The sequence below is a fragment of the Zootoca vivipara genome, chromosome 4 (genome assembly GCF_963506605.1).
Source record: "Zootoca vivipara chromosome 4, rZooViv1.1, whole genome shotgun sequence".
NCBI lineage: Eukaryota > Metazoa > Chordata > Lepidosauria > Squamata > Lacertidae > Zootoca > Zootoca vivipara.
In genome coordinates, this window is record NC_083279.1 from 58179785 (window position 1) to 59333217 (window position 1153433).

The 1153433-nt window shown below is 40.4% G+C and overlaps 1 protein-coding gene, 1 long non-coding RNA gene and 1 other non-coding gene across 3 annotated transcripts; all 3 read right to left on the reverse strand.

The window, feature by feature from the left end:
• Positions 1-279383: 279383 nt before the first annotated feature.
• On the reverse strand, positions 279384-856703 carry ROBO1 (roundabout guidance receptor 1). The gene is made up of 32 exons (XM_035116286.2): positions 856502-856703; positions 788094-788234; positions 613993-614076; positions 506213-506539; positions 390223-390380; positions 374338-374458; positions 373900-374038; positions 371709-371836; positions 353071-353079; positions 345572-345696; positions 343594-343765; positions 342181-342386; positions 336587-336668; positions 336278-336446; positions 336008-336174; positions 330844-330965; positions 329699-329930; positions 327853-327974; positions 324193-324364; positions 320666-320863; positions 316320-316346; positions 313851-313893; positions 309243-309397; positions 307984-308319; positions 306011-306115; positions 301592-301736; positions 301142-301393; positions 298968-299374; positions 295073-295225; positions 282802-283110; positions 281505-281701; positions 279384-280882 (listed from the first exon to the last, which is right to left on the reverse strand). The coding sequence occupies exons 2-32, from the start codon at positions 788179-788181 to the stop codon at positions 280868-280870; spliced, it is 4965 nt and encodes a 1654-aa protein (XP_034972177.1). The 5' UTR covers positions 788182-788234; positions 856502-856703; the 3' UTR covers positions 279384-280867.
• On the reverse strand, positions 493809-506199 carry LOC132592001 (uncharacterized). The gene is made up of 2 exons (XR_009557486.1): positions 501994-506199; positions 493809-498752 (listed from the first exon to the last, which is right to left on the reverse strand). It is a non-coding gene; the product is annotated as an uncharacterized LOC132592001 (long non-coding RNA).
• Positions 856704-976422: 119719 nt separating the features above from the next.
• LOC118085810 (U6 spliceosomal RNA) lies at positions 976423-976525 on the reverse strand. Its single transcript, XR_004692686.1, has one exon. It is a non-coding gene; the product is annotated as a U6 spliceosomal RNA (small nuclear RNA).
• Positions 976526-1153433: the final 176908 nt, after the last annotated feature.

Below are 1153433 nucleotides of genomic sequence, written 5' to 3' on the forward strand. Positions count from 1 at the left end.
CAAATCACCAAACACTGTAGAAGTGGCAAGGAAAAAATACAAGAAAAGGGAAGCCACATAGACTTTTTAAAAGTTATGAAGTCCAGAGTTTAATGGCAAAAAGTAGAAGAGCTGTAGCTTTGCTGCAGGAGTCATGGGTTATAAAGTTTTTAATTCTCTGACCTCCTTTTTCACTAGGTCAACCTAGTTAGCATTCTACAGAATTGGAAAATAAGTCCGCTTACAGTCCTTTTAGGGACTGTCATACCCTCCACCATTTCACAGATGTAAATAGGGACCATGTATTCAATGATAACAAGATGTCTGTCTCCCCAACACACTCATACCCTAACTGTTACACATTGTTGAAAGGTCTACTGCTCCTGCTGTATAGCATTTCTGCTCCCCATGGATTTAAAAGCTGAGTGTGCTCTTGTTTTTGACTACAGATGTACAGATATACCAGGAGGGGGAGACAAGATTGTGCAATGTGCTCTGAATAATTCAAATATGGGAAGTGAGTCCTTAGTGTTTGTGTACATGTACTGTATATTCCTGCGTATAAGACTACTTTTTAACCCAGGAAAATCTTCTCAAAAGTCGGGGGCCGTCTTATACGCCGGGTCATATTTCGTATACGGCGAGTATATCCCAAACTCTATATTTTAACTGGAAAAAGTTGAGGGTCGTCTTATACGCCCAGTCGTCTTATACGCCGGAATATATGGTTTACATTCATGTGCACTAGAGACAAGATGTGTCTGTTTACCCTGCACAGATTTAAGGTCTTGAAGACTGAGGAAGGCACAGAAACCGAAAGACTGACAACAACTCTAGCAACTTACACCAACCATTTTTTTAAAAGTATCCTAGTTGTCCACAGCAAAAACTGGGACAGTGCTTTATCAGGTACCAAAAATAGGGACTGTCTCTGCTGTATGCTGAAGCTTATCTTAGAGCAAAGTCAAACCTTCAGTCACTGACACGGCACAGTCTTGGGACTTCCTCTGGGCCAGCATTATGAATACTACAGCCTTCTTTAAACTACCGGTAAGTTGGGGTGGAAATGATCAGTCAGGATGGAGATCATTGGGAACCCTATAGGAGGCAGGATCTACTTATAACTAGCATTTTAAAAGATTGACTATCTCTGTTTTAACGTGACAAGGGAACTTGCTTGAATGCATCCCACATGGATCATCATGTCCCACCACACCAGCAATCCCAGTCTTACAGCTAATTTGCAATGTGGTTCAAAGTCTAAAATTACTTATTGGACTCACTGCTGTGACAGAGATCGCACAGGCATCACTGGGTAGGTCAAGGGCATACGCTCAAGTATTTTCCCCTGTAGGCCACAGTTCTTCCATTTCTTCTCTGGCTGGCACATCCTCACTATATAATTCAGAAAGGCCTATAATTGTCATAGTTGCTATGCTGAAATTAGATCCTCTGAATCTTTTCAACAATATTATAACCCTATTCAAGCACCGAGAGTGAAGACATGGGTTTAAAGTGGGGATGGAACTTGCACAGTCCCCAGTTGTGGAGAAGCTTCTAACCACATCCAGCTGAACACATTTAGATGTCTCACACACAAAAGTCAGAAGCAGAGTACTGTTTAGGTTTTGACAGTTTGTGAAGGACTCTGCTCATGAAAATAAATAGATTTCAAAGAAGTCACGAATGGGATAACTACCAACAGCTGTATTTTTCACATTTTCTAATGTTTTCCATGCAATAGCAGACTTGAAACCACAGGAAAATGAGTTTCTTTACTTCTAAAATTCAGCAGTGTTTAATTATTCCAATTTAATTTTGAATTCTGAAATTCAACTTTTGAGACCATCCCACTCTTGTCATTTAAATATCTGTTAAGCAAACACGCAAGTACTGCAATACCTCAAGGACAACCTCTCTCCATATGAACCAACCCGCTTGTAAAATGCTCTACTTGAAGAGGCTTGTCTGGTACCTGTGTTACATATCTTGCCTAGGCACTAGGCAAAAAACATTCTTCTCCCACGCCTTTGGCTAATTACAGGAGTACAGGATCAGGTTTAAGGTGCTGGTTTTGACCTTTAAAGCCCTATGCAGCTTGGGACCCTCGTACCTACAGGACCGCCTCTCCTGGTATGCCCGCGGAGGACCTTAAGGTCCACAAACAACAATATACTGGAGATCCTGAGCCATAAGGTGGCTAGATTGGCCTCTACTACGGCCAGGGTCTTTTCAGTATTGGCCCCAACTTGGTGCAACGCTCTTTCACATGAGACCAGGGCCCTGCGGGATTGTCATCTTTCTGCAGGGCCTGCAAGACAGAGCTGTTCCGTCTGGCCTTTGGGTTGGACTTAGTCTGACCCCTGTGTTTTCCTCCCTCATGGCTTGGATTTATGGACTACTTAAAATGAGGCTGCATTTTAAATTTTAATATTGTATTTTAATCAGTATTTTAATTAATTGCTTTTTATGTTTTATTATAATTTTATTGGTGTTAGCCGCCCTGAGCCTAGTTTTGACTGGGGAGGGCGGGGTATAAATAAAAAATTATTATTATTATTAATTGAACAATCTATGACCTTTAAAACTGGAGTATGTGGAGTGGGGCATCATTGTTTTTTGTTATTATGGCATGTGGGGTTTTTTTTGTATGTATTATAAGCCACCCTGTGATCCTTGCATGGAGGTGGTATAGAAATTATTATTATTATCATCATCACCATAATCATCATTTTATTTTACTATTTGTATATTTTATAAATCCCATTGGTTTAACTGCAACTGCATAATTAGAGCTACTGTAGAAGTCAAAAATTAACTTGTTCATACCCATGTTTACTCAAAGCAAGTTCTAGGCAGCAAAGGGACTAAGGCTGCAGTCCTAATCCCATTTCCGGGAAGTATTTTTCCATTGAATTCAATAGGACTGACTTCTGAACAGACTTGGGGCAATAATAGTTTAGCTACTGTACTGAATTTTAACTTTACCATCCAACGTCAGCCAGGTGAAAAAGAGGCCACATTAGGGGCAGTGCAGGGGTGTGCCAAGGGAGGACTTGGAAATAGTTTGGGCTCCATCCCTCAACCTAAGGAAAGATTTGGACCACTTCAGAAGCTGGCCTAAACCTCTTGCTCTCCTCTCTCTCCCATATTTTTTTCCAATGGGAAGGACAATGGGACAGAAAAACACAAGTGTGCTATTCTACCCTCACTTCTACCTTGCCAGTAAGAACCCAGGTGGGCTTAGGGTAAGGTAATTAAAATGCCTACACTTTCACTCTAGCATACACACTCACACCATAGGACTGGAGTCTTAGCCCACTTACTTTAAAGTAAGGCTCCACTGAGACTTATGACTAAGCTGCCTGTGCAATATTTGCTTTTGGTATCCTGGGCATACATGCCTAATACAAATCAGAGAATTGTATCAAGACAATGCAATCGAATTAGAATCTTTATATTCCTGAATACCATAACTGGGAGTAAGAAGAATGCGAGCTAACAGTCTATGAATGGCTTTACCTTCCAGTTTCTTCTTTATTTTATTCCCTGGCATATGAAATATGGAGAATGTCAGTGGCAATATCTATCAAACTGCAGCAAACGCGAACTACAAGGAATGCATGTGTGTCACACAAAACTAAAATAGCAGGTCACTCAGCAGAAAGCAGCTGCTAAGGGAGGACATGGGAACGTGTAATTCTTTGTCAGATTTAATTTGAAGTTCTGACTATAAAAGGAGGAACACACCATATGTGGCCAAGATGTGCTGACAGGTAACACAGGAAATAAGGGCTGATTCATACAACTATTTTTTTACCTGTTGAAGTTAATACAACTTGGCATTTTCTGTGGCTATTTAATATGCTGGACTGATCTTGTAAATGCTTCAACACATGTCCAGATTCGGACTTGCCATGTCCTGGTTCAACATGATTTGTAATGTTTTATCTAATTTTCACGTAGTCCACCTTGGTTCATTTGAAATGGTGAAAGGAATATAAAATGAATGGGTAAATGAAATCCACATTTAAACCTTCACCAGGATTCTAGTCCAGGGCATAGAAGCCATCTCGTAGAGGCCAAGGTTCCTTCGCTGACGCCCCCAGTAAAATACTTGATGGGGCCACTGCCCCCAAAGTTGATAGGCATGGCCATTCAAATGGTGTCTGTGCACTTCATCTTGTGATTATGTGATGGAGAAGGAAGCAAGCAGACAGAAGAAAGCAGTCAACAAATGTGCCTGATAGGAGGTGCAGTGGCTGCTCTGTAAACGTTTTCGTTGATCTGATGAGGAGCACAGAGCTAAAAGGCAGTGAACCTCTGTGATTGGTTGGTGGAAAGAAAGAAATAGCCTCATGTGGGCTAAATAGAAATGACTGCCTGCCAAAAAACCATGCAAGGAGGAGAACAAAGGTGACAGAAAGGAAACTTTTTTGAATATATATAGAAAGGGAGGAAGAGGGGGGCATAAAAGGCATGAAAGTAGAAATTGGGTTGGAAAACAAGAGGGAGCAACCATTCCAGGAGGAAGGGAGCTAACATAAGATAGCGGAGTTTATAAGGATAGTATGAAGAATAGAAGGTGTTAGACTGTTTGAGGTAGGAAATGCAGAAGCAAAAAGCAAGACAACTCCTTTGTACAGGCAGGAGTGAAAAACGTATCAGAAACTGCCCACTTCCTAGAGAGCATTTTGCCCCACCTTCATCACCAGCATGGAGCCGGAACCCAACCAGTGACCACATAATGCCTGTAGTTTATCAAACCCTGCAAATTTCTCTTTACATCAAGCACAGGAAGGAAGGAGAGGAGGGAAGAAGGAAGCATGTGAACCAAATGCTTGTTCTTGGTATATTGGGTATATTGGGTTTAGGTTGCCATAGAGATACTGTTAAAATACATTATGCATAATCACCTAATTTGGAATATGTACTTTTCCAGTTTGTAATGCTCTGATTATTTATTTTTGTTTAAAAAACTTTTTATTTCTATTAAATATTTGCTTGGTTTACAAAAAGTACCAGGTACATGCCTTGTCTCTTTTTTTCAGGTTGTACAGTCTTTCTTACAAATCAGTTACATTTGTTGTGAGAAATTAGCGTTGAGCATAAGGTTGGGAGAGAGGCTTATATTCTTTTGTATAGTGTAGGTGTGGGGTTTTGTGTCAGCGTCAGCTGGGTAGGTTCTCTTTTTATTCATTTATTACATTTCCTTGGTAGTGAGAGGTATTGGGGGCAGGGTGTGGTTGGCTATCTGTGGTTGGCTGCAGTGGGGTTTGTTTGCATTTGTGAGAGGGGAGAGGGCTTGTTGGGTCAGGCAAGCCAGATTGATTTGTATGCTGTCGGTGGATCTTGTTGTTGTCTTGTTGGGCTGTGTATGTGATAAAGGGGAGCCATACCGGGGTGAAGGCATCCTCTTCTATTTGTCTATTGGTTTCAATCTATTGGTTAGCTTTTCTAGTAATCTGTAATGCTCAGATATATATTTTAAGTCTAGCTTAATTTCCCTGAGTAGTTCTTGCCAGTATCAAAATGTAAAATAAGGTTCTGCACATAGTGAAGTATACATGATTGTTATCCCATAAGGCTAAACGTAGATCTCATCTCTACTCCCAATCAACATGCCGCAGTTCAATCAACTTTCAACAACTTTAGTGGTATAGTAAAGCTAGCATGAACAGCAAATTAGCCATCAAAGTCAAAAACTGCCCCAACCATCAAATGCCTCTCTTTACTTAAGTTCATTCAACGAACCTTCTTACTGTGCAACTGTCCCCAGCTTTACTATATGGAGAACCTATTCTGTATCCCTTTTCTATTAATACGTAGATAAGAACATTTTAGTTCCTCAAAGGACTATCTTATCTTTCATTTTCTGAACATTAGTTTTGCATTTATTACTCATATATCATACTGTAAATATTGAGCTCACATTTTCATATAAGATGTAAAAAGTTACAACTTTGGCTGTCTGGCTAGGGGAGTTCCCTATCTTCATAGCCAGTGGCTTCTGTATAAACATTAACTTACTGTCTGACACATTTGCATTTTGCGAAGTTATTGGTTACACTCTTCACAGTTATAAGTTGGAGGTCTCTTCCGGTTGCTTGTCACTGTCAGAAAGACGGTCAGAAAGAAAATACAGACCACCACTAATTTAACGGATCTTGCATCATCTAGAAAGTTGGATTTTTGTCAGATGCTCTATGCCAGAAGTTTTGTGCATTGGAAAGATCTACATCACTACTTGATCCCAGTCTCAGTCTATGAAATTCAATCAATGTCATCACAGTGTCTCTCTAAAATAAAGGTATATCTGTTTTTCCAGTGAGCTCTCTGGAATGGTTTCAGTTCAAAACAGCAAAGTATAAAGCAATGTACTAAGTCATAAATCATCATGTAGCCTGGCATTGATTAATTGGTTTTGGACTACCCTAAACCATCTAGGAGCTTTGTAAGGCACCTGGCTTCACTACAGCTATAGCATTAATGGCAGGCACTCAGGGAATCATTTTCAGATTGCTAGAGAAGTTATTTAAGTAAAATGCTTGGTGAGCAAATTTCACCACTGCTTCTTCATGCACATTCCTGAGTGAAACAATGATAAGAATCTTCCTCTCCTGCAAACGTAATAGCAGAGAAGGGGCTCTCATATTTAGTAATATCTCTCCAGTGGTTATGTCGATGGTTCTAAATAGGTTGAGAATTGATGCATTTGATGTACTGTGTTACTTTCACAAGATAACTGTTTGTATCCTGTGTCCATGGGAGCTAAACCAGCAATAAAACAAATATCATCACTTTAGATCATAACCTGAATGTCTTTGGCACAGTCACACAAATATTACCATTTTTTATTCCATCAGCATGGGTTTGGTGTCACATGGTAAATGATGTGTGAAGTTGTGCTCATGTGATTTCTTCAGCCAAAAGGTTTTCCCTGACATACTAGAAATTGCTTTAACCACCTAAGTCCTTGAAGCCAATTACTGCATGGAAAGGGTCCCACACGGTTTGATCACACTACCCAACTTTCAAATAAATAGCAGCATATCCTGACTCCCACCCACAAATAACAACAATTGGGCTTTCTTGCAAGTAAGAAGCTAAACTTTATTCTGAAAGTGTAAACTCAGGAATATAAGAGCAAAAATTAGTCCAGTCACCCCAGGATACCAGTGATGAGGTAACGATCAGCCCAGCTCAGGAGATAAGCTTCCAGGTTCCCTTAAAAGCAGTTCAAGGACAAGACCAAGAGTCAGGATTCCAGGATCAAGAGCTGCACAGGAGCATGAAATTGTTCCAACAATTGGCCCTGCCTACCCACCACTCTTTTAAACAGAAGTGGGGAAAGTCCAGCTACTTGTAAGACTGCCTTTCTTGCCAACAGCTCCTGGCCTGAAGTGAAGCACTCCTCATGGGCTGGGTCTGCTCCTGGCTACTGATGTGCCACTGTTGCCCTAGAGAAGTTGTCTGGCTTTCCTCTACCCCTGACACCTTATTCTGTGCTGCTGAGATCTTGGGCCTCCCCTGTCAAATGATGGGGCTCCTCAGCATTGAATAGGACCCAGGTGGCGCTGTGGTTAAACCACTGAGCCTAGGGCTTGCTGATCAGAAGGTCGGTGGTTCGAATCCCTGTGACGGGGTGAGTTCCTGTTGCTTGGTCCCAGCTCCTGCTAACCTAGCAGTTCGAAAGCACGTCAAAATGCAAGTAGATAAATAGGAACCGCTACAGCGGGAAGGTAAACGGCGTTTCCATGTGCTGCTCTGGTTTGCCAGAAGCGGCTTTGTCATGCTGGCCACATGACCTGGAAGCTGTACGCCGGCTCCCTCGGCCAATAATGCGAGATGAGCGCGCAACCCCAGAGTCAGTCACGACTGGACCTAATGGTCAGGGGTCCCCTTTACCTTTACCTCAGCATTGAATGGCCTCACCTCCTCTCCCTGGACCAAGGAAAAAGGGACCTGTGAGAGTTCCAGATGAAAAAATCTCAACTGAAAGGCCCAGTTTTGAGTCAGAGCCTTGACTGGAAAGACTGAATCATGCCTCTTCATCCCACTCGTTATCCCCGCAAGTCCTCAAGGAAGGGCATGACATAGAGGAATGCAATACCTTTTTCAGTCTTTCTCCCTAACCTTCATATTGCCCAGGGCTTAAAATAAACACCTTACATGCTCTCTCCAGCAGGCATAAATGTGGGAGCACATAAAATAAATTGTGTAAATCCTCTTAATCCAGTAATATATCAAGTTTTTCAAACCCAGTTTACCACGATACCCACTTTTAATTTTTCTCTACTGTATGTGCTTCTCTTTCCACCCTATCCATCACTTTAAGAAAAACAAATAAGCAAAAGGGAAAAGGTGGTGGTACTTCTAATACAATTATGCAGCCCTAGGGTTGGGTGCTACCTAATTGTAGACTATTGCACAAATTAAATGATCATGAAGATATTGGATTTTATACTTCAACTATCAGGGGCACGTCTGACGTAATGTTCTTCATTCAGAAATGGCCTGATGAAATTATGTCTATAGATACATATACATAACCATATTTACATTTGACTTAAATTGAATGGAACTGGGGTTCTGATATGATAACCACATTAAATATTTGGTTGAAATGACATCTGCAGCAGCCTTCACTTACTCTGAAGTACAAAATTAAAGACAATGGCACTATTCCAGAATAATCAGCCTGTGGACTGCAGCCAAAATATCTGATATTCTCTTCTAGTACACATAAAAATCTCTTAATTGATGTCAAGGAAATGCTTTATTTCTTAATTTTGTTTTATGTTGTGGCTCTTGTCTGGGATTTCCCTTTTACACACTGGGAAGCACCAGATCCTCAGTTATTCAAGGACATTACCTTTGTTTCATGTTATGGGTTCATCCAGAGGTTCATTTCCCTCCCCATGTTTCTCTTTTTCAGAACCCGAGCCATTACCCAATTTATACTCTCTCACACTACTTCCATAAATTTCTCCCCAGGTTTCATCTCTACCATCTCTCCACACCACCTCAAATACTTTACATTCATGCAATGCCTCTGCAATGTATCTGAGAGGGGGTTGGATCATGTCTGTGTTCTATACGTGGAGGGCAACGTAGAGAGCCTGTCACAGCCCAACCACACTAGGAGGCATGTTTGGGGAGAGTCCATAATTGTGGTCCTCCTCCTCTTGTCCCTACTTTTTTCACGTGATCTCAGCCTATCAGGATCACATAGTGAAATGATTTCGTGGGACTACATAGCTAATCAAATTTTGATATAGTGCAGGAAAATTAAGCCCCCTTTTAATCCTTATCCTGAATTAAGGAGAAGAGGGATGACACTCCAATGTGGCAAAACAACTGTGCCAATATGCCATCTTCTACACTGCTCTGGGAGTGTTTCATTCTCTGCCAGTGTTGCGTGCCAAATCTATTGTCTCAGGCCAACTCTAGTGGCAAAAAGTTCATAACTAGGTGAGGTAAAACGGAGATAGGTATATGCATTTATATAAGTAAGCAAATGACACCCCGTTGAAAGCATTGGCAGCGTCACTGTTCAACTCAAAATGTAAAACTGAATCATGTATCTGATGAAGTGTGCATGCACACGAAAGCTCATACCAAAATAAAAACTTAGTTGGTCTTTAAGGTGCTACTGAAGGAATTTTTTTTATTTTGTTTCGAGTCAGACCAACACGGCTACCTACCTGTAACTTGAATCATGTTATGTGAGAAATGCCCGTGATTTCTCAACAATGGATGTGTGACCTCCTCAAATATGCCTTGCAAAGAGTTTCTTACTTCTCACAAAGGAGCACAAAACCTCACACAAAAGGCCATGTGTGAAAGTTTTGTAGAGAGAAAATGATTGCAACATGCATCTCTTCCTAATACAGGTTGCAACTGGGAACTGGAGCTTTCCAGAAGGAAGAAACAGTGTAACCTTTTCTGTATTAAACCGCATGTTTACAAAAATGTATATAGGCCATGAGTTATAGCAGATCAAAGAACAATATTTTCCTTTCTGTTCATTGACATTTTGAGGAGCTATTGCTAGAAAATGACATCTGTCGAAATAATCCCTTAAGATGTTTCTCATCACTAGTGATACTACCGAGAAAGCCAGCAAGTGTTTCTACAGATGGGGCAAGGGGGATTATGGTGCTTTGGCAACCCATTGATCATTGTGCCTTATGAATTCTTTGCTTCACCTGATTGCTTTTATATGGGGAGAAAGTTTGCACAGAATATAGATATGTTGGGGGAGGTATTGCAGGTATGGAAAGCTAAGGAGAGCTTTGAGCATACTCAAGAGTGACCATATTCAATGCAATATGGTTGTTGTTTTTTGGTCAAATATTTCACAGCAAAGAGTATCCAAATCCCAGATAAAGATCTATTGTTTTTGCAACAGATCAGATAGAAAATGAATGACAGTAAGCAGAAAATTGTACAAAATTAAGAACTGACAAATAAAATTAATTTCAGGTTTGCAATAGAAAAAACAATAGGGTTTTCATCTGGCTAGAGAAAAAATTGCCCTGGCCTAATCTTGTGCCTTCAACAGAGGTTTGCTTTGCAGGTAAAGCTTCCCATGGCCTTGAGATAAGCATTATCACCTGCTAATTGCTGTACAGTAGATCAAAGTGCTGTTAGAAAGCTACAGGGGCTGATTCAAATTTGGCAACACTAATAGCCAAAAAAATCCTGGTTTATTTGGTTTCTATAATCAGCTTTTGAACTGGCCCCTAAAGCTGTCCTTTTGATCTGTAGCAATTAGCAGGTTAGGATGTTTAGCTTCCTGCCATGGAAAGTGTCACCCGCTCTATTCTGCATAGTAAAGCCCTGTTAAAAGCATCTGAGCACCCAAATTTGCTTCTGGCCAGTTGGGAATTTTATTGACCTGATATCCAATGTGCCACCACTCCCACCAACATAACAAACCCTTGCCTTGAAAACACAGTTGTTTTATTACACTAAATTGTTATAGCTAAACAACGTTTGGGGGTAATAGTAATGAAATCGTTTTTCAGCATCAGCTGTATTTTCCTTTAAATTATTATATTTGTATCTGTCAAGAATTAGAACAAGTTATATGTATACTAGTTTGTAATGATGGATACTTAGGCTGTGTGCATGTTACAAGCTTAAAACACAGCTGAGTCATTCTTTTTCTCAATTTGGACTGAAGCTGGTTTGGAGAAAAACACATCAAAACTCCTTATTTCATAAGAAATGGCAGGATAGATGCAAGTTAGATATGGATTGTGGCTAATGCCTTGTGTATATGCAAACTTTCTATCTGGTGAAAGGGCAAAGCTGGATGGAAGGGATATGAAATGACAATAAACACAGGTACTGAGTTACCAGTAGGTAAAACAATGCAGGTGTTCCCTTGTAGACTAACTGGGCAGTGATGGGCTTCCTGAGCCAATTGGAATGAACAGCTAGGTAACCAAGGGGTTGTATGTGGGAACAGGTGGCAGCTCTCCCAAACTCACATCCACAGCACGTTTGCACTTCTCAGACACGTCTATGCTGGCTTCGTCACATACACAGAATGGAAGATGGCAGAATCCCCAAAGACAGGGAGCTGGCTTCAGGCACCAGGCCCATTGGCAAACCAGTTCTGTGTAACAAAGGCATCTGCAAACATGAAATTAACGTCGGCAACATTAACCTGCCATATAGGAATCCCTTACAGATAACCACAGTGCCTGGAGACAATCAGTCAGGCCATGTATCCACAGCAGTGAGCAGAGCAGAAACGACCACTGGGAGGTGCACAGAGAGAAGAAATGTCATGGTGCACCTGTAGCAGCAGAACCAGACGCCTTCATCTGCCCCACCTGCAATAAAACATGTCTTTCCCATATTGGTCTACAGCCACAGCAGACACTATAACTCCCCAACTCTTTTACTCCCCAACTCTTGTACTTTACCCCCAAAGGTGCACACTTTGATTGGCCTCCCAAGGGAGATGGATGCCCCCTCCAACGGGAGGGAATACTGACATTGAATTCCACTTGCTAAACCCTTATTCAATGGCAACGTTTCATTCTACTTTCTTATATGTAAACATAAAACATATGTGTTTGCCCAATATGCCTATTTCCTGAGCTGAAGTAGGAATATCAGTCCAGAGCTGTATCTTCTATTTTCTCACAAGATCGCTGTTGATGCATAGAATAGAAATCATGTAATCACCCAATCTGAAGTATGCCCCTGGCACTGTCTGAAGAAATATAAATGGCTGTTCACAAGAAAAATATTGAGTGCTGCATGAAAAGCTCAAGTAATCAGCTAACACAGAAAATAAATATATAGGCTAAAATGTGAAATGGAGACTTCAGTACCAATATCAGATGCTCTACCAAATTCTAGGCCTAAACAAGAAAGCACAGTGTTTGTTTATTATGAATGGCTTAGAAGACATGTTTCGTTACATTTTCAACAAGCTAAATGTTAGGTGAATGACTGTGGATTAAGTCTTGGTAAATTAATCTGTAAACCAGCCATATTAGAAAAGTGGCATTTGGTACCTGTAGCATTCCTAACCAATTACAGTGGTACCTCGGTTTAAAAATAGCCCTGTTTATGAACTATTCAGTTTATGAACTCCACAAAACCGTAAGTAATGTCCCAGGTTGCGAACTTTACCTTGGTCTAAGAACGGAATCTGAATGGTGGAAGGGCACCGACAGTGGGAGGCCTCATTAAGGAAAGTGCACCTTGGTTTAAGAACGGACTTCCGGAACAGATTAAGTTCACAAACCGAGGTACCACTGTATAGAGTTTAACCATCAAACACAAGGGTATTTGCATTTAATATATGTGGGTGTTAAATGATACCGAATATAATATTCTGCATACTGTTAGTCAAAAACAGTTATACTAAATTATACTGTTAGGCTGTGAGACAAGAAATCACCACATATCACTTTGGCTACTGACATTAATGTAGGCATTTGCTGTACTGACAAATATCAGTTTAAGATGAGGTGCAATGTTAACTATGCCAGGATACCACCATGACCAATCCATTTCACTGGGAAGCTGAGTTTACCTAGGTCCCCCCAGCAGTGCAGCAATCTCTGTACTGCAGAGTACAGAAGCAGAAGAGAAGGCAAAATTGTCCGATTATTGAGGCAATGTAGAAGGCTTGCCTGTTTTCCTGCACTGTGCAGAAACAAGTTGCCTAAGCCATCGGCGACTCATCCCTCTCTTCCAGAGCTACACTTGGCAGGAATGAACAAAATTGCTGTTACCTCTGTAGCTACAAACAGCTGCAAAATAGATTAGCTCCGGTAAGGTAAACAGGAAGAGTTTAGACAGTTCAACATATGAGCTTTGTCCACCAACACCTTCACAGCTCAACTGAAATGAAAGGTGCCACTTCACAGCCAGAGGTCAAGGCTACAAAGCTGTAAAACTTAGCTTTGGCACAATACAGTACCGGTAGTTATTTATTGAGCAACCTACACAGCCACTGACCTAGCATGCAAGTTCTTACTCCTTGTCTTCCAGTCCTCATTTAGTGGGTGCAAGATTCTTTTTGACAAAGTGACCATCACACTTCCTATGGCATACGTTCAGCTATGACATGATAGCCAGGTGAGACATAGTGGTACCAGGAAAAGCTGTTGCCTGGCACAGAATTGACTAGAGAGAAAGCAGCCCACAACCACAAATGCCTAATATTTAATAATAAACTGTTATTTTTGGACAACAACTGGCATGCATGGCACCGTCTGGCATAGGATGCCACTGCAGCTGCAGCATTTCATACACATGGGTTAAGCCACTACGACTATACCTGTAGGATTGGCTTGTAAGAATTAAACTTGTTCTGCATGAACTCATCCATGAACAACATGAACTCATCCTGAAATCATGGTCTTTTTAAACCATGCATTTCCCAGTCTTTCTAGTATATCAATAAAACAGTGAGAGTCATTTAGTAAAACAATTTTCTTCCAAACCTATAATGCATATGAATATTGAATGAGTCTATATGGATATGTACTCAGCATGCAACAAAGGTTCACATTCAGAAGGATTAAGGATGGTAATAAACCTGGCTACTCACTCAATTGCTACGTTGTCAAGATGGTAACTAATGAAACCACATTGAAAAGAGCCCTCCAAAAGTGATTTAGATTTATATTTTGTCAATGGGATGCTCATAAAGCCAGACTTCATGAACCAATAAAGCCATTCAAGGGATGTGTGAATTCCAGAATTACCTATTAAATGGAAAAAATAAATGTCAAAGGTATTTGTGACATTGTGTGTTTGGTGTCATTGTCTGATAAATTTGTTAGGCAGACTAAAGGGATTAAAATGGTCATTACTTAGGCAAGGATTAGTAATAAATAAGCCAAAGCTTTTTGCACAGGCCTTAGGTGAACAATGGCACTTCAAAATGAAACACTGGCAAACTGCCCAACTCCTCCGGGAAAAGACCAAAGAGGCACAGCATCCCTTTGTAAGCAATCAGACTACAGAATGGATACTTCTTCCCAATACATTTAGAACATCACAACAGGGCACATAGTATGAAGCAATTAAACAACGATATTGTACAGCAGGGAAAGGGGCTGGCTGCTGTGCTCCATTTTGCAAATGCATTTCACAGAGCTGTTTTGAAATGCAGCTCTGTGATTTGTACATTATTTCCCAAAAAATATTTAAAGGTATAAACCACTAGTACACCACAAGCTACGTTTTCTTCTATGCATCACTGCAGATGGAGAGGGCTTAGCCCTATCTAGACACTTGTATATTGATCCAACTGCTGCTACTTTGCACCATTTCCCTCCTTCTTTAGTCTCACTGGCACCGATCTCAGGTTGTTGGCAACTCTAGCAATTTTCTTGATGACATCACAACACACAATCACATGGATCTCAGAGTTAATAGGATTAAGTAGTTGAGAAAACAAATGAAGCTGAGGGCAAAGAAACAAAGATAATGGCTTCGAGAAGCAGAAGCAGCCAAGGAAACAAAAGAGAACCAAACAGCATCAAAATAACATGAATATTGTTGAAATGACTATTTTCAGCTATTCTGTAAATGCTATTCAAAGAAAAGCCCCAAACCAATTATTACATGTGAGACCTGCAACAAAATGTTGCAGTATGGAGTGTGCTTATTTAGGAAAGTCCATTTAATTTTATTCCCATCTGTTATTCTATCCCAACCCCTAGCAGTCAGTTGGCATTCATGCCCACTGACCATTGCTCAGTCTTCATCAGACTATTTTGGGGACCCACCCCTTAAGGGTTTCCCCCCCCCAAAGGTTTTCTACACTTCTGCAAACTTTGTAGTTCCTCCAAGCTCGCCTTTACCTTAATGGTGCTGTGCCATTTTGGCTATATGAGGACCAGCATCTGGATAATTGAGATCATATAGGATGTGAATCACTGCCAGTTAAATAGCATGCAAGTCCCACATAAAAAAAAGCAGAGCAATGTGACAGAACTGCAGTACTGGGTCCAAATTCGCTGAATCCTGTTCCCATTTTAGTCCTGCTGAAAGATGTGATTATTGTGTGAAAGAAGCATTATTGTCCCTCTCGTCTCCCTCTGTATAAAGTTAATATTCCTATGCTTAACTGTCTGTTCTCACTGGAGTAATGTCATCTAGCCACAGTCCAAAGACTTCTGGGGCTCTGATTTCCCATGTGAACGAAAGTTGTAATGTTATAGGGGAATATACATTATACACATCCACACTATAAGCATAGACCAGGCTTCCTCAACTTCGCCCCTCCAGATGTTTTGAGACTACAATTCCCATCATCCCTGACCACTGGTCCTGCTAGCTAGGGATCATGGGAGTTGTGGGCCAAAAACAAGCCTGGCCATTCCTTAATACTGTATATAGGGGTGAGTCAGACAACCCCTGTAACTTTGCAGCCTCATTTGCATGCTGTGTGTGAAGTTGGGCCTCCCTTTCAGTGATGTGTCAGGGTGGGCCAGCCCTACAAAACTGAGTAACATTCATGTATTGCACAGGGTTAGGGTGTAGAAAGAACCATGTTGTGTTGGTAATGCAGAAATATTTTTTTCCTCTCTTTCCTGAACTCCAGACTAGTACCTATAGTGCTGACAACTAAGCAAGAATCCCCGTTTGCCTTCTACTGGGTAACATTTGCTCCCATCCTGTGCTGTATCATAGCTCAAGGGTGAGGAACTTTCAAACTGTGGGCCAAATTTGACTCACTGTGGGGTCTAATTTGGCCCACGATGCTATTTTCCCCAAATCACACCCATCAGCTGATGTCACTCGTGATGCAAGCTAATGGACAGGAGGACAGGGTTAAATGTGCATTGGCTGTGTGCCCTATTCCCAGCAGAGAACAAAATCACAAAGGCAGCAGGATTTCATCCCCACTCATCAGCTGATGGACAGAGGTTAAAGGCCTTTGCAAAAGTGCTCTTTGTAACAGCTCCATACTTCATTCAGCAAGTGGGTGAGCAGGGGAGATGAGCCTGTGCCTTTTAAGTTTTTCTCCTCTCCCTCACCCCCCCCCCTGCTGTCACCTGCCTGCTTAAAGGAGTAACACCGAGCTGCTTCAAAGAGTGCTTTTGAAAAAGAATTTAAGGCAGTTCCAATGCTCCTGTTTGAGCCTCCGGACCACTGCAGGTTCCCAAGTGTCTAACAGCCAGCTGGATGTCTAGCACCTGGAAACTCCCACACAAAGGATTATGAAAGGTGGGCACCCAATTGTCAATTAAGTGATGGCATAATGATGTTATGTGATTGACCATAGCTGTCAAGTTTTCCCTTTTCTCGCAAGGAAGCCTATTCAGCATAAGGGAATTTCCCTTTAAAAAAAAGGAGAACTTGACAGCTATGATTGACATGTTCTCAGCCCTGGCTACCTGTCAAACTTAGCCCACATGGTCAGTTATGATAAGGATCTGGCCCAAGGAGCCAAAAATTTAGGCTTACAGCACAATGCCACAAGCAGTTCTGCACACAGTGGACAACACCCCAATTTTGTGCTATATTTTTCTGATTCATACTTCATCTTAGTCACACTCTTAAATATTCTCTTAACTGAAGACACTCAAATAGAACTTTACGCAAGAAAAAGACCTCAGAATCAGGTGGAAATATTTTATAAATGCCACTCTACCTTCAGAGAGTAGTTGGCTTGGTGTTTTTTTAAATAACATTGTAGAACAAGAATTTTGATCAAAAGAGTCACTGTGGTTGACATGAAAAAATGAAGTCGTTCTGTTAAATGAGAGATTTAAGGCAGGGGAAGACCCTAAGCCTATCAAATTTTGCTTTGCAAAACATAATTCCAAATCTCCATAACAATGATTGGTTTTGTCCTATAAGTAGCCAAAAAGCTATTAAGTCTACTCACCCTTTACAACACAATAAAACAGCGTAATATCAAGGGAAATATGCCAGTTACTAAATATGTAGAGCATTCCTGCACAACCACAGTAGCATAGTTATAACTGCCTAGTTGCATACAATATTTTATATAGTAATTTTGTACCCAAGAAACACATAATATGCAACCAGTAGATATAAAGGCAACACCAGACATTTATCATCTATGGAACTGTATCATCCAATAGGTTTATTTGAAATCACTCAGCTTTCTGTACTTCAACTGTTCTCTTAATACCCAAGGGAAGCCGTTGGTTCTATAGGCTATATCTTTGTCTTCCAAAGCCAAAGAAGATGAAGACCAATTTCAGTCCTCAAAAGACCCATGTATTGATGTACAAGCTAATCATGTGCTATTAACTGCTTTATAGTGTCAGAGCACAGAAGGGGGATCCTGTTAAAAAGCAAAAGGTGCAGGACAGGATCAGTGGGATACTATAATCAGGACGAGCAGAAACTAAAGTGTAAATGAATGGACCTCCAGATGGTGATGAAAAAAAGATGACCACCAGTGGAGCTGATATACAAGCAACTGGAGGGGAGCCCAAGCCCTTAAGCGTATTACTCTCAAAAGAAAGTCCTCCATAAAAGACACTATCAATGGTACGCTAAATTATAGGACTGAAAACCTAAGATGTCATTTTTAAAATGCACACGTTTAGTGAAGCAAATACTAAAACAATATTTACATGAAATGATATTTACCGTAGGCATGAATGAGAATAATGTGCTATATTCTCCAAGACCTAGAATGGTGGCAGGAGAGTTGAGCAGTCAACTTTTTTTTTCTACTGACATTATGTATTAGATTAAATGCAGCATTGAAATGAAATGTTTTTGTATTATTCTGTAAGCATAACATTAAACAGTACATAACATTAAAAAACCTCTTTCTAAAAACAAGTATATGTATATGTATATGTGTGATACTTGCCCACACAGAAACAGAAAGCTATGCATCCCTTGTCCATTCCCCCACATGAGCTACCCTCCTAATGGTTGGAATATGGAAGGGGAGTGTATGTGGCTGGTCTTCCAACCCAAGATTCCCTGAGTTCAGTCTTCATGGAAATAGATATATAGTTAAGAAAACATTACAGGCATGTAATGAGGTGCATTGTTTATCAGGGTGGAGGGTTTATTGAGAGTTGATATTCTCCAAAGGAGGAACTGAGGAATGCAAATTATGGTTCCAAACAGACCATATTTGTATCCTGGCTGAAAGCCATTACTCATAACTTGGCTCTAGGTAGCATGTGTCAACAAGAGGTATGGCTTCATTGATGCCTAGTAAGAAAGATAAATTAACCTTCTTCTTTGGAGAACCTCCCAACTCAAATCCCTATGTTACACAGAGTTGTGCATGTAATTGAAAGTTTTTGTGCATTCATCAAGGCACAGCATTTACTGAAAGTTCCAATCTGAAACATTCAGAGCTACTCTAGGAGCCAAGTTTACTGAATCATTCATTGCAGCCCAGTTTGCTAAAGCCTTTGCACTTATGTCAAGTTTATTCTAGTAATGCAATCCTGGTTTTTAATATATCAGTATTATATTAATTCAGAATATTATTAATTAAATTTATTAGTTGCTATTTTATTGTCATGATAACTCAAAGCGACTTACAAAAAATGAAATAACTTCATACATACATCAAAACCAGAGGAAATAATACATTAAAAACATACACACCTTCTCTAAAATGCCATAGATAGTAAACAGCCAAAGGCCTGGTTAAAAGGGAATGTTTTTGCCTGGTGTCTGAAAATATATAACAATGGCACCGGCAAAGCCACCTGGCTATAGCATTCCACAAACGGTGAACCACCACTGAAAAGGCCCATTCACATCCAACATTGATTATTTTAATATTTTTTTATTTTTCCCCATTTGATCTGCCTAGTAATTTTTTTCAGTTTTTCTTCCAGTTCTCAATGAACTGTCAGCAAGACACCCATTAAGCCAGCATACTCCAGAAAATTCCACGAATGTAAAAAAAAGACCAACCCCAACACTGATCGCAATGGGTTCTAGAACCTAGTTGCTATTCTGTGCGCTCTTTCTCACACACACTTTTACAGTAGGCCTGGATAGATCCTGAATTTGAATGAAGGTCTGCATTGTTTTAGATTTCTTAATTCTATTGTAGAGGTTTCAGCTACAGGTATGATTGCAAGTGGGTGCTTTATACCTATTACGGTGCTTAGTGAACTATGTTCCACAAGTCATCATTTAAGTAACAGAAGGCGAACAGGAGTGTTATGCAAATTAGTTATTGCTCAAATGGGGAGGGTGTTTAAGTATTCAAATGAGGTTGCACTCTATCAGCTGTTTCAGTTTATATCTCCACTGAAGCAGACAATGGGCTTTTAGCTGTAGCACAAAACTACAACTCTACAGGGCCATGCAACCACATCCACTTAGTGCCATCTCAGTAGATCAGATGATGTCTGAACTGCACTGATCTGTAGCTATCAGCGGGAAACAGCAATAGATGCTGATTTCATCAAGCAGAGAGGGTGACAGCAGAAGTAAGAATGCAAATGGCTGGAGATGTGAAAATTCAGTTTAAAACCTTGCCCTTTTTTGAACCGAATGCAGAAAGCCATTTCACATATAGAGACAGTATGTACTTTACACTGTAGTATGTAAAAAGACCCAGGTGGCGCTGTGGGTTAAAGCACAGAGTCTAGGGCTTGCTGATCAGAAGGTTGGCGGTTCGAATCCCTGCAACGGGGTGAGCTCCCGTTGCTCGGTCCCAGCTCCTGCCAACCTAGCAGTTCGAAAGCACATCAAAGTGTAAGTAGATAAATAGGGACCGCTCCGGCAGGAAGGTAAACGGCGTTTCCGTGCGCTGCTCTGGTTCGCCAGAAGCAGCTTTGTCATGCTGGCCACATGACCCGGAAGCTGTCTGCGGACAAACGCCGGCTCCCTCGGCCTATAGAGCGAGATGAGCACCGCAACCCCAGAGTCGGACATGACTGGACCTGATGGTCAGGGGCCCCTTTACCTTTACCTATGTAAAAAGAATGTGGCTGTCTGTTGTTTGGTTTAAATGCTGCACGTAGTCTGGAAAGGGAAATGCAGCTACACTTGGCTATACAGAAATGTGTAGTATTAATCATATGCTGTTTCCAAGCATTTACAAAGACCATATTATCACCTGAAAGAAATTAATGGCATATACTTATAGAACCACACTGACTTAGTCCAGTAAAGAGTGATGCTTCAGATTATTACTTCTTTAACAGAATGCCCACTTGTTTGCAAAGGGAACAGTTCTTCAAGAGTAGTCAATATAACAGGAGCCTAGCACCATTGAAAATCTCTATACAGTGGAACCTCGGTTTATGAACACCTCGGTTTATGAATTTTTGGTTTACGAACGCCGCGGACCCATCTGGAACGGATTAATTCACTTTCCATTACTTTCAATGGGAAATTTCACTTCAGTTTATGAACGCTTCAGTTTATAAACAGACTTCCAGAACCAATTACACCCATGCTTCGGGTTAAGTACGCTTCAGGTTGAGTACTCCACGGACCCGTCTGGAACGGATTAATTCACTTTCCATTACTTTCAATGGGAAAGTTCGCTTCAGTTTATGAACGCTTCAGTTTATGAACAGAATTCTGGAACCAATTGTGTTCATAAAACGAGGTACCACTGTACAATATTGTTTCTATTGGAACCTGATTGAGTTTGCCACGTTTTGTAGTTTTCAATTATACTTTTTTCTCATTTCAGACCAAGGCAACTATAGCCCCCGCCCTTGTAGATGATTAGAATAAAGGTTCAAAGCAACGTCAGCTGCCTTTGTACAATTACATTCACACAGCAGAAACCCATTATGTCTGTCACTCTTGACAGTAGTTACATTTGCCCTACCATGGATGACCATCACTTTGTAAATATTATTTTACCACCCAATCTTGGGAAGTGTTAAGAATACATAAATCTCCATTACAGCTTCTTCCTCCCTCCCCCACCTTTATGTAACACGATATCCGCTTAGCACTGACCTCATTATTCATGTGACTAGCACTTTCCTTCACGGAAAGATGATATGCCATTAAAAACTACTTTAGAATTTTTGTTCTTTGGGGTGTTACCAAAATCTAAGGCTAAAGTGAAAAGGTAGACATGCTCTTGCCAGCTTCATATGTTACTATTGGCACAGGGTTGCCTTTTCCATGCAAGGAGCTTGCATGAAGAGATTTTAACCGTAACTGCAAAACCCCCGGGAAAATAGGCAGCTTTTTGGTCAGCTTTTTTGGTCAGCTTTTTGGTCGTCCTGTAAAGGCCCTGATACCGCTTTCCTTCTCAACTGAAGCAGACCTAAACTGTGTCCTTTTTACATGTTTGTTTGCTCTTGTTGTTGTTTTTGCATTACTCTCTTTCATTTTCATTTTTTTCTATGTTTTGCTGCACCCAACATCTAAGGTAGGTGATACCATCTTGCAGATTATAATGTCCTATGGCTCTAAAACTCACTGGTGTCCTCTTTAATGGCCCCAAAACAATATAGGCAATCACAGCCGAGAATCTGGAATGGGAATGGGAACATATACTGGTTACTCCATCTGAAGGAACCTCGACGTACTCCTGGATACAACTTCATTGCTGGTGGCCTTGACTCCGAGTATATTTCACAGTGTCTTTTACCAGCTTCATCTGGTTCACTAGCTACGCCCATTCCTGGACAGGGATAGCCTGACTACTAGAGTCCATGCATTGGTAAACTGGAGGCTGGATTACTGACTGCACTCTACATTGTGCTGCCCTCCAGCTGGTACAGAATGTGGTGGCCAGATTGCTGATGGGGGCACTTGTACAACAACATGTGATAGCACTATTAAAACATCTACATTGACTGCCCATCTACTACCGAGCCAGGTTCAAGGTTCCTGCATTAACTTAATTTCTGATTAGGCAGACACACGTCAAATAAAACTTCCATGCATGCACCTTGTTTGGAAAACTTGTTAGATAGACATGCCCCTTCTCTTTTGCGAAGCTATGCATATATGGAAAATTTAAATAGAGAAACATTTTTAGAAGGCAGGGACCAAAAGAGACCTTTCTTTCTTTTATCTATAAATAACTAACCTCCTTGTCACCTTAAATCATTTCCAAAGTGGAAAACAAAATATTTATAAAATGATTTTTGTTTCTTGGTTTCCCATCATCTAAGTATAAATGTTAAGTAATAAATTCAAAAATTTCATATCTGGCCAGCCATTATCATTTCAAGTTGCACATTCTGTTTGCTTCCATAGCTATTGGCCTATTAATAAGTGCCGTGCTTTCTCTATTGTATTTTTTTATAGCTCATGAAGATACCATGCTATGATCTTTCGTTAGTACAATTGACTTCAGATTTTCTCATTACTGCAGAACATTAACTTGCAAGGGGCATGATTTACTTCTGTAAGTGGATTTTATGTCATCTGTGTTGGAGAGTTTCTGTGACTTATTTAAATCTCCATTTCCCCAGCAATCTGTCTATGTGGTAAAACAAAGGAAAAACTGAATGCTGGAATTGACTAACATACTAAAGGCATTAGGGAAATGAAAACTGCCTTGTTAGACAAACACAACAGCAGAACCCAGCACCACATGGATCCAAAGCAACCACCTGGAAAAGACAGAAAGCTGAGGCCATTCAAACAGACTTTGAAAATATTTTGTCAGCAGGGCACTGTAGTAATTTGGCTACTGGAAGAAATTATTGCATGCAAATGCACTGATGTTGCAGAATGTAAAATATTTACTTTCTTTTTTCTGGGCTTCAATGGGCTAGTCCTAGTGTAAGCAGCTTTAGATTGTGACCTTTGAAATGTGTGATAGAAAGGCTTTTCTTCCATTGGCTATATTTTGAATAATTCATGCAGGAGCAATCCTGCTCTGTAATTGGGGGGGGGGGCGCGGGGACCTAAACGTACAGCACATTTTAACCAGAGATACTAGATTTCTGCCAGTAGTTGCTCCTAAATCATTTCTTCAGCCTTCCCAACACTGTGAGTCTAATACACCCAAGAGATTGATTGCTCCCCTATTTTCCACTGTGACCCTAAGCAAGTTCCATTTTTATCAATGGATCTTCTTATCAGCGGAACAAGTAAAGGCTGCCATACAATGAACACTCTGCATGTTGAGCACCAGACTGTTTTGCTTTCTTTCAGCTAACAGCAGCTCCACACATTGTATCGGGGGGGGGGCTGAAAACCCACAGCCTTTCGAATTAGTTGGTCAAGTGAACTCTGGAGCTGTGGTAAGGAAAACAGAGCATGAAATTCTGGTACTGAAAGAAAGGCTGGATGTCATAGTCATGAGGATCAACAGGCTGAAAGTGAATCACTCTCCATATGGAGATGATGCAAGTGCCACTGCTAGGTACTTGGAGCACAGGCCCACGGCACGAATTTGCATGTGCTAATTTGTTATGAATAGATTCTCTGGGAAATTACAATGGTGGGTGGCTGGTGTGCTCAGCAACCTGCAAGCAATTTTGTTTTTGTTTTGTTTTTTTTAAAAAAGTTATGAGGAGGGAAGTGCCAGAGATCCCAAGCACAGAAAACCCAGGGCTCAGGTCCTCTGCAACACTTCCTAAAATGCTCCTGGGTGCAACCGCTGCCTGCCCCCAGCCTTTCACATCTGTAAATAGCCTCCCTAACTTCATATAAAGGATCACTGCATGAAGCTCTCCATCTGTTACATATTGCTGAAAGCTGCATTCCTCCTGCTATTACCGTATTTGTTTCCTCTGCAATGACTTATACAAGGCATCCCCAAACTGCGTCCCTCCAGATGTTTTGGCCTACATGATCCCTAGCTAACAGGACCAGTGGTCAGTGATGATGGGAATTGTAGTCCAAAACATCTGGAGTGCCAAAGTTTGGGGATGCTTGACTTACACTCATTTAAGAAAGTGTTCTTGTTTTGATTTACCGTAAATGGTACATACTTGAAATACACCACTGCAAAGAGCATTTTATGACCATGAAAACTATACTTCAGCGGAAGCAGTGCATGAAATGGCAGACCATGTTTATTTGGATATGCACTAGAGATGGGCTAGTTTATTCAGAATATACACCCAGTGCCTACACCAAAATCTGCTAAGGTCTGTATTCAATAAAGTTGCAGCCTGTTCCAATCCCTATTGGTTGTCCTTTGTTTATTGCAACTTTATCATGCCTTGGGCTCCACTGCACCTGGACCTGCAAGCACTCTGTGACTTGTTTCCCATTCAATTAAGGGACACACTTGATGCAACATAGCCTCATATGTGTAGGCAGAGGATTGCAGGCAGCATGCATCATTCACCTGAAGTCAAATTGTAGTAATTACCTCAGCATCATAAAGTAAGCTTTATGTCTGAGTAAAGACACTAGTTTCCTTTATTCTAAAAATATTGTACAAATAGATCACTCTGCCATATTAGTATAAGCTCTTGACATGCTAGTGCAAAATCACTATGTGCTGCTATATCCCAGCCTGAATAACTGGCATTTGCTATGACTTGCATTTTTAACGTGCTTGCTATAAGGATGGAGAGAGAAATAAACTATTGCAAGCTGATGTAGCCTTTTGAAGCCTTTCATTGGAAAGGATATTTTTGGTATCCCAAAAAAATATATATGCAGAGATGCACTACCTACAGGCTTATTATAAAATCCTGACTATGCAGTTAAGATGCAGCTGCTAGCAATTCATCACGTAACTTCTCCCCATTCCTATTGGTGGATTATTTTAGAGCTGAGAATTATGCTAGCAGATGCAAAACTTCCTGTGCGTACATGCCAGAGTTTTTACTGATTAACTGCTTAAATCATATAGGTTTTTTACAGCTCTTCTTGCCTCTGTTTTCCTTTATCTTTTAAATTACATCACAAGGACAGCTCTTTTCTTGCAGAGCACAAATGATTTAGGAACTGAAGGCTGGATGGAGCTATTAACCTGACCAAGTGGACACCTGCATATAAGAATATGTTGAATTTAATATAAGTGGTATGACTAAAATGCTCAGAGTTGTGGCTATGGAAGTTTGCTACCTGAAAACTTCTTCGTTCCAATTTCAAGTTGTTCCTTGCTCTTTCTGCAGGAAGTAGTAGTGGCCTAGGAATTTTTTACTGCTTCATGTAGTCAACTGACTGCCAATTAGCCACCCAAGGGAGTTTTGGTAAAAAAAAAAGGGGGGAGTGCCTAGTAGTAAAGAAAAAAAGGGGGGAGTGGTAGTACATTTTCACCCTCTAGTATGCAGCTGTTATGTGAGAGAGTAGTGTCATTTAGCACATTTACCCCAGACCATGGAAAATATCGTAACTGAATAATGTGCCAGTCCACCCCAGTCCTAGTCTGTCCAGAGGGATAGGAAGGGGGGTGTCATCACTGAGGGGGGTGACATTCGGTGTGGCACCCACCTGCAACTCCCAAGTTTACCCCGAGCTGTCGGGGGAAGGGGGGAGCTGCACTGCTTTGCCAGCGGCCTTCCCCCTTCGTTTTGACAGCTCGGAAGAGGCTTGGGAGTTGCAGGCAGGTGGCGTGCCGTTGCCCCGCACTTCCAGGCTGCTGGAGGCAGGCAGGCAGGGAGAGGATGGGAAGGAGGCAGGGAAGAAAACAAGCGGAGGAGGGAGGGAAGGAAGGAGAGAAGCAAAAGCTCCCTCAACTCAGGACCCAAACCCTGGAACGCACAGGAGAGGTGGGGTGTGAGAACAAAGTGGGGGGGGGGGTTAAGTGCTTATGCTCACAATGTTAAGTAAATAAACCAGAAAATAACACTGGCAGCTGTAAGTATCAATGGGGGTGTGTGACAAAAAAACACCCACACCAGGTACCACCTGACCTTGCTACATGTCACGGTCCGGTCGGCGGGCGTCAGGACCAGAGGCAAGATGGTGGTGAAGAAGCAGGAACAGGTGCAGGGCTGAGGGTCCAGCAGCAGGCAGTTGCAGGGTCAAAGAGCAAGGCAGAGACGAAGGTCCACGGGGCAAGAAGCAAGGCGAAGGCTTAAGGAACAAGAAGCAAGGCGAAGGTCCAAGGAACAAGAAGCAAGGCGAAGGATCAAGGAACAAGAAGCAAGGCGAAGGTCCAAGGGTCGAGGAGCAAGGCGACGACAAGGCGAGGGTCCAAGGAGCAAGGAGCAGGAGGCCAGATGCAACCAGGCAGGGATAGCGTTGCTGTGGCAAAGAGCTGAAGGGAAATGCTGGGCTTTTATCCCTCCCAGCTCCTGCCACCAGGTGCAGTGAGATCTCAAGTGGCCTCACCTGGGTGACTACTCCTTGCCTCTCCAGCACAAGCTGAGGTCTTCACCTGTGTGGCCACGCCTTGCTACTCCAGCACAAGCTGAGGCAGGCCCCAGTCCTGCAAAGCACTACAGGCCCCAGAGCCTGACTCCTGCCCATACTCCTGACACTACACCTCTGAGTGTGTCATGAACGGCATCACATTTCATTTGGCCCTGATGTCAGGGAGGATACCAAATGCTGTTTGAATCTCCTGGTAGGGAGGAGAGAGGTGGGAGAGGCCAGGAAAACTTCCTGCATATCCCTCTCTGGTAGCCCAAGTTACCTTGAGGCCTGTGCATTTTTTCATGACTGGAAAGAGATGTAGCCTTTTGTCACCCATCCTTCTCAAATTTTTGCTCTGCTGCTACTGTGGAAAAGGAGTGATTTGGTTTGGCTTGATATCAGCCTAATTTGGTTTAAGCTCAGGCCAAATCTGATGCACAGTCCTATTTTCATGCCAAATTTGGTTAAAATTACTGCAGCTTTAAAAGGTTCAGCATTCCATTTTGATTCAAAACGCCACCCAACAATATTCATATATATATCAAAACTCACTCCTCCATCCCAGGAGCCATTGTGCCAAACTGGGTCACGTTATCTTCAGAGGTGTCCACTTTTTGCAGTTTGGAATGGGTTAATCAATCTTGATTCAAAATTGAGTCTGGTATCAACGCATAGGGCAAAACTGCTCCTTAACTTTAGGAACCTTTACATCAAATTGGAAGAAAAGTAGGTATGCTCATGCTCACTGCCTTGAACTCCATAGAGAAAGGTATTTCAATGTAATAAATGTTAAACTGTATGGTGGTTTTCACACCACATTTATAAAATCACCTAAACTTTTGAGGTTATTAAAAATCTGTTTAGATTGAATCTTTTGCAACTATATTTATCTCGTACTAACCTGATTATTGGCGTTTTTGAAAACTGAGATGCGACATTAGGCATATACTGTATAGACAAACACAAATACTGTATCTAATTATGCTTGAACCTTTACTCAAGCTTGTTTTTTCTTTCTTTTTCTTGATTTTTAGATCAGCTGTATTAAAACCTGCAAAAGCACATCACGCTTTGGAATGATTCTCTCTTCATGTGTTGAACAGCTAGAAGGACTCTGCTGCTCAACCAGTTGAAAGTAATTTGGAAAAATCTAATTCTTTTGCTTATGATAGGGCTGCGCCTGTGACAGCAGTGGCAGCTTTTGTAAACAATGGACGGTTTTCACATTTGATATAATTATGGGGCAATGAATTGCTCATGGATGCTAAACTTGGACTCATTTTTGTTCAGAGTAATAAGTTCAGCTTCTGTTTGTAGATCCTGCTAATTTAGGATCACCACATGGCAAAGATGAAATGTGCCTGCAAATTTAATGGGAAGTACAATTACATGGATGAGCTTCCTCTCTCTCTCTCTTCCTTTTTGATGCAGCAGACAGATGCAAGCTCTGAATTCAGAAAGCAGCTTTGATAAAGCCCTTTCTCTTGGACCTAACGAGAGTCATCTGATGATGGAGCAAGAAGATAATATATTTTATTGTTTGTGGTCATTCAGTTCTTCACCTCATCTCTTTCAAAAATAGAATAATTATCTCTGGATGAAACACTTTCCCAACAGACTTCAATTTTCCCTAGAAATCCTACTACAAACTTAATTCCAGTGATTAATCTTTGATGGACTTCTTTTGTTGTTCTCTGTACCAGACTAATGATTATTAATACCACCTGGGCAAAGGAAATTATCTAACATTAGAGTATCAAGATGACCATTCATTTGATGCTTCTTAGTGGGCCAACACAGCTGTCCAGACAGAAAAAGAGGAATAATTATGCTTTTATCACCAATGACTTATTATTTTTTAAAATGCACAAAAGTACTTCATCATTATTGTCCATTCCTATCCCACACATGTACATTGTAGCATAAGCAGATGGGAAACCCAGTTGATAGGAGTTACTAACTTTTGTTTCTTTATGTTTCAATTGTTTCAGCCAGTACATTATTCTTGATTCTCTATGCATTTTAAATCAGTGCATAGAAGCAATGGCATGTCTTAATCACTAGAGTACACCGAGCAAGAATTTTTTCCCAATATAGGAATGACTTGTATTAGATTGCAATCTATGGCTGTGGTGCAAGCAAATCTAAGTGAATGAGCGATGAAATAACTGATTTACAGACTATGAGGATTTATTCATGTGATCCTTGCAGCCTATGGTAACTTCACTTTTTCTGTCACCCTGTATTCATCCGACTTGAGTTCAGCATGTGGTGCTAGCCTCCTACAACTATGGTCACTGAGAATGTGGCAAAATGACAAGAAAGCATTGGATGGTCAAAAGAACTTCAATCCTAAAAAAAGCTCAACAACTTTGGTCGGCCCTCACACATGTTCACTTCATCAAATCTGGCCCTCTGAAAAAAGTTTGGGCACCCCTGCTGTACAGTATACAGATTGGGACTTTAGGTACTGTCAACTGGTGGCATGTCTACTTCAACCACACTGACTTTTAAAAACTAATTTTTGAAACGTTCATTGATTCTTATTCTTATATATATATATTTTGGATTAACATTGGATTAGGCTATCTGACAAAGTCCAGCATGATGGACAATCAGTTTAACATATTAACATCTTCTAATTCAAAGTTCTAAATATGAATTGTAACATAAAAGAATCTAAAATATTATATCCCCAATATAGTAAAAAGGTAAAGGGACCCCTGACCATTAGGTCAAGTCGTGACCGACTCTGGGGTTGCGCGCTCATCTCGCATTATTGGCCGAGGGAGCCGGCGTATAGCTTCCAGGTCATGTGGCCAGCATGACAAAGCCGCTTCTGGCAAACCAGAGCAGCACATGGAAACGCCGTTTACCTTCCCGCTGTAGCGGTTCCTATTTATCTACTTGCACTTTGACGTGCTTTCGAACTGCTAGGTTGGCAGGAGCTGGGACCAAGCAATGGGAGCTCACCCCGTCACAGGGATTCGAACCGCCCACCTTCTGATCAGCAAGCCCTAGGCTCAGTGGTTTAACCACAGCGCCACCTGGGTCCCCAATATAGTAATACAGTAATAATAGCTACTTAAATAAAAAAGCAGGGTAACAGTGCATAACTCTACTGATTTTACTATGGATGGACTTATAAAAGTGCTTTAAAATCCTTCTCAGGCCGCAATCTCCTCCTCCTTGTGTGTGTACTTTCACAAGTACTGTGTTACCATCCCTGTGAGCTGCACTATTAACTTCAATTATGGGACACCTATTTGTGCACAAATAGATGATTATAGAAGGCCTTCAACGGGTAGGTGAGCAGCTATGAGACAAAGGGCTTCTCAGTGGTAGCGCCCAGTTACAGAATGCTCACCCCACTTGCCTCACAACCATTTCATCATTCTTTGTGGTGCTGAGCAAGCCTTTTAATCTTTTCCCCCCTTTAAATTTATATTTATACCGACTTTAACTAGGAAGTAACACCTGTTAACATTTTATGCACTTTGTGATTGTTTTGTGCTGCCTGTACTGTAATTTATTGTTTTATAATCTTTTTAGCTAAATGGTGTTTCCCACCCTAGATTTCTATTGTAATCTTCCCAGGTATTTAAATATCCCAAGTAAATGGGCTACTCCCTGGACTACACAGACCCACATATGTAAGAACAGCATGCAGAAAAGCAGGGGTGGGGAGCAGAATACTTCCGCCCCCTTGTTGCACTTGTAAGGTTAGCACAAGCACGTGCACACACACACACACACACACACAACAGCCCTTGCTGGACTGCAGGCTTGGGGTATATTTCTAATAAATGCCATAGATGTTGCCCTTAATCTATCATGCAGAATAATAGAATACATTTGGCTTTGCACATCTCATAATCAATGCTTACTGATTTTTCTTAGGAAGCCCATTTTTGCTCTTGCAAAACAATACAGCGGGTATGACAAATTCTAAGTTATGACTGTTTCCAAAAGAGCCTTATTATTCTCTTTGCAAGCAAGACTTGTTAATCGTATGCATTTCTTGCTTATTTGTTTACTTCCCCCAGTCTCCACTGCAAGCAGCTGGAAGCTAAACTCTAAATATTCTTCAGCATTAATAATTTGAACTACAGACTTCACTGACACAACAAAGACTAACACAGGGTACTCTAATTATCACCACAACTACTGTCTATGGAGGATATGAAGTTCAGCTTAGCCCAGTGATGTCCATCTATGATTACAGCCATGTTATACTGTTCCTCAGATCTCTATACTTCCCACCCCCCTCATATATCGACCAAACTCATTTTCCTTACTTTAAAGTTTTCTACACATTTTCCCCATCCTATCTCTATGCCTTTACTTCCAAGTGGCTTTCTCCTTTACAGTCCTATTCATTGCACTTGCACACATTACCTTGTATGCTCTTAAAAGCCTTGCTCTTACTTTGGTGCCACTTAGGCCTGAATCATAAGAAAAATAAACTATTAGAATACAAAAAGTGCCCAAAAAACTTGTATCATGCTTCCTTAAAACAAGGCAGGAACCACTAGCTCTTTGGAGTCTACCCAAGAAGATCACAAAAGGGAAAAGTAGATTCTGATGAAACTTCAATTTTCACCTCCTCCCAACGAGGCACATACCAGTAGCTCCACGTAACAAGCCTTCAGCGGGAACAGTAAAAAAAAGCCTTATGAAGGAAAAATTCCTGCCTCTCACCTGAAAATCTAATGAGATCTTGAGCACACCCAAGTCCCACAAGATCATTTAATAATAATAATGATAATGATGATAATGATAATAATTTATTTATACCCCACCCATCTGGCTGGGTTTCCCCAGCCACTCTGGGCGGCTTCCAACAGAAATACACTAATTTCTTAGTAAAATAAAAAAATTCCTTCAGTAGCACCTTAAAGACCAACTAAGTTTTTATTTTGGTATAAGCTTTCGTGTGCATGCACACTTCTTCAGATACTAATTTCTTAAATATTAAAAGCTTCCCTAAACAGGGCTGCCTTCAGATGTCCTCTAAAAGTTTGGTAGTTGTTTTTCTTTTTGACCTCTGGTGGGAGGGCGTTCCACAGGGTGGGTGCCACTACCGAGAAGGCCCTCTGCCTGGTTCCCTGTAACTTGGCTTCTCGTAGTGAGGGAACCGCCAGAAGGCCCTCGGCACTGGACCTCAGTGTCCGGGCAGAGCGACGGAGGTAGAGACGCTCCTTCAGGTATACTGGACCGAGGCCATTTAGGGCTTTAAAGGTCAGCACCAACACTTAGAATTGTGCTCGGAAACGTACTGGGAGCCAATGCAGGTCTTTCAAGACCGGTGTTATGTGGCCTCGGCGGCTGTTCCCAGTCACCAGTCTAGCTGCCGCATTCTGGATTAATTGTAGTTTCCGGGTCACCTTCAAAGGTAGCCCCACATAGAGTGCATTGCAGTAGTCCAAACGAGAGATAACTAGAGCATGCACCACTCTGGTGAGACAGTCTGCGGGCAGGTAGGGTTTCAGTCTGCGTACCAGATTTCAAGAGTCATTGTGTGTTTAATCAAAGAAGAAATTCCCAACATAAAACAAACAACTGATTCATATAGAGGAGTTAGAGGGCCCACTGTAAGGTTACCAGATGTCCCCAGATTTACAAATCGGTCCCCATACAAAATCCATTGAAGTTGAAAAGTGTCCGCAGATTCACTGAAAAACATCTTGTAACCTTAGCCTACTGTTCTGTCCTTACCTCTGTACATCACTCTCTGCTTCTACTTCCTGCACCACTTTCAAAATCCTCTGTTTGCTATACCTTACTTCTGAGAATCACACATATTATTTCCAAAGGCTACAGGTTCCAAAGTATCCCTTGAGGCCTGCAATTCTTCCTGAAACCTTGGGAGTACCTTCTTTTTCCCACCTTGCCATGGCAAATGTCTCTTTCTACTGGAGAGCTGTCACACTTTTTTCATTACAACTGATATCCAGAGCCTGTGGCAGAAACATGCAAAACTGCAAAGCAGACACATTCAATGCCTGTACTTTTATCAGTTTTAGGTCATTATTTTTTAGAAATGAATATACCTCCTGCAAATGAGAATTGCTTTTCACATGCCCACAAACTTGAAATTGTTATAAAGATGTTAAGGCCTTATCATATTTTCATTTTCATTTTTATGGTTACAGTGTAATGATGCATATAATGTGATAATGTACAATGCAGATGGAGTCATCTTTTAAAAGATGATATAATATTACGACAACACAGTGTGTTGCTCTCTGACAACCAAGGTGGGAAAATCACCATGTTAAAGGTGATTTATTAGGTTTCTTTTGCAAGTACAATCTGCCTAAAAATATTTAATCTGGAGGGAGTTACAGGAAAAGAAAGAACAAAGAAAATACTTTGGAGGTTAAAGTGACTATAGGAGGGAGAGAAAGTTAATTATTACACCAAATAAATTTATTACACTGCAATCCTATACCTGCTGAATACAATGCAAATTCCGTTGACTTTAATAGGATTTACTCCCAGGCGCTGTGAAGGGACGTGGGTGGCGCTGTGGTCTAAACCACAGAGCCTTGGGCTTGCCGATCAGAAGGTCGGCGGTTCGGTCCCTGCTCCTGCCAACCTAGCAGTTCGAAAGCACGTCAAAGTGCAAGTAGATAAATAGGTACCACTCTGGCGGGAAGGTAAACAGCGTTTCCGTGCGCTGCTCTGGTTTGCCAGAAGCGGCTTAGTCATGCTGGCCACATGACCCAGAAGCTGTACGCTGGCTCCCTCAGCCAATAATGCGAGATGAGCGCACAACACCAGAGTCATCCGCAACTGGACCTAATGGTCAGGGGTCCCTTTACCTTTACCTTAAATATGTATAGGATTGCAGTCATACACTTCGTTGCTTTTGGGGGGCAGTGAGTGAATATTTACTCAAAGACATTCCTGAGTATATTTTACAATTCTAGGCTTAGTTTCTACAGTGTTTTCATATTGTCGGAGAGGGGGATATAATAGGGATTATTTTGTTTTCTCCTAACAAATCTCTCTCCCATGAGTAGCTATCATCAGGTATTGCAAGTTGGGAGCATAGCAGACTGCACCCTTGCATGCAGTTATTCTCGATTTTGCACACTTTCAGTATGAGAAGCAAAGTTGATAAGCCAGGGCCTTTATCAAGACAAATATTATATTGTCTACCCACCTCTTCAATAATATTTTTGAGTTTGGATAATAGTGGGTTTGGAACAGTAGTTCTAATTGATTTTTTTGTCCTTTCGGTGCTTTTAGTGATAGAACCAAATCACACATGTGACATCTGACTCCTTCCCAGGTTGTTTTGAACTTCAGAGGGAACTGACTTAAAATATATTTTACACATATACCTTGTTGTATGATGCTTGTGTCAGCAAATCAAATATGCTTAGGGAGGGTCCACCTCAGAGCTATAATAATGTGTTCCTGAGCATGTCGGTTTCACTTAGCGGTATATCGCTGGTGAAACCGCCACCGCTCCCAAGTCCCTCTGCTAGAAGCGCCCGCTGGAGGAAGGAACTCTTGACCCCCTCTGGCAGATTCTGCTGGTAGAGGGACTCGGGAGAGGGGGCAGTTTCACCCAGGCCCGGCTCTAGGTGTAGTCCCGGTGGCGCGGGGCGCCGGAGCGATCTCCGCGCCTCAGCGCCAGGGCGCCCAACCTGCTCGAGACGGCCCTGGTTTCACCAGCTATATATCGCTGAGTGAAACCACCATCCTACTCTGCCCTCAAACGACGGAGAGGGAGAAACAAGCTGCATCAGCGAGGCACCAATACAGCTGTTCCTCCTCTGCATCTTTAAACTGCTCAGCTGAGGAGTCCCTTGCCTTAGTCAAGCAGTTAAAGGGGCCCCCAGCCCAGCACTGGATCCCGCAAGCCAGCGGCAGGGTAGAGGCTCTCTGAAACTGCTCAGCTGAGGGAAGTGCAGTTGCCGCTCCCCATAGTGAGCAATTAAAGGAATCCTGATGTTCCACCCACTTGCGCGAGAGCACCAGAACTGTCTCAGCTGAATAATTGATGCTTTTCAATTATGGTGCTGGAGGAGACTCTTGAGAGTCCCATGGACTGCAAGAAGATCAAACCTATCCATTCTGAAGGAAATCAGCCCCGAGTGCTCACTGGAAGGACAGATCCTGAAGCTGAGGCTCCAATACTTTGGCCACCTCATGAGAAGAGAAGACTCCCTGGAAAAGACCCTGATGTTTGGACAGCTGAGCTGCACAAAGCAGCCCCACTGCTCTTGCTGCTCCTGCGCGAGCAGCGAGAGCACCGGGCTGTCTCAGTTGGGAGAGGGGAAACCTTCTCTCCCCCCCCCCCCAAGCTGAGCGGCACAAGCAAGCTACATTGTCCCAGCCTGCGAGCCTGGGTGAAACCACCTCAGCTCTCGAGGCAAGAGCTGGGGCAGTTTTACCCGGTGTCTCACGGGCAGAGGCCAATGCATCCTGTTTTTTTCAATATTGCAGTATATGGCCAAACTGCAATGTTTGGCTGGCAATACACCACAATGTTGAAAAGCCGATTATCGCCCAGCCCTAGTCATGGATCCTTGGTGTCACATCTAGATTTTCCCTAATCTGACTCCTACAAAGCAACAAGCTAAAACTGGAATTTCAGCAGCAGCAGTGTCCTTAAAAAGAAACAGCCATTCATCAGTCACCCGATATATCACCAATTACTTCCTATGAACCTAACCTTAAGATAATTGGAGCAATATCATCTTTATTATATTCAGAATGGTGGCTCTTATGTGATTCTGTCTGATGAAAGACTTGGAAGCCATATCCAACATAAAAGTGACTGGCTACAATACTGCATGTTACTGCTTTTGTAGTGTTTCACAGCTGCCCAGAAATACATTTTCTTTTCAATCAGGTACCGGTAGTTATAAAACTGCCTTTTTTTGTACCATTATTTGCTTATTTCCCTTTCAGATTTTTTTTAACCTTAACAATACGAAAACAATACGTTTATAGGGCCACATGATTACCAGTAAAGAAAGGGAAATCAACATGTTAGTTTGCTGCTATTCTGAGACAAAAGGAATGTAGGATATACTTGAGTCCTGAGTGGGACTAAAAATTCCAGCATTGGCAGCAACCCCAAAGGCTGCTGAATATGGAGCATAGGAAGGATGTAGGAATTGGCTTGTTGATGTTCCCTGAGTAATGGCTCCCAAGGAGCCTCTATCTCATCTACAAAAGGACACCATCTGTTGAAAAGGGTGCTGCCAATCTCTAAATTCACTCAGAGCATTGCAGTTTTTCGGTCCTACCCTTTCCTATCCTGACCTTCAAATAATCTTCACTGTGTCTACAACTTAAAAGAATGTGCTTATAGTTACAACTAGGTTCTCAGACTGAATGATTATATAAAATTAACATACAAACCCAACTTTTTAAATAGGTATTTCCAGAAATGCTTTAAAATCCTTCACAACAATCTCAAATTTTTTTTAAAAAAAATTACTTTTTAATTTCAAGTTACAGCGCAGCAGATAAAATAAGATTACAAATGCCATGCCAGTATGAATAGATTACATTTAAATATATTTTGAAGGAGGGGGAGAGAAAAATAGTATGACAGTATATTTTGACAGTGACTGCTGGTGGTCAATGGATTTAATAAGTCTGCTAAGAAGTCAAGAGGACATTGCAAAGGAGAAGGATAGGGACAAAACCAGAGCAACTAGCAAAGAAGCAGTGAAGACTTAAACATTGTAAATTTATCAATATTTAGCGCCAGGACCAGCCTCTCCATGAGGCAGGATGAGGCAGCCACCTTGGGTGGCATAAGCCCAACAGCCCACCACAGTGGCACAGGCAGCAGTGTCAGCTTCCAGAGAGATCTCATGAACCATACAAATCTCACAAGATTTTGATGAGATCTCATTGGAACCCACTATATTACTCCCTTGCAAGCACTACCACACAACCCACGTAAGGGAGACTTTGGTGACACCTACCTGCTTTGCATTATGTGGCAAAATGGGAAGCACCACCCCTGTTTAGCTACTCAGTCCACAATTGCTGTGACGATTTCTAGTGTAAGCTCCTGTCAAAGAAACTGCACATAATTCAGGCGTAAGCCCCGCCAAATTTCATGCTGATTGCTCCCTGTATGTTCAGAATTGCAGTCTGAATGGATTAGTCTTAAAGGTGCACACAGAACTGTGAACAAGGGTCCCATAAATTTCCAGACCAATGGGGAAAGATTATTAAATTCTCCCAGATTATTCACTTCTACATCTTCAAAACACCGAGATCACATAACACCGGTCCTGAAAGACCTACATTGGCTCCCAGTACATTTCCGAGCACAATTCAAAGTGTTGGTGTTGACCTTTAAAGCCCTAAACGGCTTCGGTCCAGTATACCTGAAGGAGCATCTCCACCCCCATCGCTCTGCCCGGACACTGAGGTCCAGCGCAGAGGGCCTTCCGGCGGTTCCCTCACTACGAGAAGCCAAGTTACAGGGAACCAGGCAGAGGGCCTTCTCGGTAGTGGCACCCACCCTGTGGAATGCCCTCCCACCAGAGGTCAAAGAGAACAATTACCAGACCTTTAGAGGGCATCTCAAGGCAGCCCTGTTTAGGGAAGCTTTTAATGTTTGATGGATTTCTGTATTTTTATGTTTTGTTGGAAGCCGCCCAGAGTGGCTGGGGAAACCCGGCCAGATGGGCGGGGTATAAATAATATATTATTATTATTATTATTATTATTATTATTATTATTAGCGATATTAGGTGCAATAGTACCAGGGAGATCAGTGTACCACTCAGCCACAAAGTTCACTGTGTGACCTTGGGCCAATCACTGTCTTTCAGACTAACCTACCTCACAGGGTTGTTGTGATAACTTGGGAGAAAGGAGATTCATGAATGCCACCTTAAACTCTTTGGAAGGCAGGTGGCATGGATATAAATGCAATGCTGATAAACAAAGAATGATAATACAAAGTCTAACTCCAGCCTGCCTGTCTCTGATTTTGAATTGGGGGAGTGTGTGAGAGAGACCACATAGAATTATGCGAAACATGCCCCCCCCCAAAAAAGAAGAAGAAGAATCTGGTATACAACCATGAATTAAGGTCTACAAATATTGGATTTTATATGTAGGTTCTCAACAAATCCCATGTTTTGCTGCTTGCTGCGATAGGCTTGTCTCAGTGAGTAGTGAAGGAAGGGTGCTACAGTGGATAATTTGCACTGAGTCTATTGTAGGAGGGGGGTATTAAATCCTCCCTCACTACAGGACCAGTCATGATTCTCTCTTTGTGAGATTTTTTGAGGGGGGAAACTGATACACAATGCAATGCTATTTGGAAATGAAGAGTTAAAGTGTTCATTCCTAGAAAGGAGGGCTGGATCATAGAAAAGGAAATGGCTGGATCACAACCTAAACTCAGATTGCTGAGCAATCAGTACAGATCATGATCTGACCAGAATAGCAACAAAATGGATCATCCATACTTGAGGAAATCATAGCTATTCCATTAAGTTTGAAAAGTCAGAATTTCTTAGCTATGGGGGTGGTGGGAACTAGAAGCTAACAGGGGGGAAACAATATGTGGATGTTTAGTTAATGACATGGTGCAGATGTTATTGTAGCTATTTCACAATCAATGCCCAGTATGGAAACAGCCTTAAAAACAAACTGTTTCCCATGTTAGTGAAATCTCAATATGAGTGTCTTATTACAATCATAGAATTAGAAAAGATCTCATGGATAAATTTGCACCACCCCAGCCAGACACATATTCCTCATTAAACTAAAGCAGTCATATCTGTTATTATTTTTTATACAGCTCTATTTGGAAAATGTATAGCATAATTCTAAAGTACATACAATTCAGTAGCAGGAATATTAGATTTAACTCCATATCTCTAAGACTTCAGGCAAGTGTGCATTTTGCCATTTTTTATTGTATTTGTATTTTTTATTCTAACCTTTCAGTTCCTTTCTCACCTCCCTACCATGCAGAGACATCACTTCAGTACAGCTAGAAATGTTCCATATTGGATTCTTAGCCTCTTGTCAGTCTCACATCCTACAATAAACTGACTGGGTTATAGAGGTCATGTTCACAGCCTTCAAGATGTCTCAAAGACCTTGGGATATCAGCCAGTGGCTAAAACAGAGTCTTTAAACAATTTATTTTTTGTAAACAGAGAGTAAGCTGAGAATGTGTGTGTGACATTTTATTTTCAATTTTGCTTTGCACATTGGTTCGGCGCTTGTGGATTTTGTTGTTACTATTCCTGTCTTGATTGTGTTTTCTAGTAAATTTCCCCTCTTAACTGAAGAATGATGAGCACACCTCTCTAATGTTGTTTGATTGTGGGCCCACACTGATAAATCACTAATGTTCTGTTATGGACTCCTAAAGGGAAAATTGAGCCATCTGTATATAGCTTTGTGGTTGGATGACTTCCGTCTGATCCTTATTGTTGTTTGTTTGTTCTCTGCTAAAGACAATTTTTGTTTATCATGGATTCTGTGCTGGAGACTCTGGCACTGAAATTTGGCACCGTTCTTTTGGTCAGCTTGGTCAAAATGATTTACAACTCTTTCTCCATGACTAGCTTCCATTAGTCCTGAATGCAAAGTCAACAAATATTCATAGGAGACCACAGGGAATGTTTTAGGATTTCTGAATGCTACAGTTCAAACTGTGCCAGGGGACAATTACCTCATGTCTCACAAACAGTACATTATGAAGTGGGGATTATATTCTCTTTTTCATGGTCAGTCTGGTTAGCTGAATATTCAAAACCCAACTAAAAGAATATGCAACAGGAAATAACTTTTCCAGTTATAGAAAAATGCCAAGCTTAAGCTCAAAATCTCTATTCTTCATCCAAATAAGCCCCAACTTGTGTTTTTAAAGCTTCTTATTGAAAGCCAATGTGGTGTAGTGGTTGGACGGTTTGACCAGGACCCAGGATACCAGGGTTCATATCCCCACTCAGCCATGAAGCTTGCCGAGTTGCCCTAGGCCAGTAATAATATCTCAGTCTAACCTACCTCACAGGGTTGTTATGAGGATAAAATGGAGGAGGGGAACAATTTATGCCATCTTGAGCTCCTAGAAGTAATAGTGGGTTTAAAAATCTAAAAATAAAATCAACTGCTACAGTAAAGTGATTCAGGTACAAAAATATCCACTTTAGTTTATTAATCTCATTATTGTAAGGAGGGTTTAAATGTTCCTTATATAAAGAGGGGGAAGGTGGAAAAATTATTGACTTGCAAATTGTTGGTTTATAATGTAATAATAGTGAGGTGGGTGTCCATCCCACCTTGGCCTTATCTTTCTTAACCTTAGCACTTGCTTCCTCCCTCAAGCTCTATTTCCCAAATCCTTCACTGACCTACAGAGCATTTTCAATTCACTGCTCTCACCCATCTTGCTTCCACAACTGTTACACATGGTAGCTTGGGCCTCTCCCCTTCATTTCACCTGTGGCAGGTACTAGGCAAGCCAGTAGGCAAGAGGATCTGAGAAACAGCTGCTAATACCCAGGAAAGCAAGTCCTAATCTTCTATTCAGAAGGGAATATTTGCATTACCTTTGCTGCTACATTTTTTGTCACAGAACCAGTGAAATGCTAGTAAATGTTCAAGGCAAGCACTTACCCTGACTCCTTCTCCGGAAGAGACTTCGGACCCTTGATTCTTTGCTCTGCATGACTAAAAAGAAAGAAAGAAAGAATCACCACTCAAGATTCTAGACGGGCCAGTTTTACTAACTTAACCAAACTCCAGTTTCAAATTAACACACCTTTAGTCCCAGTGTGTTTATTGAGGCCTACCAGACCTTTCCATGACTAGCGACCAAGTAAAACCTGGAATGGAGCTACTCCAGATTCTGGAGATTCTAACAAGAACTCTTAGAAAAGTCGGAACGGATTTTCAAACGTCACACCTTCCTTTCGGCTTTCTAATACAAAAACAAGGAGGAGGCAGACAGGCATATGGAAGTGGGGATAATGCCCTATGTTTTGGGTAAAGCAGAAATGCCCTGAATTTATTGACAATAGAAATTTTTAATGTGCAGTTTTAACTGTTGCTTTAACTGTTTTAGGTGTTAAAGCAGAGGTACTCCCTGTGTTGTACTGCTAAGATTAAGTTTTGGGTTGTTTCCCCCCACAAAGGTTTGATGGTGCTGTACTAGTAAAAAGAAGAAGAAGAAGAAGAAGAAGAAGAAGAAGAAGAAGAAGAAGAAGAAGAAGAAGAAGAAGAAGAAGAAGAAGAAGAAGAAGAAGAAGAAGAAGAAGAAGAAGAAGAAGAAGAAGATTAATAATCAGGCAGCATACAAAACAAATGTGAGAAAACACAGTGCTGTACTACTGTATCAAAAATATTCTGCAAGCCTGGAAGCTCATGGGTCCTTGCTAGGAAGCGTGGTGTCAGCACCCAGCATGGTCATGCAAACGCCAAGGCCCAAAGGAGTTGACCACCATCACCTGCACCTTCACCCTTCCCTCAAAAAAAGAGCAGTGAAACTTAGCCCAGTGTTGTGAAAGCATCAGGCAAGGTCACAAGCACTGCCATCTTTCTGTCCCCAGAATGCTTTTGGCCCAGTTTGTTCAGGGTCCAAAGGGCCAGCACAATAAGCAGTAGGGTGGGTAGGTGCTCTCAGCCAGCACTAAGAAGAGCATTGCTGGATGTACCAGCTGTCTCGGCTCCCTCGTTTCCCTAGGAAAAGGTGGTGTAAAGGGCTAGTCCTGAGGAGGCCTTGAGGGATGCTTACCTGGCCTTTCCAGCACTTGGACCTATTTGCCCAGTCATTTTACTGTTCTTTGTTGGTTAGCTGGTTGGTTTTAAATTTTTCTTTTACATTAGAAACCTAGAGCTCTATTGCCTTTTTTTTTAGGTGACCCCCTTTTCCTTTCAGTTTTAAAGCCACAGTGGTGGAGGAGGACTCTTCGCTTCGAGATTGGTAGCACCACTGATATGACCATATGTGATTGCATTGTCACATGATCTTTCCAGGAATGACTATGCAGCAATTACAAACAGGGCATTTAAAAACCTGTTTTAAAGCAGGGGTGGGGAGCAGAATACTTCTGCCCCCTTGTTGCACTTGTAAGGTTAGCACAAGCACATGCACACACACACACACACACACACCAGCCCTTTAAAAAATTACCCTTCAAAAAGCAAAATTCTACACACATACCACTTCCCTTTCCTAAAGCACCTTCACTTTGTCTCCACCTTCCCTCGTATGGTTGAAATGAAGACATTCTGAAGGTTTGACAATTGGCACAGCTCTATTTTGTAGTGCTTCTCGGACCTCTTGGTGGTGGTAGAGTTTCAGGAATTAAAGGACACCATTTCGCCCCTCCTGTTTCCATGAACTTTCTCTGCTGTGCTACAGAGCAGCCTTTCCCAGCCTTGGCCACTATATGCTGGACTACAATTTTCATAATTCCAGACCATTGCTACATGATGGTTCAACAACATCTGGTGGGGAAAGGCTACTATAAAGAAGTCAGCCGCAAACATGACCACTCTGTAGCTTGTCTGTGTGTGTGTGTGTATGTGTGTGTGTGTGCAGTTCTCGAGACTGAGAAAATGAAAGAATGTATTTTTGCCTTTCATCCTGAAACAACCCTGTATACTGTGCAGGCGGAATTCATTTCACAGCATGTATTCCCATCCTGGATATTTAAACTGCCAGGGGCATGATCATGCTAATTCCCTCTCTTTCCCTACCCTTCATTTTTTCTTTTGTGGGGTGGGTTGGTATGATTTTTAGCTGACACAAGCATTCTGGGTGGCTTTCACAGTGCACCTTACTTCGGTTTCTTGAGATGCCATTTTCTCTCTCTCAGCTCAAATTTCATCAGCCTTCCATAAACTCAGAAGTTTGTGGCAGGCAGTTTTTTTGTTTGTTTGTTTTTTTGCAGTTTTTCCAACTTTTTCCCCTTTTTAGTTACAAACATTATACTTATACCTACTTATACTTTATGCTTATAAACCCTCACCATGATCAACTCCCGCCCATAAACCTATGTCCCCACTCTGGAAGGACATGTGGATCCAGAATTGGCCTTCACAGTCACTTACAGACTCACTGTCAAGACCTCAGTGCTTAGTCATAGAAGACAATGTTAATCGGCCACAATTGATCGCCAGAGAAGAATAAGACCTAAGGAGTCTCAGGCAGGTAGAAACCATTACGGTACTGTCAGAGGGCCTGGTATGGCTACTCTAGAGTAACGACTCCAGCATGGTCTTTTAAGGCTTTTATTAAGTGCTGACTATTTACAGTGTTCAGAGCAATAAAAATGCATCCTTAAGGTGAGGTGTCAGAACTCCCGAATGGCGATTGGCGCGTTTTCTTCCAGCACCACAACTTTGGCAGACCCAACCTCTTCCCCCTACGTTTGCGTCGCAATTCGGGAGTTGGGGGGATTGGCCTCCCCCCCGTGCGTCCAACTTCCTGTCCCACCTGAGGCATGGGCTCCACAACCCTGCCTGAGCCTCGGACACCACTTCCTGACTCTCCGCTGGAGGCAGAGCTCTCCTTACTCTCTCCAGCGCTTGGGGATGGGCTGGAACTTAAGATGGGAGGGACTTCCCTGTATCCCTTGTCCCTCACATCCACCCCCCTCCCAGGCTCCTCTCTCCCCCTCCCTAGTGGCTCTCTGCTTGCTGGGGACGAGTGAAATCCCAAGAAGTCAGTGGCATCCGAGCCTGTGGGTGTGAAAATTTCCCCCCAATCCGGCGATCTCTCTCCTTCCCCCTGAGAAGACGGAAATCCCAAGAAGTCAGTGGCATCAGAGCTGGTGGGAGTAAAAATGTTCTGCCAGTCCTCTCCTGCCTCTGACGTCGTCGACCTCGGTGAAACCCACACCTCTTCTTCCGTGTCCTCAAATTCCGCTTCCCATCTCCATGGGGAGCTGCTGCCTGCTATCCCTTCCTCCTGCTCCTCCCCCTCTCCCTCCCTTTCCATGTGCCAGGGCTTGGGCCTGTGGGGGAACAGGGCGTGGAACTCTTCCACTAAAAATTCCTCAGGTACTTCCGTGGCCGGTATCCACTCATTGTGGGATGGTGTAGTGTCCTCCCATGCTATCAGGTACTCCAGCCCTCTCACCCCTCTCCTTGAGTCTAAAATCTCAGTTGCCTCATTGAGCTGTCGGGCGTTTCCCGTCTCCCCCCCTCCCTCTGGAGGTTGATCGCTGTCCCTGAACCTGGTACTTTCCCTGTACGGCGACAGCAGTGATCTATGAAACACTGGGTGCACTCTCATGTCCTCCGGCAGTGCTAGCCTGAAGGCTACCGGGTTGACCTGTTGCGTGACCGTGAAGGGGCCCAGCCTCCTGGGTGCTAACTTTTTGCATCGCCCCCTGGTGGGAAGACCTTCCGAGGATAACCAAACCTTGTCCCCCACCCTGATGACCTCTCCCGGCCGCCTGTGGCGATCTGCCCCCTTCTTGTACGCTTCCTTGGCCCTCTCCAAGTGTTCTCGGAGCTGCTGGTGCACCGTCTCCAGGTCCTCTGCCCAATCCTCTGCCTGTGGGCCCTCTTCCTCCTCCTCCCCCTCCCTCTCCGGGAAAGATCTGAGGTCGCGCCCGTAATTGGCCTTAAAGGGCGACACCCCTGTGGAGACGTGCACCGCATTGTTGTAGGCAAATTCTGCTAGTGGCAGGCGATCCACCCAGTCCGTTTGCCTTTGGCTGACGTAACATCTCAGGTACTGCTGCAGAATGGCGTTGACCCGCTCCGCCTGTCCATTGGTCTGCGGGTGCCGAGCCGTCGACAAGCTGACCTCCACCTGCAGGAGGTTCATTAGCCGTCGCCAGAACCTGGAAACAAATTGGCGGCCACGATCCGAAATAACTCTTAAAGGCAATCCATGCAGTCGGAATACGTGGTCCACAAACAGTTTGGCCGTCTCTTCTGCCGAGACCGCCCTGGCACATGGTATAAAGTGGCACATTTTGGACATGAGGTCCACCACCACCAACACTGCGGTCTTGCCCCTGGACGACGGCAGGTCTGTGATGAAGTCCATGGACACTACTTCCCACGGCCTGTGCGGTGTGGCTAATGGCTCCAGCAAACCTGCTGGTGGCGCTCTGACCACCTTTGCTCGCTGGCAGGTGTCACATCCCCTGACATAATCCCGAACATCCTCCCGCACCCCTGGCCACCAGAAGTGTCTCATGACTAGGTGAGTGGTTTTGTCCCTTCCGAAATGACCCGCCGTTGGGTTGTCGTGCATCTGCTTGAGAACCTTACCTCTCAGCTGTTTGGTTGGGAGGTACAGGGCTCCCCTGTAAAAAAGCAAACCCCTCCTTTCCTCAAAGTCTTTGGCCTGCTCCCTCCCCCCTCTCAGGTCTCTGAAGATGCGGGTGGCAAATTCATCCGCTGCCGTCAGTGCGGTGAGTTCTGCCTCGCTCACCACTGCTGCACCGCATGACCATGCAGATGGGGGGAAAACGTGCCTGGGTGCTGGTGGCAACTCCTCCTCCATGTACTCTGGCTTGCGGGAGAGGGCATCCGCCCTGACGTTCTGCTCCCCCGGGATGTAGTGGATGGAGAAGTTGAAGTTCGAGAAGAACTCTGCCCACCGTATCTGCCGCTGGTTGAGCACCCTGGCCGTTCTCCAGAACTCCAGGTTCTTGTGGTCTGTGCACACCTGGATGGGGTGCTTGGCGCCCACCAGGAAGTGTCGCCAGTGCTGGAACGCAGCATGGATCGCGAGAAGTTCCCTATCAAAAACTGTGTAGTTGCGTTCAGGCTGGGTCAGCTTCCTGGAGAAGAAGGCACAGGGTCTCCACTCTCTGTTGGCGTCCAGTTGCAACAGAATCGCTCCCACAGCTTTATCAGAAGCATCTGTCTCCAGGCGTAGGGGCGCATCCTGCACCACGTGGAACAGGTGCTGGTCTGAAGCGAATACCCTCTTGAGGCTTTCGAACGCTGCTTGTGCCTCTGGTGTCCACCTGAACTTCTGCTTGCCTCTCAGGCAGTCGGTGATGGGAGCCGTGACACGAGAGAAGTTCTTGATGAACTTCCTGTAGAAGTTAGCGAAGCCTAGTAGGCGTTGGGCATCTTTGCGCGTCCTGGGGCTGTGCCAGTCCAGGATGGTCTGCACCTTGTCCTTGTCCATCGCCAGCCCCTTGTCTGACAGCTTGTAGCCCAGGAAGTCCACCTCCTTGGTGTGAAACTTGCACTTCTCCAGCTTCACATACAGGTGGTTGTCCTTCAGGCGCTGCAACACCTCCCTGACATCCTTCACATGCTGCACTGGGTCATTGGAATAGATAAGGATGTCATCCAGAAAGACCAAGCAGTTCTTGAAGAGGAGGGACCCCAGGACGTGGTGCATGAAGGCCTGGAAGCAGGCTGAGCCCCCTTGCAACCCGAAGGGCATCACCAGATATTCAAAAGAGCCCAGAGGCGTGAACATCGTGGTTTTCCATTCATCGCCCTCCCGGATCCTGATCAAGTTGTACGCCCCTCTTAGGTCTAGCTTGGTGAAAATCTTGCCCCTGCGTGCCGCTGTCAGAAGATCATCCACTCTGGGCATGGGGAAAGCCACTGGCTCTGTCACTGAATTCAGCCGTCTAAAATCCACCACCAGACGGCGCTGTTGCGTGTCTTTCTTGTCCACCCAGAAGACCGGGCTGCCCCCTGCTGCCTTGCTTTCTCTGATGAACCCCCGCTTGAGGTTCTTGTCGATGAAAGCGCGCAGATCCTCCAGTTCCTGGTCTGACATGGCGTACAGCTTGGCTGGGGGTATAGTTGCCCCTGGCACCAGGTTGATCTGGCAGTCAAAAGGCCTGTGTGGAGGTAGGTGGTCGGACTCCGCTTCGCTGAAGACCTCCTGCAGGTCCCAGTACGGCTTGGGTATCGCCTCACCCCCTTTGACGTGCATGGTGGCCACCGTGGCTATCGGAGGCCCCTCCCCTGGTTGGTGCTGCATGCAATGTTCCAGACAAAAGTCCGACCCAAACGTGATGCATCTCTGGTGCCAACTTATGGAGGGGTCGTGGCGCGCCAGCCAGCTCATTCCCAAAATGATGGGGGGGTCTGAGATGGTCGTGACGTTGAAAGCCAGTGTCTCTGAGTGCCTTCCCACTGTCATTCTCATGGGGGGGGGTTTGATGAGTGATGGCCCCTCCCAGCAACTCTCTGCCATCAATGGTGGCCACGTGCAGGGGAAAATCCAGCTGCAGAAGTTGGATCTGGTGCTCTTCTGCAAAGTTTCTCGAGAAGAAGTTGGCGGAGGCACCACTGTCAATTAAGGCGAGGACTGTCAGGGGATAGCCATTTGGGAGCGTCAGCGTGACTTCTAGAACCACTCCTGCTCTGGGAGGGGTGGGCTGGCTCTGCTCCTCTCTGTGCGGGTGGGCGGGCTGGGGCTGTTCACTGCTGACTGTGCCTGGCTGCTGCCCCTTGTCTCCTGCAGCCAGGCTGTCTCGTTTCCCTGCTGTGGTGCTACGTCAGTGGGGGAAGGTACAACCGTTCCCGCCTTTCCTTGCCACTCTCTGCGATGAGGGCAGTCTCTGACGCGATGCCGGGGGGAGTTGCAGAGAAAGCAATTCCCGCCTCTTCCCTCCTTGCGTCTTGGCGCCGCCGGGGTTTGAAAAGCCCGCGCGCGCGCTCCCCCGATCTCCATCGGTTCCGGCTCTGGGCTTGGTCTGGGCGGGTCTGGGGGCGGTCCCTGGGGTGGGGTTTGGTGATGTGGTCTGTCCTGAGAGCGTGGGAACCAAGGTTTTGCTGCGCGCGTCGCTTGTTTGTCATACCATCTGGATTCCTGTCTCACCCCCACCGCTAGCGCCGCTTTGCTGAGCTGATCCATAGTCTGCGGTCTAGGACCTCTTGCCAGCTCATCCTTAACGTCTGCATGCAAACCCAGGTAGAAGGCTGATTTCACTGGCTCACTGTTCAGATCCCACCCCAGTTTGTGCACCAGCATGGTGAATTTCGCCCAGTAGTCCCTAACTGTCGATTTTCCTTGTGTTAAGTCATGAAGCTCCTGTTTAGTGGCCTCCATTTCACTGTCGCTAGCGTACATTAATTTTAAAGCTTCTAGAAATAAAGTTGCGTTCTTCATGCAAGGATTTTTTTGCGCGATGAGCGGTCTTACCCATTCCCGGGCGGCCCCCGTCAAATGCTCTATGATAAAGTAGACTCTGTGCGCGTCATCTGGGAATTCTGCTGCATGCAATTCCAGCGCATAATTTATTTCTGTCTCGAATCCGAGGTACTCCCTCGGGTCTCCGCTGAACTTGGTGACTAGGCTCTGTCCCCTTCTCACTTGGACTAGCTGCGGCTGGGGTGCCCCCCCACCTCTAGCGGCTTTCTCCTCTTCCAACTTTTTCTGCAGGTCTAATACCATCACCCTTAGCTGTTTCTCAGTCTCCTCTTTTGTCCTCACCTGGTCCACCAGCTTGTTCAGCTCCTCCTGCGCCCCTCGCGCCTCCTCCTGAGCGGCATGCAATTGCTGCTGTGCGTGCGCTGTGAGGTTCTGTAGCTCCTGCTTCGCTGCTTCGGCCTCCAGCCTCCAATGCTCAGCCTCTTGAGCGCTCATCGCTGCACTCCAAAGTAGCCAAAAAAGATTCGGGAGTTGCTGTCAGAGGGCCTGGTATGGCTACTCTAGAGTAACGACTCCAGCATGGTCTTTTAAGGCTTTTATTAAGTGCTGACTATTTACAGTGTTCAGAGCAATAAAAATGCATCTTTAAGGTGAGGTGTCAGAACTCCCGAATGGCGATTGGCGCGTTTTCTTCCAGCACCACAACTTTGGCAGACCCAACCTCTTCCCCCTACGTTTGCGTCGCAATTCGGGAGTTGGGGGGAATGGCCTCCCCCCCGTGCGTCCAACTTCCTGTCCCACCTGAGGCATGGGCTCCACAACCCTGCCTGAGCCTCGGACACCACTTCCTGACTCTCCGCTGGAGGCAGAGCTCTCCTTACTCTCTCCAGCGCTTGGGGATGGGCTGGAACTTAAGATGGGAGGGACTTCCCTGTATCCCTTGTCCCTCACAGGTACCTTGTTTTTTGGTGGCCCTGTTTCACTTCAAAACTGATAGGCACTTGAACTCCTGAATTCAGTGTTGAAGGGAATGATGTATCGGTTTATAAAAAGTAATGTATTATTTAGAAATGCTTACAGATATATGGGAACTTGGAACAGATACATGACTACATCTGACTCTTTAAACATTAATACTTTGTGGCTATCAGATTGAATATTTATAGTCTCTAAATATCTACTGGCACACAGTTATTTCTATTATACAGTTACCACAGAATTCTAACTACAGTAAAGTTTGAAGTGTACCTCAGGGTTACTCGCATATGAGGAAATCTGAGGGATACTAAAAGAGTTTTGATAAGACTAACCACATTTCTTAGAAGGAGATCCTTATTTCTATACGCTAGACATAAATTTGTAATCCAGTTTGAGCTTTGGGTTCAGCTGACATTCTTCTAGTATAAACAAGTATCCTCCCAAGTTATAAAGAACAGTGTCTGTAAATAATTTTGAGTACATTTCAGAGTGGCCAGATGATATTGCATGGAACTTTTAAATGTCACATTGCAACCTTGCATAACAGTTTAGTGCTACATGACTCAAAAATGACCTTTTAAAGCACAAAATGGATGAATAATGTGTATTTTCACAGAACCTGTTGTTCTGATCTGTAATTAGTAGAAAACCTTGACTTGTGTGTTTGATTTACTGAGTTGATTTACTGAGCTTCCTAACTCATGACTGCCTGGCAAAGGCTCATCGCTGTGAAGTTCACCAGCAAGCAGTTTTGGTGCTAAATCTCACTTTTGTCAATGAAATCCCTTTAGGATGAGAGATTTATGTTAAGCTGCTTTGTGCTTCCATCCCCACAGGAAACTATAACCAGGTTTCTCTCTGCACCTACTTCACACATCAGAGTAGCTGTTGATATCCTTAGTCCCCCCCCCACCTTTTCCTTTTGCTTGTCTTTTGTCTGTTTTCACAGTCCTCTTTGCTTTATAATCACTCACACTCATTTATCACTGGCTTACCGGGGCCTGCCTACACTATCTACCATTTTTGTCATGGTGCACTGGTACATTACAAATACAATTAAACCTTTTACGATACTGCAGCTTTTGGCTAACACATCCCAGCTTCAAGGTTGAAAGATTTCTGATATTACCACTGATATCAGTTCTTTCCCATTTATCGGCAGTGTCCGGACTAATGCAGAAATGTTGCATTAATTAAAGGAAGCATCCAGTAATGCTGCTGTTTTTGCCAGTCTGACACTGAATTGAAGCCTGATGCCTGCTCATGTTTTAAGAGCCATTCATCACACATGTCATCCTAAAGCAGCCAGCTGTCTGAGCAAAGCCTCATTTGCATTTCATCAACTGCAGTCTCCCTTTTCGTTTCCCTCCATCCATTGTATGGAGCTTTGGTTTTTAAAAAGAGCCTAGTCTTCAAAAAGCAGCTTAGCAAAAATTAGTATTCCGTTTAGAAAGATGATTTTTCTTTAGTTCAGAGGTTTCAGCATTGATCCTGGGAAAATGTGTCACACAAACTTACATACACAATCTGTCTGTATCAAAAAATTTTTTATTGCTTTATGAAATAAGGCACCAACTTGGCAAACCATGTGCATTCAGTGGTTTGAAATAATGAAACATTTTATTTCTGAAGAACTCTGAATAGCTTTGTAATTCTACAATATGGCAAGCTATGTGAGAATTTAATTTTTTTTCTGTACTAAGCTAAACTGTCTACCTTGTTGAGAATTACCACCCTGGTCGCACAATGTGAGAACTGCAAGTGTCAAATACTGTTTAGCTCATTCCTATGCCATTCAATCCTGTGTATGTTTACTCAGAAGTAAATCCCACTGTAAAATTGCCTCATTAGCAAATGCGACCAAATCTATTGTGCAAAGAGATTATTGTTTCACATTTTCATTGGATTGTGATATTTTAATAAAATACTAACATCTCTGTCCATGCCTAATTAATGGAAATATCTATACTACAGAAGCTGAACATAGCTCTTCATTTATGTAAAGTAATAATGTATTCAATTGTATATAGTATATACCATTCTAGAAATGGGTAGATGTATGCATGAAATAGCTCACCTGGGACTGGGTGGGGCTGCTGTGTTTGGTGAAAGGATAGTCCCCCTGAGGCTCCTGGCCAAGACTGTCACACACACACACACACACACACACACACACACACACACACACACACACTTCCTCAGGTACTACCGGTATTTAAGGCTGAAGCTATGGCATGAGATGCTGATGTACTGTAGGAGGTCAAATTGTGTTCATAGTTTCTAAGTGCCTTCAGTTGGGACGGGGAGAGAAAGAGAGAGCACACACACAATATCAAAACTTTGAGGATATGCAGGACTTGAATAAGAAGAAGTGGCAATATTTATCTCCTCAGGTGAGACATGGGACAAGGATTGTCCCACCCAGTCCTTTACAATTGAATAGATATGCACAAAAACGTTTTCACAGGTAGACCTTTTGTTCCCTTCAGTGGAGAGAATAGCTCCAATAGCTAATCTTTATGTGGGTGCGTGACATCCCACTTCCACAACAGATTACTGTGGTTCAGTGTTGTTTTAATCCTAAAAAATCCAAGGAGAGCTGTATCTAATAATTGCATGCAAGAGACTATAGCATTGGTATGGAGGGTTTGGACAGCTGAGACAAAACTTTGCAACGCCAAAATGGAAAAGTGGAGGTCCTTTGCACACACAAGCAAAAGTTGGATACCCTATCATTTGGGATTTTATATAATAGGTTTAGATTTCACACAACTGACTTATTACAATGCCTCAGATCACGCTGCATTTATATCTCTTAGCATTTATAATTTGATTATACATCAGTTAATTATTCTCAGCTGACTGTGATGTCCAGTAAAAGACATCATGCTTAAGGTGATATGAATGTTGTATGTATGGTGTTGGATCTGCTGTGCCTGTCTAATGCATACAATACACCTGATGATGCTACATTAATCAAAGGATGAGCATGCATGTGTGAACAGGGCTTAAATAATAATAATAATAATAATAATAATAATAATAATAATAATAATAATAATAATATATTTATACCCCGCCCATCTGGCTGGGTTTCCCCAGCCACTCTGGGCGGCTTCCAACAGAAAAATGAAATAAAATAATTAAACATTAAAAGCCTCCCTAAACAGGGCTGCCTTCAGATGTCTTCTAAAAATCTGGTAGCTGTTTTTCTCTTTGACATCTGATGGGAGGGCATTCCACAGGGCAGGCACCACCACCGAGAAGGCCCTCTGCCTGGTTCCCTGCAACTTGGCTTCTCGCAACGAGGGAACCGTCAGAAGGCCCTCGGTACTGGACCTCAGTGTCCGGGCAGAACGATGGGGGTGGAGATGCTCCTTCAGGTATACTGGACCGAGGCCATTTAGGGCTTTAAAGGTCAGCACCAACACTTTGAACTGTGCTCAGAAACGTACTGGGAGCCAATGTAGATCTTTCAAGACCGGTGTTATGTGGTCTCGGCGGCCGCTCCCAGTCACCAGTCTAGCTGCCGCATTCTGGATTAGTTGTAGTTTCCAGGTCACCTTCAAAGGTAGCCCCACGTAGAGCGCATTGCAGTAGTCCAAGCGGGAGATAACCAGAGCATGCACCACTCCGGCGAGACAGTCTGCAGGCAGGTAGGGTCTCAGCCTGCATAGCAGATGGAGCTGATAGGCAGCTGCCCTGGACACAGAATTGACCTGTGCCTCCATAGACAGCTGTGAGTCCAGAATGACTCCCAGGCTGCGCACCTGGTCCTTCAGGGGCACACTTACCCCATTCAGGACCAGGGAGTCCTCCACACCTGCCCGCCTCCTGTCCCCCACAAACCGTACTTCTGTCTTGTCAGGATTCAACCTCAATCTGTTAGCCGCCATCCATCCTCCAACCGCCTCCAGGCACTCACACAGGACCTTCACCGCCTTCACTGGTTCTGATTTGAAAGAGAGGTAGAGCTCGGTATCATCCGCATACTGATGAACACCCAGCCCAAACCCCCTGATGATCTCTCCCAGCGGCTGCATGTAGATGTTAAAGAGCATGGGGGAGAGGACAGAGCCCTGAGGCACCCCACAAGTGAGAGCCCAGGGGTCCAAACACCCATCCCCCACCACCACTTTCTGAACGCGGCCCAGGAGGAAGGAGCGGAACCACTGTATGACAGTGCCCCCAGTCACTTTTGTTTCTGATAAACCCTTCTACATTAGATCTTATGGATGCATTGCAGGTTTCTTTTAGGCATGACCGTACTTCAACCTTTTTTAGGCAGCCCAGGACCAGCCCATCTCATAGTGCAGAGTTAAGCATCCCATTTTCCTTGTCCATTGTCCTCTCCCTATCAGTTTCAATAAGCCATGAGAGGCAAGAAATTCATTGAACAATTACAGCATCAGACAGTGCTCTGAAGATCTTGTTTCATAATGGTGGAGTCCAGGTTCTGGTAGATGCAAGTGACTTTATTTAACTGTATTTTACTGATAATTTTAATGTTTTTTATTGTAAACTTATTTGAGGTTTTACTACAATCAAGTGGTATATAATTTTTGTTAAATAAATAATACAAAAATAATGAAAACTCGTAAAATAATCTGGTTAGTTTCTAAGGTGTGAAAACACCCTGTCAAATACTACATTTCCTTGTACTTGAAAGGATTTGCAGCTAAGCATCAGATTACTGAACCTGATCTGGAAGACTATCCTTTCTTATAGACCTTCTAAGGTGTTAAGATTGGCAGAGGGGGACTTCTTAGTAGTTCTGCCACTCTCACCTTTGAGCAATGATGATTCAGATTCATGTTCCCTTTAACGTCTACTAGAAGGAATTCACAAAAGCTCTGGTGGAGTAAATGGCTTGGTTTTTTCCTTCTCTTTCTTCTTTTTTCTCTACTAATTTTTCTGTCATATGTGAAAATAGGCTGAACGTCCTTCAGTATTTTCCAGGGTCATCACATGCCACATGGATTGACATAGACTAGTCATTGTTGGACATCTCAGAGCCAATTTTATGATGTGGAAGGGAAGTAAACACAAGAGGGAAATCAATCAAGTTATGGACCTTGAGACATATACCATATTTTTCCGTGTATAACACGCCCCCATGTATAAGAAACCCCCTATTTTTAGGGACTCCACTTTAACAAATCCCCACCATTCAGTAACCATGTATAAGACGACCCACAGTTTTTCACATAATTTTAAAGTAAAAAAACCCTAGTCTTATACACAGAAAAGTACGGTACCTATGTTTGCTTCAGACAAAATCAGAAGTTACCATTTGCAATTACCTGGTCATAATCTTTTCTCATGGATAACTGCCTACTTTTAAATGATTCCTAACCAAACTGTGAAATGGTATTCTTGCTCATCTGGCTTCTTCTTCTTTCAGATGTCAGAACACATTTTCCATTGCTTTTACCTTTCAAACCCACTGTGTATTCCCTATTGAAGGTTCATGCATATTTTCCTGTGAAGATCCATCCCTTAGGTACATAAGGTCAGACTTTCTGACTATTCTTTGGGGCACAAATACTGAAGAAGCGGTAAAACTCGAATTCTTTTTCAGTTTGATCTGAACTTTGAAAACTATTTATGGAACCTCAAAAGGGTGATAAAATGTTGTGTATGTGTTTTAAGAAAAAGAACTGCAACTTCTTTCCCTCTACTTTTTGGGAGTAGTTATAATCAAAATTGTGCCAATTCTTGGGTTATCACAGTTCAAAGGAAAAATGCTATTCACTTTTCAAAACAATGTAGGCTTCATTATTAATAATTATTATATTTACATACCACCTGTCCCCTGAGGAGCAGAAGGTATCGTAAATGGATTGTGAACAGGAGTGATCTGAACTTATTTCTGTGGTTTATCTATGTGGATCATAGCATAAGTAAAGGTTGACATAACTTAAATATGACATGAGGTTCTGCATCTTGAACCTTACCAGCGTCATCTCAGGATATACTTCACACCTTGTAAATGTCCACACATGCAAATTGAGTTGCCAATTACAGGATACTCAGCTCTTCAATGGGAGCCATCCACACACAATGGTAGAGGTAATTTGCAGGAAGAGTGCAAACAAAGATATAGCCAGGTTTAGTTAATGCCTCACTATCACAGTCCTCCACTCTTGTTAAGCAAAACACACAGAGTGAGACACAAACAGGATGGCCAGTTTTCAGTACTTTTCTCTCTAGAATGGGCAATGGTGAGAAAGAGAATAATAATATTACAAAACCCAAGATTCCCAGCAGGCAATTGGCTCTGCTACTGTAGTAGGCAGTTAGCTCTTACAGCTCCAACAAGACAAAGCTTACCCAGCGCTCTCAAGGAATCATCACATTTCCACTCCGTTTTAAGAACAGGTATACACACTTCTCTCCCCCCCCCTCGCCATTTCTAGTTAGCCTATATGGCAAAATTGTCATGCCCATGTTCTGTAGGCTTTAGAAAGTTAAGGACTTTGTCATTCTTTAGATCAAGGTATGTATGTATTATAGAATTTGCTGCCTGCTTAAATTGTAATGTTGCTGTCTGAAGCAGCATTTATATAAAGGTAAAGGGACCCCTGACCATTAGGCCCAGTCGTGACCGACTCTGGGGTTGCGCGCTCATCTCGCATTATTGGCCGAGGGAGCCGGCGTATAGCTTCCAGGTCATGTGGCCAGCATGACAAAGCCGCTTCTGGCAAACCAGAGCAGCACATGGAAACGCCGTTTACCTTCCCGCTGTAGCGGTTCCTATTTATCTACTTGCACTTTGACGTGCTTTCGAACTGCTAGGTTTGCAGGAGCTGGGACCAAGCAACGAGAGCTCACCCCGTCACAGGGATTCGAACCGCCGACCTTCTGATCAGCAAGCCCTAGGCTCAGTGGTTTAACCACAGCGCCACCTGGGCATTTATATACTCTGTCACTTTTATTTCATGTAGTAAACAACACTTTCTTTATTCCTCCATGTGATACCTTCTTCCGGGCATAGTGTTAAGGGTAAAACACATATTCATAGGCAAGTGCCCATTATAACAGACCCTAAACCTCTTAGCTGTGTGTATATGAACATACATGAGTGCTGGCTATGCACATGTGAGTCCGGGTACATACTTGTAACAAGTTCTCCCCATTTTATACTCATAACAACCCTGTGACATTGAACTTCATCATGGCTGAATGGGGATTTGAAACTGGTCACCCCAGTTGCTGCAGTTTGACATTCTAACCATTATGCCATATTGTCTCTCTGGTTTACAAATTGTTGTTGGCACCCATCTGTCTCAAGAGACAATGGAGTATGTTTTCGGGGTGAAGTCAAACCCCTGCATTAGCAGCACCGAAGTGGGCCTTTAGTCTCATTTGGCAGGGCTCCTCTCATGCTCTCGTAATGGTTTTACTCACCATCTGTTTTTTGGTATCTTCTGCAGTTCCTCTTAGATGGCAAAATGCCCTTGGTAGCAGGTGGAATGTTTCAGGATCAAGACCTGGACATGGCAGAACTTATCTAGAAACGAATACAAAGTGGATTGGATGGCTTATCATATTAAAAAGGTAGCATTCTAAATTAACCCCTTAAATAAAGATAGCATATAGCATTACCACTTTCCTCAATCTTAATACAGGTACATTTGTAAAACTATTGGGATAAATTGAGCCACCAACTATTGAACAGATGGCATAGGGTACAAAATAAAACCCACTGGAAATACCGGTGTGCCTAAAATAACCCTTTTGAATATATATTTAGAGGCAATGTAAACATTAATAACATGTTTTCTGTTCAGCACAATCTGCTAGACAAATTAAGGTCCCTTTTTCTAAGAGCTATGTTACCCAAGCCACAAGGTCTGGGACACTGAAAAAAATAATGGCAAACATTAGTGGAGAGTGGTCACTGGCCAGAATGTGCCATGGAAATGCTCTCATTTTAAAAGATATATGTAAAAGATCTGCTGACTTTGTGTAGCTGCTGTAGTAAATGATGTATGAAATGAAAAGGCTTTCTCAACCCAGTGAGCTTTCAGCCAGCATTCTGTGTGATGTACTATCTTCTAATAGCTTCTACCAAAAAAGAAGAAAAGAATGGATGAATGAATGAATGAAATATTCACTACCGGTATGCAATTTGAAAGCCACATTTAAAATGGGAGCACTTTTGTTGAATAGCTTCACGTGTCCATTCAGTACTTTAAGCCCACAACTTACATGGGGGTTACGTTCCAGTCATCACGCCTAAAACCAAATCGCATATAGTCAAAACACATTGGGTTCAATGGTGGGTGGCATCACCAAAGTCTTTCCGCTCAGATGCCCACCCCCTTTCCACCCCTTTTACTTATTTATTGTCAAGTGCATAAAGCTGAATGTGCACAAGTTAAATGTGCGTAAGTTGCGTGCTTACTGTATCTGGCCACAACCCGTAGATGCGTTAACCAACATGAGGCCATGTCTAGTTTGGGGTGTAAAGGCCCCAGCTCCCAACTGGAGCTCAGCCATTTTGACATTCATTCCATGGGCCTGACATTTAGAAGAAGAAGAATTTATTTTTTGTACCCCGCCCATCTGACTTGGTTGCTCCTTCCTTATCACTTTTGTCCTCAATGAAAAACTTTAATAAAGGCACATTAATTGCATGCACAAGTCATGGTTTGAGGAGGATTCACTGCCTGCTGTGAGCCATTTCTAAGGTGGCCCTGTGTTCTCCTTTACAAAGGACAATACATAGTCTACTGTAGTTGAAGGGCTGTTAAAGGACAGTCCTCGATTGCAACACATCCTCTATCTGGAAAGCCAAGCCATGTCCAAGATACAGATCCATAAGAAGCAGTGGGAGCCTTGAAGTTGCCCATTAACAATTTACACATGGACAGCAGACTATGATGAGATGCATTGTATTTCTATTTAAATTGCAGCAATAATTTCGAAATATCCATCTGTTACATACCAATCGGTATATGCAGTTTAGTTTAGTTTGCTAATTCAAGACTTCTTTTGTCCTCTTTTTTGATGACATATATGTTTCCACCCTACTACTTATGAAACCATCAAGTATGAATATGTAACACACATAAATTGCTTCCCTTTGAACTAGGTTCTTTGAGTTGAGTCCATAGCTCTGTTGGTTAGAGCATGGTGCTGATAATGGCAAGGTTGCAGTTTCGATCCTTGTAAACTGCATATTCCTGCATTGCAGGAGGTTGGACTAGATGATCCTCAGGGTTCCTTCCAAGCCTGTGATTCTATGATTAGGAAGCATGGTGTTGGGGCCCTCTGATAGCTCTGTGGCCCTAATGGCTGGAATGAGGCTTAGTTGGATGGAAGTAATTGCCAGGGTAAAGGTGCTTTCCCTAATCTGAGATAAATTGCTGCAGTGTGAGTAGCAAATAGGTCCTGAATCATCGAATGCAAATGAAGACATGGGATATGCTTGAACCCTTACTACATATCTGCTGAAGCTGGAAACTGAGGCAGCAGTAATGGCTGCTAGAGCAAGATCTATAGCTACAGCATGGAGGATTTTGCCACCAAGATAACAAGCATAATAATGTACCAAATGAAATCAACCTTGTATTACAGCACAGGCAAACTGGTGTCACATTTTTTTTGTCCATTGGACATTTTATTGTCATTTTATTGTAGACTGAAGCTGTCTACATAGAGAATTTTGAGAAAAAACCCAAACACAGTGTACTTTTAAATGAATAAATCATATTAACGGCTTCTATTTCTTACCAACATCTTCATTTTATATGAGATGGGAGGGTTTGAATGATAGTACATAATGGAGACAGTGTACCTTTTAATATGAGAACTACTTCTCTGTCAACATTTAAGAGAGGGGAAACGTAACCACTTGAGGTTGGCCTAATGCTGACTTGGCTGAAGAAATAAGAGGAGCCAGTGAAATGGTGACACAAATTGATGGTAATAAATTTGTACATTCATAAAAAGACTTCCAATTTTAGCACTAAAGCACACCATTATATGCAGCATAATGTAGTTTAAAAGGCACACTGATAAGTGGCAGTATTCAAATCCATTTCTGTGCCCTTTTGTGTTCTTATCTACCCTGGGCCAGCAGACAATCCAGCTTTTCACTAACCTTTGGCACTCCACCATCAGCAATAAAATGTGAGCTCCTTTATATTCCCAGGACTTCCTTAATTAGCATCACCTGTGGTATGTTCTGTTTGAAGCTGCATCAGCAGCAGAACACACCTGCTTTCATGCCTGCAGGTAGAATAAGGTTCAATGTCTTAGGGCTCCTGGGAGTCCCATCTGTGTGCCCTTAAGCAATGCTAGACTAGAGCCATGGCTAAATACCTATCATCTTTAGTGAACCACTAATCCTGGTAATTGTTGCCTTGATGAAGTGAAATGATAAACAGTGTTCTGATATAAGCCTGTGTCAAGTTCCAAAGAAACTATTTCCTTGTCTTCCATTTGAGAAGAACTATTTGGGGTGCCAGATAGAAAATAATAGAACATTTCAGATATTCATTGTCTACAACGTTTGAAATGTTAATTATAATGCTATTTGCATAATCACTTTTTAATCTACCTTTCTCATTTGGAAGCACATTTATAATGAAACTTGAAGCAATTTGTCCTCGTAGAGGCGGATATATGTATTTAATTATATGTACTCATTTGTATTCCTATATATTCTAGAGGTTGAATCTAACTACCTATTAATAGCACAAATGTGCATATTAGGGGTCGAGAGCAGGAGCTTTATAAATGAATCATGAATACCGTGATTGCAGAATTGTAGGGAAACATGCTAAGAACTGCAACCATAAAGGATAAAAGTTAGGGTTGTTTGTTTCAGTTCTTGTTTTGTTTTTCTGTAGTACATTTTTACTAAGACAGCAAGTTGTATCAATTGAGAGCTCTGGAGCTTTCTCGATGCCATGTCATAATGCTGTATCCCAATATATCATACTGTATCTAGCACTCAAGACAAAGAAGATGATGCGCCATGATTTCTAACCATGAGGAACATCTTTTTCCTTAACCAAATGTGTACTTTCTGAAAACTTTGTGCTGTGCATGTGTACCGTAATTCAATCCTATAAATGTGTGTGACTAAAGATCAAGTAGAGGGGACAAAGGTCTACTGTCTCATTAAACAATAGATAATGAAATAGGCTGAACTATTTGTTTCAGGAAAGTGACAAGATAGTGGAGTAATATAATATTTCTAGCTGGGAGATCCAGTATTCCTTTACGTCAATATCTTCAATATTATCTGATACAATTCCTGGGAAATATATTTAACACCCAGTTTGCATGCACTACTAAAACTCTGAGCTTTAGATATGAGTCAAAGCACTGTAAATTGGATGACAACTCAGCCGCAGCCTTGTTATAATTGGCAGGCTTTGGTTCAGGTCCACCCAGAGTCTGATCCTAAATGGCTGCTTTCACAAGAGATACAAACTGGCTGTTACATTTGATGCTTTGCAAGGATGGTGGTGCTATTCCATGTGTCATTTAAAACCCAGAAGGGTCCATTACTTGCAGGAGATACAGACATATTATTGTGCTAGCATAGAAAGTAGTGGGATGACTAGAAATATAATAGAATCTTTCATAAAAGGCAATAATTGTTTCTTGAATCCTAGATATACTAATCAACAGAAGGCTTCATTTGACCAAAACCAACCTGTCAGTCTTTTCAAGGGAAATTTTATTGAAGTGCAGCTTCCTACAGCACATCTTTTTTTCCTGGTTGTTCAAGTCTCCAGTGACCTGGAGGAAGTGGGAGATCAACTCAAGAATATAATCCAATTAAAAAACTATTTCCTGAAGCGGACCATAACTGAAAGATGTCTATGTGTTTGACCTAACAGGAAGGAATGGACAATATCAGCTGATGAGTGTACCTCAATGGTACATGTTTGTTACATTCAAACTTTGCATATCTAGCAGCTATTTCTACAATCAGCACCTAACTATCATCATATGTAAAATGGCCATGAGGGACAGAATGGAAACACGAGATCGCATATATTGATCTACCCAGCTCTGCTTTGCAATCCAAGCATTTTGGCAAGATGCTAACTTTCCTTAATTTCTCTGCTAATAATTTCTTCTAAGGTATGCAACCCAGCCTGTGCCCTTACTTTTCGTACACCCCATTAAAGGCTGGGTGTGCAGACACTTGGCACATGAGAAACATCCCACTAGCACTGATGCCAAATATATTTTTAATTAGTGGCAAGACACATATACTGAAAAAGATATGCAGTGCCAAAAGGAACCCCGGGGTCCTGATAATCCAAATCTTTATTACTGAGTAATGGAACACGATACCTGACAATCCTGATTCGTGGATGGTGCCAAGTCAAGGACATAAATAACAACACAGAGATTAATGTCACCCCTACTGCTACTGAGCATTAGCATGGCAATGGCCTGGTCCCCCATACTGGCACAAACTAATTCTGCCTAGCGGGAGAACCCAACCTCTTTCCACTAATGTGCTCATTGGGAAGAAAATTAAAACTGCCTCATACTTCACCACTGTCTTGTAAACCTAGGATCTTAATAACGTTATGGATTCAGAAGGAGAATAAAGCCCTACAATTGTATTTTGTTTAATAAACCTGGGCAGTGCATGAGAAATACAATATTGAAAAGACTCTTTTACACCTTTCCAACTGTTCAAAAAAAATAAGAGAGCCCATTTTAAATTCAGCTGGATGAAATAGTACCTCATGTACGACAGTAAATAATCTGCAACCAAATTGAATAAAAACCTGCAGAGCAAAACAATAAAAAGGAACACAAATTATATGAAGAAAGTAAACTTATTGCCAAGTATTTTATTCAAGTACAGGACACCTAAATATTCAGTGGATGCAGTTTGCTTGACTGAATAATTATGACACTGCTGTAAATGGAACAGGATGTACCTGTTAATGGTGTTGCTGATGCCACATTTATTTTTGCCTTGTCCCAAATTTGCTACTGCCTGTTATAGAAATATCAGGGAATGTTGGGCACGGAAGAACTTCATTTACTTGAACATAAGAAGAGCCTGCTGGACCAAGCAAATGCCCCATCTACTCCAGCATCTTGTTCTGACAGTGGCCAACCAGACGCCCATGGGAAACCTGCAAGCAGGACAAGAGCGCAAGAGCATCCTCCCCTCCTGCAGCTTCCAGCCTACTGCCTTCAACCAAGGAGGCAAAGCATAGCTGTCAAATCTAGTAGCCACTGGTGGCCTCATCTTTCATGGATTTGCCTAATTCTCTTTTAAAGCTATCCAAGTTGATGTCCACGACTGCCTCCTGTGGAAGCGAGCTCCTTAGTTTAACTTGCTTTTTTTTCTGTCCTGAGCAACTAACAGGGTAGGAGGGAAAGGGAAGCAATCTAGGAGAAAATGAGGGAGGAAAATAGAGTGATGGAGAGGTAGAGGAAAGAGTGCCACAGGAGAGAGAATGGTGTGCTGGAAATCCGTGTGTGTGTGTGTGTGTGTGTGTGTGTGTACACACACCCCTTGGATTTAGTAAATGGATCCTCTTGAAAGTAATTTGTAGTAAATGGATCCTCTTGAAAGTAATTTTTCACTCACACATCCTGCCTCAACAGCAATCAAATCACAGACCACATCTATCTCCAATAAATAAATTTTACAAATTTAAAAAATCTGATGCTTCCTACCACCATCATGGCACACAAAGTGTTTTGGGACACAGATCCTTATGGCTCCCCATATTTTTACAATGGGTTTTCTCAAGGACAAAAATCACTGGATCTATAATCACACACACACACCAGCAGGGTACCCATATATGTTTAACCCCCCCCCCCAGGAATCTTGTGTAAAATTCAAGAGGATATATATTTTTTCATTCTACTGGGTCCAACTAACCCAGACCCTACTGAAATGTGTGTATGTGATTGTATCTTCCTGGAGTGTGTCTGTGAGGGACTGACCTGGGGTGGGGTGGGGGAAGATACATCCAAAGGGGGTGACATCCATGGCATTTCCTCAGATACGCCCTTAGACCCAAAGATGTTGGTTACCCCAGTGTAAACAATTGTGACCTAAAAATACAATCCTATGCAAATTTATTCAGAAGTGTTATACTGTATTCAATGAGACTTACTTCTTAGTAAGTGTGTTTGGGACACAATACTTTGAAATGTGCAAAAAAGTCAAATAAAAATAGTTGTAGCAAGGTTGGGATCTCAATTGCTATCAGGCTTCAAATAAAGTGCTATCAAGTATGACCACAATAGGAGAAATATCTACCTGCTGTTGTTTTACATAACTCCAGGGTACAGCTGTCTAGTTTTCCACCAAACGAATTCCCCTGGCCCTCTGCCTGCCATACTGTCCCTATGGTTTGTTTGTTTGTTCTATTGTTTTTCCAGTGGAGTGATGCATTGCTGTATCTTCCTTTGCTGCAGCTGAAGTAGAACCATCCATCATCCCAATCATTGCTGCGAAGGACCTTATGGACTGGGAGTAAATTATGAAGCTATGGGAAGAGAGAGAGAGAGTGAGGGAAAGAAAGGGAGATATTACTTTTTGCAGAAACAGCTATTTTCTACTCGTGTTTGTCTCTACATATTATTCCATTCTTGCTTGAGATCATGATGAGGCCAATGCAAGGGGGGGGGGGAATTAATTTAGGAAAACGATGAATATAATCAATCCAAATACACTTAACATATACAAGGCTGGCTTGTCTCTTCCTTGCATTTGACTTTGTGTTTCAGTAGTTGTGGTTTTCTTGTTAATGCAATGCAAATATTGAACCTAAAGGGGGGGAAATGCCCTGTCAAGATCCATACTGAAACTATAATTGATGTGTCTTTCTGTTATAAGTTCATTCCTATACTGACAACTAATATATTTCCGGATAGTGATGGTACCATATGCATCCCTAGTTACTATATGTAGCATATTTCTTTACTAGGTAAAACAATCACTTTCATCCATAGAAAAAACTCAGGTAAATATACAGAAGTTATTATTCTCTCTAACTAATGTCAGTCGGGTATATGAATGACTAATAATAATGCAGCTGGACCCTTGGAACTGCATGGTGTTCAAATGCAGCCATACCATTGTATTATGTAAAAATATTACAATACAGTGGTACCTCGGTTTACGAACTTAATCCGTTCCGGAAGTCCATTCTTAAACCAAAACCGTTCTTAAACCTAGGCACGCTTTCCATAATGAGGCCTCCCGCCGCCGGTGCCCTTCCAGTGTTTGGATTCTGTTCTTAGACCAAGGTAAAGTTCTCAAACCGGGACACTATTTCCTGTTTTGCGGAGTTTGTGAACCGAATCGTTCTTAAACTGGACTGTTCTTAAACCGAGGTACCACTGTACTATCCATTTTATTTTCAGCCCATCCTAATCATTACTGGCATGAAATTTGCTTTTTTCAGTATCATTCCACTAAGCTGAGGATTTCATAGAACTATTCATCATGAACCCAAAGCTCCTTTTTCATCATTTGTAGCCATCATATACCATACCAATGTAATGTTTGAGCTTAGTGTCCCCTGTTCCCTCTTCCTTCTCCCCCGTGCAGATTTTATATTTACTTACATTAAGTGTCATTTGCCATTTTGTTTCCCAAACACTCAGATTAGAGGGGTTCTTTGGAGTTGTCTTTGATCTTCATTATCCTGAATAATTCAGTGTCATATGCAAATTTATCCACCTTACCCCCAATTTCAGAAGCCTCTCCTGTTCCTGCAGATGCTGGGTGTTAGAGCTTTCATGTGCTCTGCATAGGACTGGTAAGTAGGAATGAACCAGGTAGACTCTCCTCCCAGAACCTGCACGAGCAGCATAAAATGTGCACACAAAGGTGTCTGTGTGACTCCCAAAGCAAAATTCTTCAGGATTCCTTTTTTTTTTAAACATACTTTTTATTAATTTTACAGAATACAAAAAAACAAAAAAAACGGTACATACATAAACACCTTTTCCACCTCCTTCCTACCCACCCACATGGGTCCTCCCCTGCCACAGAAGTATCCCATGTATGTGAACAGTCAGAGATGGTCCATTTTATGCTTGGATTTCTGTCCTCCTCCCCCTCCCCTGACCCCAAAGCCCCCCCCTGCCACCAGGGCAGTACGCAGGAGGCCATCCATCCAACCATCTATTGTCATACCAAAAAAAAGAGAAAAATAGAAATAGGAAAAAAGAAAAAAAAGAAAGGGCAAAAAAAGAAAAAAAAACAATACAAAACAGAAATTTTTTTCTTACATTCATGATTGTAAAACCATATTTTGTGGGCTTCCCCTCCCCCCCCTTCCCCGGTTTTCATCCCTTTTTTATCATCTGCAACAGTTTCTTACTTTATAAAAATACACCTTTGTATCTTATACAACTTATAAATCAATTGTTAACATTTTCATCTAATATTCAAATCACTGAAAAATCAAACTCCCATTTTATCTTCCCGTGCCTAATTTTTTCTCCCTCTATAAGCCTCCATATTTTCACATTTTCCAAAATCCATTCACTTTTAAAACTATAACTATTCTCAATTTAACCTTACATCCCCGATTACCGGCTCCACCCCCCCAATCCAGCAAATTCCATAATCAGCAGACCAGTTATAAACCTGTTAATCCATCCATATAATCACAACATCACTTTCCCTTCACCCCACCCCCTGTTTACAGTCTTTTGCCATCCAGGCCACCATACAGGACCCCTGAATTTCTTCTCTTCTCTGCATATTTTTTCCTTCTTCCCTGTGGGCGTTCTGGAGTTCCAATAATACCAATCGTGCCCCCCTCAAAAGCAGGGCACTCCATCCAACTTTTTGTAGAGTAAAGTCATCATTTTTTTTCGTGGTGTGCTTCATTTTGTGTTGAATCATCACAGTCCTCATCTTCATCTTTTCCTTCCAAATCACAGTCATCATCATTGTCATTCTCACATTCATCTTTTTCAGTGTCAAAAGCTTCATCTCCTAAGGAATCATATTCTGCCATCACCATCTGAAATTTTTGCTGTAACTCTTGCCGTCGTGTCTCCTCTTGACATAGCTCTATTCTTGTTTCCCACATTAAGGTCAAAACAGACCGCTGGAACTCAGGGGAACACTTTTTTGTTGACATAATTCAATCCTGCCAAGGTCAAAACTTGTCACGTGGGGTGGAATATGATCACAGTTTATTTTCTCGACTCCATTTTAACAAGCTGGCTGCATTCTTCAAGTCTTATTAACAATAAAGTTCGAACTCACATTTCACAAACATTTAAACCAAAAAAGAAATTCCAGAAAGTCCAGAAATACAAAGTGAAATAAAAATTGACTCATAAATCCTGATCAACTCACTGGGTTGTCTGGGCTGCCGGCTCCCGAGGAAAAGAAAGATTTTTCTCAGTCTTTACCTCTTGCTGCAGGGCAGTCATAAACCACAGTCTCTCTCCCCTTCTCACCCTGCATCAAAGGGGAGATTCTCTTTGATGCCTTTGAGGGATCCTTTTGAATTGCAAATCTTCTGTTTATGGCTTCGGGTTTCTATTTACTGTCTCTTTTGTTGCCGTGGGGGGGGGTGGCTTCCTCTTTTCTCCCCTCTCTCCCAGATCCAAATTGTTTTATAATCCAAATCGTGAGGTTACTTACAGTCTTTTCCAATCGTTTTATTTTCGGAAGAATCCAGCGCTCTCCGCCTTCGGCTTGAAGCTTCTCCCTGCTAGAATAACGTTGCCGCTCAAAATGGCCCCCGCGACTTCTACCCTCCTCGCTCCGGAGCTCTTATTAGAGCTAACCGAAGAGTTGGGGAGTCCGGATTGGGGCTGTGCCGAGCAAATTGCCCCCGGGACGCCCTTCCCGAGGTTCTAAGGGGCGCAGCGTCGCTCTCGCTGCCCTCCCCACTCCTAGCAGGGACGGGCCGTCTCGGAGACGAGACGAAACCCCGCCGATCGGCGCTGGCGCTGAACCCGGAAGCCAAAATTCTTCAGGATTCCGAGTTATGTGGAAGCCTTCATGCTTCTAGCATTATGTGCTACAGATGACTGCTCTGTTTGAGTAGACATCAGAGGGGAGGGCTACTCAGTATGCCTCCATTTTCATGTAGAGCACCAGTCCCAACAACAATATTTTAAGGATCCTACCTCTCATTTCCCTGTGAATGTCCATTTGTTTTTGCAGTCTGCATTCTATTCATCAAGCAGTTACAAATCCATAATAGCAGTTATTCTCTTATCCCATGACAGCTATGCTTACTCAAAAGTCTTTATTATAGACTTTGTCGAAAGGCATCCAAGAATGCAATGTCTACTACAGGGGTGGGAGACATCTTTATGTTGAAGGTCGCATTCCAATAGTGGGTAGAAAGAAAGCTGATAGTCAAAAAGACTGAAGCTAAAAGTGTGAAGGACCAGATTCAAAGTGGGCAGGGCCACTCCTTGTATCTCTCTTTCTGCTACCCTGTTCTTTGTCTTCCTAAACGAAAGAAAACAAGAAGAGCCCTGTTGGATCAGAGTAATGGCTTATCTTGCCCAGCATCCTGTCCTCACAGTGACTGGCTTTCTCTTTCTCTCTCCCTCCCTCTTCCCTACGCCTGTTTCTCTCACTTGGGTTACCTTCTGGGTAGGGAACAAGATGGCTTTCTTCTTCTCCACCTGGCACAGATATACAGCAGGCTGGCAGTGGAAGGCAGATAGTTCTGTGCCTGCTCAAGCAGCTTGCTTGGCTCCCATGCTGGATAAGAAGAAAGAGTAAAGGTATCCTATTCGCAGAGAACAGTCCTATAACAATATGTTCGCCAATCCTCATTAACAGTCTGGCAACAGTACTCTGAATTAAGCTGCATTTCCGACTTCAGAGACAGGCACGTGTATAACACATTACAAACAATTTATTCATTTTCTGCTGTTTTCCTTCAGTAATCCCTTCACCTATCTAAGAAAGCCAAGCCTAGTGGGTTTCTTACCCTTATGATGTAAACATTGACATATATATTGTTTGTTTTTAATTGCTTTAGAAATCCTAACATTGTTTCTTTGGTAGGTGAAACACATAACAGGTGGCAATGAAGCAGTTTGTGTTCCTTTTAAAATAATAATTTGGAGCAGACTTACACATTTTAAATGAAGTCTTTTTGTTCTGCTCCTGTTAAGCATAGTGTACATGTAAAGATTTCTTCTGAAAGAGGGCTAATCCTGGAATACCATATAAAAGTGAAGCATCAGGCTCATGCTACCCACTGGTTTAAATCCAACAACCAGTTAATTCTTGAGGATCTCAGCCTTCAGTTTTATAGAAGTAAATTTCATACTCCTATGTAGGATAGTGAACAGACTTATAAAAGTTACAAACCCCTCCCCCCTCAAAGGGGTTACCTGCTTAGATATTTTTATTACTATCAAATGGTATATATATTTTGTTAAATAAATAAAAATAAACCTGGATTAGGACTTCCTGTTTCCGGAGGTGAGAAATGGCTGACTCCCATACAATCGGACCTCAGCTGTGCCAGTAATTCAGGGCTGATATGGGGTAATTAGCCCTGGCAGACTCCCCAGGGTGGGGGAGGACTGTCTCATAGACCTGCAGATTGTCCGAGACTGTTAGCTTGCATGAAGGTGCAAGCGGCAGGACACGGCTGAAACTCTCCAAAGCCACTCTCATAACCGCAAATATCTTTTTGATAAAATAATTAGATTTGGACAATAAACGGATATAGTCTGGACCGAAGAAAACTGAGAAAAAACCTGAAGAATGGCACAGTCCCTGGTGTTTAAGCTCGGACTTCAAAGAGATTCTCATCATGGTGTTTGGATTACGAAGGTGATCAATACGTTCTTTTTCTCTTCTCAATACAGTGGTACCTCAGTTTACAAACACAATTGGTTTCAAAGTCTGTACTTAACCTGAAGCGTACTTAGCCTGAAGCGAACTTTCCCATTGAAAGTAATGGAAAGTGGATTAATCCGTTCCAGACGGGTCCACGGAGTACTCAACCTGGAGCGTACTTAACCCAAGGCATGAGTGTAATTGGTTCCGGAAGTCCGTACTTAACCTGAAGCGTACTTAACCTGAAGCAAACTTTCCCATTGAAAGTAATAGAAAATGGATTAATCCGTTCCAGACAGGTCCGTGGAGTACTTAAACTGAAAATACTCAAACCGAGGCATACTTAAACCGAGGTATGACTATACCTACAATTGTTTTTCTATGCCAAGCCTCATTAAGAAACCTAATTTTTTGAAAAGTACAGACAGACTTTTATTTTATAATTAAGTATTCAAGTGTGCAGCTTTACTTAGACTTGACAGACTTGAAAGACTTGATAAAGATAAATGAAGAAACAAGATGGCGCTTGTTAATATTATGAGTGAGAGAGAAGGCTAAATGGATGACTAGCAGCTCCCCTTCTAGGGCCCCAGAAGGGTGGATTGTGTGGTCTCCAAAAGCTGATCAATCGCCAAATGACTTATATCTGTAGAATACAGTTCCTTTACATTGTAATATTGCAAACAGTATGTGTAACATCAAACGATAGACTTGGACAACAGCCGTGATTGGAATATTGGAATGAAGTCAGGAAAAGTTGTGCTGGCAAATAGACAGTCGGAAAAATACATATTTACAAATGAAACTGTTTTCGATGGATGAAAGGATATAAGATTTCTGACATGACTGACAATCGCATAGCCAGGGATGGAGAACTTTAAAGCGTTAAGATCGGAATGTGGAAAAAATGAGAACAAGAAGAAGAAGGCAGGAATGAAGATATTGGAGATAATACTTCAAGAGTTCCAGACTATGGGGGCCCCGGAAAAATTAATAATTAGGACTGTAATTTGTTTTTGTTTTTAATTTAGTTTATTGTTTTTAATTGGATTATGATTATGGATATGTTAATTGGCTGTTTTATTGGAAAATTAATAAAAATGATTAATAAAATAAACCTGGATTAAATAGGATTGGACATATAGGCTAGCATTTTGAGGACAACAACATGTGGAAGCAGCAAAAAAACTTGCATGCATGAGGAATGCTGATTCCACAGTAAATGCCCACAGTAAATGCCCAGTGTAGTCTGCTGAATATTGCAATTTAACTTTGTCCTTTCACCTTGATATTCAGATTCAGGTTCTTCTTTTAAAACTGTAATAACTTCTGGGAAGAAACTATCTAGATTACATATGTTCCACATGTAATATTTAGTGGGCAATGCTGGCAATATTCCCATAGTGTTCAATTTACACTGAGATACTCCCCTCAATAAAAAAAAGATTACTGGTTTGTAAGATGTCTGAAAACTTCCTAGTCCTTGCCTTGCTCTCTCCTAACTTTTCCTGAATGCTGCTGGGCTGCTGATCAGTAAGTTGCCTGTTTGCTCTTGAAAATTGCTTTACTTAGGAAAGCTGCAGATGTTACACACAAGCAGTGGGAAGAAAGTACATTGACTTAAGATGTTTTCTTGTACTTCCACACAAGGCATATATTTCTGGTAGAAAAAATGAAATCTCCCACAGATCTTGAATTCACACAACTTCTGTTTCAAATTCTCACTTCACACATTACACAAGAAATATGGAAAGGAAAAGTGTAACTCATGCTCCATCTGTCAACACGTGTTTATCTTTTGGAGATGTCCTTAACAGTATAGCTGTACTTATGAAGAAATTCAACTGAGTCCAGCAGTCCCTTTCCCCACTTTCCAGACCAATAAAACAGATACTGCCCCATCCACTGAAAATTTGGCTCTCTGTGAAAATGAAACCACAGCTTCAAGTGCACAGTCCTTTGCTGCTCTGGATCCTGACCAGGATTAAATAAAAACCAAAAGCATTAAAATTCAGTCTTTCTCTTAAAGAATAGACATTCTTTTGTGAAAATGGCACAGAATTATCTATTGGCTTTGCTTAGACAGTATAAGTCAGTTTTGAAATATTTTCTAGGGATTAGATTTAAATAGAATTTTAAATAACTGGATCAAGGGTGGTCAACATGGTGCTGTCCAGAAAGTGCTGGACTCCAGTTCTCTGAGTCCCAGTTAGTATGGCCAGAAGTCAAGGATGGTGTGATTTGTAGTCTAGCGACATCTGGAAGGAGTCACATTGGTTACCTCTGAAATATAGCCTTTATAATAGAACTCATCTGAGTCATCAATATTAGCATGGCAGTCCCACCATTGGCTTTAATGGGGAATGAGACAAACTCACGAGGTCCAAGTCCAAGTTTATTAACCATGCTTGCTAAATATAACTTCTAGTGTTGAATACCAGTTGCTGAAAAGGGTCATTCCTACTTGCAAGCTCCCTAGACTGACTAGCCATAGCTGGGAACAGCTTACTAGATTAGAAGGACCTTACCAAGTAGAATTTTTTAAATATTAAAATCATGGCTCTTGGGTTGCAAAAAATAATTTAGCGTTGAAATGTGTCCTCTGTAAATTCTGATGTTGAATAGTTTTCTGATGTTCACAGAATACTGGATGCTGGAATATAGAAAGTATCAAACAGCTGTTTTTAACACCCAGTTGTATCTGATATACCTGACAGTTCATATTAGACAGCATTCCATAGATGATATGCAGTGACATTTAGCATTTCATTGTGCCAAAAACAGAAATGTAATGTTATGTGATGTCAGTTTTCAAACTTTCTATCATTACTTCCTCAATGTCTGTTAAAGATTTCCCCATCTGTCTGCCACAGAACCTTGTACATTGTGGATGATTGTATTGCTCCTTGGTTAGCAAGAGTGGCTTGGGAATCAATCCGTAAGGGCTTGCGCAGCATTCACTTGGTAGAATCATAGAATTGTAGAGTTGTAGAGTTGTAGAGTTTCTGAAGGTCATCTAGCCTCTCAACTCTCTTCTCTTTGGCGATCACTTGTATCCGAGTAAGATTGTCTTCCATAAACACGGTTTTAACGATGGGTCCACGTAAGTGACTGTGGAGGCAAATTCTGGATCCAGTGGGGACATTCGTTTCCGGGCGGGAGTTGATCACGGTGTGGATTTGCCAATCTCAACTAAAGCATCCATGGCAGGTGGCCATCCAACCTCTGCTTATAAACTTCCAAGGAAGGAAAATCCATTGCCATCCAAGGGATTCCATATCACTGTTGAACAGCTCTTACTGTCAGAAAGTTCTTCCTTCGGTTTAGTTAGAATCTCTTTCCTTGTAACTTGAAACCATTAGTTCAGGTCCTACCCCTCACAGCAGGAGGAAACAACCTCCTCCATCTTCTATGTGACAGCCCTTAAGACAGGAGTGCCCAAACTTTTTTCAAGGAGGGCCAGATTTGATGAAGTGAACATGCGTGACAGCTGACTGAAATTGTTGAGCTTTTTTAAAAGATTTACCTCAAAGTTGTTGAGGCCCCCGAAAAGGACTTTGGACATGCCTGCATTCAGATATTTGAAGATGGCAATGATAACTCCACTCACTCTCCTTTTTTACAGGCTAAAAATACCCAGTTACTTCAATCGTTCATCTTAAGGCCTGGTTTCTGGACCCTTGATTATCTTGGTCACTTTCTTCTGCACACATTCTAGCCCTTTAAAATAAAAATCAGCCTTCTTAAAGTCCAGAGTGCATGTTCAACTGCACTCAGCTTTCCCTTGTCTCTGTAGCATGAAACCCAAAAGGACATGATAATATCTTTCCAAATACTTCCAGTACTTCTACTTCATCTATCACTTCCTCCTTGATTTGTTTGTTTCAGGAAAGGGCCACTTGTTCCATCTTATGCAGATAGGATGATGTTATGATAGCAATGTCCCTGCCAGTCATTCTGTACAAGATTTCAAAACTGGCTTAAAACTTCAGTTTAACTTACTAGTGAACTTGGTTTAAAGTCTTTATGATATATTACATTGTTTAACTACTGCAATTTGAGGACAAAATATCGCTCCGAGTAAGCCCCTCTGAAAAGGGGCAACCCATCAAAATACAGAATACTGAAAAGGTCAGCTGGAAATGGCATAGGATTATATTTCATAAAGTATAGGCATTGCATTTCAGAAACCTTATTTGTGTGACAAAAATTGTGACAAGAACACAGGTTGGCATAAAATCAATATGCTCAGTCAAGGCCTGTAATAAATAATAGAAATGAAGAAAAGCATAAATTTAGCCAGTTTTCATTACAAGTTAAAGTCAGTCTAATTTCCTAGGTGAGTTCTAGGAATGGCATAATTTCCAAAGAAAAATCAGACCCAGAATATTCCCCCCCCCCCAGTAAGGTGCTCATACATACTTCAAAAAGAAAAATATGTTTACTGCTTTCATATACACAAGGGGTGATGCTGTTAGGCAGTTATCAGTGTCTGGAGAGTAGATGTGGAAGGACCATTAGCTCAGGAAAAAGGGAAAACTCAAACTCACAAACTATAAAATACTACCAGGGAAAATGTACTGATCTGTGGTCAAATTTCAACTATTGTAAAACTCCTAGTGCTTTGTTATATGGGAAAAGTGAGAACAACCAGTACCTGAAAGAGATTAGAGCAGACATCCCCAAATGTTTTGGGTCTGGGGACACATTTGAAAATCAAAGCAGCACCATAAAATGATTTTGCAGAACGTGATGCTCAGAATCTCATCCCCACAGCACAAAATACATTCATACACACCAAAAAGCAGCAGGTAACACACCCAAAATATAAGAAAACCAAGCAGCAGCAGCAACAACAACAACAACAACACACACACACACACGTAAAACATACCCAAAACCATCATAGCAAAAAGTGGGCAAAGTACCCACCAAAAATCTTAAAGCAGCCAGTCTCTCCCAAAGAGCCACAGAAAACAACCAATGCACACCTAATCTACAGAACAAAGAAAAGAAGGCAAAACATGCATGGCACACAAACCAAAACTCCCATAACCTTTCTCCCTCTGCAAAAAAAAAAAGAGCCAGGAAATACAGCCCCGCTCCAACACTCTCATGCTCTTCAAGTGTTGCAGTTTCCCTTTACTTTTCCATTCTAAGTTAGAGTGGGAGACAGCAAGCCAACTCACCGGCCTCCTGATGCCCTGCTTTAAGAGCAGAAAAATAGCCTTCTTAGACCGGACCAAATGCCCATCTAGTCCAGCATCCTTTTCTCACAACAGCCAATTAGTTGCCTAAGAAAAGCTTTCTTTTCTTTCTTATAAAGAACACATCTGGGCCTCATTCTCAGGAAAGGGAAGGAATAGGGCAGGGTGGCTAGAGGCTTCCCCTCACTTTCCACTTAATCCAGTGCCATCCATGTTTTTTAGTTGTTGTTTTTTTAAAGCCCCCCCACCTCAATTTTATTTTTAAACTAAATCTAGGAGGGGCAGAAAACATTGGCAAGCAACAAAGGTTATGTCTGGGGGTGTACTATAACATGCATAGATGCAGCATTTGGCAAGGGGGTTTGGGTGAGCGGTCATCACAAATAATGGAAATTGAAGAGATGCATTCTACCAGGTGAAAAGGTACCCAGGCTCTGTTAAAGAAAAGTTTGCTTTGTCTGCAGCCATATGGCTCCTCAGTTTTTAGTGAAGTGAAGCCAGTTGTCTGAAAGCTTTGTGCTCTGCCCTCTGACATTCATTCAGGCAGTGCTGTGTTTGGGCATGCATGCTTGCTTGGGAGCCTGCCAAAAAGCTCAGAGCTTTATCATTATTGTGTCAGGCCCTGATTGATCCAGCTAAGTGCCAATTACCTAGCCAGCCAATCATAGTTAAGGTGAGTCAGGACTGGCTGCAATCTACCTTCTCACCATCTCTTAAATCGCTATGATAGGAAATACCCTAGCTAGACCATGTCCCTGATCGTATGCTTTACTTCCCACATCTGTCTGTCTGTCCCTTTTGCTGCCATGATGCATGTCACATGTAAGGGGTGGGGTAGGTAATTTGTTGTTTTGATGGTTTGTTGTTGTTGCTGCTGCTGTGTGTGTATTTCTGCCAACTTTCAAGGGTGTGTGCAGCACATGAAGACATGATGGGACTTTGGGTTTGTCTGGTGGGCTAACCTGGGGTTTCAGCTGGCATTCAGAATATGAGTTGAGGCAAGATCACTAAAAGGTTTTAACATGCCTCATGGGGCCTTTGATATATCAATATCATCACACTTTAATTTGTTTTTCAATTGCTTACTTATGTAGACTTCCAAGTGTGCATATTATAAAGAGCTTAGATACCGCAGTCTAGCTCAGCCTCCTTTATCCCTTGAGGTTTGGCACAGGTGGGAGACCTGAGGCCTTCCATATGCTGTTGGGTCCCAGTGCTCATCAACCCCACCAAGCATAGCCAGGAGTCAGGGGTGATGGCAGCTGTGCTCCAACAACACCTGGAGGCCCACAGATAGCCTATCCTTGATGGTTGACATACTGAGAGATATGTTCTCTTCTGGTCCTGCACATTGATTGGTTATTCATATCATGATTCATATCATATCAATAGGAGCCCAGGGCAGCTTGCAATCTGAGAACCATCCCTTCTTCTTCTCATCTGAGAATAAGAATAAAGATGTGTATGTGACAAGAACCCGAGTTATAGTGTTTTATCATCAGACTGTAATTAATTGATCTTTTCCATGGCTGGCACCAAACATTTTGCAGTCTGAGGGAAAGAAGACAATGGGGCACTCCCTATTTCACACGCAGAATCCAATCAGTCTGGTTGTTGAATATTATTTCAGCACTGGCAACTGGACAACATCCTGCACAACACCTGACGAGTCTAGCTTAAAGAGTGGTTGCCACTGCCTTATCTACAAGCATCCATAGCCTGAGGCAGTTACCTCACTCTGCCTAATCGATGAATCAGCCCCAAATTTCCTTCCAATATTCTTATGAAAGAAAGAAGAGTTGTTATACAAGGAAAGTTCCAGGCTAAATACATAAAAGTGAGATTAAACTGACTTTCAGAATTTGCTACCACAAGATGCACTGATGACTGATGATATATATTGTTGGAGCCAAACAAGAGACAGTATCCTGTTCATGGCCTGCAGAAGGCATGAGAACACAAGAGCCTTTCTGGATTTGCCAAGATTCGTGTTTCCCACTGTGGCCAGCTCAGTATCCGTGGGAAACCCACAAGCAGGATAAGGCTCAATACAGTATTCTTGTAAAGAGAATGCTGGACTTGATAGACCTTACTTAATTTGACCCAGCGACAGAATTCTTATGTTGCTAATATTTCTAGTGTAACTATCAGAGATTGCTTATAGACCAGTTCTTCTAATCTATTGTGCAAAACTGCAAAGTGTTCCACTACCTCCAATTCACATCTGCACAACATATTTTTCAGGGACAAGGTGTTCCTGTAAACAATTAGAGATTCAACTTGCAAGAAAATGAGGGCACTTAAATCTTAGTAGTGGTAGATTCAGTTTCCTTCAAGCATATTTTATGTGTACAAGATGTGTGTGCCTTAAAAATGTATACAATGAATAATAGGCATCATAGAAATGCCTTTCCTTAATTATGCAATCTTGAATTTATATCAAGACTTGGGCAGAAGTATTGCCCTCTTGCCCCCCCTACTGGATGAATATGATATGTTTTCTATAATTAATGTTTACAATGCTACAAATTACACATTTAATCCAATCATTTTCAGCGTTTTAGATAAGCTTATTTAAAGTTAGAATATAATTTGCCAGGTAGAACAGCATTTAACCAATGTGTGTGGACAGCACATAATTAACTTGTGAAATCAGCTACCACAAGATGTCAGAGCTGAAGAGACTTGGGGCACAGGTAGTCTTTTCATCAATCCTTCCTGTTGAAGGTCATGGCCCAATAAGAGAGAGAAATACTTGAGGTAAACCTCTGTCTGCACAGGTGGTGTTGTCAGGAAGGATTTGGCTTCTTGGATCATGGTCTCCGCTTCTTTGAGGTTGGACTTCTGGTGAGAGATGGGCTGCACCTCACAGCAGTTGGCAAGAATGTGTTTGCCAAGAGTCTTGAGAATCTGAACAGGTGAGCTTTAAACTAGATCTTGGGGGGTAGGGAGAAAACAATACGAATGACAAAAGAGCACCTGGCACTGGGGATAATAGCTTCACTGACACATAGAAAACTGAGGTGGTGCTCCAGAAACCTGCTAAAGGGCAAGAAGCAATAGGAAGCAAGCAGCTGCAGGAAACAACTCATGGTTTCAACTGTCTCTCACAAATGCACAGAGTATGGGAAACAAACAAGATGAACTGGAGCTTTTAATACAGGACGGCAAATACGACCTGGTAGGCATTACTGAAACCTGGTGGGATGACACTAATGACTGGAATGTAGGAATTGAGGGGTATAACCTGTTTAAAAGGAACAGATCAAACAGGATGGGAGGAGGAGTAGCATTATATATAAAGGATGTGTACACTTGTGAATAAAATCCATGACCTGGAGCACGAAAAGCAGATTGAGAGTATATGGGCAAAAATTATAGGAGAGAAACAACAGTGACCTAACTGTGGGTGTCTGCTATAGACCACCAAGCCACACTGAAGACTTGGTTGTTGCCTTACTAGAGCAGATTACCAAACATTAAAAAAAAGGAGAGGAACAGTAATCATGGGGCAACTCCCCCAATATCTGTTGGGACTCAAACTCTGTTAAGAGTGTAAGGTCTGACAAATTCCTCCATTGCATTGTTGACAATTTTGTTTCCCAGAAGATGGAAGAACCAACAAGGGGACCATGTATCTTGGACCTGGTCCTCACCAATAGGAAGGAACTGATTGATGAAGTAGAAGTGCTTGGAAACTTGGGAGGGAAACTTGGGTTTCAGGATATAGAGGCAAGGGAAAACTGTGTAGCTGGACACACACTCTGGACTTTAAGAAGGCCAATTTTGAAAAGCTGAAGGAGCTACTGGGTATGATCCCGTGCTCAGAAATACTCAGTGAGAAGGGCTTTAGGGTTAGGGTGTTTCTAAAAGTTTCTAAAAGGAGAAATATCAAATGCAGACAATACCAACAAGAAAGAAAAGGAGGCATCTAAGAAAACACCGGGTTGGACTAGATAACCCTTGGGGTCCCTTCCAACTCTAAGATTCTGTGATTGTGACAATGAGCTCTAGTTTAGATGGCTTTAAAAGGAGATTGGATAAATTCACAGACAATTGGGGCTAATAGTCATAGCAATCTGCACCCTCCAGTTTCAGAAGCAATATGCTATTGAATATAATCTATTGGAAGCAACAACATAAGACAGCTATTGGGGAGAGTGCTGTTGTGCTCATGCCCTGCTTTTGTGTTTCCCCATGGTATCTGTTTGGCCAGTGTGAGAACAGGATGTTGGACTTGATGGGCTTTTGGTCTAATTGCACAAAGACTCTTCTTGTGGTCTTATGTCTAAACTTTCCTGCTTATAGGCTCTCAGAGTCCTCTGGTTTGTCACTATTGTAAACAGCATCCTGGGCTAGATGGGACTTTTTGCAAAAGAGGACATATTGGAGTATTGTGCCCAGTGAGTTAGGCTGCCCCAAAGTGGCTCTTAAAATATTTTGCTGGGCTAGATCATTGGTTAGAACTTACATTCTTAACAAAACTTTGATACTTTCTCCCACAAGCCACAGAGTATTTTTGAATATATATTTATTATACAGTGTGCATTGAATAGTAGTGTTCTAGAGCGAGATGGTTTAACATATAATCTCTGCCATTTATCCTAGGCTTTCACTGTGTTCACACAACCAGGAAGACACAAACAGTTTGAAGGTAGTTTAGGATAATGTCATAGTACAGGACAGCTGATCAAAGGTTTGTTAATTGTCCCACAAGACACATGCTTGGGCGACTGTCATAACCACCTTGAGTAACTTGTATAAAAGCAAGGTATAGCAGGAGGAGGAGGGAAAACAACAAAAACCTATGAAGGTCACCTAATCTTGATGGTGTATTTAAAAATATGAAATGCTCTTTCTAATCTAGTCACAGAAGGAACAAATTCCAGTAAGTAGATTTAATACAGATTTATTCATCCCTGAAATAAGGAGCCTGTGAAACCACAGAATAATTTTGCAATATCCAATGCAGAGACTTTGCTACCTATTCATAAAAAGGGGATTTATCAAACTGTGTTTTTATAATGCTGGCATCTAAGGAGGTTCTCATTTAGTCTCTCCACAGCTCTAAATCAAGAGAATTGTCTTAAAGATATATGGGGACTTAGGAGCCTATGCTCTTGCCACAACATATGAGAATTACTCTTATCGTTCACACTAGTCTCTCTACTACTGATAAGGATTTGTTTCAGGTGTCACAGCCAAAAAACTATGAGTACCACCTACAGATTAGGAACATTATAAAAATTTTAGACACAGAGTTCTAGGTACTGTGCTGTTTTGTAATTGGGAAATGGTGTGTATTCATTAAGATTCCTGATTGAATATGGAGGTTTGTGCTACTCATAGGGCCAGTTCACACTCACTCCAGCTTCTGGATATGGCAAGGCTCAGGAAGGACAGATGGGCATATGCTCCCCTTTCCTAATATGGTTATAACTTCCAGTGAGAACTAATGAATCCAATCATATGTAAAGATTCCAGTAGCAAGATTCAACAGTCACCATGTCATTAATTCAGAATAGTTACAAGAAGGCACAGGAGCCCAAGGCTTGCTTCTGTATTCTATCCCATGGACAACCTATATGCTTGGACCATTTGTAAACAGGTCAAGAGAACACAGCAGAACAACCTCTGCATGTGAACAGCAAGCCAGTTTTATTGTTCAAATACAGTAGAACCTCTACTTACAACCACCTCAACTCACGGACGTTCCAGGTTGCGACCGCAGCAAAGCCGGAAGTAACTGGTGGGTTTGCTGCTGTTCACACATGCGCAGAAGCGGGCAATCGTCGCCCGCACACAATGGCGCCTCTCCCAGCAACCCGTTTCACCTCCGGAATGGATTGTGGTCATGAGTAGAGGTTTCACTGTATTCTTTGATTGATTATGCTTGTTCCCCCTCTGCAAAGTCTGTAGAACTTAAGGCACATTAAAGAATGCCCTTATTAATGAATGGGCTATGCAAAATCTACTTGCGATTTGAAGTGAACCTCAGGATACTTGGCCTACAGTATTGATAGTCATGGCTGTAGCTGGCTATGCCTGGTGCTTACTCCCAGTCTCTGCACCTGCCTGGTCCTGGGTGCTGCACTGCCACTGATAACCCGTCTCCTCCATGCCAGCTTGCCACTTCAAAAGAATGCAAGGCGAGTGACACCTGTTGGGGTAGTAGCAAGTAAAACAGGTGCTTAAGAGGGATGTGCTTCTGCAAAGCAAGAGAGAAACTGTTCCTCCTTTTGTAAGACAGGAAAGAGCATGGACAAAGAAAGTGGTGGTGGTCACACTTGCCACTACTGCTACATTACCCATAACTGTGTGGGGATCTGGAGAGAGAGTCTCCAGATTCAACCAGCCTAGCCAAAGCCTACCAGTGCTCTCTTTCAATCCTGCAAGGAATCCAGCAGCTTCTTTCACGGCCCAAATGTTCCTGCTCATAAGGACAGTTGATGGAACCACTATCTTATGGCGCTCTGCTAGCCCTGATCAGACACTTTGCTGCACAACCTTTTCCGTTTCTTCTTATTTTGGCTCTCTGGGGCACGTAACAAAACATTTCCCTGGCACATTTGTTGCTCCTCTTTTCCATGTTAAAACTTAGTAGAGGCTTGGGAAAAGTCAGTGTCAGCCCTGCAAGGTGACATTCCTCAGGTCTCCTTTTGTGAGGCATCAGTGAGTTGTGATGACCCTGGGATCTGTCCTGTGACAATGGCGATTTTATTGGGTTGGTCTGGCAACTAATGGAGATTAAATGCATAGCTTCTTCTTAGCTTCATTATTCCTGAATAATGCGTATTTCTCAACCCCGTGGAGCTAAAATTCAAACATCCATTTTGTGCTACAAGTCACACATTTAGCAAAGCCTTTAAAGATATTCTGTAATATGAGACTGTTCCTTTGTTTAGCATCAGGAATATTTCCCCCCAGTCCGCATATTTTTTTCAGATAAGTATGTGCAGGCATTAGGAACATGCTCAAGCCTTTATTGAATCTATACTGAACCTGTGGGAAGCAGTAAGGGATACAGTTAAACATTAGGGATCTCAGACTGCCATAAATGTACTGTCATTCCTGCAGTGAGAAATATTACCAAGTAGGGAGAATCCTGCAGTGAATTAAATAAAAATGTTATTTGGAATACCATTTCACAATAAATAGATGCAACATTTTGCTTTCATCAAGGTACAAATTACTTAATTTAAGGAAGTCAGTATGTTGTTATGGTTTAATTGTTGCTTTGGTGAAGGAAATCAGCACAGAAAATGAAAAATGTAACATTTACATGTTCATCGTTGGAAAGTAGATCTATCAGGCATGCCACAATAATTGTATTGTCATTGAAAAATACTCAGCAAATCCCTAGCTGATAGACAAAACATCCATTTAATAAAACAGACTGACCACAAAGCATTACTGTAAATTCCATATCATTTTCAATAATATCTCTGCTTTTACTCTCTGTCTATGATCATTATCTGTAACCATAAATCACTGTTAACCTTTAAAAAGCTCCAATCAATGTACATATTTCTTACCTCTCCATACCACTTTTGCTTGGTCAACAGCAATTTAAACAACCCAAGTATATTAATTTTAAAAAGCTGCTAAGAACTGATATATGCTCATGTAACATCTTGAAATGTAATAGAACAATAATAGGCTGTGCCATCAAAGGTTTTGCACTATTTGTGATCTACAAATGTCAATAAATGGTTTATTTGGTTTAGGCGAGTGCAGTGTATTGAATAATGGAATATATGGCACTATGGTTCAAGACAAACTGAAAAAAATATATTATTTTAATAGAGAGAAAAAGGTAAGTGCATACTGTACTTGTTTATAATGCACTTCTCAGTTCACATTTAGGGCAACACCAGTATAAGCATTTTTACTAAATGTGCATATTACCAGACCTATTTTAAGGAATAAATGCTGACATGACACCTCTCCCATATCAGTGAATCCAGGCCCTGAGATCAGAAGCACTTTACTCTGAGAAAGGAACCCTGACCACATCCGTCAGGCATCTTGGTATCTGTGAGCCAGTAACTCGGACAGGATTCAGCTAGTTTGTTCTCATCCTTGCATAATGGACTCAGTCAAGAGGCAAGTCTGAGGGTGCCTTCTATCACCTCCTAAAGCTTCCCCAAAGTGTTCATCAAGTTTTCACTGCATCCAGATAACAAGGCACCTATTCTAAGGCTGCAATCCTAACCCCACATACCTGTGACTTCTGAGTACGCTGACTCAGAATTGCATTGTACTGTATTTTGTTTGTTTGTTTGTTTGTTTGTTTATTACCCACCCCTACAATATTACAACACAATATTAAAAACAATTTAATACAACTTACCTTATAGTAATAAGGTGGGTCCTAAAAATACCCACTTGACACTTGATCATGTCATTGTGACATTGGTGAAAACTCTCATAATAATAATAATAATAATAATAATAATAATAATAATAATAATTTATACCCCACCCTCCCCAGCCAAGGCCGGGCTCAGGGTGGCTAACACTAGATATAAAACAACTGACCCAGACCATTTTCAGCGCAAAGAAGAATAAAAATATTCAGTAGCTGACCAAAGTTGTTGAGCTTTTTTAGGGCAGACACCGATTTCAGGGACACTTCTGGTATTCCCAAAAATCGCAACTGAACCATAGCTGCCAAGTTCTCCCTTTTTTTAAGGGAAATTCCATTATGCTGAATAGGCTTCCTCGCGAGAAAAGGGAAAACTTGGCAGCTATGAACTGAACAGCAACCACCCACCATATCAGTGGGTGTTGGAGAAGGCACTGACAACACCTTTGCCCTGCCCATCTACTCTGTAGAGGGGGAGTAGAGAGTCCAATTATGTAGAAAAGCCAAGTCCATTCATCTGATGCTAAAAAATGAACTCTTTAGGACAGCCTTCCCCAACATGGTGCCTCCAAATTTTGTTGAGATTTCAACTCCCACAAGCCCTAGCTAGCAGAGGCAAGGGTTAAGAATGATTGGAGTGGCAACAACTGGCACCAGGTTGGAGAAAGCTATTCTTGGGACTGCTTGCTTCACAGTGGCAATGTCAAAACAATAAAGGCCGAACTTCAGGTACTACACAATCTTATCCATATGGAGTGATAGAAAGTGACCTCCTTATGGTGACCATAACATGTGCACTAGTCTGCAGTGCCAGAGTTTAAAGTGCTAGAGGTTAAAGAAGATTTGCACCATCTGCATTCCACTGCAATGGGAAGAGATGGAAAATACAGACATATATACATATATACATATACACATACATATATATATATATATATATATATATATATATAGGCATAAAAGAATATTGATCACAAAGACAAACCTGCCCAGTCAATGAAAATTAATTGCAGTTTCAGACCAAAAACCTGGACCTACCTGCACAATGATTTAAAAAAACCACCTATATAGTATGGAAGGTTTCTTCAAAAGAGTTATGTACATGTAAGTTGCAGACTTACATAATGTCATGTAATGTTATAGTTTATTTCTATGTTGTCTTTCAGCTAAAAGAAAAGGCCTAGTGCGGCCCTTCAAAACAATATTCCTGCATAAAAAATGATGGATAGATAGACAGCTCTATGGAGTGTTTTATCAACCCTCTGCCAGGCTCAGCAGGGTAGCCAGTAAAATCTCACTCATTCTGACAAGAAATGCATCATTAAAATATGTGTAGATATATACAGATGGTGAAGAAACTGGTTAAAAATGACCAGCCTAATAGCATCATATATCAATGTGTGATGGAAACCCTTAAAAATATTTATGGACTCTAAAATCCCCTGTTATGTGAGTAGATCTGCTATGTGTTCTGGATATATTCTAAATAGTGTTCCTTCCACAGAATTCTTCTCTGATTAATCCAGGCAGATTTGTATTAAAACTCCCAGCTCCTTCTATATTTTTATTATTTTTCTAGAAAATGAAAAAAGGGTGATATTATATAAAATAAAAGGTTCTTATATATATAAAGGTAGTGGAACCTGCAACAAAATGTTGCAATATTGACTGTTCCTGTTCCCTGTTCAGATCAGTTAGTCAAGCTCTTCACCACATTTCTCCCATTTCATTCTCTGTCCCACCCAGTTTTCTGTGTTTTTCCTCAGTTGAGCATGCTCCATTCTCTTGGGGTTATGCTTTTGTTGGGTTTTTGTACTTCTCCAAAGCTTGCTGATACCTCTCATGTGCATGGGTGCTGCCATTTTGGCAATGGTACTCAATGGTGCTGAGAAAATGATATATGCTTTGACTATTTCCTTTTAAAAAGCTCAACAATTTTTAGGGTGTCCTGGTTTTTAGTTTTTGAAATATAGCAGCCCTAGGCAAGTCCCACTGAGGTTAATGGAATGGGCTTCAGTTGTATTGCTGTTGGCATCTGTCTGTCTTGGGAGACAATGAAAGAGTGCCCCTTCGGGGGTGAAGGCAGACCATTGGAAGGCTGTGGCTGTAGAGACCAATACAGAAGCAACATGTTTTGTTGCAGCTGGGGCAGATGACGCTTCCTCTTTCTGCACTCCTCCCAGTGCTCATGCCTCCTCTGATCACTGCCGTGGCTACCCAACCTGACTGTCTGCAGATGCTGCAGTCATCTGCAAGGGATGCCAACCTTCATGTCCTATTTGTAGATATCTTTGTAATGCAGAGTTGGTCTGCCAATGGGCCTAGTGTCTGAAGTCATCTTCCCATAGAGCACATCCTTGAGGACCCTGCCATCTCCCATTCTGTGGACATTACCAAGCCACTGTAGATGTTGTTGAGACAGGAGTGCAAACTTGCTGGGAATGTTACAATAGAGACTTCCATATCAATGATAAGGTTTCCCTGAGAGATCATTCTGAAGGTCCCTGGCACTGCATATCATATAAAGATATGAAGACAGATGGCATATTAAGACAGAAGTAGCAGCTTCACAATTTGCATAAAATATATGTCAAATGCTGTTTCAGCCAAGGAGGTCACAGTGTAATATGTCTGGTTTCTCAACTAAATGTGGGTTTTCAGTTCTTCATAATGCTCATGCCCAATATATGGGCCAACATGGCCATCATTCAATATGTAAACAAAACTGTCGCTAGAAGTTTGTCCTCTGTGCGAAACTGCTCGGGGAGCTCAGAAAAGGAGGAAGGCAGTCCATAGCCTGCTTCTGCAGTCCATTTCTTTGGAGCTGGACAGACACTGGCAATAGAGTGCTATATGTGAATTAAACATGGTGCAATTGATTCCAGCCCAGCTTCACACCACTACGAATGTTATGTCTGTCTTCAATGTCAGTTGATTGCCAATAGGACAACTTGAAGAGGGAAATGCAGCATTAAAAAATGTTACAGTGCCTTTCTCATCCAATATCAATTCAGTATTTTGCGATAATTAGTTCAGTGCCCATGATTATATCAAGATCTTTGTGCCTTACAAACATGCCAGGCGGATCTCAGTTAGAACAAGGCCACCACCAATTGTACCTTTACCTTGGAAAAGTTTTTTGTACTAAATAAAAGCTTAATCATTTTATTTTATTTTAATGTATTTAAATGTGGTGTGCAAATTTTTATGAATCTCATTATGTACACATGTTTTCTGTAAAAAAGAACATCAAATGAAAAAGGGGTATACAACAGAGAACAAGCAAGCAAGACAAATGGTCTTCAGACTAACCTACGTTTAGAGTATAGTAGGGTCTCACTTGAAAGAAAAGAGAAGATTATTTACTTATGCAGAATTAATTGAAGAGTAGGATGATTGATTTTGTTATTGAAAGTGATTATAAACTAGTTCATTTGTAACAACCTAATCACTCAAGAGTGAAAACGTTCCACTGAAGCTATTTAATATTTTTTCTCAATTTCTTTTGTTCTAATTTGCAGTCCAGTAAGGAGTGTTAAGGGAATATTTAAAATGTTTTTGTAGAATAAAAAGAATTCTGTTTCTTCATTGTGCTTACAGCACTATATTTCAACACGTGATGGCAAAATAATAGCAACTGGCAATGGGAATGCTGCAATACTTCTATACTGCTCTTAAACTATTTGTGGCTAAACCATTAGCCCAATTACTATATGGTGCACCACTTATGCCTACTGCCAACCTGGACACATACGAAAAAATACAATCAGGGTTCCTAAGAACAATTTTCCAAACACCCAAATGTGTGCCGAACGCAGCGCTCCGTTTGGAAACAGGCCTGCATAGAGTTGAAGCAAAGGTATGGCAATCTGCCTTTTACCTGTGGCTAAGACTTAACATGACACCCACTGGCCTTCTCCCTCTGATAAACAGTGACAAATTCCAATCAAGTTGGGAGAAGAGCATCCTTAGGCAGCTGGCCCGATACGGACTCTCAGCTGGGCATCTCCTAAGTCTGGAAATGGAGAGGGCGAAAAATTTAATCAAGGAAAGAATCACCGACAACGAATTACAAAATGATTTTACCAGACTTGCTACAAATTATCAACACCTATATGACCATCAAAAGTTTTTCTTGGCAAATTACCTTAAGTCGGTAGATAATCCTAAACATCGCTGGGCGTTTTCTAGGGCCCGCTTCAACGCTCTCCCCTCAGCGCTGTTTGCTGGTAGGTATAACAAGACCCCCTTTGATCAAAGATTATGCCCATGTAACAACAAAGAGATTGAAACAATTGGGCACGTCCTTCTACACTGTCCATTATACCAAGAGAAGAGAAAAGAGCTAATTGAACCGCTCCTAGCCAAACAGCCCGGCCGATCAGGAGAAGCTTATACCAACTACCTGCTAGCTGATACAGATATAGAGACCACTAGGGCTGTAGCTAAATACTGCTACTTGGCGACAAGAATAAGACATGCCATGATGAAAGCAACCACCAAAGATAAAGTTCCTAGTTAACCCATAGCAGATGGAGAGATGACAGAGGCTCAGTTTTATAACAGCCATGTAATATGTTATAAAATTTTAAAATTGTGTAGTGCTCAATAATAGTATACTGTATGAACTGAATTTTAATTTTAATTCTAATGTATTTTAATTTTAATGTATGAATTGAATTATTCTTTTGCTGGTCTTTGACCGTATTAAAGTTTACTACTCTATCCATCCATCCATCCATCTATCTATCTATCTATCTATCTATCTATCTATCTAATCTATCTATCTTTCTATCTATCATATCGTTTTTCTGAATGACCCATATGGATTGATGAAAGAATGCAGCTGGAAACCAAATTGCAGAGAAGGCCAAGGAAGACCCAAAGCACTTGTTTCCTGCTTGGCAGGGGGTTGGACTGGATGGCCCTTGTGGTCTCTTCCAACTCTGATTCTATGATTCACTTCTAAGGTTTACGTCCCAATCTGGAGGGTGTGCCCAGATAAAAGACTATAGATCTTTCACTTAGGAATTGGGCAATTGCCGTTTTTGTTTAGTGTACTATTCAGATGCAGATGGGATATTGCTAGGTACTCAAAGGACTTAAGGCACAAGTCCATGACACATATTTCCATATACTAATTTATATGCATAGAAGACTCGATGGGGGCTGTACTGTACCTAACTATCTGACAAGCAAACATGCCACTTACTGATGACTAAGCTAGAAATACAGTGATGGTGGGCAGATACACACACACACACACACACACACACACACACACAAATACACATACGCTTCATACGGAAATGAGAGAGCAGCATCAATCCAATTACAAAAATAAGAGAGAAACATCTAAAAGCTGCTAGAGAAAGTTTTTCCTTACTTCCTTGGCCTATTTACTTTTATTTATAAGAATAAAGCAAGTGGCTATAAATCAGGTTTTGAATTGTTCTATAATTGTGCTTTTCAAAGTAGATAATTAAATTGCTATGCCTTTGGAAAGGTCAATATGTTGGGCTAGCATATATTCATCTCCCTAAGGCATTTGCCCTTATTAGCTATGAATCACTGTTTCATGAACTGAGCCTTTTGGCTTCATCTCACAAAGCCTAAAATTATAAAAAAAAAATCATTGAGATCTACTTCTGTTGCTTAACTTTATTACTAATTAACCCTCATATGTCCCTTTATGATATGTCGCTTTATAACTGAAGCTACCAATGTTATTGCTCCTGTCTAATTTGAGAGAGGATATCCCATAGGTTTATCATCTCATTGTTGTATGTCATTACAAGGATTCTACATTGAAAATTCTTTCAGATTCACTCAGGGATGTTGTCTGCAAATGGGAAAAATATATTATTTGTAACTATGGATATATTCTATTTTGGGGATGTATTTTTTCCACCACTACTGCCACCTTAATTGCATCATGGTGTCCATGTCTGAAGTTAATCCATAAACCATATTTAATATACTGTAGTTTCTATTGTTTGTGACTCAAGTGGCCTTTTTGGTGCTTTGTAAGACATTAATCATTATTTATAGTCCAGTAATATATGTGGCCAGCATGATGCAAGCTTTATGGTTCACGTGGCCACCTGGTTACGTGCCTTTAGGTCTGAATAAAGATACTGGATTCTTATCTCATTATACATGATAAAGCTATTTTTATACCTGAAGGAGCATCTCCACCTCCATCGTTCTGCCCGGAAGCCGAGGTCCAGCACCGAGGGCCTTCTGACGGTTCCCTCATTGCGAGAAGCCAAGTTGCAGGGAACTAGACAGAGGGCCTTCTCGGTAGTGGCGCCCGCCCTGTGGAACACCCTCCCATCAGATGTCAAAGAGAAAAACAACTACCAGACTTTTAGAAGACATCTGAAGGCAGCCCTGTTTAGGGAGGCTTTTAATGTTTAATAGATTACTGTAATTTATTTTTCTGTTGGAAGCCGCCCAGAGTGGCTGGGGAGGCCCAGCCAGATGGGGGGGAGGTAATTAATAATAATAATAATAATAATAATAATAATAATAATAATATATTATTAGCCATCTCACCCCTTGCTTTTTCCTGTAAGACCGATTGCAGTCATTAACAGTCGCCAACAGGTTTACCACAACTATTAGCCAATCACCCTTTCCCACCACCCGTCTGAGTAATACTCCTCCCCACCCTCTCACTATATATAAGGGTCTGGTGACTTCTGCTTCAGTGTATCTGAAGAAGGCACATGAAAATTCATACCAATGAAGGCACATGAAGAGCTCATACTCTGAAGAAGGCACATGAAAGCCCATACCAATGACAAACTTAGTTGGTCTCTAAGGTGCCACTGGAAGGAATTTTTTTTATTTTGTTTCTGGCAAATGTAATCCACCAAGGTGACCAAGACAGTTTGAATCCCCAAACTGGGCCTGAACTCTAAATACTACTAGTAGTAATTTTATTATTTATACTCTGCTCATCCAGCTAGGTCACCCCAGTCTCATGCCAGAAAGCCTGGAATTAAGTTTCCAGCAGCCACTCTTTGTACAGAAATAGTGAATTAGAGAGATGCATGTAGTCTTCCCTAGCAGACTACTTGCAGTTATGGTTCCCCCCCCCCAAGTGAGCATGATAAATCATAGAATCATAGAGTTGGAAGGGACTCAAGGGTCATCTAGTCCAACCCCCTTGGATGAAGGATTGTAATCTACAAAATTTCACCTCCCAACCGAGACGTGGAATTTCTAAAACTCACACAGTTTTTAGGGAAGGAGGAATATCTTTCACAGCATCCAGGGATCATTGAAGCCTAAGCCAACCGGTGCCTCTGCTTTCACTCCTGCCATGATAGAAGTTATGGAGAAAAGAACACAACATGTGGGCAGGGTACTTCAATGCATCCTGAACAATGTTCAAGAGCACATTCCCCTCTACACCTAACACCACTAATCTGCAGTCATGTGGTCTATGAGCTGTAATATGCAGCAGTTTGTACAAAATATTTTATAGGAGGAGGCAGTCAATCCTGCAAGTGCAGGTGCTGTTTGGAAAAACTGGCTATCTAAGACACTGGGCATTATGAGGGCAGATGAGATGTACCGGGGCAGAGGGAGGGGTGTTTGAAAATAAAGGGAAGGTATCTGCATACCTTTGAAGCAGATCAAAAATAGTATTCTATGTTAACTAGCACTTCATCAGGAAAGGTGAATGCTGTTTTATTACCTTGAATGCAATGTGCCTGGCAAAGGCATGAAATAAACAGAATCTGGTATAGAATACTGCTTCTCCTGTTAAGTTGGAACATTTAAGTCTCACACATACCAACTCTCTCTCTCTCTCTGTGTGTGTGTGTGTGTAACAATAGATTAGATATAGATTTTTAGTTTATAAATAGGAATAGCTGCTAAAGGTGTTTTAAAACTAATTAAAATATCTAGGTGATAAAGCAATTATTAGATCTCATTGATTCTGATGGGAGAAATTTAAGTATTTGCCTAATGCCTTCATTGCAATCAATGGAGTTGTGTTCCTATAGTTTAAGGAAAAATCAAATAACAAAGAACTGCTGTAGACCGAAAGGTATTATAAAATATTTTGAACTTAAGTTTTATCAAAGGTTGTCCTCTACTTGCAAGTGACTTTTGCTCTATAGCAAGAAATGACTCTCACAGAGATTTAGCATACTTCAAGCTCATCCAAAATAAACAACAATATAAGTTTTGATAACGGCTAAACTTGGGCTTCTTAGGATAGCTTCTATGTCAACTGAGTTTGTTGCAATTTTTGTTGTTGTTTTTGTTTCCTGAAAAGGGAAAAAGAGCTTTTTTGGGAGGGGAATACTCATGAGATATAATATTGTTGATTCAATTATGAATATTAGCAGCCAAATGTTAAGCATGTTCACTTATAAGTAGATTCCACCATGTTAAATTGGTATTCAGCATAAAACTACTAGTAAAATGTGACTTTTACGAAGTTTTATTTGAGGACTTTCTCAGCGTCCTTCCTATTGTTGTCTTGGAAACATTCTGAGATAACAAGATATTGTTCCAAATCCATATCTCTTTTTGGATTACCTACATGTCTGTCTTCCACCTAGATGCCTAGTAGCTTTCATTTTAATGACTTTCTGAGATCTCCCTAGGGTACAGAAATGGACTTTTCTTGTCGTAGTATTCAAAGATCTAGAGAATTCCCCTTGTGCAGTTGCTCTTAGTGTGTGTACAAGCATCAGGAGGGGATGTCAAGGCAAACTTTCAACAGAACATCATCAATACTGACCCTGCTGCTACTGGCACACTGAGCAAGCTAATTTTGGATACACTTCAACAGAAAAGATTCTCACACATTCTAATATTGTGGACCATCCGTTTTATTATATCTTTTGTTTGTTTGTTTTGTTTTGTTTTAAAATGTAGGCCCCACCTTTCCTCTTCTTGACTAATGCCTCCGATGGGTCAGCATTAACGATTAAAAACAAAAGCAAAATAAAAACTGTATAAAACCACAAAATAACAGTAGATTAAACACGGAGAAGACAAAGCCCAGCAGAGTGAGTTCAAACAGCAGGCAGACAGAAACCAGATTGCCAAAAATGTTTTCAGAAGGGATCAGAACATCATTAGGGATGCAGCCACATTGATCTCCTGGGGTAGTACACTAAAAATAACATTTCATCTGTTCCCCACTAAACACAACTCTGATGGAGGATGGCTGTACAGGAGGGCATCCCCAGCTAACCAGAGTAGACATGCATTGTTACACAGGAAGAAAAAGACAATTAGATATAAAGATTCTGCACTAGTTTTCTGATGCAAATACCGGGTTCCGGTCAGAATTTTTGCCACTGCATTTTGTACTGGCTGAATATTACGGTAATTCATTCTTGACATCAGGCTTAGACCTGGTCTGCCTCTATTTATTAAATTTAATACTCAGCAGACAACTTTATCTTATCAAACTGAAAGCAGCACCAGATTGGCTCCAGCAGGATGCCTGTGCAGCCTCCAACTGCCCACCGTAGCCCCAACCAGGCAAGCTGCATCAATGATGGGGTTGGGAATGTGTGTTTGCGGTTCCACCCCACTACTCTGGCTGTTCCTAGAATCCAGGGTGTGTTTTAATAAGAGTGTACCTTTATCAGGCAGGATGGGTGAAGGAATGGACAGATGTCATAGTCCAAGAATTCCATCCATATCCTTTGACTGCACAAAACCTAAAACATATCTATGACAATACAGTAAGTACTGTAGCTGACAGAAGCACAAGCTATATTAATGTTTGAAGCAGGCCAATTAATGGTATCAAAAAAAGGGAATGGCACACCAGCAGTTTCCAAATGGTCTCTAGAGTTTTAATTCTTAGGAATCTTAGAATGGTATGTCCTTCCCTACAGTATTCACATAGCACACTTTCATCCAAGAAGGCATCACAAGAAAAGGAAAAACAAAACCGATAGTAAGAATTGGTCCTTAGTGGTGCAGTATACATCCTGCTGTGTTAAGCACAACAGATAAAACATTTTATGTGGACTTCCTAGATAGGCAAATTATCATGTATATGCAGTGAGGACCAGAATTTTCAATGGCTCAGCAGACCAAATGTGAATCTCGATTATAAAAGCTGCAAGTTAGAGTTCAAAATAAGGACGAAAGTCATTGAAATATTTTCCCCATACTGAAGTCAGTATATTATCCATGCAGTGTTGAAATGGCAGCAGCAAACAAAGCTAGCACAGCCCCTTATTGCTTTTTTTTAAAAAAATCTATGGATGGGGTTTGTGGGGTTCATTCAGGGCTGCTTGCTCCCAGCCTTCAAGGATTTAAATTGGTACACTCAAGCACATTATCTCAACTCGCTCCCAGCATCAAGATGCAGGGCAAATTATTTCAGTTATTTTGAAAAGGGAGATAAAGTGCTTTTCAAAACAAGAACGGGTATTGTGACCATGATATACCGGTAGTAAACAAAATTCCTTCCTTTGCGGTGAGATTGGAACCAACAGTTCTGGAATAAACATCACAGTGTTCAAAAATGGAGGGTTAAAAAGAAAAAGATTTCTCAGAGGTTCAGGTACTACATGAGAAGTGCATCAGTGACCTGGTTCAGAGTAATCCCATTGGGGCATATTTCCAAGTGTCTGTTAACGAATTAGAAAAAGAAACAGATGTTTTCTATCAAAAACTAATGTTGAAGAGCTACCATTACACTTTTCCAAAGCACATATTCTAGACTGTAATCATGCACTCCCTCCTTTTGCTTTAATAGAAGCAGCAGAATGCAATAATTCATATTCTGGCTTGTTGACACAGCTTGCTTCAGCTGTTCACAGAGTAAGTTGTTTGTTCACTGAATCTCTGAACACGTCAGCACTCTGTAGACAAACAAAAAGGAGCTGTTGGTTTTGACAGTGGTTCCAATTGTCTACCACCCTCCAAGGGACTTTGAAAACCTGTAATAAGTTTACAGAATCACATGCAGTAAATTTTTACTGCTGCTAACTTTGACACTCTTATTTCCATTAGGAGAAATAACAGACTCCCTACAATTTCCTTTGTGCAGGCAAAGTAAAATAAGGGCACAATCAATCAAAATCTGAATGGAAAGGAACAGGGGCTGCGCAGAGTATGGCTTTGGGGATTTCACGTCTTCCCTATTCGCTGGAAATGATGCTTTTCAAATAATTATGCTATTTTTAGATTTCAGTTTAGGAAAAAGCAGCCAAAAGATTATTATCTGAATAGATCAGCATCCCTGCTTCACAGCTGTTGGCAAAATTTAGTAAGCACCGCTTCTATATAATTCTCAACCACGTCTATGGGGTTTGCATGACAGGAACACTAAACAATTACATTTTGTATTATGTATGAAAATCTAGGGCTCATGAATGGTTAGGAGGTACCGGTAGGTGAAATTGTCAGTTAATATTCTCTCTCATCAGTTTGCTGTCTTGTGAACTGGTTCACAGGATCATGCCTTTAATCCCTTTTGATCTCTAATATGTTCTACTCTTCCATTACACAATTACAGGGTTAACTCCAAAGTTTTCATTCCAGTTATGAAAAGATCTTCCATTCCAGGAATAAGAATAATGGGTAGTGGATTTCTCTCTATAGAGAGCAATTGTCTCATTTAGTATGCTTATTCTGCTGATTTCTGACAAGTGGTTCTAGATGTGAAGATCATCAGAGGAAGCCTGCAAGGTGCAATCTATTGGGAGTTTATTGGAAGCAACACTTTTTGAATTGAGATTCTTTGTCAGATGATATATTTGCAACAAATAACACAGACTGAACAATGCACACATTTGCATATTTACTCAGAAGCAAATGCCATTGAACTTAAATAGGGCTTACTCTCTAGTATGTGTTCCTTTAGAGTTCTAGCCACAGTTCCTCTGATGAAAGAACCATCACTTGGAAACTTTTGAGCCCAATAAACTAAATATTGTTGATGCGCCATCAGGCTACTACTTTTGTTTTGTGTAAATATCCCTTCTCCTTTGTTAGTTGGAACTGGACCACACTGAATCATTTGTGCTTTGAATTCATTTGTGCTTTGCATGAAAATAATACCCTTTCTTGTGTATTCTTGGTTTTTTGATACCACTGTGTCAACCTTATAAAAAAGACGCTTCCTCTCATAAAGCAGATTTTTTCCTAGAGAACAGAGATGGGGAACCTGTGGCCCTCCAGATGTTGGGCTACAGCTTTCCTTGATTGTTGTTTCCTTGATGGGAGCTGGAGTCCAACACATCTGGAGAGTCACAGGTACCCTATCCCTGCTGTAAAATCTTATTCGTCAACACTGGGTTTTTGGTTTTTGGGTTTGGTTATTAAAAAGAGATGTGCCAGTTCTCATATCTTGGTTTTCCATACTAGTGAGTACAATCACAAAGTAATGATGGTCAATATGCAATTTGAAAGAGTACATTACATTGAAAATTATGCAGCACTTTTTTCAATTGTAGGCCACCTAAGAACAATAGAAAACAACCCTCCATCCAAATGCACACAGTACCTTTAAAGTAAGAAACAGGAAAGCTTTTAGCTAGAAAAATGCCACATATTACATGAGTACAGTATCAGCATCACCAGTAGCTAATTAGTGCCTCTCATAATGCACTTGAGGCAAGTGTTTCAAAATTACTTATGCTAGACTCCTAAACAGTGAAGGATACAGTGGTTGCCAGCTTGAAGGGGTTAATGTTGGATGAACGATTCCAACATACTGTAATTGCTTCTTATTAGTTTTATGTTGTAATGAACCAATAATGACCAAAATGCAGGGCATTTCTGGGGGATTCATGAGTGGCTGGTTTTGCTTCAGGCCATTAACCCCACTCATTAATACCTCTGGAAGTGCACTGTGCAGAGGTTGTTATTGTTAATAACAGGACTGGTACAAAAACAATTGCCAGCACTGTAAAATTAGCTGATAAACTCAGAACATTTGCAAGTTTGCTAATGTGGAGCTTTGTTTCCGTTTCAAAAGTATAAGGATTCCTTCATCCAAAACCCACAAGGAAATATGGAACATGGCATGTTTATGTGAGAATGTTGTATTCTTGTGCTAGACTGCTCCATTGGAAAAAGGAAGAACAATTAGTTGTGGCTACTGCAGTACAGTACGTAGCTGACCATATAGGAGATAAACAAGAATACTTAATCACATATTGTTTTTGTATTGTGCACCACTTCCTTCCCTAAGATGATGATAGGAATAATTATATTTGCATGAATTCATCCTGTAGGAAGTGATGAAGGAACATTTCCTCCCTTCCCTTCTTCAATATACAGAAACTGAAAAATGACTGCAGAATATTTTCTACTAAAATAATTTAACCAAGCATCTGTGCGTATAGTACTGGCTAAAAAACTTTAAAACACACAGAAAGGGGATAGAGTAAGATAATTTCATCTGTCTCTTTCTTAGAGCTCCATGCTCTGATGGTGAGAGGGCACAACTCAACAAGATGTCTCTTTTTTCCTGCTGGGAGAAAAGCAGCTGGGAGTATGATTTTGCCTGGGGGGGGGGGATGTATCAATTCATTTGAAATATTCTTTAGGTCTCAAATGCCTCCCAGAGCAGCTAAACCTACACACAGAGCAGCTGAAGCCTAAACACCACACACACACACACACACACACACACACAGAGAGAGAGAGAGAGAGAGAGAGAGAGAGAGAAAGAGAAAGAGAGAGAGCTGCTGCTGCTACAATCAAATTCAGAGCTTCCAATGGCTACATTTCAGTAAATAACCCTCCTGCCACAGTTCCCCCATCAGGACACTATAAGTTGTATCCAGCTAAGTCACTGCATGCACAGCAGAACCTCCGAAAATGAAACAGAACCTCCCTTCCATTTCCCCAACCTCCCTGCTCACCCCTCAAATCTGTTCCAAAGGGCTGGAGGACCTCCAGATGAAGGAAGGGGAAGTTCCACTACACTTGCATCAATTGTTCTATGTGTACAATGATTTAGCTGGATGAAACCCTATTTTGTATTGTGTAGTTTGGTCCTGAGTTTCTTGTATTGCATTATCTCCAACACAAAGTGCAGAAAGCCTGGTGACCAACCTCAAAGCCCTTGTAGCATGCTGAGGGCCCAACCCAACATTGACAGGACTGAAGGATTTTAAAAGATAAGTTTCCTGAAAGCACATGGGTATACCAAATTCTTTTCCAAATTTTTTTATCCATGGGCACCATTCAAATGCTGGTACTGATCTTGTCTAATTTCACATCTTTTTGGACGTGCTTTTGACTGCCAAAATTGACTTAATCCAAAGGAAAATCACACATCAGCACAATGAAAAGGGGCTTTCCTCATACACAAGTACTCTGTTGCTTCAGCACAAGCTCCAAACCACTATATCAGTGTAGTCAAAGATGGGGAAACTCCATACTTTTGTGGCAGTATAAATTTTATAGCAGAATTTTGGGCACAGGGAACGAAATAAAATGCAAGAGAAAATGATATGGACAACACTATAGGCCGGTTCCTGCTGATTTGTAACAAGGGGGCGAAGAGAAGACCGTAATTTATTGCAGCCATAGTTATAGAACCAGCCCATTGCAAATAAAACAAAATCAAATCAAATTTGAAATGGAGATATGTAGTAGTTGCTCTTCCAAAACAATGACCTGCCAGGGCCAATCTTCATGCTATTACACAGTATGCAGCTATGTCTCCACATTTTCTTTAATTACAGATGTGAAAAGGTGAATGTTTTCTGACCTACAGCCAGATTGTTATCTGGCCTGCAGCCCATGGGGAGAGAAAGTTAATTCTTACCCACCCCCATTCACAATCTGAATTGACCTGCTCACCCCTCCAACTTGTTTAGGAAGCCTAGACACCAATGGAAACTTTCTCCTTAAGCGTCCTAACTGTGCAGTGACCCTGATTTTCATACTGATAGTGCCAGAGGGCAGGCGAGATATAAAATTCTCCTCCCTGGAGATGTGCCTGTATGCTACACATTAAGCAGAATGTGCTGCTTGGCCCTCGGTACCAAACAAGAAAAAGAAAAGAAAATGTGTGATAATATACGGTAATGCAAAATGATCAATTATAGCATAATTTGCATAGAAAGAGAGGATGTGTAAAAGAAGTCTAAAGGATGGCCTTCCAAAGATGTTCAATCACCTAACAGTACTGTGTATTTACTGATATTTAAATGGAAATTTACTGATATTTAAATGGAAATTGTGCAAGCTCTAACCCTTTCATTCTAGAGCCTTTCAAGTGCATAGCATGATCTTGACTTTCAGTATCAGACCACTTCCACTGAAGACATTTCTACGTGCTCAAGTGTTGTAATCTTTAGTCATGCCAGCAACCTCATTGATTCTCATGGAAATCCATATTTGGATGACGTTCCAGAGTGCTTGCACCTAGTAATGGGCCTGGTTGTTCTTATATCCATGAAGTAAGTTATATTTTCCAGCCTCATTTATTGCATTTGTGCCTGAACTTACAGCTCACATATGGAACCCAAGCATCATACAATGAAAAATCTGCATTGGTTTACATTCAGATATACAGAAAAAGTAGATATTCCCCAGGAAAAATTAAGACTGCAAGAAATTATTAGTGCCAAATGTGACACTTCACAGAATCAGGGTTTAAAATGAATTGTGGCTGATTTAGAGTACAACTGGTTTTCACTAACTGAAGAACTGAGTTTTCCTTGAGGTATATGTGGTGGAAAATATCCAGGGGTAGCACTATGGAGTTTATATTCTTTTAGATGAGAGTGTTCTGGAGAGTTGCAGTCTTTGTAACATTTGTGCACACTGGACTCGTATGGCAGCCAGCATAGCTGTTAATTTTGCATCAGGTCCTACAAAGAAAACCAGGGTTCTTTAGCAAACCCACAGCTCTCATTGCTTCTTTCAATCTCCCTCTGATTCTCTCCAAATTCAAACTGCAAACTGTCTCACATTCTTATCTCCTCACTGCAGAACACTGGTCTCAGATTCTATCCCTGCAGGGAACTCACTTATTCAGGATAGGAAATGTCTACAGGCATTTAGGAAATACAGATACATAACATTTCTCTGCTTGCTCAAAAGGAGCTTGATAATTTGTGCAAATGATTGACATTTTGTGGGCACTTTTGAGTATGTACTGCCAGGTCTATAGCCCCCTCCCCTTTAACTGCTCTTTGATGTGGCAGGAGAAAGAGAAGATAGGTGCAGTGGAAGAAAATTGATGCTATTCACGTCAATTTCTAACAAACTATCAACAGAAATGGATACTTCCCCTCTGGGCTCTCCCAGTAGTGGTGTAACAGTAAACGGTGAAGTGCAGAAGGTCATCACAATAGCCTCTATAAACATGTCTCCAGTCAGAATCCACAGTCTTGCCACCAAGAAGAGTCCAGAAATGCACCAATTATGTGAGAAGTGAGAAGTGATACAATTTAAACTGCTAGAAGGAAGTAGGAACCTATTCAAAGAAAGGGAAAGAGGAGGCACCAATGATGTGCTTCCAGGAATCTTTGCAGGAACAAGGTCAGGATGGAGGGCCTACCTCTCCCCTCAGTATGCAGAGATAGAGCAGAAATGCCAAGAGGAAGGTATGGACTTGAAATGGAACCAGAAAGAAGAAAGCTGAGAGAAGCAAGGAGGTAAAGAGAAGGAGAAGTGTCAGGACACATTGCATGCTGTCACAGATGGGTGTTGGCTACTCCCGAGTAAGCACTCCACACATCCTCTGGATTTTCATAGTTTTATTGTGCATGCTATATACAGTGGTGAGATGTCTCAAATCATGCCTGCTCTGCATGGGGCAGAAGCCCACAATGGCGTCTCGTGGGCTCTGACCCCCCTTTTAAGACTGGGCATCCAAACGCCCCTCCTCCTTGCTCTATGGGTCCTCCGTGGTCCCAAACCAGGCTCCTGAGGTGCCGGTCTACCTCCTTTCCAGCCCCTGCTGAAGCTAGCTCCTCCCCTGCTTCCCTGCTACCAACCTGGAGCTGAGCCACCAGGACTCTGCAGAGCCCTGGACCCGTCTTAACCCTTCCTGTTCCTGATTTAAACTCCCAGACCTGCTGCTGCTCTCCCATCTGATGGAAGTAAGCAGAGTGGGCTGCTCTCTGCAAGCCCTCTCTCTTACACATACCACTTATAAAGCGAGCAGCTTAGGGGAACAGAGATAAGAGGGTGGTGCCCTTTAAAGCAGCTTCTAGAGAAAGATGAGAGGTGAAAAGGGATTTGAAAGAAAAGCCCTCACACTTAGAGCAAACAGGAAGAAACAGAAAAAGAAGAAGAGGCTTCAGAGTCAGGGTTGGGGACAAAAAGTGCAGGTGGTGAACCTGTGCAGCATAAGGAAAGAAGAGACTCAGCTATACAGCTGCAAATAAAACATTTTAAATGTGTTTTAAGTGTGATAAAAAAATGTGGCACTAGATGGCGATGGTGAGCCTTATGGAACATTCAATGTATTTTCAAAAACTTTTATTATATATATAAAAAGCATTTTCAGAACTTTTTTTATATGTGTGTAGATTCCACCTAGGAGCAGAAAATAGAATATATATAATCAACATGCTTACGGTAAGTTTTACGGCCTGTGGGTCTTCTACATTGAGGAGATGGATAAATGCTATTTGATTGCAGAGATATGGCCTACTTTGCCTCTGTCTTCACCCAAAAAGAAAGCAGTGTCCAACCTGGTGATAACAGAATAAATAATGCAAGGAGGTAGCTGCAGATAGGAAAATAGGTGGGAAGGGAAAACCTAGCTACTTTAAATGAATTCATATCTCCAGGGCCTGATGAGCTGCACCCAAGGGTACTGGAGGACATTGTGGATGTATTCTCCAAGCCTCTGTCTATAACCTTTGAAATTTCTTGGAGAATGGATAAGGTCGCTGCAGACTGGAGGCAGGAAAACATTTTCCCCATATTCAAACAGGGGAGGAAAGGAAGACCTAGGTAACTACTGACCAGTCAGCTTGACAATACCAGGACAGGTCCTAGAGCAGATAATCAAATTGTTGGTCTGTGAGCACTTAAAAAAAAAAGATGATGATGTGATTACTCAAAAACAAGCCATGCTGGAGGAATCTCATTTCTGTTTTAAATAGAGTTACAAGCTTAGTGGATCAGAGGAATGCTGTGCACTGTTCCTTGTTATGCTGGAAAAAAGCGGGGTGCTGCAGAGTTCTGTCCTGATACCATTGTTGACCAATGTATTTATGAAGGACTTGGATGAAGGAATTGAGGGGATGCTCTTCAGATTTGCAGATTCTATTATTCTATGTACTTGAGTCCAAAATACACAAGGATGGTGTCACTATTGGTGGAGTGTATTTGTTGCTTTCCTCTTCCAAATATTTGTGAGCTGCAGAGAGAAAGTACTGGCAACCAACTGTGAGCATTTTGAACAAAAACTGGCAAATGAATATGTCATTCATATCTGACAGTATCATGTATTCAAGTAGAAAATGTAGCATATAAAGCAGCACATAGGTCTGGTGCATTTATTAGCAATGCATTGTAGTTACTCCCATTTCAACTCTTTACTTTGTAAGTAAGTAAAAAACAACAACAAGGTCCCAAATGCAAATTATTTCATTGGAAGGACAAGGCTGTGTTCAAAATTGTGTGGGTGTAAAATAAAGCAGAACAAAAAGACATGTTTACTATACATGCTCTAGCACTAACACCTCTCTCTGCCAGTGTTTGTAGCAAAACACTTGAGATTTTTGAAAGCCTATTTTCTCCTTGGTGCTTTGTTTCTCATTTCTGGCTTTGCATAATTATATAAAAATGAATTCTTCGCTTTGTTTTTTTTAAAGGAGATCTGAACGGCAACTCTAATAAAAAACAAAGCATTTAAACCTAGATATAGACACATATACACCTCCCACCTCCTCACCAAAACCTACTTTAGAAAGCAGGCGGGACGGTTCTAGGACCCTGCCTGAGCCCCAAGGCAGCCTCAGCAGAAGTTTTCAAAGAATCACAAAACATGCAGCAAAGTTAAGCTGGGAATATAAACTGTTAGACCTTTTAAATATCCTGTCCTGAGCCGCTCCCCCTTTCTAACCCCTTTTTGCAATGAACACACATAGTTTGATAAGTTTACATGGCTTTTATTTACAAACTTCCAGAAGTCATATTCATGTGCTCTATATGAAGCTACCTTTGAAGGTGACTTGGAATTTACAAATAATCCAGAATGCAGCAGCTAGACTGGTGACTGGGAGCAGTGGCTGGGACCACATAACACCAGTCTTGAAAGACCTACATTGGCTCGCAGTATGTTTCTGAGCACAATTCAAAGTGTTGGTGCTGACCTTTAAAGCCTTAAATGGCCTCGGCCCTGTATATCTGAAGGAGTGTCTCCACCCCCATCGTTGTCCAGACACTGAGATAAAGCACTGAAGGCCTTCTTGTGGTTCCCTCACTGACAGAAGTGAAGCTACAGGGAACCAGGCAGAGAGCCTTCTTGGTAGTGGCACTCACCTTGTGGGAACGTCCTCCCACCAGATGTCAAGGAGATGAATAATTATATAACCTTTAGAAGACATCTGAAGGCAGTCCTGTATAGGGAAGCTTTATAAGATTTAATGTTTTGTTATGTTTTATATATGTTGAAAGTTGCCCAGAGTGGCTGGGGGTCAAGCTGAGAGAATACGAGAACCCTGCAATGTTATCCCAACATTGTAGTTTTGGCTGAGAAAATAGTGTACAACACCCCTGCAGTGATCTCATTGTTAGTATCCCTACTGCTGGTTGAAAGACCATTTTAAGAGAGACTAGCCTACAGCAAGCCCTGCCCTGTAGTTCTTTAATATTACTTTTAATATTGATGTGAGGCTGAAGATGATTTGGAATCCCCAGCAGAAATTCCCCCCACGTCTCCAGTTTCAGCAAAATTGGGCCAGGAAATCTTCTCCCAGGTCAAATCAAACACTCAGTAGTATGCAAAAGCCTCATATTCGACTGACTCTCATGCAGACTGGTTTCACTTTTAGATGTTCACAAATGAAAAAAGAAAATGCACATTAAGTAAGATCAATGTTAGAGCATAAACGTCTGTGTTTGATACTCTGCTATTTTTTAGTTCAACCTTATCAGCAGAGGCAAATTAAGGGGAGCACAACTGGTTCAGTTGCACTGAGTGTAGAGCCTTGTGGGTGGGGCTGCAGGGGCACCACAACTATGTTATAGAATGGAAGTCAAGATGTGTGTGCAGGGGAGGAGGGAGGGTTGGCATCACACAGGGCACTGCTGAAATTTGAGACCCCAAGGTCTACCCCTGCTCTCAACCACAGGATCAGGAATTCCAGGATTGTAACACAGGGGCGAATTTATTTTTGTGTGCTAAAGGTGCCCAATTCAATCCCCAGCATCTCCAGGGAATGCTGGCAATGGTAAGGCTGCCTAAAACCCAAGAGAGCTGCTTTCACTCAGTGTCGACAATACTGTGCTAGTTATAACAATCATCTGACTTGGTATAAGGCAGGTTCCTATGTTCCTAACATCATCATCATCATCACCATCACTACAGAGTCACAATGGTTCTTTATTAAGGAAAACAGTATGCCAAACAACAGGCATCCCCAAACTGCGGCCCTCCAGATGTTTTGGCCTACAACTCCCATGATCCCTAGCTAACAGGACCAGTGGTCAGGGATGATGGGTATTGTAGTCCAAAACATCTGGAGGGCCAAAGTTTGGGGATGCCTGCCCAACAACAAAGAAACGAAAAGCACTATGGTCATATAAGAGACAAATTCTATTAATTTTCTGGAACCTAGCAATGCAAATAAGCTGCAGTTCTACTATACCAATACCAAAACCAATTACACATTTCCATCATAGTTCTTGATAACGAATTGGTTGCTTTAGGGCAGTGGTGGTCAAAATTGGCCACCCAGCTGTTTTGGGACTACAACTCCCATCATCCTCAGCTAAGAGGACCAGTGGTCAGGGATGATGGGAATTGTAGTCCCAAAACAGCTGGAGGCCCAAGTTTGGCCACCACTGCTTTAGGGTGTGATCCTTAGCACACCTGCACAGAAAAAAGACCTATTGTAATCAGTGAGACTTATCACATAGTAAACATGGTTAGTTTTGGGCTGTATGTTTGCTTCTGTTGTATTTGATTCATGAATGTACATTTATTATAAAAGTTCCAAAGAACTTCCTAATTTAATAATTCTTAAATAATTGGCGACTGGCTTGCCCAAGGACAGATATTGACTCAGCCATCAAAGTCTGTTTCCCAACTCATTGCCTGTAGCTGAGTTCATTATACAAGATAAATCTGAATATCTGTTTTACAGCTCCTAATCCCAGTTCATACAAAACCCCAATTGACTCTAAAGCCAGCAGCAAGAGCTTCACTTGAGTATATAAATATACATACACATTAGATAATATTTGTTAGTATGGAACTTCTGTATCAAGTGTAGGCCGCCAGCTATTCACAGCTTTGGAACTTACAGAAAACAAAGATGAATTGCCTTGAAATAATAAATGTACCTGTACTTGTAATATAAGAATGTGCTCCCTTTGCATTCATAATATTGTGTTGTTAACATCTTTGTATTTCGTAACAATCTGGTGCATTGCAAGAGGATGTACAGTTCCCTTGATAAATGTTCTCATCTGGTTTTATGAGTTGTGTGATGATTTCCAGTATGTCATCACAGGATTCAATTTTTATGATAGCACCAAATAATCAAAAATGTACTTTGGCACTTTTAATCCAGTCTGGCCAGAAAGAGAAATTATTTAACCTCTTGACTGACTAGAGTTTAACGTTGAACAAATGCCCTGCTAGGTAGGACCAAAGAGTCAACTAATCCAGCAAAAACAGGAAGCTTCTGGGAAGCTCATGAGTAAAATGGGGTTTAGATGGCATCCCTTTATCTCATTAGGGGGGTTCACACATTTAATATATCAGACAGATAAAACTTGTTGAACAAACAAACAAACATGTGGACGTGTAATATTTGGACTTCTGGGAAATACCATGACCAAGAACCTTTTTGCTTATTTCATTTTATAGTTTATCTTTCTATTAAATTTAACAAAAGTCCACTGGTGTAAGAGGAATAAACTACAAAGACTTACCATGTGTGAAAACCTGTACATTCAGAAAACAATCAAATGTAAATGATCCCTACCAGAAATTTAACTTCCAAGAGAAAAATGCTTTTTGCTGTATTAGCTTAAGATATATGATCTTGGAGTTCAATGTGTGACGTATTTTTTAAATTAAATTATATTAATAATGGCCACCTCGGTTACACATGACTCTATAAAAGGTGTTCGATAAGAGTCTGGTATTGCTTTGTTAATTAATTTCCTGTGATAAAGCTTACAAATGGTGGCATTTTTCCATGGCATGTTGAACCTACATAATAGGCCATCATTCTAGCAAGACTGTGCAACTATTAACAACAAGGCTTGCTATGCTCACTGGGTTTCTGCTATTAAGATTTTTAATTTAACTATAAATAATATTGACAACACATATTGAGGAGGATCGAATTAAAATTCTACCCCAAAATAATAACCTTGGGCCGATTAAGAAATGGCATCCAGTTCAATCATTAAACCGGAATTGAATTTTAGAGGATATGGCTCCATGATTAGAAATACCTGAACTGGTTTTAATTGCTTTTTTAAGACTGTTGGAAAACTCTCCCCTCAGAATAAGTAGAACAGAAAATGATGCTAGGAATTCTCTGTGTTCCAAATCACTTATTCGCTGGCACAGCGAGTCTTTAGATTGGTCCATAAAAACTTCAATCTTCAAACCAGTATTTCTGGCGGGGAAGTAGTTTGCAGTTTTAAACTCACAGGTGTTCAGTGAAACTTGTGGCTGACTTTTTTTGTGTGTGCCCTTGGATGTACATCTAGCTGCAGAATGCTGAACATGTCAGTGAATCTTAATTTTCTCCTTAATGCGACATAAAAGCAGAAATAGTAAGTAAGGTTGTTTCTTGATCATTCAGAACAGACTTGGAGAGTCTCTAGCTGTTTAAGCTTAGCCAGCCAAAAAAATTATATGTGCAGAAAGTTATGTGTGTTCTTCAGTCTAAAGTGCCATACAGAGCTGCATTCTCCTTCTGTCTTGAAAGTAGATATGGTGGGCAGTGGTGGAGCTTCATGCTCCGGCACCAGGGGTGGAGAGCAGGCGGGGGCGGGGCTGGTGTGCGTTCAGGGGGCATGGCACGCCGCCCCTAGGGGCAGGGACCGTGTCCTGGGGGCGGGGCGCCGAGCGCAGGTGGGGGGCAGCCACAATGGCGCCTTCAGGATTGCGCTGCCCAGGGCCGGGCGCCCCTATCGTCTCCCCTTCCTACTTGGTGGGGCGTGAGATACTATGCAGGCAGAAAGAAATGGCTGGGACAAGGGGGTACTGGCTTTCTTGACATATCCCAATGTTTCAGGGGAGGTGTCAATGTTCACTCAATTCATTGGTTGAGTGAACAGCCTGCAGCTGACCTACTCCTATTTTGGCTTTGGGCCAGTAAGAGCCAGTGCTTTTTTTATGTTTAGGGATACTCTCATTTTCCTACTCATATTGAAATACTTCCCCTCAATGAGGCCAAACTTAGACTCACAAAATGTTTACGGTTATGCGTACCCCTGCATATCCCCAGACACTGGTACGAGCAACTGTGTTTATGACTGCAGCAATTTTTGCTGGAATATAACTCACATCCTAACTGACTTCTACAGAATTATATGAGGTTCTCCCACCCAAGGATGAGATCTGTTGCAAAAGCTTGTGCTGCAGCCACAGCTGGCTGAAATGGATAACATCTGAACAATGCAAATACCTTATTTTGTTTTGTTTTGCTTAATTTGCTTCCTTTTCATGAGGTCTGGGCACCTGCCATAAGATAGAAAAATAGATCCATAGAATTCTAGTAGGCACTCGTTCAATTTACATTTGGATTCATTAAATGTTAGATTAGAAGGTTTCCAGCAGGCAAATATCATGTAAGAGCATCAACTGCCAGAGCTTTGCCAAAAGCAGTAAAATGTCATCACTACAGTCAAGAACACTGGGATTGTGCTGAAATATCCTTCAAATTGTTGTTTTCAACATTTCAGCAGCTGCATACTTTCCAAGCATTAGCATCATCTGCTTATGTTAGAGCTGGATTGAATGTTCCACTGTGAATATTTTATGGGAACTTTGAGGAGTCTTTGGAGGGCAAAAGGAGAAAACATTTTGGGGGGATAGGAGGAAATTACGAAATTTGCAGAGGGGAGAGGTGGGTTTAGGGCAGAGCAACTGCTTCCCCCCTCCCCACAGGGTGCTGAGCCTTCCCACCCCCTTCCCAAAGCCTAGGTAGTACTTGTGCAGCTTTGGGAAGGAGATAAGGGGGCTCTAGGATGCAGCTCTTGCACCTCCTTCTCAAAGGAAGATCCTTCCCGGGGATCTCACTGCCAGCTTTAAGGCACAAGGGCTGGAGATGTGTCAAATATTGGCCTTGCACAGGGTATAAAATTACCAAGGTCTGTCCCTACAGAGGGCAATATGTTGTTTCGGCTTTTTTATCATAAAAGCAGCAGCAGCAATAGAAACGTTTGATTATTTTTTGTTTTTGTAAAACTTTTTTGCTACTGCGGTGGTAGTAGTGTTCTGGTTGTATTGCTGTAAAAATTACACGGTGGCCAAGGAGACTGCTTTGATTCCCCCTCCCCCCCCCCCCGTCCTGCCAAATTTACAAAGAAGAGAAGACCCTACACTCGCACTAATGACATTCCCTGTCGCATAATGCGCCCAGAACAATGGGAGTTTTGAACACTGACTTTTATTTATCATACCTATCTGTACACATCAGTTGAGGAAGTATGGAAGACCAGAATAACAATGTCAGCATTTGACACCACTGAAACTAGTCACAAAAAGCATAATAATAAAAACATTCATGCCCCAGAAAGACTAGATAAAAACACATCAGTTTTCTTCAAATATCTACGGTAATTTTAGATGAATGGTGGATGATATACCCAGCTCTACACACTTCAAACAAACAAAAGAGCTCTGAAATCAATGGACAAAGTGATGGAGTATTATTCTCTAGGGGAATCGTTACTTTTAAAAGGGTTTATTGCTTTTATGGTTTTTATGTCCCTTCGCCAAGTAACTGGGTGGATTAGTTTCCTACCCAGTTTGCAATCTGTCACACTGAAACTTGTTATATTTTCCCCTTATTGTTCCAGGTCCTGTGGTATTAATCCACTGTCATTAAGCTTAATGTCATTAAGCTTTAACATTATCATTATCCCCACATTTTTTAATAATTGGAAATGTAACCTATCATTTCTGTATAGCACATAATGGATCACAGCACATAACAGGTACACCACTGAATGGAACCTCTGAACTAATGTGCTGTTTCAGGTACATGGATATATTATTTTTCTCCTGATGGTATGGATGCATACCTGTTTTGGTTCTGAGTATGAGAGAGCTGAGCACTCCTAAGAAATAAGAAAGAAGATTGTGGAAGGTAACATCTAATATACTTTTGCCTGTAACTTTTTTCAGGTTTTTTTTAATATATCTGAAATTTTAGTTATTTCCGATGGCCTCTTACAAATCATATTGTTTCACAAAGAATGTAGCATTACTCTGGACCATGTAACAGAGTAACAAAGATGCTTTCCTTTTCAGGTCAATTATATTGATTGCATGACATTTCCAAAAGTAACTCCTCAATTATAATAAGTAAGACTCTCTGCCTCATGTCTCAAATTTAGGAAAGGCATGCAGCAAGGCAAGTCTCCTGGATTTATGTCATTGTTAATTCATTTTTTAAAATCTAAAATGTCCAGGAATCTATATTGCATTTCACTTTGCATTAACCTTTCCACTGATGTGCTGTTTCATTTTTTCAAATTGATTTTTCTCTAAAAATAACTGTTGATCTGAAGTTTCTTTCAGTTGAGAACAGAGTGACCACTTTGATTTTATTTCTATAATCCCCATTCATTTTCAACTTCTTTATGTTTTATAATGCCCTTCAGTGAGACTACCTACTGACATGTTTTTTTCTACTTCCATTTACTAAATTATGGAACATATCCATATAATAAGTACTAAAAGTTTTCATAGGCGGTAGAGCAATATGATGCACCAGGTGAAAACATTCCTCTTCTCCCAGGCCTTAGGCTAATTTGACTATCTATGGTCTTTTAGACTATGTGTGTGTTGGGGCGTTATTCTTTTGCTTGTTGTTATGTTATGCATTTTTTATATATATATACTGTAAACTGCCCTGTGATCTTTGGATGATGGGCAGTAGATAAATTTCAGATATCGGGTCCTCCCTAACAAGAGGGCATGTGTTGTGGGGCGACCTGGCAACCAGACCCTGTGTTGTGGGTGGGAATGTTTGGATGGCCACAACACCCTATTGGAGGTCCCTCGATCCTGGGTGCAATCTGACCAATGGGAGGCCAGCTAATTTGACCGAGGGACCTCTATTTAAGCCCACGCACATGTCCCTGAGCTTCCTCTTTTGGACCAGTGCATCGGAACACCTGCCCACCTTTCCCTATATTTAGGGCTTGCGCTTGACCTTGCTATGCCATCATGTGTTGTCTGTCGTTGGGACAGAAGGAATTTCCCCCACTTGCCTGATTGGCTGGTGCCATTTGGGTTTCTCCTGCTGCATAGCAAATCGTCATAACTTGTGAGGTTGCAGATAGGCTCTGGTTCAGGTGATAGGGGTGGCAGAATGCTCCAGTCATCCCTATGCGATGGGTATTCCGCTAAAGGAATCCATGGACTCATGGTTGGTCTTCCCTGTGAGGGGTTGTGCCCTGAGCCTGAGTCCAGGGGACATCTGGGTGGAGGACTAGCAGGGCTCCTGCTTTCCACTGTCCCAGGTGTTCCACCCTTGGATGACCTATGGTGGAGCTCTGGGTCAGCGCTACCTGCAAGGCTTCAGGGAGCTAGTCGAACCAGAGCCTATGCAACCACTCACTTGATTGTAATCAATAAAGTTGTGGCCAAAATTCTGCCAAAAACCAAACCAAAAATTTGAGTCTTGTCTTAATTTATTTCGGGGGGTGGTTAAAAGGTCTACAAATACATACAAGGATACTAAGGCAGACCATGTAGGCCAGTAGCGTATTACTCTGACTACTGTACCTTTCCAGGCTTTCAGACAGAGGCTTTTCCTAGTCCTCCTCTACATAGCTGCCAAGTTATCCCTTTTTTTAAGGGATTTTCCCTTGTGCTGAATAGGCTTCCTCGCGAGAAAAGGGAAAACTTGGCAGCTATGCTCCTCTATGACATTCTTTGACTAGTGATGCCATAGAAAACCTAATATCTTCTTCATGGAACCTAAGATTTCCATGGGGCCTTTCGGCACTTACTTTTTATAATGGCATCGTTGCTGGAGGCTTTAACTTTTGTGGCATGCTGCCACCATGACATAGTCATTTATTCAGCTGCTATTCATCTAACTTACCAATCCTTTCAAATGAATGTGCTTCAAAAATCCCCTTTATTTTAGGCACACTGAGGAAAGAGGAGATGGTATTTGTGATGACTCAAAAATTGCTGAATAGGGGGAAAAACTTGGTGCATTACAGAGCTCAAAAACTGCTGCATGAAACAGGCTCAAGTATGGCAGTAGGTGAGATATCACAGAGAGAGAAAGAAATGTCACCCATTACCACTATCCATCTTTTACTTGCATTATTAACTTTGTACTCAATTATTTCATCATTAAATAGTATGGTGAGGTTCAGATTACTTTATTTAATTTTCAGCAGGGGATACAAATCTGAGAAGAGCTGGGACCATCAAACTAGCCTGTGAATCTTTGCCAAAGGGATCATATTATTGCTTCTGTACAGAAAGTTTTTTAGCATTAGTAATTGGAAACTACCCTATTAGCATGAGCTACTGCAGCTGTGAAACACTGCCAGAGTCTGGTAACACGATTATGGATGGATGGGTGCTGCCATGAAATGAGCCAGTGCCTCCTTGCTATCACTTACAAAGGTATTATTTTTATGCAGGTTTCACATGTCAAGTCTGGAAAAACTCAAGTTGTCCTGTTAAAGTAAATATAAGAAGTATATTTAATACATTCTTTTATCACTCTAAGATGGTTCTTTTACACGTTCTGCTTTTCTTTCAGTTGATCGTTACTAATCCCATGTGATTCCCCCCCCCCTTTTTAAATGGTTCTAGGTCAAATGCATTGTAAAACAAGACAGAGCTCTCCATTGCAAAATCTTTGAAACAGAACACCGTGATTAAAACCTATTGCATTGAAGGCAAATAAAATACCTCCTCCATCTTTCCTTCACCACCACCCACTTTCATACTGGGCCATGGTCACTTTGCACCCCTTGCTTTTTATCATTCTGAAAACCATATAAAATACCATGCAGAGGGAAGGAGAATAAAACTATATTAAAAGTCTAAACACAATATTCAAAACTCATGCTGTGGCCACTACATCTGAAGCATCTCAGAGTGCCAGGATGGTGGTGCCAGGCATATTTCCCTGGTGGACAGAGTGCCTGAAGAACTATGGATGGAGGCTCGTAACATTATACAGGAGGCAGCAACGAAAACCATCCCAAGGAAAAGGAAATGCAAGAAAGCAAAATGGCTATCCAACGAGGCCTTACAAATAGAGGAGGAGAGGAGGCAAGCCAAATGCAAGGGAGATAGGGAAAGATACAGGAAACTGAATGCAGATTTCCAAAAAATAGCAAGGAGAGACAAGAGGGTCTTCTTAAATGAGCAATGCAAAGAAATAGAGGAAAACAATAGAATGGGGAAAACCAGAGATCTGTTCAAGAAAATTGGAGACATGAAAGGAACATTTCATACAAAGATTACCATAATCAAGGACAAAAGTGGTAAGGACCTAACAGAAGCAGAAGATATCAAGAAGAGGTGGCAAGAATATAAAGAGGAATTATACCAGAAAGATATGGAGGTCTCGTACACCCCAGGTAGTGTGGTTGCTGACCTTGAGCCAGACATCCTGGAGAGTGAAGTCAAATGGACCTTAGAAAGCACTGCTAATAACAAGGCCAGTGGAAGTGATGATATTCCAGCTGAACTATTTAAAATTTTAAAAGATGATGCTGTTAAGGTGCTACACCCAATATGCCAGCAAGTTTGGAAAACTCAGCAATGGCCAGAGGATTGGAGAAGATCAGTCTACATCCCAATCCCAAAGAAGGGCAGTGCCAAAGAATGCTCCAACTACCGCACAATTGCACTCATTTCACACACTAGCAAGGTTATGCTCAAAATTCTACAAGGCAGGCTTCAGCAGTATGTGGACCGAGAACTCCCAGAAGTACAATCTGGATTTTGAAGGGGCAGAGGAACCAGAGACCAAATAGCAAACATACGCTGGATTATGGAGAAAGCTAGAGAGTTCCAGAAAAACATGTACTTCTGCTTCATTGACAATGCAAAAGCCTTTGACTGTGTCGACCACAGCAAACTATGGCAAGTTCTTAAAGAAATGGGAGTGCCTGATCACCTCATCTGTCTCCTGAGAAATCTCTATGTGGGACAAGAAGCTACAGTTAGAACTGGATATGGAACAAATGATTGGTTCAAAATTGGGAAAGGAGTACGACAAGGTTGTATATTATCTCCCTGCTTATTTAACTTATATGCAGAATTCATCATGTGAAAGGCTGGACTAGATGAATCCCAAGCCGGAATTAAGATTGCCGGAAGAAATATCAACAACCTCAGATATGCAGATGACACAACCTTGATGGCAGAAAGTGAGGAGGAATTAAAGAACCTTTTAACGAGGGTGAAAGAGGAGAGTGCAAAATATGGTCTGAAGCTCAACATCAAAAAAACCAAGATCATGGCCACTGGTCCCATCACCTCCTGGCAAATAGAAGGGGAAGAAATGGAGGCAGCGAGAGATTTTACTTTCTTGGGCTCCTTGAAATTAAATGACACCTGCTTCTTGGGAGAAAAGCAATGACAAACCTAGACAGCATCTTAAAAAGCAGAGACATCACTTTGCCGACAAAGGTCCGTATAGTTACAGCTATGGTTTTCCCAGTAGTGATGTATGGAAGTGAGAGCTGGACCATAAAGAAGGCTGATCGCCGAAGAATTGATGCTTTTGAATTATGGTGCTGAAGGAGACTCTTGAGAGTCCCATGGACTGCAAGAAGATCAAGCCTATCCATTCTGAAGGAAATCAGCCCTGAGTGCTCACTGGAAGGACAGATTCTGAAGCTGAGGCTCCAATAATTTGGCCACCTCATGAGAAGAGAAGACTCCCTGGAAAAGACCCTGATTTTGGGAAAGATTGAGGGCACAAGGAGAAGAGGAAGACAGAGGACGAGATGGTTGGACAGTGTTCTCGAAGCTACGAACATGAGTTTGACCAAACTGCGGGAGGCAGTGGAAGACAGGAGTGCCTGGCGTGCTATGGTCCATGGGGTCATGAAGAGTCGGACACGACTAAACGATTAAACAACAAAAAGCAATAATAATTGGTGTCCTATTGATGGGAAACAATAACTTCACATGTTCAAGACAGGATTCATTTTCTGTATTGCATTTTTATGTGATTAATAAATCCAACCCAAATGTCTGCTGAGCTGAGCTCCTATTTTTTAAAAATTAAACATGATACTAATTTCTGTGCTTGAACCCTGTATTGAAGCAGTAGTCAAGGGAGATTTTACAGTCACTTTTCTGTCACTGACTGTGCATTATTACCATACTTCAGTTGTTCATTCATTACCTTGATTTTTTAATAAAAGGCTTTATATAACTGGATTTGATTAGATCGTTTTGGTTTAGGATACGCTAGATATATCCAAGTGTAAGTATAATGGAAAACTGAAAATGATGATTTTGTGCCTTTGAAAAGATTTGCTACATATTTCTCCAGTCTGTTTGCTACGTTGTTTTTTGTGCCTTTTGTCTTAAAGTTACAGTACTTAATGTTTCACAGAAGCGGTGAGCTACTCATGCTGTTAGCAGTATTATAAATGTATGAATACTATAAATATGAATTCTGGTTTAATTTATGAGTGGAAAGGCCAGTGTGGGACCTTGATATAAATGACACATGAATAATCAAGGTTGAAAACCATGGTATAATACACTTTTCTGAGTAGAGCTATACACCTTTTTTAAAAATTAGAATCACCACAGACAATCACCCCAAAATCAAGTGGGTCTATTGACCTGTTCAGGATGAACACATGAAAAACCACCATGAGTCTTTGACTTCGAGTCCTATGAACACTGGCATGAAATTGTGTGTGTGATTTGCCACTGAAAAGAGACTCTTTGGGTCCTCTGCCATCACTGGAACTCTTCCTCTTCCCTAAGGCAAGTTTTTGTTTTGTTTTGTTTTTGTTTTGCCTTTGGGGAAAGGAACTAGCAGAGATGACGGAGAAGAGGAAAGAAGTTCTATTTCACATTTGGCCCTTTGTGAAAGGGAACTGGACCCATCCAAAAAAAAAAACCTGAAGTCCATCAATTTGAGTAGGGAGTGTTTCACATTTTTTAAGCCCCCACATTTCATTCATCTGATCTCCTCGTGCATGGTGAATGACCACAAGAACTACTTTCCATTGGCACAATTCCATTCTAGCCCAAGTTAAGTCATTAACATTTCAGTGATAGAATTAAGCACATGCATTCCCCTTCCTGGCTGAAACATTTTGCCTAGATTTTGCCAAGGATCCATAAAATACATGGTGAACATACTCATATTTTTATATAGAAATAAGACAGATACTATATGGACATGTATCCACAGAAATGACCAAAGGAGGAATGACGACTGGGAGGAGCGCAGAGAGAAGAAACGCCAAGGTACACCTGCATCAGCCCAACTGGATGCTTTCATCTGTCCCAGCTACAACAATACTGTACATGTCTCTCCTTGGTCTGTACAGCTGTAGCAGGTGCTGTTAACTCTCCAACAGTTTGACTTCACCCCCAATGGCGCACTCTTCGATTGTCCCCCAAGACAGACGAATGCCAACCATATCCTCTTTAATTCCGTCTGCCCTGTATAATTCTTTGGTATTTTTCTTTTCCACTCATCTCTTTGCAAGCACAATGTGTGGTAATGATTTTGAATAAATCTGTATAAAATACAAATGAATTCAAGGATACAAACTCCATAACTCCCTAATGACATAATCCTTTTAGGTTAGACAACAAAGGCACCCTCTTTCTGCTCCAGGATTTCCATCAAGAGCTGAATCAGTGATAAATTAAGGCTGCCAAGTTTTCTGGGACATGAAACATTCAAAGAAGCTATGCAAAACTTGACGAGCAAGCATAGAAGCAAGCACTGTGAAAAATCACTCCTATCCTAGCATGCAGATGAGCCTGTAGTTCATAGCTGTATGGCAAGGGGGAATAAACACATGGTAATGATATCTCTGTGAGTGAATGTACACAGAGCAAAGGCTGGTTTCTGTCAGAACATTTTTGTTTATGTAATTCATAATCTTATAAACAAGCGTTGTGATCTAGCCAGGGGCAGCCAGTCTGAAAGGGCTTTCTGGACCTGGAATAGTTTCACCAGCAGCAGCACAAAAAACAGCTGAGATGGGATTATCTACATCAACCCCAAAACTAGTCCCTAGAGGTGTAGCATCCAGCAGCACATCTACTACTCCTAAAATGCACCCCCTTCCCAGAATGTGTCTGTAAATAGATCAGCACCACTGTATGTCCTGTTAATCACTACTTTCTGCTAAAAATAAAGTAATAACCAGCAGCTCCAGAAGACATTTTGTTAAACTCCTAACATAATTATAGCAAATACAGGTACCAACATTTTCATTATGTACATGATGAATTTGGACCAGGTTGTACTGTCACTGTAGGACAAAGTTCTGGGAAGAGTCTAATGGTAGGTAGTGCTCCCCACTCTCTTTTATGCAACTCTGTGGGATTATTGAATAGTTAAATAATAAATAACAGATTTCCCTGCAGAGTCATGGCACTAAAACAGGTTTTAGGGTGAAGTCCTTTGTGACTCCAGGCACAAATGAAGTCTAGAATGGGAGGCAGTAATTCCTTACTTTTTTACATAGCTTACCTACCTAAAAAAATGCTTTGCCCCATTTGTGTCCTGCACTCGATTTTTATTCCTGGTGCTGCTACTGTTTGTGGGATTCCTTGGCATCAGTCAAACTGCTAAAACCTGTACAAGAGAACATAGCACACATAAGTTTATATGTAGACATAAAACCTGAAAAATTAAAATTGTCTTTCCAGTGTATACTTTTAAAATTGTATCTCCAATGTATGTTGTGTAACACCATAGTCAACACAATTTTCTTTGTTGCTGTTTAGTGGTGTCAAATATTCTAACACTATTAAGCTTCTTGGACCCTAAAAACATGAATTTCCCAGTGGCGTTCATGAATCTTATATACATGACCAGCTGTCTCTATTTACGAGACCATTCCTAGCATGAAGGCAGAGGTCAAAATTTAATTTTCATACAGAGGTACACTATGCCCACATGGTAGTAAATTGACCTAATGTGGTCATAAAATGCTTAAAGTGCTAGTATAAATCTTTAGATGCTCAAATTAATTTCAGGCTGCACTGCACACACTTGCATCTACCTATCTTCTGTGTACCTGGGTATTCGGGTTTTTTTTAAAAAAAATTCTTTCCATGACATAATAAATGCCACAAAATAACCCTGAAGCACCTAGCCAGCAGCATAAATCATGATATCTTTGTAAAAGGAAAGTATAATTACAACAAAATAACAGTTCAAAACTGCTTACAATTTACTTCTTGCCTTTGACAAATAGTAGAGAAAATAATTGCCTAAAGACAAAGTATAACATTGATTTAGATGACTTGTTATACATATATTGTGTAAGCTGTGGAAACAGTGCTATTTTCAAAGGAAGCCGTTCACAGTGCTGACACATTAATTTGTTCAAGTTTATAAGAGTGCCCATTTATAATTCTCCACTTTGTTCTTCTTCAGAATCCCTTTGAGATATCTCTGATGCTTCCCCCTCCGAAAGAATGCTGCGTCTCATCAAGCCATATTTAAATGCTACTTCCTATTTTTATCACATGTGCATTTTAATAGCTTACCTTTTCAATGAAAATATGGGAAAATTCGAGTCATCAAACAATAACCTTAATTCCTGTTATCTAGCTACTGCTTCTTGTGGTTGTTTTTTTAGTTGTGACAGTTCTTTGTTTCTAGATCAACCTTCATCAAGCTACTTGCCCGCCAGATGTTTTGGCCTGCATCAACTCCACACAGCACCATGATGCACTGCAATCAGGATTTTAGTTATGTAATATCGTGGCTGCTGAATGTTTCAGGAATTCGTTTATTATTATTGCTTATTTGCATAGCAGAGTCGACTGGACAATATCACAACAACTGGAATAAACTTTAATTTCTATAAAGAAAGAAGCCTTTCCTTCTTCTAGAGGTGCAAATGGGCAGAATAAGACAGTAACAGGGTTCTGACAAAACATAATATTTACTTTCCTCACTGTTTGTTCTCAGTTCAACAATTCACCACATAAAAGAAAGGACTTCTTCATATGCATATAATGCATAATTAACTTCTGGAATTCAGTGTCACAAAATATACTGGCACTGATGGCTTTAAAAAATGGATTATATGAGCTCATCGATGAGTTCAAGCCTATGTGATACTTAAATGAACATTCCATCCTCTGATTCCAGCACTATCTAATACAATAGTCCGTTAAACAGTAAAAGCTTCCCTTAACAGGGCTGCCTTCAGATCATATGCCAAGAGGTAGAGTTGGTTGTAAAGCAGCATTTTCTCAAATATAAAGGTAAAGGTAAAGGGACCCCTGACCATTAGGTCCAGTCGTGACCAACTCTGGGGTTGCGGCACTCATCTCACGTTATTGGCGAGGGAGCCGGCGTACAGCTTCCAGGTCATGTGGACAGCATGACTAAGCTGCTTCTGGTGAACCAGAGCAGTGCACGGAAACGCTGTTTACCTTCCCACTTGGAGTGGTACCTATTTATCTACTTGCACTTTGACATGCTTTCAAACTGCTAGGTTGGCAGGAGCTGGGACCGAGCAACAGGAGCTCACCCCATCGCAGGGATTCGAACCGCTGACCTTCTGATCAGCAAGCCCTAGGTTCTCTGGTCTCAAATGTACATACTCTAATACTCTATTCCAGCCTCTGCTTTTGCTCAGTGAGAAGCGCACCACTGCTGCTGCCCTCTACCTCCCTTGCCAGTCATACCTCCCCTTGATGCAATTGAGTGGGGAACTGTATCAGATGAATAGCCATAGCGCTGCATCACATCCAACCCATTTGTGTTTACAGCCTCGATGCACCAAGAAGGCTCACAGCAGCCATCTCAAACTCCTCATTTTGGAGAATTGACAATTGTAGTGCATTACAGCCACTGTTTTAATGTGGCACTGTAGAATGTTATACTTAATGAGCACTTCCTGCTGTAATGGCATAATGGTGACTCTCATCGCTTTGATGAGATAGTAATAGTAATCTAACATTGGCACAGATGACAAGGTACTCATGAGTCTATGCATATAGCATATACAAATTAGCAGAGCTGGGTCACTAGATCATCAACATGTACAAGAGTATATGTACTATGTCACAATGGAAAGGGGAAATGGAGGTACTATTTCCTATCTTCTGCAAACTACTACATGCAATGTGTGCACACAGATTTTATGCATATAGACCAAGAATTTCAGGATTCATCAACAGGAACCATAAGAATTAGGGCAGCTCTGCGATACCACATCCTTTCTTTTGCATAAGCACACCCAGAATGCCATGTCTGTGTGTCATATGCTACCCTGTTTCTCATATTTTAAGACATACCCATAAAATAAGCCATAGCAGGATTTTTAAGCATTCAAGGAATATAAGCCATACCCCGAAAATAAGACATAGTGATAGGCGCAGCAGCAATGCCGGCCACGGCAGGAGGAGGAGGAAAAAAATAAGACATCCCTTGAAAATAAGCCATAGTGTGTTTTTCTGAGGAAAAAATAAATATAAGACGTGTCTTATAATATGAGAAACACGGTAGACTCTAATGAAATCTTTTGAATATACTTAAATTCCTATAGTTTTAAACAATGCTTTTTTTCTGGGGGGTACGCAGGGGTACGCACACCACAAAACATTTTGTGAATCCAAGTTTGGCCTCATTAAGGGGCAGTATTTCAACATGAGTAGGAAAATGAGAGTACCACTAAATATTTTTTTTAGAAAAAAAGCACTGGTTTTAAATGAATATTATATGTATGTTTGTGCATGACAAACAGTCATGGCATAGGCTCCTTGCACTTGATTTTGCAGGTCATGTGGGTTAACATGGATTCAAAGTATTGGGGATTTTGTTGTAGATGCCAGTATAAATATTGGTGAATCTATAATTGACTCAGAAGTGATACAGCAGAGGCACCTCAGTCAGGATGTTCAGTAGTTCATTTATACTATTGTAAAGGAACATTTGGCTTCCTTGACTACACTCCTAACAGAATCATGATCTATGAATAATGTTTTCTTTTCAGTAACATGAAAAGAGCAGATATAGCATAGTAAAAAAGAACTGTGAACAGCAGAACCATGACCAAGCCATTCCCTGTGTCTGCTGAACAGCCTCACTCTTGAAAGAACAATTTTGCAGCCTGCCAGCGAGCTTTTGCCAGAGTATGTCTGACGAACCAAGAAACACATTCTCTGACATGTAAAAAATTATTGATTCTGCCAGTATACTCAATCAACTTCAGCACGCAAGACAGACCACAAGATTCAGTACATACATGGAGGAACCACGAAGACTTTCCCTTTTGGATATAATGCAATTAAAATGATTTTATGCATAGTTAAAATGTTTGTTTATACAGAAAGATAATAGTGTTTAAACTATGTGAAATACATGCTAAGAAATAATATAAAAGCTTTATTAAAACTGAAACATATTGCTAGACAAGGTGGCATTTCTATTTTCTTGAACAATAGAAAAACTGTGTATGTCTAAATGTGACTTAAGTGCTTTGAGAAATTGCTTTTAAAACAGTGTATTGATATATTTTCCTGTCAATTGAAACGGAATCAATTGTAACTTTGCTGATAGGGAGGAATTGTGGTACAACCCTTCCTTTTTTTTAAAAAAGGTTTTAAAATACAAAAGCCATTCATAAATATGAAATGGTTATGACTATGTTAGTCTCTTGACCTAACACACTGATAGTCATATATAAGATAGTGTTCCAATGCTTTACTGAACATATAATTTTACATTTGAGAAGGGATGGAACAGAAATTCATTTCAGTTTGCATTTTTATGTGGATCTACCTAATCTGCACTTCTCAAAACAATACATTTACAGAAAGGCAGGTAATCATTTCAAATTAACATTTTTCTGAATTTTGTGATGCAGTTTTACAATCCAAATATGTGTACAAAAATGCAATGTGTACAAGCATTGTACACAAGAATGAGAGACTCCTTTTTCATGCCACTTCCCTCTAGCCAGTGTGAGCTGTCTGTTTGCAAGCTCAATTCAGAGGAGAAATGTGGCAAAAAAATAAATAAGGGTACTGAGTCAAAGTACTGCTCATTACACAATTATTAGCTATAGACAAACTTTCACCACAATAACCAGGTACACCAGAGCCCAGGCAGACAATGGGTTCCTCTTCTAATACCCACAAGATTAAAATCCCAGAATACTGTGCCTTAATTTTTATTTTGCAAAAATGCTATTCCTGTTTACATGCTCATAACTCCAGACCTTCCAAGTGTCCCTATTTTCTAGGGATGTCCCCGATTTAGAAAAGACGCCCCAGTTTTCTGATTTGATCCCAGAATGTCCCATTTTTCCTTAAGATGTACCTATTTTCATTGGAGAAATGTTGGAGAGTATGGAGTTATTCAACCCCCAAGCCATCTGAAGACAATTCTGACATCCCACCAGATGTCAAAGAGAAAAACAACTACCAGACTTTTAGAAGACATCTGAAGGCAGCCTTGTTTAGGGAAGCTTTTAATGTTTGACGGACTATTGTATTTCAATACAGTACTTTGTTGGAAGCTGCCCAGAGCGGCTATGGGGGAACCCAGTAAGATGTGTAGTGTATAAACAGTATAATTATCATTATGGAATGGGCGTCCCTGTTTTCATTGGTGAAATGTTGGAGGGCATGTAACTTATAACATTTACTGGCTTACTGGCTGGAGAAGCAGGAGGGTGAGGGGTGAGACTACAGCCACAGAACTTTTCTCAATTTGGGCACAACCTGCTATTAGTGTGGAAAGGAAAAGCTATTAGTGTGGAAAGGAAAACCCTGCACATTCTAATAACAGTGACATGTGACCAAATGTGCAAACAATCAGCTACCAACCTACTCTTTAAAATGTTGGATCAAACAGCAACTACACCACTGTAAGTGGTAAGTGCAGAAAGGCCCCCATCAGGGCCTTTTTTCAGCAGGAACTCGCCAGGACTCAGTTCTGGCACCTCTCAGATGGGCACAATTGCCATTATAAGAGAACAAGGGAGGCATTCATGGAGAGTTCCGGCATCTCTTTTCCTAAAAAAATAAATAGCACTCGCCCTAATGTACAAAACTGCAGTATATTACAAAGGAACATAGCTCAGTAACGGAGCACCAACCACAATCAGAAGGTCCCAGGTTCAGTTCCCAGCATCTCTAGGTAGGTCTGGAAATCACTCCTACCTGAAACCTTGGAGAATTGATGCTGGTCAATGTAGACAATACTGAACCAGATGGACCAATGGCCTGATTTGGTATGAGACAACTTCTTCTGTTAGGAAAATGTGCTTGCAAAAATGTGGATATTAGGAGAAATCCACAGTAAAATGCTGAAAAATTAATTTGAGGACGTTAAAAATAAAAGCAATCTGATGCACAAAAATGGTAAACCTAACTTAATTGGAAAAATGTTCAACTGATATTGACAGATTTGTCTGTCCCTAATGTTAGGGAAGCATTGTATTAGAAATTGTAACATCTTCATACTATGAGTCATATATAATTTATTTTGAAACAGCAAAGACATGTATTCAGGCCCTACATTTAGAAAACAGGCCCCAAAGCTTATGTACATTGTCAAATGTACATTGTCAAATTGTTTACATCTAATGCAAAGCAATGCTCATTTGTAGTCAAACCCACAATTTAGAGACTTAGGAAAAATAGATCAGATGTATTTAAAATAAACATTGGGAAGTGTTATTTTAAGAAATTGTATGGCTTTGTAGGCCTCTTGCCCCAAGGTGTTAGTCCAGCATTTTCAAACATTCCTTAGGATATACCGGTATTTCATTAAATCCTAGAGTCCTGCAAATCCTTTGGAAATCCTTTAGAGGATGTAGTTATTTATTTCTTTGAGAAATATCATAACTTCTGGAATCAAACCCTAAGAGCTTTCTGCTCAGAAAACAGAGAATATTTGGAGAAGATATTTCGTAAATCTGCAGGGTCTGGATGCACAAACACATAAGCAATGGTCCAGTCTTTCATATATCTTCAACCCTGCCCAGTCTCAGTGCTGAGGACATACCTAGATGGTGATCCTTTCTTTTATACTGTATTGTAGAAAAGGCTAGAATTGGTCCACCTGATGTTGACCCTGAGTCCAGTTCCTCAGTGGCTGGGAGAAGAGATATGATAGACCTTCAGTACCAGGTAGATTTTTAAATCCTCCATTTTCTTTTTTACACTGTAAATTGAAAGTCTCTTGTCAACGCGAAATGGAACATTTTATGTTCTCATTAAAGAAAATAAATTAATAAACATAGTCATGCTTTGAGTATGCATTAGTGCTAAAGAGTATGACCTGGTCTGTATCCAGCCTGGTTCCTTCTGAACATTTCTGCTTTACTGTTCCTTTCTGAATCTGAATACAGTTAAAAGTATTCATTCACCTCCCAAAGTGTGAGGCATATCATATGCTACAAAAGTCAGACTTTGCCAGCATCATGCTTTCCCCAGAACCTTTGAGTGTGTTTTCAACCTGGAGGTTTGAACAAAACTTTGGAGCTTTTGTGCCACATGCAAATGTTGTCGATATAGATTGTAGCCAGTTCTTGCATTGTTTCACAGGCTTCACATGACATCCAATTACATTTTTTGTAACATTACATTTAATAACTATTCCATTTATTTATTTTATTTGTTTATTAAATTTATATGCCACCCTTTATCCAAGGATCACAGGGCAGTTATAAAACACTTAGAATAAATACATTTATTTGGAAAATGAAATAGCATTAATGTAATCCATGTGCAGATTGCTGAACTAAAGGGTGGTATAGCAGCGTTAAATTTGAATGTTAAAAACTACAAGTGCTTTTGAAAATTTTATCTGTAATGCAGCACAGATTGCCAATGCATTAAGAGTGATACTAGTGATATCTAAAAGAATCAGATTACTCAAAATACAAGACAAATGAAAAAATGGGATTAATTTGAATTAGTTAAGCTATGGGTTGGTGAAACTTACCTGATAAATGTGCCCTGATTACCATGGGGACGTTTAGTCCCTGTCATTTTCTGTTGTTCTGACTTGAATCCCTTTCAAGTGCAGTCAGACATGCAGCACAGAATATTTTTTCCCCATAAGCCACTGAAGCTAGTAGGAGTGTGAGCAACTTTGATATGAGTAGGGAAAGGGTCAGTGACTGCTAAGCTCGAACAGCCTGATAAGAATATTAAATCTAACATTTATCCCCAATGAGTGTCTGATGAGCCATACCTTGCTCTGCTGACAGAGTTCACTAAAAACACATTATGATAATCACTGCAGTGTTCTAGCAAAAGCTGAGGGACCAGATCACAACAAAAGGGACGACCCCATTATGTTTTTCACCAGGCAAGTACATTATTAGAATGAAAGCTTTTTGCCTATTTACAAACAAGTCATTAGAATTGGTAATCATCATTCCAACAAATGTTCTTTGAAGAAAAATTAGTATTTTCCTTTCCCCACATCGCTGATTCCCGCTAGATTATTCACATTACTGTTAAGCAGTAACTGGTTATGAATACAATCTAGTCCTTTGAATACTTGGATTATATTTCCTGATTAAAATGACTCATTGCCTTGTTTCAGTTCAGTATTCATGTCACAGGATTAACATTCTGATATGAAATCATAATGTGGCATTGGGATTTTATTTGGTTTTTTGGTGTGGTATGTTTCATTTCTATCTGCGGGAAAGGAAATAGGCTAGGTCACATCAGAGCCCATTTAGATTAATTATAATGACTCATTGATATGTGCCATGTTCATACAGTTGGGATTCAACACTCCTGGGACATGTTTCATTTGGTTCTCCATGCTATGTAGGTAGAGGTGAATAAAAATAATAGTTCCTTTCCAGAGAATGGCAAAGGTTTATTGGCATAAGGAATTCAAGTAAGAAAGAACAGAACTTGACTATACCTTTTCAGACAGATTTAGATCACTACTACCTGGACCAATGTAAATTGGAACAACTAGTTATGTGCTGGGTTAGCTCAACCTCCTTGTTTTTCAACAGTGATGTTTACATAAATTAACATATGCTCAATAATGCAGCTTCAGGACTGGAAATATATTTAACAGCCAGCATCTTTTAGAAGAAAATTATTTCAGTTTCTAGATTTTAGCAGCAAATCGTTAGCCTTTAGTAAGGGAAGCAATTTGGATTTTAGATATCTAGAGCCTAAGCTGCGTAGGACAAAATTGACAATGAAATAAAATATCTAAAATCTACTCAACATCATTTTTTACATACATACAAAGTAATTTAGAAATCTATATATTTTGCTTCTATTCTTTCTGAAATATATTCTGACAACCCTGGCTTCTGCAAGCCACTCTGTAGTTTTAGCCTAGCGGAATGATTTCATTCTGCAGTCCACCAAAATGCAGCATGGTGGGATAGGGCAGTTTCAGCTACGGTACTCCTAACCTTTTTTCTGGCTGATTGTGTTCATTCAGTTTCTCCTTGTGCTGAATAGCCTTTTCCATATACGTATACAGTTGGTGCATGCTACCTCAATTATTGCATCAATCCAATATCTTTGCTACCTTAAGCAGCCAGGATTAAATGCTGAAACACCACAGCCTTCAGAATCATTGTATGGAATGTCTCTCTCTTCTTTTATTTGAGTTTGGATCAGGCCCAGGTAGGATGGAGTATGCAATGCAAATATCGTCTTGCTCCACCACTACAGAACTCATTACTCATGCATTATGCATTCAGGCATTATGTCAGCTCAGAGAATGGAAATTCAACAGAGAGACCATTTTTCTTTCCAGTGTTTTCTGTTCCTTTTAAATTATATTCAATACCATCAATACATTTCTCTTTTTTTTGGCTCGTTGCCTTTTAGCCACCTTCTGTCCTTTCTCCTTTCTTCGACTACCTTGCAGTGGATGCCTAATGACATATGCTGCTTTTATAGCTAATAGTTTATGCAGGGAGCAATAGGTTTGACTTCTAGACACCTTTGCCAAATTCTTAGTATGCCTCAGTTATCACAATTAAATGTCTGGAGGGAGTGGGGGAGGGGAATACCCTGCCACACTGGAGACTGAAAACAAGCAACTGCCTACCAAAAAGCAAAAGGTACTGTAAGTGTCTCATGGACAATCTCTGACACACAAGGTTCTCCTTAGTACTGCTTCTTCAGTATTTCACAAGGAATATTATTTTTATATGTTGTTGGTAGTATATTATGCCCCAAACATTTCTCATGAGAGCGCTACACAGGAGACATAGATGAGCATGCCAAAGCAGTTGACAATGTGCCTACTCTTTCTGCTACTGTAATAATGTAACAAAGGACAAAATCTGTGCACCTTATACCTTGTGGTAGGATGCTTCAACACAATCCAAAGAAACCAAGGTATGAACTGCAGCGCGTAGATAATTTGCAAATGAATGTCCCAACTGCAAGTGATGAGCAAGACCTGTGATTGGATTTTCCAATGCTTTCACTTTCAGTAAAAGCGGCCTCCCCCTACCTCTCATTTTAGATCTGGTGCTTACTTATATAATTAAGAAGACTTGTAAATGTTTTTGAATTAACAGTGTGCAGTTCACTTGAACTGTTTTTCCTAATTAACTTGCTTGGTTGCACATGATTTGAATAATGAAGTTTAAGCCTTCCACTCCACCCCTCAGTCCCATTTCTCCAACTTAAATCTCTCTGTCCCCAAAACTGGTATTAGCTGTGGAGCGAGGGGTGGCAGCTGAGAGACAGGTATGCCATGGGTACTAATGTTTCCTCCCCTCCAACTAAAACCCCTCACCTGGAATGTATATATGAGACATAATTGGGATTAACTAGCACAATTTCATTAAAATATCAAAGATCTGAGAGTGAAATCAAGGTAGGAAACTGCAGGCAGCCTAAGATGGTGAAGGCATGAGGTGAGCCTCCTGGCCCTTTACCTGACATCATTCTGGGTCAGGGCACAAGGCCTGATGATTCACTGATTTGGTATCATTCATTGCCTTCTTACTTAAAATATAAGCCATATATGGGCAGTGGGGGGGGGAACGCCGCCGCCATTATCTTCTAACAATTCTAATAAAACTGCATTTATTTGCATCAAAACTTGTTGAACGTAGGAGTTACTAAGTACCAATAAATTATCATGTGTATCCTGAGAAAGATACCTATAACTACAGGGAAGATATTCTGATGATTTAAAAACTCCCTTTCTTTGAATGAGAATTACAATGTCTGTTAGTGAGCAAGACAATTCCCAAATAAAATGCAACTTTATCCCAAAATCAGTAGCTCTGCCCTAAACTTAGTGAGATTATTTGTGTATAAACTTCTTAATTTGCTTCCCTATTTATTGGCTACTTCCACTGTTCCTATAACATTGCATTTCCACAGTGAATTCATCATGCTATAAAATAAATCAAAGCACTAAACAAGAAACATAAAAGATTCTAACGTTCTATCACATCTGTTTAATGGAATATTTCAGTATCCTTAAGAGAATGTGGAAAATACTGCGTTGTCTCTGTCTTTCATTGAGTTACAAAACATTTATTTCCTGCGCAAGAGAAAGATTGACCTAGTTCATTATTCTCTTTCCAATGAAGTCAGCATCTAGTAGCTCATGAGCAAGGCAAATAATGTAGGTTATGTCACCTGCTGCTCTCTGCCCCTCTCTGCCGCTGTATTCAGATATTCTGCTTTTGTCTATGGAGGCTCCACTTGGCATTTAGCTAGATCTAACAAGAATGAGTTTCTGTAATCCTTTTTTCAAGCACACCTCCATGATCTTCACACACTGAATGTTTAGAGAGCAAGAGTGGCATTGCACATATCTCTGTTCCCTAGTTCGTTCATTCGTTCATTCATTCATTCATTCAGTCAGTCAGTCAGTCTAGATTGAATGCTATGTGCACAGGACTTTTTCCACATGGATGACCTTTACAGGGGGTTAGAGACATTCATGGAAGATACAGCTATCAAAAACTACTGCCTCCAGAACTAGAGGCTGTATGACTCTGTGTACCAGTTGCCAGGGAGAACAAGTGGATAGTGTTGCTGTGTTCATTTCCTTCTTGTGAGTTCCCATCAGCATCTGGCTGGCTGCTGTGAAAACAGGACACTGGACTAGATGGATCTTTCTTCTGATTCCATAGAGCTTTACTTATGATGGACATTTTAGGCCAACAAATATCTGAAGGGCCACAGGTTCCTCATTCCTTGTATAGATTATCTGGATATTCTCTTTTACTTTTAAATAGAAGGTTTCTGAACGAAATATTCAAGTACACTTTGTTCTGGTTTGCTAGATCCTTACTAGCTCACTTTCCCAGACAAAATGTAGCCCTTTGAGCCAAAGTATTCATAAGGGGACACAGAAAATGACAACAGAATAAATAATAATAATAATAATAATAATAATAATAATAATAATAATTTATTTATACCCCACCCATCTGGCTGGGTTCCCCCAGCCACTCTGGGCGGCTTACAACAGAAATATTAAAATGCAGAAATCCATCAAACATTAAAAGCTTCCCTAAACAGGGCTGCCTTAAGATGCCTTCTAAAGGTCTGGTAATTGTTATTCTCTTTGACCTCTGGTGGGAGGGCATTCCACAGGGTGGGTGCCACTACCGAGAAGGCCCTCTGCCTGGTTCCCTGTAACTTATCTCTGTCAACAAGCATCCTTTAGTGACTGCCGGCACAAAATATTAAAGCGAACTGTCAGCATATTCCTCTTCGGCTGATGGTAATCACTGGTCATATATACATTCCCATACTTTTTCAATTCCTCTGGAAAGATTTTATGGTAGAGAACATCTGTACTTTCTTTGACTTCTAATCTCTCCTTATTAAAACATGGATACACAACTCAGCAAGCTATTGTGAACTGTGTTTTACCCTGTTTACATCTCATGAGCCTAATGGGATAAGAAAAAGTAACTTTCTGTTTGGGCAAAGCAAAAAGATGGGCTTCAAAATGCCGTGAGCAGTAAAACTACATACCCGAATCTAAAGTAGGTCAAGTCCAGATCTATCAGAGATCCAAAAAAAGAGAGATTGCAGAGTCCCAATATTTAGCTAAAGTCTTTCTTTAAAACACAGAAATGTTTAAAATGTAACTGGAAATCCTTTGGCTTTACATCTGGGGACATCTATTCTTTTTTTGGAGCCTTACCCAAGGCAATGTAATCCAAGCAAGGCAGTTGACTTACACAAGATGTCAAGTTCTACACAGTTTGTGTGCCAGAATGAAGATCTGATTTGTGCCCTTGCTCTAGGGAAGAGATATGCTGTGCTGAACTGAAACAGGGGGTAGGTGCTGGATAGGTATAAGAAGGAAGGAAGCGAAAGGATTAACATTTGCATTCAGACAAATAACTCTGTGCATTGGTTCCAAGCAACAGATTGTTCCCCTCTTTTTTCAGTGGGGTCATTTTAGCTCCATCACATCTGTCAGTGTTTATGCTGAGCAAATAATAAAGAACAAAGGAACTGTAGACCCATCTGCAGTCAATTATTCCATGTTTTTCAGACCTATTCCATTTCTATAGGATCACCCACATGTTTTATAGCCAAAAACTAAATTATCATTACTAAGAATGCATTAACTCCAAAAGATCAATTGCTCAGTTTACCATGGTCGTACAATTTCAGACATGTGTACCGTAATAGCTTTGTATCTTCTTTATGAGATGGTGTCTTTAATTAAGGCAGTAGTAACTTTCACAGTGTTTCAAAAATTCTTACTCTGTACCAATGAAATACTAATTGTCATGCCTTTTATACCCTGGATTAGCTTCCTACCAGTAATAGCAGTTTCTGTATGAATTTGGTTCCTTTTGAGTTCTTGAAGAATGAATGATACAGAACAAAGAAACAGGAAAACAGTGTTAGGGCTGAAATAATAATAATAATAATGTGTTGGCTAGTTCACTAAACTGGTGGAAAAGCCAAATATCCATTAACCTTTGATATAAGGTCCTCTATAACTTTAGTCACCTATGTCTGTAATTACAAGCTTTAACTCATTAAACCACAAAAGTATTCTGAGATTACTGAATTTTAGATGTAAATGTGCTAAATGTGCACATATAGCTGCTATGAGGGAAGAAAAGGATACTTACTGCCCTTTGCTTCGCTTAAGTATCATTACGCCATGTGTTGGCCACAGCAAGATTTAGACCTCCATCATCAGCACCTATGTAATATGTGCAGTCTGTGCTTTTCAGACTACCAGATAATTATTTCCCTTTGTCAGGCAAAGAGATATTTTACACTGCCATAAAAACCTTTATTCTCAGAAGATCAGTTTCACACACAAGGCAATAATCACAATCATTTTATTCTTTCAGTTCTATTAAGATTAAAAATATTATCAAGCTGCATAAACACAGACTTTTCAGCACTCTCTATTTTCAGCCTAATTTACTTTTTAATTAGAAAGCACAACAGTTCATCAGAAGAATGAGGTAATTTCTGGCCACAATAAAAACATTTGGCATCTGTTTTGATAAAACTTTATACTAATATCGTCAGCATGGCAGCTCAAAATAATGTTTTGGGCTAATACATCCTGCCACCATACAACATTACTTGTACTTTTCTACAGCTGGGGCCAACAGGTCAGTAAGCTATTTGTTTCATAAAATGAACTTTAAAAATTATGCAAGAAGATATGACGTACTGAAAACCCTTAAAAGCAGCAGTACAACAGGCCAGTTCAATCTACAATTTACTGCTTTCGTTGAAATAGTTCCCACATATTGTAGAATATATCAATAAATTACACTTTAAACTGAACAGCTGAACATGTAGCATTGGCAAGAGTGTTCCAGACACTTGAGGAAAATCAACTGTACAGACTGAAACAGGTTTAATGGTTATGCCTCTTTCTACGCTGTGTAGGTGTTTTATTCCTGAGAGGGAGGCTGCTTCAGATCTTTAACAAAATTCTCAACACTTCACCAGAACTACAGTTAACAGATCTGATCACGTGTCTGTCCTCATATATATGTGAAAACATGTGCACGCATATGCATGCATTCTTGGAAATACGGCACTAGGAATCTTTATTCTAGGGATGGCTTGCCACAATGGTTCCAACTACAAATTTAGAAATGTCAATACTGTCATGCTTACTTGGGGGAATTAACAAGAACCAACAAATGTCAACAGGAATATAAATGAAATGTATATTTAAACAAACTGTTGGGCAGTAAGTAAAATGGGTCAGCAGCTTGAAGTGCCAATATAATAGTAAAAAGAAACCCAGCAAAGCAGTTGGTTGTTACAAGTTACATAGGGTACTTGACCCATGTTGCTTTGACCATAAGCTTACAGTTAAACAGTTCCTATCATGGACATAGAGACAGAGGCAGAGATATTGCCTTATGTGGAGTGGGTGCGGGTGCTACAGAATCTGCAGAATTATAGTGGAAGCTTAAATGCACTGCAAGGGTAGGAAGCTCAAATGCAAATGACTGAAGTTGGAAGACAGTGAGGTTAGGGAAGTGAGAAATGTAGAGACAGGAGGGAGATGTGAGGTGCTAATAATTACCTGCCCAGAGGAAGACAGAGTAAAGCAAAAATATTTCCTTAATTTCACCATGCAGCAAACTGGCTAAATTGGGTGCTGGGAGGCTTTACAGAGAGATTGACAAAATTTGCAAGTTTCTTCTGTTTTTTCTGAAAGGAGTCCTGTAACCAAAACAAACAAGCCAAGCCCTTGTAAGGAGCCCCTGAACCAAAGTCCAGTTTCTCCTCTAGGTTCCTTAGAACCCTCATACAGAGTTTAAATAGGAGAAGGAAACATTTCCTGTTGGGAAAAACACTGGCTTGTCCTTCTTGCAAGGGTCTTGATTAACATGAAGAAAACAGAAAACATGGTTAAGGGGTATAATGACAGGGAAGAAGAGGCAACAAAAAGGCATTTAGCTAAGTTGAAGATGTGTGGCTCCTGCAGGCATCAACATAGTATAATACTATTACATACCATCCCACTCTCCAAGCAGGGAGGCACACCAGGGGTTCTAGCACTTACCCAGGGTTTCGTTTCCTCAGGTCAGCAGAGGCTATGCTGTTTTTAGGATACATGGTTTTATTTACACAAATATACAACCCAAACATAGGATGGAGGGGCTCACAACAGTAACACCCCCAAAGATACTGCTTCTCCATTAGTCACAGCTTTGGATCCAGCACATAGCAAAACAGGTCTCTCTGTCTGAAGCTTCTAGCCTTTCGCCCTCTCACAGACAACTCTCTAGTCCAGCCCCACTTTGACCTGTGGTTCCCCATTACTTAGCTGTAGGTATTGCAACCTAGCTCAATCTCTGAGGTGCTGATCGGGGAACTGAAGTGGCCAGTGTCTTAGATATATACTTGTCTGACTGGTTCAGCAACTTCCTTTACTGGATTCTAACCCTCCTTGGAGACTCTTGAGAGTCCCATGGACTGCAAGAAGATCAAACCTATCCATTCTGAAGGAAATCAACCCTGAGTGCTCACTGGAAGGACAGATCGTGAAGCTGAGGCGCCAATATTTTGGCCACCTCATGAGAAGAGAAGACTCCTTGGAAAAGACCCTGATGTTGGGAAAGATTGAGGGCACTAGGAGAAGGGGACGACAGAGGACAAGATGGTTGGACAGTGTTCTCGAAGCTACGAACATGAGTTTGACCAAACTGTGGGAGGCAGTGGAAGATAGGAGTGCCTGGCATGCTCTGGTCTATGGGGTCACGAAGAGTCGGACACGACTAAACGACTAAACAACAACCCTCCTTGGGTACAAGATACCAAGAACTGGAAGGGACTCAGGGCATCACCCAGATTGACACCCTCCCAACCTCACAAGAATACCAATACTGTAATGTAGATAACACCCACAAAATAATGTGATAAAGCTATCTGTCCTCAAATACCAAGCTGGTCTCTTGCTTGTAGTCAAGTACATTTAGGGTGCCCCCTGTTGGGAAATATAGACAGGAAACAAGAAGAGAAAGAAATGTTAAAGAGGAGGGTTGGCTTGGAATATCCTAGACCAGTGTTTCCCAAAGTGGGCTTCTATCAGACAACTCTTACACTTCCTTATGTACCTGTAGAAAATAGATTTCTCTGTACATATATTATTTTGCAAGATCTCTTTCAAAAGTTATATTATCTTTTAATTTTAAAGTAGAATTTTCTAAATAACCCTTTATTGGGATTCAGTGCCTGCATAACATCTGGTAAACATTCTAGGTCAGTGGAATATTATTTGATGAAGGGAATTTGAATTTACAGAACTAGAAGTTCTTTCCCCTGTTCTCAGCATATAGTTTTAAACTGCTAGATCATTTTGTTGATATCACTAAAGCTTTTTATAATGGTCCCATAAAAGATGTAAATGTCATGTGTTCTATCTGTTTAAGAGTAAAGAAAATTTAGATTTGATGGATATGAGCACCTGTCTTTTGGGAACTGGAGCAACCCCACAATTTCCTTTCACAAAGGTCACACAATTACCATCTACTGTGAAAAGGTCATGACCAATGTGGCCCTCCAACCCAGAATATATATATATATATATATATATATATATATATATATATATACACACACACACACACACACACACACACACACACATATGCATGCACACATTTCCATTCCAGAGTTTATTTCTCATTGCCAATATATAGACTGAATTGCCTAATAGGTGCAGATTCTAAATACTTTTTACCACGATAAGTGGTTTTCTCCACAACTGTTTCCGCAATAACTGTGCATGAAAAGTCAGTTGTTGATTGAGTAAGTGTTTTATGCTTATATCCTGAGGAAAGATATATATGACACTAAACTCAAAATGAATATTCTGTGGACTGAAAAACTATTGCTATCTTGATGTGATACAATGCTGTCCAGTAGTAAAAGGCATTTATCACTTTGAAAAGAAGCAGGGGAGGGGGGCAGTAATCTCTACTTGCATTTAAACTGCAGCAAATATGGACTACAGCCACAAAAGTCCTCAATTTACACCAAATGTATATCTTCAAGTGTCAAATCTCTGCACTGCACTACTCCATGAAATACAAATGTAATAGTTAAATGTCAAAAGAAAACACTAAATAGAAATACTGCCACTTCAGCAAGATAAGTAAATGGGTTCAGGCATGTTTTTGAAGTTAGTGAAGCAGTAACTCCATGACCTAAAGCATTCAGTATCCCAGTCTGGTGAGCAGTCAACGTCTCCGACAGGAAGAAATGCGAAATTTGGAAAGCTGATGAGAAAAATGCACATGTTCATGCACTATCAGCACAAAGTTATTTAGCACAATTGCTCCTGTAATTGCAGTACATTGCAAATGTTCAGTGTTCAATGGTCCTCGAAACTCAAACTTCCAATTGGTTGATGATGGGTTGTGCTAGTTGTGCACACTGAACTGTGAAGTATTAAATTCTGGAATTTTCAACCTGAAATCTGTTCCCCACCTCCAAGTCTACTGTTCTTTTTCTGTGAGTGTATATTGCTGTCTTCCCTTATCTTCTTTTATCTGAGGAATCTACAGTTAAATATGAGTTCCAGTGTCTAAACTCATATATCTGAACTGATGGCTGGAGTGCTTTTCACTTACATAAAACCTTAAAGAGCCTTATTCTTCATTACCGAAAGCATCTTATCCAACAGAAAAATCAGTGTTTATAAAGGAGTAAATCAGGTGAAGACTACCCAAAATCTTACAGTTTTACTGAAGCAGATGAACAATAAGAATAATTCCCTTATGGCTTGAATGACAGAACGTATCATGTACACACACGCGCACACACAAAAATGAACACCCACCTCTTTTGCAGCATCATTTGTGATGGGGGGGGGGGTCCTTCTAAAGTAATATAGTAGCAATGTGGGATATTATCTCAATTTATGGCTGACAGCAGGCAAAAGCAAAAAGTGACTTAAAGGAAAAGGAGGCAAGCCCTCCATTACTTTGCAGTCATATCAGTAAGTTCATATTGGTATGGTATACTTCCACTGGTGAGTGGTTGCATTTTGCAACACAACTAAATACAAAGCAAATCAGGATAGCTTCAAATGAAAACAAAGTTCCATTTTGTGCAAATCAAGTATCTCCAGCTGACACATTTCTGTGGAAACACTCAAACTACAAAGTGGAATATGCCTGTTATTATGCCTGAAATACTAATGTATTGCATGATGCTTAGGTTAGTGGCTTAATACAACAGAAAAATTAGAAATGTACTCAGGTCTTCCTAACCACACGCTCTTTATCCAAAAATTCACTTATCCGCACATAAAAATATATTCCAAAACCTCACTATATGCTCCACAGATTCATTCAGCTGATCAGTCAACTTCCTTACTTCCTTGAATACTTCTGCTTTGCTGGTTGGCAGCAGTCATTTTTAGGCAGAAACCACAGAGAGAGGGAGGGAGATTGGACAGAGAGAGAGAGCAGGAGAGACTGGACAAATCAGGGAGTAAAAGTTCAGAGAAACCAGGTTGTTGTTTTTTACTTTGACTCTCTTTTGCTGATTGGTTGTAGCCATTTCAGGAAGAAACCATGATTGAGGTCTGGGTATGCTTAGCCTGGGAAAGAGGAAATTGAGAGGAGATATGACAGCCACCTTCAAATATCTAAAGGGCTGTCACATGGGAGGTGGAGCAAGCTTGCATTCTCCCTGCTCTGGAGGATAGGACCCAAAGCAATGGCTTCACATTACAAGAAAGGAGAATCTGATTAAACACCAAGAAAAACTTTCTTATGGTAAGAGCTGTTTGACAGTGGTACAGACTCACTTGGAAGTGGGTGGACTCTTCTTCCTTGGAAGTTTTTAAGCAGAGGTTGGGTGGCCATGTGTCATGCAGGGATGCTTTAGTTGAGATTCCTGCATTGCAGGGGGTTAAACGAGATGACCCTCATGGTCCCTTCCAACTCTACAGTTCTAAGATTCTTCGATTACATGACAAAAATACTGATAGACCAACATGTCCTGTTGGAGCATAATTCCCATTAAATGTTTCCAATGGTTTCTCACATATTAATGATCTTAGCATATTGAACATGCCTGGTTCTTTCTGTCTGTTTTTCTCCCTCTCACCTTCTTCTTCAGTTTATATATTCTACTACTTTGTGACTAAAGGGACACGGGTGGTGCTGTGGGTTAAACCACAGAGCCTAGGGCTTGCCAATCAGAAGGTCGGCTGTTTGAATCCCCACGACGCGGTGAGCTCCTGTTGCTTGGTCCCAGCTCCTGCCAACCTAGCAGTTCAAAAGCACGTCAAAGTGCAAGTAGATAAATAGGTACCACTCCGGTGGGAAGGTAAACGACATTTCCATGTGCTGCTCTGGTTCGCCAGAAGCTGCTTTGTCATGCTGACCACATGACCTGGAAGCTGTACGCCGGCTCCCTCGGTCAATAACGCGAGATGAGCACCGCAACCCCAGAGTCAGTCACGACTGGACCTAATGGTCAGGGGTCCCTTTACCTTTACTTTGTGACTACTGATCTGTATCCTTGGTTATTTTTGTATGATAGTGAAATATTATACAAAAACATCATATAGATAACTGAACTCTACAATTTATACCTGTGTAGTTAAAGATAAATAATGATTAATAGATCCAGTTGGTGGAAGTGACTGGGGAACAGCATACAGAAATAACTGGATCAGGTTGTTCCTTTTGTGTTAATGACCTTTCCCTGACTATTTTTAGAAATCCAGTGCATCTGTATTCTTGCCAACCACACTGCTGCAAACTGACATACGTATACGGGTCCATAATAATGCATCCCAATGATCATTTTTCTCCGAAATATTTGGATGGACTGTTTTATACTACTACCGGTAGCTCTCTCCACATATACAAATGTTTCATTTCCCTCTCAACTTTTTGTTATTGTTCCTTGTGACCAAGAGCAATTATTCCATTTAAATAGTATCATGGTATTTACCAGATAAAGGCAAAGAGTATTATATTCCTCTTACATTACATATCCTTCCTTCGCATGGTGCATGGCAGTAATGGAGACAAATTAATGCTATCCTTTTACTGACATTGACAAGGCTAGCTTTATTATTATTATTATTTATTGAATTTATATACCACCCTATGCCCAGAGGTCTCAGGGCAGTTCACAGAATAATAAAATCAAAATATAAAACTACAAAATACATAATCAAAATAAAAAACAACAACCCAATAAGCCCCCCCCCCGCTCCCCAAAACCCACCACATTTTAAAAGGGCAAGTGTGTGGATCTGGCCTGCAACTACTCACTCCAGAATCTTGCTCAGAAAAGGGAGATTAGCCTTGTTTCTATAGTTGTTTGTTATAGCATTATTTTGAAGTATTATAGAGACAAAGAAAAAGTAAAATTAAATTTGAAAATTGAGTCAACACAACAAATCTGAAATAAAGAGGCGGTAGGAATTTGAATCTAAAAGGCCATAATACAGTGCACCAGGTAAACACTTTAATTCAACTGAGTTTTAAGCATGGCTAACCCCATGCTAGATTGTGGCATTTATCTATATTTAATGTGAAGCAAATAGGATAGCAAGCTGCACTGGTAAGTGGGTCAATACTATTTAAAAATATGATTTGTTGGTTGTGAATTTTTACAGGGCTAAGAGTTATATATTGTAAGCTCTAGCATTTATTTTGACATAAAATGGGAGTTGCTGGGTAAAATATCAACAGTAGTCAGGTCAGAAACCCGAGAGAACTACTGCTGATCAGAGTGGACTGTCCTAAGCATTGGTCTATCTTCCCCAGTCTTAAAATAGATCTTCCTATATACATCAAAATGTATGGCTGTCATTGCACAGTCCCCATTGAAGGATTTGTAGTGCTGTATCACAATCCTGGATTTGCATAATGCCAGGGTGGGATTCAAAAGCAAAAGAGAAGGCAAGTTATACAAAAGCAGTGGCCACGGAATGGGAGCCAGAAGGGTGTGACAATGAGAGGGGGGAAGTGGTGGTTTAAAGGAACAGCAGAAATTTGAGTAATGCAGGGGTGGATCTTAGCATATGAGGGGTGGCTTTAAACAATGACAGAGGTTTGAGTAAAGTACTGTGGGATATTTAAGGATTCTGCATATTTCTCTGTCATACCGTATATGAGGCAGCTGAGAATTGGACGATGGAGACTTCAGTACAGTGAGAAGTGAGAGACACGGAAAGGGAGGGATAGTGGCTGTTTTAAACAGCAGTAGTTTGAATAAAGTAGGGGTGGAAGGACACAGAGGCAAATGGTGGTTTTAAACAACAACAGAGGTTCCCAAGATACTAGCCACTAATCCAGGCATCCCCAAACTGCGGCCCTCCAGATGTTTTGGCCTACAACTCCCATGATCCCTAGCTATCAGGACCAGTGGTCAGGGAAGATGGGAACTGTAGTCCAAAACAACTGGAGGGCCGAAGTTTGGGGATGCCTGCACTAATCGTTCACTTCACTTTTTTTTTTTAGCTATTAAGAGTTCCATAAACTTGTATGCCTTGCTGGTGTGCTCAAGGCCTCTGCTCCCAAACCAGACTTGATATTCCTGTATGTAAATGAACTCTGCATTAGCTTTTCTGACATGGCTTTGTCATTCCAAATTTCCACTGTGGCTTTATCCATTTACTTCCAAAACTATGTGAAGATCAATCTAGCTTCTATTAGCAAGAAACCAATTAGTTATTCTCTTTAACCATCCAAATTTTGACCATCCCAGATGTTCAAGATTACCATGGTGGGAATTGGTGCATCTTTGTAGGTGATCAGTTGGATTTCTTCAATTATCTGGCACTAGGCAATGGCCACTTTTTTTGGTCCACATCTCCAGCATTTTTGTGAAAATATACAGGAAGTGAAATATGCCAGCAAGATCCCGTCATATATTCATATTTTTTTTCAAAATCAGTAGTTAGTTCTGAGACACCTACAATTTCAATTTCAATTTCTTGGCCTTCTTCACTTGGAGAAATGTAGCCTTTATGTAGATTCTGCATACAGTGGTACCTCGGATTAAGAACTTAATATGTTCTGGAGGTCCGTTCTTAACCTGAAACTGTTCTTAACACTTTAGCTAATGGGGCCTCCTGCTGCCGCCGCGCCGCTGTCATGCAATTTCTTTTCTCATCCTGAAGCAAAGTTCTAAACCCGAGGTACTATTTCTGGGTTAGTGGAGTCTGTAACCTGAAGCATCTGTGTCACAGAGGTGCTGCGACTACTCTAGAGTAACAACTCTCCAAACCGTTGCTTTTTCATGCTTTTATTGTGTGCAGGCTATTTACAGTGCTAGAGCTGTACAGGATACATGTTCTCAGTCTGGGTCAGAACCCTGGAATGGCGCTTCCCGCGTTTTCTTCCAACATAAGAGTCTGGGCACCCCGAATCTCCTTCCGCATTTCCTCCTGCGTAATTCCGGAACCGGAGGGAAAGAGGGTCTCCTTTCCCTGTTTTCCTCCTCCCGCCTTTCCCCCGCTCTCTTCCTCTCTCACGTGCAACAGAGGCCCTGCTATCCTGCCAGAGCCCTGGCCCCTACTTCCTCCTTCCCCACTGGACTCTTCCCCCTCCCCACTGGCGCTGCTGCTGGTGGAGGAACTACTCCTCAGGATGGAAGGGGGGTCTCTGTACCTTTTGTCCCTTACAATCTGTAACCTGAAGCGTCTGTAACCCAAGGTACCACTGTATTATCACATGGAGATGTATTCCTATGCATTTCTGAGGTTGGCAAAACACTTATTGTGGTCTACCTGATTACAGGCTGGGTGTGGGTGGTGTGCCAACTGGAAACACTGACAGGTCCTGCTATCTTAGCTGGGTCTTCCGCATATCTCCAAATATGTGTGAAAGTCTAAAGGAAAGTTAATGGACTTCATTATTTTTAGTCTCCTATTCCATTGGTCAATTCACCTCAAGAGCAGCCAATGTGAACCAGCAGTAGCATACCACAAGGTGATGGGAAGCAGTGCACTTTTTGTGATGGTACTCTCATGTATAGGTTATTGTCACCTCATTTTTACTGCCAATGGCGGCCATTTTGTGCTGGCGTGCACAGTACTTTTATCAATATATGCACCATCACCTCATCTCTTACTGAGAAAAAAAGCCCTGAGGAGCAGACTTTTCAAATCATTTAAAAAATAACAAGAGCATTATAGCTGTCGCCAGCTTTTTCTAGAAATCTGGTGACTTGACCAGACATCTGCATTCAGGCAGCCGGCTGCTGGTGTCAGCAACATTGCTGGTGAAGAGGAGCACTGAGTCCCAGTCAGAGCTCTGCAGCTGAGACATGCTGTATTGCTGGTCAGCTCCACATAACAACCTAGATCCAGATGGGCTTGTGTGACTAGACAAGTTTCTAGGGACTGTGGTGAGCAGATGGAATAAGCAAGAAACATCCAGGATGCAAGTGTGTAATTAGCAGGAGACAAGTAAATGCTCAGTGGATGCATTTCATGGTAGAAGAGGTAGGGCAAGTGGGAGTGACCCTCACCCTTTCAGCTCTGGGAATATAAATAGATGAATGGGACAGAATGAGGCAAGCTTGCAGTTCTGTTCTCTAAACAGTTATGTATCCAAATCTGTGAATGTAGCCGACTACACATCTACAAGTTGTGTGTGCATTTTGCAGGACTGGGCAAATGAATGGGCTTCTGAGAGCCAGTGTGGTGTAGTGGTTAAGAGTGGTGGGCTCGTAATCTGGTGAACCGGGTTCGCTTCCCCGCTCCTCCACATGCAGCTGCTGGGTGACCTTGGGCTAGTCACACTTCTCTGAAGTCTCTCCGCCTCACTCACCTCACAGAGTGTTCGTTGTGGGGAAGGAAGTGAAAGGAGATTGTTAGCCGCTTTGAGATTCCTTAGGGTAGTGATAAAGCGGGATATCAAATCCAAACTCCTTCTCCTCCTCAATGGATCTTGGATCTCCAAGTTTGTTTTTTAAAGTGTAGATTCTGCAAGTCCGAAGTCCATCTGCCCTTGATGCATTGTGTTACCTGCTCCACCCCTCCCACAACTATTCTTAAGACTTTTCAGGGAATTGCTTTAGCATCCGAGCATAAAGCTTTTATTTAAACTGGACGCACATGGACTGGAAAAGGAACTGTTCCAAAACGTTTAGGTTCAAATTTGAATTAGCTGTTAACCTTCAATGACTTAGTCTTCAATTTATACGGAAAGAGTTTGCCAGCAATACCATCTTCTCTAACCTTTTGTGCTGCTCTTTGAGCCAATTCTGTGGCAAAAGGCTTCTTGAAGTCCAAGTAGATTATGTCTGTTGCTTCATTTCTGTCAGTTGTCATTGTCACTTCCTTGAAGAAGTTAATCAGATTTGTTCAGCTTGACCTCCACTTGAAATGGCTTTGACCTGTCTAAGTCTGTACCTGTTAAAATGTTCTGAAGTTTTGTCCTTACCCAATGATTCTGAAACCTTCTTTTGTACTTTGATCCCATTCTAAATATAGATGTCATGTATGCTACCTTCGTGTTCCTAGCCTAATACTCTTATTATCATATCAGCAGGGAATTAAATGTCTCTGCCATTGTTTCCTTCATTTCATATTTTCATATTAAGGAAACAAGAACATTAGTGTTTCAACATGTCATTGTTGTTGTTGCTGTTATTTATTAAATTTGTATACCGCCCTTCATTCAAAGATCCCACAGTAGTTTACAACAGAATACAAAATGAAAATACAAAATACTTTTTTTTTTAAACCCAATAACCCTCCCCATACTTCCCCCCCCTTCCAACTTCAATACTTTTTCATTTTCTTCGGAAGATGCTTCTCTCGTATACTCTTTTAACCCATGTTTCCACTGCTTTTAAATGAAAACAAATTGAAGCCATACCTCACCAACATGTCTTGATGTTCATATATATGCTGCAGTAAGCTTTTGCCAGTCAAAAGTTCATATCTTCAGCTGTGGCAAATGGCTTTCCGCATTGGATCTTGGAAGTACTTGAAGCAATCTAGGATAATTGCTTCAGTCACCAGTGGATACAATCATTGATTGTTGTTTTTCCAAATATGTTTAGAAAGCATTATACTTTTCCTTAGATAAAATATTAAGAGTGAAGTCTCATGCTGAATCTAAACTTGTTGGAGAGTGTTATAATACAGACTACTAGCTCCCTGTGTACCTGGACATCTTGAAGTTGCACTGTTGTATTGGCAAACTTACTCACCCATCAGCAAAGGGGCTATAAATACCTGGGAATATGTCTGGGGAGGAGTGGGATTTAGTCAGTTCTGAAGCTTTTGAAAACACCAGTGGATATTCAGCAAAAAAGGTGGGTCCCACAGTACAGAATACCCTAATAGCAGGGCCGGATTTAGGTTTGATGAGGCCCTAAGCTACTGAAGGTAATGGGGCCCTTTATATGTCCAGCTGTCCTTTGTCAACAGCAAATGGTTGCTGTTTTTTGTGTTGGATATATCCTATATGATAATTTATGGACCTAATAGGTACCTAGAGCCATTTGCACATAACAAAATACGTATTTTATCAAAGCTGCTGTATGTAGGTTTTATTTTATTTTATTTGTTTTTTATCTTATATTTTGGAAATGTACATCCAGGTTTTTCCCCTTTATCTTTTTTTTGGGGGGGGGGGCAAGAGAGTGGGGCCCTAAGCTATAGCTTGTTTAGCTTATACGTAAATCCGGCACTGCGTAATAGACAAAACCCAGGGTAAAGAGGTGTTTCTTCAGCTATGCACTGAAGATGCTAGAGGAACAACTGTTGGGAGGAAGTTCCCTGAGTTAGGGGCGCTAGAGAAAGCCCTCTCCTAGGATACTATCCCTTGCATTTCTGTGGGTGGTGAAACTACTCGCATAGTGCTTCCTACATTGCCTACATAATGCCTACATTCACACTCTTATACAATAAATGGAGTGAAGCAACTCACTTAGTTTTCATGGGAGAAGGAAGAAATGAAGGCAGGTGGAGGAGCAAAAGAAGGTTCTAGATCAGGCATCCCCAAACTTCGGCTCTCCAGATGTTTTGGACTACAATTCCCATCATCTCTGGCCACTGGTCCTGTTAGCTAGGGATCATGGGAGTTGTAAGCCAAAACATCTGGAGGGCCACAGTTTGGGGATGCCTGTTCTAGATGCTATCCCTGTGGGTCATAAAGCTTTTACTCTCCCACCTTCTATTCCCCCTCTCCACAACATTTCCTTCTCTCCTCACAGGAATGAGTGATTATTCATAAGAGGGCAAGGAACATGCATGTAGGGCAAAATTTAGGTGTTTTGGAGTGGGTCCTGAAAGCCACTCCACACACCCCTCAGGTTTTGTTCCCTGCCCCCTTAGGAGCTAAAGTTGAATTTACTGGGAGCAGGAAAAATCTCAAAACATGCTAAAAAAATCAGATTCTTAATGTGTAAGACATATTCAGGGAACAGTGAAAGTTGATCAGTTTGCCAGAGGTCAATTATGAAGTCAGTTGTGCATTACTACCCTTTTAGCTAAGTCATAAGTTTGACACAGAGAAATGCCATGATGATGCAGGTGATGAACATTTTGGGGTTCAGTCATAATGATATAGAACACTTGGGGCTGCTAAGCACTTAAGCCAGTGCTTAGCTTTAAGCATCTGAACAGTCTTGCTCATTAAATGGATCTAATCATGTGTTCTGTGCTCCCTCTACTGGTTTAGCGGCAGGTGACTTGTCTGACAAATGCTCAGAGCTGGGTTGATGAACTTACTGTAGAGCAATGCTGGTGCTAGAGCAAAGTGTTAAGATAGCACATGAATATTCGGACCTATAACTTATATGTCCAAATTCTCTCAGGAGTTAATAAGCTGCTCCTTAGGCTGTCTTCCTCCAATTGTCCCATAAACGTACCCATGCTATACTAAGGACTTAGTGATTTTGTTGTATTGGGATATGTTTTTATTGCTTGTATTTTTAACCTTGTTTCAAAATAAAAAGTAATGCACTGTGCAATATACAATGTAAATTAATGCATCTGTGAAAAAGAGAATGAAAGCTATATTTTTGGCTTTGGAAGACATTGGTTGGAAACTGTGATATTGCTGTTTTATTCTGATAACTTTTAGCAAAGGGGGGGGGCTGACAGAAAGGCTATGTATATGTCAAGAGGGAATACTTTAAAAGCTTAAAGTAAGAGCTATGACAGAAACTTTCATAAAGCTTTGCTGGAAACCTGCTTGGGACAAATAAAATTCTTGTTCTTTCCCCCCATAAAGTTATAGAACAATGATAGTCTAATCAATAGCCGAGAGTAATGTTGCAAATGTTACAGGAATTAAACCAGTATAAAGCCAGAGGCATTTGGGGCTGGAGAACAAGGCCCATTAATCTTTTCCTTTTGATGGCTTTCCCAAGAGGTTGCAAAATGTACAGCAGGAAAGTTCATGCAAGGCGTTTGCAGAAAGAACATAAGCAAAGTCTTCTGAACTTGTTGCGAGCATTTCTAAACAGCAGAACATGCTGACAAGATGCAACGTGGCACCTCATCATCAGGAGGCTGTAACTCTCCCAGGTTCATTTAAACAGCAGCATTTTATTGCAGCTAGATGTTAATTTTATTTCAGACTCTCTTGCCATACTCTTATTTCCCTCTCTAAATAATGTTACATTGCTCTAGGGATGATACTCAGACCTTATTGGTGAAGGGGATGTTATAAGGATCCAAACAAATCTTTTGGTTGTTACAAACAATAATTAGATTGCCCTCTAAATTCTTCTTCAAGAAATCCTAGGAAATAATGCATTCCATCTTTAGAAATCAGCCAAGGAATAATTCAAAAATTGAACCACATAAATTATTAACTTGGTTCAATTTTAGAAGAGAAAAATAGACTCAGGGTACGTATTCAGCTGTAGTCTGTGAAAATTAAACCTGCAGCTCTATTTATTTTTAATGGAACTTTTGTGCTCAATTCTTCTTGATAGGTCACATTGAAAACTTTGTACTTGGTGTTTGTGTGTGATTTCTTCCTTGAGATTATGGCATAATACATGTATCTTAGGCCAACAATTTATATTTATTTAGGCTTTGTTTATGCTGCTAAATTGTGAGAGCAGTTTGGGGTTTTTAACCTAGACAATAATCCCTGTACATGTGCAGCAGAAATTCAAGAACAGTTCAGCCACATACTGTTGAGCACCACAGCAGTTTATTCATGGGCTACTTGATCAAAATGCCAAGATCAAAAATGCCCACTATTGTTTTAAACATTTGCTTATAGATATAAAATGGCAAGGCCTTCATGTTTTTATTTCATTGAGTTATTCCACAACATTCATATACTGCAAGAAAACTGCAAAGCAGGCTGCAAAAAGAATAAAGCAATTAAAATCAGCGGTAAAAAACAGTTTTAAAAAGTATTTCAAACATTAAAAAATGAATTTAAACCAACAATAAACTAAAACTAGCATAAAAGGCGATGGGACTTTCTACATGCCTAGACAGGCTTGCCTAAACTTGCCTTACTGGGGTGGTGGTGGTGGATTTTTGCCCTCAAAGAGGGCACCATAGTACCCAAATCCGCCATTGTTAAGTCTGTGTATTCATGCATTGTGTGCGTTTGTATGTGCTATATGTATACATGTGGATATGTCGGGGGGGGGTCATTCCCACTTTGCTATGTCCACTTTTGTCTTGGCCACACCGACCATTTCCATGCACACCCTGGGGAGTTGGTCAATAGGGAATGCAGCCCTTGAGGCAAGAAAGTTTCCCCACCATGACAACAATCTAAAGTGCCCCCGTCATAAACGTAATATTTTCTGTTATAGAATTGTAGGGTTGGAAAGGATCCAAAGGGTCATCTAGTTTAACCCCTTGCAATGCAGGAGTCACAGCTAAACCCTAACCTTGCACCCTGCACCCTTGTTGCTGAACTCCAACTCCCATTAGCCTCAGCCTAGTCAGTGTTCAGGGATGATGAGAGTAGTCCAATGACATCTGGTGGGCCGCATGTTCCTCATCCCTGCAACAAACCTTTGCAATGCATGTAAAGGACTATTAAGCACACTACATTTTAAAAGCTCACTCTGTAAATCCAATAAGGGAGACCCCTAAAGAGATCTTGAGTCACCCCTGCTCACTTTGACTGCTGCCAAACCTATTCCTGTGCAATAGACACAAAATATCACCAAGGCAACTATCTATAAACAAACAATAAATACCCATAAAATGGCAGAAGAAGTTTCTTTCCAAAATCAGTTTTATCTTAAATAATTGCAAACACAGTAAAAAAAAGAGTCCACTTGTGATGTATCAGTTGTTCAGTACTCGGAGGTCGCTCCGGTAATCAGACGTTTCGTCCCCAAAGGGCTTAGTCACTGAGCTACCGAAATCAACTACAGTGGTACCTTAGTTCTCAAGCTTAATCCGTTCCGGAAGTCTGTTCCAAAACCAAAGCGTTCCAAAACCAAGGCACGCTTTCCCATAGAAAGTAATGCAAAATGGATTAATCCATTCCAGACTTTTAAAAAACAACCCCTAAAACAGCAATTTAACATGAATTCTACTACATAATGAGACCGCTGATCCATAAAATGAAAGCAATAAACAATGTACTGCAGTCACACAATCAATCAATCAGTAGCTGAACTGGGTTCCACACAGTCTCTCTCACACACAGAAAGAGCCACAAAAACACAAAATAGCTAGCAAAAACAGACCAACCGCAGCGTAACACCCAAAATGGAAGTGTGGCACTCAAATCAGAAGAGTAACAATCAAATTGTCAGGTAACACTCAAAACGGACGTGTGGCACTCAAAACAGAGCACGTTTGGCTTCTGAAAAAAGTTCTCAAACCAGAACACTTCTGGATTTGCAGTGTTTGGGCTCCCAGTTGTTTGAGTACCAAGGCATTTGAGAACCAAGCACTTTATAACAGAATGGCACTGAATTAACAAGTAGAATAAGAAAAATAAAAATATATTGAGAATTCAAGATTGAGACATACCTTTGTAGTAAATAATATACAAAAGAAGGCAGTATATAAACAGCTTAAAGCAGGGGTGTATATACAATAATAAAGGTGAGACAACAACTAGTCTACTCACACATACATAGTTGATAACCGCCAGTCCCACTAATACAAAAAATCTCTATAAAAACTTACATGTCCTGATCAGCATGTTTCCATTGAGAGGAACATAGAAAGAGGATGAAACCTATTCTTATGGCTGTTGGCAAATTAAGATACAAGTATTTTCCAACAGAGATTTAGACAATCATATGGAAGCTGGCTATGGTTATCTTCTTGCTTGAAGATATTGTGGAGGCCTTAGAAATACCTTTGAAGACAAATCTAAATTGGCAACTCTGTTGATATGAACGATCACCAAATTGACTCAGCTGTGGGAGATGTCCCTGTATTTAAAAACTAGGTTACACAGGCCACTTCAGGTTAAAACTCACAGAAATAGAAAATAGAGTAAAATCAAAGCTAATGTGTTACGTGGGCATCAATAGTTAACTATTTGGTGGGTTCCCATCTTTCTGAGACTTTTCCTGGGGTCAGGGAAATGATTTTTTTTATCTATCAGAGAAGTAGTAGAAGAAAACTAATTACAAATTTGGTTGTAGCCAATTGTACTCACTCTTTCTGTAGCTGCAAAATCAACCACAGCTCAGGCTGCTTGACAGGTGTTAAAGATCAGCAGCTGTAGAAACAGACTGATAGCTACATTAAAGTTCCACACCTGCAGGAGGAGAATCATTCATTCATTCATTCATCCTGAGAACTTTGTCCTTTAGCTATAAGACAAGGTTTTCTTTTGGTAAATGTGTTGTACTACTGTTTCTAAGTAAACAGTGATAGTAATTAAAGCTGTTATGTCTCTTCTAGGCTAAGTGAACATCAGTAATAAAGTTGGGAGGAAATACAACCCACACTTTAATTGGCCAGATTTGTAATTTTTCTACTGTAGAGGATGAAATGTTGATGAATAAAGAAAGAGGCAGTAAATTCTTCTTATTGCACAGGAAATTGCTTCAGCACTTAGTTTTAAATGCAATTCAAAGTGACATGTTATTAAGAAAAAGAGCTCATGACAAGAAAAGTTTATTCCAGTAAGACATAATGGAACTTTACTGAATTTTATTATATGAGTTTGCTCAACTATCTGTAATGCATAAAATAATTGTAGAGAACATGGGCATTAGTGGAGTAGGTTAAGCAATGTATAGGATGAATACGAACTGGTTGTTTTGATAAAATGTACCATCGTCTAGATCATGTGATAGTCATAACAAGAAAAATGGGGAGTTCCATAGGATCTTCCAGGCACCTATAGAGACCTTGTCCCAGTTACGGCAGTGAAAGAGCTCATGTATTTTTTTTGCACTTACATAGATGTATGCTATTCCCTATTCCCCTCATATTGCAGCAGTGGCACAAGCAATTCCCTACTCCTTTCACAGCAGTGACACAAGCAAAAGTACCAAATTCTCAGGCCAAACTAGGCAAGATACCATTTGTGAAATTAACATTTATGTGGATTACTTTTTTAGAAGTAAATAATTAAAAGTAAATAGTAAACATGAGGACCACAATCCAGATTGAGGACCTTGACAGAGGTTATGGGCTGTTCCCTCATATGAATGGGGATTTCCCCCTCAATAGAAGGCACCAAAGGGCATCTGGAGTCAATACCACTGCAAGTTAAAGTCCACCCTGGTCCCACCAGTGTCCGAATCCAGAACCTCTCCCATGCCTGCTATTCACTTTCTAAAAGGCACCCATGGATTCTGTGAATGACACCTAATTTGGCTTTCACTGTGCTATGCCTACTGATATAAAAGGTAAGGGGACCCCTGACCATTAGGTCCAGTCATTACGACTCTGGGGTTACGGCGCTCATCTTGCATTATTGGCCGAGGAAGCCGGCGTACATCTTCCAGGTCATGTGGCCAGCATGACAAAGCCACTTCTGGCGAACCAGAGCAGCACATGGAAATGCCGTTTACCTTCCCGCCGGTGGTACCTATTTATCTACTTGCACTTTGACGTGCTTTCGAACTGCTAGGTTGGCAGGAGCTGGGACCGAGCAACGGGAGCTCACCCGCAGGGATTTGAACCGCCGACCTTCTGATTGGCAAGCCCTAGGCTCTGTGGTTCAATCCACAGCGCCACCTTCATCCCTACTGATATAGATACCACTAAATATTATTTGCCATGTGCAAAATTGTCCTTTTGCTAGGGAGACAATCTTAGAATCAAGTAAAAGGAGCAGTCGGATACTTTTCCATTTTCTCCAGCTCCATAAGCCTCATATTCAGCATATATGCTCATCAGAAACTGAAATGTTTGCACTGTGAATATTGCTGCTCCAGAACTGCATCAGATCATAAAAGTGGAAATAGTGGATAAGATGTTTCCTTATGTCAGCTTTGAGAATCTACCACTAGATCTTATCAACTTCTTTTCTAAGTTTAAGCACTTGATTAGGCTGATATAAGCATATGGTTTTGATAATACTATGGTTCTGACCCTGATCTTGATAACAAGCCAAACTATTATGCTAGCCTTTCACTTAAAGAAGCGTACCAATGAATTATTATTATTTAAATATTTTTACTGAGGTTTTTTTTTACAATATATTACAGATAATAGCATTAGCAATAGGCATATCACTTTCAAAGTATGGGAAAAGGAAAGATGTTTTATCCACCACCCATACACAGCAAAAAAACATGTCATTCAAGAAGCAAAAGGAAAAATGTCCCTCCAGAAAGAAGAGGTCAATGTGAGGGGTCTGTGATACTGACCACCCACAGTAGAAAATCAATGGGACCAGACATTAACAAATGCACCTGAATGTGGGATCACCTCTAGCTTTCCTGCACTCCTTTCATCTAAGTCTAAATGCCGTAGTCTGTTACATCAGTTTGGCAGAGAAAAGTATTCAGGACCCTTCTAGCTTGGTGCCACTTCCAGGTGTGTGCGGCCTTGAATTATTCTTTAAAAATGATTTTCAAATGCATAGGCAGAGTAAGGCAGGTGCCCCAGGAAGCAATTGCTGGGAGGTATGGAGGGGTGCCCCCTAAATTAGCCTGCTGTTCTCTGTTGCAACAGCGGACACCAGCAGTATTCATATAAGGTTCAGCTTCTAGTTTTGCCTACTTATGTATATGAATGGAATGAAGAACACCATCTTGTCTTTTGCCTCAGGCAGCAAAACGTCTTGAGCCAACCCTGTGCATAGGACAACCAGATTTCTTTAGGCTTCAGTGTCTTTTGCAGCTTCATGTGTGTGGAAAATCCTAGGTCAAATAAAAAACGCCACTGAATTCAACATGGCTAGTATTTTACACTTGGGTTACAATCCCATAGACACTGAGTAGGTATGGTATTTCACTGGACACATTGGCAATTATATCTGAGGAAACATGCATAAGATTGCACTGCTGGAGCCTGTGGTTTACCTTAAGTGAGCTCAATTTTGTTCTTTGTGCATATGCAGCTAGAAAATAATAAAACAAGCTTTTAAAAATCCTAGCTTTAAATTTTTTCATTCATCTTGAAATACTGAATTACAAGGAGGAGGGTGTCTTTCAAGATAATCACATTCTGAAGTGCATTAGAAAATATTTCATGTGTCTCAGCTGACATGATTTATAGAACTATTGGATTTATAGCCTTCTGCTACTGTTTTATTTGCAAGATTTGTGGACAATGAAGGAAACAATTCTTCCTTTATAGAAAGAATTATACATGTAGGGAAAGGGTAAAAGTTGAAATGTCCTGGGAATATTGATACGTACATTTATGATATAATTAAAGAATACTAAAAATTGCTCAACAGAGTTAACTGATGAGGTCAAGAATAATAAATTAGGTACTGATCTTAATAATAACTCCTCCTTTGTTTTCCTTTCCGCAGCAAGTTGACAGGCTTTGCAAGCCATAATAAATTTGAGTGCTTAAAGCTTCCTCAACAGCCATCACATTCTGATGAAACACATAGCTTTTGTTTTCTTGGATGCATGGTTTATCCTCCTTTATGTCCTGTTGTTGTTTTAGAAATATAATCTAAACTTATTTAATTACATATTGTACATTGCACCTTACAAATGTAAAAATGTAAAAAAGGTCCTCCGCTTTAGGGGAAAAAATAAGGAAAGGAAACAATAGTTTTAGTGGCATGCTCATAGCTCTGTGTTGAATTCAAGCACAGTGATTTAATTGTGTTGTTTTTCCTTAAGTGAAGTTCATCCTCCCCATCCCTCTCTTCCCTTGGAATATGGGAAAACTTGTTGCTGCCTCTGTTTAGATCCTTGACAAGATCCTATACACTACAGTATATACGAATTAAGCTCCCAGGATAGCCAATGTGGTGCTCTCTAGATATTGTCAGACTACAGCTCCCATCAGCGCCAGTCAATGGTTGAGGGTTACTGACAGTGACATGGAAGCAAGTTTCATATTATTACCAAAGTGAAAAGCAAAGAGGTCATTAGGATGCAGTTCTCATGCCACTGCACCAAAGTGTGAATTGCCCCTGTGAACGTTTACTGAAGTCAAGGCCCTCAGACTGGCTTGAGGATGAAAGGTAAAAGGTAAAGGTAAAGAACTCGGGGACCATTAAGTCCAGTCAAAGGTGACAATGAGATGTAGCACTCATTTCACTATTCAGGCTGAGGGAGCCAGCGTTTGTCCACAGACAGCTTTCTGGGTCACATGGCCAGCATTACTAAACCGCTTCACAATGGGACACCATGATGAGTGCCAGAGCGTATGGAAACATCATTTACCTTCCCGCTGGAACGGTGTCTATTTATCTACTTGCACTGGCATGCTTTCAAACTGCTAGGTTGGCAGAAGCTGGGACAGAGCAACGGGAACTCACCCTGTTGCGCGGATTTGAACAGCAGACCTTCTGATCGGCAAGCCCAAGAGGCTCAGTGGTTTAGACGACAGCACCACCCACGTCCCTTTTGAGGATGGAAACATGTATTCCAGAATGCAATGTGATACCTTCATAGGAATACACTACTACAGCCATTGGAAAGGGCAAGGGAATAAAATACCAATAGTTCACAGTGCATAACAGTTAGAATCATAAGATGTTTTACCACTCACTTCAACAGAATGCAGCCACAGATGGTTGCCTTCATCCTTTGAAAGATGTTCAGATAAAATGTATGTACTGAGTGCTATATCAATAATAAAAAAATACAAACCATAGCATTATGTCAGCAATCCAAGGACATTATATTGGAGTTCTAATAAAATACTCTATATTACAAGGCTGTAAAACTGCACATCTTTCTATTTTCTGCAACCCACTCAAAAAGCCTTTCAAGTGAGATGGGGAAAGGTGGTTTGTGTACTAAAGGCCTGATCTGTTTATGCAAGTGCAAATCTAAAGAGTTCTGAAATAGGGGTCTTCAGTTCAGTGATACAATGAGCATAATTGTTGTTTGTAACAATAGAGCTTTGTATTGGAAAACACCAGTTATCCAACAGATGTTGTCTTCGTTTTTAGCTTTACAGCTGCTTCACAATCCTTTTGTGCAAGGATAAGAACAGGTGGGAGTCCCAGCTGGACAGCACCATCTTTTTACACTGCTGCGTCAGTAATTAAAAAAAAGAGCTGAGCCAACAAGTTCACCTTTTAAAAACATTTATAGAGACAATATCACTCCTCCTTTCTTTTGCTTTCAAAAGAAAACACACTTTTTAATGAGTTGGACAAAGCCCCCTCAGTTCCTCCAGAGTCCCAGTTGTCCTCAGAGCCTTATGGCAACTGTCCTCTCTGTGTGGCTTTAAACCAGATTAAGGACTTACAGTAAAGATTCATTTAATATACATATTTCCCAAAAAGGAAAATAGGAAATGCCAACCACTATTAATGTAATAGTGCATTAATCGTTCACAAAGGGATTGGAAAGGATCGGTAAATAACGCAGAGCATGGGCTGCTTTATGACAAATTATTGTGTTCCCTACAACTATATACACTGTATATGATGTGTTGCTTTTGGATATCATCAGCATTCATAGCTAGGATCTTGCTATCATTCATCAGTGGAAAAGCCATAACACTGAGCCCACAATAAAGATTTCTCTGACAGTATATATTTCCTCTGGCTTCATTTCCACTGACAACAATGTATGCTTGGCTTAGGTTACATTTCACATAAAATATCCATATCCATATTTGGGCGAGGTAGTAGTTTGATAATGTTACTGAAAAGTAAATGTAAAGAAAAAGAAAAATAGGAATATGCATGCATATATATATATATATATATATATATATATATATATATATATATATATGGTTGGGTTCCGACTTAACGATAATTTCAGTAGAGCCACTAAAATGAAATCAATGGGACTTGTAAGTCATGATTAATTTAAGTTCTGTTTATTTCAATGAGTGTATTCTAAGCATGACCAAGTTTAGATCAAACCCATTTACCCATTACTAAATGTAGCCTAAATAGTGTTCATTGTAACCCATGTCCTAAAACTGTAGGGATAATGCTACTGGCTTTATTTTGTCTGTTTAGATTATTATTATTTATTCATTAAATTTCAATACTGCTCTTCACCCAAAGATCACAGGGCTGTTTTCAATAAAAAGAACACAAAAAATACATCTCATAATAAACAAAAAAAATACTCCCCCATGCACAGTTTAAAGCCCATGGATTGTTTAATTAGCCAAAAGGCCTGGGAGAAGACAAATGTTTTTGCCTGGTGCCTAAAGATGTATCATGCAGGTGCCAGATCAACCTTCCTGGAGAAAGCATTCCTCAAGCAGGGAGCCACCGCAGAAAAGGCCTGTTCTCATGTTGTCACCCTTGACAACTTCTCACTCACATTGTGAATCTTTGCACCAAGAAGACAGCACACCTCCTGGGACATCCTGTTACTTCTACACCAGGGGTGTCAAACTCAAATTCATCGGGGGCCGCATCAGCAGTTTGGTCACCCTCAAAGGGCCGGTAGTATCTGTAGGACTATGTGTCCACTCTTTATTATCATAAATTATTGTCACTGCATTCAATTATTACTGTTTTTTGTAATAATGTAAGTAATAACCAACGTAGTCAGAATAATGGCAAGTAGATATTCAAATGTACAATTATTGTACAATTTATTGAAAAATGATTTTTTGGTAACTGCACTGGGTGGTGGAGGCTCGCTAGGGTTTCATGCAGGAGCTTTGCAGAGCTACTGGTACCTGGAGATGCTGGGGTCCTTCTGCATGCAGGACAGATGTTCTGCCAGTGAGCCACCACCCTTCACCAAAGGGACTGGCTGAGGTTGACTCACTGGAGCTGTTCTCCTGGTTCCAGGGTTTAAGGGCCAGAAGTATAAAGCAGCATCCTACCGTGTTTTCCCTTTTTTAAGACACCGTCTTATAACTTTTTTTCGTCAAAAAAACACAGGGTGACTTATTTTCGGTGGGTGTCTTTTTATTATTATTACTGTAAGTGGTTCCAGCAGCACGCACAGAGGTTCATCTGGACCTGAGTCTTTTTTTCTTCTTTTTGGTACCAGGTGAAAACGTTGTATTACCCCAGACTTTTTAGATGTGGTTTTATGACCATGTTACTGCTGATTTTTTTTTAAAAAAATGTGTTCTCCTTTAAAGTTGGTTTGAATGAGGCTCGGGGTGCTCTGCGTGCGCTGCTGGGTGTCGACCCAAGCCCCTGGGAGCCGGCAGGAGGAGGAGGAGGCTTGCTGGGTCGTCACCCAGCAGCGCGCGCAGAGCGCCCCGAGTCTCCGGCAGCCAGCAGCAGCAACGCTCCCAGAGACTCGGGGTGCTCTGCGCGCGCCTCCTCCAGAGGCTTGGGACGGCACCCAGCAGCACGCACAGAGCGCCCCGAAGCCTCTGGAAGCCGGCAGGAGGAGGAGGAGGAGGAGGCTTGCCAGGTCGTCACTCAGCAGCGCGCGCGGAGCACCCCGAGTCTCTGGGAGCGTTGCTGCTGCTGGCTGAACTTTAAATCCTCCTGCTCCTCCATGCGGCGCTGCTGGGTGCTTTGTCTGTGCTTCAGCAGCAGCAGCAGCAGCAGCCGTTTCCAGGCGCCGAGCCGTGGCAGGAGGAGGAGGATTCAAAGTGCTACAGAGCACTGCTGCGTCGCAGAGGCTCGGGACTCTCCGTGCGGCGCTGCTGGGCGCTGACCTGGCAAGCTGCCTCCTCCTTCTCTTGCTGTGGCTCGGGGTGCTCCACCCAGCGCTGCTCCGGCCGCCTTTCTACCCCCCCAGGCCCCAGCTATTTGTTGGCGCTTTGTCGGCGTGGCGCTTCAGCAGCAAGGTCCCGCTGCTGGGTCCCGCTGGCTGGGGCGCTGGCGGGCCACATGACGAGGTCTGGCGGGCCGGATTTGGCCCCCGGGCCTTGTGTTTGACACCCGTGCCGTAGAATGACAGAGACCAAACTAAGGCTGTCAAAAGCAAAGTACAGTTTATTAAAGAATAAAAACTGTTGCAACAGGGTCCTTCCTCTCACGCAGGAGAACAAGGAAGGAAACCAAACAGAGGTGTCTTGCCCTTAAAAAGAAATTTGAAATTGGTTTCAGCCCACCCCCCAGAAGCATCATCCATATGTCACAGAAGGGGTGTAGCCCAAGACCCCCCTCCCTAGATTCATCATAGGTACATCATGAAAGGGGAGGTCTGGTGGCAGTAATCTGAGCAGTCTGGACCCTGCCCCCTGCCCCCAAAACCTAATCAACAAAATTGAGAGATATTTACATTTCCCTGTTTCCCAGCCAAGTTAATCACACCCTTTTGTCTGGCACTCAGGTATCAGGATGCCAGGGATTATCACTTTAATTCCTGAGACAATGAGAAGGTTCCCCCCACCCCACTTCTTCCTTGCAGAGGAACACCTGGTCAGAGAGAGTCAAAATGGTGTCAGTCAAGCCTGTTTTCCTGTGCTGCTTCAGACATGTTTCTGTACATTCATGTACATGTTTATGAACCATTATTATATATATATAGATATGACCTCAAAATTCTTATAACAATATTCATGACAAAATGAGAAATGGAACCTGCAGACAGCATCCCTCATTTTAAACTTGCGCGTACAACATCCGTGCAAAGGAAGCTCAGCAAAGAGTTAAGGCAAACTCCACCAACCCGTCTGTTTAGGTGTCTCATGCAATCTCTAGGCCAGGTGAGGCATGAATACAAGGAAAGGGGTGGTGGGAAGAGGGGGAGGGAGCTCTGGGATCTGAAAACACTTTCAGCTCCCAGCCAGCGTGACAAGATGTTCAAGAAACGGAGACCACGTGATTAAACAGAGCACACAAACAGCATATCATTAGCGAACAAAAGGCAGGGTGTTCAGTACACGGCCCCACCCGTGATCAGTGACCTGTGCAATTGGCTGGGGAGGGGGTGGGGGAAGGATGGAGCAAATGGTTTTATATCCATTGACACAACAAATTAAACAATGTTGCTTTGACTGCGATCAAGATCCCAGAATGCTCCCATTACCAGGGCTCCTAGGGAAGGATGACGAGAAAATTGCCACTGATGGAAAACACAGAAAAAGAAAGAAAATAAATCTCCACACCAGTTTCCAGTGCATGCGGGCCCTTCAGGGGGAAGAATTCAGCTGATTCCTGGCCCTTGAAAGCCAGTGAAGGAAGTCGATGAAGCCAGGACTCTTCAAGAGCACTCCTTGCCCCCCAACTTGCCCCAAACCCACACTCCTTGACATTAGCATCCTAAACGCAGGACAGTGTGAGGGATGCAGCAGGAGGAGGCAGGGGGCTTTCTTGGTTAGGCATCGCTGGACCACAGAATGGCCAGTTTGTGGGAGACATCGGGGAGAGTTAGTTGGGAATGTCTTTGGGGAACACCTCTTTTACGCCAGCTCTTTCGTGCGTGGACATAAACTTCTCCTAGGTTTAGTGACAGGTAGGAGGATTGACTGTGATAGTGTTGCATCCTTTTGCTCTAAGGCAGGGGTGTCAAACTCAAATTCATCGGGGGCCGCATCAGCAGTTTGGTCACCCTCAAAGGGCCGGTTGTATCTGTAGGACTATGTGTCCACTCTTTATTATCATAAATTATTGTCACTGCATTCAATTATTACTGTTTTTTGTAATAATTTAAGTAATAACTAGCTCTGAAAGCAGAAACATAGTCAGAATAATGGCAAGTAGATATTCAAATGTACAATTATTGTACAATTTATTGAAAAATGATTTTTGGTAACTGCACTGGGTGGTGGAGGCTCGCTAGGGTTTCATGCAGGACCTTTGCAGAGCTACTAGTACCTGGAGATGCTGGGGTCCTTCTGCATGCAGGACAGATGTTCTGCCAGTGAGCCACCACCCTTCACCAAAGGGACTGGCTGAGGTTGACTCACTGGAGCTGCTCTCCTGGTTCCAGGGTTTAAGGGCCAGAAGTATAAAGCAGCATCCTATGTTTCTGAGGAGAGGGAGGGGGAGGGGAGGGGAGGGGAGGGGATGGAGGGAGGAAGGAAGGAAGGAAGGAAGGAAGGAAGGAAGGAAGGAAGGAAGAAAAGAGGGAGTGGAAGGGAGAGAGGAAGGAAGGAAAGAGGGGAGAGAAAGAAGAGTAGGAAATAAGGAAGGGAATAAAGAAGGAAAGAAAAAGAAAGAGGGAGAGAAGACGGAAAGGGAGAAAGAAGGAAGGAAGTAGAGGGAAAGAAAGAATAAGAATGAGGGAGAGGAAGAAAGATGGGAAGGACAGAAGGAAGAAAGGAAGGAAGGAAGGAAGGAAGAAAGAAAAGAGGGAGCAGGAGGGAGAGAGGAAGGAAAGAGGTGAGAGAAAGAAGAGTAGGAAAGAAGGAATAAAGAAGGAAAGAAAAAGAAAGAGGGAGAGAAGACAGGGATAAAGAAGGAAGGAAGGAGAGGGAAAGAAAGAATAAGAACGAGGGAGAGGAAGAAAGAAAGGGAAGGGGGGGTCGCCACCTTGATTCAGCACCAGAAAAGAGCGCGAAGGGACCCAGGGGCAAAAAGCATTTCCTGTGCAGCGTGAGGCAGCGGGTGTCCATTTTAGGAGAAGTGTGTAAAGCCTCGGAGTTGCACATTCGTGAGGCTGAGCTGCTGCTGAACTCACGTTCATGAGGTTGAGCCGCGGCAGGAGGAGGAGGAGGTGAGGCAAGAGGAGGAGGAGGCGGTGGCTTGCCGGGTCGGTGCCCGGCAGCGCCGTGCGGAGAGTCCCGAGCCTCTGGGACGCTCAGTGCTCTGTAGCAATTTGAATCCTCCTCCTCCACGGGGCGCTGCTGGGTGCTTTGTCTGTGCTGCAGCAGCAGCAGCCATTTCCAGGCGCCGAGCCGTGGCAGGAGGAGGAGGATTCAAAGTGCTACAGAGCACTTCTGCGTCACAGAGGCTCGGGACTCTCCGTGCGGCGCTGCTCCGGCCGCCTTTCTACCCCCCCCCCCGGCCCCAGCTGTTTGTCGGCACTTTGTCGGCACGGCGCTTCAGCAGCAAGGTCCCACTGCTGGGTCCCGCTGGCTGGGGCGCTCTGCGGGCCACATGATGAGGTCTGGCGGGCCGGATTTGGCCCCCGGGCCTTGTGTTTGACACCCGTGTTCTACACACTTCTGCCTCTGTCCTCCTTAGTAGGGAAGTCAGAAGTTTGGTTGAAGACATGATGGCCCCAGTGCTAGACTTCTCATCAGTTATTCAGAAGGTTTAATAAGGAATTCCAGTGATTCACACACAGCTGGGAGGAAGCATGTTCATTTTCGTCCCCTCACTTCGTATAATATTCATCACCTTAGATCACACAGAACTTTAAAAAACTTTTTAAAAAACAACAACACCTCCTTGCAATGTGCATCTCATGTTTTATTTATGGCCTATTTTTCTTCAAAGCTGTCCTCTTTTGCAGTGAAGACTGCTCAATTATAACAGCTTAGAAATTTGAAACAAAATTTAAAAAATCCCTCCAGTAGCACCTTAGAGACCAACTAAGTCTGTCATTGGTATGAGCTTTCGTGTGCATGCACTGATTGGCTGATAGGTGTGGTAACAACAAACAACAACAACAACATATTATTTATACCCCGCCCATCTGGCTGGGTTTCCCCAGCCACTCTGGGCGGCTTCCAACATAAAAATAAAATATAGTAATCTATTAAACATTAAAAGCCTCCCTAAACAGGGCTGCCTTCAGATGTATTCTAAAAACCTGGTAGCTGTTTTTCTTTTTGACATCTGATGGGAGGGCGTTCCACAGGGCGGGCGCCACTACCGAGAAGGTCCTCTACCTGGTTCCCTGCAACTTGGCTTCTCACAATGAGGGAACCTCCAGAAGGCTCTCGGTGCTGGACCTCAGTGTCCGGGCAGAACCATGGGGGTGGAGATGCTCCTTCAGGTATACTGGACCGAGGCCATTTAGGGCTTTAAAGGTCAGCACCAACACTTTGAATTGTATCGGAAACGTACTGGGAGCCAATGTAGATCTTTCAAGACCGGTGTTATGCGGTCTCGGTAGTCCAGTAGTCCAAGCGAGAGATAACTAGAGCATGCACCACTCTGGCGAGACAGTCTGCAAGCAGGTAGGGTCTCAGCCTGCGTACCAGATGGAATTGATAGACAGCTGCCCTGGACACAGAATTGACCTGTGCCTCCATGGACAGCTGTGAGTCCAAAATGACTCCCAGGCTACGCACCTGGTTTCAAGGGCACAGTTATCCCATTCAGGACCAGGGAGTCCCCCACACCCACCCGCTCCCTGTCCCCCCAAAACAGTACTTCTGTCTTGTCAGGATTCAACCTCAATCTGTTAGCCACCATCCATCCTCCAACCGCCTCCAGACACTCACACAGGACCTTCACCGCCTTCACTGGTTCTGATTTGAAAGAGATAGAGCTGGATATCATCCGCATACTGATGAACACCCAGCCCAAACCCCCTGGTAAACCTGTTGATGACTGTTGACGACTGCAATTGGTCTTACAGGAAAAAGCAAGGGGTGAGATGGCATACCTATCACCCATTCCCACCACCCTTCTGAGTAATATCCCTCCCCACCCTCTCACTATATATACTGTATAAGGGTCTGGTGACTTCTGTTTCAGTGTATCTGAAGAAGTGTGCATGCACATGAAAGCTCATACCAATGACAAACTTAGCTGGTCTCTAAGGTGCTACTGGAAGGATATTTTTTTTACTTTGTTTCGACTATGGCAGACCAACACAGCTACTTACCTGCAGCTTAGATATTGTTGTTATTGTTGTTGTTGTTATTATTATTATTATTATTATTATTAAAAAGTTCCATTTGCATTCACTTATCCTTTGGCACTGTTATTTGGGAGAAATTGTTTTTTTAATATGGTTTGTCAGGTTGCTATTGTATTTGTATTGTTTTTGCCACTTGATACCGTGTTTCCCCTTTTTTAAGACACCGTCTTATAACTTTTTTTCCTCAAAAAAACACAGGGCGGCTTATTTTTGGTGGGATGTCTTATTTTTTTATTATGGTTTTTATTACCTTACGGTCTCCTTGGCCGGGCCAGGCCGCTGGCTCAGGGCGCTGCACACAGCGCTGCTGGGCTCTGTCCTACCTGACAAGGCTGTTGTATGTATTAGAACAATACAATGTATGCAAAAATGTAGTTTGTTAAGGGTTGGCTGGGAACTGTAAATTTATGAGGAGTAAACTACTGTATAATGCCCAGAATTCTTTGAGGGAAAGCAAGTTCTTTAAATGTGCATGAGATCTGAGTTAATGCTGCAGTCTACTTTTGCAGTGGGAAGACTTTCCTAGGAAATAAAGATCAGACAGAAATCTGTCTATTTTCTGCTGATGTAGCTTTTCTCTCATTTATTTCTATCACCTACCGGTAAAGCAGAGGATATGCTGTTGACAGGATGGGCGTATGGGGAAAAAAAGAGAGTGAAGAAGAAGAAGAAGAAAGGGGCAAGGGTGCTCCGAGCTGCTGAGCACTCGGTGCGCTCCAGCAGCTGGTTCAGGGTGGCGGGCCGCTCCGCCTGGCGCTCCGCCTGGCGCTGCTGCGCGCTCGGCGATGCCGCACGCTCGGCGATGCCGCACGCTCGGCGATGCAGCAGCGGCGGTTCTGGGCAGCAGGGAGGAAGGCTCCTCGGCCGGGCTCGGCAGAGGCCCGGCCGCTGGTTCTAGGGCTCCGCTTGGCGCTGCCGCGCGCTCTGAGTACTCAGCGCTGCCGCAGCCGCCGGTTCCGGGCGGTGGGGTGGAAGGCTCCTCGGGGCTCAGGGGCTCCGCTCGGCGCTGCCGCGCGCTCGGCACTGCAGCAGCCGCCAGTTCTGGGCGGCGGGGTGGAAGGCTCCTCGGCCAGGCTCAGCAGAGGCCTGGCCACAGGCTCAGGGGCTCCGCTCGGCGCTGCCGCGCGCTCTGAGTGCTCGGCGCTGCCGCGCGCTCGGCTCTGCAGCAGCCGCCAGTTCCGGGCGGCGGGGTGGAAGGCTCCTCGGCCAGGCTCGGCAGAGGCCTGGCCACAGGCTCAGGGGCTCCGCTCGGCGATGCCGCGCGCTCTGAGTGCTCGGCGATGCCGCGCGCTCGGCACTGCAGCAGCCGCCGGTTGCAGGCGGCGGGGTGGAAGGCTCCTCGGCCGGGCTCAGCAGATGCCCGGCCGCTGTTTCAGGGGCTCCGCTCGGCACTGCCGCGCACTCCAAGTGCTCGGCGATGTCGCGTGCTCGGCGCTGCAGCAGCAGCCGGTTCCGGGCGGCGGGGTGTAAGGCTCCTCGGACAGGCTCGGCAGTGGACCAGCCGCTGGCTTGGGTGCTCCGCACGCTTGCTGCTGCAGCAGCCACCAGTTCCAGGCCCTGAGCTGGCAGGAACGGAGGTATGTCTTATTTTCGGGGTATGTCTTACATTTTACAAATGTTTAAAATTGCTGCCCTGGCTTACTTTATGACTACGTCTTAAAAAAGGGGAAACACGGTACCAAGTACATCCATTTGTTGAAAGTTCATCCTTATTTTTTTAAAAGTTCTAATTAAAACATATAACACTAGTTTGATTTTTACATAGCCCCTTCTTTGCTACACAGCCACATTAGAAGCTGGAACCCCTAATCCAAACTGAATACTGTAAGAGGTTTAAAACTGAAGCGATACTTTACTGGCTTACTTCACTGACAGTATGTTTAGAAATTGCAACAATTGCTCTAGTGAGGATAATTTATTGTAATTGGAAGGCATGGGGTTTGCTTATGTCTGGAATAATGCTACTGAGCATGAGTCATCTACACTTCAGAAGAATGCAAAGAGGTAAAAATCAAATTTTGTTTGACACCTGGATAAGTGCCTTAAGGCTATAAAACTGATGGCCTTTGATTGGAACGGCATCAGTAAAAACTGTTGCCGACTGCGCTGGGAAGAACAGGTTGAATATGACTATCTGAGATATTCCTAGAATATGGAAGGAATAAATAGATGTCAAAGCGCTTGACAGGTGCTTCAAAGAGATAACTGTAATTATTTCAGTCTCAAGGACACTTAACATAACAGGAAGCATTTTGGTCAATCTGTTAACACTGACAATTTATAAAGTAGTTTTCATTTTTCTTAGAGAGCTCAGTGCTAAAAAAAAACCATATAGAAATCAGGTGGCCAAGCTTCAGGCTGCTTTAAAATATTTAATTGTGAGCTGCGCAGTTTAGGACTTTGGATTTGTATAGACCAGGGTAGCGGGGGCTGTACTCCAGGAGCCAGCACATTTCTTGCCTTAAACATTACATTCCCTTGTGCATGCATGTGAGATACAGGATATCAATAGCCGTGCAAATACTACAGACACAGTACATGGCTTATCACTTCTAAGCTACACTCTTCTGCTCTGATATGAGCAACCAGCTTTCCATTGAAGCTGTATCTACATGATGAGAATAATTAGCTCTTTTAGTCCACCTTTCCCCCTGCCACTCTCTGCATCAGAAGCAGCTGGTGCAATGAGTCTGAATCACTCTCCCAGTAATGGCGTCACTCAGCTTACAAGGACCATGCAGGGTGGTACAAGGCAGTGATGAGATTGGGACTGGAAGCCACTGTGAGAAGGGCAGGGTCACCCCACCATGCCAGATGCTCCTGTTCTGGATTTGGGCTTAGTATTGTGCTGAAACAGTGGTACTCAAGTTTTGCTATACTCAAGTATAAAAACGGTTAAGAATGGGGAAACTTAGAGGAGTCTAAACTTAACCCCCCCCCCCGCATGACGCTATAATCATATTAGATCCACCAGGTGTATGAATCCAGCTCTCGGTACTCTCTGGGAGCCATAGCCCTCTTACTGACTAACTGCTCTCTCATTGTCCAGGCAGGTCAAGCAGAATGCTCTGCTTTGCCACTGGCCACCTCTGCACCTCTGATTTTTAAAAGTCTTCCAACTCAATCTTAATCAGTCAAGCAGAGTTCGCCATTCAGACAATACCAGCTGAAAGACTTGTGTGTTCAATTTCCTGCCACACAGAGCTAGAAATGTCTGTGTCCTCTCTACCTCCCTGCCTCATGTTTTCCTTTGCTTATGCTAAATCTTTGTTTAGCTGAAGATGTCCTTCCCTTAGGGGCTGCTCACAAGCCCTTCCTTTTGTGGCTTCTCTGAAGTCTTAGTGACAGTAGCCCCACATCACCCGCGAAATGGACACCTTGCACCCATAAGAATGGTTTTCCCTCTAAAAAGATGGGAGTCAAGTCTTCCAGGATGTGCTTCGGGTGTCTAGGTGAAAACATGTGGCTTTCCCTAAGCTGCTCAGAGTGCAGGAAAATGCAGCAGATTCATTTTGAAACACTGAAATTAGACAATAAAGATGCTTGAAAAATGTACATCTGGGGAACCGTTCTCAGCATCTCATATTCACTGAGCAACATACAGGGCATTTTAATGGTTCTATGTTCATGTTATTCCTAATTGCTTCTTTTCTCCTAATGCACTTCTTTCATTTCATTGTTTTAAATGCATTCATGTTATCACAAAGAAAGTCTTCCCAGTTTGTTTTGTAACTCAGTTTCCTTAATAGTGTCCAGAGAAGACCCAGTTAAGCAAGGGTCTTCCCCTCAACATACATTTATTTATCTATTTTAAAGTATTTATATACCACATACCATGTTCAAAAAACACAGACCCAATGGTGGCAGCTGTTGAGAAATAAGCTCTTCCAGTAGGCTAAACTGCTGGGCAGGATTAGAGAAGGGCTTTATTCTCATAAAAGGCAACAGGGAGTTCAAAAGCAATAAAAGTGGTTCTTAAAAACCTTCACAGAGCCCTAGCTCCTATGTGCTTAGATCTTGGATGGGAGGAAATCTTCATACTTCCTAACATTACTGAGCAGGATTTTGAACTTCAAGGGCTCTCATCCTAGCTTCCCATAAATTCCGTTTTCTACTGAAGTCTCACAGCATCAGTGTATTTTCTTACCTTATCACAGATGTTTTTCCTGTGGGAAGGTGGGGAGGGGACAAATTCCTCAGGTGCCATCTGTGGGTTCTGTTTTGCTGACCCCTGCTCATTGAACAATAGAATGTAAGAAGATTCATTACATTACATAGTGAGATTCATGATAATGTTATCTAATCAGATGTAGTAAGATTCATGAACTTTAACTAATCAGATAATGAGTAGTTTACCAAAAAAAAAATCCATTTATTTCTTTAAATGATTTACTGTATATACTGCCCTTTGTACAAGCCACAGGCTGTTTACAATGGGGTCAGATGAGATAAAAAGAATACATAAGATTCACAAAAAACACAGACTTTAAAATACACAACTTATAATAACTCAATAGCAGTTTACTAATACCTGCTATTTAACTATCTACACATTGTTTTTTTAAAATTCATGATGTGGCAAAATATTTGGGTTACAATGGCTTATAGCCTATGTATTAAGGTTTATATGCAAACAGCATTATATAGTGTTGAATTCATAGTAGTTATTGGAGAACTTAAAAAAACAACCTTGAACTTACAATGCTTTCTCTTCTTGGCTTTCTGGGACAAAGAAGAACTGTCCAGCAGTATACAGGAAGTGGATGTAAGCTCTAGTCTTCATTTGTATGAACAAATCAAATAAATTATACAACCAAAAGGTTAACCAAATTATTTAAACATATGAGTGCAATCATTTGGGACCAATAAACCTATCTCAGTGATTAAACAAAAAATTAGAAAGTTTTTTTGAGGATTATGTTGAGGTTTTTTTTATTTTGAATGTTTAATCTAAATAGGAAGAGATGGAAGCATCTCTTGTGTGTTGTACATTTTCATATTATATTATCTAAAAGAGGTGAAAACCTTTGCAAGTTAAGCATATCACAGCTCCAAACATTAGACAACTGGTGCTGGCACTACGCTGTGTAAGGAATTTACTATGCAGCAAAATGCAGGTATGTAGGTGTGCCTGTGTAGGACAATCATGGCACATTGCCTTTTGAAAAGCATAAAGCATAAAATTCCAGAACCTTCTAGACAATCAGTTGTCTTGATTCAAAGGTAATAGTGTACTACAATACTTAGATTATACATGATAGATTTGGGTGGGGGGCAGCCTTGCTGTAGGGCAGGGTTGGAAATGTGGCTCTCTAGTCTCTCTGTTGAGACTTTCAGACTCTTCATATGCCACCCTCAGTCACTTCTTCCTGCACTTTTACATTTGCGTGAACTCTGATCATGGTTCTTCCTTGCAAGAATGGAGGGTGGGGTGTGTGTGAGAAAGAGACTTTTGTATAGCAGGATTGTAGTGTAATAAGCAAAAATCTGCTCTTATTCCCTTATTGGGTTCTCCATCGGTCGGAGAATGTAACAGAGGCCAACCAGAGAATTTTGAGAAGCAAAGCCTTTATTTTTGCTGTTGCAACAGGGTCCTTCCCCTCACACAGGAGAACAAGGAAGGCACTCAGAACAAAAGAGAACCTCCACTTTTATCAGTTTTCTCATCACCAAGAAACACCCCCAAAATACATCATTCCTACATCACAGCTACATAATCAATAACTCACAAAAAGGGAGGGTTCAAGGTAGAAATCTGAGCAACTTTGACACCTCTCCTAGTCCTCCTCTTACCCATCCCAGGTGTGAATTCCTAAACACAAAGAGAAATTAACAGTTTCTTAAAAGTTGATCACTATCTTTTGTTCGGAGAAGTCTTCCATTGTGAATGAGATGGCTAGTAGTCTGGCACCATTTATGGGGAAATGTCCAGTTGGCAGAGCCTCCGGCTTACAGGATTATGGCTCCCAAGTTGGTAGTCATGTGGAAATGTGTGTGTGATTCTGGTCAGAGAAAGTCAAAATGGTGTCAGTCAGGCCTGTCTTCCTGTGCTGTTTCAGACATGTGCCTGTACATTCATGTACATGTTTATGAACAATTATATATATCCTTAACATTTACAACAGTAGCCTTCTATAAGAGTCACACCATGCCACATGCATTCTTTATTGGTTGACCATGTTACCTTCTCCCCTGTTGAACAGACAGGTAGCTTGGCTTTAACTTGTCATGCTCCTTTGTTTCCCATATTCAGTCTTTGCCAAGTTGTGTCCCTTCTCCCTTCACAACATTGCAAGAGATTGGAATACAGCCCTTTCCCATCTTCCCCCTCAACAAACACCCTTGACCTCTTTTGTGTATGCTACTCTCTGGTCTTCAGTTATCTTACTTTGGTCCCCTTACATCTCTCCAGCACTCTGCTGCGAACATCATTTTTGCTCAACTTGTTCCTCTGATCACATGACCCCTGCCTTAAAGCCCTACCCTGACTTCCTGTCTATTCCTGGATTCAACACATGCTCTTAATCTCTAAGACTTCCAGACTTCCAGGCCTTATCTCTCCACTCTTTTATCCTAATACATTCCTGCCTGTGAACTTTGCTTTACCATCCTTCCCTGTCCAAAGCTATCCTACCACATTTTCTCCCTTTGCTGCAAATCACTTACTTCAAATCGCTCATGAAAACCCACCTTTTCCATAAAGCAGAACCCATAACTCCCATGCCCTATTAGAAACTGAATGCATAACTAAGTCTAAGCATGTCTTATTAAAGCCTGCACTTTGCTCTTTTATTTAGTATCTTGCCTCCGCTTCCTGTGTTGAAGTTTAGATTGTGTTGAAGTTTAGATTGTAAGTACGGTACTTCAGGATACGGAACTGTTCTCTTGTATTCTGTCAAACACCGAGCACACTCTCTGATGGTGCTACTACACAAATAAATGAATAGATCAATAGGACAGATATCAAGCTGTACTTCCAGCCACACTACAAGACTTTTTCCTTGTCTTGGACATAAATTACAAGGTAATATTCTGGTTCTCTGCCACAAAATTATAGGCCTAAAAATCACTAAAATTCAAGACCCAGTAAATGAAACTATTCTTTCTTGTCATCCCTGAGGACCACAATGATATTACAAAAAAGGAAACAGAGATTTAGGACATATTGGTTCTATGCCTAATCTTCAAAAACTATTTATGTATTTTATATATATATATAAAGAGCAAATCACCTAAGGGTTGTCTCTCTTTGAAATGTATTTGCTAAATTTAGTCAGTGGGAAAATATGCTTGCAATATTCCTATTCTATATAACTTAGAAATATCTGATTTTTTCCCCTTTTTTATTGTCTAGATTCATATTCTACAAGCCATGGTTTGGATTTAGAGTAACCTTTGTAGTTATATTTCAATTTAAAAAGAAAAGACGGTGTTTCTCAGGTCTTGATACACAGACCACTTATTGCAGTCCCTTCTATGCATCACTAACCGCCTGTTCCTGTGAGGCTTGTTTAAGCTGCAGTTTCACAAACGGGTATTTTCTACTGCAGCTAAAGCCATATTATAAACAGAACTTGGTATAAAAAACCCCTTAAAAACATTGAAAATACTTCAATTTCCCCAAACTCGGGGGAAATATCACCCCCCCTACCCACAATTCCACTTGCCATGGTACAGCAGAGGCAGACTACTTCTTTTTTCTAGAGATAGTCATTATAATCTTTACTCTTAAGATAGTAGAGAATTAGAGAAATGAGAATTAGATTCTGTGTCTTGCATTTATTCACATAGCTGGTAAAGAGCAGCCATTGGAGACGCAAGCTTCTTGTAATAGCTTCTGGCATTTTTCAGCTTTTATATGTGAGAGGAATTTTTCAATTTCCAGTCTTTGGCCTTTCTGATGAAACTGCTCACTAGGGTGCTTACTGTAGCAATTCTGTATTGTCTTTGTTTAATACAGACACCTGTCCCTTAGGAACCAAGTGGATTTCAATTGCTTATTATATACAGCCCACTGAGCAGACATCCAGTGGTGATTTTTGCTCAGCACTAGTTTCAACTTTTATATATATATATAAAAATGGTAACTATATTTTTAAGAAGCAGTACCCTCCAGACCTGATTGACAATGCTATAACAGGCCAAATCTTGAGGGTATTCACAACTGAATATAGTATCTTGCTGATGACTATGGATATCTGATCCCAAATTCCCACATACAATAATAGCATATCAATATATAGGCACGTGCAACAAACTTCTAACCATTTTCCTCAGCTGAGAGAAAATAATTATTTTCCCAGTTCTGATATATATATTTATAAAATCTACAAAGTACTCCTTAAATGAAGGTGAGACTCAATATCTTAACAACCATCTCACCAAAACAGGGAATCTCTTCCATCTACTCTTCATCTACATTGCTTTAAGAATATAGTTCTTATCTACCTTACGGGTAACACTTTAACTTCATTAAGGCTTAATAGGACCCTACAATGCCATCACAGGTATGGTTTCAAAAATATTTTGACTTTAAGTTTCACATCAATCACATCACATCAATTATGTAGGGTCATAGAAGAGTTGTCTTACCTGGTTGAAAGTTGCTCATATATTAGATAAGGGAGTTGCTCATCTATTAGTTCACTGCATTTCTATGAATCTTCTTTTCTCCTTTCCCCACTACTGAGTAGGAGTCTTTATCCCACTCTTTGTTATCAAAGTAGACCAATCCAAATTAGACCATAGCATAAATTATCTCACAGGATTGCTGCAAGAATAAAAATGTCTCTCTAGGCCTCCAAGAATGATCAGGATCTGTTGGCATCTGTCTGTCTTGGGAGACAATGGAAGGGTGTGCCTTCGGGGGTAAAGTAATGCAGAGCTGTTCTGCCAACAGACCTAGTGCCTGAAATCAGCTCCCCATAAATCATGGCCTTGGGGATCTGTCATCTTCCATCACTAGGCAGAAGTGCAAACATGCTGCGAATATGGGTTTGGGAGAGCACATGTTTGAGATGCTGTCCTGCTATGCCCAAAATCTTCCTGTGGTGCAGAACATATGAAATACATTGAGGTGTCACTCCTTCTGGGTGTGAGTTGCCCACGACTCACTTCCATAAAGCAGCATGCTCAACACACAAGCCTGGTAGACCTTCATCTTGGTATTGGTCATTAGCATCACGTCCTCCCACAGCCTTTTGGAGAGGTGAACCATTGCCATAGCTGCCTTGCCAATACACTTGTCCAGCTGAGCATTGATGGAAAAGTTGCTGGTCATGGTAGAGCCCAGGTAGACAAAATAACTTACCACCTCAAGCATGTGGTCACTAATGCTGATGCATGGAGAGCTAGCGACGTCCTGCTCAGGTTTGGGAGCCAAGTGCCAATTGGAAGAACAGGGGACAGAGGTAGGTCTGCTCTGAGCACAGCCATAATGGCCAAAAGGTTGCACAGTGGAAGAGCAACTGTAAGGAATGGAGTAGAATGGTCAGTTTGCCTCCCATCAATTCCCTCACATCTGACCCTTCCTAGCTGTAAGAAGAGCCCAAAGTCCCACTGGGAACTTTGGTGCCTAAATGAGTCCTTTGGTGTAAAGGTGCAATTTTAAAAGGGAGCCTATAGCTAGAAATGGTTTAAGACAGGGGTCAGCAAACATTTTCAGCAGGGGGCCGGTCCACTGTCCCTCAGACCTTGTGTGGGGCCGGACTATATTTTGGAAAAAATAGGAACACATTCCTATGCCCTACAAATAACCCAGAGATGCATTTTAAATAAAAGGACACATTCTACTAATGTAAAAACACCAGGCAGGCCCCACAAATAACCCAGAGATGCATTTTAAATAAAAGGACACATTCTATTTATGTAAAAACATGCTGATCCCCGGACCGTCCGCGGGCTGGATTTAGAAGGCAATTGGGCCGCATCCGGCCCCCAGGCCTTAGTTTGGGGACCCTGGTTTAAGAATTGCATCACAATACAGTATAAAGAACAGTAGGATTTAAACAAACAGGATCACATCCACAAAAAGGAACAGGGTAGCTAATAACTGATGTTCTCTCCCCTCCCCCAATTCATTTCTAGAATTTAAATCTGGTCTAAATGACAAATCAATTAAACTTTCATATTTGCATTAAAGGTTCATGGAGCAGCCAGTCTGAATTACTTTTAAAGCTGCATAGAGGGCTCCCTTACATACATAAAATGAAAGCATATGGAGAAGAATTGATCTCAGGGAAAGGAGATTCCCATATGGTATAAAAGCAAGGAATTTCTTCATAGATTGAAATATGGATCGTCTTTTAAAACAAATCCAAATTGCAGATGGTGATGCTCAGACTGAAATGGAAAAGATTCCTTGTTATACCAGTGGAGCAAAGCATATGTTCCATATAAATGCTATAAATAGTAGCAACTGGATAATCCTGTGGGACGTGTCTGCATAAAGAAAGCAGCAATAGCAATAGCCAATATATATGTGCGCATTTCCCCCCTCCTCCCCCTGCCTATATCCATCTAGTGGCAGCACATTTTTCTGCTTATGATATGTGCTAAAATCCAATGTTTGGTTCAAAATAAAGCTAATTTGCATTGGCATAGAGACTTAACTCACTGGTGTATTATTACTGTGTAAGCAGGTGTAGAAGCAACTGCAAATAAATGCTTGCTGATGGAATCCCAGCAGGGTTTCTGATGAGTTTTCATTTTGTTGAACCTTACCAAGGAAATGACTGCGTAAAAAGCTTTGCTATTAGTTCTTTGCCTGAAAAAAATCATTTAGCTACACCTGGCCAGATTCATGGCAATTATACTAACTATGCATAGAGGCCATACCAAAAAAACACATCCACCTTTTTAAGCCACGGCCTGAAATCTGTCAGTGTAACAGTAGAAAATGACACAACTAAGCTATGAATAATAAAAAAGCAAATGCACATAAAGGGGGGAGGGGAGTGGAATTTAAACTAGAATCTATGTAACTATGTAACATTACTATAATGTAATGGCCAATATTTAAAGTGTGAATTGTCTACAATTGTTATTTATTTATTTCAAATAATATGTAGTGATTAATCTTTTGTAATGGTTTAAAATGGCTAAAAGTATATATAAATATAAATGCAACGATAAAATGTCTCATTAATAGCTGAAAAATGTAGGTGTGCAACATACAGCTGGCACTATAATCCAACAAAAGTTAGCTTTCAGCGATCTTAGTGAAAGAGATTCAAAATAGGTACTAAAATTGTTTTAAAAACTAATCTGTCTCCTGGTAAGAAGATCCAGGGGTAATAAATCAGAACTATTATTTTGATTTCCTTTGTAGTGACGACAATAGCAATGCAACCAGTTAGCACAAAGGAAACATAAACAACAGGAGTATTCAGGCTGTACTGATTTTGAATGCAAGTGTTTATCTTGCCAGAAATATCCCTAAGCATAGAAGATATACTTTAAAAAGAGTGTTTATGAATTTTCCTTTACTCCATATGAGTTTTTTCCTTCAGACGATCCCCCCTTCTTGCTCTGATCTGCAAAGTTTTCACACCTGTTTACATGGATTTCTACATGATCCTATGCATGTTTACTTGGAAGTAAATCCAAACCCAATGGGGCTCATTGCCACATAAGTGCACATGGGCCCTTAAGATATCAAAGCTGCATTTTTAACTGAAGATAGAGTAATCACAATGTAGGTATCATACACCCTTTAGTCACATGACTGCTTAGAATGTGACAGCTGCCACATTCTGCAAAGATTCTAATCTTAATAGTGTTGACATGATTTATGTATGGTTACCACATCAGGCTAGATTCATCTAGAAACACAACAAAATTGCAAAGCATGTATCTGGGTAACCCCCATGCATTTATAAAGCAATAGGCTTCTTCCTTAGCAAATACATTACAGTGGTACCTCGGCTTACAAACACGTCGGGTTACAGACTCCGCTAACCCGGAAGTAATACCTTGGGTATTACTTTACCTCAAGATGAGAACAGAAATCGTGTGGTGGCCACGCGGCGGCAGCAGGAGGCCCCATTAGCTAAAGTAGTACCTCAGGTTAAGAACAGTTTCAGGTTAAGAAAAGACCTCCAGAATGAATTAAGTTCATAACCATAGGTACCACTGTATTCAAGAATCTCCCAAAAGTATTGCAAGAATGACCTGCCGGAGACAATATATCTTGTGGTCAGCCCAGCCCAGCAACTGTCATGGCAACCCTCCTCATATTTAAATAGAATGATGCTATGCTTAGAGGGTCCATTCCTTAATATAACTAAATGCCCTCCTTAAGATATATACCTTTTGGAACAAGGTAGTGTTTCAAGTGGTGTTAATTGTCATTAAGGATCAGGCAGGGGTATTATAAATCAAATAAGCTTTATTAACTCTATGACCCTTCTTCTCTCTCTCTTTGTTTTTTCTTTGCTGAATGACTTCCTGGGAGTTGTTTCCATAACCCAGTGGTTGTCAAAGGGTGTGTGTGCCACCAGGCGTGTAGCAAGGGAGGGGCAAAGGGGGCGGGCCGCCCCTAGCTCCTCTCTGGCGGGGGCAGCGCCCCTGACCCCTGGCCCGCCCTTTGCCTCCTCCGCCCAAGCAGGAAGAAGCAGAGCGTGCTACAGAGCGGGTTTCCGAGCGCGCTGGCACCGGCAAACCACTCCGTAGTGTGCTCTGCTTCAGAGCGCACCGGTCAAGCAGAGCAGCAGTGCCAACCCGGACGGACTGTGCATGTGCGGACATGCGCAGTCCGTCCTGGCTCGTCCTGGCGCACGCGTCGTGCGTCATGACGTCAGGACACATGCACACTGTGGAGCAACGCCCTGCCCCCAGGGGGTGCTGCCTCGGGCAGCCAAGCGGCACCGTTCGCCACTGTGTGTCACACTAGTGTGTCAGAAGGAGAAGGCAAGTGTGGTGGGAAGATTCAAGGAGAATCAAAGAAACATTGAAACATTTCAGTGTCGTATAAGATAGTATACCAGAAACAGTATCCATGCCTTTCTACAATAGTTCTGGCTATTTTTCTACAGTTCTCCATGACATAAACAGGGATTTTATTTCAGATAGATTTGAAAAAAAGAAAGCCTTCTTTGTGTTGATGAGAAGATGAGAGTTTGTCTCAAATTAGACCTAATATAAATGAGATTACCCAGTAAATGCAAGCCACACTGAATTTGTGGTTTTCCCCTCTCTTCTGCAGCAAGGACTCACAGGGCAGCTTTTTCCCATAGGCCCACCACACAGAGAGATTACTGGACGAAACCTTGCTCAGTATTTTGCTGCAATCCATGGGCCACAGTACCGCCAGGCAAAGACGCCCCGTGCTTATTGGGCACAAAACGGGGCTTGTCCAGGCAGGTGCATTATGCGACCCACGAGAGCAGCAAAATAACCAGACTGTACAACAGTGATGGGATAAAATCAGGCCAAATCTTTATTGACAGCAGCAGGCAATGCAAGGGTCGATGGAATAGATCCGCTGGGTTTGGATGGTTTCAAACCTGTGCCATGGGAGTCAGCTGCTGTTGAACCTTGCTGTGGTGCAAGCCAAGCACGCAAGGTCTCATTGGGGAACCAGGATACAGATTCCAACCAGGCAGATACTTAACCTGCACTTGGGTTTGCTGTGGTCAATCCTCCTCTCAGGCACCTTACAGAGGCCCCCCTATACTATGTTGATCCTGCCCAATGCCATTTCCACCACAAGAGAGGAGCTACCATGGCCCAACTCCTGCCAACTCAAAACTGTCTCCACGGCCAATCCAGAAAGCCCAAATAAAGATCTTCCAATCAAATGTAAATTGCTGCTTTCTGACAGGTGAACTTCATCCAGGCAAAACAAGCTCAAACCTCATCAGGGGGTGGCAGATTTTCCAGGCCACGGTGTACTAATATAGCATGTGCCATTGCCTTGGTGACTCGCCATTGTACCACATCCACCTGCAGGGGTTGAGCTCCCCTCCAAGAGCATCATTGCACCAAGACGACCAATTTGTTTTCTCAATGTATTTCTTATCAATTAAAGAAATGGTGTGGCATGAGCAAATTTTGTTCTGAAAGTGTCACCCAGAAGAAGAAAAAAGAGAACCACTGCTTAACCACTGCCATCTGTCTGTGTCACTAAGTTTTTCTCCCTGGGTGTCAGCCTGACCCTCTTACTTAGCTCCACATACATTGAGATATCTTAACTTTTAGAACTTTAATGAAAGAAAATGATGGTTACAGTAACTATAGTCTCAAAAATCCATGTGCCTCTTGAATTTAGACATAGTCTTTTAGGCAATGGTTTCTGTACTAGCTGACCTGCCCGAGTATTTATCTGTTTTGCCCTGTTTCCTGGTGGTGATTGCAATCTGTTGTATCCAAATAGATTAGTGTGAGTGATCATGCTCTTTTACAGGAGAAGCTGAGCACTCCCTAGGCTGTGGGTCAACTACTGTATTGGCATCTTCTGCCTCCTGAAGTTGCCTCTCTTCTGCTCTGAGTCTACAGGTTTGTTGTTACTCTGCAAGAGCCCTCAATTCCTTCTCACTTGGCCCTCTTGAGTTACCACCTCAGACAAACACCTGTCCACTTGACTTTGGAGCTCAGTTTTATTCTGCTCCTTATTTTGTCACTCTATTGGCTGTATCCAGACAAGCCCCTCTCCTAGCAGGGGATATATCAGGGTTTCCCAAACTAAGGCCCGGGGGCCGGATGCGGCCCACTTGCCTTCTAAATCCGGCCCGCGAATGGTCTGGGAATCATCATATTTTTACATGAGTAGAATGTGTCATTTTATTTAAAATGCATCTCTGGGTTATTTGTGGGGCCTGCCTGGTGTTTTTACATAAGTAGAATGTGTCCTTTTATTTAAAATGCATCTCTGGGTTATTTGTAGGGCATAGGAATTTGTTCATATTTTTTTTTTCAAAATATAGTCCGGCCCCCCACAAGGTCTGAGGGACAGTGGACCGGCCCCCTGCTGAAAAAGTTTGCTGACCCCTGGGATATATCTTTCACAGGAATTGAGAAAAATTATGTCACTATTATCTGATTTGCTCAAATGAAACAATCATTTTGATTTTGATTTTTTTGTCTGTTGGTTGGAATACTGTAATTTGATCCTTTCATTTAGAGAAAAAGTGTTTTGGATAATGAATAGTTTAATTGACATGTGAAGGAGCTTCATGCACCTGGAAGGAATATCTCACCACAAACTAATTGCATGTTTAGTTTTTGTAAACTAAATACATGAATTTAATACATGAATACAAAAAGTTATATCAAGTGGTATGGCTTAATTTCTAAATAAGAGGTATGGAGTCATTTTGTCTGAAAATCATACTTGGGCACTCTTACAAGGAGGCTCTTTCCCTGTCCATAGAGACTAATTGATTTGTTTTTAAAAGAGGAGATAATGGCACTCTGCACATATGGAATGGTATGCTACTCTAAGTAAGTGCTGTACATTCTGGTGAAAACTGCAAAGTTAAAAATGGCAGCCATACCAAGCCAAAATGTGGCTGGCCACCACTGCTTTAAAACCACTTTCATTCTAAAAGGCAGTGGAATGCTGAATTCTTAAAAATCAATATAAACGTTGCACCAGTCCCTAACTCAGTGGCATAGGTGGTAGTGATTTACATACATTTGACTGAAAGCAAATGTCTCTGAATAAGGCAAATGTGTATTAATAGGAACACCTCACAGAAAATGTTATGTCTGCTTTTAACCTGCATCAGGAATATGAGTTTAATTGATAGATCCAGACAATAATATGGAATCCAGTCTTTTATGCTAATGACCAATTAAGTTAATGGGGTTACTTAACAGCTACTTTGGTGCAAATGATTTGAATATTCAATGATGATAGTGGGAAGAGCTCCTTAGAGAGCAAATATGAATACTAAGAGCACAATTCTGTCTATAGGTTATATTCTGTCTATAGGTTATACCTTATGATCAGCACAGAACCATTGCTAAATTTCCCTTCAGAATAAAATTAGACACTAGCATAGTTAACTTATGTCCATGGTAATCTACCAGCAGTGGAATTACTTATCTACCACTGGAGAACTGCCAGTGTAAAAGCAAAAATCCAGGCAGAGCTGGGGTGTGACAGGTGAGGAATATGGTTTAATCAGAATCTTATCCTGATTCCGGGCCCTGACCTGCCGCTGATGAGGAAATAGTGTTGTGCTTACAAAAGAGGTAGTCTAAGGGGGGGGGGAGCCATCTAATGTGATCCAAGTATAAACAGCACCAGAACACTGCATATCCTACTTCCTTACATTTCTCTGTCCCCTTGTCTCTTCCTGGCAATATGCATTGTTGTGGGAAGGGCATGAACTGTTGGGAATCTGAAGCGACATACCCACATGGCAGAAGTTGTCCCCATTTCCAGTCAGCACCCAGAGGCACCTTAAGGTCCAAAATAATTTACTACTGCAGACGATAAGGCTTCTGTAACACAGTATTGGATGTTGATATATATCTAATATATATATCCATACAAAGTATTTCTGTTGCTCCAGCAATTGAAGGCATAACAGATTCTGACTCGCTTCTCAAGACTCACTGGCTAACTAATGAGCTGACATGCCTTAATCACTTATATCAGGCATAGGCAAACTCGGCCCTCCAGATGTTTTGGGACTACAACTCCCATCATCCCTAGATGACAAGACCAGTGGTCAGGGATGATGGGAGTTGTAGTCCCAAAACATTTGGAGCGCCGAGCTTGCCTATGCCTGACATATAGATGGCACTGGGCAGCATAGCTGCCAAGTTATCCCTTTTTTAAAGGGATTTTCCCTTAGGCTGAATAGGCTTCCTCGCGAGAAAAGGGAAAACTTGGCAGCTATGCTGGGCAGTTGCCATAGTAACTGGGTTGACTGACCTTGCGCCTGTTGGCTTATCTCATACATGAGGTGATTTGCACTCATGAATGAAATTAACCCCTTCCTCTATGTCCAATTCCTCCAACATGAACTGAGTTCTGTGAAGTCATTGTGACATCCCTGCCATTGCCAAGGACACATTGTCTGGTAGTGTTGTTGTGTTATCTTTTGTTCCTAACCACTATTTTGCTTTTCTTCTAAGAACGCACAAGATCATGATTATGTGGTGTTAAGTGTTCCATTCTGGTACAGTTTTTGCTGACTTCATAAATCATAGGATTGGTCTCCACAAAACCCTCTATATCCTTCTGTATTCTCCTAATTTACATTAGTATGAGATTCCTCATAGTATGAGAAATACTGAGCACTTTACTTATATACATCAACTTACATGTATTAGAAACAGAATTGTGCCCATGATCAGACATAAAAAGACCCTTAATGTTCATATATCCTTTCCAAGCAACAACTTCATTCAGGGGAGATAGGATATGATTTATTTATGAAGAGAGTTTGAAAATGCTTCTATTTAATTTCTTGCCTATATCACGGACTTGCTCCGAATCCCTCTTCTTCAAACGAAAACTCATTTTTATCCTCTCTTGCTGTAATTAGGAAGACAAGGTATATTTTAGACCTTAGAGTATTGTTTTAATTTTCCCACACAGTATTTAAACCACTTACACTGACACCTTTCAGAGTCTATTTCTCTTATTTAAAAGTCCCCTGTGGTTGTTCCTTGTCTCTCAAGTGAGCATTATCTTAGATTTACTACTATCTGTGTAACACCAGAGAAAAGGAAGATGCAGCCATACTCTGTCAGTGCCAAACATGGGCTGCCATTGTTCCTGGTCTTCCTGCGTGTGTTATTGCCAAGTTAAAAATTAGAGTTCTGCATTAGTCCACCTGCAATGCCCAAAATCTTTGCTGAGTTTCCTGAGTTTTTCCAAATATGCAAATCCCAAGCTGGAAGGCTAACACCAATCAAACTGGTTCCCACTGTGTATCTTTGAACAATTTTAAATATTCCTGTCATATTGCATTTCACATAACACTGCCACTACTCATGAAATACATTTAGACATTTCTGAGCTGAATGTAATAGATGTGATGATGTGAAATTAGAAACTGTTTGGAACACTTGCTGCCTAGAATAACTGTTCTTGGTGATACTGGATCAGAAATATACAAATTAAATAAATTTCTCTGTGTGACTGCCTGACTAATGCAGATCATGGTAAAGGACATAAAACATTATTTTCACCAAGATAATATTTTTCTGATGAACTATCCTGTTAGAAACATTGCTTAGCCTGAAAATAATCTTTATCTGTCTCTTTTTAAAATAGCTCTATTTTGCCTGTGTGGCTGTCTGCAACAAGTAATATCCCATCCACCCACTGCAATTTGCTTTTTAAATGGAAGCTGTTTGCTTTATTTATTTACAACATCTCTAAAAGATACTTAAAGGAAAGCATTTTTGCATTAAGTCATTTTCCGCCTCTGACAATATTGCTTTCTTACTCACCAACATCTGGAGGACATATATCTAATAATTTCCATGCTGTTTTTAAAGCGTTTATTTACATAAATTCTCAAATTACAAAGTATTCCTTAACTCATGCATTAATCTTGTCAAATATCGTGTCTCATATGCCATATTAGTAGGATGCTAGGAACATCCACAGTTATCTCATAAACCATTTCCATGCTTTGAAGAACCATCAATGCAATGTGTTGATCCAAAATGTACTATTGCATGTATTAATGGCCTTCCATGTATTAAGGGCCTCTTCTGATGGTGGAAGGGGCATGAATCCAGTAGAGGATTCTGCAAACGGAAGTCAGGGGCCTGATTTTCACCACCACCACCCCAATTTACTCAGCTATGCCCCATGATTTTTCAACCCTGTGGAGCAAATTTTTGAGGGACTCAGGGGAGCTTAGATTTCAGAGCACACCACTCACAGAACTCTGGATCCACCCCAATGTATGCAAATCCTTCTGCTGTGGTCCAACTGCGATTTCCAATGCTATTGTTCCTCCGACCACAGGCAAGCTGCAACATTCTTGTCAGCTCAGAGAAGGAACACAGAATAGTAGTACAGTTTGTTTGTTGTGAATCCCCTGAGGGCAGGGGAAGGATCATAGCTCAACAGAAGAACATAGCTGCCAAGTTATCCCTTTTTTAAAGGGATTTTCCCTTATGCTGAATAGGCTTCCTCGCAAGAAAAGGAAAAACTTGGCAGCTATGCAGAAGAACATCTGCTTTGCATGCAGAAGGTCCCAAATTAAATGCCCATCTTCTCCAAGTAGGGCTGGAAGTTCCCCCATCTGAAACCCTGTTGAGTTGCTGTCAGTCAGTGTAGACAATACTGAGCTAGATGGATGGCCTGACTCAATAGAAAACAGCCTCCCATGTTCCTAAAAGAGCTGTGCATATATTTTTAGTGATAGAAAGGGAAATTTGGTTCCCCCAACATGTAGGTTTTGGCTCTGTTGGCTTTGCTGCAGGTCAAGTTATCTCATGCTATAAATGAGATGGCTTGGACAGACAGCACAGGACAGGGAAATAATGGAGTACTGTATTTATTATCATTTTGAAGTAAAAATACAAAATAGGACCGCTAAGGCATACAGCCAAATCGAGTCTCAGATTAAAAGACCCAGAGAACAAACAGCTCATAAAGGGGTGGAAGCATTCATCACACTGCACGGAAGAAGTGGCCTTTCAAAAGGCATTCATTACGGGTATAATCCAGCCAAAGTTGAGCACATAGCCAAATGGTTTTTGGTCTCCTTTACAATCCATTAAGATGATTCAGTAGATTGGTTTTTGCTTGAACTCATGTCCCAAATGGTTACCATTATTGGAGATGAGAAAATTTTCCTCAGAGCACATTGACAAAGTAACTCAATACAGCTTTTTTCCTCCTGCAGTACTTGTCTGAGCTCAGGTACATGAGTATCCCAGGCTGAATTTAAGGCAGGTGACCTGTGGTGCCAGGCTTTTGGAGGTGCCTGTCAACTATTCACTGAAGAAATGAAGTGAGGTCTGAAAAACAATTCATCTTTACTTGTAATGCTGTCAACACTGACCAGTAAAGCTGCGAGGCCAGCCTTGCATTAATACAATAATGACAATGAAAATCTGTAACATCACTGCCCATTCAATAAACTGCATGTATGTATCAAATCCATATGTGAAATTTATAGGGCAGAGATAAATAATGCATACATGCAACATGAAAAGTGGTACAAATACACTAAAAATAAGATTCAGGTAATAATATAGGTTTTCAAAGTTGAGCAAGTGGAAGATGGTGCCAGAGATGCTCCCCTCCAAGGGCACCATTTGAGCTAGGGCCACTGTTGTGTTTTCTCGAACAACTGTTCTCCTAACACCTCTTGCAATGCAGCAGTTCTTTGCTTGAAGTATATTGTGACATCTGTTGCAAAGATTAGGGGGCTGCTGCTCTTAGCTTTGGTTAAGTGGTTGCCTAACATAGCTATTCGGTAATTTTGACCATTATTATTATGTGATATGAGCCACATAACAAAAGCCACATAACCCCACCCCACCTCATCAACACAATGAGCTGGACATACAATGTTTTTAATTAGTCCTGTTCTTCTCCAAGGCACAACAGCAAAGCACATATGAAATTGCAATTTTATTTGCACACCTTTGTCTTTCAAGCCTCATGGGCCACCCCATACTGAACATGTTACAATATACTGTCTACTTCAAATATTAACATATCAGTACTCATGTAGCCCTCAGTAGATTGCGAAAACTAAAAATGTGGTAATAATCAAAGCACCATGCAAAGCCATAATGTATAACATATGTTGATCCTACCGGTATATCAGCCCAGTACATAGGCTCCCCAAGCAAAATGTTAGATGTAAAATGTTCCAGAATATAATATAATTTGCAGCAACACAAATTACAAGAGGCAATTTTTACTGAAATTATTATTTTAAAAGAAATAAAAAAGAGCAGCGTGCTGCAGTTTTCCTTGACCAAGCAATTTTATTTCAAAAGGTTTTAACAAATATTTAAAATGTATGAAGGAAAACCTATGGAGGAGCTTTCTGCATGAAAATGCCTCCCCCAAACTTTCTGAAGTGAATGAAACCAAACATTCATCTCAGATTCATCAAGATAAATAATAATGTAACTATAGGAAGAAACATATTTGTGAAATCTAAAATTTTGCCTTAGGTACTCCTTCAGATGCAAGATGTCGGAATCTAATACCTTCATCTGCTTGGAAGTCCACTTTAAGTCGATAGGAAAAAGATATGAGGATAAATAAAAGCTTTGCAGTCTACTGAGTTTCTTAGAACTATTCTTATTGATCCAGTGTTTAATGCCTAATTTTTAAAGTATCTCCGAAGGCAAGAGGCAAAGCTTCAGTGCAAAGGATATTTATAAAGGGTTGAAGGAAGGGGTAGAGCCAGAATTTGGGAACATAACAGACATTTTGTAGCCTAAAGTCTTCTATAACAATCACATTTAATGATTCTTCACAGGGTTATGTGGATATTATGGGGCTGTTTTATGAGACACAGCTGAGGTTTCCCCCCAAAAAAGATTCTCATATTACTTGGAGATGAAGACCACATGTGTATAGCTTTCCCCACCTTTTAAAACACAAAGGAGTATAAACTCATAATGGGGCCTGGTGATGTCGTATGGTTGCCAACAGGTTGTTACTCAATGAAGAGTGGGCTAGAAATAAATAACAACAAGCACAACTATCATTGGGAAACAAATCAGAGTCCAGCAGTTAGAGGGTGGCACCCAGTGGTATAGAGGCCCACAATAGATGAAATACAAAATACTGGAGATATGGGCAGTTAAAAAACAATTAATGCTATATTAATGCTATATTTTCTGTTTCTGTATGGTAAGTGAAACATTTCGGTTTCTGAATGCCGTAAACCGGGAAGTAAACGCTTCAGTTTTTGAACACGCCTCGGAATTCGAACATGCACGCAGCTTCCTATTGAGTTTTCAGTTTTCAAACATTTCAGAACTCGAACAGTCTTCTGGAACGGATTACGTTCAGAACCGAGGGGCCACTGTACACTGCTGCTAGATCCAGGATATGGGAAGTTAGAGTCGCTAGTGCCTTTGTCTGGATTCTTAAAACATTCTCTCCAATAATTGACAGATGAAGATAGGAATATGCTTGTAACAAAGGCTGAACAAAAAAACCTTTAGCTCAGAAATTGGGAGGTGGACCGAAAATGGCAGGACTGAAGTCTTGTGGGGTGTGGCAAGTGCAGCTGTAAAGTATGTGGCGGTGGGGTGGGGCTGTTTGGATGCAAGGGCAGCTTCTCCCTTATTTGTTGCCCTTTCCTTATTCTTCCTGATGACTTGTCCATAGTTAAGGGAGCAGGGAGCTCTTCAGCTAGACTTTCACCTGCTTCTGCTCCATCTGACCATATCAGACCATTATTTCCAAGCACAGTACTCATACCCTCAAAGTCACGTGACCCATGTGAGATCATGGAGCCCCAAAACACACATTTTGGTACGCTGCACAAGATTGTGGCACCAGAAAAAGCACTTGATCTCACACGATCATGGTGACCCAAATGGCTGCTGTGACCCCGCTGGGAAAAATGGGATGTCCCAGTTTTTCTGGGACACTTGTGGGGTAATGCAGTACTAACCATTTTGTTGACATGGGGCAAGTGGGCAGTAAGATATTCACATTGTCCCTCCTGTAGTAATTTGCTAAAAGCTTGCTCTCTGCCAGCTGTCCCATTATAGTTTGTGCATGCTTGGTAATGTTCTGGGGATGTGAAGAGATTTTGCCTGTGCTAGCTACAGAATTGTTCCAGAGGAATGAACTGGAATGGACTGCCAGATTTGCTATTAGTGTATAGATGAGTGAGGTTGTTGTGTTTTTTTAGCTATAACTTCTGAGGATGTTTATACTTGCTGATAATTTGATGAAAGGTTCCTGCCATTCTATTCTCTCTCTTGGGGTTATACTTAATAAAAGTCTAGTGCAGTCTATACTGAAATAATACGCTGTCTCAAGTATTGTTGCTTTTGTTGGTTTTTCTACATAATACAGTGTTTTATGATGGAGAGTGGAGTATTTTATGAACAGAAAGATTTCCACTAGATTTATGTCCCATTTATATGAGGCCAATAGATTGCAACAGCACATGTAAGAACACTGAAGCAAAAAACCAAACTGTACTTATGTCAAGGAGATGGATTTCGGTTGTAAAGAATATGTGTAAGAATAAGATAAAGACATAATACTGTCTTAAGGCCTTTCCCTTTTTATGCAGCTATATATGTTACTGCACATATGCAGTGAGGTCCCTGGCCCTTTAAAAATGTAATATTATGCAAAGGCTAAAATGCAGATGGAGAACAGAGACACAATGGATAATAATGTAACATACACGTAACACAATAGCACACACTGTAGGACCTGCGGGTTAGGAGTAACTATGAAGCCCTCTTTAAGCGTTATCCAGATATAGAAAGAAACATATGAGGTGGGGAATGGGGTGGCTGTTTTCATCACCTTCCCGCATGTGGAAGGTGACTGTCTGCAGACAGCAGCCTCCTGTATCAGTTGTGGCTCCTGCATGTGTTTTAGAACCTTGGAAAATCTGGGCTCCAAATTGTGAAGGTATTGTCCAGAAATCCTAAAGTCTTCCTGCTTCACCCAGACATCTTTCATTGGTTGGAATGTAATGAGAATGGGGGTAGAGAGAGGTGGAGGTAGCATGCTTGCACCTGCCCCCCCCATTATTTACCTCCGCATTCGGGTGATGCCTGAAGAGGGTCTGCATGTCTCCTGTTTTCTTGGAGACAGAAGGAGCTGCCTACTAGTGTCATCAATGACCACAATGCTCATCACAGCATCAGCAACAACAAGGCTAAACAGTTCCTCACCACATATATGAGGATGGATAGCAATTTCATTGAGGTTGTTGACTCTCTCCTTGGCCCTGATTTGGTGGTTGTTGTTGCTGCTTTTTGTGGAACTGAGGTAGCAGGGGCTTAGGTACCTATGGGACCATTAGGAAGACATAACCCACCTCCCCCACAATTCATCATTATGATAGGTAGCCCATTTGTATTTAATAAATGAAAGAAATAAGAAAGCTGAACAATCACATTGGAACAGAATAATCACTTATACGTGGTAACTCAATGCAAAAAAGAAGGAGGATTGAATAGAGTCACTTTCAATGACTACTCTAGCCTATTTAGATAGGGTCTGGATGTCTTCTTTCATCCTCTCCAGTTTCCAGGCTTGCTTACATTTACCTAAATATATTTAATACTGGAATCTTTGGGAATACTCCCCAGGCCACCCCATGCATTCTCTGTTGGAGTAAAACATTTTGTTGTTGTTTAGTTATTTAGTCGTGTCCAACTCTTCGTGACCCCATGGACCAGAGCATGCCAGGCACTGCTGTCTTCCACTGCCTCCCACAGTTTGGTCAGACTCAAGCAAACGGAACTGAAACACTGCAGCAGAGAAATTTGCCTTTCTGAAGGTTCTGTGATATTTATGCATGTTGGAATTGTTGCGTATTGCTTTGGTTTTGAAACATCACAAGTCATACTAACAGCAAAGAACTTGTTTATCCTTGGCACAAAACACACAATAAACAAGCTTATTGTTTGAAAGTTTCGGTTGGGATATGCAGTACACATATTCAATTATAATAAACAAATTTAAGTGCAAACTGCCAAGTGTTGTTGCCATTTGAATTGCTTACTATTACTCCTTTTATATCTTCCAGATTTTGCAATAACCTCATCATGACGAAATGCCTTTGGCAGCAATTCATTAATAAAGAACAGTCTAAAAACCCCTCTCAGTCAACTGGGATGAGAAAGGTGAAATCAGAAAGAGTCATATGGATCCCATTCTAAAAAGGTCTGTAGCTGCTTACAGCTCTTTCCTATCACCATGAATATTCATAATTTGTATTCCTGCTGATCCCCAAGAGTTATTGGGGTGTGTGTTTTTATTATACCCCTTAACAGATGACAAATGAGAATGGGGAACATATACCATAATCAGTGAGTTATATGTTTCTAAAGGGTGATTTGCTTGTAAACGCTTATCATGTATTAACTTCAGATTCAGCATGCAGTAATAACATGCATAAAATATAGATGCCAATTTGGAGATGAGTGGGGCACCAGAGAAGAGTATCATAGCTCAGTCTGCCCATTACTGAGATTTTACAGTTTTCTAAAATGTGCAAGGGAACAAAATGCTTCCCATTGTAAAAGCTTACCTTTCATGAAATGGAAGGTGATCAGAACTGCTACCAGGGGATCTAGCTCACTCACCCCCACTGTCCTCTGACGTGTTTATTTTAACCTAGCTGTAATGCCTCAAGAGCACTCAGTTAATAAATCTATTTCTGGACTCTGCCATTTCTGACTGCACCTGATTGGATGGTTCCACATTAAAGAAAAAGTCCCGGCACACTGAAAATTAGCTTGTGAGTGGAAAGGCTAGGTTATGGGTCATTTTTTCTAGCTGGAAGACATTCTATCTCTATCTCTCTATCTATCTATCTATTATCATTATCTATCTATCTATCTATCTATCTATCATCACATGGGAACATTCATTCATAGGAGTATCCACCAACAGTCTGTTGTGGTGCAGCTCAGAGACAGGTTTTACCACCTCAGTTGTTGTTTCGTGAGCATTTGGTATTAAGGCCTAATTACGCATTATTTTAAATGTGTTGCTTGAAGCGCCATTAGGTTTTTAAAAACATACATCCACACTGGGACCACTACATGTGGGGAAATGATCTTTGGGGGTGGGGGACAGCCTCCATATTGCAAATAGCATTTGCAAAAAAACCCCAAAAAACTCCTGTTGCACTAATGGGAGGGTGTTTCCTCTTCCCTCCTATTGTTGTTTGCTGCATGTGGGAAATTCTTTTCAGGATGATGGTGGAGGAAAATACTTAAATTCTCCTCCTCACACACTGTGGGACTAATCGAAATATAGGGGAGGGGGGATTTTTTAATACACACACACACACGCAATGATTCATAGAATCATAGAATTGTAGAGTTGGAAGATACTCAGAGGGTCATCTAGTCCAACCCCCTGAAATGTAGGAATCTTTTTGCCCAACATAGGTTTTCAACCCACGACGCTGAGATTAGGAGTCTCATGCTCTACCAACTGAGCTACACCAACTTATTTATTTGTATTATTAGGCCTTTAGTAATACATAAAATATAAACTAGTTTTTTAAAAAAAAAAAAAGAATTCAGTGCCGTGTCTCACTACTGTATATGCTTTAGTAAGTTCATCAACTGATTAGTTCAACTATTTCAAGTTTTCTTTGCTTTATTCTCTCAGTGCAGTCTCAGTGTGACCAATTTGCTCTTGGAAGCCCACAATTCAGCCTGTTATAAAGTAAACTCTCACTATTATTTGATCAAATGGATTGGAAAACAAGATGACACAACCAAGAAAAGAAGATATGCTCCATCGTTCAAGCTTCAAAAATGTTGCTGTATTGTCGATGCTGACCTTTGACTCCCTTAATCACCTTCTTCTGATCCTGATCCTTAGCTCCAAATACAGTACCATACAAGTGTGAGCCAATGTGTTATTTGAAAGTTACAGAATCAAGCTCTAATCCTAAAATCTGTGAGATGAGATTATACTACACATTTTTATTGTTGTGCTCTTTGGGGAAAGGCACTTAGGGCACACACACACACACACACACACACACACACACACACACACACTTAAAGCAATATCACCTTTTTATAGTTACATTGCTTTCCTTTCTGCAAATTCTTATGTCTCCATTCTGAAGGTGTCCCAATGAAATAAAAATCTCTAATATCTGAGGCCCAATCATAAATGCACATCTTCCTAGCTTCTCCTTCATTTTTACTTCATAGGATGAGCTCCCCGCACAGTCAAAGGAGGAAAATAAATGTATAAAGGCATTAGGAAGTATGATAATGAAACATTTGCTTTAACTGTGTTTTTTTTTTTAAAGAAAATGATAGACTTCCCCCATTCAGTCTTCAAGCTGGCTAACATCACACTGCAGTTGAGGTAGGAGTACAGAACCTATGGCCCACCAGATGTTGTTGCAGTCTAACACAGTTTTTTTTTTTTAAGCAGAGCGCAGTTCCTGCACCTGGTGGCTGTCATTGTGGGCCAGTGCTCCCCCCTTCTGTTTCTTGCCTTTACATACTTTTGAGAAGCCCAAAATGAACATTTCAAGTCAAAACGGAAGCTGGTCAGCATATGAGTCTACTCTTTTTTTAAAAAAAAATCTATGATTCCACCTAGCTCCTAACCACTCTTAGCTGTGATTAGTCAAGCTACTACGGGGAAGGGTCAATTCATATTTCCTTTTCTTTAATCCATCTCTTGTGTAGTAGCTTTCCAGCCACTATACGACCTATTTAAGGCTGGGGTGGGTAAATTCTGATTTGTTTGTTTGCAAAGTCCCCTTGCTAAAGAAGGAACCACTGAGTTTGTGAGGTCAATATATCTTAAATGATATTTGATACTATTTGAATGTGCTTGTACTGGAGGAGTTTACCTGAATCACTGCTGTCTTGTGTTTTCCAGTTCCTACAAGGTCAAACAGCTTATGAAAATCATGCTGTTTTTGCCAGTCTTATATTTCATCACAGAAATTCATGTGAAGAGGGAAACTCCAGAACCCATCAAAACACTATCAGTTAGACTGCAGAGCCTAAGAGTAGAATACTAATTTCTATAGCTCCAATTACATATGCATGGGGAAATCAGGTTTTGTGGCTGAAATTAACAGAATATATCCTCAATATCCTTGTTTATTTGTTCCTCCCAAAAAAAGAAAAGAAAAAGAAGGGGGGGCTCTCTAATGAAGTGAAGAGGTGAAGGTAGCTTTGAGAGGGAGGGAGGGAGGGAGGGAGGGAGTTAGCTAATTAGGCAATATCCTCTTGAATCTTTGAGACAAACTCTAGGTCAATAGCACAAAAATTAGCATAACATTCATATTAATATGTTTCAAAATCAGATACAGCAAAAGCTTACACTTGGAAATATGTGTAATCACAGGCATCTAATTTTCAAAGAGGTTTTGGGTGCTCATTATGGTGATGGATGACAGTACTGAAAACATCAACACTTTTTTTTTAGTTCTGCCCTACGATGTGTGCTCTTTACATATTTGTCCTATAGTGTTTTGCAGCTTTATAATTTATTTAGCTATTGTCGGAAGCAGAAGAAAGATGGTTCATAGGTTCTCATTCTCTCTCTCTCTCTCTCTCTCTCTGTGTGTGTGTATGTTTTACATATTACTGTTTTGTCCTTGCCTTCCAGACATGTTAGTCATAATAACTAATAATACCATGAAAATCAGAATTCACTTCAACAGGCAGGTCACCTGGGAGGTTGATGGTACCTAAACACCTCTGGGATTGTTATGATATGATGGCACTCCAGCAGAAGTGGTGCTACATCATGATGCTGAAGGGCGACATCTCAGCACAGAATACCAATGGCAAAGGATAGAAGAACAAGTGGAATGAACTAGGGATGACTTTTTTGGTTCTTTCATCTCTACGGTAATATCTTGTTACACATCTGTGAGAAGCAAAAGGCCTGAATGCCAGAGAAAACCTTGCTCGTATATTTGTAGCCTTGTTCACAATATTATTTTTAAAAAGTCAACCTTTTATTTAACTTTGAAATTCAGAAAAAGAACTGGGAGCAAAACTGAAACCTAATTTGTAACTTTTGTTATTTTGTGCTAGGATTAAATATGAATTGCAGTTAGGTTGGTTTGAAGGTCATGTAGAACTTTTTGACATTGTGGATTTAAATCATAGAATTACAGAATTGTAAAGTTGGAAAAAACCAGAAGGGTCATTTAGTTCAACCCCCTGCAATGCAGGAATCTTTCACCCAATGATCAAACCCACGACTTTGAGATTAAGAGTCTCATGCTCTACCAACTGAGCTAAGCATTCATATTTTTGCATCTGTGCACATAGGCATAAAATCCTATTTTTATTATGTTTTTATAGCTGTTGGAAACCACCCAAAGTGGCTGGGGCAACCCAGCCAGATGGGTGGGATATAAATACAACAACAACAACAACAACAACAACATACTACTACTACTACTACTACTACTACTATTACTAATGAAAGTTTCCAGGCTCTTTCCCACTTTATAAGTCTGTTGTCAACCACTCTGAAGGCAGGGGACAATTGCATATTGACTCACTGACCTGGATCCCTGGAACCAAAGTAAAAATGCTTCCGGGTCAATTGCTGGTGAAAGGCTGGTGATCAAGTATCCAACTCTCGCCAATGTGCAGTACCTACTGTAGCCATGGGCATCGTAGCCTGTTCTGTTATAAAGAGCCCACCAACCAACCCTAAGAAGCAGCTTTTCAGGAGGAGGGGGGGAATCCAATTTTTATAAGTGGAAGTTATTTCCACTATGACAAAGCCACCATTGGATGCAACCCAGTGCCTTAAACCAACAGTTGGCAGAAGGTGCTTTCTCCTTGGATACCAAGGATCAAAGCAATTGAGTATGCAGTTTGTACTGCCTGCAAAGTGTTTAACGGATGACTGCAATGGAAAAGTGGGAGAAAAACTAAGTTTTCATTAGTAAGACTAGGATTTGCTACTCCAGTTTGAGGGTGACTTCTTCATACTGTATGGGGGGGGGGATTAAGCAACACGGGATGGAATTGTAGAGTCGGGGCTTCCTGTCAATAAAGCTATGAAAGAAAAATATATAAAATATAAAGCATGTGAGAAACTGTGACTTTAAGAAGTAATTACAGATATAATTGACTGAATACAACCAGGGATTTCCTTGTTTACTCTGGAGTTGACAACTGACTTTGATTACACACAAGTCCTAACACAGAAATATAGGAAGCATATCTTACATGCCAACCAAACTCCAGACAAAGAAATCTGAAAAGCCCATCTTATCTCCCAGCATAGGAAGCTGGTTAGATTATTTATTCACCTAGCCAAGTATTGTCTACTCTGTCTAGAAGCAGGAAACGAGGGTCTTGGGCAGGGATCTTCCCTATCTCCTGCCACTTTCTCCTTTTTAATGGGAGATGCTAATGATTGATCCTGGGACAAAGCATGTACTTTACTAAGCAATGGCCTATTCTCCCAACCCATGCTCCCACATGGAGTAATGTGTAAACATCTTCCACCCATGGGATTCCAGTGGATTCCATGGTCACATACTATAACTATAAAGCCCATTTTGTGCTATAGAAAAGGAGATTCATTTTACCTTACACTGGTTAATATGAGTGATGTTCATAGCAATTGCTCAATATATAGTATATCTGGATGGTGGCCTAAAGGGTTTTTTATTTGCTTATTTTTAAGGGGTGTGTGTGGAAACAATCTGTGCTGCAAGTAGGGTTTGCTTCTTGCAGATGTTTAAGTTGCACATGAAAAAAGGAACATTTCCCCCCTTTGGAGCTTGGCTTGAATTCAAGACAATCTGCCCAGAAAGAAAGGAAAGAATCAGGAACGTACTTTAGAGTGTGCATTCCAAATCTTTTCATTTGGAATTATGTCATCTGGTGTGGACCCTGCCCACCTGTCAAAGAGGGATGGGGAGCTCAGGATCTGGCTCACTAGCTGAATCCTGTTCCGCATATACAATCTCTGTTCGTATGGTGGAATAGTGGAATCATTTTTTTTAAAAAAATATCCCTTAAATTCTTATTCTTATCCCCAATTCACCAGATGATTCTAAACCACCTAGCACCTTCTCATAGTCCGTTCCTCCTCAGAGGTTAAATGCTATTTGGACCAATTATATAAATTATCCAAACGAACCGAAGGACAAATGAAATAAATGTGTTTCCTTTAGGTCAGTGTAGCCTGCTTTACAAGTGAAGATGAACTGTTTATACAAATCATTCCAGCTGTTGAGAGGATGGACTGAGTAGATAGCCTGTGACAGCTGCCCCCACCCCAGGCTTTTCACCCTGGGTGATTGCCTTGATTGTAAATTACTCTACATGGATGCATCAGAGTTATTAAATGGGACACACGCATCATGCATTAAATGCACCATGCATCAAAGTTATTAAATGTGTTACCGATGCAATTAGAACTGCAAGGCACAGCATACAAAGTGTCTTTTGTACCCACTGTCCTCTTTCTCGCAGTGATTTCCATGCAAGGCATTACTTTTTCCCTGGCAGCATTCTTCAGCCTGTTAAACTGTTCCATGGGGAGGCATTTACAAGCATCTGATGTAGCCATATTGGCAAAACATATTTATATACAATCTAAGACTTATTGAAAGATGCATTTGGAATTCTTTTCTTTTTATTGCTTAGTTGTGTTGGAACAAATCCAGCAATACAACTTCCAGGTGCTTGGCAGACTGCTTTTCTTAAAGAGAAAGTGATAAAGAAATACAATTTCCCTTTACAGAAAAAGCAATTAATGGATTGTACATTTTTTATTTTGATTTATTTATGGGAAGGGAAAGACAGCATATTCTTCTAAAAAAAAAAATGAAGAAGGGTCAGCAATATATATATATACACACACACACACACACACACACACACACACACACATATATATAATAGAAACTACTTAAAATTGTAAAGAGAAATACTCTACAGCAAGCGTTACAGGAATTTCATTCATAAATTGCTTTATTTCAGGTATTTGCTTCTTCAACAAAAAATGAAATCAATGCAATGCAATCATATGCATTTTATTAATCAATGACTTCTAAATCATCTGCTTATGTTAAAATGCATGAGATAATACCTCATTGTTCTTGTTCAAATATAAAACATGTTAGCAGAGTCTGATTGCAATCCACATACTGTTCTGCTAGTATAAGCTCTTGTCAGTTCAGCAGGGTTTACTGAACTCCAGCAAAGATATCTGGAGATCAGACTATGCCTCTGAGGTGCTATTCTTTTAAAAGAGAGAGACAGAAAAAAGTACCATAGAACAGAAACTAGAAGAGGAAACGTCCCTCTTCCAATTAAGGAATAACATTTTTCAGCAACCTCATCATATTTTAGTGAAAGATGTTGCAAAATGATGAAGCTCCCTCCACAAAAGAAAACTTCTCATGAATATTCATTTGCATTCTAAGAGAATTTGATTGTCTCATTCTCCATTCCATCTCTAAAACAGAATTAATGACCTTAAATAGTCTCCTCTGACATTCTCTTTGTCCTCAGCTAGGTAAGTAATTTAGCATACTGGTTCTCTGACCCCCAAAACCTTATCTTAGCACACATTGCAGCAATTCTGCTTATCTTAGCTTTTTTGCTTTTATGGTATAATTTTATGCAACTAAAAAAAAGAGAGAACACATTCAGTTCTCACTCTTTCTGAGAGCAGCTCCACACATTACAAAGACGCATCAAAAGATGATAGTGAAGGAGCAATACATCCTCTTGCTGCTTTCCTTAGAACAGCCTTTCCCAAGCTGGTGTCCCCAAGAAGATGCTTAGACTACAACTCCCACCAGCCCCAAGCCAGCATGGCCAGTGGTGAAGAATGATGGGAGTTGTACTCTGACAACACCTGGAAGACACCAAGACTCCACTTGCAAATTGGATGTGGCCTTTATGGACACTATGAGTTGTGATCCCCAAGACCATTTCAGACTCATGGATCGTGCAACAGGAAAACCAGGAAGTTTCAGCACTCTCTTCACTCATATTCCCTTTCTTGCTATTTTCATGGAACATGGAAGTGACTCAGATCACGGGCATTTTGTTTTTAAAATTAAATGGGGATCTTTTGCACACCGACAAGCATTATATGCATGTACTGTACATTGTTGTCTTTGTCCATGGAGTTTTCTTGGCAGGGATACTGGAGTGGCTTGCCAGTTCCTTCTCCATGTGGAGAAGGAACTGGCAAGAAGACTCCCTGGAAAAGACCCTGATGTTGGGAAAGATTGAGGGCACTAGGAGAAGGGGACGACAGAGGACAAGATGGTTGGACAGTGTTCTTGAAGCTACCAACATGAGTTTGACCAAACTGTGGGAGGCAGTGAAAGACAGGAGTGCCTGGTGTGCTCTGGTCCATGGGGTCACGAAGAGTTGGACACGACTAAATGACTAAACAACAACAAACAACTGTACATTGTCTTCTTTGAAGCCAAGTGTAGAGAAGAATATCAGAATCAAATGAGAAAAAATACTGAGCCAAACACTCCATGGAGGCAAAGTTGTAGCCATGTACTGAATCTTTTTCAGTTCATAATCTGTTCCAAACATTGTCTTCTTCTTCTTCTTCTTCTTCTTTTTCTAGAGGGCATTTCTTAAAATTACAATTTTGGCCTGGGGGAAATGCAGAAAGTTGTATATTTTAAAGACATGGAACTGACTTAACTTGATGATCAGTGAAGGTGGATGGTTAGCCAGGCAGGCAGGGCAGTCTCGAGCAGGCCGCACGCCCTGGTGCTGAGGGGTGGAGATCGCTTCGACGCCCCCGCCCTTGCAGGGCGCAGCATGGTTTCCACACGGCTTTGCTGCACGGCGCCCTGCTTACCGGCCCGGCGCCCTGGCGCACCGCGCCACCAGGGGGCTACCTAGAGCCAGCCCTGCAGGCAGGCTTCATGCATATTGTTTATTATATACACATAGAAGGAATCACGAATGACTGAACTATTGGCCCTATTCACTTGTTACATGCAGGGCATATTCATGTTAACATTTGGGACAGGGCTAAAACTACCACTGCACTCCGAAATAGAGATTTCTTCCTTCAACAGTTGCATGTTGCACATGCTTATTTGTAAAGAAACACGAAGCACTTCCTTACGTACAGGGTCTCTGCATGGTCACATCGCACTCACAAGCAAGGCTTCACTCTAGAGTAAACATGACTGCCTTACAGTCTATTTTGTAGTTATATATCTGAAGCTATTCACATTTCTTGCTCAGGTGGATGCTGCAAATCCGCAATTTACCAATCACTATACCACGGAAGAGTTACATTTTAGTCTGTTCAAGGTAAGCTTTGCTTTGTATCCCTTGCTATTAGAGATTCATAAGTATTATGCAAAATGTTCCTAGGATAATTTGCACAATGGGGGTTCGGTATTTAATGAAAGTGCTTCTTATTTTTAATTACAGCATTTAAGTTCATCTTATTGTCAAGTGGAATGCAGTTTTGTTGATTTGAGATTTGGCTTCTGGGATTCCATTAAAAACCATCTATATACCTTATTTCTTTGTAAAATATATAACCATCTCACAAATTGCTTTTGAACGTCTCTTAGCTTCAAAAAAAAAAGTTGACCATGTTGAATGGAGAACTACCATACATAGGTGGTTCAGGGGGGAGAGCGGGGTGCAGTGTCCTGACTGGACAAGTAGCCTGCCTCTGCTTTTATCCCCAGTTGCTGGATCCCTGCGGAAATCTGAAGTAAAGGTACTTTTCACATACAGATTACAAGAAAATAATAAACTGGATTGGGGAAAAAAATGCTGTAATCCTATACTTTTAAACTTGGAAGTTAACTACCAGAATCAACATTAAAAATTATCCCAACAGGCTGGAACACTGAGCTATAACCAACACGATTAAATTTAACAGAGAAAAATGTAAAGTCCTGCATTTAGGTACAAAAATACAAGTATAGGTTGAGGAAACCTGACTTGGCAGCAGTACATGTTAAAAAGATCTAAGTGTCCTGGTGGCTCACAAGCTGAACATGAGCCAGCAGTGTGATGTCCACATCACAAGTAGTAATAGTTTGAATCTATTCTGAGCTAGACAGACCACATCTGGAATACCATGTCCAGATCAGGGCTCCACATTTTAAGAAAGAGATTGGCAAACTGCAATATGACTAGAGACGACAATGCAGTGAGAAATCAGGAAACGAAGGCCTATGTCAGGCATCCCCAAACTGCGGCCCTCCAGATGTTTTGGCCTACAACTCCCATGATCCCTAGCTAACAGCACCAGTGGTCGGGGAAGATGGGAATTGTAGTCCAAAACATCTGGAGGGCCGAAGTTTGGGGATGCCTGTCCTATGTGGAGTGGTTGAAAGAATTGGCTACGTTTAGTCTGGAGAGGAGAGGAGATATGATCTGAAGGGCTGTCATGAAGAAGATGGAACACACCTGTAGTTGGATCTTGCATAAAGGAGCCTGTGCTGAGAAGCGGCTTCGATTAGATGGCCTCTAAGGACCCTTCCAATTCTATGATTCTTTAGGGATCACAGAGAAAATATTGTTGTAAATCTGAGTGGGGAGGTAAGGTGGACACAAAAGTTTAATGGAGTCAGAATGACTGCCCCAATTTCCTGAATGGTCGGTGGTGGATCTGTTAGCCACATCTTTGGCAAGAGAAATTGCAGGTAAATGCCCGAGGAAGGGATAATAGGAAACACAACAGAGTAGCTGACATACCTTCCCACTTCCCTAACAAAGACAGATGCACAGGGGGGGGGGGAAATTTCAGAAGATATGAAAAAAGAGGACCGAGCAGATTATGGAACACCACAGGCTGACAACACCTGGGTATACAGGGGTGCCTCTCTCTGGAGATCAGATGTGGGACTAGCTTGGTTGGACTGTCCACCTGTGCTCAGTCTGTATATATGTAAATAAACTCAATTATTACAGAAATGCCTAAAGTTTCCAGTCATCTCTCCTTCCAAAGAGAACCAAACCTATGTAAAATCTACTGCCCCTGGAACTTCACATTGCTTGGGGAAGGTGTGCATGTGTAACAAAGGGCTAGATCCTGGTGCAGTCTTGCTTAGAGAAGACACATGGAAATCAATGGGATGGAAGTTGGACATGATATAAGTATACTGTTATTTCTCTTTCAGAAATCTAATCTGTTAACCAAATGGATTGTCCCTTCTATACCTGACCCCCAATATATTATTCTGGTCTACGCACTGAAGAACAGCTGTTTAAGTAACACAAGCTTAAAGTGGGCACAAATAATCATGCTTGGATCTTAGTTCCTCTTTATTTATTTATTTTGCTGGAAACTTCCTCAAAGTGCTTAAATTAACTAGAACATAATACCCTGTGCTGCATCTGATCAAACTGCAAGCCTAATTACATATGAGAACATGTAATCTGTTTTTCAGACATGTTTTGTTTTGCAATTAACATTTTTGTTGAGGTAAGGATTCCTTTTTAAACAACAACAACAGTTTTCATCTTGCAAGGCTGAATAATATAAAGAAATTGAAACCATAATTATAAAAAGCCCTGGCTTTATGTTTACTCATGGCCATGCTCTACACCTGAGCTATAACAAAAGGTAATTGCATCCAGACTGGTATATATTTCAAGACTGCAAAAATTGTCCTTTTCTGGGTCTAATGTATGTCTTTTCTGTATATTTTAAGGATATTTGCAATTTTCAAAGCTGTTTAGCTGATGGCATTATTATAAACCCATAAAGTGTATATTTTGAACAGACGGAGCCACAAACCATAACCATATCCTCAAAGAGTGTGTATGGACACAGTATAAATATTATGAGGATAGGTGAATGCTTGCAGAGCCCATGGAAAACAGATAAGCATTCCAGCTGAGATGCCAGTTCCCCAGGATGACTGATATACATATCTCCCCCCACCCACCCACAGTATCAAATGTCATCTTTGCCACACTCTGTATAATAACGCCCTTTGGATATCAGACTAAGGATCTTAGCTGGTATCACTATGGTATCATTTTCTGAAGGCTTCATATTCCCTTTGGATAATCTGTTTCACCAGGATAGAGATAAACAATATGTAATACTATTTAGTGTCTTCGTGGTTGTTTTTGCTGTTGTTTTTTTAACAGGGAATCTTCCCGTTTTATAGAGCAATCCTTTATCTGTCCAAGCATACAACAAGGCTGCAATCCTATGCACACTTACCTGGGAGTAAGTCCTGGTGAACTCAATAAGCCTTTCCTTTCAGGAGTCATGTATATTGTACTGCAAGTCATCTCACTTTTTTGCTATGAGATTATACTGGAAATGAGCACTCATTTAAAAACATTTGAGCTTCATTATCTCAAAATTACATGCAATAGAAATCACGATACACCAGCTCTGCTTATGCTACTAGATCTGATGCATTTTTGGTGGCTGAGTGGAAGTATTGTGATTCTTACAAGGTATTGGCATTACTTGAAGGCAGAACATTTACAAGAGTGGATTGTTAACTTGTCCTTATTTCGACTAGACACCAACAGCACAATGCCTTTGACGCTGGCTAAGAACCAGCTAAGTGCATGGGTGAAAGGATACTGCTGGCCAAAGAAAACAAAGAAATCCCTGTCTGAGTCTACTTTTCTGGCTTGCTTTTATTAGGCAAGCAAAGAAATAAAAACTTCAAAGAAACACAAATATACATTTAGTTGAATATTTAGCCAACATAAATACAGCGGTAGTTTTGCATTTTCTAATCTTAATGTGGAAACAATATCCATGATAACTACAAGCATGCCGCAATGTATTTTTATGACAGTTGTTATTTTGGCACTGGTCTCAAGAGCAGCCAAGAACTTTTAAATATTGTTCCATTTTGGTACAAATAGATTGTACTTACACAAAGCTGTACAAGAGAGAGATGTAAGAGACAGGTCTTATCTCAAGTTACAATGACTTACTTTTTGATCCTCTCTTAGTGCAACTAATAATTCAAGTAGAGAACCACACAATATATGGTGTCTCAAATACAAGTGACAGCCTTAAGAGCGCAACAAAAAGGACAACCAAGGACAACATGCAAATGCTAGCAGTGGCTAAAAAAAGAGAAAAGCTTAAAAGTATATTGTAGTTATATAAGAAAGGGAAGGAAGCCAATAAGGTCTATTGTACATGGTCTTAAAAAAAAAAACAATTAAGGGTCCCCATAGGTTTTTAAAAGCATACTCTTCTTGGATCTTCCCACATATTTACATCTTGGCCAGGTGATTGATAAAAAATATTGTCATGTGGTAAAATGGAAGAAGCAAGGAAATCAGGGAAATTCTCAGAACTGGCACAAAAGCCAAAAATCACAGTAATTTTTATTTAATAAATTATACATCACACACTACTCAGGTAAACTCAGAAGTCACTACCAATATGGTGGACAGATCCGTTGTTAATGGAGGAGTGGCAACAGGACAGTTATATGGCACCCAATTATCCATGACCTCAGATTGCCTCACACATTAAAATAATTAAAATATGAACATTAATAAGCTAAAACTGTTAATACAGATATATCTTACAGATATTTCTGAGGAGAAGGCCATATCTAAGTAGTAGAGCATCTCCAGGTAAGAGACACCCCTCTATCAAATTCTGGAGAGGTGCTGCAATCAGTGGCCAGGTCCACAATAATACTAAGCAAAACCATGGCTTAGAGCAGAGCTTTCCAAACTTTTCATGTTGGTGACACACTTTTTAGACATGCATCATTTCGCGACAAAGTAATTCAGTTCTACTAGCAAACCAGACATTAAGCTAACCCCTTTCCAGCCCCATAAGGAGCATGGGGAGCATTCATGCAACACTGCAGCCAGCACACTAATATGTGGCAACACTCGGCTTAGAAAGCTCTGGTTTAGAGCAAAAAAACAAATGTGCAGGTTACCAGCGTGAAGGCTGACCTCCTTCTCTGGTCCTGCTACACTACCCAGGGCTAAGAAATGGTTTGGCTTAGCATTACAGTCTTACCTCGGGTTGCGAACGTGATCCGTGCGGGAGGCACGTTCGCAACCTGCAGCGTTTGCGGCCTGAAGCGCAGTGTCTGCGCACGCGTGTGACGTGATTTGGTGCTTCTGTGCATACGTGTGACGTCATTTTGTGCTTCTGCACATGCGTGAGCGCCGAAACCAGGAAGTAGCCCGTTCCAGTACTTCCGAGTTCGGTGCGGACTACAACCCAAAAACGTGCTACCCGCAGCATTCGTAACCCAAGGTATGACTGTACATGTGGACCAGATCAGTGCAAAAAATGCTGAGCTAGATAGACCAGTGGTGTGACTCAGTATAATCAGCTTCCTATGTTCCATGATGTCTTAGTCACAAATGACCAGGCCATAACTGATAATAAGATGTTTAGATGGGACAAAATAACTATTTTACAAACTAGGTTGATGAACATTCATGTGTCATGTCGTGAACAACTGTCATAACGTACTCCAGTGTTTTTTCTAGACTTGGGGTCAAACTATATAACTGGTTATTCGTGTTTATTTTTAAAGTGTGTTTATGTCTGTCACTTTTATTTTAAAGGAAATGCAATTGAAAAGCTTTAGCAGGGTAGAAAACCCCATTAGAAACTATGTGGTGTATTTTGAAAAATCAGTCTGAAAAGGGAAGGATGCCTGAGCATCTATTTTGTTTTCCTCTGAAGAGCGAAAACCAAGGTACTGACTGTGACAGAATGAAACCACAGCAAAGACTGGTGTTCAAAATCTCAGGCTTACAGATTAAATCCTCAAAGAGCTTAATCTTGAGATGTCAGTATTTCTGTTGAGATGCCAGCTGTCAGATCTATGTCAGGATATTGCGTGATAGAACTCCTAGAAAGATATAGCTTGGTCACAGAGAAGAAATTTTTATTTATATTATTCGGTGAACCTTCCTTGAAGTAATTCATTGCAACTGCAAGGATCCATAACACAGGAAGACAGTGGGTGTGTACTGTGAAGTAATAAGCGTATTAAAAATCCAAATCTTAGTATTCAAATATTAAATATTTCTATCTCAAGCATCACACAATATGTTTTAGAAATATGTAAACAAGATAGAATTTTAAAAGAATGAAATCTGTGCTGCACAGGAGTTGGTGGGTGAACAATGGGTTGGAGCCAGGTTTAGTAATGTTTGGAGAAAACCAATTAACTCTATGGAATGTAATCACATGCTGCCAAAAAAATGTATTAAAAGGCAGTAGTTTGGATGCATGATGCCCCCAAATTTCAAGTCAAACACTGATGTACAGGATCGAGTTGAGCACTACCTTGCTTGCGCCCTTCTTTTAATAGGCAAACAGAGCTGTGTTTGCTTTCAGACAGTAAACCAACACTCAACCTTCCCCCAGGGTTCATTCTATTATGACATTGAAAAAAGAAGGGGGTGAGGTGGTAGTTGTTCCAGAAGTTCCAATGGAGTATCTGTTACACTGAGGACTTGGAATGAGATGCTTAGGTCTCAGAATCACTAGAGGGAAACTGATAATGAAAGTAAGTGGGAAAGTGATACTAAAATAAGGGTGGTGTTCTATTAACCTGTTCAGTCAGTTCAAGGATTACCCTTGGTCAGCGGCGTATCTAGCCGCCCGGGGCGGCAAACCCGAAGGCACCCCGCCGGGTGGGGTGGGGTGTCCATTGCGTGCATGTGTCGCATGCACAGGAGGGATGCGACGCAGCGACACAGCAGGCAGTGGCGGGCGGCATCCGGCAGGCCTCCCCCTCTCCCTCCCTCCGCCCATCCTTACCGCGCTCGAGGCGGTTGTCCTCACAGCCAGTTTGCGCTGGCTCTGCAGGGGCTGGTCCTGCTCGCCCGCTGCCTGGCTTTCTTCAGGGCCATCGTGGAGGCGGGCGAGGGCTGCGCTGCCGGCAGAGGGCGCCTCTCCGGCAGGGAGGAGACACCATGGAGGAGCTGGGCTTGGAAGCCGCCGGAGCTCTTTCCGCAGCGCACCCTGGCCTCGCCTCCACGTTGGCGGTGAGGGGCACTCACAGCGGCGGCTGTCAGAAGTGGTCACCCCGCCCAGCACCCCCCCCATCCCCATTACTACCACTGTCCTTGGTATGATTCCTGGGGGTAAGCGAGGTCTACTGTATGTATTTTCAGGGCTTTGAACGAAAATCTCTCAGCTTATCTATGAAAGGTAACCAGCCAGCTAGTTTCAGCCTTTGATCATTCTTTATCGGTCATGTGACATTCTGCTACTTTTTACTGAATAAATGCTGAATATACAGGTTCATATTGACTCATACAAGCATGGAGTACAAATAACAGCAATTTGTTCAGTTCTTAACCTGGGGCATTAAGAAAAATATTGATGACATCACACTATCTCCCTATGACACAATTCTCTTCCCTTACATGATGCAACAGACTCTGATGTTCTTATAGATTTGAACATGAGTGGAAACAGAGTAGTGATCCCTTCATTTCCAATATTTTTCTTTTCTTTTGGGAGAAGAGATATAAAACAGTTTGATCTTTTCTAACATGTACAAGCAAGCTGTGAAAATCTTAGCAGTAAACTCCTGTGGTTTGTGGAATATCTTTCTCCTTACAAGGAAGTAACTAACCATGTAAAACTTCAAGAGCCCCCAAAGTGGCCTTGATATAAAATAGTGACATACTAAAATGCACAACTGATAGCTGGAATACAGATGGCTGAAGTGCAGAATGCCATAAAATGAGGCAACAATATTTTAACTCTGTTTTACAGCTACCAATATTTTTACTCATAAGTTATTTTGAAAGAAAACATTTCTTCTAGCTGTATGAAATCAGCTGAAATTTGCTCCACAGTAAGCAGCACCTCTGTGAACTCATCCAAATTGGAAATGGTTTTCAACTCAAAAGCAGCATACTATACTAGTCTGCAGTTTAAGCAACACAGTAATCAGAAATGGTTCTGCTTACAGCCCACAGAGTTAAGTTACTGGAAGCATTCAAGAATTCAACAGTCAAAACATTACTGTACAGTGTTAAGCTCTGTCAAACTTTGTTTTCTAAAAAAAATACTAATGTCTCTTGTTATTAGAAAAGTAGATCACCCACCACCATTTAGATTGATGAATGATACAGGATTACATTGTATAGCGCGGTGTGTGTGTGTTTGTGTGTGAAGCTGTGGCCTTCCAGATGTTGTAGGGCTACAACTCATCCTTCACCATGCTGGTTGGACCACACTGGAGCCCACCAGCTTCTGAATGGTCACAGGTTTCCCACTTCTGGTGTACAGAGTGTATGATTGTGCATATGTACCAAGGTGCAATAACATGAGTATGACTTAGACTAATACTATGGGAGCATTCTTGGGACCCAGGTGGCGCTGTGGGTTAAACCACAGAGTCTAGGGCTTGCTGATCAGAAGGCCGGCGGTTCGAATCCCTGCAACGGGGTGAGCTCCCGTTGCTCGGTCCCAGCTCCTGCCCACCTAACAGTTCGAAAGCACATCAAAATGCAAGTAGATAAATAGGGACCGCTCCGGCAGGAAGGTAAACGGCATTTCCGTGCGCTGCTCTGGTTCACCAGAAGCAGCTCTGTCATGCTGGCCACATGACCCGGAAGCTGTCTGCGGACAAACGCCGGCTCCCTTGGCCTATAGAGCGAGATGAGCGCCACAACCCCAGAGTCGGACACGACTGGACCTGATGGTCAGGGGCCCCTTTACCTTTATGGGAGCATTCTACACAGACTAAGTAGAGCCAAGTTCATTTTGTACAAGAAGGGGTAGCCAGAGCTGCTCAGCAGACCATCTTGGGAGCAGTTTTTCAAGCATGTGGGGAAAGCCAGAAGAATTGCTAATAAAATCCACAATGTCCACTCTCTGACTCCACCAATTTTAGTCAAATTGTACTGTACAAAACTCTCTAAAAACAGTAGCTAAGTAGCCAGTCATAAATGTGGGGGGGGGGGCAGGAGTGAGAACCTCAGGCCCAGGAACAAAATGCAATGCTTCAGGCCTCTCTATCTGGCTCCCAAGACTCTCCCCATGTCACACGCTTAACTGGCCCTGCTGCATGCCCTCCTCAAGCGCTTTGACCTGGTTGAAATGTGCATAGCCACCAACATCCTGAATCTCAAAACCAGGACGCTCATCTTCTCGCCCAAGATCATGGAGCCCCAAAGAAGCACTTTTGTGGGGGCGAGATCTTGGCATCCCAAATGGCCACTGTGGTCATGAGAAAACGGGATGTTCCATTTTTTCCAGGACATTTGGGGTATGCATGTGTCTTTAAACTGTGATAATGCCTCAGGCTTACCTATATGAAGAGGTACATCTGTGTAGAAACCTCTGGCTTTTGTGTGGGTGTAATGTAGTCTACAGAGGGACGTGGGTGGCACTGTGGGTTAAACCACAGAGCCTCGGGCTTGCTTATCAGAAGGTCGGCGGTTCGAATCCCTGTGACGGGGTGAGCTCCCGTTGCTCTGTCCCTGCTCCTGCCAACCTAGCAGTTCGAAAGCATGTCAAAGTGCAAGTAGATAAATAGGCACCGCTCTGGCGGGAAGGTAAATAGTGTTTCTGTGCACTGCTCTAGTTTGCCAGAAGCGGCTTTGTCATGCTGGCCATGACTCGGAAGCTGTACGCCGGCTCCCTCGGCCAATAAAGCGAGATGAGCGCCGCAACCCCAGAATCGTCCGCAACTGGACCTAACAGTCAGGGGTCCCTTTACCTAATGTAGTCTACAGAAGGTAAAAGTCGTATCAGTTGCTTCACTCATTTTTTAACTATAGTCCTTCCAGCTAACTGGCATGCAATTTCCCTGCCCAGAAGGTTGCCCACAAGGGAATTCAGCCCTCATGATGAAAAGAGTTCCCCACCCATGCAGATTGCATGCAATACACTACAAATCACCTCCTTTAAAATTATGATTAACCAACAGTAGATTAGCCCAGTTGTATCCTTCCTAGCAGTTCGAAAGCACGTCAAAATGCAAATAGATAAATAGGAACCGCTACAGCGGGAAGGTAAACAGAGTTTCAGTGTGCTGCTCTGGTTCGCCAGAAGCGGCTTTGTCATGCTGGCCACATGACCTGGAAGCTATACGCCGGCTCCCTCGGCCAATAATGCGAGATGAGCGTGCAACCCCAGAGTCAGTCACGGCTGGACCTAATGGTCAGGGGTCCCATTACCTTTACCTTATCCTTCCATAGAAAACATAGTTGTGACCTTTCATATAAACTGTTGTGGGCTTTTAAATTGAAATTGCCACTTAAAAATGTGATCCCTAGCAGATTTTGTGTCCCTCCCCCTATTTGTAGAAGTGTTTTGGAAAGAGATGCAGAGGCATGCAGTGGATCATCAGACGGCAAATTGCCACTCTTAAAATGGCTACTATCCTCAGCATTATCTGAGGTTTGATGCTGTCCGCATAACCACTTGCACTGTGTTTCTCTCTAATATGAAAAAAGACAAGTTAATAAACATGCAATTATGGTTTCTTTGTGGTCTTTCGACCCAGATATTTTTCTGGAAAAGAAAAAAATAAGGATGAGTGGAGGGAGGGGAGAAATCCCATACCCACACCATGCCCAGCAAATCCTGTGAATTGTGGCTTACCCTTCACAGAGCGATAATTCCCAGCATTCTGACAAACTAGAGTTCACAGGATTTTTTGATGGAAGTGCTGTGCTCTAAATGTGCTTGAGCGTATGGTGTGGATACGACTTAGGTTATCTAGACCACTGCAAATGCCATCACAAAGCAATATATCACTGCAATGAGTTGTACTGGAAAGCTCAAGCAGACACATATACCACACACACATACAAATGATATAATAAGTATTCATAAAAATATTCCAATCCAGATTTTTGCAAATTCTCAAACATATTTCCATGCCAAGAGGAGAAATTCTTTAGAAGTTACGGTAAATTCCATTTAAGCATAACAGGGGAGGGAAGCCCTTTTCAAATCAGTGGAGAGGCAAATTCTTTCCCGAAAAGTTCATAAAACAAAACATGAACCATATATTTAAGTTCTGTTTCCCACTGAGCCCACAGGCAGAGATGGATATTATTGAAATGATTAAGTTCATTTAACTGTCAAGCACGTTTGAAAACAATTTGTTAAATGTAGGGGGGAGCATGTCATTGAACTCTAGAGCTCAGACTCTCTAATCCAGTGCTAGAGGCACATGGAAATACATCCAGATATTAATGTTTGTAGTTTTAAATTAGGCATTTAAAGTCAAAGAGGGCAGTTTCATAGTAATGTGATATACCAGTACCAGCTTAAATGGCGTCATTAAAACAACTTTGCCTCTAGTTTCTAGCCTTTTTTTGTTGAACTGTCATAAATACAGAGATCACCTTAAATCCCCACATTTTCACTCAAACACCTGCACTGGCATGTATTCATAAAACTCTCATATCACATTGTGCTCGCTTTTAAGATTTTCTTCAGAGAGCCATTGTCTCCCATGCCCCCGACTTAATTAAAATGCTGTATTGAGATGCACAACATGGACCCACTAAACAGTGTCAGGCACTGTGTGACCTGGTGCCTCTGTGTTTGGGGTATCTGGTTATTGCTAAACTATTCCTTTCACAACCTCCCTCGTTCCTACATTGTGATTCAGCAGAACTGCTGGGCCATTAATTAGTGCTTGGTTTTCTGAGAGCTTTTCTAATTCATGTTTTTAAATGCCAGGCCCAACCACAAAGCTCTTTAGACCCATAATCTACAAAATAAAATTTGTGGCTCAATTTCCATTTGCCTAAACTTCATCTGTAATGAGAACGTGTCTGCTGAAGACATCTGTTTCAGCGTGGCATCCTTTCATTTTAATGGCAAATAATAGAGTTCAGCTCCCCAAGATTAGAGGTTATAGGGTAGGCCTTTGAGCTGGCTTGGCTTCCTTGCTGAAATGTACTGCCAGCCAATTTAATATATGCAATAGAGGCCCAGCAACTAGCTGTTTTGTTCCCCCTTTGCATAACACCTCCCTCATTCCCCTCCTTGCAAAATAGCATGATCCTGTCTAAACACTTTGCTCCATAGCATTGTTGAGCAGGGTGTCAGTATCTGCTTTTATGGAGTTGACAATAATATTATTTCGTTTCAATGAAACACAGGGTAAATGAGGAGGAATCACAGCTAATTATATAGTTGAAAATATATACTCACACTGAAAGGGAATGTGGCTGCAGAAATCTGTCTGTCGTCTAACCCCATGTCTTTGGCTTTGTTGAAACCAGGGTTGTTTCACATGTCTCTTTGTCTTGCCCTCAAATGTAAAGAGGCCATCAGATAAAGAGCTGCCAGTTTAATCTTCCTTTCAAATTCCAAATCTGTTGTCCCATATGCATTTTCACTTGCTTTTAAAGATACATCTATACTCATGTAAACTTCCAGGCTTTAAGGGTTTGCGGATAGAAACATGAGTGTAGCATTCATGCTTCTGGCAGCAGTTTTAATGTATGGAACTCCCCCCGGAAATAAACCACACAGTGTGGTTCTATGCACCTTTATTCAAAAGCAGGGAAGGGTAATTTAATAGAGCAATGCTATATCTACCCAGAATCAAGTCTCATTGAGTTTAATGGGGCTTATTCCTGGGCAAGAATGTATATAATTGCAGCCTTTGTCTTACTTACAGGGTTGGGTAGATAAGGCAGCTATTAAAATCACACAACACAAGGGGCTGCTCTACATATTAAGGCTGCTGAAGGAAGACCAGTACAAATACCAAAGTTCCCATCTGCAAACACTTAATGGTGTATAGAGTATGTGCACTTAGTATGTGCCATTTGGCAGAGTGAGGCATTTGCCTCCAGCAGCGGGTGCTAGGGATAAATGGAGGTGATTTCCCTTCTCTTCCCTTCCTGATTGATTTTATAGGGTATGTATGAGATGTTGCTAAACTTGCTAAACTTACTGTATAGATAGATGTGTGAACCTGTTATGTGAATGTCAATGTTATAAAACTGGTAAATTCTCATAGTCTTTTGGAATGCCAAATTTAATTATGACTATACACCCTTATGCATTGTTATGAACATATCTATTTATAAATATTGGATATTCTATTTTTGTCTGTTAGCTTTTAATTGATGTATTAGCCACTATACTATACTTTTGTCTGGCTGCTTTATATGGTAAAGGTAAAGGGACCCCTGACTGTTAGGTCCAGTTGCAGACGACTCTGGGGTTGTAGCGCTCATCTCGCTTTATTAGCCGAGGGAGCCAGCGTACAGCTTCCGGGTCATGTGGCCAGCATGACAAAGCCGCTCCTGGCAAGCCAGAGCAGCACACAGAAACGCCGTTTCCCTTCCCGCCGGAGTGGTACCTATTTGTCTACAGTACTTGCACTTCGTGCTTTCGAATGGTAGTTTTCTTCAATCAATATATTCTATTTGTTATTCTCATATTTTTCTATGTATTGTATTAGTAGTAATAAAAAAGTGCACATACTATATACACTATTAAGTGTTTGCAGATGGGAACTTTGGTATTTGTAATGGTCTTCCTTCAGCAGCCTTAATATGTAGAGCAGCCCCTTGTGTTGTGTAATTCCACACAGGTCTACTGAGACGTTCCATTGTGTTCAGTAGTAAAACAATGTAAGCTGCATTGCTTTAGATTAACTGATAATTATGTTGGATTTGCCTGACATGATGGTGCCAATATAGAGGGACTTTCTTGAGAAAGTAAAACAGGATCAGACATCTCGGGTTTTCTCGTTTCCTTTCACTAAATCCACAAGTACCCTAAATCCACAAAAATTGTATTTATTCTGATTTTGGGATAAAGATTTTAGTTAAATATTGTGATTTTTTAAAATAAATAAATAAATACTGCGAATCCTGAACAAAAGGGGGGTATCATTGTTATTTCGTTTGGCTTCCCTCAAAAGGCAATCCATCCAATAAGCCACTAAATACAACTACAAATGTACTAGGACACATACAAATGAAGCTGTATAAAACCATTCACTAGAGATTCAAATGCTATTGAATAAGCCTGTATAAATCGGGTCTATAACATCTGAGCAGATAGTTCTGTCAAAATCAATCTGTCCTGTTTCTTTAGCTGACTAAGCGGCAAACTTCTTCTAAATGCAGAAAGAAAACTGACTAGGTCCTGTACAGTCTTTCTTTTTGTTACAATGGTTTAAGTGGAACTCATTGGGATTGTCAGCTTTTGAATGAGAAGCAATATGGGGCTCCAAAGAACACGATCTGTTACTCCTTCTGTCAGAATTCAGGATATTTATATAAGAACAATTATTTTGATGTAAAACATATGACAAAGGAGAAGCGAGTGAGTTACGTGGCTGGGGTGGGCAATAGCCAACATGGTGCTTTCAAAATGTTGTTAGGCTCTAACTTCCATCAGGCCCAGAAAGCATAGTCAGGGATAATGGGAGTGGTCCTTTCCCTTGGGTAAGAACTGAACCTAAATTGGGGCGGGAGTGTGTGTGATGGAATCCTTCAAAGTGAGTTGTAAAACATGTTGTTTTAATGACTTGGAGCTCCTACCGGTATCTACAACCTACGTTGCTGCTACACACAAAAAGGAAGTTCAGATGAACCCCCTCAAGCGTCCAAAGAACTAAATAGTCCCTTCTTTGGCTTAGGCTTCTATGCAATTCCACATTGCCTGCCTACTAGGGCAAAGGTGACACCATGAGTGTTGTTCTGGCTGAAAGACAGAGTGACGCAAATCCAGAAGACACAAATCATTTGGACCTGTTGGTGCTGCTAGGTTCTCCACTCCATCTGAGGAAACATCTAAGAGTTAAGGGTGTACCGTATTTTAAGCTGAGCCCATATAGCTGAGGAATTCATAGGTCTTTGTGAACATTCCACAACTGAGAAAGGTATTTCCTGCAATGTATGCTATTTCAGACTGTCCCTTTCTTATGAGATTAAACAAGTTCATATGGGATAGGTCTACCAATGGCTGTTGTGATGACACTTAAACTTTCAAAGGACACAAAATACCAGGTACTTGAATGTAGGGTGAAAAGGGGATGTTGCCTTCATGCTACTAAGCGTTCTTGACCACTGTGGGAAATTGGATGCTGAACTACAGAGACCTTTGATGCATAGTCGGTGGGAACATGAGAGAAAGAGGTTGCTTTCAACCTCTGGAACTCCCCAAGTCACTTACATGTTGAGCTCCTACTGGCAGGCAAATACTGTTTTATTCAGACATGTTGTCTGAATGCTGCATATATGCTGGAATTTGTTCAACTGCGTGTTTTTATCGTTTGATGATGTGCTTTTTAATTTGTGGCTGTATTAAGCACCATTTGGTGGAAAGACGGGTTACAAGTTAGCAAACAAATAAAAAAGACATATTAGTCTGTTCCAGCAACTTTAATCTTCTCATTGCAATGTGATAAAAATAAAATTATAAAGCATCTATCATTGCTTCAAGTTTCAGAATCATTACATCTCTGAAACACCATGGTAAATTTAAGCAAATTAGCTAATTTGAGCTGTTCCATTAGGCAAAATCATATTCTCAACTGAGATTTTACACTCTGTTTCAAAAGATCCCCTTTGAACCAAAATTTCACTGTTTGGTCACATCCCTCCATTTAAAATATTTCACCCCTCCAAATCCAGTACAGTATGACTTTAAATTCTTCTTTGGTGTCCCCTGTACTCTATTTTATTGAATCTTGGATCTATTTCCTCTATGAACAAGACTATAATTTTAATGTTTTAAAATCTGTCTCTCTTTTCTTAACTCTTATACTAATATTAGCTTTAGTTAAATTTTAATGAATCCACTTTTATAGAAACCAGCTGCAGAAAATGGCTATAGTACGGTACTGTAGAAAACACAATTTGCCACCAAGTAAGTCAATTTTAGTAGATCCCTGTTGTGTCTTATACTAACTGAGTTATGATCCCTATCTGAGCCTAGCAATATTCTTTCAAGTAATAACGGTAGTATTTTAACTTCCTTTTTGTGAACATTTTATTAATTTCTTTGTAGAATTTTTATTGTATTGTTATCACTGTTCTACTTCAGTTAGCCCATGAAACACAGAGGCTACACAATATTTTCTCACAGTCTTTCAGACTCCTAGCCTTCTATAGCATAAGCTATAGTAATGGTTTGAACATTACTGAAGGCTGATGCATGTTACCAGAAAAGCCATAAATGGTAACATAGCTATGCCAGTGACACTCCTGGCAGCATTAGAAGGAAACTAACAATGTGGGTGGGTCTGGTATAGTGGGCAAAGCAGAGTAATACTGGCATCGGAAATAACTACATTGCCAGATAACAAGCTCTCTTGAAGCACTGCTCAGAGCAATGTATAAACAGACAAGTCATAGCAGTTCTTACAACCCTTGCTACTGACATATGAACCAGTTCTGAATATGATCTGAAGGGACACAGGAAGTATAAATTACTTTGTGCTTCCTGTTTTCCACACTTATTTATAATGTGCTATCTGTTACTCATGACATTTCTAGTCACATACAAAGGGACGCAGTGGTGCTGTGGTCTAAACCACTGAGCCTCTTAGGCTTGCTGATCAGAAAGTTGGCAGTTCAAATCCGCGTGGCGGGTGAGGTCTCCATGCTCTGTCCCAGCTCCTGCCAACCTAGCAGTTCAAAAGCATATCAGTGCAAATAAACAAATAGGTACCGCTGCGATGGGAAAGTAAACAGTGTTTATGTGCGCACTGGCATTCATCGCGACCCTCCTTGTGCCAGTAGCGGTTTAGTCATGCTGGCCACATGACCTGGAAAGCACTGGTGGAGGAAGAGGAGTGGGGGGGGGGAACGCCCAGCAGTGTGATCCCAGTGGGGTGCCATTGCGGCTGCCCCCCGCCCGTGCTGGGTGTCCCACCCCTGCAGGCAGTGTGCCCTGCCCCCAGGACGCATGACACGCCCCTGTGGACAGCGCACCCCGCCCCAGGATACGCGACATGCCCTGCAGGTGGTGCCTCCGCCCCCGGGACATGTGACACGCCCCTGGGATGTGCGCCAGCCCCAGTCCCACCTGCTCTCCACCCCCCCGGTGCCGGAACATGACGCTCCGCCACTGCTGGAAAGCTGTCTGCGGACAAATGCCAGCTTCCTCGGCCTGAAAAGCAACATAAGCACTGCACCCCATAGTCACCTTTGACTGGACTTAACTATCCAGGGGTCCTTTACTTTTACCTTTAGTCACATATAAAGGAATGAATTTGGCATAACTAGACCCCAATATGGAAGGAAATCAAGATAGAAACACCATACAATGGAGGTATTACATTGCTAAGAAAGGTAGTGTCACAGTGGCCGGAGTGGACTACTTCAGAGTAACGACGCTACGCAGCTCTGCATTTTATTCTTTTATTGGTGCTGCGTATTTACAGTGCTGCAGTCATTGCTATTTACACGGAGTGATGTGATCAGTCGGTTTCAGAACCTCCTAATGGCTTTTGGCGCGTCTTTCTCCAACACAAAAGCTTTGGCAGACCCATCCTCTTTCCCCTCCTCTTTCTGCGTAGTTCTGGAGTTGGGGGGATGGGTCTCCCCCCCTTATTCGCCCCTTCCTGTCCCACCTGGGACCCTGGCTCCTCTACCTTGCCTGAGCCTCGGACACGACTTCCTGCTTCCCCACTGGAATCGGAACTCTCTCTGCTTTCCCCTGTGCTCGGTGATTGGCTTGAACTCAGGAGGGGAGGGACTTCGCGATATCCCCTGTCCCTCACATCCACCCCCCTCCCAAGCTCTCCTTCACCCCTCCCCAGGTCCCCCCCAGGTGTCGGTGACGACTGGAAGCCTAAGAACTCAGTGCTTTCCGAGCCCGTTGGTGTGAACACCTCCCCCCAGTCCTGCAAGCCCCCCCTTCCGCCTGGGAGGATGGGAATCCCAAAAAGTCCGTGGCGTCAGAGCTGGTGGGGGTAAAAATGTTCTGCCAATCTGCTCCTTCCTCTGACTGGGTGGATCTCGGTGACACCCATACCTCATCCTCTGGTTCCTCAAACTCCGCTTCCCAGCGCCATGGTGAACTGCTCTCCCGTGCTTCCTCCCTTTCCATGTGCCAGGGCTTGGGTCTATGGGGAAAGAGGGCGTGAAATTCTTCTACCAGGAATTCCTCCTGTATCTGAGTGGCTGGGACCCATTCATTCTGGGACGGTGGAGCATCCTCCCATGCCATGAGGTACTCCAGTCCTCCCACCCCCCACCTTGAATCCAGGATGGCCGTGGCCTCATTGAGTTGCTCCCTGCCTTCCCTCTCCCCCCCTCCCTCAGGGGTTTGTTCGCTGTCTCGGAGCCTGCTGCTTTCCCTGTACGGCGACAGCAGCGATCTATGAAACACAGGGTGCACCCTCATGTCCTCTGGCAGTGCCAGCCTGTATGCCACCGGGTTGACCTGTTGCGTGACCGTGAAGGGGCCCAACCTTCTGGGCGCCAGCTTTTTGCATCGCCCTCTGATGGGAAGGCCCTCCGAGGACAACCAAACTTTGTCCCCCACCCTAATGACCTCCCCCGGTCGCCTGTGGCGATCTGCCCCCTTCTTGTACGCTTCCTTGGCTCTCTCCAAGTGTTCTCTGAGCTGCTGGTGCACCGTCTCCAGTTCCTCTGCCCAATCCTCAGCCTGTGGGCCCTCCTCCTCCTCCTCCCCCTCCCTCTCTGGGAAAGATCTGAGGTCACGCCCGTAATTGGCCTTAAAGGGCGACACCCCTGTGGAGACGTGCACCGCATTGTTGTAGGCAAATTCTGCCAGTGGCAGGCGATCCACCCAGTCCGTTTGCCGCTGGCTGACGTAGCATCTCAGGTACTGCTGCAGAATGGCGTTGACCCTCTCCGCCTGTCCATTGGTCTGCGGGTGTCTAGCCGTCGACAAGCTGACCTCCACCTGCAGGAGGTTCATGAGCCGCCGCCAGAACCTGGAAACAAATTGGCGGCCACGATCCGAAATAACCCTTAAAGGTAATCCATGCAGTCTGAATACGTGATCCACAAACAGTTTGGCTGTCTCTTCTGCAGAGACCGCCCTGGCACACGGTATAAAGTGGCACATTTTGGACATGAGGTCCACCACCAACACTGCGGTCTTGCCCCTGGACGACGGCAGGTCTGTGATGAAGTCCATGGACACTACTTCCCACGGCCTGTGCGGTGTGGCTAAGGGCTCCAGCAAACCTGCTGGTGGCGCTCTGACCACCTTTGCCCGCTGGCAGGTGTCACAGCCCCTTACATAATCCCTCACATCCTCCCGCACCCCTGGCCACCAGAAGTGTCTCATGACTAGGTGAGCGGTTTTGTCCCTCCCAAAATGACCCGCCGTTGGGTTGTCGTGCATCTGCTTGAGGACCGTACGTCTAAGCTGGGTGGTGGGCAGGTACAGTGCACCCTTGTAGAAAAGCAGCCCCCTGCGTTCTGCAAAGTCTTTTGCCTGCTCCCCCCCCCTTCTCAGTTCTCTGAAGATGCGGTTGGCAAATTCATCCGCTGCCGTCAGTGCTGTGAGTTCCGCCTCGCTCACCACTGCTGCTCCGCAGGACCATGCTGACGGGGGGAAAATGTGCCTGGGTGCCGGTGGCGCCTCCTCCTCCATGTACTCTGGCTTGCGGGAGAGGGCATCCGCCCTGACATTCTGCTCTCCCGGGATGTAGTGTATGGAGAAGTTGAAGTTCGAGAAGAACTCTGCCCACCGTATCTGCCGCTGGTTGAGCACCCTGGCAGTTCTCCAGAACTCCAGGTTCTTGTGGTCTGTGCACACCTGGATGGGGTGCTTGGCGCCCACCAGGAAGTGTCTCCAGTGCTGGAACGCAGCGTGGATCGCAAGAAGTTCCCGATCAAACACCGTGTAGTTTCGCTCTGGCTGGGTCAACTTCCTGGAGAAGAAGGCACAGGGTCTCCACTCTCTGTTGGCGTCCAGTTGCAACAAAATGGCGCCCACAGCTTTATCAGAAGCATCTGTCTCCACGCGTAGGGGCGCGTCCTGAACCACGTGGAACAGGTTCTGGTCTGAGGCGAACACCCTCTTGAGGCTTTCAAACGCTGCTTGCGCCTCTGGTGTCCACCTGAACTTCTGCTTGCCTCTCAGGCAGTCAGTGATGGGAGCCGTAACGCGAGAGAAGTTCTTGATGAACTTCCTGTAGAAGTTGGCGAAGCCTAGTAGGCGTTGGGCATCTTTGCGCGTCCTGGGGCTGTGCCAGTCCAGGATGGCCTGCACCTTGTCCTTGTCCATCACCAGCCCCTTGTCTGACAGCTTGTAGCCCAGGAAGTCCACCTCCTTGGTGTGAAACTTGCACTTATCCAGCTTCACATACAGGTGGTTCTCCTTCAGGCGCTGCAACACCTCCCTGACATCTTTCACATGCTGCACTGGGTCATCGGAATAGATAAGGATGTCATCCAGGAAGACCAAGCATTTCCTGAAGAGGAGGGACCCCAGGACGTGGTGCATGAAGGCCTGGAAGCATGCTGAGCCCCCTTGCAACCCGAAGGGCATCACCAGATATTCAAAAGAGCCCAGAGGCGTGAACATCGTGGTTTTCCATTCATCGCCTTCCCGGATCCTGATCAAGTTGTACGCCCCCCTCAGGTCTAGCTTGGTGAAAATCTTGCCCCTGCGTGCCGCTGTCAGGAGATCATCCACTCTGGGCATGGGGAAAGCCACTGGCTCTGTTACTGAATTCAGCCGTCTAAAATCCACCACAAGACGGCGCTGTTGCGTGTCTTTCTTGTCCACCCAGAAGACTGGGCTGCCCCCTGCTGCCTTGCTTTCTCTGATGAACCCCCGCTTGAGGTTCTTGTCGATGAAAGCGCGCAGATCCTCCAGTTCCTGGTCTGACATGGCGTACAGCTTGGCTGGGGGTATAGTTGCCCCTGGCACCAGGTTGATCTGGCAGTCAAAAGGCCTGTGTGGGGGTAGGTGGTCGGACTCCGCTTCGCTGAAGACCTCCTGCAGGTCCCAGTACGGCTTGGGTATCGCCTCACCCCCTTTGATGTGCATGGTGGCCACCGTGGCTATCGGAGGCCCCTCCCCTGGTTGGTGCTGCATGCAATGTTCCAGGCAAAAGTCCGATCCAAAAGTGATGCATCTCTGGTGCCAACTGATGGAGGGGTCGTGGCGCGCCAGCCAGCTCATGCCCAAGACGATGGGGGGGTCTGAGATGGTTGTGACGTTGAATGCCAGTGTCTCTGAGTGCCTTCCCACCGTCATTCTCATGGGGGGGGGTTGATGAGTGATGGCCCCTCCCAGCAGCTCTCTGCCGTCAATGGTTGCCACGTGCAGGGGAAAATCCAGCTGCAGAAGCTGGATCTGGTGCTCTTCTGCAAAGTTTCTCGAGAAGAAGTTGGCTGAGGCACCACTGTCAATTAGGGCGAGGACCGTCAGGGGATAGCCATTTGGGAGCGTGAGCGTCACTTCTAGAACCACTCCTGCTCTGGGAGGGGTGGGCTGGCTCTGCTCCTCTCTGTGCGGGTGGGTGGGCTGGGGCTGTTGTCTGCTGACTGTGCCTGGCTGCTGCCCCTTGTCTCCTGCAGCCAGGCTTTCCCGTTTCCCTGCTGTGGTGCTGCGTCAGTGGGGGAGGGCACAACCGTTCCCGCCTTTCCTTGCCACTCCCTGCGATGTGGGCAGTCTCTGACGAGATGCTGGGGGGAGTTGCAGAGAAAGCAATTCCCACCCCTTCCCTCCTTGCGTCTTGGCGCCGCTGGGGTTTGAAAAGCCCGCGCGCGCGCGCGCTATCAATCTGCATGGGTTCCTGGTCCTGACTGGCCCCAGGCGTGGCTTGAAAGGGTTGTTGGGGGAGTGGCTTCTCCTGCGACCGTGGGAACCAAGCCCGCTTTGCGCGCGTTGCTTGCTTGTCGCTCCACCGGGATTCCTGTCTCACCCCCACCGCCAGAGCCGCTTTGCTCAGCTGATCCATATTACTGGGCTTTGGACCTCTCGAGAGCTCATCCTTCACCTCCTCATGCAACCCCAAGTAGAACGCCGCTTGCATTGGGGGTGACTCTAGTTCCCACCCCAATCTGTGCACCAGCATGGTGAATTTCGCCCAATACGCGCGAACTGTCATATTTCCTTGGCGTAAATTATGAAGTTCCTCCTTAGTCTGGTCCATATGACTATCGGACGAATACATCGTTTTCAAACCTTCTAGAAATAGTTTGACATTCTTCATGCAAGGATTCTTTGTTGCGATTAACGGTCTTAGCCACTCCCTGGCTGCCCCGGTAAGGTGCTCCACAATAAACGCTACCCTGTGCTCATCATCAGGGAACTCAGCGTGGTGCAGCTCAAGAGCATACACAATCTCAGTCTCAAAGCCCTGATATTCCCTCGGGTCTCCATTGAACTTGCTTACTAGCGTCCCGGCTCTCCTTCCTGGCAGCACTTGGACTTGGGGTGCCCCTCCCGCCTTGTTTTTCTCTGCATCCAGCTTGTTTTGGAGGTCTACCGCCACCGCCCTTAATTCCTGCTCTCTTTCCTGTAGCGCTCTCACCTGTTCCGCAAGTTGTAGCCGGTCGTCCTGGACCTTCTTAGTCTCTTTTTTAGCTGCCTTCAATTCCCCCTGCGCCTGCAGCGACAGCTGCTGCAGTTCTTGCTGGGCTTGCTCCGCGATCTGCCGCCATCTCTCCGCCTCTGACACGCTCATCCCGGCAACTCCAAAGTAGCCCAAAAAGGATTAGGAGGTTGCTGTCACAGTGGCCGGAGTGGACTACTTCAGAGTAACGACGCTACGCAGCTCTGCATTTTATTCTTTTATTGGTGCTGCGTATTTACAGTGCTGAAGTCATTGCTATTTACACGGAGTGATGTGATCAGTCGGTTTCAGAACCTCCTAATGGCTTTTGGCGCGTCTTTCTCCAACACAAAAGCTTTGGCAGACCCATCCTCTTTCCCCTCCTCTTTCTGCGTAGTTCTGGAGTTGGGGGGATGGGTCTCCCCCCCTTATTCGCCCCTTCCTGTCCCACCTGGGACCCTGGCTCCTCTACCTTGCCTGAGCCTCGGACACGACTTCCTGCTTCCCCACTGGAATCGGAACTCTCTCTGCTTTCCCCTGTGCTCGGTGATTGGCTTGAACTCCGGAGGGGAGGGACTTCGCGATATCCCCTGTCCCTCACAGGTAGGTAGCAAGAATTTAAGATCAAGGCAATGTCAATAGTAGGCGAATTTCAATCCTCAACCAATGTTCTTCAGGAACACGGTCCATTCTCAAGAGTTCTATCTTTTAAACCCCGAGGTGAGTATTTCCTTGGTATGCGTAGTTTGAAGCTGAGTACAGAATGTATAATCCAATTCCTACTGAAATTTTAACATGGGTTGCGTTGAAATATATGACCAATGGCTGTTTTACTTGGAATTTTGTTACAGCACAATGCCATTCACATTTACTCAGAACTAAGCATCACTGAGTTAATGGGACTTACTCAAAGGTAAGGCTGTACATTATTTTGGAAATGTCAAGCAGCATTGCTAATACGCTTACATTGCATTGTTAGGCTCATAGTTTACAGGAGACTATGATCCTAAAAGTCACCATCCATCTATGATTTATTTCCTTTTCAATTAATTTGTCAGTTTAAAGGAAAATATTTTCTTTTCCTTTGTACTGCACATTTTAAAAACTGCATTAAACTGTTTAAAAAGACATGATAGCCTGCTTTAGTTTCAGTTACTGGTGGCACTGCCACTACTGGGTTTTTATTATGTAAATTGCTGCAATCTGGTTAGTTCCTTCCTCTTTTTTCTGTTACAAAAGGGGGCTGCAAGTGCTAATCAAAGTGTTGCAATTTCCATATTAATGATGTTTTCATAATGACACTTACTTGATATGCAATGTGAATGGAGTGGTGACTTTTCATTCTTCTTCAAAGAGACAATAGTAAAATGTTAATTTTTATGAAATAAAGCATGTTTGTTTTGAAACTAGTAGCAATTGTCCAGTACTATTGTTCCCCTACCAGTAATGTGTAATAAAGCATTTCTAATTTAAACACAGCAACAAGCTATAGAGTGCTCTTGTTAACACATACCACGACCCAGTCTGTACTATTCTCAAACCATGGCTTATTGAACAAACTAACCAAATCACCCTCCCTCTCTCCACCTGGCCCAGGGTGGGCTGCTTCATAAGGACTTCTGCTGCTGCCCAGCAGAGAGGGCCTCTTCTTCTAAATTGTTTTTTTATATCCTTTTATTTATTTTTCAGTGTATTAATTGTTTTTAACTGAGTTGTAAGGGCATTTGTGGGATATGCCTAGGAGGAGAGGAGCTGGGGAGAGCAGGGAGAGGCCCAGTTACAGTGGTTCTGGGTAGGGGTAGGTATGGCGTGGGAGGTTGGGGCAGGCCAGTTAAGCGGCACATGGCACAGGCAGTTGGTGGCTGTGCTGTGTGCCAACCCCTCTTCCAACCTGGGGAATTGTGTTTGTCATATCAGTCAGCCCTTGGGTCTGCGACTGCTGCTGTTGAATGCCAGGATCTTCAGCCTGACACCAGCTGCTGGCCAAGGGAACTGCTGTTGTTGGGAACCTGGCTTATCTCCTCTTTTATGGATGCAAGTTTGCTGCAACTACCTGTTGCTTTCAGTCTACAAACTCAGCACCACAGTTTTTAGCCAGAGGAAGGGGCTGCTGGTAGGCTTTTAATTTACACACTATTTCATTATCACTAGCACTTTAAAATACTATGGTTCACTATTTCAACTGTTCAAAACACCTCCAGAATTTTAATGAAAGAGTTTATACTGGATAGCTTTGACCATAAGATGACAACCATCTCCCTGCAAAAAGAGCTGGCAAGCATAGTTTGAGTTCCAGCTTGTGCATATGTTAAAGCATTTAATCTTATATCTACTGTGAGCAAAAGTTGCATTGTGGTTTAGCCTGGTCATGTGAATCCACATCCATACTTTGTACAACATGCTTTTGGAAAATTCAGCCATAATATCCTTCATTGTGGTAGGCAGTTTCTCCAGGTCATCTGTTCAGTATATCAAGGATCATGGAATGTTTGTCTGCAGCACTGCCTTTACCTAACATTTCAAATAAAAGACTGCAGTCAGCCGTTTCTAAGGAAAACAAATTCACTGAATCACACTATTTGTTACTTATTATTGAGCATCAAATAGCTCACCAAAGTTCTTTGTCGAAATACCTGAAACAGGCCATCAGAGTCAAAATGATATAGAGTCCTGCAATGCTGTATTACAGTTTTTCTATTTTCTTGAAGCAATTGTGGCTCTGAAAGAAAAGAATGAAACTACAGCCAGGTTATTTGTACCTGGTGGATTTGTTCAGCTTTCAACAAAATCAGCAAAAGAACTGGAGGAAAAACAGAAGGTTACAAAGCATCCCAGGAATTTATGAAGTGAAAAGGGAAATAATGACTTTCTAGCAAATAATGCCATGTATTCTTTTATAATTTCCACTGCTTGGGTTACAGTAACCAGAAGGGGGTCAGCTTTTGGTGATAGCCACCTTACCTACCGTTCTTTAAAAACTCCAAGTGATGTAATGTGACTAAACTTGGGAGAGCCGGGGATTAAGATCACCCTACCTTTTCCTTCATAATTCAACACAGACAATTTCTACAAACTGACTACAATTCCCACCCCCACCCCAAAATAATAATTCTGTAGGGAGAGGAACTAATCTAGAGTGAAGGGAATGAATGCTGAAATCCAAAGAATCTCAAATTAACACCCCAAAACCCAGCATGGTCCTATTTACTCAAAACTAGTGTCAAAGTTTGACCTGAAGTTTAGTGGGAATCTCCTTTCTTCTAACTTGAAGCTATCAATTCAAGTCCTAGCCTCCAGAGTAGGCCAAAACAAGCTTGCTCCATCTTTCACGTGGCAGCACTTTCCCAGGCTAAACATATCCAAATCCCTCAAATGTTCCTCATAAAGCTTGGTTATCCTCCTCTGCACACGTTTTTCTTAAATTGTGGTGTCCAGAACTGGACACAGTACTCCAGGTGAGATCTGAACAAGGCAGAATAAATTAGTACTATTACTTCCCTTGATCGGGACACTATACTTCTGTTGATGCAGCCTAGAATAGCATTAACTTTTTTTTACTGATGCATCACACTGTTGACTCACATTAAGCTTAGGATCTGCTAAGTCCCATAGATTCGTTTTACATGTACTACTGGCAAGCCAGGTGTCCCCCATCTCATAATTGTGCAGCTAGTTCTTCCTGCCTAGGGATTTGAGAGCAGGCTTCCCTGGTCATTTTCATACATTCCAACCACTGCACCACACTGGCTTTCTGTAAAAATTAAGCAATAGCTTTTTTATGTACTAATGAGTGCTCACAAATTACACAGATCACTTGGTGCTAACTTGGAAATAATAATCTTGAAAAGAAGACATTTCACACATTCATTGAGTAAACAAGAAGGTCATGATAGGTCAAGTGAAGCACATGTATGTTCGAATTCATGTATGTTCCAATTCTAAGGATAAAATGATGGATGACTGCCTGAACATATTTGGAAAAAATATTCAGTAGAGTGCAGGTGTAACAGTGAAAGATACTGGATCATTTGCAGACATTGTAATAAATCTTTATTTCAATCTAGTCTTGCTGAAGATTTGTTCAAAGGATCAATCAATAGACCATATAGTTTTAATTAATGAATCCTGAAGACTGAATAGGACGAACAGACCACTCTTGCAGACTAATGTGGGCACTGAAATTAATATTGGTATCCAATTCCAGCCCTGGTCCATCAGCAATTCAATGAAAAAAAGCTTATCTTGTTCATCCAAAGGTTTAAAATGCTGCTGCTGGTGGTCCTTTGTGCTGCATTCTATGGCATGTTTATCAATAGAACAGAAAGTGTTCTATTAAATTAAGAAAAAATATTTTGGTTCAGCATGTTGTGTTATGGGGTTTTCCATGTTCACTTAGGTTCCAGAATGCAGGTGTTAATGACCACATCGTTAACAGACAGCAATATGAATGTGGTATGGAATCTTGTGTTCAAGCTTCACCTCTACCTTGGCAGAATGGTGGACCCAACTTAGATTTTTATGTTTACTGGAACAGATTTGGAAATGATTTGTCTTTTCACTGGAATAGGCAAATGGAGTCCATGCAACTGAAGCTAATATCTTATACCTATTAAGTGGTTAATTTATTCAGTGAAAAATGTCAAAACTCTTATGAGAATATCAAAGGGAATTTTATCTGAAAATGTCCATATGTCTTCTGCTGTTTTGGAATTCTCCCTCATCTCCCAGAAAGCATAATTTAGAATGGGGAAAATATAAAGTATTCTACTGGTGTGTTTCCCCCCCAATACTAAGTACCTGTACATAGTTAAGAATTTCTGTGTTCAATAAGAATTTCTCTGTGATGCATCCTTAAAACACAAAGTGTTCCCTCACCACTAAAATGTGTAATAAATGTCCAGGCAGAAATTATACATTCACATCTTCCCAAATGCTTGCTACAAACACATACAATTAATTTCTTGCTTTTAAAGCACTTCGGTTAACACAGCCCAATCAACTGTTTGCTCTGAAGAAGGCTGTATTAATTGGTTTGATCTGCCTATACATTTAAGGGTTTTTTTTTTTTAATTAAAATTAAACTTTATTACAATATACAACATTTATCACAAAGTAAAATAAACTTCACAATAAAAAGTGATTATAACAAATATTACATTTGACTATTTTCATTTCTCTGAAATAGAAATAGCTTCCCCCCTTTCCCCCTCCCTCACCATTTCCCCTTTCCCTTGACTTCTCAGCCTGATCCGAACTTATCCTTTATTCTACCAGTTTAACCATTTTCTACATACCTTATTCTAACATCAATATTGTTTCTTTTTTATTATATATATGCATCATATTTTCTATCGTCTATTACCTTTCATCATTCCATTCCATACCTAATACATAAAACTGAACCTTATATAGTGGAGATATAATTGGAATTTACTACCCTTGTTTTAATATACTCTATAAATTTTTTCCAACTAATTTCAATTTCCTCCTTCTTTGTACCTTTAATTTCCTCATATTTTTTTGCCAAATTATAGAAATTAAATAATTTTTCTTGCCAATCTTCTTTTGTCGGAACGTGAACATCCTTCCAATTTTTTGCTATTAAAAGTCTCGCAGCTGTAACTGCGTAACTTAGGCAACAGCTATCTCTGGGGTTAACCTCTTTCGGCACCATTCCTAATAAGAACAATTTGGGGCACTTCTTGATCGGGTATCTCAATATTTTCTTTAGTTCATTATATATTGACTCCCAAAACCTCTTTATAGGTTTACAGTGCCACCACATATGTATGTGGGTACCTACTGCCTCATTACATCTCCAGCAGATGTTAGTTGCTCCTGGGTAGATTTTTGCCAGTTTCGCTGGTGTTAAATACCACCTGTTCTGCATCTTCATAATGTTCTCCTTTATATCATAACATGGTGTAAATTCAAGGCCTTTCGTCCACAATTTTTCCCATTCACTCATTGTTATGGGTTTCCCTAGGTCTTGGGACCATTTTATCATATAATCTTTTGTTAATTCCTCCTCCGTTTTCCATTTCAGTATAATTTGGTATAAATTTTTTATAAATTTATCCTTGTTATTCAATAAGATCTCTTCTAATTTAGATATTCCATTCTCAAAGCCAATTTGTTTATCAGTTTGTAACCTTTGGTTCACTTGAAAATACTGTAACCAGGAGGTGAAATATCCTTTTACTTCCGCATATTCCTTTAGGTGCCAAGTTCCTTCTTTATTTTCTATTAACTGTCTGTATGTAGGCCACTTTGTTTCCATATTTTTCCTTCTTACTGCCACTACCTCAAGGGGAGAAATCCACCAGGGCGTCTTCGGCTCAAAGTATCTTTTATATTTTTGCCATACATGATATAGCGATTTCCTGATAACATTGAGCCGAAAACTACTCCTTTTTTCAATTTTCTCCCTCATCAAGTAGTGATGCCACCCAGAGGCTATTCCCAACCCCTCTAAATCTAGTAGGTCGGTGTCTTCCAATGTGATCCAATCTTTCAGCCACCATAGTGCCGCTGCATCATGGTATGCTTCCAGATCGGGCATTCCGTATCCTCCCCTATGAGTGCTATCTATCATAATTTTATATCGGATCCTTGGTCTCTTTCCGTTCCAGATAAACTTGGCTAGGTCTCTTTTCCAATCTTTAAATATATTTTCTTTGCCTAGTATTGGCAAGTTTTGAAACAAGTGAATCATCCTGGGGATTACACACATTTTCACTAATGAGATTCTTCCCAAAAGGGATAATTTCAATTTATCCCAGGTTGTAAAATTTGTCTTAATTTTTTTCCAAATTGCCTTATAATTCTCTTGAATTAGATCTATTCCCTTGACGGTTGTTTGAATACCCAGATATTTTATTCTTTTCACTATTTTCAATCCTGTTTTTTCCTGTAATGTTATTTTTTCAGCTTCCTCCAAGTTTTTTACCAGCATATGCGTTTTATCATAATTGATTTTTAGACCGGCTAGGTTTCCATATTCTCTTATTTTTTCCAAAGCTTTGGGAATGCCTTCGATAGGGTCCTCCGTGGTGATAATAATATCATCTGCAAAAGCTTTTATTTTAAATCTTTTCTTACCAATAATTATTCCTTTTATCTTTTCTTCTTCTCTAATATTTTTTAAAAGAATTTCCAATGTAATTATAAACAGGGATGGCGAGAGGGGGCACCCTTGTCTTGTGCCCCTTGTTATATTTATTTTATTTGATAGTTTCCCATTTATTAAGATTTTTGCTCCTTGAACTTTATATATTGATTTTATTGCATTTTCCATCATACCACCTAATTTTAATTTTTCTAATACTTTCAACATGAACGACCACGAGACCCTATCGAAGGCCTTCTCCGCGTCAATGGCGAGCAATGCTGCTCCCTTGTCTCTACGACTCTCTAAGCATTCCAATATATTTACTATATTCCTTATGTTATCTTTTGCATATCTCCCTTTTATGAAACCAGCCTGGTCTTTATGGATTATATCTTCCAAAATTATACTCAATCTCTTGGCCATAATTTTTGCGAAGATCTTGTAATCGCTATTTAACAGTGAAATCGGTCTATAATTATCTGGTTTATCTAAATTGGTTTGGGGCTTGGGTATTAGTATTATTTGGGCTTCCGACCATGATTGAGGAGTGTTTCCTTTTTTTAGAATTAAATTCATTAGTTCCCTAAGGGGTTCTAATACCTCCTCTTGTAGTTCTTTATAGAATTCTATTGGGAGCCCATCTGGACCAGGGGCTTTTCCTCTTTTCATATTCTTGATTGCATCTGCAATTTCTAATGTTGTTATTTCTTTATTTAACAAATTTGTTTTTTCTGTTGGTATTTTTGGTAAGTGATATTTTGTTAAAAAATCATCAATTTGTTGGGGTAATGTTTCTTCCCTTTGATACAGATTTTCATAGAATTTTTGAAAGATTTTTATAATCTCATCTGTTTTATAATAATATATTCCCTCCGATTCTATTCTATTTAATATTTTTTCATTTTTTCTTTTTTTTATTTGCCACATTATCAATTTACTGGGCTTATTGGCCCATTCGAAATTTTTATACTTCCAATATTGTATTTGTCTATCAATCTCATAATCTATTAATTTTTCATACTCTGATTTCAATAATTTAACTTCTTGCTCGACTACTTTATTGTAATTTTTATATAATATTTTCTCTTTTTTCTTTATTTCTTGAAGAATTTTTTCTTTCTTTTGTTCCCTGTCTTTCCTTATTTTAACACTTTGTGATATGAAAAAGCCACGCATCACGGCTTTGCCCGCGTCCCAAGCCACTAGGGGGTCAACCTCACCGTTATGGTTCAATTCAAAATATTCTTTTAATGCTTTTTTTGCACCCTGTATGGTCTTATTATCATTTAGCATAAAGACATCCATCCTCCAGGTTTTGGGGGTGTTTTCTTTTTTTAATGAGAGAATTACTGGGTTGTGGTCCGAAATAGTCTGTGGTCCTATCTCTATTTTATGAATTCTTAATGATAATTCTTTTGTGATCCAGATGATATCTATTCGGCTCGCCGACTGGTGTCGTGCTGAGATATGTGTGTACTCTCTTTTTATAGGGTTCTTATACCTCCATGCATCCAATAAATTTAAATTACTTATAATATCCATAAATTTTGGGGGTAATTTTCCATTTAATTTTCCTTTTCCTTTATTCCGTCCATTTTTATCTAACTCTGGGTCTACAATACCGTTCACATCTCCCATTAGTATCAGTCTTTCCCCTACGTAGTTCATTATCTGATCTCCCAATCTTTTTATAAATTCTTTCTTGCTCCCATTGGGTGCATAAATTCCCACCCAAAACCATTGTTCCCCTTCAATTACTGTTTTTACTATAATAATTCTTCCCTCTTTATCTGTCCAAATTAATTCCGGGTTCCATTTACTTTTTATATAGATCACAATCCCTCTTTTCTTTTTTGCGTCAGCTGCAACAAATTCCACTCCCAATTTATCATTTTTTAACACTCTAACATGTTTTCTATTTATATGCGTCTCCTGGAGACAGATCACATCTAAGTTTTGTCTTTTTAATATATGTCCCACCCTATTTCTTTTTTTTTTATTGTTTAGGCCGTTCACGTTCCAAGAAATTATTCGCATATTCATATTTATTAAATATCAATTTAAATATATGTATTGGAAAATAAAATAAAATAAAATTATTTTTTTTCAGTTATTTTTTTTTATTATTATTATTCTATATCTCTAAACCAAGCAGAAACAAGGGTATACATTAACTATAAATCTGTTGAAGTGAGTTACTGTACTTTCTGTATTTACCTCTTAATTATTGCCTACAACATCAAAAGTAAAAATAATCACGATAAAGCTTATGCTTGTTGGTATTGTCAGTCATTCTAATAGTTGTCCATCTTCTTTTTCCTCGTCTTCTTCCTCGCCTTCTACTTCTCCAGCCGCCTCCAGCTCTTCCCCGCTGAGATCCTCTATATCATCTCCCTTTCTCTGGGTTTGATCTTTAACTGTCTTTAATTTATCTCCCCCCAGTTCTTGTGCATAAGTTCTATAAAATCTGTCCGCTGCCTCTGGCGTGTCAAATCTTCTCCATCTGCCCTTGAAGGAGAATGCTATTCCCTGGGGGTATTCCCATTTAAAAGAGATGTTTTTTGCTTTTAATGGTTTAGCCAGAAATAAATATTTTTTTCTTTTGTGAACCAGTCTAGGTGGTATTTCTTTCATAATGTATATTTCCATTTCTTCCATAATCAGCTTTTTTTGTGCTTTGGTTTTTAGAATTTTGTTTCTTAGCCACATGTTCGTAAATGATACCAGACAATCTCCCGGCCAGTTGTTTGCTTTCGCTTTTTTAGAGTTAACTCTGTAGACCTCCTCTATTCTAGTTTCGACATCAAGCTCTTCTAGGTCTAGCCATTTTGCCAGGGCGCTTACTAGACGTTTTTCTATGTTTTCGTTGGGTAATTCTGGAATGTTCCTGAATCTCAGGGATTTCTCCTTTAATTTCATTTGCATCATCGCAAGAGCATCTTGCGATGCTTCTAGGGCGGCGTTTTGTTCTTCCATGTCCTTCTTTATCTTCTCTAAATCCTTCTTCCCCTCTCTTTTCTCTTTTGCCATGTTTTTCAACGTTGTCTCCAGTGATTGGTTTTTATCTTTTATCTCTTGGGTCAATTCCATTGCCTTATTGGACCTTTCTTCTATATTGTTTATTTGTTCTTTTATTTCATGTTTTTCTTTTTCGCTAGAGTCCATTTTTCCTTCCATATTTTCTACTTTATCTTCCAATTTTTTTATCCTTTCATTCATCTCCTGTTTAATTTCTGAGAGGTCTTGCTTAATTTTCCCTATGTCATTTTTGAAATCTTGCTTGATCTCTCCTATGTCGTTTTTGAGACTTAAAATCAGCTCTCTGAGGTCCAATTCATGCTCTGCTAATGAGGTTCTTCTCTGATTGGAGGTACCTGTTGCTAGATTCTTTTGCTTATTCATTTTATATAGGTTGTCCTGCCAAACCTTGTTTGACCACACGATGTCGCTCTCTGACTTATACACCTCAGGAGCGTTATTGTGACTGTTGAAGTCAATCTGTAACCGCTGGGAGTCACTTTGTTACCGATTGCAATAAGCTTTCCTCCTCTAGATGTCCTGATGTTGTAATTCACGTCACTTCTGGTTTCTTTGTAACCTTGTCTGCTTAGTCATGTTTCAATTTAGAAAGCCGTCGCCATTTTATTTAAGATTTTATTCATGAGAAAAAGGATGAATAGGCTTAAATAAGTCTTTAAGAAACCTCCCCCACGTATATAAAAGGAGTCGCGGGGGTGATATGTACAAAGAAGAGGGATCAATTTAAGTCCGTCGCTCCCCTCCTCCACACAGGGCTGTTTAAAAACATACAGATACTTTGGTTCAGTTCTAGATGAATGTAGCTTTATTCTTCAAAGCTCGGATCAGCTCCGTTTTGTTTCTTGCGTTAAAAAAAAAGTCCCCAGCTTTACGCTCTTTTTGGTCACCCCCTGACAGCGCTTCTTGCTTCTCTCCCGCTCTCTCTCACACCCCACTTTGTGTTGTTTATTCTTCCGATTTTCCCTTCCGTCTCAGTGGGGGGTGGGTGGGTATTTAAACATTAAACGTTCTCAAAATTGTCCACAGTTCTCTCTCGCCCGGGGGGATTAATTAGAAGGGTTTGTGATAAGGAATTTTACCGTGCACGATCGCGTCGGGTTTCGGCTTTGCTGGTCTCCGTGCTCTTTCTCCGTCGCAGTGCCCGGTTTCTCCCCCTCCTTCCGATGTTTCTGAAGGTCTCCGGGAGAACCTTTAGGGCACCGCCGACTCCTCAGGCAAGAATCACCTTCTTGTCCCTTCGTGGGGGGTCGCTAGCCTTGCAAACCCCCCGCTTTTGCCAGCTTTTAGTTCGGGGGCTACAGAGCTCCCGTTTTTAGCCTGATCGCGACCCGCGGTCAAAACCGGAAGTCACATTTAAGGGTTAAATAAAAGTTTATGGGATCAACAGCCCCAGGATCCTTTCTTCTTAAAATTTTCAAAATAAACAGAATTTCACTTGCTATTTCTTTGTGTCTGTTTTCATATCAGTTGGAATATCTCCACATTTAGCATTAAATCTATGCATTGATACCCCTGCAATATGCAGGCCCACATGCCTAAAACACAAGCAAAATGCTTTTTTCACTAGTTTCTTTGTTATTTTGTTTCTTTCTTTATTGAAAAAAGAGAAAATGTTGTTAACAATTGAGAACTCTTTCTTTAAAAAAATCTAGTTGCTTTTCTTCATAATAGTATGATACTGAAAATACAGAAATATCTTAAACTTTCAAATGATGTGGAAAAGAAAATGTGATAAAATTAGTCACAAGTTTCATATGTGGAAGGAAGAGAAAAAAGACCCACATGAAGGGGGGGGGGGAGTGAGCTGACAGCCTTAAAAATTGCCCTAATTGAGAATGGGAATATGAGACACATCTAGCCACTTCCAAGGCCTTGAAAGGATTGGCATTCCATCTTCTGGTTCTGTATTATGAACAAACCTGGAATCTTTTTGACCTTGTGAATTCAGCTTGAGCCAAGCTCAGTTGAAAACCTTAAATCAAGATCCTGTCAGAATGTGATGATTCTTGAAAGAATGATAACCTGCAGATAAGGCAAAATGAAATTTAGTTGGCTCTTGTAATGGCTTGGACCTATTCTAGGAATGGAAATGTCAATCATGTGGCCTCCTTCCAAGGTTAAATGAGAAGTTGTGCTTGACTTCATAGATGGAGTCCTTTGGCTATTGCTTCCCTCACATTTGGCACAAAAGAGGACAGAAGAAAGGTATGTTAAAAGGAAAGGATAAATGACCAGGTAACATGAAATACCTTTTTTTTTGGTCTTGAATGGACCATATTTGAGAGATGTGGCCAAAACGGATAGGAGGAAGAACAGTTTGCAAACCAAGACATTTACTAACATCTCAAAAACCTCCTCTTTATCTTTTTTTATATACAGACTGGGGCTAAAGAGACATTACTTTCACTTTGAAAAATGCTTTTAGCAATTCTAGCAATGCAGGATTTTTTAAAATGCCGTCCTGCATGAATATTTTCATGTTTTGAATAATGCTGTTTCAAGAATCAATCATATTATTCCCTTGAAGGTTTGTAGGATGGTCACTGTCACTTTGAATTAAACAGGTAATTCAGAAATTACCAGAAATTCAAAAACTTGGGCAGAGTGTATTTGAGGGAGCAACATAAATGCTTCATTGGGTGTCCTAATACTCTGTGGGGTGCTGGTTACTGCTTAAAATACACCACCACTAATGCAAGCAGAGGTTTTGGTAGTAAAAGTCTTCTCATAACCAATTGTATAAATTTGGATGACTATTTACATTGCTCATGAGAAGATGCTCAGGCAGACTGGACCTACCAAGGTGTCCTTGGTACTTATGATGAAATCTCCCAATACCACACCTGGGGTTTTTCCCAACAGAACTCCTGAGATTTCTTCCCTGAGCTGGCAGAGGCAGACTGCTGAGCAGTGAAGTGGATGGAACACTAGGAGAACACTCACTCTGACTCTCTGGCCCAACACCAGGTACAAGCTTTCACTCTTGGTCCCCAGGAAGTCTGGTTGCCTGGCAGAAGCAGTGGAATTCCAATGCATTATGGCAGCCCAAACAACCTGATTCTCCTGTCTCTGCTGGTGCTGAACCAAGTATATTGGGGACATAGCTAATTGAGATCAGGCGACCTACAAAGGTCTTGATAATATATGCCAGGTTTTCCATTACCGCTAGCATGGAGTGCTGGTTAGAACGACAACACAGCTGCTAAGGAGGTGGCAGATTACAGTATCTTACAGTAATTAGGGCTCCCTGCCACCTATCTCTTAAATTCAACACAAACAATGCTACATTTTCTGTCACAGAGTTGCTGAAACATTTGGCTTGCTTTTGTTATGAGCAACAGACTTAAAAGAAAGGGATTACAGTATTGAAATTTTTAGGGTGCTGATCTTCAACCTCTCAATTTTCATCAGCAGACTGATGCCTTTCAATGCAAATAAAGTTGAAATAAAGCTCAAAGTTCCTTATATGGCATTGTATATTGTTTTATATATACACATCACCTGCACTTCCAAACCTCCCACCGCCAGTGCCTTTTCACCATTTGGATTCTGTTCTTAGACCGAGGTAAAGTTTGCAAACCGGGACACTATTTCTGGTTTTGTGGAGTTCTTAAACTGAATCGTCCATAAACAGGACTGTTCTTAAACCGAGGTACCACTGTATTGTAAGTAAACATTAGCTGTGGGCTACTGTGTGATTTAGACAGCTCACAACATGCTTTCATCAGTAAAATGGATTCACACAGATGTTATGTAGTAAAAGACATTTACAAAACACCAGCATTAAATACTACAGGAATACTGCTTGGAAATTTCAGCTTGCCAACTTCTCTCTACACCACAATTAATTGCACACATTTTCTAGTGTTCCATTTCCCTAAGCAGACTACACTTTCATTTTTTTTGCAGACACTGTCAATAAAACAAGATTCTTTTTCAATCTAAAATACTCTTTACAATTTATTTTTCTAATTATGTTTTTAACTTGTGCTGCATCTTTCTTTCTTTTTTAGATTTCCCACTTCCAAACTAAATGTATTTCTATTTATGTATTTTAAGAGGCCTTCTGTTTTGAATTATTTTAACATTGCCACTTAACTACATTTGCAACTGTTGCTTTGTCCCTCTAGATTTCATCAAGATGAATTTTAATTGCATATGCAATTGTTCCTAAAATGATCTTACTTCCTAGCATTAGGTCCCTCCTCTCAGATAATAAAACTCCAATTAAACTTATTAAGTCATCTGATATTTCCTCAAACTAAATTTTATTGATGACCCAGACTGTTCAGTTTGCTTCCCATCGCCATGAACAATATTCTAAGCCTAATTATATTTTATCATCATGGGCGTTCCTCTCAACCAGCCATATTTATCAAACTTCATGCATTTTCTAGGACTTCATCCAAAATAGCCTCAAACCAGACAAATGCTTCAAATAAGCCATGGAACAAAACAACCCTGACATGCTTTTCAGAAATATGTGTTTGCTCTTCATTTTGCATTCTGCTGTAGCCAAGTTAACATCTGAGTAATTAAAGTATTGCCAGGAATTTTAAATATCCTGTTTTTTAACGTGTTTCCCAATTGTATACTTTTTAGATTTTGCATTAGTGGCTCTGAACATGTGAACCATATCCATTTCCAGTAATCACAACAAATATTGTTGTGATTTCAGTAACTTTATTCATTGTGTATCTTACCTGCAATACCACTTTCCTCATGTGTTTTAAAAGTGTGCAGACTTGTATTTTAAGGTGCACTCATAGCAAATTCACTTTTGTTTAGAATCAGACAACTGAGTGCTAATACATGCACGATGTGGCATCTTCAAAGGTTAATCATACATTCCCTTCCACCACCTCTTCTTGCCTAGCTGCTGTCTCTTTAGAAAACCTTTCTACTTAAGTAATCCTCCCCCCTCCATGGCAATATGCAATGTTGCCCCCAGCCAATTCGGTCTTTTATTTCCATCACATTCGCCTGTCAGAATTTTGTGACTGATCCTTCCACCTCTATAGTCATAACATTGAACATGTCATGAAATCACAGCAGCTCAGACATTGGCTAGAAGAGGCTCACAGGTGACAGACAGCCAGTTCAAGCCCATTAAATATCTATGATTTGGAGCTATTTCTGCATCATGCACATTTTCAGCTTTTGCACCATATGCTGCTACAATTTCTATGACCTGGTTTTATTCTCTCACATTTACATTATCTTTTCACTTTCAAGTCTGAAGTTAATCCTGCAGACATCCCTGCTGCAAGAAATGTACACATTAAAACCAGCTGTGTCTCGACTGTGAGATAGTAACTGGCCCTGCTAAAATAATTCAGCTTGCAATCCAGAACCATAAAAGTCAGTGGTAATTTTGTAACTGACTTCAGTGGGATCTGGAGTACTAATTTGGTTTCTCATCAGTATTCTGAGCACACTTAAAAGAATCCATTACTGTTTTTGTGTCAATTTATTGGTCCTATGTGTGTGGTATATGCAGAAAAGGGAAGTTACAGTTAACAATTATTTAAAAGAACTGACACCTTTCAGGTGATATTTCTGTTCTAACACCACATTGCCACTCAAATCTGTGATATTTGTATTGCAATGTTCAACTGCAAATAACAGACCAGAACCTGTTCTGACCTCAGATACCTTCAACTGATAAAGATACTTTTTTGGGGCATTCAGGTACAATTCACATAACTGGGTGCAACACTCAGCTTTCATTGGATGGCTACCTCACTGCATGCCCAGAAAGAGAAATATATACTCTGACTTCGTGCATGCACAGCTAAACACACTCTCTGGGGATCTCAACACACATGAAGCAGACAAAGCACCTCCTTTACTGTCCATCAAAAGCTTTGTGCCCAGGAGCCACTTGAATTGGACCTCAGTTTTTCTGAATAACTGTTTTCTGTTGCTTGGTGTACTCAATGTATGGGCTTCCATTTAAGCAGGCACTACATGTTGCACAGCAGTATTGCCTCCTCTCCCCCCAAACTGCAATAATATTCTGCTTAATGAGACTATGATAAAAAAGTTAGTATTTCAGAATAGCAGAATAGCAACACTGATAGGAAGAGAGCACAGGGATGTGCTTTCATGATAGTGACTGGGAACTAATAATGCACATAATTAAGAATGCATCTTTTTATGCATGAAAATAATGTACCACCTAAATGGTATGTTTTTCATGGCCAAATATGAAGGAACGATAATTAGTTTCCCACTACTTTTCTTGTTTCATAGGTCTTTGTTTTAGTTGATGGAATGTGCTTTCTCTCTCTCTCTCTTTTATTAGACCCAAGTTAAAAAGAAAAAGGAGAGATAATGTTGCAACCATTATTATTTTTTTCTAGTTTGCATTGTAATGGAATATCAAAAGGTAATATTATCTATTGTGCCTCTATCTGGGGCATGTTACTTAAGTTTCACTTCCTCCTAGACAACGAACCATGAAGACTGAAAAGATGACACAGACACATCACGTCCTTCCTCCCTTCATGCCCCTTGAGTGACGGTACTTTGCATGAGCTTTCCTGAGAGGATTAATGGCAGATTTGACTCTAGGAAATAATTACGAGGTTTGACAAGACATTTGAGACTCTGGTGATAAAAGAGACGGAAGGTTTCAGTGAAGAACTAGGATGCTGACAGGCACAACATGCTCATTATGGAAATTCAAAAAGAGAATGAATTTCTAAAAATAAGCAAGATATCGAGGCACATATTTTATACATCAACCACACTGCAAGCTTCTTGTTATCCCATGTGCTAATATCACCCATATCTTGCTAACTGTAATGAGGGCCTCTTTAAAAAAACACAACTTGGTGCACTTCTCTCTTTCTTACCTCTGTGCTTCCTATTATTTTCCCTTCTTGGAGGGAGGTGATGAAGAGAAAGGAGGCTAAGAAACAATCCTAATAAACAATTGTATATGCAAAGGGACTCTCCACATGATCCATCCTGCATTTGGAACAGAAGCTATATTTGCATGCACACAGATGCTGTCCTTACCTTCTGAACAGCATATAGAGGTGTTTGACAGGAGGATATATGTACATTGCAAATGATTGTGGCTGTATAAATAAGGGTTACACAACTGGGACCTGCCATAAAGTGTTCCAATGAGGAGTGCTTTGGGAAAGGGACATAGTTCAGTGGCAGAGCACAAACTCTGACTGCAAAAGGGCCAAGGTTTGATTACTGGAATCTCCAGGTAGGGCGAATAAGCAATTTCTGTCTGAAAATCTGGAAGGCCAGTGCCAGTCATTGCAGTCACTACTGAGCTGAAAGGATTCCGGATTCCAGCCAGCATGTTGTGCCTTCTTCTAGAATATTCCATCATATTCCCTTTATCTTGGCCTTCCATTCTTCCCCACCCTTGAGCAGCTGGTATTCCATGCACACTGAGCATGTTCAGTCCACAATGGACTAACTTTTCTCCCCTCCCTAAAGGTTTGTACAACGCTATAAACTTGCAATTCTGCCTGCTGATACTTCTGTTATTGAGCAGAATGTAGAGTTGCCATTACTATAGGGTGGTGGTGATGATGTACTTTTACAATCTTTCTCGGATTCTACCACTTTACATATTTGAATACTTTTTTCCACATTAAATCAAGAAAAGCAACAACATTGCCCAATTCATCTAGAGAAGTAGATTCAACCCTATGCTAAGGCCTGCAAAGCTCACCTGTTTCTAGCTGCTAAGTTTTTTAACCCCCCCCCCAACACATTCCTTTCCATTGGAAACAATGGGAGGTAAAGTGAATATGAGATTTAGGCATGTTCCTGAGCTCTTCTAATTTTCTTCTCAGTTGGGAAGCAGGTCAGGAACCCTGGGTTTTGGATCCCAGCTTCTTCCCCTGGCCTGGCCCCAATCACTCCTGATGCTACTCCAAATTTGGGGGCCTGCAGGCCATAGCGCAAATGTCGGTTGAGCCAGAGCACTGAGGATCTCACTCTATGACACTGGAGTTCTGTTTCCAGTCCTAAAGCCTGCAAGACACCCTCTCAGGGGCCTTAGAACTGCAGCCTTCGCACCATGTTAGGTTGAATGGGTGCAACAGGCAATTACGTGGAACAAAAGCCCAACAACACTTCCTTTAGAGCAAAGCCTTACTGGGCATACCTTTGTTGATTTTTTTTAGCATTTCTGAACTCCAGCTTTGACAAACAAGCATAGCTGCCAAGTTCTCCCTTTTTTTAAGGGAAATTCCCTTATGCTGAATAGGCTTCCTCGCGAGAAAAGGGAAAACTTGGCAGCTATGCAAACAAGAACAATCAGTAATCTACCCAGAAGTCAATGGAACTTACTCCAAGGCGGAGTAAAGGAGGCCAATTTAGGGCTGCAGCCTAAGTTTCAAAACGTTTCCTTTTATATTTATTTGAATACTCATTTTCATTTCTATCAGGTTCCCCCCGACCCCCATCAAGCCATGGTGAAGCTAATGTTTCTAAAAATATAAATGCATAAATGTTTTGTCTCATCACAGAAGTACACAATCCAACCTGGAAAGCTGGGGTAGATTTCAAGAGCCAAATTGTGTAGATCAGGCATCCCCAAACTGTGGCCCTCCAGATGTTTTGGCCTACAACTCCCATGATCCCTAGCTAACAGGACCAGTGGTCAGGGATGATGGGAAATGTAGTCCAAAACATCTGGAGGGCCGCAGTTTGGGGGTGCCTGGTGTAGATGGAAAGGCAGAGCTGTACTCTTTCTGATCACATTTTTCTTTCTGAATATACCTTTCTCTGGCTGCTTTTTTCTTCTTCTTTGTGCGGGGAGCAGTTACAAGAAAATATATGAGATGGGAAAGACAAGGTTTGAGGGAGAAAAGCAGGAGTTCACCTCCCTCCCCTACCTAGCACACTGTGCTTTCAAGTTCCCACCACCCCCAGCTTCTGGGATTTTGGCAGCAACCCAACATGACATACTGGTCCGCACAGTCAAATCTAGTTTGTTGATAAAGAATATTATAGGAATTCGAAGTAGCATTTCTCATATAGACAGTTATATAAGAGGGAAAAGGCCTATGTTTGCTTTTATTCTGGCTGGAGAAAAAAAAATCCAAATCATTTATTCAAGGGAAATATTCAGATGCAAATACGGCATACATTTTTAAAATGTCCATAATATAATTACAACTGGGGGGGGGGTCATCGTTCCATAGACAGCATGAACAATTGACAGCCTACGAATGCATCATTTTAAAAAAAGTTATTAATGAGCTTTCAGGATACTTCTTGATGCTGCTGGTTTGCTGTGCTGTGAATTATTAGATCATCAGCAACCTATAATAAATATTGTATTCTCAGTCATTCCATGGATATGTTTTCCTATTTGTCAACATATATGGACATACACACAGTCTTTTTAAGAAGACAAGAACGTTTTCCAGTATAATAAACAATCCTGCATTGATTTGCAGAGTTTTTGAGATCAGAGATTACTTGCAGTTCAAGAAAGAATGAGGGCATCAGAATGTTTCCATCTATTGCTTTCTACAGCATAATAGTGAACTGTTTGAATAATATGCAAATAAAGACTGATTTAATAGATCAGTTCAAACCACTTTACCTTTATGTATTATACATAAAGCAAATAGAAAAAAGTAAAATATATTAATATAAATAAGAACCCTTATGAAAATCCTGCTTTAATATATACAAGGAGGACAAAGTTAAAAAGGTAATTGCTTTGACTGCTTGTGGATGAGCTCTAAGCAGGAGATTTAGATTATAGAAAGCAGCATTATTTGAAGATGAGATTTCAATGGAATGGGAAGTGAGCCTGAATATTTGTGAACAGAGCCCACATGACTTCTCACAATATGGCAACAAAACAGCTGAGGCAATCTGACCTAAACAACTACAATATTATACTGTATACTTCATGATAATACAATCTTACAAGGTATGATTTGCAACAAAATTTTCTTCAGTCACGGTTCAGGATGCTCCTATTCAGGGCTCCAGGCAGCCTTTGAGTGCCATTAAAGCTCCTGAGTGGGGTGGAAGTAATTTCAGGAGAATAAAAGGAATATACATATTTACTATTTCTTTTCTTCTACCTTTCTGAAGCATTCCCCTACTGTGCTAAACAGTGCTGGTGGGCTCAGGTTTGGGGCTGTCAGCCCTGAATGCAAGCATTTTATTAGCGTGCCAAGGGGTGCAGGATGAGTTTCTGGACTTCCGGTCTACCGCGCTGGTGGAGAGGTGCAGAAACCTCGAGCTCCGAGGTTCCTGGCATCGCGGAGGGCGGGAATCCGCGGGGGCATGCGGATCCCCATAAAAACCCGGGGTAGAGTGTCCCGGGGGCAAAATAGCCCGGCGGAGCTCCAAAGGCGACTCCTTCGCTGCCCGGGAAGCTCGTTAGAGCCCCCAAAGGCCAGCGGAGTGGCAGTCGCGGGAGCCATTTTGGGCACCATCGTTACCTCCAAGAAGCGAAGCTCCATGCCTACAGCCTGCAAGCGGTGGATTCTTCCTGTAAAAAGTTTAGATCTGGACCAAGTAAGTCAAAATTCTTCGATTTGGATTAAGATTTTGGCGCTGGGAGGAGGCTTAAAAGGGAAGTCAGCCCCCCCCCCCAATTGAGTATTGGACGATGCAGTAAAGCTATGGAAAACTCAGAAATACATCTTTAAAAAACTTTTCCCTGATCCAAGGGGTGCAGGATGAGTTTCTGGAGGTGCCCATTTTCTGTTCTGTCTTCAGTCAGTGCTATGTACACTGTGCAGGCTGCTATTTCAGCCCAAGGGCTGCATCACCTCTTGGGCAATCTTCCAGGAGCCACATACCACTGGTGGGTGGGGCCAGTGGCAAAAGTTAGCAGAGTAATAAATGTAAATTTCTGAGGACAGACAAGACAGAGGCATTATCAGGCTCCAAGGATACATTCCAGCCAGGTAAAAACACTCATGGTGTGAAACAGTGCCTGTGAGAGGGTGGTCTCGGGAATTCTGAAGGTCAGACAGAAGTCTGGAGGGCTTTATTAAGGATCTGAGGGTTCTCACCCTTGGAACACAGAGTTACTCATTTCCCCGACTCCCTAATCATCTCCCCAGGGTACCAGATATTTAGAGGTTCAACCAGGTGAATTCTCATCATCCATCTATTCTCCTTTTTTTTCAGTTGACACTTGACAATATGTGGCTGGATTTTGGAAGTCACTCAGAACAAACCAATTTATTTCTTCATGTAGGGAATTCTCAAAATATGGCAGAGGGCCGTACCTAAATACAGTATATGACTGTACCCTCACAGACTTGCACACAGTCACATGGTTTGTCACTATCGGGACTCCCAATGCATGCAAGTGGATTCATGATGCCAACCTTTTTCCCCAATATGATCAAGTCAGACACCAAATGGGATAGGAATATAGCACTGCCTAAGTGCTTCATAATGATTTATGCATTTAAGCTGAACCATTACAAAGCGATCAATTACAAGTACAAAGCAAATCGTTCTAAGCACCAACAATGGGTTCAGTCCTGCAAAGCAACTCTCTCTCTCTCTCTCTCTCTCTATATATATATATTCTTGTGATATGACAGCTGCCTTCCTTTCCAAATAATTCCAGTAAATAAGCTGCAGCCTGGCCTATCTGCAATGTGTAGATTGCACCAAAACCTCACCTGGTCAATTCCATCTATTTGTCACCTGCCATACAGTACATGGAATTTGTTTACAGCCAACTGAGAAAAAGATATATAAACTTGCCCACATGAGGAAGATGTTGGATTTACAGACAACTGACAAATGAGCTTGGAATGAGAATGTATATGAGAATAGCCTAGAGTGTGCCATTATGCCATGACATGAATATATGACATCTACCCCCAGCTGATGCTAGAGGCAAATGAGCTATGCTGCATCTACCAGAGTAATTTCTCACGCTTGCGGTTTCTCTCTTCATTTTTCTTTCTGAAACAATCTATAATAAAATGTACCCCTTGCAGCCTGATCCTAAGACTTGCTGTGTCGGCAGATAAAGAACAGCTCACAGCTAGTAACCTGCTTGTTTGCAGTGCCGTGGTGGTCAGCTCAAGTTAGAACCTCTGCCCAAAAGGTGAAAAGGGTTGGACCTTTGGGGAAAAGGAGGCTTCTGAATGGTAAACCTCGTGTTTTGAGCAGCCAAGGTTCATTCTTTGCCTCTTTGCCTTAAGAAGATCAGATGGAAGCTGGAAGAGAGAAGTACCAGTCCAAGTAGAGGTGTGGGGTTAGATAGATCTGTGGCCTAAGTATAAACAGTTTCTTATAAAAGCTTTGGGGGGGGGAGCGAGCAAATTACCACACCAGTGAAACTGTAACATTTCACAGACTTGAGGCACAGTTTTCAAAAATATGCAGAAGCCAAATGGGCATATACATATTTTTGTATTAGATAAATGTTCTTACTAGCACAGACAAGTGAATACAAATATGGCTCATATAATACACCTGAAATATAAGCATATTTTGAGAACAATATGTTCTCAGAAACGAACAATAACGACATAATGCTGGTGACTTAACATTTTAAATACACAATTAGATGGGAAATCTGGTGTGCCATACTGAATAATTTTAATGTATACTAGTATTTTATAATTTAACAGAGTCTAGTTTTTATTTGTTGTTTTATGTGTTGTCAAAATACTACCTTACCTAGTCTTGATTTTGGAGAAGGAATTAAACTCTGGTAGAGGAAGAGAAACTTTAGAATATACTTATCAAGGCTTTATGAATGAAAAATTGTTCAAATTTCTTTCAAGCACAATTTTCAGCTGAAAAACTTATTTTCCCCTTTTCAGCCTGGTGTGTGTGTGTGTGTGTGTGTGTGTGTGTGTGTGTGTGTGTCTGTGTGGCATTTTTAGATTTCAAATCTAAAACTTAAACTGCAACTTCTTCTGAGGCCAAAAACAAATCGCTTGAATTGGGAAGAATCCTTAAATCGCATTATGCTTTCTCCTGGAACAATTTATTTCCTTATTTGGTTATACAATTAACTTGAATGAAACTGAGTGTTATGCCTTGAAAACAAAACTAAATTAAACGTTAATGCAGTAATCCATCAATTACAGTGACGCAACTAATGGCTCAAAATAGCTTTGTATGAACATTTCAAGATGGATTAATAATATAATGAATGTTATGCATTCACAATTACAGAAGGAAATAAAGTATTGCCTTAGTTAATCCCTCATTTTCACTGATGGTAAAGTGGTAAGGCAACAAAATGAATATTCATTGCAATTTCTTATAATGTGGGACCTACACAGAGCAAAGCAAACATTTACCATCCATTACAACTGAGGAGAATCTGAGTAAATGAACACTTCTGACTAACTTCCATTTTTAGAAGTTATTCACTTTCCCAAAAGCATTATGCTTATGACACAAGTATAAAAGTTGTAGATGTGTAAGTAACAGCTTGATTCTAAGGCCAATTTAAATACTTTAGCTCCTCTTGACTAGTGCTGAAAATCACATCATCACATTAGTTCTTGATAGGTTAAAAAAAATAATTTGTTTGGCTTATTTTATGCACACACACACATGCAGCAGAGTAAGAAGCTTGGAAACTGGAGCTGCCTGGAATTGCTCTCACCACCACCCCCAACCCTGTCTCATTTTCATATGTCACTGGCATTGCTTAAAAGGCAAAATAAAACATACAGAAGCTCCATTAGTAAAGAAAAAAGTTCCTTATTTACAGTTACTTGATATTCACAAGGGTGGGTTCTGATTCTAAAACCACATGGCTAGAGCTACTTTCATGGCATACTCTTGCATAAGAGAGGCCAGGAGAAAGGGTGCTTAGTGGAAAATCACAATGCATATTTCTCCTGTTTGTCTCAACCCTACCTTCTACTGACTAGAGGCATACCCAACAGTATCCAAACAGCACATTGCCACATCAGTACAGTGTACCCTCGGGTTACGTTTCCTTCAGGTAACGTAACTTTCGGGTTGCGAACATGGCAAACCCAGAAGTGTATACGCAGAAGCTCTCTATTGCGCCATGCACGTGCGCTGAAGCAGCACCTCATGTTGCAGACTTTTCGGGCTATGTAAGGACCCCCAAAACGAATTAAGTTCGTATCCAGAGGGTCCACTGTAACTGCATGTGCATGGATTGTCTCCACATCACTGACAGCTGTTGCTAGGGATGTAATGCACAGGTGTGAGGATACTTCATAATTGCATAAAGGTGTTACACCTGCCACTCAGAAGCACGTCCAACAGCCTGCATGAAATGCTTGTTCCATTCTGTTACTTATTTTGTGCTCTTCTATTGAGGGTAAGCAGGCATTCCCAGACAAAAGAGGACTGCACTTCTAGTTTAGCAAAAACACACTGCATACTAAGATTCTAGGATGTGTACTGAAAAAATACAGAGGATTCTCTCTTCCTTTGAGATAGGTTGATTTCTTATCTTATGGCTGAAACAAACTGACTCCTCCTTCAGGCTGGTTTACTTAGCAAAATGCCCTCAGATGAACCCTATTCCTAGAGGGCTAAATCCTAGAAGGAGCAGCAGTTTGATCACCAGAAAAATAGGGGAGGGGGGCTGGGAATCACAATTTAAATTTTCCACAATGCCCACAACAAGCAAAATGGACAAAATGCCTGGATAGAGCCATAGTCTTATCCCAATTAGAAAGGGTCAGTTACACAGGCTTTCTATTCTGTTCCAACTTGGCAGTGGCGGGCCTTAACTATTCCCCTTTGGCTGTGGGAATGTATGGCAGGATTTTGCAGCCTTCAGTTCTTGTTTGGGGAGAGCCTAGATTGGAAACCTCTCTCAGAAGATCTTATGCCACATCCAATCAGCCAGCCAAACTGCCAGGGCTCGTCAAAACCCTAGGGCTCTCCAGTGTCAAATCCCTCCCCGTCCCTGCTGGCCACTGGTTCCTCATAACTATACTAGTGATTATAATTTGTCTGGTTGTGGAAGGAAAGGTTTTATGAGGGATCGGTGTCTACTTTTACAGTTCATTTATATGCAGAGAAGGCCAGGAAAAGATACAACACTGGCTGGTGCTAGGAAGGGTTACTGTACCAGCATTATTTAGTGTTTCATTATAAACAATATTTCTGTGCCATCCCATTACTGAACTCTTTAGTAAAATAACAGCCCACATCTCTTAAGATATGACAAGTAGAATGCACACATGAACCATGCATGCCTTTCCTAGCTCAATCCCCCAAAGATGAATCCAACAGCTTAGTCTCCAAATACCTGAATCATCCAGCTCTACCACGTTTGTTTGATAATGATGATGATCAGAGATGTGTGTTGCTGCAGCCCACCTGCTTGCTGCATTTAAATCAGAACTCAGCTAGTTTGGAATGCTGCACATGCTCAGTGTAGTCAGCAGCCCCAGCTCCGCCCCTTCTTCCCAGGCTGCTCCACTCTCCCTACTATAGAAAGAGAGTCGGTTGCTTTTGTAATCTAGAAGTAGCAGTCTTACGAGTTTCAGGGTAGGTGTTCCTCGTGGAGGACGGGGGGTAGTGGTTTGTTCTGAGGGAATGAAGGGGTTTTGTATCCAACAAATGCTGACCACACTAATACCTTACAGTCTTATCTGGCAGGTATGCAAATTTGCCATTAATTGTGCAGCTGTCCCCTCTCCCTCTCCAGACGAAATAAAAGCAAAGCTTTGGGTTTCTTCCATGAAAAACGCGAAGTTAGTAAGAGTTTCTTCTTTTTGTTAAAAACAAACAAACTACTGCACCCCAAATTTACCCTGTGCCTGCTTACTGAGAAGAAAGTTCCACTCTGTTAAATGGGAGCTACTCCCAAGTAAATTAGCAATTGGAATGTAGCCTCAGTCAGCCTGTTGCCTAGGAAAAGCTTTACATGTACAGTATATATTCTTTTAAGTTAGTAGCAGGTCTCCTCAACACCAAAAATCTTTGTCAGTTGCCTGGGCTAGTATCTGCTTGGCATTTTAGCATATTTTTTCATACACTAGTGAATGCAAACTCAGCCCCCCCCCCTTAACGCATTCCATGTGCAAACCACCCTTTTGCTCTTTGGGGAGTTATTTGGAAGTTAATTGCTTAACAATGAACGGGAGTGGCTTATTTTTTTGTTATTTAGTAACATCCCTCCCCCTCCCCCTCCATTGTTGTAGGTTTCTCCAGTGGATGTGGCTGACAAATCTTCCATTTCTGCTCCAAGAGGTTTCTTGGTTTGAGGGGAGAGCAGTCTGAGGCCTTATTCTTTCCAGGAGACACCAGTAGCAGTGGTCTTCGCGGGAAACGGAAGATAACTAAGGTAAGGTAAGGTAAAGTGGTAGTGCACATATTTGTTGCCCTGCCTAGTACTGCCATAGTTGTTTTAGACCTTTACAATTTTGCAGCTAATCTTTAAAATGCACTAGTTCCATCCTCTACCACACACTTCTGTATTTCCACCTCACTGATTTGGTATGTGATATCTGGTGCTATTCCACCATTATTTCACACAGTAGAAGGTGTGATAGTGAAGAGAGTTTCTTAGTGAAGAGAGTTTCTTGAATGAGTCTGCTGCATATTTGCTCTGCTTCTGTTACCTGGCTTAAGCCTTTATCTCCAATCCTAATCCTTGTTGTTTATTGATTGTTGCTATGTACTGTAGCTGCAAAATACAGGAACTCAGTAAATGCTCCAAATTACTTTCAAGCACTCTGTTTTGGAACTTCTAAGAGGACCTAGTTTCTGTAAGGTCAAGAGTCAACTACTTGCCTTTGTCTTTGGGTGCAGTTATCTTTAATAATGTCATTTATTTATTTATAATGTAATAATTTATTACTTACATGGTGCCTATCACTATATTAGGCCTCACAATAAAATTATGAGAGGGATGGCCCAATTTGTAGGCTTACAAGATAGTGGCCCACCATGTAGCCATACCTGTGCTAGATTGTGGTATTCTAGTGCAGGGGATGAGATAAAAAGAGATGGATGAGGAGCAGGAATGGGAACAGGGCAAAGAGAAATTCCACTTTAATTAGTAGTGTGTATGTGCAGGGAAGTTATAAGAATCAGAGGTGTTTAATATGCAGTGCGTCTTTTTTTCAAAGATTAAATACAATTTAGTAACTGCTTGTGGAGATGCAGTAGAAGGATGGAAATTGCTTTCAGACAGAACTTGGTGTTCAAATTTTGCTTTGAAATTGGCATAGCTAGGAAAGGCATATTCACCTAGGTTAAATTGGTATGGGAATTTTCTGTCTTTCACTTTAGGTATGTAACTTGACTTGCTAGATTGCTCAGTCTAGAGTACAGTATTTAGTGATTGGTTTGGTTTAGTCAGGAATAGCCTTGTTATCAGGTCTTTTGCTTTCTGCTTCTTGTATGTGGTGTTTCAAGTTGCACCTATTAAGGATCTATAGCAAAACAGTATTTTAATTGGAGAAATGTAGAAGGATATGTAATAGACTTTATGCACAATCTAATGTGTGCACAAAAAGTTTGTGTATAGGCTTACCGGTACCTATGTGAGCAGAGAGCCTGCTTTCTGTAAGACTTCTTAAATGCATGTAGGCTGAAAGAGGACCAGCGAACAGTATTCTGATCTAAAGGAACTGCCAATGCCATGTCACAGCCCCACTGTCCTATCTGCAGTGGCTGCTAGATTTTTTTTACATGCAGCATATGAGATACTTATGAGATACCATTTACCATATTGCTCCAATTTATTAAGAAATATCAGAGTTGGAGACACTAATTAATGTAGATTTTCAGAGGTTTCAAATGTCTTCTGAATAACACAAGCCTATAAATATGGTTACATCTTCTTCATAATTTCCTAAGATAAAACGCCTGTGACTTGCATCTAGGGATATGCTGGTGTATTGATGGTGCTTCTGGTCCACCCCCTAGCAGTTCTCTGAAAAGCCTCTCCTGGGAACCTTCTGAATTGGGTGGAGTGCAGGAGGTATGGCGGAATCACTGAAAATCAGGCAGAGACAACTTCCATATGCATTTGTTTGATTTTTTGAAAGGTTTTTCATGCCTGATAACTAGCTAGCTAGCTAACTAACTAACTATACACACACACACACTCAGTATACACACACACACACACACACACACACACACACACACACACACACACATATACACATACTAGCCAAGTGAGGAGAGTCAACATATAAGAGGATAAAAATAAGATGGAATTATTTACACTGATACTGTATGAATGCATTCTGACAAAAAGTGATCCCTTGAAATGACATGCCAGTACTAAAACACTAAAGTTAAATCTGACACAAGGTTGGGATACCTTTTCAGCTGCATTCCCTCATGGGCAAGCTTCCAGGAGTTGAATGTCAGTGGCGGGCAGTAGCGCCAGAACCAAAGGTGGGTTGAGGAATGGATTTGACTAGCCATGGAGAAGACAGAGGTTTCTACACACTATCTTATGCATTTTTCCAGGCAAGCAAAATGCATCATTACATTTCAAAGACACATTCTAGGTAGGCCAAGCCACTTGAGGAGTATGCAGAGCAAGACTGGTAGGGACGTGATGAGTCTCCAAGGCTGGATAAAAGACGTTGTATTTGGCCTGTGGGTTGGAGGTTCTCACCCCAGCTCAGACAGAAATCAGTGGGATAAGGCCATTTTCACAATAATGTTTAAATGTTCACTGGATTTCAGCCAAGATAGTACAGTATACATGGTAGGGAACATCCTTGTTTGTATCATAATCTCTTAAAATGACATAGTGTATGCTAGGCATCCCCAAACTTCGGCCCTCCAGATGTTTTGGACTACAATTCCCATCTTCCCCGACCACTGGTCCTGTTAGCTAGGGATCATGGGAGTTGTGGGCCAAAACATCTGGAGGGCTGCAGTTTGGGGGTGCCTGGTATATGCTGTCATTGTACATGACATTGTACTAACAAAGGGGCTCAGCCTTTGACTAAAGGATCCTTATTCTTTTAGTCAGACATGACAATAGATTCCATTCACATGAAATATCAGAACAAATTCTAAGCTCTGCTTAATGAGAAGCAAGTGCCGTATATACTGTAGTACTGCTTGTATCAAACTGTGGTTTTGATCATGCCTCCTGTACAGTACATTAATTTATTTTCAGTGACATACATAAGAGGCCAGTCATTCCACCCAAATTGTATTTATTTTACAAAGATTGTAATTCAGGAACCACCAGGTTAAAAAATATCCATGCAATATCATTGCTGGTCAAGGCTTTCCAAACCACTGAAAGATGGTTGCAAACCACTGAAACACTATTGTCCAGCAGTGATAGGAAGTGGTACAATAGGTATGTTTGCCGTTTAGATGGCAAGATAGATAATCTACTATGGTCTTTTCTGGCATTGTGCTTAGCATAGTGGGCAGTTTTAATTGGACATTAGGCTTAATAATATTAAGTTTAACCTTTCCATTACTATTAGCAGCTTTGTTACTACCGGTACTTACATTAGGTAGTTTGCATGCATAGTAATGTACAAAAGAAGCTGTAAAAAGTTAAAAATAAAAATGGATAATTGCAATGGATTAGCTAATGGTGCAGTCTAGTAGAGTTTTATGACACTGATAAAATGATTATGGAAACACAAGAATTAAAAGGAAAGTTACATTTATTAAGCATTCCAGTGTTTGCCTCTAAGTTATAATAATAGAGAAGCAGTTTTGTTAGAATTCTTAATATAACAATTTACATTTTTATGTCTCCATTCAGACCAGTTTTGCAAGTTTAGGAGCTTTGGAACACAGGAAGCTGTCTTCTACTGAGTCAGATCAGTTCAGTTTGGTGCACACCAGAAATGGGGAACTTGTGGGACACTAGATGTTTTGGACTGCAACCCATTTGCCCCAGCCAGCATGGTCAGTGGTTAGAGAAATGGGAATTGTAGTTGAACGACAGGTTCCCCATCCCTGGTCTTCACTGATTGAAAGTATGGAGTGTTGCACCCAAACAGTAAGTTTTCCCATCCCTTCCTGACATGCTGCAGATTGAACCTGGTACATTATGCATGTAAAACTCAACTGCTGAACTCTGGCGCTTTCCTAAGCTCTTCAAAGCTCTCCCCCCCCCCCCCCCCGGTGAGAATTGAAAAAAAAAAAATCCCTCACCCAATGAAAGCTATTTGTGTGGTAGGCATATATAACATTGCTATACTCTTAACAGAAAACTGTATCTGGTGCAAAAGACACACACAGAAACAAACAAAGAGAAGCCAATAGGCTCATGTTCCGTAGACATCACCATTGGCTTGACAAATGCTTTTTATTTTGTGTTATTTTAATTGTAAAGCGCCTTGAGTGCATTGGCAGAAAGGTGTTATATAAATTTAGCTTGTAATAAAGGATAATAACTGGCATTAGTCATACTCTCTCTGAGTAAACATATTGAAATCAATATGTTTGTGAACTGCCCTGACCTGCAGTTATAGGGCAGTATACAAATTTAATAAATAATAATATAATAATACTCCAATTATGACAGTTGAATATAACCCAGAATAAATCAATTCATTCGTTAACAGAGCACTAATACTCATTCCCATAATGAGTGTGGCTATTTTGGGTCCTTCTTGGGCAGTGCTCATGACAGCGCTAGTACCAAATAAACTACTTAAGTTAGTCACATCTAGACCTGTACATTTGTGTGTCAACCTGTTTAAAGATTTGTGGCCATGCCAATATAAATGCTGCCTTCTGCTGTGCTCGTCATAGTTCTTCTAACTGGAATAGAAGCAGCAGCTATAAATATTGCATATGCTGATAATGATTGACAAGTTGATATCTTTTTATAGGCAGTGACACAGTTTTGGAGATAAGAAGATTCAGAGATTTGGGCAGCAACATTTGAGAGCTCAGCAGAGAAAGGATTAAAGGTTTAACTTTAAACGTAAGCTAGAAGCAGCTTGAGAATAAGGCTTTGTGTGAATAATTTTATTAGAAACTACGTATTAAGAAAAAATATATTTTAGGTGAGACTTATGCTTTGCATTGTAGTTGGCTTTTCACCTTTGCTTTTTAAACATTGGCAGTATTTCCTCAATAAGTAGGTAATTCTTGCTACTTTGCTGGCTATAATTGACGGAGACTTCAACACAGCGTAGAATTGCAGTCAAAACCTGGGTCTTGAATTGTTGAGACCAGTGTCCCCAGGCATGGAAATAAGCCACCTGTGACAGACACCCTCACTGAAGATGGGTGCTGGGTAACGTGATCCATATTTTGGGTGTTTTGCCAGTAAAACTCCTCCTCCATTACACAGTAAAGACTTATAATTGTTTGTAGTAGCATTTAAGATTTCACAGCAGCAAGGTGGTTGTACTTATGTGGTCTCCTCGGTGCCTACTCACTCTGTACTTAGAAGTTCAAGGAGGCACTCTGTAACAATCTGTTTGTTTATATAATTACACACTGTGAGGGTTTCAGCACTTGGTGGTATCACATGTGAGGCACAAAAATTAATTTAACACAATTTGCAGAGAAACTTTTAAGCAGCATCCCTTATCATGCCAAGTCTCTGCTAGACTCTTGTTCTAACCTGCAACACCCACTCGGTGCTTTCAAGAATTTAACTTCCCCTCAGAGAATCAAAGTGGTTTTTCCCACACAGATATTCAACCCTGTCTGACCGTTAAACTGCCAGCATCTAACTTAAATTGCTCCTCCCTCTCCTGATTGGCCGATGGTCTCAGCAGCTCTAACTGGCTTGTTGGGTCACAAGGAGGAAGACCCAGTGCCTGTCCATCACACCACCTACACATTTCTGATGAAAAGAGGTCTCTGTCCCCCAAGTCACAATGAGGAAAATGAATTCTTTAAGCCTAATCCAGTAGGCCAACTGTTAGAGAAGCTCCTCAAGCAGTGGAGCTATATTTCTGGGCTACGCAAAAAGTGAAGCAATTGCTTGAGTGAACAAGAGCGAAGCTGGCTTCCTTCTGTGTACCCTGTATATAAACCCTCCTCCCAAGTCCTAATCTGTGCATGGAATGCTCCACTCTCCCTAGGAGTTTTAATGGAAAAGTTAAGTGGGTAGATTATTCCATAGAATTCAAGAGACTGATTTTAATCTTTTCTATTGCTGGGTCTATGCGCACAGAAACACAATGGCAAATACTGAAGACAGGCATGTCACTTTTATTTAGTTAATGACATGTCAGCGCAGCAGTTAAGTTTTTCTCCCAGACGTGCTGTAGCATATAGCCAAAAGCAAGGAAAGCACTCTTAGAAGAGACAGGTACCTTTTAGCTAGGACAGCAAACCCCGTGCTAATGACAGGAAGTCAGGAGTAGAGATTGTTCATTGCACACCAAATCCGATAGTTTCATAAATGGAGCAGGAATAACTGGGCAGAAGCCCAGCATGCTGAGGCTTCAGGAGTTGTGTACAACATGATCCCTGAAACAGATGTCATGCAGACCAGTTACCGCAGAACACTTGCATGATATTAAAGATTAATTAATTTGATAAACTGCTGCTCAGACAGTTTAAAACCACAGTACCAAGCTCTAAGCATTGTTGCACCAACACTTTTTCTCTACCCCTGATGTGATGTAGCTGCAAGATAGTGTATCTCTACAGGGACAGAGGCAGTCTGCCCTCACAACTGCCCCTTACACAGCATCCTAGTCCTGTTAAGGCATACCTTGGTATATGGCATCAATGCAGCCCTCCAATTCCTTTCAGCTGTAGTAACAGGTTCCTCTGGGAAGCAGAAAAGATTTGGACACTCTGCTTCAGTTTCAAGACCTTGCAGGCTGCTCTGATTGTAGCAACACAAGTAGCTATTCACACTACTACAGCTAAAACAAGCCTCTGCCACAAATTGTGACATTGTGGTGACAACTGAATATGAATCTTAACAGTCACATAGCCAGCAATCACATGTCATATTTGTTTACACTGAAACATCATATAAGACTTTGGGCTAAAGATGAAAATGTGTCATTCTGCTTCTGAAGAGGGTATTTCTAAAAGTGAAATAGGTCAGTGTAGGAAAATATCAGAATCTGTTGCAGCTTCCATTACAATCTTGCCTTAAGGTTTTCTTGACCCTGGATATTGTTATGGATGAAATACTTAATGCTAGACAAAATTGGACCAGACTCTGACAACTGTCTCCTATACAAGGGCAAAGATAAGTAGCAGATGCCTATACATAGATACCAGACACTTGCACTTGTAATTTCTACACAATAGTGAGAAATTATGTTCCAGAATTTCTAGTTTAAACCATATATCTTTTTAGGAAACCATAAAGGAAATGCACAGGTTTTCACCAAAGGAATGGAAAAACTTGTAAGGCATTTTCTTGCTTAATAACAAAACTATTTCCCTCTCTGATCTTCATGGAATATGTGGATCAAACTGCTATGTCTATCAATCTGAGATATCTAAGGGAAAGAATCCCCTACATGGCTTTGTTGTGAATTTCTGTTTTAAAGATTCAGACATTAAATCTACTGAGAATGAATTCACCCCAAATGGTTGCATTTTCTCATTGATTTGCCAATATTGACTTCTGTAGAACTAAAAGATTATGTTTTTATCTCCAGAAACCTTTAGTCATTACTTTACTTTAATTCAGATCAAACTGTTCAAAGCAGAAACATAGCCCAATGGAATAATCTGCAGCCCAAAAAGTAAGTTACAAGCTTCTCCAAAGGGACCTTGATTTAATTTGCCTAATTGCACATATTAGGCCAGACCACTGAAATTGGCTCAAGTACACAACTCTTGTTTACCAATAAATGTTATTTTCGTAAAGATCAGCAGTTGTTTGAACAATAAGAGGCACAGCCCTCAAGTCACATATTAAGGAATCTGTATTCAGAGTTCTATTTACTTTTTATGGTAATACATCAGAATAAATAATTTAATAGGTAAAAAGGTTAAGGACCCCTGGACGGTTAAGTCCAGTCAAAGGCAACTATGGGATGTGGTGCTCATCTCACTTTCAGGCTGAGCTGACGTTTGTCCACAGACAGCTTTCCAGGTCATGTGGCAAGCATGACTAAACCACTTCTGATGCAACAGGACACTGACAAGTGCCAGAGTGCACAGAAATGGTGTTTACCTTCTCATCACATTGGTACCTATTTATCCACTTGCACTGGTATGCTTTTGAACTGCTAGGTTAGCAGAAGATGGGATAGAGCAATGGGAGCACATCCCATCTGTGAGCCAGCAAAGCAGTAAGTGGCCAGACAGGACACCAGGTGTTGGGATGCAATCAGGCCAAATCTTTATTGACTGCAACAGGCAGAATAGGTGTTCACATGGCAGTAGGGCCATGGTCAGTTCATCATCCAACTCATCCCCTGCTGGCAGAATGGGGTCCATTGGGGTTGGACCGTAACCTGTTCCATGGGAATTGCCCATTGTTGAATGCTGCAGTGGAGCAAGCGAAGCTGGCAAGGTCTCACTGGGTGACTGGGGTAAAGATTCCAGCCAGGAAGAGAGCGCAGCCCATACTTGGGGCAAGCCATGGTCAGTCTTCCTCTCAGGCTCCTTATGGGGGGTCCTCCTTCACTATGTTGATCCTACCCAATGCCATTTCTGTCCTTAACACAAAGTTATCCTGTCCAGCAAAAGGTAGCCATAAATTTCACTGGAGGAAGGGTGAAAAAAACCAAACCAAAGGCCTGTTGGGTTGAAAGAAGAAACTCTGGTCCTGTCAACCAGTGACCCAGATTACTCATTGGAGGCTCTCACCTGAGGGTGGATGAGTGAGAAGCTTGTGGGACAAAGTGACCCCAAACTCTCAAGGGGGATCTTTACAAAGGATTCTCCTCCCCCTCTTCTTTGGCCCCACAGGAACCAAGATGTGGGTGGAAATCCACCCCATTTGCTGCTTGGTGGGCCACACAGTGCCAGGCAAAAATTTTCCACATGAATTGTTCCCATAACAAGGCTTATTAGAATAACTAATCCCATCAGAAGGACCATATAGCAGCTGCCTTTCATGCAGAACGTCCCAGGTTAAATCCTTGGTGTATCTAGGTAGGATTGGGAATGTCTCTTATCTGAAACCCTGGAAAGTTGCTGGCATTTGGTATACACAGGACTGAGCTAGATTGCCTCACTCATTCCTATTCTGGTTTTCTGGTGAACATTCATGTCAAACTAGTGTGTGGTGCAGACAACTCAACCCAATATAGTTCTGATTACTGTCAAGGGAAATAAGAAATGTGAATGACACATGATTTGTGTATATGCAAAATACCTGATTACCTATAGTTTGAGATGTATTTTGTACACTCTAGATAAAGTAAATAAGGCATGCATGGACCAAGATCAGAAAAATCATAACCAAGTCAAATACATGCTGTATTTCAATGTGCCTATGAGATTGGAGCAAATGACTCACACAACCTCCTTCATCAGCATTAAAAACCGTTTGAAATGTGTCTGGGAATGTAGCTCAGCATTGCTGGGAAATATAATACCACTAATATTACAGCTGCTTGTTTGAAACTCTAGTCATACCATATTGTTCTGCACTTGGAGAGCTAATGCCTTGGAGGAAAGGATAGGCAAGATTAGATACCTGTTGTGGTAGTTTTCTACACACACAGGGAACTTTTGCAATTGAGGTATCTTCAAACATTGTAGGAGTTGTGTGATTTGATTCTTGGCAGGACATAGTGTAACTTGGGAAGTTACCAAGGAGAAGAATAGCGTGGAAGTTCTGGTCACAAAAATGAATACTGACCAAGATACAGGAAAACATATTCCAGTAAGATCCCCCGCCCCTGAGGAATTTATTTTTTTTAATATAATTTTTATTGATTTTACAGATTACAAAAAGAAACATATATAAAAGAAACACTTTCATAGACAAATTTTCCACCTTCTTTCCACCCCCCCTCCCATGGGCCCTCCCCTGCCACAGGAGTATCCCATGCAGGCAGGCAGTTGAAGATGTTCCATTTTGTAGATGAGTTTATGTCCCCCCCTCCCCCACCCCCCCAGAGTCCCCCCCTGCCACCAGAGAGCTCCAGGAGCAGAACGCTGAGAGACAACCACCCAGCAATCCAAAAAGAAAAAAGCTACACTAAAAGAAAAAAGAAAAAAAATTCAAAAAAAGAATAATAAAAAAGAAAAAAGACAAAAGACAATAATAAGAACAATCTTTTTCAAATTTACATTGATAAACCATATTTTGTGGGCTTCCCCTACCTCCCCCCTTTCCCAGTTTTCATCCCTTTACTATCCTCTTTAACAGTTTCCATATCTATAAACAACTTACTTTTCCTCTTCATAAAATTTTTAAACTTAGCTAATACCATTTTCACTGAATCTCTTAATCCTTATAATTCATTATCCAATTTTTCTTCCCTTGCCTAATTTTTTTTCCCTCAATAGACTTCTTAAAATTTTAAATCCCTAAACTTCTTTTATTTTAACTTTCCCCATAATTAACTCTTACACTCTAAAAAATCCCAATATAACCTTTCTTCCCCAAATTCCGACTACCTCCCTCCAATCCAGCAAGTTCCGTAATCAACAATCCTAATTTGCTCTTGATAATCCGTCCTAATAATTACACTCCCATTTTTCCTTCATCCCACCCCCTTTTCCCAATGTTTTGTCCCCCAGATATCCATGGGGCCCCCCTGAATTTCTCCCCTCCTTAAGTTATTCATGTCCTTCTCCTTGTGGGAAATCTGTAATTCCATTGGTTCCTGTCGTTCCCTCCTCAAAGGAGGGGTACTCCGCTTCTCTTTTTGTAAAGCAATATCAACTTTTTCCTTGTGGTGTGCTTCATTTTGTGTTGTATTGTCCCAGTCATCATCGTTGTTCTCTTCATGCTCCACGTCAGAGTCCACCTCATTGACCAGATCATCCAAATTGCTATCGCTATCATTGTCGCTATCTTCCTCCTCCATTTCCATTTCAATATCCTCATCATCTGAAAAATCATATTCAGCAATCACCATCTGAAATTGCTGCTTTAGTTCTTGCTGTTGAATCTCATCTCGGCATAGTCCTATTTTTAGTTCCCACATGGCTGTCAAAACAATCCGCTGGAACTCAGGCGAGTAACTTTTTGTTGACATAGTTCCGTCTTGTCAAGGTCACTGCTTATCGTGTGGGGTGGAAAATGGTCACTGCTTATTTTCCCAGTCTCAGCAAAGTAGTTGCATTTTCCAATTCCAGATTCACAAAGGTCCAAACCAACATTTCACAATTCAAACATTTCAAAAGCATATACTCCTAGCTTCTTGAGAGTCTAAATAAAGTAAAACTCATTTATAAATCCTCGTCAGCTCGCTGGGTTGTCTGGGCTGCCAGCTCCCGGGGAAACAAAAGGTTTTCCTCTTTCTTTTTCATCATTCTGCAGAGAATCGTCCTTCTCCCCTTTTACCCTGCATCCAGGGGAGAACCTTTTATGTCTTTTGAGGAAACCTTTTAAACATTCAGTTCGTGGCTTCGGGTATTTATTTTACTGTTCCTTAGCTACCGGTGGGAGGGGGTGGCTTCCGTTTTATTTCCCTCTCTCCCAAATCCAAATTAGTCCAGATTAATATTCAAAATCCAATCCAAATTTGAGAACTACTTACAGTCTTAATTTCTAATTCATTCTTTTGGAAGAATCCAGCGCTCTCCGCCTCCGGCTCGGAGCTTCCCCCCCGCTAGAGCGACGATGGTGCTCAAAATGGCCCCCGCGACTTCGACCCTTCTCACTCCGGCGCTCTTACTAGGGCAGCCGGACGGTTGGGGAGTCCGGTTTTGGGCTCTGCCGAGCAGTTTTGCCCCCGGGACGCCCGACCCGGGGTTCTATGGGATGCAGCGTTGCTCTCGCTGCCCTCCCTCCTCTAGCAAAGACGGGCTGTCTCGGAGCGAGACAAAGACCCCGCCGATCGGCGCTGGCGCTGGACCGGAAGCCCGCCCCTGAGGAATTTAGTCTTACTACTGAATTACAGTGTGATGCAGGAAGCTAGTGTTAACACTTCTGAGAAAATCTTAAAACCCCACTTAAAGTTTACTGGCCTTAGTATCTGCCCGCCCCCCCCCCCAAAAAATTTTTTTTTGGTAATATAATTTCAAATGCCTCTATATGCAAAAAATATGAGCAATCTACTGAGAAATATTGTCAGAATAAATCTGTTTTAATGTTAGAAATTACCACAGTAGTGTCGCCACTTAGAAAAAATTACACCACCAGGTGCCATAGAAAAGCACTAGACATATCAAGAGATCCAACACACCCTGGTCACCATTTCTTTGAGCTCCTGTCATCGGGACGGAGATATAGAACAATGCAGGCAAGAACAAGCCGTCTCAGGAACAGTTTCTTCTCTAGAGCAATTTTGGCCTTAAATGGAAAGCCTGGACTTTGAAGTCATGTTATTTTGTATTATATTTACTGTTTTTAATTAGGTTTTGTAATTTTGGATTATGCGGAATGCTTTATCTGAGTGGATGTAGGCACCGAGTAATTTCGTTGTTCCCGCAAGGGGACAATGACAATAAAGATATGTTATCTTATCTTATCACACCACAAGGGTGGTACAGCATATAAAGGTACACCAGATAATTGCTGCTTGTCCAGCACTAGTTGTTTCTGGGGGACTAATGATCAGGTAGTAAGGGCCCCTAAATTTATTGACCCTATGGTTGTAGGTGTTTAAACATTACATCAGTGCTATGGGTTGAAATCACCTAGAAGTGGGTTCTATGTTAACCACATAAAGGGCACTTTAACTTGCCCAATAAACATTACAGTAGCACTGGTATGACTAGATGGTATCTCTCTCTCTCTCTCTCTCTCTCTCTCTCTATATATATATATATATATAAAATCTCATGACATTGTTGTTTTTCTTACTGTAAAATTTGTGTTGTCCACACATCTGTGTCATTCACCGCTATTGTTTTTCATGCTGGTACTGTATTGGTACTGGCCCTGCAGCTCATTGCTATCACATGTTGCAGTACTTGGCTCTGCATGGGTTGAAAATATTCCCAGCATCAACAGGAGACACAGCCCAAGGCTAGACTTGGACGTTTTTATCATAATGGCCTCTCCTGCTGTAACACAGTTAGGAGAGCTATCTGAAGGGACTGCTGTTAACTGTTTGGTAATTGCTAACATGCTGAAGCAATCCTCACACTAAATAGATGCTTTGTAGGGCTTATGGGTGGGGGTGAAATTAAATAATTCTTTGGCTGAGGATTCAGTTGCAGTGTTGCCTACACAGCTTTAGCTGACTTGATTATGCTTTTCACTAACTTGCTGGGGGGTGGGGAATGAAGAAGTTAGTTAGACATTGAACCAGAGTTCATAATGTTGCCAAAGGACATTTATTTGTTGGGTGAAATCACTGGAGAATAGTCTGTGATCATAATATGGTGCTCATCCTTTGATGCCATGTTATTGTAACATAATGAAAACTGTTTACCATTAGTTAATGGAATGTGCTTTTTGAATTGAATTAGAATTGAGAGTTCAGTCACTTTGACTTCATATGCTTTCAGCAGGCTCTTTGTATGATGACTTTAAACAATTGCATTTTTCCCCTTCAGCAACAACAGACGGTGAATAGTCTGGTAAATAAGACAGAATACAGCTGGTTTCATTAGCAAGTGTCAAGATGAGTATCTATTTTTCTTTCTTTTGTTATGCAGCTATATTTTACTTGTGATGGGGGGGAAATTGTTTCTGGAAGAGACATTACCATAAAGGAACTCAACAATTAATAGCCATTATATATATCTCTATGCAGTTCAACATTAAAACTGTTCCAGCTGCCAAGATACAAACCTAAATGACTCTTATACTTTCAAGGGTATGTAAACTACAATGCACAAATATAGGTTCATAATCAGGGGGGAAGGGAAATTTGAAAGATACAGGCTCTCCTGAATGGATACAGGTGGAGTTTTTATTTACCCCTATTTTGGGTATAAGAATTTTCCCCATATGCAATTCCTTTCAGAAAACAGGTGTTCTTGTTCTCTCTCTCTCTCTCTCTCTCTCTCTGTGTGTGTGTGTGTGTGTGTGTGTGAAGCATCCTGGAAAAGGATGTTCTCCGCTACCAATCAGAGAGCAACCCTGAGTCTAAAATATGCGGCATGGTAGACCTAGAGACACCTTGAGAGAATGGCATATAGCCATGTAATGCTTCAATAGCCAGTGATAGAGAGCAACCCTGAGTCTAAAATATGCGGCATGGTAGACCTAGAGACACCTTGAGAGAATGGCATATAGCCATGTAATGCTTCAATAGCCAGTGATAGCAAATCTCAATACAGAAAGATTGTTTAAACCACAAAGTGGTAGTAGGAGACATCAGACCAGAACATTGGCCCTGATAGGCATTCTAGGTAAAGGTAAAAAAAAAAACCCTGACCATTAGGTCCAGTCGTGACCGACTCTGGGGTTGCGCGCTCATCTCGCATTATTGGCCGAGGGAGCCGGCCTATAGCTTCCAGGTCATGTGGCCAGCATGACAAAGCTGCTTCTGGCAAACCAGAGCAGCACATGGAAACGCCGTTTACCTTCCCGCTTTAGCAGTTCCTATTTATCTACTTGCATTTTGACGTGCTTTCGAACTGCTAGGTTGGCAGGAGCTGGGACCAAGCAACGGGAGCTCACCCCGTCACAGGGATTCGAACCGCCGACCTTCTGATCAGCAAGCCCTAGGCTCAGTGGTTTAACCACAGCGCCACCTGGGTTCCCAAGATAGGCATTCTACCTATCTCCTAATAAACCATCAACGATGAAAATATGGTAAAAAGAATTTTTGATTTGCATCTAAAATTCATGCAAGGGTTTATTTTCGTAATTGCTTTGCCCTTACTGTCAAACCTGAACTTTGCTACCATTTTGAGCCACAATGGACACCTCCCACTGCAATGCATGTTTATAGTTGGATCTTCACATATCCTTTACTATAGTAAAAAGAAATGGAAATGTATTTTAAGGGTTTGTCTGGGGTGCCTACAGGCATACATGTGCCTCCAAGGCCTTTCCTGGTGCCTTTGGGAGTACCAGAGCCCACTGAAACAAAAATTGTACTTATGGAGCTTTTCTCCTGCTCCCTGATTGGACACCCTGTGTTCCATCCTCAATTCTAGACATTTACCTAACTGCCTGCTGCACCAGTGACCTATGTGCCTTTTAACCCAACTTACGTATGACAGCATTTGGCAAAAACCCTGTTGAGATTTTGAGTACTGTCTCTACCTGTGGTAGCTGGGGCATAATGCAGATTCTTGTTATTGCACCTTGGTTGGTTTTCTTGCAGGCCATATGAAGTAACAGAATAATAGAATCATGGAGTTGGAAGGGACCCTGAGTTTTATCTAGTCCAACCTCTTGCAAGGCAGGAATATGCAGCTGTCCCTTACTGAGATTGAACCTGTAGTCTTGGCATTATCAGCACCATGCTTTAGCCAACTGAGCTATAAGACACACTTAAGAACACTGTTAGGAGAATATAGCATGAAACAAGTATGTCCTAGGACAGGGGTCCCCAATCTTTTGGGGCCTATGGAACATGTGGAATTCTAAGTTGGTGAACAAAACATGCTTAACTTTGGAAAATTTAGCAAGGCAGTATAGGAACACTTGGCTGAACCACTTTGCCCTTCACCTTGTTTGAGCAGCTAGCACTATAATATCTTCTTGGAGTTATATAGTTTTCTAACCCATCTGATCATATTTTTGTGTCTTCAGTCTTGAACAGACATCTGTTGTTCCTTTTTCTGGCCACATGCTTCAATTCTCATTTATTTTCATTCATGTATTGAAGGATCCTGCAACATCAATTTGAATAGGGCAGAGAGTTCTAGCTGAAATGTATTAACTTTTGTTATTTTGACATCTAGGCAGTTTCCGCCCCCCAGCCTACAGCAGAGAAATTGAAGGGTGGGTAGAGAAAAGTCAACAAGATGAATAGCATAGAAGGAAATTCATGCCGGAATTGTATTATAATTATATAGCTAAAGCAATGTAACTAGGCTGATGAAGATAATATGCACAGTTTTCTATGATAGATATGCAATTTGCTAAGTCAGAATGTAAATATCTTGCCTAGATAGAAAAGTTTTGCTTGAGTAAACCACAGATTTAATATGGCGTAACTGAGGCTCAAATGTGGAGCTCAGCTTTTGAGGAAGTATTTTGAATGGGCTACGCAGTCTGTTTGTATGTCTGCTTAGGACTAACTTCACTTGTTCTCTTCCCTGGGAGAAGGGGCACATCAAAAACAGGGGTCAAAGAAGGCATTGACTTATGCCTGGACTGCTGCAACCATGCCTTTATTTCATGTCTGTTGCTTTACAGACCAGTTTTGACCATGCTGTCTGAAGTCTAGTCCTTCTGCAGTCCTTGCCTGGGGTGTCAGGTTTGTGTGTTGTTGGCCCTGGCAAGAGTAAGTCCAGGCAGTGGCACTAACTCCAGCAGTGGCAAGAGCAAAGCGAGGACAGCCCAGGGTGAGGCCCCCTTGCCTGACTGAAGAAGGCAGGGAGATGATCAGGCGCCTTACCTGTGCTCTCACGCAGTGGCGGAGAAGGAGGCTGGAGTGGCTTAGCACAGTCAATTGGGGAGGGTGCCTCCATTTTTCTGGGCCCCTTAGGGTTGGAGCCTATGAGTCCAGAACTCCTGTGTCTTGGAATGCTGCTCTCCCCCCCTCCCCAGGCTTATAGGAAAAGCTTGAAGATCATACACCACACTTCTTGCAACCAGTAAATGCTGTTGCTTTAAAATCAGTAATACAGGAACTTCAGAGCATATACTTCTGGCTTTAGGAAGATCTGAAGTTAGGGAAGCTGTTAGTTATGAAGGCCGCCATCTCAAGTAAAGGATAACATGGCATAAAAACTTGTCTGAAAGCCACTTTTGAATGTGGGACACATGGGGTTTCTTTCACGAAAACACATGATCACATAAAAACTAAAAGTAAAAAGTGATTCACTGAAAAACTGGTCTTGGAATTCAGTCTTCAAACATGCTTAGTGCAAACTATAGTAAACGTACATTCCGTCCACATCACCGAATAGTGTATTTCATAAATTGTGTCTCAAGAATATATATAATATAATATAATCTGCTGCTGTTCTTTTCAGAGTGCTGTTTTTCACCTATAAAACTCGTATTAACAGTTTCTCCAGGAATAACATGTAATAATGTGTTTCTGTAATTTATCTTGTCATTCTGGAAGAGATCTCTTCCAGCTCTAGATGTAGTGTTATGGTTCTAAAGTGCAGTGGTAGCTTCACAAAAGCCACTCATCACTGCAGCCATGAAACTTATTTAGCTAAAATAATAAATCATCAGATCAATTTTAAGGTCTCCTGTAACACTGAATTAAAAACTCCACCAGTCTCTCTTTCTGCCAATCACAGGAGGAAAGGAATGCCTGAAAGCAGAACTGATTCAAGCACAGCATGGAAGCTGCAAAATCCATCTAAAGGCACTTAGCAATGTTAATATTGTTCCCAAAATGACATTTAAGCTGTGCATGCCATGTGACATGGAAAAGTAGAACATTTTCAAGTTTTAGAGTGTGACAAAGGGGCAAACTACCACACAGAAATGTGTGTGACGAAGCTTGAGTGGCTTATTTATAAATAACAAAAATCTTCTGAAGAAGTGGCAAAGCATTACTTAACCTTTCTCTTTGTGTATTTTCTCTCACACAACAAGGCTTAAGTTCCATGGGTATCTGTAGAGAGAAATACAGCTTGTGTGTGGGCAGTTTAGAGTGGAAAAAACATGTAGCAAAAGATAAGTACACAATGCCACCTGTCAGTGCAAAAATGCTTTCCTTCTGGTGTTCCTCCCATTCAGCAACATATGCACTTTCCATCCACATGAATAGGACAGCAACACACTCCACAATGACTAAGTGGGTCCAGGGTTTGGTCAATGCATATTTACTCTGGACCCATTGACAACTACCCCTCAATCGTAAATACTCCCTTTCTAGGGAAAGTGATTGAGAGGGTTGTGGTGCAACAATGGCAAGTATTCTTTGATTGAATTAGCCTTGGTCGCCCTGATGGATGACCTTTATTGAGAGGACGGTGGTAGTGTGACTCTCTTCTTACTTGATCTCTCAGCAGCTTTTGATACAACTGACCATCCTATTTCAAGTGTTTGTTTCAGAAGTATAGTATTGAGTGGTCATCTTTCGCCCCCCTAAAGGTTGTGCTGTGGTGTGCCACAGGGTCCCTTCTTGTCTCCAGTGCTGTTTGATATCTACATCTAGCCTTTGGGAGAGGTCATTAGGAGATTTGGAGTGAAGTATAATCAGTAGTACTTCTCTGAATCAGGGAAGACTGTACAAGCCCTGGACTGGTCTGTGAATTTGGAGGTGGGCTTGATAAACAGACTCTGAATTGTGACAAGATGGATGCACTATGGGTAGGTGGTTCCTGAATGTGTATATTTGCTCAATTACCTGCTTTGATGGGTTCATATTTCTCCTGAAATAGTGGGTTCATAGTCTGGGTGTGCTCCTGGATCCATCTTTGTCACTACAGGCCCAGGTGAGCTCAGTGGCTAGGAGTGCTTTCTACCAGATTCAGCTGGTAAGACAGCTATGGCCATTTTTGGACCGGAAAAGCCTGACCATTGTTGTCAGCGCTCTGGTAACCTCCACGGTTGTTTACTGCCATGTATTCTGTACTCTGTGACACGGGTGGCGCTGTGGGTTAAACCACTGAGCCGAGGCCTTGCCAATCAGAAGGTCGGCGGTTCGAATCTCTGCAACAGGGTGAGCTCCTGTTGTTCGGTCCGTGCTCCTGCCAACCTAGCAGTTCGAAAGCACCTCAAAGTGCAAGTAGATAAATAGGTACTGCTCCGGCGGGAAAGTAAACGGCGTTTCTGTGCGCTGCTCTGGTTCACCAGAAGCGGCTTAGTCATGCTGGCCACATGAACCAGAACCTGTACACCGGCTCCCTCGGCCAGTAAAGTGAGATGAGCGCCGCAACCCCAGAGTCATGCGCGACTGGACCTAATGGTCAGGGGTACCTTTACCTTTACTCTGTGTAGGACTGCTTTTGAGGTTGGTTTGAGGCTGCATTTGGTGCAAAATGCAGCAGCTCAGTTTTCACTGGGATATCACTGACATGTTATCTTGCTGTTGAAAGAATTGCCCTGGCTGCCGGTTAGCTATGAGCTGGATTGAATATGCTGGTTTTGGTGTACAAAGCCCTATAAAGCTTGGAACCAGGATATGTGAAAGATCATCTCACTCCTTATATACCTGACATACTTCATGTGCTCTGCAGATGAGGGTCTCCTGCATATGCAATCTTATTAGGAGGTCCATTCTGCACCATGTTGGAATTGGGCCTTTAGTGTTGTGGTGCCTACCCTGTAGGGGTCAACACCAGTTTGAAGTTCACATCGTGATAATTCCTTCTTAAGTTCTTCCTGATGTTAGTTGGAATCTCCTTTGCCCTCAATGTAGTCAATAAATGTAACCATGCAATTTGCCCTAAGTATATGGGTGAATGTTTTCAGGAGCATTCAGTATTTTTGAGCAATGTCCAGTATAAACAGTAATGAAATGTGTACATGCTTTTCCCTGATAGATTTCTTTTGTTGATACTTGTTTTAATTTTGTAAAAGGTACATTTTGTATAACTTCCCAATATACCTGACAAGAGATTGTTTGCTAGCTAGTCTTAATTGTGTCATTTACGGTACATTCCTGCTGGTGCCATGTTACGGACATTATTATACCAGTTTTCAATTGATTGCTTACCTTGTAGTTTCCAGTTTTATGTTGTTCTTTCCATAGCTGCTATCATCATAAATAGCATGTTTTTGTAAGGTAAATGTTTGTCTGGTTTGATCTGTCAAAATTTGAGAGGAGTGCCAATTTCTGTGTGCAGAAATATGTTCAATGATTTTCCCACACTTCTTAGTGATCTTTTGTCCAAAATCTTTCTGTTGTACACAATCACAAGTGGCAAACAGATCCTTCAGGAGGACATTCATTCTAGCATTAAGATCTGTGTATTCTCTTTACTGTTAACACATTGCTAAAAGTTGGAACACTTAACCAGGAATGGCACTGAAGGCAGTATGTGAGGCCATAGCACCCAAATCAATTGATTTGATAAAAATTACGGTAATGTACACGTTTCAGGATTATCAACCCATTATGTCCCCATGATGTTACCATATTGCAATTGAACAATGAGATTTTTCTTCAAAATTTAACTGGTACACACATTGTAGGCTCCTTAGCTGCAGTTCTATATATTTAAATCATTATTATTTTTTATAAAAAACACACCTGTCAATCATTTTATCCTGTATCTATTTTTATTATCCAGTTAAATTTATGCAGTGGACCAAGTCTGATAAGGTTTAAGGCAAATACGAAGCCACAGATCTACAAATACTGGCAGAGATGTTACACTGTAAAATGAAAGTTCAGCCTACAGCACATTTTCACAGCTGAGTCATAAAATTTTTGAAAGGCAGAATTTATAATGGAAATTATCACAAAAGCATTACTTGAATTAGATTACAGTCACTTGAGTCAACGAAAACAATGCTGCACAAAATTGCCCTGAAAGACAGAAGGTTCAAGTGAGCAGAAGTACATGTAACCATCATATCAAAACAAAGTGTGTATGCAGGGGGGGGGGGATTTTAAGATGTGATGAGGGGATTTGGCTAAAAGAATCCAGTGACATTAATGCAACCCACAGAGCTGAATCTTCTTAAGCCATCTACACAATATTTCTGATTGCTTAATTAAGCAATGGGACATGACAGAGTATGAAGTGTGTTGTATTAATTCTTACTTAGCACATTAGGCACAAAGGCAGAGGCCAAGTACTATGAACACAGCCAGGCTTAGATTAATGTTTCACAGTTCTTGCACTGGGGCACTGCATTGCAATTAGGAAATGTTAGTATTAAAAAATATTTATATTGTTAATGCAATAATGACGCACAGTACTTTTCTCAGCTTCAGTTCTGAGCAGAAAAGGGGGCTGATCAGTCTGGAACTGGAATATTTCATTAGGCAAATATGATCAATCCTTCCATTGTGCATGGTGTGATGACATATCAGTGCAGGAAAAAGACTCTTTTTATGGTTATTTTTGGAATTTGTATCCTACATTTTGCATTAGAACCTAACAAAAACGAGGTAGTTAAACATCATGAAACAATAAAACAGTAATAAATGCCAAATAAAAAACAGCATATTAAAAAGCAACAGAGAGCTGGCAAATAAGAATCTATACAACTGCAGCCTGTCCTTTGAAAGGCAGAGATGATGAGCCATATAATGCTATTAATGTTGGGTTGATAGAACAGAATGGACCACTTGATGCCTAGAATATAGAAGAAGACACATGAACATATGGAGGGAGAGAGTTCCAGAAAAGAAGGCCACCTCAGATGACGGAGGCATCTGGAAAAGGACCTCCAAAAATCTTATAATGGGCAGTTTTTTTGTGGCACTAGATGAATCTTATGTACCTAGGTCACCATGTCCCAAACCACAAGAATTTGAAAGTCACAACTTGTATGTTGAATTGATCCTGAAAACAAATTGGCAGCCCATGAAGATCTTCTAACATACCAGGTTCATGGTGGTCAGTCGTTTAATAGCATTTTTTTCTGGACATTTTTCAAGGGCAGATTTCTGTGTACAGCACATTGCGCTAATCTAGCCTTGATGTTACTAAGGTCTTTGATTAACTTTCTTTAGGTCACCTGTCTTCAAAAAAGGTAAAGCTGGTAAATGGCACCTTTCATTACTAATTCCACCTGAGCATAAACCTGGTTGTTAAAGCAGAGTGCAATCCTGAAGTTTAAGCTAAGGCAAAAACATACAGGGGAAGAGAACCTTAAAAACAGCTTAGTGAGGACTGAGCTTGCCAGAGGCTACACTGTGGCTATTGGGGGGAAACGACAGAAAACTGGGAGTTGGGTCATGGAACGACTGGGATCCTGAACGGGAACACTCTACACTGCAGCATTTTGTTGCAGACCACACTACTTTTGGGTTCCTACGGTATTCTATATCAGAGCACACTGATAAATTTGTGGTTACAGGTAGGTAGCCGTGTTGGTCTGGATCGAAGTAAAATAAAAAAATTCCTTCAGTAGCACCTTAAAGACCAACTAAGTTTTTATTTTGGTATGAGCTTTCGTGTGCATGCACACTTCTTCAGATACAGTGAAATGGAAGTTTCCAGGCACTTATGTAGAGAAGGGGTGGGGAGGGGTGGGGATGGGGAGGGGGGATCACTCAGAAGGGTGGTGGAAATGGGTGATTGACTGACTGATAGCTGTTGATGACCGCAAACGACTGCAAATGGTTTTGCATGAAAAAGCAAGGGTTGAGATGGCTGAAGATCGCTTATCATGTATAATGAGATAAGAACCCGATATCTCTGTTCAAACCAGGTCCCTCCATGGTTTTGAGCTTGGTGATAAGTTGCAATTCAGCAGCTTCTCTTTCCAGTCTATTTCTGAAATTCTTTTGTAGTAAGACAGCTACTTTGAGATCTTGTATAGTAGGAGAACACTTCAATCTCCCAGGACATTCTATACAAGATCTCAAAGTAGCTGTCTTACTACAAAAGAATTTCAGAAATAGACTGGAAAGAGAAGCTGCTGAATTGCAACTTATCACCAAGCTCAAAACCATGGAGGGACCTGGTTTGAACAGAGATATCGGGTTCTTATCTCATTATACATGATAAGCGATCTTCAGCCATCTCAACCCTTGCTTTTTCATGCAAAACCATTTGCAGTCGTTTGCGGTCATCAACAGCTATCAGTCAGTCAATCACCCATTTCCACCACCCTTCTGAGTGATCCCCCCTCCCCATCCCCACCCCTCCCCACCCCTTCTCTACATAAGTGCCTGGAAACTTCCATTTCACTGTATCTGAAGAAGTGTGCATGCACACGAAAGCTCATACCAAAATAAAAACTTAGTTGGTCTTTAAGGTGCTACTGAAGGAATTTTTTGATAAATTTGTGATGACTTATGGACAAAGTTACTATACATAAGCAAAGAAAAAACGAAGTAAAACAACTCACTGAACTTTTTATTTCAAATTGAAGCTCTGGGGCAGACTAGACAACTGCAGATCTATCAAGTCCGTAAGCCTGTAATAGTCGTAAAGAGGAAGTGGGGTGATTAGGACTCACTGCGATATTAGAAACTTGGATTGTCAGTCCCAGAAAATGAAAATTTTATTTATGGGAGCTGTGAGTCCCAGAAATGATATGTATTATTTTGGCAGTCCAGCTGATTTATGGTGCAGGGAAAGGAATTAGTATTCACTAAAGTAGTGAGAATATGTATTTTTTGCAATATAAGCTGCCGCTGTGACAGGGCAGGGGAAAGAATTATTTCTGTAATAACTGGATATCACAGAAATGTCAAAACCTAAAAAAGGGAAATATATTACTTTTGCACATTAGTAATTGTTGTACACTTAACTGCACAATCCTATATGCTTCTCCCCAGAGATAAATAGGTATAGGATTGCAATCTTTATTTAATTTACTGCATTTATGACCCACCATTTCTCCCAAGGAGCTCAAGGTTGCATACTTGGTACTCCCCCATCTCGTTTTATGCCCACAACAACCCTGTGAGGTAGGTTAGGCTGAGAGTGAGTGACTGACCCAAGGTCACCGAGTGAACTTAATGGCTGAGTGGGGATTTGAACCCTGGTCTTCCAGGTCCTAGTCCAGCACTCTAACCACTATACCACACTGTTTACAGTGAAACACAGAGACATTATTATTCTTAAGTATTAATTTCTAACCACACAAAACTATATTTTTATAACAGTAATTTCCATTACTGTTGTGCCACTCCTATTGTAAAGTTAATCATTTGTTTTTGTGTGTTTGCTGTCTAGCATTATAAAGAGGTGATGTCTTTTTATAACAACTACAGATTTGGAAGATTTCCTAGCAATCAAAGTACATGGCAGTGAATTGATTTTCAGAAGAACTGAGCACCCACTTCTACCATTAAAATAAATGAGAGCTATTTGTACTTCGTAGCCTGAAAATTAAGCCATTCCTGTTTTGCCATTGCCCTATACCATCAATACTTGCCCCCAATTTCCTCCACTTCATTTATCATCCACAAAGGCCAAATTTGTGTATACTTTGTATCAGATGGAAACTCGGATATACTGGCATGGAATTTGAAAAAAAAAAAGTGTCTCATTAGATCATAAATACTTTTTTTCTCTTTAAAATATTCTGAGCCTGATGTAAAAAGAAAAAAGATTTATCCATCAGCCAGTAAAAACAGCTTGATAAACAATGTTATTTACCCGGAAGAGTTTAGTATTTTACGTTTGAGTATATATTTCATGGATATGTATGGTGCAGTTCAATTCTGTACTACTGGAGTGCTTCCATGGGAACCAATCCATTCGACAAGGAAAATACATCTCTGCATTCCTTGGATTAATGGTAGTCCCTTTGGATCACTGAAGTGTGGGAAATCCTTTTTTCAATCTGCCAAGACCCAAATGCAAAATATAGTTCTTTAAGTTCCTTTTTAAATTGGATGGAAATGTGTAAATCACATTTCTCCAGTATAGGAAAAAAGCTGTTTATCAATTTCCATGACATTATTCTCCCATTATATTTTGTTCCAATGTAATTGTGATTTAGATAATATTTTGCCATATAAACAGAGGTGGATTGGAGTTGGATTCCTAACCACTATTTTGCACAAACTCCTATAAATTGGAGGCAGAAACAATAATCCACAGAAACTTTGGTAAAATATCTCCTTCCACTTTGTTCCCACTTAATTTCATGCCTTATACATAGAAATTGTGGTATCATATACTATTGGGCAATGCAATGTCTCCTCTGGAATTACTATTGAGCAAGAACCTCTAGGAGACAATCACAAAACATCAAAGTACAATGTCTGGTTTGGCCCTGAGACAAGCAAAACAGACACAATATAGATTTTGACAGAATGTTTGAAAGCATTTCAGTGGTGAGACAGGGAACAAGTCTTGCACAGATAGTGGTGAATGACCCCACCAATAACATAAAAAATGGTAATGATCAGATTATGATGAGCTATATTCAGGCACTAAATTAAAAAGGTAAAGGACCCCTGACAGTTAAGTCCAGTCGCGAACGACTCTGGGCTTGCGGCGCTCATCTTGCTTTACTGGCCAAGGGAGCTGAGTTTGTCGACCGACAGTTTTTCCAGGTCGTGTGGCCAGCATGACTAAGCCGCTTCTGGCGAAACCAGAGTAGTGCATGGAAACGCCGTTTACCTTCCCACTGGAGCCTATTTATCAACTTGCACTTTGATGTGCTTTCGAACTGCTAGGTTGGCAGGAGCAGGGACCGAACAACGGTAGCTCACCCTGTCGCGGGGATTCGAACCGCCGACCTTCGGATCAGCAAGCCCTAGGCTCAGTTTTTATGCATACTTTCAGGCACGCACAATTGTTGAGATAAGTTAATGTTGTAGTCTATTATATCCTGAAAGATGTCTTTATAAGCATCTTTTTATTTTATTGCATGTGGCACATGCTACAAGTTTCATTCTTCCACATTGTGACTTTATGCGGAACACAAACAAGACCATAGTAACTATGAGTCTATTTGGCTGCTTCTTTATGCAGGGCAAGGCATGTCAGTTAGCAAAACTAGATCACAAAAAGACCAAGAGCATAAAATACTGTGGTAAAGAAAGAGAAAGGAAATTATTATTGGCCAACAGCTTTCTGACTTACAGTCAAATAAAGTCGAACTGGAAAGCTTCTTAGTGACAGCAAGCTAGCTATTTCCAACAAAGAGAGGTTAGAGTTTAAGGCCAGGCCATCAGACCTTGGGCAAAATTTCCATATTACTCCCAGCTTGAGAAGAAGAAAATCCCCTTTCCAAAGGTTTTGTGCAGTATCTTTTCAGTATAATTTTTTTTGCATGATGAATCACACCATAGGGTCTATTAGACACTCAGCTCTGTGAATGGCCAAAAGGGGGAAAGGGTTGGGAACTGGGAAGGAGCAGGGAAAGGGCGATATTAAAAAATAAGCTAATGCTATTCTAGGCTGCTTCAGCAAAAGTCTAGTGTTCCAATCAAGGGAAGTAATAGTCCCACTCCAATCTGCTTTCATCAGACCATACCTGTAGTACTGTGTGTCCAGTTCAGGGCACCACTATTAAAGGAGAGTATGAACAAGCTAGAACATGTGCAGAGGAGGGCGAGGGTCAAGGATCTGGAAACCAAGCCTTATGAGGAGCAGTTGAGGGAATTGGGTATGTTTGGCAGAACAATGAGAGGAAATATGATAGCCATCTTCAAATATCTTAAAGGCCGGTCAAGCTTGCTTTGTCCTGCCCTGGAGGCTAGGTCTCGAACCAGTGGATTCAAGTTACAAGCAAGGAGATTCTGACTAAACATCAGGAAGAACTTTCTGACAGTAAAAGCTGTTTGATAGTGGAATGGGCTCCCTCAGGAGGGATTCTCCTTCCTTGAAGGTTTTTAAACAGAAACTGGATGGCCGTATGTCATGGATGCTTTAGTTGAGATTCCTGCATTGCAGGGGGTTGGTTGGACTAGATGACCCTCAGAATCCAACTCTACAGTTGTATTATTCTATGATTTTATGGTTACCCCTAACTGGAATATCACCAGAATTTGTAACAGATATGCAATATTTGTGCCAGGAGCAGATTTTGATGCATATGTGAGAAAAAGAAACGAGATTTTTTTCTTCTCGCCAAGTAGGATCCAGTAACAATATCTAACTTATGCCATTATAATAACATCAAGCAGCACAAGTGCCAGCAGCTGGGCAACTTGGGAAAATTAACAGTAAAAAGAGATGAATCATTTAGTGAGGGACAGATTAGCTGGAGGGACATTCTGTTTTCCTCATTAAGAGGCCTTCAGTGCCAAGGTTGTTCTAGGGAAATCATTAAGACAAGTTTTGAGGAGCCCATAGTGGCACTGAAATTTATTTCTGGGGATCTCTAGGATAGGGTAGTAGGTTTATGCTTGTATTACTCAGTCCAATTGATTCTGAAGCACTTTTTAGTTTGCCTGTTTTCCCAGGATTGGTTTGCCCTCAGTCTCTTTTTGGACTGACTGGGCTGTCTTTTAGACAGATCTGACATAAATCCCTAATAGTTTCTATCTAAAATCGTTTTCCATGCATCATTTAGTAAATATTAAAGGTGCTAACAAAAGCACTACAGTATTTAAATCCCCTGGGCCTTTCTTTAGGTCTCTTTAGCGCACACATTATAGGTTTGTCGTGACTAATTACTTACTACATTAGAAAATAAGCCTTTGATAGTTTTTTCCCTACTTTTATTTATTTAAAATGTTTCTTAACCTCTCTTCATTGCACAGCAATTTCACAGTATGTTGCAACCAATTAAAATACAATTACTACGAACAAGGCAGGCAGGCATATCACAGCCAGACAACTAAAAACTGAAATGCTTTCTTATGATTCAACTAAGAAACCTAGGTGAATAACCAGTCTTTAACTTGCATCTAAAACGAAAATGAATAGGCACTAGCTGTCTCAGAGAAGGAAGGAAGTTCCAAAACTGGGCCACCACCACTGAGAAGGCACTTCCCTAGGTTGCCTTATAGTGGTCTGAAACTTCAACTCAAAATAACTGCAGCCAGGTTGTTGACTGGAGATAGTTATAAGAAGCTTATGACTTATTACCAGAGCTCCACTGGCTACCAATCTGTTTCTGGGCAAAATTCAAAGTGCTGATTCTAACCTATAAAGCCCTATACAGGTTAGGTCCAGAATATCTGCAAGATGAACCTGCCTGGGGCCGCCTGAGATCTTGAGGGAAGGCCCTTCTCTTGGTCTGGCCACCCTCACATGCGTGCTTGGGAAAGACACAAGACAGGGCCTTATCAGTGGCTGCTCCCAGACTTTGGCACTCCCTTTCTAGAAAAATTAGACTGGTTCCCCCTCCTTGCTGTCCTTCCACTAATAGGTGAGGACTTTCTTATGAATGATTTTAAGGAAATGGCAAGTGCTGTGATTTTTTATTGTAATGATCTATAAGCTTTAATAGAATATATATGTTCTATTAATGTTTAATTTTTTTAATGATTTATTTTTTCCTATGTTTTTAACTGTTTCTATTTTAGCTGTAAGCTGCCTTGAATCCCTCTCAGGGAAAAAGGTGGGATATAATTAAATATATTTCTAATATCTTTTAACCCTCCTATGTAGCCTTTAAAGCAAACAAAAACCCAACCCAGATTTCTCAACCAAAAATGCAACACAAAATAGGGGGAAGTTTTACTCTTTTACAGGGAAAGGTTAGTGGATCAAAATTACTTTACATATCAATGGTAAAAATTAAAAATGACTTATTACACATAAGACCTGTATTCCCCCCCCCTAAATCTCTTCTAGTTTTGAGTTTCTTCTTTTTCCTATCTAGACACACTACTTATCGTTTCTTTTCACAGAAATTCATAGTGATAGTTTGGATATATTCACTACTATCTGCCTGGGGAAAATAGATATTAAAAAATAGTGACGATATTCATGCATAAAAAAGCCTAGAAGCAGTGAAGGTATTAAAAAGAGAGAATGAATCCACAGAAAGTCTATTTTTCTCTTATTGTAAGACAAATTTATTTCACTTCAGTTGTCTGATAATAAATAAAGCTCTTGAAGCTTACTGAAACTGCATTTCAAATATAATCTCAAAGCAAATTGACAAAGGGGCACTGTTATTACTTATGGTTCATATAGATATGTGTTTTCAAACTGCTTGACATATGAAATTAATTCAGATGTATGTTAAGTCTAGTTGTTCCAGTAATTTTAAACGTCTTGATGTCTGTGTGTCATAAAAGCACCACCACCTATATGTTAGGAAACGGAAGGTTAACAGTATTAATCTTGTTACAGGTAGGTAGCCGTGTTGGTCTGAGTCGAAGCAAAATAAAAAAAATCCTTCAGTAGCACCTTAAAGACCAACTAAGTTTTTATTTTGGTATTACCAGTATTAATCTTGGTTAGCATAAAATACAGACTTTATAGGAATTAATGGATTCTGATTGGTGTATGAAACCAGCCCCTTTAAGAACAATTCTTACCTGGTAGAAACATATAGATAATAAAATTGACTACTCTTGTGTCCAGTTAAGCACATTGTAAGAGGCTGGCACAAACTAGATGAGAATTGACATCACAACTTTCCCTCCCCAAACAATCAGTATTTCAAACATTATGCCCTCTGTCTCCAGTTTACAGCTTGATCCTGTACATGTTTACTAGAAATAGGCCCTGATAATTTCAATGGAATTCACTCCAAATGAAGTGTGCATAATATTGCAGCCATCGTTTTCTTTCCCTTTTGATCCCTATCTGACCTTTAGACCACATATTAGGCTCAGAACCTCTTTTCCTGTGTCTGTAATGACTCTCCTTGGTAGTTGGGGCCAGGGGTGCCAACATTCTGGGGGAAAGTTTAGGAGTCAGGCAGGTACCTGCTTTGTGACATTTGCAGTAACCCAGGTGCTAGGGCTTTTCCACGCTTCCGCTTGTCCCGCCACTTTCCCCTGGGAAAACTTTCCTTACTGCTCATTCCAGGGGGGGGGGTCCAGTCGGTTATTCTGCAGATTGACGTTTTTTCTGCTTCAGTGGTAAACAGCGGTTTTCCTGGGGAAAGCAGTGGGACAAACAAAACAGCTCAGACCCATGGCTAGAGAGCATGGGAAAAGTGGAAAACCTCTCAGGCCCTTGCTCTCTAGGTTCATTCTAAGATGAGCCCCTAATCTCAAAGTCTAGTTTTCAAGGCACAAGTGTTACAGGGTGATTGTATTTTTAAATAACTGGCCTGAAATGAATAAAATTGCAATTCATTCCTCAAAATTGTAACTGTAAATTGCTTATGTAACAGTGTCAAAGCAGACCAGGGCCCAGAATTCCCATTTCTACTGTTCATCAGGTGTATGGCTGATGTCACAGCACCTTTCAGTTTTTGCTTCCTGCTTCGACTGTTGGTTGCATTGTCCGAATTTTCCTTCTAAACAAAGGGCAAGAAATTGTTAGCAAACGGGAAATTATTGTGTTTTATTTGCACTGCATCCTTGAAGCTTTCATTGATTTATATTTTAGCCACACATTTCTTTTAAAAGCATTTAGCTGCAAGCTAAATTATGCCCATGCTACTTGTGTAGAGTAACATCAATGGGAGCACTTGTGAAATAATATGCAGCTCACGGTAAATGTCAGTGAACTGACCCTTATTGATTAAGATGTAGCACAAAGTGCCTTTCACATATGCTTCTGTTGAAAAAGGATCTAAGGATATTAAAGGCATAGATAACTAAAGGAAATGTCTGTTAAATAAAATGCTTAAGGAGGATGTTGGAGACTTACAGGCTAAGTACGAATTAAATTTCCTGGAATATCTGGAACATAATAGGAAATGTCCAGATGCATCATTTTCCTCATACAGCTTTTGTATTGTACTCCAGAAAATATTAAATGAAAAATGTTTTTAGTGTTAACTGTAAAGGTAAAGATTAAGGGACCCCTGACAGTTAAGTCCAGTTGCAAACGACTCTGGGGTTGCAGCGGTCATCTCGCTTTACAGGCTGAGGGAGCCGGCGTTTGTCCGCTCCGCAGACAGTTTTTCCGGGTCATGTGGCTAGCATGACTAAGCCGCTTCTGGCGCAACGGAACACCAATACCAGAGCAGCGCACAGAAATGCCGTTTACTTTCCCGTCAGAGCAGTACCTATTAATCTACTTGCACTTTTGGTGTGGTTTCGAACTGCTAGGTTGGCAGGAGCTGGGACCGAGCAATGCCCAAGGCTCTTGATCGGCAAGCCCAAGGCTCTGTGGTTTAGACCACAGTGCCACCCATAGTGTTAACTGTAGTCCTACCCTAATGTTCATGGCTCTCAAATTAGAGTAAGCAGGATGCTCCTAACAAAGTACAAAAATTGCTAAATCAACTGACAACATATCCCTGTTGCCTCCCCTTAGCAATGTTTTGGTATGAGCTGCTATTGGAAATGAGAGATAGAATAACAAGAGATAAAATAATAAGAGAAGATGCCTTTCCCAGTTAAGTGATTGGTGCAATATTATTAGCCATAAAGAGGTCATGGAACCCTAGATAGCTGTTCCACATGTGGAAGCTGGCAATATGAAGATGGTAGTAAAGAGGAAACAAACAGTTCAAGTAGATCACCAGCCATCGTAGCAAAACCTATGTCAGTGAAGAAGATACTTGGGCCACTAACACATAGTGTGAACACAACAGTAAATATTACATTTTAAGTGGAAATGTGTGTTTGCAAAATTTGTCCGACATACGTACCTTGTATCCCTGGCCAATTCCTGTTAACCGGCATGTTTGTACTACAGGTTTTAGTGTAGACAGTTTTTTTTTTGAAATGACAAGCATCTTCAGGTCACTGATAGAAAACATCATCTTAGAAATGAAAATGAACTCCTTAAAAAGCCTTAATGCTGAATGAAGAATAGGTTTCTAAAGCATCGGTAGACTTGGTCATTATTTTAGTCCACAAAATTTAAGGTAATATGTTACTGAATTTTTTGAATAGCCATCACCCAGTTGCCTTCTGTAATCAGGTATGATCACAAGCGGTTTTCATTGCTCTAAGCCCAGAGGGAACTGTTATTGTACATACATGTCTGCTTTCAAAATGATGGGAGACCAGAAGCAGGAAAATGTCAATACTAAAAAGATTCCATTGCATTTCACAATACTGCTGTTGCTAAATAACTGCTTAGATCTGAGCAAAAATCCAATAAATACAGTTTTATTGTCATGCTTCAAAAATATTAAAAGCAATTGGCTCCACAGCCTTATATGGAGTCTACTGCTGAGTAGGCAAGTGCTTAATATCCCAGTATGATTAAATTGCTGACTTGCTTGGTATATTAAAGTCCCCTTCTCCGGCATTTGTAGATGTTCTTTTTTGTTATTTACCCAGGCAAGAGATTGTGCTAAAGAAGGCTGTCTAGAAGGGTTGCCGCATCTAGTAGTTAAGTCACAGTGATTAGTGAGACAATTTGAAGCCTTTCTCTGTGCTTGGTTAATTTTGTTGCTATTGCATGTTGGCCACTATTGAAAATTATATATATATATATATATAATCTTACATATAAAACAATTCTTCTTGTTGTTCTCTGATAAAATGCCTTATGCTACTCTGTATCATATGTATTTATATCATTGTTTCTTTATAAACAGCCTCATAGAGAAGATGCCATTTCAGATATTTGCTTTGGGACCTATGTAAATTTAAAGTTGTTTCCAATTGGCCGACATATTCTAGCTCATGAGAATATATCCAGCAATGTGTTTTTTTAGGGGGAGGAAGGGAACAAGCTATTAACAACCACAGATTCCCTTGATTGCCTCTTTACTGATAACAAGTTTGCCAGTGTCAAATTTGCTTTCTTAGGGAGCAATCCTATGCCCAAGAAGCTGGTATAAAGCAGTGCTGTGAATTAAACCAGCATAAAGTTACACCATATCCAAAACCCATTCAGCTGTGAGGCAACTCCTGCTGCTCTGCCTATGCCTTTAGAGATGAGCCTTTAAAATAGTATTCTGTACTGGGTTGCCAAGTACGCATGATGAAGCAGAACAGGCTTAGGCTCCAGCCTAAGCCCCCCCTTCTAGTCCTGCCCCCAGAATGTTCCTTTGTGGGGGAGGACTTACATCAGTCTTGGATCAACACTGGTCTCAGCCTCTCTGGCTTGAGCAGAACCAGCTGAGCCAGGGTTGGCTTTGGGCACAATTCCTGGAATGTAATCCCCTGTGTAATTTGTGACCTACTGTAAATGGATAAACTCCCACTCCAGGTTAACTTTCCTCACCCAAATAAATTTTCTCTGATCTCTTTATGTGTCTGTCTCACCCTTTGTTTCTCTGCTCCTCTTTCTATTTTGCCATGCCAATTTCACTCCACCAGTTCAGCTAAATCAGGCATCCCCAAACTTCGGCCCTCCAGATGTTTTGGACTACAATTCCCATCATCCCTGACCACTGGTCCTGTTAGCTAGGGATCATGGGAGTTGTAGGCCAAAACATCTGGAGGGCCGCAGTTTGGGGATGCCTGAGCTAAAGAATAAGAATCATTCAGGATCTGCCTGGAATTTAGTATAATTTTGGGACCTAGGTAATCTTAGTAATTTAACTCACTATTCCATGGGATTGCCAGAACCCACAGGTTCAAGATGCTTCCCAACTACAGTGAGTGAATCTTTGATCACTGGATCATGGTTTGAATATGCAATGCAGCTTTAAATATCTGGTTGTGGTGTTGGCCTGAATGACTTCAAGGCCTCTTCATATTGGTTAGGAAAAAGGATGATAGAGGGGTTGCTTAAATGGCCAAACCTTCCAAATGGGTTTGGCTTTGCTAGATAAAATAGATGGCCAAGAATTGGTGATTGGTTGCTATAGGAACTAATGGTCCAAGACTTTTCTAGGGAATCAGCCGACTTCTCCCACCTTGTTTCTCCTGAGGTAAAGGTAAAGGGACCCCAGACCATTAGGTCCAGTCACAAGCGACTCTGGGGTTGCGGCGCTAATATGACTTTATTGGCCGAGGGAGCCGGTGTACAGCTTCCGGGTCATCTGGCCAGCATGACAAAGCCTCTTCTGGTGAACCTGAGCAAGCAGCACACAGAAACGCTGTTTACCTTCCCTTTCAAAGTGCTAGGTTGGCAGGAGCAGGGACCGAGCAACGGAAGCTCACCCCGTCGCAGGGATCGGCAAGCCCTAGGCTCTGTGGTTTAGACCATAGTGCCACCCGCATGCTAATTCAATCATTGTGGGGTGGGGGGACAACAACAAGCAGCTTACATTTGACTCACATTGCCAGTCAAAGTATTACTGTATACTGTATTAACTGATTTGGAAAACGCCAAAAGATGGCATGTGAAAGCCAATGGCCTTCAGGCAATGTGACTTAATTTGTGAAAGATTGATCATAATCCTTTAAATTTGGGTTATAAGGTTTACCCATACATACTGTAGTACTCAGCTACCTGGTCCAAGGCTTCTAGCTCCTCCGAGTAGCCAAGCAAGTGGTGGCCAGGGAGGGAGTTATGGCTTCTGTCTGCATAGGACCACTGTGACATCAGCTGATACTATGACAGCCATATGCCCCATTAATTATTTAAAGCAATAAAAGCATCAGGGAAACCTTTCGAGATGTACTTGCTCCCAATGTTAGACTTTGAAGAGAAAAGTAGAAGTTAGGCCAGGGACCACCATGCCTCTTCCATGAATGGTTCCAATGCTTGCAGCCCCATATCCTTTATAGTGTATGAGAATGAACTTCATGCACCTTTGATTAGTACGGAGACAAAAAAGGGCACTCATTGGGGGGGGTGTACTGTTGTTGGGAAGGCAGATTCTCCTCTGATCCAAGACCTTGGGAACAACTGTCTTCCCAGTGTTCTCAATAACAGCCCGAGGTTTCTGAGACAGTTCCATACATACAATCATTAGCTTCGAAGTACTGTAAGTTCTGTAATCAGTGAACCAATTTTTCATCAATTTTTCTTTGGATGGCATCAGTTCACAATAATTTACAGCCAGCAAGCTTTATACAAAGGCAACATTTTGGTTAAGCGTCATAATTATTAATGAATTTGGCGATTATGTACCATAAATTTCTTTCTTTCTGTTCTTTTATTTGTCGGCATCTTGAGAGTGTGAAATGCTATATATTGAGAGTATGAAATGCTTTACCGTATTTTTAATTGCATTTTGAAAGCAAGTCTTTCTGTAAATATTTCACTTACGTGGTTTACTACTTGTGCAGTTTCTGAAGCAGATGTTTATCTCTATTGGAGATAAAAGAAAACTATTTTTTAGCAAAACTTGTTAGCAGTAAATATGAGATTCCTATACTATATCTGAATATGTTCCAGAATGAAACAACACAGTCCATTCAATAGGACAGAGCTGGTGGCTTGCAGCATAAAAGAGACATGTGAAAAGATAGGAATTTAAAATTGTTTTGGCATTTTGCATGTTTCTGCCTCTGGAAATTCAAGTCAATGTCTCATTAAATGATTGTGGTGCTGCATAGATTTGTAGAAACTTAGTAAACTTATATACTCAACAAATGTAATATAAAAACATCCATAAAAATGTATGCACCATCTACTTGAAATAGTTATTTTAGCAATTGCATTGTTGCGTTTCAAACTGTGCATGAATACTTGCATTGGGTAAAAGTGAGGGAAGAAAAACAGTTTAAAGTAGTTTGAAGGAATTATATTTGGAAGGACTGGATAACTTCAGTTGTGCATTTGAACATGTTAATACTTAATCTAAAAAGAACCCTGCTCTCACCAGATGCCTATGGGAAATCAAAACAGCACATGGGCACAATGGTGCTCTCCCACTTGCCCTCCACCAAACAACTGGCATGCAGAGACATATTGCCTCTGACACTGCAGATAATATTGCTATTAACCATGATAGCTTTAACCTCCATGAATTTGTCTAATCCCCCTTTAAAGCCATCCTAGTTGATACACATTTTATAACAGTGAATTTCAAAGTATGCACTGCGTGAAGAATTACTTCCTTTTGTCTTCATGAAGTTCCCAGCATTCAGCTTCACCCTAGGCCTAGCATTATGAGACTTCAACAAGATGTGGTCTAGAACAGCGTTTCTCAACCGCTGTTCCACGGCACACTTGTGTGCCGCGAGACGCTGGCTGGTGTGCCGCGGCGTGCGGCGACGAGAAGGGCGATTTTGCAGCTGCAAACTCCACCTCCCTGGGCGTCCTATTTCTTCCCCCCTTCTAGTTTCCACAGACCAATCAGCTTTCATTATTTCCATTTTCCCCATGCCTCACGTGACAGGATCATCCCAGAATCCTTAGCCAAGATGGCAGCCCCCAGCAGCTAATAGTGCCGCACGTGTGTCTCTTTTTTGGAAAATCGAGCGGACTTCAAGTAGCTACTTTTAAAATATTCAATCTCCATCATTCAAAAGGTAGTTTGTTGCTATTTCACGGAGGCATGAAGACCAAATCGTCCTCTCACAAGTCCGAGAACACGCACAGGGTAAGATACGGGACGGCGGGGTCGGGTGGGGTGGATCAGAAACCCGGATCTTTTAAGAACTCGGCAGCGCTGACCCGCCGGAAAGCAATATTTGGCAAGTGTTTCTTACAGTCATAATTATAATATAGGGCGGCACAGAGTTAAATTTTTTAACTTTTTTAATGGTGGTGTGCCTCGTGATTTTTTTCACGGAACAAGTGTGCCGTGGCCCAAAAAAGGTTGAGAAACACTGGTCTAGAAAACCTATTCACCGCAATTCATTGAAGCCCAGCCAACAGTTGCACAAGGAGGGGCTGTGGTGTGCATGGTTTTGAGGTAGCTTCAGCCTTATTTGTTGTTTTTCCTGCACCAAAACAATTATGAATAGAAATCATTCCTGATGGTTTGCGATAGCTCAAATGTTTTTATATGAGCAGTTTGGGATTATTTGTTAGTGGCTTTATTTTCAAGTAACATAAAATGTCAACCCACATAGCTACGTTGCCTCCAACATCTACATAAATGAAATCCATGCCATTTAAAAAAACCAAAAAACTAATTCTCTAATGTTTTTACACAATTAGTATTTCCTCAGGAATATGTCCAGAGACCAATTAAACATTTCATGGCTTTGAAAAGAGGTTTGCTGCTCTGACTTCCCCGTCAATGAACAATTGTTTATGTTAGTAATGCAAGAGTAACCTCCTTTCATGCTTGGGTGTGTGTGTATTTTAAAGATCAGATGAAGTAATTTTCAGCAAGGACTCTAGTGGTAGAATGCTTAAAAGGTCATATTGCAATTTCAAGTGCAATTTCAGCAGTACTTAAAATGTTTGCTTTAATATTGCTAAAATTGATACAATATTGAAATATAGGTGCACATGTTTAAAATGTGCCTTTTATCCAGTTATGAGTATTATTTTAAAATATTTTATAAATTGTGGAATATAATCATACACACACGAACACACATCAATAAGCCAGCTTGGTTACCAAAGTCTCCAAAAGGATATATTTTGTATTTCATTGCAGCATTTAATACCCCCCTCTTAACATATTAAAGTGATGTATGTGCATACAGATGCACTGTGTCCTATATTTATATTCTATTCACTAAAATAAACAAATCCTAGAATAAAAATAAACAACACAAAACGCTAAGGAGCTTATATCTACTGCCTACCTAATCTCAGCAGAGAATAGACCAAAAAGTCAATAGGGAATATTCAAAGTGCTTTCAGCAATACCAATGAAGATGGCCACTTGGGCCAACAGTAAGTTTAAAAAAAGGCACAAAACGAAAATGCTTAAGAAAAATACAAAAATATGTATTCTCCAAGCATGACTAAATGTCATGACTAGAAATGGCTGAGGCCTCCTACTCTCAATTTACAGTGCACCTGGTATTTCTGCACCTTTAAAGACAATTCTTAGAAAACAGATGGCCTTTTTTCTAAACTATCGTAAAGACTGACCATTTCTAGAAGCTTCCGGCAGGCTTGATTCTCAGTTTCTCTATTTAAGTGTCACCGACAGAGTGGGAAGGAATTTTGGGTCTAGTTGTAATGAAATGGAACTTGCTTTAGCTCCACCCCACTTTTATTTTTGAGTGCACCTTTTTATTCCGCACCACCACATATAATGAAATGTTGCTACTCATGAAATACAATGCAGAACTTGGGGTCACTGTTGCAGTGAGGGCAGGAGCTGTCTGTCAGCTCTGACACTGGGTGACTTAGACCAAACTGTTCCCACAAAGGAGAAAAATGTCTTGAAGCACAGAGCACAATGAAGGGTCTTTAAAATAGGACTTGCATTTGTTTGATGTACAATGAAATTGATTTGGTTACAGGTAGGTAGCCGTGTTGGTCTGGGTCGAAGTAAAATAAAAAAATTCCTTCAGTAGCACCTTAAAGACCAACTAAGTTTTTATTTTGGTATGAGCTTTCGTGTGCATGCACACTTCTTCAGATACACTGAAATAGGAGTCCCCAGGTGCTTATGTGGAGAAGGGGTGAGGAAAGCTCATACCAAAATAAAAACTTAGTTGGTCTTTAAGGTGCTACTGAAGGAATTTTTTTATTAAAATTGATTTGTCAGTGTTATTTTTATTATTACAGTGAGAAGGCTCCTAAATATACATTCTGTAGGTTAAACAAGAAACATGACAAAAAGGATGATGTATTTGAGAACGTTTTTAATAAATAATGTGACAAAAATTACTTTTATGATTATTGAATCCTCGGTATGCAAAATTATGGCTAAAATATGAGGTTTCTTACATGAACATAATGAAAAACATTAATCACATGGTTGTTCCCTCAGTACTGCACGCCCTTTCTATTGTAACCATTTCTTAAAAATTAGCTAAATGAAAAAATTTAGCCCTCAGTAAATACCAAAACACTCCTTTCCCCCCACTGCGGCTAGGCCTGACAACTGTCCATAAACAAACACACAATTTTCCATTAGCACCGATGACAAAGAAATTATATAATTACAAAAGAGATCATAAAAATCTACAGACAAAGGACATAATTCTGTAATTTCAAAAGGAACTAATGGCTCTATTTCATTGGAAATCCAATGTCAAGATAGGCCACAGCAAACTTGAGAATTTAAAGTCCAGAAAACGGGAAGTGTTTAGTTTATGGCCCATTCTTAGGTATGATACCATTACCATCTGTCACCTTTCAAATATTTCCAATACAAACATAGAGCATTAATAAAATATGAAAAAACAAACAAAGGTGTAACATCTTACAATAAGACAAAAACGGTTAATAGTTACAATGTTTTACAAATAAAGTTTAGTGATTGTGCTTTTAAAACCAAAAAATAAAAAAATAAACAGTGCATTACAAATAAAAAATAAAAAAATCAACCCTCTCCCCCCCCCAAAACCATCCCAAGATCAAAACATAACTTCTTTAAGTGGCACTTCTTCTTTAAGGTGAATTGACACTATAAAGTAGAGGTCTGAGATTTGGGCCAGTCATGATGATGATGTCCTTTCCCAGTGATGCTTTAAAAATGTCCATTGCTTTTTATATTTTTGTTTTCAGTAGCACTGGTTGAGGCCAACAACCGCTTCAGTATTTGATAAGCTTAACTTGTGACAGAACTGCCAAGTTCACTTCGACATGCCTTCTTCCTATCTAAAGAACATTTGCAGTAAAGAATGTACCTTCCAGATGAAGCATGATAGAATCCAGACAAATTAAAAGTTTTGGGGGCAGGGGTTGAAAAACCAGTGTGTGTTTACTACTAACCACCCTAACTCAAGTTGTGTGATGTCTTTTTGCTGCAAATGAATGACTGCTGGAAGAAAATACAGTGCTAGTTGCACCAAGTGCAGCCTATAATAGCATTGGAAGGTTAGAAAATCTGCATAGATCTCTCTCTCTCTTTGCTATTTTCTATTGTCCAATCAATGATAGTTTATTCATAAGATTATGAACTGGTTTGGTGACATACTTGTCTTGTACTGCACTGGCCACAACAGTAGCAAACTGAGGCTCCCCCCTCTGTCCAACAATGGAAGAAGTAGCTAGTGTAGCACCATATTGCTGTCATGGACGGAGGAAATGAGTTATATTTAAAGTGAATAAACAGGGTCATTATGTTTAGGGTTTTAAAATAACATTAAAATAAAGATTAGGATTTTGATAGCATAAAAAGACGGGGAATTGTACACTCTGATTGCACTGAACATTATTTCTGGCATCAAATATCATCAGACTTGAGGCATCTTAAGTGATATCTTTCTGATTAGATTTCAGAAACTTGTTACACTACATCTCTTCTTCAGCTTTCAGTTTCCTGTTTAAAAACAAGAACACATGATGTATTTTGTGGGTATTTTCTTGCCTTCTCACTCAGAATATGGTAATTTATGCTATTCTGGAGAATATACTTACTAACATAATTTTATTTCACAATATACTAGATTATGATTTAAGCAGTAGTTAAATACTGCTTAGTTTTCACTTCTAAAAAACACTTTTTAAAAAGTTCCATTATAAATAGGAAATGCAAATTACATCTTTCAATCATAATATTGCTATAGGATAATGCTTTGAATTTCATATTTTGTTGCCTCATTTCTATAATAAGATATATAGTATTTTCATACACAATTACTGAGATAAGCTGTGTTCAGCATAAATTTTGTATTGTGCCTTATATTAAATATAATTAGCAACAAAAATTGTAACAAAAGTTAATAACTTAAAATTTCTGTGGCGCTCATAGATTAGTGGTTTAAAGATTAAATAGATATGAAACAGTGCTCCAGTTGGGATTACACTTACCTGATGAGACCAAAAATCTAAAGTCTCTGTAGACTAACCAATTAAGGGATAAAAAAAACCAGCTTTGAAGAATAAGCATTTGTATTTTCACAAAAGATTACCTCCTAGTGACTATCAGAAATGCATATTACCTGTAATTCTTCTTCATCCTCTCCTTGCTCATATGTTCCAAAAACCTGCATTTCTGCCACATTTCTTCGACCTAGATTTGCTTGTTCTGCCCTTTGTCTACTTCCTGATCCTCTGGATGACATAGAACTTGAGGAACTAGGATCTCTAGTGTTGTTTGATGTTGGAAAAGTAGGTCTACAATATGGCAGAATATCCTCTAAGGAGAGAATTATACATGTGTTAATATTACCATAGATAAAAATGTCTTTTGAAACACACAATGTATTTTAGTTCTGCATTGGTACTTAAGTGATTGTTTTAGCATTTGAGCAATGGAAATAGCAAATATAAATTGCAGTTGATTACACTTGTCTGTCTCTCAACACATTCTATGTGCCTGCACATCTATCTGCTCTCTCCTCCAGATGTACACTGGAAGAGTTACTATTATAACAGAAAGTAAGTGATTAAGATGCAAGGAAAATTACTTTTCAGGGGTTACAATAACCCACGAGATGCCATGATACAGTGCTGTTTGGACAATAGGATACATCAGATTTCTAAAGGTTTTTATTTGTTTATGGTTTTCTCCTTCACATTTCCTAGCTGCAAAGTTTGGTGCTCTACCTCAGTGTTTCTCAACCAGTGTGCCTCCAGATGTTTTGGGACTACAACTCCCATCATCCCTAGCTAGCAAGACCAGTGGTCAGGAATGATGGGAGTTGTAGTCCCAAAACATCTGGAGGCACACTGGTTGAGAAACACTGCTCTACCATATATATATATATATATATATATATATATATATATATATATGGGACGCAGGTGGCGCTGTGGGTTAAACCGCAGAGCCTAGAGCTTGCCGATCAGAAGGTCGGCGGTTCGAATCCCTGCGACGGGGTGAGCTCCTGTTGCTTGGTCCCAGCTCCTGCCAACCTAGCAGTTGGAAAGCACGTCAAAGTGCAAGTAGATAAATACGGACCGCTACAGTGGGAAGGTAAACGGCGTTTCCGTGTGCTGCTCTGGTTCGCCAGAAGCGGCTTTGTCATGCTGGCCACATGACCTGGAAGCTGGCTCCTTCGGCTAATAATGCGAGATGAGCGCCGCAACCCCAGAGTCGGTCACGACTGGACCTAGTGGTCAGGGGTCCTTTTACCTTTACCTGTGTGTGTGTGTGTGTGTGTGTGTGCCTGTATTACAAAGAGACAGTTCTTCTAAGCTTTTGTTTCAGTGGGGAACCTAGTTGGGTGACTAAGCTGAGACAACTTCATTATTGCAGGAAAAGCTTTTAGCATTTGCCCAGTGTAATAAAGTCACCTTGGAGAATATGTGTTTTTGCTGGTGTGCCATCTCGCCTTGCTGCTTTGTTTCCTCGTGGTTTGCTTTCACTTTGCTGTTCCTGTGATTCTCGGCGCTCCCCTGAACTTGTCCGCATGTCAGAATGCTGACGGCCATCAGCTCCTTCTTTCCCCTTATAGCCTGGCCCTTTTCTTTCCACTGCCCTTTCTGTTCTTGGGTCTATAGAGGACAACTTTGGCAACATGACGGACCGTACCTCCAGTTGAGATTTGGACTGAGCAGTGGGAGATTTTATAGCAGGTGGCGGTACTGGTGGCGGTGGTAGGTCTACAAAAGTGTGAAAAGAGGAAAAAAGCTGAAATTAGTTTTTTTTAATAAAAAAAATCATTTAAATCAACTTCATGTTTCTTAGTATTTCTACACATTTTGGAAGCTAAGATTAATTTTATCTCTTTGCATTAGGAAATTACCAAGAAAAGTTAAAGGCCATAAACATTTGGTAAGTTCAGATCCTTATGTAGCTAAAAAGCACTATTCATATACCAGAGCATGCTTGGGGAAATGCAAGGCTTGCAGAAGTACAAAAAATCTTTAGAAAATAGACCCCTAAATTAGTGGGGACGGACCTTCCAAGTCAATCTAGTGACAACAGCATGCACAGAGTTCTGCTCATAGGAACAGCCTCTGCATGTGTGTCAGGATGGTTGCAGAGATGCCCCCAATGTGTGAATAGTACTGGGAAGGGAGCGAGTGTGGCTCTGCTCTCCAACCTCGCACAATTATAGTTACATGTTCCTGAATACATGGGTAAAACAAATAACAGGGCATTCTTGTTAATGCAAAGTCATCAAAGAGATTTTGTAACTCTTCTTCTGGGATTACTTATTTTATTAACTGTTGCGTTAACAATTTTATTGCCATCTTTGTATGAGTTTATAGTTTTTTAAAAGTTAGAAAAGGGTTGGGGGGTGTGAAAGAAAAAAGGTATGGAGCTCAACCGTCATTGTAAGCCCCTGTCCGTGCTTCAGACTGTTTCGGGGCTTGAACTGGTTTATATAATGGATAGTTATTTCACAGTATGAAACATGGCAATATAAGCCAAGGGCTTTCCTGGGTGCAAATCTTACTTTAAAATAGTATTCATTGAGATAGGGAAAATGCCTTGATTGTAGGTCTGTATGTTAGATATAAACTTGGCAAAAAAGATGTGTGGCATTCAGAAGCAGACAAATGTGACACTTAAGGCAGGGAATGAAAAGTGGAGCACTGAAGCTTCAAAGAACCTAACAATGTTCCTTTTTATGTAGCTTTTGAATATAAAGAACATTTTTTTTAGAAAACAATGATTTTTTTAATACAGCTATGTGCTCTTCATGCTATTTCTGTTCCTTCATTAACAATTAACAGCTTAAAAATAAAAATGCTGTTAAGTGATGCATAATAGCACACATCAGTATCATAAAAGTACAGAAAGTCTTCAAATCCCACTTGAGGAAAGTAAGATTCAAGGCTGCTTTGCATCAAGAGCACTGGTTGCCAATGACAGGTATACATCAAAAGGAGCAGGCTGTGGAAAATGGGTCCATGAGAGGTGTAAATAATAGTCATGTGCTTGTAAAGCATTCATCCCAAGTGCATCTATTGCACAATGAGGAAGAGTGAAATTTTAAAATCCCTGCTCCTGCAGTTTGCAATAAATGTGTCCCAAAAAGGAAATAAGAATGCTTTATAAATCTCAGAGCAGCTGTGCCTTCCATTTAATGGGTCTGTCAGGTATTTCATGTCAGCCAACATGCACAAAGGGGGAAGAGAGCCAGTGAACACTACTATAGAGATTAAAATTTAAAGAGCACAGATATAGTTTGGCTATGAATGTACCAAGAAATATAAAAAAGGCCAATGAAATAACAGGAAACCATTCTAATGAACCTGTGACAATTTCGCCACAGAAACAATGTCTATAGGGCATTTATTAGTAGAGAAAGAACAGTTCTCCACTTTATTTTACATATGAATAAAATTTTATTATACAGCTGATGAGAAAAAATGAGCCTGGCTTTCTGCTTTTGGAAGCATTGATATGATGCAAACAGATCTTGAGGATCGGCACTAATACTTTCAAAAACTGTAAACCATTTAAACAATTGTTTTAAACAATTATATGGTGAGTACACACATAACATATAATTGTGCATAACGTGGAAACTATTGTTTTCTGATCCATAATATAGATGTACTTTCCAATAGTTGAGAATGCGGGGGGCGGGGGGGGCACTCCTACAAACTTGGTGCTTGGTGGTTTCTGTCTTTGTACCCTCTGCCTCACCTTGTTACAATGGTTTACTGTTGTACTTCCCTTGCAAACACCCAGTAGCCTTTAAGAGAAAAACTTGTAATACTTTTTAAAAGTGTCTGCCATAGCTCTAGTTCCAGCAATGGAATACATAGTTTGCACTTAAAATATTGTAATTCCTGTTGAAAGAGGGTGGAGCTGTAAGCCTGCTATATACATGCACACTTTTTATAACTTATACCTAGCTCAACTACAGTTTGGAGAATAATTATTTTTAAACTTCTAAATATTTGACTACTTTGGTTTCCATAATGCTGCTAAAACTGGTTTGGAGTCCTAACTTTCCAGGAGGAGATAACACCCCATCCTGCTCAGTGATACCTGTGATTTTGTTGATTAAAATGATGATTTAAGTGACAGGAAAAATGAAGATTGTGTGAATAGTTCTTTACTTCCAGAGACATAGCTGTGTTAAGTATGTGGCATTCTACTCCACAAGAGCTTATGCCAGAATAAATATGTTAGCCTTTAAGGTGCCATAAGACATTTTCATAGGTTAATAATTATATAGAAGGACCGTCAATGTAGCTTTACTCAGCCTTGCACAGCAATTGCCCTGTCCAAAAAGCCTCTTTATACAATTATGAAAAACACTAGAGTTATGGAGAAAATAAGAAAGACAATCATTCTGTAAGCAAATCAGGAGTAGTTAAAGATTTGGGTTAAAGATAGGTCCTGATTCTTAGCTGGTTAACGTGTTACTGTGGTATAATAGTCCTACAGATTTTGCTGGAACTTGAACTATCTTAAGATTTCACTGAACAACTATCTTTATTTTTAGATGTTATTGTTTAATAGAGCTATCAAGTTGCATCCAGTGATGTCCTCTAGCTTGATCCCATGGAAGGTTCCATCAGCGGAGTGCGGATGGAGACAAATTTTGCTGATTCCCCACACCCTCTGTTTCAAAGGATCCTACAAACCTTTGAAGGGGGAATTGGAAAAAGGCACCTATCTCCCTGTACTGCTGATGGAGGCCCTACTGAATCAAAGTGCCTTCCATCAAAGGAGAGATGCCACTGGATGCAATTCATCATTTTGTTCATAAATCTCAAGGGATGCACCCATCTCTCAAATGCTTAGCTCTTACAAAATTCTGAATATATTTTAAATGCATTAGTGTCTGATTGGCAAGAGTCTACTTAATAGGCTGGGGACAGAAAAACAAGAAGTGCCCAACCTTGCAAATAGTTTCCTCGGCAGGGAAGACCTTACTAATTCATTTTAATAGAGGAAGACTAAGCACATTGTTCTGTACATGCATATTACCTACTTTTCCAATGAACAGAAACCATAGAAAAGGCATCCCCAAACTGCGGCCCTCCAGATGTTTTGGCCTACAACTCTCATGATCTCTATCTAACAGGGATGATGGGAATTGTAGTCCAAAACATCTGGAGGGCTGAAGTTTGGGGATGCCTGCCATAGAATCACATAGGAAGTCAGTAAGAACACCCAGGTGTCCCCATAATTATGGCTCCTTTTTAAGGAACTAATGTTGACCAAGAAGAAAGACTACTGATAATAAAATATGGTTGAAGATAACCCATGTAACAGTAATAAGGACAGGCATTTAAAAATTAGGCAATCTCCAACTCTTCAATTTAATGTATAACCAGGGGTATATTGTGACACACAGTGATTAAACAGAATGCTGATAGTATTTAAAGAGAAAGCGGCCTAGTAGCAATTTTTTTGGTTAAAAATACAATTTGATGTATGCCAGCAATGACTGCCGCAAAGTGATATGCTCTTTAGAGAAAGCTTTATCACAACCTGCAGAGAAGGTAGAGAAACTTTCATTACAACCAACCATTGCTTGCTGAGAGGAATCCTTCAAATCAAAAAAGGAAACTTTTCAGAGGTCAACACTATTTCACCCCTGCAGTATTTATTTAACAGCTCAAATCACAGAGAAAATCCAGAATCAATCTGCCTCGTCTGCTGCAAACTGGCACAGTTACTTATTAAAAAAGAAAATGGAGGCCTCCATGGTGAGAAATAAAAAATAAATCACACAGTGACATCAAACCAATATATGGAACCCAGAGGTAACTAGAAAAGGTCAGCTGTGCTCAACTATTTCATTTATACATGTCTGCATATTGCTGCTGCATTGTTGCCCGCTTAAAGAAAAACAATTAACGGATGCTATTTTATAGCATGTCCTACAGGGAAAATCTTCCTTACATGAATTTTCAACACTTTAAATGAGAGGCTATAGGAACCATGGGAAAAATAATTTTGGGGAAGGAAAAATCAACCCAGCCAGCAGTTTAAAACTGAAAGAGGAAAATGCAAATAGATATTTGAAATAATTCCAAGTGTAAGAGTCAGAGAAAATTAAATATAAGATATATTTTCAGTCTAAAACTGGAATCCTATATAATAATGTCCATGTTGTCCCTGCGTCCAGATGTCCCGTGTGTCCCTGGGTCACTGCGCATGTGCCCCAGGGATACAGGGATTGGACAGCAGAGACTGCGCGCGCGCACTCTCCCCCCACTCTGCCTCCTCCAACCGCCGCTCCCGCCGGGGTGGAGGCCGGCGAAGGCCTCCTCACAACCCTCCCTGGCCGTGAGGAGCGGCGGTTGGAGGAGGCGGGGGGGGGGGAGAGTGCGCGCGTCCTTCCTGTCGGCGGCTGGGGGAGAGGAAGGAAGGAGGAGAAAGCGCCGCTTTCTCCTCCTCCGTTCCTGTCCCCCTGCCGCCGACAGCAAGGACGGGTCCCAGGGTTCGGAGAAGCGCTGCGCAAGCGCTTCTCCGAACCCTGGGATGTCTGCTTCCTGTCGGCGGCTGCGGGAGAGGAACGGAGAAGGAGAAAGCAGCGCTTTCTCCTCCTCCGTTCCTGTCCCCCTGCCGCCGACAGCAAGGACGGGTCCCAGGGTTCGGAGAAGCGCTGCGCAAGCGCTTCTCCGAACCATGGGATGTCTGCTTCCTGTCGGCGGCTGCGGGAGAGGAACGGAGGAGGAGAAAGCAGCGCTTTCTCCTCCTTCGTTCCTGTCCCCCTGCCGCCGATAGCAAGGACAGGTCCCAGGGTTCAGAGAAGCGCTGTGCAAGCGCTTCTCCGAACTCTGGGATGTCTGCTTCCTGTCGGTGGCTGCAGGAGAGGAACGGAGGAGGAGAAAGCAGCGCTTTCTCCTCCTTCGTTCCTGTCCCCCTGCCGCTGACAGCAAGGACAGGTCCCAGGGTTCGAAGAAGCGCTGCGCAAGCGCTTCTCCGAACCCTGGGAGTTCTGCTTCCTGTCGGCGGCTGCGGGAGAGGAACGGAGGAGGAGAAAGCAGCGCTTTCTCCTCCTCCGTTCCTGTCCCCCTGCCGCCGACAACAATGACAGGTCCCAGGGTTCGGAGAAGCGCTGTGCAAGCGCTTCTCCGAACCCTGGGAGGTGTCCTTGCTGTCGGCGGCTGCGGGAGAGGAACGGAGGAGGAGAAAGCAGCGCTTTCTCCTCCTCCGTTCCTGTCCCCTTGCCGCCGACAGCAATGACAGGTCCCAGGGTTCGGAGAAGCGCTGCGCAAGCGCTTCTCCGAACCCCAGGATGTTCTAGAGCCCGTTATTGAACGGGCTGAAATACACTAGTGTTGTATATTGTTATACATTATTTCCACTTCAAAAACAGTTTGAATTTCTCAGCTGGATGTACTTTACATGTAAAGATATTGCAGATTTTTAACTTTCCATTATTTTATTGCCTTGTTTTATGTTTTTATATTGTTGTAAACTGCTGTGATATATTTTTTAAGATACAGTAGTATATATAGATCTATATATAAATATAGATCACAAATCCCTTGAATCAGTAAAAATGTGTGAATCCAAGACCCAAGAAGGCAATATCTGCCTGTACAGTAACCAACTGTATTATTTTTTATGCCTGTTTGAAACATTTTTGTTAAGGCAAGCATATCCAAACACATAGATGTTGACATGTTTTATTCTCTTTTTAGTCTACTTATCTTTTCAGTTGTTTTTAAAATGTTTTAATAACTCATTTTTATCTATTTTAGTCAATTATTTTAATATTTATTGTAAACCACATAGATGTTCTGTTGCAATCAAGCAGTATATAAATTTTGCTAAGAAATAAGTAATTGAATAAGGTTTTTGCTCAGACCAAAAGTTGTGGGCTCAGGCACATTGAGCCCATGGCCAGCAGAGAGGCCAAGACACAGATATAATAACCAAAGGGCACCCTCTTGGGATTTGAACAGGCCACAACCTTTTGATAACAGAAGTCAGTAGATTTTGGCATAGTCATTGGGAGTGAATCCTGACTCAACCAACCCGGCTACTGGTTGATTGTTTGGCAGGGTGGATTCTGGGTTATGGATCACCCTATGGTATACAGCAGGCTTCTTCAACCTCTGCCCTCAACTCCCATGATCCCTAGCTAGCAGGACCAGTGGTCAGGGATGATGGGAATTGTAGTCTCAGAACATCTGCAGGGCCAAGGTTGAGGAAGCCCGTTATACAGCAAATCAGGGCAACCATCCAAGATCACAATTTTAGGTGGAGTGCTATGGCCCGTCAGCCCTTGTCTGGGCATCTGGGCAGAAGCACCTCTTCTTGGACCCTGATTCCTTGGAGTGCAGGGCATAGGGTTCTTGAGCTGCTCCCCATCAGCCACCTGAGCCATCTCACCACCAAACGGTATATTAATTTTGCTAAAAAAAATAAGTAAGTAAATAAAAAAATATACTGTAACAGTTTTCGTCCTTAGAAAATTTTGAAGACTTCAGTTCCCATAAAAATAATTTACATTTTACCTCAGTATTTGATCTTGTGAGAGCTTGCACTTAGTGATAGAATAAAATCCAAACAACCATAGTTCAAAGACTTAAGCTCATGATGGCTTTTCCAAATACAGTGGGACCTCGACTTACGAATTTAATCTGTTCCGAATGCACACTCGTAGGTCGAAAACTTCGCAAGTCGAGTTTCCCATGGGAAAAACGGTTTCCCATAGGAATGCATTGGAAACGGAAAAATTCGTAAGTCGAGGAAACCGCATCTAAAAACTCGTAAGTCGAGGAAAGTGCATCTAGCCGTGAACGGGTTTTCCATTCGGATGTTGAGGAAATCATAAGCGCGCAGCCACTTTTTTCGCTCGTAAGTCGAGGTCCCACTGTATTCCATGGGATCTGCCATTCTCAACAAATTTGTGCCTGGTGGTAAGTTTCCACCAGTTTGCTTAAGAAAAGGGAAGTATACCAGCTGGTTATCTTTAACTTCTAAATAAAAATTTGAAGGGGTTTTACCAACTGAGAATCCAACATGTAAGTTTTGTTGAGCTGAACCATATGAATTTTTTCATTTTCTTCAATATTTTCTTACCCCCTCTGAAAGTGCCCTTCCTTCCTTCCTCCCCACCCCACCCCTCTGTGTGTGTAGTATTTTGCAACAATTCATTGAAAATGTTGGAGGTATATTATGGAATACTAAACAGAGTCAAGAAACTGTTGTGCATCAGTAAAAGCTTTTTAAAATCCAGCTGTTTGTTCCATCACTGCTCAGCAACAAGGTAAAACAATGAAGTGTGTGTAATGTGCCTTTATATACATTCACTGACTTCACCATGTAGCCAAATCTGATTGGTTATATTGGTTTGTGGTAACATAATACTCGCTTGAACTCATTGGGAACACATTGGGAACACATACCGGTAGTAATAATTTTTTAAAAATCACTGAAGCAGCAGGAACAATAGCTGTGAACAAGCACAAAAATGCTGACTTTTTCTGGCCTTTGAAATAATAATAAACCATGAAAAATAAATTAGCCCAGCATCTGACACAACATCCAGTCACACAGAATTAGTGATGGACAAGCACAAAAGTCATGAAACAAAAACCAATCATGCGCTGTGAACATTACTGGCTAACACTTAGGAATAATTACTGGCCATCCCTTTGCTACCTTCCCCCCACCAAGGGGGGAAAAGCTTTGCTTTGAGGACAAGTGAAGGTGGTAGCAAGTAGAAGAGGTCCTGTGTGCTTCTCTGTCCCCTGGAAAATAATATTTTCCTGCCAGGGGTGATAATGATGCTGGGATCTGTAGTCAATTCCCATCATTCCTAGTGTCAAAATAGCTTCTAATTTCTTTTCTAGTTAGAAAATCTCAATGTAACTTCCTATAAAGGTAAATGACACAAGTAAATTGTTCAATAGAGCATCAAATATATTGAGTATGTCTAAGATTGTAAATTCAGAAAAGTTAATACCACTTGTGGGTCCCCAGTCTTCTACAAACCACTATTAATTAAACTTGTACAATAACAAGAAAATACATTTATTATTATCATGATCTATTGGTCACTTTTTGCCATGGCAACGCAAAGTGACTTACACTATTTTAAGCAAACCCCACGACCCAACAAACAAAAACCCCACATTAAAGCCCACCCAAGCAAAAAAGCTCATTAAAAAGAAAGGTTTGTGCCTGGCTCGTGTAACAGTGCCACCAGGTGAGGCTCCCTGGTGAGAGCATTCCACAAGCAGGGCGTCACCACTGAAAAGGCCTGTTCTTGTGTTGTCCCACCCTCTGGATCTCCTGTGGAGGGGGCACATGGTGAAGGGCCTGAGATGACAATTGGCGGGTCTGGGTCTGTTTCTATGGGGAAAGGCAGTCCTTAAGGTATTGGGGTCCTGAGAGGGGTAGACTTTTATTTATAAATTCTACAATAATTCATGTTGGTACAGTTGCTTTTTGTGGAGCTCCTTAGTAGGTAACCATATAAATATAGGTGGTGGTATTATTATTATTATTAGTGCCCTGTGTGGGTGAACTCCCTACATCACTCTAAATCCAGCACTTGTCTTTAGCTGTGTAAGACTTTATAGATAAAAACCAGCACTTGGACCCTGGCCCAGAAACTAAACTTGGCTACTGAATTCTGCATCTGCTGAAATTTCCAAACAGTTATCAAAGGCAGCTTCATGTGTAACATATTGCAGTAAGATTGCCTGGCTGTAGAAAACAGAGATTAGGCTATCCCTGTCCAGATAAGGGTGCAACTGGGCCGCCAGTCAAAGCTGATGGAAAGCACTCCACACTCCTAAGGTCACTTAAGTCTTGAGTGACAGCAATGGATCCAGACATTCTCTGGAGGTCTAGCTCCAAGAGCCTTCTGGCAGTTCCCTTCACTGTGAGAAGTGAGGTTACAGGGAACCAGGCAGAGGGCCTTCTCAGTAGTGGCGCCCACCCTGTGGAACACCCTCCCATCAGATATCAAGGAAATAAACAACTATCTGACTTTTAGAAGACATCTGAAGGGAAGTTTTTAATGTTTGATGTTTTAGTCTGTTTTTAATCTGTTGGGAGCCGCCCAGAGTGGCTGGGGAAACCCAGCCAGATCGGCAGGGTATGAATAATAATTTATTATTATTATTATTATATCATCATCATCAAGCTATGGACTTGCTCCTTCAGTGAGAGTATAACTCTCTCAAAAGCAGGCCACCTCCCACCCATCTGGTCTAAGGAACCACCCACTAAGAGTGCCTCAGTCCTATCAGGATTGATCTTATTGGCTGTCATCCAGTCCATTACTGAAGTAGGACAGCAGTCCAGCATATATCCATTGCCCACATCTGCAGATGTAAAGGAGAATTTTAGCCAAATTTAATGACAGTGTGTTGGCCCCACAGTGGAATAAAATGAAGCTACTTGCTTTAGGTGGCACCAGTGGGGGGGGGAGAATCCAATACCCAAAAAAGTATTGACCCTAGTGGAGGTTGGCAAGTGGAAAATGTTATTTGGGCTCCAATTCAAGTATCAGAAAAGCTTGAGCTGGACCTGTAAAAATGAGTGAATGATAAATAAATAAACTAATTGCTAAACTTTGGTTAAATACACAAGTTAATATGATGAAGTAATCAGTATCCTCCCTCCAAAGTATTTTTTTTAATCAAAAGGCTGGTCTGTAGCAAACACTTTTGCTTTCCTGTCCTGTAGATTACTGCATTCATTATTGAATAGATTTTTTTTTTTAGCACTGCTCTTATTCTGAAAAGAAATAAATCTCAGCATGTCATCAAATACAAGAAACTCTTGGGTAACTAGTAAAGGTCAAATGTTTCACACATGTCTGCTTTACTCTTTCCCGCTTAAGGGAGGAAATTAGTTATATGATGCCATACCCTGTTGAACACAGGTGTTACTTTAATGCACTTGCTGTCTGCTTTACAGTGTGATAGATACTCTATCCAAAAATAATCAATTAGTTTTTATTACTATTTCAATTATCAGAGAATAACTTCCTGTTGCTACATGGCTTACATATTCTGGACCACCTTATCACACACAGGTTCAAGGAAATTCATGTCTAATTATAAAATGTGCTAAAATAAGCACATGCACAAGAACACAAACTACATACTGATTAAGTTTATCAGAACAGCTGCAATTTGGCAAATTACAGTGCTATGCAGACTAGCATAGTATAAAAACTTTTAATAGAAAATTACCAACAAATGCAGCTCAGTTATTCTTCTTTTAGAAAAAAATAATAACTATATAAAGCTCGGGACAAGATTTCTTTTCTAGTATTCTAGCCAGCATAGATGTTTTCATATCACGGTTTGATGCTTATTCAATTTTTCACATAGGGGCTCCCACTTAAAACTACTAAACCTGTTAAGACATCTATAAATTCTCACAAAAAGCCATTACAGGGGTTCCATAAATATAAACTTAGTGGCATAGTTCTGGGATTTATACCATGCATTTCTCACTTTCCAAAAAGCAAAACAAAAAAACCTCCAAATAAACACGCATGCACAAAACTGCTTTAATAACCTCTTGAAATCAGATAATATTCTGACAATTCTGTTTCAGTGACAAAAGGAGCCTGGGCAGAAGCCAAGAGGCCCAGGTGCATTGTGTCATGCCAGTATTTAATGTAGTCTAATATCAGATAGATGCTAGTAGAGAAAATACTCAGAATAAAGTACAGATAATAGCACGGACAACCACTCATTGCAAAATTACTTTTGCTCATCATGCTGTGCGCTTTGTATTAAATTTTTCTGTCAAGTGGCAGGAATCACAGGGAGAAGTGGCTTGAAAACCCCTTCTTGTAACCCTCGATAAGTATCTATAATATTAGGCTTTCATATGATAATGGCAAATGATGCCCCTCTTTGAAAAATTTCTGACTGGTAATGAAAGTCCTAATCAGATTGTTGTTGTTGAGAACCAGGAGGTGGGGGAATGATGCCACTGCTGCTGGCAACCCCTCCTTTTTAGTGAATTTAGAAAACTTGACAAGATGGGTAAATCTTACATGAATTTCCAACAAAGCCCTTTGGTTGTTTTATAAAACTGAAAGGTGGTGGTTTAATAAAAGCTGGCCCTCCTGAGGCATTTTCATTAAAGGCTCTCTCTAGACAACATCACAATGTTTGCATTATCCTTCTATACTCCCCAGAGAATACAAGCATTACCTTTTCAGCAGGAGTCGATATTGTGTGTGAAGGCATGAGAGGAGATGATTAGATTCTGCCTTTTGGTGCACAAAGTAACCTCTTGGAACAATACTATGGTTAGGATTAAAATTCAACGATTTTGCTGCCTGCTATTTTAATGCTAAATTGTTTCTGTGATGGGGAAAATGACACTACGGAGGATTTATTTTAATGAAGATTTTAATCTCATGCATGCATTATTTTCCACTATTGTGCCCATTTGCAGTCTTCTCTCAAAAAAATAGTGACAGTTAATGGCTGATTAGGGTATTAGAGAAAACAAATGCACTTTTAATGTATGTGTGTACAGGAGAATTCAGGACAGACTGAAAACAGGAATGATGCTTACAATAGGCTATGTTGAATATGTATAGCATCAGGAAATGCCAGCCGCTTTTCACTTAATGTAACTTACTGTAAGCTTTGCAAAAATATAGTATTTGCACTAGAAGTGTGCACATCTGAACATATTGTTTACCATCTGTGTAGACTTCTCTTCGTAGATTTCCTTGCTGGTGCTTTTGCTTTTTAACAGGTCGTACCTTCTGAATTACAGCAGCACTCATGTTGCTGTCGGTAGAGACAGGGCTGGTGGGTCTGGGGCAGTGTGAGGCATGGTAATGTCTACGGCCTGGAAACAAAGAGGCACAATATGTTATAATTTGATACTTTACCTCTGAAACAAGAACAGTCTTTAGATTCTGTAAATAAATTATTCTGTAAATAATTGGCATTATTTAGATTCAATGTCACATTAATATAAACATGCAAGACTTTTTTAAAAATCCAGAACTTTTACAGAGCAAAACACATTTAAATGGATAGGAACAGCACCAAGATAACCATTGTTCTATTTAACATTTATATATCGTTTTCAAATGATTTCACATGCATTATCGATTGCAGTCCTTTCAACAACCCTGCAAGGAAAAACAGATGATTATAATAACTTATATTATAACATTCTCAAGCCACCTAATATTGGACAATTGTCACATTCCCTGAAACCCGTATATATGTATATACCATCAAACAAAACCCTCCCTGTGCCTGCCCGGTTCTTCCACCTGATCTTCACCCACCCTAAGTTTCAGTACTTGTCACTAGGGAACCACTGGAATTGTTGCCACCCTAATGAAGCTTTTGTTGATATATTTGTTATCAAGTCCCAAGGCTTAGGATTTGTTTGCTGCTGCTACTTAAAGTGTCACCAGCAATTTCCATAGTTTTTGAATTGCTAAGACAGTTTAGAACAGGCATCCCCAAACTTCGGCCCTCCAGATGTTTTGGACTACAATTCCCATCTTCCCTGACCAATGGTCCTGTTAGCTAGGGATCATGGGAGTTGTAGGCCAAAACATCTGGAGGGCTGCATTTTGGGGATGCCTAGTTTAGAATGTATTTACTTTTTGGCACAAAATAAAAATGCAGTAGTTTTTAACATTGAAAAAAGCTAGAGAGGAAAGGTTATAAATACTGTAGCAATGTGTAGCATGTTCTTTCTTGTGGGTGGTTGGATTCATCACATTTTTATTTCACCTCTCATTTAAGTTGCTTCCATGATAAAAGCAACCAGAGATAAGGCACCAGAGAATCAGGAGGGAAACCAGAGTGTGGAGGAAAGACTTGCAGGAGGCACACAGGTAACCCATAGCAAATTTACACTTCAACATGAAGGTGTTCCTCTTTGTGCACCAGAGGACTCACATAGGCAAGAAATGTGGGGAAAGGTTGTTTAGATGTTTCCAGCTCAATAGGTTAGAAGCAAGGGAGGAAAATATGGGAGGCGGTTTCCTCACTACACATATCTTTTTTCTTTCTTTTTATTTGCTAAATATTAGAAAACACAACTGGGGACTATCCCATTGAGGAGACTGCTTAGATTGCAAAGGAGAGCCTAAAAAATAATCTAAAACTATATACCTTAACTTTGGCTTCATAGTTTTACCTTTGTTATCAAAAGTGTACACCAGGCCATGCTTTGTTTATTAATTGACATGATTTACTGCTAAAGGTTTACTGTATCTTTTCCATAGATTTTTGTATGGTTTTTATTGTAATGTGTTGCTCTTTCTTCTTCTGATTTTGTGTTAATGCTTTTAAAGTTTTTTTAAGTACCTTAACAAAAGCTTTACATAGCAAGTGACTAATAAATTAAATTCATTGTCATCATTATCATCATCATCTCATAGAGGCCCTTATGAGATCCACCATTTTATCCTAACTCAGCTATGTGATTGGTACTACTACTACTACTACTAATAATAATAATAATAATTTGTACTCCACCCATCTGACTGGGTTGCCCCAGCCACTAGGCTAGGAGAAAGTGACTTCCTGAGTTTTATGGCTGATCAAGAAGGGTAACATGATCCAAGTCCAACACTGTAACTACTTACTTTAGTTGTACATCATAGAAAGAAATGCCCTGCAAAGTACTATACTTTTTGACCAGCCTTGCCACAATCATTAGCCATAATAGCTCCAGCGGGGTTGGCATCCCCCACTGCTGTGTGAAAGTGCTCCAACTGCCAGTTACCTAGGAGTTCAGAGCTGAAGGAAGAAATGTTCTAGCTTTTCACATCATTCAGGTGACCTAGGGCCACTGGGAAGCTCTGCCACCTGCCTCCAAAGGGCATCATGGCAAGAGGAGGTCAAACTGGCTTCATCCTGGACCAATTGCTCCAATGGCTTCCGTTTCTTTTTCCTCCCCATTCCTATTGCATCGTACCCCTTAGATTCCAACTCCATTGGCAAGGACTGTCTTACTGCTTAATTAATATATGTACAGCACTTAGAAAATGTGATTGCCTAGTGAATTCATTTTACTGAAATCATGGAGATCACATAACAATTCTTCACATCAACTCAATAAAGCATAGAGTTGCTGACAAGAGGCCCCTGAGGGCTTGTGTTCACAAGAATATAGAGGTGTCACTTCTATTAAAGGGAAAGGAGAAGCCATTCCTTATGGAAGAGTAGAGTGAGTGTGGGTGAGTAAAACAAGTAGTTCTTATTTAGTACTATGATGCACAGTGAATTTTGTACCTTATAAAGGACCTTCCTGGGGAGGGGTTGTAGATCAGTAGTGGAGCATCTGCTTTGTATGCAAGAGACCTGAGATGCAAATATCAGAAACCCTGGAAAGCTACTGCCAGTTACTGTAGACCATACTTGAGCTACATGGATCAGTGGCCTCATTTTGTGCAAGTGACATTCTGTGATCTTAAGAAATAGGGTAGAATAGCACCAGTGATGCTGCTCCTGGATGGAGACAGGTTTGTCTCCGCTTGTTCCCTACTTTACTTCCTTCGGGGGTGGGGGCAGTCATGCTCTTTGCTGCTCAGTCTTTTATTTAGTTCTCTTCCCATTATAACATTGTTTTGTTTTTATTGTTTTCACAGTGTGTATGTGTGTGTGCATTTTGGTACAATATTTTTAGCTGTGTTTGTTGCAGCCTTTTTTTTAAATGAACATACTAGCTGGCCCTGCCATGTGTTGCTATGGCTCAGTCTGTTAAATGGAGGCTCAGAGTCCCCCTTCAGACTCCCCACACCTTCAGAGTCCCCCTGTTTTATGTGTGTTCTGTTTACACAGGCGTATCCCTGTGATTCCCCCCACCCTGTGCTGATCCATGACGTATCCCTCCCCCTACCCCCCGGCTTATCACGACCCCTCCTTCCCCCCCACCCCAGCTCATCCCTTTGACTGGTCCCACCGTGTCCTGACCTATCCCTTCCCTCCTCCCCCCAACCCCCACCCAGGCGACTCAGTACCTCCATTCAGCCTAGTCTGTAAAGGCTTCGGCCTAGTATGTAAATGGGAGCCGAGGTGCTGTTGAGAGGGAAGGTTTTATACGTGCAGTACTAGTGTAGCCGCCGCTAGAGGGTGCTGGTTTGCAACCTGGTTCTTTTCCCAGCATGCACTTTCGTCTGATTTATGAGTTCTGGAACATGTGGTTTTGGGGTTTTTACCTGGCCCAGGTGTAACATCAGTCTTTAAAAACAGTATGGGCTTGCTCTCGTAGTCACATTTGACTTTGTGTCAAAATTTGAACGCAATTGCTCAAGCGGTTTCATTGAACATTGGAGACGAACACACATCCCCAGTTTACATTTTTATATATACAGATATTCTAAGTTTGCTGTTTTCATGGGTTGGAATGACAAGGGGTGTCGTTTAAGCTTAAGCTCCTGGCTAACTTCTGTAGAGTGCAGTGTGTACTTTTTTATTACTCTCTATATGAAACTTTGACATCTGCACAGGATTCACATAGGGACAGTCTTTCAGAAAGATTTGCTTAGCAATACAGCTAATCTTATATCATCTGGGAATCCCTGATTAAATATATGATAGCAGTGAAGAAGCCTTACCTCCCACAGCATCCTGCATTTGACGCCTTGCTACCTTGAGACCAGCATATTCTGCTGCTGCAGCAACAGCCTGTGCAAAATCTGCATCTGTAAAAAAGGATCCATCTGATGAGCTAACACTAGACCGTCCACTTGAGATATTGTCATCTTCTGAGGCTGAACCCCATCCATTGATCATGGAACCTGTCACAGAGCTCTCCAGATCTCCTACACTTGAGGCTGGCGTCTGTTCAAGACCACGCAAAAGAAGCCTTCTGTTCTGCATCTTGGCCACTTCCATGTCTGCTTCATCCTCCTCTTCTGGTGCATCAGTATCCATGTCTGATACAAGAGGTCCTGAAATGTAACCATAGGTATGTGGCGGAGAGATAGGTCTTGGAGGAGGAGGAGGGCTCACAGGCTGTCGTCTGTGTGTGAAAAAAATAGTTTAATATGGTTACAGATTAACAAAACATATATACAGCTATAATTTCCTATTGTATTGAGTCTTCAACTGATGTAGTTGGCTTATCAGATAGAGTGGAACCAAATAGAATTTAGGGGGACTACTTGAGGTGTGCTCTTCTGAACTACTTGTTGTAATTTGAGCAGCGGTGCTCACATAGTCAAGCACCCTGTTTCAAAGGTTCACCATATCTATCCTTAATGAAGGGCACATGATATGCCTGGTGAATCAAGCCAAAGATCTACTCTAGCACCCTGTTCTCTTCTGTGGTCAACCACATGCTTCCAGAAAGCCCACAACCAGTAAATTTTCTAATTGGTTCCTCCCTAGGAATTGATATTCAGATAAATATTCCCCTCATCTGGATGGTCCATATAGCCATCAAGATTTATAGCCACTAATGAATCCATTGTCTACAAGAAAGTGGTGTAGTCTTATTCAGCATACACTCTGGTACAGTCAAACCTCGGTGGTTGAATGTAATCTGTTCCGGAAGCCCATTCATGGGTTCCGATTGGCTGTAAGAGCTTCCTGCACTCAAGTGGAAGCCGTGTCGGACGTTCGGCTTCCAAAAAACGTTTGAAAACCGGAGCATTTACTTATGGATTTTTGGCGTTTGGGAGTCGAGGTTTGACTGTATCTTTTAAAAAATAGACTGGATATGAAAAGTCATAACGTCATCTTAACACATGGATAAAAAGATATAAAGTTTTTTTAAAAATTCATTCTCTCCATATGGTTAATTTTTTTAAAAAAATCTATCATGCCTTTCCTCAAAGCAAAAAAATTCCAGCTTTCTAATTCTTTATTCACCTTCTAATCATTTTACTAGTGTTACCTGTACTTAGTCCATTACTTTTTTAAAAAAGACTGTGTGATCAGAAGCTTACACAGTTTTTTAAAACAGCAGTGTCTCGTGGCATCTTACAGGTCGTATAAATTTATTTTTATGGCATAAGCTTTCACTTATGTCCACTGTCAGTATGGCAACAGTTTCAACTTGAAATGGGAACAAAGTGGCAGTTATGGAAAACTTCTTGAAAATGTGACTGAGGTGGTATTTCATATTGGAAAGACCATCAAGGATGCTTTATAACATGTCAGAACTCCATCTGAAGTACCATAAAGAAAATGGTACTTCACCCACATATGGAGGGAATGTAGTCATACCAGGATTTTTTGGAAAGGTATAAGGGTCTACCATCTGCAAGTGAATCTAATTCAATGTTGTCAGATCATATTAACCAGCTCAAAAAGAAATATCAAATACTATTGGTGTTATTTGTTGATAACTGCTAGGATAATAGGAGGAAAGTCCCAGGGAACAATAAACCTTAGAAAATTGACCAATGAGTAAGGAGAGAATGGGACATTATAGTCATGAATAAAATTACCTGTTACAAACATGTTTGGGAGGCAAGAATCCAATTTTTCCAGCCAATCTGGTAGCCTTTTATTTTGTATTGGAATGAAAAGAAAACTATGGATTTGTTCATTATGACACTTTACATTCAGATGACAGACTATGCAACTACTCTTTGGAGACACCATTTACACCATGGTAAGTGAAGTGCTACTCTCCATACTGAATTTTCATTAAGATATAACATTGTAAGCTATTTAATGACATATTTGTTTGATTACTGCTGGTTATGTCGCCTAACCCAACATGTTCGCCTCATAGAACTAGTTAAAGGAAGTTCCTTCAGAATGTGTTTTGGTAAAATACCTCCGATCTTGTGGATGTTGAAAATGTCCCATTTCCTCCGGGCAATCCTGTAGCATTGGCTGGAGTTCTTCTTGGGGGGAAGGAGTTAATGTAGCAGTAGACTGATGGCTGTAGGACACTGCTGCTGGAGATGAAGCTGCTCCTCGAACTGGTGGTGTGGGACCTCGCTCATCCTCTTCCTCTTCCTCTAGTTCATCCTGCTGTAGGTACATTCTTGCTGGTGGGATTGGACATGGGATTTCCTGGTCATAGCTAAGAATTAATTTAAGAATATGTGAATTACAACACTGAATACATTCATACTATGGTTGGACCAAATTATTCTTTCTTGAGTCAGGCTGAAGACTCAGTTCCATACCAGGATTACAAATATTTTTATTCAGTTAATTAAGTGAATCTGGACCACTGGGTTGGAAAAATGTTTACTAATGAATCATTCTTTTATCTTACCTTTCATTTACGGATAGACTGTAGTCTTCACTGTTACTGTGGGGAGGAGGATGTACAGGGGGAGGTGGAAGTAGGTCTGCCCAGTTCATACCAGCCTGTTTGGATGCCTTGGGGGTTTTAGCACCCTTCTTGTGCCCTTGACTCCCTATGAAGAAATATATTCATATTGTTATATCATAGCCCCTGAAATAAATGGTTGATCAGTCCTTTAGGGGACAATCTTCTAAGCAATTTAACAATGTGACAAGGTGTTAATTGAACAAATATTCACATGTTTAGGAGTTTGAAAAAGAACATGCAATATTCCAGACAATGCTTGTTACAAATTTTGGATTCTGTAGAATTTAGTAAGCATGGTAATGCCACTGACAAGTCAACTTTTATACACTGTTGTAGTACATTTCAATGAAGAAATAAACATAAAATTGAATTAATAAATGGATAAAACATAAGTAAGATTAAAGTCACAGAAACCCAAGTGAAAACAATGTCAAAAATAAGTATTATTACAATATGGAATTATATTAAAATAGTAATTATTAGAACTGACTTTGTCTTTCGTTGCTTATATTTGGGAACAGTCTCCTTCACTTTTTTGCTAACATATGGTAAAAGCGATAAATGAACTGTACAGTACAAGCAATATAATTAAAGAATGTTTCTACAGTTTTTAATTGCATTAGAGGTTATCATCTAAATTGTAAACTACAAAAAGATGCATTGGATATATATTCTCCAAAGTTCCCCCCCCCCAGGTGATTTTTGGAGCCTAATTTTGGATTCACAATTGACAGAGATATGATCTATTAAAGGTTTCCCTATTGCATTAATGAATATATGTAATTTATACTTGTCCACTGAAATGTTTTAGACACAATGAAATTACTAAATTTATTCCAGATGGCAGATGCCGTTGAAAATAATTACTGGAAGTATAATAATAATAATAAAAACGCAATAAGAAGAGCAGAAGAAAGTATGGGATAAATGTTTTCAGCTACTCTTTGTGGAAAATTATAGCTTACAGTAAAATGATACAAGCTTTAGCCATCTGTGTATCTTGGTGAAAGGATCAATTACTTGGGTGCTCTTGGATGTCAAGTGAACATTTCACATAAGATGTATAGCAAAACAGAAGGAGAAATGTTGCACGCTTCTAAACATGCTAAACTATTTTAAATTGGAATAATAGTGAATGTTTTTCAAATCTAAATATGTTTTAAAAAATTATTCGGTCATATTACCAAGATTCCTAATGCCTCCGAGTTTGAACTGGGTCATTTGCAGCATATTCTAATGGCAGGTCTGCACACTATTCTCCATCCACTTCTGGGAGTGGTAGGAAGGGAACACTCAGAAGTCCCAGTATATGTGCAGAACCTGCCTCTAGAATCTCTTGGGTCCTTGTCAACTATCTTAATGAAGAAAAATGTATTTATACGTATATTTCAACTGTACATCCCCCTAACCCACTGTTCACTTAACTAATATCAGGGTAAGCGTAGCAGTTGCATAATTGTGAAGTTGTCCTATAACAGCTCACGTTTTTCTTCACTGTTTGTCTGCTTTAGCTCCACATTAGTAATTTTTAAAACACAAACGCATGCACATAAAATAATAAACTTTAAACCAAACCTCAAATCTGCAAACTATAGAGTAATGTTTTATGAAATTAGATATGCAGTTTAATGGGGATATAGACTAAACATGTCTAGTTTGACTTGATAGAAGGAACAGCAGCAGAGTGTATTACAAACCCTTTCCCAGAAGCCAGCTCTGCCATAACTTGTTGGTTTTTCTGTAATTCAGCCATAAGAGAAACCGTGAAAGTAGTTGTAGCAGTATAGAAAGCAGTTTTTCTTTTCTTTTTCTAGATGTGTGTGCACGTCCATCTCTGATAAACTGTTTTTTTATTCATATACAGTTGTTAAATAATTTTCATTATACAGTGGTGCCTTGCTTAATGAATGCCCTGCTTAACGAAATTTCCGCTTAACGAAAGGATTTTTCGATCGGAGGTTGCCTCGCTAGACGAATCCGTTTTACGAAAAATTCATCTAGCGAATCGCGGTTTCCCATAGGAATGCATTGAAATTCAATTAATGCATTCCTATGGGCAAAAAAAATTTCAATGCATTCCTATGGGATTCGCTAGACGAATTTTTCGTTATAAGAAAAGACCCGTGGAATGAATTAAATTCGTCTAGCGAGGCACCACTGTACTGTAAAATAAGGCATCTCACAGTATATCATTTGATCAAGAAAGAGTTGTGGTATAGGGATGGTAGGGGGGGAAACCTGTGGTCCAGACTTTGTAATAGGTTCCAAGCAAGACTAGACAGATGTACACACAAATACACTTACAAAAAGTTGAACTGAAGGAAAACACACTTCCCTTCTACCAAAATAACTGAAACTTAAGGAAGCTGTGACGGTCTACATGCACATGTAAAAACTGCAAAAGTTCCAGATGGGGCAGGGGACAAAATGGTCTGAAAAAGAGACTTCTTCCTCAGGTTGTAATACCCCAGACAAGGCTCGGGTAGCTAGCATTACTGCTGAGCAGTCTGTTGGTTTGACCCTGTGTGGTTGCTTTTGACAGAAAATGAAGCTGTCACACTAGTGTTATGTTGTCTCAGCGGCCACTCCCAGTCACCAGTCTAGCTGTTGCATTCTGGATTAGTTGTAGTTTCCGGGTCACCTTCAAAGGTAGCCCCACATAGAGCACATTGCAGTAGTCCAGACGAGAGATAACTAGAGCATGCACCACTATGGCGAGACAGTCCGCGGGGAGGTAGGGTCTCAGCCTACATACCAGATGAAGCTGGTAAACAGCTGACCTGTGCCCTCCATGGACAGCTGTGAATCCAAAATGACTCCCAGGCTGCACACCTGGTCCTTCAGGGACACAGTTACCCCATTCAGGACCAGGGAGTCCTCCACACCCGCCCGCCTCCTGTCCCCCCCAAACAGTACTTCTGTCTTGTCAGGATTCAGAAGAGCGGTAGAGCTGGGTATCATCTGCATACTGATGAACACCCAGCCCAAACCTCCTGATGATCTCTCCCAGCGGCTGCATGTAGATGTTGAAAAGCATGGGGGAGAGGACAGAACCCTGAGGTACCCCACAAGTGAGGGCCCAGGGGTCTGAACACTCATCCCCCCTTACTTTCTGAACGTGGCCCAGGAGGGAGGAGCGGAACAACTGTATAACAGTGCCCCCAGCTCCCAGCCCCTCTAGACGTTCCCCTAACCTCTGCAGACCAACTTTGAAAGTGGACAGTCTGCCCACCTGTCAATCACATGACATCATATGACTGTGACCTGTGAAAGTTCAAGGGAGGTCACTATAACTGCTGCTCGGTGGTTGCAGAAACCTCCTTTCAAGATGTGCTTTCAGGATCAATCAACTGAATCCAAGGCGCATTCTCCAGCCCACTTGGCACTAAGAAGTTTCCAAAAGGGAACAACTGCAACTGATTACCAGGGTTTGCGGGTTGCCTGGGCTTCAAAGCAAAGGGCTTTATACATTCAGCTGACTGGGAGTGCCTGTAATGCCCTTTTGGGCCCAGCTGTGTATGAAGACAGAGAGGCTGCCTAGTGTATGCTTGATAAAGGTAAAGGGACCCCTGACCAGTCATGACCGATTCTGGGGTTGCGGCACTAATCTCGCGTTATTGGTCGAGGGAGCCGGCGTACAGCTTCCAGGTCATGTGGCCAGCATGACTAAGCCGCTTCTGGTGAACCAGAGCAGCACATGGAAACGCCATTTACCTTCCTGCTTGGAGCGGTACCTATTTATTCACTTGCACTTTGACGTGCTTTCGAACTGCTAGGTTGGCAGGAGCTGGGACCGAACAACGGGAGCTCACCCCATCGCAGGGATTCGAACCGCCGACCTGATCGGCAAGCCCTAGGCTCTGTGGTTTAAACCACAGCACCCCCCGCATGCTTGATAGCTGGTTGTTTTTTGATTTTTTTAAAGAGTAATGTCATTTTGATTTTAAGTAGCTTGGTGTGATTAGGTTTTTTTGTTTCAGGTAAAAAGAATATCATCCCTTAAAAACAAAAACATCAATCACATCAATCTCAGATGCTCAGTAAGCTAACTTCACAATGTGTGTGCTAAAGCTCAAGGAAGGGTGTAATGAGGTTAGCTCCCCCCATGGATGGTCTTAGATCAGGAAGCACAGACTGTCGGGGAGGCTACAATGGGTTAGAGAAATGGAAATTAAAACACACATTGCCACAATCACCTTGCAGTGATAAAGTAGGTGCAATCCCACACCCACCAAAATTAAAGAAATTCTAAAGCATATTGCAAAAGAGGCCAAAATGAAATAAAATGGGAGCCTCTTTCCCAGGGGGAAAAATATTTGAGGAAATTGGAGATTAGGTGCAGCAGTAGTTCATACTCACCAGATGTACTGCTTCCTCGATCTGAGCTGTTGTAGGACCCTCCTGTATTCTGATCGTAGGCTTGGTTGTATGGGATGGTTGGAGCATTATCATTTGATCGGTAGTCTGCAATTAAAACAGACTTTTTGAATTTGCATGCATATGCTGCTTGGGTATAGTACTGTGAATACTCTGCTTACAGTTAAGCCTTAACTTATTGTCTGGTTACAGATCTGTGTTCTTAGTGTGAAAGGCTGATTTATTTTTGCTGTGTTTAAATGTGTGGCATGTGAGACTATGTAATGGGAGACTGGGAAAATGTTGAACAAAATAGTCTGATCTGAGATTTACCATTTTGACCTCTTTTCCTTTTTCAGCACTTTACACTATCATTAAGGAAGCACATCTACCACAGACGTGATTCTCTATACATTGGGTTTTTAAAAAAGGGGGGGAGGGAGATCAGTATTCTCCCATTCACTTTCTTATTTTCTAAGACAAAACTATCCTTCTGACATTTTTCCCTAGCCTATGTAACAAGAAATAACCATTTTGATGAGTTCTGCACTGTGTTCTATCATTCCTATTTCACATCCCATGGCTCTGTTTATGATTTGCTTTTATTTGCGCCATGAAATGAATGTCAGCTTCTGGTAATATTCTTGCACTTTACAGATATTTCTTCAGTAAAAAAATTATTGTATTATCTGATGAATATTTCACTCCTCTATAAAAGTAAAACACATTTTCTAAATCTTGAATTCTTAAAATAATCATTTGTATTATGTAACTAATTTTTTTATCCAGAACTTTATGGAGATAATCCCCCCCCCGATTTCAAAACCCTAAATTGTGAGACAAATAATAATAATAATAATCCCATGAAACATGCAGAAAAATTCAAGGCAAAAATATAATTAATAACTGTCACTGCTATAGCAAACAGCTAGACACCCATGTCAGATTTATGTGGCCTCTGAACCATTCTGTAGATAAGTAGGTCAGGTAGTAAATAGATTGAATCAACCTTTTGTAATGGAACATGTCCTTTACCTTTTCAATATCACTAGGTGACCATGAGAGCTACAACAATGTGCTCAGAAAGTTCAAAGATAGAACAGGGCCAGCTCCTAGGGATAGCGTTTTGCAAATCGTGTTATTAAAGCAAGCTGCATGGTAGCCTGAAGGACTAGCAAGAAATCGCATCACTTCGTTTTCTATAGCACACACACTACATTAGAGAAATGTGCCCCTAAGGCCAGAAAGCACATTCTGATTTTTCAAGTTAACACTGAAATCAATTCATTTTAAGGTTATAGATCTAAAGCAGTAATTTTAATCCAGAACTGAATGCAAGACGGTGAATGCAAAGAGCAAGTCTAAAATTTATCAGATCAGTTCATTTCCATTTTTAGCAAAACCCACAATACAATCATACAAAATTTTATATGCAACATTCCAGTAATTTACAGTGATATGTAGGTTAATTAGACTCCATTCACCACTAGAAGAATGGGATGACCTATTTTAAAATTTGACTGCAATGCTTACACCTTGCATCTCCTTTATGAATTAAAGATGTCTCAATACCAGCCAATCACTCATTTGTTGTTATTAAATTTAAATTAAGCTCAAAGCCATAAGAAAATATATTTTATTAAATTCCCTTTTAAGATACAGCTGCTTATTTGTTAGAATAAATTCAATTTCTGCAGATTATTGTAGTGCTAATTAACTCTTTGACACTGTTAATTGGGAATTTCTAAATCTACAAAGGAGCTTAGATTGTTCCACAGTGTTCAGTTCATCCTAACAAGTTCCACATTGCAGTAACCAATTATCTGATCTGGAGATGGTCTAAAAACACTGTGGACAGATAGATAGAAATATATGTAGTTATTTTCATTTACATAAGCTGAGACCCTGAAAGGAGGGGTTTATGGAATCTCCAGTGTTTTTTTGGGGGGGGGGGAGAGATACATGAAGTGATTTACCTTTGTTCAATTTGTTTTGTTCCATAATGTTGTACTGAACTGGCGCAACCTCTTGTTTCTGCTGTGCAGATGGCTTCCAGTGTTTTTCATTTGAATCACCACTGCCACTGTTAACATTATTGCTGATGTTTGACTGGATGAGCTGAGTGGTGGCATAAGGTGTAGGCTGACCTGGTTGGCTGACGTATCTTCCATCTTTTAGATTTGGGCTGTTGAAAGTTTTCATTTCATTGATTTTGTTGCTTAAGTCCACATCACCATAAACTGTTGACTCAGGCAGCATCAGGTTTGTTTGCTTGTTCTCCAGCTGATTGTTGTAATTTGCTATACAATCAGCTAACCACAGCAGGAAGGGAAAAGGGAAAATTGTGTTCAGTTAGAAGACTATTTTTAGGTGCTTTTTGACCTACGTGACCTGCTTTCTGAAGCAGAAATAGTTGGATGAACAGAAGCTAAATCAGAATATTAGCTATAGTAAAATGGCAGCTTAGTTCCATAAGTCCAAAACAATAAGGTATACCCTTCATATAGGAGTCCCCAACTCTTCTGCCTCTATTTATCTTTTTATACAGGTAATCTCATTCTGCAAGGTCCTCGATGGCGGAATCTACTAATTGATCTTAAATTTATAGCTAAATACTGTTCTTGACGAAGTAGCATTTGTACCTAAATATCCACCTACAGCACTTCACTGTACATTCCAGTGAAAGTTGTACTAGCTCGCTTGTGAGTCATACATTTGATTCCATAAATACAACTATGTGTTTGTTGTAAGTACAAAAAGCAGAAGTGACTAGTTCTCCTGGAATCTTTATAGACACAAGTTTGTGCCTGGGGGGTGGAATATGAGTGAGACAATGCTGTGGGTAACAGATCATAAAATATAAGGAATGAGACATAAAATGGATTAGTTTGTGAGTCATCTCCCCGAAAGATGCAGGAATACGTTGGACACCTGCTGCCACTTTATATATTCTACAGGATGTCGGATAAGGATTAATATAAACTAGAAACAATGACGAGGAGATTAAGCACACTAAGAAGCTGAATTCCTCACTACTGTACTTGGGACAGGAGGCAGGAACTCTCTCAAAAGGATCTAAATGTGTGGGTAAAGTAGCATAAGTAACGGCAATAGGATAACTTTGGATGCCCAAATGATATTGACAGCAAATAAACAAATAGGAAGGAAACAAATAAACAGGAAGCAATACAAATTAAGTTCAAATTAAGTTATTTTAATAATAAACAAGATTTACCTGGGCGACTATATGTAGTGAGGTTGCTGTCACTGTTTCCATTGCCTGATGTGCAGCAGTTGATGGAGCAGTCGTTGTGATTATTCCCAGTATTAGGCCATGTATCTGCAAGCCATGGCTGAGTGGCAGGTTCATTGATGTTTAAAAGGCCTGGCCTTCAAAACACAGAATTACTAATTATCATAAGATGCCATCTTAAAAGCAAAGTTCACATTGAAGTACTGAAAATCTGTCTGGTCTTTGACCGCAATTAAGATTGATTGTACTGGAAATTTACTTATTCTTCCCAGTGATACTGGAAACATGAACAGTTGCTAAATGAAATTAGCTGGCAGGGGAAAAGCTTTAAAGAAGCAACTATGGGCTGACTATATAGGCTTCCCTGTTCCTTCAGGTCTGCTGGAGAAGCCTTGTTAGGAGTCCCTTTATAACAACTTGTAACAACCTTTAGGTGTAAAGCATTCCCTGAGATTCCCCAAGCAATGTTGCTGCAGATTTGGAATTAGCTGTGTATGAACCATACATCAGGCATATTTTGCCATTTAGCTAAAGAGACTTTTGATGTTCTTAGGCATTCTACTAACTCTCTATCTATGGCAGGCATCCCCAAACTGCGGCCCTCCAGATGTTTTGGCCTACAACTCCCATGATCCCTAGCTAACAGGACCAGTGGTCAGGGATGATGGGAATTGTAGTCCAAAACATCTGGAGGGCCAAAGTCTGGGGATGCCTAATCTATGGCTTTTGGTTAAAAAATAGTACATCTTTTTTGGGTAAGAAAACAACTTAAGAGTTGAACCAAATCTTCCTCCCTTAACCATCACAACTTCAGTGGTACCTGGGCTGTCAAACGTAATCCGTTCTGGGAGTCTGTTTGACTCCCAGAACGGTTTGAAAACCAAGGTGCAGCTACCAATTGGCTGCTGGAGCTTCCTGCACTCAATTGGAAGCTGTGTAAGCCACATCGGACATTCAGTTTCCAAAAAAGTTTGCAAACTGGAACACTCACTTCTGGGTTTGCAGCATTTGGGAGCCGATTTGTTCAACAACTAAGCCATTTGACAACCAAGGTACCACTGTATCAGTGTTTCCCACTCCTTCCCTTAATGCCCCCAAGACAGAGTTAAAAGCCTTTCTTCTATACAGAGATCTGTGACCATTTTCTAGGACCTTCTTTGTTACCCACTATTAAATTCATGGTGACATTCCATTCCTGCCATTCATAGTAGTCTCCATTGCACCAACATAAAGTAGTTGAGTTTATGACTGGACAGCTGACAACATGCTTATTACTCCTTTAAAATAAACCACTCCTAACAATTTTGTCACTAATAACATACATGTTTGATCTCCAAATAACACACACACATTTTATTGTGCAGTGCAAGCACAACACTATCCTCCCTTTCTTTCCTACAATGTGTATAACAAACACGCTGTATGATGACCTATTTGTGAAACTTTCCTCAATTTCATATTAGGCGGGTCATGCAGCATAGAGGACTGCTCTTTGACTCATGGCCAAAGCTCTCTTTGGTATGCAGAAAAACTCCTGCAGTTCTTTGGATACAGGCCCCAGTCCCCCCCCCCCCAATTTCCAGCTTAGCTGAAATTCTTGGAAATTAAAGTTACAGAGAACATTAAAAAAAATACTAAGCAAAAGTGTTTCTCATTATGCAAAGTACATTATGCTCAGTGAACTGGAATCAACTAATAGTTACAAATGCTTTCTGAATGGATTACTTGGAAAAATACCAAATTTCATCAGAAAAAAAAACAGCTGCTAAGAAAATGCTGTATTTTATGTAAGCATGGCATCTCCAGCTCCATTCCCTTTGTACAGTTGAGGGTATACCTAAAAGGTGCTGCAGAATGTTCCCTTTATAACTGTCTTGCCTTAACTCGGGTAGAACTCATATTCATCTGGACCAACAGCAGTAACTCAGAATAGTTCTATTCAGATGCAACACCAAAATGGTTTGGTAACGTGTGCAGAAGCCTGGAGTGAACTTTGGGCCTTTTCACTCCTTCCTTTCTTCTCGTCATGTGCTGTGAAAGCTGCCCTTTGTAGTTTGTGGAGAAATCACATTTTGGTGTTCTACTGAACAGGCATACAATGGTTTGTGCTTGTCCTGAAAACTAACTATATAAACATACGTAACTGGCTGTTATAGAATATTCAGAAACTTATACAGAACTTGGTTCAAAACATTTTTTTCAAAATAGCAAGATCAACATAGATCAACAAACAAGGCACACCCACGTGCTCAAAATGTCAATGAGGACTCAGTCCAAAATAAATGAAATAGTCATAAAGTACCACAAGAGGAGGTGTGCAGCAGGTTTAGAGATAACACAATGTGTCCAATTGGCAAACAAGTGTGGCAAACCAATGTCCATAAGGTGGCAACAGTATATCCAATCATAGCTGCCAAGTTCCGGACATAAAGATCCGGGATCGGCAGCGCGCGCATGACCGGAAGTTGCATGACGCAACTTCCGGTGGTGCTTCGCCCTTCTATGGGCACCAGAAAATGGCGGCTCCAGCGCCGGAAGTCGCTTCCGCGCATGACCGGAAACACGTAAAAGCGACTGCCGCCACCGCCGCCGCCATTTTCTGATGCCCATAGAAGGGCAAAGCGCAACCGGAAGTCGCGTCACGCAACTTCCGGTCATGCGCGGAAGCGACTGCCGGCGCCGCCATTTTCTGGTGCCCATAGAAGGGCAAAGCGGCACCAGAAAAATGGCCGCCGGGCCGAAGCCAATTTAAGGGGCAATACCGGGATTTTAACCTAAACGGGAGACCGCCGGGAAACGGTAAGAAAAAAGGGGTTTTCCCGGCGGATACGGGATACTTGGCAGCTATGTATCCAATTGGTACCAGGTGCAGCAAAACCAATGTCCATAGACAAGGTTCCCGGGAACGTCCCTTGTTTCGCCCCAGTCAGGCTTCCTCAGTACCGGTAGCTTGCAGAGATAGACAAACATAAACTCAAAGCTCTAAGTGAAATGCCATTTGGATATACTGTGGATATACTATGTTGATCTTGTTATTTTGAAAAAAATGTTTTGAACCAAGTTCTGTATAAGTTTCTGAATATTCTATAACAGCCAGTTACGTATGTTTATATAGCTAAATTGTGTTCATAACAAAGGTTTTTGTTGTTTTCTTGTCCTGAAAACTAAGGCAAAAAACTAGTTTGCATTACCGTTATGTAGAAGATTAAAAAGTGGGTGGGGGAGCTGAAACAACTCAGCTGTGGGAAGGGGAAAACTTACATTTCACTCCCTTTTGTCCTTTTAAAAGTGCTGTCTTCTGTGCTTCCCTCTTCCTTTTTTAATTTTTTATTTAAAAAAACCTATTTAAGACTTCGGCCCCTGCATCAGGCATACATCCTTCCTAAAATGATTTTAGCTAGCCAGGTTTTTTTAAAAGCAGACCTCATTTTAGGGAACATGCCCACCCCAATTAATTCAAATGTTTGGGGATTTTTTGTCACAATCCAGTTTCCTGCAAGACGTGGAGGGAGGGTGTACAAGGAAGCAAGAACATAATCCCAAGGCACATTCATATAGTAAGTAGACATAGTTTGTTGTTATGTGTGAATCAGGCCAGTGTGAGTACAGGGACAGGCAATGCATAGCCCAGAAAATGGTCATGGGTGCCAGATGTAGAACTCTACATAATTTGGTTCCTTATTCACACACAAGATACACTAAACACCTTTTAAAAAGCAACAACAAACTCATTTGGAAAAGAAGCAGAAGCCACTGTTTGACCCATTTGCTTATCTTAGCATTCTGTGTGACATAACTTTTCTTTCTTTGTGGATGGCTTGACTGCAGTTGCTATGCATCATTTCGGCTCTGCACCAACATCTGTATAGCCTGACTTGTATTTGACACAACAGTGATTGTATACCTCCATATAGCTTTGTTTTAACGACACCTTGGTTGGCTGAAATCCTTGTTAAGAAGCAGCTGCTGTGCTGCGGAGTTGCTGCAGTTGCCTGAACAGCACTGGGGTGACACAAGATGGCAATGAAGTCAGGGCCATGCAGTGTGAGTGCGCAACTGGCTCTGCTGGTGTGCCCCCACACACCTGACCTCGCTGCCACCCAATGCCATCCAGGTAGAATTGCAGTGACATCAGTATTAATGAAACACTGTCATTTGTTTGAGAAGAGAATCCTTCCCCATTGACCAATTAACTAAAGACTTAGCTATATTCTAAAGATGGAATTGCATTCATTTCTCAGAACCCGGATTTATCTGTACTTTTAATTTGCAATTCCCCACCAGTAATGATTGCTATTCCATTTTTATGTTTTCTGTTTTTAAAAATCACCTAAGAGGCAGCTTTCTTTAAGCATGGTTTCCAATTTAAGGTTTTTCTCTTTGCTATCATTACTAAGTGTTTAATCTCCTTAAATGCCACAATTTAGCTACTTTAGCTCCCTTTAATCATCCCCTTATAGCAGCAAGTTTTTGTTTGAAGTCAAAGTGCTCCCTCTGCTGTTTGCATTCAGAGATGCAGCTTTACCCAACATATCCTGCAGTTCAGTCTGCATTTTGCATTATATGTAGTAAACCTGTATACAATCTTACCTGCCTCCACTGCTTACAGCTTCACCTCCTCTTTGATACGTTACTAAAATATAAAATGAAAATATATAGTGGTTAAGTTAATTCTCTGGATGTGCTTATGTTGGATCCTAGAAAGAAAAATGCTAAAATGTGTTTATTTCCTTGTGGCTAGATTACTGTCGGTATAAGCAGTTCTTACCACCAACTCTATACAACCATAGTGCCACATAAAAGCCATTGGAGTTTTAGTTGTTTATTTTTCAAAACATAGAATAAATATTGCTCGGAAGCAGTATTTTCTGGTGTGTGTGTTGTTGTTTACAAAATGGAATGTGAAACACAACAGATAGGTGTTTCCAAATATATTTATATTTTGGGAAGTATGTCATAAAGACCTGCGCGTGAAAATGCGTTTTAAACGTGCCCAGAGCCAAATACACTTGCTGTACTTTAGCTACCACCCCCAGGTTAAGCAAAGAGTTAAGAAGATTAACCTCAGTGCAAGTGGCGATGGATTCCATAGCTATCCATTTCCCAAACTAGGAATGTGTTTTAAAAGGCAGCCAAATTCTGCTTGTTAGAAGAACTCCAAAGTGGGGTTCTGCAAGGCAGAGATAACTGCTTGCAGCGATTACAATAACAGGATTAAAATGTAGCAGCCAATGGTACATAGGCCTTTTGCTGAAAGTGTTGCTGAAGATGAGGGGTTGTTACCATTTAAATTCAGTGGAACTAAACTAGTTGGATTTTGAATTATGGAACAGAAAAGTTTTAAATTTTAAATACAGTCCGCATTTCAAATGACTCCTTGTCAAATTTCCCTATTGTCTATTGTACAGCTATCATGCATTGTGCCAAGTATTGATTAAAATATTTTAGTCTTTACTGTTCTAAAAACTTGGCTCCTGTGAGAAATCTGACACCAAGTCTAAACATGCTTAAAATTAAGCTTGCAAATTAACTTAGCAACACTAATAATGTACATAAATTATTTCCCTGTACATCCCAGTTGTTAAAAACAGGGATTCTGTATGAGAACAATATGAGAATGTTTAAACTAACGCTGAAGCAAATTATATTAATATGATGTTAAAAGTAATGAGAAACAAGGACCAAAACTATTTTAAAAGTTGAAATAACAACTTATTAGAATTACGAAAGATTTTTATAAACCTGAAGGAATTCGTTCTTTTTTAAGAATGTGAAGTAATTTTCTCTCTCCATCATGATGGTATATGTTTTGTTTCCACGGTGGGAAGTGATGAAGACAGGATGTTTGTGTTGTTGTGTTCCTGAAGTGGGACTATTGTCCTTTGTTCTTTCTCTTTGCTGCCTGATGCTAGAGAGAGAGAGAGAGAGGGAGCCATGTTGCAGTGCTCCATGTGTGTTTATATGTAAATAAACGTAGGTTAGCCAAATGCTGTGCTACAGAGTTCTGTTACGCAACTGCACAAACTCTGCGGATCCCAGAGTGTGCTGGTGTCAGTTGGCATCAGTCGCTGTGATGTTCGGGCTGGAGAAAGCTTTTGAAGCTCCCGAACAATCGACCAGGAGGGAGAGAACATGCCAGCTGGGCATGTGTCTCTGCCAAGGTGCTACTCATGAGTAAGTGTGTGTGTGTGTGTGTGGTAAATAGCTTCATTCCTTGTTCTGCCAACGGAAGTCATACCCTCAGCTGAGCAACATGGAAGTCTTACTGTCAGTTGGATACAACACATATAGACATCTCCCAACTTAAAATGGAATCCTTTGTATGTCTTTCTATTTAAGTGTTAAGTAATGTTCTATTAAGAATCATTATACAGTGGTACCTCGACTTACGAATGACTCGACAACTGAATGGGGCAAATGGCCGCAGGCTTACGAATTTCTCGACATCAGAACAGAAACCGTGGCGGTTTTAGATAGGGGTTTTTTTACTTACGAATTTTTAGATGGGGTTGTTTCAACTTACGAATTTTTCCGTTTCCAATGCACTCCTATGGGAAATCGAGTTTCCAATGGCGCTTTTCAACTTATGAATTTTTCGACCTACGAAGGTGCCTTCGGAACGGATTACATTCGTAAGTCGAGGCACTACTGTAAGGTGGTCGAGGCACTGTAAGGTGGTCGAGGCACCACTGCTTGCCTTTATGCAGAGTCCTTTGTGCAGCTACGGCCCATTTTGGTAGAGCAGAACATTATGAACAACTATACAATATACAAAATTAGCAAAAACAAAAACCACCCAACCATGCTATACATTAGCATAGAAGATATAGGATCTCATGTAGTCTTCCAAAGGATATAGAACTCAAACTTTGGACAGCAGTACGAGATCTGCCAAATTGGTAAAATGATACTAACAATAAGGATACGCAATAAATACTACTCATACTACTAGCAGTGTAATATTGTGCCTGGTTATATGAGGGAAGAAGAAAAAGAGACAGTGACACAGTATCCCACAGGCACATGCCAAACAGACAAGGGAAAAGTGCAAATATATACCTGTTGGTGTGAAGGTAAAAGACGGGACTGAAAAATCAAAAACACAATAAAAACTGGTTATTAAGCTGAAGAAAGAAAAAGAGACCATACAACATTAGTATAAATCAGGGCAAGAACAGAACATAAAAGTAAGAGTAAATATGTCCAAGACACATCAATATGTGAATAAAACAAAATTTGTTATTTAAAAAGGTGGCTTGTCTCACAGAGGAAGAACAACATTCTAGTACAGTGTGCTCTTGAGGGAAATAGAGTGTGGTTTAGCCTCTAAATGACCTTCTCTTTAGTGCTTTATGTTTTGCGGCAAATCCATGTACAAACAAAAACCCTACACTATTTAATTTTTTTTTTAAAGGAAGAGTAATGGTTACTTTTACCAGTATCAACAAGATATTGCCAGACTCTTATATTCACTGCATCATGCAAATGCTTGATAAAGTGGATCAATAAGGACACTTAAGCATTTACGGTAAGTAAAGAGTAAGCTATTACTAATAGTAACAAAGTATTATGAAAATGTGCTAATTTTCCATTACTTGCACCCTAAAAGTATGTTGTGCTTTATTGTAGCAGCTGCTCAATATCACAGCCTTTAAAAAAACTTACTGTAATGAATATAGAACACACAATAACTAGTTTTTTATTCTTCATTTTTGAGATGCTTTTGTTATTTTAACTTAATAATGTTAATCTGGCCTGTAGATTACCTGCTATAGTAATCTTTCCTCACTCACCAGCCTATGAGTTTAAATAAAAAGTTTCAGAGTGTAATAATTCTCACAGGGGAAAAACCTTCATTTTCACAGCCCCTATAGATCTTAATTTAATCAATAAGGCCTCTAATCAAACAGCAGACCTCCAGTGCAACATCTACTCACCCCCCCCCCCCAGCACACACTTCTCTCTTCTTTGAACAATAGAATATATTTTCTGTACTGCTAATGGGAAGAAGGAAGCCACAAAATGCTCCTTAATTCTGAGCAAAACAATGAAATGCAAGAAAAGCTTCACAATCGTTTCTAAATGTGTTTTGGCCTTGAAATTTAGGTTAGCAGGCGGACCACAAAGGGATGATGGAATGGCTGAGATATAGACACATCAACAGCCTTTTACTCCCTTTTTTCTTCCTATAGGTCTGGTTTTTTATATTAGGATCTAGGGTCCTTAAGTCTTTAAGGAGATAGAAGAGCCTAATTTAGAACATGCTGAATATGTGTCTCTGTTCTTATCAGGTGACTTTATTTCTAGGAATATTGTGCTGGAGGAAAAAAGAAAGAAAAATCCAAACAATTTAAGCACTGGCCTTCATTTGCAGCAGTGCTATTTTTATCACAGGGATCCTATTGTGATCTCTTTCTGCTGGCTCTTTTCAGATAGTCAATGGAATTTAGTATCATTAAGAAAGAAAATACAGAGCTGCAGTAACAAGGATTTCCAACAAACACACAAAGTAGTGCATTTTAAAACAGCTTTGCTTGTGAATGACTACATCAGCTCTACATCAATTTGCAATAACAAAGAAATGGAAAAAGATGAAAGGTTCTTGTCATTATTTTTCTGTGAACTAAATACTCAATATAATTTTGTTCTGTAAGAAAATAAATAAAAAGTCAATCTAAGTGAAATATTCATATCTCACACAAAAACTTAATTATCAAACCTTAGTTGATAAAAATGTTTATTGTGCCCACTGGTGCTAATGCAATATGTATGTATGTGTGAATACAGAAATATTTTAACAGTTGTCAAAGCCTCAAGTTAGATGCTCAAAAAGGGGGGAAATGAATTAATGAAGTTCACTGATCCTCAGCTTTTATGGTGACATGTCTGACTTCATGCTCTGTATATTGACAATTATTTTTAAATGATTTACATTTCCTTGAAGATGATGTTTCCCTTCAAGTGTGTTTAATAACCTTGTTTTGGTGAACCTTTACTAATGAATTCATTCTGAAAGTTAATAAAAAATTGTGGAGTCATTACAGACATTTGTAAGACACACAAGACTGAAAACAGCATAAAATAACAGAATATCAGATTTTTTAACATTCCATGCTGTGGATTTAGCTTCTTTTATATCCAACAGTATTAGTCTATTAGAAATGTTTATAAGAGATGGCATGGCACCATGCAATTAGTAAAGCTAAAAGAAAACTGGTTAAAACAGCACAAAGGCTTTCACTTAACTTTCCCAGAGGTATATTAACAGACACAAGTTAATTTCAGTCCCAGCTTCATTTTGTCTGCATGTGTTATCTATTGGACCACAATGATGCCACTAGTTGTCGCTTATATTTTGCTTTGGATCTTCCTGTTTTCAAGACACTGCATGCTAAGAGACACTGAGTTTCTTAAGTGTTCAAACCCACACTACTTTTGCTAAAGTTCTTTAAAAATGTTACCTTCATTTAATGACCATGTTCAGAATTTTGACTACTGACAAATTTGTAGACCATTAAGCACATTGAACAAAGTCATTACTTTGTTGTGTCCAGTGGCTACCAGACAGTGCGAATAAAGCCTTTTAAACATTAATAAGAAGGATCTGGATCGTTTGGTGGATGAGGATAATTAAGTATTCAAAAAGGCAAGGTGTTAAACAGCTTCAGATCTGTGGCTGATTGACCTCTGCTCTAAAAATCAAACTACAGTACATGAAAAAAAAATCAATAATTACTGCCTATCTCTATTTAACAAAGTGGTCACATTGCATCTTCAGGCATCCTTGGTTGCGATTGCACCTCTAGTCCAGGGGTTGTCAACATTTTGGGCACATGTAGCACTCTGAAAAAAAGGCTGTGCGTACCAGTCACAGAATGGCTGCTGTGGGGCATGAAAAATGGAGTAATGGAGAAATAAGATTCTAAAATGGTTCCTCTTGTGTTTGCATGAACTTTAGACAGGATTTTCCCCAAGCCACCATCAAATTGCATCGTTTCCAAATCGCAGAAGCAGCAGTTGTCACAATCTCTGGCATGTGTTATATAAGTGGTTTTTACAATGCAATCCATAGAAACCATTTATGATGGCTGGGATGCATCCCTTGTAAAAATCATGAGGATACATATTGGATACATATTTTTGTATCGTGGTGGCACTGGCTTCTTTGATGCTTCTCTCCACCTGTACTTTCACCCATCTCCTATTTTTCTGTCTCTAGCAAGCCCATTTTCTGTAGCTTACTGTCTCCTCCTCTTCAGATAGGGATGAGAAGAGAAATTGGGCAAGGAACTGAACACTGTAGAGTGACTGAAGAGGAACTGCTCTGAGATCAAGAACAATAAAACCTTGTCCAGACTTCCAATTTTTGTTTCAATGGGTTCACAAGGTGTCCAACTGATCTGGCTTTCACCATTAGCTATAGTACCAACACATGGAAATCCATCTCATCAGTAAGGTAAATGCACCAATTCCATGTGGCCCTGGGCTGAGGACTGGTTTTGCACAAACTTCTAGATACCAGATTAATACAACACAAGTAATGCTGGTAGATTCCGTATTCTTAACAAATGAGTACACCTGTCATTTAACAGAATCCAATCTTGCTTGGTTTTAACCTTCCAGTGAAATTTGGAAAACTAAGTGCATTGCATCATCTGACTCTTCACATAGCGGTGGCACCCAGGAATATTTTTATGACTTCCATTCAGTGAGAAGACTCTGACCTATTTCATAAACTTTAACTGTCATTCCTGCTTTACAATGTTGAGGCCAATAATATCTTCAATATGCGGCACTTGATGACTTTCTAAAAGCTTCAGCTAAAGCGGAAGCATCTTTTGAAACACGTGGGGTGATAAGCACTGCCTTAAAGCCACAAATAAAGTTGCTATAAAGATTGACCTATACATTTATTAACTCTGGATTTAAAGATACCTATAAGATGTCTTCTCTCATCCATGCCATCACAACCTGTCCAGTTATCTAAAATAACCTTCTATAAATTACATTGTGTGCTGAAATCAAGGTAGGCAGGGTACATTCTTCATAACTGTTATGTAGTAATAAAAATCCCACAACCACCTAATGGAAGCATTTTTCAAGAAGTTTTAAAATACCATTCAGTTTGAGCCAGGACATTGTATATATAATTTAACGTTGCCTAAATTAAATCTCACAGGATAGATTGTATTAAATCTCACAGGATAGTTATTAATTTGGTTTTTCATTTATTGATAACCAGTCTGTGTCTGACAGAGACTATGTGTGATATCCAACTAAATCATGCTCAAAATAGACCCAATGAAAGAGATGGGTCTCTTCTGAGTAAGGCCAATGCTGGCTATCACCCTATAAATTCAATTAAATAACAAATACTTCAGATTATAAAAGGGTACAAAAAATACCTTTTCTGATACCAGCATAAGTACTAGCGAGTCCACTGCGTTTCTTTCGATGACGGTATAACCAAATGCTGAAAACCATAAGGATAATCCAACAGGCAGCACCAATTCCAGCAATGAATGCTGGCTGTTTTACAACATCTGAAATCTGTTGGGCTAAACTGACTTGGTCTTCTGGTGACACAGGGTTTCCATGAGAATCTGAAGAAACATACCCAAAGGTTGAAAGTAAAAATATGAGGCACTGATGTCACAGGATTTGAACGCTACATGATATTTGAGCTTTCCCCCGTCAGATGAAGTCTGGAAAGTAATTCTGCCATCTATTCAATTTGTTCTCTGGGAATGTGCACAGTTCCCTGTAGACACACGTATAAAAAAGCCATGCCTGTTTGGCTTGACACATAAACTTTATAGTACATTGAATATTCCACAATTTATAATCTTCAACAAATAGATACTAACTGAACCTTACGAAGAACCTGATATGTATGCAATCTTCCTATATCCCAGGGTTTTTTATGTTCAGTTTAGCAACTATATCTCAGAATCCAACTCTTGGTGGGGAGAGCACTTACTATTTTGTTTATTGAATTTATATACCGCTCTACACCCGGAGGTCTCAGGGCAGTTCATGGAAGAACACTTCTGAATTATAAAGTGTACAACATTAAAAACCCACCGACAATCTTTAGCTTGCTTATTGTAGGATAACAGCTATATAAATACGCATGTATGCAACATACCCAAGCCAAAAACAGATATATACTTTATGTAAATATGCTTGGAATATCTTTGCTTGGAATTTTTTCAGGACTGTAACACAATCGATATAGAGTATTCAACATTTGTTATGCTCACAATAACTTAATGTGGAAACTGTATAAAAGATCACAATTGAACTGTAACAGTCACTCAGGGATCAAAGGGCAAAAAAGCCCCCTGCAACATCACCAGTGGGTCTCTGTACAGTCAGTCCAGTGCAAGGGTTGTGACTTTAAGCACAAAAGAACATCAGGGAGTACAGATACTTGCAGTTGCTAGCATATCACCATGAAAGGCATGCTAATTAGTTCACAAATCACACCTCATAATGGGAGCTGTTAGAGCAATAAAAGTTCAAGGAGTTGCTTGTATTCATTCTCTTGGGATGTCTAAGGCATGAATAATACACTTAACATTTATAATTATTTGAGTGAAGCTTCTCATAAATGCATGATGTGTATTCACACAGGTTAATATGTTTGTGAGAAACATTAATTTATTGGCAAAATGAGGTGCCTCAAGACCTGTCTGGTGCACAAAACTGAAAGAGCCACAGGAAATCAATCGGCAATCAGTTATTTAATGCATCATCTACTGTTCTCTATAGGTGCACCCAAATGTACATAATTTAGTGATGACCCAGCTACGGAAGGGTACTCACAGCATTTTTGGCAGAAGCACAATCGCCTCCCCAAGATTAGCCTCAGGGGAAACCATTCCTGCCAGTTTCCTGCTAAAAGGTTGGTGTTTGTGACAATACTGAAGTCACTTGGAGCAGTTTTTCCAGGTTTTTAAAAAGTAACTGTGTGTCATTTGAAATATAAGTGCCAAGCAAAATTGTAATTAGATCAATGTGCAACACATTTCATTTAAAATGTTTTTGTGGTTTTTTTGGGTGGGTGGGTGCTTGCTTCTTCTTCTTTTCTTTTTTTTACAAATAGCAGCAGCCCACCTGAAGATGATGTTAAGTGAGGTTCAGGTTAGGTTTATTAAATTTATATCACTTCCCATTAAGAAAAGTCACCAAACAATTTACAAGCAAGTTGTTGTTTTAAGTGAAAGAGTATGTACTACAGCAGCGTTTCTCAACCACTGTTCGCTGGCTGGTGTGCCGCGACGTGCGGCGACGAGAAGGGCGATTTGCATTGTCACGTGCCTGGCGGCCGCCAATAAATACCACTAACGCGTCGGAAAGGAAGCCGGCCGGGTCACGACGCGGGGCGAGCGCCCGCGTCGTGACCCGGCCGGCTTCCTTTCCGGCGGGTCAGTGCTATATATTGGCGGCCGCCAGGCACGTGACAATGCAAATCGTCCTTCTCGTCGCCGCACGTCGTGGCAAAATTTAGACAAACTAAACTAAAATTTAGACAAACTTAAAGAAGCTGGCTGGATGAGCTCAACCTGAAACTTGCTGAGCAAAGGATTGTGCTGGCAGAGAAATCAGCAGCTTGTGAAGCCTTATTACAGGAGATTGCAACCAACACAGCAATTGGCAAGTGTTTCTTACAGTCATAATTATATAGTCAATATAGGGCGGCACAGAGTTAAATTTTTTAACTTGGTGGTGTGCCTCGTGATTTTTTTCATGGAACAAGTGTGCCTTGGCCCAAAAAAGGTTGAGAAACACTGTACTACAGTACTTTATAAATCTCCATTGGGCAAGACACCAAAGACTCAATAGAGGCAGAAAGATAAGTCTTTTGCACTTCCTTCACACCACAGCATAGGCTCAACAATGAGCACACACTTGTTTCCCATTGTGTTAATCTGGAATCTTCTTCCACTTGTGTTCTAGCTATCTTCTAACCTGCTTCATTGCTTTCAGCTCCGCAATAGACCTGGGCTCAACAAACTGGAAGTGAGCACTTGTGCTCCACAGATTAGTCAGGGTTTCAAGCATCACCAGACCCATCAGCCAGAAGAGACCCCAGAACTGTCTGGAACACAACTCTGCCTCAATTCTAATAGGTCTCATGCCTCTCCAGAGGGAGAAAGTCACTGTCAATCTGAATTGAATTCGACAAGACACTGGGAGTTGCATCATCAGCCTTCTAATAGCTTTTTTATTTGTGCTGAAGTGGGGAAGCTGTTAACCCTTCTATCAGGCTGTTTTACCCATCAAACCAGTTTCTATGGGTGACTTACAGTAAACGAGTAAAACAAACAAACAAATGAAAAACAAATAGCAAAACAATAAAGATGAAGATGCAACATCAAAGCAGGACTTGTCTCATCCTCAAAATTGAAAGTAGATATAAAAAAACAAAAGCCTAGACAAATAGGCTTAAAAGGCTTGGGTGTTTTAAAAAAGGGTTTTCTAGTGCCCTGAAAAGATCACAAAAAGACTGTATGCAAGCCTCGTTGGAATGATCATTCCCCTACTGAAGCCATTGCTGAAAAGGCACTCTTCCCTGGTGGTTACTCGCCTCACTTCATTCTCCAGGGTTTTACACAAAGCAGGGCCTATGAACAGGATCTTAAGGTTCAACTAGATACATATGGGAGAAGCTAGCCTGGTACCAAGCCATTCAGAGCTTTAAAGGTTATAAGCAGCCTTTAAATTTGGCCTAATAATGGGCTGGGATGGGAAGAAGAGTTTCTGCAACGCTTCCAAAATGAAAAGAGTTTTATTGGCAGAAGCAAATTCAACTCACTCAGTGATTCTTGCCTCATCTGATTAAAACAATGCAGAACATCTGGATTTCCCCTGCCCCACATCAAACACTAAATGTAAAACAAAGCAGGAAGTATTACAAATCACTTACCTAACTGAATAAATTGTGGCTCACTTTTCACTCCAGCTCCAGCTCCAGTACTTGCTGCCACTTCCACACTGTATCGAATACCAGGCACTAAAGACGGGATTACTACAGAAAATGTGGAACCATCCACTGTCTTATTTATGTGGTATCGACTTTCATTGCCAAGGCACCAGACCTGCAAAGAAAAATGCAACTCTCATGTGCACATACGTTTTGAAATAAATAAATAATGAAATGAAACATGCCATATGGCATTCGCTGATTTACATAGCAAGCTGCATTTAGCCAAGTTAATAGCTCCGTTGTAAAAGCTGTTAATAAACTGATATAAACACTATTAAAAACAAGCCATCTGAGTAAGGTTACCTGATAATATACAACACTTTTTGTTCTATTTTTGAAATTTCAAAACTATCCATATGGTAAGTATTAATGCAGCAAAATTCAATAGTCTACAACTGTGGGAAATAATACATGGCTTCCCCCAAGGTCCATTGCATTAGTAAACTGTTATTCTACTCCTTGCCTGGTATGCAGAGAATACAATTTCATCTGTAACACTCTAAACAGACTCAAATGAATGAACAACGTTCTTTATAAGGATATACCACATTAATTATTTATTTCCTTAAACTCATACCCTTCAAGGATTAGACAAATTCATGTAGGGCAATAGGCTCTTAGACATGATAACTATATTGTTGTTGGAGTAAGTATGCCTCTCTGTGGCACGTGGCACAGGCAGGACAACATAGCTCACCTGCATTCTGAACACTGAGTGTCACTGCTGAGTAAGGCTGAATAAGGGAGAGGGATGAAGATGGATGAAGAGCTCAGCACAGTCAGCCATGGTGGGTGCTCCTGCATTGCGCTGAACTCCCTGTGCCTCACCCTTCACAGAGCACTTGGCATTCAAAAGAACACATGGATGTTCAGAAGACAGGTGAGCAATGCCTCCCTGACAACAGCTACTAATACCAGTTGCTGAGAATCGCTAGTAGGGAATGCGCTGTTCCACTCAGGTCCTGCTTGCAGGCTTCCCATAGGCATCTGATTGGCCACTGTGAAAACAGGATCCTGCACTATATGAGTCTTTGGCCTGATCCAGCAAGGCTCTTCTTATGTTCATATGAAACCTCTTCCTTTTCTTGGTGTCTGCTGTGGTGTGCTTTAACAGACCTTAGGCTGCCTCTCTTGACATCCTTGGAAAGCTGGCTATCTTCAGCTTCCAAAAAAAGCAGGCAATTTATGTTATACCTGAGGGAAGAACAACAACCACCCATAGCTGTTCGATCAACTATGTAGAAACCATCTGGTCACAGGTGATAAAATAATCTTTAGTTTTATTATAATAAAGGATGATCTCAGACTTTGAATTCTCATCTGAGATTGCTTTGTCCTTAAGTAGTTGTTCACATCTGCCTGTCGCGAGAGAGCATGCCTTCATTTGTAAAGTCAAACCATTGGAGGGTTACGCCTGCTGTGGCTGTAGAGACTGATCTGGGAGAGACATGGTTTACTTCAGTTGGGGCAGAAGAAGGCATCTGGTTTTGCAACTATGGGTGCGCCGTGGTGTTTCTTCCCTCTGCACCCCTCCCAGCCATCATTCCTTCTCTGGTCACTGCTGTGAGTACACAACCTGTCTGTCTCCAGGTGCTGCAATCGTCTGCAAGGGGTTGCCAGCCTTCATGTCACATTTGCGGACATCTTTGTAATACAGAGTTGATCTGCCAACATGCCTAGTGCCTAATGCCAGTTCCCCGTAGAGCACATCATTGAGGGTCTTGCCATCTTCCATCCTGTGTATGTGACCAAACTAGCACAGAGGTTGCTGAGACAGAAGTGCACATTGGGAATGTGGGCTTTGGAGAACATATCTTTGTTTGAGACTTGCTATGTGATGCCTAAAAGCAGGCATCCCCAAACTTCGGCCCTCCAGATGTTTTGGACTACAATTCCCATCATCCTTGACCACTGGTCCTCTTAGCTAGGGATCATGGGAGTTGTAGGCCAAAACATCTGGAGGGCCGAAGTTTGGGGGATGCCTGCCTAAAAGCTTCCTGATGCAGTGCATATGGAAGGCACTGACATCACTCTTGGCAGGTGTAAGTTACCCACGACTCACTTCCATAAAGTAGAACACTCAACATGCAAGTCTGGTAGACCTTCATCTTACATCCTTATACATTGCTGATTAATAGCTGTCCTTCCTTTATTGGCACGTAACGTACTAGTGGCAAATCTTGAAAACAAAACAAAAAATCTGCTGTGGAGACTTCTGGATTTGCGGGCAAAGAATTCTGGAGGAATTTCTAGATAGTTCATTTTAAAAATGTACCCCCTAGAGCAGTGATGGCCAAACTTGGCCCTCCAGCTGTTTGGGGACTACAACTCCCATCATCCCTAGCTAACAGGAGCAGGGGTCAGGGATGATGGGAATTGTAGTCCCAAAACAGCTGGAGGGTGAAGTTTGGCCATCACTGTCCTAGAGTCAAGTCACTTGATTAGTGAATAAGTTGTTACATTCCATCTAGAAACCTGTATATGTCTTCATTAGCGTCTCAGGCATTGGTCTGGTTAACACAAAATGCTAAGCCAGAGACCAGCAAACAAACCATGTCATTTCTCCAGATGGTGTTTTAATAAGCACAAGGTAAAAAAACCTTTCTATTTACTCATGTGCTTGGAAGGCAACCAAGTTTTCTTGCTGACTTTATCACTTTTGCTTTCACTATTATACTAATGAAGTTTCTATTGCGTTTTCATTTCTAGTTGTATAATAATGTTTTAAATTATATATATACTGTATAGAGAGAGAGAGTGTGTCCTTATGTGTATGTGGTACAGCACTGTCAACTGCTCCCTGCTCCGGAAGGGCAGGATATAAATATGAGGAGAGAATACCTGACCTGGAGAAAGGAAGTTGACTAGAAGGGATGGGGGGCAGCAGTGGAAATAAATTGAAAACATTGTAAGATAAAATCAAATTAGAAATATGAAAGAATGTAACATGATTTCCTAACAGTGCTCCCAAATACAGGTAGGTAGCCATGTTGGTTTGCCGTATTCGAAACAAACAAACAAACAAAATCCTTCCAGTAGCACCTTAGGTATCATGCACACAAAAGTTCATACCAATGACAAACTTAGTTGGTCTCTAAGGTGCTACTAGAAGGATTTTTTAAAATTTTGTTATGTTAGTGCTTCCAAAGATCTTCACATCAGCCATGTTCTTATCAATAAAAAATTTTTAAAACTGGAAGTAAAATTAGTAAATTTCCCATATTCCTAAAATGACAAAATCTTACACTTGGCTTACTCTTATGTATGTCCATTTCTTATGATAACTTACTGCTGTCATAATATGCTGTATACAGACACTATTCTCTTTTAATTTACGCCTGCAGTTTTCTTATAAAGTAAAAGGTGAGCAGTTTGAGAGTGAATTAACATACTTTATAGGTTTCTGATTGCACATCAATATGTTTATTTACTTGTACTATACAAATGCATATATGAAAATTTTAAACAAACAGACTTAAAAGATACGGGCATATCCTTTTATTATGGTCTGCTTTTTACCACCAGATGGAGCCAAGAAACCACAAACAAGTTCTCTGTCAATAGCTTGCCAATAATATGCCAGGTAGAACTAGATATTACCTTGTATTCCTGAACCATCCCATTCTGCGTCTCCTCTGGGGGAGGTTGCCATGTTATTACAATCGCAGTGCCATTTCCATCATTCTTAGTTACTGAAACACTTTGTGGAGGAGCACTTGGAGCTGTTTGTGGGGAGAAAGGGTGGTTCTGATTAAAGCTGTTTTTTCAGTTTCATTGTCACTGAGCAGTGCTTTTAATGAAGATGTATTTTTCTGTGTATAAGATGCCCCCTACTTTTGGGGACCCCAAATTTAGAAAATGGGCATATGCACTATTCGTATTTAATACGCCCCCAGATTTTTAACCTTATTTTAAAGTAAAAAAACCTAGTTTTATACACGGGAAAAGTACGGTAATTTCAATAAGTGATTGAAGAAGATTCATGAAGAATATTTGTACCGTGGTATCATCTGGTCAAATGGGCTTTGAAAGCCAAGATGTAATATTGGCTTTGAAAAGTTTCTTCAACAAGATGCTTTGACAATCTTTTTTGGGGGGAGGGGGTTAAACAAACTATTTCCCAAAGGCTGATGTGATAAAGTGAACACATGATGATCCAAATACCTCAAATATTAACTGAGTTTTTGTAAATCAAAGAAAGAGTATACAAATCTACTACAATAAAAGTAATAAAACAACTCCGGACAACATCTGAGGCCTATTTAAAACCCCTATAGCTTTGTTGATTTTGTATAAGAAAAGAAAACAAACTAAGTGCACAAACAGTGGTTACAGAAGTTTAACATGATGATCCAGCTTCTAATGATCACAAATTGCCAGTGTGCACATGATGAGCTGTACAAGAAAATCCACACTGTTCATCCTTCATATGTTGGTTTGTATTTGGATACAAAATAAGCTCTCCAATTAAACATTTGAACTGACCCCAAAGCAAAACAAAACAGGCAGGCAATTTAGCTATGGGTGCCCATTCTTATTCTTGGTCTAAGGACAGACCTACAAAAGGAAAGAACAGAAGAACCACAAAATGCTTTTGGGTTTGTATAGAATGATTATTTCATGATCAACAAGGAAATTGTTCTATTGGCCCCTGGAATTACTAGGAAAAAGTTCAAGTGCAGAAGAATGTACCTTGCAGAGAAAGACTACATCAGAAACTGGAGGGGCAGAAAGGTACTGTGTCTTACACTGACCCATTCCACACATCAAAAGTTTTGTTTCCAGATCCATGGGCTCAGAAGATCCATCACAATCAACCACTTCCCACTCAGCACTTAGAATTCCACATACTCTAGCTCTGCCTATATCAGGCATTATGTTTGGCATTGCACAGAGCTGAAATCACATTTGGTGGGGTGGGGAGAGGGGGTTTGTTGAGCATATTTATCTATAACACATACCAATAGGAATGAGGCCTGTTGCTAATTTAACTCATGCTTATTGTCTTCATTCATCATCTTCAAATCTCTTATTGTAACTAGTGAAGATAGGAAGTCCCCTAATATGTAAACCGCAACTCTTTCATGGTTACAGTGGTGTCTGCCATCTACTTTAGACAGTGTTTTTCAAGTGTCTGAATTTGAAACAAAGTCATTTGTGACCAGACCATGAACTTAACAGAAAGAGATGGAGGGGAACATCACAGTTCCTATTATGTCTTTGAGGGGATTTCCCATTCACATGCTTTTGAATATTTACTTCTGTGTCAACAAACAAATCACATAATGATCAGCCCTTTGCATTGACAGTTCTCTTTCGTGACAGAGGGCTGAGTTCCAATAAAAAAATACACTTCAAAGAAAATCAAGCCATAAATACATCAGGGGGAAATAGGCAAAAAAGTAATTCAAAAAGATAATATGAAGACAGCCATGCTGCTACTTGCCTTCTTCCAGAGTTTTGGCAAATTTCACTTCACTATCAGCTCCTTGAAACTCGTTAAAAAAAGGTCGAGCTTTGATTTCATAGTTCACTCCTTTTTTGAGCTCAGGAATCACAACACTGTTTTTTGTTGGTGTCCTTACTTCAAAAATCAACCACTCAGATTCTCCTTGAGAACTAGCTGTTGGCCTGTACAAAATTTTATATCCCTGAATATATTGGGATTGTTGGTCAACCTTAAACGTGGAGATAGAACAGCCATATTAATACATTAGTAAGCATCAAGTATAAACAGTTTTAGGTGCCAATACATGTTTTCAGTCACAGAAAATTATGGAGCTTGCTCATTTCCCCCTATTTCTTGGTAGTTTAATACTACTAACATCAAATGGCAGCACAGCTCTGTTTGACTGTGGTCTAATAGGCTACTTTAAAAACACTGAAGTGATAGCACTTGCCCAGTGGGATTTTATTTATTTTTCTCTGAACAGTAGGCCTTTGTGACATATTGCAAACTGTTGTTGAAAGTCCCTTTCATTTCAAATACTTGTTTTTGTTGTTGTTGTTGTTGTTGCACATTGGACAATAGAAATTCAAAGCTCCCTGAGACATGGGCAGAGAGTTTGTTTTAAACATAAGAGATCCAAGTTAAAAGAAGATGCATTGTATATATTTTTTTTTATTCCCAAAGCTTTTATTTTCAATCTTATTGTATGCCCCCCCCCTCACCACACACTTAAAAAAAACATATTCCTGGGTTTTTTTTTTGTTTAAGGCTGCCTTGTTCTGGTCCACTTACAAATTCTAAGAAGAAGAATTCTGCATTCCTGCATTGCAGGGAGTTGGACTAGATGACCCCTGGTACATTCCAACTCTACGATTCTATTATTATAAGAACCACTAAAGTCTCTTTAAGAAGAAGAAAATATGTGAACTGAAAAATGTAGCAAACTGCAAATGATGCTTCTTTGAACACGACATCAGAATGCAACCCAACCAGTGTATGTGTGCACGTGTGTATAGCCAGCTTATTAATGAATAGCAATTAATGCTCCTAATGCCTCCAAGGCAGCTTATCAACATCTGTTCAGAGTTATTGTATTTGGGAAAATTCTTTTTACAGGCTACTAGCACTTTTGCATTACTTACTGTCCAATGAACTTCAATTGAGGAAGAAGAAAGGATTGTGGGATTATGGAGATGTAGAACAACATCACCCAGCTCCCGCTGTACTTGTTTGTGATCCACACCCTGACTTGTAGGTGGAACATCTGTAACAATTTCAACAAACTATTGTTAACCTCAAAATATATATGACAGAGACTTGAAAAACAGGTTTGATTGTACCACTGAGTGTATATTTTGCATTGCATCCAAGATAGAATGGGGACACAACCAAGAAATAAATCAAGGGTCAATAAAGGCCTGGAAACAATGCCTTATGAGGAACGGCTTAGGGAACTGGGTATGTTTAGCCTGGAGAAGAGAAGGTTAAGGGGTGATATGATAGCCATGTTCAAATATATAAAAGGATGTCATATAGAGGAGGGTGAAAGGTTGTTTTCTGCTGCTCCAGAGAAGCGGACACGGAGCAGTTGATTCAAACTACAAGAAAGAAGCCCCTTCATGGATCAATGCCTTGTCGTGGCGAAGGGGCTTGAATAACTCAGAGAAGCTATGAGCTATGCCATGCAGGGCCACCCAAGATGGACAGGTCATAGTGGAGAGTTTTGACTAAACGTGATCCACCTGGAGAAGGAACTGGCAAGCCACTCCAGTATCCCTGCCAAGAAAACTCCATGGACAAAGACAACAGGCATATAAAAGTTATGACGCTGGAAGATGAGCCCCTCAGGTCGGAAGGCGTCCAACATGCTACTGAGGAAGAGCGGAGGACAAGTACAAGTAGATTCAGAGCTGATGAAGCGGCTGGGCCAAAGCCGAAAGGACGCTCAGTTGCGGATATGCCTGGAAGCGAAAGGAAAGTCCGATGCTGTAAAGAAAAATATTGCATAGGAACCTGGAATGTAAGAACCATGAGTGGAGGTAAGCTGGATGTGGTCAAAAATGAGATGACAAGAATAAATATTGACATCCTGGGCATCAGTGAACTAAAATGGAAGGGAATGGGCGAATTCAGTTCGGGTGACTATCATATCTACTACTGTGGGCAAGAATCCTGTAGCAGAAATGGAGTGGCCCTCATAGTCAACAAAAGAGTGGCAAAAGCTGTAATGGGATGCAATCTCAAAAATGACAGAATGATCTCGATACGAATCCAAGGCAGACCTTTTAACATCACAGTAATCCAAGTTTATGCACCAACTACCGGTGCTGAAGAAAGTGAAATTGACCAATTCTATGAAGACCTACAACAACTTCTAGAAATGACACCAAAGAAGGATGTTCTTCTCATTACAGGGGATTGGAATGCTAAAGTAGGGAATCAAGAGATAAAAGGAACAACTGGCAAGTTTGGCCTTGGAGTTCAAAATGAAGCAGGGCAAAGGCTAATAGAGTTCTGTCAAGAGAACAAGCTGGTCATCACAAACACTCTCTTCCAACAACACAAGAGACGACTCTACACATGGATATCACCAAATGGGCAGCATCGAAATCAGATTGATTATATTCTCTGCAGCCAAAGATGGAGAAGCTCTATACAGTCAGCAAAAACAAGACCTGGAGCTGACTGTAACTCAGATCATCAGCTTCTTATAGCAAAATTCCAGCTTAAACTGAAGAAAGTAGGAAAAAGCACTGGGCCAGTAAGATACAATCTGAATCAAATCCCTTATGAATACACAGTGGAAGTGAGGAACAGGTTTAAGGATTTAGATTTGGTGGACAGAGTGCCTGAAGAACTATGGATGGAGGCTCGTAACATTATACAGGAGGCAGCAACGAAAACCATCCCAAGGAAAAGGAAATGCAAGAAAGCAAAATGGCTATCCAACGAGGCCTTACGAATAGCGGAGGAGAGGAGGCAAGCAAAATGCAAGGGAGATAGGGAAAGATACAGGAAACTGAATGCAGATTTCCAAAAAACAGCAAGGAGAGACAAGAGGGTCTTCTTAAATGAGCAATGCAAAGAAATAGAGGAAAACAATAGAATGGGGAAAACCAGAGATCTGTTCAAGAAAATTGGAGATATGAAAGGAACATTTCGTACAAAGATTACCATAATCAAGGACAAAAGTGGTAAGGACCTAACAGAAGCAGAAGACATCAAGAAGAGGTGGCAAGAATACACAGAGGAATTATACCAGAAAGATATGGAGGTCTCGTACACCCCAGGTAGTGTGGTTGCTGACCTTGAGCCAGACATCTTGGAGAGTGAAGTCAAATGGGCCTTAGAAAGCACTGCTAATAACAAGGCCAGTGGAAGTGATGATATTCCAGCTGAACTATTTAAAATTTTAAAAGACGATGCTGTTAAGGTGATACACCCAATATGCCAGCAAGTTTGGAAAACTCAGCAATGGCCAGAGGATTGGAGAAGATCAGTCTACATCCCAATTCCAAAGAAGGGCAGTGCCAAAGAATGCTCCAACTACCGCACAATTGCGCTCATTTCACACGCTAGCAAGGTTATGCTTAAAATTCTACAAGGCAGGCTTAGGCAGTATGTGGATCGAGAACTCCCAGAAGTGCAAGCTGGATTTCGAAAGGGCAGAGGAACCAGAGACCAAATAGCAAACATGCGCTGGATTATGGAGAAAGCTAGAGAGTTCCAGAAAAACGTCTACTTCTGCTTCATTGACTATGCAAAAGCCTTTGACTGTGTCGACCACAGCAAACTATGGCAAGTTCTTAAAGAAATGGGAGTGCCTGATCACCTCATCTGTCTCCTGAGAAATCTCTATGTGGGACAAGAAGCTACAGTTAGAACTGGATATGGAACAACTGAGTGGTTCAAAATTGGGAAAGGAGTACGACAAGGTTGTATATTGTCTCCCTGCTTATTTAACTTATATGCAGAATTCATCATGCGAAAGGCTGGACTAGATGAATCCCAAGCTGGAATTAAGATTGCCGGAAGAAATATCAACAACCTCAGATATGCAGATGACACAACCTTGATGGCAGAAAGCGAGGAGGAATTAAAGAACCTTTTAATGAGGGTGAAAGAGGAGAGCGCAAAATATGGTCTGAAGCTCAACATCAAAAAAACCAAGATCATGGCCACTGGTCCCATCACCTCCTGGCAAATAGAAGGGGAAGAAATGGAGGCAGTGAGAGATTTTACTTTCTTGGGCTCCTTGATCACTGCAGATGGTGACAGCAGTCACGAAATTAAAAGACGCCTGCTTCTTGGGAGAAAAGCAATGACAAACCTAGACAGCATCTTAAAAAGCAGAGACATCACCTTGCCGACAAAGGTCCGTATAGTTAAAGCTATGGTTTTCCCAGTAGTGATGTATGGAAGTGAGAGCTGGACCATAAAGAAGGCTGATCGCCGAAGAATTGATGCTTTTGAATTATGGTGCTGGAGGAGACTCTTGAGAGTCCCATGGACTGCAAGAAGATCAAACCTATCCATTCTGAAGGAAATCAGCCCTGAGTGCTCCCTGGAAGGACAGATCGTGAAGCTGAGGCTCCAATACTTTGGCCACCTCATGAGAAGAGAAGAATCCTTGGAAAAGACCCTGATGTTGGGAAAGATTGAGGGCACTAGGAGAAGGGGACGACAGAGGACAAGATGGTTGGACAGTGTTCTTGAAGCTACGAACATGAGTTTGACCAAACTGCGGGAGGCAGTGCAAGACAGGAGTGCCTGGCGTGCTCTGGTCCATGGGGTCACGAAGAGTCGGACACGACTAAACGACTAAACAACAACAACAACACAAGAAAGAAGATTCCATCTAAACATTAGGAAGAACTTCCTGACAGTAAGAGCTGTTCGACAGTGGAATTTGCTGCCAAGAAGTGTGGTGGAGTCTACTTCTTTGAAGGTCTTTAAGCAGAGGCTTGACAGACATATGTCAAGAATGCTTTGATGGTGTTTCCTGCTTGGCAGGGGGTTGGACTGGATGGCCCTTGTGGTCTCTTCCAACTCTATGATTCTATGATTCTATGAAATTGGGTTGGGAAATATTTTGGATGGCTTTGCTGGCCAATCAAGTTTGTGATTGCCAAGATACTCCCATCTCCCAAGGGTTGGGGTCTTGTACCTGATCTTCCGCTGCAGCTTTGAAATAAACACAGAGCCTAGGAGGAACTGAAGTGCCTCTATCTATCATCTTCCTCCAGCTCAGGGCACGCTGTCTTTTTTTTGCCTCTGAACCTGCTGGGCAGTTGGAGCTCCAACTACCTGGCAGGCAAAGAGACAAGCTTCTGTGCCTGCAACATTACTCTCCAGTAATGTTCAGTACTCCTACATTTTCCATATTTTCAAGCTATTATAATTGGCGCAGCAATGGATGTGGTTTGAGTGTCTACAGTGGAAAGGGGAATTCATGAAAATGGGGGGGTGCAACTTGCATGTGTGGAAGTTCTGTTGGATCCAAGTGGATAAAAATGTTGTTATATACAAAGAGAAACATTTCAAGTGGGTCAAATATAGTTCAATTAGTGGAACACAAAGTTTGGAATAATCTTCTGAATTAAAAGTAGTATTGAAGTAGTACACCCCCAAAAACAACTTTGGCAGACAAAAATCTACTTAATACTGTGTCTGTTCTGAAATAATCCATGACTTCTGCCCTTAGTCCTTGGATAGCCAGTGATAAAAATAAAGAATTCTAGGGTAGATGAATTAATGTTCTCACTCAGCCTTAAAAGCATCTGCTTATATTTTATATCTCATAAAATGGTACTGAATGCCATTGTATTTTGTATTTTGGCATTGGGGCTTGTTTCCCCCACCCCATTATGCTGGAAGGCAAGTGAATGACTTGATTTCACGACAACTCATGTTTAGCTAGCAAAGCACCTAACTTTTAATTGTAAGAAACAGATGATTTTTGAAAACTAGTAACTGCTGGCACATTTTCTCAGAGAGAACCGTGTACTTATTCAGATTTTGATTTGATGTGAAGCTACAGAGGCTACTGCCCAGAAATAAACTGTTTAGATTAAAAAGTGGTTTGTTTCTCAGTAGGATCTGCTATAGTGAATATACAGTAGTTGTTTCCTCAGCTTTAAGCCCCTTTTTGATTGACAGCCTTGTTATCTATTGTTGCATACAGAACAAGAGCAGATACTGTATTGACATTATTTCCTAAAATGGGTGTTTCTTTTCTGTTTCCTTTCAGTGAAGCATATCTAAACAAATGATTGTCTTTAGTTCAGTCTTAAATACATGTTTTACCTTGTGTTTTCACTGGGTCAGATATTTGGCTGGGATCACTAATTCCATATGCATTGGCTGCTCGCACAAGGAAGAGATAAATTGCATTTGGTTTCAGACCTTTAACAGCAAATGTTTCTGTTTTCACATTTTCTGCTACGGTTTGCCAGCTGCTGCCAGCTGCATGGCTAGGGATAAAGCACACACACACACACAGAAACAGGTTAGTACATGCCTGTGATTTAAGAACCTAAAACATAAGCACAACCAGATCACATAAAGACATAATACCTGAACGCCTCTATTATATAAGAGGTTGGAGTTGCACCTGAATTCAAATTAGGCTTCCATGATAGTGTTACTGTATTTTTGCTGACATCAGTAACTTCAGGTTTTGATGGTGCACTGGGAATCAAGTTAGGGTCAGTGGGTCTTGGTGGCTGCACTGGAACTCCAAATTCTAGTGAAGAGTGATAAAAGTTCAAAGCTTACATATGCTCATCAGTGTGCTCATATTAGTGTATATCATTTCTTACATAATCAGAGAGCCATTAGACTGTAATTACTTATTTTTATGGTTTCTCCTCTATCCAGATTTACCTTGGACTTCAATGTAAGCACTCCATGATGCTTCACCACTTGGGGTGGAGGCAATGCACGTGTACCGACCAGTGTCACCCAGCTGAAGGGAAGGGGGGGGAGAAAGAAAAATATTTGAAATAGTCTGAGACACAGAAGATTTGATGTCCCAAATGAATATGCATTAACTCACCCAAAGTCCCCCCAAATGAAAATTTGTTAGAAGAAAGTGATAATCAATTACAGTAAATTAAAATGCAATGGTTGAGCTTAAATTTTAATTGGGCTTCTGTACTCACCATAGAATACAGGATTAAAATATTTTATTTTCATTACGTTATTTGTTGTGGTCCCTGAAAACCTCATTGATTGGGCGGAGATATATGGGATAAGGTTGTCTATAGTCCAACTATTCAGTGCGCATTTGTAGTCCTTTTGGATACACCGGAATTTGCTAGGGGGAATACCTCTCCACCATCAGTCAATGTGACATGGTGTGTTAGCACACTTTTTCTGTTGATGGGGACAATAACATGTATGCGGCTTTTCTGGAGTCATGTTGTGGCATCTGCCTAGATAGCTTAATGTCTCAAGGTGTGGACTGATTCCCAACCATTCTGTCTAATGATTCGACCCTCCTGGACACGAAGAGTTATAAGAGGACTTCCTGTTCCAGCTCAAGTAACAAGGTCCTCTTGAATTCTCACATACTTCTGCTTTATTCTTTGGTCCTTATTTTTAGCTCGCTCGTTAATTCTTTCACTTGGTTTGGTCCTAACTACTTGCTTTGTCACACAGCTACTGGCTCCAGGCTCCCTGCTCACATCAGGCTTCTGCCCACAGGTGCACTCTTGACAGTAGTCTCAGTTCCTCTCCATGGCTCCTTTCACAAAGACATCAGGCAGATCTCTCTCTCGAATTTTCAAAGCTCATACAAGGCAAGGTTTTTAAGCAGGCTTATTTTATCATCCCCTTTTATCTATAACCTATTTCTGGTCTCCTGGCAGATGATATGCTTTCTTTAGATACAGAGATTGAAACGAACTTTTATGTTTTTCTATATGGATAGCCCGTAAACTCTGGCCAACAGCCAGAGATTATGGCAACTGTGGTACAGCAGGAGGGCCACAGTTTTCCCACCATTGCTCTAAATATGATCTTTAGAAGTGGGTTAGGAAAAGACCCTACAGATCTAGAAAGTTACCCAGAATCATGTATAGCTATATAGCTTCTGACATATCCATCTTCATTTCCATTTCACATGTCCGTTCCAATCACTTGGGACAGGGATGGGAAATTTCTCTCAGGGAATTTCACCACACTATATTGACACTTCTGTGTACGTGCCCATGTATGGAAATGTGAGCTGCTCAGTGGGTATGTATTATCTGGTTAGGGATATGTGGGACATGTGACTATATATATGAATGGGTCTCTAGCAGTGTGTGGATGAGAGGAACAACATTTTGATGGTGTGTTTGGTGGGGGATGTATGAATCGGATAAAATGATTTATTTCATATAAAATTTATATAGAGCTTGATTGCAAAAAGGTATATATGTGTGACTATCTGTTTAGTAGAAGAGAGCAGTGCAGGATGGGGGTTTAAAGTAACATAAGAGAATGTCCTCCATAGTTTCTTATTAACAGCAGAACCAAGAGATTGGTACAGCTGTGCCAGGAGGGGTGCAATACTGAGAAGCTGCCTGTCTCCGGTGCCCAGGCCTCAGCAGCTGGCCATGACTAGGCAGAGCTATCTTCGACCTAGCTGCCCCTAGTGCAGGCTGCCTGGTCTCAGTGACACAAAATTGGCTCTCAGCTGTGCTAGATGTGGACATATGATGATTTAAAAGAAAGCTGTTTTGCAGTTCTCCAGCTTTTGGAAAGGAGCTGGAATGATGAAGCAGTAAGGAGTCAGACATCCACCAGTCGGGGATGTTGAAGGAGTGAGGCAGAAAATGGTGCATAGCAAATACATGAAGCTCACAGGTGCCTGATCTGTGGCTGCAGGCACCTGCTTGGGTTATTGTGTGTGTGCGTAAAAAGTTGCTTACTGCAGCCTCCGGAAGAGGGGATGGAAGCACCAGCAACCACCACTGACTCATACTCAGGGTAACTATAGAGTTGAGACCCAGTAGTTCTGAAGACAGAAGTGGGGGAACTTCAAAATAGTTCCCTCATATGATTCCTTTGCTGCTTTGTTGATTTTAGGAACTACATGTGCTCTGAGTAATTCTGATTGTTTATCAAGGTTGTCAAACTTGGAGGGGTTGCTATAAAATATCAGAAATGTACAATTTTGCCGTTAAAGCATGGGATATGCTTTCCTGGTTCTGTGCATGTTTATTTCTCTCTCCATAGTCAGTGAGTTCTGGATTTTAGCTTCACAGCAACCCTGTGAGGTAGGTTAGGGTGAGAGGTGGTTCCGTAACCAACACTGCAAAATTGCACATGCACAGAAAACCTTTGTTTTTGTTGTTTTCAAGGTTGGAAAACTTTGCTGATCAGCAATGTGAAATGTTAATTAAGTGGGGAGAGCTGCTTTTACTGTCTTTGTGCCTCTTTATTTTGCGTTACATGGTCTGTGAATGCTGCATTGTAAGTATTTGTATGTTACTTTCTCTCCTAAGAGCTCAAAGCTGTGTACAGAGCTGTCCTTCACAACAACACTGTGAGGTAGATTAGGCTGAGTTCTTGCCAATAAATTGACAGTGAAGAATTGAGGAGGGCCAATCCATGCACAGCTTACCAAGCTCAGAAAATCATTTTGGTGTACCTAATTATGTATGTCTCTGAAAACTACATGCTTAATAATAATAATAATAATATATTATTTATACCCCGCCCATCTGGCTGGGTTTCCCCAGCCACTCTGGGCGGCTTCCAACCTAATATTAAAACAGTACAGCATTAAACTTCCCTAAACAGGGCCGCCTTCAGTTGTCCTCTAAAAGTAAAATAGTTACTTATTGCCTTGACATCTGCTGGGAGGGCGTTCCACAGGACTGTTTGGGTGTATTTCCAAGCACTACGGTAAATTTCACAATGCTTACTGGATGTTTACTTAGGAAACCTTAAAGTCTTCACTGTGCATGTAGCTTCTCTCTAACATGTGGCCTTTTAACACACAGGTCAGATCCTAAATTGCCTGTAGACAGAAGCTATATCAGATCTTTAAGAAAAATTAATTTGAAAAATTACTTCTCTGGTAAAGAGAGGCAAAATTGCATAGCCTTGTGACATTCCTGTCCCCCTCTACATCCCATGAGATAGCTTCTGTTTCTATGAGCTTCATTATTATCATTAGTAAACAGGCAGCAGTTCCCAGAAGAGGGTGTGCACGTGCTATGTTTGCTAGAGGAAACGATAGAGGATTATAATTTCCTAGAGGTTAGGTTCCATTTATAAAACAATGGTATAAGTAAATCTTGCCAAGTTTTAAAATGCTGAGTTGTGAAATTTTTTAGGTAAACCCTGCAGAAAAAATCCTACAGGAATATTAACTATTGCTAAGGAGAGTGTGATGTGACTCTACTACAAGAACAATGCAACAGTGCATTTGCATATCACGTTAAAGGACAAATTATTTGAATGTCATTTTTACTCCTGTGAATAAATAAAAGAATTGCAGTTTCTGGGCATGGAGTGGGCTGGGAGATGACCTCAAGACCCAGAGGTGGAGCATGTGCAGGGCGAGAGGGCCTATTGCCCCGGGTGCAGGTTTTTCCCAGCTTTGTGAGTCCGATCCCACATCCCAGCCTTGCAAAGCAGTGCGGGGCTAGCCGGGCATCAGAATGAAACAGGCATGCGGCCTTCTAATCAGACCAATTGGGCTGATTGGAAGGGCATGAGCCTGCTCTGCTGCATCCCCATGTCACCCTTCCATCCCATGCTAAGCAGACTGATTGGAAGTTTGTGTGCTTGCCCTCTTGCTGCGTCATGTCACCCTCTATGCCCATGGCACACCCAGGGAAGTCTAGTTCCACTGCTGCTCAGGACTGATATTTTAAATTCCATATGATATCACATCCTTTATTAAAAGGTAAGAAAGATGCTTAATCAATTAAACTGCTTGCAGGAGAATTAGGGGCTTCCCTTTGCCCCTAAAATTGCTTATATCACAGGTTTCTTCAGAGAGGAAAAACACCATTGAGTCACTATGCTAGAAAATTCCACAGTTCCACCATAAAATAATAAAAATGTTGATGATGATAACAACAGAAATAATAATCTGATGTTAGTTTTTGCTCCATTTGCTTGTTCATATGAATTATTGCAAGATTTTAACATCCACAGTTGAAGCTGAAAATGTTTTTGGAACTGATTTGGATAACACAGACAGCATACAGTATAATCACCTGACGTCAAACGCTAGACAAAGCCCACCTGAAACTGCCTCTAAATACACACAACTAAAGATTAAACCACTCTAAAAAGGTCAATCTAAAAGTTAAAAAAACACCACCACCAAATGGAAGATTTCAGTAATTCTGTGCTGGCATGAAGAGTTGCATGGGCAGGTAACTACATGGTTTCAGGTAATGTATTGTATGAAAAGATGTCTTTACATTTGGCCTAACTACATGAACCAAGTTATCCTAAGGCAAAACACCTAGCAAGTAAAAACAGGTGTTCGTATTCCTTGGAAAAACGCAAACCATTCTGCTACAACTTGTCTCAAAGGAGTAACACATTGACCAAGCATGCTTCCATAAACCTTCCGGAAGCCAGCTCTGTATTCAGTTATTTTAATTTATTAATCTTTCCTGCATATGTATAGGTAGTAAAAAAATGGAGCAGGAAGCATGAGGACAATAGGGATAACTGCTAGTAGAGAAATTATAGTAAATGAACTGTAGAGAATATTTTGAAACAATACAATCGTACAGCTTTCATGTTATGTGAAAACACTGGAGCTTGTTTACTGTTCACATGCCTGCTAGCCTAGCAAGTGAAACAGGGATTCAAAACATTTATGGTTACAACCAGGACCAGGCATCCCCAAACTGCGGCCCTCCAGATGTTTTGGCCTACAACTCCCATGATCCCTAGCTAACAGGACCAGTGGTCAGGGATGATGGGAATTGTAGTCCAAAACATCGTGATGGCCGAAGTTTGGGGATGCCTGACTAGGACTAAAGGGAGAAACATAAGAGGAAGGCACGTACGGCAAACCCTCACCATGATCAACTCCCACGTGGAAACCTATGTCCCCACTGTTGAAGGATGTGCGGATCTAGAATTGGCCTCTACAGTCACTTATGGACTCACTGTTAAGACCGTGTTCATGGAGATCACAAAAGAAGATTCCTAAGCATTGTTGCACCACCATCCCACCTTCTATGTTTAAACAGTTTTCTAAATTAATTCTTCTTAGAAGAATCGTAGTTATGAAAACTGAAATAACTTGCCAGTGGCTCTGTTATAATGTAAGGTACTCTGGGAATGCAGAATAAGCTATCTCAAGACACGAAGAATCAAATAAAGATGATACTAATACAGTTATTTAACATTTCATTAATTCTAAAATTAGAGGCTGCAATGTTCAGGGCCTCAAGGCAAGCACCAAAGAGAAGCAAAGTAAAAAGAATTGTGTGGTTTCAGTTTCAAACTACCTTGGCATATCGAATCTGTAATGCACCAGTTTCCAGCTGCTTGATGCGGGAATCCTGTGTGGAGATGAGGGTACCATCCTTTCTCCAGAGAATTGTTGGCATTAGAGTGCCTGCAGCCACACAGCTGAGTACTAAAGTACCATCCACAGCGACAGTCTGATTCACAGGGCCTTGTCGAATGACAGGGGGAGGCCGGTCTGCAATAACTGGCAGAAGAAACAACAGGGAAGGGGGAGGGAAGGAGAAAAGGTTTCTGCAACTGGAAGTGATTTTCTAATCATCTAAGCAACAGTGGTTGCTTCAGGCTTTACAAGAAACTAAAGATAATTAAATAAGTAATTAAAGTAAAGCACATGCGATATTCAGGGGACAATAATATGGTGTTCAACTACAGAATATGTGTTAATATCCAGCAATATCTTTTTAAGGAGAAAAGGCAGTTTCCTGCATTTGACTCTTCCTGACAAATGCTTGTCTCCATCAACCTTAGAAAAGAAAAAAAACTCTGACAAAACTTCCCGCCTTCTTTGAAAGATGCCCCTTTCTCTAATCCAGCCTCCTTCATCTAGATTATTCTAATGCCATTAATGAGTTAACTTTTTCAATGATTAGCCAGTTGATTTGTTTCTTGATATGTGTGCAAACTAATAACAGATTTCATTAAAATTATTATACAACATTATCAGTTGGTGGAATCTAGCTCCACTTAAAAAGCGCTATATTTTCTGACTGATGCTGCAGCGTTCTTATTGTTTTGGAGGGACACCTTTGAACTGAAATAATTGTCACAATAAAACTTAACAGGTGCAGTTCAGGAAAAGCCACGTGTCACACGTTTCCCATATAGTGAAGATATTCTATTTTTTCAATGCCACAGTTTCCTGTTATGTCTAATTAACCAGGATCTGATCCTAGTTTTATATCCAGGTTTTCTGGGGCTCTTCTGCTACATCTTACCACTTCAGATATCACGAGAAATTGTGGTTTAAGAAACCAGATTATCTTCACCAGAAGATATGTAAGGCACATGAGGGGAGACTGAGCTGTGAGAAGAGGAACACAATTTGTTCCTAATCTGATAAGTCATGGTTTATCAGAAGAAGATTGACATCTGAACCACACTTCAGTTTTGTTACAGTATAGCTCATTTCAAGACATCAAGATTCAACACACTATGAGTTTTTGATAGTTTGAAAGGTAAATTTAAGTTACAATTGCCTAAGCAAAAACACAATCTTATCAAGTAATGTCTCTCCCACATTAAATCATATTTATGTGTAGTGCAATCAAATGAATTTTCACCTTACATAACACCTTATATAGTAGAAAGCATATAAACTTAAAATCATGTTGTTACCACACTAGAATTACCATGCTGCTACATTATAAGCAATGTTAAAATAAACACCTTACCATCAGTAACCTCTAAGTATGCTTTTGTCGTGATGCTTCCCGCAACATTTAAAGTCTGGCAAATATAATAGCCAACATCAGATCGTTGGACATTTGTAATGGTGAGGTCACCCGTTTGAGAGACAGAAAACCGGCTGGAAGACTGAGGAGGTTGGTATGAAAAAAGCAAGTTCTGGAATATAAGGAGAAAAAGTGGGAAATCAGCAAGTTAGATTGATTAGCTTTCATATTCAGAATACCCTATATTACGAAGGTTATAGGACCATTTTTCAGATACAAAAGTGATGCTGCAACACAGTCCACCACCCAAGATAGATGTGACTAAACACTGAAACTTGGATTCCCATGGGCCACAACAACATATCTAAGACTGCAATGCTTACCACACTTATTTGGGAATACCCCATTGAACTTCTTTTTGATTCACTACTCAAGGATATATGCAGACCCAGTGCTAATTACCAGATGCTTTTAACGTACAACTGTGAACATAAACTAAAAGTGCCAATATATTTAAGGGAAGGATGGTATTAGGTAGAACCAGTCTAGCTTATTATTCATAATTGTCAGTGCTTTTTTCTCCTTTAAAAATGTTTAGGGGTGCTCTCATTTTCATTTGTTGTTGTTTAGTCGTGCTCGACTCTTCGTGACCCCATGGACCAGAGCACGCCAGGCACCCCTGTCTTCCACTGACCCTGCAGTTTGGTCAGACTCGTGTTGGTGGCTTCAAGAACACTGTCCAAACATGTCCTCTGTCGTCCCCTTCTCCTTGTGCCTTTAATCTTTCCCAACATCAGGCTCTTTTCCAGGGAGTCTTCTCATGAGGTGGCCAAAGTATTGGAGCCTCAGCTTCACGATCTGTCCTTCCAGTGAGCACTCAGGGATGATTTCCTTAAGAATGGATAGGTTTGATCTTCTTGCAGTCCATGGGACTCTCAAGAGTGTCCTCCAGCACCATAACTCAAACACATCAATTCTTCGGCAATCAGCCTTCTTTATGGTCCAGCTCTCACTTCCATACATCACTACTGGGAAAACCATAGCTTTAACTATACGGACCTTTGTTGGCAAAGTGTTGTCTCTGCTTTTTAAGATGCTGTCTAAGTTTGTCATTGCTTTTCTTCTCTTTGCCTTGACATGCATCTAGTTCATGATATACGATGGGGTTTTGGACATTCTTGTAGGACAGTAACCTCCCTCCCTGTATCCATGACATACACTGTATGACAAACCACAGTTGAAACAAAAAAGCTTAACATAAAGAAATTGTGCTACCATAATTGATCTGAACAGAATTTCACATACACTTGGAATCAAATGCCAGATTCACTTTTCCGTGTCTAACTAAATATATTTAAATGCTTCATTTCATAGAGGAGGGCTTTTAGTATTTTTCTCTTCCAATTAAACTTTATATTCCAAACAAATAGGATACACTGTCTTTCATTTCACGCTAAGCACTAACAGATCCTTATCATGGTTCTTTTCCTTCTCATTTTCTTGCTACCCATTGGTACCAGTTCAACAAAGTTCATTTAAAATCCCCCTTCAGCTTGATTGAAAATTCTGTCTCAGGCCACATGCTATATTTTTTAAAAAATTAACTAGAATATCTTGAACTGTACACAGTCCTGAAGCATGTACTACAGCCTACAAAATTCTTAAGAAGCTTCCTAGTTTTTCATCCTGCATGAGACAATATGTGGTTGACAGGGAACAGAGGGGTCTGTGTAAAGCCAGGATGTATGTTGAGTTTGCCAAGGAATTAAACACTTTTTACTAGTCCTGAGTTTTTACAACAACCAGGTAACATAGGCAGAGCCTACACCCTTATTTTGAAAAGAATCAAATGAGCATAGCCAGTCATCCAACAGGCATTTGGATAATGTGGGTGCAGGAGATCACGGGGCACTAGCAGCAAAAATGGGCCTTGTGTTAACTGAGATGCTTTGGCAAAGCTTCGGAAAGTTCGTTTTACCTGACTTCCTTCTCTTCGCCAAAATATTGCTGGTTGAGGATTTCCAGTCGCTTCACACTGGAAAGTCACAGTTCTGCCCAGTGCAGCCACCTGGTCACGAGGTTTCACAACAAAATGTGGTGGTTCTGAAAAAAAGAAGAAGTACAACACAATTACACTGATTAATTCATAGCTGAGGTGAATGGTTTTCTGGTAAGAGGCTTGTGCATCACATCTAACTCACACAGAAAGGTCCTTTTTAAAATAAAGACTATAGTGCTTAGGTTCAACACTGTTTTAACTAGGGCTGATGTTTATAGACACACCTGTTTGTTAAATCCGTGTGTGTGTGTGTGTGTGTGTGTGTGTGTGTGTGTGTGTACACACACACACACTTTATCTGAAGCATCACACAGCCCAATTGCCTTCAGTAACTCTTCTTGGGTGTGTAGTTTGGTGGTAAAGTGCTGGTAGGACAAAAAGCTGAAGGCATTTTTATCAGTCACAGCATAAGAAAAGAAAAATTCCCTCACATCACTGTACTATGTACTCTTAAAGTAAAAACCACAAAATGATAGCAAATTCAGGGGTTAGATACACAAAAGTCATCATCTTTGATTTACTGTAGTTCAGAAGTCAATTAACAGCTTCCATAAGAGGCTTGATTTCTGATATAGGATGAAATGCTCAGGAAAAAAATTCAATTTAACTCAAAAGCCTTAGGATTGCCACTGAGTAAATTATAACCATTTAAAAATCTTCAATGCAGTTACTGAAGAGGAATGAATTTAAAGCAACGGTGAAGCAGAATGCCTCCTTCATTTACATAGGCAAGGACATGTTCAAACAAAATATATATGTAAATGAAGGCAAATTTGAAACATCTGCTCATCGTGACATTATAAATACTGCCAGCATTGTCCAAACTGTTTGATTTATACAGACTTAAATGGCCACTTCATCTAGCAGTAAATAGAACGTCAAAAATTATGTCAGTTGCATTAAGCTATGGCAGTTAAGTATATTAGGCACAGTGACTGAACTAGAATAGAAAATATTCTTTTTAAAACCCTGTTTCGGCTTGCCCTCTTACACTGCAGAAACAATGGCTTAAATGAGATTTATATTTTTCAGATCTTTCACTCCTTTACTATTTGAAAGAAGAATTTTTCTCAACCCTTACTGATTGTGATAAGGCATCTCACAATCAAATGTAGGCTGGGCGTTTAAGATCCCCCCCCCCAACACGCTGATCATTATTTATCCCAAAAATTCTTTTAGGGTAGATATGGGCAGGGTGTTGTTGTTGTTCTAAGTGTATAAATATCTTATACTATGACGGGATTCACAGAAAATCTGATTGTCTAAAGTTCAGCATTAGGTAAATGGGTTCTAAACTATCTGGTTTATGTTAACTATTAAAAGTCTGACTTCTGAAGAACAAAATTCCCTTATGAAGTCTTTTGGTTATTGCAAGCAAATTATTTTTCTGTGGATGCCTGAGGAAATAGTGTTGTGGGAAAATATATGATTTTATATTTATAAACTCTTACAGAAGATTATAGAAAGTGTACTAACAAGGCAAACAAGGATTAGTAATCTTGAGGTTTATTGTTTGTGGAGGGTTTTGGGTGTTAGGAATAGTGATGAAAAGTGATGCTAGCCAGTGGAATTTTTGGCCAGCTAAGATAGGAACGATCTACAATCAATAGTGTTAAATGCTTTTCTGTTCACAAAGTTGTACCAGCTTCTCACTAAGAGACTATACACTTTAATGTAAACTACTTTCAAGGCTCCCCTTCATGGATCAATGCCTTGTCGTGGCGAAGGGGCTTGAATAACTCAGAGAAGCTATGAGCTATGCCATGCAGGGCCACCCAAGATGGACAGGTCATAGTGGAGAGTTTTGACTAAACGTGATCCACCTGGAGAAGGAACTGGCAAGCCACTCCAGTATCCCTGCCAAGAAAACTCCATGGACAAAGACAACAGGCATATAAAAGTTATGACGCTGGAAGATGAGCCCCTCAGGTCGGAAGGCGTCCAACATGCTACTGAGGAAGAGCGGAGGACAAGTACAAGTAGATTCAGAGCTGATGAAGCGGCTGGGCCAAAGCCGAAAGGACGCTCAGTTGCGGATATGCCTGGAAGCGAAAGGAAAGTCCGATGCTGTAAAGAAAAATATTGCATAGGAACCTGGAATGTAAGAACCATGAGTGGAGGTAAGCTGGATGTGGTCAAAAATGAGATGACAAGAATAAATATCGACATCCTGGGCATCAGTGAACTAAAATGGAAGGGAATGGGCGAATTCAGTTCGGATGACTATCATATCTACTACTGTGGGCAAGAATCCTGTAGCAGAAATGGAGTGGCCCTCATAGTCAACAAAAGAGTGGCAAAAGCTGTAATGGGATGCAATCTCAAAAATGACAGAATGATCTCGATACGAATCCAAGGCAGACCTTTTAACATCACAGTAATCCAAGTTTATGCACCAACTACCGGTGCTGAAGAAAGTGAAATTGACCAATTCTATGAAGACCTACAACACCTTCTAGAAATGACACCAAAGAAGGATGTTCTTCTCATTACAGGGGACTGGAATGCTAAAGTAGGGAATCAAGAGATAAAAGGAACAACTGGCAAGTTTGGCCTTGGAGTTCAAAATGAAGCAGGGCAAAGGCTAATAGAGTTCTGTCAAGAGAACAAGCTGGTCATCACAAACACTCTATTCCAACAACACAAGAGACGACTCTACACATGGATATCACCAAATGGACAGCATCGAAATCAGATTGATTATATTCTCTGCAGCCAAAGATGGAGAAGCTCTATACAGTCAGCAAAAACAAGACCTGGAGCTGACTGTAACTCAGATCATCAGCTTCTTATAGCAAAATTCCAGCTTAAACTGAAGAAAGTAGGAAAAACCACTGGGCCAGTAAGATACAATCTGAATCAAATCCCTTATGAATACACAGTGGAAGTGAGGAACAGGTTTAAGGATTTAGATTTGGTGGACAGAGTGCCTGAAGAACTATGGATGGAGGCTCGTAACATTATACAGGAGGCAGCAATGAAAACCATCCCAAGGAAAAGGAAATGCAAGAAAGCAAAATGGCTGTCCAACGAGGCCTTACAAATAGCGGAGGAGAGGAGGCAAGCAAAATGCAAGGGAGATAGGGAAAGATACAGGAAACTGAATGCAGATTTCCAAAAAACAGCAAGGAGAGACAAGAGGGTCTTCTTAAATGAGCAATGCAAAGAAATAGAGGAAAACAATAGAATGGGGAAAACCAGAGATCTGTTCAAGAAAATTGGAGATATGAACGGAACATTTCGTACAAAGATTACCATAATCAAGGACAAAAGTGGTAAGGACCTAACAGAAGCAGAAGACATCAAGAAGAGGTGGCAAGAATACACAGAGGAATTATACCAGAAAGATATGGAGGTCTCGTACACCTCAGGTAGTGTGGTTGCTGACCTTGAGCCAGACATCTTGGAGAGTGAAGTCAAATGGGCCTTAGAAAGCATTGCTAATAACAAGGCCAGTGGAAGTGATGATATTCCAGCTGAACTGTTTAAAATTTTAAAAGATGATGCTGTTAAGGTGCTACACCCAATATGCCAGCAAGTTTGGAAAACTCAGCAATGGCCAGAGGATTGGAGAAGATCAGTCTACATCCCAATTCCAAAGAAGGGCAGTGCCAAAGAATGCTGCAACTACCGCACAATTGCGCTCATTTCACACGCTAGCAAGGTTATGCTTAAAATTCTACAAGGCAGGCTTAGGCAGTATGTGGACCGAGAACTCCCAGAAGTGCAAGCTGGATTTCGAAAGGGCAGAGGAACCAGAGACCAAATAGCAAACATGCGCTGGATTATGGAGAAAGCTAGAGAGGTCCAGAAAAACGTCTACTTCTGCTTCATTGACTATGCAAAAGCCTTTGACTGTGTCGACCACAGCAAACTATGGCAAGTTCTTAAAGAAATGGGAGTGCCTGATCACCTCATCTGTCTCCTGAGAAATCTCTATGTGGGACAAGAAGCTACAGTTAGAACTGGATATGGAACAACTGATTGGTTCAAAATTGGGAAAGGAGTACGACAAGGTTGTATATTGTCTCCCTGCTTATTTAACTTATACGCAGAATTCATCATGCGAAAGGCTGGACTAGATGAATCCCAAGCCGGAATTAAGATTGCTGGAAGAAATATCAACAACCTCAGATATGCAGATGACACAACCTTGATGGCAGAAAGCGAGGAGGAATTAAAGAACCTTTTAATGAGGGTGAAAGAGGAGAGCGCAAAATATGGTCTGAAGCTCAACATCAAAAAAACCAAGATCATGGCCACTGGTCCCATCACCTCCTGGCAAATAGAAGGGGAAGAAATGGAGGCAGTGAGAGATTTTACTTTCTTGGGCTCCTTGATCACTGCAGATGGTGACAGCAGTCACGAAATTAAAAGACGCCTGCTTCTTGGGAGAAAAGCAATGACAAACCTAGACAGCATCTTAAAAAGCAGAGACATCACCTTGCCGACAAAGGTCCGTATAGTTAAAGCTATGGTTTTCCCAGTAGTGATGTATGGAAGTGAGAGTTGGACCATAAAGAAGGCTGATCGCCGAAGAATTGATGCTTTTGAATTATGGTGCTGGAGGAGACTCTTGAGAGTCCCATGGACTGCAAGAAGATCAAACCTATCCATTCTTAAGGAAATCAGCCCTGAGTGCTCCCTGGAAGGACAGATCGTGAAGCTGAGGCTCCAATACTTTGGCCACCTCATGAGAAGAGAAGAATCCTTGGAAAAGACCCTGATGTTGGGAAAGATTGAGGGCACTAGGAGAAGGGGACGACAGAGGACAAGATGGTTGGACAGTGTTCTCGAAGCTACGAACATGAGTTTGACCAAACTGCGGGAGGCAGTGCAAGACAGGAGTGCCTGGCGTGCTCTGGTCCATGGGGTCACAAAGAGTCGGACACGACTAAACGACTAAACAACAACAACAACAACAACTTTCAAGGCTAAATTGCTGCAATAGTGTCAGCGTAGCAATCCCTCTCTTGATAAATATTTTCGCATTTGTGTTACGGAACCATAAGAATGAAAGAGGGGGGAACCAACAAGATATACAGAGCTTTAACTGTCCAAAACCTTTTGAACTAACATCAGGAATTTCTCCTCATGGAGTGAATCATGTTAGCCTGTAACATCAAAAGGAACAAAGAGGCTTGTGATACCTTAAAGATTAAAAATCTTCTGACAATATAGATTCTAAAATGGGGGTCAACAACACAGTGACTGCGGGCACCATGGTGCCTGGAACAGTGGTCATTGGCACTCCCAAGTAGGAGAGCAGACCCTGAGTTTTCATTTTTTGAAAGAATTATGTCTCAAGATCTATAAAGAAAGAAAGAAACTAGGCAGGTACCCATTTAAGTGATTTCTGTGAAATGAGCCGGCTTGGCTGCTCCCACCTGAGTTTTTATAGCCAACGAGTCAGAGAATTGATTGATAAGTGATTTGTTTGGACACCAGAAAATACTGTTTTCCCTTCCTTTGTTTTTGTCTTACATTCTAGTCTTTGGTATCTCCATAGTTTTCCCTTCCTTTATCACTCACTAGCAACCAGGATGCATCTTTCCTGTGGTGGGTTCATCTGAGATCAGATGCTCCCTTTAAGTTACTTTATGCAAATATTACAGCAAAATAAATGTGGGTAAATGTTATAAAGAATTCACTCTCCCCCTCCCACAAAAGGCAAATGTGAAATCTTTGCAAATAGTTTTAAGCATGCCTGCTGCTGTGCGGGAGCTGATGCCCTGGCACTCATTAAAAATTCACAGTATTGTTAACAATACAATTGTATGCATGTCTACTCAGAGATAAGTCACTTTGAAAGTGGATGGATAGAAGTTTTCCTCCCTCTCTCATAAGCAGAACTCATGAACATGATTTGCTGGATGAAATAAATTGCTTCTTCACACAGCACATAGTTACACCACAGAAGGCAGCAATGGCCACTAACTTGGATGACTTTAAAGAAGAATTTGCCTTTCCATGCACAATTTTATACACTTATCTTCTGTCTTGATGGTACTTTTACTTAGCTTCTTTCATTAAACCTTTATGTTTAAGTAGTAGTCTGACAAGCATGCAGATGATCACCAGCTAAACACAAAGGAGCACATTACCGTACTAGTTCTCCAAAGCCTGCACTGAATGTAATTTAAACAACGTGAATCCAGCATACCTCAAAAGAGAGGTGTGTGTGTGTGTGTGTGTGTGTGTGTGTGTGTGTTTTCCTCTGTTCATTTTTAGAATGTGGTGGTGCAGTAAAGAATAAGGTAGAATTGCAATTTGGATGCACAGTGATGAAACCATACGACCACTTTCATTCATGTCTGGAAGTATGGATTAATATCCACATTCTCAATTCATTAACTTGGCTGCCTTTTCTATTGATGCAATTGCCAACAAATCCATTTAGCAACTATTTATACTACCGCCAAAGCTCCATTAACATTATCCAACAAGTAATTATATCATAATTCAAAATGCTTTAGCATTTACTGCACAGCAATGTACGCTGCAGCTATTTCCTTAACTCTCACTTTTGCTATACTTAATGCTGCAGGCACCGTAAAGTGGTGACTATAACTGTTGGAATGGGCCCAGATACACTCTGCTTTTATTGTAAGAGCTGCAAAATAATGAAAAATATTTTACTTCATTAGGCTTTAAATTGATCAATTCATTACATTACATCAACATAACCAAAACCTTAAAAGATGTACAGATATGTTTCAGGCATTACCCTCAGTTAATAGTGACATCACAGTGATGTCACTATTAAAAATACAAATTCTTTATTTCTGCTAGATTTCAAGGCAGCTAGAAGATTAGGCAGTTTTCTCCCAGGGATGGTGCAGGGACGATGAATATGGTTTGCCTCTGCAGTCTGCCTTCAAGCTCATGGAACATCTTAAATTGTGATTCAAACTTTAGTCAGCTAAACTACATTTTTAAAGTTAATAACCCGAACTGTTGTCAATATTAGCACTAAAAAGAAAGGAATGCAAAGTATTTATTTTTAAAAAATCTCTTGAACAGCAGATATGAAAAAATGAAGTGTAAGATTCAAACACAAAATTTTACTCCTTTGATACATGTGCAACTTTTTTTATATACACTATAAAGGACTTGCAGACCTTAGAGCACTTGGAGTGTCTCAAGGTGAGAATGGATCAGACACACAACTTAGAAATAAGAAATAAACATAATTAAAACAGATAAAAATAAGCAAGCCATTACCTTTGATGCTTGCCACAAAAATTACCCATACTTCATGCAGAATCTGCTCTTTGCAGTCTGTCCAATCAATTATAAGTGAAAGATGGAAGCTGATTTGTTGACGAATATGGAGGGGTATGGATGGAAAGAGGGAGTGATGTTCCATTCACAGGGATAACGGTGATTAGAAGATGGCCAATAAAATTTCAACTTACCAGATACAACTATAAACAAAAGAAAAAGAAAAGAAAACATGGAATAAATAAATTGGAACATAAAATGGAAAAAAGTAAAATGAATATGCTTTTAATTCTATACACTGGTTTCTTTCCGGAAAGTGGTATAAAAATAATAAAAAATTAAACGTACAGCGATCTTATTGAAATGTAGCTATCTGGAAACAAAAAACATGTTCAGGATATACAAGAAAAAACAGCATGAAACAGATGGTCTATTGCATATATTGTTCTTTTTAGCAGTAGAAAAAGCTCAATTCCAAACCTGGAGATGTGAAGTGTAAAGAATGAAGGAGATACAAGAGATGTGCTACAGTGTGAAAAGGATCTATCTGCCTGCTGAGCAGAGTGATGGGATCATATTCAGAGAACCGCCACCCCCAACCTACTATAACATGTGAGGGGATTGTCCACCACCTACTTCACGCTGAGAAGCAGAATAAAAAGTGTATTATGATGTTCCATTTGCAATGTAATCTAGGAGTAATTTTCATAATCAGCTTCAGAATTCAAGGCCATTATACTCCCTGCAAGCAAAAAGGGATGAACAGCTACTCAATATACCTAGACAGGATTGGTAGCGTAAAAATTACTTAGTTTGCTGGGCAGAGCAAGCCCTTTCCCCTTTTCTCCCTGTAGCCAAGATAATTCCTTGTCACACATGCATTTTCTATCCAACTATACATTATTTTTTATTAACAAAGAGCACTTCTGTAATCATACTAATGTGGAAAGCTAGAAATGATAAAAATCCAGAGACCAGTAAAAAATAGTGGTTTTTTAAATTTGTTTATAAAAGTGTATACTACCCTCTCATAAAATATCAAGGAATATAACATAAAAAACACCATTCGGTATTGAGTGGCTTCTCCTAAATCAAAACGTAAGTTGCTGCATGCTCACTAATTTATCAGAACCACAATGGGACCTAGATGCCCCACTGACCCTAATCCAAGCCACAAATTGCTCTTGCCATATTCATAAGGAAATTGATCCAACAGACATTGTTACTTATGCTACTAAGAAAATACTGTCTACCTTGTAATATGAATACAAGACTGTAATATGAATACAAACTGCAGACTGTGTTTCATTTATTGACAAGGAGAACAGAGATCTTCCTTAATTTAATAGCAGAAAATTCTAAATAAGTATGTCCACAATCCATGAGGAAGAGAAGAGAGCTGTCTTGCCTGTCATAAATTTCGATTGTGGGGTAGCAGTGTACAAAAGAAGCTAGCCAATGTATGTGGGCACTCAAACCTTTTTAGTAGGATAGGAAGGAGTGTGATCTTCCTTAATTTGGTGACATAAATTTTTAAATATGTATGCCCTTGTTAATCAAAGGGGGGAGTGTGGTCACTGACAGCATAGTTCACATGTGGCCTCTGCACCAGGTCTACGTGACTTGGGGCCCTTGCAACTGAAGGAACATCTGCTCCCACATTTAGCTGCCAGTGTACAGTATTCATCTGCTAACGGCCTCCTCCAATTGCCCCCACCCTCTGAAACCAGGCAGGTGGAGACAAGGGTGATGGCATTTTCAAATGTGGTACCCCAAGGAGATTCACCTAGTGCCTAAGGATACCAGGCAAAGCTGCTTTTATTCCACCATACTTTTTGAAGAACCTTCTGAACTATTTTTCATTTACCTTTTAGTTGTTGTTTTGGTTGTATTTAATGTTTTATTACTTTATATGAATACTGCCCTGTCTGCCTTATGTATGGGTGAGGCCTTCGTGTTTATTGATTATATTTCATGCAATATGCTTTCCATGTCATGTTGGGGCAGAGGGGAACTTGTGGCTTGCTACCATGCTCACCACACAAAAAGGTCAGGGTTCCATGAGCTCCCAGGGAAACAAATCATATTTAAATATCTTATGTATGTTTTTGGACAGCTACTGCTTAATTCAGTTATGTGTATGCACACAAATTGTATAAAGCTAAACCCTTGGAATCACTTCACTCATCATCTGTAAGGCAGCTGGCGGAGGAGACAGACAGAGCACTCTCAGAGTTGGTGTTTCTGAGTGGGCCTTGCCCAGTAAGCAAGGCTGAGCTTAAAATCTCTTTTCGCACCAGGTAATCCCAAACAAAACTGCTTCAAAATCCTACTGCAAACCTATAAGCAAGTTTACAAAGAATGCTAATGTCACTACAGAAACTGTGTGCGTGTACACACACACACACACACACACACACACACACACACACACTATATAAACATAAAAAACTAATGGCATACATTTTTGCATCTATTATTTCAGTGACTAATTCGAGTGCAGAATAATTAATGTAACATTTGAGTCCCAAGTAGTAAATGTCAAGCATTAAGGTTTTTAAGAGATGTTTTGCATATCTCAAGTCCTACGGTGCTCTCATGTTTGTTTTAGCCTTTTAAATAGAGTAAAATTAACTACTGTTAAGCATGAGTACACTTCCATAATTAGCTGGTAAACACCTGCAGTATGCTAGTCTCCAATAAAATGCACTAAGAAGAGTAATAATATTCCGTCTGCCAACATTCATTAGTCCAGGGGGGAATGGATTTGTGCTCAAGTAAACAGTAGACAGTACAAGCAGCATAAGAACACGAGAAGAGCTTGCTGGACAGGCCAGTGGCCCATTGAGTCCAGCATCCTGTCCTCACAGTAGCCAACTATATTCTTGTGGGAAAACTAGGAGCAGAGCATGAGCACAGAAGCACTGTTTCCCTTCCTGCAGTTTCCATCAACTGGTATTCAGAAGCACTGTCACCACCATCATGGCTAGTAGACATTAATAGCCCTCTCCTCTATGAATTTGTCTAATGCTCTTTTAAAGATTCCTGCATTGCAGGGGATTGGACTAGATGACTACATTTCTATGATTCCTAGGCAGTAGTTTTCAATAGCATATTAATTTAGTTTTTGTGGTTTGGGTTTGAGAGCACTGCTTTGAGCTTCTAGAAACACAATATTTAAATAATATAAAAGTCTGGTTATTGATATCATTATCATGTATATGGATATTGTGTTGTCTTATGTTTCTATGTACACAAATTTCCTCCTTAAATTTTTTGAGATTGTGTTCAATGTACATTATATACTTGGGCTTTTAAAAAATATAAAGCACTTCAAGTTCTACTGTTAGTAAGAGGTCTATTAATGACTTAAATAATTAAATAAATAAATGGGGGTTTTGTGGGGGGGGGAGGCAACCATCACTACCCCAAAATCTGCTTTAACTTTGCTACAACTGAAGGAAGATTTGTACAGGTATACTCATGATTTAATGATTTTAGTATTTACTGCAATGTGAAATTTCCCCTCAGTTCATATGTAAGGAATTTGTGAAAGTGCCTGAATGTGGAAAAAACAATTCCACCATGCCAAAATTACCCACAAGAATTAGGCAGGGTTACAGGAAGCAATTATCTGGCCTTCCCCCTCTGAAGGAAGCAGTTGACAATAAAAATAAATAAAATCCTGCCCTCGTTTGCCGAGCTTGACAATGTTTTCTTTGTGCAGCAGCTTGTGAAGTGGGGCTGGGTAGAAGCATGACTCTTCATGTGCACTAATTTCAACACCAAGGTGACAGCAGGACAATGGTGAGGTGGATGAGACAAGAAGAGTGAATTTCTGGCACTATTGATATTTTGTTGACTAACAACCAAAATACAGTGGTACCTCAGGTTACAGACGCTTCAGGTTACAGACTCCGCTAACCCAGAAATAGTACCTCGGGTTAAGAACTTTGCTTCAGGATGGGAACAGAAATTGTGCGGCAGCAGCGTGGTGGCAGCAGGAGGCCCCTTTAGCTAAAGTGTTACCTCAGGTTAAGAACAGTTTCAGGTTAAGAACGGACCTCCAGAACAAATCAAGTTCTTAACCCGAGGTACCACTGTATTTTTGGTTGCTTATTTAATAAATTTATATCCCATCAAATGTTCTTGCTAGGATTCTTATCCCCTCCATTCTCCTTCTCCCTTACTTAAACAAAATAAAAAAATTCCTTCCAGCAGCACCTTAGAGAGCAACTAAGTTTGTCATTGGTATGAGCTTTCGTGTGCATGCACACTTCTTCAGATACACTGAAACAGAAGTCACCAGATGCTTATACCAGTGTATAGTGAGAGAGTGGTGGGAGTGGGTGATTGACTGACTGATAGCTGTTGACGACTGTTGACGACTGCAATTGGTCTTACAGGAAAAAGCAAGGGGTGAGATGGCTATAGATAGCTTTATCATGTATAATGAGATAATAATCCAATGTCTTTATTCAGACCTGGTCTCTCCATGGTTTGCTTATTTATACAGTCTTACTTAAAGACTGTAATCCTGCGCACATTTATGTGGAAGTAATCCAGGATCTAAAAATGCCAGGTTGATACTGGTCAGCCCTTTGTATTTAGTTTTGCTGATGCTCCCTGGAACACATCATGACAAGAGACATTGAGAAAGGAATACTTTTTGTCACCACTTTAATGGACCGTTTGGATTTTTTCATTTTCTCACCCATACTCCCTTCAGACTCTAGATAAGGGTGTGGAGAATCTCTCCAATTCATACTGAGCCACAGAGAGGCTGAAAATCAGAAATATGTTTAACTGCATTCCAAGGGTATCCACAGCTCAGAATGAGTCAACAGAAATTCCCACCATCCTTACACAGTTTGTGGAGAAGTTCGAGGGAAATATGACTCATGTTGAGCCATAAAAGGGATTGCAAAGTTTTTAATGTATTTTAATCTTTGTTGGAAGCCGCCCAGAGTGGCTGGGAAAACCCAGCCGATGCGCGGGGTACAAACAAACAAACAATAATTGCAAAGCACTGAGACATACAATTGTTGATATGGTGCTGTAGGTGCTAGTCACAAAATGTTTTAAATGAGGAGCCTGAAATAGCACAACATGGCTGCCGTGGGGGCATGGCCTAACACAAAATTAAAGGAAAGACAGTCATTGCTAATTCTCGCCTCTACCCCACCTCCCGCTAGAACAACCTAATGTTTACCACAGGAAGTCAACTATGTCTTGCTGATCCCGATTGTAGATTATATGGCTGTTACAGGCACAATAACCCTGTTTTTCCCCAAACCAGCCCTACACCAAAGCTAGGCCAGGCATGGCCAAACTTGGCTCTCTATGTTTTGGGACTACAGTTCCCATCATTCCTGACCGCTGGTCCTGTTAGCTAGGGATGATGGGAGTTGTAGTCCCAAAACAGCTGGAGGGCCAAGTTTGTCCATGCCTGGCATAAGCCTACCCTCCTATACCCATATACCTGCAAGTAAGTTCCATTAAACATAAACAGCTTACTTCTGAAGTAGACATGTATACTGCTGTACTGTATGTTAACTGTACAGTGAATAAGTGCCTGGACACCAGCTTGTGCACAGCAGGGGCCTTTTTGCAAAGTTTCCACATTTTGCAGTTTTCATTTTGGATGGGGCTTGTTTAATGCCCCCCCCCCCCTTATTGTGGAATTGGAAGATACCAGATACCTACGATAGATGAATGGCAAATGAAGATGATGGAACTCGCTGAAATGACTGGGAGACTACGTGACCAGAAGGAAGAGACGGTGGAAGAAGATTCGAAAAAATTTAAAATATATTTGAAAAAATACTGTAATATTTAGAAAATTATTCTCTTAGTGAAGATAATATAGGCTATAAGCATTAAAAATAGGATTTTGAAGTAGCATTAGTAAATGTAGAACTTAAATAATTGGCAAATAGATAAAGGAATAATTTAGAGATTTAGTTTTTAGATGATGAGGAATAAACTGCAAAAGATGTATTATAATGAAATTCAGAAAGAAGGGAACGAGGGAAGTCATTTGATGATGTGAATGAAAATAAGGTTTATATAAGAAATGTTTTTATATGTTTTTTTGTTTTGTTTTTTATTAGTTTGCATTGTTGTATCTTGTTCTTTTGTTGTTTGTTGTTTCTTATAAAATGAATAAATATTTTTTAAAACAAAAAACAAAACAAAAACCACCCACTCTTATTGTGTAGTACTATTAATAGAAAATAACTTCTAGGGCGTACTTGGTCTGAGACAAATGAATCATAGGAAAGATGCTTCCTGGTTGCTAGGGGAAAAGGAGGGCAAACTATGGAGATTCCATGGATTTCTAGAAAAGAGTGAAGATAGAAAAAGAAGATATAATGCACTCAGTGGAAGGGAGAAATAGCAGCTCTTTTGGACCCCAGGGATTCCCATTGCCTGGTGTTCAAAGAAGTTGAACTCATTGGCTAAAAGCACTGATAGCTGGGAGTAGCTTAGACTGGCGCAATAAACAGAAATCTCTTAGAAGGTTACTTGCACTTTCCAGGACCAGAGACTTTCTTTTTTTAAAAAAAAAGTCCAGAGTTTAGGACCCCCTGGAGAAGTTAATGAATGCACTTCCAAAGGCCATGACACCCTCAGATCCTGGGTTGATAACCCCAGGGCTTGTTGTCCTTTAGTCATGTCCGACTCTTCGTGACCCCATGGACCAGAGCACGCCAGGCACTCCTGTCTTCCACTGCCTCCTGCAGTTTGGTCAGACTCATGTTCATAGCTTCAAGAACTCTGTCCAACCATCTAGTCCTCTGTCGTCCTCTGTGTAACCCCAGGGCTACACCATTGCAAATACCGATCTCTTAAACATTGATCTAAGGAGTGCCACCTTGCTGGGGGCAGGGAGAAGAATTCCAGGGTGAACATAATTTTAAAAAGTTTCAAGGAATTACTGGCTACAATTCAGTGAATCACTTGTATATCTAGGTTATGGTAGATAAAGAATCTGAAGTGAACAATTCACAGTCAGTACTGGGGTTTCCAACAAAGCTCACTTTGCAGCAACTGAGTACAGATTAAGGTATGCAAAGATTACAGAGAAAAATAATGAGTTTTAAGAGTTCAAGGCTTACAGAGTCCAAAGCAGGGGTTCCCAAAATGTTGTCTGTGGAGCTTCATTCAGATTGTCCATGGGATGTCTGCATTAAATATTCACATTGATTTTTCTATATTATTCTGTTATTGTTGTTCTCTTCGTGTGTATTGTCTGTTTTGGTTATTCAGTATTTTTTTAAAAATTCACATTGGATTTTAATTGCATCTTCATTGCTTATTTTATTTTGCATGAGATGTAATTCAAAATGCAATACAATATAAGAAATAAAAGAATCAGTTAAAATACAATTAAAATTGGGGTTCCGGTTTCCGCCTGCAGGAATGGCGGACCTGTTTTCCATCTCTCTGACCTTTGTAAGGAATTTGGCGGTTGCTAGGGGAGTAAATGGCAACCCCCTACCCTCTCCGGGGGTTACGGAGAGGGGCCGCTGGCCCGCGATGCCCCCAGACCCACTCCGACTGTTTTTGGAGTGGGGGGAGCTTGGGCTGAGCACTTACAAGGGCCAGGACTCCCGGACGCTAATCTGCATGGCGGGGATTTCCATGGTTAAAGAAGATAATTAGGCTTAAATCTATGGACATACTTCAGAAGGAGGGAAAGAAGCGCTGTTTACTGCTGAGAAATTTATGCTGCCGAGTGAGAGGAGTCAAAGATTGTACTGCATCTGGAAGAAGGATTGATGGGGACGGAGCGATAAGGGGAGTGAGTTTTTATTTTATTTTATTTTTCTTCATATTGTTGCCTCGTACCTTCCCGGACGCGATGTCCTGGCTTGTTTGGAGTGAAAGAGAAGCAAAAGACTGTGTGAGTTGAACCTTATAACTGTTGTTACTGAGCATATTTTTTTAAAGATGTGGAGTTGCCGATGAGAAAAGCCCCCCCCTAGTCGGACGGAAGGAGTTCTGAATGCGCTCGGAGGATTTATGAGCTGTGACGCACTTTAAATTGGAGCAGCGACCTGAAGCTAAGTTCAGCTATAGGGCAAGGAGATCCATTAATTTACCAAGAGTCTATGGTTTGATGTTTGGGTCTCCTGCCTGGAAAAGCTGTAAATTCTATAATGATCGTAAATCTTCATGGCTATGAGAGAAAAGCGAAAGTGATCTGAGCTTTTTAAGATGGCGCTACTTCGAATTGCTTCAACGCAACAGGAGCTCCATTAAGAAGATTTATGGGGAGGCTGGACTGATTAACTCACACAGGAGAAAGAACATCTGTGAGACTTTGTTTGATATTTATATCAGCAGCTGGGAAACAATCGTGAAAGTGGAAAACATCTATGTGACTGTAAGGGGAAGATCTGGATTATTATGAACTTGAAGGACGATTTGAACTTTAGAAAAAAGACGGCAGTGGACAGTTGCGAGGAATTCCCAATTTCTTGAAGCATGGGAACCCAAATAAAAAATTCTTTAGATGATTTGGCATAACATTCGGTCTGATTGATATATATATGTGTATAATTTGAAATATTGAATGTGATATAATTGGTTTTAATTGGAAAATTAATAAAAATATTTAAAAAAAAAAATACAATTAAAATTATACAGTATCTAGCACAGCATGTTACAATGCTTATAACAGGCAGAAAAATCATTACAAAATGCACCAAAACTATGTAGTCCTGGGCGGGGGTTGGGAGTTTGGGAACCATTGGTCTATAGCATACTTCTTTTTTACATAGCTATGCCCCTTGCAGTAAATGCATTCTTGGTTCCGTGACAAAAAATACACAAACTGTAGTCTGAAATGTAAAATTTCAAGGGAAGCTATAGATAATAAATTAAATCTGTGGGCAAGACCAGCAATAATTCATTGATCAATGGCTATCAAACAATGAAATCAAGCGTATTCAATAAATCATTAGAGTGAAGTGATTTTTGACCTTTAGTAGTCCTGGTGATACTTAAGAATGATCACCATAGGCTGAAACAGATACAGTTTCAAAAGAAATGTGGACTAGGGAGCTTTGCATTCAGAAGCTCACATATGGCAGACTACTGCAAGTTGTTTCAACTTTCTTTTCAAGTAAAGATGAACCACGGACTTACTGGAGTTTTCAGTGCGCACTGTCAGGGCCAGAACTTATGAAACCATCATTATCTGGAAACTTACTACACTGTGTAAAAAATTTCTATTGTTTCTCTATAAAGTTAGAGCAAAAAATCATGGAACAATAACTTTATTGTTATTAGGGTTATTATTCACATTTGTTTGATGCAAACTGTGCTTTAGACACTGTGGAAACATTGACTAGTCTTTCTACTACAGAACCTTAATATTCATGTTGATCAATGTGTATGTGATGCTCTTGAAAACCTGGCATGTTTTATGTTTGTGACACTGTGGGTAACTGCTATTAGCTTTGTCCTATTATAAATGCATATTTCTTTCTTTGTAGAATGCTTAGGTCCCATCCTTCAGTCTCAAAATGATCTCAGGACAGGTCACAACGATAAAAATGCATCCTAACATAAAAATAAGCAATTATTGAAACAGAAATATTATACATGTCATTCACTATACAGATTTCTCCACCTGTCCCTCCCCTTCAGTACAGAAACCAAATATGATTCACCCATCCCTACACTGCAGCCAAACTGGAGAAACTGGGATACTGTCAGTGAAAGCTGTTGTGGGCTTCTTTCAGCCTCCAAGAGCACCTGGATGCTGGTATGAAGACTACCACCAGAAGCCCTAGGAAATACAACTCCCAATATGTTTCATCTAGGCTGATTAAGCTGGGAAACACTTGGAACTCCATTTGTCAGGTCCTTTGTAACAGTGCATTCTCTACAGAGGCAATCTTGAGCATTCTAGGAAAAATTTACCAGTATCTACACCTGAGGAGCTCAGGTGTACTACCTGTGGGCACTGTAGTGTCTTTGGGTATCTCCGCTTGTTGCCTGCAAAGGCCTAGTGCCAATTTTTTAAAAAAAACCAATAGAGGGCTCTGGCTTTTCTGATGTTCTGGGGAGGGTCTCTGGGTTGCCTATTTTAAAGCAGTATTGCCTGTTTCTTAATCCGTTTTATTTGTTATTAGTGTGTATGTGAACTTTTTCTATTGTGGTGGGGAGGGGTTGATTCTGAGTACTGCTGGGTTTTCTTAAGCGAAATTGATATTTTGTGGTGTCCACTACCATTAGGTTTCCAAGAAGGCTACATATCTCTGGTCTACTCAAGTTTAGTGGTCTTTCCAAGGCAAATACTTATGAAGACCATAGGTTGTTTCCTTAACAATCTGAGAGCAAAAAAAGAAAAGAAAAACCAATCCTGAGCTGTTTCAAAGGAGGATGTTTGTAATTAAAACACTCACACATTTATGTAAGACATAAAGATCTACTTCAATGTGCTGATGCTATTTATCAGTGAAAGCTTTTAACAGCTTCAATGTATTTACAAATTGTGTTACAAAACATTGATCAGCTACTCCATATTAATTCTTTTATTGAATTTTTAGCAACTGCAGGAAAAATAATCTATTGTACTCTACACTTAATAGAAGAATAGCTCCTTTGGGGCTTTTGAATCCTCCATAAGTCTTCATAAACACACTGGCTTCCAATTGTTGTCAATTCATCAAACTGAGGTCATGAAATTACCTTTCTTTTTCATTAGTTTTAAAGATTTTTATCAGTTTGCTTGTAAGAGGGAGTGAGCTGCCAGACTTCTAAGATCATTGATAAAAATCTAAAATACTGTCTTGGTTTGTAGCAGTCATTTAAGGTAAAATGGTTATTCCATTAAGCTGCACAACCAAAAAGGTATTTTGCATCATTTATTTTTCTGTAAAGAAGTGCCAAATTTTGAAGCCAGTGTGTGGTATGGAATATATCTGTCACCAGGGGCTGTCTCATCTGCTTCCATTGGAACCTGAGAGGGATGTTGTTTAATTAAAAAAAAAGGAGGGGACAGAGCTTTCAGAAGAGTATTGCAGTGGCATTTCACACAAGGGTGATCCATATACACATGGTGCTTGTATGAAGTTAGTTTGTAATGCTCAGTTAGGTAAATATCAGAAATTCTGCATGCCCAACAGGATTTTGGAGTATGTTTGCTTTGGGCAGCCCTTCATATACCACCCCAGATTTCAAACTCAAGAGCAGTTGGCAATGTGGTATTGAGTGGGAAGGTATGTTATTAGAAATGCTTTTTTAAACAAAACAAAAACCCCAAACAGTTCTTGTTTGTGACGATTTCTAATGACTACCACAGTTGCAGCCTTCCAAATCACAGTCCTACACCAGTGGATTGCCTGTAAATAAATACATACTAGCTTTCTAGAGGGGAGTGTTTAAATCTGGAGCTTTTCTTTGGGGATTATTCTCTCCGTTGTACAGTTTTAACTGTTTTAACTGCTACAACATTATAGTAGACTAGTATCTTGAAGCCCGTTAAAATAACGGGTGCTAGAGCAGACCTCCATCGTGGCGGCGGGGGCCCGAAGTGCGTGTCTCGGCAGCAGCAAGGCCGGATCGCAACCCCGGCGCTCGGCTGTAGAAGCCAGGGCCGCGGCGGTGCCTCCTCGGCCAGGCCTGGCCTGGCCTACCTAGAGGAGGCTAGCCGCCCCCAGGATCCACCCACCACCGCCTCCTTTCCGCCCCTTGGTTGCCTGCCACCATGGGCACCGCTGGGAGAAGGAGAGGTGTATTTTATTTATTTTATTTTATATTGTATTTTAATATTCTGTTGTAAGACTTTCCCTCTTCCCCTCGCGCCGTTAGTCGGGAGGTGAGGCGCGGAACGGAAGCCGTTGAGGGATAGAGAACCGCATTCCGCCCTGCCCCCCAGCTCGAGGGTGCGAGTGAGTGTGCGGGGACGGGGAGTGTGCGGGATGGGGCTCTGTGTGCGTCCAGTCCCTGTGTCCGTGGGGCACATGTGCAGTAGCGCGGACACAGGGACAGGTCGCAGAGACACAGGGACTTTATTATATAGGATTACTACTACTACAACATTGTGGTTTCTGACCTGAGTGAGTTAAAATATGAGACTTTGGAGTTTTCTACAGTAGTCATTCAACAGTCCCAATCTGATAAGCCATTTTGGAACATGATGCTTTAATTGTGTTAAATAGGTGTTAATAGTTTCCATGTGAAGATCTCTTTGTGAAATTTACCTTTTGGGCTTTTTTCACCCTTAGTAGTTTCTTTTTCTAAGTATAATTATGACTGAAGCCAGCTGGTTTGAAAAGAACTTGCATCCTAAAGAGGTGGACAAAAATGCCACATTAAAAGAAAATTAATGTAGATGAGAAATCTTGTGTGGAAGGCCTCATAAAGAGTCCAGGTTAGTGATTCTAGGAGTATCCCAAGAAGTTACCTGAACTACAGTAAAACAAGGACATCAGTTTTTAAGTTTAATGTGTTTTTCAAGTTGCAACATGACGCTTAAGATTTGATAGTCAGGTGTCTACATTGGGACCGCCTGATGCCCATTGGGACTGGTAGTGCAGAAGGCAGGGAGACTATGGTCAGACTGATCCAGAGCCACTTACATGAGCAGCCAACTAATTTGTGTTTTACCCCTTTGCTCCTGCGTGCTGAGTTCTAAGAGGGCAACCCTGAGATTATGGAGGAGGAAGCTGATAGTCAGTTCTACCCCTGGCCTGGAAGTAAACAGGAAGGTAGGCAGGTAGGGGCTGGCTGAGGGCATATTGAAGTTGGTGGGGCCCCTCACCTAGCCCCCACCTGCCTACCTGCCTCCATTGATTGCCTTTTTAGGTTACAAAAAAACCAACACGCTGGCAATAAAGACTTGGCAAATGGCATAAAAGGCTGCCAATCTATAAAACAACTAGTAATGTAAATAAATTCAGTGCAGTAATAAGTTTTTGAACTTTGCAGGAACCTTTCTGGCCATGTAATCATAACAACAATTGTATTAAGTATAATTGTTTTAAAATTGCTGATTTTATTTATATTTTGAAAGAAAAATGTCAACTTATTTTTGATGTTTGCTTTTTCTTTTAAAATTTGTATTTTTTGTAAGCCATGTATAGATTTTTCTGTTGAGTAAGTGATATATAAATTTTGTTAAACAACACAAAGTAAAAGAAATGTGCGTAAGCAACTTATGAAAATCTGTCTTCCTCACAGATGCAAAAGATCCATCCTTTTGGAAAGAGTTTGTAGACTATGGCTTGTCAAAACTCTCTTGGACAATGTGCTTTGAGGTAGCAGTCAGAGATGCTTTTCATCTCACATTCTTTTAATCTCTTGTCTCTGATTCAATTTTCAATAACCATATTGTAACTGAAGGTTTTTTTATGCACATTTTATTTGGCAAATCTTCTTGGCTATGGTAGAAAGAGCAAAATATTTTTTAATAAAATAAAATGAATTCAAAACCATACAAATAAAAGCCCATTCCATTTTCTCATCAGCGAAGCAGTTCTACCAAGAAAGAATAAGGCAGACACTAATTAAGCAGTTCACTGATTTCTGCATATGAAAACTTTTATTACAAATTGTTTATTGAAAATTGAATCACAGAAAAGCAATGGAAAGAATATGAGCTGAAATGTCCCATATCTTTGAACTCACATCTAGTTAACAAACAGTTCTCCACCTACTGTGTTTGAAACTGCTTCTTGGCAACTTCTGTCTCTACAAGCAATTCAAGATGCAAATGTTCTGTGTAATTAGTTGAAATTTGCAAAGTAGTTTGTGTATGTAATACATAAGCTCTGATCTTTCCCATCAAAGGAATATGTACAGAGTTTAATGGTGATTATTGGATGGGAAAGTGACTTCTAGCTAATGAAATATAAACCTCCATGGAATTTGAAAAAGATAAGTATCTACTGTAATCCTAAACACATTAAAACAGATACATAGTAAGAGAAAATCAAGGTGCTGTAGTAGCATATGGGGAATATATATCCATTTCATTTGGAGCTTACACAAGTGGAATTTAGGCATTGTGGGGGTTAAGGGGGAAAAGAAAAGCAGAATCAAAAGCACACCTTTCCTTACAGAGAAGGCAGAGCTAATAATATTGGGGAGGGAACACAGAACTGATAAACCTTGCAAGTTCTTAATTAATATGCTTCTTTGAAATATTGCCTGAAACATCATCTCTTGAGTTTAATTTCATTTGGGTCACATGTATAATGCAGGATTCTGCAGTGACTTTCAGTTCAAGCACTCAGAAAAAGCATGTGCTGCAGTTACTGTACGGGTGGCGCTGTGGTCTAAACCACTGAGCCTCTTGGGCTTGCCGATTGGCGGTTCGAATCCCCATGATGGGGTGAGCTCCTGTTGCTCAGTCCCAGCTCCTGCCAACCTAGCAGTTCGAAAGCACACCCAAAGTGCAAGTAGATAAATAGGTACAGATCCGGCGGGAAGGTAAACGGCGACTTAGTCATGATGGCCACATGACCTGGTAAAACTGTGTGCAGACAAATGCCGGCTCCCTTGGCCTGTAAAGCGAGATGAGCGCCGCAACCCTAGAGTCGTCTGCGACTGGACTTAACTGTCAGGGGTCCCTTTACCTTTACAGTTACTGTGTAATTGTATCATCTTCAGGAAATTTATTTTTGACTTCGTTTCCCTGTGTAACATACTGCCTCCTCCCTTTTTTTCCTAGAGTGGCAACTGTGAAGTGGCTGGCTTAGCATTACATGCAAATCAGCACTCGTACAGACTTCTGGAACCAATTGTGTTTGTAAACCGAGGTACCACTGTAATCCAAGAACAAACCTTATATTCAGCTTGTGGTTTATTTTGAGAGAAACCATTGTAAGAGGCAATATGCCTCTGTATTTCAGTTGCTGGGAATCAAAAATGCAGAGAGTGATATTGTACTCTTGACTGCTTGCAAGCTTCTCAGGGGCAGATGTCAGGATGCTGTCACTGTGAGAACAGGATGCTGTCCTGATCAGGCAAGGCTTTCCTTATGTACTTATGTGTGCTGGATTGCACATTTAACTTTCAGTCAGCTCCTCTGTGGTTTATTTCCTCATTCTAGAAAGGGAGGAGCAAAGTTGGGACTGCTTGAGCTACATGCACCAACACACAGCTCCTGCATAGGCTATTTTGACTGACGATGGGCCTATGACCCAACGCTGTAAGCAAGCACAGCCTCTTTATGGAAGGGCAGCATATCAGAGAAATGGGCTACGCTGCCTGTTTCTACAACATGCTAATTATGCATTTGCAGATAGATTTTATTTGGGGGGGGGGGTAACCCATGTATAATATAAGCTGCATTGCTGTGAGAAATGTATCACGTGAACTCTTGAATAAGCTCTCGTTCCAATTTGTGGTGGATTTGCTTGGGTCTAGCTGGGTAGTCTTTTGCTCTGCAATTCCTCTGAAGGCAGATTAAAATATGAAACCCTGAAAGGTGAAACCACTGAAAAATGCTTCCATATGGCTGTTTCTCTTTATAGAGGTTGTGGCTTGTAGAACTGTTTAACACAGGGGTTCTCCACATTTTTCAGATTCTTCATGTAAGTACCATCTGCTTTCATAAACCTTGAGTTGGAGGAGTGGAGACTCTCCATGTACTGCAGAGAACCCATGTACTAAGCCGTGCTACATTTTACAACCATTTTGTGGGAAAGCTGCCATGCCAAAACATTTTGGTAGACTTTATATTGGGTCTATAAAATGAAGATCAGTCCTCAGTTATACATAAACCAGAGTGGAACAGCAGTTCATCAAATGAACACATAAACCTGTTTTAAACAGAGAAGACCCCATTTGTAACATTCAACAAGAGACATTTCCCTGAATAAGAAATTGCAATGCATACTGAAAGCTATAGACTGTACACACAAAAACTAATTCTAAGAAAAGATAATGGATTTAGATACCCTTTATGTGTTATCAAGACAAAAACAAACAAGAGTGGGTTTAGATTTTTTAAATGGCTTGGGTTTTTTTTTTTAGATGACCACTGATTGCTTGGCAAATAGCTTAAAGATGGAAATCCATTTTCAATCCTTCATATAATGAGAGATGCAATCATTTTCTTCTTCGATATAGACTAACTTTACTTTGAATGGAACTAGGTTCAAAATGATTATAACTCTTTGAATTTATATACTAAGATAAACTAGATAACTGTTCATGGCAAATAAGAAAAAAATAACTACAACCATTGAAAGACAAGCATACAGCTCTGTCATTAGAGTTGCTTGAAATTTTACAAATAATTTCAAGTCAAGTTCACATTCAGCCTAACATAAGTCCATGCAGTGACTTCAGGGGGGGAAATGATAGGTGAGCAAGTAAACTGCCCATTGGTACTAAACTGCTGATAGCACGTTTTCAATGTGAAGAAAATGCTTCACTGTATTACTTTCTCGATTCCAATTCTCTCCTGTGCCAGTACCTGATCCTTGAAGCAAGGATACTGATCATTGTAGTTGGACAATATTGGGCTTGCAAGATGCACATCTCCAAGTCCAATTTGTCCCCAAGGATCCTTTGATCACATCACTGCCAGGAAAGGATGAATCATGTTCAGATTATTAACTTCAGTACAGTTCCCTTTGCCCACCGAGTGAGTCCCTTCTGAGTTTTCCCAGGGTCCAGAACCATAGCCAGGTGATCTTGCGCCCTTGGCAGTACTGTCCAGATTGTGCCCACTAGCCACGGACAAATTAGCTTTTCTTTCCACCTCTCCTCCAAACCCCCCCCCACTCCAGCCATTCAATTCCTCATGCATTTCAATTCCTCACATACTAATCAATATTTTTATTTAGAGACATATTTATGGACATATTTTTAGTCAATTTTGTGCCCCCCCACCACCCCCTAGCTATAGCCCTGCCCAGGTCCCTTCTTCTAAGAACAAAACTTGCTCCATTGCTCTTAATGGCAGAAAGGTTTTTTAAGCTGTTCCTAACTTTATGCATGTTTTACATCCTTCGACATGCTTATGCTTGCCTAGGAGAAAACGCTATGTGATACTATTCAGGTTCTCCACATTCACAATTCCCTCTCTTCCAACAACAACAACACAAGAAATTTCTATTTCTCTTTTACTTTTATCACACCTAGTTTGCCCTTAGCTTTGCAAACTGAAAACCAAATTCACAGATATACTGGCCTACCAATATTATCAATGGCCCTCCAGATGTTGCTGGACTCCGACTCCAGCTAGCATTTCCAGTGATCAGAGATTATGGGAGTTGTAGTCCAGCGACATCCAAAGGGTCACAGGTTTATGATTTATGCCCCACAGGTTTTTCTGGTTTATGCCCCATTGCAAATCACTTTAGAACTTGAGAAACTTTGGTCCCAGTCTACAGCATGTACATAAAAAATATGTTTCACTTAAGTATGCCTTTCGGATTTCATGGTATCAAAACTACTTGCAGATTTTTTTATTTCAGATATCTTCATGTAATTACAAATTTATGCTTCAGCAAAGGAAACTCTTAAAAGTATCCGAGCATGCTATTCCTGAAAAGACAACCAGATCTTTGTACTGGAAAACTTCATCAATTCAAATTGATTTGTAGAAGATATTTGCAAATGAAGGAAAAAATTGAGGACAGTAATCTTATGGTAAAGCTTTGTTACACATCTGTTTTCTTCATATACAAAGCAAAGAACCACATGCAGGAATCAAAAGACTATATAGTTCTCTGCTATGAAACATAGTCTGTGCTCCCTTATACTTCAGACCGCAATAAGCAGACAGTAGATAAAGTATAGAATGATTCTTAAATCAAATTGTTGCAATGACTCATAAAAGTTTCCGCACCTTACAACTAAAATGGGACCTATTGTTCTAACATTAAGCTGTTCGGTTTAACATCAAAGCCTGACAAATAAAAAATCCAGTCTAGAAAGTATGCATTTTTATGCACAGTCAAGTGAACAATGAACTCAGGGTAAACCACAAAGCAAAACAACAAATAGGCACAGCACTGAAATTAAAAAATATCAAAATAAGTTTTAAGAAACACTGAAGTCCAGATACATCAGAGTCTAGAAACTATCACACAAGGAACAGGGAATAAGACAGAAGATCACAGCCATTAAACTGACAGGCAAAATGGTATGACATCATTGCCTGCCTTCTAGCAAGGAAGGGAAGCAAGGGATTATCTGAAGAGTCAACATCTGGAATGCATATATAAAACCAATGACAGATCTTCACACATACTCATTCATTGAGTTCCACTAGAATTTCACAGTGCAGTAGAAACAGTCGCCTGTGACCTGTTTTCACACATTAATACTTGAAATGACTGAATAACTATATTAATAAGCCTGATATACTAAAACAAGGTTGTGTTCTTTAAGTAGACGTGTATCAACAATGCCTGTGTTTCCATTAGCTGTATGAAAGATACTGTTCTAACAACATTCAATAAAATACACTGGACACCACTAATAAAAAAATCTCTTTTTTTAACTTAATCCTTTAAAATGATGAGGAGGATATAGAAAGAAAAAAAGTTTTATCCCTTTTAATTCTAAAAGTATTAACATTACAGAGAGCATGCTTCTCAGACAACTGGGATACAAAATGCCTTCATTTTCTATTTCCATGATGAAGCATAACCCTTTTCAAACAAAGAAAGAAAATCATATTTGAAATATGTAATAGTTCAGTAGAAATCCACCAATAAAATAAGTGATCTTCCTAGATTTTGGTAATGCAAACTCTTGCAGTGGTTATTTATGAGCCCAATAAAATCACTGTTAAAAACACAAAATTTTATTTCCTTCTCATAGAAACAATACTCTTTCAAAGCAATTTTACCTTGAACTGTTAGAGTGGCCGATGCTTCCGCTTTTCCAACCATATTTTCTGCAACACAAGTGTAAGAACCCATGTCTCCTGCCATAACTTTTCGAATTTTCAGGGTATGGTCATCACGGATTTCATATCTAAATCAAAGAGAAATCATCTTTTAAGACTGATTTGTCATACTTCTATATTTGAGAGTGGAGCAGGGCTGATTTCTCCAACAAGGTAACTGTAAACCAGGCACCCCCAAACTTCAGCTCTCCAGATGTTTTGGACTACAATTCCCATCTTCCCCGACCACTGGTCCTGTTAGCTAGGGATCATGGGAGTTGCAGGCCAAAACATCTGAAGGGCCGCAGTTTGGGGATGCCTGCTGTAAACTATCAAGGATGTATGCATTGGCATCAGTGGTTCCATTTCAGCTAAAGGGAAAACCATGACAAGCTTTCAGTCTTTTTGTCCAATACAGTATACAGAAATATATTTATTATTTCCTCTTATACTGATATGACCATTCCTTTTTTTTTTTTGTGAGAACATTAATCAAAGAAGAAGAAGAAGAAGAAGAAGAAGAAGAAGAAGAAGAAGAAGAAGAAGAAGAAGAAGAAGAAGACGACTCTGGTTAAGAACTTAATTTGTTCCGGAGGTCCGTTCTTAACCTGAAACTGTTCTTAACATGAGATACCACTTTCGCTAATGGGGGCTCCTGCTGCCGCTGGAGCACAATTTCTGTTCTCACCCTGAAGCAAAGTTCTTAACCTGAGGTACTATTTCTGGGTTAGCGGAGTTTGTAACCTGAAGCGTTTGTAACCTGAATCATTTGTAACCTGAGGTACCACTATAAAGGTTAAAATTGTTTGATCAAAGAAATTAATTGATTAAATATGCAAGAGTCAATTAATATATTCCATTTTTAAAGTACCCTGCCCACCTTTTTAAAGTTTACTGGCTACTGACTCCTGAAGCAATCAAGTGCTTAGTCCCTTTATCTGTTCCTCCTGAAATAAGCCTGGCAAGGCAGGACTAAGAAACTGAGCAGCCCTCCTTCTTAATAGTAGCAAGCAAAATACATTGCTTTCATTATTCCCCAGGTGGCCTGTTCTTCAGGCTGCAACTATAGCCATATGATTGGTCTACACTTTGTGTCTTTCTCCAGCTGGAACCTCAGCTGCCATGGCCAGAAGTGATGAGGCTGCTGGCACCAGATGTTTGGGGGAGCTCTCACATACATTACAGAGACATCAGTGGCTCTAAAGAGCCAACCATGGACCCACTTGCTATGCCCCATCATCTAAGCATGTGGCATACTAACACTGGTCAAAGAGTATGAAGCGAATAATTTTCTTCTTTTAGAAACACACATTCACCTCGTATTTCACATAGGACACTATCAGGAGCCTTGTGTCAATTTTTCCCAGCTCCTAAGTGTGCTATCTTTATGCACAAATGCATTTCACTGAGTTTAAGGGGAGTTACTACCAAGAATCTCTGTCATCAGAGAGCGAAACAAATTGAACTCTCTGTTCAAGGAATGTCAGGGTTGCCTTTAGTAAGACACTTGATCACACAGCATCTCAAACATAATATCAAGCTGACAAGTAAAAATGGACCAAGACTATTTGCATGATCTTGGGGGCAGGGTAGAAAGTTGTGGGAGATGAGTATCTTTCACTTAACAGGATTGCTCTATCCCTTATATTTTCCCTGGCTCAGAAAGTCAAGAAAACCTTTTGGAAATATGTTACTAAGTGAATAAGAAATTAATTAAACAGACTAAATAACAGACTTCTTTAATTAAATTTATTTACTTAAGAATTTATAACCCACCCTTCAACCTAAACCTGGGATTACAGAGTAGTGAATAATGAAGCTTTCTTTAAGACCACAGTACATTCACCAAAACATGATACCAGATAAAATTTCAACCAATAATAAAAACCACAGAGGTATCTAGGGTTGCACTGTTTTTTGTAGCAGAATAAAATGTTCTTGTGAAATTAGTAAAACAACTTTAAGCATGTTAGGTTATGTGTGGAGTTCAATCTTGTGAGATGAGTGTGTGTGTGCAATTTACTGGTAGAACAACCTTGTATCACACAATTATTAGACATGCTCTTCTGGCATCATCATGATTGTTTCACCCCAAGCACACAGTAAACCAAAGCCTCGATTTCTTGTAGGAGATTATTAAAGTCTGCTGCACCTTGCTTTAGGTAGCTCTCCATCATCTTTTCGCCACCTTACTGTTGGCACTGGATCACCACGCGCTTCACAGTTAAACTCTGCACTGTCATCTGCAGTTACTGCCAAATTACTTGGTCTCTTCACAAATGATGGTCTTTCTGAAAGAAACAAATGGGCAACACAGGTTAGAGTGAAAGCAAGTTAATGGCGTTTCCGTGTGCTACTCTGGTTCTCCAGAAGTGGCTTTGTCATGCTGGCCACATGACCTGGAAGCTGTTTGCTGGCTCCCTCGGCGAATAACGCGAGATAAGCGCCGCAACCCCAGAGTTGGTCATGACTGGACCTAATGATCAGGGGTCCCATTACCCTTTACCTAAGGCAATATTTAGCCTTGGAATCTGTATTTATTTATTTTACATTATATCATGCTACTAATAAAGGAAGAAGCTTTCCATACCTAAAACTGTGAGCTCTGCCACTTCACTCTCTCTTTCTCCCACCATGTTTGTTCCAACACAGACATATTTGCCAGCATCATTCTTCCTAGTATAGGTGATCATCAGCTTTCCTCCTCTGATCTAGAACAAGAAAATGATAATAATTAATAGTAATAATAAGTCTCAAATGGTTGTGTAAGCAGAATACAGTTCACACACCTACTTTTGCTTTTCTCCTGTGAGTTCATGTGCCCTCTGAACAGTGTGGGCAGTGTTGTACAGTTGTGCAAGATCACTCCACCAATTTTCATGTGATTTGTACTATACAACACAGCCCAAACAGTTCAGGAGAAGTATAGCATCCTGATCAATGGAAACAATAGTACCACTGCCTTGGTCAGACTCCACCTTCAATACTGTGTCCAGTTCTTGGCACCACAGTTTAAGAGGTATATTGACATGCTGAGGGCTACCATTAGGAATACTAATAGGGGATCAGATTTAACCAAAGGATAACGATTGCATCTTCCTCATTATGAAAAAACTGCTTCAGTTAATAGTCCACAAGAAGAAACCGTAATATAACGATACAGTTCTATTTCCAAAGCCCATCTGACAATATTGTTGATGATGAAAAAGTGTATTCAAAAACGTATGTTTCTGAAGAACAACAGCTACATGTTTATAATACAGTTCTATTTCCAAAGCCCATCTGACAATATTGTTGATGATGAAAAAGTGTATTCAAAAATGTATGTTTCTGAAGAACAACAGCTACATGTTTAGCAGCTAGCAGCCTTCTTCTAGGCTAGAGGGACAGGTGTTTCAAGAGGTATCTAGCTCACTTAAAAACCTTTCTAGACTTATCCCCTATTTTGCCCCAGATCATTAAACCAATGAATGTGTTGCCACACAGAAGCCAAACACACACACACACACACACACACACACACAGAGAGAGAGAGAGAGAGAGAGAGAGAGAGAGAGAGAGAGAATGTTGTGTATTAAGGCCAGTTCTGTGTATATATATATTCAATCCACCACCTACGCTCTGCAGTTACATCATCTGAGCCTGCTAATTATATAAACAAAATATGTACAAAAACAATTTTGTTTAATTTACTCTGCAGATATTCTAACTCTGCATTCATTTATCTACTTTATCAACTTTTATGAAATTTCAGCAAGCCTATGAAGAAGTAGTTGTTTTTTTGTCGCTCTGGCAGGAAGGTAAACGGCATTTCCATGCGCTGCTCTGGTTTCAGTGTTCCGTTGCACCAGAAGTGGCTTTGTCATGCTGGCCACATGACCCAGAAGCTATCTGCAGACAAACGGCGGCTCCCTTGGCCAGTAAAGTGAGATGAGCGCCACAACCCCAGAGTCATCCGCGACTGGACTTAACGGTCAGGGGTACCTTTACCTTTAGGGAAACTAACGCCCAGGGGACAGATCCGGCCCAATTGCCTTCTAAATCCAGCCCACCAAGGGTCTGGGAATTAGCATATTTTTACCTGAGTAGAATGTGTCCTTTTATTTAAAATGCATCTCTGGGTTATTTATGGGGCATAGGAATTCGTTCATTTAATTTTTTTCAAAATATAGTCTGGCCCCCCAAAAGATCTGAGGGACAGCGGACCGGCCCCCTGCTGAAAAAGTTTGCTGACCCCTGCTTTGGGGCGATAACACTAATATTCCCTTTTTACCAGTATGGTATCCAACTGTGATACAATAGCTGTCAATTATGTAAATGATTGACTATGATGACTTCCTACTTGATGAGAAGCAGGAGATAGTATTAGAATAAATCTTGTTATTTAATTTTAAGTTGATGTTTTGCTGTTAAACTACCAAAGATTAACTTTATTATCTTGAGGGCATATTCCCTCCAGCTACTAGATAAAGCTACCATTTTTTTAAACTTCCATTTCCTTTTCTTTACAATTCAGTACAACACCAAAAAATAATGTCCAGCTTTGAAAATATAAAGAGTTCTACTTAGCTTCTCTTTTTAGTATCTGCTACTGGAAGGATTTTTATTTATTTATTTTTTAATACAGCAGACCAACCTGTTCAGAAGCAGTATGCCACTAAATACCAGTTGTTGGGGGCAAACAATGGTGAGCTGCCCTGGCCATTATTGGAAACAGGATGTGGAACCAAATAGATCCTTGGCCTAATCCAGCAAGTCTCTTATCACATTTTTATGGCAGGGGTACCACCCAATACTGACTACTATAATTTTTTCCTGATTATTCTTCAGAATGAGAATGGTGGTGTTCTCATATTTCCTTACTGAAGTACTATGAGTTTGAATGATAAAAGTAGCCTGATAATCAGGGATATATTGGGGGGGGGGGGGGATTGTCTATAACAGGGACGTCCAAAAGGTTGATTGCTATCTAATACCGGTAGTAGATCCCCGGGAAGTTTCAGTAGATTGTGGTCGATCACTGCGTCCCTTTCCTTAGCGTTGGTAAAACAGAATCCGGCCCTGCCCGCTCGCCCCGCCCTCTGTTGTTGCACGATCCGCAGAACGGAAGACAGAGTTTACTCAGTGAGACTGTTTGTTTCCCCAGCAATCAGGCTGTTCCCCTTTCTTCCTTGAGCTTAGGCTTTAATTCTCAAAAATCGATGCTCAACAACTTTGACCTGAACCCCCCAAAAGGGGGCAGATCACTGCCCGTTTTTAATTCTGTGAGTAGATCGCAGTCCCTGGGGAGTTGGCCACCCTGGTCTATAATATATATTCCTAATGAATTTTATTATTAAAATTAATATGAAACACCAAATATTAAGGTATACAATCCTGTTTTAAAGCAACATTTTATTATTAAGGGCAAAATTAAATCATTGCTAGCAATATTTTAGTCTAACAACAGAGTTCTTGTGTTGTAAGTAACATTACTCCACAGAAAATTTTCCATTGAAAAGCTGATCTGTTCAAGTACTCAAAATGCCCCCCCCCCAACTCTTCATATGAAGCAGCCCATGAAGAGACACCTTATGTTTTGCACAATGAAACAACTAGAAGTAGGACAAAGTTAACATAGCTGTGCTCTGAAGCTTAAGAACTTAGATCACAAATGATAATAATTTAGATTGAAGACAGAAGCACATGTGGTGGAAAAAAGCAAGATTCCCACATAGCCGTGTTAGGCAGACTAATATGATCATTGGCTGCAGGGAGCATGTTCACAGTGTGAAGTGCTTCACTAAAGCCGCCTACAGCTAGAAATCTATCCCAGAAAACTTGACATCTTGAGGAAGATAGGACTCTTATTATCACTGCAAGACATATGCACACAAAGATGACAGTCAGTTATTGAGATAGATGAACATGCACATATAATGTAGAATGCACTGCATACAAATGCCTTATTTTTTGCCTTCGGCACAGCTTGTTTGAGCACAGAAACAAAAAGTATGTCCTTTATCATCTAAAAAAACTAGCAGTGCAGAAATTTCAGGGAAGATCTGAGGCATGGAAAATGGATATTAAAAGTGACCCACTAATATGTTTTTTTGAAAAGAAGTGAAATGTATTTTTGTGTCTGTGATATCAAATACTGAACACATGCAACATATTTAATGGAACTAGTTTAGTGATAATTTTATCCCACAAGCACAGAAAGCCACACAATCTACTATTTTAACAAGGATAAAATCAAACTACTTACTGGTTTGGGGCAACATTTTCTGCAATGTCAACAACAAACAAAGACCACCATAGTGTCTGCAAAATGCACCTTGTCATTTAACTCACTCTCAGCTGGCTTTGCTCACTATCGGTGATATCATTTCATACCCATGTCCGACTGGCTACATAATATTTGGTGCCACCCAGATCACTGTGTTGAAATCTTGGTTGAAATCCTCATCATTATATCTATCTAATCCAGACACATGCAGAGAAAAAATGCTGCTTTGGAGCCATAATGGAATACAAGGTCACTGAAAAAGATACTCACCACCAAAACAAAAAAACTTTAATTTTGCAGAAAATACCTTGAAACCCAAATTGAAATAGAGTATTTGGGGCAGATCTGCTTTTATATGTGTTCATATTCACACTAAATATATTACTGATCACTTATACAGATGAACATCTAAATTATTGTCCATCTTCAAGTAACAGTGACCTCATTCACACATCAAAGTAAGCAAACTATAGCTTACCAGGACTGTACAAACATGCAGCCTCCAATAAAGGATATCACAGTGGCTTGGCTTCTCCCCAGACTGATTTACTCCCCAGCTGAGCTAAGTCAAAGTTGACTTTTTATTTTAAAGCATTTCTGAACTGCTTCATACTTTAAATATTAAGTGGTGTACACAATATAAAAACAATATCCATTAAAACAAAACAGCAGCCTAAAATCAGTTAAACAATACAAAGACATAAAAGCAAATTAAATAGATTCAGGGCTGTCCCTTGCAGCCACTGCCTTCAACACCCTCTACAGCAATATGCCTTTTCACTACCCATGAGCTTGCCAGGCATATTCCCACTGTTCGTGAGAAGTGAAAGAGCTGCATGGAATTTTAGTGGTGGAGAGATTTAGAAAGGAATATGAGAGAATATAAAGGAATTAGATACTTAACCTTAATGAAATTATAGCTATTTTGCTCCACTGTGCAAAGTAAATACTTGACCATCTTTCTATTTTTTTATATAGCTCAAGCATTAAAATGATGATCCTGTGAGAGATCTTGAGGCCGGTACCTCTAGCTGTTGGAATGCAGGTTATGCCTGCTAGGCAAAATGGAAGATGTAGAATAAATTGCTTTTAAAAAAAAAGTTTAGTGGAGTTTGAATCTGACCAAAGCAAGATGAGTAGACTTTTTGGAATTGGTTTATAAGATGCAGTTGTAGGGGAATCACAAGGTTGACTATTGACTTTAGAAAGCATGTATTATTATTAATAATAATAATGTCTCTACGAGCTGAAAAAAGAGACAATGCACATACTTTTGTAACCAAAGGAAAACTATTATTATTATTATTATTATTATTATTATTATTATTATTCCCATCTGACTGAGTTGCGGCTTCCAACAAATTATTAAGAGAAGCATTGGTTCTCTGTGGGACTATCTCCTTCTTATCTCTTCCTCAGTTTCTAATTTTGAAGTAAGGAAATGTGTTACAAGCCTGTAATTAATGTCTTCGCAAGGAAACTGACCCTGTTAAGCTTCTGGAATTTTCTACCACTTAGGGAAATGGAATGTGCAAAACCCTAATGTCCCTCTTTGAGATACTTTAAGCTGTTAAGAACATTCATCTCCTGACTTACAGCAGCTTCATATGGAAGGTGTTATATTTTTGCTATGTGGTTCATTGAGCAATAACAGAATGCATATAAATTAGTCTTTGAAACAGTAGCTAGGTTTAAGCTAAGGAGCGACATGCTCATAGTTCTATGAAACAGAAGAGATGTGAAGTTTCTACATTAGCAATCTTCCCTCTGTGTCTGAATATAGCTACCATTACAGAGAAATATATAATATGACAATGCATAGGATTATAAAATTCAGACCATAATGCACAATTATTCTTGATTCACTGCTTTATGTTTTTCCTCTGTATAATCAATAGCTGAAATCAGAAATAAAAAGTGAACTCAAATTGAACTCATTTTCCATTATTCCTTAATTTTTCTGCCCTGGAAAAAGTCAGATGATTTCATGTCTCAGTTTCACAGAATCCCCCCCACCCTCACAAGTATCACCACTATCAAGTTATCCACACTTTTCCAAGGTCAAACATTCTAACAGATGGATAATAATTAACAGCTTCATGCACATACAAAGGTCATATTTTGCTTAAAATGACATTATAAAAAATATAGTAAATTTTCTGGACAAAAAAGATTGTCATGAGCCAAAAATTCATGCTAAGAAGCTAAACCAATCTATCTGAATTACAAATATCACTGTTCATAAAATACAGTTGCTGAGTTAAAGGTAACCAGCTATTCAGTTTGTTCTTATATGAACTTACCTTACACTTCTGAGAAGTGACCAGTGTGCCATGTAGCATTTTCCTGATCCTAATTGCTGTTTCCTGTCACTGCAACTTCAAAGCAGAAGCTAATTAGCTTCTCTTCCTCTTAAGCCTGATTTCCTGCTAGAAAACCCTAAGGATGTTTCTGCTAATGAAGAATGTCTTGACAAACGTCATCTTACATTCTACACGTGACAACATACTACATCCCCTATGTCCTACATGGCAGTATATGGCACCTGGAAAGAAGGGTGGTATAGAAATGTCGCCAACACCACCACCACCACATTGAGGTTTCTGGGGAGATGTTGTTTCTTCCTGCCCTTTGATTTGTTTAACAGGAGATGCAGCACTCAACACTCACTGAACTTTCTCAGCATTCAAAATGTACCTTCTGGTCCAAAAAGGTTGGTTGCCCCCAGCTTAACACAATGAAAGCAGAGGATCTTAAAAGGCTTATCAGTGGGCAGGGTATATGTCACGGTGGCCGGAGAAGGCTACTTCAGAGTAACGACTCTACACAGCTCTGCATTTTATCTTTTATTGGTGCTGAGTATTTACAGTGCTAATGGCAGTGCTATTTACAAAGACACATCTGTTCAGCTTGAATCAGAACCTCCAAGTGGCTTTTGGCGCGTCTTGCGCCAGCATAACAACTTGGGGAGACCCATCCTCTTCCCCCGACGCTTTCTGCGAAGTTCCGGAGTTGGGGGGACTGGCCTGCCCCCCTTCCTTCCCCCTTCCTGTCCCACCTGGGACGATGGCTCTTCTACCCTGCCAGAGCCTTGGACACCACTTCCTGTTTCCCCACTTGAGCTGGAGCTTTCCCTCTTTTCAGCCTCGCTCGGGGCTGGGCTGGAACTCAGGAGGGGAGGGGCTTCGCGATATCCCTTGCCCCTCACAGTATACTAAAATCGCTCTTGTATAATCCCAGAAGTATCTATTTCCCATATATTTGTATTATTTTAAAAGAAGTTGTCTCATCGGATAATTTCCCCATTTGAGGGATGATAGGGCTTATCGGCCAGTAGATATTTTCCCCATATACAGATTTCTGTGCAGAAGAATCTGTTACATATATGTCTGTCATCCAAGCCAATTTCCAACCTGTTTTCCCTATCCTGGAAAAGGAGCTGCCAGCATCATCATTATCTCTCTTTTTTTAATGTGCAACATCACACAGCAATTTCTGAATGGCCGAGACAACATAATAAGTAACATCTCTTGATGCATTGGGATACTGTGCTTGAAAAACAAGCTAATATTTCCTTCATTAAAAATGTACAGAACTTCACTTGTTATCCCAATGAGAAGATGCACTTGTATTTATATAGACAGACTGTAACTCAGAAGCATATGGAATAAATTGTTCTTGCAAAATCTTGTGACGCACATAGAATTTAAGCAAAACAAACCCCTCTTTATTTCAAACAGTTCATTAGCTTAAAACATTTGGTTCTAAAAAAAATGGATTTAGTTTTTATGCAAGGAAGCTAACGCTTTACTGAAACTTATATATTATTGAAAATTGGAATTACCAAACAAGCCTACAGCTACAGTTTTCATGCTAAGAATTTTGAACAGTAAACATTTCCAATTACACCTAGCTATTGTCTGGATCAATATTAATAATGTAGCAGTAATTAAGATATTATGTGATGAAATAGTGTCAGTTTAAAAGATTTAGGGTAATGAGCAAGGCTATATATATATATAGTGAATGAATTCTGTTCATTAATCTGCATTCTTCACTCCAAGCATTCTGAAGCCATCCCACTAATGTTAAATGTCTCATACAGCCTTTGCTGTACAACCAGATGACATTCTGTTATGCCTTTCTGTCTTTCATTACCTCCCTGAAAATAGCTTCCAGTTGCAAATAAAACCACTTCAGCTTGGTTACCCAAACCCTGAAACCGTATAAATTGTGACAGAAAGTATCTAGTTTTTTGCTTAGTGCTGCAAAGCAGTTTTGGAAGAAGTCCAACATCTTGTATGTCGGTTCGGTGCTTTTGCACATGCTTGCTATCTGTACTTGGCACAATCCTGAAAAGAGGTAATTGCAACTGTGTTCAGTGGAGGAAACCAAAGACCTGAAACAAATATTATTTTTGAAGTACTGTGCTTTGAATTACATTTTTCATAGGACCAGAAGTTGTATAGGAACTTCAGAAATGCAAAGCTATCCATAGCGGAATGCAAAATAAGCAAAATGTGAAATGACTAGACTGAAAGAAAATAAAATGTATCAAAGAAATCTAAACAAGAATACACTAATCATTCACATCTGTTTCCAAGCTCCACCCAAGAGAACCTCTTTCCCCCTAAAATATTGTGTAACTTCCCTCCCCGCTTTGAGAGAATGCAATGAATGAAAAGTCATCATACAGACCGAGAGGTATTTTTAATACAGTTTTGCGCAACCCCAGAGTCGGTCACGACTGGACCTAATGGTCAGGGGTCCTTTATTATGTCCCTTGTAGGTTACATATGCAAAAAGACACAGCTTAGCTACAAATATATCTAGCTAGGTAGACTATTTTCAACCCCACCATTCTGGTGCCCATCCACCACTCAGGGAAGCCTTGAACGATTTAAAATCACAATAAAAAATTAAACAATTAAAACACATACATTACACAACACTAAAATCAATTAAAAGCCACAGCAACAAAGATAATCAGTAAATACAACTTTAATAGTCTAAGCCAGGCTTTCTCAACCTCGGCCCACCAGATGTTTTTGGCCTACAACTCCCATGATCCCTAGCTAGCAGGACCTGTGGTCAGGGATGATGGGAATTGTAGTCTCAAAACATCTGGAGGGCCGAGGTTGAAGAAGCCTAGTCTAAGCCTCTTAGAATAAAAATGTTAGTATCTCAAACAGTTTATAAATAACAGAATGTGGTCCTTCCTATCAGTCAAGATCAGACCCTCATCGGAGATGAATAGCACAATCATGCAGATTTTACACAGGAAGTAAGTCCCAATATGTTCAATTAAGTTTATTCCCTAGAAAGTATGTTTAGGATAGACCACCTTACCTATGAAGAGTGGCTGAAATTCAAGAGGACTGGGGCAGAATTTTTGGCAAAAGATAAGCTAGTCTTTAGTGGGTTGGGGGCTCTGTCAGATTAATTTCGTAAACAGGCAACAGTCACATCCTACAAAGTTTTATGAGGATGCTCCCTATTACCTTAATCACTCTTCACATAAATGCGGATGTTAATCTTAATATTTAAAATACGGTGTTCTGCTGTGACTTAATTCTGTGTCTTTAAAAGGGGCACAGCTTTAAATATTCTGCCACTGGCTATATACAGCCCCAACTCTGGAAGGAAACTTCTACTCCCTAAAAGCCCACAACGTAACTACTGAAATAGATTGCCTGAGGCTGCAAAGCCATTCAGTTTAAGCAATCTCAAATGGAGAAAAAAAAATTGGGGCTGCAACTTTCATCATTCCATTAAGGTTTTCCAGCTGTTTGAGGGAAGAACTGCATGACAGATGCTGCCCTATTCTGCTGGCCTGGACACCAGCTCGGCTCTGGGATATGACCTAGGGCGGGGGAAGAGTGCTTCCAGGGAGAGACTGCTCTTTGTCAAGCGCAAGAATGTCACTGGCAGTGGTGGTGTTTCTCCTGTTCTACACAGCCAGAAACTACATTGACAGAACTCTGTAACTGCAATGTAAGAACTGTAACTTGTGCTTGAACTTGCTTTTCCCTCTTCCCTGCCACGTCCTTTTCCTCATATGTCATGTACCCTGTTTCTCCGAAAATAAGACGTAGCCATAAAATAAGCCATAGCAGGATTTTTAAGCATTCAAGGAATATAAGCCATACGACGAAAATAAGACATAGTGATAGGCGCAGCAGCAATGCCAGCCGCGGCAGGAGGAGGAGGGAAAAAATAAGACATCCCCTGAAAATAAGCCATAGTGTTTGTTTGTTTGTTTGTTTGAGGAAAAATAAATATAAGACGGTGTCTTATTTTTGGAGAAACACGGTATTTAGATTGTGCATGTCTCAGTACTGATGTTTGAAAGATGCTCAGAACCTAAATGGTGGGGTATGAATGAAATGAAAAATACCAGGATTAATAGCCATTCCTCAAACCATTTCTAACAACCAAAATCATTTTCTTTCTTTTAACAATTCAATTTTGAAAATCGTAGACAGCACAAGTAGCTGAAGCGCAAAAGAAGTACCAGATTTCTTCTAATTTCTTTAAAAGGTACAGCCTTGTAGTCTCTCTCATTTTACTACTGTAAGTGGTCCTTGAAATTCAAAAATCTAGCAAGAATGCCCAAATATTTTCAGTTACAGGTAGGTAGTCGTGTTGGCCTGACGCAGTCAAAATAAAAATTTTGTGTGCATGCACACGAAAGCTCATACCTACGACAAACTTGGTTGGTCTCTAAGGTGCTACTGGAAGGATTTTTTATTTTTATTTCAAATATTTTCAGTTTCCAGTCTGATGGCAGTTTCAAAACTGTTGTTTTAAGTAATACATATCTGCTCCATTTGTTCCATTTAGGACAAAAGACAACAGAAATTTGTACAGAACATTAATAAATGTAGTTTCCCCAATTTAGCAGATTAATTCCAATTTATTTCAATGACAAATCATGTTACTTCATATATCTGAACAAAATAAATATTTGGTTGCATGCATTTAAGAATAGTACAGGATAACTTTTGTTGCCGACTTTCTCAAACTTCAATTATTTTAAAAGTCTGAAAAATTTATAGTGTTTATCTAAATATTCATACCGCAATGGTGTTCCAGCTGAATTTCATTTTTAGTTGGCCAACTCACTCATACATATAATGTGATTTTCAGCTCCCATAGGCTGTGATATTACAGATACAATGAATATTTGTAAATTTTGTTTCATGAATATTCATAACAGATGTATTCCAAATAAGCCAATAGGTTAACAGTTATTATGGATCCATGAAAGGGAAACATTACTTGTGCCCAATATTTCACAATTTAAGGATGAGAAAAATACCTGGATATGAAGCACAATAGCAAACAACAAAAAGGAATAAAAAGGTGGAAAAGTCTGGAACACTACTAAATATTAATCCATTTAAAAAAAAAAAATCCCCCACCAAAGAAAGGATGAGTGTACAGAACGCCCACCTTTTAAAACACAACTATGTGAGATCTGCCTGCCTTTAAATGTGATATGTTATCACATTTGGCGGTAAACACTTCAAAATCCCAATCTCACAAAAATATGTATTTGTTCGTGTGTATCAAACATGCCATGACAGTTAGGAACTGGATCTATTTGGAAATAGTACATACCTAATTTCTGTAAATATCTAATAAAGAGTTGTTAAAATTTGTAGTTGTAGTTGTTCATGTATCTGTGGATGCAAATTCTAATACTATAAAGGCCCCTTATGATGAATTTGTCTAGAACCCCTCATCTCCTCTGTGACGATGAACAACTAAACCAATGCCAAAAGGAGACACCTTTGCCTACAAAGTTCCAATGTGGCAGTGGAAATGATCATCTAATGATATCAATAAAGACTGTAAAAGAAGAGAGAACAGAGGTATAAGGAGATGGGAAGCACATGAAAAGGAAACTGGGAGCATCTTGGATGCGACAAAATGCAAACGTTCTACTGAACGAGAAGATGCACAATTTTTTCCTTTGCCTGTGGAATTCAAAAATCATTCATGAATGTAGATGTTCTCCCAGCCAATGTTACCCAGGACAAGGTAAGCTCATTGGAAAAGGGCCTGCCTTTTTGTGGTGCCATTCTCATGGTAAAAATAATCATAATAATTATGAATTATCCAACCTCCTGCAATGCAGGAATCTTAAATAGATAATACATAAAAGACGGCCATCAAACCTCTGCTTAAAAAGGAGAGTCTACCACCTCCCCACTGATGAACAGCTCTTAGTCCGCCACTTGAATTATGTGCTCTAGGACCTTTCCTGCTGTCAGTGTCAAGCTCACTGGTCAGCAGTTACCTGCATCTTCTTTTCCCCCCTTTTCGAAGATGGGGGCAACATTTGCCCACCTCCAGTCCACAGGGACCACCCCTGTTCTCCAAGAATTGTCTAAGAATATAGACAGAGGCTCTGAGATTACATCTGCAATTTCCTTTAATAGACTTGAGTGGAGCTCATCAGGCCCTGGAAATTTGAATTTATTTAAAGTAGCTAAGTGTTCCCTTACAACCTCTTTTCCTGTCTTTGCATTGATAACTCTGTTATCACCAGGTTGGGTGCTGCTTTCTATGTGGATGTGAATTATTTGATGTTACCATCTCTCATAAGGTATAAAGTGACTCTTGGGAACTTTGCACTGCTAGCTAACTAGGGAAGACGTGAGCATTTTTTTCGCCAAAGTGTGCCGAGTCTAATCCATAATAAATTATTTCAGTTTTGCCACATGATTTAAAAAGAAGCTGCAGTCTCTTAGCTATCTGAGTTAAAGCAATCTCCTTTAACATACTGTAGACAAATTTATTTCCACCCAAAGATTAAACTATTGTATAGTATAATTATAGTAACTTTTTCCTGAACAACCTGGACAAAAAGACTAAGATATCCATAAGTGCACTGTATCTGAAGAAGTGTGCATGCACACGAAAGCTCATACCAAAATGAAAACTTAGTTGGTCTTTAAGGTGCTACTGAAGGAATTTTTTTATTTTACTTCGACCCAGACCAACACGGCTACCTACCTGTAATAAGGGGTCCAGTATGTCTGAACTCAATACAGTTAAAAACCCAAAGATGACAATGTTTACGAAAGAGAGAGTACACAATATAATATGCTGATAAATTTTTGAAAATGTACCTAAAAGAAACACTGAGGGGTTAAACCTATTGCATCTAGACAAAGCCAACTCATAGTTTTTAATCTCCTGTTTGACCCTCTATCACAGCAATTCATCTTTCAAAGAGAATGTACCCTCCTTGGGATGGAGATTAATTTGGTGCTAGTTTCTTCTTTCATCTATTACAGATAGATCTTTTTTGGCTGATATACATAATGACTTTTTCAATTTCTTTTACCCTTTGTCATCTAACTACTTAAGATGTTTCACATTGAAATGAAGAAAAATAGAACTTTAAAAACTCTACAGGAAGACTGAATTGTGTCTTGGAGTAATTTACTACTGCTACCAATACGGAAACAAATAATTGCTGATTGAACAAAAACTTTGAATGTCATTCTTTCCACAGTGCAATTGTACAGTAATTTTTCAATATTGTTTTCCCAAAGAAAATTGTGTCCATAAACTTAATTTGGCAATACATACAAAACATGTCAAATTCCTGATGTGCTGTTTAGGGGATCAAGCAAAATAGAAATAGAGCTAAAACTTATCTGAACCATTCAAAATCTGAGCTATACATGCAACTGAGACGAACAATTCCATGCTTTTAAAAGCCAAGAATCACAAAGATTTAAAAAAATTACTTATCAATGTTTTCTTTTTAAAATGAGCATGAAATATAGACGGCAAAGAAGTGAAGAAATGGAAAACAAGAGTTATTGCAAAAGGGGCAAAATTGGATTCACAGTATTTAACTCAGCTTCCTAGGCCAAACCCTTCATTCTTAGAAGCCAATTGAAAGTAATTTCTTTGTATCTTGATGCTTTTAATGTATGTGTAAAGTATTTTGTTTATTATACATTTATGCACATCATTCTCTACACTCAAATGGTGCAGTTAATTAACATCTCAATTAAATGTGTTTTTAAAAGAATGTAGATGTTCATGGAACATACCGGAAAATAGGATATGGTTCTTTCTAATACTGATTCTGACTCCTCGGTTTTCACACCCTTAGTTGATAAAATAGGAGGAGACTATATTAACATGTGGGAACTGCAGTACTTAAGCTTTATATTAACAAGAAAGTTTAGTAAATAATTGAAGGAAAATGTTGAAGCTGCTTAAAATTCCTATATTTATTAACACCCACCCAAATCTTACGCATGTTTTCTCATAAGCAAGTCCCACTATGTTTAGGGCTTGAACTTGCTTTGCAGTATCACATATCCATCTTTGGATATGTCTCTTCAAGTTCCCTCCATCATTATCTGCTGTTTGCTTCTTGCTTCCACAAAAGTCCTGCTGGGAGTTTTAGATCATCAGCCCATCACATAGATCCCTTAGTATTTTGAAATTGTAATGTTTCCATACTAACACTGCTTTATTTAGATAAATTCTAATCTTAGATAAATTCTAATAGTGCTTACTTCCTAATAAAGTAATGTCAGATTTTAGCTCAGGTTTGCCTATTCTCAACAGCTCCTTGATGATACAAAATTGTGTCACCATTCCAGTTACATTAATAAAAAACCATCCTGCTTTCGTTGGGGCAGGGGAAGTTAACTCACAAAGGACTGGTAAGACATTTTGCTGCCTAAGGAGACGAACAAGATATCCCCAACCCATTCCACAAACAGAAGTTGACTGAACTGGCAGACACATTTGGAAAGAGGCTGATTATATGTTTCAAATGTTTACATGGTAATGCTAGAAGTCTCTCTTGAAAAATGCTTCAGTGAGCTGAAATGCTTAGCTTTAAAGGAGAACAACATATTGAGGAAATAATGGACACCTGGTGGAATGAAGGGAACTGGTGTAACACTCATCTTTGAATACAAACTATAGTAAGGGTGGGGAGCCTGTGGCCTTCTCATCATGCCTAATCATTGACCAGGCTGGCTGGGATTGAAGGATTCATAGAATTGTAGATTTGGAAGGGACCACAAGGATAATCTATTTCAACCCCCTGCAATGTAGAAATATTTTCACCAACATGGGTCTTGAACCCACAACCTTGATTTTAAGAGTCTCTTGCTCTACTGACTGAGCTATCATTAGAGAAATCCGGAGGACCACTCTATTGGAAAAACAGAGGCTTTGGCTAGACTCTAGATGAAATTATTGTGGGAAACCAATGGCGGCTGCTTCCAGATGATAACTCCGGCACCTTTAGTAAATTTTGAGATAGGGATTGATTACTTAATAAAAGGCCTCTTACCTACATCATCTCCAAGCTCATAATAGTTAGTTGATGGTCTTTGATTTAAAATTTCAATGTGTTATTATATTGACACTATTGTAAACCACTTTGTTTTTTTATAATATAGCGGTGCATATTTTTATAAATAAGTAAATGTTTAGATACAGCATGCAAATTATCTCACAGACATGTGTCCCAATATAAATGTCAGTTTTCCAAAACAGAAGTCATATACAGTACATGGAAGGTACATGAGAATCGCATGAAAATCAGTTATCATACCATGATGAGTTATATATGACAAGTACCCTGTGCATAGTTCTCAAAGATGTAAGAAAGCAAACATGCCATATGTCTCCTTGTATTTAAATCTTACTGAAGAGCAGAATTATAATGCAAATATCTTTCATGCACCCAATTTATAGGAGCACCTGTTTTTCCCTTATAATGAACAGTCTTGCATTAAACGACTAGAGGAAGATCTGTTCCAGTCAAATCTATTAATTAATTTCTCATTCTTTGTTCATCATTTTCTGACTTCTCCTTCCCCCACAGCACTCTGTGTTCCCTGAAAACTGTTCTGATGGTGCTGGGAGATGCAGGAGGGGAAACTGGCAAAAAAAAAAAACCCTTCTGTTTTGTCCTAGAAGAGTTTACACTGCATTGCAGTTCATTCCATAATATGGATGCTACACTATGTGTACTTGTTTTCTCTAGATATACTTGCAGGAACAGGGGAAACCTCCAAAATCAGAGTTCCTGCAACATCAGGTGCATAACAGCAGATACCCTAAGTATTTGTATGCATGCTCCACTTGCCCCATTATAATGTGCACAGGCAAGTGTGAGATTCTATTTATAGCTTTTTTTTACAAACTTACTGTAATTCTTTCATCTTTGTCATCCAGGGGGGACCCATCTTTCTTCCATGAAATCGTAGGCTCAGGATGGCCTCTTGGAGGTTGGCATTCCATCACAGCTGGTTCACCTACTGCTACCATGACATCAGAAGGGTTTTGCCTGAAGTCATCACGCAGTACTGAAAAAAGCAGAGATAAGGGAAGTAAAATCAAAATGAGAATCAGTGATATGGAAGCAGCATTAAACATCAAGGACTCTGAATGAGGAGGGACATGGGTGGCGTTCTGGGGAGCCTAGGGCTTGCCGATCAGAAGGTTGGAGGTTCAAATCCCCACAACGGGGTGAGCTCCCGTTGCTCGGTCCCAGCTCCTGCCAACCTAGCAGTTCGAAAGCACATCAAAGTGCAAGTAGATAAATAGGTACCGCTCTGGCGGAAAGGTAAACGGTGTTTCCGTGCGCTGCTCTGGTTTGCCAGAAGCGGCTTAGTCATGCTGGCCACATGACCTGGAAGCTCCCTCGGCCAATAAAGCGAGATGAGCACCGCAACTCCAGAGTCGTCCGCAACTGGACCTAACGGTCAGGGGTCCCTTTACCTTTACCTTTACTCTGAATGAGAAGAATCATTTTGTTAAAGAGGGCAATGCAAGGTTGAACTACAGATACTTCCGCAGCTCCTTCCTGAGGGTTTATTTCCAGGACATGAAGAATAATACATATTTGATTGATACATTATTATTTAAACTCCTTAAATTTATTTATTTTATTTTTTAAACATGTAAATATCACCTGTCATGTGAAACACATCAAGGCGTACCAAAATAAAGACAACAAAACAGTGCAAGTATACAGTATTCTAAAAAGATGGGAATAAGGGATAACTATTAGACATACAGGGGGGGGGGAACATACGGGGCAAGAAAGCCCCTCACAGGCTTTTCAAAATTTCGGAAAATAGTGCTATGACAATAGTAGAAAGAGAAATAAACCTAATTTTGCAAACTAAAGTTAATAGGGACACTATTATTTTATGTTTTATATCTTTACTGTGGCTTTCCAGCCTCTTATCTTCTGCAGTTCCAATATTGGATGTGAAAAGCTGACAAAGACAGACACAGACACCCCAAGAGAAAAGCATGCCAGGTCACAAATGATTCTTTAGCCTGCAAAGGTAAGTGGCCCCTCGCAACTTGGGACTACACCAGGGGAAAGGCAGAATTAGCATTGGAACATATGAACTCTTTTTCACCATTCTCCAAATACCTCCTTCCTTGAAATCCACAATAAATGGAATGCACAACCAAATGCTGTCTATTTTAGGTATTTTATTGCTCATATATATATATATATATATATATATATATATATATATATATATATATATATATAGTGATTCCTTCCTTAAGGAATCCTAAAGATCCAATTCTGATATATCCAAAGTGTGTGCATGCACACACACACACACATTCAGAGTATGTTCCACTACTGATACAAAAAAGAAAGAGACTCATTCTTCTCTGTTTCATAGAGCACATGGATTCCTGGCATGATGACCATTTAAATACTCTCAACAAGTAATCGATTTTACAAGATGCAAATGTGTAAAACTCAACAAATTTCATTGTGCTAAATTCCACATATGCTTTGCTTATGTCAGGACTTGAAGCATAGTTTTATAAGAACAGCATTCCTCAAGCTTGGGTCCCCATATGCTGAGCTACAAGTCCCATCATCTCTGACCATTGGCCAAGTTAGCTGGGAATAAGGAGTGTTGTAATCCAACAGCATCTGGGGATCTAAGGTTGAATAACACTATTAGAAGCCAGACTTAAGTGTTACCCACCATCTATGTCTGAAGACTTTATTACTACAACTCTCTGAATAGAGTATCCCTCCAAAAGCTGACTACAAAAAAATGCAAGGTGCAATGAGACTTCTGTAAAATGTACTCCTGTCAGTAGCTTGTTTTATTAGACTACAAAAAAATAAAACCAGCAACGTAATACTGGTATTTACTGCATTAAAATGTGCTCTTAAATCATTTTAGTGTAGTTTGGAGTCAGGAACAGAGCTGTACGTAAGGACAGTCTTATTAAGATTATATCAGAAATTTAAAGTGAAGATGTATTTTAAAAGCATCTTACCATAAAGTTTTTTTTAAAAAAAATATAATTAAATCTTTTTACAAATCTCAAGGGCCTTTCATGTCTGGGGAAGCTCATAAAACCTAAGATGAAAACTCCTCAAATATCTGCTTGGATATATTTTTTTTAGCACCTTTGAAGCAACAAAGAATTTCAATACCAGCTTAATAAAAGCAAATTACTTGAGTAATTTTTATACTTGTTAGGATAAAGTCTATCTTACAAGTGTATTACCTTGTCTGTAAACTGAGAACATTTTACCAGTTAACCAGCCTTAAGAGGACATCAAAGGACTTGGAATAGATAAAGCAATTCCCCCCCCCACATTTACTATTAATTATTTTGGCTCTAACATTGCATAATGAAAAGTTAACAGAATGTAATCCACTAGAGATTACTCCAAAATAACAGTCGTGGAATTATTTCTACACTGTAAAAGAGATACATAGTTTGGGATTGCCTCAGGCCCTGGCAATCGAACATCAAGCTATAAATTTAAAGATTGCTTCTCTTGCTGAAAAAGCAATTTTCTTCCCTGTTCTTTATACATTGAGTCTCAAAAGTAATCTGAGCATGCATTTCCTTTTGAAAATGTATTAGTAGCATACTTCATAATCCAGTACAGTATGTTCCTTTAGTTATCCAAGGCTAAATTTTCAGCATGTGTCTCTCATTTGGTAAATGAAAAATTGTTTGGAAAGCAAGAAACTAAAATATGAAAAAACAAGTGTGCCCTACGACAGACTATTTCAGTCTGAAGTGCTCCTGCTTAGAGCTCCAGCCAGTAAATCCTATTTCAGTTAAATCAAACAAATTATAGCTGGAAAAAGTAGAGATGGAGAATTTCCTTGCATTGCCAAAACAGCTAATTTCAATCCATTGTCTTCCATTGGCAAATCTATAAGAGGCCACCTACACTTAAGTTTTTAAGTCTAAAATGTATGACATTTTTAAAAACAGCTCTTACTGACGGCATTGGGAGTTACCATAGCTCCATGATCCCACACCACAATAAATTATGAAGTTAGAATCAGATGTGACATTATGTAGTTCACAATAAAAAAAATCATTGTGCATTATGGTTGCTAGAATGGAAACAGAAGCAGGAATAAAAGTGCACTGAAATCAAAGAAGGAAATGCCAGTTTTTTAGGACCCAGAGATTCCCATCTATTACCTGGTGTCCAAACACAATACCTTCTAAGTTTTCTGATTTTCCAGGGACAGTCCTGGAATTACAAAAGCTTTCCCAGCTTCTGATTGGATCCCAGACTATCCCTATTTCCCCTGCCAGTGCTGCTGTCACACAGTGGAAGCTGCTGGCCTCCTTCCTTGGGCAGCGGTGGCTCATAGTGGCTACTGGAGAACGGACAAGGAGCAGGAGAGGCTGCCATAAGAAGCTGATGCAATACAAGGTGACGTCTTATGTTGCACCTTTCTGCATCTTTTCCATGGTGAGGCATGGTAACCAGATCTGCACACAGTATTTCAGGAAACTCTGATATTCCACTCTGATGTTGGACCCCCACTCTCATCAGTTCCAACCAGCACGACTATCGGTCAGGGATTATGGGAGTTGTGATCCAACAACACTGGAGGGTAGCATATCCTCCATCCTTGGAAAAGGCATTAAAATGCTGAAAGTTCTATTTTCACTTCCTTCCCTAATAATCCTCAGCATACACCTTCCTTCATTGGGTGCTAAACATTGGCTCAAATATTTCATTGAGCCATCCACCACAATCATAGTATATTTTCCTAGTCAATCACTTCCACCAACATCTGCAGTCCAACAAAACCTGGAAGTCAACAGGTTACTTACCCATGTCTTATAGCAGCATTCCCTTTTTGCTGCAAAGTTATCCATACCTTATTCCATATCAGTGTTTCACTTTACAAAGCAATCAAGCAAACATAAGAACATCAATCATATTACTATGCCAGTTTATTGTAGAATTCCTTTCTAAAAGACATCCTCCTTTCACAATTTGTTTAAATGTATTTTAGATCACTTAAAATCATGATGGGATTTGACATGAACAATTTTCTTCATTAAAATTCTAGGACACTCCCTTTACTCTTCATTTTGAAAAGAAACAGATCTCGGTGAATAACTAGGTTTCCTCAGATAAGAATGTGGTAACATCAATTTCCACTTAAAAAGGGGAAAGTGCATACAACGGAAAAAATAGATGCCTCATAATGTCATTTATTCAGTATGGAAGCTGCAGCAATTTCCTGCATCACTCTGGAATAGTGCCTGATACAATCCCTTCTCATGCCATAGGATAGCTGGCCACAGCTCTGGCATTACAAAGGTGGCATCAAAACTGGCTCTCAGGCATTTTAAAGAGCTTTACTTATGAGATTAGAATGGTTTGCTTACATTGCTTATACTAGTAAAATTTTGTTTGCCCTCTGACTTATTTAGGATAGTTTGAAATTACATTAAAACATCCATTGAAGATTTAAACACCAATAATTATAAGCAACAACCTCACAAAATCCAGGCGCAGAATGCTGAGATGTACTTGACTATTAACAACTCAACCTAATATAATGTGTGTTCAAAACTGTTGGGCCACAGGATCAATTCCACCCGCTGACAGATGCCATCTGCACCCCCTGCCTCTAGCCCTCTTTACCCCCTCCCTCCCCTGTTTTTATAACAGCTCTGAGGCAGGGATGAGAGTGAGCGAACAAACCCTACTGTCATACCTCAACCTCATTAGCATTCCCATGCCTTCACCAGCAGAAAGATACAAAGGAAGGTAGACAGACTGCACAAGGCTAATGACATAAAGCTACATGCTGCAATCTCAATTGCAGTTCTTACTGTTCTCCCTGGAGGAAAGATGTGAAACAAGAAAAAAGAAATCCTTCTTTCACTGATCTACAGTCATTGTCAGCCAGCCAACACCTTATTGGTCAAGTACGGCTATGTCCTATGAGGCACCAAATACTGGTGCCCAAAAAAGTAGCATTTCCTAACTTGTGCTTGGCTCTGCTCCTGAGTCATTGGATTATTTTCCTTACTCTGAGATCTAATATTGGGAATCAAAAGGTCCTTGCAACATTTGATTAATTTGGCCTCAACATTCATACTTCTGGCTGTGACATTTTCCTATCAAAATGTTTCTACCAAAGTTCTCATTATTATCACAAGTGATAATACCACTGTATTTCTTGTCCCCTTTCTACTACAATCTGAGATCAATTCATTTTGGACAGCTGCTGTGAGCAGAATTGAGAAATGATGCCATCGTAGAAGAAATTAACAGTCGCAAAAATAAATTTTGAATTACTTTCTCAACTCATATAGCCTATAAACCTTATGTTTTTTTTAAAAAGCTCATTCTCCACTGTGGTACTGTATCTAACTTAACTACAACAATTTAATTTTTAAAGTTTAAATTGTGCCATGTAAAATGTTGACATAGAAAAATCATTGCTTTCTTTAATGCAAGTAACTTTTGATGGCTGCCTGGGAGAACTTCAGTTCTATGCTCTTCTATGACTATCATTATAAGATTCTGTACGATTTAGAGGAAATTGGTCAAAATTTTAATCAATTGATGGAGATAGATACCCACAATTGCAAAGCAATGCATTTTCTGTAAATATTTTATTTTATAAAAATATATATACCACTATTTCATAAAATATATCAAAACCATTTGCAACAAAAGTACATAAAACCATAAAGTTAAAACCATATAAAAAGACTGAAATCAGACATCCATTAACCATTGTGGAAAGATGTATTCTTAGTTGGCTGCATAGGCCTGGAAGAATAGAAACGTTTTCAGCCAGTATTTAAAGGTTGAAGCAGAATGCAGAAATATAAGAGAGTAAGAAAGGGCAAAAGCAAAAAGCAAATCCAACATTAGATATAAAAGAAAACACGGTGATCAGTCAGGGTAGTCAATCTTGTCAACATTCCCCCCAAAAAACCAGGATAAAATATAATAAATGAATAGTACAAGTTAGTTTACAGTGCTGTATTAAAAATAAGCAATACAACACTATTAAAATGTATACAGGGCAGTATTCAATGGAATATTTGTGCAATCCAAGGATTCTAGGTATCCTCCTTCTCCTCAACCTGTCCCATTCCCAAATCTGCTTTGGAGGATTAGGGGGAACCCCCAGAGCAGGTATTGGAGGGGGGGTCATAGGGGGAGATGTTCAATTGATGGGACATTGAATACAACTCTCAGTTTAGAAATCCGGGTATCCTCTCATTTAGAGAGATATTTTTACTTAAAGAAAGTACTTTATTTAAAAAGTAAAAATGAACGAATAAAAAATAATAATACCGCATATTCCGAAGTATAAGACGACTGGACGTATAAGACGACCCCCAACTTTTCCAGTTAATATATAGAGTTTGGGATATACTCGCCGTATAAGAAATACGACCCGGCGTACAAGACGACCCCCGACTTTTTAGAATATTTTCCTGGGTTAAAAAGTAGTCTTATACGCAGGAATATACTGTAAGTAACTATGGAATCTACAGTATTTACTACTATGGAATCTACAGTATTTACTACTGTAATGAGATAAACAAAATTATGACCAACATTATGACCAATACACTAAAGATCTTCTGACTACAAACATGTGTGGCCAAAAGAAGTACTGATTTGAGTCCTGCTGAAAGACCACAGAGCAATCTCATTTCATCATTTCCATTGACAATGGAGCAGAACACACAAAGAACATATAAATGAGGTGGTAGATGCAAGAAACACAATGGGGGATACTGTAATATTTTGAAATTACAGTTCAAAAGAAGTTTTGAACAGCCAAAGAAATATTTTACAGGGAGCTTGCTGCCTCCCCCCCCCCCCCAGGTACACAGATCTATTCAATTCCAGCTTACAGAATGAGACCATTCACTGAACCAAGGAAAATATATTGTCTGTTTTTCAAAATAAATATACAGCTAAATGATGCAAAGCATAAATTATGTCTGTATGCAGCATTCAGTAGCATAGGACAGCTCCAATAAAGGCAGAGTGATCAAAATATTGAATATGATTGCACTATTTCAAAATACTATCTGGAATATTGATTCCAGGTGGCCCACATCTATTGCAGTATAGATGGTGATATCAAAAGAAATCATGCAAGGAGGAAGTTGCAGCCCAAGATAGGAAAAGAGGTGGTAAGGGAACACCTAGCTACTTTGAATTCAAATCTCCAGGGGCTGATGAGCTGCACCCAAGCATACTAATGGAGCTTGCATATGCAATCTCAAAGCCTTTATATAATCTTTGAGAATTCTTGAACAGAGGATGTCCCTGCAGACTGGAGACGGAAAAATATTGTCCCCATCATTGAAAAGGGGGGGGGGGAGAAGATCAACCCGTGAGCTGGACATCAATATCAGGAAATGTGGTAGAACAGATAATTAAATGTGTTAAGTATTGTTAACCATTTCTTATTGTCTTTTTATCCATTTCTGTGAAATTCTTACAATAAATAAAAAATTGCATATTTATTCTTATATGAAAGGATGAAATTCTGTACTGCGTAGGACAGAAATAAATTTAAATTTTATCTAATGCTTTGTACATTTTTTTGGTAGAATATTTTCTATTTGTTTCAAATATCATAACGGATACACTATTGTACATCAGCAACCCATTGTAGCATTCAAGCATTTTGGATAAAGTCCCACAGGAGATTATCATTTTTATCCTATTTTTTGCTTGTACCGATGAAATAAAATCAGCCGATAGATTTATTCACTACTTGCTTAGATGATAAAATTATTGCAGCCTGCTTCTTGCTTTCTATTGCCATTTGTTTCCTTTATAGATGGCAAAATGACCAAAATTCTATTTATATTATCAATAAAAAACCCCAAATCTTATGATGGAAAGTCAAATCATTCTTAATCGGTAATAGACAAATCCAGTCGTCAACAGAAGCAACTGAATGTTTATGTGTACATATCATGAAAGCATAGATCGCATTAAAGTATCTGGAGATTTAATTAAAAGAAAGATGAAGCATTTTAATGAGAAGCACCACTGCAATAAACAATGGAAATGCACATTATTCCCTAATAGTATAAATAATTTAAGAATTCTACAATGGAAATTAATCTACATATCATGGAACATACAACTATGCCTGTTCCAACTGAATAACGAGCTAAGAAGAAACTCAGGTAGACAATAAAAAATTAGACTGAATAAGAAAGGCAGAGGGGAAAAGGCAAACTGGACTATTAATACTCTTCTGGACTGGAAGATTGGAAATGCTAATACTGTAATAAGTAATTAAATGTTAGACACTAATTTTTCTTATTAATTAATGGGAGAAATATCAGTGCGAAAGCTCTATTTCATCCAGCACTACCAATGTGAAAACACTATTTTACAGTACCATCCTATACATACCTATTCAGAAACAGTCCCTATTAAATTCAAGGTGATTTATTCCCAGGTAATGGGCATAGCAGGGGTGTGAAACCCACAGCCCTCAGTTTCACACTATGCTGCTTCCTATGCCCCCAGGAATCTCACATTAGTTCAGGCACTTGATTGCATACCTGGTAACTGATGTAGCTGCAGCTGCCACTAATGCAAAGACAAAGTAAATGAACAGAGACTAGCCATTGCATGTGTGAGCTCAGAGAGACCTAGTCACAGAGCTTGCTGGGTAGAGGTCCAGAGCGTTCCTTGCTATTACACTAGGCATCATTCTCTGTTGTTTGGACTCACACATTTCCCTGTTGTTCTTTTTTCCAGTATCTCCTGGTGGTGGTGGCTAGATTGCAGCTGGAAGGTATCGTATCAATAAATGAAGAAAATTTTAATTGGACAAAATAAGTCTGCTGCTACTTCTTGGACTGAAAAATGGCATTGTGGTGATAAGAGTAAAGAGATCAGTGGATGAATTGGGTGTTGGAAGAGTAATCAGGAAAATTAAACACATATGTATGGAGACAAGGGCAGCAGGTGCAAAATAAAAGCAAGTAAATGAATAGAGTGGTCAGGGACAGCAGAGTTACAAAATAACTGATGAAATGCATGGAAGTGGGGTGAGATGAATGAGTGAAAAACAACTAGTGGAGCATGTTGGAAACGCACTCCTCAAGACTTACACCTGCTACTGACATTTGTGCAACTGGATGAGTGGTGTGAAAGAATATATGCATGTGTGTAAAAGACAATGTGAATGGGAAAAGATTGCCAGAAAGAGTGGGGCAGAAAGGGAGTGTTGTTATAGGTCACCTAGACCAGGCTTCTTCAAGCTCAGTCCTCCAGATGCTTTGAGACTACAATTCCCATCATCCCTGACCACTGGTCCTGCTAGCTAGGGATCATGGGAGTTGTAGGCCAAAAACATCTGGCGGGCTGAGGTTGAGGAAGCCTGACCTAGACCACTTCTACTGAGTGACTGTAGTCCTCAACTTCAAAAAGGCTGCCCATACCTGGTGTACAGGATTGCAGCCTTATTTTTTCAATAACTGTTCTTAGCAGCCTAGCCATTTGTATCTCTACATTCTGATAAGGTAGTATTTTTACAAACAGCATGAAGTAAAAAAGATTAGCTGCCATAGGAGTTTTTCTTTCCATGCCTATTTCCACAACCTTGTTCCCAAGATGAGATCTCAAAAACCTAGTTCAAAGAGAAAATATATCCATGGTAACTTAACCTTTCCTTTGAAACTGAAGCTCTACATTCAGTATCATCTAGCAAGACAAATTACATGTTATTCAAGTGAATTATTATTATTTAAATCTGAGTTACCATGGAGAGAGAGAGAAAAATGAAAAGGTGAAACATGTTTATTTCTAACCACTAACATCAACAAAGTTATCACCAGGATGTTATAGATAGAAACCTTACCATTCTAATATGTAAATATTAACATTTGCTACTTTGTTCTTGGAGAACAATACAAATGAGTTGCAATAGATGGTATCCAATTTTGTAGTCAAGAGTCATAACGTATCTCTCAAGATTTGTTAAAGATTATTTAATTTTTAAAACACAGCCCTATTCACTTATGTGAAGAAGGCCAACTGAATTCAACAGGGCTTACTTCAGCCTTAGTGGCCTTTAAGACACCTATAACTACTTAAATTTAAGGCATCAACTATCCTGTCAAAATACCTACATCAAAATGTCTCTGCATGTGAGAATCCATTACTTCTTGGGGAAGGCAAAGCTCTTCCTTGAACATTATTTTTATTTTTATTATACGCTGCCTTTTCCCCTGATAGGCGCCAAGGCGGTTTACCGGGGGGTGGGGTGGGGGGAGAACTGCTAAAAACACAGATAATAATTTAAAAACAATTAAACATTAATAAAAGTAAACTATATACATATTTAAAATCTATATGATATTTTGATGCAGGGAATGCAGAAACTATTGATCCCCCATGAACATTATGATGTGGTACACGAGATTTCTGCTTCAAAAAGGGGCCTAATCTAATATCTCTATTAAAGAAAGCTGTTTGGTATTCAAGGTGATGTAAAGTACAGAAAACAACTGAGGAAAGATAAGCAGCAACCACATATTAGATATCTACTCTATCCCATTATATCCCCATTCGTAACTACCATTTCTCCAATCTACCTCTTGCTCAGCTATCCAAAGGTTTTTTGTTCTCCAACACAACTCTATTCATTTTCTCTTGTGCTGTCCAATGCATGGAACACTGTCCTAGAATATGCACATGCAAGCCCCCCATCCTGTCTCCCCATGGGAATCTAGCCACAAACCAATTTTTCCCTGAAGTCCTTTAATTCTCATTCTCAGTTGTAATCAAGTTTACTTAAGAAGTTTAAGTGAAGCTTCATTTGCTTATTTCTGTTCCTTGCTATCCTCATCTCTCTCTCCCTCCCCTAGTCTTCCGCAAAGTCAGTTTTACACCATAAACTCCCTTGGGGCCAGGATCCTATTTGTTTTCTTTACAAAACTATTTAAAGTACACTGTACACTGTCAGCTGTGTATTAACGATAACAATAATTGGATGGAAATTAACTGCACTAGGGACATCTCTAAAAACGGAAACATGAAGAACACTGGAATATTAAATTTAATGGATTGAGGTCAGAATATTCAGTGGGCCTATTTCCTGTGATTCTGTTCCTAAAAGGCACAATATTAAAAGCTAAGACATTAAAATTTGGTCTAATCTAGACTGATATGATAGACTGAGCCCTGGTTGACCATTCTGAAGTTGGGGGTTGTAGTCCAATAGCTTTTTCCTGACATTAAAATATAGCATGGATGATTTATTGAAGCAATGCGAAGTCCATTCCCATTTTATTAATGTGATTCCTAGCTTTGAATGGATCCTTAAGCCTATTTCTTCCAAACTCTTGCAGTTGGGACGTAGGGGGCTGTTGGCAAAGGACATGGCATCACAATACATTTCAAATGAGCATAAAAGCAATTAAGATATCTCTCTGATGCTCACCTACATAAATAACATATACATATGCATGAGTGTATATACCATTACAAACATTTCCTTTATCTTAGCAGCAGATTCAAGTGAATAAAAATGTTTGTTACTTTGCAGTGCTGACCTACATTAGCATTTATTTCAGCCACTATACAAAAAAACGCTAAAAAGAACACGCCTGAACCATGTAACAGTAGAAATGTCACAAAGGGCAAGTAAAATAAGGTTCCTTTTAATTAAACCCAGCAATTAATATGAAGCACACTGTATTCTGCTATTAATGTGACATTTGGAAATATCAGCAAGATAAATATATGGCGAAGCGTTAAAAGGACGTAGCCTTATTTTATTATATATTTTAATAGAGGGCAAATCTAGTTAAACAGATGGCACTCAGGATTTCTCAATGAATTCAGCATCTGTGTGTACATGTTGCACAAACGCCAATTAAAATGTGTCAGAGTAAATTTAAATCCCTTGCTGATAGAGTGTAAGCCAATCTAGCCGATGGAGGAGCAAGGTTAAACCTAATCATCCTCTGAACTTGCTGCAAGTTGCTCTCGGGTTGTACATCAATTCCCAGTTAAATAATAAAAACAGAGTTCCTACTGATTAGTATTTATTTACATTCATAACTCTGTTTAAGCTTTCAGATGAAGCTCAAAGAAAAATAAATGGTAATGTGTATGGTACAATGAATACCTACTGAATTTAAAAGTCTTCAGCAAAAATGTTTCTAAAGTTGCCTGCAAATGCTTCTTGACTTCATTGTGGGTAAAAATAGTCTTAATTAGGGAGGAATACCAACAATATCATATTGTATATTCACACATTATTCATATATTGTTCATTGAAACAATTATATTACGGTATTTATGGTATTTAGCAACAGAACTGGAAACCAAACTATATAAATAGAAAAATAGAAAATCATTGAATTTGGTCCAATTACAAATCAGCAGTTGATGCAGATCTTTGAATAGAAGCGTAATATGCTTAGAAGATCTCACTGTTGATAGCTATTGTGTTTTGGTATACTGCACTAACTTCAGTTTCCAGACCAACACAAGGGAAGACTTACATAAAGTGCATCACAGTAATCTACTATTGATTAGGACTACTGTGGTCAAGCTATCCCTGGTCCAGGAATGGTCATAACTATCCACAGGTAGAACTGATAAAAGGTGTTTCTGTCTACCAAGGCCTCCAGTGATAAAGCTGCATCTAGTAGCACCCACAGAATGCATACCTGCTACTTCAGAGACAGTGCAACCCTATCCAGAGCAGACAACTGACTGGTTTGTCAGACTACTCACCCACATAAGTTTGTCTTGCCAGGATTCAAGCTCCATTTATTTTCTCTCATCCAGCCATCTACCACAGCATCCAGGCACTGTTCTATGATGTGCATAGCTTCGCCTGATTTTTAAGATGTTATGGGAAAATAGAGCTGAGTGTTGTCAGAATACTGATGACAACTTGCCTCAACTTCCCCAATGGTCACTCTCAAGGCTTCATATAGCATGGCACTCCATAGCATAACTGCCAGGGGAGCTAAAAAGCACTCTCCCAAAGCTATTATTTGGACTTGGCCTCATAGATAGGATCAATAATATTGTACAGTGTGTGTGTGAGATAGCCTATATATGGTTAATTAAAGGCAATGTGCCACTTTGTCAAGAACACATAACATCAATGTGACTGAGACAACACTACAAAAACAATTATAGCATATTCAAGTGTGAATGTGCTAAAAATATTTTTATGGGCAACTAGATCATACATTTCTCAAAAATCCTTCAACATATTGCTAATTTTTTTAAATATCCAAATTAAATGGATCATTTGCACAGAAAAATACATCATGCTAACAAAACATGTTTTTTAAATAAAAAAAATCAGTTAAAATCTATTAACAATGTATTTGTAACTTATTTTTATGTGCACAATATATTCTTTCTGACAAAATAAAAAACCCCAGGTGAATAATCTAAAACACCCTTTGGCAAATTTTGCCTAATCAGGGCTTTTCCACTAAATTACCTACCTCAACAGAAACTCTACTCAATTTTATGCTGGTATCTAACACTGCACATGATCTTTGCTCATGTGAATAATTGCTAGGGTGGAAAATTGCAGCAAATATGATGGTACAGATGTTCTTTTTCAGTGGACCAAACAGAATGAAAGGAAACAGTATTTTATGGTTCATTGCAGATTTTATTTAAGATCTGATGTTTAGTTACCAAAATGTTTTGCATGTATCTACTTTCTTTGCAGAAAGTTTAATATAACACTGTAATAATTGGAAATAATATTCATCATAATGAAGAAAGGTAAAAGGTAGCAAGTAAACAATGTCTGGTGGTTTTATGGTGATTTCTAGTAACATTTTAAAATTACTAGCAAGGGTTTCAAAGCAGAGCATGCATGTGAAAATATAACAGACAAAATAAAATTCAATCATAGATAACACACGGCAGACATAGTTTGTTAAACCAAACAGTAAAAACATGAATTTTGATTTATAGTGGCACAATGACCGCTGGGAAGAGCACAGAAAGAAGAAAGGCCATGGTGCATGTGCAACAGCACAACCGGATACCTTCATCCGTCCCCGCTGCAACAAAACATGTCTCTCCCCTACCAGTCTCTACAGTTACATCTGTAACTCTCCAATGGTTTGACTTTACCCCTAGAGGCACAATCCTCCAATGTTTCCCAAGACAGGTGCCAGCAACCAACAAATGGCACAATCAAAACGTTTCCCATCAGATTTCAATGGCAGTTAATTAAGCCTTCTTTGTTCATTCTCCTTATGTGGAGGAAATGAGTCTACACCTGCTGAATCCAACCACGATGTCATGCACTCAACCAGCCTCACATGGCAATGTATGTACATTCAGCTTGATGTTTACTATGCATATGTTTACTATGCATATGGGCTTCCACACAATAGTCAACCATGTGTGACTGGGGTTCTAACTTGCTTTTTCACTGTGTTTTCTGAATTACTGTGCTGAACTATGTATTAGGGGCTATGACATCAAGCTAATCCCGTATGCTTATTTGCTGGTATCTTACATCTTAGCAGGCAACAGGATACTGGTAAGGAGCTCTACCCCCTTCCATTGCACAAGCAGTGCTTCTCCTGCACAAATCTTGGTCAAAGTCTATGGTAGTTTCAGGCACCTTCACACAATTTTTTTTGCCATAAATTTATGGCAATCTACCAAGAATCCTGCTCAATGAACAAGAGGGAGACCCAATCTGAAAATGCAGGTTGGCCCCTGTGACAAGTAACAAACAATTTAGGCAGCTGTGCAAAGAGAATGTAAGTATCTAATATTTAAAAGGAAGTCCAGTCTGCTGCAACTTAAACTCCTTAAATCTTGTCTTCCCCTGTGTACAAGGTCTTCAAGTATTTGAAGAGAGCTTTTGTGTATCCCTTCAAATTTCTTTTCTCTGTGTTAAGTGTACACAATTCCTTCAACCTTTCCTAATAAAACCTGTTTCCCATGCCTCTGAACACAGCTTCATCCTCCAGTAAATATATTAAGAAACAGTTGGTTTTCATCTTAGTATCAGATGGCTGATCATATTGGTACAACAAATGGCTCAGATGATCTGTTTTATAACAGACTTTGGAAAGCACATATTTCAGTTAATGAATGAATGAATGAATGAATGTATGCATGCCTTGTTTGTCTGTTATCACATGCTGTTAGGAACTCTCACCACAGGGTTTGTTCCACACTATTTTGAGTAAGAACAGAATGTAGAAATTAGTAAGAGATAAAATAAACAGGCAAGTTTGAAGTTTTCTCTCTAAGCCAGTTCTTTAAAAGATAGAGATGTTTCAGTAGCTGCTTTATTGCCAAAATTCTGGTTGCTTTACATAGGGTTGCCATATTTCAAACTTTTTAGAAACCCACCAGCTCATTTTGGGAACAAACCCCAAATAGTAATTTTAAGGTTTCGGAGCCATTTCTGCTGTGTTGCCATACATCCAGGTTTTCCCTGACATTTTGCAGATTTGGCAAAACTCCACCCTGATGCCATTTTCACACCCAAAAACCAGGACATGTCAGGATTGTTTCTGACGTATGGCAAGCCTAAGCATACAAACCAAGAAGGGGAGCCTAGCTAGTTCTGTTCAGTGCTCCTCTAGTTCCATTCTAAAGTACATTGAGTTGTGAAATTGACCAGGAGTGGCAAGGAATCTATGAGAAAATGTATTCAAGTCAAAGACCAAAACACAATTGCTTCTTGCAGGCATAGGTGCTCAGCTACAGCATATTTGTGTTTGTATCAGACTTTTTAAACAACACTGTTGGATTATTTCCCAAGGGCTAGTCTGCTGCAGAAACACAAGAGTCCTTTGGCACCTTAAAGACTAAGATGCTAAAGGACTCTGTTGTTTTTATTGTCAAGTGAGGATTTCTTTCGATACTTTGCAAACGACTGAGTACTGGTGGTCCCCTCCATCTCCTCAGAAGCATGAGGAAGAGTAGAACCCAAATATGACCTTGTCAAAATAAGGCCTGCTTACTGTCACACTGCAAGGGCAATGTGTAAACTGGCCATAAAGCAAAGGTATGTATGTGTACCTCATTCCTGAATGTACACAACTACTGTGAAATATTGGACAAAGGAGATGATTAGAGTTCTATTCTGCTGTCTCTATTCAGTCATACCTTGGTTTTCGAACAGCTTAGTTCTTGAACATTTTGGCTCCTGAACGTCGCAACCCCGGAAGTGACTGTTCCAATTTGCGAAACTATTTTTGGAAGCCGAACATCTGCTGGGGTTTCCACGGCTTCTGATTGGCTGCAGGACCTTCCTGTAGCCATTCAGAAGCCACGCTGGTTTTTGAATGTTCTGGAAGTCAAACGGACATCCGGAACAGATTACGTCTGACTTCCAAGGTATGACTGTATTAGGCTTTTGAGAGAAGTGCAAACTGTGTATATTTTAAGAATACAAAGCACAGGTAGTCAATCCTATTTGGGAGCCACATCTTAATCCCATATGTAAAATAGTAGTGATTACACTATACTAAAAGACATGAAAGTCCTGCTAAAAGGATGGGCAAAATATAACATACAAACAAAAAGCAATATATCACTGGTCTTGATTTTTATCTGATTCACTGCTATACTTACTCTTCTTAAAACTGACTAGACTAGAACAACACTCTGGGCTGTTCTGAACCCCACTGCAGCGTAAGGCAGAGTACTGTATATGGATTAGTTTTACAAACTGTTCTTCATCATTTCAGTAATCCCAGTGTAGTTTCCAACATATAAAATATCTCATCTAAAAATACATTTAACTAAAACAACCAATATTATTGTAACGTGAGGACCAATAACAACGGCAACTAATTAATTAACTAATGCTTGAAATAGTTCATAGGATCATACTTGAGACAATACATCCAGTGTTTGTCAGTCTTGTAATATTTCATGAAAACACTATTTAGCCATACTGGTTTGTAAAACTAGTTTTTAATCTGATCCTAGTGCAGTTCTTGACATTTTGTCATAACAGGCTTTTAGCTTTGAACCTTTCACCACAGCTGTTGCCGTAATATCCATGGTATTTAAGTGGGTGTGTGGGTGTTATTTTTAAAATACTTTTTTTCACCTCATGAGATGTATGGTGGTACAAATATATAGCAAAGCTGCTTAAGTATTCAGTAAGGATATCCTGCCTTCTGTATTTTTTAAATACAGTCTTTTTCAGAGTCACTTTTATTTGTCATGTTCAGTAATTATCATTTATGTGAAAAGATGGGAGAGGGAATTTCCATAAGCACTTAGGAGGCTGTAAGGCCCATAATCATGTCATGTTTCTGGCTGCACCTATGCTAAGAAGACATATCACATCTTCAAAGACTATTCTGTAGACATCAAACATGTTCAAAGCTTAATACAATTATAATGTATCTTAAGAAAATAACCACAGAATCTGTAGAACCTGTTTGACTAGGGAATAATGGAGCTGATTTGGCCTCTGGAGACTTTTAAGTTAAGCACATTATCAACTGGACCATATAAGAAAGTAAATACTGGCTCCAAAACTAAATGGTGAGGCATTTCTGAAGTTAATTTTAACAACACTCTATGTTGGCGTTTTTTAAAAATGGAAAATAAGCAGACATGCTAGTATAAAGATGTTTTATCACAGGGCAACATGAAATAAAACCACAAATAAATGCTAATATATATCACAAGCCATACCCAATCATGCAAAAGTAGAGTAATCTAAGGTAAAAGAAGACCTCAAACTCAGAAGTGGTTGCTTTTCTCCACTTACTACCGGTGACTTGCATCTTAGGCTTATACTACTTACGCAATCACATTCGTTTGTGTGTGAAATAAATAAATCACTCTCCATTTATTCATTCACCACCACATGCACAGCTTCGATCACAGGCATATTCAGCTTTTGGAAGATAGCACAAGGACTCCGGCAGTGTCTCAGAGCCCTTCCAAAAGCCTTCTCAAAGCCAAGTAAGCAGCCCTCCGCCTTGAGGTGGTACCAGTTCCAAAGGTTCCTGCTTTATGCATTTTTTGCATTTATGCATGGACCCCCAGAACTGAACCCTCATGTAAGGTGCGAATTACCCATACCAAAAAATGAAGAACAATAAAATATATGCTATCTATTAAAGATCTCTGAGATATATATTGTTCTTCATATATATATTCCTTCACAGGGGGCTTCCCTCTACAAAAATTATTGTAATTCTTATTTCATTTAATCACAAGTCACTATCAATACAGTGTCACGTATTTATATCCAATTGAACTTAACTGTGCTAAGCTGCACATGAGACTGTAGCTCATGCACTACCATAGCTATACTAGATCAATTCCCACAATGTTTTCAGTTCACTGTATTAAGTGTACATAGTTCCTTCAGCCTCCAGCACTTGCACAACTTCACCTGATTCAGATGGCTTAGAGAAAGAGCAAGTGCTTGAGTGAGTGAGTGAGTGAGTGATTGAGTAGCTTAATGCCATGGTGTAGGACCCAAACAACATTTGGAGTTCTGCCAATATGAACCTACCTAGACCCTTCTCTGAAGGCCCCTTTCCATGTTCCACCTCCAGGAAAAGGGTCTTTTCAGCTGTGGCTACCAATCTACAGAATGCTCCTCCCAGTGTGGTCTGCCTGTCCCCATCCTGAAATTCTTTCAGCACCAGGTTAAAACTTCACTGTTTCCCAGATGTTTGAAGAACTGTCAATTGCCTGTTGTGAGGGTTGGCCAATGTGGTACCCTCTACATGTTGTTGGGCTGTAACTCTCATAATCCCAGTGAACTGGTCATGGTAGCCAAGAATGAGGAGAGCTGTAGCTCTACAAAATCTGAAAGACTTGATGCTGGCTACCCCTGATCTAGTGGATAAAATGTCCTTGCTTTTGATGTTTTTCTGCTAGATTCATTTATAAATTATTGGAACAATCGTATGGAAATGTATTGTTTTAGTTTTATATGCTATGCCTTTTTGCAAGTTGCTTAGAGACTTCTATGTAAGCAATTAATAAGTCAAGCACTAATACTAATAATATTTGTATCCTGAAAGGTGGAATATAAACAACTGTAATAAATGAATGGCTCATGTGTATAGTGTATGAAGACATATACAGAATACATAAGGAAACTTGACTTGTGTCTTTCCGGGAGCAAGGAAACTTTGAACTAAAAATACACAAGACAAACTACTATTCTCCATTTTTTCTTGTCTACATGGTGATACACACATATTCCTATGCTATGCACTCATCCTAAAATGATTACCAACTGCCAAATAAACATTTACAGATGGTTTTCAGTGGAGATCAAAAACAATTTAATATGCCTGTCTGGATCTATTACTTGGCAAACATAGAAATAGAGACCAAGAATCAACTCACTAATATAACTAGTTTATTTTCCTGAAAGTAGGATATCCATGACTGTGCTGAATGGTTTTAAATTAAGTTCTCCTGCCACACCTTCAATTGTATACAGATAAACAAATATGAAACCATAGGTTGCTGAGCTCTGTTCCAAACAAAACATACTACTTTATTTTATCCTCTATTTCGGTATTTCCAACTGTCTTGCAATCTATATGTAGAAGAAATTCTGTCAGATGAAGGTTTGTGTACAGAATAAATATACATATTTAACTGGTGAAGGATTCTTCCCCCGTTCTTCAGACAGACTGTCTTTACACAATTCAGGCTCATCTAGAATTTGGGTTTGCACATGGTCAGTCTTCATTCTTAGATGAGGGTTCTAGCATATAAATTAGAAGTTATGATCATGTAGATATACTATTTATGCATAAGTTTGAAATAAAAGTGATATAAAGTTTCTTAGGACGACGGTTATACTTTTTGTGGGGGTGGGGGTGGGATGGGCAGGGATGCAGAGAAACTGGAAAGTTCAATGGGAAACGTTTCCAGAAACAACAGACAGGAATGTCAAAAGTATTAGGAGCCTAAGTGTGTATACTGTGAGCTGAAAAAATGGGCTCTGGCGTAAAGAAAGCAGAGAAAATAAGGGGCAAGTTAAAACAGGGAAGGGAAGGTATCTTAGAATGAGTTCCGGGGATGCAATTTGTGGGGAATGGTTGGAGCAGTAAGGAAAGCTGCATTTCTGATTTGTTTTGTCCGAAGCATTTTCACCACATTTCTGTGGCAGTTATAGTTAGGAGCGAAACTGAGATCCATTTGGAAGAATGCCACAGTAGGAGCTCATGCTGATAGAGAAGAATGGAGATGATTAGAAAGCAATTAAAATAAACTTTTGCCTGGATTTTCAAGAGCTTCCACTTGTAATAGTCATAAAACAAATGTTTGCATAGAAGCCTGACCGAGGTCCCTGCCTAGACGAGTAATATACAAAAACAACACAGAAGGCCTTAACCCTGACTATTTTTCCATGGCTTGCAGCCAACTTATTTAAATCCAACACTAGCTCAAGTATTGAGTAAGGATGAGGTCACTCATGATGCTATTTGCAATTGCAACTGTCACCTGCATACTTTCCCAACAGGGCAGTTGTATCTGCTAATCATTCCTGATTGTTTCAACACTAGAATGTTGTCTTTAGTTGTTTTCTGGCTACTTCTACTTAAGAATATCTAAAGAGAAACACGGAAAATGGAATCAAGATTAAGTTACTATAGCAAAACAGCACAAACATTTAGAAAAATACCCAGGAATGGGAGGCAAGTAGCCAAGGGACCACTATTGTAGTTAAGGAAGTGAGCGGAGACAGGTCATAGCCAACTATTGTCATTGGGTGACCTTAGGCAAGTCACATACTTCCAGTCTCAGACCCCAATATGGTGATGGTAACAGCAACAGCAACAACAAATGGAGAAGCAGAGTGGCTAAAAGACGAGTGTTGCAAGCTAGGAAGTTGCATCTGGCCTGTGCTGCTATGTGGCTTTACACAAACAGACTACTATCTTCCAAACCTATTTCTCAGAAGAAAAAAATAGATAAGGGAGGATATATGTGTCTCCACTATAACCCCACTTCAGACTAGAGAGGCTGAGTGTTTCTCCATACAAAACAACTTTTGTTGTATACAACTTGCAGAACATACTGCCAGAAGAATAACAAATAATTCATCTGAATACTCCCCCTCTCCATTCATCTATTACTACGACTAAAAAGATTAATCTGTTTGGCTATCCCATGAAAAACATTTTGATTTGACTAAAATGTGCCCCTGATTAATTGGGTAGCAGGTTTTTTTAACTGCTTGTTTTTAAAGAACTAGTTTTTATTTGCAAATTTATTCAAATGCAATGTATAAATTTTGCAACCAATATTGCAAATAATATTTCTTTAGGGGGAAATAGTTCTATTTGTTACACATGGCACAACGTACACAGATATATGGCAAGTGCACACTGACTAATTCATAAGACAAATACATTTGCTACCTAGAATTGTTATGCTTGAGAACATGATATATTCAAACTATTGGTCAGTTTAACTCAGTACACTGACTGGCAGCAGCTTGCCAGGGTTTCAGGCAACAGCCTTTCCCAGCCAAACCTGAATATGCCAGGAATTGAACCTGGGACCCTTTGCATGCAAAGCATGTGCTGTACCATGAGCCATGACTCTTCCTTAGTTCTCTATTTTACAGCTGAAGAGCAGTTACACATGGCAGATATGTTTAATCAAATGAATTAACAGGATCAGATGACAGTATCAAAGCTCATAAAAGAGAATACTTTTAAAGTGCTGAGTTTCTTTAAATGTAGTTTTGATACCATCAGGTGAAAATGAAGGTAAGCATCACACAAGTCTTCTACAACAACAGAGTTAGTACTAGTAAGTTTTAGGCTAACATAACTCACAGAATTGTTGTGATGATTGAAAAGAAATTGCGACCTTGCAAGTTTGAGATGCTTAGAGAAAGACCTTTACATACAAGGCAACAATAAATAAAATGAAATGTGACACATGCCAGATTTACTTTCAAGCAGTTGACATTATTTTTTAAGTTAGCTACAGGTTTCATGTCAGCCAAGACAATTCCAACACAAGCCATTTCCTTATCTCTCCCAAAGTATGCAACGAAAACCAAAGGAAAACACTCAGTGTGTGATGAAAAGGAGCTGAAGAGCTGCATGTCATCAGCATACTGATGGCACAATCACTCAAACCTTCACTTCCTGTACTGTCAACACAGATGACAAAAACGGAAGTTTCAGGAATTCTAATAAACAGTGGGCTATGGATGCTACTGCCAGAGCCCACTTGGGCTGTCAGCAGCTGTTTATTGCATTGTACTTCAACACTTGTCTCTTTTTTTCCTATAGTTCCTCCGCAATACTTCTCTACTTTTGCTGCAAATCCCAGATGGGGAACCTATGTTGCACTGGAGGGGACAGATGTGTTGCTCCTCAAAGGAAACACGGGAGGAATGGCTGAGTTGACATAAGCCAATCCAGGTTCTTTGAAGAGGATAGATTAAAGTGCTGAGGCCTGACAGCACAAGGTGTTGGGCTTGAGGTTTAGAGATAAGCCTTCCAGCAGAAAGTGGAGGTCCAATACTGTTGCTCGTCTTGGAAAAAAACCATCCAGAACAGACACGATGTCAGGTCCTCTGCTATATGCATACTGTGGATGATCTTCTGAATGCTAGAATATTATCTTACCACCAATGTTTGGAAGTCCAGCCTTTGAGAAATTTCTTCCTTTCAACTTCCATAAATGCAGGTGGTAACCATGTGGCCCTGATAAAGAATGTATTCCCTGACAGGCAGAGGTCAGGGTCAGGAAACTGTTAGGTTGGTTAAGGTAAGAAGCCAAGATCTTCATGGCCAGTGGGGAGCTAACAGGAGTACCATTGCCCTTTCTTGTTGAATCTTCCTCAGGACCTATGCTATCAGAGGTAACACAGGGAGGGTGTGCAATAACCCCTGTGGCCATGATGCTGTGAGGGCATCCGTTGCATCTGCTAACTGGCAGTAAAGTTGAGAGAAGATTTTCCTGATGTTGGTTGCCTTGTTTAGTCGTTTAGTCATGTCTGACTCTTCATGACCCCATGGACCAGAGCACGCCAGGCACTCCTGTCTTCCACTGCCTCCCACAGCTTGGTCAAACTCATGTTCGTAGCTTCAAGAACACTGTCCAACCATCTCGTGCTCTGTCATCCCCCTCTCCTTGTGCCCTCGATCTTTCCCAACATCAGGGTCTTTTACAGGGAGTCTTTTCTTCTCACGAGGTGGGCCAAAGTATTGGAGCCTCAGCTTCAGGATCTGTCCTTCCAGTGAGCTGTCAGGGCTGATTTCCTTCAGAATGGATAGGTTGGATCTTCTTGCAGTCCATGGGACTCTCAAGAGTCTCCTCCAGCACCATAAGAACAGTTGTCTTATCATGGCAAATAGATTGATTTCTGCTTTCCTGAAGCATCTGGTTATCAGACAGAATATCTCTGGATGGAGTTTCCATAAAATATTCTCTGCTCAGCCAATATACCTGTATGTTGTCCACTCCTCTGAGCTGTTCTGCTCTAAGGAGTCTGGAGGCCTCCTGCTGTAGGCATGTGATTTTGTACCTCCTTGCCTTGGCTACTTCAAGGCTTCTTTAGCTTTGCACAAGAGAGAAAAATAATGAGAGTGCTGGAAAACTCTAAGAATCAGACTCCTCTGCTTCTGATTCACCACCCTATTCATTATCATCACCACCATCATTCTCTGACTGTTGATCTGAGTCAAGGTATTCAGGGAAGCAGATCCCTGGATAGGGACTGAGTTCCCCACCCATGAAGTGCAGGGGAGCAGAATGCCTAGGTTGGGACTGAGGATCCCTGTGTGAAGGTCATGTTCTAGACTGCCTCCTGGAGGTAGAAGGAGAAGTGGAGGCAACAAATAGATGAATAACATTTGGAGACTGAGAGATAGCTACAGGCAAAACTACTTCCTAAGCTAGATCTACAGGTAGAGCCTGTCCCTAGTACTTTCCTTTTCTACCCATCAGAGCAGGTAGGGATAGTGAAGATAAAATAATACAGAAGCTACCAATATTTGTTATCCCTTCCACTTCATAAAGTTAAGATTTTTGTGCAAGTGCAATACCTAGTACTTCACATTTTAATATCTTCAAACAAAAGTAGAGTTAAATGTAGACTCATTGAATATTGGCATCTTATTTTTAGCCTCAACAGAGAGTAATGTTAATGGACTGTGATGTGTACTAGCTTCAAGGGACTGCTCCCAGCATTCCAATACACCGAGTGTTCTGTTCTTAATCATTTCACAATATATTTGCACATTCCAGATTTGTTTCATTTCATCAGAGTTCTATATACTATTCAAAAGAGCCAGGAAATGCTCAATAAGAACTGTGTGGTGGAAAATGTGTGTGATGCATACACAAGGTTCTAGATTGTTGCCTTTATGTACTGCATTAATTTTAGTTTTAAAAGAATTGTAATCCACCATAAAGAAGAAAAAGGATAAATAAGTACTCTACTGTCTGAACATGGACTGGGAAGACATGACTGGCTGTGATTTTATATGACATGTGACAATCTAATACAGGGTTGCCAGCCAGTTTATTCATGGAAGCGATTAGCATGTAGGAATATTGCCATGCTTAAAAAGTACTTTTTGTTTTTGTTTTCCACCCACAAGTTTGATTACACATTTGCTCATGAGGCTAAAACCAATGCAACAGTTGGGAACACTATTCACTGAAGAAAATTTGGGCTCCTCCATGACATTTAAGAAAGGCAGCCAGATCTTTTGTTCATATAGTATTGCACACCATCCTGAAGTCTTAAAAATATTAGCTGTATGAAATTTCTCGTGCGCACTATTTTGCACCTAGATAATACAAACAGATCGGATCTTCTCATAATTTGCATACCTGTTTGACAAAAAACCCTCTTTGTCTGATAATGCAACATCAAAATTGAAACTCAGTCCTAATCTAAATATTGTATGATAATTATTCACTCAAGCACACACACTAAAATAGAACTAATAATTAACCTTCAAATACAGTTTCCAAAGGCAGTACAGGGAACAACCATTTTGTGCACAACAAAGTTGTGTGCGCGACTTTCAGCCCTGGAAGGGAGTGGAATGGGGTGGGAGCAGAACGGGCTTACATGTGACCACTGGCATGCGAGATGACTTGGAACGCAACCCCTGCACAAAAAGGGAGTCAGCTGTACTGTAACAGTTTTACAAACTTATACTTATGCCAAACTGGATTTGGTTACTAGTGCATTGAAGATAGATGATTGCAGATCACTGGTAGACTACCAAATGGACCACAAGTGACATTTATACTGGACTACCCTGTGTGATATGGTTGCTAGGATGCTTGTAAAGAAAAGCCAGACTTGGTGAAACTTTGTTAGATGCAGAAAGGTGCTTCCCCCATGGATCACTCAGCCCTTATGCTTTAACTGTTGAAATAACCTCATTCTTGCTATGCGAATTCAATATATCATTGGAGCACTGGGATTTTAAATTTAAAGATTTTAGAAAAAAAATGATACTAGCACACTCCCACTAGAATTTGGTACAATTCCAGTATAAGCATCACCATGGGTAATATACTATGGATATGTCTCCATCCCCCATCCCCCCCCCCTTAAAGAGGTTTTTCCTCCAACCTGTGAACAAGTTTTATCTCCATCCTCTTAACAAAGTCCAGGAGATGGATTGTTTTGAAATAAAATAGAGATAAGCCTGAAGAAATAATAGATATTGCAATTACTGAGAGAACTTATTTTTAGTAATTTGGAGAATATTGATCTAATTCCAATTTTCCTTGCAAAGGAATAGTTTCTCAACTCCAGACCATATGATTTTGTATTTTGCTTATTTAGTTTGGCAGTACCATTTATACCGGGTTATAACAGGAAGGCTGAGATACTGTACAGGGATGTTTGTTTTCCTGGCCATTTACACGGGAGAACGGCTGTGCTACATAAACTTTAACAGCTTCCTTGGCAGGTCAACTTGCTGAGAAGCAACCCTAATGAGAATACTGAAGGGAGTAAGAGAACCAGCTTCTCCAAGGAGGAAAAATGTGGTATTCTTATAGCCGCCAAGATATGCCACATCAGAAAACAAATGTTTCCAACTGAAAGTCTCAACATCTGCATCATCAAAAGCCATGGCATTGTTTTGTCATATCTGTTACACCTAGGGTGGCCATATTTTGAACAGCAAAAAAGAGGACACATTTGCTGATGTCTACTTTTAACCACAAATCACTATGACGACTCTACCCATGAAAAAAGGATGTGTCCTGGAAAAAGAGGACATATGGCAACCCTGCACATCCTATAATATATATAGAATGACAACAAGAGGGCTATCAGTGAGGGCAGGGAACCCTCAGGATCAAACCTATTCCCCAAATCTTTAGAAAAATGCAGTATAATCATCCTTACCAGAGGGGGGGCAAGGAATGCTCATACCCTGGGCCAGAGGTTTACAATCAGTAGTGGCTGGTGGGGCTCCATTGTGCTCTTGGCTTCCATCGGTTAGCAACAGTGGCCCATTGTGTTGGAAAGCCAAGACAGCAATGGAGCCCCACCAGCAACACCCAACTGGCTGCCAGTGTTTATAACACTAAAATAAGTCTATGTAGAGGCCAATGATATGATACGTGTAAAGCTCTGGAAAGCAGCCAGAACCAATTTTCAGACTGGAAGCTTAAATAATTTTCTGCCTTTGGATATCAGCAAGACTAAAAACTGTGGAAGGGAATCTCTCCTGTGACAGATGTTCTTCAGAACACCTGGAGTTATCCAAGTTAGGGCTAAACAAAAACCACTGATTCTTTTTCACGGCCATTTTTTTGCTCAAAACTCATTATCTTGGCAATTTCTTAATGGTTCCTGAGAAAATGCTCATTTATCCTTTACATTGCCTTCACTTTAAATTGCCCTCAGGGAAACCATCACATAGTCAAATATGAATGAAGCAGAAAGATAGAGTGGTGGTTGCTGAGCTCACTCTAATCACTGGAAACGTATGCATTCATCCAACAAATTTATTGGCTGTTTATTTCAATGCAAGACATATGAGAAAAGCAACCTATTAAAATACTACAACTACTGGGATATTTCCTTAATTCTTTGCTGAAATCTTCATTGGTATCAAGAACATGCTCTGACCCATGTATAGGCAAATTCTGCCCTCCAGATGTTTTGGGGCTACCATCATCCCTAAATAACAGGACCAGTGGTCAGGGATGATGGGAATTGTAGTCTCAAAACATCTGGAGGGCCGAGTTTGCCTATGCGTGCTCTGCCCTGATCCTGACAGACACAGAAAGAAGCCTGCTATATACAATAGCATTTCACCACCACAAAATTTAGTGATGGACGTTTGCTTAGCGCAGGCTTCCTCAACCTCCAGATGTTTTTGGCCTAGAACTCCCATGATCCCTAGCTAGCAGGACCAGTAGTCAGGGATGATGGGAATTGTAGTCTCAAAAACTCAGGAGGGCTGAGGTTGAGGAAGCCTGGCTTAGATTATTAAATCCTCTTTAGAGCAAATTAATGGAAAAGTAAATTTCAATGGCTATTAGCTATATACAAAACAAAATCAAGTTATCGAAGAAAACAACAGGATATAACTAGCAGAAACAGCTCACCAGCATGGTTTGCATACAAAAGGTATCATGTTAAATCACTGGGTTCCTCCATATATGGCCTCAAAAACACTTTCTGAAATCCTGGAGAGCCACTGGTATGTGGTATAACACTGAGCTGGATAACCACCTGACACAATGTAAGGGGATCCTACCAGAAGTACTTCCACCTTCCCACACATTTGGTGAGCAGAATGGGGATCCTGTGCTGGGAGACTGACACTGGCATCACTCCACTTGGTTGGAGGGACTCCTTGGCCCAATCCAAACCCCCCACCCTCAGCTTGGTGCAAAGGGGATGTAGATTGTAGCCACAGACAGCAAAATACGTTGTGGTGTTTTAAACAGTTTTCCTTTACAATGCATGCATGAAGATCAAAATAATGTATGACTTTTTTATTTTGGCAGGGAAAGACTACTTGTTAACTACACATTAATAACACTAGTATTATTATTTTTTTATGCCTCAATAATTCAGTATTTAACTATCCTTTAAAAATGTTACAAGACTTGTCTTTCATAGCAGTATCATGCTAACTATTTCATTCTGCAGCAACTGTTGCCTGCCAGTTCTCAATGTTTCATATTAGTGAGCATAATAGAATATTATGGGAGCCTAATTGGCAGAAGTGAGCAATCTGATTGGCTGAGTCATACAGCTTTCTAATTTTTTTAGCAGAATATATATTTCAGCATGGGCATTTTACAGCCATTATGAAACTATAAGGTCAGCCAGGCCTCTGAAAGAAAGCCTGACCAAAAACTAAGATGCAAGAGAACCTACGTATTCAGGGATAAAATCTCAAGCAGGAAAATGCATCTGTTGTAGAAATTAGTATTTAATATATATTGTAAAATATGCTTTCTATACAGCTAGTTTCAAAATTCAGCACTTATGTTACCCTGCATTGCTCCAAAATCCATGTGGGATATAGTGAAATTTGGATCAAGGAATGTTGTACATATGGTCTTAATTGCATTTTGCAATAAAGCCAGGGTCCAACATAAAGATTTCCCCCCCCCAAAAAAAGCCAGCTTGCAAACTGGGGCTTTCATGTCAAGCTTTCCAATAAAAAAGCAGCAGCAGATGTGGCTTTGGCGATTAACTTGGTTAGGACATTTCCCCTCTCCAATCTGCCCACACCCAGCAAATGCCACATATCTCTATGAAAACACCAGTTTCTGTTGGGGAACATGTAGAGACCTTCTTAATTGTAACTAAGAAGCTGATGAAGGACACATGTTGATTCCTGTTATCTTAAAGGTTTGGTGATCATTTAGTTTATCCTGTGCCTGAAATACTGTTCTACAGTAAATGCTAGCCTTTGCTTCAGAATGTTACAGTTTAGTGGGGTGGAAACACTTTGAATAAGATAGCTATTCTGGCTATTAACCAGTTATCAAAACATTGTAACAGAGTTACTACTATCTGGAGTGTATCCTATGATATATATTTTTATTTTAGATATTTATTAAATTTATATACCAACCTTCAGCAAAAGATCGCAGGGCAGTTCACAGAATGATGTGAGTGAAAAGCAGCTTGCTTTAACCAAACTCTCTCTTTCCCTTCTCCTCTTGTGCACACGCTACCCCCAGAAGTCATGCCCAGAAAATTGGAGTGCCTTTCTTAGCAATGCAGACTGCGTTGTATGAGAGTGCATGGGGGAAGGGGGAAGATCACCTGAATTTGGGTGTAGGTTTCTTGAACCACTTAAATTCCATTCGTGCAAGGTTGTTCTAATTCAGGTTTCCTCAACCTTGGCCCTCCAAATGTTTTTGGCCCATGATCCCTAGCTAGCAGGACCAGTGGTCAGGGATGATGGGAATTGTAGACTCAAAACATCTGCAGGGCCGAGGTTGAGGAAGCCTGTTCTAATTTCAGTTTATTTCTAACAAACACAGCAGCAAACACAGTAGTAACCTGCAATACAGTCCACAATGTTCAGAACCCCCTTTCCCTCAACTCTTTGGTGAAGCTTTTTAAAAAGGGAGGAAAGATGAACAAGCCTTCCAATCATCAGATACAACCACATGTAAATATTTTCCCCTCCACATTTCATTCCTGGGATCCAAATACACAAGATCATTTGCTAAAAGATTTAATACAATAAGCACAAAAATGAATAATCTTGTGGCAGAAAAAGATTCTATAGGATTTTCCACAGAAGGGATCCTCAAGACAGGAACAGGGAGTGAGACATGACTCTTTGTACCCTAGGATGCCACTACCTATTCTTTATGTATGAAAACTATATCTAAACACATAAGAATCTCCAACCCATACAAATAGAGAGAACATACAAATAGGTGTATACAAAAAGAATATTACTAACAGTCTTTACAAATGTATGCTCTTGGCTCAAGACAATGGCCTATACCTCTGAAGACTGCAGTCATACAAATGTTTACTCCCAAGCAATGATACTCTTGATGGAGGAAATACAATATGCACTTAAATAAAGCTACTAGAAACCATGATTGTAAACAGATCATAAAAATAATGCATGCTTGATAAGAACTCCACCTTCAAAACGTTTTTAAAGATTGCAATCACATGGCAAATGCACAAATCTACTCAATAATGTATTTATGTAAAATAAGCATAGCTGCCAAGTTATCCCTTTTTAAAAGGGATTTTCCCTTATGCTGAATAGGCTTCCTCGCGAGAAAAGGGAAAACTTGGCAGCTATGAAAATAAGGAAAACCACAATTTCTGAGCTCATGAGGTATTGCCTATTACTTATTAATCACAGAAATTTGTTACATATTTTTAGCATCTGGAACTGTTTGTAATTTATTACTTAAATCTTATATTCTAGTTACAGAGAGAGAGAGAGAGTCTAATGGTAATTTTACTAGGCTTGCTACATTTGAGCTATTAATTTTGACCTAAAACTACTATCAAGCCTAGCACATTTTATTCCAGAAATTAAGAGAACTTGTCCTTTCATAATGTTTGGTCACTTTAGTAGATCTGACAGCGATAAACAGGAAGGGGTAGCTAATAAACTATCTTTATGCTTGTCCAACATGTAGAACCATTGCTTCCTACCGAGATATCAGTAGTCAGTTCTGAACACCAACAATGCATATCCAAATACATATAACATTCCATTCTTATGAACTGACACTTCTACCCATTTTAGACTTCATATAGTATCAGCATAGAATACACAATTTTTATTATTCAATTTGCGCTATAATAAAACCAGACCTGGCAGCTTCTGATTCTTCCTATTTATTATTCATTGGGGCAACTTCCCTCTTCCTGACTGATTACTTTCAGAAACCATGGGTTGTATGCAATGGTAGTCATACTTAGAGTAGACCCATTGATGTAAATCAACATGAGTATCTTAATTTTGTTAGTTCAATCCAATACAACAAGTAAAAGGTAACCTATACCAAGGCATAATTCTGAATATTAGTGTTTCACTCACAGAAGGCTTTGTTGAATACTTTAAACCAGTTTTTTTTAGCATGGAAATAATAAAGGCCTGAGGCTCCAATACTTTGGCCACCTCATGAGAAGAGAAGACTCCCTGGAAAAGACCCTGAAGTTGGGAAAGATTGAGGGCACAAGGAGAAGGGCACGACAGAGGATGAGATGGTTGGACAGTGTTCTCGAAGCTACGAACATGAGTTTGACCAAACTGCGGGAGGCAGTGGAAGACAGGAGTGCCTGGTGTGCTCTGGTCCATGGGGCTACAAAGAGTCGGACACGACTAAACGACTAAACAACAACAATAAAGGCCTGCCCTCAAATTTCACTTCTAAGCTAATGTTAGAATCAGTATCAGTGAAACTAAACAGGAACAAAAAAGTGAAAATACAGATCTCTGGCAAACAAATACGGTATGTACTTATCTCTGCTTTCTAAACTTCTGTATTTTGTTTTATTGCACTAGTATTCTGTCCTTTGTTCAAGCATATTGAAGCAGCATACCCATAGGCATGGATCCTATTATTATTCCACTCACTTAACTGAATTCCATTCACAGATGGGCTTTATGTGCCCCTCCAGAAACCCAGTACTTCTGAGGATTGGTAGATTGTCCCAGACAAATTGTGTGTTGGGCAGTAGGATGGAGCGGGCATTAGTTGCTTTGTAATATATTTGTAGGTGCTGTTCAATTTTCAAGCTTTATCTCGGCCCATTTCCCAAGAGGATGTTTCCATCTCTCAAAAGACTTCTGTACCTTTAAGGCTGTTGTAGCCCTGTCTGAGTCCTGTTGCCGAGCATGCAGGGGCTAGGAGTCTCTAAAGAACTCTTGCCTGAGAACAGAATCCACATATGAAGTCAGACAGTCCAGAGGTTAGGGAATCCAGATGATCATAGAGCCAAGAGTCCCGATGGATAGCAGCAAGCAGCAAGCAGCAAGATAGGCCCAGGAACCACAAGCGTTATTTCCAGCCTCTGACTGCTGCTGAGAGCTCTGTTTAAGAAGTCTGAAGCCAGCTGGTTCTCATCAGTGCCTTTTCCTGGCCTTGAAGGCTAATTAGCTGCAGGTGGAGTTATTCTGCTTTCTCCCCTTTCAGGCTGCTGTTCTGCAGGTGAAGTTGACTCCTAGCCCATGACACTGGCTTCCAAGGTATGTAGGTTGTTGTTGTTGTTGTTTAGTCGTTTAGTCGTGTCCGACTCTTCGTGACCCCATGGACCATAGCACGCCAGGCACTCCTGTCTTGCACTGCCTCCCGCAGTTTGGTCAAACTCATGTTCGTAGCTTCGAGAACACTGTCCAACCATCTTGTCCTCTGTCGTCCCCTTCTCCTAGTGCCCTCAATCTTCCCCAACATCAGGGTCTTTTCCAAGGATTCTTCTCTTCTCATGAGGTGGCCAAAGTATTGGAGCCTCAGCTTCACGATCTGTCCTTCCAGGGTGCACTCAGGGCTGATTTCCTTATGAATTGATAGGTTTGATCTTCTTGCAGTCCATGGGACTCTCAAGAGTCTCCTCCAGCACCATAATTCAAAAGCATCAATTCTTCGGCGATCAGCCTTCTTTATGGTCCAGCTCTCACTTCTATACATCACTACTGGAAAAACCATAGCTTTAACTATATGGACCTTTGTCGGCAAGGTGATGTCTCTGCTTTTTAAGATGCTGTCTAGGTTTGTCATTGCTTTTCTCCCAAGAAGCAGGCGTCTTTTAATTTCGTGACTGCTGTCACCATCTGCAGTGATCAAGGAGCCCAAGAAGGTGAAATCTCTCACTGCCTCTATTTCTTCCCCTTCTATTTGCCAGGAGGTGATGGGACCAGTGGCCATGATCTTGGTTTTTTTGATGTTGAGCTTCAGACCATATTTTGCGCTCTCCTCTTTCACCCTCATTAAAAGGTTCTTTAATTCCTCCTCGCTTTCTGCCATCAAGGTTGTGTCATCTGCATATCTGAGGTTGTTGATATTTCTTCCAGCAATCTTAATTCCGGCTTGGGATTCATCTAGTCCAGCCTTTCACATGATGAATTCTGCATATAAGTTAAATAAGCAGGGAGACAATATACAACCTTGTCGTACTCCTTTCCCAATTTTGAACCACTCAGTTGTTCCATATCCAGTTCTAACTGTAGCTTCTTGTCCCACATAGAGATTTCTCAGGAGACAGATGAGGTGATCAGGCACTCCCATTTCTTTAAGAACTTGCCATAGTTTGCTGTGGTCGACACAGTCAAAGGCTTTTGCATAGTCAATGAAGCAGAAGTAGACGTTTTTCTGGAACTCTCTAGCTTTCTCCATAATCCAGCGCATGTTTGCTATTTGGTCTCTGGTTCCTCTGCCCTTTCGAAATCCAGCTTGCACTTCTGGGAGTTCTCGGTCCACATACTGCCTAAGACTGCCTTGTAGAATTTTAAGCATAACCTTGCTAGCGTGTGAAATGAGCGCAATTGTGCGGTAGTTGCAGCATTCTTTGGCACTGCCCTTCTTTGGAATTGGGATGTAGACTGATCTTCTCCAATCCTCTGGCCATTGCTGAGTTTTCCAAACTTGCTGGCATATTGGGTGTAGCACCTTAACAGCATCATCTTTTAAAATTTTAAATAGTTCAGCTGGGATATCATCACTTCATGGATCAATGCCTTGTCGTGGCGAAGGGGCTTGAATAACTCAGAGAAGCTATGAGCTATGCCATGCAGGGCCACCCAAGATGGACAGGTCATAGTGGAGAGTTTTGACTAAACGTGATCCACCTGGAGAAGGAACTGGCAAGCCACTCCAGTATCCCTGCCAAGAAAACTCCATGGACAAAGGTATGTAGGTAGGTTAGGTTTTTTTACATCGGTCCATTCTCAGTGTGTAGAAGGTTGGATAAATGGAAATTTTGGCAGTGTTTGAATATAAATGTAGCTGTTTTAAATCCTCTGCATGTTATTATATGTCTTTGACTATGTGGTGGTAATATGTAGTCACCACTGCCAAATAGAAGAGTTCTTTGTACTCTATCCCAAATACCGTACTCTGTAACATGCCAATTTTCTAGTCTTGTAGTTGGCATAGGCATAAAACCATCTGTTCACATACAGGAAGCCATTATGCACACAAACATACATATATATGTCAATACTTAAGTGGTGTCCATGTGTCAAACGATAATCCAAAAGTTATGAACTACATAAATATTTTGTTTTACATTTTGTAAGATAAATTATCACAGATCAGCAACTTGCCCCCATGTCCCACCCCATCATCTTGTTGCTTACATCTCAGTTTTTTCTGGAAATATTAGCTAGCAAAGGCTAACAACTCTGAACATTTGGAGCTCGTTTCTAATATCAAAGAGAGTGTTCAAACCCTACGTATTCAAGGTAGGATCACTTCAAATTGTCAAGCCAAAAATCTTTTTGCTACCAAATACAATAAGTGTCACACACAAAAGAAACCAAGATCACGTATAAATGTACTCAACTACAAAACAGACATGACCAGCTGATAATTATCTCAAAATTGCATAATTATTATATATAAACTAAACCAAAACTAAGACGTCAATATTTCCAATTTCAAATCAAGTCCCTTGCTCCCATAGAATACTGTAGGAAGTTCAAAGGTATGCAAGAGTTCATTCCAACAATAATGCTTGTAGTATTGCTAGTCCATGAAGTAAGAAAGTAATTATCAAAGGTGTACAGCACATATTGTGGAGTCCGGCGAAAGTTCTGTAATCCAGCCTATCCAACAATTGCAGTTGAAGTTCTCACGAAGAGGCACACAATCCAGGGACAAGGTTACCCTAATTATAGTCCTTGTTTCGCCAAATTAGCTTCATCAGCAAACAGGTATACTATGTGTTGTAAAGAGATATAAGACAGTTATTTGTAACACATCTATACATTTGCCTGGTAAAATTATGTTGTGACCAAGCAATGGTTTCTCTTCCTGTTACTCTTGACATCTTTTTGGACAGTTTGGATAGGTGTACCACCAATATTCCATTTTCTCTTTATTTCTTCTAGTATTGTCCTCTAGTATCCTACCCATAGACTCCATGCCTTTTAGGGGCTCTGCAAATGGATCAAAATAATATTGATTTGATCTTGAAAGAAAATTACAAGCTTTCTTAGTTCAATGTTATCCCACAAGTGGGTCGTGGGGGGATTTTGAATGCTGAGGGGCCTCCACAGGGGTTAATCCAGCACTGGCTTTTGATTCAGTGTCCTATCATCTCCCTCTCTTTATATCTCTCCCCTTTTCTTCTTTTCTCATAATTTAACTGTATCAACAAAACTCTCCTTTTTTTAGAAAAGCTGTGTCCTTCCCTCTGTTACTCCTACTTGGTTATCTTATTAAAGTACTTTGCTACATATTTCTCTTCTGCTCTTCTGCATTTTTGTCGTTGTTTAGTCATTTAGTCATTTCCGACTCTTCGTGATCCCATGGATCGTTTTTGTAAAAAGTGCTAGTTTCTAGGCTAGCTCTACTCGACCAACTGTCTTATGGCAGAATACAGGCAGACCCACTGAGCAAAGAGGTTGCCCCACCACAAGTCATGAGTGCAAGGCTTATTTCCAATATAGAAAAATGAAGTTATCAGTATTACAGCTTAATTGATTGCTCTGGCACTATTTAAACTTAAACTTAAAATCATGTAGAATTTAAACTCCAAACCACTGTTTCCAAAGAAATGTCATACTAATTTATAGAACTTTTTTCACTTTTCTTATTTCCAACAAAATAAAAACAAGGCCAAGGTCATCTTAAGCATATCTGCACCTGCACTGCTCAGCGCCTGGAGGCCCCAGTCCTGCCACTCACCGCCTGGCCTGGGCGGGGCCTGAGGCCTATAAGAACTGCTGCTGCTGCTGCTACCAGCCAGGAGGACTCCCCTGCTCGGCACCTGGAGGCCCCAGTCCTGCCACTCACCACCTGGCCCAGGGCGGGGCCTGATGGGCTTTATAAAGGACTGTTGCCGCTGCTGCTGCTGGGCAGAGAGGGCTCCATTTTGTGTTTTTTTGTTTTTGTTTAAATTCCTGTTATTTTTTACCTATGTTATTTTAAACTGTATTAAGGATGTATTCTTAGTTTTAGATTTTGATTCATGTTGAAATTGTTTTCTATTCGGTTGTGTATTTTTTGATGTGGTCTATGTATTGGTTTGTGACTTTTGTAATTGTGCTATTGCTGTATTGTTTTGATATTCGACTGGAAGCCGCCCAGAGTGGCTGGGGAGACTCAGCCAGATGGGCGGGGTACAAATAATAATAAAAAATTATTATTATTATTATTATTATTATTATTATTATTATTATTATTATATCTCTCTGGCGCCGCCAACCCCGCCCCATTTCCCAGAGTTGTTGACCTTTTTTAGGGGGAACGATTTCGGTATGGCTCGTTTACATTGCATGGTCTGATGCATGCTCAGCGCTGCATGTAAGAGGTGCCCGGATCGCAGCCCAGACCATGCCCTCCCGTGAAGCCTCCCTCTAAGCGCCCGGCGCCCCTTACCTGCCCCCATCCGGGGAAGTCCATGTGACAGGAGGGCCAGCAAGCAGATAGGTGGCTTGCCGGCTGTCCCATCCTCGCTTGCCGCCGGGATTGCACAGGGCGCTTCCCTGCTCCGCTCGCAGACTCCACAAGGAGGCGCGCAGGCAGCAACATGGCCAGAGAGCAGTGGGAGAGACACGCCCGCCCCGTCCCACGCCCATCCCCGATTGCACCTGCCAGGCAGCCCTGGTGGGAGGGGATGCAAAGGGGCTTCCCTGAGCCGGACGCAGCGTGCTCCTATAGGCTGAGAGGAGAGGAGTGGGCTGCCCCAGAGAGGGGACACTCAGCCTGTGGTGCTGTCCAAAATCTGGCACCCTGGCGCCCCACACCACTAACATATATGGGTAAGATGCCCCTGAACAAGACAATGTGTTTCAGATGCATCCAATGGTACTTACTCTAATCCCATTTATTTTGTGTGCCTATGCATGCGTGCACACATAGAGACAATTTATTTGATAAAATACAATGAAAGGCTGTGAAAATGTTAAGGTTCATATGCATTCTGTTCACTTTCTACTTACTTTCATTTAGGAAACATTTAACAGTCAGAAAATAGTATATACCCTGTGTATGAGAGACAATGAATTTAGCACATTAATTACTGGAGCTTAAGAATTTAAATCTGTATGCATTAAGTCTTGTGAAATGGATGATTCAGCTTCTAAGTGCTGCATTAATTCTTCATATTACAATATGGTAAGACAGTCAAATTAAATCTTTTGGAAACAACCCATTCTATTTGCTTACTTTGTGTAGAAACCTGACTATGAACAGCTTTAGAGGCTGTTGATAAAATGGAAAGTAAATACTAATTCTTTAAAAGTAAAAATAGGCATATATTTTATTCATTAGATATCTTATGTTTCAGTTTTTAAAAGGAACTGTAATATAATCAACATAAAACATGTACAGTTTCTGTTTTGTTTGCATTGCTTAAAGTAAGCATTCAGTGAACAAGCCACATTCCCCTTAAGGACAATTAGCTATGAAGGAATTGAGGTGTTCAAAGTTTCTAAGTGTTGAATAAATATGTAGTATTACAAGTCAATTACTTTCCCAGCCCGGTAGCCTTACTGCTTTGGGTGTGGCTAACAGTCATTTTATTCTGCTTATAGAGACCATCTTCTCTTTGCCAAACAGAACAATTTATTGTTTACTATGTGCATGTGACTATTTAAAACATGAAGATAAAAAACCATTCAAGGCCTTGCTTTTCCATCCTTGCGTCTTTCATATAGTAGGGAGGAAACTGAGAAAAGGAGCCAAACAGAAAAGGTTTCGTAAAGCTGAAATTATCCAATACACAAAACTGGCAAGGTGCCCGGAAGCAGGCTTCCTCAGTGAAATTCAAATTATAGACTCACATATTTGGTGCATTTTCTCCCTCCATAGTAAAAGAAGGAGAAAATAATGTCAGAAATTATTGGATAAGATGCAAACTAAGTTGGAGAAAAATAGGCTGCATCACTTACACGTCTTCAATATTTTCAGGGTGGAAACATAGGGAAAAACTTAATACTACTTTGGCCAGCTGAGTTTTCACCTCTAACTTTGCAAAAGTAACTTTAAGAAGGAAAATTTGTGAGGAACAATTGGTAGGCAGAAAAGCGCCTGCTAATTCTCCTCATAAAAAGCACCTGTCACACACACACACATCTTCCATTTCCACCCGAACCGGGCTTCTTTTATGTTTGAGTCCCACTTGGTGGAGAAATTAGTTATAGATACATCTGTAGGGAGGAATCACTGGACAGGAAAAGGTAACACTATATTCTGCTAATCTATTTTCTCCTATACCAAGACAAAACATTATTTATCGGTATCAGACTTTCTCAGCCTTCCAATGGTCAGAGATTATGGGAATTGTAATCCAAAACGTTTGGAGAGAACCTGATTGGGGAAGGATGCCCATATATTGATACTTTTCCAAGGCCAAGTGCTTCATAATATGAAAACAGCAAAAAATGAAATTAACGAAAAAGATGTATAAACAGATACCAAATTATTCATTACAAAAAATTAAACATATATGCAAATTGCCCAGCAGTCAAACCCTAATAGGGTAAATCCTATACAATGAATTTCAGCATAATGCATTTCACTTTAAACTGAATCTGGTTTGACATTCCTATACAAAAACTCAAATCTGTAAGAATCAAATCTGTAAGAATCCATCAATCACTCTACCTAAAAAGGCCATGTATAAAAAGTAATGCAAATATATTAAAACAATACAACAAAAATAAATAAATTAAATACATAGTTAAATGGGAAAAAGTCATGACAGCCAGAGAAAACATATTGAAATCAACAGACGTACTATTTTCCTGCGTATAAGACTACTTTTTAACCCAGGAAAATCTTCTCAAAATTCAGGAGTCGTCTTATACGCCGGGTTGTCTTATACGCAGCCGCAGAAGCGATTTCTGGTGCGGCGAACATTTTGGAAATGGGCAGCGTGGTGCCGAAAATCGCTTCTGCGCATGTTCAGATGCAATTTTTGGCTTCCGGACATGCGCAGAAGCGATTTCTGGTGTTGTGGACATTTTGGATATGGGCAGCGCGGGCATGTCTGGAAGAGACATGTAGGAAGAGGGGTAGTCTTATACAGCGAGTATATCCCAACTCTATATTTTAGCTGGAAAAAGTTGGGGGTAGTCTTATATGCCCAGTCGTCTTATACGCCTGTATGTTTCTTAGGGAACCTATAGAGAGGGTTTCGGAGACATGCAGTGAGAGGAACAAAGAAGAAGTGCCACTGAGGATGCAAAATGACAGAAGTGCAGTACTGGATACAGCACCATGCTTAAAAATAGTACAACCTGACATCACTCATTTCCCAGTTCCCTTTATAAATTCAAATTAACCCTGCCTCCAATCATCTAGAAAAATAATCCTATCAGAATACAGATGAACTTTCCAAAGTACACTCCTTCTTCCAATTACAGGTAGGTAGCCATGATGGTCTGATGTAGTCGAAACAAAAGTGCATGCACACAAAAGTTCATACCAATGACAAACTTAGTTGGTCTCTAAGGTGCTGCTGGAAGGATTTTTATTTTATTTTGTTCCTTCTTCCAAGACATGGTTAATTCCAAGACTCACTCATCTCTGCACAATGTTTCTTGTGACAACTCTTTCCCCCTAATATTGAGACTGTTCTTTAGCAGATGGAACTCTTGAGATTAGGTAAAAGTGAATTTTACTAGAATCCTAATATTATCACCTGACCAAACTGCGGGAGGCGGTGGAAGACAGGAGTGCCTGGCGTGCTCTGGTCCATGGGGTCACAAAGAGTCGGACACGATTAAACGACTAAACAACAATATTATCACAACAGTGTGTATCAACATTGGTTTCTGCCAGTGACAGCAGAGCTCCCTCCCAACTGTTTCTGCTGCTGGAAGATCCAGAAATCAGAGACTGTGTGATTCATTGAGAATATTCCACTTGAGAGCTACTGTTGTGCAACCACAAGACTTTTCTGACCTTCTAATGCAATCTATAAAGCTGTAACCACATCTTGTATTTAATGGTAATGGTTTGATGTGATTCACTTGCTGTAAAACATTTGAAGATTCACAGAACAAAGGAAATTAAAATGAGATAAGAGGGTCCTCGTACCTTTCAGTACAATTATAAGAAGACATGTCATAATAATTGTTAGCCTAGTAAAATATTGCATTCTTTATAATTAAAACCTGCAAATCAAATCAGTTTATTGTCAAGCGACATTGTCTTATTCTGTAGAACATGTTTAGACATATTAGCAAAACATCATAGGCATCAATTAGAAACAAGACCTTTAAAAGAGCGTAATTTGCTATAGATCCAATTTCAGTTGCACTTCATCTCCTAGTAATAAATGTCTAAGGATGAAACCACACTTCCAACCAAGTACTTTTATCTTAAGAGTTTATCCAGTAGATCTGAAACCTAATCATATTATGTGTTGCTATAGTCCTTAAGATACCATTCAAGCCAATAGAATGAAATGATATACCTAATAAAGCCTCAATCTAATTTATTAAATCAAACTTGCTTCACAGCACAATTGTCGAGACATCTACTCAGAAGCAAGTCCCACTGAGTACAATGAAAAGTGAATATAGGACTGCAGTCTCAGTTGTTTAACCATTTTATTTTAACATACTGTGTTTGGTTATTGATTTAAAATTCCTTTTGTTCAATGTTATGTAACTACTTATGCCTACATGGTGGTCTGCAACAAAAAGTGTTTCTATTCAAGACTCAGGATACTCTATTACATTCTCCATCCTCACTCACAATTTTCCATTTGCTCCCACCACTTGTAAGTTAGCATTTGATTGACTGTCAATTATGGGTTGTTTTAGGACATTCCATCCAGATGTTTTCTTTCCAGGGCTTTTTGGGGGTGTGGGTTGCGCTTTCTTTGTACTTTTTGCAAATCATGTACCCAAATACTTCATTACAATGAAAACATCATTTGAGGCGGGGCGGTGTATTTATTTTCTCATATTTACATAAAGGGCGCCAATTGCTCCAACTGTAGTGTTGGAGGGGACCAGAAGTAGCATTGTCCCAGTCTTGTTTAAAGATCTGTGGGAGAAGCTGTGTTCACTGTCACCACACCCAATGAAATCTGAATGGAATGCCTCTGAAGTGAACTTCTCTATAGCAGTGCTGCCATTTTATCACCAGGTGAAGATGCACTTTTGGGGAAGGGTGACACACTAGATAAGAGTCCCTCTCTCTCTCTCTCTCTCTCTCTCTCTCTCTCTCTGTGTGTGTGTGTGTGTGTGTGTGTGTGTGTGTGTAATGTTGCTGCTGTTTTATTTGTATGGAATTTTTGTTGTCCTGCTTTAATATTATTGTTTGGTTTTGGTTTTAAGTATATTTTATGAAACCTCTCTGCAGCACTTTTGACATGGTAGAATATTTAATAATAGTAGTGGCCATACACTATCATGTTCCCAATAAATCTCTATTACTTTGCCAAACAAAACAAAACATGGAAGCCATATTAACGCTTTGTAGGACAAAGAGAAGGCCATTTAGTGAATTTAGATGCTCTGCAGCCTCTAGTCACCAGCTTCTTCCTTCACGATCAAAGGAAGGAATTAGGCCTAGTTCCTCTGAATAATAGGTTCAAGATGTGAAATAGCACAAAGTAAATTTTTCAGCTTGAAATTTGGTACTGTCAGCACCAGAAATTCTCTCTATGGAATATCCCACATTCCATTTTGTCCAGTAAGTGTACCAACATTACACGGAAAAATATAGTCCACCGTAGTGGCCTTCCCATAATATGCTAGAATTTTGGTATTATCCAATGCAATGTGGCAGCCATCAAAGGAATGTCACTGCCACCAGGGATAAGTTTAATTCCCACTTCTGAAATTCTCCCCAAGATGCAAACAATTCTTTGAAATGTCGTCCTTATTTCACTACCTGGAAGTGGTGCAGTGAAAGGAAGGAGCCATTTCAGTCATCCCTTAAATATAATTCCAGAATACAGAGTAATCTATTACCTACAATACCTAAGTAACAGATTGGTTTCTATTTATTGGGTATATGCTTACATTTTCTAGATGCTATCTTCTATTTTCTTCAAAATATTCATAAAATTTGCTGTTCTGTATTTTCAATCATTTGCAGAAATTTCCTTTTCCTTAATGATACTATAGTACTCATAAGCTCAATAGTCCTCCCAAAGATCAGATTCAAAGCACTCTGTGAATGCTATAATGTCTAAAAGGAAATTAAACCTTGTAACCAACAAGTGTATGTTTTTTTTTAGGTACAAACACAATAAAAGGAAAGTAAACTTGACCAGCAGGTCAAATAGCAAGAGTGTCTCTACAACACTAAAACTCCCAGGTGTTTCTCTTTTCAAAAATTATGTATGCTGATGTGTCTAAACAGAGGTGCAATTTTACATTTGACATTTTTAGTCTGAAGAAAAGGGAGATACAGAACCCAGTTGTCATACATGTTAACAGGGGACAGACCCATAATACAAACAGCAGAACAGTTCCTGAAAACCCAGTAAATGGAAGAGAAACCTGCCACACATGCATGCACACACACACACACACACACACCAACAAAAATGCACCCCTCATCCTAATTCTATTCTGCTTTTTCTACCAGAAAATTCTGTTAAAAGGTAAATATCAGAAAAAGACACCTGGATTCCTGGTTTGTGTATATACAAACACAGTCAATTATCCTTCAACAGAGTTTAATGCCACTTTCTCCAGTGGGCAAAATCCAAGATAGAAATTTATTTTTAAAAAACCATCTCATGCATTAAACCTTTAATCCATGATTATTTGTCCTCCAAGGTGGCAGATGGCAAGTCTACTGCTGTTATTAAGACCCCTGCCATGGGCATATGTTTTCCCTGGGGCAACCACAACTCGGATCTTGGTATATTAAAACAGCTAAGTCCTTAACCAAACACAGAAAGTAGATACCTAGGAACCATAAATTTACCTTGGATGCTATTTCCCCCTGAATAATTATTTCAAACGATATTATTGTATAACAAACATACATTTCTGTGTAATTTTATGTAGATCTAAGAAGATGCTTTTTTATAGATAAAAATAACTTTTAAAGAATATTTTTATAGAATATATTTGTACCATACATACGTCCCAGCATAAAATAGCACAGATTAACTAGTCTTCTCTAAGGAGAAGAATATGATACATCAGATTAGGTATTATGAGCCAAGCTTCCCAAAATTCTACCTCTTGGATCAAGTATTAGCTCAGCAGATATGGATGGAATTATTTATACTTAGGGTGTGATATATATATATATATATATATATATATATATATATATATATATATACACACACACACACACACACACACACACACACACACACATCATATCCTGTAAATGATTCCATCCATATCTGCTGAGCTAATACTGCTGAGCTTGTGTGTGTGAGAGAGAGAGAGAGTGAGAGAGAGAGATGCATAAAGACATAGCAATAAAAGCTCCTTTTCTTTCTTATTCACAACTGCCCCCCCAATGTTCTGCTTTCTCCATAATAGTGCAAAAATTCACATATTGCCGTGTTTTGTTTTGTTTTTAACTAAAAAGTCTCCACAAGGAATTGCTCGATAGTTTAAGTGACCTTTCCTTATGTGTGTTTCATTTTCACCTTTTGTCTAACTTGTTTAACTGACTGGTGGGTACACAAAATTAATCTTCTGGCCTTTTATGTACCAAAGTCTCATTAGATACTGTGACCCTGATATCTAACTTTTTTTTCCTTTTTTCTTTTTTGCAACAGTTAAAAGGTTAAAGGGTCTGTGATTAGAAATGACAGGTTTGGAGATCAGTAAATCAATACTAGGCTTTGAGTTGACCACAGTGATAGCTTTATGTACAAAGGTCAAAGCATTTAAAAGGTTCAGAAAATGGTAATGAAAACTCTTCTTTCAACTCCTTTATATTCTCCTTTTTCCAAAGAACACCTGCATACCATAGTAGTTTTAGTCAATAGAAAAATTAAAATCCTGGTTAGAGAAGCATGATGGAGAAGGTAAATATTTCGGTAGTAAATTGAAATAAATAAAACATCTTCCAACAAGACATTTTTGTGAACATGGTAACTGTTCCATTCATACCAAGGCATGCACATATGATCTTAAAGAAATCAAATGTGAAACTGCTCATCTTCTAACAAAACACAAAACTTGTCTCTAAGATCAATCTCTGTACCTGTGGACTAGGAAATGGCCAACATAATACAGTACCAATTTTTAAGAAGGGATCCAGGGGACATTATCTTAACATCTCTTGCAGGAAGACAGATTAGCTTAATGTCTCTTGAAGGAAAGCATTGTTAAAGATAGAACTAACAAACACAGAGAATCATAGAATCATAGAGTTGGAAGGGATCACGAGTGTCATACAGTTCAACTCCCTGAAATGCAGGAATCTTTTTGTCCAACATGGGACTCGAATTCACAACTGAGATTCTTCTACTAACTGAAGAACAAGTCTTGCTGGGGAAGAACCAGCCTTGTTTCTGCAACCATACATCCTAACTATTTAATATTTAAAGTTCTCAAGGGTGTCATTAAGCACATAGATAAGGAGATACAGTGTGAAGATATTGTGTACTCAGGGCCGGCTCTAGGGGCAGGCTGGGTGGCGCAAGGCCCCAGGGCGCCAGGCCAGCAGGGGGGAGCCAGCCCACCAGCCGCGGCAAGAAACGGGGTGGGCCGGGGCCGGGGGCATGCTTGAGTACCCTGTGTGTACTTTTACTTTGTAAAAGTTTTTGATTTTGTTCATCAGTAACTGGTTAAAGAACAGGAAGCAAAGAGTAGGGAGGAGGAATGTTAAAGGCAGTTCAGTGTAAGCATGTGCAACATGATGCATGCTGGAACAAAAAATCTGTAACTTCACCTAAACACAAAAGGGATAAAAACTGGGAGTCACTGACTACGAAAGAGATTTTGGGGTCATGGTGGATAACTAGATGAAGATGTAAACCCAGTATCTGGCAGCTGTGAAAAAGGTGACTTTCATGTTAGGAACCATTAGGAAAAGGATTGAAAATAAAACTGCAAATATCATTCCGCTGTAATACAAATGTAAAGTGTGATTGTATTTGAAATACTGTTCACAGTTCAGGTAGTCATGCTACAAAAAGAATACCCAACATGCTACTGAGTTTTTGGTTCCATTTTTATATATTGTTATTTTACTGCTTTATTGTTTTTTGTTTTGTTTTAGACTTTGAATTTGTAGTCCACCTTCAGATGGATTGTAATAGCTAGCATATAAGTGCTTTCATGAATAAAAATAAGTTAAATATAACATAGCTGGGTAAGGTTCTTTTAGAAAAAGTATGTTCAATAAATTCATTACTTTTTAAGCATATTTTGTTGGCAAGGTCACCTTCCCCTTGTCACACCATGTTCCTTTATTAAACAAGAAATATTAATAAAAGGGCTTTTCCTACTTTATTGACATCATGTGCATAATAACTAAAAATGGAAAAAGATTTTTTTAAATAGATAGGCACCATTCTCTTTTTGAAAAACCCTACCTTCCTGTGGTTTTCCAAAAGCATTCCAAAGAGGTTACTTACATTGCTTTGAAATGGTGAGTTATGGGAAGGCCATAGCTTGAGACTAGCAGCTGAGACAGCAACAGAGATGAAAGTTATTTAGTTCCGTGATTCAAGGGGAAACACAGCTGCTACAGCTGGCCTTCTCAGATCTCAACACTTACTACAATGATCTAGAAGGCGATAATGTGTTCTGTCTCAGTTTGAAAAATGCATTCATAAAAATAGTCTCTAAAAGGGACAAAAAATCTATTAATCACACTTCAGACTGCATTTTGAGCACTGAAGCAGGGCTAGGTTTACCCAAAGGGTATCTGATACATTCTGTGAGCTATCTATTATCTTGGTCAAACATTTCAATCTAATTTGAACTGTTCCTTTCACATGTACCGGTACTCTTATGGAGACAAGACTTGTTTACTATACTGTATATGCTTTTGATGCCAAAATAAATAGGTCACGGATTAAATTGATAAATTTAAAATTAGACTCAATAAATGCCAAAGGATCGCAACTGAAACAAGAATGTTTTGGAAAGCACAACAGTTTGGCACAAGGAAGAAACAATCATTTTACAATCGCTTCCAAAAACCCTTTGTATTATAAGACTCAGACAATTGGCTGGATGTTTTTCTTAACATTTATATGTCTGTTAACTGAAAAATAGTATGTTTTATTGGAACTATGACATGCTATATAGAAACTAACACTTATTTAAAATAGCTTAAGACAAAGACTGATCTACCTTTAGGTTAGCTAATGAAGCTTGCCTCAGGCAATGGATTTGGCGATATATCGGTAATTTAAATGGCAGCAAATGCTCAATTATAAATGTAGTCATATTTTAAACAATTTTGGGGTGCTGCTTTCTGCCTTGGAGAATAAAATGTATTGGTATGTTTCTTTATGAACATCTTATAAGTTACAGAATACAAAACAAGTAAGTGAATTACACATTTATCATCAATTTAACAAGAGGGAAAGTTTATAGATTATTATTTATTCATTTCTACGTTCAGTGTTAGTGTGTGAAGTAGCTTTTATATAGGCACATATGGAAAGAAAAAACCCAAGCTTTTAACAAATGGGAGCCTGCATGCACATGTATCTGCATATAAAACAGAGGCCACAGAGATCATTAATCTGCACACAAACCAGAGTAATAGGGTAAATTGAGCTGACACTGTACACATACAGATATTTAAGTTATTTTCCATTCCAAGGTATTGAAGTTACATCATGCACTTAAGATCTTTGAACTGTACTTAGTGACTGTCATTGTTGATCTTTAGGTCTCAGCTTCTTGCTCCAGGAAATCTTGGAAAAAAGTAATAGTTTTAGCTCTCTAGTTGTACAGTCTGTACAGTTGTACAGTTATACAGTCTGCCCACTATATAAATAAGGGCTATTCTATACAACTTCTATACAAGTTCATTGTTCATTGTTTTATTTTATTTTTTTACTTCAAGGTGTTCTAGTTCAAAGAAGGAAGGAAGGAAGGATGGCCATGGGTTAAAATGGGTATAATGTAATGGGTTTTAAAAGATTTTATATCCAGAAAACAGATTTCTTTTGTTTCTAAGAATATCAATCTATTTTTAGAATTGACAACCATCATTATATAAGTAACTGGTATAACGTAGTATGCATTGTTAAACAGCCCATTCGCCATGTCTTCAGTCTTGGCAATCCCTGAATTCACACATTGCTAAATAACTAATTCAACAGACTTTATGGACACAGGTTTTCTTCTTAAAAGAAAGTGGCTAGAAGCAAAGAGCTACTAATAAGGTGGTTAGTGCTCTATTTGTTAAAGCTAAATTGGGCGGCTGTAACCGCTGTAAATAGCTACAAGCATTCAGATTCAGCAAAACAAAACTGTTCTCTAAATTTTTAGACAGTAATGTAATCTATTATTGTAAACATTATAAGCTATTAATCAAAACATAAATGTCAAGATGATTTTAAACTGACATCAAGTCCAGTCAACAAATGCAATAATTTCTTTCCTTTAATCTCACCATGAGCACCCCATGACAAAGATTCTCTCATGTTTTGTTTTTGTGGGATGTTTGATCTCTAATAAAGAGACACATTAAAGTTGCTTTTTGGCAAGTCAATAATGTCTATCAGCGTAAACAACACCACTTTCAAATTTTATGACATACCAAAGACATATTGTACATATTGCCTGATCACCTGTGGAAAGTACGAATTAACTGTTTACAAGAAGGTGAGTTCCTATTATCCCTAATAGCTGGCCCTGGAAGAAATGTTTCCCCTCCCCTTTTCTAGGATAGAGCTACAAGGGGTTTCCCCTCCACATCACAAGCTTGTGTTAGATATGGCTATCCTTCCACTATGGCACACTACATATAGTAGATCTATATTATTGCTAAGAAGACAGAAGAAATAGCCAAACCAACTGTCTAGAACAGGCATCCCCAAACTTCGGCCCTCCAGATGTTTTGGACTACAATTCCCATCTTCCCCAACCACTGGTCCTGTTAGCTAGGGATCATGGGAGTTGTAGGCCAAAACATCTGGAGGGCCGCAGTTTAGGGGTGCCTGGTCTAGAACATTGCCCAGTTAATGTAAAGCTGTACTCTGAAAGCTGAGTACCAGAATCTTTCTTCCTTTCAGACCTAGAATGGAGCGGTTGAGTTTTCTCCAACTAAATACCTATTGTAAACAAAAATGTTTCATACATCACAAAGTAATGTATTTTCAAAGTTATATGTATCAAAATCAGAAAGCAAAACTTATTGTAAAAATGCATCTCCTTAAGGTAATAAAAAGACAACTCATATACTTGTAATTAATCTTTTGACTCTTTCTGTAGAGACCGTTAAAATTTTTCTATGATATGCTATTCTATAATTCTATAGCTAATTATTCTGCTTTGACTGGTGTGTGTATGAGAGAGAAGAGTGACAGGAAAGCACACACTCACTGAAAGAGATACAAGAGCAAGAAAGAGACAAAAATATTTGCATCCAGCAGGATTCAGATAATTAGCTCTTGGAATAGTAAGGCTAAACAATTCACCTAGATGAAAATGGCACTTTAAAATATATCAACATTTTAGAAGCAACTTGAAAATAAGACTCTCTTGAACCAATTAAAACATGTTATATGATAATCAACAAATGACTCAATCTCCCCATCCCTGGAGGGCCAAATAACAGCCCTGCACTGTTCCTTTAACATTTGAAATCAAAAGAAAACTGCTTCCCTTCCCATTCCTTGAGCAATGAGCTCCCACTGCTTGTCAGGTGATGGGTATGCGGAAACATGCCTTGCCTCTTCAAAAGCAAATTTGGGAGCTCACTTTAAGCTCCTGATTGGAACCCTTCCCATCCCATGGCTCCCCAAAATGTTCTCACTGTCTAAATGGGGAGGCCTGGCAGGCCGAGTGTGGCCTATAGACTGGAGGCTCTCCATATCTGTGTTAGCAGTGAATCATTATAAGATTTATCTGTGTTAGTTTTCCTGTACTGTATTTCACTTGCATGGATCTATGGACCTGTTCATCATATTGACCACAGTGAACATGGTTCCACGACTCACAGTTTTCACTTGGATTTGGAGACGAGGAAGCACCCCTCTTAATGACAGCACCCACCCTCTGGAATGTCATCCTTCAGATAACTTGCAACACAGATACTGTAATTGTAGCAGTGGCCCAGTACTGCTTTAAAAAATGTATTTTTAACACAAAGTAGTTTCCTGCACTCTGACTTTTAAATGTTCAATTCTCTGTTTTGTATATGGTTCAGGTTCATTTGTGATACATACTTAACTTTTGGGGTTTGCCTTATTTTTATTTAGCTTTCAGGAAAACATGCTGATTGTTTTTATATATTTTTATTGTTTTATGCAAACCACTTATAGATGTGTACTAACAAATAAAATTATCTCTCTCTCTCATCTGGCAACTGCCTTCAAAGCTTGGTGCAACAGGTGGAAACTATCACAGAGAAAGGAAGTTTTGAGGAGGGATTTGAAGGAAAAGACTTCCAATGACAAACACCAAAACTAATAAACAGGGGAGGGGCTGCCAATGCCCAGTTACCCTCAGAGCAGTTACATCCTTTTACTCGCAGAGAAAACAAGGAAACAACCATACCGCTCAATTCTGTGAACTTGAATTGAATATCTGCAGCTCTTGCTTGCAGATAAGATAGGAAGAACAAGGAAAAACTCTAGGGAAGAAAAATAGCTCCGAAAACTCTTTGGATTCAATATTGCCTTTGCATGTGAAATCTGACAAGGAGATGTATTTCACTAAATCGAATGGATGTGTGCCAGAAAACTGTGGTTAATCATGGCTCCCCAGCTGGTGTTCACACCGTGTTTCCACATGTTTGGAGATTCCCCTTAACATTTTATATGCAGCAAACATGAGATCCATAAAAATGTGAATCATCCATAAATCTGCACTGCACTAGTTGTCTTCTATCGCCACAAGCAGAGAGGGTTAGACAACACATCCTCGTAAGCCAATCAAAAGTGGGTAGAGAATAATATTTATTTTTAAAACAAGTAAATATTTATATGAACATAACTTAGAATAAGTCAAATATAGTGAACTAGGTAAGCAAAAGAAAATATAAAAAAATTAACATGCCTGCTGGGATTCAAAAAAACTACTTATTCCGTAGATGTCCAGACTTCTATTTTTTTTGTCAATGCCTACTATTGAAAGTTTTTTTAAAAATATGATAAGCAGTGTGGAGGTGGGCTGTTGTTGGGTTCTGACAGCAACAATTCTCCTCTCAATCAACTTTTTTATTGTGATCAATGACCAGCTGTTCATACGACTGTCCCCATGCACCTTCTCTCACAATGTAGAGCTTGGTGGCTGTTTAGTTGATATGAGAGATGTGAACAATGAAGCAAGTTGGACTACCCATTAATTTATATCGTAGACACACCTTTAAATATAGTTCAATCACCTTTTATCATTTTTAAAGTATCTTACGGCTTTCATTTCTGAATAAACTTTCATGAATGCAATATATATGCCTCACAGGTCAAACACTATATTCTATAACTACCCTAGCTATTATAAAAATAATGCTGACAGCTATATCAGAAAGAAACATTAAGAAACAAATGACAGAAGCTAACAGGGTTATAAAATATTTGCCAATGTGCTGCCTGTTAAACATTGACTACTGATTTCATGCTCCAGTAACTAAACAGGCTTATTAAGAAGTGTGAATATACAGCTACTTTGAAAGATGCCAGGTTCCTAATGTAGGTCTGCAACAGGTTTTTCCCTAGCCAAGAGAAATGGCAAGAAGAGAAGCATAAGGTTGAGGTATTTTTCCAGAAACAATGCATAGTCAATTCATTCTGCTTGAATACACTGCAGTGGAGTACTTGACAATGTAGAGCCGGAAGTACACAGAAGACTATGAACTGGCAGTCATCCATTACCTTTAGGATTATTCTGTTCCCCGTTTCATCACACTGACGGTAAATATTGAATATTAAAATGTATCTAATGATAAAATTAATTAATGTATCCGCTGCTTTTTGGTTTGTACCCTATGTTATTTAGCTTGTCCCTCCTTGGTATTAACACTTGAAATATGTAGTGAAATCCCCTTTTAGTCTCTATTGGATTGGTCAATAACAAAGAGGATGTAGGCCATCAGAGTAGGATTCTGACTAGGTATTGCCCTAGATCTATTTTCCTGGTGTAGCAGGAGAGGATGGCAAGATTCAGGGACATTTAAACATTTCAATAATACAACGCAACGCAACACAACACAACACAACACAGTGGTACCTCTGGTTAAGAACTTAATTTGTTCCAGAGGTCCGTTCTTAACCTGAAACTTTTCTTAACCTGAAGCACCACTTTAGCTAATGGGGCCTCCTGCTGCCGCCGGAGCACGATTTCTGTTTTCATCCTGAAGCAAAGTTCTTAACCTGAGACTATTTCTGGGTTAGCGGAGTTTGTAACCTGAAGCGTTTGTAACCCGAAGTACCACTGTACATTTTTTTATTTGCAGAATATGAACATGTATCTTCTCAAAATCAAGCACTGCCAGTTTGTTTCTTTTTGTTTCATGATGTATTTCTTAGCAATAAAAAATCTGGTGTGTCGCAAGCACACACACACGCACACACACACAAACACACACATTTGGGGCTCCTGGATAATCCCACTGCTACATCAATATTACATAGTATCATAAAGTAGACCCTTTCTTAGCTAGCATGGAAGAGCAAGTGACTTTGCAAAACCTTTTTTTTTAACAATCTACTTTCGCTTTGCACTTCGTGTTTCTCTTTATTCTAAGGGCAACCCCCCTACAATTCATGTTTTGTTTCTGTTGACCACATTCAACAAATTTCTTACATTCCTTTTTATGGAATCTGATTTTAACTTCAGGATTTTAACTTCAAGAATTATCCTGATGTAGGATTCTTAAGCAATGGTAAGTCCCACTGCTGTCAGAAAAAGCTGTTTGTAATTAGATATTTACTGAAGTCATCAAATTGAAACTTAGTTTAAATTTAGGTAGCCTCCTGGAGACTTGCTAATGAAAGCCAGCTGGAATCAGTCAGGTTGAAGGACTTAAATTAGTTGCTTTGGGAATGCAGAAAACACTGCATTTCCAATTATTATTTTTTATTCTTGTCATTTATTAGATTTCTTACGCAACCTTCACCATGAGGTCCCAGGGCAAATTATAATTTTAAAAAATTAAAGCAAAATGTACTACAATCAAGATAATAGGGTGCATCCTAAAATATATGTGTCAGGTGTCAGACCAGGACAGACATTTATATTATCCTCTTAAAACTTTTGATTACTTCATCAATCTCTTTCTTTCACATGTGCATGCGCGCGCGCGCACACACACACATACCTCCCTATGTGTTAACAATCCATATGAGTTGACATGTCGCTGTGTACATTAAGTATTGTATGACTATTGTGTACTACATGAAGCATATTAAGGAGAGCAGGCAAGTTGCACACAACTCAGCTCTATTACTACATATCAGTAGGCACTTGAGGTGGAAGTTCAACTTAAGTAAAACATTACTGTTAATTATCAGATGATATATCGTTGCAATCAACGGACTTCACACCCAACTGTTTAAATAAATCCACATGTGTCTGACATGTGATCATCTACAAATATTTCAAATACTGTTGATAACATGATTGGATATAGCATAGCATTACTCAAAAGTAATACTGGAAACAGGGCTGGCCCAAGGCATTTTGCTGCCTGAGGCAAAGGACAAGATGGCAGCCTCTCTCATTCCACAAGCAAAAGCCAACCACTTTGGCAGTTGAATCTTATTTCAACACTGGTAATGGGACATAATCCTCTATTACACCTGGAGCACAATAGACTAATTAGAGGGCACACAACCCTTCCCTCCAACACATCAGTGTTCCTCAATGATCTGGCACCTAGGACAGTGACCTCACTCTTCCTAATGCTAGGACCAGCCCTGACTGGAGCAATGCTCTGAATATTACAAGCAATGTATTTACAAACAGAAACAGGGACACTCTCAAGGTCTTCTGAAATATAAAAACTAAATGAACCAGACAACAGTTACTTGCCTCATGTTTACTGTCACAGAAGCAAAGCACACACTTGATTCTTCTTTTACAGAAAAGAAATGTTAGCAATGTTGAATGGATGAATGAATTTATTAATACGGTCGCAGACCAGCATCAACACATACAGTAGTTAGCAATGTTCAGTGAAGAGATTTCCCATGTCATCAATTACATGAATGAATATTATGAATGTGCAAAGGAAAATTGAGTGAAATGAGAAACAATACATTAAGTGAACTCTTTCCAAACTGGCATCGTTAACAAATCCATTTCATTGAAAGTAAGACAGAATAGGCAAACACATCTCACAGTGTAAGCCAGTAAGTAGTTTACCTTCTCATGAACTCTGTTTGCATTGGATGATAATTTTGTTACTTCCTGGAGCCAAAAATGACTTGCACTTTAAATGTTTGCCAGAAAAAGAGAGGAGATGCTAACTGCATATTAAGAGGCATAACAACCAAAGAACAAGCAAGGACATAGTTGAACTACACAATTACACAATGGGAACGCATTGGGTTCAGTATAAACAGATCATTCACTTCTTAAAAATATATTCCTGGAGACGGTATTATTTAACATTGTTATTTTCTTTATAGCATCACTCTTGACACATTTAACTCTTTATAGAAGAAAGCAACATCACACACACACACACATACACACACGAAATGTTTAAAAATGGGCTGTACTTCCAGAATTTATTTTCAAACTTCAGACTTTACATAAAATAATTGATTTTATATCTAGAGCGTGTCTTGAACACAAACTATGATTAAAACACTGTCATGTTAATCAGGGCAGAGGTCTCTCTCCTAATGGTGTTCCCCTCTAATGTCGCCTTCAAGCTAGGAAGCTAGGTATATTACGCCACTTCATAGGATCAAACCTACACATGATGAGAGACAAAGGCAGAGACAGAGGGTGGAGAGTATTCCCAAATGGTATCAATTGGTGCCTTGTAGAGAGGGTGTTTATTGATTTTGATTGATTCATTAACTGATCCAACAGAGGGTTGGCAGTGGTTAGTTTTGCCCACCAGGGTATATTTACAAGCACTTGCATTTCAATTATTAAAAGCACGTTGAGAATGTCATCTCTTTCATCAAGAAGCTGGGAACAAAAATCCAGGAGTTGTTCCTTTCATTGGGTCATAGCATTGGTCCTATTGGTGTACTATCCATCCCACTGCTTACAACTTCTGTTCCTGAGCAGAGCTGGTGATTGTGCTGAGGGATTTGGACATGCATGCTAAGGCCACATCAGACTTCACAGACACCATGGCAACCATGGGGCTGCCTGAATACATCACAGGTTCAATACCCAGCTCTCTGACCCTGAAACCAGACCTACTCTTACCTAGAGTGGCTCTCCTGAAGAAGTGTGCATGCACACGAAAGAAGAATGCACACTTCTGAAGAAGTGTGCATGCACACGAAAGCTCATACCAAAATAAAAACTTAGTTGGTCTTTAAGGTGCTACTGAAGGAATTTTTTTATTTTACTGGCTCTCCTGTGTTGTTAACCCCTGGACTTTTCCCTAAGACACTGTCCCTGGTGTTTGAGATCCATACTGATTACCTGTGCCTGTCTCCAGTTTATCTTTGACTTTGACTCTGCATTCTTGACTTCTCCTACCATTGTTTGGTAAGTCTTGAGACCTTAGCCTCCTTGGATGCTATACACTTGGGACCTATCCACAGACTACACCTGCTTCAGTAAGATAGAAAAAATGACCAATTGCAATAAATTGAGAGGAGTGTTTTGAAACTAGGTGATAGATTTTGATTCAGGATGAAATATGATCCTAGAGTACTGAGAGGAGACTCAGGTAGGCTGGAGCTGTGAGGGAGTAAGAACACACCTACTGTTAAGTACAATATAGTGAGATCTATAGTTTGTGTGCATTTATGCACCTGCATTTAACCACTCTGCAAGTTATGAGTTTGTCTAGTTATGCAAATGCCAGTGTGTTTCTCTCATCTGCATACCCGTAAAAGTGTAAACAGCACATCAGCTGTTAGTATGCTTAATTGGAAATATTACTTTTGTAGCTGTCTTCACAAAACCTCTTAAAACAAAATATGTGCAACCAAATGTTTCTTCCAATTTTATGTGAAACTTTAATCCATCCACAATTTTGAATGCATGATTTTGCTAAACTATGTTTAGAAGGCATTAATTGCTTACTTACCTTATGTCTTCCTAGCTTGGGGAAAACCAATCTATGTTATACTTCTTCTTCCATGTGCAAGCTTTAGTATGTTGTCAAAATTAATATAGTCCTATAATCTTTATTTGAAACACTAAAATATAATTTATCCAAGGATTACATCTGCTATGTTTTTAAAGTTCCCATATGGTGGGAAGGTACAAGATTCCAAACCCAATTCCCTAAAAAAAAAATAATCTCCAGACAGATATTTAGACTGTTTTCCAAGTAGTTTGAAAATGTTGAGTCCTTATTTTCCTCTCAGCTTTATGGTCATAATATCCCAAAATGGTTATCATTTCTTAGATTATTTCAAATATATAAGTTTCAGATAAGCTATGCAACTGTTCTTCAACATAGATTTAGACTAGAGAAGCATAGAAATGTTGGTTTATAAATCTAGCAAAAGTATTGAGAAGTAGAAAATAGGAGCAGATTATAACTTAAAGTCATTATTGAACAATGTTCCAGAAAAGCCTGTGGGGTTATTCCCTTTTGCTTCTGAGTTTCAGTTACAGGATTCTGGTTTCTGAACACTTTATTCCAATATATTCAAATTAAAATCTTTTATCCCAGTATAGAAGCCTTTACTAATCATATTAATCATGAATAAATTTGCGTTCCAAATGCAAGTCTAGTTTTAAATTGTGCAAAGGAGTAAACATATTTGCTTTGAAACATATTATACCTTTCTTCCCCCTGCCTCATAAAGAGAGTCATGTCAATTTCATTTCATCTTCATCTTACCATATTTTGTAAATAAAATGAATCCAATTACAAGCAATAAATCACAATTTTTAAATGCTCAATATAGTGAATTTCCGTACAATATATAGTTTAACATAGTTCCTAGTGGGCTCAGAACAACCCTACAGTATGTTATTTAATTGGGGAAATGGAACATGACCTCTTTTTGAATGCCTGTCAAGCTTACTCCTTGATTGGTGGGATAGCATTATTCTAGAGGGTCATTAAAGACTCTGTTTCTTCAAGTGCTTGAAATCTTTATTATCTCTGTATTATTGACATTTATGCAAAAGAGAGAAAGAAATGATAAACCTTTTTTTGAACAAAGAGAATATACAGAACAATTTAATATCCAACAATTTTATTATATGCTTGCATGCTTTAACCAACACATAAATCTGAAAATAAATCTTCCTCTAATAGTGCTTTGCTTAGATTATTAATAGTATTTGAAAACACTTTCTCTGAGACAGAGATAAAGCCAGATATGTTGACCTATAGTACAAAGGATAGAACAGTGAACAGATATAGAAATGACAAGTGAAAAAGCTGAACAGCTTATATTAATAAGGAAAGGAATAAGGAGTGATGAAATTTAAAATCTAAATGATTAAAATGTGTTTCTGTGCTTCACAGCACAGTATCAAAAAGTGATTGCATCTTGGAAATGTTCCCCATTCACAAGCCATATCTAAGCTGACCATACGTAGCAAAGATTGATGAGCCTCTACAATTAAAAAGAGACAGCTAATTTTATTTTTCAATGCTCTCTGAAAAGGTGGATGATGAAAGGTCAGTTTAGTCTTTGTCAAATCTGTTGCTTTTAATCTTTTGAAAGTGTTTTCTAGCCAAACCAATAAGTTTAAGATGTACTATCAGATAACATTTTATTCATTAGAGAAAGCTGGATTTAGAAGGAAGAATTTCTTAGAAATAAAATGTGTAGAGTTGGAAATTGTAATTATGACGAATGCAATGTAAACACATTCCCTATTGAATTGTCTATAAGCTTGCCCTGGTCCCAAAAAGGTGCCATGGGACAAGGCAATAAAGCAATTTGGCTATTCTGTCACAAATAAGAGGCAAACTGAGGCCCCTTGAGGCTCTGCCTTCATGCCGAATTCTTCCTTTGCCCCCTTTTTTGTAGAACTGCAATTTCTTAAAAGGTGGAAAGAGAACTGCTTCTTCTTCATGTCACACCTAGCAAGGTATGCTCTCTGTACCTTTGGATTGGTCAGGTCATGTATGAAGTGCTAGGTTCCTCAGATCAAGGTGAAGGCATCTATGAAGGTCCCATCTCTGGTTTCACAGGGGGGTGGGGGTCAGGGTTCAGCAGGTTCATGGCTGCATTCAGTGGATATCTGATCAGCAACATCCCACTAATAGTCAGAAGCCTGGTCCAGCTCATCATCTGCTGCCATTATAGCCTCTGACCCAGTGTTCTGGGTGTGCCTGATCTCTGAGATTATGACAAAGCCCTGGATAAAAAACTTCCTATGCTTGCAGGGTACATAGGCAAGGTACCTCTTTCGCTACAGGAAAGGTAGATATAAGTATCATTCCTTGCAACATAACTGTAACTCAAAACAACACATTGAGCCTCATTTACTATCTAGCTAGGAAGTTACAGGGAGAAGAGAAGGGGAGCCATTCCAGCATTCTGCCAATCAAGGAGGAAGCATGACAGGCATTCAAAAAGAGGTCATGTTCCATTTTCCTAATTCAGTAACATACCATAGGGTTGTACTGACATCCCACAAATTGACAACCAATGTACTGTCACACAACTTATCAACTTATCATGGCTACTTGTGCTCACTTTCGACCTTTCTTTGCTCTGTTCATAGCCAGTTACCATGCAGCCTGAGCAAGTCTAAAGCTGCAACAAGGTAGAGATTACCTTAAAATGCAAAATTGTAGTTTACATCCCATGCAAACGATATCTAGATGTTTCAGTGCCTGCTCCATAATGCAAGTGCCATATCATCTGAATGGTTAACCTGAGCAGTTTGTGCCTAATGCAGGTGGGCTTGCAGAGCAAAACAGGGAAGTATAAAGCAGATATCTGAACACAGCCATGCTGCAGAAGTGAGGAATCTGTGGAGCTTAGCTGAACATACCTCGATAGTCAGGTTTTCATATATTTTGCTGTTGGGAATTTGCACAGTCCTAAAGAGTTATGATGCTCCAATCTAGAGACAGATTGCACTATGAGAAACAGTCTGTTGTTTACAGACAAAGGTTGGAAAGAATCTTACAAGACAAAAGTCCTTGGTAATCATAATTTCATCTCAAAGTCAAAGTAATTTTTGAGAAGATTAGAGCTTTATATTTAATAAATAAAACAACAATGACAAAAATATAAAGCTCTGCAGAAAACAATAGCTTATAATGTCAGTGTTTAAGGAAAAATGCCTATAACAAAATATAGATTTCAAACTTCCAAATATATTTATTATATATATATATATATATATATATATATATATATATATATATATACAAAAAATAAATCAATGTCAATTAAGGGTTCAATTATTTTATCATGCTATTTTGCTTCCAAATATAGTGGGAAAGTTTGGAGAACCACATTTTGGCTGAATAAGACAAGATATGAACAAGCTTTCCCTCATAAATGGAGCCTCTCCATACAAGCCAGAAAATGAAACAAAGTCCTCCCTGAGTTATAGTTTCCTGAACAAACTGAGATACTGAAGCTATTAACCATAGTTCCTGGTTAGATGAAACAGAAAACTATAGCTAATGGAAAACTTCCTGATTTGCTCAGAGGCGGAGCAAGGTGGGTGTGGCCTGCCCCGGATGCCATCATTGAGAGGGGGTTACTAAACAATTTACTTGTGGAAGAGCATACAGACTTTAAGAGTAAACTTAGAACGTTATGGAATCAGCAGTCACATGATACACAAGTGTGTACAGGTATATGGATAACATTGCTCTATGCAGGCATTCTCTGGTGATTGTAACAACCCAAAATGTTATCTGTCACACTGATTTTGTAAAATCAGTCTTGATAATCTAATAGGTAAATTCGTTTCATTTACCTCCAGTAGTTTAAAGTTCTACAAACCAAATTAGGCTCTCCGTCTCAGCTGTACAAACCTAAACTCTCCAAAATGAAAGTGACAAGTGTTCAGTTACATGGATTCCAACTGAGTGAAACAAAAACAAACTATTCTCTCAGGAAGGCATAAGAGAGAAGGTATTCATACTCTTCAACTTCAGCCACAAAGCTCCTAAACAAGGAGGCTAGGATGCATGGACAAAATTAGTTATTCGAAACAGTACCCCATATAATTCTTAAAGCTTTTTGTGGGGGAAGGGGGCTGGATTTCTGAAAGGCAGGTATAAGAGAGGGATAAAGGGTGAATTATTCCAGTCCTTCAGCTGATACATAGAAATATGGTGTAATATGAAATCACAATTTTGCATCTTATGAGTCTCAGGCAAGCTATGCTGGAAGGAAAATATAACATATCTCCATTTTATATACTAGATCAAACTTCAAAGGCATAAGGAAATTCCAGCTTCTAACACCTATCAGATACTATCATCCTTTTGATGTTCCTTTCCTGCTTGAGCTGCATAATAGGGAAAATTCTGTCATTTTTATCCATTGTGAGTAGCTAGAGGACCTCAGTCACAACTAAGATACTTTGTGTAGTGTTCCCCACTCCATGTTTACTCAATAAGATATTTCCCCACTTTGATCTTAAATTCTCTTAATAGAACCAATTAACTAGCTTAGATTAACAAAGAAGTGTAAAGTGCTTGCTATATTCAAGTACAGAGAGAGGGAAATAGAGAGGGGGAGAGAGATGGGCGAGTACTGTGAAAAAAATTGTCAGATGCTCTAAGGTAGCACATTTTAAAAGCATCTGAAGTGCCTGCACAAAGTGTCCAGTTCCCTTCATCAGTGTGACCCTGACTCATCGCAAAGAGACCAAGTGTCAACACAGCTGGTACCAGAAGGCTCCTTAGAAAATAGAAGAAGCACGCCAGACCTTTTCTATCCCAGACTGGAGGAATTAATAAGGAAACAGCAATAAGATCAGAATGCAGTCAGAATCACTGGGTTGGCAGCACCAGTACTTCTTCAAGGGACTCTTTACCACCTGCTACGCCATCCCCCCAACCCAAAGTGGTGTGTTTTTCCCCCATGCAGACAGACATTGTAGCCCAGGGATAGGGAACCTGAAGCCCTCAAAAGCTTTGTTTACAACTCCCCTCGTAAGATGGTCAAATGGTCAACGGCGAGGGAATATGGAAGTTGTAGCCCTCCAAAGGGAGGGCCACAGCTTCCCTTTCCTAGTATAGCTGTTGGCAGATGGCTGGGTGGTGAAAGAGCATTATCAAGTCATAAGTCAAGGGCACCCAGCATGGACTGTGACTGCATCACTTCAGATCACAGTCACCTGAACAGGTTCACCATTACCGTATTTTTCACTCCATAAGACACACTTTTTTTCCTCCTAAAAAGTGCGTCTTATGGAGCGAATGCATTGTCCATGGAGCCAAATTGCCCAGGAGCGAAAACCAGATCGTGCTTTTTTATTATTATTTAAAGAATTTTAAGAATTCAGCTACATGCAATGAACAACTTATCCAAGTCTGAGTGTGGGTTCTAGGTCTTTAAAAAGTGCTACTGCATCACCTTAATGGGCTACTTATCTAGCCTTCAGGTAATCAGAATTTTCCAGCCTCTCAGCCTATTCAGTGAGTTAGACACAGTTCCATTTTAAAAAGCCCAAATCTTGGGAAACAGAAAACTAGTGAGAAACTAGCAACTGGAAAAGCAACTGCTCACACTCCCCACTGAAGTTTTCGTCTTATCGCAATTGTACCCAAGGAAGCAATAAATGTGATTGCTCTACTGCATAGACCAATATTCCACCATCAGATCTCTTCCATCTTAATGTGCTGTAGGTATAGATTCCCCAGAAAAGCAGGGAATCCAGTTTATACATGAAAGTCAGCAGGACCAATGAATTCAAAATACACTTAAGGAATCAACCACTTGATGGACAATGTGAGGTTTCAACAGTCATATAAAAGGGGTGGGGGACAAGAAAATATTTCTTTCTTTCTTGACAGCAATATTTTCTCACTAACTAAAAGGGCAGATGTTAACAAAACAAGCCTGTCATGTAGCAACCAATGCACCTATTACTATCTTTCCATCACAAGGCAGTGGTCAAGTGTCATTGCAATCAACTTCAAGCACAACAACTTATTAGGAGGATGAATCAAAGGTTCTGGCAAAGTACCGGCAAATATGTTTTGTTAACTTTAACCCTTTAGAATGTACCTGAAAATGAAAAGGATAACAGAACAACCTATATGAACTTGGAGGAATGTTCTATGTATAATGCTTGGACATTATTAAAGTAACAGCATTATTTATTTTCCTTCATCATTTTTTTAACGATTAAAAGCAGAGCAGTTAAGCTTTTGGAAATTGTGATTTAAACACAAAAGACATGCATTTCTATTTTCCATTTCTGTGGATAACAGGATAAAAAGAAAATACCTTTTGGCTACAAAAGATCTCATTACCATCTCTAGTTTACTTTTGTTAAATAATTTTACTGACTTTCCCTTGCCCTATATTCATTGTTGGATCTCAAAAAACAAGCCTTGCTTTAAAGTATGATGGGATCTTAAACCAAAATAAGTACTCCTCTCTTGAAGGAATACTTGGTCAGAAATCTTAACATATTGCATCAGCTTCTGCTAATCCAGACCACCCTCCTAGCTACCACATTGCGTTATATACTTTTAAAATTTACCACTGGAATGTTACAAATCCAGTCTGGTAAAATTTGTTCCATCAAACAAGAATGAAAGCATCTGACATATCCATATGTCGTTGCATATAATCCAATCCTTCTCACCCGCCCCCAGCACCTTTTAAGGTTTCCTACTGTGTATCTTCAAAACATGAACCAGTGTTTCTGCAATCAGACTGTTATGCAGGGAGGGGGTTGCCTATGCTTAAAGTTAGGAAAGCTGTGCATACCTACAATAAATTAAACTTTCCCTGATATCAGATTCAGCCTACAATGTGCAGTTCTAGACAGCTTGCTGACAGCTCAATATTAACATGATCAAAGTTATCCTATTCTTCATCTTGAAACCCCTTCTCAATTTCTACTATTCATTGCTGCTATTCAAAAATATATCATGCCACTTCAGATCATATCCATTTGATCAACTTTTATCCCTGCTTCATTTTTCTTCCCTCTATACCTCTGTAGTGGCTATCACATCCTGCCACTTCTCTTCTGCTCGTTCATATTATGACAGAAGGTTTTTTTTTCTTAGCACAATAGCCTTTCCAAATAGAAAGACCATTAAAGGGAGAAGAAAAGGAAGACAAAAGAGGCCTAAGGACTGGACCATTTCCTCTCTAAAATGTGGCCCTAATTTTTTTCCCTTATTATTAAGCATTCTAACAATGTCCACTTTTTATGTCAGTAATAATGCAACATCATTTATTTTACTATAATGTTCGAAGCTTGGATGACTCCGCTTATATCCACCAATGACCAAAAAACAGAAGGCTTTTGATCATTTGGCATATGCTGTATTTATCTTTCCATTTTAGAAAACCAGCCTGACTGACAAGCTTTGCTGCCTTCCTCTCATTGCCTACTGTCAGAGAGACAATTTAGACAAGTGGACACCATACAGTCACACTATACAGTGATCACAAGCCAACATTTGGAAATGCTGTGCAAAAAATAGGAAATTGGCTACTAAATTTTCAGATCAATAACCGATGTTAGAAAGAAACATTTTCCGATTACATATTACTAGCATACAGTTTGACTAAAACTTTGATAACTGTGAGCTCAAAGTTCCAATGTAAGGCTAACCTAGACAGTTGCAGCTAAAGATCTGATGCACTGCTGGAAATGCCATGCCCTGTGTTTCTGTCCTTCTGTCTATCACCATGGTGATGACTTCTAATTAATAGTTGTCCAGCTTGTCCTTAATTAGGCATATATAGAGTCAAACCAATGGTCCATCTAATCCAGCACTGATTTTTCTGACTAACAGCAGCAATTCAAGTCTCAGGCAGATAGGCCTTTCCGAGGTCTGTTACTTGAGATTTTTAAAAGTGAAAAAGTTAATTTTGGACTGCCGGCATATAAATCACAAAGGAGGCTACTTGTACCCACAGCAGCCCCTTTGTTAAAGGAATAGTACACCAAGCGTCCAGATATCAATGTACCAAGGACATAATTACACAGTATGTCAGAGGTCCAAATGGCTTCCTACCGTATTGCAGCTATCTCATACTCTAACATTTTTCTTATGAAATTAGGGAGGTCCAATTCCATAATGATAATTTTGCTATTTAAACCCCACACATCTTATTGGGTTGCCCCAGCACTCTGGGCAGCTTCCTGCATATATAAAAACATAATAAAACATTAAACATAAAAAACTACTTCCATGTACAGGATAGTCTTCAGATTGCCTTCAGAACTCCATACTCTCCAACATTTCTCCAATGAAAATAGGGACTTCCTAAGGAAAAGCAGGACATGCCGGGATCAAATCAGAAACCAGGACGGCTTCTCTAAATCAGGGCTGTCCCTGGAAAATAGGGAGGGTTTGCTATCTTTAATCTATGAAGTTAGGTTAAAACTATAAAATTCTGAATAGTTTTGTATTCACAAACTTTTATCACCAATTATCTAGAAAGGAATTGTTTTGCAAGTCACCATCATCTATGGTTTTCATAATTTAACCAGCTTTGTACCTTAAGCACCCATATGAGTGCATGGTATGCATTCTGATACGTTTTGAAATACATATTATACCTGTTATACCATTTTATTCATTCCACAAATTATGTCAGGAATCATATTCAACAAAGTGCCATCATACAACCCCTCATCTCCATTTTAGCTGGCCTTCCTCCTTTCATGCTTGACATAAGAACAGTGAATAAAGAAAGACACAGCAGTGGTTTCTAACAGCAGTTAAAGTATTTCCATTTTGCTCCAAGTTCAATTCCCATGTGATAATTTTCAATAAGCTTTTAGTATGAACGGAGATTAAGTTGAAAACTTAAACTATACCTTTCAGAAAGTGAGGAGAAAGTGTGAATTACGGTTTCAAAGAAGAGTGGTACATCACAACCATTACCCATAATTATCCATTTTTAAGCTAAGGTAGGAAGCAGATGTGAGGAATAAGACATCCATATATATTAAAAGGCTACAGAATCTTAATGGTATCAGCAATGTGACCTTGAGAAATTCAATGTTTCCATAGAATGTTATTTACTAAGCAAGTTTGCTTCTATATGAAAATACTATCTAAATACCATTTAGAAATTAGCCAAAAGCAGAAAAGCATATGACACTGAATTTGCAATGACTTAAATAAAACTTTAACTCTCCCAAAGGAGTTTGTACACATACTTGCTATTTACCCTCAAAGTTCAGAATACATTGCATTGCTACTATCGCTGCACTGCAGCTCTCTTGGTAATTTATGTTTGGAGTAAAATTATTTCTCAAGAGTTTTTAAAGAATACTGCAACATGGTATTGGAAAGTAGCCTGACTGAGCTCTATAAGATGATTCAGGTCATAAACCTGCACCCCAAACAGTACTTGAATAGCTCTATTTATTTAACTGATTTTTAATTGACCATCTGTAATAGTTAAGTGCTGATCTGGACTGCAATCCAGAACATACATAAAACTACATCGAGGGAAGAAATACGTTATGTTTACCAATCTGAAATTTGCATCACTTGTCAACTATTACTGATTAAGATTGCATTTGTTTTAATTTTGTCATGCTGTTTTGCTTGTTTCATCATGTACTTCAGTTCATTTTTTTGTGATTCTTATGGTAATATGGTATTTTAAATTCCTCCCAAATACTACATTTGTACAGCAACCTTTACACCAGGTTTTCAACTAGTTTACTGCCATGGCTTTTATTTAAAAACCCAAAGACACAAAGTGGTGGTGTAGCAAGGCTGCCGAGAATCTACAACAGCAAATTCTTGGCAGTCTCAAACCTACAGCTCCCAAGATTCCTTGGAAGGAAGCCATGACAGTTAAAATGAGTATAATTTTGTAGTATATTTGAACCTTCACTGAAATTAAACAAAGTTATTTTGGGGAGAGGGGAGAGGTTGAAATGTGTTTAAGGTTAACAATGTTATGAAAACCTATTCATTACTGCCCTATTAAATGTTGGGGAAAGCATGGAAAAGTCCTTTCTCTTCCTTGTAAGAAGGAGACTAGGTAAAGCTGTAAATGAACTCCAGTTAAGTTCCAGAAAAAGTATGTTTTCACCATTCTGCATCTCAGTGCCTTTTCTTTCTAAAGAAAGCCCTGGTTGATAAAAAAAGAAGAGTGTTATGCTTGCCTGTCTGATTTATTTTATTCACCTCTTTAGGGGAACTTTAGTAGTTTGAGGTACAGAAGGATTTATTGTGTCATTTGTACTACAGTTTCCCTCCGGAGAGATCAAGTTTTCATGTCTCTATTCCTCTATAAAGAGAATAGAAGGGCAGACTAAGTTGGAAGATCATGTTTCCTCACTGTCCGCATTCTTTTGTCCATCCACTGTAGCCCAGTCTGTGGTGATATTCAAGACAGACTCTTCTTGTTTTCCCAGGGTAGTAATTTCCAATAGCTATATGTACTGTATGCATTTCTCAATACTATTTTGAGCATTAAATAATTACATTAGAAGTAGGAGACTCTTTCCATTTGTTCTTTTCCTGTTGAAACCCGAACACAGATAGCTTGTGTTTCTGATTAGAAAAGACTGAAACATAGACCTTAAATTTAAGACTGCCAACATAGCCAGGTTCACTCACAATGTGAAATTAAAGCATTTTCTCTTGTATATTAGGTATCTAATTATTAGGGTTTAGATCAGGCATCCCCAAACTTCAGCCCTCCAGATGTTTTGGACTACAATTCCCATCTTCCCCGACCACTGGTCCTGTTAGCTAGGGATCATGGGAATTGTAGGCCAAAACATCTGGAGGGCCGCAGTTTAGGGATGCCTGGTTTAGATAGATAGATAGATAGATAGATAGATAGATAGATAGATAGATGATAGATAGATAGATTATAGAGAGTCTCTTCCTATAACCAGCAAGTGAACCAGTTCACTATTTATCAATAGAAATGACAGAATTCTACTGATCCCACAAATATGTTGTTTTCAACAAGGAACTACAAACTGGAAAAATAATATAATATGTCAGCAAACTTCATTAAAAAGGCAGTCAAACAGAGAGCTAAAGATATTACCATTTCCCTAAAATGGGATGCAGGTACAACTTATCTATTTTAGGCATAGGAGCCAGAAGTCAGCAATGAAATGCTATTTGGGAAGAGAGAGAATTTACTCAAACTTTAAAAGGGAGTATTTCTCCTTTTACGTGATATATATATAAATAAACATGCACATTTGAATTTATGAATATTGTCGTTCTAAAATACTGAACACTGGCAATGACAACTGGAGAATTTATGATATGCATAGCACTTATTTGTTTAGGCATTTCATTAAAAAATATATTTTTAGATTATATATAGCCAACATTGTGCCCTCCAGATGATGATAGTGTCCATCTCTCACCTCCTCCAGCTTGGCCAATTGTCAAAGGATAAAGAGAGTTGTAATTCAACATCAGAGGTCACTCCTGATCTAGATAGACCACTAGACTATTAACCTGAGTAAATTCTGATAATTGATGCACTAACAGAGTAGAGTGTCTACCACAACACATGCAACTTCATCCAACACTGAAGTAGATAAAAAACCAGCCCCATAGTTTAAATAATCCTAGTTGGCGGAGGTTACAGCTAGTCACCACCATCCATTCTGACCACTTCCAACCACTTGAGAAAAGATTATGATAATCTAGAAAACAAGAAGCTACTCTCAGCTTCTTTGTGCAAGGCATACTGAAGCAGGGAAGAGTTGGTTGGCCCCACCCCGGCCTCTGCATAGTGTGTGTTCCCAGTCAACAATAATGCATGTGCTTCGCCTGCATCAGTCTGGAGTTTATCTCTCTTGGTGTGATTGCTGTCTGCCTGGATAAGAGATATTTCTGTCTGATTGCAGTGTATGGTATTGTTGGATTGCTAGCTGAGTGGATACAGATGGGATGTGGGTGTGCTCCAGAGTCTGCCTTCCTATAGCGCTATAGGACAGAGTCTGCCATGGGCAGCAGGCCTCAACTATCATGGTGGGGTCACCCCTTCAGGAGCAGGGGTGATCCTGCTCACACCAGTCAGGATAAGGAAATGTGGGCAACTGCTTTTGATCCTTACCAGGGTGACAGCTTGGAAAAGGGGAGTTTGATTTCTTTCCGAGTGAGAGACAGTGGGAGGAATGTAGCAGTGGCATTACTATCTGTGACTCTACTCTACCCATTGTATATGGTGATACTGGACGATGATGAACCTAAGATATGCATGGGTGGGAGTTGCAAAGATGCTGCCCCAACATGGTGCTGCATAGGAGAAGGTATAATCATAATCAGAATAGAGCCTAGATGTTTGATCCGTGACAACCGTTTCAGTACCCTTCCACTCCTCCAGAATTCTAGATTCAGGGTTGGTCTGACGCAGTCGAAATTATTATAAAATTTAAAAAGATTTTTTAAAATAGTCTAGTAGCACCTTAAAGGTAAAGGTAAAGGTAAAGGGACCCCTGACCATTAGGTCCAGTCGCGGACGAGTCTGGGGTTGTGGCGCTCATCTCGCTTTATTGGCCGAGGGAGCCAGCGTACAGCTTCCGGGTCATGTGGCCAGCATGACTATGCCGCTTCTGGCAAACCAGAGCAGCGCACGAAAACACCGTTTACCTTCCTGCCGGAGCACTACCTATTTATCTACTTGCACTTGATGTGCTTTTGAACTGCTAGGTTGGCAGGAGCTGGGACCGAGCAACGGAAGCTCACCCCGTTGTGGGGATTCGAACCGCAGACCTTCTGATCAGCAAGCCCTAGGCTCAATGGTTTAGACCACAGTGCCAGGTGCTACTAGACTATTTTTTAATTTTTTTTAAAATTTCTTTAATTATTTTGACTCCTCCAGAAGTTTTTGATAGATTATGCCTTGAATCTTTTTTTGTTTGAATGTGACTAATATGTTTCCATGGAATTACAAAATTGCAGAGTTGGAAGGTACCCCAAGGGTCATCTAGTCCAGACCCCTGCAATGCAGGAATCCTGCCCACAGCCATCCCTGGGTTGGCACAAATAATCAACCTTCCAATTAACAGCCGGATGTACTGACCCATTGTGTCTGGAACCCAAAATCATGAAACAACAAATGTTAGCTTTTGTATCTTACAGATCTTTCTTATTTACCTTCTGCTAGGTCAAAATACTTATTTAGCAGTTACAGTGTCCTGAACATTGTTCATAAACATAGACTCCAGTAAAATTCCCATTAATCAGAACAGCAAGAATGAGTATCACTATGATATTTTTTGAATAGCCCTATTTATATTGTATTTCATATCGTAATTTCTTGCCTAAATAACCAGTAATAGTCAGCACAGAAACATATATTCCTCATGCATTTTTTGTGTTAGGCAATCAAAATAATAGTCAGATATTCAGCAAACCCATATTTTTTTATGAAAAAGGGTTAACTGGGAGAAAGTCGTGCCATATTGACAAAAGTAGCTTTGCTCCCTATGAAATAAAAGATTTCAGGTTTTTATGAAGGATTTCAAAATGTTGCTGGGTAAGTTAAAACTAAACAAATAGTGATTCATTTCCCCTCAACATTAAATAAAATTGTCATTCCCTGAAACTACAGTCATTGGCTTTTGCTTTTGACAGAAGCTGTCTTCTAGAATCCAAGCATTTTGTCTAACATCTTTCCAAGCAACATTTAAAGTAATTATTCTCTCATGCCTGTTCACTTGCTTCCGATTGCTGTCCCAAACTTCTCCCATCAGTCTTCACTTGATTGCCTGTATTATTCACAATCAATGTTCTGATCGCAGTGATCAGCGATCTGTCGTGACTCTATGAAATATTCTTTTCCACAGCTGATAGCTATCTTTGTGCTGAGCTTTTATCTTCTCCTTCTAGGTTTACCTGCATCACTATTTAAAAGCCCTTTTTTATATAAGAAATTTGTGAAGAGCTTTCCCCTTGCTTTTCACATTCTGTATTTCTGTAACAGATCTAATAAGGGGACAAAACAACAGACTGTAGTAGCAAGAAACAAGTGGGATTAATGGCCATGTAAGCAATTACATAGGTTAAACATTAATATGAGATGACATACCCTTTTACTTAGTGAACTCTGATAAGAATATTCAATATTCTCTAGTTCTGACATTTTATACCAAAGGATACTGATGATTCTATGTGTCTATTATTTCTTTAACCATCTATTGCAGTAACTCCCCCTAAAAAAAGCTCAACAACTTTGGCTCCCCCCTCCCCACGGGTAGATCACTGCTAGATTTTTATTCTGGAAGTACCGTAGATCTACTGCTGCCGCCATTGTGAGTGTTGGGGAAGGCCGCTCCCTCCTGCAAGCCAATTCCATCGGGCCTAGGGGGCGGGCCCCACCACCACAGCTTTAAGAGGCTCCAGCAAGGCCTTGGGACATTGTGGTTGCTGCTACTGCTACAGCAAATGTCGAAAATGGTTTTACGTGTCTTTAAATGTTTTAAACACATTTTGACTTCATTGCACTGTGAACGGTGGTTTTTATTTATATATTTTTATTTTATTTTTGTTTGGGGTGGGATAAATGTTGAGTTGGGGTGGGGATTAGTTTTATTTCAGTACAATTGTTTTTGGCTTTGTTTTTACTTTTACTATTTTGTTATGCTATTGTATAGTTTGTATTTTGCTTTTTAAGGGGAAAGGGTCAGGGCTGCCTGGGAGTGGGCCCCAGCCAACAGAATGCCTGGGGCAGGTTCCACAGGGGCAGAAGCACCGGGACACCCATCTCAGTGATCACAGGCAGAAGGAGGAGCTACTCTAAGACCAGACCATGTCATTACCGAGGAGGCAGGTTTAGTCATTGTTTGAAGACTATCCCTGTCTCCGGGTCTGGTCCTGACAGGAAGGATACCTACTGGAATTAGCAAGGGAAACCCAGCAAGGTGCTGCTGTGCAATGCCAGGTCAATGATGTATAAGACTACTGCCATCCACGACCTGATTGTAAAGTAAAGGTACCCTTGACCGTTAGGTCCAGTCGTGGACAACTCTGGGGTTGCGGCGCTCATCTCGCTTTACTGGCCGAGGGAGCCAGCGTTTGTCCGCAGACAACTTCCGGGTCATGTGGCCAGCATGAAAAGGCCGCTTCTGGCGAACCAGAGCAGCGCACAGAAACGCCGTTTACCTTTCTGCCAGAGCAGTACTTTTTATCTACTTGCACTTGATGTCTTTTGAACTGCTAGGTGGGCAGGAGCTGGGACCGAACAACAGGAGCTCACCTCGTCGCGGGGATTCGCTTACCCTGCTGCTAAAAACTAAAACCCTTTAATATCTAGAGAAGTTTCTTTTTGTTGTGTTTCTTGTTTCTTTGAAATAATATTTGTTTATTTACTTGCCACCATTTAAACAAAGCAAGCTAATCTCCTCAACTGCTAAATAAAGAAAAGCAAACATTACTCTTTCCAGGGTATTCTGTACAGTATAACATTGTGGCAGTCTATTTTAAAGAACACAGCAGGTGGCAAGATCATGCACATTAACAGAATTTTTTTTAAAAGGGGAATTACAAGGGTATATTCAAAACAATAAGGTGGGCCTGCTGAATTAACTAAGTATTAATTATCTCTGGACACCTGCTTACCTTTGAAAATCTATTTAAATTAATGACTAATATTATTCACATGTGGTTAAGAGTCTAAGTTCATTCTCTGCATGACATGTTGGTGTAGTTAATTTTTGTTTATCAAAAGAAGTATCTTAAATATTTAAAATAATACATGGTGCATCCTATTTTCACAGTAATTTCTAAAATACACACTCAAATGGGACAACTACATCTTCTTAAAAGGTACTGAGATAGCTTCCCCTCTCTCTAGCCTATGCTATATACAGTACTAGTTTAGTAAGAATACTATTCTGCATTTAGACTAAATTTCACATTTGTTTCCACCCAGTGGTCTGGCTTTACTTCAAGTTTGGGAAATATGCAAGCTAAACCTTTAGTAGCATGTTTGATCTTATAAAAATTCATGAATATGATTACCACATGCTTTCTCTACCAAAAAGAAAGGCTAAATACCATCTGGGCAAGATAGTCTAATTAGTGGATTGGACCACGGAAGCCCTGTTAGCTCATATATTTAAGCTCATGCCCCTTGTCCATTTAGAAGGAAATAAAAATTGGTATGCTAAGAAAGTGGACAGCAGCAATCCTTTAGAATCAGGGCAGACTGAAGTTAACTAAGCTCACAGAATTTAGCCATCCAACCCTCCCCATGGGAGGTTCCTATTTTTCTTTTCTTGATGGATATAGTTGGCCCAGCACAAACCTTGCGAATAAACTTGGCACCACATGAATCAGATTTTAATAAGTTGAATGGCATGCTGAAGCAGACTGGTATTTAAAGGCAACAGCATATGATGGGGACCTTTTTTTTTAGATTTGGCAACTGCAATAGAAAAGTAAATGATAAAAGTAAATGAGTAGCTATTAAAATAAAATGGGATGTAAGTGGGAAAATGACTTTGCCTTGAATGCACACATAAAGTATGAAGATACTACAAATAATCTAACCTGCATGCACATAAATGTACAATAAAATCATATCATGTATACTAATAAGGAAATTGTTTTCCAATTTAATATTATCATGTAGCCAAACACATTACCACAAACAAGAAAAATATATCAGCTTGTTTGGGGGAACCAAAAGCTGCACAAAAGTAAATATATACTGTATTTTAAAATGGGGTGGGGGCGCTTAAGGGATCAAAGCACCCCAAAACAGACTAATGAAAACTAGACACGCTTATTGATGTATTGTCTGATACCAATTATCTGTTGGAAGTTGAAAACAAAAGGGGGATATGGAAAGGAGTATATTGGAACACTCAACAGAGACACTCCCCATGACAACATAGTAGTAGTAGTAGCAGTAGCAGCACTAATAGTAGCCGTAGCAGTAGTAGTAGTACCCTGTCCATCTGACTGGGTTGCCACAGCCACTCTGGTCCCAAATCCATGAAAATGAAACACATGTATCTGTATAGATTTACATTTCTGTATAGGAATGATTATGAGAGATAGTGTGCGCAAACACACAGACACAGACACAGACACAGACACAGACACAGACACACACACACACACACACACACACACACACATGATCCAATTCAGAACCGTTGGAACCAGCTTGCTATAGAAAATGGAGATAAATGTGTGAATCAACCTTCTGTAAAAACAAAGTCACCCCTTAAAAAACTGATCATCAATCTGGAAGCGAATTGGCTGTGCCAAGCCATTTTTCTTTATCTCAGAATAATTTATGAATGTGCTAGTGAAAACATGTAATGACTTTAACCAAAGACCTTTAAAGAAAAGCAGGGGCATAGTATTTTGAATGCTAATGCTGACAAGTTTCAACAGCTTATGATTAGCATTCTCTTTACCATTTAGAGGGGAAAGCTGAACAAATAAATGCCTTTGAAAGACTAATTGAATATACTGAATAGTCAATTCTTGTACAAGTCATTCAAAGTTTATCTGCTCTAGATTCATTGTTAACCGTTCATTTAAAGTATATGAAACTTCTAAGACTACTTAAATTGTGACTAATGTCATAGATGTTCATTTACATACGTTCAAGAGTATTATTGGTGAGAGTAGCAGGATTCATTTGCTACAAGGATTGCACATTTTGGTACTTCCTTATCTATAAATATTACATTAAAAATCTAGTATATATTATTATTTTGTACATTGCTTTCCTAATACACTTGTAAAGATATGGGTAATAGTTATGCTCACTATTAGGAAATACTGCAATGAGATGTGGATGGAGTTTTTGTTTGTTTGGTTGTTTGTTTGGTTATTTGAAGGATCCATTAAAATTTTGTTAACTGTTTGGTAGGAGACACAATCAAAAGGTAATATAAACAACTGATAGAATTGATTTCTTACTATTAATATCAGCTCATAATACCACAAGTATTACAATATAAATTAATAAATGTGGTTTTTTCTAAATATAACATATGACCCATTATGTTGATTTAGATCCTGTCCTTGAGCCCCCTCCCCGAATAACAATGTGCGCTTGTTTGAAAATATAGCACATATACCATACTTGCATAACCACAGCTGCAAAATTTCTTCCAAAAAACTCGTATCTATTCCAAAATATATTAATGCCTAGCAATCCCCAATGGAAGTGAGAAATGTTCTGCAAACACTGGGATGGTACAACAGGTTTACACAAAATGCAAAACCAAACCATGGTCTAAATCTTGCATCACAGGTACCCCTACATTTTCAGATTCAAGTAGTCTCATGCAGAACAGATCACTGCAGTCCTCAAGACTAATAGAGCATGAACAGGGCCATCATTAGCAGATGCTGCGCCGGGGTGCAAATATCCGCCCAGCGCTCCCAAATTACCACAGAGAAGTGTTGGGGTGGCCATAGCTGCACACTGCCAGCCATTTGGGGGGGGGGGGCTCTCCCAATGCCGCTGCGGGAGAGCGATCCCTGCAGAGGCTTGTGAGTGAAGTTGCACCCCTCCCAAGCCTCCTCGGGAGGAGAGCAATCCTCACAGAGGCTTGGGAGTGAAGTTGCGCCCATTCCAAGCCTCCGTGGGGGGAGAGTGCAGCTTCCCTTCCAAGCCTCCGTGGGAGGAGAGTGATCCCCGCAGAGGCTTGGGAATGGCACTGACCGCCCGCCATCCTTATGGTTGGCCGAGCGCAGCTGGCGGGCGTGCAGGGAAAGTGGAAGGCGCTGGAAAAGGTGCACAGCTCCCCCACTTGCTGGGGCACCCCTGAGAGGCCAGTATCCTGGCACGACGTACCACTAAGCCCTATGGGAAAGACGGCTTTGAGCATGAATGACAGTTACCAATAATAAATTGCCAGTACAAAACATAAGCCTTCTTTTGAAACTCTGGGGAGGAAACCACTTTTTGACACTCTGTCCACATTATGTAATCACAGGGGTGGCCAAGAGACTGCGATCTACTCGCAGAGTTATAAACTGGCAGTGATCTACCCCCCTTTTTGTGGTTCAGGTCAAAGTTCTTGAGCTTTTTTTAGGGAGGAGGAGAACCCCGGTTTTTGGGGGTTCAGGTAAAAGTTGAAAGTTGTTAAGCTTCTTTGGGGAGCCAGTGATCTACCCATAATCTACCACAGACGTCCAGTGATCTACCAGTAGATCACAATCTACCTGTTGGACATAATGGATCCAGGAATCTATGAATTTCAGTGACCAAAAACTGGCCACTGAAGACCACACCTGGACATTGCTACTGTAACAAGTACAAGCTGTCAACAGATGGTATGATGCTGCTTATTCAACAAAATGTTTGTCAGGGAAGCATAACTGCTTCAGGCTATAGTAAATTAATCCCCAAAGAGTTATGCTTTATTTGCTCTTTTCAGGGTAAGATGGAATACTGATTAGATTATTTAGTGGAAGATTGATAAAACTCTGAATAAAGCACCTTCAAAACTCATTGTGGCCAGAATATATATATATATATATATATATATATATATATATATCAACTGATTTTTCCTTCAATGAATAGAATCAACCCCTTACCTAGCAACAAGTCTCCTTTAACAACAAAATCCAAATTCATAAATAAGTACAGTAGTTGCTTTTCCAGGCATTGCTGATCACATCTCCAAAAAGACATAGATGTTTTCTTTTATTTCCTATTCTGTTTTCACACTGGTATTGCTAGTAGTTGGCTGACTAGTTATGCAAGAAGCCAAGCCAATGATTTCAGAGCTTTAATGGCAGTAAGCAATTTTCTCCTTCCAAAATTTGAAATAAAAACATAGGGTTATTATGCATTGGTGTTTTGTTGTTCTAATTAAGATTCTTGAGACTTTTCCAGCTGGAACCCTGGGCCTTAAGTCTAACTTCTTATTATATGAAGCTGACATTGTTTAGAAGCTAAACTTTCATCTACAGAGACTCTAAGCAAGTTCCCAAATGCATACATAAACTGATAACACTGGGTTATATCCAATGGTAGCACTAGTGGGAATTATTTCTGCTCACACAAGGCAAATCACTAAAAAATTCCCTATTCTTTCTATCGAATGCAGCCTCTGAGCAACCTAAAAAGCTTGTCCTAATGGACTGGGAACCATCTAGAACAATATGGAGGTGGAGGGAATGGTGAAAACTAGGAGTCAGAAAAGTTGCACAGACAGTAAAACTTGGCTTAGTCAAAAAGCAGTAAAAGTTCCCAAATTATTGGTATAGGAACACAAGAATGGCTTGTGAGATACATGTGGCTAAACTGGAGCAACCAGCTGGACCAACCAACTTTGCCTCTTCACATGCTGAATTCATCAGGTAGACTAGAGGTTCAACAATAGGCAGGTGATACAGAGTAACCTAGGTAAAGCCTGGCAGGACAGCTTACTCCATGGTCTTAACCCCTTCGTGCATTAATTAGACTTAAGCATGTTGGTTATATATTCACATACAATAATTCCACCTGTAGTGGCTTTGGATGTTGCAACAACCCGATCCTAACAGAGCAAGTACCTTGAACACTACATGCAGCAGCTCTGAAATTTGAGCGAAAAAGTTTTACAAACTGGATGTGTATTTAAAGCTTGTAAGAATAACAAATCTGGACATCACAGAAACACTGAAATAATCAGAAGTGTGCGGTACTGGTGCATCTTGGTAGCTGCAGGTGCCAGCTATTTCACTGACTGTAGCTTTGCATTTCATTATACACATTATACAACTTTTAAGAATTTTATTCTGTTCTACAGTGACTTGGCATACATTCTCAAAGGATTGACGGTGTGGGCTATATGTCAGGGTCAAGCGGAGGTAACAACAGGGGCGGAGACCAGAGAGAGTTTAATGGCCCAGCTCTCTCTGGGACTGTCTCTTACACCTCTGAGCCTACCCGCAACTCTTCCCCCACCTTGTCTCCACCCCTCTCAGACTGCCCAGATTCTTCCTGCCTCACAGGTGGCGCAGAACCCAACAAATCACTGGCGCCTTCCCCAGGACCATCCTCCTGTTCCCCCGCCTCCTCTGCCCAGCTCTCGGACTCCTGCCTGTCCTTGACAGTTCATAGGTTTTCAGTTCACAAAGATGTTGCCATAAGCCACCGAAAAAAGCAAAAGTTGGCCTGGACAATGTTGCCAAAGAAACGAGATTCTCTAATACGGGAGACAGTTCAGACAGCAATTTAGATGGATATACTGCCATGGGGAAGTGTCAGAAGGTCCATATATTCCTTGAACGTAAGAGATGGAGACAAAGTACTTTAGATCAGGGATGGGCAACCGTGTCCCTCCAGATGTCCTAGTATTATGTAACTCCCATCATCCCACATCACTACCCATGCTGCTTGGGGTTGATGAAAGTTGGAGTCCAATGAGACCTGCAGAGGCAAAGGTTTCCCACTTCTGTTTGAAATAAATCTTGGGTGTTTGTTTCTGAAGGCTTTAATGACTAGAAATATATAATTCTGTGAGTGGAGGAACAGGGGGGGGGGACAGTACATGAACTCTGTATACAAGAGATGCCACAAACACAGAAATGTAATTAAAAGCAACACATAATTTCTAAGACGAACATGATTTTCTAGTCTTTAATCAATATATTGGTATATGTACTGATGTATCTCCTCACACTGCTAACTACAAAATGCTGCCTGAGATTGTTATTTCCTCTGCCTGACATACTGAACTGGAAACCTTCAGATATAAACAATGGCTCTTTATACTGCAGAAATGTAACATCTGTGTGCAAAATTATACTATTTTTCTCCCCCGAGCTAATATCCCCTATCATAAGTCTATTTTACAACTGACAAACGTCTCAAGTGGTCAGTAAATCTGGAGGATGAGGTGTTATTAACTTTCACTTCAAAACAAAAGTTATTATATCAAAGTACAAAACAACAGTGGCGTTCATGTTACACAAAGTCTAGCAGAAACTAGAATTTATATCTGACAGAATAGAAGTAGCTTCTCCCAAGTCTTCTCATTCCCCAACCTATTTTGCCAGCCACCACCTTTTAAATTTCTAAATTAACCATGTCTTTGGTGTAATGATTTTATCTTCTCTTTTCATAAAACAATGCCCCCCAAGTCCAAAGAAGTGACCATAAGGCTATGCTTTACTTTCTATTCAAGAACCATAATCACTTCTTCCATTTCCTGCATATACTCTCTTTTTCACGGGGTACAGTACTTAGTAAATGTACAGTGCATTCATGTTACACTATAACCAGGACAACTTATTCTGTCCTATAAATCTTGCAAGTAACTTCCACACTCAATGGACTTCAGCTGTGTTTATTGCAGACAGCAAAAGAAAATGGTTTATTTTCTTTAGAAACACTAGGAGGATTGCTCTGGGGATTGAGGTAAAGTACCCACTTCTGATTTTGCCAGACATCCACTCAAATCAGACCAATACATCTGCACAGATGAGTCTGATACAGACAGCTTAGAAGCGAACTCACTAGCAGATCCATTAACCTATGCAGTATCTGCATTCTACAACTCTTCCTTACCCATTTGTTATTTGCACTTTTTTTAAAAAAAGGAATGTACGGTAGTTTAGAGTTCTAACATGTCAAGCTCTTCAGTTTGCAGTGTGAGGCTCGGGTGGGGAGGCAAAACAAACATGCTACACATAAGCACATAAAACACCAAACCCAATAAATGGGACTAAGTTAGTACTGGAGGGTACAGGGGGTACACACATGTGGTGCAAGGTTTGGGGAGAAAGCAGCCTCACACATCAAACTTGACCTGCAGGTTGGAGGTTCCCCACCCATGCCCTAGAAAAATTCTCTCTAATCTTTTATGTTCTGGAAGGACTTATTCTTTCAACATGGAGAAGCAATTTGCAGATGTGTACAGAGACGTATCCAGGGTTGTGGGGTGGGGGAGAATAACCTAATTTCTAAACTTTGCAACTATAGCTATATTATAACATTAATTGACTACAGTACTGAATTAGCCCTTAGAAAACCGATCAAAACTTTCAAATTTGGGGCTTCACTCTCTATGTCTCTGAAAAGATGGTGTTCAGTAGCTTTCCCAGTAAACCATGTTTTTCTCAAATTCGCTATAGCTGGCTCAAAGAAAGGATTACGGCTGTCACAACTAAATAGTTATTTGAATTCCTTATCAGCATTTCAGAGTGTGCATCTCTCATGTGAAAACAAGCTGCTAAGTTTTCTTTTCTGGATCAACTCATCCTGTCCTTGTACTGGACAATGACATTAATTGAAACCACCCAGGCAGATTCTGTGTTTGTGCTCCCCTCCCCACCCCACCCATTTCAAGTTTCTGTATATCAGTTGCTTCATTTCAATGTGATTAGCATGAAGCATGTGCATCTTGTGACTTTTGCTACAGCTGTGGAAAAAAGGGAAAACAACAACATTTTTTTGCATATGCTTTAAAAACAGCATGTATTCTAACCAATATTACTGCTGACTAGAAGATTTTGTCAATCTGCTCTCAATGGCATGAAGCTAATTAACAGTTGAGAACATATTGAAAACTTACTAAGTACTATTGGTAATAAAACTACAAATTGCGATGTGACAAGATCTTCATTTTATGTTTGATTTCAGATGCAAGGTCATATTGCAAAACCAAATGATTATAGCGAGGAAATCATTTGACTAAATTGTGCATCCTCCCAAGTTTGAAAAGCAGATTGAGGATTTTGCATAGGAGCCAAGACCAAGTATTTATTTATTATCCATTTAGAGCATTTCAATCCTGCTCTTCTGCCCCCCAAAAAGAGCTCACAGAGTGTCTTATAAAACAGTCCCTGCATTCTGGCTTTAAAGTTTGGGGAGGGAGAAAAGTAAGTTACAGAATTCTTGTAATAAGGCGGCGAAAAGGAGGCCACCCCCCCCCCCAGCCGTGCCATGGTTTAAACGGCAGCAGCCACGTCCCTGGCTAACCTGATTGGTCAGCCGGAGGGCATGGCGTGGCTGGGAGTCCCAATGACATGGGCGGCATCACTCCGCGTCCTGCTGGGTCACAGGGTGGTCCCAGATGCCCACCTGCAACTCCACCCCCCCCCTGGAGAAGGGGAGTGGTCTTACAGAATTCTTCTAATCATCAGCTACAATGTATATATTTCAAGGAAAGAAAGAACCAAAGGTTTAGAAAAATGTATGGAAAGGCCCTTTACTTCCATTTCTTCTCTTTTCTTCTCTTGCGCCTTCTCCTGAGTGAGTATGTGTGTGTACGCACGCATGATACAGAGAGATAGGGAATGTACAAGCTTTCCAGATTCACAGCTCATGTTCCAAATTGTTCCCCAAATTCAGCAAGCTAAAAAAGCATATTGTATGTTTGTTTGGAAGAGGGTTCATAACAATAATAAACTCTTTGAAATATGGTCTCTTGTAGCAACCAAAATGGTTCAAATCAGATTTTGTTAACCTACAGTTTGAACAAGGAAGGTAGAAGAAATTCAAAGGTTTGGCTAAATTGACATTGACACACTTAGTAGAGATACTAGCTGAATCCATGATGCTAGAATATACCGTATAAATAGCAGGACATCTGAAGTGAGCTATATTTGCATTAGCCACGTAATATGCCACTGGGGAATTGAAAAAAGATCACCAAATGAAGAACCAAATACACACAATGACTGTCATTTGGTGTCAGTTTTTTTGTTTGTTGCCCAGCTTTGTAGTGTTTTTTCTCATGTGACCAAAATTCTAGTTAGGGTTTCGGGATAGCTAAAGTTGATGGTGCTGTATGGACTGTTTGAAAGTTGGTATCTAGTTTGTGTGAGGGTCTGTCAGTTCAGCATGGGATTTGGAGGCAGTATTTATATACTCAAATTCCATTACTTGAGATGTTTACATAATCTGAATCTGAACCAGTGTGCTGTGGTTCTACTTCAGTACTTGTGTTTGGGGGCTACTTATCTGGAAAAAAGCCCTGAAATAAAACAGACACACTGGAGTTGGATAAAAAGGGGCCTTGGATCCCATACAGGGGGCTGCTGAAGCATGAGTTGGAATTCGGTAGGGACATTATTATTATTAATTGAATTTATATACCGGCCCTATGCCCAGGGGTCTCAGAGCTATTCAAGATGTCTTGAGGACATCTACCTCAAGAGCCCTCAAACGCATAAGGCATAGGTTACCGCAGAAGGGAAGTAACAGAAGAATTCTGCTCACACTTACCTGCATCCAGTCCTCTGTACTGGGAACTAAGTGACTACATGAAGAGCCACATAAACTTATCATTCCCTTTCTGGGGAATAGCTACAATTGGGACACAAATGAGAGCAAAGAATTATGGTAGTTTTGGGTGTATACAACTAATACTAGCATTACAAATCTTTTAATAAAGTTATAACTCTGCTAATAAACCCTCTCTTTGTTCAGAAAGGGAAGGATATGTACACTTATATATGGCACCAGAGAGGTGTTCATGTCCCATTGTGTGTGCACTTTCTTGACAAGAAATCAGCGTATGTGGATTAGAAAATAAAGATGAAAACTCTTCTCTCCACCAGGCATACTACTCAGGAAGTGAATTTCAAAACAAATTTTATACAAGTAATACAGCAATTTCTCCATTTAAATGCTGTATATTTGTGTGTGAATATACAAGCACACCAATGTAGATACAGTGGTACCTTTACTTACGAATAACTCTACTTACAAATGTTTCTACTTATGAATGGAGCTCCGTCCGCCATCTTGGATGCGGTTTAGATAGGATTTTTTCTACTTACGAATGTGCGTTCGGAATGCATTAAATTCGTAAGTAGAGGTACCACTGTAATAAAAACTGTTCCTGTAACTACCTTAAGGTAAAACTGGAAGTATTAATGTTTCAATATGAATCATTTAAGCTGAACACGGTAAGAGATAGATTTTATTTTATTTTTGCAATTTCACTCATGTATGCAATACTACTGATTGCAACTAACACACCTTACTGCTTTTTGTACTTCAGATGACATATGGGCCTACTGGACTGTCAAAACTGAGACTGGGTGCTGTGAAAGCCTTTAATTATACCCCAGTTTTAAGGCAAAGAACAGAGTGCATACAACTGTGTTAATCAATTAGCTGAGCTTCTGAATGGAAAGATGTTGTGGGGTTTGGTATGTATTTGACTTTTCCTCTTAGTAAGATGCAGCATGTACGACAAAGCTATCTATTGCTTCAGAAGAGCTTTTCATGCTTATATGCACATTGACCATTGTTCCATTATAAGAGCCACATTAATCAATGTTGGGAGAGTACTGAAGAAATAAAGCATTGGCTGTTCTATCAGTGATTTATTATATAAGCCAATATACGTTTGACATGAAACAAGTTGTCTCTCTAAAAGTTGCCACCAACACATTAAACCCTTTAGGTTTGCTAATGTAGACATACATTGCTTTATATGAGGTTTCCTTTTTAAAAAGCTGTCAACCATCTACATAACATTCAGGACAACAAATGACTCAATTTGATTATCAGTACTGTAAAGGCTAATTAAAGGTATGTTCACATCAGTGTCTTGTCTTGCATTTTCTTACTTGTTTTCCCTGATCTGAAAGCAGTCTTCATGTATCTTACATAGTTTTACCATGGTGTTTTACCATGGTATGTTTTTCTCCAGTTGTTCATAAGGGAGTATATCTTCCTAGTTTTACTTAAAGAGCATGTGCCACTTGGAACTGCAATCTGTTTAACACTTGTTAAAGTTAATTTTTGTGAAGGAGCACCATAGCATAGCATAGCATAGCATACAAGGATAGGGGGGGGGGGGCCCTGACCATCAGGTCCAGTCGTGTCCGACTCTGGGGTTGCGGCGCTCATCTCGCTCTATAGGCCAAGGGAGCCGGCGTTTTGTCCGCAGACAGCTTCCGGGTCATGTGGCCAGCATGACAAAGCTGCTTCTGGCAAACCAGAGCAACACACAGAAACACCGTTTACCTTCCCGCCTGAGCGGTTCCTATTTATCTACTTGCACTTTGATGTGCTTTCGAACTGCTAGGTTGGCAGGAGCTGGGACCGAGCAACGGGAGCTCACCCCGTTGCAGGGATTCGAACTGCCGACCTTCTGATCAGCAAGCCCTAGACTCTGTGGTTTAACCCACAGAGCCACCTGGGTCCCATTAGCATACAAGGATACCTACTCATAAACATCTGAAGCTGTATTATAGCAGGTCAGACCGCTGCTATAATGTCTCCTCTGACTGGCACCGTATATTCAGAGATGGAAACATAGGTATTTTCACTAAGCTGTTATCAGAGTTTACTTATAAGTGGGCATTGCAATGCACCACTTAAAGGAGAAATTATAACAGTGTTTGTACAGCTATTATGAGGGGGATTCTAAGTCATTTTAGTATCTCAGTTTAGAACAAATTTCAGGAAAACCTACCGTACCTAACTTTGGTAAGCAGCAACCCACTAGGGTTTTGATGGGGAACCCTTCCATTCCATTCCCAGCAACTTTTCAGGGCTACATACTAATGGGGAGCACTGCCAGACACAAAAATGGGCAGAGCAATGAATGCAATTTTTGTGGAGTAAGCTAGTTTCTACACGCACTCACATACCCCTCTCTTACTGTCTGACAATCAAGAGTTCAACACATTAAAGCAAAGAAACAAAACTCTGGGAGAGTGTTATGCTAAACTAGTTACATGTATGCATTGAGGAGAAAGCTGTGGCTGAGCAGAGTTCCAAGGGCCAGATAGAGAGGTCTAGAGGGCCACATTTAGGATCCGACCATAAGTTATCTACTCCCGCAACTTACACAGGGTTCACGTTCTAGGGATTATGCCTAAAACCAAAATGGTGTATAGTCAAAACCCGTTGGGTTCAATGGCAGGTCATTTTTTCCTGAAAACTGCTCCCCACCATCCGGTCCTTTTTACTATTATTTTGCCATGTGCGTAAAGCTATATGCACACAAATAAAGTGTGTGTAAGTTGCAGGCTTACTGTATTCTAAACATAACTTGCCAACTGGCAAAAGGGCCTTAGAATAACAAGTAATATTTAACTGAACTCTGTGGTAGCATAATATATGCCAACTGGGATATAACACCTTCCCCTCCACAAGTATTTGTGCAATGCCTATTCTGCTTGTGTATCCCTTGGCTTTTAGTGGGCTTTGGATGGCTGCTCCTATTGCTCTTTTAATTTACAGATGGCTTTAGTTTGTTTGGTATCCTTTTTGCATTTCATGAATTTAAATATGAAAGTTGTTGAAACTAGCAAGTCCCCTGGGAATTATGACTGAAAGTCACATTGGTTGGTGTGAGTTCCTTGGTGAAAGAGAGAAAAAATGACTGAAATTTGGCATTTTTGTAAAATTATAAACAGTGTGCAGAGACAGAGAGAGAAAAAAACAAAAAAAGATGTGAACTAGCTGCATTTAGCAATTTTAAGTTTCCAATGTTTAATTCTTAAAAGGAAATGCTGAACTGCATATATGCCATCCGTTTCACACAGATCTAATTGGGAGAGACAGACACCACACTAACTGTTCAGATTAATTCAGTATCTTGCATTCAAGGAGTTGGGAGTCGCCTCTCCCAACCCCTCCCCCATTCTCCTTGTATAAAATGGCCCCAAACATGCAATGAAGTATATATTAATGTCATAGAAAATAAAAGGCGTACGAAACACTGTGCCTGAGGAAACAATACAGAGTAATATTAATGTAGAATATTTTAGCAAATATGTTTCATAACATTCAAGGATTCTTCAAATGGGAGGAATGCTATTTCAGACCCTAAAATTCTTCTTCAAGGCTACATTTAACAGAGAAGCCTACATCTAATGAGGAAGTCCAGTATAAATTAAGGCATTATCCTTAAATTGGATTAAGTTTACTTTTCAATCTAAATTTCTTTCACTTAATCCTATCTTCTGATGTGATAAAATCCCTTTATTCATTGTTATCTCCTTAACAGGGCTGAGGCCCTAAAGGAATCTTTGAAGATATGTGACCTATTGTTAATGAACTATACACAAGACCTTTTTCAAGTCTTAAGGGCTTTGAAGTAAGATCTGTTTCTAGAGGTGAATTTGAGCCAACATACACTTAGGCTATACTTGTCAAGATGTTAGACAGGCCAGCTGACATTGTAAAAACATGTTCAAGTTGGGAGAATTTTGCTCATCTGAAGTGCAAAGTTGAAACACACATAGAACCCCTGTAGCATAAATGACTTCGTCCTTAACCATTGTATAAATCAATCAGTTCTTCTCACTCCAAATATATTACAATCAAAATCCCAACATAGACCCTGGGGTTCGCTAATCATGTAACGATACTATTTTTATTTTTCCTTATAAAGTCATATGTCTTGGGATCCAATCCATGTCTCTTTTATAAGAAATACATTTTCACTGACTTCAACAATTTAGAATTAAAGAGTTGGCAGTTTAAATTTAATAGGTTAAAATTAAACCATATAGCATCATTCTCAACCAAGGTGTATGCAAGTTTTCTTGCAAACTATTAAAGATCTAAATATTTGTGGGGGAAATTACTACTTATGAAAGTTATATTTCAAATGTTGAATTTCTTTTTTTAAAAAATTGCAAAACATTGAACTTCTTTGCAGTCTGCAAACTTTGTCATTCAATTTCAGAAAGGCTGTGTCAGTTCATTAAGAACAGATGTTAAATTAATTGATTGTGAATGAAGTTGTCAAACAGATTGCTAAAGCCCCAGTTACAAATTATAGAGGATGTCTTTTAACGAATCAACTATGAATCCTGCCCTTCTGGCACTACTACATTTTGGAAAATATATTCTGTATTTGTTGTGTCAAACAGACAACATTTCTCTCTGCAGTTTCTTGAAAAAGTTTATTGATAACACTTGAAGTGATTGAGTGGCAGACAGAGGGCAGGTGGTGGTCAAAAGTGTATGAAATTCATTTTTCATGGGCTTCAACCATTTTTTACATTGATTTCAGTTCCCCTACATGTAGTTCTGTGTATATATTTCCAAACATATTAGAAAGATTCTTCCATTGGTATCTACTATAATAGATTAAACCATCCAAAGAAGATAATATAGGGCAGGGCTGGTTAATTTGTGGCCATCCAGAAGACGTGGGCTACAACTTCTCTCATTTCTAACCATGATGCCAGTGTTTGAAGGGAGTTGGAATTCCTGCAATATCTGAATGGCACCACATTGCCCATTGTGCTATGAGGATAACAAAGGCAAAATTCCAGAGACTGACTTTCAAACTCATTTCAATACTTTGGTCAATAATATTATACTTATTTGCAAATCAATGACAATGCATTGTCACAACTAATCTAATGATAAGCCCTGGAGAAAGCTACAATCAATATATCAGTTTTTATAACCAAGGATATAAATATTTTCTGGGACAGCACTTAAAGAGCAGGGCAGACTCGAGCAGGTCGGGCGTCCTGGCGCTGAGGGGCGGAGATCACTCCGGTGCCCCCGCCCTCGCAGCATGGCTTCCGTGTGGCTTTGCCACGCAGTGCCCCGCCTACCAGCCCCGCGCCACCGGGACTCTACCTAGAGCCGGCCCTGTTAAAGAGCATTATCAGTTTTAGTCTTGAAGGGCTATGTGTTTTTCTATTAGATCTGATAATATAGCTATGTACACATATACATCCGAGATACTTAAAAGAAGTGTTTATCAATAAAGTCACTATGAATGTTTCTTGATGGTTCACATGCTTTACAATGTATCCTTAAAAGAGCAGTTAGAAGTTATTTAGGCAGAATTGTGCCTCAGCAACTGCTCTGAAATATCATTTGCATTACATATCTTTCATGTTTTGGGGCAGTTATATTCTTGACAATTATGAAGTCAACTCTCCCACCTTCAAATAGTACATTATGTAGCTTTCCAAGGTGTCACACCCAATCAAGAAAGATACTGTACATACAAAGCTAGAAAGCGATCAGCGCCAATGAGGGCCATGCACAAAGGTGTAGACAGACATGCCTGCCTCCTGGAGAAGTCATGGTTGTGTGCTTGGTGAAATGAACCAGGTCTAGGAAACATATTGGATCTGCCGAGGCCTAGGGTGCTGGACTTGAAAAGCTGAGAGAAGCAGAGAAGTTGGTGGAGACCTTTGGAGATGTACGTTTTGTCATGCACAAGGGTGACAAACATCTCTGCTGCTTCTCACTTTCAAAGCAGTAAGTCAAGAACAAAGCTTGGCTACTGCTTGTGATTTCTTCGGCATGAGACAAACCACAAACCTGGAATGGGATACAATATTAAGCAAAACCATGGCTTAGCTCCAGGAAAATTGGGCAAAGAGCAAAACAGCCACAATTTTTCCTACAAGTATTCACATGTCCCTGCCTTCTTGCTTCACCATAATAGAGGACAGAGGAGGCCCACTGAGCAAATGGAAGTGCTTTCTGCTGGCAGTCACGCACTGTTGGATTTCTGTTTATTTCTAAATGCAGAGAAGCTTCAAATAATTTTCAAATTGTGATGTTCGAAGGGTCAAGAGGCCAACATTCTGGAACCAAATAGCTATAAAAACCCATAGGAAACACACCCTTTGGGAAAGACTGTAACAGCCCTGGTCACTATCAATTTATTTGTTGTTTAAATATTTAAATGCCATTAAATATTTTCACTTTATAATCAACAGATTATAGTATGTATCCTCTACATTGTAGTTTGAACAAATTCTATGTCTTAATTATCTCAACAAAGCAATATCTTCACACTATTATTATTCAGATTCCCCAAAAAGAGTTGCCATCTGGAATTTCATTAATTAAGAAATCTAACTATTATTTAGTGGCTCTTATTACTAAGACAACTGCATTATTTAAACCAAATTTATTTAGGTAGCATTGCTTTTAATCACATTCTGATCAATTATGGTATAACCATGTACTGTATAAAGAGTATTTGCTGTTTGCTGAAAAGGCAAATTTCCTTTAGTAGGGCATTGTATTGTATTATTAACAACCCAGTCTCTCTTGCCCAATTACTACAGCACAGACCATGAAATGGGCAGAGTCATTTAAGAGATCTTTGACATAAACTGGTTCCTGCCCATTTAGGGCCTTAAAAGTCAAAGTAAGCCCTTTGAACTGAGCATAGAAATAAACTGATAACTAGTATACCGTATAAGATACTAAATGAAAGTTATAGCGATGAACCTCATTCACAAGCAGAGTGCATCGCTTTACGATACAATGTTTCTTACGAGGAAGGGTAGGGGCCATAGGAGTTCTAGTGCAATTTCTTAGGGATCAGGACGAACCTAGCTCTTTAAAAGGACCAAAAGGACCTCTGGTTACGAACTTAATTTGTTCCGGAGGTCCGTTCTTAACCTGAGATACCACTTTAGCTAATGGGGCCTCCTGCTGCCGCTGGTGCCCCGCCGCCGTGTGATTTCTGTTCTCATCCTGAGGTAAAGTTCTTAACCTGAGGTACTACTTCTGGGTTAGCGGAGTCTGTAACCCAAAGTGTTTGTAACCAGAGTACCACTGTACTAAAATAATATAGGACCCCCAAACTGAAAAGGTCTGTTTTCTGGTACACCATAAGGCAATCTAGTATCAGAACAATCCAGTTCTTTTATATCACAATAGGTTATCTGTACAGTGGAATTTATTTTAAAGGAGAGCATTTTAATAACAGATGCACTCCAATATGAATTTTCGAAACCACACTGAATCAGCTCATTTTATATATAAAATCTCATTTCAGTTCTACAGTATTCCTTCAGCATATAAAGAACCAAATCAAGAAAAATGTGCGAAAAAAACTTACAGTACAAGAAATTTAAAAACATTATTATAAAAACATGTTTCCTCAACTGCAGTGCTTGCTAAATTGTATGCAAAAAGTATGACTTGGATTGCATCATTTAATTTGCAATCTTATACCAAATATGATGCATTGGTGGAAGTGCCAATTATGATCATATGGATTTCTATCTGTATTAAGTATATACTCTGACATGCTTATGGATAATGTGTCTGGTACTTTGCCCCCAGACATTGCACAGGGCTGGACTGAATAACATCTACATACTTTAGATTATACTAATAAGCAAGATATCAGCTGTTGGTGGGACTCCGCTGAAAAGCAGTACAGAAACCCAAAGAAAACACCAGCTGCTTCTTCTAGAGAAGATGGATTACCACCTGTCTTGTTATGTTGCATATACAATGCAAGGTATAACTGTTCAGTTTAGCAGAGACACCTGCACCCAAAAGCTGTCTAATTCAGAGCTACCTTCTAAATATTTGTGAAAGGCTATAATAAGTTGTAGATTACTTCAGCCAGGAGCCCTGGCATTTTATTCTAAGCAATACCAGTGTTGCAGGGTATCCCAGCTTTATCGGATATACTTTTGAGTACTTAACACTACAATTCTTCCTCCCTGTGTCATTGGTGTTAATGTTAATTTCCTTTCCTTGTAGTATAATTTTACAGTAAATGGATTGCTCTTTAACTGTTGTAACAGTTTTTAAAAAGCCTATCAGCAGTAGCCGTATATAAACCAACCATGTCGAAACATAACCCAGTAGCAGTACGGTAAGTATTTTTTATCCAGGTCTGGTTCTAGACAGACCTTGATACAGTACAAAGATAAAATAGGTCACATGTGGCCGATATTTACTCAGTAACTTTTTGACTTCTGCCTTTCAATAGATGGCATCTCTCTCCACTTCCAAACTGTCTTCAGCTTTTACTCCTGCCCTTCTGTCGTTAACAGGCATAATTTCTCTAAATTCCTTCCACCCATTCTGGCTCCCCTAGTTCTCATCTGAAGGAATTACTTCTTTCTAAGAGCTGTAATTACACACAGTGTTTTAACACATCACTGTTTCCATTTTGTAGCTCTTTCCTTCAGCACTATAAAGCTTTTTAATTTTACTTCAGTTTTTAAGTTTACGGGAACATATGCCTGGAGGAGACACATTTGAGGGGATACATCAGGTGCACAAGTAAATGAAAATTAGCTCAAAGCCAGCTCTATTCTCAAATACATGTTGACATTTTCTTTCAGAGAAAGGCAGGGTCATTCAGATATTCCTACATGATTTAGTCTGCACCTGTGACTTGTAATTAATTTTTAAATAAAGTGCCATTAGCACTATGAAGAAGATTAAAACAACAGTTATGTCTAATTGGCATATATCAGTTTAGAAATATTACCTGTACTCTATTGGAAATTAATGTTTTTTCCACTTAATGCATAATACAGTTATGTTTAATAATGCTTTCTTTCAAATGAATTAGTAAAATTACACACATTAGTATGAAAAGTCTCCTGACAACATTGAATTAGGTAATATAATGGTCACTCCCCTAGTGACATTTTCATGCTGCTAAAGTCCTAACATCAGAAAATTTTACACATACGTTTTTTAGCATTTTGCAAATAATCTGAAGCCTTATATCTAAGGTGTGGGTTGACATATAAACGGTCAACATGTTTGCCAAAGCTTCAAACAGCATACATTGGAACTTTTCAACAAGAAGAAGTCACCATCATCAATACATTTTTGTTTACAGAAGTTCAAAGGAGTTCCAAAGCTCAGTCTCGCAATGCTACTCTGGAGGCCAGCATGTAGGTATACAGCAGGAGTTGGAATAAAACCAGACTCATGATACAATAAAATATTTCAAAAATACCATGCCCCATTAGTCAACTACTGTGAAGCAAGTCAGTGTTAATTTTCAGGTATTAAGAGGAAGATATGATATAAATATATAACAAGATCTCAGATCAAACATACTTAAACTTTTCCAGTTTCCTAGACGAGCATTTCTGGCTGTCTTATGTTGCCTCTCTGTGGAAATATATTTGTTGCAACAGCTGGAACCCTTTGGCTTAGAAAACATTAGCTAAGTGTTTAATGCTTATTAAATGGTAAAAGTAAGAAAGGGACATATCCACGTGCCTGCACACACACAGGGATGAAATATGAAATTCTTGGCTTACAAATGGAGCAAATCTAGAAAAGTCACCCACAGTCAGCCAAGATGTATTCAATCTGCAGTAAAATGTACAGAAGAACCTCTAACTATTACAAAACTTAATGCCATGATGAGTGAGGCTATTTTTAAACATGCTGGGTCTCATGGACTAGGAAACCTAGGTTACAAGATGTTTCTGGAATTAATAATAATAATAATAATAATAATAATAATAATAATAATAATAATAATAATATCATCAACACCAATCCATGCTTTATTGAGTATGAAAATCTACCAAATATAATACCAAATATAATATTTAGGGTTCAGAAGGAATCTTTACTGCTCAGCATCCTTTGGCTTGTCTTATTTTTGTGAGTAATTTGAAAGTAATTTCCTCAATAAACACTTTTCTGCAGTGTGCTATTTTCTGTAAACAAACGGTAAAGGACCCCTGGATGGTTAAGTCCAGTCAAAGGTGACTATGAGGTGCGGCACTCATCTCGTTTTCAGGCCAAGGGAGATGGGAGTTTGTCCACAGACAGCTTTCCGAGTCATGTGGCCAGCATGACTAAACCGCTTCTGGCGCAACGGGACACCATGACGAGTGCCCGAGCGCACGGAAACAGAGTTTATCTTCCCACTGCAGATGTATCTATTTATCTACTTACACTGGCATGCTTTCGGACTGCTAGGTTGGCAGGAGCTAGGACAGAGCAACAAGAACCCACCCTGTTGCACGGATTCGAACCACCGACCTTCCAATCGGGAAGCCCAAGAGGCTCAGTGCCACCCGCTAAAACACATAATGGCCTTGATTGTTTGGATTGCTGGGAGACTGTCTTAAAGCAGGGATTCAATCAAAGGATCTTAGGGTTCCTTTCAAACCTGATTCTGTATATATTGCACAAAATACTTGAAACAGCTTTTCTACAAAGGGTGGCACTGGTGTGATAAGTGTTGTGTGTAACATAGATGGAATGTAGAAGACTATTCAACTGAACATTAGAATGTGAAATTGAAAATTCGGTGTGATGGTTCTTCTCTTATTAACAGGGCTTATGATTGCTTTAACAACAACAAAAAAGAATAAAATGAAGTATGAAGCTTCCATCCTGATAATTTTTAGTTTTCATGAAGAAGGATGTGCATCACCTACTTCCAGAGAAGGTCAGTACAATAAAAACAAATTAAAAATCACCAAGTAATTTTACTAGTATTAACTATGTTGATTGCCTTCAATGCACTTTCAAACTTTAAGGAATTAAAGTTTGATCCTGCAAACCTGGAAACCAGATTGGTGATAACCGTACTTATTCATAATTCAACATGTTCGGGGAGGGGGTTATATAAACCTTAATTTTCCAATCAATGTAAGGTCTCCTAAGCTCCCAGATAGAAAGTGGATTCTTCAAATGTACTTTATCCATTAAATGTTGCTGCCAGCAATAATCATTTATTAATTTGCTGTATTTATATCCTACCTTTTTCTTAAAGGAGCTCAAAGTGACACACATAGTTTTCCCCCTCCTCATTTAATCTTCACAACAACCCTGTAAGGTAGGTTAGGCTGAGAGGCAGTGTCTGGCCCAAGGTCACCCAGTACCGTGTTTCCCCTTTTTTAATACGTAGTCATTAAGTAAGCCATGGCAGGATTTCTAGGCATGTGCGAAACGTAAGACATACCCCGAAAATAAGACATACCTCGGAGAGGTTTGAGACCATGTGGGAGGGGGTGCATGAATTGAGCGCGTTGCCAGGCGAGCCGCGCTGGGAGCCTCCCCACTCTTCCCAGGACTTTTTTCCACTCGGGCCGAGCGCCCGGACAGGGAAACCCCCCGGCGTCGGGAGCGCTGCTGGCCCCTTCCGCGCCTCTGGAGCATTGTGGGCTGCATGGCCCAAGGCTGAGCGGCGACGGGAGGCCCGCTGGCCCTTCCGTGCCGCCAGGGCAACGGATGGAGGCGGGAGCGCTGCTGGCCCCTTCCACTCCTCTAGAGCGTCGTGGGATGCATGGCCCAAGGCTGAGCGGCAACGGGAGGCGTGCGGGCCCTTCCGTGCCGCCGGGGCAATGGGTGGCGGCGGGAGCGCTGTTTGCCCCTTCCGTGCCTCTGGAGTGTCGTGGGCTGCATGGCCCAAGGCTGAGCGGCAACGGGAGGCGTGCGGGCCCTTCCGTGCCGCCGGGGCAATGGGTGGCGGCGGGAGCGCTGCTTGCCCCTTCCGCGCCTCTGGAGCAACGGACGGCTTTTTTTTCTAGCCGCTTTTAAAAACAAGGTGCTGGACTGGAGGGACCTTTGGTTTGGTCCGCCTGAGCTCTTTCTGTTTAAGCGCGGGAGAACAGTTCTTCGGAGAGGCTCTCCCAGCTCCCGCCTTGGGCTCTGCAGCACCACCTTCCACACAGAGGAAGCGTGAGAAGCGCAGCTGCCGAGGGCCCCGCTGACCCCCGCGGAAGCCATCACGCCCCTCCCTCAAAGCCATGTTGTGCCGGAGCAGCCCAGCAGCTTAGCCGGCAACGTCTCGCCCCGCTCCCAATCCGCCTTGCCACCCACGACTGGGCCATTTCAGATTCCACCCCACTCCCGCCCTGCCTCCTCAGCCGCTGTGCGATCGAGCCCCCGCCAGCCAGCCGCCCAAGCCTGGCTCCTTGAAGGCTTCGCCTTAGCAAAATCCCTGCCTAGGCTGGAGCTGGGGGAGCCTCGCGCCATCGCTTCACACACCCGCTCACGGCGCGTCCCAAGCACCAAGCTACCCTGGCGCGGGACCTGCCCGGTTCCCGCGTGCGCAGGTTCAGGCCGCGGCTTCGGCACCGAACGGACGGTGACGGGAGCGCTGCTGGCCCCCTTCTGCCCCGCCGGAATGTTGTGGGCTGCATGGCCTTGGCACCCGGAACCGGCAGCTGCTGCAGCGCCAAGCAGCGCCCCGAGCCAGCGGCCTGTCATAAGGTACCGACTACACTTTCCTCCCTTCCTGTGTTCCGAGAGCCAGTCTCTGCAAATTCCACCCTTCCTGTCTGCCTTATAAGACCAACGAGCAACAGAAGGTACCGTAATAAAATAAAATAAAAACCTAATAAAAAATTAAGACATCCCCTGAAAATAAGACACCTTGTGTTTTTTTGAGGAAAAAAAGTTATAAGACGGTGTCTTAAAAAAGGGGAAACACGGTAAGTACTCATGGCTGAGTAAGGATTTGAAATCTGATCTTCCACTATGCCACACTGGCTCAATTACATAAATTCATAGAATCGTAGAATCGTAGAGTTGGAAGAGACCACAAAGGTCATCCAGTCCAACCCCCTGCCGAACAGGAAACACCACAAAAGCATTCTTGACATATGCCTGTCAAGCCTCTGCTTAAAGACCTCCAAAGAAGGTCTTACTGTTAGGAAGTTCTTTCTAATGTTTAGGTGGAATCTTCTTTCTTTTAGTTTGAATCCATTGCTCCATGTCCGCTTCTCTGGAGCAGCAGAAAACAACCTTTCTCCCTCCTCTATATGACATCCTTTTATATATTTGAACATCGCTATCATATCACCCCTTAACCTTCTCTTCTCCAGGCTAAACATACCCAGCTCCCTAAGCCGTTCCTCATAAGGCATCGTTTCCAGGCCTTTGACCATTTTCGTTGCCCTCTTCTGGACACGTTCCAGCTTGTCAGTATCCTTCTTGAACTGTGGTGCCCAGAACTGGACACAGTACTCCAGGTGAGGTCTGACCAGAGCAGAATACAGTGGTACTATTACTTCCCTTGATCTAGATGCTATACTCCTATTGATGCAGCCCAGAATTGCATTGGCTTTTTTAGCTGTGTATGCATAGGAATGATGTACATCATATTTATTCTAAACAGCTATCTGAAATTATTTTGCAATATTAAAATATTTATTTGCTTTTTCTATATGTCACTCAATAATTTTCCAGATTTTGATAAAATGAGCATGAAATTAGGTTAGCATCTTCTTTAAATGTTCAGTATTCTTAGTAAAGCTAATATATGTAGGTAAGCTTAGCCCCACATTATATTGGTTTATAAATAACAAGCACTTTCTCTACATGGTTCATGCCAATACCACAGGTAGTGTAAACATTTGAAATACTCGATCTTTGTGCCACATAACAGTCAGATGGTTTTTGTAAAAGTGTCCGATACTAAGTCCGATAAACCATAATCCAATAATTCACATTATGTATCTTTAATCTTTTTTAAGCAGTCAGTTTCTGTGCCATATCCAAATCTGCTTTGAAGATCCTGCTTCAAAAGCAAGTTACAAAACAGAGTTGATATTACAAAAAATAAAAGTTATAAGTGGCTGCTCAGCAAGATTTGCCACAAACATCTATAAATTAGAGTTTCAGAGTATGATTTAGAGACACTTATCAGCAACATCCTATTGAGAATATTTTTGCATGTTAACATTTTCTGAATTTCAACTTATATCTATGCCTAACAAATACAATTACATACCTAGGTGCTACCTTGAGAGAAAATTAGAGATATTATGAATCTCTATGATTTTGCTTTCAGGATAAAATAAATACATTTGCAGCTATCATTAAGTGTCCTTGTTATCACCCTATTGCCATTCTATTCTTTGTGGCTTAGGGCCCTCAAATTTACGGGACCACCTCTCCTGGTATGCCCCGCAGAGGACCTTAAGGTCCATGAATAGCCATAGTTTAGAGGTCCCGGGCCTCTACACTTGGTATATTTTAATAAAGTTGTGGCCAAAATTATGCCCAAAAACATTTAAATTTAATGCTTTGTCACTTTGTTTTCATTTATATTGGGGAGGGTGTTTTGGGGCTCGAAGCACAACCTGCTTTACTTGATCAGGGCATTTATGCTCCAATGCACTATATATTTATCTAGAAACTTTGACTGTGGTTTCATTGCTAGCCACATTTTTAATTCTCTCTCTCACTCACACACACACACACACACACACTTTTGCTTTGTTAACCATGTAGCCCAATGATCACTTTTTGAGTCAGTGTGGACACATCTGAGAAAGTACGATGGGCCCAGTCACAAAATGGAGGTGTGGAGGCTTAACACCAAATTGCTGTCACGTGTAAAAGACAAGAAGAAAAAACTGGACCACAAAATGCTGCAGCAATGTCCCTCCTTCCTCAGCCACTGCCATACTCACTCACAGAGAAAAGTTATTGCACCTCTCTCCTCCACTTAGAACAGACGGGATGGAGTAGGGGTGCCATATTTCAAACAATGAAAATCCGGGCGGAAAAGTTGTTGAGCTCTTTGGGCAAATTTGCAAAACAAAATGGCTATTTGGCTATTTTGAAGGAAGATCGCCCAAACCGAAACTGCCAACATGGGTTGACATACGTTCGGATTTTAGCGATGTCCGCCCAGACACTGCTTCCGACTGCAGTGTTCCGGATACGTCCAGGGAAATCCGGATGTATGGCAACCCTGAGAGGGAGGGTGGACACTCCTGGCATCCAGTGAAATGTGAGCATCTTTAAAAGGGCATATTAAATGTAAGAGAGGTTAAGTCAGTGAAAATGGAACAGAGCAGGAAGAGCACTCTCACGCACTGTGGATTTTTGAAGAGATATTTCCATAAAACAATTGTGGGAACCATAGAAGATACTGGCACTTTGGTCTACAAAATAATGATCTAGCCTAAACTTTATCTCCAACTTTGATAATATGAAAACTACATACCAAGGAACCTGTATGCTTCTGACTGATGCAGACACCTTGGTTTCACCACCAGCCAAGCTTCTCTCCCCGCCCCCCCTGTCTTTACTTTGTTTACTAGTTCTAGAGAATTTGAACACTATTTTATGGCAGTTTTAGCCTACTCAAAGTACTGCCCTAATATGGGGTTTGGATTTAAAAGAAAAATAATGGGCCAATCACAAAATCCTTTACTTTATATTGGTGTAGCTCTCCCCTATCTCAAAGGATTACTACAGGTAACGACAAGCTAAAAAGGTAAAGCCCTTATGAACTAGCTTGCTATACTATCTTGGACGCCAAAAGCAGACATTTTAAAAACAAGCCTTAATCTGCACCTGTATCTACAAAGTGTCAGAAAAGTCACTCAGGACTCTGTTTGTTTAAACAAAATACCCTAAAATATTAATATTCCTTTCCCTATGAAAATAGGTCAGACCTAAGCGTAAAATTATTCATGAGAAAACAATGCATGACTTCATTTTCAACTAATTGCTGTGGTTTTGCAAATTGACCAAAAGCATTTCTGTACTTCTGTGAACAAAGGACGAGTTGTTCGCATTGCTTTTACAACTTCCCTATCCAAAAAGTTTCCAAATTAAATCATGTGCTTGCTTCAGACGTATTTCACCATTATTGCTTTCAGTTATTGAAACTCAAAGGAACTTTTGATCTGACAGATCTCATTAAACAATAGGTGAAAAAGTGAAATGCACAAAGGCAGTATTAAGTAATACCTATTTTTTTTGTTGACTTATTTCTCAGAACTCTGGCTCCTACATGGAGTCTCTAGACCAGAATTTTCCTGCATGTTGACAAGTTGTTCAGTTCCGTTTAAAACCTTTATTAACAAATCTGAATAAACATATAAATAAATAAAATAAATACCCCATCCTTCCGGATTTGAAAACTGGGCTCAGGGGGGCTAACAGCAAATATAAACATTAATTAAAAGCAACTTTAAAAACAGCATAAAATACAACATAAATGTAGCATCCATGTCAATAAAATTCAAAAAATACAGGGTCATTTTTTGGGGGGGGAACCCAGTTTAGTAAACATCAAGCTATCGCCAGGGGCTAACTGACCAGCTTACCAATGTCAGTGTTAAGACAGTCCCTGCCCTCAGAATTAGAATCTTAAAAGACATAGGGAAAGAATAATGAGATGAGGATGGGGGAAAATTGACATACAGTCATACCTCGGGTTAAGCACGCTGCGGGTTACGTACTTTCAGGATAAGAACGCAGCGGACCCGAAAGTGTTTACTTCCAGGTTCTGCGCGCTTCGCGCATGCGCATAATTGTAAACAAAAATGTTGGTAAAGACAACAGAAGACTCAACCCAAAGTCAAATTAAATGGTAGAAGTAAATACATTCACTTCTACCAGTAGTGAATGCCATCAAAACTACAGTGGCAGAGAAAATCACACACTGAAAATAACTCTAGTAAGAAGTTAAAATTAGTACGTATGTATCTTCAAAGTTTGTAAAAAACTATGAAATTGTCCAGTCCACACCTTAGAAAGTATATGTTGTATTTTTACTTCCAAGAAATAGCATTGAGAAACCCATACCAAGCAGGAAGTCAACCCAAGACTTGATTGTAACTTATGAATTACTTAAATTTAAGACTCTCCATGCCTCCACCCATAACTATGGCTCCTATCCAGTAGAATGAACTTTAATGTGAATACACTAGATTAAAGTTTTTTTTTACTTGCATATTCTCCACTCTTACTTTGCCTTTTTCTTTCACTCCTTCTTGTATGCATGCATACGTCTCCTATAAGCCCATAATAAAACTGTAGTGTCAGCTAATCCTAAAGCCATATAACCTGTTCCCCATTTATCAAAATTCTACACTTACTTTTTACTTTTGACCCACATTCAGTATGGTCAGTATAAGTTCAGAATAAAGTATTCTGATTTCATGAAAGTATTGAATTATATCTAGAACCTATCTAGAGGTCAGTTTAGACCACTTTAATGTATTCAGGTACCCTCTGGACACGAAGGGAAACTAAAAATGGAAATAAATGAATTGAACAATTTTGCTTATGGAAGCACTTAGACCAACAGATTCCATAAAGATAGAATTGCAAGGAAAGTGTAAACATAACACAAATCCAGAAACTCTTAATTAAAACTCATCTTAAAATGGATGAAAGTCATGAATATAACTTCAAATTTGTCCCTCTGATTAAATGCCACATTCCTGATGAAATAAGAATGCATTTGCTTGCTTCCAAAACACAACATGCAATAATAGACAAAGTGTAGAGTTTCATATATCATGTGCACTGATCGGATAGTCTCAAGCTATTGTAAATATACATGCTTCTCCACTCACATGGTGGCTTTAACAGGAAGAAAAGCCTAGCTCATGCCATCAGCACCAATGACTTGTGTTGTTGTTTAGTCGTTTAGTCGTGTCCGACTCTTCGTGACCCCATGGACCATAGCACGCCAGGCACTCCTGTCTTGCACTGCCTCCCGCAGTTTGGTCAAACTCATGTTCGTAGCTTCGAGAACACTGTCCAACCATCTTGTCCTCTGTCGTCCCCTTCTCCTAGTGCCCTCAATCTTTCCCAACATCAGGGTCTTTTCCAAGGATTCTTCTCTTCTCATGAGGTGGCCAAAGTATTGGAGCCTCAGCTTCACGATCTGTCCTTCCAAGGAGCACTCAGGGCTGATTTCCTTAAGAATGGATAGGTTTGATCTTCTTGCAGTCCATGGGACTCTCAAGAGTCTCCTCCAGCACCATAATTCAAAAGCATCAATTCTTCGGCGATCAGCCTTCTTTATGATCCAACTCTCACTTCCATACATCACTACTGGGAAAACCATAGCTTTAACTATACGGACCTTTGTCGGCAAGGTGATGTCTCTGCTTTTTAAGATGCTGTCTAGGTTTGTCATTGCTTTTCTCCCAAGAAGCAGACTTGTGACATCTTAGCTATTGATGGTTTTGCCTTTCCAATCTTTTTTGCTTTAGTATTTTTAATTCATTTCAGCTTGAGTAAATTGACAAAAGGGCAGTACATAAATGTAAAATAAAAACTGCAATCTCCCCATAGGTTTCTGTTATAGCACTATCTGCAGCCTCTGTGCAACCTGCTAGTATGTTCTTGCCACAGCACTATTATCCAAACATTGGATTTCTGCCTGCTTACAGCTTTCAAAGAAGCCTGCTTTTCCCCAATGCCCACCCTACACCAAAGATTAGGCTGCAAAGACTACTCAGTTACCCAGTGGTAACCCCTATTAAACAAACTCTTACTTCTGAGCAGACATGAATAGCATTGTACTGTACTTTACTATACAGTACAGTGAATTCTTAATGAGAACCTGGTCATTTGCTCCTGCATAGCAGGGGACATGCATAAGCTGCTTTCCAATGTTTTATCATTTTGCATTTGCCATTAACATCCACCCACACATATTGTGCAGTAGTATTTGCAAAGAATAACTTCTAGAGGTACCTAATTTCAATAAACCCAACACAGGAAAGATGCATACTGATGTCTAGGAAACAAGGAAGGGCAAATTAAGAGGCTTCAAGGACTAGAAAATGAGACAAAAGCAGGAACAAGGGAAGCAGGAAGGAGAAGGAGAAGCAGAAGATCCTTAGGACTCCAAGGATTTCTATTGCCTGATGTCCAAATAACTCACTCACTAATCACAGCTCAAACTTCACTCACAGTTATGAACATTGAAAGGAATGAAAAGCCAGGCTGGCTTATCCCACAAAAATCAATTAGAAGTACTTGAATATCTTTCTTCATAACTTACTTTCTGGGGGGGGGGGTACAGACTGACTTCTTCTTCTTCTTAAAGAAAGTTCAAAGCAGCCCTGAAATCATTACCTATAAAGGTTATGCAACAGATCTATAAGAATTTTTTAAAAAAATCCTTCCAGTGGCACCTTAGAGACCAACTAAGTTTGTCACTGGTATGAGCTTTTGTGTGCATGACACTTCTTCAGATAGTTCTTCAGATATTTGAAAAAGTGTGCATGCACATGAATGCTCATGCCAATGACAAGCTTAGTTGGTCTCTAAGGTGCTACTGGAAGGAATTTTTTTTATTTTTGTTTCGACTACGTCAGACCAACACGGCTACCTACCTAGATCTATAAGTCAGCAAATCTATGCACATTTGGAAAATAATACTGATTATAAAGAGCCAGCATCAGTTTCACCAGATCTTCTTTTTTTGATAGTGTTACTATCCCGGGAGATAATATGATCACAGCATATATTGATTTCTACAAGGCTTTCAACAAGACCCCCACAACATTATTGCAGGCAAACTGTTAGATGGCTAAAGGGCCCTACCTATTAAAGCAGACATGTCCAAAGTCCAGCCCCCATGGCAGTATATGTCCCAGAGTAAAATCCTAAAAAAAGCTAAGCAACTTCAATCCTAAAAAAAAAAAAGCTCAACCACTCTAGGGGGAAATAGTAAAAAAAAAAAAGTTCAACCACTTCAGGCAGCCCTCATACACGTTCACTTCATCAAATATGGCCCTCTTTGAAAAAAGTTTGGGCATCCCTGTACTAAAGGGTACTCATCAATGGCTCCTCATCAACTTAGAGGGAAGTGACATGGGTTCAGACCTGGGTCAATAATTGTTCAACATCTTTATAAATGGATCAAGTCCAAAGGAGGTCAACAAAGATTAAAGATTCCAGAGGGCATCTGGAAAAGAAGTCCTGACTCTCAGCTCGGAATGGTGGCTTCTCTTTCATTTGAGGTTTTAAGCAGATGTTATTTGACTGCCTATCAGAAATGCTGCGCTAGTGAATTTTCAGCCTCAACAGGTATTACAACTAAATAAAAATCCAAGCTTCCAACTCTTTAGTGTGTGTGTGAGGGGGTGTTAGCTTGCACATTGAAGCAGTAATGCACTATGCTCAGCTGAATAAACAAATTGTCCTGGGTGGATATCATAGAACAGTATATACAAAGCAAGCTATCTTTAAGGCGATTCCATATCAAAACCAAGACAGATACTATTGTAACACCCAATTTGACTAAAAAAGCTGGAGCCAAACAAGTTCTCCTCCAATAAATAGTCTGTATTGAGTCTCCTACTAGTGACAGATGAAGTCTAAAAGCAGTCTGGTATTCAGAGAATCAGTTTAATTACTGCCATCCTGATTTTTATGAAATGTTCAGCTCATAGCCTCAGTAGAACTGAAAGACAAAATGAATCCTGTTTCCTTGGTTTTAAGTCAGAATGGATAAGAGATGGAAGGATATACATGCATTTAAACACAACCCATACTTAATAGTGATTGTGGCAAGACATTGTTTATGTGAAGAATTTTAAAAACAAAAACGAACTCAGAGTCTTGCTTATCATAGGCAGGGTTTAAGATCCACATTAAATGAATTGTAACACTGTTATTTGAAAACACTGAATGCAAACAGAGAATGTTGGAAAAACGGGGTGATTTAGCATCTGGAAATGTTTTAAAAAGAAAATATCCACACACTAACAGATATCTGAACAAAAAAGTTGTGCTTGAATACCAGCACTATTAGTGCTCCCTTATTCCACCACCCTTTCTTGTGTCATGTTTTTGGGAGGGGAGGGCACTGAGAAGTGTATGTTTTTATTTTATAATTGGTTACTGGACTATGAAGCTTAAAAAAAATCCTCATGCAGATATTTTATACTTCTGCATTACAAAATTATGTCAGTAAAATCTTGTATTTCATCCTTGGCATCCCTAGGAGTAGGTGAAACACAAAGAAGCTCAGTTTCCTCGAGTACCACATGGGTTTAATCTTTGATTAATTGAACAAAAACTAAAAAAACAAAACAAAACAAAAACCCAACCCAGACGTTATTTCTTTTAATCACAGGAAAGATAACTCTTCTGTGGCTTTACTGGTAAGAGAGCCAGCAGATGTCTGTCTGGTCTGGAGGGAATTTCCCTTTCTCAAGAGAAAACAGCTTAAATAGAAGAGGAACAACCATATGCTGACTATGCACTGCTTAACAGATGACGTAGACATGTATCCACTACAATGGTGAAAGGGGACTTTTAAATTAAATTTCATTTAACATGCAATGCAATCAGCTGAAAGCAATTTACATGCTGGATCCAAGTTAGGTCAGATGATTGCCATCTGAATTATCTGGACACAAAAACAGAAAGCTAGCTTACTGAGCAACGTGATTGTTATAAAGATGATGAAATCAAAATGAGTGACCCTCAGTGTCCAAGGTCTTTTAGGTTTTTTATTTTCTTGAGGGAAATGCCTGTGTAAACCTCTAAAACCATATTTTTTATCACCTGTGTGACATGACCCTAAATTATCCTTTGCAATGCCAGCACAAATTTAGAAGAAAAAATGTCCAAGACAAATAAAAGAAAAGCCCTCAAGCACAATCTTAAATTAAAGAACCTAAAAAGAGCTCTACCTACTCCAGCCTCCCCTTTGCCAGTGACCAAACAGATGCCTCTGGGAAGATCACATGCAGGACATTAAGAGAGTAATCCATTCCCACTGTGGTTTTCCAGTAACTGACATTCCATCAAATTGTCTCTGAACCTGGGGGTAGTATATAGATGTTATGACTAGCAGTCATTCACAGCCTTACCTTTCATGAATGTCTAAACCCATTTTCAAGTCATCTAGTCAATGGCCACCAATGCATCTTGTTGTAATCAATACCATAGTTTGTACACTGTGAATACCTAGAGAGTACCTGGCTGGGGAAGACTTCATAGAATTATAGAATCATAGCATCACAGAGTTGGAAGGGACCCCAACAGTCATCTAGTCCAACCCCCTGCTATGCAGGAATCACAGCTAAAGCATCCATGAGAGATGACCATCCAACTTCTGTTTAAAAACCTCCAAGGAAGGAGAGTCCACTACTCTTGTGGGTGTTTGTTCCACTGCTGAACAGCTCTTACTGTCAGAACGTTTTTCCGAATCTTTAGTTGGAATCAACCTGAAGCCATTGGTTTGAGTCCTACCCTCCAGAGTGGGAGAAAACAAGCATGCTCCCTTATCCATGTGACAGCCCTTAAGATATTTGAAGATGGCTATCATATCTCCTCTCAGTCTCCTATTTTCCATACCCATGCTAAACATACCCAGCTCCTTCAAGCACTCCTCATAAGGCTTAGTTTCCAGACCCCTGATCATCTTGGTTACCCTCCTCTGCACACATTCCAGCTTGTCAACATCCTTCTTAAATTGTGGTGCCCAGAATTGGACACAGTATTCCATGTGTCTGACTAAAGCAGAATAGTGGTATTATTACTTCCTTTGATCTGGACACTATACTTCTTGTTGATGCAACCTATAATAGCATTAGCTTTTTTTTTTTTTGCTGCTGCTGCTGCTGCTGCTGCTGCAACACACTGTTGACTCATGTTAAGCTTGTGGTCCACCAAGACCCCTAGATCCTTTTCATATGTACTGCTAGTAAGCCAGATGCGCCCCATGCCAAGTCATTTAGAAAGACATTGAACAACAATGAGCCTAGGACAGAACTCTCAAAGAACCCAAATGGTTCATGAAAAGGGACTTATCTTTGCAGAGGTCATCTTGACTTTTTTCAGAAAGACATGTACTTCTGTAGGTTGGATGATTTTACTGATGTGTTTCTGGTAGGTATGCTTGGCAATTCTGGCAATGCTTTGGTCACTTTGTAAAATGAAAAGATGGCCAAAGCAATAAACTTAGTAGCTCCTAAGTGCCATCTCCCACACTGTAAAGCTTGCTTGGCTCTTTGGTTTAGAGATCTCAAACCAATAAAACAGGTTAGGAGGAGATAGAGTGGCTCAGAACCTAGACAGTTGGCTCAGAACCTACTTCAGCTCGAGCCATGTGAAGTTGAGGGAACCATTGGAGGCCAGATATTTAATAATCACCTTAAAGACAAAATCACTCACATTGGACTAGATGCCACATTTTTAAATAGGTACATCCAGAAAATGGCCAGTGTTTCATTTAAGCTAGTATTGCATGATTAGCCTCTATTGTAGGCACAACAGGAGGTGAACAAGGAACTTGGGGGGGGGGTCTGACCTATCTGTTGTAAGCACCTTTGCTTTCCACAACTTATAATTTCTAGTAATGAGGGACTGTCTGCCTGGGTTCAGGATATTATAAATGGCTCTTTGGCAGAAGAGATGGCCCTGACTACTTCAAGAACGTGGATGCAAAGGCCACATCTGAATATAACTTCATTGGGCATTCTTTGGATTATAGTAACTACTGCCTAGTTACAAATGTCTCTTTCTTAGGCAAGGTTTTGGAGTGAGAGTTTGCCAGTCAATTAGGTAGTGAACATATAATAGGACATGATATCCAGACAATGAGCCTTTTTCAGGGGGGGGGGGGAACACATGCACTAGAGACATATGGAGAAGGGTAATATGTACTGTATATATGTTTATCTGCTAATTCTAGAAGCCTCGGGGCCCAGCTGAGATAACTTGAGCACTTAGTTTTACTAAAGGCAACTATGACTAGTCAATATACTAAGCTTTTGTTATGAGCTGAATGGAATGGAGCTGGCATGTAAAATAGGCATGCCTTCAATCACCTAATGACTTGGCGTAGAATTCAAGCAATTAAATCCACAATACTGTTTATGATGAGTTGTCTATACACATACTTTCACATATCTTAACTGGAAACCAACATTGGTGCCTCTTTAAGCATTGGCTCAAAGCTGAAGGAATTCCTGGCTAGTTTTCTAGAGGCAGGAAGAAATGTCTTAGAAAACAGTACTGGCAATACCGTAATGCTGTGTCTGGTCAAGCTGTAACAGAAGCCCAAGCATGTTCAGTAAGATTAAAAGGACAACTCGGGGGGGGGGCATATTTTGCAAAACGAGTTAGAAGAGCACACCATATACCAAGTTTCTGGTTCTAATAAGATCATGGTCATGCCAAAGAACTCAGATAATGTTGGTGACTTGTCAGACCCTCACACAGTTAGTGTTATTGAACAAGTAGTTCATTATTTAAATATGCCATATATAGCAGACGGTCAGGGAAAATAAGAAAAAAGCTGCCTCTTTTTTAATCAGTATCAATGTAGCTGATGTAGTATCAATCGGTGGATAGTTGCAAAGAATGTGAAGCCTGGTAAGAAATTATCCTCATCTCTCTCCCCACACTCCCATGGGAAAGAGACGTTATCTTAATAATTAAACCTGCCTCCCATCATCTCCTAAGTGATCTTTTTTTTATTTGGGGTCTCAGTCATAATTAGTTGATAGCAGTTAACTGTTTGGCAGACCCTGATAGCTAATCAATTAGCATGGTATAAGCCTTCAGACTGGAATCCGCATGAGGAAGAGCACATTTCCACAATCAACAGTGTACAAGACAGGGGGCACACTAGCTGCACTGGAAACAAGACAGGGGTCATACTAGCTGCACTGGAAACATATTCTGCTTCTGACAGAACACCAACATTAGCACTTCAGAACAATACCAGTAAGAGGCTTGTTGGCACACGATTGTGCAAAGTTATTCACCAGCATCTGGTTATTATTAACACTCTGGTTCTGATCTATCCTCCTGGGCAGAACCAGGAACTGTTGAATCTGTCTTTGTCTTTAGCTCTACTTTAAATATCTACAGATAAGTTCTATGTCCCCCCCCCCCAGACAAAACTTGTTTCAGGGTTTACATTCTAAATTTTAAAATACTCTTAAACCTAGCACCTAACTGAGCCTGTAATACAGCTAGAAAAGTACAAAAAATACTAACCATACTAACAGAACATACTACGTTCTGTTGCATACTAACCTATGCAACAGAACACTACAGCAAATCAGTGCAGCTGGACTAGATTATGTACTCCACTTCCTCATGCCAGGAGGAAAGGGAACTTGGTTGCTTTCCGTCTCTGGCGGCTTTGGGTAAAGTACTCAAAATATATGATATCCCCATTTATCTGGCATTTTCTTCCTTTTTTTACACAGCTGCAAGAATTTCAGCTATTTCGATGTAATAAACTCCAGACTAAGGTACCGTAAATATCTTGGCTAGTGTCTCATCTCCTAAGTGTTAGTAGCAATATGAACCCTTTTGCATTCTGGACCAAACAACCAAAAAGAAAGAAAGAAGGATTATGCTGTTTCACATACTGCCCCAAATTTCTGCTCAAACATTTCTGAGTGACTCAGAGCCTTACTACACTTCAATCTTCCTACATGAATCATTCCTAAAATAAAACACAACAATATATGACAAATACTGAATAAGGTTTAAAATTTCTATTTTGGTTGTAGTGTGTTCATGTACACATGGCAGAGTTAATGGTTTTTTATACTTTGGGAAAGAGGTATCTATGAAAGGCAGTAGTGTCTATGAAAGGCTGGAACGTAAGAATCGTCACTGCAGAATTATAGGTCCTTCCTAGCTGTGGTTTTATTTTTGTGTTCCTTTTGACTCTATCCAGGCCAATGCCAGCCTTGTTCCTTTCCAAGGGCCCAGTGAGAAGATGAACAACATTACACCCTCCATGAAAAATGATACCTGGGAATGGGAAAGAAAATTAGGAGGATTTTCTCTAGGTCCAAGGTATTTGTAACAAGTGTTCCAGTAAGCTAGATTTACAGTATCCTCTTCCAGGGTAGTCAATTTAATTCCTCCTGTTTTCACACACATCCTCAGTATGTTCAATCTTCATTGACTTGCTTCTGGGGGGGGGGGCCTAAGGATTTGTTATACTTCTGCAAACATTGGAGTTCACTCACACCTGTGGATACGTCCGTTTTGTGTGTATGAATAGTGTGGGTCTGGCTACATAAAGGCACACACAGACAGAAGGTGTTTGCTACTAGTTTACAGGATTTCTTTTTGCCCTGTTTTCTGCTCATCCCAGAAAATCATCCCAGAATTAATCAGAAAACCCGAAAGCCTAGACCAAATCTTCTGCTAAATGACACTCAGTGATAATCTGTTGTGCTGCTGGCTAAAGTAGCAAATGACATTACTTGAAATCTCCAACATTTCTAGGAATATAAAATGCTAATATAACCATATGCTTTTTTGAAATACTGTATATACTGCCTTGCAAAACAGCAAGCTCATACAAAAAATGTTATCTTATTGCACAGGAAGTAAGATTTTAAATGTCATCTCATTTTTAAAAGCCTAAAACAGGCATCTAGTAACTCAAGATACCAACTGCTCTTATAGCTGTGATACAGTAATACTCAGTTTACAGCAAACAGAAAATAGGAAAGTTTTTTTTAAGTGCTTATGAACAGCTGTTCAGTTAAACCTTTAAATGCCTCAACCACCTTTTAATGCTACTGCTTCTAGGTACAGCTTCAGAAAACATATTTTCCCCATGCCTGAAGTTTGCTCCGAAAAGAAAAGTAAAAAAACCTGCTTTGAAATCTACTCTAACAGATTACAGTAGTGTTGTAATAAAAATTACCTTCACCTGTGTTGTCCCCATCTGTTGAAAAAGTGCTGCATGCATTCTCAAAACAAAGTACTGCCAGATATGATCACCAATTCGAGAAAGAAAGGCTTGCTACAGAAGCCACTTTTTCTCTATCCTGGGAAGAGATGAGCTAGTGCTGAATTTATTTCATACAATTTATAATCTGGTTGACAGTAAACAAACAAACAAAAAACCTCAAAGTGCTTTACAAAATGAATGAAACAGTAAAATTATCCGTAAAAAGGGTTAAAAACTATTTAAAACATTCAAAAATAAGAACAATAAAAACAGATTAAAACACATGTCACCATTCTACATATCTGAATGCCAAGCTAACAGCAGCTACCATTTGAGTAGAATGGAGATCTTTGTGCACAGTACCAAATATGCATCCTGAAGCCAGTTTTGAAGGTCATGGCCAGAGGATGCAAGTCACACTCAACTATAGTGAATGAATGATCATCTGCTGCTTTTATGGACCAGAGTGGCACCATACAGTCCTTTTAATCTTGGCACTTTCTGAGCAAAGAGCTTTTAAAACACAGCTCTCCTCAAGACAGTATGTTAAGGGTAGCGATTCCATTTCAAAATATGAAGATTATGTGATTGGGTAAGAAGTTACACAACAACAATAACTTTTACTAAGAAAACATACTAAACATGATTGATGGGGGGGGAATCTTTAGGAGATAATCATAAATCTCAACACCAAAATAATATTTATTTGAACTGTTTATTTCAAGGGTGACTAATCTGTGATCCTTCCATCAGACTCAGTCATCTTGGCCAAGTGTCAAAAATGACAGGAAGTGCAGACCAGCAACATCTAGAGGCCTCTACTGTCCTATATCCTTCCGGTATACCTTATATGCCCCTTCATGGATCAATGCCTTGTCGTGGCGAAGGGGCTTGAATAACTCAGAGAAGCTATGAGCTATGCCATGCAGGGCCACCCAAGATGGACAGGTCATAGTGGAGAGTTTTGACTAAACGTGATCCACCTGGAGAAGGAACTGGCAAGCCACTCCAGTATCCCTGCCAAGAAAACTCCATGGACAAAGACAACAGGCATATAAAAGTTATGACGCTGGAAGATGAGCCCCTCAGGTCGGAAGGCGTCCAACATGCTACTGAGGAAGAGCGGAGGACAAGTACAAGTAGATTCAGAGCTGATGAAGCGGCTGGGCCAAAGCCGAAAGGACGCTCAGTTGCGGATATGTCTGGAAGCGAAAGGAAAGTCCGATGCTGTAAAGAAAAATATTGCATAGGAACCTGGAATGTAAGAACCATGAGTGGAGGTAAGCTGGATGTGGTCAAAAATGAGATGACAAGAATAAATATCGACATCCTGGGCATCAGTGAACTAAAATGGAAGGGAATGGGCGAATTCAGTTCGGATGACTATCATATCTACTACTGTGGGCAAGAATCCTGTAGCAGAAATGGAGTGGCCCTCATAGTCAACAAAAGAGTGGCAAAAGCTGTAATGGGATGCAATCTCAAAAATGACAGAATGATCTCAATACGAATCCAAGGCAGACCTTTTAACATCACAGTAATCCAAGTTTATGCACCAACTACCGGTGCTGAAGAAAATGAAATTGACCAATTCTATGAAGACCTACAACACCTTCTAGAAATGACACCAAAGAAGGATGTTCTTCTCATTACAGGGGACTGGAATGCTAAAGTAGGGAATCAAGAGATAAAAGGAACAACTGGCAAGTTTGGCCTTGGAGTTCAAAATGAAGCAGGGCAAAGGCTAATAGAGTTCTGTCAAGAGAACAAGCTGGTCATCACAAACACTCTCTTCCAACAACACAAGAGACGACTCTACACATGGATATCACCAAATGGACAGCATCGAAATTAGATTGATTATATTCTCTGCAGCCAAAGATGGAGAAGCTCTATACAGTCAGCAAAAACAAGACCTGGAGCTGACTGTAACTCAGATCATCAGCTTCTTATAGCAAAATTCCAGCTTAAACTGAAGAAAGTAGGAAAAACCACTGGGCCAGTAAGATACAATCTGAATCAAATCCCTTATGAATACACAGTGGAAGTGAGGAACAGGTTTAAGGATTTAGATTTGGTGGACAGAGTGCCTGAAGAACTATGGATGGAGGCTCGTAACATTATACAGGAGGCAGCAATGAAAACCATCCCAAGGAAAAGGAAATGCAAGAAAGCAAAATGGCTGTCCAACGAGGCCTTACAAATAGCGGAGGAGAGGAGGCAAGCAAAATGCAAGGGAGACAGGGAAAGATACAGGAAACTGAATGCAGATTTCCAAAAAACAGCAAGGAGAGACAAGAGGGTCTTCTTAAATGAGCAATGCAAAGAAATAGAGGAAAACAATAGAATGGGGAAAACCAGAGATCTGTTCAAGAAAATTGGAGATATGAAAGGAACATTTCGTACAAAGATTACCATAATCAAGGACAAAAGTGGTAAGGACCTAACAGAAGCAGAAGACATCAAGAAGAGGTGGCAAGAATACACAGAGGAATTATACCAGAAAGATATGGAGGTCTCGTACACCTCAGGTAGTGTGGTTGCTGGCCTTGAGCCAGACATCTTGGAGAGTGAAGTCAAATGGGCCTTAGAAAGCATTGCTAATAACAAGGCCAGTGGAAGTGATGATATTCCAGCTGAACTGTTTAAAATTTTAAAAGATGATGCTGTTAAGGTGCTACACCCAATATGCCAGCAAGTTTGGAAAACTCAGCAATGGCCAGAGGATTGGAGAAGATTAGTCTACATCCCGATTCCAAAGAAGGGCAGTGCCAAAGAATGCTCCAACTACCGCACAATTGCGCTCATTTCACACGCTAGCAAGGTTATGCTTAAAATTCTACAAGGCAGGCTTAGGCAGTATGTGGACCGAGAACTCCCAGAAGTGCAAGCTGGATTTCGAAGGGGCAGAGGAACCAGAGACCAAATAGCAAACATGTGCTGGATTATGGAGAAAGCTAGAGAGTTCCAGAAAAACGTCTACTTCTGCTTCATTGACTATGCAAAAGCCTTTGACTGTGTCGACCACAGCAAACTATGGCAAGTTCTTAAAGAAATGGGAGTGCCTGATCACCTCATCTGTCTCCTGAGAAATCTCTATGTGGGACAAGAAGCTACAGTTAGAACTGGATATGGAACAACTGATTGGTTCAAAATTGGGAAAGGAGTACGACAAGGTTGTATATTGTCTCCCTGCTTATTTAACTTATATGCAGAATTCATCATGCGAAAGGCTGGACTAGATGAATCCCAAGCCGGAATTAAGATTGCTGGAAGAAATATCAACAACCTCAGATATGCAGATGACACAACCTTGATGGCAGAAAGCGAGGAGGAATTAAAGAACCTTTTAATGAGGGTGAAAGAGGAGAGCACAAAATATGGTCTGAAGCTCAACATCAAAAAAACCAAGATCATGGCCACTGGTCCCATCACCTCCTGGCAAATAGAAGGGGAAGAAATGGAGGCAGTGAGAGATTTTACTTTCTTGGGCTCCTTGATCACTGCAGATGGTGACAGCAGTTACGAAATTAAAAGACGCCTGCTTCTTGGGAGAAAAGCAATGACAAACCTAGACAGCATCTTAAAAAGCAGAGACATCACCTTGCCGACAAAGGTCCGTATAGTTAAAGCTATGGTTTTCCCAGTAGTGATGTATGGAAGTGAGAGTTGGACCATAAAGAAGGCTGATCGCCGAAGAATTGATGCTTTTGAATTATGGTGCTGGAGGAGACTCTTGAGAGTCCCATGGACTGCAAGAAGATCAAACCTATCCATTCTTAAGGAAATCAGCCCTGAGTGCTCCCTGGAAGGACAGATCGTGAAGCTGAGGCTCCAATACTTTGGCCACCTCATGAGAAGAGAAGAATCCTTGGAAAAGACCCTGATGTTGGGAAAGATTGAGGGCACTAGGAGAAGGGGACGACAGAGGACAAGATGGTTGGACAGTGTTCTCGAAGCTACGAACATGAGTTTGACCAAACTGCGGGAGGCAGTGCGAGACAGGAGTGCCTGGCGTGCTATGGTCCATGGGGTCACGAAGAGTCGGACACGACTAAACGACTAAACAACAACAACAACAAATACCTTATATGAATCATACTTTTCTTGGAAAGCCTGGAACAAATGTACATTCTGTTTAACCAAATTTATTAAAAACAGTTGTCTGCTATGAACCAATCCATACCGTTCTAAGCTAGGCTTCCTAAGGTTATATATTTAAAGCTTACTAATTTAACTTTCCCAACAAGCATCTCTAGCAAATGTTAGTCACAATACATCACTCTTCTAATACTAACAGTTTGAGGTGTATATGGAAAGAGAAGCTTTTAAGAAATCTCAAAAGGCTGGTGTGTTTGCACCCAAACAGCATTTGCTTTTCCTTATTTCAAATACAAAAAATGCAGTATGCTTAAAGTGTTTATGTCACTGCTAGATTCTTGTCTGGACTTCGAGAAGTAAGCAATGCTTCACCCCCCTGTGAAAACTGATCTCTATAGAGGGGAAAATGCCCTGCATAGTTTTGACAAGAACATGCCCTTTACCACATTACATAGGACCTTTAACTACCAGAGAACATGTCCCTGTAGATGGTAATCTGAACCTGGTTATATTCCACAAAAACAAATAACACTGAATTAATTTAAGTGCATTTCAAGTAATCAAAAGGCTGGGTTCAGAAACTCAAGAAAAGAGCTGAGCAGATTTCGGTAGTCATATGGCAGCTCTTAAGGGTGGGTTCTCCTTCCATACTATCATTGTCTTTGCCAGCAGAAAATGTTTTAGGAGTTGGCTGCATGCCCCATCAACTTAAAGCCACATCTGGCTGTGAGTCTGACAGGTAACCTAAGAAAAGTTTACTAAAAACAAATGTGTACAACAAAATAGAAGGAACAGCAGCTAAAATTCCTTGCAGGAATACAGAACAGTGTTTATTGAGCCTCAAAGAATTACAGCTTCTATGTTCTGTTTATGATTTTGGAAAATATGGATTTTCCAAAACCATATATTACATATAATGTTAGAGGTCACATTTTATTTTCATTACTCTCCTTCAGTATAGTCAATGTATTTAGCTGCTTTCAGTTTCCATAATTTTCTAACCACTGTATCAGACACCAACAATACTTCTATTTTTCTACCATTTCAATATTTATTTTTCTATATAGCTTTCCACAATATGATTTATGATCAGTAAAATACATAAAAGATGCAACAATAAAATCCCATTTCATTCAACAATTAAAGTAAATTGTATACATATGGCCCAATTATTCTAACCCAATATCAAGCGTCATATTTCAATCTCCAAAGGCCATTCTACAAAAGGTGTATCTTTAAATCTAGTTTTTAAAAGGTTATGATCTTTTCTTAACCAGGATTTCACTGAAACTATTTAGTCAGGTGGAAAATAAGCCTGACAATACTGTAAACAAACAAACAAACAGCAATATATAACTAATGAACAGTTCACTCAATACTCACTCAATACTCACTCATATAGTTCAGAATATGTAGCTGCAAATAAAAATACTGTCATAGAAATACATACAGTATAGGAAATAATTTCAGGGAAAGGGAATTGGGAAAAGACAGAAGCAAAAGGAAAGCAGGCATCACCAACTCTACTTGCCAATACAACAGGTCTCAGTAAAGGTAGAAGTACTCTTAAAGGTAAAGGTAAAGGGACCCCTGACCGTTAGGTCCAGTCATGGATGACTCTGGGGTTGCAGCGCTCATCTCACTGGCCGAGGGAGCCGACGTACAGCTTCTGGGTCATGCAGCCAGCATGACTAACCCACTTCTGGCAAAACCAGAGCAGCGCACGGAAACACCGTTTCCCTTTCCGCAGGAGTGGTACCTCTTTATCTACTTGCACTTTGACTTGCTTTCGAACTGCTAGTTGGTCAGGAGCTGGGACCAAACAACGGGAGCTCACCCCGTCGCGGGTGTTTGAACCGCCGACCTTCTGATTCTCAAGCCCTAGGCTCAGTGGTTTAGGCCCCAGCGCTACCCACGTCCTCACAGTACTCTTAATAACCTCCAAATAACTCAGTTTACAGTGAGGAAGACAAACGAGAGCTTTGCTCTCTTCTCCTAACTGCATTATAACAAGAAACTCTTTTCAGCCTTCTGTCCTTGGTTTGGAGAAGATAAGAAACATTGGGGAGGGGGGTGAATTCCTGCATTTCTCACAATTTCCAAATGATTGGTTAATGACACAGTCAACCCTGCCCATCATGTTTTCTGACAAGCACACAGAACTTTGGGAACGCAGTATTGTGAGCAGGTTTCAATAGGATTAAAAGACAGTGGTTGAGATTTATGCTGTTTGATATCTAAATCTCTCTGGGTTGTCTTCCAAGAACTGTCTGCATTCTGGAAAGGAGGCAAACATTTCATTTCACTTATGCAGCAGTTTAAGCTTAGAAACAGCAATTGAGGAAAACCCTTTACGAACACTGTAGGCTATTCCTGTAACATACCGAAGTCCCTCCCTGTCTTCCATCCTTCCTTCTGTGCATGCCAGGAGACTTGGGGTTGTGGGGATAAACAAGGTGACCCATGGCAAGTAAACATCACATATTTGAGCAGGAGAGCCTTGTGGCTGGAAGCACTTGTATGTAGGTGGGGAGAGAGACATTGCAAAGGCAAGAAGAGGGAACTCCAATACAACTGTAGGATCAAGGCTATAGTTTGGCAGACCAGAAAACAGGCACTGATACAGAGACTTAAAGATGAGAAAGAGGAGCAAACAGGGGTATAAACAGACAAATGACAAGGAGCCTAAATAACTGCAGCGGAGTGCCTTTCTTTCACCATAACTGGAAAAGTGCAACTTGTTCCTGTCAAAGCTCCTAAAAACTACAGCTTACAAGGCAATTGAATATCTCCTATGCCAATAAACCACAACACTTCTTGCTTGAAAAACTGATTAATGTCCCCTTCTCTCTTGCAGATATCCACTTCTCTTTCATGCTAAGTTCCATTCCTTCTTTTCCCTTTACTTAGTGTGTGTGTGTGTGTTTGAGAAAGAAGGGGGGATTTCTCTGATTGCATCATCACTATTCTTCCACTGGAATGACATTGTGCTAATGTTTTTAATAAATATGTAGTTCTTACCATTAAGCCTCTTATTGTATTTCTAATCAAGAAGGCTCATTTTGAGTGTAATAAGTACACTTAAAAACTGAGAAGTAGAATGGCAGTAATAATACTTTAGCACTGATTTAGTCCTTAATCAAATTTGATGCCATTTAATAGAGAATAAGTATATTCACATATTAGACATTTCAGATACTGAACTAAACAAACAAAACTAAACTAACAACAAAATTCCCAGGGTATAAAGAAACCAACATACAACTACATCTACCATGTACCAAAACTGATAATTTTACAATATGACCCTAAAATCTACACAAAATACACAATCAGTACTGCACATGCATTTAAAAAAAACACGTTTTGTACCAATTCATATAGCTTTGCAGACAAGGTGGGGAAATCAAACATTTTCTTAGGCACTTCCTGTACAAGGTATGAAGTACATGTAAACAGAATCATTATAACCAACTGGCACTGAAAAGATGAGGACATGCCCAATTTTAGCATTGTTTATCCTGCATGAAGGCCACGGGGAAGTTTTTATTTCTGCTAATGTTTCAGGAAGACATTTCTGCTTAGTATTCTTTATCAATTGCACAACTCCCAGCATATTTCATGCCTGCTGATCAATAGTGCATACCTGTGTGGAGAACATGCCAGAATGTAAGTAAACTGTAGGCCTGTCTAGTACACTTACAGTAGCTAGTTCTGTAACTAGTAACTGTAACAGTGTGTCAATGTGAGCACACTAAAATGAATGACAAGACATGTGGCTGCAACACCCCTCAGTAGATGCAAGAGTGCAAGGATAACCTCATAGCATTTTGTAACTACAGTAATTGAAACCATTTTTTACTCATTAAAACACTTAAGAAATTTGTCATTACTGTACATTTTTTCTCCCCTTTGCTTAGCTCAGAATTGCTCAGTGCCATATGTACTGCTGAATACAATTAGCTTATTGACCAAGATATTGAACAAGATATTCTAATTTACTTAGTCATATTCATAATCTGCTTGTGTGAATATAAACATTAGCAGACTGCTAATTTTCTGAACTCAAACCTAACTAAATATCTTATTTGTACACATTGAGCTCAGACATTAAAAGCTAATGAACTCTCTTAGTTTAAACTTCCACTCAAGCAGCTGCTTCTAAGGTGGCTACCAGTGATGGATAAAGAGGAGAAATACTTACTTGCTACTTCCAGCGATGCATTGTGGCTCACAGCTTCACCAAGGTAATTCCTTGCTACACAGACATAGACTCCTTCATCAGGCCTGCTTTTGCGGCCATGAACTATTCGTAAGAAAAATAAAGATCCACTTGGCAGCAACATCCGATGAGAACGAGGATCATCTTTGTCTGTTTCAACCCTTTCTCCTCCTTTGTACCATTCAATAGTTGGTGTTGGCCTGCCTTCAGCCTTACAGTTCAAAGTTGCTGGTTCTCCTTTAGAAACAATTAGATCTGAAGGATGTTCAACAATGCGAGGTGGGGAATCCTCTTGGCGAAGACGGGAACCTAAAGAGGATAAATGTGAATAAAAATTTAAATTCTACTTCTTGTCAAGATGTAATGGAAATGCGGTGGCTTGGATTTAAAATGGTGCACTTGAAAATCAACAAGTACTTCCTGGTTATTTGTATAGTTAAGCTTGATGTCATCTAGTTGGTAAGATTTTATTACGTTTATGGGCAATTATATTTTCTTCCAAATTAGCATTTACAATATATTTATTGCTATTTAACATGCTTGCCAGAGTTTTGAAGCAGTTCACAGTAAATATTTAAAGGCAGTACAATACTTTAAGAATTAATTGGTTGCTTGTAGTATTGCTGTACTGTTAACATAAGATCAATACATTCATGAAATCAATGAAGTCAGTGAAAATGAGGAAGCAATATATAAATTGTTGTCGTTTAGTCGTGTCTGACTCTTCATGACCCATGGACCAGAGCATGCCAGGCACTCCTGTCTTGAATATATAAATACACATCTCCAAAAATTCAGCACATTTTGATCAAAGTATCTTTTAAAGAGTACTATTTTCAGCTGCCTCCTAAAGGAAAGACAATCATGGATGATTTTAACTTCCAGAACAAAACCGGGGCATTAACACAAACTGGCTTCTAATTTTGTGACCCCACTGTTCCATACTCAGTCAGGCAGTCGTTTGAAACCTTCCAGAAAGATGGATTGCATGAGGAGACTGCAAAAATGCAGATTTTCTTCATGCATAAAGTGGGGTGGCGTTAAGGGGAGAGAGAGACAAAACACAAGGAACTGCCTGTGAATATATTTCCACCTAAGTGCTGTAATAAAGTCACTCTTATCTGAAACATTCCATAAAATTCCTTAAATTGTAGTGTGCTGTATTTTTCATGAAGAGAAGAGTGGCACATAGAACGCATTAACCACAAATTTGATGACAGCCGCCAGAGGGGATGTAACAGCTTTGACATCTGAGTAATCTTTTTCCACAGCTATACTTTTAATTTCTATCCTTATAGTCAAGTTATTTAAGTTCCAATTTGTGTTTTATTTAGTAGAAGCAACTTTATGTATCAACATAAATCTTGCAAAGGGCACAAATCCTGTAATTTTCTTGTCAGAGATCTGTCCCAGAAGGGTTAGTTGGTGAACACAGAAACACAATACTTATTAGTTACATACTTTATCTACAAAGAACCCACATTTCTCCTTCTAAAAGCTGATAATCACTGCAATAGAGGAAACTAACAAACTTGCACAACCTGCTTTAGTATAAATTTCACATCTCAGAATGAAAGATATAGCATGCCAAATATTCAGAGCCTTTGGTTAAAAGAGCAATTACTGTGTACATAACACTGATCGACTTCACACAATTCATTTGCAAACTAATACCAAGATTCTGACAAAATTTAATTTCCTCAGTTGGTTTTTAAATACAAAGGGGCTGTTTGAGAGCAGGTGCAACAGACTGGTTGGAAGCATGACATGCGAGCCAGAACATCTTTGGTTCACATGAGCCCAGATATGAACAGACCAGATAGTGCACTAGGTGTGAAAATATTGGAGTGCACTAGGAAGTAAGCAAATACTAGGAAGTACATCTTGTTTTTAAAAACTAACGCTATCACTTTTTAGATTCAAACGAAGACAAAAGCTGCAATTATATCATTCATGGCAATTGGTGGTATCAAAATAAATCATACCACAATTTAAATCAATGAGCTTAATTCCACGGATCCCAATGGTTCTACTCTGAGTATGACATGTATTATATATCATCTGTTATGTGCAACTCAAATTACTCATCTCCAAAAGTTGTCTCCAAATCATTTCACCTACAAGTGTTTTCTGAATGCTTCTCTTTTTTTATTAAAGGTTTTATTGGTTTACAAAGATATGTGCAATGTCTCTCATAACAGTTTTACAATTCAGTTTCATTTGTTGAGACATTGGGAAGAAAAGGGGAAGAGAGGTAGATGGGGGGAGGGTGGGTGGGGGTGGGGTGGGGTGGGGTGACCACCACAGCCAACCACAAAGGAACAACCACATCCTAGGCCAGCCCCAACATCTCTCACCACCAAAGGAACACAAGCAGAGAACCTACACAAGCAATGCTGACAATACCCCCCACAGAAACATTGTCACCATCGTGTTTTCTGACAGAAATAACCACTGTACAGTAAAAAGCATTCACATCTTCTTATATGACTGGGAAGCTGCCTAATAGATGTACAGTCATACTTCATGTTGCGTTAGGTTCATGTTGCATCTTTTCGGCTTGCGAACGTGGCAAACCCGTAAGTGTATACTTCCGGGTTTTGCCACAAGCACAGAAGCGTTCTACGTGTTTCACGCATGCGCAGAAGTGCTCTATCACGCTCCGAGCTTGCGCAGAAGTGCCGCTCTAGTTGCGGACTTTTCGGGGTGCCAACGGCACCCTGGTATGGATCGTATCTGCAACTAGAGATACCGCTGTACATATGTAAAATAAACTCCCAAGTAGTATGGGGTGCTAAAAATGATTTTTTTAATACACTTGCAAGTGACAGTTGCAACCAAAGCTCTGCCTCTTTTCAGTGTAACTGGTATACATTCACGTTCTTGATAAATTATGCAGCTTCTCCTTACATGCATACAGACATGCATTTGTTAAAGAAAGCTTTTAAAATAAATCTGTAATTGTAATCTCATTCTATTTTCCTGGAAAAGTGAAATGTCAGAACTGTCTATATGTTCTTAATGTTATTTATTAACAGGATATGAAACCCAGTTCAGGAAACACCAGGGATACAAAAGGTCAGCTGCTTCCAACGTTTACACAATGTATAATGCCCAATTGAAAGTCTTGTTAACCACTTATGGCCACATGCATCTACTGTGAATATTTAATATTTTAAGAATTGTTAATATCAGACATATGTTTAACATTCGTAATACCACCACACAGCCAGCTTTTAACGAGGAGAACGGGCTGCATAGTGTAAGATGGGCACTTACTAGTTTAACCAGATTGTTTAAATCCAAAATAATTAGGGTCCCCCAAAAAACAAATAATAAGCAATTAATATACATTATATTAAATGGAAGAATAATGGGTAGAATGGTGGTGTGAATTTTTCATGTCCATCTTAAAGTTAAAATTCAGATCTTGAACTTCTAAAACAATCTGTTCATAATTCTGTCTATATGGGAGAATAAAATCTCCAAACTAGTATCTGGAAGGGGGGAAAGTTAGTTTTATAATCTGTCAAATCTAAAAATGAAACATCTGTTGAAAGTGTAGCATAACTCTGGGTAAATTACGCAAGAAGTAATTGTGCTATTGAACCACATGCTTGCACAAACAAGATTTGTTTAGGGATGTATAATAAAGTTAAAGTATTGAACCAAAAAGAACACAACAACATGTTTTTATACCTAAAATTGTGTCAATCACCTGCTATAACCAATAAATTAAACAATAAGGATTAGCCCAGACATCCCCAAACTGCGGCGCTCTAGATGTTTTGGCCTACAACTCCCATGATCCCTAGCTAACAGGACCAGTGGTCAGGGAAGATGGGAACTGTAGTCAAAAACATCTGGAGGGCCGAAGTTTGGGGATGCCTGGATTAGCCCAATGTGAAAGGTCCATTATCTGTATAGAAATCTGACTATTAGATGTTGCTACGCATTATAGCAGTTAGCAACCATATATAATCTTAGGTAAAAAGCAAAGGTAGCATCTAGAACACATACATGCATTTTTTTTCAGGGAGTGATTGTATCATTTAGTGTTGTTGAGAGCTGTAGGGAAAGTTTTTTTTTTTAAGTATGCACATTTAATTATGCACATTTAAGTATGCACATTTAATTCCTCCTCGCGAGGAGGAATTAAAGAACCTTTTAATGAGGGTGAAAGAGGAGAGCGCAAAATATGGTCTGAAGCTCAACATCAAAAAAACCAAGATCATGGCCACTGGTCCCATCACCTCCTGGCAAATAGAAGGGGAAGAAATGGAGGCAGTGAGAGATTTTACTTTCTTGGGCTCCTTGATCACTGCAGATGGTGACAGCAGTCACGAAATTAAAAGACGCCTGCTTCTTGGGAGAAAAGCAATGACAAACCTAGACAGCATCTTAAAAAGCAGAGACATCACCTTGCCAACAAAGGTCCGTATAGTTAAAGCTATGGTTTTCCCAGTAGTGATGTATGGAAGTGAGAGCTGGACCATAAAGAAGGCTGATCGCTGAAGAATTGATGCTTTTGAATTATGGTGCTGGAGGAGACTCTTGAGAGTCCCATGGACTGCTAGAAGATCAAACCTATCCATTCTTAAGGAAATCAGCCCTGAGTGCTCCCTGGAAGGACAGATCGTGAAGCTGAGGCTCCAATACTTTGGCCACCTCATGAGAAGAGAAGAATCCTTGGAAAAGACCCTGATGTTGGGAAAGATTGAGGGCACTAGGAGAAGGGGACGACAGAGGACAAGATGGTTGGACAGTGTTCTCGAAGCTACGAACATGAGTTTGACCAAACTGCGGGAGGCAGTGCAAGACAGGAGTGCCTGGCGTGCTATGGTCCATGGGGTCATGAAGAGTCGGACACGACTAAACGACTAAACAACAACAACAACATGCACATTTATTTCTTACATTTATACCCTCAGGGTAGTATAAGGGAGGATTACCCCATTTTATCTACACAACACTTCTGTGAGGTAGGTTAGCCTGTGAGCATATGGAGAAATCTGAAGTTAGTTCAGGCACAGGGATCTGTCCTACATGAAGTCAGATGCAAAACAATTCAGTCAGCCTTTCTATAATTTCATTTGTCCTCCTTCAGCACACCTTTGACTCCCTATAACATCCTTCTGGACCGTCTAGAGGGCTTGGGAGCTAGGGGCACTGTCATACAGTGGTTCCGCTCCTTCCTCCTGGGCCGTGTTCAGAAAGTGGTGGTGGGGGATGAGTGTTCAGACCCCTGGGCTCTCACTTGTGGGGTGCCTCAGGGTTCTGTCCTCTCCCCCATGCTTTTTAACATCTATATGCAGCCGCTGGGAGAGATCATCAGGGGGTTTGGGCTGGGTGTTCATCAGTATGCGGATGATACCCAGCTCTACCTCTCTTTCAAATCAGAACCAGTAAAGGCGGTGAAGGTCCTGTGTGAGTGTCTGGAGGCGGTTGGAGGATGGATGGCGGCTAACAGATTGCGATTGAATCCTGACAAGACAGAAGTACTGTTTGGGGGGGACAGGAGGCGGGTGGGTGTGGAGGACTCCTTGGTCCTGAATGGGGTAACTGTGCCCCTGAAGGACCAGGTGCGCAGCCTGGGAGTCATTTTGGACTCACAGCTGTGCATGGAGGCACAGGTCAATTCTGTGTCCAGGGCAGCTGTTTATCAGCTCCATCTGGTACGCAAGCTGAGTCCCTACCTGCACGCGGACTGTCTCGCCAGAGTGGTGCATGCTCTAGTTATCTCTCGCTTGGACTACTGCAATGCGCTCTACGTGGGGCTACCTTTGAAGGTGACCCGGAAACTACAACTAACCCAGAATGTGGCAGCTAGACTGGTGACTGGGAGCACCCGCCGAGACCACATAACACCGGTCCTGAAAGACCTACATTGGCTCCCAGTACGTTTCCGAGCACAGTTCAAAGTGTTGGTGTTGACCTTTAAAGCCCTAAACAGCCTCAGTCCAGTATACCTGAAGGAGCGTCTCCACTCCCATCGTTCTGCCCCGACACTGAGGTCCAGCGCCAAAGGCCTTCTGGCGGTTCCCTCGCTACGAGAAGCCAAGTTACAGGGAACCAGGCAGAGGGCCTTCTCGGTAGTGGCACCCACCCTGTGGAATGCCTTCCCACCAGAGGTCAAAGAGAACAACAATTACCAGATCTTTAGAAGGCATCTCAAGGCAGCCCTGTTTAGGGAAGCTTTTAATGTTTGATGGATTCCTGTATTTTAATGTTTTGTTGGAAGCCGCCCATTATAATATTATATTATATTATTATTATTATTATTATTATTATTAATTATTATAGTTTTCTAGAAGTTCAACCGTCTTCCAGGTCAGTTTTCACCTACTAATGCATTTTAACGTGTTTTTTGTTGTTGATGATCCTTGTTTTCCCAATGTGCTCCTTGAATTATTTCTACTTATTGTCTCCTTATATATATATTTTTTGCCAAAGTTTGTTTTTCCCTTATTTCCCCTCATTTGGACAAGTGTTCAATATTTTAAAGACAGCCTTCTTACTTCTTTTAAGCTTCCTTGACTCTGTTTATAAATCACACTAGTATTCTCTGTGTCCTACTTTTAAAACTTCTCCAGTGTCAGGACTATTGTCTCCATATGCGCCAACTTACTAAGCAGATTGGGGGCACTGGTGTCGCGTGTGTGTTGGGTCTCACACCCATGTGCCAAGCATCCCAAGCTCTGGCTTCTTCTCCTCCTGCAGCTGCCGGGGGAAGAGGTCCTGGCTTCTACTGAGGTTGCACCAAGCATACTGCATTCCCTGAGTGTCACACACCCCGAGCGCTACACCCTGAGCTCCCTGTGTATGATGCACGCTGAGCATAGTGTGCCTTGAGTGTCACACATGTCAAGCACTCTAAGCGCCATGCACTGCACGCACAATGTTGGGAACAGCCAGGACATCTTTCCCCAGCGGTTGCAGGAGGAGGAGAAGTCTGGCATGGAAGCCACAACTCCGTGCTCTGCCACCTCCGTCCCCCTGTGCATTGTGGGGGCTCCACCAAATAATTATTCAGGGCCCCCAAAAAGCTCCTCACCCTGAGGTGGTGCCTCTTGGTGTTTCTAAATAATCAGCACAATAAAATCTTGCTATGTGTGCAAAAATAGCCACTTTTTTATATAATAGTCTACTGTATATAACTGATTAAGTTTTGCTCTTTACAGTGGTGCCTTGCAAGATGAATTTAATTCGTTCCGTGAGTCAATTCGTTTTGCGAAAAATTCATCTTGCGAATCGCAGTTTTCTCATAGGAATGCATTTCTTTTTTTGCCCATAGGAACGCATTAATTAAATTTCAATGCATTCCTATGGTAAACCACGATTGAATTCGTCTTGCGAGTCACCATCACATCGCAAGACGCATTCGTCTTGCGAAAAATTAAGTCTTGCAGGACATTCGTCTTGCAAGGTATCACTGTGCATGTTAATATCTGGACAAAGGCATTGGCTCTTAGGCTGCAATCCTCCTGAAACATGAAGCAGTGCACCCAGATATCTTATGCTACTCAGCTTCAAAAGTGTCATATATACTTTGGGGAGAAAGGACTTTCAAATCTACATAAATTTCAGAGAGCCAGCATGATGTAGGGCAGGCATCCCCAAACTTCAGCCCTCCAGATGTTTTGGACTACAATTCCCATCTTCCCCGACCACTGGTCCTGTTATCTAGGGATCATGGGAGTTGTAGGCCAAAACACCTGGAGGGCTGCAGTTTGGGGATGCCTGATGTAGGGACTGGGTCCATCAAGCTCAGCATTGTCAACACTAACCCGCAATAGATCCCTCAGGGTTTAAGATGGGAGTGTTTACCAAACATACCTGAAGACATCAGGGATTGAACTTGGACCTTTTTCTATGCAAAGCACGTTGGATTCAGTATAGAGAGATATTGGTGCCATGCCCAGCATACCCTCATAGTTCACCATCACTCCCATTCAACCTGCCTCTCACTTTAGGACTTTTGTTGTAAAATGTTTACAGCTGTGTAAAAACTTAAATTAGCTTTCAGTTTAGTCACTTACAATGGTTATGTTTACAAACTTACCTGGACATACTTCTGAACAAATATCCATAGGTTTCACAGTTAGAGAAATAGATTACTAGTACAGTGCATACCTATGTGCTATGGTAAAATATAAAATATAATATGAAGCACAACTTATGAACTCCTTTTCAGAAAATTCCTCAAGAACCTGTCATGCATCTTTGGGCAGTGCTTGTGTTTTCTTGTTTGACATACTCAAACATCCTCTGAAGCTTTTAAAAACTAATAGATAATAGTCAGAGTCAAAGATGATAGTTGAAGAGCTTTGGTTTGTGTGAGTTATTAGCTCCTATAACAAAAAGTACCAAGGCAAAATTTTAGGGGTAATTTTGTGAAGACATTTATACTTTCAGAAAACAAAATATTTCAAACAGCCTTTTAAAGGATTAGTAACAAATCCCTGAAGGAATGCAGTCAACCTCAGTCATATTGAAACCTTAAAGTCAACTTTCCCAACATTCATGAAGCATTAGTGAGCACCAGGTTAATGAGGCACAAAAAGAATAAAAGGTGTGATGCTTTCACAGGTAAATCAACATAACCACACCCTAAAAGAGTCTGTAATCTAAATGAATAGTATAACAAAAAAGCTTTCAAAATTTAGTTGCTGCTGGGGATCACTTGGAATGGGAACTGCAGAAATATAAAATTTTCTTTTACTCAGTCGCTCCTCTAGTACTTTGGCTTAGTGCATTATTTTATTAATTTGAACAAAATTTCTGTATAATTTTTAATTATTAATTTCTCTAAAGAGAAGTATATTTTTGATCAAAGAGGAAGGCATGAAATAAAGATTTGGATCTCAGTAGTAACACTAGGACTTATATTAGACAGACTTGAAAGAAGCAAGCACATTAAATGCTATATTTAGAATTTGATTTGGGGAAAGGGAATGCCTTTCAGTGTATTGGAAGGCTGCTGAACAGAGTAATGCTGACAGATTGTTTTGCACATTAGTTTAGAGGCAAATTTCAAACATTGAGTATTCTGAAATCTGAGAAGGCCCAGAGTCAAAAAACACTAAAGAGAATTGGAGGGCATGTGCATTTTAAAATAATTAAATCTTTATCATAAGCTGCTGCCATATTAAAGTGGAAATGATAAGCTCAACTGAGTCAAATTTTAGTTGCATATAATCATTAAGTTTCCTTAAGCATCTAATGCACAAATATATCACTTCTTTTTTAATTTAAAAGAAGTCATTTTGTTTTAATATGTTGGTAGGAAAGTCATTTTATTTTAACTTGCTGGTAGCAAAACTAAAATGTTGTTGTTAACTCTAATTTCCTGATCAACATTTTAAAAAAATGCAATACCGGTAGTAGTGTACAGTTGTTAGAGTGCCAGAATAAGGCCAGGGTGAAAAAGTTAACTGGGTATTGTCAGCTTCATGAAACCAACATAATTTATTTATTGTTATGATGGTGAAATAATTTGATTCCTTCCTCCATAGAGCTTAGACTAACATGTGACTCCCCACTTGTATCTTCATAAACTGAAAAGCACCACCTAATATATTGTTCTGAACTATTAGAGCTCCAGCAAAAATTATGGAGTTTTAATACTGCTGAAGAAGTCACACGGCAGATGGTGCGTACCAAATTCTCTTTTGATCATAGCAACTATTCTCAGCAATACAGTCAAACCTCGGTTTCTGAACAGCTCCGTTTTGGAACATCCCGGCTCCCGAACACGTTTTTTGGCCAAACGTCCAACACAGCTTCCGCTTGAGTGCAGGAAGCTCTTGCAACCAATCGGAAGCCGCGCCCTGGTTGTTGAACGTTGTGGAAGCTGAATGGGTTTCCAGAACGGATTATGTTCAACAACCGAGGTTTGACTGTACAGTGGTACCTCGGTTTAAGTACACAATTGGTTCCGGAAGTCTGTAGTTAACCTGAAGCCGACTTAACCTGAAGCGAACTTTCCCATTGAAAGTAATGAAAAGTGGATTAATCCGTTCCAGACGGGTCCATGGAGTACTTAAACTAAAGCGTATTTAACCTGAAGTGAACTTTCCCATGGAAAGTAATGAAAAGTGGATTAATCCAGACGGGTCTGCGGAGTACTTAAACTGAAAGAACTCAAACTGAAGTGTACTTAAACTGAGGTATGACTGTATTCTAATCTAAGCAATGTGTCACATGCATTAACAGATACCCATCAGTGCACATGAGTCCTATGACATATATTGAGTGCCTTGTATACAGTACTGAAATCTTATTTTCTTAACAATAGAGTCAGTGACCAAGTGATAATAACTTCATTGTACAGTCATACCTCATGTTGCGTCTGCTTCAGGTTACATGTTTTTGTGTTTCTTCCCTTGGCAACCTGGAATACCAGAATGGGCTACTTCCAGGTTTTGCCGCTTGCGCATGCGCAGAAGCGCTAAATTGCACCATGCGTGTGCGCAGACGCAGCACTTCAGCTTGCATAAGTTCCATGTTATGGACGGGCCTCCGGAATAGATCCCGTACGTAACACATAGCTGCCAAGTCTCCCGTTTCCCGCTGTCATCCCGAATGGCGAAATATCCCATAATTCCCCCGGATTTCTTCTGGTGCCGCTCTGCCCATGCATGGGTACCGGAAATCGGGCAGTGCCGGCACCAGAAGTTGCTTCTACGCATGTCTGGACATGCGTAGAAGCGACTTCCGGTGCCTGCGCTGCTGATCCCGTATTTTTCTAACCGGGACTTGGCAGTTATGACATAAGAGGTTCCACTGTACTGTAGAGCAACTAATAACATTATGTTATGACAAACTGGAACAAACAGTTCAATCCAGGGTGGAATTTATCACATCTGAAAGTACACTAAATGCTGCAATACTGTACACACTTGCCCCTACAGAGGTTCCATTGAAGTCAATGGGTCTGACTTCTGAGTGAAAATATAAAGCCTCACCCTGAAATTCTGCTTTTGTCCCAAACTAGTTAGTCTACTGGTCACTATTATGTCGATTCTACTAGAAAAAGGCAAGTGATACTCCTAGAAAATAAGTCAGATCAAATAAATTAGATGTAGTCTAGAGACATTCTTAAGTTTATTAGCATTGATAAACTGAGCATGTGCACTGGAACTGCTTGCTTTGCCTATCCATCAAACCAGCTCTTTTATTGGTTAAGAACTTTATAATGATTTTTACCTAGCGAAACTGGATAAATCCAATATCTAGTTTAACACCACTATTTATATGTAGGTATATTTAAAATTAATTAGAACAGTGTGTAATATAATAGCACAAAACAGCAAAATTCTAGACACTGAAAGCATTGTCAATGTGTAACCATGGCAGTTTGTATTAGCTCATTGCTGGCCTTAATACAACCCACAATGACAGTGGAGATTCTACACTTGCTGACACAACACCCCATATTCCTACTACTAGCAATACCAGCAGTTTCCAAATTGCTCAGTAGTCTACCATAATCATTAGTAGCCAAGAAAGACTGTCACAAGCCTTTAGCATACTTTAGTGAATCAATACCTCATGTTGCGTCCGCTGTGGGTTGCATTCTTCTGGGTTGTGAATGCGGCGGACCCGGAAGTGTTTACTTCTGGGTTGTGCCATGAGCGCATGCACAGAAGTGTTCTGCACGTTTCACGCATGTGCAGAAGCATTCTGCGTGCTTCGTGCATATGCAAAAGCACTCTATTGCGCTTTCGCGCATGCGCAAAAGCGCCGCTCGGGTTGTGGACTTTTCGGAGTGCAAACGGCACCCTGGAATGGATTGGTTCCGCAACCCGAGGTACCACTGTACAAATTCGGCTGGTATTTGCAAAACCCACAATAATCCAGCAGCAATAACAAGCTTTGATTTCTGCACTAAGCGATGACAGTAAATGTCAGAGCAACATAGGAATCTGCCTTATACAGAGTCAGAACACTGGTCTATCTGGCTCAGTACTGGCTACAATGACTGGCAGAGACCTCCAAGATTTCAGGCAGGGTTTTTTCCCCCATTGAACCTGGAACCGACTGCATGAAAAGCAGATGCTCTACCACTAGATCAAACAAAAGGCTGATCTGGTTTATTCTTTCCCCAAGGATACCTTTCTTTGAGAAGACACGCTTCCCACTCAGCTCTCTTCTTTTTCTTAACTTTGCAATGGATTGAGACAATTTAATCTGACTCTGAACATACAGGGCTGTATTAATATATGCTGATTAAGTCCTTGATAGACCATTTTCATTACTTGTTTAATTCTTTTTAAAAGCCATCTAACCTAGAGGCAATCACCAAATGTAGGGCTATTTAAGTTACATATGGAGCACTTCCTTTTGTCAGTCCTACTACCAATCAGCTTCAATGGATGTCCAAAATTCTAAAACAAGAAGTATGATAGAAATCTTTCTGTTGTACCATTCTGGAAGAAGAGGCATGAGAGTTTTCAAAGTGCATGATTTCTGGAGAGAGAGAGAGTATAGTAAAAAAGAAAGAAAAAGAAACCATATTTTTGTTAAATTGCTTCATAATGTTTTATGTGGAACTGGGCATCTAATAACAAAGTACATGTAGTGATCATCCATAAAATGACTGCTCAGCAATTAGAGTCATTCTATCAATATGTTGTTGTTGTTTAGTCATTTAGTCGTGTCCGATATCAATATATCAATCCTATCAATATAGGATTTCTTTACTGTCTTTTAGCAATAACCGTGCTGTAAATAAAGATTAAACCATTCTAACATACTGCTTCAGTTAAACTGGTTGTTATTAAACCAGGCAAAGGTCTTTAAAACACCCTAGCATATCTGGACTAAATGCACAATCCACTGAAAGAATTTACACCCCCACATCATGTTTTTTTCCCAAAAGAACAGAATAGTTAAAGGGAATTATCTGTAAAATGAGCTACCACCATTTTATTTATGTCCAGATTGCCCCAGGGTTTTCTTACTGCCTATGCAACATGTGCCAACATATCAGATTATATAGAGAATCTGCACAACACATTTAATTATCTCAACTCTTCCCCCCACCCCCCGTTTTGCACGTCCGGTTACCATCTGTATAAAATAATGTGTAATACAAACAAGAATCCCCACTTTAAACATTGGAGGGATGGCAGGGGTTGGGGGATGTGATGGGGAGATTAAGCATAAAGAATGCATTTCTACTGAAAAATGAACCAGAGGTTTTGAGAGCGGCTGTGGATTCCATAGACAGATGGTGTCAATCGACCTCTCTATTAGTCAAGTTTGCACAGAAAGTATAATGACCAGTTTATAAGATACCACAAGAACTCAATATAGCATAAGGAGAAGACATTAAAAATATAGTTTTGCCATCCAAAATGAGGCATCCCTTACCACATATCTTGTAAACCCAGCTATTGTTCACATCAACTAGCTTATAGTTTCCTCTATTGACTGTAGTGAAAACTGAGCTCTTTAAACATACAGGGGAAAACAGTCCCACAATGAACAGCTGGGCTTAACAGGTGAAAATATGGAATCTAATGGTTTTTCCATCAAAGTCTAGCTGCCTATTTGTTTTTCTTCTAGGAACTAATACTATTTAGACCTATTTTTTCATTGAGATGCCATAACAAAGTCTGGAATCCCAAACAATAATCCCTGAACGTAGTTCTTGGTGAATGTATGTCCAAATCAGAGGAATCAGATATGCAGTTAAGCCACAAAGATGAACCCAAATTTTGACATTTTATACCTTTAGCAATTAATAGCAGGGTGAGGCCTACCATGAGCCAGATTGAGGCAGCTGCCGTAGGTAGCAAATGCTAAGAGGCAAAGTGTGCACACACCCTCACATATTTTCCTTTGCCCCCTAAGATAGTTTGTGCCATCAGCTGTGGTGGATGGCTCTGCTGCATTACCAGTGTTGCAACAAGAGTAAACTGCCGGTGTGGTTGTTTTTTGAACAACCAGACCATGTTAGGCAGTAATGTCTTGACTCAGCCCTGAGCAGTACTGGTAACTGTACTAGACAGGGCAATCCAGTGCTGCTCTTTATGACGGAAAGTCACCAAGCAGGGCCGGCTCTAAGGCAAGGGCGCCAGGGGGGTGCTGGGCCGCCAGACAGCCGTGGTGGGAAACGGGGGGGGGGGGCGCCGGAGCGATCTTCGCGCCAGGGCGCCCAATATTCTTAAGACGGCCCTGATACCAAGAGATGGTTGAAAGGCCCAAATTAGAATAATTTTGTGTGATATGCAAATGCATCCCACATATGAAAAAAGACAAAGCATACAAATGTACCAAAATCTGAAAACCTGCATTTTGGAAATGTAAAAACAGGGGGGGGGGAGAGCTATTCGATTCTGATCAAAGTAATTATTTTGACACTCACATTGGTTCATTCTGGCTCAGGGTAGAATATAAATTTGAATCAATAAATAAACCAGAGTGGGGTTTTTTTAAAAAAAGAACACCTACCTTTTTCCTCAGTGGTAAACAGTATTAAGTATATTATTGTTTGCCCTTATATATTCTAAGGTATTTGTTCATCTATATACATCAATAACAATAAACTACTGCTGTTCTTCGTTAATACAAATAAAATTAATTCAACAACTCATGCATTACTACTAATTAAAACCAGAACTCTTGTCTTTGGAACAACATTATGTACCTTACTTAAAGAACATTTTTTCCACTGGCATGCCACAGCCCACAAGAGTCCAAGGGAAGCCACTACAAGCATTCAGGAAAGGGTGAAGCACTATTACTACGTAACTAGTACATTATGTGTTCAAATAAATCCAGATGTTTATTCCAATGCTTTATTTTTGCTATGCGGTCCTGCCTTCAGTGTGGGAAGCAAAGACACATTGAGAACGATCCTTTGTTAATACGAGCCATGCCAAACAAAGAAGCATTGACAGAAATCAGCACCATTTCTTGTCACTGACTAAAGAGGTGAAATAGAACCTGCTTTTTTTCATTTAAGACCACTCTATATCCTTAAAATACAGAGCGAGTAAGTTTTTTTAAAAAGATAAACCAAAATAATTCAGTCACCAGCTCTACTGACCCTCTTGAGAATCCATGTACACTTCTTCACGGACATTTCTTACCCTGGAATAAATAAACAGAGTAATGTCCCCACTGCATTTCCTACGAAACTGGGAATGCCCTGGAAAATCTGTTCAGCAAGTTTGCTACACATTTATTTCTAACATTACTGGGGTTTTGTTATTTTTTTTTAAAGGAATTATTAGTTTGTAATGATATGGCAATGTGAACACTAATTTAAAAAATAATGTGAACATTAAAATACAATAGAATACTAACCATAGGGCTTGACACGTAGAAGGATTTATAGCCCTTCTCTAAGTTAGTGTTTTAATTCAGACTTCTGAATGCACTATAAATGCAACTGGAAGAGAAGAAAACTCAACAAATATCTAGGTAGTTTGTTCAATGATGAGCTTTCTTCAAGGAACCATTGAACTCATGAGTGGTGAGCATGGTAGGGAGGTGCCACTAAACTGGATTCCTTATTGCCACTGGCGGAGGAAGAGAAGTGCGGGGGGAGCCATCATGGCTGGCTGCCCGCCCGCCTGCACTGGGTGCCATGCCCCTGCGGGTGGCACGCCATGCCCCCAGGACGCGCACAACACCCCTGCAGACAGTGTGCCCTGCCCCCGGGATGCACGCCAGCCCTGCCCTGTCTGTTCTCCACCCCCTCCCCCGGTGAAGCTCCGCCACTGCTTACTGCCACTTACCTAAATGGAGCAGGGTGGCATTGAGGTCAGGGCCGTAGAGTGGTACTCGCAGAGTGAAGTTAGTGTTCCTGCTGATGTGTACCTGTTCAGCCCTGCCTCCACAGCCTCCAGGTAAGCAGTAGCAATGCCACTGTCCAGAAGGCAGCACTACTCCTGAATGAACTAGGGATTCTTTTTTAAGGTCAGGTAAAATAGTTTCAAGGATGCGAGTGGTGCTGTGGTCTAAACCACAGAGCCTAGGGCTTGCCGGTCAGAAGGTTAGCGGTTCTAATCCCTGTGAGGGGGTGAGCTCCTGTTGTTCGGTCCCTGCTCCTGCCAACCTAGCAGTTCGAAAGCACGTCAAAGTGCAAGTAGATAAATAGGTACTGCTCCAGCGGTAAGGTAAACAATGCTTCCGTGCACTGCTTAGGTTTCACCAGAAGCGGCTTAGTCATGCTGGCCACATGACCCGGAAGCTGTACGCTGGCTCCTTCGGCCAATAAAGCGAGATGAGTGCCACAACCCCAGAGTCGTCCATGACTGGACCTAATGGTCAGGGGTCCCTTTACCTTTAAAATAGTTCCTGTAACAAAGAAAAAGCATACCTGAAAGCAGTGGCGGAGCTTCATGCTCCAGCACAGGGGGGGGGGGGGGCGGAGAGCAGGCAGGGCCGTGGCTTGCACGTGTCCTGAAGCCATGGCACCTAGTGCGGGCAGAGGGCAGTCATGATTGCACCCCACCAGGATCGCACTGCTGGGGGGCGGTATGCTCCCCTGCCCCCCTTCCTCTGCCAGTGCCAGAAAGGTGCACTGAACAACATCAATTCTTTTATGATCTAACCTTCTACAGCTTACATGCATACAGGATGCATACATTTATGCAGGAGTACAATAAGATAACTATCTGACCAGCCAAGATTCCCTGAAGAGATATTGAGCCCCCACCCACCCTGCCCTTGATGGGAAGGTCAGCACAAATTGGACCACCTACATGCATAAAGGAAATCAGTGTCCTGCTCTCACAACACAGAATTGTTGTGTAGGCCTATGCTCCCCCTTCCTCAATTATTTCCCTCCATTTTCCTACATATTACTACTACTTGTTTTTAGAACTTGAGCTAGGAAAGTGAGACAGCCACATTTTATGATCTATGAAAGCTACATGGCACATCAGGTGTAGTTAATGTGGCTGCCACCTACCATCATCCCTGACCATTGGCCATGCTGATTGGGGCTGTTGGGAGCTGTAGCCCACAATGTCTAGAGGGAACAGCATTGACTGCCTCTGGTGAACTGAATGACATTTAATGACACTACTGTCCTTCCTGTGCAAGCAAAGCTTTCCCTAGCTTTGTATCATCTGTATAATATGTTTGAAGCAATTTCCTCTCAGAAATACTTGAAATGGATTTTATTAACATACTGTTAGCTACACTTGTGCATTTGCATTTTAGGGTCACACCTTATGGTAACTCTCATGTTAAAACACAGTTAATTATTAGAAGAGACCAAAAGGCCATGGTGAGTTTGGTACTTAATAATTTGCTTTATTGTTCAATGAGTTACAGCATAAGATCTGCAATTCTTAAGTATTAAAGGTTTTGATTCAGCAACTTTTCACTGAAGGTCAGCTACAGGCCTCTTGTATTTAGAATCAATTGGTTAAAATTAAGCAAAGCATGTTGTTGTTGTTGTTGTTGTTGTTGTTGTTGTTGTTGTTGTTGTTGTTGTTACCCTACTTCACTAGCATGTCCCGAAGCGGGTTACAACAATTTAAATTTCAGTAACCAAAACAGTTAAAACAAATCACAGGGACAGGGATAGGGTAGGTCCTAAAATACACATCTCAAGGCCCAGAATGAATAGATGCATCTTCAACATTTGCAGAATAACTGTATACTGAATGTGCTTGGAGACACCTTTGTGGGGAATGAATTCCAGAATTTAGGGGCTGCCATAAAGAATTCACTGTCTGTGAAATTCCTGAAATTTTACTGAAATTCTGAGGGTGGCAGGACTACTTACAAGGGCTTATATTTGTGGCCTAAGTCATTTAGGAGCTTAAACATTAGAGTGGACACCTTAAATTGAACCAGAAAATGAACTGGAAGCCAATGTAGCTGTCACCAGCAGCCGTACAAGTTCTAAATGCAACCCCAGCCAGTAATCCGAGCACTGCATTTTGAACCAGTTGACATTTTCAAGCTGTCTTCATGGGCAGCCCCATAGACAGCACATTGCAATGATCCAATCTGGATAGAGTACCAGCATAGAGTACCATGGTCAAGTTATATCTGTCAAAAAGGAGCCATAGCTGGTGAACCAGCCCGAGTTGAAAATACGCTCTCCTAGCCACCAAGGCCACCTGGGCCTCAAATGACAATGTTGAGCCCAGAGTATTCCCACGCTATGAACCCGCTCCTTCCAGAGGAGTGCAACCCATCTTCCCACCTCCTGGACTTGAGAACGTGGAACACTTAGGACCTCTGTCTTTTCAGAATTCAATTTCAATTTGTTGGCCCACGTCTAGCCCATCCCCGCCTCTAAAACCTGTCTAACACCTCAGCCACTTCTCCTTATTCAGGTGGAACACAGAGATAAAGCTAAATGTCACCCACAAATTGACTACACTTTACTTCAAAACTCCTGATAACAGCTCCCTGCAGCTTCATATAGGTGCTAAACAATTGGGGGGGGGGCGGACAATGACAACAAAATGGAACCCTGTGGACACCACTCGAAAGCTGCCAGAGTGTTGAGATAGGAGGAGAACCACTGGTGTATGGGGCCCCCAACCGCAAAAGCCTTCCTCCAGAAGAATGCAATGGTCAATGGTACTGTAAGCCATCAAGAGGAACAAACAGGGTCTCTCTCTCACACACTCACCATTAGGGTGGGTCATAAAAAACTTTTTTTGGAAAATGTTTCCTCCCTTGATCTTATATCAGGCGTATGGTATAAACATAGTCAAATTTCAAATTTGGGACAAATCGGGTAATATTTAGACCCTGCTCCTACAGATTGAAATTTTGCCTCACTACGAGTGATGAAAACATAGCAATTTGACTCATTTATTCTCAGTATGTTAAATTGTGAACTAATAAACATAAATTTTAGATTTTATGTAGAGCAATAATAGTTGCATACTATTATTTTCTGCAATATTTTTTTATTTAAGATAAAAGATGTTGATAATTTACATGAAAAACCAATGGTTTTGAACAAATTATATGGAACAATTAAGCAAACAGTGTACTAAACAAGTAAACATAAACATTAAACAATAAAACACTACTCATATTATGTGTTGCGTCAAAACATCACATTATACTTAATTACGTAGTCAACTTTCTTTGCCATATAGTACTCCACTTCTTCAGTTATATCTAATGTTATTTGCACCATTCCCAATTCCATGCTGGAAGCTATGCACAAAACTCAAAATGCTACAACAGAGATCTACTACTGGAAATCAGGTATTAGATAGATAGATGATAGATAGATAGATAGATAGATAGATAGATAGATAGATAGATAGATAGATAGAGTGGTACCTCGGTTTACAAACTCGGTTCCAGAAGTCTGTACTTAAACTGAAGCGTCCTTAACCTGAAGCGAAGTTTCCCATTGAAAGTAATGGAAAGTGGATTAATTTGTTCCAAACGGGTCCGCAGAGTACTCAACCTGAAGCGTACTTAACCCGAGGTATGAGTGTAATTAGTTCCGGAAGTCCGTACTTAACCTGAAGCGTACTTAACCTGAAGCAAACTTTCCCATTGAAAGTAATGGAAAGTGGATTAATCTGGTCCAGACAGGTCCGCGGAGTACTTAAACTGAAAATACTCAAACCGAGGCATACTTAAACCGAGGTATGACTGTAGATAGATATAGACAGAGCCACTGCGAATGTATATACAGTATCTTTCTTTCCTGAAAGCCTCATCCTTGCTAGATTGTCTCCAGGACACTGACAAAGATAGCACCCAACAGTCAATAGGTCCCAGCAAAATAATGTTTAGAAACTCCTTTCCTTCTGCCATCGGTAAGAAGTTTCAGCATCATTTTTCAGATTTGATTTCCTTGAAGTAGACAGCACTGGAGTTTTTGTAATATTTTATCTACAAATAAAAGTGCATGCACTATAAAAAAAAGTGTGCGCTCCTATCAAGCAACAGAAATGTCATATTTCCACAGAGAAACAACTTGCAGCCTTCTAGCCTTCAGCTAATTCTCAGATCTCTCTCTCTCTCTCTCTCTCTCTGCTTCTCTGTCTGCCTGCTCAGCTCACATACATGAATACTTTCATCAGCCAAGTTCTCTTAGCTGCGGTGGGGTGAGGTCACAGTTACATTACCTCCTATGTCCAACAGAATTAATCAAGAATCCTCCAAAGAGATCTCACAAAAATAGAATTATTTATTATTTACATTATGAAGAAAAAATGTTCAAAAAGAAGGTTTTTCATAAAAGTATCTGCCTGAAGTCAATGCTACTATGATATAGACTTAGCTGGTATGGGGAATAGTTTTGAACCTTGTAGTTGCTAGCACTTAAACTGTTTTTATTCAAAATACTTCGCAGTGGATTCCTACATAAATCCATGAGAGACTATGGTTCTGTTCTCACTGCTAACAAGTGTCCTTCCTAATTCCAACAGCAAGCTTGGTATTCTTATGACAAAAAAGGCCCATTATTTGGAGTAGCTGAACCCTGGAATGGAAAAGAAATAAGGAACAATGTACTAAAGCAGTCAAATGCCACTGGCATCTCTCTCTCTCTCTCTCTCTCTCTCTCTCTCTCTCTCTCTCTCTCTCACACACACACACACACACACACACACACACACACAAAAGGAGGGTGGGGGGGTGGGATAGAATAAAATAACTGACCTCACAAGAGTAGTTCAGTAGTAAAAGGTAGCATCAGTGGAAAGGCTAATTTTTAAACCATGCAAATTAAATATATGTATTCTCTCCAGATGCACAAAAGTATCATTGCCACATTATATAATATAGTAATAATCTTATTCAATCATTACCCTTATGCTTTTTACTAATTCACACTAAAATCAAGGCAACAATAAAACTCTGGAACAGAAAATCTCTAAATAATTTGTTGACTGTTGTTACGCTACTCCTCACAACCATAACAGTAGAAGATCTTCAATATCTTCCAAGGACATTTAAATATATTCAAGGACTGACAAGTCTCTTCGAGTTACGATTCATTTTTACCAATCAGCAAGTGCAGCTTAATTAACCACTATAATATCCAGGTGCTTGAAAAATGCAGGAACAAATTTTTCCAACTGATTAATACAGAAGAATCTGTGGCACACTGGATTTGATTTTCTTCCTCTGTGCCTTACAAGTTTCTTGTCATCTAATTAGTTCTCCCTTCAAACATTTCCTAAAATGTAACATACGATAATTTAGGCAACCTGTATCATCTCACAAATATATTGACTAGTCACTGTATTAAGCGGAGACAGATGATGCAAGAAATCAAATATGATCTCTGGCTTTGTAGCACAAAACTTTTGAGATATAGAATCCTTAAAATCTACACCATGCTAGTATTCTGTTCTGCACTGATGCAATGGACATGTTATAACATACAATTTTAGTAGAGATTTCTTTGAACTTTTTGGTTGCTACTTCCTTTGGGGGAACTTCAGATGTGGAAAACTTGCCATTAAGTTGAACTACTCTTTTCATCATAATAATTGGTCTTGGTCCTTTTCCATTGGAATCTCCCTTCCAAACTTTCTACACATTATTTCTGAAATTTTCATTCAGGTGTTCAGTTTTCCAAAACAGTATTAAACAATGTTTAGATACTACTAAGTATATTCTGATCACACAACTAAACATACATAGCTCAGCTGGTAGAGCCATTAGACTCTTAATCTTGGGGTTGTGAGTTCAAGCCCCACATTGGACAAAAGATTCCTGCATTGCAGAGGGTTAGAAAAGGATGACCCTCGTAGTCCCTTCCAACTCTGCAATTCTATAATTCTATGATAAACAACCTACTGCCTGTCTTTAAACACACACAATTAAAGAGTGAGAAGGAAAGTAGCAGGACTTTCACATAGGCCAAGCTATTGGTATATCACCTCTTGTTTAAACACAGCCTCACTCCTACCTGGAATGTAAATTTACTGTATATTCCTGTGTATAAGACTACTTTTTAACCCAGGAAAATCTTCTCAAAAGTCGGGGGTTGTCTTATATGCTGGGTCATATTTCTTATACAGCAAGTATATCCCAAACTCTATATTTTAACTGGAAAAGTTGGGGGTCGTCTTATACTTTGGAATATATGGGTAGTTTCTATATGATTCCTTTGGTACTCCATTGACACATTTATCATCCAAGAAGTGTACTTAGAAAAGCGCAAGCAAGCATAACTTGGAAAGTACAATGTAAAATTAAGTTTTCATTGTCTAGGTTTGGTTAGGTTTTCGTGCCAACCCCTTTTTTCTCTTCTTAGGACCTCATATACAGATCTCAAACTTTTCAACAAGCAATTGATGCTCAATATTTTATTGAAAGTGTTCTTAATAACAGGCTTCTGACACCCAAAGATTTCACCTAGAAACTATGTATGACAGATCACCACTCCCTATATCAGCTGGCCAAGCTCGGAGATCAGTGGAGGGTGGGCATCTTGCCATCCTCCCAGAAGCTATAACTGGCTTTTCCATAATGCAGAAAGAGTATTCTCTGCATTTATACCCCAACCATAGAGTTCCTCAAGAGAAACCGACAACCACAAAACTCAATATGCCAATGCCCAAGTAAAAGCATATTTGGAAGACTCTGATTTTCTTTCCCAGGACTTAGAACTACTGTACTGTGAACTACTGTGATCTTTATTGCTCGAGATGGTTTTTACAATTACCAGTAGTTGTTCTGTTTATTAATTTTAAGTGTGTTTACTTTAAATATGTATCAGATACCACCTAGGATCACTATTTGATGAAGGGCAATTACAAAGGTGAATTTATATGTGGGAGAAGATTTGAGGAACAAGAATTGCCTGCTTTTCTGCATACCTCAAATGTGGCTAACAATAAGCAGGAAATACTATGTACAGAACTTTTACATGCAATGTATTGGCTTGGATCCAGGGATGTCTTACACAAGCAGAAAATCATTTCCACTTCACTAGACAGCACATTGAATTGGTATAATTTGCTTGTACTGCTGCAGGCCCATGTCTACACCATTCCAGAGGGTTCATCACCCACGAGGAGTTGTGGGGGGCACTGGGGCACTGTCTGTAGTGGTGGTGAAACACCAGGAAATCTGTTGAACAAACAGAATTCCACTCAATCTCATCTGGATCCAGTCATAGCTGTCAACTTCCTGATTGGAAAATAAGGGATCAGCAGCCTCAACCAGCGGCGCTGCACCGGAAGTCGCTTCTGCGCATGTCCAGACAGAAGCGAATTCCGGTGCCGGCCTGCCTGTGTCCGCATGTCTGGGCACCGGAAATAATACCCTCCTTCCCACTCGTCTCTCCTGTCTTCTTCCTTCTTTCTTTTTTGTGGAAAAGAAACAACAGCAGCAGCATTTAGATGCAGCAAATCCTGTAAATGAATAAAGTCACACATATACCTAAATCTAAATCGCTATGTCTAAAGGCATGCACACCCATCCACCATTACAACCCCCCCTCCAGAAACGTCCCTCAATTTTTGGTGCCCCCCCCGAGAACATACCACAGCCCCCCAAAGACACCCTAGATAACCCCCTTCCTTGGCCTCCACAACTTTGGGTGTCATAAGCGAACATTTCCCCCAAACACAACAACACCCCCCATTGCACCCTCCCAAGATACGGGAGGAAGGGAGAAGCGCCCCAAAAGTGCATGAAACGAGAAGTGAAGAGGAGGCGAAGTTGGATAAAAGTAAATGAACAAACAAAGGTTAGACAAAAGCTTACAGAATCGTCTAACTGTAGAGATGGAAGGGACCCACGGGTTATCTAGTCCAACCCCCTGCAATGCCGGAATGCCAACTAAAGCCTCCAACAAAGGAGAGCTGACCACCTTCCAAGGGAGTCTGTTCCACGGTCAAATGGCTATTGTGGCCCAAAGGTTCTTCCTGTTTACAGTGGTACTTTGTTCCGGAAGTCCGGTCTTAAACCAAAGCGGACTTAAACCAAGGTGTGCTTTCCCATAGAAAGTAATGGAAAATAGATTAATCCGTTCCCGACGATGAAAAGCAACCCCTAAAACAGCAACTCAACATGAATTTTACTATCTAATGAGACAATTGATCCATAAAATGAAAGCAATAAACCAGGCTGCAGGCTCCAGTATCAAAAACTGGCAGTGATCTACCCATTGCCATTGGAGGGACAAGATGGGAGGGGGGAGTTTAAGGGGTGTGTGGAAACACTCAAACTGGAAGAACGAGGAGCGTGCATGGGGTGCATGTGGGGAAGAAGGTGGCTAACTGGATGCAGGAGAGGGGTTTAAGTGGGGAGGAAAGGAAAAACAATGAAGGAATGAGGAGCACAAGTGAGGTGTGAGGGGGGGAGGTGGCTAACTGGAAGCAGGAAAGGAGAGGAAAGCCAGTACTTTCTCTCTCTCTCTCTCTCTCTCTCTCTCTCTCTCTCTCTCTCTCTCTCTCTCTCTCTCTCTCCCCCTCACACACACACACACACACACACACACACACACACACATGTAAAAGCAGCTGGGCTGCAGGACGCTTCCCCCCAATGCCCCAATCAGTGCAATCTCTCTCTCTCTCTCTCTCTCTCTCTCTCTCTCTCTCTCTCTCTCTCTCTCTCTCTCATCAAAACAGCTGAGCTGCAGATCGCTGAGGGGACGCTTCCTTCCCAAGCCTCTGCAGGGACTGCTCTCCTGCCGCAGCTGCAAGGGAGAGAGTTGTGAGCAAGCCAACCATATAGCTGGCGGGAGCACAGCTTCCTTCTCACTCGTGCACTCAATTCCTTCCGCCGAAAGTAAGAGGTGGTTCTTCGCTCGTTCGAGAGGAGCTGCTTCCTGAAACCCGGGGATTTTAGGGATATCAAATAATCCGGGGGAGCACCGGGGAACGGCTTGTAATACGGGGGTTTCCCGCCAAAAACGGGAGGGTTGACAGCTATGGATCCAGTCCAGATCACTATCTGCATACCAAAGTGCACAAAAAGTCAAGGCGCATGGGGCTCCCATGTCAAAAACCAAGATTTCGGTTCGACCCTCAGACCTTGTTCCTATGAAAGAGTACGGTCACATACACTTAAAGCATGAGAAATGACTGAGCAATGTCACCAGGTGCAACTTCTCTAATCAGTGCAGTACACCGATTCAAAGAGACGCTGGGTAGAATTGTCCTTATCTCTTACAAGCCGCAACACCCTAAAGTACAGAAAGGTCCTAGAGAAACACATTAATGTCAGAAACGACACTAAACCAGTCAGTCAAACCAGTCTTAAGACAAACTCAGAACTATGTCACACAATGCAACACAATGGATTTTAGCAGCCAGCTTCAATTCAGATGTTGTTAGATTTATTGCCTGCCCTTCAGCAGAAGGTCCCAGGGTGGGTTACAGCAATATAAAACACAACATTATTAGAAACACTTTAAGAAAAATATATAATTACAACTATAGTGGGTTCTAAAAATTTGTCTCGTGGCCCCTCACTTTTCTTTCCACCCACCCCCTGCTTCCAGTATGAAGCTTTGCCTTTTGAGAGGGATACTGCCTAATCTAATTCCTAACTTGCTTCCTCCTTTGAAGTTCCACTAATGGAAATTTGGGGACTTAGTTTATAGATGCATAGCAGACTTCTTTCTGGGTGCTAACTGTGTAATAACATGATTACAATTACAAAACCAAGAAGTAAGGCTGAAATGCCTGAAACTATTTGGGAGTATTTTATTTGCCTCCTGGTACATACCGTGTTTCTCATATTATAAGACACGTCTTATATTTATTTTTTCCTCAAAAAAACACACACTATGGCTTATTTTCAAGGGATGTCTTATTTTTTTCCTCCTCCTCCTGCTGCGGCCGGCATTGCTGCTGCGCATATCACTATGTCTTATTTTCGGGGTATGGCTTATATTCCTTGAATGCTTAAAAATCCTGCTATGGCTTATTTTATGGGTATGTCTTAAAATATGAGAAACAGGGTAGAGACAGATGGAACTTTCTTTAAATGCTGTTGTAATCTTTGGGACACCTTGCACACTGTGAGAATCTGAACTAGCTCAGAAAGAAAGAAAGAAAGAAAGAAAGAAAGAAAGAAAGAAAGAAAGAAAGAAAGAAAGAAAGAAAGAAAGAAAGAAAGATTCATTATCCTTTTATTTTACTAACTTGCTACCGTACTTATACCAGCTCAAGCTTCCCATTTATAAGGAAAGGGTTAGGTACTTTTAGAAGTGCCCCCCTTCTCTCAGGATCAAAACTGTTCAGGCTGCAAGCATTTATATTTAGGGAGATTAAGGTTACTTTTAAAATATTTACCCCAATATTTTGATCAAGTCATCAGCCACTGCAGCTATGAATCTGACCCATTTATGTCTAGATTTTTGCCAGTTTCCTGTCAAAATGCCACAGAAGTCCTGTTGAATGTATATCAGACAGCGATATCTGATGCAGCGCTCACATCAACGATTAAAGCTCAATTCCCACAGCCATTCTGTGTTTTAATCTGGCACTCTGATAAAGAGATAAAGAGTAAATTATAGTTTATAGATGTCATTGTACGTTATGTGTAGTTAAGTGGGATTGATCTTCTTTCCAGATAGTCTGGATCTATGCAGAAGCACATGCACACCACTACTTCTACAGTGGCTCTGAAAACAGGACAACACTTAAAGATAAAATGGTTGAAAAAATAATACAGCACAGTGTACTGCAAAGAAATTGAACCTGCAAATGTTGCGTGGTAATAACCGTATTACTATTTCAAAGTCACTAACAGTGGAATCCTAAAGAATGTACACACAAAAGAAATGTAACATTCAATGAGAATTATGTCCAAACATACAAAGATACAATTGCAGTCTAATCCAATCAAGAACTTGCTTGTTTACAGGTAAAACACATTTTGTTACAGGCCACCTTTTGAAAAAGCCTAGTGGAACTTCAGAGTGAATCACATTTTTATTGCACTAGAAAGCAAATTTATTAAATGGAGATTATTTTACACAACATTTAATTCAGGCCAGTGTTCAGGTTAAGGAAAGATCTAACTCGGAGATGTAACAAAGTTCAGCAAACTTTTTTTTTTTTTTAAAAAAAAGATGGATCAATTATTAGACTTACTAGGGCATAACACTGTTTATATAAGACTAAGTGCAAAGTCCTGACCTCTGCATTTCCCCCCATGACCTCAGAGAACAGACACTCATCTCTTTCCTCAGTCAAGACAGACTGTATGCTTAGAAGATCTCTCAATGCACTAAAACTCACTATAGAGCTTTAAAAGAATGTAATAGCCTAATTAAAAATAAATAAATGAGTGAATTCACTGAATAAAGATTGCCCACAGATGCCAGAACAAGTCTAGATAGCTAAACATAACAAAATGGAAACTGGAGACCCCAATAAGTATTCCTACATTCACAGACAAGTTTCTAAGATCAAAGGCTAAACTCCATGATACACATACATTTCCTGGATACTAAATTTCAATTTGTACATCAAGATGCAAGTTCACAGTTCCTTCCATCTCTTGATACACCTAGACGAGCCCATTAATCCAAAATTTATTTTGCTTACTTTCTCTATCATAACTACATAATCACATTACGCATGACAACAGATTCAGGGCAATAGATATACAGTACTGGCGAGTCAAAAGTGTGTTGACATACTCTTAGCAAACACAATGGAACCATCCTTACCGAGAATACTAGCCAAGTGCATCAGATGCATATATAATGCTTTACACTGTTTTCCCCAGTACTTTTTTTACACAGTGATAGAAAGCTGCCATAATTATTACAAATCACAGGAAATTCTAGTTTTTGTAGCAACATGGGCAAAAGGTACCATGGAATTTACATAAAGCCTTGAATTAATTCACATCAAAGAAAGTATCCAGCAATATTCCACTACTGTTAACAACAGTACAAAGCCTTGGCTTAAAAAAATCTTAGACTTTATTGTGGGGTAAGGAGTAAAGTACTACAATCAGTACTAAACACAGTACAGACATACCTTGGAAGTCGAATGGAATCGGTTCCGGAAGTCTATTCAATTTCCAAAGCGTTCGAAAAACAAAGTGTGGCTTCTGCTTGGCTGCACGAAGCTCTTGCAGCCAATCGGAAGCCGTGGAAGCCCTGTTGGACATCCAGCTTCCAAAAGAACGTTAAAAAATTGGAACAGTCACTTCCGGGTTTCAATCATTCGGAAGCCAAAACGTTTGAGAACTAGGCTGTTCGAAAATCAAGATACGACTGTATGTTGAAAGTAGATGAAAATAGTATCCAATGTATATCTATACAACATTTAACATTAAAAAATCCCCCTTGTAACTTCACAAAAAGTTAAAGCAAGCAGATCAAATTAAAAAAAGCTTTGACCAAAATATTTTTAAAGGGGAAGGGATGGAAGATTTCCGTTTGTTTTCAGCCCTGAATCAGAAAGAATCATAAAAGTTCCTTATTTTTATGTACTGTACTCATTTATTCAATTGCCATTCAAATTTCTAGATGTCAAACCTAAGGGCAGAAAAAGCCATATAAAAGCAAAGACTTCACATTGCTGCATTTCTTGTACTTTAACACAGTTGATTCTGGTTGCTACCTTTTTTTTTCTTTGGTTGCTACATAATTTCTGGTTGCTACATAATTTTTAAAAAAATATCTTCATCTTGATGAAAATATAGGAATAATGGAGCATTATATCTTTTAAAGCTATCAATTCTTCAGATATTGTCTCATTTAGAAGATGAAATGCTAAACATAATATAATTTAATTATCTTTTAATGGGATTGTCTATCTGAAATTTTAAAAAGTGAGTACAGCTTGAACTCCACTGCAAGATTGGCTAATTTACACCTCTCTCATTACACACACAATGGAAGGGAGAAAACAAGAGTTTCTTTGTTTGTGTACATTAGCTCAAAGCTGTAAAAGTCATTCAGTGGAACTTTACTACGGTTTCACCCATACCTTGCTTGTAACAACATTTGTAGCCTCTGAAATTACATGGGGTGCAGTCAGACTAAGGTAATCACCCTTCACTTTTGATTCATGGAGCCTGAAGAAATGGATTTATGTGCATTACACAAGCAGTTAAAAGGCAGGTTCCCCATTTATTACTTCTTTCTTCCAAAACTATACCAAAGCAAAAACTGCGTAAATAAAGAAGTCCATCACATCGGAAATGTGTAAATACAGCCAAGGTTATTCTAGATAAAATTACCAGTTTCCTACATCAATACTTTTACTCAGAAACACCATAACAACATGAACTAAGTAGTGTATACTGCCATCTACCATGAACGCCTTTAGAAGAAAAAATGGTATTTATTAGTACATACTAAATGTATATGTATAAACAGGTAATAGGAAAAAAGTTGGTGCAGTGTATTTAACCAATATTTTGCCCACATTTTAAAACCATGTTTCTACAGCCCTTCCAAATGGAAGTGGAAAATTTCTAAAAGGTAGCCACACCTGACCAATAATTAGAAAATGCTTACCTTTATTATAGCAAAAGGTGGAAGTAGAGCAGTAGTTATTGGCACAAGCTCAATTAGTAAGAAAATTCCCAGCTGCCTACTAGGAGTGAGGCTGCAAACCTGGACACACTAACCTATGAGAAAGACCTCCATGGGAATTTTGTCCCGAGTAAGACAAATACAGGATTGAGCGGTGAATGGTTTATGCACAGCATCATGCTACATCATCTTCTTCCCCCCCAAAATGACGACACACAAAAAAACCGGGGAAATGTAGTACAACCACTCACAACCATCCAGAAAGACGGACTCTGGTCAGTCTCCAAAAAATAGCACTTTTCAATATCAGCTATAATATCATTTAATAATAATAAAATAACAATAACAATAACAATAATTTTTTATTTATACCCTGCCCTCCCTGGCCAGAACTGGGCTCAGGGCAGCTAACACCAATAAAATTACAATAAAACATAAAAGAAAAAGAAAAAACATTTAATTAAAATATGGGTTAAAATATGTGTTAAAATACAATTTAAAATGCAGCTTCATTTTAGTAGTAGCCCATAAATCAAAACCTTAATGGGAGGGAAACATAAGGTTCAGAATGAGTCCAAACCAAAGGCCAGGCGAAACAGCTCCTTCTTGCAGGCCCTGTGGAAAGATGTCAAATCCCGCAGGGCCCTGGTCTCTTGTGACAGAGCGTTCCACCAAGTCAGGCCCAGTGCTGAAAAGGCCCTTGCCCTAGCTGAGACCAATCTAACCTCCTTGAGGCTTGGGACCTCAAAAGTGTTGTTATTTATAGACCTTAAGGTCCTCCACGGGGCATACCAGGAGAGGCGGTCCCGTAGGTATGAGGGTCCTAGGCAGCATAGGGCTTTAAAGGTCAAAACCAGCACCTTAAACCTGACCCTGTACTCCACCGGGAGCCAGTGCAGCTGGTAAAGCACTGGATGAATGTGGTCCCACAGCAAGGAGCCTGTGAGGAGCCTCGCCACAGCATTCTGCACTCGCTGGAGTTTCTGGGTCAGCTTCAAGGGCAGCCCCGTGTAGAGCGAGTTACAAACTCAAGCCTGGAGGTGACCGTCGCATGGATCACTGTGGCCAGATCAGGGCGAGAAAGGTAAGGGACCAACTGCTTAATTCGGCAGAGATGGACAAATGCTACCTTTGCTGTGGCGGCAACCTGTGCCTCCATGGAAAGGGAGGCATCAATGGTTACACCCAAACTCTTGACAGAAAGCGCTGGCACTAATTGAGCCCCGCAAGAGATGGGAGTTGGCCCCCTAACCCCATGTTGTCCCGACCCAACCAGAGGACCTCTGTCTTTGAAGGGTTTAACTTCAACCGGCTCCCACACAGCCATCCAGCCACAGCTTCCAAGCATCTGGTCTGTGTGTCCATGGCAAACTCAGGGCAGCCGTCCATCAACAGGTAAAGCTGGGTGATGACAACCCAGCCCAAAACTCTGGGCAAGGGGGCACATAAAGATATTGAAAAGCATCGGGGAAAGGATTGCTCCCTGCAGCACTCCACACACCAAGGAATGCTGCGACGACAACTCCTTCCCTAGCGCCACCCCGTCCCTGACCTGAGATAAATGAGTGCAGCCATTGTTGGACTGTGTCCTGAATCCCCACATCGGCAAGGCAGTGGTCCAAAAGTTCATGATCGGCCATATTGAAAGCTGCTGACAAATCTAAAAGAATCAGCAGTCCCGACCCACCTTCATCCAGCTTACGGAGATCATCTGTTAGGGCAATCAAAGCCATCTCAGTCCCATAACCAGGGCGAAAGCCAGACTGAAATGGATCCAGAACTGATGTTTCATCCAGAAACCTACTTTGATTTAGGATCAGAGATGCTGTGTGTCAGTGGTTCCAATTTCAGATTACAATACTATGAGAGTACTGATCCTGTGGCATTTATAGTGCTACTCAAGTACACCAACTGAAATAGATGGACATGGCCTATTCTGAGTGAATCTTAGATAGCTGAGTGAAGCTCACCTATCAATGACTGCAATAAGAGATGAAAGGTTTTTTCTTCCTTTCTTTTTTCTTTTATTTTCTTGCTTTCAAGGGAAAACTTGATCTTCACATCTGAGCCATTTTGTTTTCCCTGATTTTGTTTCACAGCTTTTTTTTCGGGGGGGGGGATGCTTCTAACATTGACATTGAAGCTAGTGCTGAAGCATAGCAAATTCTCATCCATTTGGGAGCATTTAAACCACATCCATGCCATATGCAAGTATTGCTGACATTCTAAGGAAGAGGGAAAAGAGCCATGCTTTAGTGGCCCCTCACCACTAAATGATATATAAAAAGGGAGCTCTTATATACACAGTTTTAAAAATTCTAATGTGTCCCAACTTGATAAGGTGAAGTGTGCTACACAGCCATAATCCATGAATAAAAACATTTGTAATTTGCCATTTACCAGGCATTCCAGATTTGTTGAACCTTGCAGGATAACTTTAGCTTTTAGGAGGCTTTCAATATTAAGCCAAGCATAGTAACTGCAGCTTCTCGGCTGCAACAGTGCTGGAATTGGCTAGCACATATTCTGCCCAAGCCAGGAAAGTGAACTGTAAAACTAATAATTTCCCTTGAGCCTACGCTAAACAGATGCATGCCAGCTACTCCCACAGGAACAGAGAGCCTAACAGTTAAGAAAGAAGCTGTGTGTAAACAACCACTCTGCTTCAAGGCAGTTGTATTTATAGGCTATGGTGGATTTGATTCAAATATATACTGCAGTAAACAAATTTGGAGAATAGTATACCAAACCATTATTTTTATCCTGTGAAAGGATCTAGTGACCCAAGCACCTGAAACGCAAGCCAAGATTCAATTTTTGACTAAGATGATACAAGCAACCGTGATCTGAAGAAAACAAGTTTTATTTCAAGTGGCCTTACATAGTTACCACCCCTTGCCATTTTTATGCACTACTAACAACAACATTTAAGTTTAGTATGCATCCTTTTTTAATAAATAAATGACTGCATTTTTCTATTAATACATTTTTGGATTTTGAGAATCAATTTGCATTTATTTTAAAAAATGTATACAGGTAAATAGTTAAACATCTAGCTGACATGGGGGAAGGGCCTGGGAAATCTTTTAGGAAGCCAGACTGCTAATCAAGACTAGGTTGCCTCCAGCTACCACAGCAAAAACAGAGTCTCAGCAGACCTCATGAGTAGCATATTTTACATGCATTCTTCCCTGCCTCAGCTCTATCCCATGTTGGATATTAGATTTTAAACTTTTAATTAAATAGATATTTACTATAGATACACATGAATGCAAAAAAAAAAACCACACACACACAACAGAAACATTCATCTACTGAATACATATGCACGCCAGATTATACTACCCAAAACACTGAATCAACTGCTTTTGTTTTTAAGAAAACATATCTTTGCTTCCTGCCCCCTTCCCACCATTACATTCCCACTCACAGATATCTCTGGTTTAAAATTTCCTTTATTATAGCCTTGAAAAAGTGGGATGATGAATGACTACTATAAGTTTTTCCTGCAGGATTTAACAAGTATAAAATAGAATGCTAGTCACAGCACATGTCTGGGTGGAGTAGAGAAACCTCAGAAAGGCTCCTCACAGAGCCAGAAATTAAGAGCTGTGCCAACACTCCAATCATGTGCCGATCAGATTCATTTTTACAGAGCGACAACACATGCCATGTTCAATTCTTTGAAGAGAAGCTGTCTCAGGTTGATTCTGTGTTTAATTAGCAGGCATAAGAAAGCTATCAGGAATCAGGTGTTGAATGAAAGTCAAATGAATCAAGTAAAGCCCATGGAGATGTGGTGAAATGGCTGAGTTACAAAAGCTGGCTTGGATACAGGGTGGTAAGAGATGCTTCTGGGTGGGATGTTTTGCTGAAGTGTGGCAATGACTTGTGAAGCCATGTCTTCTTCTATACCCAGACTTGCCCTGGGACTGATTCAGGTGATATACAAATTGTGCAAACAAGCCTTTATGAAATAATGCATTATTACATACTCAACAGAACACTAATAACAGTTCTTAAACTCTATAATTGCAGTATGTTCAGCTGTGATGAAGCAACCCTGAGCTCCTTTTTATATAATAAATAAACACAAATTAATGTACTTTCCTTAATGAAACAGAAGTCCAAAGTGCTGGCCACCATATGACCATAGCTGTGAAGTGCAAACCAGATAGCTCATGTCTACCACTACAGAGGACCAAAAAATAAACTTCATTGCCATAAAATATTGATTAGGGTGTTCTCGTGATAGTGGCAATGGAGGTCTATTTCAGATTACTTCATATTGTGATAAGAAACAACCATTTTGTGAAATATGAAGAATTATTCCACTTTCCTTACCTCAGCTTCACAAATAAAAAATCTATATTAATGTATCCTTATTATCTCAAATATGCCAAGAGGTGTGTGAATATGTGTGAATCACTAATGTCCACCAAATAGTGACATACAATAAAATGGGGTGTAGGATTTCACACACACTCCGCTTTGGAAATGAAATGTATATTAACATATTCCTGCATTGCAGGGGGTTGGATTAGAATTCATGGGTAGGCAAACTAAGGCCGGATCCGGCCCAATCACCTTTAAAATCTGGCCCACGGACGGTCCGGGAATCAGCGTGTTTTTACATGAGTAGAATGTGTCCTTTTACAGTATTTAAAATGCATCTCTGGGTTATTTGTGGGGCATAGGAATTCGTTCATCCCCCCCCCCAACAAAAAATATAGTCCGGGCCCTCCACAAAGTCTGAGGGACAGTGGACCAGGCCCCTGCTGAAAAAGTTTGCTGACCCCTGGATTACATGGTCCCTTCCATGGTCCCTTTCAACTCTACAATTCTATGATACTAAGCTGGACACTACAGGTGAGTTTTAAGCATGCTTAGCAATTTTTTTTACCAGCACATGAAACAAAATATGCACTTAGAACAAATATTACAAATATTACAAAGTATGTCTTCAGCTGTGGGAAAGTGAAGTTGGCTTTCTATTTCTTCTGCACTAGCTACTTATTGGTTTCAAGGCCTAATTCGAAGTGCTGCTTATTATTTATGAAGCCCTAAATGGCTTGTGAAGGCACGTGGGTGGTGCTGTGGGTTAAACCACAGAGCCTAGGGCTTGCCGATCAGCAGGTCGGCGGTTTGAATCCCTGCGACGGTGGAGCTCCCATTACTCCGTCCAAGCTCCTGCCAACCTAGCAGTTCGAAAGCACGTCAAAGTGCAAGTAGATAAATAGGTACCGCTACAGCGGGAAGGTAAATGGCATTTCCGTGTGCTGCTCTAGTTTGCCAAAAGCAACTTAGTCATGCTAGCCACATGACCTGGAAGCTGTACGCCGGCTCCCTCGGCCAATAACACGAGATGAGTGCCGCAACCCCAGAGTCGGTCACGACTGGACCTAATGGTCAGGGGTCCCTTTACCTTTAAATGGCTTGTAACCAGAATATCTGAAGGGTGAACTCTTTCCCTGTTGACCTGTTATCAATTACAATCACCATCTCTATGTTTCACCATGAGAGGTACAGCTAGCAATAACATGAGATGTGGTCCTCTGTGTGGAGGTTGTGGAGCTCTCTCCACCAAGATAGGGGTAATCAATATGTACTTATTTCATCAGGGCTTTAAGGGGTTTTATCTGTATGTTAACTTGCTGTTATCTTTATTTTGTTTTGTAATTGTTTTACTGTTTTCAACTTTTACTGTTATTAGAATTGGGTTTTTATTATTGTACACTGCCTTAGGGGACCTTATGGGGGTTGAAAGCAGTATATAATTCTATAAATAAAACCTTTGATTCAGACACTCTCCTTAAACCTGATTTTCTTTAAAAAGCCATACCTGTAAGTTAAGATTAATCACAGTGCAGCATTACATCAGACCCTAGCTATGATTAATCTAAAACTAAGGTGAAAGTTTCTCCTGCTAGTAGTCAAGCTAGAAGAGGAAATGTTGCACAAGCAATACAGTACAGTGGTACCTCGGTTTATGAACACAATTGGTTCCGGAAGTCTGTTCATAAACTGAAGCGTTCATAAACTGAAGCGAACTTTCCCATTGAAAGTAATGGAACGTGGATTAATCCGTTCCAGACGGTCCGCGGAGTAACCGTTCATAAACTGAAGCGAACTTTTCCATTGAAAGTAATGGAAAGTGGATTAATCCGTTCCAGACGGGTCCGTGAAGTACTTAAACTGAAGCGTTCATAAACTGAAACATGGGTGTAATTGGTTCCGGAAGTCTGTTCATAAACTGAAGTGTTCATAAACTGAAGCGAACTTTCCCATTAAAAGTAATGGAAAGTGAATTAATCTGTTCCAGATGGGTCCGCGGTGTTCATAAACCGAAAATTCATAAACCGAGGTGTTCATAAACCGAGGTTCCACTGTACTTGTTTTGTGCAGGGGTTAAGTTCATGCACAAATGTGTTTGTGGGGCCCTCATAAAGCATTCCATTCCACCCCACCTATTCCGTCCCCATTCTGCCCTTTTATTGACATTTTGGGTCACCTCTGGGTTTGGGACCATGCAGACATGAATAAATCAGTCATTGCCTGTAGTGTGCAAGCTCAAGTCCCACTGCAGCTCATCTTTGTTACTGTCAATATTTGACTATGGCTCTTGCAATACATTACAGTAATTATGCCCAGTTTTCTACCGTTAATACCTGTACTATTATTGCTAGGTCAAGTTGCCTGTGAAATGGTTTGTATTCCGCAAAGTGTTACAATAAATCTGTTAGCTTTCAAGAGGACAAACATCTCTTTTGTTTTGTCAATGTGCATTCAACAATGTTTCTAAATATGTTCCTACTCAGTGTTCATTTGACTCAACTCCCTGATGCTAAAAGCTTGGCAAAAGCAGAAGTTCCGTTATTGTTACCACTGTAATCCCTTAATGAAATTATGAACAACTTGGGGGGGATGGGGGGCGTTAACAATAGCATTTCAGGTAACAATTCTGCTAAATTACTTCTGTGTTTAAACTGCCAGATGAAAACAATAAAACATACAAATGTAACTGAAATAAACACTATGCAACATCAGTGAACACTTTTATGCTGCAACTGTACAGCTTCCATATAGGCTAACATTAGTCTGTGAATATTAATGAGTTATATTCAAAGGAGAAGCTTCAAAACAAGTTCAACATTCCAGACAGTCTTATAAAGAATCCTCTGTAAATACTTCTGCAAATATATAAACTGAACCATTTTCAACGTGAGAGCTTTTATTTTCGCAAAACACTATGTAAGCAATGAACCACATATGCTTTAATATAGTGTCCATTGAATTATTAGTTGTCATTCATTACCAAGTATCATTTTTCACTTACCCTACAGTAACTGCCAAAATCAATGGACAAATGTTTCATAATCAGCACTCTTATTCTTTTAAAAAATCATCTTCCTTTATTTTAGCTCTCCATGTTAACGTCATTTTTCAAGCAATAATGCAGCAGTTGCTTCAAATATACCTATGACATACATTCATAGTTAAAAATAGCATATTCAGGTGTTATTCATTTTTCTTCCACTCATCAACCAAAAAACCATGAGCTTACAAATCACTTAAAAAGGGATACCTTGCTCTCATTGCTCACAATCTAAGACACAACACGAAAGAAAAATGGATCGAGATGGATAAGAAAAAAGCCAACTCAGGAACAAATTATTAGTTGAAAGTTCTTCTAATGACCTGCTGAGGTGGAAAGGTTGCTGGTAAATCAATTGTGCTGATAGAGTGGCCCTGCATCCCTTCTCTGCTGCAGCCTGATGCATTGGATGCTACCAAGTCACAGCTGACTGAGAGGGGAACCTGACCTGAATGGAGCAGGTGGTAGGCCTGCTTCCCATCTTTGCCCCCTCTGCTAATGAAATGGCTGCTGCTAGGTGACAGTTAATGGGGGAAGCATATTTTATACCACAATAGTAGTGACATTAGTAAAGATCTCACTATTTTAACAAGTTATAACTTCAATTGCTATGCGTTTGTCACTTTCTGGATGCAAGGGCAGTGGTCTGGTGGGAAGGACATGAATGACTGGTCCCAAATAACTGGAGGTTATTCTAGAATCTGGATCCACCACTAAGAATTTTTTGTTTTGGTTTTTTAAATCACCCGTCACAACCTTTGGGGCAAGGATACTAATGAACTAATGTTTAGGGAAGTTTTTAATGTTTGATGTTTTATTGTATTTTTAATATTTTGTTGGAAGCTGTCCAGAGTGGCTGGGGAAACCCACCATATGGGAGGTGTGTGTGTGTGTGTGTGTGTGTGTGTATTATTATTATTATTATTACTATTACTATTACTATTACTACTACTACTACTACTACTACTACTAAAACTGAGGCAAGTTCACTCAGGATGAGATGTCCTTGGGACAACCCGGCCTCAAGACACCAAGGTTTTTGTCAAAATCAGCACTCAGAAACAAATGGACATGTTTGAGAACAAGCAAAATATAATAAGTTCTGCAGGAGTCATTCAGACATCCAAACCACTTTATTAGAAGTCAAATGTTCTCAAAAGTTCTCAAATGTTCCTCATAATACTCCATGAAAACTATTTTTATCAACTCTTATGGCACAAACTAAAATCACTAACATCACTCAACACAAATTACATAGCTAGTGCCCATTTGAATAATCTTCTATGTGGTCCTTAGATGCAAATGATGAATGTTCACTCTTTCTACATGATATTCAAACTTCCCTTGAATTATGTCCAATTATCATCACAAGGAATAGTTCTTTTTGTCTATAAGTTAGATAACCAGTGTTGTGTTCTGATACTGATCACAAATGTGCACACTGGGCTTTCTCCCTCTCAGCTATTGCTTGTGCTTTAGTTATTGACTTCCAGGTGTCAATGGGACCTTCTTGACAACACACATGATGCACAAACTAGGAAATTAAAGCCTCAACCAAAGTTTTGGCTGTACTGTACTGGCCAACTTATAATTTTAAAATACACTTGGTTGCTAAAACCTGGAAAGAGTGTATTGTATGTTTCCTCCAAGTTACCGTAATTAGATCACTACAATCTCTAGCTCTAAAGCAATCTGGTGTTCTCCTGATGTATTGACCTGCAACTCCCATGAATCCCTATTGCAGTCCAACAACATTGGGGGTAGGTTGGGGGAAGCTGCTCTAAGGCAGGGTCACTCAAAGTACCTTGATTAGTGACATCCTCAACTATATGAGAGGAATTTTGCAACAATGTGCTTGAAATAGAACATGAGCAATGAAATTTGGATGACTGCTTTTAAACCACTTTATCCTCCTTAAAAGTGAAAAATTCTTCAATTACACATGCTTAATGAGTTGGCAAATATCTATCCTCACATGAAAGATACAGATATGGCAACCAATTCAGTGCACTGCTATTAATACATTAGAGAAGGTCAAAATGTCTGTGGCAAGCACTCAGTTTCTTTTTACCTGAAAGTGTTGAAGAATAGTTATACTGAAAGGGCCTTCTGCCCACACCTGGCTTAGGGTGTTAATTAAGGAGCCAGAGCTACTACAATCATATCTTGCACACATCATTGTAATTCTTCAGTAAAACTGCAGAATTCTAAAGATGGTAGTAAAAACACTGAGGAAACCACTAGGAGTATAATTCTCTCTTAATTATTTACTTGTGGGGTTTTGTATTTAACTTCCCCTTTCCTTTACCAGTTCTCAAAGAAGTCAAACTCTAAAAAAAGTTTGCTGATGGAAGTTTTTATAGCACATTTAATCACCCTCAAATTAGTGGCTTCTATTTGGGAAGAAATCATACAGTCACTTAGCTATTAAAAAGGTACTTTCCCATCACTCTGTAAAAGGCCCAAGCATTAGCTATGGCACAAAGACAATAATAACCTCTTTGTATTGTTTGTGAAATTACCCTTTTGCTACACTAAAATTGCTATACATCCTCTCAAGCTAAATGAAATAACTCACATTCAAAATTTCATCAAGTCTGTTTACATTTTAATTGCACAATAAATTTTAAGCCAATGAATGAATCACTGGTTTTATTCTATTCCTGTAATGTACATTTTACTGGAATTCTTTTAAATCAAACTATTTCACAACAATGTAACTGGAGGTTATTTTAATCTGGTAACTTTAGGCCTTTCCAGCAAATGAACTTGATGAATCATTGTTGCATGTGAACCATAAGGTAATGAAATTGCAGTTCTTTTTCAGCAGGCATATATGGTTCTTCTCTCAAGAGATTATGTCATCTATTGCTATTGAGATTGCTTCATGGAATATGGCTGTTTGAGTGCCAAAGGTTCCCATTGCAGTGCACATGACACCATCACTTTCCAGTGAAAGCTTCTTTCTTTCAATGCCTGGATCATCTTGTGAAGACTCTGCACTTCCTTACTATGTAGTCCATTTGGTTTTGTTTAAAACAAACTCAGCTGGCAAGAAATGACACAGCAGTCACTTCTCTCACTACAGCAATGCCTCAATATTTTCTGAAGGTCATTTTGTGTTGTGTTTCTTCATTGGACGCTTTGCAGTCCTTCCTTCTTTCCCCCAATAAGGCTTATCAAATCTCAGAAGAGAATTGACGAAAAGCCATTCACAATCTTGCAAGAGGCCTTTTAGGGAGAAAGCTGGAAAAAATGTGCCCCTGTTCACCTCAACTGAGTGTTCTTTTTAAGTTCCTTTTAGAAGTCAAGTGTACACATACAACATGGCACACGGCATTTCCTCATATCTATAAGGGATAGCACCCATGCAAAAGGGGGAGGAATGCTGTTTGCTAGTTTTTTGCACACTTTTGCTGATGTCTAAAGCAGGCGTCCCCAAACTTCGGCCCCTCCAGATGTTTTGGACTACAATTCCCATCATCTCTGACCACTGGTCCTGTTAGCTAGGGATCATGGGAGTTGTAGGCCAAAACATCTGGAGGGTCGCAGTTTGGGGATGCCTGGTATAAAGTAATCACTTGGGAAACCTAGATGGGTCTGAAAACTATGCTACTGTTTACATATATTGCACCAGTCATTGTTACCGGTAGTCACATGGCTCATCTTTACTGGCCAAGCCAAAAGAGAGATACATTAATCCCCTGGCTCCACATGTTTATGGTTCTTCGGGAACCCAGGGATCATCAGACTGAAGCTCTGAAGCTGGTTTAAAGCATCCAGCACTAATAGTTGGCAGCTTGTCTAGACATCTGCCAAGGGACTGCCAGTTTAACAAGCCAGCATGTAGCGTAACCACTTGCCTGATAGCAGAATGAGAGTATGTACACATTAGATACTTGCCACAAGGGAAAATTTCTGGCCAAGAGTGAATGTCCCTCTGTTCCTTTGACACCAAACACTAGAATGCACTTTGCACCTGGCAAATATGGAATAAAACTCATAATGAACAGCACCTTATATTTATGCAACTCAGCATGCAGCAGCTGCTGTCCTTTCCTAGCAGCTTTACCAAAACAGAGAGGTGAGAGGCAGGAAGGCATATCATCAAGTTAGTTTGAGTACACCCTTCCATCTCCACAACACATGCATGCATGCATGCATGCACTCACATACAGACCTTTGTCACTGCCAATATTAATAGTGCCTACTTTTTTTAAAGTTACAGATCAGGCAAACAATTTCACTCTATAGTAATACTACTATGTAGCTACAGTCATGGTGACTTTTAGAAGAACACTACGAAAGCTAAAATATATTTTGCATTATATTTTTAATAAATTTCATTTAGAATATTAAGCATACAGCTTAATGGTTTGATGGGGGTTAATAAGAATTCCTCTGAATTCACACAAAGTACATATCGGTATCTATTTTGCTACTTATACACAGTGGAAACCTGCCACTCATTTGATTGTGCATTCATGCACAGCGGAAGTGACAAATCCTATTGCCATGTTTAATTAGGTATGTATGCCATAGTTTTTCCACACATAAGTAGGGTTCCAGCTGGGTTTTTTACAGGAAGACGGAGGATTGCCTCTTAAAATAGACTCATACAACTTCTCTGTTCCTTAGCTATTCTGCTAGTAAGACCATTTCTAAAGATTTATTAGATGGGTGAATGGTGCGAGTTTCACACTGCAGTTACAAAAGTCGAAATAGGTGATCCAACAAGAAAGATGGACAGACTGACCAAACAAAACTATTAGCCATATATTAATTCCTAAAGTTATTCTAATGAAGCCAAGTTTTACATTCCACTACCAGAAGGACTAAACTATGAATATTCCTTTCTAAATACTATCTTGAAAACCAAATAAAAAGTTATAATAAGAATCATGTAAGCAACCTTAATGCAAACCTCTAGTCACAGGGAGAAAAAAATGCAATTCTCATTTGACTAACACAGCTAGAAGATCACAAAAAACCAGAGAGTGCAGTGGCAGCATCTTTTGATCTCTACATGTAGCAACTTTTGGCATATGAGTAAGTAATTCCTAGCCCTTTGAAAGGCCTTCTTTGAAGAAGGAACTGACTGTAGTAAACTATTCTTTCTTACTGTAGAACAATCACTACCCAGTTTGACACACAGGGATCATCACGTTTTGAGGAGGTTTACTTAAAAGCTTGTGTGTGTGTGTGTGTGTGTGTGTGTGTGTGTGTGTGTGTGTGTAGTTTTGGGGTTTCAACCTCCAAAACAGAATACAATCAGCATCCATTTTTACTACTCCTGAACAACCCTATTTAAAAATGTAACTGAAGTGTCTTGTAACACAAAATCCTAGGCATGTTCACTCAGAAGTAAGATGACTGGGCTCACTATCAGAAAGTGGGCACAGGACTTCAGTTTTTATAGAAGCTGTATGGACCTCTTAAGCACATAGCTTTTGAAGTCAATGCCATGAGAATCAGGGCTGTTTTTCAATTCTATCTGATTGAAACCATTATCCAAACTATTGAGTAAACTTTTGCAAACAGTTCATATTCAACAAGATGAAATTATAAACACATTCATTTTGTTTAAAACAGTATTCCTCCACCTTTTCAGACAAGGGATACAACTAATTTCAGTGAATAACATGGGTCTTCTATCTCTCCATGCCCTCCCCAATATCTCTATTTCCCCCTTTATTCTCTCCCTCCATTTTTAAGAAGGTGTACCATTTTAGAGTCTCATGTGTGGTGTCTGATCCACTAGCTAAATATCCATGATAAAATACAAATTGTTTGTATTTCCATACCAGAGAGCAGAGTGGAAGTACTCTACTGGTTGTGCTATTCAGCATGGAGGGCAAACTAAGATTGTTTCTCAAATAAACTTGTGTATATCATATTGCTTCAATTAATCCACAAATAAATTGATTTCCAAAACAGAACAGAATGATCAACTTTGCAGTAAAAGGGCTAACATAGAGCTATGTCATGGTCTCTGGATCATTTGAATCCTTTACAACACAAAAGAAAGAGTGATTTGATGTTATGCTCTACTTGTGTTGTTGCTGCTTTGTTTGTTTCTATGTAGAGCAACCAGTAACCTTATGGAGTGCTAGCTAGAAATGGTTACCATATATATAATGAGGCAAAAAGGTAACTGGAATGTAACCTTTAAAACACAGTATGCAAATAGGAAGTTAAGTGTTTACAACCACAATGCAACACACACTAAACTTAAAAGTCCCACAGAACTCAGTGGGTATATTAATATTAGAAGCACATTGAACATATTATATCAGGAAAGCTCACAACAGCCAAGCCAAGCCAGCATTATTCTCATACAACAAAGGCTGAGAGAATTTGTGGCTGGGAAGAGAATTGAACCATGTATTTGCTGGCTCACACTCTTTGGTATTACGCTAGGTTTCTATGTAATTAGCAACACATTATACAGCATTTTAAAATAGGTGAAGGAATAAGAAAAAAAAACACCATGAATAGACTTAGCTCTTTTCAGCTAAAGTTCTAGCAAATTTGACTGAAGGGTTTTTTTTCTGGATCAGAAGTTGAATAGACACTAGACTGGGCTTGTTTTAAAACAAGAAAGAATTAACATTAATAATTAGGCATAATTATGTCAGCTACACATATTTTAATTAGCAGGACAGAAGCAAGCCATGGTCTTTTAATTTACAGACCATTGCTGAATGAAATACAGTACACTCAAAACAATTTGCAGGCAAAAACAAATGTTGTTGTTAACTTTTCTTTGTTTCCATGTGTATCTTCTGGCATAATGTTTCAATCAGTTAGCTTTTGCAATAACTGATTGCAAAATTTCTAGAATTTGAAATTACTCCAACGGTCCTAGTCAACATTATAAAACAACACTAGTTGAACATAGGGGCAGGGGGAGTACAGTACACAATATGACCCATTAAAATTCTTGTAGAGTAGTTATAAAAGAAGTGTCATAGTCAGGATACTCAACTTCTGTTAGCTTTTATAGTAAGTCAAATGCCTTGCAGCCATGCCTGTAACCATGCAATCCGTACTTCTTGAAAACTAAATAAAAAAGTTAATGGCAAAAATGAAAATATAAAATAAAACCTCCTCTCCACCAGAATTAACATCAAATACTTCTTGAAGTAATAAAAATGCATCACATTTGGCCCAATGGTTTTTCACGTTGATGGTCATGTTGCAATCAGAAAAAATAGAAGCTGGAAGTGAAATATGGAAAATCAGACAACAAAAATCCCAGACTATTCCTCAGTAAGAGCAGTTCTCATGTGCTGCAGATGAAGAAAACTGGACAACTGCAAACTTTTAAGTTAGACAAGCACACTGTCCTCACCTTGAACTAAAACAATAGAGTATTTGTGCATTTTAAAGTAACTCAAGAAGAAAGAACCAAACATAGCAAATACTTCCATGGGACCTTCATGACTCATAAATTTACTGTGAAGGAACATTAAGAGCTGGAGAGTTTTAAGATATGAAATCTGCAACTAACTTGCACCGCACTGGCATGACACTGCAACCAGGATAAAACTTCCCATAGCTAATTAAACCAGTTCAAACAGTGACTAATGACCACTAATCCCACTATCTTCTCAATTATCTCGCCTTCCTCTGTTTATCCACTTGACACATCACTTTACACATGAGAAAGAACTTTTAGCATAGGAAAGTGAATAAAAAATAAAAGGGAACCCTTTTGCTATAAATGGGGGGGGCAAGAGGGTTAGTAAAAGAGACAAGTGAGACAGGTTCCTCCCACTGACTGTGATTTGCATCCAACTCTGTGCTTAAAGTACACTCCATGAAATAATGGAAACTGAGTGAGCTGGTGACATTACTCAAGAATTTAAGAAAAAACAGATACAGGGTTTCAGGTTTAACCTAGTCACCTGTCCTACTCCCACAGAGCAGCAGCCAGCTGCCCTACTGCAAAGTAACCCCGGTCTCATGGGTTATATCCCATTCAGCACATGGGAAGTAGCTCATTTTCCTCTCCAGACTGTTCTCATGTCACCTCAGATCAAGGGAATAGGTTTCATGGGATTGTAACAATTTTTTGCGGTCGGAGTGAATGATTTAACATATGTGCCAGGCTTCCAGACTTTGCCAGAAAATTTACAGTTATTTTGCGGGAAACTGTGAGCTAGTAGTCACATCCTAGTTTGTATCCTTTCAAAATAATCATACTCAAATTCTAAAAATCTGCTTTCTATGTTGTTTAAAAGTTGCCAGCTGAGGGTGGGTGTGAGCACAAGCTTTGACTTGCTAGCAGAAGTTAAGGAAAGGGAGAGACAACCCTTCTGGGTGGGATTAAAAATTGTTTTAAACCAATAATTTATCAATCTAATTCCACAAGCACATATCTGCCGAACTTCATACTTACTTCCAACTAAACATGCATAATGAACTTGGAAGTGTGTATAAGGGGTGAAATTCATGAAAGAGTGAAACTTAAGTAACTCCAGAGATAATAAATCTATCTTGAGCCTAAACATCCCTTAGTTGGAATTTCCATTTCAAAGAAAGGTCACTGCAAGCAAATCTATGTAGTAGTGAACTATCCACTTACTCTAGGAGGTAAACACCAATGACTAGTGATGAACTATAGTTATTACCATATGAATATTGAACACTGGAACCATATGCACTCAACAAAGGTTTAAAAAGTGATGCTTCATATCACTACATCAATCAACATATACTGAATAAACCATGCCTCTAGCTTCCTACTTGCCAATACCTGTAACCTCTTTCCCCCCTCCTCACCTAAAACTGTAGGAAGAAGTTGTTTCCTGCTGTTTCTTTATGATCTATTTTAATTACAGTCCTCTGCTTACATCAAACAAGGACTAATAGCCCCCTTGTTGCCAACTAAAGTGGCTGGTCCTAGCAGTGAGGACATGGGGGGCGGGGAGAGAGAGAGCAGCTTGCTCCATAATCTACCTTCGCCTACTCTACTCATGTGCAAGCTGATCTATAATACACAAGTGACTAGAGACTAAGCCTCAGTGGACACAGTAGGAGCTTGCTTCTGAATAAACATGCATTTGATAGGCCTGTAAGGCTTCGATCCTTGGGATGTGCAGTGTCAAGTACATATATTGTAGTTAGGCCCTGGAGCATTAAGCTCTCAGCTGACTTGCTCCATCTAGTTTCTAGAAGCGGACTGACGAGTTTGGAAGCATCAGAGGACCGGTCCTTTGCTGCCAATAACCCTGCTTTAATTTTTCAAAACTATGGGTGCAAACTGATGCATGCACTGTGCACATGCCCTCCATAACCTCAAGGCTAGACGAAAGTCCGTTCCACCAACATACTAAAAATCACTTGAACAGGCAGGAAAAAACTGAGGAGAGAAACAAGAGCAAGCTCAGGGAACCAAGATTGGATAAAATTGTTGAGCATCTTTAGCTGGATCCTAGCCTCAGTTGCCCTGCAGTGAGCGACTAAAGTGGATGACTTTTGTGAATGGCCCATTGTTTTCAGTGTAAGACTTAAGCACATGTTTAATTATTTCCTGGTTAAATCAGCAGCAATGGCTAGAGTTTTACACTTCTTGAATCCTGCCCCAACTGGGATCTGCCGGCTCTACAATACGAGATCAATAAATAAAAATCATTCGAGGAGCAGCGATTACCTGAACAGAGACATAATAATCCAAAGAGATAGAAGTGTACAAACTCCGCGATCATTGTCTCCAGGTGGAGCCTGTCGATAATCTCATGCCAAAAGGGAGGGCTGGAGGAAGAGGGGGAGGGGGAGGACTTTCGCCAAAAAACCCTCCAAGGCTTCCCAGTTTGTAAATCCACAAGCAGCTTAATGTAAGCGGCGGCGTCCCAAATCCTCCAGAAGTTGAACGGGGAGCCTCGTCCGGGCTCTTCGCAAAGAGTCTCTATTGTCAGCAAAACCAGGCAGGGCTCCGCAGCTCCAGCCCAACCCAAAGCCCTCGCTTTCCTCTCGCCCCGGGTTATTCCAAAGGGGGCTGCCTCGCCTTGCCGCGCCGCGGGACCATCCGACAGCAACCGAGAAACAAAAGCAGCAGCCCGCCTGCTGCTGCCGCGCTTGCTGGCTGCCTGGCTGGCTGGCTTGGCTCTCCTCAAGGAAAGAAAGGAAGGCAAGGAGCAAGGACCGCGCAGGTCACGAGAGGGGCCCTTCGGCGAAGTGCAGAAAGTGCCTCCGCTTCTTGCGAGGATCTCAGGCAGCGGGTGGCGGAGACGGGCCGGCGGCTGCTCTTGGCGAGGACTTGCCTGGTGTGGCGCTGGGCGAGCGCACGGCAGACAGAAGTGGCTGTGCAATTGTAGCAGCAGCAGCAGCGGGAAGAGGAGGAGCAGCAGCAGCAGCAGTCCTGGGTCCCATCACTTGAAGCAAAGCGCCGGGATCGCCAGGCGAAGCAGCTTCCCGGCAGCCAGAGCGGAGCCGCTCCTCGAACCAGCCAGTACCTCCCGGGTGTCCTCCTCCTTTTCCTTTTCCTCCAGCTCCTTCCCTCTCCAAAAGCGGAGATTGGCACAAAAGCGAGGGACCGGGTGTGTGGGGTGGAAAAACTTCTGAGGGCGGCCTCGTCCTCCTCTTCTGGGCAGCCCCTGGTGGTGAAAGGCTGTACCTCCACGCTGAGGGGGCTGCAAACCTCCGTCTCGCGGAGCAGCCCCTGAAGTTTCTGGCGTCGCGTTGAGGCAGGCGAGAGAGAGAGCGCGCTTGTCTTTCTCGCCTTGCCGCTGCAGGTCTGGTGCCGCCTCAGGATACCTTAAAGGAGCCGCACCTCCCCAAACTGCTCAGAAAGAAAGGAAAATACAAAACGGCTACAATGCGGAGATGTAGAATCTCCTCCCTTAAGTTAAGACAACAGTGGCAACAACAGCCCACATTCCCATGTACTGTAACTTTATTGCGATGGCAAAGGGTAAGAAACTACCCTGCGCTATTGAATAACAAAAGGCTACCCCTTGGAATATCACGGAGCACGGAACAACCCATTTTTAAAAACATCACTTGCCTGGTGCTGCAAATGGAACTTCCCGACGTAGGATTCAAAAAATCCTCCCGGGGAAACAATTGTAACCCTTTCACTGCTGCACAGCTGCAATTAGGTTCCACTGAGCATAGGAGAGAGGAGTATTGATTACTGTACTGTGAACTGAGCAAGCGAAATACATAGAGGGGGAAGGAAGCAAGTTACAAAAGGGGCAACTCCTAGGAGTGGAGGTGTCTTCAACCTCAATATTTTTGAGAGCCTTCTCAGCAGTGGCATCCTCTATGTGGAATGCCCTCCCATTAGATGTCAAGTAGATAAAGAGATTCACAATTTTAGAAGACATCTGAAGGCAGCCCTGTATCAGGCAGTTTTTAATGTTTGATGTTATGTTTTATATGCGTTTGAAGCCACTCAGAATGGCTGGAGCATCCCAGCCAGGGTGGGATATAAATAATAAAGGTATTATTATTATATTATTATTATTATTATTGGGCTCACTCCCCCTATTGAGGGGCGGAGGAAGCTGAGTGCCAAGAATCCTCCTCCTGCCAACCTGGACATCACTGATTGACAGAAGCTAATCTGCAAATATTCTCACCAAACAGGTGTCACTGCTCTCCTCTGACCCCTAAGCAGGAGCTGCCCCCACCCAGCATGATTCAGAACCCCACCCCCACCCCCCACACGTGACGGCCTATGATTCCCGCTTCAACCTTTGGGTAAAGTTGATTTGACCTCCTCGTATCTGATGTAGATCTTCACTCACCCCTTCTTCCCTGGTGTGGGGATGGTTGCCATTTTGTGCTTTGGCTCAGGTGCCAAAATGTCTTGGGTCAGGCCTGCCACGTGATCATTGCTATCCAATCCACAGTAGCTGATCAGAATCATATGGCTCCAATTTTTTCTTTCCTCATCAGAAGTATGAAGCAGTTGAGCTTAGGAAGAAATATTATGCTTCTTGGGAGAAATATTATGTTTCTTGGGAGAGTGGCTGGGGGCTAGAGCAGGCATCCCCAAACTCGGCCCTCCAGATGTTTTGGGACTATAATTCCCATCATCCCTGACCACTGGTCCTGTTAGCTAGGGATGATGGGAGTTGTAGTCCCAAAACATCTGAAGGGCCAAGTTTGTTGATGCCTGGGCTACAGGATCAATGCAGGGTGCACCAGGGGTGTGGTGGGGAAGACTATGGATCCACAGTACTCTAAGCCCCCTTGTTCCCCCAATGCACATCCACACCCACATCTGGAACAGACCTTGAAACTACACCAGACCTGGAGCTGCTGTAATTAATCCCCATCCATTGTTGTCAATGGGGTAGGGGTGAAGATGAAAGACAAGGAACACAATAAATTTTAAAAGGTACAATACATGATCTTCCACCCTGCGTGCAACCAACTTTGGATGTGGTGAATTCTCTTCCCACCCACATCTCCATAATATTGCTCTGTTAATATATTACTGTTTGTGATCATTTGCATATTTACTGTAAGCAGTAAGCAGATGTAAGCAGTGATGGGTGAAACCCCTTCCTGAGTCATAAAATGAAGGGCCATTCCTCCTCTAAAATATTGGAAAACAGGATTGGAAATAACTATGCTAATTACAAGCCCATTTTGGATCTTGTTACACTTCTGTTCACGCTGTGATGCCCAGGATGCAGCTTCCAAGGGACCATAGAAACTGAGGTGCTGCCATGCAAGTTTATAAGCACAAAAAAAGAAGAGAGGTGTGGAAGGAAGTTAGGAACTAATTTCTGGCTGGCATTACAAAAAGAGGCAGAAAAAAAAGAGGGGGAGGGAGTATGTGGTTGAAATGCTTGCCTTGAATGGGAGGGCAGCCCCCACAAGTTATTGTGCTTTACATTTTGAACTAGAGAATTTCAGACCAGATTAACACTGAGCCACCTCACCCATTGTTTTTTCCTGTAAAACCAATTGCAGTTGTTAACAGTCGTCAACAGGTTTACCACACCTATCAGTCAATCACCCATTCCCACCACCCTTCTGAGTAATACCTCTCCCCACCCTCCCACTCTATATAAGGGTCTGGTGACTTCTGTTTCTGAAGAAGTGTGCATGCACATGAAAGCTCATACCAATGACAAACTTAGTTGGTCTCTAAGGTGCTGCTGGAAGGATTTTTTAAAAATTTGTTTTGACTACATCAGACCAACACGGCTACCTACCTGTAACAAGATTAACATCAGTGTGTGCAGTGGGACTTAACTCCACAGAAAGTGTGTACAGCATTGGAGCCTTAACCTGTAGGCACAAAGCCAATGATAAACTGGATGACTGCCACTGCCTCACCTATTTCCTTTATCCGTCATCTAAAAAACATGTTTACTTTCCCCAAATTTTACATAATTACAATTGTTTTAATAACTGCAGGTGTATTGCATAACACTTGAGGCTCAGTCTGCACTCCCTTTGATTATTTTAATATATATACAACCTGAGCCTATGGTGGAGGAGTTCACAGCATTAACACCCCAAGAGGATCTTGTTTCCCACCTGGCTGGGAATTGCACTGCACTGAATTCAGCATTGCACTGAAACAGAAATCAAACATTGCTCTGTCTCTCTAGGTTCCCCCACTTCCCAGCTTGCTGCTTTGCTTTTCACTTACATCACTTCAAACTCTCTGTTCTTGTCTTTCTAACTACCTGTGAGTTGAGAAATGGGCCCCCACCCATTTGCCTTCTCATACAAAGCCACTTCCTTTGTTCCCTTTAATGGCTCATCACCATACCAGGAAGCTAGCTCAACTATTCCAGGAATTAGAAGGGGGCCCAGGCCTTCAGCCTAACCCTTCTTCCAATTACAGGTAGGTAGCCCTGTTGGTCTGGTGTAGTCGAAACAAAATAAAACAATTCTTAGTTGGTCTCTAAGGTGCTACTGGAAGGAATTTTTATATTTTCCTTCTTCCAACTCATCACTATAAACATGATCCAAGCCCAGTCCTGCCAATAAACAGAGGTAAGCAGCTGCCTCAGGTAACAGACAGAGAGGTGTTAGAGGACAGGTATATGGGCCATACTGCCTATCCTTTACCCCTAAGTTAGCTAGGTGCTCTCTGTTTCAGCACATCGTACAACCTGTTCTGTCGCTAGTGTGGAAATAAGATTCAGCTGCCTGTACTTTCACCTTTTATACATGGAAAGGGAGTGTGTGCACAGCAACATGCCTTAGGCCAGCCCTGAGTTCTATGATGAATGGAACTAGAACAAAAACCTGCCTAAAAATGGCAGCACCTGCTCTGCTGTTTTCCCTAGCCAAAGCACAAATTGTGGATAATCAGCAGTGAGGGGAGAAATACTCTACACATGCACAAAGGCCTAATTCTCAGTTCTTAAAAATAATTCCAATATAAGAGAGCCTTCCTTTTAGCAAAGGTCCTTCACCAGAGCAGCCTGAAGTAACCCGTTTAGGGCTTTTATTTTGTTGTGTAAAAACATTCTGATTTCTTGTCCAGACTAGCTAATAAATTGAACCTATTGAATGGGATCCAATTTTTTTTAAAAAAAAATGAATTCCACATGCCCAGGTGAGGTTTGCCTCGTGTTTCTTAAACAGTAGCTTCCCCATGTTGCACAGTTATTTGGTCTTGAACCTGAGGGGTTGTCAAAGGATGTTTGTGCTATTATAGGAAGGTGTGCACTTTAAAGGTTAGGACGCATAGCCATGTTCTTGGGTGCAGCAAAAGTATCTTTTTGAGTAAGCACCAGTGATTATTCTTTCCCAATGCAAATGCAAGCGTTTTTGCTGGGAGTGGGAGGGCATTTTCATTAGGAAATTTTCATTAGGGGGTAGGAATGCAATAGGGGGAAGTCCCACCCGCAGCAGGAAATGGTATTAAAAATTCAGGTCAGTTGCTCACATGTAATGTAAGTAACATCACATGTAGTATGACACACCCCCACCCACAGTCTTGGTTTACAGTATAACTAAATAAAACCCTTATACAACCTAAGACCATAATCCATTTTTTGTTTGTGATACAACCCATGCGCTCTTTAAATTGTAGAAGGTACAATCCTATACATTACTCAGAAGTAAGCCCCACTGAATTCAATGGGGCTTATTCCCATGTAAGTGGAATTAGCACTGCAGCCTTAGAGGTACAAAACAGATTTTTGTTGAGCTTCTTCTTGTATGCGGGGGGACGGGGGACGGGACTCTAGCCCTCTATATGTTCTTGGAGCTGACCATTGGTCATGCTTGCCAGGGCGTACTATAGTTGGAGAGCATACAAATTTCCCCAGGTGGCCTTAATGGACCATCCAGTTGAGATACATCATGACATCTCCTGGATTCTAGTGTCTATGATTCTTTGCTATTCCCCAAGTAAGCAGGAAGCCCACAATAAAAAAATACAATGCATGGCCTACTGTGTCATTGATTTACAATGTTTAATCTCAGAAATCAGATCATGGGAAATACTGTAGATTTCTCATGATCTATTTCTTTTTAAAAGAGAAGCAGCCTGGTATTTGATGTGTTCTGAGAACTCCCCCCCCCAATTTTTAATAGATTATAAGGGTATTAAATTCAGATTTCTTTATAAAGCAAGTTATATTTAAAGATATATATTAAGGCTGCAATCCTAACTCCATTTATCTGGAAGTAAGAGGGAGCTACTTCTAGGTAGACCAGCCTAGGATTCCATTGGTACTATGGGTTGGATCCAGACTTAGGTATAATTGAAACCAATGAGAAAAGGTAGCCATTACTAAGTTAAGCATTATTGATTTCAATGGGAATGAAGTTTGACCCAATGCCTTTTTTTCATCCAAGTTGAAAAAAAGTGATTCAATTAGAATGAAATTAAATCAGCCATTTAATCCACCCTGTATCTAACTGTGAATGTGTTAGCTTTACCACCCATGTAGTTGATGCTTCAAGTCTAAAACCATTAAGAACAGTTCATCCACCCACATACCTTCTTTCTGACTCACCCAGAGGCAGTTATTATAACATTACTAAAATTGTTATACACAGCAGAGTACACATCGTGACCTCCTAATTCTTTCATCACTCCTTTCAGTTAATTACTAGATTCCACTGTACTGTTTCACAGCTCCAAAAGACCAGTTCTTTAAGGGCTGGTCCAGACAGTGGTTTCCCACGCTTATGATTTGGCATTGTACTGTATAGCCAGGAGTAGACAAAATGTCACGGTGGAAAACAGACGCATTTTCCCATGAGACAGCTCCATGGCAAGAATAGGGAGCCAGAGAGGCACGTATTTTTACGCCAATATGCTTTGTGTATTTGATCCAACTGCAGAACTCTGGTTTTTCAGAATGCAAAGCTCTCTCTGTGATTCAGAAGTGTACAGACCTCCAAAGGACAAATCCCTGACTTTGAAGTGTCAGAACATAAGGCAAGTCTGCTGGATAAGGCCAATAGCCTATCTGGTCCAGCATCCTGTTCTTGCAGTGGCAAGACAGTTTCCTGTGCGAAGCCTGCAAGCTGGATGTGAATGCAACAGCACTTGGCCCACTTGTGATTCCCAGCAACTTGCATGCAGAGGCATGATGCCTCTGACAGTGGAGATAGAACATAGCCATTATGGCTAGTAGCTGCTGATAGCCTTGACCTCCATGAGTTTGTCTAATCATATTTTAAGTTAGTAGCCATCACTGTATCCTGTAGCAGCAAGTTCCATGGTTAAACTAAGTGCTGTGTAAAAAAGTGCTTTCCCAAGTCTTCCAACATACAACTTCGTTGGCTTTCCACAAGTGTCTAGTGTTATAAGAAAGGGAGAATAGAGCACTTTTCTCTATTAACTTTCTCCATTCCATGCTCAATCATTATCAATCTATTATGTCACCCCTTACTCACCTTTCCTCTAAAAAGTCCCAAATGTTGCTGCACTTCTTCATATGGGAATCCCCCCCCCCCGGTTGATGTTTTTGGTTGACATTTTCTTAACCTTTTCTAACTCTAGTAAAAAGGTAAAGGTACCCCTGACCATTAGGTCCAGTCGCAGATGACTCTGGGGTTGCGTGCTCATCTCGCTCTATAGGCTGAGAGAGCCGGTGTTTGTCCGCAGACCAGATTCCGGGTCATGTGGCCAGCATGACTAAGCTGCTTCTGGTGAGCCAGAGCAGCACACAGAAACGCTGCTCTACAATAATGATATCATTAATGATATCATTATTGAGATGAGGCAATCAGAACTGTACACAATATTCCAAATGTGATTATACTATAGGTTTGCATAGCAGCATTGTGATACCTGCATGGGGATGACACTGTGTTTCTCTGTAACTTCTGAATGAATCAGTAGTGGCTGAATGAATCAGTAGTGGGAGACTGAATAAGGGCCAATAAACTGAGTTTAAACCCTGGCAAGATGGATTCCCTGTGGATGAATGATTCATCTCTTCAGGAGATAGGGCAGTTACCTGTTCTGGAAGGAACTGCATTCACTCTGAAGAGACAGGTGTGTGATTTGAGGGGTGCTCCTGGTTTTATCCATGTCACTTGAGATACAGGTACCCTTGGACATGGCGTCCAACTCAGCACAAAAGGAAGTCTGGATGAGCCTTCAGATAGCTTGGCCACTGTGATCCTGGCATTGGTAACCTCAATACTGGGTTGCTGCAATGCACTCTTTGTGTCTGGAAGCTGCAAGTGGTGCAGAATGTAGCACCTAAGTTGCTGATAGAAGCTTCCTCTTGACAACATGTAACACTAACAGAGGCTGGACACAGCTGGGACTTGTCTCTGTGGAGCCTCTCACAGCTGTGTATGATGTGCTCTCCTTCCTCTGCATAGTATAAAGAGGAAGAGAAGTCAGAGAGGAAAGAGGTGCCACAGCAGCAGCAGCAGCATATACTTGAAAGGAAAGGAAATTTAGAAAATGGAACATTGTCTAAGTGTAGAAGATATAGCAGGAACTGACAGGGAACTCTGTCAGGGTTATAACCCAGTGGTGAGTCAGGAAAGTAAACTCTTTACTTAAGGGAGGAGGGGAGGGAAAAGTAAATTTGAAAAGGTATTACCAGGGAGAGTTGAATGAAGGTAAGAGTCCTAACCCTCCTGCACTAGGCGCTAGGGACTCGCCAAGACCTCTCTGAAGGAAATAGCATGTTAGCTGCTTTCGTCTGGGAGAGATTTCAGAACAAAAAGATGCTAGAAACACTTTTGCTGAAGGAGATGCACTGGCACATATGTCACTGAGCACAGCATTGAAAGTCTTTACAACCCAAAATTAACTTGGGACCAGGTTATATTAGGGATAAGAGAGAGCTGGGCTACCTAAGAGAAAGCTGGGGTAGCTGAGTTGACAGGACAAAATTTAATTTCAGCATGCTTTTTCAGCACATTGTGCAACCTGACAATTTGGTATAGGGCAACTCTTTCCAATGCAAAAAGAAAAAGAAAAAAAGCTATAACGCATCTATATGTTTTACATGTGAGTCATTCCAAAGGTCCCAACTGCCATATGTGTTATATAGGAAAGAGTGATAGGATGTCACCTGGTGGAATGTGCATACTCTTCATTAAAAAATTAAAATCAAAGTCGACAAGCAAAAAAGGGGGGAGCTTTGAATGACATGCATTCAGCATTCACAATAAAATGGAATGGAGCCTTGCTACACACACACACCCAATGCAATTATGCTAGGCATCGTGAAGCCTTCAAGAAAGCATTATTTCCCCACCCCCAATAATGTCTGGTTTTGAAACTACATTCATGTCACATAATATATGGGCACTGAAGAAAGGCTGTCAAAATGATGTGCCTAAAATGTGCCTGAGAAACGAAAGTATATTCACTGTTCAGATATCATGCATTTAATGTTTCCAAGGACATCCATTTTTAAATGATTCGCACAGAATTTTTTTTAAAAAAGAAAAGCTTCTGTCTCATTAAAAAGAAATGGAATAAAATGATACATTGTACAGTTCTGCCAGTGACAGTCAACTATGGAGAATGTTACATTTTTAAAAACATGGCATTAAAATAACTTTTCTATACATTTTATTTTGGGGAAAAGGCTTTCTGTATGTTTTAATAATTCACATAGATACGGTATTTAATATTCCATATATATATATATATATATATATATATATATATATATATATATATATATATTCCATATATATACCTAGAGTAAAATACGTGCTTATAGTGTTGGTTTCATTTTATTGGATATTAAATGTCTATTTATATGTTTGTATATCCCTTTCGAACGTTGTATCCTTAATTGTGTTTTCTTTGTGGTTGTTTTTTGCTAAGGAAGGCACAACTTTTGTTTTTATAATTCACCAGCATTAAAAATAACAGTAGCAATTTGGACATCAAAGGAATTACATAAATGATCCATCCTATTTCTTTCACTAAATTACTGGTCATATTTAACAAAGCCTCCATTTACGAGCTGAAGAATAATAAAGAATTAACTTTCTGTCCAATTCAAGGAAGAAAGTAAAACAACTGAAACTTATCTGCTTATTTGCACAGTACAATTTATGATGAAAGCCTTTATTGGCCAACTGTACCTGAGATGTTTGTTGGGAGGCTTCTAAACCCTTCAAATGAAGGCAGGATACAAAATAGAAAATAAACTACTATATATGCCTTGCATGAGCCTTAAGCATTTTCAAAATTCACACTGGATAAAATTATCCATATAAAAATAATTCAAACGTACTTCTTCTTACAAGATATACATTAAAACTATGACATATAGACCAAGTCAAAACCAAGCAAGTCACATTGATTTGGATGCATAAGCTTCAATCTCTTTCACTGAAGCAAATGAAATTTTAAGGATGCAATCACATGGCTCCTGGGAGAGTGTTCCAGGGCCATAAGATATATTAGATCTCTGAACCCAATGTCAGAGAGGAGATCCAGTGTCAGATCAATATAATACTTCCGGTGCCCTGACCCAACTGAAGTTCAAGCTCTGGTGTTTGAAGGGCCAAAAAGGGTATGTGCTGGGGACAGTTCAGGGGCATGTTGTGGATTGAAACAGCTGGGATCCATGCCACAGGCCTGTGACCTGCCCCCAAACTCCAAAAATGCCCCGGTACTGGGGAGCTGGTCTAAATATTTCCAGTGGGAAGGAAACAGTTAAAAAAAGAAAACAAATAAGAAGAAACCATATACAACATATCAAAGGGCACAAGATCACTCCTCTAATCTAATTTATATTTGTCAGGCAAACTGCCCCACTTTTCCCACTGGCTTTGAGAATTGTATCATAAAGGGCTTAATTTCTGAAAGTCTATAGGCTAGTGGGTAAATGATATGGGAGTTGAAAATGGGATTAAGATTGTTGTTGTCCAAAGATCATGGGGCAGTTCACAACATACAAATACTAAATGAAAACACAAAATACATATTTAAAACAACCAGGAACCTCCCTCCCACAAACACATTTAAATGCATGTCAATCAGCCCAAAAGCCTGGTTATAAAGAACCACTTTTGTAACAATATGCAATGAAGGTGCCAGGCAAGTCTCCTTGGGGAAAGCATTCCAGAAATGCAGAGTAAGGGCAGAAAAAGGCCCATTCTCATGTTGCCACCCTCCAGGCCTCTCATGGATGAGATACACAAAGAAGAGCCTCAGATGATGATTGCAGGGTCTGGATCAATTCATATGGGGAGAGGTGGTCATTGAGATATTGCAGTCCAGAGCCGCTTATGGCTCTATAGATCAAACCAGCACTTTGAATTAGGCCTAGAAACTAACAGACAGCCAATGTAGTCTGTCAGTGCAATATGCTCAAACCATCTTGCCCTGATGAGCAACCTAGCTGCTGAATTCTGCACCAGCTGAAGTTTCTGAACTGCCTTCAGAGGCAGCCTTTTGTATAACACATTGCAATAATCTAATCTAGTGGCTGCCAGAACATAGACAACAGAAGTAAGGCTATCCCTGTCAAGATAGGGGTGCAGCTGGCCCACCATCCACAGCTAATGGAAAGCACTCCATGCCACTGAGGCCACCTGAGCCTCAAGCGACAGCCGAGGATCCAGAAGTACCCACAAGCTGAATACCTGCTCCATCAGAGGGCGTGTAACTCCACCAAGAGCAGGCAACCTCCCATCCATCTGGTCTAGGGAACTGCCCACTAACAGTGCCACAGTGCCTCAGTGTTTTCTGGATTGAGTTTCAGTTTTTTGGTTCTCATTCAGTCCATTACTGAGGCAAGACAATGGTCTAGCCCATCCACTGCCCCACCTGCAGATGTAAAGGAGAAGAAGAGCTGTCAGCATATACCTGTAGATGACAAAACTCTAGATAACCTCATTCATCGGTTTCATGTAGATGTTAAATAGCATCAGGGATAAAACTGAAATCTGAGGAACCCCGTTTCAGTAGGATGGGAACCACTGCAAAGTGGTGCCAACCACTCCAAAGTCGGACAGCTGCTCCAGAAGGATAACATGACTGATGGTATCAAAAGCTACTGAGAGATTACAGAAAATTAACAGAGACACATTTCCTCTGTCTATCTCCTGACAGAGGTCATTATACAGGGTGACCAAAGCAGTTTCTGGCCCAAAACGTGGCCTAAACCGTGACTGAAATGGCTCTAGTTTAGAAGAACTGTCAAACATCTGGACCATTGTTCTTCAGCTCTGAAGGAGAAACACTTGATCAGGACTAGAGACTAGAGCAGGGGTAGGCAACCTCAGGCCTGTGGGCCGGATGCGGCCCAATCGCCTTCTCAATCCTGCCCACGGACGGTACTGGAATCAGGCCAGGGCCAGGTAGATAATGTGTCCCCCTTTTTACCCTTTTGTTACTCCCCCCCTTCATTTTACTGATTGTGAATATGCTGACCAAGGCCCCCTTTGGAATCGGAGGCCCGGGCCAACTGGCCCATATGGCCCCCCTCTGTCTGGGCCTGCCTGGAATTAGCGTGTTTTTACATGAATAGAATGTGTCCTTTTATTTAAAACGCATCTATGGGTTATTTGTGGGTCCTGTCTGGTGTTTTTACATGAGTAGAATGTGTGTTTTTATTTAAAATGCATCTCTGGGTTGTTTGTGGGGCATAGGAATTTGTTCATCCCCCCCCTCCAAAATATAGTCCAGCCCACCACATGGTCTGAGGGACAGTGGACCGGCCCACAGCTGAAAAAGGTTGCTGACCCCTGGACTAGAGGCACCATACTATACATCTGGTTGACTTTAGGGTGGTCGGCTGAAGACACGTTCATCACTTTCTGATTGAAATGTAATGATATTTCAGACAACATATTTGCCTAGGCTGGCCTTTGTGGTTCAAGAACAGGTAGGGAAAGGTAATTAAATTGAATCACGCTCTGTTTGTTATTTTTTTGCTACTGTTACTTGCCATGACTCTTCAATGTGGGGTGGTCTGTACAAATGAAACAGAATACAGTACTGTAAATATTTTCAGATAGAACAACTAATCAGACAATAGCTGTGCTCATTTTTTAACATCTGAAAGACTACAAAGGACAGCAATAGAGATGATGTCAAAGGGACCAGAAGGAAGAACAGGTCATATTTGAATGACAGGGTCCAACTGAATGACCATGAAATTATAGATTCTAAAGCAGAAATGGAGTGTTAATAGTCATATTCTTTTGTCATTTAATTCTGGACTTTGTAATTCTATCGGGATCAGTTTAGGCTCCCCACACTGTAAAATATACCCTGAAGCTGAATTCCTGTTTTAGACATCAGTTTAAAAGAATCCAGGACTGTTCATTCTAGGTTTACTTTCCTTAAAAAAAAAAAGCAAGGATAAGAAACTGCTGCTTTAAATTTAATGCAGAAAGTAACAGAACTTGACACCTTCTAGCATCTGTTACTCGAAGGTCAGACTAGCCTGCAAGGCACAAGGCAACTCTCCAGGACGCCCTTGGCTCCCAGCCAAACTGAGCTTCAAAAACAAAACGAAAATAATCTTCTATGTATTTCAAATGAGAGACCTATCACTTTGAAACTGCCAAGAGAGAGGCCTCACAGCTCTTATCCCCATCCCCAAGGATACGTGCAGGGATATCCTCCCTTAATTTAAAAAGCTTGAAGTTATTTTCTTTTGATCATGCTGGCAGCAATGAGGAATGCCCTAGAAAATTAGTGTGGATGTACACAGGGAAAATGGATGCATTCATATGCTGAGGCTTATCCATAGGCATGGGGTACTTTCTCTGCAAGGTCCCGGGGAAGTGGCGTAGCCCTTAGGAAATCACACAACTCTCCTAAACCTAATGCACTGATAGATTAAAGGAAAAGGAGAGTGGGGGCGTACATGTTGCAGTTTAATTCAAGAAAGAGGCTTAGCAACAGTAACACCAAGCTGGCTCTGATGACCATTTCTAGATAACAGAAAGAAAGGCCCATTATATTTGGAATCCTGCCCTAATTCAATATTTTTGTGACACACCTGTTTGATCCAACTCCTGATCAAGGCTAAACCCTTGTAATCCTCTTATGCTTGCATAAGGACCTACATATCCCCCTCTCCCAATCTGGGGAATCTGGTATTCTGCAAGGAGTACAGGATCTGAAATCTTTTAGCATCAGTGCAATATCACAAAATATGTCCCTTGTGCACAGGGAACAACGTACCAGGGCCACTGTGTTCATAACTATTGCTGCACTGAGGTCCACGTTAACATTTGAAGTGCCACAGTATACATCCCAACCAAATGCATATTTATTAGGAAGTAAGATTTCTTGTACGTTCAAAGGGACTTTTCCCCCAAGTAATTTTTTGGCAGAATTGGAACCTAAGACCCAAATCCTAGGCGTTACAGCGCCACCCCTCCCTGCATCAAGCCATGTCCTTTATCTGCTCACATAGCTCTTTCTTACAAGGCGGAACTAGACCACAGGGGTTCAAGGCTGCTCTGATAACGTAGGAATTGGATTAACCAGAGAACCGATGCAGTGCCAATAATACAGCCTACACTACAGGCTGCTTTGCCAGTCCTGGTAGCCACAACACTGGTATAATAGAAGCTATTTCATTTTCAAATGTATCCTCTCTCATTCCAGCACAAATGGCCTTATAGTAGGCATGATCACTATGGTGCCCATCAGAGGTTGTTGGACTACAGCTCCCAACTTCTCTGACTACTGGGCATGCTGGTTGTGTCTGCTGGGAAATGTAGTCCAGAAACATCTAGGGGGACACCATGTTGACTACAACTGTCTTATACAATAAATATTTTTTTCTTGATTAATGTGACACCACAAAAGCTTCTGATATTTAATCTCATATAAAATTAGTTTCTTTGACCCACTTATGAATTAGTTCATTTGACTTGGTATTAGAGCTGTACTGAGTCTTAGAATAGTATCTGTTAGCAAGAGTTTGAAAAGTAGCCTAAATATAATTAGATTTAAAAGCAGGATTGAGACCCATGGAACATTAATGCTGTTATCTTTTCCTCTTCATAGTTATGTAAAAGTAATTAGGCATGCATAGGTCTGCTCTGTGAATAAACAGGGTTCATTTTTTTGGGGGGGTGAGTTTTCAATAATTTAGGCAAATTTTGACTTGTGAGCTTAAGCATGGCTATAGCTATATGAGTTTTATAATTGTTTCAGTGTTTTATCTGGAATATATCATATTATTGTTGGAATCAAATGAGGTTTGAAAGATTTGTGTTGTTGAAATAAAGCTCAATTTAAAATAACTCATCAGGACTCTAGTCATTTTGTTGTTTTGTTTTTGTTTTGAAATTAGTTGTTTGTTGCATTGTGAACTATACTTTAATGCCCTCTGCTGGTACTACACGGTAAATGTTTCTCTTTATCTGTTTCTGTTGGGATTTGGGGTGTGTGTATGAGAGAGAAGGAGAAAGAGGGGGAATGAGAGGTGTAAATGTGTCAGAAGTGGCTTGTAGTTTCAATTGGAGTTAAAGTATAACTAATTTCCAATATTAGACTAGCTAAAAGAATATTCATGAACAAACCAAATTCTCACATTCATTTCTGAGACAGAATTATGAAATAAATACCATCTATTGTTTAAAGCCCTTCAATTCTTCATGTAAAACATAGTCATATATACTTAGAACAGGTATCCCCAAACTGCGACCCTCCAGATGTTTTGGCCTACAACTCCCACGATCCCTAGCTAACAGGACCAGTGGTCAGGTATGTTGGGAATTGTAGTCCAAAACATCTGGAGGGCCGAAGTTTGGGGATGCCTGACCTAGAACATGAGAACACCCAAAATTCTCAAACAACTTTTGGTTATCATTGCCACATTAGAATATCAATGTGTATGGCACATATTTATTATTATTACCAAAGTTTGGTTCTGCATTTTCACATTCTGTTTTGGAAAGGAATGGCTTTGTTTGTGCCAGGCAAACATTTACATAATTTACTGTCATATTTCTTATTTCACTGCATACAGAAGCCACTTGAAATATAAGCAAACATGAAGTTATCATTACAGTAGAATATTTCAATATATGGATTGCTATAAATGTCAGAAGTCCTGTCGACAGTGTTTTAAACAATTTTCTAGTGAATGGTGACACTCTTTTCTTTTCCTTTTTCATTTTACAGTAACATATGCACTGCTGATGACCTTCATAGCTATTAAGTTATTGCTTTGATCATAAACTTCCCTAGCACTTTTTTTTTAAAAAACGGCTCTGCCTGGTTAAGTAAACACATCTTGATGGAGGCACATTTTGTATAGTTCGATTTCAAAAATATTTTTTTCCTGAGCAAAAATTCAAACTATCTGTATTATTTTGGAGAGGTTTCCCCCCCCCAAAAGTAGTGCAGTTATAGAAACCGGCAACTGTGTTTCCTAAGTACCTTATTATACATATAATATGTAAAATATTAACAACTTGGCAGCAAATCCCAAACAAACACTGTGGAGTGAGTCCAACTGAACGTTTTGTGACTTATTCATGCATAGGAATGCATTCACCAAAATGTACCATATCATATGCTTGATAAAGAATAAACTGAACTTTACAGGCCATAAAGAACTGCCTTAGGCTGAATCAGACCATTGGTCCATCTCACATACAACCACTGACCCTGAATCATAGCAGGACTTTAAAGTCATTTAAGCAGGCTTGCCAGACATTCAACATAGAAAATATGTGAAAAAGCATGATCATGGCCATGAGACAGGGTGAGGCTGCTACTTTAGGTGGCAAAAAACCCCAGGCAGCATTCCATGGGTGCCAGTTTTGGGCAAGATCACGTCCACTTGAGGTGATTTGGGTATTGATCTTGCCAGAAATGGGTGTATATGGTGACACTGCTTCTCTGCCAGCAGTGACTGTGGCAGAATCAGGACTACCAGACAATGAAAAGTCTTAAAACACAACTATTTGACTGAATTGAGGAGCATCACGTTTATTACTGACGGTGAGTCACACAAACAGAACAATCAACTCTTAACTGCATTGAATTTATTGGTGATCGGGGTGTTACTCTTTGGGGAGGAGGAAGCCAACCTATTTCAACAGGGAAGAGCATGGATCACCAGGGCAACAGTCAGCATAAGTAAGTTAACAGAACCTCTTTTTGGCAGGAATGAAAGGAAACAAATGACTAAATGTTGTGATGCAGCTTTATCACCTGCATTAGCTCCCAGTGAAATAGAGTCTCCCTTCCGGATACCAGGGCAGCTGCAAATCCATCTCTTCTCTTTCTTTTTGTATGTATTGTGGCTGGTTTGGGATATGGCTTGTCAGTGGAGATTTCAAGTTTAGGACAGCAACACACGTTATGGAAATGGGCAAGTTCACACTTGTATATGACACACATATATTCATGAGGTTTCCAGTATCATGTGAGAGTTATGCTTAACTTTCACCAAGTATACATGCTGCAGGAAAAAGTGTTCTCCCTTCTCATGATTTTTATACACTTTGTCCAAACAATTAAGAGGGCCGGGAGGGGCGGAACTGAGCTTATTTTTTTGCATATTATATTTAAGGTCTCTGATATACACAGTAGTGACAAATTGCAGCCCAGTCTGCTGCAGCAAAAGCAGCAAAGAGCTCCATGTCTGATGAAGTAGCCTATAGACCCTGAAAGCTCATGTCACAATAAATTTTTAGTTTTCATGGTGCCATAAGACTCTCTCTTGCCAATCCTCTGGAATTTGTTGCTATTGAAAGTTCCAGAGTAGCTTTATTGGGCACCGTTAACTGTAATTTCCACAACATGTTCATGATCTCCTGCACAACATCATCCCAAGTGTTGATGGCATAACACCCTGTCAATACAATCCATAGACATTCCTACTGTACACAATGGGACAACTTGGCTTAGAGTTGTCCTAGCTCCCACTCTCTGACAGTGATACTTTGCAGAGTAGTAGAGCCGCCTCTGCAGCCCAGACTCTCATGGCAAATGCATCAAAGGCAGGGGCAGAATAATCAGGCTTGATGTCATTTCAAATGGCAGTGAGATTGACTTTTGATAATGTGGATCCTAGGCTGGCTCAGGCTTGCTGCCTCACCCCCCTCAGAATGTCCAATTTCAAGGCTTTCTGGTAGCTCCCACTGGTGTGGAACCCAACAGCATGTCTCTTGGCCATTCACTCGGAGTGTCATGGACACGACAACCCATAACCGAGAAGGGCAGCCTGAGCTAGAAGGCAGGCAGGCAGAAGGAGAAGATGGAGACTTGCAGATTTCTCAGACAGCTGGAACCAGTGGGCTGTTGCTTCCTCCCTCTGTAGCTGGAAGGAATGCGGCTTATCAACACAGGAAAGGTGGGCTGGATGGGAGCCAACTCTCTGAGGAATCACAGTCACTCACAGCACAGGATAGGGAGAGAGATTTCTCAGTGGAAGAGGAGGTAGCTGACCCTGTCAGTCTCAGAACTTGATGAATGGAAAAAGTCCAAGACAGGCGATGATCCCAAAAACGTAAGAGTAGGAGGTTCAGGATATTCTGCAGTAGCCGGAAGTATTCTTCAGATGAGTCAACACAATTGTGATAGATGGTCGCTCAGGGAGAGTGATCAGAGACTAATTGCTTGTATGCAATAAATCTTCTGTTAATTACCTCTTGTGTGCTGTTTTCTCAAGCCAGAAGCCGGCCAGCTCCTGACACTTGGCCATTCATGCGGCATATAGAAGAAGGAGGTTGATGTCAGAGTGGCACTAGTGACATTCCACTGGTGTCAGCTGGCAAGAGGTCAGCTGAGACAGGAGAGCTGGGCAAAGGGACACCTCTGTCTAATTAACCCCTCTAGCCCCAAACCTCTACTCCAGATTTGTGTAGGGTTTGCTCCTTAGTCTTTTCTTCTTCGGAAGATATCCCTCAAGACAGTGAAGGTTTAGGATCAGAGTTTTCCTTCTCCTAGATGGGTTACCTTCCCAGGTTGATAAGCCCCATCTGCCCCTCATTTCTCTCTACAGAATGTGCAGAAACTGCCTTCTTGACCATTGGACCCACTATTGGTCTTGTCCGCTCAATTCACCTGTCTTTGCATGCAGGGGAAGTCCCTAACTCATGGAGGGTTTGAGACCCATCTGCTACCCTCACATGGTTTAGCTGGCCAATTAAAGCTATTTCTGGGATGTTGCTAGTGTCACATGCTGACAGCTTCTAGGAGCCACAGGTGAGAGCTGAGTGCAGGGTAGGGACCAAAGGTTGACAAACTACGCCAAAAGGAGGAGGATGTGTCCCCCCACCAGAGGTACTACCCCTTCCCTAACATCCCATACACAAAACGCATACAGACACCCCTCCCTGAACTAAATGGATATTAAAAATATGTGTGTGGTCTTCTTACAAATGAGTACTGCAGAGTCTGTGTTGAAACGCTTGCAATGCCTATGCTAACAATGGAGAATTCCTATTAAATTAAAACTTTAAACTTCATATTAAATTCACATGAAAATATAAATTAATTTGAAATCCTAATTATTTAAAAAAGAATGTTAACGACTTTCAGTCTACAGTTTGAGGTTTTTACTCCTGTCTTTGTGCATTATTTCTTATAAGACATCATATGACAGCAGCTACTCAACATGCTAAGGGGATCCATTTGCAAGGAGTAAGCAAGTAGCTAATAATCAGTGTTTTAATATATTGTTCATTGCCATGATAACTTTAAGAGTTAGGCATTGAAAAAAGGTAATATAAAACAGCACATGGTATATAACCATAAGATGACAAGCAGTTAGCTTTTTGGCACAACTTCACAACACATAGGCTAACAGCACAATAAGGCCAAGATACCACACTTGCTCTTCTATTTTATTATTTTTCAGCAAAGCTGTGTTTTCGGTTTGTCCTAGCGAAGATTGGAATGATAAAATATTCACCCCACTTACAGAGAACATTATCACATAGAGCTCAGCAAGGCTCAGTCAAGTGAAATGAGCACGGTACATCAAATATTTTCATGAAACACGTAATTAAAGGATCTCTGGTATGCAGCCTAATGGAGTACAAAGTATAAATCACACAAACTAAAGAAACGGCACTAACAACTCAATTTCAAGCAGAATACCTAGTCCCGGAAGGTTTAAAGCCTCGGGCGACAGGAATTTACTGTTCTCATTCACAGAAATGATCTGCAGATCTCAGTGAACTTTTTTTTGGGGGGGGGGGGGTAAATCTTGCTTACTAAAACAGGTCATTACAGAACCAAGAAAATGATCGATCTCAGCAGTTTAATGCCAAGAAGAAAATAAATAGCTGGTAAAAACCTAGAAGAACAGTATGATATCATAAGATGTTTGATTCTGTTCTAATTCCAGATTCTCTGAGCTATGTCATATTGAACTCTTAAGGCCTAAAGGGAATCCTTTCTTGGAATGCAAAGCAGATTAACCATTGTTTATGTTTCCACATCATTATAGTAGATTTAGGCTAATAAGCTGCGTCGATAACAAACGTTATGTACAGAAATATATGTACAAAATGACAAACTGCCAAACAGGAAAACAAAAGGCTCTCCTATGTGTCATTTATGAATTAATAAGGTAAACCAAAGTAATATGCACAAGAAGGGGCTTGTGTTTATTCCCCCATTCAGCAAAAGAACTACTTACTTTGACTAAAGTACTTTAGGGAACAGGAACAGTTAAGTCAGGAACCTGTGAGATATCCCTGGCTCCCAATGTGTGTGTAGACCCACAGACTACATACAGGGTAGGGGCAGAATTCCCTTCTGTTGATTTTTTTAACTCAAACTGGAGCTCAGTAACAGAAGCCATGGCTTTGGCTAGTGGTGGTCCCATTAATTTTCCATCCCATTAATTTCAGTAGGTAATCCTCTAAATCAGTGTTATGTCTTCTTCATTCCTAAATAAAGAAAATGCAGATATTTGTGCTGAACATGCAAGTTTGTTAAAATTGCACTGTAACACATGTTAGAGCCACTGGAGCAAAGATTTTAAAAAAATAAATACTTTTTCACCTCAGACTGCACTTCCAAAATTACAGCTAAACTATGAGGACCATAGCATTATGAGGTGTACAGAACAATTTGATGAACACATAGCTGCAAACATAAAAGCCAACAACAAAAACATTCATTAAATACAGGTACGTTAGTAGCAGGAAACCAGCTAGGAAAGTGGTTGGAGTTTTGGATAACAAGGGAATTAAAGGTGTCCTAAAGGAGGTTAAGGAGATTATAAATAAGCTGAAGGAAATCTTTGCATCTGTCCTAACAGCATAAGATGTGGTCAAAGGCCTGGAAATGATGCCTTATGAGGAACGGCTTAGGGAGCTGGGTATGTTTAGCCTGGAGAAGAGAAGGTTAAGGGATGATATGATAGCCATGTTCAAATATATGAAAGGATGTCATATGGAGGAGGGAGAAAGATTGCTTTCTGCTGCTCCAGAGAAGTGGACACGGAGCAATGGATTCAAACTACAAGAAAGAAGATTCCACCTAAACATTAGGAAGAACTTCCTGACAGTAAGAGCTGTTTGGCAGTGGAATTTGCTACCAAGGAGTGTGGTGGAGTCTCCTTCTTTGGAGGTCTTTAAGCAGAGGCTTGACAGGCATATGTCAAGAATGCTTTGATGGTGCTTCCTGCTTGGCAGGGGGTTGGACTGGATGGCCCTTGTGGTTTCTTCCAACTCTATGATTCTATGACTCTTGACATTCAGCTTTTAACTAGTGGCTTGGATGGCTGTTGGTGAGATCCTTCTGTTGGGAGTACTTGGGACCAATATTACCAGCATTTCCTCACATTGTTCCACCAGGGACTATGCTGCAAAAGATCCAAGTTGTGGTTCAAGCCTAGCACTGAAGTAGGAATCTGTTTGTTTTACACGACCATAGCATAATACATAATCTTTTAGTCTTTTAGAGCTATAATGAAGTATAATTTGTAGTATCAAATTCTAAACAAAGTAATTTATATTCATTTTTGCTACCAGTAGCTGATTCATGTCTCCAGTCAGATGTGCCAACTCCCTCACATGTAGAAAGACTCACTTCTATAACTTCTTTTGAGAAATTAAGAAAATATATAGACCAGGAAGGGTCGTAGTTGATGATTTAGAACATTTTGCAAACTATAGCTCAAATTGTTGATCCTTCTAGATCTATAGTAAATACTGTGAACTCACATCAGTTCATAAAGGTAAAGGTAAAAGGCCCCTGACCATCAGGTCCAGTCGTGTCCGACTCTGTGGTTGCGGCGCTCATCTCGCTCTATAGGCCGAGGGAGCCAGCATTTGTCCGCAGACAGCTTCCGGGTCATGTGGCCAGCATGACAAAGCTGCTTCTGGCAAACCAGAGCAGTGCACGGAAATGGTGTTTACCTTCCTGCCGGAGCGGTCCCTATTTATCTACTTGCACTTTCATGTGCTTTTGAACTGCTAGGTGGGCAGGAGCTGGGACCGAGCAACGGGCACATCAGTTCATAGTTACTTACAAATAGGAACCACACTAAAGTATATTTAATTCAGCAAAATAGAAATGGACATTTCTCTTTTTTTCTCTTCTACAAATTTTCATAAAAATATGACACCTATTGCTTGGAATTTAAGACCATCCATAGAAATGGTAGTGGCTACAATGTCACCTCATTATTTCTGTATTACTGAATGGAGGTTATATGCTCCACATGATGCCATTTGGATCTATGCTCATATTCAGTTACTACTTCATATATATTTTTAGGTGGGAAAAGAAATCCTCCATAACTTGAAGTCCTATAAGTATTCATCATAGCATAGCCATATTTATCTATCCCAGTTTTTAATCTAACTGAAATGCTTGTTGGTAAGCCTCTAAGCTCTAGTAGAAATTCACTAATGAGCTCATATTCATGTTATAGTTGGTCTTCCCTGGAAGATTATGAAAACAAAAAATATATAGATGGGAAACTCCCGTAAATTAGAGTTGAAAGAAAGATTTACACGACCTTATTGTGAACCAGAGAGGTTTTATGTGTTGCACTCATTATAGAAAATCCTACCCATAGAATTTAAACACTAACCAGACAGGAATGAGGGATGTCAGAAACACTGTGATCTGGCTCTAAATGCAGATTCAAGTTTTGCAGCTGATTGGCTGTTTCAGTTATGAAGGGCCTTGGATTTTAGTGCTTCTGTAGTTAATTGATGTTTTGCTTATTTAAGCAGTGTCTTGACCACAAAACAATGATCCCTGGATAATTCTAGAAGCAGCTGCTGAAAAGAGAGGGGTGTATAAAGTCTTTTGCAGTTATCAGAGTAAGTAGATGTGGAGGAGGAGTAGAAGCTACATTTTCAAAAGATTTCAGGACACATAGGACTAACAATTAACAATCAGCCACTTTACTAGAAGATAGAATAGTGGCTGTTTGGGGGTGTTGAGTACAGAAAGGTATTCTGTAGTAAGTTGCAGGGGAACACATCTTAATTTTCTGCTTATCTATTTGTGGGGATAAGTTAGATCTGTTTTTGTTTTGTTTCTAATTACTTGTGTATGTGTTTAGGTTGTTATATCCTTGTTTTTTAATGTTCATTTTGGTAAGTTGTTTTGAGTTTCACTTTTCTGAAAAAAGCTACTAATAAATATTATATTATATTCTCTCACCAGATAGCTGAGTCAGTAGAACATGAGACTCTTAATCTCAGGGTTGTGAGTTCAAGCACCATGTTGGGCAAAAGATTTTTGCATTTCAGGGGGATGGACTAGATGATCCTTGTGGTCCCTTCCAACCTACAATTCTATGATTTTATGAATTATGTGGGTCTGTGGGGTGTTAGGAGCAGTAGTATGTATCTCTGATGGGGGACACATATTGCACCTTTGGTCCCCACCTTGCACTCAGCTCTCACCTGTGGCTCCTAGAAGTTGTCAGCATGTGACAGCACCAACACCTCAGAAACAGCTTGGATTGGCTGGCTAAACCATCATTGTTATGGTTGCCTAATTTATGTGTCTTCAGAGCAAACACATTGTCCATTTACAAACTCTTACAGGTACAGAGTTTAAATATCAGTTTAAATAACTGATATTTTAAAAAGTGCTTTGACAAACTATCTTCTTTTGTGCAGAAATTCCATGTCGATGAAATTCAATTTGGCAGAGTCACTATGTTCCCCCTACATGATATTTCAGGGGAGATGATGATGAAAAATAAAACAAGAGATAAGCTATGGTTTTTTGTTGTTGTTTTTTTAAAAAAATTGTTGCAGCTCTCAAGAGTAACACTTGTCACATGAGCAGAGATACCCAAGTGGAATGCTAGTTCAGAGTACAGTACTCTAAAAGGAGAGAACTGTACGATGGCCTTGTGATGAAACCCCTCTAGAAATTGGGAAATGTTGCAAGGTTCCACTAACTTAACAAAAACCCCTGTAAATAAAATTTGGATAGAGACAGACAACTTTTTAACATAAGTGGAAGAGATTTGTCCTTAAGAGTGGTTAATATCAAATAAAGAAAGAACAATGTGCCATTTTTTAGACGAGTGCACATAGCAGCCTTAAACAACGGTTTGACCTTTGTTCTTACTGCATTGAATAGGCAGGAAAGCTAGTAATTATTACCATCAAAAATTTGTATATTTGACAGCAACATTAATAATAACATGCTTGCAAATGATATCTGTTTCTTTCTTATTTGATCTTCTGGATAATAGAGTATTTTTAAATTGAGGAATAACCACTCTCTGTAGAACTTAATACTTGCTTCTGTTCCCCCATGATTCACCTATGAAAATGGCCGGAAATTACCATGCCAAATTTCATCATATAGAGTGATTCATAAAACTGGTATAAAAATTACAGTGCACAACTCCTGTGATTTTATGGGTTAATGGCATTGCAAATGGATTTTTGTTGGAAGCAATTAACACAGACATGAGTTGCTAAACTTCTGCTAGATTTCCAGAAGTGGCTTTTATGTTGCGTGAAAAACCACATAAAACATGGAAATGATCCGGTAAGGAAACAGAAACAAGTGCTATGTTGTGATATCCCCCTGAAATCCCCTGCCCTTTCCATCATATCAGTGACAGAGAGCCCCATGGGTGTCATGGAGACCATGAAGTCCTGAGCCAAAACACAAGAGGCACTATCGTTCTGCATTCCTCCCACACTATACTTGATACTACCTTTGCTAGCTCAGTCAGAGAAGCTGCTGGCCAGCAGGGTGGATGGTATGTCAGCAGCAGCCCAAGATTACTGTCTCCTTGGCCCAATAACAGGTGCAGGTCTTCGTAGCCAGTTCCAAGACAGGGGTGTTTCCTGGTAACGGACATGGAAGTCCAGTGGATCACAGCTTCAGCCTGTGCTGATACAGCACCAAACATGCTGGGCAGAATACCTGTGTTAGATGAACCCTTCCCAGCTCACCCACCCAGGTATCAGTAATATACATCAGAATAGCACCCTCATCCATGATCAAATCATGTGAGGTCTTATTATGCACCATTCTGGCATTAAACAATAGTACAACAGTACACCCAGGCCGGTGGGCACAGCAGACAAGTAACCAGGAACTCAGATATGGGAAGTGTAGGAGCAAGGAACTAGGTGTAAATAGCCTCACTCTGCCCTTCAGTGATTATTTATCACCTCCCCATGGCAATGTCTCTCTCTACCCATGATCACTGCAATAGGGGTTGCATCATCCTTCCTTCCCCAAGGAGGTCCTCTCAAGCACACAGTATAAACAGCAGCCACCCACTGACAAAAAAGTATTACAACCAATCAATTATCTTAGAATGTTGCTGATAGATTATGTACAGTTTGACAAAGAATTCACAACACTCACTCAGTCCCTGACACTATAGGAATGGTTGTGCTTTTATAAAGTATTGTATTTCATTCCTTGTCAAATTCATATTCATATTTTTTTTAGTTAATAGATGCAAAAATGAGAAGCAATTCAGCAGAAAATATGATTGCTTCAAAGAAACAAAAAGGTGCTTGAAATAAAAAGAGAGGGTTTTCGGTTGAAGCAGTGGTTCATTTTTAATGGAAATTGTTGCAAGCATTTAACTCAATATCACAAAAAATTGAAATGTGAAATATGCTCATATAGTTATAGCATTAAAGCATATTCATTGATACAGAGTAATAAGATTTATTTAGATGAAAAGGATAGAATCTTGCATTTATTTTTTTTAAAGGTGAAGTTCCAAGAAAAAGATTTGATATAATAGTCAAGCTGCTTGGGAAGGCACTATGTCCTGTTCAGAAAGTTCCCACACTCAGATGGATGTCAATGGTGGTGCCAGTGAACCATTACGCAAAGCCCCCCAAACACTTTGTAAACTAGAATCTGGAAGGACAATAGTAAAGTTCAGTGCTAGAAAGAGATAGTGTGCTGAATACACAATACCAAGCTTTGTCTGCTCAGGATTCTGTTGCAAGAGAAGGCTACTTAATCTCCTCCATTTGCCCTGGGGATTCTAACTGTTTTAATGTGTTCTTTTTGAGAGCCTGTGAACTGCAGAATACAAGCTGGTAACAACTTTCTTTGGAGCTGAATTGGTAAAACCTAAAGCCTCCAACACAAAATGCTGTCCCAATGGTGCTAATGAGCACAAAGACAGCCTTTAATGGTGTTTGAAGCTACCCTGGTTGAGGTTTCATGTCATCCCTTGGTGAAGGAATTAATTGTTCGGCTTGTTTTATGAGCATCCAAACTTATGTCTCAAGGTAGAGTGTGGCCTCTGCATCCCTGTTTTGAATAATAAATCCTGATGCATCTTTAATAATTTCTGAAACTTCAGGTTTCTCTTTGAAAATACAGTACTGATAAACACAAATGGTTTGTACTGAACTTGATATAGTTTGATAAAGGACAGAAAAATGCATCTATTTCAGATGTAATTTAAATGTAATCCCATCAAAGACATTAGAATTATGTTTGTATGCAGTTGTCCTACACTAACAAGAACTGGTAGTTCTTAATTTAAAGAACTCTTCTTTCAAAAAATATATATTCACTAATCAACTGCATACCCACCCTACTTTTAAAGCACATTTTGATTGATTGATTGATTGATTGTATTTCTATGTCACTTTTCATTCAAAAGATCGAGCCTTTTCCACCTTCCCGAAATAACCTGCGGTTTGCAGCCCATTAGAGCTCAGGATTGTTGGCAGTCCTTGAGTGCTGTGTGGATGGCCTTGTATTTCTGTTGCACCTGCAGTGTGGCTTTCTTACTGCTCCTCCCAACTCCCTTCTCCTGCTGCAGCTGTTTCACTATCTTTATAATACAGTACATTCTGATACTTCTGTAGCCTGCACCAAGCCCTGCAGCTCCTGCACACAGAGGAGCAGGCTCCGGTGGACAGCTCAGAAAAGGGGGGCACAGCAACTCAGCACAGGAGCCAGGCACTCACAATGTTTTTGCTGCTCACTCTCATACACTTGGCTAAAGGGTACAAGCAGTTGGTTGAAAGTTTAAAACACATTCCCTCCCCAAGAATCCTGGTAACTGTATTTTACTCATCACAAGACTACAATGCCCAGCATCCTTAACAAACTATACTTCCCAAGCTTCTTATTGGGCGAAATGTGCTTTTAAATGTATGGTGTGTACACATATGTTTCCACAAAGGGGTAAGAGGTCCACTCTTGCATATTACAGAAGTGTGAAAACAGAAAGCATTTGTCATTTGCATTTCCTCATTTGCCACTTACTAGTAAGTCCTATTCTTAACAATGGTGGAATCTAGACACACATAAAAAATGCTGTGAAAATGCCCTGACTTGGCCCCGGACACACGGACCAGATGCTTGGAAACTGTGGCTGGATGGCTATGTGGGAGCCGGTTGAAGTTAAATCCTTTGAAGACAGAGGTCCTCTGGCTGTGTTGGGACGACATGGGGTGGGGGGCCAACTCACATCTCTTGCAGGGCTCAATTAGTGCCAGCGCCTTCTGTCAAGAGTTTGGGTGTAACCTTCGACGCCTCCCTTTCTATGGAGGCGCAGATTGCAGCCACAGCAAAGGTGGCATTTTTCCATCTCCGCTGTATTAAGCAGTTGGTCCCTTACCTTTCTTGCCCTGATCTGGCCACAGTGATCCATGTGACGGTCACCTCCAGGCTCAATTATTGTAACTCGCTTTACACGGGGCTGCCCTTGAAGCTGACCCAGAAACTCCAGCGGGTGCAGAATGTTTTGGCGAGGCTCTTTATGGGGTCCTGGTCGGGGGGATCACATTCATCCAGTGCTTTACTAGCTGCACTGGCTCCCGGTGGAGTACAGGATCAGGTTTAAGGTGCTGGTTTTGACCTTTAAAGCCCTAAGCGGCCTAGGACCCTTGTACCTAGGTACATGACCCATGTACATCAGATGTCAAAGAGAAAAACAGCTACCAGATTTTTAGAAGACATCTGAAGGCAGCCCTGTTTAGGGATGCTTTTAATGTTTAATCAATTATTTTATTTTATTTTTCAGTTGGAAGCCGCCCAATGGCTGGGGAAACCCAGCCAGATGGGTGGGGTATAAATAATAAATTATTATTATTATTACTACTACTATTACCTACGGGATGACTTCTCCTGGTATGCTCTGCGGAGGACCTTAAGGTCCATAAAACAACACTTTGGAGGTCCTGAACCTCAAGGATGTTAGATTCGCCTCAACTAGGGCCAGGGCCTTTTCAGCACTGGCCCCGACTTGGTGGAACGCTCTGTCACAAGAGATCAGGGCCCTGCAGGATTTGACATCTTTCTGCAGGGTCTGCAAGATGGAGCTGTTCTGCCTGGCCTTTGGCTTGGACTCACTCTGACCCCTTATATGGGATTTGGTATATAAATTTTCCCTTGGCTTTTTTGCTGGCCCATGTAGGACCAGCATGGATAGCTGGCTCGGCTGAATATCTGATGTTTCCTCCCTTTATGGTCTTGATTTATGGGCTACTACTAAAAAGAGGCTGCATTTTAAACTGCATTTTAATTAACTGTTTTTTCTCTTTTTTCTATTATGTTTTATTGTAATTTATATTCAGTGTTAGCTGCCCTGAGCCCGGCCCTGGCCACGGAGGGTGGGGTATAAATAAAATTATTATTATTTAAAAACATTTTGAAAAAATATATTGAATTTGCCATAGCTCACCATTGCCATCTAGTACCACATTTGTATAATGTGCTTTAAAACACAGTTAAAATGTTTTATTTGCAGCTATGATAGCTGAGTCCTAAATTGAATATCTGCAGGCAAAGTGTGTATTGCTTTTTAACCCTTGTTCAACACTTCATGGTTTTAGATTCTTTATAAATAACTTCCACCATACAGTCATACCCTGGTTCTTGAAGGGAATTCGTCCTGGAAGTTCGTTCGACTTCTGAAAACATTCGGAAACCAAGGCACGGCTTCCAGTTGGCTGCAGGAGCTTCCTGCACTCAATCAGAAGCTGCAGAAGCCATCCCGGATTTGGGTGTTTCAAAGAATGTTTGCAAACCGGAACACTCACTTCTGGGTTTGCGGCATTCAAGAGCCAAAACGGACGAGTACCAAGGCGTTCGACAACCAAGGTACGACTGTATAGTGAAGAAGGAAAAATAGCAACATAAAAACAAAAGTTGCGCATTGAATAATAAAAAAGCTGGTTGTTTCCTACCTGAGATCAAGAATCTTGTACAAGGATAGCAAACCTTCCATAGATCCTATCTATTACCAAATTTCATACTCCAAATCTATGCACTTAATATGTCTGTTGAAGAAAGTATGCTTGAGTCCAGATCCACAATGCATTCTATAACATCATGTATTTCAAAATTATAATTTACTGTAGATTTTCTGGTAGTTCTTTTCTCTCTAGATTTTGCTAGGAATAGCTATATTTTACATTCACATTTCATTTCTCCTCATTCTCTTTGTGAATCACTTTTCTCCACCCTTCAACCCTTCTTTCATGTCCTACTTTAAATTTCTGCATTAAACTATAAGAAGGTTAATGTGATGCAACTGTAGTTGAAGTGCTAATGAAACACCTAGGGCAACAGATAGAAGAAGTTCAAAAGCCGCAGCAACTTAGAAAAAGCTGCATGAATCTCTGTTTCTAACGGCTTCTTTTCAAATGATATATAATCCATACATACACTGTCGAACAGTCTGCAAGCCCAAGTATAGCCATAGATCTTTTTAAAGTGAGTTTTGAAATGTCCTTGTCATAGGATTTCAAACTATATTAGAAATAGTCAGTTGTTCAATAAAAATAATCTCAAAATAGTTTGGATTTCAAAGGTATCTTGGAAAGTGTATGTTTCAGTTGATCTGCAAGAATTATATTAAATCTATTTTAATAGTGCTCTCCTCTGCACATAGTACTATGCCACACACACAAGCCTGAATAGCTTGTAAATATATTCTGCAACAGGCTTTTCACTATAGTAAACCTATATTAATGTCCTATGGAGGAAGCAGTTGTCATTTCCACTGTATGGGCAGACAGTGACTTCCTCAAAGATCTGGCCAAAGATATAGAGCCCACTGGGAGCCTAGCTGGGGAAAGTGTGTGTGTGAAGCAGGTGTTTCATGGGCTTCATGCCATAGTTATTTGTTAGGCAAGGCCCAAGGCCCAATGGGTACAATGGGTACAATTCACTGGTAAGTTATCCTGTGCAAGTCCCTAAGTGATCTGAAGTAAAGATCTGAAGAGTAAAGCTTTTATGTAGCTATCAACAAATTGTGACGGGACTTGCAGAGGAGAGCTTCCCAGTTGATTGTGCCTATAATCATTGGTAGTGCATCAATTAAGAAAAGCTCTGAGGTGCTCTTAGTTACTCAAAGGGTTGAGCAGAACCCTGTGCTCCTACAAGGAACAGTGGTATGCCTTTAAATAAACTATTATTATAATGACAGAGATTAAACTGGACCTGCAGATTCGACTCCAGTTTCCTTTTGGGGAAGAAAAATATTCTGAAACAAACAAGTTTGGATGATTGAAAAAGAATCTTCTTTACTTTTCAGAAGAATTTCACCTACATTTTAGCTGTGTAATTTTTGGCACTGAAAAGAAAGCTGTGTGGACACAGGAGGCTGTAGTTTTAGATCTTCATGAGTCAGTCTTGAGACCTCAAAGTACGGGTAAGGAGATGCATTACATGAAATCTCCATTAATATACGACTCTTTAACCAAGCTCTTTGCATCAAAATAGAAAAAGCTTCCATGACTTGGTTGGCTGTGAAGCCAACATCTGTGACCTACCTTAACGTCTGTGGGATCACTGTGGACAGATAGAGCCTCTTGGTGATTATAAATTACAGTGATCCCTGCACTAAAATAAACACAGATATATTCACACATCTGTGTTCTATTAAATGAGCAGCAGCTGCCAAAATAAGCACTATAGTTTATTTATTGATGGAAATAATATTCTATGTGCTTCTCATAAGCAAACTAGGATTTATTAAAATAGGCAGTCTTTTTTTTTTAAAGTTCAAAATTCTTTCCATCCTGGGGGTGAATTGTTGTTGTTTTTAAAACAATGGAAATAGTTAATGAAGTGAATATAAAATCATGCCTACTTTCTTGAAATCTTACAGTTTTTGTTGAAGACTAGCAAGTAGGGGCAAAAGGAAACTCATTCGTGAAACAGTGCTGTGAAATAGCTAAGAATGTTATAATCCCTATGGAACCCTGTGACTCCTCACACCATAGACCATGAGCAGCACTCCACATCAATTAGTGCAGCCATAAACAATAATTACCTCCATGCTTGTATCACTGACCTTCTCACTCCTCTTGTGGCATGGCTTCTATCATCATCTAGCAGCAGATGTGCTATATAATGCATGCATTCTGTTTATGGTTGATAAATACAGTATATGACCAGTGTTTCCACTTCTGAGTTGTAAAGCTTAATAATGCCTTATACATTAAAACTTTTAGTGGGGCGAAACCAAAACAAAAATCTCTTGAAGGCATGACTGAAAAATCAAGATTGCTACAAGTAAAAATAAGGAATGTCAAGGGTACTACTTCATAACAAGAGGTACACAAATATGTCCCCCCTTTTAATCTTTAATGCTCTTCACACATGACCAATCCTCAAATGAATGGTGAACCTAAACAAAATTGTTTCTGTGTTTCTGTTGTGTGTGCGTATGAAAGGGAGCATTTGAGTTTTTCAGAGAATTTGTAGAAGGAGTAGGTCCCAGAAGTATGCAAGTCTAAAATGGGTATACTTTGAAATGTCCAATTTCTTGACCTTATAACACATATGCATGACTTTTAATTGCAATCTGTGGCTCATCTTACTTTCTTGAGTTATTTTTTTCTGCTTATGTTTAGAATTCTATGCCATGGATTCACTGATTATTTTCCGGGCTAGAGACCGTCAGCTTCAACATTGCCCATCCATACAGTGCATAAATGTTTTCTGGAACAGCTTCCAAGTGCTTACTATCTTATGATACAGTGCAGCATGGTTGTCAATACATGATTTACAGTCTGTGCTGTGCTTGAGTTCAGCTGCTTGGGTTCTGCTCTGCATGCACTTATTCTTGCTTTGTGCTTGGGGGACAATTGTAGCTTGGATTGATCTGTGATAGCCAGATATTTGCAAATGGTATAGTAAGTGATCTGCAAGAACACACACACATGCAGCTGTATAACCACGAAAAGCAATAATATGGGAGAGTGACTGACTATGCCGCTCACCCATTTTACCACTAGGCAGCACTCTAGGGTTCCCTGAGCATAAACAATGCACCTTTGCCTGTATATGATGCTGGTTTTATTATTATTAATTCAAGAATGACAGTTGTACACCTCCATAGCATGTTTGAAAAATAATTAGCTACTCATTTTCTTCCTGGGAGGAGTGCAAAAGGAAAAAACACCAAAGAGCATCTGCAGCAGGACAACCGGATCTGACCCAGCTGCAACAAAACATGTCTCTCCCATATCAGTCTCTACAGCTATGGCAGGAGCTATAACTCGCCAAAGGTTTGACTTTGGGGGTGGACTCTTCTATTGTCTCCTGAACAGACGGATTCCACTAAAAAAACTCATTCCCTCCCTCCCTCCCTCTTTGCCTCCAAGTCTAATGCCACATGAAGCTTTTTTTCAGCCTTCAATCTCTATTCCTCAAGCTGAACTATGCATTACTTGTTCCTTTCTCCTCCTTTTTAATGTAGTGAAAATACCATCAGTTTAGGAATATTCTCAATATAGCTTTCTCCACTTGGCCTTGCAGGTGAACCAACGGAAGATGTGTATATATAATGTATATGATTGTACTGGTAGGTGAAATGCCCACTTAAACCTCAAACAATATATATTCGTTCACTTCCTTTGGAATGAGACTGTGCATTCTGAATGAGCTCACTGAGGAAATATAACACCAAATAAATCCTTACAATAAGTTATGCCGCAAGCAGCCATTCCTTAACAAGCTCACACATTTGAGGCCATAGTATCAACAGCTGTCTCAGAAGGCTGCATTTTGATATTCTGAAAGCGCCCGTGGCCCCCAAATAAATGTTGTCAGCAAGCGTTTTTCCACCTTTTTTTTTTACTTTATACTGGTATAAATAATGCTTTTTATTCTTCTTTCAGAAACAAAGACAGCCTTCTCTGATCCTAACTTTTAAGCATGTGAGTAGGGGGGAACTTATGGGGAGCAGCAAACTCCATTCCACACAGAACAACATTCCTCTGTTTGCCAGGTGAGACTCCAAAAAGAGAAAAGAGCTCTTCCAAATTAGACTCCCTTTCTCATTACCAAATGCATGCATTACATGCATGTGAAAGTAGATACTACTGCGTGTAAATTGAATGATAAGAACTGCAGCTAACTGCAGCAGTGATCCATGCTTAAACGTAGAAATTGCTCTTTGGAGACATGTCTATCCATTCCATCAACTCAAGATAGGCTATGATCCAGTGAAGTAAACCCATGCATGGAAGTTGTGGTTTCCCATTTGGGATTACATAAGAAGAAAGATCTGTATGCTTATACAGTAGAGGTCACCAGGGCCACAAGTAGAATGAGAATATTAAATGAGGCAGCAATAAGATATTTACAAGCCTTTCTATATGCCACAGTCTTATAGGTTAACTTGTTTTAAAAATAATTTGAGGGAAACAAGCCAACCCCACGGATGCAGAATACTGTATATACATAATCACAAATGTTGGGTTGCATGTGGACATGTGTAAATAATATGTGTTTCTCCCTGTCTGTCTTCTTATTCCATTTATGTACCAGTTGAAATTCAATGAGAAATAAGCCTTCTCTTTCCGATATTATGCATCTTTGGCTTCAATCCAAAATGGAAATGATTTTATTTGATTAAGCTTAATGATGCTATCATTAATCATTTTATGTACGATAGCATATATTCCCTGATGAAATAAGTGATTAATCTCCTTAATATCTGGCCTGCCTTCTATTGTCTTCTATTTACTTAGTCTTTCTTAAGATAGTTGGCAAGTGTAATCTCTGTGTCACGTTTATTTGTTTTCTTGGTGGTCATGATACATTTTTTATGATACGAGCATTTGTCATCAATTTTAAGAATATCCTTGATGTGGCAGTACAGAAAAACTAGAGCATGATCACTTCATTGTCTGGTCCTTGGAGAGAATGTCAATATATATAAGGAAGGAAAGATTCAACACAGATGCATATTTCGATGAGCAACAGAATGTGGGTGTAGTTCCTCTGCAATGCATTACTGTCAAGCAGGATATGTATTTCAATATCCATGAAATTGCGAAGCTAGGGATCATGGGAGTTGTAGGCCAAAAACATCTGGAGGGCTGAAGTTGAGGAAGCCTGGCCTAGTTAGAGATTTCCCGGCTTTGGGAAGAAGGAGGGAGGGCTTTATGACCCTACCAAAGCCCCGTGCACCCACCCCAAAGCATTGCTTATCCAGCTTTGGGAAGGCAGTGCAAGGGCTGGGGGAAGCACCAAATTTTGGCTTCACTCCCTTCCCACCATGCAACAAGATAGTGTGTGGCTCACAGGTTCTCTGTCAAAGTACTATTGTGGCCCACTTGGTATGAAAAGTTGGATTGCCCTGGGCTAGGCAATCAGTTGGTCTTTGTCATCCTGGCTGAACTGTCTTGACCAGGGTTCCCAAACTAAGGCCCGGGGCCCGGATGTGGCCCAATCGCCTTCTCAATCCGGCCCACGGACGGTCCGCGAATCAGCATGTTTTTACATGAGTAGAATGTGTCCTTTTATTTGAAATGCATCTCTAGGTTATTTGCGAGGCCTGCCTGGTGTTTTTACATGAGTAGAATGTGTCCTTTTATTTAAAATGCATCTCTGGGTTATTTGTGGGGCATAGGAATTCGTACATTTCTCCCCCCCCTCAAAATATAGTCTGGCCCCCCACAAGGTCTGAGGGACAGTTTGCTGACCCCTGGTCTTGACTCTAGGGAAGGGTAGGCAGACATTCCTGGGACAAGGTCCCTTAAAGAATCAGTGACTTTGGAAAAGGACACTTAACAAGTATTTAATGATCCAGGGAAATGAGATGAAAAAAGGGTAAGTTTAAGGTGAGAGGGAAAACTGGAAAAGAAATGGGCAGAGAGAAGACAAGTGCATAGCTGGTAACTGCAGAGGTGGCAGGTGCACATAATTCTTTGAAATAATATTTGGCTTCAGAACTCTAGTTGTATTCAAAAGTCTGCACACAGGTGCTGACTTATCTTAAATATGCCAAACTTGATTAAGAAGAATTCTATTTTCAAGTGATCTTAACATCACAGTTGTAGCAATGTTTTGGTATTGAAGTTGTTAACAATCTTCTCTTTGTGTATAATTTTTGGTACGCACTTTTCATTATAAAATAATGCAAAGTGAGAATTATTATATACGTCAGTGTTTCTCAACCAGTGTGCCTCCAGATGTTTTGGGACTACAACTCCCATCATTCCTGACCACTGGTCTTGCTAGCTAGGGATGATGGGAGTTGTAGTCCCAAAACATCTGGAGGCACACTGGTTGAGAAACACTGATATACGTAGTTCGAACAATTGTTCTACTGTTTTGAAGTTGAATGCTTTTCTTACTCCCAATTTTGTGTGGAAGATGGGAAGGGGAATGACCAGACAGATGCCAAAAAACATGTACATGTGCTACTGACTATAACCAGATGTTTGGATGGTGAAAGCATCATGTTTTCTTCACTGGTTGCAAATAGGAAAGTGATTGCTATGATAGTATCTCCCATGTGCCCACTAGAGGGCAATCTCTAGAAAGCAGATTAAATTCTATATAAGCATGGGAGTTCACTTTTCTGTGTAAGCAGTATTTTTATTTTGCAATTATCTGCTCCCCACAGCTTACAAGAACTACATAATTATACAAAATAATCTCCTGTAATTTCACTAATGAGAATATTATGTTTCAAAACTGAAGCCATTGCCATATGTAAAAATTTAAAAAAAGCACGATTATTTCTAATTTTAGTATTGTGTTTCTTAGTCTGGTTCTGTAATCCTGTTTTTATTTTATTGCAGGCTAAGGGAATTTCGGTTTACTTCCTTTAACAAAGTAAACTACACAGACAGATCCTTATATGATCCAGTCACCATCGTGATACTCATAGCTAAGCTGCATTAGTTTAAATTGAGCAATGAGTGAATACTAAAAATTTCCAATTACCTGGAACTGTCAAGAAAGCAGAGAAAGCAGGGGGGACTGCAGGTGCCCCTTTCCATTCAAGGAACAAGCATTCCCTAATCTGCCTAATCTATTATCCAGGCATTACTGGAGTCTTCTTTCTCCCAGCTCTAACCAGCCAACCCTTTCCTTTGCAGAGGGTCTGCTGGAAGCTTAAGGATGGAAGGTTTTAAACAACAACAACAACAAAAAAGGAGTTACTGCATTTCATTCAACCTGAATAATCACTGATTGTGAAAGGAGCTAATCAACACAACACAGAAAGGAGGCTGAAAAAAAATGTAATTAAGGCTTTCCACCTTAATATAATTATTATTATTTATTTAATGAAGAAAGTTACAGGCTTTCTTGCATGTGATAAAAACCAGAGACAACAGTGAAATAATCTGGGGCATTTACAACGACTTGGAACTAACTCCTCCAACTAATTAATGTCAGTCACTTACTTGCTTGGAGGCATGTTCTTTTATTGACGTGATCCATGAGCCCCATTAAGAGGTGAATAGATCCATATATGCAACTAGCCCTCCAGTTTGCCACCTGAACATTTTTGTACATGCAGTCCTTACTTGGTCTTAATAGTCTTATTGAAAATATTGGGGCCATACCTAAGTTTAAGGTCTTGGAATTTATTCAAATGAAGCAGTTCTTTCTGTGCTTTGAAGTTTTGTGTTCAAAGACATTTGCCTTGATCTCCATGCAGCTGCATTATTAAATGAGAACAGCAGCATTTGAAATCTACTCTGTGAGCTGATTCACACAATGCCCTCTGGAAGACAGAATGAATGGATCTGAGTGTGTTCCTGCTTGTTTCACAACTATGAAGAAGGCCGTATACATCAACAGCCACTATGGAGGACAGTGATAGAAAGGCTTGCAGGGTGGTTTCTTATCAGCTTCCCCTATGCTTTCTTTGAGTAGGGGAGGAAGAAAGGGCCATACTTTAGTGGTAAACCACATGCTTTACACGCCGATGGTCTCAGGTTCGATCCCTGGAATCTCCAGGTAGGGCTGGAAAAAAACCCTGTCCAATATTGTTGGGAGTCTTTGCCAGTAAGTGTGGTCGATGCTGAGATAGATGGACCAGTGGTCCAACTTGGTGTGTGGCAGCATTGCACACACTTGTGTGCAGGATAGGGCAAAGAGAATGTTAATGGGAACATTTCTTTTTATGATCCACACACACTTGCTGCTCCTTAGCATACTTTCCTCAAAACCAATAGTTGTTGTTGTTGTTGTTTTGTATTTTCCACTTTGCTGATTCTTGTGAACATTGCTACAATAACTACATGCTGGAAAAGTTACAGTACAGAGTCTGAAATAAGCTACTTTATCCCAAAGAAATGAGTACGAACAACTGAATGACAATGGTTGCATATGGTAATTCTTTCAAATGAACTGTCGAAAGTAATTAAATGATAAGACAAGCCATATAAAGCTAATAATTTACACGAGAAAAAGAACACAGAATTTGTGGCTTACAGTGGACTTATTCTTTTCTCCAACCCATTTTCTCTATGAGTTAAGTGCAATTCTCTATGAGTGCAATTTCTCTATGAGTTAAGTGACCGAACCCAATGGCTCCTCCTCATCCTGGAGAGTAGTGACTAGTGGGGTGCCACAGGGTTCTGTCTTGGGCCCAGTCTTATTCAACATCTTTATCAATGACTTGGATGATAGGCTTGAGGGCATCCTGAGCAGGTTTGCAGATGACACCAAATTGGGAGGGGTGGCTAATACCCCAGAGGACAGGATCACACTTCAAAATGACCTTAACAGATTAGACAACTGGGCCAAAGCAAACAAGATGGATTTTAACAGGGAGAAATGTAAAGTACTACACTTGGGCAAAAAAGAAAGAAAGAAAGAAAGAAAGAAAGAAAGGCACAAATACAGGATGGGTGACACCTGGCTTGAGAGTAGTACATGTGAAAAGCATCTAGGAGTCTTGGTAGACCACAAACTTGACATGAATCAACAGTGTGATGCAGCAGCTAAAAAAGCCAATGCAATTCTGGGCTGCATCAATAGGAGTATAGCATCTAGATCAAGGGAAGTAATAGTACCACTGTATTCCGCTCTGGTCAGACCTCACCTGGAATACTGTGTCCAGTTCTGGGCACCACAGTTCAAGAAGGATACTGACAAGCTGGAACGTGTCCAGAGGAGGGCAACCAAAATGGCCAAAGGCCTGGAAACAATGCCTTATGAGGAACGGCTTAGGGAGCTGGGTATGTTTAGCCTGGAGAAGAGAATGTTAAGGGGTGATATGATAGCCATGTTCAAATATATAAAAGGATGTCATATAGAAGAGGGTGAAAGGTTGTTTTCTGCTGCTCCAGAGAAGCGGACACGGAGCAATGCATTCAAGCTACAAGAAAGAGGATTCCACCTAAACATTAGGAAGAACTTCCTGACAGTAAGAGCTGTTCGACAGTGGAACTTGCTGCCAGGGAGTGTGGTGGAGTCTCCTTCTTTGGAGGTCTTTAAGCAGAGGCTTGACAGCCATCTGTCAGGGATGCTTTGATGGTGTTTCCTGCTTGGCAGGGGGTTGGACTGGATGGCCCTTGTAGTCTCTTCCAACTCTGTAGAATCATGATTCTATGATTCTACATTTTACGGTGTAAAAGGTTATGAGCAGAATCTGACCTACATTAGTTTTAATGGGATTCATCCTGATTCTCACAGTTACTTTGTAAATTTATTTTATTGCAAACCCCCTTATACTCAAAGTCAGCATCCTTAGGATCTCAGTTCCACTGATAAGCATTATTAATGGAAATAAAATATGAAAAGACAATAAAGCTAGTTGAGAGATGTGCCATTTCCCCTTCCCCCAAAGCCATTTACCATTGGTGGGGGACCCCCCCCCAAATAACATAATGAATGTTGAGAACTCAGCATATTTTTGAAATCATTCCCTCACTCCCCCAGGTTGGCAGTAATAACATTTCAGCTGCTGGGGGACAAACATGAGGTTCTAATAGAATAAATCTAGGAACAGTATTAGTTGTGACTTGCCTGTTTATAACTGCTGCTGAACTAACATGATTATATCAATTTAAAAACATATACAGTACACTGTATTAAAGAATTAATGTCAATGTTCTAGTTATTTTCATCAACTCAAATCCACAAATGCAAGACCATGAGAATTGTTTGGGCATATGGTATTTTACTGACTCCACATTGCACTAATCATTGTGTTTTATCTATGCTATGAGTTGAAGATCTGATAGAAAAACCTTAACTTTATGCACCTTTACACAATTATGAATACTCAAGCTTTTCGACCAGTATTGCACCCACATAAAACTAATGAATTCCATACTTTTACATGTTGAGCATTTGTAAAAGATTTGAGTCTGGATCCTGGAGTTGGATCCCCCTTCTTCTGGGGATGAGGCCAAGGACTATGAAGCAGATGCGAAATGGTTTACAGGGAGAATCCCAGAAGCACTTCCACCAGATGAGCCTGTGGTGCAAGCTGAGGACATGGCGGTGCTGTCCTTGGACTCAGAGGACTCACACAGAGAGTCCCTCCCCCCACTCAACTAGAGCAGAAGATCAACAGAGCAGGCTAGGACCCTTTAACAGAAAAGGAACCTTCCAGTGGGGATGTAGCTGGTATTATGTAGTAGCAAACAATCTGAGTTTGATGGCTAGTGAAGCAACATCAGAGCTGTTCTCCTTTGGCTTGCCTTGTACTAGGCCTCACATCACAACACACAGATGAGAAGACTAAAGAAAATATAGATCGGCTGAAAGTGAGAATGATCAACGGAAAACATGATGGAAGTACTGTATGTAAAAGAATCATCATATTCATTTTAAATGTGATTGTAACACTCAAAGAAAATTTAGAGACAAGGAGTGCAAGAAAAGTCACATAGCAGGGAGTAGAATAAGAAGGGATCAGGTTGTTTATCATCATCATCATCATCATCATCATCATCATTGTCATACCATCCTTCATCAGCAGATCTCATGTTTATACAGGTAGAAATTGTCACTAAGATTTCTATCTACTTGCCAGACAATATTTAATCAGGAACTGTGTCATTTGGGGGGACGTACCTTAATCACTAAGCATAATGGTGGTCAGGGACCAGAATTTCTTATACTGATGAACTGTTTTTACTACTTTCAATCACAATGGAATTGTGCAGGGCTTACTTAGCACCAAACACTCACATCCTGCATCTACTGCCTTTTTCAGGAAAACCACCAATATCAAGATTCCTGCTACTGCAAATGGTCACTGTGCCTGCGTAATATACATTTAAGCTATAATTGAATTATCACCTATGGCATGCTTTGTATTGCGATGCCATTCAACCATACTTGTACCTTATATATGTCAACCAACGTTTCACCAAATGGGCTTTAATGAAAACCGTAATAAAGAAATTTGTTATGCTGTAATCCAATATAAGGGACGCGGGTGGCGCTGTGGTCTAAACCACTGAGCCTAGAGCTTGCAGATCAGAAGGTCGGCGGTTCGAATCCCCACGATGGGGTGAGTTCCCATTGTTCGGTCCCAGCTCCTGCCCACCTAGCAGTTTGAAAGCACATCAAAGTGCAAGTAGATAAATACAGTAGGTACCACTCCCACGGGAAGGTAAACGCCATTTCCGTGTGCTGCTCTGGTTCACTAGAAGTGGCTTAGTCATGCTGGCCACATGACCTGGAAGCTGTCTGCGGACAAATGCAGACAAATGCCTATAGAGCAAGATGAGCACCACAACCCAAGAGTCGTCCACAACTGGATCTAATGGTCAGGGGTACCTTTACCTTTAATCCAATATGGTGCAAGCAGACTTCTGCTCAGATGACAGGATTTCACTTTTGCCTTCTTTGTCCCTGAAGCCCCCTACATACCCCAAGAATCTGCTCTGAAGGGTCCCCTAACCCTCCTCCGAGTCCCAGAAGATTTTGAGGATGTGTGGAGAGGTGGTACGGAATGGAAATTAGTTCTGCTCAGTAGAAACAGCATGGAATATAACCCTTAGTCTTTAAGAAAGACTGTGGGGACCATAGCCCTGGGCACATGATTTTGAGGGGGTGTGAGCCAGGGATCCCCACCCTGCCTGCTACCTGGGCATTGGAGCTCCCCCAGCATAAATCCTGGCTATGCCCATGCTATCTACCATATGTGTTCTGTTCTGATCCAATGCCAAAACCTATGGGAAAAGATGTAAGGATGGTAGAAGGTTGTTGGAAAATACCCAGCTCTAAGTGAGCAATTCACTCCAACAAATTTTGTACTCAGACTGAGGTCCTTTATGTCTCTGTCTGCAGACTGACTCCTCCATGTTCTACCTCCTTACAGAACCTAGAGCCTTAAAGAGTCAATCCTCTGGCCTGAAGACATTCCATAGCCTCCTTCCTGGTGTGCTCCTGGCCAGTGGTGTAGAGCAGGCGGGGGCGTGGCTGGCACACGTTCTGGGGGCATGGTGTGCCACCTGCGGGGGTGGGGCACCCAGCACGGATGGGGGGGCTGCAGCGATGGTGCCCTCAGGATCGCGCTGCCCGGGGTGGAGCACCCTCTCCTACGCCCCTGCTCCTGACACTGCCAAACTGGTGATGTAAAGTGGAAGGCATCTCATTCTTTAAGCTCAGTGGAAGGTGTCTTTGAGGATCCAGGATCTGGCACTATATGCCCTGCTGGTTTGGGAGGTTCCTCTGTGAGTCTTTGTCCAACCAGCTTAGGTGCAATGGTTTCTCTATCTTCCGCAGTCAGCTCTGAGCCCTGACCTAGACCCAGTTCCCCACCTGGAGCTCCTGCAACCTCTGACCCTGTGTCCAAATCACTGTTGGATACAGGGATCATGGCATAATCTCTGGGATTGTTTGTGTGCAGCTAGAGATACAGAAAGGAAATTTAATTATAATTTAGAATCACTGCTGGCAAGTGATCTCAACTCAAGTTCAGTAACCCATCCCATTTCCTGCATTCTCTTAAACAGATGTTACTGCTTCTGGTAAATTGCTGTACAAGAAGGAAATTCACAATATTACCTTCATCTCCAAAATGAATGATTTGAGACATTAGGCTTAAAAAAAATAATTTGTTTTGCTCCAGAAATGCACTTTTATATCCAGTTGGGCAGCTCTGAAAACATTCCCAGTTTTTTACTAAAGATGTAATCCAATTCCAATCACTTTACATGAACCAGGCAAAACATTGTGCATCCTTAGTAATGTGATGTCTTGGTTCTCACAAGAGAAACCACTAACACCTGTTAGTCTCTTAAGAAGAACACAGTGTCATTTGGCAACAGATTAAAGATTATATTGTTTTGAATTTCTATCCACTTATGTGCTGCCAAAAGGCTTACATAATATTTCTTTTCAAGTGTGGCACACCGATTATCATTTCCAAAGAGGATAGTATTTCTTCAGGTGATAAATCCACATTCTGTGTAAAGATGTTAACACTTTCATGGTTCAGAGCATCTTAACACTAGTTAAGAAATCCCCAGGTTTCATTAGCATTGTTGTATTAAAGGGAAAGGTGCCTTTAACTTGAATTATGTATTGGTGGCACACCTCTATGCCCTTCCTCTTAGTATCTTCACAGAACCACACAAAGTCAGTCAGGAAGGGATACTGTGTTTCCCTGGGCTAGCAGAACAGTGTGAATTAACATTCTGTTGCTCACTGATACAAATGATACTGTTATAAGTTTTTGGGGGAATGGTGTCAAGGCTCCCATAAACTCCTGTGTGCCAAATAATCCTCCCCATAATTCCTGGATTTACTAAAAGTTAGAATTAATCAAGGTTTGATTAAACTGCACCAAACATGGAAATCCCTGGGTTCAGTTTATGCTAATGAAGGTGATGGCCAATCATTAACTTATCAATGAAATCCATCAACAAGGTAAAAGACTTGGCAGGACACAAAGGGGGAAGAATTAGCAAATGATAATACCATAGCATGGAGGGGAAAGTTTCCAGGTTTACAGTGGGCAATGAAGTAAGCTAACAGGAAAAAATGTCCCTTTTGCAAGCTGGAGCAGGGGGCCAGAGCACAAGATGGGCAATCTGTTTTATGCTGCAAAGAGGGTCAGACATGATGTTTGGGGAGGAACAGGACCCTCTTGAGATGTGAATGTTCTGCACTTTCTCCATATAATTGCTGATTGCATATATGTTTAAATAAAACATATATCATAAAGACACCAGAGACTGCTTATTGTCCCCAAAGGGAGTACAGACCAGTGTAAGTTTACCTGCAACATCTGGAATCTCACACCATTTGTGGAGATTGGGGAGGTGTGTAACAATATGATCAGCAACAATTACAAAAATGACCCTCATCCACCATTACAAGCAACATGGTTGGAGTGAGAGGGTTTATTTCCTAAATAAAACTGATGCAGGAACCAGGATACAGATACAGTACAAGCAGTACTAAAGAAAGATTCACATGGTATCTTATATATAAGCATAAAATACTACTGTATTCATTCTGAATGGCTGTTTTAATTCCACTAACAGTGATAGGAGACACCCATTTTCTGTACTTCCAAAAGTAGCTAATGATTTGCCCTGACCCAATGATCCCTTAAGTCAGAAGGACAACCCCGTTTGATGGAAATAGATTCAAGATCAGGCAGTGTGCTATTAAATCAATAAAGTATTCAAATGTGAATGTATCTGTAGGTACATGAATTATACATACGCTTAAATACCTTGTTTCAGCATTTCCTCTTTGCAAATAGAATAATGCATACATAGAGACTTGGAAGCACATGGTTTTTTTAAAAAAACTAGTGCAGGTTTTCAGTATTGTTTCATATTATTTAAGAGCAAAGCATCTTTCATCATATGGGCGGAGATAATTTGTGTATTGGATTGGAAGGATTCTTGCGACATATCCATGTATGAGACATATTGCAACTCTCCCTCTCCTCTAGGTATCCTGTAAATAAGGACCAGGCCACACAGTAACATATGTGCAGGGAAAGTATTAGCTTTTTTTGTCAGCATCTCCCAAGTGCAGCACCATATTGCTAAATGGTAAACATTATACAGTAGTATATATCAGAAAGTAGAGGGGAACACCACTAGAGTGGAGGCTTAACATTCTGCATGACAACCGCAATCTGTATAGCCTCATCTCTTCATCTGCCCTGGCTGGGCTTCCCCAGCCACTCTGGGCGGCTTCCAACAAAATATTAAAATACAGTAATCCATCAAACATTAAAAGCTTCCCTAAACAGGACTGAATGAATGAATGATGGAAGCTGGCACTGGAGCCCTTGGAAAGCAACCTTCTGTATAGACTTCCATTGTGAAATGTTTCCCAATAACTAACAGATATAAACTCACAGTGAAAATGTGTGTAGGTCTTGATTCAGTTCCAGTTATTTTAAACCAAGTATTAGTTTCTTTGCACAGTCCCTCCCAAGGAGACTGGTTTATTGTCACAATAAAATCTCACTTCTTGTTTGTCCACTTGTTCTGCTTTAATAACCAAGTTCTGAAAACTCAGTCATTTTGAGAGCCAGCTGTCCCTTCTCTAAATCTGGCTTCGAGTCTTCTGCTTATTCACACATGCTTCCTGTTTATCCACTGAGATTACTAATGCCTTTTTATCACTTCTTGGCTGGGACCTAAACTAAGTTAATTGCCAATTAGCGTTCTCAGCTAGGTGACCCAAGTCAACAGCTACAGCCAAAGCCAGGAATTAATCTCTTCTTTAGAAGAAGCCTAGACTGATGTCCTACTGGAATCTCATTATGTTTAAATTTTACTAACAGGCTGACAAGCACAAAAGGGCAGAAGAGGCACACAAAAAATTCTCCCTATAAGATGCCATCCATGCGGAGAATGTAATGTGTGACCAGGGTAGCCCATGGAGGCACTCTATCAGAAATGGTGGAGTACATTTCCTATGTTATGAATACAGTTGCAACTTCTTGCTGGCTATGACACTGCATTCTGTAGCCATCATGAACATGGAATTACTCCCAGAAAGCAGCTGTATCCATAGACAGCAGCCTCCACAAAAATACATTGCCAGGAAGAATCGGGGTCCATTATGTGAAGGTGTTGTTTTGCATATCTGACCCAGCCTTCAGGCTCCGTACAAACATGGGGACAAGATAAATAAACATAGCTGCCAAGTTATCCCTTTTTTAAAGGGATTTCCCCTTATGCTGAATAGGCTTCCTCGCGAGAAAAGGGAAAACTTGGCAGCTATGTAAATAAAGTATGTACAAAATAAACTTATTCCTTCTTTGGCAATGCATCTAAGACGCAACCACAAGTTAGGAGCTCCATTTCTCAGCTAAACGTTTCTCCTACAACTGCTCTGCTCGCCTTCAGGATGTCACAAAAAGAACCACTGAAAATCCAATGTTCTTCTGCCATCTCTCACCAGGTCACAGAAATCTGCTTGCATGCTCCATCCTTAATTTCTCTGTTGTAGCAGTGGCAATGACTGGAAACCTATCAGTTCTGAGGCTGGGGTTTAGTTCTCACCAGGAGAAGGGAAGCTGCTATACTCATGTTATTACCGGTATTATGCACTACATATACGTAGGACAATTGTTAATGTTGCAAAAGCAATACTTTAAAGATATGTTTCAAGTGGAATAAACTAATAGAGGTTTTGTTTCTATCAGAGTATTTTCAATATTGAAACAAACATATCATTAGGATATGGGCAGCTGCATTGCCTGATCTCCTTTCTACATTAACTGCTAAATAAATAACAGTACTTTCCTATAATTATATGATGTGTGAACCTCTGAGCATGACCACTCTCACCCCTTTGCACTTGTAATTTTACTACCTAGTAATTACATTGATTTAAACTATGTCTTTGAGGTAAAAGGTTAGTGCATTAATTCACTAACCTATTTATTATTTAAATACTAATCTAGAGGTCAATTATTGTTTTTTCATTGCGTTGCAAATGAGTAGTGCTCAGAACTCTTGGAGAATATAAAAGGGAAGTCTAATTTTATTCCTTTTATTCATCCGCAGGAGGATTCTTTTAGTGCAACGTTTATTGCTCCAACCTTAACATCATGTGTGATAAAACAACATTTTAATTTGAATCTGTATATTGTTATATACACATGGATTCTAGAAGTCTGTAAAGCTTAATATAAAATGACTAAGTATACAGATGAGGCTACATATAATAAATTAAAACTTTCCTGATGTGTTTTATGATGATGATAGTTTACCACACTCCCCAAATGTTCTTTTGTGTGACGTTTTCCTATCACATAAATACAGCAAATGATTAAATAATAATTAAAGCAAAGAAATATAAACTGGTAACGTGGAAGCTGCAGATTTGAAAGACTTTAAGCTGCGTGGTGAGGTGACTATTTTGATGCATCAGAGTCACCTTTGTGAAAAACAAGCATGTTTGGCAGACACCTCCCTGTCATTTACAAGCTGCCTAGGTAAGGTTGTGCCCACTGTGCATAATTATGTTTAATTTATTGTTCCATTTTGCATAGCAGCTGGATCTTATGTTCACAAACACCAGTGGGATTCAAGCTTGAAGATCTGCTTTTATCATCTAATGAAGCTAGAGACAGCCACAAAATGAATTAAATTGATTGTGATGTTACAAACACAAAGTTCTTACTTCATAATTATGCAGGTAGGTTATGTGTGTAACCTTCTCTTGTCTTGAAATAGGTCATCTGGTTTTAGAATAGCTTTTCAACATGCTGGCTTCAGTTCAGATACAGCTACACAGCACCAAGACCATGCAATGAGAATGAGAATGAACACCCCATCCCCATTACGTAGTGCATATTGGAAGTGAATTGACTGCTGGTATCTAAATCTGTTTCTGCATCTATATCTATACTGTATGTGCACTTCACAATTAACACCCCAAGAGCACCTTGATTCCCCCATAATTGTGCCCTTGGATTCAAATGGACTTCAAACATCACTCTGACTCTTTGGTTTCCCAGCCTGTCACTTTTCTTCTAGCTTCTAGCTCAACTTTCAACCCTGGCCCCTTTCTTTCAAACTACGGTACCAGGGAGTTTGAGGTAGGGAGGATCCAGGAGTTAGAAAGCATATAGCCTACCTCCCCCCCCCTCGTTATTTATTTTGATAAATGTTGAGAAATTAAAGATCATTTTTTCCAAGACAGCTTTCTTTCTTTCTTTCTTTCTTTCTTTCTTTCTTTCTTTCTTTCTTTCTTTCTTTCTTTCTTTCTTTCTTTCTTTCTTTCTTTCTGGCTTATGAATAGTTCTTAACGTAAAATTGTTCATAAATGCAACAAGCTGCATGAGAATAAATGGAAAGCAGCAATCAGCAAATAAAGCTGTTCCTGAAGTAGAATGTACAGCTGGAATTCCAAATTCATGCAAACCAGATTCTCCCTAATGGTTTCTCTTTTTGCATATCTTCCAGTTCCTGTCTGTGTCTTCTGTCCCACTAAGAACTCTGAACTGTTCCTGCTAGATCAGGCATATACAAACATACTGCTTGCCAACACATACAAATGTTATGTCATTAGTTGGCAGCAGTAACATATATCTATCTTGCTACTTAATAGCTGTGTCCCAAAAGAACATATTATTTTTGCATCATTTGCTCTGAGAAGGAAGATACACATCTCTGCATTTTCTTGTGCAGGCAGTACTTTTCCTTCTGATCACATGTACTCAGTTGATTTAGCCCAGTGAATAGAAAGAAAACACAGTTTTTAACTTGCTGAAGAAGAAGACAATTACTTTCTGCCTAATTCCTACTATCTCCTGCTGTGTGCAAAATACAAAGGCAGAGAATTAACTTTGCCAAGATATCCTGGCCAATGTTTTGTTTGTTTTTAAAAGTTGTTTGGCATTCATTACAGAAAAAAATAAAGCAAACAATTCCATTAGCAACTAAAAATACCCCAGCTACATAATAGCCTTATTATTCATGCATTCTAAGACTATACTGCATGGAGGAGGGTTGTAGGGCAGTGTGGCCAGCATACTCCAATATCCCTGTTCCTGCCAACAACACATATACCCCAGTGTTGAGGGTGAAGGTCTGAAGGCACTGCTGGATTAAACCCTGCCTCTAGGCAGTCGAAATCTTGGGGGCCTCCTTGTGTGTGCGCTCTAGTGGAATAACATTGAACTAAAAAAGCTTTATTGTAATTTTATTTCACAATCAAATCAAAATTATTTTGTTCCATTGTTGAGGGGCCCCTAAAAGGTGTGGGGCCCATAGGCTGGTGCCTACTCTGCCTATTTGGTGATCTGGCACTGTTTGAAGGGGAATTTTTTGCATAATCAGCTTCATGCACTTAGAATCCACCCTGAGATCAGAACTCAGCCAGGGCCAATGCCATCATACTATCTTGTAAAGGAACATGCGCTGCATTACCAGGCTCTGGTGTTTCTGAGCTTTCTGTCACATGTACGTCACAGGGTCACTGGCGCAGCAGCTGGCAGTGTCCAGACTCTGCCTGTCCTGGAAGAGCTGGATGTCCTTCCCTCCCCTGATAAACTGAATAACGCTATCAACTCTCAGGTGTGTGGTTAAAGCCCCAAACATAATCCCAACAGAAGTGATGGAAGTCAGCCACAACTCACCCGTCATGATGCACCTCCATGGCTTTCTCTTGCAGTGTTGGGAAACAGGATCTGTGCCACAAGACATGCACGACTCCATCATTGTGACCCTTTTACAAGAACAAGGGTTCCTGCCCTGACTACTGTGGAATCTCCCTGCACAGCCTTCGCCTGTGTAGTTTTCCACAGATTGCAGTCACTAGCCAACAGAGTCTATTGCGAGTCACAATGCTGCTTTAGAGCTCAGAGTTCAACGGCTGACATGATTTTCTCACTGTGTCGGATGCAGGAGAAATACCAAGAGCAGAGATGCCCCTTGTACATCACCCTCACAGACCTGACAAAGACCTTTGACCTCATCAGCCGAAAAGGACTCTAAACACTTCTCAACAGGATAGGATGCCCACATAAGCTCCACAAGATGAATGTGTCCTTCCAGAATAACATGTACAGCGCAGTCAAGTATGATCGCTCATCCTCAAATGCCTTCTCCATAAAGAGCGGTGTGAAACAGGGCTGTGTTCTCACCTCAACTATCCTTGACATATTCTTCTCCCTGCTACTCTCATATGCCTTCAGCTTGACTGAAGACGGTGTGTACATCCATTCAAGGAGTGAAGGGTGTCTGTTCAAAAGGGTACGGGAGAATGTGATGATAATGATCCATACCAAGATGAAGGTCTACCAGGCTTGCATGTTGACCACACTACTTTATGGCAGTGAGACGTGAGCAACTGATACCTGTCAGCTGTGACACCTCAACACCTTCCACATGCACTGTGTCAGGAAGATTTTGGCCATCACATGGCAGGACAGAGTCTCAAACAAAGATGTGCTCTCCCAAGCCCACATTCCCAGCAGGTTTGATTGTCATCAAATCTTTTGTTTTATGGTTGTTTATACAATCTTGGACTATAAAAAAAGGTTCAACAAAGAACCTCTGGAAACTGAGATGATTCAACAGACCTGTGGCTTTGTTATGCAAACCTCTGTGACTGAGTGAGTGGACAGAAGACCAGAAGACATTGAGCAAAGCAGTTTATCAATTCTTCTCCCTGTGCAACCATTAGAGCAAGGCTCTAATCTATGGCCCTCCAGATGTTGTTGAACTCTGCCTCCCATCAACCCTAGCCAGCATGGCCAGTAGCCAAGGATGATGGGAGTTGTGGTCCAGCAACATCTGGAGGGCCAAAGGTTCCCAACCTTTGCATTATTATTATTATTATTATTATTATTATTATTATTATTATTATTATATTCCTATCCTATTTTTCCAAAGTTGCCCAGGATAAAGCCAAAAAAGTACTGTATTTAGTAATTGTCCTTTTCGAAACAACATGTTAGCATCCTCCTGCATAAGACCTTGCAGTTTGTACTCAAATGCATTAAAGATGAAATTAAATGAAACACATACATATTTGTTAAACCCCTATGAATAGGAAATAAAAACATTTCCCCCATATTTTCTGGATCCATTTTTCTTGGTACTCAGCAATAACATTTCCTTCATGCCACAGACAAGTAAAACTATTAAAGTAAAGTTGAATCTTAGAGTAAGGGTTTTGACATCTCAAAACTATGCACTTTACTCAGGATATCGCAGTGGGTATTAAACTGTGCCCAGCAAGCACCAAATATACCTGGACATTATTGGGAAATTATTTTTCAATTTCATTCAAAAGTTTATGTGTTCACTAGTTCACATGAATTCAATTCATTTGAGTGGTTCAAGTTGTTTCAGTATATCCTGTCACTGAATTTAAGAAACGAGTCACCAATTACAAGTAATCTAGTCCATCCAGTACACCCCCCCCCACCCACCTACCCCCCCCCCCCGTAATCCAGTTTCAGCATCTGCATAACTCAGCCCTAATGTAAAGCTTTAGGATCCATCACATTGGAATGTACCACTTCAGGATGCAGGTGGCAGACTGAACAAGACTCAAGTATGCAATGTCAAAAGTCTCCTGAGTACATGTAATGAGTACAGTACATCTAAAAGAAACTAGGACTGAACTGTTCCCAACATCATGGTAGCTTTCTTACCTGGAAAAACACTGAAGCATATGATTTCCTCACCTGTATTTTAAATCCCCCAAAGGCTGTACCTTGTGCCTTTTTGTGAACATTTAAAATGGTTCTCAGAAAAAATGAAAGCAGGAAAATGGCATGCTGTAAGCGCCTTATATCTTTGACATAAAAAAGCTTTTATCAATGCGTCAAACAGCTGCTGAGAATTTACTGGAACTCCATTTTGCAGCATCCCCATTGAGTGCATTGTGAACTGTTATGGTGTCTTGCAGGTATTCCTCTGTGGAACAGCCTATTCCTCCATCACAGGCATGTGACTGCAAGGAATGTTATTTTGATGTTAAACGCTTGGGTTTTTGGGATTTCATTAGACAGGAATGATTTCAACAAAACTTAATTGTTCTGAAACTCGTTTATTTTCCAGAACCTAGAATTTTTATTTTTATTTCACAAAGAGGGTCCAGTAGGTAATCTTGCTCAGGCAAGAATTAATCCTACTTAAGTAGGATTAATCTTTACAACTTTTGGGGAGAAGATGTTTCATGTGGAATGAGCTCTTGGTTTCTTAACATCACCTTCAGAATCTCCTATTGCAGTTTTATGGTCTTTTCTGTCGTTGCTGAACAACCATTAAGTCATCTGCCTAGTGGCTTTGATGTCTGTGTTTGCAGCCACAAAAGGCTATGTTAAGAAAAACTTGGCCACAAACAGCAAAGCCCTCAATGACGTAAATATTTATGGCACACTAGATCTTTCAAGTAGAAATAAAAGCTTTTCTTTAAGTCATGCAAAAAAAACAGCAACAACCCCTTAATCTATTCAGTTTTGAATTTTACTACATTCAGTGACTTCATTTAGATAGATATTTAATTAGCTTTTGTGAAGATTAAGAAAACAGAAGAAACTTAAAGTGTTGTCGTTTGTTGTGCTGGAATGAAAAAATACTTAATCTCCTGAGTTTAGTACATTACTCAGGCCATTAACTTGGTATAAATGTGGATATGTGTGTGTTTGTGTGTGTGTAACCAATACCCATATCAATTTTATAGGCTAAATTGTAATATTTATGCTGGCAACCTATCTCTGTGAAAGCGTGGGTGATGGAAATGCACTTTGCCCCTGGTCCAAAGCACTTTTGTAGAATGCCTGGCTTGAAAGGCTGAGCCTTGATGCAGATTGTTTCACTACCTTCCCCCACTCCAGTAATGATGTATTTGGCTGTGTGAATATAAGTGAGATCACAATGCACTCTGCATTTCCTCAGCAGATTCACATTGTTGGCCCCAACTTCTATCCAAAGAAATTCCCTTCCAACTCTACCAAAGGTGGAAGGGTGTAACTTATTTCAGCCATACCAGCCTAGAGAAGGAGGAGAGTGTCACTGCCTGCTTCATCGGCTAAAAAATGAGGTTTTTCCAGAGTTCCCTGCAATGTCTGACACAAGGGAATATGGGACAACCTTCCATTTCCTGATGGAAATGATATAGTCACAATTTTCTCATACTCTTTCAAGCTGTACTGGCACCTTGAAGCACCTAGTCACACTCAACTTCCTCCCTCCAGGTCTGCCTCAGCAAGAAATGGGAGATGTCTGATGCACTTTGAAGAGGAGAGCTTCAATGCCATACCCTTCAAGTGCCCTGATTTTCCAGGGACAGTTCAACAGTTTCAGAATTATGAAAGGCACCCCAATTTTTTTTTGCTCCTGGAATGTCCCTATCCCCTGCCAGTACCACCAGTGCTGGGCTGGTGCTTGTCCTGTAGGGCTCTTACATCCAAGGTCCACACAGCGGGGATAGAGGATCTTGCTGCATGCACATAGAGTTAACTTGCCCAGGTGATGTGGTAGAAATTACCCTCATCTATTAATGAACGCCTGTCTGGAATTCAGTTGATTTGGTTACAGTGGTTGAATCTGACTAGTCAATTGGTTTTGCAGATCCTCAAGTTGTTATATTTAACAAATATAACCTATTTACCCACAATTGGTTGTCTTGATTCTTCTTCCTGGTGTGCTGTCTCATACAGTGTCATGATTTTGATGTTTTAGCTGCCCTGTTTTTATGACTATTACTCATGTGGTTTTACTTATTTTTGTGCTCCACCCTGGGATCCCTTTCCAATAAAAAGCAAGCTAGAAATACTTCTAAATAAATATATGATATGCAAAATAGTACTTCATTTTGTCTTTGTTCTGACATAGGTGTTGACAGGCAGCAATGAACATTAATGGGAAACTGACTTAAAAAGAAAAATGTTTCTTTGTTCCAGTCTTCAGGAATGCATCTTGAATAATACCTGCAGGACGGAGGTATTATACCTGCAGGACGGAGAGGGGAAGATTTGCCTGTAGCAAGTTTTGACTAGTTTGGCAGAATTACTAAGCAGATTTGGAGAAGTAGTTTTTTTTAAAAAAAAAAACAACAGGTGGTGATTCCTCATTCATCTCTATTTTCTTACTGATATTCATATTTCTTTCCCACCCTTCACCAGAAGGTCCAAGGGTTCGTCACAGTGTGTGTGTGTGTGTGTGTGGTATATATATATATATGTGTGTGTGTGTGTGTGCGCGCACACACACACACACCATAGAAAACAAGCACTCCCAAAACATAATTCTAGAATGTTTGCTTTAATTTTTTGTCAATATACAAATTATTACAAACATATTATATGTGTTCCCTTCACCCAAGGAAATTTGCCCTGTAAATGCTGTCCCTCAAATTCCTAATCTTGTGAAAAGAGAACCATGAACAAAAGATAAACCCCATAATTACTATGCTTTGGAAAGGATGCTTTTTAACTTTAAAATCGAATCATCTTCTGTTTACAAGGACTATCACACACTTCTGCCAAGTCTGGATTCTAGCATTCCAACATGAAGTCCTGCAGAAGTGCAGTTGTCATTCATACTGTACAGCTGTTAACAATGTGTGGAGATTAATCTTGCACACCTGTACTTGGGCAAATCTTCCTTTTGAGACAATGAGAAGATCCTACGAAAATGACTAAAGCTTCCCTGTGGGCTGATTGCACAGTTTTCGTCTTGTTTACGTGCCCTGGGGATGCATATTCAAGTCTGATAAATGTTTATCCAGATGTTTAGTTATAAGAGGGGCATTGTGCATTGTGGATGACAGTGAACCCGTCTTGGAATGCAATTCATTTTCAGTTGCTGGGTTTCAGCATTTTCTTCAAAAGCATCTGTAAATATTATTATGTTTACTGCTCAACTACCCAGTTTTACATTGTGCATCTACTTTTAAAAATCAATGTTATGGACATATATAGTCGTACATGGAAATGCTCATCTATAAACTAGTTTGCATTCAATGTGCTTCTCATGTTTGTTCCAGCTTCCCTTTCTCTCCCCTTCCTCTGCTGTCTTCCCTGTGTTGTATCATAGATTGCAATAAAGATTGTAACCATAATAAGTATCCCCTCTAACAACAAACTCGGGTATTTAAGAGTGACTATGGTTTGGCAGGAAAATGGGCCCATCCAAAAATAAGGAAATAGTTTTTACATACTCTGGAGATCCCCTATGCATTAAGCAATATGTAAGTTTGAAAATCATAAGAAAAAAATGTTTTTAAAATAGCCTGATAAACACTTGTGAATTTACAGACTTGTGGAATGCTGAAATGTTAGTTGAGTGAGAGAGAGAAAAATATCTAAAAACTAGGGGCCTGGTGGGTAATTAGGCTCCCCAAGAGCTCATAATAACTATCTTGATCTGAGGTGGGGTTGGGATAGGCCTATAGTTTGAAAACAAAATAGATTTAACAGAAAAGGAAGTTTGTATAGGTTTATAATTGATTGTGATTCTTCTTTTAAAGTATACTGTGTTCCTATTTAAAATGAAATTATTTTAATGTAAAAAATATGAGCAGTGGGTTGGATGTCTAAGTTTATTCTTTGATAAAAGTTGTAATAAAGTTAGATAATGCACTTGATGTTGGATTAGACTAACTGCTCAATTTTGAGGGGGATGTCCTTGAAAATGCAAACAGTGAATATAGCAATAGTTATTATTATCATCATCATTGTGATTATCATCATCAGTGAATTAAAATATCATCTCAAGGCGATGTACACTAAAGATAATTAAAAACACAAAAACAGCAAATACATGTAACACAAACTAAAATCATGTAAAGTAGACCTGGCAAAAAACTATTTATCCATTATTATTTTACTAATTATATGCATCTTTTTCTATATGTTCTCAGTGTAACTGATTGTTACATGACCCACCAGGCTGAAAGCTACATTGTTCTTCCTCTGCCTGATAGTTCTCTATCAACTCTTTCTTCAGACAATTTTGCAGCAGGCTCCCTACTATAGAGAGCAGGTAAACTCCCCTCCAATTCTTCTCATCTGCAAGAGCATCCTCTTTGGCATCTTGACAACAATGCTATGCTTTCAATCCTTGGGAACAGTCTCTTTTTCCCATACTTCTCTGAATAGTTCAGCTAGTTTTGGTCACCCAGTGTTTAGCATGCATTAACTCCTGTTCAGTAGCTGTACCATTCTTTATCTGCTTAATTGTATCCAGGAATTTGATAATTCAACTGGAACTGTTTTAATGGACTGTCATGGTTGACTATCAGGGTTGTAGTAGGGCTACGTAAATGAGAACCTCTTTGCAGTTTTCCATCCATCTAATTAAGCCTTCCATTTTGGAAGTCAACAGGTTTTGTTTTGTTTTTGGTCATCCTTATCAGCATATCATCACCAATTTCAAACATCCTCAGACTAGCAATGTCTTGCTATTGATACATATGGCTTCGTCTGCTTTTTAACAAAATTATTTTAAAATAGGAACTTTCCATTCAGTGCTAATCTACACTTCATTTTACTCTGCTTTTCCTCTTAATTGTATATCACTGCAGTGTAATCCTATGCATTTTTTCTTGGAAGTAAGTCTCACTGTGATCACTGTGTTTAGGACTACAGCTTTACAATCTTTGTTTCATTAAACAGTTCTGAATAAGGTATTTCATTTAACTTTTTAGGGTCTTCTTAAAATCATTCTTCAATTTACTTTTGGAATGTCTTCCTCATTTGTTTATAGAAATTTGCAGCACAAGCCTAACCATCTCTATTCAGAAGTAAGTCCTATTGAATTGAGTGGGTTTACTCCCAGGAAAGTGGAATTCCATCTTTCCTGCTGCACAAATATTATGACCATTTATTTGTACACATTAAAGACCAGGAGCTTGTAAGCCATTTATGTAGAAGGCACTGATTAGTTTTGTAATAAATCACTAAATAACATTTGTGATTAGAAAATCAGGTCTAAAGCTCTATGAGCAACTGGCCATTTTGATTGATAACTTCCATTCATCCTGCAATATTTGCTAGACCGTGTTTGCCCTGTATTTGCATAGAAGTGACCCATAACGAAAGTTAGGTCATGTTTAGGTACCCTTTAAATTACAACTTGAAAAGAGAATTAATCCTTGCACATGTGACAGCGCTTTTTATTATAAAAAAACCAAGCATCTACTTCTGTAGAATAAATGATATTAGTTAATGACTTTCTGTCTCTTAACATTGCTATTCCTGTCCTCTCAGATAAGGCTATTAAAATATGGACACTTTAACACATTAAAAAAACCATATTGTGGGACCACTGAAATGTCACAGCGAATGATAAGTAATATTATGTTAAGTATGCAATGTTTTGGAAGTTTCTCTTGAATATATACCACTAATAAGGATTGTAAATACCTTCCTAATAAGAAGTAGTGAACCTTATCTGAAAATGTTTAGCTGTGCTGCTAATTGAACAAGTCATCCTACTAAACAGTGTAATATAAGCTATATTCAGTGAACTGTTAAATAATGCCTTACTATTTTATGTCACGGCAGGCTAAACAGGAAATGTGCTGGCATCTTTTTTATAATGCACAAGCATATTTCAATAACAAAGCACATAGGAATTACTTTGCAGTCATTGATCAATAAATGGGGGAGATAAGAAAAACCTCACAATTTCTAATTGAATCCCTTTAACAATCAAGAACCAGTTCTAGACTTGCACAGTGATCATCCTGCCCTCCACCTTCTGTCCTGGCTGCTGTATGCAGCAGGGTTGCAGGCACAATAGTGGCCGCACCAGTCTAAAGCCCTGCTGGTTGACTTGAACCCTGTATGACTATTAAGCTAGAACTTATGACTACAGTTATATGTGCTTTTGTTGAGGAAGCACTGGAAAGTTAGGCCGCTTCTACAATATTACTTTATCAATTGCCATTCTTTGTACCATCTAGACAATACTGTTGTTGGCCTTTTGCATTCCTGTATTTACTGTATTATATGGATTTTCAGATTTGCTCCCCCCTTTTTGTAGCACCAGTATGCTTGGTGTGATGAGCATGAATAGGGATTCTTAATGACAAGCCTATTAATTGCCATAGCTGCCAAGTTATTCCCCTTTTTAAGGGAAATTCCCTTATGCTGAATAGGCTTCCTCGTGAGAAAGGGAAAACTTGGCAGCTATGATTAATTGCCCCATTGTTTCCCAATGCGAGGGAGGTTTTAATTATGAGTTTATTTTCCTCATTTTTATTTTTAATAACAAAACAGGACTAATTCACTGTAAAAATGAAAATCAAATATGAGAGTAATTTCTCAGTGAGGACAGACACTATAAGTTGGTCAATTATAAAAAGCTATTCAAGGAACAATGAATGGGCTATACATTATTAATCTACTATCTGAGGTCAACAAGAAGAAAAAGAATGGGGTGGACCTACAAGGAGGAAACCTTAACATTACTGGAAATGATGAGTGAGAGCCATGGGCGTACCCAGGATCAAAACTAGGGGGGGCAAGGGGAGGGGCCAAGGCATGGAAGGGGAGGGGCCACAAAGTGGGCGGGAATGGCGAACTCGCGCTCCGCCGGGCCGGGCCCCTCCCTAGAAGCAGGGCTGGTGGGCGGAGGCGGAGCCCAGCCCAGCGGAGCGCGAGTTCGGCGTTCCCGCCCACCGCACCGCGCTCCCTGGTTCCCCGCCGTGCTTGGCCTTGCCTAAGGGCGCGCCGGGGAGCTGGAGGGAGGGTGCGGCGCGGCGCGGCGGGAATGGCGAACTCGCGCTCCGCCGGGCTGTGCTCCGCCTCTGCCCACCAGCCCTGCTTCTAGAGTAGGGCAGCTGCCCTAACTTGCCCCGTGGTGGGTACGCCCTTGGTGAGAGCATCTTGTGATTAAACACAGGAGAATCCATGGTCATCTTATAATGGGAGCCAAAGTAAGGAGGTTATTACTGTAAAATATAGCACTTTATTAAGTGATTGTATGGAACCTTTATTTTAATGGAACCCCCACTTAGCCTCAGTTAATGCACTCAGGTGACAGGTGGAAGCCACTATTATGTCTATTAGACTGCATCTGCAAGTTACATGGACACAACCGGCTGAGGACTTAGGTGATGCAAACCACTGCTTACATGTTCAAGTTGGCAACTGCCTTGCAGACAATGGAAACAGAGAATGAGGCTGGAGTTCAACTTAGCACTAAGTAGTATATACACATGGGGAGGATATACACATGGTCTGCTTGCCCAATAGGACTTTTCAGGGGAAGGATTCAAAAGAGTATAAAATGTTTGAAGTGAAAAGAATATCCATCTGCTGAGGCAACTAGGTTAATTCTGTGATTCTCCCTGTTTTGCCACAGATGAAACCACCACAATATAGCACAGAAAAAGAGAGTGTGTTTACCTAGTTACCTCAGTAACAAACATGTATTGTCTTCCCTATTACATAGAAAATAATTGCTATATATGTCTTTAGTGGCATAATCCCATAGCGGAATCTGATTGGTTATGCAACATTTTGACATCATCATGCTGGCTATGTTACCTTCATTTACAGGAAACACATAGTCAAAGATATGACAATGGTGAGGATTGTGGGGGTGGAAGGACTTATCTATGGCTTCAAAGAAACTGTCAAAGTAGGCAGTAAGAAGTTTCAACAGCAGGGAGAAGGTAATGGGCACAGGAGAATATTATTTCATGTTTCATGTCAAATGTTCACACAAGCAAACATGTAACGTATCACTACTTTGCATTGTGAGGTTATGATCAAATGCTAATCCTACGTATAGAACCATATAATTAGGATTGCTTCCTCAATATCATTCGAGGTGAGTTTAAGTTTGGAGTTAAGTGGCAAAGAAATGCAAAAAGCAGAGTTGGTAAATATTCAGTTAGCACCTACATTCATGAAGAATAAGGACAGTGACCCTTCAGAAAAGCAGGCAAGTCACTGTTTATTTTGCATAAATTTCTGTTCTTTTTTTTGTCACAAACTGCTTTTTGAATTTTGTCATTTAACATTGGCTTTCACATTATACACCATTATACACAAAATATACCATGTCAGATAATGCAAGCTTTAGTCCACAAAAAATTACGCCATCATAATCTCATCTACAGCTCCCATCATTCTGATCATTACCATGCTGGTTAGGGTTGATGAGAGTTGTAGTCCAAAACATTTAGAGGACACCAGTTTGGTAGAAGCTGCAGGAAAAGGAAGAAAACCTTCCTATGTTGTATTTGTATGGCTAGAGAAAGAGAGCTGAGTTTTGGAACCTTTGGTCCAAAGTCACATGGGGAAGTCATCCTAAGAAAAACCCAGTACAAGAATGACGCCACAGTTTCCTGAGGAAGAAGTTTAATGTGCAGGTGTATTTACTAGCCATACTTCAAGCTCCCATTGCTTGTGGCAGCAAGAGAACACCAGCCTTTTGAGTAATGAAGAAACTAGAATAGGGGAAGTGAGAAGGTGGTGGGAAGAGAGAACAAAATAAAGAATTTGTCTGGAATTCCTTTCACCGGATATAATATGCATATACAGTACACCAATTTCACCATAGTAGGTCTTTTTCAGGACAAGTTATCAGCAATTAACATGCTGCAGAGCTCTGCTGCACAAACAGATATTCTGTCAATTTAGTATTACTGAAAACTCTACATGGGACTTAATGCGTGGAGTTGTTCCTGATACAGGACTAGAGCAGGAACCCTTTAATTAGGAGAAACCGCCATATTGTCATTTGAATTGTGGAATAAGTGATCATGAGTCTGAGTTCAAATGCTTATAAATATGAAACCACCATTTTATGTTGTCTGAAAGAACATTAAGTTCTGAAAGAACAGTAGATTGACTTAAATTTCACACATCTGGCATAAAACAATATAAGATTCTGTTGTGCCTTGTACTTTTTTTTTGAGGGGCACCCAGATGTGCTTGTACTTTTTAACTGTAGAAGTCTGAGAGAGATGCTGCCATTTCTTAGTATAATCTACTTCACACACCAAGAGGGAGAGATGGATAATATCACTTCTTGCAGAGGAAAAAAATAAAATGAGTTTGGCAAAATAAAACAAACAAATAAGTAAAAATGTGTGAGCTACAAAGTGTTGCAAGAGACAGTTGCTAGGAACTAGTAAAGCAAGCCTATATAATTAAAGATAGTACCGTATATATATATATATAATTATGATTAAAAATTATCATCTTATCTATATATCTGAAGTACATGGGGTTTTACATTTAATAAAATGTTGTTCACTCACAAGTAATTAAAATAATCTATACAAATGCATGTTGTTGTTTTTTAAAATCTTAAACTCATACCTTTTCTTTAAAGGAGTATAACACAGTCTATAGCAGAAAGTGCAATAATCCACTTGTCATTTTCTACAGATCAAGTTATTTCAGATTATCATCAGCTAGCCTTGCTGATCCTGACTAGCACTTAACTTTATGAATAATCTCAATGGGAGAGATTCAGAGTTGACACTTGCATAATTGAGATGACAGTAGGTTAATTGTGCAGTGCTCGGTGTTAATAAGGATAGAAGAATTGAAAAAAGATTTCTGACGCACCATCCTGTCACTGTGCCTGTTAATCATTTGATGTAGTCTCATGTGATGTAGCTCTAACATGCCTAATGTAATACAGACTAAAGAATCTTGAAAAGGGGGGAAAAGTCTATTGTATCTACATATAAGAGAGATTAAAACAGATTTTGATCTTTTAAAAATCAAGTATTTGACGTAAACATTACATTTGAGTTTTCTGAAAAATCTAGGCAATGGATAAGCAATGACATTCAAACAATACTGTATGCCTTTCAATAACAGTCATAAACAACTTAACCAGACTTCAAAAAAGCAACTCATAAAAAAATTCAGAAGTGCATTTTGAACTCCTGGATTGATTATCAATGTTTTGTGATAGTGGCATCAAGGATGATTAAACAGTTATGTACTGATGGGAATGGCAGATGGAAATGGGAAAGTGGAAGTAGTAGTTTTGAAAGATACACTCTACCTGTGTAGCCCAGAGAATTGTCCTCATTATCTGAGGTGGGAAGTGGTGTTCCGCTGTCGTTTCCTCTCTCGAGGTCATCAGAGTCTGTTGGAAATAACATCAGAGCTGCTGATGGGGTCATAGTAGTAACAGTAGTTGCCATTTCCATCAAATAGTGTCCATATACAAGTAAATCCACATATGACAGAAAAACAAACAGTGACAGCACACAGCATACTTTATCCTTCCACACCATTGGCTGGATTATCTTCAGCAACATTCTTTGTGGTTTTAAAATTCCTCTTGTGTTTACTCTGTCCCTAGTTTTATTCCTCTGTTGCACCTTCACTCTGATTTCACAGCTTGCGAAGTGTTCTGTCTACATGCTGCAGAGCAGCCAGCACATGCTGTGGTGGACATATGGGGAAGAGGAGGCTGGGTGGTTGAATGCTAGCATTGCTAATTTTCTACCTTATTGTTAATCAAAGCTATTGACTGTGATCACTCCCCATCATTGCTTCATCTCCTGGCAATTACAGACTCAGGGGATTTTACCTCTTTGTAGGAAGGGGGAAAAGCAGTGTCTTGTCAAATAAGGAGGAAGGCTTGTATAAGCGCTATTTCTTATCCAGGGGTGGAGCAAACGAAAGGGGAATTATCACATCTTGCAAAAGGCAACAGTTTATAGTAATCAGAAAGAGATATTTTCCTGAACTGAGGGGCAATATTAAGGACATCATTTTTAAATGTTTTTAAAATCTCATCGAGTACAGTCCCCCAAAATTAAACTGCAAACAAAATATTTTCAAATATCGTAGTTTGAAGCCATTCATACTGCATAAGAGCAAAAATGTATTTAAAAATGAGGGGAAAGTATCTTAAGGACAAAAATATCAATCTAGTAGGAGAATAACTATACAGAGAACTTATTGTACTATATTTTCTAAACAATATTCAATCATACTGAAATAAAAGCCCGTCGGAAAGTTCTGAGAACTCAAATAACTTTACTCGTAAAAATATGGCTATAATCTTCCTTGCCCCCGCCCCCAAATCATGCAGAAATAATAGGTAGCATTCTAGAAATATTATGTACTGTGTGCTTTCTTCTTCCTCTTTTTGAAAATGTCTTGTTTAAATGGTATCCAAGCTAGTCATCTAAGCACTTACATTTTATTAATAAATCCCATTATCACAGAGAAGTCAATGCACTTGGAAAAAATATATAGCACTTCTGATATTACATATTCAGAATACCTGTGATTCTTAAATAAGATAAATACAGTGATTAAACAATATTTATTTCAACCCTTTTATTCAATACACATATATTCTATGACTATGGTGGAAGTTAGGCATTTTCTGCTTTGATAAAATGTACAGCTCTTTTCAGACTAGTCTATTAGAAAGCAGAATGTAAAAAAACCCAACAACTTGGAAGTATCCCTTTACATTACTGAGGTCTCCTTTTTTAAAAGCCTTTGTGGATAAGATAGAGAAGGGTTAAAACCCCTCATTTATTTGTCCATTCGTCTTGCTACTGCAGTAAGATATAATCTCATGAACATATTTGAAAACTTATCTGAAAGAGACGGTTGCAACTGAATCAAAAGTCCTCTCTAATACACTATTCTCTTATTTCCATGCAGGGAGCTAGTGAACATGTTGCGAATTATAACTGCTGAGGGCAATGGGATAGGTCTCTTCCTAAATTAAATGGCAGAGATTTCATGTTTTCTCTTTCAGTTTTTTGAAGGTGCATGGTACAAAATAAAAAAATAGAGATCAAGTCAGTACTAAAAATGCTAGTACAGTAAGTTTACAGCTTGCCTAATAAGGGGGCAGGGTTCCAGGGAAAACGACATTGACAATCCCACCTGCCATTAAACCCAATTGGTTTTGACTATACACAGTTTTGGCTTTAGGCATGATCCATGGAATGTAACCCCTGTGTAAGTTGCAGGCCTACTCTACACCAGAACTTAGAGCAGTTAGAAGTGAAGTTCTACTTGGGATTCTGCCTCTCTCTGTCTCTTCCAGCCACACCATGCTAGACCTGGTCGAGCATCCATGAAATTGTGTGGTTAGAGTCCTTCTAATAACATTGATACAAAAGTTGTGCTAAAAAAACTGTACCCTAGGTAAACAACTTCTCTACATTCTCCTGAGCTCCTGGGGTTTCTGTTTATCTGAGAAGGCTATCTAGATGTGCTATGTAATAATATTTTTTTTTATAAAAAAAACAAACCAAGCACAGATGATTCTAAAAGATGCTTGCCCAACAAATGTTTTCAAGGATTTAGCATTAAGAGAAGTGGAACCATGAAATGCTGCAGGCAACAGGGAAAGGGAAAGGAGGGGGCAGCTGGCCTGCTTGAGCCCCTGCCATCTTACAGCAAGTAGGAGAAGAGACTTGTTGTATGTTGAGATTTAAGAAGGAGAAAACAAAGTTTCTCCATAACCATGCCATCTATACAGAAATAAAGAGTTGATGCTCAGGGCTGAATATGATCCCTCAAATGTGAAAGGGTCAGGTCGGTAGTTCAGGAGGGAAATAAAATATTGTCATTTCCCATTTCTACCTACCTGAAATACAATTCTCTCTTGCTTGAGCTGGCAAGAGCCTTGAATTGAAACATTCTTGTTAGGGCTGGAAATATACTGAAATATTTTGTTGCTGGTTGCCACCTGTTTTAAATACTAATACTGAGCTTTGAATGCTTAGGTAGCATTGAAGAGATCCCCGTCTTAAGCTACTTAGAATATAAGTCAGTGACTCCTTTTCATCTCTTGACCAGTTCACCCCAGACTTTCCAAAAGAAGCAATAGATCAAATCTTCAATGAGACTATAGCATGCGAAGCATTGTTCAGTGTAGTTCTGAACATATTCACAAGTAAATCCAACTGAGGTGAGTTGGATTTGTTCTCTAATAAGTGAGCTGAAGTCCAATTGTGTTTAACAGTTCCTGAACATGCTTACGTTTCTCTTAATTGCATCTAATACTACTAACACAAAGAGCACTGGATTATTTTTAGGAAATCCACTTGATAACAAATATTGATAATCTGAAGCAGATTATATAGTTCCAACAGTGTGCTAGCTACAGCAGATCTAACCATACATAAAGAGTGCTTCATACATTATGTTTTTAAAGATATGTGCTTGCTGCAGTAAAGTTTAACGAATCATGGCTCCCCAGATATACATATATGTCTTTTAAAATGTAGTGTTTGCTTTCTCACACATTAATGTATTAAGCAGATATACTGTATGCACATGCTAAAAGTGTAGTATGTCAAATAGCCGTAGCAAGCATATGTGAATAACATTTGCTTTGAATTACAGTGTAGCCAATGTATTACGGTAATCAGTATCACTCTGACTCTACTCTGTGTTAACACACACACATACAAACATTAAGAGAACTGCCCACATTTTTCTCATATAGGTAGGGTATATTCTCATATAGGTAGGGTATATCAATATTTGTTATCAGCCCTGAGTCCTCACTGGAAGGACAGATCGTGAAGCTGAGGCTCCAATACTTTGGCCACCTCATGAGAAGAGAAGACTCCCTGGAAAAGACCCTGATGTTGGGAAAGATTGAGGGCACTAGGAGAAGGGGACGACAGAGGCTGAGATGGTTGGACAGTGTTCTCGGGCTACGAACATGAGTTTGACCAAACTGCGGGAGGCAGTGGAAGACAGGAGTGCCTGGCGTGCTCTGGTCCATGGGGTCACGAAGAGTCGGACACGACTAAACGACTAAACAAACAACAACAAAGGTAGGGTATAACTGAACACTGCAAATAGTTGATACTTTCTTAAAGAATAAAGGGTTCAATAAATATTTAAATATAGGTTCAATAAATATTTAAAAGATGCAACATATTTAGTTTTAGTACTACTCATTTATAATTATGTTGATTAAATCCATTGACTTCCTTCTTTCAATCAATATTTAACACCATTTAAATCTTAGTTGCCTACTACTGATATATCACAGTTTCTTTAATTCTAATAAATTACATTCTAATTTACATCATACTTCAAATACATATTCCACCAGGATACGCTGGCCAGGGGTATGATCAAGTGCTTTTGTATAGTTTTCATAGGTTCCTTGTTCAGTTCTGATGATCTCAGCTAAAATGATCTGGCATTTCCATATTATTGAACAAAAACAACTTAAAGTCTGAAGTCTATTCTGTGTTAGAAGTTTTGAGTCTTCTATTCATTTTCACTAAATAATCTAGATTTCACAAATTAATTAAGAGCAGAAGGTGATCTGCTAAGTGCATAGGCCATGTGTACAATAAAAATGGATTGTTGCTTTAAACCAAATTGAGGCAGGAACCATTTCAGCGAACACTGACTTTCTTTGTTGCCTTCCACAATCTTAACATTACAAAGTGATTTTTAAAGACACATCATTTCTCACACTAGGGTTTCAGTGTGTTCAGCACTCTTTTTCAGGTGCATCTTCCTACATTACTCTAGATTAGTGAAAGGAATCAATGAGAATTGATCCAATTTGCAGAACACAGTTCTAATATTGATAGTAGTTTATACACATTTGCTCTTGCCTAATCTTTTATTAATGATCATCTTCAAAATGTCAATTAATATTGCTGAGCATAAATTCAGTAATATGGGCTAGATAGAAATCAGCTAATTAAAGAAGAGATGCTCAAAGGAAACAAAATACAGAGTAAGATGAAGGAAAAAGACCTTTTGGTAATCTGTTTTCCTTATACTACTTTGAGAAAAAGTAATCACTGTTACTGTATACAATTTACCTATCAGCAGAAAAATGTCAATTTAATTTCATTACTTTCATCAAAACTGTGCATTGGAAAATGAAATGTGGTAAGCAGATAGATTCTCATCTGTTTTTGTTATCTATTCATTTTAAGAAAAATACTGTGTAACATGAATGCACACTTAGCAGGGAAATAATTCAAATACTGTACCTATGTGTTCATACAGGAGCAAACATTCCCAGAGGTTCCTGGAGGGCATTCATGAGAGTGGAGTGACATATTTATTTGAGAAAGGAGGGCCTATCCTATCCCAATGCCTCTCTGGTTGCTTGCTAAAGCACCAACATAGACTCAAGGGTAGTATGGTAGGCAGGGCAGTCTCGAGCAGGTCGCGCTCCCTGGCGCTGAGGGGCGGAGATCGCTCCGGCGCCCTCGCAGGGTGCGGCATGGCTTCCATGCAGCGCCCGGCCTACCGGCCCGGCGCCCTGGCACCTTGGCACCCCGCGCCACCAGGACTCTACCTAGAGCCGGCCCTGATGGTAGGGGTGGGTACGTTGCTATGTCCTATGGCAGGGGTGGGAAACAGCTAATGCAGTCTTCCAGCCCTTTATATCTGGCCATCCAGACTATCTCCAGGCCAAACACCCTCCAAACTGCAACACACCCCTCACCAGCCCTGCTTGACACCCTGCTTAAATATGTTTGCCTGACTGGCAATGTGGCCATGAACTCTGATAGTGCTTCTTGATTTCTGGATGGAGGTTAGAATGGAATGTGTGAGTGTGTAGAAACTATCTTACTGTGCAAAGGTATAATTCACATCCATTGCTCTGTCTACTTTCGCCTCTGGCCTCACCCACCACTGGCATTTGCCCCCCCCCCCCCCGAAGGCTGCATAGAAGGGAATGTGGTCCCCAGCCTTAAAAAGATTAATCACCCCTGGTTTATAGGAATTCCATATTTCTCTTTAGACTTCCTGTCCTGTGAGTGCTAATCTTGAGTGTTTGTGTCTTGGGTTGGGTACCTGAGGGATTCTGCTGATATGCTGCTCATAAATATTCCTGTGTCAACTGATGAAGATTGCATCGATTTGTGTTGATGGCTCCTAGGATGGAGTTTTCCCAACTTCTATGCTGACGCCTCAGGATTTGGGGCACCTCAGGACCTCATGGCCACAATGAGAGCCAGGGTTGTGCTCCTCCTTGGATTGCAGATTCTAGAAGTTGGTGCTGGAAGATTGTTGCTGACCCCTTGGTGGGTATTCTATGAGATTTCACAGGTCTGTTTTATCCCACATGCTGTTTAATGTCTATGTTAAACCACTGACTACAGCACTTGACAGGATAAGGTCCAATAGGCTATGACTCAACTCAGACAAAACAGAGGTACTGTTAGTTTGTGGTTCAATTGCCCAACCTAGTTTGGAATGGGTGTCCTCCTAAAAGACCCCTTTGTCTCCATCTACCGTATACTCTTAGACCTAGCCAGACTTCACCTTCCTATTAGAAGAGAAGAAGAAGAGTTTGGATTTGATACCCCGCTTTATCACCACCCGAAGGAGTCTCAAAGCGTCTAACAATCTCCTTTCCCCTCTTCCCCCACAACAGACACGCTGTGAGGTGGGTGGGGCTGAGAGACTTCAAAGAAGTGTGACTAGCCCAAGGTCACCCAGCAGCTGCATGTGGAGGAGCGGAGATGCGAACCCGGTTCCCCAGATTACAAGTCTACCGCTCTTAAGCTCTTAACCACTACACCACACTGGCTCTAGATGTAAAAAGCTTAAAGAACTAGGTTCATAGATTAGGAAGGATCTTGAGTCCAGCACTGTTGCAAGAGGGAGAGGTGTTGTTCCCTTTTAGCTTAGAGGACCTTCAGACAAAGATACCAGTAGGTAGAGAGGTAACTACAACATGTGTTCATCTTTTTGACTAGTTTGCAAAGGCTTTAATTTTAGTAAAAGTAGACTACGTAATAGGTGTTTATGATTCCACCTATTTGAAATATGTCAATCTTTATGGAAAAACAGCAATATGATCATACTTTGTGCTTTACCAACTGCCAACAAAACTATGAATATTATTTTAAAAATCAAGTGAACGAAACAGGAACTGGTCAATTTTTGTCTAAGTGATAAACAAAATCCATCCACACACATAGCAAAAGCCTAAGAATCTGAACTGGGAAAGATTACTAAATAGATTGTAAATTAATGTATCACTCTCCAGTAATCTATAATAAAAGTTTGTCCAAGGCTCTCATTCCAGCCTATGTGATCAATGTGAACCTCAAAAGAAAACACAGGGTCAAAAATTACCTAAAAGTTTATGAACTCAGCTGGGAGAATGAGAGCAAGTTCTGAAATGAAACGGCTGGGGACGATAATAATCAATAGCTACTCTTATCTTGTCAAATTTCAGCCTTAGAAAATTAATATCACATAGGCATCCATGCAGCACAGCAAGGGGCATTCAGGGTTTACATCAACCAAACAGATACCTTGAGGTGCTGTCAATTTGTAATATTGTACAACCTGAGCATGAGACTATTAGCCTGCAGCTGCAATTTCAAAAACCTCATCGGTATCTGGGAACCCCTGAAATAACTAGGGGGAGGGGGAAAAACACCCTTATAGTCACAGAGCCCAGAGCAATAAAACATGAACACTGAAAAATACAATGAATTTAACTCACACAAGGCTGCTGAAACAACAGTATAGGTGTTTATTCCTCCCAAATATAAAGAACTCTCTTCTCAAGTTTCATGCAAGCAGGGACAAATAACAGTAACAGCCATTTCAAACATGGCCCTCAAAGCATATAGAAGTCAAGACAATGTATATCTCCCAACAGGGACATGCCCAACTGTTGGCAAATAGTGTATCTACTTGTCTGCCCCCCTGCCCCACCACTCCCAGTCCAATGCATAATCCTAATCTGTTAGACATGCATCAAGTAATTGCTGAACAGCAGAGTATGGCTAGCATGTAAAAGTACAGCTGAAAATAGCCTATTATAATTAGAATCCAGTAAAACAGACTTTTAAGCCAGAAAGACTATTGAATCACCCTCTGGAGATGAAAGAGAGTTTCATTTAATTGAAAATATAAGTCTATGCATCCGTTGATGAGGGCTCAATGGATGTCAGATAGGTTGATAAATTTCTTTAGCAAAAAAACCTTTGATACTGGTAAACCAGTAGATACGATACTTTAATTGAATTGTGGATTTCTTCGATGACTTCACAGAGAGAATAAAAATAAGACTATTACCAAGATGATGATGATGATGATTTTTTTATATTAAAAAAATCATGTTCTGGAATTATATTAATACCTTTTTGGGTTGCAGGAATAATCTTCTTATATAGTTTAGGCTGTATCTATTAATCAGGGAGTAATACAATACTAATGTGATGTTATCAGCAACTATAAGAATGTGCAACTCTATATGCAGTATGTACAGCATACTGAACCACCATTTTAAGTTGTTTTTTTTAAGTCAGCCAACCACTAACTTAAGGGCAAAAGGCTTTACAAATCAATACACATTGATTTTTTCCTGGGAATTTTTTGACCTTAGGATGGTCACCATGACCTAATCAATAGGCTTGTGGGCTTTAGCATCCATGTGCTAGTACAGGTGCACAAGTAGGGTTTGCAAGGTCTGCTCCCAGCCTGCTTCCACAGATGAGACTGGAATTTGTATAGGTCCTTTGTGATTCCAATGAATGAATGGAGTTTGGGAACATAAACTCCTGCTGCACCCTTTCCATGTATTCAAATAACGTCTGTAAAGGGTTTGTTTCATGGCACTGCTGTGCTTTTTGTGAGATGCTACTTCAGTAGTCATAAAGAGAGCAAAGTTTGCACATGGTCTAAATTCCACATAGAAACTAACGGAATGATTGCACTAGAACCAACATATTTAAGAATGGTTTTCGATTGGAATATTTTGGAGGGAATGAGGTGTTTAGAGGATCACTGCCTTGACTATTATTTATATGCTCAAAGTAAAAATAAAGCCTTGATTAGTGTACAGTATAACTGTCATAGTTGGCTCATCTATCAGGTAAAATGTGAAAATGGTTTCAAGGCAGAAGAAGTTGGTTGTGGTGAGTTAGCTTCTGAGCTCTCCCCTCAGTTGCCTCCCCTACCACTCCTCTCCCCACCTTCTGTTACTTTTAATGCACTGTATTTATGCTACTAATGCAGTTGCGGGACCACCCCTACCTAGTTGGAAGGCAAGGGGCTCCATCACAGCAAGCGATTCTGGAAGAGGTGACCCAGGAGAGGGCTTGTGCTAGAGAATGCCATTATTTAAATTTTTAATTTTACATTTAATTTTAAGGTTTTATTTAAAAATTGTCTACCTGCCATAAAAAGCAGTTGTGGCATAGGCAGTCTCCTAGGGTCCCCGGAATGGACCCACATTCCTTTCTCAGAATAAGAAAGAGAGGAGATGGAGGCAGAGGTGTGCTGCTTCTGTGTTAGCAGCAAAACAGTAGGGAAAGGTATGAGTAGTAGGAAGCTTGGTGGAAGTTCTCCTCACCTTGGATGGTACCATATCTTGTGCCAGTCCTGTTAGCTTTGCTAGCACAGGAAAATTCTTTGTGTAGCCAACAATATGGCAGCTTCTGGTGATTCCCTCCTCTCATATATATTTGGCAAGTGCAACGGAGAAGAAATCCTGTTGTAGACATTAGTTTTTTAATATCCTGTTGCAATCTGTCAACTGCATAATCCAGGAACTTTCTGTGTCATGGTCCCTGTTCTACGAATGTAATATAAATCTGATAATGTTCAGCAGCTCCCTGGAAGGACAGATCGTGAAGCTGAGGCTCCAATACTTTGGCCACCTCATGAGAAGAGAAGAATCCTTGGAAAAGACCCTGATGTTGGGAAAGATTGAGGGCACTAGGAGAAGGGGACGACAGAGGACAAGATGGTTGGACAGTGTTCTCGAAGCTACGAACATGAGTTTGACCAAACTGCAGGAGGCGGTGCAAGACAGGAGTGCCTGGCGTGCTATGGTCCATGGGGTCACGAAGAGTCGGACACGACTAAACGACTAAACAACAACAACAACAACAATGTTCAGCAACATTTTTGAGTTCCTGCTGCCACCGTGCCACATAAAACAATTTACAAGAAGATGCAACAAAGAGAATCCTGTGATGCTTTAACAAGTGTACTGTGAGACAATTTTTTATGGCAAGAGACTGTGGCCAATAAATTTGTTAATCTGCAACCAGAACTGTAGCTAGATGATCTTGCAGAACCGTCCTGATTGTGCCCCTAGCAACGGACAAATTAGCTCTTCTTTCCGCCTCTCCTCCAACCCCCCCATTCAATTCACCCTCTATTTAAAACCATTTCTTATGAGGCAATAATCAATATTTATATTTATGGACATATTTTTAGCCAATTTTGCGCCCTCCTGTTGCTTGTGCCCCTGGCGGGAGCCCACTTCATCCCTTAGCTACGGGCCTGTCTGCAACATGTTATACCTAAACACACAATGTGAATAGGGGGAAAGTGATTGTGTGAATATTTTATTGAAAACTGTATTGTACATGTCCTGCTCTCTAGTAACTTTGGCTAGGATTAGAGACCAAAGGAGTAAACAAGTAAATTTAATCCCATATAAATTTGGTTTCCAAAATAGATCTCAGAAAGTAAGAGAGAACTTTGAACACATCTGAAAATGTATATGGAATTCCTAAAGTATGTGTTATCATTGTAGAGCTATTTGCACAGTGGCACTTCCACTTGCTCTGTAGTACAGTCTAGGCTGGGTTGTGTGTATTGATCAGGGTAGTGGGGTGGGAATGCCCCCCCCCATTCATTCAAGATAGATGAATGAGCTTGCCTTTTGACAGGCATATTGACTATTTGGTCTTTTGTCCAACAGAAGAGAATTAGGCAGCAATCCTGGATACACTTATCTGGAAGTAAGCATCACCAAACACAGTGGGACTTACTTTTGAGAAAACAGGCATAGGACTGTGCCACTTTAAATGCAGGTAATTGGCTTTTGCATCTCATATAAGCTTTTTCTTTGCATCTTATATTCCATAAATAACCCAACAGTAAGATTTTAGATACACTCATAATGATTCAAAGTGTAAAAATACCTTGGTATAACAAAAAATAAAACTATTTTTCATATGTATAACTGTTACATTTTCCAAGTATGCCATTAACAGAAAATAAAAATAAAACAATGACATTTTGTGATATCTAAATGCTTGCTAGCTTATTCCAAAACTGAGTAGCAAATAGATACAACAATTTTAAACATATTTAAAATTTGATTTATTAAAACCATTAATGTTTGGCCTTTCACTCCAGTATCCAAAAGTTGAAGCTGTTCCTTCATTTGTCATACCTAGAGGGCAAGCCAACTAATGACTATATTGATTTTCCTTTGTGTTCAATTCTTTATGCATCATTCAGCCAAGGTGAATATGGGCATATTCTGAAACTGTTTTTCAGTGTATGTTCTTGTAGGACATTAATTTCAGAGGAAAGTGTTTTCTAAAAAGTTAATCACTAGCAATTATTGCAAAGTATTTTCAAAGATAATTATATTATTATCATAAGATAATAAACATTAAGAGTGTGAACAGAAATTGTATGTTGATCACTAAGCCCGTCAACAGGGAAAACTTTTTGTTAAAATATATTTATCTACATTTCTGTAGGCTGGTGGGCAGTTTGCAATCAACAAGAAAGTACAGGTGTAAAAAAATCAGTAAAAACAATATTAAGAAAATGGGATTGTTAAAGTGAAGCCTTTCTTTGACTATTCATGCTTATGTATTATATAAATGAACATGCAGAATTGTGTTTTACACCCTCAATTACACAGGGTATATCTAATAGATGACCCAAGCCTATGGGATAGCCAACAAGGTTTCTGTGGTTTGTCCAATAGTGTCCATATGTGAACAAACTGATTCCACTAACATTATAATTATAATTATTATTGTTGAAGGCCACCTCCTCCTTCTCTCCCCTAAAGCTCCATGTAGACCCCCCCCCAAAAAAAAATCTGTTCTGGAGGTCATATGAGCTATCCAGGTATCTATGAAGGCAGTGGAACCACAGGCAAAGGCTACCAACTGGACAGCATCCAAACACTACCGTTAGCTGGCACATGCCAATTGAAAAATATTGTTGCCTGGTGGGACTGCAAGGAGGTAGATGGATGCCACTTAGTAACCAATACGCTTAGAAGAGTTATAATGAATTGATTACACTATAAAGAGCTTGAATTACACATGTGTAAACTGCAAGAATATCTGTGTCTGTGATTCTGAGTGTGTGTTTTGTTTGGACTGGTTCCACACAGGTGTTTTTAAAGATGTTTATGCCCGATATGGAAGAATAAGCACCTTCCAGTATCTGAGGCAATATGAATACCAGTTTCTGGGAATCAGAAGTGGGAGGTGTATTGTAGTTCTTATGTTCTGCTTGTGGGATCCCCCTAGGCATTTGATTGGCCACTGTGAAAACAGTGTCCTGAACTTAAAATCTTGTGATTTCAATACCTGGTTTAATTCAGGAGACACTGTGTTGTACTCTTTTACACATTCATAAATTTTATATAGACAAGCTCTTTTGAGTCTTTACTTATGCTGATAATTTTATGTTGAACTAATCAATGCTGTTTATTTTGAGAGGCAGGTTGCGTAATTGCATTTTTTAATGTGTAGTTGGTATGAAATAGGCGGTATAAACAGTAGACTACAGTAAACATAGCAGCACTTGATGTTCAGTATAATAATCCTTTATTTATATTTCTTTGTATGCATATTTCTTCTGCTATGCAATCCTCATATAATTCACATTTCATGAAATCATTTCACATTTCTACATATGTTTAGTAACCATGTGCTCACCATTGAGACAGGGCATTAAAGTTTAATAGAAAATTGGGTAGTGATGTTTTTCTTCCATTTGTATATTTGATTTCTTTTTCTTTTTCTTTCTATGTAATCCATCCTTCCCACCCACCCACTTCCAAACAACAGCTGCATTTCAGCATTAAGTCCACATCTACAGGGTTCTCCCTTGAGGCAGCCAAGCACCTCCTTGACCTCTGTGATACTATTGAATAGAGGCAAAAGTCAGGGAAAAAAATTCTTTAAACTACATTATCAGTAAGATAATAGTCCACTGTTGCCAGTGAAATTCTAGGTTGCTTGTTGCTACCTTAAATATGGCAAACAAGTTGTGGTGAGAGCAGGATTTTTTAAAATGCATCTCTGGGTTATATGTGGGGTCTGCTTGGTGTTTTTACATGAGTAGAATGTGTGCTTTTATTTAAAATGCATCTCTGGGTTACAATTCATAGGAATTCATTCACCCCCCCCCAAAAAAAATATAGTCTGGCCCCTCACAAGGTCTGAGGGACAGTGGACCAGTCCCCTGCTGAAAAAGTTTGCTGACCCCTGCACTACATCATGTGTGTGAAACTTTTGGCCCTCCTGATGTTCTTGAACTACAACTCTCACCATCCCTGATGATTGGCCATACTTGCTGGGGCTGATGGGAGGCGTAGTTGAACAACATATGGAGAGCCAAAGGTTCCCCACATCTGCCTAGCAATAGGTCATGGCATGGACATTAGCATAGAATCCAAGAGCTTAAACATTTGCTGATTTTGAATGGACCACTTGAAACTTAACTGGTTTCTAGTAACTGAAAATGGGGGAAACCCAGCCAGATGGGCGGGGTATAAATAATAAATTATTATTATTATTATTAAATTATTAAATAGCCAAATGCCTTGCCATCTTAATAATGACATATAATTATCTCTGTGGAAAGATTGTGTGTGTGTGTGTGTGTGTGTGTGTGTGTGTGTGTGTGAATATTTAAGCATGTAAACACTATCTGCAGTCTGAAGTAGTACAGTCCAGAGTTTCAGTCAGAACTAGGTCCCAAATTCTTTGAAGACTGTGGCATGGTGCATCTTGGGTATAGTAGACCTACGGTTCTCCAGACACATTGCGCAAAATATGAGAATACTGGTGTGCAGGATGCAAGCTGTTTAGCCATGGGTGATACTGTCATTGCTGCTGCTAGCTCCATAGCTTACTAAATATCCTCTACATGTTACTGGTCTATATAGGCACTTGAGGGATTTGCTTCATCAGAAATTTCAGGATATTAGTCTGACCCACGCAGGCTGCCCGGCTGCCCACTAATGAAGCAAGGTGAGGTGCCTCCATTGAGCGGTAGGAGCCCCAAAGGTGGTGCCTGCCTCGTGTCCATTATCCACTCCATTGCCAGTAGAGAAATGGTGCAGGCAGTGGCTCTTGTTTCGGGTGATATCTTGCAAAGTGCACAAGATCTTGCAAGATTTTGGTGAAACCTTGCTGGAAGCCGGCACTGCTACCAGCGCTTTATAGGCACTATCGAGAGGTGCAGTGCTGATGGTGTGGTGGCTGTGAGGGGGGTGACATATTCCTGTTTTGCCTCAAGCAGCAAAACCAAGTTTTAAAGGATCTGGTTATTATTAGTTTGTATATACAGTGTGGGGAAGTATATGACCCCAGCATTCATCCTCTGCTGTCCCCTCCACATTAGTTTCTAACTTAATAGAGCTCTGCATTGCCTTTGCAAATGGGACACAGATTCATTTGAAGTATCTCATTCCCACCCCACCCCAAATATAAGCCTTATACAGTGGTACCTCTGGTTAAGAACTTAATTCGTTATGGAGGTCCGTTCTTAACCTGAAACTGTTCTTAACCTGAGGTACCACTTTAGCTAATGGGGGCACGATTTCTGTTCTCATCCTGAAGCAAAGTTCTTAACCTGAGGTACTATTTCTAGGTTAGCAGAGTCTGTAACCTGAAGCGTTTGTAACCTGAGGTACCACTGTATATTGTCCAGTCTACAATAGCACATGAATTGAAACTTACTTGAGCTGGCATGTGAAAAGGCTGACTACTTGGATTTTAGTCAAAGTAAACTAATCAGTTTACATCCAAATATTCCAGTATAATCAGTTTCTAGTTCAAGATGCCAAATCCATGCTTAACTTTAAGAATATCCTTAATTCATACAAAATACTTAAGGGTTTTTATTCTTTGATTAAGGAGTTTGAATATTAGAATTATAAGTCTACATCTACATTTCCTACCATGTAATCTTCTAGGCAGTCCCTTAAAAGAAATTAACACTGATGTGCACTTGTATGCCTCATTTATACATTCATCAGAATATCTGTTTTGAAAAAGGCCAGTGATATTACTCTACAGAATTCTCACATACATTGAGACAAAAGAGTAAAAACACCTATTAAATGCAATGTCTCGCTCATGAAATAAGCACCATCTTCTACAATCACTTGCCATTCTGTCTTTAGAAAAATATGATTTCCTTTAAAACTTCTCATTAGAATAACAAATACACAGTAATTTTTGGTAATAAGGAAGGAAACTGGCACAAAACCATAATAAAGAAAAGCCAGCTGAGGAGCCTGGTATGAAACAATGCTATGTATAATTGGTGTTTAATTATGCAGAATTAACAAATGGCAGAAGCACGGGTTGTATTACTTGACCAAGGCTCTTTGCCAAGTCAACAAGCTGGTCTAAATGGAGGAAGCAACCCATTCAGTTATCTGACGCCTCTGAGTGGAACCTTCTTTGCTGTGCTCTCCATCTGTGTTGCCAAAAGCATTTAGCAGAAGAAAAAAATCTGTTGATTTGCTAAAGCAAGATAAATTTCTGTCATTGACACTGGTGAATGCACCAATAAAATCATAAAAAAGTTTTCTAAACAGCATATTCAGTCGATGCCAAAAGTTTAGAAACACAACCGCAGCCAAAACACTAATTAGTAGCGCTAGCATCTCACTGAATGAAATTGCCTATGTTTAATTTTTTAAACTTTACCTTTCATATGCTATTGTCAGTATATACAGATAACTCTGCACTTGAAGTTACTGGAGGAGTATGACTGAAAGCTCATATTCAGCAAGGTCTGCAAACTGCAATACTTTCATGTTAAACATCTGTGAAAATGGTGAGATGAAAAGTTTCCAGAAGGTTAGTTATGTCGGTCCACTGCAGGGAAAGCAACAAAGTGTGGCACTTTAAACAAATTCATTATATCATAAGCTTCCATAGGCTAAAGTGCACTTCATCTGATGCATGAAGTGTTATACTAAGTTGGCAGGTGGCGGGAGGGAGTGGGGGTGGGAAATGGCATAGACAAAAGTACAGACTTGTGACAATTTGATGACCACTACCACAAAGCTTTTCTCCTCTCCACAGAATGTCAACATTTTCATGGCTAAGTTATAACAATGCTTTCTTATTTCCTGTCTTTCCTCTATCCAGGATGCATTGCTGGAAGTTAGGGTGCATTCAGGTATGGATAACATTGCATTAGTTTTTCTGATTACAATCCTAGTGTTTCTGCCCTGTTTTCTAATATTCCTTTCACTGTTGCATTATGGAACAGAAAATTCATTTCCTGTTGCATTATGGAACTATGGCTTTTTGTTACCAATATATCAACGTCACATTAATTTTTTTCACATCAGTAAATGTGATGTGGCGCAACAAATGTCATTGGACAACGTTGCTACTCCTCCAGAACAATGAGGCCCCTGCAGACTGCAGGAGAGCAAATGTTGTCCCCATCTTAAGGGGGGGAGAGACTCAGGTAACTACCAACTGGTCAGCTTTACATTGATGCCAGGAAAGGTTCTAGAACAGATAATTAAATGGTCAGTCTGTTAGCACTTAGAAAAGGATGCTATGATTACTAAGACCCAGTATGGGTTTCTCAAAAACTAGTCATGCCAGATGAATCTCATTTCTTCTTTTGGTAAAGTTACAAACTTGGTGGATCAGGAGAATGCTGTGGACGTAGTGTATCTTGATTTCAGTAAGGCTTTTGACAAAGTCCCCCATGATATTATTGTGGAGTAGCTCATGAAATGTGGAGTGGACAAGTTAACTGTTAGGTGGATTTGTAGCTGGTTGGCTCACCAAACCCAACTGCTGCTCTCTAATGCTTCCTCAGCATCCTGGAAGAAAGTGACAAGCGGGGTGACACAGGGTTCTGTCCTGGGTCCGTTGTGGTTCAACGTCTTTATAAATGACTTGGATGAAGGAACTGAGGGGACGTTCATCAAATTTGCAAATGGCAAACTGGGAGGTGTAGCATAAGACAGAATCAAGATTCAAGATGACCTTAACAGATTGGAGAACTGGGCCCAAACTAACAAAATGAATTTCAATAGGGACAAATTTCAGGTTCTACACTTAGACAGGAAGAACCACCTACACAAACATAAGATGAGGGACGACAGTGGACTCGGGAGGTGGAGCACTCTCCTTCCTTTGGGGTTTTAAAGCAGAGATTGGACAGTCATCAGTCATGGACGCTTTAGTTGAGATTCTTGCATTACAGGAAGTTGGACTAGATGACCCTCAGAGACCCTTACAACTCTAAAATTCTATGGTTCTATGATATGCGATTCCACATATATATAGTAGGAAAGGCTGATATACCACCCCAAATTGTATCACTTTACTCCCATGATTTTCTGGGTTAATGGGGTTAAAACTGTGTTTATCTAGAAGCAATTCACATGGAAATGAACACTAAACTTTCACGATATTACACTAGATTTCTGAAAGTGGATTTTATGTCATGTGAAATTTCAAACACAATGTGGAAATTAACAGTAACATCAGGGAAACAGAGTTAACTGCCATGAGAATGCAGCCCAAGTTTCAAACATCTGGATGACTTTGTCATGAAGAAGGCTGTCCTACTATAATAATGATACAAGGAGCCAAGTGTTCTCTAAGACAGTGTTTCTCAGACTGTCTGATGTGATGGGCCAGAATTATTCTCTCCTGTTGCCAGCGTGCTAGGGACCAGTATCATATTTAGTCTCTGAAGCATCCCACCTGTCAGGATGCTGTCAGAGGCCCCCGGCTGGTTGCCCAGGAAAGTATAAAGACAAGAAAAAATTTCTTACAGTCCTTTTCCCCCAAACGTTACAGAGAGAGGCTGTAGAACCCAGCCTCTTGGATAATGGCATTGTCCCGAGTGAATCTCCACCACCCTTCTTCCCCACTTCCTAATTCGTCATCATCATCACCTTCTCTATGGGTGCCGCTAAGTGCCTTCTGTCCTCAAGCTCTTTGCTCTCCTACTTTTAAGGCTTGCCAGGTTCTGGGAGGTGGTGGGTCTGGAATGCTTTCTAGTGACGTGTCAGCCAGCTGCTCTCCAGCTCTGTCCCTCTTCTCCCATTATTTCCCAACTTTTCCCCTCATCTGCCTCTGAGCTGTGACTTCCTGTTGTAAATCTATTGTAAATCACTGTTGTAAATCTATACTGTCTTCCCCCTCCCCCTCCCTGGATGGGTCAGGATGGGGAGGCGATATCCACCGCTTCTCCTCCTCTGCCCAGCCCCTGACACCACCCAACCTGGGCTGTGGTGGAGTTATCTGGGACCAGCAGTTAATGGCTTGTGGACCAGCACCGGTACATGGACTACTACTTTGAGTAGCACTGCTCTAGGTGGATAGTGGGGATGAAAGCAATTCTGGGGAACACCACCAGAGAACAAAAAAATTGTCTGTGGTGATTTTGAGATCAGTTGTAAGAGTGGCATACCATAGTAAAATTCATTTGCTTTCATCCTTCAGTCTCCTATGCCATAATTTTATAGTTTCCCACAACAAACATTGCTCCTACTATTACAGGTTCATAGTCAACAATACTGAACTGTTTAGATGTGCCTTGGTGAAAATGCATTCACTGCAGAAATTTACTCAAAATTGCTTCCACCCCTTTTTGCACATCTTTTTGGGCAAAACGTCTAGTATTTTCCCAAATCAGTGGGTTTATTGAAGATAAACTACTACTGCCCAGTGGATATTTTAGTTGAAGTTAACCATGTTTCATGTTGGAACAGTCTACCCCCTTTATGTATTATTTATATTATTAAATTTGGCTTACCAATAATCTTTAACTGCATTTTAAAAATAGAATCTTAAAATGAAATCTTAAATAACTAACTAAATATTTTAAAAGATTTTAAAATACTTATCTCTAGGTTTTTAAAACAGGATTTTAAAAATATGAGCAGTTTCTAGCACAAAAATAACATCTTGCTGTCCTGTTACTTTAAACAGTTTACAAATGCTTTAAAACTTAAATAAAAATCCATGGATCATTGTCACTTTTGTGACTTAATCTTCACTTTAGATTAAGTACATTACCAGAACACATATTATAGGTTCCATTGCTTCTCAAACAGCTATTGTATTACACACAGGAATTTATGCCTCAGAGTGCTTCCTTAAGCCACATTCCAGCCACTGTGTTTATTTTTAAGATTGCAAGGCTCCCGTTTCCTTTATATAATAAAATTTAACCTCTGATAAATTCCTTTGTCAGTACCTGAATGTATGAGAGTTCAATATCTATGATCAGATATATATATATAAAATCCACAGAGCATAGTTAATTATGGACATTTTTATTAAACAGAGGAACCATGGGAGGGAAGTTTGGAAACAGGATACATACAAATGTTTGCCAGATCATTGCACCATGTTGAAGAAACAGAAAGGGAAGCTATAACTGGGTCTCAGTATGAACTAGGTTGCTATCTGTTTGCTGAAATTACAGATAGTTGAGACATCCCCTTACCCCCCTCTTGGCCATCTGTTAGTAGGCACCCGTCTTGTTTGCATCCTATGGAAAGCTTCTGGAAGTTATTTCCAAAACCGCACAAGGCTTGGGAAGAGATTCATAAACATTGTTTTGTGCCTATTTTTGAGCATGGTAAAGTGACTTGCTTCAGGCAGTACAATGATAAAGGCAGGAACTGGTGTCTGAATAGTGGAACAAGGCTTTTTGAAGTGTAGTCTTTAGTGGGGGGGGGGCATTTGGGTTCTGCTCCAGGCAGCAAAATGTCTTGGAACAGCACTGTGTCTCTGAAAGGGGATTCCTTGATAGAATTTAGTTTTCTACCATAGAGGCAAAAACTGCCGTCACAGTCATTGGTTTTCCCTCTCTCATAGAGACAAAAATGCCACTAATTTCCCTTTTATTTCCACCCCTCCCTTTGTCAGTTCATTAACATATTCATTCTAGAAAAAGGCAAAACAGTCTTTGAATGAAAAAAAGGGTGGGGAGTGGCGCACCTCAGTGCCACAGATGGCTGTCAGAATGAAATGAAGCTTATGTCTGTTGAGGGAATCAGACATTACTGTGAAATCTGGAGAGAAAAGAACGCAGCAGAAGGCAACATTTCTAAAGATGTTTGGCACCAAGTGGCATTGTGAGGGTTAATTTACTGCCTGGAACTGTCGGGCTTTTAATTCTCAGCAGACACACAATAGACAGATTCCCAAAGTGCCCATCATAATCACAGATGCTGAGGATTAATGCTAAAATGAAAGCTTCATAAATATTTTTTAAAAATTGAAGCACTGCTAATGATGTAGCAGAGATTGAAATAAATAACAACCAATCTGAAAAAAATCTAAGAGTGTACTATGTAGACATAGCGGGCCTCTGACTGCCTTTCTAAAACTGATTAAACCTACTCAATTTGTAACAGAAAGAGGCTTATGCATATTAGGGGCTGAATTGACTGCCAAACTTTACAAATTGCAAAGACTAATTACCATAATTAAGCCTTGGATTGAAGAAGAAAATTCCATTTATCTTAGAATGACTCGTTGAAACTTCAACAAAGACTATAAAGAACTTCAGATGCTTCTCTTCCCTTACAAAGTGACAATTTAGAAGCAGGACTGAGAGGAAAAATCAAACAGTGACAATAAAAGAATCATTTTATTAGGAAGAGGAATAAAAGGAAGTGATGCAGAACCATCTCTTGCAATGTACTGAAAACCCGCAAATCCCATTGCTTAGCACACTAGGTTAGAATCCTAAACACAATTACTTTGACTTAAACCACACAGTCAATGGATTTAGGACACATATATTTTGTACTATTTGTGAAAAGCTAAGACTTTTGGATTGTTGTATAATTGCTCATTTTCAACTCAAATCTATATTCAACTATAGTTAATTATACTCTAAAGGATAGAACTGGATCTGAAGCCAACTTTAAGTACCTTTAACGTTTAGAATGTCAGCTTTCATTGTCAAAGGGCAGCTTTCACAAAAGATGAATAGAAGGTAAGGATAAAACTATTTGCCTGTTTATTTTTAAATTGTTGTGTTTTGCTGTATAAAATGCATAGTCCACAGCCTCCTTGATTTTTGTAACTAGAGGACACAGAAAGCATCTAACAGTGCATGCCCCACAGAGCTCAATTGAACTTGCTCCCAGGTAAGTAAGTATTGTATTTCAGCCTTGTTAGGGCATTGAATTAAAACCAATTGAACTCAGTAGGATTTACTTTGGAGTAGGAATGCAAAGTATTGCTGTGTTAGTGGATCTTCCTATTCTTGTAGTACTAAGTAATGTGACCACAAAAATACCTTTGACTAGTGCTCCCAAAGGGGGGAAAAATATTTAGGTTGCTCCAATCCATTGTTTCGCACTAACCAATTGTTAATGGGATCTCTTGAGGGATGGCACTTGCTAGGAACATCACACGGTAATTAGTTATTCACTCAAGTTTTCATGAACTAAATCCATGAAAAGGCTCCAACAAATTTGTTCATAGATTGATCAGTGAAATTTTACAATCCACATGTGACATTTCTATACATAGGCCAATCCTCAAGTCAATCCATAAATACGAATTGTTACACTGGAAGAGGAAAAGGACTGAAAAGGAGAACAGTCATAAGTCATGAAGTCAGAGAGTCTTGGTGCCCAGTAAGCCTCAGGCAAAACTGTTTTCCATCATGTTGCAGGGCCAGCTCATGTGGCCATGCCTTCGGTTAGAGGAGAACTTTCCAAACTGTGTGTTGCGACACATTAGTGTGTCGGCTGCAGTGTGTAGGTATGTCACACAAATGTTCCCTGCACTCCTCCCAGGGATGGAGAGGGGTTGATTTAATCTCCAGTTTGCTAGTAAAACTGAATTACTGTGTCATTAAATGATGCATGTCTAAAAAGTGTGTCACCAAAATGAAAAGTTTGGAAAGCTCTGGGTTAGAGGTTAGGACAATCCTGGGTTATTCTTTCCATTCTCTAAGAATCACTTTTTCTCAACACCTAAAACATTAATCCCAGCTGTCTGTGAATAGGGAGGATTAGGAATGTGTATTCAGCCTAGTCCCATCCTATAGAAAACTGGGCTATTTTACATTTAAAGAGGGGAGTTTAAGGATGCATTACAATAAAACTTTGAGATAGTCTGCAAGATTGATTTAATTTTTGCACAGGTAAGACAGAGCTGCTAATTTATAGTTCTGAATCACACCTGCAAGTGTAAAAGTGACACAAAATTACATGGCTTTATTTCTTATAATCCAAGTCTTGCAATCTGTATAATTCAGTTTAGTCATCATAGTATTTTGGCTAAATCTGTAGCATGGAAAGCAGAGCATGTCAAGTTGGATATTGGAACTAAGAATGTTAGAAGGCTCCCACTAAAACAATCTGGATCCATCTCAGCCACTGCCATTTGCTCCTACTGCATGCTACTAAATGGGAAGATAGAATCAATAGTCTGGCATTCAGGTTAAAATGCCAAATTGATTTTGAATTAAACTGGCAGAATACAGAGTTCATTTCCTATTCCTTCCTCAACACTTCCAAAACCAAGCCAAACATTCTGTGATTCTATGTGTTTTTAGTGAAACAGGCACTCTAATGCCAATTCTAATTCTGTAATACTGAAGGCGGGGGGAGATGAAACAGGTTCACCTCCTCCCCCAGCATCTGTCATGTCAGTTTTATTCACAGCGGATTAAAGAACAAGTGACAGCTATAGGCAAGGAAAGTGTTTCAATACTTCACCAGCAAGACACTGATTGACTGAGCTGATAATAGCCATTCACAGTTCAACACCTTCACTGAAAAATGCCAACATTTAAGATGTGCATGCTTCATCTGATTCTTTGTTTGATGGGTCATTCATTGAGTGCTTGGGTTAGAATCAAATGGGTATGCATAATGTACAATTTAACATGACTACCTCCTAGGTCAGGAAAAAAAATGCAAGTGGGTTTAGAAACTTTCAGCTAGCAATCTAAAAAAACTTATTTCCACCCCCTTAGGCCCAATATCTTGGTCAAACGTACTGCTTTAGATCTGCTTCTTCATAAGCCTGTAACACACTTCCTAAATATAACTATAATTAATTTAGTTTCTCCCACATTAAAGGAACTTGTATGCTCCCCTCCAGGGGCATCTTAGCCATAGAGGCTAGTGGCAAGGGGAACCATGGCACCATGTTCTGGAGGGCACCGGAAGCGGCAGAGGCTGGATGTGGTGCCTCCCGGCATCAGCTTGCTGCCCTCACCCAACTCTGCCATGCTGCGCCACGCCTGGAGCCTCCTGCCTGCTGGAGGAGCCGCCCTCCAGCCCCGCCGGCAGCGCCGCCCTCGCCTGCCTCCATCATGCTGCGCCGCACCTCGCCTGGAGCCTCCGTCCCGCCGGAGGAGCTGCCCTCCAGCTGCTGCCCGCCTGGAGGGAAACGTGGGGGTGGGGTGGGGCGCTGGAGGGATCCTTGCACCACGGCGCCAGATAAGCTTAAGACGACCCTGCTCCCCTCTATCTCAAATCTTATTTCTCTTATTTTTTTATTGACTTTGAAAATTATTTTGTTTAACCTAACTAGTTTTTTCTTCACTTCCTCCTTAGCCCTTTTGGAACTAGCATGCAACAAAATATAATGAGGCTGAAGTATCTGCATTTTATTGTCACTCCTTCCTCTATCTCTCCTCCTTTCTTCTCTTTAAGACTTGGAGCATTGGGCTGAACCTTTATCATATTTAAAATTCAGCGCAGAGTTTAATACAAGTTGTGTGTGTATTTAAACATCCAAATTTATTTTAGTTTATACCAGCTGCAAACCAGTGCTTCACATACATATGGTTGTAGGTTTAATCCGGATAACCTCAGATAGGTTTGGAAAGACTCCTGTCTGAAATCCAGGAGAGCTATTGACAGTGAATGAAGGCAATAATGAACTGGATGGACTAACTGTCCAACTTAGTTTAAAACAACTTCCTATATTCTTGATTTGACTGGGATAAGCATTGAAATGAGCTTTCCCCCTTTCCCCAACACTGGGGGCACAAGGTTTCCCTCTACTCCAGTGGACCATCAGTTTTTCCCATGTAACTGAATGACTCTAGTGCAGGGGTCCCCAGACTTACCGTGCGGCGGGCCGGAGGGTAGGGGAGTGCGCGCGCAGCGGGCCGGAGGGCGGGGGAGTGCGCGCCCGTGCGCATGCGCACACGCACACGGGCGGGAAAAAAATCGCCGAAAATCGCTTGTGCGCATGCATATGGGCCTCCCCCGACCCGGAAGTGCACCAGAAATGACCTCTTCTGGGTCGGGAGAGGCCCATACGCATGCGCACAAAGGATTTTCGGCGATTTTTTGCCGATTTTTTAGATCGTCGCTGCGCCGCGCGCTGTGAGAGCGGGCGGCGGCAGCGGGCGGCGGGGGTCGTTGCGGGCCGGATTGGAAGGCCGATTGGGCCGCATCCGGCAGCGGGTTGGATTGGAAGGCCGATTGGGCCGATTGGCCCGGCAGCGGGCGGCGGGGGTCGTCGCGGGCCGGATTGGAAGGCCGATTGGGCCGCATCCGGCCCGGGGGCCGTAGTTTGGGGACCCCTGCTCTAGTGCAACTGTCTGAAAGATATCACAGTCCTATACAGAATATGGGAGAACAAGGCATTAACATTTGGGCCATCAGTATCTAGAGAAGATGGCTTTTAAACATTATTTCAGCCTATTTACATTTACTCCACATGAGTAAATGCAATCCAATAAATTATGTGGGAGAAAGTAACTATTGCTTGTCAAAGCTTTCAGCACTGCTCTTGTTTAGAATTATTAAAAACAAGAGGTTCAGGCTTCATAAAATTCAAAATGCATTTGGAGTTTATTGCATAATCTGTTTATCCTCATTAGTTCCTCATAATCTGTATTATTAAAAAAGGAAACATAATAATCCTAAATAGCTTTAAAGAAGTAGAGTTTTTAATACATTATAAATGGAAATAATTCAAACAGGCCTCCATGGGCCAAATATATATTTGCATGCTGTCTAGAAGTGAATTCAGATACTGCCAATGTCTTGTTTTTTCTATATTTCTTCTATTCCTTAAACATCTGGTGTGAGTTCTACTTTTAGTGGTAATTAATATCTGATTTTGTGCACAAATATTCATAAAAGTTAAAACATGATACAGATCACATACAACAAGGATGACCATGTTTGACTATTTCCAGTACGGAACTGGAAGTTCTACTACAGCTTGATTGGCTTCCCAAAATGTTTTGGAATTGGGGAAAAGAACAGAGCTATGACTAGTTCCAGACAAGCTACACTATCCAAAGTCATTTCTTTATCCTGCCATTTATCCTGCCATTTCTTGCAGCCTTAATACTGAAGGGTAAAAGTATCAGTGCTCTATATATGCTTATTGCCAAGCTACATTTACGGATAATCAATAAATTATTTTCTTGACATACAGACTTATCAATGAGGAGAAAGGTGTTTTCTGCCTGGACAGGATTGCATATTTAGAAAGGCTTACTGTGAAAAACTCGAAAGAACCCTGTAGAACCCTGCATGTGATCCAGTGGCTTGAATTACAGCCTTTCCCTTTTTGCTATCTATGCTATTTTTGGAACAACTATTCAAGCTTAAATGTTAAGTGGAGAAAGAAAAAAGATTCCATCAATATTGCATTTGCAGTATACTTCTACACATTCTGCATAATTTTCACATCTGGCTCAGACTTTGCACTTAATAGCTGCATGTGTATATTAATATAGTTAATTTCACACCAGTAATTTTTTGTTATTTCTTCATGCATCTAGAGATTATATCACATTGGTTTGCTGCTGAGAATTTATAGTAAAATGCAGGTTTCAGAACATAAAGATCCAACTGTGCGGCTACTGCTAGCAATAATGAAGTGTAAAGGCATAACTTTATTATCTCCATCAGTTAAGGCTACTTTTCCTGCTAAGAAAATTTAGTACATTTGGCTGAAAGGGCTGAGAGTCAGGCTGGGGAGTCAGATTTTCACACAGGCCTCACATACAATTGCCAGTTTATATGTGAAAGTTATATGGAGATTAAAATCACAATAGCAGAGGTTCATATGTCTGCAGAGACCAGTGATGCTCAGAATTCATGATCTGCACTAAAATATTTGTATACAGACAATTAAGTGCCAAGCTCTCACCTTCTAGACAACTGAACAGCTCAAAATCGAAAATTAGTACCTGAAAAGAAGCAAGTTGCACAAAGTGACTCTCTCCCTTTGTAGAAGTGATTCACCATGTTTTTGGATCCTGTTAAAACTGAGATTAAATCAAATGCTTAATCTTCTCTACAAGACTTTCTAGTGTTTGGGAACCCTGCATATTAAAGCTTTCTGGGAGCATTTGGTAAGAAAAGCTCCACTTTGTGATCCACCTTAGTCACATTTCCCTGAAACTGGAGGGTGTCTCTCTCACAGATGCAATGGTACAAAATCATCCTTGTTCTCATTCTGCCCTTTTCAACAATTAAGCAGAAGTAAACTGGGCACCACATTGGGCTGGCATGCATTCATGGATCTGATGGAGTGAAATGCCATTAGAATGCCATGTTATGGGTTTACATCTTGCTTAACACTGCTACATTGAAGCAGAAGCAAGATGAACTTTTAGTGCAGTAACAACATACAGTGGTTACAGCGGGTTACAAACGCTTCAGGTTAGGCTACTATTCTGTTACTTTCAACTGAAGGCAAGTGCTTCTGTCCCATTTTCTAATGTTCCTTTAACACTGCAGTACCTATACGCTGCCATGGAGCACAAAATTTCATTCGCACCAGTACTCTGCACTGCAATGTGAAAGCAAAGTAAGAAATTGGGACATAAGAGGAGGGGATGATTATAATGACAGCGCTTAACTGCAGAGGAAAGCCAGTTGCTGAGTATTACTAGCAGGATCCTTAGAGCATTAACCTGCACGATCCTTGGGAGAGAGGAGAATGAGGTTCCACAACCAAACCAGAGGATAGAAGTTGGGGGGAGTGAGGCTCTGCATTCTGCAGGATCCTGGGGTGTGGGGGAAAGGAGACTCCTGAAGGAAAGTCATTTTTGGAGCATCACCCAGGGAGGGGGGGGGCAAGTTCCATAACCAGATTTTCTAAAGGAAAGTCATGTGAAAGTCATCACTTTCTGGAAGTGACTTTTATGTCATATGAAAAGTAAAAGATAATTAACAGTTAGGGAAACAACGGGAAAATGAAGTAAACTGCAGTGTGAATGCAAGCATACTGCTGCACCTGCAGCCACCATTGAATAGTTCTTGTAGCTTTGCAATGCCACAATTCATTGCATTGAACCGGTGAAAGAATCTATGCACACTGTCTTAAGAACTTTGGCAGCAAAGCACCAATCCACAGACTTGGGGCATATATATTGTGAGTTGGGAATGGGGAAGGAAGTAGGCTGCATTTGAGAACCTTCTAACCCCTGGATCCAGAAAGTGTTTACATATAAACCAGGCTAGCTTCCTGTGATGAGGTAATAGCCTGAGTGATGGGCCATTATTGGAAACCAAGGAAAAGGGCTGTGTGTGAGATGGCAAATGGGTGGAGCCCCTCTCCCAGCTCACAGTTACAGTAGTCAGAACACAAAGCCATATTTTGAAGTTTGGCAGTGAAGTGACCTTGAGAAAAAGCAGCAAGCTAGGGAGAGAGAGTCAGGGCAAGGTTTGAGGGCAAGGTTTGATTTCTGTTTGAATCCAAGGCTGCGCCTATGGGAGAAAAAAAGAGACCCTTTTGGGGTGCTAATGCTGTGAACCCCTCCATCACAGCCTCATGTGGTATATATGTGTAAATAAACCATATCCCTGTTGTCTTTGTCCATGGAGTTTTCTTGGCAGGGATACTGGAGTGGCTTGCCAGTTCCTTCTCCAGGTGGATCACGTTTAGTCAAAACTCTCCACTATGACCTGTCCATCTTGGGTGGCCCTGCATGGCATAGCTCATAGCTTCTCTGAGTTATTCAAGCCCCTTCGCCACGACAAGGCATTGATCCATGAAGGGATCAATGGCCACCTCATGAGAAGAGAAGAATCATTGGAAAAGACCCTGATGTTGGGAAAGATTGAGGGCACTAGGAGAAGGGGACGACAGAGGACGAGATGGTTGGACAGTGTTCTCGAAGCTATGAATATGAGTTTGACCAAATTGCGGGAGGCAGTGCAAGACAGGAGTGCCTGGCGTGCTATGGTCCATGGGGTCACGAAGAGTCGGACACGACTAAACGACTAAACAACAACAAACCATATCCCATAAAGGCACCACAGTCTGCATTGTGCTTCATTACAAAAGGAAACATGAACCCTGAGAAAGTGGCTAGAACCCCTGGAATCCTACACTGCACAGAGATTGGGGTGGCATTAGGATTGGACTAAATTAGGATTGGACTGAAAAAACCACCACTAATTTGCTTCTCTGTTTTTAGGTAGTGAATAGGGGCTCGTCACTTTGAAGGACATCATTTGATCCCCAAGATAAGAAAGGATGTACAGTGGTACCTCGCAAAACGAAATTAATACATTTCACGGGTCGTTTCGTGTTGTGATAATTTCGTCTTGCAAAGCGCTGTTTCCCATAGGAATGCATTGAAATTTAATTAATGCATTCCTATGGGCAAAGAAGAAGTGCAAAAAAAAAGGCGCTGACTCACCCGCCACGGCCATAAGTCTTTAAGGCTCTGGGGAGGGGGAAGCATGAGGAGGGCCAGGGGTCTCCTCTGCCACAGCCTCCGCTGCTTCAGGCGCTGCCACTGTTCCCGCCAAGGGCCGCCTGGCGAGCCCTGCTACTGCTCCTGCCGGATCCCACCAGCCCGCCGCGGAGGAGCCGCGGAGGCCACCATGGCCACCAAGGAGGGCAAGGCCAGAGCCGTGGAGGCCGCCGAGGAGGGCAAGGCCGGAGCTGCGGAGGCCACCATGAGTGCCGCGCCGCCGCAGGAGGCAGAAGCGGCGGCTGTGGATGTCACCCCTGGCTGCGACGGTGGAGTCCTAAAGGTAAGCGGCAGTGGCAGCAGCGGCTTCCCTTCCCGTTGTGAGGCTGTTTTGTCTTGCGAAGCACGACCATAGATGACTTTGTTTTGTGAGTCTTCAAAAAAATCGCAAAACGATTTCGTTTTGCGAATTTTTCATTGCGCGAGGTGTTCGTCTTGCGGGGTACCACTGTACAGTTGTGGCCAGAGGCTGCGTATGGGGCTTACCTTTCTGCAGGCTTTTGGCTGCTGTCATCAGAGTACCTCTGGGAAGGAAGGAAGGCAATGGCCAGAGCTCCATTGCTGCATCACTAAAGCCAGTAACTCAGAGTAAATCCATTGAATAAATAGACCCAAGTTAGCCATGACCATTAATTCAAGTCTAGTCTACTCAGAGTAAAAGTTAGTTGAATACCGCCTTCTGGCTTTTATGTGGCTGGAATATAGTCTACTGTACAAAAGTATGTCTCACGTAATTTGTCCCTCCCACTTTCAGCGCTGGCTGTGCCCACCAATGTCATGCAGACCCAGGAAAGTTGCCCACAAGGAATGTAGTCCTTGGAAACGTTCTCCAGCCCTGTTTTAGGCCCTGTAGTCCCCTGGGACTTTGGACAGGAAGTAGTAATACAGCCTGTACAAAAGGCAGATCCTTACCTTGAATCAGTATGTTGTGAACAGACAAGCAGTGTAACCCATCTAGACACTGGAGGAGAAAAGCTCTATAGGCGGGGCTGCTTGTTTTTCTTGGGAACTTTTTAATGCTAGTCCTGATTGTCTGTAGGATTCCTTCTAATTACAGAAGGGCTGTTTTGGATCCAATCCACTGTGTTATATTAACATGTATGAATTTGGGTCTACTTTTTCTCACATGCAGAATGCATATTTGTTTGTTCAGTGAAGGAATTAAAACCGAGCTCTTCTGGTAAAGAACTTTCAAACATTTCACAACTCCATAGGTTAATAATGAAGAATTTCTGGCACTGGATGAATTGATTCTTTTGAATTTATGATCATAAGCACAGTCCAAGTGCTACTGAATAAAAGGTACATACTTCAAGTCAAGGAACTCCATTTAGGACTGAGATGCCAAATACAGATTCCCAAATAATGAGCATCATATAATAAAATAAGCAGTATGAGAAAGCTAAATATAAGTGTAGCATAGTCAAAGGTTTCAGTAAAGGAAGCACTTTTAAAAAACAAAACAGTGGGCTAATGAATTCCATTTGCAAAATGACTAAGAGAACACCAGCATCAAATCCTCACATTAAAATAACCCACAAAATGTTCATTCTCCTATAATGTGGTGCATTGCTATGCATCATAAACCACTACAAAGGAAGTTGCTATTTATCCTCCAAATTTAATGTAAAACAAGTATACAGAGAACACCTACCACAAACTCTGACTACTTAATTGTATCCATCTTGCTATGTCATTTGCAAGACAACCAAAAGAGAAGCACAAATTTAATATAAGCAGCAATGTAGAAGACTAACTTCATGAAGTTGTCTTATAACTTGTGTTTTGAGAAATGCTATATGGGAGGATAATGTGGACTTAAAGCTAAAGAAAATGGATATCATCCTTCTAACCAAGTTCATAAATCTTTCTGAGCCTAGTAATGGTGGTAAATAAAGCTAGTGCTGAACTGAGACTGGAATAGCAGGGAAGGAATTCCGTTTCTTGTTCTACATTGTATGAAATGAACTGTATTGAAACCATCTGGAAACAATGGGGAAACTCTGTGTGTCATTTGATCCTTTCTTTGTCTGAAAAACATTAAATGAAAGGAATTTTCCAATTAATTGTTGGCTGTGCTCTAAGACCACACTTGTGAAGTCTATTTTTAAAATGCTTTATTTGCATTAGATCATTCTGCTGTTAAAAAGTGGGGGAAATATGCATATACCATGCTTTATTAGTTTACATGATGTTACTACACTTCTTCAGTTGGAAGTTATAAGATTGCATGATAAACAGAAACACAACTAGAATTCTGGCAGGAAGCATGGAATTCTGCAACATCCAGAGCCTTCATCTTTGAGGTGGCGGCTTTGGAAAACAGGAACAGGGAAAGAATTATAACATCTGGTGGTAGGACAAAAAACTTACATCTGTGTTACCACTGGATCATGTAAAGAGCTATGGAAACTGTGAGCTCCAAGGCCAAAACATGCAAAAAGAAACTTGGAAAGGCAGGCTCAGCTTTCTCAGTCTAGAACATCGTTCATGGCCAGGAATTGAGTGATCTTCACTCCTAAAATAGCTGTAACATACAAGGGCCAAAGATATACTTGACATTAAATGTGCCAGTAGCAGTTTCATGTATGTTTAAATGAAATAAATAGTATGTGAGAGTGTCTGATAAGGATCAAGGCAATTGTGCATTGGAATGGAGATTGGTCCATTCCTCCCCTGTCACAGTCTTCATGAGCGCCCTTCTTTTGAAACTGTCACTAACCCCAAGAGAGGAGGCCCCACTGATGGAGATTTGGACCCTAATGAATTATAGAAGGGAAGCTTCTCTTTCTATGTTCTTTAAGCTGTCTGTGAAGGAACATTTCAATTTCTTTAGAAACAAAAGCACCTCAATAGCATGCGGGTGACAAATTTTATTTATTAAATGTATTTATTTACTGCCTTTCTGCTAAGGCACCCAAGGCAATTTACAATTTAAACAGGTAGAAAATATTCTCAGGCCGATCATGCACAGGTGGTATGATCTTTCTGGTTTATTTATACTGTTTTTCTGGAGGATTTGTTTACTTAGGGACAATAAATTCAATAAATATGAATGAATGAATGAATGAATGAATGAATGAATGGGCAAATGCTCTTCTTACCACCTTTGGCAACCCTCAAAAGTTTGTCCACATCATTGGTTACTATTGTGATGGAGACGGGGGCATGAAAACAACACAGTGACATTAGGATTCCAGGACATGGGTAAATCTCTCTAGGTCCCCTGGCCACAAACTCTCATGACTGAGGCTAAACCACATGTGATGTTTATCATGTGGTTTCCCCTCAGGTGCAAACTTTTTCAATCAAAAATTGTATGCATGAGGGATGGTGGTGATCCAGTTGGGACATGGGTGAGGGGGGTGTCTTTAACCCTTTGTTCCTTGCTATTTTCTCAATCCAGATCAGCTTTCCATGCCTGTACAGTCCCGATCCAGACCAGGAATACCATGGAAAGCAATACCTGGGTTCTCATATTTATTCTTCCACTCCATGCTATCAGTTTGTGAATAAAATGAATGCCATATGTAGTTTGGTTTTCAATGAGCTAATGTAGGAAAGAAAAAGGGTTCTTTTCAAAAATAGTCCACGTGATAATGAAATCTGGTACAATTCAGGCACTTTAAAAGACATTCCATCATTAAAACATCTGCATTTGTGAATTATTGTTTCAAACATGTGTTGTGTAAAAATAATAATATCCAAGTCTTAAAACAAAAATGAATACAGTTCTTACTAACACATCATAGCTTTATGAAACAGCAAAGCAAATTCCTCCTGAGATATTCAGAAATCTTACCCAGAGATCAGGCCATGTTTATTTAGCAATGTAAGTGAGTCAGACGCATAAATATTTCATTTTTAATTCAATTGCTTCTCCTGCAGTTGATGAATCACAGTTACTCTGATATCTGAGGAGTCTCTCCCAGGGAGGTCCTTGAAATGTGCTCTGATTCCCAGGTGAGAAAGAGTCAGAAAGTCTGCATGCTTCCTGTTTAACGGCATTGCCCTATTTTGTTTTCATACATTATAATGATATGTAAGTGCCCTGTGACATGCTTGCTTCACCAAAAATTCATAAAGTAAAAAATAAAGATTGCTTAGCAAATATTTTTTTCTATTTAAAATACCACTTTACTAAATAATTCTTCAATGAAAGATAGTGTTTTGGATGTAATAAAGTCTTTAGAAATCACTAATCAATTAAAAAGGATACGGGGGACGTTGGGAAACTTGTTAACATGCGGTCAAAATATGAGTTAATAATTTTATAATAATCTAAGATAATGAAGAGAAATCACATAATACAATGTAACATTGGCCCATATATAAAATAAATGTCAAGATTGTGACTAGCTGTTGGTCAGCTTTAAATAGTAAAAGGGAGAAATCTAGCATTGCAGAAAGCATAATCCAAGGTACTATTGGGTAAATGGTTAAGTGTCTTCATTTTGCGTTGTTTTTGAACCTTTTAGTTGCTTTTTGTATCATTTTAAATGTTCTTTAGCTGCTTTTATAGTATATTTGTAAAGTGCCTTGAGACACATAAAAGGTGATTTATAAATTAATTAATCCCACTTGCTTTGTATTTAGTGGTGATTACAAATTATATGAACATGGACCATGTTACATTTATGTATCTCCCAGCACACCATTGTCATAAATAAATATTTGATAACAGGAGAAAAGGAGACAGGAAACAGGCTTTCATTGGTCACATTGGCTGCCAGACAAAATTCTTGCGGTTCAGAGCAAAGGAAACTAAATGTGTATGTATGCTTTCAATCTTTCACTTCAGATTGAGAAAATCTTAGACAGAAAAATCTGAGTTTGTTTGAGTTTTACCTCGTTTGTTCTTCTCCAACAATCTCCACCAATGAGTTTAGATCCTTCTGAACATTCCAGTTTGTGGGGAGGAAACAAGCAGCTGTATGCAACAACCATTCTGTTGTCAATGTATTTCCACTCAGCCACCCCAACATAGCTATCATCAACCCTCCCCTTTTTTGAGGGAAACTCCCTTATTCCAAGCCACAGCTGTCAACCTTCCCTTTTTTTGCTGGAAATTCCTTTATTCCAGCGCTGTTTCCTGCTACTATCCTGGATTGTTAGGTATACTGTATGTCCCCGGGACAGTGAGGCTGCTGATCCCTTATTTTCAAATCCGAAAGTTGACAGCTATGCACCCCAATCAGTCACCATGTTTTGTCAAATCATCTACAGCAGGCCCTGTGCTACGAAAGTTCTGTGAGCAATTTCATGGACACAGAGCTACTACATGGCAGTAGCTCCTGGAAATTAGCTGTTAACTGTAGATGCTGCAGAGCTACTTATTTTTAATCGCTAGTGTCAGATTTAGTCAAATAGACCACAGAATTCCTTTAACTTTGGCTGCAGTTACAAAGTCTGGAAAGCACTACAAAAATACAGATTGAAAGGGTTATAGATGATGGAATGTTCTTTTTAAGCAATCCAAACAAAATTAAGATGATCTCACTGAGAGACAAGTGCTGTTCTTTCCAAGTTGTATGAACAAGCTCAAACATTAGTTTAAGGGGGAAATAGCCCACATGAACAGTTTACTATCACGGATTTAATTTTTAGCATTTTGCAATCAATCTGCCAACACTGATTATGAGTTTGGACTAAATGAAATCGTGTTCATTACTGACAATGGAACTATGTAAATAAATGATTAAAAATAATCTGTCACCAAAAATGGGACAGTCCAACACTCAAAGTGCATTCGTTATAACAAGTAGATATCCCTTTGAAGCTTATTTGTACACAGGACTGCAACAACATTCTCATGACAGCCCAGGGCAGCTAACAAGATTAAAAGCAAAAGTAGAACCACCACACAAAACATAACATCCTCAACTGTTGTTATGCTCCAAAGATCTGTCAGAACTAACAGTTATGAAGCTGCTTTCTCCGCAGATGGCAAAACTCAGGTTTGCTGGTACAGAGTATGCATCTCCTTCAAATACTCAGATCCTAAGCCTGGAAGTTCCCTGGCAGTCAAAGCAGATCTTTCAGGATTGGTGTAACATGACCCCATCTTAGAATAATAAAATCATAGAATTGTAGAGTTGGAAGGGGCCCTGAGGGTCATTTAGCCCAACCCTCTACAATGCAGGAATCTCAGCTAAAGCATCCATGACAGATGGCCATCCAAGCTCTGCTTAAAAGCCTCAAAGGAAAGAGACTCCACCACCTTCTGAGGGGTCTGTTGCACTGTCGAATAGCCCTTACCGTCAGAAAGTTATTCCAATTTATTACACTAGTCCAATGGCAGAGAGAGCACCACGTGAAAGGCTAGGGAGTGCAGATGGTGCCTGGCTAGAGGTCGCAGGTTTGACCCTTTAAGAGCTGTAGTTCTCACAAAAGGATGGGAGCCTAAGACAAGTCAGGGCCAGCACAAGACATTTTGGCACCTGAAGCAAACCACAAAATGGCTCCCCTGCACCCTGCTGGGGAAGAAGACTTGAGTGAAGATCTACATCAGGAAAAAGGTGGGAAATAAAGATCTGCATTGGGATCTGCTGCCCCAGTGGATTTTGCTGCATGAGACAGATCCCTCAAATTGAATCATGTGTAGCTGTCCCAAAAAAGTGTCAGTTCTCCTCAAGTCTATGTCAGAGCAAGTGGCTCAATCCATGGTGCTGCCTTTCAAAACTGGAACATGATGCCCCTGCACAATAAACAGGCTTCTGTTCTGAGGAGACCTCTTGGTATGAATTGTAAGATCATAGCTGAACAATGCTATAATTATTAAATTCATCACCTGCCCTTTATCCTAAAGTCCTATGGCAAGTTACAATACCAAAACACAGCAGTACACTACAACATTAAAAACAGTTTAAAACGATTGCAGAAATATGGTGGGTCCCAGAAATATACACTATAAATGTCAAAAGTCAGGTTAAAGAGGTTATGAATGCTTTTCTTAATCTACACAATGGACCTGAACCATGATTTAATAGAATATGTGAAGGCTAACAATATAGCATTAGAATCTAACATTTACAAAATTAGTTGTCAATACAATAGAGTAGCTTTCACTTACGACCCTAAGATAATGAATAGCTGTTCCTTTTTATAACCAACAAGATGGAGACAGTATTATAATAGAATCAATTTTCAAGATAACATAGTATTTGTTTCGAAAACAAGTACTACAATATATCAAATACTCCAGTCCACTGAAACTTTTTTTAGGCTTTACCAATGAATGTAAAAGTAACTTCCACTTAGGTTTTTGTTACAGGAAGGAAAGACTTTGCATACATTATAGCACAACTATGAGGATCCCGAGTCTACAAACAGTTCAGGGTTTCTTCAGGCAGAGTTTTGATTCTTTAGCTTCAGGAAAGACATAAAACAATGGTTTTACGGTAAATCACTGAAGTCTTTAAAAAAGCCTTGCTGAGGAACTGCTATTGCCATCTGCCATGAAACCATATAGGCATAACTAAAATGCTGCACAAGATATTATTTCTGTATAAACTGAAACCTGCTCATTTAATTCCTCCAGGCAAGCACCTGCTCCTGTGATCCATTTGTCTCCTTACAGTATCAGCTTGATATAAACCTTTCAATGGAATGTATTCACCTAAAGGAAATATTTTCAATTATCTCTGTCTCAACAGTCTTACTTTCACTTAATGCAATCTCTTTTGAATGCTTGCTGGATGAGGAAAGTTCTAAAGGTGGTCAGCCTCCAGTACCTGTATTTCGATTAGCATTGCTGTAGTGCAAGAAATAAATTGTTCTATATCTTCAACCAAGAGGCCAATGTACTGTAGACTCTTCAGAAATAAATGCAATATTTAATGAGTTACTTTCACCAACTGATCAATTTGAAGGGCTGTAGTACTTCCTTTATGTGTCTCCTTTCAAAATACCAATTCATACCTTCATATTGTGTGAAGGCTGCTATAAAAGTCTTCCTGCACGCCATAATGTCTAAAAGCTGCTTACCATGTTCCACAGGCCTGTCACACCCAGAGTTTCCATGCTAGAGATGCATAGCTGCCAAGTTTTCCCTTTTCTCGCGAGGAAGCCTATTCAGCATAAGGGAATTTCCCTTAAAAAAAGGGAGAACTAGGCAGCTATGGAGATGTGGGGCACTGGTGTGGAAACCCTCTACATAATTTGGTGGATGCATGTGTTAAGATGCTATCAAATGCTATGCTTGCCATGTGGAATGCATAATAGCCTTTATGTGTGGGTGATAATATTTCAACCAGCAGTTGCAGCCAATTCAGATGTGCCATGTCCAAGATACTACACAGGCTTGTCACAGGATGATACCATCTTAGCATTCACACAAGGAACTGTTTGGAAACATTCCCCTTTGCAAACTGACATCTCATGTCCTTTTCTCTTCCTTTTTGCAGCTGCATCACATAACATTCTTCCTTTCTAAAATGGCCACATGGAACTTTGGCAATGGAAGAAAAGGCTAATTTTCAAGTATCCCCCCCCCACAAAAAGTGGTGCATTTTGAAATAGGCTGGAATTTTCAGATGAAAGTGATTTCAAAATAAATTTATTGATTTGTTTTATTTCCATCCTTCCCTTGGGGTCTCCCTTCCACACATTTTATTCTCACCACAACCATGTGATTTAGCTTAGGCTGGAAATGTGGCAAAGCAAGGCTGGACAATGTTCAGGAAAGAGATGAGGCAAGGCAAGAAAGGGTTCAGGGTGGGATTTGAGGAACACAGAGCTCTGAAGTTACTCCAGCAAAGCACAAGCTGCATCCGAACCCCTATATAGCAGCAGCAACAGCAGCAGCTACTTAAAGGACCCAGTTCTACTTAAAGGACCCAGCTTTCTCCAATAATTTCCTATTACAATGGAACTCTTTTTTGTTCTTTTGTAAAAGACTTCTGAGTCAGCTGATGTCAGTGCAACATAGTTAGGCTGGGGTGCACAGGCCCCAAAACTCTTCTGAGAGCGCTTCTGGAGTTCATCCTGCATGCCCTTCACCTTCATCTTCTGTGTCTTCACCCTCATTATCTGAAGATCAAGGAAGCAGAGAAGCTGGAACTAACTTCAGGATAAGTCACCATACCATAGTAACATTGCCTAAATAATGCTTCTGTTAAGAGCATGACCCTTAACAGCTGTAATTTCCCAGCATTTTGGAACTTGAGTGGACATGGGAAGCCCTTAACACAACTGGCTGCCATTGTTTCTCTGCCTGTAACAATTGGCTCCCTGAGTGACATTAACAAAGGATCATGTTAGTTCCCAGGTCCTATACCCATTCCAGCTGATTTTTACATGCTGTATGGTGCAGAAGCAAGCCGAGTCATTATTATTTTTTAGGTCAATAGGCAAACCTGGTCTTAAGGGCTACAATAGGGAAAAAAGGAATTTCAGTATATAAAGCACACAGAAGTCTCCTAAATATCCTTTCACCCTCATAGGGGCAGGGCGCACTGCGGGGCCTCTGGAGTCTGCCTGTCTCGTCCCACTACAGCTGGGGGGGCAGCAGGCGGACCATTTGGGCAGTGCAGAGCCTGCGTGCAACCAAGCCACCAGGAGAGATGCATGGCTTGGGTGCGCTGCAGGTCCCGCGGTGAGTGCCACCCAGCATTTTGTCACCTCCCTTAGTGGTGACACCCGGGGCGGCCCGCACCCACCACACCCCCTTCCTCTGTCCCTGGACATAAGATAATTTCCCCCTTCCCTACATGCCTCTCAGACTATTACCCTGTGATTGCTTCTCCCTGACTCCTTTCACACTTAACATTTAAAGCTCATGGCCTACCTGAACCGTTAACAATTCAATGTGTGGTTTGTAAGTATGTATCTCTCATTTCCCCATACTATCCAATCCTTTTCTGACCCTCACGTAGCCACATTCTAACTGTGATTTTCCATCCAGGCTTCTCTACCTGTCACTCACTCTTCCATTCTACTTTCACTTAAACTTCTTTCCACAACATGTTCCTACTGAGCATATGTGGGGAAAACCCTTATGAAATTGCACTGGCTAACACTGGGCACATTAAGACCCTTTTAAGTAAAAACTACAAATGATATTACACAATTTATGGGCAATGAAACCTAATAGATATTCTTCTTGACCTAACATAAACAATTTCCCAAAATATGCAGCACAGACAGACACATATTTTCCCTAAAACCACCCTAGCAAAAATCTATGGAACAAAAATCCACACACCACGTGTCAACTTCTCAAAATCAATCATCCCCAACTAATTTAAATTATTCCAAAAAAGCCATCTCTTATTCTTTCTACACAAAGTTTGTCATGGGCTGTCCTCAAACTTGCCTCTCTTGTGGTGCCAAGTTATAAATTAGCTTTTTGAACCATTTTCAAATCCCCAATTTCTCATTATATTAGCCAGATGTGCCACCACCATTAACATAGGGTATAACCCTATAATAGGGCTCCCATAAGTCCGGGTTTTCCGGGGGGGGGGGGGAGGGATTTCTGAAAGGTGGCGCTCAACAACTTTCGGAGTGTCCTGGATTTTACTTTTTGAAATATCGCAACCCTAAATAAGTATAAGTTGCTCACTCTTCTATATCTATATAAACCCATTTTATTCAAATGCTAAAGAGCTAACCATTAGAGATGATAAATTTCAGAGTAAATGAACTACATGTTCCAATCCTTTTTCATTTCTCTAATATTTCAGACTTTTGTTCACTTCCGCAAACTAGATAACTAGCCTGAGTGGGTACTACATGACCGGGTAAGGAAAAACCTACTGGATCAACTTCTATCAAGTAACCTGTTTCCCACAGTAGCTCCGAAAAGTACGGTACTCCAAAAAAGCCCACAAGCAGGATATAAAAGAAATAGTTCCTTTTTTTGCAAACCCCACTAAGAATAGATGTTTTTCATTAGAATAATACATTTCTCCCTTCTATAATGCTGTTACATAAAATGCTGGTGATGATCATTTTCTTAATAAAACAGATTTTATTTATTATTTTAGAAGTGGCTGTCACTTTCACATTCACAAAAATAATTTTAAACTGTTGATAGCTGAAACGTATCTGTAAGAAAATGTTTCCATCCTATAACATGCATGGCTTTCTTTTGAGACAGCCTATTAACTGTCATTTCTGCATACAATTCTTGTTATGTGTTTGTTTATTGCTTTTCAGCAACCTCGGTAATCTCAGTGGATCAAAATATTTTACATTTGCCACAGTGACACGTGCTTATGGAGTGAAAATATGAACAGCTGCAGGTTTTCCTAGCAGCAATGATATCAGATAACAGGCTTTTCAAGAGCATGGCAACTGATCTTTCTGCATATAAACCAAGGAAAGTCCTTTCCCTTTTGTTTTATGGAATAAGATAGAATCCCAGGCGGTGGAATTGTATGCAAGTTGAAAAGAGTCTAAGAGCTCTCAGCAGCAGACTTCCATATATACTAAAAAATACACTTGCTTCACAGCTCGTTGACCTTCAGTTATCTACACATCATGAATGTCAACATGTAAAATATAGTTCTGTCCTTTATAATTCAAGGAACATAATACATCAAAACTAGCCAACAAAACCAAGAACACAGAAGTCTAACCTCTTACCTGAGAACTTAACAATGTTCACTAATGACCGAAAACAATAATAAAAATTAGTCAAGGATGCCTTCTTTAGCCTGTGTTTGAGATGCATGTGTGATCTTGCATAACTACTGCAATGGAATCATTACTCATTCTGGTCTCCATCCCAGAAACCATATGCCATTCACAACAAAGCTAAGGCATCATAAATATAAATAAATTCTGTTAAGAGAATCAGTGAAATGTTTTCTGTCAGCAACATTAATGGCTGGATCTTGCAAAATATTTCTGTTGTATTCAATGAACATTTCGGTCTTTCAAACTCCAGTTGTTCATACAAATTGGGGGGAAACTCACTTATGTAAATATACAGCCTGCATAGATTCAGTGAGCCTCAGATTCAGAAAAGCATTGCATTCACTGGAATGTGAAAGCATCCTTAACCTTAACCATGTGCTCCTCCTTAGAAGTCAGTGAACCATAACTACATGGTTAAGAGCTTTGCTCATCTGAGAGGAGATGCCACTTCTTACATTTTCGCCAAGCCTGGGTGATGCAACAGTGCTTTTCTGAATCTGAGTCAACCATTTTATCAGAATAATTATATTAAAAAATGTCACAACAGTGATTCACATTGATGTGATCCATAAACTGCTATTCTGCAATATAAACTATAAAATTAAATTTTGTTAATATTTTAGAAGAAATCTAAAGGAAGCCCTGCATAGGAAAGATTTTAATGTTTGATATCTTACTGTGCTTTTATGGTTTTTTTGGAAGCTGCCTAGAATGCCTTGGGAAACCCAGTCAGATGGGCGGAGTACAACAACAACAACAACAGCCCCATTATCAGGATTTTTAATGGTTAAATTAATTAATACATAATTTGAATGACTTTAAGTGTGCTTCAAGTTAAATGACTAGCAGGTTTTAAATTTGTTTTCATTATTTTAAAGATAAGTACGGTAGTTCTTAAAACTGTAGTACAATTTAAAACTGTGTATCAGGCACTTCGTTTCCTCTGGCCCTTGAAAAATCTCCCATATATTCATGAAAATAACACTTAATTGAATCTCCCCCATTTGCAAAGAAGCAATCTCTAAGAACTGTTTCTTCACTTGTTGATAGGTGGCATGAATTTATTTTATTTTATAAATCTGGATGTATAGAAATAGAAAAAAAAGCCCAAGGGAAATATTTGAAGACTGCTCAGTTGACACTTCTAATTTGTTCTGCCATCTGTGACATACCTTTACTGATCTGAAAACAGTTCCCCAAAAGATCAACATAATTGTCCTTTTCACTAATAATCATGTGATTGTCCTCCTGATCTACATACATTTCAAAAACAATAATAATGCAAAACTAGTAGAAATGGCCTTGGGATAAGAGCTTTAGATCCTGCCAGAGATCTAAATCACAAGGTAATCAAATAACCTGTATGCTTTTAAGAACTCAAAAAAGGAAAACAAAATAGAATCTAATTTTGACTATGAATATCATTTCTTTTCTCATGGGGAAAGTCCAAAATTTGCTGCTTTTTGGTAGCCTAGTTTGTAATCACTGCATATAAGGGTGAATCTTTTAGACACTTCTAAATCAATTCTGAATGATAACAGGATTAGTTAGCATTATTTCCCCAACCACCAGTGATATGTTTCACAATATGACCTGCAGAATTCCATTGAGACCTAAAAGGTCTAAGATGAAGCATACATGATTTCAAAGCAATTCTCGACACAATTAACTGCCTGACCTGCAAGATGAACAAGCATATCATTTAATTAATTGCTCAGATCTTTTGAACAGTTCTATTCACTTCCTCCACTCTGTAACTGTATGGTGATGTGATATGCTGCTTCTTATGGATATGATCAAAAAGACTACACATTAAACAGCTGGACGATGGTTCAAATGGACCACATGGTAATACTGATGGTAACACCTTTCATTATTCAAAATTATGAACTCTTTTTAGATTGCATGGTTATATGGTTGGAAAAAACCAAGTAATATTATGCTTATCTTCATAAGTTTTAAAAAGAAAAGTTTTAAGAATGTAATCAGTCTAGAATTTCATCGCCAACCTTATACATACATATATATATATATATATATATATAGAGAGAGAGAGAGAGAGAGAGAGAGAGAGAGAGAGAGAGAGAGAGAGAGCGAGCGGATATATACTACAGATTATCTTTCAGTGGCTGGTTTGCACAACACAGTAAGCTAAACTATGGCTTCCAGGACTATGTGAGTGAGTGGGCTCCTCTAGAGGAGGTTGCAGCTACTCTGCTTCTTCTTGGTCTTTTTTACACCTGTGCCATGTTGAGCCAATATTAGCTTAGCGTGTCATCTGAATCCAGGCTTGTAGTGGTTTATGCACGAATGGCAGCCAGCTGACAACCATGCAATAGGACATTCCTGGCAGATAACCAGGAGTGCCTATTTCCAGTTATGGATAACTGTTGTGGGACTAGAATAGGCTTGGCAGAGTGAGCCATGTTTTGACTACTGAAATGCACTCTGTGTGGGGCTACCCAACCCAAACCTTGGGAATGGCCCTTCTTATGGTTCTGCCAATGGATGTTGCCCATTGCAAGATGCCCTGAAATAGTATAATGGTACCCCACTTGTAGAACTGAAAGTGAATCAGTTATCCTAATGACAAGAGTTTTCATAAAAAAACTTATAGAAACAGATATTCATCCAGGCTTGGAGAACATCTTGAAGTGGGTATTATTATTTTTTATACTCACTTGCCATGGTTCTCTTATTTTGCTTTTGCTAGGAGTTTAAATTTAGAGGTGGGAAGGGTTAATTTGTTTTTATGTTTCACATACAGTGGTACCTCTACTTACGAATTTAATGCGTTCCAAACGCACATTTGTAAGTCGAAAAAAAACCTGTAAGTCGAATCCCATAGGAATGCATTGGGAGAAAAAAGAAAAAAGAAGTCGAAGCACCAGACTTCCCACCAGAGCAGTACCTATTTATCTACTTGCACTTTGACGTGCTTTCAAACTGCTAGCTTGGCAGGAGCAGGGACCGAACAACGGGAGCTCACCCCGTTGTGGGGATTCGAACCGCCAACCTTCTGATCGGCAAGCCCTAGGCTCAGTGGTTTAATCCACAGCACCACCCGCGTCCCTTAAGCATATGTTAAAATTCACTTCACATTTCACAAATAATCTGAATTGAGTTTAGCTTTCTAAATAGAAACATTATATCATACCATTTTTTAATTTTTTTTTACTAAAATCATATTGCACCACCACCACTTTCTTTCTTTTTTTTTAATTGAGGATTTTCTTGGTTTACAAAGGTAATGCAGTGTCTCATAATTTTTCCATTGTTACACATCAATCTTGCTTGTTGAGACATTAGGAAGAAGGGGGGGGAAGAGGTGGGCGGGATGGAGGAGTGGGTGGGGTGGGGTGCCTATGTTTCTGTTTTCCTTGATATATGTAGGGGTTCAGTGTCAGCGTTGTTTGTGCGGCTTCTCTGTTGTTCACTTGTGCTCCTTTGTTGGTGAGAGAGGTCGGGGTTGGCGTGGGGTGTGATTGTTCATTTGTGGATGGCTGTGGTGGTCTTTGGTTTCTTGTGTGAGTGGGGTGGGTGTTTTAATTAGTTTAACCATATTGATTTGTATGCTGACGGTGGGTTTTTGTTGTTGTCTTGTTGGGCTGTGTAAGTGATGAAGGGAAACCATATTGGGGTGAAGGTGTCTTCTTCTGTTTGTCCCCACCACCACCACCACTTTCTTAATCATTAAAACTGTAATTTTTTTTGGGGGGGGAGGGGGTTGAGCTATATGACATTTCACTTCCAGCCCCGTGACTGGTCAAAACCAGTTAGACTGAAGATTACCTGAATAGACCTGACAGACTAACCTGGGTTAGTGGCTCTCAACACCTGCCCTTTTGAATGAGAAGGAATTAATTTGGGGGTAATGTAAGAAAGTGGTCAATGTGTGAAGAGGACAGACAAAGGTTCTGCCCACACTCTGGCATTCATGTGTATATTTCCATGTGTGCATTTGTGGGAGCAGTGGGTTTGGGAATTCCCAGTGCTAAACTGTAGAGCCCTGACAGTTGCTGTGTATCTCAGGTCAGAGCTCATTCAGACCTTATGCAAATCATGGTACAATGACTATAAGGTAAAATATTTCTGATAGTGCATTACAGCCCTGTTCATCCCTGTTCATCATCTAAATATGCTCCAAACAATACTTTAAAAAGGCCTGTTTCAGCACACCAAAGAATGCAGCTGCTACTAGTTGCAAGGGATCTAAATGCCTTTCTTCTGATCCAGAAAGGCCAGTGTTTATATTCCTAATTCATCCGCCCGTCTCCCTTTCACCAACAGCTTTTCAATCAAGTAATGAAGGACTGACCTCCCACACACACTGCCAAATATTATCATTGCTTCAGTGTTGTTAACATTCCGTCAGTTACTATATTCTAAAATATTTTAAAAATCAGTATGATTTCCAGCTATGATAGTTTCCCTTCAACCCTCTCCCACACCAAAGATTCAGAAATACTTGATGCTTCTGACAACTAAAGAGAAACAATAGGAAGGGCAGCTTCACTTTTAAAAAGGAAAATGAGCCTTCAAAAGTGAAACATAATACAATTATTTTCAAAAGCATGAGGTTGGGAGAGGAGCAGGGAGTTCTTTGAATGTATTTAGGGAGCTTAGGGAGCTGGGTATGTTTAGCCTGGAGAAGAGAAGGTTAAGGGGTGATATGATAACCATGTTCAAATATATAAAAGGATGTCATATAGAGGAGGGAGAAAGGTTGTTTTCTGCTGCTCCAGAGAAGCGGACACGGAGCAACGGATTCAAACTACAAGAAAGAAAATTCCACCTAAACATTAGGAAGAACTTCCTGACAGTAAGAGCTGTTCGGCAGTGGAATTTGCTGCCAAGGAGTGTGGTGGAGTCTCCTTCTTTGGAGGTCTTTAAGCAGAGGCTTGACAGCCATCTGTCAGGAATGCTTTGATGGTGTTTCCTGCTTGGCAGGGGGTTGGACTGGATGGCCCTTGTGGTCTCTTCCAACTCTATGATTCTATGATTCTATTCTATTCTATTTGAACCTGCAGTGTGGAAGAAGATTTTGTATTTAGCAGCTTGGGATCTGAACAGCAAAGTTACATATGGAGCAGCCCAAATTAACCCTCGCCCCAAATTAAAGGAAGAATGTCTCCATCTGCCCAGCATGTTCCTTCTTGTGGTTAAAACTCATGGTAGTTACATTCCAAATTCTATGAAAACTCAAAGGCTTAACTGGGAAATGTAAATTATGTGGTAACTTTGAAATCTACCTTTTCCTTAAAGAAAAATAAGAAGCTCAGGACAACACGCATGAGAGTGCTACACCATTTTACATGACAAGGCAGTTAAACCATGCCTTGTATATGCACACCCAAGACATTTCATGGATGAATGAAGATTTGAAGGCAAGTTACTTTGGTCCATGCCCAGCATGCTACTTTTAATCTCATTTATTGATACATATGTGCAAGGGTATTAATTAGCATTGGTTCGAGCACTTCCTGCAGATCTATTAAATTTAAAACAATTCCAGAACCAAAATTGTCACAGTTTGGAAGACACATGAAAGTAAGCTGTGAGCAAAGGCAAATCTAGGGGAATGCAGACGGTTTGGTTGCACTAAATGCCGAGTTTCTGGTGTGTTGCAGCAGGTGCTGAAACAATGACTCCCAACAGAAGGTGAGAGGCGGGGGGGGGGGGGGGAGACACTGGATTTTAGCATCGTACAGGGCGCTACTGAAATTTGAGACACTAAGGTCTACCACTGCTGAGAAGTAAAGAACAGAGGCAGGTCAAAGCAGCCTGTAGCCAGAAAGGCCTTGTACTGTCCTTGCTCAAACCAGCAGGCAGTGAAACAAAAAACTTCCAACCACATTGGGAGGGGCAGAAGACCTCACACAGCCACTGGGGTTCGATCATTCTTTTCTGGGGAAGGAAAGATATTAGTAATGGCCTTTGCTTAAGACACTGAGGCCCCAGCAGCTGCTTAAGAATATTGTCTTGTGACATGAACCATGCTGCCAACCATCTGGACACTTGTTCAAAACCCACAGTTCCCACACTTGGCAAATTAAGGTGAATTTTTAATACACATATATAAATTTGCATAAGCATACACCAATCGACTGGTCCTCCTGCTTCACTGTCACAATACACAGCACTATTTTGGCAAGGATGACATTACAGGCAAGAGTTCTTGATGTAATTCTGCATAATCCCTGTGCTAGGGCTTCCAGGATGTTTACTGAGATTCTGTATGTTCCAAACGTCAGTACAGGCAGGATAGAGGACAAATATTTCACCCCTGAATAAAAATGAGCGACTAGCAGTACATAACCACCATAAATATTCCAATTAGTGACAGACTGAATTTGGCAGGTGAAATAGATACTATTTCACTCTTTTCAGTGAAGTATACTACCTTGCCCATCCTGAAATATGCCATGATTTATTATCACATGGAGCTTTATGAATACAGCTGCTAAATTTGAAATATACATTAGTTCAGTTTCAGGGTTTTCTAGAAGTTTTTTTGTTTTTGTTTTACTGAGCTATAATGCTGACTAAAAATACTCAATAAACTAAGGTGACTGGCATAAGAGAAAGCAATCGATCATACTAAGGTGCTACCAGACAGTTTTTTATTTATTTATTTTGACAGCATTAGAGCAACATGGCTACCTATCTGAATGTAAAAAAGGAAAGTGTCATGTTAACTATGTGCTAGGTGGCCTGGATTTTGCAGGCTATTTGGTAAAACAGAAATTCTGGCCTGTTCTCAGTAGGGTGGAATCTACAGACCTTAATAATGTTGTGAAAATGCTTTAAAAATTGTTTTTAAAAATGCATTGAATTTGCTATAGTTCATAGTCACCATCTAATGTCACAGTTGTATATTGCCACCTTACAACACATTCAAAATGTTTTATTTGCAGCTGTATAGCTGAGTCCTGAGCCTTTTAGAGACTAAGTGCCCAAACTGCAAACCAAAACCCACTTATTTATCACAAAGTGTCAACACTTTGTGAATTGGTGCATAATTTAACCTGAATTGGTGCATAATCTGCAGTAGCTGTCACTCCTCTGACTCTTATTTAGCCCTTAAGAAAGAAGTACCTGGTTACCATATTGCATTGTATCTGGGGAATTTGTGTGAAGTCTAGGCAAGGTCTCTCAGTGTTTGTATTGAAAGAGAAGATGTGTATAGATCTTTTTGCCATTCATTAACCCAACAATTACCCATTCTAAGCACTGTTGTTTGCCTTCATGAAGGTAAGTGTAGTTAATATGTTTTGACATCACCACCATGAGACTGGGTTTGTACTCATCCAAGGGCGTACCCACCACGGGGCAAGTTAGGGCAGCTGCCCTACTCTAGAAGCAGGGCTGGTGGGCAGAGGCGGAGCACAGCCCGGCGTAGCGCGAGTTCGCCATTCCCGCCGCGCCGCGCCGCACCCTCCCTCCAGCTCCCCGGCGCGCCCTCTGGCAAGGCCAAGCGCGGCGGGGAACCAGAGAGCGCGGCGCGGCGGGCGGGAACGCTGAACTCGCGCTCCGCTGGGCTGGGCTCCGCCTCCGCCCACCAGCCCTGCTTCTAGGGAGGGGCGGAGGCGCGGAGGAGGCAGCCACAAGCTCGCGCTCCCCACACGCCTCTGGAGCTTCGTGCCGGGCGCGGGAGCCTGGGGCCGCCTCCTTGAAAGAGCTGCGAGGCGTGGAGGCAGGCACAAGCTCGCGCTCCCCGTGCGCCTCTGGAGCTTCGTGCCGGGCGCGGGAGCCTGGGGCCGCCTCCTTGAAAGCGCTGGGAGGCGCAGAGGAGGCAGGCACAAGCTCACGCTCCCTGCGCCTCTGGAGCTTCGTGCTGGGCGCGGGATCCTGGGGCCGCCTCCTTGAAACAGCTTGGAGGCACGGAGGAGGCAGCCACAAGCTTGCGCTTCCCGCACGCCTCTGGAGCTTCGTGCCGGGAGCGGGAGCCTGGGGCCGCCTCCTCGGAAGAACTGGGAGGCGCAGGCCACGTAGCCCCGCCCACATTCCCACTGTGGCCCCTCCCCTCCCACCCCTTGCCCCCCTAATTTTGATCCTGGGTACGCCCCTGTACTCATCTTCCCTGTTAGGATAAAATACTTGTTTCTGCAGCAGCCGGAGCAGCTTTTAGAGAAAATAAATTCCAACAGTGTTTTCCCCACTCTCTCGCCCAGCCCCGACCTGCCCCTATGCAGGGTGTCCGGCATGGCCCCGGGTGTGCCCTCACCCACTGCACTTGGCTGTGGTTGAGCTCAGTGAGGAAATACGCAATCAAGTGGGAGGCAATCATGGCACGGTGAGGCTGGTGGGGCCTGGAGCCCCGGAGCCAGGTGAGTGCCCTACCTGACTACCTGGTGCTGGAACAAAGTGGCTTCTTGAAGCTCACCACCAATGCCATCCTCCCCTGCCAGCTCCTGCGTGATGCGCCCTGCCCGGCTCCTCCCATTGGCCCCAGTTGGAGGGTGTGTAAAGTCTCAACCTCGCAGCAGCAGCAGGAGGAGGAAGGTGGATGCTTGGCTGCCCAAGTTGAGCTAAGGACTCAACACGCCACCCTTGCCTTCTGCCGGCTCTGTGCTGGGGCGACGGGCGCGCATGCCCACAGAGAGGGCTCTGAGTGCCCCCTCTGGCACGCATGCCATATGTTTGACACCACTGGTATAGGATTTAATCTGATGTGATAAAGCCTAATGATGAGCAGGAGACAGTACTGAAGCTTTTTATATTGTGACAAAAAGACGAAGTGGCTGGCAGCAAATAATATTGTTAGAGTTGGAGGGTAGACAATATAGCCAGTGCAACTCACAATGAAGGGCAATCTTTTTAAAATACTGGAACAGCTGCTGTAATTCTCAGACACAAATGTCATAGGGAAAAAAATCTCACTAATGAATTTACACTGCTAAATGTGGTAGAAATATTGCACATGGATTTTGGAGATATGCCAATAAAAGTACAAATCTCACCTCAAGAATAATTTAGACATGTTGCTTTACAATATGATAAATATTCTAAGCAGAGCAGCCATGTTCTACTAGCTAGCCTTCATTCATGCTTCTTTTTATAATAATATCTGGAGGTAGGAGCTTTCTGTCCTGAAAATCCTTGTGTGGGAGGCACTACAAATCCCCTTCGGAACTGTGCCAACTTCATGCAAACCCAGGGTTGTGATGTAGCACTACAAATCACCCACTGGGGGCTGAGCAATGATATTATTACATTTTACTATTATATTAACTCTATTCCTTATGACCTTCAAGCTCTGGTTTTTTAAGAAAAAGAATATATGCATTTATTATAAAACATTTGTTATTAGTAAACAATGAATCCAAAATAGCAAGAGCCAAATATTATTTTCAATACAGTATACTTTTAACAATATCTGTTTATGAACATTGTATAAGACTGTGGCCAGTTTGCTCCTTGCCTACCGTAGTCATACTGCTTTTGCACCGCCAGGAGCTAAGGCATGGTATGACTTAGCATATAATCCAAACCCAGGTTTGTGGTTTGTCTCCTTCAGACAAATCACAAGCTTTAAACTGAGAACAGACCTTGTTAAAGCTTATGGTTGTCTGGAGTGAGATAAATCACAAGCCTGAGTCTGGATGAAATTCTAAGCCAAATCATGGCTTAGCTCAAAGCGGCACAGCAGCAGCAGCAGCAGCAGAATCAAAGAAGGAGCAAATATCTTCATTGGTTTGACTTAGTGCTACATGAAAATCAGGTTTCTGTCTAAAAGGGTTTATGCTTTGAAAAAGAGCTAAGTAGAGATGGTGCAAATTTAAGCTTCCTCACATTCTTTGAGTCATTTTGTTCTAGATCCCAATCTGATATACAGAGGGAAGCTTCAATGATATATAGCATCATTATTGACAATGCCATGGGGCTCTCTAGAGTTCTTAAAGATGTATGGGGATCAGACATGGGTACTATTGCAAAAAAAAACACCACAGGACAATATCTGACATAATCCATCATTGAGAACAATCTTGATGAGAACGTAAGAAGCATCCCTCAAGGTGGTTTTAAGGTGGCACTGGATTCCATCCAGGCTTGCCCAAATAAATCAAACCTTATCTTCATTCTGCTGGTTGGATTGTGGTAATATGTGCTCATACTTTCACTCATGGAGGGAATATGTGATAGCTAGTGTGAGCATTCTGGGATAAGATATTTGAAACAATGACAAAAATGATAAACCAACCTGTAGAGCCAGACCCAGCTGTTGAACTGCTTTCCCTCAACAATCATATGGACAGACCCTTCTGCATAAGAAACAACTTACTGTATTCTTCTGTAAAGTGCAGTCCAACTCATAGTTACGCAACGTTGGAAGTTGAAAGAGGTGATTCCACTCAGCAATTGCAACATTAATGCTTGGGAAGAGGCTATCTTGGACTATCTCACGAGACACAGAAAAGCAGTGAAAAGGGTTATAAAAAGATATAATTTTGGTGATCTGTGGCTTTCTCCTTTCATATTTGTTAAAAAGAGAGAGAGGCATGTCCCTTTCTCCTGCTTCTGAAGAGTGTATGTGGAGGGGCTATGTTAACTAATACAGTGTTTCTCAACCTTTTTTGGGCCACGGCACACTTGTTCCGTGAAAAAAATCACGAGGCACACCACCTCCATACAGGGGCGTACCCAGGATCAAAACTAGGGGGGGCAAGGGGCGGGGCCAAGGCACGGGAGGGGAGGGGCCACAAAGTGGGAATGTGGGTGGGGCTACAGAGCCCAGGTGAAATCAAAATAAACAGTAAAAACTACAGCAAACTGATCACATATTTTAGGAAGGGGTCCCCAGAGTTGTTGACCTTTGGGAACTGACACCACACTTGCGTATTATACCCCAGAGGACAGGATCACACTTCAAAATGACCTTAACAGATTAGACAACTGGGCCAAAGCAAACAAGATGAATTTTAAAAAGGAGAAAAGTAAAGTACTACACTTGGGCAAAAAAAAAAATGAAAGGCGCAAATACAGGATGGGGGACACCTGGCTTGAGAGTAGTACATGTGAAAAGGATCTAGGAGTCCTGGTGGACCACAAACTTGACATGAGTCAACAGTGTGATGCAGCAGCTAATAAAGCCAATGCAATTCTGGGCTGTATCAATAGGAGTATAGCGTCTAGATCAAGGGAAGTAATAGTACCACTGTATTCTGCTCTGGTCAGACCTCACCTGGAGTACTGTGTCCAGTTTTGGGCACCACAGTTCAAGAAGGATACTGACAAGCTGGAACGTGTCCAGAAGAGGGCAACCAAAATGGTCAAAGGCTTGGAAACAATGCCTTATGAGGAATGGCTTAGGGAGCTGGGTATGTTTAGCCTGGAGAAGAGAAGGTTAAGGGGTGATATGATAGCCATGTTCAAATATATAAAAGGATATCATATAGAGGAGGGTGAAAGGTTGTTTTCTGTTGCTCCAGAGAAGCGGACACGGAGCAATGGATTAAAACTACAAGAAAGAGGATTCCACCTAAACATTAGGAAGAACTTCCTGACAGTAAGAGCTGTTCGGCAGTGGAATTTGCTGCCAAGGAGTGTGGTGGAGTCTCCTTCTTTGGATGTTTTTAAGCAGAGGCTTGACAGCCATATGTCAAGAATGCTTTGATGGCGTTTCCTGCTTGGCAGGGGGTTGGACTGGATGGCCCTTGTGGTCTCTTCCAACTATGATTCTACATCAACTAAGAATGTGTTATCCCTTTGGTTGATATTTTCCTTCGATGGTCTTGAGTATTTCTTAAGTTGTCCTATTATTTTATTTTTGCCTTTTTTACTGTAATTCAAATCTCAAATGTTTAAGATGAGTAGAAAACATTTAAATACATTAAAAAAAACCTTTTCAGTATCCAGAATATACTCTCTTTACGTGCTTGCTCAAAAGTTAAGTTCCAACTTATGTTTGAATGAGATGGAAATAAATTGTTGGTTCTGGGTCACTATCACTTTTTGAAGGTACACATTAAAAGTGGATTATACATAAAAAGTCTTTAAAAAGCCTAAGGGAATGTGTGCACACGCACATGCATATATATAACATATATATGCCACCACTCAATTCACCCTACCACTTGAGCAAGAAAAACTTAAAGAACTGTAGGTTAATTTTGAATAGGGAGCTACTACTAGCTAACTCAATCACTATAGAGCAAGTTTTCAGCCTGTTTTCCACTTCCTCACCCCAACTCCCACCAAAGCATGTAGTATGACAGTGTAGTCTGGCCCATAGGATGAGCCCTGAGTTGTTAAATATATATAATCAACCCCCAGTTTCCAAATTAAATTTTACTAAGATTACCGCTGGAAATATAAATTATGAAGGAGAAAACAGATTGGTAGCATAAAAAAGAAACAGAACACATTACTATCTATGGTAATATTCCAATTCTACAGCAATTTATCTACAGCAATTTACAGCCCACTGAATTTGGCAGACTTACTTCTGAGTAGACATGTAGAGGATTGCCTAACATAGGCTACTTACAGCATAATCTTAAAAAGGATTCTCAAACTTTTTTTGTAGAAAGGAATGATCACACATGATGTTCAACAGATGATATTATTTCCTAAGAAATACTGGTAATCCCCATGTTTAACTTGTGGAATCAGGGGAGAGGATTGATGGGAAGAAGGATTTTCAAATTGGGGGGGGGGGAGGCGGACGTGAACCTGAAGCGACGGCGGCGAAGGGGAGAAAACCAGCGGCCGCCTAGAGGAGAAGAGAGAAGTCTGGGGGTGGGCGGGGGGGGAGAGAAGGGAACCAGGCTTGGATCGGGGCCTCCGCAGAGGTCTGGAGCAAAGCCCCGGCCTCCGCGAAGCCTTCCGAGGCTCCGTTGCTGCAGCGGTCTGGCAGGCGCTGAACGACTCCCGACGTTCGGGAGACCTTTGAGCACAGCCGCGCTGTGCGCATGCGCCCTGCACGGCGGCCGCCGGAGTCCACAGCCGTGCTGTGCGCATGCGCCCCGCTTTGCGCATGCGCAAAGGTCTCCCGAACGTCGGGAGCGTCAGCCCTTGCCCCTCCCACACAGCGCGGCTGTGTGGACTCCACACGGCTCGGGCGCAAGAGACTGCTGCGGGCGCCGAACTCGCGCTCCGCTGGGCTGTCCTCCGCCTCTGCCCACCAGCCCCGCCGGCAGCGCCACTCTTGCCCGCAGCTGCCCGACCGGCCCTGCCTCTAGAGTAGGGCAGCGGCCCCTCCCTGCCCCGCGGTGGGTACGCCCTTGCCTCCATAAGACATACCTCCATGCCCTGTAGAGCGAGACCACCGAGCGCCCCAGCCAGCCAGAGGGGCCTAGAACCGGCTGCTGTTGCTGCTGCTGTAGCAGCAGGGAGTGCGCGGAGCGCCCTGCAGCGCCTGGCCTCTTCTTTTTTGGGGGGGGGCTGCCCGAGGCCTGCCGCCTCAGTGCCTGGAACCGGCGGCTGCAGAGCGGAGCGCTCCGAAACGGCGAGCGCTCGGAGCGCCCTGCAGCGCCTGGCCTCTTTTCTTTTCTTTTTTGCTGCCCAAGGCCGGCGGCTGCAGAGCGGAGCGCTCCGAAGCGCCGAGCACTCGGAGCGCCCTGCAGCGCCTGGCCTCTTCTTCTTTTTTTGGGGGGGGGGCTGCCCAAGGCCGGCGGCTGCAGAGCGGAGTGCTCCAAAGTGTCGAGCGCTCGGAGCGCCCTGCAGCGCCTGGCCTCTTCTCTCTCTCTTTTTTTTGGGGGGGGCTGCCCAAGGCCGGCGGCACGTGACAAGGCAGCAAATCGCCCTTCTCGCCGTGGCATGTCGCGGCACACCAGCCAGCGTCTGGCGGCACACTAGTGTACCGCGGAACAGCGGTTGAGAAACGCTGAACTAATACTTACCTGGAGATTTTACTGACTAGTTATATGACTGGATGCAGGATATAGGATCTATTTGAGCAAAATGTTAACTGGTTATAGCCTTGGGACTGCAAGTAGGAAACAACTAGTTAAAGTGCCGTCAAGAAATGATAAAGAGCTATCAGGAAATGGCAAACTAAAAGGCCAATAGTGGGAACAGTGAAGGAAGAACAGCTAAGTAAATTATCAATTGTGGCTAGATACAGAAACTACTAATTAAAAGGCTAGTAAGTTGGATCCTCCTAACAGAGGGTCAATGTTGTGCGCGGCCCTGAAACTCTTCCCTAACCTGCTGGGGGCAGGGCTTGCCCTGCTCCAGCCGGTGGTGCCACAATACGCCACTGGCTTTGGCTAATAGGCAGCGTGGTAAGGTGGGGATTTGGAGGAATACATTTATATTCAGCAGCGCGACGTGGGGGACTCTTCTTGCTTCGTGCTGCCGATCACCTGCCCACCCACCCGTTAATTAGGTCGTGTCTGGCCTTGCTTTGGACTTCAGTTGGTTGCCAAGATTGGCTGTGGCCACTTGGTTTTTGCCTACCTCTTAGCAATCGTCACAACTTTGTGACGATTTGGTTTGGCGGTTAGGCATTGGTTTAAGGGAATGTTGGGAGGGGGGGTATGGCCATCACCTGCCCCTCCAATTAATAGGGTATTCCATTAAAGGAATCTGGGGGTCTTGATCTTGTCCGAAGCCCAGGAGGGGCTAGGGCCATGCCAGGACCCCTGGGAACCCCAGGGGTGAGCACCAGTCAATATGCATTGATAGAGCTCCCCCTGCTGGTTGTTTAACCTTCCAGGCTTCCTTCAGGGTGGGCAGGAGCTAGTTATAGTTTGATACCAATGCCTAAGCCAATACCAGTCACACTTGTATATTCAATAAAGTTGTGGCCAAAATTTGCCCATTAACCATTTAAAATTAAATTCTGTCTCCACTGTGTCTTTATTTCCATAAGGTATGGGTTTTGGGGCTCGGAGCACAACTGGGAGAAGTGGTACCTTTGTTGGTGATACATGAGGAAACATAAATTAGGCTCTTGCCTATCAGGATAGAAATTGAGGTATTAATAAATTAAGGAAGTTATATTAAATGCTTTGTAGAATGACCATTTTAACCCCACTTTAGGAAAATTGTTCTTCTATAATATCACAGCAACACTAAAAGGCTCTGATGTAGAGGTTTGTCACTCATGCTGGATGTATTTTAAATGTTTAAGGACGGCCATTCAAACAAGCTGCAATGATTTTCCCCCAGTGTTGACCACAGTACAATAATATGAACCCAGCTGGTTTTGATTGGGATATTTTAGAGTCAGAGGAATGGAAACATTGCATTTGTGTCAGAAAGACATCCTTTTCTGTAAACAATTATTTCTTTCCAAAGCTTGACAACCATGTGTGTTGCATTTGTTTTAGTCTTCTACTCTTATTGCTGTAGCAAAATGCTGAAAGTATCCTTTTCTATTTTCTTGTCACAGATTTCTTCAAAACATCATTAGAAAAAATACGAGTTTGGTTGAGGCTGGCAGCTCACTGGAAAAAAATACGTTGTTTTGGTTTTGGTCACTGTGTTTTAGAGGGAATCACATTTGAAGGAAGGTCAAAGAATACATATTAAAAAGTTAAAGGAGGGGAAAGAAAGAGCAGCAATAAAGAAAATAAAGTAATATGTTGTGGCATTATTTTTCCTTCAAACTCTACTCACAACAGAAGTTTGTCAACAGCTACAGAGGAATAACTGAAAAAGCTTATTAAACTTCGAAACTGAAACTGAGTTGGCAAAAAACCATTCAGAGTTTTGTGCTACAAAGCTCACAAACCAATCTGAATATTCAGTAAGCTTGTGATACACTTGTCCAAGTACTAGGTGAAAGGACAGGTTTAATGAAAAAACAATGTGTACCCTTGAACGTAAGTGGGCACAGCAATGAAATAAAAATGCTGTGTTTAACTGGAAAGCCACAATCCACTTAAAAAAGCTTTTTTTAAGCAAAATACACAGATACTAAATGAAGTGTATGCATGTGTGTGTGTCTGAGAGAGAGAGAAATTTTCAAGAATGTGACTCTCTGCTGTAAATTGCTACATTATAAACTCCCTTTGCACCAGAGAGAACATTGGAATGAAACTTTGGATATTATCCAGCTCGTAAACTTCTACTTTGATATTTGCTGTAATTAAAGTTGCTGCTAGAGTATGAGGATTTTTTTTTAACTCATATTGCTTATTTTACGGGTGTCTATGCATGTGAAAGGCTATATAGCCTATCACTTAATGTTCTTTGTTTGTATTTTAATCATCCACATTTTAAACTCACTAATAAATTTTTGAAAGTTCACACACTATCAAAATCTCATATAGGTATCTTTTAACGATCGTGATAGAACAACTCATACTGAAATCACAATTCATTTATTTTTTATTTCCTATTATAATCACAAATAAGAATAAAAATGGTCCAAAAAACAAACAATTACTTCACAATCTACCCAATCAAGTCCCACCATGTAACCAACCAAAGCTCTAGCTTATTAATCTAATAATTAAAATCTTTAAAATCTTTATGCACAGGGAAAATGTATACTACAGAACATTATTTTTGTTATATTTATTAAATTTGTATACTATCCTTCATCCAAAGATCCCAGGGCAATTTATGACAGAAAAATACAAAATGGGAATACAAAATACATAATAAAACAAACCAATCTTTCTCCCTCTCTCCTAGCTGAATGCCTGGTTGGAAAAGAATGTTTTTACCTTTTGGACTGCGGAGAGCAGTCCAAAAGTGGTGAGCCACCGCAATAAAGGCTTGTTCTTGTTTTTACACCCTCTGGACCACTCTTGGAAGGGGCACAGGGAGAAGGACTTCAGATGGACAGTGAGTCTGGAGAGAGAGATATCAACCCTCACTTCCTGACTCAAGTCTGCCCTGATGCTGCACCCAGTACCCAAATGTGCAGTTGGGTGAGACAACTCCATCCTGCTCACCCACCCAGGGCTCAGTGACACATACAAGATCAACCTCCTCATCCAGAATCAGAACATGGATGAAGGTGCTCTTCCTCAAAGTCGACATAGCATTCAGCAACACCAGCTGCAGATCCAAGGGCTGCCTGATAGGAGGGTCCCCCTCAGCAACTGGCATGATTATGCATGTTTTGGGCCTTGTAGACCAGCAAAATCATGCCAACCTAGCAGTTCAAAAGCACACAAAGTGCAAGTAGATAAACAGGTACTGCTCCTGCAGGAAGGTGTTTCCATGCGCTGCTCTGGTTCGCCAGAAGCGCCTTAGTCATGCTGGCCACATGACCTGGAAGCTGTCTGCCGACAAATGCCAGCTCCCTCAGCCTATAGAGCGAGATGAGCGTGCAACCCCAGAGTCGTCCGCGACTAAACCTAACGGTCAGGGTTACCTTTACCTTTTAGACTAGCAAAAATTCTCATTAGAGACTGGAGACACTGAAACACCACCACAATCATATGGAAAAGTGACCTTCACATTTCAGAAGGTCAATAAGAAGTGTGTGTTCAGCCACAGTATCACAACATACTCAGTTTCAACTTTTCCTCAAGAAACACATTTGGCTTTTGGATACTAGGCGACAACCACATGGACACATCTTACAAAATCCTTTGATAAACCTATGTTTTTCCTAATCTACAAATTTTAGAACAGTCTAGAATTTAAGTAATTAAATTAATTACACACCCATACTCTGCCCTGCATACTGGTCTTGCCCAAATTCCCTTAATAAATGGGCAGTCCTAAAGGCCAATAGGAAAGGATTTACTGGAATTCAGGAGCCAAACAAAGTACAAGTAATGCCTACCCTATGCTCAATATTCCTGTACACAAGAGGCAGGAATGCTTAGGCTTGACAGTACATAATGCCACTTTTACAAAAAAAATACCCTGTTGCATGGTTAAAAGTGCCCTTTAGAGTTAATTCGCCCTCAAGAAAGTGGTGATGAAGTGTAGTAGGACAGAACTGTGCATGCCATGAGCTAGCCTGCTGCCCCAATAGTCATACAACATAAAAGCCATTTCTGCAACAATAGTGGAATACAGCACAAGTTTAGCACTCATTTCCATATTTTTTGCAAACATTTTTTTTTCTGGACGCAAATAACTAAACTTGCATTATATGCTACTATGGTTCTAGAACAGGTTATTACATCATGAGTAAGTTCAAACATAATGAGGAACTTAACAGTTAATAAAAATAACAAAAACGGAATAAACTGCAATGTGAATTCATTCTTGATCTATTTTTTTATATTTATCTCAAGTTCTGGCATACATGCAAGTTTCCAACAACTAGTATGTTGTCTGGAAATCTTCCAGCACAAGTGATAGAAACTCTTCAGATGTACTGGGCATTTGAAAATAGACTAAACAAATAATTTAAGTTGTGAACATTTATATTTGTAAGAAAAGAAATAAACAATTCCTTTTTTATCCTGTTCAAGTTTCGTATTCAAAAAGAGGAAGGTTATAAACATCCCATAACAGATAATGAGCTGCAGAACAATCCACAACAGAAAACTGGACAGGAAACCAGCCATACAAATATGTTGTGCATGTGTGACAATACAGATGTCAAAATTCTAATATACACTTGTTTGTTTTTCCTTTGCATTATCTTTTTTTTAAAAAAAGCTATGATTTCAACTTCATGAGTACACAAAATTTGTAAGAGTTGCAATATAGTATTATATTGATGCTTTGTAAACTAAATGCACAGGTGAAAATGAAGGCAAAAGATGGTTCAGAAATGCAAACCAGAGGAACCACAGGTCAGAGACAGACAGACAGTCAGACAGACAGACAAACAAACAAGCAAATCCATCCTTCAGATGGACAAGGGAATAGGACAGAGGCTTCAAGAATCAGAGGGAGCAATCAGATAGATTGTAACAAACAAAAGCGTAGCACAAATAGCTGTTGGAAATATAGACTGAGAACAAAGAAACAGAGTAACTGTTGCTCAGATAATAGATGAAAATACTGTATATTCAAATCACTAATAGCCGCTGGGTAGCCAGAGACTTGGGGAGAGCTCAAGAGAAATAATTAAAAGGGATCAGAGAATTATGCATGTCTTATGAATCAAAAGATATTGTGCCCTAGCAAATGTAATTTCAGAACTGCGTATTCAAGTCAGGCAAGATTTGAACTAGGATTTAACTGCTCCTGGTGGTGGATTGTGATACTTGACTCTAGACGCAGAAACTTTTTGTGCAGAAGCAGCCACCACATTTTAATCACTAAAGATATTTACATGCCCCTTAGCCCAGCTCAAGTTAATTTGGGCTGATTTGGACTTATTCAAAATAAACTTGTTTAAACTCATGACTGTTTTAAACCATCACCTCAGACACTTTGTTTGTTTGTTTAAACCATATTTCAGATTTTATAACGGGTAGAAGCAATTTCTGTAATGTAAAATAATATTTAAAGTGACTCAGAATGGAACATTAAGAGGGAAAATAACCAGAAGAAATACTAATTAGTTACATTCTAATTTTCATTGCAATGATGCTAGAATGTTGAAGTAGATTAGCTTCATTGAAATCAATATTGGATTCTGCTAAGAATGCTCAAGATACAATTCAATTTCTAGGGGTTTTCTTCCATTACATTACATTACTTCTTTTTTACAATGAATAACCATATACTGTAATCAGATTTCAGAGAAGCTCTTTGCATTCTATACTACATAAATGATCAGCATTATTATTACTTCAAGTTTAATTTATAACTAAAAATCACCTGACAATACAGCACCACTTACAAATGTAATTAAATGTTCAGCTATGGCCCATTTAAAGCACATTTCTTTTCCAAATACCTTAGTATAAGAAGTATAATACAGAAACTAACAGAATAGCTACCGTAGTTTTTCCAATGGTGATATTTATAATGAAAAGAGAGTAAAAAAATAATGGCATACATTTATAAGAATGTTATTTTGACATATAAATTTATACTATATGATAAGCAGCGCAAATATATATTCTGCATGAATGCTTAGTTTAACCTTGCAAATATTTTAAAAAGCCTTAATTTAATACTCATTGACCACTGTCTTTGTCCTGTGATCAATATTAATTTCTAATGCTAGTAAATCTTTATTCTTCACCAAGGACAGTAAAATCAATGATAGCTTATTACAGAAAAACAAAAAAACAACAATGCTTTCTTGTATTTTGTGAAATAGTTATCACCCAGAATTCAGTTTCTAAAAATGCATCGCTAGGAGGCCTAGCAACACTAAACAACTATTTTGAGAAATTAGTCAGGCCTCCAACTGGAACTCTAGGGCGGGGGAGGGGGGACAACTTTAAGTGTTGTTTTGTTGTGCTATATATGTGTGTGTGTGTGTGTATATATATATATATATATATATATATATATATATATATATATATATATATATAAGCATATATATAAGCATATATATATATATATAAAAGCATTACATTGTTCTATAAGCATCAAGTCTGTTTCTCTTACATATCAGAGCCCCTTCTCATATTACATTTGTGCTCTAGACCAGGCTTCCTCAACCTCAGCCCTCCAGATATTTTGAGATTATAATTCCCACCATCCTTGACCACTGGTCCTGCTAGCTAAGGATCATGGGAGTTGTAGGCCAAAAACATCTGGAGGGCCAAGGTTGAGGAAGCGTGCTCTAGACACTGCTGCAATACAGTTCCTTGCTATTTGTCTCATGTAATATGACAGATTTTGGCTACAGTAGAGCTGCAGTTCCTTCCCATGCTGACCTTAATTCAGTTTGTGGGAATCATTGCCCTTGGCAAAGGGAGGAACTGCAGCATGGTGTCTTTCCACATAGACCAAGGCTTCTCCACACATTACCTTTAGAAAGTGGAAGGAAGCCACTCTGAAGTAGATTCCAAGTCACATGTTTAAGGGGCTAAGGCTCTCACGTTACCAGGAACACAACATAGGCAAGCACTGTGATTCATGAACAGATGAACTGAATGTTATGAAATGTCATGCAGCAGGAAATCACCCATCACAGCTGAAACCTGGATCACCACCAGGAATTTGAAAAAAGATCATGGAGGATGTATGAAATATAGTTACACACCACCCCAGTCTCTGGGCAGTGTGAGATTCCAGGGATTCCAGGCACTTACCCAGGGTTTGTGAGGCACAGCAGAGACTGTGGTGTCTTTAGGATATATGGTTTATTTACACATATATCCAACCTAAGCCTATGATGGAGGGTTTCATAGCATTAACATCCCAAAAGGGTATTGTCTTTCTTATAGCTGCAACCTTGGATTCCAACAGAAATAATACATTGTTGATGAATGCAGCTGACTCTCCAGCTTGCTGCTTTACTTTTAGGTCACATCACTGCACTCTCAACTCCCAACTCTGAGCCTGGTAACTCTGTTGAAGGTGAGGGTGCCACCCATTTGTTGTCTTCCAATGAGTCACTTAATCCCCCACCCCTCACCAGGAAACTAGTTTGGATATTCCCTGGAATTAGAAGTCTTGATAAGTTTTTACACTTGCTGGATCCAGGGATTAGAGGAGTCTGGCACACACATACCCCTGAAACTCATAACATACAATTCTTTTGGTCGTAATAGGATTATATTCCTTCTTAATTACTACCCTACACAATTTTAGGAGCTGCTGTGTACTGAATCAATCAGTACAACATGGGTGGTGCTGTGGTCTAAACTACTCAGCCTCTTGAGCTTGCCGATCAGAAGGTCGGCCGTTTGGATCCGCTTGATGGTGGTGAGCTTCTGTTGCTCTGTCCCAGCTTCTGCCAACCTAGCAGTTCGAAAGCATGCCAGTGCAAGTAGATAAATAGGTACTGCTGTGGCAGGAAGGTAAACGGTGTTTCTGTGCACTCTGGCACTTGTCACAATGTTCCATTGCGCCAGGAGCATTTTAGTTATGCTGGCCACACGACCGATAAAGCTGTTTGTGGAAAAACACTGGATTTCTCGGCCTGAAGCGAGATAAGCGCCACAACCCCATAGTTGCCTTTGACTGGACTTAACAATCCAGGGGTCCTTTACATTTACCTTTTTACTGAATCATTCTATTAGTCAATCTAGGCCAGCATTATATACTCTGACTGCAGCACTCCTTTAAGATCATAGGCAGAGATTTCTTCAACCTCACTATTCAAGATTTTTGAAATTAAATATGCAGGGATTGAACTAAGGGACTTCTTTATCAAAACAGGTGTGGCAACATTGAGCTGTGGATTATACCCACAATCACTTCTCAATCTACATGGGATTTTGTTTTTAAAATTAAATTGTGGTGTGGTAATATTGTGCTTCTTGTAGATGTCCTGAAATCTCCAGGTATAGGATACAATTTCAGCTCATGGTTGGTTCACATTGAACCCTCCCTTGGTTAATTCAACATCCAGTAGAGCACAACTGAGGTTCATGCTTGCCTACCACCACAGTAGAATGCTGGTGTGAAACAATGTTTGTGGAAACAAACATGTGTGTGTATGTGTGTCCAATCCTCATGTCTGCTGGAAAATGTATAGATACCTGTATATGTGATGGACCCATTGCATGCCAAACATAAATATCAACTGAAATTGGTTTTTGTAAACAGAGATATCTGACTGTATCACACTATCCAAACTATAATGGGAAAAATTCTCTTGCACATACAGTATATCATTTCTTTGTTAAAGCCATCTCAATTCCGTATTTTATAAAATGGTGTATCTGATAATTCAGTATTTTTGCTTTTTATTTCAATTTCTAAGAGACATTTAATCCAATCCAAAATAAATATAAATACATGTGATCTAACTTTATTGTACAGTCAGCAAATATCAGAGTTAGGCATCTACAGATCAAAGGCACATCCAGCTTAACTTCAAGTTCATTTTGTGATGTGGATCAGTACTTTTTTAAACAGACGATTTCAAAAGGCAGACGTTGTGAGAATCTTCTAGACTCTAATCACCTTGTTTCTGTGTAATCTTAATTTTTTCCATGATTTATGGAAATTGTCAACTGATTTAAGTGAAATCTAATTTATACCTACTCTAATTATGTAAGCATGGAGCCTCAAGGGATCAGGTTGGAATGTAGCTATACATCCTCTATCATCATAAATATCTTATTACTTCAAGTACAGTTAGAAATGCTGTTCTCAGCATAATAATCTTCAGAATTCCACAGCAAAAACATTATTCTCTGATGTTTGAAATTGTACTTTTGCTTGTACAGCATTTTTTGATTGCCAAAGTATTGATCCAAGTTCATATTGATTTGTTTTAAGAAAAACATATTATGTCGCAACTTAATACAGAAGAACGAAGGAGCCCAACTGGATCAAACTAATGGCTTATTTAGTCCAGGATGCTGCTTCATACAGGGACCAATCATTTGCTAATGGGAAGTCCATGAACAGGACATGAGTGCAATAGTTCTCTCCTGCTGTTGTTTTATTATTATTTATTAATTTTCTATACCGCCCCCCATCCAAATTCCGCAATAATGAACAAAAACAATACCCCCTCTCCATAGCCACAGGTTGTTTAATTAGAGAAAGTTCTGGAAGAAGAGGACTGTTTTTGCCTGGCACCTGAAAATATGCAATGAAGACACCAGGTGAACCTACCAGAATAGAGTATTGCGCAAATGGGGAGCCACCACAGAAAAGGTCCCTCTTGTAGAGGAGGTATGCGAAGCAGGCCCTCAGAAGAAGATTGCAGGGTATGCTGCCTTTGATCCTGGATGCAGTTTATACCATGATAAATAGCAGCCTTAGGACTCTAGGTCTGTAGAAAAGACACCTGCTTTGTATGGTTCAATGCATGGCAATTCAATGCATGGCAATTCCTGGTAGGGCTTCGAAAGACTCCTGCCTGAAACCCTGGAGAGTTACTCCAATCAGTGTAAGCAATATTGGGATAATTTATATAATAATAATATTAATTTATTATTTATACCCCGCACATCTGGCTGGGCTTCCCCAGCCACTCTGGGTGGCTTCCAACAAAATATTAAAATACAATAGTCTATTAAACATTAAAAGCTTCCCTAAACAGGGCTGCCTTCAGATGTCTTCTAAAAGTCTGGTAGTTGTTTTTCTCTTTGAGAGGGCGTTCCACAGGGTGAGTGCCACTACCAAGAAGGCATGGGAATACCCAGCACAGGGCAGGGGGCGCAGCTGCCCCCCTAGAAGCAGGGCTCGCGCATCCATATAGGCGAGCTAGGCAGCTGCCACAGCCTAGGACACCGTCATGGAGGGGCGCTGCCAGCCTGCCCCCCGCCCGCCGCTTGCACTATGGCCAGGGCCCCGGCGGAGCATGCAGCTGTGGGTGAGAGCGGCGCTGCCGGCGGGGCTGGTGGGCAGAAGCGGAGCACAGCCCAGCGGAGCGCGAGTTCGGCGTTCCTGCCCACCGCGCCGCGCCCTCCCTCCAGCTCCCCACCATGCCCTCCGGCAAGGTCAAGCGCGGCGGGGAACCAGAGAGCGCAACGGGAAGCTGGAGGGTGTGGTGCGGAGGGCAGGAATGCCGAACTCGCATTCCACTGGGCTGTGCTCCGCCTCCCGCCTCCCACCTCTGCCCACCAGTCCCAAGCCCCTGGCTGCATGCTGTCAGCGGAGCCCCAGCGCCTCCGACTGCACTTTCTCCACATTTGCTCCCATCCACACTCCGGCAGCGCTACGCGCAGGAGGAGAGGGCGAGGCGCCCGGCTGCCTGTCACGGCGCAGAAGCCAATTGGATTTGCAGGCTCGCCAAAGTTCCCCCTTCCCTCCTCCCCACCCTCCTCTCCTCCTCATCCACCACCTCCCACCCACTCCGATCACTGGGCCAGGAAAGCATCTCCTTCCGCGCAGCCAGGGAGACCGCGGCACCTAGGTGAGACTGGAGTCAGTTTCACCTGGGCTCCGTAGCCAAAGTTCCCCCTTCCCTCCTCCCCACCCTCCTCTCCTCCTCATCCACCACCTCCCACCCACTCCGATCACTGGGCCAGGAAAGCATCTCCTTCCGCGCAGCCAGGGAGACCGCGGCACCTAGGTGAGACTGGAGTCAGTTTCACCTGGGCTCCGTAGCCCCGCCCACGTTCCCACTTTGTGGCACCTCCCCTCCCGTGCCTTGGCCCCGCCCCTTGCCCCCCCTAGTTTTGATCCTGGGTACTCCTCTGCAAGAAGGCCCTCTGCCTAGTTCCCTGTAACTTGGCTTCTTGCAGCGAGGGAACCGCCAGAAGGCCCTCGGCGCTGGACCAAGGCCGTTTATGCTTTAAAGGTCAACACCAACACTTTGAATTGTGCTCGGAAACTTTCTCTGTATAAGGCAGCTTCCTATGTTACTCCATCAATTCTTCTAATCACTTTTAAAGCCTTCTGAACTGATGACCTTCACCTGATGCTGTGGTAGTGAATTGCACAGTTTAACGGTGTGGTGTTTGAAGAAGTACCGTACTTCTCTTTGTCTTTTCTGAATTTCCCACCATTCAGATTCACTAGAGGACCCTAATCCTCCAGTGGACATCTCTGAATTCACTTTTTTCATATCATACAGCTGTCATACCCCCTCCCCATGTTTGCATTTTTCCAAAACAAAAAAACAAACAAGCAACAATCCCCCTAGCAATGGTTCTTTCTGATGTGCACATTAATGTGACTTGGAATGTCAGCCTCAACCATTTCAGAATATATCAGTGGGAGCTGTTGCCTAGAAACACCAGTGACCAATAAAGGAAGCCTTGCTTTCATTATAGGTTGCTCAGAAACCCCTTGCCTTAGATAACAATACCAAGGTAGATCACGCTTAAGGACAGGAAATGCTACCTAAATAATTCTGCCACCATAAGGATATTTCCATTCCTAATACCAGCCTTGGATATTTATACTATTTAATGAAAAAAATGTGAGCTGTGAAGTGGGATATAAGTATCTGAAATGAAGTTGCACTTACCTACCTGCAAAATACAATATTGTGAATAATATTATGAGGCAGCTTTTGATTTGCCATATGCCAAGCATTTGTTTGCTTCCATAGCAAGTCTTGGAATCAGGCCATTGCAGAACATCACTCCATACCAATGGACTGATGCTACACCGCAAATATGTACATTTGCACCTTTTTAATGGCCACTTTATCTACTATTAGAGATACTTTAAGTGCCATAAAGGCATGCTGCATTTTGGAAGTATTTGTGCTACTGTAAGATTAAATGAAGTCTTGAGTATATGCCAAATGTGTGCTGAGTCTGCAACTAAAACTGCTGTAAGGTTTTCCATTCATGAATCATCTTTCTTTATTTGTGCTGATGCTGTTCCTTTTAGATTATGCACCTCTTCCTTTTCTGTATATTGATTTTTATTCCTAGTGAACTATGAAATTATATTCCTCTTTTTTATTTGCCTTTTTAATGCACTTATTTTGTATGAATTTATTCCTTGTGGCACTGGGAGACATGATTAATACAGTAAATTAAAATTTGTACATCCTGGCTGAGCTAGGCATTGGGTTCATGCATGTTTCATGGCGCAGCTGCATGACACAATTTCTGTACAAATGACATGGGAATAGTAATAAACTATTTTGTCCATCTTTGCAGTATACTGTTTATATCCATAATCTTAAAAATTAAAAGGCCAAAATGAGACTAAATGAAATTGTCATAAACGTGAAGCAAATTAATTAGTTTCTGAATACAAATTGTATCATACTGCTTACAAACCACTCTGTATACTTGGTTCTGACTCGAGCGTAGCCAGAATTTATGTGGGGGGGGGGCGGCGGGCAGGTCACCCACCTGACACCATCCTCTGTCTGGCTCTGTCTAGCATTTCAGAATGAAATGTCTCAACAACAGTTGTTTTAAATTACTGGTACTTTCTTTTGACCCCAAGTGTTCAGCTGGGTTGCCAGTTGTGTCGCTAGAATGCACCACAACACCATCCAAGTGACTTCAGTGAGCATTTTAATTTCAAATATTCTTATTATTTCTACTTTTAGTTAAGTATTTTTTATTTATTTACTTGATTTAAGGGGGGCTGCTGTCACCCCCTTGCCCCCCTGGCTACACCCATTGTTCTGACATTCAAAAAAGTTAGTTATATTTTATATGGATTTATTTCAAGCTAGCAGACTCAGTCCCTTCATTGTAGCCTCAAAGCATTGTGAGAAAGCAGAGGCCAAAAGAAGGTGACAGGCTAAGTGTCACACAGTGAACTTCATATCTGAGATGGGATATGAATCTGGGCTTTGGAAGGCCTCTGGAGGGCCCTGTAAGGCTCCTGCAAAAACTTGCAGGGCATTCACAAGATCTTGTGAAATCTTAGAGAGCCCACAAGATCTCAAGAGTGCTTCACAGGGCCTTCCACACAGGGCCTTGTGTGACCTTCCCAGAGCCCAGTGAGCAAGACTTGTTCAGTTACTGTTTGCAGTGGCTCAGATGCTTCTACATTGACACCTTCCTTTAGTCATGACAACATTTCACTGGTTGTTGGCAACAAACACCTACTCTTCCTTCCACTCAGAACAGAGAATGAGCAGGTGGCCTTTCTTCCCAGTGACTGTGTGTGGTGAGGGATTTATTTACTTTTGGGGAACTTTTATTGAATGCTGTTTTCCCTTGCAAATTGCTTTTATGTAAACTGTTCAGAAAGAATTATTTTATTAAGCAGTATAGAAAAATAAATATAAATAAATAATTATATGGTGAGAAACAGACCTCAGCTCTCTGGCGTGCCTCTTACAGCTACCCAATTGCCCTGAAATCTCTTTTTGGTTCTAATTATGACAGCCTCTAAAATATATTTGAGGGCACCTTATCCAGGATATTACTATACTGTTAGGGGGCTCAGGAACAGATGGTCACACCAGTATGATCCCTTCTGTTATGTGCTCAGTATAACTGAATTGCCCTTCTTTACTTAGCCTACCTCTAGTCTCATCAGTCTGTCTTCCTCCTTTTTAGAAAGAGCAACCCTGGTATTAACTATAAAAACATCATAACCTTATTCATCATCGACTGGTGTTGCTGCCTGTTTCCTAGGGTTCAGACTGCAAACATTAAAAAAACCCTCACCAATCTTCTGGTGCAACTCCAGGAACTTACAGCAGGGATTAACTTGGCCTTGGGTGTCATATAGCAAGATGAGGAAATTCATTTTCAATGCTCAATGGAGTGCAGATGTAGGGAAAGGGGAAAAGTATAAAGTTGCCCTTTGACTGTATAGTTTTATGGGTATCCAAATACAGAGAAAAACATGTGTTTGGAACAGAATCCTGCACCACATCAATTCCCTGGAACACTATAGGGGGATAAAAGGGAAATCAAACAGAAGGGAGAGCGGAAGAGATTCCGCCCCTCCCTCCGGCTTTGTTACCCTGGTCACAAAATGATATATTTATACAAGAATTAAAAAAACTGGAATGTGAAGACATGCAGGCCCCTTGTTGAAGAAAGGCCTGTTTATCTCAAGAATACGGCAAATGCCGTTCAGAACCAGTTTAACTCTTTTGCGAAGATTGCTTGTAATGGCAATGAGGACAGTGGAACCTTGGAGTCTCTCTTACATAAGTAACTAGCCAGACATGTAAGAACAGTCATAAGAAGCTTTACCTTGCATTTTCTGAAAATAAAAAGCAGCATTGTATTGGTTACTATGTGCAGATGCCTACTTGCCTAATCAGACCTTGTGCCTAATTTGTGCTCAAGCTGTTTGATTTACACCAGTACACACTTGACCAAGTCTAGGATTGTACTAGCTCAAAGTAGGTTTCGTTTTTACAAAATTACAAAAGGTAAATTCACAAAGAGTACACAGCAAGCTTAGCTCATATTTTACGGCACTGAGTCACAGCCTAAGACCAATCACAGTTAAAAGGTTGGCCTGAAGTATTATTAACTGGGGATTCTTGCTTGGGTAGATGGAACATGTTTGTTTTCAACTTTCACTGAATTGTAAGTTGTCAGTACTAGCTTATAAGTCCTAGATAGTGTCTATAGGAATATTACAAAATAGGTTTTTGCATTGCTTCTATTTTCACACATATTTTTTGTAATATTTTTTCACACATTATTATTTGTAATTTTGTTATTATTAGCTGTAAAGATCAATGGCTGAAAGTAAAGGCGAGTTTCAATACTGATTGCTGACCAGGAAAATACCACCACATAGTGACTTCTTCTCACACTTATTCACCCACAATTAACTTGTCTTTTTCTGAAGGTGTTGCCATGTGATCAGATTTTAAAGTACAATTTGAAGTAGTTCGGAACATGGTTGTACCATTCACAATGTAATTAACCTATCTAATGTAGTATATTAGATCTTTAGTTTTATTGAGAGTAGAATAGAACATATAACAGGTTTTTTATTTCTTTTAAATCATTGTAGTGTGAATTGAAAGTTCCCACAAAACTGAACTTCTCTCCAAAAATTTGTCTAGAGCCCTTGTGTGTGTATAAGGTATAAGGTAGTGTTATTATGGGTAAGATGTCCTTTGGTAACCCACTGTAAAAACAAGTCATTTTTCTTTCATGAAGTCTCAAAACATTAGGTCAGAAGGGCTCATCAGATCATCTAGCTTGAACCTTGCACATGGCATGCCGCCAAATCCCAATTTAGATTAATATCTACGATTGTGAAAGGTGAGATGCAAGTGGTTGCATCTGAGTACTACCAACCTTACAGTCGAATGGTATTTTACATACAAGAGAGAAAAGAATTATTTTAGCTAGTGATTTGAGAGGGCACAAAACAGTATACATTAGAAGGTTTTCTATTTTGTTTTGCCCTGTACTTTTCAATGGATAGATGACTTTCAATAAATAAAGGGATGAAAGTGAACATTTAAATAATGATTGATGAAGTACAGCTTAAATATATATTCATGACTTACAAAACATGGGTTAGTTGCACCTGGTTCTGCTGCCTTGAATCCCAACTTTGCTTGCATGAACAGAAAATAATTCATATTTACGGAACATGGTTTTCCTGGTAAGCTCTGTAGCTCAGTAGTAGAGAAGGTCCTAAGTTCTATTCCTGGCATCTCCAGGTAGGCCTTGGAATGTTCCCTGCCTGAAACCCTGGAGAGCTTCTGCAAGTCAATGTAGACAATACTGAACTAGATGGAACAATGGTCTGAGTACAAGACAACTTCCTATGTACCCCCCCAATGTCCTCATCAGTTTCTAGAGGTGGGAGGAGAGTTGGAAATGTTGTGGGATATGTTGCCAAGGGTTGCAGATGTAGGGCAGTTGATATATTAAACACACACACACACACACACACACACACACACACACACAGCATTGAAGTAAGTATGAAAAGTAAATATTGCCTGGCTATGCCCTATTGATTTCAATGAAAAAAGTCTGGATTCAGTTTAGGAATAATCTACACTGGAGTCTAATGTGGATTTGAAGCTGCTTGTGTCTCTATTTTATTATTTTATTATTTTTTGAAGCATGCTCTCTGTGGCACAATGGGTCAGTGCATCTAGCTGTTAAGAGGAAGGTTGGTGGTTTAAGCCCACTCAGGAATGGTTGTGAGCATAATTCCTGCACTGCATGGGGTTGAACTAAACAGCCCTTGGGGTCCCTTCCAACTCTACAATTCTATCAATCTATACAACGTCATCCTCATCCCCCACTAAATTCAGATTTTCCAAATCCACAGATAATCCAAAAAGGGGAAAAAATCCAATATAAAATTGTACATTACCAGACTGTGAATGCACTGAAGCATGTTGTGAGGGTGGGCTTTCTTACATGTGTGGTGACATTTTGTTGGATGCTATTTATTGCCACACTCCCTAGCCCATATTGTTTCTATATAAGCCCAAGAAAAGGATGCAGCCTGTTCTTTTCCATGTTGTTAAAGGCAGATTTTCAGGATTTTTCTCTTTATTTTTAAAACAGCTGTTTTGTACATAACTGCTCTTGCACAAAAGAGCTGTAATTTAAATATAAATAAAATTTCCCCTTAAAGTCACAAGTGGCAGGGAAAAGGATGAAAAGAAAGCCTTTTGTGGGAGCAACCATATCCTTCCCTGGCTTTGAGCAACACACACAAACTTTCAAACTTTCACTGTTCCTTTGTGAAAATGTAGCATATTGGAAAATTTGTATTTCAATAAAATAAAATAAAGATATACGCACACAGGTAAGCAAATACCTGCATAAATGCCCACAGTGGAGCTCAGGCTTCCTGGCTTGGGGTGATACACACATACAGTATTTAAAAATTATTTTTATTGCGCTTTTGCACAAATCTGGCAGATTGGAAAACTTGAATTTAATAATAATAATAATAATAATAATAATAATAATAATAATAATAAATTTAAAGGTCTGAGCACACAGCTAAATAAATATCTGCCCACAGCCAAGACCAGGTCTATAACTTATCTTGGGTTTCAAAGTGCTAATTGAGAGGAGGGAACAAATAACTTCCACATCTACCATGTGTGCGCCCAAGCTTAAATTGATGCCAATAAGGATAGCAGCAACAAACCAATGATGTTGTCAGTAAAGCACAAATGTTTACAGCTTTCTAGACATAAGGTTTTTCACTCCAGACTGAAAATAGTGCTGTCCTTTCAGTACTGCTCATGGAAAAGTACAATTTGATATTTTCGGTACAATCTGATAATTGGCAGGATGACAAACTACCGTAATTCATTATTGGGAGAGGCCATAACAATAAGTAGATAGTTTTGTGCTTGCTATACTTGGAAGCACTATGAAATTCCAAGTCCACGTACTCAGAGGAGTTCTGAGAGATTTGGCAAGGACATAAATGCAGGCTAGTTTCCAGAATAAAGTGCTGCTACAGTGAGCAAGTGAAACAATGAATTTTAGGTTACAGCTGTTGTGTCACAAGGGAATCAAAAAGCTTTCATAAACTATGATTAGCAGAGTGGCACAGAGGCCAGGCAGAACTTTCTCCTTTGTGTTGTGTTATTTGATCTGTTACTCATTCTAAGATTCCTTTAAGGTTCCTTTTTCCCCAATTAAAGTTTTGAATTTTTGGTTATTTTTGGAATTTTATCTCTTCTGCGGGGCGGCTAGCTTCTTTGAGAATTGTGAGCTTCGGTAGTCTTGTTAAGCTTTTGCACATGAACCTTAGAAAGAGTCCGCCCCCTGAGGAAACCATTCCTGTGAAACGGGGAAGAAACTAGCCGCCCGTTGGAAGAGATAAGGACGCATAGGAAGAGATAAGAACGCATGATACATCGTAGCACTTTATTATCGGACTTGATTATCGGACTTGATTATTGCACTTTATACTGGACTTTTAAGACTTCGAACATGAAATTTTGTACACATTTTTGAATCTCTTTGTATATGTGAAGGTTGTTGGTGCATATACATTTAAATTTTTGCACTTCACTTAAATTTTTGCACTTCAAGCTACAATTCACGACGAGGGTGGCGCTGTGGGTTAAACCACAGAGCCTAGGGCTTGCCGATCAGAAGCTCCCGTTGTTCGGTCCCAGCTCCTGCCAACCTGCCACGTCAAAGTGCAAGTAGATAAATAGGTCTACAGCGGGAAGGTAAACAGTGTTTCCGTCTGCTGCTCTGGTTCACCAGAAGCGGCTTTGTCATGCTGGCCACATGACCTGGAAGCTGTATGCCGGCTCCCTTGGCCAATAACACGAGATGAGCGCCACAACCTCAGAGTAGGTCACGACTGGACCTAATGGTCAGGGGTCCCTTTACCTTGTGGTGAATTTCTACTATTCTCTCTCTCATGCTTAATTTTAAGCTGTTAAATTAGGTTAACACACTTATATTGTTTTAGTTACAGGTAGGTGTTGGTCTGGTGTAGTTGAAACAAAATATTTTTCTTCTTCTTCCAGTAGCACCTTAGAGACCAACTAAGTTTGTCACTGGTACCAATGACAAACTTAGTTGGTCTCTAAGGTGCTACTGGAATATATATAACATTGTATGGATTGATTTTCTATATATTGACATTGTTATTGTTTTTAATTGTTCTCAATATGTTGTTTAAATTGTTATTTAAGTTGTGGTAAGTTGTGAACCACTTTGGGCACAATCTCGTGGCAAAGGTGGCGTACAAATAAATAGATGATGATAATACTTCAAGAAATTGCCTTCCTAGGCTAGTTAGTGGGAGCTTCCCTATGCCAGGTGACCTCCTTCTACTTAAGGATAAACCTTTGTGTGCTTAGGCAACCAAACCCCACACGTCACATTCCTGAGGTGGTAGCTGTAGTCCCCCTCCCCTAGTTCCACTTGGTGCACAACTTTTGCATACTGTTTATTCAAAGAGAACTTGTATTCATGATACACGCCTTGACACTAGGTTAGATACTCCAGATGGGACTGCATTTGAAAACAGCTTAAGAAATTATCCAGAATGTGACAACTAGAGGCTGGGTTATGACGCCACATTCTCATGTATTCTTGAAGTTTACTAATTTGCAACCATTTACCGATGGGTTTACAATAGTAATACTGTACAGTAAAACTGGGACACTTGTTCATTTGCTATGTGTAAGACATTGTTGTAGTCAGCATAGGCCACCCTGTGTATAATCACAGCAGAATTATGAATCTATATAGCATTATCACAAACAGCTGGTGACTTTGGCAATATTTCTAACAGCACAACTAATTCATTCTCATGCTATACTTATTTCCTAGGTAACCAACATACAGCTACACAGACACACAGAACTGTGAAAAAGGCATTTACATTGTGTTACACACACATGCTAGTTATTCAGCTATTTTCAACACATCAGTATTTATTAAAGTTACAAAGATAGCAGCATGGGAATATGAGACAGGTGTTACAAGGAGATGATATATGAAATGCTGAAAATGGTGCCAATAATACAAGCTCTGTCTGCCTCTAGAGCATGTCTCATAAAAATATCTCTGCATCTCCCATATTGCACAAGATAAGGTCACTTAAGCCCCATTAAGTTTAATAGGAAAAATACAAAAGCATGAACAAGCTTCCTAAATTGATGTATAAAACACTTCCAATATGCATTCAGGGCATAACACCTATAAGGAAGGAAGCAATTCATGAAAGTTTACCTGAAGGCAGCATTTATATTTCCTACATATCTGTTTAAGATTTTTCATCCAATTCTTTTAATCCTTTCACTGCATGTCACAGAGTTCTAAAATGGAAACTTCATAATGAGAGTACCATTCTCATACACTGTACCCACTTAATGTACCCATTAAGAAGCACTAAATAACGATGCTTTTGAATTATGGTGCTGGAGGAGACTCTTGAGAGTCCCATGGACTGCAAGAAGATCAAACCTATCCATTCTTAAGGAAATCAGCCCTGAGTGCTCCCTGGAAGGACAGATCGTGAAGCTGAGGCTCCAATACTTTGCCCACCTCATGAGAAGAGAAGACTCCCTGGAAAAGACCTTGATGTTGGGAAAGATTGAGGGCACTAGGAGAAGGGGACGACAGAGGACGAGATGGTTGGACAGTGTTCTCAAAGCTACGAACATGAGTTTGACCAAACTACGGGAGGCAGTGCAAGACAGGAGTGCCTGGCATGCTATGGTCCATGGGGTCACGAAGAGTCGGACACGACTAAACGACTAAACAACAACAAAACCAATTATTTTAATAGTGGTCATTTCTAATAAACTAGCATGCTCAATGTAGTATTCACAGAATTAAAATGGAAGAATATATGTAAAGTTGTCCTGTTCAAAACCAGTTAATGGCAATATTATTTATGTTCATGTATTTTATCTCCTCAATTACAATATTTTTTAATGTAAGTAGGAGTCAAATGAAAGAGTATGTAAATGAGTTAAAATGAAAAGGGGGTTGTGTTTAAATTTCTATACATGGAATATTGTAGCTGATCAGCATCCAACTCCATTCATTGGAGTTGAATGTAGTGACACTATCTTTCTAGCCTAGCAGAAGGAACTTAGGGTTAAAGTGGCCTTTAAAACCTGTCACATAAACAAAAAGAAAGTCATCTTTGAAAGTGGCACAGCAATTAAGCAATACAGAAGCTGATAGCAGCTTGAAAGAGGCCCCAGACAAGCTAGGGAAGGAAGGCAGGGCCTTAAGCTTGAAGAATAAAACCCAACATCCTTTTCAGGGCCGGCCCAAGCCATATTGGCACCTGAGATGAACCATAAAATGGCACACACACCCCAGTGGGAATAAAGGGTGACTGAAGAGCTACATCAGGAACAAGTGGTGTGTGAGCAAGTGGGTTCTGCGGCCCCTGTGGATTCTGCTGCTTGAGGTGGTTGTCTCACTTTGCCTCATGGGTGGGTTGACCCTAATCTTCTTGCATGCAGAAAGAACCAGAAAGGAGAAGTTGGGTAAAAAATGAAAGAGATAGGAGCAGGATGTGCCAAAAGAATGATGGAAGCTCATAGGAGACAGAGAGAATCCAGATCTCCACAGCCACTAGGAATAAAGCAAGGGAGTCCCTAACCTAGGCATAGGCAAACTCGGTCCTCCAGATGTTTTGGGACTACAACTCCCGCCATCCCTAACTAACAGGACCAGTGGTCATGGATGATGGGAGTTGTAGTCCCAAAACATCTGGAGGGCCGAGTTTGCCTATGCCTGCCCTAACCTGTCTGAGAGAGGGAAAAGAAGTGTAAGGTTTGCTTCTCCCCCAATATACTTTATTCTGGTGCACTTTTCATGGAATGGAGTTGACATATAAACCCCCTTACTAGTATTGCTGTTATTCTCCTTTCTGCCCTTCTTTCTTTTTTCACGTAATTTCCTGCAGTGACACTGCTCCGCAATACTGCAGGAAAGAACATTGCTATACATGGTAGGTTGCATGGTGCCCACAGAGGGTGGGGGAGGTATGGATCTGGCACACTGGCCAGATCTAGCTGCTCACCACCCCATGTGAAGTTTTTTGCCTGCTGGATAGGCAGATCCTGTAAACTTCAAATATTGGGAAGTGGATTGTCTCCGAAAAATAAAAACAGTTTCAATTAGGAAGGTATGTTAAATGAAAATTATGCTGCTGGGCAATGCTTGCAGGATCATATATCTGATCAAAGCTAAAAAAATTTCTCATGTAAAAAGCAACCACCACTTTGTAAATAAAAATAACTTGCAAAGAGGGTTTTTTGGGTGTGGAAAGAATTAAAAATGAGATTTCCCTGTCAACACAATCCTTCCTGCTACCTATAAACTCATTCCCAGTTCATTCTATGGACAATCCTAAGATGATTTCTGCTCTTTTGGTACAATAGCAGTGAAACTATAATCTTCAAAATGTGGCACATAATAGTATTTTGATATAGCTGGTGAAAGTACTGAAATGGTCCATTATCATTTTAAGAAGCTGAGATCACAGTAATTTTTTATATCAGTTTTATTAAAACTGGGTGGTCTCAGAGCGCATTTTTTTAAATAATAAATATATATATATATACAGTGATCCATTAAACTGCAGCTCTTCCTGTGTGGAACACTGTTACAATAAACTTGCAGTTTATGGCCCTGTTTTACCACCACTCTACATACACATCAGTTTCTGTTTTAAAATCCATCGGACTTGTCAAGGATCAGAGCTTTGGCCTGTGCCTTACTGCAGAATCACATTAATGCACTATTCCCTTGTTGGAAAACCCTAGAATGGTCACTGATTCTTATCCATTGCTCTGAATGTGTACTGGGCCACCCCAAGCATACCAGTAAATAAAACTGTAACTAAACAATTTGGAGTCCAGCACTACTTCGCAAGAAAGGTTGCAGAGAAGAATGCATATTCAAACTGTAAGGCAGCGAGGGATTTCATTGAATGAATACACGGTAATGTGAATGAATATTGTTATTCATATACTAATATGTGCTTTAAAATGTTTGATCAACTTTCTATTATATATCTAGGTTCAATCTAATTTCTTGAGGATCTAAAAGCATCTGACGCAGCACCACAAAAGTCTTGGCTAGCCTATTCTGCTTGCTTGCATGCACCTGTTTACCCTGCAGCGAAATAACTTCAAAATAATCCTCTGGGAATACTGCACTATCTTTTGAAGATATTCTTTATATAGGTTGGAAGTTTCAGGGGAATCCTTGCTCCTTTGAAAACTACAAAAGAAACACAACCTGTGAAAATTCAAAGCAGCAACCAATCATCAATTTTCTACACTAGAAGACTTTATATTAAGTTTGCTTATTTCAAGGATTACAAAATTCAGCTTAAAAGTACCACTAATAGAGATTTTTTGGGGGGGTACAATTCATCAGAAAATTGTGGTCTATGTTCCAGTTGTTCTGTTGTACTGTTCCCACAGATTTCACTGAACTTTGAGAAGATTTTACACACAGTGTTCTAAATTTGTTATACAGTGGAACCTCGGTTTATGAACACTCTGCGGACCCGTCTGGAACGGATTAATCAACTTTCCATTACTTTCAAGGGGAAAGTTCGCTTCAGTTTAAGTACTCCGCAGACCGTCTGGAACAGATTAATCCACTTTCCATTACTTTCAATGGGAAAGTTCGCTTCAGTTTATGAACGCTTCAGTTTATGAACAGACTTCCGGAACCAATTGTGTTCATAAACCGAGGTACCACTGTATACAATTTTATACAATTTAGCTACCATGGCAGGTTTAAATTAATATAACATGCTAAAGTCTTATTATTATTCCAATGATTTCCATATTTTCAGATTAAACACAACACATATTCCTTTGAGTGTCACAGCAGTAATGATTTATTATCTTTTAAATCTGATATTTAAATTCACATCAAGCTTTCTACAGAAAAGAATTCTACAGTGCAGCCCTTGTGTCTGAAATGACTTCAGCATATAAACCACTCCCTTGAGAAAATGAGAGACAGAGGTTGCTCGCCAGGACAGTTTGCTAATAAAAAGAGGCTGGGGCAGCTGGCTTATTTCCCCCAGCAGGAGATGCTGGATGAGATGGATGACTCCACATAAGTCAACAATTTGGTTAACTCCACGTTGGACAGTAGTTACTGTTCACCAACGTGCAATATTGCTAATATGCATTTAACACAACAGCAGATTTGAGTTATACTCTTCAAACCAGCACTCTATAACAATTGCTCTGATTTCAGTGAAACTCATATATTTCTACTATACATAACCAACCAGATTGGTTATGAATTTTAAAGACAGGATGCATATATATGGTGTGCTTTTCAGATATACTGCCTACTGACTGCAGCACAACCCCCCCCCCCGAAAAATAATACTTTGGCTTTAATTCAGGACACACTTCCTTCCAATTGATTTCAATACTGCTCCCGACCCCTTCCAATAATGTTCATATGATGGAGATTGCTAAATTTAAACTGAAGTTCTGTGCACACTTACTTGGGAGTAAGCTCCAATGAACTCAGTGGGGCTTTTGAGTAATCAGTTGTAGTTTGCACTACGCATTTATAGTTCATTTACACAGAGATCAAAGAGCACAAAGAGAAAAGATGTAACAAAACTTACCATCTATCAACCAATCTTTCAAACAGAGATCAAAGAGCACAAACAGGGATAGTTAAATCCTGGTTCAGACCTAAACAGGACCCCCAACCAATCCCAGCCCAAAATCTCATGGAGTTTGGTGGTGACATCAACAAGAAAACAAATAAAGTAGACAAGGGATATGGAGAAGTGGTTTAAAAATCTCTCTTCCCATCCCAGCACCATGATGTGGGTGCAAATTTCCCTTTCCTACCAGACTGATCATTTGATGTTCAGGGAGGGGGGGACAGCTGAGGCTGAGGAGGGAAGACTATATATCTTCTTTGTTGGTTGGGAGTGTCTGTATGAAAGTTTAGGGTGGCCATACTTACTGCTGATCTATAAACATCATATGTTAAACAAAGCATTTGAGTCTTTTAATGTTACCTAGCCTTTTAGAGTTTTAGAAGGGCATAAACACTGGGAGGAAACAACATGGGATGTGTTAGCCAGCTATCTTTTTACTATCATCTCTATCTTCAACCAAGAAAGGCAGTAGGCGCCAACTGACCACTTGCACCTATGCTCTATCCTAGATGTCCCCCCCCATCTGCCAACTAAAGCTTATAGAGGTAGTACTCTATGGCCAATTTGCACAATACACTAAACTGTCCACAAGTGCTCTAAGCTTGCACACTTCCTCTCCTGAACAGCCCTCTTACACAGCCAAAAGGAATAACTTTAGCAGTACTTTTCTTTCCTTTTCATCGAATCCTTCCTCATCATTGTGTGCAAATCAGGGATTCCAAATTATAAAAAAATGTAGACAATTTGACAAGCCAATGTCAAGCTATGAAGCTGGCTTGTTAAATTAACCAGAGCTTGTTATAAACCGCAATCCAAGTGTGAGGTGGCAGAAAAGAGAAAAACAACTGTGGTAACTATCAAGAGAGCATTTTATGAGAAGCTTTGTGTTTCTGATATGCCTTGTTTTATCTACAGTGTTGCAAGACAATGTTTGTATATATTTACAGTTCCTCTTGCCTCATAGTCTAATGTGCTTCTAGTCAGTACTTTTTTTTCTTAAAAAAAAGTTTAGGGGGTACTCTTATTTTGACTCAATAAAACCACCATTTTATAGCTCAAATCGGGAAGAATAAATACAATAAATGGACAAAAGTACAAAGATTCACAAAATGTTTAGGGGTATGCATACCCCTGAGTCTCCCCAGAAAAAGCACTGCTTCTAGTTATTATCTGGTTTTTTTCATAATAAATGCATTGTTTAAACTACATAATAAGGTAATTCAATGATTCCTGACTCATCATCAAATCCCATTGTTTTGGGGGGGACTTTTAGCATTTAATTACAAAGCACCACAAGGAGCCTTACATGCTAAGCCACTCCAGGCTCTAGATTATCTTTTAAAAACACGAACAGAGAGGGACAGCATTGCAGCACCTGGACCACCTTATAAAGCAGTCTGAAGGACTGTGGGTTCATAGTCTAATTTGGTTCATCGTCAGATTGCAATAGGCGAGCCCACCTTGGAAGATAATTCATCTCATGAATTATGAGTCACACTGCACACATTCTAATAAAATTCACTTGTTATACTCACAAATTGCATTTCTGCTTTTAAAAGTAATATCAGATGTAGTCATAGAATCATAACTAAGTATCAGATCTGAAAGAGAGCAACATAGTTTATCCTCTTTGAAAGTCAAGGATGTCACAAACCAGAATAAATTAAGCACTTGCAATGTAGAGTCTACATGTGCTTAACTTTGCCATATAATATGGACAGTGTAGTACCTAAGTTTGTAGCAATGGGTTTCTTTGAAAATTTTAATACCAAACCCATCTTTTATTGATCAGCAGTTTCCAAAACAGACAGAATGGTACTAAAACTACCTTCGAATACATTACAAAGTTGTTTTAAAATCAAATGAATCAGTGTAGCATTTACCGTACATTTGATTTAATGATTTGTTTGGGGTTGCCAAAATGTTCCACAGCTGCTTTAATAATTGCAGATGTTGCCTGAATGCAAAAAGGGTTCTATAGTCACTTGTATGAGAATGCTGTTTTTAACATATCACCTAGTGCTGCTGCAGCAGAATGGTTCAATTTTATGCCTATTCACTACTGAATTCATCCACAGAACATATTATTGATGGATTGTATTTTATGCCACCATGGTTATAAAATGCTACAGGGACAATTATATAACTGTTTTCTTAAACTCACAAGTTTTCGGAAGTTGAACACAATTCTTTTGTTATCATAATCTCCAGTGGGCATATGTAAAGTGAATATATCATGGTGTGAAACTGGATACATCTGACTTTGCCTGTCTAACTTGTGACTCACACGGTGCCTCTCATGTCTCACAACTGAACTTCTGGGAAACAGCTGTGGGTCCCACACTGAAACTAAGAACATTTGAGCTCTGCTGATTTATATTAATTCCTGGGAGAACAATGACATGAAAAATGAACACCACTTGTAAACAAAGATACTATTTCTCTAAGTGCTAAAATTATATATATTTCAAATATACTGAATTAGTTACCACACGCCTTACACTGCATTAGAGACAGGGAGTAAGCAACATGTGTGATTTCTCTGGATTCCATACACAGAGTGAGCCAACTGCTCCTTTGAGCCACTATTTTTAACCTTTCTCACATTATAAATCATTGCTATAGTCTGAGTGGAATCACACACTGTTCATCAGTGAATAACTGAGTAAGCCTAGGTAATTTTTTTCAGGAGTGTTTCAGTAACAGGCTGCCAGATATACAATAGTGCATCATGTTGCTTCAGTGAGCTGTGTTATTGCAAGTAGCCAAATAGTTTCCCTTAAAGAAGACTTGCACAAGCTATAGGCAATGAGATGGATTCAGGCTAAGTTAGCCAAACTCAGGTATCACTTAAATCTATGCAGAAAGTTAATAATGACTTAAGTTCAATTTATTTCAATGGGAAGGACTGTATCCAATCCTAAAAGTGTTGCACCAGCACCCTGTTTTTATCTATGTTATTTTATTTTATCTACTAAATTTGTATATTGTCCTATACTTGTAGATCTCATGTTGGTTCACAACATAAAATTACAATATAAAAACCACAAGATACGTAATAAAAATAACGCAACCAAAATGAAAACAAAGCAAACCAATAATCTCCTCTCTCACAACACAGTTAAAATGGCATTGGATGTCAATCAGCCAAAGGCCTGGTTGAAAAGGAACGCTTTCACCTTTGCCACACAGGGATCACCAACTTGACACCCGGAGGCACCTGTAAGAGCTTCCAGTGGTGCCCTTGGGCAGGTGGCCCCAGTCTCTAAGCTTTCCTTTTTTAAAATGTAACTTCCTGGCCCTCCTATAATGTTATGGGGCAAGATATACTGGTGCCTTCTAGGTACTCATTTCTGTGAAATGAGAATGGTGTGTCTACCTTCCAGGAACATCAACGGTGTGTGTGCTTGACCAAGACCCTTGTTAAGCACTGTAAATGAATATTCAAACCATGGCCAAAGATTGACCAGAAACCTGGGTGGTTCTGGTCAAACAGATTTGGACAGCATCAACCGCAGATAACTGTAATGGTTAAGGCTATTTCCCTGTCTCTCCAGCCTCTCCATACAGGTGGGTCTCACTGGTTTCTGCCTATACATGCTCTGCAGAGACAGGGCTTCTTTCAGCAAACTAAAGCATGGTTGCACTGTACCATAGGAGACAACTCCTATTATTTTATTTTATTTTTTGAATTTATATATTGCCCTATACCCTCAGGTCTCCTAGAGGCTGTGGGGGCCAGGTTCCCACAAATAAAATATTTGAGGTGGCCGGGCCCCCACAAAGTTGATGGGCATTCCCACCCAAATGGTGTGTGTGCACTGAGTCATGTGATCAATTAAGTGTGGCTTACCTGGCCCCCACAATATTTGATTCAAGTTGGCACCCCTGCACTGTACGTTTGGCTAAGGCAACAAAGCAGTTAGCAGCAATCATAGCTAAGTGTGATGTCTGCACTAGGCCATATTTGAAAAGAGATTGGGAATCTCCATTTCTCCCTCAATGAAAAGTTCTGCCCCCCTCCTTGTTTCACCTGTTTCCAACTGCCTGATTTCACTGAAAAGGTTCCACGTGGAACTGTTGTCTCAGTGCTTATACACATACTTGCAATACTTATAATCTATCACAACAGATTATTTGAAAGAAAACAACATTTTCTATTGTAGAAAAAGAAGCATTTAGGTACACTCACTTTGAAATGTTAAAATTAATTTTGAAAGCAAAGTCTTATAGTGCAAATTAAATTACTGCCAACATTTAAGCTGCAGGCGTGTTTTCTCAAGCAATCTTTATGTGCTTTGTTTTAATAAATTATTTTAATAACATTATAAAGTCCTCCTGAGCAATTACGTACATTTGAAACACATGTTCCATAAATGCCATGGGAAAATCTTCATGTAAGCGTGAGAAGACTTTGTGAGGGGAGCTTAATGTGCACATCAGCTGTACACCTCTCTGGAAATTTCCAGCTCATCCATACAGTTTATTAAAATAGACTCTAATAGAAAGTTGGCATTAATTGCATCCTTTCAAACTTTAAATGAGCACCATATTTAACAAACAAGAGTCTCTACAAACCTGGAAGATTCCCCTCCCCCGAAAAGCTGCAATCTGAACAATAGAAGGGAAATACCAGCACTTTCTATTGTATTTCAATAAATTAAAAACACATTGGTGGAGATTTCTTCACTAACACAGTAAAACATTAAGTTTAAATTTTAATCCTATTCTACTGATTCATAGGAGTAAGGCACACTGCATGGCACTGTGAATGCTAAAGGCATGAAAATCTGAAATATCCCTTCAGGATCTCCCACACTGAGGATTTATGTTTTGCCATCTGAAATGAACTGGAGATAACATGGTTCTACGCTGCTAGTGCCAGTTCCTTTAGCTATTGCCCTTTCATTTCTTTCCACGTTATCTAATATTTTTTTGTCCTTTATGCAAATCAGATTTCGCAAGAATGGATTGTTGAAGGATAAATAAAGGCTTCCATCAGCAGAGTGGGGAGGAATTTAATTTTTGCAGCTTTTTCCTTTCTCCTGCAGCATCCACCAAGATCACCTCCTACACTGTTTTGAAAGGTTCCCCAACTCTCCAGAGCAGAGTTTGCAAGTGTGCAGAGCTTCAGGGTGCAGGAAGAATGGTTGAAAATGATGTGTCTCATCTTCCACTTAGAACACTAGAGCAAAGAGCCTCTGTCAGTGAAGAAACACCCTTAGATACAGGACTATGTACATTAACTGTTTATTTTTAAATATTAAAGTTTTAAAATTATTTAACAGAATCACTGGCTGGCGGAAGAAGTTGGCTGCATCTTGGGAGGGACCTGTAACGCAGTGAAAGAGCACATGTTTGGCATATGGAAGGTTTTATTTTGAGGTTCAATCCATGTCAAGATAGGGTTGGGAAAGTTCCTGTCTGAAATCCTCATCAGTATGTTGCTAACACCCAGCTCCCAGCCAGCCAGAGTAGACAATAGATGGTCCAGTGGCTTGACTCTATAAAGCAGCTTCCTATATTAGATGATTTATTTACAAGTTTCCACAGAATAATACAAATGACTTCTATTTCACAAATCTTTATAGAGTAGTTCACAACTATTCTTTATCACACCCACCTAAATTCAGAGAAAGAAAATTTTGCAAATATTGTATATAGACCAGCAGGACAGGTTAGTAACGACTATCGTAACTCCTTCTGATTTCAACACCACTAGAACATTGTCCTTGGCTTGGGGCATTTGATTATAGAGTAGATTCAAGAAAACTAGACTGAGCTCATGGTGGGAGTGGAGGGAAAGCTATATGCTGATACCCAAAGGCTGTTTGTATTATGACTGTTGATTTATTTCTTCTTCAGATTTTCTTATAGCCTCTTGCATCCTTTCTATGGATAAAAAAACTCTTCCTGGAGATCATCTGAAGTTGCATGAAGGTTTGCTGCCATAAGGTTAAACAGCATCCTAATGCAGTATAAATGCAAAAGTTCTTTTAGCATGTACATGAGCCTCTTGGAACCTGGACTTAGTATGTATTGTCAATAGTGGATGGATGGTGGAGCAGCAGTGCTCACCTGGCCTCCTGACAATAGAGTGGCAGCTGCCACTCTATAACACTCTATAACAAATAACATTGTTATTTAATGTATATTGAATAAATGAAAGAATGGGATGTGCTTGCAAAGTTATATTTATATTAAATCCTGCTTAACCCAACAGCATAATTTTAATATTAATTTCTATATCACTTTCTCTAGGGGAAGGGAGGGCAGAAGGCATGTGGCTGTAATTCTGGTGAATTTTAAGACATGTCTGTGTGTAAAATTTAGTGCTGTGTTTCATTACTAATTTCCAATTAATATGAGAATTTTTAAATTTTATTTACAGCAGTTCACTTGACTTATTTGTTCTGGCACAGGACAAGCACCAGCCTGCAAAAGCCTGACATTCAGAAGCATTGTGGCTAATTGAATTCTTAACCCCTGAGCTTTAGAAACCTACTTGAAAGCCGCAAAACGGTGTGACCCAAATGGTGTGATAGTGCTTATTTTAGGTTTATACAGAATGCTATTTGACTATCTGTGTAGGTGGCAATTATTACGGTATAGTGGAATACCTCTGGGAAGTGAAAGGAAACAAAAACCTTTTCATACCCTCTCACTTATAAATCACAGCTAATGTCCATTATTGCACTAAAATGCTGATTTATTTTCAAGCAGTTTTATTTTCCCCTCATTGCACACGTGCAATCCTCATTAAGCATCACACAATGCTGTGTGTGAGTTTCAAGGGGCAAATAAATCTAAATCTATGCAGCATCCTTAACTAAACATTCCAGAGTGATTCCTACCATCTTCATATATTTTATTCTCCTTTAGTTAAAAAAATGCAGCATTTTTGATACTTTCGTATGATCTGTTTGCTCTGTCTACTACAAAATGATTCCCCCCATGATATAAATCAGTTTTTTCAGGGTTATGAAAGTTGTCAATTCACAGTTTTTGATCTGTCTAAAGTTAGGATTTAATGTTTTAATATTTTAAAAAACAATACCTATTTCTAAACTGCTTAATAATTAAAAAAATTGTGAGTTGTGTACAGACAGTACAAATCAACAGAAAAATAGTAAAGCAATATTGTTAAAAAGAGAGAAAAAATGAAATTCAGTAATACCAGGGTTCAATTTTGTGGCTTACGAACTGCTTCTGCAAAAAAATATGTCTTTACAATAAATCTTAAACAAATATTTATTTATATAATTATAATATGTGCTTCTATAAAAATATTTCATGTTGGATACAGCATATGAGAATAAAATAGGCATAAAACTGTAGGGTAACCAGACCCATACAACCAGCATGATTGAGTCTAATTAATGCAAGAAGGGGTTAATACCATAAAGTAAGCTGTCCTGCCAGGCGTAGCCTATGTCACACACGCACATTCCATTGAAGGTTCCACTGGGGCTGAAGAGCACTCCCCAATCATCTCTCTCTGAAAACAACCCGCCCAGTAGGACTGGAACCACTGAAAAGCGGTGTCACCCACCCCTAACTCAGACAGCTGCTTCAGAAGGATACCATAGTTGATTTATCAAAAGTTGCTAAGAGGTTGAGGAAAATTCACAAGGACACATTTGCCCTGTCTCTGTCCCAACAGTTCATCATACAGGGAGACACAAGCAATTTCTGTGCCAAAACTGGGCCTAAATACTGATTGAAATGGATGTAGAAAACTTGTTTCCTCCAAGAGCACCTGCATCTGGCTCATACTCACTCACTCACTCAAGAACCTTCTTCAAGAAGGGGAAATTGGCAATGGGCTGGTAATCACTTACATTTTCCCCAAATCTACAAAGGATTTCTTGAGTAGTTTTACCACTGCCTCCATCAAGCAGGCAGGGTGTACACCACTTGGAGATTTAAAAAATATTAAGCAGTTTAGAAATCTTTTAAATGAATAATAAAATAAAATATTGGATATAGGCTTTCACAAGCTTTCTGGAGTATCCCTTCTGATAATCATATTTTAAATCGAACATGTTTGGCAAATTGAAACCTATTCTGACTTTCACATGCATCTGTGAGGCATCAAAAGTTCTCTGACCAGCTATATTGTCATTATAGAGGGCATGACATGAAGGCACCACATCAGTGCTTATAGTAGACATTAAGAAACATTTATACAACAGTTAGCATTATTGGCATTGTAAATTTTGATGCCAGGTTCATTTTATGTAGATTTAAAACCACAAGGCCAAGTGATCCCATCTAGAGGGAAATTAAATTGTCCCTAAATGTAGGTACTTTTAGAAACTATGTGGACGAGACAGTTCTATGACAATCAGATAAAGATTGAAATAATAAATTAAACATAAACCACAAATCCCAATTGTCTATGATCTAATGGTCACTAAGGGACCTTCAAGAATCTTAACATCTGGTGCAAAGGAGCAAAATGAAACTGGTGAATTTGAACTACTAATTTATCTGGAGTTAGCATGTAAATGGCAAAATAATTATGCTGGCCTTTCACCTCCAAAGACATCAGGTTGCATCTGGCTAAGGTCATAGGAAATGAGAAAATCACATTTGCCAAAACTATACCACAACAGAATGCATCAGAGAGCAGTATTTTTAACTAAAAGTATTTAAAGCTAAACAAGAAATATTACTATTTTTTCATATTTTCCACCAAGGCAGATAAGAGGACTAACTGTTAAATCATGGAAAAGCATTGTATGACAAATGGGACTCTTCAGTGCACTTTCCACATATCCCCTTTGAAATGAAAATTGCTATGCTTGAAAGCACAAAGTTGCAATTTAGAAAACTGATGCCACAGCATACACAAATAATGACCTCCAAACCAATAAAAATGTAAATCCAAATTTAATGGGAAATTAAATATACTAGGAAATTAACATTAGATCAACAATTTGATCTTGCATACAATATAATTTGTTTCACTCTTGAGATATTGCAAAGCAGGAATTTTGCATTGGATTCAGAAACATATTAATGTTTTCACAATGGTGACCAAAAACTTTCAAGATAAGGATGTTGTCTGGGTTTGTATTAATGCATAAATCCAACAGGCCAAATTTATGCATATTTATTTGGGTAATTCCATTTATTTCAACAAGTGCTCACAAATAAGTGTATATAAAACGGAAGCTAAAGTGCTGCACATTCTGTGAAGCTTCAAATGCCTTTATTAAACATTTGTGTTAATTTGTTTGCTAGCTGGGTTAAAATGCCAGGAAAAGACTTCTAAGACTGACACTCTTAACTCCAACTCAGACCTTTGAAGGTAAAATTATAGCACAATTGTAAAGTGTCCCCAAATTTCAGCCACTTACTATTTATAATTTTCTTTCCACACACACACACACACACACACACACACACACACACACGAAAGCAAACTGAATTTGACATGTGGAGTGTTTTGTCCCAGCCAATGTAACACGTTGGGCAAGGATGGCCCAAAACATTTTGGCACCTGAGGCCAAATGTCCTGCTACCACCCCTACCTACATGGGGTGTGTATGAGGCTCTGCAAGGGATTCCTCTCAAGCAAAACCCTTGCAAAGCCTTGCTGCTAGGCAGGGGCAAACTCTGTAAGGGCATCTGGAACACCTCATTCTTGTTGACTCAGAGGGGTATAGAGAGACCATCGAACTCAGGACGCAAGGGAGAAACTTGCTAAGAGGAAAGCACACTTGGCAGATCCACACCTTGATCAACTCCCACCCCAAAACCAATGTCCCCAGTGTGGAAGGATGTGTGGTTCCAGAATTGCCCTCCACAGTCACTTACTTGACTCATTGTTTATGGAAGACAATCTGTGTCCAGGGCAGCTGTTTATCAGCTCCATCTGGTATGCAAGCTGAGACCCTATCCGCCCGCGGACTGTCTTGCCATAGTGGTGCATGCTCTAGTTATCTCTCGCTTGGACTTCTGCAATACATTCTATGTGGGGCTACCTTTGAAAGTGACCTGGAAACTACAACTAATCCAGAATGCAACAGCTAGACTGGTGACTGGGAGTGGCCGCTGAGACCACATAACACCGGTCTTGAAAGACCTACATTGGCTCCCAGTATATTTCCAAGCACAATTCAAAGTTTTAAAACCCTAAATGGCCTTGGTGCAGTATACCTGAATGAGCATCTCCACCCCCATCATTCTGCCCGGACACAGCGACCCACTGCCGAGGGCCTTCTGGCGGTTCCCTCGCTGTGAGAAGCCAAGTTACAGGGAACCAGGCAGAGGGCCTTCTCAGTAGTGGCACCCGCCCTGTGGAACACCCTCCCACCAGATGTCAAAGAGGAAAAAACTACCAGACTTTTAGAAGACATCTGAAGGCAGCTCTGTTTAGGGAAGCTTTTAATTTTAATAGACTACTGTATTTTAATATTCTGTTGGAAGCCGCCCAGAGTGGCTGGAGAAACCCAGCCAGATGGGTGGTGTATAAATAAATTATTATTATTATTATTATTATTATTATTATTATTATTACTCAGCTACGAGTGATCACCAAAGAAGAAGAGACTATTAGCAATGCTGTACAGTGGAGTCCTGTGCCACTCTGCCGCTACTGAACCCTCCCTTACCTGGGTTGTTTCCCTGGTGGGGTCAAAAAAGATTGGGAGGGGGTGCCTGCGGGGGCACCACCTCTAGTGTTTCCATTGCTTGAGGCAGCTGCTTCACTCTGCCTCATAGATAGGCCAGCTATGATATTGGGGAATGTTTTTCCAGGAAAAAATGATCCAGTGATGTAGATTTAAGTGCTAAGGCAGCGTTTTCTTTTTGAAAAACCAAACCGGGGCAGTGGGGGGGAATCTACTGATTTTTGTCACTGAGGAGCTTTTCTATCCAGTCATGTTAAATGCATTGGGACTCTAAAAAACAAAACAAAACAAAACAAAACCCGACCCAGAGAAGCAGATTTCTTCCGATACTTCTGATATCACATGCTTGTTTTGCTTTTGTGGTATTTTACTATTCAAAGAACATTGAAAGACAACTTGGGATAGGGGAGAAAAATTCCTTAAGATATTTTTGTTAGGTTCTTTATTGGTCTATGTTAGTGTTAAAATGTATTCTGATAAAGTCTTTTATTTAAGGATAGCTTAATTTAGTAATAAAGGAATTATATTACAGATCACAAGCAACTTCTACAGATTTCGTTGTTGTTCTTTTTTAAAAGTTAAATGAATAGATTATTTTGTTTCTTTTAAACTATTCCTGTACAACTGAGCCTTCATAAGTAAAATTCTTGCAAACAACTTTTAGAAATATATTGACAGTAAGTAGTTTTTACTTGAACATTGTATAGGGGAACTAAAATATGCATAGGTTTTTATAAACTAAAACAGATATGCTAACAGAAAGAGCTACACTGTATTGCCCAGGAATTCAGAATGTGGCTTAAGGGACCTTTAACGGCTTACAATAAAACCATTCATTTTTTTAAATTGCGGAATGCTGTTCGTGGAGAATATGTTTCTCCTCCTATTATAGCTCCTGTTTGAGGTATTTTGTAATATCTATCAGCTAGTACCAGAAGCACCAAAGATACAAGGATGAGTAAAAGGAGAGACACCTTTTGTGCAAATTTTCAGCAGCACTGGAATAACGTCCACCCCACAAAGCTCTTGATTTGGGAGTGACTGCTTTCAAAAGGTGTCAAAAGTGATTACGCATTCAAGAAGTGTTACTCTTATTCATAAATTATTATATATTTTTTGCATCGGGCTACATCATCACTTAGCCAAATCCAGCTGGTTTTATAGTTTTGTGGTGGCATCCCATTCACCAAGAAACCCAATTTTCTGAGATTGCCCAAGTGACTCACCTGGGATGAAGATGAAAATGAAAAGGGGAAAAATTGTGCCAAAGCAGCAGATAACAAGAGAAGAAGGCTTGCAGCAGGGGTAGGGGAGTGAATATTCTCAATATTTAGTATAATGGCCCAGGATGCAGACATTTGATTACATGGAGAATGGGAAACACTGGATTGAGGAAACAAGAAATATTAACAATGTCAATAAAAACTGTTAAAGCAATAATTCAAAACACTTAAAAGATAATCAACATTAATAGCAAAATATTAAAACAGTATAAAGAAGGCATCTGCCTGATGTCAGCAGACAGGGAGTTCTAAAATGTAGGTGCTGCCACACTAAAATAACTGGTCAAAAACTGTTAAGGGCTATATATACCAATTACACCTTGAACTGGCCCAGTAACAGTTGGCCACCAGGGCAGAGGTGCTATATGCTGACAGTCTCACTCCTGCCAGAAACTGGAATTCAGCATACTGCACTAATGGCCAGAGTGCATTGCAGTAGTCATCTAAGACATCAATGTCCGAACTACCGCTACTGAATACAGACTCTGAAGCAACCCCATAGGCCTCAGGGGTTAACTGAGAATCCTCAGACAATCACTTCAGTTGGTGATTTTCACTACTGTTGTTGGATGTTGTGGATTTTTAGGTTGCTTTTCATTTGATTTCATTTCTTCTCCTTTCTTCTCTTTTTTTGGATATTGTTTCATTGTGCAGTTACTGTATGGAGGTCCATTGCAATTGAAAGGTGGGATATAAGTAACTAAATGAAGAAAGCCCAAATTAAGAACTTGCATACCAAAATTCAATGCATAGATCTGCACATTTGAAGATCACTTTACAAATTTATTTGATAAACTCCAGAATTTTTGAAACAAATCAGCTGAATCTCACCACTTCCAAAATAGTAACATCCCATGGCAATGAAACTAGAAAACCAGTACAGAAATACGTTTTATATTGCTTCAATATTATCTCTGAAATAAAGGAGAACAACAACATCACACATATTTCAGAAAAAAGTAGACACTAAACTTCTTGCCACTGAGGCAGTGATTAGAACCTTGGAGAGACAACAAGGCCATCTTTGGGAAAAGAAAGCCCTTGCTTACAAAAATTAATGAGCCACTCTGAACAAAAAGGTCTTTCTTTGACTCAGTTCCTTGTCATAACCTTCATTCTGGGTAGAAGTGCATTGCTGCTGGCTGCTTTTGCTGATTAATTCTCCTTGGCAAGTGATATAATCTGAAATGGCAAAGAGGCTGAATATTGTGCTGCTAAACTCTGTAGTGTTATTATAAGAAATTTTTATGGGTTTCTGGGCTTGTGTCACTATATCAGAGAATTTATTTCCCTCTTGTAACTGCATTTTTATCTCTTGGAAACTAATAGTTCCTCTTAGATTTATTTTACGGAGCAAGTCACTACTGAGGGAGTTTTGGTCATGGAAAAATAAGACTGCGCTCAACAAAATGAAGTATTAAATTTTAAGAAATGTGTTTTAAGAAAACAAAATAAAGACTCAGAGAAGAAGAAAGCTTGGTCTAGGACCTAACACCATGATGTTCATATGACCCCATCACATATTTGAGGGGGCCATGAAAGCAAGTTCTGGTTCCACCATCCAAGCACCTAGTGGCCACTCTTCTGATTGCGGATTTGGAGGATGGCAAAATAGGTCCTATACACATAGCAATATGTCAGCTATGAACAAGGCAATCATTTGAAGTACTTCATCTCAATTACTTCAAGCACCAAAGCTCAAAATAGGTTCCTCTCACAAACAGGGCCATAAGATAATCAGACTATTTTTATATTATTTTTTAAAATGTCAATACCATCCTTCATCCAAGGAGCACAGGGCAGTTTACAATATAAAAACACAAAAAATGCACACATTAATAACAAAAACAATCACACACACACCCAGTTTAAAAGGCCATAGATAGCTAAAGGTCTGGGAGAAGAGAAATGTTTTTGTCTAATGCCTAAACATATGTAACAAAGGCACCAGTCAAGTCTCCCTGGAGAGAGCATTACACAAGCGGGGAGCCACCACAGAAAAGGCCCATTCTCACATTGCCACCCTCCAGGCCTCTCACAGAGGAGACACACAAAGAAGGCTAAATCAGCGCAACGCATTTATGCAGCTCAACTAACATCATTCTATGAAGTGGCAGAAAATATATATGCGCAATGGGATCTGTCTGATTTTACCTGGAGTAGGAGACAACAAATTCAGGGTCAACACTGAGAAATCTCTCCCATGTTACATCACTTTCCTTCAAGAAAGCAGAAAAAGCAAAAATGACAGTACCTCCCTTTTTTATGGTTTCAGAAAAATTGCAAATGCCAGCAGCAACCTGAGCAGATCTCCAGGTGTTTCCAACAAAACGACTCATTCTAGCAGCATTCTGGGAAAGAAACATGGTGGTGGAAGCTGGGTGTTTTCCTCAGGCTGCTGTTGTGGCATATACCATGGATGATTATGAATGACCATTTCCTCTCCAAATTATAGTAAGTCATTGGTAAAAAATCAGTAAAAATATTGGATCAACTGCATTTAACAGATCATGTCATTTACAACCACTGGAAAATATTTAGCCGTAAAGACTTTTAGCTTTTAAAAACTATTTGTGAGTCAGTGTCTCAAGGTGTAAATCACTTTAATTTTAGGAACGGGAGGAATAGCTATATTAATTGTTCTCTAAAGTAGTATAGAGTAACATCTGTTTCATGGAAAATCAAACCACAAGTATGTACTATGGCTATATTTCCAGACGTTTTAAAGATAGAATCAATGCAGTTGTTTGTTTTTAAAACTGGCTGGGAACTAGAGAGATGGCTGATTTTTCCTTCCTGCAGCAGCCCCTTGCACTCATGGGGTGCTGTTCTGGAGGGCTCCCAACCTCGGGGTAAGAAGGGCTGTTGCCAGAAGAGAAAACTGAAAAGCCCTAATGCAATACTTTGAGTCATTGCCAGTGAGAACAACAACCAAAGCACTTATTCTCTATATCTGGTTATTAGAGTACAGAATCACTAATCTTAAATCACCTACTTTTGTTGCTACTTTAATTCCCTTTATAGTAAAATTCCCACTTTTGTTTTTAAAGTCCAACTTGGACAGCTATTTTAGTTGTCTACAGTGGTCTTTCAGTATTTTGCATTATGCAACTTCATACGCATCTTAAAAATAGGCTATTCAGATGTGGTTATAAAGTTAATCTTGGAACTAATAACACTGTATCTGTCTGCGCCAGCACACTTCTGGTAAAATCTTTCAACATTGTCTCTTTTTGCTTTTTCCTATTCAGGATACTCTGCGAAAATACTTGTTTCCTCCTGCTGTCATTAATTGGCTATTCTATATATTTGTAGTATGATGCCTAATTTCTGTATAAATGACAACTTTTAAAATAACATTAACTTTATTAACTGAGCCTGGCAAAATAGTAATAGCAATAATTGATCACCAAACAAGTAGGCATGTGAAAATGTCAGAAAAATGTAATGAATTTACAAAAAAAGCTATTTTGGAGAATAAGTGACATACATTAACATATTAGCAAAATCCTTAATAAAAGTAGGATGAAAAGATTTGCAAAATGGGAAAGACTCTTGCCTGAAACCCGACAGATATGCTTTCCTTAACGTAAGACTTGAGACTTCAGGTGAACCTGAAGATTTAAGGCCATGGAAAAAAGCTTTTAATTACTTGATGCACATGCAATAATTATTTTAATGTATAGATGTTACAGAAATTGGAAGGGGACACACAACAAGATACATACTATCATAAAAAAACATCAATATGCTGAACATGATGTCTGATACTTGTAGAATTCTCAGAAGATCAAGCTAGATTTTCACAGAAATAAATCCATGTCCAGATGAAGAAGAGACATGAGTTCCAGCACTTTCAGAGTATCCTCTAAGATGATTTGCTACTATTTTTTATGATTATGTCATTTTCAAACAGCCTGGAATGGCAAAATACTCTAGTTGCTTTTTCAGCATTTTAAAACAGATTAATCTGCTCACAACACTTAAAGGAAAACTAAATCATGCACAGTCTACAATGTAATTGTAAAACATCAAGAGAATTACTCAATTAAATATTTGCACATACTGCAGTTGAGAAATGTATAACCCGTCAGTAATTCATTTGTTTGTTTTTCAAATTTATTCTTAAACATTTGTGAGAAATGTTTCTGATGTTCAGGAAACTCGAATAGACTAGGTGGCATGTCAAGAGACTAGCATTACCAAACACTAAAAATCCCTTCTATATATGCCAATGAAGTTCCCTCAGATTCAGAGGCTAAAAGTTCATCTCAAATATGAGCTAACATCCTATAATTCTGGAACTGAAATCTGACTGGGATTTCCTCCCCAACTATATAGATAGATAGACTATCTATCTAGATAGACTAAAGGTAAAGGTAAAGGGACCCCTGACCATTAGGTCCAGTTGTGACTGACTCTGGGGTTGCGCGCTCATCTCACATTATTGGCCGAGGGAGCCGGCGTATAGCTTCCAGGTCATGTGGCCAGCATGACAAAGCCGCTTCTGGCAAACCAGAGCAGCACATGGAAACACCGTTTACCTTCCCGCTGTAGCGGTTCCTATTTATCTACTTGCATTTTGACGTGCTTTCGAACTGCTAGGTTGGCAGGAGCTGGGACCAAGCTACGGGAGCTCACCCCGTCGCAGGGATTCGAACCGCCGACCTTCTGATCAGCAAGCCCTAGGCTCTGTGGTTTAACCCACAGCGCCACCTGGGTCCCTTGCATAGATAGACTACAGTTTCCCAAATGGCCTCTTTGACTCCCTTTCAACACATGTGATGAAATTTGGGGCAATATTTTGGTATACAGTCCTTCCCCGCTGTTTTCAAAAGTGAATCACGGTGGATCAGAAGACTGCATAGAGGCTGATGACATGTCAAATGATCTCCTTTGTCATGTCACACCACATCAAAAAGCCACACTTCCGTAGTGCAACAAGTAATGCAGTATAAAAAGAATGTTAGAAACTGGGACAGAAGCACCAGGAAAATTAAGATCCTAGTTGTCTGAATGCAAAAATCCCTTTTTCTGAATACACCAATGGTCTAACACTGCACCAGAAGTGCAACTTTTGTTAATTGAAAAAAATAATTCTTAAGATGCTACATCACACCTTTACCTGATATACCGTAATATGAATGTACAAGTGAATGGGGTTAATTAAATAATTTTTTCTGTGCTATTCAAAGAGCCATATTCTGGTCAGGAGAATCTTGTTGTGTTGAAAGTCTAGCAAACATGACTTTATCCTTAGCCAACCTCTGCTTTAATTAGTTTCTTGCTGCTGAATAAGAATGACTACGAACTGCTGTGTTTGCACATCATGCCTACATTAGATATTCTGACTGCTCAGTGTGAGATTACAGTCTTATGTATGGCAAATGCTTCTTCATCACAAGAATGAATAGCTATAAAGTCATTTGGGAGTAGCTGAACCATTCTATAAATCTAAGGTTCGATTATTTTGCTCTCCAAAATTTGGGGGATTTTATAAGTATTTTAAGAATTGCTGGCAAAGGGTTTATCTTAAGTTGCAGCTTCATTAAGATTGCACATATCTTTTAGGGGATAAAAGTCTATCACACAGGCACTTTAAACGCAAATCTCAACTAGAGGCTAAAATACATTCATACTCAGTATTCATCTTATTACAGCAGGGCAGTATTATTAAACTACTACATTTACTATGAATTTTGCATACATTTTGTCAACAGAGGTGCCAGCAGACATTTAGATTTTTGCCTTCCTAAAACAAATTTCTTATTATAACTGGTGAAACCTTATCCCAATGTTAGTTATATTGTTTAATTCTGACTTTTAGGCATTGAGTGCTGAACTGAACGTTCTTAGAAGTCTTCCCTTCAGACCATCCTGCTCAACACAGACATGGTGGTGCTGGTGCTGGCAGTGTTGGAATCATTGGTGGCCGAGCTGGCACCTGCAGCATCACAACCTCTGCACACTGTTTGCTGATGCACACATGAAAACATGTATAGTGTTTTTATGCATCACGTTTTGAATTCTGTTGCAACTGTGGCTCAAGGTGTGATTAGTTTTCAAAAACCTGAAATGCACAAGCGTGGCTAATAGAAAGCCTTTTCTGCACTTGCTGTAGATTGAGGCATTCTGTAAGTGGGACATTACAGTGTGGTCCACATTTATCAAATTCCCTTAGGGGCAGGTGCTAATCATGCACAGTAGCAGTGTCCAGAAGAATGAAATACATTGCATGTAGCTGCTTGAATGGCATGGATCCATGGGCCAGGTTGTAAGAATCGATAGCTTACTTGATTTTTGGAACCATATCATAATTTTGAAGAAAACAGTAGCATATGTTGTATGCACAAGTAAATATCATGGTTTCAATACAGCCCACAATTCCACATCCCTGAATTCAATAGGACCTATGTGCATATGACCTACAGATTGGATTGCAGACCATGAAAAATTGAAATCCAATAATCACAGTATGTTCCATACATAGGGATTGAGCCACACAAAGTTTATGTGGTTTGGTTTACAGGACAAACCCATCCTTTGATTCCTTCAATTTTTAGCCAAATCATGTGTCCTTATCATTCTGAAATGGTAGCTGGGGAGGTAGACAAAAACAGTGAAGGAAAAAGCTACTGAAAAGACATTAAATTTACTAGTTTTTCTACCATCTGCATAAATTTTCATAACTGCTTCCAGGCTGTTTTCTTCTTTAGTGTGGTTGCTAAGTTTCTGAAATGTTTATGTGAATGCCTGAATTTATTGTAACTTCAATTTTACATGAAAATGAATATAATTAGAACAGGGCAAAGACAAACCTGTCTAGTCCTTAATATTAGCTTCAGAGGTCCTGCCCATTGACCCACCATTAAGATTTGTAAAATTGGTGAGCGGTAGACTTAACACCTATTAGAAATCCCAGACTAGATGTTTTATGCAATGAAGTAGCTTTGTTTCAGTTTTAGTTTATACATAACTAGTTGTGTTTCCCTCTCCAAAGTTAAAAGAAAACAGCTGCAGAATTCTGGAAACCAGTTCTTCAGGCCTTATCCAAGTTTCTCAAACTTACTCAAATAAATTCCCCATCTGTAATAAATAGACCATAATATTGCAGCAATATGATTAATTAGCTATTGTGTCTAATTTAGATGGAGGAGCATAAAATTGGTAAATTCAAGTATTTATGATGCCTTTCCATGTGGAAAGAATAGTATCTTTGTTTTCTGAGGAATAGATATCTCATGTTGTTACTGAATTATGTGCAACTTAGTTCCATTTGGTAAAGAGCAAAATGGAACATATGTTGAGTGCTAAATTATTTGGCTTACAGTTTTACCATTCTGTATATGCTAAATGTTTTGATATATGTGTTAATAGAAAGAAGGTGGAGAATATAAAACAATGGCAAGAAGAAGAAGAAGAAGAAGTGGCTCTCAACAAAATACCAACACAACATCAAACATTAAAAACTTCCCTATACAGGTCTGCCTTCAGAGGTCTTCTAAAAGTGAAATAGTTCCCCCACCTCCACAGGGAGAGTGTGAGTACTGAGAAGGCACTTGTTCCCTGTAACTTCACTTCTCGCATTGAGGGAACTGCCAGAAGGCCCTGGGAGCTAAATCTTAGTGTCTGGGCTGAACGATGACGGTGGAGACACTCGTCCAGGGCCATGGCCATTTAGGGCTTTAAAGTTAGCACCAACACTTTGTATTCTGCTCTGAAACATACTGGAAACCAATGCAAATATTTTAGGACTAGTGTTATATGGTCCCAATGGCTTCTCCCAGTTGCCAGTCTAGCTGCCGCATTCTGGATTAGTTGAAGTTTCCAAGTGACCTTCAAAGGTAGCTCATGTAAAGCACATTGCAGTATTCCAAGCAGGAGATAACAAGAGAATATAACACTCTGGTGAGATAGAGTCCTTTAGTAGCACAGTTACATTCAGGACTAGGGAGTCTCTGACACCTGCCTGCCCCCTGTCCCCCAGAAACAGTACTACTGTCTTGTCATGATTCAACCTCAATCTGTTAACCACCATCCATCTTCCAACCACCTCCAGACAGTCACACAGGTTGTTCACCGTCCTCATTGGTTATGAGTTAAATGAGAGGTGAATCTGGGTAGAATCCACATACTAGTGAACATCCAGCCCAACCCCCCTGAATATATTTCCTAGCGGCTTCATGTAGGTGTTGAAAAGCATGGGGGAGAGGACTGAGTCCTGAAGCACCACACAAGTGAGTGCCTAGGAGTCCAAACACGCATCCCCCAGCACGACTTTCTGGACACGACCCAGGAGGAAGGAACGGAGCCACTGCATAACAGTGCTCCCAGCTCCCAATCCCATGGTTGATGGTATCAAAAGCCTGTGAGAGATCCAGCGGAACCAGGAAGAAGCTTTCCCCCCTGTCCCTAGCCTGCTGGAGATCGTCAACCAGTGGACCAAGGCAGTTTCAATCCTATGATGGGGCCTGAATCCAAATTGGAAGGGATCCAAATTCATCCCCCAGACATGCCTGGAATTGTTCAGACACCTGCTCAATCACCTTGCTCAGGAATGGGAAGTTTTGGATTAGGCAATAATTGGCCATAATGGCTGGGTCCAAAGATGGATACCATGTGTGTGAGAGACAGTGTCAGTTCTCAAATTAGAGCATGGTTCCCAGTGATAAAAGCAGTGAATTGTGGGTTTGTCCTGCTATATTTTTAAATACATAATTGCTAAGAAAATGAATATTACACAAATAGAAAAAGGGGTATAGGCCAGCATACAAAGACACAATATATGGCAAGGAAAGTACAACGAATGTATTCATCACAATGTACCTGCTGTTACAAGGCATACAGTACATGCAAGTGGTAAATATTTTTGGTGGCACAATTCGAAGAATGCTTTAATTGAAACCAAAGCCAGTGCTGATGTCGGAAAATAGTGGCTTTATGTTTCAAAGCATTTAATGTGGTCTGGTGCCATTGTAATTTATTGTATGCAGGCAAATGTTATAGATCTTTAAGGACTAGGAGAGGGGAATATAGATCTCGTATTAAGAATGCTGTGACAAGTGCCCCTCTGGTGGAACATTATCTCCAGAAAAAGCAAAGTGACACTGACATACAATTTTTTTTGCCATTTGGCGACTTAAGTCTGACCCATACAATAGAAAAGGTACTCTTGAGAAAAGAAATTGTTTATTCATATTCTTAATACAATACAATCACGCCACATAGATTGAATACAGCTTTTGATTTGGGCTGTTTCTTGTAGAAACCCTTAGTGTTTCACAATTTCTACTCATAAATGTCCACTAGTGGACTTCCTCTCTGCTCTGCTAGCCAGCACACAACAGTTGCCTTTACTTGTACCCAATGTGAGACCTTGTTAACTTCACAGGGTGAGTCAGCCTGCTCATGGTATGGAAAAGTTTACACTATATTGTTTGGGTTGCTACCATTTTATTTGATATTGTCAGCTGAAGGAGTCGTCTCTCTTCAAAACTGGGATCATCAGGCTTCAGTCCTGTTTGCTACAGCTGCTCCACCACTCCCAATAATTCCTTTGTGTTGGAGATAATAAAAACCACTGGGCATGAGGCACACCTCCGCCCGCAGATGAGCCACAGCTTGACCACCAGGCGTGAGGCACACCTCTGCCCACAGGCAAGCCACAGCTGTCTGAATGCCGTGCCCTCGATGTAACCTTTTGCTTTATTAGTAGTCTGCCGTGCCCTATCTATGACCATTGTCTCATTTCGGTTAAACATTGTTCAAGGGGAAAGTGATGCTGTGGAAGCAGGTGCCAAAATAACTTTGTACCACCCCACGACCTCATGATTGGAGGATGTGTAAAGGGCACAGTCCAAAATGTATCTGACTGGTTTTGCATATTGTGATAATAAAAGGAGCCTCTGCCGAGCTAGCAATCAGCTTGCTTATGCACAGCTCACCTGCAACAACTCCTGTCATGTCTCCTTCACTTCATCTACCATTAATTGTAATATTGTACTTATTTTGATGATTCTGGAGTACTTCTTGGATGTACTGTATGTTGGAGATTCATTCCCCATGTCTGCAGTCGTGGGATTGTTGTCTAACACATGACGGTGTATGTTTTTTTTCCCACAGAGTAGGAAGTGACAGAGACAGAATGTTTGTGTTGCTGTGTTCCGTGAAGTGGGACTATTGTCCTTTGTTCTTTCTCTTTGCTGTCTGATGCTAGAGAAAGAGGGAGCCATGTTGCAGTGCTCCATGTGTGTTTATATGTAAATAGAATAGATTAGCCAAATGCTGAATTGCTGAGGTCAGTTATGCAAACTGTGAACACTCTGTGGATCCCTGAGTGTGCTGATGTCTGTTGGCATCAGTCACTGTGATGTTCGGGCTGGAGAAAGCTTTTGAAGCTCCCAAACAATCGACCAGGAGGGAGAGAACATGCCATTCAGGCATGTGTCTCTGCCAGGGTCCTACTCATGTGTAAGATGACTCCTAACACTGTATGCCTTGTAACAGAGGGTACATAATGACAAATACATTCATTGTATAGTACTTTGCTTGCCATATATTGTGTCTTTATATGTGGCCCGAACCCTTGGTTTTTCCCCCTATTTGTGTATGTTCCTGTACAGTGGGTTCTTTATTTTTGTGCAAGAAAATGAATAAGGCTTAGCCTGCACCATATATATGAAGCGTACAGCATACCAAAAGCAGCATGTCAGTTCAAAAACACCTATCGAAAGACTTAGCATGGTATATGAAGGGAAAACTTTGTCAGTAGCTAACATTTTTTTATATAAAAAAACCATGGGGATAGATGCAAAAACTGTTGAACTTCAGCTTTGACACCTGCCTTGCAATATTTCTTTAACACTTCATATCAAAACAGTCTCTGAAATACAACAGGCACTCCTGGGAGGATATCTGACAAAAACAGGCTGAAGTCTGCATGAAACCATACAATAGCTTCTTTGGTGGTTGCTGCAGTTTTCACATTGTGCACATAATTATGGTATTCAAAAGAGGTTGCTATAACCACCGACCAGCTGATTGGTCATTACAGCAACCTCGGAAGGCGCAGTTTCAGGGAGTGAATCTTCCAAGAGGCCCCCTGTAACCATCCATCTACTGATCGTCAGTTTCAGGGAGTCCATTTGATGTCTCTGCAGATAGGAATATGAGCATAAAAGCACAACAATTTTCCCTCTTCAGAAAAGGCAGTTTGTATTCAAAGTGCTTTCTCCAGTGCTTTGAATGCAAACTGTTTCCTCTGGGGAGGAAAAAAGAGCTCTATTTAAAAATGCTCTATTTAAAAATGGGCCACTTTCTTCCCTTTTGTCAGTAAGCAGATTGTATTCAAAATAGCATTCTTTTTTATTTCCACGGAAAGCAGTTTGCGGTCAAAGTTATGAAAGAAGTGAATACAAGCTGCTTCCTCTTGCCCCCTCAACTGCATTCCCCTAGTACAGCCAATCCCAACTAATTGTTGGAGCTTCAGTTGTGCAGGGTTCTCTTCAAGCACCACCAACAAGACAGTCCTTGGTACTTGAAGCCCTGACAATCAGCTGATAGTCTGGACTTCAAAATGCCTTGCAAAATACTCTGAAAGTCAGTGGTACCTGAATAACGCTTTTTGGCTCAGCTGCGACTTTATTTGTCCCATTACTGCACCAGGAGTAGGGCAGATGAGTGTAGCTTGGTCAAAATATCCTGGCAGGCCTAATTAGGCCCACAGGTTTGAGGTTCCCCAACCTTGCTGTAAAGAGTCTATCCCATATCCTTCATTAAGGGTGTGTTGTATAAAAATAAATGCTAAAATATTTACCACCGTTATACATTATGCTAATGTTAGAACATTGTAAGAAGCTAAGCATGCTTTGCAAAATTGCAAAACTGTTTCGGCTCCATGCACTTTTATAACAAGGACTGGATATAAATGAAGCAATCCAATAAATGTTCCATTGGATGAACTTTGTTTACTGTATTGCAACTCAACAGCAGAACAGAATGGAAATAGTACAAGCCAATATTAAGGATGGTGCCCTGCAAACCATTTGTTGCATTAAATAGCCGTAATTCAGTTGGACAAGATGATTGGGAAACCTTGGATAAAAACCAGATAAAATATTTGCAAATGCACAATGTAATATATAATACTGGCCTTGCGTACTTCTCTCACATTAAAATTGAAAGTACTTCAGTACTTTGAAAAAACCAGAAGCCTTTTTACTTGGTATAGTTGGGGATGAAATCCCAAGAAAATATGTCAATTTTTTTATGTATGCTACTACGGCAGCAAGGATTCTAATTGCGAAATACTGGAAGAAAAATGAACTGCCTACTGTAGAAGAATGGCAAATGAAGATGATGGACTTTATGGAACTCGCGGAACTGACAGGAAAACTCCGGGACTAAGCAGATGAGATGATGGAGGAAGATTGGAAGAAATTCAAACTATATTTAGGGACATATTTTAGAACATAAAAAACTGAGCATCTATGGGAATAACTTGTTAAGGCATTAGGGAAGAACAAGATGGGAGGAAAAAAGATAAATGAACTAAATTTAAAGGACTGAGGTAAAAAGGGAAGGAATAATAATATGATGATTAATATTTGAAGCAATGAATAAGAAACTGCTAAAGATGAATTGAAAAGGAAAATCAGTTAGAAGGGGAAGCACGAGAAACAATGGTTGTAAGAGTTGAATTAAGTCAATATTTGTTTAAATGTATTTTTTCCCATGTTTCTTTATTTGTATTGTATTTTTTCTTGTTATTTTTTTCTCTTTAATATCTGTTTTATGTGTGATGTTGATGTGTATATAAAACCAATAAAATCATTTTTTTTTAAAAAAAGTACTTCAGTCTACTGATTTTGTTAAATTTGTAGTTTGTCAGTTCTCTACACAGTAATGTCTAAGCCTCACATAACCTGTGAGACAAGTTACGTTGGGAAAGTGACTTGTTCTATGCCATCTGGTGAGATCCAATGAACAAGCCCAACACCCTAATCCATACTCTGTCTAGTCACATGACACATTCCACATTAGCACTATCAACAATACCAACAATATCAACACTGTGCCATTAACTTATAATATATTCACACTAAAACTTACCACATTTTTACAAATTTTGCAAGTGTGCACCTAACAGTGTGGACACATATAACATGTCATTTTAGGCAAACTGAATTGTAAAGCAAAATAAAATGTTCTATCTGCAGCCTACTGAATCTTAGATTCTGATTTTACATGCCGGTTTATTTTTTATGAAACAGTAGTCTTTGTTCATTAGGAAGGCAAGGGACCACATCTGTTTCTCATTAAGTACCTTGTTCATCTTGTAGCATATTTTGCCCCTGTCAAGGACTCTCTTGAACAGTGATGAGTTCCAAAACTAAAGATTGTGTGAATTTTCTGGACCACCTTGAATTGGATCCAGCACTATTAGCAAGTGTCACAGCAGGGAAACGGCCCCTTTCTGACAGCTGCGCTGGTCAACTTCCTTCAGGTAATTTGGAACAATATCAAAGAGAATAGATGTATTCCACAGCATTTGTCAGAAGTCAGAACAAACCCTTTCTCTCTCCATAATTTTGTGTATGCACGTCTTCTTTCATCTCTACCAACCCCTCTCCAAAATGGTTGTCCCACACTTAAAGGGCTAACTGGCTAGACTGGCTTTGTCATCTGCCTGCCACTGCTTAAGCCAGAGCTTCCCGTGTGCTGCCATGGTCCTCACTAAGAATTGTAAGGCATCCACTGATGCATCAGCCATGTGAACTAAGGTCTTGGGAAGCTTTGTATTCCCTGTTGGTTATGAGTGGCCTCAGGTGGGGACCTATTTCAGAAGGGACTGGGCCCAGATGTAGGCTCTTCTGGCCAATAAGGAGGTTGCTGCTGAAGCCCTAATGGCCATGCTGAAGCTTCTTATCTTATCAATTAAAAAAATAGTGTGGTATAAGCAAATTTTTATTTTGAAACTGTGGCCCAGAGAAAAAAGTTTGAGAATCAGTGGACTAGACTGTAACTATCATTAAGAAGTGATATGCTGATTCAAGACTATTCATAAACTTTGGACCATTCAGTTTCCTGACCTTCTTAAGGATGTATACATCTGACAACAGATAACAGAGAGCCTTCCAGCTAGCATGCACCAGGCAGAATGTGCATGGGTCTACTTCACATATGGATACCATTATATCCCCAAGGACAGTCAATGCTCATCAGAGGATCTGATGAAATTAGTCCAAACTATGTGGAAATGGCTTTGCTTCAAATAAATATATTTCCCCCTAAACCAGCCACCAAGTTGAGTCGATTCCAAGCAATTTTGTTTGCAAAACAGGTGGCAAAATTAATTGTAGTGGGCAGAAGATAATTCAGTCTCTAGAGAAAGACAGCCTGGATTCACAAGGCCATTAATCACCTGGAATAGCTATGCTTGATGGCACTTTCATCTGAAATGGCAGAAGAGAAGACGCCTTGGCTGTCGCAGAAAACACTCTTTTAAATGCTCTTCCCCACAATCACTAAGCTTCAATAGGAGTCAAATACCGTACTACCTGTGATGTAGTGATTTATCATCCCTCTCAGATTCAATAAAAAGTAAGGTGTGTGTGAAATAGCACAGTGAAGTATTAGATAATTCACTGGAGCCACTGTGTCCATTTGTTGGTCAATCTACTATTCTACAAAGGTCATTGTAAAAGCAGCCATCCAACTTTGAGGGGAAATCCCCAGAATTCTGTAATCCACTAATGTCTGTGTATCTTTGAGGACAACCAGCCCACAAAGGTAAAAAGGTAAAGGTAAAGGGCCCCTGGATGGTAACAGTCAATAATTCATCCCCCAATTATTGGAATATGTCTGTGGAAGCTGCAAGTCCTGAGTTAGTTTGAAAGAAGAAGCAAGTTCAGTAATGCTTCTAGAAGTCAGTCACAAAAAGCATGTGGTTGGCGAAAAATCCATACTGGCCAAATCCAATGAAGTGTGATTTTCAGTACTAATCTTAGACTGAAATTGGACATTTCTCTGATTTTTGCAAGGCAGTTTCCCATATTCAAGTGGAGGCTTTGGTGTTTGCTCCTGAGGCTTAGCAGACTGATTCTTGCTACTTTCCAGTTCCAGTACCTTCTATCGCCAAGAGGACTAACTAGTCCTTCCTATCATTCCTTGAACCACTGGTGGTACCAAAACTTATACTTCGGTCGGTAAATTGAAGTTGATCAGGACTGTCAGTGGAATTTAAGGGAAAGGATTCCCCCCCTCCAAGAAATTCCCATCTGGGCAACCTTCTCAAGCCACAGGACAGTGGTGGCCAGAGGACCAAAGGCAAAAGTGAACAAAGCAAAAAATTAGAAAATACCTTTGTACAGTAGACTAATTTCTACACAAACACTCTCTCACACCCACTATATCCTCATTTTCAGGATGCCAAGAGGCATCACCTGAGTTCAAGACACATTCCAGGTAGGCAAAAATACTCAAGGAGCTGTTGTGGTGTGGGAGCAGTGGGGGTGTAGCTGAGGTGGGGTGGTGGCCTGGGGAGAGCCCCAAAGGCCAGACACAAATGCCTGGGGAGGGGGGTAGATTTGTAATTTAGGAGTGGTGACTGTCTCTGTCTGTCTGTCTGTCTGTCTGTCTGTCTGTCTGTCTGTCTGTCTGTCTGTCTGTCTACACACACAGAGCCCATAGAAGACATGGTGACTACAGGCTTAAAGTTAGCAGACTGGGAGACTGGCTTTTCTGGGGGCATCTGATTTGACTGAATTGTCACATTTACTTTGTTGCTCTTTTCACTGGCAACCTCTCTCTTTTTTTTCTTACCTCATTTTCCAGTGTACATAATCGCATTGAATAAAGGACAGCTGGCAAGAGCTCTACACTGGTCTATGACAAACTATACAGATCTGTAGGGAATGAAGCTTGAGTGTTGTGCCTCTCAGACCAATATACTACACAATCTGCTCTCACATTCTCTCTCCACTGTTGAAATGAAGTGAGTTCATGAAAATGATGAAAATGCTGCCCTATAAAGTATAAAAGACAATGGTGCTTCTCCAGATATCCAAAGGGTAAGAAAACGTCTTCTTTCTTTTTTCCAAATTTGTAACTGCATTCTCAGAGTTGTGGTAGTATAAAATTGTGTAGTTAAAAAGATAATTAATAAAAGGTTCTGACACCACTGGAAGAAAGGGCGAGCACCCAGTTGCCCATGAAAAGTACCAAGTGCATTTATTTAAAACAAAATAAAAAAAATCCTTCTAGTAGCACCTTAGAGACCAACTAAGTTTGTCATTGGTATGAACTTTTGTGAAGAAGTGTGCATGCACACGAAAGCTCATACCAATGACAAACTTAGTTGGTCTCTAAGGTGCTACTGGAAGGATTTTTTTAAATTTTGTTTCGACTACGGCAGACCAACACGGTTACCTACCTGTAACTATATTTATTTAAAATAAATAAATAACCCCACACTGCACCCCAAGTTGGGATTTGAACAATGGAAGATCCTAATCCCCCCATACATTATGTAGTTAACTCACTGAATATTTGGCACCATTATGTTTACTTTGTAATCTCTGATATGCTGAAATCGCACAATGAAGAAAAAGAAACCTTAAAAGTTGAGCTGAAGCAGAAGCACATCACAGCTGTGAACAGGTTAAAAATGAAACTAAAGTAGGTTTTCTCACACCATTCTGTATGCCCCTTTCCAAGAATCAAAATTACTGAAAATTTGGTACAACACACATGAAATTAAAATGCTCAAGTTATGGGGATAACAAACCTCAGTATTAGACTTGAAGATGCTTTTAAATTTTGGATTTCCAAACACTTCTATGGAAAAAATGGTGACAATGCTCCACCGAGTTAAATATGTATTGTCTAATTGCAACTGAAATTTATGGAATAAAAACACCAGTAGCTTGAAACAGAGAGAAAGAGAGGGAGGGAGGGAGTAGGGACAATTACAAAAATTAACAAAAACCCTTTATGAATCAAGGTGTGATGATTCACTGACCAAAGGGTTTCCCCCCCCCCCCCCCGGTAAGGAAGTTTTTTTCCTTAGGAAGGTCGTGAAAGCACTTCAGTGATTATGAATGCACAATATGGCAATATAGTGCATGCAGTAAGAAGGTCTCTTGCCCACGTCTGTTTGTTTAAGGTGTTATAGACTAAAAAGCAATATTTTCAGGGACATCTTGAGATTTGTCAAGAATTCCTACCACATTCAGAGTTTTACGGTCACATGGCCGCAGCATGAAACTCACTTACGTAAGTCAATAGATTCTTTTAAAACCATTGATAGTAGTCCTTCAGGGACTTTACTAAGGTTAAAAGTCTAGCCATATATTCTTTTGCCTGAGCAAATATTATTTAATACTACTTGGAATTAAGCAGACACCAAGAGACAATTAACCATTAGAAACTGGCAGTGACATTCTGGAACACGTGCTTGCATGTATGTATTGTTGCAAACTCTTTAGATTTTGCAATCTAAAGAACAGCTATGATTTTAATGGCAAACTCTTTTGCATCTGCCAGCTGGCAGCTGTAAATATAAGTGCTGACACAATAAATGCATACTTTGACTGATGGAATGACCAAGATATATGTGTGTGCACATACATTTTGTAATGCACAAGCATTTGACACTAGCACCTGAAAAATCATGAAAATTTAAAATAAAGAATGACTGTCTCTCTCAGTCACCAAAACTTCACATTAATATCCATAAATTCATGCATAGCAACCCGCAGTAACCTTCAAGCAACTTATAAATCTGGCCTTTATTTCACAGTAGTATTTCAAACTATGTTAGACAAGATATGCAAAGAAATTTATTCAGAATTTTCCTACCAAGGAAACCCAGAAAAGAGACTCAAAGGGTTAACAAAAAGGAGGAGGAAGCTGATAAAAATACTATTCTATTTGAATAATTGTTGGGATACAAATTTAGCAAGCAATAGAGCCTAAAACACATGTTGACAAGAATCCTTATTTATGCTACAAATGCGTGAAACAGTGACCACATGTTCAGGTAAATACACAAGCAGAAAAGCTTTGCTATCTACAGCTACTTCCCCAGAGTAAACTCAGGTCCTTTTGCTATTTCCAGTACTACTGGTAGGAACATTATACTGGAATCTTTGTCCTAGTTGTGGCTTAATGAAGATGTGAAATAGCATTGAAACAGTGTGGTACCCCGTAGCTCAAAAACCGGGGGGGGGGGGGGCGTTGAGAAGCACTCATCCAATCTTACCTTCTGGAGCTGTCTCTGGAGATAGGACCAGAACCACTGCAGAATGCTGCACCACATGTCAGTCTACCATTGACAGTCCAGAAGGATATCATGGCAAATGGGATGTTGAGTCCTCAATTTGTCTCCTGATAAAGGTCACCCATCAAGGCAGCAAAGAAAGACTCAGATTGGAATGGGTTTAGATTACTCTTTTTAAATTTTGGGCTCCCATACGTTGCTGGACTACAACTCCCATCATCCCTAGCTAGCAGGACCAGTGGTTAGGGATAATTGGAGTTGTAGACCAACAACATATGGGGACCTAAGTTTGAGAAAGGCTGGTCACAACACTAAACTAGTCTGCTTAGCTACCGGTAATTCTGGCTTATTTACATGTCTAAACATGACCAGGGTGACTAAGGGTGGTTTGTTTGGGGCAACAATCCTCAATCTGAAACTATGGATTGCACTTGGCTTTGAATATTGACATATGTCAACTGTGGTTTATGTCTAAACACAATAACCCAAATTTGTTCCATTGTTTCATGACGTAAGAGCTTGAAAAACAAAATCATCCACACAGTGAAGAGACTTTCATTTTTGTTTTCAGAATACAATCCATCCCTCAGCTTCTTTTGCTTGCTTTTAACAGTAATATTTAGTACGGTACTACCGCATAACCCCCAACATTTATCCGATGAAAATAGGGACGTCCTAAGGAAAAGCGGGATACTGGCATGGCAGAAGAGGATGGCAAGTGTGGCAGGAAAATTCAAGTACAAGCAAAGAAACAATTAAACACTTCAGTGTAGTATAATATAGCATATATATTTTAATTATTTGCAGAATGTTGGTAGATATCTTTTCAAAATGAGAGCAAGAATATTAAGTGATACTGAGGACAATCCTAGTTGTGATCCGAAATCGCTGTTCAAAGTGCTGGAAAATAGCATTGGCTATTCTTCAAGAGTTCTCCAAGACATACTGTTATGAACAGAGAACAGGGAAAGAGAATGGCTTCTTTGTGTAGATGAGAGTTTGTTTGTCTCAAATTAGACCTAATATAAATGAGATTACGCAGCAAAAGCAAGGTCACACTGAGTTTGTATACATACAGTACTTCAAGTACATATGTAAAAGAATTAAATGATTGGGAATGATTCATGTTCTTATGTAGCTGCAGTGTTTTATACTTTCTGGATGTCCCATGATCAAATTACCAATATAAAGTCGTTGTGTTCTATGTTATAAATCAAGCACTGCTAGGGAGTTGTTTCTTTTTGTTTTCCAATGTAGTTTTTAAAAATAAAAAATTAGGAGTGTCGCAAATATGTTTTTATTCTGAAAGTGTGGCCCAGAGAAAAAAGTTTGTGAACTACTGCTCTAAACTCTAACAGCATTAAACTGTTAGAAGGGGGCAGGGGGTGGGGATAGGCATATATAAGCTTTGCATAGCCGGTGTAATTTTAAGAAGTTGAAAATTGCCTTGTAAAAGTAATGGCAATTGCAGACATCAATCTAATCATTGTGTTGTGAATCTCTTAAAAAGTGAAATATATTTAGCATTTTAAAATTACTATGTAGAGCATTCTTAGCTGTGTCTTTTTTGCAACAAGTAAACTTATTTAAGTGTCTAATGTGCCATCGAATCTAATGAGCACCTCAGTTTTCAGAATCTTCCTGCCAAATGTAAATGTGTCATTGAATCTAACACACACCTTAATTTCTGCAACGTAATTTGGCCAAAAAAAGTGAGCATTAGATTCAAGTAAGAGGTGGAAGATACGGAATAGGAAAAGTGAAGGAAAAGTAGTAGGTAGGAGCTTGTGAGCTTGTGAGGTAAATACCATAGTTTCGCCTGATGCATTCAGAGATAATGAGAAGAAAGAGTAAAAATAAATGAGATCAAAGTGGGAGTTTAAAAGACTAAAATTAGGTGGGATCAGGCAAAAGAAAGAAAACCTTGTAAGATGTATGTGGTTGCAGAGAGTACAAACAGCTAAATGTATAGCATTTCTACAAAGTAAAAAAAAAAAAGCCTAATGGTTACCACCTTCAGGCAAGAATGATCTGTTTCACGTGGGTGGCAAATGCCCTATAGGGATAAGTTTCCAGGCTGACCAGGAAAAAGCAACCACAGACCCAGCAGTATTGACCATGTAAGCACACCCAGAAGGTCATATAATTATCAGATTAAAAATTCTTCCTAAACTAAAATTCCTTAATCTTCATAACCATAATAAATATCATACCGTTCAGCCATGATTTTGATAATAATAAGGGGAAAAAAGTCTTATCCAGAAGTTATGGAAATATGTAAAAGAAAGCAATGGAAAAAAACCTGGAAATATTTGGGAGAAGTGGTCTGACAGAAGGTCTACAAGCATGAATCTGTATTACAGAGTCAGCTGTAAAATTGATTGAAATTGTAACCAGAACACAAGTGGCTCAGTGTTTAAGAGGGTAATGCAGTAGTCTATAAAATTTGCCACTACTGTGCGATGTCAGTACTTTATTTCATGGATTAACTCATGGCAGTCATTCTGGGTTTAAAGGCTGGCTTGAGAGAAAATAGGGAGGCGATTTACTCACTGAATGAAAATTTGTTTGGCAGTGTTCCTATCTGTCTTAACAGTACCATGAACAATGAATTTATTTATTTATTGTGGGGGTTGGTTGGTTAGATGTGAACAGATACCTTTTCCTGCAGAAGAAATTATAGGATTTGCAGGTTCAATAACCTGCCTACTCAAAGTGTGGGTGTTTAAGCTATATGGATTGTGAAACAACACCATACAGTAAACCAACTGTGATGGTGCAAGCCTTACTTAGAGCCCTAGAGCAGCAGCTGTCTATATCTCACACACATACAAGATATAACTGCAACCCAAGTGTCCCAAACAAATCTGGCAATCACGAATCCATTGGATTCCCATAGCTTCCCTAAACTGAGCAGCCACAAGAAATTCATCCTCACCCTCCACATCATGGTTTGGGGAGCTCACAAAGTCATTTGAGACGAATTTAATATTAATAAAACTGAACTAGCCCCTGATCAGAAACTCATACATGCAGTATAAAGTGAGCTACCCCACACCCAACATTCCGGAAGCCAATTTGATCATAGGGAGAACAATTCCTACTTGGCCCAAGAGATGACCAGCTAGTCCCACCCCTGTAATGCAAAGGAGGGTGTCATGCCATCCCCTGGGTTTCCTTGTTTAAATAACTCTATCTTGGGTTCCCTTTAGCCCAGTTGCACCTACATTCTCCAGATGTGTGTCACATCTTGTAGCTTACCAAAAAGGAACTCACTAGTCTCTTGTGCATATTTACAAAACCTACAGACAACACATCCTACCACAAAGGAGATGTGCTGCTCACAGTTTATCATATGGGAAGTAGCACTCAACTGCAGGACATAAGCTGTTCTTATTTTGAAGCTAAACTAATAGATACCAAACGAATTCCATGTATTATCTGCATAGCCTTATAATGGTGGACGCTATTTAATCAGCTCTCAAAAAGAGGTTGGTTCAGTCAGTCATAAATAACACAGAGAATTAGATGGTGCAGTAGCATTTGTCAGAATTGAGGTGTAAGGGCACTTGTTGGCTTCTTACGAGTAAGAGGCTTCAAACTCCATAGCTGGTTAGCACAGAGTTTTATTATATACATATGTACATGGCAGAGCTAAAAAGTCCATGACTGCCTAGTCCGAATCAGAATCCGGAAGTGGTGCACGTCTAGATTGGTGCCAGCAAAGGAACCTGAGAGCCCTCAGTTTCTGCTTTTGCTCCCGACTTTTGTCCCCCCCTGCGCTCCTGGGGTGAAGGGGCGGGAATGTTGCCTTCCCCACTGAACTACTAAACCAGGGGTCAGCAAACTTTTTCAGCAGGGGGCCGGTCCACTGTCCCTCAGACCTTGTGGGGGGTCGGACTATATATTGAAAATATATATGAATGAATTCCTATGCCCCACAAATAACCCAGAGATGTATTTTAAATAAAAGAACACATTCTACTCATGTAAAAAATTCTGATTCCCAGACCATCTGCGGGTCAGATTTAGAAGGCGATTGGGCCGCATCCAGCCCCCGGGCCTTTGTTTGGGAACCCCTGTACTAAACTGTTGGGCAGGTTCTCTGGTTGCTGATACTTCTCCCTCTACAGCACTCAGGTCCAACACTTCCGATCTCCCCCCCCCCCCGCTCCTGTGATCTGTCAGCATCTCCTGAGCGCTCCTTCGCTGTGAGAGCCTCAGCGCCACCTTCTGGGCGATGCTCTGAAGCAGCAGAATCTCGGAGCCCTTCCACCGACCCGCTGAGCTCCCTGCTGACCCTGGTGGTCCACTGACATGAGGCCAACCAAAATATAAAATATAAAGAAAAGTAATTGTAGATAAAAGAATAACTACTTCAAAAATCTGTGCATTTATCAATATGTACACAAATCCCGGGTCCCTGGCACATTGAATTTATATGATAAATGAAGCTGAATACTCATGTTTTCTTGTAAATGTTGCATTAGCAACACACACAAAATGCATTATGGATGCTCCTTAAATATATAATGTGTGAAGTAGAAGACACATCTCTCTGGTATGCACCATAACTCAAGAAAAGTGAATGGGAACACACACACACACACACACACACACATTCCAAATTTATACGTATCATTTTTTTGGGGGGGTATTTGTGTATAAGTTCTAGAGTATATCAAAGAAATGACCAAAAAAGGAACATACTACTAAATACTAACAATTCAGAAATTTGATCTGTTCATCCTTATATATAACAATAAATTAATGCTGGTGCGATGATTCAATTCCTTTGTCATATAACCACACCTTATGTGGAGATCTTCCACCAAAAGCAAAAGAAAAGGAAAAGAAAAAGAAAGCTCTTGCAAAACCCTTTCCCTAGAGAATATGCACACAATACCAGGTCTTCAGGAACCTTTGAGGGGTTGGTAGTCTGTTAAATGCATAAATGAAACCAGATGTCAGAGTCAGACAGTATTATATGGCTCTTTAGTCACATAATAAAAACTCTAATTAATTTTTTTTTGGAGATAGCATGGCTTAAATATCAAGTGCATATATGCAGCATTTACAAAGATTTCTTTCCCCTGGGTGTCAAAAGCATGTCAATGACATTTCTGAATAATCCTCCAGATCTCCGAAATAAACTGAAATATTGTGGTGCAAGCTGTAAAATCACAGAAAAAATACTGTATGTAGAAAATTCTAAACTTCAAAGAAATGATTACAAGAGAATTGCTTCCACAGTTTGGAACCAGATATAAATTGTATTTTGTTAAAGCCTGTTTATATTAGCAATCCTTCTTCAATTCAAAGCTGGTTAAAAGCGCAATTTTCAACGAAAAGCCTGGACTCTCAAATGAAACAAGTTACTGTAGATTGATATATATACCAGATAAAAAAGCTCTGACCAAAGAAACAAAATATTATCCCTATGGAATGAGGTCTGACTGCCACTGAACACAACAGGAGGCTATTGACTTTAGTCATGGCACATGTTAAATTGTCGCACAAAGAATCTTAAAGCAACATAAGAACAAAAGAACACTCTCTTTTGGGTTTAGGTATACATTAGGCAAAATGAGTGTTAGTACAAATACTAATCTTTGCTTGCAATAAGTAAATAACTACACAAAACCATTGAAGCAACAGATAAAGTGACCTCTGTTTACTACTTTCTATGTGAAAGAATAAAATTTGATTACAGAGCGATTTGGGTGAGTGTGGGGAGCGGTTGGGAATGCAAAGCAGATCACCACCACTTTTTGTGCCCTTCCTGCTTGGCACTACCAGGGGTGAGATTCTGAGTCCTTTCAGCTTGACGCAGCTAGGGTGGCAGGCATGTTTATACTGTACATGCACACACATGTGAGATATGCATATATGTGGGTGGAGCTTGCTGGGGAAATTAGGTTTACAGGATTCAAGCCCCCCCCCAAACCCACTCCAAACATTGTCAAACATTTCCCACCATCACTGAGGGAACACTCTCAGTGGTCCATGTGCAGGCGCTCCAGGAATGTAGGTGCCATCCCACAGCTGAATATGCACTTGCGCACATTTCAAAGCTGCCTCTGAGTGACTTTAATAGATCTTCATCAAAAAGGAAACTATGGTTAATTAGAACAGTGTTGGCTTAATTGTGGGTGCACATGAAGGGGCTATGTGTGCAGGCAAAATACATAATAAGTTGAGATATGGTTGTCTGAATGCAACCGGGGTTCCAATTTCTTACTTGCAACATCATATTGATGTTTGAGAAACTGCCTTTTAAAATTTAAATTGCTATCAATAATATTATTGCAAGAAAGGTTATATAAGGACAAAGAAGAACTATGATTAAAAATACTGGTCTCAGATAACTATCACATGAGTTTTACGCATTATACATTAATAATTGATGCTGGCCCTGCTCTGCAGGAAGAAAAAGCCATGGAAATATTATTATACACTAAATACTCAACTCCAGACACATGGCTGCAATTTATCCAACCTGCCCATCAATTGTCAGGTTTCTTTAAGCTCAACAGAAAACATTCCAGTGCTAAAATGAAGTGGCATGCAAAGGTGAAAGAAAAAGAACCATAAAGTTGCTGAAATGGGAGAACAAAATCTGTAACTTCCCTGAAGCAATCCCCCGAAAAATGAGAAGTAGAAGCTGTGTAAAATATTGTACTTGACCTTTAGTTAATATTTTTATTTTATTGCCCAATTCTAGGATGTGGCTTGTGCAGAGGTTGTGTTGAAGCAGTTATAGCTGTATCCTAATCTAGATGCAGAACAGAGCTATGCAACTGTGGTCCCTTTGCTTTAAACAACCCCAATTAGCCTTACCACACACTTTCGTTGGTACAACATGCAGGTACATCTAGCAAAGCATTTTGGCCTTAATGCAATGTGCTACTGGCATCATATACATTGTTACACAATGAATTGTAGAAGCAATATTATCAGACACTGGTGCGCTGGAGACCACCACCTCAATCCATTTCCAGGAGGGTCTCAGTGCCACAGCCCACCCAGCACCTCCTCACTTGCTCACTCTGGTGATGCTGGAGCCTTTAGTTTTAATTGATGCACAGGCACATAAGGGAAGAAAAGTTGGTTCAAGTACAAAGCTGTAACAGAGTTAGAGGGGAGGAAAGAAAGAGAATAAACTGAATGGATGGCTGAACAGGAGAGGAAAAAGGACAAAGAACAGGGAGGACGGCAAAAGGGGTGGACAACTGACGCACAGCTCCTGGAAGGTTGCCCATGAGAAAATGCAGCTGTTGAGCTGAAAAAGGTCCACCAATCCTGATTTAAATAATGTTTGTCATGGTGTAACTCGCATACTTCCCCCAAAGAATAGTGTGTACACACAGTTGTACAACATAGGTACAAATACATAATTCTACAACAATTGAAAATAATGCCTTCTGAGTTTTACAAATCCTGTATGTCGTGTAGTGGTTAAGAGAGGTGGACTCATAATCTGGTGAATCGGGTTTGCGTCTCCGCTCCTCCACATGCAGCTGCTAGGTGTCCTTGGGCTAGTCACACTTCTCTGAAGTCTCTCAGCCTCACTCACCTCACAGAGTGTTTGTTGTGGGGGAGGAAGGGAAAGGAGATTGTTAGCCGCTTTGAGACTCCTTAGGGTAGTGATAAAATGGGATACCAAATCCAAAACTACTCTTCTCTCTTCCAAATAACTGGCAGAAAAGTGGAAGCCAATTTATGTAGTGGCTAAAAGATTCCAAATATTTATTAAGAGTTTATTATTATGCCACTTGAAAGGTTCTGTGATGCATCATTGGTTTTAATCAAGAACTTACTGGCTCATAAGTAATTGCATTAAGGCAATTCAAATCTTTGTGGTCAACTTATAGGTAGGTGGATGTTCAGCTATTGTGACTTAAGTCGGTGATCTGGACACTTATCTGTTTGACTCAGTTCTGATTTTAGAGAAATTAACCAGGGAGTGACATGTGATGAAAAAGTTTTTCTTTTTTCTTTAAAAAAAATCTTATTAATATAAGATCCTGTACAATTAGTTGAGCTGTCCCTTGAGGTATTTTTCATGATTGGCCTATAACTAATTAATCATCAACACATTCTGTGCAATTCATTATCTATTATTTGTCCTGCATTATGGTGCTAAATAACGGCACCTCATTTAAAACGTGAAATGAGTCCCATCGATTCCTTTGTCTTTGTAATTTAAAGGGACAGTCCCATTAGGTTTTATTATAGGTTTTTTTGTTCTATAATATAACAAGTCAAATGTATAGTCCAGGTATTGAAAAAAGTCCATGAAATTTATCCTTGGATTAGGAAGGGCATAGCTCTCACATCAATTGATTTATAAAAAACAGCTTATTTGTTTGTAAGAATGCTAAAAAAAATAGGAGAGGGCAGGCTGGATTTTAAAAGGACTTCTATACTGGAAGTGGCCCTCAATAGAAATTCAAGGAAATGCATATCATGGAAAGCATATATTCTACAAATTAGTTCAATGATTTTACTTACTCGGTATTACCATTTTTAAACAAGTCTTTCTTACTATGTATTAGCATATCTGAAATTTAACTACTTAATAATTACATGACTAGCATCGCAAAGAATGGTCAGGATCCTATAGAAATATCAACAGAACTACTCATATAGAATCTGAAATAATTATTATGTCTTCTGTTCCGTCATGGAAGAAAAAGATAAAACAAAACCAGAATGTGTACCACTGAAAGCGAGAGTATGGTTTAGCCTGGTTTCCCCCCCCCCCTTATTATTATTTATCAACACAGGAACATAAATATGTCCCTTTTAGGTGGAAAATGAATAGTTATCTGAATAAAATTTGATTTTTTTAAAAAAGAGAACAATCTAACAAATTTAATGAATTTATAGAAAATAGTAAGGACTGATTAACGTATATGGGGCATATATCATTTTTTCCCTAATTAAAAAAAGACCAAGAATTAAAGAGTGGAGAATAACATAATTAATGGAACACAAACATGTTTAACCAAAACTGGTTCATATGAGATGCTAATTAACTCAGCAGATAGGATACAATATGTCTGAAACCTGGTAGGGCTCTTTCACTTTTATTTGCAGCTAACAGTAGCTGTCAAGCTAATACCGTAATAGTGTGATGGTTAGAATGTCAGAATAAGACCTGGGAGACTGGGGTTCAAATCCCTATTAAGCCACAAAGTTCACTGAGTGACCTTGGGCCAATCACTGCCTCTCAGCCTAACCTACCTCACAGGTTCTTGAGATTAAATGAGGAGGGGGAGAACCCTCGTATGCCACCTTGAGCATAAATGCACGTGGCATTTGAGCACACAGAATAGGGGGGCCAGAACTTCAGGGGCTTATGGCAGCTGTGGGGCAGGCAAATATAGGACTCCCTGACAAAAGTGTGGTTTGCAGGCACACATGCTGTACCTGATGTCATGGTAATGTCAGATGACTGATAAGTGGTCAGCCCAAACCACTTACCAAAATGTGTATACCTACCCAAAATTCCTGATTTCTCAGCTGCATACAGTTTGCATGTGCATGTGCTTTTTAAGGTAAAGGTAAAGGTCCCTGGATGATTAAGTCCAGTCAAAGGTGACTGTGGGGTTGCTGTGCTCATCTCACTTTCAGGCTGAGGGAGCTAGTGTTTGTCCACAGACAGCTTTCCGACTCGTGTGTCCAGCATGACTAAACTGCTACTGGCGCCCGGAGGACCGTGAGGAGTGCCAGAGCACACGGAAATGCCGTTTACCTTTCCGCCGCAGCGGTACCTATTTATCTACTTGCACTGGCATGATTTTTAACTGCTAGGTTGGCAGAAGCTGGGACATAGTAATGGGAGCTCACCCTGTCACGGGGATTCGAACTACCAACCTTCTGATTGGCAAGCCAAGAGGCTCAGAGGTTTAGACCACAGCACCACCCACAACCTTTTTTAGACAACATATACAAAGGTGAGCATCAGTGACCATTTACCAGTGCATCCTGCTCTCCCTCCTGCACACATTCAGTTAGCATTTTTAACTTGGGTTTATTTTATGCATTTTGTACCATTCTCAGATTCAATGATTAAAATGTTGGAAATTCTCTTACTTTGCATTTATCATTTTTCTAGCAGTGATTTTTGCATGTGTGTATATCGGTTATGTCTACTTCACGTTTTCCTCTTACCATAAATAGTCATAAACTGCCAAACAATGGTTTCTCTAAGCGCCAATTTTCTCTGGAATTAATGTTCCTTCATGTCCTCAATATGAGCTTTTGTCAAAATGTTAATTGGGCACTTTCTCCCAGACTACTGAATATACAAAATTCACACTTAAGTGTCAATTTAAAACTTGCAGAAGATTGGTCCTTGACATGCAGCACAACTCAGTTAGGAATCTGCCAGTTTATTTACTTAATTTAAATAACAATAAAGAAATGCCTGTATCAGCTTCTAGGTCAGGCTGTTGTCAATGAAAATAGATTCACACAATAAAACAGCAGTGTATCACACTGAATTTTTTGACAGTCAGCAAGAAAACATTTCCACAGATAATCCACCTGTTCTAGATTTCTTAAAAGAAATAAAAAAGGCTGTTTTCTTCCACCAGTCATCAACCAAGATACTGTAGTAGACTTTGCTATAAAAAAGGTGGATAATAATTAATCATGTTGGAAAAATAAAAACTAGCATTCAACGTAGAAGTCAATGCTCTGTTTATAAAATGAGAACTAGGGTTATCCCCATAGCTAGAGTTAGTCAGATTCACAGGACTATTCTACACCCCCCCCCCAAAAGCAAATCAGAAACAAATATTTTCGGCTGGTGCAGAGCTAACAGCAAAATTTTGTTTAACTCAAATTATTATCTCAGTGATGGTTTTCAGTGGTGGTTTTTTTATTATTCTTAAAGAAAACCGACAATTTTTTTTTTCAAACCTCAAATATATTCCTGAAAAATATATTGCATGTTATTATAAATATCTGAAATTCCTTGCTCATTTCTCATTGAATTGTGGTTTCAGGACGACAGACTATGTGGTCAGGTCTGAAAAAAAAGTCTTACTGCTGGGTAGAATTTTTATTGGAGATCTTAATGTGTTTGCAGGCGGAGCCGCAAAATAACACTAATGGTTTTGTAGGTATATTTCTACCTCCTTAAGATTTCCACTGTATGGTGGGTTATTTTCAATTATAAAAAATAAACTAACTTTCAAAGTAAAAAAAAGCATAAATATAGGGGGGGGGGAACTGAATTACAACTGAGAACCAATGTTAATGGCTTTCTGAGGTGTTTTTCTGGCCCCATTTAGAAACTTGTGAGAAAACTGTCCTTGGTTAGAGAACTATGGTTTATGCCAGCTTACTAACATCCCACACTTTTTTCACCTTTCTCTGAAAAAAAAATAGATGTTTTACTACACCAATCTGTTAACATTGGCTGGAGTAGTAAATACATCCTAGTGGCAAAATTAAAAGCATTTATCCTCAGGCAGTCCTACACATAAAGCGTTGGGTGGCTGGAAAGTCCGACCTCAACTGGTTGGCTTTTATACCCAGGAAGCAGACCAGAAGAAAGAAGTTTTCCATCTGGTCTGCTCCTTAAACTGTGCCCCCCAAGCTCACTGGCGATTGGCTGCAACCACAGGTGAGCCCCAGCTGTCAGTGCAGCAGGCAGAGGAGGAAGTGACATTGTTCCCCAGCCACACAAAAGCCAGAAGTCTACCCCAGCACTGCAGTCCCACTGGACTGCAACCACTGCTTCTCCTCAGCTGACAGGTAAGCAGCCAATATCACATCCAGTTTTCTCCCGTTCATTATTTATTCTAATACGTTTGACGTTACCAAACTTTTGGCCACAGGACCGGTATATACTTCTACCTGTCTACTAATCTCCAAGTTTGTTTCTGTAGAATTTCACGACTCAGATGTTCAGCTGCCAGAGAACTTGTAAACGGTCTCAGTGGGCCTAAATTCATAAACAGTGTCATAAAAAGTTCCGCAAGTTCACAGAGTGATCTTGATAGAGCTTATGATATTTAAGAAAACCTCTAGGAAACTTCTGTCTCTGTAGAAACAAGATTTAGACATTAGCTACAACAATCCTGATTCTGTTATAAGCAGATCCATGTGCTGGTTGGTAAAAAGAAAAACAACAACAACATACATTCGGTTTTCAAACACTAATTCTATGAAGCTTCAGCAGTGATGCATGACTTTGCAGCAAGTTTTCTCTCTGAAATAATGAATAGGGTGTTCTTACCGGTTTTCCATGGAAAATTTTTAAAGCATTTAAAATTTAGAGCAGCTATTAATCAGATTAACCATTCTGAGTTGAAATGATATAATTGTTCTGGGATGAACTATGCAAGAATTTGTCAAGACAAAAAGCAGAGTTTACTCCATGAATAGCATAACCGACTGCAACAGAACCACGTACACATTTAAGTTTTACATTGTATGGAGAAGGCCAGCACTGTACCCACTGAATGGCATCTCACATGAAAAGCTATTAAAATTTTAAAAGTAAATATTCTTTGAAGTGCAAAGTGATTATTTCTGAAACATTTGATTAATATTTTCAATCTATTTTCAAGGAGTCTGTCAGTAATGCCAGTCTCCAGCGTGACTCCACACATACTCTTAATGTAAAACCTTATTACTGACATTTCAAGCATGCCTTTTAACTGGTAAATCATTTTCTGGACAAGAATACTAGGAACAAGGCAGTCCAAGTGATAAACTGAAGCACACATTAAAATTTAATTGTAATTAATTACATACACACACCAGTGCCCATGTTCACAACCTAATAGAACAGAAAGGGTTTCTATTAACACATATCAATGTGTTAAGGACAGATAACAATACCAATTAATACAGGAGAATGCTAAGTACTGAATCAATGAACTTCACCCACATCTACTGAATAAAAGACACTTGCAGTTTACAGCAAAATGCTTTGAAAACCTAAGCCTATCACATGTTGCCCTCTAGTGGACTTTTCTTGTTGTTGCACGTGTATATGCATTATATACTTTTCCAGTGCTACTCTGTTTAATTGCATTGTCAAGCAACTCCTCACAAGGATCAACCCACGTAGTTATTTTCCATAGCAGGCATGAACTGCACAAGAAATCCTGACAAAAGAAAGATGGATAAATAGAATTTGCTCTCTGAGCCGCTGCACAAGGAGATGCCCTTTCTCAACTATATGAAACTGAAGATTTTGTAAATTAGAACACATTTGGCATTCTATCTTCATCTTCAGGATATAATGGGTTGGCGCACCCATATTATTGTATTTCATTGTTGCGGTGCAGCTAGCTTTTTAAAGTTAAACCCTCTCAGTATAGGTAGTTTTACTCTGATGTGATACTATACATGGCACTTGCTTTGCAATAAAGTCACATAAGATTATTGTTGTATATTCTATAGGCTATAGACTTATTCCTGAAAAGTTTTAAAATCCTTTCAGATTTATTATGAAAATGCATGATTTATTTTTGACTTACTTTATTAGTCTGCAGCTGTTGATTGGTCATGTAATATATTCTCCAGGTTTGTGGGGTAATAGATTTATATTTTGGCACATTTAGTTCATCAGCACTACCATCCTGACCAAATGCACTATACAGAAATAGTGGGAAGTTGTTGCCACTAGGTCCCCTGGTAGAGATCAGCTAGGGAAAGCCCTCTTAGCTCTCACAGCTCATGAATCAAAAGTTGCATGAAAAGAGCTAGTGAAGTTATATTTCAAAATACCTGGCAGATTAAAAAAAAAATCTCAGTGCAGCCAGAGCATAGAAGACCAACTACTTTCCTTGTAGTAACCAACCCCATTACACCATCAATGCCATGGCTAGCTGTTCTTCTTGTTATTTTTTCTTTCCTTCCCCCATTTTCTTCTTCTAAATCCTTCTCCATTTTCGTTATCCTTTCCAAAAAAAGGGCAAATCAATATTTATGTATCAGTACTATACATGTAAACCTTACCTAAACTCTACAGGACTTACCGCAGAAGACATGCACCAATGTAAATAACTTTAGAGACATGAGATAGTATTCAACTAACTAGTTATGCTAGCACAACAGCTTTTAAATGTCCCACAAAACCACAGGGCAGGGCATCAAACCTTTAAAACAAAACAAAAATCCCCTCTCAGATTTTAAAGTTGCCTAGCACAAAATTCCCTGTACCTACTTGTTTGAAATTTGGCAGGCTTTGACTGCTCATAAACTGTACAATGACTAGAAACTTTATACAAATCCATAAAAAAATAAATGATAGGTCTGGGTGATTTTCTCCATGTAGGCAGTGGAAAAGGTTTTGGAAAATTAGGTGGGGAATACCTCTGCCTTAGATCTGAGAAGCATGACATTAGTCTGAGGCACCAAGCCAAGGCAATCCCAAGCCAATAAGGTAGGTTCCAAGGTAAGTATTCTTTTCTGCTCACATTCCTAACAGATACCCAAGGCTTAACATGGTGGGCTCATGTACACCTCATTTTTGTGCCGTATTTCTAGGTACAGTTGTACCTCAGAAGTCGAACAGAATCCATTCCGGAAGTCTGTTCGACTTCCGAAACGTTTGACTCCTGCAGCCAATCGGAAGCCATGGAAGCCCCACCTGACATTTGGCTTCTAAAAGAACGTTCAAAAACCGCAACAGTCACTTCTGGTTTTCAATCGTTCGGGAGCCGGAACGGTTGACTCCCAAGACATTCAGGAGCCGAGGTATGACTGTACAGTTCTATGTTTTAAAGCTCCATGTAGGTGCTTTCCCCACAAAACCCCACTATTTACTGCTGAATCAGAGCAAACAGAAATCCATGAAAAACCTGAATTGCCATTTGTTCCAATTCAGCATTAAAGAGTGGCATTTTCTGGAGAAAATACAGACCTGTGCCTAGAAAGTGCAGGGCAAAAACTGTGGAAGAGCCCTAATTCTCCTCATGCCAGTTCTAAAGGCACACACCTCTTTAAATCATAACTTTTTCAATAGAAGCTAGAGCAAAATCTCTCCGTAATTACTACCATCCTTTGTTGTTACATATGAGCATGTTGCACGTGGAGACCCTTTAACCTGGCCTAGAAATAAATTCAGACACGACTCAAATTTTTGGTTTGGTTTTTGGCAGAATTTAGGCCAGAACTTTATTGATTACAAATCAAGTGAGTGGTTGCATAGGCTCTGGTTTGAAAAGCTATCTATGGTAGCGCTGACTCTGGGCAGCAACCATGAGTCAGCCTGGGTGAACACCTGGGACAGGAGCCATTGGATGACTGGGCCCGGGTCCACCCAGATGTACCCTGAACTCTGGCTCAGGGCACAACCCTGCTCGGGGAAGACTAACCATGACTCCTAGGATTCCTTTTACAGGAATACCCATGCATAGGGATGGCTAGGAATCCTGCCACCCCTATCATCAGGAACCAGAGCCTATCTGCCAACCTTACAAGTTGTGGCGATTTGCTACGCGGCAGGCGAAAGCCAAGTCGCACCAGCCAATCAGCCAAATGGGGAAAATTCCTGCCGTGCCCCTGTCCCAATGACAGGCGACACACGACGACATAGCAAGGTCAAGCGCAAGCCCTAAATTAGGGAGAGGTGGGCGGGTGTTCCGATGTACTGTGACCTGAAAAGAGGATCTCAAGGGTCATGTGCAGCAGTTAAACAGTGGTCCCTCTGACTCCTTGACTGGCATGCCCTTAGCCCAATTGCTCCCAATCAGAGGGACCACCAATAGGGTGTTGTGGCTGCTCCAATTGTCCCCGCCCAAACACCTAGGCCTGATTGCTGGGTCCCACCACAATGTGTGCCCTCTCTTGCAGGGAGGACCCGATCTATTCAGAACTGATGTAAAATGTACGTATTTTGTGTTTTCTGTAAAGTATAAAATACTAATTCAGAAGTGGGTTTAAGAAAATGGAAGAGCGATCACGAAAAACCTGAGGTAGAGATGCACATGGTTAGGTATATGTACCTTGACACTCATTTATATGTACTATAAAAATTCCAGCATACTTTAAGTTTCAGGAAACCTCCCCGCTTTGCAACTTAAAGAGTCCTTTCAGGGAAATTAATTACGATCTAAATAAGTACTATTCCTCTTATCTTAATTAATCACCTCACCCAAGAGATATTTTAGCTGTGAAGAGAGCACAGACTGAAACATGCAAAGCTACTCTGGCGGTGGTGGTGTGTGCCTGCACATGCGCATGAGCCCGATGGGATCCTCTGGCTGCAATTCTTCCTTTTCAGAGTAACCTCTCAGGGCTTCTTCCTCTATGAAACTTTAAGGTCTTTGTGGAAAAGTTCGTTTTTATTTGAGGAAGCTGAATGTTTCCATTTATTCTGTGCCTCACAGAAAGCAGTAAGAATGCAGAGGATTCATTGAGCTAGTTTTTAGTTTTCTTTAAATTTATAAACCAGTTTGTTTATGGGTTGGGAATTCCTCAAGATATGCAGGTTTTAGTTTCATGTCATGCTGGTCAGCACATAACCTTAGTTTACTACTACTGGCGATAATTTTGAGTGCCACAGCTTAGTCCATATGATATAGGGTCACCTGCATATTCTTGCATTGCGGGGGGGGGGGGGGGGGTTGACTATATTCCAGCTCTTCAGTTATAAGGTGAAGCAGCACTTCACATGGAGTACCACATGCAGAATACTCCTTACAACTCAGCAATCTCAACCAGGGATTCTTCCAAAATTCTCTTCAACCCAAATTCACAATGAAATAACTTAGTCTGCCTATAGAAAACAAAACTGTCTGAATATAAATTTGAGCATTAGTTTCCTAGATGCAGCCACTAAAAAAATATTTATTCCCCGCCCCCGTATGTATTACAGCACATATAGGACAGCATATCAGAATATCAGATATGACTGACACCCTGCACTTTACCTTTCCTTTCTTCATTGCTACTGAAAAGAAACCTCTATATAGTTTACATGAAATATATTAAGAAAAAAAATCTACATAAATTCATATAAGAATACAGTAGCAGCATTCAAATAAGACTTTTCAAAATCTAAATAAAACAGAGTAAAACTATAAGCTATAAATAAAACTATTAAGCGATGAGCAACCAGCTGGAAGCCCATTGAGTACACACTCTTTCAATCCAGGAGATCACTATAGCGATAAGTTGGCACATTTATACAGCCTGATGTGTCTACAGATTGGAGCATCCCCCTTCCCAGTCATCCAAGTTTGATTTAGTGTACTCTATATAAGAAAGAATTCTGCTTCTGTGTTGTCACCAAGTGATAGTCCGCTGGTCATGGAAAAACCCATGCCTACAGATCCTAGTTTGGAGGACACAGTAAGCATTGTGGGTACCAAGGAGCTAACATTACGTGGAAGTGCCAACTCAGCATCATGTGACGAGTCAGCATCACGAGATGCAGGCGTTGCCTAATTGGTCTACAGCCAACTACATAGGAGTCAACTCCCAGGGGGGGCTGAGGTCCCTTCGGGTCCCCCAATAAAATATTTGAACACCCAACCCCACACCCCGTCAGGAAGCTATCAGCGGCTCCTGGCTGGTTGCCCAGGAAAGTATAAGAATAAAGGCAAGGAAAAGTCCCAACCCCTCTCACCACCAAAGGAATACAAGCGAATAAGAAAGAGAACCCACACTAGTGACACTGACACAAAACCCCACACATACACAAAGTAGAATAGACACATTGCCACACCATCCCCCCTCCAGCTCTCCCCCTTTTCATCCTTATGTAACACTGATGTCTCAACAAATAAAACCGATCTGTAGAAAATATAACTTGAAAAAAGAGACATTGCACATACTTTTGTAAACTGAGAAATCTTTAATAAAAATATGTTTCTTTGTTTTTTTAAAAAAAGACAAGGAAAGAGAGAGGCTATAGAAACCAGCCTCTTGGATAATGGCGTTGTCCCGAGTGAATCTCCACCCCCCTTCTCTCTCACTTTCTAATTCGTCATCATCATCATCTTCTCTATGGGGGCCACTAAGTTCCCTCTGTCTTCAAGCTCTTTGCTTTCCTACTTTTAAGGCTCACCTGGTTCTGGGAGAGGGGGGGTCTGGAATTCTTTCTAATGACAACATGTCAGCCAGCTGTTCTCTGGCTCTGCTTACTCCCCCTCTCCCATTATTTCCCAACTTTCCCCCTCATCTGCCTCTGAGCTGTGACCTCCTGCAAAACACTGTTGCAAAACTATACTGTCTTCCTCTTCCTCCTCCCTGGAAGGGTCAGGATGGGGAGGCGGTCTCCACCACTCCTCCTCCTCTGCCCAGTCCCTGACACACACTCCCAGTTGATGGGCATTGCCATTTAAATGGTGTGTGTATGCCACATCATGTGATCAATTATTCATGGTGGAGCCTCCCTCAATATTTTATTCAGGTTGGCCCCCCTGGCCAGCTAGTATAAAGAGGTATGGTTGACTTCTCTACATTGTCTTCCCGCCTCTATGTAACCCCACCTGTGCATCATGATTCCTGGATTTAAGAAGACTGCTTTATGATGATGCAAGACTGCAATTGGAATAAAGCCCTACGTAAAATACATTTTGACTCCTGAGTGCTTCATGTGGGTCTTCTGTACATTGCAACAAAACCTTGGTTATCTGGCACACTGTCTGAAGGATCAGAGAGGAGCAAAACTGCAGCAACCTCCTCCTTGAGAGCCAGGATGTTTGGTTTGGCATTACATGTAAACTCTGTATTTTCCCCACCCCTCCCTTTGATTAGGGTTAATTCCGCACTACACCCTATACTTCATATCTTCATATCCCCATACTTCATATCTTCATATCCCCACAAAAGGAATGGGGAGGGAAGAAGGGGAAAGTGAGCTTAGGCACGAGTTATTAAAGCGACCAAATTCTCGTAAGGGCCAGCTTTAATGGAAACTGTTCAAAGAGAGACAGAAGGTTCTGCTTCCCATCTCACCCTCTGTTACCTAAAGGAAAGCCACTTGTGGAGCCTCACCCCTGCCCAGTGCCCCCTGCCCTAAACAACCGTTGAATGAAAGGAATACTGATTGTTGAGCATCAGGGCCGTCTTAAGCATATCTGGCACCATGGTGCAAAGACACACACACACACACCCCGTTTCCCAGAGTTGTTGGGGGGGGGAACCCCAAAGCTGTTGACCAAAGGTTCCCTAGAGTTGTTGACCTATTTTTAAGGGAGCTGACACCACTCTTACACATTATCTCTAACAAGGTCCTTAGAACAAAATAAAATGAAAAGCCAGAAGAAAATATAATGAAGTCCTCAATTCCAAAGCAAGACTCATTCAAGACTCAGCAGTTCTTCTAATTCATCCTCATGATTCAAATCACCACATATCAAAAAGTTAAAGCAAGCACCAGTTTGTTGTTCTTTAAATAAATTGATAAAGACACAGAGAATGAAGTTCCCGGCCAATTTGTGTTTAACTACAAAGCTGATGTTTTCAAATATTGTTGGGGGTGTGGTGTGGTGGGTGTAAAGCAGTGATAGTCTGAACCTAAAAAGGACCCAAAACTTGGGTCACAAAGGCTGCAGCCCTAACTGCACTTACCTGAGAGTAAGCCCTGCTGAATCTAATAGGACCTTAAAACCCGCCCCCATCTTTAAAGGACTTTTTGTTGGTGTTTGTTTGTTTTTAACCACTAACTGCATGGAGAGCATGCTCTTGAGTCAATCCTTACCTCCGAACTGTGTCCTAATGGTAGTGCGTCCCCCCTCACCTTTCCCCTCCCACTGCCCCAAATATGAATGGATCCCCCCTCCACATTTTTCCTCGATGGAAAGAGCGGGGGGCGACGTTCTTGGAGCCCTTCCCCCTCTCCGTCCTCCCCGCCCCCTGCGCTGGGCAGCTCGAGACTCGCTTGCCGCACGGGCTTCCTCAGCAGTCCCACTACTGTCACGGGGCGGGGCGGGCAGGAGGGAGAAGGGAGCCACATAGCTTTGCCCACTGCCGCCGCCTCCTCCTCTCCCAGGCAGGAAGTGTGAGAGAGTGGCTGGCCATAGGAAGAGCTGCCGCCACCACCCAACATGCCCTCACAGCTGTTCCCGGTCAGTCCTGGACTCCCGCTGCTGGGCACCCCTAATGGGCAGGCATCATGGCGCAGGGCGCAACTAACCCTAATGGGTAAGACGCCCCTGTTGAGCATCACCCACACCCTGCAGGATCCTAGACTACACATCCCTACACGAAACTCCTGTGATTTTAAATGTCTGCAGCCTGGATTTGTTTCTGGAAGCAAATTATGTGGAAATGAGCACTAAACTTGAACTTTATTCTGCTAGATTTACTGAAGTGGCTTTTATGTCATGTAAAAGCTCAAATATAATGCAAAAATAAACCGGGGAATGGCATGGAAATTGCTCTAGTTGCGGACTTTTGGGGGTGCGAACACACCCTGGAATACTGTAACAACAACAACAACAACAACAACAACATCTATAACCCCACTCCCACAATCACATTTAAAAGATGTGAACTTAGATGTATGTATTGCCAAATTAATTTGTGATATACTATATCACAGGCACCAGCTTTTCTAGATTGGGGGGGAGCAGCAGCGACGTGATGTGAGGAGTAAAGGAGCAGCGCCCAGCCACCTAAAAAAATACATTCGGGAGGATGAAACTGCCTTGGCCCCTAGGAGTCGGAGCCTGTGTCAGATATAACAAAGGGATTGGTTGTTTCAGTATTCCCACATTATTCACATGCTTTGGCCCTTCCAAAAGCTGCTGTGGATCCTGTCCAGTGTGCTAATGAAATCAATATTTGTTATAGCCTGAGACAGATTAAACTAAACAAATTAACAGATGAAAGTCACAAACCTTTACCAAGTAATATTCAGTGAGTCAGTATTCTTTCTGAATAGATACAAAACTGCTGGATCTACAAAACGCAAGAACAAGCTTTGGAATTTTTTGGGGGGCTGACATTGCCATTTTTGTCCTGAGGCCTGGGCTGCCATTCACAGTTCGGAGCCAGAGTCTTCGACTGCCACAATCATTGGAACTTTGTTCCATGGTGTGTTTTAGGGGGAAATCTGAATAATCTACATTCATGCCCTGAATTGCTCAACTGGTTAGATTGTAGTGCTGATAATGCCAAGGCTTCAGGTTCATCCCCCATGTGGGGCAGCTGCAGTGTTCTGTACTGCAGGGGGTTGGACTAGATGATCCTCATTGTCCCAACTATAATTCTACCCCCCTCCCCAGCTCTAATACTGCCATTTACAGACTCTGATTAATCTTTTGTGGAACTGCCTGATCTGATTGCTCCTGTGCAATATTCTCCTTCTTCTCCTGTTTTAATTCCAAAGCAGCCTGCTGCAAGTTGGAGCAAAATAACTGAGTGTGGACAGAGGCTGCTTAATCCCTCCTTTTCCATTATACAACTCATAATAAGCCTGGGGAAAATGATTTTATCTTTCCATATAGAGGAGAGAGAAAACAACTGAGGGAAAATTTTGAGTTGGAAAGAAAAGAGAAAGAAAACAAGAACTGTACTTTGGGTTAAAAAGAAAAGAAAGGAGGGAGGGAGGGAAGGGAATGGAAGGAAAATTTGACAGTACATATCTTGCAACAGCATGAAACCAAGATACAGGTAATATTGTGATAGGGTTAATATCTGTTTAAGGATGTGAAGTAAAAGCGGGAGGGGGGGTAGGGAAGAAAGAAATGTGAGTACAGTTTAAGATATTTGGACATCAAACTTTGAGAATGGTGAGAAAGAAAGCACCAATTATGAATCTGAAGCAGATAGATGATGGAAGCATAAAGGAAGCTGGGAAGCTGGAGGAAAGGTGGAAGGGAGGGCGAAGAGTTTGATCAAAGCCGGGATATGTGTCACTGAAAGATAGCTGATGAGATAGCCAGGGGGCACATCCATATTGACAGACTCCTGAGAGCAGTCTTACCTGGAGAATCTACTTAAATTCAAGGTGGATATGAGTGATTAGACAGGGGCTTCCTCTGAATAACATTTCCTAGCAGTCAATCTAAGGCCAGAGGGACAGTAGAAGTAGATTAGTTTCGCTACAGGATATGTTCCAACAACAGATGTCTAACATTTTATATGCCTATCCATGTATTTTGCATGTGAAACAGGATTTTTCTGTTAATAGCTTCATTTCAAATTTGAAAATTAAGAACAACTGTCTAAGTACACAAAATAATGTGCCGTTTTCTAACTATGCAAACTTTTCAGATGATTTGTTGATGATTTTTAGTTGAAACAGATAATTCAGCACCAACAATATCTGTAATGTTGAAGAGATATTGAAGGTACCATTATTCTTAGGCCTTATAAATTTAAAATTTTAATATAACTGAACACCAAATTAGTTTTACCATAACTGATTTTAAAGGCAAGAGTTACATTTGCCTTCCATTTGAAAAAAACTGAAATATGATTGGTGAACACTAGATGGCAGAGTAGGGCAAGGACTGATATTTTAAAAGCCGTCCATTGCAAACCCAAATTATTCCGATATGCCTAGATGTAATAAATAATTCAAATGATGACTAAACAACACTGGGGACTGTTTCTGTTTCATTCACAGACAGATCTCTCTGTTAGTTGCTCTATAATTTATTACCAACAACTGACCATACACATACAAACAGACCGCCAGCAGTAATTTCCTGCTTTTCTTTTTTGCAGAGAAAAGTATACCTCTCTTTGCATATTTGGTCTGTCCCTTTAGGAATGATTAGTCAGAAGGATAAAAGTCAATGGAAATCTGGTTTCTGATTTCAATGAAAATGAACATTAAACCAGTTGAGTTTTTTCAGCTCAGCCAGTCAGAGAAATTGCAATATAAAATTTGCTGAATTCAGGGTAGACCAGGTATTTCTAATTAAAATGTGGGAATAAGGTTCTGTACCCAAAGTGTACTCAAGGCCAAAATTGCTTATGCTACAATATCACTCTCACATATGAATGTGACATACTATTATTTGCATTTTGTATTTCTATTACTTTTTTTTTTTACATCCAAGCAAGCTAGGATAACACACACCCAAATCAAATCACATACAAAGCTACAACATGAAAAATAAAAAAGGATAGCTAAAACACACACCCTGCAGTACTGAAAACATCCCAAACCGTCAGAGCACATCTGTTTCAAAAATCTCTATAAACAAATCTGCAATATAGCCAGAACAGAAGACACTTTGAGAAACCATGTGATAACTATCATGTGGACTATTTCCAAATTTTCCTTCTTTCCTTCTTGTGGTTCTATTGTCCACGAATTTAGGTGTTGAAATGATGACTAAATATGGCGTGATATGTCAGATGCCAGCCCACATATAAAGAACTATGGCATTCACACAGTATCAAAGCTGTATGGCTGCCAGCAAGAGCAGAGGTGGTTTAAAGGTAGCGCGACCGGTTCAGCCACACTAGGCGCTGCGCTGCAGGAGGTGCCACAGCAATGCTTTAGAACGGAGCACGAGAGGCAGGGGGCGCTGAACTTTAGTGTCGCACAGGATGCTGCTGAAATTTGACAGCCCAAAGTTTGCCACTGGCAAGAGATTATTGCAGAGGTGGCCAACATGATGCCTTCCAGATGTTGCTGGAACTCCAAATTCCATCAGCCCAAGCCAGCATGGCTAATGGTCAGATTTCAGAGTTTTATTCTAACAATATTTGGATGAAACCATGTTGGCTATCCCTGGATTACTGTATAGGTCTATTTACTGCAGGAGCTTAGTACTATGTACATCAGGTAATGTTTTAAAACTTAGGCAGAAGTTTATAATAGTCTGTTACAATGAGTACCAATAAGCATATCAAACCCAAATTAGTTGAAACAATTTGCTTAAGTGCTTAGAGGCTTTATTTGCCTTTAAAACTTTCTTCTTTAAAAAAGCGACCAAAATATAACATGTTGCATGTAGTGTTACATTGCTTCTCACTGCATATACCAGATGACCCAAATGGTTCTATCTTTAATTTCACTCATTCTATCAAGACAGAAGCTTATAATGAAATGTTTTCTCAACCATAACCACACTGTTAGACTAGTCATGCTGCAATTATTATTATTTACATACCTTCCATTATATAAACTATTATCGAGAATGATTGTTATCTAATGCTTGGAGGTACTCAGAGAATGATAACTTCAGCGGATTTCTGAATATTATGAGTATTCTTCAGCTAGGAGAGTAGTAGTATTTGTGGAATTAGTAACATTTTATCACATTTATTAGTAACATTTTATCACATTTATTCTATTCATTAAGCAGTACCAGAAATACCTTCTTGATAAAAACCACATGCTATGCCCCCGTCCAGGGGTCCTTTACCTTTCACATAATATTTTGTCTTTTTAAAAAATATTACATAGTTTTATTGCGCATTGTGAAATTATGCCTTATGCTAACTGTATTTGTATGAAAGACACTAATAATGATGTTTGAAGCAGCCTGAGAGTTCAGCACATACAGATCGTTTCTGGGTACAAAGCATCTGTAGACTTCACACCTTCCACTGCATTATACAGTATGTCAACTAAGATAGTTGGGTTCAAAGTGCCCTAATATTATGAAACAGGCAAGGCATCAAATACAGTGGTACCTCTACTTACGAATAACTCTACTTATGAATGTTTCTACTTACGAATGGAGCTCCGTCCGCCATCTTGGATGCGGTTTAGATAGGATTTTTTCTACTTACGAATTTTTTCTCCCAATGCATTCCTATGGGATTCAACTTGCATTTTTTTTCAACTTACAAATGTGTGTTCGGAACGCATTAAATTCATAAGTAGAGGTACCACTGTACATAAAGTAAATGTGCTCCCCTCCCACACTCTCCCCTGTGCAACATGGCAGTGGTCACTCTGCTCCTGAAGAATGGTGCTCTGAATATTATATAAAGTGACAGTATATGCTCAAGCATTACCTTTAAAGTGTAGGTTGGAATCTTGAAGCTACACATTCAATGTGTGATAGACTTCTCATTAATAATAGGGGTGGGAGAGGGGTACTCAGAATGACTGATATACTGGAGTGCGTGAACATTAGTTACCATCATTACATATTTTAAAATGTAATGTAGTTGATGTTTAAAAAATAACAAGGACCCTGTCCTTAGCTTCACAATCTAAAAGCAGACAGTATTTTCCATGGCTAGATCCATGAACAAACTATTTCCATCTAAACCCCCATATCATCACTCAGTGATTCAAGTGCTAAAAGCTTTGATTCCCAGTGCTGAGCAGACATGGATTTCCTAAATGACTAAAACTTATGTGCAAATGTTTCTTTTAGAGCAGTATGTAAATGCAATGTTAAATTTTATTTTTGTAATCTCTTTAATCAGAAACAAGGGAATTAACCAGCTGTTTGGAACTCATGTTAAGATGTAATTAAGCATCTGATTGAATTTCTGTGCATATCAAACAGAAAAGGCTACTTATTTGCACACAAGGCAGATCGCTTTCATTAGAATAAAAATCCCCTTAACAGATGACAATAGGGAGGGATTATTCCAACAGTGCGCCTTTGAGGTATCCCTTCACGTGAAAATATATCAGAATGGCAAAAAATCTCGCTTTATGTGTCAATCATACCAACAGGATTCCTTACTGAGTGACACCATGATCTCTCTTACATCTGTACTGCATGCTACTCCAATACACCAAGGGATTGTCTCTCTGGCAAGCTTTTCACACAATCACATACAAAGGTTTCACAAATTATCAATTACCTCAATGTAGACGCAGGGTTGCCCTGCCACATGCACTTTAAACAAAATTTAGGCTTTTGTGTGCGCGCTTTTGGTGTGTCAGATGAGCTCATTCCCCCCCCCCTTCAGGAAACTACAAAATACCTTCTTTGTTCAAGAGAGACTAATGGGAACTAATGACAGGATTTTAATAGTGCCACTGCAATCAATGTAATGAAGAGTTAAATTAACATTATCATTAGAAGTTAGAATGAGACCCATAATACTCAGATCTGGGATTTAAATGGTATGGAACACAGACGATATGATTTCACAAGAAAGGCAAAATCCTGTAATTATTTTACACCACATATATGGATGTGCATATTCTTAAATACCATTTTTTAAAAATCTACTTCTGTGATAAGAGAATTATCACGGTGGCTTATTTTCAGGGGATGTCTTATTTTTTTATTAAGTATGGTACAGTTTAACCTACAAGGTTAAACTGCCTATCACTATAGCTTATTTTCGGGGTATGGCTTATTTTCAGGGTACAGCTTATTTTCGGAGAAACACGGTAGTATGTTGGCTTTATAAGCAAATGACATGAAGCACACATTTCCAAGCAAATCCATATCCTTTATTTCAGCCTATGTTGGTTCTCACTGCTCTGTGTGGTATGCGGCAGACTGTGATTCTGGATACAGGACAGCAGGACACACCTCTTCCTCTTGGATGTAATCTTTACTCTCTTCTGTGAGTCTCAAAGTATATCTGCTTTTCTCAGAGATACTTCACGCAATGGCAGTTGCGCACTTGAGTGCCAGCAATGGGATGGAAGCTGTTACAATTTGGATATACTTTAGCAGCCAACTTTTACGCATGTTTACATAGAAGCGAGTCCCAAGTAAGTTGTGTACTGACAAATACTATGAGGAGGAGTTACATATTTTTCTATCAATATTCATATTCTGGGACTATATTGATGAAATCAATATGTATTGACAATTTTAATGCTTGGGGTCCCCCCCAAAATTGCTTATTAGTTCTAATTACATTCAAAAGGTATATAGTCCATCCCAATCTGAGGGCATGTTGCACAAATGTAATAAAACACACTGGACAAAGTTCCGCTATGTTCAATGGGGCTTATTAGTAAATGTTTCAATTGCAACAACTTTAGGCAGGTAATAAATAAATAAGCATGTAATAATTGAGTTGAATATACAGTGAAACAGACTATTTGCTCAAGGACACCTGCTTGATTACTTTAAGACCTGAAATGAAATCCATCCCAAACAAGCAAGCCTTACAAGTCTTTCAAAGGATGTTCAGGTTCATATTTGCTAAATCTCCAAGGAAAGAGATTTCCATAATGGGTTTAGAGGGAAGCAGCCACTCGACAGGTCTATCTCTGCATCTTTGTTATATGAACCTTGAGCAAGGACGGTATCTGTATTGTGTGTTTGACAGGGAAGCCTTGGAATGAGCAGCACAGGCTTCCAGTGGGGAAGGGGAAGCAGGTCTTCAGTGATTTAAAAATCTCACTGTGAAGGACGGGCATTGGGGATGGGATGATAGTACTTGCTTTAAACCAAATTTTGGTACGGTGTGTCTTTCCCACATTCACTCAAATCAGTTTGACAGCTGTCAGATCTAATGGTGGGGGCAAATACCATCTATGAGTTTCTTTTTCGACCTTTTGTGGTGGTCCCATTTCCCCCCAATTTTTGGGCTGAGGAAAGCTTATTATTTAAGGTCACCCAGCAGAGGGCTTCCTGCTTCCCTTTATTTCTTTAACACACAAAAGTGGCAGAAGAGTGGTAATCTGAACAGGTCAAACAGTTCAATGGGAATAGCACTATGCAGTGGTACCTTGCTAGACGAATGCCTTGCTAGACGAATTTTTCGCTAGATGAATGGGTTTTGCGATCGGAGGTTGCCTCGCAAGACGAATTCATTTTGTGAAAAATTCGTCTAGTGAATCGCGGTTTCCCATAGGAATGCATTGAAATTCAATTAATGCGTTCCTATGGGCAAAAAATAAAAATTCAATGCATTCCTATGGGATTCACTAGACGAATTTTTCGCAAAATGAATGGACTCACAGAACAAATTAAATTTGTCTTGCGAGGCACCACTGTATTATGAAATAGCATCATTTGCACCAGTCCTTTTGGGGCAAACGGGACCACTCGGGTGGTCATATTGCAGCTATGCCCAAGGGATGCAGGGGCAAAGCAGGAAATTATTCCAGACCCTCACAAAGCTGGAGGCAACCTCCACCCCAACTTACCAGTTTAGCCATCTGATACAGATATAGCCATCATGACCTGCACACAACTTAACTCAGGGGAATGTATCCTACAGTTCTGGACTATGGCCCTGTTTAAAAATACTCAAGGCTACATGACATCAGTGATAAAAATTCTACATTGATTGTCTTAAGCCAAATGTAGCCAGGAAATAAAAAATAAAAGCCAGGAAATAAAATTTTACACATTACTCTAAAAGTGCTCATTTTGCACCCCCATATTGGTTTTCTCAGGTGTGTACACCTTTACTAAATGGAAACTAGCAATGCTCCAAGGGTGTGAAACATTTTGCCTCTGGAGGACAATTGATTCAATTGGGGTGGATTCAGTGCTGCACAGGGACAGAGCAAAAAGTGGGAAGAGCTTCCCTTTCGCACTCTCTCCCCTGCGGTCACCAGGAAACGCCCCTGCTTGACTGCATGCTTCATCTTAGAAATGCAGAGTGAAGTAAGGCAGAAAAGGAAGCACCTTTGTCATCCCACTGCACCCCATAGTTGACAAAGGGTGGCAGAGCTATGCTGGTGGCTCTGCATCTGCCAAATGATTGCAGGTCCAAGAAAAATCCAGATGGCGGGTGTCATAACTCTGGGGCCAGAACCCCCTTCTTCATCAGCACCAGCCACAGAAGTGCTTAAAACTATTGAAAGCACTTCTGCAAGAAGAGCTCGGGGATCAGGTATGCCTCCAGCCTTATTATTATCACCCTTATTAGCAGAAACTAAGCCTGATTGGCAAATTCTTTTGACAATTTAAGTGGTACTTTCCTCCTGTTTTTGTTTTGGGAATCTAATTAAGTAGGCCACCTGTTTGAGTATTGTGTGATTTATTAACTATAGATACTACAATGATACTTAATTTCCAAATATGGTTAGATATTTCTTTTATATTCAGGTAAAGAAGATTACATAAGTTAGATACATTTATTAACATCCATGAATGCCAATTCACTGCCTATATAGTGAATTAATATTCATGGTTATTAATAAATCTATCAAAATTAAATACAAACATACTAAACCATATAATACATTTATTATGTTCCTACTCCATGAACACAGGCATGTAATAAGAACATCTGGGGTGAAAGAAGAGGGTTCCAAGTCTATGTTTTGCACCAGGGTTCCCTTTTCTGACTCTGGCTCTACTACCACTTGGAGGGGCAGAATAGCTTTTGTACCTATTGAAATATGAGGGTGGTAAGTAAGAAGCCATCTGCCAACTGGATAAACCTCCCTCAATGGAAAATTAATAGCATCTAGTAAATTTCCAAAGTTGATTACAATCTAAAGAGGCTGCCACCCCCACCCATCTTGAAAGCAATGAAAAGATATGGAACAAAGTGCATGACCTAGTGGTGGTCTGAGCCAACATGCTATAGTGCTTAGAGTTCTGGGCAAGGACTAGGAAATCCCCTCAGTCACCGAGAGGGACTGGATAAAATAGGCTGGGAAGGGCTGGGCTAGATTTTTTTTCCTTTAGGAAAAGGCTGGGCTAGATTTTTTTTCCTTTAGGAAAAGGCGGAATATAAATGTAACAAAAAAAATATTGGCATTGGAATAAGTCACAGAGAATGTCCTGGTCACATGTAAGGCTACAAACCGTAAGTTCGTCTGAATGAGCAAATGTGTGGGTTCCCAGAGAGATCACAGCCGATTTGCCTATGCACCAAGCTAAACCATGGTTTGGTTTGGCTAAGCCATGAGCCAGGTTTCAGCTGACACCACCTCTAGATGAGCTACAAGCTCTAACAAAGGCTTGGTTTGCCAACAAACAAACAACTCAGGTTTAGAGGATGTGCAAACTACAACTTATTTTTACCACAGTACAGTGCAGTAGTGAAATGAGCAAGGAGGACCAAACAAGTCACAATCAGCCCTGCAGTGGCTTGTATATTTGTTCATTTTGCCATGGTTTCGCTTAGAATTACATGCAAATGAAATCAATGAGTTCTGGCAGCTATGTTAATAATAATAATAATTTATTATTTATACCCCGCCCATCTGGCTGGGTTTCCCCAGCCACTCTGGGCGGCTTCCAACAGAAGTATTAAAATACAATAATTTATTAAACATTAAAAGCTACCCTAAACAGGGCTGCTTCAATGTTCCTTGTGAGTAGAAAAGGGGGAAACATTTAAGATTTGTTTATTTTTCAATAGTTTATTTTCTTAGAGAGTGTATGCTTGTTTGCACTAAAGCTTTAGTGGGCTTATTTATACAGGCACTATGAAATGATGATGGAAAAGTATTCTTTGTAGCAAAATCAATCCCAGACCAATTGCAATTGTTATTCTGGTCTGATGAGCTATCTGCTTGAGTTAGTCTTCAGAGTACCTTATCCTTCCATTTTCTTCCTTCTTTTGAGCATTTCTACAAATTGGTTTCTTATCCAATTTCAAGAAAAGCAAAACTACACATTGGCATCCACATGGTTAGTAATAGAACCCTAACACAATATGCTAAGTTGGACATAGCAAAATAAAAGCACGTTTCCTTTACATTATACTGTTCAGCAATTAACTGACTCATATAAACTACATAGACATAATAAATCTTACAAGATCCCCATACAGAATGATGATTTCTTCATATTGCATAGAAACATGAAGTTAAAGAACTTACTTTGTTACACAAAGTTTATTTCAGGGCCTGAAATAAACTAAACAGTCTGTAGACATGCAAAAGAAAAAAGAAAATGCATACAGTAACTAATTCAAACATCTGAAACCCTGGCTTCAGTTAGTGAAAATATCATGTATGATTTCTGAGTATGCCTGGTTGAAGCAAACAAGGAGTAAACTAATGGTATGCATTTATGAATCAAACAGGCAAGAGTCTCAAAATAAGTGTAAATATCTCAGTTCTGCAACACAGGTGATTAGAAAAAAACAGGATGTGGGGTCATGTGCAATACACAAGCTAGGAAACAAAAGCGAGAAGCTGAGAAAGAAATTATACTGGTTGGAAGAACTTAATAAGATAAAAATAGACACTTGTATTCAAAAAATAAGAGCTTTGTTTAAAAAGTGCAATCCCATCACTGATTTTCTGGCAAGATCACTAAGTAACTGAAATGCCTCCACTAAATACACACACAATCTGAGAATGGAGATGTGGAAGGAGGGAATTTTTGGCTCAGAATTATTGTCTTGGACTTAAGTGGGGCAGGAAAATTGTTTGTAGAAAGAAGTGCTCACTCCCCCTGCCAGCTGTAATTCCCAATCAGCTAACAAAAAGAAGATGGTCCTCTTGTCACTGGAACCATCAGGATACCATTACATCTGAATGCAATCTTTAGTTTGGGCCTGAGTAATGCTGCTATGTAAGTGTACTGTTTCGTTCTTAATGTACTTAAAAAAAGGAGTGAGTAGGGCCAAGCATAATAAAACATATTCGAGTTAACACGAAACATGTTTAAGCAATTATGACTGCATTAATTGCAAACTTAAGCAATGCATACCTGCACAAATATGTGTTGTTTTTAAAGAAGAAGGGGGGAATTATTGTATTTAAATCTCACTGCCCCTGGTTTCCCTTCAGCTATCATTGATAAATGCATTTAGACAATGCACCTTTACAGCTAAATTAGACCTAACTGTTCTCTAATGCAAAGCAATTCAATTTACAAGCTATTATTCTCTTTATTAAATCAGCCTAACTATGCAGATTACACTCAACACCCATTCTTTCGCAGCAGGAAAAGAAATTAACGTTAAATAATCACATTCCCTTATTTAATCTTAATGGAGCTTCACATACATGGGCAGTTCAGCCATGCTGATTTTATGCAGTGGATTTAACAGCATAAAAGCAGCAGATTTAAGTTCTGTATTGTGCCACACTTGACTGGGACCATTTGACATGCTGGTTTATTGAATGCTATCAATTTACACAACGTTTGTTAAAATGCTTTTCTTTGCTCACACAGCATGCTCAATGGGCTGTCTCTTTCTATAGTCCTGGCCAGTGGTTTATCCAAAGCAACTGTTCACTGGAAAGTGTGTTTTCCCATACTTTGGCCAGGAGATTCACTTATTACAGAGAAAGGCTTTGATACATCTATGTATTGGTATATATATAAAATACCTGAGTGGGAAAACAGTCCACAGCACTTGGTGTAACTCTTCTGTTTCCAATTCTGATTCATAAGCTGCCCTATGTTCCTCTAACAAAAGGGTTCTAAAGAGGAGTATGGCAGATAGGCAAAAGGCTTTCAGCTCTCCAGTTAGGACTTCAACTTACTCACTGGAGGGTAGGAGGAGGAAGGTGAACAGAGAGACAGGCAAAAGTTGTGCACAGAAGAAAACCTCTAACATTAAGAGGAATGTCACACAGAAGATAAAGGTTGGACTGATACTAATAAATGACAGCATAGGTACATGGGACAGGGACATGCTTAGTGGGGAATAGGAAAAGGAAGGTGAAAACTCGGGCAACATATAAACAAGAACTATAAACAAAGGAGGAAGATGGTCAAACATCTGTGTGCACAGGAGTATATAATCCGGTAGACTTAAAAAAAAAATTATATGGGGTAATCTTATTATGCAGCAGTGAGAGAGTGAGCTGCTTCCACAGAGACCCAGCAGTATGTCACTGGTCCAGAAGATGAACTGAAATGCTAACTTCAAAGGAAGCAATTTCCTTTAATAGAGCAAATGCGCAAGGCATTACAGAAAGAGAAGTGCTACATGTTGGCTATCCATGCTCACCACTCGAGGATATATGTTGATTGTTGTCAGATGTACTATGAACCGGAATGCAAATTCAGTGTTAACTGGCAGCCAGTGGAAGGACTGAGAAATGGGGGCCTGGGTAGAGCTAAAATGGGTGTAGATGTCACACGCTAAAGGCTGCAGGTCTCTGTGACTCCCCTACAGAAACAAGGAAGCATCATACAAGAAAGATGATATTTTATATGTGGATTGTAAAAAGGTTGTGTATACCCCGGAAGAGAACAAAAGAGTGCCTGAGGGAGGACAGTGGAACAGAGGGAGGGGATCAAAAAGTAAATCAGATAAGTATTGGGCAAGGGATTTGTGCTTTATTTTATATTGGATAATGGCTTTTTTATGAACAAACACTTTGTAGATCCAATGCTCCACAGGACAGAAATTCATGAATTTAAGGAAATTAGACATTTAGACAAAAGGAAAAAGTTCCTTTGTCATTTCTTCCTGGTGAGCAGTTCTGCATGCGATTAATAGCACTCTGTGTGAGAATGCATGCACGCTTTGTGTCTACATTGTCAATTTCAAATTGATTGCTTTGCAAAGCTCTTTGGGATATTTAGTGTAACAATGACAGTGTATTGATCTTCTAATATACACCAGGGGATGTGAACTTTGTTGTGTGTTCTAGAGGAAACTACAGAGGCTATGCAAACAATATTATTAGCAGTCTTTAATACAGTATGTCTGATTATGAACTTGAATAATCAAACTGGCTTTCAGAAAAAATGTTACCAATATCTCTCCCCCCCTTTTTAAATGTGTGAGTGGCTTTTTTTAAAAAAAAAAAAGTATTGTTTTTCTTCTGTTTGGTTGTATGCATGTTCGCCACCCTAAGGTAATTCTGGAGGCAGGGCTGGATAAAATTTTAATTAATAAATACATAAATAAATACTAAAACATATATTTTTATATAATTTATTATTTCTTTAGTACAACCAACATTTGATTGAGTACTGTCATTAAATGGTTTAAGCATAAGTACATAAACAAGGCAATTCCAATATTACCATGTCATATAACCAGCTTGATAGATGGCGTTACACAGATTCCAGTTCTTACAAACAGACTCTACTAGTTCAGCAGGTGTGAAATTTCCATTTAAGGACAAGCTACTCTAATTTCACAGTTGAATCGTGGGGTTGCCACAAAGTCCCCATTGAGTAAATTTCACATTTACATGTCTTCAAGGTCATTTTTGAAGGTGATCAAAATGAGACACGACACCTCCATTTATTTATTGTCATGAAGTAGGCCTGGAATTTGCACTGACTTTAATCATGCTGATTCCACACCCGAGGCAGGGCTATTGCAGACTTGTATTGCTTTGTCAGAGACAAAAATCTGTGTTTAATACAAAAGTTATCAAAAGCTTCATGTGCTTCATCAACTCATAAGCAATAATTTTGACATGAATGCGCAACTAATATTTTAAAATCTTAACGTGTTCACTAGCACACATCACTTTCCTGAAGAACTACTTTATTTTTTACTAACAACATTCCCATCATAATGGACAGGGACAGAGCAAAGGACTAAAGTGCATCTCTGTGAACTCCATAGGATGATCAGAAGTCATGGAACCCAACTGAACAGGTCAGTTCATATTCAGCACTCACTCCACATTTTTCTAATAGGAGTAATTATATGGTAGGGAAATACAGTAGAAGGGTGTATTTGGGACAAACATGGGATAGGCTCCATATAACTTAGTCAGTGCTATTGAGAACTGAGTCTTTCAGATTGATAGTCCTGAATTCCCATTTCTTGGTTATGTTTGAATGCAGTCAATGTATAGAAAGCTCTCTCTCTCTCTCTCTCTCTCTCTCTCTCTCTCTCTCTCTCTCTCTCTCTCTCTGTATTAAGATCATAGAACTGTAGGGATGCAAGGGCCCCTAAGAGTCATTGAGTCCAACCCCCTGCAATGCAGGAGTCACAGCTATAGAATTCTTAACAGATGCCCTTCCAACCTCTGTTTAAAATCATCCAATGAAGGAGAGTCCACCATTTTCCAAGGTAGTCCATTCAATGGTTGAACAGCTCTTACCACCAGGAAGTTCTTCCTAATGTATATTTTGAATCTCCATTCTTGTAATTTGAATCATTGGTTCGGGCCCTACCTTCTGGAGCAGCAGAAAACAAACTTGCTCTATATTCCATGTGAAAGGCTTTTAGATATTTGAAGACACCTATCATAGCACCTGTATTCTCCAGGCTAAACATACCCCAAAACCTCAAACATTCTTCATAAGACTTGGTTATAATCTTGGCCAATCATCCTCTGCACATGTTCTAGCTTGTCCTTATCTTTTTTAAATAAGTGGTGCCCAGAACTGGACACAGCACTCCAAATGGATTCACACCAAGACAGAATAAAGCGCTTCTATTACTTCCCTTGATTTGGACATCACTGTTGATACAGCATAGAAGAGCATATGGTGGGGGGCAGGAGAGTCTTTAAACAAGTAGCTTTATTTACATATCCAATTAAAAATCATGATTGGAATAATCCAATAAAGTGCATTAATTCCCATTTATTTCAAATGGGCTGAAGCATGTATAACTATTGCATGCATTGTTGAGCATTGCTTAAAAGCAGATAGGATGCAGATACTATGCAGACAGTAGTCAATTTTGATTAAGTGGACAATAAAATAAGGCAGTGTCAAGAGCAAAACTCTTACTCTGAAATGAGGTCATAGATTTAAAACAGGCTTATAAATTTTGTGACCTTTTGGGAAAAAATCATTTGCTGCATTTAGTTATGAAAAATTCTGGTTAATTATCTAAGAAAAACTATTATAAAAGCCCAAGAACACAAATGAGAATCTACTTTGAGAAATACATACCGGTAATCAAAGCATTTATTAGACAAAATGTGTAAATGCCTTATGCCTATTATAGATGAAAACAAAAAGCTGAAGATTTGCTGAAGGTCGGCATAGGGAACTAATAATTACATAGTAAAGGCAACCCCTTTTATGCACATTCGGTAAGTGTGTGAGTGCATCTATACACATTGCACCAATCCCAGAAGTGAATTTAAAAAATGCTAAAATCACCCCAGAAGAGGCGCAAAACAGTGCCTAGCAACCCCAGGGGCCTTTGTAATTGCAATCCCAAGTCCTTGCACCAACCAGTGAGGCCTGTGTAGAGTTGTAGTTTGAGGAAGGAGGTTGGGAATGATTGTGGTGGAGTTTGGTGTCTCGTTAGTGCTGCTGGTTTTTAAAAAGGGGTTTCAAGGGTTTCCAGAGGTTTAGAAGGTATTTGCAGACTTTTCCAATGGCTGCTTCTATGCAATTTCACGTGCCTCAGAACAAAATCCCTGCATAAATGTGGGACACGGTCTAGGTCTGGCTCCAGGAATCTACAATAACTACCATTTCATTTCTGTATTTCAGCCATTAATCTCTTGTTAACAACCAGACATCATATATTTCATTCTGCTTGAACCAAGCACTTAAAACTCTTATAATTTGAGCACTGATTTAAACAGAATCAGTTATTTAGGCTGTCGCTTAATAATCATGTTTCACTTACTGCAATGTTTTGTTAATTTGAGTTTGAAATCAATAAAGACAAAGTAATTTTATATTTTAAGGTCCAGTTCTGTATTCTTAAAATGGCCATCATGCTTGAGCAAACTCTGTGTAGAATAGAGAAGCAACAGCTACCAATTGATTTCCTATCATTTGTTACAAAGCTTTCTGGTGAACTGAAAAATGAGCAGTGAATTGATAAGCAGGAAATCAGTTTCTTTTTGAATGCTCTGTAAGCTTTTAAATAAGCTTAGAAGTTAAAGAATGTTGCTAATTCTCGATGTTGAAGCATTGTAACCAGTATGTTGTAGGACAAGCTAATATGCTGAAGTTAAAGGCAACCTAAAAAACATTATTAATGATATAATACAATTGAATATTTCTTTTACCTGAGAATATGAAATGTTAACATAAATAGATTAGGTGACAATCCAGAAACAATTGTTTAATAGTATTAGAGAAAGAAAAGGCTGCAATCCTATACAGTACTGTACACACTTTCCTTAAAGCAAATACCATTGAATTCAGTGGGACTTACTTCTGAGCAGACATGCACAGAATTAGAATGGTGTTGGTTGCATTTAATTAACTTTAATTATAATCAATTGTAAAATAGTGTGACATAAAAACAAATCTACAGAACAAACAACATCCAATAAAAAATATAAAACGTTAATCTGATATTAAATATGCATAATGCTACTTTGCCAGATCTGCCTAACAAATTCAAGATGTGATTCTTTTTTACTGTTTTTACTATACATTAAAAAGGAAGACTCGGTAAATGAATTAAATGTTAAAATTCTGCAGTATTAAGAGAAACCAAAAGGAAAAGATAAGTTTGTCAGCATTTATTGGGTGCTACTGAGCCTAGGGCTTGCTGATCAGAAGGTCGGCGGTTCGAATCCCTGCGACGGGGTGAGCTCCCGTTGCTTGGTCCCAGCTCCTGCCAACCTAGCAGTTCGAAAGCACGTCAAAATGCAAGTAGATAAATAGGAACCGCTACAGCGGGAAGGTAAACGGCATTTCCATGTGCTGCTCTGGTTTGCCAGAAGCGGCTTTGTCATGCTGGCCACATGACCTGGAAGCTATACGCCGGCTCCCTCGGCCAATAATGCGAGATGAGCGCGCAACCCCAGAGTCGGTCACGACTGGACCTAATGGTCAGGGGTCCCTTTACCTTTACCTTACCTTTTCTTATGGACATGGTTAGTAGAAACTGACCTGTATTTTGCAACTGTAGTTAGCCACCAGATGGCTCTTCAGAACAATTTCCATGTCTGGCAAAAATAAAATAAAATACAGAATGGACTAAAATCCTATAGATATCTATACAGAAGTAAGTTTCATTCAGTTCAATGAGGTTTACTTCCAGGTAAGTGTGCATAGTATTGCAATTAGATTTTAATGGAATGAGAAGCAGGTGAAATCACAAGGGAAAAAAGAGCTTGCCCTATGCCACAAACTCTACATGTGCAGAAAACACCTGGTAATGCTCTTAACAGGAAATGGCTATGAGTTGAATCCATAGAGCTTTTCTCCTTTTTCATAGCTGACAATAAAACAATGCAACTGGATGCATAAACCAGCTGTACTGCATGAAATCTAACCTATTATCAAATGTTTGCATGGCAGATAGTGCCCAGCACTGAAAAGAATATTAGCTTTGATAGATTCAAATCCCTACATTGTCATAATGCTCACTCCATTGAATCTCACAGTCTAGCCTACTATGTGGAGCATAACTGGGGATTAAATGAGGAAAAACTGTCAACTATGCACATTAAACATATAAACGAAGAACAAATCTAGTTGAAACATTTCACCCTTAGTCTTTATAGATCAATATGAAAATTTATTTTAAAAAATAACCTGTAGAAAATTACTATGGAAAACATTTTCTTGACTACATTGTGCAGAAAGAAGCCTAACAGATGCAAAATTGGGTAGTAAATTTAAAATACTCATACTATCCATGTCTTAGGTTGTTTCACAACTTCAGAGCTAGGCTTGACATGAAACAATGGCACTCATTCCTTTTCCCTTGGTTGAAAGAGAAAATTGCTGATTCATTGTTGTTTGTAAAAAAACAAAAAAACAAAGCTGAATCGTTCTGCTGTTAGTTTGGTTTGTGCAGCAAGAATCCTACTTAGAATTTGGAAGGGCCAGTTACCCTGTGAGCAAAATAGCTTTTTCATAAGGTCCAACAGCTCCTTTGATTTTGACTAAATTTGTAGAAGACTCGGCTATTTGTTCCATCTTCTACTCAAGTCTTCTTTTACTGTACCCCTTCCCCATCTACTTTGCTTCAAGCATATGGCAATCAACTTAATATGATGTTAAAATGCAAGAAGCCTCAACTCTGACATCCATATTGCATTTCATGTACGTTACAATGCCTGACACCGGTCTACCAGGTATGTCTAAGAGAGAGCTGACTGGTTGCAGCTGAAGTGTCTTTGTGCATCAGTAGAGTCAGGATTAAATACAGCACAGCTCATCCTTCATCTGGCTGGACCTCTGACTAACTGACTTCTATTAGATACTGAAGTGCAGTTTAAACATCACACCCCAAACTGCAGCCTTTCTTGTGTGTTACAGATCTTCAAAACACACAGAGACAAGAACATTTGGGGTGGAAATCAAGCTCTTTGTATGTCATGTGTTGGAATAAATGCAAGTATTCATCAAGTGCAACTATGTTTCTGTATAAGATACCGTATGAAGAAGCAACTATAAATAGCAGTACTTTTGTTAAAATATATTTATTTAGTTGCATTTTAATCCTGAAAATATCCAAGAGTGTGTCTTGTGTTGAATCTTATCCACTTCCCAATCTGAGATCAGTCCTGGTGCCCCTGAAAAGTGTAGATACTGAATCCATAATATGGTAGCAAGCTGCTGAATAACACTGACAATCAAATACTGATTGCATCTCATTTTGATTAGCAATTTCTGAATGCAGCATTTCTGCCTGAAAATTTAAAAAATCTATGAACACTTACTTAACTGCCTAAGGAATGCTCAAATCAATGACATTAATGTACTCTGCAACAAAGCCTGTTCCTGTATGTGAAATCTACCCTTTGATTTTCATGGAGTTTTTTACTTTTTCATTCCTTTGTCCACAACACCATCCTGAAGCCCCTAGGATGCATCCAATGCATCCAAAAATGTGAATGCTATCCACTTCTTTCAATTGATTGTGCATTTTAATGCATTTTCTTCATTCTTAAAGTCTGTGCAAGTCTGCACATCAAGCAACCAATAATAAATTCCTAGAGGAAAGTCAATGAGATAGAATGAGAGAAATGGTTTCAGAGTAATTGCATTACAATATCCACTTCTAAAATCAAACCTGCTGGGTTACTGTGGCTTCCCTAAAAGCTTATGGTATAGTTCCAGATTTTTTTAGAACTTGAATTTATGGATAATGGGTTTTTAGGATTATGCTTAAATCAAAACACAGTTTGATACATTGCCCACGGCTTTCATCACTGCAATCCATTATTCCTACAGCATATTAATTCTAAAGCACTTTCAGTTTTTGTTTCTGCCCCTATAATTTTGGAAATGGAAAGCTAGAGCAAATGCCTAAAGTTCCATGCCACATAACGCATAAATAAAGGTGAAACCAAAATATGAGATAGATGCACGACATGCAAAGCAAGACAGGTCAAGCCCTTATTTGTTGTAACTGTAATTATTTGTCATTAGGCGGGTCAATTATAAATGGAATGTAATTAATGAAATGTAATAGCGATGTTTATTTTTGTATTACTGTAACTATTTGTTTTATTACTGTGGAATTTCCAAAAGAAAGCATTTGTAAAAATTGAAAGAAAAAAATAAAATAACTTGCATTACTGAAATAAATGCACTTTCTGACGATATTCGAATTTTCCGAGTTTCACCTGTACCTTACTGAATACAGGGAAGACTGGTGTGAGTAGTACATAGCCCCCTATTCCCAACTACAATCTGAGCAACCCTTCGTAAAATAAAAAACCCAAATGAAGGAAAGGGTTACATGTTATGCTTATTAAAAATTAAAATAAAAAAGGTAAAAGGATAAGCAGGGACGCAGAGGCACTGTGGTCTAAACCACTGAGCCCCTTGGGATTGCCGATCAGAAGGTCGGCGGTTCAAATCCCTGCAACAAGATGAACGCCCATTGCTCTGTCCCAGCTCCTGTCAACTTAGCAGTTTGAAAGCATGCCAGTGCGAGTAGATAAATAGGTACTGCTGTGGCGGGAAGGTAAATGGCGTTTCCATGCGCTCTAGTTTCCATCACAGTGTTCTGTTGCACCAGAAGTGGTTTAGTCATGCTGGTCACATGACCCAGAAAGCTGTCTGTGGACAAACACCAGCTCCCTCGTCCTGAAAGCGAGATGAGCATCACAACCCCATAGTCACCTTTGCCTGGACTTAACAGTCCAGGAGTCATTTATCTTTTACCTTTTTTACCTACAAATTATAAACAAATGTTTGCCTTAGTCTTTCAGCTGGACATTATGTCCAGATAGAAATGTAAAAGGTACACCTTTCCCAAACACTTGCTACATACACATAATTAAATTTTGCTTAACACTTCCCTACCACATAAGACAGTTGAGAAAGCAGGGAAGCAGACAAGCAAGCAACTAAATGAGTGCATTGCCACTGCCACCCGAGAAGTGATATGTCATTTTAATTACCTTCCAAAGAAATAGAAAAGAGAGGGGGAGAGTGGAGCATGAAAAGTACCAGGATAGAGGGTGCAGTGGAAAAACAATGCCAGGCTACAAGCAGTGTCAAAGAGCAACTTTTGCAAGGCGTGACTATGGGCACCACAATTTAATATTTATTTTTAAATGAGAACCTTAGAAACTTGTCTGTACACAACAGACTAGAATCACATTGCATCATATGCAGGGGTTCCGTTCCAAGGGTTGCATGTCTACATATAGCCAAAATTACTCTTTCTTTGGCTAGCAAGTGTGGGGGGGAGCCCCAGGGGGAGGCCTTCCCTGTGTCTCCCTGCCTCCTCTTTCTCCTCCATGTGCAAGTGACCAGCAGAAGGAAGGAGGAGGGAGGGAGGCAGAAAGAGATGAAGGTGGAAGGGAAGAGCAGAAAGAGATGCAGGCAGAAGAGAAATGTTGAAATGAATCCAAACAAGGAAAAAATGAAAGGAAAAAGTTATCTGCTCTCCCCCCCCCCCCACAACACATTATCCTGTTCAATTGGATCTTCCTGAAATCTGGCCAGGATATTCCCGTTACAAGTAGATTTCTCCATGCATGGTTTCTTATAGACAGGACAAGTTCTTCTGAATTAATAAAGAACAGACTTTTCAACCCTTAACATTGTAGAATTCTAACCAGGAACTGCACATTAATTATATAAGCACTTATTATAATAATATATAACAATAACCTGACTTCCACCAATTATAGGAGATCATCATTGTCATCAGACTGTTATAAAGTAGTTTTCGGGAACATGAAAAGAGTAGTTTTCTGGAAGATGAAATGAAACATTTTGAAGACTGTAAAGGGCAATGTGTCAGATGGATTTAACATCAATATGATGTATGGAGCTGTCAGACACGCAGAAGGGTGTGTGTGTATGTCTTTCATACAAAAGATGTTTAAATGCTTTTGAAAGATAAGCCCATCCTGGCACAAGTGTCAAATGATCACCAACTGGACCATTTTATCCTTTCATGCTTGCTTTTTACAGAGATGTGGCCCAGGCATTTGATAGAACTGATCTTTCTCCAGGGCCTATTCCCAAGTAAAGTCATGCTATTAATCAGTATTAGGTACAGAAACAACTTTACTTACAGCATTATTCTTGCTAGAGCTTTCAGAAGGAACTACCGAGTTCCTGTTGTACTGATTAAGCCCGGTCACCCACCTGTGGCAACACTGCCAAGTTTTCTGAAAAGGCAAACTACAGCTGTGCTTTCGGGAATGTGCTTCCATGGCATGCTCTGCTTCTTTCCCTTTTATACACCTGCCCCACTCTCTTAAGGTTATAAAAAGAATCTATGATCCCATGATGCATACTCTCCAAATTCTATCATATTATCTGTAAGCTATGGCTATTTCAGCCAATTAGGAAATCCTCTCAGTTCCATTAAAAATGTATTTGGAGTCTATAAGTAGTAACTACAAACGTCAGGCATATCATGCTAAGGTACATGTGTCAAGTACACTCTTTCCTTCAAAATAAATCACATCCTAACTATGCAATGTCTGGTCCCATCTTTATATATAATACTGTCATTTGTAGACATAAGAACCAAGGACGGTATACGTAACACGTGTGAATTTTGCATTTGAATATAAAACTTAATACAAATGTCTTCTGCAAGTGTATTTAGCTAACTCCATGTTTATCTTGGTCATTTGTTTTTTTGTTTCTTTGTTAAACTTATTCTAGAACATTTTCTGAAGCTGGTTAATATTGGAATGAGGACCAGTTATTGCACCCAAATATATGTGTGCTTTGACCATCTGAAAATAAGACGCCATTCATATTCACATGTCCACATTTGATCCCTTGTGATGTAGTGGTTACACCTGGGAGACCAGAGTTTGAATCCCCACTCAGCCATGAATCTCTTTGGGTGACTTTGGACCAGTTACTGCATCTCAGCCTAACCTACCTCACAGGGTTGTTGTGGGGATTAAATGAAGATAGGCAGAACCATGCATGTCACCTTGAGCTTCTTGGAGAAAAAAGTGGGATTATTAATGCAATAAATACATTATGGTGACTAAAACTAAAAAGACACAGGTGTTGTGTCTTCAAAGTCCAGGTGGTTGGACAACAGCTTCTTGTGGACAAGATTGCACTTCCCTGGAAGTAGCAGGTTTGAAGCTTGGGGTACTCATGGATCCAACATTCTCACCAGCTATGGCCCCTTTTGGATGGGCACCTGACATATCCGTTTTTAGGATCCACCTGTGGCTGTAATTTAATTTTTTTATTTTAATTATTTTAATGGATTTTTAATTAGTTTTAATTAATTTATAATTATTACTTTTTAGTCTGAATTCTAAAATGTCATCTGCCCTGGGACCTGCTGTGAAAGGCAAGTAATAGCAGTAGCAAGAGGAGGAGGAGGAAGAGAATAGAAATAGAAATGTGACAGAAACTCTTTGCTGGCATAATACTATCTTCACGTAACATTTTGGGAGACCCAGGTAAAACATAATGAATAAAGTAGAAATAGGAGAAACCCAGAATTCTATATAGTTATTTAAGGATGAGGAATGACTCTCAGCAAGGAGAAAACCTACACTAAGATTAATGCCAGGCACACCATTAAAAGTTCTGAGATACCTGCTTTCCCTGGCACAGAAATGCAATCCCAACAACTGCTGGGTAACATTTTGCAGAGAAGCACAAACATTATGCTTGTATGACAAGGATTAATGCCTGCTAGGTGAAAAGTGGTCCTGTGCCTTATCTCTCAGGCATCAGAAGCTCAACACATGTGCCCAATACAGATAACTACAACAATCCATCTTTCTCAGTTTTGTTGTTTTTGCTTGTTTTCAGTGGTTTGTAGGCAAAAGGAAGAGGCTAGCATGCATGCAGTCCTTTACCTACCACTGATGAACAGTTTTAAGTTATTTTCTTAATTATAGTTGTGCTTTGTACTTGGTTTTTAGCAGCATAAAACATTTGTCCCTTTCCAGTAAAACTATTTGTTTCAGCTTGCTGAGAGCTTTAAATTTCCAGTGTAAAGAAATGTTTAATTTAGTAGTGTTATGCACACATACCATCTATGCAGAACAAATAGTTTATTTATTTAATTACTTACTTGGTTACTGCATTTATATAGCTCCATAACAGGAATTCACGGTATAGTCCACAAAGCTTTCTGCATTATTTATTTATTACTTCATATAATTTATATACTGCTAGATTTTTTTTAAAAAAACAACCCATTCAAAGCAATTTAAAAAAAGAACAAAACAATAAAAAACAACAAAATTTTAAACAACTGCTTAAAACATTCAAATAATAATTAAAATAAGAAATAAATTAAAAATAGACCAAATGCACTACATGTCGGGGTAGGCTTGTATTAACATTTTTCTCGGGCACCAAAAAGACTACAGTGAGGGGATCTGCCTGATATCAATAGAGAGGGAGTTGTGTGTGCTGCCACACTAAAAGACTGGTTTCTTACAAAGTATTATGTGGCACCTGTAAGAGTGCCAGTTTTGCACATCAAAGCTGTCAATTAAGCATATGGGGTAAGGCAATATCACAGTAAACTGGTCCCAAGTTGTTCAGGGCTTTATAGACCAACAGTAAGACCTCCGTCCACTAGGAGAAGGGGACGACAGAGGACGAGATGGCTGGACAGTGTTCTCGAAGCTACGAACATGAGTTTGACCAAACTGCGGGAGGCAGTGGAAGACAGGAGTGCCTGGCGTGCTCTGGTCCATGGGGTCACGAAGAGTCGGACACTACTAAACGACTAAACAACAACAAGACCTTTAACTTTGTCCTGTAGTAGATTGGTAACTGGTGTAGGTCCCTGAGCACAGGCATTCTAGGATGGCAGGTTCTCACTCCTGTCAGCAGTCGTGCTGCGGCATTCTACACTAAGGGATCAAGCAGAAGGGAAGTCCCACATAGAGTGCATTGCAATAATACACTCTTGAAGTAGCCATATATAGATGACTGGTTAAACATAATAAAGATAAATTTGAAGCATACAGTACAGTACCTGAAAAGCTAAATCTATATATTGAAGATACCATTTACTCTTCCAAGCATTTGTGCATTCTAACTTAGATATTCAATGTATTTTCTAAAAAGCATAGCAACCCTGACATTGTAGTTAATGTATTATTGTACTGAACTCCATATGTTTGTTGGAAAATCATGAGGGCTTTCATCTGTGGTACACTAAAGGTAAAGGGACCCCTGACCATTAGGTCCAGTCGTGACCGACTCTGGGGTTGCGCGCTCATCTCGCATTATTGGCCGAGGGAGCCGGCGTATAGCTTCCAGGTCATGGGGCCAGCATGACAAAGCCGCTTTTGGCAAACCAGAGCAGCACATGGAAACACCATTTACCTTCCCGCTGTAGCGGTTCCTATTTATCTACTTGCATTTTGACGTGCTTTCGAACTGCTAGGTTGGCAGGAGCTGGGACCAAGCAACGAGAGCTCACCCCGTCACAGGGATTCGAACCGCCGACCTTCTGATCAGCAAGCCCTAGGCTCAGTGGTTTAACCACAGCGCCACCTGGGTCCCCTGGTACACTACCGTAGTAGTTTAAATTCACAGTGCACATGTGCAGAGGGCTAAAGATTGCGGCCTTAATATTTCAGCTCTGCCAAAAGAAGACTGGGTTTGAAGCATGTGAGACTAGTTTCAGACCAAGTCTTGTGTCAATTGTCAGTATTAAAAAACTCTTGTATCTGATCTGTTGGATGATATGAAAAAATCTTTTGCAATTAATCTGTACCACAGAAGTGGTACAGAAGAGGGAGCGGGTGGCGCTGTGGTCTAAACCACTGAACCTCTTGGGCTTGCTGATCAGAAGGTCAGCAGTTCAAATCCCCACGACAGGGTGAGCTTCCGTGGCTCTGTCCCAGCTTCTGCCAACCTAGCAGTTCAAAAGCAAGCTGGTGCAAGTAGATAAATAGGTATCACTGTGGCAGGAATGTAAATGGCGTTTTTGTGTGCTCTGCCTTCTGTCACGGTGTTCCGTTGCACCAGAAGTGGTTTAGTCATGCTGTCCATATGACCCGGAAAGCTGTCTGTCGACAAACGCTGGCTCCCTCAGTCTGAAGCAACATGAGCACCACACTCCATAGTTGCTGTTGACTGGACTTAATCGTCCAGGGGTCCTTTACCTTACCACAGAAGTCATCACTTAGTACTACAACCAGTGAATTATGCACGTGCAAAAAAGTCTGAGTTGAACAGTGTGCGAGTAGTTTTATATTATTACTTTCATGCTCTGTGATATTAAAAAGTATTTCAGATAATATTCCTATTTTAAGGTTTTAGTTTTCGAATCTACATAATTAAGAGCCATCCTTGAACAATGTGAACTATATATACCAGGGGTAGTCAAACTTTTTATACCTACCGCCCACTAATGCATCTTTCTTGATGGTAAAATTTCCTTACCGCCCACCAGTGTGATGGAAGGAGGATTCAGCTTATACCGTACAACCCCCACCACCCACCTAGAATCCTGAAACGCCCACTAGTGGGTGGTAAGGACCAGGTTGACAACCCTGATATATACAATTCTTCCAATTACCAACCATGGACAAAGTTTCTAATTATCATCGTATATTTATTTTTCCTCTTTACTGTAGCAAGCTGCCCCCAAATTTCACATTAAATTCTGGTTAGGTAGAAAGGTACATTCAGCACCACACACATAAGAGCAAACAATAGAATCAATTAGCTTTTTACTAGTGACATATACTATTTAAAGAACACAAATCCTTGGTTGATTCTGTTCACATAAACCTGCTGAGAAAGCTTTTACCCAGTGAAGTCAGATGTGCATGTTCTGAAATATAATTCTTGTCTAGAAATGATTGCAGAGCAAATAGAATTTTTTAATGTACATCAAGTACATAAAATGAAATAACATTGTCAGAATTAATGAGCCTGAGAATGATTGGCACCAGGTGTTAGTAGTGTTACATTAAGGATTTTGGATATTTATCCAAAGGGAAACTAAGAGTTGTGTCAACATATATCATATTCCTTCTTCCCCAGAATGGCTTGCCAGATTCTTAAAGGAGAAATGTTCTATGTCAATCACCCATTCTGTTTTATCATTCCATCTGCATCTGTGCATTGTCGAAATATGAGTTAACCCAAGCTATAACAAGCACAGGATCTTTAAGGGAATGTTTTGGAATACTTTAGCAAGAGATTTTAAAAAAGATGTATACTGCAAATGACATCTGTATCAAAATATTGTTGAAGTGATACCAGGAGAAGCCAACATGGTGAGTTCCAGATGTTGGTCTCCAACTCCCATCTGCCCTAGCCAGGCTGACAAATGGCAGGAGTAATTAAAGTTTATAACCAAGACCCTGAGAAATCTCTATGTGGGACAAGAAGCTACAGTTAGAACTGGATATGGAACAACTGATTGGTTCAAAATTGGGAAAGGAGTACGACAAGGTTGTATATTGTCTCCCTGCTTATTTAACTTATATGCCGGAATTAAGATTGCCGGAAGAAATATCAACAACCTCAGATATGCAGATGACACAACCTTGATGGCAGAAAGTGAGGAGGAATTAAAGAACCTTTTAATGAGGGTGAAACAGGAGAGCGCAAAATATGGTCTGAAGCTCAACATCAAAAAACCCAAGATCATGGCCACTGGTCCCATCACCTCCTGACAAATAGAAGGGGAAGAAATGGAGGCAGTGAGATATTTTACTTTCCTGGGCTCCTTGATCACTGCAGATGGTGACAGCACTCACGAAATTAAAAGACACCTGCTTCTTGGGAGAAAAGCAATGACAAACCTAAAAAGCAGAGACATCACTTTGCTGACAAAGGTCCATATAGTTAAAGCTATGGTTTTCCCAGTAGTGATGTATGGAAGTGAGAGCTGGACCATAAAGAAGGCTGGTCGCCGAAGAATGGATGCTTTTGAATTATGGTGCTGGAGGAGACTCATGAGAGTCCCATGGACTGCAAGAAGATCAAACCTATCCATTCTGAAGGAAATCAGCCCTGAGTGCTCACTGGAAGGACAGATCGTGAAGCTGAGGCTCCAATACTTTGGCCACCTCATGAGAAGAGAAGACTCCCTGGAAAAGACCCTGATGTTGGGAAAGATTGAGGGCACTAGGAGAAGGGGACGACAGAGGACGAGATGGTTGGACAGTGTTCTCGAAGCTACGAACACGAGTTTGACTAAACTGTGGGAGGCAGTGGAAGACAGGAGTGCCTGGCGTGCTCTGGTCCATGGGGTCACAAAGAGTCGGACACGACTAAACGACTAAACAACAACAACAACAACAACAACAACAACAACAACAACAAATCAAGACCCTATTTATTGTTGTTAGGATAACTTGAAAAGAAATTAATTGTTTTACAATATGATTTTATCTATTTGTGTACATTTAACTGTCATCCTATCAATAAAATTAGTTAGTCACTTTCTATCAAAGAATATCAAAGTGACATAACAATACAAACGTTGTTCCAACAAATCCAACATTTAAAATCAGTAACACTATACAAAAGTGATAATCCAGTAATAATAATCAATAACCAAAAAATAACCTTTCTCTGCATTACACAAGGATCATCACCAAGGTTTCCAGTCAAAACAGTATCAAGAACTACAACAATTTTAATGTTCAAATTCCTGTTAAATGGATACCAGTGCCAGTGTTGGTACCAGATGAGCTTCCCTGGGAAGGGAATTCAAAAAATGAGGAGGTTGGCTCTGAAAAATACCATTATCTTATTGCCAACCTCTTATCTTCTTCTGGGTGAAACACACAGAGGAAAGCCTCTGATTATGATATTAGGGTCTGAGTAGGATGGGGAAAGGCATTTCATGAGCTGTGTAGGGCTTTATAGATTAATAAAATCAACTTTTTGGGCACAGAAAACAAACTGGAAGACAGTGTAGCTGGGCCAGAAATGGTGTTGTGTGTTCAGACTGCTTGGTTACCACTGATAATCTAGCCACTGAGTTTTGCACTAGATGTGCTTTCCAAACCATCTTCAAAGGCAGCCCAACATATATAACACAATGCAGTAAACAAACCAAGACAGACCATTGAAGCCAGGCTATCTGTGTCTAAACAAGGCCACAGCTGGACCACCAGGTTAAGTTGATATAAGATATTCTGTGCAACAGAGACAAAGCAGTATCACCCACTCAGCTTAGACAACCATTTCAGTAGGATATAATGACTGATGGTATCCAAAGCCCAAGGAGACATAAAATGAGCCCTGGTGGATGAGAAAAAAGTCTCATCTAATCCAGTAGAACATCACAACCATGGCCAGTTCAACATGGTCATACTCTCCTGTCTCTCTTTAGACAAATGCTGTCGATCATATAAGACAGTCTCAACACTCAAACCTGGCCTAAACCTTAGTTTAAAAGGAACCAGAAAAACAATCTTATCTAGGAGTGCCTGGATCTGATTTATGAGATTTCAAAAGGAACAACACAAAGTTTGTGGTAATGGCTACAGATACTTCTGTTCTTTCCATGTCTAAGCAAATAACCAAGGCCACTACTGAGAGAAATTCATTTATCAGTTTTACAGTATCTTGGTTTTTAGTGCTTAATGCTGCACTCCTAAACCAACTCTTATTCCTCAATAAGCAAAACATACGTACGATCATCCTATCAATCATCAATCTTTATGGAGTTTTCATACCACTACATTATTTTCAAAAGGAATGCTATTGTCACAGCAAGACCGTTCAAATTTGTAACAAAAGTATTTGTAACAAAAGTATAAACACATCTCATTAATTCAACTGAAATTGCATCAAGTAGATGCTATGAATAGTTTTTGAGCACCTAGGTTACATATTTCTTAAGAAGCTTCTTAAATAAAAGAAGCCAAAAAATTTTTTTTACCATGTGAGAGCAGTGAAAGCAACAATGACATGCCAAATTAATTTCACAGCAGGCATAATTGCAACTGATTCATGAGAAGTATTCTGTATAGCAAAGCTTTAGATTAAGATAATTTATTAATAGTGTTGTTATGCAAATATGGCATGTCCTACTTTTGTCACACTTTCTGATTTAGTTAGTAAAAAGACCCTCTTCTGATTACTTAACTTATGGTTTTAACCAATTGTGTCTGAACATAATTTGAATTGTCCTTAATGGAAAATATCAGCTATGGTTATATAAAAGCTTGAAGGGTTGACAAATCTAAATCCAGACTGGTATTTTATCAATTTCAGTTGCACAAGTTAATGATTTTTTTAAAAATTCAAAATGATCAGCCAAACTGAATATTCATTCAAATTCACTTCAAGAGCAGAGGAGGACTTAGCAGTCTCCTAAATCTTCTCTGCCTTGGATAAAATCTGAGACATATTGCTTGAAGTCAGATTCAGTTAAAACTCATGTCATCATATTCTGAAGTGATTGTAGTTTCCAATCAGTCCTCAAGCACATCGCATGAGCAGTGCACAAGGCTTACTCCAATACTTCTCATAAACAATGGAAGTCTTTATCACTTGATTTCTGATGTTTATGGCATACTGAAATTATGGGTAGCAGAGCGTAGGGCTTGGTGGTTCGAATCCCCGTGATGGGGTGAGCTCCCGTTGTTCAGTCCCTGCTCCTGCCAACCTAGCAGTTCAAAACCATGTCAAAGTGCAAGTAGATAAATAGGTACTGCTCTGGCGGTAAGGTAAACGGCGTTTCCGTGCGCTGCTCTGGTTCGCCAGCAGCGGCTTAGTCATGCTGGCCACATGACTCGGAAGCTGTACGCCGGCTCCCTTGGCCAGTAAAGTGAGATGAGCGCTGCAACCCCAGAGTCATCCCCGACTGGACCTAACAGTCAGGGGTCCCTTTACCTTTACTGATAAAATGGACAAAAGTGTGTTGTAGCACAAATGAGCAAGAAATATTTATCTTCCAAATTCCGCATTGGATGTTGAACCAAACGCTAGCCCAAGTCTCTTGAGTGGCTTATCACAGGACTGGCACATCTAGTGGGGCCAAGTCAAAGCAACAAGCTCCCAGCAATGACAGTGCAGCTACTTACTGGAAAGAGAGGGAGAAGCAAAGAGGAGATGGCACAGCACCAGATTGGGACTGTGCAGCACAGCAGTGGAGCCAATCTCACCAGCTCCTTGCCCCTCCCAGAAATTGTCAGTGATGCCACCAATGGGAAGCTACTGATGTGACTCCGTCTCAACCACTCTTGGCTCAGTCATTTCTGATCCAAACACTGTGCCATTACTGCCATCACTTTGTCCAATTCAATCCAGGACCAGCATAAGCCAGCACTCAGGCCACCTCTGCCTATAGGGGCAAGTGATATTTCTTACTGGCCTACAGGGTCCTCTGCAAAACTCTCTACAGTTGTACATATCCCCATCATATCTACCAGATACCTGTCTGCCTTGGCAGCCAATCCAAGCCCAGACAGAGAATGGGTCAGAAAAAAACATTTAAGCCTAGGTGTGATGTACTAAGCTTGGATCCTAGAACAATAGGCAAGTAGGATCGTAGAATGCAACAACTGATTGGCTTGCAGGAGAAGACCAATCAGGCTCCAGGAAGAAGTTAATCAGCCTATTAGGCTGGTAGGATCGTAGAATGTAACAACTGATTGGCCTGCAGGAAAAGACCAATCAGGCCCCAGGAGGGAAGCAGAGCCAGCCAATCAGATGGGACTCATTGTGTAAACAATGTATATAAAAGCCTGAGGTTTTTTTTTGGGGGGGGGGAGGCATTTCATCCACTGTTTTACAAGCTGCAATAAAGAGCATGAAGTCTCTATTTCACTAGGCATGGGTTGGCTTTCCAAAATAAGTTGTAAATATGGTAAAGAAGAAGTGTCACTTTAAATGATGACAGTGGCCTCCCTTCAAATCCTGAGGCATCAGCTACCAGGTGTGAATGGAATAGGATATAATGACATGCATTTATATTTATAACCACTCCTAGATCTACACACACACCTTTTTATTGAAGGTCCATTATTCAGTAAATACTTTGAATTTATCTTTTAAAATAGGATGCCCCTATAACTGTACAAATGCTATTCAGCCTTAGCTCTTAACTCACAAAATTTTTATTTGAAAATTAGTAAGGGCATCTTGCCTATAGGACAGGCTTTTAATATCATGAAACAAAATCATGCAGCAGTTATTTAATAAACAGTTTCTCAAACATGTAATATCATAAAATTGTAATAAGTATGTCCATAATTCATATGTTTTAAAATATATAAGCAATAAAAATTGATTATCAACATTTTGAGATACCTTGCAGAATATTTTATCAATTTATGAGTGGCAATAACTTGTAAAGATTCTGACCTTACTTAGAGCTAACTTATATATCCAGATAGAATGAAATGTTTATAAAAATCACATATTGAAAGGTATTAGATTTGTGAGCATCACTTCGCTTTAATGAGCCACTCTAGGGCAATCTTTCTGCAAATGTGGGTTTTATAAAAGATCTCAGGCCTTTGATAATCCATGGGAGAAATCAACCTGGCATCCCAGGGAATTTCTGTGAGAATATATCAACCTTTTAAAGTTTAGTAGAGGGAATAAAGGATGATCTCAAGGGATAGAAACAAAACCTACTGTGTGAGCTGAATGTCAATGACTATAACCATGAACCTACCAATGTTACCAAATGCAGAAATAATTAATTTTGCAAATCTGGTTAATGTGTTTTACTGCCTTTTCATGTTTATGAAATTAAAAGGATGTAATTTATAATATCTCATAGCTTCCATTGCAATTTAAATTTAAATCGATTCAATTATACTTTATTTTATATTGCCTCTAATTATGCAGACATTTTCATTGCTTTTTTTATCTGAAGTTTTCCCTGTAAGCTACGATGTTGACATGACCACATGTAAACCGCATGTTGGAATGACATGCTTATCTGCATAAGCCAAATTAACCTCACACTATACACATCTGAAATGCCCATTTCCAAATGTCATTGCAGTGATCATACTTGTGAGAAAGGCTTTGACAGTGTATTGAATTATCAAGCTTGCATTTTTAAAACCATATTTTCTAGGGCTTTTAATCCTTTAAATTAAGAATTCCATTGATTAGATTTGATAAATCCTGAAAAAATATAGTAGCTAATGCTACTCTGCAATTTCCTGAACAAGAGTTCATGCAGTATTTACAAAAGCTGATTACACAGGGCTGTCTTAAGCATATGCAGTGCTGGGGTGCAAAGATCCACCCCCCAGGTTGCCCAGTCCTAGGCACACAGGAGGGTGGAGCCGGCCGGCTGCCTCAGTGTCTTGCTGGCTCGGTCGCCCCCGAACTTGCGGTGCAGAGCCACCCGCAGCAGAAGAGCCCACCGTGGCGCTCCAACCGATGGATGGGCTCTTCCTCAGACTCTGGACTCTTGGCCTGGCGCCGAGAGCCCAGCACCCGGGTGCCCCGCAGTCCTAGCACCTATGGGTAAAATGGTGCTGGTTCTACAAGAGCTCCCATTGCGCTGCTTGTATATGAGGTGGCACAAGCCCTTACATTAGCAAAATAACATATTTGGACTCTACCATACTAATTTGCATTATCTATATCTATACATGATATAACAATAAAATATAGACCATATAGTGTCATGAATTTCACTGGATGACCTTGTGCCAGTCACCGCCACTCCGCCTCACAGGGTTGTTGTCATTAAATGAAGAGGCGGACAACCATGTATGCTACCTTGATCTCATTGAAGAAAAAGGTGGGATACAAATGCAATAAATAAAAACTGCTTTAAACATTCCGGCATTTACTAATATGTACCAAAGGCAGGGAGGAAATCCTAGTTCCCTGCCGCATGGAACTTACGTGATAAATATTGCTGATATTTTCTTGTAAATGTTACACTTAGGATCACACACAAAATGCATTATGGACACTCCTTCAATATGTAATGTAATGTAAAAGGCAAAGGGACCCCTGACCGTTAGGTCCAGTCACGGATGACTCTGGGGTTGCGGCGCTCATCTTGCTCTATAGGCCGAGGGAGCTGGTGTACAGCTTCCGGGTCATGTGGCCAGCATGACTAAGCAGCTTCTGGCGAACCAGAGCAGCGCACAGAAACGCCGTTTACCTTCCCGCCGGAGCGGTACCTATTTATCTACTTGCACTTTGATGTGCTTTTGAACTGCTAGGTTGGCAGTAATGCAATGCGGATATGTCAAATAGGGGTCATAACACTATATGGGTGTGCTGGATGTTGAACAGCAAGACTGAAATCCACTAAAAAGGTAAGACAAACACAAATAAAAATACATGGGGCCATTTATATATTTAAACATTCTGAGGGCTGTGGAATGCTCACTGACAAAACCTCACATTTTTGTTCTTTGATTTTTTTTTCAGCTATTTGAAGCCATGCTGCCACTTCTAATTTGGTATCTTGCTTAGTCTTTCCTCCCCCCACACTTCAGTAAGTAATGCCAGATTACAAAAGTTTACATGGCAAACATTAAGTTGTCCTATAAAGTTGATCAGATTTGGATATGTGTTGGTGTGGTTTTGTGGTTAGTTAGTATCAGACCAGGGAAGCTTTCTCCATTCTGGTGCTCTCCTGCTGTTTTTTAAACTGCAGCTACCATTATCCTCCGTTTGCAACTCCCACCAGCAGCTGCAATGTGGACACCACCCTGAGATCTTTGTAGGAAGAAAAGGATTAAAATGTATACTCTTCATTAAAACAAAGATGGAAATGGTTTGCTTTCTGAGAATGGTAACAACACGAGAAAGCAATAGAATGTACCCCTGGGGCTACCAGACAGAGGCTTTCTGTTTTCCCACACTGGTTTGGAGTGAGAGACCCCCCACAGTGGATAATATTGCATGTTCAGACCTTTAAACCTCTCCCCTTAAATAAATTCACACAAGACTCAAATTTTTGGTTTGGTTTTTGGCAGAATTTAGGCCACAACTTTATTGATTACAGCAAGTGAGTGGTTGCATAGGCTCTGGTTTGACTAGCTCTCTGCACCAGGTAGCGCTATCGTAGGTCAGCCAAGGGTGAACACCTGGAATGGCGGAAAGCGGGGACATGCTATGTCCACCACCCAGATGTCCCCCTGGACTTAGGCACAGGCACAACCCTTCACAGGGTGGACCAAACCATTGAGTCCCTGGATTCCTTTAACGGAATACCCTTTCACATAGGGATGGCAAGAGTTCCCCCCCCCATCCCTATCACCTGAGCCTATCCGCAACCTTACAAGTTGTGATGATTTGCTACGTGGCAGGCGAAACCGAAATGGCACCAGCCAATCAGCCAAGTGGGAAAAATTCCTGCCATGCCCCTGTCCCAATGACAGACGACACACGACGGCATAGGAAGGTCAAGCACGCAAGCCCTAAATATAGAGAGAGGTGGGCGGGTGCTCCGATGCACTGACCAAGAGAGAAAGCTCAGGGTCACATGCATGGGCATATATCCCTTGATCTATCTGGCTAGCGTCCCATTGGTCAGATTAAACGCAGCAACAAGGGTCCTACCAATTGGGTGTTGTGGCTATCCAATCGTACCCACCCACAACACAAGGGTTTGGTGCCAGGTCTCACCGCAACACGTGCCCTCTTTGAGGGAGGACACAATTTGCCCTTTTGGGGGAGCAGGCCTCACTGAAAAGAGGAGTTCTTTCTGTGCCTGTCAAAGCATCACTGAAAACCTGCATAGCATTTTAACAGAAAGCAAAATATGTCCAGAGGTTGGGCCTTTTGTTGATATATGAAAAAAGTAATCCCATCCTGCCTATCCTTCTATGTAGAAAATATGGTCCTCCTTCAAGGGTGTTCTTAACGACACCCCATTTCCTTGTATGGTATGTAAAAGGCCTTATCAGGTGCATCTTTCAAATATTTTGAAATCGTGACCTTATCTATTTCTAGAAACTGTTTGAGTACATCATGGTGACATGTACTGTATAATAAATTACCATACTTTTCACAACTGACGAGGTGCTCATTTATTTTGGTACATGTTTTCTTCTAATGTCAAACTTCTATTATCCTATCTAAAAAGAATGCCTTGCAAATGCTGACTGAAGGCGTTCCATTGTTTCTTGCAAGTTGACTATGACACTTATTGACCGGCGGAAATGTAGTAATGCAAAGGTTACATATTTTGAATCAGAGCTTGAAGTCAGACCTACAATTGAATGAATGACTTAGGTTTTTGTTTCTGTTTTGTTTTTTAGTCACATAAAAGCCCCCACAATAAGGGGTTTCAGCTGTTTCTTTGCAAGACACAAACTGAGTTGGAATGACTGCAAGTACATCGGCATCTAACATGGCTGGGTCACTTGACCAGTTTGTAAGGCTTGAATTTAAAGAATATATTGCAGGATCACCTCCCTGAAATGGTATATTTCCTGCCTCGTCTGTTTACATGCACTCCATATGAAGATCCGAGAGTATTTATTTATTCATTGCTTTGTGGCACGGGGCAGTAAACTGCAAATAATCTCAAAAAAATCTAGTTTCTCAGTGGAAGTAAACATGTCTTCTAAAACCATATGCACAGATTGTATTTCTTTGTAATCTCTTATTCATTTATTAATTTAAAGTATTTAATTAGTTCATCTTCAGTACATAATATTTGCAAAAGTAATAAGCTTCTCAATAATGGCATTTCCCTCTGTCTGATTGACAATTATATTTGAGTCCCTGAGAGGGGATATGGCCGATACTGCTGCTGTGGACTTAAATGTTTGGAAATGTGTATGATACAAAGACTTGAACAGTTCCAAAATTTCATATACTTCCATTTTTAGGTAAATGTCTACAAATATTCATCAAAGGTAAACTTATGTTTTACTTTCAGTCACTCCTTTTGAAATCTAAGTGCTAAACATTTTCTACATAGAAAATATTCTGAATTCAAATTATGTATGACAGCAGTTATAGTATCTTCTGTACCAATCAGATATCCCTCGCCCCATTAAACATATTTTTATTTCTGGTGAATATCTATATGCAATTATACTGGCAGGCGAAAATGGTGATCTTTACACTAAACAGGCAGAATACTCCAGACTTCTAACTGGCTAATCTCCTCCCAGATATTAAAATTGTAACCTTGGAAGTGTTATAACATGTCTTTCAAAATGAAGAAGGCATAGCTCTCATTTTCCCATGTTCTTGTTTAAAACCCGCCACACAAGATGTAAATAACATAAAAATTAGGTCTATGGACACTATTCAAAAAGACAAGGCAACCATTAAATATAATGAAAGAATTTGATTGCCTAAAAATGGAAGCCTAGTTGTAAATGGTTAACCAGAGGGGTTTTGCAGCAGCCTTGAGGGAGTCTTTCATCTTCACTGATGCCTGCAACAATGCCTTAAGCAAAAAACTAATTAAAGAAAAATAGGTGTTCCCTTTGATTTCTTACATCACCTAGGGAGAAAAATATTACAGTCAAGTTGGACTTTAAATATATATATATATTACTGCCATTAAATATCTTATTTCCAAAATAAATAGTGATAATTAAGAATGATGTTTAACTGTATCATGTCTTTTTAGAAATAGAATTGCCCCAATGTAGCAAGATTCTATTTACACAACAAAGGATTATGTGCATATATAATCTTTGCACTAAACTGGTGGGCGGGGTTACAGTATCAGCTTCAATCAATATTACTTATAGAGGAGCAGGGCAGGTGTCAATGTATGAAAGGAATCAACTGGCCAATATGTATGCAATTTCAATTCACTAAGAAGGACTGTTCACCTATTTTAGATTCTGGATGCATGCAATTGATAAAGGTGGCCAGATATTATTCCTGTGTATGGATTAATCTTACTCCTTCACATAAATTTCTCCCCTCATTATGAATGTTATGGGAGAGGGAGTTCAAGGAGCATCTTCACCAGCTTCAACCAAACACTGTTACTTTAAGACTGAATATTTGTGGCTCTTCTATAGACCAAAATAATGGGGTATAATAAACTACTGCTATCTGTTCAATTAGTGTGAAACTACAAAACAATCTATAAACAACATTTTTTTCTCCTATAAAAGTAATACAGGCAAATAACCTAACCCTAGAATAATTTTCTAGTTATGCTATCACGCTAAAAACACAACCTGTAATTTAGCCAAATATAAGGTTCTTTGGCTGAGATTCAGCTTTAAGTAAAAATTCTAGCCTATGGATTTATATATAATTAAGATGAATACAAATCTATTTCAGGATCACACAAAACTTTTGCAAAGAATGAAGATGTGGAGGAAAGAAAATGTATTAAGTTGTTCCTTCCCTCAACCTCCACATTGATTGGTTCCTTTTACGAGAGCTGGGACAAAGCTATATACCGTAGTGTGAAATAAAACATGTTAAGTGTGTTTTAAGTGCAATGTACAAGGTGACGCTAGATGACAATGGTGATCCTTATGGAAAATTCAATATATATTTAAAAAATGCTTTAAAAAACATTTTTCAGAACAGTTTTATATGTGTGTAGATTCTACCCTGGTCCTCTCCACATAATCAGGTGTCCGGTTTTTAGCAATGTCCAAGTGCACATAGAGATAGACATACCACCTGTGATATGCAGTCTCTGTAAGTACAGAGTCCATGAATGCATGGATGTTAGGGAAAGGAGACCAAGTTGCTATGCTATCCATTCTGTCTGCAATTCATGGATGTAAGAATGAATATAGAGAATAAGTATTAGGAAACAGAAGTAAAAATGTACTACACTCCCTAATGTCAAGATATTGCATATAGAACAATGGTAGTAACCTTAAGCATGAGGGATCTACAAAGTGACAAGTTCCTATATTTCTCATGCCATTTTAATTAAAATTCAGGATAGTCCAGTTGGAAAAAACAGCACAGACTCATTTTGCTTACTGGGTCCCCTGAGTTTCCACCCCCAATAATATGTCCCATAACCCTAATTCTGCACAGTTCCTTGGGTAGATAATTAGAGATAGATAGATGATAGATAGATAGATAGATAGATAGATAGATAGATAGATAGATAGATGATAGATTCTTTATTGTGGCTAAAAGCCCACACAAGCAAAGTACAGCTAATTGGAGAATTATGCAAATGAACTAAAGATAGTGTTGGCAGCTTCTGTATACATAAAGAAAAAGAGGAAAGGAGGTCCAACCCAACATTGGATTCTGCCTCCACCAAAAACAAAAAACCCTCCACATGTCAAACCAGGATCAATATATCATTATCTTTGTTCTCTCCTTATTACCTTTTCCTATTTCCTCTCTGCTCTAATTTCCTGTATTTATACAGGGTATATGATTTCCTGTCAATTACATTTGAAGCATATAGGTATTAAGACTGAGAAGCACTATTGGAATAAATATTAACTACTTTATAATAAATGCATGGAAAAGGCTTTTTAATTTTATATTGCTATTGAACTACAATTGAACAAGGTTAGTATGCCAAACTGGCTACTCAGTTTGAAAGAGATTCACTCCAGAACTGCTATTAAAAAAAGCTACACAGCAACCTTTCGTTGCATTATTCAAGAAGTGTATGAATAGTTTGAAGAATAACCATGAAGAAGTCAGGTTAGCAAAGTAGATTGTGAAAGGGCATGTCCATGGCAAAAGTATTGGACGGCTAGGGGAATAAGTGGCAGCAGTGGTGGAATAAAGGGGGTATAACAACACATCACCATCAAAAATACAAATGAGTAGAACAAAGTGGCTCCACAATGCTTGTGGACAAAGAAGAAAAGTGTTTCAGAGATATCTACCTGCTAGCATAATTGCAGCAGCTGTACCATCTAACCCCTATCAGTCATAATCTGGAACAGTGCCACTTTCTATTAGCCAGGTAATAGAGGAACTGAAATTATTTATACGAGTCCATGTGAACCACTCCGTTTGCTCCAATGCATTCTGATGACTTAATTAGATAGTCAGTGTAGCACATGTGGCTTTCCAGTCAGGTTCATCACAAAAGGCCAGTTCATCAAAGAAGGAGAGTTGTGTGCTCTACAGCTAGATTAGAAATACGGATTTCTTCATTAAGTATCATGCAGCTGACTGTGCCTCTTGGTTTGTCACCATCTATTCAGACAATTAAATAAAACCTCATGCTGGATAAACTGGGGCTAATAAAGAGACCTTGAATTGAAGTGCAGCTGGCAATCTTTTCTTTATTAAGACCTGGCAGCATACATAGTGACAGCATCTAAAAGGCAAAACGTGTGGAGTCATTTCTTATTCTCTCTCCCCACCCCCCGCACTCTTAATATCTACCCTCTTTGGGCCATGACATTTTGGTTGATAGGATTTACAGACCTTTGTTGTTCTCACAAAAAAGGCAAAGAATAAACAAAGGTCATCTGTTAGAGCTAGGGAAACTGGAACATTCAACGCGCTTAGACCCTTTCTCTGTGTCAATCAAAATAAAAAGTGAGGAGAAAGAGACGTGTGATGACTGACAACTCTGTTCCTGGAAGAAAAGTTTTTAAAATATGGCAGATACAGTTTGCCATATAAAGATATTGTTTGAAGATGCTACATTTTTCAAACAGAACTGCAGTTCAAATCACACGTATTAAATTCTATAGATATAATCAGTGGAATTTTATTCCAAGTATACAGGTGAAGTGTAAGACTATAATCAGTGAATAAATTGGGATGGGGAGGAATTACGATGTTGCAATGTTTACAAAAGATATACACAATGTGTCTTGTACACATAGCACTTATGCCTCCGTAAATAAAATTGAACTTTGACACTTAGCTTGCAAAGTTTGGCTTATGCCATTATGAAATAATGATCTTCCCAATGGCAGCTTAATGTAACATACACTAAACATGCATGGCTGAATGGACATACGGTACTATGTTTCATTGAGATAGTGTGCTTATAGATTACACTGAAATAATGATCTTCCAATGTATAGCTTAATTTGCAGCAAACAAACATGAATTGATACGATAACATGATGTTTGGTTGAGATGGTTTGCTCAGCAATTACACAGTATCATGATGAAATAGGCTATAAACAAGTCAAATATGAGAAGCAGCCATACCAAATTAAATAATTATTATTATTAAACTATGATGGAGTATATTTGGTTTGCACTACAGCGAGCAATATAAAAAGTATATCTATCAATCATCTATCTATCTATCTATCTATCTATATCTATCTATATCTATCTCTCTAATATTTAAGAATTTAATGCAAATCAGTATCTAAAGTGCAATTAGTTACAGTAAATAGCTTCTCATTTAGCTATTCATATTCTTCACAGCATGCTGATACCCATAAGAATATGGGCATACACTGTGGGACTCATGTTCACTGTGAATCAAACTGCTGTCTGAGATCAGTTTTAGTATTAAACGTGAATTCTTATAATGCTGGGAACTTTTTACAGACATTTCAACTAGACATTGGTACATTATGAAAAGCCAGCATCCCCTGAGTGTTTAACAAACTTCTGAATGTGTGCATAATATGGATACCACAAGGAATTGCCCCATTACTCTCCCTGCAGTGTCCTGCACCCACTGAAAAGCATACAGTGGAACCTCGGTTTATGAACACCCCGGTTTACGAATTTTCGGTTTACAAACACAGCGGACCCATCTGGAACGGATTAATTCACTTTCCATTACTTTCAATGGGAAAGTTCGCTTCAGTTTATGAACGCTTCAGTTTATGAACAGACTTCCGGAATCAATTACACCCATGCTTCGGGTTAAGTACGCTTCAGGTTGAGTACTCCGCGGACCCGTCTGGAACGGATTAATCCACTTTCCATTACTTTCAGTGGGAAAGTTCGCTTCAGTTTATGAACGCTTCAGTTTATAAACAGACTTCTGGAGCCAATTGTGATCATAAACCGAGGTACCACTGTATTTGAAAGGGTAGGGACACTTCTCCTGAAAAGCAAGGGCACCATTGTGGGAGCCTGCAACAGTTGTAGGAGCCTGCAGCAGCCTGCAGTCTTGCCCACATCCCTATGAATAGCCATCCAAGAATCATCTCCCCACTTACCCCACCTTTCATGCCAGAAGTGAAATCTAGACATGTAGAAGCTATATCAAAGAGTTTGTCTAAGTCTAAGTAACTTTCAGCAGGGCAACAGCTAAGGGCAATTTAATTCAGGTAAACATTTGCTAACCAATGAGTATGCAGGTTGTTATCTTTTCGTTGTAAAAGCTTTGCAAACTATTATTTTTCCTGTTTTGCTGACTGACCTATATCAAATGGATAAAATCTATTACAGTAACTGAACTAAAATGTTGAGAGATTAATATCATAATTTAAGCTTGCCTTATAATCAGCCAGTCCTAGTTTCTCCTTATCTATTTTAAACCAATACAAATCCAGAAATCATATCCATAGATAATGTTAAAATCTTAACAGAATAAATATATCAGGTATAAGATATCAGATATAAGGGTCTCAGAACCTATCATCACTGAATACTGCAGTCTTAATGAAAATTGAACCCAGACCTCCTATTAAATTTTTAAACATTCTCCTGATAAACTGGTAGTTGCTAACAAACTATTACTGCATCATCTAATGTTGTTGACAAGCCTTTGTGGCAACATTGTTTATAATATAGAAGCAACATCCTAATGTATTCCTCGGATTAATGACAACAGTAGATGTGTGACCATAAGGGAAGCAACATGAGTGTTTCCATTTGTCTCTAAGAGAATATGGATTGCATACTTAATTTACATACAGTAGCATACCAGTATACACAAGAATAAAATGTCCATTACCTACACAAAATGTCCACTGCCTACATCAAAATATAATATGCCCCCTGTTGCTGGGAAAGGTTGAAAGGTCTCCCGAACTTTTCCTTATTCACTTGAGTCTGTGAACCCCAGAAGGAGAGGGCCCACCTCTAGCCCAAGACAGACAGTTGTGTGGGTTGTGTTTTCACCTATCATGCTGACTGAATGCAAGGTTGCTCTATTATCTCCCAAATACCAAGGGAGTTTTTACATGTTTTGTTTTCTCAAGATCCCTTGAAACACAACCCCATTTGGTGTGGATTCTTTTGTTTACCTTCACTCTTTTCTAAGCACAACCAGTTAAATCTTGGTTTTTAAGCAACACCAAGGAAGGCCTCAAACAATTTTGGGAGGCTCCCTGTAAATAAGCTGAAACATCCTGATGTCATAGGGAAGGTATAACAGTTGAAGCCATAGTAATTTGCATTTAGGTTGTACTTGGCTTTTCTATTTATTGCAGTTTAAATTATACATACTGTATAAGTTTTCTTTGTGAACCATTCAAGTTTTAAAACGCAACACAGACAAATCTTTTTTTAATTTGATGTGCTCTGAAAAGGACTGCCAAAATCTTTGGCTAAATTGGCTTCATTGTGTTTTGAGAGTCAATATATGCCAACAGGTTAGTAATACAACCCACATGATATATAAACATGTCTGTATAATGAAATAAAAACAGGACAGTATAATACTTAGGCTGTATGATTCTTTCAATTTGAAGCTTGCTTTAGCACACTATTTAACCATTTTGAGAATACCTTGTAAGTAGTTCATTACCTTCCTAACTCCTGCTAGCTCTATTGACACATGAAAGATTCTGCCTTAAAAAAGGGTCTGTTGTAGCAAAAACAGCAGAGTATATTGTGGCAATTTAAAGATGATATTCTCAGCTGGCAGATTAGAGTACAGCCTACAAAGCAGTTCTGTTAGCATAAAGACTTTCACCTGTGAATAGAATACCCTCTCCCTCTGCCCCTAAATCTGTTCTGAGGGTTCTCCCAACCCTTTCTGTGCTGAGGGATATCAGATGAGCAGCACAGCTTCACCAAGCTGTCCACTATTGCCACAGACATAATCAACACAACCCCAGTTTGCATCCAGAATACACCCACCCACCCACCATATTCTGTCTTCTATAGTCATATCTCATAATACAACTGCATTCTGTTCAACTTGTGAGACAGGAACTCATATAGGAAGGCTTTACATTGGTATTCTTAAAGCTGCAGCCATTCAACACACTGAAGACAGACTAGTACACATGCATAGCACAGGGACAGACCCTGAAGAGAAAGCAGCAGAAAATTGGTTGTTGCCATCTACACCTCCAAGCTAAAAATGAGTACCATCTTAGCCAATGGTGCTTCTCTCTAACAAGCCTCAGGGGACATTTACACACAAACTAAACTAAAACCAAACTGGCTTATCCATAGCATGACAGAGACACAGAAAGATGCACTAGCTCTGCAGGAAATGTCAGTGCAAACTCTATGTCTCCATACTTGTTTATAACACCCTAGTGAATAATATCAGATGTATCATCTGGAGATCATCCTCAAAGGGATGAGATCACATCCCAGCAATGCCCTTCCTTTTAAACAGTCTTTCTGGACACAAATTTGATATAGAAACAGCAGTATTCAGAAACTGGTGGGACAACATTTCAGTCTCTCAGAGCATTTCTGTTGCTGGCATGAAGGCCACTATCTATCTATATCTATCTATCTATCTATCTATCTATCTATCTATCTATCTATCTATATCTATCTCTCGATTTAACAATTGAGTTCTTACTAATACAGAACTGGTATTATGTGACACCTGCAGTAGTGCCAGTTCAACGCATGTAAGGTAAGGCGATATTATAGGTAAACTGGTCCAAATATGTTAAGAGCTTTGTAAACTAATAGTATCATTTTGAACTTGGCCTGGTAGCAGAATGGCAATCGGTGAAGATCTCTGACCACGGAGTTTTAATAAACTTCAAAGGGAGGCTCCAGAATGAAGTAGAATTTATTAGCAAACTGGATTCTGCTCCATTTGGTCTACTGAACTTTGGTTTTCATTTCTACTGCAGATACAAAATTAGCATACAATCTCTAGAACTATATTGTTCAAGAATTCATCAGTGCTCTGGACTCTACAGTGGGAAGAGACACACCATTCTTAATAATTTATTTATATTTTAGCTGTTTATTTTCTATAGTACTGTTCCTTGTTATTCAAGAATTATTCTTAAATCACTTTTGCCCTTTGTGTTTTTAGGTAACACACACACGTGTGTGTGTGGTGTGTGTGTGTGCATGTGTGTAACAGAAAAACCCAGAGAAGCCATTTAGTGCCTACAATAATAAAACATAGAGTACTCAAATTTTGCAGTCTCTCTCTCACAGGTACATTCACACTGACAAGTCACATTCTGTGGTACAAATGTTTTGTATAACACAAATCCTACCTGGAATAAGCTGACCCAGTAACTGATGGACCCGAGACAGGCTGAGTACAGCTACCACGACAGTAAAAGAATAACGTTTCCATTTCATGTTGCTTCTGTTCTTGCATTACACCAGCCCAACAACACTTTTAGAAATGTTATCTGTAACAAGGAAAAATTAGACTGTTTACATTGTCAAACAATTCAGAAGATTTTAAAAAAATATTCTGTGCTGAATTAATCTCTAGAATAACCACACATACAAACACCGCAAAATCTTCTGCTATGAGACTAAGTTGACTCCTGGCTAAGGTCTCTCATTTAAGAAATGTTGTACTTATTTGTTTGTTTGTTAGATTCCATTTGTGAATCACTTTCCTTATGTGAATCGCTTTCCTTAAACAGTCTCTAAGCAATTTTACAGTAAAATCAACAATTAAAACAATTCCATATGTGAAAACAAATGAAAAACAATTCCATTTATAAAATAGTTATATATATATATATGTATATATATATATACACACACACAATTTAAAAACATTCCCATATGTAAAAACAATTCTATATATACAAACTATTTAAAAACAATTCCAAATATAGAAACAAAGTCATATATAAAAACAGAATAGAATAAAAGGTTGAGAATGGCAATTCAGTTATGAAGACCATTTAAGAACACTCAAGGCAATAGGTGTCTTAGTATATAATTGATATATAATTTTAGATACGTAAAATATATGAAAATAATGCAACAGTAATCAGTGGTACATCTCTTCCCCCCTCTTTCAGGTTTGCAGCTTCTGTGATATTTATTTAGGTGCTGCTGCCATGGGAACCTACCCTGAAATACATCCAACTTCTTGCCCTTTCCCTCTTGTCTGCTTCTTTGCACCTTTTAACCCAAACTGACTAGCACTGTTCTGATGCAGACCTCATGGAGACATTCACTGAAGTTTCTTATCAGTGATGTCAGAGATTTACTTTTTTTGTTTCACTAAAGGGTTATTGCTAAAGCATGTAACTGAACACATGAAAATCTCAACATACATATGGCAGACCAATACGGCTACCTAACTGTAACTTCTAATAGTAAAAAATAATTGTCCCAGTGCAATCTCTTATTGGGTATGTGTTTCTGTTGAAAGCAGGGATGAGGTGGGAAATCAGGGTTCTAAAATATGCATGGAGCGTACATGAGGCTCTTCACTTCGGAAGTTTGCATTCCAATTTGTGGAGCGTAGCAGAAACGGTGACTGAAGAGAGCTTAAACCTAATGGAGAGCTATTCTCTTTCCATTTTAGCTTCTCAAATGCCTTAGCTATTGCATTCTGCACCAGCTGAGTTTGTTGAGGAGTTTTCACAGCATATATGGCATGTTACTATTCTGCAATGCATCAGAAAGTAACCCAAATGTACACTGGTCTGATTCCTTCAAGGGATTATTCTTCTTGCAGCAGAGCCATATATAATGACTGATCATTATACTAGCTAGGCAGACAAATGAACACTAATCCTTTTGTTGACAGAAGGGAGAGATGACTATTTGACCTATGTTGATATTATAATAATCAATATTGATAATATAGCATAATAAACTTTGCTGTTTCCAGAGGGATAGCTGCGTTAATCTGTTTGCAGCAAGAACAAAGAGTCTTGTGGCATCTTAATGTCTGATGTTGCATAGACATGTCAATTCATTCCATTTTCCTGACATTTCCCTGCTAATTTTCACATTATACTTCAGCGTTCACATGATGTAAAAGTTTAGTGCTCGTTTCCATGTTATTTGGTTGCACAAAGAAAAAGTTTGCAAGCCTGGAACCCTGGTCTTGGACACCAATGGCAAGGCCTTACAGAGTGTGGAAGATGCTATGCAACTGACTTTCCTTTAGTAAGGCCACTTCCTCAATACCCCCAACCCAGGATCCCATCTGCAAGTAGATTTCTGAAAGGCTTAGGAGCCGCCTTCTCTCCTCCCCCATCACCCTTTCCCCTCAACAGCTTTTTTAGCAGAGGAAAAATATCCTGTTTCCTAATGTTTGTTTCACACTAGTATGAATGAAATTTCATGCAACATGGTGCAGTGTGAAAGGAATGTAAACAATCAGGACAGAACTACCATTATAATCAGTAAAACTAACTTTTCACTGTATCTGAAGAAGTGTGCATGCACACGAAAGCTCATACCAAAATAAAAACTTAGTTGGTCTTTAAGGTGCTACTGAAGGAATTTTTTTTTATTTTAGTAAAACTAATGCAATACTAAATGCAGCCTGACAAATTTACAATGACATACCTCATCAGATATCCATGAGAGTTAATCTTAAAGGTACCACAAGAAATTTTTACCATAGTTTCCATGCTGTATGAAAATATAATAAAAACAAATGCACTTAAAATTCCCTGGGGTTGTACTGGTTTGATGGCCTTCCCCCCTGCCACCATTAATCTTGAATATATTAACAAGGGTAGAATGAGTGAAAATTGGTGTCTTCCTAACTGAAATTTATTTGCTCTCTTCACAAATTTCAAAATGCATCCTTGACAAAAAGTTGGGTTCTGAACACTTATGTTAGTTGTTTTCTTCCATCTAGGCAATACAACGAGGATAGTAATCAATAATACAAGTCCAGTTACTTAGCAACAGTGGTTGCTTGACTATCCTATCTTCTAACAATCATGACTGCGGGAGGAGAATTTTCACCCACTGGCTGTACATCAGATGGCAATGAATAAAAAACAGTATACCAAGAACTTTCAGAATTTACAAGCTTAAACTACATTTTATTCCTCAAAAGTTTCTTCTGAAGTATTAAAGAGATTTAAGCTGGAGGCGTTATCCATGGGGCATATAAAAGAAGCACAAGTTCCTCTCCTGCGGCTGCAATCATTAAGAAATCAATGCCAAATTAAAAGGGCACAAACCCCAAGGGGAAGAGAAGCACTGCAGTTAATTTAGGGGAAAGATTTAATCAATTTTTGGTGTTTCCTGCTTCCCTTAACTTGGATGTTATCTGCATGAGAAACAACTATATAAGCAATGAAACCAAAGCAAGCGAAAATGATATTGCTGCACACTTTTTGTTTTAATATCTTTGTTTTTATACTGTATTATACTACGTCAGGATCCACTGGGCAGGGGTGGGGGTCCTTGGAGCTGCACTCTGTTTCCTCAATGTAATGAGTCACCTGGTACTGCAGGTCAGAAGAATGTCTGGATACTGTGCTCTCGTGATTCAGAATGACTTTGTATAAGCAAAGAGCCAATTGGCTTCCCCCTACCCAACAGAGTATCAGAGGCCAGAGAAGACAGGCAGATTTATGACAAATTTTGGGAGAAAAACTACTTTCTTTTTCCTGTCCTGCCACAATGCGGTATGAGAAAACTTAAACCTACATGGTTTGAGATGTTAATTTACCATGCAAACAGCCCAACATCATGACACACTATAATGTCAGTGCTACGGTAATTGTCTAAGACAGGCCTTGCTTTAATGCCAACGGTGTATTTATTTTCAAAATAAACTGCTGGGATAATAGGAAGTCAGGGTGGGGGTTATGAACTATAATAAATATGTTCGCTATGACTTGTTCAGTCCTGCTGCAAGACCTCCTTCACTTACTTTAGTATATCTGTTTTCACCCTGAGAGTAGTTACAGCCAATCAGCCTCAGTTCTCCATGGCTCCTGCCTTCCACCCACCACTGCCACCATCACCACTGGTTAGGTAAAGGGAAATATCTAGTGCTGCAGCACTACTCACATGACATGCATGCACAATGAAGCAACTTCTTTTTCCTTTCACCTCCACTCCAGCCCCCATGTACCCTTAAAATAAGCTCTGAAGGAGGACTCTCCAGAGCAGTTGAGGAGGGGGCATGTGAAGGAAAGAGAGGAAGTCCCATTGCATGAATAGAACTCTGCTTATCCAGTGTCAGATACAACACAAAGTGTCCCTGTAGTCAAGTTCCTGACACTGAAACTGGCACCTTCCCAGCACCTTCCCTTCAAGGCACTTTATTAACACCCAGAAGAGAAAAAGGCTGTAGTGGACAATCAAAGGAATAGGCTGAGAGGTGAAGCCTATGGGCTTGATTTTACTGGTGTGCTCAGCTGATAGTTCTTAAGGCAGTCTTGCAGCACTGTGGTCCTCATGTCAATCTTCACTCTCATATACACTTGGTAAGTCACCAAATGAACTATATCTTAATGTAAGTACTGACAAGGAAGGACTCAAAAGGGTGAAAATGACAGGCAATCTTTAACACATGACATGCAATGTTCATGAATGCTAGTGCCTGATGGAACTCAGGTTTTCATGATTTTCAGCAAGTTGGTGAAAATTGGTGGTCCACATGACAGCTGGTAATTCGTCCTTGAAGTGATACTACTGTTGGACATACTCTTCCTTTACAGTACTGCTGATCAAGCCATAGATCACTGAAATGAACAGTTGTACTACACTTCTTTAACTATAATCCTTTAAGCTTGTCAGGGATAAACTAGATTTATTCTAAAAAGCAGCAAGAAGTAAGTGCTCCCATGATTTGTATTTGTTCAGGGATATGAAGCACTGTTTGCACACTTTGCTATATAGATACAAAAGAAAATTCGGCAGTTCTTTGAGCTGCATTGTAAAACTCCATAGAAATCAATGTCATTATAGTTTTTAATACTAGGAGAGGATGTGACCCATAGTTATTTTGAGACAGTTCTAGGGAGAAGAAGCATTCTAATCCCTATTGGCCTATACTTTCAATTTTTGCTTTTATTGGACAAGAAACAGTCTCACTACCACTGGGACCCAAGTTTATACGAATTTATGTTTCATTTTATTTGCCTTTGGGACATCATTAAAGACAGAAAGTAGATAACACATTTTAATTAGATTAATCCATACTGTTACAGAAGAATGAAAGTACATAGACCTGTGTTACCAGAGAACACAAGTCAAAACAAGGAAGGTTTCAAGCATACTTAAATGTAATTCCAAATCTGACTGCAGCCCACTGATGGAAACTTACAATAGAATACAGGGTTTAACCAAAAGTTGCTTTTTTATTATTCGTAGCCTTTCTATTTTGACATTTTTCCTATTACATTTTACTTTCTGGTCCTTCTAACTTTCATTGATTCTCAGTTCTACTGCTAGCATGAACTTCTGCATCCTTCTGTGACCATGCTATCCTTTCTCAGTTTCATTCCATTTTATTCACAGGCTTGTTTACCATCATCATATCTACTATAAATTATTGCTTCTAAAGTTGTACGTATAGTTATACTCTTGTCCCCATACCTCTTTCCCCATCTTCCTTCATTTCCCTTCACTGTTCTTCTTATTAAACCACCAACCTCTGCTCCCAAAGTCCATCTCCACCTTTAACATTTGCTAGCCTTATCGCTGCATTGTCTTCCCTGCTGACATTTGATTTTCCCCCACCTATTTGTTCTTTATACACCTCTTCAGAATTGCCCTCCTAGCCTGTTGCTAATCAAGGCTTCACAAGTTATTCAAATCCCATTTCATTTCCATTGTTTCATTTTTTAAAAAATTGTCAAATTTAGGCAAGCCCTATTTTCTGTTTTACACTCTATATAATAATGCCCATACTGTACATGAAGAGCTCCCAGAAATGCCATCGCTAGAAGATCTTGGACACATGAACTTTGCACAAAATAAAAAACCCAAGGTCTCCATTCTATCAATTGTTTTTAGAAAAATTGTATTTAGTAATTGTTTCTGTTAAATGTATGTTTCCAGACACATCTCTTAAGTGAAAAAGAATCAGACAAATCTTGTATAGGAAACAGCATTGAGTTTCCTTGCTGTGATGGTGGGAATTACACATACAGGGAATCTTTGGTGGTCATTATATACTTAAAACATAGACAACTAGTTATTTGTTGTTGTTGTTTAGTCGTTTAGTCATGTCCGACTCTTTGTGACCCCATGGACCATAGCACGCCAGGCACTCCAGCCTTCCACTGCCTCCTGCAGTTTGGTCAGACTCATGTTGGTGGCTTCGAGAACACTGTCCAACCATCTCGTCCTCTGTCGTCCCTTCTCCTAGTGCCCTCCATCTTTCTCAACACCAGGGTCTTTTCCAAGGAGTCTTCTATTCTTATGAGGTGGCCAAAGTATTGGAGCCTCAGCTTCAGGATCTGTCCTTCAGGGCTGATTTCCTTCAGAATTGATAGGTTTGATCTTCTTGCAGTCCATGGGACTCTCAAGAGTTTCCTCCAGCACCATAATTCAAAAGCATCAATTCTTCGGTGACCAGCCTTCTTTATGGTCCAGCTCTCACTTCCATACATTACTACTGGGAAAACCATAGCTTTAACTATACGGACCTTTGTCGGCAAGGTGATGTCTCTGCTTTTTAAGATGCTGTCTAGGTTTGTCATTGCTTTTCTCCCAAGAAGCAGGCGTCTTTTAATTTCATGACTGCTGTCACCATCTGCAGTGATCATGGAACCCAAGAAAGTAAAATCTCTCACTGCCTCCATTTATCCCCCCCCCCCCCAATATTGCATGGCACTGGTGCTAAAGAATGTGTGAATCTTATGCTTTCAGCATGCAGTGTCAGCATGAGAAAAAGGCTTTCCTGCAACCTGCACACAGCAACAGCAACAGCTAAACAGGCAGTGTGATAAAGTATTCAATATAACTGTTTCTGTCCCTTTCATCTTCAAATGAATGCTAAACAGTTATCTTAAAAAGTCATGCAGTCCAATCACACTAGATCAAAATTGTAACTACTTGTGAGAAAAGTTAACAAGATTAAAACGTTTAGTATCTATAGTTCACTCTATAACAAAATCTAGCTGTGTGCCCTGAAATGCTTCATTCAGAAAAAAGCAAATATTGGCAGATTTTCTCCAAAGCTTATATTTGTTTGAAAGGGAAATACAACTTCGTTTAATTTTGTCCTGAGGGAAGATTTTGGATTTTCAAAAACTTTGAAGTATACTTCTCCAAATTTGTGTAGTTATTTGCTTAACAAAAAATTAATAGTATTTAGTATGAACTTGAAAGATATTCTAACAGTCACCAGTATTTTCCATTTAAATCTCCAGTGTTAAAAAAAAGACCACATGTTTTCCAGAGGAAGAAAAAAATTCAAGTACATCTTTCTAAAGCCCCATGGATATGGAAACTCCCCTCCCCTCCCCCCATATATTTATTTACTATAACAATATAACCATTAAGAAATCACAGCAGTGATCTATCTATCATCTATTTATCTATCTATCATCTATCTATCTATCTATCTATCTATCTATCTATCATCTAAATGGCTATATTTTGACTCCACTTTTAGAAGACCTAAAACTGCAAGCATTTTTTAAAGCTTAACATGTTCACAATGCCTCTCAATCTTCTCAGTAGGACCAAAAGGGGGGATTCAATTTTCAAAGATAATTGTGTCAGATAACTGCTTTATCTCTTTTCAGAAACAATCTGATAAGTAGCTAATTGCCAGCCAAGTGATTTCAGAGCCACACAGCTGGACCTAACAGAAGACTACTAGGAATTAAAATGTATCCCAGAGCATACCCAGTCACAGCACCCCTTTCCCCAGGAACCAGGTCACTAAGGGTGAATAAAAGGATGTAACAATGATGTTGGGATTAAAGTTGGCCACAACTTTTTTTAATTCAATTTCAGGTAACTTTGGCATGTATCCCTCTCAGCCCCCTGCTGGGGGTCTGAGGCATGACAGGGTCAGTTAGGGAGGAAATGGGACCATTGCAAAATGCGGGTTTACAGAGATGCCCCCCCATCGCCAAGGGAAGCTCTATGGCCTTCCAACCATACACCTCTGGCTTTATGTACAGAGACTTCCCTCAAGACCCCTCTAACGGGGTACTCTGATATTGCTGCTGCTAGGAGGGGGTGAGTCACCACTTCATCCCTTCCTCAAATGTTAGACTATAGGATAACGCCCAAGGCCTGAACCGTCACCAGACAGCGAGTGCAAATTTAAACCAGGGCCTGGTGGAGATTGGCCAACGGCCAAAATAAACATGGTGTGGCTCCGTGAGGAAGGAGTCACCATGCTGGTTCACAAGTGCCGCTCACCCTTGGACTGGGTAAGTGGCCATTGATAGACAGGGAACGATTTCACTTAACTGACAAGATGCGTGGGACACACTATCCCTGGAGAAAACAAAACCAGAAAATGACTTTGAAATTCCTCCACACAAAAGAAACCCAGTTTCATGCTCCCTATCCTCCCAGTTGAATTTGGGACAGCCTTCACATGGCCATGTCTTCTTCACATGGCCATTGCTCAAAACCCTTTCACTTAAGAGATCAAAGGTTAATACTGTACATCAGTGCAAGAATAGACACAGAGCAGGCAGAACAACACTGAAATGCCCAGCTCTTATGTGAATGTTTTAAGTCAGCTATCCCCAACATGGTGCTCTCTAGATGTTTTGAACTGCAACTCCATCATCCTTAATTCCTGGCCATGCTGGCTAAGGCTGATTGGAGTTGGGGTCCAAAACATCTGGAGTGAACCATGTTGGGGAAGGTTTTAAGTAGTAATGGGAGCTTAAAGTAGTAGTAATGAGTGCAGCAGATGCCTGTACAGTCATTGTTACAGAAAAATGTCTATTTTCCCACAGGTGTGTTGCATTGCACTCTTTAAAAATATATAATTGAAAATGATGCAAACAGTGTTGGCTCCCATTCTTTTCTTTATAGCCTCCTGTGTAAATGAAACACTATACTAAAGAAGGGGAATCATATTCGTACCAATGCAACAAATCTAAAAATTCCAGAGGTTTTATTGCCTGGGAGGAGCCTGACTGACTCCAGCTACAAAAGCAGAGGCTGCTGAACAAACACTTGAGTAGCAGTAGCATTGTTTTCAGGGTTTTGTTGCTGTTATCTATATATCTATCTATTAATTATCTATATTCATTTTTCCTTTTTCTTTCTTTCTAGATCTTGTAATGATTTCTGTGGAAATTGTTCAATTATGTAAATCTTTTCATGTTGTAAGCCGCCTTGAGTATGGTTTTCACTATGCAAAGGCAGCATACAAATTAATGATGATGATGATAGGTGGAAGTAATAAAAGCAAGGACAGATTTTCTGGATTTTGAAGAAACAGCACTGTACTAAGGATGTAAAGTTTTAAAAAATGTACATGTCACGTATCATCTCTTTCTTTTTAATATTACATACTTTTTAGCCTCAAGAATCTTAAGGTATCCATAAAGAGAAGAAAATGCTTGTTATCCACAGAGAAAACAGTTACAAAGACTTTAAAGATGTGAACCTTGAGCATTCTGTTATCATGTCTAACAAGTTGTAGATGACTGTCAGACAAAACATTTTTGTCTGAAATCTACTGAGCAAGTTGAATATCTACAGAGAGCTTTTGAAGAAACCTGTTGTTGGAGTTATGTAGGGAAACAAAGCAGAGGTTCTGTTATAAAAGTATAGCTAGAAGGAAACATGAATGCAGTTTTTTATATAAAAATATATGTAAATAGTATTGGCAAAAGAAAATGCTAATGTGTTTCAAAGCAACAAATGTTTCTACATCAGGGGTGTAGAAACTTCAAACTCAACCCCCCCCCCAGGCCTCTCTCTAGCACTTGGGCTCTCCCTAGCCAATGACCCCACACCATCCTTATGCTGCTTTAAAAGGGAAAATTAGAATCTTTATGGTCCAGATTTTGCATTAAAATTCAGTTGAAATTTGAGAAGCTCTGCATTCTTCTATAAAGCTTTATCACTTAAAAAAAACCTTCCCAAAAACTAGTAGGTTGCTATCAAACACATCCAACTTGCTGTAAAGAAAAAGACGTACTGTATAAAGACATTGTGGTTGTAGCTGTTCATATCTTGGGTGGGGTGACTTTCTCCAATAAAGAACTACTGCATAATAATTCTTAATAGGGTAAAGGATCATTTGGGGCATTGCATCACATCACAGGACTAAAAAAAAAAGAGAGAGACCACTAGACATCTATCAGATCTAGGCATTTGTAAAAAATGATATTGAGAATGTTGCTCTATAGCACGAAAAAAGCCTAAGGACAGTGACAGTGAACTTACATTGGAAAATAGAAATTGATGGGTTTATACAGTCTAATACATTAACCTTTCACTTGTCATAAAGGCGTCATGGAAATCTTTGCCATTTTTCTGTCTGTGATGCTAAATGCCTTCAGCTGATTTAAATAAATTCATTTATATATTGTACGGACGTCAAACATTTTTAGTACATTATAAGTTTTGATGATTTTTTTAAAAAAAGGAAAGCTACTTTCCTGGAAATCATATTTGCTGTTTAAAACAATGGCTATTCTAGTCTTTGGTCCTTCAGGGTGCAGAGATCTGCAAGTTAGCTAGCTGTCTCTATTATAGTTGCATCTTTTATGTGACCCGAATTCATGGTGCTTCCTTTTCCAGATTTCATGTCTGCACCCACTAGACCCTTTGTGACACCATTAGGTCCACAGCCGTCCGTAAGCCATAGCAGCTTTAGACTTCAGTGAACTATATTACTATTGTTACTGTTGTTGTCATTTTATATTTTTAATGGGTGGAGGAAGAATTCTAGAGCAGAGGAAAGGGCACAGTATATATATATATATATATATATATGCCAAAAACATTGGACCATCGTAAAGTTTGAGAAGCTCATTAATGCTGCTCTGGACCTCTACATTCTTTCAGAATAGAATAACTGCCTTCTTCCATCAACACAAGGATTTTCACATTTGCAACAGATCTTTCCCTCTTTCCTCCCCCTGTGCACTCCCTAAATCTGTTTTGGGGAAATATCCCCCCAACCTTCTGGAGCATATGTGGCGAGTGCACTGTGCACATGCAGGTAAAGAAGAGAGAGGTTCCACCACACAAGCAGCTATCCTTGCGCTGACGGAACAAGTTAGTTGGATATTGTCCCAGGAATTTTCCACAATCAAAGCTTCTTAATAAGGCAGCAACATTCATTTTGTTTTCGCCTTTAGTCACCAGCATGACCTAAGGGTGAGTTTGGACTTTCAAAACCTAGTTTCTGGTGGTATGTGGGATTTGCAGAGGAAATGTAGTGGACAGGCCTGCCATTTTCTCCATCCTCCACCTATAATTTCTCCTTCAGAAGTTTATCCTTCAAACAGGATACCATGACATGGAAGATTCATTGAGTGGCAGAGGGTAGTGTTTGGGAGGGGGGCTTACAAGCAAAAGAGATGAGCATAGCTGGACTTATGTTGATAATCTCCCTCCCTTCTGCTATCTTGCATCATAGTAGAAGCCACAGCCAGGGTTTCAAAGAAATGTATTTCTCTAAATCTCTGGATTCATTGTTATCATTCAAGTATTCAAAGATAATTAAGAGCATACTGTTATCATGGGAAGATATCCAACATTGTGTGAGCACACTTCCATTTGGACAATGGGACTTCCATTTTTTTTCCCTGCAATCCCCCACACCCACCCAAATGTGCTCCGCTGGTTCCCCAATAATCCAGAACAGTGTGTGCGCACGTACGTGTGTGTGTGAGTGTGTGTGTGCACGCAGGGTGGCAAAAAATATTTGACTTCATCCAATACGGGTGTATCAGTAGTCTTAATATGAAAATTTTGGTTTAGGATTAGGATCCCATATTACAACTCCTAAGCAATGAAATATTTTCTGCCCTAATAGGCACAGCCTGGGGGGGGGGAGTGTTATTCAAAATTGTCAAGAAAGATTGGGAAAGATGGAGGGCACAAGGAGAAGGGAACGACAGAGGATGAGATGGTTGGACAGTGTTCTCAAAGCTACCAAAATGAGTTTGACCAAACTGCGGGAGGCAGTGCAAGACAGGAGTGCCTGGCGTGCTCTGGTCCATGGGGTCACGAAGATTCGGACACGACTAAACGACTAAACAACAACCATCAGAATGAAGGAGTTGAGACAAAAACATTTCTTTATGACATAGATGGGAGGATCTGACACTCTTTGAAATTTAAACTTCCATGTGAAATTTTCTCCTTTTTAGAATACAGTATCCTAATTTGAAATGCTGACATTTTGTAATTAGCAACACTAATCTACAACAGAATTGCTCACATTTGCATATAAATTAAGTCAACTACATCAACATGTTATTTTCCATACTTTATTTACTTTGTACTTGGCAGTGCTTTGGGGTTTACTTTTCCATAACTTAAGAATAAGCTATACAGTATATTTATGAGTCTTCTGTAGATGACAAGAAAAATGTAAATTGGATTGTACATGTGGTATAGCAAAGTCAAACAAAGATTCATAATCAGCAAAAACAAAAAAATGCATAAACAGCACAATACATTTGAAATGTTCTTGGTAAAATAAGTTGTCAGAGTTACTACGAATTGTAAACATCAGATTGTTTTTCACAAATCTAATTTGTGTGTGTGGCTATCAACTGCTCAGAATTGTTCTAGACCAGTGGTTCCCAATTAGCTAATTACTGAGGACCCCCTATTTTTCAAAAGCCAAGCCACTGACCCCTTACTTTTGAAAATTTTGATAACTCTGCAAGCAATTTTTTGAACAGAATGTGGGGTACCCCTTAATAAGCAAAGGATCTTGGGAATACTAAAAAAAAAGACTAGGGCTGAGCGATATCTGGTTTTCAACATTGTGATATATCAGCAGCTAAAAATCATGATATTTTGATATATCATGATGTCTGAAATTGGAGATCAGGCAGGATGAGGGAAGGAGCAGCCATGGATATTGGATGCAATGGGGGGGGGGATAAGCAGAGTCACCTCCATCGCATGGTTTGAGTGAGAGGGGATGGGGATGGAGGGTGAATCAAGCCACGGTCAGTGGGGCAGCCAGTGGTGGCAGCCAGCGAAAATGCACATCCACTGTGGCTGCTACTGCTTTCCTGTTGAGAAAAGCTGCTCTGCCTCAATGCCAGGGAAAGGTAGTGCCACAGTGCCTTGACGTGAGGGAGATCAGCTGCCCTGTTCTCTGTCAGCATGAGGGGAAGAGCAGCACCTTGCAATAGGCTGCCCTGCCTTCCCTCATGAGGGAAGATTGCAGCATTATCGACTGCCCTGGTCTCCCTCGGCGTAAGGGAAGGCAGCTCATCAGCAGCATTGTCGGCTGAAATCATCGCGTGATATCGACAGTGTCTTGAAATCAGCTGCCCTGCTTTCCCTCGAGCAGGGAGTGATATTTTGCTGCATATTGCTGGGTCAAAACCATTATCACAGTGTGCTTTCATAACCGATTTTGGCCAATATATTGAAAAATCGCATAGCGCTACAACAGGTCATATAATCTGTGATATTACCTTGCAAAACTAACAAAAATTTTGTTTGGGAGACGGCAAGGGATGGGGCCATGGACCTCCTGGGTGCGTTCCACAGACCCCCAGGGGTTCCCAGACCCCTAATTGGGAACCATTGTTCAGCTAAGGAACACAGCAGAGTTTCCCAGGAAATGAACTCTGAGGATACTACAAGCATTTCAGACATCCCTGGGATCAGAAATAAGATGCTGTCTTTCATATAGGAGTGGAACATAAACAAAGAATGCTTCCCCCCATTTAGTGCTGTTTTTATTTTATTTATTAAATTACTACCCCAACCTTCCTCCCAAAAGAGCTCCTTTTGTTAATAAGTAAATGAAGCACTATGCGGCAGTATGTTCTGAGACTAGCACTGAGAATACTACAAGGTAATTTTGTAATCAAGTGATAGTTTGCATCTCTGCTTCTGCTGGACTCTTAGTGTGTGAAATGTGAACAGGAGTATTATTATGTTTCATATATATTTTACCCTGAAGATCCAGAAAACAAAAACACACAATACCCTATGCAATACTCTAGCAAAACTTTCACAATTCAAAAAGCAAGCAAACCCACAACACATTAATATATACTAGTATAAAACCATTTCCAAAGCAACAGGAGTAAAATAATAAAATAGAATCTTGTAAAAAAAACCAACAACAAGCCCCACATTAGTTAAAAGTCATTTGAAACAGGTGTGCTTTGGAGGTCTTTTTGAAAATTATAGCTGAAGAGGCCAACCATACCTCATTTGGGAGGGAGTACAATAAGGAAGTACACAGCGGGTGGCGCTGTGGTCTAAACCACAGAGCCTAGGGCGTGCTGATCAGAAGGTCAGTGGTTTGAATCCCTGTGATGGAGTGAGCTCCCATTGCTCGGTCCCTGCTCCTGCCAACCTAGCAGTTTGAAAGCATGTCAAAGTGCAAGTAGATAAATAGGTACCACTCCGGCGGGAAGGTAAAGGAAGACACCATTTCATTATGTTCACCAGTTTAAATTAGCCAATCAGTAGAGGTTCCAATGCCAATCTGAAAACAGACTGGTTTAAGGATGTCCTACTAACACCCTGTCCACACATTGTTTAGGACTTCCAGTGTCAAAACCAACACTTTGAACTGGGTCCAGAAAAACACCAGTTCGCAAAGCAACTGGTATAGAATTCATGTAATATGTTCCGACTATCTGGCCCAAAAAAACATGCAAGCAACTGCATTCTCTATCAGTTCTGGGTCATCTTCAAAGGTAGTCCCACATAGAGTGCATTGAAGTAGCCTAGTCTGTATGTAACCAGAGGATGCATGAATATGGATGATCCTATTTTGTTTACACAGGGCTGGTATAAGTTGCCTTATACCGAGTCAGACTGTTCATCCATCTAGCTGAGTATTGTCTCCACTACTCAGTGGCTCATCAGATTTGCAGCCAGATGTCTCTTCTAGCTGTAGATGCTGGGAAGTAAACATGGGTCCTTCTGCATGCAAAACAGATGCTGTACCATGGAACTATGGCATATCAAACTAAGATGGTTGAAAAAAACTAGGTATTCTCTTATTATTTCTTGTGCTCAGCCATTGCAGCAATTTATTTAAGGAATAAATAGAATGAAATGGCATTTTTCCTTTGCATTTCTTGCACAGGAAGCAATTTTGCTATTAGTAGCAGATATGTGTTGAACTCAACAAAAATGCTGAGTCAATCCTTAGCTGAAATGGCCTTTAGCATGTCTAACATTTCCGCTTATTAACACTGCATAAAGAATGTTTAATGAACTATTTAGATATCAACTAAGATTAAATAGCTACGTTGAACTCGCAGATACAGCTATTAATTTATGTTATTACCATACTTCAACTTGTCTCCATGGTATTTTCTGTTTATATCCCAACTGTAAATATATTGCTTAATAGTAAACCCCATTTCCCCATGTGAATCTTCCCTGCCTTCTTTGACATCCCACACCATATCTAAACCTCCATACCCTTTAGCTAACTTGTATGTCCAAATCATATCCATACACAGTTTGCATAGCATATCACTTTGGTGTATTTCTTAAAGAAACACCATTTATGTAGCTCTCATTAAAGGCCTTTACTCACTGCAATCTTCGTTGCATATATTTAGATGCCAGGCAAGTACATTCCTCTTCCCCAGGCCTTTGGCTAATTAAACAAACTATGCCTTTTTAAACTGGGGGGGGGGAGGACATTACTGTTATTGTTTGTCATTATGGTATGTCTTTCTGCATTTTTATATTGTGAACTGCCCTCTGAACTTCGAATGAAGGGCGATAAGAAATGTAATAAATAATAACAATAATAAGATAATTTCTAGCCTCTACCTTGTATAGATGCAAATAAACAAAATGTTACAAAAAATATACCCACAGTTTCCAGTAACTTTCAAAAGAAACCCATGGAACTTCTCACCCATCGTACGATTTGCATAAGATGTGAGCAAGTAAACACACATTCATACTGGGTTGTTTGTAACAAAGGACATACTTGCACAATGGATCTTTCCCTCTCCTTCCCCCATGTGCCTCCCAAATCTGTTCTGGGTTTCGCTTCAACCCTCTGGAGCAGATGGAGGGGGAATGTGATTCCCCTAAAACCTCAGTGATATATGTTATATGATATAAGGAATCATATGGTCTTAAGGTAACCTGGAACCATTCCTTATATGATATAAGGAATCATATGGTCTTAAGGTAACCTGGAACCATTCCTTATATGATATAAGGAATCATATGGTCTTAAGGTAACCTGGAACCAAGTTTTTAAGGGCTTGTAAATTAGTAAAAGAACACTGAATGTGACCTGGTAGCATATAGACAGCTGGTACACAGAATTGTGTGCTGGAGATAGTCCTAATCAGCAGTCTAGCCACAGCATTTTGTACCAGCTAGAGCCTGCAGGCCAGCCCCAAAGACTCCTGTCATATGGAGCACATGACAATAATCAAATGTTGACATGAACAGTGATGGTCAGGCCTCATCAAGAATGGCCATACCAACCAACCATACCTGGTAAAAGGCAGTCCTAGCCATTAAAGCGACCTGAACCGCCAAAGTGACAAGGATGGATCCAGGAGCACCCTCAAACTCCGAACATGTTCTTTCAGGGGAAGTGCAATCCCACCCAGAACAGGCAACTTGCCAGTCAGCTGAATACTGGAACCACCCACACACAGTGTGTCTGTCTTCCTAGGGTTCAAGCTCAGTTTATTGGCCCTCATCCAGTTCCCAAACAGTCCAAATCAGGCACAATCTCTCCTGACTCAGATCTTGCAGAGAAATAAATCTGCATCGTGATGATACATTGCCCCCAGTCCCCTAATAACTGCACATACATATAAAGATACTGTACATATACAGATGTTGAGCAGCATTGGGAACAATACCATACCCCGCTGCACACCTTAGCTCAAGGCCCATGAATCTAAAGCACAGTCTCCCAGTGTTACTCTCTGGAAACAACCCTGTGGGTAGGAGTCAAATCCCTGTAAAACAGTGCCCATTTCACAGACACAGTCCAGGAGGACACCACAGTCAGTAGTATCAAAAGCCATGGACAGACTAAGAAGCAGAAGCACTTTCCTGTCCTGCTCTAGAAACATTCACCCATCAGGGCGACCAAAGCTAATTCAGTCCCCAAACTGCTCCTGAACCCAGAATAAAATGGATCCAGGATGAAATGGATCCAGATCTGATGTATGTGTTTTAGAGGACAGCAGGAGGGGGATATTTTTTTTTAAGAGGACAAATGACAGGGAAGGAAAAAGCTAAACCAGCTATTCCTCTACCCACTCATGCTGCTTCTCTCTTCAAACCAAAGTCAGCCAGATATATTATAACGATTTTGAGGGGAAACAAATCATGGAAGACCAATTACCTGCAGCATTGCCCCATGCCTTTACTTATGTATATGTCAGAGTTAAAATATTAGCATTATCTACAGCGCTTTAGACTATTTTGTACATGTAAGGAGACTATTTGATATTTAAAATAATACAGGGAAGCATTCAACTATTCTAGCCTCACCTGCAGTCTGAAATAATAATGACAATCAATATATGCTTAATTTCAGCTCCTGATCGTGCACTTCTGCTCCCAACGTATTTAGAATGAAATGTGAGCTACTTTACAAATGATGTGGATGGGAGCAACAAATTTTACACCCTTGTACAAATATACTTTTTAGGGAGATCCACAAATACACCAATGAGCTAAATATGCCTCTAGTTAATTATCAAAAATATTAACTTAAAATTAGAATAAACTGAACATCCAGATGGTTTAATAGCGCTAACTCTGTTTTCAGCAAGGGAAATCTTGTCTCACTACTCTGAAATAATGCTTTGAAGTAAAGGCAACTGAGAACTATTTATTTATACTTCAAAGGCTTTTGAAAATGTCTCCCAGAAGAGATTATTGAGAAAAATTAAGTAATTATGAGATGAGTGGGCAAAAACTGATAAGTGAAAAGCTGTCTAAAAGAAAACAAAGAGTCAGAATAAATGGCCCATTTTATTCTCATTGACACAACCACATTCCTCATTTTTTAAAAAAATTTTTTTGCTAAAGAATGGGGTATGGATTTGGGCAACCATGTAACTGTACTAAATAATAAATGTTAAAATAGCTAAGTAAATAATGTGCATCAGCTTGTAAAATATTTGACCAAATCATGTCAAAGGGCTCCTCGATGAAAGGAGAAATATCAGAGAAAATAAACATGTATTTGTGTATAGCACCCTTAAAATATAAGTTCTCATACATGTCTAGGAGCCAATAAAAATGTCTTCTTCTTAGGATATGGAACATGCCATTGCCATGGGAACATCAATTAATTTAAAGACACAAATGCTCTTGAGCAGCCTGCCATAGCAAGAATCCCTTTTGATTTCATTCCTTGCTGGTTCTCTGTGTCACATCTGATGTTTGTATCACTCCCATGCAAAGGAAAAGGAGGAAGCAGAAGTTCGGCACTGCTACTAAGGAAGTAGGAAGTACATACCACAAGAGTTCTTATCCATCTCACAATCTAGATGAGCAAAGATGCCTTGCCACCTACTTCCATTTTGTGACTGGTGTTGGGCTGATAGCAGGGGCAGATTCAGATTTTCATTCTGAGAGACTTGAAGGAGGTTCCCAAGCTCCCCATCCCCTACCTCCTCAGTGTTTCCTATATTGGTGACACTGCTGTTGCAGGAAGATCAAGAGATCAAGAGGTGGGAATAGTGATTTAGACCAGGATGGATGCAGGCATACAGAACCAATAATGCTCGGCTCTTGGGTTTGGAAAAACTCCCTATGTCATTATTATTGCTATGACTGAAACAGGGGTCTTTCACAGAAACACTTAAAGGAGTATCTTATCAACAGAGTATCAGGGTTCAGCTGCAGCCTTGGGGGAAGGAGACTCAGAGGCAACATTCTGAACCAAGAGGTGTGCCACTACCAAACTAACAACTTGTTTCTGCACACCATCATAATATAAGTTCCATTCATTTCAAAACTGCCCTTAACTAAATTTCTATACAGGTTTTGAAATTTCAAGTTGGCTGCTTCTGTTTTCAAAGAAGAATAAGTGATATACAAATCCTAAATTATCAATTTAATATTTATTTAACTTTAGTAAAGTGCATGTGTAGTTGGCCACTGCCATCAGTTATGGCTGGGCCAAATCCAAAGCAGTCAGAATCATACCCCCACACAATCTTGCACCTTTACATACTAACAAACCTGTAAATAGACCAACTCAAGCTTCAACTTCCATTTTCTTTATAAACTCCCTCCTCACAAAGTTTGTAAAGAGAATGATCCAGCACCCTTTATCTGTTGTGGCTGTGCAAATGGCAAACAGAATGGAGTCCTTCCAACAGAAGAATGCTCATAACTTTAATGCACAGCTGAAGTGCAAGCTATGACTTACATGTATTCAAAATCTACAACTTCAAAAGGCAATAGGAAATTGTCTTCCTTCCTACCTTCCTGGAGAGTAATTTGTTACATTGGTTTAAACCTTACTTAAAAAATGCAGAACGCTTTTTGCACAATAGGTCTGTAGAACATTACCTCTGTCTCTCACCACAAGAGTCGTCAGGAGGTCCTAGAGCCCACTTTGTTTTGTTTAAAGCTCAACAATAACACTATTCTTAATCTTTACTAATGCTTTGAGGAGAATGTAAAATCTATTCTCCCAGAACAAATGCAGCTGACTGAAACTGAAAGCTGTTTGGACCATAGGGAAGGTTATGACTGATTTTTAAATGAACAGAACTGAAATCAAACGGTGGCTCATCTTGTAACTAAGGAACAGGGGGTCACTAGCTGAACATCTAATGAAAAGCATCCATATATTAGAGCAGTCAAACATCCCATTCTGACTATGCTTCATCTAACATGCTATATTATATTTACAATGATATGAGAAAGCAATTTCCTTTCTGCCACAGTTTCAATTTATTAATCCTAATCCCCAACGCCTTACCTGCCCAAACATAGGCAACAATATTCTTTATCCTTCCTAGTTGTCATCTCTCAATGACCATGGGCAACATATGTATTACATACTTTACAATGTTTGAAGTGAGGACATAATTTAATTCCAAGAAAGTGGGGGGAGGAATCCACTCACTGTGGGACATCACCTCAGCTGCCATTAATCAGCATACTTCCTGTGGAAACCAATAGATGCATGTCTACTTATGGCACATGCCTGTGGGCTTAGTTTGGGGATGAGATTCAGACTTGCCTCAAAAATTAGGACAGACTGAACACATTATAGATAGAATGCACAGCAGATTAACATTTAGAAGGTATAAAATAGGTGCGTATTTTAAAGGCTATCTTATCTTGAATGTCCATATTATTACCAGCTTTATATGCTGGGGCTAGGATTATGTAAAAATGGATTCACCAGATTACTTCATTTTTTTACTGTAAAATACTATTAACAAGAATAAACAAAACATGCATTATATAAAGCCTAGATGCACAGCAAAGAAACACACATCCTACAAAAGCTTTTAGCCACTATATAGCTACCAAATTAAGGGAATATTGTCATTCTTTTTAAAAAAACCTGCCGTCAAAGTCATTCTTAGCAAAAATCAGTGACATCTTGCCTTGTAATGCTGCTCTAACTCTGTGGTCACAGAGGTTTCACAGAGCTTAGATATTGTTTGTGTCTATTTATAATAGTTCCACCACACAATATCTTTCCAATACCTTCAAAGGTCTTCCAAGGTGATTTTAGTCCTTTCTTACTCATCATGACCAAAGGAAAGATAGCAGGAATGTAATTATTTATTCCCTGTCTTGAGTCAAGACTTGAGACTTGACTGTTTTTTCTCTGTGATTTTCACCCTGTCAAGTCATTTACAGTAGACTTGCTGTTTTCTTCTATAACTTTAGTAGGCATGCCTGCAGCAATATCTTAGTATCTTATGTTTCATATCTGATTCTGAAGAGCAATGTACCTAATTATATTGAGCTTATATTGAGATCTAGCTGTGAATGCCCATGTTTGGTTTTATTTATTATATAAAATGTGGTAAAATAAAATGCAGAAGTAATTCGAAGATAAAGGGAATGCTTTCTTTAATTCACTTAAACTGAAGATTAAATATAATGTTCTATTTTGTTTAAATTTAAACAGTTTTTCAATCTTACTATATACTCTAGCATTCCTGCAAAATCTTGTGAAATTCTGTTTGCTCCAATTGCAAAGGTTAGTTTCAAAATCTTTTTAGTTATTTGTTGATCATAAAACAAAAACCACAACCAATTCCCCTCTCTCTGAAAACAAATCACACTTTAGTCCTTTGACATAATATTGTATTTAATACTTAAATGTTAGGGACATAACATAAACTTTGACTCCAACACTATTTTTGGAGGTGGGGCTAGGAAGTTGTAATTGCATAGCGTACCATGGCAGAGATATGTTTCTGCATTTTGTTTGAACAGGAAAAAATGTTTGTTTGTATGAGAAATGAGGATGTTGCTTTTTCACATAAACCACAAATGTAACAGTTAGGCAAATGTCGACAGTCTAAATGAACTCATACCTGATAACGGGAGGTGTTTATAGCTGGTGGTCAGGATGTGGTTTTTTAACTTGGCTGCAAAAAGGAACATAGACTAAATAAGGGAAATAATAAATAAGGGTAAGGGCGCCGAAATAAGGGTAGTGGGAGATGTAAACAGAGGCGGGGATGTTAGAAGGGAAATTAGGCAGTCCTGATAAGCTGTAAACCAGGGGTCAGCAAACTTTTTCAGCAGGGGGCTGGTCCACTGTCCCTCAGACCTTGTGGGGGGCCGGAGTATATTTTGAAAAAAAATATGAACGAATTCCTATGCCCCCACAAATAACCCAGAGATGCATTTTAAATAAAAGGACACATTCTACTCATATAAAAGCACCAGGCAGGCCCCACAAATAACCCAGAGATGCATTTTAAATAAAAAGACACATTCTACTCATGTAAAAACATGCTGATTCCCAGACTGTCCACGGGCCGGATTTAGTAGGCAATTGGGCCACATCCGGACCCCGGGCCTTAGTTTGGGGACCCCTGCTATAAACCTTGTAGCACCCAGCAAACAGGGAGGCAAGGGAGGGAATTGCACTTCAAGTATAGGGAATATAAGCTCATGCTTTGCCAAAGCTGGGGTGTGCCTACTTTCGACACCCACTCTTGCAAGAATGTATTGTACTAAATAAACTCTTGGCTGCTTTGCCAATTTTGTTCAGATTGTATTTTAAGGGTCTTAGGACCCACTTCTTACGGTTGGTTGGCATCTGTCTGTCTTGGGAGACAATGCAGAAGTGCACCTTGGTGGGTGAATTCAAACTGTTGGAAGCACCTGCTGTGGCTATAGAAACTGATACAGGGGAGACATGTTTTGTTGCAGCCGGGGCAGATGAAGGCACCTGGTTGTGCTGCTGCAGATTCACCATGGAGTATGGGTATATTCTTTTAATTAGTTTTTTTTTTGGGGGGGGAGTACTAGAACATGAGTTGACAGTTTTATAGCAGTCAACAAGAGTAAAGTCAACTCATGATTCAGTACTGCATGAACTTAGCTACAAAACATGTGCAAACTTTAATGTTAAACCCTTATTCTCAACAAATTGCCATTTATTGCTGTGAACTATGTGACTAGACTATGAAACCAGAAGTATTAAATATTGACTAGCTTTTGGGTCGGAAGGGAGAAATATTTTTATTTAATTAATGAAATATTATAGGAGAGAGAAAAAATAATACCCAGTTAATGTCCTTTGTATATGTTTGGACAATAATTCACAAATAATAAAACATTCATAAATTAAAACATTGAAGGGACTGAGCTTATTTTGTATGTTTTGTATGTTCTGTTTCTATAAAAATCAATAAAAATTATTATTAAAAAAAACATTGAAGTTGAGTCAGAAGGATTCTACAGGGCAGAGTATCAATGATACATACCTAGGTATTTGGAGGTATTTTGGAGGAGAAAAAAATATCACCCAAAATGTCCATGCAGTACTGGGATAAATTCCAGCTGTTGGCATATCACATGAGGTTGTGTTCAGCATTTACATGAAAAATAAGGTCTTGCCAAATAGTAAAAGTTCTTTTTTAAAAATTCCAAACTTATAGTTCAGTTTCTTCGCTATGGCCAGGGTCCATACTTGTTCACACAATCTTACTTTGTTTATACCTTCTAAATATCTTGCTAATAGCATCATTGCAGTTGTGAGCAAGTAGTATCTTACTAGTCCTTTATTGTTACCATCACTACTGAGACCTGCTCCCAGTTCCTCAAAAATCCAAGGTGGGATTGGCCATAAGACTGGTTTTGCGGTCAGATTTAATTCTGATGCTTATATTTGCCTAAATTGTGTTTCATGTTGACTATCATGACAAGCAACTGAGAATGCTTGCCACTGAAAACAGCCGCATGCAGACACAACTCAACCCAACCAATTATTGGGACCACTTGGTGAAGGGTATTGTAAATAAATAAAAATATTGGCTACATGGCTGCTGTTTTGGATGCCCTAAGAAATGGACTAATGCACTCACTGAATAATCTGAATAATAATGTGCAATTTCCAGGCTTAGAATAAACATCTACCTTGAATAGTTTAGATCCAAGCTTTCCCTCCTCATCAAGCAGAACAATTTATTTCTGAAGGTCCTTCCAACTCTTTCATATATATTCAATAATTACTGTCCTAGAGAAAGGTCTTTGTTGTGGTCAGCATATCGTAAGTAAGGATTTATCTATTCAGAACACACATATTTATTTTATGCTGACTTTATATCCACATTTGTCAAACCATTACTTATTTTTATCCCTCAAACAGTGTTATGAGCTTTGTTGATATGTTTGTTCTATAAATTGCCTGAGTTTATGTATACCTCAGTTTAACATTTTATTCCATTCCACATTTTCCTATTCATTTTATGAGTAGATATATAGCATCATTTGGCTGAAATTTGTAGCAACACTACATTTAGGGCCTTTTTATGATGCAGCAACACAAACAGAAATGATTTTATCTCTTAAATCTTGTTTACTTTATCTCTACTAAAATAAAACTCACAAAACCTTGAAGAACATAAATATTATACAACATCTATATTAAGCTGTCTTCAAACACATGTAGGCAGACACAGACATTTTCTAACAAAGTTTTTAAAATACCATGAAATTATATTGTGAGTGAAATTAGTAAGCTTTGTTAGTTTGCTTGGATGCAAGGAGGGTGAAGACTGTGGATAGTAAAATAAAAAAATTCCTTCAGTAGCACCTTAAAGACCAACTAAGTTTTTATTTTGGTATGAGCTTTCGTGTGCATGCACACTTCTTCAGATACAGTGTATGGTCCATTTCACTGTATCTGAAGAAGTGTGCATGCACACGAAAGCTCATACCAAAATAAAAACTTAGTTGGTCTTTAAGGTGCTACTGAAGGAATTTTTTTATTTTACTTCGATCCAGACCAACACGGCTACCTACCTGTAACCAGAACTGTGGATAGTGCCAGTCATGTCTGGGCACAGAAATAAGCAATCATTCAATCCAAAGAATCTTTATCATAACATACCATTAGTCAGGGGTAATGGTTTGGATATATGTGTAGATTAAAGAATTTTTAGAGGGGTGTGTTTGGTTTTCCGATATATTTCAACACACACACACACACACACACACACACACACACTAGCAGGGAATAAACATATTGTAAATATAAGACTAAAAAGCAGTGAAAGTTGAAAAAGGTCCTGTATTCCAGGTGATGCTGTTAAGGTGCTACACTCAATATACCAGCAAGTTTGGAAAACTCAGTAGTGGCCAGAGGATTGGAGAAGATCAGTCTACATCCCAATCCCAAAGAAGGGCAGTGCCAAAGAATACTCCAACTACCACACAATTGCACTCATGTCACACGCTAGCAAAGTTATGCTTAAAATTCTACAAGGCAGGCTTAAGCAGTATGTGGATAGAGAACTCCCAGAAGTGCAAGCTGGATTTTGAAGGGGCAGAGGAATCAGAGACCAAATTGCAAACATGCGCTGGATTATGGAGAAAGCTAGATAGTTTCAGAAAAACATCTACTTCTGCTTCATTGACTATGCAAAAGCCTTTGACTGGGTCGACCACAGCAAACTATGGCAAGTTCTTAAAGAAATGGGAGTGCCTGATCACCTCATCTGTCTCCTGAGAAATCTTTATGTGGGACAAGAAGCTACAGTTAGAACTGGATATGGAACAACTGATTGGTTCAAAATTGGGAAAGGAGTACGACAAGGCTGTATATGGTCTCCCTGCTTATTTAAATTATATGCAGAATTAATCGTGTGAAAGGCTGGACTGGATGAATCCCAAACTGGTATTAAGATTGCTGAAAGAAAATATCAACAACCTCAGATATGCCGATGACACAACTTTGATGGCAGAAAGTGAGGAGGAATTAAAGAACCTCTTAATGAGGGTGAAAGAGGAGAGCACAAAATATGGTCTGAAGCTCAACATAAATAAACCTAAAATCATGCCCACTGGTCCCATCACCTCCTGCAAATAGAAGGGAAAGAAATTGAGGCAGTGAGAAATTTTACTTTATTGGGCTCCATGATCACTGCAGATTGCGACAGCTGTCACGAAATTAAAAGACGCCTGCTTCTTGGGAGAAAAGCAATGACAAACCTAGACAGCATCTTAAAAAGCAGAGATATCACCTTGCCGACAAAGGTCCGTATAGTTAAAGCTATGGTTTTCCCAGTAGTGATGTATGGAAGTGAGAGCTGGACCATAAAGAAGGCTGATCGCCGAAGAACTGATGCTTTTGAATTATGGTGCTGGAGGAGACTCTTGAGAGCCCCATGGACTGCAAGAAGATCAAACCTATCCATTCTTAAGGAAATCAATCCTGAGTGCTCACTGGAAGGACAGATCGTGAAGCTGAGGCTCCAATACTTTGGCCACCTCATGAGAAGAGAAGACTCCCTGGAAAAGACCCTGATGTTGGGAAAGATGGAGGGTACAAGAAGAAGGGGACGACAGAGGGGGACGAGATGGTTGGACAGTGTTCTTGAAGCTACCAACATGAGTTTGACCAAACTGCGGGAGGCAGTGCAAGACAGGAGTGCCTGGCGTGCTATGGTCCATGGGGTCACGAAGAGTTGGATATGACTAAGTGACTAAACAACAACAACATTCCAGGTGACTGCATTCACACATTAGTACTAAGCCAGGTTTAGTGTAGCATGATGTGCAGACTAAGCCATTATCACATTAGACATAGCATTATGGTACCGCTGGCTAAAGTTAAACCAAATAGATTCCCACAACAATTTGGCTCATAGGGCAGTAAGATCAAGGGTAGGCAAGGACCGCAGAACAAAGAAACAAAAATGTTGAGAAGAATAGCTTAAGGAGAAACTCTAGCAATGAATATTGGACATTACAAAATGTTTAGGTATTTTTTGACACACCAAATTGGACTAACCAAATTCCTATACATGGCAGAAGAGCCATAGCTCACAGGCAGAACATCTGCTAACAGCACAGAAGGTCCCAGGTTCAATCTAGGAAAAGACAACTGTATGAAAACCTGGAGAGCTGCTTCCAGCCAGTGTGGAGAATACTGAGCTAGATAGACTGACTCCGTAAAAGGCAACTCTCTGTGTTCCTATAAAAAGGGGAGGGAAGTGACTTGGAGATTGCCCTTTACCGGTATATGGCAGTGTGTCTAAGATTACTATGTTCAAATGTAGATTCGGCTTGAGGAACAATGTTCCGTAAGGAGAGAACAGACTCTCTTACAAAACAATAGAACTTAATTTTGAGTTAGCAAGCATCCCTAGGCATGCACTGTAAGTCATTGCCAGCATAAGTCTAGGAATATCTACTTAGCAGAAAGCCCTGATGAAGTTATTGAAGCCGATTCTCAAGTAACAATCTTTGGGACTGCAGTCTAAGATTTAGGTCAGGATTCCACCTCTACCCCCGCAAAAAAACAAAAAACAAACCACAACTATCCTCCCACCACCACCCCAAATACAAGCCATTAAGTCAGGGCTTCTTGGTTCCTTCCTTCGTCTGAGAATATCAGAAGCTGCATCCCATCCCTTCATTTCAGAAAAACAGCTTCTTAAGCAGGGCAGGGCAGCTAATGCTGTGAAAGTCTCTGCTGCATAAGTGGATCTATCCCAAGAGGGCTGTTCATCTTCTGTACAGCTGAAATGTACTCTGAATATTTACATTTAGATAAGCATGATTGTCACTTTTAAAAAATGATGGATTAAATTTATGGCAGCTAAATGATCTACATATCATCCACTTACACGTTCAGCTAATTTAACAGTTGTAATTTCAACTTTAATGAAGTTTTTAATTTCAAAAGACTGAAGGAAAGGCAATTATTAACTCCTGTTACACAAACAGGTTCATAACAGCTGGTTCGCTTTCCAAAAAAATACATAAAAATATGAAGTTTCTCAGATATGCAACAGCTTCTGTGTAGACAGGAAATAATTTCTTTTTTCATCAATACTATTGCATCAGTTTTGCCTAACAGCATTCAAGGCCCTGACTGATAATCTCTATTGTATTAACACCTGGGATAATCACGCTCACTAACTGGTAAGCTCATTGTACATAGTGGGACTCATTTCAAAGTTGATATGCATGAGTTTGCATGGCACATCTATAAGGAACAATCTTATGTATTTTGGGAGGTATTCTAACTTGTGCCATTAATGCAAGGTCTACCAGTAGTGAAATGGGACTTTCCAGGGTTTCCAGGAAGTAGACATTTCCTACTCAGTCGGCATGATCATGTAACTGGATATACATTCCACTGATTAAACGGGTACCTTCTGCATGAAAAGGACATACCTTTTTTAAGGCATCCCCAAAAAATAAGCCATGACAGGATTTCAAAGGGTTGGTTAAAAATAAGACATACCCCGAAAATAAGCACTATCGCAAAGCCCCGACCGAGCGAGAGGCGAAGCCGCAGGACCCAGCAGGAGCTCCCTGCCTGCTTCCCCGAGCCGTAGCGCATCGGGGGACAGAGCCGAAGATCGGCGGGCGCTCCTTGCTGGGCTTGACAAGCCCGGGAAACAGCGCCCGCCGATCTTCGGCCCTGTGCTGTGTGACAGGCGGGGGTGGGGGGGAGTGGAGATAGTTCTCCGCTCTCCCCCCACCCTCGCCTGTCACCGAAGATCGGCGGGCGCTCCTTGCTGGGCTTGACAAGCCCGGCAAACAGCGCCCGCCGATCTTCGGACCTGTGCTGTGTGACGGGCGGGGGTGGGGGGAAGCGGAGATCGTTCTCCGCTCTCCCCCCACCCCCGCCTGTCACCAAAGATCGGCGGGCGCTGTTTGCTGGGCTTGACAAGCCCGGCAAACAGCGCCCGCCGATCTTCGGCCCTGTGCTGTGTGACAGGCGGGGGGGGGGAAGCGGAGATCGTTCTCCGCTCTCCCCCCACCCCCGCCTGTCACCGAAGATCGGCGGGCGCTGTTTGCTGGGCTTGACAAGCCCGGCAAACAGTGCCCGCCGATCTTCGGCCCTGTGCTGTGTGACGGGCGGGGTGGGGGGGAAGCGGAGATCGTTCTCCGCTCTCCCCCCACCCCCGCCTGTCACCAAAGATCGGTGGGCGCTGTTTGCTGGGCTTGACAAGCCCGGCAAACAGCGCCCGCCGATCTTCGGCCCTGTGCTGTGTGACAGGCGGGGGTGGGGGGGAGCGGAGATCGTTCTCTGCTCTCCCCCCACCCCCGCCTGTCACCGAAGATCAGCGGGCGCTGTTTGCTGGGCTTGACAAGCCCGGGAAACAGCGCCCGCCGATCTTCGGCCCTGTGCTGTGTGACGGGCGGGGGTGGAGGGGAAGCGGAGATCGTTCTCCGCTCTCCCCCCACCCCCGCCTGTCACCAAAGATCGGCGGGCGCTGTTTGCTGGGCTTGACAAGCCCGGCAAACAGCGCCCGCCGATCTTCGGCCCTGTGCTGTGTGACAGGCGGGGGTGGGGGGAGCGGAGATCGTTCTCCGCTCTCCCCCCACCCCCGCCTGTCACCGAAGATCGGCGGGCGCTCCTTGCTGGGCTTGACAAGCCCGGGAAACAGCGCCCACCGATCTTCGGCCCTGTGCTGTGTGACAGGCGGGGGTGGGGGAAGCGGAGATCGTTCTCCGCTCTCCCCCCACCCCCGCCTGTCACCAAAGATCGGCAGGCGCTCCTTGCTGGGCTTGACAAGCCCGGCAAACAGCGCCCGCCAATCTTCGGCCCTGTGCTGTGTGATGGGCGGGGGTGGGGGGGAAGCGGAGATCGTTCTCCGCTCTCCCCCCACCCCCGCCTGTCACCGAAGATCGGCGGGCGCTGTTTACTGGGCTTGACAAGCCCGGCAAACAGCGCCCGCCGATCTTCGGCCCTGTGCTGTGTGACGGGCGGGGTGGGGGGAAAAGCGGAGATCGTTCTCCGCTCTCCCCCCACCCCCGCCTGTCACCGAAGATCGGCGGGCGCTGTTTGCTGGGCTTGACAAGCCCGGCAAACAGCGCCCGCCGATCTTCGGCCCTGTGATGTGTGACAGGCGGTGGTGGGGGGAGCGGAGATCGTTCTCCGCTCTCCCCCCACCCCCGCCTGTCATCGAAGATCGGCGGGCGCTCCTTGCTGGGCTTGACAAGCCCGGCAAACAGCGCCCTCCGATCTTCGGACCTGTGCTGTGTGACAGGCGGGGGTGGGGGGGAAGCGGAGATCGTTTTCTGCTCTCCCCCCACCCCCGCCTGTCACCGAAGATCGGCGGGCGCTCCTTGCTGGGCTTGACAAGCCCGGCAAACAGCGCCCTCCGATCTTCGGACCTGTGCTGTGTGACAGGCGGGGGTGGGGGGGAAGCGGAGATCGTTCTCTGCTCTCCCCCCACCCCCGCCTGTCACCAAAGATCGGCGGGCGCTCCTTGCTGGGCTTGACAAGCCCGGCAAACAGCGCCCGCGTGCACTTTATTAAAAAATAAGACATCCCTTGAAAATAAGCCATGTCGTGTTTTTTTGAGGAAAAAATTAATATAAGACATGTCTTATAATATGAGAAACACGGTACTTTGCTGCCGAACTACATCTTGGATATCCAAAGCTTACATCATTGGTGCTGGAAACCACTGTGGCAGTATGGGTTCACTAAAAAGTAAAATCAAGTTCAGATATTTAAAGCAGGTGAAAAATTGTAAAGAGCATAGCCTGGGCTTTGTTCCAAATTAACTGGGTGCAATAATGTTTCTTTATTGCCAAAACTTAGGACTATTTGTGGAAGGGGACACATGCATAATATGCTGAATAAATGATGTCACAACAAGCATTGATTCTCACATTCATCTGCCTATTCACCTTCCTCAAAAGAAACCTGGGTCTTTGGAAATAACTTCAATTATGGTCAAAAGGTATTTCGAAACAAACGGGATTTCTTTAAGCTTAATATGTAATGGAAAGTTTAACCCAGATACATAATGTCTAGTAAGAGATAGTGTGGATTAACATTGCTTCTGTTTCTCAAATTGAAATAAACTCCGCAATTCAGTTCATTTGTATACTCTGTGCTGATATCTCTAAAGACTTTATCTGCGTTTGCATATACTGTACTGGATTTAATATGCAAGACCTGCTATGAAATGTAATTTGGATGTGATGAGAGGAGACTAAAAAGCACTATATTGGGGGGGGGGGTTGCGACACATACAACTAACAAGCAGAATAATTGTTCATGGGATATACGGTATCTGAACTACTAAAACTGCACAAACTATATTAAAATTAATGAAATAATTGTAATTTGCTATAGTTATGTGACAGTCTTCTATGAAGCAATTTTGATGTTCCTTTGAGTGCAGTTTAGGAATGAGAAGTAGTTGGAGAGAATGGCTGCTATCCTTTGCTCTGTTCTCTCAGTACTGTATTATGCACACATTTCATTTGCATGCATACACAGATATCTTAAAACACCAACTAGCATGCAATTTAATGTGTAACTATTCAGATTCTATTTCATCCTGACAAATAAATTGCAATTGCAATTTTGGAAACCAACATTTAAAATAGCCTTCCATCGTAAAAAGTATACAGTATATTATTTATTCTGAAGTTAACATACTAATATTACCATCAACTATTCCATTATCATAATCATGTGCATATGAATATAAATGAATGCTTCACTTCATTTGTGTCAACATTTGCAGAAAATAATATGACAAGAGTGCAGGACTCTGGGGATTCATCTGACATTAGGGAACAGTTTAGGATATGCCTTTTAGCTGCCCAACCACAGACAGTATTGCACAAAGATTTATTGTTGGCTTTTGTAAGTCTCATAGACAGACTGGTTCAACTCATAAAAATGCCAAAATGGACAGGCAAATGGTGTCATCTATTTATAAAAAAAGTGCAAAGCATGAGAAATATTTTCTTAAGGACAGCTTTTCTGTCCATATGACAAAAGGGTTCCATATGAGAGCCATCACTGCAGTGTGGAGTGACAGATTAGCACACAGCAAAACTAAAATTAAACTATTACTGCTTAATTTAAAAGCAACAAACAATTAAGTGGATTAACTTCAAAACACACACACATAAATCTCAACATGAATTAAATTGTCTTCAAAATAAGATAAAAATCTTTTTCCTGAGCCAAAATAAAAGCACAAAGAAGTAAGGGAAAGAACTAAGATAACAGTCTTAGATGGAGTTAAAATAACAAAAAGATCTTCCAGAGAAGTAGTAGTGAAAAAGGAAAAACAAGGAGGTTGAAGAATGCACAAATGATTCAGAAAGAAGATGCACGGAGTCAAATAATATTTACAGAAATCGAAGAAATTAACAGCAGCTGATTTATCATGGGGGGATGCCCCCCCAAAAGGAATGCAAAACCCCCACAAAAAACCATCACTGAGCCTACAATGGAGGCCCACAGCATTAACACCACAAGTGGGCCTTGCTTCTCCCACAATGACAGCCTTGGACTCAAGCAGAGATCAGGCATGGTTATGTCTCGCAGGCTTCAGCCTGCACCTTGCGTACAGTTTCTACCTCACACAGCCAATTCTAAACACTGACCTTTTTCTTTCTAACTACCTGCAAGTTGAGGGGGAGCACTCATTTGTTATCTGGCACAGAGCCACTTCCTTTGTTACTTTAATTGCCCATACTTAGAGGGCCATTACATCACCAGGAAGTTAGGCTGGCTATTCCAGGAACTGAATCCGTGCTGGATCCAGGAATTAGAAGAAGGCAATTCCATGTGCAATTCAAGAATTTCATTTACATCCCCAGTCTTCTGATCAATAATATTCTTTTCTCTGAGAGTGACAGTCTTACTGTTGGTTGAAGAGAAGTAACACTAACTCTTCCTGGAGAAAGTCATTTGAATTCCAGGAACAAATGACACCCCTAAGCAGAGAAAGTATAGAAGAAGCCTACAGATCCTTAGCAACCACGTGAGCTATGGATAGGCGAAATACCTAAAATTTATTTGTTTAAAAATTTTATATTCCACCTTTTGGCTCTTTGTGGTGCCCAATGTGGCTTTGCACTTAAAATTAGAACAGGAGTCAGCAATGCAGGGAAATATATTTCAGTACAGTCTTGAAATGGCTTTAAGTAACAATGGTGGAATCTACACACATAAAAACCGTTCTGAAAATGCTTTTTTAAAAGCGTTTTTAAAAATACATTGAATTCTCCATAAGGCTCACCCTCACCATCTAGTGTCACATTGTATATTGCACTTGAAACATTTTATTTGCAGCTGTATAGCTGAGTCCATAATGTGTTATATATCCTTAGCCAAAATTATATATCCCAAAAATACAACATAAACTGCACAAAAATGTTTTCACAGCATCAGAAAATTCTTGCAAAAGCTATTAAAAAAAGCAGCTTCATAAACTATTTTCTAAACCATGGACAATGATATGTTTCTTCTGGGGTAAAAAGAGCAAAAAGCAGAACAACTAACACTGAGCAAGATTTCCCACTTACTCGTACTTCACTTTTTTCTGCATAAATGATTTGCAAATATCCAGTTCAAAGTGGCGGCAGTGATTATAGAACTACAAAATATGTCAAGAAAGAGATGGAGAACCCATTTTACTCTACACTGTACGAAGCTTTTACTAACATGTTCCCTGTTGTGTAGAACAGCAGAGGTACAGCAGCTGCTGCCCACTAGCAGTGGGCTGCCTTTTTTGAAGAGCTTGCCTTTTGAGAATGGCTTTTTAAATCTTGGCAGAAATGTTACAGTTCCTTGCTTTACACATGGAGTGCTCACAACACTTGCCAGTCATTTGTGAAGTCTGAATGGGAAAAGTTCACTGTTGAAATCAGTCCACTCAGTAAACTGAAGTGAATATGTTTAGGAAATTTTGGCTACATTTCCCCCTGCTGACAGAGCTGCCATCTATTCCTTCCGTCCTCTTGCCTTTTGCCATTTCCTACTGGGTTTTTTTAACTAGGGATAAACTTGTTTTTGTTTTGCATCAAGCTGTTTTTACTTCATGATAAAAATGTTCGCATCGCTCTGCATGCTATTGAAAGGCAAATATTTAATTATTTCAGTTTATTTGTTATGGCCTGTAGCCAAGTCAGACTAAACTAAAACTGATTTAAATGATTAGAGTTAAAGCTAATGAAGGAAAACAGCAATGTAGCATTAGGTGGCTTTCTCATCCAAGTGCTTTTAGTTTTTCTTATTTGTTCCTGTTTGCAAAGCAGGAGGGCAAAAGAGTTGCAGCGGAGGGGTGTTCCCCTTCCAAACACTGGATAAGGAGACTGAATGAATAAATCTAGACGTGGACTGTATAAATTAGAAAAATCCAGTGATCCTTCGTGGGTCATGAATGAAATTCTGCCATAGTGCCATCAGTGAATGCTAGATGGAACTGTTCTTCCTTGCTAGCATTACAATTGAATAGGTCTCATTTGCAAAGATAGTAGACCACGAGGACCTATTATGTCTGGCAAAGAAATTGCAAACACAGGAAAATAGAGAACAGGCTGATTAATAATATCCATTGTAAAGGCAGCCTGTATTAATGATTCACCAAGTCATGATTGGCCTTCTATGGTTTTGAGTCTAGCATTGATAGATCATTAACCCACTACGGACTTCTATGTGAAAAAAGGTGAGGGATCCTCCAATACTGGCCACTTCTCCTGGATAGCCTTGCATGTGGCCTTCTTCTTGGTAGCCTTAGGAGGGAAAGATGTTTGACTAGACTTTTTTTGCTACCTTGCTGATCTTTATTTCCTATAGGGTTGCCATACGCCTGGGAAATCCTGAACATGTCCCCTTTTTGGAAGCCAACATGCCCTTCTGGGGGGATTTTTAAATTTTAAAGGAAATGTTTGGTTTTCCTTCAAAAAAATTTTTTTTGGGGGGGTTATTTATTTATTTTTGTTTTTTTGGCTTGGGCTTGGGCCCAGGCTTGGGTGGCATAGGCTGCTCTGCATGCCATGACCACTGCCAGCCCGAACTGGGAAAAGAGGCACGCAGGCGGCGGCCGCGTGCACCTCTTTCCCCAGCTCAGGCTGGGAGTGGCTTTGGCCGTTTTCTTTTTTGCTCTTCAAAATATGGCCACACTATTTCCTACATTTAGTTTTATTAGGTGGTAGATATATCAAACCCAGAGAACCTTTGCCTTGAATGTGTCCTCATCTAGAAATACCATGTCAGGGGACCACCAGGGGTCAGCAGAGAACCCGGAAGGGTGGTGCCAGGGCTCTCTGACCTGCCAGAGCTCCAGGATGCTGACAGCTCGCAGCATGCTTTGGAAGGTGGTGTTGAGCCAGGGGAGGAGGCGCAGGAGCTTGGGGATGCTGAGAGTGCAAGCAGTCAAAAGGGAAGGTCCGGAGGGTTGGACCAGAGCGCTGCGCAACAGTTGAGAAGCTCAGGAGGGGAGGGGGCTGCACCCGCCCCATTCCCTCAGCAACGTAGGGGAGGGGGAAGCGTAGAGAGGAGAGGAGGCGACTGAGGGCGCCAAGGTTGCTATGCTGGAGGCGAAACTGCCAAGCGGCACTTCAAGATTCTGACTTGGACTGAACGGTCATGAACATTTTTGCTCTGTCTTGTACATATGTATATAATAAAACTCTGTAAAAACTAGTTGCGGAGTTTGTAGCGCTTTACTCGTGAGAAAGCAACCAAGTGCCATTACAGACCATTATCAGCAGTACTTAATATAGATTGCAGATCACCAAGTATTTTTTGAAAACAAGAAGGGTATTCTGGTGCCACTAAAAATTGATGTTGTAGTTTGGTTTAAGAATCTGAAAAATACTAGTCAATGTTAGGCCAAATTATCTGGCTGAAGCAGTACAGGGGTTCCGTTATCTGTGACTCAGGAGTTTACAGTACTGTACTTGCAAGTTCGAGCAATGCTGAATACAGAAAGGCAATTATAATTTCACTCCAAAAAGCTAGACATTTTACAGGTTATATGCATGCTTGTATACATATCTCACTGAATTCAAATTGGAAATATCCCAGCTGTTGTAATAGGGCATAGGAGGGCCATATTAACCTTCTAAAATATTATGATTGTGATAAAGATTAAGTGATAAAGTATGACCAATATAACCATCTAATCTTTATTATGATCTAAATAATTCATTCTGAAAAATTGTATTGTAAATTTCTACAAAATAACCATGGATGCTATTTCACAGACTTCATTCTATGATTGAAATTTTCTGGAAACCTTCTGCATTCTGAATATAAATGAACAGCTCTGAAAGATTTAATTTCAAATCCAGGAGGCAGCAAAGGGAACAGCCCAATTAGTCACAGATCATTTTTCAGGCATGAGGTCCTGAAAGTTAAGTTACATCCCCCTTTTTATAGTTTTTTTTTTAAAAAAAAACTAATTTACATTCTTGCACTAAAGATGCACAATTCAAAATGCACAGGTTGAAATAATTGGGCATGATCTAGATTGCACAGGCCATAAAATATATTTCAGAGTTCAATTTTGCACTATAGCAATTGTACTTGAATCAAAAGATCTGGCTGGTGTTGCCTTTGGTGTCCTAGATTTCATTTTATTCCTACCAATTTTATTTAAGAAAATACTCTTTTGCAGATCTTCTGGTCTCTGTTCTATTTTGGCACAAGCAAAAACAATTCCACTAATGCCAAAAGCTGCACCCATGTATATTAGGAATTAATTTGGAGAAGCAAGCTTTGTCTTTGATGTGCATAATATCATGGTTGTTTGCATAATGAAATCTTCTCTCAAATCTCACATTTGCCATGCAGCAGAGCTACTTTGGGATATATCTGATTACATTATAATTGCTATGTTTGCCAGTCTCCATTCTGCCTGAAAGGCTATTTTGTCAAGAGGCGTACTGCTAGTAATACCCAAGCATATTCATTAGGACTTAAGCATGATTGCAATACCAACAAACAGTGCCATGGAAGTGGCTCAGCAAACACTGCTGTTGTGTGTGCACACCACACCTTGCATTTTTACTGGAGCTTTCTTCTCATTTCTAATAGCTTCCAGTAGGTCTTGCAGCTGCAGACTTTAGAGCTGCTTCTATGGTGATGTTCTGAAACGAACACCAAAACAAATGGGTAAAAGGTATAGAAAAAGAGTGATGTGCAGCTGACAGGCAGCTGTGACGAGCATAGCCAGCTTTAAAAAGCTGTCAGTCACAGCCTTAGAGAGTACAGACATGAGCAAAAGACCCACAAAAATAAGAGTAGTGAAAGAAACTAAAGCCATTAAGGAGCTACAGCATTTGACATAGGCTGCCTAAACTAAAGTCAATGATATTAAAAAACACAGCTCCATTCTGGTCCCCTACATATATCTGTCTTTGTGAATCTGACATGAAACAATTACCTCAATTTCAAGACTGCTATTATAGAGAATTTAGCGTTTCTATAAAACTTTGTACAGGATTTGGGTCAATTCTATTCATAGAGATGATCCAATTGACTGCAATGAAACATAAGCTAGGTAAGATTTATCCCTATGACCTTAAACAATTAATTCTATCCTTTATGTCTTTTCTAAGACACTGTACATTGTCGGAATCTCGAAGATTATACAGAAGGATTTTGACACAGAAGTGGCAGCAATTTAGGCAACTTTGTTAAAGTGTCAAGAATCTGCAATACATCTTGAGGTAGTCAGTTCAAAGGTGTGGTAATTTTCACCTGCTCACGACTGAATGATTGCATAAGCTACCAGAAATATATTATTCTGGTTGCATTAAATCGGGTCCTCCCTCAAAGAGGGCATGTGTTGTGGTGAGACCTGGAAACCGACACCCTTTTGTGGGTGAGTAAGATTGGTCAGCCACAACACCCAATTGGTAGGTCCCTCGATGTTGGGTACAATCTGGCCAATGGGGCACTGTCCAAATGGATCGAGGGACCTATATATGCCCATGCACGTGACCCAGAGCTTCCTCTTTCGGTGCATGCCATTCGGAACAGCAACAGCGTGTCCTCTGTGCAACTGAGAGAGAGCGATTTACCTTCGACGGATCGTCCTGGTGATCTCTTTCCTTTATTACCCTTTCCCTTGTTTGTTCCCAGTAGTTATTCTTCCCTTCCTTTCCTTTCCTTTCCCTTCCCCATGAGGAGCTTTCACCCCACGGGGCTTCGGCCCTTCAAGCACTCCTGGTCCGTCAAGCTTGATGATGCTCGTGTAGCGGATAGGCACTGGTTCAGGTGATAGGGATGGGAGAACGCTCTCGCCATCCCTATGTGAAGGAAATTCCGATAAAGGAATCCAGGGACTCAAATGGCTTGGTCAACCCCTGTGAGGGGGTTGTGCCCGTGCCTGAGTCCAGGGGGACATCTGGCTGGCGGACATAGTCGGTCCCCGGTTTTCCGCCTATCCAGGGGTTCACCCTTGGCTGACCTAGACCTATGCTGGTGACCTGGGTCAGCGCTACCTGCAAGGGTGCAGGGAGCTAGTTGAACCAGAGCCTATGCAACACTCACTTTCTGTTATCAATAAAGTCGTGGCCTAAATTCTGCCAAAAACCAAACCAAAACTAGAGTCATGTGTGAATTTATTTAGTGGGGAGGTTTCTGGGTCTGAACATGGAAAAAATATTTACTGAAAAGAGCAAGAAAAATAACAGTACAAGCAAGGAGGAGATAAAATAAAGTTATGTGGATAAGGAGGTAGCTGAAAAAGTGGTTTTGGTTTTCAAACAAAACAAACAGTAATATAGTCTCTTCCCTATAGTTTCATGGCATTCACACAGCGAATGCAAATGGTATCTTTCACAATAGTATCTATCATGATAAGGTTGGCTCTCATTAAGGCCTCCTAGGTACAGGATAGGAAACAGGAAACAGACTGTTAATGACAGCTGATTGTCACAACATTTTAAAGCAACAATATTCATGTAGATTTTTTAATTAGCACAGTTGTAGAAACATTCTTCTACTCATTAACTGCTTTCTTTGATGGTAATGAACTCTCTCTTGTTTAAGGGAATGAGAAAGATTATGGGAAAATATCTGTTGAATGCTGTTTTAGACATGTGTGTGTGTTTAGTATCCATACAGAATTCACTTATAGGCAGTGCTCTTTTATCTGGGGGTACTCAAAGTTATTCAGTATTGGCACCTTTTTAATGTTAAAAATGTGGCACTTACTGTAGCAACTTCATAGCGTGTTATAGGATATACATATGCTGTTGTTGGCATTCATCTGTCTCAGGAGACAATTGAAGAATGCCCCTTCAGGGGTAAAGTCAAACCACTAAAAAGTTACAGCACCTGCTGTATCAGTATACAGGGGAGACATGTTTTGTTGCAGCTGGGCAGATGAAGGCATCCAGCTCCCCACAGAGCAGGGGATCCTGCCATCTCCCATTCTGTGAACATGACCAAGCCAGCATAGATGTCGCTGAGACAGGAGTGTGAACATACTGGGTATGTGGGTTTGGGAAAGCACATCTATGTTTGAGACACTGTCTGCTATGTGATGCCCAAAATCTTCTTGACACAGTGCATGTGGAAGGTTTTGAGGTGTCGCTCCTGGCAGGTGTAAGTTGGTCTAAGGTGTTCTGAAACCTAATTATGATGGCCACAAATTTATTCAACAAACAACAAGCAATACAATTATTGTGCCAATACAATAAAGCAGTACACAACATAACGAAACAACAGAGCAGTTGTTTTCCACCCTGTAAAGAAGACAGTTTCTGCCTTAATTAGCTGACAGTATAACATTTAACACAGCAGAAACACCAATGCTATACCCACTTAAATAATCACAGCAAAGATTCTGAGCCAAATGAATATCACTGCATTAGCAACAACAGCAAAGTCATACTTCCTAAGCATAATTAATCCTTATATATGTGAGACTGCATCAGTTCTGTGACGAAAGTGCAAATACTTTTTATCTTCACAGGTGGCTCTTTTATTTACATGGCACCAAACCGATTCCCCGGTATGCAGATATAGAACGTCCCAGACCAACTCATTTAACTCAATCATAGTAGTAAGCTCATCTGGCTGAGAGAAAGAGATAAAGGAGCTAGGGAAGAACATGAAGCCAAAATGGTAGTGGGGTCAGGGTGAGCCTTTCAGACCACACAATCAGTTCCAAATACTATAGCAGCAAGTTTCACAAGTTACTCCAGTACTCCACTGGTACAGGCACTGTAATCCTTTTTGCTCTTGATTAGCCACCGTATCTTAACTACACAGGTCAAAACTGTTCTATCATTCCACCAAGGGGCTGGAAGCCTGCAACAGCCCCACACATGCCCAAATAATTGGATTACCAAAGCCAAGATTTTCTGTATCATCAACTACTGTTTTGTTTTTAGCCATTGTAAATTAATATAATCACTATGACACTGTCAGTACTTTTCTGATCTTGCTGCTCTCATGATTCTTACCGTGTGTGTGTGTGTGTGTGTGTGTAGCTGCAAGTGAGGATAATGGTTCATGCCTCTAAAGAAATGGATTGATGTATGCAACTTAATACATTTACTAGTCTCTAACATACTACAAGACTCTGTCATCACTAGGCCTCTCCAGCTCCCTCATCCAACCAATCACCAAAGGTTGAATCCTGGGCTCAGAATAAAAACTAACACACCTTCAAAATACTGCTACATGTTTTGTTTTCATCATCAACAACAACTATAATCATTTCTTGCTGTTTTCCTTAATGGGAGTTAATTATCTTGCATAATTCCATATTATGTTTTCAGATCCTTAAATTCTGAAAGAAGCATGCATCAAAGAAAAAGTCAAATGGATAAAGAATGCTAATAAACATGCTACAACATCCAAAGGAAAACACAGATATTGAGACTTATATTTACAAAGTAAGCAACGTGATAGAGTATTAATTTCATAAAATTTATATACTGCTTGATTGCAGAACAAAAACAAAAAATCCTCAAAATGGTTTTAGAAGTATCCAAATCACACACCAAAAAGCTAGTAATAATTAAAGAGAGCATAAGAATGCTGGAAACATTGGCTCCCCCACAAAAGGCAGTCCTGCCTCCCCACACAAGCCTCTTTTCTCCTTTCCTCCTTTTTGCCTGTACATGCACAAAAAGGCCACGTTTTCCCACACCCATATACAGGCCACAAGAGTTGTTTGCCAGCCCTCCTCTCCTTGAAGAATTAATATATCAGTAATAAAACCAGACTAAGGAAATTACCGGGATGCAGGTGGCACTGTGGGTTAAACCACAGAGCCTAGGGCTTGCCGATCAGAAGGTTGGTGGTTCAAATCCCTGCAATGGGATGAGCTCCCGTTGCTCGGTCCCAGCTCCTGCCAACCTAGCAGTTCGAAAGCACGTCAAAGTGCAAGTAGACGGCGTTTCCGGGTGCTGCTCTGATTCGCCAGAAGCGTCTTTGTCATGCTAGCCACATGACCTGAAAGCTGTACGCCAGCTTCCACAGCCAATAAAGCAAGATGAGCGCTGCAACCCCAGAGTCGGTCACAACTGGACCTAATGGTCAGGGGTCCTTTACCTAAGGAACTTACAGAGATATTTGCTGCTTTCAAAGTCCATTGGCCACAGCAGCAGAGCTGGCTGCTCTGGCACCCGGAGCGGCACACATGCGATCCGCCCACAATCCGCCCAGTCGTCACATGGCAATCAACCCAGGGGGCGATCGGCATGTGGCGATCCGGCCAGGGTTTTTTTTGTCACCCCCTCCTGAGCTGACATCCGGGGCCTGCCGCCCCCCACTGCCCCCCTTCCTACGCCCCTTATTGGCCACAGAAAGGAATGAAAAGATCATGCTCCCTGTAGCTTTCAAAGAAGAAGGAATAGCAACACAAATTCAGAGCAACAGGCAGATTAGAAATGCATGCATCTGATTGAAAATCGAGGAAAAATCAGCACCAAGATTACATTTGCAAAATACAATGTTCTGTTTCATCTTCATGGTGTTTGGGTTAAGCAGGCATTGAAGGACAACAGCAGTGTATATACTTTGCAATTACATAGTAAGACTTTCATTGTACATTATTTATTTTCCTAGTTAGGTTGCAATCCTAATCCCATTTGGCTGGAAGTAAACTCAATTGAATTCAACAAGACGTCTAATAAGACAAGGTTAAGACTGCACTGTCATAGAATCATAGAAACGTAGAGCACTAGGACCATCTAGTCCAATGTATAATCTTCATGGGGGGGGGGGGACAAGAATTTGTTTTTCATATGTTCTGGTAGAATACGTGCTCTGGATCACTCTGCTAAGCCTGTCCAACAAGTTTTGAAGCCACAGGTTTTAAAATAATAAAAGTGCTTTACTTTAATTTTTAAAATAAAGTTTCCAAGACAGAAATTAATATAAAGTCAACTTATATATTATATAGGCTGCATTTTTCCTACTTTCAACTGAAAATTATATGCCACACTTCAAGGCAAAGCCCTCCCCAAATGGATCAGAATTTATATATATTTACTGAATTATGATTTCAAGTCCATTATGATCCACCCATGGGAAGCTGGAGGACAAATAATTCTAGTCATAATTGTAGTTTTTAAGGAACTTGTGTAGTATTGTAGTATATGAATTTGTTATCTGAAATTGTATAGAATTTAGTTTTAATAAAGAACTATGGCTCTAAATGACTGGTAGCCATAATGACTGTGTTCTTTCCCTTCTCTCAAAGGCAGTTGCTTAGAATCACATGCATGAGAACAGAATGCTGGACTAGATGGACCTTAAATTCAATCTAGTAAAGCTCTTCTTATGTTCTTACCCCCTTTTCCTATATCCACCCAGAGGCACACCTAGGCGTTTGCGAAACCACTGAAGGTACAGGCTGCTGTAATGGCAAGTTCAAATACTGAAGAAGTTTTTTGCCCTTCTTGCACCACGGCACAAAGCCATGCAATTTTTTCTTGCCTTTCCTCCTTGCGTCACCCTTCCTCTGGCTGCTTCAAATACCTAGGTACATAAAATGTATTGATTTCTAATGTGGCTACTGCAGTGATTTTTTTTCTCAGGGTGGAGGCACTGTTACAGCGCATTGCCAGGGATCTGAGGATCCAAGATATGCCCCTGTCTCCACCTCCTCTGATGTTCACCTCGTCTGCACCAGCTCCAGGTTTGGGGACACCCACAACAACATGCCATCAGTAGGTCCTTTCATCTTGCCAGTCTCTGAGTACCAGTTGATCTCTAGATATGCAGCTGCCCATTACTCTATTATTTAAGAAAGACTATAGAGCACTACGGAAATGTGTTTTCTTTAAACAAACGACTAAAAAGTCACACTATAAATTTAAAGTTTTACTAAATGAATGTCCGTCTTTAGTTGTTTATTTTTGTATTTTCACAACTGAGGGTTATATTTGGAGACAAAATAACAGATGCCAATTAGCATAATTGAGTGTTCAAAAATAACATTAATGCCTCTATTACTTATAATATATTCACCCAAATGTTTCATTAACTTACTAATGTAATATTAATGAGAAAACTAACTAAAATTTCCTGGTCCCAGCAATTGTGAACTGCCAGCTAAATCATTAAATCTCATGTCCCATTTCACTTAGTTTCATCTGCACGGATTCTTTTGCAAATTCCCATTCACTGATCACAAAAGGACAATTTGGGTTACTTCAAGAATTAATTAGACATTTGTATGAAAGCCACTAGAACAACTGCTCCTCCTGCGAGTTCATAAAGCTGTTTAATTTGCTCTTATATTTTCATTCAGAGAAGCTGGCAACACCACAATAAAACACAGCATGCACAGATACTAAGCCAAATTTCTTACTTAATTGTTCACTTTCATTTACTATGTTCATTTAAAAGATGCAAGCGCTAACACCTTTTAACCTCACCAATGACACAGCTGCGGCACTCTTCACACATAATACACAGCGACTTGGAATAATGCACCCCTTGTCAATTGGTAAAGACTATTCTAGTTTATATTTACAGCCTGCATTTGCAACTGGCGAGAGGATAAGAGCATCCTCTCTTGGATACTTTAGATTTTATTGTGCTTACACCTCGCCAACTAACTGTTTGAACAAAGGAAGAGATGCTACTTTGGATTAACTTACGTGCATGTTAAAATGATGCAGAATAATCATAAAACATATTTACAGGTTTCATTTCTTATTTATGAGGTGTTATTTGTCATTTCCTTTCCCCTCAATGTTTTGTTGAGCAGGAATACAAAAGCTTCTGCAACAAAACACTAAAACTCTCTGTTTATACAGATATAGTGAAGAAAACTAAGATTCTGTAAAATAATTTGATTGTATTACTAAAATGTTATTTTCTCTTGCATAACATGACACCAAAGCACCAAATATCTGCTGTATGCATTCTTCCTTATCTTCACCTAATTTGGAGACAGAAACTTAAAGCAGCTCTTGCTCATCACTCAGAAGATCTTCTGTTTTGCAAATTCATACATGCCTAAAGGGAATTCCGGTTGATGATATTCAAACAGAATGCAAATTTTGGCTCTCTAATATACCATCACGCATGTCCATCTGTTTCATAGGAATTTTGCCCATTCATGAAGTATAAAGCCAACTTTGCTAGGACATAGGTGCTAATTAAGTTTAGAATGATGGTCTCCAGAAGGCAGACTATAACTTCACTTCAGTACAAATGTACTTCCAAATACTAAGTTGTGCCAAATCCTTTATTATAATGGATCACATCTGTTGATTTTGATGGCCATTATGGTTCTCAGATAAAGTTCTTTGAACTTAATGTGAGTGATGAACAAGAGTATTTAGATACATATCACCTTTGCTAAAATAGTAAAGTGCTTACTGATTTGATTCCACAGATAGCACCAAAATATCATTGTGGAACTCCTACACATGAGTAGGACCTTGTCAAAGACACATGCCCAACTGGCATGTTCTCTCCCTCCTGGTTGATCGTTCGGGAGCTTCAAAAGCTTTCTCCAGCCTGAACATCACAGCGACTAATGCCAAAAAGCATTAGCACACTTAGGGATCCGCAGAGTCTTTGCAGTTTGTGCAACAGAACTCAGTAGCACAGCATTTGGCTAATCTACGTTTATTTACAGAAAATACACTCTGAGCACTGCAACAATGGCTCCCTCAGACAGCAAAGAAAATAAACCAAGGACAATAGTCCTACTTCAGGAAACACAGTAACACAAACATCCTGTCTTTGTCACTTCCCACTCTGTGGAATGAAAAACATATACAGTCATGTGATAGACAACAATCCCATGACTGCAGACACGGGGAATGAATCTCCAACAGTGGACACCCCTCTTAATTCATTTATCCATTTTTCAAGATAAATGAGCAGCTCTGATATTTATGATGATGGTTATTTCTGGTGTATTGTGAACACAACCAATGTTAGAAGATGGGCGCTGATGGTACCACATGTATATTACCACATGCATGACTTATCATGATATGTGAGCACAGCCAATGTTCACAGATGTATGGTGATGGTACTACAAGCATGCACCTTGCTCCATGATGTAAGAACATAAGAGTCTACTGGATCCACACAATGGCCTATCTAGTCCAGCATCCTATTCTCACAGGCATCCACCAGCTTCATGTGGGAAACCCACAAGCAGGACATGAGCACAAGAGCACTCTACTCTCTTGCAGTTTTTAGCAACTGGTATTCAGAAGCTGAGCATAGACATCATGGCTAGTAGCCATTTATAGCCTTACGCTCCATGAATTTGTCTCATCTTTTAAAGCCATCAAAGTTGGTAGCCATCACTGCCTCCTGAGAGACTGAATTCCACAGTTTAACAATGCACGGCATGAAACCCTTCCCTTTATCTATCTGAATCTTTCAACATTCAGTTTCTTTGAATGTCTGCAAGTTATAGGGCTCTGAAAGAAGAAATTTTCTCTATTCACTTTCTGCACACCATGCATAATTTTTATAAACTTCTATCAGGTAACATCTTCCTTGCCTTTTCTCTAAACAAAAAATCCCAAATGTCCCAAGCTTCCTCAGAGGGAAGCTGCTCCATCCTCTTGGTCATTTTGGTAGCCCTTTTCTCAATCCTCTCCAAGGCCAATGAATGACTAGCACCAGCCTGAAGTGGTATGGGCTGGGACTGAAGGGGGAAAAAAACTTTAGTGAAATCAGTTTTGTTTACAAATATACTCAGAATACATTTGGGATGCCAGGATCCACTGGAAGATAGCATCATAAGCTGCGTTAAAACATTTCTTTTCAGGAGGACAAAATACATCAGGGGAAAACCGCAATGGTGAATGCCTGATAACAAAATGGTTTGTTGTGTAAAACCTTATAGTTTTCCACTCTTCCTTTCGTACGTTATCTTTCTCCTCCTCCTTGTGCTCCCCAAGAAACTTGACAGCAGTTTAGCAATAAAGAGAGAGAAGTATCTATACAGATTACACTACTGAAAGGTGACCTGCAAATTAGTCAGGCAATGTTTCATCACTTTCAGCAATGCATGGTTATATCCCAAGTGATAACCAGATAGTCTGCAAACTATTATTTAGCTTCACTCAGCTGGACCACTGACTTCCACTTACAAACTAGTTTGCTGATGTTGCATCAGGATGTTTCCTTGTTGAACCATGAAATAAGATTATAGCCAGTTAAGTTTCTTTTGCTTTACAACATGCAAGATTCCTGGGCTTACAATTTCATACAGAAATAAGGTACGGCATAGCTTAATTTGCAAAACAGTAAAATAATAATAATAAAAGCCATACCCTTCTTGCATTTATGTGCATTAAGTGTAGCAGGAATTTAGAAAGAAAGATGGTAAGACAGGGATGTTTTGAGAATAGTTTTGTGTCTAAGCAGAACTAGAACTATATTCTGAGCTATCACAACATTGACCCCAACTAATATCACTCTACAGTTGATTCAGAACTATTTCCCCCAAACATGTGATATTATAAACAAGAAGCATTAAAAATTGAAGAGGTTCAGTTCCTGGGACTTGTATAGCCCTGGAGGATATGTTTGTAGCAGGGAAAGTAAATGTATTGTAGCAGAAACATAATAAAAAATTCCTTCCAGCAGCACCTTAGAGACCAACTAAGTTTGTCATTGGTATGTGCTTTCGTGTGCATGCACACTTCTTCAGATACACTGAAACAGAGTTTCAGTACACTGTTTCAGTGTATCTGAAGAAGTGTGCATGGACACAAAAGCTCATACCAATGACAAACTTAGTTGGTCTCTAAGGTGCTGCTGGAAGGAATTTTTAAAATTTTGTTTAGACTACGTCAGACCAACACCTACCTGTATTGTAGCAGAACATTCTAAATTGATTTAGGAGAGAAACATCAAGAAGAAGAATCAGCTTATCCCACTTCTTCCTCACTTACCATTACCGACGGGCTAGGGACAAAGGTGGGAGATGTTTCCTAGTTCTGCTGGATCTCTCAGCGGCCTTTGATACAATCGACCATAACATCCTTCTGGACCATCTAGAGGAGCTGGGAGCACTGTTATACAGTGGTTCCGCTCCTTCCTCCTGGGCTGTGTTCAGAAAGTGGTATTGGGGGATGAGGGTTCAGACCCCTGGGCTCTCACTTTTGGGGTGCCTCAGGGTTCCGTCCTCCCCCCATGCTTTTTAACATCTACATGAAGCCGCTGGGAGAGATTGATGGCTGGGTGTCCATCAATATGTGGGTCAGGGCCGTCTTAAGCGCTCCTGGCGCCGTGGTGCGACGGATCCCTCCGGCGCCCCTCCCGCCCCGTTTCCCAGCACGGTGGGCGGGCGGGCGCAGCGCGGGGGCAGGCACACCATGGTTGCCGTGGGTGCAGCTGCGTGGCGGACCGGCCGGCCAGCGGGCGGGCGCAGCTCATGGCGCCCCCTGGCGGGCTGGCGCTGTGGTGCCCTGCACCACCCAGCCTGGCCGTAGGGCCGGCCCTGATGTGGATGATACCCAGCTCTACTTCTCTTTTAAATCAGAACCAGTGAAGGCAGTGAAGGTCCTGAGTGAGTGCCTGGAGGCGGATGGAAGATCGATGGCGGTTAATCAATTGAGGTTGAATCCTGACAAGACAGAAGTACTGTTCTTGGGGGACAGAGGGCGGGCTGGCCTGGAGGACTCCCGGGTCCTGAATGGGGTAACTGTGCCCCTGAAGGACCAGGTGTGCAGCCTGGGAGTCATTTTGGACTCACAGCTGTCCATGGAGGCACAGGTCAATTCTGTATCTAGGGCAGCGGTCTATCAGCTCCATCTGGTATGCAGGCTGAGACCTTACCTGCCCACGGACTGTCTCGCCAGAGTGGTGCATGCTCTAGTTATCTCCCGCTTGGACTATGGCAACGCGCTCTATGTGGGGCTACCTTTGAAGGTGACCCAGAAACTACAACTAATCCACAATGCAGCAGCTGGACTGATGACTGGGGGTGGCCGCCGAGACCATATAACACCAGTCCTGAAAGACCTACATTAGCTCCCAGTACGTTTCTGAGCACAATTCAAAGTGTTGGTGCTGACCTTTAAAGCGCTAAATGGCCTCGGTCCAGTATACCTGAAGGAGCATCTCCTCCCCCATCATTCTGCCCGGACACTGAGGTCCAGCGGCGAGGGCTTTCTGGCGGTTCCCTCGCTGCAAGAAGCAAAGCTACAGGGAACCAGGCATAGGGCCTTCTTGGTAGTGGCACCCACCCTGTGGAACGCCCTCCCATCAGATGTCAAAGAGATAAATAACTACCTGGCATTTAGAAGACATCTGAAGGCAGCTCTGTTCAGGGAAGTTTTTAATGCGTAACATTTTAATGTATTTTAAATCTTTTTTGGAAGCTTCCCAGAGTGGCTGGGGAAACCCAGCCAGTTGCGCGGGGTACAAATAAATTATTTATTTTTTATTATTATTATTATTATTATTATTATTATTATTATTATTATTATTTGTACCCTGCCCATCCGACTGGGTTTCCCCAACCACTCTGGGTGGCTTCCAACAAAGGTTAAAATACATTAAAATGTCACACATTAAAAACTTCCCTAAACACGGCTGCTTTCAGATGTTTGACATAAATAGAATAATAGGAAAAGAGTGAGTGCTCATCAAAGTTTTTCTCAGCTTTCTCTCTTCAGGTGCATAAAGTCCCGAGTGCCTGAGAGCAAATTAAAAACCAGAACTAATGATCATAGTGTCAGTTTTTAATCAATGGCTATTATCTTTAGTGCAAATGTTCTGTGTAGTGCTTCAGTAAGTCTAATGTGCTCCCAAATATGGGTGTTCTGGTTAATGATGCATTATGTGGCCTATTGGCAAATCTTTGTTCCCTTAAATTGTCAAACATAATTGTACAGTTACGCACTTTCTCTGATAACGCAAATCAGTATATGACACCCTCAACTTCTCCAGTGGATTATAAACTGTTTCACAAATTCTTTAAGCCCTATAAACAGTTTGTAAGATCTGATCAAGCTATTTGAATGAAGGACTGTGGAATGAGAGGGAATATGAAATATTCAGAAAAAGAAATCACAGTCACAATAACTTCTGCTTTAAAATCTCCATCTTCTATTTGATGTATTTCATTTCAATGGCAGTTAGAGAAAACTATTCCTTCCTGGCATGTGGCACATACACAGTTGTGCAGCATATACTCAAATCATCCTGAAAATACTGCCTTCTAAAATGTATCAAATATCAAGGAACAGTGAGGAAAGCTGAGTAGAAGTAGCAATAGTTATAAACTCTTATTTAACAACTCCCCAAATGGCACATGCCATAAATGCAGCAAGTGAAAGAAATACTTGCTCAAGAATGCCCAGATTAAACTGGTTTAATTAAATCTACCACTAACTAGCATTAGTTTAACTCCTGTCTCCCAGCACAGAACCCAAGGCAGCTCACAGCATAAATTAAAATATATACAACAAAAAACATGGTGTGTGTGTGTGTGTGTGTGTGTGTGTGTGTAACCCTATTAAGAACAACACTGAAGAGATTTTGAACCATTAAAAAAAGTTTATTAAATCAAAATTAGTTTTAGGGATGGACCTTGTTATTTCAAATTTTAGCACTCCCTATATGAGGCCAAAAGTTAGGGCCCCCTAGGCTCAGCATCCAGTGTAGCAGAACAAGTTGTGTTGCCCTAAATCAGCCTCTGTTAGTTTGTTGTGCATTCAAAATGGGTTGGAATGTTAACTGTTAGCCTCAGGTTTCAGGTTCTCTTTCATGCAACAAGATGATTTTTATTTTTTTAAAAAAGTATTTAAAAATTAAATGATTTTACATTTTTTCAGTCCAATCCTAAGCATACTGACTTGGAACTAAATGCCCTAGAGTTCTGTTAGAATTACTTACACTAAATGTGCTTAGGATCAAAGCCTAATGCGAAAGAATCCAGTCCAACCCCCTGCCAAGCAGGAAACACCATCAAAGCATTCCTGACATATGCCTGTCAAGCCTCTGCTTAAAGACCTCCAAAGAAGGAGACTCCACCACAATCCTTGGTAGCAAATTCCACTGCCGAACAGCTCTTACTGTCAGGAAGTTCTTCCTAATCATGTACTTCAAACTGTACATTGCACTTTTGAGTCATTGGAATTTCATTAAGATGTATTATCACTAAGTAAGCAATCAGCAGAACCTGATTTGGTGCTCAGTTGCTCAGTTGATTTACAACACTCACTGGGCTTTTCCAGGCATATTAGTTAACTGGGTGCATTTGTATTTTTATATGAAAGCAATCAAAGAGAGTGTCTTGACACCTTACAACTAAAACAGAGTAAGTTTGAAAGTTAAATGGGTTGCAGAAATAATCCCTGACTATCAGACATCCAGAAGCTACAGTCGTAATCTTTCTCTGAATATTAACGATGCCTTAATTCAACACGAAGCTTCAGTAATGCTTTAATTATATACAAGATTGGAAAAAAATATAGAAGATATTCCTTTAGCTCTAACAAATTACCAGGCTTGAAGCATTTAGAGCATGAAATGCAATTTTTAAAAGGACTGCATGGTGGGGGAGGGGTCCCATAGCTTAGTTGGTAAAGCATATGTTTTGCATATAGACTGTCCCAGGTTCAATTGCTGGCTGCTCTAGGGGAAAAAAATACAAGGTAGTAGGTAATGGGAAAGACCTTTGCTTGAAAGGCTGGAGATTCTGCAGAGTTGTTGCCAGTTGGAGTAGACAATACTGGTTAAAAGGACTAGTAAAAGACAGCTTTATGTGCATCTAATAATTTGGCATAGGATTGGATAACTTTTGACTATACTGTACATGTTTTGAAATGAAATGAAAACTGAAGGACAAGAAACCTTGGTTCAGCCTTCATATTTCTAAACTTTCATATATTTTTAAGCTGAAAGAAAAAGTCATGTTGAGCAAAGTACATATACGCTGTCTTCCACATTCTATACTGGATGTGCAGTAGTGTGCAACAGAAGTGATGCAGAAATACAACAGCGTAACTGGCCGATATTCTCAGTCACCAATTTATAGACCATATAAAGAAGAACACTATATAAGAAGAACACTGACAAAATTTCGTTATTATATTATAAGTCCAATCACCCTAAACATTTATGGAATAATTTGCCAGTGGGTCAATTCCTCAGATTAAAATGAAATTCATCTAAACCGCAAGATTTCGCTACTCATTCTAGACAACTTGCAACTTCTCTTATACAACGTGGGTATCCTATCACTGTTATCAATTCGGCATTCCAAAAAGCTCAATTAAGAGATAGAACTTCTCTTCTTACTAACCATGTGAGTCACGATATAGGATCAGATTCTTCTCGCTTGGTGGTCTCTCTTGAATATAACCATTTAACATCTGATATTGTTAAGATCATCAGGCGTCACTGGCATATCTTGCAAGATATCCCTGGATGCAATACTGTACCCCATTGGAATTTTCCAATGCTGCGGGATATAAATTTATCATCCAATCCTGTGCTACCTCACGAGTAGTTTGTATCATCAGATGTCCATGCGGGCTCCTTTATGTGGGATATACTCTCAGACCAATAAAGGTCAGAACCTCATAGCACAGATCCAGAATTAGAAATTGTGTTGTGGATGCACCTCTTGTCAACCATTACATGGAGGCATCTCACATGGATCGAGATTTTACCTTTTTTTGTTATCTGGACCTACTCTGGACCCATAGAGTTAGCCAGGCAGAGGTTAATGCAGAAGGAATCTAGGCTTATTTTTTTATTCAACATCCTATACCCGAATGGTTTAAACACTGATGTTGATTATAATTGTTTCCTGTAATTCTTCTGTATGTATTAAGTCGTTGCTGCATGATTTATTTTCCAATCTTGATTTTTGTTTATATGGTTATTTTCATATGTTTTTAAGAGTCAATTTGGGAAGTCTCTTTAAGAATTGCCGGTATTAGCTTGATTGGTCATACCTGTAGTTTGTTTGCTTCCAGACCTTTATATATTGAAGTTTAATCTAGTATTTGCATTAACACTTGGAGTTCCAGTTAGTATCTTATCTATGAATGTGATGTATGTTTTTGTAAGTGCATTGTTGTCCTTTTTTAATGGTATAAGAACTGATTACATATTCCTTTATAATAGACAGCATTCTACTCACTGAAGAAGCCAGTTCTGGTGAAACAAGGTATATAACCTGGGTAACCTTGTCTCATCTTTTTTGTCACCATCCATTGTTGCTTCTCATTTTCATTTGGATACTTCATTGCCACCGTTATTTGTTACCACATTTGGATGCTCCGTTGTTACCTAGATCCTTAAAATGCGGAGAGAGGCAGATTCCCAGCCGCGGGCTTGCTTAAATCAACAAGCCACACCCCCTTGGAACGTCCTGATTGGACACACCAAGGGAGTGCCGCGGCCGGGTGCCAGCCAATGGGCAGGGGGAATGGCAACCATTAACCCCCATGTGTCTGCCTCGTGGGCCCACAACCTCCTCTCCTCCTTACGGCGGAAAGGACTTTGCCATTCGTAACCTGGGTTCTTGTTGTATGTTTGATCAGAAGTGATGCATACATGCATACCACAAAGCAATCTTCACCTGAAATTGCCCATAGTTATGCAGTATATCATTTGTAGAAGTGGGTGTGACATTGCCCACTCCCATACCAAAACGTGAGTGTCTGTTTGTTGATTAGAACAGGAGAATGAGACTTGCAAACCTATTGCTAACAGAAAGCAACATACGGTATGTAGTGTTTTGTTCCTTTGCTTTTGTATTCTTGATACTCCTCTGTGGAAAATGTATAGATGTCTTGTTTACTTGTTCATCTGTGACAGGGCATATTATATGGAAAATATGAAGCTGCAGTTTGTCTATGTCAGCCTTTGATGAGACTCATATCTCAGTGGGCTTCATATCCTGCTCCTCACCAAAACAAAAGAGAAACATAGTGAATGCTTCTAGCTAATAAAATTGATGGATTACTGCTTTTGTTGAAATTTGATCATGATTGGCTTTGATCAAGATAGAAATGGCAAATAAATGAGGCTGAGCTGTTGCTATGCGTTATACACAATGGAACTACATCTAAAAAGAAATGGATGGAACCAATGTGTATATATATCTTTCAGCCCTTAAGGGGGCTAATCTATCACAGGAAGATTTGATGGTTTTAGGATTGAGAATCAGAACAAAACAGCATGGTGGTTTTGTCATCATTGTAATTGTGGTCTGAAATCTTTGGTGTTGTATTTACAGCTTTGGTCAAACAATTTTAAATTTAGGCTTTCTAGTATGGTAATAGTAAAAAAATACATTACTAGTTTTTATGTAACTCCTTAAACCCTGTACAATTTTGCCGTCATAATTATAACATGGTTTCCTACTATTTGTTTTCTGTTTGCACATAAATATAATGTAATTTAATTGTTCTATAACAATTCTATTATACTGCATTTCTTCTTTCACCTCTCTCCTTCTCTCTCATTTTTTTATCTCCATATTTCTCTGTGTCCTGTGTCTTTTCCCCTTCTCTTCCCCCCCCCCTACATGGCAATTAAGCTTAGAAAAAAGGTCCCATTCACCTGAATGTGAATTTTTCTATGTCTAAGTGCCATGTGGTGAAACACACAATTTTCAGGGTCTGAATGTGAGAACACAGTGGAGAGGAGAGCTACTGCAACACACACACACCAATAAAAGCTCCCCTTGGAGGCAATTAGGTTTAGGGGGAAAGGTCCCATTCATGGGAAGGGACCCTTTTTTAAATCCTAATTGCAACGGGGGGGGGGCAGACATCTGGGAAGAGAATAATTAACCATTCCCTCTCCCTGTGCTGTCACCCTCTGAAAATTCTACACACACACATCCTGTAATTAGAAAAAAAAAGTTTTCTGAGCAAAAATGGAAACCTAGGTGCTAACTTTTGAAGCCCTAAATATCTTGGGACCCAGGTACCTTAATGACCAACTTCTCTCACATAAACCTGCTTGATTATTAGGCATGCCACAAGTCCCTCTCCACCTCAAAAAAGTTGAGCAGGTAGTTGACCAGAAATAGAGCCTTTGGGGTTGTGGTGCCCTTGTTCTGGAATCTTGTTGAATTATTACATTGAGTGTCAATTTAGTTTTAATGCTCTAATATCACACATTATAAAGGTTCAAAGCTTTGAGTGTACAGGTTGTTATGAGGTAGAGGTAGAGGTAGAGGTAGAGGTAGAGGTAGAGGTAGAGGTAGAGGTAGGTGTGTGTGTGTGTGTGTGTGTGTGTGTGTGTGTGTGTAACAAGTACCTGAGCCAGGTAATAAATCCCTCAGTCCTATTTATCTATAATATCTATAATAAACAGTTCATCAGTTTAATTTTCAAAAAATTTCAAACACACAGGTGTTCTTACTATGCAATCTAGAAGAGTAATCACATTGTTTTAAAGCATTTGTTTAAATGTCAATACTCCACCTACATTACTAGCTATGCAGTTTTGATGTCACTTCCATCTGGCCAGTATTGATTAAATGATCATCGATGGCTAATGAGCAATCAAAAAAGTGTTAATGTTGACTTCTGTAATGATTTTTAAATTTTATGCCTTTTCAAAACATAGGGTTTTTAAAATAAACAGACATGCTTCTATATTTCACTGTTCCATTTAGTTGCTTCCAGACAACCTGTTTATTGAACATTTATTCTGATTTAATTCTAAGGAGCTTAGATGATGTTGCTTCAAACTATAGTACATGTTCCTATCTACCGTACGTTTTTTGTAGGGAGGGGAATAAGTTTGTTCAACAAGAATGCCAAATGTACTTTAATTGCCCAACCTGAATTTGTCAATATGTGATTGATTCCCACCTGCCGAATAGTGACAGTCCAGAAGCAGTCTTTGAAAATTGCAGAAATCTTGGGGGCGGGGCTTATGGGAAGCAACATATTTAGCTAGCTAGCTAGCTAGCTAGCTAGCCACCTAGCCAGCTGGTCTGGTAGTAATGGCTGCTCCACTTGTACTTGCTGACTGCACTTTCCATAGAATGTGTGCAAACAGCTGACTGCACTTTCCATAGAATGTGTGCAAACAGCAGTGAGATGTTGTGTGCGGAATAGAAACACTTTATCAAGGTAGCTTCAAAAAAACCAAGATCATGGCCACTGGTCCCATCACCTCCTGGCAAATAGAAGGGGAAGAAATGGAGGCAGAGAGAGATGTTACTTTCTTGGGCTCCTTGATCACTGCAGATGGTGACAGCAGTCACGAAATTAAAAGACGCCTGCTTCTTGGGAGAAAAGCAATGACAAACCTAGACAGCATCTTAAAAAGCAGAGACATCACCTTGCCGACAAAGGTCCGTATAGTTAAAGCTATGGTTTTCCCAGTAGTGATGTATGGAAGTGAGAGCTGGACCATAAAGAAGGCTGATCGTCGAAGAATTGATGCTTTTGAATTATGGTGCTGGAGGAGACTCTTGAGAGTCCCATGGACTGCAAGAAGATCAAACCTATCCATTCTTAAGGAAATCAGCCCTGAGTGCTCCCTGGAAGGACAGATCGTGAAGCTGAGGCTCCAATACTTTGGCCACCTCATGAGAAGAGAAGAATCCTTGGAAAAGACCCTGATGTTGGGAAAGATTGAAGGCACTAGGAGAAGGGGATGACAGAGGATGAGATGGTTGGACAGTATTCTCGAAGCTACGAACATGAGTTTGACCAAACTGCGGGAGGCAGTGCAAGACAGGAGTGCCTGGCGTGCTATGGTCCATGGGGTCACGAAGAGTCGGACACGACTAAACGACTAAACAACAACAATCAAGGTAGCTAAGATGAGCCCTGCAGATGTTTCTACAATCAGTCCCAGCTAGCATGGCCAGTGGTCAGGTATGATGGAGGTTGGAATCCAGCAACATTTGTTTGGCTATCCTAGCTCTATAGAGAGCATCCTTAAAGCAAGCCCACTGGCTGCCAGCCAGCCCTAACTGCTGTCATCTGGCTAGACAACTATATACCTAACTAGTTATCTAAAAAGTGTAAGGAATGGGGGGGAAAGGAAGGAGCCACTTTGCCACATTATAGGCAGATCCACACAATACATATAAAGCACATTCAACACGAGTTCTTAATGTGTTCCTAAAACACACGAGTTCCTCCAAAGAATCTTGGGAACTGTAGTTTGTTAAGGCTCTTGAGAATTGCAACTCCGTTCCCAGCGAAGGGAATTACATTTCCTAGAATTTTGGGAGCAAGGTGTTGTGTGCTTTAAATGCACTTTAAATGTATGCTGTGGATCTGTCCTATGAAAAAATCACAGCCTTCCTATCCATTCACCTAAACCAGGGGTCCCCAGACTTACCGGCGTTTGGGCCAGTTCCCACCGCGCCGATCGCGCGGCGGGCCAGAGGGCGGGGGAGTGCGCGCCCGTGCGCATGCGTACGGGCGCTTACTGGCGCGGCGGCGCGCTTCCCAGGTGGAAAAAGCGCCGAAAATCCGTTGTGCGCATGCGCGTGGGCCTCCCCCGCCCCGGAAGTGCACCAGAAACGACTTCTTCCGGGTCGGGAGAGGCCCATACGCATGCGCAGAAAGGATTTTCGGCGCTTTTTTCCCAACCTGGAAGAGCGCTGCCACGCTGCGCCGTAAGAGCGGGCAGCGGGCGGCGGGGGTCGTCGCGGGCCAGATTGGCAGGCTAATTGGGCCGCATCCGGCCCCCGGGCCGTAGTCTGGGGACCCCTGACCTAAACAATGTACAGTTTTTCACAGCTCCTTCAAAAACTGGGCTCCTCCCCTATTTAGCCCCTACAAATGGCATTGCAAATGGGGAAAAAAGAGCCCTACACATAGCACTCTTTACTAATAGACCTATTCTTCATTAAGTTGGGTAATACATATTATGTATCAGATTTATCAGAATTAATAAATCATGCATTGTGTGAAGAAATACTTTATGTTATCTGTCCTGAATCTACTGCCAATCAATTTCATGGGAAAACCAATCAATTTCACGGGGAAAACCAAAGTTGTTGTATTTTAAGAGAGGGGAAAATACTTTTCTCTGTCCACCTCCTTCACACCGCAGAACCCAAATTGGCATTAGGTTGCAGTTGAAGATGACAGAAGTATTAACTAGTTTTATTGTCTGGCCAGCATAACTTCTCTGAACACTTTCTCTTAAAACAAACAAACAAAAAAGCCTCATTATAATTAGATACAGCAATTTTTGTCAAGGCAAATCTTATAGCAAGTAGAAATTTGGACTTGGGTTTCCCAAGTTAAACAGTCTAACCTCATGTAGTTAGTATCCATCATGCTTTGATAAAAACCATACTAATAATAGTAAAAATGCTCCTAGAAGAATGACATCCATGTTATTTGTCTTCCTAGTAATAAGTTTATGATTGTCTTGTGATTTTTCATTGTGACATAATTAGACACCACTTATGAACCTGAAATGATGTAGAGGAACTTTTCTGTGCCAACACAAGCTGATGCAAGCTTAGCTAGGATGCATGAAAATACATTTTTTTTTCTTGTGGCCACATCCTAGATAAGGAACTTTCATTGACAGGAGATATGTCTGGCTCCTTAACTTTTTACTTTCCATCATGTCATGCAGACTGTTTAGTTTAGATGGACTTTTAATTAGCCGGAAATTCAAGACTGTAACTTTGCTAGAGTTCATTCTAACAAATCTTAACTCAGAGATATAAAAGAAAACAATTTGTAGTCCATAGTAAAGCAGCTAATGGTTTAGAAGTGACTCCATTTATGTTGTCATAAGGAACCCTTATACCTCAAAGGTAAAAATTCAGAATTAATCAAGGTCTCAGAAATGGTGTCATGCTAGTGATAGTTCGGCTTCAGCAGACAGAACTATTCTGAATCTGTTCCACCTTTTCCTCATATTTTCTTGAAACCTAGTTGCTCTCTTAACATTATGTTCAAACAATAAGCTGTAATTAGGGAGGCTGCATATGTCTTAAGTGCATTAAAATGTCATTATGCACACTGACCAAAATACCTTTTTAAAAAGCCAATGCTGAAATAATACTTAAGCAAATACATGTTTATTATCACCAAATGTACCAATAGCACACATTCCAGCAAGCCAAACATTAGTATGAAAACATTTTTCCAATTACTGAAGACTCCCTATAGTGCTTCAAGCTGCTTTATGACATTTTAAACCCTGTAAGTAATATGGGCCTTTCAAAAGCTACAAAATCTTAGTTTTTTCCCATTGACCTGGGAACTAAATTCATAAAGAGCACATTTTCATAGCAGGGAAATAAAAATGCTTTTAACACATTTGTCTTGAAAATTGGTGGTGGGTGGTGTTAAATAGTGTCAGGGGATAAATAACCATAAAACATAACATTAGCGTATCCAGGTATTATTTGAAGCAGACACAAATGGGATGTCACCACACTTTGTCATTTTTCTTGCCATTTGTCCCATTAAAGCTATGTAATCATACATCAGTCACGATTGCAGTCAGTATTTTTCTTTGCTTTTCTTGCTGTGTTTGGTTCTTCATTTCTTTCTACTGTGGAAGAAATCCTTTAGGGATAATAATTTTCCCATAATGACAGTTATGATCTGGATATGATTTTAAACATGTTGTAATGTTTCTAATGGCACAGCATAGTTTAAAACTAAGTTCAGAAAATCGTAATTCAGTTATTTCTAAAAAAATACATTTTATCTAAAAAATGTAGGATATAAATCTTCAACAGTTATTGACAGATCAACTAAAAGCTACATTTGGGCAACAGTCCTATGCATGTACTTATAAATTAGATTATACTCAATGGGGCTTATTTCTGTGTAGACATGCTTAGAACTTCACAGTAAGAAGCATTAGTCTTGGATGAATAATAGAGTTAAGCTAAAACTTATAATTATAGCAGTTCCGTAATTTGTTCCCCCATTTTGACAGCATACCTTGCGATAATGCAAAAATTAATGCATATTTTCGGACTGGTGGACTCACATTTGTGACATATATTTACTAATGATGTACTGCTCACAGCAGCCCTGTCTCAGCAGTTCAAAATAAAATCTTAAAAACTGAGAAAATGAATAAAATCTAAAATGTTGCAGCTAAAAAAGTGCAATTGATTTAAAGCCCATTTGGAAACAAGGGTTTAATCTGCTGCCTGAACACAAAGATGCATCTTACAATTAGCTTCCTTGGATATTTCAGAAAACCAGCACCCAAGAGAATGAATGGAACCAAGCAGAATTAAGGGTGGGGGGAATCAATACACAATTTCCAGTTTCTATCTGATTTGCTTGTTGCTAAATTTGGCTTAACTGAAATACTGCTCATTCTATCCAGAAATCAAAACTGGAAAAATATCTGGTGGCCACTCTCGTAACTTCTAATAATTTCAATTACTTATTTTAAGGAAAGTAGAAAAACGGCAAGAAATACAGAAGCAGGGGACATTCCCATGTCTGGAGGTGCCAAGTATTGAACCTGGGACCTTCTGCAAGTGGAGCATGTGCCTTTATCACAATTTGAAGTTAGTCCTTCAACTTTACACCAATCAATGGGACTGGTTCTTGTAAAAGAGGGATGGGAGAGAAGATACATCTAAGATGACATATTTTCCATCTGAAATATGAGCATCAGCACATCTATGCAGAGATTTTCACCCTGTCACAGTACACACTGCTATATTGGTTCTTGCAGTGCTGACTCCATACTTTTAGGCCAATGCTTTCAGTCAAAGTTACCTGTCATGATAAGGTAGGGAGAGTAAAATTATGGGTGGTCGCTTATTGTAGCAAAGAACAACTCTTCATCATCTTGTCCCAAATACTACACCAATTCTTTACCAGGCCTAACATCACAATAAATAAAAGTGTTGGAAGGATTTTAGAACACTATATAGTTTAAATGCTTGGCTAGAGAAAAGGGCAAATACACACACACACACACACACACACACACACACTGTTCTAAAGGAAACTTGGGAGAAGTCCTAAAGGTTCTAATTTATAAGACACAACATACTAAAAGATAAACATTTTGTAAACTGCTTATATGTTTTCGTTTTTTTTACAATGAGAAGTATAAAGTTTATGAAATAAACAAATAAACATTGCCACTTTAAAATAGTCATCTTCAGAAACAATATGTGTTTAACCAAATAATATTCTTGCAATGATTTCTAAAGGTACTGACTATATTGTGAAAATATAGTTTTTAAGATAATTGACCACCAGAACGTAGTCTCATCAGAAGCCCTCCAGGTTTTCCTGTCATCTGGAGTAGGCAGGTAGATGCTGAGGAAAGCACCTTTTCAGCAGCGACCCCCTGGCTTTGGAATGTTCTCCTTATGGTGCCTTCCCTGGCACTCTCCAGTGCTAGACAAATATTGTTTGTTTTGCTATGTTCGAAGGAGGAGGAAAAACAGTGTCCCTTGTGTGGAGAAGATAGAGAAATGCTATAGACAAAAACAATGCACAACTGCTCAACACCTACTTTGCCTCTGTCATCACCCAAAAGGAAAGCAGTGGTGAACCTGGATATCAGAATAAACAATGCAAGGGGGGAGCTGTAGCCCAAGATAGGAAGAAAGTTAGTAAGGGAACACCGAGCTACTTGAATTCAAATCTCCAGGGCCTGATGAGCTGCACCCAAGGGTACTAAAGGAGCTTGGAGTTGTAAATCATACCAATGCTTAAGGAAAATTCATGCTGTTAAACTATCCCTTCAACATTTCACAATGGATCACGTGATTAAGGGACAAATAAAGAGCAAAGAAATCAAATATAGTATTTGCATTATAATAATGTACTATTTACTTTTTTCTTGGTATACATGAAAATGTATATGTGTTTGTGCAGGTAGAGCAATCCAAATTACAGTGGAATTAGAAATGCAAAAATAAAGTTGGCACCACAGAAAGTAAAATGTATCTCAGACTCTTTAAGACTAATTGAATTGCCATTGATAAGTTGTCACTTAAAGAGACAGGTCTGCAGCGAAACATGGGTTTGCTGCAAATGACCTGTCATTAAAGCCATGGGTAATGTTCAAGTCCAGACTAAAAACACAATACCTCCTAGCAATAATCTCAACAGGAGTCAAAACAGCAGGAATGGTGAAAAGTCAGTGTACATGATCCACTAGAGAATTATGCCTCAGGTGCTATGTTAATTTACTTGCTGGCATACATTAATTGAAACCAATCAATAACACCTCTGGCACAGACTAGGAAATGCTGCCAAAGTAATTGACTGCCACATTTATTCATGCTCCAAATTTGGAAAAGTGGAATAATTTAGTCAAAGATTTTTCATTTATGTCAGTATAGATAACACAATGATTTCACAATTGTTCTTCCAGTTCTAATTACATAAATTTCTGTCCTTTTTTAAAAAAAATCACCAGGGCCTTTTTAAAACTAGTGTACAATTCTACAACTGCTAAACATGCTCTTGGCTTCTTCTTCTTTTTACTTTAGGTAGCACATTTAATATAATCAAATATTTTCACACTTACATTTTGAATTTGATTTACCTGCAGTGTCTCCCTAAAACATCAATGTGACAGTAATACAGTATACCTCTTGTATGCTAAGACAGAAAGTCATATGCTTCAACCCAGTGAATACATGGTTCAGGAGATATTTGGAATAGGACATCAGAACTTATTTTAGGGTTCAGTCCTATGGTCCCTGGGAGGAGAGTCCAAGGATCATAGACAAGGTCAGATTTATGAGCTAGGAGGATCCCTCTCTACCACAGCTGGCTGCTCTGAGACACTGCCCCAACTAATGTTGGTTGAACCCCAAAGGGAGCATGTCACAGCATACAAGTGGCTTGGGTCCAAAGCTGTCCTTTAACCCAAACCCAAACCAGGGAGAGTGAATTTAGCCATACTCTGGAATGGGTATGGCTCCATTCCCTTCCTATTGTCTTCAATCGGGAGGATTTTTTTTTAATGACAGCTGAGAAAACAACATAAAAACACAGAGCATTCTTCCTCCACCACTCACTTCTTCCCTGCCAGCATAAGCCTGCCAACTCAGAAAGTACTGAGACATTGCTGTTCAGTGAGATTTGAAGTCTTACCCTCTGGTATTCCTATGGAAGCTTTAGGAGCCATAGATAATAAAAATTGAGTGGGATGAGTACAGCCTCTAGGTGACCTCTCCTCTTTCCCCCTTGCAAGCACCCTGCAGACTTTAGGGTAATTGACAGTGAACTAATCAGAAATGCTGCTAAGTGTGACATTTTTGCACCCAACCAATCACACTCATCTGTGCATTTCCACCTAGATACTTTCAGTTGAATGCTGTCCCTCCCAGGAACAGAGATATGCAAAGTCCCCACTATGTAGTGGAGATGTAGATGGTGGTGAATCACAAGTGTCTGCTATTTTTCAGATAACTCCACTTTGTTTTGGCTGGCTGTGTCAACAACCATGGTGATCACCTACCGGTACTAATTTAGGTGATACAGAATTTAGGTATTAGGAGAAGGAGATGAAAACCTTCGGAAGTTAATTTCACTGGAAAAACCACCATGTTTAAATCACACCTATGCTTCCCCCTGCTCCTTCATAGAGGTATAACTGCCATTCTGTGGTTTAGTCTGCTAAGGCTGGTAACCTTTTCCTTTTTAAACAGACATCAAGTTCTTGGAAAATAACTGGGTTACATACAGGCAGAACAGATGAACAGTTTCCTGGTGTGAAGCTCAAAGCTGGGGAAAGCCTCAGCTGCCTTCTCTCTCTGCCCCTCACCAGTAATATGCACCAAGTCTTCCCAGTGAAGGGTGGGAAAAGGCCACCAACTGTTTCAAAACCTGCATTCTGAAAATGAAGTTCACTTTGAAAATAGTTTTCTCAAGGTTTGAAACTATTTCAAACCAGAATTTTAGATGAACTGTGGAATGCAGATCATATAATGAAAACAAACCTTTGGGAGAATTACTTGGATAACTTGAGTTATTGCTTAAAATAATGGCTTAAGTTTTAAAGCAAATAGTATAATAATTGTTTTTATGCAACAAATAAGACCAATAAGGAATGGGAAACAGGATTGAGAGAGTGCTTGCTGCTCAGCTGCAGAAGTGCCTGGATGGAACTAATTATGTAGACTCATTTCAATTCGACTTCCAAGCTGTATTTTGGCAAGGAAACAGCTTTGGCTGTCCTGACTGATGAACTTTATCAGAAAAAGAAAGGTGAAGAGCCACCCTGTTGATTCAGCTCAATCTTTCAGCAGCTTTTGACACTATTGGCCACAAATTGGGACATGGGGACATCATTTGGTGGTGGTTCCACTCCTTTCTCAAATACCATTACCAAAGGGAAGCATTGGTGAATCTCTGTGTGGCCGCTTGTGTTATAAAACCCCACAGGGTTCTGTTATGCTATACAGCATTTGTATGAAATATCTGGAAGCAACTATCCAGGACTGTGAGGCAAGATGCAATCAATTTTCTCAGAATAACCTCTAGTATATCAGCACTAAGAGAAATGTGTTCTATTAGCCGGGGGGAGTGGGGGGACTAGTGATGAAAATCAGCTACACTATGAAAAACACAATGGTTGAATAGATGTCACCACAAGTTGTTTCTTTGGTTAAAATCCACTCTCCTTCCAGTGGGCTTAACCTTCACCTTTCTTAGAGACAGGTTGAGCAGAAACTCTAGCCCCAGTGGGAGGACATTATCATCACCTGTCTGTCCTAACACCAAAGGCCCCTTTGTTCACACTGTGGCTTACAAGGGATGAACTCCCACTTGAGTTCATAAGCAGTGTACATTCTGCAACCTCCTCAGAAGTTCCAGAAGCTTGTGCAGATGCACTAAACATCTGATTTTCTTTTGCTGGAAACTGGCAGAACAACTCATGTTGCTTGCTGCCACTGCCAAGGCTCTGTGAAATAGTGGAGCTACGGTATACAGGAAAAAATAAGGTGGCAAAAGGGCTTACATAAGGGCTGGGTGAATTCCTTTGAGTGATTCCAGGATACACTTACAAGCATTTACTGAATTCAGTGAAACTATACTATGATGCTTTTGAATTATGGTGCTGGAGGAGACTCTTGAGAGTCCCATGGACTGCAAGAAGATCAAACCTATCCATTCTTAAGGAAATCAGCCCTGAGTGCTCACTGGAAGGACAGATCCTGAAGCTGAGGCTCCAACACTTTGGTCACCTCATGAGAAGAGAAGACTCCCTGGAAAGGACCCTGATGTTGGCAAAGATTGAGGGCACAAGGAGAAGAGGACGAGATGGTTGGACAGTGTTCTCGAAGCTACTAACATGAGTTTGACGAAACTGCAGGAGGCAGTGGAAGACAGGAGTGCCTGGCATGCTCTGGTTCATGGGGTCATGAAGAGTTGGACACGACTAAATGACTAAACAACAACAACATAGCAATGTGAGACCAGTTAAAATATTAACATTGCTGCTGTCCGTTCTTTAAACATAACCAATGCAGAAGTATCAGGATACACCAAATCAATGCAACAAAATATATTATACTTGCTCTAAATAAAGTATTAGCAGACACTTTCCAGTATTTTCCTCATGTTCTAAAACTGCTTCTTCAAGTGTGTGGTGTTTTGTGGTACCTACTAATGTCTTGACACATTCAAGTACAGATCATTATCAACATCTTATGAAAAATTATCTGTTAGCAGCTGTTTTATTGCAAGTGCATTATTCTGAAACATATTAGTCCTCATGAACTGTACAAAGCAGCCACAATGAATGCTTCCTGTGGAACCATTTTAATTAAATGAATTGGCTAATAATAGTAATGAAAATGGATAGAGCATTTTTAAACCATAAGATACTTTGGCGTAATTGAGTGAACTAACCCCCTTCTGGAAAGTGTGTGTGTTTTTGATTCAGAGAAGCTAGGCTCAGTTGTACAACATATGTTTTTCATACACAAGGTTCCAGGTGCCATCTAAGCATCATCCCTAGATCCCTGAGAGCTTCTAGTAGTTAGAACAGACAACAGAAAACAAGACAGACCCAGAACATGACACAGCATAAGGCAGCTTCTTAACATCCATGTTTTCAACATTCACAGCTCACAAATATGGGTGAGTCCACAAAATAGTAATGGCTACACATGTCAATGAGTTCATTTTCTCAGAAACAATTCAGCTCCCTGCCATAAAAATAACATTGAAATCCTATTTCTGAAATCATGTTTATGAATTCTGATCACTTTCCATGATACAGAGCTTAAGTCTGAATTCTTTTCTAAAGAGGTTGTTACTATCATATACAAATACAGGTGTGCATGCAACTGTGTATATGCATGGTGCTGGGAGATTATTAAATAAATAGAATCATACCAGGAAATGGTGGGAGAGAGCTGGAGAGTCCTGGTGACTCACGTGCAGACCCTCCCCAGAGCCCAAAGTGACATGAGTGACAGGGAGGAAACCTGAAAGAGACCTGAGGCCCAGTGGGGCTTTGTGTGGGCTGCTGAACCTCCCTGCCTAACAGCTGACACAAGTGTCATGAACTGGCAGGACTATAGGGAGGAGGAAGAGGAGGAAGAGGATCCTGGTGAGGGGTGACTGAGACACAGGGCGGCAAGCTGGGGATGAAGAAGGAGAGGTTGTGTAGAAAGTACTCACGGAGTGAAGGAGGACGTTGAGGGGATCAGGGTCCAGTGCACAGGGACCTGTCTCACATGGCAGGCTCTGAGGCAGAGGAAGCAGCAGGCAGGGTGCTCCAGGACGCTGAGACAGGCAAGGGCCCATAGTCCAGCTCACTAGCTGGCCAGGTGGGACTTGTTAGCTCTGGGAAGTAGTGTGTGATTCCTCTGCTGGAGTAGGCTTGGAACAGGTGAGGCTCACATGCCTCATCAAGCCCAGATGCTGCAATCAGCATGCAGAGCTGAGGTAATGCATCTGCTGAACTTCCCACATTTGGTGGACCACAGCTTAGATGTCCCAGGGAGCCCTTGGGGACTGTTTGTGTAGGACTGACCTCCAGGTGCCCTGACCCCTGGATCAGCTGCAGAGGCAGGAGCCTGGCCTGACTGGACTTTGGACCTGTTGGCCTAATGGACTATGCCGTAAAATGTAGAATCATGTATGCCAGTGGGATGCTGCCAGGTAGCCTGTGGTTGAGGACAATGAGAGGTAGCACCACCATAACCACTTTCTCACACATCCTGTAGCCTCCTGTCAGCCCCAGAGCTTCAAATCTAGTTGAAGAGAGTTGTGTGGAGGGAAAGAGGGAGGAGCCAGACAGCAGGAGAAAACAGGTGTTTAGAGACTTTGCAGATGGTGTCCCCCACTTTCTATACTATGTCACTTATGAGTGTGGGTTTTGGAATGTAACTCCGACAGCAGTTATCTGGTTTATTATACCTATTGAACTCTTCCTGGCAAAGAGGGAGAGAGGCACTTGTTGCATTTTCCACCTCAGGCATCAGGATAACTTCACCAACCTTGAGCAGCATGAACATTGAGTTGGGTGGGTTTGGTGCTGACCCACCACAGGCAGCAAAATGCCTTGGGTAGCTTTCTTACACATGCACGCTTGGACTCTGTATTCATGGGCAACCTGGCAGGCCTCACAGTGGCAGCAGCCTGATGAGCCCCACAGCAGCACTGACCTTCCTGGTGGCAGCTGAGGCAACAGTAGTGGCAGAAAAAGAGCCAACAAAGGTAAGAAGCGTGTGTGTGTGTGTGTGTGTGTGTGTGTGTGTGTGTGTAGCTGGTGGCAGGTTTTAGTAGTGGCATGGAGTGTGTGGTGTGTAGGGTCTCCCTCTTTGGTGGCATAAAACGTTGGCGCGTATGCATTTATTGAATCAACAGGCAGCCTTCTCCAGTTGTTTTTAACTATTGTGCTTTTTACCTTGTATTTTATCCTGTAAGCCACCCTGATATCTCGTGTTGGAAGGGCAGTATATAAATGTAATAAATAATTTATTATTATTATTATTATTATTAAATTATTATTATTAATTATTTATTATTATTAAAATGCATGTTTAGGATTACTTAGTTCTACAGCACAACCCTGCTTACACTGAAGGAAGCCCCACAACGTTCAGCGGGACTTAAAGGAAAGCGCGGTTCGAGCTGCAGCCTTAGACCACTTGGGCTGCATCGCCTCAGCGATTCTGCAGCCCTCGCAAGCAAGGGAAACGGACGGACTCTTACCTGGGAGGCTGGAAAGCGGGAGGGGAGCGCGCGCGGAAAAAACGAAGCGGGCGCCAGTGTTTTTCCCTTTCTCTCCCCACACGAGGATTGCGGACGAGGCAGAAAGGAGGCTGAAAAGGGCAAGCCCTCGGTGGCCACACACCTTCCTTTGCCTTCCGAGAGCGCGTCAGTCAGAGTGTCTCTCTGCCTCTGCCCCCACCCAGCCCCGTCATTCTCTGAGTCCCACCAATATAACTATTTCTTTCTCTGCGTTCCCCGAATAATAAAGAGGTCGTGGCGGGGGGGGGCGGGGGCGGGGAGTGTGTGAGCGGACAGAAGAGACGGTGCACTGACGGCTGCGGCAACTGACTGCAGCAGCACAAGCAGCTGCGGCAGAAGCCCACCAGGCGAGCTCCCCAGTCTCTCTCTCTCCTTCTCTCTCTCCCCCTCTCTCCCTCTCTGCCTCGCACACACTCTTTCCATCCAGTAGCCAGGCGCCAGCCTATAGGGGGCTCTTTCCATTGTGTTAGGCGGAGGCGGCCGCAGCGGAGCGCCTCTCGGCGCAGTCCTACTCCACGCCCCGTAGCCGCCCTGTCCTTCGCAGAGAGAGAGGAAGGAAGGGAGGGAGGGAGGGAGGGAAGTTACTCGCAGCAGCGGCAATAGGGAGCCTTTCATCCATAATTCATAAGCTCCCCCACCTGCAATATGCTTCCCCCAGCTACCATGAGGGTTTAGGGGGTTGACTCTTAAACAAAATCCAGGGTTATGAAGGAAAGGGAGAATCTTCTGTTAGGTGAAACGTTCTTAAAGGGTTAATTTCTTTCCTTCGCAAACTGCATATAGTGCAGGGGAGAGGAGAGTTTGCAGGGCATTCAGTTTGCAAGGTATTCTCTCCCTCCCCCGCCCCGCCGTAAAGAGGAAGCCATGGGAAGGTAGAAGGGGACGGACGGACACACACACACACACACACACACACACACACACACACACACACTCAAAACTGTCTGCATTTCAAAGTACTACAGCGAGACCCCGCTTCAGAAACAGCAGCAGCAGGAAGTCCCTGCCTGCACCACTAAAGAAGCTTCACTAGAGAAAAAAGAATCACTCTGCAAAGTTGCTTTTCCAAGCCCAACAGAGTCTATAAATCAAGACGCGGGGGTGGGGGAGGGACGGCTCCCCCCCCCTTTTGCTGTGCTGCTCCATGCAGCGTGAAAATTGCTCTTTAGAGAGAGCGAGCGTGTGCCTTTGAACCCATGCCCGGGATGCTTTCCAACTTCTTCCTTAGCCCTGGTGGCAGTCCTACCCTTCGTAACCCGAGAACTTTAGAAGACAATAAAGGGACCATCAGAGAAACTTGTTAGATTAGCATTGGGATTTCATCTTTTAATTGCTCTGCCAGTTGCTTTTTTAAAAAGAAAAGAAACACTCTAAATAGATCTACCACCTAAAACGAACCCTGTCCGTTTAAAATCCAGAATAACTGCAATACAGCATTGCTTCCCTCCCTCGCCCCCCCTTTTTTTAAAAAAGGAAAGAAAACATGACACTTGTGGACGGGTAAAAATCCATCGGTTGGTTAACTTGAGGCACTTACCCCTCTGAGATAAGGAAGATGTCAGAAAACTAGCAGCTCCATGATTCAAAGAATCCTTGCAACTTTCCTTAACATATAAAGAGACCTTCTGTTGAGTTCAAGCAGGCAAGCTATTCAAGAGGACTTTTCACTCGAAAAGAGGGAAGAAACTGGATCTCTTCCCCAGTATCAGGACTCCGGAAAACCAAATCCTTCTTCAGAAGAGAATTCTTTCAGACCCGTTATCTGTATTACCATTAATGCGCAGAGCAGAAGGCATTGCATACAAATAGATCCAAGTATGAGCTTCTATTGGTGGCTGAGGCAGGCCCCTGGGTCCTACTGCTCCATCGCAGGGAAACTACAAAGCAGCAATTTGCAAGCGGCTTTGGAGGAGCCATGAATGGGAGGAGGGGGAGACGAGAGGCGAAGGAGGGAGGCAACCCTCCTGGAATTGATTCGTTACCTCTGCTGTGGTGGTACGTGTTGCTGAGGTTTAACAGAATAAAACCCACATTCAGCAGAGATGCCGGAGAAGGTAGTGCACACCTTTCCCGTTTTCAGCTGCCTTGTGCTGGATTGTTGGGCGGAAAGGGGTGAGATGCTAAAACAAACAACTTTTGCGAAGAAAGCTCAGATGAGTAGCGGAGGGTTCCTGGAAAGATCTTGGATTCACTCTCCAAATTACTCTTTAGCTCCCCCGAGCCTTAAACACATTTAAAACTGAGCTCTAGTGATTCTGTGCGAGAGGACTTCCTTTTTTCTTTCTTTCGTTCTTTTTCTTTTTACAAAGCAAAGCTCCTGGAGGTACCAAACTGCCAGAAAGAGACCATTGAAGCAATGACAGCTGGCTTGCACCAGTGCAGTAACAGTTTTTATGGGATCCGGTCCCTGGCAAAGAAAGAAGAGCAGCCGGGCTCCAGTTCTCCTTTCCCTGGTTGGAAAAATTACTTCTACCTGGTGCTCCCACACATTTCTCCTGGTCTGGGCCAAAAATGTCAGGAAGTGTAAAAAGATGTGCTGCTCCCACTTTGCCCTCAACAATACAGTTTAAGTGCTCTCACACAGCACCGCTGTCAGAAGGTGATGGTAGAGCTTCCAATGCAGCGTTACTGAAGGCGGTTGCTGCTGCTGCTGCTGCTGCTGCTGCTGGGCTTGGCATTTTGCTAAGAATTGCAGCTTTGTGATGGAGTCAGTAACCTTAATGCATGATCCCATTTGCCACTGTGCTGTTTTGTATAACAGTTGGTGCACTCATTTTCCCTAATACGCCCAGATTTTCCTCTTGCAGAAACCAGTCATTTTCCAAATTAACTCATTACCAAACTGAAGTATCAATTAGAAGAACTTGTTTCAAATGCCTTCTCATTAGGATTTGCTTCACTTTAGGTCATGGGAAGTTTTCTGGGTGGTGAAAAGCAAAAGGAATGTGGGAAGCAGGTGCCCATAGGTAAAATGCCTAAACATTGTCACTCCTGTGCAGATAACCACAAAGCTGCTAGATAAAACGACTGTCCAGTTGTTCTTACGGTAATATTGTTACTGTGCGTAAGATACAACAAATTCCTTGGTTCGGTTTGAAAAATTATCACATGGAAACATTGTCTTTAAGGTGCCACAAAAATCTTTGTTGTTTTTGAGCTGCAACAGACTAACATGACTACCCCTCTGGAAGCAACAATCATTTCAAGTTGATAATCTAATTGAAATAAGTCTTGGTCTAGAAAACATGGCTACTAAAAAATCTGGCTCTGGCAATGACTCACTATTTTAACTTGGACAAGTTTTGTTTTGTTTTTTAAATGCCCTTTCCCTTCATTTTTTCACGGGACTAACTATTGTAATAAAAGGACGGTGGCCAACCTGGTGCCCTCCAGATGTTTTGGATTACAGGTGCTATTGTCGCTGAACTCTGGCCATGTTGGTTGGGACTGATAGAAGCAAAAGTCCAAATATGTCTGGAGGGCACCACATTGACTACCCTTGCGATAACATAGGAAATAAGAATTTTTCTCTTGCTGATAACTGTCTGAAAGTTCTCTGCTAAAGGAAACTCTCTTAAACAGCAGATTATTGTTGTTTGCCATGTTAAACAGTGCTCTGCTGTGTTAGTAGCGCACAGAGTAGACCCATTGAAGCCCATTGATTTCAATGTCTGAGTTAGATATTATTCATAAAGTGTGAAGGGAAGATGCACATATGCAAAAGCTTGTCATGGATAGGCAGCTGAGAGAAATCTCAGCTTATCAGCGTGTTTTCATTGCATGACCTCAAGTGTTTGAAAATGCTTATCTCCTCCTTTCATGTTGCATTTACCAAAGTAAACACTGGATGAACACTGATATGCCTGGGCCATGCATAAAGTGCAAAAAGCCCTTATGATCTAGTTTCCAATATCCTTATCCTATCTGTGGTATGCAGTCATATAATTTGGGCCTGGCAAAGTCAAGTCCACATTTTGCTGTTTGCATGGTGGTTGATAATTCTCTAGCTTTTTCCAGACTTCAAAATATTGCAAAAGCAGAAGGTTTATGAAGCATGTGAGGGTTACAGTACATAGCTGGCATCTGTGTAATGTATGAGTGCCTCATGTTTGACTAGCCTGACTTATCTCATAGGATTATTTATCGAAATGAATAAGTGAAGTGATTACTAGCCTACAAGTTAAAGAGTAATTTATAATGCATAATTTAGCAGCCATAAATAATCATGTGCCATTCATTACTAGGTTTACTTTATATTTTCATTTTAGTTTACTGATTTCATAGTATGAGTTAAACTTGATAAATGGTAAGATTTGAAACCATCTTTGGATGTTTAACATGTAAAACATTGCACACTATCAATAAGAATATGAAGTTAGTGGAAGAAAAGTATCAGTTTAAAATATCTTAGTGATAAATCCAACTGAAGACAGACTGTTTGTGTGTGTGTGTGTGTGTGTGTGTGTGTGTGTGTCTGTGTGTGTGTGTGTGAGAGAGAGAGAGAGAGAGAGAGAGAGAGAGAGAGAGAGAGAGAGAAAGAGAGAGAGAGAGAGAAAGAGAAGAGAAAGAGAGTATTTACAACTGCAGTTTTATAGCATTTTAAAATTCTATCCTGGCTTCAGTGCAGTAAAAGGCTAAGGACCCAGTCCACAACTCTTCTGAACCCTGAAGCACTGTGGAAGCACTGAGATGATTTCTCTCAGCTCTGGCAAATCCCAGGCATTCCTGGACTCCATAGACCACACAGCCCAGCTGCCATGCAACAAACAGCAATGCTGCATTGCAGCCTTCTCCAACCTGGTGCCCTCCTGATGTTTTGTGTTACAACATTTGTCATCCTTGACCATTGGGCCTGCTGGTTGTGATTCACGAGGTCTGTAGTCCTTTCAAAAAGCCTTGAATACTTACCTATTTCCAGTGGCCTTTGCATGATTCTTATGCACTCTCAGATGTGCTTCTGCTGCATTGTGAAAGTACACTTTCTATATTGGGTGGGAATAGTTTCATATTACTGATGGCTTAATAACATTGCGGTTGTTTAAAACTTTTATTGTGTTTAGATATTATTATATTATCATATTTTGCTTTTTTTATTAAGAAAGCTTATTACACAGAAGTGGAGAGGTCTCCAGTTTGCTGAAATACAGCATGATAAAACTTGCATAGGGAATGCCCACCCAACTCTTTTGGTTGCTTCATTTCTTTGAAATAAGAGAGAGTATAATATTATGGATTGCCAAAACAATCATTAACTGTATATAATTTAAAGCAAGTGGTTCAGCAGATCACCCCCTCTGTTAAATAGAGCCCCACATAAATTTCGAAGCCAGCTTATCCCTATACAAATAACATTCTGAATACTGGGAAGTACCAAAATTATATATTTAGGTCTGCTAACATACTGGAGGTGAATAAAGTGGTATTAATAGTATTTAGGATTAAATAACTATTTTAAAATATTTGGTGATGAAGAAACACATAAAATAAATCCTTGCAGGGGAAATAACATATTAAAATAAACCTGTTGTAACACTGAGAGTTGTAGCAACAGGTACATCCTTATTTTTTACAGAATGCCAAAGCCCTAACCAAACCCTGAGCTTTACAATGCAACTCATCCAGATATGATGAATATGCACTTCAGAAAAGTGTTCTTGTTGTTCACAAACACACCTGGAATTTCTGTTAGAATCATAGATTTGGAAGGGACACCAAGGGTCATCTAGTCCAACCTCCTGCAAGCAGGATTCTCAGCTAAAGCATTCATGGCAGATGGCCTTCCAACCCCTGCTTAAAAACCTCCAATGAAGGAGGAGTCCACAACCTCCTGAGGGAGTCTGCTCCACTGTCAAACAGCTCTTATTGCCAGAAGGCTCTTCCTGATGTGTCAGGATCTCCTTTCTTGCAACTTGAAGCCATTGGTTGGAGTCCTACCCTCCAGACCAAGAGAAAACAAGCTTGTTCCATCTTCCACGTGACAGCCCTAAACACACCCAGCTCCTTCAACCATTCCTCATAAAGCTTGGTTTCCAGAGCCTTGATCATCTTGGTTGCTCTATTCTGCACATCTTCCAGCTTGTCAATATCCTTCTTAAATTGTGATTTGCAGAACTGGACCACAATATTCCAGGTGTGGTCTGAGCAAGGCAGAATAATTCTGCATTCTACTGAAGACTTTGAACTGGCTTGGGATGATAGATAGGGTGAAGAAAGATATTAGCATCTCCACTCCCCACTACTGTCTTTTGAATGTCAATCACAAGCCCAATATCTTCCCACACAGACAGCTTTCATAAATCAGACTAACAGACTACATTGCAGCCATGTCACAACAAAATTAAAGTGATAGCACTACTTTACTACTAGGTGTTAATGAATTAAAGGCTCTCCTCCCTTAATTATGCATACATGTTGTGTTGTTTACCAAGCTATCAAGGAGGACTAAAGTACCCCAGCACCCTGCTATGAGAAATTAAACCATTTTTCAAGTGGAGGGGTGGAGTGTGTGTATGCCTTGCTCAGTAGACAGAGACCTCTGCTGACTGTCTCTTTGGAGCAGGCCATTTTAGGTGGAATTAGAAGGTTTTTAGAAGCCTCATTAAGCAGGGACCGGGTTTTGCCATTCAGTTCAGCAATACTGAACAGCACTGAATGAAGTTACAGAATTTCACTGCAGGCTGGAAAACTAAGGGTCTCCTAAGACTTTGAAAAACTACATCAAGATGATAAGTGTTCTGGAGATATAATCTGCCCTCCATCAATATCCTAACACTATACCTATGAGAGTCCTTTGTGATTTGCCTTTTCAGGCCTCATGAGTAGTTTTGTTCATCAAGGAGTGTGAAGGCACACTCTTCTAGTCTGATTACCTCTGCTCAAGGTGAGACACATTGTGACACAATGCAACTTACACCAGGGATGGGGGACGTTGAGAGCCAAAGGCAACTCTTTAAATCTCTCTATCTGGCCCTTGGGATCCAGGTCACATTCCCTTTTCCCAGCCCACACCCCATATAAGTCCTGCTTTGTAGCTTTCTTGAGTATTCTTGCCTCTTGAATGTGTCCTTGAACTCTGATAATGCTTCTTGCTTTCCTGGGTGAAGTATGGAGAGGTAGGTTTGTGTGTGTAGACAGAGATCAACTTACTAAATAAAGGTAAAATTCACATTCATTGCTTGCCCACTTATGACTCTCTGGCCCTACCCACCACTGACATGTGACCCTTTGAAGGATGCCCAGAAGGGAAAGTGACTCTCAGGCTGAAAGTTGTTTCTCATCCCTGCCATATACACACTTACCTGGGAGTAAGCTCCATTGAACCTAGTGTGGCAAACTTCTGAGTAGACGTGCATAGGATTGCATTGTTAATGGGCTAGTAAGATAAAATGGATTAAGGTCTTAGTGTTTGTATGGAATAAAAAATTCAGTAATTGGGAAGGTTGCTACTCAAAATCTCTGACCAAAGAAGTTTCCTTCATAAATCAAATTTTCTGTTCATTTTGAACCTTACAATGGAATTTTAATAAGACTCCAAGATTTGAGTCTTCATTAACTGCCTGCTACATATGTGGTAAGATTAGTAATGGTAGAAAAAATGTTAATATTTCATTTATATTGATTACCTCTATTGTAGAAATGATGTCTGCTAAATTTTATCTCCAGTCACTGATTGCTAATCAGATACAACACTGTACTCATCACTGTAAAAGCAAAATAGTGTGGCCGTTTAGAAAGAAATTATATTGCCATTTTTCATGAAACTATAAAGCCTTAGATATCTTTGAAAATGTACAGATTTAGTGTAGTAGAAGTAGACAGTGGCCAAGTATAGGGGAAACTGTCACATTAGACTGTTCTATAGGGATTAATAAGCCAAAGCTGGCAGATTGGTTTAATAGACAAAGTGGGTGGGCAGTTAACCATCTGAGCAAAGATTATGACTTTCTAGTGAAACAAAACAAAGAGGAATGAATCACTGAGTCATTCTGTTAAGACAATTAAAACGCAATTGCTTGATCAATTATCACTGCATGGATAATAGCATGATTCAAGCAGAGCAAATAAATCATTAAACATTGAAAAAGAAAACCAACTCAAGTCCCTGAACCTAGAAAAAATCCAGTGGGAAGTTCTCTTTTACATTCCCTATTGAAACTAGTGGAAGCTGTGCAAACATTATTGTGTGCATATATATGATTGATTTGTACTGTGTTTTGGATTCAATGTGAAACCATTTCCTCCAATAATAAAAAGATATGTAATGAAAACAAAGACAACACTGGTAATCCAGTAAGATAGAGAATAGAAAGATCTTTAAAAATCAAATAAATACAAAAAGTTTGATACTTAATGGTGAACTGAAGTTTACAGCAAAGAGCTGTGCTTAACTGAAAATAATCTTAGAAGTGTCTTATGTCAAGGATCATGCAGAATACCATGCACCTGCTCAATCTCTTATCACCCCCTGTCCATACATTATGGCTACAGCTAGTAGCAAATGGTGGACATGTTTTTCTTTTCTATTGATGAGGCTCCTACTTCATGCTAGCAGTTCCATTGGTAACACTTCTTTGCAGGATTGTTTGCATTTTAAATTAACAGCTGGAGGTTGCATTTTAACTGGCTGAAGATCAATTTGTTTTACAAGTGGAACCTACATAATCAGAAGCCAGCACTACTAAGATTTGTGGTGCTTTCTCTCAAGCAAATGTGCATAGGACATTTGATGTGATTATGATATTGTGATGATGTGATGATGATATTGTGCTATGTACTGCTGCTTTTTCGTGTTTGTGTATGTGTGTAAATTTAGAAGCCATACTGAAATTAAGTGGTATAAAAATGAATAATATAAATACATGAATAAATACAAACATGTTATTGCTCATTTATTAAGGCCAAGGTGTGGCTGTGACCTTCTATACTGCGTAGTGTGGGGCTGATCTCTGGGTCTGTGTATGATATTGAGTACTGTTTGTTTAAGTGTGTGTGTGTGTGTGTGTGTGTGTGTGTGTGTGTAAGAGAACGACTGTGTTTGATTGTGTGAAGGAAGCTTGGAAGCATGTCCCTATGCCAAACCTCTTTTTTCAGACCACCAAAGGGGATCTTTGTTCTGACCCTATTATAAGGGCTCATTTCAAGCGGTTATGAGTTCATGGCAACTGTACTCTATTGAATTCCCTGAAGAAACCTTAGCACCGAACGAGGGACCCCAGCGAATATGCAGTGCCGATTCCCATTATGGGAAGGGGAAAAGGGGTTCCTGGAATCAATCCCCACCAAACAGGTGTTAGAGGTACAACCAATTAGTTGTCCAGTGCTGTATGCACAGAAAAGGAGTATCTTCAGGTTCTATATGCACACCCTCCCTCCATATACTATATTCCTTACCACATGCGCATTTCATTCTGAAGCCGCAGAATTTAACATATTTCTGGCACCGTTTAATAGACTAATTAACTCATTTTGAAATGCTTCAGTATTTGCCATCTTCTAGTATTTTCTGTTAAAACTCAATTATTGCATGCAGATTCCTTCCTGCTGTGAGCTATATTTTTCTTGTTCTTCAGCTTTTGCCTTGACCTCTGTAACTCTCTTTACTCAAGCTCAACCTTTTCTTTCTCTTCAGGTAAAAAAGAAAGCTATGACACTTCCCTGGCCATCATCACATTTAAAAACAGATGAAAGGTGAGATTTTGCACAAATGCAGAACATTCTCTGCTTATACAATCTGTGAAGGGTCTCTTAAAACAGAACTGCATAACATCTAAACATAGCATAGGGCCGCTTCTGCTATGCATCAGGGGGAAGTGACCTGCTTCAGGCAGCACCGTGCGGGGTAGGAGTAAGGCTAGACAAGGCAGAAACTGGTACAGCCAGACTTTTTTAAAAAAGTGCTTCTTCCCCAAACAAAAGGGATGGGGCAGAGATCCTTTGCTCTCTGCTTCAGGGAGAAAAATGTTTTGGACCAGCATTGATTATCTAATGATAAAATTATATCAATTGGGAACCATAAATCCATCAAACCATGTCTAACAGTATATTATGAGAGCTGGATCTTTGTCACTGTGATAAGTTTGTCCCTGCAGTTGTGCTCACTCTTTTGACAAGAGCACTTAGGGCATCAGAACTACACATTAAAAGAGCCATGGACCTGCTGGTGCTGGTGCTCTATATCTCTTCCCCAGTCTTCCTAGGAATGGATAGTTTATTGTACACACATTATGTGATGTTATCATGCTGAACATTTTCCTCTTCCAGATCACTGGCTGGTCAAGGCAGGAAGTACAGCAGGAGGAAATCACATCACACATTGTGATAAACTACATGTCACTGGGAAGAGAGGGAAAGAGATGGCTTGGAAGAAGTTCCACGTCTCTCATTTTACCTTTCACTAAACAGATCAATAAAAGCGATAATAAGTGGGCTAAACCCAACCTCATAACATCATTCTTCAATTGTGATTTCTATATCACAGGCTATGGACATGTCACACAACATTTACAAACATATAAAGTTGTAAGGAAAATATAAGATGCCTCCATATTACTTTTGCCGGAGTGGTAACCATGTCCATCTGTTGCAGCAAAAACAATATAAAGTCTTGTGGCACTCTAAAAACTAACAAAGTTGTTATGGCACAAGCTTTTATGCACTACAGTCCACTTTATCAGGTGCATGAAATGTTATCCTGTGTTGCGCACATGTATACAAACATACACATGGTTGGAGGATCAGAAACACTGAGGCTAGAAGGAAACAAAATGCAGAAAGTGCAGTGACAATTGCATTAGAATAATAATTATATTATTATTTTATAATGTAATAATTACTAACATTCTCTCTCTCTCTCTCTCTCTCTCTCTCTCTCTCTCTCTCTCTCTCACACACACACACACACACACACACAAACATTCTTATTGATAACACTTACATTCTGGCATTGATAAGCCAATTGATACATGGAAAGTGCAATCTTTCTCAGAATTAATCACAATTAACTTTTAACAATTAACAACTTTCTCAGAATTAATCACAATTCAATGGAGCTTACTCTCAGGAAGGATTGCAAAAGTAGTGTGTTTTTTTTTTTTTAAAAAAAAATCTTCTGTCTTCCTCTGTCCAATGATGGCAATTCTAAGATCCCTTACAGAATGTCTTGGGAGGTTGAAATCCTTCCTTCCTTCCTTCCTTCCTTCCTTCCTTCCTTCCTTCCTTCCTTCCTTCCTTCCTTCCCATTTCTAAAATTAGATTCGTGCAACCTTTCACTGTTGCACATAGAGACAGATCTTTTGGATTATGTAGAATGCAAAAGGGGATTGCTGGCAGATAATGGCAAATATCACATTGGAAGATAAATAGATCAGCGTTTCTCAACCACTGTTCCGCGGCACACTAGTGTGCCGCGAGACACTGGCTGGTGTGCCGCGACGTGCGGCGACGAGAAGGGCGATTTGCATTGTCACGTGCCTGGCGGCCGCCAATATACAACACTAACCCACTGGAAAGCAATATTTCTCCTCCTCTTTCCCAAAGCTCAATACAAACGAGCCTGGCGGCCGCCAATACACAACACTGACCCGCCGGAAAGCAATATTTGGCAAGTGTTTCTTACAGTCATAATTATAATATAGGGCGGCACAGAGTTAAATTTTTTAACTTTTTTAATGGTGGTGTGCCTCGTGATTTTTTTCACGGAACAAGTGTGCCGTGGCCCAAAAAAGGTTGAGAAACACTGAAATAGATGACTGAGCCTTATACATTGTGGATGACATTATTGATTATTGTAATAGAGTAGCCAGAGTAGACATGGATACAGAGTAGATATCTGGGTCTGCTGTAGGATCTAGTCCCTGTGCTATTTGGTCTGTGGTTGATAGTAAGTAACTGTTTTAGGCTGAGGAGCTGTCTGGAAGCAAGTATTGTACAGTGGTACCTCGGGTTAAGAACTTAATTCGTTCCGGAGGTCCGTTCTTAACCTGAAGCTGTTCTTAACCTGAAGCACCACTTTAGCTAATGGGGCCTCCTGCTGCCGCCGCACCGCTAGAGCACAAATTCTGTTCTCATCCTGAAGCAAAGTTCTTAACCCGAGGTACTATTTCTGGGTTAGCGGAGTTTGTAACCTGAAGCGTTTGTAACCTGAAGCATTTATAACCCGAGGTACCACTGTACTATCATGTGTGAGAGAAGTCCCATTGAGGACAGACTGTGGATCCTTAATGATACTGCTACATGTCAGCCCAATCTCTGACTGGTGAGACTCTCCAGGGGTTTCAGGCACTTACTCATGGTTTCTTGGAATCAAAGTCAGTGGAGACAGTGGTGTCCTTAAAGATATAGGTTTTATTCACCTATATACAACCTGAGCATAATACGGAGGAGCTCATAGCATTAACACCCCAACAGAGCCCTTTAATCTGGTTCGACTGTGCAAACCTAAAGTTCCTCTATTTTACTGAATTTCTCTCTCAAAATAGTGACTGTCTGGAGGCACCACTCCATAGTGGTTTTGTAAGTATTTTTTGTGCCACAGGACTATTTATTGTCCACATTGCTTAACTCACCCCTAGAAATGTTCTGCAGGCTTGTGCACAAGTACTGCCAATTTGCAACTTTTCAAAAAGTGCAATTAACATAAAGTGCAATGGAAAAATATTCGTGAATGAAGTGGCAGCATGTTTGTAGTAAGCTTGCATAAAGAACATTGCTTGCATAAAAAATTGCACAGATCTCTTTATTTTCTAGTTCATAGTGAAAAAAACAAGGCTTTAAAACATGCTTTAAAAACACATAAAATGCTGAAGGCACAAACAGCTGTTTCATCCTACTTTATCATAGAGTCTGCCCACCCTGTGCCAATGTCCTTGCTTACAGGGATATTTTGCATAGATTCTATAGCCATTGAGCTATATTTGAACTGTTCCTTGTAAAAAGAAAGGGAGAAGGGGAAAAATAGGGGGGAAAGTCCTTGTTGACAGAGCTGGCATTAAAATGCTGGCAAGAATACAAGAGAAGACTCAATCTATACAAGCCATCAGTTCTGGATGATATGCAGCAGGGGATCTTAAGGGAATTAATTAATGAACATTCTTCATCAACTGACAATTATTTTTTGAGGAGACTTCAAGAATCATCGAGGTATTTATATGAAAATCAAATGTGATAAAAGTAGAATTCTTAGCATTGTCCAATGGTAAAAATGGAACCTATGAAAATGCCTCCTAACATGTAAAGATAGATATTATTATCAAATAAAAAGCAGGTATTCTGCTATGCATTATGGTGAAAATTTAATTTAAGATTCTTTATAGATTTCATAGCTTATGTTTACCTCAGAAATAGAGATCAGTAGTTTCTGAAAAATCTATGAACAGTGTCTCTTAATTAAAGAAAATACACTTAAAAATGCCGTGAGTAACATAAGTACTCAGAAATAAATGCACGAGTAGTTAAGTTATGTTTTTAAAAAGAGATAGTGAAAATGCAAAACAATAAAACAAAACCAATCATTCCAGCATCTGGCTGCCATTTAATATTTAAGCTTTAAATCTTTGGCAGAAAATTTTATATAAAACACCACTTACATTCAACTCCCTGAAACTATATTTCATGAGGAATTTTTGTTTGCCTGTAAACATGCATGCTTTTGATTTCTTTGGGGAATTTATACACATCATTGGATAATTTGATTTTAAGATAATTTCCTGTTAGACATGTAGACATGAGCCTGAACACATGGATTTCAGGAGAGGGGTGTGAGGTGGAGCGTAGAGTGCCAGATTCTTGACATGGTAGTCATTTCCTTGAGTCCTCTGAAAGTCCCTCAGCAGCTGCTTTCGACTGGAGTTGGGAAATCCGTTGAAATGTGCGACAACTGCTCTTTTGGGTACTGCATTTCTCTAAATTATTCTGAAGCATGTCAGACATAATACACACAGACAAAAAAAAAGAGAGGAATATTTTTGCTTGCAAAATACTTTGGGCAGGTGGTTAGGCTACTTATCCATTATCTTGGAGCTAGGTCAAGGAAATCTAAAATATATTTGCACCAGTGCTGTACTGATTCTTTCCTGCAAGTGCTTTATATAAATCAATATTTGTTTATTTCATTTATATAGCACCGTTACCCCCCAAGAAGCTATTTTATCCTCATTAACAGTCCTTTGAGATAGATTAGACTGAGAGACAGTAACTGTCCCAAGGTCACCAAGTGAGCTAAGTGAGCTGAGTGGGAATTTGAACCCTGGTCTTGCAAGTCGTAGTCCAACACTCTAACCCCTACACCATAGTTTTAATTTTAAAGTGTTTTTCGATTTTGAAATGGTACCTATGGTCCAAGGAGCTATTTTTCAGACTTCAAAACAGTAAGTCTTACTCCAATGAATAAGGACTTTTAAAATGCAAAAAGTACTTTTCTCTCCATTCTCAAAACAACCCTTTAGGGGAAAGTAGATTTCATATATCATGTTACCCAGATTAAAAATATATATATTAAATGCCCAATTTTTTCCCCTCACTTTTTCCTATTTTCTCCTATATTTTGCCTACCTGATCATCAATTTTCATATTTTATTTTAATTTTAAAAGATTCCTATATAAAATTAAATAATTATGGTTCCACCAGTACCCACTTTATTTGATGGCATGACCCCGTTGTGAGTCCTGAACTAACAGTCAATGCAGCAACAGAGAAACTGTTAGCTGAAATGATAAAAGCATAAGATGACTGCTGGAGCAGACCAAATCCAAATCCAGCACCACGTTTTTCCCAGGGGCCAATCAGATTCCCCCAGGAAGCCCAGAAGTAGGGTATGAAGGCAAGACCCCTCTCATTGTTTCACAGCAATGGATGTTCAGAGGTGTATTGCCCCTGAATCTGGAGATTTCATAAAACTATAATCCATTATATCCAATATTATTCACACTCAGAGTAAACCCATTGATTTTAGTGGACATGATTAACATGGGTACATTAATTTCAATGGGTCTACTCTGAGTATCACTTAAAATACAACCCTTGGACAATAGTGATTGATAGGCATATCCTTTATGAATTTGGCTCTTAAATCATCAAAAATAAGAGTTATTCAGTTAACAATTTATTTATTGGTGTAACATATTGTGTTAAGGGTTTTCAATCTTTACCTGACCTCCAAAATGCTTGGAAGTTGCAGCTGTTAATTGCTACATCCTTAACAGATGTGACTATGGCATGTGGTTAGTTTCAGCTTCACTACATTCTTGGGACAATAATAATAATAATAATAATAATAATAATAATAATAATAATCATCATCATCACCCATCTGGCCGGGTTCGAGACTAGTTACCTGTCGGTGGTAGTGTCAAGTTGAAGTCCCATATTTGTCTGTTCACTGGAATAAACATGTGCAACAGAACTCTAATGCTTCTTTTTTTTTTAAAAATTGTTTTATTAAGGGTTTTCTTGGTTTACAAAGATAAGAGGAGCAATGTCTCTCTTAACACTTTTACAGCTTGGTTTCATTTGTTGAGACATTGGTGAGGGGAGGGGAAGGATAGTGGGTGGAGGGTGGGAGGGTGGGATGGGGTGGGTTTTTTCTTGTCAGCAGCGCTTGCATAGGTTCTCTGTTGTTCGCTTGTTTTCCTTTTGATGGTGAGAGATGCTGGGGTTGGCCTCGGATATGGTTGTTCCTTTGTGGTTAGCTGTGGTGGTCTTTAGTTTGTTTGTAAGCAGGGGGGTGAGTGTTGTGGGTCAGGTTAACCATATTGATTTGTATGCTGTTGGTGGGTTTTTGTCGTTATCTTGTTGGGCTGTGTATGTGATAAAGGGGAACCATACCGGGGTGAAGCCATCTTCTTCTATTAGTCCCCGTGCCAGTTTCAATTTATTGGTTAATTTTTCTAGTAGGGCTGTTTCCCATACTATTTGGTACCAATGGTCCATGTTTATTCCTGATAGGTCTTTCCAGTGTCTGGTTATGGTGCTTCTGGTTGCTGAGAGTAAGTGGGTTATGAGTTCTTTGTGATGTAGGTGCGCGTTATTGTCCTGGAAGATGTTTAGCAAGGCCAATTCTGGGGTGAGTTCCAAAGTTTGTTGGGTTATTTTACCTATTTCTCTTATAGTTGTTTTCCAGAATAGTTGGATTTTGGGGCACGCCCACCACATGTGGAAATATGTGCCTGTTGAGGTGCATCCTCTCCAGCATTTTGATGAGGTTCCTGGGCGTATTATCGCTAGTTTCCGCGGTGTTAGGTACCACCTGTAGATGATTTTCAGAGTGAGTTCTTTCCTTTTTGCTGATATGGATTTAAAGGGGGGTTTAGACCACATTTTGGTCCATTGGGTGGGGTTAATTTCATAGCTTATGTCGTCTTCCCATTGTCTTTTGATTGTGTCTAGGGGGTTTGTGGGGTTTTGGAGCAGTATTTTATATATTGCAGATACCATCCCTTTGCCGTGTCCCTTTGTCGTTAGGAGGAGGTTCTCAAAGGTTGTTAGGGGCCTGGTTGCTGCTGATTTTACTACTGGGTTGTTTAAGAGGGCATGTAGTTGGTGTTGTGCTAACCAGGAAATTTGGATGTCTTCTAGTTTGTCCTGTATTTCTTGTGTTGTCATAGGTTGGTTATTTTTATAAAAGTCTGTTAGGCGATATAAGCCTTTGGTCTGCCAGGTTTTTATCTGAAGGTTTTGTGCTGCATGGTGGAATAGCGGGTGGTAAGCCAGGGGGATTAGTGGGGATGAGGTTGGGGATAGTTTGTCTGTTTCTGTTTTCCATGCTTTGAACATGGTTTGTGTGTACCTACTTAGTGTTGTGGGAATCTTCCTTAGTTTGTTTGGGAGGAGTGGGTATGCTGTGGTGCAGATACTATCGATCGTGTCCCTTTCTAAGTGTATCCATTGTTTTGTTTCGTCTTCCAGTATATATGGGATTATATGTCGTATTTGGTTGGCTCTATAATATATTTCTATGTTAGGGATTCCCCATCCTCCTTGTGAGGTGGGAAGGTGCAAGTATTTGGTACTTATTCTTGGTTTTTTATGCGAGAAGATAAAAGAGTGTAGTTTTTTCTGCCATCTGCGAAGTTGGGTTGGGGGGATCCAGATTGGGAGGGTTTGGAATAAGTAGGTTAATTTTGGGAGAGTGATCATTTTGATCATGGCCAATTTATCTGAGAGGGTGAAGTTCATATTGCTCCATCTCTTTAGGTCTTTGTTTATTTGCTGCCACAGGGGTTTATAGTTGTGAAGGTATAATTTGTTGAGGTTTTTGGTTATTTGTACCCCTAGGTATCTGAACTTGGTATGACAGAGTTTTATCTTGGTGATATTAGTGAGTTCTTTCTGGGTGTGAGGGGGAGTGTTGAAGCACATAGCTTCTGATTTTGCAAAGTTTACTTGTAGGCCTGACACCGTTGCAAATGTGTTGAGTTCTCTGGTTAGGGAGATTGCTGTGTTTAGGGGGTCTGGCGTTGTGACCATTAGGTCGTCTGCAAAGAGCCCTAGTTTGTATGTTCTGCCTTTTATTTCTACTCCCTTGATGTCTGTGGACGCTCGAATTCGGATTGCTAGGGGCTCTAGAGCCAGAATGAATAGGAAGGGAGATAGTGGGCATCCTTGCTTTGTGCCTCTTTGGATTGCTATGATATTCGAGTCCATACTATTAATTCTGCATTTTGCCGAGGCTTGGGAGTATATTTGTTTGAGGGTTTGTAGGAAGTTGGGGCCAAATTTCATGTTAGTTAGTACTGCTAATAGGTATTTCCACTCTAAGCAATCAAAAGCTTTGAGGATGTCTAAGGACATAATTGTCAATGGGAGTTTAGTTGCCTTGCTATGTTCAATTAGGTTCAGTAGTTTCCTGATGGGGTCCGTGATGTTGCGACCAGAGACAAAGCCGGTCTGGTCTGGGGCTATTAATTTACCTAAGAAAGTTTTTAGGCGATTGGCCAGGATTGTTGTGAATATCTTGTAGTCTTGGTTTATTAGTGAAATCGGGCGGTATGATTCTACTTTGAGATTGTCCTTCAGTGGTTTTGGGATGGATACTATTTTGGAGTGGTTCCATGTTTTGGGGATGGGCCCCCCATTCATGATGTCGTTAAATAGGCGTGTCATGTAGGGCATCAGGGGTTCTTTGAATTTTTTATAGAATTCTGCAGTGAAGCCATCTGGACCCGGGGCTTTATGTGGTTTTAAGTTTTTCAGAACCGTGTCTATTTCCTCTGGGGTGATAGGACTATCCATGAATTCTTGTTCCTCGTCTGTTAAGTTAGGCATGGTCAGTCCTGCTAGGAATTTTTGGATTTCCTTCTCAGGTGGATTGCGGGAAGTGTATAGGTTGGAGTAGAATTCTGCAAATTCTGAGGTTATTTCTTTGGGGGAGAATGTTATGTTGCCGTCCTTTTTGGTGATGCAGTGTATTTTTGTTTTGAGTGTTCGTTTCCTGCATCTATTTGCTAGTAGTCTGGAGTTTTTCCCTCCGTATTCATAGAAGCGTTGTTTAGAGTATAGAATACTGATCATTGTTTTGTTAATTTCTAGGGAGTCCATTTCTCTTCTTTTTTGTTCTATGAGTTTAAGGAGTTTTTTGGATCCTGTTTGTTTGTAGCGTGATGTGAGGGTGGTAATGTCTTGTTCCATTTTACTAATCTTTGTGGAGGTTTGTTTTTTGAGGAATGCTTTCTCTTTTATGCATGCTCCTCTGGTGACCGCTTTCATTGCGTCCCATAGGAGGGGGGTCGTTGTGTTGTCTACATCATTTTCTTTGAAATAGTTTTGAAGGGTCTTTGTGAGGTTTTCTCTAATTTGTTTGTTTGTGGTTAGGATGGGGCTGAAGGACCATGATGGAGTACTATGTGTTCTCTCTCCTATTTTAATGGTGACCTCTACTGGGGCGTGGTCTGTTATTTTAATGTTGCCTACGTTTGATGATTCCACCAGGGGGATCAGACTCTGTGTGAGTAGAATGCTGTCCAATCTGGACGTTGTGCCGTGACGTCCAGATTGGAATGTGTGGGTGGTGTCTCCCGGGTTTAGCTCACTCCAAATGTCGTAGAGGCCTCTGTTTTTTAATAGTTTTAGTAACTTGTAAGGGTCCCTCATTATTGGGGGTTTCCCACGGAGGAAGGTTGCCCATGGGGTTGTAGGTTGAGTGTTTTTCAGGGATATGCCTTTTATATTTAGGTTGAGGTCACCTCCTAGGATAGCTTCCCCTTCCAAGAAGGAGAGGAACTTGTTCAGTGTCTTCTGGAAGAATTCTAGTTGTTTCGAGTTTGGGGCATATATAGAGCCAATTGTCAGTTTAATTTTGCCATCTAGTGTTCCTTTGATGAAGATGAATCTGCCTCTTTTGTCCTTTAGGACTGTTGTGGCTTTGAAGTTTAGGTCTCTATGAATTATTACAGCTACTCCGCGGGCCTTACCTGAGCCGTGTGCCACCCATTGTTGGCTGAAGCGGGGGTCGCTCAGCAGTCTGTTCCCTTTGGGGGGGTTATGTATTTCTTGTAGGAAGGTGATGTGTGGTTTCATGGTGTTTATGTATGAGGTGATGCGTTTTCTTTTGATGGGGTTTCCCAGCCCCCTTACATTTAATGTAATTGCTTTTAAGCTATCCATCATGTTTATCTATTATATAGGGCGATTCCTTGCCAACCCATCCGGGTTGTCCTGTGTCTCTCACTTCATACTGTTTACTGAACCGTTGGGGTTGCGCTGACCTAGGGTGTGGTGGGTGGGGGGCTAGTGGGGTTAGATTTAGATTTGGGTTAAAGAGTAGGGGGTAGGTTGAGGAGATTTTCCTATATGTGGTTTTATAGGTGTTCGTTCGGGGTATTTTGGGCCGTCCGGCCTTTGGCCAGTTGGCCCTGGGTCTCGGCTGGCGTGAAGGGCCATGTTCAGAGACAGGCCTTCCCCCTTGTCGTTTACGACGGGGGGTGGTCAGCGAGACTGTGTAAAGCATCCTTGTGACGTGCATGTCGGGTGTAAGATTTAGGAACAATGTTGCTAATGTTAATAGCAACATCGTTGTTATGTTGGGGTGTAGGTGTGGGTGTGGGTACGCTCTGGTGCCACCGTTGTGCTGGTTATGTGTCATCTTTTAGCCTGATTGTGAGTTGTGTTATGAATGTTACAGTTGTTGTTTTTCCTTAGTGTGGATTGGGGGGGGTGTTAGGGGTGTGGGTTGTGGTTGAGGTTGTTTGGACTGGTGTTGGAGTGGCAGTTTCCATAAGGGTGTGGGGCTGGGGGGGTGGAGTAGCCGGTGTTAGCTATGTTTATGGCCTTATGGGGGTGAGGAGGAGGGGAGGGGGGGAATCACCAGTCCTTCAGTTTGGGATGTTTTCCGGTTGCTTCACTTAGTTGTGGTTGTTGTTGTAGTATGGTCGTTCCTCTGTGTCGTGTCGGTTTCGTTGACCCTGCTTCTTGTGTCGTATGCTCGGCCGGATGGTTCTGTGCGTGATGGTGTTTGGTTGTGCTGGCGTGCGTTGTATTGGCGTGCGTTGTGTTGCCTTTGCATCTTCTTCTTTTTCTTCCTTCCGTTCTGTACTTTCGTCCAGTCATTTGCTGTTGTTTCGTTGTCTTGGTCTTGGCTGTCGCTTGGTGGGTCATCTTGTAGCCATTCCGGTGGGGTGTTGAGTCCGAGGTTCTTCAGTAGTTGTTGGGCTTCAGTTTTGGTAGTAGCTGTGTACTGTGTTGTCTTGTTTGTTACAATGAGGCGGAAGGGGAAGCCCCATCGGTATCTGATCTCTGCTTCTTGGAGACTTCGGGTGCATGGGCGTAGCATTTTTCTCCGATTCAGGGTGTCCTGGGACAGGTCTTGTAAGGCCAATATGTGGTTGTTTTTGTATTGGAGGTTAGTTGAGGTTTTGAGGTAATTCCATATCTCCTCCTTCTTTTTGTAACGTGCGAAGCGCACAATGATGTCCCTTGGGGGGGCGTCAGGTTGCGGCATGGGTTTTAGGGCTCTGTGGGCCCTCTCCAGGTCGTTTGCCTCGAGTTGTAAATTTGGGATAGTGTCCTTCAACCAGTTAACAATTAGGTCTGTTGGACCTCTTTCCTCTGCTCTCTCGGGGAAGTTGCGGAAGCGGATATTGCAGCGTCTACTGCGATCTTCAAGGTCCGCTTGTTTGATTCTCATTTCTTCGTTTTCTGTCTCCAGTTCAGTCAATTTCTTTTTCAAGTGTGTGTTTTCCTCCTGGTGTTGCTCAATTATTTTTTCCTGTATTTGGTTTTTGTTCTCTAGAGCTACCATTTTGGAGGTTAGTTCGTCGATAAGTGCCCGTAGGGGGGCTACTGTATCCTCCAGTTGTTTTGCTAACTGTTTTGTTAGTTTTTTTGTTATTCTCTCGGTTAGTTTTGCTTCCATTTCCCTCAGCTCTGGATTTGTTGTTGGGTGGTCGTCACCTTGCGGGGGTATTATGGTTTCAGTGCTGTTCGCCATTTCCCTGGCTGGTGTTGTCACGTTCTCCCTGGTGGTTTTGATTCGAGGTCTGCTTGGTGACCTCTTGGGGTATGGTGAGTTGTGGTTAGAGGTTGTGGTGTTGGTGGTTCCTGATTGCTGCTGGGCTGCTGGTTTGATCAGGCGTTATTGGTTGGTGGCTGTTCAGAGCGTCTGGATTAGGCGGTCATTTGTGTCTTGTCTGGGTTGTGATTAAAAGATTTAAGGCTGGTAGGGTAATGTTTTAGGGCAAAGTTAGGCGGAGTAGTATAGCGGTCAGGGGTGGGAGGGGTGAGGGAGGAAGGGGTTTAGGAGCGGGGGGAAGGGGGAGGGGGGAGATTGGAGAGTAGCTAGGAGGTGGAGGGGAGGGGGGATAAGGGGTGAGAAGGAGGGAGGAGGAGGGAGGAGGAAAGAGGGGATGAAGAGGAGGAAGGGGGAGAGAGGAAGGAGGTAGAGTAGTCGTATTGATAATATATTGTGTTGGTGGTTTTTGGTTTGGTATGAGGTAAGGGTTTGCAGGGGGGTTGTTACTGAAGGGGGGTGGGGAGGTATGGGTGTGTCAATTTAGGGGTTGAGGGGGGAGGGAGTGGGAAACAAACGAACTTAAAATGGGGTATAAGTTGAGGAGCTGGGGCTGGGGTGGAGAACAGTGTATTTAAAGGTATGTGGAGGGGGTAGGGGTAATAGCCGTAAATCAAGTGAGGGGGGGTTTCAGCGGCAGTGGTCCCCTTTTAAAAAGTAAGATGGTAGGGGTAGGTGTGGGGTGGTTTTAAACAATTAAATAAAATAAAATGGTCAAACCTGCATGGGGGGGTGAGGAGTGGGGTGGGTGGGTGTGCTGGGGAGGAGATGGATAAAGGGGGAGGGTTGGGTATTTGTATCGAAGGGGGGGTCTATGTGTTAAAGTGGGGGATGAAGTGATAATAGTGGTGTAAAGGTGTTGCTGTGGGGAGGGGGGGGAGAACCAAGGGGGGTTAGAGAGGTGAAAATAGAAGGGTAAGGGTGAATATGGGGGCAGAAGTAACAGTAGTAAAAATAATAGGACAGGTACGGTAGCAAAAAATTAGCGAAAAAATAGTGGGGAAAAAATATATTTTAAAAAGAGGGGAAAAAATATTTTTATAAAAATGAGAAGGAAAAACAAAACAAAAAAGAAAAAAAGGCGAAGTTGTGGGCAGTGAATGGCTGTATTAGCAGCGCTCCCCTTAAAGAGGAAGACGTTTAAAAGAGGAAAAATTTAAAGTTAAAAAGGAAGAAAGGAAGGAGGGTAATATATATATATATATATATATATATATATATATATATATATATTCCTCCTTTAAAAAAAAAGGAAAAAAAGGGATGTATAATGGTGAAAAAATATATCTTAAAAAGAGGGAAAATATGTTTTAAAGAAGGAAAAAGAATTCTATTTGTTGAAAGGGAAAAGAAAAAAAAAAGGGAAAAAAATAGTATATATATATATATATATATATATATATATATATATATATACTTTAAAAATGTTAAAAGAGGTCTTTTTCAGTGGGCCTCCGGCCTGCTTCTGGCTCACTGGTTTAAGGTGAAGTGGGCTCAGGCTGGGCCTAGGCTCGGCCGCGTGTTTGCTCGCGGCCTTGGTTGCGACCTTCCCCTTATCCCTCTGCACCCCGCTTTCGCACCTGGACCTCCCGACCCCCGAGTCCTTGGGGGTGGCTACAGCGGCGGTGGCGGTGCAGGAGTGGCGGGGTCGGGTCTGTCCTCCTGTTCGGGGGTTTTTTCTTTCCCCTCTTCTCCCTCGCTGGGATGGCGGCGGCAGCTGTTACGAGGCGGGCCCTCTCCGGATCGTCGCGGGGTGAGCGGTCTTGGCTGGGCTTTGGAGCTCCGGCAGGCCGTCGGTCCGGCGGTGTCGGCTTCGGTCCGGTAGACCCGCAGGGGGCCTCAGCGGCTCCCCGCCTGGTCCGCCGGGCGCCTCCGACCCCCGCGCGGCTGCCGCGATGCGGAGGGTGGTCCCGGGCTTCGAGGCCCCGGTCTTCTGCCGGGCCGCCGGCTGGGCGCCCTCGTCTCTAGCCCGGTGAGGTCGTCGGGGGGCTTCTAGCGGCTCCCCGGTTGGTCCACTGGGCTCTCCCGGCGCCCGCACCACGGCGGCAGCAGTTTCGGCGGCTCCGGTGGTCCGGGGGCTGGTCAGATGGCGCGGACACGTTGCTCGCTCTCAGGAGCTTCGTGAAGCCGTGCCGCACGCCATCTTGCCTCCCGGAAGTCCTCAACTCTAATGCTTCTGAAGCCTTTCCACGTTACAAGCACCCCAGCAAGTCCAATTAGGGCAGAGGAAACACAGTAAACTCATTCAAAATAAGTCGTTTCATATCCTGTCTACTCCAAATTCAGCATGGAGCATCCTCAAACTTTCCTTTCTTAACCTGCCAAGTTTCAAATCAATTCAATGGAGCATTTTCTAACGATAAGCCACAGAACCTACTGCCCCCATTTCTCATTATAAGGGCACAGTGCAATTCAGGCAGCTGCAGCTAACCATATAAATCAGAATACGGCCCAAACTACACATGACCACTTGCAGACAACATGGTGGGTTGGAGTTGCTTATTTGACCTTCCACAGGTGAGTCACTGCTGCTTACCTGGAATGGTCACAGTGCAAGTGCATCGGCCAAGTCAGTCCTGCAGGGACAATTACACTACATAATCCTCCCTACCCCCTTGCCCCACCTCTTTCTGGTAAATTGCAGCAATTCACCCGCCAGGAGGTCAGTTAAGCATCTCTGTCCATCACATCATCTGCTATGGCATGTTATGTTTAATGTGTGGTATGTAGCTGTTTCTTGTTTTTCTTTCATTAATTACAGTCATGTTTTGGGGATCATAGTGCACAGGGAGAGGAAGTTTATCCCTTCACTTTCCACCTGTGATTCTACTAAAATCAGGTTCTCACATGCAAACAAGTTAAAAAGTTTCTATTGACACCAGTGGGAACTTTTTTAAAATAAAAAAAAATAAGCCTTAACACCACAAAGGCGAGTGATTTTCATGGAGGAGGTTTTGGCTGTGAAAGAAAGGCATAATCCTTGTTTCCCAATATGATGGACCCAGTAACAATTCTCCCCCTCTTCCAGTGACTGCAATTAAAAAAGCACAAGAGGTATGGCTGAATGTGGAGTTTAAAATCTAAAAAAGTGTTTCATGTTACTCTAAGCAGATGAAAGTTTGCTAGCAACGACCTTATCCTTCTCACAAGGAATTATTTGTTCTGTAGAACAGCTTTTTAAAATACATACATAGTCTCTGCATTAATTTCTGTAAATGAAGCTGTAAGGATTGAAGTGAAATAGAAGGGGATCAGTAACACATGGAGGTGACTTGAAGAAGAAGGTGGGATGGTGACAAAAATAACAGACCTGAGATAATGGATTCTATGCAGTCAGTATACATTAAGCTTATATAAAGCAATGTAAGTAGGCAGTGAAATATCAGGAAACAATTCCTAACAACCGTGTCTAAGGGGCTGTAGTATACAATAACTATACAATTACCTCTCCTGGGAAAGTATGGAGGGAGATCCTATCACTTGAATTATTCATAACAATAACAAAAACGTACATTTGAAAAAGACCGTATAAGAAACAATCTTAACTTTATAGAGTGTGCGCACAAATGGATCCAATATGCTTTTCCTGTCTGTGATACGTATGACATTGTGGCCCCGAGGGATTATGTCTGTTTTCCTGAAGGTGACTTGTTATTTCTTTCTTATAATTAAAAAGTTGTGTTTTGTTGCACAGAAATATGGTACGTATTCTGAAAAATAATGAGACACTGGGAACCATTGGATTACCTGGTAAGTGTGTCCTACAAAAATCCTCTTCCAAGTCTATTTCAATTCTACAAGGCAATATAGAAATATAGAAGATACTCCCTGGTCAGAGCACTTTAACATATATTCTATCCAGATTTATGTCACCACATCTAGAAAACTAGCTAGAAAAGAAGAAGAAAATATTCAAGCAAAAAGGAGTATCCAGGCTATATACTTAACAAAAAACACTAAAAACATAATGGTGGTGTCTAAATTTAAGTATGATGAGCAGTGCAAAAACAATGTAAAATGTAAAAAGGACAGGAAAAAACCCTAATTTCACATGCAAGGTGGGCATGAGGGTAAGGGAAATTGGTCTATATCTCTGACAGCAAAGTAGGGATTTATGCATCCCTCTAATTATTAGAGGGAATGATGGAGATATCTGGAGTCACTACAAAATCCATAAATATATCTAGAATAGACACAAAATACTATTTATAAATATTTATATAGATCTATAGTGCAGCTAGGCCAGCCTTTCCCAGCCTAGTGCCCTCCAGGTGTTTTGAACTACAACTCCCATCATCCCTGACCATCAGCCATGCCGATGAGACTTGTAGTTCTAAGATCTGGAGGGTACCAGGTTGGATAAACCTGATCTAGAATACACGGTTTGTAGTTATAAAAAGGAAGTGTACAAGCAAGCACAGATATGCCTATTTTGTATAATAATTTTTTTCAATTCTGCTGTTCTTTGAAAGATGAAAAGTAAAATGCCATTTTAAAGTTATATTTCTACATTAAAAAATCCTTTAATTAGATCAACATATACTTAAAGAGTTTTCAGATCATACAATTAGGTTGCCCTGTAAAGTTTTCTCCATGGTCCTATTAGTTTACATTTTCCTCACACTCTCAGGCTTGTACTCATAGCAATGTCATATAAAGACAGCTTAGCACTTTCGGCGGCAGGGGCAATTGTGGGAGAGCTGGGTGGCGCCAAGAGTTCCTTTCCATGCAGCCCATTGACTCCGTCATCAACCTCAGCTGGTTGCAGGGGTCAACAGGATTTCCTGCTGAAATCTAAAATTGAATTGGCCTCTGGGGCTCTGGGGATGGATCAAGTGAAGCGAGTCTTAACTTGGATCTGCCACTACAGAATTTAAACTTGTGTTGGGAGCAAGCAACACAGTCAGCATCAGGCGTCCCATTCACCTTCCCTGTAGCAGCGCATGACCTTGCTGTGGAATAAATTGGTTGCCATATTTGGGGCCAGGGAGGAATCTGCACCTGTCTGGGTTTTTTGCCTTCCTCATAGTTAAAACTATAGCCCACCCCTTATGGTACGGAAGCTGTACTTCTCAGGATAGAGCAGGGCTGTGCAGAATTATTAAAACAGCAGAGAGCATTATTGGCTGCTCACTCTCCACCTTAGAACAAATCTACAGCACCAGGTGCCATAGAAAAGCACTAGACATATCAAGAGATCCAACGCACCCTGGTCACCATTTCTTTGAGCCCCTGCCATCGGGACGGAGATATAGAACAATGCAGGCAAGAACAAGCCGTCTCAGGAACAGTTTCTTCTCTAGAGCAATTTTGGCCTTAAATGGAAAGTCTGGACTTTGAAGTCATCTTATTTTACTTGTTATTTTGTATTATATTTACTGTTTTTTAATTAGGTTTTGTAATTTTGGATTATGCGGAATGCTTTATCTGAGTGGATGTAGCAACCGAGTAATTTCGTTGTCCCCACAAGGGGACAATGACAATAAAGATATCTTAAATCTAGGTTCAAATTTCAAGGTGTCTCAGTAAAGGGGTCTGGGGGAGGCTAACAGGCGATAGAATTTCCCAGATGGTTACCTGGTGGGATCGCCCTATTTGATTTGCATCATGGGGAGATACTTAATCCAGAATCAACCAGGCAGCAATTGGGCTAGTTGATTCAGAATACATACCCAGGGCCTGTGCCAAAGCTTAGTGATACCTGTAATCAACAATGTCGTGGCCATTTCGATCCAAAGCTGTTGTCATGTCATTTCATGCCTCCTTTTCCCTGCCCCCCCGGTGGCCCCAGGCTTACTGAGCCTGGGCTCACAAATACATGTGAGAGAATAAGACAAACTATAACAATATATCACTATGTCTATAACAGAATTGTAGCTGCATCTGGCTGGTATTGATCACTGCTCAGCACCACAATTCAACTAATTGGTATACAAATTAAGCCAACACGAATCCATTCAATATTCCAGGCCCCATAAAGGCATTGTGGATATATTTTTCATGTTAGAATTTTCTAGGAAACTGTGATTGATACACTGTTCTAGTTAAATTCTAGGAGTATGATATTTTAACAGACATTAAGATAATCAGGCTTTGTTTCCTTACTTAAAAATGAAATTCCACACTGTACAAAGGCCCTCCATGCTTTGACATTGTTTTGATGCCAATATAAGTCAAGGTACATAAAATTTTAATAGAAGATTTTGCTTCAGATATATTGCAGAACTGATGTCTTCAGTGTTATATAATGGCCTATCACATTTCATAATGATGCTCCATGTTTAAGCAGCTTATAAAGGATGTATGAATACTATAAACAGCTTATAAAGAATTAATGCATGAATATTAGAATGAATCAATTATAGATTGTTACAGACTCCAACAGGTTGTTCACACTTTGATTTATAACATCTTGTACTGATGTGCTTACAACTGCCTATAACTCAATAACACACAGTGGTCATAGCTGTTACATGCTTATAACAGCTATTAATCTTTTCTTGGCCCTTTATAAACTATTTATAAGCAGAACTTTAATATAAAGTGCAACCTAGATGTTCACCTCCATCATTAGTCACTAGTGTAGGCTCCTTCTGGCATATGCTGAAACTTCTGGATGTAGGTATGTAGCCCTGACATTTTATCTTAAAAGCTGCTCTTTTATTTTCCAAATCAGTGTTTGACACCGTTGCATTGTAAGCTGGAAGTTCAAGCTTGCACAAAAAGACAGATGAAAATTTTGCACCCAAATCTTTCCACGTTGCTTAATATCCATATGAATATATGAAATTGCATTATGCTGTGTCAGGTCACAGGGCCAATTAGCTCAGTGCTATCTACTCTGACTGGCAGCAGCTCTCCAAGGTGCTTAAGCGATAGTCTTCTGTGACATCTGGCAGCAGCTCTCCAAGGTGCTTAAGCGATAGACTTCTGTGACATTTTTTTTTATTTTTAAAAAACCATACAATTCTCTTTCAAAATTAAGTTAAAAGTACAAGCAATCAAAAGGAGGTATGCACCCAACACAAGGGCACTGATGAAATGAAGAAGGAAACTTCAAAGCACACTAATGATAATGGAGATTGAACATGGTACCTGTTGCATACAAATCATGTTCTACTAGTAAACTATAACTTAATGATGTGAACAGGCTTCCTTCCCCTAAAACACTTGCAAAAATATCTTCAAGAGAAGAAAAGGGAGTTTTGACATCGTTGGCAAAATCTTTGTGATGTGGTATAATGAGCACATTAAGCTGCCTTACACAGAATCAGGACACTGATCCATATATTGGCAATGGCTCTCCAAGAGTAAGAGATATTTCCCAGTCTAGCTGCCTGAGCTCCTTTATGTTGGGATGGGAAACCTCTGACATTCCGGATATTGTTGGGCTACCATAAGAAGCCCTAGCCATTGGCAATGATGTCTGAATTCCCCACCCCTGTTTTAAGTGGAGTTGCCAGGGATTGAACCTGGTGCCTTCTGCATGCAAAGCAAATGCTCTGCCACTGAGCTATGATTCATCATGCCCTTTATGCTCCTTATCGTAAATGTCTAGAATGATGGGTCCATAAGTTCCATTGTCTTTTTAATGGGAAAAAGGTCCAGGCCAGAACCAGTGTCAGACATCACCTGTGAGCAACTCAAGGACCGCAAACATGGCAGGGTTCCCCAGCACTGATATCTACCCTGTGCCAGGTGGCTGAGTCTGGTGGATATAGTGTCATTCTGGTGCACTATATCCTGCCCAGCACTGATTGAAATGCTACTATCAGCTTACATGCTACTATCAGCTGAACCCACTGGTATAGGTGGAGGCATGGGTGGGGGGGGCATCCTGCCAAGGGACCCCTGCAGACTGGACCATCCTTGGCACAGTCATACTGATATAAGTCAGTGGGAGACAAGTGTTGCAAATCATTGCAAGAGTGTGTTATTTAAGAATGGCACATGCCATATGTAAAGATCAACTAAGAATGACCAAGGGCAGAGATAATTTTAAAGCCTGACTTACCTCCTCACATTTTCAGGTTGGAAGTATACACTGAAATACTTTTCTGGTGCTGCCATTTTTTTTCAGGTGTTGGCACAGTAGAATAGTGGAGAGATGCAATCTCATGCTACATAAAAGCTTGTGTACCTACTCCACAAATGCCTGAATATTCATTTCAGGAGAACAGCAGTGTCTGTCAGTCTACCCTTAAGGCAGTCCTACCTAATACAGAGGCAAATAGATGGGAAATTAGGCTGTGGAGTGACATTGGTGTGTTTAAACCTTTGTAATGCTTCCAATATTTCAAGGTTCAATAGCTATAAAATAGCAATTAAGCATCCTGAGCCCACACTTTGTTATCATGATAAATAACAGTATATGGGCTTAAGATTTCATTTCACATGCCCTTTCGTTTCTTCATCCACCCCTTGTTTTCTCTCTTACTTCCTCTTTTGTGGAAAGCATAGAATACAACTGAACCAGGCAAACTATACTTTGCACGAACCATTGCTTGCTTGAAAATTGGAACTGCAGACCACAATTGAACTATAGTTTCCAACTCGGGTTTGCAAAGTGGGTTCTCCTTCATGGAGAGCACGTGTTGTGGTGGGGTCTGGCAAGACACCCCTTGTTGCTGGGCGGGATTGTCTAGATGGCCATGACTGTGATTGGTTTCTTCTGCATTGTCGGGGAGATTTCAATGTTGCAATTTTGATGGACAGCCCAGAAGCTATATATATATATCCTTTGCACGCAACGTTGGGCCTTCTCTTTTGCTGCGTGCATCGGATTGGCTGTGCCTGCCCCTCCAATGCTGCTGCTGCTGCATAGGGAATTCCATTAAAAGAATCCAGAGACTCGCCATGCTTTTGTCCGTACCCCTGACAAGGGTCTAGGGCCATGCAAGAGCCCCGGGGGAGCTCTTGGGGAGAGGCGAAGGGTCAGACCCCCCAGCTCCATTCTCTCCCCAAATCCCCCCCCCCTTTACTGACTTCTGCGGGTGGGCGGATGTCAGTTCTGTCCGGGGCGGGGACAGATAGTCGGAACCAATGCCTAAGCAACCACTCACATTTTGTATTTTAATAAAGTTGTGGCCAAAATTATGCCAAAAACCTTAAACTTAAATTTCTGTGTGATGTGTGATTTATTTGGGGGTGGCTTGGGGACCTCTACGTGCAAGCATTTTTTGGTTTGTATAAACAATAGTTTGCCCAGTTTAGATTTACCAGCAAACTATGGTTTGCTATGAAAGGAAAGACAGTATTTGCCTGTGTGATGGGAGACAGAAAACACAATTAACTATCCTATTATTCATTCAGGTGGTTGGGTGTTATTACTAAACTGAAGCACATAACATGAGGTTTTAGTGTTGAAAATACCCTTTAGGCTCCCTTTAAATCTTCTGTCTAATTTAGGTAGATATCCAACAGTGCTTCATTTCTACCAAAATGTATTCCCTCTGTGATATCATATGCTGATAATATGTGGTATTAATCTTCCTATACAGCAATTGTTTAAATATAACATATCTGATGCGGAAAATAGTCTCATGATGATTAGATTGCCCTGTATCCAAAACTTCCAGTTTAGTGTATCTAGTTAGCAAATAGTTCCATGTCAGATTATTAAAGTACTGGAACTGCTAAAATGTACTCAATGCAATTATACAGCATTTAAAATCAATTCCTCAAAACACTTAATAGTTTAATAGAAAACAGTTGCCCAATATTATTATTGGAGTTTTTGATTTGTTTGTTATTCTATTATGTATTTTTGTTTTTTTCAAATTGTAAGCTGTCCTGTGATCCTTGATGAAGGGCAGTATAGAAATTTAATAAATAATACTATTACTGATAATAATATGAAGAAAGAAAAACCATTGTGGATTTCACTTAGCTAAGGCCAAATTCCTTAAAGCCAAATTCCTTAAACCCCCCGCTAAATGGATGGATGGATAATAGATTTAGAATGAAGTAAAAAGTTCCAAATTTAATGTTCCGTTCAGAAACAATCCTGGAAATGTAACTTGAAATTGTCCATTCCATATCTCAAGTTCTTTAATTTATTTTGTAAAATTTTGCAAATTGACACAATAAGAATAAAAAAAGCCATGGGGGGATAGTACCAGAAGATCTGCAAGGATAAACAATATATAAGGACCTGCTGACACCATCATTGAGGGTGGTGCTTTCATCAACCCCTCACTGTATCGGAGATCTTCAGTACCTAGGTCCAAGTGACTTGCAGAAGTCATTCTGGTTTCTTTGACCGACTCCAGTGTCTTGGATACTGCAGAGCAGGCATCCCCACACTGCAGCCCTCCAGATGTTTTGGCCTACAACTCCCATGATCCCTAGCTAACAGGACCAGTGGTCAGGGAAGATGGGAACTGTAGTCCAAAAATCTGTAGGGCCGAAGTTTGGGGATGCCTGCTGCAGAGGATAGTTTAGCACTTCTACCTGTTCTTAAATAACAATACTCCCCTCTCTAATTAGAGAGGAGTTGAAGAGGGCTCAGAACAAACACAAGGTTGCATACCGTAGTTTATGCTGTCTTTTAATGATACAGTATTGTACTTTCTAGCTAGTCTGTAGCTGTCTCCGAAGTTTAATAAACCCAAAACACTTAATTTTATTGCATTGAACTATTGATTATCTGTTTAGCACTAAAAAACAAGGCAATCTCCTACTTTTGCCTCACTGACTGAGTGAATTATTTTAGAATTAAAGAAATGTACATTACAACAGAGAATTCTTATGTACTCCAAAGTATTTGTTTTGTGCAAGACTGCTGGCTATTTTGCAGAAATACGCAAATGTTTAATCTTAGTCTTATAAAGGAAAGGCCTTTATTGCTTCTCAAGTGAACTGGATATTCCCTTGGGCTTTACACTACCATTATGTTTCTATTTCTTGATTTTATTGCCAACATAAGCTTATTTAATGGAATGACAAACAGGCTGTCTCTTTCGAAGGACAATTATTAAAAACAACCTCCTCCCTTTCCTCCCCCACTTTTATTGTTGTTGTTGTTGCACAGGGCTTCATTATATCCAGACTTTCTCAAGGTAGTTAGTAAGCTTCTCCTTATGATGTTTTACTGTAAGTGAGGAATGTAATCAGTGACTTTTCCCTTAATTAGTGATCTTGCTGTATTGTTATAGTGTTCACCCATTTTGCTTCCTATGTTTTATACTTAATTTTGATATAGATTTAATTTATTTTTTAAAAAAATGATATTTAGAATATGAATGAAAAATAATTTGGCAAACTGACCTATCTACACAGATTTTTCCCCCTAATTCCCATCTCATTAATTGGTCTCAATAGGAAGTTAGCCATTTACACAAGTTCTGTACTGTATGTACTCTGTGTGTGTGTGTGTGTGTGTGTGTGTGTGTGTGTGTATTATAAATTGTGTCCTCCCTAAAAGAGGGCATGTATTGCGGTGAGACCTGGAGACTGACCTCCTGTGTTGTGGGTTGGTAAGATTGGTCAGCCACAACACCTGATTGGTAGGTCCCTCAATGTTGGGTTCAATCTGTCCAATGGGGCACAGTCCAAACGCATCAAGGGACCTATATATACCCATGCATGTGACCCAGAGCTTCCTCTTTTGGCTTGTGCATTTGGAACACCTGCCTACCTCTCCCTAATTTTAGGGCTTTTGTGATTGACCTTGCTATGCCGTTGTGTGTCATCTATCGTTGGGACAGGGGCATGGCAGGAATTTCCCCCACTTGTCTGATTGGCTGTTGCCATTTGGGGTTCGCCTGCCGCGTAGCAAATTGTCATAACTTGTAAGGTTGCGGATAGGCACTGGTTCAGGTGATAGGGATGGGAGAACGGTCTCACCATCCCTATGTGAAGGGTATTCTGTTAAAGGAATCCAGGGACTCAAATGGTTTGGTCAACCCCTGAGGGGGGGTTGTGCCTGTGCCTGAGTCCAGGGGGACATCTGGGTGGTGAATATAGACTGTTCCCAGCTTTTTGCTTATCCAGGTGTTCACCCCTTGGCTGATCTATGCAAGGGTGCAGGGAGCTAATCAAACCATAGCCTATGCAACCACTCACTTTCTGTCATCAATAAAGTTGTGACCTAAATTCTGCCAAAAACCAAACCAAAATTTGAGTCAAGTGTGAATTTATTTAGGGGGGGAGGTCTCTGGGTCTGAACACACAAATTAGTTGGGCTTTAAAAAAAACACTCAAGCATTCCTGTGTGGCATTTTGCCAATTCAAGAAGTGGCCCAGTCTGGATAAAGTTCAACTGAATTTCCAAATTCCGTGTATAAATCAGTTTAAAACAGATTCCTCCTCTATCCTTACTTCCTTTTAGTCAAAGAGGCAATGGATATGGATCAGTTTCTGAAGGGACTGATCAGGGCCAATAACCTGAAGCTGAATCTTGACAAGATTAAGGTGAATTAGGGGGTTTAGAAACTAGAGAGTTGGGCTGTTGTAAACGGAGTTGCCCTCCCTTGAAGGAACAGGTATGTGGTTTGGAGTACTCTTTCATCCAATATTCTCACTTGAGGCCTGAATTCAGTTGGACAACAATGTGTACAGGATTGTATCCTTGGTCTGTTTTAGTCTGGTATAATCATACTGTGCTTTTAACAGCTTAATTACTGACAAAATATATTAAAGAAGATGTAGACTGTTGTAAAGGTTGGAGGCTTGTTTTAACTGATAAAAGTTTGCTGTGAATACAGTATGGACAGCTGTTAATTACTATTTTATGTCCATCTCTTGTAGCAAGTCATCTGTAAATTCTGTAATGTATATCAGATGCAAATAGCATAATAGATGCATAACACATGCTGGACTTATTTATTATGACTTTGGTCTCACCTCTTAATTTGTGATCTGCCCTATGTTTGTTGTTCATTGAAGTGGTCCTAGAGATCCACAAACCCCAAACTGCAGAACGTGGAAAGCAATGCCTGCTGTTGTGTTGCACAGCGCTATGTATGTGCCACATAGCTACTGTGCAGATGTAGCTGAAAATCGGGTTAACAGCCCAGGTCATTTATCTCGGCTGTCCTATTTTGGGACAGACACACTAATGGAGAGAAACAATGATTAGCTAGGGGTTCGCCATTCCCCTCAGTAAGAAGCCCTAAATCTGTTCCCCAGCCTGCCATTTTCCTTGCCTTTTCTTATGCCTGGTGCCAAACCAAACATAACACCATGTCTCTAAAAGCACTTCTGTCCCAGCCACAAGTTTTCATACATCCTCTCTCTCCCCTTCCTCACTGTATAATTTAATTTTGAAAGGTAATATGTAGGTGGGTGAATGCTGAACTCACCTCCACCGTCGTTTACACCAAGTAATTTCCTCATACCCCACCTAGCTTATAATTCTTAGCTTTGCTGCAAGAACAGATGAGAGAGGAGTTGAAGGAGAGAACTAGGCCAGTGTTGAGAGGGGGTTGACATTTGCACCAACATATCTCTTTCACACTTTATAGCCCCATTACTCCAGATTGGGGCAGGGAATCAGCTGGAATTTCAGTGCATAGATAGATAGATAGATAGATAGATAGATAGATAGATAGATAGATGATAGGTAGATAGTTCTAGTTCGCCCTTCATCAACCTGGTGTCCTCCATAAGTTTTTAAGTACAACCATCCACCAGCGCCAGCCAGCACAGCCATTTTAGTAATCCAGATATATCATTTTCACTTACATTCACACCTGCCTTTGCAGGTAAATTATGAGAAAGTCTTCTGTAAGAGGAATACGATATAATGCTGAACATATATTTGTTTTATGACTGTAAGTAGTACTTACACCACCACAATGAGTAACTTTCTGGTCGGTCTCACTGCATAACATTCTTCCCCTCAGTCTGCTTATAGCATCTGTTATAAAGAGTTCATTTTGTCATGGAATTAAATTGTAAGCCATGTCTCAATAAATCAACATCAAACTGTAAGAGGTGAGATCTCTTTAATCTGAACAGTTTCACAGTTTAAAGACAGAGTTTTCTTTTCTGTTTGTAGCATTTTAATTCCAAAGGGACAAGTGTGATTGCTTTTCCAGACTCATTTTAAGAATAATTTGGTTTCTGAGACAAACAGGCATGCAAGTGAAGTGCTTTTACAGGGAAGGATGACATTTAAATTGCTATTGATCTGTGGAAAGTTCAGTTTGCATAGAAGACTGAGGATGAAGGATAACTTAGATGTTTGAGTGTGCAAACTTTGGCCTTATCTGTGCTATACATTTAAACCAGTATCATAACACTTTAAATAATCCTGGGAACTGTTTAGGGTGCTGAGAGTTTTTAGGAGACAAGTATTACTAGGGCTTGCCAATCAGAAGGTTGGTGGTTCGAATCCCTGTGACAGGGTGAGCTCCCGTTGCTCGGTCCCAGCTCCTGCCCACCTAGCAGTTCGAAAGCATGTCAAAGTGCAAGTAGATAAATAGGTAGCGCTACAGCAGGAAGGTAAACAGCGTTTCCGCGTACTGCTCTGGTTCACCAGAAGCGGCTTTGTCATGCTGGCCACATGACCTGGAAGCTGTACACTGGCTTCCTTGGCCAATAATGTGAGATGAGCACCGCAACCCCTGAGTCGGTCACGACTGGACCTAATGGTCAGGGGTCCCTTTACCTTTACCTATTACATTCAGAGAGCTTCAGTTTTCATAGTTCTCTGGCATGAGGGTTTCATTGTTCAACCTCTCTGCTCCAAATCACCCTAAGCCCCCTTTTGACCCTGCTGGTGTTTCAACTGCTTCTGAATTTGCAGAATGGCAGCTTAAAACAACCTGCTTTCCATAGGCACCCTTATGTAAATTATACTGTTTCAGACTTAAAGGGAATAATCATAAACTTTTTTTGTTAATAATTGCAAAAGTGAGAAGTGCAAAGTAATCTACGGTAATTTGATGAAAGTTTATTGTACAATACTTTGTGTCAGACTGATATGCTTACTTATCTAAACCGTCTAATGGTAACTTAAGTCCTAAAATGCATACTTTAGTTAGATATATTTTTACTGTCCACTGGTTGTTGCATCCTTAAGAACAGTTAGCCATTATCACATGGTCCTTTGGAAAAGGGATTCATTTTTTGTATTAAAAAAAACCAATTTAAATGAGGTGCATAGTTGAGTATGCTCAACTATCTGCTGCATCATTACAAAGTGGCAAACAGCTTGTCAATCCCTTCCCCACATCATCTGTACCTCTTAACATTTGCTGTTCTTTCTGCAAGCATTTAAGTACTAGGCTGCATTTATAAGAGAAAATGCAAAAGGAATAAATCTCAAATGCCAAAAACCTTGCCTTAATATACCCTGAAATACTTGATTCTCCATTAATGAAGGATAAAACAATTACACTACTTTGCCCTGTAAACAACACTGAGGAAATTCTGTGTGACTCATCCATTTTGTCAATGTTATAACAGAACGAAATTGACTAGTTAATGAGATCTTAATAGGTGCAGTGATTCTAAAGTAAAACTCTGTACTGGGAGACACTACATTATTTAGCTAAGTTCAAGGTATTACTGTTACTTTATATAACCCTAAATAGCATAGGACCAGTTTCCCTGAATGACTGCCTTGTGTCTTATACATTGGCCAGATCACTTTCATAGCTGCCAAGTTTTCCCTTTTCTCACGAGGAAGCCTATTCAGCATAATGGAAAATCCCTTAAAAAAAGGGATAACTTGGCAGCTATGATCACTTTGGTCATCTGGAGGAACCTTCCTGGCTGTCCTACAGTTATCTCATTTTTTGTTAGTTTGTGCAAACTGATTTTAGTGTGTTACTTTGGCATGCCATTTGCATGCAAACCAGACTCACAAAATTCTGATATTTCTCCATTTCACCAAGCATTTCTAGACATTTCTGTTTCGCCAAGCATTTATAGAGAATTGATTTCATTCTTTTGTTCTTTTTGTTCTCTCTTTTATTATTTTATAATTTAATGTATTAATAATTATACTGCACCTTGCCATGATATACTTTTCAAATGACTTGGTGGTTTAGAAATACTCTTGCAAATAAATAAAGTACAGTGGTACCTCGGTTTATGAACACAATTGGTTCCGGAAGTCTGTTCATAAACTGAAGCGTTCATAAACTGAAGCGAACTTTTCCATTGAAAGTAATGGAAAGTGGATTAATCCGTTCCAGAGTACTTAAACTGAAGCGTTCATAAACTGAAGCGAACTTTCCCATTGAAAGTAATGGAAAGTGGATTAATCCGTTCCAGACGGGTCTGCGGAGTACTTAAACTGAAGCGTTCATAAACTGAAGCATGGGTGTAATTGGTTCCGGAAGTCTGTTCATAAACTGAAGCGTTCATAAACCGAAGCGAACTTTCCCATTGAAAGTAATGGAAAATGAATTAATCCGTTCCAGATGGGTCCACGGTGTTCATAAACCGAAAATTCATAAACCGAGGTGTTCATAAACCGAGGTTCCACTGTAAAATAGTATTTGCACATCTGTATTTGGTTCACATCTGGCTCATCCAGAAACACAGGATAACTCTGACATTTCCTTGCTGAGCTCTTCCTAGAACATGAATTGAGATAATCCCCTGCTAGAATGAAGAAGCTACAGGGAGCCATCTAGAAGAAGAAGAAGAAAATTCTCAGCAAATGACACCACTGCTGCAATTCCAGTAATAGGTCCTCAGGTGACATACCTTCAATAAACCCATAGCTTTACATTAACACACAGTTACAATTTATGTAATTTGCATGAGAATTTACAATCACAAAGCTGTGTTATCCCAAACACTTTGGATCTGAAACAGCCCTGGCAACTTTCCAGATGCCTGGAGGTTACAACTAATTTGCATATTGATTTACATAACCATTTAAATTTCAGCATGACCCTGTTCTGCCAGAGAAATACACTAATAAAAAACAGAAATAGGGGCCTTCAAGCTGTGGGCTGGCTTGATACTTTTGCGAGTTCCTTTCAATTTAATTTAATTTATTTCTCCATCTCAATTTAGTCATTTATGTCCATAGCATTATGTTTATTCCTCCTTTTAGCTGTGAAATTCTGCATTTGCCTTTTGTGTGCTCTTTAAATGCGGTGTCATCAGCCTGCCTCTTGTATTCATCTGCAAGTTCTGTTCAGAACATGCCTTGCACATGCTTCACAATACGTATTTATATATCCCGTGGAGAGTATCTTATGTCACTGTGCTAATTGTATGCTTAAGCTTTAGAGGCCCTTCTCTGGTTTCTTATGTCCACTCATTTATGTAGCAGCTCCCTCTAATTATACTTTTGTTTATAACACTCTCTCACGCACAGATGAAGCACATACACCACCCACAGTGGGAAGTGGGGGAAATGGGATCTCTCTCTCTCTCTCTCTCTCTCTCTCTCTCACACACACACACACACAGCATAACTTGGGATCCTTCCAGTTGAATACAATCCAGCCATATATTGTGACCTGCCAGGTGTTGACAACCCTCTCCTTTTCACAATATTAGAGGCAAACAAGAACCACAATAGGTTTATCAATTCCCATTTAGGCTGGTGAGAGGGCTGCTACGAAAATTTTCCTCATCTGAATTTCTCTCAGATTTTGAAGTTCTGAAATACTGGTCTTCCTTTCAAGATAAAAGTGGCACAGTAGAAATAATCCATTGTTCTGTTATTTTTTCTGTATCATTTATACACCACTCAATTGGTTTTAAAACCAAACAAACCCTGAAAAGTGGTTTATTATTTCCAAACTTTATACAGAACTTTGTGCACTGGCGGAGCTTCATGCTCCGGCACTGGGGGTGGGGGGCGTGGCTGGCACCTGTTCTGGGGGTGGGGCGTGCCTCCCGGAGGGGCGTGGCACATGGGGGTGTGGCGTGCCTCCCTGAGGGGCATGGCATGCGTTCTGGGGGAGGGGCGCGCTGCCTGGAGGGGCGTAGCATGCGTTCTGGGGGCATGGCAGGCAGCCACCATGGCGCCCTTGGGATCGCGCTGCCTGGGGCGGAGCGCCCCTATCACCCCTCCCTTCCTATGCTCCTGACACTGTGCATGCACAGTTTGCTACAGCTTTCACTTATTACATTTGCACTGATGAAACACTGGGAAAGAAGTAATGTTTATTTGCTCATGCATACAATTGCATCTATATGTACTATGTTTTACCAATACTGTATGCATGTTTGATCCATACTTAAAAGTGTTGGTGAAACCGTCTTGAGCAGATTGTCTATCTGATTGTACCAATATTCTTTTCCAGTTGCATGTTGTTATTTATTAGATTTCTTACCCACCCTTCACACAGTGTGGGTTACAACAATGTATACATTATTGAAGGTAAAGGTAAAGGGACCCCTGACCATTAGGTCCAGTCATGACCGACTCTGGGGTTGCGCACTCATCTCACATTATTGGCCGAGGGAGCCGGCGTATAGCTTCCTGGTCATGTGGCCAGCATGACAAAGCCGCTTCTGGCAAACCAGAGCAGCACATGGAAACGCTGTTTACCTTCCTGCTGTAGCGGTACCTATTTATCTACTTGCACTTTGACGTGCTAGGTGGGCAGGAGCTGGGACCAAGCAACGGGAGCTCACTCCGTCACAGGGATTCGAACAGCCAACCTTCTGATTTGCAAGCCCTAGTAATAGTTGTCTCCTAAAAACTGTCAGCACCCTTAAAAGTTCCTATTTAGCGGTTCCTATTTATCTACTTGCATTTTGACGTGCTTTCGAACTGCTAGGTTGGCAGGAGCTGGGACCGAGCAACAGGAGCTCACCCCGTCACAGGGATTCGAACCGCCGACCTTCTGATCAGCAAGCCCTAGGTTCAGTGGTTTAACCACAGTGCCACCTGGGTCCCTTCTATATACATTATTAAGATCAATTAAAACAATGATATTAATGCACACATAAGTATAACACTGCACAAAAAGAAAGTTAATTAAAAACACTGCTATATAGCTGAACAAACATTCAGTCAAGAGAAAGAAAGGTGGTATATCCATAATTGACAAGGCAGGTCAAAGAGAGCAAGTACAAAACTGCAACTGCGGGAACATTTCTAATAATCACATTCAGGCTCAGCAACGAGAGCTGTTGGCAACAGCTATCCATTGTAAAAAGGCAGCGGTTTGGTTATTCATTTATTCCAGACAGATGTCCTGATCTCACCAGGGGGCATACACCTGTGAAAGACAGAAGCATGCTTCCATGCATGTATTCTTAGCTGGGAGGACTACATAAAAGTAACAACTACATAAGTAAATGAATGCTGCACTTGCAACTCATCCAACTCGGTTGCTAGAGTTACAGTTACATAGCTCCATTCAGAAAACCAACAGCAGCACCATCCAGCTGATGGAATGGGGCTGGGGAGTTAGCCTTTACCACACTGTCTTGACCTGAAACAGATGATTGTGCTGTCATTTATTATATGGCTCATCTACTCTATGCAAACAGAGTGAGGGGGGTCGGATATGGAAATTACACCATGCTTTTTAGATCAACCTGCAGCCGAAGACAAAGAAAGGTAGAAAGATAGTAGAGGGACAAAACTTATGTCCATTTGGCTAGATGTATCTTGCAGCATAGCACCAATTGCATTTTGAAACTGTTTAGTTGTCCTTATGAATATGTTTTTTAAGCATATGATCCCTTCCCCCCAAAAGGGTCTTGCTCAAGTAGTCATCATTGCATATAGATAAAGGGAGATTTCCTGTAAAGGATCAGTCCAAATGAAGTATCCTGGTAGGCAGTTATGCAGAAGTAATAGTGTTGGGAATGGGAAAATGGGAATGAAATTGATAACAGAGCAGGAAAAGTGAAAAGAAAGGAAGTGCTTTTATGGAATGCAGGGTAATACTGTGTGTCGTGAAAATAGGCATGTATCCCACATATTCATTGAAATCTATAGTTAAGATGAATAAGCAGGACATATTTCAGGGAGGAAAAAACCAGCACATAAATTTCTCCCCTCTAGAAGTGACTGAATCAACAGAATCTTTATATTGCTCCCTAGCCAGCTGTGATGACTTACAGTTTAACATTCCAGGATAACAGTGCCATGTTCTAAAGGCTTACTCAGCAGAAGTATCCTAAGGCAAATACATGGTGCTTGTTCTTATGGGGTCAGTGTGAGCTGAAAATGCTTCCTATTATATTATCAATATTACTAGGTAGGGAATACAACCAAATTAAAACAGGGCTAGAATGACCTTGGGGTAAGTGTCAAACACCTTTACTACAACTGTTCATATGTGGCAATAAGTAATGGGACCTGCAGAGGTAGCCATCAAATGTAAGTAATTAGCTGAAGCAAGGTAGAGACAAAGATACATCAGGCTGGGAAGTGGGCCAAAAAAAGAGGAATCAAATCAGCAAAGGCCTAGTTGAAGAACCTAATAAAAGCATTCTTGTTTATGGCATTAGACTTAGGAAGAATTATAGCCATCCCATAAAGGTGGAGGGATGTATTTCCTCACTATATTTTCAGAATTTTTATACATTGTCTTAGGCTGTATACATAGAAAAAGCAGCTAGGACATTCTTTTTATTGAATTGCAGCTAATTTGGTGAGAAATGCATCGAAATGTAGTACAGTGGTATCTCTACTTACATTCCCCTCCAGTTACGTATTCTTTGGGATACATAAGCGGCAAATCCAGAAGTATTTTTCCGAGTTTTGCCACGCACGCATGTGCAGAAGTGGTCCCTCTGGTTGCGGAAACCTCAGGATCTGACCGGAGCTCTGAAACAGATCCCGTCTGCAACTGGAGGTAGCACTGTATTCTGTAAGAAACAACAGAATAGATGGAGGATAGATATGGATTGTGTACATTACTTCCCAAACTGTTGGTGGCAGCATACTCGATGCTGAGTAAACAATAGTGTGTGTAAAGCCTGAGTTCCACTCAGATTTGTCTTTCAAATCTTTCAGATATATATAATTCTCTCTTTCAAATATATATAATCTTTCAAATCCTTCAAATGCATATCATTCATTTCGGAAATGGCCCATGCACAGTTTGTCATACCTTTATTTCCCATCAGTGTGAATTTTTCCATTTTCAAAGCAATTGTGAGCTTTAAAACACCAGGCATTTGGGCTTGTTTCCTCCCACATGCTCTATGATAATGCTGCACATAGTCTAATCATATCAGCATTCCCTTTAGTTTCCATAGATTTCCATAGTTTTTTTTGCATTCTGCTTTTTTGCTTTTTTGGGTAGTGTCAACTGCCTGAACAAAGGCCTACAGATTTGTTGCAGCTTTTTGAACCTGCTTTCAGTAATGAAACACCTCATATCTGGGTCCTGGGTCATAAAATGATGGAGACTCTGGTCAAAGGCTGCCTGATAGGTTACCTAAATGGGGAGGGGAAATAAGCATGCAACAGCAAGAGTGAACCATATACACAGTGATTCCAAAAGGAGGCACCATTTCATATGGACCTGTTCCCATAGTTACTATGTTTTGTGTGATTGTAGCATCCTTTATTTGAACCATGGCAACAGAAGAAATTGTCTTATGGATAAGTCTTTGGATTTCCTGATATAACGTTACCCTCAAATATGTTGGAGAAGCAGGTAAATTCTTCACTACTTCTATATCTGGCAAGAGCCAGTTGTTGCTTCACTTGAGCAAGTTCAGTTCAGGACTGGGAGTGCAAAAGCAAATTGGTTCCACTTCTAGGCTCAGCATGATGGAGAAGCTATGCAGTGAGGAAGCAAGGGGATCAACTCAATGGCTGCTGTACAAAACTAACTAAAGCTAAAAGTCTACAAAAGGCTAAGAGAGCTAAAGGGTGAATATGCTGAATGGAAATGGGTGAGAATTGTGAAGTGGGTGTTTTGGGTAGTGAAGGGAATGGTATGTAGGGTAAAGACCTGAGGCTCTACCCTAAACACAATTCCTGATACTTCATGACCATTTTTAAACTAATTACTATACATATACCTGTCGTCCCCATGGACTGCAAGAAGATCAAATCTATCCATTCTGGAGGAAATCAGCCCTGAGTGCTCACTGGAAGGACAGATCAGGAAGCTGAGGCTCCAATACTTTGACCACCTCATGAGAAGAGAAGACTCCCTGGAAAAGACCCTGATGTTGGGAAAGATTGAGGGCACAAGGAGAAGGGGACGACAGAGGACGAGATGGTTGGACAGTGTTCTCGAAGCTACGAACATGAGTTTGACCAAACTGTGGGAGGCAGTGCAAGACAGGAGTGCCTGGCATGCTCTGGTCCATGGGGTCACGAAGAGTCGGACATGACTAAATGACTAAACAACAACAACAACATAATTAATATACAGTATCCTTTTAAATGTGTTTGGGGGGGGTTATGGTTTTGTTTTGTTTTGGTTCTTGTTTTATTATACATTTTGTGTTTTTATCTTGTATTTTTTATGCTGTGGACCACCCTAACATTTACAGATGAAGGGTGGTATACTAATTTAATAAATAATAGTATTTGAACTGACTATAAAATTTTTCTTGGTACATATATCTCTTCAGTGGTTAACAATTTCTCTCTAGCTCTCGTCCCTTAAGAGCTCAGGCTCATTTTGTTCAATAAATTACAAGAACTAATGCTCTAAAGAAACTCCTCTGCATCTGCAGATGGTTTAATCCTTCAAAGCCATGCCAGCTTCATTGACTGACCCTTTGAAAAACAGCCTGCAGGAACTACAAGGACAATCTCATGTTTTTCTTATTAGGCACAACTCCAAGACTGCGGAAAAGACAAAGACAAAAATCTATCCTCTTGTGTGGGTTGCATTGACCTAGAGACAGCAGATTTTAACCAAATGCACTATATTTCCTGTGCCTGCACACTTTACATACTAAATTATTAAATATGCTGTGCACCTTCTAATATAACGTTATTTATTTTCTCCTATTTTTACACAAATTGGGCAATAAACAAATTAAATCTTGGAATATACTAAAGCATGTACCGGTAAGAAAATTCTACATGCAGAGTTTTAACCCTTTTTACTCACAAATGGCCCTCTTCACACATTTGGTGAGTCTCTTCTCAGTATTTACTCTCAAATTTCAGTTGTAATAAGTAGTAAATTCTTCATCCCTACCCACAGTGCATCTTTTCCTTATGTTCCTTATGTTCCATCTCTTGGTTTGTAGAATCCCGAGAATGTAGTGGGAGGAGAGATCCCTCTGTCAAAAAAGAGAGAAAAGAATAAAGAAGAATAAGGGTTTTCAGCTCAAATTATTTTGAATGTTTAATAATACTACACATGTCTGCTCAGAAGTAAGACCCACTGAGTTCGGCGGGAGTGCCATTTTAAGTGTCGGGAAGTCCCCTTTTTATAGCAGGAGCCTTAATTCAATACCCCCCCCCCCAACCCGGCAAGGAAGGGATCAAAAAAAGATGCCTGTTAAAAGGAACCCAGCCTGCTCTCCCTTCTAGGAGGGTGATTAGGGGTCTGTCGCAATCTCTGCATTTAGCGCCAGCCTCCACAGTTCCCCAGTATATGCTGGATCGTTTGGGTGCAATTGTGGCTAATATCGGTTCAGACCCTGCTGCAATTGCAAGGTTCAACACTGAACTCGAGACCCTGACCCAGCTGTTTGGGGGGCAGCCCGAGTCACAGTCTGGCCCCTCCACGTCTTCTATTGTTTTTGAAGCTCATGGCCCTTTGGATTTTGTGCTTGACCTTGCTATGCCATTGTGTGTCATCTGCCTTTGGGACAGCAGGAATTTTCCCCACTTGGCTGATTGGCTGTTGCCATTTGGAATTTGCCTGCCGCGTAGCAAATTGTCACAATTTGTAAGGTTGCGGATAGGCACTGGTTCAGGTGATAGGGATGGGAGAACACTCTTGCCATCCCTATGTGAAGGGTATTCTGTTAAAGGAATCCAGGGACTCAAATGGTTTGGTCAACCCCTGAGAGGGGGTTGTGCCCATGCCTGAGTGTAGGGGGACATCTGGGTGGCGGACATAGTCTGTTCCCAGCTTTTCGCCTATCCAGGTGTTCATCCTTGGCTGACCTATGCTGGTGCCCTGGGTCAGCGCTACCTGCAAGGGTGCAGGGAGTTAGTGAAACCAGAGCCTATGCCACCACTCACTTTCTGTAATCAATAAAGTTGTGGCCTAAATTCTGCCAAAAACTAAAATTTAAGTCAAATGTGTTTTTATTTAAGGGTGAGGTCCCTGGGTCCGAACACGCAACAATATGATCACAGCCTTTCATAGAGGCTCGTGACTTTCACAAACTTACCATAAATACCGAGCCCCAGAGATTTTTGTCCTGAACCGCAGTCCCCGCCAACATATTTTTAAGACCCAAAACGCTAAACCTATGATGGAGAGGCTCTCTGTCTTCTGTGTGACGCAAACAATCCTATGTAACATAATCAACCATTTCCTTTGCCCCACAAACCTCACATCATAGAGTCAATCCTCCCAGCCCTGCACAAACCACTCTGAAGAGTACAATGTCTGCCCTAGTCAGAACAGGCTAACTTATCTCTGTTGTCCTTTCAGTTCACAATTCAAAAATTGTGCAATGATAGGCACATTAAAACCTCATTGGATTCCTGAAATATATTTACAAGTATGGAAAAGAAGTGGAATCAGTCAAACCACTGTTCAATTGCCAAATCAAGGAACTGAATCTACTGAACCCTTTGTTCACCTAACACTACCTTTCTCTGTGTTATTTGGTATAACTGGGAATTTGACATCCTATATCATAAATAAATAGACTAATGTAGTACTAGATGCTTAATTCAACACATGCTTAATTCATTTTTTAATTAATAGTCTTATTAAATGTTCCATGAAAGGTACCATATGCTTTTTTAAAAATCTGAAAATTAGTTGCAGAGTCACAGCTAATTTAATTACATGGTTTCACTGTCTTGGGATAATAACGCTGACAGAAAATTAAAATATAGTTATTCCATGAATGTAACCTTCTCCATTGCCAAAAAGAAAAACAGGAAAAAAGAAAGAAGAAGAGAGAGAGAGAAGAAAAAGAAAAGAAAAATAGCATGATTAACTAGATTGAAATGATTGCTTATATTTTGATGGTTATTATTTTAAAAAGAACGTCGAGTTGATAATAGAGTAAAACAAACATGATAATACAGTAAAACAAACTTAAGCAGTCCACTGAACTGTTTTTCTGTTGCTTTGTTGTTCTTCCTCAAGTTAGCATCTAGGCTCATACAAATTATGCATCTAATATAGCACTTAGAAAAATTTAGACACAATGAGTTTATCTCTTAATAAACTTCATAAAATTGACTGTTGGGTTCTTGTGGGCATTTCTGCCACACTCAAAGCGAATTTTCCTCTCAGGACCATTCTACCAACTTCCAATAGGTAAGACAGCTACAGCCATTCCTAGACTGAGATAGTTTGGCCATTGTGTTCTTGGTATTCTTGGTATTGGTAATCTCAAGACACGTTTACTGCAAGACATTCTAGGTGAGACTTCTCATGGGCTTAACTCATGGGTAGTCAAACTAAGGCCCGGGGGCCAGATCTGGCCCAATTGCCCACAGACAATCCAGGAATCAGCGTGTTTTTACATGAGTAGAATGTTTCCTTTTATTTAAAATGCATCTCTGGGTGGGGCATAGGAATTTGTGGGGCATAAGGATTAGTTCATCCCCCCCCCCAAAAAAATATACTCTCCCCCCCACAAGATCTGAGGGACAGTGGACCGGCCCCCTGCTGAAAAAGTTTGCTGATCCCTGGCTTAACTGACACTGATGGTGGTGCAAAATTTAGTAGCTAGGTTGTTGACTCGGGACACCCTTCAACACCATATAACACATCTGCTGATGAAGTTCCAAGTTTTGCTTTTAGCACTTAAAGCCCTAAACAACTTGGGTCCAGGGTATCTAAGGGATAAGCTTGCCCATATAGTCATGCCTGACAACTGCACTCCTCAGATAGGGCTCAGAGTACCTTAAAGTCCAATGCTGTGCTTAGCTTATACTAGAATCCAGGATTTTAGCACTGCAACGCAAGTTTTCTAGAAGCAATGATCAGCCAAAATTATACTGGTGCTGAGTGTCATAATGTCTAGGCACCTACTAAAGACATTTCTGTTTAAGAAGGTGTGAGGGACAGGGGATATCGCGAAGTCCCTCCCCTCCTGAGTTCAAGCCCATCCCCGAGCACAGGGGAAAGCAGAGAGAGTTCCGATGCCAGTGGGGAAGCAGGAAGTCAGGTCCGAGGCTCAGGCAAGGTAGAGGAGCCAGGGTCCCAGGTGGGACAGGAAGGGGCGAATAAGGGGGGGAGACCCATCCCCCCAACTCCGGAATTACGCAGAAAGAGGAGGGGAAAGAGGATGGGTCTGCCAAAGCTTTTGTGTTGGAGAAAGACGCGCCAAAAGCCATTCGGAGGTTCTGAAACCGACTGACCACATCACTCCGTGTAAATAGCAATGACTTCAGCACTGTAAATACGCAGCACCAATAAAAGAATAAAATGCAGAGCTGCGTAGCGTCGTTACTCTGAAGTAGCCCACTCCGGCCACTGTGACAGCAACCTCCGAATCCTTTTTTGGGCTACTTTGGAGTTGCCGGGATGAGCGTGTCAGAGGCGGAGAGATGGCGGCAGATCGCGGAGCAAGCCCAGCAAGAACTGCAGCAGCTGTCGCTGCAGGCGCAGGGGGAATTGAAGGCAGCTAAAGAAGAGACTAAGAAGGTCCAGGACGACCGGCTACAACTTGCGGAACAGGTGAGAGCGCTACAGGAAAGAGAGCAGGAATTAAGGGCGGTGGCGGTAGACCTCCAAAACAAGCTGGATGCAGAGAAAAACAAGGCGGGAGGGGCACCCCAAGTCCAAGTGCTGCCAGGAAGGAGAGCCGGGACCCTAGTAAGCAAGTTCAATGGAGACCCGAGGGAATATCAGGGCTTTGAGACTGAGATTGTGTATGCTCTTGAGCTGCACCACGATGAGTTCCCTGATGATGAGCACCGGGTAGCGTTTATTGTGGAGCACCTTACCGGGGCAGCCAGGGAGTGGCTAAGACCGTTAATCGCAACAAAGAATCCTTGCATGAAGAATGTCAAACTTTTTCTAGAAGGTTTGAAAACGATGTATTCGTCCGATAGTCATATGGACCAGACTAAGGAGGAACTTCATAATTTACGCCAAGGAAATATGACAGTTCGCGCGTATTGGGCGAAATTCACCATGCTGGTGCACAGATTGGGGTGGGAACTAGAGTCACCCCCAATGCAAGCGGCGTTCTACTTGGGGTTGCATGAGGAGGTGAAGGATGAGCTCTCGAGAGGTCCAAAGCCCAGTAATATGGATCAGCTGAGCAGAGCGGCTCTGGCGGTGGGGGTGAGACAGGAATCCCGGTGGAGCGACAAGCAAGCAACGCGCGCAAAGCGGGCTTGGTTCCCACGGTCGCAGGAGAAGCCACTCCCCCAACAACCCTTTCAAGCCACGCCTGGGGCCAGCCAGGACCAGGAACCCATGCAGATTGATAGCGCGCGCGCGCGGGCTTTTCAAACCCCAGCGGCGCCAAGACGCAAGGAGGGAAGGGGTGGGAATTGCTTTCTCTGCAACTCCCCCCAGCATCTCGTCAGAGACTGCCCACATCGCAGGGAGTGGCAAGGAAAGGCGGGAACGGTTGTGCCCTCCCCCACAGACGCAGTACCACAGCAGGGAAACGGGAAAGCCTGGCTGCAGGAGACAAGGGGCAGCAGCCAGGCACAGTCAGCAGACAACAGCCCCAGCCCACCCACCCGCATAGAGAGGAGCAGAGCCAGCCCACCCCTCCCAGAGCAGGAGTGGTTCTAGAAGTGACGCTCACGCTCCCAAATGGCTATCCCCTGACGGTCCTCGCCCTAATTGACAGTGGGGCGTCAGCGAACTTCTTCTCGAGAAACTTTGCAGAAGAGCACCAGATCCAGCTTCTGCAGCTGGATTTTCCTCTGCACGTGGAAACCATTGACGGCAGAGAGCTGCTGGGAGGGGCCATCACTCATCAAACCCCCCCCATGAGAATGACGGTGGGAAGGCACTCAGAGACACTGGCATTCAACGTCACCACCATCTCAGACCCCCCCATCGTCTTGGGCATGAGCTGGCTGGCGCGCCACGACCCCTCCATCAGTTGGCACCAGAGATGCATCACGTTTGGGTCGGACTTTTGTCTGGAACATTGCATGCAGCACCAACCAGGGGAGGGGCCTCCAATAGCCACGGTGGCCACCATGCACGTCAAAGGGGGTGAGGCGATACCCAAGCCCTACTGGGACCTGCAGGAGGTCTTCAGCGAAGCGGAGTCCGACCACCTACCCCCGCACAGGCCTTTTGACTGCCAGATCAACCTGGTGCCAGGGGCAACTATACCCCCAGCCAAGCTGTACGCCATGTCAGACCAGGAACTGGAGTATCTGCGCGCTTTCATCGACAAGAACCTCAAGCGGGGGTTCATCAGAGAAAGCAAGGCAGCAGGGGGCAGCCCGGTCTTCTGGGTGGACAAGAAAGACACGCAACAGCGCCGTCTTGTGGTGGATTTTAGACGGCTGAATTCAGTGACAGAGCCAGTGGCTTTCCCCATGCCCAGAGTGGATGATCTCCTGACAGCGGCACGCAGGGGCAAGATTTTCACCAAGCTAGACCTGAGGGGGGCGTACAACTTGATCAGGATCCGGGAAGGCGATGAATGGAAAACCACGATGTTCACGCCTCTGGGCTCTTTTGAATATCTGGTGATGCCCTTCGGGTTGCAAGGGGGCTCAGCATGCTTCCAGGCCTTCATGCACCACGTCCTGGGGTCCCTCCTCTTCAGGAAATGCTTGGTCTTCCTGGATGACATCCTTATCTATTCCGATGACCCAGTGCAGCATGTGAAAGATGTCAGGGAGGTGTTGCAGCGCCTGAAGGAGAACCACCTGTATGTGAAGCTGGAGAAGTGCAAGTTTCACACCAAGGAGGTGGACTTCCTGGGCTACAAGCTGTCAGACAAGGGGCTGGCGATGGACAAGGACAAGGTGCAGGCCATCCTGGACTGGCACAGCCCCAGGACGCGCAAAGATGCCCAACGCCTACTAGGCTTCGCCAACTTCTACAGGAAGTTCATCAAGAACTTCTCTCGCGTTACGGCTCCCATCACTGACTGCCTGAGAGGCAAGCAGAAGTTCAGGTGGACACCAGAGGCGCAAGCAGCGTTCGAAAGCCTCAAGAGGGTGTTCGCCTCAGACCAGAACCTGTTCCACGTGGTTCAGGACGCGCCCCTACGCGTGGAGACAGATGCTTCTGATAAAGCTGTGGGCGCCATTTTGTTGCAACTGGACGCCAACAAAGAGTGGAGACCCTGTGCCTTCTTCTCCAGGAAGTTGACCCAGCCAGAGCGAAACTACACGGTGTTTGATCGGGAACTTCTTGCGATCCACGCTGCGTTCCAGCACTGGAGACACTTCTTGGTGGGCGCCAAGCACCCCATCCAGGTGTGCACGGACCACAAAAACCTGGAGTTCTGGAGAACTGCCAGGGTGCTCAACCAGCGGCAGATACGGTGGGCAGAGTTCTTCTCGAACTTCAACTTCTCCATACACTACATCCCGGGAGAGCAGAATGTCAGGGCGGATGCCCTCTCCCGCAAGCCAGAGTACATGGAGGAGGACGCGCCACCGGCACCCAGGCACATTTCCCCCCCGTCAGCATGGTCCTGCGGAGCAGCAGTGGTGAGCGAGGCAGAACTCACAGCACTGACGGCAGCGGATGCATTTGCCAACCGCATCTTCAGAGAACTGAGAGGGGGGGGAGCAGGCAAAAGACTTTGCAGCACGCAGGGGGCTGCTTTTCTACAAGGGTGCACTGTACCTGCCCACCACCCAGCTTAGACGTACGGTCCTCAAGCAGATGCACGACAACCCAACGGCGGGTCATTTTGGGAGGGACAAAACCGCTCACCTAGTCATGAGACACTTCTGGTGGCCAGGGGTGCGGGAAGATGTTCGAGACTATGTACGGGGCTGTGACACCTGCCAGCGGGCAAAGGTGGTCAGAGCAGCGCCAGCAGGATTGCTGGAGCCCTTAGCCACACCACACAGGCCGTGGGAAGTGGTGTCCATGGACTTCATCACAGATCTGCCTTCTTCCAGGGGCAAGACCGCAGTGTTGGTGGTGGTGGACCTCATGTCCAAAATGTGCCACTTTATACCGTGTGCCAGGGCGGTCTCTGCAGAAGAGACAGCCAAACTGTTTGTTGACCACGTATTCCGACTGCATGGATTACCTTTAAGGGTTATTTCGGATCGTGGCCGCCAATTTGTTTCCAGGTTCTGGCGGCGGCTCATGAACCTCCTGCAGGTGGAGGTCAGCTTGTTGACGGCTAGACACCCGCAGACCAATGGACAGGCGGAGAGGGTCAACGCCATTCTGCAGCAGTACCTGAGATGCTACGTCAGCCAGCGGCAAACGGACTGGGTGGATCGCCTGCCACTGGCAGAATTTGCCTACAACAATGCGGTGCACGTCTCCACAGGGGTGTCGCCCTTTAAGGCCAATTACGGGCGCGACCTCAGATCTTTCCCAGAGAGGGAGGGGGAGGAGGAGGAGGAGGGCCCACAGGCTGAGGATTGGGCAGAGGAACTGGAGACGGTGCACCAGCAGCTCAGAGAACACTTGGAGAGAGCCAAGGAAGCGTACAAGAAGGGGGCAGATCGCCACAGGCGACCGGGGGAGGTCATTAGGGTGGGGGACAAAGTTTGGTTGTCCTCGGAGGGCCTTCCCATCAGAGGGAGGTGCAAAAAGCTGGCGCCCAGAAGGTTGGGCCCCTTCACGGTCACGCAACAGGTCAACCCGGTGGCATACAGGCTGGCACTGCCAGAGGACATGAGGGTGCACCCAGTGTTTCATAGATCGCTGCTGTCGCCGTACAGGGAAAGCAGCAGGCTCCGAGGCAGCGAACAAACCCCTGAGGGAGGGGGGGAGGAGGAAGGCAGGGAGCAACTCAATGAGGCCACGGCCATCCTGGACTCAAGGTGGGGGGCCTGGAGTACCTCATGGCATGGGAGGATGCTCCACCGTCACAGAATGAATGGGTCCCAGCCACTCAGATACAGGAGGAATTCCTGGTAGAAGAATTTCACGCCCTCTTTCCCCATAGACCCAAGCCCTGGCACATGGAAAGGGAGGGGGAGGGGGAGGAAGCACGGGAGAGCAGTTCACCATGGCGCTGGGAAGCGGAGTTTGAGGAACCAGAGGATGAGGTATGGGTGTCACCGAGATCCACCCAGTCAGAGGAAGGAGCAGATTGGCAGAACATTTTTACCCCTACCAGCTCTGACGCCACGGACTTTTTGGGATTCCCGTCCTCCCAGGCGGAAGGGGGGGGCTCGCAGGACTGGGGGGAGGTGTTCACACCAACGGGCTCGGAAAGCACTGAGTTCTTAGGCTTCCAGTCGTCACCGACACCTGGGGGGGACCTGGGGAGGGGTGAAGGAGAGCTTGGGAGGGGGGTGGATGTGAGGGACAGGGGATATCGCGAAGTCCCTCCCCTCCTGAGTTCAAGCCCATCCCCGAGCACAGGGGAAAGCAGAGAGAGTTCCGATGCCAGTGGGGAAGCAGGAAGTCGGGTCCGAGGCTCAGGCAAGGTAGAGGAGCCAGGGTCCCAGGTGGGACAGGAAGGGGCGAATAAGGGGGGGAGACCCATCCCCCCAACTCCGGAATTACGCAGAAAGAGGAGGGGAAAGAGGATGGGTCTGCCAAAGCTTTTGTGTTGGAGAAAGACGCGCCAAAAGCCATTCGGAGGTTCTGAAACCGACTGACCACATCACTCCGTGTAAATAGCAATGACTTCAGCACTGTAAATACGCAGCACCAATAAAAGAATAAAATGCAGAGCTGCGTAGCGTCGTTACTCTGAAGTAGCCCACTCCGGCCACTGTGACAGAAGGCTTTCCTTGTTATGTGACCCAGTCACTTATCAGACAACTGTGTAACTGCGTAAATTGTAAAAAAAAAAAAAATCAAATCAGAGTTTGCTGAAATAGTTTTAGATATGGTATCCCCCCCCCCTTACTTCAGTGGCTCTAAGCTACAAAGTGGTCTTTTATAAATTTGTTTTATTATTTTTTTACTTTGGTGTTATGCTACATGTGTGGGTCTGACAGAGCAGCACAACCTGCATTAGGCTTGGGGAAGAGCGAGGCAGACTGGATTCTCCCTTTGTTACCCTTCCTTATTATCTGCCTAGACATCTCAGAAATCACTCCTATGTTGGGGGCCTGTGTCATAGCAGTCTGTTTGATAGCTTCTGGCAAGAATGGTCTGTCCAGACTAGCCAGTTGTGGAAGGAAGGGAGTGCAAGTTCTTTCCCCTGTTCCATTAAACCTGTGTAATATTAATAATAAAATCCCTGAGTACAGTTTCATTCTCATTTTATAAAAGTAAACCTGGAATGACAAAATGAAATTATTTTTTAAAAGCATTACCTATCTATAACGGAAGCTAAGCCTGGCCCCCTCCCCACCCAAAATTGAACCACCTTCTTATTAGAAAGCAGAGAGATAGCCTTTGCACAGTGCAGCAATGACCAGAATCTTTAATAAGCATCCTCTGTGGTTCGTTTGATGGAAGTAAAAGAAAAAAGGTTAGACATTCTGCCTTGTTATAGGACTTATGATAAGGAATAAAAAACTGACAAGAGACAACACTGCAAATTTGGAAAACTGAAAGCAATGAAAATGCAGAGGAGGGAATTCTATGAACCAGATTATTCGAGACAAAATTACATATATTATGCATCTTATATCTTCATTCAAGCAGGAAAAAATGATGTCTCAGTAGCTCTGTGATACTGTAGTTTATAATGCATTCCATGGAGAGCTGTTTACCCCCCAAAAAACTTAAATTATCCTCTTTATTTTATTCTTACCAGGATTGCTAATTATTTTTTATATCTTTATAAGTTTCCTAACAGTGCTCCCTATTTCATGTGAATATGACTTTAAACAAAGAATGGAAAATGTGTCTTACATGTTGCAGAAAACACCATCCTCACAATTCATAAATCAATGGCTCTTAATAATACATCGCTGGAAAAGAAATTCTGTATGTAGAAAGGATTGGAGCATTATACATTAGCAAGTGATTTTGATTTCTGGCATTCATGTCCTACTTTGAAAGGAACTGGTTACAGGTAGGTAGCCGTGTTGGTCTGGATCGAAGTAAAATAAAAAAATTCCTTCAGTAGCACCTTAAAGACCAACTAAGTTTTTATTTTGGTATGAGCTTTCGTATCTGAAGAAGTGTGCATGCACACGAAAGCTCATACCAAAATAAAAACTTAGTTGGTCTTTAAGGTGCTACTGAAGGAATTTTTTTATTTTACTTTGAAAGGAACTGTCCATCTTTTACAAATGGGCTACATGCAGTTAGAATGATAGCTGAAAAGTGATCTATTATACTCCACTCTAGGATTATGAAGATTATTCCTATTTAGCAATTCTGCATTTCAGTCCTTTAAAGGACTATTAACAGGGGGTGGGATCTTAAGGGGAGAAATGCAAGCAGTGAGATCAACATCTTCAGAACTTGTTCACGTTGAGGCTGTCCATCTGGATGCAACCCACAAATGTTCAGATTGTTCAGACTAATGACTCAATGTCAGAAGGATGAAACTTACAGGTCTCATACATCATATGATTCCTGCTGAGCTAGTAACTGCAATATTACCCTCTAGTAATTTGTGGTGGCGGTGGGCCTGTGAGCACAGCCAATTTTAGGCTCATACAAGTGCAGATCAGCCTTCAAATAGCTTTGCCCTAAACCAGGGGTTCCCAACAAAATTTTCTCGAGGACCCCTCATCGAGCCGCTATTGTGACAAGGACCCCCATTAATTCCTAATCCTAAAATTAAAAAGTGAGAGCCAAATTAAGAGTCTTTTTATATTTTATATTTATACGTTTTTTACAGTTCTTCCTCTTCATCTGTAGGCCTTTGTCGTTTTAACGAACCACTTTTTAACCAACGGTTCATTTTTAACTACGCAAACTGTAGCTTCCACGAAAAACAACGCTTTGTTTACAAACACTACTGTTTTGCAAAGAGGCAGCACGCGCCAGGGAGGAGGGAGGGGAATGGAGAAGACAGGGTACCTGCGCAGTAGCGCACAAATGAAGCCGACGCGTGCAAAGCATCTTGGGGAGGTGAGCGTTAGTAGAATGCGCGCGCTGCCTCTTTGCATAACAGTAGTGTTTGTAAAGCGCCACCTAATGGCATACAGCAGAACTACTGCCTCTATCTAATTCTAGTTTTGCGCTAGACTCTGCTCATGCAGGAAGCGGCCAAAACAAAAAATCTGTTATCATACGAAATATATTTAATATATTTTTTATTTTAATAGCATCTTGCGGACCCCTCTGGCATAGCTCGCGGACCCCTGGGGGTCCCCGGACCACCTGTTGGGAACCACTGCCCTAAACTGTTTAGAGCTTCAAAGCTAATCATCATCAATTTTAATTGGGCCTGGGATCTTACTGGCAAATAAATACAACAGATATAAAATATGTGTTATTTTTTCTACCAACTGGACCCCACAACCAACTGTCTTTAAAGGCAGTTCTACATTGAGGTGAACTCTTCTGATTTTAACTAGGACATGTATAACTGCCAGCTATTAAGGACCCCAAGATCTGTTTTGTGGTCAGTCACCTCCAGTTCAGACCCCTTACTCTATATGTTAAGTAAGGGTTTTAAAATTGCATTTTCCATTTTAATGCCCATTCACACAATTTGGAAAGATCCTTTAGCAGCAATCCTTTGCAATCCCTTTTTGTTTTTATCACTGTGAACAATGCAGAAAACTTTTGACAAAGCAGCCCCCTGAGTAACTTTAACAGTCATGAGATAAGAGGAGAGGTCCTCATGTGGATGGGTAACTGACTACGTAATAGGAAAGGGCCTTTCTAAACAGAGTGTGAATGGGTGCTACAAGAACAAATACAATTTGGTGTAAACAAATATAAAGTGATGCATGTCAGAGTAAAAATCTTAATTATATAAATATAATGCTCAAGGGTTCTGAACTGCCCCCCCTCCTCTTGCCTTCCATTCTGTATCATAGCATAGCTGCCAAGTCTCCCGCTGAAAAATGCGGGATCAGCAGCGCCCTCTATCTGCTGATGTGATAACACCATTATATAAATCAATGATGTAACTACACTTGGAGTACTGTGCACAGTTCTAGTTACCTCACCTCAAAGAAGGATGTTGTGGAGTTCAGATACTGTAAGGGCAACCAAAATGATCACGGAGGTGAAGCAACTCCCCATGAGGAAATGGTACAGCATTCAGAGCTCCAACCCATGACCCTGAGATTAAGTCTCATGCTCTACCAGATGAGCTACCGGTACTAGTTGCTGGAAACTGCAGGAAGGGAGACAGCTATTGTGCTCAGATCCTGCTTATGGGCTTCTCATAGGCAACTAGTTAGCCAATGAGAGAACAGGATGTTGGACAAGATGGGCCACTGGCCTGATACAGCAAACTCTTCCAACAGTCTAATGTTTATTTTCTTACCTTTACAGACTTATTTTTCTACAAGCTTTGTATTTTTTTATATTTAATAATGCTTTCCCCCTGGAAAAGATGTCAAGCTAACCATACAATTTCCTCACAAAGATCACTTTTAAAGAATTATTATTACTTTGGCCATTTCCCAGTTCTCAAGTACTGATAACAGGGATGTTACATCTTTCTGTTAGAATATCAGTATGTTTCTATACTAGAATTGCAGCCTTAATGTTCAAGAAACTAGTGAAAACTGCTCTGTCTCCCTCCGCTCAATGGCCTTTGATTGTTTTAAAGTTTTAAATTATAATAATAATGTGTTAATGTTATACATTATTGTGCATTTATTGGAGACGGTGCTATGTGTTGCTTGAGGATATGCTGTGAACCAGTTTGAGGGCCTCGTCATGTCATGAGATTGATCTATTGCAGGCATCCCCAAACTTTGGCCCTCCAGATGTTTTGGACTACAATTCCCATCTTCCCTGACCACTGGTCCTGTTAGCTAGGGATCATGGGAGTTGTAGGCCAAAACATCTGGAGGGCCGCAGTTTGGGGATGCCTGATCTATTGTATGAGGCGTTTATATCCAGTCATTCAGTCATATTCTGTCTGTGGAAATATTTCAGCAGATTGATGTGTATATATCCAAAGTACTGTATATTCTGATCATGTCAGATATGAAGAGGTACCATAATAAGAACTGGGTCATTAGAAGAGCATCATGAATAGTGTTAGTAAGCAGAGGAAGCTTTTCTATGCATTTTCAATTAACCTCAGCAGGTTGTGTTTGCATCTATACAAGGTGCATAATCAAAGTTGTGGTGTCTACTGTAGAAATGGGAAATACAAAACACCAAACCAGGCATTGCATGGAGTTACATCTCCTGCTGTTTTTTTTTTAAAAAAAAAACAAAACAAAACAAAACAAAAGCAGCCTCTGCAGGCTGCCAGTGGTAGTAGGGCAGGTGGATGGAAGCTGCTTAACCTTTGTACTTCCCACTATTAGTCCACTCAAAAACCACCCTCCCTATTCTAATCTTCTGCCTGACCCCACATCTTTTTCCACTCTTGATTTTCAGTAAAACCAAAACCAATCCCCAAACACCAAACTATTGGGGAAAGAAGCACAGGAGTTCATGTCATGTCTAATTTGATCCAGACTTCTATCCTAATCCTGAACATGTTTACTCAAAGCGTATATTAAGTTCAGTGAAACTTACGTGCAGTCTAAAGCATGCAATTCTATGCACACTTAATCAGGAGTGAACTTCACTGGTTCTTTAATTCTGAATAGACATATATAGGGTTGCAGCTGTTGAATCTGTACTTCTGACAGGAAATGTGATGTGCCTTTATATAATTTTCAATTTGGGGGGATGTCATGAAAAGTAAGTTATATAACATTAAATGAAAACATTTAAGTAAATGAATCCAAATATATAAGTAAGTAAGCAAGCAGCTATTATGTTTTTGTTTTCTCATGTATCTAACTCTAATAAACACCTCATCTGCATGACTATAATTTTCTGTGAACTATGCCAAACCATAGATGCTTTTAGGTGAAGTACGGTTTTTCATCTCACACACTAAATGAAAATATGATTTTCTATCACCGCAGCTGCAATGTGTGAGGTTCTATAAACAGATTCAGCTGAGAAATTCCTGTAAATCATTAATGATTTATCAGAATTGGAATTTTTTCTCAAGCACAAGAATTTATTCATCAAAAGCCCCCAAACTATCAAAGCAAACAGGCATTGTAGGACAGATTGTTTATTATAATAAACTGTATTTCTTACAGAGTGATGCCATTATTGCAACATTTTTGAATTGCAAATGAATAGAGCTCATCTTCTGGGGTTGTTAATGCCTGACAGATCAGAATCAAATAGCCACTAGCAACACAAGCAAAATGAGATGTTTCCTTCATCTTCACCCCCGCCACCTTGTGATCATATTTACAAAAGCAAAGTTGTAACGTTCCTATCCAGTTCTGAAATGGTTCAACAAGGCATACCTACATTTTGAATATTTTAAGAAAAAACAAACACAAAACTGCAAGTAACACATAAACTGCATTTCCCTTTACCTGTTGTTCCTGATAACTAAACTGCTATATATAATCTCTTTCTTCATCAAGCCAACCAGTTTCCCTCCATCCCAATGAATTAGGTATCTTCTGCAAAACGCTGGCTCCAGTCTTATAGTGCTCTGGTCATGGCAAGATTCCTCAACTTCAATAGGATAAGATTGTGCTTTCAGAAATGGACTGCCTTCAATAAAAAATATGTCATTTATGCAACACACTTAGATGCAATGTGTTATTTCAGGGTATTATTATGATGAAAGCATTTGTATATTGCTTTTCATTCACTGAATACCAAAGCAGTTCACAACAATCAAAATTAGAATAATAAAATATTTCAATAAAACATTAAATAAACATTTACACCAGCCACAAACTGAAGAACTGGTATTAGTGGCTTAGGCAGATTTGTTGGGTCAACTTATTTTTAAAATTTGCTTAATTCCCCCCCCAGATACTGTCATTGTCTTCCAATTGTCCACACACCTTCAGAGGTATGTAGAGGAGTCTGGGGAAAAAGAAATACAAGTGTGTTCAGGGAATACTGTAACTGTATCCTTCTCACATGGTATATTAGGTAGCTGTGGTGTTTTGTGAAATGTGGTGTTTTGTGGAGCGTGACTTGAACATATGCTGCCAACTGACTCCTGTGGTGGAAGGTGTGGTCTGTGGACCCAGCCTTTCCTTTGCATTGTTTGCAGCTTCACACTTTCTGAAGATCATGGCATGATATGGCACAGTTCTGCTATCTTAAAAAAGACAAAAGGCATGGTCTTGACATCATTATTTCAGCTTTGTGCTCCTGTCGGGTTTCAATTCTTCCCTGAATGCCATGGAATCCTAGAATTGTAGAGTTGGAAAGGACCATAAGGATTATCTAGTCCAACCTCCTGCAATGCAGGAATCTTTCACTCAAAGTGGGGCTTGAAACCCACAACCCTGAGATTAAGAGTCTTATTCTCTGACATATCCTGCTGATATGTGGCTCAGGCACATATTATTCTGTGTATCGAAACAGTGACTTCAACCCATGTCTAGGACACTTATAAGTGAACTTTTCAATTGTAATATTACTCAGTTACAAGACCATTTTTTTTGTAATGGTGGTTTAGCTGCTACTGTATGTATTATGTAATTCTGAGGTAAAAGAAAAACCTCGAGATTTTTGCTTTCTACACATTTGCATTGATTAGTACTATAAATGATTTCAGAATTATTATTTAAATCAAAATAGCCCCTCTGTCTCTGAGGCACATCAAGAAAAAAATAATTCTTTGTATTTGCATAATAATTGCTTTGAAACAAGTGATCTACTAAGCAATACTATGTAGACATAGTGTAATGAATGCAGTAGACACAGTCTCTTAGATCAATATCAGAAATACAATGAAAGCTGAATATTTGAAGTCTCTAGATTATTTCAAATCTCTATAATGAGTAATGAGCTCATTTAGATAAGCATTAAGCACAAATTTAATTATATTACTGGTAATTATTAGCAGGTTGTACAATGTGAAGTCCCTTTCATTTTCTTCAAAAGTTGTTACCCATATTAATAATAATAAAATATACATTATTTGAACTCATGAATTGCACAAAAATAAGAAACATGGTTTGTTAGGGATGATTCTGCCCATAAGTCATTTTATTTATTTGCACTTTCACACCAAGTGCACACATCTCATTTGTTCTATACAGTATATGATGTTAATCAGCACACAGTTCTGCTGTGAAATGAAAGGATGTGAAAATCAAAAGGATTTTTTTTGTGTAGCGCAAGATTAACAAAACATGTTAAAATAATTATTTGTGGTTTTTCAGTTTAAATAAATAGAAGGTGTTATTGTTCAGTTGATAAACGTTTGAGGAAGAGAAAGTTGCATGATCATTTTGAAGCCAGAAAGTCAGTCAGAGAACACTTTTTGGATTCAGTTCTATTCAGTGCTCTCTTTTCTTCTTCCTCTTCCTCTTCTTCTTCTTCTTCTTCTTCTTCTTCTTCTTCTTCTTCTTCTTCTTCTTCTTCTTCTTCTTCTTATTGCAAAAACGGTACCGGTATGCACTACGCAGTTGCCACAATTTTAACATATTTTTTTGGGGGGGGGGGGGAGGTGTTGGTACTGTGTAGCCTTGAGTAGCCCAAGAAAAAAAGCATGCTGATTTATCTTTTCCCGAGCCTAGTTTTGCTAAATATTTGCTTAATATTTGATTTGATCATGCCCATGCTTGGACATGGACTTGTGCTTCAGACAAGCCTGCTGGGGAAAAAAAACCAATAACAACTGTGGAAAGTAGCTTGTTCTTTTTCCTAATAGTGTATTTAGGCTTTGTTTTGTTTTAAGTGTCATTTTTAATAAAATATGAGTGTGTAGCATTGGAAGGGGTTCATATTTCTCATGAGATTAAGAATTATGAAACTACATAGGATTGTCCAAAGGAAATTACATTGACGGTATAACAATATGGTAGAATCCCTAGATGCAGCTTGTGTGTGTTGTTGCTTCCTGGAGGGAATCAGGAACTAATTAAGAGCAACACCCAATTTCCTGTTGCCTGAAAAGAGAGAAGCCACGGACAAAGAAAACTCTGTAGAAATATTTGCATAAATATAACTGACAGCTGTCTGACTAAGCAAATCTGTCTGATGCTGTGTTCAGTTCCATGAGTGTGTGGTTGTTCCACATCCATGGCATGAGGATAAACTTGCTTAGACTCAAAAACATGCTTGGTGTTACGTGCAAACTAGATATGACTTTAAACTCCTGTTTGAATTAGGTGTGTGTGTGTGTGTGTGTGTGTATGGATGTAACTGGCCTCTTCTTCTCTTAAAAAAAAATCCAAAGCAGACACAAGTGTTCAAACCCCTGCCACCATAGCATGGGCCCGTATAAACAAAATCTAATAATTTGTGCCCTTTGTGACACTCAGATCTCCGTAAGTGCCTGAGACAGAAGATTTGCAATGTGCAATAGTAGGGCTGGACTTGTTAAAAACAGGAGCTTTCAACCCACCTGTACTGATGCACAATTTCTCCTGTTGTCAGCCAGCTAGTAATTAGAAGATAAAAACAAACAAAATGTTGCATGTTTTAAGTTATAATCATGCTCGGCAAGACTGTGCTACATAGACTTTGAATTAGAAGTCTGTATAGCTGTTGGCCTCAGCCTGCTAGCAAGGTCATGTTCGGCTCCTACACGAGTTTCCTTTCTGACCCCATGAGCATGATATCCTTCATGCAGTGCCAGGAGAGCTTCTAATAATGATGCCTTGAAGTACAGCCAGCCAACTACAACTGATATCATACTCATCATAGTAAAAGATATGCTGGGCTGGCCATATATTGAGGATGGATGATCCCAGGGTGCCAACAACATTTGGTACCAAGTGAGTTACATGAGGGTACTGCTGAACACAAGATGGAGAGGAAGCAAATGCTTCAAGGACATTTTGAGGCAACACGAATACTCATGTTTTTATGGTAACAGCTGGAAACTGATGGCAACAGAAAAGGATTGCTAACATGCAGCAGTTAGAGATTGAAGAGCTCAGTTGGAGAATAAATCTGTCATATATGTAGGCAAAGACAGTTTGAAACAGTGAAAGGCTTATGAAGGAGGTTTCTTTTTTATAGAGAACATGCCGTAAGCAATCTTCATCTGCATGCACCTTCAGCTGTTGCATCACCTTGGATTATTATGAAAGATTAAAATGGCTAGATATCAACTCCATATCTAAGTTAGTATGTTAGTAATTACATATGATTCTCTATGAAGTCAAAGAATTTTAGCTGTGTGACTAAAATTTCATATACATAGGCTACATTCCTATGTACAGTTCCTTGAGCATAATTCCTATCGAACTCACTGGGACTATTTTTGAGTAGATATGCACAGACATACATTGTGTATGTGTTTAGTTTCACAACCTTACAGGACCTGATGCTGCGTAGATATCCATTGGCAGCCAGAAATATTTTTTTTGATATGAAAAGCAAACACATTATTTTGATAAAGTCCCACTGAATTGGGATATAAATGTGCCTGTTAAATATTACCTTCCAGTTTTTGATATATACCCAACTTGTGATTACTGATGCACAGGCTGAGTTATCGATACAATATATAATGCACAGAGAGAGAGAGAGATTTGCAAATTAATATTTACTTGCCATCAATTTTACTCCTCAAGGAAATTATTGCTCTCTGCATAGCACCACAAAATATGAGGAAAAAGGAAAACAGATGGGAAACAAATGCTAACAGTAAGAAAATGCACTGGCAAATTTGGATTTGACTAGGAAATTTAAAGTGACAAATATTTCACTTTTCAAAACTCAACTTTTGTAAGATTAGCATATGAGTTTCACCAGGATTGTGAACGACAGTTAGTGCTATTAAAACACTTAATCAGTCCTACGGTCCATGGGGTCACGAAGAGTCAGACACGACTAAACGACTAAACAACAACAACTAATAGGAAGAACCTACAGAAAACTAAAGAAAGATTAATGCACTTCAAAACCTCATATAGAGATGAATTTACAGAACACTGTAAAGATTCATTTATTTGCAGGATAACACAATCATTTGGTGATGCTTCCTGGATGTCCGGAGTTGAAAATAATTTGTTTTGTCCATAAGCCTGTTGCATGAAACTAGATATGATCACAGTTATTTCATGCAGGCACCCAAGGGAAAAGTTTGCCTCTCTCCATATTCTTTTGCAGAAACACTGTATAATTTTTTTGTGTAGCATGAGTGAGCTGAAAAGGCACATTTTCAACCTCTAGATCTGTAGTATGTCAACCAACACATACACTTCTTTCAGTAATTATATTGACTGAATTTCTTATGTTATGCAAAGCTTCATGGTTACTAACAATATGAGTAATGCTTGTACCACATTTTGAAGTGGAATGAAACCATAGGTTAGTACTGGCATGGATGATTTGCTGTAGCAATTACTGATTTGATTGTGTGACCTTATACTTTTAAAGCTTTGTTTCTGTAAGCCTATAAGCTTCAGATCATCAGCCAAAGTTGTCTGTGGAGCTTAGGTGATTTATAACAGCTGAATAGCTGGTTCTTTTATTCTGTACAGGGCAAACACTGTTTGATAGGAAAGCTACTCTACAAGTCATTTTGCTCATCGAAATGAATCTGCCTGAACTACTGAAATAGTCACACAGTGCACACTTCTGGTCCTTGATAACTTGCACATAATCACGTCCTCAGGGTGGACTATGACCTCTGCAGTCAGCAAGCTTTGCCAAGATTCAAAGCAAACGGGGAGAAAAACAATTTACTTCAATATCTGTAGAAGCAGCCGGTTTGAGTGGCAACTTGGTCTTTCAGTGAGTTTTTGTGACCCCTGGATGAGTGGAAAGTTGTGCATGAATAAACAGGCAAGTCCCAGCAAGGCAGATGTTGCACTCAGTGACCTTCACTTGCTGGAGCTGATAATAAGTTTGGCTGTCATTCACTGCCCTTTTGAGGGTTTCACACAGAGGATCAGTGCCAAGGAGGCACATTTGATCCTATAGGCCCTGCCAGAAATTAGGTTTGGATTTAGATTTTCTGGCACTAATCCGACCCTAGTTTGACAACAAAGGATCTGTTGTAATAACATGTGCAGAAGGCATGTCTCTCATATGCTTGTTTCCTCAACGGGACAAGATGGTCATGTCCTTGACTACCTTTCATTCACTACATAAATGTGAAGATAAACGGGTACTGTATATTATATGTTATATAATACATGCAATGATTAATGTTTGCGAGCCTTTTTAATTAAAAAAGTCAGTAAATACACAGAGAAGTCATGAAAGTCCTAATCTGTTTTTCAGTGGCTACTCTTAGCTTCCCAGTTCATTGTCAGCAATGCTCCTGGGATAGTGATAACTAAGCCAAAGAACCTAAGTATGCCAGTTATCCCTATATGCAGTGCATAGTCTTTGAGAGAGAATGACAGCTAGCCAACTGTTTCTGTATGTTTTTCTAAAGCAGGCATAGGCAAACTCAGCCCTCCAGATGTTTTGGCACTACAACTCCCATCATCCCTAGCTAATAGGACCCATGGTCAGGGATGATGGGAGTTGTAGTCCCAAAACATCTGGAGGGCCGAGTTTGCCTATGCCTGTTCTAAAGCTTCACCCCCTCATTAATGTTTTCAATGTTTTAAAACCAGGGGTAGCCAACATGGCACCCTCCAGATTCTATAGACTACAATTCCCATTATTCCTAACCCTTGGCCATGTTAGCCGAGGATGATGGGACTTGTAGTCCAAAACACCTGGAGGGCATTATATTGTCTACTCATGTTTTGAACTCTGCATAGTCCTTTTTCTCAAGAATACACTATAAAGCACCCTTTACTTCTGACTTCTTTAATCACTCACACCTACCTGGCCAGAACCACTTAGCCTATTGTCCTCCCCCCTTCCACATTCACATAGCCTTCACCAGCTAAGCAGTTTTATCAGCCTTACTTTACAGAAAAATTAGCATTAACTTAAGAATGCACCCACTGCCCATCATATACCTGGAGGAATTTTGAAAGTCTTGAAATTCCACAGAGGTTTTGGCCAACAAATATCCCCTAGATTTGCCTTTGAAAACCCCCTTTGTTTTTGGAAAAGTCTTCTTTACCATCCCTGGTCATAAGTAATGCACATAGGTGCAGTTCTCTGTATGCCGAAGTCTGTTGAGAAGGTGTTTGAATTCAGCTACAGCTGAGAGCTACCTCTAGTTTTTAAAGGAAAAGCAATAAACTGGCAGCCAGACAATAAACAGATCTTTTGTGAGTTCAAAAAGGAGTGAATAGTATCTGGAGGCTGATGCAAGCAAGGTCTGCATTCCAGCACTGTTCATTGATTGAGCTCTCAGATGTCTGCTCTGAAGTTCACTAGGGCTTGCATAAGACATGGATCTGCCTTGCAGCCATTTCAAAGTTCAGTTAAAGGAGGGGGGGAAACTATGTTGTGGTCTTTAAGTCAGCAGGGGAAAACAGATATATGGAAGGCAAAGAATGAAAAACTAGTGGTGGATGATAACAAAAGAAAACCCTCCATTTCCTTAACATGCATCCCAGAACAACTGCAGAACAAGTGGTTCCTATGGTAGAGAGCAAGTAGTGCTTTGTGGGGCTTCATTGAGAAATGTTGGGACAGGGAAGGCCAGGGCTTTATACTTCAAAAACAACACAAAAATCCCTCCTTACCCCCCCGTCTCCTCCCATGTGGCCAGCATCATAACTATAGCGGCCTTCCTCACCACTCTAGGTGCCCATTTATCACAACACGCAGGCAATAGACAAGATATTTGGTTCAGGGATCTACAACCAACAAGTCCTAGCAGAATGAAATATCTTCAGTTGCCATGCATTCTAATTCCATCTGTGATAGGGAGAGGCTGTCAACAGCTAGTCACTGTGAGCAGTAATCCTTGATAGCTAGACTAGTGCTGCTGTGTAGCCTGATGTAGTCACTCAGGGATGATTCAGGGATTGAGTAGGGCACAACAGTACAACCCTCTGGGGACTCTACTACTTCAGGCATGTATTAGGGGGAATCATCTGTTTGAAAGTGTCTTTGCATTAACAATTCCTTCTGCATGCAAAAGTGACCAGTCACGTGAAAGGCATGTCAAATAAGCTTTCTTCCTGACATGCCAGCTTTGTAAGCGCAAAGAGAGATTTTAACATAGAAGTACTTTCCAGCATCTAAGCCCCAACTTTTATGAATTTCTTGAACATTTAAATCACCTTGAATTATAGCCACTTCTCATAGTAATTTTGTCCTTAGGTGCAGGAGTATAAACTGACATACACTGCATCAAACATTAAATATGTACTTACCAGGACATGTATGTACATATGTGTTTACATACATACAGTAAACTGGAATTGTAAATAGGAATGATGTATTCAGTGCTATTTTTACAGAAAAAAAGGTGCCAGTACTCATCACAAATGCCTCCCTTGTTCTCTTGTAATGGCAATGGTGCCCACCTGAGAAGTTCCCAAACGGAGTTCCTGTGAGTTCTGGCTAGAAAGAAGCCCTGGCTATATTGAAATGGTTTTTAACATGTTTTAAAGATCTTTTAATTGTTTCATCGCTTGTTGTTTGCTGCCCTGGGCTCCTTTGGGAGGAAGAGATGGATATAAATGTAATAGATAAATGAACAATAAAATACACAGGGGCAGACTTTTTTTTCCTGTAGAGAAAACCATCAAGTCCAGTAATTTCCTGGGGAATGCATTCAAAGCATGGCAGCAAAGGCTCTGGGCAGCTGGATTAACATTGTTTTAAAAGACCAAAACACAACTTGCAGGAATGGAGGAGGCAATGATACAGCCCTTAGATTCTGAAGTGTACTCAGGATCCAATCTAATGAGGTGATTAAGGATATGACTTGGTAAGAATTTCCCCCATTCTTTCCTTTAATCAGATGAGTGCACTCCTGTGTGAAATACTATTGTTGGGATAGGGAAGCCCTCACCCAACATTCTTGAGGGAGCATGCATAGTGAGCCTGTCCCTAGAAGTAACTAGATGAAGACCCTTTTAAGAGGTGAATTGAGCTACTCCTTTGGAGGATCCTGAGGGGTGGGAACAGGCATCCAAGTTGAATCATTTATTGGAGGGGGAACCTCTCCGCATACTTCCCTTCAGCAGCGTTTTGCTAATATATTTTGTATACTATAATTTTACAAGCATGGATGCATTGGTGATAGGTTGACCTTTCCTTCACCACTGAAAGGTTTGTGATGGGATGAAAAGAACTGGGCTTCTAAAAGGTATGCATCCCGAGGTCCCAATTCCTCCTTCCCAGCAAACATTTTGGCACCACAGAGCCTCCTTAAGTATTGTATAAAAAAAACCCCGAATTTTTGTTTTTGTTCCCCCAAAATACTAATGTGAAAACATCAGTGATTAAGAAATAAAACTATTTGAAATAAAAGCTAGCACTAATCATGATGATGATTCATCTGGAAATGTATTTTTCTTAGTTGGTTTCCAAGCAAAATGTTCTTTAAAATGAGGAAATGGATGATATCCTTATTTTCTCTCTCCATCCCAGATGTTTAGAATAAAATGGGGATGAACAGTTCTGGCAAGTAGAGAAAATGGTTGCCTGTACTATTGTGTTATTAATTCCATATCCCACAAGAGGACAATCAGACAGTGTATAATTACTACTTTCCTGGGCTCAGAAGGCATGAGATTAAGATAAAGCAAACAGATTACTTTTCAGAGCAAGGTCCTAAAGCAAACATTTGAAATGGTAAACTACAGTGGGAAAAGGTTCATGACTATGATATTTAATTTAGTTGAAAAGGAAACACACACACACACACACACACATATATATATATATATATATATACACACACAGTGGATAAAAGTTTGTCAAACATTATGAATAAATTGAATTGATGGGGCCTGCAGAATTTGCTAGTACTAATACTGAAATAAAATGAAGTTATAAAAAGGCAAGCATGAGTAAAGACTGGAGTATATTAATACATGATAGTATCAAGTAATCAATCATTTATGGCACAAATACATCTGACATGTTAAAAAAAACTTATGTCATTTCCCAACGTTTCCTAACATTGTAGAGCTGTGGGAAGGGCTATCTAGCTAGAATAAAAACAATGGGGTTGTGTGAACTGGTGGCATCTTCTCTCACATGGCAGGACAGTCCATGTGTACACTACATCCCCCGCCCCTAAACTGCTCCTAAGGTTGGAGGGTCCTTTCTAATAGTATGGTGTGGGGCACAGAAGGCTTCAATGGGGAGATGGGCATTTTCTGCCAGTGCAGAGTCACTGTTGGCTACAATAAAATATGTATTATTGCACATACAGGCAATTAATCCAGGCAATTAATTTACTTCTGGCCACACTTACTGACTAAATGTATGCATATGATTGAGGTAATAAGGGCTAAAATTGTGTGACTGTGTGCAAGATGATTCAGATTTGTGCTTTACACACTAAGGTAATAATCTACCTAACAGGGAGGGTTATTTTTAGTCAATTTTGTTCTCATACATCACTGATTGATTTTTTTTTTGAATTTTGATGATGATGATGATGATGAAGAAGAAGATGGGGAGTAGTAGTAGTAGTTTGGATTTGATATTCTGCTTTATCACTAGCCTAAGGAGTCTCAAAGCGAGATGAGCGCCGCAACCCCAGAGTTGGTCACGATTGGACCTAACGGTCAGGGGTCCCTTTGCCTTTACCTTTAAGGAGTCCCAAATCAGCTAACATTCTCCTTTCCCTTCCTCCCCCACAACAAACACTCTGTGAGTTGAGTGAGTCTGAGATACTTCAGAAAAGTGTGACTAGCCCAAAGTCACCCAGTAGCTGCATGTGGAGGAGCGGGGAATCGAACCCGGTTCACCAGATTACAATTCCACCACCATAGCTGCCAAGTTATCCCTTTTTTAAAGGGATTTTCCCTTATGCTGAATATGTGACGGGTAAAGGACTCCTTTGAGTTGTTTATGACTCAATTAGGAGCCTCTGATTATCGCCCGGCGCGCTTTCTCTAGCGCTTCTCTGCTTCCGTAGATCCGGGCTGGCAGTAAAACACACACAGCAGAGTTCTTCTTCTTCTCACACAGCGAAAGCTTGTATAGCCGTTGGATAAAAAGCCTCTTAAGAACACACAGAGTCCAAAGTGTTCTAATAACTACTTAAGTTTATTCTAGAGAGAAAAATAACAAACAACCTGGTGAGAGCGCAGACATCTTGCGACCGTCTCCCAGGCAGAAACGAAACCAACTGACACATACAGAAACACTTCTGGTACATTCTGTAACATGATATTCCTCAGTGGTCAGGTGCTATACAGAACACAGTTAACTCTTTGGTTACTTGTTACTCCTCACACCCCCTCTCACCTGAACACTGGGGATAGCGGGTATCCAAACTTACCCCAAAACCAACCCTTCACAGAATTCCCCATGCCGTTGGAAACTCAAGGGTTTTGTGAACCCATCTGCTAGGTTCTCTTGGCTTGGACAATACCTCAACTTTACCAAGCCTACCTGTATGCTCTGACATACGTTTCGGAAGCGGATGTCTAAGTGTTTGGTTCTGGCCTTGAACTGTCCAGACTCCGCCAGTCTCAAAGATGGTTGATTGTCGCCCCAAACAGTGATGGGCTGGCTACAATCACCCCAGATTTCCTGGACCAAACATCTGTAGTACTCCAATTCAGTGCATGTTGCAGACAACGCACAGAATTCGGCTTCCGTGGAAGACATTGCTATTAGGCTTTGCCTGCGCGACCGCCAACCAATCAGGGCATTTCCAAACTTGACTACCAAACCAGTCACTGACTTCCTGTCCTCCTGATTGGCCCAATCAGCATCTGCAAAACAAGTGAGTTGTGGCTCACCTTGCGCTGACATCTCCAAACAATACTCTTTGGTCTCCTGCAAATACCTAAGCACTCTCTTAATGCCATTCCAAGCATGCACGCTAGGTTTTGATGCTTCTCTACTGAGCAAATTGACTGCAAAAGCAATATCTGGTCTGCTCCATTGTGACAAATACAACAGGCTCCCTAGCGCTGACTGAAACACTTCAGGACTCTCAAACGCTACTTTGTCCTTCACTTGTGACTCTTTCACAAAGTTTGTCTCCATGGGTGTTCTGACCCCTTTACAGTCAGACATTCTGAACTTCTCAAGCAAATGTTCAATCTTGCCTTTCTGACTGAGCAAAAAACTTCCATCCTCAGTTCTGTCTATCTGCACACCTAGATAAACATTCACTGCACCTAGATTCTTGAGTTTGAACCTCTTGCCTAGCTCTTTTGCAAACTTCTGCACTTGCATCTGGCTCTTTGCTAAGCAGATCAAGTCATCAACATAGACAAGCAACAGTTCTTGCTGTTCTCCTTCACCTCTGAGATACAGACAACTGTCAGCTAGACTCTTCCTGAAACCTAGGCTCTTCAAAACAGAATCAAGACATGAATTCCAATTTTTAGCGGATTGCTTCAGACCGTAGATCGACTTGTGCAGCTTCCACACCTGACCTGGCACGTCACTCTCAAACCCTGGAGGAGGCAACATGTACAACTCCTCCTGGAGGTCAGAGTTCAAATACGCGGTGTCCACATCAAAGTGGTTGACCACTAGGCCTCTCTGCGCTGCAGTCGCTAAAAGCATTCTGAAAGATTCCGCTCTCGAAGTCGGACTAAAGACATCTGTGTAGTGGATTCCTTTCTTCTGAGTAAAACCTCTAGCCACTAATCTAGCCTTGTACTGAGGCTCTCCAGTCACTGTGGGTGTCAGCCTGTAGACCCACCTACAACTGACTGCTTTCTTGCCTTCTGGCAACTGTGTTAGGCTATACACACCAAGAGATTTCATGGAGTTCAACTCTTTCTCCATTGCAACTTTCCACTTACTAGCTTCCTCCACTGACAACTGTTGCACCTCTTCAAAGCTTTCAGGCTCACACACTGCTAGGTTCGCCCATACACTGACAGCTGAAAACCTTTCAGGTGGTTTACCTTTCGTGGTGCGTTTTGAACGCCTTGGTCCCACATCCTCCCCCTCTAAATCCGAACTGCTTGTCTCTGACTGTGGCTCTCTCGGACTAGCAGCACTGTCAAGAGACTTACTGCGCTTTGCAGCCCCCTCTGGGCTTGCTTTGGGTGAAGTGGGTGACCTACCACGTTTGCTGTACTTCCCAGGCTTGACCTGGGGTGAAGTCGGTGCGCTTCTGACTACTTGCTTCACTTCCCTAGGAGCTACACCACTTGGACCAGCTGCCTGACCTGGATCTGGTCCTGCAGCACCTGGAACTCCAGCATCAGCTACCTGAGTTTCGTCTTCCTGGTCAAAACCTGAAGACCAGTCAAGAAGAACTTTGGGGTTAGCATGAATGCGTCTCCAGCCCTCTTGTTCACAGAACGTAGCACTCCTGCTAATGTGAACGCGGGTTTGGTCCCCCTCTGCTGGTACAAACCTCCAAGCCTTTGAGTTTGGTTCGTAACCACAGAAGATCATTTTTCTGGATCTTGATCCTCCCTTTCTGCGCTTCTGCTTTGGAATTAAAACCCAAGCCTCACACCCAAAAGTTCTGAAATAGTGCACCTTCGGAACTTTGCCATACAACATGTAGTAGGGTGTGTTGTCCACAACTGAATTAAAAGCGCGGTTTGAACAATAATTCACAAATTTATAGCATTCCCCCCAAAACTTCTGGGGTAGTCCTGCATCAAACAACGTTGCCTCCACCAGTTCAGACAGCGTTCTAAATTTCCTTTCAGCTAAACCATTCTCCTGTGGACTAAAAGGAACGGTTTTCCTGTGCCTAATTCCCTTGCTGCGGAAAAAACCTTGTAGTTCTGCACTCAAAAACTCTCCCGCCCTGTCACTCTGGAAACACTGGACAGTGACGGAGAACTGTAGTTCTACTTCGGCTACCCACTCTTTTATCACTTTGGCAGCCTCCCCCTTCTCTTTCAGTGTTATGACCCAGGAAAAATGACTGAAATCATCCAGAAGACACAAAACATATTTTGAACCACCTAAACTTAACGTTGACATAGGCCCAGAAATATCCATGTGAACTAACTGAAATGGCTTTGTGCTCTTCCTCTCAGACCTAGGATAAGAGCATCTCTTCGTCTTCGCTTTAGCACATGCGCGGCATTGCAGGTGTTTTTGACATGGCTTGAACCTGCAACCTTTGACTAAATCAGGGGCTTTTTGCACATAAGGAAAAGACATATGACAATATTTTCTGTGCCAAGCATGAATACAATCCTTATGGATAGCGCCCTCTGTGCCCTTTGGGGTATTGGCACTTTTAGCCTGAGCATCACCAGTGTTACTTCCACCTGCTTGCCCCCTCCCATCTAGGACAAACAGACCATCAGACCCAACAGTAACGCTTACCAGCTCAGCCCCATCTCTGGCAATTTTGCAAACACCATTGGCAAAACTTATTTCAAAGCCTTCACGCAATAAGCAAGACACACTTAAAAGACCATTTTCCATGCCTGGTACAACATAAACATCAAGGTTAGTGTCTAAGCATTGCATATAAAAAACACCCTTGCTTTTAATTGTTCCAGAAGAACCATCAGCAAGATGCAGGCTCTTTTCATCTTCAAGTGGCCTGCAGTTCAGGATCTGTCCTGAAGGCGGTACAAGATGATGGCTGCTGCCTGAGTCGATAATAAAAGCGAAACTGTCCTGTCCTTTGTTTCGAATCGTTGCTAAGGCAGCAGAAAGACGGCTGACAGGCTTATCTGGAGTTTTCCCACCTCCTCTGCCTCGGCGCTGCTGGCTGGTCCCACGACCACGTCCGCTGGGTTGCCTGGCACCTGGCTGAGTGACCTTGGCTGCTTCCGGAGCTGGGCAGAATCTCGCTATGTGCCCAGGCTGCTGGCACCGATAGCAAAGCCTTGTTGCGCACGCACTCACAGTGGATTCCTCAGTGCTTTTTACTGCACCCCCACTGGCTTCTCTGCGCCCACGGCCCCCCTTCTCAGCCGATTCTTTCTGGCGTCTCAGTTCCTCATCCGCCAAACTGTCCCAGGCTTGCTTAGCATTTTCAGCATTTTGCACATAGGGCAGTTGCGTAGCATCGCAGCTCATGGCAATGGCACATAGAGCCTTATTGTCTTTCCTGGTTTCTGCTGCAAACCTCTGTGCTTCAGCTGCTGAATTATCAGCGACAGGGGTTGAAGGATTTAACACACGAGTCCACAAATCCTTTCCCAGCAACCACATTCTGGCCCTTTCTCTCCACTCTGCATAGTTGTCGCCATTCAACCTCTGGAACGGCACGACAAATGACTCCTGTAGCTGCTCCGCCATCTTGTCCACCCCCGGGCTCCGTGTCTGTGTACTCACTCAGAATAGCTCACGTTGCTCCTCTGGGTAGACTGCGGATCCCAGCCTTCTGGTACAGGGTCTTTCTGCTAGCGAGTGCATCTGTTGATTGATTGCCGACTGCAAGACAACAGGTTTCTCCCAGCTAGCTCTTTACACCGGCTTTCTCCAAGGCTTTTACAGCTGCAATCACCTTTTATTGCTTTGGTGATTGATTAGGTTCAGGACCTCTTATCACCCATAACCTGTGACGGGTATAGGACTCCTTTGAGTTGTTTATGACTCAATTAGGAGCCTCTGATTATCGCCCGGCGCGCTTTCTCTAGCGCTTCTCTGCTTCCGTAGATCCGGGCTGGCAGTAAAACACACACAGCAGAGTTCTTCTTCTTCTCACACAGCGAAAGCTTGTATAGCCGTTGGATAAAAAGCCTCTTAAGAACACACAGAGTCCAAAGTGTTCTAATAACTACTTAAGTTTATTCTAGAGAGAAAAATAACAAACAACCTGGTGAGAGCGCAGACATCTTGCGACCGTCTCCCAGGCAGAAACGAAACCAACTGACACATACAGAAACACTTCTGGTACATTCTGTAACATGATATTCCTCAGTGGTCAGGTGCTATACAGAACACAGTTAACTCTTTGGTTACTTGTTACTCCTCACAGAATAGGCTTCCTCGCAAGAAAAGGGAAAACTTGGCAGCTATGTCCACCGCTCTTACACTACACCACACTGGACGATCCCCAGTTCTTTCCTGGACTGTTTTCTATTACTATCACTCAGACCCAAACAACTTGTGATGCTCAGTCTGAAATAAAATTCAGAAGCTGTGATAGGAACGAGAGACTGAGAGAATGGAGAGGCAGCTTTACCTATTTATCTAATAAACATCCTACAATGCAAACTGCTCTTGTCCCTGCAGGGGACAGTTGTAGGATATTCATGGAAAAGGTAGAATTTAGCAGAATATCCACCAGCATAGAAAGGAGAAAGGAGCACCTTCACCACCAACATCACCCTGTCAAGATTGGGCACCAGATAGTAGCCCCTGTGCCGCCATACTAAACAACTGAGATGTAGAATGACACCTGTAGTAGTGCCAATTCTGCTGACTAAGTGGTGAGTGGGCACATGTGGGGTAAGACAGTCACGTAGGTACACAGGTCCCAAGGGCTTTATATACTAATACCGCATTTCTCCGAAAATAAGACACCGTCTTATATTTATTTTTCCTCAAAAAACCCACTATGGCTTATTTTCAGGGGATGTCTTATTTTTTTCCTCCTCCTCCTGCCGCGGCTGGCATTGCTGCTGCGCCTATCACTATCTCTTATTTTCGGGGTATGGCTTATATTCCTTGAATGCTTAAAAATACTGCTACGGCTTATTTTATGGCTACGTCTTATTTTTGGAGAAACAGGGTAGTAACACTTTGAACCTAGCCCAGTAGCAAAGCTACCAATTTGTTCTTTTTCAGATAAAAGCTGAGGTATTCAGGAAACTGATACATATCAATATGAGAGTGAAATTTCATGCATTTCAGAACATTCATGGCAGTGACAGGTTCCATGTTCTCATGGTGTTCAACCAGATGCCCAAAGGAAGCCTGCAAGCATTAGTTTGTTCATATATGAGGCATGAATACCCTCAAGCATTTTGGCTAAGTAAGGTCATAACTTGATTGTTAGGTATCTCGGGGTCATGAGTTTCTCCCCTCCCTCCACTTCAGTCATGCTAATCACAGTGAATATCTTAGGTGTAAAAGGAGTCTATGCAATAGCAATGTACCATATCCTGATATAACCAGCTGCAGTGCCCCTTCCTTTGTCACCGTGATAAAGGATGTGTCAAGCATCACAAGCATCTCCCCTTTCCTCACATACGATGCTGCAATTAGGATCCCACTGTATTATATTCAGAGTTCAGCAACTGTTAAATGTGCTATGCCAGCATCACACTAACTACTATATCAGTCATGTTAGATGACCCCCTTGAAAATTGCTGCCAAAAGTTTATGTGTCAGAAATCACTTTCCAAAATGCTTATGAAGTGAAGAATTTTTCACAGCCCTGTAGACATGGAGAACTGTCACTCAATGCAACCAAGCGGAGCAGTTTATATTCAAAGACATGCAATTCAAAAGCCTTGCTTGGACAATTGCTACCTGTCATCTGTCAGCCATTGCGCACCATGTTTAGGCAGATGTTAACCCTAATACAGTAAAATAACCCCTGGAAATCACTACAAGAGATCCAATGAGTGTCTCTGCTTTATTTTCAATATGGATGACCCATAAAGGTTGTAGTCCAACCTAATTGCTCTCAAATGCCATCTATTGTGAAATTAAAACTTCCTATAAAATCTAGACCTCCATTTGTTCTGTATTTTATATAGGATTCATTTTTACTTGAACATTTATCCTATTCCCAGAACACATCATTAAGTGAGATGGCTGTATGAATCCTACCCCACGCCTCTAAATATCTTGGCAGGTGCATGTATACTGGAAAACGTGTGTGTGTGTGTGTGTGTGTGTGTGTGTGTGTGTGTTAGCTGTATAATGTATAAGAGCACATTACATGCACATACTGTATAACAGTAATTGATAAATGGAAGAGGTTTTTCAGATAGAATTTTGTAGTACATGAAGGAACCTTGTGTGTTAGAATACAGGTAATATGCACGTTCCCATATTAAATCAGGTCCCATGAAATGCACCCTGATGTTCTTGAAAATGCATATGTTTAGAATACTATATCTGTTCCAGATATAGCTGTAGATTCTTATTACCATTTATGTGGATGCGGTGGCTGAAAACTATGTCACTCAAATTGTTAGTTCACTAATCATCCAAACAGCACAGACTTATGAATCTTGAAAGCTGATTGGTCTTATTCACTGACTTGTGAGTTCAGTCAATTATGAGATGAATTACTTCACATGAGTAAAGTAAAATATGTAGGGATTTTATATCATTAAATCCAGCAGAGTAAGTTTGATATAAATTAGGTAAATCAGCTGGTTAGTTTACATTCACAATACGCTTTTGAAGAATAATTTTTCCTTTGAGTGAAGAAGATTACAGGACAAACTACCAGCAGGACTTTCACTTCCAATGGGATTGCTCTTCAAGCATACAAGCTACTTAACTCCTGAAAAATGCAGGTTCAGCTTCATGCAAAATTAAATATCAATAGGGCAATAGCACTAAGGAAGTTGGCTTTGTGGGCAAGTAAGCAAATGGAAAAAGGTTCAGGTCAGGTAAACTTTCTAAAATGGTTATTTATATAGCACAGTAAAAGTATCTGACATTTCAGGAAACCTCTGTTCGAGGAAGATCGCTTCCCTAAACAGTTGGAAAACAAATACCGATGTCATGAATTGGCTGTTATCTTGGATAACATTTTCTATGAGATAAGCAAACACCACTGTGCAAAAGCTTCACCATTATGTTAAGGAAGCAATAACATCAGCACAGCAACCCCAAACTCAATGGTATAGAGCTTATTAATACAGGCAGTATAACTTACTTATTTAGTTTTTTTATTGGAAACATTTATTTAAAACTTTTGAAGACAGTTGTTGATCATTTGATTTCCATGATCTCCTTGAAAAAGCTTGACAGTGTTACCAGCAACCATAGCACAGCATGTGAATTTATTCCCTAGCCAATGCCTACTAAGATTTACAAGACTTCAGTTTAATCATGAAACCGTCAAGACAATCCTACAAATTAAAGGAATATCTAAGCTACTGCTGTAACTACGGTATGATTCTGGGTACTTGTTATGTTGTCCCCATATTTTTTAAACTAAGTTTTAGTGAATTGTGATGTTCCTAGTATTTTACAATATTCTTACCTGTGGAGGAATGTGCACTTTTTATTCATAATGTTAGAATCTTTTTGTGTCATTTAAAATGCTGCAGCTGTTATTATAGGAAATATAAATACTGCAATGAAGCTTTTTTGTATATACAAAGTACAGTATTATACTAAGGTTCTTGGTAATACTAGGGTTCTCAAATGTTCAGACTCTTGTAGAAACCAACAAGATTCTAACAGGAATTCTAATAGTGAAATTATATATTGATGCTACAAAGGATAGTGTGAGAGATTTTTCCCTCCTGCTTAAAACTTAATTGAAATCTACTTAAATGTATTTAAAGCTCTTTTTTATAAGTTTTTCTTTTTCTTTTTTACTGCAGCAGCAGGTAATGAGTTTTATCCAACTCTGATTTTAAATATATTACCAAAATGTTTCTAAATGTATAGTTTTCTGCCCTGTTAAATGCTGAGGACTCAGACTTGGGTGTTAGTGTTGTTCCATATAAAAACACCTCCAGGTCCTAAACATTCACAGAGCATCAACTGGTCTCTTATCAAATAAATGTGTTATCAGTGTCATCAGTGTACAAAGGTATCTTTGTCGATTCACTCTGTATTTTTAATCTATAATACAATTATGAAAGTGTGCAAACAAATCATGTCCTCCCTAAACAAGGGCATGTGTTGCAGTGAGACCTGGAGACCAACCTCCTGTGTTGTGGGTGGGTAAGATTGGTCAGCCACAACACCCGATTGGTAGGTCCCTCAATGTTGGGTTCAATCTGGCCAATGGGACGCAGTCCAAACGGATCAAGGGACCTATATATCCCCATGCATGTGACCCAGAGCTTCCTCTTTTGGCTCGTGCATTCAGGAACACCCGCCCACCTCTGCCTACTTTTAGAGAATTTTGTGCTTGACCTTGTATGTCGTCGTGTGTTGTCTGTAGTTGGAACAGAGGCACGGCAGGAATTTTCCCCACTTGGCTGATTGGCTGCTGCCATTTGGGTTTTGCCTGCCGCATAGCAAATCATCACAACTTGTAAGGCTGCGGATAGGCAGGTGATAGGTATGAGAGAACGGCATAGCTGCCAAGTTCTCCCTTTTTTTTAAGGGAAACTCCCTTATGCTGAATAGGCTTCCTCGCGAGAAAAGGGAAAACTTGGCAGCTATGGAGAACGGTCTCGCCATCCCTATGTGAAGGGTATTCCGTTAAAGGAATCCTAAGAGGGGGTTGTACCTGTGACTCAGGGGGACATCTGGGTGGTGGACATAGCCTGTTCCTGGCTTTCCGCCTATCCAGGTGTTCACCCTTGGCTGACCTATGCTGATGCCCTGGGTCAGCACTACCTGCAAGGGTGCAGGGAGCTAGTTGAACCAGAGCCTATACAACCACTCACTTTCTGTAATCAATAAAGTTGTGGCCTAAATTCTGCCAAAAACCAAAACTAAAATTTGAGTCAAGTGTGAATTTATTTAGGGGGGGGGGAGGTCTCTGGGTCTGAACACGTAAGAAGAAATTTCTGTGCTATAGACTGATCCTTTTTAAAAGTGAAAGTTAAATTTATTAAAACCATATATTAATGGCCTGAAGGCATTTAATTATTGGAGAAGCGATAAAACTTCTATAGAGACTTTTCTTTACATTATTACTGTCACATCTCATTTTAACAGATAAGCTATTTTGGGCAGTTTTCTTGCCTCCCCCCCTTTTTTTTGAATGACAAGAACTTTCTCCTAAAAAGAAAGACAATGCAATTGGAGTAGCAGAGATAGTGAAACAGACTGAGAAGTTATTTTCTTCATTAAAAACACATTGAATTGTTTATTCTGAAGGGTAGCATTTTTAGGGGAGGGGACTCAGCTCACTGCCAGCGCAGATTCTGTGCATGCAGAAGGGTCCAGGTTCTGTCTCTGAGTTTTTCTAGTTAGGGCTATAAAGGCCCTAGAGAGCTAGTGTGAACCATTACAAACAATACAGAACTAGTTAAGCTAATTGTTTCAGTAACTGCTATAAGGTCGTTTGTTCTGTGGCTATATTTTAAGGGCAGCTTGGTACTTGAAATAGTGTATTTAGAACGTTCAGTACGTAATTAAGGCAATGAAGGAAAAAAGAAAGAAGAAATCCTCCATAGTGCTGAGGGAGCAGGAATTTTATAAACTGCCCTGCTAGCTGAACTGTTGCTTGTGACGTTTCTTAATGCTATATTTCAAATGCTATTAGAAGCTTCTCTTCCTTCGACTGAATGATCCCTGAGCCCCCTGAAAATGGAAACTAAGCATGCTTGAATTGTTTTTGGTCTATTACAGCAGACATGGCACAAATGAAACTGACTTCCAAAGTATGATTTGTGCAGCGCTATATAACATGCACGCATAGGAAATTTATAGTATGCCACGAACTGCTTAACACTCAGCACTCAAACGACTCTCTTTCCACCGCATGCTCTAATAACTGGAGATTTAATACAGAACCTAATATTTGGACAGTTATTAACATTGTTTTCCTTCTGTTTTACTGCCTTTTTGTAAACAGCAGCTTATTTAAATATAGTAGTAGATCCACGGGTGTACAAAATCCGATTGCTGTCCCCAAGACGGGTGCTGGAGATCAAAAAGAAAATATATCTGAACTACAAAAAAGAAGCACTCACTTTTTACATAAAATAAAAAGGAGTCGAAGGGAGAAATCTTAACAGGCTATTGATCTCATATACCTGTATTTTGTTCTATGTCATTTGGAAAAGCATTTCATTCTTATATTAATAAATAAAAGACAGAAATGCATGGAAGATATGAGATCTTTTTCACAGTGACACCTTAAGGCATTGAGTGACTGAATCTGCCGAACAAGCTGGTGAAATGTCACAGTTAGTTTGGTGGAGCTGAGGCAGCAGTTAGAGCATCCCATTCTAAGCACTTGTTTTATGACTGTATTCAGGTAGTCCATTTCTTTTATGTGGTTTTTGTATAGCACCACATTTTCGAGGAAAAATCGCTTCTCTCTTGCCTTTTTGAAGGATTATTTTATCTTGGGGCTCAGCAAGATGGCACCCACAGATACCAGTATGCCCATCACTACATCCTATGCAAATATTCCTGTTTTCACTGGCTCTCTAGTTTGGACCCCATCCCCCCACCACATTAAACAGGCCCACATTTCATGAGATGCTAGGATTCTGAAGAGAGGAGAGGTGCTTCAGCTTTTCTCTGGGAGTGAGTGCAGTGGTGGCCAATTTAGCTGTCACATTCACACCATTGTTGTAGCTCTGTCTCTTTTTCTGCTCTTTCAGGTATAGCGTCCATTTCATGTTATGCCATATGGGTATGGCAGCCATTTTGTGACTGGCATCCACACAACTTCCTAAAAATCCAAATGTGCCCAGTGGTCCAAAAAGGTTGAGAGATAATCCCTGCTTTGTTGTAGGAAAAACACCTTAAGATTTCATATTCAAGGAAACATTGAATGGGTCATTGTGTCTGGTTGTTAACCAGAAGGTTGGTTGTTTGAGACCATTCAGGGATGGCTGTGGGCAGGATTAGATGTGGACTAGATAACTCTTGAGGTACCTTACAACTCTACAAAACTATGATTCTATGAATCTCAGATCTACACCAATGAGTTTGATCAGAGCAGGCAGAAGGGGATGACAGACATGAACCTGATGATTCCAAAACTCGAGGGGATGGATAGACTGAGCTATGCGTCCCCAAGAATTTGACTACTTCTATCTAACTTCCATCAGAGGGCAGAACTGCCTTGGATGGTCTCCTTAAGAGTCAGGTGCCATTGATTCTTAGGACCCCTGCAGGTGAGACAGTGATGTCCTTGTGAGCTTTGGCTTTCTCTTACTTGTTGAATGGACAGTTGATTATGTAGGAGGCAATTGCTCAGTGCATCTCAATATAATTTGTGTGCAATGATTTCTTGGGCAGAAAAGAGAGGGCAACAACAAGGGAACATATATGCTTAAATCACACTCAGTCTCCCTTTCAGCTATGCTGACAGGATATTTTGTTCCTTTCAGTCTCTGAATCCCTACTGTTGTATGTAACCAACAACCATATTATTTTTCATGAAGTTTTTCTCTGCTCCAGTGACACCGAGTCTGGCTGCAACAGCTGTAGCATGGGGAATGATTGTCACAGCATAGCCTGTTAACGATGAGTGTTTGTTCCAGGTCATGTGAAGCAGAGATTTGGATTTTTGCCAGTGGCTGTGGAAAGGCAGCATTTATTGGTTGGATAAATGTTTAGGACATAGGGGTGTCACAGGGTGTGTCACAGCAGGCTGCCCTATGCAAGGAACAAATTGTACTTGCCTCCCTCCCCAAGGTAGCTGGAAGAAACCAAAGGCAGCTCAGCTACTGGGCTTACTCTTATTCTTTGTCTGTGAGCAGGCATCTTTTAATGGCTCAGAGACGGGAAACAACAGGGAAGTTAAAAATCACAGCGGGGGGAAATAGGTGGCTTCCCTCTGGTGCTAGAAATATAAATTAGGAGAACATAAATGGTGTTCTTTATCTGTGTGCACAGAACAGGTATCTTTAAGGGGGAAATCCAGTTAGGGATATTCCATTAGCCTATATTTTTAATTGAACCAACCTAATTTGTACTTCCAGAACTGTTATGCAGATTAGAAAGGGTCATCATTTGCTTTTTGCAGTTTTCTGAATGTAGTCATACATTTCTTGATTTAAAAATGTACGAAAATTGAGTAAGTTTATAGAAAGCACATTAAAGTACATATAAAAATAATTATTTTATGAATATTGTGAGTAAAAACACACAATGTGTATTTATCTCATTTAACAGCTGCCTATTCATTCAGACTGTGTACCAGAAATATTCTCTTTCTCTAAGTAATCCAACAGAACTACAAGTTGGTTCAAGGGGATTATATACTCTGTGTCACAGATAATCTTGGGGACCCAGATTCCTCAGAGTTTAGGGCTGCTGCTACTCCTTTCTTCCTTCTCTGTTTTCCTGTCAGATTAGAGAAGCCCTGCTCATCATAGGAAGTAGTGTAGCAGTGAGAGGATAGGTAACCCAGCCAACCACTCCCTGCCAGTTTCTTTATCCTATGTCAAGAAGCAACTCCTCTTTTCTTCAAATCTCTTTTTTCCATGAAGAGAAGAGCTTGGAGGTTTGCAACACTTTACCAGCCCCACCATTACCCACTTGCTGTCCATTCAGGCTGATTACTGATCAGGCTACTCATGATTAAGCAGTTTATTCCCTACATGTTGTAATGGACTTTAGGTGGCCAAGGAACCCTGCCCTGATTCAGATGATCTTAGGATAGTCATTCCCAGCTTTGTACCTTCCAGATGTTTTGACTACAGCTTCAAAAATTCCAAGCCAGCATGGCCAATGGGAGAGAAGGTCCAAAATATCTGGAGGGTACCATGTTAGAAAATACAGCCTTTGGGCAATACCAGGTAGATATGTTCCTCTGTTGCCATATCTCTTTCAACATTTATGAGGACATTTTTGGTCAATATAATGCATCTTTACCTCACTTTGATAGGCATCTTGTCCCCTGATATTGATGATGAAAAAAAGAAAGGGTTTAATAACCTCATTATCTTCTGATTCTCTGCTTCCTCCATTTCTTTGTCCCATTTCATTACAAATGAAGTTTTCTTATTCCAGGAACATGAACTGAGAGGTTTGTGCAGAAATGAGACAGCACCTTTAGAGTTTGCTTCACTGAACAGGCAAAAGCTAGAAAGAGGAACAGTAACTTTATTATCTGTAGGAATAGTACTTATCCATTAAGGTGTTTTTATGTGTTGAAAGGAGAGTCAGTGGCTACTCATCAAGATGCATATATATTACTTGAGGTATCAAGGCAGCATGACAAGTCACTGGGGAACCACAGCAGAAGAAAGATGTTGCGCCCAGGTCCTGCTTGCAAGTTTCCCACTTCCATCTGATTGGTCACTCTGAGAAACAAGATGCTGAACTAGATAGGCTTTTTGTCAGATTCAGCAGGGCTCCTTTTATAGGAGATTCTGGAACAACCTTATCTAGAGAATTTCTGTATGTAAAATGGGCATGCAAAAGCCCATTTTTCAGGAATTAATGCGAGTATGGTAACAATGTCTTAATATTTCCTCTGAAAGCCCAAAGGCTGCTGCTAAAACTTCTGAAGAGGTTCCTGGATAACAAATCTTTTCCTTTAGGAAGTCAGAAACAAGGCAAACAATTATAAATCAAATGTTTTCTGCATGGTGGATTGAGGAAACTCTTTCATCTTTTGATCTTGGAACTGCATTAATTCATAACCCGAATGCTTTTATTTCCTGGCCTGAATCCCAGATTCCAGATGCCATTCAAAGGAAATGTTTTCATGATCTATTGTTTGATAGTCTACATCCATTTTTTTAAATCTGTATTTGCTATTATCAGGATTACAAGGTTTTCCTTGTGGGACTAGAGACCATTTATTAGGCAAAACTAATTAAAATAACCTTTCCTAAGAAACTATTTCTCATGCAGAAATGTCAGGTGCTTTCTTTAAAAACAACATAGAAGTATTTATTTGTCTGCTTGTATGGCTTGCTCAACATGCAGGATTTGCCCCTGTCCCTGGACACAATGTCACTACACTATATCACAGAACGGATCATGAATACTTGATAAATCCACAGCAGCAGCAATGATGGTAAGATAATAGCTCCATTGTTATTTAAGCAAACAGAATGCTTCAAGGATTTATATTGCCAGGTACCTATTCTCACAGAGATCGGTGCAAAGAAAATTCATATTGTCCATTACAAAATATTAGCATCCCCAAGTTTAATGAGGTTTTCTCTCTCTCTCTCTCTCTCTCTCTGGCAGAATAAGTTACCCAGTTGATTAAAAAAATCCAAAACCCCAATGTTCATGTTAAAGCCTTTTCTGTCTTTTTCTGCACATCTGTTTTTAGCTTCCATGGCTGACAGCAAGTTCTGCAGATAAGATAACATGGATTTATTCAGCCAATCTGATATCACACAGTAAACAGACTGATGTTGCACAATGGCAGTTGGCTTCATGACATCTCCATGCTTCGGAAAATCAAACCATGTAAATCAATGGAACTAATCTTTCCATTCCTTCTGTTCTTCTGTGTCTTTTTGTCCTGTCTAACTTACTGATCAACAGAAGTGCATGTGCACATAGCTGATGCACAGCTCAAAGAGGAACATTGATGTGATTGTGCATACCATTACATCAGCATTCCTGAAAACTGAACAGTCCCCCCCCCAAAAAATTGCACATATGCTACTGTCTTTATAAAGCCCAGAGAACAAAAATGGAAGGTTTATACTGCCTCTAAGCAAGAGCAGGTGATCCAGAGCTCCCAGATTAGGGATGCTGTGTGCACTCAAACATGAGCTCTTACAAAAGCTAGTATACCTATATGAATGTTTGCAAACAGCATTGAGGCCAGAAGGGCCCTGAAAGTTCCATTTCCATCCTTGGGGAGAAAAAAATACACTTCATGGGTTAGTTCGGAACAGGAACTACCAGCTATGCACATTATTTCTGCTAGGGAGAAGTACAGAAATAATGCACCAGTGAAAATGCTGTACACAGCATCAATTTCATGCTGGGAATTCTGAAACAGACAGTTCGTATCCTATTGCCAGTAGGAAAGGCCTGCCACTACTGCTTGTCTTCTCCCCAAGGTTACTAGGCTTTTGGATGTTTTGAGTTTTAATATAATAGTTGCAAAAGCCTCGTCTCTTTTGGGGGGTTGGGGTACTTTAGTTTTAATACATGTGATTTTCTCCACAATGATCCAATAAATCATAGGTGCAAGATGGCTGTGTGGGAGGCATCTGTTTGCATTTGAGATAGCTATATTGTCTGCAGTATGCGGTGTAATTTATTTATTTATTTATTTTCTATTTTTTTCCAGTGATTTGTAGACCCACATAGTTCTGCCAAAAATATATCCTGCCAATGTTTTCCCTTTGTTAGAATCAGTTCACATCTTAGTGAATTGAAGGGATTCTAATATGATTTCAGCAAAGTGTTTGTCCAAATTCCTAATGGTATTTTGGTTGTCCAACTGGTATAATACAAGTTAGATGAAAATACCACCCAGCGGATTCATGTTGTCATTTAGTCGTGTCCGACTCTTCGTGACCCCATGGACCAAAGCACACCAGGCACTCCTGTCTTCCACTGCCTCCCGCAGTTTGGTCAGACTCATGTTCGTGGCTTCAAGAACACTGTCCAACCATCTCATCCTCTGTCGTCCCCTTCTCCTAGTGCCCTCAATCTTTCTCAACATCAGGGTCTTTTCCAGGGAGTCTTCTCTTCTCATGAGGTGGCCAAAGTATTGGAGCCTCAGCTTCAGGATCTGTCCTTCCAGTGAGCACTCGGGGCTGATTTCTTTCAGAATGGATAGGTTTGATCTTCTTGCAGTCCATGGGACTCTCAAGAGTCTCCTCCAGCACCATAATTCAAAAGCATCAATTCTTCGGCGATCAGCCTTCTTTATGGTCCAGCTCTCACTTCCATACATCACTACTGGGAAAACCATAGCTTTAACTATACGGACCTTTGTCAGCAAGGTGATGTCTCTGCTTTTTAAGATGCTGTCTAGGTTTGTCATTGCTTTTCTCCCAAGAAGCAAGCGTCTTCATAGAAGCAGTAGATTCATAGCTGGTTGGAAAACTGTATTCAAAGAATGCTCATCAGTGGCTTCCCATCAAGCAGGAGGGATGTTTTGAGTCTGCTCTTGAATGTCTGCAATGTTTTTATCTTCTTAGCCTGCCATTTTTGCTCTCATATAACACCAAAAAGATAGATCTACTTAGGAAACTGATTTATACAAAGACAGACCATTATAGCTCAGACGTTTCTATGCAGATAGGCAGTGGCTCTCCAGGATCTCTTGGAAGGAGTTAATCTGGATTTATTAAATGATTCATTCCCATAGATCATGCCACCAGTGCAGTTGGCATAACTTGAAATAAGAAGATATATTATGAATTGTCTTAACCCTGGGTTCTACTCTTTATCTGAAGTGTATCCTAGAGACTGTATGACTGTCCTAACCTCCTAACATTTAATGTAAAGATCAACACACTAATCCTGCGTTCCAACATTCCTCCTGTAAGATAGAACTGGGTTCCACATAGACAATAGATTCTTCCTCCAATGGTAAACTCACGATACAGGAAATATATGGATAATCAGTTAATCATTTTTTGCTAGGATCATGTCCTTTCAAGTTCAAACTTAGCAAACAAAATAATAATCAGATAGGAACTTGTAGGAAATAAACAGGGGTACAATGGTTGGGTAGCTCACAGGTTCGAATTGGACCCCTCTCTTTACTTCTCAACAGTCTCATGGATCAGCCCTATGCTTTGCTGAACCATGGACCAAAGAATGGGTGAGAAGTTTCTGTTGCTTACAGTAGCCGGTACTGTATAGGATTTTAAAGGAAGAGCTCAAATCTTGCAGAAGGCACAGATCTGTGATTCTGTGTTGTATTGAGCTTCAAGATCAGGGATAAAGGTAAAGGGACCCCTGACCATTTGGTCCAGTCGTGAGCGACTCTGGGGTATCCCGAGGTATGACTAACGTAACCCGAGGTATGACTCTACACAGTATCTCAAATATTGCATTACTGTTTCCTACTATGATAAAGCTATAGGAAACATAAAATGACTTTTAGATATGCAACCTTTTTATTGCCCCAAGGAATTCCAAAGTGGAGAAATGTCTTTCAAATGGCTGCAGGATTAGAAACACAATTCCTGGTCTAGATAAAGCCCATGGATAAAGTGTTCTCCTTACAGATAGTGGTCAGCATTGAGCATGCTTTCCCCCACTTATAAATAATCCTGGGATTCTCTGCATAAATTTGGTGGATTTTAGCATATAGAGGAAACTTTAAAATTGCATTGGAAGTGATGTGACTCAAACTTCTAATTTACTGTTTTTATGTAATATCTGAAACGGGTAAAAATCACAGATCTCATGCAGGATATGATTTATGAGTTCCAGATGGCCTCTGGAAAAAAAAAATACATGCTTGAACTCTAACTGTTCCACTTTGACTATTACATCAGGAGAGGGAGGCCAGAAACATTGATCATTTTCACTTCAACCCAACCCCTATATAGTCTAAAATGCACTCTCACCCACAACTTCAGGCTCTCATACCAGAAAAATACCTTGGAGAAATCCAAGTGCACAAGCATCCAAACAGTATATATGGTGACCTGAATGTTTTGTTATTAAAGGTGTTGTACTGTAATCCAGTGTTTCTCAACCGCTGTTCCGCGGCACACTAGTGTGCCACGAGACGCTGGCTGGTGTGCCGCGACGTGCGGCGAGGAGAAGGGCGATTTGGGGAGAAGGGCAATCCCCAAAGCGAAGAAGACCTCAGGCCTGGCAGCTAGGCCTCTTCCCCACTCGCACCCCGCGCCGTCTCCTAGCAACCGGCCGTCGACGGCGCTGATTGGCCAGCGCGGCTCCCGCCGCCATTTTCAAACGGCTTTTTTTTTTGCCGAGGCGGCCGGGCGGCCCTCCTCCCTCAGCCGCCGCCATTAACCATTCTCGTCCCGGGCTTAAGCGGAGGCGAGTCTGGTCTCGGCCGGCATGGAGAGCGGCCCTCTGGCTGAGAAGCCCCCTCTGAGGAGGAAGGGGAGGCGGCGGCAGCAGCAGCAGCAAGCGGCGAGGCCCGCCGCCGCCGCAGGGGGAGCGCCTGTGAGGCGCAGCGACGGCGGCGCGCTTCTATTCGAGACCCCCGGAGGGGCCCGGCAGACCTCCTCCTCTTCCTCCTCAACTGCCTCCTCCTGCGGGCAGTAAGTGCCCCCTCCCACCCCTGCCCTGGGTCCTTAGGGTGAGGGGCGGGTGACAAATAAATTCATGGTAATAGGAATAATAGTAATCGACGAGGGGGGGCAGGCGGTGTGAGGTGCTGGGGGTGTTGACCCCCTCCCCAATATTATTCGCTTCAAAAGGAGGGGGCGTAAGAGCCTTCAGCCCCCTACCCGTCACAGGGACGATCTGATTGCATTGCCACCACCACAAGCATTATTGATTACAGTACTATTGAACCCCAGGCCCAGTTTTCTCCCCGAAAAGGGGAGGGTGGCACAGAGTTGGTGTGCCTCGTGATTTTTTTCATGGAACAAGTGTGCCATGGCCCAAAAAAGGTTGAGAAACACTGCTGTAATCATCTATTTATGCAGCAGTACTGTATTGGGTGTTTGCAGCAAGACATTTTCCAGCATTTACAAGTTATGATAAATTGGAAGTGATTAGCAATGGAATCCAGGAACTAGATTTTTCTGATGCAAGTCACAAATAATCTAATTCAACTCCTGCTTAGATGCCAGTGAGGCTTATAATAATGGTCTCCCCAAGATAAGTTGAAAATTGGCTATTTTTCAAATGAAATGGATCAGCTGTAATGATAATATACAGAATGCTACCGTGATGATGACAACTAGAAATGCAAAGAAATTATACTCATCTGACAGAATGAGATTTAAATAGGATCCAAAGATTGGACAAGAGGAGCTACTAAAATGTCATTTCACTCACACTTGCATTATCAATTTAGAATAATATGGGGGGAATTCTAAGAATATTTGTCTTAATAAAGAGAAAATGGAGATTGTTGTCACCGTCATTTTTAACACTCCAGACCTTGGAGCTTTTCTGTCATTGATTAATTGATTGCAGAAGTTCAAGTTCAATTTTTCAAGTGGCAATTTTAGGCAACAGAATCCTGGTAGAAATGGGAAATAGATTTTTGTGATGTTTTTCTGCCTTGCATTAGGTAGGGATCACTGTGGACAAAACACTGAATGAACAATGGATCACACAATGATTCCATTCTTTCATAAATATAAATATAGAGTACGCCAGATGTAAACAAAGAAAATCTTGATAAAACAGAAGCTATTAATTCAGAATGCTTTTCAAGTCCCTGGAAAGGGACTTAATTTGAAGGGACATTAATTTGTCCTGAGAAAAGCAGTTTCATTTGTTAAGTTACATTTCACACTTAACATGCTTACATGTATATTAACTCACAGGAATGATGTTAAGGGACTCCTGTTTAGTTATAGGAAACAGCCTTATACCAGGTTAGAGCACTTGGCCGTGTAACCCCATATTACCATTTCTGATTGGAAGTAGCTGTCCAGTGTTTCAGGCTGAGGTCTTTGCCATCACCTGCAACCTGAGATCCTTTTAAATGAGATCCTTGAAGTTTCAACCAATGCTGTCAGGGATATTATCCCAGGTGCGCATTTGCCATCGAGGATGCGAAATAGGATACTCAATGGTCGCTATACGGATATTTTCAAACTCCTTCCCCCAATGAATGCCCAGACAAGGATAAGCAGGTTGCTGTGGGCAAGGGCAAGGCCAGCTCCCCTAAAGTAGAGAGAACCTTTGAGAAGTGGCTCGATATTCTGTTCTGTTCAGTTGTCGAAAAGAAATGTATTGGATCCTGTAATTACTGTATGCTGCAGGAAGCAAAATCCTGAGGAACATTAGCTCCAAATAATACGTTCAAGACAAAAGATTTCTAAAGATTGGCTATATGTTTTAGAAGACCGAAGGATGGTATACAATATAGAAACACTGTTTTTGACAAGCTTAGCTGTCATAAGTTGCAATTCAGTGGAAAATAACAGAACGGGAAATTTGCAAGAACACTAATATATAAGTCCATATTGTTTGGCACTGCATTGCCTTTGTAATATAAATAATAAGCAGATGCATCTGATAGCAATTTGAGTCTAGGAGACAGATCCAGTGTTCCCCCCCTTCCCTTGTTGACTGAAACCCCCCTCCCCTTTTTGGAACTTGCTAACTACATATGGTACGCCTGGGGTTATAACTTTCTTCCTTGACAACACTACACTGTAAATTACAGAAAAATATGTGTATATGTTTGATCTAAATGCAGGGTGGGGGAGGAGAATCAAAGCTCTATTTTATTATCAACATAGCTAAAGTATTCATGCAACCTTTGAAATGGGCAATTACCAAGGTTAAACTAAACATAAACAGGAAATGTAGCTATTTTTTGTGGCCCCACTTTCTGTTTTTCAGACAAAAGCACTATTCAAGTCAAGCATCTGTTATGTTAATTTTCAAGATATTGCTGAGAACTCAATTTCCTTGCTGAAGTTGCTTTTCTCTTAGAAAGCTATGTCATGCCATGGATTCAGGAATATATCATGTGGGTAGCTGAATTTATATTCCATCTAAGATCCATCACACTATCCAGATGGGGTTCATAAAAAGCTGTAAAGAAGGAAGCAAATTAAGACCCACAAGTATTGAGAAAATACAAAATATCTGAGGAAAAGGGTCAAGGTTTTACTCACCCGGAGACCTGCATGCAATATGGCTGGATCATATGAGCAGTTGCATTGGCACAGTGGTGAAAGGACTGAATAAATAGAATAATGCCATGTGTGCAGCTGTGCTGGTAGAGAAATTAAACCCCAGCTGAGCAGTAAATATTAGCAACCATTGCCATTATTTCTTTCCATGTAACATGATGCAGAATCAAGAGGCTTATTCAATGTGGCAATGATACCAGGTGAGGTAGAGGGATGAGCTATGAAAAACAGGGATCTGTTGATTTAGGTCGTCTTAGGTTCAGTTCTCCACATTTACACATCAGTTTGCATTTTTTAAAGAATCCCCCTGAAAATACACCAACATTTTTGGTGCAAATGTCTCACAATTTTGCCCTCACCCCCCACCCCACCCCGACATGTGCATTGGAGCTAAATAAGCATACCCTCCCTTCCCAGCTAGGACTCTCCCATATTGTTGTAGTAGATAATGGATTAGAGACAATGCCTGCTTGCATTACTTTTGGCCATTCAAGTATGTGGAGCAGAGAAGAAACTGAAAATCAGAAGGGAACCTTCTGCTCAGCTTTAGCCTATGTCCTAGGGTAGCTGGAAAGTTAGGTGCCCACTGCAAAGGCAATAAAACTCCACATTTTCTGACATCTAGCAGGGAAGAAAGAATATAAACTAAATCTTTTCCCCAAAGCCTTATTGCATTAATCCTTATTCACAGTTGTCAAATAGTTTAAGAGTGCTTAGTGTGCACCACCACCTTTTTTGCTGATTTTAAGCTCATGGTGGCAGTGACCTGACAAATGTTAAAAATAAATATCAGTCAGGATATTGGACTGATATTGTCCAAATTCACGGTCATGCCATTTTAGTAGTAATATAACAAGCTCCCAGCTTTTAAGAATTCCCTATACTGAACTGCTATCCAGTGTAATTTACTGCTATCCTACTGGGGCACTATCTTCATTTTGGCTCCAAAACATGCAAGGCAAGCTTCCTTGATAATTTAGGTGCTTCAACTTCCAGATTTTTAAAAATATACATAATGTGGCTTCAATCAAGATAGGTTCTATGGAAGTTATAAGGATAGGAGCAACATAGCCAGACACAAAATTTCAGCCTGTCAAATCTAACTAGGCTCAAACAGCCAGGTTTAACTTCCTTGGCTGTTGGCTTATGTTTCTCTGCTAAACAGAATTAATACTTTGATGTAACTAAGAAAATTAGGAGTAATTACCGTAATAAAATGCAACATGTATATCAGAGCTATGTACTTCAGGAATGTTATCTTTTTTCTAAAAAAAAAGAGAGAGAAAGATACAGTGAATTTAGGCTCATTAGTTTTGATGAGAGTGGTTTGATGTGCCTGTGAAAAGTATGTGCTGTTTGCATGTTAAAAAAAACTGAATTAAGAAGAATTGCTTCCAGGCTAAGTCCTTGTATGCCAAAACCCAGCCTTCCACTGTTTTATAGCCAAGATATATATCCCTGGGAATGCACAGCTATAATTTGTTATGTGCTATGACATTTTGCAATCAGTGAATCATAGTCTACAGATTAGGGTTTAGTGCTTCCAATCAGTGCAATCACACTGCATTGGCTAAAACTTCAGCTGAGACCCTCATAGGTTGACCTTCTTTTCTAAATTCCCTTAGCTGATAATGGAAGTTTTGAATGTGCCATGAATGGGTAATCACTGTAAATAATAGAAATTTTACGAACTGAGATAAACTTTAGTATCTCTCTGTACTTCTACCTGTCTTGGTACTCCTGAAAATTACTTCGGGCAGAGTTTTCATTTTTCTAAGATTACAAAAGAAGGAAACATGGTTTCAAATTATAGCCCAGATATGTTTTGATAGTGTGATGAAAAGGCCACATGATTGCTTTTATGTGAGCAAGTGCAATAGTAAGTGTAGCTTTTATACATTTCATCTCAGTAAGTGAATGATGAGAGAACATGGGATGTGCATATGGTTATATAATAGAGGGTCATAATGGGCGGAAGTTACAGCAATCGTGCTGGTCACCAAAACTTGCTCACCTCTTCTACATGAGACATTGTGTGCATGTAAACATTCCATGTGCAAATTTTTATTCTTTAAAAAGCAAAGGAAGAGGAGCAGGATTGGGATCATAATGAATGAGGAGCTCCCCCCCCCCTCTGTGCACCACAACGATGCCAAAAATTAAACAAAAGCTAGTGGAGGGTTCCCTTCCAGGACTAATATTTGTGTTGGAAGGGTAGTGACTTTTGGTGCACAAAACGGGGTTACAGTCTCTGCATGCTACAATATTAATTCACTCCATTTGCTGTTTACGGAATGAAAACCATGCACAATAAATGCTTATATGCTAACTCTTAGCCAAAGATAGAGTGGAGTCAACATCTGTCCATCCATTTTGGATATAGTAGTCTAGTCAACTGCTTGCCTGGAAGGCAAACTGACTTCATTCAAACAAAGCTGCTTAAGTGCTGCTTAAGTGCTTCAGTACTATGGCTAGGTTGGTGCCAGCTTCTCAGTTCCTGGATCAAGTGCCGCTTTTGAGTTTCATGAGGGTTGTTGTTCCAGCTGTTGCTGCTGGTGTGTAGCCTACAACCACCAATACTATTGTAGTTGTCCTTCACTGTTGTAGCTGGTGTCCTTATTCCTTTTCACTTTCACCTTCACAGAATTTTTATATTTTCATAACTCACAGGAGATATGCTTAACAAATGTAAAACACATGCATATCACAGTGTGTGTGGTATTAATTTCCGAGTCACATTATTTGACATCAGAATCAGGGACCACAAGGGTCATCTAGTTCAACCCCCTGCAATGCAGGAAACCTTTGTCCAATATGGGGCTAGAATCCATAGACCCTCATGCTCTATCAACTGAGATAGGACATTCAAAATGTTAAAATTTCAACAAGATATGCTGCTGTTATATAATATAGGTAATAATCAGCAGTATGTTCATGATTTTGTCACAACATGTACACAACTGAATAAGCAAACTGAAAGGTGGTTTGAAAGAGAGAATTTGGCACAGTAAGAAAAAAACCACTAATTTTACATCATTTCCAGTGGTCCTAGTGATTATAGATGGACCGAACAACTATAGTTTTCTGCTAAATATGTTTCCTTTTTTATCATGTCATTTTAAAAGCAGATATCACAGTAGTCTACAGATGAAAGCGTGTGAAGTTAAAGAATGAAGAAACAAGGGAAAGAATATTAAAACTCATTCTAATGCATCCTCCATTTTCTGTGGGTGTTCCAAATGGATGGAAACATAATATATATAGCCCTAGCTAAAAACTGCTGAAGAATTTCATCTTTTTCTTATCGTCATCCGATATTTAATGGAATTCCGATGCTATTGATTGCAATACTTAAATTATATTGAATGCATTCCTTGAGTTAGTCAAGTCATAAAGATTAATAGGGCAGTGCCCCAGAGGCATATGTTATCGTATGGCAACATAGAGCTCTTATCTGACTCAGTATTAGCACTGTCCATTTGGAATGTACCATATCTGTTTAAAAGTAAGATTGGCAAGGTTTGTAATTTGATGTGATGAATGGTGCCAGAAGCAAAAACTTTGTTGATATTGTGATTATAATGTTGCATTTTTTACTTTGAGGATTATTCTCTCTGTTTACTTACACAATTCAGACTGGTTTGTGTACATACAGCTTAAATATTGTGGTGTGTGTACACAAGGATTCCTGAGATTTAGATACACATATTTAATTTTGATGCACTGAAATGTGTTTGGGTATATAGTTTATAATAGGAGAAAATGGTGTTGTTTCCTCGATATGCAGGAGCAAAGGCAAATGATTCCCATCCCCAAAAATTCTACCTCCTCTAAATAAGTGTTTTATGGCTCTGGGTGTTTGGAAACTGCCAAGAACACTTCATCTGTCACCACAGGCACAAATATTGTCTGGGTTCTACATTCTACCCTACAATACATTGTAACTTTTCATTGTGGTAGAAAATATACCCCCAAAACATTCTGTGAGGTGTTTTTCAGATTGTATGAAGGTGAATATATTTGTTACATGCTAAAAATCAATAAAAATTGATAAAATTCTCACAGATGAACAGAGAGTCTCTGAAAAACTGCATGAAAATGTCCTCATTTCTGTTCCTTTAATGAACTATGTTTTTTATTTTCAATTGCAAACAACAAAAACTATCTTTTAAAATAAAATATTCTAAGAAGATTTTAAAATGTATAGAAGAAACCCCATTGCAACTAAGAATTAATGATTGCTAACATTAATCTCTCTCTCTCTCTCTCTCTCTCTCTCTCTCTGTGTGTGTGTGTTTTTTTTCTAATCTCAAGAAACCTCCTTGATTAGTGAAATGTCCTCACATAACATGATGTCCCCGCTTGCCAACCTACTAATACTTTATTGCTCTTTTCCGAAGGAAAACGCTAATTGGTAGGCCTACTGGTTACAATTTAGGGACACTGTCACAAATTGTTTCCGATACAATGTAGTGCAGTAGAGGGACTACCCTGTAGATCTACCTATGTGTTAACTGCACAATAAACAGTGCACCTGTAATGTATTACTCCACAAAGTTGGGTGAGGATTAAACATGAAAATAAAGATAATGAAAACTTTTAAAGAGAAAATAAAAAAAATGATGCTGATCCAAATGTTCACAACCTAGGGACCATTATCTCTAGTAGCTGAAGGAGCAGTTGAAGAGCTATGGAATCTATAATCTAGTCTTTGTAGGGATATTGGAGTGCCTGGTCATATGCATAAATCTATACTGTAAAACGTTAAGGCACTGCTTTGTCTTTTTCATCTATAACTGTGTTATGTTTTCAGAAATGCTGTGCAAACAAACAGCTAAAGAAATTATACTTCACAATGTCATACAGTACTTTATTCTTGCCTTAACTGCCCAGCTAGTCTACATGCAGTAGCAATTAAAACCTTAAACACAAAACAACATGGGAATGCAGTAAAATGTTAAATAGTGGTAAACAGCATGTCAAATAGAAAACCAAGGCAGAGGTGTGCAAACATCAAGTATTAGCTTTATATATTAAAGTGTTTTTAATACTGACAGCTAGGGTGGAGGTTAAATGTCAAGGGGCTCTCATTGCACTTCTAAAAGAAGAGTTTCAATTTAAAAATACAGAGGACAGTAAAGATTTTTTTTACTGATCCTAGGTGATATCTTGTCCTTCTCTGCTTTGTCTCCTGTATTTGGCACAGAGATCAATCTATCATGAGATGCAATGAAATTTCATAATCAGCGCACTATAATATGTGAATTTGTCTGATGTGAATTTGTCTGATGAAAGAAAGCACTTCTTTGTTCTCAGGAACTTCCTAGGATGTGCAGTCACATGCCTCAGATGGTATTTGACCATTGCTTTTATTCTGAAAATGTTCTGTTAATTCTAAAATCTAGCTTGGGGCACCATATTGTAGAAAATAAGAAAAAAACACGATATATTAACTTGTAATGAGATTATTTTTTTGTTTGGCATGGAGTTTGAATTGACTTGCTTTCTCCCCTAACTTACTGTGCTGATTTCAAGATGCGATGAATGAACACTGGGAGCATGGGGTTCTGTTTGTGTAACAGTACTGCTTCTAGCTTTTCATTCCTCTTGTGACCTCAAAATTTGCTCTTGGGGGGTGCATGGGAAGCTGCAGGTGAGAGGAGATGAAGGGAGAGTCCCATTGTGAGAGTCTGTTGTGCAAGTGGAATGATAGTGTTGAATACAACCCAATACCTATATATAAAGTTAGGGCTGACCCAAAAGTTTGAGTTGATGATTTTGGGGGCAGGGATGTTAAATAAAAATGAGAGAGAAAGAGAGAACTCAGGCTGCTACCCCACTGCTAACAACAAGAACTCTCCGAAACAGAAAGTGCTCCCACAGGTTTCAGGTATCCATATAATAGAATCATAGAACTGTAGAGTTGGAATGGATTTTGAGGGTCATCTAGTCCAACCCCTGATATGCAGGAATCTCTATGCAGTTGATGAAGGAGTCCCTAAGATGGCTGGGTGACATATTCGTTTGTTCATTTATTTATTGTGCTTATTAAATTTGTGCCCTTCCTTATCATTTTGTATATGCGTATATAGTTGCAGAGGTGTGGGGGGTGTTAGGGTAGGCGTAGTAGCTCTGGCAGAGGAACCGTCATGCTCCTTCTTGGGTAGTTTGTTCACCTTTAGTTCCCACCCTGGACTCAGCTCTCACCAATGGTTCCTAGAAGATGTCAGCATGTGTACAGCAGCCACACCCCAGGAAACGGTTTCGGCTGGCTGGCTATACCAGGTAAGGGTAGCTGACGGGGTTAAAAACAAAGCCGGAAAGGAAAAAACATAGGTTATGGATATTCTGCATTACCCGGAATCATTCCCCAGAAGGGTCAACTGATTCATAAGTCACGGACATGCGGATAGGCGCCGAAGCTGAGTGTTTGTATTGCAATATATCTTCCAGCTAATTATGACTTGTGTGCTGTGTTATCAAGACGTCAGCCTGGCTCCTGACAATATGCGCCACATTGGTTGCCCCTGATCTATGCATTACAAGTACGTAGCAACAAATTCCGAACAATGAGCTCATTGGCTGTCAGGCTTATTATTTTATTTTATATTTTTTCCAATATGCTGTTTTTGGATTTGCTTTAGCCTAGCCAATTCTGCGATCCATAACTGACATAATTGTTCCATAATCAATATAATTGCAACATATAATTAGTTTCAAAGTTACAGAGTGTTGATGCTATTGATTTCAAACAGATTTACTTTTCCTTTTCTCTCTATGAACTGTGTTCCTTAAATGTGTCAATTCAGATTCATGAGGCCTTGTCCTCCCTTCTTCTTTTATATCCTTTAATGAAAAACAAACCAACTTTACAATAAGTGAAATAATGTTATTTATTTAAACATAATATTGTGCAATACTGTAGGGTCCACATTGTTCTGGATTCAAGCAAGGTGTGCTTCATCCCTACTCTTCATCCCCAGAGACCAGGGAGTTGAGATCGGCTTTTATTTGGTTCTTAACACTCTGTGATCCTCCTGGAGCTTTTGCCTGAAAACATGCAGAGGGCTGGACTGCAGAAACACTTGACAGTAAACCGCTCAAGACATATATTACAGTCAAAGCTTTTCAAGGTGCACATCAGAAAGATTAATAACTCTAAATTAACCACAGTTCAGGTCCTTCTGCTTTGAGTCACTTTTTGAAATGTTGATAAACGGTTCTGTTCAAACACTGCTTCTGCACTACTGCTGGTCGGCTCCCTTTGCCCTTTGGGAGAGTAGTTACTGTTAATATTAGTGTATCCTGCTGTGACCATGATACTGTTTAGTCTATGACAGGCTTTAAAAATTGTGATTGGAGGCTGTGCAACATTTTGCTTTAGCATCCCTCTCTATTGCTATTATAGTGTCTCACTCGCACAGACACTTAAAAAAATATTTTGGACTTGCTTTTTGAGTTGCATTTTACATGCAGAGTTGGAGTGATTAATATTTCATCCAATTCCTCTGCACAGCCTGATATGGGTCTGCTTCTGTTCAGCTCTTCTGCCACTGTGATGCCAGTGAATGGTGACGAATAGCTGGAGCTGGCCCTCTGATGGTTTTGTGAGATCTATTGTGAGAATAGAAACAAAGAGTGGCTTGCTACATCATCAATCTAGACCGAGTTAATTAAATGCACTCCCTTGCATTTGAAATGCACTTCCTGCTGTACTATAATATCTTGGCAGAGCTAGCAAATGTGTTGCACTTGATGTTAGATGAGCATTTTAATTCAAGGGAGATCCAGGAAAGGCAAAGAAATATACTTGGTGTTTCAAAATGTAGAAAAAGAGGCAGAATATTATATACCAGATTACCACCCACTTTGTTAATTTTGAGTGGTAAAGATGCTTCTTGTGTTTATTTTGTTCTCATGAATTATATGTGTTTGTTCTGATGGATTAAACTGATCCCTAGTTAGCATATTTAAAGAAAAACATAATCAAAAAAAATCTATGTTGCAATACTGGTTTTATTCTCCATTCTCTACACAGATCTGCTTATGAATATGTGTCTTTGTGGTGAATGTAGTAATTTATTTTTAATATACTGGGAAAGAGTCTGTCCATTTATTTTGTAGGAGATTAGTTTGAGTGGGAAAGTATTTCTAGAAAGAAAATAAAGACTAGTTGAAAACCAGTGTAGTTAAATCTGTAAAGAAAGGAGACTGTGTTGATTATATTTGTTAGATAACCTATTTGAGCTAGTGTTTAATGGATAATCAATTTAAATGCTCTTATCAGCGGCCCTTGGGCTGTATGTAGTGTTCTCAAGTGGCTACAGTTATCCTACTGAAAATTCAATTATCAGATTTATTATAGGAGCAAAAAATAAGACATTTTTAGTTATAGGTTATATATGTAAATATTCAACTTCACCCATTAAAAATAAGCATAATTGATCCTCCCATACTCAGAATAACTGAACTGAAAACACAATGACAATTTGTTATTTACATTGTTTTATTAATAATGCATATGGCATCGAAAATGTCAAAAGTAATTTGCAATTCCTTCATTCAACTTCAGAATACTCTTGTGTGAGAGAGGCTGCTATTAGTCCCATAGGTTGTCAACTGAGATTGAAAGAAGCCCCAATTAGTCCATTTTCACAGAAAGATGTAAGCCACAGTCGTGAAAAAGTGAACCTAATACTGTAGGACCAAGGGCCTGTCACTAAGGCTTGATGGCTCAGTCTATTTCCTGTCTGGGTCAATTTCACATGTGTTCATAGGTTCAGCCTGTAGCATACCCACATTAATCTTATGCATGAGGGGACAAGCATGCTAACCCAGAAAATCAGGTTCAACATGTAGGGGAGCCTACATGAGTAGAAGCAGGCTACCTCATGGAAGGCAACACCCAGCACATGGTGTGAATCTAGCAAGAGGGCTTTAGTTTAGTGAGATTTCCTTCCTGTTAACAGTGTCTAGGATTGCAGCCTTATTCTTTCACTACTTAAAAGCCTGCTTCAGTTAGAAGACACTAACTTTGTTTCCAGTAGTTCCACCAAGCTAGTCACCCTTACCTGATACTTCAGCTGTTCCTCTAAATATGAAAAATTGTATGCTGAAACACATCCATATTTTAGAAACCTCACTATTGCAGTAAAGCGACACAACTTGATTCCCTCAGCAGTGAACGGCTGTATGTGTGTGTGTATATATATATATATATATATATATATATATATATATATATATATATATATGCCTTTGTATATTTAGCATTATACAACAGTAAATGCATAAATAGGTTTTTAAAACATGGAAACTGTATAAATATTTCCATACTGCATAACTCTCAAATGAAATAATTAACATAAATGGAGATGGGAATCTATTCCAAGTTATCAATTATGTATTTATATCCATTACATTATTTAATATTCTATAACAAGCACTGTCATCATTGCAATTTTTTGCAGCTGTGTTTATTGCCTTTCCTGTGCATTAGCTTACCTTTCTAGTTTGATCATTATCAAGGGGGAACATAATATTTGATTCTCTACTTTTAATTAATGAAATCCACCCAGTTTAGTGCAGTCCCGGTGAATGAGCCAGATTGGCACTGGCTAAAGCAACATAAACTGTGAATCATGATATTGAAGCTTAAGCCCATTTCTGTGTCTTGAAGGATGGGAAGAAGCAGCTAAGTCTGCAGCTGGGGAACCCCGAGCCCTCCAGGTGTTGTTGGAAACTAGCTCCCATCAGAACAGCCTGTACCTGTTGAGAATAATGGTAATTGTAGCCCAACAACATCCAGAGGAACACAGGTTTCCATCCCTGAGCTAAGAGGCCCCTGGAACACTGTGTAATGAGAAGGGTCCTACTTACTCCACTCTTAATACTGATTGCCTTGGAAAGGGTTTCATAACCACTGTCCCATGAAAGAGCATGATTAACAGTCTTTGCATGGCCCAGTTATACTTTGGCAAACTCGGCAGCAGCCATCAGACCATGTCCTAGCTGTTGCTCATCTGCCAGGGTCAAGGATGGGGTCGGATCCCTGCTCAAGGACACTAATTCTGTCCTCATGCCATTGCCAATATTGTAAGATTAGCATACAATCCCAGGAGTAACTTCCTCAATGTCAAACTCAAAAGATTAGGTCAGGTCTCATTAGGGTATGTATATATCAAAACTAACAAAGAGTCCCATGACACTTTATCAAGCAACAAATGTATAGTGGCACAAGCTTTTTCTAAAGCTACAGTACAACCTGCTTCTTAAGGCTCATAGCTCACATGCTTTGAATGTGAAAGGTCCTAATTTCGACCCCCAGCATCTCCCCAAGTACTGGGAAAGGCTCCTGTCTGAAAGCCCCGGAGAGCTGCCGCCAGTCAGCATAGACGATACTGAGATAGATAGACCAATTAAATGGTCTGAATGGGTTTATGGTAGCTTCCTCTGTTCATGCCACAACTCATTTGTTCACCTTTAAGGTGCAATCTTAAACAGTGTGCTACACTGAAATGGGTGCATTTTGGCTACACCCTATCTATTGTATGTCGTGTGATGCACTAAATAACTTCTTATATATGATTATTTTTGCTAACAAAATTATACAGAATTGCCCGAGATAAACAAAATTTAAGCACAAAATTTCATTTTGTCCCAGTCTCCCTGCACCACAAAATTTCTGCTTGTCATCTTATTTTCTGCTTGTGTGAAGGAGAAAGAGACTCAAGAATGCTGGAGTCTCAAGCCCAGAACTGTTACCTGGGTTCTTAGAGATGTAAAAAATGAGGAAGTTTGTAGTAGATGGAACTAGGAGCTGGACTTTCTCCAGAAAGAATACTGGAAGATGAATGATTCACTTTTTTACTTTTTATTATTTTATTGTTTGGTTTTATATTTTTGCATTGTTGTAAACTGCTGTGGTATTTTAATGATACATTTTAATGATAAATATGTTTTTATAAGCAAATAAATATGGAAAGGGAACCCATGTTGTGGGTTCCACCTCATGCTAGTGTTAACTCCATTTAACTAGGTAGATAGCATGGCAAGGAGCTCCACTTCTGTAGTGTCCAGGAATGTGCATATTTACAAAGGCTGTAATTATCCATCCATCCACATACATACATACACACCACAAGCAGACATTAACATCATGTGAACTCAAACATAATGTGTTCTATTATACCACAGATCAGGTCAAACATGAATGCAAACATATAATAGAATCCCTAATTGACATATGTGACTATGAATTAAATTCCAGCCTTTTGCCATTCTTTATCATAATTGTAAGGATTATTAATGTACCGTACATTGTCTAATCTGACTATACATAAGTAAATCCCATTGCTTACAGTTGGACTTAGTTGAAGGCGAATGTCTTTAGGATCAAAGCCTAAGACTATTTTCCCACCCCTAAGTTATTACTATGGTCCCAAAAGAGATCTTGGCATCTTTTCATGCTCCACTTTAGTATTCATGATAGATGCTATAAAATTGCATTTGCTTTGGTAACAATTTCCAGAGGGGTAGTTTTGCCTTAGTAAATCAGTAGTGATTAACCTGCAGCTTTCTGAGGGCAAGTGGGATACAGGAGTATCTTTATGCCTACATAGTATTCCCCCAAAGTAATTTGAAACACAATCCATTCACTGACTGAATAGTAATGTGTGGTCTTGTTAGCAAGCTCCTAAGTAATATTAAAATAATGACTTTAAAATGTGCATCAGTCTGTATGCCAAATATTTGCAACATTCTTTCTGGATAAGCAAAATGCCAAAGTAGACATTTGCACCTTGTTCTTCCTTAGTTAATGATAGGTAATTTCCTTAGCAAATTACCGGAACACAGCATGGGAAGAGGAGACGTATCTCCTAACTTCCCTACTTGTGATTATATAGAGATCACCCTCTCTGATAGGGAGATGTGCTTCAGTAATGATTTAGATGGTGAAAGGGTAAAATGCTTATCTGTTACTTACACACACACACACACACACACACACACACACACACACACACACACATGTCCCACTACTCTAATCAAATTGTTACGGCCCACAGCTGCTTCAAATATTGGGAGATCCAGTCCCAGATCTCTTGCAGACCAAGACTTTCTAAAGCAGAGCGCAAGCTGATGCCCCTGCTCTCTCCCTGCAGTCAAAATACAGTACCCACAGCCAGCTATGCTACCTTGACGTCTAAAGCAGAAAGCCCCACAAGTGCCCTTCCTCTTTCCATAGCTGCCAAGTTATCCCTTTTTTTAAGGGATTTTCCCTTATGCTGAATAGGCTTCCTCGCGAGAAAAGTGAAAACTTGGCAGCTATGCCTCTTTCCTGGCAGTTTAAGTATGTTGATGAATTGAAATAGTGCTCTTTCATGATGCTCAATTAGCTGCCTGAGGGGGTTGCCTCATGTCAGTGATAGGATCAGCTGTGTGGTGCATGCTGTAGCGTCTGGTGAGGTGGCACGGGTGAGGCTGTGTTGTTTTCCTGGCTTCTAAATGACACGTGCTGCTACTGGTTACCCAGAGGGAGATGGGCAAAATAGCTGGACCTTGGCATGCTGTGAGCACAGCCAACCCCACCCCTCATTCTGTGCTGCTACACTGGCCATTGAATCAGACAGTTAATCTTTGTTAACTATATCCCCACAGAGCATGTGTTGTGTGATTGAGAGTTCTTGAGCAGGTGATTTTTTAAATAAATTAAGGAAAACCATTGCATTGGTCTCTGTGCTTTCCTCCTCTGATCTCAGAGTTGCATTCATAACAACTACAGAAAGTGGATGTCAAGTGTACGACTTCAGGGTGTAGGTGAAGGTCCACTCTTTAGTTCAATCAAGAACTGGGGTTACGACAGCAGGGTGCAGGAGCTCACTCCAAAGTAAACCTTGGAAGCTGGATTACTTAGTGGACTATGTCAGCAGCCAGCAGCTGGTGATTTAAAATTGACAACTTAAATATATGTTACTTTGTGAGCCTGCTGGCTTATCCATGAGACTAGTTGGAATACTTTGGCCTTGTCTCTTTTACCACTCACTGATAGATGTTGAAGACATATTTAACTGACACCCAGGCTACAATTCAAATACTCCCTCTTTCACTGAGTGTCACTGGAGATGGAACTGAATGAGTTGGATAAACTGCTTTCCTTTGGAACACAGGTCTGCTGTGGGTAGCCCAGGACTTACATACTGTACATACTTCCTAGACTTGTGTCCCAGCAAAAACAATGTGGGAAGCAGCAGTTAAAAGTGTGATTTTCCAGCTGTTTCATTTTACCCCCAGAGGTGCACTCCATTGTCTCTTGAGACAGATGATGCCAACAACATTGTATGTATGTATGTATATCACTCAAATGGACCAGACATTCTTTAAAAGTATCTGTCTTTTGCTGCTGCTTGGACTGAAGAAGCAACCACATTAATAAAGATTTTACCCTTCTCACAACTTTTAGTTCTACATTCTACTAGGCTGCAGCAAGCTTTCATTGAAATAATGTTAAAAGAAGCCCCCCTGCTCCATTGGGGCTCAGCTCTAAATAATTATTTTGGGCTTAAATTCAGTGGTATTTTCATTGAAAGAAATATATGGTCCTTAAATTGTGTGGACAAACTATATCTCTTTAAACCATATCTCTTCTCCTTTTGAGAAGTGCTGAACATTTTTAAAAGTAACCCCAATGACTTAATAGCACAAAATTAATACAGTATATTTTTAAAAGAATATTTCAGAGGTGGAACAGAGACCCAGATGCTCTCTTTTGAATTACATATCCCTTAAAAAAAAGAAATATCAAGTCATGAATAGAATAATCTCAGAGAAAGGCTTCATAAATATATTTTTGGCAGAACTGTTTCATGAATACTGCAGAGTGGATATAATCATTCTTAAGAGGCTATTTAAAAATTATTCTCTGTAATGATAGTTCTATTCATTTCCACTCCTTATCTAGATCAGAGCAGTATCTTTCTCCTAAGTCTATTTTTCTCCACGGTGGTATTTTATTACCAGTATTTTTCAATTGCTTTTTACTTTGTCTTGGCTCATTCTCAATTTTGAAGCAGGCAATAGTAGAATTCCGGCTTGCATAGCCTATTGTAATACATGAATCTTCTATCACTGACCCTGAAGTGCATTCATGTAGTACAGATACATGACTGAAAATGCGTTAACCTTTGGGTGACTGCTTTGAACTGCACCCCCCAATGAGGAAGAGAAGGACAAGATAGAAAAGCACAAGCAGTCAGATGGTTAATGACTCCAAGACACTTTTTCGTGTTGCTCTAATTTTGAGCAAAAGTACATTGGCTTCCTGTGAAGCAGGGGATTGATTTTTAAACCTGGTATTTGCAGACCAAGCACTCTTATGGCTCAGGTCCAGGTTTTTAGAAAGACTTCTTTATTTTTTAAAAAAGTCCAACACAATCTCTTTGTTCTTCTGAAAGCCATCAACTACCACAACCTCCTGTGGCAGCTTCCTAGGGCTCATCAGCTGCTGTTTCTTTTATGTTCACATCTCTCTCCTTCTTTTAATCAACCAATTTATCATTTAGTTGGTAAATAAAAATGCTTTAAAATAAATTAAAAATACATTTAATTTGTATTTTTAGACAAACGTAAAGATAAAATTATATATATCTTTATTTAGCTTAGATGCATGCATTCCCCCATATATATTGCAGCCATTCCATAATTGCCTCTCAAAAGTTCAAAATGCTAAGCCTGAATTGATTAGCTGTTTTGTGGTGCTCTCATTTTAAGTAAGATTTTTGACAAACAGGAAATAATTTAGGATGGACTAATTATTATAAGCATAGGTTGCTATTTTAAGAGGTCTAACTACCTCTGAGAATGTGGAGTTAACCTTTCCATGTGGCAATCAACGTTATTCTGTTTGTTAAAAAAAGAAATCAGCTTAGGACCACTGGGCAGGTGCAGAGTGCCTTTCCTCAAAGACAGATTTAGAGAAATAAGCAAGAAGTAGGTGCACACAAGATGCAATGGTGTACATTTGAGGAGAGTGGGGGAGAACCTGGCATCTCATGTACAATATTAGCTAAAATGACTGTGAAAGCATGCATGCACAAAATGCTGATTTTGGGGGCACTGAGTTCCCATACTGCAAATGCCAAGATACACTGAGATTCACTGCAAAAATGCAAATGTGCAAAATGTCAAGTTTGGAATCAAGTTGGAATGACAATGGAAACCATTTAAAACTCTGCCCCCCTCAGATAGCTCAGTTATCATTATCATTATTATCATTATTAGAATAAATGTCTATACCGTCCTTCAGATCACTGGGCAGTTTACAATACAGTGGTACCTCGGATTACAAACACCTTGGGTTACAAACACTTCGGGTTACAGACTCTGCTAACCCGGAAGTAGTACCTCAGGTGCTATTTTACCTCAGGATGAGAACAGAAATCACGCGCCAGCAGCGGGAGGCCCCATTAGCTAAAGTGGTACCTCAGGGTAAGAACAGTTTCAGGTTAAGAACAGTTTCTGGTTAAGAACAGACCTACGGAACAAATTAAGTTTGTAACCCAAGGTAAGGGGACCCCTGACCATTAGGTCCAGTTGTGGACGATTCTGGGGTTGCAACGCTCATCTCGCTTTATTGGCCAAGGGAGCCAGTGTACAGCTTCCGGGTCATGTGGCCAGCATGACTAAGCTGCTTCTGGCGAACCAGAGCAGTGCACGGAAATGCTGTTTGCTCTTATGCTCTGATCCTTGCTTCAGATTTTCCCACAGGTATCTGTGTGGCAATAGTGAGAACTGGACAATAGACTGCAGGGGTCATTGACTCTTAATTCTACCTGAAAGAAGCTCTGAGGAGTTTGCCCATTCCTGGTCACAAAATGATTTACACTACATCACCATAAGGAGTAAAAAGAAAACCTAGCTTCTTGTTGATTTCCTTAAACTTAAGCTACTGCTTTCAAAGTATAAAGGGCCTCTAACTGCAAGCAACCTGTGGTATTGCATGTTGCCTATTCTAAAAGAAGTAACTTCAACCTTTTTTTCATGTATCCATTCTATTTAGCTTCAGAATGACTCTTTGTTTCTTTTATTTATACGTTTTAAAATCTTGCTTATCTATTGAAAGTGTTTCCAGTCAAGCCTGTCTACATTGCGGATCAGAAGTGTTTATAGAAGATAAAATTGATTTAGACATTCGTTTAGACTGAGTGCCAGAGCCTGTCCAGGTCTCTTATGATGGCCTCAGAGAAACTAATTTTCTGGATGTCTTTCAGAAGGCAACTTTTCTCCTACTCTGTCTTTTAGAAGTCAACCAGTGAGATCGATTTCATTTGGATGATGATTTAAGGTAGGTCACTCACAGTTGCAGGTACACTGGGCTCTGGATTCAGTTTGCATTAACAGCTTAATGTCAAACTTTCCAAGCTTACCAGTGAGAAAAAGCCTCACTTAGTGAATTTTAAATAATTTTCACCGTAATGATAAGCATACACATTTTCAAGCACTCACAATTAAAGGTCAAAATACCACTGTTTTGCCACCCATTCCATGAGTTTGCCACTTTATAAGACAGAACACAATGGAATTGCAAATATGGGAAACTATTCTAAATGTTTCGTATATAATTAGCTGTTATCTGTCTTTATCTTTTGCAGAGCTATTATATACTTTACATAATTTATAATAGTAGAACTAAGGGTCGCTTGGCAAGCTTTTACTCAATTTACTCCTATTATAGGAGGGAAACAGGGCTATGAATTAGACAGTGGCAGAGGAATAAATAAATATCAGGGAATCTTCTTACAAATCAAAACTGTTATGTTTCCATTTATGCTGAAGTGGATGTATGGGGTGGAGGAAGCAATTCCCATTCAGCTCCCAAGCATTTCTAGTGATAACTAACCATTAAAATGGATAGATTATACATCATTTTAATTCTTCTGCCATTTAAACAGCCACCACTCTGAGAAAATCACAGTTGCACTGGGTAGCTTCATAATGAAGAATAGGGCATCCATCCAGGCAGGCAAGCAAGCAAGCCTCTAAACATTAGATTGCCTGCATTAAGTTATGGGTAATGTACACTTTAAATAATATTCACCTTTAGAATAAGCAAATTGATTTTCAAGCACCCACAATTAAATGCTACAAGTGAAGATGTATTTTAAGTAATGGGCTTGCTTTCTGAAATTGCATCTGCATTGTGAAATAATCAGCTCTGGCCTTTTTTCTCAAATGATTTAGAAAGGAAATTTTACATCTCTCATTTTTATCGCATCCCGTCCTTTTTTCCTCCATTTTCCCCAGCAGCATTTTTGTTCCATTTCTTAGTTAAATCACTCAGACCATAGGGTGAGAAAGCTCCAGTGCACTGTCCTAAATTAGCCCTGCAGGACTTCCAGATTTTGCCTGTGACCCCACCTTGGCCTTGCCACACTTACTTGTGTAGGTGTGGGGCTCGTAATGTGGGGGCTTGGATGAAAGGTTCTTTGTATCAACTACCAGTGGATTTTTGGTGCTTGGAAAGTGCTGTGGATAGGGCTTCCCCAGAGCTAACCACCAGCTGATTCTTGGGTAGTGCAGCGCTTAGGGCTTCCTCGGTCCTGAACACACTCTTTGGCCTGCTCAGTTTGATTTCGGGGGGGGGGGGGGACAAACAGGCCATCTGATGGCATTGTGACATCAGATAATTGAGAGGTGGGAGGTCTTGTCCATCTGTCAAATTTGGCTTGTGGAGGCATGTGGAGATAATGATTTCCTCCATTAGCAAGATCCAGTTCCCTGTGTTTTCCCACTTCTTAGCAGCACACTTATTAGCAGAATTAATACTTGGATAGCCTTCATGTTCAGCCAAAATTTTGCTGCTTCATTTGCAGGTGGCAAAGTTGTACGATTGTGAGTATGGTGGTTTTCATAATTTTAGGGTGTAGAAAAATCAAGAAAGAACTAGCTGATGAAATGAAAACACTTGCTACTTAATAATAATAATAATAATAATAATAATAATAATAATAATAAATAAGCGACCATGCTCTCATAGGATTTGTGATAATGAGGAAAGAAAAACCTGAATGTAGTCCGACTTGTGTCCTGGAACTTGGGAAAGCTAATTTGAACAAGTGTAAAGGCATGGTGAATGTGATCCAATATATTCAAGGGGAAGGGACTTCAGGATAGATATGGATTTTTAAAAATGAGATTTTGAAGGTTCATTGGAAGTCATTGCAATGCTCAATGAAAATGGGAGACTTTTAAAGAACATGGGAAAGTTGCATAAATAACTTTCTGATAAGTTCACATTTAAAGGGGAGTTGCATGTGGAGACCCTTTAACCTGGCCTAGAAATAAATTCAGACAGGACTCGAATTTTTGGTTTGGTTTTTGGAAGAATTTAGGCCACAACTTTATTGATTACAAATCAAGTGAGTGGTTGCATAGGCTCTGGTTTGGCTAGCTCCTGCAGTGTTGCAGGACACGCTGACTATGGTTAGCAACCACCAGTCAGACTTGAGAGAACACCGAGGACAGAGCAGGCAGGGTGTCTGCCACACCTCCCCCAGATGAGCCCTGAACTCGGGCTCAGGGCACAACCCCACTTGGGGAAGACCAACCATGAGTCCTTGGATTCCTTTTACAGGAATACCCATGCATAGGGATGGCTAGGAATCCTGCCACCCGTATCGACAAGAACCAGAGCCTATCCGCCAACCTTACAAGTTGTGATGATTTGCTACGTAGCAGGCGAAACCCAAATGGCACCAGCCAATCAGCCATATGGGGAAAATTCCTGCCATGGCCCTGTCCGAAAGACAGGTGACACACGACAGCATAGCAAGGTCAAGCACAAGCCCTAAAATTAGGGAGTGGTGGGCGGGTGTACCGGTGCACTGAGACCTGAAAAGAGGATCTCTAGGTCACGTGCAGTGGTTATATCGTGGTCCCTCTAACTCTTTGACTGGCATGCCCATAGCCCAATTGCTCCCCATTAGAGGGACCACAGATAGAGTGTTGTGGCTGCTCCAATTCTCCCCGCCCCAACACCTAGGCCTGATTGCCGGGTCCCACCGCAACGCGTGCCCTCTCTTGCAAGGAGACCTGATATGTATAGTAATATAGAAGAGATGGTAAAAACATCAAAACAATGATCTTTTGGGCTGTTGTTGAAGGCATAGCTCCTCTCCACTGAGAGAATAAGATAGTGAAATGTTAGCAGGTAACAAAGAGAAGTCAGAACCTACTTTGACCCAGTCTTGTCCCACAAGAAAAACTGTACTCAATGTGGTAAAAATAGATCAAATGATGAAGCGAATGAGCTTCAGCCCAAGGCAAAGAGGTGGTACCAAGAGGTGGGCAAATGTCCTCGTATTCACAAAGAGTGGAGAGAATCCAGAGAACTACCAGTCAATCAACTTGCTTTTGATGCCTGGAAAAGTTCAAGAACAGACCATTAATTTATATGCACTTCCAGATAAAAAGCATAGCTGTCAAGTTCTCCCCCTTTTTAAAAGGAAATTCCCTTGCTTCCGGGTTCAGCGCCAGCGCCGATCGGCAGGGTCTCGTCTCGTCTCCGAGACGGCCCGTCCCTGCTAGGAGTGGGGAGGGCAGCGAGAGCGACGCTGCGCCCCTTAGAACCTCGGGAAGGGCGTCCCGGGGGCAAATTTGCTCGGCACGGCCCCAATCCGGACTCCCCAACTCTACGGCTAGCTCTAATAAGAGCTCCGGAGCGAGGAGGGTAGAAGTCGCGGGGGCCATTTTGAGCGGCAACGTTATTCTAGCAGGGAGAAGCTTCAAGCCGAAGGCGGAGAGCGCTGGATTCTTCCGAAAATAAAACGATTGGAAAAGACTGTAAGTAACCTCACGATTTGGATTATAAAACAATTTGGATCTGGGAGAGAGGGGAGAAAAGAGGAAGCCACCCCCCCCCACGGCAACAAAAGAGACAGTAAATAGAAACCCGAAGCCGTAAACAGAAGATTTGCAATTCAAAAGGATCCCTCAAAGGCATCAAAGAGAATCTCCCCTTTGATGCAGGGTGAAAGGGGAGAGAGACTGTGGTTTATGACTGCCCTGCAGCAAGAGGTAAAGGCTAAGAAAAACCTTTCTTTTCCTCGGGAGCCGGCAGCCCAGACAACCCAGTGAGTGGATCAGGATTTATAAGTCAATTTTTATTTCACTTTGTATTTCTGGACTTTGTGGAATTTCTTTTTTGGTTTAAATGTTTGTGAAATGTGAGTTCGAACTTTATTGTTAATAAGACTTGAAGAATGCAGCCAGCTTGTTAAAATGGAGTCGAGAAAATAAACTGTGATCATATTCCACCCCACGTGACAAGTTTTGACCTTGGCAGGATTGAATTATGTCAACAAAAAAGTGTTCCCCTGAGTTCCAGCGGTCTGTTTTGACCTTAATGTGGGAAACAAGAATAGAGCTATGTCAAGAGGAGACACGACGGCAAGAGTTACAGCAAAAATTTCAGATGGTGATGGCAGAATATGATTTTTTAGAAGATGAAGCTTTTGACACTGAAAAAGATGAATGTGAGAATGACAATGATGGTGACTGTGATTTGGAAGGAAAAGATGAAGATGAGGACTGTGATTATTCAACACAAAATGAAGCACACCACGAAAAAAATGATGACTTTACTCTACAAAAAGTTGGATGGAGTGCCCTGCCTTTGAGGGGGGCACGATTGGTATTATTGGAACTCCAGAACGCCCACAGGGAAGAAGGAAAAAATATGCAGAGAAGAGAAGAAATTCAGGGGTCCTGTATGGTGGCCTGGATGGCAAAAGACTGTAAACAGGGGGTGGGGTGAAGGGAAAGTGATGTTGTGATTATAAGGATGGATTAACAGGTTTATAACTGGTCTGCTGATTATGGAATTTGCTGGATTGGGGGGGTGGAGCCGGTAATCGGGGATGTAAGGTTAAATTGAGAATAGTTATAGTTTTAAAAGTGAATGGATTTTGGAAAAATGTGAAAATATGGAGGCTTATAGAGGGAGAAAAAATTAGGCACGGGAAGATAAAATGGGAGTTTGATTTTTCAGTGAGTTGAATATTAGATGAAAATGTTAACAATTGATTTATAAGTTGTATAAGATACAAAGGTGTATTTTTATAAAGTAAGAAACTGTTGCAGATGATAAAAAAGGGATGAAAACCGGGGAAGGGGGGGAGGGGAAGCCCACAAAATATGGTTTTACAATTATGAATGTAAGAAAAAAGTTTCTGTTTTGTATTGTTTTTTTCTCTTTTTTTGCCCTTTCTTTTTTCTCTTTTTTCCTATTTCTATTTTTCTCTTTTTTTGGTATGACAATAGATGGTTGGATGGATGGCCTTCTGCGTACTGCCCTGGTTTGCTGGAGCTCCCTGGTGGCAGGGGGGGGGCTTTGGGGTCAGGGGAGGGGGAGGAGGACAGAAATCCAAGCATAAAATGGACCATCTCTGACTGTTCACATACATGGGATACTTCTGTGGCAGGGGAGGACCCATGTGGGTGGGTAGGAAGGAGGTGGAAAAGGTGTTTATGTATGTACCGTTTTTTTCTCTTTTTTGTATTTTGTAAAATTAATAAAAAGTATGTTTAAAAAAAATAAAAAAATAAAATAAAAGGAAATTCCCTTATGCTGAATAGGCTTCCTCACGAGAAAAGGGAAAACTTGACAGCTATGATAAAAAGGCAGTGAGCACAAAGAGAGCTTGAGTTTATCAAGAGGAAGTGATTCCAGTCTAACCTTATCTGCTTTTGTGAGTATTGACTTGGTAGATCAAGGGAATGCTGTGGATTTAGTGTATTTTGGTTTCAGCGAGGCCTGTAACAAGATCCCACATTCTTCTCCTTCTTGGCAAACTGGTTGTGGACTAGATGATGCCACTGTTAGATGGATTTGTAGCTGGTTGAAGAGTGCTAATCAATGTTTTCTGCCTGTTTCCCCCTGGCTGATCCTTGTTGCCCTTTTGAATGAGATGTTCCATTCATCCAGGAAACCAGGCCTGACTGTACCTCCCAAGAAACAGTCTAAACAGATAAGTAAATAAATAAATCTTAGTACCCAGCTGAGCAGTTCTGAAGCTTATTAATGAAAGCAATCTTGTAATATTTTTGGATGCTAATTAAATACTGCAATTAAGTTAAATGTCATAATTTATGCTGCAAGCACTTTTTCCATTTCCATTAGTGGCTGCATTTTATTTTTGTTGATATGTTTGTCATCATGAGAATGTTATAATTACATTCCATTAAGGATGTCAATGAAAGACTAAAAAACAACAACAACCAATGCACACAAATAGAATCCATTATCCATTATCATCTGCATTCTCAATTAATCACCTTGGCAAAAATAACCTGAATTGAATTCTTTGCTGAAATGTGCCGTACTGAAAGAGATTGTGAACCTGAGATCTGCCAGACAAAGGTTTCACATACCTTGGGCATTATCACTGTTATGGTTGTCATGTTAAAGGCCTTCTTGGCCTAGCTGCTGCCAATTTTAAAAAAAGATTCAGAAGCAAAACCTTTGTTTGGAGATAGGGAGGTCTGTGATCTGCAAAGTCACTGACTTGCAATGTTATGCACTAGCAGAGGTGGGAAACCTTTTTAACCCAGCCCACCTGTCCAATTGTGCTATCCCATCCTGTTTCTGAAACAATGGAGAACCATTGCTTGTTGGGCTGATGTAGCAGAAAGCAGATTCCTATGCTCCCAATAGCTTCTTTTCAGTAGCTTCTTCTGTGCACGTGTGGCAGGAATATATTCCCCCTTATCCTCAGTTATAGTTGTTTATGAACACATGACAATATGTTTTTCTTCTGCTGTCTGTGAGTGGCCTCAAACTACTCAGCAGTCCGAAAATTTAAGTTTCGCCCTCCTTGTTCACCCTGCTGCCTGTTTTGCTTGCTATTAACAGGACCCCTGTATTATTTTACGCAGTGCTTTTCTTCTAGAAAAAAGGTGCCTTGAGTACAGTCAGAAGAAAAAAACACACCCTGGTTTTACTTTTCAAAACTCAAATAGCTGTGTATCTGAGCAAATTCCCCATCATAGCCTGGAGCACATTATTTCATGCATATCCAACAATCTGAAAAATCTTAAGAGAGAATCTGTTTCTTCAAGATTGAGAGAAGCTAAAATGCATTGAAAGGCACATTCTTGGATGCTAACTCCACCTCTGCTATTCAGAATTTTCAGTCCTACTACATAATATGGAGTGGGAATGGGAGATTATAAATATTTAAAAACCTGGATTCTAAGATAAAATTTGCTAGTGTGAATATGTATCGCAGATGTATCTAAATAGCTGAAACACTGAGACAACTTAACCAGTCCCATTCAATGCTGCGACTCCCTCATGCTGACAAAGACATAAAAAGGGACTTCTCTCACATACTGTGCACAAAGAACATAGCTAAGCCTCAAAATTCATTACCGTGGCTTTCTTAGAAAGGTGCTAGGTAATGAGGAGAACTGCTCATGTATGAATACTTGGAAAACTTAAACTTCATCTACAGTTGGGCCTTACTCACTTGTGAGTGCCTCATCTCATGTAAATCAATGCAGAAATTCCAGTTGATATTAATATATATGGATTGAATGTCCCAACTTAATAAATAAGACATTTGTTTTGATGAACATATGGAGGAAAAGAGTATTCATCTCTTGGAATAGGTAGCTATCTAATCTCTTGAATACCTCCATGGTTATTAATAACTCTTCTATTGTACCTGCATATATATTTTCTCTGTTTTCTATTTGGCACTGGGTTTTTTTAATTTCCTTTGTTTGCAACACCATTGTATTTTCTTCTTTGCTCTATATTTTCTGGCCTTGAGTTTCTTCCATTGCTTAACCAAAATCTTATTTCAGTTCATTCCCATATCATTCCTCCTTGTCTTTCAAGTCTCTCCCAGAGCTCATTCACCTAATTATTTGTCTATTCTGGTTAATTTTTTATATTAACCTGCAGTGTATTTGTTTCTCTGACCCTCACTCATCCTCTGTTCTTATTCTCTGTGAAGATTTTCTTTTGTTTCCTCTTTGTACTGGCTTTTGAAAACAGCCACTGTATATACTGCTAGACATCACGGATAGCAATTTTAGAAGCAATCCCAGCATAATTTTAGAAGCAATCCCAGCATGCCACTTTCTCATGCATAGTTATGTGTGACAACATTCTAGATGCACTCATGATTATATGGCTCTCTCTGTGGTGCCGTTCCATTTCTATGGCAACACTGCCTATGTACCATTTTAGCGTGATGAAGCTCATCACACACTAGTGGTAGTTGAACACCTTCATCAGATCAAAGGGATAATAATATGCAGCATTCTATGAAGAAATTAGGTAGCACAGCTGGTATCTCCAGATCTCTGCAAGTTTTGAAGTACTTCTTTATTGCACTTATCAGACATAATTAAAATGTTAAAATACAGTCATAACAGTTTATTCTTAAGACAATATACTAATAAAACTAAGACACAATTGTATCTGATGGACAGTGTGGCTACCATCACTGGGGTGGCAATGGCACATTGTGGCAGCTGAGTTGCACTACTGTGATTGACTAGATAGGGACAGGAGATTTCTGGATTTAGGCCTTAGATCATACAAGTTTAGAAGTTTTCCATATCAGATTTGACCAGCGGTACAGAACCTGTGGTACTACAGGGGATGGCAGCAGGGGCCCCACAAACCCTGAAGTTCCACATACTATAGAACCTAAGCTTTGCCCTGAAAAACTGATAGTAAAAATGAACTCTTTATTTAATTAAATCTTTTAGGTACCATTCTTCAAGCAAATCAAAAATCCAAAACTTTACAATATAACAGTTTAAAAAGCAACAGTGCCAGTGAAATTAACACCCAAGTATCAATTCTGTAGACATACTTTCTGCAGAGATTTAAGTTTTTCTGAACATTCTGAGATAAGTTTCTAAATAGTGGGCTAGATATTAAATAGAAATTCACTTCACTTAAGAAACACCCTCAAGTGTCCCTTGACAATTATTCTTCTGTAAGGGTTGATATGAAGATGGGGATGGGGCAAACAGACATACTTAGTTGTAAGTGATTGGTGGAAAGACTAACATTGAATCCATATGAAAGAAGCAGCCTTTTTGGTGTTCTCATGGGACTGAGTGCCTGCATTAGTTTTGAGGCATCCAGTATACTTGCCATATCCATTTCCTTGTAAGATTTCAAAGCAAAATGTTCTTGCTATGTGATGTAATTGAAATGAGTGACATAAGTCATAAATTAGCACAGCTAGAGGCAAAATTAAGGGGGGAACTACAGTTTCCCAACAGAGCTCTTCTTGACTTGTAATGTAGTAATGCTTAACGCAGCTCAAAATCTGATGAGCCAGTAGAGTTAATTAATGCTACAACTCCTAAGCCAAAGTCCTTAAATGGGCAACAACAGACTCCCACACAAGAACAGTTGGATGATGCATAATGCACAAGTCGTATTTGTAGCCGAAATGTTGTAAAAAAAAAAAAGTCATCCAGGACAATAATATGCCCAGCTGACTATGAATCAGATAAAGATTTATAGATTCCTGCTTATTAAGATATGAATGAAGGCTAAATAGTTGCCATGGAAACACAGACTTTGTGATTTTTTTAAAATGCTGAGACTTCCCACATTTGTTCAGTGATAAACTCTCATTTCCTTGCTGTCTGATTATTCTTCCCAGTCACATCCCCAAGATCTTTTGATTATCTTAAAAAAAAAATCCTTGCAACTGTATTACTTTATATCTCTTCATTTTCCAGCTTTGCTTGCTTCCAACTCCACCCTCTTATACATTTCAGTGTCTTTTTAGGATATTTAGAGCAGACATTCAAGAGTGTCATTTAGGCCAGTCATGGGGAAGACCCCACACAATATTTCAGACTACGTGTAGTTATTCTTCTGGAACACCCATAATTCTGGCCAGCTTTGATTTTCCTGTTGTTGTTGTTGTTGTTGTTAAAATTTGCATACTGTCCTTCATCCATAGATCTCAGGACGGTCCACAACATAAAAATACAAGAAAAAAATACAAAACACACAGAGTGATTACTATTTAATGAGACTAATTACTATTTATGCATACTAAAGGCAAACACTGTATGTGTCTGTATGAGATAATGTGTCTGTGTATGACTGTTTGCTCCTGTCTTGATTATAAAAAGTAACTGCATCAAGCACTCTTTTAAAAAATCCCCCCTCTGTAATCTAAACCTGGGGCCTCTGAACCTTGCTGTGAATTTTGTCCCTCCTTCACATTTGAAATGGCACCCTCAAAGACATTTCCTCAATGAATCGAGGTTTAAAAAATACTGAGTCAGCTACAAGCCAGACGTTTGGCTTGGCCATGAATTTCATGCCCATTAAAACAACCAGCCTTCCAAAGCCAGAAAATTGCTGAGCTATAATTTTCTGGCTGTCTTGTTCATGGTACAACTTTCCTCAAGATTAACAGCCTCTTCCAAGTCAGGGCTAAGTGAAGCTATGCTTCTCACAGGCACCTTAACTAATTTACAAATAATAGATATTGAGCTAGTGAAATACACTTCAGTCAGACATTACCCCAATAAAGAACATGAGGGTGAACGCCAAAGCACTCCAGCTTGTGCATAATGGAATTCCTGGTGGGTTGTCTGAGGAATCTATATAAATATCCAATGAAGTGATAATAATGATAATGACAAAGGGGATAAATATGGTGAATGTAGCTAGCAGAAAAAAAATAAATTAATGAAGATTTACTGGTCTTCACATTAGGAAAAGAGAAGCTACTGTAAAGCTATAGATTTCATTCTAAATTTACCATCATCATTAACTTGTATTAAGCTCATTAACATTAAGTGTATATTACTTGGAACAACATTGTGGGGAATGCAGCAGCAGTAACAGCATGTGTTATGCACATACTTGGAGGTTGACCCTGCCTTCAGCTAGCCCAGAGAAATACAGGATATGTACTGGATTGTAGTAATCATGGAAACAGAGCACCTACACAATTGCAGTTCTTCTGTAAAGCAAGGGATCTGCCTGAAAAGTGGAATCAGATGTCTGAAGTTCTCAACCTTTGCTTTCATGCTTCTTTGGAGTGACCATAATGAGAACTGGGAAGAAATAATGAAAAAGCCAAACTGAATAATTCAGTGGAATTCATTGTGTGAAACACAACTATCAGCTTCCTGAACTTTTCAAAGGTACTGAAAAAGCACATAAAAGATGAAGGAGGATACTGGTGAAGGAGGGGAGAAAGACCCAATCTTGCAGTACATCTGTTATTTGGACTTCAAAAGCTGCAATTGCAGAAGGATATAGAAACTCACTTACCTAAGTGAGTTTATGGGCAGTGGGTTCAGTCCAGAATAATGTTGAACTTAGTTCCTATTTAATTCCTAGACATGCCCACTTGGAAGCAAGTCCTAGTGAGGTCAGCGGGGTTTACTGTCAGGTTCGGTGTGTATAGGACTGTAGTATAATATAAAACTGGAATTCATTTAGTTTTGATCTAAGTCAGTGTCTCTCTGTGTGTGAAATATTACTGTTCATAGCTTTATACAACATTGTAGCCACTGCAGTTACCTTGTATAGCTCCATATGTTTCATGCATCATTGCTGTAAAATTTCAAATTGTGGTGAATAAAATTGGCAAAAACCCCTCAACAAATTCTGTAAAATTGAACTTATGTCAAGTCTGTTACATTCATTGGCAAATGAAGGGTATAGGAATTTCCCTTCTTTTGCTTTATGGCTGGGATAGTCACTAATGCAGAAACATATTTTAGCCAAGAAGTGAATGTATTCTATGTTAATGTCCAATGGTAACTTCATACACGAGCCATTGCACAATGTGAAAATATATTTCTGGTGACATTGGGGGGGGGGGACTTGTTGCTCATATAAGCTATAAATGAGACAGGATTTCTTTAATGGTGAGAAAACATGGATTAAGATCTCTAGGGATGTAATGGCAGAATCAATGATAACAGTCTTGGATAGAAAAGCCTATTAGGCAGATGGTATCATGCATGAAAAAGTGATCAAGCTGAGAGAAAGAAGGCCAAATCTGCTTATTGTGATAATTAGAAAAGAAAGAGCCCCCAAGGAATAGGAAGACAGTGAAATGCAACATCACAGCTAGAGAGCCAGTAGAGATGATAATATGAATCCAAGAGAAGGTCAGATTACCATAGGATGGATGAAGGCATATGAAAATGAGTTGTCAGAACTTAGAAAGAGTTTGGTGTCACACTGTGGGACTTCAATTTCCTCTCTGTACATCTGATCAATAAGATGCTTGATTGGCTGCCTTTTTATTTTCAGTGATAGACTGGCATTCCAATCTGTAGGAAAATGACACACAGGACAAGATAGCATTTTCAAGAAAAAAATATGTAATTTTGTCTGAAGAAATATCAGTTCCCTAGCAGAAACAACAAAATAAATAATGAGTGTGAAAAACAAGCTACTGTAAATAAGCATGGAGTAGATAGCTGCCCGTAAAGAATTAAATATATTCAACTCCTGGGGCCCATACTTTCTACCTCTATGATTCTCTTTCTTTCTGAATGCAATGGCAAGAAATCTGTTTTAATTTTAAACCAAACAAAATAACTCAAGAGTGGGGAAAACATACCCTGCCACTCCAAATATAACATTTGCCAATCTATTGCTCCTTCCTAAGCAGCCTGTTAGATTAAAAGTTGTGAAAAAACCTAAGGGCATGATCCAGCCAAAGTTAAACAATTTAAATATCATTACACTAGAGATTTAAATGTGTGTTTTATTTCCCCACTGAAATCAATGGGGCTTAAAGCAGTTTAAGTCTATTTGGATTGTGTCCCATTTGTTCAAATTCTGCAGATTTATTATCTATAGTTATGTGAAATTAAATGAGCTATTTGTTCCAGAATAGTGTTTAAAAAATCACACTTTTGCTTACATTTAGCATGCCATTCTACCCCTTGTTATTACATGTAAACTAATTTGGCTGCTAGAGTGAAATCCTTCAGATTGCTTTTATAGAAACACAGTGCAACTGTGATATAGGTGAACTCAGTCATGGCAAAATATCTGTTGTGTGCTGTGTGAAAATGGAAGATTTGAAATATTGGGTTTTACCAGGGCCGGCTCTAAGGCAAGGCTGGGTGGCGCCAGGCGCCAGGGTGCCGGGCCACCATCGGGGGTGCTGCACGGCTCTGTCTGCGGCAGCCGTGCTGCACGTTGTGCCCGCCAGACAACCGCAGTGGGAAACAGGGCGGGGGGACACCGGAGCTATCTTCGCACCACAGAGCCAGATATGCTTAAGACGGCCCTGGGTTTTACCCAATGCTAATCCTACTCAGAGTGAACACATTGAGATTAATGGCCATGACTAGCATAGTTTATTAATTTCAGTGTGTTTTCTCTATGGGATGTCCAGAACGTACTGGGCTGGAATGGAAGAAAAAGGTGCCAACTTGAACAGGGTACTCAGCTTCCCCCACAAGTCCTACAGTCGCTCTACCTGAATGAAACATGTGACTGTCCAACCCTCTTATTCCTCCTTTTTCCCCAGTCAGTCTGATGGTTTTACATGGACAAATAGGGATTGTGAGTTTCCTCTAAATTGTTAAGTGGGATGCCATCAAATTCTGTATTGTACTTAATACATGCAGTGTAATTAATTTACCTAACATTGTAAATGCTCTGTATAATTAATCATGCAAAAGAATTCATAATGTAATGTAGTTTAAGAGGTATTGTCTTTTCATAATGGAGCTGTACAGCATAAAACAATGATCGGACTGATTAGTTAGAAAAGTCATGACACAATGTGTGATTTTTCTTTATGAACCCAGCACTGTAAATAATTTAGTATTCTCTCTAAATCAAATGAATGTGAATGACTACACAAAGGACAGTAAACAAAAAGCTATGTAAACACCATTATTTCCTTATATGTGAGCATAAATCTGAAATGTGCTCTGTCCCTGTTATATAATGTGCATTCACAGGTAAGTAAGAAATCAAAGTCAAATATAAAGACCACAAATTTGGAAGTAGCATAACATATTAAATGTTGATCTTTTGTTTCAGTCCTACCTTACTGAGGCAGAATTTCCTCTAAAATGTGGATGTATTCAGTGATATACTTTGCTTTTTCCATGAGACCTTAGTTAAAAATGGATCATTTTTTTCTGTTACTGACAAAAATACACAACATAGTAACAAACAAAACCAATTGTATTGAACAAAACCACCACCCACCATTTAAAAGGCCATGGATTGTTTAATTAGACAAAAGCCTGGGAGAAGTAGAATAAAAATTCATGGAACTCTTCATGAATTTGTGTGCCATCCTTGTACAGGAGCCATGCTATTCTTCTCTGTATCATAGTTCAGGTGCTGCCGGAGTGAGTTTGCAGCCTTAGCCACTAATAGTACTTGTCTACCCAGAAACAAATGGGATCAGCAAACAACCTATGTTCCTATCCTGATCACACAGGGTAATCACCACTCTGGATTAATTTTCACCTCCTCTAAACTCCTTGCCTTCAAAAACTGGTTTAGAAGCACAACAGTAATTTCTGGATGTTTTGATAATAATATGAGAGAGCTTTTCTTTTTCTTAAAGGAAAAGATGCTTATTTTTATTCCTTATCACTTTATTCTTTAAACATTTTAAGAAATTACTCAGAATATGCGACGATTCATACAGCTGTTTTGCTCTATGTTGACTTTTCCATCGCCTTTCAATGACTTGTTTTGTGTCTGGATTATAGATGTTCCCTGCTTTTGTATATAATTATGGAACTGTGTTGCCAGATATCTCATATTTAGGCATTCCAGTACACAATAGCTCTGGCAGTAAAAGATGCAACTCACTTTAGAGCAGTACAGCTTGAAAAGAAACAAGAGAACAGACATTCACTACTCTGATTAATGTTTTCATATATATTCATATTCATTCACAAGAGATGCTCATGTAAGCTAAAGGGTTTAATACAGTTCTTCAGTTTGCATAATTCAGTTCAGTGTAAGTGAATAAAACGAGGCTTTGATTCTTGACAATTGTGTTCTTCAGCTTTAGCTGAAACTTCTGTTTATAGGCTTCAAATAGACACAATATGACTAGTCAATCATTTCCCTTTGCACTACTGCTCCCATGTAATAATTAGAATTCTCTTTCATGTCAGTATATTTGTACTGTGTGCATTCCTCATGTTTCACCTGGCTGACTCCAACTCCCACATTTCATTTGGGAAGCACTAATATTTTTAATTTATGATGCTTACACCATCGCCTCTTACCCCTTTTATTCCTCATATGTTATTTCCATCAAAGGCTTGTCTATTAAAATCTTGTCAAAGTTGTCTTGGTAAATTGAGATATTTGCCTTTTGTCTTTCTGTTAGGAACAATCTATGGATGGCATCTACAACCTTGCCCACAAAATGACACGTGTTTTTATTCTCTGCTCTTTCCCCTCTTCAAATCCATCATCTTCATCTATATTCAATTGTCTTTGCCATCCATTTATTCTCAGGAGACTGATTTTCAAAGTGCTCCTCAGGAAATATGCGCCTCCATACCACTATTTATTAATATGATTTAGACCTGTTCTGCAGAGCACTTTCATGCCATTTTCTGAAAACATTCTTCTCTTTGTGGTGTGTGTTTGCATATAAACCTAAAGATTGTTCTCCACTTAATGAAATTTTGCACAGTTCCATTGAAGTCTTTATGATGAGTGACTGTGCTTTATCCTGTCAACTGAAACTTATTTCTCCTTCACATTATCATTCACATCACCTCCAAATACCTAGATGAGTAATAATTTATTAACATTTTGCTTTTTGCTTTTGATTAGAATATAAATAAGACTAAAACAAAAGGAATTCAGGACACATTACTTTTGTCATCTCTGACAAATGCAGCCTTCTAACCCTCAGTTAATTAGAATGCACTAATTAATTTAATGGGTACAAATTATGAATTTAGTCATTGCTTAAGTTACCAAAAATAGTCCCATGATAGACAATAAAGCCAGAAAGCCAACTTAGCAAGCTTTAACATCAGTTTTCTGATGTTATTTTAATATTTTAATTGACAGTAAAAAATTTTTTTTACATTTCTCATAGCGAATGATGCATTTTGGGCTATTATTTTTATTAATTATGAATTGCACTTTTAGTGCAACCCCATACATGTCTACTCAGAAGCAAACCTAACTGAGTTCCATGGAATGTATTCTCAGATAAGTGGGGATAGGGTTGTAACTTCACTCCTTATCTTATATTTATAATGCAACATACTGTTATAAAAAGCAAACTATGGCAAGTCCTTAAAGAAATGGGAGTGCCTGATCACCTCATCTGTCTCCTGAGAAATCTCTATGTGGGACAAGAAGCTACAGTTAGAACTGGACATGGAATAACTGATTGGTTCAAAATTGGGAAAGGAGTACGACAAGGTTGTATATTGTCTCCCTGCTTATTTAACACATATGCAGAATTCATCATGCGAATGGCTGGACTGGATGAATCCCAAACCGGAAATAAGATTGCCGGAAGAAATATTAACAACCTCAGATATGCTGATGACACAACCTTGATGGCAGAAAGTGAGGAGGAATTAAAGAACCTGTTAATGACGGTGAAAGAGGAGAGCACAAAATATGGTCTGAAGTTCAACATCAAAAAAACCAAGATCATGGCCACTGGTCCCATCACCTCCTAGCAAATAGAAGGGGAAGAAATGGAGGCAGTGAAAGATTTTACTTTCTTGGGTTCCATGATCATGGCAGATGGTGACAGCAGTCACGAAATTAAAAGATGCCTGTTTCTTGGGAGAAAAGCAGTGACAAACCTAGACAGCATCTTAAAAAGCAGAGACATTACCTTGCCGACAAAGGTCCGTGTAGTTAAAGCTATGGTTTTCCCAGTAGTGATGTATGGAAGTGAGAGCTGGACCATAAAGAAGGCTGATCGCTGAAGAATTGATGCTTTTGAATTATGGTGCTGGAAGAGACTCTTGAGAGTCCCATGGACTGCAAGAAGATCAAACCTATCCATTCTGGAGGAAATCAGCCCTGAGTGCTCACTGGAAGGACAGATCCTGTAGCTGAGGCTCGAATACTTTGGCCACCTCATGAGAAGAGAAGACTCCCTGGGAAAGACCCTGATGTTGGGAAAGATGGAGGGCACAAGGAGAAGGGGACGACAGAGGATGAGATGGTTGGACAGTGTTCTCGAAGCTATGAACATGAATCTGACCAAACTGCGGGAGGCAGTGGAAGACAGGAGTGCCTGGCGTGCTCTGGTCCATGGGGTCATGAAGAGTCAGACATGACTAAACAAGAACAACATGCACCAATGCATTGTTAAAAACCACCATAATACCCCCATTTTCCATATGCTGTTTTTCACAATCTTGGATAGCATAAAGTAAAAAATAAAATAAAATACACACATGAAACTTCTTTCTTTCTGACATTTAAAAGGATCTCATGCATAGGTGAAGAATCTTTTCACTACTCCAGAACATGATCCTGCTGCATCTACCACACTTACTCAAGGTACCTAGTGTGGCAGCTTTTATGGTAGTCTCCATGAAGGACGCATCAAAGTTTTCAGTATGCTTCATGGATGCAGGTGTCCTAGCAAGCTGAACCTTATGGCTTAAACCAGGCATCCCGAATTTCGGCCCTCCAGATGTTTTGGACTACAATTCCCATCTTCCACGACCACTGGTCCTGTTAGCTAGGGAACATGGGAGTTGTTGGCCAAAACATCTGGAGGGCTGCAGTTTGGGGATGCCTGGCTTAAACAGTGCTTCTAAAATCAACTTCTCTACAGTGTCTTTCTAAGGATTGATGCTCTTTGGGGAAGAAGCACTCAAATACATTCTTATTGAATCTAAAGACAAAAGAAAAGTTCTTGTCACCCAGTGGGAGGAACAGGCTTTATACCCTGCATCAGACAAATAAGTCCCTTTGTCCCCACAGACAGCAAGGCACTTCAAATAAATATAGGCTAAAACAAATCTGGAGCAAACTGGGATTCTTTCCCCCTCAAAAAGGACATCAGGGAGACAGGTACAACACCTCCAAGCCCCCACACCAAAACTCAAAACCACCAATGACTCCATCAGTGATCAAGTGGGGAATTGCCTACAAGCATTCATACATATTTGACGGCACTTAACAATGGATCGATGGGTTCTCTATACCATCTCCTATGGTTACTGCATAGAATTCACCAGTCACCCTCAACATTGGCTCATCCATCTCCACCTCACCCTCCAAACACTAGATTGTGGGGGCTGTGTCCTTCATCTCCTCAACATGGCAGCAATAGAGCCAGCACCCACAGAAGAACACTTATTAAGCATTTACTTGATCTTCATCGTAGTTCCCCCACAAAGCCTGGAGAGTAGTATTCGATCTGGGGTGTGACGGGGGGAGAGGGAATGCTCTTATGGAGGAAGTGTGATCTGGGAAGATTACCATGGGCCAGGTACCATTTGGCCCTTGTAGTAGAGGCTCCCCATTGTGGTCTTGAATGTAATATTAGACAGGCCTTGCCTGGCTTTTTTTTTTTTGCAATAAGGTTATTTTAGGACACTGCAACAAGTCAGCACCAGCAGTCATCCACTTCAGTGCCCACCAATGAGGCTCTAGTTCAGCATTTCCACCAGTCGTGGTTGAAAATAAGTGTTCTGGCTATGGTGGTCTGAGCAAACTTCCAAGTGCCATTTGACCATGTTCTTCCTCATGGAATTGCAGCTCTCAGAAGAAGGTTTTCCATAATGCTACGCACACAACATATTTTCTAAGCATTGCTGTTTCTTCCTTTGCCTGCTGATTCATCCCATAGTAGGTCTTTACCCTAGATTGAGCCTTCTGAAGAGCATCTAATGTTGCCATGTCATTGTCACATGCTACAATAAATAAAATGATTTGTAAACATCACCATTTATCTTGGAGTATTATGCCATATGAAGATTTCAGTGTCTAGCCTTCCGTTTGGTAAGTTTGGCCACAATCTGTATAATGATTGTATAGAATCTTCATGTGTATGTTGCAAAGGTTATAAATCTTATCATCTTGATATGGCTAGGTCATGATAACTGTCATGTAGTAATGGCTCTGCTTCTGGTCTCAGCAAGAATCCAACCTGTTTAGGCCTAATGGTTTAGTGATTACTGTAATGATACATTTATAAGTAGCACTTCAGCTGCTATGTGGAAATACCTACAACACTTTTCCTAACCAGTATAATATAGTTGGTCAACATTTACAATCCTATAAAGTACTGTAAGTTATTTGTGTCTCTTCAGCAAGTGTATCTCGATGTCTTAAAAGTAGAGCTCATTCTTCACTTTGTTGTTGCTGTTTTCACACAAAGTAATGCCTGGTAATACAACAAATCATATATAAGCTGTTTAATTTATCTCAGAATTGTCCTTGAGAATCTGAATCTGTCCTTAAATTGTATTGTTGTCCCTAATGGACAGTGATACAGCTAACGCCAAATATGAGCAGTACATGCAAGAGTGTTTTAATAAATCATGTTATTAGGATAGAGTATACATAACCATGTATTTTTATTGAAAGAAATACAGATTTTATTTACTTTGTATTTTTCAACAGTATTTTTCTAATACTATTAGGCAGAAAAACTTTCAAGTCATTTACAAGGAGACCATTAACCAAGGTGAAATATAAAGTACTCTAGTAGATCTGTTTGGCTTGTCTCCATCTGTGCATTTTTGTCCTTCGTGCTATTTTTATTTAGTTCAGTTTGTCCTTTTATTTTATTCAGCATGTCCTTTCCTCAATGAACACTTGTGAGTGGGTTCGGATGAATAGCTGATATGGGGACTGATGTGGCAAAGCGCTACAGGGTGATTTGGGGGAGGATGTGTGTTAAGATCATATGTTTGAATGTTCTAAGGTATCACAGAATTGTAGTGAGATTTCAGGCCTCCATTTTCTGGGGGGTGGGGGATGGGAATGAAATTTGGATTGATCCAGGAGTTGGTGAACTACATCATACTATTTTTAAGTTGCATCAACAGAAGTATAGTGTCCAGTAGCACCTTAGACCTTATACATATTAAGTTTGTCATTGGTATGAGCTTTCGTGTGCATGCGCTCATACCAATGACAAACTTAGTTGGTCCCTAAGGTGCTACTGGAAGGAATTTTTTAATTTTGTTTTTACTATGGCAGACCAACACAGCTATCTACCTGTAAAGGGAAGTAATAGTTCCACTTGATTCTGCCTTGGTCAGACCTGGAGAACTGTGTGCTGCTCTTGGGTCCTTCTAACTCTACAGTTGATTCTATTTGCTTGTGCTTTCACATCATTCAAGTGAACTATTACAAAAATATTCTTGCACAGCTGCCACCACTGCTATTTAGTCTTGTTGGCCGCATGACCCAGAAAGCTGTCTGTGGACAAACACCAGTTCCTTTGGCCTGAATCGGGATGAGTGCCTCACCCCATAGTCATCTTTGACTGGACTTAACCATCCAGGGGTTCTTTACCTTTTTTTTTACCACCAAAGAATCCCTAAGAAAGTATCTTAACATCATTTGATTCCTCATGCAGTCCTCCAATGCCTGAAGAAAGACATTGAAAAGCAAATCACTCTTCACTGACACTTTACTAGGAAGGTAAGTAACCTAGAGTGATGATGGCATCCATCCACCCGAAGTGAAACTAGTTCAATGTCAAAATGCTGTGATTACACACTTTACCTTGATGGCCCAACTTAGAGTAGCAACCATTGTCTGACATCATTTTTTATTTTTTTCAATTCCCAATCCACAGCTACCAAGGCTGTGTAGCATACCTCTAGACAGCTCCTTCTCAGAGCTCATAATACTCAATGAAGTTTCATATCCCATATCAGCATGGAGCATCAGCCATGGGCCAGTTGAAGACTTCCCGCTTAACAGTACAGTGAGCATGTAAGGGAAATAGGCTGTTGTTGGGATTCTCAGAGAAGATAAAACTGTTATAAAACCGCAAATGCCACCTGAGTTGAATCTGTGCTATACATAGGTTAACAATGATGGTAGTGCAAGAAGGCACAACTTGTGCAAAGGGTGAAAGTGCAACTTTTAATGCAAGAAAATGTAACTATTTCAGCATTCAACTTAACCCTTTACTGAGTGGGCAAAATGAAGAGTTGCATATATGACCAGGAGGAGAAACAAAGATGAAGAAGTTTGAGTTTTATATATTGATTTGAATCAGACAAGCAAAATTTTATCAGGCTTCTAGCATTTAAAATGATACACACACACACACACACACACACACACACACACATACACATACTGATATTATAGTGCTGAAATGGGTAGAAGGTTGTGGGTGCATCTCTTTCTATGACCTGTTACACATTTCTGCATGCATCAGTTTCTCTCAAAAGAAAGACAATGTATAGCTTCAGGTTATGTGAAAAATCTCTTGTCTCACTGCTAAATGAGGGTGAACAAAAGAACTGCTATATTTATGCACTTTTATGTTATGGATGTCCACATTGATTCAATTTTCATTTGTGACATTGTGTGCAAGGTTTAATTTTTATTAGCTCCCAAATGCAAAACAAGACATGATTGATATATTTGTGATAAAAGCATATTCCCTTTGCTAGCAGTTGCCTTCAGCAATCTTTCTTGTAGTTTTAGTTTTTCATAGGTATGTCCAAATGTTACCTTGCTACAGAGGAGCAAGGTGGTTATACGTATGAAGGAAAATGCTGTACTTCAGCATTTATGGCTGTACTTCAGTAGTGATATACACAATTTTCCTACAACAGTTCAATTCACCTGAAAGATAGCACAGCGTATTCCTAAAACCCAATAGCACCCGGAATTTGGTATGTTGAAAAAAATGGTTTCAGAGAATATAATTTTTAAAAGATACATTATTAGGAAATGTATGTTAGAATTCCCTTGAGAATTCCTCTCACTCCAGCTCTAATGTACCGGTACTCTTTATTCTTATTTAGGCTGCAAGTCTGCTCCACTTCCTTGTGTGCGTGGGGGGGGGAGTTGCGGTCAGTCCACGTGGCCTCTCGCACCCAGTGGGGGCTGGGCTTAGCTCCCATGTTAGTGGAGATTCCTTGGCTGCATCATGGAGCCTGGCCAGTCAATCCTGGTGGCCGGGGGGGCGTGCCTTGGTGTTAAGCAGCTGCATGGCTGGGGGATCTCACTTGTTGTCCAGATCCCAGTTGAGGTTATTCCTGAGCAGATGAACAGTATAGGATTGCACTGTTAGTAACAATCATTACTGAACCATGTAATTGTTGAAGGCAGGGTTGTATGACTTGTTCAGGCAAATGGGACCCATATATTATGCAAGAGAATTGGATGTAATTTTGGGTTATTGTTGTTGTTTAGTCGTTTAGTCGTGTCCGACTCTTCGTGACCCCATGGACCATAGCACGCCAGGCACTCCTGTCCTCCACCACCTCCCGCAATTTGGTCAAACTCATGCTCGTAGCTTCGAGAACACTGTCCAACCATCTCGTCCTCTGTCGTCCCCTTCTCCTAGTGCCCTCCATCTTTCCCAACATCAAGGTCTTTTCCAAGGATTCTTCTCTTCTCATGAGGTGGCCAAAGTATTGGAGCCTCAGCTTCACGATCTGTCCTTCCAGTGAGCACTCAGGGCTGATTTCCTTAAGAATGGATAGGTTTGATCTTCTTGCAGTCCATGGGACTCTCAAGAGTCTCCTCCAGCACCATAATTCAAAAGCATCAATTCTTCGGCGATCAGCCTTCTTTATGGTCCAGCTCTCACTTCCATACATCACTACTGGGAAAACCATAGCTTTAACTATACGGACCTTTGTAGGCAAGGTAATGGGTTATTAGTTATTAGTTCTATGCAAATCAACATAGTTTTCATTGACTTGTTGGATGTTGATGGGTTATTTGGGTTATTAGTTCTATGCAAATCAACATAGTTTTCATTGACTTGTTGGATGTTTAACCACAGGATGTATTTCATTTATTGTGTGGTGTGGTTTTGGATTTGTGTACCACCAGGGTAAGATTAATTAACCCCTAACACATATTTTAAAACTATAATGTATATTTTTCTTTATTTAACTTGATATATTGAAAGTGCCTGGATTTAAAAAAATCCTTCTGAAATTTACATTTTGAAGCATTATGTTCAACCACAATATTTATAACAAATTTAACAAAATTATATTTAGTTACAAGTACAAGCTAGGATACCATGGGATTCGTTGGGTTCTCTCTGCCTCTGCCAATCTAATTGTTTCTGTGTCACTACACAACATTCGGACATAAAGACAGCTGGATCATTTTGGTTGTGTCAGCCTTCCTAAGTACACTGTTTGAATGTTGAAGAGAATAAACAGCCTGCCTGAATTCACAGGTTGACGAAGAATTAATTCTGAGTTTCTCAGAAACACCATAGTTACTTTGAGCAGAAGCTTTTTCTCATGGAGTAGGAGATGGATTTCTTGCCTTCTCGGATCCCTTCCATGGTTATATTCCACTTTGGTTTAAGAATGTTCTGAACGTGCTCTTATGGCCTTGGTTGACGGTTTTTAGTGAGTAACTGTTGGGGATAATTGACCTTATAAACATGCATGGCAACCATGCAAGCAGGATTGTGTGATTGGTGTAATCGTGGGGAGAGGGGGATGGTTAGTCATGATTCTAAATGATCCTTGCCCTTTCTCTTGTTCAGGCAACAACTGGATAGGAAAGACCCACCTTGAACAGATACAAATAGAAATAGATTGTTCAGTGGGGAAGTATTTCTGTTTCCATTGTGGGTGAATATGAACAGGGACAACTGTACTATATTGATCATGCAACTTCATCTTCTATTTATTTATTTTAATTGACTTTTTAATTATTATTCTTCCTCTGTGTGGGACACAGTACAATTAAAACCATCAACATAAAATATTGCACAGTACCATTGATGGTTTTAATGCCATTGATAGTTACATGTTGATGTTGTGGCAGTGTCATATGGCATGTTCATATTCAAGCAGTGTTAGACAAAATGATAACTTTTTTTTTCTAAGAACCAAACTTTCTTTAAATATATAATCCCTAAAGCTTCCTTACACAGGCATTTTCCTTCATAGGTATAACCACCATGCAAGTGAAAATATGCATGCACTATGCATGATAATGCACACATATTCATCTTGCACATACTGTATATGGCAAAATACCAATGTGAACAAAATATATGCATGCAGTAAAGCAGACATACAATCTTTGCTCCTGATATTATATACATTTTGTGCCTTTTAATTCATCCATGTAGAGAAAGCAATGTGTGAGAAACAGATCTAAGATTCCCAGGCTTTTCAATGTATGTATTTTATTTTTGTAAATTGCCCTGGAAGCTCTGTTAAATGACATTAAATGAATCGTTCAACTAAATATGTGAACTTGGCAATGTGGTTGAAACACTGGTGTGCATTCTTCTCACCAGCATCTTCATCTTATTCTGTACCTCATCAACGGAAGAAACTAAACTGTATTTCATCAGGAAGGCAACATCAATCAATTAATTGTTCTTGGAACCATTATGTTCTCTGTAAATTGATTAGAGAGAATTGCCAGATGTGCAATCTAACCTGGCATTATAATGAGATCACCCCTCTTTGTATTATGTGACTTCTTTTGGAAAAGAGAATGTTATTCATGTTTTTAGGGGAAAAGAACAAACAATTTGGAAAGAGTAAGTTAATTAGCCCCAAACAGAAGAGCAAATAGATCCCATTAACTGTAAGAGCTATTCAAGGGACAGATGGATAAACAAAGCATTCCCCAACCCCCCTTGGCTTTAATTTGAAATATATGGGAGAAAATGTGCACCCTCTTCCAATACACCATAATTAGGGTAATATTCAAAATGGAAGAGTAGCACACAATTATGAAACTTTGGCTCCAGCTCCTGTGTACTTTGCCCCATTCTATATACTTATTACTACTGTTACTATTAAATGTTTATAAAGTGCCAGCGGCATGCTTGGCAGCAGAAGACAGTCTCCTCATAGAATGTGGTGTTGATTTTTCATTCCTGAAGGAACACATTTCTAAAATGAATATATACTCATACATATTTTTTGGTTGGAGAACAGCATTGCAAAGGTTGAAGAAATGCAAATTTCAAAGTATAGCTGCTTTTTGCCCCATGTATTGTTTCAGAAAGTGAAAAACAAACTGAATTTCTGCCTCATCTCTAGCATTCAGTAGATATGTGAGAGGAATCACAATCTTCTCCCCGCATCATCATCCACAAGTTGGAGGGCAGTGACTGAAGTTGGGTGCCTCCTGTAGCTATGGAGGATCTCTGCATATTTTAGGGTCCTAGAAAATCAGAGTTCTAAAACAAGGAGAGTCTCCACAACTACAGGATGTCCCTCACTTCAGAAGAGCACTGGCAAAGATGACCGGAATTGGGGCAGGGTTGAAGCTAATGTACTTGTATCCACAGCCATCCCTCACATATTTATTGATTGCAAATAAAAAATGTCTGAAAGGGCCTACAAAGAGAAATGCTTTATGCATAGCTGAACACCAAGTCTGTGGAATAGGGAGAATAAGCTTGAATCGCTATAATTTTCCTTAACATGAAGTCACCCTTGTAGTTATCCTGTCTCCCTGTGGAGAGAATCCAATAAATGTCCTTAAAGGCTTGGGAAAATTGGTTGTTCTCATTGTTTGCACAGTGATGTAGAAAAGCCTTATGGAGTTTAAGTTGAATTAGTGTGTAATAGCAAATAAGTGCTTTACATATTTGAAATGGCAAAATATACCTTTGATAGAAGTGTATAGTTTTATGTAGTGCTTTGTTTATACTTGAATTCTGATTAAAATTGCATGAAATATTAATGGGTGGAAAGGGAGAGATTAGTTCATTAACTATAAATTAAAAGTTGGCATCCATTATTTAGTATGGCAGTTCAGGCTCCCAGTTGATGCCATTTATGTTGCTTTAATTACTATTCCAGTTTGCTAGTCTTACCACACAGGTCAATCAAAAATACATGCAATTAGAGTACGTTTTAAAATCTTAGCTTAGATCATCAGGCCTGACCCTGATGCATGACAGTGTGTGTGTGTGTGTGTGTGTGTGTGTGTGTGTGTAGTGCTTTTTTCAGATGAAAAACTCCGGTGTAGGGATGGAACGAAGGCACAGTAGGGGTATCCATGCATGCTCAGACCTGATGGGCACCTACTTCAACCAGTGCTGGGGCTCGTTTTAAATTTAAAAAGGGAGGGGGGGAAAGAAGGAGTGGACAGGGGTGTGTGCTTCCTTTGCTCCAGAGAAGAGATTTTCTGAAAGGAGTGGGAATAAATGTCCAAGTAGCATGTGTGTGTCAGGACTGGAGTCAGATGCAGGTCAGCACAAAGAGGAGTGATCCAAACCCAGTGGATCCATTCCATTAATATGGGTCTTGTGGAATGATTAATTGAGCCTGGGACCCAATGCCATGCCAGCCCTTGCCCTGCCTGCTGCTGTCAATAAAGATTTGGCCTGATTTTATCCCATCACCATTGTACAATCTGCTTATTTTGCTGCTCTCGTGGGTCACATAATGCGCCTGCCTGGGTAAAATAAGATTAAAGGTGTTCACAGCCAAACCAAGGTAATATGGCAAATGGGGGTAGGGGGATTGGCAGTAAACGTACCTCTCTGAAACGGGCCATATTTGCAATATTGCTCCAGGAGTGGACAAAAGTCACACATACATGAGCTTGATCTTCATCTGTTTTAAACTGCCATACTTTCAGTAAAAAGCAGTCATTTACAACTGGAAATTGACTCTAGATTTCCTCAGAAAGTCACAATAGAAACCCTTTTTCATCTAAAATAAAAGGTCTTTTTTTAGTTCTGTCATTTACAGGGATTGCCAAAATGTAATTTGGAACGTGCAACATTTATTGAATCATTCCACGGGCATATGGAGAAAATGTAATATTCTTATACAAAAGGTTAAGATTATTCCTTGTGTGTTCCTCTCCTGGTACTTTAAGTAACACAATATGCTCAGAGTTCAACCTGAAGCAATCAGAGAAAGAAAAGAAAAGAAGATCAATAGGTTTGACGACAGCTATTCTTTCTCCAAATGAGAAGGAGGCTTATAGGAGCACATCATGTGGCGGAATGTTCTTGGATGTGGCATTGACTTTAAAGTATCAACATATCTCTTTTATGTAATGCTAATTATACTTTGTCCAGCTGTACAATGGAAAGCCTATCAATAGAAGCAGCATTGCTCGTGCATGACCAGCTAATTCCTCCTGCATCAGTAGGTAGACTTTGAAATATCCTGGGGCACGAAAGGTGAAGACTGTTGTCACTTCATTAGCTGGTAGAAACGTACAGCAGGTTTCTTGGGTCATACTTTTGGTTCTGCATATTCATCTACTTCATAATGTAGACGTGTCTTCATCATAAATAATGGGGCAATTGTTTGGATTTCAACAGGCTGTTTGCATAGGAAAATGCAGCAAAGAACACAATTCTTCAATTTGCTTTTCCTGACTCGTTTTTTTTTAAGCTTATTGGATTAGTTGTATTGCACGTGTTTTCAGTGCAGCATAAATTTCTAATTACCAATTCCCTACTAGTTACTGAATAACGAAGCTTATTGGACAGCATGTATTGTAGCAAAATGTTTATTCTCTTCTTAACCTTAATTTAAATGTAATATAAATTCCCATCTATTTTTACAATGATCTGATGGAAAATTATGATGACTCTAAATTTCCCAATTAGCTTTACAACCAGCCTCAAGTAGTTGCATAACTCATATCAACAATTAATCAGTGTGCTGTTGTTAAAGCTGCAGGCTCTGAGCTATAAATGGTCCTAATACAATCTAGTTGGTTGCTGGGGCTTATCAAGGGGAAATCTTATTCTGGTTAAATCTGGTTTCATGGATTTTTCTCAAAAACTGTCAGAATGTGACTCATGCAGAATGCTTGGCCCCCATCTTCTGATGGGACACAATGTTTTTGTTAGTCTTGCCACACCAGTTTTCCTCGCAACCTTTCAGACATAACCAAATATATTTTTATCAACACAAGTAGATGTCACATGCAGAAAGAAGCAGGATCCAGAAAGGACCTTGCGCATATCCCTAACTGAATGAGAAAATGGGTGCTACATACAATGCTATATCAGCTTGATCTGGCAAGTTGAGCTGCATGTGTGAGGTCCTGGCCTGCAAAATACAAGTTGCATTTGACCTGTCATCTTGTCTAAAGAGGCAACAGAAGCTCCTTCCTGAAGCCTCCCTGACAATTCTCCCTGTGGAGGATCATCCCTGACAACAAGCTTGAGAGCGCTCCAGTTGGAGAACAGCCTTTACCAAAGGTGTCACAGACTTTGAAGATGCTCAAACTCAGGATGAAAAGGAGAAACGTGCTAAGAGGAAGGCATGTTTGGCACACCCTCACCATGATCCACTCTGCCTGGAAACCTATGTCCCCGCTGTGGAAGGACGTGTTGATCCAGAATTGGCTTCCACAGCTACTTACAGACTCATTGTTCAGACCGTGTTCATGGAAGACAATCTTACTCAGCTATGAGTGATTGCCAAAGTAGAAGAAGAGGATGCATAATTGAAGCTTATTTTACGGGACTGGCTGCTTCACATTTGCATAATTGGATTGCAACTTCTGTTTCTTTCAAGAGTGTCTCTTTACTTGTGGTATGTCCTCCTTAGGAAGGCTTGCCTAGTGCCTACTTTAATATAGTTTTGATACCTGGCAAATAGGTTTCCTCACAGACCTTTTAAATCTCATCATTTTACCTTCAGACTATTTTAGGCTGTGATCATCTGCTGTTGGTTTGTTCCTCTTACTTTATTACTGGTCTCCCAGGTCCTACTACCACCGATTCGTTTCACAACATAACACAACAATACAAATGATAACATATAATTTCAACAATGCCTACATTATAATATTTTAAATTGTACTACAATGGCTGTCATCCAGACAGTAAGTGTATTTCATTAGCTGGTGTATAGTAAAAAAGCTACAAGTGACTTACTAGTATGTTTTAACTGACACGCTATAGGGAAAGGCAACCCTCTCCCCAGTTGCAGTCTTTCTTGAGAGGAAATTCCTTTTCAACACCAAATGTGTGGACAGTATATGGGTATATCCAATGGGATTTTTTTTCTTGGCATACTGTTCTCTGAATGGTCAATGCCTGTGGGAAATCTGCAAGAGCAACAGCACTCTCCTAGCAACTTGGGATTCCCAGTAACTGGTATTCAGAAATGATCCAAATTGCAGCTTCTTGTAGTGTCATTCTTAAAACTCCAGAGGAAAAGAGGGCTGAACCAAATAATAGGCCCCCAAAACCTTCATAATACAAATGATACAACTGTTTTTGAAAACAATAGTTTGCATATCTAGCCATAACGACAGTTAAGGGCTATTTTACATTATGTAAATAGAAAATCCATTTCTCCATTAAACTAAAAGCTAAAAAACACAATTTCTATTAAAATCAAAGGAGCTGCACTGATATAAAATTCATGTAAAAAATGGAAAAATCCACCCAAACTAACCTTGCTTTACAATAATTCCAGGAAAGACACTGCAAAATTATATATGTTGTTTTAATACAGATTGAAGAGTAGGCTTTGTATCCCTTGTTTTTGCCCTACTGAGGATTCATATCAGAACATACATACATTTATTTAAATTAAATTAAATAAATAAATTTATTTATATACTGTCCTATACTGTCTCTGGGCGGTCCACAGAATAAATTTATCACATATCTCTTCTTCTCCTGAATGACATTTTGAAATTGTAGTACATTAAAAATTACCAAGCAGTATCAATCCGAAATTGCTTCCAGGGTGTGGTAGGAGTCCATTAATATCTTCCATATGGACATAAATCCAAAGGCTACCATTGCCAGAATCATTTTTGGCACAACTCTTAGGTGTGTGTGTGATAATTAATTATTCTCATAATCCCATTTCTTTTTTACTGCTTGTTTCCAAGTCCTGATTTTAAATTATTTCTGTTATGAGGGGAATTTTTACTGCCCAGCATTTTAGAGGGTACATAATATAAGTAATGTGTGGGGAAGTGATTGTAGTTCACACCCACATCAAGGGCAGACTTTGGTAAATTGGCCCCATGAACGAAGACAACGAAGACAAAATTTGGTGCCCCCCCAAATATTTCTTATTTTCCACAATAATTTATTTTAGTTAAAGGTAAAGGGACCCCTGACCATTAGGTCCAGTCGTGACCGACTCTGGGGTTGCGGCGCTCATCTTGCGTTATTGGCCGAGGGAGCCAGCGTACAGCTCCCAGGTCATGTGGCCAGCATGACAAAGCCGCTTCTGTTGAACTAGAGCAGCACACGGAAACGCCGTTTACCTTCCTGCTGTAGCAGTACCTATTTATCTACTTGCACTTTGATGTGCTTTTGAACTGCTAGGTTGGCAGGAGTTGCTGTTAGTTGCTGTTATTATTGTTTTAGTAGCAGTGTTAGTTATTTTGTGCCCCCTCAGCTCTGCACCCAGTTCAGGGGAAACACCTTCATTTCCCTAAACCTGGCACTGCACACACACGTAAATACTGTATTCTGTGTATCCTATATGTGCAAGCCTCTCCATTCTAAAGAATTTGTGTGTTCTCTACTCCCATCCTCCATGTTCTACCTTTCATGGTCATAAAGACACTTGAAAAATACAGCTACAGAATATGCAATGTATAGTGATGGGTATCGTGGGAAGACTATGGGATTATTATACCCAACTGTACTCACATCTAAACAAAATCAATTTTATTTTATACCAATCTTCAGAACAGTCTCCTAATTACTGCAGTGGTTATAGTTCTGCTAATTGCACGAGTGCTGTTATGAACACAACATAACTTAGACAAAAAAACAACTCAGTTTACAACTCAGTAGAGAATCACCATGCACACAATACAAAATTTAATTGGAAATTAATAAACAAATTGGTGGCACCTTTCTTCATAATAAGCCAGCTAGCCTGCAGGCAACCAAACTAAGCACAAAAGTACCCATCCAATTATGCAAATGAGTGCTGTCTAAATAGAGAAATAGTAAATTCTGATATTTAATTCCTGTGAGATTGCAATCCTAAATATATTTACTAGGAAGTAAGCTCTGTGGTATTTACTTCTTTACTGTAAGCTGGCCATTTCTCCTGTAATTTATAACATGCAAAATGTATGATATATGTTCTGGATGGTAATTGTTTGCAGCTCCACTTTTTCCCCGAGAAACCTCCTCCAGTAATAATGAAACTGTAGTTTTGTATGTAGTAATTCATTTTAAACAAATGAATGAATAAATAAAAGCATAAAACATGCATTCAAATGTTATTGCTATGTGTTAAGCATCAGTGAATCTTTATTGTGGCTAGGATCAAAATAATATTGGAGAGATTCACAAACAGATAAAGACAGTCATTCCCCAACTATTGTACAGGCTACTGTATTAGTGCTGGAAGCCTACATTGCTTCACATAGCTGATCTGTATGACTTGTATTTTTGGTAAATCTTGTTGCCCATTTGTATGAGTAATTTGCCATGTGTTGTGAAATTTATAATAAAATATAGAGTTGGAAAGGATCTTGTAGGTCATCTAGTCCAGCCCCTTCCGCATACAGGATCTGTAAGTCAGGATGCAACTACAGTGCCCTTGACAAATGATGGACTAGCCTCTGCTTGAATATCTCCAGGAAAGGAAGGCCCATCACTTTCTGAAGCAATCAGTTCTATTGTTAGGCAAATTCTCCCTATGTTTACCTCAAATCTGCACCCTTTCAATTATCCAAACATTTTTTCTGTTCCATCTTCTACATGACAACCTTTTTGGTATATGTGAAGACTACTGTCTTGTCTTTTGTTAACCTCTCTTCTCCAGGTAAAACATGCCCAGTTCTTCTAACTTTGTTCAGATTGTTCTGAAGAGGCAGAGCGCAGCCGCACAGGTGAGGCCACTTGGTATTCACTGCACCTGGTGGCAGGAGCCGGCAGGGGATATAAGGCCAGCATTTTCCCTCAGCTCTTTGCCACAGCAACGCAATCTCTGCCTCACAGTGTGCCTCTTTACCTTTTGACCGTGACTTCATGCCTTGACCCTTGGACTGTGACTTCGTGCTCTGACCCCCAGACTGTGACTTTGTGCTTTGACCCTTGGACTGTGCCTTTGTGCTTAGACCCTCGGACTGTGACTTTGTGCTTTGACCTTTGGATTGTGACTTCTTCCCTTGTGCTTCTTGATCCTTGGACCTCTGCTCTTCGGGCGTTTGTGCCTACCATCTTGCCCCTGGTCCCGACGCTCCTTGCTGGGACTCATAATCAGCCTGGACCGTGACAAGGACTTGGTTTCCACACATCTCACAATCCTGGTTGCCCTCCAGTAGGTCAATGTCTTTGTTAAAATGTGGTACCTAGAAGAGGTCACAATACTCTAGAACAGTGGTTCTAAATACTGTGGACCATCTGTTTTGCAAAAGTGAAGCTATGGACCGCCTACTTTTACAATTGTTGATATTTCTATGGTAGTTTTTGTTATGTGATTGGTGCCATGGACCCCTGAGTGGGTTACAAGGAACTCCTGCTCCTGGGGTTCGTGGACCACCAACTGGGAACTTCTGCTCTATAGGCAATCTGATCAGTGCAGAATAAACTGGAACTTTTACTTCTGATGGTCTGGAGACTGTGTTCCTGTTAATGCATTCTGAGATTGCATTGACTTCTTTAGCAACTACATTGTACCACTGCTGGCTCATGCTCAATTTATGATCAACTAAGACACCTACATCCTTTTCATATGTCCTTCTGTCAAGCCAGATATCTCCCATCCAGTGCCTTTGATTGTTGGTGCCTTAATGGAGGACTTTATACTTATTTCTGTTGAATTTCATCTTGTTGGTTTCAGCTCAGTGTACCAACCTGTCAAGAATATTTTGAATCTTGCTTCTGTGTTGCAGCCCTGTTGTATGATAAATGAAAGCTACTAGAGTGTCATGACATAGTTGTTTTTCAACTTGTGATCTCTGCCAATTGCATAAAGCATTGTTTGTCATTAGGCTGATGGATAGATACATTTTGGAATTACCAGGCCAATGTCTTTTCTCTATGTATGCTTCTAAAATATTCCTCATCTAATTTCCCCCCTAGATTTTGCAGTTTCCAAATTCCCTTATCATATTTCATAAAGCCATTGCACTGGGCAGCCTCCATTAAACAAAACATATACATGCTTGTACAAGGCATACTGCATGCAGAGTTTACCAGCGTTTTCTGTTCCTTCATGTCTTTCCTTTGCCCTCCTAAATTAAATATGTGCATATGTGCATTGATTAAATACTGCCAATGAGCAATCCTTGTGTAATTGCACGTATGGCTTTATCAAGATATGTGTGTGACATTTCACCAATGAGCAGTAGCAGACATGCACTTCAGTAGAACATCGAACAAAATATAATCTTGATGGAATTATACACATGGAGATTGCTTTTCCTCCCAGGTGCTTTATCAATGCACACATTTGCATTGGTAATGCAGAAGGGGAAAAGATGCAAATGAACTGAAGAAACGGAAGGCAATGTCTAGCAGCTCATGATTGAACTCCAAAACTAACATTAGAGCATCTTAATTAAACTAGAATTCAGAAGGCATAGAACACAGTACAGAATGTTCTATGTACATTGAATGTACATTGGAATGACAAATTATTTCAGGAAAAGGCAATGGTACACAAATTCCAAGCAGTTCTCTGAAAAACCAAAAGTAATGCAGTTGAGAAAGTCCCACTGCAATTGAATCCCATATTTGAACAGTCTCTGGCACACTGCTGCTTTGTGTAGGATTATGGCATACAGTAGAAATTTATGCAGAGCTGAAGGATATTCATATTAGGGTAACCCATGAATAAAAAGACTAGTGCAGGGAATGAAAAAGAAGCATGATAAACTAATGTAATACAACAATGAAGAAACTGTATAGGGCAAAGTAGGTTGTGTGGGAGTGCATGATAAAGATAAGGAGGCATGAGAAGCACATGTGAATCCTTCTATGAGCTTTCTATAGGAAGACTGGGATCCAAGTATAAAACCCAAATAATACAAAATATCAGAAGGTGAAGAAAGATATACTGAGTCTGACTAAGGTAACTGAATTGTGGTGTATAAGTGTTGAAAGAGCAAACTAGATTTTCATATACTCTTGAAAGTATGTGGGATAAAGATACCGCTCTCTGATCACGTGGTTTTTCTTCTCTTATTTTCTTTCAGAAAGGAGTGCAGCAATTTTCACAGCGCTGTGGTTTATAATAGAAGGGATTTATTAGAGAAGGTGTCCAGGAATAGCCTATTACATTACCATCTAATCTGACTCAATTAAAAGTACCAGGGAAAAATACTTCAGCTTTCCCCTCTCTAAGCCTTTTCTTTCTGGTTACAGGTAGGTAGCCGTGTTGGTCTGGATCGAAGTAAAATAAAAAAAATTCCTTCAGTAGCACCTTAAAGACCAACTAAGTTTTTATTTTGGTATGAGCTTTCGTGTGCATGCACACTTCTTCAGATACAAATGAGTTACTAAAAAAATCACATCTGCAGGCATTAATGTAAAACTGTCATTTATGCTGTACCTTGCAATTATGTTGAAATTCAGTGGAATGAATGTATGTTAATGTTATTTGAAAAATAATGCACATAGGTCTTTCTCTTCTTGTTTTTGTGCCATCTTGACATAGTCTGTCAAAATGGGGTAAATTTGGTCATCTTAGTGGAGCAGGAATTCAGGGAAACACAGCTCTGTTACATTTTTCACAGCAGGAGTAATGACATAATTTTCTGGAGCAGTATCGCCTGTATTGTAAGCTGCTGCTGCTGGTGGTGCTTAAAGGAAAGCTCTGGCCTGGCACATGGCCCTTTTGTTAGATAGACTAGGCTGCTACAGAGTGTCACGCCTGATCAGAGATGTGAACCCATATCTCCTCAGCTGAGAAGTCCAACAATCCTGACTGCTAAATCGGATCCTTCTAATCTAACAACTGTGCTGTGAAACACCCGCCCGCCCACACTTGTGTTTTAGGTGTCTGCTTTGGCCATGTTCTGGACTTCGGTTGGTCGCCTGTTTTGGAACAGGGGCTGGGTAGTAATTTTTTCCATTTGGCAGATTGGCACTGGCCATTTGGTTTTCGCCTACTTCTTAGCAATCGTCATAACTTTGTAAGGTTTGTCAGTTAGGGATTGGCTTAGTGAGATGCGGGGGAGGGAGGTGCGGCCATCACCTGCCCCTCCAGGTAGAAGGGTATTCCGTTAAAGGAATCTGCAGGTCTGGATTTTGTCCAAAGCTCGCTTGTGGGGCTAGGGCCATGCCAGGACCCTGCGGGAACCCCAAGGTGAGCTTCAGATGGTCTCCATCAACAGAGCTCACTCTGTTGGTGGTTTGCCCTTCTAGACTTCCTGCAAGGTGGGCAGGAGTCAGATATAGCTATTGCCAATGCCTAAGCCAATACCATTCACATTTCTGTAATCAGTAAAGTTGTGGCCTGAATTTGGCCCATTAACCTTAAACTAAAATTCTGTGTCAATGTGTTTTTACTATTCTTGGGGGGTGCGCCGGGGCCTTGATGTGCAAATCAGCCCTTGACAGCTGACTCCTTTTCCAACTCTTCTTGGGACTGCAGTTTTGGACTCTCTATTGGTATGTGGCTCTGGAAGCCATTATGATAAGCTCCTGCACTTCAAAATTAAACACAACATCACTGGTGGCCAAATAAGCGGTTCAACTTTTTCCTAACTCTCCAGTCAGTTAAGTTGAATGGAATAGCCTTTTAAAATTTCTATACGATAAGAAACCTAAAAAGAAATGGAACTTAAACTTTATTCCTTGAAGGGCAGAGTTCCCCCACATAGTGCATGTCGTTTAAATTTATACATTCTTGACATATTGTTGGATTAATTGAATTGTATTCTATTTAAACAAAGTGGCGGCCCTGTTTCTTGGCCTGATTAAAGTTATTGAGTTTACAGCATCGTATTATTTGGCTCTGGTGAAGGAAGCATTTCTTTAATTGCTTCCTTAATGCACCCTGCCTGTCTCCTTCCAGAATAAATGGGTGAGATTGTCAGGTTTCACTCTATGTGTGTTTTAGAGGAATTTATATAATAGTCAATTTTGTATTAAAAGTGATTAGATCACAGGATACAGCTGTCCACAGATATTACTGCCATAATTTAAAACAAGGCGTATCAGCAGAATTCCAACACTTATATTTTGAGGTGATAACAGTGTGAGCTACTATTTCAGGAAGAAAAGAAAAGAAAAAGAGTACTAAATGACATTGATATCACATAAAAAACATTTTAGTTTTTCAACTGAATCCAGTAATGCAGTTCTACCAAACAGCCCTTTTATTAAATCTAATTATATTCAATTATAATGTTCACATTAACTCTTTTATCTTCTAGATCCTTGACTTTAAAGACAAAGCCATATTCCCATTACAATACAGCCCCCCAAAGAAATGTGTTTATATGATGTACAATTGTTTTATTTTCGTAAAAAATGAGTATTGTATTCCTTTATAGCTGTTATTGTAAAAAAAAGGGGGGGGGAAGGAAGCTTCTTTATTTTAACCACAGCTGCCCTTGAAATGTGGCTGTGAAATGTGTCTTTATTAAATCTGTCTGGTCTAAGTGTCAAAGCTATCTTTTATTTAGAGCACTTCACACCAACATTAGTAACAATCTTTCTTCTTCAATTGGTTACAAGTGTCAACTTTCTCCTTAGTCAAGGCAGTCTTAAATTTGCACATAATCTTTCAAATGTTAGTGACTGCTTTTGCAACTAGAACTTTGCGGCATGGCATGTTGGCAAACTTTTAACTCAGATTTGTCACAAAACCACAGCGGTAGACACAAAATGCTACCATGAATCTCACTGCAAAACTTAAAATTGTGCATTTGGAAGAAGCAAATACGCTATTCATAAGAGTAGTAAATGGCTGTACTGTTTTAAGATTCCAAATTAATTTCACAAAGCAGAAAGCATTCTGGTACTCTGGCTGAGCTCCAGTTCCCCAATCTCCTTTGAAGTTTTGATTGGATAAAGTGTTTTCAACTTCCTTTGCCAAAAACGCTTGCAGAATGTTGCTTAGTATTGTTAAGTGCACCACTGTGCTCTGTTCCAAGGATGGCTGCCTTTCACCTGCAGTGGAAGTCACTCTTCTGTATGAATAGTTTATAATTAGCTAAAGTGCTCTTGGCTTTGTGGCTTTATTATATACGGTAGTTCTTATGTTTAGTTCATGAGTGAGTCAGTTATACTGTATTGGAAAAAGAAATGTTTTATTCTTTCAGTTAACGTAAGTGCTACTAGGTTTATTTATCTCGTTATATATTTCTTTATTATGATGAGCAATTTAGCCTGTCCTTCATTTTAGGATCCCAGGCCAGGGTTCAAGATACAAATCACATTAAATTACATAAAACAGCCATACTGTAAATCATAAAAAATAACAAGTAAAATCACAGAGCAGGCTACCTACCACAGTTAATGCTAAAAGGTAAAGGTAAAAAGGTAAAGGACCCCTGGATGGTTAAGTCCAGTCAAATTTGACTATGGGGTGCAGTGCTCATCTCTGCTTACAGGCCAAAGGTGTTTGTCCACAGACAGCTTTCTGGGTCATGTGGCCAGCATGACCAAACCGTTTCTGGCTCAACAGAACACTGTGACAGAAGCCAGAGTGCACGGAAACACCGTTTAGCTTCCTGCTGCAGCAGTACCTATGTATCTACTTGCTCTGGTATGCTTTTGAACTGCTAGGTTGGCAGAAGCTGGGACAAAGCGACAGCAGCTCACAGCATTGTGTGGATTTGAACTGCTCAAGAGGCTTAGTAGTTTAGACCACAGCGCTACGCGTGTCCCACTAAGACACTGAATATGTCACGGCAAACACGTACACTTTGGGATCACGACGACAAAAGAATTGATGCCAGCTGGGGACAAAATTCAATAGATGGGGCACCACTGCAGGGAAAGCTTACAATTTTTCTAAACTATGTCACCAGTAATAGGCAAGTGCTTGCAGATGCATTTGCATTTTCACATGAACCCCTCATTTCATTAACTGGTAGACCAAATGCAAATTCTGTTATTTGTCTTTACGTGTAGATATGCTTATTGCAACATGGCTCCCCATGTTGTTGGCCTCCAACTCCCATTATTTCAATGGTCAGGGATGGTGAGAGCTGTAGTTCAGTGGTATCTGGTGGGCCACAGATTTCCCCACCCCAATCCCTAGGCTATACACTGAAACCACAATTAAGATATTCATTTGTTCTTCATTTTTCTCCACTAAGATATTTTTTCCCGAAAAGCAACCACTCCAGAGATCTCTGGGTGTATCTGTGTTCATCATAGTTGAATCTGGCATCGAGAGTACTAATGGCTGCCATTAAGACATAGCCCTTGCTTCCAGTTTAAGGTAAAGGATCAGATGATTATTATTATTTTCTGCCCTTCATCCACAGATCTCAGGGCAGTTCACAATATAAAAATACAGGATAAAAGCACGAAATAAATAGTTTTTTTTTAAAAAAAAACAACCCACTCCCACAAAGGATAAAGAGGAACATTTTTGCCTGGCAGCTAAAAATGCATTATGAAGGTGCCAGATGAAACTCCATGGGGAGAGCATTCCACAAAGTATTCCCCTGGGGAGAGTATTCCTCTGCAGAAAAGGTCTGTTCTCGTCTTGCCACTCTCTGGACCTGTTATGGAGGAGGCACATGAAGAAGGGCCTCAGATGATGATCACGGAGTCCAGGTCAGTTTATATAGGGAGTAGCGGTCCTTGAGGTACTGCAGTCCTGAGCTGTTTAGGGACACCCACCCATTGATTTGAAGGCAGAGAAGCAGAAACCTGCTTTTCTCTCCTTTTGCCCAACAAAAATGAATTAATGCAACTGAAGGCAAGGAAACAAAGCTAGCATGCCTATTCTGTTATACTCCTATGACTTTGATGCATATGCAGTTTGTTGTTTTCACTAGGCTTTGGACAGCTAATGAAGGTTTGGATGATCAGAAATTTAAGAATCTATCTCTGTTTTGTTGACATGGTTGGTAGGACAGCAGGATTATCTGTTATATTCATGAAGATTGTTCTTGTGAATATCAGCCACCAAGCTGTCTCAGAAATGATTACACTTATTATTTGTTTTCAGTTTTGCCCTGACAGTTTTTCACAAAATTACTGATGCTGGAAGGTTTGAAAAACATACTGTATCACTGACAATACATGGAGGAATAGCAACCCACTCCTGCTGTCTTTTTTTAAAAAAAAGGATATTACCACCGTCTGTAGGCTGTAGGGAAAGGAATAAAGCAGTGTTTGAAAACAAAAGAATAGCACAGAGAGGTAGGTGGAAAAGATGCTAGGGGGAACAAAAAATGCTGCAAGCAAGACTTACCATAATCATTCAAGGAGGGCTTACAAAAGGATATTAAAACTACCTGGGAGACCACAGCCTAGGGCCATTTTGGCAAGGAAAGAGTAAAGAGAGACTGTAATGCAATAATAGTGGAGGATTTGATCACAGACAAACATTTAGAAAGGAAAATGGGAGGGAATAGCTTAAATTCATTGAATCAACCTCAGTTTGTTTGGGTTTTTCTCCCTTCTTTCTGCCTATTGTTTGTGCAGGTTTTTTTTCTTTTGTCAATTGCAGAGATTATCTCCCCACCCACCCCCAGCCAGAATATTTAAAATCATTTTAATACTTCTCCCATTACCGGTATAATTTTTTCTGTTTTGCCATATTGACCACAGCCAACATTGACCAGGTGTGTTTCTTGGACCTCACAGGCTGTTAGCAAATCTGTTGTCTTTGTTTCAAGGGAAAACTCCACTGTTCCATACTAAATGTTGCTAGTCCTTGTGTTACAAGCCTCTGTGTATTGTTTTACCTATGTGTTTTTCATTGTGACTCTTCTAAATATATATATAGAGAGAGCAGTTCACCAGACAGTGCATTAAATTTGTTATTATGCTGTAAATAACCAGAGGTTACTGAAAGCTCAGTTGCATACATGCACAGTGTGAACAAAGGTATCCCCCCATATATTTCAGTACCAGGGACAGTGAACACAAAAGTGAAGGGAAAGTCTTGATCACGTGGGAGCTCTGTGTGCATATTCAATTGCTTTCTGCTTCAGGAGACACTAATAGAACAAACACACAAACAAACAAACAAACATGAAGTTGTTTAAGTTCTTTTCACACATAAATTCAGGAATGTCTTCAGTGGAGGTCTTGCTATAGGTGAAATGAATAACCACTCTATGTATTTAAGCTATAGAATTTAATATTGTTTCCTTTTATGATGACTTTCAAATATTATATTCCTATACCTGTGCACAGCATATACTCTGGATCAGATAGTGATGTCTCTGAGTGCAGTTGTGAATATTGTATCTGTTCTGTACTGACACAGAAAGAAGTAGTTTTGGGATATTATTTGCTTCGTCTTAGATGATATCCAGAGGTCACCTTTATTTAAGTTCTGGATTCAAAGGCATTGTAGAAAGAATTGTGCCTGCCCGCACTAGGAATATGTCCATTTTTTGGGAGGATTTCATAGGCCATAATGTGAGCCACAGATGGTATCTGAAAGATAATAAGAAACTTGTATAGAGATTGGAGGGCTAGCCATCATATTTTGTACCCAGGGTTGTCCCTATGGTCGTGGGGGATCCGAGGCAAATCATACTGTGAATTTTTCCATCTTTCTAACTTGTAAACTTGATCTATGTATCACCAAAAAGTTCATTGCAAAACTGACTAAACAGTAGTTGGCTGAATCGGGTGTTTTCAACTTTCCTTCCTTTTGTGGTGCCTTTTTACATTAATTCTAAATTGACCTTGGGCCTTTCAGCTTAGTCTGTATTTAATTCTTTGTTTGAGCTCCACATTTATTCAATCTAAAAGTGCTACTATCTTAACATTGCCAGTGAATGTTCAAATTGAATAAAAGCTCCATCTAGGTATGTATATATATATATATATATATATATATATATATATATATATATATATATATATATAATGCCATGTAAAACAAAGGGTATCTTTTTTTCAGAACTTCATCTCTGATTTTTTTCTAATTCTGAGCTGAGCTACTGTATTCAGTGTTTTAAATGTCTACACTAATTAACTTTCTAGCTCAGCTTCTATCATAGACTACTCAAAGATTTATAACATTGAGGATCAGAAGGTTGAATCAAGGATTTAATAAAATGTGTTGGACAAAGAACAAGTTGTGTAGCTGCACAGAATAATAAGAGTTCATTAAAGCATTGCTGATGTGGACATAATGATAATTGCTACTCATCTATTGAAATTGATTTAGTGCTTAGCCTTACTTAAACATGTCATTAACTAATTACTTTAACTAAACAGACTTTGCTGACAAACCTTTGAGTAACATACATTGCTAAATGTTTAAAGAGTAGCTTTGCTGAAACAGATTATAACATGTCAAAATGGAAGCTGATTCTAGAGATTCTGTGTTCCTTTCTCAAAAGAGTATTAGGGGTCCCTAATAAGGGTATGTGTACATACAGTTTTTTTCATGTATTAGATTTAACTCTGCTTTCCTCACTAGCAACCCCTTGTTGTGGACAGAACAATGGGATATGGGATCAAAATGCAACTGCGTGAATAAAGGGGAAGAATGCCAGGGTCTCAAAATAGCACAGTGCTTCCAGTTTACCTGACCACAGGTTTCCTGCAGGATTATTCTTCAAAAGCCAATGGGAAACTTGCGGTAATAGAATAGGAAAAAACCCTTGCTAAGCAAGGGGAACAACTCAGATAATTATGCACTTTAAAGTAAGTATCTATAGAAAAAAGAAAGAAAGCAAAAAAATGAATTAGTTTATTCCAATAAAATAATCCAGTCCCCGGCTACACAGTCCCATTCACATTCTAGCTTTGGAGCTTAGGCTCTTTTCCCCCAATCAAATATTCATCTCTCCATTTCTGTATTTCTTCAAACAATGCTTCTTATAATTTTTTCAGAACTCTGCAAAAACTTTCTAAGAAAAACAAAGCCTTTGGTCTCCTATGGACCCATTGCTTCTAATTGCCAAAAAGGGCTTGGTTCCATGTGAATGTGAATTTGTTCCCCTTTCAGAACAGTTTCCACTTAAAACATCAAAATAAATTATTACATGAGGAGCACCAGCACAATCTCGGATTAAGCAAATAAAGCTGCAGATTAAAATAATTCTACAAATTAAAGCTAAAAGGACTCAGTGAATTAAAAAAAGAGCCATCTGAACTAGAAAGGCATCAGGGTCAACAGCAGGCAACATTCCTGGAGAGAGCCTTCTACAGCAGGGCCCCACGGAAAATACATTTTCTTTGGTTACTTGTCACCTTACTTCAGAAGGTGGAGGAAGTTTGAGGGTGAAGAGCCCTTAAGGGTTATCTTAGTCCTATATCAGTCCACATTCAAGCCTTTCTAATTAGTAATGGATCCAATTAATTAATCCTGCGTGTCATGGAGAGCGAGTATTATGCATGTAAAATTATAATAGGGAGCACCAGAAGTGACCAGAGGTGTGTGAGAGCATGAGAATGAAAGAGAGTGCTGTTATAAGACTGCTGTTGCAGTAGCACAGGAAAGTACAGAAGCCAGATTTGCTGGGAATTTAAGGAAGAAATCATGCAAGAGCTAGGCTATAGGATCCATGTAAGTATGTCCAGTGAGTTTTCTGTTTTGGGTGTAGCATAAGATCGAGTAAGAGATGCAGCATTGCATTTCCATAGAGTTGTGAAGTTTCAGGGACCCCTGACAGGCCTCTGCCCCTAGAAGTCACTGAGGTAAATATCCCAGCCTGTCCACCAAGGCCATACTCCCTTAACTTCTCCCAAAATACACTGTAGTCACCACCTACTAGGTGTGAGAGCAGTAAGAATCCCCTCTTATAGGTTTGACTGCAGAAGCCAAAACAAGGGTGGGTTCCTTTGCAGTGCGATTGTATTGTGCAACAGTGTTTGTATAAGGTACGTTTACATTGCAATGTAGCCGAAGCAAAATTCCAAGTATGTTGGTACTTGGCCAATAAATTATTCTTCTATTCTATTCTATTCCTATAATGTTCCAGACTAGAACACGTTTAAAAACAACATTCAGATCAAGTAGTCATTTCTATTCAATACCTTAAAACAGATTTCCCTCTTCATCATTTTGTACCTAAAATGAAAAGTATAAATGGCAAGTGGCTGAAATTTGGGGGAAATTACCTTATATGTATGTGATATGTCCTAGAAGAGGTGTGATGAACTCATGACCCTCCAGATGTTGCTGGACTACAACCTGCTTCACCCATGATGATCCCTGATTAGCCTGGGGCTGATGGAACCCAACAGCACTTGGAGAGCCATGGGTTCACTATCCATCTCCTAGGAGGACTGTGCTATAGTTCTACATCTGAGTAAATTCTGTGATGATGTACTGAGGTGTAATTTTGCCCATCAGCTTTTGAGAGCGGGCAAAAATTGATCAAAAGGGGGAAGTGAATAAGGCACCACCTGTAGAGGATGCAAGTGTTCGTATTACCATGTTTGTTTATGTGATACCCTGTGTATGGGAAAGGGGGGATTCATTGCAGCCATTTAATCAACCAACCCCTCTATATTTCTATGTGTATGTAACATAGTCCGTAGGCTTGAGATCAGGGTCAGCAAGGGGGCCTGTCCATTGTCCCTCAGACCTTGTGGGGGCCCGGACTATATTTTGAAAAACAAAAAGAATGAATTCCTATGCCACACAAAGAACCCAGAGATACATTTTAATTAAAAGCACACATTCTACTCATGTAAAAACACCAGGCAGGCCCCACGAATAACCCAGAGATGCATTTTAAATAAAATGACACATTCTAGTCATGTAAAAACATGCTGTTTCCCGGATCATCCGCGGGCCAAATTTAGAAGGCAGTTGGGCCGGATCCAGTCCCTGGGCCTTAGTTTGCCTACCCATGCTTGAGATGGAGCAAAAAATGTTGTTTATCTTTAGTAGGAATATATATATATATATATATATATATATATATATATATATATATATATATAATATTTAAAAAATTAGAATTGATTTGAAATAATTAAAATAAAGAAAAATAGAAAAAAATAATTTGTAGGAAGACAAAAGAAGAATTATAAATTAACAAATGTACATTTATTTTTCAGATGACAGCTACATTATAGGAGAAATAATTACTTGAAATATTGCTGCATGTTCCCTTAAATACGATATTGATTTTTGTTTCTCTTTTTGGTTTTTTTTATAATGCTAACAGTTATTATTCCCCCCCCTCACTCATGCCCCTAAAATGCAATAATAGTTGCAGTAGCTGGATAAATGACCTCTCTATTATGAGAAAAAGGAAATCTATTTGTATTGTGAGGAGGCTAGTAGAAATGTGACTTGTATGCCTTCCTTCAGCCTGTAGCTGAGGTCAATACAGTCATGCTAACATTGAGGCAGCTATGTGGAATAGTTCACTTGCTCTATTTAGATTCCATTTAGATAGAGAGTCACTGAAGATGACAGAGATAATTGCTATAGCATACATGGAGACAAATTCATTCTTTTTCTTCCATTCACACTAGATGAACTAATCACAAAAAGGCCACACACTCTATGTTGAGCAAGTGCTGAGTCTAACCTTGGGATGGACAGATCCGTCTATATCCCATCTGGGTCACTTTCACATCTGTTCACTCATTCAAATCTGTTTCCTTATTAGTCAGCTATAATCCACACAGAAATGTGACTTAAAATATGTGTTTGAATACATAATGTTTCACTATTTCCTCTCATTATACACATTTTAAATGCATGTTGACACATATTTTTGAGTCAAGGACTGTTTCTCAATGTTCAGAGGAGTGAATTATCTAATTGATAGCTGCTTTCAGATCCACACTTAAGCGTGGGATGTGCAGATCAGGTCAGGTCATATCATGAATTCACAGAACTGAATTCCTCAAGCATCCCATACTAATTTATCACAAAACATTAACAAATTACAACTGGTACAAAGTGAAAGCAGTGAAGAACTGCATGCAATTTCCAAGAATTGTTCACAATGCAAAACAAACTAGAGTCTCTTGCATCCCTTAAAGGAGACTTGAATCTGAATCACACATTCTAAATCTGACAAAAGTGAAATAATTAATGGAATAATATGTGCATTGGTTGTATTACTTATACGTTCTGGCAAATAGTGTGATCATATATCAAGTAAAGCCTTTCGTAGAGGCTCATGGTCTTCAGAGATCTCCAATTCACGGTCTTAACTCAGTTCATTTACTGATATGCTAATATTTAAACACATTAGTAGTTATTCTTTTATTTCCCCTGCAGATTACCTTCCATGCAGTTGGGTGCCCATGTCCAGGGCGGCATCTCCTTTTTCCCTTCCTGGTGTGGATTCAATTAAATCATAAATAGGAATTTAAAAATGTAAGTCCTTGTACCTTTTCCAGATTGGTCCCAAATCCTTTTATTTTAGAGAGGTTGCTGCTTTAATGACGGATCTCAAGGTTTCTTGCTGTAGGGTCTCAATCGTGCCATGTGTCGGTGCTCAATCTCGGAGTCTCCCATGGCTCCCTCTGGGGCTTTGAGAACTCCATGAGAACGTCTTCCAACACCACTGGACCCTCCAGAACCTGAACTAAAACCCTCAGACTTCTTTAGAGAAGGTGCATTGCCCTCACTGCCTTCCCGTCTCTTCACAGCAAGCGGGTTGCTCAGTGTGAGCGATCTCCGCTGTCTGCCATTGCCCGCGGCAGACTAGTAAGCTTGTGGATGTAATCTCAGGGTTTATAATATAATAATAATAATAATTTATTATTTATACCCCGCCCATCTGGCCGGGTTCCCCCAGCCACTCTGGGCGGCTTCCAACAAAACAGAAATTCTAAAATACAGAGATCCATCAAACATTAAAATACAGAGATCCATCAAACATTAAAAGCTTCCCTAAACAGGGCTGCCTTGAGATGCCTTCTAAAGGTCTGGTAATTGTTGTTCTCTTTGACCTCTAGTGGGAGGGCATTCCACAGGGTGGGAGCCACTACCGAAAAGGCCCTCTGCCTGGTTCCCTGTAACTTGGCTTCTCGTAGTGAGGGAACCGCCAGAAGGCCCTCGGAGCTGGACCTCAGTGTCCGGGCAGAACGATGGGGGTGGAGACGCTCCTTCAGGTATACCGGACCAAGACCGTTTAGGGCTTTAAAGGTCAACACCAACACTTTGAATTGTGCTCGGAAACGTACTGGGAGCCAATGTAGGTCTTTCAGGACCGGTGTTATGTGGTCTCGGCGGCCGCTCCCAGTCACCAGTCTAGCTGCCGCATTCTGGATTAGTTGTAGTTTCCGGGTCACCTTCAAAGGTAGCCCCACGTAGAGCGCATTGCAGTAGTCCAAGCGGGAGATAACTAGAGCATGCACCACTCTGGAGAGACAGTCAGTGGGCAGGTAGGGACTCAGCCTGCGTACCAGATGGAGCTGATAAACAGCTGCCCTGGACACAGAGTTGACCTGTGCCTCCATGGACAGCTGTGAGTCTAAAATGACTCCCAGGCTGCGCACCTGGTCTTTCAGGGGCACAGTTACCCCATTCAGGACCAGGGAGTCCTCCACACCCGCCCGCCTCCTGTCCCCCACAAACAGTACTTCTGTCTTGTCAGGATTCAATCTCAATCTGTTAGCCGCCATCCATCCTCCAACCGCCTCCAAGCACTCACACAGGACCTTCACCGCCTTCACTGGTTCTGATTTAAAAGAGAGGTAGAGCTGGGTATCATCAGCATACTGATGGACACCCAGCCCAAACCCCCTGATGATCTCTCCCAGCGGCTGCATATAGATGTTAAAAAGCATGGGGGAGAGGACAGAACCCTGAGGCACCCCACAAGTGAGAGCCCAGGGGTCTGAACACTCATCCCCCACCACCACTTTCTGAACACGGCCCAGGAGGAAGGAGCGGAACCACTGCATAACAGTGCCCCCAGCTCCCAAGCCCTCTAGACGGTCCAGAAGGATGTTATGGTCGATGGTGTCAAAAGCCGCTGAGAGATCCAGCAGAACAAGGAAACAGCTCTTACCTTTGTCCCTAGCCCGCCGGAGATCATCGACCAGTGCGACCAAGGCAGTTTCAGTCCCATGATGAGGCCTGAATCCTGACTGGAAGGGATCCAAATGGTCCGCTTCTTCCAGGCGTGCCTGGAGTTGTTCAGCAACCACTCGCTCAATCACCTTGCCCAAGAATGGAAGATTTGAGACTGGGCGATAGTTGGCCATATTGGCTGGATCTAAAGATGGTTTTTTAAGAAGCGGTTTAATAACCGCCTCTTTCAGCGGGTCTGGGAAGGCTCCCTCATGGAGAGAAGCATTTACCAACCCGCGAAGCCCATCGCCCAGCCCTTCCCGGCTAGCTTTTATAAGCCAGGATGGGCAAGGATCAAGGAGACAGGTGGTTGGTTTCACTCGTCCAAGCAGCCTGTCCACATCCTCGGAGGTAACAGATTGAAATTGATCCCACAAAGCTTGACTAGACAGGACTCTAGCACTCCCCCGCCCCGGCCCTGCTCCCACGGTGGAGTCTACCTCTTCCCGAATCTGAGCGACTTTATCTGCAAAAAACTTTGCAAAATCACTGCAGGAGATCATGTGGCCCATACTGGGCCCGGATGGAGCAGGTGGTTCCGCTAAATTGCGAACCACCTGGAAGAGTCTCCTGCTGCTGTTTTCTGCAGATGCGATGGAGACGGTGAAGAAGGTCCTCTTCGCCGTCGCCATTGCCACTTGGTAGGCTCGAAGTTGAGCTCTAGCCCGTGTCCGGTCTGATTCAAAATGAGTTTTCCGCCACCGGCGCTCTAGCCGTCTCAATGACTGTTTCATCACCCTCAGCGCCGGGGAAAACCACGGGGCTGTCCGGGCTCCATGCAATCTGAGAGGGCGCTTCGGAGCCAGACAGTCAATAGCGCTGGTTAACTCCGCATTCCAGCGGGCCACCAGGGAATCAGCTGAAAGGCCATCGACATGGGATAAAACATCCCCTACCACTCTCTGGAAGCCAATTGGATCCATTAAGTAGCGGGGGCGGACCATCCGAATCGGTCCCACCTCCCTGCAGAGGGGAAGGGTTGCGGAAAAGTCCAGTTGCACCAGAAAGTGATCTGACCATGGCACTTCTTTTGTTTCACTTTTACTTAATGTCAGATCACCAACATCCATAGAGGTAAACACCAAGTCCAAGGCATGTCCGCGGCTATGAGTTGGGCCAGACTTATTCAGGGACAGCCCCATGGTGGCCATGCTTTCCACGAAGTCCCGAGCGGCTCCTTGTAAGGTCGTGTCGGCATGGATGTTAAAATCCCCTAAGACAACCAAGCTAGGTGTCTCCAGGAGCACATCCGACACGACCTGAAGCAGCTCGGGCAGGGAATCCTTGGTGCAGCGGGGAGGTCGGTACACCAAAAGGAATCCTGTACTGCCCCTATTGCCCAACTTCCAGAACATGCACTCAGAAAACTCCATCTTACCAATAGGACGCCTGGTGCAAACTAATGACTTCCTAAAAATCACTGCAACCCCCCCTCCCCGCCCAGATGGCCTGGGTTGCTGTGCATAAGAGAAACCTGGTGGACAAGCAGCGCCAAGAACGGGCCCATCGGCTTCATCCAACCAGGTCTCTGTCACACATGCCAGGTCAAATCCTCCATCCACAATCAGGTCGTGAATGGCAGTGGTCTTATTCATCATCGACCTGGCATTGCACAGCAGCACCTTCAGGTCATGTGGGTATCCCTTGCTGATTCCAATATCCGTCCGGTCAGGACCAGACCCGGAGGCAGGGATAGTCTTCAGACAACGACTAAGTCTGCCTCCTCGGTAATGACATGGTCTGGTCTTAGCGTAACTCCTCCTCCTACCCGTGACCACTGAGATCGGTTGTCCCAGTGCATCCCCCCCTGTGGAATCTGCCCCAGCCATTTTGCTTGCTGGGACCCCCTCCCGGGCAGCCCTGACCCCTCCCCTTAAAAACAAAATAAAACCTCTGTAAAAAACAGCAAGAACGGAACAAAAGAAAAACACAAAAAACACAATAAAACAATAAAACCAAAAACAATAAAAATTACAATACACCAAAATTTAACATATTCCCACACCCAACTAAAAATCCCTCCCACCTACCACCCCAAAGAAAATACCCTCCCACCTACCACCCCAAGAAAATAAAAACATAAAAATTCTTTAAAAAGCATTTTAAAAAGAACTCTGTGCTGTTTTAAGTTCCCCTGGGCAGCACCAGCAGCAGAGCAGCGGCGGCAGTCCTTATGAGGCCCTCCAGGCCCCGCCCTAGACCAGGTGGAAGGAGGCAGGGACAGGGCCTGTGGGCAGTCACAGCAGGAGAGAGTCCTGGGCAGCACCCACCACACAAAAAACACAATAAGACAATACTAACCAAGAAACAAAAATCACAGAAGTAACAAAATTTAAAAAATTCCCAGACCCAAGTAAATAACCAACCCCCCAACATAATGTGTTTAAAATGATAAAAGGAGAATTTAAAACATTTTTAAAAGAACTCTGCACAGTTCAGAGTCCTCCTGGACAGCAACAGCGCTGGGGGCAACAGTCCCCAGCAGGGCCGCCAGGCCCCTCCCTAGGCCAGGTGGTGAGAGGCAGGGACAGGACCTGCAGGCACTCACGACAGGGGAGTCCTCCTGGGCAGCAGCAGCAGTGGAAGCAGCAGACCTATTTGAGGCCTGCCAGGCCCCGCCCTAGGCCAGGTGGTGAGAGGCAGGGCCAGGACCTGCAGGCACTCACGACAGGGGAGTCCTCCTGGGCAGCAGCAGCAGTGGAAGCAGCAGACCTATTTGAGGCCTGCCAGGCCCCGCCCTAGGCCAGGTGGTGAGAGGCAGGGACAGGACCTGCAGGCACTCACGACAGGGGAGTCCTCCTGGGCAGCAGCAGCAGTGGAAGCAGCAGACCTATTTGAGGCCTGCCAGGCCCCGCCCTAGGCCAGGTGGTGAGAGGCAGGGCCAGGACCTGCAGGCACTCACGACAGGGGAGTCCTCCTGGGCAGCAGCAGCAGTGGAAGCAGCAGACCTATTTGAGGCCTGCCAGGCCCCGCCCTAGGCCAGGTGGTGAGAGGCAGGGCCAGGACCTGCAGGCACTCACGACAGGGGAGTCCTCCTGGGCAGCAGCAGCAGTGGAAGCAGCAGACCTATTTGAGGCCTGCCAGGCCCCGCCCTAGGCCAGGTGGTGAGAGGCAGGGACAGGACCTGCAGGCACTCACGACAGGGGAGTCCTCCTGGGCAGCAGCAGCAGTGGAAGCAGCAGACCTATTTGAGGCCTGCCAGGCCCCGCCCTAGGCCAGGTGGTGAGAGGCAGGGCCAGGACCTGCAGGCACTCATAATCTTTCTATAATCTGTCTATAATCTTTGAGAATTCTTGAAGAACAGGTGAGGGCCCTGTGGACTCTGCTTCCTTGGAGGTTTTTAAACATCGGTTGTATGGCCATCTGCCATATGATCTGGTTGAGATTCTTGCATTGCAGGGGGTTGGAGTATATGACTCTACAATTTTATGATTCTATTTTCATTTTATTTGCTTGCTTCACCTTGCCTCACCCGATCCTTTAGGAACATAAACTGACATCTTTGTTTTTTTCTTCTGTGTGATTCCTTCATAATGGTGTTCATCCAAAGCCTAGAAACAGGCTTCCATGCATATATTCTGCTTTACAGCATGATCCTGCACATGGGAATGGACACTTCATGGCAGTAACAACACATGTATCCTACAGGAAATGGTATATAGAAACACCCACACGTAAAATGTTTAATCGTAAGTACTTAGACATCTATGATTAGCTTTGTGAAGGAAAAGAATAGATTGTGTTTGTTTCCCAAGAAATAGTAAGCTCAACCAACGAAAAATGAACAAGTGCTCAACGCCTTTTCGGATGGGATATTTTTCGCATGCAGCAGGCTGGTGCACCTGAGGCTCTCTGGATAGGGGGCAGTTTTTATATTGGGAATAATGTTCTAAGACAGGCATGTCCAACAGTTAGATCATGATCTACCGGTAGATCACTGACCATCTACGGTAGATCTCTGGTAGATCACTGGCTCGCCCCAAAGAAGCTGAACAACTGTGGCTCCCCCTTTAAAAAGCTCAACATTTTACCTTCTCCCTGAAAAAACTCAACAACTTTCACCCGAACTCCCCAAAAGGGGGTAATCACTGCCAGTTTTAAACTGTGAGTAGATCGCAGTCTCTTGGGAGTTGGCCACCCCTGCTCTAAGATATTCTGATGCTAACATTGCTACTGCTTGACTCCAGTGCTGGTGGGGTCAGAGAGGGATAAAGATGGGTCTTAAAAGCCCCATCACGCTCACCCCCCCCCAAATTTAAAAATTCCTTCCAGCAGCACCTTAGAGGTATCTGAAGAAGTGTGCATGCACACGAAAGCTCATACCAATGACAAACTTAGTTGGTCTCTAAGGTGCTACTGGAAGGAATTTTTTTTATTTTGTTTCGACTACGGCAGACCAACATGGCTACCTACCTGTAACTAGAACATTTCCCCCCCCAAGGTGTTGCAGCTTTGAACTGTGTAGGTAAGCCAGGAATGCTTGACTATTCTGTATTTCTCTAAGGCTATATCTGTTACTGAATGAGCTATCCCTTCCTACAACACGTTCAGTTGGATCATTATGGCCTTTCTGGAACACCATGTGGACCTACTATTGAACAAATATTGGATTATACTATGCATATACACCCCAGGCATACTGCAATTTTGTCAGTTATTCACACATAAGCACTCTGGGGGATTGTACTGTAGGTTGATGGGAAAATGCCTTAAAGCATACAACCATGAAGTACTTTTATCTTCCAGTGGTGCTTTTAGACTAGATTTGCTTTGAAGCCACTGAAGTTTAATCCTAAAATATATAGTAAGTTTTGTCTTTTACAAAATTTGCACCACATCACAAAGTTTATAAATTGCTCAAAAATTGCTGGAAGAGAATTTATTCATTCCTTAGTGGCTGTACTCCTTTAGGAAACACAATCAGTCATTTTTTTGACCACAGGAAAGCTCTATCATAAATAATGATGGCTGCAAATTAGATTCCTTAAACTACTAGTATGCTATTACTATTGCTAATAACACCATTTATGCTTTGAGAAACTGTGGTGTGCCTCTAACAGACTGAAAGATGATCTGAAAGAAACAGAAAATGTTGATATACATACTTCTTTTTATGTATGTGATGAGCATGTAGTGATTATAGGTATATTAAAAATAAGGATAAAAGGAATATTCTATCATTGTCCAACATGGATGATCTATCTGTTCAATGCAAAGAATTAATGTACGCACAAGTTATAGACATGCTGATTTAATTATGGATACATTTTCTAAATACAAGAGCTCCTTATTATGTGTCAGGTGCAGAACCATGTATGAGGTCCAACCCAATTTGGTATAAGGTTCCTCACACTAAAAAAGAAAAGAAAAGCCAAATGAACCCAGGGGGTGCTTATGTTTACAGTCTGTACCAGTGGCATTTTCTCCATAGGAACCAGTGGTTCTTCTTTACTCTATTGTAACTAACAGAGCAATCCAATAACCCTTGTACCATTGTAAATCCTAACTCAGTGACTGACCGCAAGGCCTATTGAATCCATCTATTCCTGCTGCTTCATCAAACTTGTGGTGCCAAAACTGGTACCTCTCTAACTGGTCTTCTCTAGTTTTCACCAAGATTGCCTGTTAAGCACAAGTCAGCTAGTGGCTTAAAACCTGGTCCATTTTGAACTGCCATCAATAGGGCTGCAGTACAGACTTTCCGTAATAACTGGTGTTAGCTCACAGAGGAAACAGGACATCTTTGGATACCATTTGGTATTATTTTAGGTGTTTGTGGTCTCAAGGGTTCCTTTTGATATTAACTACTTGTTGTTCCCTCTAACAGTGACCTCAGATGTTAAGTGCCAATAGGATTGCAACCAAAACAGGGTTGTGAAAAGAAGAAGAAAATGTTATCATGCTGAGGAGAATCTGAAAGTTTGCAGAAGTACAAAAAAATCTTTTGAAGGGAAAAGATCAAGGGCTAAACCTTCACCCCAAAGGCCTAAGGGAACCAAGCATGTTCAGGCAATCTGGTGGAGCGCATGCTTAGCTGGCTGGAATCCTAAACAGAAAGCACTCTACAGTGCAACATTTTTGGCAGGCCCCACTTACCATTTCATACAATAGGTGAAAGTTCTGTCCCAGCAGTTATTGCAAATATTCAGTTTCAGGCAGGCAACACTCAATTGCCTTTGAAAAAGATGTTCATCGGCAGAAGGAGAAATGCAATGTCATTCTACACTTGCCTGAACTTGCTTTGTCTGTCTTTTTGGGGTCACTGACTGGGTTCTGTGGGCATCAGTAAGGTGACAGACCACCAGCTGCTGTGATGTGGGAGGTGGAGATGACTTCACCCAGGGTTCATAGTAGATGCATAAATATATCCTGTGTCTTGTGAAATGATACGCCTGGATGCAGATGTCATTTGTGTCATATATTCTGCTATTTTCATAAACAGCATATTTGTTTTTTGTTTTTTAAGCTCAGATAGAAATGCTAAAGATGGTTCTAAATAAAGAATATATGACTTTAGAAGATTTTTAGCCTGATGCTGCAAATATACACAGCAAAACATACTAGGGGCACAGCCCAATAACAGAGAAAAACTATTGCAAGAGAATATGAAAATATGAAAACATAAGTTAAGAAAATACTATTCATTAAGACAGAGCTAGAAACCTTCAATGACATTAAATAGACATTAAATTTACCAAGGGCTAGATCCATTTTAAATTAAAAATCCTGAGAATACAATGCTGCCTTGTGAGCACATTCTACAAGCATTAATAAAAAACATGATGAGTACAGATTTGTGTCAGTAGTTTTGTGAACACATCTACCAAGCCTCAATGGCTGTGTCATCCCATCCCCTAATCCTAGAAATAGCAGATCATATTTAACTGGACAGCCACAAGTTACATTTTTCTGCCTATCAAAAGAAGTCATGTTGTCCAGAAATAAAAGAGGAGCAAGACAGGTCAAGATAGCTGCCTTTTCCCCCAAAACCCTCAAGCAAGAGAGTAATTCATTGGTGATAAAGGCCATTAAAAGCACTGTGCCCACAATTTTCTTAGGCTGACAAGGTTAAGGAGATGGTTCCAGGCTTGTTGGATTCCATAATTACATTCCAGTATTAAGTTATAAAGCCCCACAGGAAACTGTGAGATCAAAACCATCCAATATCTGCTTAAATGACTTGACACATGGAGGCTATGGAGAGCTATAGCATAAATGCCTGGAGAGAATGCTGGACAAATTTAAATATTCAGGCTGCTCTGTGGTAATTCCACACAGACTATTAAGGTGACTACTTGGACAGCTACTTTTAGCTACCGTAGTGAAACAAGAGAGCATACAAAATTAGTAAAGCAACTGCGTGGAATACTTTGGCAATGCAGCCCTTTTCATGTTTCTGAGTAAATAATCATCAGTGAGGATGCCAGCCATTGAAGAAATATCTTAATAAATAAATAACTAGATTTAGGATTTTTCTCTACCCATTCCCAGAACATATTATTTCCTTTTTGTGTGCTGGGCCATGTCATAAATGAATTTAAAATTCAAATGTTTTTTTTAAATAGTGTGTTGTATTTGCTGTTTTGTTGTTTGCTGTCCTGGGCTTTCTTAGAGGGGAAAAAGGCAAGATAAGTATGATAAATAAATTAGAATTTTGCATAAATTCCTTTGCAAATACTTTGCGAGCCAAAGAGCTAAGAAGACAAGTCACTTGTGTGCAGAAATAAAATAAGTAAATAAAATAAAATAAAATATTAAAAGCATTTCTAAGTAGGATTCATTTGTCATGAAGATCCAGGCAAACATAATGAATGTTTGATCAACATTAGCTCTCTCTCTCTCTCTCTGTGTGTGTGTGTGTGTGTGTGTGTGTGTGTGTTTGTGTGTAATAATGGAAAACCTTTCAATGCAGGGAGCTGAGATAACTGGACACAATATGAATGAATGACCTTGACTTTCTCTACATCCTCATTTTAATTCCAAAGGCACCAAGACTGCTAGAACTTTTGAAGCACAGGTTAATGCTACCATTCAGAATCATTTTTGCAGGTTATAAGGGGAGAATAAAAAGTAACTCTTTTCCATGCTGGGAAAAGGCTCACTGGTATCTTTCAGCCAAGATTCCATGAGCTTAACTTAAGTGGTGACATGTCCAGTTTATTTCAGTCATTTACAAGCTTCAAGAATCCACACACAATTGCACCATTTAAATAATTAAGTAAGTAAGTAAGTAAGTAAGTAAGACTAATCTAGTTATCATGTCTTCCTTGTATTACATCAACCACTGCTTTTACATAGAGCTATGTGTTATTGCCAACAAAGGTCCGTATAGTTAAAGCTATGGTTTTCCCAGTAGCGATGTATGGAAGTGAGAGCTGGACCATAAAGAAGTCTGATCGCCGAAGAATTGATGCTTTTGAATTATGGTGCTGGAGGAGACTGTTGAGAGTCGCATGGACTGCAAGAAGATCAAACCTATCCATTCTGAAGAAAATCAGCCCTGAGTGCTCACTGGAAGGACAGATCGTGAAGCTGAGGCTCCAATACTTTGGCCACCTCATGAGAAGAGAAGACTGGAAAAGACCCTGATGTTGGGAAAGACTGAGGGCACAAGGAGAAGGGGAAGACAGAGGACGAGATGGTTGGACAGTGTTCTCGAAGCTACGAACATGAGTTTGACCAAGCTGTGGGAGGCAGTGGAAGACAGGAGTGCGTGGCGTGCTCTGGTCTATGGGGTCACGAAGAGTCGGACACGACTAAATGACTAAACAACATGTGTTATAAATCAGGGTTGGGGAACTTTGGCCCTGAAAATAAATAAAATCATAAAATTGTACAGTTGCATGGGACCTCAAGTGTCATCTAGTCCAACCCCCTGCATTGTAGGAATCTCAGCTAAAGAATCTCTGACATATGCTTAAAAATCTCCATTGTTTGAGAATCCACCACCCTCTGAGGGACGCTGTTCCACTATCAAGCAGCTCTTACTGTCATAAAGTTTGTTCTGATGCTTAGACAGAATCTCAGAAAACAAGCTTGCTCCATCTTCCATTTGACAGCCCTTTAGAAGATGGCTATCATATCTCCTCTCAGTCTCCCCCTTTCCAAATTAAACATACTCCTTCAACCAATCTTGATAATGCAAGCTCATTTCTGAATAAATTCCTGAACTGTTGTGAGAAAGGTTAGTTTTATCCTACTGATGATGAGCTGCTGTGATTATCCTCTGCACATATTGTAGCTTGTTAATATCCTTCTGAAAATGTGGAGTGCAGAACTGGAGACAGTTCTCCAGATGTGGCCTGACCAAGGCAAAATAGAGTGGGACTATTACTTCCCTTGATTAGGACACAAGATTTCTGTTGTTTTAGAAGAACATTAGCTTCTTCTTCTTCTTCTCCCAGTTTGGTCTCATCTGCAAATTTGAGGAGCATTCCCTCAATTCCTTCATCCAAATTATTTATACATATGTTGAACAACAACAGGCCCAGGATAGAACCCTGCAGCATCGCACTTGTCACTTTTTCCCCAGGATGATGAGGAACTATTAATGAGCACACTTTGGGTATGGTCAGTCAACCAGCTACAAATCCATCTAACAGTTCCTTTGTCCAGCTCACATTTAAACCGATTCTTTGCAAAAGTATTCTGGGGACTTTGTGAAAAGCCTTACTGAAATCAAGTTCCACCCTAATCTACCAGGCTTGTAAATATTTAAGAAAAATATCATCATGCTCATTGAAATCAGTGGGTTAAATTAAATCAAGCCTGTTTGTTTCAATGGGTCCATTCTTTTCCTCAAATGGTGTTGTAATATGCTAGGTCTTGCTTCAAAGTAAAGTTCTGATTCCTATGAACACTTGCACAGAAGTATCAGACATTTTTACATGTCCTACAATAAATCTTTTGCCTGTGATGCTTTGAAAGAAAATTACAGCAGCATAGTAATTGAAGACTGTGCTACTATAACTTGTGAACTATACAAGGAATATAATTGCGGTACATGAAGAGCAAAACGCAAATCTGTTCTAGAAATAATTTTACTACAAAAGAATTAATGCAATGGCCAATTAAAGTGTGCATTTGAGTGTGGTTATTACACTGTCATGCAGAAGTACATCAGCTTAGGTTAAAGGTGTTATTAAAAACATTAATTTAATTCCTTATACCTAACATAGATAATTATAATAAAATACTACAAATGATAATGAGAAGCACTATAATGAAGTCTTGGCTTAATTAGAGAGTGCTATAATGTATCCCCAGTAAAATTGCAGACAATATATTTTATTTTCATTATGGCACATTTAAAATGGTTTATTTAACAATTTCCAGAAAGACATTTGTTGTAATTTGCAGTACTTGCTATGTGCAGATGTGACAAATTACATAAATACATGAGAAAAATTACACTGGACCACAAACAGAAACCCAATTTAAGTGGTGCATGTACAAACCAAAACCTGCTGATTCTTTTGTAGTCACTGGCAGCTAGTCACAGGAAGAATCAATAGGAGTCCTAGTTGTGTGTACATTTTAATGCAAGCCTACCAGATTCACACATCCCAAACCAATACACTATTCTTCAAACTGCACACTTCTTTGAATTTTGTGAAATAACTAACCAAAAAGCATATTTTAGAGGGAAACGTGCTAAAAAAATGTGTATACAGTCGTACCTTGGTTTTCGAACAGCTTAGTTCATGAACAACTTGGAACTCGAACACCACAAACCTGGAAGCACCACATTGGCCCGAATATAAGCCACACCTGAATATAAGCCACGCCTTTAAAATTCGGAGGGGGGGGGAGAGAAAATAATACAATGAATGCCTGAATATAAGCCGCTCCCTTAAAATTCCGCACGCACTCACACCTGTTCCATTTTACCGTATGTCTGTTTCAGCAGTGATATCGTAAAAGCCCATTTTTGTAAGGTCGCAAAATTAAGCCACACTTTAACTTTTGACGGTTGGAATTTGGGGGGGGAAGTAAGGCTTATATTCAGGCCAATACAGTAGGTGTGCTGGTTTGTGAACTTTGCCTTGGAAGCCAAATGTCCAGCGCAGTTTCTGATTGGCTACAGCACACTCCTGCAGCCAATCGGAAGCCGCGACTTGGTTTCTGAACATTTTGGAAATCGAATGGACTTCCGGAACGCATTCTGTTTGAAAACCAAGGTATGACTGTAATAGTGAAAATTCCACCCCAAAATGCATTATATACAGAGAAATTGCTTGCAAAGGTGTATATGGTTGAGGACGTGCACTTAAAAATGCATATGAATTTTCATGCTAACTTTTTAAAAAGAGTGGTTTAGAAACTAATATGGAAATGGGAAACAACTGAACTTCAGAGAGGAAAAAGAAACGGAGAGAAACCAACACAGATTTGTCCATCCCTGTGCATGTTTATTTCATTTTCACCATATGATGCATGAAGCTAGTTCACTTTGCATATCACTGTGGATGGGTATGTGTACCAAAATGCACATTATGATTATCCACACATTTCCCTCCCTACTAGGTTGGAACTATTAGCAACCAAGAAGATGTTCTCATGCATGAAGCGCAATGTGAATCTGTGTGTACCTAATAATTATGAATAAAGAAACTGCTGTACACATTGCTCTTGGTTGAAAAATGAAGGCATGCTATTGCATGCTATACTTGATATGTCAATTTTTTAAAAACAAGAAAGTAGAATAATATCTAAGAAAGAAGTGCATTGTACCATTCTTTTGGTGTCTGTCAACAGTTAGATGCTTAGTAACAATTAGGTGTTTTGAGAAACATAGCCCTTTACTGAAAAGCCCAATGTATCAGGCTTAATTAATGAATTGCCAAATACATTGCTGAATAAGGGACATAGAGTATTGACATCTACAATGGAAATTTTCATTATTAATTCAGATGCATTCTGTGAGTGCTGCAGAACAAAGTTAAGTGGATACACAGACATAGTGAAGTTGAATAACTCTCAATCCTGCTCATTCATGTTTCCTTTAATCAAAATGCTACATTTTATTAAGCATCCTCATCTCCTCCAGAACTACCTGCTGATTAATATAAAAACCTACCTAGTATTTCCAAATGCCCCATTTTTTTGCAGACTGTGGAAAATGAGTGATTCCATGATTCCTAGCAGGAAATGATGCTCCATCTTTCATTTGCAGGCAACAGATGCTTTCAAGAAACACTCAAAATCCTAAATTTGCTTTTAGGATAACGGAATATGTGAGTCACATTCCTAATTTCAAACCCAAACTACCCATGGTAGTTGTTTAGAACCCACAGGATAATGCAGCTGACTTTTTTTTTAAAGTACTTATTTAAGGCAATATCCAACTAAAATGTCCCAGCAGTGTAATAATCTATGCTTGTGCAATGAAACTCACCCCCTACCCCCTGCATGACCCCCCATACCCTCCCCAATCTGCTCTGGAGCATTCGGGAAATCCCTTGAAGAGACTCAGGGAGCATGTAAGAAAGGAAAGGATGAGAGTTCCAGTGGAAATCCTTGCACTGATGGGACATATTAGTTGGATACCACTCCATATTTCTATCCAGCTCTTCCTTGCAAAGGCCTCTAGGATGGCAAAACATTTCTCTTTTTTTGTTCAAAGTTTAGTCCCACTTTGGCAGTTGTGGACAACGAATTCTTTTTTAAAAGTACTGTTATGAAAGTTAATTCAATCCACCATTACAATTCCAGAGACAAGTAGAGCTGGCCCAAAATTTCTTAGAAAAGTTTTTAACGGTAAAACCCGTGAGCATTGTTTTCGCTGCACCTAAATTGGTGGGAAATTTCAGATCCTCTGGAGAATATTCAATGAAATGCCCCTTCTCTATTTTGTCACTCATTAACAAGGTGCAGAATAATATTGTTTAATATAATTTTAACATTATTTCAGGAAGCAAATGGTTTGAATCCTGGTGCTCCCAGTCCCCTTCTTTTAGTTAATTTCTTCAATTATTCACCAGCATGAACTTGTGATTCAGTGTTAACTAAGTTGACTTTTTTCCCCCAAAAAAGTTATTATTTTTTAAAGAATTGTTTTGATGACTTTTTTTTCATCCTCCCCTTCCCAGAACACCTGGCAAATCACTGTCTAAAGTCTATTCAGTAAACTAGCCACCTATTTCACTGCCCACAAATAGAGTGGACAACCATAGTCTGTGGGGTGGACCTGGGTGGGACAGTGTTACTCAACTGGCTTCCCAACATTGAGATTGCTGCTGGTACGCAAGAGGGGGAGTGGTAAGACAGTGAGTGGAGCCACACACTAGTGGAGCCCATCTGATGCTCCTGCCATTGCACCCACACCATACTGACCTGCCTGCTGCCTCCCACTTTCCCTCTCAGTTGCTGCCAGTGACTTCTGCATTGAACAGCCAGAGGAGCAACCTCTCTGTTCTGCCCTGGTAACCATTCCTGGTGGAGAATTTTGAGAGGCATTTTTTTCTGTAATGTAACAAAAGCTTTGATCCCGGTCAGATTCCTTTATGGGAAAGAAGGCAATTTCTCCATTGACAGAAGCCTTCCCGTGCTGGAGGAAGTGTCTTTCTCTGAAGAACACCTATGAATCTAACTCATAGTTCACTAAACCAAATACCTCTTAAAAAATTAATTCGTATCCTCAAGAGTTTACTGTACTGATTATGAGAAAAGTATTTTGTAATTGCTATTGTGATGTACTTGTGTTGCTGTATGTGACACTTCTCATGCTGACTAAACCTCCATCATTATCACAAGCTGTTTGCGAATCAGGAATTCTGGACTGGAGGGACTTACCTGTCTATGCCAATGAGGCAATTCCTGTGTTCCTGTCAATGTTCCCTTGCCAGGGGATGTGCTCTTTTTTATACTTAATTTAACAGTTCTCTTCTGAAACATCTCTCGATGTTGACATCCCAGTCCCTTACTACTCATTGTCAGATTCAAAGGTGATACACACAGCAGTGCATATAATACTTTTGTCAGTAAGCAATAGGGTATAATTTTTGTGGCACATGGTGTTGAAAACATAAAACAAATAAGAACAGGATGCTGACCAGAGAAGGAGTGGAAAGGCCAGGGAATCTTAATACAAACTATTTTTGTAGGTGAATAAGAAATCATATTTTTGTTTATTTGTCTGATGTTAAGTCAGGAATGAATATGGATTCTTGGGTTATCCCATTGAGTTGGTCATCAACACAAGACATTATGTGTATCCCTTTCCTAAAACATTATTATTTAAAATATTAATTGTCTGAAAGCATCATATGATATTCCTGGATGGTAGCTGTCATTATATTATGGTGTCTTGAGTTTACTGGGTCAGAGATTTATCCTAGATATTTCTGCTGTTTTGATTTTTCTGTGGTTCAGACTCATATTTGTCCTAGACAAGGATGTGGATTCTGCATGTTCATTACTTCCACCTTGTACAGCAGCTCAGTCTCCATCTGTAAGAGTGGATCCCTATGTCACAGCTGATCATGATCTGATTTTTAATTCCAAGATTCAGTCCTTGACATATATTTGCTGTTTTAACAACCATCATTGAGTAGGTGTTTTTCTATTGTGTATTTGGAAGATTTACATATATAATTTCTATTATAGCTAATGGGATTTAAATACATTAATGTGATAAGCTAGTTAGAAAAAAAGACTATGATTTGTAAAGTGTCCATTTAAAAACCTGCATGTAAAATGTAGACATAGAATACTTGCCAATTTGTGTTTACTTAATAATTTTTGGATTTATTATTTGACCATCAATTACAAGCATGATCTTTTTATTGTATTTTAACAACTAGTCGGGGGGGGTATAATAAATTATGGACCAATTATAATTATAGGAAGCTGACAGAACTTATGCCTGTTTAAATTAAGATGTCATAAATTATACCTGTTCCAAATTCTATTTAGGAGTGGCCTAGACCTTGGAAAGGAGAAACAAGCATTTAAAATAGAGTTTGATATACATCATCCTTTTTGATGGCCTAAGATTAGTTGGCTGTGATCTCTCACTGCCTCTTATTGATGACTCCCCCCCCCCCGTTTACCTGTCTTCTCAGGTGCTTTCCTCTCCATCTCTCTCATGCTGACTTGACATTGTTGCTGCTCTGACAGCAGTGGAAAGGCATTTTCTGATGCTATATTAGCACACAAAGTGTCAGATAAGGGAAGGCAGTGAAAGACCCTCTCCTTCATATTCCCATCACCACTGGAGCAGAAGAAAAGTAAGTGGGTTGGAGGGTTGGCAGCAGGAAGGCTTAAGTACCTCCCAGATTTGGATTTTAATCCAACATTGAGGAAAGCTTTCAGGATGTAACTGTTTCTTTGTGTTGAGGGAACCACAATGAACTTGTCAAAGTCACTATTTCTCAAGCAAAATATGATTTTTAGTTGTATCAGTAGGCATGGGTCGTATTTGACAATATTCTCACAATAGACGCTGGCAACATTCACATGGACATTTATCTGGTGTGTTCTGTTGGATAACTGACTGAACACAAGGGTTAAGATTTCGGCTGCAATTGAGGGATTCAAAACAGGTGAGGGTCTGATTGAAAATGGCAATCTTTCAGAGGTACTGATGTGAACATTCCCAGGATTTAGGTTCTTCCCTTTGTGGCCTCTCACATAGATGGTTTATCTTTGTAAACAGTATCCTCGATGCACGATTAGTGAGACACAGAACTTTCCCCCAATAATTATATTTGAAACATGCAATTTATGTGTGGACGGAAAGGAAATAGGATGCCAACATCTGTGTTAAGAATTGCATCTGCTAGATGTTAGAACTAGATAAACTGTGCAACCTGTTACGTGATATATAATTAACTTAGCAGCTTGACCCGATCTGGAGCACTAGAAAGCAATTTTCTACAGAAAGGCTGAAAGAAATCCATATTGATCAGTGCTAAGTAGTAAAAATTTATTGCAATGTTGTCAGTTGCCTTATTCCAAATCGATATAAACTTCACCCAAAGCTTCTTAAATTCAATAAGAGCCTGACAAGGCATTTTTTGCATGTCACAGATTAGTGTTAGAACAATGGAAAGCTCCCTCTCAGGAAAACTGCCCATCTGACCAGAATGGTTTTTGTGTATCTGTTGTTTCACGAGTACCTCATTTTGGAACAGAACATTTTTACTGGCAATTTGGAATTGGGAAGAAAAGCTCTGGAGTTTTGTCTGTTATCTGATGCAAATGCCCCAGGAGCGTTTGTCAAGCTAGATAGAAAGCATAAGCAAAGAGATTTAGCTTTACAAAGAAAAATGTCTGTTAGCAATCAAAAGGAAAGAAATGAGAAGCATATATATTCATTTTCCAGTCTGGTGTGCTAATGAATAAAAAAATATGAGCACAAAAAACCATGTGAATATAATTTAAGAAACAGAATCCTCTGCCCCATATTTCTATGTATTTGCTTCACACCAGAATGAGAAAATAATTGTCCTCTTTCTTGAGGCATGGGGAATAGATTTCAGTAGTCCGGCTGTGCTGTGTGCTGCATTCGGAATGATTTCAACTCAGCCGCAATCTAAATGTAGATTGTACAACACGAAGCAGCTACCTAAAGTCGTGAAATCTAATTTGAAGCTACAACAGGAGCAAAACAGAAGCCCTTAGACCTTTGAGACAAGTGATGTTTCATGAATCCTGATCCTGCCAGAAATTAATAAACTTGGCAGCTCTGACATGCTAGTTTGCATAAATGTATCCCAGGGAGACTTCCTGTTCTGATGGTCATTTTAATAGCTTTTTAATTATTAGGGCATAAATTGAACACATATGTCTTCATAAAAACTGTACAACTGAATATATGGCAATGCATTCAGGAAAATCAAAATTTCCCACCAAACATCAACAAAACAAATAGGTGTACAGATTAATTAATCATATAATAGTGTCAATAAGATAATTAAGGAACACAGATCTTATTAATTGTCCATGCCAGTTTCTTGTAATATGGACAAAGAATAAGTAAGCATATCTGATATTTCTTCTAGAGTAATTGACTATGGGAGCTATTTGTACTTTTCAAAACTGGCTTCTTAAAGCATTCAGCTTGTGCCGAGTGATATGCATGGCAAGTGCAAAAGATAATGCCTAATGAGAAAAACTGCTATCCATGCAGTGGGCAAGTCCTGGTTGTAAAACAGAATAAAATGGGATAATTCTGTATGGATTTCTAATTAGTTATTAAGCATTTATTCCCCCCCCCAAAAGAGCACATGATAAATATATTTCATACTCAAAACAACCCTGTTAGGAAAAGCAGAGATCTGAGAGAGGATTTGAACCTGGGCCTTCCCGGTACTCTTGCAATACTCTAACCACTGCACCACACTGGCTCTCTGTACCAAAGTTTGATTTTCCAAAGATTCTTCATACATATCTCTGTCATAACACAATAGCTGCAGAATTGAGCTTATACATTTAGCATTTATTGGCCCAAGCACTCTTCTTAGTTGTGACTGCTGCTAGTCGTATTTCCAAACATATGATGAGTATGGCCGTGCCCTTTACTTTTAGTCCCTGTAGGAATTTATGCTGGCACAAGATGCGTTCTTGCACGTTTGCATGAATTTGAAGATGACGCAGGTTGTCCCTGTCCATTGTGCTACCTGAATGCTCCCCATAGTGCAAGTGCACTGCTTTCTGACGTTCATGGCTTTGCAGAACGTAAGGAAAGGTAACTTGCATTGCACAATGCTTTTGCATGAAAGAAAAGATGGATGCATGGCTTTGTTATCAGGCATCTGCAAGCCCTTGCCATCTCTTTAGATAGTTCAGTTACTTTACACATCAGATTACAGAAACATCCTGTGAGGAATAAAAGGAAGATTTGCAGCCTTGGACAAAGGGAGTCATGCAGCCCAATACTAAGCAACATCTGCTGTTTACTTTAATGCTCCTGGTACATTGTAAAACACATCTCAGGGATCCATGAGACAGGAGAAAGATTTCAAGGTCCAGAATGTAAGAGCAGATAACAGATGCCAGGTCAGATGGTTAAGCTAAAATATGTGATTTGTAACAAAGCGTATAAAAGATTTATGACAAACTTTTTACTCTGTACTTGGTTTGGGAAGCTTATCTGGAGTGGATGCAAAAATAAATACATGTTTATTTTTTCCTGCTCAAAATACTATTTGATAAAGCTAAAAATGAATCATGGGTTTTTAGTTTGAACAATACCATATTTTGACTGACAACGACATCCATATTTGCTTTAGATATTAAGAAAATACCAAGCTATGTTGGATCAAGAGCATGGATCTATAGAGTCCAGCATCCTATTCTCACAAGATGCATGTGGGAATCCCGCAAGGAGAACCTGAATTCAACAGCACCCTCCGCATGTGTGAGTTCCATGCAGATTTCTTCTCTGCTTCTGAAACTTTAGGCTAAGATCAATAATATTTCATAGACTGATATTCAGAGGCATGCCACCTCTAACATGGGAGTCAGAACATAATGAACTACTGGTAGTCATCAGGGCTAGTAGCTATAGATAGCCGTTGTTGTTGTTGTTGTTTAGTCGTTTAGTCGTGTCCGACTCTTCGTGACCCCATGGACCATAGCACGCCAGGCACTCCTGTCTTCCACTGCCTCCCGCAGTTTGGTCAGATAGCCTTATGCTCCATTAATTTGTCTAATCCTCTTTTAAAGCTATCCAAACTGATGGTTATCAGTTGGAAGCAAATTCCATAGTTAGCACTATGTAAAGAAGTTTCTCCTTTTGTGATCTAAGTTTTGCAATGCTGACCAGTAAGGACAGGCAGAGTGTATGTTGGGTGGTGGGGAACTGACTGGAAAGGCCAGATTGGATGGCAATGACTAGAGAACTCTTCTCTTGAGCAGGACAAGAATTTTGGATTTTTAAAAACCTGTGTCTTGCTTGAGTATACTTTAAAGAGCTCCTGAAGCTCATTTCTAAGCTCGGCTTAGGAAAACTTTGCTAGCAACTCTTAACATATCCACTAGTAGAGTCTGCTTCTCCCAAGCTCTTCCTTGGCAGTGTAGTTCCCACCATGCTGTTTATCTGTCCTATCAGGCTGGGGCAGGGGTCCCCAGACTTACCTGGTTTGGGGCTGGTGCCCGCTGCACCAATCGTGCGGCGGGCCGGAGGGCAGGGGAGTGTGCGCGCAGCGGGCCAGAGGGCGGGGGAGTGCGCACAGACACTTACTGGTGCGGTGGCGCGCTTCCAGGTTGAAAAAATCACTGAAAATCGTTTGTGCGCATGTGTATGGGCCGCCCCCCGACCCGGAAGTGCACCGGAAATGACCTCTTCTGGGTCGGGAGAGGCCCATACGCATGCGCACAAATGATTTTCGGCGCTTTTTTCTGATCTGGAAGTGCGCCGCCGCACCACGCGCCGTAAGAGCGGGCGGGGGGGTGGCGGGGGTCGCCGCGGGCCGGATTGGGAGGCCAATTGGGCCGCATCTGGCCCGCGGGCCATAGTTTGGGGACCCCTGGGCTGGGGCATCAGCAGGCATTTCCATAGACCCTGCCTAAAGTCTGACACCTGTCATCTATACAAAAATAATTATATTTAATATTTCAGATTTCATGTAAGCTCTGTCAAGGAAGAAGATGGGGTATGAATAAACACACAACAAGAACGACAACGACATCGACAACAACAACAACAACAACAACAACAACAACAACATCATGATGGATTGTGAGAGGGAAGGAAGATATGCATTTGTTAACAGCAAAACTATAAAACATATTTTAGATACAGTTGAAAATGTTGATGTGTTCTTATCAAAAACCATTCTGACTTTTAAATTTAAAGTAAGAAACATTTTTAAGGTTAGAATTAATGGCATTCAATTCCTTGCATTGCTGTTTGTCTTTCTGTCTTGCACATCATGCCCTAATAATAATTCATTTATGTCTGGTGTTGGACAACAACACTCTCTCACCTACTGACAGCATGCTAACTCAGTGTCCATTATAATGTTAACATTACCAAGAATCTCTCACAAATAGATGAAGTCTTCTCCCTTTATTAGCTTTTTGATCTCACAGACTAAGTGCAGTCAGTAAAGGTGTCTTTCTTGTTCTTCAGAAAGAAGTAGATTAGTCCATTTCCTCACGGGGGCTTGCAAAGTCCTTCAGTAGACGTGACTGGAAGAGGAAGAGGCTGGAGATAGTGGCCTAAGGGAATAAACTGCTGACTTGATAAATCTTTAGGTCTTAAGAGGTCATCTCTTGATGTCTGGAAGAAAGATTGACTTACCAGCAAATATGAACAAGAGCTTCTACTACTATGTGCATTTAAAACAGAGAGAGTGAGTGTGGTGGGGAGAGAGGAGTAAGCGAACATCTTTTTTTTTTAGATGAACAGTAAAAAACAAAAAGTATAAGTAACATCATAAACAGGGCCGTCTTAAGCATGTTGGGCGCCCTGACGCCGTGGTGCGATGATCGCTCCGGCGCCCCTGCCCTGCCCCGTTTCTCACCGCGGCGGGCGGGCGGGCAGGCGCAGCGTCACTGCAGCGGGCGCAGCCGTGCGGCGCCACCCTGGTGGCCCAGCGCCCTGGCGCCCTGCACCACCCAGGCTTGCCTTAGAGCCGGCCCTGATCATAAAGAAAAATAGCATTATTGTCTGGCTTAATATTAAATGGCAAGTTTTCCTGACGCATTGAGATAAATGGGAGAGCACTATTCATTTAAATCAGGCTTGAATTGGAAAGTCTTCTAGTGGAACATTTTGCATTTTGCTTGCTCATCATTTGGTGGAATAGTGGGAAGGGAAAATCTAGTTCTAAGTTCTGCTCTAGGTTTGAGTCTTAATATGGAGCCAGTGTAGGTTTGAGTCTTAATACGTGTCCAGAAGAGGGCAACGAAAATGGTCAAAGGCCTGGAAACAATGCCTTATGAGAAACGGCTTAGGGAGCTGGGTATGTTTAGCCTGGAGAAGAGAAGGTTAAGGGGTGATATGATAGCCATGTTCAAATATATAAAAGGATGTCATATAGAGGAGGGAGAAAGGTTGTTTTCTGCTGCTCCAGAGAAGCGGACACAGAGCAATGGATTCAAACTACAAGAAAGAAGATTCTACCTAAACATTAGAAAGAACTTCCTGACAGTAAGAGCTGTTAGGCAGTGGAATTTGCTACCAAGGAGAGTGGTGGAGTCTCCTCCTTTGGAGGTCTTTAAGCAGAGGCTTGACAGGCATATGTCAAGAATGCTTTGATGGTGTTTCCTGCTTGGCAGGGGGTTGGACTGGATGGCCCTTGTGGTCTCTTCCAACTCTACGATTCTATGATTCTATGTTTCTATTTACTGTAGGATACTTGCCATCAAGTTGCATGTTTTTTCTCTTTCTCAAGTTGATGTTCAGCTTATTCAAAGTCTAGTTCTGGGGTTTTGCATATTTCACTGGGAACCTTTTCTCTATGTAATTGAGAAGGCACTCATTTCTTGCCTTATTACCAAATATTGTATCACAGCCATGGCTGGAGTAGAGAAATAGGGATCTAAAGAGCACCCCCAGCTTCCAAACTGATATTGAGAGGATCCTTTAGACCAGTGTTTTCCAACCTTGGATCTTCAGCTGTTTTTGGACTACAACTCCCAATACCCCTTGCTAGCAAGACCAGTGATTAATTTCCTTATTATGGCTCCTGTTTATATTGTTCTCAGCCAGAACCCAGTGTTGCTACTGGACATGCAACTATGAGTCTGCAGCTCATATTGTCTTCTACCAACTTTGGACCGTGTGCCAGCTGTGCCCGGAGATGATTGGGCCACAATTATTAATTGGGAACAATTAATGTTCTAGTCATATTACTCCAGTCAAATGTACATATTGTTCTGGTGTTATGCACTGTACATAGGGCTGCCTTTGAAAAGTTTTCCAAAACTGCAACTGGTATAGAAAACATCTTACCTTGCTGCCAATTTATTTCCTGAGTCAATTCAAACTGCCAGTTTGTCTTGACCTTGAAAGCCCTAAGTGGCCTGGGAATGAGGTGTCTACACAGCTGTCTTTTCCCACAAGAACCTGCCTGCCAATTAAGGTCTTTGTCAAAGGCTTTTTTCTGGTAGCTCTGATCCTTAGATGTGACATGAGTGGGTATCAGAGAGAGGTCTTGGTGGTGACCAAATTGTAGAACTCCCTTCCAGACATGCTTACCTAATGACTTTCTTGGTATCCTTGTTGGAGAAATCCACTCTGTTTTCATGTACTGTAATGGCATTAGAGATTTTTTAATTGCATGATTTTTTTTATTTGAACTTTTATTTGCTAGCTCAATATATGATGCACTGTTTTCATCCACTATTCTTATCATTTGTTGTTTTTACTGAATTTGTAGCTGTTTTACCTTGTGATCCACCTTGAAATTATCTGTCAAAAAGTGGGCTACAAATGCTATGTACAGAAAACAAATACATTTTTAAAAGTCTTGCCAAAGTTGCTTCAAGACAAATATGGATATTTTTGTTCAAATTTATGTTACTAATATATGCAATATGACATCTCCTTGCTTGATGTCACGCCACAGAGATGGAATTTTACATTTTCCAATGTACAGTTCTTTAAACTGAACTTTGCCTATAAGCTCCAGTCCATCTTGAAAATGCTGACTTACATCAAATTCTCACCAGCTGCAAGATTATTTTCAATAAAGGTAAAGATGTAATTTGAGTGATAATGAAATAACATTTTACTGAAAATCGCCAGAGAATCTGTATAATTGGAGGGGGGTGAGTGTCTTGTGCACCAGTCTCCAAACTCTCAGCTATCAGCTGTACCGTATCTATGTTTGAAATCCACTAGAAAGAATCTGAAGTATCTGAAGAAGTGTGCATGCACACGAAAGCTCATACCAAAATAAAAACTTAGTTGGTCTTTAAGGTGCTACTGAAGGAATTTTTTTATTTCACTAGAAAGAAAATAGTAATTGATAAGAGTAGGAAACTGGAAGAATACAGTCTGGAGTTGCTGCAATAGGACTAAAAGGTAAAGGTACCCCTGACTGTTAGGTCCAGTCACGGACGACTCTGGGGTTGCGTGCTCATCTTGCTCTATAGGCTGAGGGAACTGGCGTTTGTCCACAACCAGCTTCCGCGGAGGTCATGTGGCCAGTCTGACTAAGCCAGTTCTGGCGAACCAGAGCAGTGCACAGAAACGCCATTTACCTTCCCGCTGGAGCGGTACCTATTTATCTACTTGCACTTGACATGCTTTTGAACTGCTAGGTGGGCAGGAGCTGGGATCAAACAACGGGAGCTCACCCCATCACGGGGATTTTAAAATGTGATTTTTTTGGGGGGGGGCTATTGGGTTGTTTCATTTTTATTAGGTATTTTATTTCGTGAACCGCCCTGAGACCCCCAGGTATAGGGCGGTATATAAATTCAATAAATACGTATAGGAGTAGTGTAAATATAGTAGTGTAAATCTATTAACAGTTTGCCATTTCCACAAAACTTGTGAAGTTGTTTGAAGTATAAAAATTATAACAAAAGCAATGTACTGAGTTGGTTGCACAATATGGAAAGAGAGACCCGGTTCTGAGCATCTCTCACTTTCTAAAGCAAAGGCCTGAAATAAAGCTGGGAAGGAGAAACTGCTGATCTTCTCCCGGGCTGCTCCATCAATTGGATACGAGAAGGGGAAAAGACATGCAAATCCCCCTTCACTTAGATGTATAAACTGTTTTATATCTTTTTTTTAATTTTAAAAAGCTTTATTTCTTTTTATATATATATATCAATAAAATACAACCCATAAACAAAATAACAATTAAGGTTAGTTTAAAAATTTAAGTCCAAATTGGGAAATCTCTGAACAGAGGCTGTTGAATCAAATATTATGCTTTACTGAATCTGCAAATGAATGGAGGCTTCCCAGAAACAGGCACGCTGCTTTACAAATTTCCTCTTCAGTATCCATCTGAGCGCCTTCTAATTTAAAGTGAACTCTGATCTCATTTGCTGGGAAAATAAACATGTAGGATGGCACCTGCATAGTGATTTGCAGCGATAGCAGCTCTAAAAAACTGCAGTTGGTGAGAAAAAGCTCGACAACTAATCGATGTGGACATTAGCAACCAGGAAGGACAAAAGGGACAAAAGGTGGCAAGCAGTTGACTGTAAAGGGGGCAGTAGAATGTGTTCTGGTAAGCCAGAGATGTGGAAACTGTGGCCCTCCAGCTACTGCCTAACTTTCATCAGCCCTAGCCAGCATGACCAGTGGTTAAGGAAGATGGGAGTTACAGTTCTGCAATATCTGGAAGGCCACAGGTTCTCCACCCCTGTGGTAGACCTATTAGAGTTAGACACTGCCAATTTGTTACATTTAACTGTGACATTTGGATACAATCAGGCTGCATTCAGACAGCACTTTATTCTGCTTTCCCAACATTTCCATACCTGATCATTTCTATGTTTTATGTGATCTTTCACACAACATACAAGCCATTTCTGGAAAAGTAGCAGAATTTAGTGCAAGTTTAGTGCTCATTTTCATGTTATCTGCTTCCAGGGGGAAAAAATGCAACTTAGTTGAACCTGGAAGATTGTAGGAGTTCATGTGACAACATTTAGTGCAGTATTCAAGCATACACATATTTCCCTCAATTGAAAATTTAGTGTGACATGGTGGTACATTGCTCTGAAAGCCCCAGTTCTGTAACACAACCAGTAATGCAGCGTAAAAGGAATGTTAGATTATGGGATAGAGGAGCTAGCATTGTTACCAGGAAAGCTAACATAACAATTCTCATATCTGAATGTATCCTAAGTAATACATTATCTCTTAAATGACTGAATGTGTTCTCTTTCATTATGGCTTCAGAAACTGGGAACTCAGGCCAACTATCCTTTCAGGAAAATGGAAATGAGGCAGCACTGTTTCAGTTAATGCCTCCCTAGCTCTAAGAATTATATCCACCCCACCCGATCATGATTAGTCTAGATTACAGGCACCACCATAATAAAGCAAAGTATGGGGGAGTATAATGCTTCATTTCAATTATACCCTACAGTAAGTTTGTCATAAATTGGATTCACTGCTGTGAGACTATGACTGCAGTTACTATGCATTTTCAGTAAAATATTTTTTGGGCTGTGTGTAGAAAAGGATGTGGTCCAAATTCATTCCTGTAATAATCTCCATGGGAAAGGGAAGGGTTCTTACACCAGGAAAAGAGCTGGCCCAATGAACTGACACAGTTGCTTTAAAGAGAGATGACTTTTATAAGAAGCTATTTTCCTCTTTGTTGCTCTAGTACTTACATATGTCTGAATAGAGAACACTGACAAGGACCAGCTGCATCTTAATGGAAATATGATGTGAAGTAATGTTAAATAACTCTGAAGCTTTCAACCAAAATGATTTGTAATGCAAAATATGTCTCTCCGCCCCCCCTTCCCGTATGAGTAAGAAAGTGCAGATGCAGAGTCTACAGGAAATATGTCAGACTACAGATGTCAATCACCAGGCCTGAATCAAATGCCAAATACACAAGTCGATGCCTTTCCCCTCCAGATTAATGCATATGATAACTATCATTCCTTGCCACACACCAGTGCAAATTAAAACTGCTCCACTCATAATAACATACTCAAAAGGGTGACACCTATCCTTTTCTTCCCCGTTCTGTAACGAGCACTTGACTATAAGTAGTACGTGGTTGTTGAAGTGGGTTTAAGGCAACATATCTCTCTTGTCAAGATGTGTGTGTGTGGGGGGGGATGTGACTATATGAAGTGATCTTGGGAATGCATAAATAAAAAGTGAAATCAATGCACTGCCCCATCTGCATATTTTGCTTTTCACAGGCTGGCTGCAAATTCTGTGCCTTACCTCTAATTACTGTACAAACATAACCAACTGACAGATCTGATCAACGCTCAAGGTTGACGGGGAAATGGGAAATGCCTAATTGTACGTTCTTTCCTTTACTTCTACTCTACAAACAAGTTTTGTATTGGAAAGTGCTCATCATGTGTATGGTGTCATGAAAACACAAAGCGTCACCAGATGCTAAATGCAAGACATTTCATCCTGAAGCCCCCATTGGCATGATTGGAGGATATAATAAACAGGTGATCTATGTACAAAATCTGTTTTGATTTTGTTGGGTTGGTTGAGTTCATTTAATTTATCTATATGAGCAGTGGGCTGTACAGGAATGCATAACATATAGTACGGGTGTGCTTCAGCTCTGTGTGTACCCAAAATAAATGAGGTGTATTAGGGTAGTACTTCATGTTGCTGAGGGTAGGGGGAAATGTACCTTAAGTTAAATGCATAGCTGTCATTATATCACTCTTCACATTTCTCAGCTCAAACCAATTTTGTTGTTTAGTTGTTTAGTCGTGTCCGACTCTTTGTGACCCCATGGACCATAGCACACTAGGCACTCCTGTCTTGCACTGCCTCCCGCAGTTTGGTCAAACTCATGTTTGTAGCTTTGAGAAGACTGTCCAACCATCTCATCCTCTGTCGTCCCCTTCTCCTAGTGCCCTCAATCTTTCCCAACATCAGGGTCTTTTCCAAGGATTCTTCTCTTCTCATGAGGTGGCCAAAGTATTGGAGCCTCAGCTTCAGGATCTGTCCTTCCAGGGCTGATTTCCTGAAGAAAAGATTTAATAGGTTTAATCTTCTTGCAGTCCATGGGACTCTCAAGAGTCTCCTCCAGCACCATAATTCAAAAACATCAATTCTTTGGCGATCAGCCTTCTTTATGGTCCAGCTCTCACTTGGATACTTTCTCCTAGCAGACAGCTCTTTAAGGCAGCATTTCTCAACCGCTGTTCCGCGGCACACTAGTGTGCCGCGAGACGCTGGCTGGTGTGCCGCGACGTGCGGCGACAAGAAGGGCGATTTGCATTGTCACGTGCCTGGCGGCCGCCAATACACTGCGCTAACCCGCCGGAAAGCAATATTTCTCCTCCTCTTTCCCAAAGCTCAGTGCAAACGAGCCTGGCGGCCGCCAATATCTATCTATCTATCTATCTATCTATCTATCTATCTATCTATCTATTTCATTTCTTAGTTTTATCCCAGAATATTTTTCCAGTTTTTCTGTTGACCTTCATGCATTTTGCATTGTATTTTCTTTTGAACATTTACAATATAATCCTAATTCTTGGGTGGCAACCATGGTGTTTGATGAAACTTGCAACAGCCAGGTCAGAAGGTGGGAGGGCAGGGGGAAATGTCCACTCACTGTTGCAGTTCCCATGCTGGCACAGTGAAAAGCCTGCACAATATACAGGGTATCCCCTGCTGCCGCTGCCACCAACACCCTGTCTGGCTACTGACCTGCCAGCCATTTGCATGGGTACTTTCAGACACTTCTCACTGGCAGCACTTACCTGCTGATGGTGGAATTCCCACATTGGCAGATGCCAGTAGAACCAGGCACGGCTAGACAGAGGGACACCTTCATTTAATTCAAACAATCTTCAGCATGTTGGATTGAGGATTTGGATTGCTCTGTTACCTACTTCTTTAAGAGAGCTTCCGCAGAGCTTCCAGGACAGTCTACAAAAACAATATAAAGTTCATGAGGAAAACCTGAACAACATGTTTTTTAAAAAATAAAAAATAAAAATACATTAAAATTTTGAAAGCATGGAAGAATATGGATTTGCTTGATGCTGAAAGGATAATGATGTTGGCACCAGGTGGGCCTCTCTTTGGAGGGAATTCCACAAAAGTGGCACTACTTCCTTTAAGACTCTTCCTCTGGACTTCACCTGCCATATCAAAGATGGCTTAGAAACTTGGAGAAGACGCTCTGAAGATGACCTCAGTGCTTGGACAGATAGAGTTGGGAACAGACTTTCCTTCATGTAAATCCTAAACTAGAATCCTAAACTAGAAAAAGCCTTAAATGTGAGCACCAGAAATTGACTGAATGCCTGTGAAGTTATTTCAATACTGATAATTTTCTATCGACCAGTTCCAGTCAGATGCCTAGCAGCTGGATTTTGAATTAACTGAAGTTTATGAACATCCTTCATATCTCTTTGCTATGATTAACTTGTCATATCCTGGGGTGGTTCATGCATCATCTTTCGTAAGGCCTCTTCCATCAGTCCTCTTACTGATGTGAGCATCTTGATTTCAGTTGATATTCTGATTGTTCAGTGATGGGTTTTATCAGCAGACACCAGTGCAGCTTATAATCTATTTAGCTTCAAAAAATCTCAACTAATGACCTCTTACAAGAGTGAGCCACTCACACATCACACACTCTGAATATCCCCTCTCCTACAATGTAGACATGTATTGTGCAAATTTTTGTAGAGAGGGTACTTTTTGACATACAGTCGTACCTCGGGTTACGAACACCTCGGTTTGCGAACAGTTCGGGTTACGAACTGCGCAACCCCAGAAGTGTTTTCGCTGTGTGCGTGTGCGCAGAAGCCGTGCACACGCGTATGCGCGATCTGCGCAAAGCATGAAAACCGCGCTTTGCGCATGCGCAAAATGGCGCCGCACCGCGTTCAGTTTACGAACTATTCGGGTTATGAACTGCGATCCGGAACGGATCGCATTCGTAACCCGAGGTATTACTGTACTGCAATGTGCATGAAGGCTTCCATACCACCAGGAACCCTTGTAGGTGCAAATGCTCCTCTTTGTAGACATCTGTGCTCTACTTGCAGGCACCAGGGGGCAAGGCTACTTGGAGTCCACTATGCCAGAGGTGGGGATAGTCTGTGCAGCACCACTCCCTGTTCATCCATTAAATTAATTCATGGATCAGGTCCCCTGAACAAGGTGACAACCACTATTTGCATGTTTACCTGGTCCCTCAAATTACCTTTTAATTCTCCTGTTCTCCTCCTCCTCTTTTTCTCAAAGAAAATTTGCCCCATAACTCTGGAAGCCTCCCCCCACCCACCCACTGCCAGCATCTAATATTTATCAAATTTCAATGTATAGAAGCATGAAAAATTCCATATAACCCCAAAGGAGTAATTAAACATTGCGAGATAGGAAGTTCTGATGCTTAAGAGTCTCAGTAATGTATATTAAACAGACCTTAGGATACTGACCGGCCTTTAGAATAGTAGCCCACCACAGATTTAGTGCTGGCAGATCTCAGCTTATTGTGTACAATCATGCACCAGTACGCATCATTACACTCTTATTTCATGTTTCCCATTTAGTGACATTCTGTTTCACTCTGTTGCATCACTGTTTATCCCACCCTTAAATTATAGGGTCATCCTAATCTTTCTTATTTGGAAGAAAGTATAACTGATTTCAAATGTAGGAACAAATAAGTATATTTAGGACCGAAGCCTAGATATAATATTCTATGCCAAAGAGCTGCTGCAGCAGATTGTATGCCCTGATATAACCAGAGATGTTCAGGTTAAAAAGCTGCCAAGTTTGGGGTGCAAGCATTTGTAATAATCTAGTGTGTAATCTGGTGCTTCAGTAATGCAATTACTGGCCCAGAAAGGTTGACTTGTTCTTTTCTGTGTTGTAGGCCCAATACATAACTGCAACAAGCTGGCCAGAGGGGAATTGTGTCTACCTTCTCTGGCCTCAACCCTGACAACCTCCAAATCTCTGAAAACCAGCCTCAATTTATCAGTTATTCTGTTGGGTGGTGAATTTTGCAGAAACACAGTGTGTTGTGTTGTGTTTTGGAGAACTGCCAAGGTAAAAGTAAAATCCAATGCCAGATTTCAGCACAAGGCTACTTTGAATGACAGACTGAAGTGTGCATAAAAATGGGAAAACAGGTGCTTGGGGATGTCTGATATCAGCAGAGCATCTGGTCAATGAAGTGTGACTACATTATACTTTGCCTTGGTTATCTAGATCAGCATTAGGCAGTGAGAGAAATAGCTGCTACTGTCTCAGCCCTTTCATTTTTGAATATATTTTGGATATCTAAAATGGCATATATCACAAAAATATTTCAACCAATAATTTCTCCACATGATGTGGTTGGTTTATTGTTGCTTTTTTAAGGTGGTAGAAGCTTTAACGTATTTGCATATGCCACACTATCTGACCAATCTGGTTCCAGTTTTATTTGCAAGTGGTGCTTGCTGTGTTACGATTCTTTTAATCCATTTGTTCCACTGTGAGTGACAAACTATGATAAGATTGGCACATCTCAGGCCTGGAGGCCAAACATGCCTTTGCAGTCCTCTCTATCTGCCCGCAGGGTTTTCTCCAAGTCAGCCCTTAAGTGAATTGGCTGAAACATGCCCTTGAACTTGCTTTTGCTTGGGTGCTGGGGGCAGATGCAGAAACCTCAGGTTTTTGTCTGGGTGAAATGTAGTCCACAATGCAAATGTGAAAGTTACAATCATGCCCACCCACATTTGCCTCTGGTCCTACTTTGCATCTGGTCCTGCCCACTGCTGGTATATGACTTCCAGAAAGCTGCAACAAGGAGGTTCGACCCTTGGACTGAAACACAGTCCTACCCCACCCCAAGATAAGGCAAAGTACATTTATTCCAGTTTAATGTTAAATGCCTCTGCATTAGAAGTTGTTTTGTTTTTTAAAAAAAACCCAATCATTTTTACTTTGCACCATAGTTGCCACAAAAAGTAGAATGAAGTAAAGGTAAAGGGTCCCCTGACCATTAGGTCCAGTCGTGACCGACTCTGGGGTTGCGCGCTCATCTCGCATTATTGGCCGAGGGAGCCAGCGTATAGCTTCCAGGTCATGTGGCCAGCATGACAAAGCCGCTTCTGGCAAACCAGAGCAGCACATGGAAACGCCGTTTACCTTCCCGCTGTAGCGGTTCCTATTTATCTACTTGCATTTTGATGTGCTTTCGAACTGCTAGGTTGGCAGGAGCTGGGACCAAGCAACGGGAGCTCACCCCGTCACAGGGATTCGAACCACTGACCTTCTGATCAGCAAGCCCTAGGCTCAGTGGTTTAACCACAGCGCCACCTGTGAATGAAGTAAGAGCCTAGTAATTATATGTTATGTTTGCTGACAAATGAAATAGTTGTGAAACAGTTCATAAAGAAGGCAAGCTGTATTTCCCTTAGAATACTTGTACATGCCTGGCATGTTTAGATCCTCTGCAGGAAAAATAATGAACTTCTGGGCATAGAAAAATAATGATGGCCCCCGTATCATTTGGAAACATCTGTTAGGACTGAGTTTATGTTCAGCAACTTGATCCTACAGACTGGTCCTAGTCACTGGCATAGCAAGGGGTGCGATGGGGGCAGGCTCCCTGGGTGCCACCCTGGACAGGGGTGACACTCGGCATGCGCACACACGACTCCCAAGCCGAGCGACACCACTGCAGTGCTGTATGGATGGTTCCGGGATCCATTTGCGGCTGCAGCCACGAGCAGAGGATCCCGGCACCATCCCTGTATGGCGCTGGAGCGGTGCCGCCACTGCCACTACATAGCGTGCATGTGCAGCGTGGCGACATACTACGTAGCGACGCTGCACATGCACGCTACATAGAGATGCCACGCCCCTGGGTGCATGCCCCTGGGTGCCGCTCTGGGGTGCCCGAGTGGCCTCCTCCGCCACTGGTCCTAGTACAAAGCAGTTTCTTAGCTCCATTGCTAAAAATTATAGAAATAAACATGAGCATCACTGATACATTGATATGGAAATTAAGGTACTTACACAGTACCTGGACACTGGGTATGTGGAGTAAGCAACCCACTTAATTTAAACATCAGATTAGATTTGAGAGGTACCTAAAGGTGAGGAGGAACTTGGAGGAAACTATAGTGTGATAGAGGGCAAAGACTTTACTTCTGTTCCAGCCGTGCTCCTGCATGAGTCACATGACCTGCACACGCTCACGAAGCACAAAAGACACACTTTGGGGGACAGCATGCTCTTGAAAGAGAGCGCTGCATTGCAAAATGTGTAATCCTTAACACACTGTGTGAGATTGTGGTCCCCAAAAGTGGTTTCACGGGGCTAGATCTTGGTGTGAGATCATGGCGTTCAAAATGGTATTTTGTGAAAAAACAGGATGTCCCATTTTTTCAGCACACTTGCAGGGTATGTTATAGCATGGAGGAAAGAGATGCAGGAAAGCACACAGCCAACAACATATAGCACAAGGTTGATGAGTAGATTATGGTCCTGTCATGAATACAAGCGACTAAATTCAGGAGGGATCCCACTCAAAGCACCTGTGCTATTTGGCAGCCCACATTTTCACAGAAACTTCCCAGTCTGTATAAACAGCATCAAGAAGGCCTCTTGCCCTTCTGCAACTTCACCTGCCATACTGCCTCATTGGTCACCATAGTAACAGAGTTCACACTACTATATATTTGTCATGGAGGTGCCACAACTAGTGGGCTTGAAAATACAAGCTGGAGATATAAAAATTGTTGCATATTAAGCTCTTGTTCTCCTGAAAAGTAAATGATCCTAGGCATCCCCCTCAAAAAATATTAAATGTTCTCTTTTCATAAATAAATTGCCATACTTTTTTCATCTAAGAGCAGCAGATAAAGTTCAACATCAAGATCATGAAGTAAAATTAGCGTAAAGCAGTCTCCATTAATTTTGCTAGAACTGAAAATAAAAGAATTAATCCTTACAAAGAAATTTCACATTGAGAGTAATAAAAGACTGAACCAGAATCTATTTTAGTTTCTAAATGAGATTTTTATAATAAATGCTAAATTGTAATGTCATTACAAAAAGGTTACCATCTTTTATTACAGAGAGTTGGGAACTTAAATTTTACTAATGGTGCAATTTTCTCCCTAATTTATCTTCTACTTAATAGTGCATAATTGTTTCAATAATGTTTCAGTCCTTATAAAAAAAGAAGAAGGCATTGTTGGCATAGAAAATTCATGTTGCAGATGATGTAGTAAAAGTACAGTTAAAAGGGGGGGGGTTGCCTTATTGTTTTTGGAAGTACTGCATTTTATTTACAGACCACACCTGGTCTATTCTGCGGTGCTATTTTCACAAACATAAGTGTGTTGACTCTAAAATGTACTGTATACTGAAATGTTTTCCACAGTGAATTATTTTACAGGGACTTTTCCAGTGGAGGCATTGGTGCTAAGGAATGCTCTCCCAGCCATGCTTACTTTAATTGTATGATTCACCCACTCCTATTTTTCACTGATTGTGCTACCTTGAGCTCCTTCATGTATTTATTTATTTATTTATTTATTTATTTATTTATTTATTTATTTAAATATTTTATATTTCACCCTGTTGATAGTCCAGGGAGACATATAATCATGTAAAACTTTCTTTTGGGATGGGGGAGAGGCGATAAAACAATACCCAGAAAGGTAGCTGTGTTAACCTCTTGGAGCAGAAACAACAAAGAGCCTGGTAGCACCTTAACACCCAACCAATATCTGATTACAGCCGTACCTTGGTACTTGGATGTTTTGGCTCCCGAATGCTGCAAACCCGGAAGTGAGTGTTCCGGTTTGCGAACGTTCTTTGGAACCCGAACATCCGATGGGGCTTCCGCAGCTTTGAATTGGCTGCAGGAGCTTCCTGCAGCCAATCAGAAGCTGCACTTTGGTTTCTGAATGCTTTGGAAGTCAATCAGACTTCCAGAATGGATTCTGTTCGACTTCCAAGGTACGGCTGTACGTATGTAAATGAATCACAACAGTTACACAAGATTCCTAGATACTATGAGGTACGAGGAAATGATGCTCACTCTCAAAATGTGGAAATGTTAAATCTATGCATATTTCTGGAACATAACAGCATTTATAACCTATGTGCCTTTTGCTGGCATAGTTGCTGAGGATCATGGCAATCAAATCTGATGTTGTGCTGGCATAGCTGTTGTTGCATTTCAGCCTAAGTCTGCATGTCATTAGAACAAATCTTGGCACAAGCAATACTAACACAGAAAATGTTGCTTTCTGGATGTTAGAGCTTTACCTTGTGTTCCTTAAAGAAGAGCTGTTAAAATGATTCATCAGAGTGTAGGCTATCGTGACTGGGGGACTTTTTGCTTCATCAGCAGAAGCACAGATGGAATCAATCATGCTTGTGGTCGAAGAGTACCCTGAGGCTCCCGTTGCTTAATTCCTACAGAATTCCTTAAATCACGTCCCAGATAGAGTGTTGGGGAATAGAGATCATGCAGAGTGCCAATTTGTGATGTTTATTTCCCTGTTATTGAGTTTGGATTGCTTGAGAACAAGACATAATTCAAGTGCTTATGCAGAAAGGAAGGTAAGAAGTTGCTTTTGGTTGAATCAGATCACGTAATTCAGTGTTTGCATTGACTAGAAGCAAATCTCCAGGTTTCAGACGAGTCTTTCCCAGCTTGACCTGGAGATACCAAGGATTAAACCTGGAAAATTCTACTTTTAAAGCATGCAATAACTCCCCATGTCAGTGGTTGGGGTGGATCTGCAGCATATGATAAAAGCTCTACAAAGAGGGTGCCAGGCTATCAGAGGACCACCAGGGGTCAGCGGAGAAGATGGCGAGGGAGTACAAGGGGTCAGGGATGTTAGGAGCCCACAGCACCACCCAGGAGTCAGCACACAGCCTGAGAAGGGGGTGCAAGTGGTCAGGGATGCTATGAGCCCAGGGCGCCAGCAGGGGAGTCCAAGATCGTCATGCCAGAACGACAGGCAGGCAGAGACCGATGTGGAGGGAGGGCTCTCAGACGCAAAAGACCATGAGCATTGCCTTAGTGCCTCAGGAGGGGAGGGAGAGTCGTAGCCCCATCTCCTCAACTGCACAGGGTTTGGAAGAGCAGGGAGGAGCGGAGGAGATTAGCCATCCCCAAGATACGTTGTTGGAGGCGGTCCCGCCGATCGCCACTTCCTGGATCTGACTCGGACTGAATGGACATGAGAACTTTAGTTCCGTCTTGTACATATGTATATAATAAAACTCTGTAAAAATACAGAAGCAGAGTCCAGAGTCATCACTTGTGGAAAGCACAACTCCTGTCCTCACACAGGCACACCTCTGTGGAGAGGAAATTCCAGAATTTAGGGGCTGCCACAGAGAATGCCCTCTCTTGTGCCACATTGTCGCCAAACCTCTGAAGGTGGTGGAACTACCCAGAGCCCTACCTACAGATCTTAACACCCAAGAGGGTAGGGAAGGGAACAGCCTTTCAGCTAGAAGGGTCTGTATCCACCTTGAATTATGACTGCTCTAATTCAAGCAGGGGTTCTCAAATTCTTGAGCATTGGCACTTGGAATAATCACAGCATCTCAATTTCTAGCATGGCTGACAGTTCTGTCAATATGAATATGTTGCCGAAGAAATTTGGAAGACATTTGTTTTGGGTCATATATGTCAGCATTTCTCAACCACTGTTCCGCGGCACACTAGTGTGCCGCGAGACGCTGGCTGGTGTGCCGCGACGTGCGGCGACAAGAATGGCGATTTGCATTGTCACGTGCCTGGCGGCCGCCAATAATCAACACTGACCCGCTGGAAAGCAATATTTCTCCTCCTCTTTCCCAAAGTTCAGTGCAAAACGAGCCTGGCGGCCGCCAATACACAACACTAACCCGCCGGAAAGCAATATTTGGCAAGTGTTTCTTATAGTCATAATTATAATATAGGGCGGCACAGAGTTAAATTTTTTAACTTTTTTAATGGTGGTGTGCCTCGTGATTTTTTTCACGGAACAAGTGTGCTGTGGCCCAAAAAAGGTTGAGAAACACTGATATATGTGATCGCTCATATGCAAAATACGTCTAAAGTACACACATATGAATTGTGTCTTGCTAAGGTTTTTAAAACGTGTCTTTAATTGACTTGAAATGTCTCTGTACCCTAATTTGGTTGTTGTTGTTGTTGTTTAGTCGTTTAGTCGTGTCCGACTCTTCGTGTCCCCATGGACCAGAGCACGCCAGGCACTCCTGTCTTGCACTGCCTCCCGCAGTTTGGTCAAACTCATGTTTGTAGCTTCGAGAACACTGTCCAACCATCTCGTCCTCTGCCGTCCCCTTCTCCTAGTGCCCTCAATCTTTCCCAACATCAGGGTCTTTTCCAGGGAGTCTTCTCTTCTCATGAGGTGGCCAAAGTATTGGAGCCTCAGCTTCACGATCTGTCCTTCCAGTGAGCACTCAGGGCTGATTTCCTTCAGAATGGAGAGATTTGATCTTCTTGCAGTCCATGGGACTCTCAAGAGCCTCCTATTCAGCGTTCTCTCTCTCTCTCTCTCTCTCTCTCTCTCTCTCTCTCTCTCTCTCTCTCTGTGTGTGTGTGTGTGTGTGTGTGAGAGAGAGAGAGAGAGAGAGAGAGAGCACACTTCAGCTTTACAGAACTGATGGGGAATTGAGCAGATACAGTGTTGTACGTATAGCTTCTTTCCTTGTTCAGTTTTGAGGTGACAAAAGAAAACCTCCCCTTACCTGAAAAACTTTCTAAGATGCCTCAACTTGGAATGTAGGCAACTAAAGCTGGCCCTACCAACAGGCAGGCTGAGTTGGTCAGTGAGGCAGGCAGTTGATCTTGTGCCAACAAATAGTTATTTAATTTATTATCATTGTGTTTTTAGTGGCTGGCAGGGGGAGAGGGGCTTGTGGGAGCACTGGCATTCAGTGTTATGCAATGCAGTGTTATGAAGATAGGACACAATTTGTTGCCCCACCTCAGGCAGCAAATAATATTGGACCTGCCCTATAGGCAATGGCCATCTGATAAATCCTGAACAAGAATGTCACAGACAGGATAAGCAGGTAAGTGTCTTCTTATGGTTTTGAGTGACTGCTTAATATCCAAAGCAAATATTGGATGGTCACTGATCTTGAATATACAGTGGAACCTCGGTTTATGAACACCTCGGTTTATGAATTTTCGGTTTACGAACACCGCGGACCCATCTGGAATGGATTAATTCACTTTCCATTACTTTCAATGGGAAAGTTCGCTTCAGTTTATGAACGCTTCAGTTTATGAACAGACTTCCGGAACCAATTACACCCATGCTTCGGGTTATGTACGCTTCAGGTTGAGTACTCTGTGGACCTGTCTGGAATGGATTAATCCACTTTCCATTACTTTCAATGGGAAAGTTCGCTTCAGTTTATGAACGCTTCAGTTTATGAACAGACTGCCGGAACCAATTACACCCATGCTTCGGGTTATGTACGCTTCAGGTTGAGTACTCTGTGGACCTGTCTGGAATGGATTAATCCACTTTCCATTACTTTCAATGGGAAAGTTCGCTTCAGTTTATGAACGCTTCAGTTTATGTACTCTGCGGACCGTCTGGAACAGATTAATCCACTTTCCATTACTTTCAATGGGAAAGTTCGCTTCAGTTTATGAACGCTTCAGTTTATGAACAGACTTCTGGAACCAATTGTGTTCATAAACTGAGGTACCACTGTAAAAGCATATTCCTCTTGCTGACTCCCTCAGTTAAACTGCTACATTTTCAGCTCCGTCTCCTTCCAAGTCATTTTTCTCACAAGGGTGATAAATCAAAAAGGAAAGACACCTTCTTTTGTTTCATAAGCTCTTAATGATTGTTGCTGGAGGTGCTGCCACTTGAAGGTTCACTTGTTATTTTAAATTTCCTTTAAGTCTTGCCTCTCTATGTGGCATGAAAAGTCAATTCAGTAACTTCCTTCATTTATCGGTAACCGTCTGACACTTTGTCTCTGCCATGCATTCCTTTATTCTACTCTCTACTCAATCACATTGTTGGATGGATGGTATATTCAAGGCAGACCAGGCAACGGAAATGAAGACCAGGCTTCGTAAGTGAAGAAAATTAACAAACAAACCGAAAACTTGACCTGAATTCAAGTTACCACTTATGTAATAAAAGAGATGGTTCATTGCCCTAATATAGTTATTTGCATTTCAAATTACCTGAGATTATTTGGTATATCACCAATATAGTCTTTATCCGACCTAACACAATGATATTGCTCTGCTTTATTACAGTGGCAACTCCTTAGTGATTACTTCACCTATTATAGAATCAATGGACCAGTTATTAAACACATATACAATTATGTTTAGAGAATATCAACAGATATTGAATAACTTATTCTCTCATACTTTACCCATATCTATTGTTTTCTGGTACATTAATAGCCTTAATATACAATTAAGCTTGCAGATGTAATTCCAGAGCCTTCTGTCTTTGAGAATTCTTGGAAAATAAGTGAAGTCCCTGTGGACTGGAGGTAGACAAATGTTGTCCTGATCTTCAAGGGGCAGGGTGAGAAGACCCCGAGAACCACAGACTGGTAAGCTTGACATCGATACCAGGAAAGGTCCTAGAACAGATCATTCAACAGTTGGTCTGTGAGCACTTAGAAAAGGATGTTGCGATTACTAAGATCTAGCATGACTTTCTGAAAAACAAGTTATGCCAGATGAATCTCATTTTGTTTTGATAGAGTTACAAGCTTGGTGGATCTGAGGATGCTGTGGACATAATGTATCTTGATTTCAGTAAAGACAAGTTAACTGTTAGGTGGATTTGTAGCTGGTTGACTGACCGAACCCGACAAGGTTGGATGGTCATTTGTCAAAGTTTAGTTGAGATTTATGCATTGCATGGTGTTGAAGGGACTTGGAATCCATTCAAACTCTACAATTCTATGATTCTATGTTTCTTAATGGCCATGGCCACACCAATGGGAGTCTGCAGCTCTTCATTATTATCTTCTAAAAACATAGGAGAAAATATTAGGATGTGATCAGACGCCTCTTGGATAAATATGGTTTCCTTGAGTTTATCACGGATGCACTTCATAATGTTGGGTTGTGGTCTAGTACACTGACTAGAGAGCAAACCCCAGGGGAGAGATGAGACTTTCCTCTGAGTAAATATGCATAAGATTGTGCCACAGATTACTTCCCTTTTTATTTCCCAATACTATAGAATAAGCTCACTGTGCAGCACCAACAACTGTTTTTAAGAGAGTTAAAAGTAGCTGTGAAGGGAATCCTTTCCCATCACTCACACAGACACTTTTGTCTCAGTGTCACCTCTGGTCAAAAAGGATTTTATGGGGGTTTGAAACAATTAAAACAACCCCCAGGAAATTCTGCTTATAGTAGGTATATAAGTATATGCACCATAAGAAGTAACCTCTTCTTCAACCAGGCTTCACTCTCTGAAATAAAGCTCATCCATCTCCAGTCATAATTAAGGGCTGAAAAGCAGTTAATGGTTATTAAAGAATTTGTGTGCATTCATGTGAATAGCAAATAATGATCACAGGAGAAGAGTAAAAGAGAACATTTCAAAGGTGCACAATCAACTTTATTTCATTAAAGGAGGATGGGGAACCCCTTTCCCATTCAGCTAGATTTAAGTCCCTTTCAATAGCATATTGGAGCAATTGTATAACTATCCTAACAAGTGCAAAATGACTAGGCTCTACAGCAGACGCTGCCAATTTTTCACTTCCTGTTTGTTACTCCAGTCCCAGAGTTACTAGATACAAAATCTAAATTAGGCTTGAGAAAGAGGATTAACCTTTCCAATCACATTTGAGGTGAAATTGCTTAACTACAATACACAATGTCATGCTGCAGATAATCCATGCCCTTGATTAATGCTTTTATAATCAATTGCTGTCTGGAAGTGACTCCTTCCCATCACCCTCTTCGCAAAAAGAGCAGATGGTATTTAAAAGGTTATGGCAAGAGGGCATCCCAGAGGTCAAATAGAACATCAATCAAGTGGGCAGAAAAATTGCTTTTTTCCTTCCCTTTCCCCTTATCCTCAGATTCCATAGGGGAATGGGGCATATGAATTATAGCTTGATCTATATACTTCGAGTACTAAAATGTCTTCTTGTTTCAAATTTCTGTGTTGTTTTGGGTAATGAACCTGGAAATTGGATTCCTTTTGTGCCAATAAAAAAATGTGCCAATACAAGCATCTCAGCAGAATAATTCTTAGACCAAAAAAGGCTTTCTGGCCTCTATCCTTAAAGTGGCCAGTATACTGCAACTTAATAGATATTTTATATGGGACATAGATAAATTTTAGGAATGATGAGGGCATATTTATGAAAAAGTTGCATGCCATTGTGAAGATCTCTTCTACACACCCATAGAAAGTGCATTTGGAGATATTTTTAAAAAACTCTCTGGTTGCCATTCTGTAATGCAATTCAATAATTTATTTTCATGTATGTATTTGTGAACTTTTACAGACTACTTCTAGATATCTCAACTTAGATATAAATCCGAATACGTTGAACTGAGCATGCTAACTAATAAGTATCTTTAGGAGCAAGGGAGCTTACAAACTGGCCAAATAAATATCTACTTGTAAATTTCAGAATTTTACAAACCATTCTGAAAATGCAGTGTCATCTTTCCTTTCTTGCGTTTTGTCTAATTCAGGCTGCAATCCTGGGGACATTTTGTTGGAAGTAACTGGGACTTGCTATAAGCAAATATAATTCAGATCAGGCTGATAGGTAAAAAAAAGTAACTGGTGTTGAGTACACAGTTAACATGGTTGAAATATCAAAGAATTTCATCATGACCAATTGTATTTATCCTTGCTCTGGTTTTTAAGAGATAAAGTGTTAGATAGATCCCTGAGACAGTATAACTCAGGCATCCCCAAACTGCGGCCCTCCAGATGTTTTGGCCTACAACTCCCATGATCCCTAGCTAACAGGGCCAATGGTCGGGGAAGATGGGAATTGTAGTCCAAAACATCTGGAGGGCCGAAGTTTGGGGGTGCCTGGTATAACTATTGTAGGCTTTTTATGAGACAACTAAAGCTGGGTGATTGACTCACAACCAAGTCAATAATGGGGTGCAACATAATGACAAGGCATAAAATTATGGCCACTTTTATTGACTAACTTTGGTAAGGATATTTTATGAGCTACAAATTATACATCAGGGTCAAACTTGTCAGACCTAAGCTTATGTAACTCATAAGAAACAACACCAAAGTCTTATCATGATGGGAATGCATAAGTTTCCAAAATTAAGATCTTTCATCTACTACAGTGATTACCAACTACCCTGTGTCATAATGTTGAAACAGTGAATTACTGACAACAATAAACCCAAGACAATTTCAAGTCTAACAGACTCTAATGATCATGCCAAAGTTATGTTTGAATGATATAAAAAACCTAGAAGACTTTGGAGACTAGAGTTTCGCACAGCCTGCTTTTAAACCAATGCTATCTTTATATTATAACATATAACATATATTATAACATTGCACAATTGTGACCTCAAATATCCCTTGGAGACATTAGCCCATGCCTGTAGCACCTAGCTTCATGCAATCTAGAATCATAAAGTTGGAAGAGACCACAAGGGCCATCCAGGCCAATCTAGACCAAGTGATAAAAGATGTAGAGAGATGGGCTCACCCCAGGAGCCACCTAAATCTGCTGTGAGGTACCTATCACCCAATTCACTGGAGCCCACCACATAATTTCTCTAATGTCCTCCCCTATCCCTGAAAAACAATTTTTTTATGGCCTTCCCAAAGCACACAGGTATTCCTTTCCACCTCTTTCACACAAAGCCAGGGGGACCATCCGCCAGGGGCTCAGCCCTTTTGGATCCCTTCAATATTTGGGGGTGGGCACCTCAATTTTCTGATCGGTGACCATGGAGCCGAGTGTGGCATGGCTTCAGTGGCCGGCTCCTCCTTGTCCTCCTGCCGAGGAAGAAAAGACGGGTGAAGCAACCCCCAGCCAGTGGCAGTGGCAGGAGGAGGAAGAGGAGGCAACCAGGTTTCATTTCTGGCTTTTTATTAAGGTACAGTAGTGTATGTTTATATGTATGCCGTTTACTGAACTAAAACACAAACACAAACATGGGTGGTTCAGAGACATACATTGTGAAATACGCTTATAAATGAAAACCTTCATTTCTCCTTTACACATTTCAAGGCACGCACCATACAAAAGTAAGTAGATTGTTCCTTGCCAGGTGGTTTGTTTGTTTGTAGTAAATAAAGATATCTCCGCTTCCTTTCTTAATGTATTAAGTGGCATTTTGAGTCCATCCCCCATCCAACTATGTTTTAGCTTTTCAATATAAAGTGTAAATAGCATTTTATAGTGAAGGGAGACAGGGCAAAATAAGAGCATCATTTACCATCAATCAAAAAATGAGAGCAGAAAACACAGAGAACATTAAAGGAGTCTTCCAACTATCGTTTTGCAGCTGAACCTATTACACCCCAGCACTCTCCCTTCTATCACTTTATCTCCACTCTGTCACTTCCGAAGCCATACTTCATTGTTATCTTTCATTACCTTTCATAACCATTCACAATCAGCCCACTCTTATTTCTGCCTCACAGCATAGTGCATGCAGACTTTTCTCTCCCAACAGCTTAGGTTCCTGTTGTTCTTAGACACTGTATCAATCATAAGCTCTATTGCATATATCTGCCAGGCGATCATTCTTCTACACCCTGAGAGTATTTTCTTGGCCCAATTATATTCCTGGTTTAGCTGTCTGTCTCTTTCTCAGAAATCTATGACATCCAGTGTCCATTGTGTTGGGGGGGGGTGGAGAATGCCTGAGGCTGCTTTGTTGTTGTTGTATTACAAAGTTTACATTGATACTAACCTCATAAATGTAACACTAAAATGAATCTATAGTACCAGTGTATACATGACTATTAAAGTGCACAATGTTCTGGTGCGATCAATAACTTATAAGGAAACAGCGCATTATGTTCCAGCTGTATAGAAACGCTTGGCTAATAAAGTTCCATATTTTCAAAGCAGACAGTTACCACTCTGTGGGTATTCTTGTGCAAGCAGGCATAGATTTTGCATATGTAAATACTTGACTCTGGTAACACGAGTCACCTGTACAAAGACAATAAAATTTCTCCCAATAATATCATCATAGCTGTCAAGTTCTTCCCCTTTTTTTAAAGGGAAATTCCCTTATGCTGATTAGGCTTCCTCACGAGAAAAGGGAAAACTTGACAGCTATGAATATCATTAAACATACAAGTGATTGTTTGCAAGACTAGAAGTCCAAACTTCTGCAATAATAACCTAGTTTGCACATCACATTAAGCCATAGTGTAAAACAAATGATGGCTTAATTTAAATGAGCTGTGTGCTGGTGTATTCTACTCAGAACTTCCTACAGCAGTTTTCCTTTTTCCCACCATTCCACAAACAGAACCAGCCAGAGTCTGGTTTGTTATGTTATTGGAGCAGGTCATGGGTGGTAATCAAGATTTGTTCTCGGATTGCCACTCATGGGTTGTTTAAGGGAAACCAACCACAGACCTGCATTGAGGTGACACAAGAAACCAGACTGACTTGCTTCATTCATGGCATGGAAGCAGCAACAGAAGCACCATGGGAACTCTTGAGTAGTGTGTACAAGCATACTATTCAATCACAATAAACATAGCTTGTTTTAAACTATGGCTTAATGTGATGTGCATACTGCATCGGTATGCTTGTACACATCTAATATATGGAATTGACAAAAGTTTACCTGAACTGATTTGTTATTGTTGATGCTGGCTGAAGAGCAGCAGAGTAAGACAACTTTTGCCCATTCAAGTTTCTGTGTTTGATTGTGGCCAATTACAGGCAATGTCCAATGTACAGCAAATAAAAAATTGATACAAAATCATAAAGACCAAGTTGAAAATGGGCATGTTATGTCGATGAAGAAAAAGAAAACTTTACCTGCCACTAAGGTTGTCAAGTGGCTGGAAAATTACTGGCTCAATTAGTTCTTAAGATACTTTTCTTGCAGCCTATTGCTTGAAGTGGGAGAGAAATTAAGCATTTTCTGCCTCTTTCCCTATATATTTTTAAATTTCTAAAGGTAAGTACATAACATGGACAACATTCCTATTCTTGTAACTTCCAGATCACTCCTCTGTACATGTGCTGAATGACAACTACAAAATATCACATCAAAATATCATGTGATCTTGATGGTTTCAAATAAGTAACAAGCTTCTATAACTTAAGTTTAGGTCATATGCACACAGTTCATGGGAATGTTCATGTGCACACAGTCCATGGGAATGTATTGCAGAAAATGACCCAGACTCCTATGGGGAAATTCATGCTCAGAAGCTTTCCTAATTGGCCTATGTAGGTAGAAGCAGCTTTCTGACAGGTTTTCCAACTCAAATACCAGATGTAGCCTACAGATTCAGCTCGGTGATATGAAGTCCTTGACATCTACCTTTTTTCTTTTTCTTTTGGTACCTACAGTCACTCCTATTAACAGGGGCCTGCAGAGTGCTTTGACAAGGTTTACTGGTCAAGAGTGTACACTTAGCTTCTTTGTATGGACCCGCGCAATAAGGTAGAGTTGTTCTTTTGCTGCTCCTGAACACAAAGTGCTTACAGTATATCATTTGAGATATACCATCCTTTTCTTACTATTGCTTCAGAATTCCCCCACCTCTATATACAGCTTTCAACAATGACATTTGATTCTGATCCAGTTTAAATTAAAAAAAGAGAGAATGCAATAACTGCCATGTCAACTGATAGAATATTGGCCGTCAGTGCTGGTGGAGTCACATGTAATGGCATACAAGAATTTGGTGCTGTTCTCTCAGAAGAGCTTTTGAATGTCACTGATGTATGTTATCTACACAGCATGCTGCTATTTTGCAATTCAGTTTGAAATTGTCTGTCAGCAGTTTAAAAGGCAGCAAAGGGATGTGTGGAAATAGTGCACTGACAAGCCCCTATTTAGCCTTATTAATACTTTATTGAGCCTACGAAAATATCACAATGATTTCAGTGGCATGTAGCTATTCTTTTCTCTGAGATACCAGACTCCCGATGTGGCCAATGTATTCCTCGCACAGCAATGAATGTTTTGCACTGAGAACAGTGCCAGTGATACTGAAAAGGAAATGAAATTTTATTCTACAATGCAGCCCAGTTTACTTGCATAGTTGCAGGCAAGCAAATTCCACTCAGGTGACCAACTGGGCTTTGCTTCCAACAAATGTGTTTTGGATGAAGGTGTAAAGATGAGAGCATATTCAATTTCCAGCCATCTTGTAGGATCTCACACCTTCCTCAGTGTTATATAGTGAAACCTCCAAACCCATTCTTGTGTCATCAAAACCACTTCATTATATTGTCACACCTAACTTTCCACATGGAAAAGAAAGAAAGACATATCTGTATTTGCTACTTTGTTATCTGGTCTGTCAATTCACACACTGTTGTTCCTGAAACAAAGCTAACTTTCAACTGTGCTGACTGGTCTCTGCTTTCATTAACATTGTAGATTCATTTTGTATATAGTCAGTGATCTTCTAAACCTGTCACAGATTTCTTTTTAAAGTATGATACGAATGGAAACGTTCTGAATGGGTCTCAGATGTTGCAATAACTGTTGACCCCCCAGGGGTAGTAGCATCTTCCTGCTTCACCTTTATTGCTATTTCCATCACATCATTCTATCAATATTGACTAGCCAGTTATATCCCCCAAGGGGTGGGTCTCCTTACCTACCAACCAATAGTGTGTGACTTACACAATGTTCTTAATTAGCCTCAGAACCTTATTGCCACAACAAAATTTGAACTAGAGATGTTAAATGCATCTCAAAGTCCAGCCTGGATAGCTGTTTGACATACTTGACATGAAAACATCATTGTTAACAAGAGAGGTCACTTCATGTTTATATTGTTTGCAATATACCCCTTTCTTATTAAACATTTTAAAGGCCTTTTAGTGAGCTTGTATAATTTGCATCATAAATCTTCAAAATTAGAGGTTGTTTGGACAGCATGCATTTATGAACTTCAGAAGTGTTTGGATTTTATACTGGATCATAGATATATATTCCATTGGCTTGAAATTAGTCACATTGTGGAGTTCTATGGTTTGATGATGCAAGATAGTTTAATAAGAACATAGATGTTAACACATCACTTAACTTTGTATTATCCTTATACCTTAAATTTGGTTCTTAAACATTTTGCGTTGGTGAAAAGAGCATTGTTTTCATGGAAATTATTTTCCTGTATAGCTTTTCAGTTAATTATCATCTTCATGATTCAAGTGGAGTGTCCTGTCCCCCTGCACCAATGTGTCTGGGCTTATAATGCTGGCTATCTTGAGTAATGCACTTGAGAAGCCAATTGATCCCAATTACTTACTTTCAAGCATATCACCCGTTACCCCAGGAACCAGTTCATATTACCTTTACTTTCAGCCAAGATACTTTTATCTAAATTTCTTCAATTTGAGTGAGTACACAAATAGGCTCACCTTGTCGTCCATCAGATTGCCATAGAAAGGGAGATGGAAAGCATAGTCACTTGACCAAGTCTGCTGCGAGGCTGGCTCCTCATCTCCCTGAACTGTTTAGATCTTAGCTGGTCATCATCAGAAATGTATAACTTTAAAAAAGTAGGGTTGCCATATTTCCCAGACGCTACTGGGATTTCAAAGGTAGAATTGACGTCCGGAGGGAATTTCCGAAAGGTGGTGCTTTGTCCTGGAGCTTAGGCATGTCAATAAAAAAATTGTGGGTTTTTGGGTGTTCAAGAATTTTAGGGGTTTCCTTTTTTTAAAAAAGCTTTTTGAAATATGGCAACCCTTTAAAAAGGGTGTTTATGTTTACTTTTCTCCTCCTTCTGCCACACTCACTTTCACTTTTGTGCCCTCTGAGGGCAGAGGCTGTGTCTTTTTAAAAAAGCAGTAACCTGTAAGCCATCCCGGGAGCCTTTTTTTGGTAGAAGATTTTTAAATAGTAAATAACAATTAATGGTTAACAAACCTTCAAATAGCATTCTATGGGTAGAACTAGAAAAGTTAATGTAAATGTTCTTAAAAAGACTTAGGCATCCAAAGTATAGAATTTGGTTTCAACATTTGTGGTGTGTAAACACAAAATTTCATTAGAGGCAAAAAATCCCATGTACTTCTGGGTGACTAATGTAAATACTTTCAGTTCAGTGAACAGGTGAACTCTGTTGGTTTAAGTATTTGACACCCATCTTGTTTCAATGTAAAATTAATCAAGTTTTTAATTTGCCCTTAAGTGGCATGCACGTTCACTGTGCATAACATTGCAAGAGGAGCAAAAATTTGAAATTACTTTCTTAAGGGTCAATTCTCACAAATACCTATTTATTCATGGACTCTCCATCCTTCATTTCCAACAGCAATACCATAGTGCGAGTTGCAACTGAACTGACCCTTATGCAGTAGTTCAACAAGAACCAAAGGATATCACATTGAAGTAGATGTGCGGGTCCCATTGGCATAAACTATAATAAGCTGCTTCGGAAACGAGGCTTTTAAAAAAAGTTTAAAATAAATAAATAGTTGAAACCTCTGCTCCACCTTGTTGGAGGGGGTTTGGATAGAATGGAGGTGCCCCTTCACCCAGACTTACTGGCTCTGCCAGCTTTTGATGGCAGGGGAGCTCTTTCATTGGTGGGGAAGTCTCCCAGTCCCCTCTTCGGAGTGTCCACCCAAATGGTGGGTGAAAACTACCACCCACAACACCCCTGCATTTCAGGAGTGGAGCTGAGTCAGCACAGGATGTGGTTGGTGATGACAATGGGTCCAATTTGAACCTATTCACTGTACCATCCTAGGATCTGGGCCAGTGGAGGAGTATTTTTTCACGCCCATTCTTCAGCCCTGGCTGGAGGGAGTGCTGGGGTTGTGGATGCAGTCCTGGCAGCGCCATTCCACTGAGTCCCACTGATGCCAGCCTGTGGAATTGGAGTGGGCTGGCTTTCAAAGGGGAAGCAAATGTAGAACAAAGTGGCATTATTTATAATGTAACATTGCGCCTCTTAACATAAACATTTCCATGTATTGTTCCCTTATTCTATTTTCCCCTCACATTACATGTATGTGAGGTTCTAGAAAGGTGTCTCTTGGCATTACCACAGTAGTGCCAGTCCCTGTATGCATCAGCATGTAACAGCAAGTCGTAAATTGTGATTAAAATTCACAATATGCTCCCACAAATAAAATGAATGGTAGCATATGGTCCTAAGTGATCATTTGGACAGGATATATAAAGCAGAGATTCCCATGAGAGCAATGGCTGTAGAGTGTAATAGCATGAATGCTGATCAGGAATTCAGGGCTGGTTGATATGTTTGGACTTATAGCACACAGTGCTGGTTAAGGCAGGAAATTATTATAGATCCCTTTGTAGTCTTGCTATTGAGCTTCTGTGTGACTTTTTAAAAAATAGCCCCACCAAACTAGTTTGCCAGTTTTCAAAGAAGTAGTAGTAGCAATTGATCCCTTCACGAACAACCGAGGTGCTTTACAGATGCTACCAAGTTTCACCTGAACTAAAAGTTGAGTTTTGAGGGTCTTTCACAGGTAGAACATCTGTAGGGATTCTAAATTTGTTTAAACTGTTTTTGGAAAGGTTAGCAAAATATTTCCCAGGGGTCTTTCTCTGTGGACTCAGTGAAGTGTATTTTAAGCAATCTGGTGTGGCGTGTAAGAGAGTGTATGTGAGAACACTAGCTACTTTACTGCCTCTGTTCACTATTTTAGGAAAGATGGAAAATATAAATTGTTAAAGGATTAGAGGTTTTGCTGGATGACCTCTCAGAGCCTTTTCCAATTCTTTGCTGCTTTGACTGTTAAAAAGAGATGGTTATCATGGGTCAATAAGACAAGTTTAGCCTGGCAGATCCCCCCACCCCGTTTCGGTAATCATAGACTGGTCACTTATCAATGACCAGCAAGGATATGTATGGGCTTGTTCTTTTCTTCCGCTTTCCCAGCAGTGTTTGTGTAAGCAGATGGCACAAGAATAGATGGAGAAGAGAGCCAAAGAGCTGAGTTTGAAGAGCATCATATCTTCCTACTTTTTATCTTTTACCTTTTTGAATGGGTGTGATATGAGAAATAAAATAGTTGTTTCTGCTGTGCTCAGAGTACAACCACCTCTGTAGAATCATAGAATTGTAGTCTTAGAAGGGACCCTGAGAATCATCTAGTCTTAACCCCCTGCAGTACAGGAATCTAAATTAAAGCATCCATGGTCATCCAACCTCTTCTTAAAAACCTCTAAGGAATGAGAGTCCACAACCTCCAGAGGGTGATGTAGTAGAATGCAAAGGAAATTAACCCACCAGTATACAACCTCAAATTTCGCTCCAAGACTAATCCCTGTCTCTCACTCAGTGAGAGCTTTCCAGTTGTACCCACATTGTGGTTGAAATCTAGCATAATATAATGGAAATTTAGTGCTCATTTCTGTGTTACTTGCATCTAGGAAAAAAATCCATTTGCAACCCCATTAGCCCATAAAATCACAGGAGTAAAGTGAGGAAACTTGGGGCCGTATACTGGCATGTGGTTCTTTCCTGATGTTTTCATGGGGGAATCATGGGGGAACAGAAGCATGCTTGTGTGGAAAGTGTAGGGTGTCGCAATGTTGTCCAGTTATGTTCATTGATGTGTTACACCATGGCCACAGGTGTGAATGAAATTTAGTATGACATGCTGGTATATCAGTCAAAAAGCTACAGTTCCAAAAGGCAGCAGGTAGTGTGAAAGGAATGTCAGAAAGCAGGGCAGAAGCACTAGCCTTATAATCAGGAAACTTAATACAGTATTTCCTTGTCTGAATGCAACCTTTCTCTCAAGCAGACCAGGTGGCTGTGACTGTCACTCAGGAGCTCCACAAATGCCACAAGCCCCCTGCCCTGACACTACTGACTCACTTTTGATCTGTCCCACCCCACCCTGCTGGTTTGCAGATGTTGGGTAATCTACACATGCTTGCCCTCAGCATCCTTGGCATTTATGGAGTAACTGCAGAGCTAGAAAACGCTTGGGAAAATTATACACCATTCATTTTCCCTTGGTTTTTGTTAATCTGTGATGGAATTTCAAAACACTTTGAATCAGTGAATAAACACTACATCCACTGTGCTCCCTTTCTACCTGTGCCTCTAGTCTTCTACCAATGCTGAAGATAAGATTGAATACCCTGCCAGTATGCGTTATCTAGCTTGCCTATTTTGTGCTATAAAACAAAGTTATCTTTCATATTTCCTTTCCATTAAAATGGAAACAGGTGGTGATCAAGTGTGCATGAGCATTGTTTTTCTGCCTGCATGCCCACTTCCCAGCTTCTCCAAGAACAATGAATTTTACTCAGTGAACAGAGGGTCAGAATAAAGAAAGAAGAAATGAATGATGTCTTTGCTCGATGTGTTGGGGCTTTTAAATGCTCAAGTTTCTTTCTTATTAATTTGAGATGTTGTCATAGAGTCAGGCACTAATTGCTCTCCATTTCTCACTGTCTTTGGGAAAGGTGGATAGATAACTTAGAAACAAAATTATGCCCACTCACAGGTCTAATAAAGAGAATTAGAGAAAATGTATACAATAGCAGGGTGGGGAGGATCCATAATTGGTAAGTATTAATCTAAGGGTGAGAGGCAGAGACAGGTAGGATGATTAAACCATGCCACAGTAGTGATCATTTGTGATAAAGATGTTGGAAATGGTAGTGACAATACTTAGTTTGTCTCGACAAGAAGCAAAATTATACAAGTGCAAGAGCAAATAAACTCAGTTATGATTAGAATGAAATACTGGATACAGCAATATTTTATCTACCTCACAGCCTGAAGAAATACCTTTGCAGTTTCCATTATTTATTTTCTCTTTTCTTTTCAATTTCCAACTCCCACAAATATTTTCAATATTTTCATCATCATCATCATCATAATTTTATTTGTATGCCACCTTTCCACAATTAAAAACAATGCTCAAGGCGTTTTGGAGCACTTTATTATCAGTGTTGGGATACAAAATCTTATTATTAAAACAGTACTAACTGCTTGGCTTCACTGAGTTGTGGCAGGGACTTAACTTCTTTTTGGGGAGCAGCTCTGTAATACTGATATTTTAAGAGCAGGAAGAGCTTAGCAGTGGTTTACATGTGAATAAAGCTTGTGCCTTCCTTTTTTTTGCAGAATCCACAATCTGCAATCATATAGAGAATGAAAATTCTTGTATAGGACAGTAGCAGCACCTACATCAGCAGGGCCACCACTGATCCAATCCTGCCTGAGTGCCTATCCACTGTCATGGATTAGGGTCGCCCTGTAGTCTTATCTGATAGTATCACAATTGTTCCTTTGAAAGCTAAATGCTTGCTCAGCATTGATTGGTGCCAATAACTCTCATAACTCTCATCATTTAAAATCCCATAATGCAACATCCCATAATGCAATGCTTTTGAGTGCCTAACACATGACGTACATCAGATTTAGATGGAGAAATGGCTCTTGGGAATACACATGTTTTTCTTAATTTTAATCAGGAAAGCAGTCCGTCTACATGAGCTATACCTACAATGGCAGGTAGCCGCCTGTGATTCAGGTGCATAGATCATAGGAGAAAATGAAAGAAGCAGCTGAGTCAAGTGATGAAAGCAAAGGCAGCATGCACAAGGTGTAGGCAGGTGCAAAGCACCACACAGTTGCAGTGTAGGAAGATGAGGATATATACCTGCATTACCAAGTCTCTGTAGAACACTTCTATGTCTTTCTACACTGAGAAGGAAGGCAGGGAAGTGTCCAAAAGTTGCCAAGTGTAGTATCTTCCAGTATTGTGCTTTATTGAAGCACAGAAAGACAACATATTTTTTTTAATGACGCCCCACTCTAGTTTTCTGTCACTTTGGAAAGAAGGAAGCATAGCCCACATTGCCTAGGTACTGGGTGACCCTTCTAATCCACCACTGAAGAACAAAATAAGGTGTTAATTGTGGTTGTGAACTGTGGTCTGCTCAGGTTGCAATTGTACGCTCACTTACCTGGGAGTGAGCCTGAATGAACACAATGGGGCTTTATTTTTGAGTAGATGTGTGCGATCCAGCAGCGCTCTTACATTTTTTAACCAGGAGATTGGTCTGTGCATATCTTTTGTGCACATCAGGTTGCATGAAACTAAATATTACTCAGAGTAAACCCACAGAAATTAAGGAGCATGGCTAAGTTGGGTCCTTTTTCAATGAGTCTACTCAGAGTAAAACTTAATTGAATACAATCCTCTGTTCTTCTCCCTTCTGCCACTTGACATACCCACAGCTCTTGCTGTCACAACCACAGACTGAGGTTCCCTAAAGTGCAGCCGTACATACCCACAACACTGCCTAGTTGTAGTGTGTGTATCTCAGGAAGATAGTATGCCTCATGTACAGTTTCCAGAGTAATTCTTTTCAGACCTGACACTTTTATGTTAACAACATCAACCCTAGTACACTGAAGACTCAAGCTAAATTCAGTTTTGTACTGTTAAAATTACAGTGTTGCTATTTCCCATCGACTGGAAAGGAATAGCAGATAGAATGACAAACACAATCCCTTAATCTCTTCTTCCTTCCCAATGGGTTTTTGTATCGAGTTCAGTTTTAAAAACCCATAAAAATAGCTGTGCATGTCCCAGAAATGGACGTGTGATAGCAGTTCTGATGAAGAGAGTGCTGCAAAAATTTAAAAAAATAGCTCCACCAAAAAGAAATCTACGAAGTCTGATGTAAGCTCTAGACATCCAAAAGTACATGCTGTAATAATAATGTTAATAATGATGCTAACACCGTAAGTAATGATCTAATCTCTAGGATAACTCTTGCCATGTATTGTAACATGAATCACGAGGAACTCAAACACACAGAATAACTTAATCTATTTGGCTCTTGTATGGATTGCTGATGAGTTTGAAACATAAAACCCATGCTGGGAATGAAATGAGATTGCTAGGTGTTGGAACACTGTTTCTCCCCTCCTTCCTTCAACCCAGAGTTAGTTGTCATTTTGAACTCTTCTTTCTTTTCTATTAAATGGCAGGTACAGACAGAATACTTATTTTTTGTTGGTCTCACAGCTTCTGCTTTTCACCTTCTATTTCCTTGAATCTCTTTGTTGTACAGAAGAGAGCAAAACAGGTGATAAAGCTTTGGTTAAATGAAAAGTAGACTAATTTAAGTACAGTTTTGTACTTTTTCTTATAACTGTGCACTTAAAAGAACCTGCCTCTAATTAAACACAGGTTCATAACACAGATTTAAAGCACATCCAATGCACCTTTAAAACACATGACTTTCCTCAAAGAATCCAGTAAAGGGGGGGGGGGTGTTTAGGTTATGGCATCTCTGTGAAGGGAGAAGGAAAGTTCCCAGGATTCTTTGGGGAAACCATGGACTTTAAATTTTGCCAGAGCAAACAGTGAGCCAAATTCCATAGTTTTGGGCAGAAGATGAACTGCAATGGAAAAGAAACATTGCTGCATGCAAGAAACATGTGGCAGAAAGGAAAACAATGCTGCTTACATACCCAGTTGCACCATAGACTTGAATAATACCATTATGATGCTGGCAGCTTAATTTTCAATCCCATCCTAATAAATTTCCCTTTTTCAGAGCTGCCCCACACTGGGTTCAATATCTTCATCAATAATAATAATAATAATAATAATAATAATAATAATAATAATTTATTTATACCCCACCCATATGGCTGGATTTCTCCAGCCACTCTGGGAAGGTTCCAGCAAAATGTATTAACTATGACTCCATGGTCTCTTTTCTGGTCAATCATCCCAAGTTCAGATGCCATAAGTATAACTATAAAGATATTATGCCCCAGTGCGCACCATTTTGCCAGTGTTGGATTAAACCCTATGGAGGCCCCTTTGCAGTCGAAATCTCAAGGCTCCCATTGCAAATTATCTCCTAATACATTTCTGATTTTACCAACCAACAAGATCAAGATCAAAACAATATTATTTTGATCCGTTGTCACAGGACCCTAAAAGGCATGGGTCCCATAGGCCAGTGCCTACTCTGCCTATTTGGTAATCTGGCACTGCATTTTACACTTGCGTACCTTGAATCACACTTGTTATGTTGATGCCCACTCAGTTTGGAAACATTCTTTTGGAACTCCTCACAAATCCTTCCCCCGCTTAGCACCCTGAATAATTGGATGTGATGCTCCTCAACAGAGAGGATATGCTTATGAATGCTTTCTTGTAGAGAGGGAATTGTGAATGATCACATGGTTTTCCTACATTATTATTTAGTGAGGTTTTACCCATTTTAATTATTACTCTTTTATCAACATGCTGTGTTCTTGACATCATGAGCCCAGACCTGTTATCTGTATTTAAATTATGCCAAATAGAGTTATGCATTAGCATGTTTAAGACATTGTTTCCATTGTTTCTACGGTTGGTGCTAAGAATAGTGCAATCCTTTGCAGTTAGACTTTTCATTCAAACCTCTTTTTATTTATTTTTAAAAAAAACTCACAAAATTAGCTCTCTGCTTAGCCATTGAAAGGTGACAACAGTCTCTCCTATAGAAAGTCTCATCTGCATATCTTAACATATAATATACCTCCCTGATTGGCATTCCCATTAATCTTGACATTATAAAAGACTGCCTGTTAAACAAGGTAAACAGTGCTTAATGTAACTGCTATTGATACTCGGGCTTTAAAGGACAGAATATTTAATAGCTGCTGCTTGTGGAGATGAATTCTTAACATGGAATAGCCTCACTATGAAATAGATAGGAAGCCATTGTTAAAGTGTATGAAAGTACAAAAGTAATGATTCAAGCTGAGATGAGCTCAGTACAAAGTAAATTCAAATTAAGGAACTATATACTTAAACTGGGTCCCTCTAGCCCCAGCATAGGCAACCTTGGCTCTCCAGATGTTTTGGAACTACAACTCCCATGATCCCTGACCACTGGCCCTGTTAGCTAGGGATCATGGGAGTGCATCTGGAGAGCCAAGGTTGCCTATGCCTGCTCTAGCCCCACTTCTCCACACAATTCTTGTGAGATCTTGGTGACTTGGGGCAGGCTAATCCAAAGGATTCTCAGCTAGGGTCTTTTCCTCTTCAACAACAACCATGAAATACCTGCTGCCACTTCAGGAATTCCTGGGACAATGTCCCATGGAAACAATGTTGGCTGCTAGCCATGATAACTAAGCTCTGCTCCTACAGTTGGAGGAAGCAATGCTTCTGAATACCATTGTAAAAACCACAGGAGGGTTTTCCATGGGCATCTGGTTGGTCACTGTGAGAACAGGTTGCTGGACTAGATAAGCAATTGGCCTGATCATCAGGCTTTTCTTATGGTTTTTATGCTTTGGCAAAAAGGATGGCAACCCCTATTGGCCTACTGGTTATTCCCAAGGGGCATTCTGAATCAGGAATGTAGCTGGACTGCTGAGGATAGCCAAATTGCTTCCTGAAGCAGTGACAAGGCTTGTTGTAAAAGAAAAAGAATGAATCTGCCACCTCATCTTAAAATAGAAGACTGCACCCACAAAACAATATTAGAATTTCCATGCCTCACAGATAAAACATTAATGCAATCTTCAGGAGCTACTCTTATCACACACTGAAACTTTTAATATACTGATTCAGAAAATGCTGTGCTTATTTGTATAAGCAGCGCTTCCAAAATTCTCCTCATCCCCAGATTTTGGACTTCCAAAATGCCTAGTCTTGTTTCCAAAATGAAACCAATGCCCCAGGAATTGTTTTGTGTTCATTTATATACAAAACGTTGTGCATAGTTTGCTGCAGCTTTCTGTTCCTTAGTTCACCGATATCTGTTCACTCTTCTATATTTCCAGTAGCGTGCCTAAAGTTATATCAACATTCTTTATCAATATTCTTCATGTGTGATATTTTCTTAATATGCTGCAGCATGACTAAAATGCATGCTTCTTTCACTAATATTTTCATTTTTATGCACATGTTTTCCTAGTTTATGCATTTTATACACATTACTTGACTGTAGAACTGCACTGCAAAATTCAGGGATGTGAAAATTTCGGGTGTGTTTCATTTTGTATATTGTTCCAGAAACTGCAAATTATGTAGGTTCACCTTTAAACAGGAACTGACCTTTAGTTAAATACAACTGTGGAGAGAACCTTTATTTCTGGATTGCCTGTAGATCTTGTTGTACATAGAAATCCTTCAGCTTATCATTTATTTGTTTTTGAATCTCACTCAGGAACAGTTTTTAACAGCCTGGGGAATTATATCAAAAACTATCACTTTGCTGTTCACAGTTTGCTACCCAAGAAATCTGCAGTAATGGTTTTAGTCATTCCATTAATTTTTTTTCAACCATCCATATTAAGAGATTTAAAATGGTACATAAATAAAACTATCAAAATATGAAACTGTACTGACATAGTTCCAGTCTCTGCTCAAATACAAGATGCAGGTGTGGAGGAGAGTAAACCAAGTAGTATTCTGAGGAATTTCTTTTGAGTAATTTGACTTATCTTAACCAAACCCCAGATTTCTCTCCCATAAGTCAACTGTGGCAGTACCTTACCAATATATGTTCTCAGAGAAGGGGCAATCCTATTGCCACTTTTAGTTCTGGAAAGATTAAGAATTGCTTGTGTAGGTGTGCTGTGAGGATAAAATGGGGATAGAAGGAGCCATGTATGCCTTGAGGTCCTTGGAGGAAAGATGGAAAACAGATTATAATGGTGGTGGTGGTGGTGGTGATAATAATAATAATAATAATAATAATAATAATAATAATAATAATAATAATAATAATAATGTATGCTTGTGAAACTCCTTTCCTATAGCAGTCTTCAAAAAATCAGAACTTGGACCCCTTCCAGAACTGTTGTAAACTGGCATTAAGTACCCAAGGATGAGCAGGAAAGGAGTCTAATTTTAATTTCTATATAATTTACATGTTAATTAGGTTTTCTGGTTTTCTTTTAAGCTCAGGAGCTCTTGGGAATGAATGGGATAGACATTGAACTAAGTAAATATACTAAGAACTCTGAATTCATGAGCACAACATTTGCAGTACCTGATGGTGTTTCTAAGGAGTCTCTGAACTTGGCAGCTGCCAAATCCACAGTGAGAGCAAGAGGGGGGGATTCCAATATGGTAAAAGAACTGCAATAGAATAATACAGAACACCATAAAGGAAGTGCACTGTTCTCCAAGAAATAACTTCTCTCTGAAAATCTTATATAGTTCTACTCAGAAGTATATATTATTGAGTTCAACGGTTAATCCCAGGTTAGTGTGTACAGGACTTTAGCCTTAATGCCAAAATAATTCAATTGTGAAGGTAAAAATGAGATTAGCAATCACGCCATGTGTTAATTAAATTAGACCCCAAGCATGGGTAGGGGATTGTTATTAAGATCAGATGCAGGGAATGAAGGTATAAACCTTCCCAGCCACAATCTCCCCACTGCCAGCAATAGGGGGGAAAGATTACATTGGCATTGCAAGAATTTCCCGGAGATTGTTGCTAGGAAGAAATGGCTTAAATCTGCCTTCTTCACATGATGCAATCTTGATAACAATTGCCAACTCCATGCCATGTATTTATTTATTTTAAAAAGCAATGACATGATTACTGATTACATCATTAACTTCAGTTAAGCCCTTGATCTATTAAAGTGCCATTCATTCAAGTCTATGAAAACATGAATCAAAGACTAATATTTCTAAAACATGAGCCATGACTTTGGAAGATCTTGTTTGGGTCTGAAAGTCTTTATCTTCAAGCAGGAGGTTGGGGTGTGCCATAGGAACCAACTCCCTGGGGCCCTGGGTGCCTGAACACCCACAAAATTTCCCATGAAAGGGCTGGGCACCCACAAATTTCAGTGCCAGGGCCCTGCATGCTGTATGGCACCCACAAGCCTGGGCACCCACAGTCATGGGGCCAAGTTAGCACTCCTGGAGTATGCTACTGGGGAAGGCAGGCAGCACAACTGGAATTATTGTTCCGCAAGGCCTGCTGTTGGTGTGCATATGAATCAAGCTACAGTATGAAGAGTTACTCCCCCCCCCTTGATGATGTTAAAGGCGCTTTCAGGCCACTGGTGGTGAATCGACTCAAGCAGGTAAATCTGTGCAGAGAATTTAGGGAAGAGTGGTTGCCTGCCGGAGCACTCATGTTCAGGCTTCCTATCCCAACCACTATTAAAGCTAGATGAATCGAGGGCACCAGGCATAGCTGTAAACTGTAGCTGGTTGCTAAGTCACAGGACAGAGAAGCAACCTATATCACCAAATGTTGACCTTCTCCTTTTAATTATTTAGTTTGTAAGATTTCTTACCTGCCTTACAACCTAAGAGCCCAGGGTACGTTATAACAATATATTCAATCACAAGATGAAGGGAGTGAAGGGCTTTGTATTGTAGCCAATGAAGTTAATCTGAGGCATGGTTATTGCTAATTGGAAAAAAAACCAGGTGGTATTTGAGATTTAACAGCTAATTATAGAAGATGCAGCCATGGTCCTCAAAAGAGAATTTGTGCTTTTGAGAAGCTTTGGGAACTAAAACAATTCAAACTGAAAAGTTTCTGGAGAAAGAACTCTAAACTGCACTTCAAAGGGCTGGTAAAGGAGAACAGGTTCAACAGGTGTTACGGATCTAAATGCTACAGGCACAGCCTTAGCTCCAACATGTCCATCACAGCAAACCTTTCCTCAGGACCTTCCTCTATTCCAGCTTCATCTATTATGTGTTGAAGTCTGGAAACAAGGGGAGCCAGCTGGATCATGTAATTCTGGTTGTAGATTTCTGTGAGTTGAGGGTAGTGACAGCTGAGTCCTCATGTCAATAAGAGAGAGAAACTAGTGAAATAGCTATTGATGTTACACCCCCAGTTGTGGCATAACCAGACCAAGCTCCTTCAAGCAATCCCGGAAACTATCCATTCCATCATCATTATTACTATTTTGCTAATCTCCTACTCATCTCAAGCATATTTGTTCATGTATTGAAGTCTTTAGTCATGAGAATAATATAATTTTAACAGTTTTAAAATTGTATTCATATTAACTTAGCTATATTATAAAGCCACTTTATGAAGGCTTTCTTGCCTTGAAAAGCAAGGTATAAACCCATGAACCAGCAACCCAACATGTGTTAGGCTTTTCTGACACATCCCTATCTTTGGGGAACTAAACAGTATGCAGGCTGCAAGGTAGTTTGCAGCTATGGAAGGTCATGCCACGTCCTATCTTGTGGTTATGAAGCTTTCAACATCTACTGTACATGCTATTTGCAGTAAATTTTTTGATGTGGTTCATCCCACTTTAGTGTGTATCTCTATTTGTGTGCCCCCCTCTCATCTTCCTCTCTTTTCATCTTTGCTCCAGGCACAATTGACTTTCCCTTGCAAGGGTACTCTTATAAGCAGGGGATGTAACTTTCAAAGGAAAGGAAGAAATTGGATGCCCATGCGTGGGCAATCTCACCTGTATGCTAATAAATGAGCACATATATTTTGTCTGGTGAGTGATTCTAGAGATGGCAAGACAGTGCCAAGTAGCAGCTATTACAGCACGGTACTTATGACATTGGAGTTCAGGGTCAGTTGTTTCCATTATAAACCCCATTTTTCAGAATTGATAATTTGGCTGCCTTTAAATCATATCCAGCTGAAACTGGCGGATCACTTGTCAAGGCAGATGCAAGCGTTCCCTCCCCATTTCATCTAAGAAGTAGCTGCTGCGTTTAAGCAATTTTTCTTGAGTTTTAAGGCAGCCAGAAAGATTGTCAAGAGATTTACAGTTACTTTAGGGAAGACAAAGCAATAGATTTAAAGAAGAATTGATATTCCTGAAATAGTTTCTTCTTAATGCATACCACAGCTGAAATGTATATACTCATATCCCAGGCTGGCAGCTACTCAAGAGGAATCAATGAACTCATGTAAACACTCTTGTTTCAAATGTCAGGAAAGTAGGGTTTCAAATCAGCTACGACTGTGCATTAAGTAGCATCTGACCACCTGATCTTATTTGTAAGCAAATACCTTCAGCTGCATTCAGACTGAGTTCCATATCTACATATTTACATATTAGACCTATAGATTTGTTCTGTGTCTTGCACAGACACTAAAGTCAATGTAGCTTGCACAGGGAACGGCCTTTCAAGGAATGTGCCCGTCATCTAATTCCAGGGTGTTTTCTTCACTCTGATGGGCAGTACACAGGGAAGCTGCTTGGTAATCAGATGGTTTTCTACCTACATGAAACCATTCTTTTGCAATCATGCATATTTGACACATATGAAAAATAATAAAGTTGAGCTACTTTGGGCAGAAATTCTATGCATACTGATTTGGGAGTAAGCACCATTGAACACAGCAGGACTTACTTCTGAGGAAACATGCATAGGATTGGATGAAATGATTGCAATACTGTTAAAGCTGATGCTCTCTCCATTTTCACCGGCCCACTCTAGGTAGCAAAATTTGTTTTTGGGGGGAGGCAGGAGCGAAAGGTGAAAGGGTACAAAAAGTGAGTCTTTTTGCTGGAATACTATCATTACAAAGGTAATTATGAGAAAGCGGTTTTCTGTCACCTAGAAGGATTTGCAGTATTTTAAGAGATATTAAAACTGCCCTATACAATTAATGGATTTTAACTCTCTTTATGAGGGTATTGCAAATAGGCTGCAACTGAAAGTTCTGTAGAATGCTATTAGAGACACACACTCAAGACTTTGGAGCCTGAAGGATATCCTCTGTGAAAATATATTTGGGCCCCGTCAGGACAGGTGGTTATAATCTTGATGTTATAGGTAAGAAATCCCAGGAGAAAGCATCCCTAAAGTCTCCCTTTAATATTGTTCAGGTTTATTAGAGAAGAGCTGAGCTATGTATAATAAAAGGCCAGAACCCAAGGCAACAAAACAGACCAAATATATGAAGATTAGAGTATATGAAGAAAAGGTGAGAATTCTCTATTTCAATGCCCCTTTTTCTCATTATATGCCAATATCACAGCAATAACGTCTAAGGAAAATCCACTGACTTTTGTCTGACTTCTGTTTTTTTGTTTTAATGGCATAACTGGACTCTATGATGCTTATTCATAGGGGATCACTTTCTGATGAGTTTTGTATATAGATATCTGTCAGAAAACAGACAATAAGAAGGTTAGGGCTTGTATTTATTCCAACATCTCATGTATGTTACTCCATTGTCTCCTACATACAATGTATTCTTTGTAAATCCTACCGTATCCAAGGTATTAGTTATGTTAACATCTCCTGTGCCTAAGTGGAGAAAAACACTGGCATCTTTCTTCCCGTTGTTCTTATTCATATAATTCATACTCATATAAAATACCAAGGCAGTCCAAGACAGCATATACAAATACTATGAGATGCACAAAAACAATATAAAATAATAACCAAAATGACTGGTTATACTAAAAAATGTAAACAATTGAATGGACCTGCCTGCTAAATCTGCTGGAAGAGGATTCCATAGCATGGGACCAGTGACATTAAATGTTCAGCTTGTAGTTGAGGCCACTTGGACCTCTGTAACAGGGGATACAAGTAATAGCACTCCTTTGGATGAGCTCAGTGATGCAGCCAAGCTATATGGGCTTAACATATTCTGAACCCCCCAATCCCAGTTCAGCCAAAGATACACTGCCATAACTTGCTTATCCCAGTCAGCTGAGCCAAGGTGGCTGAGGTTGGTAAAATTCACAAAAAGGGGCCTTCTTGGGGGTGAGACGGGGGGGGGGAGCTTAGGCCTGTACAGCTTGATTATATGATGTGGAAATCTGGTATTGAAAACTATATTAAAGGTTTATTTTTCTGGTGCCAGGCTTACACAAAGCAGCAGCAGCTGCACCCACTGCTGAACAAAGTTTGGATTTGGTGTAACTTTATGCTGACTTAATTTACAGCAGAGACATCACCTTGCCGACAAAGGTCTGGATAGTTAAAGCTATGGTTTTCCCAGTAGTGATGTATGGAAGTGAGAGCTGGACCATAAAGAAGGCTGATCGCCGAAGAATTGATGCTTTTGAATTATGGTGCTGGAGGAGACTCTTGAGAGTCCCATGGACTGCTAGAAGATCAAACCTATCCATTCTTAAGGAAATCAGCCCTGAGTGCTCCCTGGAAGGACAGATCACGAAGCTGAGGCTCCAATACTTTGGCCACCTCATGAGAAGAGAAGACTCCCTGGAAAAGACCCTGATGTTGGGAAAGATTGAGGGCACAAGGAGAAGGGGACGACAGAGGACGAGATGGTTCGACAGTGTTCTCGAAGCTACGAACATGAGTTTGACAAAACTGCGGGAGGCAGTGGAAGACAGGAGTGCCTGGCGTGCTTTGGTCCATGGGGTCATGAAGAGTCGCACATGACTAAATGACTAAACAACAAAATTTACACCAGCACGCTTTCTGATAGCTTCCTGTGCACAGGATTAATTCCTAAATATGTAACTGTGGCTGATTTTCATAGTAGACATGTCCTGCTATGGAGCAGAAAGCAAGAGAAATGCAATAATTGCTATGAAGAATTACATTTGGAAGAGAAAGTTTTTCTGGAAGGCTTGATTCTAAAAATAGTGCTGTTAAGCACTAGGATTTGGCCTCATTTCTATAGCTATGTATATGTGGAATCACAAACCAAAACCTAAATACCCTCAACATAATGATTTAACCACTACCAAAATAAACATGAATAAATATTTTAACTTTTAATTTCCTCCTTAAAGTTATTATACATCAGAGATTTGCCTGAAATTATTATCCAGGCAAAACAAAATATCTATTGTGAACAAAAGAACTCCAACCAAACATAGCAATTTCACACATAGTAAAATGAGTGTCAGATATAATTTGCAGTCATATGGGAAACTGGGATCAGTAGGGAATATTTCTCGACCATTTTTTACATTTCAAAGGAACATAGCTGTTAATTGTAAAACTCTACCATTCCAATCTTAATAAAAGTATCCCCAGTGGTCATGTTAATTTTTACTTCACAGTAAAAAAGTAAAATAAAATAGAGAGGATGAGAGGCAGAAGCAGTACCAAGTTGTAAGTTGCTTAGGGAGGCAGCAACGCCATTTTGAAGAGTAGGTCATTAAAACTCTGTGTCCAGAAGATTGAATTTCTTTCTATATGCTACAAACATCTGCATGTATGATCTCGAGAAGCTGCAGTTTACTTCAGTGCATGAATTAAATCATTTTTGCACTGCCTGTAGGCTACTAGAAATCCAGTTTACTTCCATACTAAGCAATATTGGGGTAGAATGCCCTCTAAAACTGAAGTGACTCCGACAAGAAGCTATTGCTGTGTGAGTGTACAGGCGCAAATGCATCCATTACGGTATTTCTCCAACATGATTAGCTATTCATCTCCTACCACATGCAATCTTTCCAAATGAACAGTGGCATAGCATTTTAACAATCATGTACATAGCAATTTTTAAAAGGTTCTTATGCTGGTGTGGGGGGGACCCTGTTACTCTCCCAAAAGAAACTGTAAGGACTATATTTGAACCCAATTAAGAATCACTGAAATAAGGGTTTTGTGATGGGTCTCTTGGGGGACTTGTCTTTTGCATCTATGATAAATACATGATTATAAGGACAAATTATATGAGCAGCAATAATTCCCCAGTAATGTGATCATTAAAAGCCTTTGCAACTGCAATGCATCAATATTAATTGGGAACAGATGATCACTTTAGCAACATGTTGAAGTCATAATCTATATATCACTATGCTATGAACGGATTATTTTCCCCACTAAGATTCTTTATCACTGATCCTAATATTATTGTTTATTTAAAGAAACATACTAGTAAATGGACTAATACCGTGTTTCCCCTTTTTTAAGACGTAGTCATTATATAAGCCATAGCAGGATTTCTAAGCAATTGCGCGATACAAGCCATACCCCGAAAATAAGACATACTGATAGACCCTTCACCCAGTAGCAATAACCCCCCTCCCGCCAGCCAACCCCCCCTTAAAAATATCTCCATTTTGCTGTCGCTCCACAGACACGTATTTCCTTTAAAAGCTTGTAAAAATGCACTGAAGAGCCGTAGCTGCTGGCTGCCGAAGCCTCGTGACCTCCGTGAGCGCGTCTGTCTCTCTCTCTCCCCCCGCCCCCTGCGTCTCTCTCTCTCTCTCTCTCTCTCTCTCTCTCACACACACACACACACACACAGAGAGAGAGAGAGAGCACCCACCTCTCGCTTCCCCCCACCTTTCCCTTCCATTCTATGCGTCCACCCATGAGTTGCCTGTTGATTTCCTCTTGACGGGAGAGGAGCGATTGAATGCAAAGGCTGTTTTCCCTTTAAGGGAGAGATCTCCGTGTGCGCGTCTGTGTCTCTCTGTCTCTCTGTCTCTCTGTCTCTCTCTCTCACACACACACAGAACCCACCTCTCGCTTCCCTCCACCTTTCCCTTCCATTCTATGCGTCCACCCATGAGTTGCCTGTTGATTTCCTCTTGACGGCAGTCTCCTGTGTCTGATTGTTGTCTCCTTGCAGCCTTCCTTTCTACCTTATGCTTGCTTGTCTGTGGAGCTGCCCCTTTAAGGATTTGTAAGTAGTCTGGATCGCAGTCCTTGCCTTGGGGACTTTTTTAAAAAAATTAAGGACTTTTTCCTTCTTGCTGTTTGTGAGCACAAAAGTTAAACTGCCGGTCCTAGCTTCCTTTACCCACAAAATTTTACCTTGCTAGCTCAATTGCTTCTTAATTGCTACCATTTACCAAGTCAGCAATCTTAATTGCTGTTTAGCTGGCTTCTTTGTTCTCAGCAGGTAGCTTCTTTGCTATCAGTGATAGCACTACAAAGTTCTGGTTACAGGTAGGTAGCCGTGTTGGTCTGGGTCGAAGTAAAATAAAAAAATTCCTTCAGTAGCACCTTAAAGACTCATACCAAAATAAAACTTAGTTGGTCTTTAAGGTGCTACTGAAGGTTTTTTTTTATTTTAGCACTACAAAGTGTTACATTGTTGGAACTTAAGTCTTGGGCAGCTGGCTAGTAGAGATCCTTATTTGCTTTACTATAGGCTACTGCTAGGACTGTATCACACAGATAGATTCCATTATACTGGTTTAGATTTAAGAAGCTCCAGTGTAGCAGATTGCTATTAAGTGAGTCCCCACATCAGAGGAGAGAGAGAGCAGCCCTTTGCGAACATCCCAGGGCTGGGGAGAGAGGGCTGGGCCAGGGACGCACACCTCCCTTCCCTCAGACTCATAATAAAAATACGAGTAAGACATCCCACCAAAAATAAGCCACCCTGTGGTTTTTTGAGAAAAAAAAGTAATAAGACGGTGTCTTAAAAAAGGGGAAACACGGTAATAAGATGAAGTCAGAGGAATTCTATACATTTAAGACTTCAACCAAGGGCAAGCTTTAAAGTTACTGTTATGTGCTTTTTACCTTGTCAATAATTTTCTTTATATATATTAGGTTGGTTTACAACTGAGTAATTACCACTTTATCATCTTTTTCCAGAAACTGCTTTAGCTAAACAATTTGCAGTTCGGTTTAAATAATATCAAATATTACCCAAATAATGATATTTAAGAGAAAAATTATACTCATTTCAAAGGAAATTCCTAATTAAAACATATGTGCTACATAATTTTAGCATATCTAAAATGATTTTGACATTTTTAAAATTTGTGGATCGCATCAAATCTTAAAACACTCTCTCAATAAAATACCTAAATATTGCAACAGTCTAAATATAAGATCCCACTGAAATCAGTGGATCCCCAGTGATTTTAAAGTATACCCTTATTTCTGTTTTGATGACAGAGTTGTATTGTGTCTGTAACTATGAATGGGAAGTCCTTATAGTAAGGGGGAGAAGTGGCCAGAGCCAATTGGGGGTGGGGAGCAGAGCTTACTAAGGATGTTTGTAAGTGACCATTTGTATTTGTTGCTTTTTCCTGCCGCATTGACATGCTTCTGACTTTGCTCTGGGAGTGCATAGGAGCACCTCTATGATATAAAAGAGTTTGTTGTCCTGTAGTGCGTTATTAGGTAAAGGGTAAAGGTCCAGTCGTGTCCGACTCTGGGGTTGCAGCGCTCATCTCGCTCTATAGGCCGAGGGAGCCAGCGTTTGTCCGCAGACAGCTACCGGATCATGTGGCCAGCATGACAAAGCCTCTTCTGGCGAACCAGAGCAGTACACAGAAATGCTGTTTACTTTCCCGCCGGAGCGGTCCCTATTTATCTACTTGCACTTTGATGTGCTTTCGAACTGCTAGGTGGGCAGGAGCTGGGACCGAGCAATGGGAGCTCACCCCATTGCAGGGATTCGAACCGCCGACCTTCTGATCAGCAAGCCCTAGACTCTGTGGTTTAAAAGCAAAATGAGCGCCACAACCCCATAGTCGCCTTTGACTGGACTTAACTGTCCGGGGGCGTTTTACCTTTGCTTAAAAAAAAAAAAACAGCATTGGTGTGTTCTAATCAAAATGAAGACATAACACTAATCTCCCACTGCCTGAAGCAGCAGCAAAAGTGGTTTTTAATTATTGGGGGGGGGGGAGAGAGAGAGAGAGAGAGAAAAAAAAAACCTTAGTCACCTTGTTGGAACTGTAAGCTTCCAGGTCATGACAAAGCCACTTCTGGCGAACCAGAGCAGCACACGGAAACACCATTTACCTTCCCGCTGTAGCAGTACCTATTTATCTACTTGCACTTTAATGTGCTTTCGAACTGCTAGGTGGGCAGGAGCTGGGACCGAGCAATGGGAGCTCACCCCATTGCAGGGATTCGAACTGCCGACCTTCTGATCGGCAAGCCCTAGACTCTGTGGTTTAACCCACAGCGCCACCTGGATCCCTAGTGTGTTATTACATATTTCTATTACATTTTTCTTTCATTTGCATAGTCAAACACTGATTCATTTAGGCCTACTCCAAATACACCTGAGTGCAATGTATTAACCAAGGAAGTCACATGAATCTGCATTAAAAGCCACATGAGAGAATTCACAATCCAGTCAAGCCAAACACAGCAGATGGCGATTGTACTGGATCCACTGGAAGATGTTGTGTATTGCACAAAAATGCAGATCTTAATAGAACTGCGCACACACTCCTTTTTTGCATTAGAATCCACTTCAACAGCTTGTATATGAGATATGTTCAAAGCTTCTGTCCAGTCCGAAATTTCATGTGGCTACACATCTATATCTTGTCCTGCTTGTGCAGTACTTCTCAATCTAGCAAGCGGATGTGTGTGTTAAGCAGTAAAATGTATGTTTTTCTTCCAAGTTCTTTTCAGAATGAAGTTGCAAGATAAATTCACAAATAAAAATGCATGTATTATATTTCCACAAATAAAATAACATTGCGGAAAAGAATGTATATTCTACTGATTTCAGTAGAACATATGTATCTCCAAAAATATTTCTAGATTTCTGTACTGGAGAGTGAATCTCTGCCAATTAGGCAAGATGGCCAGTCATAAGATAAGTGATAGGAAATCAATAACATCCTTTAGTTCTCATGCTTCAAAAACAATTTCAATAATGATGGTGATGATTATGATTATAATAATAATGGCACACTGGTGCAGAATTTGAGTGCTTATTTAAAAAAGCTTTAGCAAGTATACTTCCAAAACTATAACTGTTGGTAATTATAGTAATATTTTATTTGAAATCTTCCATGTGACAGGTAAGATTTGTTGCTTCATTTTTAGCAAACATATTCATAAAGTTCCTGGCAACTCTAATTCCTATGAAAAGTATCTCTTTTGATTGTGTTTCATATGCAGAACAACCTTCTCTACTAGATTTCTGTAGAAGGCCAGTTTCTTGATTGAGATTTCCCTATAGGTAACCTGGCCTTTTTTGTGAATCATATTACTGCACATCCTAATTCAAAATGCAGGAAGTGCTACTCTTCCAGCTTCTACACCCTAGGGGACTCCTATAGTGAGTTTTCCAGCAAGGCAAAAGGTAATTCTTACATTTATTTATTCATATAAAGGTGTAGAATAAAGCCTACTCTGTAACCAAGATCTGAACTGTGTGGCTCTCTAAAGCAATTTTATTCTAGCAGGCAACTGTAACTCAGTCTCTTTAATTACACAATTTGTATCAATCATCTTATTAGATACTTTGTATAATGCTGGTATTTCTCACACATATTTCATCACCAGTCATTTCAGTGTTTACTTTGTAGTGCATAATTATGTGCTGTTTACTGTTCAGGAAATAATGATTTTTCACTTATTAGTGGCTAAAATAACTTTTATATCCCAGTCTAACTCCTTAAGATGCAAGCATAACTAAATATGTTACATACCCCCTCCCAAGATAGATAGATGAAAAATGGATAGTGTTCATTAAAATGGATGTATTCAGGTTCAGTCCTCAGTTATGTGACAGATACATGTAAACAAGCTACTCATAGGCAGAAGGTAGACTGGATCTACTAGTAGATCTTTAAAGGTAGACTGGATCTACTAGTAGATCATTGAATGATTTGTATGAGATTTGCAAGGCTTACTGAGTGTCTAGTTGTTTAAATACAATGCGTTTCTACTTGCTAAATTAGGCTGATAAAATGAAGAAAGCTGGGGGCTGGAGCAGGCATGGATTTATGTGAAAAGGACGGAAATTGGTTCTGAAAATGGAAATAAAATTAGTCTCTAGCCTGTATTCACAGTCTTCCTGTTCCTTAATTTTAGGTGTAGGTATGCCATCCTGAGCCACTATTTTGCCCCTGGCTCCATTTGGTAGTCCTTGAGGTTCTAATAATAAGCAAAGTAAATCCCACAAGTCTAAAGACTGCCACTGCTCTGTAGGTGTTTTCACCGAACAACATCACTGCCTCCCTTTTGAGTACACACACAGCTCCAAATCTAGGTTTTCCTCTGCATAGTGTATAAAATAGCTCATGTTTATTCAAGCAGTGGGTCCTGGCAGCATCCCCTAGGACCATCCATCAATCCTTCCTTTGTCATATCTTCCCACCTTGCTGTATTACTTTATAGACTGTCTATTGCTTGTTCTATTGCAATTACATTTAGGGAAGCTTATATATATATATATATAAACCAAGATCATGGCCACTGGTCCCATCACCTCCTGGCAAATAGAAGGGGAAGAAATGGAGGCAGTGAGAGATTTTACTTTCTTGGGCTCCTTGATCACTGCAGATGGTGACAGCAGTCACGAAATTAAAAGACGCCTGCTTCTTGGGAGAAAAGCAATGTCAAACCTAGACAGCATCTTAAAAAGCAGAGACATCACCTTGCCGACAAAGGTCCGTATAGTTAAAGCTATGGTTTTCCCAGTAGTGATGTATGGAAGTGAGAGCTGGACCATAAAGAAGGCTGATCGCCGAAGAATTGATGCTTTTGAATTATGGTGCTGGAGGAGACTCTTGAGAGTCCCATGGACTGCTAGAAGATCAAACCTATCCATTCTTAAGGAAATCAGCCCTGAGTGCTCCCTGGAAGGACAGATCATGAAGCTGAGGCTCCAATACTTTGGCCACCTCATGAGAAGAGAAGAATCCTTGGAAAAGACCCTGATGTTGGGAAAGATTGAGGGCACTAGGAGAAGGGGACGACAGAGGATGAGATGGTTGGACAGTGTTCTCGAAGCTACGAACATGAGTTTGACCAAACTGCGGGAGGCAGTGCAAGACAGGAGTGCCTGGCGTGCTATGGTCCATGGGGTCACGAAGAGTCGGACACGACTAAACGACTAAACAACAACAATATAATCATTTCCCTAATTTGGAAGGTTCAAATGGTATAATTCATCCTCTGTAGTTAAGGCATCATCAAATGTGAATATGCAAACTCAAGAGACTGTGATCAGGAAAATCATGAAGGCTACATAGACACCATGCATTTAAAGCATCCCCACCTGGAAATCTAGGAAACTGCCATTTTTAAGAGTGCAGGGAATTCTACATGTTAGGGGTAAATTATAGTTTGCAAGATTGTTTGGGTATATGTTTTAATTTATGATCTGTACAGCCTTAATGTGCATGAAAAAGGCTGCAAAGGAGTGTCTAGAAGTGCTGTTCCGTATGCTTCAGCTGCTTTCCCACCTTCAGAGTGGACCAAAGCCATGTTCAGAAATGTCTTCATTGCTTGCCCCAATTTAATGTCACCCATTCTACAGTCTTCGCCCTCTTTGACATTTGGGAGTTCGGCAGAGGCCCAAGAGGGGCTTTTATGTGTTTGTATGTGACACTTCCTCATGTTCAAGAACCAGAGGGAATGTGAAACCCATCAGATCTCCTCTAAGCCATCATCCACACTTCCTGTTGACCCACTGTTTATCATTCTGTGGTAGTCTGCTAGTGGTTTGTACCAAATTTAATTCTGAAAATTCAGGTACACTGTTGTGTTCTATGCACACACAATTCTGAATGTGCTAGTAAAATCAAAGCCTCACCATTTATCCACTTATTTATAAGGAAGTACCTGTAAATAATCATTTACTTATCTCCCACTCTTCAACAATTAGACTCAAAGTGGTTTACATGTAAACAAACAAACAAACAAACAAAGGCAACACCATTGAACACTCTGGAAGCCTGGTATATTCTATATTGTAAAATACATTAGATGCCATCTCAGCATGAAACTTACAAGAACAAATTAAAAAAGACTGACCTCCTTGCTGGATGCTCATCAAATACCCTCATTCACTGCTTCAAGCTTCATCTCTAAATAAAAGTTTACATTGAACTAGAAGAAACATTTCTAGTTAGAGTCAGAACTAAAGAAGCCATCACATTAGTAACAAAAAGAAGTTGACAGTTAAAGTCTATGTGATGTCTCTATGTGCTTAATGCTGAACACTTCAGCTTACCTTCTTCTTCTTCTTCTTCTTCTTCTTCTTCTTCTTCTTCTTCTTCTTCTTCTTCTTCTTCTTCTTCTTCTTCTTCTTCTTCTTCTTCTTCTTCTTCTCCTCCTTCTCCTTCTCCTTCTCCTTCTCCTTCTTTATTATTATTATTATTATTATTATTATTATTATTATTATTATTATATATTTATATACTGCCCTATACCCGGGGTCTCAGGGTGGTTCATAGAATTAGTATCAATTGATAGATTTTATCTGTTTGTGTTTTATATTTTGTTGCATTGAACCTTAACAAAAGGAAACTTAAAATGTGATTAATACTAATACTTTCTAAATAAATATTTTCTAAATAAACTTACTGGAACCATCCCCAATGAATATCTCTGTAGTTTTAAAACAAAGCACCTTTTCTAGGAAGTCTAGAAAGTCAGAATAATGGAAATATGAGAGGTGCAACTGGTTGCAAAGAGAAAACATAGATACTTCCTGCAGTGAAGAGAGGCCCACGTTTTCACACAACTGCTGAGCATTTGCAGTTTATGTAACTGGAATGTAATTTTCAGACTTTCAAAAAGCATGTTTTGCTTCTCAATTCCAGCTGAGAAGATGTTTGTTCATTCAGGCATTTGTAGGATGTTCGTGCAACATAGGCCATGTATCAAAAGGTGGTCATCTGTGTTTTATAGGCTGTTGTTTTATTGATCTGTTTTATCCGCTCTTGTTTTTTGGTATTATATCTATTGATGCTGTTGTTATGGTTTTTAATTGTTTATTATAACCCACCCTTGGATTGCTTGCAATGAAGGGGCAGTTTATAAATAGTTTCAATACATAAATAGAAATAGAGATAAGTCACAAGATTAGGTGTCTTTCCATTTTTTAACAGTAATAGGTGAGATGATAAGCTCTTGAGCCCTTTCCTCTAATAAAACAGAATATGTTGCTTCAAAGATTGAGCTATATGAAACTATAACATTTATTATAATCTAAACTATATAACATATAACATAATAGTCTAGAATAAAGGTCAAGGAAACATTGGCTTATGAGAAGAGGAGAGGGCTAAAACATAGTACATAATATTTGCAAATAGAAAGCATAACAATAATATAGACTTCCTGGGGGAAAGGCAAGTGAATAGCACTATACAGTGGTACCTCTGGATAAGAACTTAATTTGTTCTGGAGGTCTGTTCTTAACCTGAGACTGTTCTTAACCTGAGGTAATACTTTAGCTAATGGGGCTTCCCACTGCCGCCACACCACCGCCGCCGCGCAATTTCTGTTCTCATCCTGAAGCAAAATTCTTAACCCGAGGTACTATTTCTGGGTTAGCGGAGTCTGTAACCTGAAGCGTCTGTAACCTGAAGCATCTGTAACCCGAGGTACCACCGAACACATATTCATAATGTCTAATTTAAATAGGGTCAACAGGGTGCTGAATCTTTATCATTGGTGTCACAGAAGTCTTAGATTACCTGATGGTCAGGTAGAAATGTGCAACAAACAGGAAGGAGCCCATTTCAACTTCTGATTGTTCCTTGGAAAACATGTTTACCTGCCCCATAACTGGTGTCAAGGGTAGGAAGTGTGGGCTTGACTTTCCCAAAATGGCTTGATTGGCTAAATGGAGAAGACTGGTGGGCCAAGTTTGACCTATGGGCTGGAAGTTTCCCATACCTGCTTAAAGCTCCTGACCAATCGGATACAATTAAATTCGCTTCCACCTAGTGACTAAGTATATAATGACATTGTCCACACAGTTGTTAAGGTGGAGCAAATAATGGGTCTTGTGATCATTATTTCTAGCCTTTCATTATTGGTTCTGATGAAAAGCAGAATATGTTTTGAAAGAACAATAGTCTGATGTACACTGTCCATTTATAGAAATTTACTTTCTACAGTAATATTTCATTGCTTATTGGAGTTCAAAATTCACATGTAGGAAGGCATTGGTTAACAGAAGTAGAAGAAACCAAAAATGCCATGGAGCACAATCCCTTGCTTAGAACCATCCGCTTAGCATCTCCTACAGATTAATGTTTGCAAACCGTGCTATGGACGAAGAGCCAGACCACTTCCAAAAAATATCTACAAATAGGTTCTAGAAAGGATCACTCATGACAGCTGGGAGCAAGTCTCCTGGGAGCACTAACAAGAAGCAAGCCAAATTCCTTCCCCTTCATTTACAACCTGCACATTCTGCTCTAGCAAACTCTGGCATACAAACCATCAATGCCAATATACATAAATACTACTGTGCATGCTATTATACAAAGGAGAGTTAAATGTGGCTTTTCATTAAACTTCTTTAATTCTTCTTTTAAAAACAAAAACCAGATAGGTATCTCTAGCATTTTATTTGTGGGAAATCCATGTATTGCAATATTGTCACCATACTGTGAGAGTACTAATGGTTATTCTGGACTGCCTTATTAATAAGGAGGAGCAAGAAAGAATTATAAAAGACAAACACTGCTCTTAAATATATGATTTAGCATCACTGACTATTAGAAAATATTGTCCTGTTTTAATTAAACAACATTAAGGCCAAATTAAAGGAGAATGATTTTTGTCTCTTAACAATATGAACATTGTGAGATCATTCTTCTCTACAGATATCATCAATTTATTTCTATCAAGTTCTCTTTTTGTTGTAAGACTAATACAAGCAGTGATTAAAACAGGGTCCTCTATGCTTTTTGAAGGAGCTAATGGCCCCCTTTGGAGATGCTAATTGGCAAATGCTGTATCTGTAGGCTATTGAGGTATAGTTGCCATGGAAAATTTGCTTTGAAGTTGTCAGTTGTGAATATTTGACCACAGGTTTTCCTAGTTTTGAGTGTGGATGAAAAGCACAGTGTTCTGTCCCACAGGGCAGGAAAAATCCCGAGAAAGTCTGCAAAATGATAACCCATTATAGTGGGCAGAGCTGAGATGGATAGAAAGAGAAAAAGGCTATCCATTCTTCTATTATTTTTTAACCATCTTTGATGCAGATATTGGTGCCATGTTAGAAAAATATTAATAGAATCTGTTTAACATAAAATATTTTTTTTATTTAATCCACTGGCATTCAATTTAGAATTGTAAATATACAGTGTTGTGTGACATTCCATTACTATGTAATAATAATGCTGAAATAATACTGGTCATTCTTATCTATATCAACATCCACACACATATGCATTCACACATTCAGATACACATGTGCACACTGCAAATGTGGGAGGATAAAACCAAACTTTACATTCAAAATGTTATGAAGGAAGAAAACAGTATCACAAAACAAACATTTATATGAGGATCCTTAAACAGAAACTTTAAGAAATACTGGTATCATTTTCAAATGGAAGCATTTATATGCATCGGCAGAGAGCATTTTTTTTAATTGGGCAGGGATCAGCTATCAAAGGCAGCAGGACGATTTGATAGGATTTGCAAGCAAGACCCCACACTGTGGGGCTGCATGCAAAAGCCCTGAGAAGGACTCCATCAGGCTGAATACAGTGGTAATTCTGAGAATCTAAAAAACCCCGATGTGAGATCTTCCAATGCACATTTATTTTAGATCCTGTGTACACCAGCTAATTCTAGAAGATCAGTGTGTTTACCATCTTGAAGATTTCACTGTGTGAGAGCATGAAATACAGACTAGAGTTGCAAAAATGGCTCCAGTACAAAGAGCAGAATATATACACATTCTGATGGTTATGAACACTACTACAGTTAAGATTTTTTTTTATGGTAGAATGATTGTGTTTACGTCTCTTGTTGCTTCAACTGTAATTCAAGGCAAGACATAATGGGTCAGTCTGAAATTAGTGTGCAGGAGGTACAGGGTTGCAAAATAACATGAGCCCTATTGATTTTTCTTAAGTGCTATAGCTTTTAAGTGAATTCAGCTAAGATGCATACTTACTGAATGGAAGAGGACTCTGTGCTTTTATCAATTTAGCTCAACGCTGAAAAGCAGAAAGTGACTTGGAAAAGTGAACAAATAGAGGGACCTCTGGGGTTAATAAAAGTGAAGGTGAATTTCTACAGAATCACTTTGCCAGCAATTGGAAAGGCATCACAACTGTTCAGCCTCACTCCAGTGGAGCACCATGTGCTGAGGACATTATCAACTCTCGACATCAAGGGTAACAAAGAGAGGCTCAGATAGCTTGCAGGTAATGTTACGCTCCAATAATCCACAAACACAGAAGATATGGCCAGCTCACCAATCATGTTCATAACCTCGAGATCCACATCAAACATATGCATGACAAGAATATCACAGACGACAGTGTGTTCACAAATACTGTCACGGAGCTACCGGTAAATGATCAGATGCAGCTTTCCATTACTATTGCTGTTTCCTTCTTGACAGATTACTGTTTACAGCGTCCAACACAGCCATACATTTGGAACCCATACATTTCCAAAGCCATTAATGGATCTGGATGGCAGGTCCATTAATGATTTCAAAAAAGTAATGTGATCTGATGATTTTTTTTATTTACTTTTTTGGTTAAGGGAAAAAAACAATTATCGAATTGATTCAAAATCAATTCATAAAACATAAATTTCAGATGAAAGAAGAGTTGTCACTAACCTCTGGTAGGAACAGCCTAACAATGAGGAAAGGTTGACTTTCAGCAGCTAATGATAAAACACCATGAAATGAGAGGTGTCCAAGTTGATATATTCATAAAATATCAATTATGAAAACTCATTATGCAAAGAAGTACTTTCTTTTATTCTTCTTGAATCAGTGCCAATAGTTACTGTTAATTGTAATTAATATTTATTTATTTATTTATTGTATTTGTTAGTTGTTTTATCTTGCCCAGGGTATCCCAAAGCAATTTACAAGCAGCCAACCAACCAGCTAAGCAAACAGACAGACAGACAAAAAGCTCCACATTGAGACATTAGAACCAAGGGAAAAATAAATATATTAAAAACATTCAACCACTTCTAAAAGGCCACAGGTGGTTGAAGGCGAAAGGCTTGGTCATAGAGGAAAATTTTTGCCTGGCGCGTGACTATATATAATGATGATGCCAAATGATCCTCCCTAGGGAGAGCATTCCACAAGCAGGGAGCCATCACAGAAAAGGCCTGTTCTCAGGTTGCCACCCTATGGACCTCACATGGAGGAGGCACATGAAGAAGGGCCTTAGATGATGATTGTAGGGCCCGCGTCAGTTCATATGGGGAGAGATGGTCTTTGAGGTATTGCGGTTATGAGCCATTAAAGGCTTTATAGGTCAAAACCAGCACCTTAAATTGGGCATGGTAACTAATTGTCAGCTAGTGCAGTCCGGGCAGGATTTAATGACAAAAGGAAAATGTTCTCTTTATTCATTTTCTCCATGTCATTAACACCTTGTTAATATGCTTATCATGTGGTCCCCTGACCAACTTTTTTCTAAACTACTCTGCCACCTTTCACCATTCATTATGGGATGTTGCTTTATCAGTTGTGCACTCCCTTTTTCATTCCCCTTTTCTTGCTCTATGACAAGGTTAGCCAAAGTATTGCTCACTAGATGTTTTGGACTACAACTGTCATCAGTCCTATTGGTCATGCTGGTTGAGAGTGGATGAAGGGCACCAGGTTGGTGACCTCTGCTCCGTGGTATCATTCCTCAGTTTGATTGGTTAAATACCACACAAGATGGTGGTGGGATGTTTATCCATTATCAAAACGATGATAAACAGATAATACTTATTAGACGTTGTATCTAATACAGACTACCTTTCTTTCATAAGCATCTCTCATAAAGAAATACTGTATGATAAAGACATGTTGCCATGAATAGGGCAGCAGTTATGGTAATACTTAGCATTACTATATCTATATATTTTCAAATCCATTTCCTCGTATGTTTGGATCTGGCTTGGATTTAGTCTTGGTCTCTCACCAAATGCATTTTATTGCTCCTCTCCTTCCTTTAGACATTAATGCTTAACGGAATTCTTCAATACGATATCATTAAAATATGCTAAATAAGGTAAATGCAGGAGTGGAGGAAGCAATGACTTTTCTTTAAAAAAAGAAAAAGGTTATGATCTGGGATAATGCTTCTTGGCTCTAAACTGGCTTAACTGAATTAATTGTAGCACTGAAGAAACTAAAGAACAAAGAGCACCCTGACTCTGAATGTTTTAATGGAAGAATTGTGACCTTTTCAATATGTTAGCTTTTGATTGGCAGACCATGCTATTGGTCTCCCGGAATTGTCATTTTAGGATGATTGGGCTTTTTTTTCACTCTTGGAAAGAGCAGGGCCAAAATGCTGAACTACAGCTGATATGCTTGAAGGAGAGAAAGAGAGAGCGGACACACTATCCACATCAAAATATTTTTTAAACAGAAACATTTTTTTATAAAAAAAATGACAATTACAATATGTATTCTCAATATTGTTTAAAGCCAGCAGACTTTGCAGGCATCCAACTGTCGCCATACATCTGAAGTGAGTTTACAATAGTGTTTACACAACTGATTGAAACAGAAAGGGCCATGGCCCAGTGGCAAAGCATTGTTTGCAAGCAGAAGATGCCACTTTTGATCCCTGGCATCTCCTGGTACGTATGTCCCCTGTCTGAAACCCTGGTGAGCCACAGCCAGTCAGGGTAGACAATACTCTCATTAAGAGTAGATGAACTAAAGGTCTGACTTAATATATGTTACCTCTAAGAATGATAGATTATTCAGCAGATAAGGTTTTTGTTTTTTTATCGTATTGGTATCATGGCTTTCATCCAAGGAGTTCAATATGGTGTGGATGATGTCATCCAAGGAGTTCAATATGGTGTGGATGATGTCGCCCGATTTTATCATAACAAGACCACTGTGTTAAGTTTTGGCTAAAAGGCACGACTTGGCCAAGACTACCAACTGTGCTTCAAGGCTTTCTCCTGTGCAAGTCTAAAATCAATTCTATCCTTCAAGCTCACTTTTCAAGCCCACACATCTCTTTGTTAAAAGCTATTGAAGTTATATGTTTTATGTGAGCAACTCTTTTCTCATTAATTGATCTTGAATGGTTTTAAATAACCACCACCCAGGACCATTTTTCTTTTACACATTACTAATTAGTGGAGGCCACCTTATGAGAAGAGAAGACTCCCTGGAAAAGACACTGATGCTGGGAAAGATTTAGGGCATGAGGAGAAGGGGACGATAGAGGATGAGATGGTTGGACAGTGTTCTCAAAGCTACAAACATTAGTTTGACCAAATTGTGGGAGGCAGTGCAAGACAGGAGTGCCTGGCGTGCTCTGGTCCATGGGGTCACAAAGAGTTTGACACAACTAAATGACTAAACAACAACAACAGCAATTAGTGGAGGCAGGAAAATGCTGGCTGCTAGTCACTTAGCAATAATGTGCTTGCATGGTGCTAACTGAATTTTCCTCTGCATCCATCAGCTCCTCAAGGTGACCAGTGAGTCAACCAACCCACAGCAGCAATTACTATTGACAAGCTACTTCACTGGCCACTGTTCACCACTAGATTGTTTGCCTTGCTTATTCAGTTTTTCAGCTATATAATCCAGCAATTATATTCAGCAACAGTGTCTAGAGCAAGGCTGATATCTTCTCTTGCCCAGTTTATATTAGGACAGTCTTCATTTTCGTTATCTAAGTCTGGTGATTAAGAACTTGACTTCAAATATTAAATTAAGCCCCTGGTACAAATATAACTCCTGAGACACAATGCCAACCACTCCGCTGCCACCCTTCTTACTAATGTAACAAAAAATTTTTTTGTTTTGTTTATATGCTTCCTTTCCTAGCACAGAATTTGGTAGTGCAGTGGTTAAAAGTGAGATGAATTAGCTCTGGACAGAAATGCATTATGTCTGAAGACAGGACAGTGAATATAAATGGGGGGAAAACCTCACATTCTTCCACTGTACTATTTTGGCCTGAATTCATAAGAATTGTTGTATGAGTATAAATAAATTGAATTCAAAGCAGCATCAGTTTATGGCCTTGTGAATGTATGACTTTCTCCAGGAAAAATACATGGCAAAATGAAAGAGTATGAAATATGGATTAGATGGCCTTAAAGGCTCCTTCTTCCCCAAGGATTTACCTGCATACCTTTATTTATATTCTGATGTAACAGACATCTGGGGGGGGGATCATCTGATTATTGGAGAGAGGGGGTTAAATCAATTTGAGGATTTAATGCTCATTCAGATTTAAATAGAAATCTGTGAGTTTAATGGCTTTTTATTTTGTATGCTACAGTAAACCACTGCAGTTATATTATTGCTTCATTTTTGCCCATATTGCTTCTCATTCATAAAACCCTTAGGGGAGTTCCTACTGCCCAACATACCATTCAGAGTCCTAGAAATGTGATTTATTTGCTAAGATCTACTGTGATTTATTTACTTTTTTAAGCATAACATCATACTCCTAGTGCCTTAGCTAATAAAACCACTTCAAAATGAAATAAGAAAAAAAAATAGTCTCAGTAAAGTGTAATCTGTTCAAAATTACAAAACTATGACAGCCATTCTGAACAGTTAATTACCAGATACTTTGAAGAAAATATTTAGTATTATATCACGCTCCAAAAGTCTAAACATGCTTACTTAGATACAAGTTTGATTAATTTGAATAGAATTGATTTGAATGTTGAGGATTTCAAACACAGAGGGGTTTAGATCAGTTATGAAATAATTCCATTGCATTCTGCACTGACCTTTGTTAACTCAGTGTTCATGCTAGAAATTAAAACAAAACAATGCCATTTACCCTTCCCGCCTCATAGGAATTCTTCATCTTCTCTTCTTATAGGTATGAATTCTTCAACCTCTATTTGAGCCATGCAAATTCTTCTTCTTTTTTTACTGCTCCTTTCTCCTTTTATGTTATATCTTTATTCTTACAGCTACAGGCTGTCAAACCCACAATGTTCAGCTTTGCCTTGAAGCAAGATGCCCTGACACAACCTTGAAGGTGAGAGGCAAGTCGCCGAAGTTGTAAAAGTAGCACAAATAAGTGGCAAGAGGTAGGTGACTGAAATGAAGGCTTGATTGATAGCTAGGCAGTGGGAGAATCCAATTGCTAGGAAGTGAGGAGAATCCAAGCTCATTAGGAAAGTAGGAAGACACTTGTAGACAAGCAGATTTTATTAACTGGAACCTCATACATTATGTATACTGTGCTTATTAATACTACACTGGCTGTTATCAAAGAGCTAGCAGGCAGACCCTCATGGTCTCTTCTCTACCTTCTTGGGTGAAAGGATATTTACAATATCACAGGCGATCTCTGTTCACAACACTATACAGATATTGAGTTATATAATAGATATGTTATGGTGAAAGTCAGAATGGTTTGGTGTCCCAACAGTTATGTGCGAGTGTTGACAGTTGCTGAAAAATTTGGGGAATATGTGCATGTAGATCGATAAACGTTTACCATTGTCAAAAAGTGATTTTCATCACCCATAGTTCTAGCTACAGGTAGGTAGCCGTGCTGGTCTGAGTCGAAGCAAAATAAAAAAATTCCTTCAGTAGCACCTTAAAGACCAACTAAGTTTTTATTTTGGTATGAGCTTTCATATCTGACGAAGTGTGCACGCACACGAAAGCTCATACCAAAATAAAAACTTAGTTGGTCTTTAAGGTGCTACTGAAGGAATTTTTTTTTATTTTTCATCACCCAGTTACAGAAGAACGGAAAGGTAGGATGTTAGGTAGGTAGGATTGAGTAAATTAGCATGAATGCTGATGTGTATAGAAGATTGGGCGTATTGACCCCATCTTCAGCATCTGTTGTATGCTGGGAATGCCACCTCTACTCAGCCTTCATGTGTCAAGCATGAAGATCTACATGGGGCTTCTAACCATATAAAGCTGATTTCTGGTAGCCAAGGGTCCTTATTCACCTGGAGGCTTCCCATTCCCTTCCCACATGCAATTATCGTTGCATGGTTATAAACACCTGAAGAGGGCTTTGGTTTCAACTCAGGATCTTTGGGATTCAACTTTACATTTTGTGCCTCCCCAATTGCACCATCTCTACTGTACAACGCAAGGAGCAGATCATAGATAGGTGCCTGATAGTGAATCAGACCATTGCTCCATCTAAGCTCAATATACTGTACATGATGACCGACAGCAGCTCTGCAGGTTTTCAGACAGCAGAGTTTCCATCCATCACAGAATATGTAAGATATGCTAGGGATGGAACCAGGGCTGGATGTAGGTTTCACGAGGCCCTAAGCTACTGAAGGTAATGGGGCCCTTTATATGTCCAGCTTTCCTTTGTCAACAACAAATGTTGCTTTTTTGTGTTGAATATATGCTATATGGTAATTTATGGACCTAATAGGTATCTAAAGCCATTTGCAAATAACAAAATATGTATTTTATATGTAATTGTTGAACTGAAATACAATTAATAGGAACTAAATTAATAAGAACTAAATTAATAAGAACTAAATTAATAAGAACTAAATTAAGAACTAAATTAAGAAGAATTAAATTAATAGTGTTTCCCTGATGTTGGGAAAGATTGAGGGCACTAGGAGAAGGGGACGACAGAGGACAAGATGGTTGGACAGTGTTCTCGAAGCTACGAACATGAGTTTGACCAAACTGCGGGAGGCAGTGGAAGACAGGAGTGCCTGGCGTGCTATGGTCCATGGGGTCACGAAGAGTCGGACACGACTAAACGACTAAACAACAACAAAATTAATAGTGAAATACAATTAGGAAGAAGTATTTTTTGAGGGGGGGAGAGTGGGGGCCTAAGCTATAGCTTGTTTAGCTTACATGTAAATCCGGCGCTGGATGGAACCTGAAACCTTTGGAATGAAAAAAATGAGCTATTCCATGTAGCTCCAGCACTTCCCTACCAATCATTCCACTTGGCCTCAGGTAGCAAAAGCAATGCTCATCCATAATAAGTAAAAAAAAAAAAAAACAGTTTCTGAAGGAATAACTAAAGCGATAAAAGAAAACACTAAGACAAGATACTGAAAGAAAATGTGTACTGTATACTTTTTAAAAAGTATTTTGAGATTTCTGCAGCATGTTTGTATAGCCAGGCCTCAGCTACTATAAAGCTATGTATTTTAAGTGGCTTTGAGGGAAAGAGACTGAGGCACAGATCAATTGAAGACTTACTCTTGGATGTAATTCCAACTAAGATATGAGAGAGATATGGGAAGTACTCATCTCACCACCAGTCTGTCTCTACAAACCAGTTTTTATTCATATGTAATATCTGCAGTGAATCTACGAGTAATCCTCTTGGCTTTAAAAATATTCATTCAGAATGGACACACGGCTCCCAGAAACCCAAGACATTTTTAAAATAAATGATAGGCTCTTCTCCAAACCCTTATAATTGTCACTCAAGCAAGAATAAGACAGGGCAGCATTTGGTAAAAGCTATAAAGCAAGTCTAAGGTAAATAAAACTTAGCAAGTGTTTCACGAGGTGAATTGGTTTTTATTTTAGTGGGATACAAGAACAGTTCCTTCCCTTTTGATAGAACTTTAAATCATAACTTGGATATAACCTGACACAAAATGAAATAAAAAGTACATAAAGAAACTTTTTATCTAGCGATTCTTCTGGGGGAAATGAAGTATTTGGTCCCTGCAAAGACATCAGTAGGAGGCAACAGTGTTTCCAAATTTTAGAATTAAGCTCAGAAAACCAAGCTATTTTTTATTATTTTTTATGCAAATTCTGAATTGAACCAAGGAAAGTTTGCCCATTACAGTGGAACCTCGGTTTATGAACACCTCAGTTTATGAATTTTCGGTTTACGAATGCCGCGGACCCATCTGGAACGGATTAATTCACTTTCCATTACTTTCAATGGGAAAGTTCGCTTCAGTTTATGAACGCTTCAGTTTATGAACAGACTTCCGGAACCAATTACGCCCATGCTTCAGGTTAAGTATGCTTCAGGTTGAGTACTCCGTGGACCCATCTGGAACGGATTAATCCACTTTCCATTAGTTTCAATGGGAAAGTTCGCTTCAGTTTATGAACGCTTCAGTTTAAGTACTCCGCGAACCATCTGGAACAGATTAATCCACTTTCCATTACTTTCAATGGGAAAGTTCTCTTCAGTTTATGAATGCTTCAGTTTATGAACAGACTTCCGGAACCAATTGTGTTCATAAACCGAGGTTCCACTGTACTAGAATGCCACTTTTGGTTTGGAAATGTTTAATACATGGTATGCCAGCATTTTGATGTGGATTGATGCTCCAGTCCAGCAATCGGTTTTGGGTGAAGGAACTTCAGTGTTCATACAGAGTTCCCCAGCCTATCAACAGCTTCCCCATTCATTGCAACTAAAGAGCTGGCTTATGTTCTCCTTCCTCTGAAATGAATAGGAACCTCAATTCATGAGCCACTAAGCCAAGATGGATATCTGGGTAGGTCTATCAGGATTCAGTCAAAATGTCAATTCCATTTTCCTGTACAAATTAGCCAATATCTCTGAGTTCTTTGTGATTATTCCCCCTCTTCCATTTCCAAAGACAACAATACTATTGTGAACATCATGGCTTTTTAGGGAACCAAAGCCTATTTTAAAAATAATGGAGTACTTCATCACGCTTATATGTCTCTGCTTGCACTTAGCAACTTCTGAATCGTGTCACTTGGGGCACACTTGCAATCCAAATACCAGTTAGTGAAACAGAAGTTGATGCACTTATATCTGAAAGGCTGGCCTGAGAAATTTAAATAGCTCTTTATATTCCAGGTTCATAATATTATGCAGTTTTATGCTCAGTATATTTAAGCACTGAAACCTAAGACATAAGGCGTATCTGAAAAATTAACAACATCCTGTAAGGTAATGATCACTGGCAAGGGCTATTAAACTCTAAAATGATCTGTGTGGATATTATTATGGTTAAAATGTTTGAGGATTATTGCATTTCTCCTTACAATTACATTTGGAATAGCATTAGTAGGATTGTTTTAGAAACCTTCTACTCTCATTCGAGAGAACTCATTCAGAGGCGGCTGGCAGTGTGTACGCTGCTTTGCATAATATCCTGCCTTGCAAAACACATACTCAGCACTGTCAGCTTTGATCATTTGCTGTGGAAGGTATGTTGCATATATGGCAACACGTCACAGCGAGTTTTCACAGTATTGCTAATACAATATTATACAGTAAAACCACACAACAACCAGACTGGTTGCTGGTGACCACCATGTGGAAAAAACACAAGGCCATTTGAAGGAAAGCTAGGGTTGTAGAAACTAGAGGGTGATGCAAAGGTTCTCTGAACTGGTTTGGGCCTCATATGGTCTAGGGGTTCCCTACTGATAAGCAATGCATTAATAGTTGTAGGTTAGGAAGTCTCATGCAGGTACGATACACTGATGGAAGAATCTATATCACCCTTAAGTTCTCAAATTAGTGAGAGCAAAATGCTCCTGGTTCAATTCTGAATGGGCCCAGTTGAAATGAAGTATTTGAAAGAATTTTCATTAGTTTTCCCAAAAAAACTAATCTTGCAATCTCTCTCTGCTATGGAATTGTGCAATACTAGGATCAAATAACTTGAAAGGATTCCATGGATCATTCGTGGCATATGACTCTTACAATCATCTCACTAAGACAAGATAAAGTCTATGGTTACAATGCACAGAGTGGACCTAGTGATTTTATCAGCCGTCAGCATGCTTACCTCTGCAAAACCAGCGTAGTGTGTGCAGGGTGTGTGGGTGTGGGTGTGTCCAGTGACGCTATTGAAAGTGTAGCTCCTCCCCTGGAATGTCTCCTTTTGCCATTTTGGATCTTTTGGTGTCATTTGCCTCTGTAGTGGAGAATCTAAAATGACTGAGCTCAGAAAATAGTGAAGGGATATCTTAGCTTTAGAACAGCTGGTGTACAAGGGCAAGTAGACTTTAGATTGTATCCACTGACTAGAGAATGAAGAAAGGAGGGACAATAGGCTTTATCGTAAGAATGGGATGAATCGACAAGCTTTATGTAAGAATCCTTGGAATGAGTTGAGCAACCAGGGAAAAATAAATGCTTGAGACAAAAAATGATCAATAAGGTCAAACACTGGGTAACCTTGTGCTTTTGCATATCAATTCTCTGCTTATCCTTCCCATCTCTTAGCATCTCTCTTCTTAAACTGCTTCTCTCCTATTTTGCTTTCACAGACTTGCAGAGAAAGGTGGCACACTGTGAATAAAGGCAAAAGGAATGTGCTCGCAGGGCTGAACTGTCATGATGCATAATCAGACAATTAAGATATATTAAGAGAAAGTAAACACTCACAGTACTGGCCTTTAAGATTACATCAATCATCAGGGGTCCTTCCCCCACCCCAACCCAGAGAACTAGCAACAAAGTTTGGGCCAGATACACCATCTAACACTAGTAAACTATTTGCTAATAGCAGCCAATGGGATATGGGTGGTGCTGTGGGTTAAACCACAGAGCCTAGGGCTTGCCGATCAGAAGGTCGGTGGTTTGAATCCCCATGACAGGTGTTTCCGTGTGCTCCTCTGCTTCGCCAGAAGTGGCTTTGTCATGCTGGCCACATGACCTGGAAACTTACAGTTCCAACAAGGTGACTAAGGTTTTTTTTCTCCTCCCCCCCCCCCCATAATTAAAAATCACTTTTGCTGCTGCTTCAGGCAGTGGGAGATCAGTGTTATGTCTTCATTTTGATTAGAACACACCAATGCTGTTTTTTTTTTCCAGCAAAGGTAAAGGGCCCCCGGATAGTTAAGTCCAGTCAAAGGCGACTATGGGGTTGCGGCGCTCATCTTGCTTTCAGGCAGAGGGAGCTGGCATTTGTCCACAGACAGCTTTCTGGGTCATGTGGCCAGCATGACTAAGTCTCTTCTGGTGCAACGGAACACTGTGACAGAAACCAGAGCGCACGGAAACATCGTTTATCTTCCCGCCACAGTAGTACCTATTTGTTGACTTGCACTGGTGTGCTTTAGAGCTGCTAGGTTGGCAGGAGCAGGAACAGAGCAGTGAGAGCTCACCCCATTGCAGGGATTTGAACAGCCAACTTTCCAATCGACAAGCCCAAGAGACTCAGCGGTTTAGACCACAGTGCCACCCGCATCCCTTTTATTTTAGTATTTATAAATGGCTCTACATTTTTTTTTAAAAAAGTAGCCAGACGGTATACAAAAAAAAGACTAAAAAGATGGTATTACAAATCATAAAACAATGTTAAAAACATGAAGCTAACAAGAATTAAAAGCTGCAGAAATAACATTTGTCATGACACAGCACAACTTTTGCCAACCAGTTTTGTGGACTACAACTCCCATCAGTATGCTGACATAGCGTCACCCCTGGGAGCATTCTTGGGGGGAAAGATTGCTATTCTCATTGAACAGGTATGAGTAGAAATGTCCTAAACAAACCAATGAATAAATAAAACTTTCTGGAATATGTAAAATTCTTCCACCTTCAACCATTTGGCTTTCAACATGATAACTTTTGTACTCATATTTGGACTTACAGAAAAAATGAAACATATATTTGAAATAAAACGAGCATTAATACTTGACACAACATATTTTATAGTCAAAAATGCTTCTGTTCAGCCACAAGCAAGGTTATGCCTAGTGGTTCACATAAAAATGTCCTGTGTGTAAATTGTAGTCTTAATTTCTATTCATAGTACAAATAGCATATATTTTACCTAATATATAAAATACCAAACCTTGAAGACATGTTCGAAAGGACGTTAGGGAAAGATAAGCAGCTCCAAATCCCAGCAATTTTATGGAGACTCATAAAGAACAAATGAGTGCATATATTTTTGCATTGATTATTGTTGCTCACTGGCCTTATCTGTAAAAGTTTCATATCAGAAAAGCTGGAACACAGCTCAAAAGGAAAGCCGCATTGCTTTATTGTCACAGAAAAGCAACAGAGAACATAATTTTCTGTGTTATCTCTGACTTATAATTAATTTTGCAAATAAATTGAAATTAAATTGTACATTATACTTGGATAAAGGTTTCCTGCAGACTCTTAAAAAAGGTTTTTCTTGTTTTCTGTTTTGCTTTTGAAGGGCATAGATGTACCACTGCATGTGAACAGATCCCAATTGGAAGGAAAAAAACATGAAATTCCATCTCAATATAACACAATGAGAAAAGATACAAAAGCAGAAATGGCCATTGAGACTTTACCACCTGCCTTCTTCCACTTTTGCCCTCTGTGCACAAGCATTTCATAATTCACTAATTCATCAAATTCAAACAAATCCCTTTTGATTTCTCCACATGTTCCCAAAGCATTTTTGTGATTTCAAGTTGTTTTAAGCCATTTTTAATACATTATTGTGTAATATTGTGTTTTCATATTAATGTGTTTTAAGTGTTGTAACCTGCTAACAACAATTACTACTTTGGGAAAGTTCATTTCACTGCCTGAGATGAAATGGGAAGGTGCTGCTGCTGGCACTCCACCATAGAATCATAGTGTTGGGATGTACCCTAAGGGGCATCTAGTCCAACCCCTGCAATGCAGGAATCTCAATTAAAGCATCAGTGGCCATGCAAGCTCTGCTTAAAACCAGAATCTCGCATACTGGGGTTGTATGGCGGTGGCTTCTGATGAGATCTCACTGGAAGCTGCTGCTGCTTCTTGCTGGCAGGCACTCATGGGGGCATTGCTTCATGTGATCCTGCTACCCGAGGTGGCTGCCTCAATCTGTCTCATGGGTGGGCCCGCCCTGATGGGCATCAACATTCAGCAAAACTCTCAAAATAGACTCTCAGACTCTCAAGATAAAACAATTTCCCAATTCTCCAAACTTCTGCTCACCAAAACATGCACCTCTCAAATGTTTAACACAGAGCATCCAAAAGTTAAACATAAATAGGCACCTGCAGTCAGAGATCTTCCAGGTGGCTGCATCTCCTAAGGTGCAGCTTTGCACCCATGACAGAAACATGGTTTCTAAGAAATAGAATGTATAAAAGCGATCTGCAACAAAACTAAACTGAAATGTTGCAGCCTGTTTATATACCTAAGACTAGGACTGTCCTTGGTCATGATTCCAGCCATTCTGGTTCAGGCTAGAAGAGTTTAGGAGTTGAAGAGGTTGGGGAAAAGACAGGGGTTTCCCCCCCTTTCCCCTTCCGAGCATCTTCTCCTACTGTGCTCTATCATGCTAGAGCAGGTATAGGCAAACTCCGGCCCTCCAGATGTTTGGGACTACAATTCCCATCATCCCTGACCACTGGTCCTGTTAGCTATGGATGATGGGAATTGTAGCCCCCAAACATCTGGAGGGCCGAGTTTGCCTATACCTGGGTCAGAGCATGTTCTTGATACCAATTCCCATCATCCCTGGCCACTGGTCCTGTTAGCTAGGGATGATGGCAATTGTAGTCCCAGACATCTGGAGGGCCGGAGTTTGCCTATGCCTGTGCTAGAGGGTTTGGTGTAGAGATGGTGCCCAAGCTGAAACTTTAGTGTTTTATTGCTGTAGAGCATGTGTGGCGGAGTATGTTTCTGGATAAAATGGGGAAATAACACTTCAGTGCTCCCACCAGAACAGCAGTTTTTTTATTTATTTCCTGGGACACATCTCCATGTGCCTAGTTCTCCCTCCAGGATGCTTATAAACTGGATTTTTTTGGAAAAATTCAGGACAGACCAATGAAAGTGCTTCATCACACAGCACATAGTTAAACTACAGAATTGCCTACCAGAGTTGGCAGTTGTGGCCACCAACATGGATACTTTTAAAAGAGGATTAGGCAAATTCCTGGAGGTATACCAATAGCTACTGGCCACAATGGCTATGCTCTGCCTTTATGGTACGAAGAAGTATGCTTCTGAATGCCATATAGCACAGCCATAGTAAAAGTACAAGAAACAAGTAAAGCAAAATGAAAGGAAGGATTTATAAACAACTTACTGTGAAAGAACAGGGATCAACATTGTTAAAGCAATTATCAAGTTTGGTTGTTGTATGGAAAATGCTTTTTTTAAACTCTGGATAGAGTCATGATTTTTTAAGGTCTTTACACATAATGTCAGGATGTAATGAGACTGTTATAATAAATTATAATAGAGGTATTAGTCTGGAAGTAATGTGGATTTTAAAATGCTTGGATTGCTCAAAGCTGTCAGCAGTAATTCAGCATTTTGTTAGTTGTCAGCTAGAAGGAACTTCAGAATCTCTTGCATGGCATCATTTGTGAAATAGCACCATTTTCTTGCATTTTCTTTTAGCGTGATACGAAAGCACATCACACCTATTATTAAAACTGATAAATGAAAAGGTATATTTCCTTCTTTAACTATGGATTACAAAAGATGGCTTAGAAGATTCATGGAGCAGAATGGACAATGGTGTTCCAAGTTATTTTCTATCGCTCTGTATAACTTCCCTACTCTCAGTACTTTTACTCATTGACTGCAGACACCTTAAATATATTTCCATGTGTTTTATGGCTTGGATCTGGCCACATTCATTTTTTTAATAGAACTTTGGATCCCAACTATATAGGAAATAATATTCTTTGATTTTTATCTGAGCACTTTTACAGGTGGCAGCAAACACACCTGTAATAAAACTGGATGTAATTTTAAAATAAATCTCTTTCCTACACCTCACTTCAGCTCAGTCTAGTTGGAAAGGGTATAGGCATTGTATTCAGCCTGGAGGAGAGCCAGGACTCACCGACATATAGCATCCTTGGCCAGGCTGCTCACTCCTTTTATGGTACCCATCCACTTGTGCCTGGGTACAATGCAGGCATTGTCTTGTTGTGTACAGGCCAAGTAGGATTTTTTTTTTTTTTGCCACGTGAACTGACTGGCTGATGTTTGTGAAGCTGTTGTTGCTGCTGCTGTTGGCTACTCTGCATTACAAGCCAGGCAGGTGGTAGGGTATATTCCATATACAGTGGGTTATGTTAGTCACCTTTTGAAGAAATGTTCAGGAAAAAAGAAATACAAGCAGGGTCAGGAAAACACTGAGGCACATCAGGGAGATGGGATTCTTGATATTTGCAACTCAAGGCTGCAAGACCCAGGTTAAGGCCCCTATTTATGTCCAACCCATGTCAGAGGTTTAGGAGCGGGAAGGGAGTAAATCAGCAAGGCTTTACTTAGTATCTGAACAGCACCTTAACACCCAGCTAAGTGGAGGGATTAAGGAGTCACACTACCCCCAAGTCAGGCTCACCCCAATTCCGAAGGAGTATTTGTGTTGCACCTCTCATTTGTTGAAATGTTGAACAAAAGTCGAATAAATTGTGGCCGTTCAGCCAATCTGCACATCTCATATCTATTTCAGTTGTTACAGGAAACTGCCAGCAAATCATACAGGAAGGTTCAGAAATATGTGTGGTGTATGTTTAAAATCAGAATCGATTGTTAATTTCATATATAGCTCTGTTGTAGTTAAATAAATCGGGAAAGAATGTCATACACTCTTTTGAATTCCACTTAAGATGCAAGATGGTCTAGAGTTCAGTTCAGATAATCATCTGCAGTTTGTGGTCTAGAAGGCATGAAGTGTATAATGTGCTATAATGCTAATGATTAATGAGTCTGGCCATGATTCCAGATTCTTCCTGTGGGTCTGTACAGTGCATAGTCTCTTTTATTATCATTTAGAATTCTGCTACTGAAAATGATGATGATACATTGACATTTATTTTAAGGAAAAGGCAACCGGCCTTTTGAAACAAATTACCGCAGAACATTTGGAACACTACCACTTAATGCTTCTAAATGACACAAAGCTTTGCCAATACCATTTAAGATTCACTGTTATCAGTCACCCCAGTCTCTTCATGTTTTGCATTCACATTAGGGTGAACACTGCACATCATCTCTGTATACTTCCAGCAGTTATATGTAATGCTGGTTTAAAATATGGGTATTAAATGCACCCAACCCAACATGATAATCACTTTTCACTGGGTTGGGTCCCAGTGAAAGTGTCACTTGTGTGAGTAGAAGGGTTAATCTGTTCGTAGAAGCGACTGAAATCCAGTAGAAGGAGAGAAAAGGGGGTGCAAATGCATTTTTTCATATCCCCCCCACATCCAATGCCCCCCTCTTATGATGTTCTGGAAGGCCCTCAGTCTTCCAAGACAGATTGTGAGGAGTGACTGTAGGGAGGATGAAGAATTATAAATGTCACCCCTACACTTCAGCATCAGGAGAACTCTGGATCAAACCCATTACCTCTTTTCCTGTAAATATGATACCTTTGAATAACTGGTTTGTTTGTTTGTTTTTTAAACTTATTTGTAATAATAATGTTCCAGGTGCCTTCAAGTGAGTGAGTCCATTCATGACTGTCTCTTGAACTGCCTCACTGTGAGGGGCAACTGAAGCACCATCACAAAACTGAAAGGATGAAAACAGATATTGCAGCAACCTGTGATTTTTACATAGGGAAAAAAATCCCAATTGCATCTGTTCCCTATGGACAGCAGCAAGGAAAGTTGTTCTGGCACCAGCAACCAGTAAACCATAGCCTTTGTATGACCTGCTCCCTCTTTGCATGCTTGAAAATTCCACCTGAGGAATGAAGGGTATATATTAGGTCAGGTAAAGGGACCCCTGGCATCATTTGTGAAATAGCACAAATGACTGACTCTGGGGTTGTGGCGCTCATCTCGCTTTATTGGCCGAGGGAGCCGGCGTACAGCTTCCAGGTCATGTGGCCAGCATGACAAAGTTGCTTCTGGCGAACCAGAGCAGCGCACGGAAACACCGTTTACCTTCCCGCCGGAGCGGTACCTATTTATCTACTTGCACTTTGAAGTGCTTTCGAACTGCTAGGTTGGCAGGAGCAGGGACCAAGCAACGGGAGCTCACCCCATCGAGGGGATTCAAACCGCCGACCTTCTGATCGGCAAGCCATAAGCTCAGTGGTTTAACCCACAGCGCCACCCGCGTCCCACTATATATATTATGTTAGTTTTCCAAATTATAATGCTAGTGCTTCTGTCCTGTTTTCTAATGTTCCCTTCACACAGCAGCACCTATTGTATTAGGGAGTTGTGGCTTTTTCACCGATACACGAGCAAGTCATACTAAATTTCATTCACATCCTTCAACAGTGTTGCTACTCTCCCAGCCTTTCTGCACATGCATGATTCCCCCATGAAAACACCTGGAAAGAACTATATTCTCATATACCACCCCAAATTTTGTCACGTTACCCCCACGATTTTCCAGGTGAATAGGACTGAAAATATATTTTTTTTCTGGAATCAAATAACATGGAAATGAGTTCTAGATATTTGCTTCTTTCCATTAGTTTTCTGGAAGTAACTTTTGCATCATGTGAAAGTTCAAATATAATGTGAAAATTATGTTTGGGGAACTTTGGGGGGGGGGAAATAAAGGTCCATGTCAATGCTGCTAAACAACATCAATTTGGGCTATACTCAGAATCTGCATAGAGGAAGCATCAAAATATAGTTTATATATAGTTATATATAGAGAGAGTGTGTTTGGTGCCATAGTTTCCTCTGGCTGCTTTTACTTAGATACATTTCTCTGCTCTTTATTTTTTGTGAGTTCTTTATTATTTGTTAAAATTGCATCCTTCCTTTCCACCAAATGATGCTTCTTTCTTCTTTGGATTGATCACATTCTCAGGCAATCTTCTGCAATGGTGCTTTATACGGCATAATAGGGAGCTGCAGTGCACGCTCTCCCTGCTTTCTCAGCTGAAGACACTGGATATCGTTATTGTGGCATGAACTTTCATGGGAAAGAAAAGTGTCAATAGTTTTAGGATTCATAGAGCAGTGATGGACCTTTGCGGATAGCACATGCTTTTAAAAAAATTATTTTATACTGAAGTACTCAGGAGAGAAATTCAAGGAGATGATTGGCTACTCTTGGGGATTCAGACTTCTAAAAGCACAGCGGGATAAAATGACAGTATCCCAGCATGTCTCTGATCAGTTTCAGCAGCATCTCAATAGATTCAAAGAACATTCTTCTTTTGCCAGACCAATTGGCTTTTTGAAGTACTGATAGCAAGTTGGGAATTGCTGGAGTTGAAGGAGAAGGACATATTTAGAGCTTCAGGAAATGAAATAGTATTTCTTATGAGGAATAAATCATCGTCGCAAAAGTAGATGTTTCATTAGTTGTTAGCAAAGGTCAATAAGATAAAATAGCCTTGTAAATATGAACTGTTGAATGTAAAATTTGATCCTTAATTTGGTAATGTGAAATGAATGGCTACACCTATAGCCATTTATATGAGTGATTTAGAGAGAGAGAGAGCTTTCAGTCTGCTGTTTTAATTAGTATCAGAAATATTTTCCCACAGATTCTAAGGTTCTATGAATTGTAGAAATGTAAGAGAAAGGAAAGGTTGTGGAGAAGATTATTAGATTACTTAAAGTTGGTGTGGCAATGTTCTCTTGGTGGTAAAAGAGGGGTGAAGTTCATGTTAGATCAAACTTGACACAGGGTTGCTTTGACTGCAACCCTCTCATATTTTAAAGAGATACAAGATCCTAAAGTAATAATACGGAAATGTTGTAATACTTTAGGAACAGCTCTGTGCTCATTTGGCCTGAATATGCAGAATATACTCCTCTATTGATGGACATTACTAAATATGCCACATACCCTATGTCCATACATTTGCATGCAGTTTAAAATGATGAGCCTCCTTATTCTTGCCTGTTGCTCATTCCAAAAACCTTTAAATTACTGCTGATGGTGTCAATCTTTAACCTTATCACTCTGCATTGTTCCTTAAGAACATGTGATTGGTCCATTGACATATTTGTCTATATCCCAAACAAGGATGGCTTTGCCTGGATAAGGAATTTTAATCTAGTGCAGATAACCATGCAAGTATTTTTATTTTATTTTTGCTTTATTTTTATTTTTTTGCATAGGATTTGTTTATTCAGTAGGAAAGAGGGAGGTTAGGGTTTGGAGGCAGGTGTCAAAAAAGGTTACCTGAGATACTTCATTTTTCCAGATCATGGTTTTGTTTTGTTTTGTTTTGTTTTGTTTCTCCTTGCACTTTTTTCTATCATCTATCATCAGTGTATATGCAATTTAAAAAAGAAAAGAGGCATAGTTTAAATGATCCAGAATTGTAAATGCTGACCTCTTACTTATAATGTTGCAAATGGGGATTCCTTTCAGAGTGAAATAGTGTTGTTCAAACCAAAGAATGCCAAGGCATTCTGACCTGCAATACCTCTGCCATTCCAACACTACCTTCCTTTTAATTAAACTGCCACTCATTGCAAATTAGGTACTAAAGTCAGACTAACACAGTCTTTCACTTTTGATCTAATTAGGATTTGAATGTAGATGTCCACTGGTGAAGCACTAATGCATCAAGCCATCAGGGGCCCTGTAAGCAGGACTCCGATAAAAAGTCTTCATTTCTGCCAGGTTCCTATTGACCTATATAAAATTAGATCTGAGTTATGCATCCGATTCCTAACCTCTATTAACCCATCCTGGGGAAAGATAGACACCAATATGCAGAGAGATGGCTGACATTCATTGAGCCTGACAATGTGGAAAAAAACAACCTATGTTACAGAGATGTTTTCTAAGGGCTTGGACACTTTTATTAGCAATATGCCACCCATCTGTTTCAATAAGGCATGGTGTTGGTGGCAACACGCACACACGTAACAAATAAAGGTAGTGGTGCCATTAGAGAATCCATAAAATGCTGAAGTCATATGCCACTGAGAGTGCAATTTAATAGTTTTCAAGAAAAGTAATTACTTGCTGTAGAAGTGAAAATTAAGAGAAAGGGCATCTTGTACAAGAATTAATATCTGTGTGTCATGGCTGATCGCTACATGGGATTTTGTTGCTACTGATACTACTTACCTATGGCAATGTAAAATACCCTTAAGATTAGATACCTGAAATTTATTAATGGTCCAAATATTTGATTCTTCTTTATCTAAAAATTCAAAATAGAAATAAATTGTCGCAAATATGCTTACTTCCAGTTTCCTGTCAGTGCCCAATAAATGGCTTATTATCATAGTCGTCATCGTCACATAACTGAGTACTGTTTCTGTCTGATGTGAAGGATATTTAAAGAAGCCTTCACAGTATTCAGTGTTCACAAAATTAAATGATCCACAATTGTAAATGCTGACCTCTTTCCTATGAAGTAGGAAAGACTTAATACATGATAGCCATAGCTAAAAACAACCTAGGGAAGTAATAGTACCACTGTACTCTGGTCAAACCTCACCTGGAGTACTGTGTCCAGTTCTGGGCACCACAGTTCAAGAAGGATACTGACAAGCTGGAACGTGTCCAGAGGAGGGCAACCAAAATGGTCAATGGCTTGGAAACGATGCCTTATGAGGAACGGCTTAGGGAGCTGGGTATGTTTAGCCTGGAGAAGAGAAGGTTAAGGGGTGATATGATAGCCATGTTCAAATATATAAAAGGATGTCATATGGAAGAGGGAGAAAGGTTGTTTTCTGCTGCTCCAGAGAAGCAGACATGGAGCAATGGATTCAAACTACAAGAAAGAATATTCCACCTAAACATTAGGAAGAACTTCCTGACAGTAAGAGCTGTTTGACAGTGGAATTTGCTGCCATGGAGTGTGGTGGAGTCTCCTTCTTTGGAGGTCTTTAAGCAGAGGCTTGACAGCCATATGTCAGGCATGCTTTGATGGTGTTTCCTGCTTGGACTGGATGGCCCTTGTGGTCTCTTCCAACTCTGTGATTCAACAGCTAATGCTATTATAGACTGCATCAACAAAAGTATAGTGTCCAGATCAAGTGAAGTGGAAACCAAGCCTTATAAGGAATGGTTGAGGGGGTTGGGTATGTTTAGCCTGGAAAAGAGGAGGTTGAGAGGAGATATGATAGCCATCTTCAAATATCCAAAGGGTTGTTCCATGAAAGATGAAGCAAGTTTGTTTTCTCCTGCTCCAGAAGTTAGGACCTGAACCAATGGTTTCAAGTTAAAAGAAAGGAGATTCTGACTAAACATCAGGAAGAACTTTCTGACAGCAAGAGCTGTTCAACTCTCCTTCCTTGGAGGTTTTCAAGCAGAAGTTAGATAGTCACCTGTCATGGATGTTTTAGTTAAGTTTCCTGCATTGCAGGGGGTTGAACGAGATGACCCTTGGGATCCCTACCATTCTACTATTCTATGACCTAATTCAAAAAATGGAATAAAAACAGATGAATCTGCACACTAGAATCCACCTCTTTTAGGCAAGATACAATGCCATTCCCCACACTTATTCTAGGATTTGTGGAAGGCATTGCATTAATATAATTAATGCCATCTCTGGTTTGTCCTTGATTTGAACAGTTTAAGATACAAAGGAAAAAATGTGTTTGCAATGTTTATATGTATGCTCAAAGAACTGTAGGACTAAAATGAAACAGACTCGTTGATGCTCTTGTTGTTCTTATTTGGATGGCATTTATGAACTGTTTTCAAAAGTTCTTTGAACAACATATTTTCTGAAAAATGGTGTAATTTTTATTATTATTATTTTTTGCATTGCGGCAGCAGGACTGTGGGAGGTGTAAAGATACCACAGTTTTCACTGGGTGCCCATATGTTTTTTCACTCTTGCTAAGCCATAGTTTCGCTTAGTGGTATGTGCAAACCAGGCATTATTCAGCAGATTGCAGTTGCATTTAAATAAGGTGACCTCAATAAGTAACCAAGAATGACTGAGATATGCTTTTTGTGAATTGACATAATTTTGATGCAACAGTTAAGCCAGAAAAAAAAAATGTATACCCTTCCTTTACAGGAATATTCCAAACCATTCTGTTTATGTAATAAGCATAACATACATATTTACTATTAAATAAAACAGGTCTGTTATCCATAAAATTACTTGAATTAGTTCAAAAATTATATTCTTGAACTAGTAAAAACAGCAGAGCATAATATACTGACATTAAAAATGCTTTTAAAAGGATAGGCAGTTGCAAAGTGGCTGCCAACTTAATATTTCACTTGGAAGAATTAAACCCTTATGTGTGTATATCTGCTGAAGGATCATGATTTAATCTCAATTTCAAGAGGGCATTAAGGTTAGTCATGGTCTAGAATTGATGTCAGTGTTGATAATATCCAAAATTATATTCAAAGTGTTCTATCATTTCCTATCATAAGCAGATTGAAACTCATTAATGTTCTTCTTTCTCGCAAGATACAGCTGGGCAAGAGGGATGCCCAGAAGACTCTTAACAGCAGAAAGCTCTGTATCATTAACAGAGGTATAAGTCTTCATAGTTTCTTGGAAGCTGGAAAATGAGAAAAAGAAAATCATGATATGTTTTCCGTAACCCAGCTGGGATATATTTTGAGGAAAGTTTGGATATGTTCAGTAACTTAAACAGAGTTGCAAAGAAATTGTTCTTTTGTGGTCATTTTAACACAAGCCAAGATAGTGGTATTTATGTGACTGTGTCCCCAGGTTTGTCACCCTCAAGATTTCATGTAGAGACTAAGGATAAGTTACTGAGCTATAGTTCTCAGAGTGGTTTAACAGTCCATCCATAGTCCAATGGAACTCTGGGAATTGAGGGTCTGTGAGGGTAATAGGGGTCTCCTAAAACTCAGATCTTGAAGCTGAGGCTCCAATACTTTGGCCACCTCATGAGAAGAGAAGACTCCCTGGAAAGGACCCTGGTGTTGGGAAAGATGGAGGGCACAAGGAGAAGGGGACGACAGAGGACAAGATGGTTCTCGAAGCTACAAACATGAGTTTGACCAAGCTGCAGGAGGCAGTGGAGGACAGGAGCGCCTGGCGTGCTCTGGTCCATGGGGTCACGAAGAGTCCGACACGACTAAATGACTAAACAACAACAAAACTCTGCCCATCTCAAACCTCTGTTGTGCCCACATTACACAGCCTGAATGCAGTCTTTCAAATAGGCAATGAATAAAATTACTCAGCTGGTCTGCCTAATGGGTGGCTTGAATGCTGTCCTTGGAAAAAGCAACAACACATCATGCAGCATGGATTTCAGATTTGTCACTTTATAATGCTTATAGCCTTTATCTTGATATTTCTTCTTTGCAAAATTTTATTCATTGCTGACTCTTTATCTCATGTTGCTGTTTGAAACAAGAGGAAGATGGCAGGTTTTCATAGTGTATTCGGGGATTTGAAAGTTCCAGTGTGGTTCATAAAAATACCCTATAGGCAGGTGCATTCAAGGAATGCATGAGAACAGGATGCTTCCATCTTCTGATGAATTTGAAACATTTTCAAATTCCATTTTGTGTTAAACAGGATTGAATTATTGATTAGTTTAGTATAGAATTTCTACAAAGAATGAGATTCCTTAGACAACTGTTATTAAAGCAACATCTATCTTTTCTTTCTATGAATATTTCTTCTCTGGGCCTTCCACTGTCCCAGAGGGGGGGGAAGTATGTGAATGGTTCTCATTTATTTATTTAAATATGTTCCATTACAACCTTAAATCAGCTCTGGTCTAGAGTTTAAAATAAGTTGAAAAATTGAAATGGCTGGGAAGGTAGGAAATCAGCAAACAGAACTTGTATGGCTAATACAAGAAAGTAAACAAAAGGATTTTGTTAAAAGCAGCATTGTTTCCTCCTTTGACAATGAACTGTCAACAGGTGTTACACTTTTTCCACCTAGAAGATACTTCTCAGTTCTACTTCTAAGTTTGCTATGATTTCTCCAATTTTCAACATGGATGTTTACTTCAGAGGTTCTAGCCAAAGGGAGTAAATAAGAGAACAGGCAACAATCCTATACCCTTACCTGGAATAGTTCACTTGGTAGAGTAGGAGTAGCTTAGTTTCAAGGTGGTGGGTTTGAATGCCACACTGGGCAAAAAGATTCCTGCATTGCAGGGAATTGGACTAGATGATCCTTGTGGTTCCTTCCATCTCCAGAATTCTATGATTCTATAAATTAAGCCCCATAAAACTCAATAGAACTTACTTCTGAATAAACCTTAGCTAGGTGGCCTTGTGGGTTAAACCACAGAGTCTAGGGCTTGCTGATCAGAAGGTCAGCGGTTCAAATCCCTGCAGCGGGGTGAGCTCCCGTTGCTCGATCCCAGCTCCTGCCAACCTAGAAGTTCGAAAGCATGTCAAAGTGCAAGTAGATAAATAGGCACCGCTCTGGCGGGAAGGTAAACAGCGTTTCCGTGCGCTGCTCTGGTTTGCCAGAAGCAGCTTTGTCATGCTGGCCACATGACCTGGAAGCTGTCTGCGTTCAAACGCCAGCTCCCTCGGCCTATAGAGCAAGATGAGCGCCGCAACCCCAGAGTCGGACACGACTGGACCTGATGGTCAGCAGCCCCTTTACCTTTTTAGTGCTACATATGCCTCTCCTGGATTATGCACATCAAATAATAGCTGGTAATACTAAATTTTACTCCAACCTCCAGCTGTTTTCTTTGGTACTTGTACTGCTAACAGACTTTATAGGTACTCAACTGATACATGTTCTAAAACTTATTTTACTCATAAGGGAGCCAAGGATGAAAGCCATTTAAGGGTCAAGGTCAGAGATTATTTGTGGCAAAATGAAGATTAAAATCCAATCAAGGGCAGCTAGAAATATCTACCTGGTTCCAGGAGCATAGTTTAACCATTTTATGTATATCCATTGCTTTGTGCATGTATGAAAATAATATATAACTACCAGCTGGCCTGGCCACACATTGCTGTGGCTCATCCCTGTGACTGCCCCCACCCTGTTCCGACCCATGACCTATTCTGTGCTGTGGAGAGGAAAGCTTTCTTAGCTGCAGTACCAGTAGAGGGCGCTGTTTTGCTCCTGTGCTCCCAGCATCCCTGGCTGTCTGAGTTTTGTGTTTGGGAACAGTGGGTTTTACCTGCTTTACCTGCCATAGGTGTGACATCTATCTACGCAAATGGTATATGATCCCTCACATAATTGCATGTGACGTTGTGTCCAAATTTGAACACAATCGGTCAAGCGGTTTAGGTGAAAAGTGGAGACCCACAAACATGCCCCTTTTACAGACAGAGAGAGAGAGAGAGAGAGAGAGAGAGAGAGAGAGAGAGAGAGAGAGAGATGCCTGACCACAGCTTGGCTCTTGAATATTTTTAAAAAATTACTTAGTGTAGATAAAGGTTTATATATAAAACACCACAATTCTGTCAGATTATCCACTGAGTTAACCATGGTAGTTTCAAAAACATTTAAAACTCAAGAGAGAAAAACAACACCTAAAATTCTGGATACTTTAAGAGCTGCCTGTCATGTGCAAGTGAGAACAAAATCATCATGTACCACACTCGTTTTGAGGGACAAACTGAGTTTACACTCCCATCATGGGAGTAGTATTGGAGGCTACAGGGAAGGAGAATCATTATGGCAGTGGGTCTGATCCCTTTGTATATATCTGATGGACTTGCAGCTTCCCCTCTGGCAGAGGTGCTTAGCTTCAGATATCCACATGACAGGTGATGTTTTGTTTTGCTTTCAGAAGATGAGGTTCCTGGGGCATCCTGGAACCATTTCTGGAAACACTTTGGGTGTTTGGGACCATAATACAGGGAGTACTGAATTTGGTCGCCCCAGCCACCTCCCACAGAAATTGAGTCATTTTCCTGTTTTTTTGCCCAGATGACACCCACCTCTTACAGTTGAACAATGGTATTTGGCTGACTGGTATCCAGAATTGCCGGCAGAGGTGGTTGCAGGCATAGTAGGTTAGTTGGTAAGTCAAGCAGTGAAGCTGCCCGCTTCTTGTGGCAGGGGAGGTCACTAGCTTACAGGGCTCTTAGGGTGGCACTTCAAGAACTCACCAGGGAGCCAGAAGTGACTGCCACATACTCAGGCTGCTAACAGGTGTCAGTCAGGTGCAACCTATGCCATATTGGGGCTAAGAGTCTAGTGACTCCCTCCTGGATTCTGAACAGGAAAGCTGGGAGAGGTATAGGCAAGCAGACAGGCTGCCTGATAGGCATATCCTTGCTTGATCCTATGTCAAACATGATACACTGTAATCAATAAAGCTGTATCCATGTTTAACTCAAAGTGTGTCTTCATATATTCATTGTGTTCCTGAGCATCATGCTTAGGTGGTACATGATGAAATATCATTCTAACCAGGACCTGTACTTCATGAATCACATTCATATCTGTTCAAAAATTCAAGGATCTATGTGAATGTTTATTCCTTTAAGTAATACAACATCACACACACACAAGAACTGTATATAAAAGAGCAAAGAGTGTGTAACTTTCGACTTAATGATCTGTCAGTTCTGTCACTAAGCCATTTTGTTTGAAAGGAAAGCAATACAGCAATCAGAACTGTATCTGACAAGAGACATGAAGTGTGTGTGCATATATATATATATATATATATATATATATATATGAAATAACTAGTTTATGTGGCCTGTGACATTACATGTGATGAGCTCCTGTCTCAATACCTCCTCATTTTATGACTAGAGGAGTCTTAGCTCTAAAGTATTTATTGTCTGGAAGCAAACTAAAGAATTTAATCTGTCAAAGTGTATACAAGTATCTCTTATCATTCTCCATAAGTACTTCAAAAACATTACAAATCCTATTTGAGATATATGCTACGAATGAAAGTTCAGGTGAAGGCCAAATTTATTCTTTCATAGAACAAAATGTCAGAAAAGCCATTTTTACACAGAGTTGTATCCAAAAGTTGCCATCCACATAGGGATGAACAAATCTCTCAATTTTTGTTATCTCCGTTTCTCATCTTTCCACTCTGAAATTCAGTTTTCCACATTTCCACAGCAATTTGCATATTTTTTTAAAAAATCCTCATGAAAATTCACCAGCATTTTTGTACAGTGGGAAGCAGCCCAACTTGAGTCAGGGGTCAAGAACTATGAATTTGGTCAATGGTCAGGACCAATGAACAAGATAGGCGATGGGACAAACCAGGAGTTAGGACCATAGGGCAAGGCATGACTAGAGGACGAACCAGGATGCTGGGCCAAAGAGCAACCAGAACTATAGAAACACTGTAGGTGACCTTGTTGCTCAAGCAAGGCTTAGCTAGAACATGAAGCTCTATACTCCTTCCTGTCCAGAAGGATCCAATGATCAGTCTGGGTGGGTAGAGCCAGTCTGAAAGGTTCCCCATGGAGTCGGGTGTCAGCTGCAGTTCAGTGATCTGCCACACAGGGGAGACAGATCTCACTGCTTGGGGAAGTTCGAACAAAATTAGCAATATTTTAAGCACTCCTACAAAAAAATAAACAATTTCTTTATCCAGGGAAGAGACACTTCCTTTTTCATAGGTTTGCCTAATATTTTTTCTTCTTTGGTAATTTTATTTCTTCACATAGTTCTTTATAGAACACTTTATATATTACACGTTCCTTGCCTGAAGACCTTGCAGCCTAAATTTTATCTGTGGAGGAGACAAGAAAAGTAAGGAAAAGGAGTAGAGGAACACATCTGTGTTTTCAAAACCTAACATTTCAGAGGGACTTCATTTGCATTTTAGTTAGTGCTATACGTTGTGATCTGAATACAAAGGTAATTTTGAGCATCCATATGTGTTGCACTGCAAGTACAACTGGCGTAAATACTTTTTAAAGCTGCAACACATGGTCGCTTTCTAGTACACAGAACAATATCTAGGTAAGTGATAATCAAACATGATATACTGCACGTGAGATACTATGATTTCACACACACAAATGGCTTTTGTTTCTTAATTTCTGGATATGCTACTGCTTAGTGTCCTGAGTCTGTAGTCATTTTTAAAGTATACAGTATTCCTAATAAATTAGCACTCCATAAAAATTTATTCTTAATTATACTTTGAACACAGTTTTAAACTAGCTCTCGGGTAGTAAAGCTGCACCATATATGTAAGTGCCCAATTTTCTGCAGTTACAGAACACGGGAGCTCAAGTCTTCATTCCCTTTGCCATGAAAACTAAAAGGGTGTAGATTTTCATTTCATTATTACCGAGCAACCTTCATATGCCACGGGAGTCCTGAAATGTGAATTTAATACTGGTTGGATGAGTAGTGTAGTTATCATGAATTTTCATGACTAGTTCTTAAGCCCAGTTCCCTGGAGGACAAGAGGCTAATGTACTGGTAAAGTACTGGAGCAAAGAGTTATGCTAAAAGCTAACTTTCTCCTATAATATTTTGTAGAGCTTATATTCCCACCCCCATCATGGAGCTGAAATGTTTTCTTTGGGTTTCAGAAAGGAACACTCGCCATTATGAGAGCATTTCAATGTTTTGAGCCTCCCTTGGCTAGAAGATACGGTGTATGTGCTGGCAATCTCAGGTGCTTATTTTGACGTGTTACAAGTTTAACTAGTACCTAGCCATACTGGAATTAAGTTGGGAAAATCCAAAGAGTAAGAGAAGGATATGTGAAAGTAGAAGCAGTTTGTTTTGTCTGGTTGTAATTTACAGCAAATTCATTACATTGTGTGCTTTCTTTGTAATTCTAGGATAACGCCAATTCTCCAAATACTCAAGGCAGCTAACGAACAGCTGTTAGCAGCTGGCGGGACTGTATTGCTCTCCAATGCTGCATATCACTGTTGTTTACTGAGCTGGAGAGCAAGAGGGTCATGTCAGCATGGAGCACAGACACGGAGAAAATTTAATGCTTCCAACACTGTGACTGTACTGTGCTGAGCTCCCTGCTGCCTTGCTCCTCCTCTTCTTGGTAACTGGCACCCGCCTGCCCACCCGTCCACCCGCCTTCTAGGTTTTGCTTCAGCTCCTGACCTTGCTATGGACTTCAGTTGGTCTCCTTGGTTGTCCAAGGGGCCTGGTAGGAATTTTTTCCACCTGGCAGATTGGCACCAGCCACTTGGTTTTTTGCATCCCTCGTAGCAAATCGTCATAACTTTGTAAGGTTTGGCGGTTAGGCATTGGAAGATGTGTTGTGTATTGGAGGAGAGGTTGTGGCCATCACCTACCCCTCCCCTTGAAGGGTATTCTGTTAAAGGAATCCTGTGGTCGTGGTTCCTGTCTGATGCCCAGGTGGTGGCTAGGGCCAAGAGTCGACCCCCAGTGACTCTAGGGCAGGCATGTCAAACCTGCGGCCCTCCAGATGTTTTGGGCTACAATTCCCATCTTCCCCAACCACTGGTCTTGCTAGCTAGGGATCATGGGAGTTGTAGGCCAAAACATCTGGAGGGCCGCAGGTTTGACATGCCTGCTCTAGGGGAAAGCTTCCAGTTGATTTGCATCAACAAGCTCCCCCTACAGGTTGTTAACCCTTGTGTGACTCCCTGCAGGAGTCAAGTATAGTCTGTTCGGATCCAATGCCTAATACAATAGCACTCACATTCTGTAACCAATAAAGTTGTGGCCTTTTTTTAGCCCATTAACCTAAAATGCTTGTGTCCATGTGTTAAGATTATTTCATCACAGAGCGAGGCCTTGACTCGCAACCGGCAGTGACACATGATGATGTCAGAAGAGCAACGCAGCCCCACCTGCACTGCCTCACCCACCACTACTACAAACAATAATAAAAACAGAATAAAACAAAGCTTTAAAAGTTTAATATATGCTCAGCTCAAAAAGCTAACAATATCCAACCAATTTAACAAATCCCAGCTGTTCAAGCATAACGTAACCGAGTCAGCAAATTTTCCACAATCAACTAACAGTCTTTTTTTTAAGCCAGTCTTTGTCAGACATCTGAATCGGTATAGTAATAAGATGGGTGCCCCAGCAGAAAAGGCCCTACCTTCAACTGACACAAGTTTTGCCTCCTAAGGTCAAGGGTTTTGGAGCAGGGCTTCAGAGGATTATCAGAGTGTGTGGAGGAGCACACAGGAAATGACATTTTTTAAAGTACTGAGCAGGGCAGTCTCGAGCAGGTTGCGCGCCCTGGCACTGAGGTTGCAGAGATTGCTCCGGTGCCCCCGCCCTTGCAGGGCACAGCATGGCTTCCGCACGGCTTCGCCGCGCAGCGCCCAGCCTACCGGCCCAGCGCCCTAGCGCCCCGCGCCACCGGGACTCTACCTAGAGCCGGCCCTGGTACTGAGGTCCTATGGTAACCAGGTTCTTTTTCCTTCGAAAATAGTTGTTCCATAATCCTTACTTGTGAGCCTTCTTTGTATGCCTTAGGTTTTGTCACTCTTCCCCTCTTTCTTTCTCAGGGAAGACTTCCAGAATTGTACTTGGAATGCAGATGTGTCATTCAGACATGATAATGGAAAATCTAGAAAACAGCAAGAAATTAGACAGAGTTTATAAATATATGCATCAAGATCTTTTAAGGCATGACCTGGGCATAGCCAGGCTTTTTGTTAGGGGCGGTGGGCCTTTTGTTGGGGGGGGGGGCAGAACCTCAGTTAGCTATGTATTTTTATTGAATTGGGGGGCAGCTGCTATGCCCACGAGGCCTGACATATTTGTGACTATTTTAGATTTGGATCTAAAATATTGTAAAACACATACTATTTATAGCACTGTCGGATGAAATTTAAAATGAATATAGAAATTAAACTATGGATGTGAAATTCTGAAATTAGCTCACAGTGGCTTTTCAGAACTGTTTTTAAAATGTTCCAAATAGAATGAAGTGAGCATCGTTTTATAATAAGAAGTATACTGAAATATGATCATATTCCTACAAAATATGTTAGCTATCGTATCTTTCTCCCCACCCCCCACCCCATGATCCTTGGGAACATCAAGTTATTTAAGGAAGGCATTCAGAGAATTGTCATCACCCTAATAATATTGAAATCTGTTGGGTTTCTTGAGTGCAGCCCCATTAACTGTAGTTTCATGGAGTAGGGGAGGAATGTTTAGGTTCGCACTGTAGATTTCTCCATATTGCAGGACAAGAAATGACCATTTCATTTCATTGTTTCCAAGTTAGCAAATAGCTCTGAGTGAGATTAGCAAGTGGCATTAAGCCTTCTAGCCTAGGCTGCTGTGCCTAGTGTAATAGCAGAAAGTCTTGAATCAGCCTGCCCTGTGTGAGTGAGCTCTGTGCCTCGATCATTGGTCTTGTAATGGCAGGAAATGGGACATTGCACACCAGTGTGCTTCATTTGTCTCCTGCATGCTGGGATTGATCTGGCTGTGTGCTTCATTTCCACAAGCATATGAAAAAGCCTTCCATTTTCTAGGACCATAAATCTATCTAGGGGTTCTGTATCTTGTTGCTGATAAGGAAGACCCTGTAGGCAATATTTGAACACAAGCAAGTTGTTTGTTTGTTAATATCTTACAGCTTTTGCCTTGTCTCTCTTCTCTCTGTTTCCTTTGTTCTACACACACACACACACACACACACACACACACACACACACCTTCCTTTTTCCCTACTAGGGCTTCCTAGGGACAAACGCCTGAAAGAAAAAGGGTTTCAGTGCTGCTGTGTGAAATAACGTTGTTCCAAACCACCAACTGAGAAGGCAAGCTGATTTTTTTTTAGCAACAGGTTTCCTCTCAATTCCCCAAAGCTTCAATTTCCCTAAGTGATAAAAATGTATAGAGCCAACTGAGGGGCTGAAATGGGGAAGATACAAAATATAATTACTGCAGCAATGAGGGTGTCAAGTTGCTAGCTTCAGGAATGTTTTCTTTTTGTCACTATCATATAACCATTTCAAACCATCATGAGAAATAAGAACAAGTCTTAAATCTTAAACACAGTGGTGCAGAGTCTTCAAATGTCCATTTTGCAATGCCCTCAGAATGACGGGAAGTGCTATTTTTAGTTGGCATATTGTCCAGCAGAATTATCCATTCATCAGCTCGAAATAGTTGGGGAGAGGGGAGGAATCACTTTGCGTGTGATGTAAAGAAAATCTTTTTTTCATATTGGTAAAAAGCTTCAGCGAGCCTCCTGAGATGGATTAAATGTCTCAATCTATTAAGCAAAATGGCATTTAAAGTGATGAATTCCAAATGAGACCAGGAAAAATCAGACACACACACACACTACAAATCCATCTCTGAGATTACTGACACACCTTCTGCAGCTCCAGAGAGTATTGTGAGTTCAACTTAGGCTCTCACCAACGCTTGAGTCATTTGGGATGTCGAACAACATTTGCAATTTAGAATAGCTACAACATTGATCTAACTTATCCTGGATGAAATCGTTCTCAGGAACTGAGCACCAGGCCCTCGCAGTGCTCAAAGCTCACTTTTAATTAAACATCAGAGGCTGTAATCTGCCCAGGACTCTGCAGAGGCCTCTGGCATCACCTCTATGTAGTGGGTCAGCAAAGTGCCAACTCCCAGAAGCAGTCCTAGCCCCATGCCTCGCTTCCATGCTGGTTCTTCCATCTCACCCTGGTCAGAGCCTGAGGCCCTGGTACATACAGGTCACAACAGATTACACAAATGGTGTATGGACTGCATTCGAGCTTATTTACCATGGACCCAGAAAAGTTGTTTAAGTTGGGCTTGGTCTAGTGTGCCTTCCTGGAAAATGCGTTCTATCTATCCATCTCACTTCTGAAGGAGAATTGCATCCTTAAAGTAATGGGAGTTTTCAATATAGAAGCTGAAAAATTGTCACTTCCTTAGGAGCTGGAAAATCTTTTTAAAATGTACATTCAAACTAAAACGGCCTTCTTGCTGGCCATAAAACTAGGACAGGGAGGTTGTATGAAGATAAACTGAAAATCCCTATTCCTTAGGATCCCATTTCTGTTTGTGTTTAAAATATAGCCATGTGTGTCAGCTGTGAATAGGATGTCAAATCCAGAGGCTATCATAGTTATGGGCTGCAAAAATCTTGCATATCCACCGGAAAGTTACAGGAAAGGCATTCTCTTCACATCAAATGCTAGGCGTGAAAAGATACTTTCATCTATAATGCATTAAATAACAGGAATTCTGATAGAGGGGGTGTAGGTAATGCTCACTGTAAAATGTATAGGGCAGCTTCCCCAATGCACAGTGTATTCACAGGCAGAAGAAAGATAATTGAATCTGCCTTTCTTCCCCTGTACAGGTTTTTGTGTGAGTGAAGAAGGCTGTATTGCAAGCAGAAACTCCTACTATGTGAGCAAATGGGTGCAAGCTTTGTGCTTAATTCTTCATTACCTTCTGATTGTGGCATTAGCTAGAATCCTAACCTAATCTTCTGGCAGCCTGGCCACAACACTAATAAAGATTGATATTTGACATTTGTAGTGTGCTCTCCCTATTGACTGCTCATTATTCTGGTATGCTAAATAACACAGTCGCTCACACACCATTTCTTAAAGGGGGCTATTGTTAACTGCTTATGCTATTTTTGCCAGCTTGCTTTTCCCCTCCTCTCTTCAGGGCTATGCTCAAGCCTATATACTCCTGAGTGCTGACATTTAAATCTTTCTATAGTTCAGCACATCCTATCTGCCCGATCATTTCTCAGATCCTGCAGTCCCCCTAGACACTATCTCGGCTCTTTTGTTCTCAGTCAGCAGGTCTCTGATGTGTTACTAAAGCTGGAATAAAATATCAGGAGGATAGCGTTTGCTTCTTGATGAACATGTCTGCAGCAATAATAAGTTCAAAATGACTCCCTGCCCTACATTCCATCATGACATCTACAGTCCACTAAGAGCAAAACCTTGAAGCTGTGCTGTGCATGACAAGGACACATCTAACAGTACTTGTGGTAACTACTTACTGGTTCAGTAATACAGTACTTTTTCACCTGAACCTCAGCCTCAGCTTGTGACAACCAGTGAGCGAGCGTACTGCTAAGCAGTGGACTTCATGGATAGGAAAAGGGAGTGTGCTTAGTGGTTAGAGTTGGACAAAGGAATGTAGAGTCCAAATCTCCACTCAGTGAAGAAGCTCACTGGGTGCTCTAAGACCTCATGTACACCACCCTAGGCTCATTGGAGAATGGCTGGTCCTAGCTATGACATTAACAATGGAAGGTGGGAGCAAGCTCACTTATCAAGAAGCTGTTGGTCAGGACACTTCCAGCACATTTTGTCTCATATATCTGATTCCACTACAGTGGTACCTCTGGTTATAAACTTAATTTTTTCCGGAAGTCCGTTCTTAACCTGAAACCGTTCTTAACCTGAGGTACCACTTTAGCTAATGTTGTCTCCAGCTGCTGCCGCGCTGCTGGCACGCGATTCCTGTTCTCATCTTGAGGTAAAGTTCTTAACCCGAGGTACTACTTCCGGGTTAGCGGAGTCTGTAACCCAAAGTGTTTGTAACCTGAGGTGTTTGTAACCCAAGGACCACTGTAGAGACTTATTTATTTTTAAATTGAAAGCTGGGAATCTGGGTCCAAAGATGCACTAGGTGATAGGTCCAGAATGCAGACAAAACCTAGAAAACTGGGTCAAATTGCATTTTTTTTAAAAAAAGAGTCTGGGTTTCCCACTAACCAAATCAAAGTAATGACTACACCACCTTGCTGCTGTGAAGAAAGCAAGTGAGCAACTATAATGTAAACTGTTCCAGCTGCTTGAGATGGAAGGGCATAGAATCTCGATAATATGCCTCAAGCCTAGTTTCAAATCCTGGTTTATTACAGCTCTATACAGTTTTTCTGTGCAATCTGTATTATGGTCTCTTTTGGGATGTGAGCCAAGTTAGCAATGCTTGAAACCTTCACTGCATCAGCCTTCTGAAGTGTTGCTGCTGGCTCAAGCAGTAAGACACTTAATTTAATTAGAAGAGTCTGCCATAGTTGAAACTGCTGAATATACTATTTTTTCCAGTGGAGCCAAGGTAAATCTAATTTATTAGAACTTTTAAACTGTGTTGTATCATTGTTACTGTGCTCTTTGGCTCTCAGCAGCTGCATCATTGAATGAAATGTCCAAGTCCCACTGAAAGCAGTATTTCATCTTTCCGACCTGCATGTACTGCTAATGTGCTTGGCATCTTTTCTTCTGCTGAAGTGATGGTGTACATTGCATTATTCTCCTCCTGCATGGTGATGTGATTTTCCACCTGTGGAACCATGCCAGGTTACTGGTTTATGGGGACATTTGTAGATGCACTAGTGTCTTTTTGTGATGCGGTTATGAGGAGACATAATAGTCCTGCAGTTTGTAGCAGTCCTTATTGCTGCCCTGTACATGGTTGCATGGGGAATTGTGTGTTAAGGTTGTCATCCCTCATCCCAATGAGAGCCGAGTTGTTGTTTTTGAGTTTCAGCCAGTAAGTGAACTGTTTCACATCAGCACCCTGTTCTCACAGTGACCAACCTGACGCCCATGGGAAAATAGCTAGCAGGACCCAAGCACAATAACACTCTCCCCTCCTGTGGCTTCCACCAACTGGTACTGTATTCAGAAACATCCTGCATAGTCTGCAACACATAGCAAGGGACTGTGAGACACTGGGCAGGGAGCTGAAGAGACTTGGGGCACAGGTAGTCTTTTCATCACTCCTTACTGTTGAAGGTTGTGGCCCAAGAAGAGAGAGGGAAAATACTTGAGGTAAATCACTGACTGTGCAGGTGGTGTCATCAGGAAGGATTTGGATTATTAGATGATGGTCTCTGCTTGCTTGAGGTGGGACTTCTGGCAAGACATGGACCGCACCTCAGCAATGAAGTGCTGATTGACAGTTATGGGGGTGGCAGAGAAATTAGAAAATAGAGTGAGGAATGGGAATACAATACCCCACGGTGGCTCCACACTTCAACATTTTCTTGTAAGTGTCCCAGGAAATTCAGGATTAAGATAATTACACTGGTTACATAGATTAAATTCTGCCTTTCTCTTTTCAGTGGAACTTCCACTATTTTTTAAGGTCCATATTTTGGCTTGCTTTGTGTTATGCACTACGACTACTTCGGAAATTGTAATGAATAGAGCTAAAACCTGATGTTTTGTTCCTCACACAAGAATACCTGATTCAAATACTATACCTGCCATGAGATGCTCATATTTTCCTGTTATTATCTTACAAAGGTGGCTGGACTTTTTCCTCTCAGCACAGCGTGAACTCATCAGTGGATAAGCTTATTACAGATAATCTTATTTACTTTACTACCTCTCTCCAGAATAATCCTGTTATAGTTCTCTCAAGGGCTTATCACCTTGAATCCATCATGCCACCATCATTGCATAGGTATACAAAAACCTGTATATATAGCGCAACGGGCAAGCGGCATTGTTGTTTAACATTCATTCTTTCATTTCTAAAGAGAACTATATAAGGAGACAACAACTTGGATAGCTTTAAAAGCAGATTAGGCAAATTCATGGAGGATAAGGCTACCAATGACTATGCTCCTTCTCTACAGTCAGAGGCTGTATATGTCTGAACACCAGTTGCTGGAAATCCCAGGGTGGGAGAGTGCTCTTATGTTCAAGTCCTGCTTGCAGGATTCACACAGGCACCCTGTTGGGCACTAGGGGAATAGGAGACTGGACTAGATGGGCCATTGGCCTGAGCCAACCTGCTCGCCTCATGTTCCTTTGTTCTTTATGACATTCTTTTACCTGAACTGTTTGCCATGGTAATAATCTATAATAAATAGATAGATAGATAGATAGATAGATAGATAGATAAATAAATAAATAATAAAGCCACTCTGGGTGGCTTTCAACAAAATATTAAAATACAATAATTTATTAAACATTAAAAGCTCCCCTAAACAGGGCTGCCTTCAGATGTCTTCTAAAAGTCTGGCAGATGTTTTTCTCTTTGACATCCGGTGGGAGGGCGTTCCACAGGGCGGGTGCCACTACCGAGAAGGCCCTCTGCCTGGTTCCCTGTAACTTGGCTTCTCGCAGCGAGGGAACCGCCAGAAGGCCCTCGGCGCTGGACCTCTTTGTCCGGGCAGAACGATGGGGGTGGAGACGCTCCTTCAGGTATACAGGACTAAGGCCATTTACCCGTATGACAAGCATTCTATTAATATGAATTTTCCCTTTCAACTGAGATCCTATTCAGGTGGGTGTGTTCAATGCCTCCTTAATCCATTGTGGTGTTCCTGCCAGCCTTCCCGTGCAGCCAGGACCTGCCCTGGCTCACCTTAGCCATATCTAAGTATCAGGGTAAGCAACAAGGCATTGCAGGAGCCCTTGAAAGAATTACAGTTCCCATGGTCCCGTTGGAGCTTGAACTCTTGCATGCTGCTATTCAATGTATCAGGACAATGAAACAGGAGAGAAGGAAGGGACAACATTCACTTCTTACTTCTCTCCTTCCCTAGTGCACTGCTGTGGTTGTCCTCATGGTTACTGCCACCTGCCAGGTAAGGAAAGTAAAGGCATGGGGTATTTTGAAAGGGGGGCTTGTCGCGGAATGCTTTGGTGACATGTGGAAATGGAGGAGAAAAGGCATCAAGCCGGTGCAGAATCTGGAGGCTTTAAAAGGTAAGTGGGTGTATAGGGTGGAATCTACACACATGTTAAAAACGTTATGAAAATGCTTTTTTTAAAAAAAAAAACGTTTTGAAAAATGCATTGAATTTGCTGTAGCTCACCGTTGCCACCTGGCGTCACAATTGTATATTGCACATTACAACACATTCAAAACATTTTATTTGCAGCTGTATAGTTGCACGGCTCAACTTGAGCCCCAGGATTGGTTTAGGTTTATTAAACTGATATACTGCTTCCTACTACCCAAGGTCCATTCTCTTATTCCCTTGAAAATCTTGTGAATTGAGTTGCATGTGATGGTGTTAGTTGAAATCTGGCCCTACCATTTAAAAGTACTGTTCTATTATCTTGGACCATGTTTAGTTTTGGACATGTATTGTAAACCACTGGAAACAAACAAACAAACAAGAAATCCTTCTTTTTCTCCAAACCCATTTTTATATGGCTTTCTCAAAAAAGTTACATATAAAACTCATTTAAGAGTCAGCATGGGCACATTACTTAAGACACAAATTCTCATTCATATATGGAGTGCATTAACTATATTAAAATAGTCTTTTAAGGTATTGCTTAGTTTAAAAAAACCTGACAGCAGGAATAAACAAATCTTCAGCACTTTAATTTAATTTAATTGTAGCAAAAATGCTGTATTAGCTGCTGATCTATTGAGAAACATTGAGCCAGAAGGAAATATGGCCATTCAGTAAAAACCTGGGCAGTTTCCCACTAAGTTCTGACACCCAACATATATACATCAAACAATCACGAATTTATTAGGCCATTCGTTAAAAACTATAACAACTTAAAGAGAGTGGCAATTGTATGCTCTAAAGATTTTTTTTGTAATGTAATAAATAAAACCACAGAAGGAAATTCATCTAATAAAAATTGGCTCCATATTCTCGCTTCCTAAAGAAGCTATTCTCTTAAGTATTTCCAACCATTTTTCTTTGTTTCTCTCTAGTCATTAAAAAAACTGGACATTTACAAGTCAAGCAATGTTATGCACTCCATGTATAAAACTTGCACACTGCACAAACAGGTAAAAGTAAGTCTGGCAAGTGCCTTTTGCAGTGCTGAGGAATGCTTCCCTTGTTTGGATTTTTTTCTGCATTCCGCTCAACTTGTCATGTAGATTGCCCTCATTCTCTTTCACTCTTAATTAATTGAATTTGTTCTCTGCAATGTTAATTTGATTATGGGATCATCTACATTGTCCTGATTTCCTTTGTTAACTGATATAGGAAGCATTGTTGTGAGTGATATATACCCAGCTTTGATTGGCTTTATAACATCATGACACTATCCAATTGACTGTAGGAACCCTTCCTGACTACTCCAGGAAGAGAAAAGGCTACTTCCCCTTTCTCAGTGGGATCCCTCCACTGGATCAAAAGCCTTTTGGGGTCACTAGGCAAAGTCTGAATCCAACTCATATGACTCAAGCAGTCTCAGATTTTGGACAATAGCAATGGAGTCTGGTGATAATATTCTGTAGGTGGACCTTCATCTTGGTATTTGTCAAGGCAGGAGCTGGGAGCTGGTGAGCAGTAACTCACAAGATGTCAGTGAAGTTAACTCTTTATTCAAGGAAACAAAACAGCTCAGGCCTCATGAACACAGCAACTATTCCCTGCAAGTCTTGCCCTGATGGGACCTTGTTCTGGGAGACCAGGGTGGGAAGGGAGCTGGTCTCAGCAGGAAAGGGAGATTCCCTGGCTTCTTCAACAGCCTGCCTGATCTCTGACTCTTGGTCCCTTCCTCTCCAGCCTCCACTTCTGCCTCTGCTTGCGGAATGTTCCATGCCATAGCCTTTTCCTGCTTACTAAATCCTGTTACCTCTTTAACTCCTCCCAATCTGCTCCCTCTTCTCCCTTTGACTACACATTGTCTTCCCATCACCACTCCTCTGGCCCTGAGCCTTCTTCTTTTGTGGATTCCCATGGGGTTTCCCCAGCTAGTTTCTTCCACCACTCCTCTGCATTCAACCAGTGCATGAGAGTATTGGTCATGTCTTTCTCTCTGCAGCCACAGCAGGCACTGTAACTCTCCAATGGTATGAATTTACCCCCGAAGGTGCACTCTTCCATTGTGTCATCATCATCATCATAATTTATTTATACCCCGCCCATCTGGTGGGGTTTCCCAAGACAGATGGATGCCAACAACAAATCTTGTATGATCTGGAAAGGCTATAGGTAAGGTCAGTTGTGCAAATGCTCTCAATTTCAATTTCTCTCAGATTTCCAATATGAGTTCACATCTCATCTCCACATTTCCACATCAGTTTTCTTTTCTTTTTTTAAGTTCTCATGAAAATTCATCAGAATTTTATTATGAATTTCTCCTAATATGCACATGTTTGAATGCAATTTTGCATAATATACACATTTTTGAAAAACAGTTTTACCTAATGCAATGCATTATATACAATGTATGTTTTCACTCATATACACATGCTTTTGACATTTTACCCTAGTACATGTATTTCTAAACATATTATTTGGCTGGAGAACTGCATTGCAAAATTTGGAGATGTGCAAATTTTTATAACTGACTGAATTTTGCGTCACAATTTTCCCCCCAGAAAGTGTGAACTGGGGGAGTTTAACTTTAAATGCAGACTTAATCAAATTTCTACCCCATACCTACTTGTGAGGCTATAACGGAAGCAATAGATAGATGAAAGATAAGCAGACTTTGCAGTAAGAAACTAGACTGTAAGGCCTAAGAATCATAGATCAAATTCTTGAGTACCGCTCTTACCTTATGTATAGAATATTTAGATAATAATTTGTAAGTATTGTTATGTGAAAGGGTCACATTTAAATGAGAATTCTTATCTTTCTTGTGCCCAAGGGTCTGTTGCTAGCAATTTTACCACATTTTAAGAAATATCTTACTGTATTGATTTAAAGCCTTGATTACATCTACCATATCCTCAAGTAGAAAATCCCCGCCCCCCCAGAGGACAAGTAACAATTATTTTGAAGATTTATATCTTTGGTAAGAGCACCTTGTCAAGAGAATTTTTTAAAAAGGAAACCTCTCCATTGCTAAATTGATGTTTACAACCTTTCTACTCTGTTCACTTCTAGATTTAAAAAATGGTCTATGAAAACCATAAATAAGCTGAAGAAAAAGATGCACTTTTCTGTGAGTAGGTCATAATTTTTACTTAAATTTGCATTAATAATTTCTGCAGATCTGTTTCTAATATTGAAGAAACCCTTTTACAGTGTTATTTATGAGTTGGTGAATAAATACCAATGACTTTTACCCACACTGCTCTCCAGAATGTGAAAGCAAGGAGGAAACACACAGTTGTGTCCATGAATGTGTGCCATAGTTTCTTCTTCAAAAACCTGACTTCAATCCATTGCTATTTTGAATTTGTCCAGTTGTATTTTATCTCTACAACAAATGTAAACTTATATTCATTACACATTTCATTAAACGCTAATAGAAAACACCTCTCTTCACATTATATATATACATTACACAACAACAACACCCCAAAGTAGTTTTGACTGTCCCCCTTCCATTCTTAAGCTCGTGTGCTCTTCCTCTCTCTCTCTGCTCCTTCCTCTCATTCTCAAATTGCATTGCTCAGCTTGAGCAATCTGTGGTTTGCTGTTAAATCCAAACCGGCAAACTATGGCTTGTGCAAACAGAATATGCCTGTAAAATGAAAACTAATATTTGATGCCACAGTATATTCTTCATGGGTGAGTTGCCTTCAATAACAGAACTGGTTGCCCAGAAAGATAATGGAGTTGTCTTTCCAGATGCTTACGAAAGGGTTAGAAGCTTTATGGTGGTGTACTGTATCTTATGCAGGTTTGGGCTAGATAAAGCACTGGGTTCCTTTCAACTCTTATGGTTTTTACAACACAAGGAGTACCTGAATTATATATTTTTATCATGTGTTTTCTCTCTAGCATGCTTTGAAAAAGAGAAGTGGGTGGACTTTTTATATCACTTTGCGTATAAAGACAGCTTCTGGAATAATGTGCAACTTGCAGAAATCTATTTTATAGCCCCTGTCTTTAGGTTTACCATGGAAAAATCTTCAGAATGTGCTTGATGATGATAGATGAGAGAAATTATATTCCATTATGATACTGTTTCTAAATCATAATTTATAAAATTTTAGAGGTTACCACAGCAATTGAACCATCCATCTGATGCATACTCATTTGACCTTTCTTCATATTTGCAAAATGTGTGCACCTTTCAGATTTTCATCTTTTCACACTCTTCATATCTTATTCTTTTAAAAGTTGCTTACATAAATCATTCTTCTTGGGTTTAGTCATCATACAGAAGACACAAGCAATTTTATGGCAATCTAATCCTATTTTGCAAGAATACGGAAGGCAGGTATCTTTGAAATCTGCCTGACCTCATTTAATTTGCCTCATATCAAATTTGACCTAATCAAACCTCCTTTATGCAACCAAGTATCAAACTGCTGCTCTTAATAGATGTTCGCATCATGTGCATATTTGAAGCTGTTGTTTGATCTCGAAAGCTCTGCACTTTCTAATTTTGAGTCTTCCAGTCAAGTAACTGCATTATGAACTGCATAAGTAAATGGGAAATTCCTGCTTAGCACATGAAAAATGATTACCTATGGTCAATCTGTGGCCAATTTTAATTGACATTGTGAAATCAAGGATCCAGGTAGATCGTAATAGATCAACATTAAGGTTGAATGATGGAGAACTCGGTTCCTCATCCCTCTACCTAATACTTTCAAAACTTCAATAAAACTAAGATAAACACAATATTTACAGCTGCTTTTCTAAGAAGTTAAAACTTAGCAAGCACATCATATTATTCAGTCTAAAAACAATTATATTCTCTTTCTCCCTCTGATTCTGGCATCTTAATGTTAGGGGGAAAACAGCCCCTCAATTTGCAATGAATTGTTTTATTTGAGGTTGACAATGATGAAATAGAAGGGCTCACACTACAAATTCCGTGCCTCCATTTGTCTTTGTTGATAAAGAGAGCACTGTCAGATGCTAGGGAGGTCAGGCTCACAGCAAATTTAATGTGACTGTTTATCTGTGCATGGAATAAGTTTGCACACAAATGATAAATGCAGACATCACCATGACTTCTCTTGCCATAGGAACTTAAGAAGAAAGAAGGTTACATCCTAGCATTTCTTGATTACAGCCCCCCCCAATCTGTATAGAAAACTTTCAAATATAGTATTTCCTGTTCAACACATTGTCAATGACCTCTTTTCAAAATACTACAGTACTGAATTTTGCAAACAACACAAAAGTATTATGTGATTCCATTTTGTCAAAATCTTGATGAGCTTGAGGATAATTATGGTTGAAACAAATTTGCCTGTGGAGACTCAGTGCCACTCCCAAATCCATATGCTCTCTCTCCAGTGATTTGCTGCCAGAACCACATATGCGCTTCATGATTTATGTGCCTACAATTCAAGACAGGGTAGGAGTGTGACTGTATCATTACATGCTGCTTTGCTGTTTCACAATCACTATTGCAGCCCAATTACAGACGATAGTGCATGTGCAGTCCAGTAACAAAAACTTGCCTGGTGCATCTGAGAAATGGGCACAAAGCGGGGGCGGAGTGACCTAATAATAAGAATAGTAATAATCAGGGCTTTTTCCCAGCTGGAACTCACCAGAACTCAGTTCCAGCACCTCTCAGATGGGCACCATTGCCATTCTAAGATAACAAGGGAGTTGCAGCACCTCTTTTTCTAGAAAAATAGCACTGGTAATAATAGACTGATGAGGCTGATGACAATAGATTGATGAGAAGTGAAACAAAAAATACTCAGCACATACACCAAGCTATAATAATTTACAATGCTAAGTAAAAAAATAAATTTAAAACACTCCTTCAAATTAATTTTAAAAGTCTCTCATGCGATTTCTAAAGGGAAGGGGCTAACACTGCACTCTAAATTAAAACAAAATGAAACAGCAGCAAGAAAACAAAATCAAACAGGATGAAAAGAAGGATTACTAGATAATGAATGACTAGAAATAAAACTACATGGAAAAGAGTGGCAATAAAAGAGAATGAAAGAAAATATGATTGGACAGGAAGTTCATCAGAATTGGTGCTCACCAGAACTCTTTCTATAACATGCTGCTCTGGAGAAGCAACTTGCAAAAGACCAATGAATATTATTATTTCCATGAACATCCCATCCCCAAAGTACTGGGCATAGCTGCCAAGTTATCCCTTTTTTACAGGGATTTTCCCTTATGCTGAATAGGCTTCCTCGCGAGAAAAGTGAAAACTTGGCAGCTATGGTACTGGGATTGAAGAGCCCTTGTGAAATCATTCATTCTTATTACAAGCTACACCTGTCAATCACAACGATGCTATCCATCCCACCATTCCCATGAGGTGCTTTGGGAGGTTCTTGCTTTGACTCGGGTTGCTTTGTTACTACACAGCGGGTGGCACAGTGGTCTAAACCACTGAGCCTCTTGGGCTTACCAATCAGAAGGTCAGCAGTGCGAATCCCTACAGGAGGCTGAGCTCCTGTTGCTCCGTCCCAGTTCCTGCCAACCTAGCAGTTCAAAAGCATACCAGTGCAAGTAGATAAATAGGTACCGCTGTGGCGGGAAGGTAAACACTATTTCCGTGCACTCTGGCACTTGTCACAGTGTCCCGTTGCACCAGAAGCGGTTTAGAAGCTGGTCACATGACCTGGAAAGCTGTCTGTGGACAAATGCCAGCTCCCTTGCCCTGAAAGTGAGATGAGCGCCGCAACCCCATAGTCGCCTTTGACTGCACTTAACCATCCAGGGGTCCTTTACCTTTTTACACCTCAGCAACCAGTAAACTGTCTGAAACAGCATACTTCTTCTTCTTCGAAGGATTTGTCTGAGCATGCATAATATTTTGAATACCTGCTTTTAACTATTTTTATTGAAAATTGTAATGTTTTTGTAAACCACTTCTTTTTCACAATCAAGTGGTATATAAATCTTGTCAAATTAAATTAAATACTGATTTGCCCCCGAGTCTTTATTTGAGGGTTGTTTGGAGACACTTTTTAAAAACACATTTTGGGAATGGTAAGTTACACCTTTAATTTAACAACATCTGACTGCCTCCTTTTTTGGGAAGAGCCAGTGAAGTTTCATTACTGTGAACCTCCTACTTCACACAGTTGAGGCACCTCTTTTTTATTACTAATAGCTCAGATGCTATTACAAGAATGGTTTTGAGAGGTTTTTCATCACTGCTTAGATGGTAGCAATCTCTCACACTCTATTGGCGATAAATCAAAATTATTTCACAGATCATCTCTATTCCACTTTTGATTCTGAAAATGTGCCTCAGATAATAGTTTTTGAACATGCTGAAGAGAATAATCATTTCTGAAATCTATAATATACTTTTGAACTGTGTTGAGTGCTTTTCTCCAATGTTCAGTGTTATTCTTTCTAAAAAATTAATTTGCTCTGCATTGTGGGTGGGGCATATGGGACTGTACAAATTGATATTTACCTAAGATAATGACGTTCCACCTGCTAACACATTTTGATGTTCATTTTTTAAAATGTGTGGGCCTTTAATCAATTAATTTGTTTGTTTCACAACATTTATATAGCACTTGCTTGCCATAACACCTCAAAGCAGTTTACAAAAAATAATAAAACAATAAAATTATAAGTTTAAAACAAGCATATAAAACATTCAAAAAAGAATTAAAATAAACAATAAGCTAAAGCCAGATTAGCTTGAATAGGCTTGCCAAAACAAACATGTTTTTAGCAGCCACCAAAAAGAGAACGGAACTGGTGTTAGTAAAAGATTTACTTCTTCCAAGTATGGAACAAGTATTATGTGGCACCTCTAATAGTACCAGTTCCTGCTCAAGTGGACATATATGAGGTAAAATTCCACTTTGTCCTTAATCAAGATGCTTAATGGGTCTTGTTTTTAATGATGCTCTTTAAATATGGTTCAAGAGAGGCCAGAGGGAAACCCAAAGTTCATTAACCCCCATTAACATTAGGCTGCAAACCACAGGTAGCCAACAGGGTGCTGTGCAGAGATTGTTGAACTACAATTCCCATCAACCCTAATCAGTTTGCCCAACCACCAGAGATCATGGGAGGTGTGGTCCCACACCTGAAGGGCATCAACATTGCCTGCCCTGCCTTAACCCTTTCACCCAGCAATCTCTTCCAGATCAATCTAAAGAGAAGCTGAAGGAGGGAGGGAGAAATGAAGATTTTGAGCCACTCCCCGAAGAATTGACCATATTAATTTCAATTAATGCAAGCACCAAGCTAGTATTTCTAACACCCATGAGAAGCAAATCCAGCCCAGCAGCCAATCAGGCCTAAGAATCCCAACCAATAAACCTTGGTTCCCATGAATACTTACTAGTCAGAGATGGTGTTTGTGCCTCAGTCACAGGGGTAGGGTGTGATTCCTACTTCACAGATAATCGTGTCCTGCTTCAAAGAGGCCACATGTTGCGGTGAGACCTGGAGACCGACCTCCTGTGTTGTGGGTGGGTAAGATTGGTCAGCCACAATACCCGATTGGTAGGTCCCTCGATGTTGGGTTCAATCTGGCCCATGGGGCGCAGTCCAAACACATCAAGGGACCTATATATGCCCATGCACATGACCCAGAGCTTCCTCTTTCGGTGTGTGCATTCAGAACACCTGCCCACCTCTCCTTACTTTTAGGGCTTTGTTGCGCTTGACCTTGTCATGTTGTCGTGTGTCATCTGTCGTTGGAACAGGGGCATGGCAGGAATTTTCCCCACTTGGCTGATTGGCTGTTGCCATTTGGGTTTCGCTTGCCGTATAGCAAATTGTCACAACTTGTAAGGTTGCAGATAGGCACTGGTTCAGGTGATAGGGATGGGAGAACGCTCTCACCATCCCTATGTGAAGGGTATTCCGTTAAAGGAATCCAGGGACTCAAATAGTTTGGTAAACCCCTGAGAGGGGGTTGTGCCCATGCCTGAGTCCAGGGGGACATCTGGATAGTGGACATAGCCTGTCCCCGGCTTTCTGTCTATCCAGGTGTTCACCCTTGGCTGACCTATGCTGGTGCCCTGGGTCAGTGCTACCTGCAAGGGTGCAGGGAGCTAGTTGAACCAGAGCCTATGCAACCACTCACTTTCTGTAATCAATAAAGTTGCAGCCTAAATTCTGCCAAAAACAAAACCAAAATTTGACACAAGTGTGAATTTATTTAGGGGGGAGGTCTCTGCGTCTGAACACGCAAATGCAGAATAGCAAAGAGGGTGATAATTCACTTACTAATATTAGCCTGTAACAGACCTTAATGTGGCCATCCTTGAACAAAGGAATTTTTAACCAGTGAATAACAGTACACCAATAGGTTCGATGCCGTAACTTTTGGATTGTATTAGCACAAATGATTTTAAAAAAATCATATTTCATGTGCTAAATGTGCTTTGTAGTCCACAAAAGCTTATGCCATAATAAATGTGTTTGTCATTCAGGTGCCATGATACTGTTGTTGTTTTCTCAATAAGAACATCTTTTTTGGGGGGGGGAGAGACTGGTGTCATCTCAGTTGGTCTACTTATGAGGCACTCTATGAGGGTGCTCTAGTATCCAGGCTTTGATCAAAGGTTATTCCTGCTGCAATCATTTTGCTGTGTATTTGCTGTGTATTTTGGCAAACATGCTACCGTACTTTCTGGACCAGTTCTCCCTGACAAACAGGTGCCTTTCTTCTGGCAGAATAGAGTGAGTGTCATAGTAGAAAAGAGGTCCCTTAACACATTTGAACTAATTCTTCTCAGGCATTCATGTTCTAGAAGAGCTTATTCCCAGGAAGAGTAGTTTGCAGAGGCACACATCTTGCGCAAGCGGGGTTCAAATGCTTAAATGCTAGTAAGCCACTTGTTGAGTCTGATAATCTACCACCTGGCAGGTTTGAGTCCATCTGAAGTCTTGATTAAGCAACACATAGTTGTCCACTGACACACTCTTTTTTGCTTCTTTCTATTCATTTTGTGCCTTAACATCAGTCCAGTTGCTGGACTTCCCAAGTCTCATTGACAGTCATGTCAATTACTATTGGAGTGAACGTGACTCCATGATATTTTTAAGGCAGGCATGAATTCTCTACTGTGCTTCAGCTTAGCTTGTGCCAATTGTTACAAACAGTTAAAATGATGAACTATTCATTGCTATTCCAGACTTCTCCTTTAAGGTACACACAGGATATAAGATCTGTGATTCAGGAAGCGAGACACATGTTAATTCCTGTACAATGGAAAAATCAATATTAAAATCAGAACTTCACTGCTGCAGAGACTGTGCTGTGGTGATAGCAAAATATTGACTTACCACTCTCAGCCTGGAGCACAAAAAGGCAAGCATTTGAACTTTAATTAATATGCGCATAATGCGACTGCAGATCAACCTGACTGGCTTCCAAAGATGTTCTAAAAGCTTTGCCAAACAGCAACCTTGGTTTGAACTTTAGGGGAATATTAAATTAAGTTGCAAGCTCCTTGTGGCCTGAACCTTGCCTTATCTTCTGTCTATGGAGCATCATGCTGTTTTACGGCAATGTATAAATAACAATCATACTGTAAGCGGAGATGAGCCGGGAGTGCCGGGAACAATATCAAGGGCTTTTAGAGGTGAGAAGGCTAAAAGAGCAGAGTGCTGAATTAGGCTGCTATCTTGTGCACATTTTCCTGAGAGTATGTTTCACCAAACATAGCAGAGCTTGCTTCTGAGTAAACAATTGGTAATGTAGTTAGATCAGGAGTTCCCAGACTGTGGTACATGGGCCACTAGTGGCTCATGAACGTCAAGTCACGTGGCCTGTCTGCATTAAACAGGTTTAATTAATATTGGGTTAATTGTATTTTAATTGCTTCTTTTATTTCTTGTATTGTATTTTAAAGGTAAAGGTAAAGGGGTCCCTGACCATCAGGTCCAGTCGTGTCCGACTCTGGGGTTGCGGCGCTCATCTCGCTCTATAGGCCGAGGGAGCCAGCGTTTGTCCGCAGACAGCTTCCGGGTCATGTGGCCAGCATGACAAAGCTGCTTCTGGCGAACCAGAGCAGCGCACGAAAACGCCGTTTACCTTCCCGCCGGAGCGGTCCCTATTTATCTACTTGCACCTTGATGTGCTTTTGAACTGCTAGGTGGGCAGGAGCTGGGACCGAGCAACGGGAACTCACCCCATTGCAGGGATTCGAGCCGCTGACCTTCTGATAAGCAAGCTCTAGACTCTGTGGTTTAACCCACAGCGCCATCTGGGCCCCTGTATTGTATTTTAATGTAATACAATTTGAATTCTATGGAATGAAAACTGCAATACAATACAAGAAGTATAAATATTTCTTATACATGATACAATATTAAGAAGCAATAAAAATACAATTTAAAATTTAAAATCATACAACATCAAAGGTGGCAATCCTATTGCAAGATCGGCCAGGATGGGCAGCTTAGGATGCAGCAGATCTCTGGCTCAGCTGGCTGGTTCCTGGCTCAGTCAGGCTCAGTTGGCATTAAGTCTCCAGTCACAGATATGCCAGTGTAGCTTTCTCAGCTGGGGCTCAGTTGGTTGAGAACACTGTTTTAAAGGCTTCTTCTCCCTCTGCCAGATTTGGGCAGAGCAGCAGCAAAGCCTTGCTTCTGAGCAGGATTTGGGTCTAGTGTAACCTATGCTGGCATAATTTATACTGGTGTGCTTTTCACCAGCTTGTTGTGCATAGGACTGCTTCCTGGCACAATACATCACAGTTGCTACAGCAAACAGGAAGAGCATTAAGAGGTCTACCATGACCCTCAGCAATTGTCAGGTGGTCTGGGGGGGTGGATTTAGGGAAACACCAAATTACATAACTGTAGACTCCTTCCTAAGTGGTCCTACTGGGGTGGGTTAGAGCCTTTTAGGTAGTTACACTCATTACTTCACTTCAAAGTATGCTTACCCAAGTCTGTTTTGTTTGGGGCAATTTCCTGCTCTTCTGCCCCAATACAAATTCTTTTGTAAGAGCAAAAGGGTGGGGTGGGGTGGGAAAAAACCTTCTTCTAATAAGATTAAATGTTTATAGTTGTCCTAATCTTTACACTTGATAATGAAAGTAGTTTTCAATGTGTCCCTTTTCACTTTTATTTGCATTTTTTGTTCTTTCTTAAACTTTTGTTCTATATCACATTAGGTAGCATAATTTTTGTAGTCTGATAGCTTGGGTATTATTATTTTAATAAATGATGAACTCAGAAAATATCCCATTGTTAAAGGGTAGCTTCTCCACACACTGCCCCCCCCTGCTAGTAACATTTAAAGGCTACCAAGAGAGAGAGGGGGAGAGAGAGAGACTAAAATATATGGAAAGGTAACATTTAAAATGAAATAAAAAGGTGGCCAGAAATAATTGATGAACTCAGTAAGTATTAATAGTGAGGGGGGGGGGGATGTTTTCCAATTCAGCAGCTCTGAACTGTGCCTGAGACACTGTACTTCTGGAAAACATTAATGCAGACATTGCATTAAGATGTCTTCTGTCACTAGATCAGATGATTGATAAAAATGATTCTGAGTGCAGACAGCCATTGTACAGTGCAGAAAAGGGGGAAAAAAGTGGGGAGGGCAGGACCTCTTTTAGACTGACCTTTAACTGATAAATTGATGATGTCCTCATTAACAGCAACCCTGCTGCTTGCCCTCAATAAAAGATAATGTCCCGCTGTTAACACTATTCCCATTTCTGTGATTTAATACTACTATTACAGTACAGATACTATTTAAATGGATTAAGGTTTAAATTAAGATAAAATATTATTGTGGCCAGCAGTGTTTGTCTCCAAAGCCAACTGTATCCTTCCAATACAAGCATTCAGCAATGGGGAAGATGCAGTGACAGCCATCAAATGATGAAAATCATGGAACTCTAAGTATGTGCGGTCTGCACAATAACTAAGCTATTTCACCATATATATATATGTGTATATATATATATATAGAGAGAGAGAGAGAGGAGGGTTTTCTGTTAAGGTTTCACCTGTTAAGGTTTGGGCTGCCTACTGTAGTTTAAAAGGGCTAGTATTATTTTGCTCGCGGTGGTGGAAAAAATCTGGTCATTTAAATGATGAATCTTGGATCTTTAATTCTTTTGTTACAGATTGTTACACTTACAAAGGCTATTCAAATAAGGAACAAGAGCAGATTAGTCAGAGTTGCTTGTATAACTTCCTTTTCTAGTTTCCAATGAGTGCTTAGAACAAAAAGTGGGGTTGGCAAATTATCTACCCCACTCTTCGAATTGAAGAATATGCAATTTCAAACTTTTTTCAAGTGTCTTCCTTTCTGTATACCAAATACCAATATACAGATTTGTGTGTTGCATTTATTACTATTCAAAATTAACCATTTATTCAACAATATAACTCAAGGCTACATACAAAAGTCTCCCAAGGCAATCTCCCATCCAGGTGTTGACTTGATGCAGACTTTTTTTTAACCTTCAGATCATGCCCTGGTCTATAAAAACTAAGAGCTCTGAATTTTGTCCCAGTCTAGCAAAATTTATTGGTAATAAATCAAATGGATTGCATTTTCAATGTCTTGTGTAGGTATTGAAAGTAATCTGATGGATAAGTTATTTTATTTCTGATATTTGTATCTGGTTCTGTTGCTTATATGAATCGGGACATATTGTTTTATTATTTTAATCTGCTGTGGGCTTGTTAATCGATGAAAGGTACGATAGAAATTTAATTAACAATTATATTTCCAGATCAAAACTAATAGGATTCATTCATCCACAAAAACAGTGTGATTTCCCTACATGAAAACATTGCAGGTATAGTGAGAGAGACATTCCGAAGTTATTTATTTTTTAAAAATGATCCTGCTTTTTGAATAACTACCTCCAAAGAGCAGCTTACCATCTCCAATAAAAACAAAGTCTGCCAGAGAATAAAATGTAAACATGCAGTGCAACTAAACAATAAATGGAAAAGATGTAATTTGGGAAGGCTTGGAGGGAAAGTGTTCAACAAACACAGAAAACCAAGCAATGTTGGAGCTTGCTTCCCTTCTAAGGTAAGTGAATTTCTGAGAACAGGATATGATATACAAGCAGCAAATGTAGTGAGTGGAAGAAAGTGTGCTATATATCCTCTGTATCTGGTGGCATCTCCAAACTGTGGGGAAAATTATATATACCTTGCCGCCTTTTCATTCCTAGCTCTTTTTATCTCTCAACTAGGGTTGCTCACAGGTTCCACTCACACATCTTTGTTCCCAATGAAGCTGTACTAGCAGAGAACATAGCTGCCAAGTTTTCACTTTTCTCGCGAGGAAGCCTATTCAGCATAAGGGAAAATCCCTGTAAAAAAGGGATAACTTGGCAGCTATGGCAGAGAAGGGCAGAGAAGTCATTTGAATTTTTGAATTTGGGGTAGTGGATGCACTTGGTAAAACTCAAGAGGTGGCTCAATGACTTTTTATCCCTTCCTTCTTCTTTTCAAAGATGACTGAAAGAGGAACACTGATTTAAGCCGCTCCATCATTTCCAAATGGGACTAGAACATGTCTGGAAATCATGCTGCACGATAACATGCTGTTGTTTCCAGGATATTGAACAGAAAAAGATGATTGTCTCCATGATGCAACCCAACCTTATGCTGCTGTTGTAGATGCAGCAGGGAAACCAGGTGGCATGCAGCTCTTTCTCTTAGAACCCATTTCTACTCATGATGTTTCTGAAGTTTATAACTCTTTGGCTTGAAATACAAACTATGACAATTCATAATACTTGCTTTCAATAGTGAAGAATATGTTATGCTCCTGAAGTTTTAATCTGAGCAACAGGTGCCCTTCCTTCAGTTCTTCCTGTCCTTCCTGTCCTTACTTGGTGGTGGTCACTGCTGGTATGACAGCCACCCTAGCCATAGCAGCAGGGAGGGAGTTTGGAGTAAGAGAAAAAGACCCCGCCTTCTCTTCTTGCCATGGTGGCTGCTGTAGTCGTTGTGGACTAGGCATGCAGGAGAAACCAGCCTGCTTGTTCCCTCTCATTTTGTTTTGAAATTATTAATTAATTCTTCTCCGTGAATCAAAAGTGGCTGGAAGCAAATACTGTGCCCAAAGTGTCAAAATCATATTAGATGAAATATAATTACTCATTTCAATTTTTTTTAGTATCTTTGACTTAATGGAATTAATGGCAAGAGCTCAAATGATCATTTACACACTGATGACTTCCTTCTGATCATATTTAACAGTAGGAGGCTATTTTATGATGTTAGTAAATTGCCAGGAGGGAGAAAACATGTTTTCTTTATATTAATATTATAATCACCTAATCCATCATATATATTATTATTTAAACTTCATTTGGTAAGTGAAACCCCTCATAAAATAGATTCGAAATCCATACTTGCTTCGTAATTAAGACTATAATTATAATACTGCACTCATTTTATTGTTGTTTAAACTTTTAAAAGGAATTATCTGATCCAGTTTCCCATATTCAATCAATATATTTTTAGATCCTTGGCTCTGCAGTGACAATCCAGAAAAAGGTAAACACACATCAGTTCTAGCAGTTTCACATTTCTTAACTTTCTCTAACTTTCTGGCTTGAATATTTTTCAATCCTTGTTCTGTTTCAATGGTTTCACCTGCACAATTCCTTTTATTTCCATTCATTTGTCAGTCTGGTTTCATATAGTAATTTCCTGGGGTATACTTGGCAGAAAGTGCTCAAGGCAGCTAGATGACTGGTCTACAGGGCAGAAATAACCGTGGAGTGAAATCTGAAAAATTGGGCTACCGTAGTTGCTTCCTGGATTTCTAAATGAACTCCAAATGAAAGTTCCCCCAGGAAAATCGTCTGTTGCTTTAAATGTTAGTTAAATCCATTTGGACCCATAAGAAACTTAGCCTCAAATATTAAGCCAAATCAAGATGAGTGTCCTGATATTCTACCTGTCCAGAATGATTATCATGAATTATTCATGCAACAAGGAAAGTGTATGGACCACAATCTGACATCATGACGAATTGTATGCAGGGAATACCAAAGAGTATTCAGTATGCTCAGACCATTTTCATGGTCCATGAGGTATTATTTTGGTAGGAAATGTTGATGTGGAGGTCAAAAGTTTCATATATTAATAAAACTGCCTTTAATAACATTAAAAAGCCACACACAATTCACATATGCTCATGGAAAACTCCACACCTTATCTAAGAAAAATCTCCTAAGGGAAACTCAGTTATTTCACATTGCTATAATGATAGCTTGCCAGGCTCAAATTAATGACATCCTTGGGGAAAAAAGTAATAACATTTTCTCTGATTAACCAACTGGCTGGAGGACTCTGCTATAGTTCTGCTGAGATTCATTGGCAAAACCATTTTTTCTTGAATTGGAGATTTTTTGAGTCAGAGAGCCAAGGGGGAAAGATGGCAATAGCTGGTGTTCTGCAGGCTTCTGTAATTAACTATGATCACCAAATGGATTTGCTCTCATAAGATTTAGCAAAGATATAAAAGTCAGTGATATGCAATAAAACCTCAAGCTTCATGATACAGTCTTGACTCTACTAAAATAGGGAAGAGTTTAGAATGTAATGCATTGACTCTAATACAGGAAAGTTCAGACCTAAACTTTGTTTTTCCCCCTGAGAATTTACACTGCACACCTTTTAATGAAAGGTGTCCCCTTTATTAGTCTAGTAAAATAATGATAATCTTACATTCTAAGGGAAAAAATTAATGGGTGTAGAGTTGAGATAAAGCTCAAGAGCAGTGGGCAAGCTATTTATTCATAGTTGTCTATATCACCTTTACCTTTACCAAAGCCCCATCAAAAGGAACTGAACAAAAATCACCTTCAATATTTTGCAGAAAGGCAGCATAGTATTTCCATCTGTGAACAGAATTTTTAACACCAGAATTAAAGGGCTGAGCTGAATGTAAAACAGTTCAACAACTGGGCAGAAATTCAGACTGTCAGATTCCCACACAAGATGAGGGAAAGGTGTGATTTGCCAAGGGAAGTATTGGCAGGTACTGTCCCTACCCAATCTTCCAGTGTTCCCCTGCAGCTATGCTCCTAGCTGCCTCTTCCTCTGAATTCCATACACTGCCCTGTAATTCTTGAGCTGTTGCTCATCTTGTGCTGTCACTCATTACTTAGAAAAGAGAGAACTGAGGGGGGGGGGTGTTGGCGATGGTTGCACCCAAACATCAAATATGCTGTGGGCTCAGGTTGCAATCTGGTTTAGAGTGGGGGAATTCAGTTATGAATCTGCAATCCATTCTGAACCTTGAAAGCATCACTAAATTACAGGCTTCAGACGAGTTTAGAGTTCTGCGTTGTCAAATAGGAAGCAGCATGAGTCATAGCTGCCAAGTTATCCCCTTTTTTTAAGGGATTTTCCCTTATGCTGAATAGGCTTCCTCGCGAGAAAAGGGAAAACTTGGCAGCTATGGCATGAGTGTCTTGCCTACAAGCCGGCCAAGTTCCACTTTCCTCCTGCCAGTGAGCTTATACCATGTTGTTCACGCATTAAATCTGCATGCTAGGTTAGGCTTGTTAAGGTCAAATGGACACTCCAAGGCCAATGTATGAGTTTAATGGGTTCTCCCAATTCTGTGTCCTATGGCAAGTAGTATTACTTTTCTTTACCATTTATCAACATATAGACTGCTCAATGCCAAATTAGGCTTCTTAGTGGTTAAAAGGAGAGTAAAGGGAGAGGGAAATTTGTCTAGATAAGCAAGAAGCCCTTGTTGGTCTTGTAAGGTTAATGAAAGAGGCAGCATGCATTTGTCAAAGATTTTGGAGAAAACTCTTTCTCCCCTATTGCGCTCTCTCTCGCTTTCTCTCGGCTTCAATTCATATCCAACCATTCCACAATTGGTGGGGAAAGAGCTGGTGAAAATGTTGGGCACATCTCTATTTGAATTTCATGACAGTATTCCAGACTGTAAAATTATATCTGTTCCAAATGGCAGTTGTAGAAAAAGCTTGTGATGACTATATTGCTTGCTCTTTTAATGGAATTACCACACATAGCAAAATATATTATTTTCCATTACTCTTTTTCTAACATACTTTGCCTTCTATTGGCTTTCTTTATAAGCAGGTATTATGGCAATCCAGTAGGATTTGTAAAGTGCAAATACAATGGTAAATCATTTCAAGTATCAAACCATTTACATAACCTGAAAGCAGTATGGATGGAAATCATTCCAATTCTACCTGCTTAATTTAAAACACTTCATTCTCCTAAACCAATACAAAGGTGAGTTAAAAAATATGAAATTGCTGTCCTTCTAATGGAATTGCCATCGAAATAAGGCTATTTCAGCAAAGAATCATTAAGTTGGGAATCCATGCTGGGGGGGGGGGAGTGAATTACATATTTCTTGATAAATCATTCCCTGAGCTGTTATTATACTGGAGTCTTTCTATCCAACAGACTCATCATTTATAGCTCTACTCCAAGATCATAATCTTACTCCAGTTCAATTCTATATAAAGAGTTTTGACTGAGGAAAAATACAGAAGCATCAATATGAGCAGCCAGTTTTTGAAAAGGAAAAAAAGGCAGTGAAACCTAATAGCTTGTATACTCTCCCCAATAGATTTTGTGTAAAATAATAATAATAATAAACCTCACTGCTATATTCCCTCCTATTTCTAGCACCAAGAGGACAACACTCTGCTAAAACCTCTAAAGGGCTGTGAGTAGAAGAAAAATTACCACTTGCAGAGCTACATGCATGGATGAACAAGTATTACTGCAAGATGAGGCAATGGAAGGAATAGCCTCTACATCTGATGAGGTAGATTTTGTTAGTGGGAACAAAAATTCTGTATAAGGCTTTATTTTTCTTAGGCAAGTAGCTTGCAGGAAGTAGGGGAGGGGCCTTCCATAGGAGTGGAGCATGGTATTGCAGGTAGAACTTATTTTGTGGATCATAACCACCCATACACATGAGTGCAATTTTAGTATTAAAATGCCAATGAAATGTTATTTTAAAATAAATTCAACATGATATTAAATGGTACTCAGAATGTACACCATGAAATAAATGTAATTAAATAAAATGTACCTACATAAACAATCAACAAGATATTAAATGGTACTCACCATGTTTAATTAAATAATTTTCTTCTTCTTTACTATTTTGTTTCATGGCTATCCTACAATATTTTTCTGTATATCTAAGTAATAAAAATACAGCTTTGAATTTAGATTATATTTTTAACAAGACTGTTAGTTCTAGCAGCAGCTTCAGTGGCAGCGTTATTAGCTATTGATCATTCATTACCTCAGCAAACAAACTAAAGCAGATTGATTTAAGGGTAGGAATGGTAAACAGCTTTATGAGATAAAGGAAAGGAGAGAAAAATAAAGAACCAGACTTTAGACAGGTTTTCTTGGCTCAAAAAACAATCAATGAATGTATCTCAAAGCAGTAAGCCTATGTGGCTTTGTCTGGATTTTGACCACTGGGCAGGCACTGAATCAAAGTTGCAATTAATCTATGCCACTAATGAATATTGTAACAAATAGTTATGATTGCATATGGATTCAAACAAGTTTGCTGCTCAAGTCTCAACACAGTCAGAAGTATGGTCAATAAGTAGTTAAGAAAACTGGGTGAAACTGAGCTATTGACTTAATGTACATACTGTCAGCCTACAGAAAAAATTGTAGCTAGTGATGCTGCCAGGGTTCAGACTGGGGTAATTTGCAATACTGAACTCAGAGAGTTCACTCCAAAACTATTATGAGCTGAGTCCCATATACTGATGACATCCACCTCTATATGTGGGCATTCATTAACCTCCCCGGGGTCAGGAACACTGCATGATCATTATTCCCATTGGAATGCTTTAACATTCCACTTGCAGTCCTCTTTAAAACCTTACAATATGATAGAGGACATGGTCAGCATATATGGACCAATGGTCCCTTCTTAGAAAAAAAATTAACCAATACCTCATTTTTACTTTCCATCTGATTCAGTGTAAATGTTGAACTAATATCTGGAATCTATACTGGGCTGGATGAGCACCAATCAAATTAAGGTCAATATAAACAAGATGAAGGTGCTGTTGGCCAGTGGTTTCCCTGCTCTATATGCTGTTCAACCACTTTTGATTGAGATCGCACTCCCATTGAAGTTTGCTGCACTCACTTATCCAGCTTCGTCACTTGACATCCAAATGTTCTCTAGAGTCAGCGGCATGGAAAGCATTCCATCAGCTTGTGCTGGTGTGCCATCTACAATTCTCTTTGTACAGAGGTAGCCTAGCCATGGTTGCCAGTGTTCTGGGAAACATAGCTGCTACCTGGAACTGGGAATTGGGAGCATATCTTCCCAATCCTTAAACAGCTAAAATAGCTTCCAATACATTCCCAGTGTATACAGTGTATACAAAATAGCTTCCAATACATTCCCAAGTACTAGTGCTGAGCTTAAATACTCTTGCCTCAACTGACTCCTATACTGCAAGTGGAACATGTAGAAGGTCCTCTTAGTGGTGGTGCTCCTTTTCTGAAATGATCTTCATTGGGAAGGTCACCTACCTTATTATCTTTTCAGCATCAGGCAAATCTCTCACCAAACCCTCACACGCCAGGCATAAGGAGCCTTTGAAAGAATTTTAATCTCAAAACCAATTGGTTTTATTGTGCTTCCATCTGCTGTTGTTTTTAATGTCACTATTATTTTATTATATTTAATCCCATTGCAACTGGGATGTTTTGAAAATTGTAGTTTCCTTTTACAAAGGTTACAAAGGCAGGGAAGACTGGCAGGAAGTTTCCATAATTCCAAGCCCCCTTTGACTGTTTTAAGCTGAAAATAATTTTCCCAATTCAATAAAATTCTGGAAACCTGAGCTAATTACAAGATGAGCTAAAAACAGTTCTTCCCAAACCAAATATGATGCTAAAAAGAACAATGGCAGTGGATCTTAAAGATCAACTATAGGCACATAGCACCTATATTCCATGCACAGACAACTCCTTTCCCAAACTCATACTAAGCACTGTGTTCACATCTAAACCTAGATAAAGGAAGAAATTAAATTTCCTTACATTGTATTAAATCATATTTCTTCCACAGTCCTTCCTTTGTCTGAAATGAGTGAAACAGGGAAAGGGAGAAAGCCCCTACCATCACACCCTACATCTCACATTGTTAAATGCTCGCTCAGGAAAAAGAATGTGTCAAAAATAAAAATCCATGCCATATTGTTCCAGTTTCAGATAAGTTTTTTTACTAAGATGGAAACTTGCCCTTGAATCTCTCACATTTTATATACTTCCAGACCTTTTTGATTTCATCCACTTGACCTGTTGGCCCCAAGCTGTTCTTGCAATTGAACTTAAGGTGAGATGTAGCTCCTGTTTATAGTTTAACTTCCTTTTATAGTGGCAATTCTTCCATTGGCCCTGAAATTTATGAAAGGAGCACTCAAAACAATAAAGTGGTAGGACTGACTATCTAAGAATACTATATCAAAAGGTCAGAAGAAAGGTGGTGGCTTGATATCATTGGTCTAGACAGAATCAAAATGATTGTGTTTCTTTGTATAAGAGCGAGAATCTTACATTCATCGTGGATCTTCATAGCAAGTTTGCCAAGGGACTTTCCACCAGAAATAATGGATGCATGAACATAGCATAGAAAGAAAGGCCCCAACCAAACCCTTATTCACACAAACCTTTTGTCTCATTTCATCTTTACTATTTTTAATGACTCATTTGCTATTTTACTTACTTCTGTTTCTGTTTGGGGGTTTTTTTATGTAATGGGTAGTGTTTTTTAAGAGAGCTTTGCCGCTCAAATTCTCCACAATGCAGCGTTCCCAATTGTGTGAAGGCTTGTAAGTGGGTTCAAGTGAGCACACTCACAAGCCCCTTCAGATCTTGCTGCTGAATGCAAGGACTGAAGAGGACTACAGTAATTATCTTAGCACCTGGTGCTGAAAAACATGGGGAGAAACTTTAGCTTTAGAGTTAAGACTTGTGGTATTGCCTCTCTGTAGTTCTGGAAAGTTAACTACAAATACTGTTGTACTAAGAGAGAGAGAGAGAGAGAGCACCATATTTTTCAATTAGCCACAGTTCAAATGTTATAGTTTTCACATTATAACTCAAAGAACACTATTTCTCTCCTTAGCAGAAATGCTGAGCTGATTGTAATTCCCTGATGTACAACTTCCAAAAGGGGAGATATTTGAAACTTTCAGTTTAGATGCCGTATATTAAGAAGCACACCGTGGAGCAAAATTTATTATTCCTCCTGGTTACTCGCTCAGTGCATGGATGTTGAAGCTATTGCTACAAAGACACATTTCCGCCATCAACAGGCTATATCTGAACACATATACATTAAAGCCTTTTTAAAATCTTGGTTATGTGCTCATTTAAAAAGAAATCCTAATTTCATCAGTATTAATTTCTTATTGATATAAAGTTGGAGGGTATTTTTGAGAAGCGTTTACACACAATAAAATTCTGCATTGATTACCCACTACTCATCTTCAGTCAATGGACACCTGAGTGGTAGTTCTTTGTTTCATCTCTCTGAACAGATGCTGGAACATTGTAACAGGAAATTTGCTGAGCAGGAAATGATATACAAATGTTAACGAAGCATTCATTTGTGATACAAATTGCAAAGACTGCAGGAACAACCTGCTTTTTGTATGAGACGACCGTGATATTTTAACATCTTTATTCTTGAGTAAAGATTAAAAATGAAACTAGTCTTTGATTTGAAATAAGTGTAGATGCACTCCCTGCCCCCTGAATAGGTAAAGGTAAAGGGACCCCTGACCATTAGGTCCAGTCGTGTCCGACTCTGGGGTTGCGCGCTCATCTCACATTATTGGCCGAGGGAGCCAGCGTATAGCTTCCAGGTCATGTGGCCAGCATGACAAAGCCGCTTCTGGCAAACCAGAGCAGCACACGGAAACGCCGTTTACCTTCCCGCTGTAGCGGTTCCTATTTATCTACTTGCATTTTGACGTGCTTTCGAACTGCTAGGTTGGCAGGAGCTGGGACCAAGCAACGGGAGCTCACCCCGTCACAGGGATTCGAACCGCCGACCTTCTGATCAGCAAGCCCTAGGCTCAGTGGTTTAACCCACAGCGCCACCTGGGTCCCCCGGAATAATATTTGACAAATTTTATAATAATATTTTCTCAGATGGGATTTCTGAAAGTACTGGTGTGGGGGGGGTGGGTGGGTGGGTGGGTGTGAGTGAAGGGAGGAAAGACAGAAATAGTAACAGAAATCTTAGCTTCGTTAAGGCGATTCCCCCATAAGTTAAGTGCTCCATACCATGATATATGGAACCCTGCAGGGCACTTGGTAACCTCAGGCTGGATTACTGCAATGCAGTTTATGTGGGGCTGCCCATGAAGTTTGTTTGGAAGCTGCAGCTGGTGCAAAATATGGCAGCTTGACTGCTCACTGGGGCAGGATATTGCCAACATGCCTGGCATTGACTGCCAAATACCTACCATCAGAAGAACCAGCTCCAGTCCTTTCCTCATTCTCATGATGACAGATCTCCCTCTTCAAGCAGGAGGGGATGATTCAAAAGATCCCATGCCTCCTAGGATGTCCTCCGAGAGACCACAGGATTGCAACTTCACCTGTTTTATTCTTTATATAAACTGCTTGGGAATGTGATTCAAGGGTGGTATAAACATACTTTTAGCAAGGAAACAAAGAAGAGAGAAATTCATAGATTCAATCAGCACACTAGAAGAATGAGATACTAATTTTGGAGGACTAAAATACTGCTACATTTTGTCTGAAAGGCCACGACGCACATTATGTTTTCAAGATGTTCCAAATAGACAGCATGGATAATAAGAAAAAATGTACTCCACAAGCTCTGCCTGTTCTTGCAGCCGTTGTAATGAAACTTCAACTCTCATCATAATTATAAAATGTATTACTATGCAAAATTAGTTGATGAATCTTGCACCAGTGATCCATAACAATGCAAAGACGATCTAAATATTTATTTATTCCATGATAAATAAATAATGTTGGTTACCATTATGCATTTATAAAAGATATATTAAATGAACCAAAACAAATTATTGCAAGATCCTGCCAACTTCCAGCTAGGGCACAATTTGCATTTAATTTGTTAGCCATAGAAACAAATATATAATTATTTTGTTAAGAATTGCTAGCTGCCAAACAATATCTGAAAAGTAATTCTAGATTAATTAGTAGCTGATAACATTCAGATCAGCCTGTCTCTGGGGTGGAAAAAAATGCCCTTTTATCATTAAGTTGTTATTTTTTTCCTCAACAGTGAATTCATTTTAACCATATTGTGCAGACAATGCAAGGAAGAATATTATGATCAGTATGCATGTTTAATCTTTGCAGCACTGAATTTGGTTACAAAAATGAAATAAATGCCAGTGGGGATAAAATAAGCACATTCTTCTTTCCTGTGCTTGGAGTATGTTTCACATTTAAAAGAAAAACCATATTCATTAATCAAAATAAAGTTTCCCCTGCAAAACATCATTTCTAGTTTAGCTTTATTTGGAATATATTCACCTACCTGTCACTTCAATCTTTTTTTTTTCTTTTTTTTTATTGCAAAAAGATTCAGTTTATACATGTATGTTTTGAGTGAGAGTACAGTCTTAATACAAATTCCGACGATTGCGAAAGCCGAAAAACAGAAAAAAAATGATGAAAAAAAATTAACAAGGAGAAAAAAAAGAAAGAAAGGAAAATGGAGATACTCACATTCAAAATACAAAATATCAATTACAATTCAATAAAAAATAATCATTACTCCCAACCCTCGCTTTCCCTCCCCCCTCCCCACCCGTCCACCATTCCCTCCCTCACCTAATTCATCCATATTTCCCTGTCGTATCTGTTATTCCGTAATCTTTACTGTTTGAATGTCATTCACTTTAATAAAATTATCTTTTAGTCAAATCATTTTGTCCTTATTTATCATTAAAGTTTATATTCTCTTCTTTCTCGATGTCCTTGTTAAGTAAGGAGTGGGATGGGAAGGTGGGCCTGATAACTACCTCTTATATTTAATTTTGTTTTATTCCTTGAACTTCCTGCCTTTCCCCTGTGCATTTAATCGTCTTAACTTTGAACGTACGCAACACAGTACATTTATCTATATCAAGTATCCAATTCGTTCTTATTTCTTAGTACACCAATAATTTACTATCTGAAATTTGTTTTTCTTCCCGCCCTTTTTAGATTTCAATCCAATATTAATACAGGTAATAATCCTTTGCAATATTTTTCCACATATATCCTATATTTATCCCACTTTGCAGCTAGGTTTTGTTTTGATTTGCCTCGTATGTTGTTGTCAAAATAGCCATCTCCGCCAACTCCTGTAGTTTACACTGCCAGTCCCAAATTGTGGGGAGGTCTGTTTCTTTCCAACTTTTGGCGACCAGAATCCTGGCCGCTGCAGTTGCGTATAGAAATAGTTCCTTTGATGGATTAGGTATATCTTTCCCTATTATGCTTAGTAATAGCATCTCTGGTCTTTTTTGGAATGCTATTCCTAGCATTTTTTTTATTTCCTCGTAAATTAGTCCCCAAAATCTTTTTATTTTCTCACATGTCCACCACATGTGATATAGGTCACCCCTACTCCCCCCACACCTCCAACACAGACTTGATAAATTTTTATAGATCTTGGAGAGTCTGGAGGGAGTAAGGTACCATCGGTGTTGCATCTTTAACATGTTTTCCCTGATGGCATAGCTCGCGGTAAAATTTATTTCCACTTTCCAAAGCTGTTCCCACTCTACCATCAGAATGGGTCGACCGATATCCTGGGCCCATCTTATCATATTAACCTTAGTTGCTTCATCCATTACACCAATTTCTAATAGAAGTCTATACATTTTTGATACTGTTTTTGTCTTATTATTAATCAACTCACTCTCTAATCTTGTTGGTTTTTCTTCAAATCCTATTTCTTTGTCTTTCTTATACAAGTCGTAAGTTTGATAATATTCTAACCATGTTGTAAAGTGAGTTTTCACTTCTTCGTATTTTTTCATTTTCATTTGGCCCTCAGAAGCTATCAACAAAGTGTTATATGTCGCCCAGTCTCTTTTCATATTTGTCCTTTTTACCGCGAGTGCTTCTAAAGGGGACGACCATTTTGGTATCTTAGGTTCCAGGAACCTCTTATATTTCTCCCATACTTTGAACAACGAGTGTCTAATTATATGATTTGTGAAACCCCCATGAGATTGTTTTTTGCCATACACTAGGTAGGCGTGCCATCCAAAGCGAGTGTCATGCCCTTCGAGATCTAGTAGGGCCGAATTATCTAAACGCAGCCATTCCCTTAGCCAGGCCATACAAGCGGCCTCATAATACGTTTTAAGGTCCGGCAGGCCAAATCCACCCCTTTCCTTAATATCTATTAAAACTTTGTGTTTTATTCTAGGTCTCTTTCCAGCCCAAACGAATTTTGATATCTCTTTTTGCCATTTCTCTATACATTCCAATTTTCGTATAATAGGTATCGTTTGGAATAGAAAGAGGAACCTAGGTAAAATATTTAGTTTAACCGTCGCTATCCGGCCCAGAAAAGACAATTGTAGTCTGGTCCACACCTCCATATCTCTTTTGATCTCTCCCCAGACTTTTGTATAGTTGTTCTCGAAGAGATTTATATTTTTTGATGTGATCCAGATCCCAAGGTATTTAATTTTTGTATGTATTTTTAATTTTGTGGCTTTCTCCAAATCCTGTTGTTCTACACTTGTTAAGTTTTTTGTTAATAAATTTGTTTTGTTTATATTTAATTTAAAGCCCGAGACTTTCCCAAATTCTTCAATAACTTCAATCGCTCTGATTAAACTTTCTTTTGGCTGTTCTGTAAATATGATAAGGTCATCTGCAAAAGATCTTAATTTATACTTGTTTCCCCCTAACTGGACACCTTTGATGTTTTTCCCCGCTCTGATTTTATTACACAGCACTTCCAATACTAGTATAAAAATCAGGGGAGACAGTGGACAACCTTGCCTCACCCCCTTCTGAATTTCACATTCTTGTGCTATTGAACCATTAATCAGAATTTTTTCTTATTGGCTTCCATGGAACTTCTTGCCAGTACAATTTGTCCTAAATAAAAGGACAAAGTTAATATTATCTATAGGTTAAAAGAAAGTGGGATTTCAAGGGCAGATATTCAATGAGACCAATGAAATGTCTCAGGGAGCTTCCAGACATTTCTATTCTCATTTCTTAAACCCGTTAAAATACACAGGTGCTTGTTACAGTAAAATTCTATGCATGGGTCCAATGGACTTACTTCCCAATAAGTACCCAGATTATTGCAGCCTGAGGCAGTAGGAAGGGGGGCTTCCTTCAAGTGTTAGAAGCTGAGATATGAAAGCTAGGAGTTAAATGACACCTTAAACCTAGGTTATGGGCACAATAGTGATGTTAAATATTCGAGAATAATCTTTTGGAGAATATTCTCAAGAATAATCTCAATTAATGAGAATATTGTACCATGTACCATACCGTACATACCAGTAGGAAAGAGGCAATGATAAAATGGTCAAAAGATCTCGGCCACACAATTACTATCGAACAATGGGACAAATTGTGGGGACAAGACATTAAATTTACAGCTGCTAATAATCTAAAAGATTTTTTTTTTGAAAATTTACTACAGTTGGTATTTAACACCCGTGAAATTAGCAAAGATTTATAAAATTAAATCCAATTTGTGTTGGAGATGTAGCAAAGAACTGGGAACTTTTTTACACATATGGTGGAAATGCGAGGAGATAGCAAAATTTTGGAATATTATACATGAAGAAATGAAAAAAATGATGAAAAGGTCAATAGCAAAAAAAACCAGAAATGTATTTATTAGGACTGTTAAACGAGGAAATTCCCAAAGAAAATTTAAAAGTATTCCTATATGCAAGTACAGCAGCAAGAATGCTAATAGCAGCAAATTGGAAATCTGTTAGAGTACCATCAGTGGAAGAATGGATTAATAAATTAAGCGAGTATCTTCTGATGGCAAGACTAACAGCAGCTGTAAGGAATCAGTCGAAGCAAAAATTAAGAAAAGAGTGGGAAAGTTACGATGAGTATATGAGAAAACATTGTTCAAAAGAAGATATGTTAATATGTGTGGACTAGGAGATATGAAGGGAAATAGAAATTAAAAATAATAAATTAGTAAATAAATATAATAAGTAAAGCTAGTATTCTTAACAATAAAGTAGAAATGTATTGGAAATAAATGCACGAGTGATTATAAGAGTGGAAAAGGAAGTTGAAAGAGTGCGGAGGGAAGTGTAGGGGGGAGGGGGAGGGAAAGGGCGGGTAAAGGGAATTTTGTATTTTTGTATATGATTGATTTTATCATTGTTTAAATTTGTCTTTTCTTTTTGTTGTATATTTTAAAAATTTGAAATAAAGTCTTTTTTAAATTAAAAAAGAGAGAATATTGTACCATTGAATAGCACTGCAAAAACCAGTTACTGGCACTAAATAAAAATATAGAAATGTCAACTGTTTAAATCAAGGCCACCCCACATGCTGTTACACTTAATTGTATAGGCCTAGGTACTTTAAGTGTATAAAGCATTAAAGCTACTTTCGGGGCGGGGCGGGGGGAATCACACTGTATGGCCAAGGGTATAGAATTGCTAAGAATAAGGTCACACCAAAATAGAAAAAAAGGCTATTACATATAGTTGAAATACATACGAATTCAAATGTTTATCAAATTAAATGAATAGCATTTTTAAAACTAAAAATAAATAAATATATGTTTTCTGTAGCTCACATTTCAGAACTGCCAATGGTGAATGACAGAATGCCCAGTAATGTAACCGGATTTTTAAAAAAGTCATTATTCATTACTTACACTGGCAATATCACAGCTTGACTTATTATTTACTAGATTTTTAAAATGTGGGTTGTAAAACTGGTTCTTACATTAGAATTTACTGTTTGTGGAGAATATTCTCCGGAGAATTTTCTAGCAGAGAATATTCTCATTCTCTATACAGTCATACCTCGGTTTAAGTACACCTCGGCTTGAGTATTTTCAGTTTAAGTACTCCACGGACCTGTCTGGAACGGATTAATCCACTTTCCATTACTTTCAATGGGAAAGTTCGCTTCAGGTTAAGTACGCTTCAGGTTAAGTACAGACTTCTGGAACCAATTGTGTTTGTAAACCGAGGTACCACTGTACTATTCTCTGGAGAATATTCTCACCTCACATCACTATGCACAACAAGCTGAAAATGAATGAACTGCAGCTAAAATATTATGTTCATTTTTCACATGGTCTAGTCCAGGCATCCCCAACCTTCGGCCCTCCAGATGTTTTTGACTACAATTCCCATGAACCCTGACCACTGGTCCTGTTAGCTAGGGATTCATGGGAGTTGTAGGCCAAAACATCTGGAGGGCCGAAGGTTGGGAATGCCTGGTCTAGTCCTTCCCCTGCCTAGCCCCCTAATATTATTAAGAGAGTCTCTTCTCCAATCTTCAGAGAGTACTGTGGTACCTCTGGTTAAGAACGTAATGCGTTCCGGAGATCCATTCTTAAGCTGAAACCGTTCTTATCCTGAAGCGCGCTTTCGCTAATAGGGCCTCCTGCTGCACACGCACCTAAGGCATGTAACTTCCGCTCACATCCCAGGGCAAAGTTCGCAACCAGGAGCAGCTACTTCCGGGTTAATGGAGCTCATAACCCGAAGCGTTCATAACCCGAAGCGTTCATAACCAGAGGTACCACTGTAGTTAGAAGTAGGGAGTCAGTAAAAGGGCCTTCTTTACTTCCGCTCTGCAGTTTTAATCTGAAATCTTAGGCACAGTACTGTGCCCAGAACTCAGAAACTACTTGCGGTAATGAAATTCCGTGTCCAAAAATGCATCTAGAACAATGGGAGTTTTGAACACTGCTTCCTCCTGAGTGGACATGCTTAGATTACACTGTAAGATTATTTTACACACAATAGTAGAGATTGGCAAATCAGTCTATTTCCGGTCCATGCCATTTCTGTATTTATTTCTTTTTGACATTTATAAACCATCTCTCCCACCCCCCCCCCCCCCGGACCTCAGAGTAGTGCATATGGTTTTCCCCCTCCTCATTTAATCCTCACAATAACCATGTGAGGTAGGTTTGGATGAGAGGCAGTGACTGGCTCAAGGTGAGCTTTATTGAGATTTGAAGCCTGGTCTCCCAGGTCCTGTTCTGTTTATGATTAATCTGTAGCTATTAAGCATGCATCATCCAACTAAAGCATCCATCATGTTGCATATCATTGTTCTATTTTCTGTCTTTGTTTCTCACACACATCACTATATACTTTTCATATTTGTTAACTCTAATGGCATTTTCACGGGTCCGTGAAAATAGCACCTGCAGGCCATAACACTTGTTGTCACTTTCCCGTGAGCAGGAGCTATACACAAGGGGTCAGGCGTAACAACACTGAAATGTGCTAAGATTTTAAAATCTCTGGTGTGTGTTTTCTAAGCATGATGGAAGGTGATGGCCTAATGAATTATTCATGCAGCAACCTGTTGCTGTGCATCATAGTGTTGCAGAACAGGTTGCCAACAATTCAGGTTATGCATACAAAAGTTAATTTTGAAGTTGAGATTTTAAGGGCAGACATTTGACTAATGCTCAGAGCCTCTGTGTGTGCCTTGGCATAACCATTTCATAAACTAAGAAATTATTTCTATGCTGATCTTTTCCCACAATCTTCAGAAGGATCTCACATCAAACTCTGATCCAAAAGGAATTGCATTTACATTTTTCAGCCATATTTTGCAAAACAAGAAACCTACTAAAGATTAGAGAAGGTTAAATTAAATATTGATGATTATTGATATACAATAAAGGAGGTCAGGTTTCATTTCAACAGATTAAAAAAATTAAGAGGATGGAAAAGTGATTTCCCCAAAGCCAAAACACATTTAATATTCTCTTCATCTTATTTTCAAATGGATAATAATTCCCTGAAAAATTTCAAACAGCTTATATTCACCCAGAACGGTCTGATTATTTTGCAGGGTCACGAATGCTTAAGGAGAATGTTGACAATGTTTGAAGCTTATTCTCGTTAGATACATATATAAAAAAAATCATTATATTTAGTTTAAGATTGTAATCTGAATGCCACAATCCTTTTAAAGGTATATTTTCATCTGTTTTACAGAAGCAAGGCAAACAACAAATCACTAGTGAATTGTGAACACAAAGTAATAAACAACTGATGAGTAGAACAATAATGTGTATGCATGAGGCAACTATTGAGCTTTCCCTCATACATATTCATATGGAGAGAGAGGGGGGAGAGGGGGAGAGGAACGAAGGGAGAAGTTATTTTCTGTACAGTGTATATTAAGATGGAGTCTCTTTAATGGAAACTTTCAGCTGCAAGCCAAAGCATACCTGCTCACACCACCCTAAGCTAAGTAAAGCTCAGACCACAGATCAGAATACATGTACATCTCATGCACGCTGTATATTAAAGCGCTCATACCACTTTAAAACTCATTGCTTTTCTCACAGAATCCTGGGAACTGTAGTTTGTTAAGGGTGCAGAGAGTTGTTAGGAGATCACTCACAGTTCTATGGTCTCCAGTACCCTTAACAAACTATTGTCTCCAGGAATCTTTGTGGGGAGCTATTACCGTTCAAAGCTGTATAAGACTGTTTTAAACATATGGTATACATGCGTCCATAAACACCTCAGTATAGCTAAGTCCCAACAACTCCATCTGCACTCTTTTCAATTGGAGCCACTGAAGGTCAGGCTGTTCAAAACTCTTTGTTACCCAAACTCTGTAAGTGTCCATATCTGTAAAGGTAACGGGTAAAGGTACCCCTGACCGTTAGGTCCTGTCGCGGACGACTCTAGGGTTGCGGTACTCATCTCGCTCTATAGGCCAAGGAAGCCGGCGTTTGTCCGCAGACAGCTTCCGGGTCATGTGGCCAGCATGACTAAGCCACTTCTGGTGAGCCAGAGCAGCACACAGAAACGGCGTTAACCTTCCTGCCAGAGCAGTACCTATTTATCTACTTGTACTTTTACGTGC

What these genes read in the sequence shown, in the direction of transcription:
- ROBO1 (XM_035116286.2), bottom strand. Translation starts at nt 788,181, where the DNA reads ATGAAATGGAAACGTTATTCTTTTACTGTCGTGGTAGCTGTACTCAGC. An exon ending in GGCGAAGAGAAGGAAGTCAG is followed by an intron (nt 343,766 to 345,571) that starts GTAAAACGAACT and finishes CTTATATTCCAG; the next exon opens with AACTTGCTTTTTTCATACCA. An exon ending in TGCTTACATTGAAGTCCAAG is followed by an intron (nt 336,447 to 336,586) that starts GTAAATCTGGAT and finishes ACTCTTCACTAG; the next exon opens with AATTTGGAGTTCCAGTGCAG.